Genomic DNA, 1,124,472 nt, shown 5'->3' on the forward strand with positions numbered 1-1,124,472 from the left:
TTAGTGAGGAAAAAATCAGGCACAAGGGATTATTATTTATTTTGTTAATTAATAATGACAGAAAGAGAAAGCGACGTAACTATTCAGATCATAATATACTCTTTAAAAAAACAACTACAAGAAGCTATTTGTATCTACTAACTTTTGCTTAGTGTTTGTCTATTGCTGAAACATCATTGAAGCCAAAGCTAACGACCAATACAGAGTTGCATTAATTTTTCTTGTATTTTGTAATTATATAATAGTTTTTGTTAGAGACAAGAGTAATGCTAAATAATTCAAATACATATTACATATTTTCTATGGCAGTAAATTTTTATTATTACATTTTCTATAAATACCTTAATTATATAATTAATATCTAACTAGGATTTTAATTTTAAAAAATAATAAATCTAGATATACTTACATGCTAATTAAATGCAAAAATTAAATTAAGAGAAAAAAGTAACCTTAATATTAAGAAGCAGGATTGATAATCCGATGAGACTAATTGATTACATCTCTCACTTTCATCTAGGTGCCTTGCATTCTCTGGCGCATCTTGACCGCTTCTGCCGGCGTCAACTTGGACAAGATCGTCACCCTTGCAGCAGAGACGGCCTACGTCGCCCCGGACGATCGAGACCGGACGATCAAGCATATAGTCCGGTACATGGACAGGTGGATAGAGAATGCTCGGGAATACCGGTCCGGCTGCTTCATCCGGTTACGGCAACAGATCTCCAAATACTGCTGCATTGTCTGGGGCAAGCGCTATGGCAACTACCTTGTCACGCTGTACATGTTTATCAAGCTTCTCTACCTCGCCAACGCCATCGGTCAACTCTTCATTCTGAACGAGTTCCTAGGGACGAACTTTAACGTCTACGGCTTTGAGGTCATGGATCATCTAGCCAGGGGGGAGAATTGGAGCGAGAGCCCTAGGTTTCCCCGAATTACGCATTGTTTCTTCAAGATACGCCAGCTGACCAACGTCCACGACTACACGGTCCAGTGCGTCCTGCCCATTAATCTTTTCAACGAAAAGATTTTCATTTTCATTTGGTTCTGGCTGGTCTTCGTGGCCACTCTCAGCACCTTTAACTTCCTTATCTGGGTCTACACTATGATATTTCGGCAGCATCGCCTACGGTACCTCAAGAAGTTTCTCCGCATCAACGACTGCTACAAATCGGAGCTGGATAAGAAGATGGCTGTCAAGTTCTGCGAGCAGTACCTGCGACAGGATGGCATCTTTGTGCTCAGGCTAGTGGGGAAGAACGCCAATGACGTTTTAGTGTCCGAGCTGATCCTGCAGCTGTGGAACCACTACCGGAACAAACCGCTCTTCAGGCACGCCAACCAAATCAGTGACGACAACAGCAATGTCTGACTAACCGTTCGCAAGTGGAAGGCAGTTCAGGCCCTGTCTAGCTGGCTGGGGATCAAATCTGTCAACCTAACACCAACCGAGGAGAATCATCACAATCACCACAGTTACCACAACCATCTGGGGAACAACCACCACTATTACAACCACCAGGACGCGGGGATCGGGTGTTGTGCCCAGGATGTGGAACTCGTTGGCTTCAGCACCTTCCCAAGACAGAACGGCTTCTTGGACACCTACGTAAACGGCTTGAACGGTCGTGACTCGAGCTACGATATAGGCTCTGACACTGAATTGTCTCATGTTTGAACTTTGAACTGTTTAGAACAAAAAATGATGCAATTTTTTGATCATATCAGAATTGACTTCATAATCGTTGATAGCAGTGCTTTTGTTATCATAGCTTATCAAAGACGTTTAGCTGACGTACATTACACACTAAATTTCAATTACAAACAACAAATAGTTCCTACAAAACAAACACAACTTTCAAACTGTATAAATCTGTTATTTTAGAGGAAAGGAAGCGGATTTTTTTTTCCAAATGTCTACATTCAGTTATAAGACAAATTATTCTAAAAGTTGTAAGATCCAGCCTGCTGAAAAGTTAATTATCTAAAATAAAAATGTTGAACTATAGGGAACAAGTACGTAGGTGATACAACCAAGGTATACTGAGGAATACTTTGCAAAAGATCAATTAGGATTTTCATATAAAGTCACAAAAGTTTTGGACAGTGCTTTGCATTTTGGCAATCAGCATTCGATAAAATCTTAGTGAAGAATGCCTGAACAACCTTTTTAGCGTCATGGCCAAGAGACCAAAAGTCTATGCTTAATCTAGCTAAATGGTTCGATTTCAACTAATAAACATTTAGCACACAAGATTACTAATGAGCTCGGATATTATTTTTCTCTCTAAAATTACTATCTATCTGCTTCCTGGAAGTGTCAAGTTCACATGTGAAATAAACTTTGTTTTCAACTCCAGACACAAACACTTCCGATCATTTCTAATCGCACTTTTTGAAATGGTTTCTATGTCTTCAGCTTGTTTGCTCTATCAGATTTATTGGCTCCCTCCCCCCCTCCCCCAGTATCAGAAAACCAACTAAATCTTTTCAAAACGAAGTTATCTCTTAACGCGGATGGAACGTAATGGGAACATTAAAAGTGAATCCACCAGAAGACCATAAAACAAAATGTTTTAGCTTCCGTTTTGTTGGCTTTTCAAAAGTTAATTAGCCAGAACAAAATCTGTTTCAAAGAGAAAAGCGATGTCTTGTATTTTGAAGTACCAGGTGACTTTCATTTAAAGATTCTGAGATGACACTGTCAACCAATGATAGCAGCGTTTTAAAAAACTATACACTAGGGGTGATGGATTAGTATCTAATTCACTTTGGCAGCTGGACTCAATGTGCAAAAGTTTACTAAAGCTTTTTCCATGAAACCATGTCCATAATAGTTCAAATTGACTTACACAACACTATACCTATTAACAGACATAACAATAATTATATGTATGTATAGACGTATACCTGACACTTGCACACTCAAACACCTATTTTCTTCGATGACAATACAAAAGTAGTAATGGACAATGACTAGACCTTGGACACTGACTAGACCTTCAGTACTGTCTACCGTTATGGCGATGCTGCCGAAATATCATAGGGAAGATCCAGACAAGGAAGTCTTCGTATTATATGTTTCGCATAAAAAAAGAAAATTGTTGTTTTAATTGTACTGTAAACTTTTCAGCTATTTCTAACTGATACATTTGTTTTGTAAATATATTACACTTTTGGATTGACCAGTGTAAGACCAAGACAGACATCACTTTTAAATTGAGGTCAAAGGATGATGTCAAGTCTTTTTTTAAATGACCTTTTTTTTAACTCAAAGGATAACTGCACAATTTTGTAAATGTAAACAAAATGATCTAACAATGATTTCAGATCAAAATATAACTTCTTTTTATTTCAAAGGATAGATTCTGTACTTTTTTTTACCAGTGGAGAAAAATTTTTAATTTTTTATTGTAGGCTGGACTTTTGTTTTCTGTCTTTTAATACGATTTGGTTCTTTACTGAAAATGACAGACCTAACGGTTGCAAAATTTGTTATAATTTTAAGTGATTCCGTTGCTAACTTTTGTGATTTTTTATTGGTTTTAGCCGTTTTGAATAATGTTGAAATGCCAATATGTAAACATAACTAAATACATGTGAAATTTAATGTATATATACACATTGTGAATCTCTTCTTTGTGTATACTTTTATAGCCACATCTCTCAGCAAGCTGTCTTCTGACCCTGAACTCTGCCCCATCCCCTGTACACACACACAGACAGACATTTTAAGTTGAATTCTAGTCCGTACTTTAGTTTGTTTCATTTGACTAGTTCATGTTTTCAGCTAAATAATATAGCGTGGTGCATATAACCGTTTTTTCCTTTTTATGATTTATATAATAAAACTTATATAAAACATTTTTTTTTAAATTTCCTGAACTGTACTCCAGATAATGGATTAGAACAGAACTGAAACTTGTTTTTAAGCTTGTTAGTCTGATCATGTCATTTCTTTCCATATCCAATGAGATTTTATTATTATTATTATTATTATTATTATTATTAAATAATGATTCTACAAAGAAAGTCAGCGTCGATTCCATGTAAGTGCTAGATGAGAAGTGACCAGTTAGAAGTCCAGTCTTGCAGTAAGTGTCCACACATTGTATTTATTCTCTTTGACTAGCAATAAAACACGAGTATCTGAGTTGTCTAACTTTGAAAGGGCCGTGGCACATGAGCTTTGTATTACAGGACATTGGGGCTAATTGTCAACTCATATGACATGTATTTGTAGTGTAACCATAGAAACAGAAAATTGAAATACATTCTAAAATTAAGTCACGTCCATGAGCTGCCGTGGAGAAGTTTCTGACTTCATCTAGTTGTTCTATCTCCCAGTCTTTAGAAGTCAATCAAACGATGGCAGTATTTGTTCTGTTTTCTCTGTTGGCTTATACTGTGAATACAATTTGTTCTATTCTGTAACGTCAATCAGATGAATTCTCTAGACCAATGTGATTTGTTTCAATTGTGATCTTTTTTTTTTCTTTTCTATTTAAAATACTTATTTTTTTATTTTAATTTTTTAATTTACTTTTTTGCAATGTCATCGGAACTTTAAAAAATACGAAAACAAAAAAAAACTAAAAACAAAAAAAATGTATTTGCATATTTATATTTTGAGATTTTCCCAGCAATTCTATAAAATACGTAGTCTATTTCTGTACAATAAACTTTTTGACTGAATCGTTTGTGAGCCTGTAAAATAGCACGGCACGGAATTAGGTTTCTTGAATATTTACTGCATTTGTGATATAATTTAACTTGATTTTAATCTCATATCATTCGGTTGTATGAGCCATTTACTTCGCAAGTTATCTTTGAATTTTTATCCCAACTGTGATGCAAGCATCAGTACACATGTGGTTGAGAGTGGTCATGTGGTTGTGAGTAAACATATTATTGTTAGAAAACACTGACTTGTGAGTACACATGTGCTTGTCAGTACAGTACACATCTGTTTGAGAGGACATAGTGCTTGTGATTACACATCAGCTTAAGAGTACATACGTCCTTGCTAGTACACATCTGATTGTGATTGCGTGCTTGTGAGTACACTTGGGCTTGTTGTGATGTTTGATCACGTGATGCAGCTACAACTCGGGTTTGTTCCCGCTATGTCCCATCTCACTTTCCTTTAGTTTGTTAAACATTGTTAGAGGATTATTCAAGGGAAGATGTTGTGTTGATCTACTACTCTTATTGACATCTTGTCCATACTATCCCTGGATTCCCTGGTCCTCCATTCCTAGACCACTTGTTGTTCCTAATCAACTAGTTCCATAGAGAGTGTGATGTGTGAAGGAATCCTTGCTTCCCATGTCTACTGACTACCTTCCGCTGAACACAAAACGAAACGTTCAACTTCATTTGTAACAATAGTCTGTAGAACTTACTCAGAAATAAAAAGCTTCTTTTATCGTATCCATTCCTTGAAGTATCAAGAGCCTTCACCTTACCAAATACATTTAGCTGATTGACATTGACCCCGAATGAGTGTGACCTTAACCTTTATTGTGCATCCGAAATGTCCAACTATGGCAATGTCCTTATTACGTCTTTGCATACATTTCCCAAAATATCGTAACTATTCTGATTTTTTTTTTTTGCATACATACTGTTAAGGCCTTTATGAAAAATGTAATCTACTTCTTCAGCTGTTCATTACTGATGTTTATATAACTTTATACTGGAATAAGCTAGAATGAATATTCGGAAATATTTCATATTAAATGTTTAAGAATGAAAGTCTAGCTTATATAAGACCCAAAGACTAAACAGTTTCGCTGATTGGTCAAAGCACAATGACTTTGTGTGTTATCAGGGCCGGATTTAGGTGTGTGGAGGCACCGTGGCAGGATTTCTGTTTTCGAAAGCTTTATTACAGCTCCACATATGAATGAAAATACTTATATCTTAAAGCATGTTCTACTTTAGAAGAAAGAAACAAGAGTTCTCGTCAATTTAATCTCACTTTCATTTTAAACAAAATAATTAATATGCATATTTAAATTTTTTAAATTGTATATTTCTAGTTTGTGGAGGGTAAGGCCCTTGGTAGACGCATTGTTGAAAATCCGGAGTTGTATTGACTTGCTCCGAGCATGCAGAAAGCGTATACTTCTTCATTACATTTTTGTCAGCCGTAAAAAAAAAAAAAAGAAAAAAAAAAAAGAAAAAAAAAAGACAAATTTCTGAAACGTCGAAATACGGATAAATTTTTAACTCTTTTGTGGAGGCCCTGGAGTGGCCGAGGCTGTAGCCCCTCCTGCCCTTTCTTAAATTCGGCCCTGTGATTAGCAAGAGAGTTGGCTGTGAAGATTTATCTAGTAGTAAATATACAAGTGTACTTATTTGTAAACATCTCATGTAGTTGTCAAATGTCTCTGATAGGCTGAAGTTTCAATGTGTTTGGCAAGGGTTCAAGTGCACATCAGTAGTGTCGACCTAATGTAGATCTAACACCCTTTGAACAGGTTTATTCTCTAATGGAACCTACTTGTTTGAACAGGTTTATTCTCTAATGGAACCTACTTGTTTGAACAGGTTTATTCTCTAATGGAACCTACTTGTTTGAACAGGTTTATTCTCTAATGGAACCTACTTGCATTGTTTCTTTACAAGAAAATTTTCCATAAAAAAGAGTTGTGATAATTCCTTAATATGTCTTATCCACATGAGCAACTCAAGTCACATTCACATTCTATAACTTTTCACTCACAAACTAATCGTGGTCCAATATCTGCATTTTAAAGTGTTTCTGTTTTCAAAATGTGATCCTTGTTTTAAATATCCAATTCATTCTTCTTTTGTCTAGCCATTTAAAAATATCATTTTACAATGTTACAAATTTCATTTTTTGACATCAAGCAATTACAAATAGACAATGTTGTATAGTAAACTATAAGTGTAAATATATCTAGTCACTTCTTCACAGAAAATGTTATCACTTGAACATTAACTTTCCATGATAAAGAATGAAACCTAAAAATTCATACTCTGTAAAACCCTGTGCAGTCCATGCAATAGAAGCGTGTTATATAATGAAGTTTATTGAATCACACGTTGGTTTCGTATTAACTTTTTATTATTTAGATTATTCAAATAAACAAAATTAAATGTTATTTTCATTAATTCTGGAAAAAAATAATAAAATAAAATTATAATAAACCTGCAATAAGAAGGACACAATGTGTTGAACTAACATATCATATCGTGTTGTGTTTACTTGAAGAGAGCCATTCTAAAACACTGGATTATTCAATCATTTTAGAATTCGCGTGCATATAGTGTTGACGTCATGCCACTTGATAGGGGTGTAGTACTCCGCGTGTGTCAATAAGTAGTCCATACTATAATTTTTTTAATATTATAACTCGTAATGTGTACAGACATTTTAATAATGTACAAATCATTCCTTTCACCTATTTGCACTGAAACACACGTCACCTTGACCATTCTTGTCATTGACCTATGATCTTGTTGTCAGCTGAATGCAAAGGTTGATTCCATCTTTGGTTTCATTTTGTTAGTTTTTCGTGCAGTGAATGTTATTTTTATATCTAGTCACGTGTGCACACTTTAAATCGAGTGTGTATGGAATTCAATAGTAAATAGTCACTTGCAAGCAACAATGAAATATCTCGAATATATGCACCAGAGTGTAAACCAAGTTTAAATTCAAGAGTTTAAATACGAAAGTATACAGCATTGGTTGTTAGTACATGCCGGAAGTACAGTGTAGACACAATCTAAACTATTGTATTTTTTAAACTTACAATTTAAGTGCATACGTATTTGGAAAATTAAATGTGCAATTAAAATTTGTAATATAGAATTAATTAATTGTACAAAGATTGTTAACATGCAACTGAAATGCAAAATGCCAACAACAGGAGAGAAGGCAACAATCGCTTTAGTGAGGGGTGGTAACATTCGAGCCTCTTTCGAGGTAGATTCCTTGGGTTCAACTTAAAAAGGTGAAAGACTTAGAAGTTCGGCTTGACAAGTCTAGAGTAAGCTGAGGAAGTGGAAGGATTACAAAGGGAAGTAATTCAGACATTGTTTGGGTTTTGTTTCGGTCATATCTCAAAGCGTTCAAACATAATAAAATGTTTGGTCTTCAAAGTCAACCTAAAAAATGTTTTGGACCAAGAGCTACAACAGTAAACTTTTCAGAATTGTCATCAATCATGTTCAAACATTTTTTTTAGAATCCAGAATGTCTGATTAAATTCGATGTAGTTCAACACATTCTAGAGAAACTTGAGTTTACGACCATCAAATGTAGTGCGAACTATTAACATATATAAAACACCATACTCTTTAACGACAACATAATGAGCATACAATGTAGATTGAGTGCTGGTGATTTGTTACTCATTGTATGTTCTAATTTAATTAGATGAGAGTGTGATGATGTTTTGTTCCCAATGTAAAACAAATAGATCAACATTCCCAAAACTTAAATTATTTTTGTTTTGTCAACAACATCCATCATTTCTATTTGAGTATTTCAATATCTTGCAATGTCAGTGATATGTGGATACAAATGTGAGTTATATCTTGAACTTTTTTTGTGTTATGAATCTTTACGTTTGATCACATGATATATATGTTGTTGTTTGTTTTTTCATCTCATTCTTCATGTAAAAATATGTTCAATTTGTACACTAATGACACAGTAACTCCTCTACCCTCAGCGATGAGAACACTCTGGTTTTCTTTTTCTTCATTTTGATTGGTCATTTCATTTAGCCAATAACTAACTTATTCTAGATATTTAAACAATTCTTTTTTTTTTTCTTTGAAGTCATTGTCTGTTGTTTTTTTTATCCAATTATTGACTGAATGAAGGTATGAAATACATTTTTATTAAGCATTGTGTTTTTAAAGTTTGTATAAATGAGTACGTATATATATATATATTTTATTTATCACTAGGTTTTACTTTATTTGTACCTACCATTGTTTCGTTACAAAGAACGTAAATTTAATCATTTTAAGGAAAGACTTTTGTGTTATTGAAACGCTGATACTATAGTTGAATATTTGTTAGTAAATTTCTGCAAATTATTATAAGAGAATGCAACAAAATAATTTGTTCTAATGTTCTTCTAACGTGCGTTGAACGACTGTACTAGTATACTATGTACTTTCTGTGCTTTGATGTTATCATATGTACAACTGTAATGTTAGAAGTAATAACCTTTTTTTTTTCCTCTCCTCAATAATTTCATTTTGATTTGAAACCAAGAAGGATGGCCTTGACCTCACATCCCTTTAGCGAAAACATTTTTTTTGTTTCATTTCTTTTATCACATCTTTTAATTTATTCTATAATTTTATAACATTATCTAGTTTAATTACTCTTCATTAAAATATTTTAGTAATTTAGTAATTTCGTGATTGAATTTTTTGTTTATGACCTGTTTGAATGTGTGTTTATAGTTTCAATATTTGGTGTTCTTGCTGTTGTTCTGTCCTTTTGATAGTCTGAGTTCAGTTTATTTAAAAATCATCCTAAAAATAATGAAGCAGACTTTAAGGTCAACCACATCAGGGAATTACAACATTTAATTCACTACAGTAGGGGCTCGTTAGCCTTGGCTGTCTGCACATCTAGGCGACGGTAAACCCTGAATTGAAACGTCTGCTGCCTTGCGGCTCCACCCAAACATGGGAAAGGCTTCGGGAGTCAACCTTTAGGAAACACCAGAACTGAACTTTAGGCCAGTTGGCACCATACAGTCATATGCCCTGGCAAAACCTGCGACCAGGGTCGGCCTTAGGTAACTGGAATAATTAACTGAAATTCATATAGAATGGCACATATACATTTGCCGGTAAGCTTCTTAAACATATTCGTGCAGATGTCATAAACCTTCAACAAACCAGACTTGAAATAAAGTGTCCACATTTTCTACAACAGAAAGCAACAATGGTCTTCTTGCAAATGTAGTCTGAATACACCTAAAGTCAATGTAGAGACTTATAGTTAGGCTAGTTGACCTAGAGACACAGAGCTATGCTGGTGTTTTTTAGAATTGATGCAAGATTGGCATTGGCTTTTCAAAAAAAAATTTAGTCCTCTGCGAGGCCCCCATCAATAGGATGCCCTAGGCGGCTGCCTAGTTTGCCTATGCCTAAGGTCCTACTGTGACGACGCTGGTCCAGAGCTGACTCGGGTGCTCTTCGTTTCATTGGACACATCAAATGCGTTGAAAGGAGGAACTGCTATGTGGGCGACATCTCGCCGACCAAAGATGATCCCCAGATGACCGACCATAGTCACTTTGCGCTGTGACTGAAGGAAGCCAACAGATGGATGACAGCTGTTCACTTACTTGAGTGCTCAATAGTATAATGTCGAAAGTAAAGGAGACGAATTTCTCCAATCATTCAGAGTTTTAGTCATCGGAGTCATATTAAATCTAGAAGACCCTAATTTTAATTAGAATGCTATTCATTTAGTTGCCCTTTGTCTTAGCGTGAGAACCTTTATCGGATTTCCTAACGTAATATTCTTGACAGAAGAGATATCAAGATCTAGATCCTAGTTTGAATCAACTTATTTAGTGTTATAAGTAAACAATTAATTTTACTGCAGCTAGCAGTAAACACGTTTATAACATGACAAAAAGAAGACTAACAATTAATCATAAGAAAAATGCCCGAAAGAGAACACCGACTACTAATCATGTTAATATTGCACAAATGTCACAATAATAGTCCACCTGTTGGCTCGATATCGGTCTTAATTCAATTTAACGTAATCATTGTTTTAAATATACGTTTTAAAGTTTTTCTATATTTTAGATGCTTTCCTAATTGTTGCATTTTATAGAGCAAAAAATATTTACATAAATAATTACACTAGTGAAAAAAATATCACATGCATATTATAAATTAGATTTTAAAAATTGTATAACTCAAAATTTAAACAAAGTCTTCAGAATACATATGTATAGGAACTGATACATTGACTTCAGACATCACATAAGACTTGATACTTGATACATCTCCCTGGTATTGGTCTAGTTCAATGTAACCTGGATGTTGAAAGTGGGGTTTTAAATAAATAAACATTGTGTCGTCACTTCCTACTAGATGACTTGACATCCACTCTGATGAGAACGTTTTAGGTTTTTGAAGGATGTTTTATATTACGTCAGGATCTATCTTTAATCTAAAGAAGTTAATTTCCCTAGTTAAATGAGTTGTCTTTCTTAGAAACCAGCCAACTTTTAAATCTCTTGTATTTCATCACATTCTATTCTTATGTAGCCATAAGCGTTCTTTTTTTTCCAGCAAGGTCATGACGTTCTATATTTTAAAACATGTAGGGCATTAACGCCGTTGAGATCAATGAACACAAAGTGATGAGATTTGTTTATCTTTTAATTTCGATAAGAAAGTGTTTTCATATATAAATAAATCGTCATAGAATTCGTAGAGTTACTAAATACGGAAACAAACGTTTTAAGTGCACATTGAGATACAAAATGTTTCCATGAATTACAATAAAGAAAGAAACAGAAAGCATAGAAATGAAACACAAATTGGAATATATTAGCCATCATGGCATTATTTAAAAGTCACTTTTACTTACTTATGAAAACATTCATATTGTTGCTTCACACATTTATCAACAAAACAAACATCATCATATGAGCTGGGTGATTGTCTCGACTACGTCACTAGGGTGGGACTAGACGTCACTAGGGTGGGACTAGACGTCACTAGGGTGGGACTAGACGTCACTAGGGTGGGACTAGACGTCACTAAAGAATGCATGGAAACAAAGAGTACTCTTGACAAGAACACTTTGCTCTAAGATATATTGCAAAGTCGAACTCACGAAATATAAGATGATCAACACACACAAAAATTTGTCTTCAAAATTCGTCAACTAAAATTGTGTTACATCAAGAACTTGTGTACAGTATATATATATACATATGTACTCAGACAAGAAAGAATATTCATAGCGTATAATTGCTTTTCTGCACATTCTTTCTACAAAGCTTCTATCAACTCTTCTGTCTGGTATGTGGAAAGTTGGCAAACTGTATTTCTCCGACATCCAAACTCAGATCAAGCTGAAATTGTACACAATCATTTCTTTTACCTGGCAATTTAAAATAACTATTGGTAATTTATTGTTTTATTTTGGTATCTTGAACAAGGGAAAGAAATCGTACTTGACTGACGTGATGGTATAAGCTGAATTAGTCACCTTGGTAGGTCGCCTCTTCAAAGTAAGTTTGTAACAAACAATAGATAACTATACAATCTTCTATTTTCATAGCAACTCACACCGGTGTGGTCAGTGTGTGTAAGCTTGAGGAGGCCTGAACTATGAGTTGGAATTTTAAAAAAATAAATCCCAGATATCCCTTTCTCCCCCTCCCCTTCTACCCATTTTCCCAACTGGTCCAGACAAGTGATAGGATCATAGAGAATTGAAAGCTAAATGCATGAAATAGCACTGAAGAAAAACAATTGCTAATAATATTTCAACAGATTTATTGTTGTTGGTTCAGATGTATTACACATTTATTCACATGACTGGTACAAACTAATTGATACAATTACAATTCTTATAAGCTTTTGTTTTTTTGTGTTTTTTTTTTTCAAAAGAAGTATTTTTCATATTACGCTGTAATGTAGTATTTCTATATGATGGTGACCTTATGGACTACAGCAGTGATGCCCAAAATACGCGACGTGGTTCTATCCGGCCCGTCTAAGTGTCGGCACAAAGTGTTGGGACCCAACTTTTCTATGATGAATTGGTACCATGACTTTTAACATTTGTGTGTTTATGAAATGGGTTTATGAAATGGGGCTCTGAATTTAGAATCTTCCACGAAAAGTAAACGAATCTTTACTTTTTTGTGGAACATGGCGCCATGTTTGTTTTATAAAGAAAGTCTGGATGTTTTAAAAAACAACATATAAACAACATATCAACTGCATTATAAAAAAAATGAGACGGCATTTTCATTTGAGCTGGGAATAAAGGATTGTTATACTACACTTGAAGGTAGGAGGATTTATAAGAGCTTTTTTTTACCAAAAAGAGACAAGAAAAAGAGTCGGTGGTAAAGCTAGCAACAATGTTGCTCACATTTGAAGTAGAGTAATGAAGTTATTTTTGAGGTTTTAAAAAAACTAAACTATAAAGTCCCATTAATAAATGTAAGTAATAAATCCACAGGTTACTTAACAAAAATAGCTTCAGGTCATTTTCGTTTAGTTTATGTACCATTTGGGTCATGTGGCCTGTGACAAGAGTGTCGGAAATAAAAAAGGCCCTTAGGTCAAATTAGGTTGGGCATCACTGGACTACAAGGTAAAGTCCATTTATTTTAGATAACCACAACTGAGATGGCAAATATAAGTAACCTCATTTTAAATGACCAAAATATAGATGATTACAATTGTGATTACCACAATCTAAATGACCACAGATGAGATGACCATAATATATAATATTCTTATAAACTGGTGCGTCAAAAAGTGTGGTGTCCTATTATCTCAAACTTTGCTGCCCACAGATCAGTCTTCTTCACTGTTGACAATAACTTTACTGTCCAATGGTGTGATCGGCTCTAGCCAGTAGGTAAACATTTCACCTTTACCCTGGACACAGGAACAGAGAACGATGAGAACTGATATATATATATATATGGAGAGAGAGAAAGAGAGAGTAATATAATAAAGAGATTGAGATAGATAGATAGATAGATAGATAGATAGATAGATTAGATAGATTAGATAGATTAGATAGATAGATAGATAGATAGATTAGATAGATAGATAGATAGATAGATAGATAGATAGATAGATAGATAGATAGATAGATAGATAGATAGATAGATAGATAGATAGATAGATAGATAGATAGATTAGATAGATAGATAGATAGATAGATAGATAGATAGATAGATAGATAGATAGATAGATAGATAGATAGATAGATAGATAGATAGATAGATTAATAAAATAAATCAACATAGTAAAAGTAATAAATAGTGTAGCTTCAGTCTGCAAAGAATTATCTTTAAGTAAAATGGTTTTTGTTTTCTTGGCATCGCCAGTTTAATAGATTTACATATTAATTGTAAACTGTTTTTTAAAACCAAGGTTCGAAATAAAGTATGATCATGTTCTTGATTAGAATCCATTTTACTACAAAAAGATCCTAAAGTTAGCCTATTTATCATTCTCTTGAGCACGCTTATGGAGATGGGGTGGGGGGAGGGTGTTTAATAGTAACTCGACATATTGTGAGCACATACATGTAAATATTTAGGGAACAAATGAAATAGTTCGCTTTTTTGTTCTTTTGTGAAATGTGAGAACTTATAAAAAAGATAATAATAAAAAAGCCCACAAAAGAGGCAGGAGGGCCCAAAAAAGAGGCAAATAAAGCCCCAAAAAGAGGCAAAGAAAAGAGGCCTAAGGCCCAAGGATTCCTATGATGCAAAGCTTAAATTGCATAGCGCAAATTCTGAGGTTTCCTTTTTTGAAAAAAAAAAACACAGTAGTATATCACCTAACAGTCCTGTGATGAAGCTACCTTTAGGCGCATAGCAACGTAGGAGGTATCCCAAAATAAATGACACTTATAAACTAATTTAAAATCATTGCTAAAAAAGCGGCGTGGGTGTGAGCTTGAATGCCACATAAGGTATTCGTTTAACCGCAAAGAGGTTCTGTGTAGCAATAAACTTACTTTGTCATTTTGCACTAATTAAAAAAAAAAAGAAGGTAGGGGAAAGAATCGATGTTAAGTTTAACCCAGTAGTACATACTAGTTATTGTTCTTTGGATATAATGTAAACTATTTCTAGAAAAAGAAAGAGAAGCATTGTAATGTTAAAGAAAATAAACTTTCTCAACTTATGAATAGCCACAGTAAATATTTATGACGAATTAAAAGAATGTTTAAATGTTGAGTTCTTTTACCTTTATTGTTATCCGCCCACGAGGCCTGGTGCTAAATGTACCAAAGTGATCCAGCAATGCCTTGCACGATGGACTGACATGGATCCTCATGGCTAAAATAACAAGTCAATCTATTTAAAACTAATTGCAAAAATATTGCCTTAATGTCATCTAAACCCTTTTCTAAAAAAAAATACACCCAAACAAACGAAAAAAACAAACATACACAAACTTGAGCAACTACAAACTTTACAAACACAAAGGAGATCAAGAAGTTTTATGTTTATATGTGATTGTGTGTGTTAAGGAAAAAATAATAAGCGTAATCATCAGTTTCAAGCTTTATGTTAAGTCTACTTTTATCGATTGACTATTGCCATCAACAACAGACTGAAATGAGTGAACACTGTCAAAACAACGACTCTTCTTTCTTAAAAAGCTAAGGAAATTTAACATCGACAAAACAATAACTTAACATTTTAAATAAAACCATCAGCAGTCTAATTTTACTTTGCCATCACCTGCTGGTATGGTAATACTTCACTGGCACAAAGACTTGGACTAAATGGACTAATTAAAAAGCATCGTACATCACTCGAACACAGCTACCATCGCTTGAAGAGCTTTTTCATGAAAGATGCCTTTCCAAAACACTCTCGATTTATAAAGATAACCTGCACCCATTAAACCACAGTTACTTAAGATCTGAACGAAGTGGTCGTCTCCTTTCCATTAGGACTAAAACAGAAAGATTTTAAAACTCCTTTATCCCACTGTCGGTCAGAGTGTTACAAGATCATCTGTCGTCATCGAGAAGTACATAGGAGTCTAATTTATAAAGCGCTGGTTATGTGTGTGTGTATTTTGTTTCGTGTGTAAATGTTGTTTGTATTTGCATCTATATTGTTATTGTACAGTAGTTACGCTGAGGTCGTCAATTGTACTCAAACTGAATTTCCACTTGATTGGATCAATAAAAATTATCTTATCTTATCTTATTTAAATTAAAGTGCATTGTGTGTTAATAGTGTGTGTAATATTTTAATGATTTATTCATGAAGGATTAAGGTATTTTATTTCAAGAATTATTTTTTATCCTCACCAAATCCTGGACAAATATCTTCGTTATGCACTAGACCCAAAGTTTAATCTGTAAAAGTGGTTTCCATGGGAACAGTGGTAAAAGAGGTACAGGAAATATTAAGCATCCATTTAGAATCCAATTTCACTTCAATTATATATATATATAATTATTTATCGAGATTGGTCTAGGTTTTGATTTTTTATTCATACGTACAATCATACATGTAACTCACGTTCAATATATATATATATAATTGAATGTGAGATAGGCCTATATGTAGGTAGGTAGGTATGTCCCAAAGCAAGCGAGTTCTCGTAATTAAATTCCTTAATAAAATAAATAAATTTAAAAATAAAACATTTCATTGAAGATTATATGTTCTTTTGTCCTTAATATTTTTTTTCAATTTGAAATGACATTTTCTAAAAGCTGTTATTCGTTATTCCTAGTGTACTTGGAGAAATTCAGCCACCAAATCTAAGCTTTTACCTTTTCCATAAGACTCCATTCTGGATGCCACGTTAACCGTATCCCCAAACAAACAATACCTGGGCATCTTCAAGCCTACAACACCTGTACAGACTGGGCCTGGAAATGAGGATGACACGGGTGCGTTATTGTAAATGAAGCTGCAAATGTTTCCTAACCATTTAGTGCCAGATCTTAATAATTGTCAATTAAATCTTATGTTTTTAATATTATTTTTATAAAGGCACCACTCTCATTGTACAGTAAGGTTGAATAGAGACTAAACATGGCTCAGCAACCTTGGAATCACACAGTGAGATTATGTGGCCAATCTTTACCCGCTCGGGCATCGTCTCCTGGCTGAAATATGGACCAAACGTGAAATTCTCGAGACAAATCTTTGGACAAGATGAAGCATGTTGGCCAAAGTCAGCCATAATATGAAATAAAAAAAGAAAGCGCGAAAACAATAATGTCCATATATAACATGGCGTCGCACATGTCTAGGAGACCTAAAAATCTGTGTGCAACATCTGGAAAGAAGCTATGGAGGGAGCTTGTGGCCTATGTTCTGAACAGCTCGAGAGGATCTCTAGGTGAGTGTGTCTCATTTTATTCTACACATTGTTGACATTATGTTTCTATCGATAAATTCGTTTCTGTTTACAAATTCTTTTTTTAAAAAGATAATATTTAACATTGTTAATAGAATCTAGAATCTGTACTAGGTCTCTAAATTAACACACATTAGTAGATTACAAGCGTACTCTCCCCTACCGGGTTATAGTAGAAGATGTGTAAATAAACATACATCTCTACTTTTACTATTGTTTTGTCTTAGCAAGGAGTTGCCCCGATGTGTTGAATAACAAATATGATTCAGATTATGAATAACTTGTATATAGTCATTGACATGGGTTAGGTTTAGGGTTATGCATCAGAAGCCTTGTCATTGTAACAATAATTGTCATCGTTTCCTACTATCTGGTCCAGAAGTTAGAGCTTGGTTGAGGCAGAGGTTACATCCATCCTCACTAGAGACTTACATTGACGCTGTCTACAAATAAACAAATTGTGAACATTACTTTACTCTTGTCTCAATGTTTGTCACATTAAATATTTTTTAATAGCTTACCTTCTGTCTGTCTGGATTCTCGGATGAAGTTCAAACTTTGCACAGTTATTTTTATATCTTATGAAATACAGACGTTACTTCAAAAAAGAACATGATTACGTCTTAAGCATATGTTCATTGTTGATGACAACACATGAATAAAGAAAAAAACAAACAATTATTCTTATTAATTATTTTTTCAATGTACTTTGCTTTGCTCCAACCAATAAACTCAGTAGCGGTCTAAGGGGGTGGCAACTGAGGCAACTGCCCTAGGCCCCGCGCCTGAGGAGGGCCCAGCGATCGGAAATTTTTTTTTTGTCACCAACTTCGAAAACCAAATCAGTTCTCATAAACTAGGACTTGTTATTCAATATTTTCACTGTATATTTATAATACCAATTGCCATTTAAGCTCTTAACATATATTTTTGATTTCGAAATACCGTTCACTCTCGGACAGCATCTAATGACCTGCCGAGTCTAAGAGGCTATTATCGTTTAACAGTTTACAATAAAGCAACCAATCCAAATCGCACGCGAAGGTCAGATTTTAGCGGTATTAGTTTCATATGCATACACTATTTTCGAACATGAACAGTATCACAGGACATCCCCTAACATTTACCACCTCTAGAAAACAATTTCCTATTTCATTAATAACTTTTAGGCCTACATGCTGTTCTTTTTTTAAAACTCATTAAATATTCAGTAATTTTTAAAGGTGTCATACAGCAATGTTATGTCGCATTACAGTATAAAAAGAATTGGTGCGTATACATTAAATATACTGTTTCTTTAGTCTGCAATGAAAAAAAAGGGTTGAGGGTGTATGAGAAGGATTCCTTATTCGGTACTGTAACCTAGCCTGTAGTGAACCAGTTGATGTGCTTCTACAGCTAGTTCGGCCAATCAGCTTCCAGAAAATTTGGCGATGACGTATTAAGTTGTGTTTTTTTTTCCATTAAAAAAAACATCTAAAAACGCGAAAGTATTTTTTTTATTATTATTTTTTTTAAAACTCATGGTATAACCCTTACGCTAAAGTCGGGTCTGTGAAAGTGTAGGGACCACAGTAGCTCTTATAGCCCACTTTGTTCTTACAGAACGTCCAATTGGCTTCAATTAGCAGAGTGAGAGCGGAGACATAATATTAGTAGTGCGCGAGTGTTTTCCTTTTATTTGCTTCTGTTCATGCAGAACAATTACAATACAGTATGTAGCTAAGTAATGTTCTATGTTTTGTAATAAAAATAACGCCCACAGCTTAGAAGCGGACATACTGTATTGTTATTGTAAGAGCGTTTGAGACGGATGAGCCCTTTAGCGTGATGAGTTTACGGTATATATATAGTCTATCCTTACGGCTAAAGGGCCACGCACATGACGTTCGCCCAGGGCCCCGCGCAATGATAAGGCCGCCCCTGGGTCATACAGACTAAGGGATAGCTTAAGGTGAAGGGGAAACTAAGCCTTGCGTAGAAAATTAGGTCGCTCGCTACAAATTTGAAACTAACAAACAGTCTGTAGCAGACAGATCAATAGCTCATCGCCACTTTATAGTTCTGTACGACGTGGCAACGAGCTATAGATCTAAACCGCCCACAGGTTGTGACGTTGCAGGTCAGTGGTCAGGCCTTCTATAACGAATGGCCTCTGTTTATTACAACACAGTTCGGATTGAACAAAAACACAAAAACAACATGTATTAAATCTTCTCACTAACCTGAATGTAACCCTCACTAACCTGAATGTAACCCGATCCTGATCTGTAATCGCTCGTCTGGTAAATGTCGTATCTTAAACTCTCTAATGTTTGCCAAGACCTGTCCAATAAAGAAAATATGCAGAACCAGCTTGAAGCAAGCAATCAATTTAGTCCCATGTTAACACACAATAAACACGTACTTAGAAGGAATCTAGGAGGCACATTCATTAACGGTTACCTTTGTTTATTTGCATAGCTTATTGTCTCTTAAATGTGGCCTAGAAGTTAAAGTTTAGCTGACACACTGTGATGTGGTTAGATCAATCCCTGTTTGTGATTAGTGTTTATGTCATCATTGTACAAACAAAGTTTCCACCCGTTAGCTCCATCCACGGTAGTTTCTCTCAAATCTTACTGTATGGGACGAAAATAACTACTGTTCTTGACCTACCAACAATACCTTTCTTATCTTATCTTATCTTAGCTAATACAGACGTTACTTCAAAAAAGAAGATGAATACATTCTACGCGTAATGCATTTAGTCATGCATATTAACCAATGACTTAAATTCTGCCAAGTCACTGGTTTTCCTGGCTAGCTCAGGCAATCCACTCCATGCTCTAATAGCGCTAGGGAAGAAGGAGCATTTGTACAAATTTGTCCTAGCATATGGGACGAGAAATGTGCCTTTATCTTTGTGTCTTTCAGAGTATTTTATTAAATTTTGTGTTTTTGTATTTAAAGATTATGGTTCAGTGTTTTATGTATAATTGCTACTTTACTTTTGAGTTTGAAAACAAACACACATACAAAGCATACAAATCTATTGCTATAACTTAGCCAATTAACCTCAACGAAAGTGATATAAAACAGAACGTTTAATACTCAATTATAAACTACATCTAGAGCCAAACTTAGAATCACATCAAAGGCCTTCTTGTTTTCCATCTCTCCTCTGTTTCTCCATCGTGTCCTATGGTACACAATATCGTGCCAAATGACAGTGCGCAATTTAGAGTCATAACAGTATCATTCTGTTTTAAAGGCATACTAAAATAATTAGATAAAGTGTATCAAAAGATTTTCGCGCAAAACGTCCAGCGCCAGAATGTCCCTGTCATGAAGTGCGCATCATCTGAAATGCAGCATTGGGAATTGGAGTTGCACTTCATTGTGTTGGTGCCAAATGTTTTCTCTTTGTCCTTTGTGTTACTGGACGCTGGAGTGAGACGTGGGACTTTCTTGGTTGTTGTTGTTTTTTTGTTCGGTCTTTGTTTTAATTTTGAAACCAATGTATGTTAGACTTTTAACAGTCTAGACATTCGCGACCCTCGTGCTAAATGTTGGTACAAGAGCGTGTTTTCTCTATTTTATGTAGGGGAGCTAACTGGGGATAGCGTAGTACTTCCGGTTAATGTATGTGTCGGCCAGAGTTGTGGCTGACTGTGCATAGCGTTTACTTCCGGTTGCTGTACTGTCGCTGATCTGATGTATGTGTCGGCCAGAGTTGTGGCTGACTGTGCATAGCGTTGTACTTCCGGTTGCTGTACTGTCGCTGATCTGATGTATGTGTTTGCCAGAGTTGTGGCTGACTGTGCATAGCGTTGTACTTCCGGTTGCTGTACTGTCGCTGATCTGATGTATGTGTCGGCCAGAGTTGTGGCTGACTGTGCATAGCGTTGTACTTCCGGTTGCTGTACTGTCGGTGATCTGATGTATGTGTTTGCCAGAGTTGTGGCTGACTGTGCATAGCGTTGTACTTCCGGTTGCTGTACTGTCGCTGATCTGATGTATGTGTCGGCCAGAGTTGTGGCTGACTGTGCATAGCGTTGTACTTCCGGTTGCTGTACTGTCGGTGATCTGATGTATGTGTTTGCCAGAGTTGTGGCTGACTGTGCATAGCGTTGTACTTCCGGTTGCTGTACTGTCGCTGATCTGATGTATGTGTCGGCCAGAGTTGTGGCTGACTGTGCATAGCGTTGTACTTCCGGTTGATGTACTGTCGCTGATCTGATGTATGTGTTGGCCAGAGTTGTGGCTGACTGTGCATAGCGTTGTACTTCCGGTTGCTGTACTGTCGCTGATCTGATGTATATGTCGGCCAGAGTTGTGGCTGACTGTGCATAGCGTTGTACTTCCGGTTGCTGTACTGTCGCTGATGTGATGTATGTGTCGGCCAGAGTTGTGGCTGACTGTGCATAGCGTTGTACTTCCGGTTGCTGTACTGTCGCTGATCTGATGTATGTGTCGGCCAGAGTTGTGGCTGACTGTGCATAGCGTTGTACTTCCGGTTGCTGTACTGTCGCTGATCTGATGTATGTGTCGGCCAGAGTTGTGGCTGACTGTGCATAGCGTTGTACTTCCGGTTGCTGTACTGTCGCTGATCTGATGTATGTGTCGGCCAGAGTTGTGGCTGACTGTGCATAGCGTTGTACTTCCGGTTGCTGTACTGTCGCTGATCTGATGTATGTGTCGGCCAGAGTTGTGGCTGACTGTGCATAGCGTTGTACTTCCGGTTGCTGTACTGTCGGTGATCTGATGTATGTGTTGGCCAGAGGTGTGGCTGACTGCATAGCGTTGTACTTCCGGTTACTGTACTGTCGCTGATCTGATATATGTGTTTGCCAGAGTTGTGGCTGACTGTGCATAGCGTTGTACTTCCGGTTGCTGTACTGTCGGTGATCTGATGTATGTGTTGGCCAGAGTTGTGGCTGACTGTGCATAGCGTTGTACTTCCGGTTGCTGTACTGTCGCTGATCTGATGTATGTGTTGGCCAGAGGTGTGGCTGACTGCATAGCGTTGTACTTCCGGTTGCTGTACTGTCGGTGATCTGATGTATGTGTTGGCCAGAGTTGTGGCTGACTGTGGATACTGAAACTGTCTTACGTTTGCGCAAGATGCGGATTAGTTGCTACAATCTTTGTTTATCTTATCAACATTTGTTTATAACACCAGTATCTATATTAAGTATCTAAATCAACAAAGTTTGACTAATACCACCATTATCATCCCTACACACACTGGAGATTGCATACATTGAATTAAATATTTTATCTGAACCTCAAAGAGTTACTTGGTTATTTCATTGCTATTTATTTGTTACATGATATACTTTATAGAATGTCAGGGCCCGAGCCAAGGCTTATAAGAGCCAACCCTGGCGGTTCCATTTCGTGACTTACGGTATATGTGCGTGTCTTTATAAGTATCTTAGCCCTCATCTATAGTATTAACTGAACTGATTGTTTTGTGCTTTGTGTGTTGATTTCTTTGAACTATTGAATTTAGTGACAACAAAATACTTTAGGGTACGGCGTATATCCGTGAATAGTAGAAATGCACAATATACATGAATTTTTTATAACTAGAAAGAATTCACTATAAAAGTAGTAAAATATAGAACGCTGAAACCATTAAGCCGCATCCTCTTACTCTCCCCTTTATTCTACTTTTTGATCTAAAAAAAGACTTATATAAAATCTGTTTATTTTTAGCGAATCAGACTTTTAGGAGCTATTTTTAAAGTCTACAACAACAATGTTACAACCAATTCAGTTGTCGTTATTAGAGACCAATAGTACTAAGTGACTTGAACAAACATTGAGACCTGCGGCAGTTGCGCCACTCGCCACTCCCTTTCCATCAAAACGCCGCCTCTGAAATATACTCACATTGATAGCCATTTTAGCAATGTACATGACGTGTAGGTTTCCATTCCTGTGTGGTAGCCCGGAGACCACCATATAGGCGTCGCCTATGGTCTCTACCTGTGTGGATATGATCGTAAGTTAATTTAGCATGACACAGAGTTAATCTTACTCTTTAAGCATATCGTTTTCATTTGCTACTTAACTAGCAACTAGCAACTTAGACTAAAAAATTAACTATAAAGAAATTACTAATATATTTAAAAACTGGATAAAAGAACTAACATCTATATTCTATACAGTAAAGAGATAATAAAGCTAAGATAGACAACCTGTCTATATCATTGTTTCGACATTTAGTATAACTTACGTCCCTTGAAATGCAAAAAAAAAAGCAATAATTATTTGACAGTAAATTATCTGTTCTTTTGTAATATTAAACTAATTTCAACTAATTCAAGTGTTTATTAACATATTGTCTGTGGGGATTGAAGTACAAATTACACAAAGATATCGTCTTTAATGACTGTGAAGTCATTTTTATTTTTAAATATTTAGTTAGTGCAATCGTCAGCGCCGGTCTTATGCCAATGCAAACTATGCAGTTGCAATGGGCCCCGTGCTTTCATAGGCCCCACGGTAATTTTATGTGTAATTTTTAATTGCAAAATATATACGAAAATGCCTGGAAATAACCTTCACTTAATAAAATTTCCTGAAAACTCATTAAAAAAATAGACAAAATTATCATTTGTGTGTGTCAATCATTATGGAAAACGCCATTCCTACGCGCGATAAAAAAAAAAAAAGACAGTGTCAGCTTTCATGCAATAAAATGTAATAATCAGACGAATTTTCCCCATAACCGGAATTTCCAATATCGTATTTACTTTTATAGTCACTGGCATATAAATATGCCATAGGTTGCAAGATTGGTAAAGTAAAATTAACTTCATCGCAATTTTGTACTTAGAAAATATTGAATAAATGCAAAGCCGAATTTATGTTCTAATACAAAATCTTAATTTTTACTTATTCCCACCCAGTCTAGGCCCCGCGCAATTAGTTTCACATAGGGCTCGCAATCGCTAGGACCGGCCCTGGTAATTGTTTTTAAAATGTTTAACAATGGGCTATGTTGCTGAAGTATAAATTATATATGTGTCAGTCGCAATTTGACCCGCGATTTCCAGGCTGATGTTACGAAAGAAAATTATGGGCGTATCCTGGGTTGGGGGTAAGGTTTCGCTGTTTAATAAAATGCACACATCTGGATGGCTGCCGCTGTTGTGCTGTATGCGCGCCTTACATTGTCGTTCGGTCGTCTGACATCGTCATTCGGGATTTTGGGCTGCGAAGTAGATTATTTTCGACTCTGACACATTTGGCAACAAAAGACTTGCCCTGGTGAAGACTTGCCATGGTGAAGACTTGCCATGGTGAAGACTTGCCCTGGTGAAGACTTGCCCTGGTGAAGACTTGCCATGGTGAAGACTTGCCCTGGTGAAGACTTGCCCTGGTGAAGACTTGCCCTGGTGAAGACTTGCCATGGTGAAGACTTGCCCTGGTGAAGACTTGCCCTGGTGAAATTGTAGCGTTTGCTCCCAACTCTTCAAATCTTTTAACATATTTTTTGTTTTCGATCAAGTCCATTAGGATTCACAGCTTTATGGGGTATTAGCAAGTTACAAACTGATCCCAAAAATGCTTAGAAAATAAAAGGAAAAACGAACGTATACCCCCCAAATAATTTGTTGTATTTGTATTTGCGAGTATCATTGTCGACCATTGATTTGTAGTAGCAATGAATGAAATAGATCACTAAAACTGTATAGGAGACTTTCCCGAATGGAAGTAAATGTATAGATAACAAGTTTAATTTGGGCTTTTGGTTTTAAAAATTCGTCGGAAGTATCGATAAGCGAAGTATTTATAAACCATGTACTTTTTTTTCACTTTTATTCTTTAAATTCCAGAAAATCTTGTAAAAGCTTTAAAATGTTCGTTTTAAAATTTAAATCTCTGAAATTTCAATTTCACTTATTATCTGTGGTGTCGCTTGGGGGAGGGGGGGAGGTGTGCGGATCATGTAGGTCAAAACCGCCTCACGGGTTGACAACAAAGTAATTGTATTATTTCCTGTTGAGCACTTCTCAATAAACGTAGAAGAAATTGACGACTAAGTTTCATTGTAAAATGTTTATTGTTTGCTGTTATGCGTTAGACATTAAGTTAGGACTTGTAAATGAAAGACATTTTAACCCTCTGTAAGACGACTTGAAAGTTGAGTTGAAGTCTAGAAAACTGTGAAGCTATGAAACATTGGGTGTTTAGTGTACATTAAACTGTACATATATATGCTTCTCCTAACCTAGACTTTACCTTATAAACATCATAGGCCTCTATAGTGGAGTCAAAACAAGAGTATAAGTCATTCAACAGGTCAACTACCTGCAGAGGTTTTTAAAAAAATTAGAAAGTTATATTACGGATTTTTTTAGTACTAATAGACAACTTAAAATGGGCAAATGTAGAACTAATGTTCTTTGCATGCTTTCTATTTAAGAGGGTTTTATAGTGTCATGTTCCTGTTCTATCAAAAGATTACTTCCTATGTTGTTGTTTTTTTCTATTTTACTTTCACGTTTCTACATTGACCATCAAGTTCTTTAGCTGAAGGTCAGTACATTGACCATCAAGTTTTTTAGCTGAAGGTCAGTACATTGACCATCAAGTTCTTTAGCTGAAGGTCAGTACATTGACCATCAAGTTTATTAGCTGAAGGTCAGTACATTGACCATCAAGTTCTTTAGCTGAAGGTCAGTACATTGACCATCAAGTTTTTTAGCTGAAGGTCAGTACATTGACCATCAAGTTCTTTAGCTGAAGGTCAGTACATTGACCATCAAGTTCTTTAGCTGAAGGTCAGTACATTGACCATCAAGTTTTTTAGCTGAAGGTCAGTACATTGACCATCAAGTTCTTTAGCTGAAGGTCAGTACATTGACCATCAAGTTCTTTAGCTGAAGGTCAGTACATTGACCATCAAGTTTTTTAGCTGAAGGTCAGTACATTGACCATCAAGTTCTTTAGCTGAAGGTCAGTACATTGACCATCAAGTTTTTTAGCTGAAGGTCAGTACATTGACCATCAAGTTCTTTAGCTGAAGGTCAGTACATTGACCATCAAGTTCTTTAGCTGAAGGTCAGTACATTGACCATCAAGTTCTTTAGCTGAAGGTCAGTACATTGACCATCAAGTTCTTTAGCTGAAGGTCAGTACATTGACCATCAAGTTCTTTAGCTGAAGGTCAGTACATTGACCATCAAGTTTTTTAGCTGAAGGTCAGTACATTGACCATCAAGCTCTTTAGCTAAAGGTCAGTACATTGACCATCAAGTTCTTTAGCTGAAGGTCAGTACATTATGGAAGCAAAAACAGTAAATATATAGCTCTGACATATAATATCTTGACTTATAACGGGCGGTTACAAAAGGGCTCCATATCTCAAATAGATTAGGGTCTTTTCAAGTCTAACTACGGCTCTTAGCGTCTCTTTAATTTACCTCCAGAGGCGTGGACTTCCCAGAAAGAATTGTGAATCCGACTATGTCACTGAAGTAAATGGTCACACATTCGTAAGCTTGTGGTTCAACTCTGTGTCCAGCCTTCAGACAGTCAGCTACTGACCTAGAAGAAAGAGACTTGGAATCAGTATCCACTGGCCTCTTCGAGTGTGCCACTTTAAGGATAAAACAAAAGAATTGTCCACCTACTACAAAATATAAACGAGACAAAACTTTATTTTTTTCAACAATCAATAAAAAATAAAATTTGGATAGAGTAGATATTTGTATTAAGTCAAATCACTAATAACAAGTCAAACGTAATACAACTTTTTAGAATACACTGATATTTGTACTATTGTTTCGCCAACTAGTATAATCTGTGACATTTGCATATCAGGCTCATGTTATTGACTGACTAGATTAAAATAAATATAATAAAATAAAATTAATAAATGTTGATACTAGAGCAGCGAAAACAAAAAAAAAGGCTAACCAGCTAATAAAATATACCTTGTACGCTGATATAGCATCATACACCGCCATCTTTTAAAAGTTCAACATATGAAAATTGTCATATACTGAGTATCACATTGAAATAGACTTACAAATATTTACATTGCCGTGCGCTACATTGAAAGAAAGTGCATTGATAGTTATATATATAACATTCTGTTGTATGAATAGTTGGTAATGTATTTGAATTATTACAATGTGTACTTCATACGTTAAATCGTGTTTGTTTGTTTTTTCTTTTTTTTTTTTTTTGGGGGGGGGGGTATTTGTATAGAATACAAAATGATTAATCCTAGCCCAAACCTCCTAAAGATCGATGGGGAATGGCGATGGGCAGAATTTCAGCCCTGGCGTCAGTTCACACAACCAGACAGCCATTTGTATTTTCTTTCTGTTCGAAGTATTTAGTCCATTGAATGATTCCCCTTTGCCAGCTAAGCTATTTATAGTAAGTACCCTGTAGGTGTGATTACCTTCAACCGAGACAGATTTTTAACTACAGTTAGCTTCAAGTAAAATTTACGGTTTAATAGATAGATAAATAATAAAATGAGCAGGAAAGCGCTCCCCGGGGGGGGGGGGTGTGGGGAGGGTCAATACAAGTGCTATAAAGATATCCTTAAGAGCTTCTTCAAGGAGTGTGATATTGACATTCACGGCTGAGAAACACTAGCTCTCGATCGCTCCTCGTGGCGTGAAGCTGTGAGTCGCGGAGTCTCGAGAGATGAAGAAAGAAGAGTGGCCAGCGTGAAACAGCGCCGAGCCAACAAAAAGCTGAGCGAAGCAGACCTATCTGCAACTGACCAAACCCACCCATGCCACGTATGCGGCCGGCTTTTTAAAGCGAAGATTAGACTTTACATTCATCTTCGAGTGCATAGGAAATAAGAAATGTGCACATCTTCGGTCACTAGGGAGGAGCTATATTGATAATAGAAAAAAATAATTGATAATTTCCATGTTTCCATTCTTATTAACGTTTGACACCTAATTATGTTGGTCATTCTATTTAAAGCGACAGATACACACGAAACTGTCTATCCTAAAAACTCAAACCTCGGCAAGATTTGGTCTAACAGTTCCTCTGACTAAAACTCAAACCTCGGCAAGATTTGGTCTAACAGTTCCTCTGACTAAAACTCAAACCTCGGCAAGATTTGGTCCAACAGTTCCTCTGACTTTTTCTTTTCCTCTTTCAAAGCTCGAGTTTTTTCATCCACCATTTTCTCCAGGTTGGTCGCGTACGACTCCATTCTTTTCATTAGGTTGTCCAGTAGATGTCCTGTTTCACCCATAGAGCTAGAGATAAGAACGAGAATATAAAGTAATCTAGATGTTCAGTAGATGTCCAGTTTCATTGATCTATAACACAGTGAAAATATATTCTAAAATATTATCTAATTGTCCATCTGAAAGGCCAGCAGATGTACAGTATCACCCATATATCTATAAAAACTTGTATAGATTTTCGCTGTGTTAAAGTTGTTAACTTAATATTGAAGACTAGCCGGATATGACCCGTGGGCCTTAATCTGTTTATCACTCATCAAGTGCATTAGACAAAAAAATCGTATAAAACAAAAACGTGAATATAAAATTAACTAAATTTTTTTTAAAATCACAAAGCTTATATTACATGTATCAATTAGTTTGGATCAGTCATGTCATTAAATTAGAAATATTTTAACCAATTGTTTTTGTTTAGATCAATTTCATTCGTTTAGCCTTCTCACTTCTCTATGATCCTATCACTTGTCTGTTCCAGTTTGGGAGATGATTTATAAATGTTTTTATGAAACAAAAAAGTGAAGGACCTGAATTCAAATTCGTGGGCTAAAGACTTCTCAGGCTTCTCAAGCCATCAACACGGTAACCACTCTGCTAGCGAAGAGAGTATGAACATGGAAGATTGTATAGTTATCTATTGTTTCTATTTCCTGTTTGTGTTCACTAAGACTCAGACGACGACCTATAAAGGGGATTAATTCAGCTTATACCACTACTTCAGTTAAGTTCATTTTCTTTTCCTTGTTCGAGATACCAAACAGAATAATTAATTACCATAGTTAACAAACTAATCGGTTAATCTTTTTTAAAGTTGATTCTTGTATATCAGGTAAAAGAAATAATTGTGCACAATTTCAACTTAATCCAAGATTGGGGGTGGGAAAAAGGGACATGTACAAACCTTTTACCAGACAGAGAGAGAGAGAGAGAGAGTGGGGGTTGATATAAGCTTTGTAAAAAAATTGATTTCAGATGTAGGACAAATGGGCTATTCTTGCCATGTCGTCAATGACTAAAACTTTGAAGTACATCGAACTGTAAACTGAGAGGTCAAGGAAATAAAACTCAAGACCTGAAAGGACCTGTAGAGTGTCCACGTAGAGGTACAATTCTATGAAACAAAAAAAAAGCCAAATAAAGCTGTAGACACCGATTTAAATTAGTTTCTTTTGTTTAATTTTTATTTTAGCTTTTATATAGCGCTACTTTTATGCTAATAGCATGCTCCAAACTCATTTGTGAACCAGTTGGGTATTTGAGAGAGGTTTTCCGTGCTGCCTTTAGGCGCTCAGGTAAACGCATAGGTAGCCAAGCCACGCCTAGTCCAACTAACTTTAATACCATTCAAACATTTTATCACCTTTAATTGGGGTAAATATAGCCTAAGACTATTAATACATTACTTATAGCTTGAAAGGGAGCGTACCAAATGCTTCTTAATTAAGGACTTGTTAATGGTACCTATTCACAATCCCCAGACAGTGCCTCATGTGACCCTTTCGGTCGTGTCAAATTGGAATCGCAGTTATAACGAATGTGTAGTTGTAAAAAAAAAAATTAAACACAAATTGGAAAGTTAATTTTATGAAATAATAAAAGAATAGATTATATTTTGTACATTAATGTGTAAAAGTAAAAAAAAAAAATTTGCAAAGATTAGATCTTAGAATTAGATCTAGCCTTGGCGAATCAAAAGATGGTGTGATGTGCCATTTTATTTGCACTGCGATATGCATTCGCGCGACATTATGAATGGAGCTATTGAAATGTAAGTCAACATGGCTGATGTCAACATGGCTGTTCGACCTAAATCCAGTAGAAGAGTTCATAGAGTTGGGCAACTTGTTTTTTAGAATCTTCAGCTTGTGGTAGGGTTACTTTATAGATCTTAGGTTTACCATTAGTGAACAGTTATGCAAAGTTTTATCAAGATTGGTCGAACGGATTTTTTTTCGGGACATACATATATACACATGCATAGATAGATAGATAGATAGATAGATAGATAGATAGATAGATAGATAGATAGATAGATAGATAGATAGATAGATAGATAGATAGATAGATAGATAGGCAGACAGGCAGACAGACAGACAGATAGACAGACAGATAGACAGACAGACAGACAGATACATACATACATACATACATACATACATACATACATACATACATACATACATACATACATACATACATACATACATACACCTTACAATCTGCTTTATATATTATAATGATGCCAATTTTAATTAAGTGTAAATGTGAGCACTACATAGATAGGTCTCCGACATACATGGCAATTTTCTTAATGGACAGCTTGACAGAACGACTTGGGGGCCTTTGTTTCGGATCTTCCGCCCAGCAGCTTTCAATCAAACTTTTCATGGCGACCATTGTGTTGGGCAGGTCAATGGAAGGTCGAAAAGGTTGTTCCCCGCCTACTATGACCTTGTGAATGATCTCTGTGGAAATAGAGGACAACTTTTTGGGTGGCGATGTGTACGTTTTGGACATATTTACAATAGCTGGCAAAGAACTATAGACTTTACTTGGCGTTTCCGCCAGTGTTATTGTACTTGTGGTTCCCACGTCAGAATTAAATGCGTTTACTTACAATCATTCCGTTGATGTCTTTTGTGTGACTAAAACACAAAATAAAATAAAAAAAAAAAAACAATAGGTCCTTTACACGACATGTGTTCAGCAAACAAATAATTTGACAATGATGAAGCTATAATGAATAAACTCTTAATCCGTGTCGCATTGGGCCCACAATAGTTAAGTCCGGCCTTGCTATTTAGTGACGGGTGAATACTACTTGTTCTTCCCCCTTCCTATTTTTTTCGCCTCTAAAATTACATGGGGTAACTCTAGTTTGTCCAACTTGAAGAAACAAAAGAGTGATCTTTCCATTACTGGTGTCCAAACTCTTGAGCCATGAAGAGAACTATATATATATATATATATTTAATGTAAAAAAGTATTTTGAACACTCATTAGCAAGCCCCCCTCAAGTGAGGGCCCTTGGGAATTTTCAAATTCTCCCCCTCTCCCCCACCCCACCCTAACTACGCCACTGCTATATTGAGGCTTATGTTTTCTCTATTCTTTTCCGCGCAGAAATGTCCAGTCTCTACACTGACTTACCATCTGTAGTCATGAATGCACTTTCCACAGAGTATGGTGAGTCTTTGGTGAGCACTTCCTGTAAGATGATGGCGAAGCTGTAAATGTCTGCCTCTCTGCTGCCCAGGCACGCACTGCCGCTTCTCAAAACTTCCGGTGCTTTCCAGAGACATTCTGAGACGAGCAATCGACACGTTTTAATAAGTTCTAAAACAATGTGTATCCATTCAGTGAGTCACTTCATCCATAAACAGTAGTGAATAGTGAGGGTGAGCTATAGACAATGTGCTAAGTACAATTATTATTGACAAAGTACTACGTGAATCATAGGAAATATTCTGAAACAAAAATGTGTGTGTGTGTGTGTGATATATATATACAATTTTTGCGTTCCCACTTTTTGTTTTCTTTAAATGTGTGTAGCTTTATAATTGTCCTGAGATATTTAGCTTAATAAGCGTTTATAATTTCATAATCATAAATGAAACTAAATCTATGTAATGTAGTTTTCATGACATAAGGAACAATATATGTTCATATTACAGACATCCAACAATGTCAAAGTGTGTCCAACCCAAGACGAACGTCTATTGCCATCCTTGATAAGACTGTCCTGCCCGAACTTTGGGAAACATATGTTTTTAACTGATTTTTTTTTATTATAACATTAGATGATGTAGGAGAATTAAACCTCTAGTATTGATTAAAGATGGAGGACTTTTTTAAAAAGGTTATTAATTTAAATTAGCTTGCTTGAAAAATCTTTGGTTATATCATATACTTCTATGCAGGCAAATGGCGAATATGCATTAGATGAGTTTGTGCCCTTGGCATAAAGTAATTCCCTTGGTAATTTGTTGCAATCTTGCAAACACAATTAGTTGACCTATTATAAATAGATGTATATATATACAGGAGAGCTCCCTGAGTTGGAAACCACTGCTTAGTTAATCTCATATATTGGTCTAATCATCTGAACACTCCAACATAAAAAAATATATCACAGGGAAGAAGAAGCTCTTTAACAATACTTAATAAGAATTACCTTTAACACATACACAGCCGCCAAATTGCAAACCAATTCACAGCTCAATACTCTTTAACAATACTTAAAGGAATTAACTTAATACACATACAGCCGCGAAATTGCAAACCACCCAACTAATCCACAGCTGAATATGGGTATAGAGTTCTACTTTCTGTGATTTGTACAGAGAAAGAAAGTTTTCTATTTGTTTATTTTTAATAACATAGTTCTAAAAATACTACACTTAAGGCTTACAAAAAAAAATTATTATTATTTAATAAAAAACAAGGTTATAAAGACAGTTTGTGTTATAAACACATACAAACTTAAACTCGGCCCCCGAAGTGGTCCACCTAGAAACAGATGGACAGATCTAGACATCGGTAGAGGATAGAACATATTAGGCTGTAAACAAATATACTTAAAAAATAGTCAAAAAATGCATATCTATTTTACAGGATGTGACTCACCACTGCGTCACTACTTTTACCGTCGCTAAATAGTAAAAGCAATGTACAATATATTTATTTACAAAATTAGCATCATCTCTAAGCAGATGACAGATCATTGCAAGGGCCAATGTCATTGGGTCAACCGTGTAACATTTCGGGACTCCGAGTCACATGCTGAATCTTTAGATATTCTGAATGTGTATTGATCGTAGATAGGTATGGGTATAGAAGGACTTCCCACAGCGTACTAGTCCTGTTTTACATCAGCTTCGTCTAGTTAGCAGACGATGGTTTTTAAAGCAACTTTGTAAACAAAATAATGTTCGACCAACTGAGTAGAAAGTCCATTGTGGTCTCAAGTTTGGTTTCCATGCACTAATGTTTGTTACTTCAAAGAATTGGAAGACTTATTGTCTATTTAGAATGATTTTGCTTTGAATTACTTTTAATTTACTATTATAAAAACAATTGCTGTACACCTACTGTTTACTCATACAATTAATTGAAGTATTTCAATGAGTCACTAAGCAAAGTAATATTCAAGAAATAAATAACACTTCAACCAAAAAAAAAACGGCAAATTAAATTCATCATATAGAACACTTTCACAATGAGTTGGCTTACAAGTAATTACTGTTATTATTATTAAATACAAAATCTAACACGTTAGATGTAAATGAAACTCTGTACGGACAATTTAAGAATTACCTTCCTTTGACAGATTGAATTGTTATTTTTCTCGGACACCAGAAATAAAATTAAAGAAAAATAAACATGATTTAATTAAAATAATGTTATAATGTGATGCATTTAAACTCTTATAGTCTACACATTCCCTTACTTAACCCCGTTTGGGCCCCTAGTGGTCGTTGTCATTTAAACTCTTATAGTATACACATTCCCTTACTTAACACCGTTTGGGCCCCTAGTGGTCGTGGGCCCGGGCGCAATGTACCCCTACGCGCCATGGTTGTGACGCCACTGCCTATAGTATTGTTAATTGAATATGTAATCTGACACCTAAACTGAATAAAAATAATAACCAGAATATTAACTTTAAATTCCTGTACTTGCCTTTACTTTCCACTTTTTTTCCATTAGAGCTAGGTAAACTCGGGGGCATCCTAAAGTTCCCGAAGTTCAAAATCTCGACCTTCAATAGGATTTGAACCTGAGACCCCCCACTCGCTTCGAAATCAAAGCGCTTTTGTACGCATTCACCACGCCCCATATAATGTCTCAGTGGCAGTAAATTCCTGAACTCTAAAGAAATGGTGTTTGCCGTTAACTTTCAATCGGAGGGGCCGATACAGTCGACACTTTCCAGTTTTGGGTTTTCATTCTGAAGACCTACCGTGTTTGTACTCTTGACTCGTGACGTCAACATGACATCCGCTGTACAGAGTGGGCAGTCCATAGTCTGCTAGTTTCACTGAGAATCTGTTGTCTATTAGGCAGACCTCGCTGGTCAAGCGGCCGTGACATTTGATGGGAGAGTCGTGGATGTAGCACAGACCCTGTAAGAATATAGATCTAGTTACAAAGTATTTTAAGATTTACAATGAATCGTTCTTTTCTTTAATCAATCATCCATTGTTCTTATCTTTCATCAATCATCCATTCTTCTTATCTTTCATCAATCATCCATTGTTCTTATCTTTAATCAATCATCCATTGTTCTCATCTTTAATCAATCATCCATTGTTCTTATCTTTCATCAATCATCCATTGTTCTTATCTTTAATCAATCATCCATTGTTCTTATCTTGAATCAATCATTCATTGTTCTTATCTTTAATCAATCATCCATTGTTCTTATCTTTAATCAATCATTCATTGTTCTTATCTTTAATCAATCATCTATTGTTCTCATCTTTAATCAATCATCCATTGTTCTTATCTTTAATCAATCATCCATTGTTCTTATCTTTCATCAATCATCCATTGTTCTTATCTTTAATCAATCATTCATTGTTCAATCACCCATTATGAATATCTAATTGATGTAATTGCTTTGTAAATGGTCAATCTCTAATTCCTAAAAAATTTCGTAATAAAAAAAAATTAAATTGTTTTTTAGTTCTATAGTCGTCTGATCATTTGGGCAGTTCATGCGATAATATGAAAAATTACTTATTAATTGTTGTTTTCAATTATGCCCAACTTATATGAATACTAGATTTTTCTCTTTAAAAATTAATAAACATTTTTTTGTGTGTAAATGTAGTGGGTAGTATGATAGAACTTACTTAACTTAGCAATACAAATGTAAAAAAAAATGTTTGACAAAAAAAACAAAAACCGTTTGCATAAATGTATTAAAAATATGGCTAATAGTAATATCGCCTACTAAAGAGCCTAGAGTGTTTGTTACTATTAATAGTGAATAGTTGTAAAAGTGGTGTATTTTTATGAAAAAACTGCTTGCATAAGTGATTTAAAAAATTAGATTTTTCGCTTTTAGAAAACAAAAAGTAGCCGTTGCATTAAACTTTGAATGGTCTAAAATATTATGATGTCGGATTTTCACCATCTTTTGTAGTTTACGAGCTCTAAACGGGACGGACGGACAGACATTTCACACAAAACTAATAACGTCTTTTCCCCTTTTCGGATGCCGCCAAAAATCGATAACAATAAACGTATATAAAGCAAAAAAAGAATTGTAGAAAAACAAAAACAATCTTATCCAATCTCGATCTGTGTCATTCAATCTCAATGCATCTCAATCCAATCACGTTCAGTCAATTCCTCCAAGTCACGTGTTCAGATATTTCAAAATGTAACGTAAAAAAAAAGTTCATTCTATTTGGCAAAGTTTGTTTCTTGTCATCAAACTGAACACGGAGGAAATTCCAGCTCCCGTCGCCTCAGCCTGGCACCTCCGGAGGAAACGTCCGCCAAGGGAGTCGGATAGGCCAAGTACGGTAGCGCACATAGCTCTTAGTGGGCTACCACAGACATGATCGAGAGACTGTTCATTGCACGTGGTAGGGATGTAACAAGGGCTCGCTAATCAGTCCAACCCCCCACCGATTCGTTCCCTAACGGGGGCCATACGGGCTGTGATGGACCCTCGCACGGGTTCGGTGGGACAGTATAGGCATACGAAGGGCCCCCACACGGCTCGGCCTCCGGCCTCGTACGGGAAGGGGAACCCGTGCTTGACTCAAGGGGGTCGTGTCATTAATGATCACTTCGGATGAGGTGGAACTTCGGACAGAGGGATTTCTCATCCTGGCCCTGGATAAAAGCCTTTCCTTGGTCAAGAGGTCCATAATAGGGAACGGGACGTTCTCGGACCTTAAGGACATCTGATTCAAAATGAACATAAATATCTCGGTATTGATTCTAGTGTGCTCTCAACAACTAACAGATATTTTGATAATACTTCTATAAGTCCTACTGTCTTAACAAGGAACTAATACTCTATTGCTATTAACGAGAAACATATATTTTAGTAATACTTCTACTGTGCTGTAAACAAGAAACATATATTTTAGTAATACTTCTACTGTGTTATCTACAAGAAACAGATATTTTGGTAATACATCTAGTGTGCTTTAAACAAAAAAACAGATATTTTAATAATATCTCTACTGTGCTATCAACAAGAAACAGATATTTCGGTAATACTTCTAGTGTGCTATCAGCAAGAAATAGATATATTGATAATATCTCTAATGTGCTATCAACAAAAAAAATATTTTAGTAATACTTTTAGTGTACTATCTACAAGAAACAAATGTTCTGGTAATACAAGAAACGGCTTCTAATACTTCTAGTGTGTTTGTAATACTTCTAGCTGGCTGGTAATACTTCTACAGTGCTGTTAATGCTTCTAGTGAGCTTGTAATACTTCTAATGTGCTATCAGAAAGTAACACAATTAATAATATCTCCAGAGTCTTGAAGTCCGACCAATTTATTTTAATATCATAAGGAAATCATTTCAAATTTCAGAGCCACCGAAGATATAAACTGATATGACTTTCAAGATACCTCCTTTAATCTGGTAGCTATAAACTGATATGACTTTCAAGATACCTCCTTTATACTGGTAGCTATAAACTGATATGACTTTCAAGATACCTCCTTTATACTGGTAGCTATAAACTGATATTACTTTCAAGATACCTCCTTTATACAGGTAGCTATAAACTGATATGACTTTCAAGATACCTCCATTATACTGGTAGCTATAAACTGATATGACTTTCAAGATACCTCCTTTATACTGGTAGCTATAAACTGATATGACTTTCAAGATACCTCCTTTATACTGGTAGCTATAAACTGATATGACTTTCAAGATACCTCCTTTATACTGGTAGCTATAAACTGATATGACTTTCAAGATACCTCCTTTATACTGGTAGCTATAAACTGATATGACTTTCAAGATACCTCCTTTATACTGGTAGCTATAAACTGATATGACTTTCAAGATACCTCCTTTATACTGGTAGCTATAAACTGATATGACTTTCAAGATACCTCCTTTATACTGGTAGCTATAAACTGATATGACTTTAAAGATACCTCCTTTATACTGGTAGCTATAAACGGATATGACTTTCAAGATACCTCCTTTATACTGGTAGCTATAAACGGATATGACTTTCAAGATACCTCCTTTATACCGGTAGCTATAAACTGATATGACTTTCAAGATACCTCCTTTATACTGGTAGCTATAAACTGATATGACTTTAAAGATACCTCCTTTATACTGGTAGCTATAAACGGATATGACTTTCAAGATACCTCCTTTATACTGGTAGCTATAAACGGATATGACTTTCAAGATACCTCCTTTATACCGGTAGCTATAAACGGATATGACTTTCAAGATACCTCCTTTATACTGGTAGCTATAAACGGATATGACTTTCAAGATACCTCCTTTATACTGGTAGCTATAAACGGATATGACTTTCAAGATACCTCCTTTATACTGGTAGCTATAAACGGATATGACTTTCAAGATACCTCCTTTATACTGGTAGCTATAAACTGATATGACTTTCAAGATACCTCCTTTATACTGATAGCTATAAACTGGTATGACTTTCAAGATACCTGCTTTATACTGGTAGCTATAAACGGATATGACTTTCAAGATACCTCCTTTATACTGGTAGCTATAAACGGATATGACTTTCAAGATACCTCCTTTATACTGGTAGCTATAAACGGATATGACTTTCAAGATACCTCCTTTATACTGGTAGCTATAAACGGATATGACTTTCAAGATACCTCCTTTATACTGGTAGCTATAAACTGATATTACTTTCAAGATACCTCCTTTATACAGGTAGCTATAAACTGATATGACTTTCAAGATACCTCCATTATACTGGTAGCTATAAACTGATATGACTTTCAAGATACCTCCTTTATACTGGTAGCTATAAACTGATATGACTTTCAAGATACCTCCTTTATACTGGTAGCTATAAACTGATATGACTTTCAAGATACCTCCTTTATACTGGTAGCTATAAACTGATATGACTTTCAAGATACCTCCTTTATACTGGTAGCTATAAACTGATATGACTTTCAAGATACCTCCTTTATACTGGTAGCTATAAACTGATATGACTTTCAAGATACCTCCTTTATACTGGTAGCTATAAACTGATATGACTTTCAAGATACCTCCTTTATACTGGTAGCTATAAACTGATATGACTTTAAAGATACCTCCTTTATACTGGTAGCTATAAACGGATATGACTTTCAAGATACCTCCTTTATACTGGTAGCTATAAACGGATATGACTTTCAAGATACCTCCTTTATACCGGTAGCTATAAACTGATATGACTTTCAAGATACCTCCTTTATACTGGTAGCTATAAACTGATATGACTTTAAAGATACCTCCTTTATACTGGTAGCTATAAACGGATATGACTTTCAAGATACCTCCTTTATACTGGTAGCTATAAACGGATATGACTTTCAAGATACCTCCTTTATACCGGTAGCTATAAACGGATATGACTTTCAAGATACCTCCTTTATACTGGTAGCTATAAACGGATATGACTTTCAAGATACCTCCTTTATACTGGTAGCTATAAACGGATATGACTTTCAAGATACCTCCTTTATACTGGTAGCTATAAACGGATATGACTTTCAAGATACCTCCTTTATACTGGTAGCTATAAACTGATATGACTTTCAAGATACCTCCTTTATACTGATAGCTATAAACTGGTATGACTTTCAAGATACCTGCTTTATACTGGTAGCTATAAACGGATATGACTTTCAAGATACCTCCTTTATACTGGTAGCTATAAACGGATATGACTTTCAAGATACCTCCTTTATACTGGTAGCTATAAACGGATATGACTTTCAAGATACCTCCTTTATACTGGTAGCTAAAGGTCTAAGATTTAAAACAAGTAAAATATGTATAATGTATAACCAAAGAAAGATTGAGCTTATAGTGAGCGAAATTATATCAACTACTTTGAATCATTACTGTAATTCAATTTGTTTCTAGATCTAGACTAGTTATAATAATTGTGTGCTATTGGAAATGTTTTATTTATCAATTGTTTGTGTGTTTGGGAGAAGGTTTCCGTGCTGCCTTTTCAAAAGCAATTAAAGTAAAAAAAAAAGTTGCTCGAGTCTGAATTCGAATTCTCGCCACTGAGCTATCAAAGTAAAAGTAAAATTTCCCTTTCATAAATATCGATCTATGGGGCAGATGTTGCTAAATGTGATCTGTTTCTATCAAAGTACTTACTATAAAAATAAAAGATAATGTTAATATCACATTTCTAATGTGCTATCAGAAAGTAACACAATTAATAATATCTCCAGAGTCTTGAAGTCCGACCAATTTATTTTAATATCATAAGGAAATCATTTTAAATTTCAGATCCTCCTAATTGTCAATATTTCGATTGATTGGTGTGTTATCATCGACTGTGCGGAGTTTCAACTTGATCCGAGGCGGGGAAGTGAAAGAAATCGCGTGTACAAGATTTCAGACAGACAGACAGACAGAATGAGTTGATATGAGATTTTTTAAAAAAGGAATAGCTCTTTATGTTGTCTTTAGCAAGACACAACTATCACGTGATCAAATTCTAATTATTTAAGGCTTTTACTTTAACGAAATAAAATAATTAATCAGGATAGAAAACATTGCATGTTTTGTAGTTATTAACTGATACTCTTTCCACTGGGTGAGTTTCTGTTTAAATTGAGTTAATTAGTTCTCATTAGAGTTTCTCAGCTATTTGTTGTACAGATGTCTCTCATGCTAAACAAATGTTCTTTCCCCAAGAAATGAGATTAAAGTGTGTATTCCTTTTGGAGATTTAAAGAAACAAGCCTCTCTCATAAGACACAGTTCGCTTAATCATTTTCTAATTATTAAACGTGTTAGTTGCGAATGAAAAAAATAATTTTAAAATTTTCCAATTGAAATTAAGCTGTTTTTTTATTATTATTTGAATCTGTAATGTACACATCACACTTATAGTATGACACGATGACAGATGCAAACAAAAGTCAAACTTAGATTCTTAAAAAAATACAAAATAAAGATGCGATTGACTTATTAAACAGAAATGTCGGTACTCTACAATAAACATTCAACATTGTGGCGTTAAGAGATCAGGTTAAGTGAACTTGTTTAGTGATCTTGTTAATAAATTTTGTTAAGTGATCTTTTTAAGTGATCTTGTTAAGTGATCTTGTTAAGTGATCTTGTTAAGAGATTTTGTTAGTAGATAGCGTTAAAGGATCTTGTTAAGTAATCTTTGTTAATAAATTTTGTTAATAGATCTTGTTAAGTGATCTTGTTAAGTGATCTTGTTAAGAGATCTTGTTGAGTGATCTTGTTAACTGATCTGATTAATAGATCTTGTTAAATGATCTTGTTAATAGATCTTGTTAAGTGATCTTGTTAGGTGATCTTGTTGAGAGATATTTCTAATTGATCTTGCTAATTGATCTTGTTAAATGATTTTGTTAAGAGATCTTGTCAATTGATCTTGTTAAGTGATCTTGTTAAGTGATCTTGTTAACAGATCTTGTTAAGCTTTATGAGCTATTTAGTTTATTGCTTATTATTGTTATTGATGGGAAGACAACTTAAAGCAATGGCTGAGCCTGCCTTTGAGATTCTGTCTGAGGCAAAAGACAGAGGAATGGAGAAGCACGGTCAACATATCTCTTGTGGTGCCCTGACGGTCCTCTGACTAAGAGATAGGTGAAGGTGAATGTTATTGTTGCTATTGAATGCTGCAGCCCTCCAGGCGGATACACTTTTATATGCGCCTGCACAGAAAATGCAAAATGTATTTTTGAACTCACATTAATGACGTCAGTGCAAAGTGAAAATTTGAAATGAGTGTCCAGCACAACTTCCGTACTTCCCACTAGGTCCTGGAGATAGAAAAACACAGGTCAGTGCATCATGGGCGTTCTAGAAATGTGTGAATACTAAACACAAAAATGTTGCCAATAAAGGCATGGCGTTTTTTAGAACTCCGCCTCTGCGGACTAGATTAAAGAGATACATTTATGAGAAAGAAAAAAATAAAATAAATGTTTACCTCTAGACTGCCTTTGCTACAAGGCTCAGTGACCAATACTTTAAGGTTGTCTTCTAGACACGCCCCATGGACTAGAAGAATGTTTGTGTGATTCAATTCTCGAAGCTGAAGGCAAGAAACAAAAGCATTAGAACTAGAATGAACTGGTTCTAACACAGAACACATTAGGCTACATCAGTGGCGTCATTAGGGTGGGTGTCAACCGGTGCGGTCAGTTCAGGGTGTCAACCCCGCCCCCTCCCCTAAAAGAAATTTCGTGGTTTTTCTTTTTTTTTTTTTTTGTCTGTTGAGCCATAATACACATGATTTATAAATTAACTACATTAATTGATTGTTAAACAACTATAAATGACAATTTATCTAGTTCAATTTTGCAACAATGCAACCTTTTTCTTTTCTGGATTTCAAACTTGAAAACGTATCAGCCACATATAATCAATGTCTTTCACGATTTCATTTTGAATCAATGTGCCCGTTGTGAAAGTGTCGAACGTGTTATGCTTTAGGTTAAAAAATAGTTTAATTAGCCACCATTTTGTCAATAGTTTAAATGTATGTACCTTCAAGTACATCTTACCCGCAAAAAAATAAAAATAAAGCTAAGATAGGTAAAATAAAAAATCTATAATTCTATAATTTTAGAACAAAAAAATTATTTTCATTTGTACCAAAAATTTTAAGCAAGAAGCATTTTCTGAAAAGAATGTTGACCATATAGATTAAGCAGAGTTTTTTTTTTTTTTTTTTTTTTTGTGACGGTACGCACCTGTACGGCGTACCGGCACCTTTTTAAATGTGGGGAAAAAAATTATTACTTTTCTTGTATTAGCGGCCCCCGAAAGGGGAAAAGACGCTATTAGTTTTGTGCGAAATGTCTGTCCGTCTGTCCGTCCGTCCCGTTTAGATCTCGTAAACTAGAAAAGATATTGAAAATCCGACATCACAATATTTTAGACCATTTAAAGTTCTGATGCAACGGCTACTTTTTTTTTTTTTTTGAAAGCGAAAAATCTAATTTTTAAAATCAGTTATGCAAGCAGTTTTTTAAAGAGAAAAAGCTAATTAGTATGCATTATAAGTTAGACCTAATTTAAAATGAATAGTGATCTTATAAATATCATTTTTCTGAACTTATGTTGTAGAAATGTATCCCACGATTCGAATAAGAGATTGAGCCTTTTCAAAACAATTAGATCAATTATAAGACATCAGTTAGGCCAGGGGAGGCGCGGTGTCTGAGCGGTAAAGCGCTTGGCTTCCGAACCGGGGGTCCCGGGTTCGAATCCTGGTAAAGACTGGGATTTTCAACTTTGGAATCTTTGGGCGCCTCTGAGTCCACTCAGCTCTAATGGGTACCTGACATTAGTTGGGGAAAAGTATAGGCGGTTTGTCGTTGTGCTTGCTACATGACACCCTCGCTAACCGTGGGCCACAAAAACAGATGAACTTTACATCATCTGTCCTATAGACCACAAGGTCTAAAAGGGGAACTAGTTAGGCCAGGTTCACATCTAACTTTACATTCACTTACACCTATCCTTTGATCTGCGGGACCGTTGGGGCACTACACAAGATCTGTTAACCTTCTTTCTCCATTCTTATCTCTCATTTGTCTTTGATATAATTTCATTTGGATGTTCTTTCTGAAAATATTGAAGCCTGCTGGGTGGACCTCTTCGGGGGCCGATTTTGAGTTTGTGTTTCCACACAAACTGTCTTTTGTAACCTTGTTTTAACTTTTATTATTAATTTTATTTGTAGTTAAAAGTTAGGCAATCCATCACTGAGTACCGGCACATATTCTTTAACAAAAAAGCACTGAGATTAAGTGAATGTTATACACATCTATTAAATGGCCTCTTGTTGGTTCTTAAAATTTCATGTACTCCTTTATGGCTCCATACACCCACGCTGCATTTTTTTTATATCCCTGAGCTCGACATATCATGAATTCAAGGTAACTTCTTTCTAAACATTGAACTAATGTAACTTAGTCAATCTCACCGGCTTTTTTCTCCCTTAAAATCATATAACTTATGAATCTGATCAGTGTGCACTATGTCAGGTGTGCTGTCGAACAAAATACAAATGTGCTTAGAGTCATTTTAACTCTTATAAATCTATCTTTTACGTGGTTTTCTAAAACATTGATACACTTTTCTACATTATAGATACACTTTCATTTATGGGTTTTATCCACAAAACATTTCTATCAGCTTATGGAAATTCTATATTCAGTAAAGAATAAATAAATGAGAATTGGACCAGCTCACAACCCAATTGCCAGAAAAAAAGGACGCCTATTATAAGCTATCTCGACTAGACTCTGGCCCAAAACCCTCCTATAGAAGAAAAACTATACGGAGAGCTGCCTGATGTGGAAACCACTCCGCGGTTCATCTCAGATATAGGATTACAGATCTGAACTCTCCAACATGAAAAAAGAGAACGATGAAGAAAAAGAAGAAATAAAGTCTCGCCGTTAATATAATCACGAAATGTCAAATATTCAGATTTTATAGAAACAATCTGTGCAATTTATCCTTTCATTGTTTTTCTTCTTACATCAATCATAGAAACGACTTCCTTGTCAATTGTATTTGTAGCCGGATGCTCTTGTTTTCTAATTTTCCAATCCTGATGACTTTCTTTATGCGTCTTTTGATATTCCGATTTCGGACTTTATTTCCACCACTTATTAACAAATTTGTATTTCATTTCTATAGAATTAGTTGAAAATAGCTGACAACAAAAAAACATACAATTTCTTGCTATTAAGTAACTAAATCATATCAGGCCCACCAGCTTTCATTGGGTTGACGTTTTTGAAAATGTTACAAACTTGCTCTTTAGTAATCGCTAATTCTAAGCAGTTGTTAACATTGACATCCTCAAGGGCTTTGAGTCTTAGATAATTAAAATCTTTCGTGTCGAAGCGACAATAGAAATCATTTAACTCGTTGGCCAATGTTTTTTCGTCTCTTGTAGCAAGATTATTTTTAAATTTGACTTGTGCTCCTGCCATTTTGTTCATGATGCCCCACGTCTGTCTCATGTCACTTGTATTAATTGAGTCTTCCAGCTTGGTGCGGTAGTTTCTCCTCCCTTCCTCAAGAACGACGTTGAGATTTCGTTGAGCAATTTTCCTTGTCTGTCCATCGCCACTCATAAATGCTCTTTTCTTTTTGATTATTTCCCGTTTTATTTTTGCAGTGACCCATGGTTTATTGTTGGGGTATATCTTGATGCTCTTAGTACTGACACACATGTTTTCACAGAATTTGATGTAATTTGTCACTGCGTCGACCCATTCTTCCAGATTTGAAGTGGTCTCTTTGAACAAATTCCAGTCAGTGCAGTCTAGACATCCCTGTAGTTTGAGAATATTGTCTTGCGTCCATTCTTGTACGTTTTTTTGAATGATTTTTCCTTCTTTAAGTTTTGTACGGTAAGTAGGCAGCAGTTGTATTGTTTTGTGGTCCGATGATGGTGGGCCTGATGGAATAAAAGGGCGAATCTTAAAAGAATGTGCTGAACAACTAGCTGAACCTTTCCAAGATATTTTTTCTACTTCATTACTAAACCATGAGATACCACCTGTGTGGAAGTCATCTATAATTGTACCTGTTCCAAAGGTTTCCAAACCAAAGGAAATGAATGACTATAGACCTGTTTCACTTACTTCCATTGTGTCTAAATGTTTAGAAAAATTGGTTAAAATGTTTCTTCTGAATGATCTTTGTAATAAGTTAGACCCTTTACAATTTGCTTACCAAAAGGGTAAAGGTGTAGACGATGCCATCCTAAATATTTTAAACTGTGTCTACAAACATCTGGACTTACCGAACACTTATGTAAGATTGCTCTTTATGGATTTCTCATCAGCTTTTAACACTATACAACTTCATTTACTCATTGAAAAGATGAAAGCGTTGCAGATTAGTCCATACATAATACTATGGGCTAATGAATTTTTGACCCAGAGAGCTCAGAGGGTTAGGGTAAACAATGTTATATCTAATGAACGCATAGTTAACACAGGGGCGCCCCAGGGGGCTGTAACATCGCCATTGTGGTTCATTTTGTACACCAATGATTTTCAATCCGATAGTTATTGTTGCTCCTTCACAAAATTCGCTGATGATGCGGCTCTTCTTGCCCTGCTCTCAGAGAGCTCAGACGTAAATGAGTATTTCAAAGAACTAGAACACATTGAGGAATACTGTAAAGATAATTTTTTATTATTAAATGTAAAAAAACCCAAAGAAATGATAATCGATTTTCGTAGGGACAAGAAGGGAAATGATATTGCTTCTGTAGCTGGAGAGACTATTGAAATTGTGCAAACCTTTAAATACCTTGGTACTATCCTAGACAATAAACTAAATTTTACTGCAAATACTGATTATATCAGCAAAAAAGGGCAGCAAAGATTACGACTACTAAGAAAACTGTCCTCGTTTAATGTTAGCGAAAAGGCCTTGGCTATGTTTTATCACGCTCACATCTGCAATATTTTAAGTTTCAATATCACTGCCTGGTATGGCAATCTGAGCATTAAAAATAAAAATAAACTTAATAGAATCCAAAATGCTGCTGGCAAAATCATTGGCAAAAAACAAACCCCATTTGGGCAGTTGTTTGAGACAAACATCTATAAAAAAGCTAACAAGATCCTCGAAATAAAGAATCACCCTTTGTGTCAGGACTTTGTGATTTTACCATCACAAAAGAGATACAAGACACCGATAGCAAAGACAAACAGACACAAACACTCTTTTGTTCCCCTGGCAATCAAATCATTAAATAAGAACAATCTGGTATAAACTTTGTCACATGTAAATTATGAGTGAGTCTGGTGTGAATGTACACTTTGGTTTCTTATAGTTATAATGTTTTTTGTTTGGTGTAATGCACAAATTGTAAGACAAATTTCCTTACGGATAATAAAGATTATTATTATTATTATTATTATTATTATTATTATTAACTGGCGTATTTTTCCTTTTGTGAAATTTGCACACGACAAAAAGAAACTATTCCCTAAAATATTGAAGTCTATAGCATTAGACTGAGTCATTGTAACATTTCCTTCATCTTGGCTAGAGTTTCTTTTAGATTCAACTTCTGAAATTACATCATCATCTTCAGAAATCTCAATTGTCACTTATTTACTTGCCAACTCTACAAAATTTACATTCATTGCATGTGAGATTTCGATAATATTATATGACTGAAGAATTTCATTTGTTGAACAGTGACTATTAGTTGGCATTCTGATATTACGATGCTAGCTACTATTTCAATAGATTAGATAAAGATGTTAAAAATCAAAGCAGCATTTATATACATGCAGCTAATATACAGCTGAAAGTAAAATTTTAACTCCGCTTTTAATATAAGGTATGATGTAACATTTTGGACATTTTGTAGAATTTCATTTAAAATTAAAATATTGTTAGCCGAAATATTTTTGAAAATGTATATAGATCTATTTATCAGTTGTGAATAACAGGTTCCAATATTTATAGCCAATGACACTTTTTTGTCAGTTCTTCCAAACGTGCATTCAGAACGGGTGTCACCCGGTGCGGACCGCACCCCACCCCTAGTGACGCCACTGGGCTACATCAGTGGTTCTAACACAGAACACAATGGGATACATCAGTGGTTCTAACACAGAACACAATGGGATACATCAGTGGTTCTAACACAGAACACAATGGGATACATCAGTGGTTCTAACACAGAACACAATGGGATACATCAGTGGTTCCAACACAGAACACAAATGGGCTACATCAGTGGTTCTAACACAGAACACAATGGGATACATCAGTGGTTCTAACACAGAACACAATGGGATACATCAGTGGTTCCAACACAGAACACAATGGGATACATCAGTGGTTCTAACACAGAACACAATAGGCTACATCAGTGTTGTTAAGATAGAGACGTACCCAATGAATTTATTTATGCAGTACTATTTTGAATTTTATTTTATCTAAAAGAAATTATTAAAGTGAATCAATAAATAGTTTGTTTTTTTCTTTTTTGTTTGTTTGTTTTTCATTGGAGATGGCTAGCTATTTGGTGTATCTGGTGTACAGAAGAAGGAAAATTGTGATCAGCTTATTTAAAAGGTCTATTCTAATATGTTGTCACGTTCTAGCTCCGCAGAATCAGATTTTTTAAGCTTTTCCGTAAGTACAATACAAAACTATCAACAAGGAAGAAGTTTAAAACTTGCTCTAGGCTTGTGGAGCAATAGATAATTCATTTAAAAAATAATAATCAACTAACTAGTGGTAATTAAAACTCATTCAATTCTTGATAGATTTAGTTGGCAACAGTAATCATTTAATTTCGCTTTATATTCGAGTTGTTTTTGTTTACCATTTTAAATTCTGTTAGACACATTCTCGTCACGTGAACATACTTGACCGGAAGTTTTCTCAGTCGGACAAGTTGACCCTGAAGGACAATGAATCCAAGTTACAAAAAAATATATAGTTGTAACAATACAAAATAGAAAATAATTCTTTGACTTCTTCTGTTTCCAATGTTCTGTATAATACATCTTTATACTTATTCCATTAGACAGAAGAATACTCAATGAAATACCATTGATGGGATGTTGAGACAGGAGACAATTCTTGTCTAGCTAGGTAGAACAATGGTGTACATTAGAGGAGAACATGTAAACTGTTCACCATTATTGAACACTCAGTCCTGAGTATGTGATCTGTTTAAAACTAGATCTATGTTATGCATTGAGTTATTCTCTAGTGCACTGTAACAATCGAAGCCAAAGCCTGGCAATGTGTACGACAGCACAAGACTGTGCAGTCACCAACACACCATTATATGGGCCTCCACAATATAACAAACAAATAAATATTTTTTAAACAAAATATGGACATCGATATAACGAATATATAGGAAATGGGATTAAATTTATCATTTCTATATTCCTTTTTTTTTCACAAATATAACATGTATTTATACATATATATAAGCGTGAAAGGGGAAGGGGGCGCCACAAACATCCTGCCCCGAGCCTCCACTTACTAAGATCTGGAACTGGGCGATCTTTCTTTTGTCTGATACCATCTCAGACTAGCGTACCACTGTGGATAAACTAAATGATTGTGTCCAAAGAGACAAACTCGTCTGCGCGGTTCTACCTTCATTTTCGAATACTATGTGCAGGGGAAATCATTGCAGTATTTCATGATCTAAAAAGATAAGTTTTTTTTATAAATATAGAAAACATTTTACTTAATATAAATTTAACATTTTTACGATTCATGTGACTGTTTACCTTCCATATTGAGAAGTTACTGCTGTCAGATGTGACTTCTGTAAGAGTGGAGCAAGCCAGGGATTTTAAGCTTGACTGTCGGAACAGAAAGACAGAATTCAATTAGACATTATTAAGTGACATTGCTAATGAGTCTTTTCTCTCTTTCTTTGTCTGCTTTATTGGTTTTGTTTTCGTTTGTTTTTTATGTCATACATAGTTCAGTGCTTTTTTATGTCATACATAGTTCAGTACTTTTTTTTAAGTCATACATAGTTCATTTCTTTTTTATGTCATACATAGTTCATTTCTTTTTTATGTCATACATAGTTCAGTACTTTTTTATGTCATACATAGTTCAGTACTTTTTTATGTCATACATAGTTCAGTGCTTTTTTATGTCATACATAGTTCAGTACTTTTTTATGTCATACATAGTTCAGTACTTTTTTATGTCATACATAGTTCAGTACTTTTTTATGTCATACATAGTTCAGTGCTTTTTTATGTCATACATAGTTCAGTACTTTTTTATGTCATACATAGTTCAGTACTTTTTTATGTCATACATAGTTCAGTACTTTTTTATGTCATACATAGTTCAGTACTTTTTTATGTCATACATAGTTCAGTACTATGCAACCTTGAGAAAATTTGAGAAGTAATTTTAGAATGGCTGACTACGTTTATAATTTATTTTTAAAAAGTACTTTGAGTTTCTATGTTTTTAATTATAAGACACTGTTAGAATATTTCATTCAAGAATTGTTTTAAAGAAGTAATAAACAATAAAATCATTAAAATACATCGTTACATTTACATATGTAACATTTTTCATAAACGGAACATTTATTACCCCGTCCCATTCCTTCCCTACCCCAGAACAATCCTGGTTAAGTGAATGTTTCAATCTACTGCACTTAACGTTCTAATAATAGCCATTCAGATCTAGATTTAGAACACGATGCGCAATATGTTCCTGAACATAAATTTATTAAACTCTTGAATAATGCACAGACTTATCTCTATATATTATACCTAAACTGGACGCGTCTATCTCCAAACAACTAACACTATACACAAAAAATGTAAAGCTGAGGTTACTGGAATGACATGGGATCAGATGAAGAAAGCTGAGGCTACTGGAATGACATGGGATCAGTTGAAGAAAGCTGAGGCTACTGGAATGACATGGGATCAGTTGAAGAAAGCTGAGGCTACTGGAATGACATGGGATCAGATGAAGAAAGCTGAGGCTACTGAAATGACATGGGATCAGATGAAGAAAGCTGAGGATACTGGAATGATATGGGATCAGATGAAGAAAGCTGAGGATACTGGAATGATATGGGATCAGATGAAGAAAGCTGAGAATACTGGAATGATATGGGATCAGATGAAGAAAGCTGAGGATACTGGAATGACATGGGATCAGATGAAGAAAGCTGAGGATACTGGAATGACATGGGATCAGATGAAGAAAGCTGAGGCTACAGGAATGACATGGGATCAGATGAAGAAAGCTGAGGCTACTGGAATGACATGGGATCAGATGAAGAAAGCTGAGGCTACTGGAATGACATGGGATCAGATGAAGAAAGCTGTTGAGAACCGAGTTCGGTGGAGAGAGGAGGTTGCGGCCCTTTGCTCCCCTGGAGTACACAGGATTAAGTCAGTCAGTTAAAAAGCTGAAATAAAGTTTTGTTTTCTAAATTATTTATAAAAAGTATTTTTATTTTTGGGTTATATTTAATATACATTATATAGATCTAAACTTTGAAAATTAAAGATCATAACATTTAAAGACAGAAGAGTGATTGCCCTAGATTCTTGGCCAATTCCCTTACAGCTTAAAAATAGTTATGTACAAATAATCAAATAAGAATGCGTCTTTGCTTTCCAGTGTAGGTACAATATATGTATTATAGATAGGTTGTGACCGTTGTGTTATAATGCCTAAATGCGGAAATAACCAAAGGCGTGTAGTCCGTTTAAGATAGATATTTTCTCGTTCCCTAGGCAAATTTAAATTATTATTTTTATTATTTTAAAAACTTAGAACGGTCAAACTAACCCTAAAGCCTAACCTTATCCAACAAGTTTGTAATTCTTTTTTTCAGCGGGTCCACCCACCCAGGTTTTAGAAGTTTCCACGAAGTTACGAACTGAATAGAGGTATTGTAAGAAAAATAGTTGGACAAATTTTCTGACGTTACACATTATTTAGCACATGAAGTCGTGGCTTACACAGTAGTTCACTAGCTAATTCAGATCTAGACTATTTCATGACAAGATTTGGTTCCAAAACATCCACTTCACCAGTTCTTTCATGAAAAAAAAACAATTACCTTGAAGTAGAAAGATGATTCGGCAGACACACTGGTACTGGACAGTTCAGTCGAATGAATTCTCCACCACCAGAGATCCTTCTCGTACTGTTTCTTCCACGCTCTGGATCAAAAAAATAAATCATCTACAGATAAAAAAAAACTCTGATCTAAGGATTACAAAACCGTGTTCTTTAAAGTGCAATTAGTCGAAGATGTACAAGAGAAAAACGAAGATGTGAGAAGAATTTATATTAATGGGAAACATTCAACATTGAGTATTAAATGAAACATGAACTAGTATTAGTAGCTAGAATAGTGTGTACACGTACTAACATATCGAATGTTAGAGCTATTATTAATCTGTATGTTGTTGATATATGACAATGTATACATAGGCCTATAATATGAACGTTATACTTTGTTCAGTTATGAACACCAGAGAAAGGTGTGTTTATCCTTTTTGAATGTAATTTGCCTAAAAATTTAAGTATAAGTTAAAGGTTAAATTGCAAACGGGGAAAAGTCTGGTTCTGTGAACCGTTTGATTGTCTAAGAGCTGAGCCGAAGGCTCTCCGAGCTCTAGGTTTAAAAAAAAAACCTGTTTGAACCACCGTTCTGTCTGGAAGAGATGCGAGTCAATGCCTATATAAAGCATTGCTATTTCCGATATATCTGGCACTCCGGGCGCATGGGCTAGAAAGCATGGCCGAAGGCCGAGTATACCAGGAACCTCCGACATTTTCCTATGTTGTACCACGCTAACCGTGCAGGACTCGCCATTAATGTAACGGTCCCTTGAGGAACGGCGCATGGATTATCGACAGGACTTTAGCTGAACCTAACATAAAAGTGACAGCGTCAATACCTGAGCAAAAAAAAGAGTTACCTTTCCTAAACAGAAAGGTTTAGTTGCATACCTGAACAAGAAAGCAGTGACAAGTACACCAGCCAGACTGACAGAACCCAGAAATCCTGCTATGATTCCTGTCACTGTTCCAGACAAAGCTTTTTAAAAAAAAATGACAAGGAAAGGAATTAGAAATTTAGGCCCAAAAAAATAATTAGAGCCGCACAACTTAATAGTTTTTATTTCATATCACAACCCAAAGCACTTAACAAATTGTGAATGTAGACAGTTAACAAATTAGGATCTTCAACTAGATGCCCTAAACAGCTAAAAAATAGTATGATCGCCATTTATAACCTCTTCCGTGTCAAATGAAATCTTAATAAAAAGTCCCTAGTATCACTTTTTTTTATTTGGATGGGGCATAACTGCAGTGAGTATAATTTCTTTAAAATCAACTCAGAAAACAAAATTTGCGACTTTAGTCTACTATGAGATTCGGATATTTGCAGGCTCTCTCTCTCTCTCTCTCTCTCTCTCTCTGTCTCTCTCTCTCTCTCTCTCTCTCTCTCTCTCTGGCTTTGAACAATCACAGGATCTCATTGGTTTACTCTTGTGTTTGTTAATTGAACAAGGCAGTAACAACACTTTTAGTCACATCAACCATGACCGTCATTTATGTTTGCAAGTTTCTTTGCATTTTTGGGGGTTTTTCTATATTTAGAGACCACGGGAGAGAAACGAAAAGTCTGTCTGTCAGTTTATCTCTCTCTCTCTCTCTCTCTCTCTCTGTGAGTTTGTGTGTGTGTGTGTCTGTCTGTGCCAAAGGTATTAAAAGTCCAGCTACCCTTCAATATACCACAGTGGCCTGTCCACCATACAAGATGTAGAAGATAGCTATACATTAATCAAGGGGAAAACAAATGAACTCTTTACAAAAGCACTATAAATGTTACGAAGTAGTGATAAGAGGTAAAGAGACCCGTTACTTCACTCCAGCGCAGTCCCAATGGAGACAGTTTGGATACGTTATGCTTCATTAGCGAGAAGTCATTAGAAGCCAGTGATCCAATGTGTAGTCAATAAATAAGTCCTCGAGTTAGTTAGTCCTCATGGAAATGTTCCACTTTCCCAGCATTTACTATCTGAATATCACAAACAAGACACCAATGGTTCTCAATAGCTCTAAAGAGAATTCTCTTCTCTAATAAATGTATTTAATTTCATCTCTTTATCACAGCGCTCAGCTTCTGAACCGGCTGTTCCGGGTTCAAATCCTAGTAAAGACTGGGATTTTAACTTTCGGGATCTTTAGGGCGCCTATGAGTCCACCCAGAACTAATTGGTACCTGACATTAGCTTTGCCATAAAATCAGATGACCTTTACATCATCTGCCCTATTGGGACCGAAATGAGAGAAATGGGTATATTAAATCTAACGAAGTAAAGGACTGCGCTGACCAGTGCTCGAACCAGTGACCCTTCAATACAATTTCGCCTAGCAGCAACGTATTGCTAAGCGAACTAGCCACTAGACCATCCAAATGTCCAGAAAAACATCTTTCAGTACCCTCCAGTGAGAGATGAACGGTCACAGCCCCGACCCAACTTCACCAGACCCGTCCTCACCAGTAATTGGAACAGAGCCGCAACAGATACATGAGACTTGCTCTATTTGAAGTAATACTATATTCCTGGTATCACATTCTTCTTAGATAAATCTCATTTGTCCCTTTAATGTATTTTATGCTTTGCTTTGTTCTTCCACTTATAAGTAAGTGTCTTTCTGTGGCTAGGTATATGAAGACACAATACAATGAAATTGGACACCTGCTGGTAACGTAATTCAAAACAACTACTCTTCTTGAATATCTCAGTACTCACTGAATTCTGAAGGTGCATTCTATAAAGTTGGCCTCTTACTATTCGGCCCAACCAAAGTTGTAGTTGACGATAGAGTTGAGTCAAAGACTCTTGAAACTCTCGAATCTAGGCCAACGAAATTTCCCTTTCTCAAACCTGCCTTAACATCCAAGCAGATGTCAATAGATCACAGAATTATTTCCAGCGCCTTGAATCCCAAAACTCTAAAGACTAGACACGCTGTCGTGCAAGTGTCCGCTGTGAAGGTGGGGGTCTTGGCAGGGTTTTGGCAGGGTTTTGGCAGGGTCTTGTTGGAGCTGTCCTTTGTCCCGACTAGTGCAATGAACAAAGCTCTAAAACAGCCCAACGGAACTCTTGGTTTGCTACTCTATTGGCCTTGTCGTCTGCTGTAACGACCGTTTCCGGGGCCACTATGAGGTGTAATGCGTATCCCTGTGATCGGCTCAGGTTTAATGTACTATAGGATGTCATTTTCAACTGTTATCTCAGTCCATACATTTGTCTAGGACAATGTAGGACAGTCTAGGACAATGTAGGACAGTCTAGGACAATGTAGGACAATGTAGGACAGTCTAGGACAATGTAGGACAGTCTAGGACAATGTAGGACAGTCTAGGACAATGTAGGACAATGTAGGACAGTATAGGACAATGTAGGACAGTCTAGGACAATGTAGGACAATGTAGGACAGTCTAGGACAATGTAGGACAATGTAGGACAGTCTAGGACAATGTAGTACAATGTAGGACAGTCTAGGACAATGTAGGACAATGTAGGACAGTCTAGGACAATGTAGGACAGTCTAGGACAATGTAGGACAGTCTAGGACAATGTAGGACTTTAGACTCTGGATGTTGAATAGGTGGAGGTCAATAATGTCATTCATTATGTTTTGTATATCTTTGACATTACCTTCACCTCTATTTTCTGGTGTATGCCCCGCTGCCTTTACTCTATTTTCCAGTAAACGCCCCACTGCGTTGACCCTTGTTTTTAGGCATACGTCCACTTGTTTTTCTGGTGTCCACTTCACTGCTTTGTCGTGTAGGTCACATTGACTTGAGCGTTTTTTTTAAATGTTTTTTAGCTTAAATGCCATGACCTTAATTATTGACATGCCATATAGTTGACATTTCAAATCTTTGCTTTAAAGTCTGTTTCTGCGACCAGTCATGATGTTAATCGAACCATCAACAAGACCAAAACAACAAACCCAAAGTGTACTGATGGCAACATCTAAATTAGCTTAACGCCTAATTGAACAGAAGTGCGTCGTCCATTGACAAATAAATGTTTGTTCCCGAAGAAGTGCTGTAGCGCTATTCCGGTATGACCAGAGGAGGGGCTAACTCAGTCGAGTGGGGTGGAAGTTATAGTGTGTGTGTGTGTTGCTATGGTGACGCTGGGAAAGGGTTAGCGATTGGTTGTGAATGATGCAAGATAAACGGCAGTGTCGTCAGCGGTCTGAGTTAGAGGGAGACGACTCCATATCAGAACGCCAGAGTATTATAGTTTTGTAGTGATTTAGATTTAGTTCAAAATACTATTTTCTATTATCACCAAAGTCTATCACATTGATCTCAATTCATCTCAAGTGGAATTTGTTTATTCTCTAATAAAATGTTTATTTAGTTTTGTTCACAAAAGACGTTATTCAAGTTATTTCACGTTTTACAAGTTATGTTATAACACGCCTACATCGGCTTAGTTGTCTACAAGCAGTTCAATACTAGGCCTACACGTCAACGACCGCCAACAACAGTGGGAAGCACATACACTATTTTGTATAAGTAACTTAAAACTTACGACTTGATATTTTGATGAGTGAGTTGAGTATTTACTTAGGTATTTAGGGCTGCTAAAACTGTCATATGTTAAATGTTCTTATACAGGCACGCTATTAAGGAAAGCGATACAATGTCTATTAGGTATATACAAATTAATACACTTGTCACATTTTGACTTGTACGCTTGTCAATTACATACAAAGTTAAAAACAAGGAAATAAAAAAAATATTTTATAGAGAAAAAAAAACAAAGCTTATATTAAGTCTAGTTGTATTAATTAGTTTGGACCAGTCATGTACGGCAATTAGATTCATAAAAGACCTAGACTAACAATAATAAATCTATGAGTTTAGAAATATTTGATCCATTGTTTTCTATTTAGCGCAACGTCATGCTTTTAGCTTTCTCAATACGCTAGGATGATCCTATTACTTGTCTGGACCAGTCGAACATAATAGAACAGGCATATACCATTTAGTTCAGTTCAGTTTAGTTTAGATAGATAGATAGATAGATAGATAGATAGATAGATAGATAGATAGATAGATAGATAGATAGATAGATAGATAGATAGATAGATAGATAGATAGATAGATAGATAGATAGATAGATAGATAGATAGATAGATATGTAAAAGATAAGTTAATAACTAAATAACTGTGCATGAGCTGGTGTGTTTATAGAGAGGGTGGGGTGGGGGAGTTGTTGACCTGATGTAATCAACAAGGGCGTGCGAAACAAAATTGGATTTCGCTCCAATGATTTCTTAGCCAACCAGCAATAAAATATGTTCAGATAACTGACATAGATTTGTAAGTAATAGATACCAGCTCTATCCTGGTCACGCCTCATTGCACCCAGCTATCTGATAATACTCACGCTTGGAGCTGCAGTACTCATTGGAGAAGCCACACACCGGAACGTCCACAGGCCTGACCCCGTAGTTGTAGGGCCAAGGCAAGGTGACACTGACCTCGAGGTCCACTGTGTCCGTGTCGTACTTCCAAATAAGTGCAGGCTGAAATGGTAAACTGCAGACTTAGTTCACAGTTTCATATAGAAATCAGATCTGCAAGAATAATTATAGTTGGGCGAAATCTCGTAGACAATGTATAAGACAAGTAACATTTTGTTTTTCCTTAAATGGAACAAAAAGCAAATAAATGACTGAACCAACAAAGCAACACAACTTTATACCTAAAACATTTATTTTAAAGGCTTAAGTCACACATGACTTTTATATTGGAATGAAAGCAGAAGAGGCGAGAAGAGAACTTAGGCAGACTTTGGTTAGGCTTGCACTGAAGTGTGGCAGACTTTAGATAGGTTTGCATTGAAGTGTGGCAGACCAGACTTTGTAAATCACAGCTAGAACTGTGCAGCAGCCATTGAACAAAAAAATGCAGTTTTTAAACTTTTTGTACCTGCTCTACGACACATTAACTATTTTAAAAAATTCAAAATGCCTTTAGGTCTAGTCCGGGGCTCGGTGGCTTCAGAATCTAGGATCCTGGGTTCGAATCTCGGTGAAGACTGTGATTTTGGATTTCGGGATTTTTAGGGCGCCAATGAGTCCATCCAACTCGAAAGGGTATCTAACTTTTGTTGGGGAAAGTAAAGGCGGTGGGTCGTTGTGCTGGCCACATGTCAACCTGTTCGTAAGCCGTTGGCCATAGAAACAGATGACCTGAACATCATCTGCCCCTTAGATCGCAAGGTCTGAAAGGGAAACTTTACTTAAGGTGTAGTCCAATGCTGTCAAACCGATTTTCGGCTAGAGCCCATATAGCCCTAAATGATTCGTATATCACAGGCTAAGACAATACTAAAGTATTGTGGTGTGAAAGAGTGACCTCTGCAGCCTAATTAAGCTCTGTAAGCAGACTTCTAGGAGGGCCTTATATAGGCATCCCTGGTGTCGTCTATGGTGTAAGAGCTTGGTGAGATGAATAATTTATGTCTAGCAAGCAAGTAACAAGTCAAAACAAACCGTTAAAACTCCAGTGGACATGTTATAGAAGGCAAAGGTCAGGTCGCTCTCACGATAGCCCCTTTGATTGATTCTTACAGGTACGTTGACACCTGAAAATATATAGCCACATTTAGTCCACTTTAAAATGTCAACTTAATAGTACTGCTGTAGTATTTACGTTAATAGGACTATTGTGATAGTAGTCGATCTTATAGCACCAAGGTTTTAAAAAAATATTTTTAAGTGACTAATGACTCCATAATTAAGGTTCTTTATTTCTGAGATCTTGCTGTTTTTATTAAATGAAAACAACATTTAATTCTATCAAATAGCTCCAGCCCACTGTGTCTTTTGTGTGTGTGTGTGTGTGTGTGTTAATTTATTTTCAGCATTTGCCTCTCCTCTGAATCACGAGCTGCTAAAAAATACTGGAGCTTCAAAAGGGATATTGGTTAAGCATCTTGCCTAAGTGACGGTGGTGAGATCCAAATCAGGTTCACAGAGTCAGCACCAACAGAAAGTCTTGTAGTTTGGGGGCAAGGAGACTCTGAGCGCCGACTAGCAAACGAGTCAGAATTACCTGGGAATGTCCGGTTCCACATTTTGTGGGTGAGAGCTGTTCCATTCATTGGGTTCCCTTCCTCGTATAAAGTCTCATTCAAGACAGTAGCAAACATCATGACAGCATCATAGTAGCATGAAACATATGGAGACACCTGAAAGTGAATGTATGTATGTATGTATGTAGATATATATAATAATAATAGATAGATAGATAGATAGATAAAGATAGATAGATAGATAGATAAAGATAGATAGATAAAGATAGATAGATAGATAGATAGATAGATAGATAGATAGATAGATAGATAGATAGATAGATAGATAGATAGATAGATAGATAGATAGATAGGTAGGTTGCAGGGCCGGCCCTACAGATTTTGCAGATCTATATTTATATGCCAGTGACTATAAAAGTAAATTAAGTATTGTAACTTTCTGTTTTGGTTAAAATTCGCCCTATTATTTTTATTAAAGAAAGCTGACAATGCCGATTTTTGTTATCGCGAGTAGGATTGGCGCTTTCCATATTGAATGACACCCCAAAATGACACTTTTTTCTATTTTTCAGGATATTTGTATGAGTTTTCAGGATATTTTAATAATTTCAGGAGATTCATGACTTTTTTTCGTATACTTTGCCATTTCAGGAGATTTCCAGGAAAATCAGTAGACCGAGGGAACCCTGTTAAGCTAAAATGGTCTAATTTGATAATTTACATCTAGAGTTAGCGCGGGGCCAATGAAAGTGTGGGGCCCAGTGCGGCCGCATAGGTTGCAGTGCCCTAAGGCCGGCCCTGGTAAGTAGGTAGGTAGGTAGATAGATAGATAGAAGCCCAATACAAAAATACACACGAGAAAAATCCCCCAAATATTTTTTTCCAAGCCCACACTTCAATTTCATGTTTTTAATCGTTAATACACCTCAGTCCTCACTCTAACATCCTCAGTCCTCACTCTAACATCCTCAGTCCTCACTCTAATATCCTCAGTCCTCACTCTAACATCCTCAGTCCTCACTCTAATATCCTCAGTCCTCACTCTAACATCCTCAGTCCTCACTCTAATATCCTCAGTCATCACTCTAACATCCTCAGTCCTCACTCTAATAACCTCAGTCCTCCCTCTAACATCCTCAGTCCTCACTCTAATATCCTCAGTCATCACTCTAACATCCTCAGTCCTCACTCTAATAACCTCAGTCCTCCCTCTAACATCCTCAGTCCTCACTCTAACATACTCAGTCCTCACTCTAACATACTCAGTCATAACTTTAACATCCTCAGTCCTCACTCTAACATACTCAGTCCTCACTCTTACATACTCAGTCATCACTCTAACATACTCAGTCCTCACTCTAACATCCTCAGTCCTCACTCTAACATCCTCAGTCCTCACTCTAATATACTCAGTCCTCACTCTAACATCCTCAGTCCTCACTCTAATATCCTCAGTCATCACTCTAACATCCTCAGTCCTCACTCTAATAACCTCAGTCCTCCCTCTAACATCCTCAGTCCTCACTCTAACATACTCAGTCCTCACTCTAACATACTCAGTCATAACTTTAACATCCTCAGTCCTCACTCTAACATACTCAGTCCTCACTCTTACATACTCAGTCATCACTCTAACATACTCAGTCCTCACTCTAACATCCTCAGTCCTCACTCTAACATCCTCAGTCCTCACTCTAATATACTCAGTCATCACTCTAACATACTCAGTCCTCACTCTAACATCCTCAGTCCTCACTCTAATATCCTTAGTCATCACTCTAACATCCTCAGTCCTCACTCTAACATCCTCAGTCCTCACTCTAACATCCTCAGTCCTCACGCTAACATCATCAGTCCTCACTCTAACATCCTCAGTCCTCACTCTAACATACTCAGTCCTCACTCTAATATACTCAGTCCTCACTCTAATATCCTTAGTCATCACTCTAACATCCTCAGTCCTCACTCTAACATCCTCAGTCCTCACTCTAACATCATCAGTCCTCACTCTAACATCCTCAATCCTCACTCTAATAACCTCAGTCCTAACTCTAGCATCGTTAATCCTCACTCTAACATCCTCAGTCCTCACTCTAATAACCTCAGTCCTCACTCTAGCATCCTTAGTCATCCCTCTAACATCCTCAGTCCTCACTCTAATAACCTCAGTCCTCACTTTAGCATCCTTAGTCCTTACTCTAATAACTTCAGTCCTCACTCTAACATCCTCAGTCCTTACTCTAACATACTCAGTCCTCACTCTAATAACCTCAGTCCTCACTCTAGCATCCTCAGTCCTCGCTCTAATATCCTCAGTCATTACTCTAACATTCGCTCTGCCTATCATTCTAGAGAATGTTTCTCTTACCATCAGCAGCTCTAATGTTATCGTGACCTATGCTTGTTAAACTCAACTAGATCTAGTTCTTTTTTTTTTATTCTGTTCAGGTTTTAATGGAAATGTTTTTAAATCTCATTCCAAACTTTGATATTATTGGACAACAAAATTACAACACAGACTGCAGCTTGCAATCAGAATATGGATGTCTTTCAAATTGCTATTAGTGTCTTTTTTTTAATGATCTGAAAAAAATTTAAATTTCTTATATATATATGTATATATGGAAGCCACACTTTTTTTTAGCTCAGACTTAATGACGTCACTGACTCACTTCTGATTGGTTGTAGAAATAGTTGAAATCTGTCGCTGACCTCTGAACGACCTCTGTCGTAAAGTTCTCATTTTCTGATCGCCATTTGTCCACAAAAGGCCACAGAGCATGACCTAGAGATTTCAGAAAGTCCTGGGGAAGAGACATGGAAAGTTCTTTTTTTTTATTGCAACTATTGAATAGAGAATTTCATGATGACTTTTTGTCTTAGAAACAATTGATTTACTACTAGGCAAGACAAAAGGGGTGGGCAGACAATGTCAGCAGACTTTAAGGTCAGTCAAATGGCGGGTGAAGAAAGCGAGATTTCAAAACGTCTAGGGGTGTTTTATTTTCACCTCTTGAACCCTAATAGGGCCTCACCAAACTTGTGATCAGTCTCTTGTCTAGAATTAAATCGAACAATCTAGGTCATTTTGTTTGCGATGTTTCCATGTACGTAGCACTTATGTCTATGATCAATCAGAAAAATGTAATGACAGTCTTCTTATAATAGCACGTATCAGGGGCACTAATTCAAGGCTAGTTACGAAATTTCCATAAGGAATCCGCACCCCCCCCCCCCCCAAAATATACACCATTAAAAAAGTAAAGCGAAGTGACAATGATCAAATTTCATGAGCCAACCAAAGGATGGTGGGAGATTAGACCCCCAACCCCCTTCCTTAATAAAAGTCGCTAGGTTCCATTAAATACAGTAAATCTATAATAATTCAGACTGAGAATAACTACAGCAAATTAGTCACAAAATTCCAGGTTCAATCCAGCAAAAAAGACATAAGATAATTGACTTGCACTTTTTATTTTTATTAGATATAGCCAGATATAGCGCTATGGACACATCAGAGAATGCATTTTTGAAAGCTTAGCTAGAGTACACAAAAACTAATAGGACTGACTCAACCCACCCCAACCTTCGACAAAAATTCGGTCACCAGTAATGTCCATATAAATGTTTGAAATAAATAAAATGTCAAGCTTCTAAGGGGCCCGGGTAGATATGAGGGCAATACATTTTTAAAGATAACTAAAAATCTATGAACACCATTCAAAATATTTTGAACTTCTATCAATTCTAATACTAACTTGAACCTTCAACTCTAGCCACTTTAGAAAGCGCACAAATCCAATACTTTCTGAATAAGTAGCAAATGCTTAATTATCGAGTAATATTGAGTTCGGATTGTAACTCCTCATAACAGACTTTACACTAGCAAACACTTACCTGGTCTCTGCTAGAATCATTTGTTCTCAAAACACTTGAAGGATATTGTGACGCAGTGTCTTGAATAAAATAAACGTATTGGCCGGAAGTGGCGTATCCCAGGTCGTAGGCGCTCAACAAGAGTGCCCTAGTTTCTGGCTGCCTACAGAATATCATAAAAACTGAAGAGAGAAAGAGAGAGTTAAAGAGAAAGAAAGTACGAGAGGAAGAGAGAGAAAGAGAGAAAGAGAGAGAGAGAAAGAGAGAGAAAGAGAGAAAGAGAGAGAGAAAGAGATGGTAAAAGAAAAACAAACAACTAGTGCGATAGAGAATTTGAAAGCTTGAGAAAGAGAACGTAAGAGAGAGAGAGAGTCAGAAGAGAGAGACGGAGAAATAGAAAGCTAGAGAAATTTAAAAAAAGTTCCCCTTTCAGACTTCACGATCTGTTTTTGTGGCCCAAGGTTAACGAGGTGTAATGTGGCCAGCACAACGACCAACCGCCTTTACTTTTCCTCAACTAATGTCAGGTACCCATTAGAGCTTGGTTAACTCGCCCAAGGATCCCGAAATAAAAAATTCCAGTCTTCACCACGATTGGAACAAAAACAACTATAATGTCAGTATAAAGGTTGTCTACCTCTAGCAGTAAGTATGGCACTGTCCCATAGTCTGTGCAGACTATCATTGGTGTAGGTACTTGCTGTCAAGGCAAAGGTGTTATACACGTTAGTCCTGTTAGTGCTGAAAATGTACCAGATTTATTTATAAATGTCTGGATTCAAAGGGGAGAGAATTGATGCTGTTTCTTTTACATTGTAAAGTGATACATCGTTAGATGTTAACAGTGAAATCAAAATTAATGTCGCCACTAGATAATTTGCATATTCTTGGTTTATTGCTAAAATATTTCGTGAAATGTTGAATAACATAAGGCTTGGTTTCTTGTCTACAATGTGGGGCTGAGCTAACATGTAGAGCTGTAGATTTAGTTATTTCAGACCTTCAGTAATATTTTTAATTTTGTAGTTGACATTGCTTACACGTGTAATTATTGCGATTGTGTCATTTAAATAGCATTAGTTTTCTATGAATCCAAAGATTAAGGACGATTGCAGCATTTCTGGTGTTTACGTAAATTAAGCTGTGACCTACTTACTTAGCTAGATCCAACGCAGACAAACCCATTATCTTCTTCAGGGAGCTCAATGTATTTTCAACAGTTTTCTTCTATGCTAATGAGGACAAGCCTGTGCCTGAACTTGTCTGCAGTACGTTCCGGGGTAGGAATATATCCATTAAGATTGTGTTTATGACTGGCTTATATTTGTTTCCATTTAGGTCTAATGCTTTTCATTGTGTACCCATTTGCGAACATGTGTCGTCTATGTAATCTTTAATAATCAATAACTCATAAATGTGCTTCGGCGCAGACACACCAGCAGATACAAACATTAAAAAGGACAAAATGTTATCCGAAACATCAACATTCAAGATGATCGACACAATTAGAGAAGAATTCAAAGGAAACATTTGAACGAATAAATAAATAGTAAAAATATAAAAATATAACAGAAATAATTCACAGTGAAATAAAAGAAAGATGAAAAATGAAAGAAATTATTTAAAACAAAAACATTAATTATATGTAAGCGATTTACTACAAATAAAAAATGCAATTCAGATTTTATGTGGGAAAAAAAAACACTCTATTTGGAATAATTTCTCTGGCTACATTGAAATAGCACTAGCAAATTCAAAGAGATTATTTTCTGAAAACAAATGATCTGAATTTGAGCTCATGACTTAAGCCTCCTCAGGCCAACATTCTAACCACTCTGCTAGTGAGTTGTGCATATAAATAGAAGATTGTATAGTTATCTATTGTTTGTTTACTTTAAAGCGACGACCTATAAGGGGACTAATTCAGCTTATACCACCACCTAAGTCGAGTACAGTTTCTTTCCCTTGTTCGGGATACCAAACAAAATAATTAATTACCAATAGTTAATTAATAAATTTGATATTTTTGTTTATTGATTCTTGTTTTGTCAGCTAAAAGAACTAATGGTGCAAAATTTCAGCTTGATCCGAGATTGGGTGTGGGAGAAATAACGTGTACAAACATTTCACCAGACAGACAGACAGACAGAGTGATTTGATATACGCGTGACCAGTGGCGTAGCTAGGGATTGGCCATCATTTGGGCCCCGGGGGGCCTGACTTCTTTGAGGCCCCTTTTGAGTAATATTTTATGTAAAAAAACAATACTCATTTGGGGGCCCTCATAAAGTGGAGACCCGGGGGATTTTCAAATTCTCCCCCCTCTTCCCCCCTCCCCCCTCCCACCCTAGCTACGCCTCTGCGCGTGACAAGTTCAATTTGACTTGTTAGGAATTGGTTTCATTGTTTACTATATTGTGGAATAATAATCGAAATTCCGTTTTGTAAAGATTAATAAAGCAATTTTATTTTATCTTTATCTTATTTCAGGGGTTTCAATACTTTCAAATGTAGTATTTTGAATGCTCTAAATTCTCTTGTAACAATGACAATTTTTGTAACAGTTTTGGGATCGAAGATAGTTGTTTGTAAAAAAATGTTACAACGTTAAAATGTTTCGGGTGTTCCTTCAGAGTTGAAGATAATCTACTTCCTAGTCCAAACCGACCGAACGACAGTCCAGCGCGCCTGCGAGTAGATGGTGTGTGGATTTCCTTAAGTTCCTCTTTTAACTGCTGTGTCACGTGGTCAATTCATTTCCCCAAATGTGCAGCAAGCCTTTCAACTTTGAATCTTCTTTCAACACCAAATAATTCTTTTAGCTTTTCAATCAGTTTCTGGTCAAGATTTCATGTGACATTTATGCACGTGGAGCTATACTTAGTACCACGTGTTTATTGACTTCTTCTTGCACCACATTTCAAAAGTGTTATTATTTCATTGGACGTCTCTAACCTTTGAACCCTGCTTTATAAAGTATAAGCAATTTGTCTGTACGATGGCTGACGCAGCACCAACGTAGATAAAAGGAAACAGATTTCTGTTTTATGTTTGGCGTCACGTATTTGATTATTCATTTGTGGAAGGAGGGCGATAAAAATGAGATGAACTAGAATTGGGATAAATCAATCAAGATGAACTTAACAAAGTGATAGTTACGACTTTGTATTATTATAAAGCATCTACAGAGGATGACTAGGGGAGGTCACGATGTACATATCAAACTTAGATGAAGCTTTTGGAGATCGGGACGTTCCAATTTTGTTTCATGCTCACAAACATTGAAACAATCTTTTTTTAAATGAACACAAACATAGCACAATGTTATATTACAAATACACAAACACAGAAACAATCTTTTTTTAATGAACACAAACATGGCAGAATGTTATATTACAAATACACAAACATAGTACAATCTTACATTCTAAGTACACAATCTTATGCTCATTATATAATTAAAAAACATAATTTACAATCATTAAAGTACCAAATGCTTTTTATTCAATAGCTATTTCACCCTATTAAATATCTCTTAAAATATCTCTTTGATAGAAAGCGCCAACAATACAATTTTATCAGTACGCAGAAGCTGCAACTTAATATATATAAAACCATTATTTTAGTACTCTTATAAATGTTATTGTCTTATTATCTGTTTTGTGTTTAGTTCTTTTTTTTCTTTCCCTTTATGTTTCTTTGTTTTGGTTCTTTTCTTTTCTTTTTTTTTTTCATTGTTTCATTTTTTTTCTTTTCTTTTGTTTTTCTTTTTATTTCTTTTCCGTTTTTTTTTTGGTTCTTTTATTTTCTTTGTGTCTGTTTGTTGGTGTTGTATATTTCATGTGTTATATATTTGTAGTTTTTTTGTTGTTGTTGTTACTTTGTTTGTATTAGTTTTGTTTTTGTTCCTTTGTTTGTTTTATTATGCTTGTTACGTAGGACGTAGTAATTCGTAAAACGTAACTATCTTCTTTTTGGAAGGAACGTCTTTAATTTATTATAAGAAAGGTGGACCCAAGAAATCCGTAGGCGTAACTAGGTTCTTTTTTTGAACGAACGTCTTCAATGTATAAGAGATAAACTTTGTGGAACAGGGCTTTAATTGATATAAGAATGTATGAATAGTCGACCCTAGAAATTCGTAGGACGTAACTTATCTTCTTTTTTTTTTTTTGTTGAAGGAACGTCTTTAATTATAAGATATAAAATTCGTAGGACGTAACCTATCTTCTTTTTTGAAGAAGCGTCTTTAGTTTATATGATAGGTCAAAACTGTCTCTTTTATATAGGTTAAGAATCAGACATATGAATGTAGTGTTTGTTTAGTCCTGTATGTCTTTTTGTTGTTGTTGTTTTATTTCATCCTAATCGCATCACATGCAACAGACACATGCAGAGACCGAAACAAAAACAGATCCAGTTCCGGTTCCAACACTAGGCCATATAGACTATTCATTTGACGTAGACATGTTCTGATTCACTATGGTAGGACACGACGCCAATACTAACCACACCAGCAAGCACCACAACAAACACGGTAGGCGCACAGCCCTAACGTAGCACTAGGACCGCGGGAGGGTGGGGGAGATTGGGAAATTAAGCTCCTGAACATATGGGTTTTTAGGTTAGCTCCCGAGGGAGGCAGTGGAGAGACTAGTAAGGGAGATTTTTAGTTATAGCTATCCCTGAACCCCAACTTAAATTATATATAATGCTAGCCATATAAATAATACTAGTGGGAAGCGTGGTGGTGAGGCTAAGTACGCTTGAACTTGGCTTAGCTTGGCTGTCTATGAAGGTTTGACACCCGACTCGAGCAGAGTCGTGTTTAATGAGCGCCTAAAGGCAGCACAGAAAACCTTCTACCATATACCCCCTCCCTCCCACTGGTCCACAAATAAGATTGGACCGTAGAGCTCTGAGCATGCTGTAAGCATGAAAGTAGAGCTTTATAAAAATATAATTTAATATATGTATATATTGTTATAACCCCCGCCACGCACACCGCCATCCAAGAGAGTGCAGAAGGTGCGCACTATTAGTGACTAGACCAGTGTTTCTCAAACTGTGTGTCGCGGCACACTAGTGTGCCGCCGAAGATTTGCTGGTGTGCCGCGGAAGTTTTCAGAACGCCACACGTGCGGCGTTACACAGGTCCGCCTACTATTAAATGTTTATTTTACGTTGCGATGACATCTCCACTTGCAATGACCAGTAGTAGTAGTGGATCGCTCCATTATGACGGAAAGGGGTGTTAGCTATTCAGGTTATGGAATTTTTGAACTATACATATATTGTTATAATGACTCAAATGTAGGCCGCCTTAGCAGACGCACAGCAGTTCTTGATTTGGTAACGATAATAATAAGTGATGCGTTTCATGTAAATTTTTTAGGTGTATGCTAATAATAAAAAGTTATCACTAAGCCTTATTCATTGTTATCCATGGAGAAATACATTAGCAAGAATGTAACTGCGAAAGTGTTTAATGAAAAGCAAGGAACCAAACGAAGGTACAAAGAAGATTACATCGGATATGGTTTCATATCTTCGAGACCTGAAGATGCTCCATTGCCATTCTGTCTGATCTGCAATGCAATTCTGTCGAATGAGGCGCTTGTTCCAAGCAAATTGAAGAGACACTTGGAAACAAAATATCCAGCTATAAAAGCGCAACCGAAAAAATACGTTGAAAACATCAGGGCTCAACAAAATAAACAAGCTAAGAAACTTACAAAGTACCTAAAGCTGCCAGAAAAGAGATTGATTGCAAGTTATAAGGTTGCTCAGTTATTAGCAAAACGCAAGAAAGCACACACAGAGGCTGAATCAGTCATTGCACCAGCTTTAGCAATAGTTGTTGAAACTATCCTTGGACCCGATGCCGCCGAAAAAGTTAAAAAAGTTCCTTTGTCAAATGATAATATCTCGCGCAGAATTGAAGACTTATCGTCAGATTTACAAGATCAAATCTGCGAACACTTCGACGTGACTGACAATGACGTGTCTCTGCTTTGGTCTCTTCAAGTTGATGAATCCACTGACGTTAGCGGCAAAGCCCAACTGCTAGCTTTTATTCGGTTCATAAAGGATGAAAAATGTGTCAACGAATTCTTATTTTGAAAAGACTTACCAACTACGACCAAAGGCGAAGATATTTTTAAAGTGGTGAACGAAAACATTTTGCTCTTCAAACTACAGTGGAAAAACTGTGTCAGCGTTTGCACCGATGGCTGTCCTTCCATGCAGGGAAATAGAAAGGGATTCGTCACTCTTGTGCGTCAAGAAAATCCAAATGTATTAGTTGTTCACTGCATGATCCACAGAGAAGCTCTTGCCTTCAAATCTTTACCGAAAGATTTGATGTCAGCTCTGGATCAAGTGATTCAAGTTGTAAACTTCATCAAATCTCGACCGCTTGCATCCCGACTTTTCTCAGAGCTTTGTGAAGAAATGGATTCAGACTACAAATGTCTCCTGTATTACACCAACGTTCGTTGGCTCTCCAGGGGAAAAGTGTTAAAGGTGTCGTCCAACTCAAGGCTGAGCTGATTTCATTCTTGGAGGCTGAAAACAAAAAAGACTTTGGATTTTCTATTCATGGCGAGATCTGGTGGGTTAAGGTGACATTTCTCTCTGATTTATTTGACAAATTAAATTCATTGAATTTAAGTCTTCAAGGACCATCGGAAACCATCATCACTGCATCCTCAAAACTGAAGTCATTTGGTGAAAAATTGTCTTTGTGGCAAAGTAAGATCTAGAAAGGAGTCTTCGACTGCTTTCCTACTTACTATGAATTTGCTTCAAATAAAGAAATAACCCGCGAAATTCTGGACACTTTGACACACTTGCAGTCAGCATTGCAGCATTACTTTCCAACAGTTGGAAGTAATGAATATAGATGGGTCAGTTATCCATTTGGAAACAATGAAGCTACAAATCTGACAACTGAAGAAGCAGAGCAGCTCATTGATTTAAAAAACGATGCAGTTCTTAAGTCAAGTTTTGCCGAGAAAAGCCTGGATAAGTTTTGGATTTAAATCAACAAGTTATATCCTGCAATCAGTTTAAAAGCAATCAATATAATTCTTCCATTAGCATCTTCATGGTTTTGTGAGTTTGGATTTTCAGCATTGACTGAAATCAAATCTAAGAAAAGAGAGAGACTTCTTACAATAGACGATGAAATACGAGTTTGTTTGTCAACTCTGGAGCCTCGATTAGATCGCATTTGCTCTAAAAAAAAACAACAGGCAAACCCTTCAAAGTAAATGTAATACTTCAAAACAGGTAAAATACTTTTTTTCCTTTTTATTATAAAATAACTGTTGCTCGTCGTAGTGTGCCGTGAAATTTTTGTAGTTTTTTTACTGTGCCGCCAGACAAAAAAGTTTGAGAAACACTGGACTAGACTGAGAAGGATTTTGACATTAGAGAAGAGAGAACAATTTCCGCCCAAGCCGAGTCACTAATAGTGCGCACCTTCAGCAGCACCTTCTGCACTATCTTGGAAGGCGGTGTGCATGGCGGGGTTATAACAATATTGTTGTACATGTAAGGCAGACACTCAAAGAGAAGCAGGAGTTTTGATTTCTATTCGGTACATACGTATACTTGGCAGAATTTAAGTCATTGGTTAACATGCATAGATGCATGACGCGTAACGTCTATATTTTATAAGATAAGATAGAATACGCCTTATTTTCTGCTTAATAAAATACAACGTTAGATAGATACATAAGTACAAGATAAATAATATAGATTAATGTAATAAATATATTATAAGTTAGATATTGTAATAACTTAAGTGAGGCAACTCAACGAGACATAGACGTTTATTTACACGACATCACAGGTACACAAAACAACATCTATCTTAGGCACAGTCTCTCCATATTGGCTCTCTCCTTAGGCGGAAATCGTTCTTCTTTCTAATGTTGACATCCTTTTAGGTCTAGTCTATCACAGTGTGCACCTTCTAGCACTAGCCTGGATGGCGGTGCGCATTGCAGAGTTATAACAATATGTAAGATAATACAAGATAAAAGATATTGTAATTAGGCCTACTAAAGAAAGACAAATATAGATTATTAGATGAATAGATTATGTAACATAAGTTTATTTCCTTTCATCTCAAGTTGAATTTGTATCTACTATAATGAAAGTTATAATTAATTTTGATTCACAACAAAGGTTTATTGAATTTTATTTCAAGTTCTATAATTTAAAATATTGTTGTAACTCCGCTCACGAGCCACACTGATGGTGTGCATCAGAGCGCCACTCAACACAAGTAGTAGAAGACTTGTTTAGACAGGAAGAAGGACTGTTGTAGATCCGGCTGAAGTTATGGGAGTCTGAACAGTCTGGTGCTGAGTGCTGTCCTGTGTGATACTAGTGAACTGTTTGTGAGACCTGGAGCGACACTGGGAAGTGTGTCGGTGGTCTGTTCTGTGTTCTGGTAAGAAGTAGGACTCTTAGAACTTACGACATATTACTCCCTGTGATTTTATAGCAGAAGTCCAAGTCTAGCTAGTAACTATTACTATTTGTTGATGCTTATAATAAAATAATTTTTTTTAATCTTTTTTTTTTTGGTTAGACGAGTATCTTTTCCGCTTCTTTCTGTTGAAATGGCCTGGAAATAAGTGTCTCTAAGATTACACTTTCCACATCAATAAACAAAAAGAGAGACAATGAGACTGAGAGAAAGAGATAAAGAGAACTTGGATCAATCCCACTTGCCTGAACTCAAGGATGAAATCTTCTTTCAACAAGTTTCCAACGCTATGTTCGGTGTCGTAGATCACTGCAACTGTTGACCAGTGAAAATGTCTCAGTATTGCATTCAGACCTTTAGCATTGTTTACCGTTCTGGGTTAAAAAAAAATAGGAACATTTTGTTTTGGTTCAATTGTAAACTCTAGACACCCCAAGTCAACAGATTAAATGGATCATAAATGTGTGTCTATTCTCAGACGATACATAAATATACAGGCTGGCCCAAAAGTAGGTTTTCAGTTAACATGTAGACTATTTGAAAGATCAACACTAGAACAGCGAGAAGTTCGTTAAACCTGTGAACATTAAACATGAAATAAATTGAATCTCTCAGAGGCTCAACATATCCTCCTTCAACATAACAAGATTCTACCAATCTCTCCAGGACACTCTGACACACAGTGCGACACAAATCTTCCTCAACTTCTGTAAATGTTAGTTGAATGTAATCTTTGAAATCATTTCTTACTTTTGTGTTTCTTCTTATAAACATTGTTCTTTACAACACCCAAAAACAAAAATACCCGTAGCTTTTTATGTTAAGTTAGATTTGTACTCTGTGGAATGTTTTACTATTGGACCACCCTGTACACAAGGCCAGACGCTAATTCTAGGAGTAACTTATTAAATTAAACCATTATAACTTAAATGTAATAGCAAAGATTCCGCGGCCTCCTCATTTTCCAGGGCCTCCTGAAAATCTCATGTAATTGCAAAATATATTTTTTAAAAAGTCCTGGAAAAAGCTGAAATTATTAAAATCTCCTGAAAAGACATAAAAATAAAACATTGACAAAATTGTCATATTGTGATGCTAACCCTACGCACGATAATAAAAACGGCATTGTCAGCTTTCATTTCATACAAATTTATTGCAAAGACGGATGTATTTTCTTATACAAAATCTTGTTTGACATCATGCTTATCCCTAACCAGACTGGGCCCAGCGCAATCGTTTGGCATAGGGTCCCGCAGGACCGGCCCAAAATGAAATTAAGAAACAATATTTAAAATAAAAAATACAATCTCGACGAGGATGGGATTCGAACCCACGCGGGGAGACCCCAATGGATTAGCAGTCCATCGCCTTAACCACTCGGCCACCTCGTCTTAGTTATTGTAAGGAGAACATCATATTTAATTAATGATTCCTTCCTGTAACAGTGTTACAGCTGTGAGTTAGAAGCTACTTATAGGCCTACTTAATACTATTTCTTACTGCTAGTACTTTCTAATGGTACTTACTAATAGTACTTACTAATAGTACTCACTAATAGTACTCACGTGTAAGGGGAAAGAGTGGTCACTAATGGATACAAAGTCTTATCTGTGATACTTGACCCCACTGGGCTAATCAGGGCTATGTTCCATGACTTAGACAGCTGACTGATGACTTTTAATGCACTGCTACAGCCTGTGGATAAATCGAATACACATGCCTTAAACCTTGAATATTGTTATAACTCTGCCATGCGCACCGCCATCTTAGCTAGAAGGTGCACACTGTGATAAACTAGACTGAGAGAAGGATGTATTAGGATATATCCGCCCAAGTTGAGAGCCGAAGTGAAAAGACTGTGCCTAAGATACATGTTGTTTGTGTATCTGTGATGTCGTGTAAATATACATATAAATGCTTCGTTGAGTTGCCTCACTTAAGTTATTACAATATGATAGTTTTTCAGTGACATTTGCGGATGGGAAAACAGGTAACACCCACTGAAACATTGTGGCTACTGACACTGAGGCGTAGAGCCCACAGACACTGAGGCATAAAGTATGTATGTGAGATGCAAATTGTACAGACACTGAGGCATTGAGGCCACTGACACTGAGACATTGAGGTCACTGTTACTGACACTGAGGCATAGAGCCAACTGTCACAGAGGCCACTGATACCGGGCCATTGAGGCCAATGACACTGAGGCATAAAGCCGACTAACTACTGAGGCATAGAGCCCACTGACACTGAGGCATAGATTTACACATTAGGTGCATACTTAACTGACACTGAGGCATGTAGGCATGAGGCATCAAACTCTACTAAACTGAGACATAAATCTCATTGACTCCCAGAAATAGAGCTCAGAGACACATTTCAAGATATAATTAAAACCACTAATATATATATATATATAATCATCTAAAATAATCTATAATCGTGTTACTTTGATACAAACTTCAACGGTGTTTAATAGAACGTCTGCAAGGACACAGAATAAGGCTCAAGAAAAACTGAGATCCACTTAACATGATTGGGTTTGTAATTAAACTGAATGAATATTATTGTTCTAAAACATGTGTTTTTTCATGTTTTAATTAAAATTGTTAAAAGTAAAAAAAAAAATGTAAACATTGAACAGAATACAAAAGTCTAAGAGCATATTGAATAAACAAATAGAGAGAGGGGGAGAAGAGAGTGGCACCAAGACTCCCCCCACCCCCTTTTTCTTGCCTATTACTAGACCTATTATCTCAGCCTCTCGCAACGTTGTGTTCACTATAATGCGCGTGGCCTAATGAATTGGAACTACATATTTAATGCTCCATAAAGTCACGAGTTGTATTGGAGAAACGAATGTCTTCAACTCCCCCAGGGACAGGAATGCTGTTCTCTACTTGCACGGTTTAGTTCAATCAAAATAGAGAAATAAAATATACAACTTTTTTTTACAACGAGATGGCTTTAAAGCCTATAATTAGTGAATAAACAGACATACACATACACACAAACGTTCCGCTCAGGCAAACAAGAATAGAATCAAATCCTTAACTGGAAACACAACACAAAAATATTCTCATGTGTATCATATTAATTAGCTTGACACACTTGCGGTATAAGTACACACATACACATTTGCCAGTGTTTCCCAAACCTTTTCCCTAACGGAACACTTCGCGCACTCTGAATATTTAGCGGAACATTGCTCATTTTTTAGAGAGGCTAATTCAAGTAGTCGCCTACTTTAATTATTCAATTAGCTCGTGGAATACCTATTCAGGCCTCTCGGAACACTAGGATTCCGCAGTACACAGTTTGAGAAACACTGACATATGCGAGTCATTAAATGAGTTTCTCAATATCGTGGTCTTGTCTCTAGACACTTCAATAGACCTTGAAGATCAGAATTCTAACTTGAATGATGTATTGGGAAAGCGGCCACGGGTTGTGAAATAGTATATTGTTTAAGTTTACTTTTTAAATGTGTCGATGTCATTGTATCATGGTAGATGTCATGACGTCATTGTATCATAGTTGATGTCATGATGTCAATGTATCTCGTTTGATGTCCTTAAATCAGAGTATGTTGATGTCATGACGTCATTGTATCATGCCATGGTTGATGTCATGATTTCTATGTATCTCGCTTGATGCCATAATGTCAGAGTATGTTTTTGACATGGTGTCATTGTATCATGGTTGATGTCATTGTATCATAGTTGATGTCATTGTATCATGGTTGATGTCATGATGTCAGTGTATCATAGTTGATACCATGGTGTCAGTGTATCTTGGTTGATGCCGTGACGTCAGTGCATGACAGTTGATGTCCTATTTTTAGTGTACCAATGTTGACAGTGTATCCCAGTGATGGCATGAAGCAATAGTATCATGGTTGATATCATGATATCAGTATATCATGGATGATGCTGTTAATGAGTATGCATGTAGTTTTTTGTTTCGTCCTGATACATTTAGTAACTTATAACAAATAACATTTCTTTTGAATGTATTTCCACCTCTTTGTAGTAGACAATACTTGTTTTATTTTATTCCTTTTGATATAAGTCAATCTCTTTTATAATTATTGTTATGGTTTTAACTGGAAACCAGAAAAAAAACGTATGTGTCTATATATAGGACAGTATATTTCAAAGTAGCAAAAACAAACAATCTGCTCCTTGCCAGAAGTTCGGCTGAAACATCAGTCAAAGCAAGACTAAGATACTTGTCCAAAACACAAACACTGCACCTCAAGTAAGCATTAATGGCCAACCACTAGAAATTGTTGATCACTTTTGTTACCTTGGCTCCATCATATCCAACAACACTCTACTGGATAAAGACATTAACAACAGGATAGCCAAAGCAATGGGCACCATGTCACGGTTGCAGAAAAGAGTCTGGGACAACATATTGCTGACTAGCAGTACTAAAGCCCTAGTCTACCGGACCTGTGTGTTGAGCACCTTGCTGTACGGAAGTGAAACATGGTGAACTTACTCATGGCAGGAAAAAAAGCTGAATGTCTTCCATCTCCGATGCCTAAGGCGGATCTTTAAAATAAGGTGGCAAGATAAGATAACCAATGAGGAAGTGCTACAAAGAGCAGGGTGCCAGGACATCCGCTCTGTTATCAGCAGCAGACGCCTTGGCTGGCTTGGCCACGTTCGTAGAATGCCAGTAGGTCGACTTCCACAGGACATCCTGTATGGCGATCTAATAGAAGGCAGGAGAGCCGCTGGTCGCCCACTTTTACGTTATACGGACGTATGCAAACGCGACATGAAGCTCTTCAAAATCGACACTGGCAACTGGGAAGAGGTGGCACTGGACAGATCCACATGGAGAGAGAGCATAAAGGAATGGTCACAGATTGCAGATGTCATACACAACAGAAGCAGAAAGAAGGGTGAAAATGCAACGGCGCCTGGTATATGCCCAACCTGCGATCGCAGCTGTGTATCAAGGATTGGCCTCTTTAGTCACACAAGAAGTAGCAAAAGGAAAAGATTGTCTCTCGAGACGTAAAATGCCACAGATATTTCAAAGTAACGTAGAGAAAGTAAATAATACACTAATACACGATCCCAAAAACAAAAATGAACCTAAGAATTGCTGGGAAAGCCTCCTTGTGTGTGGGGAGGGGGTAGATAATTTTGTGCATATAATAGGACAAATCTTATGTAAGAACTTTTGACTTCCCAAGTGACATCCGAGCATTGCCCTTAAGGAATCAAGAGTTTCTCTTTAATAGAGACCAAATACGAGGATTAGCGTAGAACGTAATTATCTTTTTTTTTCAAGAAGTAATTATCTTTTTTCAAAGAAACCTCTGTAAAGAATGAGATACAAATTTATTTAATGTTATGTAAAGTTTGTTTTTATTTATTTTAGAGAAATCCTTGAATGTTATTTCCTGAACGTTTTGAAAAAAAAAAGAGTCTGAATGTTGTTTATTAACTCTCTACGACAAAATGTTTCATCTGTTTATTTTTGCTATTAATTTCAAGTTGAGCGTTTAATTTCAGGAATTATTGGTTGAGAACGAATCCAATGTGTTTGTCAGTGTGTCTTTTGACGACAAATATCCTCATTCTATTGACAGAGATCTTATAAACAAACAAGCGTCAACGTTAAATGGACAAGCGGGGCTAGAAGGGACAATTACTTCCCATTTAATGAATAATCCATAAAATCCAGCTTTTGTCTTCTTAACAATTTCAATGCCCACAACTTTATCAGACGCCTCACTTTCCACTAACTGGTTGAGGTTAATGTCCACTAGCATCTATTTCAAAAGAAAAGGATGGAATAAGATTATAGAGCTAGGTTTTAAATTTCCATTTGAAGATTTCATTCATTTTGGTCTAAATAAAACAAATAAAATGTCTGGGTTTTTTTTCACTTTTACTTTAAGTGCTTTCTTTTTTCCCCCATAACTGAAATCAAAGGGAGAGAAATGAGTCGTCTTTTTTCTCGTAATGACAGACTGTAGATTTATATAGATTAAGATCTTCCGACTTGATTAGACGTTTAGATTAGGTCAACTGTTAAATTGGTGTTTTAGCCACATTTTCCCATGATGCAAATGTGATTGAGTATTATTATGAAATCTTTGATGGACGTGAGCATACATATTTAACAAGGTCAAGTCCATTGGTTCATTTTAGCTTCAGATAAGTATCGATTTTTTTAAAAAAGAATGATTCCACTAATACAAAGATATACCCTTAAGAAATAGTAAAGCTCTGTTTAATGGCATAAAAGCGGCTCTTAAAACACAAACTCACAATCGGCCCCCGAAGTGATCCACTTAGGTAGGTAACAAGGAAGCTTTCAATATTTTCAGCAAGTATATCAGAATCTATGAACTTACAAAATAAATTATTTAAATCCTCTTTACAAAAAAACAAAAGCTTATATTAAGCAAAGTTGTATCAATTAACTTGGATCAATCATGTAATTCAATTTGTAATAGATCTAGATATTCTGTTATAAAAATAAAAAAAAAAGCTTTTCTAAACTAGACAGAATTCGAACTTGTGAGTAAAAGCCTTCTCAGGCTTCTCATGCCAACGTGGTAACAATTCTACTATCGTAGATTGTATAATCATTGAAGATTGTATAATTATCTATTGTTTCTATAGTCTCATCGTATTTTATGTTTGTGTGCATTAAGACTCAGACGACGACCTATAACGGGAGACAATTCAGCGTATACCAGCACTTCGGTCATTTACAAGATTTTCACTAGTTTGAGATACCAAACAAAATAATCAACTACCAATAATCAATTAATTAATTAATCAATTTTTATTTATTGACTCTTTTGTTATCATGTAAAAGAAATAATTGTGCAAAATTTCAGCTTGAGATAGGGTGTGGCTGAAATAACGTGTACAAACTTTTGACCAGACAGACAGACAAAGTGAGTTGATTTAAGCCTTGTATAAAGTAGCCGTTGCATCAGAACTTTCAAAGGCGTAAAATATAATCATGTCTGATTTAAAATATTATTTTCTAGGTTCTGTGATCTAAACGGGACGGACGGACATACAAACCACATAAGACCAATAGAGACTATTTTCGTTTCGGGGGCCTCTAAAACAAAGGAGATCGGAGTGATTACAACATTTATAGAGGTATCTATAAAATATTCGTTAGAGTGGCACCATCCAGGCTGCAAGTGATAGCTTCAACAGTTTACGCAGACTCAATATGTATTCAGGAGGAGATAAATCCTTTATATTCTCTCTGAGACTGCTGTAGGAGAAATGCCTAGAAAGAGACAGACCCTTATCGTATATGCTGATATGGCGGAAGACTTTGACGATGTCATCAGCACTGGCGGATCCAGAGGGAGGGGGTAGGAACAATGGTCCCCCCTTGAATTTTTAAAGAAAAAACACACAACTTGTGTAAAAATGATTAACTTTTCATTAATAATATATACTACTAATGTATACTTTAACCACATTTTATATTATGACGCCCCCACCCCTCTAGTATGTTGGTTGAGTGGGGAGGAGGCGATCACATCTACCTTTCCCAGACCATAACCCTCGGATGGGGAGGGTACCTTTTTTGTAAAATCACAGTTTATCAACAAATTTAGTAAAACATCTTTTAATAGAAGCTGCTTTTTGATATTTTAAGCAATTTTTTTTATTATGTCGCCCCCCCCCCCCCTCTCTGATATGTTGGCAGATTTTGTTAGGGGATGGTGATTGCATCTAACGCCCCTCCCCGACCATAACCCTCGGGTGGTAGGCCTGATTAATTTTTGAGCAGAAATCACTATTTATAAACAAAATTAGTAAAAGTTAAATGTAAAATATATGACACTTTTTGATATTTTAACACATTTTTACATTATGTTGCACCCCTCTTGTATGGTGTCCTATTACTTGGGTTGGGGGCGATTGAAAATACCACCTCGCAGACCATAAACCATTAGGTGGGCAGTTTAATTTCTTTGCAAATTCATAGTTAATGATCAAATTTAGTCAAAAACAACTATACAATAAACGCAACTTATTGATATTTTAACCCATTTTTATATTACGTCGCAACGCACTTAAGATATCCAATCATGTATAACTATAAAGTGAAAGATTGTTGTCGGTACCAAGTGGATCGTGGCATGCGGGATAAGTGCAAAAGTGGGGGGGGGGTGGCTATTTTAGTAGAAAAAGTACATCATTTATGAAAAAAAAAAACAATGTCACTAATAGATCTATAAGTAATGTCTGCTTTATATAACTTTGTTATATTTCGTCTTCAGCCCCCAATAATGTCAAATGCTATCATTAGTAATAAATATATATAATAAATATGGTGACAGTATTCATGTAATGCCTCAGGTTCTAAAATATTTATTCTCTCCCCTGAAGGTGTCACAAATATTTAAAGAATACCTTTGGTTTCGGAAAATTTAGAATTCATATTCTATGCGCAAGCAACAATTGGTTCCATCGCATTCAATGCCAATTCGGCCTACACAATATGTCATTTCAAGTGTTTACAGTACTGTAGCCCAAAAGAAAAGTTACTACATACTCTACCATTAAAACATGAATAATACCTAACCCAAATCTAGGGTTACACATATCATATATTATCTTCTTATCTTATAAAATACAGACGTTAATCTTACGCGTGTTCCTAAGTCAATCTAGCCATGCATATTAATCAATGACTTAAAATCTGCCAAGTCAATTGTCTTCCGGCTGTCTCAGGCAACACCTAGGTATTTTGAGTTTTAGTCAGTGTAACTGGTTTACCATGAATAAGATAAGAGGTATTTTTTTGTTACTCTTAATAATTGACATATCTCTGGGTGGAAAGACTTGCTCCAATTTGATTCCCATTTCTGTAATTCATCTAATTCTCTTTGTAAAATTTCTGTTTCCTGGATCAGATTTTTCTCCTTTTTAAATAGGAGAGTGACGTTAGCTTCTTTACAGCCTCTTGGTACTCTGTCCTTTGTAAAGAGATGTCTGAAAAAAGTATTTCGAACACTGGTGCTAGCTTAACGACGTACTTTCTGGTTCCTCACCCCGTCGTTAAGTGGAGACTCGCTGTACTCATTGATATCTAGAAATTAAAAAAAATAATTCTACAAACTACTAATTGAGTTTGTCATTAATGAACCATTTTCTACCCACCAATCAATACTTTGCTATGAGGCAAAGAAAAATCGATTTAATTACTGGCGTCAACAATTACATGCTTATTTTAGAAGAAAAAAAAAGATAGTTTGCATGTGTGCGTGGTCTGTAGACTATTATGATTGTATTAACTACAGCAGCGTTTCCCAAACTGTGGTCTAGAGTCCCGCAAGTTCTACGAAGTGTTTTAGTAGTTTACAAAGCTTATATTAACGCACTCTGTCTGTCTGTCTGTCTGTCTGCTTTGGTGAAATCTTTTTCATGTCATGTTTCCCTAATTCCCACTTTCGGATCAAGTTGAAACTTTGAATAATTATTTGTAAACAATGACATCAAAAATTTGTTTTAAAATATTTGATTAATTAGTCGTAATTAACTTATTTTGTTTCCTATAGAAGTGTAGTAAACCAAGGGGAGATAAGCCTTGTGTAGAGAATTAAGTCGTTTGCTAAAATTTTAAACTATAGACTTTTTTAGACTTTAAAAACGTTCAGACTCGAGCAAATTATTTTCAATACCTTTTAAAAAAGCTTTCAACCAAATACACCCTCCCCCGCCCTCTCAAGCAAAAAAAGTCAGGTTTGTTTAGAAATATTCCTATGAACAATGTTCTCCTAATATTGGAAACGTTTTTTATGTCCATATTTTCCGGCCTCCTAATTATTAACATCTCCTCTATTTAATACCCACATTCGCACCATTTGTCATTCACACCATGCTGCGCTATGACCGTGAAAGTCTACAAAATGGATTGGATCATAGTACATCGAGCATTCCATAAGGGTGTCAAATTGCACATCCTAATTATTATTATTTTATTTATACTTATACCTTTGACGCATAATGTCCTGGAGGGATCATGTCTTCAACCAGGACGTTTTGAAATTGGCCAATACTCTCAGCATCAGACAACCTATACGCTAACCTTGCGGAAGGAGTCAGACTCAAGTGCCGCCCAAGACTAACCTAGATAGATGTCTGCAAGCGAGACATGAGAACAACAGGCATCAACGAAGGTATGTGAGAGGAGATAGCCCAAGACCGGACAGCATGGAGACAGACTGTGCGTGCTGGTTCGAACTTCTCCGAGAGCAAAAGAAACGAAGCTGCATTAGTCAAAAGAAAAAGAAAAAAGGAAGCTGTCCTGTCAGCCAGCCCTAGGACAGATACATGCACGAACTGTGGCAAACTCTGCCGTTTCAGAATTGGCTTGATTAGTCACTCCAGATTCTGTACCGTCTCAAAACGAAACCAAATCCAGTGACACATCTGGGCGCATCCATAGTCTTCCTAGGATCCATTTATCATTATTAGTCTAGATTCAAACTAATTATTGCAATTTCACTCAATATAAGTTTTATTACGTGTAAATTAATTCCAGGTAAACACAGAAAAGGAAATTACAGTTTATTTTATGAGCTCTTCTTAACGGAAAAAATAAATGAAATCCCTTTGGACTTTGAACTGATCTAAATTGTACATTAAAAACTATAAAAGACCAATAATTAAAGGATTTCTGATCAAATATATCTAAAGATTATCACAGATTTTCAATACTTGCAGTTTTCAACCTATTTGTGTGAAACAGAAGTATATGATTATGTAGCAAGAAAGTCAAAGTATAGAAACACAGTGTTACGTTCCTTTCTAAGATGAGACTCTTTGAACAGTACATTAACACTAAAACAACAACGTCATCGTTTAGAACTCATTTAATGTCCATGAACACTAGAACACTATTTCGTTTCTATTTCTCCAGTTTGGTTCTCCTCTCCTTTCAACACGCATTCGCACCATTTCACATTTACACTAACATGCGCACGTAACACACAGGCTTGCTATCACACCAGATATTAAAGCTTAGCTTACCATGACCGTGCCTGTTTAAGAAATAATACTCTTCAAAGAAACAAAACCATTTTGGTCATTAGTATATGGTTTAATTTTGTTTTATTTTACCAACTAGGGAAATAATCCCACCTAAAAAAAAGGAACAATGTTCCACTGATTCCTCCGAATGTGCCAAGTGTTCCGTTAAATTGTGTAAGCTTGAGAAATACTGATGTACAGGTATCTAAGTAAGTTTTTGTAATAATAGCTTTATTGTCATTGGTGCTGTCTAGTACATTAATAGATTGTATCGAAGTTTATTACATATGAATGCATTTGTAACGCATAAAACATTGGAAGAATAAGACTTGACTAGTCTATTCTGAGTGCAGTTAAATGATAGCTAAATACACAGCCCGAAGTGTGTTTAATATTATATAAATCGCAAGCAACATATAAAAGTACTTTTTAAAAAATATCTAAGGGGAGATATTCACCTCATATATCTAACTATTTTAAGATGCATTTCCTTTTTCGATATCAAGAAATATGTATTAATTACATAGTTAAATTATATTATTCGTTAACTTTCTTAATTGACTCATGTTTTTTAGGAACAATACATAATTGTGTGCAAAGTTTCAACTTGATCCGAGGTCGGAGAAACAATGTCTACAAGATGTCTACAAGATGTCTACAAGATGTCTACAAGATGTCTACAAGATGTCTACAAGATGTCTACAAGATGGACTGACGGAGTGCGCCGATATAAGCTTTGTAAAACTAACATACTGAATAAGGTCTAAATATGAGGAGACTGCGGTTGCAGCGTTTTTATCCTTGCATTGCTAATAGATTTCCACTTGCTAACCTGTCCATTATTGTGTAGGGAATGTTAATTAGGTTTGCAAATTTAACAGCAACAAGTAAAAGAGTGTAATAAAAGCAAAGTAAAATATCCCCTTTCAGACTTTGGGATCTATGGGGAAGATGATGAAAAGGATATTCGTCATTCTTTGACGAGGGTGTCATATGGCCAGCACAACGAGTCAACGACAACAGACTGACTGTTACAAACCTTATTAGTGTATAGTCATGGCATATCTAAATTTAGAGTTCTACACTTCTTCGGGTGTGGAAAGGTTGACCATGACTAGTACGAAATAATGAGATACAGTTCAACAGGTCCACGTGAATGTGTATAGACAAACAGACAGAAAAACAGAGACAGACACTGACAGACAAACAGATTGGGTTGGTATAAGCTTTGTAAAAATTAATTGTAACACCGCCACATTTTTGTTCTCAACTTGTTCTACTTGCCTATATATATTATATTTATATATGTGCGTATACTGGAGTGTCTCCACTATTTTTAAAGTAATGATAAGCTTGAGCAGTCCAATACAACTCTTTACACTAAATACACAGTCTTTAGTAACACAGAAGTCTGAGACGGCTGTAGACAGCAGATAGCTGTAGAGGTTTCCATTCGGAGTTTCGTCCCAGTCTGCCCAAATGCCTAATTGCTTTGTTAGTTAAGCTTCATTTATTATAAGCAAAAGTGTTTATTTACTGAGCGCGTAAAGCCAATAGAGCGAGATGCAAGCTATCCTAATAGCCTCAAATAGACTTTCATATTAAAGGACGCTTTATCTAAGTAGCGTTTAGTTAGCGCTCAGGTTATTCCTGGCCAGGCAAAGAAAACAGTTTTAAGCATGTTGACTCAATCCTAAGGAAGGTTTATTTGTACAAACTTGTTGCGTAATACGAAATAAATAAAGCAAGAACTTGGTTCGCAGTGAAGAGATTTCTGATGTAAATAAAATGTCTTTTGGTATCTGGTGTGGATGAAGCAGGAGCCACTACAGTATTGTGTGATCAGCACAATTCCCATTTATTTAGATAATCTCCGTAATACTTCAAGCAAGACAAGATTATGAAGTAAAAAAAGTTCATGCTGGTAGTCAAGGGCTCTATCGAGGTACCAAGTTAGAATTTAAAATGTTCTTAAAAGTTCAAATATTAATATGTATTTTACCTACCGGCTACGGAGGTGCGGTGGCTAAATGGTAAAGCGCTTGGCTTCCGAAACCGAGAGCTCCCGGGTTCGAATCCTGGTGAAGACTGGGATTTTTTGTATCTGAGTTCACTCAGCTCTCACCTGACACTAGTTGTGCTGGCCACATGATACCCTCGTTAAATATGGGCTACAGACATTTAGCAATACCCAGCGTATATAATGAAAGGCCCAGAGCTTTGATGTAATCATCAGATTGTTTTTTTTTACTTCCTCATATTATTCTAAATCGTTTTATTTTTAGAAATAAAGAAAAAAATTGGCAATGTTTTGACTGACTTACCAGGTCCTATAAAAACACCTATATCATACTTGCAGTGAAGGTCCGCTGCAAGGGCTCCAGTTCCATCCCCGCTACATTGTGTTATATTGTACATGAAGTTAAAATTGATTTGATCTCTGAAAATGCAAAAACAATATAGATTATAATAGTTTAGATTAGTTTAGATTAGATTAGATTAAATCAGATTAGGCAGGTAGATAGGTAGGTAGGTAAATAGATAGATAGATAGATATATAGATAGATAGACAGATAGATAGATAGATAGATAGATAGATAGATAGATAGATAGATAGATAGATAGATAGATAGATAGATAGATAGATAGATAGATAGATAGATAGATAGATAGATAGACAGACAGATAGACAGATAGATAGATAGATAGATAGATAGATAGATAGATAGATAGATAGATAGATGGATAGATAGATAGATAGATAGATAGATAGATAGATAGATAGATAGATAGATAGATAGATAGATAGATAGATAGATAGATAGACAGACTGACAAACAGATAGATAGATAGATAGATAGATAGATAGATAGATAGATAGATAGATAGATAGATAGATAGACAGACAGATAGATAGATAGATAGATAGATAGATAGATAGATAGATAGATAGATAGATAGATAGATAGATAGATAGATAGATAGATAGATGACCCTAAAGCTGCCTTTACAAAACGGAAAGAAACACATTTCCATCGTTAGCTGTTACGCACCCACCATGACCAACCCAGATGATGTCATAGCAAAGTTCTACGAAGAATTAAACTCCACCTTGCTTGATATTCCAAAAGCAGAAAAGCTACTCATTCTCGGTGACGCAAGAGTCGGCTCTGACCATCACATCTGGAAAGGTGTCTTAGGCAAATTCGGGATATGTCAATGCAACAGCAACGGATTATTACTACTCCAGACCTGTGCTGAACACAAGCTGCTCATATCGAACACAATATTCAGTCTTCCAATGAGAAAGCAAACTTCCTGGACGCATCCCTGCTCAAGACACTGGCACCTCATAGATTACGTCATCACCAGACAATCTGACCGTCAGGATATTCGTGTCACCAAATCTTGCTGTGGTGCAGACCACCGCCTCATCATCACAAAACTAAACATTCGTATTCAACCAAAGAGACGTCCGCAAAAATCTAAACCCATAAAAAGGCTAAACACGGCCAGCTTAGCAGATGACAAAACTGAAAAGTCGCTTGCAGATGCGATAGAGAACTGCCTCAAGTCCACCCTTCTTACTGATTCAAATGTAGATAAAAGCTGGGAATGCTTCAAAGAAGCTATCCATAGCACAGCATTAAGCATACTCCGTCCTATGCAGAGAAAGCATCAGGGCTGGTTTGATGAAAACAGTACTGAGATCAGAAAACTATTAGACGAAAAGCACAAGCTCCATAAAATGTATCTGAACAACCCAAACTCCCAGTCCACTAAAGATGCATTCAATAACATCCGCAAAAATGTGCAAAAACAGTTACGCCGAACGCAAGATACCTGGCTTAGCAAGAAAGTGGAAACAATACAGGAATTTGCTGACAAGCACGATATGAAGAACTTCTACCATGCCATAAACGAAATCAATGGACCCACAAAGTCAGGCTCATCCCCTATATTAAATGCTGATGGCACAATCCTATTGACAGATAAGGAAGAAATCCTGAACCGCTGGGCAGAGCACTTCAAAAAAGTTCTCAATACACCTTCCATCATAAATGAAGCGGGCATAGACAGGCTACAGCAAGTACCAATAAATGGAAGGAAAAATGGATGACCCCCCTACGCTAAAGGAAACCGATCTTGCCATTCAACAGCTCTCAAGCGGAAAAGCCCCAGGAGCTGACTCCATTCCCGAAGAGGTCTACAAAAAAGGTGGATTAGCTCTGATTGAAAGACTTCATAACCTCTTCTTAATTATGTGGGAACAAGAGTCAATACCACAAGACTTTAAAGATGCCACAATTGTCCATTTATACAAGCGAAAAGGAAACCGCCAAATCTGCGACAACCACAGAGGAATATCTCTTCTCTCTATTGCTGGGAAAATCCTTGCACACATCCTACTAAATCGGCTCATGCAACACATAGAACATGGTCTACTACCAGAAAGCCAGCTTCAGAAAAGAGCGTGGAACCATTGACATGATCTTTGCAGCAAGGCAGCTCCAGGTAAAATGCCAAGAAAAAAATGCTGACCTGTTCTCAATATATGTCGACTTAACAAAGGCATTCGACACTGTTAGCAGAGAAGGACTCTGGAAGATTATGTCAAAGTATGGCTGTCCACGAAAATTCATAACCATGGTGAGACTATTTCATGATGGCATGAAGGCTCGTGTCCAAGAAAGTGGAGAACCATCAGAGCCCTTTGAAGTATCAAACGGGGTAAAACAAGGCTGTGTCCTAGCACCTACACTGTTCAGTATCATGTTCTCCGCTATGCTGACAGATGCATTCACAAATAGAGAAAACAACGGGAAAAATATATCATACAGATTTGATGGTGGCCTATTCAACCCGAGGCGGCTTAAAGCAAAATTAAAAACAATCAGAGACTTGCTATTTGCTGACGACTGTGCCCTAAATGCCTGCTCTGAAAATGATCTGCAGAGCATCGTCAGTGACTTTTCAAGAGCATGCTCAGACTTTGGCCTTACCATTAATACAAACAAGACTGAAATCTTATATTTACCTGCTCCTGGGAAAGCCTACTCGGATCCAAGCATCACTATAAATGGACAGGTTATTAACGCAGTGGACAAATTCACATATCTTGGCAGCACACTCTCCAGAAACGGAAAAATCGATAGTGAAATCGACCTGCGCATCGCCAAGGCCAGTGCATCCTATGGCAGACTGTCTAAAAATGTCTGAAACAGACGTGGTATCACCACAAATACAAAGCTAGGGGTCTATAGAGCCGTCATCCTCCCTACATTGCTCTATGCCTCAGAAACATGGACAGTGTACAGAAAACATGCAAAGAAACTGAACCACTTCCACTGAGAAAAATACTGAATGTCAAATGGCAAGACAAAATACCAGATACTGAAGTCCTCGAAGCATCCACACAATCCTGATGCAGTCCCAGCTATGATGGGCAGGTCACGTTTGCAGAATGGAAAACCACCGCATCCCTAAAAGATTCTGTATGGCCAACTAAGCGAAGGAAAGTGCTCGCAAGGTGGTCAAAGAAAGCGCTTCAGGGACACCCTCAAAGCTTCTCTGAAGGCGTTCAGCATAGACCCAGGCACCTGGGAGACAGAGGCACATGACAGAGCATCATGGCGTCGATCTGTGAAAACTGGCGCACAGGTTGCTTTGGAAAAAAGAACAATGCTGGCAGAAGAAAAACGCCAGAGAAGAAAAGCAAGGCAAACGACACTAGCTCCAGCTGGAATAACCTGCCCAGTGTGCGGCCGAACATTCCGGGCTCACATAGGTTTCAAAAGCCACATGAGGAGGCATAAAACCCCAGTGCAAAGCCCTCAGCCACCTGGATGACAAAGTGGTCATCATCTAACCACGGTGGACGAACTATATATATATATATGTATATATGTGTGTATATAGATAGATAGATAGATAGATAGATAGATAGATAGACAGACAGATAGATAGATAGACAGACAGATAAATAGATAGATAGATAGATAGATAGATAGATATATAGATAGATAGATAGATAGATAGATAGATAGATAGATAGATAGATAGATAGATAGATAAATAGATAGATAGACAGACAGACGGATAAATAGATAGATAGATAGATAGATAGATAGATAGATAGATAGATAGATAGATAGATAGATAGATAGATAGATAGATAGATAGATAGATAGATAGATAGATAGATAGATAGATAAATAGATAGATAGACAGACAGACAGATAGACAGACAGATAGATAGATAGATAGATAGATAGATATATAGATAGATAGATAGATAGATAGATAGATAGATAGATAGATAGATAGATAGATAGATAGATGGATAGATAGATAGATAGACAGACAGACAGATAGATAGATAGATAGATAGATAGATAGATAGATAGATAGATAGATAGATAGACAGACAGACAGACAGACAGACAGACAGATGACCCACCTATACGTTGAGGCCAACATCTCTTGGGCCATGTTTACAGCAGGCAATGACTTCTGATAACTGAAGGGCATTGCAGGATTGCCGTCATCATCGTCTCCTATGACGACAACATTGACATTAAAAAGAGGAGCTGCCCTTGTGTGAGTCAACAATAGGTCCACAACGTAGACAGCCCAAAACATGCCTCTGTCCTGAATATAGTACAGCGTATGAATATGAAACATTGAAGAATTTAAAACGGCGATAATCGAACTACGACTCGCGTGCCATATCCGCCTGTGAAGTTATGCAGCCCGGCCCCAAAAACTAGATGTTTTTTTTTTAAAAAGCTTATATCAACTCACTCTGTCTGTCACTCTGTCTGTCTGTTAAAATGTTTGTACTCGTTTTTCTCCGACACCCTATCTCGGATGAAGCTAAAATTTTGTACACTTTTTTTACCTGACCAAAAAAAAATCAGTAATAATAAATTTAAAAAAAACTAACTGAGTTAACTACACCCAATATCAACTCCCACTCTCCGTAATAATTTTCTCGATTCGGTAGAATTATTCATTTGCTCATTTGTATTATCCTGTTATGATTAAACTTCAATAACTTTTTTGTTTGTTTATCAGAAAATGTTATATTTGGTATCGAATTATAAGCCAATACATGCTCATTTCACACAGCACAAATTAAATTTTGTAAATCCAAAAATCAATTTAGTTTAATGGGCTCACATTAACGTTGGCATCGTCAATTAGTAGGGAAAGAGTTAATATGAGCTTTTTTTTTTTTTTTTTTGCTTGTCATTGTAATGTCTGGCTCTCTTATTCTCTTCTATATGCGCTCACAGGCTAACTGGGCCAAATATAATTTATTAAATTAAATAATTAGTATAATATGTTGTCAAATAATTTGTCCTCTTCCTTGGAAACATTAAAAGCTAGAACTGTATGTAATAGAAAAGAAAAGAAACGCTCAGACATATCATTATAACAAAAAGTTTTAGTCTACATATAAATTTTTAAATTGGAAATGTCTGGAATCTAAATTTAGCCCTACATAATTGTAGTCTATTAAAGCTTGTCAGTTTTGTCTCTTTTTTTTTCAATCGGAAAAAAAAGTGTTACTTAAAAAGTATTTGGCATTCTAAATAAAACTTTCTCGAGAAATTATAGAGGTGGCACATTCCCTCCCCCCCCCCCACGCCACTAGCCAGCAAGGAGGTAGCAAGGTGCCAGCAAGGAGGTAGCACATCTCCCCCCACTAGCTAGCAAGAACGCAGCACATCCCCCCACTAGCCAGCAAGGAGGTAGCACATCTCCCCCCACTAGCCAGCAAGAAGGTAGCACATCTCCGCCACTAGCCAGCAAGGAGGTAGCACATCTCCCCCCACTAGCCAGCAAGAAGGTAGCACATCCCCGCCACTAGCCAGCAAGGAGGTAGCACATCTCCCGCCACTAGCCAGCAAGAAGGTAGCACATCCCCGCCACTAGCTAGCAAGAACGTAGCACATCCCCGCCACTAGCCAGCAAGGAGGTAGCACATCTCCCGCCACTAGCCAGCAAGGAGGTAGCACATCTCCCCCCACTAGCTAGCAAGAACGCAGCACATCCCCCCACTAGCCAGCAAGGAGGTAGCACATCTCCCCCCACTAGCCAGCAAGAAAGTAGCACATCCCCGTCACTAGCCAGCAAGGAGGTAGCACATCTCCCCCCACTAGCCAGCAAGAAGGTAGCACATCCCCGCCACTAGCCAGCAAGGAGGTAGCACATCTGCCGCCACTAGCCAGCAAGAAGGTAGCACATCCCCGCCACTAGCTAGCAAGAACGTAGCACATCCCCCCACTAGCCAGCAAGGAGGTAGCACATCCCCGCCACTAGCCAGCAAGAACGTAGCACATCCCCCAACTAGCCAGCAAGGAGGTAGCACATCTCCCCCCACTAGCCAGCAAGGAGGTAGCACATCTCTCGCCACTAGCAAGCAAGGAGGTAGCACATCCCCGCCACTAGCCAGCAAGGAGGTAGCACCTCTCCCGCCATTAACCAGCAAGAAGGTAGCACATCTCCCCCACTAGCCAGCAAGAAGGTAACACATCCCCGCCACTAGCCAGCAAGGAGGTAGCACATCTCCCCCCACTAGCCAGCAAGAAGGTAGCACATCCCCGCCACTAGCCAGCAAGGAGGTAGCACATCTCCCGCCACTAGCCAGCAAGAAGGTAGCACATCCCCGACACTAGCTAGCAAGAACGTAGCACATCCCCGCCACTAGCCAGCAAGGAGGTAGCACATCCCCGCCACTAGCCAGCAAGGAGGTAGCACATCATCGCCACTAGCCAGCGAGGAGGTAGCACATCCCCGCCACTAGCCAGCAAGGAGGTAGCACATCCCCGCCACTAGCCAGCAAGGAGGTAGCACATCCCCGCCACTAGCCAGCAAGGAGGTAGCACATCCCCGCCACTAGCCAGCAAGGAGGTAGCACATCCCCGCCACTAGCCAGCAAGAAGGTAGCACATCCCCGCCACTAGCCAGCAAGGAGGTAGCACATCCCCGCCACTAGCCAGCAAGGAGGTCTTGGGGAGTGCTGTAAACGGTGCAAACGTTGTACTTGTAAATATATATATATATATATAGATAGATAGATAAATATTATATTATATATTTTATTATATTATAGATTATATTTTATATGTGTGTGTGTGTGTGTGAAAATTTTTGTATACTAGTTATAAAATTAACGATCGGTTAATGACAGCATAAAATTAATCAATAAACGACATTTTCTTTATATTTGCCTTCCGACGCTTCTTTATTTGTGTCTTTCTTAGAGTGGGGGAGCTGTCGGAATTTTTTAAAGACAAATAACGAAAAGGGGGCGGTAGGCCGAAAAAGGTTGAAGACCACTGCTTTAGGCGCTCAGCTAACACACAACTCGGCAAGACAAGAGTCGGGGTTCGAACTCGAGTCCCCTTGAGTAGCATCGTCGTTTCGGGTTTTTCGTTTGTTCTTTGTCTTTTTTTTTTTTGGGGGGGGGGGGTGTAGGTTAATTATCACTCTAATCAATGTTTTCATTTATTTTCTGCCCATTTTATGTTATTATTGCTATTTCATTTTTTTTTATTTTTTTTGTTTTTGTAAATAAACTTAACCAATGTATGCTGTCATTTAAAAAATATGTTTGAATTTTATTTTTTTATTTCTTAAATAGGAAAAGCTTTTTTTTTTGCATTCATATTGTACATAATCAGTGGCGTCAATTGGGTGGGTGTTACCTGGTGCGGTACGTTCAGTGTATCAACCCCCATCCCTTAGTTTTCCCCTAAAATCTTCCCAATAAAAAAATGTTGTTTAGTTTTTAATGTTAAGCCATAACCCAGTGAGCTAATGCCCTGCATGCCTTGATAGTTGGTACTGAACGCTAAAACGAGTGTTGATTCTATTTTAAAATTTGTTGTTTCTGACATTTTAGCCTTGGTTATTGCATACTTTATAGTTTAGGATTTTAAATTCGAAAAATACTTAACATCATCTAAACATACTTATCTCAGTAGACTTTAAAGAGCTCTTAAAGGAAATAAATAAACATTACAGTGATAGTTTTGTACAGACGACGAATTCCATAATCGGTACAAAATAATAATAATATATATATATAGTATTCACCCGATACCAAATAGGAGGGCCGGACTTAACCATTGTGACCAAGAGGAAAGATCACTATTTTATTTATTTCTACCCCTCGTAACTTTAGCGTCGAAAAAATAGAGGGGGGGGGGGAATTAATCTACTCTGTATTCACCCGTCACTAAAAGCAGGGCTGGACTCAACCGTTGTGAGACCCTATGCGAAACGGATTTCGCGGGGCCGAGGTTAAGTAGGGATACGGATAATAATTAAAAATTAAGAGTTTATATTAGAAAATAAATTCGTCTTTGCATTTTATTCATTTTTTACTACGTACAGCCTATTGTGTGTCACCCGGTGCGGCCCGCACCCCCCGCACCCGCCTAGTGATGCCACTGTACATAATTCCTCTAGATAGTTGTTATATCATCATCATCTTTCCTTTGCATTACTCATGAAACATGGGGCCTCAGTAAAAACACACCATTTGTACACAGCGGACATTGAATAAAGAGTTGGTCTGTTCTAGAGACACAAAAATAGCATCTGTGTGTTTGAACTCTCAGCAGATCAATCTTAATTGTTTAATGCGTTTCCATTTTCCGTTAATGATAATTGCTGTTTGGTCAATACAAAAATATCGTTAAACGAAAACTGAATATCAGCTGCTCAAAACAGAACATTTACATTTATTGTCGACGTCAGGACGTCTACTTTCAGTCTCGGTACACGTTCTCGATATAAGGCAGTGGTTTGTCAACTTTAACTTGAGAAGCATTCCCCTAACAAATAGAGGGTAGGTCGTCTGTAGATGAGCTGCAAGCCCATTGTTTGAGAGACGCTGGTTGGAAGGGAAAACTTTTAACTAAAATGTTTACATTAGGTTTTCAAACATGACGCTTGAGGTTTTGCCCATCTTCAGCAATGAGGTTCAAATCCTACTTTTCAAAAGTAAAGTTCCCCTTTCAGACCTCGCCATCTATGGAGCAGATGATGTAAAGGTCGTCTTTTTCTTTACCTAACGGTTAACAACAACGGTTAGCAGGGTGTCATGTGGCCAGCACAACGACCAACCGCCTATACTTTGCCAACTAAAGTCAGGTACCCATTAGAGTTGGGTAGACTTTAAGTCCCGAAATTAAAAAATCCTAGTCTTCACCGAGATTCGAACACCTGATCCCTCGGTTCGAAAGCCAAGCGTTTAACCCATCAGCCACCACTCGAGTAAAATACAGGAGAGCCAACGTGTGATTGAGAGTAATGTCAGTTTTCTGTGAAGAAACTGTGCGTCTATCCCAATGACCACCCATCTTTGTTTTTTTTTTTCACTACAATACTAAAAGATTTTTTTTTCAAATAACTAGTTACATGATCGATTCTTTCAATTGACAAGCTACATGATCAATTCTTTTTAAAGAATTTTCTTGATGCTCACAAATGTTCTTTGTCTGTAGCTTCGCAAAAGCTGCAGTGTTCTGTGCGATGCTTCTTAGTAATTCAGGCCAGGTTCCTTTGTCAGAAGCGATATCTCCAAACTACTTTTCAGTTTTTCGTCTGCGATCTTTATGTCCTGTTTAAGTTTTATTCTCTATTAGTCATTATGTATGTTTGGTTGGCATTGATTAACCACAAAGTCTTATCTATGAACATAACAAAGTCTGCAAGACCTTCCTCTGGCATTGATTTGCCACGATGTCTTGTTTGTGAACATAACTAAGTCTGAAAGACCTTCCTCTGTTTCTTCCATTGGGTATCAGGGAGAGGGTCACTGTGCTGTCTTTACAAAAGTAAAAGGGATTCTAACTCCTGCCTCCATAAAGTAACATGTTTCAAAAAAAAAAACTTACCTCCCTTGAAATTTTTCATTTTAAAAAGTGGTGTATTTTTTCAATGAGAAAACTGCTTGCCTATTTCATTTAAACAAATAAATGTTCACTTTCAGAACATAAAAAAAAAAATTAGCCGTTGCACTATATATTTGCAAAATCATGATATCGGACTTTCAATATATTTTTTAGTTTCTATTATCTAAACTTGGTGGACGGACGGGCGGACAGGCGGACTACATGAAAGTAATAGCTGCTTTTCCCCTTTCGGAGGCCGCTAAAAATGTCTCTTCATGTTTGAACGAAATCACTATTAAATATTAATGACAATATTCTATCATGTAATTGAGTAGGTCTTCCGAGCTCTACATTTTAAAACGAATCATATAATCAGCGCATAATTACACACACAGACACAGACACACACACACTTTTTTGTTCTGACACTCTACAAGAAATAACATGCTCTAAGAATCTAAGATTTACGATGCAGGTCCAAAACTAATCCCCTGACCAGCGATAGTGAACTCACCTGTTTGTAGAGATTCAGTTATGAGTTTAAGAAACAGACAATTAATCCATTGAATGTGACAGTCTAAAAAATGTGATCAGCGAGTCCACCTTAATCTTCTTCATTTTGTTCTCTCACTTTATATCTCTCTATCACTCTCTCTCTCTCTTCTCCCCTGCAGAAAACAAAAAGAAGAGCTGTACCTATTGATTTGAAAATGTTTTAGAAAGAGTGTCTTCACTAGGACAGCCTCACTATTTGTTGCGCTGATAACTTCGAGTGACTAGAGACGAGGGTTCACGAGACTTCCGTCTGAGCAGAAAATGAATTTGTTTTCATGACAACTTCTTGGGGACAGAAAGTGAGGAGTGTCTCTAGTCCTTCTCTTTTTTTTCCCTCTCTCTCTCTCTCTCTCTCTCTCTCTCACTGTTTCACTCGCTCTCTCTCTCTTTCTCTCTCACTGTCTCTCTCTCTTTCTCTCTATTTATGTGTCTCTCTCTCTCTTTATTTCTCTCTGTCTTTGACTCAATTTAAAGAGAAAACAATGAAGAGATTCAGTCATCCAACAACATTAACTTCACATTCTATTTGATGCCACAAGTTTCTGGCTGTGTCTTCTAACTTGATCCCGAGTTTTCTTTTTTTTTTTGTTATAGTTCACTTTTTTTTTTGTTATAGTTCACTTTTTTTATGTTATATTTTACTTTTTTATTTTATAGTTCACTTTTTTTTGTCTCTTATTAATTTTTTTTTGTTTTGTTGAGAGTTTAAAAAAAATGTTGCGAGATATAATACTTGTAATTAAATGTAACTTTGCAGATAAATGTAAATTGCAAATGTAATTAGTAAGAGAAATGTAATGTAAGTAAAAGACACTTGACTAGTTTGTTAGGGAAATGTTACTTGCAATAGAATTAAAAAATGAAATAAAACTTAATTTGGGAGAGAAATGTAACTTATAGGTCAGAGCAATGTTAATTGTAAGAATAATGTACTTGTAAGCGAACCTGTAAGAGATGTGTGACTTAAGACATGTAAGAGATGTGTGACTTGAAGAGATGTGTGACTTGAGACATGTAAGAGATGTGTGACTTGAGACATGTAATAGATGTGTGACTTGAGACATGTAATAGATGTGTGACTTGAGACATGTAAGAGATGTGTGACTTGAGACATGTAATAGATGTGTGACTTGAGACATGTAATAGATGTGTGACTTGAAACATGTAATAGATGTGTGACTTGAGACATGTAAGAGATGTGTGACTTGAGACATGTAAGAGATGTGTGACTTGAAGAGATGTGTGACTTAAGACATGTAAGAGATGTGTGACTTGAGACATGTAAGAGATGTATGACTTGAGACATGTAATAGATGTGTGACTTGAGACATGTAAGAGATGTGTGACTTGAGACATGTAAGAGATGTATGACTTGAGACATGTAAGAGATGTATGACTTGAGACATGTAAGAGATGTATGACTTGAGACATGTAAGAGATGTATGACTTGAGACATGTAAGAGATGTATGACTTGAGACATGTAAGAGATGTATGACTTGAGACATGTAAGAGATGTGTGACTTGAGACATATACAAGATGTGTGACTTGAAAGAGACATGTAAGTTTGATGTAATTTGTAAAAGAATATAAATTGAGGCATATAAAACATTAGATGGTAAGAGATGTGTAGCTTTCTTTAATAAGAATATGTAAATTTTTCAATGCATACAGCTCAAAACATATTAAGGTGTAATTTGTTTTATTATTTTATCAGATAACATTCAGATCTCAACAATTTAACAAAACATAAAATATCAACACAAAGTTTCTAGGGTTTTGAGATGTAGATAAAAACACATTCAACTCAGTTTCTTATCCTATACATGAAAGTTTGTTTTTAAATTACATGCATATCAATACATGAAATACATCCTATACATGAAAGTTTGTTTTTAAAATTACATACATCTCAATACATCTCAATACATCTCAATACATCTCAATACATCCTATACAGAATACTTTCAATGTACATTTTGTCGTTCAGGTTAATTACACATTAAAACTCTTATAGAGTCAATCTTATAAAACAAATAAAAATGTTCCTTTTTAAAAACTATCCATCATTCATTAGTTGTTAAGAAGGAAAAATATTCACTTTGTAAGTTGAATGACACATGTAGTGTCTTTTTTTTTAAAGGTATTGGTTTATATTTTTTTTATAATCATGAGTTAGTCATTCATTTTTATTGTCAATAGTGGGTGATACTTTAAGCATTTCTTTATTGTTACTATAAATAACTATGTATATGTATTATAATATGTTTTAAACAATCTAAAAGACAATAGCAGCAATATTATTCATGATACTGTGTTATGGTTTTCGTGCTTCGTATACACTATAGATCATGATGCCCTGTCTAGGGTGGTCTCCCCTATTTGCCTGCCCTCCCTCCATCTCTGCATTTAATATACAGGCCTACGTCCTTACACAAACTTTAATTGTATACACGAAAATTACATGACTGCACATGACTGCACATGACTGAATGAGTGTACGTGCATTCTATATTTTCTTTTAATTAGAAGAATAAAAAAATGTATTTGGCTCTAAACATGTTTTCATCATATGTTGTGCTGTATGTATTAACTTATTCATTTCTATCTACACATATACAGATTATATATACAACAGTTCAATGTAGTTTACATATATTTATCATATCAACACTATTAAATTACAAACTTAACAAATAATACAATGAAGGTATTGGCTTTCAACTCTGGCTTGATTGACGAATGAATAATTTATATATACAAACATTTACTGTAAGAGTTTCTCTGTTTCCCAACCTATACTTTTCCAGGGTCCACGACTACCTCTTCTGTGTTGGCTGCTGCTGTCTCGCTGACTTTTGGTGTTGAAGGCATGTTCTTGAGGTGCAGGAAGCAGGCCACCATGCTCATAGTGTTTAGAAAGATGCCAATCATCATCAGGCCAAGGCAGAAGCTGACTTTCAGATCCGTCCGGAATCCGGCCCTGATTATGATCAGGTTCTCAATGTCGTTTTTCCCAAGGGTGGGGAACAGAACGACCGTCAGGAAGCCCGAAACAGCTGAGAGTGAAGAGATGAACGTTAGATGTGTGGATGGATAGATGAATAGGTGGATAGATGGAAAGATGTGTGAATGGATGCATTAATGGATAAGTGAGTGCATTACTGGATTGAAGGACCGTCAGGAAGCCCGAGACATCTGAGAGTGAAGAGATGAATGGTAGACGAGTGGATGGATAGATGGGTGGATAAGAGATGAATGGATGTGTGGATGGATGCATTGATGGATAAGTGAGTGAATTACTGGATTGATGGATGGGTGTTTTGATGGATGGATGCTGATGGATGAATAATAAGACTGGTTGATTGATGATAATTAACTTATGAAGAGATGGATAGAAGAATGATTGACAATAGGTACAAAGAATAAAATAAATGTATAGTTGGGATATATTGATAAATGAATTACAACTGTATGAAGACAGAGTAAACTGTGAGGATATATGTGGATGAATGGATATATGTGGATGAATGGATATATGTGGATGAATGGATAAATGTAGATGAATGGATATATGTATTTGAATGAGGATGAATGGAATTGTGGAAGAAATCAAGGAAGGTTACATTGATTGACCTGTCTATGGATGGATCACTTACCCTCAATAAGATAAAACAGTATTGCAAATCCTGGAAACAGAATGTTCTCCTCCTTCGATCTCACGATATATTTAAAGACGTAAATAAATAGTAGAGTCGCTGGGAAAATGGAAGTAAGTGTTGCAAAGCCAAACACTTTGCCGAGATATTGTCCAGCTGAAAGTCAAAGACAAAGGTTTCATCAATTCTATCATGTTTCATCAATAAGAGTCGAGATCATCGAATTCATTCAACTGTAATGTATAATACCATGGGATTTTCTTTTCTGAAATAATCTATTGAAATTCTTGTATTCTTATGTTAGGTTTCACGGCAACATTTTAAAGTCCTAACTACAAGCTTCTTTCTCTGACACCAATAATAATGTTTAACATCTCATCTTTAAAAACATGCGAAACTATCTTCTACTTCTAGCCATCCTTTCGCTGCTGAGCTGTAGGCTCTTTTGCAGACTGTGCCAAGGAAAAATAGTGTGTTTTCTTCAGTTGTTCAGCACTGCCATTCAGAGTGTTGGTTAAGTGTGGCTGTAGTGGCAGTAAGGTCTGCCTGAGGTGAATGGGATATTACAAAAAGATACGATTCACAGTTTCATAAGAGTGAACCCAGTGTCTACACAGGGGTGGGTGTGTGGGATTTATTTTATTTAGGTGGTAATTTAAAAGTGTGTGTCCTGTTCTTGGTTGGAAAATAGTAGATTGATCTTGGCGGGTGAGGACATTGATGCTATACAATAGCTCAGTCTGTGCTACCTGATGCCCTCGGTTGAGCCACTCCTCTTTGTGATTGCTGGATAACATATCCGGTGTAGCAACGGGAAAATGTTATTTTATTAAGGTCTCTGTCTGTTCTAACTTTTTTAAAATTAAAGCAGTGAATCTTTTTTTTAAAGTATGATTATTAAATGAGACAAAACATCTGACATTGTGTTTCTAGATGGATTGCAGGATATTTAGAGAATTATGCCTTCAACACTCATCAAAGATTTCTTGTTAATTATTGCTTTTGTACCAAATGTCTCTGTGGCTTCGAGATTAACATTCATGAGCTAACTAGTTTACAATGTTCTGTGGTTTCCATTATAAATTCACGCGCACATCAGTTACAAACGCTTAAAAGAGACAAGGTCGATAGGAATTTCCTATGCGCATCAGCAGACGATCATGTAGGTTTTATGATACCACAGATACAAACATCTTTAAGTCCTGGACATACCTATAAAGTTGTTTTTTTTTTACCAGAGGGTGATACTGCTGTTTATACGAAAATTCTGCAGTGGGTTATGTTGAGTAACCCAAAACAAATTTTTATTTTCCTTTAACGAATCTCGATTCTGGCAGTGTAAGAGAATAACCTGACAATATGTTGTTGAGAATAACCTGATTATATGTTGTTGAGAATAACCTGATAATATGTTGTTGAGAATAACCTGATAATATGTTGTTGAGAATAACCTGATAATATGTTGTTGAGAATAACCTGATAATATGTTGTTGAGAATAACCTAACTATATGTTGTTGAGAATAACCTGATAATATGTTGTTGAGAATAACCTGATAATATGTTGTTGAGAATAACCTAACTATATGTTGTTGAGAATAACCTGATAATATGTTGTTGAGAATAACCTAACTATATGTTGTTGAGAATAACCTAACTATATGTTGTTGAGAATAACCTAACTATATGTTGTTGAGAATAACCTGACTAAATGTTGTTGAGAATAACCTAACTATATGTTGTTGAGAATAACCTGATAATATGTTGTTGAGAATAACCTAACTATATGTTGTTGAGAATAACCTAACTATATGTTGTTGAGAATAACCTGACTAAATGTTGTTGAGAATAACCTAACTATATGTTGTTGAGAATAACCTAACTATATGTTGTTGAGAATAACCTAACTATATGTTGTTGAGAATAACCTGACTAAATGTTGTTGAGAATAACCTGACTAAATGTTGTTGAGAATAACCTGACTATATGTTGTTGAGAATAACCTGACTATATGTTGTTGAGAATAACCTAACTATATGTTGTTGAGAATAACCTAACTATATGTTGTTGAGAATAACCTGACTAAATGTTGTTGAGAATAACCTGACTAAATGTTGTTGAGAATAACCTGACTATATGTTGTTGAGAATAACCTGACTATATGTTGTTGAGAATAACCTGACTATATGTTGTTGAGAATAACCTAACTAAATGTTGCTGTTTTTTTTTTACTCACCTCCTACATCATTACTAAAGCAAAAATTGTTTCCGCATGTTTCAAATATTCCTGCATAGACATGATCAGGTTTTTCTCCGTAGGTAAACCAGCCATTGACACACATAGAGACTAGAACAAATAGCCATCCTAGAATTCCGAGCGCGAGTCCTCCAATGATCTGTTTCTTGTAAAGTTCCATAATTCCTATAGTGAGTAGAAGATTTAGAATATTATTGTAATATCTTGTAATTTATTTTCTGAAGAGTTTTCTCGCTTGATCGTGACTTGAGTTATTTGTACATGAGTTGTAAGAAATGACATTATCAAGGCCAATATATTAAATGCAAATTAAATCTGTGTTAGTATGGTTCACGGATATTCTCTAGTTCAAAAGTAACATAAGCAACTTGACTTAACTCTTTCTCTCCGTAATTATTTACCACATTCTGGTGGAATCAACGCTGGTATCGTCAGTTAGGAGAGAAAGAGTTAAGTCTTCGATGTAGTCTTCAACATGAGGGGAAGCTCGACATTAAAACTTCAATTTTATTAAAGGGGTATAACTGTTGTATTATTTACTGTACTAGTAGTACATATTGATGGCGTCAAGGGCAAATAGATATAGAGTCACTATTGTGGAACAGTTTGCTGCTACTTTTAGTTTTCAATTTTTTGCTCCATAATGGTTAGACCTATAGAAAAACTAAAAGTATCTAGACATTGCCCATTCATTTTCCGATAAAAATAGACGCATTGTTAAATTTTGCAAAATATATATTTAAATTTTACATTTAAATCGACTGAGATATGGTCAGTCACAATTACGGAACAGGATTTTTTAAGAAGTCACAATTGCGGAACACCGTACAAATGTCGGAAAAGGGCCTATATAAAGTCTTATATAATTCTTGAACTCCTTAATATATTCTTTACATTATTTTTTTTTATTAAAGCTAAAGACACACATTATCACTTTTAGATTCTTTGCATCTTCTTTAATTGTAATTGACGTCACACTACCCTGATTTTCCTTACAAGGTTTTTTTTTCCACTATTCTTGAATTCTTTTTGTTATATTCATATTACGCCTCTATATATATATATATAATATATATATATATATATATGATATTATGATTTTCTGGTATCCACTCTGGACGTCTGGTAATCATAAATTCTATATTAAATGTAATATTATTCTCTAAATGGTTTTGAATTTATGTATACTAATGCAAACTCATATTTAAATTCCGATAATCTAAATCACTAGGTAAATATTAAGCTAAATGCGCAGGTCAAATAAATAACATCTATTATGTTCCACAGTTGTGACTATCTTTAAAAAGGTAAAAACTGGTTTAACACCTCCCAATTTTTTAAATTGAATTCTTAGTAGATTACTATGAAATTACGTTTAAAGCCCTGTCCTATGCGGTTCTCCTGGTACGTGAAAAATAATGGACGATTCCACACCTGTCAACTTTAACCTGGGGTCAAAATTAATTTTTTGCTGTGTAAGGAAAACCCTTATATTGGAAATGTAGAGAAATGGACCATGCGCAGTACCGTTACAGTAGTTTAGCAGAAAATGTGAAAACAAAGTAGATTTTAACTAATTTCGACCAGCTGTTCCACAAACATGCCTGTTCCGCAATAGTGACTCTACTATATATACAATACAGTTTTGTAGATTTTCCTAAATGGCGTAGAACAGTGATGCCCAAAGTACGGCCCGCGGGCCAGAACCGGCCCGCGATGTGGTTCCATCCGGCCCGCCGAAACGTCGGCACAAAAAGTAGATAATCTTCCCCCCTTAAAATAGTTGTACATGTATTTTTACCTTCGTAAGGGCCCTCACTTTTTCTGTGATGGATTGGTACCATGACGTTTAACGAATGTGCGATTATGAGTTTATGAAATGGAATGTAGAATCTACCAGGAAAAGCGAATGGATCTTTTTTTGTGGAACATGATAATAAGCCAACATATTTGTTTTGTAAAGAAATCTCGTCGGGGTCGCCAGTTGTGAAGAAACATGTCATTTAAGTCTATACTGCCTTTTATTTTGAAGCATTCAAACCTAACATATTTACAAGGCGAACATTATCTACAGATAACCAACTCCACTAGTTAACTTCCTTCTGCATATTTTCAATCCACTCGTCACTCCCCGCAAGTCCCCTAACTCTCCGATGCCCAACACTTGACCGTGTGTCACGGTTGACCACACACAGTAACCGTGTCACAACAGCCTGGCTGTTTCAGACAACAACAACAAAAAAAAAAGTACAGCGGCATTATAAAACAAATATGCTCACATTTTATGTAGAGAAATGAAACCATTTTTTAGACGCGTAAAAAAATGATATTATAATTCATGTAAGTACACTACATAATAGTCGAATACAGAGTCAGGTGAATTTTGATTTCATTTTTCGTACCTTTTTGTTGATGTGGCCCGCGACACGCGTTTCGAAAGTTAAAATGGCCCGCAGGTCGAATTAGGTTGAGCATCACTGGCGTAGAACACTAAATCGCTAACTATTTGGTGTATTCTGCGTAATGAAAACATATCTACAAAAGTGTTTCCAAAACTTTTTCCATAACGAAACAATTTGCTTATTTATTTTTGTAGAGAACTTAATTCACGTGGTGGCCTGCTAGTTAATTATTCCAGTTGTTCGTGGAACACCAGGCCTCATAGAACACCAGGCCTCATAGAACACCAGGCCTCATAGAACACCAGGCCTCATAGAACACCAGGCCTCATAGAACACTAGGGTTCCTCGGAACAGCGTGGGAAATACTGGTCTATAAGATCAATTTAATACTATAGAATGTGTGTTCCTTTTGAGCAAATGTAAACATAAACTTTCTACGCTTTTAGCTTACAACGCATACAAAGTTTAGTGTTTGGTTGGCAGCAGTGAACGGTTTATATAGCGTCCTTGACATTGTTTAAGAAAGAGAATTTACGGTAAAAATCTACAATTTCAAATCAATAGCTTAAAGGAAAAAAAAATGACATTGTTAAAATGCGCTATTTGAACTACACATTTAGTCGCATGGAGGTGCTCTTGGTATGTAGAGGTTTTCATTGTTTACAGGGTCTGAAAGCATACATATAGAATGAATCCATGTTAAAATGTTGTCTCTTGACTGCCTTTAAGTACTAGCTGTTTCCTGACGTCATTTTTGTGTCAACTACAAATGTTTGGCTGTTTTCTAGTGTAACAAAATCTAGACGATTAACCTTTTATCAAAACGAGGCTTTTTACGTACGTTTAATAATTATGAATTTGGAAATTATCAGTCAGTCAGTTATCAACACAAAAAAGTCCATACAAAATTACAGAAAGCGTTAGCTAGCTGTTGAATAAGAGAGACACGATGGTTTGAGTGTTCTATCCCACCATAACCATGTCCTCAGTCCTGCTGTTTGGAAAATAAGGCGGCTTTTTTTATAAACTAGGCCTACTTAACATTTCGACTTCAAACTTCGTGCAGTCAGGTGGTTGCCTTGTCGTGTCGTGTGCGCTGCGGACTGTCTTCATGATGGTGGAGAGTTCAAAGCTCTCACGCTGCAAACCTTGCCGTTTAGGTTAGGGCATAATAATTGTCATTTCTGAAGGAACGAGTCAAATTTAAGTCAAGTGACTGTATGCAGTCAAATCTTGACTTTTACAAGAACGTATTTCCAGTTGAAAAAATAAAAGTGTGTCGCAACAACAGAAGCATGCCAAAGTATTTAAGTTGAGTGTTGATAACTTGAGTACAGAATGAAAAAGTTAAAAATCAAAGATTTTCAAAAGAAGCTATATATAACAAAATTTATCAGATCTATTCATTCGAGTAACATAGGCTATTTACCTGAATGATTTGTCCAAACAGTAAAATGTATTGTTCCACAGTGTCGCTTGTTGGTTTGAAGTTCTGGGATGTCTGCGCTTTCTTATATTCATCTTGCGGTCCTATTGACTTTTTTTTTAAAGCGGTGAACATCCTGCCGCTTATGTGACCTGCCTTTTGTCTTAACATCCGTCTCAAGGTTTCCGTCATACATGTGGGCCTACAAAATACGCAACATGCGCAGATTGTTTTATTTACGTAGCTTCATGTCCTGGATAAAAGTGTCCACTTTATGGGCATGGGAAATTTGGAGTCGATGGAAGGTTATACTAAAATAATTCGTTCAAAAGAGCATAGGCGGTTTTTGGGGGGTAGCAAACAGGGGCGAACATCTAATCAGGATGTCCAGGCGGTCGTCCTTGACATTGCCCTAGTCCTTGCGCCTGATCCTAAGTTGACCCCGCAGTTTTAAGATTCTTTTGTTGCCATTAGCCCTTACAACTGTACGGGACCTCTGCCACGAATACTATTGTACCGTGCATATCCGCATTCTATTATACCCTACAGATCTGCATTTTTTGTGTACTGTGCAAATAAATCTATTGTACCGCTCAAAACGTTACAGAATATGGACTGAAATAATTTGTGGTGGGTTTATTTAAAAACGAAGATTTGTTACTCATATATGTTGAAACTTTTCTGATGTCTTTACCTATCACCATAAAGACTTTTAGCGTGATATTGTAGGTGTATAACACACGCCCAGGGCCACTCTTACTGCTGATGCCGCCTCCAAGTAAGCATAAAGGTCAATCTCAAGCAATTATTAAATTTAAAAAAAGGTGGGATTACAGAAATATGCACGCCTACTTTATGATATATTTTCACTGTCTGTCCGTACGCTACGTGTGAGTAATCTCTTGAGAACGAGTAAGAAGAAGAAGAAATAATCTCAAACTAACTTCAGTAAATCTAAATAGTTTTCACATTCTTATCGACCCAAAGTTACGATCTTGAACCAAACCATTTTCAATGCGAGACGGCAGACGACACACCTCCAAATCTGACGTCACTTTAATCATTTTGTTTGTCGCCAACTAAAAAACAGAGGTGGGTCAGTCAGTCAATGTCTTGTTTGTTGGCTGTATCCTTGAATAAGACTTTCCCTTTAAAACAACTAAAATAGTTTTGGCGGAATTCCCTATTGTATACCTCGCATTCCTTGACTAGTGTAACCTTGGAAGTAGGGCATAGTGCACCTCTCCCTTTTTTTAATTGCTTAAACAGAACTTTTGTTTTCTAGATTTCTTTCTATTATAAAACACCGAATCAGCTAGGTAACCACTTTGATTTTAGGTAGAGTTTAAATCTCAGCATTTTATTGATACATTGAAACACTTCTTAAAAAAAAACAGTCTTCATTAATACGATAAGATCAAGATAAGATCAAGATAAGACGACTTTAAAATAAGCTTAGATGTTTTTCATCAGTATACGAGGCGAAAAGCTGACAAGTGTAAGTAGTTTTAAATATATCGGAGCTATTGTTTCAGACGAAAAAAGCAAAACCTGAACTGATGACCAGAATTGCACAGTCTAGAGCAGCACTTGCAAAACTCAAAACAATCTGAAAAAAAAAAAAGGCATTGCCCTCAATATAAAAATTTGACTGATGTACTTCTTGGTCATGGCAACACTCAAAAAACGCAAACTGAAACTTTGCATATCACTAGGCTCCCGGGGCTCGCAAAGACCTTCCTTCAGGAAACAGTACCAGGCAAAGAAGAAGAGGCAGAGAAAGCGACGGGAAGTGTTAGATAGCTAGTTTAGTAAGTTGAGTTGCGCACTTTATTACATCGACAGTGAACGTACATTTTATAGTGACAACATAGACTTTGGGGTTAGAGGTTATGGTAGACTTTTAAAGATCAGTTACTGCTAGACTTTCAAGGGGTTAACATCACTGTTAGTGACGGACTCGACTGTGGCCCATTCTGTATTAAACATTGTTTGAAGTTTCATTCTGAGTGAACTTAGTTTTTGAGTCTTTGTTCCTGTTGCTACCTGTTCCTCTTGTGGCGGATGGCATAGTCTCGAAGCTCGCAATTGTAATACACTCAACAAGGTACGCACGCATCTAGTATAATAAAGCATCGTTAGCAATACTTCAAGTACATGTGATTTACAAGTACATCTGATTTACAAGTACATCTGATTTACAAGTACATCTGATTTACACATGCATTCGTTACAGAAGACAACATAAAAGAATGGATGGGCCTGCCATTGAAAGAGATTCTATCCAAGCAAATTTGAGAAAGACGGTCGATAGATCATGTGTGATGTCACAAAAGTTGAACAGAATAAGGGATGGGTGAGGGATGGGTGAGGGATGGGTGAGGGATGGGTCAGGGATGGGTCAGGGATGGGTCAGGGATGGGTGAGGGATGGGTGAGAGATGGGTCAGGGATGGGTCAGGGATGGGTGAGGTATGGGTCAGTGATGGGTTAGGGATGGTGAGGGATGGGTCAGGGATGGGTGAGGGTTTTTCAATTGCATTTCTTTTTACCTTAAGGTTTCAATAAACTGTCTGATATACATGATATCTCTTCTAAAATGTCACTCTGTGAAATTAGATGCAACGCATTTTTACGGTTTTTAAATCTGAGCATTTACCATTTGCTTAAATACTTATGTGTGTCTTTTATAATCAAAATTTAAACTTATGTTTAATGATTAACTTGTTTAATAACTTAGAAGAAATGATCTATACTTAAGAAGTAGATTGTCATGACATGAATTACTGAGAACGATCTCGTATTTAAAATTGAGACATGATACGATAAAAAGAAATTAATTTTTAACTAAGAGATTTATGTGACCATTTTAACGCATTGTTCAACATTTTCCATTTCTTCTGTTAAACAATAAAACAATACAAAAAAATCTTAACATAAAATGAAACTGAAGTTAGAGATGCACTTAAAAAGAGGTGTGGTCTTGAAAACACTTTAGATTAGAGAACTTGAGATCTCCACCAAAACACTCCCTTTCCCGCAATAAATAGAAATAATTATCTTACAGACACGGGTATACTGTCTACATGAATAAATGAATGATATCTCCAGAATTGCATTACAAAAAAAAACAGCCCCTGCCAGTCTGTAGTACTTAAGTGTAACTTTTTTCGGAAATTTAAATAAGTCAATTTCTTGGTGCTGACAAGTAAAACCTAAATTTGACCAATATATTTCTTAATAAACAGCCTATGAGTTTGTGTGAAAACATAAACTCACTTTATTTTGTTGTTTTTATCTGTAATCGCAATGTGGAACTTTGGACATTTTCTCTACATTTCTTTTTCTTGAAGTTTAAGCTCATAATCAGTAGCGGCCTTAGGGGGTGGCAAGTGGGGCAACCGCCCCAGGCCCCGCGCCAGAGGGGGGCCCCGCGATCGGAGTTTTTATTGTCACCAACGTCCAAAACCAAATCAGTTGGTCATGAGCTAGGACTTGGTACTCAATATGTTCCAAGTAGCTTTAGGAGACCAATTACCATTCAAGCTTTTAGCATACATTTTTGGTTTCGAAATACCGTTCAGTTTCGGTAAAGACAGCATCTGCCGAGTCTAAGAGGCTATCATCGTTTAACAGTTCACAATAAAAACACGTGGGTGGAAGCAACCAATCCAAATCGTATATTTCGTATTTAAACATTGACGTTCAAACGGATTTTATTAGGAAAATGCGTAGTGATAAAGTTTAAGTTATATTTTGAATTATGAAAATGGACCTCATTCACCAATCGTAAACAAACAACATTTAGCACGTGGTGCTCTATCTCTTCTATATAATTTAGGATCTAATGTTTAATTCATGATGGTTGTCACGTGACCGTTTTTCACTTTGTTTTATCAATAAGATCACGTGACTAAATGTTGTTTGTTTACGATTGGTGAATGAGGTCCATTGTATTTCAAAGTCCTTTATAACATTTGTAGTAACATAAATGCAACTTTTGAAAAATTGATTTTTTTAAAATGAAAATTAATAAACTGTTTTCTTGACTTTGGCTGGTGATACGTTCTAAGACCGCACGCTAAAGTCAAATTTTCTCGGTATTTAATTTTATATATGTACACTATTTTTGGTATCACAAGACTTAAAACCTCTTGATAACCATTTCCCATTTCATTAATAACTTTTACATGTTGTTCCTTTTAAAAACTCATTAAATGTTCAGTAATTTTTAAAAGTGTCATACAGCACTGTCATGTCGCATTACAGTGTACAAAGAATTGGCACGTATTCATTAAATATTCTGTTAATTTAGTCTGCAATGAAAAAAAAGGGTTGAGGGTGTATGATAAGGATTCCTTATTCGGTACTGTAACCTAGCCTGTAGTGAACCAGTTGATGTGCTTGTACAGCTAGTTCGGCCAATCAGCTGTTAGAAAGTTTGGCGATGACTCATTAAGTTTTTTTTCCAATAGGCTACTAAGAAAACCAGTGCCGCCATGTTAAAAAAAAAACGCTGGAGTATTTTTTTTTAATAAATTTTTTTAAACCCCGTGGTATAGACCTTCCTCAATAGTCTGCGAAAGTGTATGGACCACAGTAGCTCTTACAGCACACTTTGTTCTTATACAACGTCCAATTGGCTTCAATTTGCAGAGTGAGAGAGGAGACATAATAGTAGTAGTGCGCGAGTGTTTTCTTTTTTATTAGCTTCTGTTCATGCAGAGCAATTACAATACAATATAATGTACTTACGTAATGTAGCTACGTCATGTTCTATGTTTTGTAGCAAAAATAGCGCCCACAGCTTAGAGGCGGACATACTGTATTGTTATTGTTACAGCGTTAGAGACGGATGAGCCCTTTAGCGTGATGAGTTTACGGTATATATATATATATATATATATATATAGTCTACCCTTACGGCTCAGGGCCCCGCACATGACGCTCGCCCAGGGCCCCGCACACTGCTAGGCCGCCCCTGCTCATAATTATAATATATATTTTGACATTTACAGTGTTGTAAAATCTAGTCATTAAATCGTTAGTGCTTTCCTTTAAGTTGATCTAGAGCGGCCTCGACAATTTGGTTCTCTACGAGAGTAGTACCTTCTCTCACAATTGGTCACCATTGTGTCCAATCTTGAGCAATTGCTCAATTTATTGATAATCGCAGTCCTGTAGTCTTTCTTACATTTGTGTAGGTTTGTGTTCATCTTGGACGTCCCTGGGTAAAGTCGCAGTCCTGTAGTCTTTCTTACATTTGTGTAGGTTTGTGTTCATCTTGGACGTCCCTGGGTAAAGTCGCAGTCCCTGGGTAAAGTCGCAGTCCTGTAGTCTTTCTTACATTTGTGTAGGTTTGTGTTCATCTTGGACGTCCCTGGGTAAAGTCGCAGTCCCTGGGTAAAGTCGCAGTCCTGTAGTCTTTCGTACATTTGTGTAGGTTTGTGTTCATCTTGGACGTCCCTTGGTAAAGTCGCAGTCCCTGGGTAAAGTCTCAGTCCTGTAGTCTTTCTTACATTTGTCTAGGTTTGTGTTAATCTTGGACGTCCCTGGGTAAAGCTTGAAGAATATCTTTGGGAATTACTTCGTCTGGAACTAGACTGACATGGCATATAGTCCAAAACTGTTCAATCTACGCTCTAGCTAGATACACCTATTTTGGCCAGATCTCACTTCCACAGAGCATAGTGCTTGCTACATGGCCGCTGTAGAACAGCTCCCCTTGTTCAGTACAGCCAGTTCAATTTACAGCCTACTTAAGTTGACAGCCTTTTTGAATATCTTTGCCTCATGTATTTTATCTACACACATACACGCGCATATAAGAATTGAGTTCAAAACTTTCTTTGTCTGAAATCATCCTTAGGAAAAAAGCAAAATGTATTTTTATTCATATTTTAATATCCCCTTTTTTTAAAATGTATTTAGCTTACTGGTTTCTAAAAGTTCTTCGAGCGTCTAGTTGAAACAATATAAAATATAGTTGTGTAATAAGAACATGTAGTCAGGGCATTATATCATCTAGTCAGTGCATTGAAATAATTAGTCAGGGCATTGGAGCATCTAGTCAGGGCTTAGGAACATCTAGTCTGAGCATTAGAGCATCTAGTCCAGAAATTAACTAGTCAGGGCATTAGAGTGAGACCAATCATAATAGAAGGTCTCAACACTGACTTGAGACGTCGCAACCTTCAGGGCAGGCTAGAACAAGAGCCCATTTCCATGTCATAGGCCTTCTAAAATGATTGGTCTTGATTAAAGTATCTAGTTGAGGCATTAGAGCATCTAGTTGCGGCATTAGAGCATCTAGTTGAGGCACTAGAGCATCTAGTTGAGGCATTAGAGTATCTAGTTGAGGCATCTAGTTGAGGCATTAGAGTATCTAGTTGAGGCATTAGAGCATCTAGTTGAGGCACTAGAATATCTAGTTGAGGCATTAGAGTATCTAGTTGAGGCATTAGAGTATCTAGTTGAGGCATTAGAATATCTAGTTGAGGCATTAGAGCATCTAGTTGAGGCACTAGAATATCTAGTTGAGGCATTAGAGTATCTAGTTGAGGCATTAGAGTATCTAGTTGAGGCATTAGAGTATCTAGTTGAGGCACTAGAGCATCTAGTTGAGGCATTAGAGTATCTAGTTGAGGCATTAGAGCATCTAGTTGAGGCACTAGAGTATCTAGTTGAGGCATTAGAGCATCTAGTTGAGGCATTAGAATATCTAGTTGAGGCATTAGAGTATCTAGTTGAGGCACTAGAATATCTAGTTGAGGCATTAGAATATCTAGTTGAGGCATTAGAGTATCTAGTTGAGGCACTAGAATATCTAGTTGAGGGATTAGAGCATCTAGTTGAGGCACTAGAATATCTAGTTGAGGCATTAGAGCATCTAGTTGAGGCACTAGAGTATCTAGTTGAGGCATTAGAGCATCTAGTTGAGACATCTAGCTGAGGCATTAGAGCATCTAGTTGAGGCATTAGAGTATCTAGTTGAGGCATAAGAGTATCTAGTTGAGGCATTAGAGCATCTAGTTGAGGCACTAGAATATCTAGTTGAGGGATTAGAGTATCTAGTTGATGCATTAGAGCATCTAGTTGAGGCACTAGAGTATCTAGTTGAGGCATTAGAGCATCTAGTTGAGACATCTAGCTGAGGCATTAGAGCATCTAATTGAGGCATTAGAGTATCTAGTTGAGGCATTAGAGTATCTAGTTACAATGTTTGGCTGTCAAATCCAAACAATTCAATATCAGATAAAAGATTCCCAACATTTCCCCCCACATGTCATTGTGCTGATCACCTAATACCCTCAGAAACATCATCAACACACTTTATGTTTCTATTGTAGACAACATGCAACAGTTGGTTTTTATACTAATGAATATTCTAAGAGACCAAGTATTTCAAATGTTTATTAGTTTTCAATCAACTCCAAATGTATCAATCAGACAATAAATAAACACATTAAAAATGGTCATAATTTAAAAAAAAAGAAAAGATAACATAAAAGAAAAAAACACTTATCATATGGGATAAAAGCAATGGTTCACTACAATCATTGTAGTCAAAAGATCTACAAAATGTTAATTTAAAACAAAAATACAACACAAAAAAAACTAAATATGTGGCAGTTACAAAAAAAAAATATTTTGAGACAAAGCGATGATTTCTAAAATGAAGCAAATGTACAGAATATTAGGGTTGAAGGTTAAACGTTAATTAAAAATCTTTGCAAAGCATACTCTATCTTTGCTTAACTTTGACTTTAAAACTATCAACTATAAAAAGTCTTTGCAAAATCAGACATAAATATTTGAGCTAAAAACAAAATAGCAAACTATATTTATAAAGCTTAAAACCAGAAACTTAATTATATTCCTTTGAATTAGGAAAAGGACATGGGTGTCATAAATAGATTTAAATGTAATGTCACAAAAACACAAAGACACTAGATCTAACACTTTTGTTTTCCACTGCTATGCTTTCATTAAGTTTTACTGAGTTTGGATCATAACTACAGCATTGCACACAGCCATCAATGCTAAGAACTGACCTAACCATGCTTAGGTCACGACTCAAGATATCATTTCATTTTGAAGCATCCCATTGGATTGATGAACCATTCAAAGAAATACTAACAGCATCAGGAGATATGGCAAAATAGTGTGGTGTCCACTGTAATTTTTCATTGTCCAGTTCTGGTGGTATTTTTCTTGAATATGAGATTCTATGTTGCAATGGTTCACAGCTACAATAGCCTTGCAGCATTTTCTCTTGACATGTTTTTGGGACCAAATAGTTTCCCTCAAAAGTACTCCTAATAACCTTACCAGTCATTCTAAACCTTACCAGTCATTCTAAACGTAATTTCAACAGAATCCAGTGATGATCAGACCACCTGTGCTTTCAGTAACATTCCCCCATCATGCTAATTATCAAACTGTGTGTGATTTCTGCACAATAAGTGGTGGTCTGTAACCAAACAGCAAAAAATCATGTGGTTTCAGAATTTCAAGGGATTGAAAATCATTAATCTATACATTTAATTTTTAAAAAAGCACACTTTAAGTTTGGCCTGATTAATGATTTAAAGAAAGAACTCACATGTAAACACTAATTAACATGCAAAGCTCCATTCATTTACAAATAGAATGCACATTTTGGTATGCTTATAAGCTTAGAATTTAGAAGAATGTAATCCTGATGTGAAATTGGACTCCTAGAAGGTAGGTAGTGGCAAAACTAACAAGTATGAGACAAGTGTAAGAAAAGTTTAACATATAAGATCAGTTAAACAGGGGCTTCTGCATGTACTTTGCAGGCAAGCATTTCTTGTCTATTTCACGTGTGAGCTTCCACTAACCTCAAGAAAATGTCAGCATTTAGTTACTCCCATACAAAAGTTTAATGTCTTTATGTAACAGAGGTTTTGATTACAATTTGATTTGTTTAAATATAGCACACTGGCAATTCCTTAAACTGTCCCGTTAACTCTGTTAAACTCTCCCATCAAATCTGGGCCTGTTGCATCTTTATTGTAAAGCTCCCCCAAAATATTTATATAATGATATTGAGAAACTTTATAACAAGTTTTTTTTTTTTTTGTGCTTTAAAAACATTGTAACACTGTCTAAAAGTAAAACTTTATATTTGAATATAGTGGCTCATTTGTGCTCTCACATATATTAATAAAATTAAATTAAAACTCACTATTGAGACCTGACCAGTTAGAAAACAAAATATCACTATATCACTATTTCAAATATCATGGTTCAAGAAATTCACATCTAGATAGTCAATGAATGTTTGACATCAGGTAGTGATAGAGTACTTACAGAATACCAGAAGAAAAAGAATCACTTAGATCTCTTCTCTAACAGAAAAAATCAATAAATTAAATCCTCTGTGAAGTACAATCACTGGTGGGGTTTGACAAATTAAACCATTAACACAAGTAATCCATGAACAAAATATTTAAAAAACAAAATAGAAATGAATGAATGAAAACAAATTATTCACATTGATCCCATATGAATATATCACTGTTGAAATGTTATGAGAACAACTTACGCCAAGGGTGAAGGTTGAAAGCATTCCAATTCATTATGCTATGGATTTGTGTAAAATACCACTTGTAGTAAGAACAAACAAACACGCTTCTAAGAGTTGATATTTTGATATATTGAGCTCCTTTTATTTTGTGCTAAATGTAAAGTGTCCGTTGTCCACAGATCAAACTATCACCACTATGTGTGTTTCCCTTTTTCGTGTTATTACTGTGAGACTCTAGACTCACTGATTAAACTTGATGTGAGACAATGTAATTGCTAGGTCAGTTAAAAACTTAAGACAGATAACTCTGCTGAACATGTCACTTCTCCTAGGGAGTTTACTGCTTTACATGAGTAGTCCCCCTCATCGTCTTCTTGTATTCCCCGAATAATCAACCAATGAGAGCCAGAGATTTTGTCCATGCTGATGATATGCCGGTCATCTGGATGAAGCTCTTCATTGTCAAAGAACCAAGTGACCACAGGCTCTGGATTGGCTGATACAGTCACGTCAAACCTGGCCACATCACCCACAAAGGTCTTAGACCTCTTCATGGTTTTGGTAAAGTTGGGTTCTGAAGATGTCTTACCTTCTGAACCACTGGCTGGTATACCAGTTTCCCTGAGCCTATTTTCAATGAGATTAGTCTTTGGTTGTTTGGGTAAATCTTTTAGAGATTGTAGCAAAGGATCAGATGGATGAGTCCTATTTAGCTCTGAGCTATTTGAGTTGTTAAATGTTTGTTCCTGGTTATGTCCCCGTAAATGATTGTCATTCAAATCTGTCAGAGGTACACTCACATTTTTTTCAATATTAGCTTCAATCTTTTCTGCTCTGACATCATCTTGGATTTGAATGTCAGCGATTGTTGCTTCAGTTTGAACCTGGATTTCTGAGGTCAACTCAGCTTCATCAGCACATGCAATTTCGTCGTCAACAGAATTAGTTGATGAGGTGACAGGTGTAATAGTGGACGCACTTAGCAGACTATCATTGCTGCTGCTCCGGAAGAGGTTATTTAAACTGGTAGACTTTATAAGACGACCAACAGCCAGAACAGCTTTCCCAGTTTTCTGAGGAATAAAGCAAACAATATCATCAGCTGATATTTTAAAACAAGATCTAATAACAGCAGTAAATAGACTGAGAAAACTATCACAATTTATAAATATTCCAACCTATGAAGTCATGCCTAAACAAAGTCATGCCTAAAAAAAGGCATGAGTGATTCATAAAAATAATTATGTTGATTGGTTAAAAATTATATTAGATATTTCCAATGTCAAACAATTGCATTATAATTATTTCTACTTATTGCAACTTGTAGTCATAGGACTTTACTTTGATTGACCATCTTTTATGCAAGTCTAACTGATCATTAATCCTTTCAACAATTCTATTTATGTTGCCAAATGACTGATATGAAATTATTTAATTAAAGCTTTTCTGTTATATCAAATCTGGATTATGATTGTACATCTATTGCAATGAATGGTAGCATAAAGTCTATCTACAATATTTAATGATAACCTAATGCCTCTGTCTAAAACACAGAATTATTGCTTATATGTAATGCTAAATGGTGCCCTTATGCCCATCTTACACACCAAATGATTGCCTATCAATTATAAATATTATGGCCTGATGCTCATCTATATTACATACATTAATTGCCCAGGGTAATCTAAGACACCAAAGGATTGCCCAACTATAACATCAAATCCTGGTCCAACTATTAAATCAAATGGGTGCCTTCTTATTACATTTTTAATTGTCAAGTTTTTCTAATTAAACTCACCAGCCATTTCCTTCGCACCATGAATTTCTTCAATCGTTCGGTGTTCAAACGCTTGTACCTGACTCCATCTACCTCATCTTGACTAAGCCATGTGTGTGCTAGGCAGTCAGATGTAAGCATTCTGGATCTAATGAAACAAATCAATAATGGTTTTAAATTGTTACAAATATTTGCTGTATTAAAAAAAAACACTTTTTTTTTATTATCTATTAGATATATGTATGTAAGAGCTACTTTAAGCATTTATTTAAAGTTAATATTTAAATTTTGAACTAGGTAGCTTACTCTTTTTCCTTCAGCAGAAGTTTGTTAATGAAATCTTTGGCTTCATCTGAGATCTGTTCAAAAGCTTCATCATCAAAATCAAACTCACCAGATGTGACATTCACTAGGGTCTCATTTTCATCATCCCCAAGGAAGGGAGATAAACCAGACAGTCTAGTGAATGAAAAAACGTAATAGTTTAATTGATGAACTATCATGTTTAATAAATTAATGCCTTCCATTGAATCAAAACTATATTAAGAGGGCTGACAATGGAAGTTTTGAATTGTGCGTTTCAGGAAGGAGTGGTGTAGCAATCAAAATCTATTACATCATTCTCTCAAGAAGTAGTTTGATTCTTTGCTTTTAAGACTTAAGGATGTAGCCCTTTGTCAGAGTTAATATACATTGAAAGAAAGTAGCTCTAGGAACTCAACAAATGAGTGTTAGTAACAATAACTGTTCAGAGCAGGGTTATACTCTAATCTCTAAAGTTATAAAAACATAATTGATGTTTATTTTTTTATATTTATTATTATTAAGAAACACTATTTTATTTCAACACTTTTGCATAAGCCAGATATTATCCTAAAAATACCTAGATAGATACATAGATAATATTTGAATTAAACAAAAAAAAAAACAATACCTAAGCCTACTAAGCCTAAATATTATTGGGAAAATGCTATTTAGTTCAATGACAAATTTTATTCTAGCATCCCATTCAAGTCATAAAAAAATGTAAAAGTTATTTTCCTTGTAATAACATAAAAAAAAAATCAAGAGCATACAATATGTTTCATGACGTACAGAACATACAATTATGTTTCATTACGTACAGAACATAACAGATGACTCCTATGCTCCACATATCTGTATGGTAACTAATAGCATCATAATTGATCACTTCAGGGGCAATGAACTCTGGAGTGCCAAACATAACTTTAACAGTTTCATTTGGGTTATATCTCCTTGCAAGGCCAAAGTCTATAATTTTGATTCTGTGCAGATTTAAAATAATAATAAAAATAAATTAGTATGCGAAATTCTAGAGACAATATTTTGGTCAAAAATGAAAAACAAATAAATGAACTTACTTTTAAATGTTTTTATTTATTAGTTTGTTCAACCATATCTTCCTATTTCCCTTATCAAAACATTATTTTTCAAATATTAATGCAAAAACAAACATTCATAGGTTAAAATAGTGATTCCCAAGCTAAAGCAAATATAGAATTCAAGGACCTGTTTGAATTTTCAGCCACACAGAGAATATTTTCAGGTTTTAGGTCAAGGTGAAGGATATTCAAACTATGCATGTAGTTGACACCCTCACAGATCTGTCTCAGGAAGTGTACACAGTCTCGTTCAGTCAGAACAAAATCATCCCCTATGACTCGTTCAAACAGCTCACCAGCACCAACACTATGGAAGCAAAATACATCAAGGATTTCATAATAATAATCTTTATAGTCCATTAGAAAATTTGTCTAACAATTTGTTCATCACACCAAACAGAACACATTATAACTACAGAAAACCAAAATATACATTCATACAAGACTCACTTAAAATTAACATTTATATAGTCAAGTTTAAATGGACCTACTAATTACAATTTAAAGTTATATTAATCATACCACCAGTAATAAATGTAGCCAAAATGTATTTGCCATAAATTTAAACAGAAGCAATTCAGTTAAACAGTTTGATGAATCCAGCTTAAAAGCATTGTTAGCCAACATTCCTGATACTAAGAGGATGTCTTTTGATTTGTAACTTCTACTCATCTCTAATTCATTTAAATGGAGTTTTGATAAAACTAATTAAACAACAGTAAGTTCAATTAATATTGTTCTAGCATTTTAGGATTTGTTCAAAATGGACAGCTGATCTGATTATGCAGTGGTCTGATAAAGTGTCCTCTGAATTACTGATAAAAACTTATGACTGCCTGTTTGAGTGACATGTCATCAAAAGTGTCCCAAGTTCAAACCTTGGTCACCAAACCTTGGTCACCAAAAGCCACTGCCATTTTAATGATTGAACTAGCACAAACTAAAGCCTCCATGATTGTATTTGAACAAATTATAGCCCCAATGATTGAACTAGCACATAATACAGCCCCAAAGATTGAAGCAGATAATACAGCCCCAATGACTGGACTAGCACATAATACAGCCACAGTGAGTGAACTAGCACATAATACAGCCAGTGATTGAACTAGCACATAATACAGCCCCAGTGATTGAACTAGCACATAATACAGCCACAGTGAGTGAACTAGCACATAATACAGCCACAGTGAGTGAACTAGCACATAATACAGCCAGTGATTGAACTAGCACATAATACAGCCCCAGTGATTGAACTAGCACATAATACAGCCACAGTGAGTGAACTAGCACATAATACAGCCACAGTGAGTGAACTAGCACATAATACAGCCAGTGATTGAACTAGCACATAATACAGCCCCAGTGATTGAACTAGCTCATAATACAGCCACAGTGAGTGAACTAGCACATAATACAGCCCCAGTGATTGAACTAGCACATAATACAGCCAAAGTGAGTGAACTAGCACATAATACAGCCAGTGATTGAACTAGCACATAATACAGCCCCAATGACTGAACTAGCACATAATACAGCCCCAGTGAGTGAACTAGCTCATAATACAGCCACAGTGATTGAACTAGCTCATAATACAGCCCCAATGACTGGACTAGCACATAATACAGCCCCAATGAGTGAACTAGCCCATAATTATATAGCCCCAGTGATTGAACTAGCACACAATATAGCCACAATGAGTGAACTAGCCCATAATAATATAGCCCCAGTGATTGAACTAGCACATAATACAGCCACAATGATTGAGCTAGCACACAATATAGCCACAATGAGTGAACTGGCCCATAATAATATAGCCCCAGTGATTGAACTAGCACATAATATAGCCACAATGATTGAATTAGCATATAATACAGCCCTAATGAGTGAACTAGCCCTAATAAGCTCCATTCCTCAAAAAAGGTCTGAATTTGTACATGAAAAATAAACAATATACTTTTCCTTATATTATGACAAACACAGAAATGTTTTTTTCCCAAGGGCCTTATAAGCATGAAATGAGTTGCCTGAATAAGCCAAGCAATGACCTAGTAGCATTTCACTTTCTAATTAATATGAATTAATAGTAAACATGTGGCTAAGCATTGGATGTGATAATCTTCTTTTATGGATGAACATCTGTAGTCTTAAGATAATAGCAATTATGATTCCTGTTTTCTCATTATGCTAATAAATGTTTCTGTATAATAAGCTACATAAAATGTAAAATTTCATAAAACTGAAATCAACATGAAACACTATATTACTTAAAAAAAACAATAAAAAAAAACAGCTTTATAAACTAATTCCCAAAAGCTCTTACTATTCCATGACTAAGATAATCCTCCTAAACTCCTCATAAGCATCCCACAGCAGCAAAAGCTTTGGGTGTCTCAGACAGTTCATAATCTCTATCTCATGCAAGATCATGTTCTTTTCTCTGCTCTTCAAGATTTTGGCAGCAAAAGTTTTTCCATCCTTTTTCTGTTTACATTTGTAGACAACACCAAACTTTCCTCTGTCAAAGTACAAACAAAGTTCAAATAACATAGGAAACTACAAAGATGCTAAGATGACCCACAGAGCACTGAAGTAATAAAAAAAGAATTTATAAATATATGTCTACAGTGGGGTTTTTTTTTATGGTATGCACCAGTACAGCCTACCAGCACTTTTATCAATGTGGGGAAAAAAGTATTACTTTTCTTGTATTTTAACCTTTATTATTAATTTATTAGTAGTTAAAAGTTAGGTTATCCATCACTGAGTCCCGGGCACTATATATATATATATATATATATATATAACATATAAAACATTTATATGTTTACTTTTAATTTGCGAAAAAAAAAAATTTAAAAGGGTAAGACATAGGGAACTAAAAAAAAACTGTCAAAACTACAACACAAGTGATATAATATGTGTTTTACAATGTACTAATTAGGCATTTAGGCAACCTAAAATGTCTATCTAATTCCTCTGTTTCCATGTTGTATTTTTCTGCTTTAGAAGGACAAGTTTATGCTACTGATTTCTTCCATGATGACATGGATCTTCTACCACATCCAATTTGTTATGTAGTACATTTTATGAATAAAATGCAATGAAGCTAGATGAATGTAGGTTTTAATTAAGATGAAAAGTAGATTATCTAGAGTTTTCTTTTTGTCTAATCATTTTTTTTACCGTTATAATGGTTATAATGCATTTAAAGCAAATATTAAATTTAAAAAAAAAATCCTAAACTTTATTTATTTTTTCCGACTAAACAACTTGACTCTAAATGAGTGTTATTCTCCACCAATTTAAAACAAACTGTGATATATAAGCATAGAGTTTATTAAGAACAAAAAAGGTGAACATGTGTGTGAATCGGTTAACAAATCTTACTTTCCAACTTCATTCTCCAGCTCATACAGATCTTGAAATTTGTCTTGGCGATTTAGAGTTACCACTCTTGGTTCAAAAGGCAGATCATCTGCAAGACATTATCAAAAAATATTTTATTAAAAGCTATAAGCCATTAGTATTAATAATAATGTATGACAATTTCTCTTTATCAAATTTTATGTCAAATGTAGACTAGAATCACCTTGTGAAATTTGTTAAATAATTCTAAGTTTACATTTTTATGAATGTTAATATTTTTAGTGTTGGGGTTTATTACAAACATCAATTATTACATTGAACAGGGCAGATATTATTTTCTAAGAATGATATCTACATAATTCTGATATATCTAAGATATACATGTAACTTGAACTGATTTATGATTGTCAAGTACCTCAAGTCAGCACCAAAACTTCTCTCAGATATCTCTCCCCGTAAACATGCTACACAAAAAGGGCACCAAACCAAAGTGCATCGAGCATGCTATACTAAGGCACTAGACCCAAGTGCATGTTTTAGCAGTATAGAGATATTCAGAACAAAAGTTACCTTATAAATAAAAAATAACTTTAACATTATTGAATTTAAATAAACAGAGGTTTGACAAATTTACCTCATTTGGAAATAATTAGTAACTATTGAAACAACTGTTGGTATGTAATTAAACAATGATATGTACTTTATTAAATAATGGTTTGTATGTTATTGTATCACTAATGACCATTTAATATATGCATAGAGTTGTTAAGCTGTTTATTGTTATTCACACACACACTCATGATGAATGTTTCATGATCCAAGTTTAATATTTGCTGGAAAAATATTTTTTTTCATCAAAATAATTGAAGTGGATTACCTATTAAAAAAAACAATTTAAGAAAACTGAAAAAAAAATATTTGAGTAAAAACAAAAAAAATTTTGCATTTCAAAACAAAATACTTTAATAGTCAAAGTAAAATAGAATAATAGAGAAAGTATTTGACTATTCCATCAAATTGTTTATGTAAGTTACAAAGAGAAGTTATAGTTTCCTAAATAATAAGAATATATTAACGAAGTATTTGAAAGAAATAATTCATGTATTAAAGAAAAGATAATTGGTGTACTAGAGTTATATTTGGTAATCAGGTATGATAGGGAAGGTAACTGAAAATCTCAAGTTTAAAACTTCACTTTTTTTATTTTCTTTGATGTTTTTCTTCCAATATTTCCAAAATAATTCTGCTGAAGACTTTGGACCTGCCAACCCACTGAATGACCAATCACTAGACATTTACGTGGTGACTAAACATTTTAATACTTAATTTTTGTTAAACTTTCTGAAAAGCTAATAAACAATCAAATAAAACAAAATGAAAGCAAAGGGAAAGTGGGCACACTGTGTTGCATTGACATGAAGTGAACAGCACATATACATGCCACATATTTCATAACAAAGTCTTTAAGTTGGTTAATATAAATTATTCATAAAAACTGATGCAGGGTTAAAATCTAAAAATTTTCAAAGCAGCATATTAGAAATAATAACCAAAGATTCCAGCAGTGTTCCTGCAGAACTATGCTTGGTGAAGAAGAGAAACAAACTATCATTCAAAGTTTCCAATTTTAAAAAAAATTTTTTAATTGTTTGATCTCTAAATATTTATAACTTTATGTCTACAACCTTCACACAAGGCTTTATGGGAAACAAAATAAACTACTTAAAAAAAAAAAAAAAAAAAAAAAAAAAAAGCTTAACAAATTTTTTTTTAATAATTACTTAGCATTACTTTATGTATTTTTTTTTCATGATAGAGAGATGTTATACATTCAAACCTCAATTATCCTCAAAACCTAATTGTTTTTTTAATATGCACACTAGACTTGATGCACATCACATATAAACTGGATGAATATTTTGGTGTACAGATTAGATTAAATTTTACTCTACTGCTAAAATATTGCTGTTAAGTGTTAAAGGACTGATGATGTCAAATGGCCAATGGTTAATGAAAGTGCTTATGTGGCCAGCACTATAACCAACCACTATTATTGTTTGAAAAAAATCAGGCTCTCTTTAGTTAAAATTAGTGGACTAACAATTCTGTATTAAAAATCCCAACTTTCACAGAGATTCAAACTTTAACCCTGTGTGTTCAGAAACCAAGAGTCTACCACTCTGTTGGTCAGTCCCCATAGCCATCAAAGACAATAAATATTTATTACTGGATGTTTTCAGTAAAGTTAACTTTTTTTTTTACATGCTTCTGTCAAAATGAAGTAACAGATTACAAGAAGCAGCATGCTAAGCCTAAAGATGGGAGCCTTGGTTATAGCCAGGAGTGGGATATACATTTGAACATGAAGGATGAATTTTAAAAATAATGATTAACAGGCCAGTGTTACCTGTTCTGCGATATTCAATGGTTGGTGTAAATACCTCTGGATACCCTGGCAAAATAAAAGTGAGGTGAAGCAGAAAGAATGAAGCAAGGTCACAGATAAGAATGTTGATACATTTTAATGATAGGAATTGGCTGCTATCAAAGGTCCACAAAATCATCTTCTTTGTTTGTTTTTTTAATCTATGCCTATTTTTTATTATTCAGACTGCATATAAAAACTATTAAGACTGTCATTAACATGTAGTCTACAAGCTGACTAGGTGAATTAGCCTGCACACCAGTTCCTGTAAATAGATCTCTAGGCGTATCAAGTTTATATGCAAATTAAATTGAAAAACAAAAAGGTTTTTGTTCTTGTTTGTTTTTTCTTTGTCAATGGAAAAGTTTCAAACCAGTGTTCATGGTCAATGAAAAACAAACAAACAAAAAAGTAACTAAAAAAAAAACAACAAAAGGCCCAAATAGAATTTTCTTGATTTAGTGTGGCCAACATATCTTTCATTATGTACTTGTAGGCATTCATTTTAATCTATAGTACTGAGTAGTACATTGAGTAATGTATACATTATCTGTTGCCTACTATAGCACAGAAATGTTTTAAATATAATGCACACCCTTTTATAATCACATATTTTGATATCTAATGATCCAAAGTTTTTATCTATAAAAGGGAATCAGTATAAGTCAGGCAGCTTCCCTGCATCAAACCTCACACAACAGTCTGCTACACATACTTAAAAACATTTTCCCATTAAAAACTAAAATTTAATGTAAAAAGATGACTAGATTGACACATGAAATGCATAGGACATAATTAGTTTCTTTTTTGAAGTAACATCTGTAATATACACGAGAAGATTTTTTTTACAAAAGTCAAAAAAACTCATTAATGAAAAAGACCATTTAAGACTCCTAGGTAAAAGATTGCAACCTGTCAGCATTATTTTATTATAACTATATTTAAAAACAAAATCATTCAATTGCTACAACAACAATTTAAAAAAGTAAATTTTTTTATTAAATCCACCTAAAAAAATACATTGAAAATAAATGTAACAAAACAATAAAATTGTTTTAGGCCAGCTAATCATTAATTTGTTGTTGTTAGGTGGTTAATTTTTTTAAAAGAAAATTTTAGTTTAAAATGAAATGTTACTTCTCAATATTTCTAGCTAATGGGTTGTTTGTTTGTAAGTATTAAATACAAATGAAAAACATTACTAGAACTACTTCTGAGTGTAAAAACAAATTGCAAACCTTACAACCAAGGCTAATAATCTCAATTTATTACAATTTTTTTAGAATGTAACTTTAAATGATTCAGTCTACAATAGAAATAACTTTTGAAAATGTTTTGTTTTAAATTAATGTTTACTATTAATAAAAATTTAAAAAATAGCAAATACTGAGAGCCCCTGAAATCAGGTCATCAAAAGTTATGCATGCTTGAAAAGTTTGGCTGGTTAAAGGTTAAAGTTCAAACTGAATGTATAATAAAGAAAAGTTTTGTTTTGTCATGACATTGAAGATACATGAAATAAAAATGGAAGCAACTAATGGCCTACTACTGAAAGCTGAAAATAGCCAATCTAGTTATCAAGCTGTTCCTTAACACAACTCACCTTCTGAATCGTCATCACTGATAGAGCTGAAAGGTTCAGAGGTAATAGTTCGGTCGGATGGCTCTGAAGGGGCACCTAATCCATGTTTGTTGGAAGCACGCACTCGAAACTGGTAAGTTGAACATGGTTTCAGATCTTGAATGTGGTAGTTAAGTTCCTATAAAATAATGTGTGACTAAATAGAATTACAGAAATCATATCCCAAATTCCATTCTTTTTTAACCTTAAAACTATTTTTCGTTAACCAACAATTTATACCAGGTATAGTTATTCTTGTCTTATTCCTCCAGCCCCATTGCTGTCCAAAAAAATACTCTGACAATCTTGCTCAAAACTCATGTATTTTTTCCCTTTTAGATCTGTTTTTTAATCTGTTATGTTCTCCATGCATTTTGAACATACATGTTTGTTGGCCTCTCTATATAAAAGAAATTATTATTAATCCCTATAAACTATCTCAGTTAGTGTTTAAAACTGGTTAGTCAGACTTGTTGAAGACAGGCACAAAAGATGAAAAGAAAACTTAAATAGGCAACCAGCAGACAAAGGATTTGTCTGCAGGAGATGCTGAAAAATATGCAGGTCCCAACTGGTTTTGCACTCATCCTTAGTCTTCAAAATCATTGCCATTTTTTTTTTCAGACTTACTTGGCATTGAGGTACAACAACATCCCAGGTTGTCTGTTGTCTCATCTTAGCCTCAATGGTATAATGTGTCAAAGGGCATCCTCCAAGATAGCTGGGGGGGCTCCAGGACAAGGAGGCTGAATGTTTATTAATCTCATAAACCTGAGGTTTGCCTTGAGGTGGCCCAGGAACATCTAATGACAAGATTAAACATAAGTAGATTAATAATATTCATAATTGTGTTAATATAGAACAGTTTATTGACACGCTGATGCCCATTTGTTGAGCCACTCCTCTGTGTGATTGTTGACTAACATTGACCTTAGGGTGAGCTAGTTAGCAGTTCTATTTGGTTGTGCCATAGATGATCTCGCCTTGGATAGTTTATCTGCCTTTTCATTTCCCATGATACCAGGAAATGTCCAGGAAATCTAATAAAAAAGTTTTCAGAAAAGTGTACTTCTTGAAGTGTTGCTTCTAAAACTAAGTTCCATGCACTGAAAAAACCCAGAAGCTGCTTCTAAGAATTAGGTTCATGCACTGAAAAGTGATAAATTGAGAGACAAAAATATTACAACTGAAATTTTAAAAATTGATATAGAATTAACTTAAGCTGGAACAGTAGAATTGTATACAAGAGGCAGATTTAGTGGCATTTTAAAACAGCTATGAAGTCTTGTTTATTGTCCATACTATCATAAAATAGTCTAGCCTATTCAACATGTCAAAAATGTTATTTCCTTATAGACAACATAGGATCAGTACAGATTATGTTGGGCAGCGAAAGAGTCAGCAGAGTAACAATGCCTCAAAGAGTCCACTTCAAACAAACAAAAAGAATGTTTAAAATTGTAATGCAAACAGACCTTCAATATTTATGTTGGTTACTGATTGGTCAGTTCCAATGCTACTGCTGATACACACAAACATATTACCAGCATCAGACTGGCTAACAGACTGAATGGTCAATACACTGCTAGTGCTGTCAGTGGTGATCTCAACTCTTCCATCTGATAAAAAAAAAACAACAACAGATCCTTCAATTTTAATTTTAAACCAAGACAAATTTTTTTTACATTATTCTGTCAAAGTTCAGTGATGAATTATATCATAATCTTCAACAGAGGCAGTGCAATCTTATTTAATCACTATCTCTATACTGACACTGGATAGCAACTTAATCATCAAATTATCTATATTAAGCTTCTTCTTTATGCCATTCTAAAGCTGTTTCAACCAGGTCATCCACAGCTATTCGGACCAACTGAATATGGCTGGAAAAAAATGGCCCAGTCATGCTCAATGCATTTGAACTACTTCCCATTTTCCTTCATTAAATGTATATATGAATATTTATTAGAGATTCTTCAATTTATAAAGTATTAACCAGAAAAAAAGACCGAAAACTTTATAGAATATTTATAATTAACAAGAGTTAACAGAATTCAGAGGCACCTCAGGACAAAAGAATAACAAGAAAAATATAAAAATACTTTTAAAAAAAAAGCTTAAATTAAATGTATTGTATCAATTAGTTTAGATCAGTCATATAATAAAATGTGTAATAGATGGATACTAACAATAATAATCTGTGGAATTCGAAATATTTGTACCAATTATTTTTGTTTAGTGCATTTTCATACATTTAGCTTTCTGAATGCGCTATGATCCTATCACTTGTCTGGACCAGTTGAGAAGAGGGAAAGAAAGAAAGAAAGAAAGAAGAGGTGGGTATCTAGGTGGAGGTTACAGTCATAGCTTTCAAACCATGACATAAAAGTACAAACGATACATAATACAAAATTTAGCTTAAATACCCCAAAAAAAAAGCCAAATATAGAAACATTATACATATATATATATATCATGTCAGGGAAATAAAAAAATTCAGCCAATGCCTTCAATCATGAGTTTTAAAAAATCAGTTTTGACTGCAGGCTTGCCGCCAAAAAAACATTTGGATCTCAGACAAAGGCCTTCGCCCAACATGCCGAAAACCCTTGTCCTTTTGTAGCCGCCCCCCCCCTAACTCCGAGGCGGGTCTGACCACTAGGATTTAAAACGATCACCAGCTAACTGCTGTAGTGAACACCAGGGGTAGATAACACATTTGAACACGATAACAAAGTGATCTAGGATAAGTTGTACAAAGAGTTCATTACATCCTAAAGACACTAAAGTCTGACTATTGTGTTTATTTTTCTTTATGACCCGAGTCAATGTTTTTATAAGAACACGGCTTAAAAGATTAATAATCCGTGTACTACCTACACAATACCGTGGAAGTCACGGGGGCTAGTGAAGTATTATAATTCGTATGCCAATGTGGTTATTGACTACAGAAAACTATTAATCTTTTTGATCCTTGTAGTTCTATCGTCCAAATGGTGAAGTAGTGCACTACATTAACCTTCTTTAGTCACTAGCCTATATACAGTGCATCTATGTGTGGTGAAATGAACAAGTCGCAGTATAAATATTACAATTAAAAAAAAATGTACTTCCCTGCCTAAGCACAGGGAGGGGTTAAAGGTCAATGCCCTCCGCGACCTGGCCTCCCCCAACCCAATGCATCAGTTTTTTTAAGTGGATACACCTGGCTGTCCCCTCACCACACTCGACATTATTATTGTAACAAGACGCTTTCTGATCAGAGCCAATCTCAAATACACATCATTAAGTTGGGTCATAAGCTGAAAGTATCATGGGTTCTCATTTGAATGAGCAAACACACCAGACTACGTTCAAACTAATGCCACATTCCAATTAAAGTCACATTCCAACTTAGGCCACATTCAAACTGAGGCAACATTTAAGCTGAGACAACATTCAAGCTGAGACAACATTCCAACTGAGGCAACATTCCAACTGAGGCAACATTCTAACTTAGGATACATTCAAACTGAGGCCACATTCTAACTTAGGATACATTCAAACTGAGGCAACATTTAAGCTGAGACAACATTCAAGCTGAGACAACATTCCAACTGAGGCAACATTCCAACTGAGGCAACATTCAAGCTGAGACAACATTCCAACTGAGGCAACATTCCAACTGAGGCAACATTCCAACTGAGGCCACATTCTAACTTAGGATACATTCAAACTGAGGCCATATTCTAACTTAGGATACATTCAAACTGAGGCAACATTCTAACTTAGGATACATTCAAACTGAGGCAACATTTAAGCTGAGACAACATTCAAGCTGAGACAACATTCCAACTGAGGCAACATTCCAACTGAGGCCACATTCCAACTGAGGCAACATTCCAACTGAGGCCACATTCTAACTTAGGATACATTCAAACTGAGGCCACATTCCAACTGAGGCCACATTCTAACTTAGGATACATTCCAACTGAGGCCACATTCCAACTGAGGCCACATTCTAACTTAGGATACATTCCAACTGAGGCCACATTCTAACTGAGGCCACATTCTAACTTAGGATACATTCCAACTGAGGCCACATTCCAACTGAGGCCACATTCCAACTGAGGCCACATTCTAACTTAGGATACATTCCAACTGAGGCCACATTCTAACTAAGGATACATTCCAACTATGGCCACATTCCAACTGAGGCCACATTCCAACTGAGGCCACATTCTAACTTAGGATACATTCCAACTGAGGCCACATTCCAACTGAGGCGACATTCTAACTTAGGTCACATTCCAACTTAGGCCACATTCCAACTGAGGCCACATTCTAGCTTAGACCACATTCAAACTTTCATTTAATTAAATGGTTACAGTCCCTTTTAGTTGTTTTTATATGCCTTGTTGCAAAAGGGCTCACAAAAATTGAGCTCTTACTTCTTGTGTAAGAACACAGCAAGGGAAAGGTTTAGAAACCTTACACCCCACCCCCCAAACTCGTGTATACAATTCGCTAATTCAAACATGTTTTCGCGAAATCACTTCAATCAGTATGAAATTTAAACCGACAAAGTCTGAATAATTAAAGGCGAGTCTTATTTAGTTACATGATTTCCAACTGATTGAAAGTGCTTCTAATCAATCACTGACATAATGAACACTTTTAAAAGACCCAGGAATTAGGAATTATTTCATTGATGCATAACGGCACGGGGTCCATAGACATATCCTGAACGAGTCCATAATTCATTATGCAATATGACAGTCTGAGGAGCCACATAGCAATGCATCACCGGCCAGATATGCCAGCGGGCCGTAGTTTGGGATACCACTGATGTATAGGAGAACGTATCACAATTAAGCTTGCTGAGAAGTAATAACCGGCCAGATTTTTTTCCTTCATGGACCTAGATCTATATTCTTTGTGTAACTGGTGGAATGATTTTTATAAAAAGCAGCAGTTAATGTCTGCCTATCAATATAGTTTGACCTTCACATAGAAATGTAAATTCGAAAATAATTATACATCAAAATAGTTGTATTGTAACTTACCAAACTTTGTCTATACTTTGTATAGAAATTGTAAAAGGTTTGTTTAATAGTAAGAGAAATGTTATTTCGATTTAGAAAACAGCCAATATGGGAAATTCTCTGATAATGCAGGAGGCCTACTTTACAATTTTTGCTAAGCAGCTTATGTCAGAAGTTTGCTTTCTAACTGCACAAAATATGTTTTTTAAAAACGACGTAAATTTTAATTACAATACCATTTAAATGAGCAAGAAACTCACAAGATCCATTGTGAACAAATAGAATAAACCCTTTAAGTGAGTTGGTCTCTGTCTCGTCTTGCAGACTTTTTGTATTAGAGAACAAAGGGGGGAGGGATATATTTTAACATTGTGAGCACTGCTGTGATTGAATTAAGATTCAACTATTAATAACCTTAACTAAACAGTTGTTAAGCATAACTACCTATACATATATGTCAAGCATAGCTATCTATACAACTACACACATGTATAGCATAGCTATCTATACAACTACACATATGTAGGCCTATAGCATAGCTATCTATACAACTACACATATGTATAGCATAGCTACCTATACAACTACACATATGTATAGCATACCTACCTATATAACTACACATATGTATAGCATAGCTATCTATACAACTACACATATGTATAGCATAGCTATCTATACAACTACACATATGTATAGCATAGCTATCTATACAACTACACACATGTTAAGCATAGTTTTCTATCCAGTCACATGTATGAGGAAAAGGAGATATCGAGTAGTGATGGTACGGTTGAAACTGTATGTAGCTATTAGATCTATGCATGTGTGTTTCAGTTTGTTTTCAATCTTGTATGACCTTCTATATACGTCACCAGAGTATGCAAATGACTTGTCAGCTAAATATGGCTGTACAATGGCGACACGTGTTGTTTAGAATTCAATTTGTGATTCATAACAAACTCCAACAATCAATAGGTCTATGTGTCATCCAAACATAATCTAAAAAAAAAAAAGTTTTGTTTCATACTTTTCTTAGCGGAGCTTTAGATAGAGGAGGACAATAAATGCCATGAAAGAAGACAACTCGTTTGGGTATATTGTCTCCCTTTAATGCTTTTGCAATGCTTGATAGATTTATAGTTCAGTGTGTTGTGAGACAAAAATACACCTAACACAATCGTCATTCCAACTGCAACATATGCATGTGAGAAACGGAATTCATCTGTCAAAATTGAGAAGAGATTAAAATTGGTTCAACAAAAATGGCTGAGACGGATTTTGTGAGTCAGTTACACAGATCGGGTCTCAAACAAGACAATCCTATGTGGAACTGGGAGTCGAACACTTAGTGAGGTTGTGACAGAGCGTTGCATGAGGTTTGCGGGACACATTCTACGTCAAAATGAACTACGCATACCAAGAGTTGCGATGACATGGAGGCCAATACGAGAAAAGCGCCAACAGGGACGTCCTCGTATAACTTGGCGCCACACCTTCATGGAGGACCTCAGAAAAGTGGACACCAGGTGGGAGGAGGCTTTAGACATTGCCAACGACAGCTTGCCGCCCAATGCGCGGGAGGACCTCAGTGTAAGTCAGTAAATCAGTGTTGTATGACCGTGTTGTCCTCTATTAGTAGTTACTAGAACGTTGAAGTGGGACTATTCTAGTGAAAACCTTTTGAGATGAATATCTCGTTAGAACAAACACAAATATTATAAATAAACTATTTTTTAAAGAAAGTTTTTTTGTATTAATTATTTTGTTTTATTAATTATTATGTACATATCGATTGAGTCAAAATATTACAATGATTCCACTTCCACAGTCCGACGATTCAGTTCCAATGTTCATATTGTTAGGAATGTGACCGATGTCATTGTACACCAAATGTTTATACGTACACGAATTATTATTATAGCTTTCATACAGCGCTACTTTCATGCTTATAGCATGCTCAGAGCGCTTTTGGTCCAATCTCATTTGTGGACCAGTGGGGGGGGGGGGTATCTTGGAGTTGGTTTTCCGTGCTGCCTTTAGGCGCTCAGTAAACACAACTCTGCCCGAGTCGGGTGTCGAACCTCGAGCCCCCTTCTAGGTAGCCAAGCCAAGCCAAGTTCAAGCGCTATATAAAAGCTATAATAATAAATAACCATAAGAGAGCAGGGTAAAAGTTCTGGATGTCCAGTTCGAAGCGTAATTATCACAAATTAGATTTAATGTCCCTGCAATATCCTATTCTTCGTTCGGAAGTAACGTCAGCGGTGAAAGCAATGAAAAAAAGGAAAAATCAGCAGGAGTGGACAACATTCCTGGTGAACTTCGAAAGGTTGGTGAGAAACCATCATCAAGATCTGGCAGTCAGGAGAAAGGTCCAAGTCCTGGACTCAATCACTCATCATCATTCTTCGAAAATTTACAGCTAGATCTATGTCAAAACTACCGGACCATCAGGTCATCACGCCATAAGCCATCCCAGCAAAGTCCTTTTAAAAATTATACTAATTTGGCTAAAACCAATAGCTGACAAAATTATACCAGAAGAACAATCGAGTTTTAAACACAACACAAAGGGTCCAATGCTCAGTACACTATTTAAAAAACACTCGTTTCATATCACTGTCAGTCCCAACTCTCTAAACTTCAGTGAACTTTTAAACATCTCAAATATAAAATGTAAATAAATACATTACTTCTAAGTTTAGTTACAGACCCCAAGACGACTTACCTTCAGTTGCATCCATTGGATCTATCTCAGAAAGACGATCGTCCAAAACGGTATCCATATGTCTGACAAGAATTTTAAACTCAAACTCAACACGAGTTCGGAAATGTATTTGAACTAACAGATGGTGCCATCTTTGAATTTATAAAACAATTACACAACGTGTTGACTAGAGTCTGGCCATATGTTTACTAGTGCACAGGTGTGTTAATGAATGCACAGCTTTCTGAATGATTTTCCACCAGATAAAGATCTAGATCTAGTGTGTAAAGCACACCACAATTACGAGAACTAAGAGTCATTTTATTCCACCATCAACCAGCTCTACAACACTCGTCATGTTAGATGATGACAAAGCTAAGCCGAAAAGTGATTGCGTGATTGACATCCCAGCACACATCTCACCAAGTGTGCACATCAGTGAAAACGGTCTCATCACTAGTTGGGCCTGACACTTTCTAAAACATTGATGTCTTCAATAGACCTGGCCGATAACACTTTGATAACAATACACACTCTCGATAGCGTTCATTACATAACGCCATGACTTCCATTCATAGCACTGAACTAGATCTATATCCTACGAGCATAAAGACACGTCAATAAGGAGGGGGGTGGAGTGGGGGGATGAAAGGCAATGATGGGGAAGGGAGTAGATTCTACATAGTAAAAAAAAACAAAAACAAGGGTGCAACGACAAACGACTTCCCCAAGTCAGGTACCCATTAAGTTGCGTGGATTCGATGGGGGGGGGGGGGGGGGTAAATCCCAAATCTACTTACAGTCTTCACCGGGATTCGAACTCGAGAACCATCGCTTCGAAAGCAGCTTTACCACTTGGCCACAATCATCGGCTATATATATATATATACAGAGAGAGAGAGTTAGATAGATAGATAGATAGATAGATAGATAGATAGATAGATAGATAGATAGATAGATAGATAGATAGATAGATAGAGTTAGATAGATAGATAGATAGATAGATAGATAGATAGATAGATAGATAGATAGATAGATAGATAGATAGATAGATAGATAGATAGATAGATAGATAGATAGATAGATAGATAGATACTCTATAGTCAGTGTTTCCAAAACCGTGTTACGTGAGGCCTGAATAGGTTCCATGAAATACTGGAATAATTAACTAGTAAAAAAAATCTCTCTAAAAAACATAAGCAAAGTGTTCCGCTAAATACCTAGAATGAGACAATTCTTTCGTTGAGGAAAAAGTGTGGGGAACACTGCTCTATATTATAACCCGTGTAGAATTTGTTTCGGGTTTTGGTGCACTATGAAGTACAAAGTGTAGGTACCAATACCTAACATAGGTATACGTTTCTGGTTAAGATCCGAACACGCCCACACACAAACTGTGTCCTATTTCACTTCACACAGACACGAAAAAGAAGTATTGTTGCTAAATTTTAAAAAGAAGTCTACTAAGTCTTTATTCCAGTGGCCCACGGATCTCTGAAACAAGATTCTAGAACCGAAGCAAGTCGGCGGGCACAACTGCTCACTTGTCACAGGCCTAGCGCTAGATATTCGATACGGATATTAATTAGTTTCGTGACTGGTAGCACATATAGCACGCTCAATCGAAGGTACCCTCACTGTGATTTTAGTTCATCAATAAAATATAGGAAGTACATGTTAATTTATCCGTCTCACACACGCACATACCTGAGACTCTGGCCGTCCTGTCATTGTTTATTTCGCAATGCAATTTGATAAACGAATTTTTTCTTTGGAGTTCACACACTCCCACACATATGCACAACTTATACACACATATTGATTTTTAAATCAATCAAAGTATATATTGATATCTCATAACCATGCTCAGTTTTATGACTCTAGCCAACATTGATAAATGTATCACACATCTCGTCTCGTTATTTGATGAATACATTGAAGAAACAAAATTGACCTAATATAAAATCAGTGTCTAAAGTAGGTTTAGAACCCGATACCTTAAGAGCGGTACCCATGTATTTATCAATATGTTTTAAAAAATCCTTATGATTGGAGAAGACACAGTGGCGTACCAGGGATTTGAGGACCCGTGTGCCTTGACCTCTTTAAGGGCCCCTGCATTTTAACATTCATCATCATCATGACATGAGATAATGTACCTAATAAATATATAACGTAATAATATATAACTCAGGTTACTTCCTAAGAGTAACCCCGCACGGAATGAGTTAATCTGTGTGGAATACATGCAACAGGGTCACTTACCTATATAACAACGTGAATAACAAGATTACAAGGTAGTGGAGTAATACTTAATAGTTAATATAACACAATATTTTGGACACTCATTTGGGAGCCCGTCCTAAAGTGGTGGCCCCGGGGAAATTTTGACACCCCCTATGCGAAACGGAATTCGCGGGGCCAAGTTTGGGTAGTAAAGCGGACAATAAGTGAAATTTAAGAGTTTGTATTAGAAAATAAATTCGTCTATGCATTTTATTCATTCTTTACTACGTACAGAATTACTTTACCAGCCATGCGTGTAGCAAAGTCATACAGTGTATCATAATAATTCTGTTTCCTACATAGATCCCGCTCAATAACAAGAATTACCAAATGTTTCAATCTATCTTTGATAATTGTTGACCTCATAAGTTTGAGGCGCGAGAAGCTTCTTTCACCAGATTACATAATTACGGCTAATGCATAATGCCGTTGTTATATATCGCGCGTAGGAAGAAATTTTTCGTATATTTTGTAATTTCGGGAGGTTTTCCGGGAGCTCCTAGTAAATTGACAGGAGGGCGCGGGAAATCTGTTTTAAGTTATAATACGGTTTAATGTAATAATTTATACACCTTGGATTAGAGCGGGTCCTATGAAAGTGCGGGGCCCCCTGTGGTCGCATAGGTAGCAGTGGCCTCAGGCCGGCCCTGCGAAATAGCGGCGTATGCTACGCGCCGGTCGACTAGTATATAGATATAGATCCTGAATTATGTGTCCTATGTTTAGTGTATGCGTCTACCTTTCACGCAATTGTATGAGAAACTACTTATTATTTGTTGTTTTAAATTATGTTCCACTTATATGCATATTAAATAGATTTTTTTCTCTTTGAAAAAATATACTAACCATTTTTTTTAAATGTAGTAAATAGTATGACAGAACTTACATAACTTAGCAATAAATTTGTATGGAAAAAAATTTTTGAAAAAAAATCTAAAACCATTTGCATAGATGTGTCAAAAATATGGTTAATAGTGATCTCCCTTACTAAATAGCCTTCTGTGTTTGTTACTATTAATAGTGAATAGTTGTCAAAATGGTGTCTTCTTATGAAAAAAACTGCTTGCATAGTTGATTTTAAAATTTTCATTTTAAGAAAAGAAAAAAGTAGTTGTTGCATCAGAACTTAGAAAGGTCTAAAATATCATGATGTCGGATTTTCAATATCTTTTCTAATTTACGAGTCTAAATGGGACGGACGGACAGAGCACATAAAACTAAAGATTAAAAATTAGTGCGTAGTTCTATTGACTTCAGCAGACCCATTTGCGAAACGCAAATTTTGCCACAACTGACGCCGACAAAGCCATTGTCCGGCAAGGGTCAATTTAAGCTCTTTGTTCGCCAATAGTCTTTTTTTTTTTTTTTTTGTAATGGCTTTTCTTTTGGGTCTCAAATGTGTGTTACAAACTTTCTAAAAATAAAGTCTCCGTCTCATTTTGTCTATACCAGTGGTGAAAGAAAACTGACGCTTGGGTTAGTCTCCAAAGTGCTTTCGGAGTGAGAAGGACACGCCCACGCAATGACCCTCGTTAGGTGTCCGGTCCAGCGCAATTGTCGAACAATAAGTACTGCCTCTACACTGTTCACGTCGGCGTTTCTGCCTAGTTAGATCAATCGATATTTGATAAGATCTGTTGAGTGTAAACTTTATGAAATAAGGAACTCTCCTGACACCACTCTGGGAGAGACCTTTAGCTCTCAATGGGAGCTTAACTTATCGAACGGATCCTGCAGAGAATACCTAGAAGACAACAGAATGGCACGACACGCGACCAATATCACCCGGAATATGGGTCACCTAGTGCCAACTACAAGCTGGAGATGTCTCATGACACAGATCTACCCATCCACGTCCCACCCACACCAAGATTACGCAGGTCACTTAACATCACAACCCACTCACATGGAGTGGCCATTCTAATTTTAGTAAGAGTTCGCGTGCGAAGCGCACTTCAATATTCTCTTTGAGTTACAGATCTTCTTGTATACGTTGTACATTCTCTCTCTCTCTCTCTCTCTGTAATACATACTTCCATATTTTCTTACACTAGCTCATTCTCAGTCTTTCTTTCACACACTTTCTCTCACACATTAAGCTACCTCATTCTCTCTCTCTAACTCCCTTTAAAGTTTTGATATTGTCTCTCTTCTTAAGCCACTCATTACCCTCATTTGTAAAAATCTGTTTTGTTGTTGTTTTCACTTACTTTATTACTTTAAAAAATATCAATCTTTATTGCTTCTTTCTTTCATTCCAAGCAATCTTTTGGTGCATGGAGATTTTCCACATGACCGAAAAACTAGAAATAGCTTGTTGTTGTTGTTGTTTTATTTGTGTAACCGGTGTACAAACTAACGGAAGTGTGAAGCAGTTGTTAAAAGGTTTATGCTCATTAGTGCCGCACTGCACTGCAGAATCAACTTTGCTGAGCTCTTTCGTAATGGCACTAGGAAGGAAGCATTAAACTTTCACTCTGTGACTAACTAGCCATACAATAGGAGATTTGATACGAAGATCAACTGTCAGGCATTGAGATAGTGTTAAAATTTATGGCTCAATTTTTATTTTATTGAGTTGGCAACAGGGGAATTCAATTTAGCGTCCTTGACATTGCTTAGTTATCGTGAAACTCACCAATGTAATTTTAAAACAGTAAAATAATTGAAGTAAACAAAGTAGAATCAAATTTATAAACAAATAAATATGTTTACAAAGAGAAGATGAGTCGGAATATAATTTAGTACCAAAGTCTTCAATAAAAAAAGCTCAATGCATTGTCTGTCACATCAAATCCAAACACGACTATGTGAACTATTTCGTACGTATATAGAGAGGACAACACGTTTACTCTACAAAGCTTAATTGGAAAATGTACGTTCTAAAAAAGGTTTACCTTGGCTGTATTCGGAAGCCTCGGGAATGGTGTAAATTCTGTTGATATTCCCATTAACCCTCATGGCTGCTAGAAGTACACTGAGTGAATCAACAGGCCTGTATATAAGGTTACGACTGGGGGAGAAGGGGGAAATATGACAGTTCAAATATAAGTGGCCCAGGAGTAGAGCGAATGTGTGGTAGAATAAAGCGGTATGTAAGTACCACCTACACTGTCGGTCACCAAGTCAAACATAGAAATTAAGTGTGAACGAGAGACGGAAAGAGTTGTACACGCTGATACACACAAACACATACATACACATACATACATACATATACATAAATACATACACGCAAATACATAAACACATATGTAACATAAGAAGACTCGGGGAGTTTATCTGCCATTACCTACGACCTGGCAGTGACACATGCATCAACAAAGTCATGCTCTGCCAGTTGTCAATATAGTTCATGACAGCTTAGATCTCTCTCACGCTCTAAGACACACACATACAGGCTAGCTACCATAAATGTATGTATAAGAATCTTGGTTGACTTCTGTCATGTTTACATTGGCAATATCTATTACCAGCATAAATATGATGACCTTTCACCTGCTGGCGACGGAAGTTAAAAGGGGAAAGAAGCGGTACAAGACAGTCCGTCCAGAAAACATAGTAATGGAAAAAATACATTTCTTGTCCTCTTTATTTCTAAATTCCGCCTTAAAACCACAACTTTAAATCCAAGACTGTCCTGTTGAATTAGTTTCGATCGATTTATATTCATATCTCCCTCTATAGATCTTTCTCATTGTCACTAGTTTTTATTTCTATTCACTAGTCTTTGGGCTATTTCAATTCACTACTCTTTATTTCTACTCACTATTCTTTGGGCTATTTTAATTCACTACTCTGTATCTCTACTCACTATTCTTTGAGCTATTTCAATTCACTACTCTTTATTTCTACTCACTATTCTTTGAGCTATTTCAATTCACTACTCTTTGTTTCTACTCACTATTCTTTGAGCTATTTCAATTCACTAATCTTTGTTTCTACTCACTATTCTTTGGACTATTTCAATTCACTAATCTTTGTTTCTACTCACTATTCTTTGAGCTATTTCAATTCACTAATCTTTGTTTCTACTCACTATTCTTTGAGCTATTTCAATTCACTAATCTTTGTTTCTACTCACTATTCTTTGAGCTATTTCAATTCACTAATCTTTGTTTCTACTCACTATTCTTTGGGCTATTTCAATTCACTAATCTTTGTTTCTACTCACTATTCTTTGAGCTATTTCAATTCACTACTCTTTATTTCTACTCACTATTCTTTGAGCTATTTCAATTCACTACTCTTTATTTCTACTCACTATTCTTTGGGCTATTTTAATTCACTAATCTTTGTTTCTACTCACTATTCTTTGGGCTATTTTAATTCACTAATCTTTATTTCTACTCACTATTCTTTGGGCTATTTTAATTCACTAATCTTTGTTTCTACTCACTATTCTTTGGGCTATTTCAATTCACTAATCTTTGTTTCTACTCACTATTCTTTGGGCTATTTCAATTCACTAATCTTTGTTTCTACTCACTATTCTTTGAGCTATTTCAATTCACTACTCTTTATTTCTACTCACTATTCTTTGAGCTATTTCAATTCACTAATCTTTGTTTCTACTCACTATTCTTTGGGCTATTTCAATTCACTAATCTTTGTTTCTACTCACTATTCTTTGAGCTATTTCAATTCACTACTCTTTATTTCTACTCACTATTCTTTGGGCTTTTTCAATTTATGAAAATTCATTTCTAGTCACTAGTCTTTATTTTTAATCAGTTGTCTTTTTTTTTTCTCTTTTAAATGGGGGCTTCTTTCTAGTCACTAAACATTATTTATGTTTTCTCTGAAGATAAACAAATAGTAAGCATTGAGTCACCATATCTTTCCTAATTCAACCCACAACTAACGCCCAATTTAAGGAACTAGGTCCGATATAAGCTACAAGCTTTAATTAGATATATATATTAAAAAAAAAAGCACTGATCAGTTGAGATATGTAGTACTATGTTTGCTTACAGTGGCTTAGACCATGAAGGTAGACATCGCATGTCAACAAAGGGCAGTTATCACTAGATTTGCAGCGGTTCAACGTAGGGACAGGAAATGTAATCTTTAAAAAAAAATTCGCTAGCTCGCATGTGTTATCTTCTCTTGATAAGTGTATGTGGCATAAATTTTGCCCTTGCCGTGTAATAAAACTTTCAATAAAGATTTATGTCCCTTAATCTGGAGTTATTGCCCCATGACCTGGAAGTAGTATGCCACTAAAATAACACACAAAATGGTTATCTACCAGTTAGTCACAACGTGTGGAGCATGTGGTTTCCAATGACAACAATCTAAGAGGCCACACAGAGAGTGCTAAGAAACTAGAATTCATAAGTCAACATATTTTTTAAATAATTACATGTTATAGTCTCGTGTACACAGTAAGAATAAAAATGTGTTAGTTAAATATCGAGTAGATGTCAATATCAAGAAGCTGTGGGTAGGTCACAACAAGAAAAACATAAAAAAAAAAAAAAGCTTATATGTAATGAAATTGTATCAATTAGTTTGGATCATTCATGTAATTAAATTTGTAATAGACCTAGACCAACAACAATAAATCTGTTCCATTAGAAATATTTTTACAAATTGTTTTGTTTAGCGCTATTTCATTTTTAGCTTTCTCAATACGCTATGATCCTATCACTTATCTGAACCAGTTTGGAAAATTGTGTGTGGGGGGGAGAGATATGAATACCTGGGTGAATTTTACTGTAATCGCTTTACAAAGCTTTTATATAAAAAAAACGAGGGAAATGACCTGAATTCGAACTCATGATTCAAGCCTCCTCAAGCCTACACACTAACCACTCTGCTAGTGGGGTGCTTATGAAAGAAGAAGATTGTATAGTTATCTATTGTTTGTTTCAAACTTCCTTTAAAGCGGCGACCTATAAAGGGTACTAATTCAGCTTATACCACCACTTCAGTCAGGTATAATTTCTTTCCCTTGTTCAATATACCAAATAAAATAATTAATTAACTAATTGGTTTTTTTGTATTGACTTTTATGTTGTCAGGTAAAAGAAATAATGGTGCAAAATTTCAGCTTGATCCGAGATTGGGTGTCAGAGAAATAACGTGTTCAAACCTTTTACCAGACAAAAGACAGACAAACAGAATGAGGTAATGTAAGATTTGTAAAAAAAAAAGGTTAGGTTGAAAATCCTTTTTTTATTCCTTCAACTTAACAGCCACGCCCATGTTCTTATCACATAATATAGTTCTGTTGAAATAGAGCTATTTAGCTTTTCCTAAGACAATTAGGGATGGGGCGCTTGTTTTTTGTTTGTTTGTTGTGGGGTTTTTTTTTTCGTATATTTGCACTGTAATAATAAATCTATTTTAGAGTATTACTCTGGTAAATAAAAGCAATTACTACAAATTTAAAAAAATTAACTCGTTACGTTGTTTCATCTTCTAAGATGTTTACCGTTTTCGCGAGAGACGTGAGCAAGAAATTTAAGAAGATGGACTCAAAACGTTCTTTTGAAGAAGACATTTACAACGTCTTCGCCAATGCAATTCTAGAATATAACCGTTTGTTGTTGGTTTTTTTTTACATCAAAATAGTCAAATTTCTACCAAGGGACGTCCTGAGATTCTGTGGACGTCTTTGACGTGAACAAAACAGGCCCGCCTCAAGACGTCTTAGTGAACTGAGGATGATCTTACAATCATAGGTACGTGGGTCTACTGTTCAGAATAGGTACGTGGGTCTACTGTTCAGAATAGGTACGTGGGTCTACTGTTCAGAATAGGTACGTGGGTCTACTGTTCAGAATAGGTACGTGGGTCTACTGTTCAGAATAGGTACGTGGGTCTACTGTTCAGTATAGGTACGTAGGTCTACTGTTCAGAATAGGTACGTGGGTCTACTGTTCAGAATAGGTACGTGGGTCTACTGTTCAGAATAGGTACGTGGGTCTACTGTTCAGAATAGGTACTGGTCTACTGTTCAGAATAGGTACGTGGGTCTACTGTTCAGAATAGGTACGTGGGTCTACTGTTCAGAATAGGTACTGGTCTACTGTTCAGAATAGGTACGTGGGTCTACTGTTCAGAATAGGTACGTGGGTCTACTGTTCAGAATAGGTACGTGGGTCTACTGTTCAGAATAGGTACGTAGGTCTACTGTTCAGAATAGGTACGTGGGTCTACTGTTCAGAATAGGTACTGGTCTACTGTTCAGAATAGGTACGTGGGTCTACTGTTCAGAATAGGTATGTGGGTCTACTGTTCAGAATAGGTACTGGTCTACTGTTCAGAATAGGTACGTGGGTCTACTGTTCAGAATAGGTACGTGGGTCTACTGTTCAGAATAGGTACGTGGGTCTACTGTTCAGAATAGGCGCGTCCCACCCCTATCTAATTAAAATTTATTTGACCACGAGCCAGGAGAAAGAATTTATGAAGCTCAGAAAGCAGGAAAATTCTTGGCCTCCATACTCAATAGCTGGATAAGGGGGTAAATTTAATGGCCTTGTGGAGGGGGGCAACACTAGTCAACTTATAATAAGCACTGGCTTAGAGTTTAAACTTTTGAGACCAACAATATTTGTATATACATCACAATATTCTTATAACCCTATTGGTGGCGCGATAGGGTTAACTGTAGGTTCAGCTGACACACGTAAACTTAGGCAAATCACTCAGGTCAACGGCTGTCGATGGACAAGGGACAGTACTGCTATTACTCGCAAATATGACCCGTGTTTTGGTCATGTGATCGAAAGCCTGCGTGGACCAGAGACTTCGTGTAAGGCAGGGCAGTTCAAGACAGGACAGCAAGGAGACCGGGACTGTTAGTCGGCCAAGAAGTCGGTCCTGGCGGAGTCCTCAAGCACGTGCATAAGCAGCAGTCCAGGAAGAGATAGAGACAGTAGAGTTTAGTACGGTGATGTACACTGTAGCATTTTTAGTTGTTGATGTGTTGCCAATTGTCTAGTATCGGCTGTTTCATTAAAGTACCAGATTATTTGGGACTCTTTGTTATCAAATTGTTGATGTGCTGTGTGTTGAGCAGTTGTTAACAGAACACCTGATTAGGATAGAGAAGATCGTAACAATAACTTATTTCATACTATATAATGACAAAGTGGTGCACTCACCTGAAGCAAGCACCTCCTCGTTTAATATCCACTTGACCTCAGGGATGGGTTCACCATCGAAAGTCGAGGTCAGGGTCAACTTGGAACCCTTTAACAAGGACACAGTCTTGGGAGTCAGAGACAAGATTCTTGGCTCTCGTGAGACCGGCCCTTCGAATGAACGACTCTCTTCCCTGTTGGAGACTGAAAGAGAGAACAATACTGTTTTATAAATATGTGTGTTTTGTTTCTCAAATGTGGTCATCTATTGGACAAATGTTGAGTTCAATGGAGGACACTGAACGAAAGGGTCAAGTACGCTGACATCCATCGAACTGCTGAGTTGGTCAGTACCTTCGATTCCTCAGAATTAAGGTGCACCTTTCGTGTCTACTTAGATATTAAAACCTCTATAAAATTATTGTTTGTAGGAAACTATACGGTATACAAATGTACGCATACTTTAAAAATGTAAGAAGATAAATAAACACACTCTGAACACGCTATTCTACAGGCACAAGCCGTGCGCTTCTTCTAACTGTTGGGAATCTCAATATTTTACTTACTGCCTGCATGTTGTATTCATTAACTTCACTAAATGAGGCAACTCATTATAATTAACAACTGGTAAACAGACCAGAGAGGTGTAGTGATTAATTTTAGTCATAAGTTTACAAACTAATTCCAAGAAAACAGCATAGTATTTTTCAGTCCAATAACTTGGATCTCCACAATATAAACTGACAAACTCTCTGGCACTCAAACTAAAGAGCTCACCTTCTAGCTCCAGTCTGCAATGCGCTGACAGGCTGCCAAAAGGGTTCTTGGCCCAGCAGGTGTAGTCCCCGACGTCTTCGTTGAAAGTCTCGAATATAATTAGTTTCGCGACGCCATTGGAGTACAGAATTTCAATCTTCTTGCTGGGCTGAACAGACAAATAATAGAATAATAGAAATCTAGGAAAACAAGTAATTTGCTTTTTCATATGGTATTCATCTCGTAGTAATGCAGCCTTTTGTACGCAGGTTAAAATTAGATCATCATAAAACCGGTTACCTCCGCATGGAAGATGCAAGCAGCAGATCAAGTGTATTTAATGTCTTAAAATAGATCAACATGTATAGAGGAAGTATTAGACCTCTCTTTAGGTTCAAATTACTTGTATTGTACAGACACAAAGAATAGCAGAAACAAATCTAGCAGAAGTGTTGGTATGTGCCTCTGTACCCCCGAATTCCCGAACAGACTATTACCTAGTGCTAGTGATCATAAATTGTGTTTTTCATTTAATATACAAGTCAGTGTTTTCTTAGTCTTACAGTAAAAGTTCGACTATTTCATCACATTATTTGATTATTGTAAACTATGCGGGCTGGTGCTGAGACGGTGGCTAAAGTATGGCTACCTAATCCAAAGTTGGAATTTCGACAAATGCTGCGAATCGGAATTCGAGTTTTAGTACTTAATGGTTTAGGTGGTTGGTCTGGCCCCACGACACTCTAGTCAATCGTTGACTAAAGAAACAAATGTTTTCCTAAAGATAACTGCTCTCAGTTGATTGATACAGATATACCTGCTATATATGACACACACACTAATATCACACGTCCTGGAGATGGGAAAAGTTATGTCAGTACAAATAACAGTACAGGTGATCAGTGAGGGTTGATGTCAGTACAAATAATAGTACAGGTGGTCAGTGAGTGTTGATGTTAATACAAATAATAGTACAGGTGATAGGTGAGTGTTGATGTCAGTATAAATAACAGTACAGGTGGTCTGTGAGTGTTGATGTCAGTACAAATAATAGTACTGGTGATCAGTGAGTGTTGATGTCAGTACAAATAATAGTAAAGGTGATCAGTGAGTGTTGAATGGGAAATATCACTCTAGCCGTTTACAATTGTTCAACAGAATAAAACCATTTCCAAAGAAACCGTTCGGAACAAAAGTCAACAATTTACCTTCTACTAAAGTTTCGGTCTTGTTTTGGTACTGATAACATAATCCACACACACTCGTTCCAGCTACAGCAGTCACTGAATACAGTATCACTAGGACACTAGGAGGTCATAAAAACACACTAGATTTTGTTTTGGTGATCGGAGAACAAGTAAAGCAAGTCGGAATCTTTTTTTGTTATCACATTAGTTGTCAGTGTTTTGATCGAACTAAAGAATCAATCGTAAAACCATAATAGAGCTCAACATAAAAGACGCGTTCACAAATACATCATTCTAAACAAGCTGAAGAATCAATCGTAGGAAAATTGCAGAGTTCAACAGACAGAAACGTTCACAAATACATCATTCTAAACAAGTGAAAGAAACGTTCACAAATACATCATTCTAAACAAGTAAAAGAAACGTAACATTGAGAATGCCAGAAAGAAAATAAAAGATTTCTATAGACTTTATTTTTTTTTATGTAAACTCAGCAAAAAACTTAAGCTCTAAATATGGTAGATCTGAATATTTGTTTCATTTAAGTTTTAACTAAGTTTGTGATTTTGTACTTTGATGAGATACACAGCTACTAGACTTAGATCTTAGATTTACACTTGACGTGTAAAAGTAAATATAGTATGCAAATAAGAAGCAGAATAATTTATTACTTATTATTATGATTTAAAACGATAATTAATAGCACTGTCTAAATCGAGATTCCTCAAAAGGAAGCAAAATGTATTCTAATCCATTATTATTATTATGTTAGAAACGAACGAATATTCATTCTCTGGCGTTGCCAGGGTCCAGTTATTATTATTGTATAGTAGATAGCGGGTCTATTTGCTTCTATGCTATGCTCAGTGAGCCCTCGTCTAATCACTTTATGGACATTCAAGAGGCAGCCGGTATATATATATAATAATTTTACTCTGGTAGCGCCAGAGAATGAGTACTCGTTCATTTCTAACATAGAGAGAGAGAGAGAGAGAGGGAAGATTTCCCACCCTAACCTTTCATTAACTGTCACTCAGCTCCAGATAAATCCTGAATTAAAAATTGAAAGTCTCCCATCAGAATTCGAACTGGTAACTATTGTCTACTCCAGTACCACGACAAATTTTGAAAGTTGATGTCCCTATCTGACTCCAATATTTTCCCCAATGATTTCACTTTCCAAATAAAAAACTACTTCTGGCTTCATGTGAAAGTTGATGATGACGTAATTATGCCAAGATTCCTGGCGGAACATGTTCAAACTTTGAGATACGTCACACAACTTTAATGTAAAGCATCATAGTATAGTACCTATTTCAAAGTGATTTCAAACTGAACTCAACACGAAGAGCTCGCAATGACAACAGAAATATATTATACTCTAAATAATATTTAATATGGCCTTATAATTTGAAGTGTAAAAGTATTTCTAAAGGACGACTAAAACTTACCCTTACATATCCAATCCAATGGAATTAGTGACAACACTCAGTGTCAAGAAAACGTAGGACTTAAAAAAGTCACTAATGACTCCCTACAGTATTGTCACATTATCTATTATGTCTACCATACCTAGAGTCCTAAATTCAGAGTAAAGACAGTTTCACAGCAGAGGTTGTTTTTTTTTCTTTTTCTTTCTGTAAACTTACAGCGATTCTAAACTTTTACTTTCTGCAGTCTTACAGTGATTCTAAACTTTTTCTTTCTTTAGTCTTACAATGATTCTAATTTAATTTTTTTTTCTTTCTGTAGTCTTACAGTGATTCTAAATTATTTATAATTAGTAAAAAAAAAAGTGTTTCGTCTAATTTAGGATCAAAGTAACATTTAAAAAAAAAAAACTAATGTAATTGTGTGACAAACTCGTAGGCAGCCCCGGTGGGAAAGTCGTTCTCGGGCAATACGTTACTCACAAATTCACACCTAATTCACATTTACAACAGACACTGTAACTTGACGAGTGACATTTTATCATTAGAAGACCAACTAAGAGAAACATTGACTTAGTCGACTTATCACAACAATGGATGTCTTTCCAGTACATCCCAAGCAGTCCCTTTATTGAGTATTAATATGTTGTTGTTTTATTTCATCGTATGAACATGACACGAACGAGTCTTTTCAGTTTTTGTTTTAAATGGTTTTAAAAATATGAATACAAATACATGCTTCAGTATAACAAGGTCGCTGGTCTTTTTATCTATTTTGAACACGATGCGATACTGAGAGTCATTTATTCAGATGAACTATAAATGTGACTATTTTTATTTCTTCCCCTCGAGTCTCCACAATGTTGTTAGGAAGTATTTGTATACAGAATTATTTATCCAAATACATAGCGCTGTAGGCGGGTCACCCTTCATCACGTCTGAATATTTCTGGAGGCGGGGGTAGTTGCACCACAGTTTGAGAGACACGATAGTATCAGCACATATAAGTGAAGGGTATAACTACAAGTTCAACAGTGTCTATTTATATCTACGTGGACGCTTATGAAATGACGGTCTGTTGACTTTTTGAGAAAACACGTCCCAGGTTTAGCTTCCTCCCAAAAGTAAAACAAGTGCACGGTGCAGGAGTTATTGGCCCTAGTGCTAGCTCCTGTGGCCTTCTTCGTAGTTGAAGGCTGGGCGTGTATGTGGCTGTGTGTGGAGTGGGTGAGGGACTAGATGAGATTTTATGAAGCAAAGATAATGTTGAAGATTTGTTGTAGGTCAGTGATAGTATAGTTGTTAAGATTAAGCAAAGACAAGACGATATACCTTGTCCCAGAAGCTGAGCCCTAGAGCCCTAGATCTAGCTTATGATAAAGGGAAATAAAAAATAACGTTACATTAAAAAAAATTTACAGGATTAAAAAAAAAACAACGTACTGCGAAGAACGTAAACCTGAAATCAAAAGGGGAAGAAACAAAACAAAAATGATGTAGTTTCTTATTTGTTGTTTGTTTACATGTTCAGATTTGAAGATTGTTACATCCTAGTCTAAACCTAAAGCAGGAAGAAGGGGGTCAAAGTTCGAACCAGGGACCATCGGGACGACAGTCCAGGGCGCATACCGCACAACCAGGGGCAGCCAACGTACTTGACCGTGTCTTCTTTCCCCCCCCCCCTCCTCATATTGCAGGTTTTGAGCTTAAATCGTCAGTATTTCTATTTTGTATGTTACAAGCTTTTTTTTTTACAAAGCATAAATCGATTCACTCTGTCTGTCTGTCTGTCTGTCTGGTACAGTTTTTGTACACGTGATTTCTGCCACACCCAGTGTCGTATCAAGCTGAATCTATTTACACAATTCTTTGTTGAACCCAACAAAACATGAATTGTAAAAATCAGTTAATTCGTTATAGGTAACTAATTATTTTGTTTGGTATCGAAAAGGGAGAAATAAATGCTACTTATCGAATTATGTGACATATAGAGTTATTCCCCTTTTTTACGTTTGATACACGTTTTTTTCTCTCACTTCCCATTCTCGGATCAAGTTGAAATTTCACAAAATTATTCATTGTTGATATACATGAATCAATAAAAAAAAAAACAGTTTATAAAAAGGGAGCTTATTTCTGCAATACTGATATTATATGGCAGCAATTTTGCAGTTCTTTTCCTTTGATAAACTTTTTGATTATTTTTTTTTAAAGGATTTTTTTTTATTTTTATTTTCTTTCACTTGAATCAATTTGCTTTAGTTTTTTCGGCTGCAGTGCATGTGTATTACTTTTTCTTTTTTTTTTTAAACAATTGAAATTGTTCCTGTACTGTGGACATTGTATTCATTCTATTTAATTTATACTAGCCATAAATTACTCGCGCCCGCGGGTCTATATATGATATAGTCACTAATATATATAGTAATATGTAAAGTATATATTGCGAATGTGTGAATGTAAAAATAGTATATTAAAATATCTAATCGACCTAAATCCATTTTTTTCCTAAAAACATTTTTTTGTATATATATTTAAATATAGATCTATAGTCTAGATACTATTATAATATTTAATTGATATTATCAAGTTATGTTTCGGATTTTACTACCATATTATTGTATTGACGTAACCTTCAACCTTATGTTGTATTTTTTTTTCTATCAGAATCTTTTCTGTTTTGTTTGAGTGAGAGGATAGAGATTGAGAAAGGGGGGGGGGGTCAACGAAAATGTGCATTTAACTTTACTCTGGCTGAAAGGTAATTCCATCACTATAGAGACGTGCCAATAGATGAGTACACTTTATACAACGTTCCATACAAACTATGTGGAGGTAACTCTTAAAGTGAAATGGGGTCAATGTTAACGTAGGAGAAAGGGGGGGGGAGGAGGGACTACCGAATTACTAAGTGGAAAAAAATAATATTTGTATACATATGTACTATTACTATCAAGGACAACCATACCAAACCGCATTTTACAAAACTTAGATCAACTCAGTCTGTCTGTCTGTCTGGTTGGAATCCTCTACACGTTATTCTCACACTTCCCAATCTCTGATCAAGTTGAAACTTTGCACAATTAAGCATTGTCGATGACAACACGTGAACCAATTAACAATTTTAACCAATTAGTTAATTAATTAGTCGTAATTAATTAATTAAGTTTAATGTAGAAAATGTGCTAAGCTAACGGGAGAATTGAGTTCTTCGCTAAAAATGTGAAACGTATAATACATAACAATAAAACCTTCCATTTTAATAAGTAGTCGATAAGCTCAGTGGCTAACGCGTAGGCGTTTCTCAATAACAAGTTTACCACTGCTGCTGCCTGATAAAACCAAATATGAAAGTAATATACTGATTCATTACGAACTAAGATGTCAATGACATCTGAGGGTGATTTCAACTCTACATGCTTAACATAGTGTGTGCGTCCTCCATAGATTGACATGAAATCTTTCTCCTATACGCAAGAAATGTAAAAATTATCCAAAAATAAAATGATTTCTGTTACAGAGAGCAAACTCTGCAGAATCAATGGAATTAATTGTTAATTATTTATACACTTTTTTTCTTTTTTTAATTAAAGTGATTGGTTGTTGTTCTGGTCGCCTAGTGTTCTCGTAAACCATGGTCCTAAATAAATAGAGCTTTTTTTTTTACCTGTTTGTGGAACTATCGTCCTCGTGTAATTAACACTCCTATAACCACACAAGTATTTAATCCTCTAACAACACAAGTATTCAATACTAGATTTTAGCATTAGAATATCATGTCTGTATTTTAAATGCAGGTATACTGATTAATGCCATAGGGATAGGGATTCCTTTTTTTTTCACTTCAAAGTAAGCTTTGAACAAAAGAACCAGCTTCTATTGCGTGCTCACACATACACAAAGGGAACTTACTTCATAATCAAAGAAATAATAGAAAAGTCAACGACAAGCGTGGCTACTTCTGTCACTATCAAGTACATTTAATCCTTTCACTCCAAGCAAGTATTGATTGAATAATAAATATAATATACAGCTTTTTGTACCCAAACTGCAGAACGGGAGTCGAAAGAAATAAGATAATATCTTGCACAAGGAAAAAACAACAAGCAACTTTCTTGACACTGATTTCCCATAGTTTCAAGCTACACATAAGCTAGGCTCAACTTCTGAATAATTTATTGACCTAATGACTCATTCATACACAGAACAGGTTCAATACACCTATATCATTCTTGTAAATTTACATTTCCTAGTCAGCCTGTGCTTCGAATGAATAGGGGTACTTTAGTCTCTTTCTTTTCTTTAATGAACAAACAGACGAAGTCTTGTCACTAAGCAATGAACTCTTCCTAACTTCATGTCTAGAACTTTGGCATTTATATTTAGATGTACATAATATTTAATATACGGTTCAGTGACATAAAAAATGCCTTACCTCAATAGGAGTCAGGTTGTGCAGCCATTTAATATCCGGTGTGGGATTCCCCAGAACAGAGCACTGAAGAGTAGTTCTGCATCCGTACTTTACTAAGACGTCCCTCAAGAGAGAGGGGAAACTGGGTGGGCAAGACTGATGTTCCACGTTGGAAATTGAAGTTTGAACTTCCGATGGATGGTGACCCATGGATGGCGTCATAGAGGATGAAGCCAAGACCTCAACTTCCGCTGGGTCTTTCCCACTTGCTGAACTGTTTGCTGCTCCTTTAAAGTTCACCTTATTGTTGGAAGACTTCAAATCACCCAGCGACTTAACATTGCCCTCGGCCTTAAAGCTAGCTAAGTGCTTAGGATCTACGTCAGACTGGGGGATGAAATCTAATGGCTTGTCATTACCAACTGCAACTAAAGGAGGCTCTCCTTTCACTTTTGGCTTCCATACCTTGTCAGCTACATCATTGACAGGTGAGCTGATTTTCTTGCGAGATCCCTCGAGCTTTGTAACACCATCTGATGCTCTCTGCTTTGTGATATCCTCTACAAGCCTACTTTTGCTGACATTATTTGATGTTACCTCTTGGTCAATATCACCCAAAGGGGAAGATTCCAAGTCAGCTGTACGGATAATCACAGAATCTCTATTGATGAGGATGCTTTTGGAATTTTCAGGTAATGTCTTTGCAGAGGTGTAATCCGAGTGGAGGTCTTTCAATTTATCTTTTAACCTGGACTGAACCCTTCTCTCCTCTTTTCCAACAAATGACTCGGATGCATGAGCAGACTCCCTAAATGTATCAATCTGTGTAGACTCTCTGGATGTATCTGTGCTAGCAATGTCCACTCTTTCCCAATGTTTGCTGTCTCGGAATTTCGACCTAAATTCTTTCAGCCTGTCATAGGCTTGTGGACTTTCTAATTGCTCAGTTTCCTCAGACTGCCTTCCATTGAAATTTTTGTTTTGTGTTTGACCCTGATCAACATTTGTAATGACGAAATCTTTGTTGTTGTTGGCGGCCCGTCTTTCTCTCCTTTCTTTCAGAATTAAAGCGGGTGACATTTCATCTTCGTGGGTATGCCCGAGCCATGCAGATGTAGCTGTTTTATCAGGAAACCCATCAGTCACTACATCAACTAGAATTAGGTCTGAGGGATTGAGAGCTGGGTTGGATAAATCCAGAATCAGACCAGAGTCTTGACTACTGGTGGAGCCCAGCCGTGTCTCAGGTCTCTTATCCTTCGGCAAAGTAGATGTCTGTTCTACATTTTCTTCCTTAGATTCTTCTTTGGTGAAGGTTGAAGGCCTTGTTTCAATCACGTCTGTGAGATGGATCTGTTGCTTGTCTTTGAGCTCTCTGATCTTGTCCTTCCTGGAAGCATCTTGCACCTCAGCCTTATCACCCAAAGCCAAATAATGAATTGAATCATCATGAGCATGAGTAGGATAACCGGTGGCCAAGGATACGTCTGATGATGAGGAACTTACAGAGATAACAGAGTCCAAATCTTCAGTTGATGATCTTAAAGCTTCTGGATAATTTAAAGAGATTCCTGAGCTTTCAGAAGCAAAAATAGTGCTGGTATGTGTATTTATTGAATTCAGAGATTCTAAAGAGTTTCCTTCTTTGAAGCAAAAATCCTTTTCTAATGTACCAGCCTTAGCCAAACCAGTGTCTTTGAATATTGGGCTTTCATTTTGTATTTGCGGTTTTCTGGTTTCTCTTGCAACTATTTGGTTTATCTTAGTATCTGAGATGTCTTCTTTAAGTTCTTCTTTAGCTGGATCCACAATTACCTTCGCAGGCTTGGGAGCCACCGGAGGGCCTGTTTTAACTTTGGATTGTGGAGATGGAGTCTCTGAGATACTTGTCACACCAAACTGCTTCTCTGGTTTAATCACATCTCTAAATTTTTCATTCAGTTCACTCTCTTTTACAGAATTTGTCTTCACCCAAGAGGGCACTATAGAGTGGTCCATTTTTTCCTTTTCTTTTTTTATTTTTTCCTTTTCTTTTTTTAAGGCTTTTATTTTCTCATCAATATTTTTGTGTGTGGCATTTTTTATCCACTCAGGCTTTGTATTCACATGGGCAGATTCTTTCCTTGTAGACACTTTTGCTACTGAAATTTTCTTCGCTCTATCACCACCACTATTCTGGATCTTCTGCCAGTTGGGTTTACTTGTCTGTTCTAAATTTTCAAAAAGTTCTCGTTTGCTGGATACCTTTGATGAAGTAGAAGTGTCCAAATTGCCAATAGATTTGCTTAAACTGCGAGAATCTTTCAGAGAAGCTTGGTTTAACTTTGTTTCACTACGAGATACTAAAGGAGATGACTCTGTCTGTATTGAGTGTCTTTTACTTTCATGTCTATGGGAATATGTTTGTGGAGTATCTATAGGCTCTCCTCCATTGAGAATATTGCTATTGGACAAGGATTTCCCTATTTCCCCAAGCATTTTCTTTTCAGCAACCTTAGCCTGAATACTTGGCTCCTTAGTTACTGTTGTATCTTTCTTCAACTCCTTCTGCACACTCAGATCTTGACTAACATATCTGATATGAGCAAATTTGTTACTTCTGGATTCCAGACTTTGTTTTTCAGCATCATTAAGCTTGCTAGATCTTTTGGTTGCAAACGATTCCTTTGGCTGACTTGATCTTGTATCTCCCATGATACTTTTGGATACTCTGTAAGAGGAAGTTGGAATCTCTTCCATTCTTGATGGCGATGTCTTTTTATCCCTGAATGGTCTTTGATAGAGCCCCCTGTCCACTAAGTCGACATTACTTTTAGATTTGGACTTGGCACTCAGCAGATTTGAAGCTGTCTGAGATTTTTTCCAAGAGGATGAATCAGTTTTTGGAGCCACTGGCTTAAGTTTCACTTTAAACAAAGACTCTGTGGACTTGGACAAATTTTTGCTTGACCTTAAGTCAGTACTCTGAACATGCTTGGTTACAGCAGGTCTCAGCTGAACACACTGAAACTCTGGCTTCTCTTGAGGTTCATAAGAAGATGTTGATTTTGAAGAGGTTTTGAAACCAGACGACACCCTGGGTGATTTTTCTTCATTTGTGTATTTTGTCAAATCTTCAGACGTTCTAGCGAATCGAACCTGTGCTGAATTTTTGCTTACTTTCTTGTTTCTTAGAACTACAGAATTAGAGTTATCATCCTCCCATTTAGCATCATGTTCTTGTGATGCCTCTACCTCAGCTACTGTCAGCCCAGATGTTGTCATGCTAAAGTTTTCAGCAAATACATCATCATCATCATGGATTATTTCAGCAGTGCCCTTTGGTAATAGCTCTTTGTTCTCAGAAAGATGGTGTGGAGAAAGGTTTAAGCTAGACAAAGATTTGGAAGTAGATTTAGGCGTAAACTGTATATAACTGACCACTTTATTTGTTTCTTCTGGTTCTGGTTGCTCTAATTCACTTTGCAGTTCAAAGTTGAACTGTACACTGGTTGAAGATTGCACAAAATGTATGGGCCTTGACATTGTCACCTCAAATGATCTCTCTGTAGTTCTGGTTGAGCTTTTGTCATGGATTGGTTCAACAAATTGAACAGGAATTGCAGTGTATTGATCTACAGCATTAGTTGTGGCCTCTGTCTTGAGTTCTGAGGGAAGATTACAGAGCTGAGATATGTCACCCTGCACTTTGTCTGCCTCTTCATATAAGGCTGTCATTTTCTTAAGATGTGGTGTTTCTAAATGTATGTCTGAGTCAGATGAATATTCTTTATTAGAGACTAAATTGCTATTCCGTGAGTAAGTGTCACTACAAAGCTCTGGGCTTGAGTCTAAAAGACTATCCACAAAGCCCCTGTATCCAGCATCCTGCACATCTTGATCCGCTGAATACTTCCACTGAGATTTTCTAGAGAGTCCTGGTAATGTATTATACAAATTTCTATCTTCTGTCTCCAAGTCATTCATAAAACCACTTTCAACTTCAGAACTGTTACTGAATCTACTATCACTAGTCTTTAAAGTGACCTCCAGCAGTTCTAAATCGTCAATATTTAAACCAGACATCTCAGCTCTTGGGCTATCAACTTTATTCTTGAGTACATTTCTGAAATCTATCACCTCTGACCTTTTTAGATCAGCTGGAAAACTACTTTTGGTTTTGTCTGTGTTATTAGATTTGTGCAAAACTGATCTGAAGTCTGTTGGGTTGTCTACCTTTCTTTGTGTCTCCTGATTAACTCTAGACAAACTGTTCTCTTTCAATTTAGAATCTGGCATTTTGGAAATGTTTGAATACAAAGAAGGCACTTCTGTTGAAAGTTTAGCTTTGACAGTCTGGTTACTTTGAGGTGAATTAGATGAATGAACAGTTTTTGTTGGCACTGGGGAATGGTGATAAGTTGAAGATCTGTTGGTTGAACTGTTCTCCTTCAGACCATCTCCTTCATTAGACACAGCAGAAAATGATAAGACAGAAGTACTAGGATGTGCAGTATGGCTGGCCTCTAGCTTTGAATGTATTTCAGTTAGCCGACTTAGCCTAAAAATAAAAATATGTGTAAACTATATAAGTAACACTAAATTTTGAAGAAATAATTTTTGTTTCATAACTAAAATGTAAGTTAAGAACTTAAAGGCAATGTATTAAAATCTTTTTTTTTTTTTGGAGTTCACGTAAAACAGCTTTGACACAAAAACAAACTTTTTAAATAAGAATAAACCCAGATTTTTCTTTCTTGGTGAGCCAAAAAAGATTAAAAAATCATTTAGGGATTTACTGAAATTTTGGTTGTTTCTTTTGGTGGGGAAACACTTGTCTCTCTAAGATCTAAACATTATACATTTTTATTTCACTACCTCAGAAGTGATTATAAGTATTAAGGCACAAACATTTGAGACCCAAAGAAAAGTTTTGTTTAAAGGTGTATTTTTGAAGAAAACAATCATATCCAACTATACAATAACCTCATATAAGACTGATGTAGAAGGACATATTGGCAAATTTACGTCTGCACTCTTCCATGATCTTTGGACTCAAAGACATTGTCATATTTTATTGTGAGAGATTACCACTCCCTTTACCAAATAGAATTTGTGCAATAAGCTGCTTTTTGTTGATCACAGAAAAGGTTTTCAGTATTTTAAGGGGAGAGCATACACATTAATTCACTTAACAGAGTAGAAATTCTTATAAGTTGAAAAACAAAGTCTTCATATAAATAAATAAAATTCTTTGTTCAATCATCAAATTCTTTAATATAAAAAAATGTTCACAGCATTAAGAGTGCAAACAGAAAAAAAAAGAAATGTTTTATTGTTCCTAGCATAGAATTTGAACTGCATGATGGCTGCAAGTAGTATGTGTTTCAGACTGTCATCTGGTCTTCCAGTGTTTAAACCTTGCCCATCATTTGCTGCTATCTTGATAAGATGCAATAATCTTTATTTTGAGATTTGAACCTGAGGCCTCTAAGATCAGCAGTCAAGCCTTTAACCACTCAGCCACCATGCCCTTTAGAAAAGTCTGGACTTGTTCAAAATTAATTTTACTTACTTTTATTGTTGTGATAGTGATGAAAACAAGTTTCAAGGAATGTTAAAATGGTAGAACAAAATGATCTTGAAAACTTTAATTTTCTGACATTGAGATAAATTTGAAAATTGCTGAAGGCTAACCTGGCTTTCAAAGTCTCTGCTGTGCTGTTCTGTGCATTCTCTGATTTGACCTTCAAAACACAAACAGCTGATGCCTCCCCAACCATATTGTGCAGATGACAAATGTAATCTCCTTCATCTGACTGGTCAACATAATTGATGGTCAGTGTATGCTGGTCTTTGATCTGTGTCATCTAAGAGATTAAAAAAGGAATAAAAGTTAAAATTAACACTAAATATTAAAAAAAAATAATAATAACATAAAAGTTTAATTGTAAAACTTAAGAAGAATTTAAATTGTTTTTCAATGGGGACATAAAAATAATTAAAATTAGAAATAAATTTGTTTTTTTAAATGAGGAGATCTATATAATTAACAAATCTCAAATTATGCACAAGACATAATCCAATAACATTTTTTTTAGCTGGGGAAATCAACTGATGTGAGATCATTTTAATTATAAAATTAACTAATTGAAAAAAAAAAAAAGTTGTCATTCTAAACTGAGATGCTCAGCTGTAATACCTGTTGGAAAAGAATATTAATTAAAGTTAATATAATAACAGGTGTTTTGTTCACTGATTTTATGTTAAAAATCTAGTTACATTTATTGCAAAAGCAATAATTGAAGTGCAACTTTACACGCTGACATAAATTTTACCCAGGACATGGTAGAACTAATCAACATTTTGTTATTCTGACCATAAGATATATCTGTCACTAAATATTTGATGAAATAAGTTTTTTATTGTAAAATGGAAATGTAAATTTTACTCAAGAGTTTTTCAGAGATTACACCTCGCTTTAAATAAGTCTGAGTTCAGTCTAAGGGAATTATAATAAAGTAGCTACAAAGATAGAAGTGAACAGTAGTTTGTTAATAAGATTTACTGCCCTTTTAAAAGGTAAGGGGATTTTAAGAATATTCAGGAATTTTACATTTAGAAAAAAACAACAATAAATATAATTTTCATATACAGTCTATATATATAACTGTGAAAGTATATTGCATTTACCTTGTACTTTTGATTTGAGGACAGTGGGACTCCATTTTTTTCCCACACAACACTTGGCAGTGGGTGACCTTTGACTTGACATTTGAAAGTCACAGACTGTCCCTCGCAGGCGTTGCGGGTGATGGTGTGGGTGAGGAAGTCAGGGGCTTCAGGGTGCTCTACTTCTGCATGCATGATGAGGTGAAGGCAACACACAGATTAGTGAGCACACACAAACACACACACAAAAAAGCCATGCCTTCAATACTAATGAATATTTAGTGCAAACTTCTAAACTAAACTAACACCAAACAAGAGCTAGGACTTGGCGTAAGTGTTACATATAGGATCAATAGTGATGAAGTCATCATAAGAATGTTAGAATATGATATAAATGTGAAATAAAAATAATAAGTTGAGGGGGAAAAAAAAGAAATTTCCCTCAATACAAGTGTCATATGATTTTGTTGGTTTTTACTTAGTATTTGGGTTGTCAACGAAAACATTCAGATTATTAAAAAAACAAACTACTCACTACTAAAGAATAATGTCAAACATAAACAACGAAAAAAAGGAAATGAAGGAAGAAAAGGTTTCCATGTTTTATAATGTGTTACACACCAAAGGAAGAGGAAAACTTAAGGAAGGGGGATCGCTACAACTAATAGGAAAGGATGGGGAAGAAACTTGAACTAGCTTGAGACAGCTAGGGTTGGCCCCGACTGTAGAGGGCATTCACATCTGTAAAGTAGGGAAGATTGTATTACAGAGGTACCAACATGGAAGTCATTAACCAGTTTTGAAAAGATTTTTATCAATGTAAGCAACTAGCCTCATTGGTTATAAATATTTCAATTTTGTCTCCCTTGGATGGAACAGCATGGTTTCAAATGAAATCCATGTGATATTAACAAAATGAATAAATTAATGTTGGAAATATTTGTAACCATAAATTTCAATATATTAAATATTTAACATTGTAATATTTTTAACATGAATCAAATTAATTTCATGTTGAAAATGTGAAATGTCTATTAAAAAAAAAAAAAATTTCTTAAAAAAATGTGAAGCTTCAACAATTTAAAAAATATATTTATAAATATATAAATGAACAAATTTTTACAAACCATGAATGATATAAGAATTCAAAATTGAACAAATATATTTTGTTAGCTACTTAAGTTGTTTTGATATGATTAAAAATAGCTTAGACAACAGTAATGAAGAAACATCCTTCACTAATCGTAGAGATTATCTTATCTTTTTATGATTAACTTATTTGTTAGATAAATTTGAAAAATATAATTAGTCAACTCTAAAAAAAACTAATAAGCTATGAATAAGTTTTGAATTGAATCACAAAGAATACAGAAGCAAAGGATTATGCACAAGCATAAGGCAGTGAAAAAAAATATTTAGGCTAAAATTAAAGATTGCAGAAATGGATGCAATAAATGAGTACATGTCTATAGATAACATATGCACATGCATATTGGTAGCAGTTTTCAACCTTCAGATACATGCTGAACACTTTAAAGTTTTTTAGACTGTGTTGTAAATTACCACTGAACAATGTTCATTTGGGACACTACATGTTATCCTGGAATTTCTAGATGTTTCTAATAAACTGATCTAAATTTAAATTTAGTTGGTGTTTTTTTAGCGGCCCCCGTAAGGGGAAAAAGCCGCTATTAGGTTTGTGCAAAATGTCCGTCTGTCCGTCTGTCACACTCAGATCTCGAAAACTAGAAGAGATATGAAAAATATTATTTCATCATTAAATCCGGCTTGAAAAGTTTAGGTGCAACGGCTACTTTTGGATTTCTAAAAGCAAACCGTTTAATTTATAAAATTAATTATGCAAGCGATTTTTTCATAAAAATACACCAATTCTAAAACAATTACGTAAATGTAAGGGAGGCAATGTTACAATATGCTAACAAAGATGGAAAATTTTTGTGTATTTTCAGTATCACTAAGTCAAATATATTTTTAAAATGTACAGGAAATGTTTACAACAAATACAAATAATAGTTAAAGACGTTTTTTCTGGTCAACTAGCTGCTAAAATTAAAAGAAAACATTTCTGTTTGTTTATAAAGGCTAATAATGCACTTTGTATGTAAATATCACGCACATTTTTTTAAATGGACTTTTTATGCAGCGATTTTCGTGCAGTAGCGTAACGTCGCAACATGATCAGGTGCTAAACCAATTCCTTAAACTTTTTTTAAAAATCAGATTTTATTTATTTTTTGTTTAGTGCCCCCATCCGAATAAAAGAAGCTTATTTTTGTGCGTTTTGTCTGTTGGTCGGTCTGTCCGTCACGATTAGATTTAAAAAACTAGAACTCTAAAAGCTATTGAAAATCTGATTTACCCTTTAATGTTCCTCCCATAACATCTCAATAGTTTTAAGTATCTAAAATTGATTGTTCCGGATTTTTTTGTGCAAAACTAATCAACGCCAACAAATGTTTGTTTGCTCTTCTAACTTATATTACATTCCATTTCCATGCTTAAACGTTGCAAAAACACATTATCAATAATATGTTGTTCCGTTTTTTATGTAAATAGCATATTAATGCTAAATCATAATCTCTATACTGACTTATATTTCATTAAGTGTAAAAATGTTCCGGATATTGTTTTATAAAACATGAATTATGCCTAATGATTGTTTGAAATCGCATAAGGCTTTTAAAAAAAGTAATTTACTAGAATTGATTACTGAAAATTACTTTTTTAGACATTTAATTTTCTTGTAAAACATAACATAGAAGTTTTGTAATCGATAAAGAAAGTTCCGGATTTTGTTTCTTACAAATCGTCGCCAGAAATTTCCGAATTTATTTAAAAATCTACTAACGCCAAATAATTGTTTGAACTCCCTCTTCTAATTAATAAACAAATAATCTTCTCATTTACGAAATAATGTTTTTACGTATTTTTATGAAAAATATTTTAACTCACTACTCTCTTACAGTACATTTAACTTTCTACCTAAAACATTAAAAAATCTAATTATCGTTAATATTATGTTCCGATTTTTAAGGAAAACAGAATCCAAACACCAAAGTAAGGTATGAAAATCTCTCCACGTGGCTGTAGTACATCTAATTTTTATACGAGACCATCCAAAAAATTTAATTAACGGTATTACATTTATCTGAAATTCTCTTTTTCTTTTACTATTTATACAAACATCCGGAACAATTTATTATATAAAATTTTCAATTGTGTTCATACCTAAAAATTATTGCGATGTTTTGAAACGTAAAATAAAGGTTAATCAATTTTTAATAACTTTTAGTTGTTTTTTTTATATCAAGATAACGGACAGACCGACTGACAGACAAAACGCAAAAACAATGTGGCTTTGATCCTTTTTAAATAATATCTATTAGAACTCAGTGCGCCAATGTCTATGAACCCTCGTTAAATATCTCGTGTAAATAAAGACATTTTTTTTTATGGTACCGGTACTAGCCTATTGTGAGGTAATGGAATTTTTTTTCTTTGACGTCATATGAATGGACTCTTTAAATGTAATGTTAAAAGAACGCACTCGGTGCACCAATGTCTATTAACCCTCGAAAAAATTGCTTGTATTAATGAAAACATATTTTAGTCTAACTAAGCCGTGTGACGTAGTGTTTTTTTTTCCTTTGACGTCACATGGAATGAATTCTTTAAATGAAATGCTAAAAGAACGCACTCGGTGCACCAATGTCTATGAACACTCGAGAAATGGCTCGTGTTGATAAAGGTGATTTTTAGTCTAGCTAGGCCTTGTGACGTAGTGTTTTTTTTTCCTTTGACGTCATATGGAATGAATTCTTTAAATGAAATGCTAAAAGAACGCACTCGGTGCACCAATGTCTATGAACACTCGATAAAACGCTCGTAATGATGAAGGCGATTTTTATTCTAGCTAGGCCGTGTGACGTAGTGTTTTTTTTTTCCCTCTGACGTCATATGGAATGAATTCTTTAAATGAAATGCTTAAAGAACGCACTCGGTGCACCAAAGTCTATGAACACTCGATAAATGGCTCTTATAGATGAAGGCGATTTTTAGTCTAGCTAGGCCGTGTGACGTAGTGTTTTTTTTTTCCCTCTGACGTTATATGGAATTAATTCTTCAAATGAAATGAAAAAAGAACTCGGTATAGTAATGTTTATTAAGCCTCATTATGTGACTCGCGTTTAAAAAAGGAATGATATCTTGATTTAGATCTAATCTAGATTTTTTAAACTAGATCTAGATTTTTATTACAGTATATCTAGATCTGGATTTATATTCTAATTAAAATTATTTTAGAGTCTAGATCTAGAATTTCTAGATCTAGTTTAGACTAAAATAGACTAGATTAAGATGTAGAATTTCAATTTCTAAACTTAAAGTGTAAAAAAAAAGTGTAGATTTTCATTTCCAAACGTTTTGATCAATATTGTAATGTTTTAATATACTAAAACTAATCTACTATTTTTTTATTAAATTTAATTTTAAATTTACGGCAAATGAATCTTTGAAACATTATTACTTTTGACCATCGGATGGCTGCCTGGTCGTGCGGTTTGCGCGCTGGACTGTCGTTCAGATTTATGGATGGCCCAGGGTTCAAACCCTGCCCGCTCCCATCCCCCGTCGTCCTGCGGGAGGTTTGGACTAGGAAGTAATTATCTTCAACTCTGAAGGAACATCCGAAACGTGTAAAACATTTTACATCAAAATTAAATCACCTCTTGAATATTATTTGCGAATATGCAGATCCGACAGGGATCCGACTTCGACGGGGGCCGCCTCTGAGTTTGTGTAACACAAACTCTCTTTGTAATCTTGTTTTTTATTAAAAAGCTTATATCAACTCACTCTGTCTGTCTGTCTAGTAAAATGTTTGAACAGTAGTGTTTTTTTTATTTCCCATTTTCGGATTAAAACTTTGCACAATTATTCAATGAACCTGACAAGATACAAATCAATCAAAAAATTAAACATTTAGTTAATAAATTGTTGTTGATTAATTATTTTCTTTGATATTGAAATAAGGGGAATAAATGCTACTTAATGAGATGTGGATGTATATATGGATTTAATCCCCTTATTAAGTTGTTTTTTTTCCCCACTTCCCTTTCTTGGATACAGTTAAAATTTCGCATAATTATTCATAGCTGATGACAATTTAGTACTAGTTAATTTTTTTATATAACAGAAAGGGAGCTAAACCCTGTAATTATCTGATAAATGGCAGTAATTAGCAGTTCTTTCCTTTAGATAAGATTTGTTTTCTTTTTTCTATTGTTTGTTTGGTTATACAAAGATTTTGTTAATTATTTACATCATGCAGTATAACAATGGCACATTTTTAAAGAAGTGGTCTCATGTGTCATATGGTTGAAAACTACTAGTGTATATGTATAGTCTTGACCCTCTGCTAAAAGTTTTCTTTAGGGTACATGGATTGGAACCATGATCAAGATTTCTGTAACTCCACATTAGCAAAAACTTGATGGGATATAGTAAAAAGTAGTAAAATTCCCCTTTAAGACCTTGTGGTCTATAGGGCAGATTATGTAAAGGTCATCTGTTTCTGTGGCCTATGGTTAACAAGGGTGTTATGTGGCCAGCACAATGACCAACCGCCTTTACTTTTCCCCAACTAATGTCAGGTACCCATTGGAGCTGGGTGGACTCAGAGGCGCCCTAAGATCCCAAAATTAAAAATCCCAGTCTTCTCTAGGTGGGAGAATGATGGGATGTAAAACACCACAAAAAAAAAGAAAAAAAAACTTGGAACCATGTCTCTTGTCATGGTGGATAATTTTCAACCCAATCCCCCCCAACATGTCCCCAAAGCAGTGCTTCTCAAACTTTTACTAGTCATGCCAAAACTAAAATGTGAGAGACTTTCAAGGCAGTAGAACAAAATATGTTTGTATTGGGGGTCTTCATAAAATCATCCTTCATAAAATCATAAGCTATATGTATTGTTGTGGGCCTCTAGTGTTCATGCAAAAGAAGTCAATAAAATGATAGTCAGAAAATTACCTTCTTGATATTAAAAAAAATAGTTGTAGACTCTGGAAACATGTTTGCAAAAGACATATTGAAATGTCTTCTTTAAAGGAGCTTTTTAATGGATCTAGTTCTAGGTTCCTCTTGGGAAAACAAAATGAAAGGCCCTACTTGTAAAATGAAATGATGTCATAATTTAATTTATTAAACATTGGTAATAATGTAATTTTTTATAGTTTTATAACTACAATGCAAATAAAAAAGTTTTTTAGCCCATCACAAAAAAAAAGACTTTCAATTCTTTTTTAAAAATATAGCCCCCCTTTAAGGAGGACTAAATCCCCACAGTTTGAGAAGCACCATCCTAAAGAAAACTTTACAGAGAGTGCAAACAATAAATCAATAAAATACTTAAAAGTGAAGCAAAAGAAAAGCACTAGAAAGAAATATACCTCTGACATCTACCAAACAAAAGGTGTCTGTATCACCCCAGTCATTATAAGCTTCGCAAACATACTCCCCTGAGCTTTCTGCCATGATGCAAGGCACTGTGAGAGTGTGAACACAGCCAAGGGAGGCAAGCAAGAAACCAGGGCTATCAGGAGTAATCTCTACATTGTTGTGAAACCAGAAAACTTCTATTGGTGGACAACCTGTTTTTTAATATGTAGCGGTGAAAGCCAACACACAAAATACAAAATAAAAAATGCTACCTATGCTATCAGACTGAAAAGCTACATTAAGAGATTAAGGATATTTGAATACAACTTTTCAAGCAGATATATGTGTATAGATATATTTATATAGATAGATATGTTAAGTATTGTAATTGCTGTAGCTCCTATATCTAGAAGATATAGTATTATTAAATATTGTCAAGCAAATAAGAATTAAATTACTAAAAGCATAGAATTCTAATTAGTTGTAAATCAAGTTGTTCCACCTTACAGGTAAAAAAGACAATTTTTAAAAACCATAACTATTATTCCACAAATGAAAATGTGTTATTATTTGCAGCTGTTCTTCCTTATGCTAAACTAATGCCCATTTTTTTTTAATGTGAAATGTTGTTTGTATTTATTATACCACATATTTAATATAATTTTTATCTTTTTTTTTTTTATTTGGTTTCAATTACATGATTGCAAAAATTGACTATTGGTTTAAAAAAAACACTTTTATCTAGATATTCATTTAAATAAAAACTAAAAATATATTTGATAAAATCAAGTTTTGTAATTGTTAATCTTTTTTTTGTCAGTTTGCAATTATATAATAGGCAATGTTGTTGTTGTTTTGTATCAAAGTAAGAATACTATTAGAGTACAGTAACAAAAAATAAAAACTGTAAAACAAATTAGAGAATGCAGTTTTTGAACGTGGGTGTTAGTCAAAGGCAAACCTGCTAAGGTTTAGTTGGGTATTATTAGTTAACACTAGGTGGGTGTCTATGAATCTAACCAAAGAAACATTGTTTATAAACTGGCTAACCTTTGACCTCTACTTGCAGCTCCATTCTGTCCCCTTCCTGTACTTCCTGATCTTGAAGTTCTCTAAGAAACACTGGAGGCTCCATGTCTTCTTCAGGATCACCTGAAATATAGGACATTGAATATAGGACATTGAATACAGAACATTGAATATAGGACATTGAATATAGGACATTGAATACAGAACATTGAATACAGAACATTGAATATAGGAAATTGAATTTAGGACATTGAATACAGAACATTGAATACAGAACATTGAATATATGACATTGAATACAGAACATTGAATACAGAACATTGAATATAGGACATTGAATATAGAACATTGAATACTGAACATTGAATACAGAACATTGAATATAGGACATTGAATATAGGACATTGAATACAGAACATTGAATATAGGACATTGAATATAGAACATTGAATATAGGACATTCATTTATTTATTCTATGCAGCTCAAAGAGCAGAGCAGGTCATCATCATAGGGGAATGGAGCACAAGTCAATGACTTAAGTCATCTTGTACTACTCTTTCAGCACAAAGGGATTGCACACAAAAACAACAAAAGCCAGAAAAAAAAACAGATGATGAAATAAAAATTGGTATGGTCAGTCCTTTATGTTTCCTAAATGCATCAGAAAACCAAGGCATAGCCTGGCTAGACATTTTATCAAATGAGTAGTTAGAATGTTATCACATTACATGAAGTAAATTTCACCATAGTTTCTTGATTTAAAACATATTTAGAAATGTCACCGTTATGACCGATTTTACTTCAAACATTTTTTAAAATGTCAAAAGTAAAAAAAAAAACTATGTGAATTTTTTCAAGGACTTCAGTATATGAAGGTATATAGTGACCATCACATAGATCAACGGTCTGGCCTAACATTAGTAAGAGGAAAAATTAAAAGTAAAACCTGCTAAAATATTTTTTTTAATTTATGAATTTTCATTTCCACCACTAAAGCAGATTTTAAAATGATATGGTATTTACTTGCTTTATTTCCTAAATTCTGACAATTAAAGAAAAAAAAATCTTAAAAATAATCACAATTTATTTCCTAAACCTACTTGAGACTGAAACAAGGCATGAAGTTTCTAACTGCCCATTAGCTCCAGACATGATACACTTCAAATGTCCTGCATCAGCAGCCCTTATGTCCTTAAATGTGAGACTGGTTCTTTGTCCTTCATGGGTCAGTTTGATATGAAATCCAGAGACAATTTCTTTATCATTATGAAACCATTTGACAGTTGGCTTGGTCAGATCTGTATGAAACAAAATATCAAACGAAATAATCTTTCTGTAAAATACAAAACTTTATGTTTCCATGTTCCACCCACTAAATTTTTAGCACTGCGATTAATGCAGCCAATGCTTACAGCTGAAAAAAAAAAAAAAAAAAAAAAAAAAATTTTCAAATAAAATATATCATCTTAGTCTTGAGATTTCCTATTGTATTAAATATGGTACAAAGAATACTATTATGAGTTCTGAAATAAACTAAATTCATATATGTGGTATATTAATTTACTAACTCAACTGTACCAATACTCTAAAGGTTTAGTGTACTATTCTTATCAACAGCTATCTTTGGACAAAGAAAAAAAGATTGCTAAACAAATTTGAATAAGCCTCTTTTTGAAAATACAACAGCCTTTTGTTACTTTAATGGAGAAAAAAAAAAGATATTTAAATATATTATTGTATAGAACATAGATTTGTTCCAGGCTGGTCTCTCAAACTTTCAGAATTGACAATTGCAAAAGGAACTTTAAAATAAAATAAAATGACCATTGGTCATTAATTTGTTTTTCTTATATATATAAAAATCATGAAACAATCTTAATTTTATGTAGATTTTTGTTTTCAATGGTTTTTCTTGTTGATACCTTTAGCAATGCATGTGAATGTGACTCCAACATCTCCAAGATGAACTGTGCTGTCAGTCAAGGGTTGATCCCACTCAGGTCCAGATTTAGATAATAATTTGGGTTTGACTGAAAGAAAAAATCAATCATACTTAAAACTAATTTGGTTTCAATGCACTAAAAAGGATAATCAGTGTTTTAAGCAGATATTTTTGTAACAAATATTTTATAGACATATATTATATCACTTTGTTATTATTTATTTACATAAAATTTTGCCCTTATAATAATATTTGATTAAGATAACAAATAATAACACAATGTTAACAAATTGCTACAAGACAGTTTTGGAGAAAGACAATTGAGAAATCTTGTGTGGTGCCCCAGGTTCCTACAGACTAATGGATAGGTGAAGGTGAGTTTTGTTCATAAATTAAACTCAAGACATAAATATATTTGTTGTTGTTAATTGAAAATACCTATCTTAGCAACACTTGTTATGTGATACCATCCAGAATCAGTTGATAACTAAGAATTGTTTTCTGAACTATCTTATTTTTTTTTTATAACATGCTACAAGATCTAAACTAGATCTGGCATGATAATGAAAAACTCAAAATGTTGACATAACTGTAAATAATATTTAGATCTAAGTATCATCTAATAGGACAACAAACCAAAGACTTCTAATTCCGCTGAAGCTTGATCTGATCCAGCAGAATTGATCACTGTAACTGTGTACACGCCGGTGTCGTCTGCAACGACTTGAACTACTTCCAGGTAATGAAAACCGTCAGATTCATAAACCTGAAAAGAAACAGGAATTTTAATATCGTAAAAGTGTTTCATGAGTGCATACAAGAACGACCACCTAGTAAACAAAACAGAGCAAATAACGCAGTGAGGGTGCACCACAAGTTAATGAAAGTGACTGGATATGTAATTAGATTGTATGTTGTTGTTATTGTTGAAACTAAAAATAAGATTAAGCATTGTTCTTTTCATTTTGTTGTATTATACAATTAAGATAATTGTGTATTTTGTGTATAATGTGTACATGTTTGCTGCAACAAAACGTAATCTTATATAATGATATCTAAAATACACTAGATCTGCTCTGCCTGTGTCTACTGCAGCCTACAGCAGTGTGAAAGGCATATTACCAGTCCAAATACTACAAGTGTATGGTGATCACAGACAAAATTTACACATTCCAACGTACCAAAAATTATTTCGATACTTCTATACAAAGCCGACCTTGCATTTAATAATAATAAAATTATTTTGTCCTTCGAATCATCTTAAACTACAAATGACTGAAATGAACTAAACAACTTAAATACTTGTTAATCCACAACTAAAATACGTGTAAATCTACAACTTAAATACTTGTTAATCTACAACTTAAATACTTGTTAATCTACAACTTAAATACTTGTTAATCTACAACTTAAATACGTGTTTATCTACAACTAAAATACTTGTTAATCTACAACTAAAATACGTGTTAATCTACAACTTAAATACTTGTTAATCTACAACTTAAATACTTGTTAATCTATAACTAAAATACGTGTTAATCTACAACTAAAATACTTGTTAATCTAGAAATGAAATTTTAAAAAGACATAATGACCGACACAAAAACTACACAGGACTTCAGAAATGTGGGTGCGGTGGCTCTGTGGGAAACTTACCAGACCATTCCACCAATAGAAAGCTCAAAAAGCTTTGCCTACAACTTTTTACAACTCACCATTGATAAAACAGACTCTTCACTCGTGAAAGTTTAATATTTCTCACGCCTATGAATGAAGCATTAATCCAATGAAAACAAACCTCTGGGACGACTAACGAAAAGATGCCTAGCCTACATAGGAGAACATTATTAAAGATCAACGGTTCTCACATCTGGAAGTATTGGTTGAAATAGGAAAAGAAATGTGCATGTTACATTTTTGGTCCACTTTTTAGCCATTTGTATTGGAGTCATTGGTAGCTATTATTTAAGTAGTTTTCGTTGAAACTTAAAAGTTTAATGTAGAAACGGTGATGTGGTTGATCGAGGGTTAACCGAGTTCGAGGATACCAGATAAACACGTCACACACTTGGCTTGGAGCAGAAAACTTAAAAGTGTCGACACGATGCACTTCAGAAATGACTGTTTTTAGCTTTTAAACCGCTTTGACCCATTTACACACACCACTACTTGGCACGACGAGTGTTTTTTATTAAAAAACAATGCAACAATTAAAACTATAGAGTTTAATCTTTAAGCATTATTTTAAAATATGAAATGAAATAACAAATACTGTAATAATCTGAATAAGCTCAACGTAAAGAAACTTAAGCAAAGCAAACAAGCTAAGTGGTTCAACATGAACAATGAAATGAACTTTTAAAATGCATTGAACAATGCAACATGGGGGCACTATTAATTGTTTTAATCTCCTCAATACGAAGTTTAAAAGTAAACAGAAGCAATCACGAAGGGGAAAGACTCCACATTGTGATGACCATACAACACACTCCCCAATTTGATACAGCAAGAGGCCAACTTTATTTATTTACCCAACGGACGGCTTACTCCAAGATTTTATTTCATTGTGTTACGGTCCATGGGATCGGCACTCGTTACAGATTCATCCGGCATAATGGCGTCGTTGTTAATGAAATTGAAGCTAGTTGCCAGAACGAAGAAAAGGAGAAAGGAAACAAAGAAGACAAGATGATGAGATTTAAAACATTTAAACGAATTGGAAAGTGAAATAATGATACGAATAAAAAAAAAAAGGTTTTTAAAATGAGATAAAAATTGAGAATGACTAGAAGAGACAGATTCAAAGCTGTCTCGAATGTAATGATTTACTTTTCATCTTCCTCACTAGTGTCCACTTGTCCTTCGTTACCCTTTCGCTAGCTCCTCACTGAAACAATCGCTAGATCCTCGCTAACTCCTCACTCAAACACCTTCACTCAAACACTCGCTAACTCCTCACTCAAACACCTTCACTCAAACACTCGCTAGCTCCTCACTCAAACACCTTCACTCAAACACTCGCTAACTCCTCACTCAAACACTCGCTAACTCCTCACTCAAACACTCGCTAACTCCTCACTCAAACACTCGCTAACTCCTCACTCAAACACTCGCTAACTCCTCACTCAAACACTCGCTAACTCCTCACTCAAACACCTTCACTCAAACACTCGCTAACTCCTCACTCAAACACCTTCACTCAAACACTCGCTAACTCCTCACTCAAACACTCGCTAACTCCTCACTCAAACACTAACTAGCTCCTCACTCAAACAATCGCTAACTCGTCACTCAAACACTAGCTAGCTCCTCACTCAAACACTCGCTAACTCCGCACTCAAACACTCGCTAATTCCTCACCCAAACACTAGCTAGCTCCTCACTCAAACACTAGCTAGCTCCTCACTCAAACACTAGCTAGCTCCTCACTCAAACACTCGCTAGCTCCTCACTCAAACACTAGCTAGCTCCTCACTCAAACACTCGCTAGCTCCTCACTCAAACACTAGCTAGCTCCTCACTCAAACACTAGCTAGCTCCTCACTCAAACACTAGCTAGCTCCTCACTCAAACACTAGCTAGCTCCTAACTCAAACACTCGCTAACTCCGCACTCAAACACTCGCTAATTCCTCACCCAAACACTAGCTAGCTCCTCACTCAAACACTAGCTAGCTCCTCACTCAAACACTAGCTAGCTCCTCACTCAAACACTCGCTAACTCCTGACTCAAACACTTTCTAGCTCCTAACTTAAACACTTTCTAGCTCCTCACTCAAACACTCGCTAACTCCTCACTCAAACACTCGCTAACTCCTGACTCAAACACTAACTAGCTCCTCACTCAAACACTAGCTAGCTCCTCACTCAAACACTAGCTAACTCCTCACTCAAACACTTTCTAGCTCCTCACTCAAACACTCGCTAACTCCTCACTCAAACACTCGCTAACTCCTCACTCAAACACTAACTAGCTCCTCACTCAAACACTAGCTAACTCCTCACTGAAACACTCGCTAGCTCTTTACTCAAACACTCACAAACCCTTCACTCAAACACTTTCTAGCTCCTAACTTAAACACTTTCTAGTTCCTCACTGAAACACTCGCTAGCTCCTCACTCAAACACTCGCTAACTCCTCACTCAAACACTAGCTAGCTCCTCACTCAAACACTAGCTAGCTCCTCACTCAAACACTAGCTAACTCCTCACTCAAACACTTTCTAGCTCCTCACTCAAACACTCGCTAACTCCTCACTCAAACACTCGCTAACTCCTCACTCAAACACTAGCTAGCTCCTCACTCAAACACTAGCTAACTCCTCACTCAAACACTTTCTAGCTCCTCACTCAAACACTCGCTAACTCCTCACTCAAACACTCGCTAACTCCTCACTCAAACACTAGCTAGCTCCTCACTCAAACACTAGCTAACTCCTCACTGAAACACTCGCTAGCTCTTTACTCAAACACTCACAAACCCTTCACTCAAACACTTTCTAGCTCCTAACTTAAACACTTTCTAACTCCTCACTTAAACACTCGCTAGCTCCTCACTCAAACACTCGCTAACTCCTCACTCAAACACTAGCTAGCTCCTCACTCAAACACTAGCTAACTCCTCACTCAAACACTAGCTAGCTCCTCACTCAAACACTAGCTAACTCCTCACTGAAACACTCGCTAGCTCCTCACTCAAACACTCGCTAACTCCTCACTCAAACACTAACTAGCTCCTCACTCAAACACTAGCTAGCTCCTCACTCAAACACTAGCTAACTCCTCACTCAAACACTTTCTAGCTCCTCACTCAAACACTCGCTAACTCCTCACTCAAACACTCGCTAACTCCTCACTCAAACACTCGCTAACTCCTTACTCAAACACTCGCTAACTCCTCACTCAAACACTAGCTAACTCCTCACTCAAACACTAGCTAGCTCCTCACTCAAACACTAGCTAGCTCCTCACTCAAACACTCGCTAGCTCCTCACTCAAACACTCGCTAGCTCCGCACTCAAACACTCGCTAGCTCCGCACTCAAACACTCGCTAGCTCCGCACTCAAACACTCGCTAGCTCCTCACTCAAACACTCGCTAACTCCTCACTCAAACACTCGCTAGCTCCGCACTCAAACACTCGCTAGCTCCGCACTCAAACACTCGCTAGCTCCGCACTCAAACACTCGCTAGCTCCTCACTCAAACACTAGCTAGCTCCTCACTCAAACACTCGCTAGCTCCGCACTCAAACACTCGCTAACTCCTCACTCAAACACTCGCTAACTCCTCACTCAAACACTAGCTAGCTCCTCACTCAAACACTCGCTAGCTCCTCACTCAAACACTAGCTAGCTCCGCACTCAAACACTAGCTAGCTCCGCACTCAAACACTCGCTAGCTCCTCACTCAAACACTCGCTAACTCCTCACTCAAACACTCGCTAACTCCTCACTCAAACACTCGCTAGCTCCTCACTCAAACACTAGCTAGCTCCTCACTCAAACACTCGCTAGCTCCTCACTCAAACACTCGCTAGCTCCGCACTCAAACACTCGCTAGCTCCGCACTCAAACACTCGCTAGCTCCGCACTCAAACACTCGCTAGCTCCTTACTCAAACACTCGCTAGCTCCGCACTCAAACACTCGCTAGCTCCTCACTCAAACACTCGCTAGCTCCGCACTCAAACACTCGCTAGCTCCTCACTCAAACACTAGCTAGCTCCTCACTCAAACACTAGCTAGCTCCGCACTCAAACACTCGCTAGCTCCTCACTCAAACACTCGCTAACTCCTCACTCAAACACTCGCTAACTCCTCACTCAAACACTCGCTAACTCCTCACTCAAACACTAGCTAGCTCCTCACTCAAACACTAGCTAGCTCCTCACTCAAACACTCGCTAGCTCCTCACTCAAACACTCGCTAGCTCCGCACTCAAACACTCGCTAGCTCCGCACTCAAACACTCGCTAGCTCCGCACTCAAACACTCGCTAGCTCCTCACTCAAACACTCGCTAACTCCTCACTCAAACACTCGCTAGCTCCGCACTCAAACACTCGCTAGCTCCTCACTCAAACACTAGCTAGCTCCTCACTCAAACACTCGCTAGCTCCGCACTCAAACACTCGCTAGCTCCGCACTCAAACACTCGCTAGCTCCTCACTCAAACACTAGCTAGCTCCTCACTCAAACACTCGCTAGCTCCGCACTCAAACACTCGCTAACTCCTCACTCAAACACTCGCTAACTCCTCACTCAAACACTAGCTAGCTCCTCACTCAAACACTCGCTAGCTCCTCACTCAAACACTAGCTAGCTCCGCACTTAAACACTCGCTAGCTCCGCACTCAAACACTCGCTAGCTCCTCACTCAAACACTCGCTAGCTCCTCACTCAAACACTCGCTAGCTCCTCACTTAGACTAGAAAGGACAAACTGACCTTGTAGTGATGGTCTGCGCTCAGGACAGTGCCGTCTTTACTCCAGAACAACTTGCTACTGTCAGGGCCGTCAAAGCTGCATTTGAACTTGGCCTCTGCCCCTTCGTCCGTAAATTGTCGTCTTGGCTTGACCACTAGCTCCGGAGCTGTTTCCGGTTGTTCTTTTTCCTTTTTCCTAAGTTTCTGTTTGTTTACTTTGAAATAAGCGCGAAATGTTGAATTTAAATTCATTTTACAGTTACATTTTATTGACGAAACAATCTGGACTAAAAAACACTATAGTTAATATATTGGTAAAGTATGGTAAGCCTGCTTAATGTGGCACGTCTTTTAAATTGTCTATAAATGTTGCAAAACTAATTCTTCCAATAATTATACAAATTAAATAAAAATAAACATTAAGACTTCGATTTCTAGTTCTCATTCTATAAGCTAGCAAAGGATTAGCTTGTTAGTGTTACATAAATGTGTAAATGTAATAGTTCAGAGTTTGTTGTTTTCTATTGTATCCCCATATTCTCTAAGAACATTGAATGAGCACTGCGGGTGTCGAAGAGACATCAACTAAACCGTTCATTCTAACAACGAAAAAGAACATTTCGACTCACCCTCAACAGTCTGTCTTTTATTTTTAGATTGACCTGAAATTATGACAAATACATTATGTAGAGCAAAAAAAAAAAAAAAACAATTATGACATTTCAAGAAAAGTGACTTGTGTTACATATATACAGGAAAGTAATTCAAAGAACATATTGAATATTTGCGTAGTTAAGTATCTTGGTGGTAAGGAAATAAAATAAAATTGGATAATTTATTTTTTTTAAAGTATTTGAATTGTATAAGTATAAACAGCTAATAACAATGTATACTCTCTTAATGGGTTTATTTTACTAACTAGCTCCTCATATGCGTGCGTGAATACGCATGCGTGCATGCAATGAATGGATTTGTTTGAATTATGGTTAGGGTAAGGTGTAAGTGTGGGAAAGATTTTCATTGATGAATTCTCTTGCTTTAATTATTATTGAATTTTTTTTAATCATAAGTGGGAAACTTTTTAATTATTTTGTGTAAGTTTATGATGTGATAAAATATCAAGATGAAATAAAATAGAGATAATGCTTTGTGATTTTCATGGTTTTATTTCTTTTACTTTTAAAAAAAAAAGAAACAAAGTTGTATTTTGAGTCGCAGACGGGTTAGGTTTGATGGAGATGAGATTCAATACGAGCTATTCAAGTGGCTGTTTAGTTTGAGCTCCACGAGACGTGCACACATTTCAAACATACTGGTACGAAATTTCAAAACCTTTTTTATTTTTATATTCCATTCGTCTGTATGTGGACAGGTCTGTTTCTCGGGTCTGTTTCTCACTCAATTAGTCAATGTCAAGAGAGTAGTCTATTATTTTTAATGACTTGTCCAATGGACCCAAACACACGTCAGCCAAGGACACTGACCGTCAGCTCGTTAAATTGCGTTTTATGTGTCAAGTACAAAAAATAGGAATTCCAGGGAGACAAAAAGAAAAATCAAAATCTCCGTGTGTGATACTCCGGCAAACAAAAAATCAGTAGCAAGTAAATACATCGCCTGGTTTCACGTAACTTTTGATTAGTTGTCTACATGCGGCAAAAATAAATGTGTATTACTAATAGATACGTTTTTAGCGACCCTAGGACAGAAAAAAAAACACTAATGTATTAGCGCTGTTTGTCGGCCGGCAATTATATTTAAATCTTCAAAACTAAAAGCTCTGTTTGAATACAATGTCATTATTGCCTTTACCGTGTCTGAAATAGCTACAAAGTTTACTTTTGACTTTCTGAGAATGTACATCTTGGTCTGTGTGTGTGTGGGGGGGGGGGGTAATGAAATATGTACACTGAACGCATATTCATATAAATATTTTTAAAGTAGGCTAAATATGGCAATATGTACAATATGTAACAACTATTTTAAAAAAGATTTAAAGTTTTTTTCGTGATCTAAGAAAGTTACTTGGTATGGAGAGTATTCTCAAATCCAATTAAATAAAGTAACGGTTAGAGATCTGTCTTTAATACAAATACAATCTCAAATAAGATAGCTGTGGGTAGCTGTAGGTAGCTGTAGTCTACAAAGAAGTAGCTCTATATGCTAACCTGGGAATTTAATTTAAATAAATAGCAGTATGTGAATATCGAAAGGAGTATTTGAATAAATGGAACTGGCTTCAATAGTTGACTGTGCTAATGTTATTAAGCAAATCTGTCACATGAAATGTCACCTATAACAGAAGTTAATTATCCTAAACAGACTCGGCAACCATGGAACCACTTTAGCGTAAGTGATCTTACGTTGAACCCGAATTTTACATTAATGCCAGTTCAAGGCTCACCTACGTCTAGAAAAGTGGACATTTGACAGACGACTCCCTTTTTAAATATTTTTTTTCATCTTCTCAGAAAGAGTCCCCCACAGCTTCGCATGGTGACGCGATTGTCGGGGAAAGGGCCACTTGGTCAGTTTACAAAGGACAATGGGCCTTTTCGTCTGTGTCGCAAAATCTGCCAGATTTTAAATGTCACGACCACGCATGGAGGAATGTGACCGAGAGACAAAACCTGACGTGTGCGTGAGTGTGTGTGTGTGTGTGTGCGTCTGCGTACAAAAAAAAAAGGGGGGGGGAGGAAACCACTTTGTATATGGGATCCGTGGACAACTATCCACGAACATTCGCTGGGGGTTTGAAACAAACGCATAGCCATGGGGGACAGATAGCCATGGGGGACAGATGTTCACATTCCAGTTTGATGGACAGAAAGAAACGGAAGTAGTTTTGTTTTTTCACGAGAAGTCAGCGGCAATAACTCAGTGCCAGTGAGTGTATTTGTGAGTTTATAGATGTAGGAGTGTGTAGGTCAATGTGAGTAGTCAGTGTGGATCAATGTGTATGGGTCAATGTGGATCAGCGGTCTGCTGGCACTAAAACAGGATTTTGAAAGATTACAAAATGATTGAACACAAAATTACAATTTAAGCTGGGGAGGTGGGGCTGGTGAGATCTTATAATGACTGGGTGGGGGGGTATATTTATAATTTATTTTTAGTTCTACCTGGAATGGAGACATCAAGACCTGACAGCAAAATCTAGTTCTCGAGCTTTTTTGTTTAAAGATTTAGTTTTTTATCAATGAAACATTATCGGCGATTTTCATATAAAAGATGACAAAGTCGTGGCGTGAAAGAGAGATATAGAGCCATGAAAAGAGAGCCAGAAATATTGGGCTCCAAGCATGTCCAGAATTAATTAGAAGTCACACGGACCGGAGCATACAATTACGGACCTATCAATCCAAATTTTCATTGTAGTGTGTGTGGTCGGTGTGGATCAAATGTGGTTGCCTAGATCAATGTGTGTGGCTCAGAATTGAGTGCTCATGTCAATGGAATTGTTCGGATAGGTGCGAGTGTGTGGGTAACAAAATAAATGTGTTGGTCAAATTAAAGTCAGTGGTCATTGTGAACTACTTATGTCCACACTCCGCACGAGTAGTTTGTTGACGTTTCTATATTGAAATGTTTTTGTTGCAATATCAACTCCCTCTGTCTGTCTGGTTAAAAGTGTGTACACGTTATTTCTCCAACACCCATTCTCGGATCAAGTTGAAACATGAATCAATTTTAAAGAAAAAAAAAATTGTCAATTATATACTGGTAATTAATTATTTTGTTTGATACCGACAACGGAAATTAATCCTTCAAAAAATAGATATTTGGCTAAGTTGATTTGGTCCCCTTATATAACTGGTCACATTTCTCCCAAACCCATTCTCGGATCAAGTTGAAATTTTAAACAATTATTTATTGTACCTAGCAAAACAAGTATCAATTTAAAAAATTAACCACTTAGTCAATAAATTATTGGTAATTAATTATTTTGTTTGATGTCGAAATCTTCCCCTTAAGTAACCTTTTCTTTTAAACTATTTTTGTTACTTTCTGTCTTTCTGCCTCAAACACTACCCACAAGTGTAGCATCCAAAGCAGCAACAAGTGTAGCATCCAAAGCAGCAACAAGTGTAGCATCCAAAGCAGCAACAAGTGTAGCATCCAAAGCAGCAACAAGTGTAGCATCCAAAGCAGCAACAAGTGTAGCATCCAAAGCAGCAACAAGTGTAGCATCCAAAGCAGCAACAAGTGTAGCATCCAAAGCAGCAACAAGTGTAGCATCCAAAGCAGCAACAAGTGTAGCATCCAAAGCAGCAACAAGTGTAGCATCCAAAGCAGCAACAAGTGTAGCATCCCAATCAGCAACCAATTCACTTTGTTAGAATATTGGAAGGAGCCTAACTTTCTGAACAACAAATCCCATCAAAGGTTTTGATAGCCATTTGGTTCAAATCTTATGAATGGTTTGATATGTAACTTTTATTCATCCAATAATAATAATAATAATAATAATCTTTATTATCCGTAAGGAAATTTGTCTTACAATTTGTGCATTACACCAAACAAAAAACATTATAACTATAAGAAACCAAAGTGTACATTCACACCAGACTCACTCATAATTTACATGTGACAAAGTTTATACCAGATTGTTCTTATTTAATGATTTGATTGCCAGGGGAACAAAAGAGTGTTTGTGTCTGTTTGTCTTTGCTATCGGTGTCTTGTATCTCTTTTGTGATGGTAAAATCACAAAGTCCTGACACAAAGGGTGATTCTTTATTTCGAGGATCTTGTTAGCTTTTTTATAGATGTTTGTCTCAAACAACTGCCCAAATGGGGTTTGTTTTTTGCCAATGATTTTGCCAGCAGCATTTAGGATTCTATTAAGTTTATTTTTATTTTTAATGCTCAGATTGCCATACCAGGCAGTGATATTGAAACTTAAAATATTGCAGATGTGAGCGTGATAAAACATAGCCAAGGCCTTTTCGCTAACATTAAACGAGGACAGTTTTCTTAGTAGTCGTAATCTTTGCTGCCCTTTTTTGCTGATATAATCAGTATTTGCAGTAAAATTTAGTTTATTGTCTAGGATAGTACCAAGGTATTTAAAGGTTTGCACAATTTCAATAGTCTCTCCAGCTACAGAAACAATATCATTTCCCTTCTTGTCCCTACGAAAATCGATTATCATTTCTTTGGTTTTTTTTACATTTAATAATAAAAAATTATCTTTACAGTATTCCTCAATGTGTTCTAGTTCTTTGAAATACTCATTTACGTCTGAGCTCTCTGAGAGCAGGGCAAGAAGAGCCGCATCATCAGCGAATTTTGTGAAGGAGCAACAATAACTATCGGATTGAAAATCATTGGTGTACAAAATGAACCACAATGGCGATGTTACAGCCCCCTGGGGCGCCCCTGTGTTAACTATGCGTTCATTAGATATAACATTGTTTACCCTAACCCTCTGAGCTCTCTGGGTCAAAAATTCATTAGCCCATAGTATTATGTATGGACTAATCTGCAACGCTTTCATCTTTTCAATGAGTAAATGAAGTTGTATAGTGTTAAAAGCTGATGAGAAATCCATAAAGAGCAATCTTACATAAGTGTTCGGTAAGTCCAGATGTTTGTAGACACAGTTTAAAATATTTAGGATGGCATCGTCTACACCTTTACCCTTTTGGTAAGCAAATTGTAAAGGGTCTAACTTATTACAAAGATCATTCAGAAGAAACATTTTAACCAATTTTTCTAAACATTTAGACACAATGGAAGTAAGTGAAACAGGTCTATAGTCATTCATTTCCTTTGGTTTGGAAACCTTTGGCACAGGTACAATTATAGATGACTTCCACACAGGTGGTATCTCATGGTTTAGTAATGAAGTAGAAAAAATATCTTGGAAAGAAGATAATTACATAATACGTGTATCTTTTTTCAATGTGTTAATCTAGTCGTCCATATTGAATAGATGTTTAAACTCGACCAACTCACTGAGTCAGGAAACACGTTCCTTGTGTGAACATTTCTGTTTATTTATTTCTTGGTAATACTTCTTCTATTAAACTGGTCGAAATAGGTCACAGTCTCGACTCGTAATGCTTGAATGACACGAGGGCAGAAGGAAAGTTTGTCTCCGAGCTTATGAAATAAAAAGTGTCTCTTATATCTTTCTGTGTGTGTGTTTTTTTTTTTTTTTTTTTTGGAGTGTTTTACTAGTGAGTTATGTCCCCCGGCCCACATTTATCTGTGAACACGGCGTCGATCTGATGGGAGCAGGTGTACGATTATCTTCATCTCCCAACCAGAGAGGAACTAATAAACAATTCAGAAGAGAACACAATGAGGCCTAGAAAAAGAAATGAAACTTTTGAAATGAAATCTTAAATTGTCTTTTTTTTTTTTAAATCTACAAACTTGTAGTCACCCCACACAAGAATGTTTAGAGTGTAAGAAGCGCTACCTAACGGCACACAAAAAATGCGAAGTGGATAATACTTCTATTTGTGACGGTACGCACCGGTACGGCGTACCGGCACCTTTTTCAATGTGCAGAAAAAATGATTACTTTTCTTGTATTTTAACGTTCATTATTAATTGATTAGTAGTTAAAAATTAGGCAATCCATCACTGAGTACCGGCACCTATTTCTTTACAACAAAAAACACTGAATAGAACTAGATCACATTAAAACTTCAAGTGGTTCAGGGCTTTTCACGTTTCCTGCTAATCTAATAACACACACACACACACACACACATCTACACAAACTGTACTTATATCATTGCATCAGCTTTGTTTAATTATAGATAGTGACCTCGAAACATTGAGAGAGTGCTAGGTCTTTTAAAATATTGGAATTGAGAAACCGAAACTAAAAAAAAAACAAATAAAAACTTCGTCTTATCAAAACATAAATCATAAAAACGTTGACAACTTTATGAGACAACATGCTCTTACATAACAACAACACAATAGTTTCAAAACAAGCGTGTGGTGTGGTTTGGTGTCTCCGGTCTACAGACTATAGTATAGCTTTTATGTAGCGGCTACTTTCTAGCTTATAGCATGCTCAGAGCGCTTTTGGTCCAATCTCATTTGTGGACCTGTGGAGGAGGGGGGAGGCGCTCAGTAAACACAACTCTGCCCGAGTCGGGTGTCGAACCTCGAGCCCCTTTCTAGGTAGCCAAGCCTCTCGACCACGCTTCCCACTGGAAGTGTTAATTGAAGAGCTGTTTTTGTTTTAACGGAACCAATAAATAATTTGTGGGCATTTTTTGTAGAACTTCATTGTCAAAACTTCTGATCTGTTCCGCTTGCAGCACAAAGTAATTTCAATCTGAAGGAAGCATTAGACCATAGACTTGTATCTACTATATCTAGACTGGACATGGAGATTTTTTAACACTACAAAATATGTAAAAATTTTTTAGAAAGTTGGATCAAGGCGTTGTGTTGTAAGGTAGTTAAAAGAAGTAAAGCTGTTGTTGTTTTTTTCAACCCTAAACTATGTAACATATAATTTAATTTTTAGATTTAGATCTAGTAATTAAACATAAAAAATAAGAGTACTCTCGTCACATAATTATTATTTTGCAACTTTTAAATTTTCTAGATACATAATCTAGAAAGATCTAGGTAATCAATCTATTTAAATGTACATAATATGATTTAAATCAACATGAATTATTTTAACCAGACAGACAGATAGACAGATAGAGTGAGTTGATATAAGCTTTGTAAAAAAAAAAAAAAAAAAGGTCTTATTTCAATCAGTTTGAGACATAGAGCTGATGTAATTCGATTATTTTGTTTCGCTCGTTCGTGTGTTGCTCTTGTTGTTTCTACTTTGAAACATATAGACATGAACGTTTATATAAAAAAAAACAAAAAACTTTTTATTTGATAATTTCTTGGAAAACGAATAGCTTAACTACTCATTTGTGTCCTTAAGGGAGAGAACCCATCATTCAATGTCAAGGATTACTTTTAACTTGTTCAAGATAAAGACAATGTCTTTCTAGAGATAACGTTTCTTGAACCATGATGGATTTCTTATTTCGAATCATGATGGAGTAGTACTTCCAGAACACATTTTGAAGACATAAAAGCTATCGAAGATAAAAGTTCAAGTTGAATAAGAACTTTCTTGAAGTTACAAAAATAACAACAAAAAAACAGGCAAAAGAAGTAGCAATTTCACACGTCTAGAATATAGACAGGAGATGACAAACTGGAACCAGAAAAACAACGATTCATGAGCACGAAGAACAGTCATGCGGATGGCCAGATAGATAGACAGACAGACTGATACATTTTTTTTCTTAAGTACATATTTTTTCAACTTAATATCACAGAATTAGATCTAGATTTCTTGACATTCAGGCAAGGCAACCCTCAGCCTAAATCAAACTTTAGTTTAGCTGTGGTTGAATGATCCTACATTAAATCAAGAGAAAGCAACTAGCTACTTTCTGTTTTATGGTATCGCAGAACTGTACAACCTACACACACACACACATATGCTAATTTTTTTATCTCCCACCCCGCACCATAATAAATTTTCCCCCGGCGCTGCCTGAGGTACATTACATCAGGAAGTGGCTGGTGTGTGTTCAAACCACTTAACAGATTACATAGACTCTTAGATTTGGTCAACCATGTCTCGGTACCCCCCCCCCCCCCATCCTTTATTTTTACCACGGTACATGCAATGCATAACCTAACGTAATACATAAGAGCTCTCAGTAGAGACCAGGGAATCTGGTTTTTATTAGGGGGGGGGGGGTCAACAATTGTTGTCCCAAATAGCGGTTATGGTAAGAAAGATTTTACAGATACGTTTTTCCACAACAATTTTTCCTACTCTTAGGAAATGTTGAGGCGCTCTCGTAGGGCTCTAGATCTGACATTCTCAACACATACATACGTAGAAGTAGGCATTAGCTTAGTTGAACTATGGCCTATTTGCCTTGACTGATAGGTACATCTGAATGCATGTTGTGAACTTTGACCTAAATGAAGTAAACCATGTCGAGGAAAGTCCGATTCAACACGAAGCCCGACACTATAATGACAATCCCCCTCCTCCCAAACTGTCGCCTTGTCAGTTAAAATGACGTGACAATTGCATGGCGTGTGTTTATTTATATGTTTGCCGTGGCATGTCAAATTTAGACTGATCAATTACTTTTTTTTTTCGGCTTCAGACAGATCTCTAGAAACTATATGACGTTACACAGTGAATCAGACGTCTAACCTTGAATTGTCTACCTTCAATCTCACCTTTTTTTTTTTTTTTTCTACAAATTTTTTATACCATCATCCTTTGCGAGCTTCCTGTCTCTAAGCCCCGCGCCTTACGTTAGAAACAATTATATGAGTTACCTAAGCAGACGTGACACACAAGGGGATAGACCTCAAAGTGTACACACTGATCCATTTTTTTCCCACGCATCTTACTTAATAGGTTTTCGGAAAAAAAACTTCAATTTTTAGAATGAATGACAGCATCGAAAGTTTGTTTGAAGTCGAAATTGGCGTTTGTGATAGCAGGCACCAAAATTAACTGTTACATATCTTTAGACACACACAATCACACGCATGTCTCCTTATAAAGCACTACTTTACGTGACACTATTTTGTTTATTAAGAACTACTTTACGTGACAACATTTGTATAAAGCTCTTCTTTACGTGACACTATTTGCACTGACCTACGACGTCTCAGCCTGTGGGCAGTTTAGACCAACAGCTCGTTGCAACGTCAGAGGCCCAACGTCTTGACCTGCTCACGTGTTGCGACGTCGCAGGTCAGTGTTAGGCCTTCTGTAAAGATTGGTTTCGAAAGCATGCCCCTTCGTTTGGCCTACTCAAGAAACATCTGAAACACGTGACAATCAAATTGTTTGTCTTACACTTTACTTGATAGTTTCACATAGAGTTGTAGATGTGTAATGTTTATGTGGTGCGCGCAGGCGTATGGGGGGGGGGGGGGGTAGTTATTAAACTAAGAATTAGGCTACAGATCTTTTTTAGAACAATAAACTAATTGCTTGGGTAAGAAACTGTTTCAACTGTGTACAACAAGCCAATGAACCTCATTCACCAATCGTAAACAAACAACATTTAGCCACGTGATTCTCTTTATCTTCTATACAAATTACGATCTAATTTTAATACACAATGGCTGTCACGTGACAGTTTTTTTTCCGTTGATTTATTTATATTTTATCACGTGACTAAATGTTGTTTGTTTACGATTGGTGAATGAGGTGCATTAAATCATGGGACATTATATCTGCATGACCCAAAAAGGTTTGCAATTGTATATAGTTTTACAGACATGTATTGAAATTAGGGCTTTAATTCTATCTATAATGAATTGCAATTTATTAAAAGGAGCTGTTAACGCCTTTCTCCTTTTTATTCCGAATTGTATCTCCCCAAGGAGATGATCTTGACCTCACACTGAATGTCTTCTAGTTTTGTTACGAGATAAACCGTTTTCGTTCTACGGCTGAAGGAGTCCGACAACACTTAATATAAACCAATTGCATTTTTGTTTGCTATGTGCTGTGACGTCATCCTTGGGACAGCCTGCTCAATGGTAAAGTCTGGTCCGTCTAAGAGCAAGCGTTAAAAGTGAGGATCTTCGTCTGGATTTCAGCTGCAGACTTAGGAATTCAAAGTCATTTTTTCCCCTGCGCTGCCATCAGGAAGTGGCTGGTGTGTGTTCAAACCACTTAATAGATTATATAGACTATTAGATTTGGTCAACCATGTCCCGATACCCCCCCCCCTTTATTTTTTCATGGTACATGCAAGGAATAACCTAAGGTAACATATGAGAGCTCTCAGTAGAGACCAGGGAATCTGGTTTTTATTAGGGGGGTCAACAATTGTAGTCCCAAATAGCGGTTATGGTAAGAAAGATTTTACAGATAAGTTTATCCACTACAATTTGTCCTGTTCTTAAGAAATGTTGAGGCGCTCTCGTAGGGCTCTAGATCTGACAGTCTCAACACATACATACGTAGAAGTAGGCATTAGGTTAGTTGAACTCTGGCCTATTTGCCTTGACTGATTATGTGATATGTGAATTTTAATGCATTCATTAATGCATACATCTTCCCGATCGCTGAGCTAAAGATGTAAACCAATTTCACCTTTAAGTGATGATGAAGAGATTGGAATGCAATAGTAATCATTGTTTATCACTTTGGTGACCTAAAGGCCTAATCCCAAGACCGTCACGCTTTTCCCCCAGTTAAGGTCTGTTTTATTTTTTTAGGGACCACAAGTGACAAGCCTGTCGTGTAGATCATTCAAATAGATAGAACTAGTATGGCTCACCGAGCCTAACAAGGTGTCCACAGCGCTTACATAGTGTAATGAAACTTTTCAGGAAGGGTTAACTGTTCGTCAGCATAAACACAGAAATGAAGCACATACACACACAGAAGTCTCACACACACGCATACAAGTGTTGGTTGCTCTGTTTAGCCTGTATACACAGATCACACACCTTGCGCATATAAACAAATCAAGCACACATGACACGTCTTCCCGGCGACTGCTACACACTTGACAGTCTTTCTGGCGACTGCTACACAATTGACACAGATGCAGACACAAATGCTGACATTTTTTTTCTTGAAATCCAAAAGGTAAGCCCAACCAACTGGAAGATGCCGCCAAACTTGGTTGACAATATTTCAAAAAATTGCATCAGTAAACTTTGTGGCCACTTTTAAACGAAATAGTAGATTTTTCTTCATTTTTACTAAAACTAGACCTATTACTAAAACTAGACCTATTACTAAAACTAGGCCTATTACTAAAACTAGACCTATTACTAAAACTAGGCCTATTACTAAATCAAGGCCTATTACTAAAACTAGACCTATTACTAAAACTAGGCCTATTACTAAAACTAGACCTATTACTAAAACTAGACCTATTACTAAAATAACAGATTTTGTAGGGAACTGTTTGAAATTGTGTAACTGTATAGGGTAAGAGTTTTAAAGTTTAGACAATGTGAATGTAGACAAAAATCAAATACAGAAAGTTGGTTTACAAGAGATGCGGTGAAGGAATGGCAATGTAACGAATATTTAAAAGCAGTTTATTTCTACACAGCTAATATGTATAGAAAACTAATGATGAAAATGTCCACAATTGACGGCTGCCTAGTTTGGAGACCATGGCTCAGTTAAAACCTTTTCCGCGCACATTCCCTAAAGCTACGCAGGAGGGCTGAATTAGGACAGAGGTGGGCAAACTACGGCCCGTGGACCAACTCTGGTACCCTTAAAGGTTGAATCCGGCCCGCGACATGTTTTGTAATAATAATTCAAAGTAACAAATGTCATTCACAGTGTAAGAATTCAAGTTTTTAATAGCAGAATAACCATTGGAGTAATATTGCGAATTGTAATTTCTACGATTCCCTCACATGTGTTCTATTATTAGAGTTTCAAACATATAAATTAAATAGAACATGACTTTATTGAAAAATCACATGCAAATACATGTATTTATTATTATAAATAGTCATGCAATATTGGTTCCGCAAGGTTTTCATTGCCAGAAGTGGTAATGGATATAATATAAGCACTCCACTACCTATAAAATGCTTCCTAATGGCATGCGTCTCAAATAGCCTCTGATAACATAACATCGACTCTGGGAAAATGTTTTTTATAACCTAATAAAATGCAAATCTGTTAAACATGTGCAGACTCACTGCATAAATAACATGTCCCACCCGTTGGGCCCGATAATTTGTCCTTTAAGTTTTGAGACATTGCTTTTGATAAAAAAAAAGTCTGAAGCAATTTCAACTACCCCGCACAGATCATTAATTTTTGTATTGCCCCCATACACTTATAAACATGACCCCCACACACACACACACACGCGCGCGCACTATTAACACATCTTTGTATAAGGCTTAACACCTGCGTAATCGACCAGAAACCAGAACCGCTCAAGATGTTTTCAAATTCTACTTGTCGAGTCTAGATTACATTGAATAAAGTCAGAGAAAGAACTCCACATTTATGAATCTCATAGTGGCCACTTCTCATTCTCATTCATTTACTTTTTCTTCAACTCTGTAACTTAAACAAAAAAAAAATCAATGTAAATGTGCTTCTGGAAGGGTAGAGTTCAATTCCCGGTGAATACTGGCATTTTTAATTTAGGGATGTTTCTAAATGTCTCGAGTCTACCGAATTCTCTTCTGTAACGGACATAAGATAAAGGAAAGTAATAGCGGTTGGTCACATGACAGTCTCGTTAAAAACAAGAGCTGTACATCATTCCCCCTCCCCAATGTCAAGGTCTGAAAAGAAATTTTATTAACAACAAATACACGTATATAAAATGTGCGTGAATTAAGATGATCAAGCTGCCCCTTGGGTGCCACTTAGACGCCCCTTTTAATGAGAAAGATTGCGACACAACAATGAGAAGATCGCTATATTTTTTGTCTTAAGAACTAGATCTAGAATATGAGGTTGTTTTTTGTTTTGTTATTCATTTTCCTGATGAAACGTCACTGCATATGCAGAGGAGGATTTTTGTGTTTGTCTCTGATGCCGCTTATTTTGTTCTAGTGGTAATCCGTAACGTGTCTAGATCTAGGTCATGCCAGGTGCATTGTGGCCAGGTAAAAGCTTGATATTGTTCGTTATCTCTAAAATCAGGTCAGGGATTTAGTGAGCAGGGGAAATCTCCATATCCGGTCAAATTCAGCGACAAATTTTAAAAAAAGGCGCTAGTAGGCTGAGTGGTTAAGCGCTCGGCTTCCGAACCTGGAGTCCTGGAATCGAATCTCAGTAAAGACGGGGAGATGTTGAATTTGGAGATTTTTAGGACGCTCCTGAGTTCCCCTAACTGTTTGTGAAAGTAAAGGCGGTTGTTCGTTGTGCTGGCCACATGACACCCTGCTCGTTAACCGTTGGCCATAGAAACAGACGATCATAACATCTTCAGATCGCAAGGTCTGAAAGGGGAACTTAGGGGTAGAGGAAGTGCTTGCTACCATTCAACTACCTTAAAACTTCACAGGACTAGAATTTCTATGAAATATTATGAATTGTGAGTAGCTAACTGCATACAGCTGTCGTTTCAGCAGACTCATGCTGTCAATGTCCTTGACTTATTTTAACTACAATTCAAGGGCGGACAGGCTATATGTGTGTTTGGGCAAATGCCCGGTGGGCCGGTAGGGACACCGAAAGGATCACAATGACACGTATGAAATTGTTTACAATGTTTGATAACATTCTCTTGTACAAGTTACCCTTTGAGCGTCGTGTTCAAAAAAATCTTTTCCAGACTCGACATTGTAACTAGTTCATCTTTATACATTTTCCAAATGAATGTAATAGCCTACATCCGCAGACAGCGCTACTAGTAGGCTTCATCCCTTTAGGGCCTACACACTTAGCGATTAAAAACATAAGGCCTATATTTCTTATAAAGATATAGAATCCTCTGTATACACGTGTACAGTTATCGAGACATTATCAAACAGAATGACTTTGAGGACAGGTAGGCCTAGAAATGGATGTCCATCAGTTGATATAAAATGTATGGGCCGGATTGTATAGAAATGACCGGCCCGATTTTGACACCCAGTCCGCCACTGCTACATTTTATGTTTAACTTAATTCAACATGTTTGCGCCATACTAAATGAATTTCTTTGAATTGTGAGCCTCAACAAACCAGTCGTAGTGAATGCATTGTATATATATTTTTTGTTTAGCCACTATTTCTTGAAAAACAAATATGAAGGTGGCTATTGAAACAAGTTGGCGGGAAAGTCTTTGAATTTCCCGTGGTGGTTGTTTTCGGTTTCTACGGTTTGGGAGGTTCCTTCAGAAGTGAAGATTAGTACACAAAGATTATTACCATGTATTATCAAAAGACCACGCAACCGACCGTTTAAATGCCTTGAAGTATAGGATACATTAGCCATCCTTCTTTTAACTTCAGTCAGGTCTGATCATGATACCTCAGCCAGCCCCCCTCCCCCAATTGCTGAGACTACAGTAAGCCAGGTAGTGTCATAAAATGTATATAGTCAAGTAACTGCACTCAATGATGCCCACCTTGGCGCAGTGATTACCTTTTACTAGTAATCCCATGTGGAAACACCAAGTTGTTTTCATACTAATGTGAGAACCATTGATTACTTCTATTTATATTTTTTATTGGGTGCTTTTTTTTTCCCTTCTGTGTCGCAATGAGACATTCCTTAAATACCGGAACTGTGTGCAATGTGTTAGAACACGACGACACCTGCCTGCCAGGCTTGATAGTCAACAGAAATATCGGGGGGGGGGGGGGCGCTTGAAAGAATGGTAGAGTAGAGGGAGAGAAGATTATAGTGGGGCGGTTGGGGCCTTGACGTCTGCAAAGATTCTCAACGGCTTTACTTTAACAGCATCAACCAAATATGTTGATTTCTTCTTTGCTGCAACTCAACAGACTTTGGCAGCTCTCTCTCCATTGCAGGAGTTTGTAACTTTTTAACAACGTTGTATTGTTAGGAATAATATGGATTGAAACAAAGACACGCAACTTGAACTATAAGAGGAATTAACCTTTACCCATCTTATATTTTTTAAACACAAATAGAACAAGAAATTGTTGGGTATTGTGACCCTACACGTCATGTTGTTATTACATATCAGCGAATAGGTCTTTCATGTATATTAATTTATATATATGTCACGTCGGTGTCTGACAGTCTGTGTGATATGTCAGTTGGTGTCTGACAGCCTGTGTGATATGTCAGTTGGTGTGTGGCAGTCTGGATGATGTATTATTTGGTGTATGACAGTCTGTGTGATATGTTAGTTAGTGTCTTAATACTCTGGGTGATATGTCAGTGTCCAACAATCTGTTATTTAGTGTTTGACAGTCTGGGTGATATGTCAGTAAGTGTTTGACAGTCAGGGATACATGACAGTTCTTGTCCAACAGTCTGGCTGATATGTCAGTTAGTGTCTGGCAGTCTGGACAGCATATCATGTCAGATAATGTCTTGACAGTCTGTCACATCACGATATAAGATCAGATGTTGTCAAGGAGCCAACGTTTTTTTTTTAATGTGTATCATCTTAAAGCGAATTTCTAATTGCGGTTGTTGTACTCTCTACAGAATATTCATTGAAATATTCATTGAAATATCCTCTCGCTTTCGTTCTATTTATATTCGAAGATATGCAAGTACATTTCACCTACCGTTGACCATACATAGATCTAGCAGTTTGATGAAAACATTGCTTATCAGTATCAATTTCAACTCAACAGAACATCAACGGCGTTACAGCATACAGTCTAAACTCTAAACGTTCAACTCTACTCCTAAGCAAGCGAGTCTTTAGTACACCGTGTGAGAAGCATTGTACACCAGACTACCCAGTAGATCTACAAGAAGCAGCTCCGGCTGGTAAGACACGGCTGAAAGAAATGTACGCGCGCGAAACTAGTGGGTATTCCTAACTCCGACCTTCTTTAATGTAGGCGTCAATTAGCACTTCAGGCTAACAAAAGTCTATATAGCACGCATGACTCAAGCGACTACAGCAAGCAGCCAATCTACTTTTCTGTTTGCTTGATTAATGTCGCGCTTGTTATAATTGCCAGTGACTAATCCTACCAAGTGTGATAGAGTCCGGAGTTGTGTCTGCTTCTTTTGTTTTTGATTCGCTGCTGGGAAGTTAAAGAGTTTACTGAGAACTTGCTTACACCAGAGGTTCTCAAACGTGTGTGCTGAATCACAGGGGTACTGCGAAAACATTTGACATTGACTACTATATGGATTTATACTAAAAGAAAATCTTATCCGACCACCGGCGGACAATGGTTATGCTTGCACGGGAAAAATGCATTCCTCATTAATCTTCGGACTCGAAGACAAGCCTTATTATTATTATTCAAGAAAGCCTGAATGCAGTAAATACGACAAAACGTTTAGGCATCGCTTTAATGATTGTGGAGGAAGGGGGGCAGTGGCGCTCACTGAATACCCTTCCCTAGGTAGAATTTAGCTAGTTCGATGATGACCACTTTTAGGGGCTGAAAGCTTTGCTTTGTGGTATTAACTTTAGCTTGCATACCATTTGGAGAAAGTGCCAATGAAAGCCGTGGAGAGCAACAATGAGCTCAGCTGTGACAGAAATGAAAAGATAGCCAAAGCAAAAATGTCTGGTTCCTTTACCACCAAACTAAAATGCCACCTTCACTTGCGTTGTGTGTGTATGGGATTGTCTATCCAGAATTGGGATCTACAGTCACATTGAGAAAGTGCTTCAAGAGATAAGTCATAGTCATTTCACGGCTGAAGGAGACCAGTGAAGCTTGAATCATAAGCTGTACTAATCTGTAGTCTTGGCTCAAGCTTAAGCGTAACAACAGAAATTACAAGTGCTTCGTTTATTGGCCATATATATATATATTGTAATGACACGATTAGGAATTTGGCGCCAAAGTTTCATGCAAAGGGTAAAGTTTTGGTTTCGCAACTATGACGTGACAAAAAATAAAAAACAGGACTAGATTTTGGCGTGTAACGAAGGTAAACTCAGAACACTTTTGGTGGCATTAGAGAGAGACAGGGTTTAGTTCTCTTGACAGTCTTGATAGTCAGTTAAACGACATTCCACTGTGCCCTTCATCACGTAGGAAACGCCATTCTTCGACAGCGCGGAGGCGCCTAACTATATTGTCTCTCCCTCTCAGTGTGTGTGAGAGATGGATAGTTTAACCAAAAGAATTTAAGAAACTTTCTGTAGCCGTTGTCTAGAGACATATGACAGGCTCTGTAATGTGAGATCTACCCATCTTATTAACATCTTATTAACATATATCAGTCGACAACATATTTAAAGAAGTCACTTTCTCCAACTTGTAAACAATTGAACTTGAATAATGGAATGTATCAGTGTAGGAATCGAGTGAGACAACACTGTTCAGTAGTAACGTCACGACTAAATATAGTAACACTAAAGTTGGGGAGGGGGAGGGACAAGAATGTATACGGAAGGTAAGAAATACGCGGAAGTGATTGTTGATGATTGATGACCTAGATCGAACTTGTTTAGTTTAACTTTAGTGTCGGTATGAGTTCGGGGAACGGTACAAATGAGTGACTCTTAGAAGGGAACATTTTAGTGACACCACTCTTGCACAAACCCTCAGAAGAACACACGACTAAAAACTGGGAATAAAAATAAATGACAGCAGGTGCTTGGCAGTCTAAGCCCCACAAGTATATATAGAGAGAAAAGCAAAATAGAATTTGAAATATGAATGAATGAATGTGAACCTCCAAGACATATGTTTTCTTATGAGAGATAATTCTAAAGTTATATTAGATCTAAGATCAAATCAATTTCTTCTTTTTTTTTTTTCATATATACAGACCAAGGTGTGTATTGTTTAGGTCAGAGTAAATCTATTTCTATATTTCTGATTAGGAGGCCCAGACTAAATAACTTATTTAAAAGTTGATCTACATTTCTTGACTATAAATAGTTCGCCTGGCTGTATCATCATACTGTGATGTATAGTCCCATTGTTAATTTAATTTTAGGGCTCCTTTTTCTATCGTCTTTTCAAAACCCTCTGTGACAGTTTTGTAATCTGCAATGATAACTAGACTCCAGAATATTCTTACGCTACGCTAAGTATATATTGAATATGTCTTCTAAAAATATAAATAAGCATACTGAATCTATATATTGCCCCTCAATAGTCTAGATTCTAGATCTAGCTTCTTATTAATGTCACGCATGATTAATCACTAAAGCCCATTGACCCCTTCGACCTGTAAGATATATCTATTTATAGAAAAAAAGTAAGAAAAACAAAGGTACAAACATTCTAGATATAAAAATCTATGCTGGATCTAGATCTAGATCTACTTACTGTTTCTTTGAAATAATTAAATCCAGAAATCTTGAGCTTAATAATCCAATGAATATAAAATTGATGACATTGTTAGTAATATCAAAAGTTATGTTGCAAATTGTTTACATTCAAAATACTTAATTTCAAGATAAATTAATTTAATATTTACACTAGTCTCGATTTAAAACTAACATCTCTATTGGCCCTGTGATAAAAAGTTTAAAAGCACACTCTGGACACACTACTGATAAGAAGTTGTTTATTTTTTAATTTCCTCCTTTTAAAAAAAGAAATGTACACAAGAAAAACAAACTTAATGTTTGTGTGTAAGAGACTCGAGCGACAAGTGGTTCGTCTTACTACTGAAACATCCACCAGCAGTGAATTGAAAATACAACGTGAGGGCGAGACGGCTGCCAACTCTGAAACGGATCTTTCCGCTAGATCATGGGACGAAATATAATTTATTAAGAGAAAGAAAAAGAAGAAACAAGCTGTGTATATTTAAATTGGAGAAATAACTAGTCCACACAAAATACATGACATACATTAGAAGCTTAAATTAGAATGCATTTATATTTTTTTTTATTAAATTTGATTTGATCTACAAGTTTGGATGTTCCTTCAGAAGTGAAGATGATTACATCCTAGACAAAAACTCCCGCAAGACGACGGGGGATAGCGGCAGGCAGGGTTAGAGCCTGTAACTATCGAGACCAGAGTCCAGAGAGCATACCACAATATCAGGCAACCATATTATCTTATCTTATCTTATATAATACAGACGTTACTTCAAAAAAGAAGATGATTACGTCCTACGCGTCATGCATTTAGTCATGCATGTTAACCAATGACTTAAATTCTGCCAAGTCACTGGTTTTCCTGGCTAGCTCAGGCAACCCATTCCATGCTCTAATGGCACTAGGGAAGAAGGAGTATTTGTACAAATTTGTCCTAGCATATGGGGCGAGGAATGTGCCTTTATCTTTGTGTCTTTCGGAGTATTTTATTAAATTTTGTTTTTGTATTTGAAGATTATGGTTCAGTGTTTTATGTATAATTGCTACTTTACTTTTGAGTCTTCTGTCCTGAAGGCTTTCTAAATTTAGTGATTTTACTAAAGGTGTTACTCTAGTCAAATGTGAATATTTGTTTGTTATGAATCTCACTGCTCTATTTTGTGTCTGTTCCAGTTTCTTAATATTTTCTTGAGTTGAGGGGTCCCAAACGGAAGATGCATATTCTATTATTGGCCTAACCAAGGTTAAATAACATTTTTGTTTTATGTTCTTATTTGATTTATAGAAATTTCTTTTAATAAACCCTAATGCTTTGTTTAATTTTTTGATAGTTTCATCAATATGTGGATTCCAAGATAGTTTTTCATTTATTATAACACCTAGGTATTTTGCGTTTTTAGTCTGTGTTACTGGTTTGCCATGAATAAGATAAGTGGAATTGATTTTTTTTTTAGTTTTTTTGTTTCTGGGTGGAAAGACATGCTCCTATTTGATTCCCATTTCTGTAATTCATCTAATTCTCTTTGTAAAATATCAGTGTCTTGTGTTGTTTTTATTGTTCTAAATATTATGCAATCATCTGCAAATAATCTGACTTTTGTTCCTGAATTGATGCAATTTGGTAAATCATTTATGTAAATTAAAAATAGTAGTGGACCCAAGACTGTTCCTTGAGGTACACCTGAGTTTACTGTTATCGGTGTTGATTTAGAGCCATTTATTATTACAGTTTATTCTCTCCCTATCAGAAAATCTTTAATCCACTGATGCAGTGGGCCATTAATGCCGAAATATTTTAATTTTTTAAGCAAACTATGGCGGTGAACTTTGTCAAAAGCCTTAGAAAAATCTAGTAAGATAGCATCTATTTGTTCACTATTATCTAAACCTTTTGAAAAATTATCAATTAGTCCTTTTAGTTGTGGTTCACATTATCTATATTTCCTAAAGCCATGTTGGTATGGGGTGAAGACATTATGTTTGTCTAAGTGGTTTATGAAGTTGCTACATATTATGTGTTCTAGGATTTTACATGTGATGCTGGTAAGTGATACTGGTCTGTAGATTTTTCTCCTTTTTTAAATAGGGGGGTGACATTAGCTTCTTTCCAGTCCTTTGGTACTCTGCCCTGGTTAAGCGATGCCTGAAAGAGTATTTTGAACACTGGGGCTAGCTCATTGCTTAGTTCTTTGAGTAATCTAGCTGGAATACCATCAGGTCCAGAAGCTTTATTTGGTTTGGTGTTGGCTAATAGTTTTTGAATTCCATTTTCTTGTACTACTATATCTTCTATGTTGTCTACTTGGTTCAAATTAAGTAATATGTCATTGTCTCCTGGGGCTGAGAATGCTGATGCAAAGTATTGTTTAGGATGTTTGCTTTAGTTTCATTATTATTTTGTATTATGTTATGTTCATCTTTTAATGGCGCTATGCCTGTTGTTTCCATTTTCTTAGACTTAATGTATGACCATAGGTTTTATATATTATTACAGAGTAGCCTCGTTGTTATGGTATGTGTGTGTGTGTTTCTATGGTGACGGTGAGAAGTTAGCGATTGGTTGGTGGTGACGCAGTCTGAATGATGCAAGATAAGAGTAACTTCGTGAGCTGTAAGAGTCAACGATGCCAGAGTGTACAGACGTGTTTTTGTAGTGAGTTAGATTTTGTTTAAAATACCATTTTATATTATTACTAAGATCTATTACATTTATTTCATTTCATCTCGAGCTGAATTTGTTTCTATTGTCATAAAAATTGTATTTAGTTTTGTTCACAAAAGAAGTTTATTTAATTTATTTTAATTTTTATAACTTGAGCTATAATACAGCGGTTTAGTTGTCTACCAGCAGTTTTAGTGCTACAAGTCATTTTATAACTTGAGCTATAATACAGCGGTTTAGTTGTCTACCAGCAGTTTTAGTGCTACAAGTCAACGACCTGCAACAAGACTTGTATTTTTTCCAACATAGGTTGCTGTTTGTATGTGTGTGTGTTTTTAGTGGTATTTTTGTGGGGCTTCTTGTTGTTTATTGTATTCTTTTTAGTTCTTTGTCAGGAAGGGGCTTGGTATTTGCTGGCTTAGTATTTGCTTGATCCACAATGAGTTGTTTTATTTTTATTTTTATTTAATTTATTTTTTGGTTTTTATTTCCCTAGAGCAGTAAGTTGACAACACAATGTTCATCTCATTAAGTTTTCGTGTGTTTTACATAAGGGCCTAATCCTAACTCTAGTTCTAGTCCTAGAGATTAAAACTTTTTAGTCTTTAAAATATTATTTTTCGGAGAGCTAGGTAATAACAATAATATTGTGATGTTTAATCAACTTTTATCAGAATGTTTTAAAGGATATTGCTAGTAAATTATTTAATCCACATATTACTACTTTTAAAAGATTTAAACAAAACCATTAAAAAGAAAAGAAGAAAAATGTATACCATTTACCTAGTAAATGTATATTATATCAACAGCGAAGCATTCTATGCCAAAGAAAACGAGCACATGTTTAGCTTTAAATTTCCAAAGTTGACAGCCTCTAAACACGCCAAGGGTTTCGTCTGTCTGAAAATGTGCTTTGTTTGTTGAAAAATTATAAAAAGGGGGGAGGGGTGCGCGCTTAGATTTGCCATTGGTGACAGATCACAATGCTGTTCCTACTGCCCCCTGTTCCCCTGCTCTTCGTTCTGCTATAGTGCTACACGTTGACACACACACACACACACACACACACACTACGAAGCACAAACTTTTTTTTTTCAAACCCGCTATTTTTGTCCCCACTGAGTGAGGAGATCAAATGAATGTCAAACTTTTGGCTTGTTTCGCTACGACGCAATTTTACCCTCGAGTAATCCTCAGTTCCCCGCCCTCTTCCACCCCCACCCTCCACCCCCCACCGCCACCACTTAATACCTTGCCGGTTAATTCCCTTTAGTCGATCTTATCTGGTAAACAATCCACCAAAGTGGACCTTCTGTTGCCCAATATACAAGCCAGTGTCGTATTAAGGGTGCAAGGCCTGTCGACGCCCCCATCAAGGCCGGCCTTGAATAATTGGACGCCCTAGACATAGTGAGTTTGGTGGCACCACAAAGAAATTAATCAAATAAAAAGAAACATTGACAAAAATAAAATTATGCAATTTATTTTTTTTTAAATACTGCCCGTTTATATATAAATCGACAAATAACTAATTCATGTATGGCAACTTCTGTAACAGAGACAGAGTAAGACTAGAGTCATAATGATTTACTATGTTAGTATTAGGGGGTTTCATATCGCCTGATCCCATAACTAATGACCAATTGTGGCCAACCCAACCCAATTTTGTAAATAATGGTAAAATCATTGAAAAGTTGTCCTTAAAATATCTAAACGGGTCATATAAAACTTTATATTAACTTTAAAACATTAACCCATGTTTTCACCTAGAGTCATTGTAAGGAACTGCTTTCATCAGGTTGATTATAATGTTGTGATGGTGCTTTGGTGGTGACGTTTGGGTCACATACTCCCAGTCTTTCTTTTTTTTTTTGTTTGTTTTTTTCCGATATGTTAATTCAACCGTTGATAGTATGACCTTTTTAAATGCCTTTTTTTTGTAAGTAAGCATCTTTTTTGTTTCATGTTTCTATTTCCAGAAATCTAGATTTAGACTTAAAATTAGATATTATATTAAACAAGGCAAACGAAACAAAATATTCTGTTTGTTCCTTAGGGAAACGTTAATGATGTTGACTTTTGTGCTACTTATCGTGACTGAATTGGGGAAAAGATTTGTAAGAAAAAAAAAATATTAAAATAAAATAATTACTTTTTTCATGGACTAGTGTCTTTCACTTGAATGGCTGCTTTGTCGTCTGGTATGAAAGTCGTTCGGATGGTCTGGATACCCGGAGACAGCATCAATGTTGTTTGTTTTCTAACCGAAACGTCAAAAAAAAAAAAAAAGTGATAGGCCTACTAATGACGTCACTTCACCAACAAGCTTGCCAAACCTACAGACAACATGAACGACTGAGAACGGTGGATGGTGTCAACAAGGAGCACATTGAAGAAGTTGATAATTACTGACTGAAAGTAATTCATCGCACAGTGAATGTTTGTTTTAACTTTAGCATGCAACAACTTTTCAATTAGTGGTCATCGCGAAGCGTATCGTTTAGGACAGTTTAGGTGAAACAAGTAACAACGACAATGTCTTAGCAGTACATGCTATCTTAATACAAATAATACAACCCTTTACCTCAACCAACAGATTCAAAACGAGATAATAGACCTGTTAGGCAATGCAATTTTAGCAAAAATACTAAAGGAGATCCAATCTGCGCCATTTTTCTCTATCATGGTTGACAGAACTCAAAGCGAATTAAAACAAGATTACAAAGAGAGTTTGTTTATCACACAAACTCAGAGGCGGCCCCCATCAAATTCACCAACGAACGTCGTTTAAAACAATTTGGCGTTATTTTTCAAATAAAAGCAAACAGTGCATCTCTGGGTACTATGACACCGACGAAGACAATGAACAGCAAATTGTTAGAACAAATGAAACAGACAATTATAAACCAACATCTAGAGAACTTGCTGTGCCGGTCAAGACAACCAGAAGTGGTCGAGTTGTCAAAATTCCTTGTAAATATAAGTATTAAGAACTTGAAAAGGAAGGATGTGATAATAGCTTCAAAAGGAATGATGTGCTAATATTAGAAGATATTACGTCATTGTTTGTTGTTTATGTTTTATGCGAAAGCAAAGAATAGAATCGGACGGAAATAAAAGTTAGTTACATATGTCTACCTTGATAAAGACAGTCTCGTTATTATCATTATTAATTAGAAACGTCTACAGTAATTTATTATTAATCTGTGACAACAGAACACTATTCCTTGAGCTAGTTAATAAATGGAAAATCTATTTTTAATGATCCATTGATACTTTTTCAATTGTGACCTTAGATTAATTTTTTTTACCAATGCGCGAATCTATGAATGAAGCTTGATTTATTAATGAAGAAGCTTGTGAACTTTTTAATAAGACTTACTTCCCCTGAAGTTTTTCATTGAAATTTTTTTGAAAAATCTGTTTGCATATATAATTTTCAAAATTAGATGGTTCACTTTCGGAAAAGAAAAAATTAGCCGTTGCATCAGAACTTTGAATGATCTAAAATATCATGATGTCCGATTTTCATGTTCTCTTCTGGTTTCTGATATCTAAACGGGACGGACGGACGGACAGACAGACGGACATACAGGCCACACAAAACTAATAGCGTCTTTTCCCCTTTCAGGGGCCGCTAAAAATGTTCACAATTTTTTTTTCTGAAAATGTTTTGTGAACTCCGATGACGAACTTGCCAAAGAAATTTGTCATTTGTAGGTTTTCATATTTGTGAGAACCAGAAGTCTGCAGGATTGACTGAACATATACTCTTAAGTAATAAAATATCACCATCTTTCTTTAAATTACTTACAATGAGAAGGCTATGATGTTTTATCAATATGAGCGGACAGTACAGTAGCCTTAAGGTATTGTTTCAACAAAAGCAGCCACTTGTGCATTATGTTCACTCTGCTAAACAGTACTTAAACATGGTTTTAAATGATTCTGTCAACTGTGTTCGTGAACATTGGAATGTCTTTTAGTAAATGTACCGATACATACAAACTACTAGATTTCTTTGTCACACAAAATATTTGTGTATATTTATATTTATATATATACGGGGGAGGGGAGGAGGGGCCTATCAACATATTCTTGGACCCGGGCCCACGGGTAGCTTGCTACGCTACTGACTTAGCACCTGTTTTTATGCCACTAGGAAGTATAAAGAACGGGCTTAACCAGGGTCGGATTTAGGTAGCTGGAGGCCCTCTGGGACAAAGTAGCAGCTGCGGCCCCTAATATTATTTCCCGAAAAAAAAAATATTACCAAAAAAATAAAATCATTTCAATGTATTTATTTGTCAATATCAGACACAATAGAATGTAAACTATATGACCGCGTTAACCAATGAAACCTTTCGACCTTTTGTTTCCACGAAAAGCAGTTCGCTGAATTGTTAAAAATTCTCTTTTGTGTGTGGGGGGGGGGGGAGTGCTCGCTTACGGAGACCCTGGGGCAAAAGCCCCTCCTGCCTTCCCTAAAATCCAGCCTTGGGCTTAACTCCTGCCTCCAATTAATCTTTAGTGTATTTGTCTGAAACTCATTTTGCTGCCTATGACATGTGACATGTCATATGTTGTCGTTTCGTATTGCCCTATCCTTTTTCCCAAAATGCTGACTTCTAAATGTCAACTGTGTTCAACAAATATGCATCACTCAGAGTGTGTACTGACGTCTCTCTCTCTCTCTCTCTCGTGTTTACATACCGTTGAGTCACCATGCTTTGACAGAAATAAACACGCCTATAAGTAATACTGCATAGGAAACCCATTTAGTGGATCTGTATGTCAGATCTTAACTGACTCTGTCTGGGTGGAATACTTGACACGTTATTTCTCCCACTTCCCATTCTTGGTACAAGTTGACATTTTGCACAATTATTCATTGTCGATGAGAACACACGAAAAGAAAGAAGCAATAATAATAACCAAAGAATCAATTAATCGTAATTAATGATTAATGATTTTGTTTAATATAGAAAATGCTCTAAGCTAAGGGGAGATAACACTTGAGTACTGAATTATGAAGTTTGCTTAAAATTGTACACTTTTATTGTTATAAGTATTTGAATAGCTCAGTGGCTAACAGTCGGACTTCCATTATGGAGGTTCGAGACCTCGAATTCAAATTTTGCCTTTTTTTCTCTTTCTTAATTGTTTTTGAAAAGGCAGCATGGAAACCCTCCCCAATAAAACCCCCTCCCACCCCAACTGGTTCCCAAAAGCGTACTGAGCGTGCTAGTAACTTGAAAGTTGCGCTGACCAAAAACAATGAAAAAATATTTCCAATCCTCTCGCCGAAGAGAAAACTTTGGTGCTGCTGCAAAACGGATAATAATGAGCCCAGACAAATAGACCCTGAATTGGAAGTCAGCTATTTATAAAAGATATTAACAAAGCCCTTTATATCTTTACCAAAAAGTGCTTAAGTAAGTTATTTATTGCCGGTCACCAAAACATGTAAGTAAAAGCTGTGACTTTCTAGCCACTTGCAATCTTCAGACATTAATACCATATCTTTCAGTACTATAAATGAATTACTAGCAAAGGTAATTAACTAATTCTATTAGGTAACATTTATGTTGGCAGAGGCCGATGATTTGAAAATATAAATTAGTAATCCGTATTTAAATATTCATAGTAATAAAGCATTTGTTTTATGGGGTTTAACGTTAATTTGACAGTAGTTTATAGCTTTTTGACTTTCTGAGACGTTATGGCCCGGTTTAACCAACACAAAGGCTAACTGCTTTTGCTAGCAGGGCCGGCTATAGGTAATTGGGGGCCATAGGCGAAGTGAATAGGGTGGCCCCAAATGAAATTTAAGAAAAACAACTAAAAATCACTAACATTCCTGTTTCTAGATCTAAATCCAACAAGTGAAATTTATATAGCGTCGATAGCATTAATGTTCTTCATGGACGATTTATGATCTCTAGACTAGAAATAACGTTTTGACATTTCACAAAAATGGAAGAAACATCGGTCTTCTAACATCTGTAGTCTAACAAGTAGATCTAAACAATGGTCTTCTAACATCTGTAGTCTAACAAGAAGATCTAAACAAAGGTCTTCTAACATCTGTAGTCTAACAAGTAGATCTAAACAAAGGTCTTCTAACATATGTAGTCTAACAAGTAGATCTAAACAAAGGTCTTCTAACATCTGTAGTCTAACAAGTAGATCTAAACAAAGGTCTTCTAACATATGTAGTCTAACAAGTAGATCTAAACAAAGGTCTTCTAACATATGTAGTCTAACAAGTAGATCTAAACAAAGGTCTTCTAACATATGTAGTCTAACAAGTAGATCTAAACAATGGTCTTCTAACATCTGTAGTCTAACAAGTAGATCTAAACAAAGGTCTTCTAACATATGTAGTCTAACAAGTAGATCTAAACAATGGTCTTCTAACATATGTAGTCTAACAAGTAGATCTAAACAAAGGTCTTCTAACATATGTAGTCTAACAAGTAGATCTAAACAATGGTCTTCTAACATATGTAGTCTAACAAGTAGATCTAAACAAAGGTCTTCTAACATAGGTAGTCTAACAAGTAGATCTAAACAAAGGTCTTCTAACATCTGTCGTCTAACAAGTAGATCTAAACAAAGGTCTTCTAACATCTGAAGTCTAACAAGTAGATCTAAACAAAGGTCTTCTAACATATATAGTCTAACAAGTAGATCTAAACAAAGGTCTTCTAACATATGTAGTCTAACAAGTAGATCTAAACAAAGGTCTTCTAACATATGTAGTCTAACAAGTAGATCTAAACAAAGGTCTTCTAACATATGTAGTCTAACAAGTAGATCTAAACAATGGTCTTCTAACATCTGTAGTCTAACAAGTAGATCTAAACAAAGGTCTTCTAACATATGTAGTCTAACAAGTAGATCTAAACAATGGTCTTCTAACATATGTAGTCTAACAAGTAGATCTAAACAAAGGTCTTCTAACATATGTAGTCTAACAAGTAGATCTAAACAATGGTCTTCTAACATATGTAGTCTAACAAGTAGATCTAAACAAAGGTCTTCTAACATAGGTAGTCTAACAAGTAGATCTAAACAAAGGTCTTCTAACATCTGTCGTCTAACAAGTAGATCTAAACAAAGGTCTTCTAACATCTGAAGTCTAACAAGTAGATCTAAACAAAGGTCTTCTAACATATATAGTCTAACAAGTAGATATAAACAATGGTCTTCTAACATATGTAGTCTAACAAGTAGATCTAAACAAAGGTCTTCTAACATCTGTCGTCTAACAAGTAGATCTAAACAAAGGTCTTCTAACATAGGTAGTCTAACAAGTAGATCTAAACAAAGGTCTTCTAACATAGGTAGTCTAACAAGTAGATCTAAACAAAGGTCTTCTAACAAGTAGATGTAGGCTTTAGTGAAAGACCTTGAACTACAGTCTTGACTTAGAGCTAGGCTATTAGACAAAACATCATAGAGCTTTGCTATGTGACTTAGAGCTAGGCTAGTAGACAAAACATCATAGAGCTCTGCTATGTGACTTAGAGCTAGGCTAGTAGACAAAGCATCATAGAGCTCTGCTATGTGACTTAGAGCTAGGCTAGTAGACAAAACATCATAGAGCTCTGCTATGTGACTTAGAGCTAGGCTAGTAGACAAAGCATCATAAAGCTCTGCTATGTGACTTAGAGCTAGGCTAGTAGACAAAACATCATAGAGCTCTGCTATGTGACTTAGAGCTAGGCTAGTAGACAAAGCATCATAGAGCTCTGCTATGTGACTTAGAGCTAGGCTAGTAGACAAAACATCATAGAGCTCTGCTATGTGACTTAGAGCTAGGCTAGTAGACAAAGCATCATAAAGCTCTGCTATGTGACTTAGAGCTAGGCTAGTAGACAAAACATCATAGAGCTCTGCTATGTGACTTAGAGCTAGGCTAGAAGACAAAACATCATAGAGCTCTGCTATGTGACTTAGAGCTAGGCTAGTAGACAAAACATCATAGAGCTCTGCTATGTGACTTAGAGCTAGGCTAGTAGACAAAGCATCATAAAGCTCTGCTATGTGACTTAGAGCTAGGCTAGTAGACAAAACATCATAGAGCTCTGCTATGTGACTTAGAGCTAGGCTAGAAGACAAAACATCATAGAGCTCTGCTATGTGACTTAGAGCTAGGCTAGTAGACAAAACATCATAGAGCTCTGCTATGTGACTTAGAGCTAGGCTAGTAGACAAAGCATCATAGAGCTCTGCTATGTGACTTAGAGCTAGGCTAGTAGACAAAGCATCATAGAGCTCTGCTATGTGACTTAGAGCTAGGCTAGTAGACAAAACATCATAGAGCTCTGCTATGTGACTTAGAGCTAGGCTAGTAGACAAAGCATCATAGAGCTCTGCTATGTGACTTAGAGCTAGGCTAGTAGACAAAACATCATAGAGCTCTGCTATGTGACTTAGAGCTAGGCTAGTAGACAAAGCATCATAAAGCTCTGCTATGTGACTTAGAGCTAGGCTAGTAGACAAAACATCATAGAGCTCTGCTATGTGACTTAGAGCTAGGCTAGTAGACAAAACATCATAGAGCTCTGCTATGTGACTTAGAGCTAGGCTAGTAGACAAAACATCATAGAGCTCTGCTATGTGACTTAGAGCTAGGCTAGTAGACAAAGCATCATAAAGCTCTGCTATGCTTGAGATTTGATCCGTGTTTCGCGATTATTGTTTTCTCTGAAAAAAATATTTGTGTCCTGTGCTATTGCCTAAATGGCCTATGCCTATGACTGGCCATGTTGCAAGTATAAGCTTAGCCTTTAAGATTAACCAACTAAATACAGACATAGGAAAGTTTTATCTTTCTAGAGAGCTTAAAAAAGAGAAAGAGAAAGATAAAGAGAGAGACAGAGAGAAAAAAAGAAAAGAGAGAGAGAGAGAGAAAGATGAAGAGAGAGACAGAGAGAAAGAGAGAGAGAGAAAGATGAAGAGAGAGACAGAGAGAAAGAAAGAAAAAGAGATAGAGAGAGATGAAGAGAGAGACAGAGAAAGAAAGAAAAAAAGAGAGAGAAAGAAAGATGAAGAGAGAGACAGAGAGAAAGAAAGAAAAAGAGATAGAGAAAGATGAAGAGAGAGACAGAGAAAGAAAGAAAAAAAAGAGAGAGAAAGAAAGATGAACAGAGAGACAGGGAAAGAAAGAAAAAGAGAGGGAGAGAGAGAAAGATGAAGAGAGAGACAGAGACAAAGAAAGAAAAAGAGAGAGACAGAACGAGAATGCGAGAAAAAAAGAAAGAGAAAGAATGAAAATGAAAACTACATTTTCATGATCGGGAATCAAACTTGAATCGGGAATCAAGCTTGAACTTCTCATGCACATCTTATCTCTCGGCCACACTATTCCCTCAAAGTCTCGTGCACTTCCCTCAGAATTCAACTGACATTCACACACCAACCATGTAGTGAGCAGTTCAGTGCTGTTACTGGTGTATCTTGTTCTCTCTCAATGTGTGTAGTTTTAAAGCTTTGCTCCCTCCTAGTGCCGGATTTACGAGGGCTTCCAGGGCTTCAGTGACTTGCACATTAAAAACATTGTGTAAAATAGAAGAGATTAATGGAAATGGTATTAAATTTACAAGTAATCTATTTCTTCTTCTTTGAATCTGACATGCTTTGAGGTTTATTTTTAGTATTGTGCTTTATATTGAAACTAGATGAGGGTATGGGGCTTCTACTGCTTTGGGCCTTCACAACTCGGCCCCCACCCCCACCACCTTTTTCAAAATGAGGCATTGTTAAAGCTGACAGAAATATAAAGTAAAGTTCCCATTTCAGACCTTGTGGTCTATGGGGCAGATGATGCAAAGTGTTCTGTGGCTCACGGTTAATGTGGCCAGCACAACGACCATCCGCCTTTACTTTTCCCTAACTAACATCAAGTACCCAATAGACTCAGAGGCACCCGAAGATCCCGAAATTAAAACTCCCAGTCTTCACCGGGATTCGAACCCGGGCCCCAAGCCAAGCGCTTTACCGCTCAGCCACCGCGCCTCCTTGACATATAGGAGTCCAAATTAAATCAAGTTGAATAGCTTCCGATTGTGTTTTGTTTTTTTCCAAATTGTAAAAAAAAAAATGATCAATGCGGAACTGTGTGCTCTTCAAGGAACTACCGGTATGTGGTGTAACCATGGCGCCTATAATGAAACAAAAAAATGCCTCGGAATGCAGTGTTTCTGGTTAGCTCACAGGTTTCGTATCACCGTATTCGTATCTCAAGGAAGTATGTAGTTTCATGTTTCATAAAGTGGGTTAGTCCCGATCAATGGGAAATTCCATTTCTTGAGGAAATGGACCACCCTCAAATTTGACTTAATATACTGCAACAAATAACTAAGCAGAAAGACTATAAGTTATCTAAATAGAGACCATTCTCAAATTCTCTATACACTCGGAGAAATAAAAGCAACCATTTTTTTTTTTTTTATGTCCTGGTATGAATTTTCTTTCTACACAAGGGCGTTATACTTAAAAAGATTTCTAAGATGAACATAATGAATTATTTCCCTTGATATTGGACTTAACAAACCAGAAAATCGAAAATTTTCAAAATAAATGTTTTAAATGTTAAGGGTTTGTTACCACATCTACCGCGTCGCTCCTGTAGTTTTTGACGTTAAAAAATCAAAATATGGAGGACTTCACAGGGTGTTCAACCCCTGGACTTGCTCCCAACAGGGGGAAACTATTGAGGCTTAGATCCTGGGTATAATTAAATTACCATCCAATTAGTTGGGGCTCTGCAGACAAGAGAAATCTTGAGTTTCTTATTCTTGGCCAATGAGAGTAGTTAGGTCAAAGGTCGTAAAGACTCTGTTGAGGAAAAAGTCTAGGCTAAGACAGAAGTAAGTTTAGCGACTCTTGTGAGACTGGACAGACAAAACAATACTCTTATGGTGTGTAACACCTGAATGAGAAACAAAGCACAAAAAAAATAATTTTTTTTTTAATTATCTAAGGGGAATAGCTCTTTATTTACAACCATATCGCTCAAAAATGTAGACGTTATTTCCCTTTTTCAATATCTAACAAAATGATGAATTGACTAATTTCTTTTACATTGATTCATATTTTGTTAGGGAAATTAAATAATTGTTTAAAGTTTTAACTTGAGCCGAGAATGGGCGTCGGAGAAATAACGTGTACAATTATCCAAAGGGAGAAAACCACGCATATTTAGACATATCTCTGAATACTGAAGATTCAATTTCCCTTGTTGGTATCAGTATGAAACAAAATAATTAATTACCAGTAGTTAATTGACTAATTGTTTGTTTTATTATTCATTCATGTTTGTCTTTCGTCAAGAAATAAATGTGCAACGTTTCGACTTGATCCACAAATGAGTGTGGGAGCAATAAGAAGTTCCAAATGTTGACCAGACAGAGTTGATAGAAGCTTTGTAAACATATGTGCTGTTTACAATGACACCAAATACAAAGTGAGAATTGGTTTATTTAAAAAGCGGGATGAAGTATTATGAGATAAATGGTCTAATAGTGTGAGACACTTTTGTTTATATTGTCTGAATGGATTATGAATTCTCTTTAATTTGATGTAATAAAAGATTAAATTGTGTAGATACTAGGATGTTGTAAATTGCTTTATATTATTCCTTTTCTTTTTTAATTCTATGGTTGACAACTAGACAGACGAGTTTTTGTTTTATGATGATACTGTTTAGTCCCCTTACCGTAAGTAAAATGTGTTTGTCCATTAATTATTGAGTGTTTATTGTCTAGAGATTTTCATACATGGCGCAAAAACTATAAATAGCAACCATTCTGGTGTATCCGGTGTATAAACTAAGGAACGAGTTGATAAGCTTTGTTTGATTGTTTAAAGCTATTTCTAAATGTTGGTGCACAGATTTAGAACTGCAAAATCAAAATTGTTTTAGCTTGTTTTTTGTTTCCTTTTGAAGCACTAAATAATTTGAATATGAAAGAAGCATTAGACTTTCATTCTAGGACTTGAAACTTAAACCCAAAAACAAAACTCTACCCCTGTACTCAAGGAGATTAGATACGAAGATGAATTGCCACGAGTGGTGATGTAAATGGTGTAATAGTTCAATTCCTCTATATTGAGTTGGCAGAGGTCAAGTTTGATCAGCGTCCTTGACATTGTTAAGTTTCTGGTGAAAATCTCCACTAGTGACCGCTCCAATAAGATAGCCTCTATTGGAGGAGGATACTATCGTGACTTGTTTGTATTTCATCTGAGTCTGGGGTTATCGATAAAGCTGCTTCTATAGGTTTCTGTCGGTCAAAAGGCCTCTCACAATCCTTCTTGTCCATTGAGTTTTTTACTATTTACCCTACTCGTTACTCGCCTGAAGGAGGCCAAAATATATCACTCTATTTCAAAATACAACAGAAACAGGCAGGAAGATAAAAAATCATCCAGCATCGTCCAACATCATCCAACATTATCCAACATCATCCACCATTGCCCAACATTCTCCAACGTCATCCAATATTATCCAACATTTTCCAACAAAGAGTAAAATGGGGGTTTTAGAAAAAAAGAATGATAACCTTGGCAAACTCGTAAAGGCTGTATTTTCTTTAATAGTCTCCCTTTTATTACTGATAATGTTACAAGAACATCGAAACATGTAAAGCATTTTATCAACAAAGAAACAATGGACCCACTTTACTTATCTAACACATCAATCCAATCACTTTGGACAATGTCGTAAGTCTTTTTTTTTTTGTATACATTATTTTAAAAGCAGTTCACTGTTTCCATACAGTTTACGGTATGCATATCCGCTACTTGCATGACTAGATGCATGACGTGTAGGACGTAATCAAGTAATGTCTGTATTTTATAAGATAAAATAATGAGAGAGCAACCAGTGCATGTATATTCTTTTGTTTCTTGTCAGCTAGAACGTTGACGAAGATGCAGCAGTTTTTAATTTGCCAGGCAATTAGATGTGCTTAAATCTGTCTCTCTGCCATTTGGCAGAATACACATTTTCAATGGTGTCTTCTTTTTAAGGACGTCTCACAAACTCAGACATTCGATAACCTGGTCAACGCAGATATTACAAAACTACAGCAACCTTCTACTCACAGCCCCAGACATTCGATAACCTGGTCAACGCAAATGTTACAAAACTACAGCAACCTTCTACTCACAGCCCCAGACATTCGATAACCTGGTCAACGCAGATATTACAAAACTACAGCAACCTTCTACTCACAGCCCCAGACATTCGATAACCTGGTCAACGCAGATATTACAAAACTACAGCAACCTTCTACTCACAGCCCCAGACATTCGATAACCTGGTCAACGCAAATGTTACAAAACTACAGCAACCTTCTACTCACAGCCCCAGACATTCGATAATCTGGTCAACGCAGATGTTACAAAACTACAGCAACCTTCTACTCACAGCCCCAGACATTCGATAACCTGGTCAACGCAGATATTACAAAACTACAGCAACCTTCTACTCACAGCCCCAGACATTCGATAACCTGGTCAACGCAAATGTTACAAAACTACAGCAACCTTCTACTCACAGCCCCAGACATTCGATAATCTGGTCAACGCAGATGTTACAAAACTACAGCAACCTTCTACATATCAGAACATAACAGCACATCTTTGCATAAATTGACAGCGGAAGTAGTGGCTAGCCCAGTTGTTATCTGATTCATATTTTGTTGTAGTCCCTCATTTGACTGAAGTGATACATTCACTACAGATTTAGTGATAAAAAAAAAAAAAATCAGTTGGAAACCACTTGGTTATTTGCTTTTATTTGTATATGTGCTTCTGCGAAGCAGGACGTTTTGGCGCCGCCGTTTTGGCGCGAAGGTCGTTTTGGCGCCAGCCGTTTTGGCGACGGGACGTTTTGGCGCGATATACATTATGTACGTTTATTGTATTAATTCTTTTAAAAGAATTATTCATATCTATGTTTTGCATGAGTGTTTGTGTTACGTGTTTTCACGTACTAAATGTAAATGTGTGTTTGTTTTTCACATCATTTTCTTTAATAAACATTTTGGCTTGTATGTATGTGTGTTTGTTAAGAGGCACACTTTTATTTTCAAAAAGTTTTTTAAGATATTAGAGGTTTTTAGTTAGAAATATAATAGAATAAAATGGCGAAAGTTTTTCTTGTCTGTCTGCGTACTGGATAAAATGATTAGTGAATGGTCCAAACTACGCGAGCTTATAAAGACGTAGGGGCGAAGAGATTCAAAGAAAGGGGTAGACTTTGGGCCGCTCTCGGAATTAAAGATTAAGGATTATAAATTCGCACCTAGGGATGTCAAGTGGACTGCTAGAAACAGATTATCGTCTTACGCGTGAGAGAGGGGAGGGGTGGAGGAAAGAGTATATACAAGGAGTGAAATTTGAGCAGAAGAGAGAGGGCGGGATAGGTGTCACATGTAATGACCATTCCCAAGGAGATGATCGCCAGACGCATGACGCCAACGACCAGTGTTCGGTGCTGGTCTTGTCTTCATTTGTTTAACTCTACCTGCGTCAATGCGAGATGTGTCACCCAAATCACCCCTTCCCAATTTCTCAAAATATATCTTTTCAAAGTATCTTAGTGTCGTGAATTTGTTTCTATCTATTGTCGCCCATTGTGTTTGTTTACATTTGTGGATTCACGTTAGAGTTTGTACTTACCACATTCCGTGTCTTGATCTTTACTATGTGTGGAGTGATTGTCGTCATTCAGCGTAATAAAGCTTTAGATGTTAACATGGTTTTTGTTATATTAAAGTGTGACACTTAGCTAATTCGTATATTGCACCGATGTCAAATAAAAAACAAAATCTTTTGGAAAGAAATCCAAAAATGTCATCCAGTGCGATTAGCAGAACTCACATATAGCATGTCATTACCATTCAGGAATCTGACTTATTATAGGCCTATATTCATGAAATAAGCAAAACCTTTATAATTAAAAAATATAAAATTCGCTGAACGGTGTGAGAATTTATACTATACATACAATATTATGGTAGAGTGAAATAAACATTATTATAAAAGTTACGTGCTTATTAAATTATCGTCAAATGATATCTCGCGCCAAAACGTCCCGTCGCCAAAACGGCTCGCGCCAAAACGTCCCGTCGCCAAAACGGCGGCGCCAAAACGTCACGTACCTGTGCTTCTGGTCTACATTATATTTATTTGAATGTTTTGACAAAGCTTATATCAACTCACTCTGTCTGGTAAAAAATTTGTACACGTTATTTTTCCCCCACCCAATCTCGGATCAAGTTGAAACTAGGCACAAGTATTTCTTTTACCTGACAACACAAGAATCAATATAAAAAAAAAAAACAATTATATATACCTAGTTAATTAACGATTGGTAATTAATTATGTATGTTTTTCTAGTTTGACCAATGAGATAACATTGTTATAATTGTATCCAGCAGAATGAACTTTTAATGTATACCAGTAGGGCTGTAGTACGTACTAGTCAAATAATCGCATGTAAATAGGTCACGATATTTACAGTTCTTGAGATCTTGAGATACAAAACAGTTGACTAACCGTCACGCTCGACCAGGTGCGTGGTATGCAGAAACAGTGCTGACATCATCCCACGTGGTAGCCACTCCCTCACTCCCACCCTCCACTTCTTCACTGTACTTTTGTTGTTTTTTCCCAAGTCTTTTGTTATGTTAGTCTGTCTACCTGTCTGTCTGGTAAACGTTTGTACAAGTTATTTCTCCCACATCCGATCTAGATGAAATGTGCACAATTATTTCTTTTACCTGACAAAACATGAATTAAAAAAAAAAATAACCAATTAGTTAATTAACTGTTGGTAATAAATTACTTTGTTTGGTAATGAACAAGGGAAAGAAATTGTATTTGACTGATGTGGTGGTATAAGTTGAATCAGCCGCTTTATACCATGTAGGTCGCCGCTTCAAAGTGTGAAGCTAACAATAGATAACTATAAAATCTTCTATTTTCATAAGCGACACGCTGGCACAGTGTTTAGCGTGTTGGCTTGAGGAAGCTTGAATTCAGTTCTTTCTACTTTTGTTTTCTTCCCGCCCCCCCCCCGCATATTTATTTATTCATTTATTTATTTATTTATATACTGACCCTTTATTGTAGATCAAAAACCTAATCTGCGATTCACTGCACTTTATTAATGGAGCCCAGAGACTGGTAAACATTGGTAACTATAGTTTTGCTTTAGATTATCCTTGCCTTTTGGTAGCGCTCATGGAATTAGTAATTGTAGCTTTTGAATTTTCCTTTTGTTGAAATGGGTTGTTTAACCTCAAAACACCTCTTGCCTACGCTCATGGAATTTGGTAACTGTAGTCTGCTTAGTTGAAGAGGGGTTTCTTAACCTCAAAACACTCTTGCAGACAAGTTTTAAACTCAAAACCTTCTAGAGGATGGGTGTGTGAAATTCACACACATCTCACACACACTTTGGTTATGCTTATAGAATTTGGTGACTTTGATTTGATTAAGTTTTAAATTTATACTGAAGAGAGGGCTTTAAACCTCAAAACCCATTGGAGGGGTTGTGGGGTTAAACTCAAAACCATTTGAAAGGGGGTTGTCAGTATCACATACTTATTATTTTAGCATCTTTATTATGACTGAATGACTCCAACTGACCTCTATTGTGAATGCCTCCTCAATGTTTTGATTAGCGAGAATGACCAGTGTGAAATGAGTGTATAGAAGGAAGTAGCCCTGTACCTTGCAAGAGGAGGTCATGTTATTGACTGTACTGTACTGTTGTTGTGAAAATTGTTAAATGTTGGTTTGTTCCAATTGTAGAGGTTATTGTTTCATTGTTAGAATTAGACTATATCTTATATAATACAGACGTTACTTCAAAAATTGTTACACTATTATTGTTTAAGGGCCAGTGTCAGTGTGGCTCGAAACCCTGTATGTTAACCTTGACCCCCCCCCCCCTCAATGGATTTGACACATCAAATCGGTTGTGATTTTCTTTTCTCTATTTCTCTCGGACACTAGAGATTGGATCACAGCGCACCGAGCATGCTATTGCCTATTAGCGTGAAGAAAAGTTGCGCTCTACAAAAGTAATTAAAACAAAACCATAACGCCCCCTCCTTCACGAGGATATAGACTACTGCAGTTCGAATCCTTCTGGCATATCTCCGTACAGGAAGAAGACATTGAGAGAGATACGCTAAATCACAGGGGAATCCCCAAACTGAAGCTGATGACTGAGATCTGCTCTAAGTTTACATCTTCGTGTATGATATACTGTTTATAATCTCTAAGCAATAAACTACACTAAAGAAAGAACATGAAGAGAAAGCGATATATAGAAATGCGGAAGAGAAATAATGAAATTTATGAAAAAACAAAACACAACAATGAGAAGAAGGTAAGGAGAGACTTTACTCCATTAACAAGGTCAAGGCCACAATGATGGATGATCACTATTGACAACAAAGTACCCGGTAATACAAATGACTTACTGAAAAGAGCACAAAAAGTAATGCCTGTAAAATAGAAGTGTATCGATCATTCCACATACTGAATTGATGGCTCTATTTCTAAAAATCTCGTATAGAGAAGTGAAATGCACATGACTGTCTTGAAGTTAATGAGCAATTTATAAGGTGACGACAGTTGTGACTATTCTTCCCATTGCAAGTCTTTCTCTTTCTCTTATTGAACTTCAACACTAACTACAGCCAACACATTTAGTGAAATTATTTTTATTTGAAAATCATCTAGAGTTTCAGTGGACGCCGTAAATAGCAATCACTAAGATTGACAAAAGCGAACTCCACTTACGACTAAAGTCTTACAAAGCTATCATAAGGCCGGTGGTTTTGTGAGACCAATAAAGATCAAACTAACCTAACATCATGATATGTATGTGGGACCAATGCAAATCAGGATTCAGATGTCTCTGGGATGTAGAATTGTAGATACCGGTACATAGGATTTACTTTCTGAGTTAGAGCTAGGATATACAAAATCTCTGGACAGATCTGAATAGATAGCAGACGATGGGCTGTAGAACCACTGGGATGGATGGAAGAACGCCTAGGTAATAGAGAGGACGGACGAATGCAGCACTCTCTATTTTTTTTTTTTCATTTTCTTTTTTTTACAAAAAGTCTGGTAAAAAGTTTTATACGTTATTTCTCCCACACCTAATCTTGGATAAAGCTGAAATTTTGACACAATTATTTCTTTTACCTGACAACACAAAAATCAATAAAAAAAAACCTAAACAATTAGTTAATTAACGATTGGTAATTAATTATTTTGTTTGCTACAGGTATCTAGAATAAGGGGAAGAAACTAGTCCCTTTTATGGGTCACCGCTTTAAAGTTTGAAACAAACAATACATAACAATACAATCTTCTATTTTCATACACACCTCACTAGCAGAGTGGTTAGAATGTCGTCTTGAGTTCGGATTCAAGTAATCCGCCCCCCCCCCCCTTTTTTTCTTGTACCGGTATAGATAAAACTATTTCGGTAAAATTCACCCACAAATCCCTTTCTTCCCCCCCCCCCATCTTTTCCTGAGAAGTGAGATGATGAGAGTGTATAAAGAAAACTAAAAGCATGAAATAGCGCTAAAAAAAGGTAAAAATAGTATTAATTACACAGATTTATTATTTTTGGTCTAGATCTATTACAAACTTAATTACTTGACTGATCCAGACTAAATGGTACAACTACAATTCGTATAAACTTTGTTCGGGGAGCCTTGAAAGTGTGCATCACACCACTCCCTTGAAGTGACCATTGAGTTCATCTACACAGCGAAATAGTACCTAACTCCCTTGAAGTGACCATTGAGTTCATCTACACAGCGAAATAGTACCTAACTCAAGAAACTAGATTAGTTACTGTAGAAATAAATAAGAAATCAACAAAACAAAAAAAAACAACATAAAACACAAATGTTTTGCACCAGTTTTAATGTGAACATCAGACACATTGGTAGAGAAGAGTTCAAACCAAACAATATGTACAGAAAACTATGGCACGAGCTTGTGTTAGACTTGAGCATAACACGTCCATTAAATAGCAAGGAATTAGTTGACAGTATTATGCAACATTCATGCGTAGTAAAGTTTTGTTTTTATTTTGTTTCAATGCCTACAACAACAACAATAAGGCCTCGACATTACAGGGACTTCCATTTAAATACACAACATCGGACAGTGAGAATGAAAACTTCAATGTCGGTTTTCTCTTGTAGATTAAGTTTATATTGAGTTTCCTCCTATAGATGTAACTAAAACAAACATGGATGTCATCTTTTGAAAAGTAAACATGAAGTACCGTATCCATCATTCTGAATACGTCAAGTACTAATACTAGTAACTTATCACTTTAAAAATGTGTAAATCAAAATGTATTGGCCTATATTTTAAAAGGACCAATATATATATATATATATATATATATATATATATATATATATATATATATATATATATATATATATATATATATATATAAACTCGACAAATGTCTGAAGGGAATGAAAGTTCCTTATAAACGGATGTGGGAAGCGTGGTCGAGGGTCAGTGCGCGTGAACTTGGCTTGGCTACCTAGAAGGGGACTCGAGGTTCGACACTAGGGCAGATTTGTGTTTATTGAGCGCCTAAAGGCAGCACGGAAAACCTTCCCCCCCCTCCCCCCACTAGTCCACAAATGAGATTGGACCAAAAGCGCTCTGAGCATGCTATTAGTAGCATGAAAGTAGCGCTATATAAAAGCTATAATAATAATAATAAAAAATGGCTTCACGTGCAACAGACTTCATTCTTCTCTTTGTTTAACAAGGTTGTCATGAAACCAATGCAATAATAACATCTTTCTTTCCGTAGAGGCACCAAAATAGGGGCCCTTTAGAGCTAGATAGCTTTCAGAAAGTCTTTAACCCAAAGTCTCCTACTGGGACCATCGGTTTGGCAACCTGGTTATCCAAAGACTCATCCAATGGGTTACGTTGTTTTCTTGGCCACTAGTTCCTACATTAGCAATGTTGCGTTAATTAACAAGTACATACTGCGCTACTTGTGTGTTTATATTACACATTAACATATTATTCTAAACACCCATATCTACTACATTGGTACCGCGTATGACCAATGACATCTATAAATGGGTGTTATCTTTATATATGCCCGCACTACCCTTTCTAGACACTTTTCACCGCTGGGCTAGAAGCTCTTTATAAATGTTTACAAAATCAGGCAAATATTGCTACAGATCTATACTTTAATACTAGTGGAGATACATAGATCTACATATAAAACAAATAAAATAAAATTTCTTTTTCTTGTTGGTTTCCATAAAAAGTAAATGAAAGAAAATGTGTGTATACCAATTACTTCCCTTTTTACTATAACAGCAGGCGATAATTTGAGCTTGAAAGTGTTATTTTAAAAATCATTCACATCTGTCCAGAGCGCTTACTTTAAAAAGTGTATGAGAAGAGAAACAGAAACTTCAATAATAAATAAATAGAATTAATTCAATATACAGCAAGATACACGGAATACATTAGCATTAAGCAACAACATTGTTCATTATGCTAGAGTTCCTATATTGCCTGTAAGGAATGGGTGATGGTGTGTACCAATAACATTACGTCTCAAATACATCTATTTTTAGTCATAAAGCTGTATAGTAATATATAAATATCAAGATCTAATAAATCTTATCAGTTCTGAGAATTGTAATCCAATCCACGTTTATATAGTAGATATGCTGCCTTCCAATGAAAACGAGGTTGTCCCTTTCAATAGATTGCATGCGTTGTCAATGAATCACAAAGTTGTTATTCTTACTGTATCCTCCTCTTCATCAGCGTCCACAATCGTGGTCAAGCGCCCTTTTCCGAAAGGTACCACTTCACCATTGTCCCCGATGACCACCGAAGCCACATCGGGCAGAGACCTGGAAGATTTGACTATCATGTTATTGGACTGCAAGACACTCCGTAGGGTGCGAAAGTCCCTACGGCCATCGTGCGGGACGCTTTCAGGGCGACATTCAGAAGAGGAGGTAAATCCATTCTTGCTGCTTCCATTGACCATGGCCATCTTGGCCATCTTAACATCGTCACAAATGGGGGCTGCCATGATTTGTTGGGACATGCCCTCGAGAGAATCACTTTTCTGCCATGGGCTTTCCAAATTTTCATAATAGCCTCGGAGAGTTTGGGAATTTCCAAAAGAGTTCAGGCTGCAGCTGTTCAGTCGCTCTTGGAACATGTCGTGCATATGGAGTTTTTCTTCTGTGATTTCAAAGTTTTTGTCTGCGCTATGAACTTCAAGATTACTATTAGCATCATTTGATAAACCAAGCTTATCATAACAAGATATAACTTCTTTTTTATTATCCAAATGATCATACATAGTTTCTTTGTTATAAGCATTTTTGGATAAGCATTCTTTTCGATCAACAGAGTCTGAATTGTACGAGTTCTTTCTGTCTGAATGATCACTAAATGAATCCAAGGACAAATGTTTAGAACCACTTTCACTGTGCAGGTCTTTGCAGTTGGAGACTGTTGTGTCTGACTGAAGGCTGCTGAGAGAGCCGAGGTCAGTTTTTCTGAGATCTTCTGTTGACGTGGAGACATTGGATTCGGACATAGTTGAGCCTGAGCTGCCGCAAGAATCCCTGAACTTGTTTCTAACTATCTCCCTTGACTTGTTGGCGACACCTGTGCTGGAATTACTTTTTAAACTGATGCGAGATTCTCTGAGCCTATTAAGAGAGTTTGTTCCTGTCCCTGGAAGGATAATGGGCTGAGAAATTTTTCTGTTATTCTGCAAAGAGGTCCTGAAGATGGTGTTCCGAGTTAAAGTTCTTTCTCCGCTTTGGGGTGTGGATGCAGATGTTGCGGAGAGAACCACGTCCGTGTGGTTTAACATTTTCGTGATGTTGCCGTCCAGGTGGACGCTAAAACTGTGTCGCCTCTTGAAGTTTTGACCTGACGAGTCCGCAGAGGGGGTACACTCGGGTGGCGAGCTCAGGGGCGCCAAGCTATCCTGCGCGTATGATGGCGGAATCTCGAACATGTTGGTGGTGATGACGTCAGAAGCAAGGCTGGGCTTGCTCAACCCGTATACGTTCTCAGCCCTGACACGAAAGACGTATGCTGTGTCAGGGTCAAGGTGACGGACCTCATAACTAGTTCCCTGACAACACTTAGTGACGGTCCTCCACTGCCGGTCAACAGCAGAACTCAAGATGACCATCTCAAGAGTGTAAGCAATTATACTGTGACCAGCAGCATTGCGTGGAGTACTCCAGGAGAGTGTAATTGAATCATGAGTGACATGTGTGGCAATGGGTTTCCTGGGTTGACTGGGTTTTTCTGGAAGATAAAAAAAACTTGGATTAACAATGATATCATTTTATACTAACACATCTATGTATTCAGTGAATACTTAACATCATTACAGGGTTTGTGTAGTTCAATCAACAGCTGGGTTACTTTCTCCTTTTTCTATCTTAAGCGTCGGCCAAGATTAAATAGATCCCCTACAAGTTTTTCATTAACCCCTTATAAAGAGTATAAAGACTGGACTGGGGGACTTTAAGAATAAGTCTTGACTGAAGTTTCTAAAATGGTAACGGCCATTACTGGGTTGGGTCGTAACATGTACGTGGCGCCCAGCATTCCGATCCTAGGTCCGCTCGCGGCAGAATGCAGCGCTAACTACGGGGAATGTCTTCATATCCCCTAAACTGTAACCGCCACAATTCCGTGCAAGGACCGCCACTCGTATTGTTCTCCTTGTGGAACGTCGTGGTTGGAAACACACACCCCCTCCTCCCTGCGGTTGATATTTCGGTGCGGGTGTCGTTAATGAAAGATCTGCGATTTATATGGCTTATATTCTTTGTCTTGAAAGGCAATGGATGCGACCAGATGAGTCACTGGTTTTGGTTTAACCAATTCATGCATGTGTATGCATCTGATTCAGGGCTGGCTTTCTTTTTTCCCCTCTTGATTAAGGTCGCTTCGTTTCTTTTCCTCTCAGCGAGGATCGTCCCAGCAGGCACAGTCTGTCTCCATGCACTCCGGTCTTTGGCTATTTCTTCCCACTTACTTTCGTTGATGTCTGTGGCTCTCATGTCTCGCCTGCACACATCTCTATATGTTAGTCTTGGGCGGCCCTTGGGTCTGACTCCCTCCACAAGCTCAGCATACAAGATATCTTTCGGGATTCTACATTCTGGCATGCGGGCATCGCTAAATCTAAGTTATTCTTTGTTTCAGGGTGTTAGGTTTGAGGCTGCAATGGAGCATGTAGTTTTAAGCTCGCCCTCGGAGCCGTGACTGACACTTGATTAGTTTGAGCCTTGCATCTCCGTGTTGTAGTATTTTGGTTTACCGGGCCGTGTGGCCGAAATTGAATGTGCGTGTGTGAGGTGTTTTCATTTGTGTAATTAATAATCCATTATTTTATTATCCCATTATTTTTACATCTTCAGAATAATATTTATTTGTATTTAGTATTAAATATTGTTATTGTTCAACGATCGTTGACCATTTATTTACGGTTCGGTTATAGAACTTGGCCTGCTGTTATTCTTTGATTAATACATTAGCCCAGCGGTTCTCAACCTTTTATGCTCGGCGACCCCTTTTTAAAATCCACCACTCTGCCGCGAACCCCCCCCCACACACACACACATACAGCAATAGATGCATAGACAATAACAATCCATTTTTTCGATAGTCTTTGGCGACCCCTGGCAAATCGTCAATCGACCCCCAAGGGGGTCGCGATCCACAGGTTGAGAATCCCTGCATTAGCCTGTTAAGATGTGAAACCCGGTTCATTATATCATCCCCTATATAAACCCTTAAAACTCACCTAGACGGGGTGGGGGTGGGGGAAACCCGTGCAAAAAAAAACAACGTGTATCCTTTTTTTTAACACGAAGCACTGAATCTTAGGCCGGTGTCTGCTTTTAAAGAGCTCGCAATTCTTTGTATGCACTCACTCCCACCGCCCTAGCGCCGGTTTGGACAGGATGATATGAATCTATGTCATGGCTGACATCATAGGACACACTATGAAAGGGACAGGAGGGTAGAGAAAGACTACCCGGCAATGGAGACTAAGACTTTCACATTTAAAATGTTCTGAAATTTAAAAGGCTCTTCCCTATTTTCTTTACTTACAATATTTTAATTGGACATTTTTAAGGGGTGTTCAAATGTGAGGTCCCAGGAAGTTATAAAGTTAATGCCAATCATTGGCCAAACAAGATGAGCTTTTTATAACAAAGAAACTAAAAATACATAGTCTCTGGTTTATAGAGTCTAGTCCAGTGATGCCCAAGCTATTTCCACCTCAGACACTCGTGTTGCGGGCCACATCAACGAATAGGTACAAATAAGATGAAATTGACTTGAAACTATTTTATTAGAAACCCGAGGGGGATCTAGGACTTGTATTGTATGAGATAAGTGACGTTTATCCATTTTTTTTTTACACATAGGGAAATGGTTTCATTGTTCTAGCTAGTTTAACCGACATTTTCTTCTCCTGTTTGGTTAATTAATATTAGCATAAATCTTCCAATCTCTATACACGGTTTAAAAAACTTTTATTCGATGATCAAATCCAGAATGCCGCCATATTTGTTTTATAATACCGATTGTCTGTTGTTTTTAAAACAGCCACGTTGTCTTTAGAAAACAAACATGGCGGCTTATTATCATGCTCCCCATCCGTTCACTTTTCCTGGTCGATTTTACATTCAAAGTTCAGAAACGCATAAATGTTAAAGGTCATGGTACCAATCTATCAAGGAAAACGTGAGGGTCCTAACGTAGGTAAATATACATTTTCAACATTTTATTTAAAACTTTGTACCAACGTTTAGGCGGACCGGATCTGACCCACAGGAGTATTTGGGGCCTTCCTGGTGTTTACATGTGTCCGTTTAACTTGTGCAAAAGGAGTTTAAGTTAGAAACCATAAATTTAATAAATATTCTAGATTACAAACATAATAATAATAAAAATAACAAAATTAATACAGATATTTTTTAAAGAACCTACCTTTCTTTCTTTTCTCCAGCGACGGCCTGCTGTAATTGGATGAATGGTATCCACTGTGATTGCCGTGGTGATAAATTGAATTATCTCCGCTTGGCAAGATTACGTCCCCTGAGTTCGACTGATTGGCGCCCATTTTAAGAAGCGCTTTCGCTTTTCAAAAGTCTTTTCATTGAATAGTCGTTATCTAGTTCACCAAACACTTGCACCAATAAAAAGTCACCAACGCTGGTTAATGTGTGCAATTTTTTCTTATACACTATACATCTACATTGAAGTTTTTATTTTGGACACCTGTAGTTAAAATTGTCGCCCCTTGCCAGAGCGAATTGAACGCGCCGTCGGAGTGACAGACGCTCTCTAGTAGGTTAAAAGAAGCCGATGTCGTCTGCCAGGAGAAATTCTTGTTTGCGCGTGTTCACTTGAACAGTTAGGTGACATACTTCACCGTCACCACCGCCTGCATAATGTCTAATGAGATTTCCACCATTCAGGCCACACACTAAAACAACTTTGTATATTTCAAGTTTGAAGGTGTCCTTGTTAGCAGCACATTCCTTGAGCTGGACAAATCCAGTGGAACTATTTTATGTAGTGATAGACACGCCTTTGATATTCAATTCCTTTTTTTATCTTGATGTATAGTTACAGTGAAATGGCAGGACAAAACGTGGTTACAGGGGGGGGGGGGTTAATTTAAAAATAACTCAATTCTATGTTGTCCATATCCAATGAATGTTATGTAATGAACCGAACAAACAGCCACAGACATAAAATCCATATAAAGTTAGTAATGTTGGCTGCATGCGGGTCAGAGGTCAGGTAGGAGGAGCTGTAAACAAAAATAAAGAAAAGAAAAAAAAATGTCAATAAAAAAATAGTGTAATGGTTCAAGTTTAATTTTAAATTAGGTCAACCAAATTTAAAAAGTATGGCAAGAGCTGCGTTACATTATGCAAACATTCAAACTGAACATACCAATTACCAACCTTGTCCTTTTAAAATAGTTTAGTATCTACTTTGCATTTGAAAAGTGTCTTTTACAAAGAAATCGATAGACCCATTGCGGAACTGTCCAAACATTGCCCTTGCTACGTCCTGTTGTACTTAAGCAGAGAATATAATTGTATGATCAATAGGGTGACGACAGAATGGTGTGTATGTTTGTGAGAGGGAAGTGATATTCTTGTCACTTTATAATACCAACCACATCGTTGGCATATGCGGCTTAAGTAATTATGTAATCGGTCAAGGCTAATTGATTGATGCATGCAATTAAAAAGCAAGGTAAAAAAACACGCTGACCTAAAGACGGGCCTCTGATGTGTGTCTACACAGTTATACACAGGCAGGCAAGAAGTATATATGTGTCTGTTCAAGGTAAGAATTGATAGTTCTGACACTCATTTGAGCCCCCCCCCCTCCCTTTCAAGAAGGGGCCATGTATAAAAGCGTTAATTCTCTGCTGGTTTGAGCCCCAGAACTTCTTTTTCACTTTCCTCCAGCCATGTCCTGGTTCAATCTTTGAAATCACGAATGTACTTTTGTTCAGCAGTTCCAGAAGCCTGCAATGTTCTAACTCCAAATAGTCGTCTGTTCCATTCTATTTGAACGAGCGTATGGGATTAAAACATCTCAAATAAATACATAAGATTGGGTTATATAGTGTTAGTGAAATGGGAATATTTGCAACAGAGGGAGAACAAAGTACATGGATTGGTTACTTTCTGAATGTCGCTATTTCAATCCAAAATCTACGTCTATTTTATTATATTGAACAGGGTCAGGGTTTAGAGATGGGGCGGGAAGCTTGTTACGGCGTCTGCTCACAGCGGAAGTTATAAATGTCAGACGACAGGTCAAGGGCCGAAACGCTAGTCGTATTTTCGTTCAAGTAAGCTGATTCCACTGCCATGTGCCAATTCTCGCTGACAGCGACACGTGTCAAGCAACGCATAGATCCGACTGTGCCGACCTTCTACAGACAACCCCCCTCACCTCAAAGCCCCCACATACACACATTCTTATAGAATACCCAAGACTACAGGCGAACGGTTAAAAAAAATAATTAAAAAGAAACGCCACTTAGTTTGACACTCCTAAATTCCTAAAATATTTAGTTTTTTTTTTAAATGAAAAGAAAGAACTAGTAGGTTGTACATATCCATACTATCTAGTAGGTTGTACATATCCATACTATCTAGTAGGTTGTACATATCCATACTATCTAGTAGGTTGTACATATCCATACTATCTAGTAGGTTGTACATATCCATACTATCTAGTAGGCTGTACATATCCATACTATAACTGACCGGAATCCTACCCACCAACTGATCCAATCCAGAAATTTCAGTGACTTGTATTGGTTCATAATTTTTTTTTTTAACTTTCTAAAAAATAGTACCGTATTTTAAAAAATGGTTAATGAGTTTTTAAAATACCATATTAAAAAGTATTGTCCTGTAAAAATATATTTTAATTGAAGCACAATATTTTTGAAGGGTTGAAACGCCTTTATGGAAGATGCTGTAGTGCCCGCCAGGTTCCAGCCACATCTTCGTTAACGAACCAGACGACATTGTTTTCCAGAGGACTAACAAAAGAAATCAAGGCACCAGCGAGACTTTCCGGTTACCCGTCCCCGACCGTGACCTCCGTGACTATGTCGAAGGTGCCGCCCCGACTCACTGAACAGTTTCTGGTGGGTAATAGGCCATCTTGCTATTACGGATTCCCCCACGTATAAGCCTGTTTGCTTAGTTTGAACAATGGTAAGAGAGAAAACTGTGGATTTGCTGAACCATAATTACTGGAGAGTGGTGGAACCTTGTATACAAAGGAATAAAAAGTCCATACTCAGATATATTTTGATTGTATTACACTGATCTTTAAAGAACGGCAATAGACAATAACAAAGAAACCTATTCTACTTACCAAATAATAATTATAAATTGTCCAGTATTTATATTATGTGTTATTCCCACTGAAAGAGAACATGGCTAGATCCTTGCTAGACTGTAAAGCTAGCAACTTGAAATGGAATGGTTAAATCCCAAAGTAAACTAAATCTATATACTTAAAGCGGTCCTGTGTGAGTGAGTGTACGTATGTGAGGGAGGGGGGGAGATAAAGTGTATGACAAGTTTTGGAGGGGGGGGGACATCGGTCATCTGTATATGACGTGGCGTTGACTCAACGGGTCATTGAGATATGACTAACAGCTGATGAAGGACACTTACTAAACAATTCAACAGTACATTTGGCTAACGGTGGACCTACATACTGTTGGTGGGGTTGAGATGTTGAGACTGCTCAGCATGGCTAATATATACAATATACGGATGCTTCCTTGGTTAGAATCTTTTTTTTTAACGCGGGACAACTAAAATCTTGTTTCCTTCCACGCAACTCGTGAAAGAAATAAATGTTAGCAGTTAAAAGATTGATAATTGCTTGGACTGTCTTTAACACTAATTTTTTTACTCATAACAGTCAGGGCACAACTCAAATGGAGCAGATTCGTCACTCTCATTGGGACACACTAGCGCGTGGAAAATACATGACTCGAAGAATAATGGACATTTCATTTGTTGGGGAAAGTGGTAAGATAGATCAATTGTGATCAAAACACTGAGTTTCAATTAGTTTGGACCAATCAAATAATCTTATATTTTAGGTATTCGTCGAAATTCAAAAGTTTAAGAAGCTACTGTTTCATAACTCCGTCTCTAGCAAGCACAGAAACATCTAGACCTACTTACCAAGAATGTATGGATTAGAGTAATTCACTTTGCGGATGTCAGAAACGAAGCAAAAAAAAAAAGATAATGATCTTTTGACGTCTGTGTGACTGTCCCCACGTATGCGCACAGTGATGAGCCCTACACGAAACAATGATGACTGAACAAATGCATCCATTATTCACCCAATTCAACAGACACTTCATCCATCCGCCAGTAAGTCGTCAGCTACCAAGAACAATCAGAAGCGCCATCATGATGTGTGTGTGTGTGTGTGTGTGTGTGTGTGCGCGAAACACAATGTGGCAGATAAGAAAATCCACAGACCAAAATTAAATAAAAATTGGGGGAAAAAAATGGCTGAAATACATTTATTTAACTTAAACACCCGCCTGGAAAGCTGCTATTGTGTTAGTGCTGTCATTATTTTTTCTTCTAAATGCATGTGCAGGGGCTGCCACTAGTAAACTTATTTTACTTCATCATAGCTCTTAATGATGTAAGGGGATGTCAAAAGTCAAAAGCCGGCGGTTAACGAGAAAATCGTATGGCCAGAACAACTGACTTAGTCTTCCAAACAAATATCACATACATAGACAAGAGACACATACAAAGACACGAGACGCAAAGACACGAGACACATACATAGAGGCATACTTCCTTAGAAAACTGCTTAATTTTCTGTTTCATAATTTAAACGCGAGAACCTGGGTTCGACAGCTAAGAGCTTTACCACTTACCACTCGGGCCATCCACTATTATCTCAATTTCAGATCAGAAACAAAATAGACATAAGACAGCAATTTACACACACAAAAAGGCAAACAACTACCCTCCCCCCCCCCCCCCCCAATTTTTTTTTAAAATTTAACCCAACATGAACTGTCTCCCACTTCTGCCTTAGATAGCAGTTTTCAGGAAAGCGCTATCTCCAAAACACGTACACAAATGTCGGTTCGTGGATTTAAAAAAAAACATCAACCCTCTCTTGAACACAACACACATAATTAACACATTTTTAAAAAAAGTGTTTAGTTTTAAGAGTCACTTCCCCCCCCACTTTACGTTTCGATAATTGCTCCTTTCTTCTCTTTCGAGTGTTTTTTTGTTCCTTGTACATTTTCACGTGAAAAGAAAACAGCATCACGTGATTAATTAGATCTACCAGTGGACACGGAGTCAGCAATAAACGAGCATTGATCAAGGGCGTGGAGCAGACGAGAAATGCAGAAGTATGTCTCTTCAAGGCGACCTTGACATTGGGAGAATGCCGATTTAAAAAAATAGGACCGGAAAAAATGAGGAATCCGCGAAGAAAATGTTAGTACTTTAAAAGAACTCCCAATGTGTGTTGGTGGGTCTGACTTAGAAGGAATGGGTTGACTTAGAATGGAGGGGCTGACTTAGAAGGGAGAGGTTGACTTAGAATGGAGGGGCTGACTTAGAAGGGAGAGGTTGACTTAGAATGGAGGGGCTGACTTAGAAGGGAGGGGTTGACTTAGAATGGAGACAGTGATAAGACAGAAAAATGTCTCTAATTTACAAATGTCGGAAGGGGAGAGGGGTGGGAGGCGTTTGTCCGGATTGAACAAGCTAGCGTGTACGTGTGAGAGCCGACTGTAGACATTGGCCAGATCGATTAGAGAAGGGGAAAGCGCGCGCCCTTGAGATAGCGAACGAATGGAGCTGTCTAGCAAAGTAAAATGATGCAACCAAAAATAAAAAAGGGGGGGGGGGGGGACTTCTCTACCCTATTTTTAAAGAGACGTTATCGGGCGCGTGCTATTTAAACATTGATTTGGGGGGAGTCAAAAAGTGTAATAAACTGCGAAGTCAATAAGGTTTTAAAAAATCTTTTAATTAACAATATTAAAATCTGTAATAACCAACCCAAGTACTAAGTGGTCACACTGCCATTAATTTGCCACACACCCCGTCACCCGGAACCCAATGAGTAATTAGATTCACTAGATCTACATTTACACAACAGACTTAAACATTTTTTTTCTGTTTTTAAATCAGGACAGAAGTAGAGGCATCTAAATCAATGTGGACGATACATTGATCACTAGACATGTAGTTGATATAGATTCTAGACCTAGATCTAGATAATAAGCAGATAGAGAGAGACAGTAAAACAGAAAGACAAACAGATATATCTAGGTCTAGATAGATAGATAGATAGATAGATAGATAGAGAAAAATAATCACTTACCCATGGCGCCCATAAACTAAATTGACTCCTATGTAATCCGTTCAAACTTAACAGAAACTCGACACAAGGCTCGCGGTACTTAAACCTAACACATTGTAAGGACTTCCCTTGGCTATATAAATACAAACTTGTGTCAATGGATGATGTCCCCGGAACGTAATTGTTACAGACGTTCCTATTGGCCGATCCCGCTTCGTGAAAACATGGTGATCGGCAAGTTCACACTCCGAAGCTATTTATAGACTTTAAAACTATGTCAGTTATTGACAACCTCAACTAGGATTATATTATCAAAATCACCACAATGGAATCCCCAGTGTTAGTTTCTTGGTTATAAATAGGCATGTTCTGGAGACATGAAATGGGTAACATTCCCGTGAAATTGTTTCTAGCATATAATATAGTCTTAATAATAACTATGGTAATAAATATTATAAATAAATATTATACCATGTCATTTTGTCTGTATATATTTAAATATTTATTTAAAATATATTCGAATATTTAGAGGATTTTTGGAATACTTAGAAGTGTGAACCAGTGGCGTCACAAGGGTGAGGGGACTGGAAGAATTTGAAAATTCCCAAGCCCCCACCTGAGGGCGGCCCACTAACGTGTATTAGAATTTTTTTTTTACATTAAATATTAAGCAAAACCCAGGCGCCCAAAGAGGTCAAGCCCCAACCCACCCCGAGCCCCAAAATGAAGGCTAATTCCTAGCTACGCCACTGGTGTGAACTGCATTTTGAGTTGTCACAATAGAAATGTATTTTTCTGGCAGCTCAATATAAAGAAAACATACATTTCTACTTGAAAAAAGGTTTGAGTCTCGCCCTAACTGGCTAAACAATCACATCTCGTTCTATCTAGTGTTAGATTGAAAACTATTTGAAGGAAGACAAGAAAATGATTCAACCTACTACTTTTCTCATCCTGGTGTTGACAGGACGGATACTGCATACAAATCTGATGAGGGGCGGACACAGTGGAAGCTAGACCAGACGTTATAGAAGGCCTCAACACTGACCTGCGACGTCACATCCTGTGGGCAGCTTAAACCAATAGCCACATCACAGGTCTGTATGACGTGGCATCGAGCTATTGGTCTCCACTGCCCACAGGTTGTGACATTGCAGGTCAGTGTTGAGGACTTCTATAACAAATCGTCTCGGCGGAAGTGAGTAGTACACACACACACACACACACACATCTAGGAAAACCAAAGCTGTAACTCTGTGGGAGAATTGATTTATAATTATATTTTATGATCAACAGTTTAAATGACGTCACAGATGCCTTGTCAAACTTTGGTAAACAGATGACGACTACGGCCGTGTGAGTGAGAGGAGTCGCTGGGTACGACTATATTCAGTTGTGCTGAATACTTGAGCATCGGAGCAGAACGACTGGAGTAACCAAAATATAGATCTCTAGATGTTGACATAGTTGACTTGCCAAATATAGAAGCAAACCCCCACAAGAGGAAATCGTCACTGAGAAAATATGTCACACAAATAAATTGTCTGCATCACTGATTACTAGAGTAGGAACGGATCAACTTCAAAAGGAGACCTTTTTTTCTAGGGGTTGGGGGGATGCGGTACTTTATATTCAAAGTCTCAGTAAAAAAAAATCTGAAGTGGGCGTTTTTTTTTTTGTTTTTTTTTTTCGTTTTTTTGTGTTTTTGTTTGTTTAGTTTGACAAATGTAATGATAAATAAACAACTTTCGCTTCTTTTCTCTATAAATATATTTTATGAATCCTTGAATGCAGACAAAAAGCATCAAAGATCAAATGTTGACCTAGAGCTTTCATTCACACCATCCAGTGAGAGAAATGTGTGAAGTGCTCTGACAAACACCCAGACTTCTCACATTAAATACGGATACACACACACACATATGTATATAGATAGAGAAAGTCTGCCGGAGGGTTGTCAAGTCTATTAACCCACAATCACCAGAGAAACACTTCCACCGCGGTCAAACAATTGATGATAGGAGCGCCTCGCGTTCAAAGGGGTTCAGAAGATGAAGCGCTGAGCTGTTTACAGTTACTACAGAGAGCGACAGTACACAAAACAACACACGAGCAAGGAGTGGATCACAATCTTTTGTAGTTCAATCTCAACATTTGGAGTGTGCCCTGACACAGTGTGAGACGTTTGATTTTGTCCTTAGAGCTTTTAATGTCAGTAATCAACACATATTCAAACAATTGCAGTAGATTAAACGCTAGGGACGCAGGTAGAACTGTGTGTATATAATCTAAAAACATTTAAAAAAAAAAACAAATCGTACACAACACATTATTGTCGTACGATATAGATACAGATTACAGAATTTTAAGTTACTTTGAGAGCGGACATGTTTCGCGGGTCCTGAAAGGACATGTTGCGCAGACCTTTCTGTTGTGGTCATATTGTTCTGTAGTAATACAATCTCTACTACCTGAAATCGTGGGACTGACCAACCCCTTGGGCTAAGACGACCACAATCTACATCTCACATTTCACACATTTCTGTCATGGGTACTTCAAAGGGATTTAGAGGGTATGCCGTCTCGTAGACCAACCTTCAACCACTTGTGTTAGTCAATGTCTGTGTCAAGTCCATTTTTTTTTGTCCATGTGAATGACAGATTTCAAAGTGACCACAACATCTTCTCGCAGCGCTCCCACCGGAAACGCTCTTTATCAGGCACAGAGCCAACATGCGCAGTTGACTGGGGAGTACTCCATACCCCCACCCACCTCTCTCTCTCTTTCCTCTGTCGTCTTTATAAATGACACCAATAATGCTCATCCTATATACTTTTAATTAAATGTCAAAAGCTTGAGAGAGTTACATTTTTAACCAGTGCTCAGCAGATCTACGTAGTTAGTCTGCTCAATGACCAGATACCATCATTGTTGTGCTTTGTTTTATTCTATTAGAAAACTTGTATGTTACCTGCATTTAAGTCTGGGTTTAGATAATTTACTTTTATATACATAATTTATATATTTTACCACTGGGTTTGAAATACTTTGATTACTTTTATATTTGTATCAAGGATTGGCCTCTTTAGTCACACAAGAAGTTGCAAAGGGAAAAGATCTGGCGTCTCTCGAGACGTAAAATGCCACAGACTTTTATATAAACCATGTATTTAGTTATTTATTTGAATCTGACCTTAACCAATGCCAGGTCATGACCCAGACCTCCTCTATTACTAAGGATAGAAAAAAAAGTCAACTGTTACCTAGTGCAACAAAACTAAAAGAGCTAGTTGAATGTTTGGCGTCATGATTGCAGAGAAGGATTAAGTTGAATGATATAAATGTAAGCATACCATTGTTCTGGCTTCTCTGGACCACCACCACCACCCCACCACCCTATTCTGAACACAATATGAATTTTTTTAACGTTTTATTTTGTTCTCCCAATTTTGAACTAGAAAGAAGCATAAGTGAATAAAACTCGCCATAAAAGGGGTTCTTGATTAATACCTACGCCCAGTGGCGTAGCTAGGGTGGGGTGAGGGGGTCCAAAATTGAAAATCCCCCGGGCCCCCACTTGAGGGGGGCCCCAAAATATGTGTCTGAATTATTTTTTGTTACATTAAATACTACGCCATTATCTCATGTCATGATGTCGAATGTCAAAATGCAGGGGCCCCTAAAGAGGTTAAACTCCCCCCCCCCCCAAATCCCTAGCTACGCCAGTGCCCACGCCTTCTCATAAATACATAGACTTAGTGAGCGGTACATTTGACGTGCATAGTATCTTTAGTATACTGTACTCAGTACATAATTCTTATCAATAGTTTGAACAGTTAAAAAACACTCCATGCTTGCACGTCTTACAATAACATTTGTTAAAATCTATTCTTCCTCTATGAAGCTGATGATATCCTATAATTTCTAATTCTATTTATTTCTTGTAAAGCTTCGTCTTGCAAGCAGTCTATGACCACAATCAAGTTCTTATATAAAATTTGCATAAGACTGTGATCAAAATGTTCATGTATGTCCATTTACACAAATATTTACCGCATACTAATTAAACATTTCAGTCGAGTGTAAGTAATTCCCACTAATGCCGTGTAAAAAATAAAAAGGTAAGCCAAATTTAATTTTTAGATGATTATATTTTGAAAAATTATAACGGTCAAACCAGAGCTTTATCAGGTAGTAATTTTTTTCCCAAACTGTGAAATTTCGTGGAAAATAGTAAGAGCCGTTTTTGAGCAGTTTTTACCCGCTACCCACAAAGAAAGTGCAAGCCTATAGGAAGAATAGTAACAAACGATTATTATGACCACTTTCAGTAAAGGGCCCGGGCGCAATGAACCCCTTCGCGTCATTGTTGCTACGCCACTGCATAAGCTGATGTAAAATAATGAGTTCTATTTGTGTCATTCGTAGGTACATTACATTACATTTGAAATCACAGAGTTAAAAACAAGTTCTTCATTGGCGTTGCAAATTGGGTGGGGTGGGTGTGTGGCTTAAGGTTACAGACGACTCTAATCATATCACTCGGTCAAACGTCATCCGCATTAGAGTGTCCGCTAATACACACCGTACTACAGAGTGCCGAGATATATTAAGTGCACAGTCAAGAAAGATCAGACCAGTATGTACTTAAAAAAAAAACAAAAAACTATGATCATTTCATTCAGAAAGGAACGAAACTAAAGTTTGAGGAAGCAATATACGACATTGGCAAAGGAAGGATAATCTAGATGGGGAAAGTAACATCCGACCGGGTCACTCGCACACTTTCTATTAAAAGCGAAAATAAAACTTTATCGTTGACCTTGACCTAGTTGAATGTCGGCATAGTTCAATACAAAGTGTTATCTTTTTGGTTTGAAGTTCTGAACAAGAAGAAACGGTGGAGTTACATGGAGGAGGGAGACATGGGGGGGGGTGCTAAGTGAAGATTTTGAGAGATACATTTGTACAAACCTAAAATGAGACTAAAGGAATGTCGAGAGTTCTATTGTGAAGAAGATTCACTTTTGTTTGGTTCTTGATATGGTCAACAACATACAATCTTCTTTACCACGTGACCAGTTACAATGTGGTAGATGTCATTTATTACAAACATAAGTACATTATAGTAATCATCCTTGCGAAGAACTGGCATTTAGTAAACATGCTCGTATACAACAAATTGTCAACGGGTAAAGGCCAACGATTAGGACGGGATGTTGGTTCCACGTTGGACGCCACAAAATGTCAAGAGGCAAAACGTTAAAGCTAATACAATATATAGCAGATGAGCTGACCAACTCAAGATGTGACTAACTTGTCTTTCAGCGTGGCCCCACCCTCTGACACTAAATAACTCTTGACATGAATTCCATGCCACCAGCTGACAACGACACTCACTTGCTGAAGGGCGTCATGACATGTGAAAACTGGTTCCCAGCGGAACGAGTAATTTTTCAAGACGGGAACATTTCGACCTGGACAAACATTTTAATAAAATTTCTAAACAATAAATGGATTGCTACCTGCTCGTAGGGTGGCTACCTGATTGTGGGGTGGCTACCTGCTCGTGGGGTGGCTACCTGATTGTGGGGTGGCTACCTGATCGTGCGGTATGTAATTCGAAATGTCTTCACTATGGCCCCGAGTTTGAACCCTGAATGAGGTCTGGACTAGAACTTCATAATCTTCACTTCCTTGGAGTCTGTTACCCTCCCCCCCCCCCCCCACACACTTTTTTTTCTGTATCACAAACTTTAACGACTATTAACACGAACTGTTAGTAATTAAAAGACCGATGACAACAACTAATTTAATTGTACTCTTGATATCAATGTTTAGCGTAGCAGTGGCGTAGCAAAGAACTTGTAGGTCCTGGTCTAAATGATGGAACCCCCTCGCAAGATTCAAAAATTCAAATGTTTATTATTATTTATTTAAAATCGAGTCATCCAGTATGTATCAGTCAGCACATTAAGAACAAAAGACATTCCAATCAATGCAGCACCTTTTACGTGTAATAATGTCATGACATTTCTTAGGTCTACGTTTTACTTCAAGTAATAAAAGATTATCTTTCTATGGTCTCTGTGGGCCTTTATTAGTGTGGTGTTGGCAAGGGTCCGATGAACCCCTCCACGCCACTGAAAAAGTGTACTATTTAATAGTAACAGAACATGACTTTCTAATATTGTAATAACTTGTATAGTATTGTATTTTGTATAGAACTGAGCGTTTTGATCTCCCTCCCTCCAACGAGCCACGAGCCAATGTTGAGAATCACCACCAAGACAGGCGTACGTGCTACTGTGGCTGACGGTAAGACTTAAGTTAGAGGCCAAGATAAAAACTTAACAGCGCCGCGCTGACTCATCAAGTGGCCTATGAAGTATATTTCTGTTGTGACATATCGCACTGTGTCAAGTGACAAACTGAATGGCTGGTGCTCTCAGCCACTAATACAAAAAGTTTTACAAATGTGGTACGCCCGAGACCATAGGATAAATACATACATTTAGGGAGGGAGGGTAACTCTGCGGAATCAAATTATTTTCGTAATAAAAATGTACAATAGAAATGGAGGCCATCAAAAAAGAAACGCAGGTTCATCCAGAGTAAAATGTCTGTCAGTTAGATCTGCTCTTATCGTTTTTATTGTATTATGGAGTTTTATTACCTAGAATGCGAAAGGAGTGTTGTTGTTGTTTTTTTAGGTCTTGTTTTAAAACAGTTTTAAACATAATAGAAAAAAAAAAGACTATTCCCCGAAAGAACAAAAGAAACCGTTGCACGTTGAAAGGAATGTTGGCATAAAATATAAATTATGAGTGAGTCTGGTGTGAATGTATATTTTGTTTTTTTCCATAGTTATAATGTTTTGTTTGGTGTAATGCACAAATTGTAAGACAAATTTCCTTACGGACGATTATTGTATTAGTATTAAATTTTCATTTGCGCTTTTAATTTTTGAGATCTACACTAAACAGACAGACAGACAGCTCAAAACCAAAAGCATTTATTAATCCTAAGGATAGTTGAAATAAAATTGTGTTCCCTTAAACAGTAACTTCAACAATGAATGCTCTTGGGAGAGAGAGAGAGAGACAGACAGACATACGAAAGAGAGGGAGAGAGACAGACAGAGATTGGAGAGAGACAAAGAGAGGAAAAGAAAATGTATAAAATATTTAGGTATAAAATAACTGTACATTACCAGAGTTTTCTAATATCCGCGAATCAACGGAACCTTATCCATAAGTTTGAAAAGTCTAAGAGTCTCCAGTTTACATAAACAAAATAGTTGAATGGGCCTAGACTCGTGTTTCTACCCACACTGAAACAATCACAGCCTGGACACAATACTTCACACATTCCAATAGCATAAGGCCTCGACTAGACGAGCTATTCGCACCTATTATTGACACTGTAACGTGATTAATAAGTCGCGCGCTCAGAATTAGCATATTGGATCTAAGTGTGTAGCATGTCCTCTCCTTCCTCTCTCGCCCCGTCCTCTCTAACCAATCGGAGGAGAAGAAAAAAATCACAGGATGTTTGCCGACTGACCCACTTGCTGCCAGTGATGTAACTGATTGTAACATCAAGTAACTTTTTTTTTGTCGCCAAGTAGTTACACCTCGTCGCCTTAGTCTAGAGTCGTTTACACACAGACATGTTTAGGGAAGAGATTAAAGTAACAAATCACACACCTTACTGTTACAAATCAATTTCTACTAAGTTCAAATAGGAAAGTAAAGGGGAAAACAAAAAGTGAAGTTCCCCTTTCAGAACTTTTGGTCTATAGGGCAGATGATGTAAAGGTCATCTGTTTCTGTTGCCTACGGTTGACGAGGGTGTCATGTGGCCAACACAACGACCAACCGCCTTTACTCTTCCCCAACTGTCAGGTTAGAGCTGGGTGGACTCAGAGGCGCCCAAAAGATCCCGAAATTTAAAAATCCCAGGATTCACCAGGATTCGAACCCGGAACCGCCGGTTCGGAAGCCAAGCGCTTTACCGCTCAGCCACTGTGCCTCTCAAATAGGAAACATTCATATTTAATTCTTCCTAATTTTGAAGCAATTCTAATGGACCTCATTCTCAAAAAACAAATGGTTACGTAATGTCTGTGGATAAAACACCTCAATATACGGTCACGTGATATCCTTGTTTGATTCCAATTAGGTGGTAAGATGTATAGAAAAGATGGGTAATCACGTGACTTAACGAATGCTTACGATTGGTGAACGAGGTGTATCAATATCAAAATATACACTTTTTTTTTTTCAAAATCAATATTATTTCCCCTGCGTACTAATGTAGTTCATAGTTCTCCCAAACATACAACACTGGGCCGTGAAGATACTTTCATTTGGGTCCATACTTAATGAAAGGATTGTTCTGAAATGTTCTCATGCGTACGTGTGCCAAAAATTTCATTTCTATTGGAGAATTTCATACACGGCGTAAAAACTACAAATAGGTCAGATAGTGGTGTATCCGGCCCCGGTGTAGACCAGAAAGGACGTGCTGAGAGTACACTTCTATATTGTAAATCAAAGCTCTATTCTTTTCTTTAGTTGCCAAACAGGAAGCTCAATTTAGCGTCCTTGACATTGTTTTGTTTTTTCGTGAAAATCTCAAATAGGAGAATCAAAGGTTGTCAACTGCAATTATTTATTTATTTATTTTACTTATGACGAAAGTGTGAGTTAATAGTAGGATTTGTTTAGGAAAATGAGTCATCCAGTTATGACGCTCACATACTAAACTTACTTTAGCATTAACTCCACTCTTTAACCGTTCATTTTGGGGAAAAGGGGGGGGGGGACATAACGTAGTAGTAACAAAAAGATAGGGGACAGTGGTACTGAACTTATCACAATGACATAGCACAGGGCATAAAAGTTTGTGTAAACAATTTATTTAAAAAAAAAAGGGGGGGGGGTAATTAGAAGAAAAAAATGAAATAGTCGAAAGATGATTCCACCCCCCCCTTTTTTTCCGTAGAAATTTAAATAATTGGGGGAGCGGGGTATGTTGGAAATTAAAGTCTTAATTTTCTTTGCGGCATCTAACATTTAATTGTAAAAGAAAATATCCTCTTTTGATTTAAAAAAAATTAAGGTGCGATAGAAAATTTGAATGGATGGATACGAAGTGAATAAACTGGTATTTTAAAATTTCGAGATCTTTATCGCACCTCTGAATCCACCCAGCTCCAATGAGTACCTGACAAGGTAGGTCGTAGTGCTGACCACATGACACCCTCGTTAACCGTAGGCCACAGAAACAGATGACCTTTACATAGTCTGCCCTAGAGATCGCACGGTCTGAATGATAAAGTGTTTTTTTTTCGTTTTGTGGTGATGAAGCCCGTGGCATGCGTATCTGGAGTACTTATAAGCCAAGGCTGCGTAGCAAGATTGGGAACCACTGACCTATAATTAATTAATTAGCGTGAAACAGTCGGTGCTAGACCTAGTCCTAAACTTTGAGTCTTAGTCCTAAACTGTGAGACAGTCGGTGTTAGACTTAGTCCTAAACTGTGAGACAGTCAGTGTTAGACTTAGTCCTAAACTGTGAGACAGTCAGTGTTAGACTTAGTCCTAAACTGTGAGGCAGTCAGTGTTAGACTTAGTCCTAAACTGTGAGACAGTCAGTGTTAGACTTAGTCCTAAACTGTGAGGCAGTCAGTGTTAGACTTAGTCCTAAACTGTGAGACAGTCAGCGTTAGACTTAGTCCTAAACTGTGAGACAGTCAGTGTTAGACTTAGTCCTAAACTGTGAGACAGCCAGTGTTAGACTTAGTCCTAAATTGTGAGACAGTCAGTGTTAGACTTAGTCCTAAACTGTGAGACAGTCAGTGTTAGACTTAGTCCTAAACTGTAAGACAGTCAGTGTTAGACTTAGTCCTAAACTGTGAGGCAGTCAGTGTTAGACTTAGTCCTAAATTTCAAAAGAAAATTCAATAAACTGTTCACGTCCAGATATCATCACCGAGCTACACCCACCTCGTACACTTCTGCCCTTCGCACACCCACCTCGTACACTTCTGCCCTTTTCTCAGTCTCATGGCGCGATATGGTGACGGCATAAACTGCCTCTGGCGTCTCCCAGTCTTTCGGTGAGATAAGAAAATGTTTATAACGTTAGTGGCCATTAGAAACTATATAACCTACAGGGTCATCTTGACCAGTGTCCAGCAAACCAAGATCTCGATAATTATGGGTGGTCTAAATACACTTTCTTAGCTAGGTGTGTGTGTGTGTGTTGAGTGGGCTGAGAAGTGAAACGGAAGCGGGGCATTATTTCCCTTCTTCACAAATAAAAATAAACTAAATGCAATTAGATTCTGTATAAGAAAAAGTGCAAGGTGGTAAGCTGATGATCCTGGGTTCGAATACCTGAACGATGCAAAAGATTTAGAGTCACGTGTAACTTAGACTTCTTTCTCTAAGTAGAGAGGTCGAGTACAAGTACAGTTACAGAATCAAAACCAGTAAAATGTCCGGACCAGTTTGACCATGTAGGATGGGATTGAAAACTAATTAGAAATAGAGGATGCCTTTAAATCTCGAAAAGTATATTTCGGTATTATCATATAATGAAATCCACTTATCAACACCAACCACTCTGTCCGATAAAGTCACCAGCGTGGTCATATAATATCAAACACTTTGTCATAAAGTCAACCAATTTGTTATACATGTTCGTGATCCCCGAGAATGAAATCTATGTTAATAACAGGAGGCGGCACTAGCAGTACGCGGGACCTGGGGCGAGTGTCATGGGCAGGCTCGCAAGTGTCTGCTTGTAAAATTTGGCCACCAGTCCTCTAATATTGGATTAGCTGCTTTTAATCAACGTAACTTATGATTCAGAAACATTTTGCATGAAAAATCAACAGACTAGAAAATAATTACTGCTATCGCGGGGCCCCATCAGGCGCGGGGCCTGGACGGTTGCCCAACTGGCCATCCAATAAGGCCGCCTCTGGTTGATCAAATCAAACACAACCAAATGCCTCTCCGCCAATACGTGCTGTATCAGTTTGTGTCCTAAAGATAGTAACATACATTATCTCACATTCCTTCTATGATCGCCTGGAGGAAATGTCAACGGGATATAACAGGACCCAATCACACGACTTTAAGAAACTTTGTCTTCTATAAATAGTTGTGAATCTCACGGTAAACTTTAGAATTGAGATCTTTAAAAAAAATTTATATTTAAAAAGCAAAAGGGTGATAAAATGAGAATGGCCATATATAATGTTTATTACCCCTCTTCCTGTCAAACAGAAACAGGACATGGTTTTAATATTAATCCGTTGGGAAATATGAACAGTACTATTGATAACAATCACATGATGTTAGGGTTAGGGAGTAACACGGACACAATTTATGTTAAAGAGGATGTCATGTGGCCAGCACAACGACAAGCCAGCTTTACTTTCCCAACGTATGCCAGGTACCAATAGAGCTGAGAGGGGGGGTACTCAAAGACATCCTTAGAAATGCCTTACAAAAGTCTTCGCCGGGATTTGATCCCTAGACACTTCAGTTCGGAAGCAAAGTGTTATACCATTAAGCCACCACAGATCTCTACCCATTATATTTATCACTATCTGTAGCAACTCTGCGACTAGACTGGCCCAGTGACACACTTAAGGAAAGTCCAAGACGACACGACTATTCCACATGTCCAACATCCATTACGATCCAATTAATTCAAGAAGACACAAAACAACACAATGACCTAACATTGGTCTGTAAGGTGCCCCCCCCCCCCCCCCGAGCTGTCTAGCTCTCGAGAGTCTAAGAACGTGCAGCGGCATATGTATTACCTCGTCTGCTGGTAGTTTGTGTGTTGGCCTTCTTGGTAAACTTAAATCAATGATTGTTAAAACGTTTTTATTTTGCTTACTAAGTCTGCTTAAGATTGTAAAACAAATGATTACATTATAACGAAAGGAGTGAATTGTCATTAACTCAGAAGAAGACCAAGATTCAAATCTATTGTTAGTTTCTTTAAATCACATTGGCGCCCTATGATATACTCGTGAAGAAAAGGGAATGGGGAAAAGGCTCTTTTTTTTCCTAACAAAACTAGTGAACCAGAGAAAAATGATTGGATAGGACTAGTGAACCAGAGAAAAATGATTGGATAGGACTAGTGAACCAGAGAAAAATGATTGGATAGGACTAGTAAACCAGAGAAAAATGATTGGATAGGACTAGTGAACCAGAGAAAAATGATTGGATAGGACTAGTAAACCAGAGAAAAATGATTGGATAGGACTAGTAAACCAGAGAAAAATGATTGGATAGGACTAGTAAACCAGAGAAAAATGATTGGATAGGACTAGTGAACCAGAGAAAAATGATGGGATAGGACTAGTAAACCAGAGAAAAATGATGGGATAGGACTAGTAAACCAGAGAAAAATGATGGGATAGGACTAGTAAACCAGAGAAAAATGATGGGATAGGACTAGTAAACCAGAGAAAAATGATGGGATAGGACTAGTAAACCAGAGAAAAATGATGGGATAGGACTAGTAAACCAGAGAAAAATGATGGGATAGGACTAGGGAACCAGAGAAATGATGGGATAGGACTAGGGAACCAGAGAAAAATGATGGGATAGGACTAGGGAACCAGAGAAAAATGATGGGATAGGACTAGTGAACCAGAGAGAAATGATGGGATAGAACTAGTGAACCAGAGAAAAATGATGGGATAGGACTAGTGAACCAGAGAAAAATGATGGGATAGGACTAGTGAACCAGAGAAAAATGATGGGATAGGACTAGTGAACCAGAGAAAAATGATGGGATAGGACTAGTGAACCAGAGAAAAATGATGGGATAAGACTAGTGAACAAAATAAAAATTATGGGAGAGGACTAGTGAACCAGAGAAAAATGGTGTTGGTTGTGTTCTAACAAGACTAGTGAACCAGAGAAAAATGGTGTTGGTTGTGTTCTAACAAGACTAGTGAACCAGAGAAGATTCTGGTTGTGTACTAACAAGACTAGTGAACCAGAGAAGATGTTGGTTGTGTACTAACAAGACTAGTGAACTAGAGAAGATGTTGGTTGTGTACTAACAAGACTAGTGAACTAGAGAAGATGTTGGTTGTGTTCTAACAAGACTAGTGAACTAGAGAAGATGTTGGTTGTGTTCTAACAAGACTAGTGAACTAGAGAAGATGTTGGTTGTGTTCTAACAAGACTAGTGAACTAGAGAAGATGTTGGTTGTGTTTAGGCTCAAAACGAAATAAATCTTTCTGTGTCTATTGACTAGTGCAAGTGTTTCCTAAACCTTTTCCTTAACGGAACACTTCGCACTTTCTGAGTATTTAGCGGAACACTTTGCTTATTTTTTCTAGAGATTAATTCACGTGGTGACCTACTAGTTAGTAATTATTCCAATAGTTCGTGGAACACATATTCAGGTTTCGCGGAACACAGTTTGGGAAACACTGGACTAGAGCGATGAGGTTGACCCCTGACATAACAAGTTCTCTCAGATTTATCATCTTATCAATTCTAATCCATTGACGTGGGGCGTCGATAGAATGCTATTGGTGTATGGAGTGGGCTCCAATTAAAAATAAATATCTCTTTGACAAGCCCCCTCCCTTACTATTTCTCTAATTAATACTAACATCAAAGTATGTGAGGGTGTAGTTCCTGATTGGACTGATCCTCTCTCAAGCTATAAACTAACCTAGGCTACATTTAGACCCACGTCCCCATTTTGACTATACAATGGCTTCCGATCACGGTGTCCACGCTCTGGTGTAGCCGTCTATTCAGTCGTTCTTAGATCGCCTCAGAGCCCCCCTGGATCATCCCCCCCACACACACACCATTGCACTCCTCCCTAACAAAGAAACAAAGAGAAGCTCCAATGTCAATATTTTTATCTGCGTAAGCCCTAGCGGAATGCCATACTATCTGCTTGGCAACCCGCTCTCCCTTTTCCCGAAACTAATAATTAAACCGTGTCAACAAATGGGGTCAAATGGCGTCTCGCGAAATAACACAACGTCACTTCCTGTCGAGTTGTGGCGACAGGCCGAGTGATCGAACCTGAACAGGGGATAATAAATGTGCCAGAAAGGCCGATATAAACGAACACACACACACACTGTTTCCTTCCACTGCACTTTCTCCAAAGTATTTTCAATGCATGCTCAAAGGGGGACATGGGTGGTGGCCAAACTTGTTCAGTCTCTCGGGTAGCAGCACCCAGTTGAATGGAAATAGCAGCGTCATGGGTTTCAGTCTACCGGATATGGCCCGCAGGCCGGGTCGTAGTTTGGACATCACTGGTGTACATCATTTGTCCAGTAGATGGGAATTTCAAACCTAATTATATATAGCAAAAGTGATATGGGACTTTTATGGATTGTGTTTGTGTGTTTCTATGGTGACGGTGGGAAGAAAGTTGGCGATTTGTTCTGAATGACGTAAGATAGACGGTATTGTCGTCAGCGGCCTTAGGACAGACGACTGCAGAACGTTGGACTGAAAAGCAATGTTCTTGAAATGAGATTTTGTTAACAAAAAATAAAAATACAATTTTATATTGTAACTTAAGTCTACTACATTGATTTCATTACATCTCAAGTTCAATGTGTTTATTTTTTAATAAAAGTTCCTTTTTGCTATTGTTCATCAAAGAAGTTATTCATGTTATTTTAAGTCTATTACTCCTACAGCGGTTTAGTTGTCTGCCAGCAGTCTGGTGCTGTAAGTCAACGACCGTCTGAGACAGAGTAGATGGTCGTCGAATGTAGAATGGAAAGTCTCTGTACTCGAATACCTAAGAACGAAATCGTATTTGATGATGTTATAGTACTATAGGGTACCTGATATTAGTTGGGGGGAAAGTAAAGGCAGTTGGTCGTTGTGCTGGACACAAGACAAATCTCGTTAACCGTGTACCACAGAAACAGATGACCTTTACATCATCTCCCCTATAGACCACAAGGTCTGAAATGTTGCATTTTACTTTCTTTTTATAGTAAAACACAGTGAGTCCTTCCAACGCGCTAAGGTCAAATGTAAGGAAAACTATTTGCCGTCTTCCTGGACACACAATGTCCTTGTGAACAGGTTATCTCTTTAAATAAGCCAAGGTCAAAGTTGAATTCTGAAGAAATTTAATTATCACCCCATTGGTGTTACTAATGTTGAAATGTATGCAGAGGCGTTGATAGAGTGGGTGTCATCCGGTGCGATCCGCAACCCCTAGCGAAGAAAGGTCTCAGGTTTGTGTGTTTTTGTTTGTCCTATGACTCATCGTATACACAGACTTAGACGGTACAAAGAGAACTATTTCTTGTGGATATTGTCTCTATCTCTTCAGAATACAACAGTTAGCTTACTGGTAGGATAATTAGAAATCAAACTAAGGTCACGTTCCATGTAATCAATATCTTTCTTACAAAGTATAGGCCCACATCTCAACCAACGTAGAGTCGTAGAGACAAGCTTAAATGAGGGCACTTTGACCACATAATAACCGTGCGTGTGTTGTTACAAGTACAGGTGTGTCCTAATGACTTAAGTACATACCACCCTCACCCCCTCCACTCATTCATTATTGTTATTGGACGTGTTTGCCTGTGTGTAAGAGGGGGTTAGTGGGAAGCATGAATCATCAGCTGTATTGTCAACTGTATATATAACAAATGTATTAGTCATAGGTTCCTAAACGGCTAGATTTTGTTGACGTCTACCGTAGGCTATCCGTAGCATAGGTTCTCAAATCCTGTTGTCGGGTGTCATTAATCTTTACAAGTAGTCCACCTTACTAATAATGTGTAGTTCTTGTTGACGATACAAATGTCTCTAAGGTCTTTACTTTTCTAATTAGTCTTGACAGTACCGCGTTTACTGCAGGCCTACCAAGAGACGTTAATAACACCAGAGAAGGAACACAATAGAATGGGGAGTTTTCTTAAGAGTGTGAACCCACCTGACAAACAGCTCGTTGTTTCTGGTAATGGACGCACACAAATAAATAATATTTCCCCTCTTTTAGCGTTCAGTCGTTTGTGTCATCAAATTCTCATCAAAAACTGCGCGTTCCAGGGAAAGCCGCCATGTACACAATGATTGTTGTGTCGTCTGTCAACTAGAACTGCCCAGCGCCTTGCTCTTGCTACAAGATTATAAAATCGATCTCTCTTATTTATAGACGTGTGATTATAATTAGCAACTCTCGGTTAGCAGAGGGAAAAAAATAATTTTCTCAAATTCGTATTTTAAGCCAGAAATCGTCAATAATATCTGACATTATAAAAACTTTCATTTGGATTGAAACCAATTGGACAAGTCAACAAAATACTTTAGTTACTAAACAAAACTGTTGGGTTTTTTTTATTGGGGGGGGGGGGGTGCGGGACACATTCTTTTTAACCTAATCTTCAATTTGTCTACATTAGATGTGACAAAATATGTAGGTCACAGATAAGCTGCCAGGTTAACTACTGCACTGTTCCTCGGAGACAATGTTTGGTTGGCCCAGGATTTCTTTCTTTCTACTTTTCTCAATAATTGTAGATATTGACGTCGACCGAAGTTACGGAACAAATGTTTTGCATTTTGAAGAATTTGTTTTCTTCAATCACCTTTATGTTTTGTCTGGTCAAAAATTAAATTGACCCCCCAGGAAACTATTTGGAAACTTAATGACAAGCATGTGAAGTTGGTTGCTTGTCGGCTTTCATAAGACGCACTCAATGTAAAGACATTCAGGTGACCTCGGATAGATTAGAATGTATTGTACTGGCCGTCAACGTGAACCCTTGAAGTGAGATAAAGTCACTCTACATGTGTTCTCAAATTATGTTCTGACTTCTACAACTTCAAATGAAGCGTCAGACTTTGTTTTTCACATTTAGGTGTTATTATTTTTATTATACCATACAGTTCAAAGAATTGTAGTGATACCCCAAGTCTAGTGGTCCGTTTCCGGTCTTTTTATTGTGGCGTGTCTAAATTTATAAGTAAATATTGAAAAGAAACGAAAGATTATGGCAGATGTGTACAATCTAGTAGACTGAACCAAATATAAAATAATGACAAATAAATCTACGAAGTGCCTATCCCCAACCAGTTGGGAATAGGCTGCAACCCTATTCCCAACCGGATGGATGGGTCAAATAAGGTCAAACCCTATTTACAGTCAGTTGACTTCCGGTCTATCCCCAGTATAGACTTCCTGCCAATCCCCCCTGTTGACCGGAAGTGTTGCTATATAAAAGGCCAGCGTAAACGTGACCATGGCATTTTATATAGTAATCAATTATCCTCTGGTCACTTTCACTATCATTTATTTAAAAAAAAACATGGAAGGAAAATCATTCACAAATTTTACTGAATTCAAGGAATTTATCAAGAAGCATGAAGAGGAACAGCATGTTTTGTTTGTTACTAGTGGTTCTAAAAAGGTATGTTGTTGATTTTACTTTTACAATTCAATATAGTATAATATAGACTGTAATACTACTATAATAGATCGTTAGATTCTTATTTATTTCATTTAAGCTTAGCTTTTTATTTCTTTTCATTTATTTTATTTTGTGCTGGTTAGTGTTACTAGTGTAGTACGTTTTTGTTTCTTTTTTTAAAGTAATGTCTGTTCTGTATTATTATAAGATAATAGATAAAATAATAAATAATAATTACATGTAAAGTAGCTTGTAATTTTGAATGAAAATAACGTAGTCCTAGTTGGAAATAAATATAGAGAGATTTATTTTAAACTTTCTCCATTTATTAAAAAGAAACTTTTATTAATTTCTTTATACACAAAGAAGTTAAGTTTAGAATGTTATATATTTTTTTCCGTTTACAGCTGTTAAATTTAATTACACTTAAAAAAAGAGAATGAATTTTCCCTACACACAATTTATAAGTGCTAAATTTTATTATTTTTTTAGCTTATCAATGGACATCCAGCAAAAGAATCCATACAGTATGAGTGGCTAAAATTAGTATGCAAACAAGGGAGAGCCACAAAACCAACATCGAGTAAAGGCATCCGGCCAAATCAAAGGTATTTATTTCAATATTTCTTAACAATGGAAAAAATATTGTGGTATTACAGAAGATGTGTAGTTGGGGTATAGTGGCCAAGTGTTGAGTGAAGTGCTGTCCACCCTAGTTAACCATCGGCCATAGAAATAGATGCCCTATACAACATCTGCCTTATTAGATCCCAAAGTCTGAAAGGGGTAATTTACTTTTATTTACAATGCAATAGTTGATACTAAAGATACAGTAGCCAGTTTTATAATAGTATTCAGTGCAATTGTATTATTGAAACACCCCTCCCCCCTTTCTCAAATCAAAATAATAAGTAGAGTGATGAAAAATAAATATGTATAATATTGTTATTATATTTTTTTTTGTAGGTCATGGAAACATGATTGTGGTGCAGTGATACGTGCTGTGATAAGGCATTCAGATGTTACTGGCTACCAGTTTGTCATCACAAAGGCAATATTGTCACATGAGAATCACCCCACAGATCATTTGGTAAGTTATTAAAAAGCATATTTACTCCTAACAATTATCTCTCATGAATTTTCAACTGTCAATATCAATTTCCAATAGCTATATATATACAATTTATAATTTTCAGACTGCACTTGTGTATCCTGAAAATAGAAGAATAAAGCCTGATGAAACCGTGGATCTGATGGTTGGCACCAAAATACCGCAGTCAGAATTGCGACAAATCATCTCGCAGAAACAGAACAAATGTGTTCTTGGAAAGGATGTGGAAAACTACAGGAGAAAACTGAAAGACCCCTGCACTGACAGTGAAGGAGTAGAGAAAATTCTAAATAGTATAAAGGTTGGTGGTGGAATGGTGAAGTATGGTGTGACACCAGAAAATGAATTTTTGTATTTGGCATACATGACCAAGGAAATGATAGGTTCACTTAAAGCCAACAAAACCATATTGATAATAGATTGCACTTATAAAGTCAATGAGTATTTATTTCCATTGTTGAATGTTATGTGTATTGATGCCAATGGTAATGGTGTACCTGTGTTGCATGCTTTTGTAAGGAATGAGAGTGTTGAAATTTTGTCTGAATGTTTGAGTGTATTACATGATGTGTGTGTGGAGCCTCAAATTTTTTTTGTAGATAAAGATTTTAGTGAAATAGGTGCTATCAAACAATGTTTTCCTCAATCTTTAATTCGCCTATGTTCATTTCACACAATGACAGCAGTAAAAAAGTATTTAAATACAAATGTCTCAAAGGAATTATCCAATAAAATTTTTGATCTATTTAAAGAACAATCTTATACATTGAGTGAAGAAGCATTTGAGTTGTTAAAAGTTGACATCATTTCAGCATGTCCCAGTGTTGAAAGCTACTTTCAAAATAATTGGTGGTCAATTTCTGACATGTGGGCAGCATGTAGAAATACAGATGTTGCATCTCTACATATCACAACTACAAATCATGTAGAATCCTATCATTCAAGGATAAAAAAGCACCTAGATAGCCACACAACACTCTCAGTATGTGTAACTAAGCTACTTTTGTTTGATTCAGATCTATCTAAAATAAAATCAGCACAACACCACATTCACAAAATAACTAAACATTATTCTACACTACCAGACACACATTTGCTTACTTTGTACAAGAATATATTAACACCATTTGGAGCAGAGTTAGTGGGCCATCAGATTTCTTTATTTAAAAGATGTAACTACAACATAGTTCAAAATGATACTGACACATCATTTTTTTCTATTTCTAATACTTGTAATTCTAATGATACCAATTCATATGTGGTTAGCATGGATTCTTGCAATTGTATTTTCTTCACTAAATTTTTATTGCCTTGCAGACATATTCTTTCTTTGAGACATAAACTTTCTTTAGAAATGGTTTTTCTTCCTGATGGGTGCCATTTCCAAAATAAATCATTTAGGGATGAAGAATTTGAGGACATATCATCTATCTCAACTAATGTAATTTATCCAACCATTAGTGCAAAGACAGCAGAAGGGCGATTTAAAATTGTTAAGGACCTGACAAATGAACTAAACTGTCTGTATCAGAATATGGGGGAACAACATTTTTTAGTAAAGCTTGAACAGTTAAAGACATTTATTTATCATATCAGGGCCAATAAGGAATTTGTTATTACTAATGTGTCTGAGGCCTTGGCTGAAACAAATATTAGTTTGAATGGTGGGTGTGTTGATGCAGAGTTTCTTCCAATTGCCTCAACTTCTCAGGCCTTGGCTGAAACAAATATTAGTTTGAATGGTGGGTGTGTTGATGAAGAGTTTCTTCCAATTGCCTCAACTTCTCAGGCCTTGGCTGAAACAAATGTTAGTTTGAATGGTGAGTGTGTTGGTGAAGAGTTTGTTCCAATTAATCGTGCTCAACCCTTTGTGGTTCATAATAGTGAAAACAATCTGTCTGGTAGTGATATTGTTGACTCATCTAAAGTTACAACTGATACATTTAGTAATGTAATGTTGAAAAAAGTAAAAACTAAAGGAAGACCTAATAATAAACAACACTTCACAAAGAAAAAAAGACTAGGTTTCCCTTACAGCTCGGTTAGTAAAAAACTTAAAACTGTTAGCAGTACTGAAAAAGAAGTTGTAGGTAATGTTAAATGTTCCAGTGCAAATGATGTGAATGTTTTTGTTGATAACCATGTTGAATGTTTAGAAAACAAACGTAATGGTGATGAATGTGCTGAATGTGGACTGGAAGAGGTTTCAAAAGAGAATTGTATAGATGGGAAGTTGATGAACTGGATTGGTTGTATGGTGTGTGATAGGTGGTTTCATGAGTTCTGTTTATCAAGTAATATTTCTGTAGATTCATTTATTTGTAAATTTTGCAATTAAAATGTTAGAAGTGTTTTAATACATATTAACATTTAAGTCTATTTGTTAATTTAACTTTCACTTCATAAGACCTATCTTGAGCATTAAAAGTGTAACATAATTCTACCTTTAATATATAAATGTACTATTGTATCAGTAATACTACCATTCAATAATGTGCTATTTACTCACCATATATTTGTTATAATGCACTTTTTTTATCAAACACATATTAAATTGCTTACATAAGTTTATATATTAAATATTGACTTTGATATTGTTTAGCTGAGTATATGTGTAATATATTTTTAGCTGTAACAATTAAATGTAATTTTGTAGATATTTTTTCTATTATTTTACCAGTTTTATTTATCAATTCATTTTGATGCATATTACATTGTTTACATGTATACTTATATACTGACTGAAAATGTTATGTATTATTATATGTTATATATTTCTAGCAGTGATAGTCGAACATAAAATTTCTTCTATTACTTGCTTTAATAAATTATGTCATACATATGACCAAAAAAACAAAAAAAGTCTTTGTTGATTGTGTTGTGCTATTCATGTAGGAGAATTAAGGGATGCACTTTTTAAGTGTCTTAAATTCTCTACATCATTACAGAATGTTACTATTATTAGGCTTAACCACAGATGATGATATCAACCCTTTTTTCTTGTGGGATGGTTACTATAACTGAACATGTCTTTTTTTTGTGGTGGGTGGAGGGGCTGTAAGAGAAAATTTTAAGCATTATAATTTATTGATATAAAAAAAACAACATAAATGACATAGAAAAATGTAAATTAACAAAGTAATGTGTATGTTTTCTATTTTATAATATTTCAAACCTAGAAATCATACAAGTATATTACTGACATCAAATGAGAGAGAAATATTTATTTATTGAAATGGTGCTAAGATTGGTTGGACAATGATCATAGGTATAGAACATGATCCATTGATTCTTATTGTGGTACTATCTTTCAAAGATATCCACTACTTCCGCCACAACTTGGCCTTAGATTATAACATCCTGTGTAGGTATATCCTACCCACCTGCCTCCCTTATTTCACCTTAGTGAGAACAATAAAGTTTGATATCCCCACCCTACATTGAATAGAATCAACATAAATGAAAAAACTCTCAGCTTTACAATATACCTAGCATTTTACTATGTGTTTACACATATGGTTACATTTCTCCTCACAGCTACACATGTTATTGCTTTGCAACAAACTTTAAACCCACCCTCACCCCAATTATATTTTTTTCTCTGCCTTGTTTTGATACCTCCTCTTTTTTATTATAGCCATCCTCAGTGCACTAAACTTTATAATGAAGATGGGAGAGAAAACATTGAAAACACATGTCAAACATATCAAGAAGCAGTATATAGGCCTATAAAAAATATGTTGAATTGAGTGCTTAAAGTCAAAGCCAAGTCAAAAAATATATTTAATTGGAGATAATGTGACCAAGAATGAAATGAAAACAAAAACAGTGAATTAATATATTTTATAGCTATTACAAATATTCAGCTCAAAGATTTAACAACACTATGACCTAACAATTATATAATAAAATAACCTATAAAGTATACATTGTTCCTTTAATTACATTAGGGAAAAATTAATCTAAGTTTAATAAATTGTAAAGATTTATCAATATCAAACCTATTCTATTATCTTCTTTTAAATCAATCACTTAAAAAAAAAAAAAACATTTAACTATAGGATTTGACCTAAACACAGTCGACTGGGAATAAGGTTTTGACCTAATTTGACCCTGTTGACTGTGAATAGGGTTTTGACCTTATTTGACCCATCCATCCGGTTGGGAATAGGGTTGAAGCCTATTCACAACTGGTTGGGAATAGGGTCCGCCATAAATCTATGATTGATATTCAGCTACGATTTATGTTGCAGGCTCTGTAGTTCTAGAAGAAATATATTCTACAACTTGAACTGTGATGTACTAAATTTGACCCACTGACCATTTCCAGCCCTAGAAATTCCTGACTACAGAGAATATTAAAAGCGCTGTGGTTCAATTCCTTTGTATTCAATGATAGTTACAGAGACGCGGAGAGTGATACATGTGTCAGAATGGAATAAGATCCTCAGGCCGATAAAGGTTGGCCTCTAATCTAGAACAAGATAAGCTACAGTCAAATGTATGGCTGCTCAGTGAGGCAGTGACTTACTAACATCATATTGTCATAGATGTATCTGGATCAAATCAAGACAGCTCAATGCCAACACTTTTGAAATAAACACTACTTCACGTCGTGACTTAGATCTATGTTAGAAACTGAATCTCTATTCAATGCAAAAGAAAGCCTATTGACATTAATTAATCTTTTAATTGATACTTTAAAACAAGTTATTTAATTTTAAAGTTCCAATACTCCAATACACAACAAAAGTACTAAGTAAAGAAATCAATGATACATAAATCTAACCTAAATGTTCTAACGGTAATTCTAACCCTTGTTATATTATTATGTTATATTATTAGTACTATTTTAGTTACCTTCTAAAATCTAAATGTAGGTTAATAGATAAGTTCTGTACATCAATAATTGAGAACTACATTACTATAATCAATAATCGATTTTCTTTTTAAATAATAATATACAAGCCCCTAAAGCCAAATAATAGTTTCGGCTACAATAATAGCAAAAAAAGTCTACTTTAATTTAGCGATAAGTTGACGAACTTACTTGTTCTGTGATTTTGCAGCTAAAAAAGATTCTAGTATCTTCTAATTAATCCAAGATACAGTAACAAGGGGAAGATACTCCGGTAACGTTACAACTGTCTGCAATCGAAGTTCCTAAATATCCAGTGATTGTGACGGGACACAGAAACACTTGGGTTCGTAACTCACGCCACTGAGGTGTTAGATGGACGGGGCGTGACATGCAGGGAGGAAGTGATACTTCTCCTATTGGTGCTACTACACAGCACACACGAAGCTTGGGCCGTTGACCACAGCTGACCAAAGTGTGTATTTGTCTGTGTGCGCGAGCGTGGAAGGAAAGAATGGGGGAGGTGGGGGAGGCGGACCAAATCTCGACACGGCGTAACGATAAGCCATTTAGTGGGGGGGGGGGGGGTAGTTTGGAGAAAAAAGGGGGGGGGGCATAATCAGCGGCCGTAGAGGAGAGAGAAAAGGAGGGGCGGGGGGGGGGGTACGGGTTTGGATGTGGCCGCGTGGTGGGGAGCTGTGAGAACAGAGGATCTGGACCACAAAGAAAATGTTCAAGTTTGGTCCAAGCGTCCTCCTCCCCTCCTCCTTATTCTCTCCAGGCATTTATCTCCCCCTCCGCTCCCCCGAATTTTTTTTTTTTTGAAAGGTCCAGTTTTTAATCAGCCACAGTGAAGGAATCAATATCCCATGATGCAAGTTCCTCTTGTCTGGAATGTGTTCTTTGTTGTTAGGTTAGATTGACCTAGTTCCATTGAAGTAGAAGGCATCTGTTAGAACAAAGAAGAATGAAGAGGCTTTTAACTTCTTATAAGTTCACGGATTCCATATTTGGCATCAATTTGTGGAGCAAAAACGTACAATAGCATGGGCATTGTCCTGGTCATACAATCTTCATCAGTGAAAACTAGACACGTTTGGTTTCTCTGCTAAATTTAATATTTATTATAATATTTCAGATGCACTGGTTACCGGAACCGAGTTTGTGAATTCATTTTGGGCTGCGGCCAGGAGTTTCGAGGGACCGGATATTACCCGTGGCCCGTAGTTTGGGCCTCACTGGCATTTACTAAGATAAACTCTTGTTTGAACTTTCACCTGGTTAAGTGACCAAGTCTTGACATACTCGGCGTAACGATAAAACTTTTGATAAGCGGGTGTAAAGGGGGGGGGGGGGGGTAGCAGGGACATTCTATGAAAAAACACAATCTTACCAATCTATTGGGAAATGTTATTTGTTTATTAGTTGCTGTTTTTTTTCTGGACAAAGGTTATAATAACTCCCATTGTCCCATTGCACAATTTTTCATTGTTCAAAGCAAAACCTTAGTCAATCAAAAAGTTAACCAATTCGCTAATTAAATAGTGGTAAATAATTGCCCCTATAGATCACAACGTCTAAAAGGGGAACTTTAAAAAAAAATCAATTGTGTTTGATATCAGAAAAGTGAAACAAATCTCACAATATTGAGATGATAAGTTCTTCCTTAGATAAGCTTGGTTTCTTAAAAAAGTAAATTTTTAACAAATATTTTGCTTTAGTGTGTGTGTGTGTGTTCCACTATAAAGAATGTGAAACGCGGTGGCCGAGCAGTAAATCAAATCCAGGGTCATAGTTCGGAATTTTATGGACGCAACTCTAGTAGGTACCTGAAATTACTTTTGAAAATGTCAGTTGGTCGTTACGGTGGCCACATGATACCCTCGGTATCTATTAGCCCCAAAATATCAGCTTTTAGATCATCTGATCATTTGAAATATAGTTGAAGAATTTAGGTGGACGGTTAAAATGATTAAGGTTAATCGTGCCAGCTTATCAACAACCACAAAGGCTTATATCAGACTGACAAAAAAGTGACGTGTCAGTCACCAGTGGCGCCCCAACGCCAACGAATAATCTTTGATGTCAAAAACAAAAGTAAAGCTGACCATGCGCGGGGCATACAAACTTGTAACTTTTGAAAACTCGGATATCTCCGACATGTAACATTGGAAGACTCGGACATCTCCGACCAGGGTCGCCTGTGGATCTTAATACTACGGATGAATTCCAGTTAATGTGGACACTGGCGTTAGATTTGAACATGTCACGAACATGACAGGGGAAATCCAAGTATCCCCCTGGGGGACTGAACTGGTGATTACTGTTCAACCCTTGGTCAGTATGTGGACGGACAAAGGACGCGATTTGCCGCCCGCCCCTCGCCTAAACAGACCTCCCACAATGTGGCGCCTGCTGGTCAGATGAAGAAATTTTAACTGATGAGTTTCCCCGCTAAGATTGACAAGGCTAGATTTACCCCCCTCCACCCCCCTTTTTTTAGGTTTTATTGTTCGTTTTTAATTATTACTTTGTATATTTAAAATGCAATGTATATAGAATTATTAAATAGAGACTAGTAGGGTAACATTTAAAATGTTCACTGTATTTATGTATCAATTGAGTAACGACCATTTTCAAAGAAACACACAAAGTCACGCACACACACACACACACACACACACACATGGCTTTTGCTTTGCCCAATAAGTTTCAGGTAGATCTGGTCAACTCTTGGCGGAGGGTACCAGATCCCGTCGCATCAGTGTGACACCTCTTCGCAACGGCCGCCTTGGGAAGCGGAAAGGCTAAGAACGAGAACCAACAGGGCCTCCAGTAGGCTACCACATCTATGCTCTAGCGAATGTACTTGCACGTGGAGAGGATGTGAGAAAGGCTTGCTAACCAGTCCGAAACCCATTGCATCGTTCCCCAGCGGGATCGCACGGGTGGTGATGACCATCCCACGGGGACAATGGCACATTTTAGGAATATGGAGTTACCTCCTTTGGGCTCGGCCTCCAGCCTCGCTTGGGTCGGGACCCATTGCGTTGGTTTTAAGGTACCGTGACCAAACGGATGTGATTAAATGATCATCTAGTTGTTGGGCGCCTCCAGACAGAGGGGTCGGTGAAGAGCCGATTCCTCATGCTGGCTACGGGATAAAATCCTTTCCCAGGTCAAAGGTTCATAAAAGGGATTTGTCTGTAACCCTTTTTGGACATCTCGACGAGGTCATGTCATCGTGGCGCCCTCTGGAAACGTCTGTTAGAGATGGAAACAGGTCCTCCAGTGGACTTCCGCGGCATGCTCTAGCGAAGACGACTTGCACATTGAGAGGGTGAAAGACTCCACTAGAACCGTCCTCTTCTTGCTGGGAGCCCTGTTGATGAAACTGATCAACAAGCAGAGAAACAAAAAAACATGTGTTGCGGAGATAAAGACAAAAATCATTTCTTGTTGGAAGTTCTTCAGTCCGTTGCTTGCAGGAGCCGCTTCCCGATTTCCGTTCCGCTTCTCTAATTGTGTTATATTGTGTTAAACTGAAGGGCTCTGCAGCCACAGCGTTTCGAGAACATTCAGACGTATCTACTGAAACAAAAAAAAGGTCTGTTGGCTAATCAACAGTGGCTTTGTCCGAAACTTTACTGGACACTCTGGACAGTAGACCGAACTCCACCGAGATCTTCAGTCTTGGATCTCTTTATTATTAGAACTTATGTTTCTGGGACTTTAAAAAGTTGTAAAAATAACAAACAACAAGGTTACAAAAGACAGTTTGTGTGGAAACACAAACTCAAAATCGGCCCCCGAAGTAAAATGTTTTACATAATTCGGATAATCCTTTAGAGTTGAAGATACTTTACTTCCTAGTCCAAACCTCCCGCAGGACGACGGGGGATGGGAGCAGGCAGGAATTGAACCTTCGACCGTCGATAAATCCGAACGACAGTCCAGTGCGCAAACCGCACGACCAGTGGTCCACCCAGGTAGGCTTCAATATTTTCAGAAAGAACATCCAAATGAAATTATATCAAAGACAAATGAGAGATAAGAATGGAGAAAGAAGGTTAACAGATCTTGTGTAGTGCCCCAACGGTCCCGCAGATCAAAGGATAGATGAAAGTGAATGTAAAGTTAGATGTGAACCTGGTCTAACTAGTTTCCCTTTCAGACCTTGTGTTCTATAGGGCAGATGATGTAAAGTTCATGTTTTTGTGGCCTAAGGCTAACGAGGGTGTCATCTAACCAGCACAACGACCAACCGCCTTTACTTTTCCCCAACTAATGTCAGGTACTCCCCAACTAATGTCAGGTACTCATTAGAGCTGGGTAGACTCAGAAGTTCAAAATCCCAGTCTTCACCAGGATTCGAACCCGGGACCCTCGGTTCGGAATAAATAAAGTAATTGTTTTGAAAAGGCTCAATCACATATTCGAATCCTCAAAAATTAAAATATAAATCCAATGTGCAACACATATCTATTGAAGAAAATGAAGTTTATAAGATTACTATTTGTTTTAAATTAGGTATAACTTATAATGCATACTAATTAGCTTTTTCTCTTTAAAAAACGGCTTGCATAATTGATTTAAAAAATTAGATACTTCGCTTTCATGAAAAAAAAAAGTAGCCGTTGCATCAGAACTTTGAATGGTCTAAAATATTGTGAAGTCGGATTTTCAATATCTTTTCTAGTTTACGAGATCTAAACGGGACAGACGGACAGACATTTCACACAAAACTAATAGCGTCGTTTCCCCTTTCGGGGGCCGCTAAAAAATAACTCACTCTCAGTCTTTTGCGAAAATGTTGTTAATGAAAATGAACAGTTAATGTTTGAGTAAAAAAAAAAAAAGTAAAATATTGGAATGTCAAGAGAAGTGAGAAAGGTGTGGCTAATAATAAGGCACTGGACCGTGGAGTCTTAGACCAACAAGGACAAAGGATTTGTTCAAAAACTTTTTTTTTGAAAGTCGAAACGCCTGTACACTATCAAACTAAAGAAGAACCTAGAGCCACTGTGCATTTTCATAAATGATAGAAAGGAATAGATTTATATGACTGTAATTGACTGTAGTAATTATATGCAGTAATTATAGGCTTGTGGATGCTTGCAATGACATAGTGATGGCTACATAGAAGTGGAAGAGCCTAAATGATCCAAATTAATATCCTGCGATTTATTCAAGACAAGAAAATATTACACAACGCATTTTTAAAACTCCTAGTGTTACGAACATAACTTCATGGCTTCTATTAACTCCTAGTGTTACGAACATAACTTCATGGCTTCTTTTAACTCCTAGTGTTACGAACATAACTTCATGGCTTCTATTAACTCCTAGTGTTACGAACATAACTTCATGGCTTCTATTAACTCCTAGTGTTACGAACATAACTTCATGGCTTCTATTAACTCCTAGTGTTACGAACATAACTTCATGGCTTCTATTAACTCCTAGTGTTACGAACATAACTTCATGGCTTCTTTTAACTCCTAGTGTTACGAACATAACTTCATGGCTTCTATTAACTCCTAGTGTTACGAACATAACTTCATGGCTTCTTTTAACTCCTAGTGTTACGAACATAACTTCATGGCTTCTATTAACTCCTAGTGTTACGAACATAACTTCATGGCTTCTATTAACTCCTAGTGTTACGAACATAACTTCATGGCTTCTATTAATTCCTAGTGTTACGAACATAACTTCATGGCTTCTAGATTACGAACACGAACTGCTGTTCTACAAAAGGTGTTACACGCGAGCACGCTCTCAAGTTTAAAGACACTACAAGAACTTCTTTGAAACGTATCTGACAACCCTGACCACAGTGTTATGTGAAAAGAGTTGAACTATCAAGTCGTTGTGTGCTTGTGCGGGAGAGATTCTTTCATATGAACGTGACGGGATTTTAGTAAGAATTAATAAACACACGAACATAGGTGCAAACATAGGTGCATAGATAGATGTGTCTCTCGGTATTTTGTTTGTAAAATTGTATTTTATGACTATTGAAAAGCTTTTAACTAAAGTCTAAATACACTATATCCCTCCCCATCCACAAAGACTATTACACTGCTATTATCAGTAAGTAAATTGGTATAGTAACAAATTAACGAGATTCCGACCCAATGGCGCCATGACGTCTGATTAGCGTCTACACGATATCTTTTGATCTCCCCCAAAGTTTTCAGCCAGTTGTCTCCCCCACACCCCCTCTCTTTTCCGATCAGCTTTCTGCGTCTATCGGACACCTTCGATATAGAGGTCACGGTCTATCACGCCAATCCTGACCACCCTTGACCTTTATGACCGCTATCTTTGACCATGGATCAATGTCTTCTTTCAAATCTGATCGACGTTTCTGTCATCACTTCAAACGCTAGAAGGTTGGACATCAGGGCCACACACACGTCTTTATTATTATTTTTTTTAAAGGACAATAAATTCAACATATTGGCACAACTTACAAAGATACGACGTCACGAGGAGGCCGTAGGGTTTGAGATGGCCCGCATCCCTTTTATGAACCATGTGACCCGGGAAAGGCTTTTATCCCGTGGCCAGGATGAGGAATCAGCTTTTCACCAACCCCTCTGTTTGGAGTCCCCCCAACTAGATGGCCATTTAATCACAGCCGTTGGGTCAAGGGGCACGGTCCCTTAAGCCAAAACAATGGGTCCCTCCTCCCAAGCGAGACCGGAGACCGAGCCCACGGGGGCCTCCATTTCACGTGGGGGAGCCATCACCATCCGTATGGTCCCCGTTGGGGAACGATGCAATGGGTTTCGGACTGGCTAGTAAGCCTTTCTCACATCCTCTCCACGTGCAAGTACATTCGCTAGAGCACAACTGTGGTAGCCTACTGGAAGCAGTGTTCCTTAAAATACTCTGAATGTACAAAGTGTTCCGTTAATGAAAAACTTCTTTATAAATAATTACCACAGACCTATATATATTATATCTAGATGATAATTTTTAAAAAATCCGTTTGGCATTGATATAACTACGACACAATGCCCATAAGAATTGCCCGCGTGTGTAAATGTGTAAATGAGTAAATGTGTGTAATATATGAATGTGTTTGAATTAGCTGTGTATGAATGTGTGTATGTAAGTATGGATGCATGGCTGGTGTTATGCGCTCTAGATTGTCGTTCGGTGGTCCTGGTGGTTCCGGGTTCAAACCTTTCCCACTACCATCCTGCGGTAGCTTTGGTTTATAATTATCTTCAAATCTATAAGAACTTCCGAAACTCTTCAAACCTTTGACAAACATGTCTTTCAGTGCAGGGCCGGCCTTAGGCCACTGAAGCCTATGCGTTCGCAGTGGGCCCCGCGCCTTCATAGGCACCGCGCTAATTCTAAGTGCAAATTATTAAATTAAATTATTATAACTTATATATAATAACAGGGTTTCCGCGGCCTCCTATTTTCAAGGGCCTCAAGAAATCTCCCGAAAAGCCAAAATATACGAAATAATCTGGAAATCTTCTGAAATTATTAAAATCTCCTGGAAAATGTACAAAATTGTCACTTTTGGCGTGAAAATAAATAAAAACAGCATTGTGAGCTTTCGTTTAATAAAAATTGATTGCAAAGACGAATTTTGACAAATATCTAAGAGGACCAAACCTTACATATTTAGCCATATCTTTGAATACTGAAGGATTAAATTCCCTTGTTGATATCAGACAAAATAATTAATTTCCAGTAATTAATTGACTCATTGGAGACTTTTATGTACTAAATTAATTGATTCATGTATTGTCTTTACCAATAAAAAAATTGTGCAAAGTTTTCACGAAATCAGCTCACATACAACTAGCAGGAAATGAGAAGGCTGACACACTCGCCAAGAGTGGGAGAACAAACTCACAAGTAAACTCTGCACTCTATCCAGAAGAAATGAAGAAATTAATTGTAGATAAAATAAATGAGAAATGGACGAGCTCCCATCCAAATCACAAGAAAGATGATGCTTACTATAAGCTATCCCGACAAGACCAACGTCTAATCTTTCGACTCAGGACCGGACACAACAGAATGCGACAACACATGTTCCGGAAGCTCAAAATTGGAACCAGTGAAAACTGCCCATGTGGAGTATCACCAGAAAATGCCGACCACGTCCTCCAAAACTGCTCTCTCTACCAAGAGGCCCGTATAAGACATTGGCCCCAAATCACCCCAATAGAAAGAAAACTATATGGAGAGCTCCCTGATTTGGAAACCACTGCGCAGTTCATCTCATGTATTGGTCTAGTCATATGAACACTCCAACATAACAATGAGAACGATGAAGAAGAAGAAGAAGAAGAGAATGGGTTTGCTAGAAATAACGTGTACACATTTTTTAGGGGAGAAGGGAGTGAGAGAGGAGAGAAAGAGAGGGAGAGAAAGAGAGGGAGAGAAGACACGAAATAGATATTATCAATCAAAAACTTTTACAGAAGTTAAAATAAATATCAATATGTTTTTTTTAAAGGTTTATAAATGTATATAAAACAACTACTTTGTCGTCATCTACAATTCAATATCTAAAAAAGAACTTAAAAACTTGATCTTTTGGTTGAACTCGAGCTGTGTGACATGGCATGTTAACATTTCCAGAATTTCGCCAAAACTGAGGAGAATGTTTGCCATAATTTGTTGGTTTAGTATCAAACTCTAAACACCCAGTAATCCATTCTCTTCTAGTAATGTTGGTACTATATACCATTAGATTTGTTCCTGTTTAATCATTGCCTATTAACTTTGTAAAAAAAAAGTATATTGAAAGAAACAAATCTCTCCTTCATGAAGCCGGTGACATTTTGTAACAAAGTGATCATCTCGCTCTCAATAACTAATGTAGTAAGAAAAAAAAAATGTATACCACGCCACGATTCCACTCCCCCCCAACCCAACCGAACAAAATCATTGTTACGCCCATAAATAGATCTACTACTAAGATAAGGAAGAGTCCAGGCTTGGGAGTAATTAAGGGACAGTAGTGGATCCAATTACAGAATTAGTATTGATAGATCTATTTAGGGATAGAGTATTGATAGATCTATTTAGGGATAGAGTATTGATAGATCTAGTTAGGGATAGAGTATTGATAGATCTAGTTAGGGATAGAGTATCGATAGATCTAGTTAGGGATATAATAATGATAGATCTAGTTAGGGATATAGTATTGATAGATCCAGTCAGGGATATAGTATTGATAGATCTAGTCAGGGATATAGTATTGATAGATCTAGTTAGGGATATAGTATTGATAGATCTAGTCAGGGATATAGTATTGATAGATCTAGTTAGGGATAGAGTATTGATAGATCTAGTTAGGGATATAGTATTGATAGATCCAGTCAGGGATATAGTATTGATAGATCTAGTCAGGGATATAGTATTGATAGATCTAGTTAGGGATAGAGTATTGATAGATCTAGTTAGGGATAGAGTATCGATAGATCTAGTTAGGGATATAATAATGATAGATCTAGTTAGGGATATAGTATTGATAGATCCAGTCAGGGATATAGTATTGATAGATCTAGTCAGGGATATAGTATTGATAGATCTAGTTAGGGATAGAGTATTGATAGATCTAGTTAGGGATAGAGTATTGATAGATCTAGTTAGGGATAGAGTATTGATAGATCTAGTTAGGGATAATGTATTGATATTGTGTATTAAAAAATAGTATAAGTATTCCCTACATATTTCTATGACAACAAATGACTTCTAGCAGTCCCGCTCATGATTTCTTTACAAGACTGTGTGCACTAAGTGTTTCGGCACGTTTATTTATGTAACTCTTGACGTATAGACCACATTTAATTATAAGAGGTTTACAATTTGAAAAATTATAACGGTAAAACCAGAGTTTACATAATTAGGAAGTATTTTTTCCCCCAAAGACTTGCATAAACTGTTGAATTTATAGGAAAGTCGTTAGAGTCGCTTTTTGAAATTCGTGTCCTCCCAGGTAGGTTTCTGTCATAAATCGTGAAGCTCGTAGTATGTGTGTTTGCGTGTGTTTGTATGGGTAGGAACAAATACGACAACACTGATAAGTAAAAGCAATAGTGTTACTTTATTTGTAGCTCAACTGTTTTGTTTATGTGAACACACTTTTACTAAATATTTCTAGATCTGACCTGAGTGACTAGAAATCGAAAAGTTGCAGACATTTGTATCGTAAATTTGAAAAGAGGGAATAATTGAATGTTAAATACAATTTCTACTATTTCGAAATATTTCATTCAATTCTGATATCAATATTTCATTCAATACAGATACATATGCCTACATTAAGACAAAACTGTTGTAGTTCAGTGGTTCTCAAATGATTCTTAAAAGGAGAGATGAAGGTCACTTTGGGTATAAATTACAATGTTCCTGTGGTAAATCAGGAGGCGCGGTGGCTGAGTGGGTAAAGTGCTTGGGTTTTAAACCGAGGGTCCATGGGGTTTTTAATTTAGGAATCTTTTTGGGTAGCTCTGAGTCCAGTGTCCACCAGGCTCTAATGGGTACCCGACATTAGTTGAAGAAAAGTTAAGGCGATTGGTCGTTGTGCTGGCCACATGACACCCTCGTCAACCGTGGGCCACCAAACAGATTCATATCATCTGCCTTATAGATCGCAAGGTCTGAAATGGGAACTATGGTAAATCAACATGACGGGTGGTAATGTGGTTAAGCGCCTTTCGGCGAAAACGATCATCTAACAGTGATGCCCAACATAAATCGACCTGCGGGCCATTTTAATTTCCAACACAAAAACGGAAAGGTACAAAAACGAAATGAAATAGACCTGAAACTAGTTGATAAGAAACCCGTGGATCTAGTACTTACTTAAATTAATGGGATATTATTATCTTATTTTTTGCATGAGTCAGAAAACAGCTTAATCGCTCTACTAATAATACGAGCAACAGTTTAGCTAGCTTTACCAACGACTCATTTTCTTCTCTCTTTTTCTTCAAATCTCTAGACATAGTTTAAAAATCTTCTTAATTTAATCGAATGGCGTCAAATTTGTTTTATAATGTTGTTTATATGCTATTTTTTTTAAAACACCCACACTCTATTTACGACTCAAATATGTTGGCTTATTATCATGTTCCACAAAAAAGTAAAGGTCCTTTCAGTTTTTTGGTAGATTCTACATTAAGAGTCCCATTTCATAAACGCATAAATGTTAAAGGTCATGGTACCAATCAATCGGAGAAAAATTGAGGGTAAAGAGACATTTGTCAACCATTTTTTAGGGGAACTGGGGTTAACGGATTTTCTATACTTTGTGCCGACATGTCGGCGGGCCGTATGGAACCACGTTGCGGGCCGGATCTGGCCCGCGGGCCGTATTTTGGGCATCACTGATCTAAAGCTTGAATCTTGTAGGAAAGTTCACATAGTCGTTCAATTGACTGAAATATTAAACCATTTGTACTCTCGAGTTGATTCGATTCGTTTCTGGATTGGATATTTGGAAAGAGTAAGTTTTTACACGAGTCTGTCTATAATGTTTATCTTATAGCATTATATTTCTACACTTGTTAATTGTTTTATGTATTATTGCCACTTTACTTTTAGATCCTGTCACCTGAAGTTGATCTTAAGTTAAGTGGTTTGACCAATGGTCTTACTCTTGCTAAGTGTGAATATATCTTTATGATAAACATCACTGTGGTCATTTGCTGGCCATTCGATGCCATCGTTAAATTTAGCAACATAAACTTTCTCTAAGAATAATTGAATTCCGTTTTTTTTTTAAATCTCATAAATTTTTTGTTTGTTTTAACAAAGAAAAGACATTTACAAACAATATTTAATGTAGTGATAGTCGCAGCATCCCAGATAGCGAAACAAAAAAACAGTAACTCGCATACTTTATTAGCAGGACTAAAATGTCTACATCTAAATATTTTCCTAAAGCTATTAATTTTTATTTTATTAAAATGTGTGATATTTGTGTACTTCTTCGGATAGAAGCATTTAATGTTTGTTTTTTTTTTTTTTGTAAATAATTTGGTTTAGAGTCTTGTGCAGAACTATTTATACGTCTTTTAATTCAGTGGTAGTAGGGACTTAGAAGTGACTGTTACCTGAAGTTTTGAGCGTTTTTATTACTTTTTCTTCATGAGCTAATTGCACTCATTTGAGAACCACAAAAAAAAAAAAAAATAAATGAACACACAAAATGAAAACTAATGTGCATCTCATGAAAGGCAAAGCAATCTTCAATGTCTAGAACAGTTTGAATATTAGTCTGTAATTAACTAGATATAAAACATTTAGATGAGGATATCAAAGTCAATGATCTGTTTTTTTTTTAAATTTTCCTTACACAGAAGTCAGAATACTCAAAGTTTTCACCTACAAATGTCCCTTGAAACACATTGCAGACAGTTCAGTTCTAAATAACAATATGAAGTTGATCACATAAAAGAGAATTCTATTCCTGGACCAGAGCATGTCATACAATGACCAGTCTTTATCATACCATCATGTCCAGTCTATGTCATACAATGACCAGTCTTTATCATACCATCATGTCCAGTCTATGTCATACAATGACCAGTCTTTATCATACCATCATGTCCAGTCTAATACAGAACATACAAATTCCATTGCAAACATTCAATTCATTTTATCCAATCAAATTTTGTCTAGTTCAGTGCTACGTCATTCCAAACCATGTCTGGTCTCTTTATCTACCTCACATTATGTAATATACACATCTCATACGACATTCAAATGACATATCTTACCACATATCATAAGATATAGCATACGACATAATAGATATTACTACATATTATCATACGACACGTTTGACTGATCTGATGACATATCATAGGCGGATCGTACGACATATCATTCAATACTTAGTTTTGCATTACCTGCCATTTCAAATCGTATTATGTTCCGTATATTATCCAGTCCAGTGTCCACCATTTATCATGTCTCGGTCCAGCCCTATCCATAAATGCAACTAGTCTGTTTCCCAATACTAACCCTACACTGCAGTCCAACTATTTACCTGTAGCTTGACATTAGAAACACAGTCTCGTACCCTTTGAGTATTAACTTTCCTGCCTGCCCCCACCTACCTTTTAATTGCGTCCCCTTTTTCTATTTATTTATTAATTTATATAGAGTTTCCATTTTTTTTAGCGGCCACCAAAAGTTTTGTGTGGAATGTCTGTCCAGCCGTCCGTCCCTTTAAGAACTCGTAAACTAGAAAAGATAGTGAAAATCCGATATCATATTATTTTAGACCATTCAAAGTTCTGATGCAACGGCAACTTGTTTCTTTTTTACAATCTCTTATGTAAGCATTTTTTTTTAAAGAGAAAAAGCTATTTAGTATGAATTATAAGTTAGACCTTATTTAAAACGAATAGTAATCTTGTAAACTGCAATTTCTTGAACAATTTTCATTATGAAGCGAAATTTTTTTTTTTTTTTTTTTTTTTTTTTTTTTTTTCAAAACAATTACATTAATTATAAGACTTCAGTTAGGCCAGGGGAGGCGCGGAAATTGAGCGGTAAAGCGCTTGGCTTCCGAACCGGGTGTCCCGGGCTCGTATCCTTGTGAAGACTGGGATTTTCAACTTCGAAATCCTTAGGCGCCTCTGAGTCCACCCAGCTCTAATGGGTACCTGACATTAGTTTGGGAAAAGTAAAGGCGGTTGGTCGTTGTGCTGGCTACATGACACCCTCGTTAACCGTAGGCCACAAAAACATATAAACTTTACATCATCTGCCCTATAGACCATAAGGTCTGAAACGGGAACTAGTTAGGCCAGGTTCACATCTAACTTTACATTCACTTTTACCTATCCTTTGTTGTGGTGGACCGTTGGGGCACTACACAAGATCTGTCAACCTTCTTTCTTCATTCTTATCTCTCATTTGTCTTTGATATAATTTCATTTGGATGTTCTTTCTGAAAATATTGAAGCCTGCCTGGGTGGACCACTTCGGGGGCCAACTTTGAGTTTCCACAGAAACTGTCTTTGTAACCTTGTTTTTTTTTTTCCGAAATGTTTTTTTTCTTGAGGATTTGAATAAGAGATTGACCCTTTACAATACAATTAGATCAATAGGTATTCATTATAAAGACATCAGTTAGGCAAGGTTCACATCTAACTTCACATTTACTTTCACCTATCCTTTGGTCTGCGGACCGCTGGGGCACAACACAAGATCTTTCTTCATTCTTCTCTGTCATTTGTCTTTGATAAAATTTCTTTCTGAAAATATTGAAACCTGCCTTTTTACCTTTTTCACCACTACGGGTGCCGATTTTGAGTTTGTGTTTCCACACAAACTGTCTTTGTAACCTTGTTTTCCAATGTCATTTTTGGAACTAGAAAAGAAAGATAAGCTTCTTTAGAGATCTTCTTAGTCATCTAAGTTGTCCAGATTTAATTATGAACTCTGACTTTTCAAGTGAATAATTACATCCCCCCCCCCCAAAAAAAAAAAACCACAACAACATTAAAACTATGTTCCCTTTAAATCTAAGACTTCTATACTGTGTCACAAAACGTCACGGCCGGTTTTAAAATACCAGAAAATATGGTAATCAATATCATCAGAGCTTCCCTTATAGTTGTACTTTGTCTCCTAAACAGCCGGTTTCATAGACTGGTAACTCTGACACCAAACAATGTCATTTTCAAGATTTTACTTTCAATAGCCATTCCACTCTATTATCAGTGGCGTAGCTAGGAATTTTCCATCACTTGGGGGGGGGGGTTAACCTCTTTGTGGGCCCCTGCATTTTGCGTAATATTTAATATGTAAAAAGCACTCATTTGGGGGACCTCATCAAGTGGGGGCCCGTGAGATTTTCAAATTCCCCACCCCCTCCCCCACCCTAGCTACGCCACAGTCTATTACAGACAACTACAGTAAACGTCTAATGCATAGCTAATAGGACATGCTCTATGTAAATTATATTTGGACAATGTCAAGTCATAATACAGCCCACGCAGTCAGTACCGGTAACAAACTTGTCATGGAGCATACAAAGACATTGTGTAGTTCTGATAAAAGTTTGATGTCTTGGAAGTATGTCAAGGTCTAACTGACACATTTCATTCAACATCAATCTCACAGAACGTCTGAAAGTGGTGCAATGTGAATTGACACTTGGTTGAAGTGTAAATTCGACCTGTTGGTACAGTTTAATCTCACTTCGTAACTAGATATACATTTATTTTCCGATTCTAGTCCTGGAATCTTTGTCGTTAAGACAAAATATTGGCGGTAAAACACTCGAATTTTCAAAGTGGCTGCCTTGTCGTGTGGTATGCGCGCTGGGCTGACGTCATGATAGTACCCTGTTAGGATTAGGATGTAAGGCATGTAACAATCTACTCTTCAATTCTAAAGGAACAGCCGCGAAACATTTAAAGCAAACACGAAACAACCAAGAAAGATAAATCTTATCAACACAATGATGTCGATTATATTTGTTTTGATATATTTCACGGATATAAAAATGATCGCAATGCAAGCATACAAAAGTTTGCAGCGGAAGTTTTATGAGGAATATTATTAAACGTCTTGTCATCACACGTCAAGCCAACTAGAAACTAGCGAAAACAATCTGAAACCATAGCAAGTTGAAATATCTGGAAGCTTAAATACTACTAAAGGTATAAAAAGGGAAAACAGAAGAGTGTCGGGGTTGATAAGGGTAACTCATGGGGAAATGCATATTGTTTTTTTTCAAATTAGCCTATGTGCCTATTCCACTACCGACAATTAAAACTGAAGTTAATTTATCATCGCTTGGGATCCAGAATATTATCTGAATAAGAACCTGCATCACATGAAAGTAAACATACAAGTCGATTATTTCTTCCTGCAGATCGTTGAGTATTGTCTTCCAAAAAGTATGTGCTCGGAACTTAAAATTGATCAGACATTTTTCTCGGTATGCGCAAACTATAATCAATGCAAGCAACAAAGAATAAATAAAATTACGCATTACAATTATTATATTCCAGTTATTAAATAAATACTGTTTTAAAAATCCATTTATATCTTGAGGTAGATGAAATGATCAAAAAAAATTAACTTTTTCTTTTTGTCAAAAATCCAATAGAGAGTGATGTCTTGTCTAAACAACAAACCATTCTAAATATAGCTACAGTTGCCTAAGAAAACTTTTTTTTTAGTTGCAAATAACTTTCTTTTATTTTATTTCCCGGTCAATAAAATCTTGTTTCGAAATTATGAATTGTGGGAAACGTGACGTTATTACTAATGCCGTTATTAAAATCGTTTCTCTGTCATGCTCAAGTCAATGTCCCCCAGACGAAGTGTCAAGGCCGTATCGCAGTGAGTACTCGATAAAGTCTGAATTAGGAAAACGTCTATTGATGGATAGAGTTGATTCTCCTGTTCAACAGCAGTTGGTGTTTGCTGACCATCTGGTGTATCTTGTCTACGCACATCCTGTCTGTTCTGCCCACACACATTCTGTCTGTTCTGCCCACACAGTTCTTTAGGATGGACTTGAAAGTTGTCTAAGCTACTCTCGCTTTCCTCCCCTTGGAGATCGCTTCGGGAATCGATACTTTGGTTCCCACACGATTCCCAATACTCGTTGTTAAGGGAGCCGCCATATTGCTCGCTGTTGTCATAAGAAAATACACTTCCTGTCAAAACAAAAGAACCAAATGATTTTGATGTAACGGAAATATTAAACTCAAAAACCAGAACTAAAATGAATATTAAGAAAAGAAAAAAAGAAGAATAAAATTACATTTAAATTGACTAAAATAGCAAAAATGTTGAAAGACAGACAGTTACTTCTAGAAAATAAAAATATAAATATACTCTCTAACTTTTTTTTTCCATTTAAGCTTAATTCATCTCCTAATTTAAAAAAAAAGCAAACTTACAAAAAAAAAAAAAAACGACATTTGTACACATTTTTTATTCCCATCCATTTTTTTTTTTTTTGAAAGACATTGAAGTGTACTTACCTGTATAAATAGCTCGACTGTCATCAAAGATTGTCACCAGAGTTTAAAGGGAGTGAAGAGAAGAACTTCAAAGAACAAGTGAAGCAGACGTGACCAGTTGAGCGATAGAGAAATAGATCTACTCTCAAGTGTCCTATGCAGGCGTCCTTCACCCCTAGCTGGATCTACTGGAGCTTGCTAGTCGGAAATAATGGCAGCCACACAAGAAAGAAAGCACCAGGAAATTCCCGTGTTAGTTGAACAGTAGGTCAGAGGTCAGAGAAAGCTAGGAAGTGACTATATCCTAAATATAGATTTAAACGCAAGCAACTCATAAAACATGTAAGTAGTCAAAGTCATATTACAGAATTTTATTTTGAAAAAAAAAAGTGTTTTGGTACATTTGGTTATCAAAGAAATGATGTATTCCAAAGTAGAGTCTCACCCATTGATCTAAAGGTAACATGCCAAAGTGTGTAAGAAATACATTTTTTTAAAATCAAATCCAGACTTAATAGATGGGCTTCTCTTTTGGTGTGTTATGTTTCGGGTTAAATGAGGATTGGGGGCTTTATATAAATGTCACAGGTCTGTACGACGTGGCAACAAGCTATTGGTTTAAACTGCCCACAGGTTGTGACGTTGCAGGTCAGTGTTCGGGCCATCTATAACGAACTCACAGTGCTCCCACAGACTCACCCCCCCTCCCCAAAACCAAGCTGCAAGGAAGACTGATCGTATCTTATCAATTCATAAGAATGAATAAGTTGAAGTCATAATCTATGTATATATAATTCTCTTCTTCGCTCAAGAGTTTGGAAAAGAAGAAGACGTAAAGGAAAGATCACTCTTTTATTTCTGCGGATAGAGTTATCCCATGAACTTTACGAGCCTTGCGTGTAGCGAAGTGATACAGTGTATCATAAAAATTTTATTTCATACATAGATCACGCTCAATAGCAACAATTAACAAATGATTCAATCTATCTACGAGAATTGTTGAATTAAAGTAATTCTTCATTAGTTTGAGACGCGAGAAGCTTCTTTCACCAGATTACACAATTACGGGATAATGCCTTTTTTTTTTTTTGTCGCCCGTAGAATTGACATTTTCCTTATTGAATGACACCCCAAAATGACAATTTTTCTCTATATATTTCAGGAGATTCGTATGAGTTTTCTAAAGATCTTAATAATTTCCGGATATTTCCAGGACTTGTTCGTATATTTTGCAATTTCAGATTTTCAGGAGCTCCTGGTAAATTGACAGGAGGCCGCGGGAAATCTGTTATAAGTAATACAATGGTTTAATTTAATAATTTATACATCTAGAATTAGCGCGGGTCCTATGAAAGTGCGGAGCCCACTGCGGTCGCATATGTGCGGAGCCCACTACGGTCACCTAAGGCCGGCCCTGCAAAATAGCGGCGTATGCTTCGCCGCCGGTCGACTAGTGTCGAAATAATATCCGATTGTACAACAAACTCCGAACATCCCCTGATACTTACAAACGATCAAAGTTTAGATCTAGAAATGTGTGAACAACCGAGCAAAAGGAAGAGAAAAAAAAACTATTTTTCTTAATTCTCTCCCCCCGCCTCTTTTTTTTTACGAGCTCATATTATGTATGTTTTAGTAGAAGCCAAAAGCATCTAACATGATGCCAGACTGGCTCGCTAAAAAGATAATATTTCACTAAACAAATTGTTGTTAATTACAAGTAACAAGCGTTACGTTTGTTATCTAGATAAATGATAAGCTCATTATTGATCGATAGTCAATCTATTAGACCCCTAAACATCTACTCATGTATTCATATAAACAAAATGAATAAGACGTCTAAGCAGCTATACAAGGGCTGTGTATATTTTATTTCATGAACTCGTACATGTCTCCCAAGTAGAATCATAAACTCTGCTAGATCTCTTTAGATTGAACGAAGTTGCATGTGCTCTGTACCAGTGAATGTAATCTAGAAAACTTTGTTCCCAGATCGACCAAAACAAAAAAATGATTGAAATAAATTACTGCTCACAAAATGAGAAGATAAAGAAAAAAACAAAATCATGAACAAACCAGGGGGTGGGGGGTGGGAAGGGAGATAAAACAGAGGAAAAGTTCATCTTTCAGACTTAATGAGAAATATTCATGTACAAACAAAAAGAATGAGATTCGTTGAACAGCGCGGCATCCTTTGATACAGCTTTGATGTAGTGAAGATTATCTTGAGGAATCTAAACTTTAATGTTCAATTACCTCCAAAAATAATCTTTTTTAAAAAAAATAACGTTTTCTTGGACGCGAGTATCCGCTTTGAAGAAAAGAAAATAGAAGGGTCGTGGGTGGGGGTGCAGCGAACTCAGGCCTCACCAGCTCTAACGGTTACCTAACATTAGCTGGCGACTATAAAAAGCCGGTGAATATTCTGACCACAAGACAATCTACTTAATCGTCGGCCTTAGAAACAAGCAAAGAAAACCTCGCATGTAAAAATGTTACAATAAAACCTCGCATGTAAAAATGTTAAAATAAAACCTCGCATGTAAAAATGTTACAATAAAACCTCGCATGTAAAAATGTTACAATAAAACCTCGCATGTAAAAATGTTAAAATAAAAAAAAAAACTCTCTCCTGATAGTACGATATGTATACGAGGTGTCCTACATTGTTCATTCAGGCCGGTGAGAGGGAACTCCCTAACCCTAACCCTAACCCTAGTGGCCTTAGAATTCCAAGTGCAGTAGCGCAACTCGACCTGACAGTTTCAAATTGTATTACATAGTCAGTTGTAGTATTTAGTTTTAGTTTAGTTGGTAGGAGTAATCTTTGATTGTCTCATTTAGTAATCAACCTGTTCCGTGCTGGAAGAACGGAATAATGTAAACTGGAATATAAGTGTTCTCGTTATAATTGTGTCTTTTAATAAAGTAAAGTTTTTTATACTTAAAAGCTAGGGTTTAATGTTGATGTCTTATTGGTTTTACTTTTAACGCATAATGGTTTTACGTAACCTAAGCTCAATCTTGTTGTTCTATCATAATCACTGATTTCTGCATCTCAGAATGAAGGAAATCGATTTAAGGATGGGCCGAGGTCACAGTGCTCCCACAGACCCCCCCCCCCAAGCTGCAAGGAAAGAACACTGAGTTCTATAAATTCGTAAGAATGAATAACTTCGAGTAATAGTTACTATGGGTGTAAGTTTTTTTCTGAGTAGATCATTTTCAAAAAATACCTACTCTAAAACTAGTTATAAATTAAAGGACAATTCTTAACTTCTTAGTTACAGACGTTTCCAGAAAACAAAATGACTGCTATTATCATTACCATTTAGTTGTATGTTTTGTTTAATTAGATTTTTTAAAATTTTCTTGAAATAAATTGTATTTTTTAGCGGCGAAAGGAGCTATTTATTACATTCTGAAAGCGAACCGTTTTGTTTCTGAAATTAATTTTTTTCCCCATACATTACAAGCCTTTTTTTTTTACTACTACAAGTACAAATCAGGAGTGACTCTATTATAAATGCGAGATGATTATCTAACACATTTGTATACGTTTTTTTTTTTTTGTGCATATGGTTTGTCGTTTGTCAAGAATAAACTAATTATAAACATACGTATTAGTAATTTGTGAGTTTTCTGTTGTGAGATGTTTCTAATAATTTACAGACTACGTTTATGTTTAGTTTAAATTAGAAAGAATGCATTTAATATGCATATAACAGTGAACATTTTTAAAACAAGATTTCATTGGTTGCGTTTAGTGTTATCTATACTATAAAGTAGCGCACGAAACTACGCATGTATGTGACGAATAGACATCAAAACCGCTTGACCAATCTTGATAAAACTTGGCAGAAATGTTCCTTGTGTACTAACTTAGACCGTAGTGTATGTATTGTAGCCCTAAAAGAAACTTAAGACCCTAAAAAAAATATAGTTGTCCGACTCTATTACAGCTATAGTATTTCATGGATCTAGGCCATGGTTAACAATGTTGACAAGAGAAAAGATCGCAAGGATTTAGACCTAGATCTAATTTTTAGAAATACACTTTGCGCAGATAGTTTTTTACTTTGACACATGAAAATACAAAAGAAGATCCATTGATTTCATTACATAATAAAATTAACCTTCAATTTTGTGTTTCTAAAGCATTTTTTACATAAATTAGTTTCTTATATCTGTGACTACAGATTTCCTGACGAACATTCTTTCATTAGACAATACCGTAATGTTTCTTTCCATCCCTAGATCTAAAACTCTAATTCCTCTCTAGGATGATAAAACTTCTCTTCGCACAGATAGTTTTATACTTTAACACATGAACATACTAAATATAGTCCATTCATTTCATATTTTGATCAAATTAACATTCAAATTTGGTTTTCTAAAGCATTTTTAATAGACTACATTCGTTTACGAAAGCTGCGAAGCCGAGTTGAGATAGGCCTAGATTCTAGATTCATTCATGAATCGCGTACTAAAAATTATTTCGTTTAATTGTTTACTTTATAATCCCATTCATTTAACAAAGCTATCGCTCTTTTCGTTTTTAATAGATATTAATGTATCGGCTCCGGGTAAACCCATTTTCGCAAAACTAATTTTATTTTCGTAGCGAAAGAGAAAAAAACTTGAAAGGATCATTAGCTAAGTTTAACATACATCTAAATCCAATCCACTACATTAGTAAACACACACTTAGACCCGCAGGCCGCGGGTAATGCCAGGCTAGTTTCTTATAAATAAACAAACTGTACCATTAACTTGACCAACGGGAAGGACCTCTTCTGGTAGCGTGATTACCAAAGTTAATATTCACCAACACCATCAATTAAATGATCATTTAAACACATCTATTAGGTCATCCTAGAGAGGAATTAGAGTTTTAGATCTAGGGATGGAAAGAAACATTACGGTATTGTCTAATGGGAGAATGTTCGTCAGGAAATCTGTAGTCACAGATATAAGAAACTAATTTATGTAAAAAATGCTTGGCTTAGGATGGCTGCCTGGTCGTGCGGTTTGCGCGCTGGACTGTCGTGCGGATTTATCGACGGTCGAGGGTTCAAACCCTGCCCGCTCCCATCCCCCGTCGTCCTGCGGGAGGTTTGGACTAGGAAGTAAACTATCTTCAACTCTGAAGGAACATCCGAATTATGTAAAACAAACATCAGTTGTTTTTTTTAAATATTTACGAGTATTATTACTTCATACCTATTTGCTGACAATATTGAAACCTGCTATTTTACTTGCACAGCTCACAGATAATCCTGTTCTGGGCCCACATCAAAGATAGTGTTAACACACACTCTCTTTGTAATCTTGTTTAAAATGAATACATAACTGCACATCATTCTTGGAGTTTCGTGATAGCTTCCCACTTCTTATAAAACTTCGTATTTTAGAGAGTCACCTGTTTATTTTTTTAATAGGGTTTGTTGGACTAGTCCGTTTCGTTTCTTTGATTAAAAAGTATTGGGCCGGAAGTCGCTTTTTTCCCTATACATCTTTATATTTTTCAGTTCTCTCTTCCAATTAAACTGACATTATTATGCTATAATTTTAAGTGTACCTGATAGAGAAAAAATTCTGCACAAAAATACGGGTAGTTGGGGTATAACCCGATAGAGGCTATAAAAAGAAATGACCTGAAACTAGCTCGTGAAACTACACATTTACAGTACTTTATTTGATGAGTATTTTACCCAAGATCTGTGTTGTTTTTTTAGGACTAGCTTATTTCATGTACCCGGCATTTTCCGATACACAATTTCATACACAAAATAATTGTTAAAAAATTGTAGTGATTTTAAACTTTAAATGATTACTTAAAAAGGTGTTACTCTAATCAATGTTGAATATTATTTTGTTATGAATGTCACTGTTTATTTTGTGTCTGTTCTAGTTTCTTAAATTTTTCTTGAGTAAAGGGGTCGTTTTTCTTCTAATGGGTATACCTGATTTCTCCAAGCAGCCTTTGTAAAATATTGGTCCTAAATAATGCTATGTTTATAAACGAAAAATCGCATGGCTGCATTATGATGAATGTACGTGTTAGTTCAATATATTTTATATTACTAGGTAACTATAAATAACCGCATAAATAGACGTAAGTTTAATTTTTTTTTTCTGTTAGATAAAGTCAAATGGCAAATTTTTGTTTATATCCTAATTCTAAAAAGGAATAATAATAGAATTATACAGTAAAAATAATCACTAAGTTTTAATAGTTTTGAAAGTCTAACTGAGTTTGTGTTTTTGCAGATGTACACAAGCTACACTATGAGTCAGTCCATCTCTTCTAATTGTTTAGAAATGAGTGTAAAAATGTAGGCTTCGATATTTTTAGCCTGAATTTAAGAAGTTACAAACTTCAAACAACTAATATATTGCCTCTTCCATAAAACTTTGTACTTAAAAAATAAATTTATCCAATGCTCGAAATCCTGTTGTATACTTAGGCCCTATTTAAATCGATCCGGTATCAATGTATTAAGTAGCAATAATCCTGCAAAAAAAAAAAAAAAATTAAATGAAAGAAGATTGAGATATACATATATTTTTGTGACGGTACGCACCGGTACGGGGTATCGGCACCTTTTTTCAATGTCGGGGAAAATGATTACTTTTCTTGTAATTCAACGTTAATTGTTAATTTATTATTAGTTGAAAGTTAGGCAATCTATTACTGAGTACCGGAGCCTCTTTTTTATTTTTACAAAAAAAAAAAAGGACTTTATATACTTTCAGCATTAAAACACCTCTATGTGAACTTCTCAATCATCTAGAGTCTTAGACAGTCATTATTTTAGACTAGATTTAAGTAGAGTCTAGACCTAGATTTAGTAGGCCTATTATTATGAAAAAAAAAAATAATCAGTCATTATAGACATCATTCGCAATTTTATTATTAGGTCTAGGCATTGAAAAGTAAATCTATTAATAAACTATAATAGATCTAAGTCTAAGTACTAACTTATCAAATAAGTCATTATAAGTAGAAGTATTACAATGAATATTGTATAGATCTAGATTGACTAGACTATAGATAGATCTCTAGTTTAGTAGATTGAAGTATAGAGTATAGTAAACGTAGGCCTATTACAGTATTATTAGATCTATGTCTTATTTCTATATCTAATAATTAAAAAAACTTTAGTCTTTATTAATATCTAGACTTTTTTCTAATAAAAACTGACTATACATAGCATAGGCTAGACTCGGCAATCTAGTCTCAAGATATAATCTATACTATTACTAGATCTATTCGATTTTTATATATAGATCTAGACTAGAATTAGATTATAGATCTAAATATACTAATGGAGAGATGATATTTGGTGTTAGCTAATAGCGTTGCACAAGAAACAAACCTGGGTTTTTCTAAACTCTAATACTTGGTATGTAAAAGTAAAACAGCACCTACCTAAATAAATCGTAACTAGCAATCAAAAACCTATATTTATTGTAGTATATATAGGTCTGTGGTTGTATTTTATATAGCCTTCGTAACTTCTTCTATAGAGAAATGACTTTTGTAATTTCTTTTACTGAAAATTGGGCTATTCGCGTCTGACACATATATAATTTTTATGTTCAGCAACAAACCCTATTAAATTCCTTTAGATTTTGTTTCTTTAGTTTATAAATGTTCGTTTTTTTTTGTTTTGTTTTGTTTTCTTTTTTTTCTTCGACGTAGACTACTAGTGGAGGTTACTAAAACTGTCCCTTCAAGGAATCTTGTCATTACAGCTCTAGGTTTGGAGTTAAAACTATTTATTTTGTTTAGTTTCTTTGCTCTATTGAAAAATTCTACTTTACAAAACACATTGTTTCAACTTTTAAAAAAAATTCAAATTTTTTTGTAGTTTGTAGTCCAGTTATGATGCAATATATATATATATATAAGTTTATGATCTAGATCTAAACATTAAATTATGTGTAACATAGGTTAGGGTTGAAAAACAAACTTTACTTCTTATAGCAACTTTACAAAACAACGTCTTGTTTCAACTTTTTAAAACGTTTTTTTTCTTCACATTTTTTGTAGTGCTAAAAGATCTCCATGTCTAGTTTAGATATAATATATATATATATATATATAGATCTGTGAGCTTGATATGAAATACAATGTGTTCGTGTGGTGGCGTCTATGGAGACAGTCAAGTTTTAGTTCATTGAGAAGTTATTTCTGTAACAACAGCGACGACATCGATTCCCGTCAGTACCGGATGAACGACTCGTGAAAACTCATTGTTGGCCTTTGTTCAGTTGTCTCGCTGGACTTAGTTGTAACCTACGTCTAAACAGAGTCAACACTCGAGTTAAGACACAGCGAAAAGGTTACCAACAGTTCTTAGTGGAATCTTTTAAATGTGACATTTTAGTTCACTATATTATACTTCGTTTAAATTTAGTTGTCAGATGCAATTTATTTAGCATCTCTGATGTACTGTGTCATAGTCGTCAAGTGCTAGTCATTATCTTCCTTTTTGCACATACCTATTTTCAATTACTTATAGGCTATTTGCTGATCTAATGAATGATATTGAGTATTTTAATACAAGTCTTTTGTGATTATGATATTGACATAGTCATTGTTCAAAAGTAAGCAATGTTTTTGTACAGACTTTTCACTTTAAAAATGTTCTTGTACTCTCAATGGTTGAATTTTTAAACATTAAATTTCTTCATTTATAAAAGGTTCGTTCGTTGTTCATGCGTAATGCCCCGCTATCGGACATGATCTAAAGGAATGCTCAGTTGAAGTGTCATATGGGACACCATTGCTGATAGAGCCAGCGCCTAGGTGACACCATTGCTGATAGAACCAGCGCCTAGGTGACACCATTGCTGATAGAGCCAGCGCCTAGGTGACACCATTGCTGATAGAGCCAGCGCCTAGGTGATACCATTGCTGATAGAGCCAGCGCCTAGGTGACACCATTGCTGATAGAGCTAGCGCCTAGGTGACACCATTGCTGATAGAGCCAGCGCCTAGGTGACACCATTGCTGATAGAGCCAGCGCCTAGGTGACACCATTGCTGATAGAGCTAGCGCATAGGGGACTGTCATACAAGTAGGTCACGTCGTTTAATAGTATTTTGAAGAAAAAAACAAGTTTGTTTAAAATGCCATTTGATCAGCAATTGTTATATTTTTTTAATGACATATTATCCATAAAGTTTTGTTTTAGCCATAGTATTTATGTTTTGCTAGATGTTATTAATACGTTGGTATTTTTGTCTACCAGTTAAAAGTGCATTAGGCCTACGTTCGAACGTAGCACAAGTTATTTTGAGGTTTTAGTTTTTCTAAACAAAATGTTCTTTTTACGTTTCTCTCTCAGTGAATTCAGTTTTAGAGTTGAACAGCAGAATGGTAAGACGAATTCCTGTTCAAATGTATCAGTAGAGTGGCGTATGTGTGTGATAGTGTTGGCCTTCTTATCATTACTCTACTACATTTTTCTTATGTATATAGAATAGGTTAGGTAGATAGTAAATATTAATTCATTGTCAATAAATAAATAAATAAAAAGCAATCAATATTACAATGCAAGCTGATTGTGTATGGATTTATCCATGAAGAGGGATTTTGTATGGATCTATCCCTGAAGAGGGATTGTGTATGGATTTATCCCTGAAGAGTGATTTTGTATGGATATATCCCTGAAGAGTGATTTTGTATGGATCTATCCCTGAAGAGGGATTGTGTATGAATTTATCCCTGAAGAGTGATTTTGTATGGATCTATCCCTGAAGAGGGATTGTGTATGGATCTATCAAAGACTTGTTTCTTCCAATATAAAGCGTGATACACTTGACAGACATTAAGATCGTGTCAGAATCAAATTACTTTGAACTTTGTCATTTATAAGTCGTCTGCTGATTCACGCAGCTATATGTAAGAATGTGTGGAGTAACTACTTCATCCCAATCATTGGAAAGAGAAAAGAGTCACAACATACACATTTCTACAGCATACACATCCCTACAACATACACATCTCTACAACACAATGTGATGAGTTAACAAAGTGTTTGAATGGTAATACAAATAAATATGTTTTATTTCTGTATCACAACAAAACAGAATCACAAAATGGCTAAAAAAAAAACATTAAAAAGATTTGGAAAAAAAAATGGATTGTCAAAAATTCTACAATCAGACAGAATGAATTCATTCAACACTATGTACACAATAAAATCTGAGAGAAACATAACTACAACAATGCGATGGAAGAAATATATCCTATATAAACAACTGTCCCTTACTTTGTAACAGATTAGTGAAGTCATTAAGTTTCCATCATTCTATGAAGACTTTTGAAATATATATCAAAATAAAAAATAATAATAATAATATACTTCATCAATTCGTTTAAAATAGATAGTGTTGGAAATAAATGAGCTAAAACAAGAAACTATATCAAGTTATAATAGAGCTAAAGATGATCTATGGTGGGGGATTAGGATGAAAACATTCAAGTGGTTTCAAGGTGATGATGACGTCTCCAAATAGTCAGGAAGACAACACATGAGTTAATAATAGCACCAACATGGGAGGCGTACAGCGGGGTTTCCCGGTATTCAAGTTTGTTGTTTCTTAAAGAAGAAACCGAACAATACAATAGTTTGACTATTTCAAGTTTCTTGCTTATGAAGTATTTTTCAACGACATCTTAAGGGGACATAAGATGACCAAGTGGTCACGCTAATTGAGTTAGAGGGAATTTATCGTCTAAACATTATATGGCTCACAGGTGGTACATTTCAAACAGTTCTACTAATGACGTAACTTGGCTAATAATAGTACATTTAATACAAAGTCTTTTTTTTTCCCACCAAAAAGTAAGGGAAATAATCTCCTAGTGTTTTCCAGCAGTCGTCAGGTTTACATCTGTCCACATCCGGATGTTTCCAGGCCGTCAGGAAATTTGGCGGGAATAACTTTATCTATCCAGGCATCCGTGATGTCATGCGTGGGCTGTATGTGAAGGAGGGAAATAGCAGACGTCAGTAAATTGAAATCATGCCAAAGAAAACAAAACAACTAAAGTAAATAGATCTCTAAAAGAAGAAAACCAATCCATAAACATTTATAAAGAAAAATATAATCCTAGAATTGATTCAGCATTGCAGTATGAGTTAATACAACAACATTTCTTCTAAGTTACAATGTTTGAAATGATCTAAAGTCTACTATTAGAGCAAAGTAAACTATCTACACAATCAGAATTAAAATACAACAAAAAAAAAAACCCAAAAAAACATGAAGTCAGAGTTGTGTTAGTGTGTATAAAAAAAAATGGCTAGAAAATAGAAAGCTACGAGCCGTAGAGATATCCCATTAACTAACTCAAACTAAATCTAAGTTTGAAACAATAAGTGAAACAATAAACTACAAGCCCTAGGAGAACACTGTCAAGAAATTCATTTCGTATAGTTGAACATCGTAAAATGATCGTATATAACTTTTTTAATGTTAATTTTGACACTGACGAAGGCATCAAAATGAAATGGAATTCATTCAAAACTAACAAGTGGAAGTCAAGTATTGGTGAACAAAAAAATCACTTTCACTGACTAATCTACTTCGAATAAACTGCTTCATCTAAAAATAGATCTCATTCTAAGCAATTGCTCTAAGTAAAAGCCAGAAAGCTTTAAAAAAACAACAACAAATCTAAAGCACTAAAATAGTTGTAGGAAAGTGAGGAGAAGAAGAGAAAATTGTGATGAGTGCCGACAGATGTGATGCACAGGGTTAGAGCTCAGTGCAGTGCAAAAGTTGGAAGCAGGCAAGGAAATAAGATTTAGGAAAGAAAAATGTCATTGAACTAAGTCAATGGACAAGCAAGAGGAAAACAAAGTCACAACACATGTATGTTTCTACCAAGTGTACGTGTACTAGTGTACATGATTTGAATTCACAACACGTGTGTGTTTCTACCAAGTGTACGTGTGCTAGTGTACATGGTTTGAATTCACAACACGTGTGTGTTTCTACCAAGTGTACGTGTGCTAGTGTACATGATTTGAATTCACAACACATGTGTGTTTCTACCAAGTGTACGTGTGCTAGTGTACATGATTTGAATTCACAACACGTGTGTGTTTCTACCAAGTGTACGTGTGCTAGTGTGCATGATTTGAATTCACAACACGTGTGTGTTTCTACCAAGTGTACGTGTGCTAGTGTACATAATTTGAATTCACAACACGTGTGTGTTTCTACCAAGTGTACGTGTGCTAGTGTACATGATTTGAATTCACAACACGTGTGTGTTTCTACCAAGTGTACGTGTGCTAGTGTACATGATTTGAATTCACAACACGTGTGTGTTTCTACCAAGTGTACGTGTGCTAGTGTACATGATTTGAATTCACAACACGTGTGTGTTTCTACCAAGTGTACGTGTGCTAGTGTACATGATTTGAATTCACAACACGTGTGTGTTTCTACCAAGTGTGCTAGTGTACATGATTTGAATTCACAACACGTGTGTGTTTCTACCAAGTGTACGTGTGCTAGTGTGCATGATTTGAATTCACAACACGTGTGTGTTTCTACCAAGTGTACGTGTGCTAGTGTACATGATTTGAATTCACAACACGTGTGTGTTTCTACCAAGTGTACGTGTGCTAGTGTGCATGATTTGAATTCACATCACGTGTGTGTTTCTACCAAGTGTGCTAGTGTACATGATTTGAATTCACAACACGTGTGTGTTTCTACCAAGTGTGCTAGTGTACATGATTTGAATTCACAACACGTGTGTGTTTCTACCAAGTGTACGTGTACTAGTGTACATGATTTGAATTCACAACACATGTGTGTTTCTACCAAGTGTACGTGTACTAGTGTACATGATTTGAATTCACAACACATGTGTGTTTCTACCAAGTGTACGTGTACTAGTGTACATGATTTGAATTCACAACACGTGTGTGCTTCTACCAAGTGTACGTGTACTAGTGTACATGATTTGAATTCACAACACATGTGTGTTTCTACCAAGTGTACGTGTACTAGTGTACATGATTTGAATTCACAACACGTGTGTGTTTCTACCAAGTGTGCTAGTGTACATGATTTGAATTCACAACACGTGTGTGTTTCTACCAAGTGTACGTGTACTAGTGTACATGATTTGAATTCACAACACGTGTGTGCTTCTACCAAGAGTACATGTACTAGTGTACATGATTTGAATTCACAACACGTGTGTGCTTCTACCAAGTGTACGTGTACTAGTGTACATGATTTGAATTCACAACACATGTGTGTTTCTACCAAGTGTACGTGTGCTAGTGTGCATGATTTGAATTCACATCACGTGTGTGTTTCTACCAAGTGTGCTAGTGTACATGATTTGAATTCACAACACGTGTGTGTTTCTACCAAGTGTGCTAGTGTAAATGATTTGAATTCACAACACGTGTGTGTTTCTACCAAGTGTACGTGTACTAGTGTACATGATTTGAATTCACAACACATGTGTGTTTCTACCAAGTGTACGTGTACTAGTGTACATGATTTGAATTCACAACACATGTGTGTTTCTACCAAGTGTACGTGTACTAGTGTACATGATTTGAATTCACAACACGTGTGTGCTTCTACCAAGTGTACGTGTACTAGTGTACATGATTTGAATTCACAACACATGTGTGTTTCTACCAAGTGTACGTGTACTAGTGTACATGATTTGAATTCACAACACGTGTGTGTTTCTACCAAGTGTGCTAGTGTACATGATTTGAATTCACAACACGTGTGTGTTTCTACCAAGTGTACGTGTACTAGTGTACATGATTTGAATTCACAACACGTGTGTGCTTCTACCAAGAGTACATGTACTAGTGTACATGATTTGAATTCACAACACGTGTGTGCTTCTACCAAGTGTACGTGTACTAGTGTACATGATTTGAATTCACAACACGTGTGTGCTTCTACCAAGTGTACGTGTACTACTGTACATGATTTGAATTCACAACACGTGTGTGCTTCTACCAAGTGTACGTGTACTAGTGTACATGATTTGAATTCACAACACATGTGTGTTTCTACCAAGTGTACGTGTACTAGTGTACATGATTTGAATTCACAACACGTGTGTGTTTCTACCAAGTGTGCTAGTGTACATGATTTGAATTCACAACAGGTGTGTGTTTCTACAAAGTGTACGTGTGCTAGTGTGCATGATTTGAATTCACAACACGTGTGTGTTTCTACCAGGTGTGCTAGTGTACATGATTTGAATTCACAACACGTGTGTGTTTCTACCAAGTGTACGTGTACTAGTGTACATGATTTGAATTCACAACACGTGTGTGTTTCTACCAAGTGTGCTATTGTACATGATTTGAATTCACAACACGTGTGTGTTTCTACCAAGTGTACGTGTTCTAGTGTGCATGATTTGAATTCACAACACGTGTGTGTTTCTACCAAGTGTGCTAGTGTACATGATTTGAATTCACAACACGTGTGTGTTTCTACCAAGTGTGCTAGTGTACATGATTTGAATTCACAACACGTGTGTGTTTCTACCAAGTGTACGTGTGCTAGTGTGCATGATTTGAATTCACATCACGTGTGTGTTTCTACCAAGTGTGCTAGTGTACATGATTTGAATTCACAACACGTGTGTGTTTCTACCAAGTGTGCTAGTGTACATGATTTGAATTCACAACACGTGTGTGTTTCTACCAAGTGTACGTGTACTAGTGTACATGATTTGAATTCACAACACATGTGTGTTTCTACCAAGTGTACGTGTACTAGTGTACATGATTTGAATTCACAACACGTGTGTGTTTCTACCAAGTGTGCTAGTGTACATGATTTGAATTCACAACACGTGTGTGTTTCTACCAAGTGTACGTGTGCTAGTGTGCATGATTTGAATTCACAGCACGTGTGTATTTCTACCAAGTGTGTTAGTGTACATGATTTGAATTCACAACACGTGTGTGTTTCTACCAAGTGTACGTGTACTAGTGTACATGATTTGAATTCACAACACGTGTGTGCTTCTACCAAGTGTACGTGTACTAGTGTACATGATTTGAATTCACAACACGTGTGTGCTTCTACCAAGTGTACGTGTACTAGTGTACATGATTTGAATTCACAACACATGTGTGTTTCTACCAAGTGTACGTGTACTAGTGTACATGATTTGAATTCACAACACGTGTGTGTTTCTACAAAGTGTACGTGTTCTAGTGTGCATGATTTGAATTCACAACACGTGTGTGTTTCTACCAAGTGTGCTAGTGTACATGATTTGAATTCACAACACGTGTGTGTTTCTAACAAGTGTACGTGTGCTAGTGTGCATGATTTGAATTCACAACACGTGTGTGTTTCTACCAAGTGTGCTAGTGTACATGATTTGAATTCACAACACGTGTGTGTTTCTACCAAGTGTACGTGTACTAGTGTACATGATTTGAATTCACAACACGTGTGTGCTTCTACCAAGTGTACGTGTACTAGTGTACATGATTTGAATTCACAACACGTGTGTGCTTCTACCAAGTGTACGTGTACTAGTGTACATGATTTGAATTCACAACACATGTGTGTTTCTACCAAGTGTACGTGTACTAGTGTACATGATTTGAATTCACAACACGTGTGTGTTTCTACAAAGTGTACGTGTTCTAGTGTGCATGATCTGAATTCACAACACGTGTGTGTTTCTACCAAGTGTGCTAGTGTACATGATTTGAATTCACAACACGTGTGTGTTTCTACCAAGTGTACGTGTGCTAGTGTGCATGATTTGAATTCACAACACGTGTGTGTTTCTACCAAGTGTGCTAGTGTACATGATTTGAATTCACAACACGTGTGTGTTTCTACCAAGTGTGCTAGTGTACATGATTTGAATTCACAACACGTGTGTGTTTCTACCAAGTGTACGTGTACTAGTGTACATGATTTGAATTCACAACACGTGTGTGCTTCTACCAAGTGTACGTGTACTAGTGTACATGATTTGAATTCACAACACATGTGTGTTTCTACCAAGTGTACGTGTACTAGTGTACATGATTTGAATTCACAACACGTGTGTGTTTCTACCAAGTGTGCTAGTGTACATGATTTGAATTCACAACACGTGTGTGTTTCTACCAAGTGTACGTGTACTAGTGTACATGATTTGAATTCACAACACGTGTGTGCTTCTACCAAGTGTACGTGTACTAGTGTACATGATTTGAATTCACAACACGTGTGTGCTTCTACCAAGTGTACGTATACTAGTGTACATGATTTGAATTCACAACACATGTGTGTTTCTACCAAGTGTACGTGTACTAGTGTACATGATTTGAATTCACAACACGTGTGTGTTTCTACCAAGTGTACGTGTTCTAGTGTGCATGATTTGAATTCACAACACGTGTGTGTTTCTACCAAGTGTGCTAGTGTACATGATTTGAATTCACAACACGTGTGTGTTTCTACCAAGTGTGCTAGTGTACATGATTTGAATTCAATTCACGTGTGTGTTTCTACCAAGTGTACGTGTGCTAGTGTGCATGATTTGAATTCACATCACGTGTGTGTTTCTACCAAGTGTGCTAGTGTACATGATTTGAATTCACAACACGTGTGTGTTTCTACCAAGTGTGCTAGTGTACATGATTTGAATTCACAACACGTGTGTGTTTCTATCAAGTGTACGTGTACTAGTGTACATGATTTGAATTCACAACACGTGTGTGCTTCTACCAAGTGTACGTGTACTAGTGTACATGATTTGAATTCACAACACATGTGTGTTTCTACCAAGTGTACGTGTACTAGTGTACATGATTTGAATTCACAACACGTGTGTGTTTCTACCAAGTGTGCTAGTGTACATGATTTGAATTCACAACACGTGTGTGTTTCTACCAAGTGTACGTGTACTAGTGTACATGATTTGAATTCACAACACGTGTGTGCTTCTACCAAGTGTACGTGTACTAGTGTGCATGATTTGAATTCACAACACGTGTGTGCTTCTACCAAGTGTACGTGTACTAGTGTACATGATTTGAATTCACAACACATGTGTGTTTCTACCAAGTGTACGTGTACTAGTGTACATGATTTGAATTCACAACACGTGTGTGTTTCTACCAAGTGTACGTGTTCTAGTGTGCATGATTTGAATTCACAACACGTGTGTGTTTCTACCAAGTGTGCTAGTGTACATGATTTGAATTCACAACACGTGTGTGTTTCTACCAAGTGTACGTGTGCTAGTGTGCATGATTTGAATTCACAACACGTGTGTGTTTCTACCAAGTGTGCTAATGTACATGATTTGAATTCACAACACGTGTGTGTTTCTACCAAGTGTACGTGTACTAGTGTACATGATTTGAATTCACAACACGTGTGTGCTTCTACCAAGTGTACGTGTACTAGTGTACATGATTTGAATTCACAACACGTGTGTGTTTCTACCAAGTGTACGTGTACTAGTGTACATGATTTGAATTCACAACACATGTGTGTTTCTACCAAGTGTACGTGTACTAGTGTACATGATTTGAATTCACAACACGTGTGTGTTTCTACCAAGTGTGCTAGTGTACATGATTTGAATTCACAACACGTGTGTGTTTCTACCAAGTGTACGTGTGCTAGTGTGCATGATTTGAATTCACATCACGTGTGTGTTTCTACCAAGTGTGCTAGTGTACATGATTTGAATTCACAACACGTGTGTGTTTCTACCAAGTGTGCTAGTGTACATGATTTGAATTCACAACACGTGTGTGTTTCTACCAAGTGTACGTGTACTAGTGTACATGATTTGAATTCACAACACGTGTGTGCTTCTACCAAGTGTACGTGTACTAGTGTACATGATTTGAATTCACAACACATGTGTGTTTCTACCAAGTGTACGTGTACTAGTGTACATGATTTGAATTCACAACACGTGTGTGTTTCTACCAAGTGTGCTAGTGTACATGATTTGAATTCACAACACGTGTGTGTTTCTACCAAGTGTAGTGTGCTAGTGTGCATGATTTGAATTCACAGTACGTGTGTGTTTCTACCAAGTGTGCTAGTGTACATGATTTGAATTCACAACACGTGTGTGTTTCTACCAAGTGTGCTAGTGTACATGATTTGAATTCACAACACGTGTGTGTTTCTACCAAGTGTACGTGTACTAGTGTACATGATTTGAATTCACAACACGTGTGTGCTTCTACCAAGTGTACGTGTACTAGTGTACATGATTTGAATTCACAACACGTGTGTGCTTCTACCAAGTGTACGTATACTAGTGTACATGATTTGAATTCACAACACATGTGTGTTTCTACCAAGTGTACGTGTACTAGTGTACATGATTTGAATTCACAACACGTGTGTGTTTCTACCAAGTGTACGTGTTCTAGTGTGCATGATTTGAATTCACAACACGTGTGTGTTTCTACCAAGTGTGCTAGTGTACATGATTTGAATTCACAACACGTGTGTGTTTCTACCAAGTGTGCTAGTGTAAATGATTTGAATTCACAACACGTGTGTGTTTCTACCAAGTGTACGTGTACTAGTGTACATGATTTGAATTCACAACACATGTGTGTTTCTACCAAGTGTACGTGTACTAGTGTACATGATTTGAATTCACAACACATGTGTGTTTCTACCAAGTGTACGTGTACTAGTGTACATGATTTGAATTCACAACACGTGTGTGCTTCTACCAAGTGTACGTGTACTAGTGTACATGATTTGAATTCACAACACATGTGTGTTTCTACCAAGTGTACGTGTACTAGTGTACATGATTTGAATTCACAACACGTGTGTGTTTCTACCAAGTGTGCTAGTGTACATGATTTGAATTCACAACACGTGTGTGTTTCTACCAAGTGTACGTGTACTAGTGTACATGATTTGAATTCACAACACGTGTGTGCTTCTACCAAGAGTACATGTACTAGTGTACATGATTTGAATTCACAACACGTGTGTGCTTCTACCAAGTGTACGTGTACTAGTGTACATGATTTGAATTCACAACACGTGTGTGCTTCTACCAAGTGTACGTGTACTACTGTACATGATTTGAATTCACAACACGTGTGTGCTTCTACCAAGTGTACGTGTACTAGTGTACATGATTTGAATTCACAACACATGTGTGTTTCTACCAAGTGTACGTGTACTAGTGTACATGATTTGAATTCACAACACGTGTGTGTTTCTACCAAGTGTGCTAGTGTACATGATTTGAATTCACAACAGGTGTGTGTTTCTACAAAGTGTACGTGTGCTAGTGTGCATGATTTGAATTCACAACACGTGTGTGTTTCTACCAGGTGTGCTAGTGTACATGATTTGAATTCACAACACGTGTGTGTTTCTACCAAGTGTACGTGTACTAGTGTACATGATTTGAATTCACAACACGTGTGTGTTTCTACCAAGTGTGCTATTGTACATGATTTGAATTCACAACACGTGTGTGTTTCTACCAAGTGTACGTGTTCTAGTGTGCATGATTTGAATTCACAACACGTGTGTGTTTCTACCAAGTGTGCTAGTGTACATGATTTGAATTCACAACACGTGTGTGTTTCTACCAAGTGTGCTAGTGTACATGATTTGAATTCACAACACGTGTGTGTTTCTACCAAGTGTACGTGTGCTAGTGTGCATGATTTGAATTCACATCACGTGTGTGTTTCTACCAAGTGTGCTAGTGTACATGATTTGAATTCACAACACGTGTGTGTTTCTACCAAGTGTGCTAGTGTACATGATTTGAATTCACAACACGTGTGTGTTTCTACCAAGTGTACGTGTACTAGTGTACATGATTTGAATTCACAACACATGTGTGTTTCTACCAAGTGTACGTGTACTAGTGTACATGATTTGAATTCACAACACGTGTGTGTTTCTACCAAGTGTGCTAGTGTACATGATTTGAATTCACAACACGTGTGTGTTTCTACCAAGTGTACGTGTGCTAGTGTGCATGATTTGAATTCACAGCACGTGTGTATTTCTACCAAGTGTGTTAGTGTACATGATTTGAATTCACAACACGTGTGTGTTTCTACCAAGTGTACGTGTACTAGTGTACATGATTTGAATTCACAACACGTGTGTGCTTCTACCAAGTGTACGTGTACTAGTGTACATGATTTGAATTCACAACACGTGTGTGCTTCTACCAAGTGTACGTGTACTAGTGTACATGATTTGAATTCACAACACATGTGTGTTTCTACCAAGTGTACGTGTACTAGTGTACATGATTTGAATTCACAACACGTGTGTGTTTCTACAAAGTGTACGTGTTCTAGTGTGCATGATTTGAATTCACAACACGTGTGTGTTTCTACCAAGTGTGCTAGTGTACATGATTTGAATTCACAACACGTGTGTGTTTCTAACAAGTGTACGTGTGCTAGTGTGCATGATTTGAATTCACAACACGTGTGTGTTTCTACCAAGTGTGCTAGTGTACATGATTTGAATTCACAACACGTGTGTGTTTCTACCAAGTGTACGTGTACTAGTGTACATGATTTGAATTCACAACACGTGTGTGCTTCTACCAAGTGTACGTGTACTAGTGTACATGATTTGAATTCACAACACGTGTGTGCTTCTACCAAGTGTACGTGTACTAGTGTACATGATTTGAATTCACAACACATGTGTGTTTCTACCAAGTGTACGTGTACTAGTGTACATGATTTGAATTCACAACACGTGTGTGTTTCTACAAAGTGTACGTGTTCTAGTGTGCATGATTTGAATTCACAACACGTGTGTGTTTCTACCAAGTGTGCTAGTGTACATGATTTGAATTCACAACACGTGTGTGTTTCTACCAAGTGTACGTGTGCTAGTGTGCATGATTTGAATTCACAACACGTGTGTGTTTCTACCAAGTGTGCTAGTGTACATGATTTGAATTCACAACACGTGTGTGTTTCTACCAAGTGTGCTAGTGTACATGATTTGAATTCACAACACGTGTGTGTTTCTACCAAGTGTACGTGTACTAGTGTACATGATTTGAATTCACAACACGTGTGTGCTTCTACCAAGTGTACGTGTACTAGTGTACATGATTTGAATTCACAACACATGTGTGTTTCTACCAAGTGTACGTGTACTAGTGTACATGATTTGAATTCACAACACGTGTGTGTTTCTACCAAGTGTGCTAGTGTACATGATTTGAATTCACAACACGTGTGTGTTTCTACCAAGTGTACGTGTACTAGTGTACATGATTTGAATTCACAACACGTGTGTGCTTCTACCAAGTGTACGTGTACTAGTGTACATGATTTGAATTCACAACACGTGTGTGCTTCTACCAAGTGTACGTATACTAGTGTACATGATTTGAATTCACAACACATGTGTGTTTCTACCAAGTGTACGTGTACTAGTGTACATGATTTGAATTCACAACACGTGTGTGTTTCTACCAAGTGTACGTGTTCTAGTGTGCATGATTTGAATTCACAACACGTGTGTGTTTCTACCAAGTGTGCTAGTGTACATGATTTGAATTCACAACACGTGTGTGTTTCTACCAAGTGTGCTAGTGTACATGATTTGAATTCACAACACGTGTGTGTTTCTACCAAGTGTACGTGTGCTAGTGTGCATGATTTGAATTCACATCACGTGTGTGTTTCTACCAAGTGTGCTAGTGTACATGATTTGAATTCACAACACGTGTGTGTTTCTACCAAGTGTGCTAGTGTACATGATTTGAATTCACAACACGTGTGTGTTTCTATCAAGTGTACGTGTACTAGTGTACATGATTTGAATTCACAACACGTGTGTGCTTCTACCAAGTGTACGTGTACTAGTGTACATGATTTGAATTCACAACACATGTGTGTTTCTACCAAGTGTACGTGTACTAGTGTACATGATTTGAATTCACAACACGTGTGTGTTTCTACCAAGTGTGCTAGTGTACATGATTTGAATTCACAACACGTGTGTGTTTCTACCAAGTGTACGTGTACTAGTGTACATGATTTGAATTCACAACACGTGTGTGCTTCTACCAAGTGTACGTGTACTAGTGTGCATGATTTGAATTCACAACACGTGTGTGCTTCTACCAAGTGTACGTGTACTAGTGTACATGATTTGAATTCACAACACATGTGTGTTTCTACCAAGTGTACGTGTACTAGTGTACATGATTTGAATTCACAACACGTGTGTGTTTCTACCAAGTGTACGTGTTCTAGTGTGCATGATTTGAATTCACAACACGTGTGTGTTTCTACCAAGTGTGCTAGTGTACATGATTTGAATTCACAACACGTGTGTGTTTCTACCAAGTGTACGTGTGCTAGTGTGCATGATTTGAATTCACAACACGTGTGTGTTTCTACCAAGTGTGCTAATGTACATGATTTGAATTCACAACACGTGTGTGTTTCTACCAAGTGTACGTGTACTAGTGTACATGATTTGAATTCACAACACGTGTGTGCTTCTACCAAGTGTACGTGTACTAGTGTACATGATTTGAATTCACAACACGTGTGTGCTTCTACCAAGTGTACGTGTACTAGTGTACATGATTTGAATTCACAACACATGTGTGTTTCTACCAAGTGTACGTGTACTAGTGTACATGATTTGAATTCACAACACGTGTGTGTTTCTACCAAGTGTGCTAGTGTACATGATTTGAATTCACAACACGTGTGTGTTTCTACCAAGTGTACGTGTGCTAGTGTGCATGATTTGAATTCACATCACGTGTGTGTTTCTACCAAGTGTGCTAGTGTACATGATTTGAATTCACAACACGTGTGTGTTTCTACCAAGTGTGCTAGTGTACATGATTTGAATTCACAACACGTGTGTGTTTCTACCAAGTGTACGTGTACTAGTGTACATGATTTGAATTCACAACACGTGTGTGCTTCTACCAAGTGTACGTGTACTAGTGTACATGATTTGAATTCACAACACATGTGTGTTTCTACCAAGTGTACGTGTACTAGTGTACATGATTTGAATTCACAACACGTGTGTGTTTCTACCAAGTGTGCTAGTGTACATGATTTGAATTCACAACACGTGTGTGTTTCTACTAAGTGTACGTGTGCTAGTGTGCATGATTTGAATTCACATCACGTGTGTGTTTCTACCAAGTGTGCTAGTGTACATGATTTGAATTCACAACACGTGTGTGTTTCTACCAAGTGTGCTAGTGTACATGATTTGAATTCACAACACGTGTGTGTTTCTACCAAGTGTACGTGTACTAGTGTACATGATTTGAATTCACAACACGTGTGTGCTTCTACCAAGTGTACGTGTACTAGTGTACATGATTTGAATTCACAACACATGTGTGTTTCTACCAAGTGTACGTGTACTAGTGTACATGATTTGAATTCACAACACGTGTGTGTTTCTACCAAGTGTGCTAGTGTACATGATTTGAATTCACAACACGTGTGTGTTTCTACCAAGTGTAGTGTGCTAGTGTGCATGATTTGAATTCACAGTACGTGTGTGTTTCTACCAAGTGTGCTAGTGTACATGATTTGAATTCACAACACGTGTGTGTTTCTACCAAGTGTGCTAGTGTACATGATTTGAATTCACAACACGTGTGTGTTTCTACCAAGTGTACGTGTACTAGTGTACATGATTTGAATTCACAACACGTGTGTGCTTCTACCAAGTGTACGTGTACTAGTGTACATGATTTGAATTCACAACACGTGTGTGCTTCTACCAAGTGTACGTATACTAGTGTACATGATTTGAATTCACAACACATGTGTGTTTCTACCAAGTGTACGTGTACTAGTGTACATGATTTGAATTCACAACACGTGTGTGTTTCTACCAAGTGTACGTGTTCTAGTGTGCATGATTTGAATTCACAACACGTGTGTGTTTCTACCAAGTGTGCTAGTGTACATGATTTGAATTCACAACACGTGTGTGTTTCTACCAAGTGTGCTAGTGTACATGATTTGAATTCACAACACGTGTGTGTTTCTACCAAGTGTACGTGTGCTAGTGTGCATGATTTGAATTCACATCACGTGTGTGTTTCTACCAAGTGTGCTAGTGTACATGATTTGAATTCACAACACGTGTGTGTTTCTACCAAGTGTGCTAGTGTACATGATTTGAATTCACAACACGTGTGTGTTTCTATCAAGTGTACGTGTACTAGTGTACATGATTTGAATTCACAACACGTGTGTGCTTCTACCAAGTGTACGTGTACTAGTGTACATGATTTGAATTCACAACACATGTGTGTTTCTACCAAGTGTACGTGTACTAGTGTACATGATTTGAATTCACAACACGTGTGTGTTTCTACCAAGTGTGCTAGTGTACATGATTTGAATTCACAACACGTGTGTGTTTCTACCAAGTGTACGTGTACTAGTGTACATGATTTGAATTCACAACACGTGTGTGCTTCTACCAAGTGTACGTGTACTAGTGTGCATGATTTGAATTCACAACACGTGTGTGCTTCTACCAAGTGTACGTGTACTAGTGTACATGATTTGAATTCACAACACATGTGTGTTTCTACCAAGTGTACGTGTACTAGTGTACATGATTTGAATTCACAACACGTGTGTGTTTCTACCAAGTGTACGTGTTCTAGTGTGCATGATTTGAATTCACAACACGTGTGTGTTTCTACCAAGTGTGCTAGTGTACATGATTTGAATTCACAACACGTGTGTGTTTCTACCAAGTGTACGTGTGCTAGTGTGCATGATTTGAATTCACATCACGTGTGTGTTTCTACCAAGTGTGCTAGTGTACATGATTTGAATTCACAACACGTGTGTGTTTCTACCAAGTGTGCTAGTGTACATGATTTGAATTCACAACACGTGTGTGTTTCTACCAAGTGTACGTGTACTAGTGTACATGATTTGAATTCACAACACGTGTGTGCTTCTACCAAGTGTACGTGTACTAGTGTACATGATTTGAATTCACAACACATGTGTGTTTCTACCAAGTGTACGTGTACTAGTGTACATGATTTGAATTCACAACACGTGTGTGTTTCTACCAAGTGTGCTAGTGTACATGATTTGAATTCACAACACGTGTGTGTTTCTACCAAGTGTAGTGTGCTAGTGTGCATGATTTGAATTCACAGTACGTGTGTGTTTCTACCAAGTGTGCTATTGTACATGATTTGAATTCACAACACGTGTGTGTTTCTACCAAGTGTACGTGTGCTAGTGTGCATGATTTGAATTCACAACACATGTGTGTTTCTACCAAGTGTACGTGTACTAGTGTACATGATTTGAATTCACAACACGTGTGTTTTTCTACCAAGTGTACTAGTGTACATGATTTGAATTCACAACACGTGTGTGTTTCTACCAAGTGTACTAGTGTACATGATTTGAATTCACAACACATGTGTGTTTCTACCAAGTGTACTAGTGTACATGATTTGAATTCACAACACGTGTGTGTTTCTACCAAGTGTACGTGTAATAGTGTACATGATTTGAATTCACAACACATGTGTGTTTCTACCAAGTGTACGTGTACTAGTGTACGTGTACTAGTGTACATGATTTGAATTCACAACACATGTGTGTTTCTACATGATTTGAATTCACAACACATGTGTGTTTCTACCAAGTGTACGTGTACTAGTGTACATGAGTGTATGTGTAGTAGTGTGGGTATAGAAGTGTATGTATATTAATGACTTCCCATCAAAACGTCCAAAACGTTATTACAGTTTCAAATAAGAGGAGAATAAAAAGGTTAAAAAAACAAACACAAGCTTATTCTCCACTGGTCAATGAGATCGTGCTAATCTGTACATTGACCTGCGAGGTCAGCAAATACTGAAGCCAGCAACAACACACAATTAAACTTGCTGTGGTGCAAAGCAATAACTTGAAAATGTTTTTATTTGTTGAAATACCTGAGTAGAGACTAGAAAACTGAAGGTTAGAACAAAAGGAACTGTTAGTAAAATGACAAAATTAAAGTTTCAAGTCTAGATTCACTTTGCCTTCAAAATCTTTTCGCTAAACTTTCCAAAACGAACCCACCACGTTTTCTTTCTTCAAGAACAATTTTGTTTCTTGAAAGAATCAGTTGAGAATGAGATTCTCTGCCCCAGAGTTACGCCCTCGTGACACTAGTGAGACGAACTTGGATTAGAAACAAGTTTAGCGATGAAGGCAGCTCAAAGCAAATCTAGACTTGAAAGTCAACTACTACAAGATACATTGCTTCGTGAAAAGAAAACAAAATGTCAACAAACAAAAAAAGTTTACCATGCATCGCAGTTTAGCTGAGGAAAAAAAATGTGTTCTGTTAGTTGTTTAGAGGCACATGCTAACGGTCAAGTCTTTGGTTACAACACGGAACCTGTCCTGTGGCTGCTGGACATGGTGCGAGCACAAAAACAGTGAGCTAGGACAAAACCAGTGAGCTAGGACAAAAACTGTGAGCTAGGACAAGAGCTCAGTCCATACAATAGCATGGGATGGGGGGTGTACAGGGAAGGCTATTGAATATGACTGCAAAACACTGAGTGGCAGATACATTTACACAATCCCAAGCTTTCAAACACGGCACATCATAAGAAACTTCTGTCAAGTTTCATAAGTAATTTTGGAACGCGGGGAAGTTATTAAAAATGGATTCTACACTTCATGAACAAATAATTCAGTTAGATATGTGAGTATGACATGTAGAGTATGATATCAAAACATACCATCACATTGAAATATGGATGGGCTGAAAGGAGGCTACGCAGGAAACATTTTCTTTTGTTTTCTAGAGTTGAATATTCAATTCAATATTTCATTTGACCTAGATAGATTGTTGGTAGTACGGATGAATAGATAGATTGGTGGTTGGATCATAGACATACAGACAGACAGACAGATTGATAGAGTAAATTAGTGTTGTTTTTTTCACTTAATGAAACTCGCTAGACTGTATATTTATGCGCATTCATTCTGGTAATATTGTCGTTAAAAAATGTACTATTGAAAACGTGTACAAATTCTAGATCTAGATATTCTAAGTACACACATCAAATATTATTCTAAGTACAAATCGATGTTTCATTCTCAAATTGATTTTTGTACTTCTAATTTTGAAGTTGTCAAAGAAAGACTTAAAAAATGTCAAAAAGTATTTGGAGGCAACACTACTTAGACAATGTCAGAGCAAATCCTCCCGGTGTGTCCCCACGCGACTCGCGTGCCCTCCTGGACACCTGCCCAGATAAAGAGAAGAAAATGATCCAGACGATTGGACCAGATTTGCTGTCAAAATGTAAACGACCGAATCCCAGCTTAAAATGTGTACCAGCTAAACCCCAAAATGCTGTGGGAGTGTAAGGAGACTAACTTCTAAAGTGGGTGGGACTAGAAAGCACGTGCGATGATGACGGGCAGTGGCTGGGCATCCCTCGGGCCTCTTTCTCTAGTCCTTCAGAGCCTCAGTTCTAAATGTCTAGATGACTGAATGGAGGCGCTATTGCTTACATACACACCCTCTACATCCATACAATCAGTGATGAAACTTGATCCTGAAAGACATGGGGGCAAAGGACAGAGGTCAAGCTATTCACACACAAAATCGTGAGGAATTAGACTTTATTGTTTGGGGGGGGGGGGGGGGGGCTCTACGTTTGATGTGCGAATATAATAAAAAAAATCTACCCAAAATATGTACATCTTTGAGATCACGTGATTGCCAAACGGAAGTAGGTCAGAGCAGGTGGTCAAGCGCAAAAGATAATGTTCTTGGTTTGATCTCGAGAGATGTCACGCACTATCACAACTCCCGACCACATGTAGAGAGAGTGCTATTCAGAGTATTTCAAAGCGTAGCGACACATAACTATCTTGGTACTAAATCCCATACTCTCTCCTGTACTAGTCTTACCGCTGCGATCTTCCAAAAAGTAGAACTCTTGAAAGACAGAGAACTTATGTAAAATGTCAACTAAACCTTGTCAAACATTTCCCCAAGTAAGGAGACGATCGAAGTGTAGATGAAGTCAACAGATACTAAGACGATCCGTAAGATAGGAGTGTTTCGAATTATGCACGCACCTTGGATTTTGGATTATAATGAACCCTGATTGGTGAATTTTGTATTTGCGTGAGCCCCCCACCCGAGGTCGGTGTCACCTTACACTGAATGTTCTTTGTTGTAACAGAGTGGGAAGGGGTGGTGGAGACAGAACATGAAGGACATCAAACACTTTCTCACAATGTCCACTCTAGTATCGTGTTAACGTACAACTACATAGACGTCACTAGATCAAACGTCACGCACGAGTTGATGACACGATTTGTTGGACATGTGACTTTCATTAACCTGCGTGTCTCTGGGATAAGATGGCGACTACCATTTGTTATCCTACTGCATCAGACTCGAACCAAAGGTCTCGCATCCTGTGACTGTCATACAATCGAAAATGTCTAGCGTCTGACCGTCTATAGATTTGTCTTCAATGCCATCAAGTCCAAATCTAAACACATACTTTGTAGTTGTTGGTAATGCAGTAGTGAGAGATCAATGCAAAGAATGCTGAAAGGCTCAGATGTGCGTGCAGAGAATTCCTTTCACAACTAAAAGAGCGTGAATTTTTTTTTTTTTGAAATAGCAAACCTAACACTTGGACCAGGTCTCACTTAACGCTGCTTGACGTGCGTCCAAAGCTCTGACATGGATCATCTGTCACAAGAACGCCACCCAGGATCAAAGACACTTCACCGTGTGCCACCGCAACTATATACCTACAACCTTTCTGGGAAGATGACTAGAACACCTGGAGATTAAAACACTATATACCTACAACCTTTCTGGGAAGATGACTAGAACACCTGGAAATGGTGATGAAAACACGGGGAACTACATCACCGAAGTCAGTCGCGCCTCCTCTTATTTTCCAAACCATTAATGACCCCGAGGACGATGTTTATCTGTATTAAACAAGGTGCCAGAGTATGAATGAATGGTGGGCTGGTGTAAACTACATGTAGATATATATCCCCAGTGTGTATCTTAGAGATTACCAAGCGACAGGCTGACTGATACACATTTATGAATTAGTGAAACAACTGTAATTGCTTTATATGTAAGCAAACATGTTCTTTTTTTTTATTATTAAACGAGTCTTGTTAAAACAAAGCCCTGACCCCCCCCCCCCCAAAAGCGGTGTTTTATGTCGTAAAAACAAAAGTTTTTTTTGTTGTTTTTTTTTAAAGACATTACAATAATTTGCAAGAATGTCAAGATGAATGTTTGTATACAAACTTGTCATGCTCTAAGAAAGCATATCTCAAGTGTTTGGTCTTATACATTCTATGCCATCGACCAGATCAATATCTAGTTCAGGGCACGAGGCTACACGCCCCTGTCCATATTCCCTAGCAGAGGCGTGCCGATGTTACTGCTTGAACCCAGCAGGATGCCCAGAAACAATTTTTCGCCTCGTATCAACTGGGGTGAATTGACCTCTTTGACATAGGGTCAAGCGTTCCACGAGATTGAAAACAATGTCAGCTATGCGAGAAGAAAAAAAAAAGAGGGGGGGGGGTATTTTGTTTTCTGGGGTAGCCACAGTTTGGTCTTGCTCAGAGTCTAAGGCTCCAATGTTTATTTAGTTTCACGGAGTATTTATGCTAGCTAAGCTGATCAGAAAGCAAAGGCTGACCATCGTCTGACCGGTTATCTTTGCTATTATCTGAAGGCAGGCTAAAGGTCGAGAAGGACACTTGAACTAGATTGACTTGAAAGAGATTACCTCAATTAGGAAAATGTAGAGTTAAAAAGGTACACGGTAGTAGAAAGACAACTCTAGTCCAAGTGAACGGCGACACTATGACAGAAACTAAACACTCTCAATAAGCGATCAACTTGTAGTGAAGTGATCAACTTGGGTCTCTTTTCAAAAGGAAACTACTAAAAGATGTCTAGTCCTAACATCGAGCAGGCCAGAGAAACAGGAAAATGTGCTCAAACAAAACCCGCCAGATCACAGTAACCTACAGGGGAGACTTGGACTCATTCTCAAGTGTTCGATATTTTGTTCAGAACACAACCTTGACCTAGTTCTTCAAGGACATGAAATTTGAAGTGATCCAAACTCGTTATGCTAATATGTTGAAAAACACACACTCCAAGTTGACGAGAAGCAAGCGGAAAGGGGAAAGGGGGGGGGCTAATAAAATGTAGACTCTGACTTAAAAGAATGTTGAGTAGATGCACTGCTCGTTACAAAGCTTGTAAAATGAAAACATTCGCCGACAGACATGAGGTCAGCAGACTGACCATCTGGACGTGACCACTCACGAGCCTGGCGAGTACCTTAGATAAACAAAGTAGTGACCAGTACGTGACCTAGCCAGTACTCCCGTCTGCCTAGCACACACACATACACACACAATGCTGCGCAGACACTCACAGACCAAGTAGTACTGTCCCACACATACACCATTAAGACACGGCAATCAAGTGGCTCGTGGGCTGCAAACACACACACTCCTCAGCTGACAAAGTGCTTAGTTTCAGCTATTAAGTTCGCAGTGGTCAGATGTTGAGCTAAGATGATTTAAGCATCAACAATTATTTGAAAACAAAGAATAGACGCCACTTTAAAAAAAAATAATATATATATATCAGTGTACAGCTCTGAAAATGTGAAGCAAGTCCGCCTCCTTAAAAGTCACATTAAAGATCTAAGTGTTAGCCAGTGCGATGTACACAACACGAAGACACCATCGTGCTACAACACACACACATGTATAAACATAAACAGGTGCAGAGAGAAACAAATGTTATTAAAAAAAACAAAGGAACAGTCGAAGTGTGAGGGCGGGGGGATACCTTTTGTTTTCCCTCCTCACGCAATGCTAGTGTTACTTGGGAGTATCTGAATGTGTGGTTTTACTCAATACGACTCTGTGTGTGTGTGTGTGTGTGTTATTAGGTTGATCAAAGCATTTACCTTACTTAATGCTAAGTAAATTATTTAGTACTATTTAATAAAATTAGAATATCCGTAATGCTAATAATTATACAACGTTTTCTTTAACTGTTCTAGTCTCTATGTATCCTGGACTAATCCAGTAAATGTAGTAGCCTCTATGTATCCTGGACTAGTCCAGTAAATGTAGTAGCCTCTGTGTATCCTGGACTAATCCAGTAAATGTAGTAGCCTCTATGTATCCTGGACTAATCCAGTAAATGTAGTAGCCTCTATGTATCCTGGACTAATCCAGTAAATGTAGTAGCCTCTATGTATCCTGGACTAATCCAGTAAATGTAGTAGCCTCTATGTATCCTGGACTAATCCAGTAAACCTCAACTTAACACTAACAACAGCCTAATATAAACTAAGTCTGAAGTGGCTGGATCATATCAGTAGGAACTGGACAAAATACTTCTGCTGGTGTAGGGCCAGAGGAGGCAGAATTGGAAGGAAGTGCATAAAAAAAAAAAAAAAAAAAAAGAACTGAAATCAAAATGTGAATGTAAAAAAAAACCAAAGGTCTGACACATGCCCATCTACAAGTAGACAGATTGGGTCTTACCGTGACTAGTGGAGGACGTAGTGGAGGCCGAGTCGGCAGACAAGTAACCGCCTAGCTCTTTCACAAGCAAGGAATGGGGGGCAGAGAGGGGAGCAAGAGATGAGAAACATTAATAATCCCTGTGGAAATGACCAGTACACACACAACACATAACAACATCTAGACCACAGCAACAAAACAGCAGCACAGCTCAGCTTTTTTTTTTCTGGCGCCATATTGTCTCATTGCTGCACAGTCTGGAGATGCCAATCTGTGAAATTTGGACCAACGTCTGCAGGATTTGGAATGTCCTCACTTAACTCCCCCTGCTGAAAATAGCTCTGGCATCAGCGGCATTGCAAGCGCAATCGTTGGCCAACTGCGCTAGTTGGACATGCCACGAAAACAAATGAACTCCAATATTGATAGACTTCAGTTACACAACTATTGATGGAAAACTGTCAACAACGAACAGGGCATTATGTTTGATACCTTACAAACGAAGGATGTATATATCTCACTATATATATGTATGTGAAAAACAAAAAGAGGGGGGGGGGGGAAGGGGATATGCCAGAAAACTGACAGATCGGCAGAGCGTGCTATGTAGCTTAGAGTTACATTGTGAGACATTTGTCAGCTCAATCACTGGGTCATGTCAAAGTGACCTTTGTCACAGGCAAGATGAGAGTTATAGAGTTACATAACGTAAATGACCAAACGTTGTGGGCTCTGGGCATTTCAAAATATTGTGCAGATGACAAAGAGCTAATTTGGTTGGAGGTATTATAAAAAGAACTAGAAGTCAATAAAACAGAGTAATGAATAAAGCGATAAGATGTGCAGAGATGTCAGTACTAGTTGAACAAATGGATTCTATGAACAAATGTTGAGACTGGATTGACATGAAAGGAACGGAGAATAACATCAACACTGTGACATATGGTTTACTTTTTTTTTTAAAGGGGAAAAAGGGAGGGGGAGGCGGGGAGGAGTTAAAGCAGGGTCACACCAGGTGAACACTCGGAATCTCGGAATGGTCCTAAACCAGCCGTAGGGACAGGACTGCTTCGTTCTGTTCCATTAAGAGACAGTCCATCGGCACGCGAACACCAGCAGGTGGAACGTGATATTTGTATTGGACACAGGGGTGGAGCGAATCTTTCTTTTCTTAACAGAATACAGGGGTGGAACGAATCTTTCTTTTCTTAACAGAATACAGGGGTGGAACGAATCTTTCTTTTCTTAACAGAACAATACAGGGGTGGAACGAATCTTTCTTTTATTAACAGAACAATACAGGGGTGGAACGAATCTTTCTTTTCTTAACAGAATACAGGGGTGGAGCGAATCTTTCTTTTCTTAACAGAATACAGGGGTGGAACGAATCTTTCTTTTCTTAACAGAATACAGGGGTGGAACGAATCTTTCTTTTCTTAACAGAACAATACAGGGGTGGAACGAATCTTTCTTTTATTAACAGAACAATACAGGGGTGGAACGAATCTTTCTTTTATTAACAGAACAATACAGGGGTGGAACGAATCTTTCTTTTATTAACAGAACAATACAGGGGTGGAACGAATCTTTCTTTTCTTAACAGAATACAGGGGTGGAGCGAATCTTTCTTTTCTTAACAGAACAATACAGGGGTGGAAGGACTCTCTCTTTTCTTAACAGAATACAGGGGTGGAAGGAATCTCTCTTTTCTATATAGAACAATGTCTCCACCCAAACCCTTTTTTTTTATAAATTAAATAAATAAATATATTAAATAAAATTCAAGGAATCTTGACATCCGACCACCGCCCCATCCCTCGCTGTGCCCCATCTAAATACATACACATAATACTTGCATGTATTTCAACCCATCCCACAGCACAGCCACCCCATCAAGCAAACAAATTGCTACATAGACATAACTGGGAGACCATCAAGAGGATTGTGACCATAACACAATCCAATTCATTAAACACACACACACACACACTTTTAAACATTTGTTCTATGTAACACACAAAATATATTTTTTTTTTGGGTCACACATTCAGTGGCATCATTTCAATAGGGGGGGGGGGCTGTCCACTTACACTACTCTCCAACTATGTTCATTTCAATAGGGGGGGGGCTGTCCACACTTACACTACTCTCCAACTATGTTCATTTCAATAGGGGGGGGGGGCTGGTCCACTTACACTACTCTCCAACTATGTTCATTTCAATAGGGGGGGGGGGCTGTCCACTTACACTACTCTCCAACTATGTTCATTGCAAACATTCAACACTGAGGGACAATAATTTGTTAGGCTAACCAAGGAGAGTCTGTGTAGGGGAGACAACGATAGACAATAATATAATCATGACGGTTCTTTCCCCTATTTCCTCTTTATTTTTTACATTTAATTAAGTAAATGACACGATTGAATGATTTTCCATTTGATTTTAATTCAATGCTCCTCATTTATCGAGGCCAAACTTTGTATTTAGTTTTGTTTTTTCTAATGAAGGACTAAAAGAAATAAGTGAACAGTAAACTAACAATGATATCACTGGCCTATATAGTGATGTGGGTTAAGGAAAGGTCTACGAGGTCAGAGTGTTAGACAGACCTATGAGGTTTGAACTGATACAAAGGATAAAGAAGGGAATGGTGAAGGGAGGGTGTTCATGCAGAGTTGCTGACCATTAGTTTTGGTACCGCACACAGCGTGTTAAGAAGTGTCCTGCTTTGTCCAACGCATACAAGCAGACTCTGCTGCCAGCACACAACAGTCTCCACAGCAGGACAGACACAAAGCCACAAGCCACAACAAAATGTTATGAACATGACACAAGCATTGACCAGGGCCTCCTTGGTAACTTTCACCATCAACACTAGCACTAAGTTTCACCCAGTGACACCTCCACAGAGATCTAGTTCTGTCATCAACCAGGGCACCGTCAGACAGGTTGGGGGAATATACTTAAATCTAAGAGAAAATACTGATCCCATCTTTCCCTGGATCAAATACTTTGTAGCTTACATGCTTCACAAGGCCCACTCCTTATAGAGTCCAAGTAGATAGATTGAATACACATAGGGTCAAAAGTCACAAAACAGTTCATTAAACGTCTCTCTTAGGGCACTGGTCAAAGCTTGTGTGAAACATATATCAGAACACAGACATAATTTTACCTTTTTAAAAAATTAAACCGATATTAATATCTCTTCACATTGACTTTATGAAAAGAGCTTGGTGTTGCAACTACAACAGTTTCATAACTTCCATTTTAGTGGTTTCACAAAATAAATGATAAAAGTACAATGCATATCACTTTTGGTTGAGAATATAAGGCATGTTAACATCAAGCTCTTTTATAGCTATATTAAACTTAATAATGTTACCATTCATAAAGTAATGAACATCTTATTATATACACAAATTAAATTTAGTTTTGTTAGATTATCCCTATAAATACTGCCACTAAACAAAAAAACTAAATATACATCTTCTTTTTTTTTTTTAAACAAGGGGGGATTACTCACCTTCCACTGTGACATAGCATGTTGAAATTGCTTCCCCTAGATTGTTGACTGCTTTGCAGCTATATTTGCCTTCATCCTCTGGATAGATTTCACTTATTTGTAGCTTACAGTGAGACCCGATCATGGAGATTTCAAAGTCCTGAAATCCAAGAACACAATAATAGATCAACTCACAATCACACACAGGTACCTATAAATAAATAAAGGCAGTTGTGCTGGCCACATGACACCCTCCTAAATGGGGAACACAAAAAACAGACCATCTTTATACCATCTGCCCTATAGATTGTCTGAAAGGGAAACTTTACTTTTTTCTTTCCTTTTTACATCACATTACAATTTAAATAGATGCCAACTACACAAATGGACATTGAAACATAATCAATTCTATGTTTAGTAACTCAAGGATTGGAGTGTAGGCTTTGTGTGTGTGTGTGTTACCTGGCTGTCAAATATTTCCACTCCATCTCTGATCCAAGAGATCTGGGGCCTGGGCTGGCCTTCAATATCACATTCTAGTGTCAACCCTTCCCCATCCCTGATGGTTGTGTCTTTGAGTAAATTTGTGAAGTGAGGTTTGAACCTGTGACATAAAAGAAAGGCAATCATGAACTACATATTGTAACCTATGCAACAAGGTCTACATCCTGTGAAGTAATACTATCCAATCTAATCCTAGTAAGAAATATCCTTACCCATCTTCTAGTTTAGATTCTTCAGCTGTGAAAACAAAAAGGTTTCCAAATATTCAATAAAACAATGACTTCAATCTATAACACTAATCAATTATAAGAGTTAGAAAGCATTTAGGAAGAAATAGAGACATTGATTGCAGCGAATCAAAAGAAAACAGAAAACTATAAAAAAAAATGACTTTAAATAATACAATAACTTTGACTTCATAGGCAATTTTATGCAGAAAATTATGGTTAGAAATCTTCTGTCATTATGAAGAACAAATTAGCTGCCTATATTTGACTTCCTGCCAACTTTGAAGCTGAAAAAACCTGCTATGTCTAGACTTTGAAAGTAAAACAACTAGTATGTGTAATGTCTGTTAACAACTAATATAAGTAAGGTCTTTAAAAAATGTATATATGTAAGCCATGGGCGTAGCCAGGTGGGGGGGGGGGTTTGAAACCCCATACCAGTAGGTTTTGAGTTTGAAAACCCCTACCAGGGGGTTTTAAGTTTAAAACCCCCTACCAGGGGTTTTGAGTTTAAAACCACCTACCAGGAGTTTTGAGTTTGAAAACCCCTACCAGGGGGTTTTAAGTTTAAAACCCTCGACCAGGAGGTTTTGAGTTTGAAACCCTCTACAAGGGGCTTTAAATCCCCCTCTTTTATAAAACAAAAAAAAATGCAAACGACAATCCCAAAATTACAAGAGCACATCTAAGGAAGATTTTGATTTTAAACCCCTCTCCAAAATTTACGATAAACCCCTCTTCAATATACAAAAGCAAATTACACACTCAAAATTGTATGAGCGTAGCCAAAGGGGTTTTGAGTTTAAACCCCTCTTCAGCTGGGTTTGAAGCTAAAATACCTCTTCAATATAAAAAAAAAGCAAATTACGCACTCAAAATGCTATGAGCATAACCAAAAATTAAACCCCCCACCAGCGGTGTTTGAAGCTAAAAAATAAATCTTCAAAATAAAAAAATAATAATAATTTTGCAATCAAAATGCTATGAGCGTTTAAATTTCCTTTCAGAGGGGTTTGATGCTAAAAAATAAATCTTCAGTTTAAAAAAAAAGCAAATTACACACTAAAATTCTTTGAGCGTAGCCAAGCCAACGGAGGGTTTTGAGTTTCAACTCCTCTCCTCCAGATGTCTTTTTTAAAAGTTTAAAACCTCTCAAGATAATTTTGAGTTTAAAATCCCCCTAAAGAGCGTTTTAAGGTTGAAAGCCTTACTCTTCAATATTATTTCTAAAGCAAACTACAGACACCAAATTCTATGCTAAATATGGCTTTGAATTTAAAAAAAAACAACAACTCGAGATATATTTTAATTAAAAAACCCCCAACAGATGATTTTGACGATAAAACTTTCCTTTTCGATATAATATCTAAAGCAAAATAGTCAACTAATTCCAAGATCGTAATCAAGAGAAGTTACACATGTCTATCAGTAGCTGGGCTCCATTAATAAAAAAGTGCAATGAAATTGAAAAGCACTAAATTTGGCTCTACAAAGATGGCTAAGACGGAATTTAAGAGTCAGTTGTAGGGATCGGGTCTGAATCAAGGAAATCCTATGCCGAAATGGGAGTCGACCCCTTAGTATGGTTGTGACAGAGCGTCGCATGAGGTTTGCGGGACATGTTCTCCGACAAAATGAATTACGCATAATAAGAGTTGCGATGACATCCTAGTACAACTTGGCGCCACACTTTCAAGGATGTGATCAGAGCAGATGAGAAGAGGCTTCAGACATTGCCAGTGACAGATTTTTGTGGAAACAGCTTGCCAGCAAATGCGCCAAACGGCGCGGGAGGGGTCTAAGTCAGTAAGAAAAGCACATTAGGTTTTTGAAATATAACTTTTTAATACCAAAATAATGCACTGTAGGTACCTCAGAATATGCATTTAGTTGGCTTTCAATACCAGAAATGGTGCTTGGCGGCGGGGCTTTGCCCAGCGCTGGGGGAGCTCTCAGCGCTCTCCCAGACCCCTCCCCCAAAAAGATCCTGGCTTCGCCCATGATGTAAGGCCTGTTAACCACTACTATGTGTAATGTGTTGTAGGAAATGTACCTGCTATGTCTAGTTTTGTGGACGTGTGAATAAGATCTTTGTTCTTCAGAGTGACCACACAGGTGTATTTGGCAGAGTCCAGTTCTGTGGCTTGAACGATGGTCAGTTTGTATTGGTGAGAGGCTTCATCACAGGACACAAAATAGCGAGCCTCTTTGGGAAGCTGATTTGAAACACAAGAAAAGAAATTGTAAAATGTGTAGTATTGTTGCCACATAATTTATTTTTGAGTCTAAATGTCTTATTCTGAAACTTCTGGAAGGTCAATACAATTTTAATAATAGTATTTATATTGTTCCTGTTAACTGGAAAGAGATTCGTTGACCCCTCCCTTCCCGCACTCTTTGTGGTGCACTGAATTATGGGAGATTTTTTTAAAAATGTTATGGTCTTAGGTTTGGCCTAGACTTTTACAAAAGTATTTTTCAGTCAGACAAAAAGAATTGGTTATTATTAATAGCATACAATAGTTTAATCATCTATATTTTTTGGATTAAGAAATTAGGTCAAGCTGCAGCGATTTTAGTTTTCAAAATCAGTTTTAAGAGTTTTTTCTCTGTCCAGAAACAGAATGTGTTAATACTAGTCAGCCATTGTTAACTCAAGAGAAGTATTGGACTGTGTTGGTGCTGTGTTTACAAACCTCACTATACTTCTGGTCAAGTGTCGGTGCTATGTTTACAAACCTCACTCTACTTCTGGTCAAGTGTTGGTGCTATGTTTACAAACATCACTCTACTTCTGGTCAAGTGTTGGTGCTATGTTTACAAACATCACTCTACTTCTGGTCAAGTGTTGGTGCTATGTTTACAAACATCACTCTACTTCTGGTCAAGTGTTGGTGCTATGTTTACAAACCTCACTCTACTTCTGGTCAAGTGTTGGTGCTATGTTTACAAACCTCACTCTACTTCTGGTCAAGTAGCAATGACAGACAGTTACCTCTTTGCCATCCTTCTCCCACTTGACGCTGGCCACTTCACCAGTGGACACCTGGACTGTCAGGTCAACATCCTGGCCATGGCTAGCATTGGTTGTCTTGGGTAGGCTCTGAGAGAATGACGCTTGGACAGGTTTCTCATAGGGTAAAGCTTGTTTCTGGCCTTTAGGCTGCTCAGACTGTTTCTGTTCTGGCCTAGAGTCTAGTTTCTCTTCTCTGAAACAAAAACAGGGAGTTAAAAGTGAAGACACAAAGGGTCATTAGACAGTGCTGTCAAAGACAGAGACGCTTGTTCAGTATCTCCAATTATCACCATTCATTTTGTATTGAAAGATGGTTTATTTATGATAGCAACTCAAGCTCTCATGACTCTACAGTGACAGGGAGCAACCCCCCCCCCCCCATCAGGAAATATTCCATTACCTGGGACTTGATTCCTGTGCTTTGCTGGATGATGATTGTTGATAATCCTCTTCAACTACTGGTTGCGTTTGAGAGGGTCTGCGGACAGAGGAATCTGCAACAAATACAAACAACTTGTGAATTAAGGGATCTATTCCCATATAAACATATGTTTAAAATGTATGTTACGTGGGGCAGAACTTTATATTGTAACAGCTCCATAAGTCAGGGAAGTGTGCTTAACTTACCATCAACTATCGTCAAAACAGCCCCACAGGTTTTTGTCCCTGCCAGTGATGTGGCTTTACACACATACTCTCCCTCGTCTGATCTCAGGAGGTTCTTCAACCTCAACTTGTGTTTGTTGCCTACACTTGTCATCTGTACAGAGCCAGTTGCTATCAACAACCTGCCATCTTTGTACCTTCACAAGAGAGATAACCATGTGTACAATTAACTGGAACACTTAAAAATGAGTTTTCTAAAGTAGCTCCACTAACTTTTTAGTAAAACTAAAGAAAAGGATTTTTTAGATTTCAATCTTTAATGAGCCATGTATTACAACGATGGTAGCACTCATATTTAGACTCAGAAAACATTATTTGGTAACAAATGAAAGCAACAAAAAAAAAAAAAAACAAGTGAAAAATTCATATCAGTAACTAAATGTCTGGGTAATGGCTTACCATTTGATCTCAGGTTCTTGGGTCCCTAATAACTTACCATTTGATCTCAGGTTCTGGGGTCCCTAATAACTTACCATTTGATCTCTGGTTCTGGGGTCCCTGCACTAGTACATTCAAAAACAGCTTCACTTCCTACTGGTCTCTCCAAGTTGTTTGGTGTGCTGAGAAAGCTTGGGTGTTCTAATCTACTTTTACCATCTGTCAAAGTAGAAGATATAAATAACAAGCTAGGGTATCATCAAGCAATAGTTTTATTCCCAATATCATTAATATGATAAACACATATCATAAAAAATAGATCAATTTCTAAAATCTGCTAAAGTTATATCAGCTTCTAAATCAGTTAGATGATAAGATATTTATTTCTGAATATGCAAATAATAAAACCACTATATTAGAAATTCTATCTACTTCTGAAGCTGTCAAAAGAATTGATGTGCTATTTCTCTATTCCTTTATTGTTTACCTGAAGGTTTGTCTTCAGACTTAGAACTGTGTGTGGTTGGAATGAACTCTCCACTGAAGCCTTCATCAGCCAGATCTTTTTTAGCTTTTTCAATATCGGAGGAAGATGGTGACCACCTGACTAACTCAATGCCCCGTCGAAGGATACAGTCTAACCTGACGTCTACCCCTTCCATCACATCAATGGTCTTGGGCAAATGTTTAATAAAGAATGGAGCTGGGAAAACAAAATAGTAATCCAGAAATATATTAATAAGGGACAAACTTTTTTTATTTTGTATTTCCAAAAAAAAAAAACAACTAATTTTAAGAAGCTGTGCTCTAGAAGCTTCTTTCAAACCATTAGTTGTACCTCTTGTTTCAAAACTTGATAATTTTAAAGTTCTTTTTTTTTTTAACTCAATGTTTCAACATGACATTTCTTTCAATCTCAAATATATCTTTTATGTTGGATTATTCAATTTCATGTTAGTTGTTTAAACAACAAAATATCAAAGAAACTAATCAAGATGAAAATCATTTGATCTACTATTACACATTCTCCTGTATTTTCTTTTCTCACTTTTCATTGGCTAATAAGGTTTTCTTTCTTTTTTGCCATGCTTTAAATATTTAAATATATTTATTTTTTAATTTGTTAAAATTTGTTATTATTAAAACAAAAACATTTCAACAAATTTAAAAAACTCGCTAAGCATAGAAAATCAAATCAGATATTTGATGAAATAGAATAGGCTGCAAATTTATTATTGAAATTATTCACGGAGTCATTCAATATTAAGTCCCGCCTTATTTTTTCCACCATCTATGTATTTAAAGAAACAAAACACAACTTTTTTTTTTAAAGAAGACATTAGATACACAATCACATATTTTGATTTCAAATTTTAAACTCATTGATTGCAACAAATATTCATGAATGATTACAAACAGTAAAAAATTTTTAACAAAAATTAATAGAATAAACAAAAAAAGAATTTTAGCATTTGCAATGTTTCAATATATTAAATGTATACTATTAAAATCAAAGGAAGATTTTCATAGTCCTAGGAGTCACAAACATTGTGTATCACTGTTTAGGCCCTACACTACAGCTATTGTAAATAGTCCTACAAGTCACAAACATTGTGTATCACTGTTTAGGCCCAACACTATTGTAAATAGTCCTACAAATCACAAACATTGTGTATCGCTGTTTAGGCCCTACACTACATCTATTGTAAATAGTCCTACAAGTCACAAACATTGTGTATCGCTCTTTAGGCCCTACACTACAGCTATTGTAAACAGTCCTACAAGACACAAACATTGTGTATCAATGTTAAGGCCCTACACTACAGCTATTGTAAATAGTCCTACAAGACACAAACATTGTGTATCAATGTTAAGGCCCTACACTACAGCTATTGTAAATAACTTGAATGTTTATTCCACCCATGACCACTTTCAGGTTTACACTTTCAGCAGATTATTTTGTCTGTGTTATACAATACTACATCAATAACAAAATTAATTTAGTGACACTGAGATTTAGTAGTGCATAGATCTAGATATTAATTGTGAACACACATATTAGAAATAGATATATGTTCAAACTGAATCTTTTCTTGGAAAAGTTATGCTGTACAAATTGTGTTCATTAATACTCCACATAAAATACACATCACTAACTGCAAATTGGTTTAAAATATTCCCTTATTGTACTTGATAAGAAGGTGTAGTTAAATAGTCTTTATTTTCACAGGACTGAGAGTAAGCATGGGAAATTTGTATAAATGAAAGTATTTTGTTCCCTCCCAACCAAAGAATACAATTAGAAAGGATGAATTAAAATGTGGTGTTGTCACCACAGTGGTCCCAGGGGTGGCCAGCTAAGCCACTGCAACAAAGCCTCACATTATCAGCTCACTGAAATCAAAACACAATTATTTTCACACACATACAAAAAGTGCATGCAGGAAAATGATTTGTGAGTTACAAAAAAAAATACAAAAATCCCAAACCAAGAAAGAAAACTGTTGGTATTAATGATGTTAAAAGTGCTGCTGAAAATGTTCACTTCATAATGAAACACAGTGCAACCATCTGTTACAGACATTGGTGCTGTTTTATTTTGTCTTTGACAAGTGTTGGGACAATACCTTGAGGTTGTTTTGGTCCACGCTCGACCTCCTCATCATCATAGTCTTCATCTATAGCTGTAGCGCAGCAGCATGCAGCAGGAGGAAGTGGAATAAAATTGAGAATCATCATGCAATGAAACAAAGTTTTCATGGAATAGGAAAAACAAATGAAATGAGCAAGAAACAAATGAAGAAAGAAAATGTTGGGTTGAAGTTCTGGACAAACAAAGAAAAGACATGAATTCATTTTGTTGTTTCAGATGGATGTAGATAATAATAGTGAAAAAGGAAAGCTAAATTAGGAATAAAACATTAACAAGAAAACTTTTTGGAAGGTGAGTTCTTGTATGGCTGTGTGAAGCTTTCAAATAAATATTTCTTTTAGTAGTTAGACTCTTTATGACAAGAAAAAAAAGACTAAATACTTTCTATTTTTTATATTTTTATAAGGATCTTAAAAACTTCACATAATGTCATAGCAAAGAATGGGAAAGAAGACAAGTAGACATCATACGAGGGTCATGAAAACAACAAAAGCTTTCAAGTCATCACTCAGACTGCACACTCTATTTCAATAAGACTACATAAATGACTACATAATGATGAACAAACTTTACTGGGGAAAATAAACACATTTGTCATGTTTTAAAAACAAGATCAAGGCAAAAAGTATTTTGAAGAATCACAGAATCTATGCCTCTGTTGTATGAAAGTTCCTGTCAGCAATCAAAACAAAGATCAACCTACTAGGAAATGCTCAACTAATCAAAGCAACCAACAGACAGCAGGAGTAAGATCCAGTCAAGTACATACCTTGAGAAGACATTTTGGCTGTATCTCTCATGGCTTCTCTCCTGTAGTCTGGTGGTGTGCTCACCTTGGACCTGCACATACATTATGAATGGATTATAAACTTGAAAAAAATATATTCTGTTCATAAAAAATTATCAATTCTTTGTCGCAAGAAAGCCTTGTATCTAAACAAGCCAAAGAATAAAACTAACCGAATAGTATTGTAGCAATGAAAAAAAAAATCAGTTTATAGTTTACAAAGTAAACAAATTATTAAATATATCTTGTGTTAAATTTGATAAGAACTTCTTAGTAATCTATTCTGTCCTTAACAGAGCAAAAAGACTTTATGAGTGTAAAGCATTTGGTGAAAGAGATTAAATAAACAATAGAGATTAAATATATCCTTATCTATACACCTTAGCTTATTGTTCTTTCTCTTCTAAGAAAAAGGACTGAACACAAAAAGAGATGACTTATCAAACTAACCACATGAGACACTTGGATGAAGTCTACTTACCCTTTGGGCAAGATGTTGACAAAGCAGGATGTTTCAATTGTGCCATAAATGTTAGTTGCCCGGACAATGTACTCTCCCCTATCCAGGGCCATTGTCTGTGGTATCTCCATGGTATGCAGTGTGCCACACAAGATGATGCGATGTCTCTGGCTATACATGAGTTCTCTGTCTCCTTTGTGCCAAGTCACTGGGGACATGCAGGACAATAGCTTTGTAAAGGCAAATCTTTATTTTTATATCAATTATACTTCAATTTCATTTTTTTTTCTTCAGACTTTAATTTTGTTGTAATAGTTAAATATGTTTAATTGTTGAAGCCTCATCCTGGCCAGATTGAGAAGACACAAATGTATGACATTATGTTCTTAACCCATCGCTTTTTTTTAAAATGCATCATGTTCCTAACTCCTTCAACAAACCCAAAAGTCTTTTGGTCCTATCAATTTATAAGCAATCCATTCTTCCTAGCACTAGATCTATTTAGCTCTAATTACCTAATGGAACAGGGAAGCCTTGCACGGAGCAGTCCAGCTTCAGCCTCTCTCCTACAACTACATCCAGTGAGCTGGGTAGCATGAGAACAAGGCTGGGTGGAGAGCCCAGGGTACCACCTCGCTCCACTGAAGCTCCTTCCCTGGCTGGGTGCCTGGCGTACTCCACTGCATCTTTGGTGCTCAGAGGAGAGGGAGATTTGGCTGTGGAAAAAAAATTATTTGAAATAACTCAACATGAGAAAAGTATCAATCTTAAAAGATTTTGAAGTTAGAGTGAAAGAAAGAAAAACCCAACAAGAAATAAGAACTAAATCTTAAATCATTAAAAGTTCTTTCTAAAAAAAATCCTTCTTTCCCTCAAGCTTGATTCAATTAATAAAAAGAAGACATTTAACTTCAGATGATTAGCAAGAAAACAGCAGTTTCTAGAAGTATTTTCCTACCTTTGACATGGAGATATGCTGAGCACTTAGCTCTGCCTGACCTGGAGTGAGCTATGCAGTAGTACAGACCACCATCAGTGGGTCTCACCTTTCGAAGAGTCAGTGAGGCATGACCTTGGTTGTCCCATTGGGAGTCAACATACCTTCCTGGTGTTACATTGATCATGTCTCGTTGCCTTAGAGGGGCAGAGATATATAATTAACTACAGAAGCATAAGATTATAACTAAGCAAGCAGAAAACTTAAGTTGCACACTTCTTTATCTACTTCTTGGTACCTTTTTTTAAATGATTCTATTGATCTTTATACAAAAAAAAACTTTTTTTTTTGACACGCATCAAAATTTTTGGGGAAGAATTAATTTTATCATTTGATTAAAAAAAAAGATTAATTAATATTTTATCCATACCTTTAACCTTGACTAATAGTATGAAATTAAATTAGCTTTAGAAGTAACCTTAGACTTTAGCATAAAAAATAAAAAACAACAACTAATGTTAACTCTTTCTCTCCATAATTATTTATCACATTCTGGTGGAATCAACGTTGTTATTGTCAGTTAGGAGAGAAAGAGTTAAGCCATACAGGTTTTTAAAACAGATATAAATAGTAATATAGAATACACAAAATCAAAAAAATGTTAGTACACATTTAAGTCCTACAGAGTATAAAAAATTCTCTAGAAACTCACCATTTGAAAGCTGGCATTGGTTTACCAGTAGCTGTGCAGGTGAAGGTAGCATCCTCCCCTTCATTGACATAAATGTCTTCAATCTGAGTCAAGAATTTTGGCCGAAGGAAATCTAGCTCCAAGCTAGTCAGCTCTTCTTCACCTGAAGGATAACAAACAAATGCAGTGACCTTGTCATTCAAATGGTGACTGAGATTGCTCAGAGTTCAACACAATAGGTCAGTTTTCAGTGGAATGAATGAAGTTCTAGTTTATATCACAACTATTAACACAGACTTGTAAGGCCCAAAGTTAATCATTGAATTTGGGTTCATTACATATTATGTTCAATAAAAAGAAAATTAAAATGATACCAAAAAAAAATTATTGTAAGAATATTGTGTAAAAGTGTCAAAGAGATATGTTACCTTCCACATCTACACTACAGGAACAGGAAACAGTTCCCTCACTGTTAGAGGCCTCCACTGTATATTTCCCAGCCAGACTTTGTTTGGCAAACACTATCTCCAGTGACAGGAGGCCATAGTTGTTCTGAGAAATAGACAAAAAGTAGAAGTAATTAAGGTGTCATTCAAAAAAAAAATACAATAAGCACCAAAATAAAGCATCAAATCCACCGTCCAGGTCAGAAGGCATGTCACTTACTCTCATAGTATAATCAGGTCCATCAAAAATTTCTTGGCCATCTCTAAACCATCGGATGGTAGGCTCTGGAATTCCAGTGACTGAACAGTTCAGCCTGACAGTACTACCTTCTGGTGCTGTCTTGTTCTTTAGCTTGGCTGTAAAATCTGGTGGAACCTTGAGCTGATACTTTTTCAATGGAGCTTCTTCCCCCTTAGCCCTGGCATCTAGCTTGGTGGTGATCACAGCTTGGGATGGCCTCTCATCATACACTTCTGCATGTGTCCAACAAAACATTTTTTGTTAATAAACTTCCAAAAACAAAGAAACAAAGAAAAAAAAAACAAATATGTTGAATATTTTAAAATGTATTATAATTATCTCATTTGTAAAAATTAGAATATTTTATGATGTCCTATTTTCTGAACTATGAGTGTCATTGTCTTATGATTGTCTTCAGACTAACTTTGGACTCTGATCTTGCCCTCACTGCTGACAGAGCCAGCATCATTCTCTGCCACACACATGTAGGAGCCAGCATCTTCCACATCGGCACCTTCAATAACCAAGGTGGCGGTGCCATCGTCGTAGCTGCGAATCTTATAGTGTGCATCAGAGTCGATTCTTAACCTGTCCTTGTACCTGAGGTCACAAATATAATGTGAAATAATAGAAAATAGAATTGACAATTATATGTTAATGACATCACACTTTTGTAAACTCTGTTTGCTCACCATTTAATCTTAGGTTGAGGTTCTCCTGTCACAGCACACTCCAGTCTGACCAGGCTTCCCTGAGTGACTGTCATGTACTCTAGCTCTCTGACAAATCTTGGTTTGGTATGGCCTTCTGGAATGTGTTCTAGAACAAACAATTGAAAAAACATTAGTAACAACTACATTCTACCTTAAATACCAGACAGAAGAAAGAGAGGAGGCCAAACTAGAAGGCCTCCAGCAAGTGAGGTAGTCAGCTGTGAGGTCCACATGATCCAGAGATTAGGTGGTTATGAGAAAGACTTAAAAAAGATCAACTATTTTGTAATTGATATTATTATCACCTATGTTAATTACTAATCTATAATGAAAGAAATATGAAGAAAAACTCCCACATAGATAATTTAAGGACTCACCAATAATTTTCAAGTCACAAGAGCACCAGGCCTCGCCATAAGCATTGATAGCCTGGCACCTATACTCTCCAGCATCCTTTGTAGCAAGGTTGTGAATAACCAAGCGATAGACTCCTTTCTCATGGTGGAATGATATGCGGTCTGATCTAACTATTTTCTCCTTACCATGGAACCAGGTCACATCTGGTTCTGGTCGACAAGTTACTGGAACAAAGAAAACAACAGAGTAAGTTTATTCAATTCTATCAAGTTTGGCAATAAAATGAAACAATTTCGTCTGTGATGACAGTCTTACCTGTAACTGTGAAAGTGACCTCTTCACCAACAGCCCTTGACTGGTCAATAAGGGGAAGAGTAAACTCTGGAGCTATGTTGGTGTCAATCATTGTCATGTCATACTCATGTGCTGGACGCCTAAACAAACACACAGACCAACTTTACGATCATTCATTCATAACAGCTAATTTAAAGTACATGTAAATACCCAAAGCTAATATTGAATACTATCTATACAAATAATGTCTGTTAATCTTTAACCAATAGCGGACTTTACAAATGTTTTCTCAAGTAATAAGGACATAGTCAATTGTTAACAAAAATAAAAACCAGCAGACATCTTTGGTAAGGGACAGTATAAATGTTTAGAGCATAACAATTTATTAACAAAAGGACAAAAGAAATGAAAATTAATCTTCCCCATTTGGAAGCAACTGTTAAGTACAAGAGAATGTACTTACACCAATCTAACACTGGCTTCTTCATCCTCCATTCTCTTTCTTCTGTGTCTCACCTCTGGAGAGTCAATAGGAACAGTGTTTGTAAGAACAGAAAGTGAATTCATCTTCGTTCATATATACAATGCAGACAAAAAAACAACAACGTATATTTTAAAAGTCATTACTGCTAGTTCAGTCAGGCCAACATATGTGGTTTAGATATTGGGCCCAGCCCAAAGGAACAGTTTATCACTAACAAGACAAGGGGCAAAGGCAAGTAACTGGCGACTAAACCAGTCAGATCTTGTTAACCTTGGCTGGCTACCCACCTAGGAGAAGAAAAACTCTGAATTCAAACATCTGCTGCTTTGCAGCTAGACCCAATCATGGGAAAGGCTTCGGGAGTCAACCCCAAGAAAAAACCAGGAGCTGGTGACACTAAAGCAGCATCCAGCAAACAGTGCTACACCCTGCCAGAGCCTACAATGCAGCTGATCCCAAACTTTACCAGCACAAGTGCCATTCCTTTGGATAAATTAGCAGTGTGAAGAGGGGGGAACTGCTGTGTGGGCAACATATTTCCAATCATAACTATTTCCAATCATAACTAATGAGATGATCCACAGTCATTTTGCAACTGAAGGAGGGAATACTTCAAGTTCGCTTTGATTGTTAGTACAATGTATAACTTATTAGTATAAAGTTAATTATTTTCATTAAATGACACTCTGCCAAGAAATGATAATATTAAACAAAACTATGGAACAGCAGCTCTCCATTTGTTTACAAAATATCTTCCTGCTCTTTAGAGTGAAACAGCAAATTTAGATACCAAGTGAGTAGCCTTTGACAGAATCATCTAAAGATTCTGAATGTCCACAACCAAGTCACACTTTTTTTTTAAAGATTGAGAACCACTGTTTCTATGGTCCCAGCAATGGTGCAAGGTATGTCATGTCAAAGGTTCTAGACATGGAATCATTCCCAAAACACATTGACAAGAATTTTGATACACACATCCATCTTTTTTGGGATTTAATATAAACATAATATTGGCAAACAGCCTTGAACTCATTAAACAACAAAAAAAGAAGGAAAGGTCAGGATAACCTTTAAAAGCTCATCAAATCCTCAGGTGAAATAAAATGATAATAAAATCAGCAATCTATCTACATGGATTTATATGTCAGATATGTTTTGATATGGAAAGTTTTTTTTTTGTGTGTAACTCATATAAGCAATTTTTTTAATCAGTCTCTCTATCTGTAGCAATAAAGTTTATTAGACAAGATTCAAATAGACCAGGTTCACATTATTAACACACACAAATTATTTAGGTATTGCTTAAGAGCTCAGCTACACATGTCATTTTTTGTTTAAATAACACTGATTTAACTATTTCAGACATTAAAATATTAGAAAAATAAAATGATAATGAGACTTATCTGTTCATTATCATTCTGGACTGTTATTTACTTCATAGTATTATTAGGGAAGACAACCCAGTCTTTTGTAACTTACAAGATGTACATTAGATTTTTGTTTCAGAGAAAATTGTGGAACAAAATGTTTTGTTTTCCATCAGTGTATCTAAGTATAAATTGAAGACTTCTAAATTTTTCAACAGACACCATTACTGACAATTAGTTACCAAATAAGTAATGAGATAGCAGAACTAAATACAAGTCAAGTTACACAATGACAGTATAACTGTCCAGAGATCCATTGTAACTAATGACAACTGGTACTAACATTTTTATCGAAAACACTGGTAAACAAGACTGATAAAAATAACAATTGGGAACCAGTGCAAGGAATCTAGGATCCATGTTATGATTGACAGCTGAAAGCCACTCTCAAGAAACTTTGAACTTGGATAGGACTTTTGAGAAGCATTTCCAGACAGTACCATACCAGTTCTAAGAACTACTGCTGACAGCTACTATAAAAAAAATATGTAGACTTTTAACTGCTCTGAACAATGCTGCTGAATCAGAGTCTCACCTTCTACACTGAGGGTAGCGCTGGTCTCAGCCTCACCCAAATCATTGACTGCCTTGCAAGTGTATGTACCAGCATCCTCTGTACTCAAGTCACTGATCTGGAGGGTGGCCTCCCCTTCTTTGAATGTGGTGCGGTGTTTATCATCTTCTGGAACTTTCTCACCATTCTTCAACCTGGAAAGATTTTAGTGACATTTAAAATATGTAAAAGTAAATGTATGCCTGTGTAGGAAAAAGGCAGAAGAGAGAAAAACATTCAGATAAAGAGAGAAAGAAAGAAAAGAGAGAACTTAGATTGGTTATGGGCTAAAAAAAAAAAACAAAGCTCACTTACAACTACATCTCAATAATGTAGACGTTATTTCCCTTATTTGATATCAAACATAATAATTAGTTACCAATTTTTTTAAAAAATTGATTCATAGTTTGTTAGGTACAATAAATAATTGTTTAAAGTTTCATCTTTTTCAGAGAATGGGTGTGGGTGGAATAACGTGTATCTAAGGGGACTAGACCCTATATATTTAGCAATATCTGTGAATACTGAAGGATTAATTTCCCTTGTATGAATCAAACAAAATAATTAATTGCCAGACTAATTTTTTTTTTTTATTCATGTGTTGTCTACGCCAATGACTAACTGCCAAGTTTGGTCCGAGAATGTTAGAGAAATGGAAATAACGTTTACAAACTTTTGTATCAGACAGACAGTGAGGTGATATAAGCTTGGTACAAATACAATCAGTTGTAGAAATGTGAACTCATAAAGGATTAAAGAACTAGTACTAAACAATTATTTCTATTTTGTAAGGGTGAAGTTTATGTACTGTTTTTAAAGGTTAGACAATGTTGTACACATCGTTGGAGATAGGGTTAGGGGATAGTTGGACTTGGATACTTGAGAACGATGGTTTTGGTCAGTAGTAAGCATTCTTATGAGCCAATCAACTCATCCATTCTTATGGACCAATAACCTCATCCATTCTTATGGACCAATCAACTCATCCATTCTTATGGACCAAACAACTCATCCATTCTTATGAGCCAATCAACTCATCCATTCTTATGGACCAATCCCCTCATCCATTCTTATGGGCCAATCAACTCATTCATTCTTATGGACCAATCACCTCATCCATTCTTATGGACCAAACAACTCATCCATTCTTATGAGCCAATCAACTCATCCATTCTTATGGACCAATCCCCTCATCCATTCTTATGGACCAATCCCCTCATCCATTCTTATGGGCCAATCAACTCATCCATTCTTATGGACCAATCCCCTCATCCATTCTTATGGGCCAATCAACTCATCCATTCTTATGGACCAATCAACTCATCCATTCTTATGGACCAATCAACTCATCCATTCTTATGGACCAATCAACTCATCCATTCTTATGGACCAATCACCTCATTCATTCTTATGGACCAATCACCTCATCCATTCTTATGGACCAATCAACTCATCCATTCTTATGGACCAATCACCTCATCCATTCTTATGGACCAATCAACTCATCCATTCTTATGGACCAATCACCTCATTCATTCTAAGAACTCACTGCTTTCTATCAAAATCTCGTCTTGGTTCCAATTGAGAGTAATATTTTGGTCGAATCATTCCAAATGTCAGACTTTAACAGCAACAACAAGTCTTCTCATGCTGATAGTTGAGAATATTTTACATTTAAAACCAAAGATAAGTCTAAATATAAGCGACTTGGCATATGTTAGCGTATATGAGGGAGTGTATGCATGTATTTTCTAGTATATTTACAAAGCGGCATGTTGGTACATACTGAATCTTTTCTGGAGCACTTTCCGGAACAAGAATTTCTTCCTGAATCAAGGGCAATGACTCTTCATCGTTCTCCATCTCCCTATCGCTGCAGGAGTCGAACATGACGCCAGAATCCAAAGTCATCACTGACTCGTAGTCACTGGCTACCGACTGCTCCCTGGTGGAGGTGGAGAGGGGCAGAGTCTCCTCGTAGTAGGCGTGCTCAGCCCTGATCTTCTCTAGCTCGTGGTGCTGTAGAGTGATGTCATGGCTTGTCTTCCTAGGGAAGTGCAGGTGATTTCCTTCCACCAAGTTGCTGGATATCTGCTGGTTAATCTTGGCAAGCTTCTCAGCCAGAAGCTGGTCCGATATTTCCCGTTCATTGGCGGTGAGTGAAAGCGACCGTCTTTTGCTGACGATGGTGATTTCAGCCTCTTCTAGTTCATCCTCTTGTTCCTCCGGGGGATGGAACGGGCAGTGCTTCTTGTTTGGGCACTTATGGTTTGGCAGAAGAAGATAAAGCTTCTGCATAGTAGCCATGGCTCTTACAGACTGTAATCTAGTTCCGAAAGAAACTGCTATTACAAAAACCTCACAAGAGATTAGAATGTGTTTGTAAGTTGACTGTGCATGGAAGTGTACAAGATATTTCCTCTAGCCAATGTTTCTCTCCTTGGCTGCCATCACAGTTCGTGGCCAATCTCTTGTTGGGGTTTGTGTATCTCGAACTACTAGACCACTGAGTCGTGAAATCAACACCACAACTTGTCTGCACACTAGAGAATCTGTACGAAATGGAAAGCTTAACAAGACACAGAAACAAGACTTTTAAAATACAAAATGATTATCAGTGAAGGGAAATCTCACTAACAAAATAATAGCTTAGAGCTAGATCTTCATTGTATTCAAAACGAGGCTGACCAAAGAAGGCACTTCAATAAGAACTGATTGACGGTTGTAAATTAACATAGAGCAACCGACTGAAATGAATAATAACAACGATTGTGTTCGAGTCTAACACAATATATATATCGCACATTATCTTATGTCTACACGTAGACCCAGTTATGACCTACATAATTTGCCAGAATTAATAACAGACTGTTGAAAAGTAGCCTAATAGAATGTAGAATGAATAACAAACTGATGAAAAGTAGCCTTATAGAATGTAGTATCCAATAGATAGACTATTGTGAACTGATATACTGCTAATAACAGTTTTTAAACAGACAAAAGTGAAATAATAGACTGTGGTTAACTAATCTCTTTCAAGAATCTATTTGATTGAATGCAAGATAAAGAATGAAGCCTAAAGTGATTGTGTGATTGGTTTCATGAAAGCTGAAAGATTTCAAACTCACGTTTAGTCTGAAGAGAATCATGAGAGAATGATTTGTTACAATACAGACACACGCATGTGTACACAACGTTTGAATCAGAAACTTAGATTAGATCTAACACAAAGTCTTATCATCTCTAGTACAGACTTCAACAGAACATACAGGGCAAATAGCACAAGTAGAGACACTATTTGTCTGAGGAAAAGCTGATCTAACCAAGAGAATATGTCTGTTACAAGAAGAAATGAGTGATTTCATATTTCCTGGTTACAAAAACAAACAACACTTTGTGTTATATTGGCAGTTAAGGCAGAAAGAAATGATCACAGAGTGAAGCAGGTCATGTGCCAACATTCAAGCACTGCACGCATGGCATTTAATAAAGGCAGGACATATTTCTAACTACAAATCTCCAACAAGTGCGACATAATCAAAACAATCCCAGAGTTCCTATGAATCAGTGATCACGCACACAAGAATTATACCATCAGAAATAAACAACGCGGTTGCCAAACAATTCCTCTGTCCTCCAGAGGACATAAACAGACCCACACGACAAGGACTGGATCCAACTAGATTCTCGTTAGTGTAGAACTAAATAGATCCGAGGTGTCGAACCGTTTCACGAAAACACATCACCCCTCCCCTGGTACACTGTGAGCCGACTGAAGCCTCGCCCTTCAGATGACTTCTACTTCTGCTCACAGCAGCCGCCCACTGACAGTCCCGAGCGGATGGAGCTCATTCTACAGCTAAAAAAAGACGAACTTTAGATGCTGATTCACTCCCCTTGTGCATTCTTTAGTAATCAGATTCTCTCCCCTTTTGATTTCTTTTTCCCCCTCTTCTTCAAATAACTCGAGATAAAAAGTTTGAAACGATTCCAAAATATCCCACAGAATTCACTCCCTTGTCTCTCTTGTTTTCTTCAAGGTATAACTGTCTTCCACCGCAAATCTTTACTATCTCAAAAAAGTAACAACTATTTTTAGAAACCCTAATCCAGAATGAACATTTCTCTTAGCGTACAATGCATATGTCCCCCCCCCCCCCCACACTGTTTCTACAGTAACTGCCAATGTATTGTACACAGAGTAACAAACGGCAAGTATTTGCATGAGTTCAGTGAGTTTTCTACTCTCAGTATACACGACATAAGGGCAGCACGTGACCTAAAGAGAGAATGTCTGATGAAAGGTGACGTCTGCTTGGGTTGTAGTTTTAAGTAAGATTAATAATGGGAACCAAAAAAAAAAAAAAGAAAAGCTAGAAATATTCGTTAGCAATATATTGACAGCTTTGTAATCAGCGCTAGGGCTCAACTCCACAAAAGAGCGGGGGGGGGGGGGGTGAAATTAGTATGTAACAAAACGTTCATTATTTGGATAAGATAATATTGATTCTCGTTCCCCAGCACCTACCCACAATTCTTTCAAACAACTCGATCAATTTCCTAACACTTTCAACCAACTATTTCCTAACACTTTCAAACAACTCGATCGATTTCCTAACACTTTCAAAATGTAGATACAGATCAAAGCTACATTTTCGTTCCAATACCGGTAACGCTAACAAGAGTTATCAATTCAACAAAGCAGGAGACAATGTTCTAAGTTTACAGTCGAGTACTTTCCCCTGAAGATATCCAAGGGCGAGAATCCTATGGGCGTCACTTCTGGTATTTCATACTTAAAGAGAACTTGAAAAGAACAATTAATAAGAAGCAGAAGTTGATTTAGTGCCACTAACATCAAGGCTACAGATAAGAGTTCCTAGAACTCGTTAGTTAGTTGACTATGTAAAGGTCTAGTATTCGTGCGCCTGTGCGTCACGTGACAAACTGAACAAATCAACATCAACAATTGGTAAGCCAACACTTAGAAGTCTACGTCCTCATCGTTGAATCTGCTCCAACTTTGCTGTTGTGCTGTCAGTCTCTGTCAACATACTTCTGACGTTCTGAAGATACTCTTCATTTCTGTGTGGCTTCTAGTACATACTATTATATTACTGGTAGTTCTCTCTCACACGAATCTTCCACGCATCTCTCAAGTCACTACCTCATCTGACCTTTAACCTGCTTACTGATGATGTTAATTGCTAGAACCAATCAAGTGTTGAACAGTGTTTACATAGGTTTGCAATAGTGAATCTATGTAATTACACTACAAGAGGCTAACACTCTATCAATCTCTCAGGAACTCTTGCTTCGGTAAGTCAACAAATGTCTTCCAAGTTATTGCACAACAATAATTACCAATATTTAGCACAATCTTCTAGTAGAGAGGAAAAAAAGTAAACTGTTGCCAACTAAAAGAAAAGTCAAACTGGATGATTAATATGTTGTTAGAGTGGAGAGTGACAAGATAGAGAGAGAGAGGGAGACAGAGAGAGAGAGAGAGAGGGAGAGAGAGCCTACGCGGGCGTGTGCCTTGGCAAAGTTGCAAACGAATTATGCCTTGTTATTTCCCCCACTTTTGTTTGCTATACGTTTAAAAAAAAACACGCTGAAAAAAAAACGTGTGTATAATAGAAGCAACCAAAAAACGTAAACACAGAAAAAACCAACATGAACCCAAACAACGGAACAATCTACTCATCAACTCATCATTACAAGACTAAATATATAGTTTGAATCACTTATTAAGTTCAAGAGTCATAAACACAGTGTGTTAGTATACAGCACTCTCAGTGGATATACACTATGTACTTGTGTTCACTCTCATGGTCAAGTTTCCAATGAAACACAGAAGAAAGACTTGGAAGTCATCCCGTCCTCGTCAGCTATAAGAAACCAGTTGGCTTTTTTTTTCCATTTATAAATATCAAAATGTAAACGTAGTATTGAATTTAAAAACAAATGAGAGTAAAGAGTCAAATAAAATCTCTTGCAATCCTTGAGCAAAGAAATTTCAGAGACAAGAGAGACTGGCTGTTTACCGACGAGTCTCTGAAGAAGCACTTCAGTTTCAGAGACAAGGACTCTGTGACCACGAGGAAGCACTTCAGTTTCAGAGACAAGGAATCTGTGACCACGAGGAAACACTACAGTTTCAGAGACAAGGAATCTGTGACCTCGAGGAAACACTACAGTTTCAGAGACAAGGAATCTGTGACCTCGAGGAAACACTACAGTTTCAGAGACAGGAATCTGTGACCACGAGGATGCACTACAGTTTCAGAGACTATGACTCTGTGACCACGAGGAAACACTACATGTCTCTACAAAGTATCACCACTAGCGTGCTATTGAGAAAATGTTCCCGGGCGGAGAGGTGCGGGGTAGGTCGTAGCTTCCGTGGTATAACGTCCACCTGGGTGTTACAGACTGTGTGTGTGTGTGTTTAGGCGCTTCCGCGGTGTCTAATGCAGATAAACCAAACGGAGGTAAACCAAACGGAGGTGGTATCACTCAACAAAATCCAATAACACCGGCGAAAGGCCGAATAATCAATATAAGTTAGTCGGCGCTGATACTGAATGACGAACAAGAAGTTTAATAGTAACGAAGGGAACCGTCGAATGTCAGCTCTCTACGTTCATAACAAGCTTCCTATCTCCAAGCCATCCCGAAAGTAGTCTGTTTACATCGGCTGATATTTCGCTATCTCCCACTAAAAATACAGACCTTCATCAACAGATGCCTGAGAAATATCCTAAAAATACACTGGTATGACAAAGTAGAAAACACCAAACTGTGGGAGATGAGTGGACAGAAACAAATAGAAGTGCAGATCTTAGAGAGGAAGTGGAGATGGATTGGTCACACCCTTAGAAAAGATACCAGCAACAGAGCTAGGCAGGCCTTAGAGTGGAACCCCCAGGGAACAAGACGCAGAGGAAGACCAAAAAGAACATGGCGACGTAGTGTACTTGAAGAAGCAGAGAAGACCGGGAAGAGCTGGGACACCATCAAAAAGCTAGCAAGAGACCGTGGAGAGTGGCGTGTTTATGTCGAGGCCCTATGTTCCATGAGGAACTCAAAGGAATGATGATGAAGGGAACCGTCGAATGTCAGCTCTCTACGTTCATAACAAGCTTCCTATCTCCAAGCCATCCCGAAAGTAGTCTGTTTACATCGGCTGATATTTCGCTATCTCCCACTAAAACCTAGTCTTGTTTTTACAAGTTACGTCATTGTCTCTAAGTCCAAACTTCCCCTATTTCCGAAACAAATAACCAATCCATTGTGCCATAACAGTGTCTGGCAGTTTCCAAGGTGAAGACGAAGTAGCGAGCACTCATGTTTGGGATTAGAAAATGATGAAATCATGACAGGGTCTATCATAATGTATGTAAAGAACGGCGGACGATGAAAGGCGGAGGCATGAAAGAGTAAATGTTTTTTTGTGAGTTAGAATTATTTTAAATATCAATTTATTTTATCGCTATTAGATCTACATTTCATTTCAAATTAAATCTGTGAATATTGTAACAAAAGTTATGACTTTTTGTCACAAGAGAAGCTTGTTATTTAGTGTTGTTTTTAGTTTGTTAATTAATACGCCTATAATCTATAATACGCCTCCATTAGTTTAGTTGTACTTGCAATCTGGTACTACAATCCAACGAGCGACCAATAACACTCGGCTGGGTTGACCACCTGATCATATCGAATGTGTACATTCCATACAAATGTGATCCTTCGTTAATTTTGATCAATTCCATACCAAAAAAGGTCATCTATGGATATGCTCAACACAAAGTCAGATAGTCATTATGGATTGATACAATAAAACACAAATTGTTTTATAATTATCCTGCTGCAATTATTTCCTCTTAGTCTTATGGGAAGAAATACGGGAGTTCATCAAGATAGCTGCTGATAATAAATTCCGTGGCCAAAACTCCGCAGGTCAACTGACTTCTGCTCCATCGCAAAGTTTCCCACAAGGTGTTTTCAAGTGGTCTGCAGGTGGAGACATGATGGAGGGGAGGGGCCAAGACAGGCCAACTGTTTCTCACCTGAGATGCACAACACTCTGCAGACTAAATTTAGAGGCAGAACGTAAATACTTCAGTCTGGCACGGGGAGAGATAGGGTTTGAACCGAGACGCCTTTCAAAACGTCAAATTGGATTCAGAATGAAATTTGTTTCGTAGGTTAGACAACTGATTGCCACCAATCAGGTAGTTGGTAGCTCGCGTGTTTACCAAGATAATGTAGTGAAGTCAAAGAAACAGAAAATAAAGTCTACTTGAGAAGGAATAAAACGGACTTCCAAACTATGCCAGTGAGACAAACTAGAAACAGTAACCGATCAATCATACGTCAACAAGATGCATTGAATAGACAGGCTGTAACTGTTTATCGTTACCACAGAAAGGGGTCTACTCGCCATGCTAAAATATATCGAAAGTGGAATTTGTATAGGCATTTTTTTTTTTGAAAATGTGTTTTTGTCTATTACATTTCAGCAAAAAGAGTGAAATGAGAACAAATCAAGACTAGATGTGTAGCAAGTGTAGGACTCTTTGAGTCAGACACGAAACAAATTGGGCACATTTCAAAATGTACAACACGAAAAGAGCGGATTAAATAAGTTCATGTATCTGTTACTTGGTGTATCTGTAAGTTGTCTGTAAGTTGGTGTATCTGTAAGTTGGTGTATCTGTAAGTTGGTGTATCTGTAAGTTGGTGTAGCCTATCTGTAAGTTGGTGTATCTGTAAGTTGGTGTAGCCTATTCTGTAAGTTGATGTATCTGTAAGTTGGTGTAGCCTATCTGTAAGTTGATGTATCTGTAAGTTGGTGTAGCCTATCTGTAAGTTGATGTATCTGTAAGTTGGTGTAGCCTATCTGTAAGTTGATGTATCTGTGACAACAGACACAAACACGAGTCCAACCAGTAGAATTGAAAGAATCCCCAGCAGACATAGCCAGCTCTAACGAAGTCAGTGACATCTTCTTGAAATAACGCAAGAAACGTCGCTCCACTTTCATGCTAAGATTATATAAACTAGCAAGACGTCAAAACATGCAACATTGACGCCTCTCCCCCCCCCCAACACACACACACACACATAAGAAGGAGTAAGGAACTGGGTCTTGACTAAACATGTCATGCATGGACAACACAGTCTGCACCCACCTGTACTGGATAGTCATCCTACTGGGTCTTGAGGACCAGCCCAAGCCACACAGTAGACTCGATTATAAAAACACAAACGTTTCTAAATTGTGAACAGTTAAAGACAAGTCCTAGATCCAAGTGTGACTCATCAATTTTAGTCCGTCAATTCCTTACAAGATTTAGTAGCACCTGGATGTTTCATCTATGGATTCCGTAGAAACTACACTACAACTGATCAAGTCAGTGTCTCAAGAACCGTTATATTCTGTTGCTACACACGTGAACAATAATTTCACCGAATACATGAAAAGTCAACGATAGTACCAACTTCTAAAAACTATTCATGATAAAACTATTCATATACAGTCTCTTAGTATGAAATCGAATTTATAAGGGTCAGTGGCCATTCTACAGAAATATCAACTAAACGTTATTATTATTAATTTTTTTTTTGGTTAATATAATCCCCATGATCTCTGGGTCTTATTCTAAACATAATTGTTATGATCTCCGGGTCTTATTCTAAACATAGTAACCATGAGCTCTACCAACAGCTCAAATAAGCCACTATGAACGCAAGGCGCCCTATTTGATACACCTATCAGCCCTACAGCTACTGCCTACAAACTAGGAAACAAGGTGACAGCACTGCATCTTTAAATATCAGACCGAGTCGAGGTGGACGAACAGCAGTCCTCTTGGCCTGAGGTCTTGAGTTTGATAACTATTTGATCTCGGCACACTAAGGAGTCCCCAAGGTCCAGTGGATACTTAAAGACAGCTGGACGTTGTTATTTTAGAACACACAGAACTGTGACTACAAACATAACTACCTGATTTCTTAAGGGACATTCAATTTACAAACGTATGGTGGCTTATAGTTACAGATGAATTGATTCAAAAAGGTAAGCAGTATATATATATATATATATATATATATATCGATGTACACAGGCTATCTGATGCTAAGCAATAAGGGACCACTGTGCAATTGAGCCGCCGCTTCAATAAACAAAGAAGGAGGAGAGAGAATAAAATATGAGTAGCGCCTGAAAGTTGTTTTTTGAATCAACAAATTGTTTGTAAAAATAAAAAATGCAGCAAATATGTCATTTGAACAGGTAAAAAAAAAACTATTTTTTTAAAAGCAAGCATTTTTATCTCTTCTATGATAAAAAAAACATGTTTCTCTGATAGACTAATGACGTCATAGACAGCAGGTAGAACAGCAACATTGAGTGTATCGGGATGTCAGAAGCAGGGAACGCAACTCTTTAAGGAGGGCAGGAGTAAATTACATTCTCAATAGTTCAGTTAAAGCTACCAGTAAAGAAAATTACTTCTCTTTAAAAAGTCAATTTAAAACGACCTACAAAACATTTACATTTCCAAATGGAAAACACAAATTAGTCCCCACCCAAAAAATCCCAAAAGCCCAAGAGTCTCAAAGTAGTGAGTAGACCTACACCGAGCATTTGTATCAATCAAAACAAATAGACCCCTTTCGTTTGGTTTCAAACTAACTATAACACCAGACACACCGGCCTGCTGCAACGTAAAAGCAAATCAGAACGAGACAGGGCTGTCATAGTTATTTGAAGAAGAAAAGATGTGTCTAGACAGTAAGCTAATACAGTATATAGAGTAAAAACTGCCTTTTAATGTCCATTAGTACAATGTGTCTAGACAGTAAGCTAATACAGTATATAGAGTAAAAGCTGCCTTTCAATGTCCATTAGTACAATGTGTCTAGACAGTAAGCTAATACAGTGTCTAGAGTAAAAACTGCCTTTCAATGTCCATTAGTACAGACAAAACGAATGCAATATTTGTTATAAAAAAAATTAGAAATCATGTGAAAGTCTTTTTAAAGCTCTTTTGTTGAAAGCTGTGTGTCATTAAGACAACCCATGGAGCAGAAGATCAAATAAATGCAGAGAAAAACTGCAGATGAGAAAACAAATACGCACCAAAACTATAAACCTACAGTTTAATCATTAATTCAAGATGACATCCCCTAGGAGCAGATGAAAGAAAGAGTGCTCCGCCTAGACACCACACGGAAACACCAAAGTAACTATACTAAAACATTTCTACAAACTAGACCAACACTTGTGAGAAACACATGATTGAATTATTGAGTCCCACCAACACTTGTGAGAAACACAGGATTGAATTATTGAGTCCCACCTACACAGAGACACAAAAATTCCTTACCGGCTTATGTTGAAAATACTTCTTAAAATAAAAAAACAACAAATTATTTAATCCAGAAGCACAAAGTTCACAGATTGAAATCAAAAGATGAAACGGCGAAATGGAAGAAACGAAATAAAAACAAAACACGAAACACTAGCTGTGTAGAGCAACTCTCCTCTAGCCTTCCCTAGTCACCTTCATAAGGCCCCAAGTACATGGAGGTGTAACCATGGCAGTATAGGAGACGGGTAAGGAAGGGTAGAATTAGAACAAAGTCACATGACCAACGTGTGCTGCTTAAAGGTCAACGTAGGTGTGTGTGTGTGTGTGTGCATGAGTACCCATGTTCACTCTCCAATATATCGGGGGGAGGTGATATGATGTGAGGGTATTAGCTCACCTGAACAAGTGCACCGGTAGGCTGAGGTGCACAGTGATGTGTAGGAACAGTTTTTTTAGAAGGAGGGAATGAACAGCCGCTAGAACAAACATACGGATGCCCTTTAGGGGCGCAGACCGTTGCCATGGAAACATCAAAAGCGATCATTGTGTGTATGTCTACATCTATATGTTAGATATGGCTGCGGCCCCCCACAAAGTAGCCAGGTATCAAGACCGCAGCTTCAGACTAGAACTAGGTCCTGCACGGCTTAGCGTTGGGATAGGAAACTTAATTCAGTGAAGCCATCAAATCAATTCCTCACACACACACACACACACACACTTTATCATAGCCACACACACCTAAAAAGAAAATCAAAGAACTGCCAAAAAAAAAAAAAAAGGAGTGGTTGATAACATAGGAAATGTTTATACGCTTCGTTTACTGATATGACGTCAACAAGGGGATGACGTAGCTCCACCCATTTAACTGAAAACATAAAGATGAAGATATTTTGAGGCTTAGAACTTCGTCAAGATGGATACCTCAGTTAAATTTTCACAGCTACACCAAAAGTTTGGATACAATTCTAGCATCCGCCTGTCTGGGGTATCTAACGTTACTGTGGTCACTTTGTACACTTGTAGCATCCGCCTTTCTGGGGCATCTAACGTTACCGTGGTCACTTTGTAGAATTGTAGCATCCGCCTGTCTGGGGCATCTAACGTTACCGTGGTCACTTTGTACAATTGTAGCATCCGCCTGTCTGGGGTATCTAACGTTACCGTGGTCACTTTGTAGAATTGTAGCATCCGCCTGTCTGGGGTATCTAACGTTACTGTGGTCACTTTGTACACTTGTAGCATCCGCCTGTCTGGGGCATCTAACGTTACCGTGGTCACTTTGTAGAATTGTAGCATCCGCCTGTCTGGGGCATCTAACGTTACCGTGGTCACTTTGTACAATTGTAGCATCCGTCTGTCTGGGGTATCTAACGTTACCGTGGTCACTTTGTAGAATTGTAGCATCCGTCTGTCTGGGGTATCTAACGTTACAGTGGTCACTTTGTAGAATTGTAGCATCCGCCTGTCTGGGGCATCTAACGTTACCGTGGTCACTTTGTACAATTGTAGCATCCGCCTGTCTGGGGTATCTAACGTTACTGTGGTCACTTTGTAGAATTGTAGCATCCGCCTGTCTGGGGCATCTAACGTTACCGTGGTCACTTTGTAGAATTGTAGCATCCGCCTGTCTGGGGCATCTAACGTTACCGTGGTCACTTTGTAGAATTGTAGCATCCGCCTGTCTGGGGTATCTAACGTTACCGTGGTCACTTTGTAGAATTGTAGCATCCGCCTTTCTGGGGCATCTAACGTTACCGTGGTCACTTTGTACAATTGTAGCATCCGCCTGTCTGGGGCATCTAACGTTACCGTGGTCACTTTGTACAATTGTAGCATCCGCCTGTCTGGGGTATCTAACGTTACCGTGGTCACTTTGTAGAATTGTAGCATCCGCCTTTCTGGGGCATCTAACGTTACCGTGGTCACTTTGTAGAATTGTAGCATTCGCCTGTCTGGGGCATCTAACGTTACCGTGGTCACTTTGTACAATTGTAGCATCCGCCTGTCTGGGGTATCTAACGTTACCGTGGTCACTTTGTACAATTGTAGCATCCGCCTTTCTGGGGCATCTAACGTTACCGTGGTCACTTTGTAGAATTGTAGCATCCGCCTGTCTGGGGCATCTAACGTTACCGTGGTCACTTTGTACAATTGTAGCATCCGCCTGTCTGGGGTATCTAACGTTACCGTGGTCACTTTGTAGAATTGTAGCATCCGTCTGTCTGGGGTATCTAACGTTACCGTGGTCACTTTGTAGAATTGTAGCATCCGTCTGTCTGGGGTATCTAACGTTACCGTGGTCACTTTGTAGAATTGTAGCATCCGCCTTTCTGGGGCATCTAACGTTACCGTGGTCACTTTGTAGAATTGTAGCATCCGCCTGTCTGGGGCATCTAACGTTACCGTGGTCACTTTGTACAATTGTAGCATCCGTCTGTCTGGGGTATCTAACGTTACCGTGGTCACTTTGTAGAATTGTAGCATCCGTCTGTCTGGGGTATCTAACGTTACAGTGGTCACTTTGTAGAATTGTAGCATCCGCCTGTCTGGGGCATCTAACGTTACCGTGGTCACTTTGTACAATTGTAGCATCCGCCTGTCTGGGGTATCTAACGTTACTGTGGTCACTTTGTAGAATTGTAGCATCCGCCTGTCTGGGGCATCTAACGTTACCGTGGTCACTTTGTAGAATTGTAGCATCCGCCTGTCTGGGGCATCTAACGTTACCGTGGTCACTTTGTAGAATTGTAGCATCCGCCTGTCTGGGGTATCTAACGTTACCGTGGTCACTTTGTAGAATTGTAGCATCCGCCTTTCTGGGGCATCTAACGTTACCGTGGTCACTTTGTACAATTGTAGCATCCGCCTGTCTGGGGCATCTAACGTTACCGTGGTCACTTTGTACAATTGTAGCATCCGCCTGTCTGGGGTATCTAACGTTACCGTGGTCACTTTGTAGAATTGTAGCATCCGCCTTTCTGGGGCATCTAACGTTACCGTGGTCACTTTGTAGAATTGTAGCATTCGCCTGTCTGGGGCATCTAACGTTACCGTGGTCACTTTGTACAATTGTAGCATCCGCCTGTCTGGGGTATCTAACGTTACCGTGGTCACTTTGTACAATTGTAGCATCCGCCTTTCTGGGGCATCTAACGTTACCGTGGTCACTTTGTAGAATTGTAGCATCCGCCTGTCTGGGGCATCTAACGTTACCGTGGTCACTTTGTACAATTGTAGCATCCGCCTGTCTGGGGTATCTAACGTTACCGTGGTCACTTTGTAGAATTGTAGCATCCGTCTGTCTGGGGTATCTAACGTTACCGTGGTCACTTTGTAGAATTGTAGCATCCGTCTGTCTGGGGTATCTAACGTTACCGTGGTCACTTTGTAGAATTGTAGCATCCGCCTTTCTGGGGCATCTAACGTTACCGTGGTCACTTTGTAGAATTGTAGCATCCGCCTGTCTGGGGCATCTAACGTTACCGTGGTCACTTTGTACAATTGTAGCATCCGCCTGTCTGGGGTATCTAACGTTACCGTGGTCACTTTGTAGAATTGTAGCATCCGCCTGTCTGGGGCATCTAACGTTACCGTGGTCACTTTGTACAATTGTAGCATCCGCCTGTCTGGGGTATCTAACGTTACCGTGGTCACTTTGTAGAATTGTAGCATCCGCCTGTCTGGGGTATCTAACGTTACTGTGGTCACTTTGTACACTTGTAGCATCCGCCTGTCTGGGGCATCTAACGTTACCGTGGTCACTTTGTACAATTGTAGCATCCGTCTGTCTGGGGTATCTAACGTTACCGTGGTCACTTTGTAGAATTGTAGCATCCGTCTGTCTGGGGTATCTAACGTTACAGTGGTCACTTTGTAGAATTGTAGCATCCGCCTGTCTGGGGTATCTAACGTTACCGTGGTCACTTTGTAGAATTGTAGCATCCGCCTTTCTGGGGCATCTAACGTTACCGTGGTCACTTTGTAGAATTGTAGCATCCGCCTGTCTGGGGCATCTAACGTTACCGTGGTCACTTTGTACAATTGTAGCATCCGCCTGTCTGGGGTATCTAACGTTACCGTGGTCACTTTGTAGAATTGTAGCATCCGCCTTTCTGGGGCATCTAACGTTACCGTGGTCACTTTGTAGAATTGTAGCATCCGCCTGTCTGGGGCATCTAACGTTACCGTGGTCACTTTGTAGAATTGTAGCATCCGCCTTTCTGGGGCATCTAACGTTACCGTGGTCACTTTGTAGAATTGTAGCATCCGCCTGTCTGAGGAATCTAACGTTACCGTGGTCACTTTGTACAATTGTAGCATCCGCCTGTCTGGGGTATCTAACGTTACCGTGGTCACTTTGTAGAATTGTAGCATCCGCCTGTCTGGGGCATCTAACGTTACCGTGGTCACTTTGTACAATTGTAGCATCCGCCTGTCTGGGGTATCTAACGTTACCGTGGTCACTTTGTAGAATTGTAGCATCCGCCTGTCTGGGGTATCTAACGTTACTGTGGTCACTTTGTACACTTGTAGCATCCGTCTGTCTGGGGTATCTAACGTTACCGTGGTCACTTTGTAGAATTGTAGCATCCGTCTGTCTGGGGTATCTAACGTTACAGTGGTCACTTTGTAGAATTGTAGCATCCGCCTGTCTGGGGCATCTAACGTTACCGTGGTCACTTTGTACAATTGTAGCATCCGCCTGTCTGGGGTATCTAACGTTACTGTGGTCACTTTGTAGAATTGTAGCATCCGCCTGTCTGGGGCATCTAACGTTACCGTGGTCACTTTGTAGAATTGTAGCATCCGCCTGTCTGGGGCATCTAACGTTACCGTGGTCACTTTGTACAATTGTAGCATCCGCCTGTCTGGGGTATCTAACGTTACCGTGGTCACTTTGTAGAATTGTAGCATCCGCCTTTCTGGGGCATCTAACGTTACCGTGGTCACTTTGTAGAATTGTAGCATTCGCCTGTCTGGGGCATCTAACGTTACCGTGGTCACTTTGTACAATTGTAGCATCCGCCTGTCTGGGGTATCTAACGTTACCGTGGTCACTTTGTACAATTGTAGCATCCGCCTTTCTGGGGCATCTAACGTTACCGTGGTCACTTTGTAGAATTGTAGCATCCGCCTGTCTGGGGCATCTAACGTTACCGTGGTCACTTTGTACAATTGTAGCATCCGCCTGTCTGGGGTATCTAACGTTACCGTGGTCACTTTGTAGAATTGTAGCATCCGTCTGTCTGGGGTATCTAACGTTACCGTGGTCACTTTGTAGAATTGTAGCATCCGTCTGTCTGGGGTATCTAACGTTACCGTGGTCACTTTGTAGAATTGTAGCATCCGCCTGTCTGGGGCATCTAACGTTACCGTGGTTACTTTGTAGAATTGTAGCATCCGCCTGTCTGGGGCATCTAACGTTACCGTGGTCACTTTGTACAATTGTAGCATCCGTCTGTCTGGGGTATCTAACGTTACCGTGGTCACTTTGTAGAATTGTAGCATCCGTCTGTCTGGGGTATCTAACGTTACAGTGGTCACTTTGTAGAATTGTAGCATCCGCCTGTCTGGGGCATCTAACGTTACCGTGGTCACTTTGTACAATTGTAGCATCCGCCTGTCTGGGGTATCTAACGTTACTGTGGTCACTTTGTAGAATTGTAGCATCCGCCTGTCTGGGGCATCTAACGTTACCGTGGTCACTTTGTAGAATTGTAGCATCCGCCTGTCTGGGGTATCTAACGTTACCGTGGTCACTTTGTACAATTGTAGCATCCGCCTTTCTGGGGCATCTAACGTTACCGTGGTCACTTTGTAGAATTGTAGCATCCGCCTGTCTGGGGCATCTAACGTTACCGTGGTCACTTTGTACAATTGTAGCATCCGCCTGTCTGGGGTATCTAACGTTACCGTGGTCACTTTGTAGAATTGTAGCATCCGTCTGTCTGGGGTATCTAACGTTACCGTGGTCACTTTGTAGAATTGTAGCATCCGTCTGTCTGGGGTATCTAACGTTACCGTGGTCACTTTGTAGAATTGTAGCATCCGCCTGTCTAGGGTATCTAACGTTACCGTGGTTACTTTGTAGAATTGTAGCATCCGTTTGTCTGGGGTATCTAACGTTACCGTGGTCACTTTGAAGAATTCTAGCATCCGTCTGTCTGGGGCATCTAACGTTACCGTGGTCACTTTGTAGAAGTCAGCGGGGTTGTATTAGCCACTGATCGTTCTTCTAACAACTGAAAACTAGCCATCAGAAGAGAGTGGTGACATCAAATTCAAAATGCAACTCTACGCTCATTTAATGGTCAGAAAAAGACAAATAAATCAAAATGTCTGTCCGATCATAGATTTAGTAGCGTCTAGAGACAAATGGTTGATCAGCTGGTTGTAAAATGCAATTACAAATAGCAGCAAAAGTAGAGTGGACTCCCTCTAACACATGGGGTGTGAGTGGGACAGTTTGTTTTATTTCAAACCACCTTACATTAAGTAAGCTTGCTATAAATGTTTGAGGTGCAAGGAAGCTACATACTACCTTCATGGACTAACCTACTTATTCAGACCATGGTGAAAACTAGCATTATATTGAAGAAGACAAAAGTAATAGTTTGGTAGTGAGCCTTATGCTCTGGGGAGTGCATGTGATAACAGAAACATGGTGAACACCATTATTTAGAGACCAGTGTTCCTCAAACTAGCACAGGTGAGACTGCAAGAAGATGCCATCAAATGTAAAGACACATATATTGGTCTTCTAGGGCAGCAGGGACTCAAGTGACTCTTTGTCTAGGGCAGCAGGGTCTCAAGTGACTCTTTGTCTAGGCACCATCCGATTCTTTCCTTGACTGGACATTGAGGGAAGTGAATGCTCAACCACTGGTACAGACACAAATAAGGCGTGTGTGTGTGTGTGGGAGTGTGAGAGAGAGAGAGAGTGTACCTGGGAAAGAATGCAACACTTTCCAATACAAAATACAAGTGATACTTGGGAGAAAAAAAAAAGGTTAGTACATTTGACTTTTACTGCAGAATGTCAAAACGTAACATTTCTTACTTTGTTCTGAGGTCAAGGGAACATATTGCAATGTGTTAAATATTACATTGTATGGTAATGCTGTAGCAGTCTAATGAAATAATAAATAGTGTAGAAATATAGTTCATTGTAATGATATATTGCAGTCCTGTGGTGATCTAATGATATACTGTAATGAATTAGTAGCCTATTGCAATGATATTTTGTAGTGATCTAATGGTTTATTGTAATGATATTTTGTAGTGATCTAATGGTTTATTGCAATGATATTTTGTAGTGATCTAATGGTTTATTGCAATGATATTTTGTAGTGATCTAATGGTTTATTGCAATGATATTTTGTAGTGATCTAATGGTTTATTGCAATGATATTTTGTAGTGATCTAATGGTTTATTGCAATGATATTTTGTAGTGATCTAATGGTTTATTGTAATGATATTTTGTAGTGATCTAATGGTTTATTGCAATGATATTTTGTAGTGATCTAATGGTTTATTGCAATGATATTTTGTACTGATCTAATGGTTTATTGTAATGATATTTTGTAGTGATCTAATGGTTTATTGCAATGATATTTTGTAGTGATCTAATGGTTTATTGTAATGATATTTTGTACTGATCTGGTAGTCTATTGCAATAATATATTGTAGTGATCTAGAGGTTTTATGTAGCGATACATTGTAGTGATCTAGTAGTCAATGGTAATAATATATTATAGTGATCTAGTGGTCTAGTGTAATGTTATATTGTAATGATGAAATGGTCTTTTGTAATGCTATATTGTAGTGTCGTAGTGGTCTAATATACAGTGTACTCACCATGTGATGCTTGGCGTTGCTTTGCCAATAACTTTACAGGCCAGCTGTGTCCTTGACCCTTCATAGCCTGTGACACTAGACAGCTCTTCAAGGAATGAAGGTGCATGCTCTGGCAGTTCTACATATTAAAAAAAACAAAACACATAATAATTTCTTTCAAAGACAAGAACTTGTATGTAAACAGACGAGTCTTGCTTTAGTTAAATAGCTTCTCACAATGCAAGTTATTCTAAATGTACTCACCCATAACAAGTTTTCTCATGACCACACCAACATCTCCTTCTTTCCTCATGACAGCGCTGTCCCTGGACAATTTACCAATAGGGAGAACATCTAGCTCATCCTCCTAAAAAATCAAACAAGGTATCAAAACTTTAAGGTACATCTTGTGTTAAGTAAGAGAGACAACTCAACATAAAACAACAAGTCATTCAAACTTCAAGGTACATCTTGTGTTAAGTAAGAGAGACAAGTCATTCAAAACTTTAAGGTACATCTTGTGTTAAGTAAGAGAGACAACTCAACATAAAACAACAAGTCATTCAAACTTCAAGGTACATCTTGTGTTAAGTAAGAGAGACAACTCAACATAAAACAACAAGTCATTCAAACTTCAAGGTACATCTTGTGTTAAGTAAGAGAGACAAGTCATTCAAAACTTTAAGGTACATCTTGTGTTAAGTAAGAGAGACAAGTCATTCAAAACTTTAAGGTACATCTTGTGTTAAGTAAGAGAGACAACTCAACATAAAACAACAAGTCATTCAAACTTCAAGGTACATCTTGTGTTAAGTAAGAGAGACAAGTCATTCAAAACTTTAAGGTACATCTTGTGTTAAGTAAGAGAGACAAGTCATTCAAAACTTTAAGGTACATCTTGTGTTAAGTAAGAGAGACAACTCAACATAAAACAACAAGTCATTCAAACTTCAAGGTACTTCTTGTGTTAAGTAAGAGAGACAACTCAACATAAAACAACAAGTCATTCAAACTTCAAGGTACTTCTTGTGTTAAGTAAGAGAGACAGCTCAACATAAAACAACAAGTCATTCAAACTTCAAGGTACTTCTTGTGTTAAGTAAGAGAGACAACTCAACATAAAACAACAAGTCATTCAAACTTCAAGGTACATCTTGTGTAAAGTAAGAGAGACAACTCAACATAAAACAACAAGTCATTCAAACTTCAAGGTACTTCCTGTGTTAAGTAAGAGAGACAACTCAACATAAAACAACAAGTCATTCAAACTTCAAGGTACATCTTGTGTTAAGTAAGAAAGAACTCAACATAAAACAACAAGTCATTCAAACTTCAAGGTACTTCTTGTGTTAAGTAAGAGATACAACTCAACATACAGCAAGTCATTCAAACTTCAAGGTACTTATTGTGTTAAGTAAGAGAGACAACTCAACATACAACAAGTCATTCAAACTTCAAGCATTTAATTAATTTATTTACTCGCTTTTAATCATCAATTGCACTAATTTAGCGATCAAGCGCTAAAAACACAGCCGCCACCCCTCCAATCCAACCCCATCCCCTTTGGCAGCGATGTCACATTTTACTATCCCCACCTTGACACGTGCCACACTAGACTCTTGACAAGAGTACGCTCCCCTTTTCCTATCTTGGCAAACATCCGTTTTGTGGGGAGCGGCTGGTTAATTCAAAGGGGCCATTCAACTCGACACCTCGGGCGGCGGTCTCCCCGTTCGTCTAGCGCAAAGCCATTATCAAGGTATAATCTCCTTTGATCCAGCCGTGCTCTGATACCCCACCCCCTCCTTTCTATCCTCTGACCACCTGGCGAACTCCCTGGACTTTCAACTCGCGCCTTCGCGCGGTGTCTATCTCCCGGAAACGCCGTCACGGTCAAGCGAGGATCTCTTTGTCAAAGACGCCAGATAGTCTAGACCACCTTTGCACTTATCTCCCGCCACTCACCCCCCCCCTTTCTATCCACGTGTATATGGACAAACTTCATCGTCCGATCTCATTCACGCTGGAGAGCCCACAGGGAGCACATCTATCTCTTGCTTGAGCTCTAGACTATTTCCATTCCCTTATTTCATTTTGGATTGGTGGTATGTAACTTTGTAAAGTGCTTGAGAACCATTTTACTTAGTAATGTATATATATATATATTTGTGCATTTATTACTACATTATTTGTGTACATATTTGTGCATTCTTATCATAGATAATGTAAGTAGATTACTGTATACTTATATTTTATATCACGACTTTTGTGGCTAAATGTTCAAACCATCTGGACTAGAATTTATTAATAATTCTTACCAGATGTATTTAGCTCTTTAACTATTATTAATTTAACTCTATATTAGCGCTCAGCACGAGCCTTTACTATATTATCATTGATTAAGTCCTTGGCAGGGAGTTATCAAAGCATTTCTGTAAACATGTCTTATTACTGAGTATGTATTTACTTATGCTCTATGTTTACTTATGTGAGAGCATGGGCGAGTATCAGACGTTGATCTCCCCTTCCCCTTTCATATCATTTATGTAAGCGATGTATGTACTTGCTACTCACCGTGATTGGTGAACGTCACTTGTATTACTTATCATATATCACTTATTGCTGTGTGTTATTTCCCTTTAAGGGAGTCCCCATTATTATTGTTATTTCCCTTGATGGGACGTTATATTCATTTGTTAATTCCCTTTGATATTTATGAGACTAGCTTATAGTTCCCTTACATAAGTCTGAAGATGTCCTTCACGGAAAGGCATCTACCACCCAGTGTTATCATTAGGGCTAAGCCGATTATCACATCATATCGTTGCAGCTTTTATCTATAGGCTACTTCCACCTGAAATCTTAGCAACCTCTAGCTGATAACAGATTTGCTGGCACCAGATCTGTAGACATCAGTCCTACTCATACTTCAAGAGTCCAAGTAACAACGCTAGCCACAGACCCGTCACTGGCTTAACTGATTGGTAGACGCAGCTTAGCTCTGCAACCGTACAAGTTGGACTGCACACGGAGCCTGGATCCACTACGCCAGCCCACCAGCAGACAGCTTCAGTACCAGCCACACCCGTCTCACCAGTGCAGCACAGGACCAAAAGCTAAGCAACCAGCCTAATGACACTCAGGCCACTTGGTTCTAATATCTGATGATGATAGTCCTATATATGTAAATAAGCTAGATCCCATACTAGCAACTGTACAGCATTTCACCTTTCATTATCTTATTTTGTATAATAAACTGTACATAATTTTACATCTAAATATAGTATTTGTTGCCTGCATTATAACGCTGTGCTTGTAGTTTATATGTGCAAGTAAGGATTCTCAAACTATAAAATCCCCTAGACACCCAAAACGGCCAAATCTTAATCCGACTTGTCACAACAAGTCATTGTGACAAGTCATTCAAACTTCAAGGTACTTCTTCTGCTAAGTGAGAAAGACAACTCAACATACAACAAATCATCAAACTTCAAGGTACTTCTTGTGCTAAGTAAGAGAGACAACTCAACATAAAGATAGAAGCAACAAATCACCAAAAACTCACCTTATGTCTAGTACGAGTACGGTAATCTTTGTGGTGAGCAGTGGAAAGTGGCTGTCCAGTAAGCTTCTTCTTGGCTGAGCCCTAGAAATGAAAAAAAAACAAAAAAAAAAACAATCAAAACATGATAACATTAAAACAATGACTTAAATTAATGTACCTTTTTTCTAGCCTGAAGCCTGTAAGTTCTATTTAAACTTGGATACACATTAATAACTATTACTAAAGCCTTAGCATTTAGTGCCTACACAATACAACAACACAAGCCAATGACATCAGAAAGAACTGCAATAAAACACAAAATAAGAACAAGAGGGAAATAAAAATAATTTTTTAACAAATTCAAAAAGTGCCAAAAAAACAAAAAAAATGTCTGTGTTAATAAAAAGTGCTGTGAGTGAAGAACTTCACACTTCTAGTGTAGGTGTGGAGCAAAACAAAAGTTCTAGTGTAGGTGTGGAACAAAACAAAAGTTCTAGTGTAGGTGTATGTAAAAACAAAACAAAAGTTCTAGTGTAGGTGTATGTGTAGAACAAAACAAAAGTTCTAGTGTTGGTGTGGAACAAAACAAAAGTTCTAGTGTAGGTGTATGTGTAGAACAAAACAAAAGTTCTAGTGTAGGTGTATGTGTAGAACAAAACAAAAGTTCTAGTGTTGGTGTGGAACAAAACAAAAGTTCTAGTGTAGGTGTATGTGTAGAACAAAACAAAAGTTCTAGTGTAGGTGTATGTGTGGAACAAAACAATAGTTCTAGTGTAGGTGTATGTAAAAACAAAACAAAAGTTCTAGTGTAGGTGTATGTGTAGAACAAAACAAAAGTTCAAGTGTAGGTGTGGAACAAAACAAAAGTTCTAGTGTAGGTGTATGTGTAGAACAAAACAAAAGTTCTAGTGTTGGTGTGGAACAAAACAAAAGTTCTAGTGTAGGTGTATGTGTGGAACAAAACAAAAGTTCTAGTGTAGGTGTATGTGTGGAACAAAACAAAAGTTCTAGTGTAGGTGTATGTGTGGAACAAAACAAAAGTTCTAGTGTAGGTGTATGTGTGGAACAAAACAAAAGTTCTAGTGTAGGTGTATGTGTGGAACAAAACAAAAGTTCTAGTGTAGGTGTATGTGTGGAACAAAACTTTCCCAGAAACTAAAATAAAAAACTAAAAGTAAAATAAAAAATTTCAAATCATAATTTATTTGTATTGATCTCTCATAGTGCAATCATTCTTTTTTTGTTCGATGATAAAAACACAATAAATCCTTATAAGAATAAAATGAAAAGTGAGGTTGTGCTGTGAGCACATTGAAGAATGTCCAGAGCTCAATACTGTGACAGTTTAGTACAACAGGCAATAGGTTAGAGTCTGGTGAAGTATACAGTTGACTACCATGCCTAGTGCTATTGGAGGACATAATGAACATTTTACTTTCATTTACACCATAATATTTATTTCAGGTTGTGATCTATAACTTAGGATATTTTGTAGGTTAAGATATTTTTGTCATTTTTAATTTTGAACGCAGTACGCTATTTAAAAAAGCAGGGATTTCCATTTGACTAATTTTGAATAAAATATAAAAAATTGACTACAATTATAGACCAGACAATAATAATCATATTAAGCATAGCCTTAGCTGCTCAATCAATGGAATCAAATTAGCACCAAGGTAGCTCAGCACTAAGATTGAACTCAACAGTTGGACTGAGAAGCTTGTGTGGCTTGGATACCTTAGAACAACTGGATGTTCTTTTTCCCTAAAGTCATTTCAAGTTTTCTCAAATTAGTGACCAAAGTTCAGATGGACTGTTGTGATCTATGGATAGGCCACATTCAGCCAAAAGAACAACTATGGCTCCTTTACTACAGCTCTGCTTGTTTAAGGCTATAGATCTCTATAGGTGCTGAACCATCCTGTTCCGTTGTTAGGTTACATTATAAGAATTTTTTAAGACCTCTTATTAAAGTCTAAAATAAAAAACCACAGAATGTCCATAATCTTCAAAGCTCATGTGCTGAATTTTATACAGTTAAGTCTTTAAAAACAAGGTCCATTCAAAGTTCAGATGGTAAAAATAGTAAAAATTTATTAATTTAATAAAAATCTGTTGTAAATATTATATATTCACAATTTCTTTGCCCTATCACAAATCAAAATATGCTTTTTATATATTATGAATTGTATGACTACATCTTGCTAACTAAAAGTAGATGGTAGTGTACAACATGTGTTTAAAGATGCAAGATTTTATTTTCAAACAAAAAAAAAAACGTCTTAAGAAACATAGAACTGTGCTTGCACTAGGAATGGATAGCCAACTGTCAAGTTAGATGATGCCGGGCCATTAATAGGATAGTTATAATGATGTTAAAAAAATAAAAGCCAATGATATCAGATGGTACTTACATCAATCAAAGCTGTAGCAGAAAGAAGGCCAGGCTGTGGGGCGGGCATGAGATGGAATGAATTGGACCACCACCATAAATGACATGTAATTTTAAGCATTTTCAATTTTAAAATGATCCTCCTTCTAGTATATTTATAAACAATATAACTTGTATTTACTATTTGATTTGATTCAAGAGAGACTTTCTCTCTAAAAATCTTCAATCAGCTCTACTGCCAGGGAAGAGTCCAACCAATTGACACACAGTTTGAATATAATGTTTTTGTTTTGGAAACGAGTTGTTTGAATGATATGCAGACAAGATATAAACAAGCATCTATATGAATTGGAATTAAAGGACTATAAGAACTATGAGATGAAAAGCAGTTTTGACATCAGGAAACAGTTAACAAAGAAAGCAACACTAAGATTAGAGCCAAGGTTATGTCACAAATGACTAGAAACAAAAATGGAAAGAGCTCATAGGTAAAATGAAATGTAGAAGACAATGATGTATGAATGAGAACTAGCATTTGTCAAAGGATTCATTGCAACTAAGAACTATGCTGCTAACTATAGATCTGCTAGTTAATTCCAAGGTGATGTCCTTAAGCTACTACAAGTAAGAATGACAGAACTAATGCAAGAAACTGTTGATAGATTCTAATGAAATTGAGCTGTTAGGACAATATGAAACACAATATTATATTGACTCAGCAATCTAATTAACAAGGTCAAATGCATGTATGACTCATGATTAAGTTTAGATTAAAGCAGAAGAAAGTATATTATGCTAACAGAAATGTAATAGTCTATATAGTATGTAGATCTAATGAAAGCAATAGCAACAGTAGTGTGCCATACAACTAAAGACAGGTTATTACTTACATTAAGCCAGGGATGGTTTAGAGCTTCATCAATGGTCATCCTTTGCCTGAACAAAAAAATAAGACAATAATTATGTCTCAGACATGCCAGGATTAAACAATGACATGAAAGAAGAAAGGGTGTGAAAAGGATTAAAAATGAGAAAGCAAGAAAAGTAATATCAAATAAGGAGAGAATTGAAAAAGCAAAAACTAAGTTCTGTGAAGACATTCTCTTACTTTTTGTCTTTGATCAGCAGTCGTTTAATGAAGTCTTTGGCATCATCTGACACATGCTCCCAGACTTCATCATCAAAATCATAGTCTGCCTGGTTGACAAACTGCAGTGTCTGATGGTTATCATCTCCAGCGAATGGAGAGTAGCCACTTAGCCTGTGCAGACAAAGATTTAGACAAGTTCTACTAGGAAAACAAGTAAAAAAAAAAGTGAAATTCAGAAACCAGAAGTCATGAGGCAAAGGATGTTTAGTTTCCCATGGGCAAGGCCAAATGAGGGTGTTATGTGTCACAATCACCAAGTCACTTCCCTTTATTTCAGAGTTCTTCTATGGGGAGCAGCTTAGGATACAGATCCCTTTAGAACTAATGATTGTGAAGGATGCTTTTAAATTCAAAGATGTTAACACGTTTTTTGAACTGTTTATGCAATAGTTGTTCTGCGTATTTCTCAATGATCTAAAACCAAGATTTTTAACTGTATAATAAACAGAGAATTAGGATGATGTAGATTAAAATAAATCTAACAAGAAACTATCTCATGTTTTTTTAAGGGTTGAGGGACAAGTTTTCTTATTATTGCATAACATCCTGACAACTGTTATTCACATAACATCCTAACAACTGTTATTCACATTACATCCTGACAACTGTTATTCACATTACATCATAACAACTGTTATTCACATTACATCCTAACAACTGTTATTCACATTACACCCTGACAACTGTTATTCACATTACATCCTGACAACTGTTATTCACATTACATCCTGACAACTGTTATTCACATTACACCCTAACAACTGTTATTCACATTACACCCTGACAACTGTTATTCACATTACATCCTGACAACTGTTATTCACATTACATTCTGACAACTGTTATTCACATTACATTCTGACAACTGTTATTCACATTACATCCTGACAACTGTTATTCACATTACATCCTAACAACAGTTATTCACATTACACCCTGACAACTGTTATTCACATTACATCCTGACAACTGTTATTCACATTACATTCTGACAACTGTTATTCACATTACATTCTGACAACTGTTATTCACATTACATCCTGACAACTGTTATTCACATTACATCCTAACAACAGTTATTCACATTACACCCTGACAACTGTTATTCACATTACATCCTGACAACTGTTATTCACATTACACCCTGACAACTGTTATTCACATAACATCCTAACAACTGTTATTCACATTACATCCTGACAACTGTTATTCACATTACATCCTGACAACTGTTATTCACATTACATCCTGGCAACTGTTATTCACATTACATCCTGACAACTGTTATTCACATTACATCCTGACAACTGTTATTCACATTACATCCTAACAACTGTTATTCACATTACACCAAAACAACTGAAATTGACAAACAACACTCAACTATGGTGCAATACATACAAATAATATACCACAAGTGAAACGAAAAATGATTCTTAACTCACAGCACATAGGAGACAACTCCAAGTGACCACATATCTGTAGAGAATGACACTGGTTCATAGTTGATGATCTCAGGGGCACAAAACTCTGCAGTTCCAAACAAAACTTTGACAGACTTGCCTTCTTCTAGCCTCTGTGCAAGGCCAAAGTCTATAATCTTGACATCATTGCTGTCTCTGGTCACACACATCACATTCTCAGGCTGTTAAAATAGAAACATTCAACACAATCATTAAGTACAGCAAAGTGAGTGTAACTAAAATAAAAAATAAAATAAGACCTTTTTGTACAACCTGTAATGAAAATGTTTCTTGGTTTGAAAGGCAGGAAAAGGAATTCAGAAAAAAAAATACTGTCCAATAAAAAAATTCAAGACAAAATTGAAATCTCAAAATTTTTTAATTGAAATCTTAAAGACATGTTGGACTAGCATTCCTTGCTTTATAGAAACATGATACCAGAGGAAGGAAAATTATAATCAGAGTCATTTCTGTACACTCTAATTTGCTTCCCTGTTGCAGGCCAGAAGCCACCAGTGGAATAACAAACAAACTCACTACAAACAACATCTATAATCTTGGCTTATTAAACCCCTTTATAAGGTATCAATCAAAACAAAAGAAAAGAGAAAGCAATTTTGTCTAAATATTAGCCACTCCAAAGCAGATATTACTTTACCCACATGTTTAAAAGCATCAAGTAAATGTAGAAGAAACTAAGAGTGATGCTATTACCTTTAGATCCAGGTGCAGGATGTTGCTGTGATGCATGTGTTGTACACCCTCACAGATCTGTTTCATGTAGGTGATACAGTCCTCCTCTGTCAGAGTGTACTCTTTCTCCACCAGTCTATCAAACAGCTCCCCACCACTCAGTCTGCAGGGAGAAAAACACGCAATTATACAGTGATAACCTGGTGAACTAAAGAATAACACACAATTAGACAGTGATAACCTGGTGAACTAAAGAATAACACACAATTAGACAGTGATAACCTGGTGAACTAAAGAATAACACACAATTAGACAGTGATAACCTGGTGAACTAAAGAATAACACACAATTAGACAGTGATAACCTGGTGAACTAAAGAATAACACACAATTAGACAGTGATAACCTGGTGAACTAATGGATAACACACAATTAGACAGTGATAACCTGGTGAACTAATGAATAACACACAGTTAGACAGTGATAACCTGGTGAACTAATGAATGTTTTGACTGATTTTTAGTGTAGGTTTACTCTATAGATAGATGTACAGATACTTACAAATTATTGTATCACCTAGACCAGTGCTTCCCAAACTGTGTTTCGCGAAACGCTAAAAATACTCAGAATGTGCAAATTGTTCCATTAAGGGAAAAGTTTGGGAAGCACTGACCAAGAGCTACAAAGACTTACAAATTTAAAAATTCAAATAGAAAGAGGCATTAAAAGAAGAAATAACTGCCATTTACTGTTTAGATGGTGGATAATAGCTCTTAGAGGAGGAAGCTTTCAAATTCATAACAAGTGAACAGGGTTTTGGACTGCTCTTGTTATAAAAGAATACTATTATTATAGTAAAGTGATTATTACAAAAAAATAGATACACCAGTATAGATCCATTTGTGGGGAAGGAATATAAAACAAATATTTTGCTTGTTATTTCAGCTTGCATATCTACTTACAATTCCAGAATCATCACCATCTCTCCTCTCTGGTCAAAGGCTTCATGAAGCTGCAGAAGTTTGGAATGGTGAAGGCTGTTCATGATATCAATTTCATGGCGAATGATGTCCTTGTCTTGTGGTCGACAATGAATGAACTTGGCTGCCCAGTTCTTGCCTGTGGCTCTCTCTACGGCTCGGTGAACAACTCCAAAAGCACCTCTGAAATATCAAGTTGTCATTTTAAGTTGGTGTTCATAATTAGTGTGTAAAACTGTCTCACACAATTATTTACATCTTACTTATCATGAAAGCCCAACATTTGACAAGCATTATTGCTATGTTCTAGAATACATGATGTTCAGGGTAAGACTTTGAAAGAGACAATGTCATATCACTAAAGAATATTATGCTTCACACACCTGCCAAGTTCTTCACAAATGATGTATTTTCCTGAGACATCTCCTTTGATGCAGTTGATGTCAACCACAGATCCTAAGTACTGACTGTCATCTAAAGAAATTAAAACTTGTTAATTTATGAAGCATAGTAAATATAAAAATTACCTTCATGTCTAGAATATAAATTGTAAATAACAACCAAAACTAAAATTACTTTCTTTCCCCAAATAAAAAAAAAAAGCATTAAAGGTGTGAATAGTTCTAATAGACAAAAGGTGTGAATAGTTCTAATATACAAAAGATGTGAATAGTTCTAATAGACAAAAGATTACCACTGTTATTTACAACAGATGAGATTCAATATAACTTACAAAGATCATTGTAATCAATATTGGGCAAAGCTTCCTTAGTCACCACCAGCTCAGACTCCTCACTGGGCTCGCTCACACCAAATCTGTTCTCTGCCATCACTCGGAACTTGTGCTCCCCATGCTCGTCTAGGCAAGCCACAGTGCAGTAAGCATCAGGGGTGGCTAGAGCCCACCTCCAGATTCCAGTGATGGGGTCCTTGCGCTCCACCACATAGCCAGTAATAGGAGATCCACCATCATAGTCAGGCTGACACCAGGTTAACTCAACACTGTGCTTGTCTACTTCTTTAATTTCTGGTTTCTTTGGTGGGTCTGGTGGTTCTACAAATAACATCATCATTTGTGCACATCAGACACAAGCAAATACAGCAAGCTCTATAGACACTTAATTATCAATATCTCTAATGAAAACCTATTAAAGCACTACTACTGTTTACTAGTCAAGGGCAACTCTGTTAGTGCATGAGCCGACTGAGTAGTGCACAGGATCTGAGTGAAATTGATTTGTCCATTTCAGTTCTATGGATCCCATGCATTCGTTCTTGAAATGAAATTCTACAGCGTTTACATACTAAGACAACTAGAAAGTTTCAAGATCTTACCAACTACAGCAATAGGAATGTCCAAAGTGGCTGTGCCCAGTTGGTTCTCAACTTGCAGAGTGTAGACCCCTTCATCTGACTTGAGGCAATCTTCAATGATAAGGGTAGTGTGCAAGTTGGTCTCAGCAATGTCAACACGACCTTTACGGCTGCCAACTTCCAGGATTTCCCGTCCTCTGGTCCAGGTGGTCAGTGGTGTTGGGGTGCCAGTGATAGGCATTCTCACCTTGATAGTGTCACCTTTACAGAACCTCAAGCCCTTTTTGTCTTGGTAGTCTATCTGAGGTGCAGCTGGAAGAGAAATGGAGAAAACAAAACTCAACATCACAGCACTACACCTGTATGTAATTCTCAATTGTGCTCTAAAATTTTATGAGTTACAACCAAAGTTATTTACTTCTGAATGTATTAATAAAATATTTAAAAATTAAAATTTATATTTATCTGGTGTAAGAAACTTGAAATTTATGTTCCTGTTATGTGATTTTTGTATTTAATTTTGTCTAAGATATACACTACTAAGATTTTTTAAAATTTCAGAAATGCTTGCCATTTAAATTATATTTATTATTTCTTGTATGTATGTTTACTTCTACCTTAAACCTTTGCTATTTCTTACAATAACTTCTTGACACATTTGTTCTACATCCTGCGTCTTCCAGCAATGAAAGACAACCCACTCACTCACCAAGAACATGTAGCTTGGCTCTAATGCTCACAGCACCAAAACGGTTTCTAGCCTGGCATTCCACATCGCCGGCATCACTAAATTCAACATTCTTGATGAACAGGGTATAGTTAAGTCCCTCGTGTCTGATCCAACACTTGCGTCCATCATACACTTCACGGTAATTACGGTACCTAAGAAAAAAAAAGAAAGATTTTAATTTTTTTCTTTTTTGGAACATTTAGAGTTTATTAAGAAATTGAAAGACTCAATCAGTAGATATCCTAATATAGGAATATAAAAGACTCAATCAGTAGATATCCTAATATAGGAATATGAAAGACTCAATCTGTAGATATCCTAATATAGGAATATGAAAGAATCAACCTGTAGATATCCTAATATAGAGTATTTTATTTATTTTACAAGTATCAGTATTCTAGAATTTTGAACTAGCCATAGCTTTCATTTGTTTTCGTTAAGAGTGTGTGAAAGTTGCTAGCATAAATATTATTATGTAAAATAAATTAAATAAATTTTATTTTAAGTTTCATTTTTTTTATTATTCAAAATATTTATGAAAAAAAATGTCAAACACCATTCAAATACTTTGTAATTTTTGTATTACTAGATATAAAAAAAAAATTAAAATGTACCAGGATACTTCTGGAGCAGGTAAACCAATTATTTGACAAGTAAATTTGGCATCCTGGCCAACTGGCACAGACAGATCTCCAAACTCTGCAAGAAACTTGGGTGCTGCTAGAGCTGTAAAAGACACAAGTGCTGCCTTGTATAAAGTGTGTAGCAGAATCATAAAACTGATGTGTATTACAAGATTACATTAAAATTGTACATATACTTCTGAAGCTCACCTATCTTGTGGCCACACATAAAAGGCTCAGACGAAGGTGAGGGTTCAGATACCCCCACACTGTTCACAGCCCTGACACGGAACTCATAGGTCAGATTGTTCTTCAGCTCTGTAACACGATAGCTGGTTTCTTTGATAGGCTGCTTCGTCACAGGTAGCCAGGACCTTCCACTCATGTCAATCCTCTCTAGGACATAGCCTGTGACAGGAGATCCTCCATCAGATTCTGGAGGCATCCAAGACAGCTGAACAAACGTTTCTCCAATCTCTTCAATGGAAGGAGCTTTTTTGATAGCCTTTGGTTTTTCTGTTGCAGGTAAATAATGGATTTGTGAATTGTGGTTTCTATACAATTTTACATTAATCTTTAAATAATTAAAATAAAACATTCAAAAAATTAAAAAGTATAGTAATTATCAAATTATGATAAATATACAAGTAATTGAGCATATGCAAGCGAAATTAACAATTTATAGCCAAAAAGGAAGCATATTGGTAAGCATTTGAAAAGAAATTAATAAAGAAATATAAAAAAGAAAAGAGCCAAAGTAAACAAGATAAAAACATTAAACACAAACATGAAACACAAAAGAGAAACAAAAACATGCCCATGAGCCAACACTTAATGGAGAGTGTATCCACAATGAAATCAAGATGATAAACTTAAGATCAATACTTAACCAAATTGCTGTGATTAAAAAAAAAAGAAAAAAAAATTAAAGCAAAAAAAAAATGTTTTTAGGCAACAAAATCATAAAGCTAAAGAAAACTTTCAAAAATAATAATTCTGCAAATAAAATTAAAAAAACAAAACTAATCAAATTCAATGAGATTTTAAAGAGAAACTAATCTAGCACTATATAGTGTTCAATGCTTTAAAGTTGTATCATTATGGGATTCTAAAGGCATAAAATATAACTTTTATAAATAAGCATGCAAATGATATTTATCTAATCTTATTTGACATGTCTTCTTAGACTATAAAATCTTGTGTGACTTCATGCTGATAATGTTCATGAAATCATGCAATACATAAAGGTGAAGCTTATTTAACAATTTGCATGCTCAGATCATAGCAAAGACCTAACACACATAGGCCAGATGCATGTCATGATTAATCTTATTTTATTAGCTCCTATCTACCTTTAACCACTTTCAGGGCCACTGGACTGGAGAGCTCTGTGGGTTCACTTCTGCCTGCAGGGTTCTCAGCAAACACACGGAAGACAAGGGACTTGCCCTGAGAGGTGATAAAAGAAAAGTTGTTTTGATTACATGGAAAAATATAAGATCAGTTCCAAATAGAATCAGCAAACATTTCCAATGGATATCTAAAAATCCAAATCATGTTTTCTGTAGCATATTTTTGTATGAGGGTTATATGTGAGCTGCTTTCCCAAAGAAATATTTTAGTCATAAGGCTGAGCAAACTAGGAGCAAAGTCTTCAGTATAAAACTCTTAACAGCTAGAAAGTTAAGATTCTCTGATATGTAGTTAAGGCTAGTTTATCATGTTCCTTCTTTTATAATAAACACATTTGAACTATTTTTCTAGGATTGAAAACTAAATGAAACTGAAGTAAATCTCTGAAGCATGCTTGAGAAATTAAAATCATTACTTACAGGAGGCAAATTCTTGGCCATGAACCATTTAGTTTTTCCAGACACTTCAGCTGTCTTCTCCCACTTGTCAGAGTCTGCCAGGCGCTGCTCAAGGATATATTTGGTAATGGTTCCATCATCATCCTCAGGGGGAGACCAGACCAAGGTAAGGGAGTCTTTGTCAATCTTTTCAGCCCTTAGGTGTTCTGGTGCTGAGGGCTTGGCTAATTACATAGAACATTTAGTAAAACAAAGGCAGAAATATGCCAAAGACATATTAACAGATAATATATAATATATTAGATTTTGTTCTTTGAATTGTTAAGCAGTTAAATGTCCAAATATTTTTTTAATGCAGGGTTGTAAAAGGTCTTTGTGGAGAGGGAAGAGAAATCTTGAACTGATGGCTTGATGATACCTGTTTTTTTTTTTTTTTTTTTTTTTTGGTTATAAGCCAATCATTCTGAATTGCATATCTCTCATTTGTGATTATAACATTCTATAATTTGTTATTAATATCTTTCATTTGTTTTTAGTAGCTTTCTTTCATTCATAACTAGCTTTCTCTCATTTGTTATTAACAGCTTTCTCTCATTTGTTATTAACAGCGTTCTCTCATTTGTTAATAATGTCTTTCTCTTCATTTGTTATTAATAACTTTTTATCATGTGTTATCAACAGCTTTCTCTCATTTATGATTAATAATTTTCTGAGCTGCCAACATGATTGAGTACAGTAAAGTGCCCATGTATCAATGATGAGGAAACACTGTAGACCAAACGAATGCACAAACTAATCTACAAGAAATGTTTGAAACAATTAGAGTTGATTTTTGAAAATAATTTTATTATGGGAATGTCTCTATCAACCATCTCTATTGATCAAAATCAAAGGTTTGACAATATATGATCTGGGGTATTGCTGTGCTGCAAGTGGATTACAAAAACAAATATTGCACAATAAATGTTGTTTCAAAAAAATATAAAAAATAAAAAAGCTCAGGATAATTAAAGAAAAATACTGACATGGGGAAATAGAAAAAAACAACATTAACTTAATTTTTAATTTAAAAGAAAAAAAAATATTTATATCAATACACAATTAGTTTTTAATAACAAGTGTATGGTTAGATTGTGAGCACACATTGAAGTGTATAATTCAATTTCACTTCTAGACAAAAAGGTTTACATGTTAAGGGATATCATTGAACATTTAATGCTTGAGTTAAAAAAAAACATACATATGGAGCAAAAAAATTATGGGAAGGCTTGATTTTCAAATCTTAAAATTTGGATACTTTGGAATTATAAAGTGAATAGTCAATGTTGATGTCCCAAGTCACTGTTTCAATTGCATGTTTGAACTGCCTGGTCATTTGAAAGCAACAACAACAAGCATTTTGATTTCTTCCTATCATACAACTAAGTCTGGACACAACTAAATCTGAGCACAAGATTACATCCAGCAGAGTGAAAAAATAGGGAAAAAATTGGGAAGCATTGAAGAAAAAAAAAACTGAAAACATGCTCTGAGCAAAGAAAAAATGAATGAAAGCATTGTTTCAAGTGTTTCTCTTTATGTTAAATTCAAGTTGATAGAAGATCACTATGTAAGGAAAAATTGTTTCAAGTGTTTTGCTTTTGAAAGGAAATAATTCCAAAGTATCCACAATTTTTAAGATTCATTATTTTGATAACCAAATTATTTTCTTTAAAAGTTTTACAATTTAGCTAGACAAAAAAATGAAAACAGAAACAAACTTACTTTGTTTTTGTTTTTTGTTTTGTTTTTCAAATGTAATTTTGATCAAACTAAAAGTTTAAAACTAAATCCAAATTTATACAAGTTACAAATTAGTAATTTGTTCAGATTATATTTCAAAACACAAAATAAAAACATATACACATAGCAATATACAACAGCAATGAACAGCCACAGATAAAATTGAGTTTCATTTGTCAATTACAAAAAGCAGAAGCAGCAGCAGAAAATTCAAATCAAGTTTCAATTATTAATTATGCCAGTTGTTAATTTACAATTTCTGTTATATATAGGTTATGCTGCACAATTATTGTTAAAGTTATGACAGAAAATGTGTCAGTAGCTCTCAATACGGTGGCCAAAAAAAAAGTGCCATTGGCTAAAACATTTATCAATATGATGGTGTGAGTTAAAATCTTCCTTCAATAGAGCCTAAATCTATAGTGTCCCAAATAGAACTAAGGGGATTATCTGCATACACTCTGTAAAAATATTCATATCTGCTCAAGTTCTGTGTCATGTAGACATCAATGCACGGCTGTAGGCTGGCCTCTTTGAACCAAGTCAAGCCGGAATATTCTGGTTTTTAAAAAACAGAACATTAACAACGTGGCCCAGTTACACTTCTCATTATTTTAGAATCTTGGCGTCTTCGTTTAAGAGATTATACTAATATAATTTTGCTATGAAAAAAAAAATGACTTTGTCATTAGTTAAAATTAAATATGACAATTTAGGAGATTGCTATCTCCAAATTTTATTTCTTGTTAAATGTAAAAACAAATGTGTAAAAAAGTACATTCTTAAATATTAGAACAAAATTATTTTTATGTTTTGCAAATTAATAATAAAAGCAAAATGCATTATTAAAAAAGCTTATTATTCTCAAACTATATATATTATAATTATCTTATTATTGTCAAGATTAAAGAAGCAGCACACTATGACAACAACAAAAAAAGGGGGGGGGGATAAAAATTGTTTTAAATTTGTTCAACGCTAATGCTAAGATTAAGTGCTTCTTAATAAATGCTTTTGAATGTGAATAAATATAATGTACCATTAAGTAATTGAGTAAAGAAACAAACATTAGTATGATCATTAATTTATTATTTATTATAATTGCTGAGTACCGCTCCCCGTCCCCCCAAAAAAATTTTTCAAGTTGTACTAATGAATAGACAAGATTTTTGCCTAGATGATTGTATTCAAAATAATAAAGCATTTCCATACTACATGCCATGCAGCAAATAGTAAAAGTAAACATCTTTGTTGTTGTTGTTGTTGCTTTAACTAAATAACTAATTCAGAGAACAATGAACAATAAAAAGGCACAAATCAAAATACTAAAGAACTCACTACCACATTTGAAACACCAAACTCAAACATTCACACCTAAAAAGAGAATCTGTATCATGGTCTATTGTGTTCTTTACTAAGAACTCAAACATGTGGGAATATTAAGATGAATATTTTAAATAAATTTAAGGTTCAGGACAGGTATCACCATCAGCCTTAGTTCTAAGCACAACACAGGGTTTAGGTTCAACACTAGGGTAAGAATAAAGTAAGCAGCTTAAGTGTTGAACAAAATGTACATTTTAACAGATGGAAATAAAAAATAAAAAAATAATCTTAGAGCTTGTCATAAATGTAAGCAAAAGGTGTCAATAGAAAGCTATGAAGAAAAAGGTTATTAAATACATAATTATAATAAATATTGAGATTTCAATAGTCTTAAAAAGGATCACAGCAGAAACAACCTAATTTCTAAAGGAAATGTAATCAGTTTGATGTAAAAATAAACCTTAATTAATTATCATCTTATTATAAAAAATATTCTCCAATATAAACATAACTCTATTAAATCAGCATAATTTTTAGATTAAATGTTCATTTTTTAGTAAACAAATATTAAATATTGTTTGGAAATAATTAATTTTAAATGATTTATACAATTATATTTTAAATATTTAACATCAAACTATTTTTGCCTATTAGGAAGAGAATGAAAAAAAGAAAACAGTTGGGGTAACACCTAATTTAAGGATGAGACAAAGGAGACACTCTAGATGAAAGAAAAGGTACTTACCAAAAACTCTCTTTGGAATAATGGCGATGCCAGACTCTAAAGGTTTGCTGCGACCATATTTGTTCTCTGCATAGACCCTGAAATAGTACCCTTTGTTCTCTGACAGGGCACCACAGGTGAATATGTTCACACTACCGTCTGTTCGGCCGCAGTACATCCAGGATTTTTTGCCCTCCTCAAGGCGCTCCACCACATAGCTGGTGATGGGTGAGCCGCCATCTGATAAGGGAGGGTGCCACTGGATGGTGACAGAGTCTCTAGTGATCTGAAGTGTTTTGATCTCACCAGTTGGACTTCCAGGTGGACCTGCTCGTGCATACATAGACAATATTAATAGAAATAGAACACGAGTGATTTTCAAAGCAAACATTAGTTAAATAGTTTTTGTCATAGCTGAGTTTAATTTATGAAATTCACATCTAATTAAAAATAAACTCCTAAGATGCAATTTATTCTTTTCATTTTGAAAACAAACAAAAAAATAACAAAATTACTTATCAAGATCAAGAAATCTATTTAAATCATTCAAGGATATTATAGATTGTTAGAAAATAAATCAAGCATTACCATAAGGACACTTCAGCATGACAGCTTTTTCTGTTTCTAGTGGTTCACTTAGACCCACTTTATTCTCTGCAATCACACGGAACTTGTATTCCACACCTTCCAGTAAGTTCTCAGCCTTGAGTGAGTAAAACACCAAAGATTTGTAATATTAAATCTACTTCATAAAGAAATATCTGGAATTTATTTGGTCTAACAATTTTTCATTTTATATAGAAATTTTCACTTTATTGTTTAAGAAATTTTTTTTCCAAATAGTACCTTGAAGGTTGTGCTGTCTGCTGGGATAGAATCCATGCGTATCCATTTGGGTCGCCTCAAGTCAGATTTCTCTATTATGTAATGTGTGATTGGAGTACCTCCATCTGTATGTGGTGAGTCCCAAGATAGGACAACGCTGTCTTCGGTGATGCTGCTGATATCTAAAGGTCCCTTTGGTGCAGAAGGTTTCTCTGCAAAATTCATTATAAGTAAACATGATACATCAAATATCATGACATTGATAACTGAAATTATGACTAATAGAAAAAGTCATAGAAGATCTATATCTAAAAAAGTAAATAAAAAAAAAACATAACCAAACCTAGTTGTTTAGATGGAATGACAGGTGCTTTGAGATAACCAGGTTCTCCAAGACCAACAGAGTTCTTGGCCCTGACTCTGAACTCGTAAGAATATCCTTCAATCAGGTCCCTGACTGTACATTTACAAGTAGTTGAGTCAGATTCAGCAGCAGGCCCCCAAGAAGCAGCTTTACCCTCCTTCTTTTCCACTGTGTAACCCTTGATAGTTGCACCACCGTCATCTCTGGGTTTCTCCCACTCTAATGTCAAAGAATCACGATCAATACGAATACATTCAACATTCTGAGGTGCTCCAGGGCATTCTGTGTAACATAAAGCAAGCAAAGTGTTTACTATAAATTAAGTAACAAAAGCTGCATCGTTTCAAATGAATTCTAAATGTTCAATCAAATTTAGTCAATAAATATATATCCATTAATTAAACTGTGCCACCAACCTAGTGGTTTTTCTGGTGTTATTGGCTTTAGCAGAGTCAAAGGTTCACTCAAGCCTTCCTGGTTCTCTGCTAATATTCTAAAAGAGTAAGGTCGACCTTCCAGCAGGTTGCGAGCTTTGATAGATCTGGTCTTGGCATCTGTGTGCCCAACCCTAGTCCACTGCTGCTTGCCTGCCTCTTTCTTCTCTATTAGATAGCCAGTGAGTTCAGCGCCACCATCATTCTCAGGGGCAGACCACTCAATGTTGGCAGACTCATCTGTGATGTCTGAGATAACCATGTCCCTTGGAGAAGATGGGACACCTGAGGACAAAAAAAGTGATGTTACATCCTTACATTTTATAAAATAATATAAAGACAACAAGAATTCCCAAAGAGAGTTAAAAATTAGTCAGTGGCATTCATCCAAATCAATGTTTACAATCAAATGACTTACTGTAAGGACTCTTGCATTTGACTGAAGCTTTCATCTCCAGAGGTTCACCAGCTCCAATCTTGTTCTCTGCATACACCCTGAAGTTGTAGTCATGGTCAGCCACAAGGCCACTGACTGTACAGTTATTGCCAGTGGCAGGGATTCGAGCTGCTCTGACCCAACCACCTCTCTGGATGTCTAGTTTGTCCACAATGTAGTGAGTAATCTACACAAATGAAACAAAGTTAAACATTGTTCTGACATTGTTACAGACTCTATTGTTTTTTTTTTTTTGGCATCAATGAAGTAAAATTCACAAAATTCTGTTATACAAGAAATGACTTACAGGTGACCCTCCATCATCTAGAGGGGGCTGCCATGAAATCAGTATGGAGTCTCTACTGACATTCTCAGCTTTAAGTGGACCTCGAGGAGCTCCGGGTGGTTCTGTAAAAAAAAAAAATGAAAACTTCATTTCAATTACAGTAGAGACATTAAAAAAAAATTATGTTAACGGACTGTCGTGAAGTTGAAAGAAAGAGGGGATGAGAAGCTAAAGAGTAAATCAAATTTAAAGTCAGCTCATTTTTCTCAACACACAAGTCACCCCCAAATATTAAAAGCACCTAACATCAATTTGCATAGTATAGATCTGAATTTTAGAGTTGTTTCTTTACTCGTATAATGTTTGTATTTACAGTACACATAAGATTCTAAGATAGTTCAAGATATCACACTGAAAAGTTCAAAGCTAACCCATAGGTCTGCTGGGTGTAACTGTGGTTTCCATTTCCACAGGTTTACTTCTACCAATAGCATTTTGAGCACAGACCCTGAATCTGTAAGTCTCCCCTTCTGTCAGATTTCTTATTAATTGGCGAGTAGCATTAGGGTCAGCTTCAGCTACTGTCTTCCAATCTGTTCAAATGAACAAAAAAAAACAACTTATTTTTTAAAGCACAATTTTTTAATTATTTTTTTTTTCAATTTCTTAACTGTTTAATATTTTTAGATTTTGCAGCTTTACTTTTCAATGGCAAGTTACCATTTGATTTGCTGTCCATGGCCTCAATTATATATGCAGTAAGAGGTGAGCCACCATCATCCAAGGGTGGTAACCAATCCAGAGTGACAGAATCTGGGAGGATTTTACTGGCCCTAAGTTTGCCTGATGGTGAGCCAGGTTTTTCTGAAAATTAGAAATTTTTAACAAATTAATAGAAGATCTAAATCAATTAAACTTTAAAATTTTCTAACCCAATGTAATTAGAATATAAGGGAAGATATTTATTGGACTATTTCATTGCTTAGCCCACCTGGTGCCCTGCGACATGTGATGGGAACACTAGACTCCAATGGAGGGCTCATGCCTTCTGCATTTTCTGCAAACACTCTGAATACATAGTTGTTACCCTCCATCAGTCCAGTGACTTCAAATGTATGAACTGTGGGTTTCACAGAGTCCACCTGAAAAACAGGATTATGTATCTTGAACAAACAACTTGTACTGGTGATGAGACTCGTAAGCTATAATACAGCAGCATATTTTCTTGACTGAACAAATATTTCCTACTGCTACAGGCATTAAATTTTTTTTTTTTATGAATGATAGCTTTCATTAAGTAAAATTAGAGAACTGAATCTGGGTCAAGAAGAGTTAATAGCATCACAATACTGTAAGATTTATTTCCTTTTCAATATCAAACAAAATTAATTAATTACCACTATAGAACTAATTAATTGGCTTATCTTCTTGATTTGTTCCTGTTTTGTTAGGTACTTATTCCAAAAATGGGAAGTGGCAGAAAAAGAAAAAAACATTCAAAATTGTTACCAGAAAGACAGACAGAAAGAGTGAGTTGATATAAGCTTTGTAAAATAGAGAGAATCAATTACCTTCATCCATGCTTGCCTCTTAGCATCTCTGCGTTCTATTGTGTATTTCTTGAGAGGAAGCCCACCATCTTTCTCTGGAGGTTTCCATGAGATGGTAGCTGATGTGCTGGTGACATTGGTAGCCTCAAGTGGGCCCACTGGTGCAGATGGTGGCTCTGGGAAGGTACCAAATTTAAAGTATTAATAGTTTCAATTTTTACATACACTTTACTCAAAAGGCCTAGCACTACACCAATTTAGAACTTACTGTAAGGACTCTGTGGTATGATAGCCTCCGCTAGGATGGCAGGCTCAGATATACCAGCAGCATTCTCAGCCATTACTCTGATCTCATAGGAGGTACCCTCAGTCAGATACAAAACTTCAGCTGATGTCACAACAGCCTTAACCTAAATAAAAACATCAAGGTCCTGGCTGAGTTTTAATAAGTAAGCAATAAAGTACACATACATCATAGAAACCAAAGTCATTGTCTTTCAACTGATCAACAAAATTATGTTTATCTTCTTTGATAGTGATACATAACAACAAAAAAGACTAATTTAAATTCTAAATCTGAAATTAAAATTTCACATGTAATGTTAAAGTGAAACTGCTATGAATGTACATTTTGTTTGCTGTAGTTATATTTTTTTGTTACGTGTTATAGTATGTGTTAAATGCTCAAATTGTAAGACAAATTTCCTTATGGATAATAAAGATTTCCTTTCAATTATGACTGAATTGAAACTTTCAAATTTTTCATGAACTGCAGTTAAAAAAAAAGAAAAAGAACTGACTCTGTCTACATGAGCCCAAGATGTTTTCCATGTCTCCTTCTTCTCAACAATGTAGTTTGTGATGGGGGAGCCACCATCATTCTGGCTGTGCTCCCAGGTAATGCTGACAGCATCACGCTGAATTTCAACAGCTTTTAGGTTCTGTGGTGGTGATGGAGGTTCTAGAAGTAGAGTGCATATAATATGTACAAATCATTGTAGGATACAATAAATGACAAATCTTACTTACTCTTAAACTTTATACCTAAACTTTAGCTTGTATATTCTTCCAAGACTACTTACTAATGGCCTTGGTGGGTCCAGCTGGGCGATCAGTCTCTAGGTAGTCTCCAAGTCCAACTTCATTTTCAGCAGCAACTTGAAACTTGTATTTCTTGTTGGTATCGAGGCCAGGAATGGTCACCTTGTTGTTGAATCCCTCAGTGGTAGCCACATCAGTCCACTTAGAGGATGGAGTATCTTCCTTCATCTGACAACATTAGCACACAAAACTGAATACAGTATCATATGTACACACTTTATGTAGGAGTAAGTCTGTGCTAAGAAAGGGCTTAATGTAAATGCATTCTCATTCAAATACTCATCACTATTCTCTTTTTCCCTTACCTGAACAATGTATTTCTTAATCTTTGAGCCACCATCATTTGTTGGTGGTGTCCACTCTACAGTAAGACCTTCATCTGTAGTCTTAGGGACACTTATAGATCTAGGTTTGCCTGGAGGAACTGTAGAGCAAATAAAGATAAATCAATGAAGCCAATACAGAATTTAAAATAATGAAAATGTGTAAAGTTAAGAAGATAATTTTTTAAGAGCTTCCAGAAAATGTATCACAATAATTTCCTATTGTCTTATCAAATCATAAGAAAAAGAACTAGAATTTTATAAAGTACAAAAGAAAATGTTAATGAAAAACCCTGCCTACTTAGTACCATTACACTAGCATTAAAAGATGAATAATTTGTTCACCTTGTTTTGTTCTTGGAGTGACAGACTCAGTTCCTTCTAATGGTTGACTTTCTCCCTCTGCATTGATTGCCCTAATGCGGAAGAAGTACTCATTGTTGATGACCAAATTACGAGCAGTGTATTTGGTGACAGGGCCCTTGGTCAGACCAGCCCTACCCCACATTGATCGACGAGACTCACGGATCTCAACAGCATAATGCAGGATGGGTGAACCACCATCATGTTTGGATGGAGACCACTCTAGATCACATGAATCTTGAGTCACTGTCATTATTTTCAAAGGGGCTTCAGGTGGGGATGGGATCTCTGAAAAATGAATTAAAAATTATTGCATTAGAACCTTCAACACTAAACTGCTAGAAGTGATAAGTTCTTTTGAATATAAACAAATTAATAATACCATAATTTATTTTTAAAAAATATAACAATTTTCAATGCAAAATGATAATACATGATTTTTACATTTAAATAAATAAAGGATTATCAATAAAAATGAATAAAATAAATGTTTGAAGAAAAAAAATTAAAAAAAAAAAGTATGTAAAATATTAAGCCAGTAACTGTGTTAAGTTTAATTAGTAATAGATTTACTTAGTTTCACACTCACCAAATGGAGATTTGACCATAATAGGCTTGTCCATTTCTAAGAACTCACTGGACCCTTGCTTGTTGACTGCTGCAATGCGGAAGAAGAACTCGCTGCCCTCAATCAAGTTCTTAACAGTCAGCAGTGTGGCATCTGTCAATGTCTTGTCCACCCGAGACCAGTTCATTCTAAGAGCTTCTCGTTTCTCAATGATGTAGCCAGTAACTGGAGAGCCTCCATCATCCTCTGGTGGTCCCCACTCAAGTGAAACTGAATCTCGTGATAAGACTTTGGCATTGATAGGTCGTGTAGGTGGACTAGGTGGACCTACAAAATGAAAAGTGTCACTTCAACTCACTATCAAATTAACAATACTTTTGTTTTGGTGATGTGAATTTAAGGTAATAACAAAAGAAGTTTCTATAGGGCCTAGAGTTACAAAATACAGGCCAAATTTCCTATCATACATTTAGGTTATGGAGACAAGCTAAATTTTCAAGGTACAAGGGGGGCAGGTAAGTTCATCAGTTTCTGTGGGTATGGGGGTTTTGTGTGGCACATACAATATCAGGTACCAAGTGGGGTGGATTCTGTGAGACCCTCAAATTATACAATCCAGTAGTAGGCCTATAACAAGTTGAACTCAAGTCCCTCTGTCTGGCATCTGTGTTTATAATCATTCCATCACAAAGTCCCATAGTTAGTATAATATTGTTAATGTGAAGCTTTAGTTTAAAATTTCTGTACCTTTCTGTCTTTGTGGAACAACAGAATCTGATTCCAGAGGCTTGCTGGCTCCAACTTTGTTGAAGGCTGTCACTTTGAACCAAACCTTTTGGTTCTCTGTCAAGTCTTTCACTTTGATTTTGGTGACATCAGCATCTGTTAGGGTAATCTCTGTCCACACCTCCTGCTTTGAGCTGACTTCTACTTTGTAGGCAGTGATTGGAGCACCACCATTTTCTCTTGGTGGGAACCATTCCATATTTAGGCTGGTAGCCTCAATCTGACTGAATCGTATGGGACCAACAGGTCTGTCTGGGGCCACTAATCAGATATTAAGCAAAATGTATGTATGATAGAACAATTTAAACATTTTTTGTAAATATTTTTTAGAGCAAATCTTGTTCAGTTTATATTTCAAAAAACAAACTAAAAATGTGTTGATGCTAATAAAAATAGAAAAAAAACACATTTGTATATCTTTTATTTCTATATTTTCTAAATGAAATACCTGGCTCTTTAATAGGGACAATGGCTTCTGCCATTTCAGCAAATGGACCAAGGCCTTCCTCATTTTCAGCAGCAACGCGGAAAAAGTACTCAGCATTTTCCAACAGTGAAGGTACATCCATGGTGTTGCTTTTAGTGACACCCACTTTAATCCATGAGCCCCAGCGTTTATCACGACGATCCACCTGGTAGGAGGTTATGGGCAGACCTCCTGTGTCAGTTGGAGGCTTCCAGACCAGGCTTGCAGAATTGGATGTGACCTCTGTGGCTTTCAGATTCTCAGGTGCTCCAGGTTTGTCTATAGAGGAAAGTTTAATATTTCAATGCTTACATCTAAAAAACTTTTATCAGTGAAGAATTTAAATCATCATTGCCGAATAGCTAATACTCACTGTATGGTGATTTAGGGACCAGTGGATTCTCTCCTTCCAGAGGCTTGGACTGACCAGCAACATTCTCAGCCAGGACACGTATGAACAACTCTTGACCTTCCTGAAGATGTGTCAGTTCACAGGTCAGCTTGTCAGGGCTGACTCTTTCCACAGGCTGCCAAGATGTCTTCCAAGCCTCTTTCTTCTCTATGATGTAATGTGTGATAGGAGAGCCACCATCTTGTTGGCTGTGTTTCCAAGACACTTTGGCACTACGCTTTGTGATGTCTGAGAAGAGCAGAGGACCTTCAGGTGCAGATGGGGGATCTGAAATATTGTAGACTAGCAATCATCTCATGGTTCCAGAAATGAGTGAACTACTACTTTATATGCTGGCTACTATATGCTCCATGGTATCAAGAAAACTAATGAGATCTCATCCAGAATGTAAAAGCTAGAATCAAACTTAAATGGGTGACTTCTTTCTCTCTAAACCAAATTAAGATAATAGATTTGTCTTAGCTGGTTTCATATTCTTGTATTACTCTCATTCTAAATCATCAATACAAATTAACTCATCTATATAGACTTTAAAATATTTTCTTTGCCTTTACTTGGAAAAATACAATGAATCTTATATATTGGTTTTAAAAGTCTCATTAATTCATTCTCAACATTGTTTTAGTCAAGGAATTAAATGTTTTTAATAACAAATTTTATTTCAAAGAATGAAACAGTAGAACAGTTTAACTGTAGTGATTTGAATGTCATTAACAGAATTTATAACAAAAATGTCTAATTACACTAAAGTCCGTTTTATTATAAAAAATAAATGTATATCCAATATACTCACTTATTGGCTTGTCTAGTCTGACAGGCTTGGATGTGACTGCCCTATCCCCAAAGCCAATGTCATTTTCAGCAGACACAGCAAACAGCCATTCTACTTCCGGTTCCAGGTCAGAAATAAGTTGGAAGTTCTTGTAACCATCAACTGATAACACCTGTACGAAAAAAAAAAAGAATCAGTTTAGGAACATTTCCTTTTTCACCCTTTTATTTTATTAAATTGACTACAAGTAATATCAAAAGATGTATAGAGCTGGGTTTACCTTCTCCCATTTCTCTGAGCCTTTCTTGCACTTTTCAACGGAATACTTCTTGATGCGTGAGCCACCATCATTTTCAGGAGCACTCCACTCCAAGGTCAAATTGTCTTTGCCAATGTTCCTGACATGGAGAGACTGTGGTGCACCTGGGACAGCTGTTGTCAAACAAGAAGGAAAAGAGAATAAAATCATTTCAAAAGTCTTGGTTCTCATAACCTTTCAATACATTCAAGAGGCAAAATTGCTCACCTAGTATCTTTTTGGGTCTTATTGGAGGGCTGATTAGTCCTTGGCTATGTCCTTCCTTGTTGACTGCTATGACTTCACACACATACTCATTGTCAGGAGCAAGACCAGTGAGGGTGATAGAGGTCTCCTCAGCATTCAGCTCTTTGAACTTGGTCCAGGTGGAGCGTTTGGTCTCCCTAAACTGTACAACATATGCAGTGATGGGCAGTCCACCATCAGACACTGGGGGCTTCCAAGAAACCTTGGCAGTCCTATCTGTGACATCTGAGACTGTGATAGGGCCAACAGGGGAGGATGGAACATCTGAAAGAAACATTCAAAATGAAACCAGTACACCAAAACAACAAATACAAAGAAAACAAGAACTCATCACATACTAAGCTCCTAAGCTCATTGGCACAGATTTTAAAAAACCTGTAACAAGATGTGTGGAATCATAAAGATTTGGGTTATACCACTAAAAGAAAGTAATGGCTTAACTAAATCAGTAGATAAAAGACAAAAAAACAACTTTTAAGAATGCTCATATTGACACAAGGTTGAAAACACAAGCTATCTTATTCTGCTAAGATAAATAATAATCTTGAGAACTTCTTTCTAAAACGCTGTACCATATGATTTGAAAAGAATGCAGCTTATTTATTTAAGTATTTACATTCTTGACAGAATTTTTCAGGCAGGGGAATCCAAAACCCATTAAAAAAAATAGTCTAAGGACAAACTGAGAGGATTAGCTGGGACGAAAATTTCTTCAACTTATAAAAGCCCATGGTATACAAAAATGTAAAAATGTCCTTCTGACTGTAACCCTGTGTTTTTGTTGGATGCACCAGAACCCAAGGTAAGAAAAAAAAAGACAAATGACTTGGATGGCTGCCTGGTCATGTGGTATGCGCTCTTAACTGTCTATCGATGGTTTTGATGGTCCAAGGTTAGAATACTGCCTTTTGCCATTCCCCGTCCTTCAGGAAGTTTGAGCTAGGATGTAATTATTTTCAAATCTGAAGAAACATCCAAAACATATAAAACAAAACAAAGATTTACAATGGCACTCACTCACTACAAACTAGATAGCCATATTTCACTCACCAAATGGACTCTTGATTTTGACAGGTTTATCCATCTCCAGTGGGTCACTCATGCCTACTTTATTTTCAGCAAAAACACGGAAATACAGTTCTGAGCCATCAATCAGGTTCTGAACACAGTAGCTAGTGATGTCTGGGGAGATTTTGTCCACACGACTCCAGCTGGTGCGGGTGGCATCTCTCTTCTCTAGCAAATAATTCTTAAGAGGAGCACCACCATCATCTGTTGGTGGCTTCCACTGGATGGTAACTGAGTTCTTGGTCACTTCTAGAACAATGATGGGCCCAACTGGTTTAGAGGGTTTAGCTGTAAAGTACAATTTAGAAATATTTTTATTTTGACTAAGCAATATTCTGCTATATCATAGAAATTAAACTATAGACCATTGGGTAATGCAAGAATAAAGATATTTAAAATGAAATAATATTATTTCTTTAATCTAAATAAGTCAAAAGATTGATGTTATTTGATTAGTGATTTTTTAAAATAAACTCTGTCGAGTAATATGAATTTTACAAAACAAGAATAACAAAAGACCACACCCAAAAAGGCAACAGGAGAGAAAGGCTACATATGTGAATATCTTGATGGCCAAATAATTGTAAAAAGAAACCTCTATTAAGAACCACTAATGAATATTAGAAAGTGGATAAATTGGTTGCTTCTAAAATATGTTTAGAAAGCTCAGCTGATGAAGTAGAGTCACAAGATAAACATTTCAGAGCACCACCCTATGTGCAGAATAAGGCAGAGGATCTAAGTCTAAGTAAGTCATTTACAAAGCACTTACAAGCTTTCTTCTGTGGGACCAAAGTTTCAGATTCTAAAGGCTTGCTCATGCCTACTTTGTTCTCTGCTATCACATGGAAGATAAGCTTTGAGCCAAGCTTTAAGTCCTTCACCTTTAGCTTGGTGGTCTTTCCCTCAGTTTTACCAATATCTTTGAATTCCTGACCATCCACAGACATTCTGATGGTGTGGCCAGTAACGGGAGTGCCTCCATCTTCTTTGGGCATAAGCCAGTCTAGTGTTACTGTGGTCTCAGTCAGGTCCTCAAATCTGATTGGTCCAGTTGGTGCTGATGGGGCAACTATAAAATAAAAATGTACATGTTTTAAAGTGTTCTTGCAAATTTTAAATAATGTTAGATTTTCAACACATTTAAAGTTTTAAAAGTAAATTAATATGTGCTATTTTTATTAGAAGTGCATTATTGTGCTTATTAGTAATAAAAAAAGTTAAAATTAACATTAATCTTGAAAAAACAATTTCATATTTTTATTAATGAGGTTGTTAAGATTTATATGTGAAATTATTATTTTACAAAATATAAGTGCTTAAAATTTACTTTGCAATTAAATAAAAACCATTAACTACAAAAAATATGATGCAAGCAATGCCTTAGGTTTTGTGTACTACTAAAGACAATGTCAACAAAAAATAGTAAAAGAGATGTACTAAAATACAACTGTTAGTAAAAAAAAAATTCTCTACTAGTTATTTTGTAAATAAAGTAAAATAAAACTCAACAAATGAATAGAATGAACACTAGGCTGTACACTATATGAGCACGAGCTCAAATCATTGGATTAAATAAATTAAGGTGAAGACAGAGGCACCATGACACATGCAATCATTAAGTTCTATGAAAGGAAAATAAAAGAGCTAAATTTATTATTCTTGCAGTGGAAAATAATTCAGAAACTATTTGAATTTTTTGTTAACTCAATGAAATAAAGAGAAATTTAAAAGATATTATTTTGCATAAAGGAATTTGTTACATGTCAAGGCAATGAGAAAAAACTCTAAAAATATCTACAAAGTCTATGGGAGGATTGTTTGTAAGTCACTAGAACAAAGAGATGGGGGGGGGGGGGGGGATAAACTTTAAAACCTGCTGGTCTGCCAGGGATAATGGCTTGTTTTGTTTCAAGAGGTTCACTTCTGCCTTCCATATTCTCAGCAAATATGCGGAAAACATATTCATTGCCTTCCAGTAGATTCTGAATGCAATAGCTGTTCATGTTGGATTTGACAGTGTCTACTTTGATCCAGGCAGTATATTTCGTGTCCCTGCGTTCTATGTAGTAGCAAGTCAGGTCAAGGCCACCTGTGTTCACAGGAGGTTTCCACCTAATGGTAACATCAGTCACCCCAACATCCTCAATAACAATGGGCCCTTGTGGAGCATCTGGCACATCTGTTTGTGTTTGGTTTAACAGAAGTTTACCATGTGATTGGTGGAAATGTGATCACATGACATTTTGAGTCAATGATAGTTGTGATTGTAAATAAAATATGGTTAAATTGGATTAAAGCAAGTAGTCAATAGAGAGTATCTTTTTTACAAGATCTATTACGTAACGTAACATACTGTGCCGAAATGATGAACTGTTGTGTATGAAATACTAATTAAAATAATTCCTTTGTAGGTGTTAAAGTCAGTAAAGTGTTATATGTTAAGGAGGCAAATTTTATGTGCATAAATGTAAAAAACTAAAAATATCTTTGTTTAGTATTATACAAATTTATAAATTTACAACTAAGGTTTTCTTTCTCTTAGAAGATTAAATGAAAATGAGGAATGATTTATTTGAAATACAATTCTGAACCCATCATTTTTGTAGTGTCTTTTACTCTTTCAGTGTTTGGTCACAACTTACGGAATGGACTTCTAGGCCTGCATGGTGTTGTAGTCTCAATGGCTCTGGAAGCACCAACAGAATTCTCTGCAAAAACCCTGAACATGTAGTCCTGGTCTTCCTTCAGACCCTGAATGCAATAGGTGAACTTCTGGCCACTGGACTCTGGGGGCTTCACTTTGGATACATGCTGCCAGGTGGTCTTCCAACTTTCTCGCTTCTCCAAAACATAGTGCAGTATTGGGGAGCCTCCATCTTTCTGGCTTGGGCCCCAGGTTAAGGTGATTGTAGTTTTGGTAAACTCTGTCATTGACAATGGGGGCTCTGGTGGCCCAGGTTTCTCTGTTGACATAAATAGTTCCAATAGTATGGGACACAGTCATTAAATATTTGATTATTTTCAAACAGTTTTGAGTATAAAAATGTTTGAAAAACAATTCTTATATTTCTCTATGGAATAGTTTCACCAAAAATATTTTATCTTTTAATTTGTATTTAGCTAAATGGATTTATAAAGTATGCGAAGTGGTAAGGATTGGAATTAACTTACAAGGTTTGTTAAACTATGTTAACTTATACTCATACATTAATCTCATACATTTAACTAGAATCTCATACATCGAACTAGACCATCAATAATTGTGTCATTACAACATCAAAATGTATCATGTGATAGCAGAAGATCAACTTGAGTATTGATAGATGCCAGGGTATCAGAAAGTCTAATAATCCATTCTTCTATAACATCAAAAACCTATCCACATTACCAAGTATTATATCTAATCACATGTTGTAAAAGATATACCTGGTGGTTTCTCTAGAACAACTTTATCTGACTCTAGCCACTCTCCTTGACCAATTTTGTTTACTGCAGAAACACGGAATGTGTACTCTGTTTTCTCTTTCAGATCTTGGACCTTGTACTTGGTGGAATAGCTTTCCACTTTGGCCAGGTCCACCCATTCCTTGCTGGACACATGCATCTGCAGGACATACTTGGTGATCTCACTTCCACCATCATCCTCTGGTGCCAGCCAGTTGATGGTAACAGAAGTGTCAGTAAAGTCAGAGAGTCTAATGGGTCCCTTGGGTATTCCAGGTGCACCTGAATCAATTAGAAGAGAATAAAAAGGACTTGAACATGTTGTTTAGTTATTTGTCAATGTTACATACTCACTGAAACATTTGAGTAGCCAATAGAACAAATGATGGGGAGTTCATCTTTAGGACTGGAATAGTTTTAACCCTACAAAAACAAGTGAACTAGTACATTATAATAGGGAAAAATGACTAATATAGACTATAATATAGAAAGCTAAAAAAAAAAATGCCAAGCCCATTACGCACATCTTTTGGTAGAGTTGTACGAAATGTAGACTGTGGAAATACCCAACGCAATGAACACTGCATTACAGTATTACATTTTCACTAGAAGTCTATGAACAGAATATAAGGAAAAAAATTACTTGTAGGCTTGGTCAGTTTTATGGTTGCTGACGTCTCTAGTGGAGGGCTGACACCTTCACTGTTCTCAGCCATGACCCTGAAGTAGTAATCCAGGCCAATAGTGAGGTTCTGTACAGTGTAGGAGGTCAGATTTGGTGAAATTTTCTCCACAGGTACCCAGCTGGTGTGTTTCACATCTCTACGTTCAATGATGTAGGCTCTGAGTGGCTGCCCACCATCTGACTTTGGCTGTTTCCATGATAAAGTCACAGAGGTGGTGGTTAGGTCTGAGGTCTCCAGAGGTCCTTGTGGTGCAGTAGGTGGACCTGAATACCAACATTACACTCAATAAGTAACAAAAATACACAAACACAAGGCTAAGAAATGTAGATTAACATAAGTTACTATCCAACTATTAGAAACAAAACAAAAATAGAAAAAGTCTTTAGGATGTTTACCAAAAGGATGCTTAGGAGTAACAGAGTCAGACTCCAGGGGCTGGGATCTGCCCACAGCATTCTCTGCCATGACCCGGAAGACATACTCCTGACCTTCTTTTAAGTTCTGCACACAGTAGCTGGTAATATCAGGGGCCACAACCTTGACAGGGGTCCAGGAGGTCTTCCAGGATTCACGGTACTCAATAGCGTAGCCAGTGATGAAATCCCCTCCATCTTCCTCTGATGGCTTCCATGTGAATGTCACACTGCTGCGAGTGATCTCTGTGAACTTGATTGGACCAACAGGAGCTGAGGGTTGAGCTAGAAAAAACAAAATAGAACATTTTTTGTTTCCAAGCAGTATAAAATTGTAACATATAAAAAAGGATACTTTGGTAATGCAAAATGTGATGCCTATTTTTTGTAAAAAAAGCATACTTTGGTCAGAAAATAAATGTCTTACTAGCTGGCTTTTTGGGTTTCACTGCACTGTCTGTTTCAAGTCTGTCTCCTTGACCTACTTTGTTCTCAGCAACAACAGCAAAGAAATATTTTTTCTTGTCACTCAGGTTTTTGAAGATAAATGCTGAATCAAGTCCTCCAACCTTACCGCCTTCCTTCCACTCATCAGTGCCATCTTCACACACGAGCAGGTGATAGCCAGTTATTTTGGATCCTCCATCTGACTTAGGTGGACTCCATTCAACAGTTACAAAGTCTTTGCCAATTTCTTTGATCTTTAAGTTTGTTGGGGCAGCAGGAATGCCTATATAGATCATCCATTACAAAACATGAGTGTGATTCAACTAGTTAAACTTGACCATAAAATATTAAAAATATTATCATTTGCATACAAAAAATTAAGTTGAAATTTTACCAGCAGGTTTGACAGGTTTGATGGAATCCGTAGATTCAAGAGGCTGACTCTCTCCTTCATCATTGACAGCAATGACTCTGAACTTGTAGTCATTGCCTTCATTTAGTTTTTCAGCTTTGTAGGTCAGCACATCTCCAGGAACAGAGCCAGATTTGATCCAGGTGGTACGACGCAGGTCTTTATATTCAATGATGTAGTTCTTGACTGGCTTGCCCCCATCACTGGTTGGTGGTTTCCAGGTCAAGATGACAGAGTCTACATCTATGGCTGAGAAGCTAATAGGTCCTTCTGGCTTACTTGGTTTGTCTTTGGGAGAAAAGATGCATACATTTAAGCAAAATTATTAAGATGTACTGTAACAATAACTTAAGAAAACAATGAAGTAAATACACTAAGTTTCCTGATAAACTCAACTTACCAAATGGATGTTTAGGAGTTACTTTGTCAGATTCAAGAGCATCTGATCTACCAACAGAGTTCTCAGCCATGACTCTAAAGACATACTCTTGACCTTCCTTCAGATTCTGTGCTGTGTAGCTGGTGATATCTGGAGCAACCACCTTGACTGGTGTCCAGGTCATCTTAAAGCCTTCTCTATACTCCAAAACATAGCCAGTAATTTCAGAGCCTCCGTCTTCCTCTGAAGGCTTCCACGTCAAGGTCACAGAAGAGCGGGTCAAATCAGTCAGTTTTATAGGTCCAACAGGGCGAGACGGTTTAGCTATAAGATAAATGTTTAGTAATTAGTATTTTTTTAATATATGTTTTTATTAAAAAGTATTTCAAATGATGACATGCCAACATACTTGCTGGTTTCTTGGGTTTGACTGATCTCTCAGTCTCCATTCTGTCACTTTGACCCAATTTGTTTTCAGCCACCACAGCAAAGAAATAATTCTTCTTTTCATTCAGGTTCTTAAAGGTGTAGTTTGAGTCCATTCCACCAGCTTTGCCCACCTCTTTCCACTCCTCAGTTCCATCTTCTCTGAGTAGCAGACGATATCCAGTCAACTTAGAACCTCCATCTGACTTGGGTGGGCTCCACTCAACTGACACAAAGTCTTTACCTGATTCTTTCACTGTGATGGTTTTTGGTGCACCAGGTTTACCTAGAAACAAAAAGGAGGTCAAACTACAGTGAAATGTTCAATTACCAGTGAATGAATGAATGTGAAGAACAGGTCCACAAAACATTCAACAAAAGTTGTTGACAAAAGACAAAATTAAAAGGGGATGTGTTAAAAAAAAAGTCTCTTATAAAATTAAACGACACATTTCAGACATATAGGTAGGTCAATTAAAAATTCATCTGTATTTCAGAACTAGAGGGAGACCACCATATTTCAGACACATAGGAAGGTCTCCTTGAAATTAATCTACTTTTCAGTGAAGGGAATGTAGTTGCTTGAAAACACTATTCCCTTCACTTAGCCCAAAGGATGAGATAACTCTCAAATGAGAGTGGACTTATAGGATTGCACAATCTGAAGTGAAAATCCAAATATTTAATCTTTGAATCCAGAAAATTGCATCCTCCATAACTACTTAAGCTCCAGCCATATAGATAATAAGAAGGTCATTGCAGCTTTCTACAGAGCCAGAGTGAATGTTAGTTGGGAACATTCTAGATTGCAAGAGGTACTACAATTCCTGAATATTCTATACACAAATGATTGAATATTTGTATGAAAGGTTACTTATTTCAAAGAAGATTCAAAGAAAATTTCAAACCAATTAAGCTGTTTGATGTGAACAAGGCCATTACATCTTAAAATGTATTAAAAGAAATAGCAATAAGCAACTTCAAACCTAGTTATTATTAGATAGGTAAAAATGTATATACCAGCAGGTTTGACAGGTTTGATGGAATCCGTAGATTCAAGAGGCTGACTCTCTCCTTCATCATTGACAGCAATGACTCTGAACTTGTAGTCATTGCCTTCATTTAGTTTTTCAGCTTTGTAGGTCAGCACATCTCCAGGAACAGAGCCAGATTTGATCCAGGTGGTACGACGCAGGTCTTTATATTCAATGATGTAGTTCTTGACTGGCTTGCCCCCATCACTGGTTGGTGGTTTCCAGGTCAAGACGACAGAGTCTGCATCTATGGCTGAGAAGCTAATAGGTCCTTCTGGCTTACTTGGTTTGTCTTTGGGAGAAAAGATGCATACATTTAAGCAAAATTATTAAGATGTACTGTAACAATAACTTAAGAAAACAATGAAGTAAATACACTAAGTTTCCTGATAAACTCAACTTACCAAATGGATGTTTAGGAGTTACTTTGTCAGATTCAAGAGCATCTGATCTACCAACAGAGTTCTCAGCCATGACTCTAAAGACATACTCTTGACCTTCCTTCAGATTCTGTGCTGTGTAGCTGGTGATATCTGGAGCAACCACCTTGACTGGTGTCCAGGTCATCTTAAAGCCTTCTCTATACTCCAAAACATAGCCAGTAATTTCAGAGCCTCCGTCTTCCTCTGAAGGCTTCCAGGTCAAGGTCACAGAAGAGCGGGTCAAATCAGTCAGTTTAATAGGTCCGATGGGGCAAGAAGGTTTAGCTATAAAATAAATGTTTAGTAATTAGTATTTTTTTAATGTATGTTTTTATCAAAAAGTATTTCAAATGATGACATGCCAACATACTTGCTGGTTTCTTGGGTTTGACTGATCTCTCAGTCTCCATTCTGTCACTTTGACCCAATTTGTTTTCAGCCACCACAGCAAAGAAATAATTCTTCTTGTCATTCAGGTTCTTAAAGGTGTAGTTTGAGTCCATTCCACCAGCTTTGCCCACCTCTTTCCACTCCTCAGTACCATCTTCTCTGAGTAGCAGACGATATCCAGTCAACTTAGAACCTCCATCTGACTTGGGTGGGCTCCACTCAACTGACACAAAGTCTTTACCTGATTCTTTCACTGTGATGGTTTTTGGTGCACCAGGTTTACCTAGAAACAAAAGGAGGTCAAACTACAGTGCAATGTTCAAATACCAGTAAATGATGAATGTGTTAAAAAAAAAAGTCTCATATAAAAATAAAAGACACATTTCAGACATATGGGTAGGCCAATTTAAAATTCATCTGTATTTCAGAACTAGAGGGAGACCAGACCACCATATGGTTCATTCATATTTCAGACACTTAGGCAGGTCTCCTTGAAATTCATCTACTATTTAGTGAAGGGAATGTAGTTGCTTGAAAACACTATCTATTCCCTTCACTAAGCCCAAAGGATGAGATAACTCTCAAATGAGAGTGGACTTATAGGATTGCACAATCTGAAGTGAAAATCCAAATATTTAATCTTTGAATCCAGAAAATTGCATCCTCCATAACTACTTAAGCTCCAGCCATATAGATAATAAGAAGGTCATTGCAGCTTTCTACAGAGCCAGAGTGAATGTTAGTTGGGAACATTCTAGATTGCAAGAGGTACTACAATTCCTGAATATTCTATACACAAATGATTGAGTATTTGTATGAAAGGTTACTTATTTCAAAGAAGATTCAAAGAAAATTTCAAACCAATTAACCTGTTTGATGTGAACAAGGCCATTACATCTTAAAATGTATTAAAAGAAATAGCAATAAGCAACTTCAAACCTAGTTATTTATTAGATAGGTAAAAATGTATATACCAGCAGGTTTGACAGGTTTGATGGAATCCGTAGATTCAAGAGGCTGACTCTCTCCTTCATCATTGACAGCAATGACTCTGAACTTGTAGTCATTGCCTTCATTTAGTTTTTCAGCTTTGTAGGTCAGCACATCTCCAGGAACAGAGCCAGATTTGATCCAGGTGGTACGACGCAGGTCTTTATATTCAATGATGTAGTTCTTGACTGGCTTGCCCCCATCACTGGTTGGTGGTTTCCAGGTCAAGATGACAGAGTCTACATCTATGGCTGAGAAGCTAATAGGTCCTTCTGGCTTACTTGGTTTGTCTTTGGGAGAAAAGATGCATACATTTAAGCAAAATTATTAAGATGTACTGTAACAATAACTTAAGAAAACAATGAAGTAAATACACTAAGTTTCCTGATAAACTCAACTTACCAAATGGATGTTTAGGAGTTACTTTGTCAGATTCAAGAGCATCTGATCTACCAACAGAGTTCTCAGCCATGACTCTAAAGACATACTCTTGACCTTCCTTCAGATTCTGTGCTGTGTAGCTGGTGATATCTGGAGCAACCACCTTGACTGGTGTCCAGGTCATCTTAAAGCCTTCTCTATACTCCAAAACATAGCCAGTAATTTCAGAGCCTCCGTCTTCCTCTGAAGGCTTCCAGGTCAAGGTCACAGAAGAGCGGGTCAAATCAGTCAGTTTTATAGGTCCAACAGGGCGAGAAGGTTTAGCTATAAGATAAATGAAATATAGTTTAACAAAACTAAGCATATTTTTTTGTTGTTGTCCTTTTAGTTTTCTCTTCATTAAAAGTAATTTACTTACTGGCTGGTTTCTTTGGCTTGACAGGGCTATCAGTTTCTATCCTATCACCTTGACCAATTTTATTCTCAGCCACCACAGCAAACAAGTACTTCTTCTTGTCGCTCAGATCCTTGAAAGTGTAGGAAGACTCAACACTTCCAACTTTACCAGCATCTTTCCAGTCATCGGATGTTTCTTCACGCAATAAGAGGTGATAACCAGTGATCTTAGAGCCTCCATCAGATTTGGGTGGGCTCCACTCAACCTTCACAAAGTCTTTGCCAGTTTCCTTGACTTTGAGATTGGTGGGAACTCCAGGTTTGACTGAGAATATATCAAGGATATATCTGTCTTTATTTCATGATTGATAAGATATATAAAACTATATCTAAAAGTGTCCTTTAAAGAAAGACTAGAACCAGGTTTATAGATTCTAGCACATCAATAACAAAGAACTGATTAACAATTGAATGCACTAAATGCTGAGCTCATTAGGATGGAGATCAAAAAGTATATGACTTAATTCTCTACACAAGGCTTATCTCACCTAAGCTTAGTATATCTATACTATAAAGTAGAAAGTAAGGCGTATGTATGTATGTATTTATGTCCCGCATAGAAATCAAAACTGCTTGACCAATCTTGATAAATCTTGGCAGAAATGTTGCTTAGGTACTAACTGTAACTGTAATGTATGTATAGTAGCCCTAAAACAAACTAAAGACCCATAAAATAAAAGGTTCCAAACTCTATTAAAGTATTAGTATTTTATGGATCTAGGCCATGTTTACCATGTTTACATGAGAAAAGATTGAAAGGATCTAGATCAAGATCTAATTTTAAGAACTACACTTTGTGCAGATAGATTTTTACTTTGACACATGAAAATTACAAAATATAGTCTATTAATTTCATTATTTAATAAAATTAAGCTTCAAATTTGTCTTTCAAAAGCATTTTTACATAAATTCGTCCCTTATATCTACGAAGTTAGAAGTCCTGATGTATTTTATATTCCAATACATCTATTGAAGCCGATATCTAAGTCTAGATCTACTTTATACTTTAACACATTAACATACAAAATAAAGTCCATTCATTTCATATTTTAATCAAATGAACACTCAAGTTTTGTGTTTCTAAAGCATTTCTCATACATTCGTTCGCTATAGCTCCCATGTTGACATGCATTTTAATAGTCCCATTCATGTGTTGTGCACACGCTATGTAAACACACTATGATTGGACAGGCTACATGAGGCTCTATATGGGGGATATTAAATATACAAACATGCAATAATTAATAAGCTTCTTGAGCCATTGAATTCACTCTTATTATAGTAAGTCTACATCTATTATAATAGTATCTAGACTCTAGATCTATATCTAAATATATGTAGACCTATAAGCAAATGTTTTTATTTAAAAAATGGATTTAGGTTGATTAGCTATTTTGATAGCTCCATTCATACTATTTTGTAAATTCATGCATTCGCTTTCTTGAAGCATTATTACTTCATTTAATTGTTTCCAAAACACTCTCAGTCACTATATCGACAGTGATACGCAAATTAAGACCTGCAGGCAATATATGTCTAGCTTTTTATAAAAATAAATATAAATCAATTGTGACTAACAGATTAATTAATTGGTTAATTTTTCTATTGATTCATTTGTTACCATCAACCATGAATAATTGAGCAAATCAACTTGATCCAAGAATGGGAAATGGGAGAAATAATGTTTAAAAGAATGAATTGATAAAATCTTTGTAAATAATAAAACAGCTATTTTGCTATTTTGGAATAGTCCTATGAAACATCTGATATTTATAGCTGCTGTGCTGAACACATTTTTTACCTTACACCCCTCATGGACCTCAACTTACCTGCTTGTTTCTCTGGCTTGACAGTGTCCAGTGATTCTAGTGGCTGACTCTCTCCTTCACTATTGACTGCAGTTACTCTAAAGATGTATTCATTTCCTTCCATCAACTTCTCCATCCTAAATGTGGTGACCTCCCCTGGCACAGAGCCAGCTTTTGTCCACGTGCTCCTGCGCACATCTCTGTACTCAATGTTGTAGTTTTTAACAGGCTGGCCACCATCACTGCTGGGCGGTTTCCAGGACAAGGTCACAGAAGTTTCATTCAAGTCAGAGAAATCAATTGGCCCCAAAGGCTTGCTTGGAACATCTGGAAGAAAGAGAGACATAAAATATGTTGAATAATAAGGATTGATAAAATGAATACATTACATACACTATTTTTAACTTTAGTTCAGAACTGTAGCTTAAACTGTTTTAATGTTCATTTGGAAAATAATTCAGTCCTAAAACTTAAATAGAAAAATGAAAAACCAAATCAAGAAGGACTGACAGTGAAAGAAAACTTACCAAATTTGCTTTTTGGCTTGATGGATGTCTCTGTGGTCAGTGGCTCACTGACACCATGTTTATTTTCTGCAGACACCCGGAATAGGTAGTCAGATCCTTCCATCAAGTTTTGTACTGAGATGATGGTCTTGTCTGGGCTGACTTTCTCCACTTTGGTCCATGTGGGTCTAGTTGCATCTTTTTTCTCAACAATGTAACCAGTCAAGGCAGAACCACCATCATCAGTAGGTGGCTGCCAAGTAAGAGTCACAGAAGTCTTTTCAATATCTTTCACTTTCAGAGGGCCTACTGGTGTACTAGGTTTACCTGGGTAATAAACACAAGTAGTAGTTGTTAAATAAAGACAATATCATTAAAAATTAAATTAAATTAAAAATAGGCCAAGTCATTTTTTAGTTAATCTCAAGTATGTAATGCTAACTGAAGACTATTAACACATTTTAAAACAAGGTTACAAAGACAGTTTGTGTGGAAACACAAACTCAAAATCAGCCCTTGAAGTGGTCCACCCAGGCAGGTTTCAATATTTTCAGAAAGAATATCAGAATGAAATTCTATCAAAGGCAAATGACAGAGAAGAATGGAGAAAGAAGGTTGACAGATCTTGTGTAATGCCCCAGCGGTCCAGCAGACCAAAGGATAGATGAAAGTGAATGTGAAGTTAGATGTGAACCTGGCCTAACTGATGTCTTATAATGAATATCTAATTGTTTTGTAAGGGTCAATCTCTTATTCCTCAAGAAAAAAACATTTACATAAAAAAAAACAAAAAAAACACAAATTCCTTTGCATTTAGCCTCTTTAGCTGGACAACACAAATAATATGAAGAACTACTTATTAATTGTTGGTTTAAATTATGTCCAACTTATATGCATACTAAATAGATTTTTTCTCTTTAAAAAAAATGTTAACTTTTTTTGTGTAAATGTAGTAGTTAGTATAACAGAACTTAGCAATACAAATGTAAAAAAAATATTTTTTTGACACAAAATCTAAAACCGTTTGCATAAATGTGTTAAAAATATGGTAAATAGTTTTCTCCCTACTAAATAGCCTCAAGTGTTTGTTACTAAAAAATAGTGGTGTATTTTTATGGAAAAGATGCTTGCATAAGTGATTTTAAAAAATTAGATATTTTTGCTTTCAGAAAAGAAAAAAGTAGCTGTTGCATCAGAACTTTGAATGGTATTAAATATTATGATTTCAGATTTTCACTATCATTTCTAGTTTACGAGATCTAAACAGGACGGACGGACGGACAGACATTCCACACAAAACTAATAGCATCTTTTCCCCTTTCGGGGACCACTAATAATGAAAATTTTAGCTTTTACCTTCAGCTCTCTTTGGTTTGATTCCCTTTTCAGTTTCTACAGGTTCGCCAAAGCCAACCTCATTCTTGGCTGTCACAGCAAACAAGTAGGCTTTGTCATCTTTCAGGCCTGACACCTTGTAGCTGGTGTCATACCCCAAGACATCTGCCACCTTGACCCAGTTGTCTGCATCCTCTTCACACTTCTCAATTTTATATCCTGTAATCTTGGAGCCACCATCTTCAGTTGGAGGCTTCCACTCTAGTGTAACATAGTCAGGTCCCACTTTGGAGGCTTTCAGATTAGCTGGGGGTCCAGGTTTTTCTAAATAAATGTTTAATATTTATTTTTATCAATAAGGTCAGTTTCAAAAATTCAATTAAAGTAGGTGAAAGAAGCATCTACAGACCTGGATCCCCAAAACCTTTTCATTTATTTCCTGTTTCACCAGTTACAATAGTTAGAGAAAAATGAGATTCTTTGGAGCTAAAGTATGATCATGTATCATAAAGAGAATACAATGAGTCATTGATGTCATTCAATTACAGACTTTAAGGCTTCTTTAGGGTAAAGGAAGCCAAGTTTCCCTGTTTATGTGGACCAATTATTATAAAAAGTGTTAACCTACTTATGTAAAATGCACAATGATCTTTCCCTTTTACTCTTCCACATGTTAGGGAATAGCAAGGAGACTATGCTAAAATATCAGACTCTACCAGGATTTAAACAAAACCCACAGATTGGCAGAAAGATACTATATCTCTTGTACTATTGTCTATTACATAGTATTTCCAAGACCAAAGAAAACATTTTTTAACAGTAACAAGTGAGTACAACTCACCAATCTTTTTCACTGGTTTAACGGTTTCTTTGCCTTCAAGTGATGGGCCTTGACCTTCAATATTGACAGCACTGACTCTGAAATGATACTCAGTTCCTTCCCGGAGATCTTCAGCAATGTATGTCAAGGTGTCACCTTTGACTTTCCCTATGGCTGTCCAGGAGGAAATGGCAGATGGGCGTGACTCAATGATATAAGCTGTCAGCGGGGTGCCCCCATCACTTTCAGGAGGTTGCCATGCCAAAGTGACAGTCTTGTCAGTCAAATCATTCAGTAAAAGTGGACCCAAAGGTCTTGCTGGCTTTTCTGATGACAAACAAAACAAAGTTTTCTCAATGTCATACACATCATTACATATGTCATTACACATCATTACATAATACCTACACATCATTACATGATACCTATACATCATTACATCATACCTACATATCATTACATGATACCTACACATCATTACACGATACCTACACATCATTACATAACACCTACACATCATTACATGATACCTACACATCATTACATGATACCTACACATCATTAAATGATACCTACACATCATTACATAACAACTACACATCATTACATGATACCTACACATTATTACATGATACCTACACATCATTACATGATACCTACATATCATCACATAACACCTACACATCATTACATGATACCTACACATCATTACATGATACATACACATCATTACATGATACCTACAAACAAAAGATTCTAGAAAATAATTACCATATGGACTTCTCATCTTAATAGAGTTGTCAGTTTCCAACCAATCACTACGGCCATGTTTGTTCTCAGCACAGACACGGAAATAGTATTCATTTCCTTCTATCAGATTTCTTGTGGTGATTGATGTTTCAGTGGGTGGGCAGGAGTCCAATTTGGTCCACTGGGTGCGTGCAGCCTCACGTCTCTCAATGACATATCCTGTGAGAGCTGAGCCTCCGTCTGACTTTGGTGCTTTCCAGGTTAGTGTCACCACAGTTTTGTCAAGGTTGGAGATTTCAATTGGACCCACAGGTGTATCTGGTGGTCCTGAATAACAAAAATAATAAAAAGTTTAAAGTGAATAATTATAAAATAAGTATAATAAATAATTGTGTAATGTTTCAACTAGATCTGAAAATTGGTGTAGGACAAATAATATGCACAAACTTTTTACAAACAGACAGACAGGATGAGTTGATAAAAGTTTTGTAAAAAAAAAAATTTTAATCATACAAGTTGTTCACTCCAGGTGAAGGAAGACAAGAGAAGTTCAGAATGAACTAGCTACCATGAATTCAGTTGCAAAAGAAAAAAAAAACTATTATAAAAATGTGTATTTATGGGGAAAGCATATTAATTAAATTAATTTGTATTTTGGAATATGTCTAGTTATGTTTGGAATATGTATAGCTATGTTTGGAATATGTCTAGCTATGTTTAGAACAGGACTAGCTATGTTTGGCTTTAAGAGCAAATGCACACTTCAAGTAGAAAATGGTCACATTCTTGATTGAATTATGAACTTGTGAGAGAAGAGAAATTTGGACATACCCTCTGGCTTCTTGGGTTTGATCAGTGCATCAGTTTCACAGGGTTCACCTTGTCCTGCTTCATTTTTGGCAGAGACAGCAAAGTAATAGCCCACATTCTCTTTCAAATGTTCCACTTTGTAGGTTGTGTCATAGGCCTTTACCTCAGCCACTTTGATCCAGTCCCCAGAAATCTCCTCAGCTTTCTCCACAATGTAGCTGGTCACTTTGGAGCCTCCATCATCAGAAGGTGGTTTCCATTCCAGTGTGACGTAATCCACTCCTACTCTGCCAGCACGTACATTCTGGGGAGGTCCTGGTGGGCCTAAACAAGTAGAACACAGAAATTGAGTTGGTTACTTTAATAGGATTTCATGTCAATTAGTTTAGCAGCTTTTTAAAAAGAGTTGTCTTGGTCTTCCCATTCCAAACAAGAAAGAGACTATGTAGAGTGTTAAGAGATTTCACAAAGTTGCATTCAATTGGCAATTAAAAAATGGAACAAGAAAAACATTAAAAAAATAAAGCTTTTATTAAGTGTAATTGCATCAATTAGTTTGAATCAGTCAAGTAATTATATGAACGATTGGCCTAGACATAGTAAATCTGTGCAATGAGACATATTTGTACCAATTGTTTTTGTTTAACTTTTAGCTATCTCAATGCACTATGATCCCATCACTTGTCTGGACCAAAAAAAAAGAGAGGGAAGAATGGGGGGTATCTTGGTGAATGTTAACATGATCATTTTTTTAAAATGCATAAAAAAATGTTCACTCAGGGCTCAAGAGTTCTCAAGGGGAATAATTCATTCAACTTATACTACCCCATCTGTCAAGTATGATTTCTTTCCCTTGTTCAAGGTACAAAAAAAAAATAATTAATTACCAATAGTTACTTAACTAATAGGTTAATTTTTTAAATTGATTCTTGTGTTGTTAGGTTAAAGAAATAATTGTGCAAAATTTCAGCTTAATCCTACATTTGGTGTGGCAGAAATAACGTGTATAAATTTTTACCATACAGACAGACATAATGAGTTGATATAAGCATTGTACAAAAAAAAGGAGAAAGTATGAACCCATCATAAGAATTTGAGCATTTAGTAAAAAAAAATAATTAAAAAATCAACCAACTTTGCATGGGATGATACTGAAAGTATAGCATTAGAGATAATTATTTCAAAAACTATCTAACAGATGGTGAGTCTGAGTTCACCAACAAATGAGCTTAAACGCTCTAATTGCACAAAGTAGCCTAATTGGAACATCACCACCAAGAATCTCAGTAATTTAGAAGTATATAATCTACTAATTAAAGAGCATGAATATTTGCACCTAAAGATTTTGAACCACCATCTGTTATCTCATTGCAATACAAAATGTAAATTTGATTGAGCAACAAAACAGTAAGAGAAGCCACTACTTACTTATCTTCTTTGTAGGCTTGGCAGGCTCCTTGCCTTCCAGTGGGGTACTCTGACCTTCAGCATTGACAGCAATTACTCTGAATAGATACTCAGTATCTAGACGAAGGTCAGGAACAGTGAAGGTGGTCAGATCCCCTTTGACTTTGCCTGCCTGAATCCATGTTGAGCGGGTTGCAGGCCTGGACTCAATAATGTAAGATGTCAATGGAGTGCCTCCATCACTTTGAGGGGGCTTCCAGGAAAGGTCAGCTGAATTTTCTGTTACATTTGTTATTTCCAGTGGTCCTACAGGCTGGGATGGTTTGTCTAGAGAGAAGGATAAGACAAATCAAACTGCTTGCCATCAACATTATTAAGAAGAAATAACATTACATTTCTCTTTCTATCTTAAAGTAATTATTGTCTTGGATAGATAGCAGTCACCCTTAAATTATTGGTCTCTAAAACTAAAGAGGGTTTGGAGTCAGCTTACACTTACGATGTATACAAATAAATTAATGGACTCACTGAAAGGACTCTTTGCTTGCGCTGGCTTTTCAGTTTCAAGTCCTTCACTTTGGCCTGCTTTGTTCTCTGCCACTACTTTGAAGAAGTACTCTGTGCCCTCAATCAGGTCCAAGACCTTGAATTCAGTGGTGGTGCCATCAACCTTGCCAGCAGGGGCCCAGTTGGAACGCTTGGAGTCACGCTTCATGATAACATAGCCTGTGAGGGGAGATCCTCCATCACTTATTGGTGGCTTCCATGCTAGCACTGCAGAGTCCTTTTGTACATTGGATATCTCTAGTGGTCCAGTAGGTTTAGATGGTTTAGCTGTTGAGGTAATATTTGTAGAGAATATGCTTTCATAGAAATGAAAAAATGAGCAGAAATATAAATAACAATGCAGCATAGGGGATGGGTGTGCTGGAATAGAACAAATGAAATAAAATATTTCTTTTTAAGCCTTGGCCCCTTGGTCCTGACATTCTCTCAAATAACATGTGATCAATGAATATCAATGCAATGACTGGATAACTCATTTGATGTACAGATGAAATTTTTAATACAATGGCCATATACAGTTTATGGTATTTATTACACTTTTGAATATGAATAAATAAACAAATATGAATTTCCCTGCTTGAAATGACCATAACTAATAATAATGGAGCTACTAGGAGATGAGTTTTTTTTTATTTCTTTCATTAAAATTGTTTTCTTTTTTTAAGACTTTCTACAATAAAAGGGAAAAGACTAAAGACTAAATAGCTGAGTAAATACTTAGTGAAATTAAATGAATCTATTTAAAGAAATTGAAAACGGATTAGTTAACCTAAAAACAATTTAAATAAGGAATGATGTAATAACTCAATATATGATGTTTACAAAAGCATACATTTTTTAACATTATTTTTGAAAAACTCACTGATCTTTCTCTGTGGTGTGACAATCTCAGAGTCCAATGGCTCTCCCCTGCCCACACTGTTGACAGCAGCCACCCTGAACATATATTTCTGCCCTTCCTTCAGTTCTTTGGCCTTGCAGGTGGTGCTCTTAGCATCCACAGTCTCAATGGGTGTCCAGGTCTGACCTCCATCGGCAGAGCACTCCACATCATAGGAAGTCACTTTAGCTCCACCATCTTTTTTGGGTGGAGACCAAGAAAGCGTCACAGAGTCTGCTAGGATGTCAGAAAACTTGATCGGGCCAATGGGTTTACTAGGAACAGCTGAACACAAGATAGAAACCATTGGAATGAAGTAAATCAAAAAAAAAATTACATTTCAGATTAATAATGAGAAAAAAGACAGTTGTATTTCACATTTAATATGATGTCTAATTTTTTACACAAAAATTAAAAGTTTTATTATGTTAGGAGTTCTTACATTTTCCTGCTATGTAATCTAGTATCTCTAGAACCTAGCATTCTAATTAAGGAAGCAATCTAAAAAGTGAAGACTTATCTGAGCCTTTTTAAAGAACATCCTTACATGTCATTTTCTTTTTATTGGAAAATATGATTTCGTATAATAATGTTATTTCTACAGGGATGTCATCCTATAAGCTGACACCTGGGGGCAGTGGAAACCAGCTGGGAAGAGGCTGCAGACATTGCTGGAGACTACTTTTATGAAGACACCCAATGCCTCAAGATGTAAAGTTAAGTCTATTTAAGTCGAGTGAAATTGTAAATCACCATAGCTTTGCCAGTAAAACACTTTGACATTGATAATACACATACCAGCTGGTGTCTTGGGTATCAGTTCTTTGTCAGCTTCTAATGGTTCACTTTGACCTTCATCATTCACAGCAAACACACGGAAGATGTAAGGGGTGTCCTCAATCAATTTCTGAGCTGTGCAGGACAAAGTCTTGGAGTCTGTGCTAGCTATCTTGGTCCAAGTTGTTTTTCTGGCATCCCTCCTTTCAATGACATAGCTTTTAATTGGGGCTCCACCGTCAGAGCTTGGAGGTTTCCAGGTCAAAATTGTGCTATCAGCTTTGATATCTGTGAACTCTATTGGTCCTTGAGGAGCAGATGGTTTCCCTAATGTTCAGTGAAAATAAATCAACTGGTCAGACAACACATTTAGTTTAGTACTACCAATATATGTAAAGTGAAGGGGAATCACAAGTGGACAAAAATCATCCTAAAACTTAAATTTGATAATTAAGCTTGCCTTTTGGCAGTAAGGAAATATCTTTTCAATTTAAAACTTAAAAAAAAAAAAAAAAAAAAAAAAAGTTAGGAAGAAAATGACTTCACCCTGATGTCTTGCAATGCATGATATTGTTCATTCAAGTACAACAAAAAATTCTTGTTCTACAAAAAAGCTGACCACTTACCTCATCACACAGGACAAACCATGCTTTAGATCTTACTAGCTTTAGATTCATTGACTGATACTAATCCATTCTGTTAGTCTTATCTTATCTTATCTTATATAATACAGACGTTACTTCAAAAAAGAAGATGATTACGTCCTACGCGTCATGCATTTAGTCATGCATATTAACCAATGACTTAAATTCTGCCAAGTCACTGGTTTTCCTGGCTAGCTCAGGCAACCCATTCCATGCTCTAATAGCACTAGGGAAGAAGGAGTATTTGTACAAATTTGTCCTAGCATATGGGACGAGGAATGTGCCTTTATCTTTGTGTCTTTCAGAGTATTTTATTAAATTTTGTTTTTGTATTTGAAGATTATGGTTCAGTGTTTTATGTATTATTGCTACTTTACTTTTGAGCCTTCTGTCCTGAAGGCTTTCTAAATTTAGCGATTTTACTAAAGGTGTTACTCTAGTCAAATGTGAATATTCGTTTGTTATGAATCGCACTGCTCTATTTTGTGTCTGTTCTAGTTTCTTAATGTTTTCTTGAGTTGAGGGGTCCCAAACAGAGGATGCATATTCTATTATTGGCCTAACCAAGGTTAAATAACATTTTAGTTTTATGTTCTTATTTGATTTATAGAAATTTCTTTTAATAAATCCTAATGCTTTGTTTGATTTTTTTGTAGTTTCATCAATATGTGGATTCCATGACAGTTTTTCATTTATTATAACACCTAGGTATTTTGCGTTTTTAGTCTGTGTTACTGGTTTGCCATGAATAAGATAAGTGGAATTAATTTGTTTTAGTTTTTTTGTTACTCTTAACAACTGACATTTTTCTGGGTGGAAAGACATGCTCCAATTTGATTCCCATTTCTGTAATTCATCTAATTCTCTTTGTAAAATATCTGTGTCTTGTGTTGTTTTTATTGTTCTATATATTATGCAATCGTCTGCGAATAATCTGACTTTTGTTCCTGAAGTAATGCAATTTGGTAAATCATTTATGTAAATTAAAAATAGTAGTGGACCCAAGACTGTTCCTGAACACACTTAGTAATAGTTAAATTAGTTGTAACATACAAATCATGCAGCCAAACATAGATTGACACTTTTAGTTCAAGTTAATAACTAGACACTATATCCAATGGAGCAAAGGAAAATAAACAACTTAGAAATGACAAACTTGAAAACTTTATTATGGAAGCTTTTTACACAACATGAACAAAATGAAAAAGAGTTTAAAATAAATATATTATGCTTATAGTATAAGTTATGCAAATACACAAATATCTTGAGTAAATGGCTTATCACATTATTCCTTCAATAAAAATATCAAGACTATTAGAACATTTGAACAGCTAAAGATCTAAAGATTGTATATGTAAATATAAATGCCGGAATACATGTCAGTTTTAATAATATATAGTTATCACGAGTGTGTACAGAATAAAAATGAAAAGTGACAAAAGTTAAGAAATGTATACAAGTGATTGGACTATTTTATTTACACCATGCTATGTGTCACTAAGGACAAGAACAAGCAGCCACCCATTCATGAACACAGTATGAGGAGAACAAAGGAACGGAGATTGTCTCTTTAGAGATCTTTCAAGGGAAACAATCTACAGGCATTACTGAAGGATTAATTTCAGTTACTCATTAGAATATAATAAATAGTATAATCACTATTGTCAAATCTCTAATCACAGCCGCACAACATCTCACACTGAAATTTAAGTGAAAGAAGCTGTAAAAAACATTCTTGCATTTCAGTATCCAGATTAAATAATTGGATCACTTTTAGAGCTACAAACTAATGTTAAAGCTTAGGTTCTTATATTTTCTATACAACTCATTCAGTAGTGTTAGTCTTCTCATCAAGTATTTTAAACGTTTCACATCAGTAGAACATGTCATTTCAAGATTTACAGTAAAATCTCTTTACTTGGAAGAAAACCAACCAAATAAATGTATTAAGTTTAGTTTCAATGCTTGTAGAGCATTTTAGCTACTACAAATAATTCTGTATCATGCCATTGTTACCAGATCTAAAGGTTAGAAAGTAGAACAAATGTTAGAAATGTTTCAATGCCACAGATCTTCACAAGTTTTACCATGCCAAGGAATAGTACAGAACATACCAAACTGACTCTTTGGCACAACAGGGGTACTGGTCTCCAAGGGCTCTGACTGGCCAACCTCATTCTCTGCAATAACCCTGAAGTGATAAGAATTACTCTCTACCAGGGAGGTAGCCTGGTAGTCCAGGGTAACCCCATCTAGGGTGGCCAGCTTGGTCCACATTGTTTTCTTGGCATCTCTGCGCTCAACGATGTAAGCTGTGAGGTCACAGCCACCATCATCTTTTGGTGGCTTCCAGGTCAACATGCAGCTATCCTTGGTCAACTCAGATATAAGAATAGGTCCCTGGGGTGGGCTTGGCACGTCTGAACAACATTCAAAAGTTATATTCATGTACATGTTCAATTTTATTTGTTAAACTTCAAAATGTAAACCAAAGAACTACAGAACTCTTACCCAAAATTTCCACATCAAACTTGGCAGTGGCTTCCCCTACTTCATTCTCTGCTACCAAACTGTAAAGACCATCATCTTCTTTAGTGACTTTCTTGATAGTCAATGTGGTGCTTTCTTCTTGGATATCTACTGTGATTCTACCACCAGTGCGAAGTGTCTGACCCTCGCGGAGCCAAGTAACTCTGGGTAGAGGAATGCCACCAACTCGAACTGGTATCTTCAGAACAGCTCCAGCATGTAAAGTGATGAGATCTCTGAACTTATTGTCGAAATCTAGAGTAGGAGCAGCTGTAAGGAAAAACAATGCCAGAAAATGCAATTTTATCTTTTATTTGCATAATATTAGTTTTAAATTAAAAAAGAACTTATTTCCATCTCATAGATTGACAAATTTCAAATTGAAAACAAAATGTTTTTATGGAAAAACAAAATGCCAACATGGCAATGTTTCATTCATTTTTTGTTCTCACCCTGAATTTCCAAGAGTCCAGATGTGTTCACACTACCTAAATCATTGCTAGCCTCACATGTGTAGCTTCCAGCATCCTTCTCCTGGACATCTTTGACTACTAGTGAAGCTACAAAGTCCTCATAAATCATCTCATGGCGTTTATCAGCAATCACTTCTCTATGATCTTTCAGCCTACATGGAATATAAAGGATAGGATATGTAAACAACTAATTCTCTCAAAAGATCCTTATCTAAGACAATTTTAATAACAGATTCATTAGTAGTCATAAAGTATTAAACTAGACCCCAGTAGTCAACACATTATTTCATTAATTATTTTATTAAATGTGTCAAACCACTTAACTCACTTGACTGTTAAGCTACTTATTTATTGGGTATGGCTCCAAGGTGTTTCTTTGCATAATAATAGAATCTTTATTATCCGTAAGGAAATTGTCTTACAATTTGTGTATTACACCAAACAAAACATTATAACTATAGAAAACCAAAATGTACATTCACACCAGACTCACTCATAATTTACATGTGAAAAAATTATATCAGATTGTTTTTATTTAATGATTTCATTGCCAGGAGAACAAAAGAGTTTTTGTGTCTGTTTGTCTTTGCTATTGGTGTCTTGTATCTTTTTGGGATGGTAAAATCACAATGTATTCGGTTTGACAGATTTTACGCAGGACTTTCAAAACAATATAAAACTACAAGTTACCATTTAATAGAAGGCATTGGTTGTCCACTGATCTTGCAGCCCAGAATAGCTGTATCTCCTTCTGTTACAGCCACATCAGGCAATCCTTCTAAGACTGTTGGAGCTTCACCAACTGGCTCAACTGAAACTGTACAATATAATAGGACAGAGCAAATAAATAGGTAATGTGAAACATTAGGGCAACACATATACTACTACTCAATAATGTTTAGACTCAAAGAGAAGCCTTAATATTATTATCATTATTAATGTACAGTAAAATAGAACAAATCAGCATATCATATAAGTATAGTAAATAAGCTAAATAAGTTTAAGTGATATGTTTGAATCTTAGTACAGAAACAAATGATGATATAATTGTTTATAAGAGAAATTATTTATGTTTTGACATATTTTCATCATTTTCTCTCAATAATCATAAAACTCTACTACTGCTTGTGCATGCTGCTTACATGCTGTTTATTTCATTAGGTACAGTAAAAAAAAAAAGACATTTGAGAAAGATGCTAATACAATAATATAATCAAATAATAACACAGAATAGCAAGGGTAACATAGTACACCTTAGATATACTAGAATCAATGTTATAACATCATTTCTTAAATCAAAAATCCATATAAAAACACTAACCACTGGGTTCTTGTGCTGTGATTGGTACAGAGGGAGGTGACATGGGGCCAACACCGGCCTTGTTTTCAGCGGCCACCCTAAATTCATACTGTGTACCTTCCACCAGGTCTTTGACCACATAGCTGGTATCAGGAACCTTGACATTGGCATTCGCCACAAGCCATTTGGTTGACCCGACTGAGCGGTATTCCACAATGTAGTTGAAAATTGGACTTCCTCCATCTTTCTGAGGTGGCAACCATTTCAAGGTGACAGTGGAGCGTGTTGTGTCCACTGCTTCAGGTTGCTTAGGGGCTTCAGGTTTTTCTATGATAAATAATGTATACATATTAGGGTGCTTTTTTTTTCATTGAATATTATCTCTTAGACTCACAAACAAATATGTTTCATTTCAAATAGAATTGATTATACATGTTGAGTTTATTTGAGTTATTTGCCTTGAGTACCATTCGATTAACTAAAGAATCCACAAGTAATCAGTGTATTTCAACCACTCTTTAAACACAATATATATTTTTTATAAAGGTGCAAAATCTAAAATTTTTATGAAGCACAAATGAGAAAAGATCTACAACTTTAAATTTTAAAACACAAAGTTCATTGGCTTATATCTTACTGAATGGATCTCTGGCAGTCAAAATGCCAGTAGAAGCTGATGGTTTACTGAAACCTGCTGGGTTTTCTGCCAAGACTCGGAATTCATATTCTGAACCATCAGTCAATTCATTAACAGTGAAGACAGTGTCACGGATGGGGCTCTTGTTGACCCTGACCCAACGACTGGTGGAAGGTGACTTGCGCTCCAAGGCATATCCAGTGATGGCAGCACCACCATCACTTTCAGGAGGCTCCCAGGTGAGTGTAATGTAAGCTGCAGTGATTTCTGTGGCAGTCAGTTTCTTGGGAGCATCTGGTGCATCTAAACAAACAAAGACTTGGCATGAGTGAAGGACATCAACAAATATGTAGAGCCAAAGATAAATTCAAATAAGTGTAATGTTAAGCCTACTTTTAAAATAAAAAAATCTAGTCTTCTTACCAAATGGACTTTTCGCCACAATGCCATCTATGAGTTCAGTGGCTTCACCAACACCTATTTCATTTTCTGCAGCCACACGGAAGTAATATTCTTTACCTTCCAAAAGTTTCTGTACTGACAGAGTGTTGGTAGTCACATCTACTGTCTGGACCTGGTTCATACAATCATGAGGCATGTGAAACATAAATGTATAATTTAATTTGCTGTGTACTCACTAAGAAATTTGAACTAGTCAATGATCCAACTTATTTGAAAATGTCAACACTATCCAATATACTAAATAAAATATTTTAGGGTAAAATAAAAATTCAATGATACTATATTATCTAAGCTAATGGGTTTTAATTAAATTTTAATTCATGCATTTTTTCTTTCATAAAACTAAATTATCTTTACAGCTGTAACTAATAACTCAATAATTAAGAAATAGTCAAATTCATTACACATAAGTTAACAATTACCAATGATTATCTTAATTAAACCCTTTTTGTTACTCACTGTTGCCCAAGTGTTTCTGTTAGATTCACGTTTCTCAATGACAAAACCTTTCAGTGGACACCCTCCAAGGTTACTGGGTGCCTCCCATCCTATGGCGATACTGTCTTTTAAAATCTCCAGCACACGAAGATTTTCAGGTTTTCCAGGCTTGTCTGAATCAATCCAAACAAGATAGATTTAGAAGTGAGAAACAGTAAACATTGTAAAAAAAAGTTAATGATAAACCTTTAAATTGTAGAAAGAATCAACAAGGAAAAAACCATTCCCCCCCCCCAAACAAAACAAAACTTTTTTTTTTTTTGCTATTGCTTTTCTTTGAGTGGCATAATGCACATTTTTTAAATTTTATTTTTACATTCATTTTTAGAAAGAAAAATTTATTTGAGGGGAGCCTTCAACATTTACTTGATAACTATTCTCTAAGGGGCCAACCTTTGATGTTGACTTCAAAGTCTGCCACTGCCTTGCCAACCACATTCTCAGCTATGATGGTATAGATGCCAGAGTCTTCAATGGCTGCATTCTTGATGGTCAGAGTGCTGTAGTCAGGGTTTGTCTCCACAGACACACGATCAGACCTTTCCAAGACTTCCCCATCAAGCAGCCACGAAATGGAAGGAGATGGAATACCACTGGCGTTGACCTTCAGGACAATGGTGGATCCAGCTTTGACAGTTTGGGCACTCTTGAAGCGGTTGTCATACTCTAGCACAGGCATGGCTGAAAAAGGGCAAACCAATTATTTGTATTAGACACAGTCTCTTTAAGTCGACATTTCAGTTTACTTCTGCTTATAAACTAGAGTGTTTATATTTGGTACACATACTGTGAATAGAAAGGGTGCCCTCTGTCTGTACTTTGCCCAGAGGGTTTGAAGCCTCACATCTGTACACATCAGCATCCTGTGGCTCTGTTTTATGAATGACCAATGAGGCAACCTCATCTTCATAGCTCATTTCATACTTAGCACTCTTTCTAACCTCTTTCTTGCCACGGAACCTGAAGAAAATTCAAAGTCATGAAGCATACATTCTTTATATTGTTCAATGAAAGTATTCATCACAAAGGAAGGAGTTTACAAAAAGATACAGAGAGAGAAATAGTGTAGATAAAAATAAATACTACCATTTGATCTCAGCTTCTGGTTCACCAACATCCAGATCACATTCCAAGATGGCATCATTTGGTGCTACTACAGCAATATCTTGTAAAGGCTCCAACAAAATAGGGGCGACACCCACTGAAATAACACACAATATTATCCATTTCATTCATGTTTTAAGAATAGAACAGAGACAAAATATAATCATTAGTTTTAGAGTAGAAGTCATTGTCTTTATTATATTGAAGTACTCACCAATGGATTTGACCACTTTGACTGGTCGAGTAGCTTTGGATGCTTCGCCCACTCCAGCTTTATTCTCAGCACTCACTCGGAACTCATACTCTTTATTCTCTTTCAGACCTGTGACGCTGAATGTAGTGTCAGGGACAGTGAGGGTCTCGTTGGCATGGATCCACTGAGTTGTACTCACTGGTCTGTACTCAACTACATAGTTGAAGATGGGAGCTCCTCCATCACTTTCAGGAGCAGTCCATTTTAGAGCCACAGAGCTTTTGTCTGTTCCAGTGACCTCTGGCACACCTGGACGACCTGGTATACCTAAAATGTAAGAGATGATTTTTGAACTTTTAATGAAGGTACTAAAACTAGAGTAGCTAACAAAAGGAAGGTTTTTCTTTTCTGAAGGAAATTGTCAGAGATGATGATGTTTTATACACATGATACTTAATAACTTTATATGTGCTGATTCCAGCATATATTCAGGTGTGAGACTACTTGCATAAAAAAAACCTCGTTGAAGTTTTTTTATTTGCCATTGTGCTCATATGAAGCAAATTTTTTATTTAACAATCAACAGCATAAAAAAATAGTAAGTGAAAAGTACAAAACTAAAACTAAGATGGCTAATTCGCTTTTTTCTATTTTTGATAATAGTTTAAAATGTTGTTTTCTAAGAGGTGTTAAATTCTTTTAATTTGCCACATCAGAACATAGTAGACTGCTAGAATTATTTTTTAGTTCAGCAATGTGCTTATGATGCAATGGATAATGCTTACTCCAAGGGTCTTTAGCTTTGATGGTGGGTGATGGTTCACTTGGTTTGCTGGGCCCAGCTTGATTGATGGCAGTCACCCGGAACTGATAAGTGTTGTCCTCCACAAGGTCTGGCACTCTCAGCTCAGTACTTGACACTGGTTCTTTGTTGACAGCTATCCACCTGGGGGTGATATTGGACTGCCTCTCCACAGTGTAGCCAGTCACAGGAGCACCTCCATCATTGGCAGGGGGCTGCCAAGTGAGGAAGACATTGTCCTTGAAAACTTCCTTGACCACAGGAGCCTCAGGAGCATCAGGCACATCTGCAATAAAAGAAAAAAAATGTTAAAAAGACTAAGGTAAAGAAGTAAGTATGAGCTCCCTTCAAAACAACAGACAAAGTAGCTTCTTGCATAGAGAACTGTGTCATGTTCTACGAAAACAGAAACTCTCAATACGACATTTAGCTAAAAATATTTTGTTCTCTCTTACCAAATGGATTCTTTGCAGTGATAGTATCAGATTCTGCAAATTTGCCAGTGCCCACATCATTTCTGGCTGCAACTCTAAAGATGTACTGTTTGCCTTCCACAAGGCCTTTGATGTCAAAAGGTGTAGCGTCTGCTACATCTGCTAGCCCAGTCCAGGTCTGGCGACTGGCATCTCGTTTTTCCAGTATGTAGCTAGTAATTGGTTTTCCTCCATCATCCTCTGGCTCTGTCCAGGTCAAGGTGGCTGTCTGAGCTGTGATGTTGGTCACTCTCAAATCTCTTGGCTCAGAGGGTTTATCTACATACACAAATATAAGTCATTAAACATGATAAATATTTTGGAAAAAAATTTTCAAACAAACTATTTTTTTTCAAATGTACTAGAGATTGGAAAATACACTTGCTACATCTCTTAAGATAAAACTTTTTCTTTTTGAAACCAAAGTAAAGCCCAATAAATTTGTAGTTTCTGGTATCAAAAGTAACATTGTAGTAAAAAAGGTGACCATTGAAAATGAGAATATTTTTGTAGCCAGTCTAATGATCAATCTCTTCAATCTTTTCATCATTCTAAATACTGTTTTGGAGGTACAATGAAGAAAAGTTCCAAAAATTCCAAATTGAAATCCACAGATACTTGAAATTGAACTATTGGGCTTAGCAGAAATGAAGCTACAAATCACACCACATAACATTAGGGCCATTTATGTTCAGATCATTTCTGTATTTTCAACTGGGAACTAATATCACTGTTATCTTGGAGCTGTTAATGATTAGAAAAATGACCTCTGAATGCTACTTACCAAGCACAAGTAGTTTGATAGTAATCTCAGCTATGCCGTTAGTGTTCTCCAGCTTGACAGTGTAATCACCGCTGTCTTGTCTAATCACATGACCCAAGCGAATGGTAGTCATATTGTAAATGGTCTCAGCTTCCATGCGCTTGGCATCTGGGAGTGGACCATTCTTAAATGTCCAAGTGACCTTGGGCTGAGGGTTTCCAGTGAATGGAATTTCAAAGGCAGTGGACTGACCAGAGTAAAGCACAACAGTCTCTTGGTATTTCTTGTCCACAAATATCTTTGGTGGCACTGTAAGAACAGACAACACTTTATTGAAACAGCAACTAATGCAAATATATGCAGCAGAATTTGAATACAAGGTTAACATTTGTTTGTGTCATAAACCTTTAACAATCTAATAAGAACAGAAACTAGAACATAAATACATTATAACCAAACACAGAGCATCATAAATATGATGTTAATTTACCAACAGAGAAAAACATTTTAATATGGTTATAAATAAAAAACAAAAACAATTCCAATGCAAGAACTTAATTCTTGCACTGTATGCTATATATAAATATATATATTTTTATAACAGTTAATATAAATATTCTAGCCTAAATATTTTGAAAAACACAAAATATTAATTTGACATAGTTGAGAAAACATGAAATTAACTGAATGAAAATTTTAATACACATCCTTCAAATGCATACCAACCCACCCTTTTTACCTACTAGTTTCCATTGACATACCTTCAACAGATAACTTTGCCACAGACTTTTTGTCTTTCACTTGTATCAGGTACTCTCCTTCATCTTTACCATCAGCTTCATTAATAGTTAGACGATGAATGACGCCTTTGCCAAAGAACTCTAGCTTATCACTTGGAGATAGAAGCTGACCATTGTGGTACCAATTGGCTGGCACATTCACCTTTGACACCTCACACTCAAAGGTTATGGTTCTGGGTATCTCAGTGATGGTAAAGCTTTCCAGAGGCCTGATGAACTCCAGCTCTGTTTCTGTTTGGAACAAATGTGGTGAATTCCTAAGTTTTAATGTTCATTTTTTTAAAGTTAAATACTTAGATTGGGTTAAGACTTTAAAAAAATCAACATAGTTTAATATACTTCATTAAAAATTATTTTTTTTTCAATGTCACACAAGTTGGGGATATGTACCATCACTTGATTAGTAACAAAAAATACACCTGAAAGCTAAAGAGTATCTCATTTCCTAACAAGTATTTTGTAACTAATCACTCATTTCAGTGGTCATTCTGAGTATCAAGAAGCCAGCTTACATTAAAGTTGTCTGACTTAAGAATGCCTTCCAACCCAAAGTAAAATATGCAATCTCAACCAAGCTAGGAACAAAGTAGTGGTCCTATGAACTAAAGCTGTCAAACTTCCACTTTTAAATAATCACAAGTTTTATTACAACTAAAACCTACAAACAGTGCAGTTATATAGGGGAGTGCAGCAATTCAAAGTGATGTTTTGATAATGAACAATATTACATTTCTATTCTGAAAAATTAGCTTTAATAATTATCTGACATCTTAGAGAATCAAGTTCATTAATTAACCTGCTAGATAATGAAATCATTAACAAGATGTACTTTGGCACTTGTTTTCCACAAAATGTTGGACTTACCAATGACTTGAACTTCAGCTTGAGATGTCTGGCCATCTACCTTAATGCTGTACACTGCCTGATCTGTAAGCTCAGCCCTAGCAATGCTCAGACTGTGTTTCTCCTTGACTGAAGAAAGTTTGATGGTTTCAGTAGTAGACAACTTGACATCATTTTTATACCAAACTGCTGGACGATCGGGTTTAGATACTGTGCACTCCAGGAAGATGCTTTGACCTTCTGTCACTTCAATACTAGCGAGTGGTTTAGTGATTTTCAAAGGCTCTTCTGTATGGAAATGTAAAAAAAAAAAAAAAAAAACTTAACTAGAATAAAAAAAAAGAGATGCACTTTAAGAAAAAGAAATTTGTAGATAATTTTATTTTAACAATATTAGAAACAAAATAAAGAATTTTATCTCAAGAGTGTCAGATACTAGTAAACTTTATAAGAACTAGAAGACATGAGAATAATTTTAATGTTTGACAACAAAGTATGACTTAGGAAGCTAACTTTTATCTAGCTAGGAAGAAAAAATTACTGACATAATTCTGGATTGGTTGAGATAAACTCTTCCAAGTAGCTAGAACTGATGAAAAAGAAAAAAACTACTTCGCTATATCTCTCCCTAACCTTTGACAGTCACCCTGGAGGAGGTCTTCCTCTCTTTAACAATACATGTGTAGACTCCTTCATCTTCCAACTCAGACTTATCTAGTTTCACTGTATGTGTCATTCCACTGCTCAGAATCTCCATGCCCTCAAAGGGTTTCAGTGGAGCACCATCTTTCAGCCAGGTAGCCTTTAGGTCTGCCTTGTTGACCTCACATGTCAGAACCAGAGGTTGATGCTCAATGTTTTCAATGTCTTGAAGAGGTTTAGTAAACTCCACTGGTAGTTCTACAAAGACATAGTTATAGTTTATCAAACATTTAGACATAGAAATATTAAAGATCAATTCATATGTTATAATATTTATTTGAAAAACTTATTTTAGAAACCTATTCAGGAAGATAATATACAGCCTAAAATATACATTTGTGCAACTAAATGAAAGAAGTTCAATTAACAGCCATTGCAAGGCAAACATAAATTGTTTAGTACTTTCAAGAGGGTTATACACTTTGATTCTAATGCATGTAATATTAAGAAGATGAATTTACTAAGTAAAAAAAAAAAGAATGACTTTTTTTTGTTTCTCTACAGTAAAAGTATAGAAAAAACAACATTTGGCACTGTAGACTATTTAAGAATTGATCAAGTCTATCCCAAAAGAAGAGTCAGCAAGAAACCAATGGATAAATTACAAATGTAAACATTATTTTAAGTATCTGTAGCACTTTCTCTGAGTGCAACTACTTCTTGTTTAGCACCTACAACAAAAAAGAGCTAAAAAGCTGTCCATTTGTTTTTTCTTCTTTCACTAACCTTCAACAAAGACGGTGGCTTCACTGACTGCACCATCAATGTCTACTTTGTACAAGCCCTCATCATCCAGTTCCACTGAGTCTACTCTGAGGCGATGCACAGTGCCTTCTGATGTCAACCTGAAACGAGCCGAAGCTGTAACTTCCTCGCCATCCAGGAACCAGCGGGCTTGTTTCTGTGGTTGGCTGACCTCACATTCAAGGACTAGACTCTGATTCTCAATTACTGTCACATTGGCAAGTGGACGAACAATCTCAGTTGGCAGAGCTAATCAGAAAAAAAAAATAGGATTCCCTTTTTTGAATAATCAATAACAAATCTTTGCTGTTAAATCATGTTAGCAATCCCCAGAAATCCCAAGTGGACAATAATTTATGAGAGTGTTATGTCATAAACACAAAATTTTTTTTTTCTATTAATATTGAGTTATTTAAAGGTCATTGTGAAAAGTTAGCTTTCATGAGCCTTTATAAATATGACAAGAAAAACATAAGATGTGAGTTAAATAAAACACTTTTATTAGATGTTGTAAAGAAGAGTTGGGATTTTTGAAAATGTATATACTTTATGATACTCACCTTCAACTCCAAGATTAGCAGAAGACTTTTTATCTTCAAACAACAGCATGTATTTCCCAGCATCCTCCAAAGTGGCAGAATCTTTAGACAGAGTGTGAACTTTGCCCTCCACTGTCACTTTGAATCCATCCTCAGGTGAAACTTTCAGGCCATCTTTGAGCCAGCTAACTTTAACTCCTGGCTTAGAGAGTTCACATGTGAAAGTGAAAGGTTGCTTCTCCTTGATATTCTGGTCTTCCAAATGTTTGACAATATCAGTAGGTGTTTCTGTAGATAAATATATATTTAGGCAATGTCAATATCAGTAGGTGTTCTATAAATAAATGTGTATTTAGGCAATGTCAATATGATTAGGTGATTCAGTAAACAAATATATATTTAGGCAATGTCATTTATCAGTATATAGTAAGGCATTTGAAGTTTTTATGTAATCTAAAAAATACTGCATTCTCATGTAAATTAGGGTATTACCATTTTATAAATGTAGGCTACATGAGATCTAAAATGAAAGTAATAAAAAGCCACTTTAAAACACAGGGAAAGGATTTAGTAAAATAGTTACTTGTGAATATACTGGATCTAATGCTTTGAAAAGATAAGATATTTACTTCAGTTCATAGGTACCATGTCTAAGTCTAAGCATACAAAGTTCTTCAATTTGAACAATGAATGATATATTGGACTATATTCAAAGTTAAAAGATTTCTTCTTTTTGGTGAAGTATCATCTACTGTGAATATGGGTAATAAAAATTGGCAGAATGATTTTATGGTGGATTCATTTATCTGATTTTAGTTCATTACAGTACTGAAGATGATTAGAGCCAGGAGAAGAGAAAGTCTAAATCTAAAATGCTAGCAGTCATAAAATTCTGACCCTACACTTCTGAATGGGTTCCAAGATTTACCTTCCACAAGAATCAAAGCTTTGCAGCTCTTGTCTGCTGCATGAAGGGAGTAATTGGCCTCATCATCTACATCAGCATTATCTATCTCTAAGCGATGCAGGCAGCCATCCACAATCAGCCTTGTGTTTTCCCTGGGCACAAAGACTTCTCCATCCTTCTTCCAGGTCACAGGGTAATTGGGTTTGGACAGTTCCACCTCTAGGATTAGCTTCTCTCCTTCAGATACTGTTGCATTGCGTAGAGGCTTCAGGATCTCCAGAGGCAACTCTGTATAAAAGAAAGGTACTGTTCCTAATTTACTGTTCCTAAATATTGTAAGAATGCTTGACTATTTTATACAAAACAAGCCTTATTATTATTATACAAAACATAAGCATATTGAACTGGCCTTCAACTTTCAGTTCTGCAGTAGTCTTCTCATCTCCCATGGCACATGTGTATGTTCCAGCATCCTCTAGCCTGGCATCTTCAATGACTAGCTGCTGTATGTAACCATCAGTAATAGCCTGAAATTATTTGTAGTAAGCAAAAAGTTGGCAAAAAAAGTCAACTAAGAAATACTTAGTAATAATGACAAGATATGTTCATCTCATGTACTCAGTAATCAGCTCAAGTGACTGGGATTGATCTGTATTTGATCATCTAGAGTTAGCTAGCAAATAGAACTATACAATCAATCAAAGTTGGCTAGCCATTAACACAGAAAATTCTATTCAATCATTCAGAGCTAGCCAGAAATTAGCAGAAATACCTGTATTCGATCATCCAGAGTTAGCTCCTTGCCATCCTTGAACCACTTGACAGGCCTGTTTTTCTTTGATACTTGGCATTCAAATATGACCATTTCTTTCTCTGGTACTTCTTGGTCATCTAGTGGCATGGTGAAAATAGGTGGAATTTCTGGTAGAAAGAAAATACATTGAAATCAATGTGATCTAGAAAGTACAATCAAGGTTTACACACAAAAAATGAGTTCACTATTGAACTACGGCCAACTAAATGAGTTCAATATTATCAACTCATTAAGAAAAAATTGGGTCTAAATATGATTATGATTAACTTAATTCTATTTTTTAAAAAAGGATTCACTAAGTTCTCACCATAAATCTTTAATTTGGCTGATGATTCCTTGTCATTAGGAAGCACAGCTGTGTATTCGCCCTCATCTTCAGGTATGGTATCCATGATTCTGAGAATGTGGCGGTAGCGATCACATACTATCTTGATGCGGTCACTTGGTGTCAATGGCTTGCGGTTTTTCAGCCACCTAACCTTGACTCCTGGTTTACTCAGAATGCACTCAAGCTCCACGTCTTGACCTTCTTGTCCCTCTACATCCTTCAAGGTGGCGGTAAAGTCTGCAGCAATTTCTAAATATATAGAAAAAGGGAGGTAAAAATGGCATTTAAAATTTCTAAATAGTAAAAGTACTAGCCCTATGGTCCACAGGGTAGCAAAAAAATAATATAATTTTTTTTTCTTGAGTATTGTGTGGCCAACACAATAATCATTGACATTGTACTTTTACTTTTAACATCTAGACATGACATTCAATAGAGTAAATCAATACAGTAACTTTGTCAAAGCTTCACCATAATCTTAATAAAGCATTATTTAAACAATAAAATCAGCATACCTTCCACCCGAAGTTTGGCCTTGGATTCACAGCCATTGATCTTCACTGTATATTCAGCCTCATGGTCAATGTTGACATCTGGTATCTTTAATATATGGCATTTGCCATCCATGATAAACTCATAGCCATCCTCCTCAGTGATGATCATGCCATCCTTCAGCCACATGGCTGGGTGATTTTCTTTGTTCACCTCACAGACAAAGCTGACAGTCTCACCCTCCAAGCACTCGGCATCTGAAATTGGTCTGGTGATGGCCAATGGCCCTTCTAAAAGCAAGAAATTAATATTGAAATTATTTCTTTGAAATTAAAAAAAATGGTGCTATTGTCTCATAGACAAAAAGAAGACCTAATTCTAAAATGCAATAAAGTTTCACTAAGGGCAGCACACCTTCTACAAGTAAAAGGGCAGTTGAGCTTTTGTCTTCCAGCTTGATGGTGTACTCTGCTTCATCCTCAAGTTCAGCTCTGGGTATGGTCAGGGTGTGTGTATCACCATCTACTTTGAGGATCAAGTTCTCTGAAGGCTGGATCTCTGAACCATCCTTGAACCATCTAGCCCTAACATCTGGCTTGTTCACTTTGCAAGTCAGGGTGACTGATTCCCCTTCTGTGACATCAGCTTCATCCAGAGGCTTGGTGATGACCAGAGGAGTGTCTAAAAGCAAATAATGTCATAATTCAAGGTTAGCTTTATGAAGAAACAAGCAAAGGATGATTTATGAAGAAACAAGCAAAGGATGATTTATGAAGAAACAAGCAAAGGATGATACTATGCTGAACAAAAAGTAACAAGTAAAAAAAAAACAAAAAAACAAACAAGTAAAATGGAAGCCAGATAGGGTTTTTAAGTTAAGTTGTTAGCTAGGTATCATACTTCACAAACACAGATCCAACGTCTTTTTAACCAGAAACAGAAAGCACTAAAATTCTTTTATTTTACTTTAGTATTCTTACTTATACTTATTATTTGCTAGCACTAATAAAGAAAAATAATAAAATAAAAAAAAAAAGCCTTCTCACCTGTTACTGTCAGGCTAGCGGTGGTATCATGCCCACCTACTCTAGCTGTGTAATCGCCGCTGTCCTGGGGTTGAAGGTCATGAACAGTGAGAGAATGTTTGCGGCCCTCCTGTGAGATCTCAAATTTTTCACTGGGTTCAATGGTCTCATTGTTGGTCAGCCACTGCACATCAGCATCATCCCTAGACACTTCACAGGTGAATGTTGCTGTCTCATTGGTTGGGGCAGTAGTGTCAGCCAGTTGGACAGTAAAATCTGCTTCAATTTCTGACAAAAAAACACATATTTTGTAAAATTTTAAATCTGGGACAAATTGTTTCTATCAAGTCAACAAGGCGTAAAGTGATTTAGCTGATTGTGAAGCAATAGTCACACAATTTAAATGCTATATGACTTGTAGGTCAGCAGTTCACACCCTACCATTTGAGTGGATAATATAAAATCTTCCACTTAATTTGACAATAATTTATTCAATGGTATTTTTATCAAAATCATTTTTTTAAATCTTAATCAAATTGATCAAATGATTAAAAAAGATAGCTATAGTTAAAAATAGCTGAAGAATCTAATCTAGTTTAGATTTAGATTCTAAAAGCTCTAAAATCAACAAGAAAGTTTCAATAGCATAAAAAGTTTTCAACCTTGGACATTGAGTCTGGCAGAGCTTTCTTTGTCTTTGATTCTAACTGTATACTCTGCAGCAGCATCCAGGGGTGTGTCCTTCAAGGTAAGGGTGTGGGTCTTGTTGTCCACAGAAGCGATGACCAAGTCATTGAGCAGAAGCTCCTTTCCATCCTTCAACCAGGTGGCAGGCAGATTTGCCTCTGAAACCTCGCAGGTGAATGTGACAGTCTCGCCTTCTTTACAGGTCTGTTCACTAAGTGGAACTGTAAACTCCAGTGGAGCTTCTAGAAATATGTTTAGTAGAGAAATTGAAATATTGTCTCCAAAGCATACAAATACTTTCTTAATAAATTTACTAATTCATGTAGATTCTTTTGGGCTAGTAGAAAGTGTAGAGAACAGTGAAGAGTGTGGGATATTTTTAGATCAAATAACTGAAGTAAAAACCTTTCATGCACAGGCAACTAACATTCAAAACAAAACATCAAAAGATACAAAATCCAATGCTAAAAATTAGTATTTTAAATTTTTGTAAAAATTAATTTAACTATTACACTTCATTTTCAAAATGCTAATGGTAAGTATTTACACACTACATGCATTTTATTGAATGAAAACCAAATGAAATGTACTTAAGACAGGAACAAACCTTCTCTCAGACTGAGGCCAGTCATGCGTCTGGACCCAATCACCACAAGGTAGTCACCATAATCTTCAGCACACAGTTCATGCACAATTAGCTTATGCAAGCGACCTTCATCGACCAGTTCATGCTTCTCTGAGGCCAGGATCTTGTCCTCATCCTTGAACCAGGCCACTCTCAGGTCAGTCTTGGACAGCATGCATGTGAACTTGGCCAGGACTTCTCTTTGATCTATTACCTTCTTCAAAGTCAAGGTCATCCTAAGTGGAACCTCTGGAAGGCAAAAGCAGCCATGGTCCTGCCTTTTTTTTTCTAATTCACTAATAATGAAACTGACCTGGTTGTCTTTGTGATATTACTCTTTTATGGGCATAGTTGGAAACTTAGAGATTGCCTTATGAGTTTTACTGCAGAGCAGTGTGCTTAATCTAAATGAGTGACATTGTAAAGGGTCTGTGCAATGGACTAATAGAACATTTTAATGCAAGATGCACTGTGATATGTTTTTACGGACAAGAACATGGCTTAGGTTGATGTTAGTCTAAACACTAAATCACTCTCTAATAACTTGAGTTACTAATGGCTTTGATGCTGTTACTTGGAGTGTTGGCTTCATGGGCAACAAGCACATCACAAAACAACTGACACACATACAGACACAACTGACACAGATATGGACACAACTTAACTGACAAGATAACAAACAGTTAAGAACACAAATAAATGAGACTGAAAAAAAAGAGTCAAAAGCATTTAAAACTTTTATCATTTGTGCTAGTGGAAAAAGCAAACCCGATGAAACTAAAAGAACTGAATGTTATAGAAATGTTTATAAGTGTGCAAGTTCTACATCCAGTGATCTCAAGACTATTTCAATTAATAAGCACATACAAGCAAAAAGATAAGATAATGGTTGGATTAAAAACATGGAGTTTAATTATTCTCTGTGTTAGTTTTACATACAATTATGGAAATAAACATTATAAATATTCATGGGAGAACATTGTTGAAACATTTAGATAAAAGAAAATTTATTTCAGAACAAAAGTTTTTAGAATATTTTTAAAATTTAATAGTTAGTGCTTATAACACAACAAAAATTTACTTCAAAAAAAAATTAAATGAACTTTGTAACAGTAAAACTTTGTTTAATTTCAAGTCAAGTTACAGGAGAGGACGGAGTCAAACAAAAGAGAAAATGTCAAGTGTTGAAAGACAAGAATGTCATAGTCCCATGAAATGTATTGAATCCAATGAACCAATAGCACTTGAGTACACAAATAGAATATTTGTTCATGCAGTGATGAGTTATGTCTTTAAGTGCTAAGTAAACAATAATGTCCTAAATAGCCAAATATTCTAGTCTTATGCTTTATAAATAAAAAAGTATACCTTATGTACTTTGCATACAGAGTATAGTTTTGTATATTTTAAAAATTACATAATAACAAGTTGCTAAATTCTTTGATACACATAAAGTTTTATTAATAATTTTGATTCTGGTATAAAAATGAAAACATAATAATTATAAATTTTTTATAAATATTTCATTCAGTTTCATCAAAATGTGACATATTTACAGTGAAAAACTAAATCTAAATTAAGTGACATTTGAAATTTTTCTTATGCCAGATTTAGATGTTAGTTTTATGTCTATTTGATAAATGCAAACAATAACATTATAACATGGTCAGGCTTCAAGAATAGAACTGAAATCCAACGTAAACTATAAGAAAGAAAAAGGCCAATATTTATTGAAAAAAAATAAAAATAAAGAAGGACTTGCAGAACTAAAAAAAAAAGCTCACTAAAAATAGAATGAAAACAAGAAGTATGAATTCCAAATCATTTTGTAATGGCATCAATATATTTTGAATGTATATTTGGGGAGGAGCTGTGAACAAGGTCAATGTGATTGGGCAAGATGAAAGACTTGTGAGTTTAATGACAGCTTTTTAGAATATGAAGATAAGTCTACAATCAATGATGAGGTAACTTGGAAAGTGGAAGACTGCTGCTAACTCAAAGGCCTAAAGAATGCTAAAACTAAGTGCAACAAACTATGTAGCTGACTAAGACAGACCAACATTGCTACCAAGTGATTAAAAAAATATTGAGGACAAACAGTGATGAGTTTATCAAAAATTATCCCCTTCATATGATTAGCCTCAGTTTTTGTTGTTCAATTCACATGCATTTAGTCAAATGATGTAGCTAATGATATAATCATGTGCTAGCATGCATTGGGGAAGTGAAATAACAAATAGATTTTATCTTTGTTAAGTTACATCTATCACACAATGACATTTTCTTTTGAAATCTCTTCATGAAATAAAACAACTATTAGCACTTATTCAAAATTTGTTGATGGAGATTCTCAGTGTCTAAAATATGAACACAATATTTAGAAATGTACTTAGCATTACTATTGGATAGAAAACAAATACTAGCATGTTAATCAACACTGACTAGCTTCTTGATTATCACTAACTAAATTCAAAGTAAACACTATACTACATATGTATAACTATCATGTCATTATGACAGTCCCACAACAACATAAATGAAAACAAAAACTTGGTCGGAAAACAAAAACATGCTGTCTTCACAGGGTCCACTCATAATGGCTAGAATGGGGCATACAAATGTAACAACTCAGTTATGTGTGTCATAGCGTCAGGAGTGAGCTTAAGCCATTGGAAGAAATCAACTCAAGCATTTGGTATGGACAATGTACAGAAAGGTAAGGAAAGAAGCTTTTCTATTTACAAAGACCTTTAGTATACAATGTATTAATGAATGCTATTTTCATTAAGTTTAATTCATAAAAACTTTATATCTTCTACTAAATAAATAGTCAATTAAGCAATGTAAAGTAAAAATGGTACATAGTCATACACAACTTACGATAATAATTGACTAACTATTTTTAGATTCTACAAGTTTGTACTTAGATATAAACAATGTGATGACAACAGGAAGCATCCAACTCACCATCTAAGTGAAGCTTGGCCTGGCTCTTCCTGTCCCCAACAACTACACTATACTCAGCCACATCCGACTGGTCGACATCCTTGATGACTAGAGAGTGTCTTCTGCCTTCTGTCTGAATGATGTGCTTGTTGCTTGGGGTCAGGGTTTCACCATCTTTCAGCCACTCCACAGAGACATCATCCTTGTTGACCTCACAGCAGAAGACTGCCATTTTGTGCTCCTCAGTTCTGACCTCTGAGAGCTCAGCTGTAATATCAACTGGTACTTCTAGATATCAGTGGAGCAAAACAAAAGAATTCATGAATGAAACAGGCTCACACAAATACAACACTGTGAAACTGATTGGGTTATATTCATGAATAGAACATTCTTTTTATTAACCCAGTAAGAAATGAACTATTATTACAATGAATATTAAATTATTGTTTTTTTTTTTTTACTTTTGAAAACCAAATCAGATTTTCTTTTCTAAGAGAACTTTGTATTCCATAAAGTTTAATACATAACTCCTGCATCTTATAAACTGTTAAATTATTTCTGTTCTTTTAGATTACAATGTTTTTTTTCTTTTTTTCCCCAATAAGAAAAATAGTTGTTTTATGTGGATAAATATTTGAAAGAACCACTTATTAATTACAAACATGAAAGTGAAAATTAACCTGTGACAGTAAGATCAGCATGGGTGGATTTGTTTTCCACTTTAGCCATTATCTCGCCAGCATCTGGCAGAATGGCATCCTTGATCACAAGTTTGTGCACTCGGCCAGACACCAGGACTTGGTATCTCTGATCCTCATTAATCTCCCGGCCCTCATGGAACCACTTCACAGTGGCTCCATCTATGTTGAGCTCACAGTCAAATGTAGCTGTCTCTCCTTCATTGATGTGCTGATCTTTGAGTGGTCTGATAAACTCAGGTGGTAATTCTAAGGGAAACATTAAGCAATTAGTATTCTGGAATCTAGTTACAACAAAACAATGTGGGGACCAGTACATCATTTGTTTGAAAGATTTACTTCAACAGTTCAAGTATTTCATGAGGTAATAACAAAAGAAGCTAGATAAAGAGAGCTTAATGCCAACCTTGTACAAAGAGTGAAGCTGTTGACTTCTTATCGCCAACCTGAACAGTAACCACACCTTCATCGTCAATGCAGCAGTCAGAGATGATCAGCTTGTGTACCTTGACATCCTTTATAAATTCTATTCTGTCACCTTCAGGCAGTTCAATGTCATCAACAAACCAATGAACTTGGGACTGGACAAAGTGCAAGAAAAACAAACATAATCATCAAGTAACCAGAAATATAATGCATGAGAGGTCAATGAGCAAGGTCTAAAAATTACATACAATTCATAACACCTCAGTTGGAGTTGTATGCCTTTCAAATGAAAAAACTAAAACAGTCGAGTAAAAATGTCTTTGTTGTTTATATTACCTTGCTAACCTCCTTTGTGAGTTGACAGACCAGTTCAGCAGTTGCTCTTTCAATGACGGAAACATCTTGAAGAGGAACAGCAAAATCAGGTCCCAACTCCTCTACAGTGAGCTTGGCTTGAGAGATTTTGCCTTTGGCCTTGACTATCACAGTGCCAGAATCTTCAGGGGATACATCCTCAATGCTAAGAGTATGCTGCAGGCCATCTTTTCTTATGTCAATGCCATCTTTAGGTGATGGGGATAGTTTGTCACTGTCCAGGAACCAAGCAACATCATCTGTGTCTAAATTCAGTTCACAGGTGAACTCAACATTAGACTGTTCTAACACTGTCTGGTCTTGTAAAGGTATTGTGAACTCAACTTCAACTTCTGAAAATGAGCAAGTTGTTTTTTTAATTCACTTACATGATGATGTTCCAAAGAAAATTGTGAAAATGGCTAAATAATGTATTGAGTCTAATGATGTTAAATCTTAAAAAAAAAAAAAATATCAGACAAGCTCTAAGTTACTAACAACAAATATTAAATTGAGAAAGAAATCTCAGTCATTTCTGTTATTCAAAAACAAATCAGAACAAAAAAAGCATAATTTGAAGAAAAAGCAGAAAAAAAATTGTAGCAATTCAAAATAATGTGATGCAAATAAGACAATACTCAATCTAAATCAATATTTTTTAAAAATCTGCTTTGCCCATTTTATAACCATTTCATAGGCTGCAAGCATTAAAGTGTGTTTTAAAAACATTATGACCATGTTACACACTACTTTAGGATCCTACCTTCAACTGTCAGCTTGGCTGTGCTCTCTTTGTCATGTATCCTCACAGTTACCTCACCAGAGTCTATGCTCTCTGCTGAGTAGATGATTAACTTAAGTTTGTTTCCATCAATGACAGTTTCAAATCGAGGAGAGTCTGGCCCAACTTTCTGGCCTCCAACAAACCACTGGATATTCTCTGGACGTGTGGGTACAGTCAGTGTACACTCAAACTCCACTGTAGATTTTTCTTTGACAGTTTGATCTTTCAATGGGATCAGGAAATCAGCAGCTATTTCTAAAGAATGAAACAAAACAGGTTCCATTTTGTAGGGATTTTATATGTAGCTTTATAATTTTTAAATTGAATGAAGTTTAAGTTTAAAAGTCATGAAAATGTTATCACCTCTAGGTAGCTTTATCAAGAAGTGGATAAATAACTAGAATTTACTCCACCTTCCTCATGAAAAAAAATAAGCAAGTCTATTTCCTATCAGAAATGAGTAGAGCTCTTGTCTATCAGGAAAGACGTTAGCATTCCACACCATAGAAATTGAGCTAAATTACTTTGGGATTTACATTAAAACTTTAAATTGCAAGAAAAAAAAAAGTTTGTGTAATGAGAATGAGTAGGCACTAGTAAATTTGAAGATTAAGGGAATCCAAGTATTACAAACAGACAAGGAAACTAACCTTCAACCGTAAGTTTAGCTGTGCTCTCTTTATCTTTTATTGTCACAGTCACCTCTCCAGCATCTACTGTCTCTGTTGAGTTGATTATCAGCTTAAGTTTGTTTCCATCAATGACAGTTTCAAATCGAGGAGAGTCGGGCTCAACCTTCTTGCCTGCAACAAACCACTGGATATTCTCTGGACGTGTGGGTATAGTCAGTGTACACTCAAACTCCACTGTAGATTTTTCTTTGACAGTTTGATCTTTCAATGGGATCAGGAAATCAGCAGCTATTTCTAAACAATAAAACAAAAGGTGTTTCACTTTGTAGGGATTTTTTATATAGCATTATAATTTTTAAATTGAATGAAGTTTAAGTTTAAAAGTCATGAAAATGTTATCACCTGTAGGTAGATTTATCAAGAAGTGAATAAGTATCTAGAATTAACTCCCTCTTCCTCAAGAAAAAAAAAATAAGTGAGCATATTTGAAATGAGTAGAGCTCTTGTCTATCAAGAAAGACATTAGCATTCCACACCATACAAACTGAGCTACATTTCTTTGGGACTTACATTCAAACTTTAAATTGCAAGAAACAAAAATAGTTTGCAATTTGAGAATTTGAAGATTAAGGGAATCCAAGTATTACAAATAGGAAACTAACCTTCAACCGTAAGTTTAGCTGTGCTCTCTTTATCTTTTATTGTCACAGTCACCTCACCAGAGTCTATGCTCTCTGCTGAGTAGATGATTAACTTAAGTTTGTTTCCATCAATGACAGTTTCAAATCGAGGAGAGTCTGGCCCAACTTTCTGACCTCCAACAAACCACTGGATATTCTCTGGACGCGTGGGTACAGTCAGTGTGCACTCAAACTCCACTGTAGATTTTTCTTTGACAGTTTGGTCTTTCAATGGGATCAGGAAATCAGCAGCTATTTCTAAAGAATGAAACAAAACAGGTTGCATTTTGTAGGGATTTTATACGTAGCTTTATAATTTTTAAATTGAATGAAGTTTAAGTTTAAAAGTCATGAAAATGTTATCACCTCTAGGTAGCTTTATCAAGAAGTGGATAAATAACTAGAATTTACTCCACCTTCCTCATGAAAAAAAATGAGCAAGTCTATTTCCTATCAGAAATGAGTAGAGCTCTTGTCTATCAGGAAAGACGTTAGCATTCCACACCATAGAAATTGAGCTAAATTACTTTGGGATTTACATTAAAACTTTAAATAGCAAGAAAAAAAAACAGTTTGTGTAATGAGAATGAGTAGGCACTAGTAAATTTGAAGATTAAGGGAATCCAAGTATTACAAACAGACAAGGAAACTAACCTTCAACCGTAAGTTTAGCTGTGCTCTCTTTATCTTTTATTGTCACAGTCACCTCTCCAGCATCTACTGTCTCTGTTGAGTTGATTATCAGCTTAAGTTTGTTTCCATCAATCACAGTTTCATATCGAGGAGAGTCTGGCTCAACCTTCTTGCCTGCAACAAACCACTGGATATTGTTTGGTCGTGTTGGCAAAGTCAGTGTACACTCAAACTCCACAGTAGATTTCTCTGGGACAGTTTGGTCTTTCAATGGGATCAGGAAATCTGCTTCAATTTCTGGAAAATGTATGGGTATAGTAAAACATCATAAACAGCAACTATGTATTAAAGAAAAAGAATGTTCTATCAAGTTACTTGAAAACAAATCTCTTCTCTTCATTGGTAAATAACTAAAAAAAAATGTCACTGAATGACTACTAGACAATATTCTATGTTTCAATGAAATGTCTATATCTGAAGTTCAATTCAAATTGCTTGTTATTGTTTCAAGCCTTACATAATAGGAATTTAGGGTAAAGGTAAGCTTACCTTCCACAGTTAGCCTAGCAGACGATGAATTATCTCCAATGACCACAGTCACTTCATTCTCATCTTCTGGTTTCAAATCTCGAATAGTGAGTGTATGATTCACACCATCAGACTCAATAACAAATTTGTCAGATGGGGTGACAGGCTTGCCATTGAAGAACCACTGAACAGGTGCCTCGTCATCATTAGTAGTGCAAAAGAAGACAGCGTCTGTGTTCTCCTTGACTTTGGTGTCCTTAAGGGTCAAAGTGAAATCAGCTGGAACCGCTGGAAATAACAGAAATGATCAATGTTTTAGTTCTCATTATTCAATTCACTGGTACAGATAAACAACTAAAATTAGTTGATTTTATTCTAACATTATATCACTGGTACAGAAAAACAACTAAAATTAGTGGATTTTTTCTAACATTATATCACTGGTATAGATAACAATGAAATCCTATTAAACAACCTTAAAGAAACTTACGTTGAACTAACAGTCTAGCCTCTGTGCTAATATCACCATAAGCACAAGCTACTGGGCCAGCATCAGATGGTCTGCACTTGCTAATAAGAAGTGTATGTCTGTTTACATCTGACTGGATGGCATATTTGGGGCTTGACTCCACAATAACATCTTTAATCTTCCAGATTACATTCACATTGGGCACTGAGAACTCACACTCAAATTTAGCAGCTTCTCTTTCTTTCACAGCCATGTCTTGTAGAGGAACAATCCATTGCCACTAAAAAAAAAACAATTAGTTGGAACATGAGCACAAATATAAGTATGATGTAAAAAAGAAATACATGTAAGGATGGATATTTAAGTAAAGGACTAAATTATAATAATTAAGATAATACAGCTAATTACTTTGGCTTTCTGTATCACATAAGCAGTTTCTTCAGAATCTTGGATTTCTTTGGGTTTGACAGCCCTAGTGTAGCCTAAGCTAGCCTCTTCATCTTCCTGTGTCTTGGCTTCCACTGGTGCAGCTCTTCTTTCAAACTGCTCCAACTCTTCACATTCTCTGGGAGCCATTTCAAATATCACTGGTTCAGACTCCTCCAACTGGCAGAGAATAATAGAACATTTTGTACAAAACTTGATAAATAGAAGGGTGTTCATGAAATATATAAATATATACACCATGAACTTTTGAGAAAAAAACACTTTGGTCTTATAAAATATGAGCTATATGGGCAAGCTCCAAAATGTACATAGATAAGTAAGATCATTTTGATTTCTGGGCATGGAAATACATTTTGTTAACGCTGTAATGATATTTTACCTCAGGTCTTTCACGCTTAGCTATAGGATGGTACTCCAAACGTTCAATTTCAGGACTTGGAGGCTTTGATTTAACTTCAGGTGATGGAGATTTCTGTTCTTCAGACTCAACATGTTTGAGATCCACTTGCCAAGGTGATTCTTCAGCTTGAGCCACACGTGTAACCTCTCTGTTGAACAAAATAATTTTTGGTTGCAGAAGTTAATACTATAGCTAATACTGTACAGATCATATAATCATACAAATTTAGGTTGGTTTTTATAGCAGTAAGTATATGAATCAAATAATCATACAAATTTAGGTAGGTTTTGTAGCAATAAGAATATGGATCAAATAATCATACAAATTTAGGTAGGTTTTTATAGCAGTAAGGATATGGTGTGATAGAAAATAAAATCAAATGTTTTTTGTCACACTAGAATTTTTGTTTTCACCAAACTAAAGAGCAGTTAAAAGCTAACTACTCAATGTTTACAGTTTATTTATAATAGTAATAATGATCTTTCTTATCCATAAGGAAATTGGCCTTGCTATTTGTGCATTACACCAAGTAAAGCATTATAAGTATAGTAATTTAAGTAAAGTTCCTCTTTCAGACCTTGCGATCCATAGGGCAGATTATGTAAAGGTCATCTGTTTATGGTTTAGTAGGGTGTCATGTGACCAGCACAACAAATAACCACCTTTACTTTTCCCAAACTAATGCGTGGCACCCATTAGAGCTGGGTGGACTCAGAAGAGCCAGAAGATTGAAATTAAAAATCCCAGTTTTCATCAGGATTCAAACCCCAGACCTCAGTAAGGAAGCCAAGCGCTTTACCGCTCAGCCACTGCGCCTCCATTAAAAGTATAGAAAACCAAGATGTACTTGTATTTTTTTATTTCCTTAACAATTATACCCTTAAAAATTATTTTGTTTAAGCCTATGCATGGAAGACAACTATTGACCTGTGCTTTAGTTGTGACTTCCAGTCTGCTACTTCCTCTTCTTTGTCAGTGACTATAAGAGTGGCCGGTGCCTGCGCTGAACCGTGCTCATTGGTGGCAGTAACTGTATAGGTGCCAGCATCTTTGTTTTTCACTTCTTGCATTTGCAGAACCTGCTCTCCTGTACTTTCATCAACACTAATGACATAGCGGCCACCATGCTGAATCTTCATCCACTTGCCTTTTGACCATTCTACTTTGGGTTTAGGCTCACCATCCACAATACAGCGGAACTCTGCTGTCTGACCTAGAGATAATCAATAATATGAATCATAAGTTTAATTTAAATCTATTACATAGTCAAATATACTTATATATATCTATCTATATCTATAAATAGCAATATATATGTATATATATATATATATATATATATATATATTCAAGGGTAAAGAATGACAATAGAAAGATTTTCTTATGAAAGATTTTATTAACAGAACTAGAACAAAATTTCATGTTGTCATTTCATTAATTATCTACCTAAATAAAATGAAAAATAATGCCTACATTACTTATGATAAAAAGTTAACAATTTTCAGCTACATTTAAAATTTATAATTTTGAATCACTGCTATTATTGCTAAGTTACAAAGCAACACTATTACTTGCCTTCTAGAAGTGTACATTTGAGAGGAGCCTCAATGAAGACTGGTGCCCTGCCTCTGACCTCAAGTTTAGCAGTACACAGAACTTCTCCTCCATTGTTGACTGCTACAGCTTTAACCTCTCCTGCCAAATTAGCAGTGGCATCAATAAGTGTAAGTGTGTAAGTGCCATCTCTAGGGTTGACATCCATCTTGACCTTGTCACTTGGTTCCAATTCTTTGTCATTAATATACCTAAAAAGGAGTTATAAAAATATTGAATTTCTAGGTGCATTTCATGTAAAATTGTGGGTAACTATTATCAAAGAGAACATAGAAGCCTACATCAAAAATCATAATTGTCTTTTGAAGGCACCATTAACTATAGGATTGTCAGGATTTGCTAAAACTTTCCTACATAGCAAAGCATTAGGAAGAAAAAAAGGGAAAAAAATAAACCGTATAAAAACAAGATAAAATACATTAGCTTGACTATAATGAAACATATAATAGAGAAATATGGAGAAACCTGGCATTGTGCTACTGGTGATGTTGAACATTGAACCAGATTGTTATTGGTTATAAAGTACAGTTATTTTACAATGAAATACACTGGCAACCACTATTCCATTGAAATGCAATTCAGGTTTAGATCAATATCTTCTATTAAAAGAAATTCAAGATGAAAATTGATACTTAGAAACAAAAGATTTCCTAATCAGAGGATTACTAGGATAAGACTCATGTATTTGTTCGTCTTTTGATAAACAAATATTACCATTTGATCTCAGGCATAGGAACTCCAGAAGCCTTGCAATCAAATTTGACAGTGCCATTTTCAGGAACCAGAGCATCTGAGAGCTTTCTGACAAAAGTTGGCTTCTTGGCAGCTGCATAAATTAAAGAAATGAAAATATACTAAATATTTCTTAGGATGTGACAATTTATCTCTATTGATTTGCAATACAATTAAGAATTAATGCTTTAAAAAAAAAACTTATAACAATAGCATAAATGTTGATACATTAGCTTGTAATTAACTGTAACTTTACTAAAAATATTTTTTAGAAAATTACACCTATAAGATTCAATAATAAAAAAATATGTACACTTACGAATAATTTTGAGTCTCGCATTGCAGGATATCTGACCAGCAGGGTTGTTAGCTCTAGCTGTGATCACACTGGCATCATCCAAGTTTGTTTTAGTGAATGTCAGAGTGTGTGTTTGGTCATTGACCTCTATCTTAATGTCTTCAGAGTCTTCCAGGATTTCATCGCCTTGTAGCCTTAATAGAAAAGCAATGAGAGTCATTTCAGTCTTAAGAAGATTACTGTTTATGTAGAATCTTTTTAACTAGAGATATAATGGCTCTAATTTATAGAGAGAGAGGAAACTTTAAGAGATCAGGACTATCATTCAAAGTAAAAGATGAATGATGAATGATAAAGCAAATAAAATGATTATTTAAAAAAAAAATTATATGAACTGAAGCTATGTCTATTTACAAAATAATAACATTTTTTTTTTAAGAATCTAAAATAAGTCTATTTAACTCTTTCTCTCTGTAATTATTTTTCTCTTTTCAATAGTATTACTCGTTTTTCTCATTTGTATTTCACTATACTGTTATGATTAAACTTCAATAACTTTTTTTGTTTATCAGAAAATGTTATATTTGGTAATGAATTATATGAGAATGCATGTTCTTTTTTACACAACACGAATTAAATTTTTAAAAATCCAAAGATCAATTTGGTTTAATTGGGGTCAAATCAACGTTGGCATCGTCAATTATGAGAGAAAGAGTTAAACTATCATTTGTTTCTATGAACTAACCAAGTGACATGAGGTTTGGGTTTGCCACTAACAATGACTTCAAACTTGGCAGGGCTGAACTCCACCACTTCGACAGTTTCCAGTTTCTTGATAAATTTAGGTGCCTCTTTTTTCTCTGTCAATTTGAAATCACAAAATGTTAACAGCTTTTTAAGAAGTTAAACAAAAAAACTAATATTATTCAGATTATGGTAACTGCCTTTTTATAAACACCTTCACCTAATAAAACGTAACATTAGCATAGTCCTATTTGTGAGATTAACAATTATAAAACTTTTATAGACAAATTGTAATTAACTAAATGTTATAAATCTTAAATTCTTCAATGGTATTTATGTTTGCAATAAGCAGTCTACTGCAATTAGAAATTACAAATAGAAAAAATAAGCTCAATACAAATATTGGATCATGGCAAAAGATGAAAATATAGGGCAATATAAATATCACTTCACACATTGTTCATATTTAAATTTCAGTAGACTGCACTACAATGATGATGATAGCTTCCTACCATCAATAGTGAGTGTTGCTTCACAAGACACTTCTCCAGCTTTGTTTACAGCTACAGCTTTGACTGTACCAGCATCCTCCACTTGTGCTGAGTCTATGCTTAGGCTGTGTGTCACATCAACTAAATTTTTACGTTGATCTAGTGTAAAGTGGACACCTGATTCAATTGGGGACTCGTTCAGGAACCTATATCATTGTCAAACAAGAATCAGTGATAATTTTTTTTGTTTGGCTTTTTTAAAATTCTATGTAAAAAGTAATGCATAATATAAAATATTTCAATTTTAAAAAAAGTGAAGTGCAAATAGCTCAAGTTGCAGAATTGTTTTTTCCATTCAAAGATATATATTATATATTTAAACCTACATATCACTCAGTAAGTTAAGTTCCAATCTGAGGTCTATGTGGTAGGTGCTTACATGTTTTTATGGTCTGTTTTTTTTTGTCAATGTGTTATTGTAGACATAAAAAAAAAAGTTTTTGTATTGGTAGCCACAAAGATTTCTAGCCAAAACATTCAAGTCAGTAGCTAATAGCTCTTCTATATCAGTTACCATGTCCAAAACATTCAAGTCAGTAGCTAATAGCTCTTCTATATCAGTTACCACGTCCAAAACATTCAAGTCAGTAGCTAATAGCTCTTCTATATCAGTTACCACGTCCAAAACATTCAAGTCAGTAGCTAATAGCTCTTCTATATCAGTTACCATGTCCAAAACATTCAAGTCAGTAGCTAATAGCTCTTCTATATCAGTTAGCATGTCCAAAACATTCAAGTTAGTAGCTAATAGCTCTTCTATATCAGTTACCACGTCCAAAACATTCAAGTCAGTAGCTAATAGCTTTTCTATATCAGTTACCATGTCCAAAACATTCAAGTCAGTAGCTAATAGCTCTTCTATATCAGTTACCATGTCCAAAACATTCAAGTCAGTAGCTAATAGCTCTTCTATATCAGTTACCATGTCCAAAACATAACGACTAAAAAAATATAATTATATGATTCAATTAGCAAAGTTGTACCATGAAATAGTAGGCTGGGGCAGGCCTGTTACTGCACACTCAAACTTGACAGGTTTACCCTCTCTACATTCTCTGTTGCTGAGTGGTCTGGTAAACACAGGGGCTTCTGATTTTCCTAGAATACAAACAGGATTAGCTCATTCTACAGATAAGCATATAACTGTACATTGAATCTGTGACCTTCAGAACAAAAGAGTTTAAAATACATATGCTTATGGTTGAGTAAAAAGAAATGTCACTCATTCAACTAATTAAGCATAAACCACCAGACACTTAGCATTTTAATTCAATAAATAGAAGCAAAAGGAAAAAGTGTAATAAATAAGGAATAAATTGGTGGTTGCAGGGGGTGGTTACCTTCAACAGTCACCCTGGCAATGCATTCTACAGAGCCTGCCGAGTTAGTTGCAACACATTTGTAAGTTCCCTCCACATCCATTTTTACTGATGAGATTTTCAGTTTCACAGCTTTGTCTTCATAGACCATAAGAACATTGGGAGTTTTTGCAACTTCTTTGCCATCCCTGTGGAAATAAGGCTCATTTGAATCCTTTTCTAACCAAATACCAGTTTAAACATCTTGGATAAAATTGTAGAATTTATTTCTGTGTGTTCTAGAAATGAAGTTTATCAAAGTTGTCATGGTGTTGATGGCTGCTCATAGCTCAAAAATATATGAAAATCAACAAATCTAGACATTTCCAACTTTGATAAATCAACAAAAAACAAGCTTAAAAGAGTTAATACTTACTTGTACCAGACAACTTCAGGTCGAGGCAGACCATCAACAACTGCATTCAGTACAAGTGAATTTTGTTCCATCACAGTCTAAAAATACACAAATAAGTTCAAATCTTGCAATCTAAATACAAATAGCTTGAATATTTTCCTTCTTAAATTATGTTCAAGTTTTAAAGACTGTTTTCTGGTGTTTATTCTTGTACTTACAATGTCATCAAAGACTTCAATGAACTTTGGTGCTCTGGTTTCTTCAGCTGTTTTCAACACAAGTGGGGACTCAGATAATCTTTCTTCTCTTGGGATTTCTTTACAACCAAATCAACACACACAAATATTAGTCAAATGTTTGAGAAAACAACAAAAAGTGATAATAAAAATATACTAGATGTATGCACACAAATAAATCAGAATTTAATTATATTTCAATTTTTTTTTTGTCCATTTCAAGTGACATTATTAAAAGGAAAAGCTAATCTGAAACAAGAATCTAGAATAACACACTGTAATATCTGTAAATATGAAAAAAAAGTACCTTTAACGACAAGAGGAATCTCTACAGAAGCTCTTCCTTCTGTGTTCTCTGCAGTACACAGATAGACTCCTGCATCTTCTTTTTCTGTGTCCTTTATTTCAAAACAGTATGTATCCTCGTAATTCTCAAAGTGATACAATTCTGTGTCATCCAGAAGCTCCTTATTTTTCATCCATGTCACTTTAAAATTAAACATGACAACGGTTTAAAATAAAATTCAAAGTCTGTTTCCAGTTATATCAAATATAGACTGAAGAAGAAAAAACCTGTCTTATACATTAACCTATAAAAACATATGAGCTATGAAAATTGAATAGTTACCATCAGGCTTGGGTTGTCCAATAACTTTCACCAAGAATTTGGCATTATCATGCTCCCTAGCAGTAACCTTTTCTGGCACTTTGATAAATTCTGGAGCAGAGAATTTTTCCTTTGGCTCTTCTGTTGGTAAAAAGAACACAGCATATTTCAACATTTAAAAAAATTTTAAAAAAATTATTGTTTTATTCTATTTCTATTTGTATAAAATATGTGAGAATAAAATGAAGCAATGAGTACTATGGAGATAAATCATACCATCAACAAACAGATCTGCGTTACAGGTATCTGTGCCAGCTTCATTGGTGGCTTTACAAGTGTACAGTCCATCATCTTCTGGGATGAGACTGTCAATGATTAGTGAACTTTCACCTTCACCGATAGGAACAATCTTGTAATGTGCATTTGAAATTATGGGCTTGTCATCTTTGAACCAGCTGAGCTCTGGAGTTGGTTTGCCAACAGCTTTGCAAGAAAAAGTGGCCTTATCCCCAACAACAGCTTCAATAGTTTTGATGGGAACAATAATTTTTGGAGCCTCAACTTCTGGTTTTTCTTCAGATGGGATAGCTGAGATTTATACAATAATAGTATCAGAAGAATCTAAGAGTTAATTACTAATACAACTACACAAAAATAATGCCTAGAATATTCATTGTAAAGGATGACTAAATTTGATGAAAAAAATAAAATGCTAATTTCAGAGTAGAAAGGAGCGCTACCTTTAATAAAAAGTTCTGTTGAGCAAGAAACCTTGCCATATTCATTTTCAGCAATGGCTGTGTACTGCCCAACATCTTCAGGGACAACCTCGTCAATTTCTAAATGATGGATTCCATCTTCCTCAAAGATCATAAATCTGCCTTCATCCTCCAAAACAACATTATTGTAAATCCATGTCAGCTCTGGGATTGGTATGCCAGTGACTTGACAGGAAAAGCTTGCTATATCTCCAAGAGGTACCTAAATTGAACACAAAAAATGTTGCCATGAAAACAGATCTATGCCTGTACTTTATTTCATCACATTTTTCCATAGAAAAGGAAAATAATTATCATGCAGAGCTAGAATCTAGATTATACATAGGGGCGCCTAACCAGAAACAAAAAATTGAAACCCCTCAGCAGGCTAGTGGGGCAAAAATTCAATTTCAAAGTTTGCTTAAGAATTTTTTTTAATGCCTTGCCTTAACTTCATTTGGTAGATCTAGATCGAGATCTAAATAATATAATATACAAACAAAAGCGATGTCCTTGCGAACGCCGGTATGGACAGTATAGAGGGACTTCTTTTGGTCCAACAGTTACGCTGGGTAAACGCAGACGGCGAAAAGAAAATCTAAATCGACCACCTGTGGACAATGGTTATGCTTGCCCTGGATGTTTCAAAATATGTAGGTCATATCTGGGACTGCGCAGCCACGGGAAATACTGCATTCCTCACTATACTCACTGATCTTCGGACTCAAAGACTAGCCTTATTATTATTAGATCTAGATCTAGTCCTAGATCATTAGTAGATCTATATTTATTTCATACATTTCCTCAGTATGCGATGTATGTTGAAATGTTTTATGAATTAATGAATGCAAATATATCTAATTAAAATTAATATGTATCTAGATCTATATATAATCTATAGAATATATATAGAATAATAGATCTATTAAATCTATTAGTAGTATTAATACTTAGTAGGATATATATATAGCTAGTCTATATTATAGAGTAGGCCTATATATTATATTCAATTAAATACAAACAGATGTAGACAGAGGCGTAGCTAGGGTGGGGGGCGAATTTGAAAACCCTCCAGGCCCCCACTTGAGGGTGGGCCCTTTAAATGAGTGTTTTTTTACATTAAATATTACGCAAAATGCACACACACACACACAATAAATAAGACTAATAAGAGTAACTCAGTAAGAAGAGGTCAAGCCCCCCGCCCGCCAAAAGATTTCAAATTCCTAGCTACGCCACCTGATGTACATCAGATCTAGATTGACTAGATCTATCTAGATTACAAAACTAGAATACAATTATAGGCCTATGCCTATAGATCTAATATATATATATATATCTACGATCGATTTAGATCTACGTTAAAGTCTGGATCTAATATAGTCTAGATCTAGATCTATTTATGAATCTGAGAGTCGTAGACTTTTATGGCCAGGTTTCATTTGCATTCGGTTCAAATCTTTCATGTTGTATTAGTAGGTCTAGAAGTTATTATTATTAGTATTAGGCCTATTATTATTGTTGTTGTTGTTTAGGAATGTTAATAGTTAAGTAGGACCTATAAACTCTAACCTTTAGGTCAAAGGTCTATTTTTTTTTTGTATTATTAATATGTTTACTGCTACTCTTTTTTTTTTTCCACCCGGAGAGGACTTAACAGACATTTTTTTTGTTCGTTTACCGTCATTTGTAGATTGTTCCAGCAGATTTGAATAATTATATAACTGAACGCTAGCACGCCCAACCCTCCCGCAGGAAGGAGGGGGATGGCGGCGGGCAGGGTTCGAACCTGGAACTATCAAGACCATCGAACAGTCCAGAGCACAGATCACATAGGCGTAGGGTACCTATAACCTCCCGCAGGAACATTGGGATGGCGGCGCGCAGGGTTTAAATCAGGGACCATCGACATGACAGCGAGAGTCTAGAGCACATACCACACGACCTTCAGACACATAGGGGTCTTTTCAGCCAAACTTTGATGTTTGTTTGTAAAATGTTGTACATGTTTCGGATGTTCCTTCAGAGTTGAAGATAATTTTACTTCCTAGTCCAAACCTCCCGCAGGACGACGGGAGATAGGAGCGGGCAGGGTTTGAACCCGGGACAATCGATAAGTCCAGCGCGCAAGACCAGACATCCATCCATAGATGGATTTATAAGATAATTGCTTCTAGATTTTAATTTAATTCTAAAGTATATTTGGTTTAAAAAAGTTTATCCACATTTGTTGCTTAAATTTTTTTTTATTAACTGATTTTTTTTTGGGGGGGGGGGGGGGGGGGGGAATACAGATTTAGATCTATATTATACCGTCTGCGACTTTGGCTTGATCACAAATTCCGGTGCTTTCCCTTCAGGTTTTACTTCTTCGATAACGTCCTCGTGTGCTTTCTCTTCAGCTGGAATCAAATGAAAGAGAATAAAATTTAATTGAATTTTGAAAACCAAAAAAAAAACATTCTGAAATAGGCTACATAAGATAAACAAATATTATATAGGCCTATCTTAATTTAGAAGAACTACTACGATAATATGGCCCAGTAGGCCTACATGAAAATAAGCCTAATGTTTAAAATTAGACTTAGCCTCATTAAGTTTTAAGTTCAGCTTTAAAAGAAGGAATATGATAGGCTATTATGAGACGTCTTTTTTTTAAAAAAAAAGCATTTTTCGAAATGCTGGTTTACAAACTATAGTCTAGTTCCTTAAAATTTATCCTTAGTCCTTAGTAATTCGAATAAAACAAACAGATAAGTCCACAGCCCAAGATGTAGGACTAGATATTGCCTAGATCTCATTTAAAATGACTGCTTTCAAATAACATGGTGTGTCTAAATTCGTAATTATATCATATCCAGATGGTCGATCTTTATTTCGCCAATCAACAAGTCTACAATGCAAGATAACTACAGACCATTTATTTTTTTGTTGAAATAATTTAATATATTCCCTTTTATTCGTTCTGACCTATAAACCAAACAGAGCAGTAAAGCACTTAGCACTAAACCATAACTTACAAATAGAAAAACAAATTCTAATGAAATACTCAGAAAGATACAAAGATAGAGGCACATTTCTTTTTCCATACACTAGAAAAAAAAAACGTAAAAGTGCTCCTTCTTCCCTAGTGCCATAATAGAATTGAATGGGTTGCCTGAATCAGCCAGGAAAACCAACGACTTAGCAGAGTCTAAATCATTGATTAACATGCATGGCTAGATTGACAAATCTTATTTTACATTTATCTTCACGATATGTTGAGCCCAGTTGTAGACCTCCTATGTCCTGAACTCATCTTTATAGTATAGAAAGCAACATTATTTAGAACAATAATAATTTCATTTTTATAGCACTTGTTAACAAACTTAATGTAGTCTCTTTGAGAACTTCAATCATCGCATCTGTTCCTTCATTCTTGTCTTAGTGGTGCTGCTATATTTCACGTAACAAAATCCATCCCGGTCAGCAGCTGTTCTGCATGCTCCGTCAATTGTACCTTCAAGAATTACTTTGACAGGGAGTCTAGCTAGGACCCCCAAGCTATTGGAGATCTGTGGAGCCGCTTTGAATAAACACAAGGCAATTGTTCCTTTGCTTTTTCTTCAAAATTATTGTGGTCAATTGATAAATCCAGCACAAATGTATCATTCATGACAAGCTAAATATGGTTAAATCCATTTTGTCTATACAGTTTAGACAAAGGCCATTGCAGAGTTGATTGTGACAGTGACTAGACAGTGAGAGTCAAAGATTACGACAAAGAGAACCTGTCCATTCAAAATAATTGCACAGAATGTGAATTGAACGAAAGGCTTTAAAATCCCAATCCCTCACTAGAAACACAAATGTCTTCCTTTCGGGGCCTATTATTGAAACCATTTAGGTAGCCTATTGTTTTAAAGAAATTTTTTTATTATTATATTGGCCTCCTTCAGTCGTAGAACGATTATGGATCATCTCAGAGCACACTTCCTCATGTGGAGCCCTATTTTGGAGAGACACTCCCATCCACAGATAGCGCAAGTTAAGGTGGCTTTTGCTTCAGAGGTAACGGAGTTGGCCGTTTTTCGGATTGTACGTTTTTCTTCCTGAGCTGAGACTCACGTACTTTCACTGTCCATAGCTTTCTTGGACACTGTCTCTCTCCATCTGGTGCGGTCTAGAGCTATGTCTTCCCAATTGTCAGTATTGATTTTCACTGATTTGAGGTCACGTTTTATTACATCTATGTAACGGAGGTGGGGGCGACCAGTTTTTCTTGCGCCAGTCACGAGTTCTCCATAGAGGATGACTTTCGGGATGCGCTTGTCCTCCATCCGGCGAACATGTCCAAGCCAGCGCAAACGGCGTTGTCTGAGGCGAGGGCTGTAAAGATGCTGGGAATACCTGATCGCGCAAGGATCTCAGTATATATCTTTCCATGTGACTTTCAAGATCCTACGGAGACATCTCAAATGGAATGAGTTCAGTTTTCTCTCTTGCTTTGCATAGGTGGTCCATGATTCACTGCCATACAGCAGTGTACTCATAACGCATGCCTTGTAGACTTCCATTTTGGTCACCGTAGTTAGCTTATGGTTTTCCCAAACTCTTGGCATGAGTCAAGCGAAGGTTGAGACAGCCTTCCCTATGCGTTTTTTTTTATCTCCTCTTCTAGAGACATGTCATCTTTAATTGTGGATCCCAGATAGCTAAATTCGATTACGGCGTCCAGCTTGTTATCGTCTATGAGGATAGAGGGTGGTGCTGTAGCAGGTGGTCTCATAACATTTGTTTTCTTCGTGCTAATAGTCAAGCCATATTCTTTACAGGCCTGAGAAAAGCGGGACATTAGTGACTGAAGTTCCTCTTGCGTGTGTGCCACTACCGCTGCGTCTTCCGCGAATAACATATCTATTACGAGGGTGATTCTGATTTTAGTTTTTGGCCCTCAGTCTGGCAATATTTAGGAGTTTGCCATCAAATCTGGAATGGAGATAGATGCCTTCGGTGGATTTGTCAAACGCTTTGTGGATTAACAGTGAAAATAGTATTCCAAAGAGGGTTGGGGCCAGGACACATCCTTATTTAACTCCGCTATTTATACTGAAACTTTTGGAGCTGGCACCGTTGAATTGCACTGTACCCATCATATTTTGGTGGAAAGATACGATTATATTTAGTAGCTTTGGTGGACAGCCTATTATATGTAAAATTTTAAAGAGGTCATCTCTTACGGATAATAAAGATTATTATTATTATTATTATTATTATTATTATACAAAGGCATCATTTGTTATCTGCACTTTTCCTGGAGTTGGCGGATGGAGAAAATCATGTCGATCGTGGATCTCCCTGAGCGAAAGCCGCATTGTGATTCTGGATAGACGCAATCAGCGAGTTTTTGTAGCCTGGGAAGTATCACTCGAGCAAAGACTTTGCCTACAATACTTAAGAGGGAGATTCCCCTGTAATTGTTGCAGTCGCTCCTGTCACCTTTGTTCTTATACAGTGTAACGATTTTAGCATCCCGCAGGTCTTGTGGCATAGCACCTTCTTGCCAACATTTGCAAAGCAGTTCGTGTAGAGGTTGGATTAGAGTAGTTTTGCATTGTTTTAGAAGATCTGGGGGGATACCATCGCATCCGGGTGCTTTGCGGGCAGCCATGTTGTCTATGGCTTTGTTGAGCTCTGAAAGGGTGGGTATTTCGTCTAGCTCGTTCATTGTGGGTAATTGTATGATGGCCTTAAGGGCTGAGTCAAAGACTGAGCTTATTGTGGCGTAGACCTCAGAGTAATGTTCAACCCATCTGTGCATTTGTTGGCACTTGTCTGTGATAATTTCCCCAGTGGTTGATTTAAGAGGTGCTGTCCTGTTTTGGGAGGTTCCAAGTGCCTTTTTGATTCCTTCGTACATCGTAATGGTCTTTAAAGAAATAATGTATTTGTATCTAACAAACATCGCTTTACTTATATAATTTAATAAATAAAAAAAAGGAGTCATTTTCAGAAGACCAAAATTAGCTGTGAATCTCATATAGCTTTTAGAAGGACGGACAGACAGACCACACAAAACTAATAGCTACGTTTGCCATTTCCGCAAGAGTTGGGAGTAGTATACAAAAGACAATATAAGAAAAAAAAAAAAAGAATGATATAGATCAACTTTTAATAAAACAAAATTTTCCGACCTAACGAATAGTTTGTTCTTCAAATTTCTCTACATAATTTCCATTTCGCTTTGCGATGATCCCACTTTTACAACCGGTCCGTAAAGTACAAAATTATTTAGCGCCTTTCTTAAAGTAAAAATATCTAATATCTATGTGTTGCTTTTGTGAAAAAATAAATAAATAAAGGTGCTAAATGTTTAACTTATATGTTACTCTTTTGCGCTTTCAATGTGTTTATTTTTCTGTAGGCCTAAAGAGAAGCTGAAAAAGTGTGACTGGCTCTACTCTACTATTGCTATGTAAGACATCTAGAGGAAAAGTATGTGCGAGGAGCCTATAACTTACGTTTATTGACAGTCACTTCAACATCGCAAGTGTCCATGCCTAAGTCGTTAGCTACGGTCAGAGTGAACACACAACTATCGGAGACTTGAGACTTGGGGATGGTTAGGGTCACAGTTTCTGATGTGCTGCTGACCATTTGGCGGTCATCTGAGGACAAGATCTGGCCGTTGACTGACCATTCTGGCCTAGGCTCAGGTATTCCCTCAAAAGTGACTACCACTTCTATGGTCTCCCCTTCAAGTACAGACACTGGTTGCGGTTTGGTGATGATGCGAGCAGGAACTGTAGGCGTGAAAATGTCAGAAGATATGACACATGTGGAGAACAAAATGGATGCCGCATTCATAAGACACAAATCTAATTGTCATACCTTTTAAGCCATTCAGAGGCTACCGTAAAATAGTTTTAGATTAACTACTTACCCCCCTTTTTTTTACCCAAGTACACCTCTCACCATTTGGGGTACACATCACACATTTAATGTTTTACTTTATGTAAACCTGACTTGTAACTACAGCATCCCATTGTCACTATAACTCTCAATGAAAAGAACAACAGAGTGGGCGAGTTACCTAACCCTTAATGTTGGCCCCAATGCAGGAACATCTAAAGCTCTAAAGACTTGAGCTAGGCTGTACTTAGTACACCAATATTTGGCACCAAGGTTTGAGGTCAACTCAACAAGTCCTTGTAAAAAGCGACTTCAATGTATATATATATAAACCATTGCATCCCATCTTTTTTTGAAGTAACGTCTGATATATATAAGATAAGATTGCATATTCCTTTAATGTTCAGAGAATTATTTCTATTTCAGTTTTGTGAGACACTTATCAATGTAGAATACCTTAAAGTGTTATATCCATATCTATTTGTTGTTGTTATATATAAATATGTTAAGATTAGACAAACATTATTTGAAATAATGAGGTGAAATTTAGCATGGATGCATGCATTGCGGTGCTCATTAGCAGAAATTAAGAATGAGTTAAATTGTCATCACTCTCAGAACTCATTAATTACTATTTACAAAGGCTTTAGTATTAGAAATAAAGGAAAAACAAAACCCCACCTATTAAATAAAACAAAGCATTTTCTTTGGACAAAAACATTTATTTCTATTTAAGTTCTAGAACATAACAAAGAGGCTAATATGAAAGGCACTTCCATAAACAAAGTGTACATGTAAATATGTGGTGTTTTTTTTTAATAACAGACTTCATTAGTTAGTAATAGACTAGAAGCCTAAAATATATTTGAACAGCTGTAGTAATATATATATATATATATATATATATATATATATATATATATATATATATATATATATATGTATGTATATATATATATTTTAAATCTTAGGATTTAAAAAAAAAGGTCAAAATGATTTAGTTTTTTTATTTGCTACACAAAGTAATAAGCAATAAAAATCTAGCTTTGGTACCTTTTAATATTAAAATTGAAACCTAAACAGTTTTATCATCAAAACTTAGTAGGCAAAGACTTAAAAAAATTATTACCATTTTTTCAAAGATAAAATAGAAAACTGATCTTTATTAAAAGTAATATATTAATATATTTATTACAAGAAATATATTTATGTAATTTTGTTTGTTTTGTAAACAAAAAAAAATGTTTTTCAATGTAAAAAGCATATTAAAACTTTGCTGCATTATAGAAAATTAATTTGAAAGAACACATTTTAATTTTAAGTACCTAGAGATGTTGTTCTTTTGTTGAGCTTGTAAATACTATATAGTGGAGACATGTCATTTTTTAAATAGGAATAAAAAGAAATATTATCACACAGGATAAATATAAGCTGTTATGAATGACAATATTTAGAAGTATTAAAACAAGGTTGTATGTATTAGAAGGTAAGTATTTCACATTAATTAGCAAAAGTGTATAACATTTTCTCTAGCAGTTGTGAGATAATGTGTTAAGTACAAAATCAAAATGTTGGTAGGTGTAAATATAATAGTTGGAAAAAACAATATAATCAAATTGTCAGACAATTTTTAGTAATTAATCTTCTTAATAATATTTGTTTGATCACATAATTATAGAATGCAATCTCAAAAAGAAACAATACAAAAACAAGTTTAGTAATTAGTGTCAAAAGTTCATGTTAGAAGTATAATAACTATACAGATTAGAGGAGTTAAACACAAACATGCTGCAGAGGCTAATTATGGTGGCCATTTATCTTTTTCTGAATGTTTTAATCAAATCTAGGGTATTTCTAAACATGTGCTATGATTTTGTATCCCAGAAGAAGTAATTTGAAAACAAATGTAAAAACTGGATCAAGTTGTTTTTATGTTGTTGAAAATTTTTCTACCTAGAACTAACAAACATAAATAATAAAATAAGCTATACATGCCAAAGCTTCTAACCTTATCCTCTCTCACCGAATAATTAGAATGGTCAAACATTTTTGTTTTTTATCCAATCTTGAAAATGTGTTGACTGTCTTAGAATTACAATATCTACTCCTTCCCATGCACTATTTTTGGTTAACAGTCACATTTTAAGCTACTACTTGGACTGTACATTTTGTTTACATTAATAATGATGAAAGGACTTGTTTTAACTGCACTTGTTTTAACAAAATATTATTGAATGACTTGATTGACAGCATGCAAAAGCAGCAAACTATTTACAAATAAATGTTTATACTTTTTAAAAGATAAAAAAAAATTAATATGCCTTTAAAGACGGATAATTGTGTGAAATTAAAAACATATAGAAAAAATTGTTTAAAATAATTTCACATGCTGAGCTGATCAATTGGCACAGGATTTTGCATTGTAACATCAAACATTGTAGCATACGTGGTGAAAAAGAGCAGGATAATGAGGGGAAAAGGTGAGTTATATGTGCTGGGGAGATTATAAGTGGATAAAAAAAGCTTGGCAGCAATGTCACAATGCCACAATGAGACGAACCTTGTGGAAGTAACTTGGCTCTGGTGGTTGCCTCCCCTGCAATATTAGTTGCTCTGCAAGTGTATGTAACAGTGGTGTCAACCTTGGTCACACTCAGGATTCTCAGAGAGGCTGCATTGTCTTTGTATAACACCTGATATTTGGCTTCATCAGTGAGTGGCACATGGTCACCCAGCCACTGAACTTCAGGCCTGGGAATACCATTTACCTGGCAGACAAACTCAGCATTAACTCCGAGCCTGGTAGGTGTGTCAGACAGAGGTTTGGTGAACTGTGGTGCCTGTAAGGTCAAATTCACTATGGCAGAGCAAGATGTTGTGCCATATTTGTTGCTGAGAGTCACAGTAAACTTTCCAACATCCTCAGGTCCTGTCTCCTCAATGGTGAGTCTTACAATATTGTTGACATGTTCAATCCTAAGGGTAAAAGAGCAAGACAAACTCTTGAGGTTCAAAACCAATGTAATGCTAATAAATGAAGGATCACATTACCTGTGTAAATATTTTTGTTCTGATCATCATTTTAATGATATTAGTAAACAGTAAAGTTCCCCTTTCAGACCTTGTGGTCTATAGGGCAGATGATGTAAAGATCATCTGATTCTGTGGCCAACAGTTAATGAGGGTGTCATGTGGCAAGCACAACGACCAACCACCTTTACTTTTCCCCAACTAATGTCAGGTACCCATTAGAGCTGGGTGGACTCAGAGGCTCCAAAAATTAAAAATGCCAGTCTTCAAACCTGGGACCCCCAATTTAGAAGCCAAGCGCTTTACTGCTCAGCCACCATGCCTCCTTTAATCATATTATGATCAATTAAAACTTATAACACGTTATCAACCCAATTAAACAATAACATAAAAAAAAATTGTTCCATTTATAATTCTCCCATGCTCGTCATAACAAAAAATGGAGAAAACAGTACTAATGAAAAATAGAATGGCTTAAATGTTTACATTTACATAGTCATAGTAAAATTATATAAAGACTATAAAAAAACTAGAAAAAATGATTTTTGTTTACCAAAAGAAAAAAATAAATTTATTAGAATACTAAAAAAAAATAATTTTGAAAGATCTTTGAAACTACATTTTTTAATTACATGAATCAAATGTGTATTAAATTTTTACCTGTATCGGTCATCAATGATCTTCTCATCTTGAAACAGCCAGACAACATCAGGTTTTGGTTCTCCTTTGATTGTGGCTTCCAGGACAACAACATCTTTAAAGTCCACGGTGATGTCAGTGAATGTGGTCACAAATGTTGGAGCTTCCCCTTAATAAAACAAGTCACATTAGGATCAACTCAAGCACCTTTAATAAAACAAGTCACATTAGGATCAACTCAAGCACCCTTAATAAAACAAGTCACATTAGGATCAACTCAAGCACCTTTAATAAAACAAGTCACATTAGGATGAAGTCAAGCACCCTTAATAAAACAAGTCCCATTAGGATCAACTCAAGCACCCTTAATAAAAGAAGTCACATTAGGATGAAGTCAAGCACCTTTAATAAAACAAGTCCCATTAGGATCAACTCAAGCACCTTTAATAAAACAAGTCACATTAGGATGAACACAAGTACCCTTAATAAAACAAGTCACATTAGGATCAACTCAAGCACCCTTAATAAAACAAGTCGCATTAGGATCAACTCAAGCACCCTTAATAAAACAAGTCAGATTAGGATGAACACAAGTACCCTTAATAAAACAAGTCACATTAGGATGAACACAAGTACCCTTAATAAAACAAGTCACATTAGGATCAACTCAAGCACCCTTAATAAAACAAGTCGCATTAGGATCAACTCAAGCACCCTTAATAAAACAAGTCAGATTAGGATGAACACAAGTACCCTTAATAAAACAAGTCACATTAGGATGAAGTCAAGCACCTTTAATAAAACAAGTCCCATTAGGATGAAGTCAAGCATAAAAAAGATCAGGTTTAAAAAAAAAGATGGTTCCTTAAAGAGAATAAAACAAAGTAAGGAATAAGACTTGAAAAAAACAACAACAACAAGATTTAGTTAAAAATATATTTGGAGTTCAAATAAAAAAATTAATTCACAATTAAAAAAAGAAATTAATAAACACAAAATTATGTCCCATTAAGGCATAGTGTACTTTTACCATGAAAAATTTTCTATATATAATAACAAAATGGCAAATTGTTCTATTTTCATTACTTGCCCTATTAGCTAATAGTCTTTATAAGCAAAAAAACCCTATGTACAAACCTGCAGGGTTGACAAATATTTCTGCAGAGGTGGAATCACTTCCAGCAGAGTTACTTGCTGTAACAGTGTACTCTGCATCCTCTTCAAGATTGATATCTTTTATAGTTAGAGAGTAGCTGGTGTCCACTTCTGTGATATCATGGCGGTCATCTCTAATAATTTCAACATCATCACGGAACCTATTATTATAAGAATTATATTTCATAAAATAGTTTTAAATTCCAGTCTAAATTACGAAAACATTTTTCTAACAAATTAGGTGCTGATAATTGAGCTTAATTAAAAATGAAAATAAACCAGTAATTTCAAATGATATATATATATTTTTTTTTACAGAACTAAATTATAATCACCATTTTATTTCTGGCTTTGGTGCACCTTCTGCAAAGATTTGCAATGTCACAGTGTCACCTTCCATAACTTCTTGGTCTGAGAGCTCACTTAAGAACTTTGGAGCAAATGTAACATCGACTGAAATTTCTTCCCTGACTGGCTCTTGTTTCTATAAGAAAGACACTTTTACATGTGACTTAAAAGTTTTAGGACACTTGGTATAATAGGTATCAAATTAATTATGAAAAAGAGTAATTTTGACATTTAAGATCATTGAATCAAAATCAAATCAGGCACCAAAAATATTATTTAAACTATTTAAACTTTGTGAACAAGAAAAATGTGTAGCTGTAACTCTTTTCAATGAAGATTCAAGATATATGCATGTTTTTCAATGCTGTTGAAAAAAAAGAAGTGTATTAAAAAGTTTTTTTTTTTAATATAAATTTCCATCATAAAAAACAACACTGAATGAAGCAAATGAACAGAAACAGCTTAGCTCAGAACAAAATATTACTGGCCCAAAGAAATTGAAATAAAGCTGTAGAATCAAATACACATTTCAGCAGTATAGTAAAAAACAACAACATAAAAATACTTTAAAAAAAAAGATATTATATGTAATTGTATCAAACAGTTTGGATCAGTCATGTAATTACATATATTTGTAATAGTTCTAGACTAACAGTATTATATCTGTGTTGTCTCCATGCCCTATGATCCTATCACTTGACTAGACCATTTGGGAGGGAGGGAAGGCTGACACACAGAAGTTGATATAAGCTTTGTAGAGGAAACAAAAGAAATCTTGCTGGTACAAATCTGCAACATTTGGCTTAATGGTTAGTAATATGAAAAATGGAAATGTTAGATGACTTATTATTGAGTTATTCATGACATCTACTGAACTTTGAAATTAGTTAGACAATGAAATCTAAAAGCATATTTATGATGTGTGTTGAACTATGTGTTTAAAAAAATATGTTTGAAATAAACAATTAAACAACATATCACCTTACTATTACTTCAGTTATCAGTAAGAAAATTATTTGATTCCCTTACTATAACTGATGATTTCAATATACTATATCAAAGTATATTGAATGCTCTGTTGCTGTTAGAATACCATACCTGATACAACTAATCTAGTGCAAGCCTATTCTAAATTAATTTCAAAGAAATAGTAGATAGCATGTTCAAAAGATGTGCAACATTTAGTTCCTACTGGTTCTGAAAATATTCAGTCATTATAAATTTGGATTGATAGGGGAAACAAAAACTAATCAAATTTCTAGTGGTTCTAGACAGTTCCGGGCAGAGCAAATAAAAAAAACAACTAGGAAATGCATGTGAAAATAATGAAATTCAAATCAAATTGTTTACTTTTCTGGAAATTAAGAGTGCAGAAATTAGGAACTCTAAAAGTAGGTCAATGAGGATAGATCAACCAAATAAAGAAAAGTCTAGCCACTATATAATGAAAACTAGGAAAGTGGATCAGACTCAATTATAAGTGACTGATTCCTATTTCACATGTCTGAGAAAGTTTATTAAAATAATTAAATGAGCTTTGGATGTGCAGCCACTGGTTTTAAATTTAGAATGATGAAAAAGGTAGCATCTAATAAAGCACTGCATGGATGAAGTAAGTGTAATGATAATTTGCACACAGTGACTGCTAACCCACCTCTACCTCCTCTTTATCTTTCTTCAAGTTCACAGCATCAATGTGCACTTCTTCTGCCTGTGAAACAGAAGTAGCTACCAGAGAGAAATCAGCAAATGTCTGATCTTGTTCAGGTGTTTCTTTCTGTAATATTACATCCACAGTGGGAACAGGAAGAGAAAACGTCTCTTGGTCAATATCCCAAGACACATTCAGAGCAAAGTCTTTTGGTGAGATAGACTGGCTGGTGACTTCAGTCTCACTTTCATCAATGTCTTTATCTAAATCTATTTCTGTCTTTAATTTTTGTTCTTCAGGTTTTAAAATAACTATTTCTTCTTCAACTTCTTCTACTTCAGGTTTGGAAATAATTTCTTCAACCTCTTCTACTTCAGGTTTGGAAATAACAATTTCTTCTTCCACCTCCTCTAATTCAGGTTTAGAAATAACAATTTCAGTTACAACCTCTTCTACTTCAGGTTTGGAAATAACAATTTCTTCTTCAACCTCTTCCACTTCAGGTTTGGAAATAGCAATTTCTGCTTTAACCTCTTCAACTTCAGGTTTGGAAATAACAATTTCTGCTTCAACCTCTTCAACTTCAGGTTTGGAAATAACAATTTCTTCTTCAACCTCTTCAACTTCAGGTTTGGAAATAATAATTTCTTCTTCAACCTCTTCTACATCAGGTTTGGAAATAACAATTTCTTCATCAACCTCTTCTACTTCAGGTTTAGAAATAACAATTTCTTCATCAACCTCTTCTACTTCAGGTTTAGAAATAACAATTTCTTCTTCAACCTCTTCCACTTCAGGTTTGGAAATAACAATTTCTGCTTCAACCTCTTCTACTTCAGGTTTGGAAATAACAATTTCTTCTTCAACCTCTTCTACTTCAGGTTTGGAAATAACAAATTCTTCTTCAACTTCAGGTTTGGAAATAACAATTTCTGCTTCAACCTCTTCTACTTCAGGTTTGGAAATAACAATTTCTTCTTCAACCTCTTCTACTTCAGGTTTGGAAATAACAATTTCTGCTTCAACCTCTTCAACTTCAGGTTTGGAAATAACAATTTCTTCTTCAACCTCTTCAACTTCAGGTTTGGAAATAATAATTTCTTCTTCAACCTCTTCTACATCAGGTTTGGAAATAACAATTTCTTCATCAACCTCTTCTACTTCAGGTTTAGAAATAACAATTTCTTCATCAACCTCTTCTACTTCAGGTTTAGAAATAACAATTTCTTCTTCAACCTCTTCCACTTCAGGTTTGGAAATAACAATTTCTGCTTCAACCTCTTCTACTTCAGGTTTGGAAATAACAATTTCTTCTTCAACCTCTTCTACTTCAGGTTTGGAAATAACAAATTCTTCTTCAACTTCAGGTTTGGAAATAACAATTTCTGCTTCAACCTCTTCTACTTCAGGTTTGGAAATAACAATTTCTTCTTCAACCTCTTCTACTTCAGGTTTGGAAATAACAATTTCTGCTTCAACCTCTTCAACTTCAGGTTTGGAAATAACAATTTCTGCTTCAACCTCTTCTACTTCAGATTTAGAAATAACAATTTCTGCTTCAACCTGTTCAACTTCAGGTTTGGAAATAACAATTTCTGCTTCAACCTCTTCCACTTCAGGTTTGGAAATAACAATTTCTTCTTCAACCTCTTCTACTTCAGATTTAAGAATAACAATTTCTTCTTCAACCTCTTCAACTTCAGGTTTGGAAATAACAACTTCTTCTTCAACCTCTTCAACTTCAGGTTTGGAAATAACAATTTCTGCTTCAACCTCTTCTACTTCAGATTTAGGAATAACAATTTCTGCTTCAACCTCTTCTACTTCAGGTTTGGAAATAACAATTTCTTCTTCTACTTCCTGAACTTCAGGTTTTGAAATAATAATTTCTTCAACAGGTTTGTAAATAACAATTTCTTCATTAACCTCCTCTTGATCAAGCTGAGAAACAGTGATTTCTTCCTCAAAGATTTCTACTTCAGTTGGCTTAGAAACAGTGATTTCCTTTTCAACAATTTCAACTGTTGGTTTGGCAAGTGTTATTTCTTCTTCAACAATTTCCTCTTTCTCTTCAGGCTGAGAAACAGTGATTTCTTCCTCAAAGATTTCCTCTTCTGTTGGCTTAGAAACAGTGATTTCCTTTTCAACAATTTCAGCTATTGGTTTGGCTATTGCTATTTCTTCTTCAACAATTTCCTCCTCTTCCTCAGGCTGAGAAACAGTGATTTCTTCCTCAAAGATTTCCTCTTCTGTTGGCTTAGAAACAGTGATTTCCTTTTCAACAATTTCAACTGTTGGTTTGGCTATTGTTATTTCTTCTTCAACAATTTCCTCTTTCTCTTCAGGCTGAGAAACAGTGATTTCTTCCTCAAAGATTTCCTCTTCTGTTGGCTTAGAAACAGTGATTTCTTTTTCAACAATTTCAACTGTTGGTTTGGCAAGTGTTATTTCTTCTTCAACAATTTCCTCTTTCTCTTCAGGCTGAGAAACAGTGATTTCTTCCTCAAAGATTTCCTCTTCTGTTGGCTTAGAAACAGTGATTTCCTTTTCAACAATTTCAAATGTTGGTTTGGCAAGTGTTATTTCTTCTTCAACAATTTCCTCCTTTTCCTCAGGCTGAGAAACAGTGATTTCTTCCTCAAAGATTTCCTCTTCTGTTGGCTTGGAAATAGTGATTTCCTTTTCAACAATTTCAACTGTTGGTTTGGCAAGTGTTATTTCTTCTTCAACAATTTCCTCCTCTTCCTCAGGCTGAGAAACAGTGATTTCTTCCTCAAAGATTTCCTCTTCTGTTGGCTTAGAAACAGTGATTTCCTTTTCAACAATTTCAACTGTTGGTTTGGCAAGTGTTATTTCTTCTTCAACAATTTCCTCCTCTTTCTCTTCAGGCTGAGAAACAGTGATTTCTTCCTCAAAGATTTCCTCTTCTGTTGGCTTAGAAACAGTGATTTCCTTTTCAACAATTTCAACTGTTGGTTTGGCTATTGCTATTTCTTCTTCAAAAATTTCCTCCTCTTCCTCAGGCTGAGAAACAGTGATTTCTTCCTCAAAGATTTCCTCTTCTGTTGGCTTAGAAACAGTGATTTCCTTTTCAACAATTTCAACTGTTGGTTTGGCTATTGTTATTTCTTCTTCAACAATTTCCTCCTCTTCCTCAGGCTGAGAAACAGTGATTTCTTCCTCAAAGATTTCCTCTTCTGTTGGCTTAGAAACAGTGATTTCCTTTTCAACAATTTCAACTGTTGGTTTGGCAAGTGTTATTTCTTCTTCAACAATTTCCTCCTTTTCCTCAGGCTGAGAAACAGTGATTTCTTCCTCAAAGATTTCCTCTTCTGTTGGCTTGGAAATAGTGATTTCCTTTTCAACAATTTCAACTGTTGGTTTGGCAAGTGTTATTTCTTCTTCAACAATTTCCTCCTCTTCCTCAGGCTGAGAAACAGTGATTTCTTCCTCAAAGATTTCCTCTTCTGTTGGCTTAGAAACAGTGATTTCTTTTTCAACAATTTCAACTGTTGGTTTAACTATTGCTATTTCTTCTTCAACAATTTTCTCTTTCTCTTCAGGCTGAGAAACAGTGATTTCTTCCTCAAAGATTTCCTCTTCTGTTGGCTTAGAAACAGTGATTTCCTTTTCAACAATTTCAACTGTTGGTTTGGCTATTGTTATTTCTTCTTCAACAATTTCCTCCTCTTCCTCAGGCTGAGAAACAGTGATTTCTTCCTCAAAGATTTCCTCTTCTGTTGGCTTAGAAACAGTGATTTCTTTTTCAACAATTTCAACTGTTGGTTTGGCAAGTGTTATTTCTTCTTCAACAATTTCCTCCTCTTCCTCAGGCTGAGAAACAGTGATTTCTTCCTCAAAGATTTCCTCTTCAGTTGGCTTAGAAACAGTGATTTCCTTTTCAACAATTTCAACTGTTGGTTTGGCTATTGCTATTTCTTCTTCAACAATTTCCTCTTTCTCTTCAGGCTGAGAAACAGTAATTTCTTCCTCAAAGACTTCCTCTTCTGTTGGCTTAGAAACAGTGATTTCCTTTTCAACAATTTCAACTGTTGGTTTGGCAAGTGTTATTTCTTCTTCAACAATTTCCTCCTCTTCCTCAGGCTGAGAAACAGTGATTTCTTCCTCAAAGATTTCCTCTTTAGTTGGCTTAGAAACAGTGATTTCCTTTTCAACAATTTCAACTGTTGGTTTGGCTATTGCTATTTCTTCTTCAACAATTTCCTCTTTCTCTTCAGGCTGAGAAACAGTGATTTCTTCCTCAAAGATTTCCTCTTCTGTTGGCTTAGAAACAGTGATTTCCTTTTCAACAATTTCAAATGTTGGTTTGGCAAGTGTTATTTCTTCTTCAACAATTTCCTCCTTTTCCTCAGGCTGAGAAACAGTGATTTCTTCCTCAAAGATTTCCTCTTCTGTTGGCTTGGAAATAGTGATTTCCTTTTCAACAATTTCAACTGTTGGTTTGGCAAGTGTTATTTCTTCTTCAACAATTTCCTCCTCTTCCTCAGGCTGAGAAACAGTGATTTCTTCCTCAAAGATTTCCTCTTCTGTTGGCTTAGAAACAGTGATTTCCTTTTCAACAATTTCAACTGTTGGTTTGGCAAGTGTTATTTCTTCTTCAATTATTTCCTCCTCTTCCTCAGGCTGAGAAACAGTGATTTCTTCCTCAAAGATTTCCTCTTCAGTTGGCTTAGAAACAGTGATTTCCTTTTCAACAATTTCAACTGTTGGTTTGGCTATTGCTATTTCTTCTTCAACAATTTCCTCTTTCTCTTCAGGCTGAGAAACAGTGATTTCTTCCTCAAAGATTTCCTCTTCTGTTGGCTTAGAAACAGTGATTTCCTTTTCAACAATTTCAACTGTTGGTTTGGCAAGTGTTATTTCTTCTTCAACAATTTCCTCCTTTTCCTCAGGCTGAGAAACAGTGATTTCTTCCTCAAAGATTTCCTCTTCTGTTGGCTTGGAAATAAAGATTTCCTTTTCAACAATTTCAACTGTTGGTTTGGCAAGTGTTATTTCTTCTTCAACAATTTCCTCCTTTTCCTCAGGCTGAGAAACAGTGATTTCTTCCTCAAAGATTTCCTCTTCTGTTGGCTTGGAAATAGTGATTTCCTTTTCAACAATTTCAACTGTTGGTTTGGCAAGTGTTATTTCTTCTTCAACAATTTCCTCCTCTTCCTCAGGCTGAGAAACAGTGATTTCTTCCTCAAAGATTTCCTCTTCTGTTGGCTTAGAAACAGTGATTTCTTTTTCAACAATTTCAACTGTTGGTTTAACTATTGCTATTTCTTCTTCAACAATTTCCTCTTTCTCTTCAGGCTGAGAAACAGTGATTTCTTCCTCAAAGATTTCCTCTTCTGTTGGCTTAGAAACAGTGATTTCCTTTTCAACAATTTCAACTGTTGGTTTGGCTATTGTTATTTCTTCTTCAACAATTTCCTCCTCTTCCTCAGGCTGAGAAACAGTGATTTCTTCCTCAAAGATTTCCTCTTCTGTTGGCTTAGAAACAGTGATTTCCTTTTCAACAATTTCAACTGTTGGTTTGGCAAGTGTTATTTCTTCTTCAACAATTTCCTCCTTTTCCTCAGGCTGAGAAACAGTGATTTCTTCCTCAAAGATTTCCTCTTCTGTTGGCTTGGAAATAAAGATTTCCTTTTCAACAATTTCAACTGTTGGTTTGGCAAGTGTTATTTCTTCTTCAACAATTTCCTCCTCTTCCTCAGGCTGAGAAACAGTGATTTCTTCCGCAAAGATTTCCTCTTCTGTTGGCTTAGAAACAGTGATTTCCTTTTCAACAATTTCAACTGTTGGTTTGGCAAGTGTTATTTCTTCTTCAACAATTTCCTCTTTCTCTTCAGGCTGAGAAACAGTGATTTCTTCCTCAAAGAGTTCCTCTTCTGTTGGCTTAGAAACAGTGATTTCTTTTTCAAAAATTTCAACTGTTGGTTTGGCAAGTGTTATTTCTTCTTCAACAATTTCCTCTTTCTCTTCAGGCTGAGAAACAGTGATTTCTTCCTCAAAGATTTCCTCTTCTGTTGGCTTAGAAACAGTGATTTCTTTTTCAACAATTTCAACTGTTGGTTTGGCAAGTGTTATTTCTTCTTCAACAATTTCCTCTTTCTCTTCAGGCTGAGAAACAGTGATTTCTTCCTCAAAGATTTCCTCTTCTGTTGGCTTAGAAACAGTGATTTCCTTTTCAACAATTTCAACTGTTGGTTTGGCAAGTGCTATTTCTTCTTCAACAATTTCCTCTTTCTCTTCAGGCTGAGAAACAGTGATTTCTTCCTCAAAGATTTCCTCTTCTGTTGGCTTAGAAACAGTGATTTCCTTTTCAACAATTTCAACTGTTGGTTTGGCAAGTGTTATTTCTTCTTCAACAATTTCCTCCTCTTCCTCAGGCTGAGAAACAGTGATTTCTTCCTCAAAGATTTCCTCTTCAGTTGGCTTAGAAACAGTGATTTCCTTTTCAACAATTTCAACTGTTGGTTTGGCAAGTGTTATTTCTTCTTCAATTATTTCCTCCTCTTCCTCAGGCTGAGAAACAGTGATTTCTTCCTCAAAGATTTCCTCTTCAGTTGGCTTAGAAACAGTGATTTCCTTTTCAACAATTTCAACTGTTGGTTTGGCTATTGCTATTTCTTCTTCAACAATTTCCTCTTTCTCTTCAGGCTGAGAAACAGTGATTTCTTCCTCAAAGATTTCCTCTTCTGTTGGCTTAGAAACAGTGATTTCCTTTTCAACAATTTCAACTGTTGGTTTGGCAAGTGTTATTTCTTCTTCAACAATTTCCTCCTTTTCCTCAGGCTGAGAAACAGTGATTTCTTCCTCAAAGATTTCCTCTTCTGTTGGCTTGGAAATAAAGATTTCCTTTTCAACAATTTCAACTGTTGGTTTGGCAAGTGTTATTTCTTCTTCAACAATTTCCTCCTCTTCCTCAGGCTGAGAAACAGTGATTTCTTCCGCAAAGATTTCCTCTTCTGTTGGCTTAGAAACAGTGATTTCCTTTTCAACAATTTCAACTGTTGGTTTGGCAAGTGTTATTTCTTCTTCAACAATTTCCTCTTTCTCTTCAGGCTGAGAAACAGTGATTTCTTCCTCAAAGAGTTCCTCTTCTGTTGGCTTAGAAACAGTGATTTCTTTTTCAAAAATTTCAACTGTTGGTTTGGCAAGTGTTATTTCTTCTTCAACAATTTCCTCTTTCTCTTCAGGCTGAGAAACAGTGATTTCTTCCTCAAAGATTTCCTCTTCTGTTGGCTTAGAAACAGTGATTTCCTTTTCAACAATTTCAACTGTTGGTTTGGCTATTGCTATTTCTTCTTCAACAATTTCCTCTTTCTCTTCAGGCTGAGAAACAGTGATTTCTTCCTCAAAGATTTCCTCTTCTGTTAGCTTAGAAACAGTGATTTCTTTTTCAACAATTTCAACTGTTGGTTTGGCAAGTGTTATTTCTTCTTCAACAATTTCCTCTTTCTCTTCAGGCTGAGAAACAGTGATTTCTTCCTCAAAGATTTCCTCTTCTGTTGGCTTAGAAACAGTGATTTCCTTTTCAACAATTTCAACTGTTGGTTTGGCAAGTGTTATTTCTTCTTCAACAATTTCCTCTTTCTCTTCAGGCTGAGAAACAGTGATTTCTTCCTCAAAGAGTTCCTCTTCTGTTGGCTTAGAAACAGTGATTTCTTTTTCAAAAATTTCAACTGTTGGTTTGGCAAGTGTTATTTCTTCTTCAACAATTTCCTCTTTCTCTTCAGGCTGAGAAACAGTGATTTCTTCCTCAAAGATTTCCTCTTCTGTTGGCTTAGAAACAGTGATTTCCTTTTCAACAATTTCAACTGTTGGTTTGGCTATTGTTATTTCTTCTTCAACAATTTCCTCCTCTTCCTCAGGCTGAGAAACAGTGAATTCTTCCTCAAAGATTTTCTCTTCTGTTGGCTTAGAAACAGTGATTTCCTTTTCAACAATTTCAACTGTTGGTTTGGCAAGTGTTATTTCTTCTTCAACAATTTCCTCCTTTTCCTCAGGCTGAGAAACAGTGATTTCTTCCTCAAAGATTTCCTCTTCTGTTGGCTTGGAAATAGTGATTTCCTTTTCAACAATTTCAACTGTTGGTTTGGCAAGTGTTATTTCTTCTTCAACAATTTCCTCCTCTTCCTCAGGCTGAGAAACAGTGATTTCTTCCTCAAAGATTTCCTCTTCAGTTGGCTTAGAAACAGTGATTTCCTTTTCAACAATTTCAACTGTTGGTTTGGCAAGTGTTATTTCTTCTTCAACAATTTCCTCCTCTTCCTCAGGCTGAGAAACAGTGATTTCTTCCTCAAAGATTTCCTCTTCAGTTGGCTTAGAAACAGTGATTTCCTTTTCAACAATTTCAACTGTTGGTTTGGCTATTGCTATTTCTTCAACAATTTCCTCTTTCTCTTCAGGCTGAGAAACAGTGATTTCTTCCTCAAAGACTTCCTCTTCTGTTGGCTTAGAAACAGTGATTTCTTTTTCAACAATTTCAACTGTTGGTTTGGCAAGTGTTATTTCTTCTTCAACAATTTCCTCCTCTTCCTCAGGCTGAGAAACAGTGATTTCTTCCTCAAAGATTTCCTCTTCTGTTGGCTTAGAAACAGTGATTTCCTTTTCAACAATTTCAACTGTTGGTTTAACTATTGCTATTTCTTCTTCAACAATTTTCTCTTTCTCTTCAGGCTGAGAAACAGTGATTTCTTCCTCAAAGATTTCCTCTTCTGTTGGCTTAGAAACAGTGATTTCCTTTTCAACAATTTCAACTGTTGGTTTGGCTATTGTTATTTCTTCTTCAACAATTTCCTCCTCTTCCTCAGGCTGAGAAACAGTGATTTCTTCCTCAAAGATTTCCTCTTCTGTTGGCTTAGAAACAGTGATTTCCTTTTCAACAATTTCAACTGTTGGTTTGGCTATTGTTATTTCTTCTTCAACAATTTCCTCTTTCTCTTCAGGCTGAGAAACAGTGATTTCTTCCTCAAAGATTTCCTCTTCTGTTGGCTTAGAAACAGTGATTTCTTTTTCAACAATTTCAACTGTTGGTTTGGCAAGTGTTATTTCTTCTTCAACAATTTCCTCCTCTTCCTCAGGCTGAGAAACAGTGATTTCTTCCTCAAAGATTTCCTCTTCTGTTGGCTTAGAAACAGTGATTTCCTTTTCAACAATTTCAACTGTTGGTTTGGCTATTGTTATTTCTTCTTCAACAATTTCCTCTTTCTCTTCAGGCTGAGAAACAGTGATTTCTTCCTCAAAGATTTCCTCTTCTGTTGGCTTAGAAACAGTGATTTCCTTTTCAACAATTTCAACTGTTGGTTTGGCTATTGCTATTTCTTCTTCAACAATTTCCTCTTTCTCTTCAGGCTGAGAAACAGTGATTTCTTCCTCAAAGATTTCCTCTTCTGTTGGCTTAGAAACAGTGATTTCCTTTTCAACAATTTCAACTGTTGGTTTGGCAAGTGTTATTTCTTCTTCAACAATTTCCTCTTTCTCTTCAGGCTGAGAAACAGTGATTTCTTCCTCAAAGAGTTCCTCTTCTGTTGGCTTAGAAACAGTGATTTCTTTTTCAAAAATTTCAACTGTTGGTTTGGCAAGTGTTATTTCTTCTTCAACAATTTCCTCCTCTTCCTCAGGCTGAGAAACAGTGATTTCTTCCTCAAAGATTTCCTCTTCTGTTGGCTTAGAAACAGTGATTTCCTTTTCAACAATTTCAACTGTTGGTTTGGCTATTGTTATTTCTTCTTCAACAATTTCCTCTTTCTCTTCAGGCTGAGAAACAGTGATTTCTTCCTCAAAGATTTCCTCTTCTGTTGGCTTAGAAACAGTGATTTCCTTTTCAACAATTTCAACTGTTGGTTTGGCTATTGCTATTTCTTCTTCAACAATTTCCTCTTTCTCTTCAGGCTGAGAAACAGTGATTTCTTCCTCAAAGATTTCCTCTTCTGTTGGCTTAGAAACAGTGATTTCCTTTTCAACAATTTCAACTGTTGGTTTGGCAAGTGTTATTTCTTCTTCAACAATTTCCTCTTTCTCTTCAGGCTGAGAAACAGTGATTTCTTCCTCAAAGAGTTCCTCTTCTGTTGGCTTAGAAACAGTGATTTCTTTTTCAAAAATTTCAACTGTTGGTTTGGCAAGTGTTATTTCTTCTTCAACAATTTCCTCTTTCTCTTCAGGCTGAGAAACAGTGATTTCTTCCTCAAAGATTTCCTCTTCTGTTGGCTTAGAAACAGTGATTTCCTTTTCAACAATTTCAACTGTTGGTTTGGCTATTGTTATTTCTTCTTCAACAATTTCCTCCTCTTCCTCAGGCTGAGAAACAGTGAATTCTTCCTCAAAGATTTTCTCTTCTGTTGGCTTAGAAACAGTGATTTCCTTTTCAACAATTTCAACTGTTGGTTTGGCAAGTGTTATTTCTTCTTCAACAATTTCCTCCTTTTCCTCAGGCTGAGAAACAGTGATTTCTTCCTCAAAGATTTCCTCTTCTGTTGGCTTGGAAATAGTGATTTCCTTTTCAACAATTTCAACTGTTGGTTTGGCAAGTGTTATTTCTTCTTCAACAATTTCCTCCTCTTCCTCAGGCTGAGAAACAGTGATTTCTTCCTCAAAGATTTCCTCTTCAGTTGGCTTAGAAACAGTGATTTCCTTTTCAACAATTTCAACTGTTGGTTTGGCAAGTGTTATTTCTTCTTCAACAATTTCCTCCTCTTCCTCAGGCTGAGAAACAGTGATTTCTTCCTCAAAGATTTCCTCTTCAGTTGGCTTAGAAACAGTGATTTCCTTTTCAACAATTTCAACTGTTGGTTTGGCTATTGCTATTTCTTCAACAATTTCCTCTTTCTCTTCAGGCTGAGAAACAGTGATTTCTTCCTCAAAGACTTCCTCTTCTGTTGGCTTAGAAACAGTGATTTCTTTTTCAACAATTTCAACTGTTGGTTTGGCAAGTGTTATTTCTTCTTCAACAATTTCCTCCTCTTCCTCAGGCTGAGAAACAGTGATTTCTTCCTCAAAGATTTCCTCTTCTGTTGGCTTAGAAACAGTGATTTCCTTTTCAACAATTTCAACTGTTGGTTTAACTATTGCTATTTCTTCTTCAACAATTTTCTCTTTCTCTTCAGGCTGAGAAACAGTGATTTCTTCCTCAAAGATTTCCTCTTCTGTTGGCTTAGAAACAGTGATTTCCTTTTCAACAATTTCAACTGTTGGTTTGGCTATTGTTATTTCTTCTTCAACAATTTCCTCCTCTTCCTCAGGCTGAGAAACAGTGATTTCTTCCTCAAAGATTTCCTCTTCTGTTGGCTTAGAAACAGTGATTTCCTTTTCAACAATTTCAACTGTTGGTTTGGCTATTGTTATTTCTTCTTCAACAATTTCCTCTTTCTCTTCAGGCTGAGAAACAGTGATTTCTTCCTCAAAGATTTCCTCTTCTGTTGGCTTAGAAACAGTGATTTCTTTTTCAACAATTTCAACTGTTGGTTTGGCAAGTGTTATTTCTTCTTCAACAATTTCCTCCTCTTCCTCAGGCTGAGAAACAGTGATTTCTTCCTCAAAGATTTCCTCTTCTGTTGGCTTAGAAACAGTGATTTCCTTTTCAACAATTTCAACTGTTGGTTTGGCTATTGTTATTTCTTCTTCAACAATTTCCTCTTTCTCTTCAGGCTGAGAAACAGTGATTTCTTCCTCAAAGATTTCCTCTTCTGTTGGCTTAGAAACAGTGATTTCTTTTTCAACAATTTCAACTGTTGGTTTGGCAAGTGTTATTTCTTCTTCAACAATTTCCTCCTCTTCCTCAGGCTGAGAAACAGTGATTTCTTCCTCAAAGATTTCCTCTTCAGTTGGCTTAGAAACAGTGATTTCCTTTTCAACAATTTCAACTGTTGGTTTGGCTATTGCTATTTCTTCTTCAACAATTTCCTCTTTCTCTTCAGGCTGAGAAACAGTGATTTCTTCCTCAAAGATTTCCTCTTCTGTTGGCTTAGAAACAGTGATTTCCTTTTCAACAATTTCAACTGTTGGTTTGGCAAGTGTTATTTCTTCTTCAACAATTTCCTCCTCTTCCTCAGGCTGAGAAACAGTGATTTCTTCCTCAAAGATTTCCTCTTCAGTTGGCTTAGAAACAGTGATTTCCTTTTCAACAATTTCAACTGTTGGTTTGGCAAGTGTTATTTCTTCTTCAATTATTTCCTCCTCTTCCTCAGGCTGAGAAACAGTGATTTCTTCCTCAAAGATTTCCTCTTCTGTTGGCTTAGAAACAGTGATTTCCTTTTCAACAATTTCAACTGTTGGTTTGGCAAGTGTTATTTCTTCTTCAATTATTTCCTCCTGCTTTTCATGCTGAGAAACAATTATTTCTTCTTGGAAATGTGTTTTTTCATGTACTGTTATCTGATGTCTCATCTCAGTTATTGTTTCTGGGGCAGTAATGCCAATATCTTGAGTTTCTTTTAATTCCTCAACTTCCTGAATGTCAGGTTTTAATATTGGAATTTCATAGACTGTTTCCTCTGTAAGTGTCTCAGGAGTGACCGAGATAACTTTCTCTGAAATTTCTTCAAGATTTATTGTCATAATTTTCCCAGTAACAGTATCCAAAGTTGACTTTATCTCAAAATCAGTAGTGATTGGTATTTCACTTAGCCAATCTAAAACATCTGCTGTTCTCTCTGGCACTAATTCTGTTTTGTCAATATCAGCCTCCACTTTTAAAATTTCCTGCGTAACTTTGCCAGGGATGGCAGACTCTGGAATAACGTCCATGGCTGAGATTTCAACTTTCTCAAAACTAACATGAGTCTCTTGAAGAGATGGCTTAGCCTTGAATAAAGTTTATGAAAATATTACTACAGTGGTAAATCATTAGGTTAATGTAGTGAAAATTTTTTTCTTTATCAGATGCTTTGGGCCACACAGGGTAAATAATTTTAAATTGGATGCATGCACGATTCAAGAAATCAGCATGCAAAGAAACTAACGAATAAAATCTGATGAGGTTGAGCTAAAGAAAATTAAATAAGAATCTTTGAAACATTAATATTTATGCAGCCAATGACAAAGCTTCATGCCAACTGCATTATTTAAAGTAGCTTCAGCAAAATACATAATATATCATCCATATATTGGACAGTAATTTTTTTTTACTGCAGCGTAAAGTAAAAGAAAAAAATAACTATATTATTAATGTCCCTTAATGATGATGTTAAGATGATATTTGTTAGCATAAATGAAACATCAATACTTTAATAAATATCTGTTCATATATTTTTTGAGATGATTGAAAAAAATTACAAACTGGAAGCTTTAAATTTTTAGGAAATAAAAAAGAGAAACCATGACAAATTGCCAGTTACTTTGTAACTCTCCATCATAAAATTAATAGTACTGCACCATTGTTACATTTTTATATAATTAATTTTCTAGAAGTAATTTGTGTATAGATTGTAGAGCACAAATTGTACAAGGATTGGACATTCTGTGATCTAGGGGTTATTTAGTACAATATATTTGTCTGGATAGTGAAATTTCCAAATATACTATTTAGTAACTGAAATTTAAGATTTAAATATTTTCATTCTTTTTTAGCTATAAAAAATCATATTCATTTTGCCAAAGATGCAATATTTAAAATATTCAATTCAATGAAATGGATACAGCACTTAGGGAAGAATTTCAGATGCAAAAATTTTCTACTTTTTCTCAATCTATTCATTTAATCTCTGCCAGTAGTCCTGTCTGGGGCAAAGGCCACCAACCAGCTTCCTCTAGGCATTTTGTTCTGGGTGAGTCTCTCCAACTGTCCCTATCTTTAGTCCATCTGCTTCCAAATCATGACACCATGTATTCCTAGGCCTTCCCCTCTTCCTCTATCCTTAAGGGTTCCAGGTGAGGGTTTGCATTGTAATAATGGATGCAGGCTTGCAAAGGGTGTCTCTGAAGAATATCTACTTCAATGTGCTGCTGCTTTGTTCTTCACCACATTTCCTCATAAGAGATCCTCATTTGAGATGTTGTCTGGCCAGATATTTATGATTTGTTTCATGGTGATGATGGTGATCCTCCAAGTTTCTGCTCTATAAAGTAGTATCTAACATTGTCTTATAGTTTTTTTTTACAACCAAAATAATTTATCATCTTATTTGTGACAATTTCAGAATAGACAATAAGAAATAACCCTCTAAATAATCTATTACATTGCTATTATTTTATTCTAATTCTTTGAAAATAGGCCATTGGTGCAATAAGACATATTTTCTGTGGGAGAGGATCAGGTTTAATTTCTAGGTCAAATCTGAAAACAAAATGGCAAGTTATTTTTGTGTAGCTCTTTTTCCAAACCTGTAAAAGCTTAAGTTTTGATTTGAATAGCAAACAGTTAGGTCCTTAATCTGATATTTCAGATCTTATTTAGTCACAAGCAAATCAGCAAAAAATGTTAAAGCATTAAAAATCATCATCAATGTTATGTTGCCACAAATAATTTTAAATCTATTTTTCAGTATAAAATATTTGTACATTATTTTCATATCATGTGATTTGTAAACAAGCAGAAAGATTAGGGTCCACAAAATATGACTTTTTTTTTTTTATATGTAAAGCCACTCCAAATTTAGGTCAGTGCTGCAATTTCTTCTGCAGCATAAAGCATTGGGTGCATGTGCAGCATATAAGCATAAAAAGCAATTATTTATAACTCAATTTTTAATAATTATCAATGCCAATTAAAATATGCAAATAGTTAAAAGCATTCATTCATATGTCCAAGTGAAGGTGGTCAGTATAAAAGTTAAATAACATTATAAAACAATAATGATTTTTGAAAAATCTAATTTATGGATGAGCAAACAAAAGCAATTATAAATGTTCAATATTATCTTAACAGAAAAAGAAAGAAAACACTATTAAAATATTTAAATAACGTCAATTTTTCATAAATACTTAAAATATTATTATAGATTCTTATATTAACAAAAATAATGTAATGAAAGGTTTCTTACAATAAAAAAAAATATGGGATTAAAATATGTCATATTAATGTCATAGGGGTAAGAGAAACACTGACCTCTTTTTCTTCCAGGGTAAATTCAGTCTCTATGGTGAACTCAGAAGTTACTTTTGTCTCCTTCAGATGTTTGACCTCTTCTCTAGCCTATGTATTAAAATAATATAAAACTTACATACAATATAATACAACAACAAAACAACATACTTCTAAGAGGTGAAATATACACATTTGTTTAGATAACTGGTAGTCAGACACCAGATACTGCATACATGTGCATCCTTAGTTTTGCTTCTTTGTCTAGCCATAATTGCAGGACTTTCGATAACCAAGAAGGATTCATATTCAACTATATACTTCTATTACAAAACAATGTGGTTGAAAGTTTTATTGAAGAGCTCTTCCTATTTTGTAAAAAAAATTTGAAAAATAACCCAGCTACTTTTTATACCTGTGAAAATCTGATTTTCCTTAGCTATTATGCATTACTTCTGTAATTATTTCAAATAAAGATGCTGTTACCACAGTAAACAAAACTAACCATAGAGATGTAGCCTTTATAATGCTTTCTGTTTTCTACAGCTAGGAAACACACATTTCAAAATTACATGTATTGTTCAAATTTCAAAATAATTTGTTATTCATTTTTATAGATATTTTTCTTTAAGAGTTAAAGGTGACTATTTTGAAAGAGGGAAATAGTGAGTGGGTTAAATATGTCATCTCATGGAAAGAGCTCAAAAGTTTTGAGTTTGCTCTTGATCATATTATGTTAAACACTCCTATCACTCTCTTTTACAAAGGATATCAAATGTGTATGGTATGAAAATCATATTTCAATCCTAGCAATTTTTTTTTAATCTAGCAGAGCATCTTAAATGTGAAAGTATGTGAATTATCCTTAGAGAACTGTATAAGATGGTTAACCAGCTGCCCCTGATAATTTTTACCAAAAGTTTATAAAAAATTCGGAATGTTATGGTAAAAAAAAACAATCTATTACAGCTTATAAAAAATTGTTTGGATGCCCATACTTTAAAGCCTCTGAAAGCAGCTTGAATCTTAATAGCAGCCTCAGATTTAATGACATCATCAGAAGCAGGTTTCTCTTCTGTGGAGCAAATGGAGCTGGTCTCTGATGCTAGTTCTATAAATAAAAAAAAAGTATATTTAAAAAAAATAATTTTTTTAATAAAATTAAGATTTCTATTTAAACCCAAAAATATATATTAAACATATTTTTAAGTTACAAAAAAAAAATGGTCTAAAACACAAAAACAGCAAAAAAATATGCAGGAACAAAATAGACTTAAGCATAGTGGCATGGTATAACTATAGTATCATCCTGATAATAACAGTTTCACATTTTAACACACCACAATAAGACAGGGCTATGGTATAGTGTAAACCCTAGCCAAGAATTCAAAAGTCAAATACAAACCTTGCACAGTGAGAACAGCTGAACATTCTATGACTGAAACTTCATTATAAGCCCTAACTGTGTACACACCAGAGTCTTCTGGGAAAGCCTCAGAGATAAGAAGTGTATACTGGCCTTCCTCCACTGGCAGTATCTGGTACACACTGTCTGACTTGATGGGCTGCTGGTCATGATACCACATGACCAGCGGCACAGGCTGACCAGTAACTTTGCATGCAAACCTGGCTGGCTCACCTTCCATTACATGAACATCTTCAATGGGCATCACAAACTCTGGAGACTCTTTCTTGGGTTCCTCTTTGGGAATAGACTAAAAATAAAAATAATAAGATTGAGACCATAAATTAATTGATAAATTATTGAGAGTTTAATAGTAGTGGGTAACTTTTTTTTAGTTATCTTAGAGCTTTAAAATACAAAAAAATTGAAACAAGATTAAGATGGGTTCATTGAATGAAACAGAAATGAAAACTTCAACAGACTTGCTTATAAGGATGGACTTATTAAGCTGCTGGATAACATAAAGCTGAAAGCCTACAGAAGTGATACACAAAAAGCAGTAAAAACAAGCTCTTATCAAAATTACAGAATACTTACAGGCTGTCTAAGTACACTTCTAAAATCTATTTGCTCAACTTCTGGTGTTTCCTCTGTCACAGTTGTCTCTGCTTCCACTGTATCAGATGTCCTGAAAATATTACAAGAACTTTTTTCTGTGAACTATAAGAAAGAGGTTCTAACAGTGCTTGTGAGCAGAGGAGATAAATTCTATGCCATTAATGTACCATTGTTGAGTTGCTGCATTCTAAGACAAGCCATATTAGTATATTCATAATAATTAGAACTAAATATATAAACCAATAATTAGTTTTTTTTTGACACAGTGAGAAAAACAAAATCCTTATCAACCATGACTGTAATCCTTACTTGAATTTTGATTTAGATGATTTGAGTAGATAGCGGAAGTCAAGTTGCTCTGTTTCAAAATGGACACCAACTTTGGTTTTCCTAGCATGCATATAGTTAATGTTAATAAAATTAAAATAATGCCAACACAATCACAAAATAAGTCAACTAAATGAGGTGCTTTTAGTAGGTACAAAAGTATAGATAGGTCATAATTTTTTTTTTCAGTCATAAAAAGAATAATAAAAATAAACAAAACAAGAATTAAAGAAACAAATGTAACTAAATCAAACAATATTAGTGCTTAGCTAGATAACTTTTGCAAACACTCCTAGTATACATGCCATTTTTTAAAGCAAAAAAAATATTTATTATTTTTAATTTTTAACAGGAATGTCAGTAAAAGTTTAAAATTACTGAAATGTTGATCTGTATTCCATGCAATCATGTCCATTTTTTATATGTAGAAAAACAAAATACAAACCTAAATGACTAAAAAGAACAAAATGTTATAGAAAATGTTAGGTAAAAACAACAGATGCATTCCAAAAAACAATAATCTCATATCCTAATCAGACTGATTGAGAAATGTAAAACTTCCTTACACTTCAGACTGCAGCACACCTCTGAAATCTACTTGATCAGCTTCTCTTGGTTCTGATGGTTTTTCAGGGATCTCAAAAGTTGCAGTCAAATGATCCCGAAAATCTTTTTTCTCATCTTGGATTTCTTTAAATACAAAAACAACAAGGTTACAAAGACAGTTTGTGTGGAAGCACAAACTCAAAATCAGCCCACGAAGTGGTCCACCCAGGCAGGCTTCAATATTTTCATAAAGAACATCCAAATGAAATTATATCAAAGACAAATGAGAGATAAGAACGGAGAAAGAAGGTTGACAGATCTTGTGTGGTGCCCCAATGGTCCAGAAGATCAAAGGATAGGTGCAAGTGAATGCAAAGTTAGATGTGAACCTGGCCTAACTAGTTCCCCTTTCAGACCTTGTAGTCTGTAGGGTAGATGATGTAAAGTTCATCTGTTTTTGTGGCTTAAGGTTAACAAGGGTGTCATGTAGCCAGCACAACGACCAACCACCTTAACTTTTCCCCAACTAATGTCAGGTACCCATTAGAGCTGGACGGACTCAGGGGTACCCAAGGATTCTGATGTTGAAAATCCCAGTCTTCACCAGGATTCCAACCTGAAACCCCTGTTTGGAAGCCAAGTGCTTTACCGCTCAGCTACTGCGCTTCTCCTGGCCTAACTGAAGTCTTATAATTAATGCAATTGTTTTGAAAAGGCTAAATCTCTTATTCGATTCTTCAAAAAAAAAAAAAAAAAAAATTTCCACAAAAAGTTTTTAAGATAATGCAGTTTACAAGATTACTATTTGTTTTAAATTAGGTATAACGTATAATGCATACTAATTAGCTTTTTCTCTTTAAAAAACTGTTTGCATAAGTGATTTAAAAAATTAGATTTTTCGCTTTCAGAAAAAAAAAAGTAGCCGTTGCATCAGAACTTTGAATATTGTGATGTCGGATTTTCACTATCTTTACTAGTTTACGAGATCTAAACGGGACGGACGGACAGACATTTCACACAAAACTAATAGCATCTTTTCCCCTTTCAGGGGCGGCTAAAAATCAATTGGATTGTTTTGATGTATTTTACCAAAATACTTTGAAATAAAAAAATACATTTCATGATCCTGAATTCATTAACATTTTTTAGGTAAAATAACCATTGCCTCTTAAAAAAAATTGAGGTATAGCCAGGGCAGGTCTTAGGCCACTGCAACCTAAGCGGCCACAGTGTTCCTGCACTTTTATAGGCCCTGCACGAATTCTAGGTGTAAATTATTAACTTAAACCATTTTAAATTATTATTAAAGGGTTCTTGGGATTCTTCTGAAATTGCAAAATATACGAAAATGTCATGAAAATCTCCTGAAATTATTAAAATTTTCTGAAAACTTATTCAAATCTCTAAAAAACAGACAAAATTTTCATTTCGGGGTGTCATTCGATATGGAAAATGCCAATCCTACTCACGATTGAAAAAAACGGCATTGTCAGCTTTCATTTCATCAAATGTAATAATAAGGTGAATTTTAACCAAAACTTTATTTACTTTAATAGCCACTAGCATACAAATATAGATCTAAATCTATCTCAACCTCTTAAAAAAAACAACAAATGCGATATTTTGCTAGTCGATAGTAAGCCTAAAAGGCAGCTCTGAATGTTTACTGGCTTTTTGTTAGAAAACATCTATCTACTGTAGATGTCTCACAAATTTAATTAGACAGTGCTTTTGTACTTAGTAAAGTATGAATGAAATGCAAAGGCAAATTAATTTTCTAATACAAAATCTTAATTTTCACTTATTATCCATATCCCTACACAGACTAGGCCCAGCGCAATCCTTTTCGCATAGGGCCCCGCAATCTATTTTTTAATTCACTGGCAACCTGCCCCCCCATCTATAGAATGTTGTATTCTAGCTTAGAGTTCATTTTGTCTCATACAAATGTTTTGGTTTCAAAGGGAAGGTAGTGTGTACATTTTATAATGAAAAGTGAATGTTGGTTAAGAATGTTTTATATAAGGAGCCAGTTAATATTTTTATTTAAATTGAGGATGATGCTTCAAAAATGTTTACTTCAAAATAATAAAGCTAGTCTTCGAGTCCGAAGATTAGTGAGGAATGCAGTATTTCCCAGGGCTGCACAGTCCCAGCTGTGACCTACATATTTTGCCACATCCAGGGAAAGCATAACCATTGTCCGCAGGTAGTCGATTTAGATTTTCTTTTCGTTTGTCATCGCAGCAGATTTTCTTTTAGTCTCAAATGTGTATCCCGCAGCCTTCGTGAGTGACCTCCAGCTGTCTCGTTCTGAGGCTGCATGCAACCAGGTGCTCTCTTCTATGTCAGCCAAGGAAAGTTGACACCTAAGCTGGTCTTTGAAGCATTTCCATGGAGCGCCTCTGTTATGTCAACCACCTTTTAGCTCACCACAAAAGACTGCCTTTGGCATTCATTCGTCTCCCATACGGGATACGTGCCCTACCTAGCGTAACTGTCAGACCAAAAGAAGTCCCTCTATACTGTCCATACCAGCGTTCGCAAGGAAATCGCTGTTTGTAGTGCGGTCTTGCCACTGTATGTCCATGATGGAGCACAAGCATCTTTGGTGGAAGTACTCAAGAAGTCTTAGATGTTTCCTGTATAGTGTCCATGTCTCAGAGCCATACAGAAGGGTTGAGAGAACCACCACCTGGTAGACACTGATTTTTGTAGGCAAGTGGAGCAATCTGTTCCGCCTGAACGCATCCAAAAGCGCTACTGGCCTGGCCATATGGTTAACAACTTACCTTGAAAGTGAGGTGTCATTTGACACTGTACTACTTAGATATGTGAAGTGGTCTACCACATTAAGGGGCTGTCTATTTATATTGATCCTTGGGGCTGAGTATGTTTTATTGGGTGACTTCTGGAACACAACTTCTGTTTTCTCGAGGTTTATAGATAGACTGAAAGAGGCGGCAGTGTATGCAAATTCGTTTACTGCGTTCTGGAGGTCATGTTAATTGTGAGCTAGCAGGGCGTAATCATGGGCATAGAAAAGCTCCGTTATGACCATCTCCTTTTTGTTTTTGTATGGGATAGTAGACGTCGAAGATTGAACACAACAGAACAAAACCGGATATAGATGCCTTCGTGCAATCGCTGCCTCATTTGACCCAACATTACGTCAAAGAAGATAGCAAATAGAGTAGGAGCAAGTACAATGCCCTGCTTCACGCCATTTTCTATTGGGAAGTGCTCAGAAAGGGCACCATTGTGTCTGATCTGGCCTCTTTGTCCCACGTGAAACTGCTTGAGAATGGATAGGAACGTACTTAGGCATCCCAGCCTGGCCAAAATCCTCCACAAACCATCGCAACTGACAGTGTCCAAAACCTTGGTGAGGTTCACAAAGGCAGCATATAGGTTTAAGTTCTGCTCTTTGCATTTTTCTTGTAATTGTTGCAGAACAAATTACAAGTCTAACTGCTCCAACTATCGAGGCATTACACTTCTGTGAGTAGCAGGAAAGATCTTTGCTCAAGTGTTGCTCGACCGACTAACCCACTCTTTAGGTCTTATCTGAAAGCTAATGTGGTTTCAGAGCCGATAGAGGTACATCTGACTTCAAAATAACGTAACAGTTTAATGTCAAATAAATCACAGCCAATACTGTACAATTGCACTGGCCTCTCCTCCTCATCACGGACTTGCACTGGGTTTAACTGTTCAGGACTGACTTCATTCACTGGGCTCGCAGATCTAGATTAAGATGTCGTCTCATACTCACGAGATGTACTTGACAGTACTCTACACCTGTATAACATCTGCTCTTTATATAAGGTCCCCGCTGGCCTTCTCAAAACCAATGGAATGTCACTCGACAATTCTGGTTGATCACATTGATCTCTGAGACGTGACTGGCTTGAATACTATTCACAACACAGATCCTTCCCAAACCATCATGTTGTCACTCTTTGTGGCAGGCCATCACAACTTGTCATGGTTGACCGCTCCTCTAGCCTAGGGTGATTTCCGTCAGCTCTCTACTATCCACTCCACCACCAGAGTTATAACAACATGAATAGAACTACAAAAATAACTTCTGATTTATTCATCAGACTAAAACTTACTATTAACTATAAGGGACACTCTGACACTCTCCTCCCCCAGGTCATTTACAGCAGTGACTTTATAGGTGCCAGCATCTTCCTTCTGTACCTCACTTATGGTTAGGGTGGTTTGGTATGTATCCTCATCTTGAATGATTGAAGTTTGGAATCTCTCATTCTCTGGTAAAGGACTTGTGTCCTTGCTCCATAAAATCTGTAAAAAAAAAAAAACAATGATAAATAAAATAACACAAAATCGTCTAACAATAGTTTTTACTACAGCTGATGAAAATTAATTAGGCTATAAATCTCACATGTCTCTGATTTTAGAAATACCATTGAAGATAGTCATTAAATTTGAAATATATAACAGAATTCTGTAATCCATATGTTTAGTTGTATTTGAAAAGAGGTATTTTTTGTTTGCAAGAGAAAAATTATAGTTTACAGTAGCTCATGACAATTAAACAGCATTTTGAATTTTGAAATTATTTTTTTCTTACGAAACTAGAGAAATAATTTTTTAATATATGCAATATCTTCAATTCCAAAAGATTAAGGATGAGTGCAATGTTTCACATGAACAACAAGTATGGATAAAGTTTAGGATCAGCGTCAGTACATGTCTGCCAGTGTGTAGCAGTGCATGCTGCAAACTACCTAAGGGTTGCCGGCTCCTGATTTTTTCTCAGGGTTGACTTCTGATGTCTTTCCTAAGTTTAAGTTTAGTTGCAAGACAGTAGGGTTTTGAATACAGAGTTTTCCTTCTCCTAGGTGGGTAGCCAGGAATTCATGTTAATTTTTCTTAGCAATTATTTCAAAAGACTTTCTATGATTATGAATAGTTATACAGTTTTAAAGATTTCTATCATATTTAAAGAAAAAAAAATGTACGAAGTAAAATGGTATTTACCTCTGGTTGAGGTACTGCTTGAATTGTGGCAGTAAATGTTGCAGTTTCTGCCTCATCAACTAACTGAAACATTGGTTTGATGGTGAACACTGGAGCAAGAACCGATGTGTCTTCTGGAGAAACATCACTCACTTCAGCAGCTGTAGATATAAATACATTCTAGGATAATATTTACATTACAACTATCAAATTATTAAACAATGTTATGAAAGTGATAAAACAGATGTATTGCTTGTCTGCACAAATTAGCATACTGCTGTAAAAATATTTCCATTCATCGCTAACTATTTTATGTGAGTGCAAAGACTAAACCTAAAAAAAAAATCTAGTGTTGACTAATGTTAGAATCCCAAAGGAGTTGATAATTTGAATTCAAGACATTTTAAAACTTTTAATTCAATCTAAAAAGATAAAATGAATATCTGTAAAAAATACCTTCAACTTCCAAGTTAGCTGTAGTTGTTGCTGTGCCCAACTCATTCTTTGCCACTATTACATATTTCCCAGCATCCTCAGGCAACACATCCATTATAAACAAGGAAGCAATGTTCTCACTGTATGCAATCTCAAACTCTTCAGATGGCTGGATGATATCCTCATCCTTGTACCATGAGATAATGGGGGTAGGCAGGCCTTCTATCACTGCTTCAAAGCGGGCCTGGCCACCATCTTTAGTTGCAATGGACAGGAGGGCCTGTTTAATCACTGGTGCGAAGCGTTCATCTTTAACATCTATGCATAAAAATGGTAAATATATTTAGGAAGGAAATCCAAATTAATCTGATCTAATTTATATAGATTACAAAATATTATTATAGTTGAACTTCTATCACATTTGATTCATTGAGTCATATAAAAACAATAGTATCACAGTTTTGAGTTGATTTTCAACCTAAAAATGTTTGAAGGTGATAAACTAATAATTTACCAAGATCATTCCAAACAAGCCTTATTATTATTATATTAATATATATATATATATATATATATATATATATATATATAAAACTAGAATAATTTTGTCACAAATGCGTCACATAGTCAGCCAGTTCAAGTACAAAATGGTCACCTTCAATAATAGCTTGCTCAAGAGGTGTGGGAGAAATTTCTTTTTTCTCTTCATCAGACTCTTCTTCTTTTTCAATTTCTAAACAAAAAAAAGTATAAAAGTTAGAAACACAAAATGAGTAAATAAATATAATGGTTATGTTAGATTTGTGATGGGACTTATCTTATTTACCTAATTCATTAAGGAATCCAGATTTAAAAATTAAAAATAATTAACAATAAATGATAATTAATTAATTTATACCGGCAGTGACAAGCTTTTCTTTTTCAGACAATGATTCATCTTTTTCTTGTAGCACTGCAAAATATTGTTGAAAAAAAAAAAAGAAATTTAATAATAGATACACATATGTTAAGCTTTACATTAAGAAAAAAGTTGTAGAAAGTAAAGAAGAATGCTTAATATTAAAAAAAATGTAACTGTCTATGAAGTATTTATCATATAGTTCCTTAAAAAGGTTTATTAAGTTTCAGTGTTAATGGATCAGTTTGACATGAACAGTGCTGATAAGTTAACAGTGCCAGATTATACTGTACTCATTGGTAAAGCTATAATAGAACAATGACACAATGTTATAGTGTGAAATTATGACATTTTATAAGATAAGAGAAATATGTGTATTACTTCTATTTCTCTTTACACATCCAGTCAATGATTAAAACAGTTATAACATCAAATTATTAGTGCATTGAACAATAAATAATGAATAAAATATATATACATGATAATCCAAATTGGGTCAAATAAAAATGTGTCATGCCAAAATGTGTAGTAAACATCATATTAATGATAAAAATGTTTCAAGTCATTTTGTCATCAACAACATTGCAAATTTGCTTCCACTCTGTACAGATGATTAAAATGTTGCTCATAATGTTAAAAAGAAGGTCAAAATTTATTCCTTATCTCTGGTCTGAGAAAGATTTATAACATATACTTAAAATAATGGATAATCAGATCTATTTTCTAAAATCTGGTTTCACAAAATGAATATAATTCAATATCCCTATGTTAAATAAGTAGATAGCTAATTGTAAGCAATAAAAATAGGAAGAAGAAAGGCATCTATAAAATAATCATTAGTTTGAGTTCTAGATTCAAGTGTAGAACAATTTTTTTTCATGAAACATAATTATATGTGTTTTAAAATGACTAGATTTAGTTATATAAAAATTAATAATAGTTAAAAGTTAATTGTGCAGATGGTATCAGTGCTGTTCATCGGGCTAGTTCTGCGTCCAACTCTGATCATGCCAAGTTCCTTATCTACTTTACAATGTTCAATATTACTGTCAAATGAAAAAAAATTCATAGGTATAATGGATTACATGCTGTATGCCCCAGAATCAGTTGTGAGTTGTTACAAACATTCTTCAGGGGTATACCTTCTTCTTCCACGCCACCTCTCACAGAAATGTCCAAAGAATTGTCCCTCTGAATATCTAGATTTTCTAAAAGGTCAAAATTAGATTGGTCAAAGGCAAGGGTTTCTAAACTCAATTCATTTGTTTTAAAAGGTTGGGAGACATTACCCTCTAGATCTGAAGCTTTCTGAGACTCTTCCTTTTCGGATTCAATATTTGTGTCAGAGTTACAACTATATGGCTCTTTTATTTCTGCAAGTTGGTGCTCTGAAACATCACCAGCAATGTTAGAGAAGGATTCTAGCCTATCAGCAACTATTTCTTGAACATCACCAACAAAGGTTAAGCATGAAGCTTCTGGTTTGTTCTCATCTATGTCATTATGTTCTAAAGTCGGTTTTGATTTGACCTTCAGACTACACTTTTGCTCAGGACTTGTTTCCCTCAAGTTTTTACTTAGCGCTTCTACCAAATTTGTTTCAGAAAGAGTAGTACTGAGATGATGTGGCTCACTGTGAATTAAATGGTTGGAGTCATCATGTTGTGAAATGCTAGCTAGAGATTCTTCTGTGCATTCTACTATAGCTGAAAGAAGCCCAAAGCTACTTTCATCTGTATGATCATCTGTGACACCTTTAGATTCAGCATTTACATTAATTGACTCTGAATTAGTACTGTCAGAAATGTGCATTAACTCTGTCAACTCAAGAAATTGATCATCTATTAACTTTGAGGTAGCTGATAGGTCAAGTGAATCATCGCCAGGCAACGAAAATATTTCTGATGAAGATGACAAGGGAGAGATAGGAGATATTGTTTGCATTGATTCATCCATAAAATCACTCAATGGTGAAGAGCTTTTTTGTGGGTTTCCATTTTCAATATCTGCCACAAAATCTGTTGTGCTTGCTAGCTGATGAGGAACACAAGTTTCATTGATAGTATCACTTGAATCAACAACAGTGAAATCTTCTGGATAGGTTGTAGCTAAAGTAGTAGAAACATCAAAGAAAGAGTCTTTAGCTAGCACATTTGTCTGCTGTTGGAGTTCATCATTTGTTAAAGACGTCAAACCTGGTGAACCAGTCCTACTTTGATCTACTTCAGAAATAGTCCTTAATAGATTGCTCTGGCTTGCATCCTTTGCATAGAAAGCTTGTTCATCTTCTTTGACATCAAAATCTGCTGCTGATGCTTCTGCATCTCTCATGACATTAACATCTTTTGTAAACAATATTTCATCTACTTTGGTACCAACATTATCTGTGAGAAAAACTTCATCATCTTTGACAACAGCATAATCTATTGTGGTATCTTCTACATCATCTATGACATCAACATCTTTGGAGATAACTTCTTTTTTTTCTGTTGCATCAACATCTTTGAAAATAACATCTTTTGTTTCTGTTACATCAGCATCATCTGTGGGCACATCTTTTTCATCTCTTTTTGCTTGGGCTTTCAACTTTGAAAAATTACCAGCTAGTATTTCAGGAAGAGTCAATAAGCCTCCAAGTCTATTAGCACCAGTTCTGAAATCTTTGGCTGAAATTTTAATGCTTATATCAGAAATGGCATTTGTTGTTTTCTCAGATTTCACTGTAACTGTGACTAAATTGGCAACCTCAAGTACTGTTTCTTCATGCTCAACATCACTTCCCTCAGAATCTGCTTCTACTGTTAGTAAAGGAATATCAGGATATTTTTGTAATTTTTCATCATCATCAACATCATCTCTGCCTGTACCTTGCAATAAAGAAGCCCTACTTTCATCTAGTTCATTATCTGTTACTTCATAATTTCTGGATACTGAGCATCTCCTATCTGTAGACTTAGGAATAGCCTGGTTGCACAGACGTTGTCTAAGTCCATCAAAAGATATATTGATTTGCAAAATGGTGTCCTCTTCTGTTTCATCCTTCTCATTTAGTTCACAAGGCAGATGCTGCTGAGGTTCAGTTAAGACTGATTCTCGTATCACAGTTTCAGAATTTCTGCGGATACAGGAAGCTCGCCTTGAGCCCAATTCTGGCAAAGGTGTTGATTCTTTATTTGGTCTACTGAACAGTTCAAAGAATTCCTCACTTGCGCTAAGTGATCTGGATGAGAGTTCATCTTTGTCTGGGAAAACACTACTTTCTCTTAGTGTAGTTGTGACTGAAGTTACTTCTGGCCGCTGAGTCAGCTGTCTTAAAATTCTTTCTGCCTTCTCTTCATCAAGTGATACATTGATATTCACAAGAGGTGTTCTGAAAGGCTCCCTGCATTCTGGCTTTTCACTTACTGTATCAGCCCTTGTTCTGGTTGTTCCATCTCTATTAATTGTTTCTCTTGTTAGAATCAACTGTTCAACCATAGGAGCATTCACTTGTGGAAGATTAGTTTCTTCATTGAAAATGTCTGTTTCACTGAGAGGGATATTTAGATCAAAATATTGGGACACATCTGTTTCATGTTGTGGTTCATGCAGATCCAGTAGTTCAATATTATCAACATCCTCAGTTCCTCTTTTGACCTCATCATAATGAACATCCCTTACTTCAAAGTCTGATGACATTTCATCATCTAATTCTGATCCCCAAACAGATGAATTTATGAAGTCAACTTCAGCAGGGAAGCTACTGTTGCTCACTTCATTATCAACTTGCTCAGTCAGAAGTAAAACATCTGTGTCTTTATTTATTTCAGAAGCATAGTGTGGCTGTCTGTCGGAAAGATTTTCTACTTTTACAGGAGTCAAGGTGAGATCAATCATTTCCTCCAGGTTGTCATTGGTAATATCATAAGTCTCAGTCACTGTTTTAATTCCTTTTGACACTCCTGTTTCAGAAGCATCTTTATAAGAGGTTCTTGATATTGATATTTCAAGTCCATGTTCTGCTGATAAGTCGTCTGTGTGGGGTTTTAAGACTTTCACTCGAATCTGTTTATCCTGCTGCTGCTCCAGTAGAAGATGTTGCTCATCACTATCAATGTTCTCTTCACCTACACGCCTCTTCTCAGCTTCAGTTACATCTTCATTGTTACCCTCTGTCAGGATGCTAACATTAGGCACCATTGTTGACATGATGCTTTCTGGTGCTCCTGAAGGTTGAGTTAGTATCTTGGAGGAAATGCTCAGACTGGTTGTGATTTTGGTGGTTGTTATAGAAACACTAACTGTCTCAGTCACTTGGACATTAGGATATTCCTTATGCGGAGAGTCAGACTTCAAAGTTGTGTCTCTTTCAAAATCAAATGATTGATTCATATTAGGTTGATTAAAAGTACTTCTCTCAATTATTAGAACATCTTGAATTGGAGGGTTAACAGCTTTCAATGGTTCTTCATCTCTCTCTTCTATAATGAAAAGAATCTTGTCTGACAAAGTATCTGTCAAAGTAACTTCCGTAATTTGTATTTCTTCAGTTTCTGTCGCTTTATTGTCAAATGTTACTTCAGATTCTATCACTTTTTTCTCTGTTACTTCTTCAATATTTTGCAGTTCTATTTCTGTTATTTCTGTCAATGTCACTTCTGAAATAGCTATTTCTTCAGTTTCTATCACTTCTTTCTCTAACATTTCTTCAGTTTCTATTACTTCTTTCTCAGTTATTTCTTCAGTTTCTATCACTTCTTTCTCTGTTATTTCTTCAGTTTCTATCACTTCTTTCTCAGTTATTACTTCAGTTTCTATCACTTCTTTCTCTGTTATTTCTTCAGTTTCTATCACTTCTTTCTCTGTTATTTCTTCAGTTTCTATCACTTCTTTCTCAGTTATTTCTTCAGTTTCTATTACTTCTTTCTCAGTTATTTCTTCAGTTTCTATCACTTCTTTCTCTAACATTTCTTCAGTTTCTATTACTTCTTTCTCAGTTATTTCTTCAGTTTCTATCACTTCTTTCTCTAACATTTCTTCAGTTTCTATCACTTTTTTCTCTGTTATTATTTCAGTTTCTATCACTTCTTTCTCTGTTATTTCTTCAGTTTCTATCACTTCTTTCTCTGTTATTTCTTCAGTTTCTATCACTTCTTTCTCTGTTATTTCTTCAGTTTCCATCACTTCTTTCTCTGTTATTACTTCAGTTTCTATCACTTCTTTCTCTGTTATTACTTCAGTTTCTATCACTTCTTTCTCTAACATTTCTTCAGTTTCTATCACTTCTTTCTCTGTTATTTCTTCAGTTTCTATCACTTCTTTCTCTGTTATTTCTTCAGTTTCCATCACTTCTTTCTCTGTTATTACTTCAGTTTCTATCACTTCTTTCTCTGTTATTTCTTCAGTTTCTATCACTTCTTTCTCTGTTATTTCTTCAGTTTCCATCACTTCTTTCTCTGTTATTACTTCAGTTTCTATCACTTCTTTCTCTGTTTTTTCTTGAGTTTCTGTCAGTTCTTTCTCTGTTATTTCTTCAGTTTCTATCACTTTTTTCTCTGTTACTTCTTCAGTATCTTGCAGATCTATTTCTGTTATTTCTGTCAATGTCACTTCTGAAATAGCTATTTCTTCAGTTTCTATCACTTCTTTCTCTGCTACTTCTTCAGTTTCTATTACTTCTTTTTCAGTTATTACTTCAGTTTCTATCACTTCTTTCTCTGTTATTACTTCAGTTTCTATCACTTCTTTCTCTGTTATTACTTCAGTTTCTATCACTTCTTTCTCTGTTATTTCTTCAGTTTCTATCACTTTTTTCTCTGTTACTTCTTCAGTATCTTGCAGATCTATTTCTGTTATTTCTGTCAATGTCACTTCTGAAATAGCTATTTCTTCAGTTTCTATCACTTCTTTCTCTGCTACTTCTTCAGTTTCTATTACTTCTTTTTCAGTTATTACTTCAGTTTCTATCACTTCTTTCTCTGTTATTACTTCAGTTTCTATCACTTCTTTTTCTGTTATTACTTCAGTTTCTATCACTTCTTTCTCTGTTATTTCTTCAGTTTCTATCACTTTTTTCTCTGTTACTTCTTCAGTATCTTGCAGATCTATTTCTGTTATTTCTGTCAATGTCACTTCTGAAATAGCTATTTCTTGAGTTTCTATCACTTCTTTCTCTAACATTTCTTCAGTTTCTATTACTTCTTTCTCTGTTACTTCTTCAGTTTCTATCACTACTTTCTCTGTTATTTCTTCAGTTTCTATCACTTCTTTCTCTGTTATTTCTTCAGTTTCTATCACTTCTTTTTCAGTTATTACTTCAGTTTCTATCACTTCTTTCTCTGTTATTACTTCAGTTTCTATCACTTCTTTTTCTGTTATTACTTCAGTTTCTATCACTTCTTTCTCTGTTATTACTTCAGTTTCTATCACTTCTTTTTCTGTTATTACTTCAGTTTCTGTCACTTCTTTATCAGTGGTTTCTTCAGTTTCTGTCACTTCTTTATCAGTGGTTTCTTCAGTTTCTGTCACTTCTTTATCAGTGGTTTCTTTAGTTTCAATTATTTCTTCTTTTTTTGTTATTTCTTCAGTATCTAGCACTTCTTTTTCTGTCAATGTCACTTCTGTATTTATTATTTCTTCAGTTTCTATCACTTCTTTCTCTGCTACTTCTTCAGTTTCTATTACTTCTTTTTCAGTTATTACTTCAGTTTCTATCACTTCTTTGTCTGTTATTTCTTCAGTTTCTATCACTTCTTTCTCTGTTATTTCTTCAGTTTCTATATCTTCTTTCTCAGTTATTTCTTCAGTTTCTATTACTTCTTTCTCAGTTATTTCTTTAGTTTCTATCACTTCTTTCTCTAACATTTCTTCAGTTTCTATTACTTCTTTCTCAGTTATTTCTTCAGTTTCTATCACTTCTTTCTCTAACATTTCTTCAGTTTCTATTACTTCTTTCTCTGTTATTTCTTCAGTTTCTATCACTTCTTTCTCTAACATTTCTTCAGTTTCTATTACTTCTTTCTCAGTTATTTCTTCAGTTTCTATCACTTCTTTCTCTGTTATTTCTTCAGTTTCTATCACTTCTTTCTCAGTTATTACTTCAGTTTCTATCACTTCTTTCTCAGTTATTTCTTCAGTTTCTATCACTTCTTTCTCTGTTATTTCTTCAGTTTCTATCACTTCTTTCTCAGTTATTACTTCAGTTTCTATCACTTCTTTCTCAGTTATTTCTTCAGTTTCTATCACTTCTTTCTCTGTTATTTCTTCAGTTTCTATCACTTCTTTCTCAGTTATTACTTCAGTTTCTATCACTTCTTTCTCTGTTATTTCTTCAGTTTCTATCACTTCTTTCTCAGTTATTACTTCAGTTTCTATCACTTCTTTCTCAGTTATTTCTTCAGTTTCTATCACTTCTTTCTCAGTTATTTCTTCAGTTTCTATTACTTCTTTCTCAGTTATTTCTTCAGTTTCCATTAATTCTTTCTCTAACGTTTCTTCAGTTTCTATTACTTCTTTCTCTGTTATTTCTTCAGTTTCTATCACTTCTTTCTCTGTTATTTCTTCAGTTTCTATCACTTTTTTCTCTGTTACTTCTTCAGTATCTTGCAGATCTATTTCTGTTATTTCTGTCAATGTCACTTCTGAAATAGCTATTTCTTGAGTTTCTATCACTTCTTTCTCTAACATTTCTTCAGTTTCTATTACTTCTTTCTCTGTTACTTCTTCAGTTTCTATCACTACTTTCTCTGTTATTTCTTCAGTTTCTATCACTTCTTTCTCTGTTATTTCTTCAGTTTCTATCACTTCTTTTTCAGTTATTACTTCAGTTTCTATTACTTCTTTCTCAGTTATTTCTTCAGTTTCTATCACTTCTTTCTCTGTTATTTCTTCAGTTTCTATCACTTCTTTCTCAGTTATTACTTCAGTTTCTATTACTTCTTTCTCAGTTATTTCTTCAGTTTCTATCACTTCTTTCTCTGTTATTTCTTCAGTTTCTATCACTTCTATCTCAGTTATTACTTCAGTTTCTATCACTTCTTTCTCTGTTATTACTTCAGTTTCTATCACTTCTTTCTCTGTTATTTCTTCAGTTTCTATCACTTTTTTCTCTGTTACTTCTTCAGTATCTTGCAGATCTATTTCTGTTATTTCTGTCAATGTCACTTCTGAAATAGCTATTTCTTCAGTTTCTATCACTTCTTTCTCTGCTACTTCTTCAGTTTCTATTACTTCTTTTTCAGTTATTACTTCAGTTTCTATCACTTCTTTCTCTGTTATTACTTCAGTTTCTATCACTTCTTTTTCTGTTATTACTTCAGTTTCTATCACTTCTTTCTCTGTTATTTCTTCAGTTTCTATCACTTTTTTCTCTGTTACTTCTTCAGTATCTTGCAGATCTATTTCTGTTATTTCTGTCAATGTCACTTCTGAAATAGCTATTTCTTGAGTTTCTATCACTTCTTTCTCTAACATTTCTTCAGTTTCTATTACTTCTTTCTCTGTTACTTCTTCAGTTTCTATCACTACTTTCTCTGTTATTTCTTCAGTTTCTATCACTTCTTTCTCTGTTATTTCTTCAGTTTCTATCACTTCTTTTTCAGTTATTACTTCAGTTTCTATCACTTCTTTCTCTGTTATTACTTCAGTTTCTATCACTTCTTTTTCTGTTATTACTTCAGTTTCTATCACTTCTTTCTCTGTTATTACTTCAGTTTCTATCACTTCTTTTTCTGTTATTACTTCAGTTTCTGTCACTTCTTTATCAGTGGTTTCTTCAGTTTCTGTCACTTCTTTATCAGTGGTTTCTTCAGTTTCTGTCACTTCTTTATCAGTGGTTTCTTTAGTTTCAATTATTTCTTCTTTTTTTGTTATTTCTTCAGTATCTAGCACTTCTTTTTCTGTCAATGTCACTTCTGTATTTATTATTTCTTCAGTTTCTATCACTTCTTTCTCTGCTACTTCTTCAGTTTCTATTACTTCTTTTTCAGTTATTACTTCAGTTTCTATCACTTCTTTGTCTGTTATTTCTTCAGTTTCTATCACTTCTTTCTCTGTTATTTCTTCAGTTTCTATATCTTTTTTCTCAGTTATTTCTTCAGTTTCTATTACTTCTTTCTCAGTTATTTCTTTAGTTTCTATCACTTCTTTCTCTAACATTTCTTCAGTTTCTATTACTTCTTTCTCAGTTATTTCTTCAGTTTCTATCACTTCTTTCTCTAACATTTCTTCAGTTTCTATTACTTCTTTCTCTGTTATTTCTTCAGTTTCTATCACTTCTTTCTCTAACATTTCTTCAGTTTCTATTACTTCTTTCTCAGTTATTTCTTCAGTTTCTATCACTTCTTTCTCTGTTATTTCTTCAGTTTCTATCACTTCTTTCTCAGTTATTACTTCAGTTTCTATCACTTCTTTCTCAGTTATTTCTTCAGTTTCTATCACTTCTTTCTCTGTTATTTCTTCAGTTTCTATCACTTCTTTCTCAGTTATTACTTCAGTTTCTATCACTTCTTTCTCAGTTATTTCTTCAGTTTCTATCACTTCTTTCTCTGTTATTTCTTCAGTTTCTATCACTTCTTTCTCAGTTATTACTTCAGTTTCTATCACTTCTTTCTCAGTTATTTCTTCAGTTTCTATCACTTCTTTCTCAGTTATTTCTTCAGTTTCTATTACTTCTTTCTCAGTTATTTCTTCAGTTTCCATTAATTCTTTCTCTAACGTTTCTTCAGTTTCTATTACTTCTTTCTCTGTTATTTCTTCAGTTTCTATCACTTCTTTCTCTGTTATTTCTTCAGTTTCTATCACTTTTTTCTCTGTTACTTCTTCAGTATCTTGCAGATCTATTTCTGTTATTTCTGTCAATGTCACTTCTGAAATAGCTATTTCTTGAGTTTCTATCACTTCTTTCTCTAACATTTCTTCAGTTTCTATTACTTCTTTCTCTGTTACTTCTTCAGTTTCTATCACTACTTTCTCTGTTATTTCTTCAGTTTCTATCACTTCTTTCTCTGTTATTTCTTCAGTTTCTATCACTTCTTTTTCAGTTATTACTTCAGTTTCTATCACTTCTTTCTCTGTTATTACTTCAGTTTCTATCACTTCTTTTTCTGTTATTACTTCAGTTTCTATCACTTCTTTCTCTGTTATTACTTCAGTTTCTATCACTTCTTTTTCTGTTATTACTTCAGTTTCTGTCACTTCTTTATCAGTGGTTTCTTCAGTTTCTGTCACTTCTTTATCAGTGGTTTCTTCAGTTTCTGTCACTTCTTTATCAGTGGTTTCTTTAGTTTCAATTATTTCTTCTTTTTTTGTTATTTCTTCAGTATCTAGCACTTCTTTTTCTGTCAATGTCACTTCTGTATTTATTATTTCTTCAGTTTCTATCACTTCTTTCTCTGCTACTTCTTCAGTTTCTATTACTTCTTTTTCAGTTATTACTTCAGTTTCTATCACTTCTTTGTCTGTTATTTCTTCAGTTTCTATCACTTCTTTCTCTGTTATTTCTTCAGTTTCTATCACTTCTTTCTCAGTTATTTCTTCAGTTTCTATTACTTCTTTCTCAGTTATTTCTTTAGTTTCTATCACTTCTTTCTCTAACATTTCTTCAGTTTCTATTACTTCTTTCTCAGTTATTTCTTCAGTTTCTATCACTTCTTTCTCTAACATTTCTTCAGTTTCTATTACTTCTTTCTCTGTTATTTCTTCAGTTTCTATCACTTCTTTCTCTAACATTTCTTCAGTTTCTATTACTTCTTTCTCAGTTATTTCTTCAGTTTCTATCACTTCTTTCTCTGTTATTTCTTCAGTTTCTATCACTTCTTTCTCAGTTATTACTTCAGTTTCTATTACTTCTTTCTCAGTTATTTCTTCAGTTTCTATCACTTCTTTCTCTGTTATTTCTTCAGTTTCTATCACTTCTATCTCAGTTATTACTTCAGTTTCTATCACTTCTTTCTCTGTTATTTCTTCAGTTTCTATCACTTCTTTCTCAGTTATTACTTCAGTTTCTATCACTTCTTTCTCAGTTATTTCTTCAGTTTCTATCACTTCTTTCTCAGTTATTTCTTCAGTTTCTATTACTTCTTTCTCAGTTATTTCTTCAGTTTCCATTAATTCTTTCTCTAACGTTTCTTCAGTTTCTATTACTTCTTTCTCTGTTATTTCTTCAGTTTCTATCACTTCTTTCTCTGTTATTTCTTCAGTTTCTGTCACTTCTTTCTCTGTTATTTCTTCAGTTTCTATCACTACTTTCTCAGTTATTTCTTCAGTTTCTATCACTTCTTTCTCTGTTATTTCTTCAGTTTCTATCACTTCTTTCTCAGTTATTACTTCAGTTTCTATCACTTCTTTCTCTGTTACTTCTTCAGTTTCTATCACTTCTTTCTCAGTTATTACTTCAGTTTCTATCACTTCTTTCTCAGTTATTTCTTCAGTTTCTATCACTTCTTTCTCTGTTATTTCTTCAGTTTCTATCACTTCTTTCTCAGTTATTACTTCAGTTTCTATCACTTCTTTCTCAGTTATTTCTTCAGTTTCTATCACTTCTTTCTCTGTTATTTCTTCAGTTTCTATCACTTCTTTCTCTGTTATTTCTTCAGTTTCTATCACTTCTTTCTCTGTTATTTCTTCAGTTTCTATCACTTCTTTCTCTGTTATTTCTTCAGTTTCCATCACTTCTTTCTCTGTTATTACTTCAGTTTCTATCACTTCTTTCTCTGTTATTACTTCAGTTTCTATCACTTCTTTCACTGTTATTTCTCCAGTTTCTATCACTTCTTTCTCTGTTATTTCTTCAGTTTCTATCACTTCTTTCTCTGTTATTTCTTCAGTTTCTATCACTTCTTTCTCTGTTATTTCTTCAGTTTCCATCACTTCTTTCTCTGTTATTACTTCAGTTTCTATCACTTCTTTCTCTGTTATTTCTTCAGTTTCTGTCAGTTCTTTTTCAGTTATTTCTTCAGTTTCTGTCACTTCTTTCTCTGTTATTTCTTCAGTTTCTGTCAGTTCTTTGTCTGTTATTTCTTCAGTTCCTGTCAGTTCTTTTTCAGTTATTTCTTCAGTTTCTATCACTTCTTTCTCTGTTATTTCTTCAGTTTCTGTCAGTTCTTTTTCAGTTATTTCTTCAGTTTCTATCACTTCTTTCTCTGTTATTTCTTCAGTTTTTATCACTTCTTTCTCTGTTATTTCTTCAGTTTCTGTCAGTTCTTTTTCAGTTATTTCTTCAGTTTCTATCACTTCTTTCTCTGTTATTTCTTCAGTTTCTGTCAGTTCTTTTTCAGTTATTTCTTCAGTTTCTGTCACTTCTTTCTCTGTTATTTCTTCAGTTTCTGTCAGTTCTTTGTCTGTTATTTCTTCAGTTCCTGTCAGTTCTTTTTCAGTTATTTCTTCAGTTTCTATCACTTCTTTCTCTGTTATTTCTTCAGTTTCTGTCAGTTCTTTTTCAGTTATTTCTTCAGTTTCTATCACTTCTTTCTCTGTTATTTCTTCAGTTTTTATCACTTCTTTCTCTGTTATTTCTTCAGTTTCTGTCAGTTCTTTTTCAGTTATTTCTTCAGTTTCTATCACTTCTTTCTCTGTTATTTCTTCAGTTTCTGTCAGTTCTTTTTCAGTTATTTCTTCAGTTTCTATCACTTCTTTCTCTGTTATTTCTTCAGTTTCTATCACTTCTTTGTCTGTTAATGTCACTTCTGTATTTATTATTTCTTCAGTTTCTATCACTTCTTTCTCTGTTATTATTTCAGATTCTATCACTTCTTTCTCTGTTATTATTTTAGTTTCTATCACTTCTTTCTCTGTTATTTCTTCAGTTTCTATCACTTCTTTCTCTGTTATTTCTTCAGTTTCTATCACTACTTTCTCAGTAATTTCTTCAGTTTCTGTCAGTTCTTTGTCTGTTATTTCTTCAGTTTCTGTCAGTTCTTTGTCTGTTATTTCTTCAGTTTCTGTCAGTTCTTTTTCAGTTATTTCTTCAGTTTCTATCACTTCTTTCTCTGTTATTTCTTCAGTTTCTGTCAGTTCTTTCTCTGTTATTTCTTCAGTTTCTGTCACTTCTTTCTCTGTTATTTCTTCAGTTTCTATCACTTCTTTCTCTGTTATTTCTTCAGTTTCTGTCAGTTCTTTTTCTGTTATTTCTTCAGTTTCTATCACTTCTTTCTCTGTTATTTCTTCAGTTTCTGTCACTTCTTTCTCTGTTATTTCTTCAGTTTCTGTCAGTTCTTTGTCTGTTATTTCTTCAGTTCCTGTCAGTTCTTTTTCAGTTATTTCTTCAGTTTCTATCCCTTCTTTCTCTGTTATTTCTTCAGTTTCTGTCAGTTCTTTTTCAGTTATTTCTTCAGTTTCTATCACTTCTTTCTCTGTTATTTCTTCAGTTTTTATCACTTCTTTCTCTGTTATTTCTTCAGTTTCTGTCAGTTCTTTTTCAGTTATTTCTTCAGTTTCTATTACTTCTTTCTCTGTTATTTCTTCAGTTTCTGTCAGTTCTTTGTCTGTTAATGTCACTTCTGTATTTATTATTTCTTCAGTTTCTATGACTTCTTTGTCTGTTAATGTCACTTCTGTATTTATTATTTCTTCAGTTTCTATCACTTCTTTCTCTGTTATTATTTCAGATTCTATCACTTCTTTCTCTGTTATTATTTTAGTTTCTATCACTTCGTTCTCTGTTATTTCTTCAGTTTCTGTCACTTCTTTCTCTGTTATTTCTTCAGTTTCTATCACTACTTTCTCAGTAATTTCTTCAGTTTCTGTCAGTTCTTTGTCTGTTATTTCTTCAGTTTCTGTCAGTTCTTTGTCTGTTATTTCTTCAGTTTCTGTCAGTTCTTTTTCAGTTATTTCTTCAGTTTCTATCACTTCTTTGTCTGTTATTTCTTCAGTTTCTGTCAGTTCTTTTTCAGTTATTTCTTCAGTTTCTATCACTTCTTTCTCTGTTATTTCTTCAGTTTCTGTCAGTTCTTTCTCTGTTATTTCTTCAGTTTCTGTCACTTCTTTCTCTGTTATTTCTTCAGTTTCTATCACTTCTTTCTCTGTTATTTCTTCAGTTTCTGTCAGTTCTTTTTCTGTTATTTCTTCAGTTTTTATCACTTCTTTGTCTGTTATTTCTTCAGTTTCTGTCAGTTCTTTTTCAGTTATTTCTTCAGTTTCTGTCACTTCTTTCTCTGTTATTTCTTCAGTTTCTGTCAGTTCTTTGTCTGTTATTTCTTCAGTTCCTGTCAGTTCTTTTTCAGTTATTTCTTCAGTTTCTATCACTTCTTTCTCTGTTATTTCTTCAGTTTCTGTCAGTTCTTTTTCAGTTATTTCTTCAGTTTCTATCACTTCTTTCTCTGTTATTTCTTCAGCTTCTATCACTTCTTTTTCAGTTATTTCTTCAGTTTCTATCACTTCTTTGTCTGTTATTTCTTCAGTTTCTGTCAGTTCTTTGTCTGTTATTTCTTCAGTTTCAATCACTTCTTTGTCTGTTAATGTCACTTCTGTATTTATTATTTCTTCAGTTTCTAGCACTTCTTTCTCTGTTAATGTCACTTCTGTATTTATTATTTCTTCAGTTTCTAGCACTTCTTTCTCTGTTAATGTCACTTCTGTATTTATTATTTCTTCAGTCTCTAGCACTTCTTTGTCTGTTAATGTCACTTCTGTATTTATTATTTCTTCAGTTTCTTTGACTTCTTTCTCAGTTTCTATTAATGTAGACAATATCTCAGTTGTCTCCTCAGTTTTGACTTTATCTTCCACTGTAACCTTTTCTCTTATAGAGTCTTTATCTGTCTGTTCATCTTCTTGAATTACTTCATCAACTGGTGTAACATTGTCTTTTTGAGTTACTCCATCAACTAGTGTAGCATTGTTATCTTGAGTTACAACATCAACTGGTGTAGCATTGTTATCTTGAGTTACTTCATCAACTGGTGTAGCATTGTTATCTTGAGTTACTCCATCAACTTGTGTAGCATTGTTATCTTGAGTTACTCCATCAACTAGTGTAGCATTGTTATCTTGAGTTACAACATCAACTGGTGTAAATGTGTCTTTTACAGCTTCTATTTCTAATGAAGAGACATTGTCTTTTTTATTTTCTCTCTCTACTTGTGTTTTGTCTTCTTTAACCAATTTGATCCCTTCCTTAATTGTGTCTTCTAATATTTCAGACAAAAAGATACCAGTGTCATTGTCTGTACTATTATTTGATTTGTTAACATTTGTTAAAGTCTGTTTTTCCTCATGTCTAGTATCTTTTGAGACAAGAATTTCAGGGGCTAAAACAAAATCACTATTTTCATCTGACAGTTCTTGATCTTCTGATTTAAATGTGTCTTTTGATTTTTGAATCATTTCAACAGCAAGAACATGATCAGTCTCATTATCTAATGTTTCCAGATTTTCTGTCTCATTGACTTCTTTAGATTTGTTGTCAGTGTCTTCCAACAAAACTGTTTGATTTATATCTTGATCTAAAGGATAACCTATGCTATAATCTACAAATTTAGCATCATAATTATCATCTAGATATTCAGAGAGATCAGTGGACATTTTGAAGTCTTCTGTGGGATACTCCCCATGTGTGCCTTCACTTTTGAAGTCATTTAAAGGAATCATCTTGTCAGTAGAAACTCCTTTGACAATGAAATATCATGTTTCATTCATATAAAGTTAAAAAATAACACTACAAGTCATCATCACAAAATACAGTTTGCGAGAAAAAAAAATATACTTGAACAAAAAGGACTGAAAATTGTTTCAAATTTTAAAAGGTAAATGAATATGTTTGTAAGATAGAGATATTTATTAACCTAGTAGAAATAAAGGTAAGAGAAAAGTTGACTGGACATTTTGCTAACTCTATTTCATAGGTTATAGTTGACTGGACATTTTGCTAACTCTATTTCATAGGTTATAGTTGACTGGACATTGTGCTAACTCTATTTCATAGGTTATAGTTGACTGGACATTGTGCTAACTCTATTTCATAGGTTAAACAAATGGAACTTGAAACCAAGAGAACAACTTAGTGAAATAAATTGCACATGTCTTAAAGGAAAAGAAGTAAGAAAAACAAAATGTACAATCAAATCTCAAAGTAAAGATGAACATAAATGTTCCTACCTTGTATATATAAGTCAGCTTTAGTAGAAACTGTTCCATAGACATTCGTAGCTTGACATTCATATTCACCCTCATCCTCTGGGAATGATTCAGGAAGGAAAAGTGAACAAAGTCCATCAGGTCCAGTCTCTATTTTGTAGACTTGAGAGTCGCGAATGATTTCACCATCCAAGAACCAGGTCACCTCTGGTGTTGGTTCTCCATGGACAACAACCTCAAAACGAACAGGCTGTCCTTCGGTGGCCTCTATGCTCTCAAGCTCTTTCACAAATGTTGGCTTGTTTCCAACTTTTTCAACAATATCGAAAGTGTCTTCTGTTGTTGTGAAAATTGTCTGCTCAGCTGTCTCGTCTGTGACAGAGATTCTGTCTTCGGTAACAGCTTCCTCAATCTGGCTGATAAGAGTCTCAAAAGCATCAACTGAAGTTGATATTTCAGGGGCTTCAGCCTTCACATCAAATTCTGCAGACGTGTCTTTGCTGGGTTTTTCTTCCTCTTGAGAAATCTCAACAGGTATGATTTGGGTAACTTCCTGTGCCAAGATTTCTGGGGATTTGGAAACTTCCTCCGTCTCAGGGATGTCAAAGTACTTATCAATAAGTGTCTCTGCTGTATCAATCTCAGATGAAGTGAATTCTGAGACTGTAAACTCCAGAGATGTGGTAACTGGTAAACTCTCCTCAGGTTGCTTCAACTCTGGCTGCTCTTCAAGAGGCAGCTCTAGCTCAGCAGAAGGTGCTCTGGGCTCCTCTGGTTCTGATGAAATAATAAATAACCAATAACAAAATTAATAAAATTAGAAATAGATAACTTTATGCTTTCTTTTACAGGGATGAAAGTGTCTAAAATAGAATGATTACAATACACTTCATTTTGATGATCCACATTTTCAGCAACATTGGTCAGCATCTTTTGCATAAGAAAAAAAAAACATTAGTCCTGTATATTCATTGTATTAAAAATTAAACAGCACAGGTTTTGGAGTCTTCCACAGAAACTCTTGTAAAATGAATCTATTTCTTCCCGGTGGTCTTGGATGACAACTTTTATGAGAATCATCTGTTGCTTTTCATATTTTAAAAATGTAATGCATTTGTTTTAATTTGAATTGTTAATTTTTTTTCATGCTTTGAATTATTTATTTTTCTTTTGCTGGAGTCTTATAATAATGGTATTATATATTTAGTATATTTAAACATGTTTTTTTTAGTTCTTTGACAATTTATTAAGTGATATTTTCTTAATTTGTATTTTATATTTTATAATGACTTAACTTTGATTTTGTGTTTTGCTAGAAGAGATTATCTGTCTAAAGTCAATACATTTTTGTGTAATGTGTGCAATGTCAAAATCATTTCAATTCATCAGATAGAATTTTCTCCTTCATGAACAAAAGTCAAGTAGATTCCACAAATTTTTTGTTTGCTAGTTTTACATCTTTGGGATGTTTGTTTAGCATAGAAGATTTGGAAGATTATTACACCCTAGCCCAAACCTGCTGCAAGAAAGAAGGGAAGGCAGTGGGCAGAGTTTGAACCCCAAATAAACATGATGACAGTTTAGAGTTCATACCACACGACCATGCAGCCATCCTGATGGTCAAAATGTAGGTAATGTTGTGTATCTAGCTCATGATTATTTTTCACCCAAATGAAAGATTAATGCCTATATGTGTTTAGAACCTTTGTATTTATTGCTGATCCAAAATTATTAAAAAGAAAATGCAGTTGGAAAAGAAAAAGTAAAGTACTAAGGTGAAGCTTACATTTGTTTCTGTAGTATGTTATTTAAAGAGAAGATTTTTTAAATTATAAAGATACAATTAGGAGTGTGTATTGTTAATGAGTAACTTGTTCATATTTACTCTAATTTGTTGAAATATTGTCTGTTGTTTTAAAATTGTTAAATATTTCAACGCTAGCTGTTACATTTAAATGATATGTCTATTGTTGAATTTCCATTCTTTTTCATGTGTTGCTAATGTATTTGAAAAAATGATCTAGAATGAATATTGTGATGGTGATTTTTTGTGTGTGATACTAAATTCTGTTAAAAAAAACACTACAAAGGAGAGTACTGGGACTACAAGTCATGCACAAAAATGACTGGAAAAGGTTTATTAGGCTCACTTTTCACACACCCCTACTGTAATATGCTTTATTTCTGCATGCTTGGACCCTTCTAAAAATAATATCGATTCTATTTAATTATAGCAGATAAAAGAAAATAATTTATATTAGTTTAAAATTAACAATAGTAAAAAAATATTACCACCAAAGATATTAAAAAGACAAGGTGTATTAAAAGCCTATGTAATAATGTGTAATAATCATAATCAATCTGGTATAGTTGTCATTTTATGAGATCTGTAATCATGATCTTTAGCACATAGCTTTGAAAATGAAAAGAAGATTAGTAGAGTATAATATAAAAATGGATATTTTTTTTCATGCAAAGAGAACAAAACTTGTCCATGCAGGTAAGCTCTACGTAAGCTTTGTAGGAATCTATTCATTATGATTAAAAAAAACAACAACAATAAATGAAAGAAAACAAACTTATTAAAAATACAAAAGGCAGTTAAAAAAATATGCCCTAAGAAAGAAGAAATTATATAAAATGAAATATAGCAAATAAAGTGAAGTATATATTGGTGTAAAAAAAAGGATATGTGTACAGTAAAATCTCTTGAGATACATTTTTGCCTGCATGACTTCAGATATGAATCATATGAAAAAAAAATGGATTTGAATAAATTTTATACTGTGATGAAAATAATTTGTTTATTTGAACATATAGAAAAACATACATACTTAAACTTAAGAAGCAATTGTGAATTTAAATAAAAAAAATCCTCTATGAAATTACTTCAGCTAGATTTTCTAGGATAATAGAAAAAAAATAGCTCAGCTAGATAAATACAAATTAAATTTTAAAAAGTAAAGACAGAATTACAATTAGCCATACACATTGAATAACAAATAAAGCTTGCAAATCACACAAAATATCAATCATGCACACACTACTTTCTAATTATTGCAATATTTTGTTTTATACCAAATCCTTCCGTCATCAATAATTTCAAATCTATGCAATAAAAAAAAATTGTTGCATTCCAAGCAAGCAAAAACAGGATGAGCAAAGGTTGTTGTCCTGACCTAAAGTCTACTATTTACTGAATCTTATTTTGCAAAACAAACAAACAAAAAGAAAATGCCACTAACAGTCTTAAAAGGGGAAAAGTAAATATATTTTATGTTGACAACTCAAAAACAAAAAAAAAAGATTTAAAAACATGCTTTCTTATTGAATGGATTTTACAAGCATGCAAATAAATGGCTTAACAACAGTAGCTGTTGTGTAAGTCTGTAACTTGTTCAAAGTGAATTTTGCTTTTGACTATTGTTGTTTTTTGCAATTTTTTTTTTCTTTCGAATTATTATTTTAATATTTTAACAAACAAAAAAAAATACAACAGAAATAAAATATTTCTTTTTGTTTATTTATATAGTGTAGCAAACAAGTGCAAAAATATATAAAAAAAATTTACAGCCAAATCAGCAAATAACCAAAGAAAAAAAAATGAAATCAAAATAAAGCCAAGAGAAGAAATGCTTGAGCATATCTGATCAGTTCTCCATAGGACTTAACCATTTGCTCACCCTCAAAGTCAACAAAAATTTTACTTTAAAAATCTCAACCAAAACAGCAATGTCATTCACAGGGAAAAAAAATAGTCACAGGTAAATGAGAGATTTAAAGGTGGGTTTTACAAATTGGGTGCTCTATAGGAACAAAATAAATGGTGGAAAAAGAAAATGAAATCATAGACACTATAGGAAACACATTGGAAGAACAAAGCTATAGTGTGTATTTTTGTAATGATATAGTTACAGAATTTCATCCATTTTTTATTGATTGAATGAACATTATAACTGGGAGTAATAATGTCTTTCTGGTTTTCAAAGGCATCAAATTCTAGTGAATTATTTGCAGTGTTGGTTGCTCACATTTTTTTGTTTTATAGAGACAAAAAAAAAAAGGATCTAAAACAAAAAAACAAACAACAAAATAGAAATAACTGGTTTTTTAAATTAAAGACAAAAATAGGCTTCAACAAACTACAGCAGCCAGATAATTAGGAATAACAGTTCATAACATATTAGTTATTGCTGGTTAGAACTATGATTTACACAAGAAGGCCAGCCAATAAATATATCTGTTCATTCGTCTCAATTCAATTATAATTACTCCACCAAAAAAAAAAAGTTACATGCTGTGATTGCGCTATTAGTTAAAGTCTGATATAAAACAAATAAGCAAAAAGACTGAAATATAATCAAAACAGAATATGAAAATAGCTCTCTCACTTATGCTGCCCAACACTATATATATATATATATAAATATATGTATAAAGAACATTTTGTTCCCCTGGAGTAAAGTGTTCATTATGCAGTCACTGCTAGAAAACCAATGAGGGTGATAATTAGTTTCCTGGCAGTTTTTGTCAAAGAGATATAGAAACAAACAACAAATTTCAGGAATCCAGAAAGAACAAAAAAGCGCTCACACCCAGGTTAATGATGATGAATATAAATCTCAAGACCAATATGAATACTAGCACCAGCAGTAACAGGCTCTGAGCACTGGCATCTTCTAAACTCAAAACGCTCTCATTTTCAGCCAGACACAGCAGTCTCATAATGCTGTGGTCACCACTAGATAAAGCCTGCTTTCCCACAATTGAGCAGTGCTTTGAATAAGGAACATTTCCATAGGTATTCATTGAAGGCTCTGTGACTGTCTTCCCATATTGCTCTTGTGGGCTCATCTCTACGTAGGGGAAAAGTGAAAATTGTTATGTTGTGATGGACAGAATATTTTTCAAAAAGGGACGAAGTCTCAGGCACACAATAAAGCAAGGCAACTATCCAGAAATTGCTACTGCTCAAACATCACCAAAGGAATCATATAGCAAAATGTTTTCAAGGAGTGCATACATTTAATCATTCCATAAATTGTGGTAATCAACGTGCAACTTCAGATAAAATATACAAAGTCATATTGGTGCTTCTTAATTTAGAAAGTGACAAGCAATTACTACTTGCGTCTAATTGCTCTAGTATCACAGGTAAGAAAACTGCCATTGAATTGGTGATTATCACTCTCATTGTCAACTCTCAAGTCTCTTTGTAAAATGTTTGACTTGTACACCTGAATCTTTTCATTGGATGAGGTGATGTTTAAGGAATGCATGAATACATTACTATTGTTGTGTTTAGCAAAGTTTGGGCTGGAATTGCTTGTTTTTTGAGCCTCGGACTCACAGATAGCACTCTCTTTCAAGAGTGACACAGAGTCCTTTATTTGTGACACATCAGAATGTGGTATTGGCTCTAAAAGAGAACTTGGAGGGGGGAGCAGTCTATTAGAAAAAGAGTTTGGAATGATAGAAAGCTGATTTTTAGGATCAACTGATATTGTAACACTGGGATCTAAATGTTCATTAAGGTTAGAATTCTCATCAATTAAACATTTGTCATTAGTTTTAAAAATAACATTTTGAGCTTGCTTTCGTTTGTGCCAATGTATCTCTAGCTCTATTTCCATGCGATAGTACTCTTCTCTCACTAGAGTTCTCAAAGGGCTGCCACGCTCTGTTAACATGCAAAGACATAAAATAGCATATATTAACAAATGCAGTGCTTCAAAGTTTTAGCTATAAGTAAAAAAAAGATTATACATAATAAAAAATTTAATATAATTTAAATGCAAAAACAAAAAAAATTAAAAACAGCTTTTCATTTTGTTGAATAGAGAAGGAAATAAACCATATTTATTTCCTTTATCTAATATAGGCTTAAGCTACTACTTAGAGATATGGTGATGAAAATCATCCATTAATCAAAGCATTTCTAAAATTATGGAAATAATCTAAATAAAAAACAAAACCATGCAAGAAAAATTTCGTGTAATAATGCAAGTGATAATGTTATTTTGGATCAAATATTTTTGTTTTAGTGTGCTTTCATGTACCCTTATTTATTTGTTTATATAGATCAGAGTTTTAATGAAAGAAAGAAAATAATTGTATGATTTACAATCAAATCTGGCTCATTTAATTTCTTAATGCAGTAGTTTATTTTCCTGGATGCTGTAGAGATAAAATAAAGTGATACCAAAAATTCAGAAGATAACATGCAGTATATCCAAACTATCTAGGACTAATCTAAACTGTACTTTTGTATTGTCTACACAAGTGATTTTTGTTTAGAGTGTTTATATTATGTTTGGAATCTCAACTTCTAAATAAACCAGTCATTAATTTGTTTCTCAATAAAAAGTTATGTGTATTCTACATTGAATATTCCATTGAACGAAAATATCTAATTGAATGAAACACAAAAATTAGAAATGAAACTGAAATACAAAATCTGAATCATTAATAAGAAATGTTATCAAGTCCTTATCCATTTTAATATATAAAAAAGTATTTCCTAAAGCTACAAACAAGACATTTAATAATGGATCAAAGTCAATTGGTGGATAAGTCACTATGTTGTATAATAATAACATGTAATATTATAAATGCTAATTTTGTTTCTTAATCTAAGTTAAGTAAACTGTTTAAAAATATTTTTAACTCAGGGTAAAAATGAAGATTATCTTACTTTCTACGAAAATATCAACATAAGTTGTAGCAGTTCCAGCCTCATTGGTAGCTTTGCAGATGAACTCTGCCTCATCATCAAGAGTCACATTATTAATTACCAATGTGCACAGTCCATTCTCATAGGTGGAGATGTAACGATCCATGCGGGTTATTTCCACCTCCTCCTGTTTGCAGAAAATACAAGGATATAGGGATATAGATGCTTTTTCAATGCTGCCACTTTGTCAATGTCATTAGTTTTGCAGTACCATGTAGAATATAATCACCAAATACCAAAAATATCATGATTGTTTAGATGCAACAATGAAAATAACTAAGAAATATCTAAGCATTAAAATACTGTCATAGCTTGTGTTGCCTCTTATATTTACAAATCACCAAATTAGTGAAAAGAAATAATTAACAACAACTTTAACCTTCTAATTGAAACTTTTCTCACGTGTAGGATATTTTTAATTAATTGATCCTTTAACTCTTTCAGTGCGGCGTTACTCTCAGCGAGTAACTTTGCTAGCGCTGGTCAGCGCGGCGTTACTCTCAGCGAGTAACTTGGTTTATAATATTTATTTCAATATCTTTTTTATGTTAAACTTTTTTATTTCTCTCTTCTTTTTTTTTTCATTTTCAGATGTGGGAGTGATTGTTCTTTGTTTTGATAGTAAATTCTATGCAGTACCAACACGTTTCGTTTTAAAAAAGACAACATTATGTTAATGGTTCCTCTTTTTTAGTTTATTTCCTGGGACCCGAAAAATGTAAATAATACAATTTCTTAGTGCTTTTTTTAATCTTTTATGAAATCTGAAGTGATTAAACGTGTTTAGTATTATAATTTTTCAATATTTATGGATTAAATGTTTAATGAAAAGGTTTAATCTTTTAGTATAATGATTTTTTTAATGAATTTTAAAAATATTTTCTTTTTCCGTGCTCAGTTTAAAATAAATGAAAAAAAATTTTTTTGAATAATTTATTTGCTGAGCTCCTTATGGCGATAGCAGACAAAATATTAAAACTAATATCATGCGAAGTGAAATAAAGTTTAACCTGTTAAAACCACTACAATTAGTTTACTTGATAAAATAAGTAAGTGTTAGGAAGTGTTCTTAAAATCACACTTTCTACACAGCCACTTTTATTGTAATAGAAGACCAAAAAAAGTTGCATTAACATTTTGCATAATAATGCTCAATGTTTTACAAAGTTTACTTAGGTGTAAAAGTAAAGTACCCTTTTTAGACCTTGCAGTTGTAAGGTTTGGTAGTTTGGGGTTAGGCATAGATTAATTTTGTTTGTGTATTTCAGGTTAGATTGAATGTACCACAATCACATAACAAGAACAAAACAAAGACTAGGAGGATTCGTTAGGGAATAAAGAACACAGTATATATATGTTAGCATCTTCAGAGACAGTCAAGTTTGGTTCATCAAGAAGCTTTTTGAATAAGATATTTTGTGCAGCAATGGCGATGACATAGACGAATTCCCTTCAGGAATCCTTCAGCATCGAATTAAATGTTTTGATCTTCTACACTCTTAATTGTCTCATTTCATTGTTGGCCTTTGTCCAGTTGGCTAGCTAGAATTAGCTGTTAGCTCTGTTTCTACGTCTGAAAGTTAACACATACAGTGCCTTTACTTTGCACTTTAAGGAAACTTATGAGATAAAGGTTAGTAAATTTAGGAGAATAAGCTTGAGAACTACTATTTAATATCAAACACTTGAACAACAGTGTCATCCCCTTACCTTGTACCAGGTTACAACTGGTGTGGGCTTGCCGACTACAAAACAAACAAGCATAACGGTAGAGCCTTCAAACACAACAAGATCTTTTTGGAGAGTTTGTGTGAAACGGGGAGCTTCAGGTGCTTCTTCTGGGGCTTCTTTTTGTACTACAATAGTTTCTTGGGAAACAATTTCACTTGTCACTAACAGAATGAAAGTATATAAAACACAGTTGAGCCTTGATACACTTATTATTTATGTGCTACTATTATGTATGCGTTATGTTATAAAAAAAAAAAAAATTAACTGTGATTTTTAAAAGAAATAATGATACACATTTTTTATATTTTTAAAAAATATTTTAATTGACAGTAAAATTTTGATATTATATCTATTGATTAAACATTATTATTTATTTCACTAATATGTTGATGATGTAAATATGGAGTTTTGATTGAACTTAAACATCTTCACAAATTAAGATGTCATAAAGTTAGTTTAGAAATATAAAACAAGACATTTTCTGTCGACAGTTCATAAATAAATGTCATTTATTTGTTGTTGTTTTTTTTTACAATGATTCCTTCCATGGTCTACAACCAATGATAACATTTTGAACTTCATTCAAGTATGTTATTTTATAACATTAATTAAAATAAAAGAAAAAAGTAAAAAAATAGATAATTTAAAAATTCTCTAATATTTTTTTGCCTCAAATTTACAGTACAATAAGAAAAAAAAACTGTGTGGATTTCAAGTCTTTTTGAGATGTGACGAATACAAAGTTCATTATTTGATATGATCTTTCCAAAAGAACCAAAAATTCCCTCTCTTCTCAAATACTTTTGTATTAAATATCTTTAGCAAATGTAGTTCATATTTTTTCTTCTCTTATCAGAAAAAACAGAAATGTTAAGTACCCCTTTAAGACCTTGCAATCTATAGCGGATCTGTTTCTATGGGCAACAGTTAGCGAGGGTGCCATGTGGTCAGCACAATGACCAACCGCCTTTACTTTCCCCTACTAGAGTCAGGTACCCATTTAATGCGGGTGGACTCGGGGATGTCTTAAAATTTGTTTAAATTAATTATTATGTAAGATACACGTTTTTAAAAAATCTACTTTGTATATTTGTGTATAAGTGGGGTTTACCTTTCTCCTCTTTATTTATTTCAACTTCAACTTCAAAGCTTGTCTCTTCAAGAATCTCTTCCTTGGTGACAACATCTTCAGTGGGCTGCTCCGGACCTTTACTCTCAGCTAGCAAACACACAAAGTTATGTTAAGTGCATATAGATGAATCAATTATTATTGTAAAAAAAAATTTTTAATCCCAATGTTGACCCTTCACAAAAAATCTAATCTCCACAGAAACCATTAAGTCATTTATATTTTTGTTAATGCATGTCTGTAAGAGTACAAATAAATATGTTGTTGCAGCTAAATTTTAAGTGCTTGTTACTATTCATTTATAAAGACTGAGATTTGAAAAGAAAAACAACAACAAACCATAACATGAAAAGAAAAAAAAGTAATAAAAAAAATAAAAAAAACAACTAAAGCAAACATCGGACATGAAATATTTTTATTATATATTTGTCAGTACTTTTAGGTCTTGACTGCCTGAAGTTAAGGGGATAAGACTTACATTCTACAATAACACTGGCCACAGACTCAACTTGGCCAACTTCATTGATGAGAACAACTTTGTAGATTCCTTCATCTTCTGGATAGATCTCTGGTATCAGAAGACTACTAGTTGTATCTGTGGTTGATATTTGAAATTCAGAAGTGGACTTAATGACCTGATCATCTATTAGCCATGTCACTGATGGAGCTGGTTTGGCAAAAAATGAGACTTCCAGTTTAACACGGCTGGATTCAGTGACTGTGATATTTTTCAGAGTGGAGTAGAACACAGGCTTAACCCTGTCATCCTTTACTTCTTTGACATCTAGCTCTGTTGTCAAAGGTCTTTCTTCAATGTTCAATTCAACTGTTAATTTATCCTCTGCACCAACAGTTGTTGAAATGTCTAGTACATGTTTTTCTTTAGCAACTTCATCTAGTTCAGAATCTTTCACTGCCTCAAATATATCCTGTTGAGGTATAGTAAATTCAGCTTCCTCATCTTCTTTTGTCAATAGTTGTGTTCTTAATTCAGGAATTTGATCTGAAATGGAAATGACCTCTGAAGTTTTTTCAAGATATAAAGAAGTTTCAGTCTGTTGGTCAACAATTTCATATTCCTTGGCTTCATCATAAACATCATCCAACACAACAAATTCTTCTTTTATGTCAGACTCCCCCTCAATAAATTCAAAATGGGAAACAATATTTATATCATCTTGGTTACCATCAACAACATCTTTCTTTTTCTCAGCTTCTTGAACTAAATCTACAGTAACATAAGTTGAATCAGTTAGCTCTGTATCAAAATGTATACTTTCATCTATGTTGCTTGGTAAGTCAATGCTAACATCTTCATCCAAAAATGGTGCTTCTTTTTCTTGAATGTCATTAACTTGAATAAATTCATAATCATCAGTGACAATTTGTTTTTCAGCTATGTCTTCAAATGTTTCACTGCTCATGACATCATCTGTTTTTTCTACTAATGAGGTCTCAATTGTTAATTCAACATTATGAGGGGCTTTAGAAATTAAAATATTTTCTTTAGAATCATCAACAATAAGTTCAAAAGCTTGATATGTTTCTGTTTCATCAGATATATCTGTTAATAGAGATTCACATTGTTCTTTTTCTTCAACGATTTCTGAAGGTGTTTCTTTTTCTATTGAGAAAATTTCTTTTACATTTTCAACTATTTCCTGAGCTAGTTGCTCAGCTATCTCTTCAAAAACATCTTCCAGATCAGGCAAGATAAAATCTTCTTGCAGTTCCTCAACTTCCTGAGGCTTTTCTTTTTCAATAGCAATGTTTTCTTTGTAAATCTCAACCATTTCCTCAGTTGGTTGTTCAACATCAACTTCAAGTGTTTCCTTAGCCACTGGGGCTTCTACTTCTTCTTCCACTTCCTCAACCTCCTGAGGTTTTTTGTGATCAACAACAATGACACCTCTTTCTTCTTCAATAGTTTCTTCTTTGGGTTGATCCAGTTGGACTTCTTGTGTTTCTTCAGATGTGGTTTTTTCAATCTGCTCAGTGACTTCTTCAACTTCTTGAGGTTTCTCATATTCAAGTGTAATTGTTTCTTTGTGTGTTTCTTCTTCTTCTACTTTTGTCTGCTGAATGTCAAATTCAATCGTCTCTTGGAAAGTAGTGGTTTCTACTTCTTCAGTAGTCTCCTCAACTTCCTGAGGTTTTTCTTTTTCAATGGCAATGGTTTCTTTGTAAATCTCAACCGTTTCCTCAGTTGGTTGTTCAACATCAACTTCAAGTGTTTCCTTAGCCACTGGGGCTTCTACTTCTTCTTCCACTTCCTCAACCTCCTGAGGTGTTTTGTGATCAATCACAATGACACCTCTTTCTTCTTCAATAGTTTCTTCTTTGGGTTGATCCAGTTGGACTTCTTGTGTTTCTTCAAATGTGGTTATTTCAATCTCCTCAGTGACTTCTTCAACTTCTTGAGGTTTCTCAAATTCAATTGTAATTGTTTCTTTGTGTGTTTCTTCTTCTTCTACTTTTGTCTGCTGAATGTCAAATTCAATCGTCTCTTGGAAAGTAGTGGTTTCTACTTCTTCAGTAGTCTCCTCAACTTCCTGAGGTTTTTCTTTCTCAACGACAATGGTTTCTTTGTAAATCTCAACCGTTTCCTCAGTTGGTTGTTCAACATCAACTTCAAGTGTTTCCTTAGCCACTGGGGCTTCTACTTCTTCTTCCACTTCCTCAACCTCCTGAGGTGTTTTGTGATCAACCACAATGACACCTCTTTCTTCTTCAATAGTTTCTTCTTTGGGTTGATCCAGTTGGACTTCTTGTGTTTCTTCAAATGTGGTTATTTCAATCTCCTCAGTGACTTCTTCAACTTCTTGAGGTTTCTCAAATTCAATTGTAATTGTTTCTTTGTGTGTTTCTTCTTCTTCTACTTTTGTCTGCTGAATGTCAAATTCAATCGTCTCTTGGAAAGTAGTGGTTTCTACTTCTTCAATATTCTCCTCAACTTCCTGAGGTTTTTCTTTCTCAACGACAATGGTTTCTTTGTAAATCTCAACCGTTTCCTCAGTTGGTTGTTCAACATCAACTTCAAGTGTTTCCTTAGCCACTGGGGCTTCTACTTCTTCTTCCACTTCCTCAACCTCCTGAGGTTTTTTGTGATCAACCACAATGACACCTCTTTCTTCTTCAATAGTTTCTTCTTTGGGTTGATCCAGTTGAACTTCTTGTGTTTCTTCAGATGTGGTTATTTCAATCTCCTCAGTGACTTCTTCAACTTCTTGAGGTTTCTCAAATTCAAGTGTAATTGTTTCTTTGTGTGTTTCTTCTTCTTCTACTTTTGTCTGCTGAATGTCAAATTCAATCTTCTCTTGGAAAGTAGTGGTTTCTACTTCTTCAGTAGTCTCCTCAACTTCCTGAGGCTTTTCTTTTTCAATGGCAATGGTTTCTTTGTAAATCTCAACCGTTTCCTCAGTTGGTTGTTCAACATCAACTTCAAGTGTTTCCTTAGCCACTGGGGCTTCTACTTTTTCTTCCACTTCCTCAACCTCCTGAAGTGTTTTGTGATCAACCACAATGACACCTCTTTCTTCTTCAATAGTTTCTTCTTTGGGTTGATCCAGTTGAACTTCTTGTGTTTCTTCAAATGTGGTTATTTCAATCTCCTCAGTGACTTCTTCAACTTCTTGAGGTTTCTCAAATTCAATTGTAATTGTTTCTTTGTGTGTTTCTTCTTCTTCTACTTTTGTCTGCTGAATGTCAAATTCAATCGTCTCTTGGAAAGTAGTGGTTTCTACTTCTTCAATAGTCTCCTCAACTTCCTGAGGTTTTTCTTTCTCAACGACAATGGTTTCTTTGTAAATCTCAACAGTTTCCTCAGTTGGTTGTTCAACATCAACTTCAAGTGTTTCCTTAGCCACTGGGGCTTCTACTTCTTCTTCCACTTCCTCAACCTCCTGAGGTGTTTTGTGATCAACCACAATGACACCTCTTTCTTCTTCAATAGTTTCTTCTTTGGGTTGATCCAGTTGAACTTCTTGTGTTTCTTCAGATGTGGTTATTTCAATCTCCTCAGTGACTTCTTCAACTTCTTGAGGTTTCTCAAATTCAATTGTAATTGTTTCTTTGTGTGTTTCTTCTTCTTCTACTTTTGTCTGCTGAATGTCAAATTCAATCGTCTCTTGGAAAGTAGTGGTTTCTACTTCTTCAATAGTCTCCTCAACTTCCTGAGGTTTTTCTTTCTCAACGACAATGGTTTCTTTGTAAATCTCAACAGTTTCCTCAGTTGGTTGTTCAACATCAACTTCAAGTGTTTCCTTAGCCACTGGGGCTTCTACTTCTTCTTCCGCTTCCTCAACCTCCTGAGGTGTTTTGTGATCAACCACAATGACACCTCTTTCTTCTTCAATAGTTTCTTCTTTGGGTTGATCCAGTTGAACTTCTTGTGTTTCTTCAGATGTGGTTATTTCAATCTCCTCAGTGACTTCTTCAACTTCTTGAGGTTTCTCAAATTCAATTGTAATTGTTTCTTGGTGTGTTTCTTCTTCTTCTACTTGTGTCTGCTGAATGTCAAATTCAATTGTCTCTTGGAAAGTAGTGGTTTCTACTTCTTCAATATTCTCCTCAACTTCCTGAGGTTTTTCTTTCTCAACGACAATGGTTTCTTTGTAAATCTCAACCGTTTCCTCAGTTGGTTGTTCAACATCAACTTCAAGTGTTTCCTTAGCCACTGGGGCTTCTACTTCTTCTTCCACTTCCTCAACCTCCTGAGGTTTTTTGTGATCAACCACAATGACACCTCTTTCTTCTTCAATAGTTTCTTCTTTGGGTTGATCCAGTTGAACTTCTTGTGTTTCTACAGATGTGGTTATTTCAATCTCCTCAGTGACTTCTTCAACTTCTTGAGGTTTCTCAAATTCAAGTGTAATTGTTTCTTTGTGTGTTTCTTCTTCTTCTACTTTTGTCTGCTGAATGTCAAATTCAATCGTCTCTTGGAAAGTAGTGGTTTCTACTTCTTCAGTAGTCTCCTCAACTTCCTGAGGCTTTTCTTTTTCAATGGCAATGGTTTCTTTGTAAATCTCAACCGTTTCCTCAGTTGGTTGTTCAACATCAACTTCAAGTGTTTCCTTAGCCACTGGGGCTTCTACTTTTTCTTCCACTTCCTCAACCTCCTGAAGTGTTTTGTGATCAACCACAATGACACCTCTTTCTTCTTCAATAGTTTCTTCTTTGGGTTGATCCAGTTGAACTTCTTGTGTTTCTTCAAATGTGGTTATTTCAATCTCCTCAGTGACTTCTTCAACTTCTTGAGGTTTCTCAAATTCAATTGTAATTGTTTCTTTGTGTGTTTCTTCTTCTTCTACTTTTGTCTGCTGAATGTCAAATTCAATCGTCTCTTGGAAAGTAGTGGTTTCTACTTCTTCAATAGTCTCCTCAACTTCCTGAGGTTTTTCTTTCTCAACGACAATGGTTTCTTTGTAAATCTCAACAGTTTCCTCAGTTGGTTGTTCAACATCAACTTCAAGTGTTTCCTTAGCCACTGGGGCTTCTACTTCTTCTTCCACTTCCTCAACCTCCTGAGGTGTTTTGTGATCAACCACAATGACACCTCTTTCTTCTTCAATAGTTTCTTCTTTGGGTTGATCCAGTTGAACTTCTTGTGTTTCTTCAGATGTGGTTATTTCAATCTCCTCAGTGACTTCTTCAACTTCTTGAGGTTTCTCAAATTCAATTGTAATTGTTTCTTTGTGTGTTTCTTCTTCTTCTACTTTTGTCTGCTGAATGTCAAATTCAATCGTCTCTTGGAAAGTAGTGGTTTCTACTTCTTCAATAGTCTCCTCAACTTCCTGAGGTTTTTCTTTCTCAACGACAATGGTTTCTTTGTAAATCTCAACAGTTTCCTCAGTTGGTTGTTCAACATCAACTTCAAGTGTTTCCTTAGCCACTGGGGCTTCTACTTCTTCTTCCACTTCCTCAACCTCCTGAGGTGTTTTGTGATCAACCACAATGACACCTCTTTCTTCTTCAATAGTTTCTTCTTTGGGTTGATCCAGTTGAACTTCTTGTGTTTCTTCAGATGTGGTTATTTCAATCTCCTCAGTGACTTCTTCAACTTCTTGAGGTTTCTCAAATTCAATTGTAATTGTTTCTTTGTGTGTTTCTTCTTCTTCTACTTTTGTCTGCTGAATGTCAAATTCAATCGTCTCTTGGAAAGTAGTGGTTTCTACTTCTTCAGTAGTCTCCTCAACTTCCTGAGGCTTTTCTTTTTCAATGGCAATGGTTTCTTTGTAAATCTCAACCATTTCCTCAGTTGGTTGTTCAACCTCAACTTCAAGTGTTTCCTTAGCCACTGGGGCTTCTACTTCTTCTTCCACTTCCTCAACCTCCTGAGGTTTTTTGTGATCAACCACAATGACACCTCTTTCTTCTTCAATAGTTTCTTCTTTGGGTTGATCCAGTTGGACTTCTTGTGTTTCTTCAGATGTGGTTATTTCAATCTGCTCAGTGACTTCTTCAACTTTTTGAGGTTTCTCAAATTCAAGTGTAATTGTTTCTTTGTGTGTTTCTTCTTCTTCTACTTTTGTCTGCTGAATGTCAAATTCAATCGTCTCTTGGAAAGTAGTGGTTTCTACTTCTTCAGTAGTCTCCTCAACTTCCTGAGGCTTTTCTTTTTCAATGGCAATGGTTTCTTTGTAAATCTCAACCGTTTCCTCAGTTGGTTGTTCAACCTCAACTTCAAGTGTTTCCTTAGCCACTGGGGCTTCTACTTTTTCTTCCACTTCCTCAACCTCCTGAAGTGTTTTGTGATCAACCACAATGACACCTCTTTCTTCTTCAATAGTTTCTTCTTTGGGTTGATCCAGTTGAACTTCTTGTGTTTCTTCAAATGTGGTTATTTCAATCTCCTCAGTGACTTCTTCAACTTCTTGAGGTTTCTCAAATTCAATTGTAATTGTTTCTTTGTGTGTTTCTTCTTCTTCTACTTTTGTCTGCTGAATGTCAAATTCAATCGTCTCTTGGAAAGTAGTGGTTTCTACTTCTTCAATAGTCTCCTCAACTTCCTGAGGTTTTTCTTTCTCAACGACAATGGTTTCTTTGTAAATCTCAACAGTTTCCTCAGTTGGTTGTTCAACATCAACTTCAAGTGTTTCCTTAGCCACTGGGGCTTCTACTTCTTCTTCCGCTTCCTCAACCTCCTGAGGTGTTTTGTGATCAACCACAATGACACCTCTTTCTTCTTCAATAGTTTCTTCTTTGGGTTGATCCAGTTGAACTTCTTGTGTTTCTTCAGATGTGGTTATTTCAATCTCCTCAGTGACTTCTTCAACTTCTTGAGGTTTCTCAAATTCAATTGTAATTGTTTCTTGGTGTGTTTCTTCTTCTTCTACTTGTGTCTGCTGAATGTCAAATTCAATTGTCTCTTGGAAAGTAGTGGTTTCTACTTCTTCAATATTCTCCTCAACTTCCTGAGGTTTTTCTTTCTCAACGACAATGGTTTCTTTGTAAATCTCAACCGTTTCCTCAGTTGGTTGTTCAACATCAACTTCAAGTGTTTCCTTAGCCACTGGGGCTTCTACTTCTTCTTCCACTTCCTCAACCTCCTGAGGTTTTTTGTGATCAACCACAATGACACCTCTTTCTTCTTCAATAGTTTCTTCTTTGGGTTGATCCAGTTGAACTTCTTGTGTTTCTACAGATGTGGTTATTTCAATCTCCTCAGTGACTTCTTCAACTTCTTGAGGTTTCTCAAATTCAAGTGTAATTGTTTCTTTGTGTGTTTCTTCTTCTTCTACTTTTGTCTGCTGAATGTCAAATTCAATCGTCTCTTGGAAAGTAGTGGTTTCTACTTCTTCAGTAGTCTCCTCAACTTCCTGAGGCTTTTCTTTTTCAATGGCAATGGTTTCTTTGTAAATCTCAACCGTTTCCTCAGTTGGTTGTTCAACATCAACTTCAAGTGTTTCCTTAGCCACTGGGGCTTCTACTTTTTCTTCCACTTCCTCAACCTCCTGAAGTGTTTTGTGATCAACCACAATGACACCTCTTTCTTCTTCAATAGTTTCTTCTTTGGGTTGATCCAGTTGAACTTCTTGTGTTTCTTCAAATGTGGTTATTTCAATCTCCTCAGTGACTTCTTCAACTTCTTGAGGTTTCTCAAATTCAATTGTAATTGTTTCTTTGTGTGTTTCTTCTTCTTCTACTTTTGTCTGCTGAATGTCAAATTCAATCGTCTCTTGGAAAGTAGTGGTTTCTACTTCTTCAATAGTCTCCTCAACTTCCTGAGGTTTTTCTTTCTCAACGACAATGGTTTCTTTGTAAATCTCAACAGTTTCCTCAGTTGGTTGTTCAACATCAACTTCAAGTGTTTCCTTAGCCACTGGGGCTTCTACTTCTTCTTCCACTTCCTCAACCTCCTGAGGTGTTTTGTGATCAACCACAATGACACCTCTTTCTTCTTCAATAGTTTCTTCTTTGGGTTGATCCAGTTGAACTTCTTGTGTTTCTTCAGATGTGGTTATTTCAATCTTCTCAGTGACTTCTTCAACTTCTTGAGGTTTCTCAAATTCAATTGTAATTGTTTCTTTGTGTGTTTCTTCTTCTTCTACTTTTGTCTGCTGAATGTCAAATTCAATCGTCTCTTGGAAAGTAGTGGTTTCTACTTCTTCAATAGTCTCCTCAACTTCCTGAGGTTTTTCTTTCTCAACGACAATGGTTTCTTTGTAAATCTCAACAGTTTCCTCAGTTGGTTGTTCAACATCAACTTCAAGTGTTTCCTTAGCCACTGGGGCTTCTACTTCTTCTTCCACTTCCTCAACCTCCTGAGGTGTTTTGTGATCAACCACAATGACACCTCTTTCTTCTTCAATAGTTTCTTCTTTGGGTTGATCCAGTTGAACTTCTTGTGTTTCTTCAGATGTGGTTATTTCAATCTCCTCAGTGACTTCTTCAACTTCTTGAGGTTTCTCAAATTCAATTGTAATTGTTTCTTTGTGTGTTTCTTCTTCTTCTACTTTTGTCTGCTGAATGTCAAATTCAATCGTCTCTTGGAAAGTAGTGGTTTCTACTTCTTCAGTAGTCTCCTCAACTTCCTGAGGCTTTTCTTTTTCAATGGCAATGGTTTCTTTGTAAATCTCAACCATTTCCTCAGTTGGTTGTTCAACCTCAACTTCAAGTGTTTCCTTAGCCACTGGGGCTTCTACTTCTTCTTCCACTTCCTCAACCTCCTGAGGTTTTTTGTGATCAACCACAATGACACCTCTTTCTTCTTCAATAGTTTCTTCTTTGGGTTGATCCAGTTGGACTTCTTGTGTTTCTTCAGATGTGGTTATTTCAATCTGCTCAGTGACTTCTTCAACTTTTTGAGGTTTCTCAAATTCAAGTGTAATTGTTTCTTTGTGTGTTTCTTCTTCTTCTACTTTTGTCTGCTGAATGTCAAATTCAATCGTCTCTTGGAAAGTAGTGGTTTCTACTTCTTCAGTAGTCTCCTCAACTTCCTGAGGCTTTTCTTTTTCAATGGCAATGGTTTCTTTGTAAATCTCAACCGTTTCCTCAGTTGGTTGTTCAACCTCAACTTCAAGTGTTTCCTTAGCCACTGGGGCTTCTACTTTTTCTTCCACTTCCTCAACCTCCTGAAGTGTTTTGTGATCAACCACAATGACACCTCTTTCTTCTTCAATAGTTTCTTCTTTGGGTTGATCCAGTTGAACTTCTTGTGTTTCTTCAAATGTGGTTATTTCAATCTCCTCAGTGACTTCTTCAACTTCTTGAGGTTTCTCAAATTCAATTGTAATTGTTTCTTTGTGTGTTTCTTCTTCTTCTACTTTTGTCTGCTGAATGTCAAATTCAATCGTCTCTTGGAAAGTAGTGGTTTCTACTTCTTCAATAGTCTCCTCAACTTCCTGAGGTTTTTCTTTCTCAACGACAATGGTTTCTTTGTAAATCTCAACAGTTTCCTGAGTTGGTTGTTCAACATCAACTTCAAATGTTTCCTTAGCCACTGGGGCTTCTACTTCTTCTTCCACTTCCTCAACCTCCTGAGGTGTTTTGTGATCAACCACAATGACACCTCTTTCTTCTTCAATAGTTTCTTCTTTGGGTTGATCCAGTTGAACTTCTTGTGTTTCTTCAGATGTGGTTATTTCAATCTCCTCAGTGACTTCTTCAACTTCTTGAGGTTTCTCAAATTCAATTGTAATTGTTTCTTGGTGTGTTTCTTCTTCTTCTACTTTTGTCTGCTGAATGTCAAATTCAATCGTCTCTTGGAAAGTAGTGGTTTCTACTTCTTCAATAGTCTCCTCAACTTCCTGAGGTTTTTCTTTCTCAACGACAATGGTTTCTTTGTAAATCTCAACTTTTTCCTCAGTTGGTTGTTCAACCTCAACTTCAAGTGTTTCCTTAGCCACTGGGGCTTCTACTTCTTCTTCCACTTCCTCAACCTCCTGAGGTTTTTTGTGATCAACCACAATGACACCTCTTTCTTCTTCAATAGTTTCTTCTTTGGGTTGATCCAGTTGAACTTCTTGTGTTTCTTCAGATGTGGTTATTTCAATCTCCTCAGTGACTTCTTCAACTTCTTGAGGTTTCTCAAATTCAATTGTAATTGTTTCTTTGTGTGTTTCTTCTTCTTCTACTTTTGTCTGCTGAATGTCAAATTCAATCGTCTCTTGGAAAGTAGTGGTTTCTACTTCTTCAATATTCTCCTCATCTTCCTGAGGTTTTTCTTTCTCAACGACAATGGTTTCTTTGTAAATCTCAACAGTTTCCTCAGTTGGTTGTTCAACATCAACTTCAAGTGTTTCCTTAGCCACTGGGGCTTCTACTTCTTCTTCCACTTCCTCAACCTCCTGAGGTTTTTTGTGATCAACCACAATGACACCTCTTTCTTCTTCAATAGTTTCTTCTTTGGGTTGATCCAGTTGAACTTCTTGTGTTTCTTCAGATGTGGTTATTTCAATCTCCTCAGTGACTTCTTCAACTTCTTGAGGTTTCTCAAATTCAATTGTAATTGTTTCTTTGTGTGTTTCTTCTTCTTCTACTTTTGTGTGCTGAATGTCAAATTCAATCGTCTCTTGGAAAGTAGTGGTTTCTACTTCTTCAATATTCTCCTCATCTTCCTGAGGTTTTTCTTTCTCAACGACAATGGTTTCTTTGTAAATCTCAACAGTTTCCTCAGTTGGTTGTTCAACATCAACTTCAAGTGTTTCCTTAGCCACTGGGGCTTCTACTTCTTCTTCCACTTCCTCAACCTCCTGAGGTTTTTTGTGATCAACCACAATGACACCTCTTTCTTCTTCAATAGTTTCTTCTTTGGGTTGATCCAGTTGGACTTCTTGTGTTTCTTCAGATGTGGTTATTTCAATCTCCTCAGTGACTTCTTCAACTTCTTGAGGTTTCTCAAATTCAATTGTAATTGTTTCTTTGTGTGTTTCTTCTTCTTCTACTTTTGTCTGCTGAATGTCAAATTCAATCGTCTCTTGGAAAGTAGTGGTTTCTACTTCTTCAGTAGTCTCCTCAACTTCCTGAGGCTTTTCTTTTTCAATGGCAATGGTTTCTTTGTAAATCTCAACCATTTCCTCAGTTGGTTGTTCAACCTCAACTTCAAGTGTTTCCTTAGCCACTGGGGCTTCTACTTCTTCTTCCACTTCCTCAACCTCCTGAGGTTTTTTGTGATCAACCACAATGACACCTCTTTCTTCTTCAATAGTTTCTTCTTTGGGTTGATCCAGTTGGACTTCTTGTGTTTCTTCAGATGTGGTTATTTCAATCTGCTCAGTGACTTCTTCAACTTTTTGAGGTTTCTCAAATTCAAGTGTAATTGTTTCTTTGTGTGTTTCTTCTTCTTCTACTTTTGTCTGCTGAATGTCAAATTCAATCGTCTCTTGGAAAGTAGTGGTTTCTACTTCTTCAGTAGTCTCCTCAACTTCCTGAGGCTTTTCTTTTTCAATGGCAATGGTTTCTTTGTAAATCTCAACCGTTTCCTCAGTTGGTTGTTCAACCTCAACTTCAAGTGTTTCCTTAGCCACTGGGGCTTCTACTTTTTCTTCCACTTCCTCAACCTCCTGAAGTGTTTTGTGATCAACCACAATGACACCTCTTTCTTCTTCAATAGTTTCTTCTTTGGGTTGATCCAGTTGAACTTCTTGTGTTTCTTCAAATGTGGTTATTTCAATCTCCTCAGTGACTTCTTCAACTTCTTGAGGTTTCTCAAATTCAATTGTAATTGTTTCTTTGTGTGTTTCTTCTTCTTCTACTTTTGTCTGCTGAATGTCAAATTCAATCGTCTCTTGGAAAGTAGTGGTTTCTACTTCTTCAATAGTCTCCTCAACTTCCTGAGGTTTTTCTTTCTCAACGACAATGGTTTCTTTGTAAATCTCAACAGTTTCCTCAGTTGGTTGTTCAACATCAACTTCAAGTGTTTCCTTAGCCACTGGGGCTTCTACTTCTTCTTCCGCTTCCTCAACCTCCTGAGGTGTTTTGTGATCAACCACAATGACACCTCTTTCTTCTTCAATAGTTTCTTCTTTGGGTTGATCCAGTTGAACTTCTTGTGTTTCTTCAGATGTGGTTATTTCAATCTCCTCAGTGACTTCTTCAACTTCTTGAGGTTTCTCAAATTCAATTGTAATTGTTTCTTGGTGTGTTTCTTCTTCTTCTACTTGTGTCTGCTGAATGTCAAATTCAATTGTCTCTTGGAAAGTAGTGGTTTCTACTTCTTCAATATTCTCCTCAACTTCCTGAGGTTTTTCTTTCTCAACGACAATGGTTTCTTTGTAAATCTCAACCGTTTCCTCAGTTGGTTGTTCAACATCAACTTCAAGTGTTTCCTTAGCCACTGGGGCTTCTACTTCTTCTTCCACTTCCTCAACCTCCTGAGGTTTTTTGTGATCAACCACAATGACACCTCTTTCTTCTTCAATAGTTTCTTCTTTGGGTTGATCCAGTTGAACTTCTTGTGTTTCTACAGATGTGGTTATTTCAATCTCCTCAGTGACTTCTTCAACTTCTTGAGGTTTCTCAAATTCAAGTGTAATTGTTTCTTTGTGTGTTTCTTCTTCTTCTACTTTTGTCTGCTGAATGTCAAATTCAATCGTCTCTTGGAAAGTAGTGGTTTCTACTTCTTCAGTAGTCTCCTCAACTTCCTGAGGCTTTTCTTTTTCAATGGCAATGGTTTCTTTGTAAATCTCAACCGTTTCCTCAGTTGGTTGTTCAACATCAACTTCAAGTGTTTCCTTAGCCACTGGGGCTTCTACTTTTTCTTCCACTTCCTCAACCTCCTGAAGTGTTTTGTGATCAACCACAATGACACCTCTTTCTTCTTCAATAGTTTCTTCTTTGGGTTGATCCAGTTGAACTTCTTGTGTTTCTTCAAATGTGGTTATTTCAATCTCCTCAGTGACTTCTTCAACTTCTTGAGGTTTCTCAAATTCAATTGTAATTGTTTCTTTGTGTGTTTCTTCTTCTTCTACTTTTGTCTGCTGAATGTCAAATTCAATCGTCTCTTGGAAAGTAGTGGTTTCTACTTCTTCAATAGTCTCCTCAACTTCCTGAGGTTTTTCTTTCTCAACGACAATGGTTTCTTTGTAAATCTCAACAGTTTCCTCAGTTGGTTGTTCAACATCAACTTCAAGTGTTTCCTTAGCCACTGGGGCTTCTACTTCTTCTTCCACTTCCTCAACCTCCTGAGGTGTTTTGTGATCAACCACAATGACACCTCTTTCTTCTTCAATAGTTTCTTCTTTGGGTTGATCCAGTTGAACTTCTTGTGTTTCTTCAGATGTGGTTATTTCAATCTTCTCAGTGACTTCTTCAACTTCTTGAGGTTTCTCAAATTCAATTGTAATTGTTTCTTTGTGTGTTTCTTCTTCTTCTACTTTTGTCTGCTGAATGTCAAATTCAATCGTCTCTTGGAAAGTAGTGGTTTCTACTTCTTCAATAGTCTCCTCAACTTCCTGAGGTTTTTCTTTCTCAACGACAATGGTTTCTTTGTAAATCTCAACAGTTTCCTCAGTTGGTTGTTCAACATCAACTTCAAGTGTTTCCTTAGCCACTGGGGCTTCTACTTCTTCTTCCACTTCCTCAACCTCCTGAGGTGTTTTGTGATCAACCACAATGACACCTCTTTCTTCTTCAATAGTTTCTTCTTTGGGTTGATCCAGTTGAACTTCTTGTGTTTCTTCAGATGTGGTTATTTCAATCTCCTCAGTGACTTCTTCAACTTCTTGAGGTTTCTCAAATTCAATTGTAATTGTTTCTTTGTGTGTTTCTTCTTCTTCTACTTTTGTCTGCTGAATGTCAAATTCAATCGTCTCTTGGAAAGTAGTGGTTTCTACTTCTTCAGTAGTCTCCTCAACTTCCTGAGGCTTTTCTTTTTCAATGGCAATGGTTTCTTTGTAAATCTCAACCATTTCCTCAGTTGGTTGTTCAACCTCAACTTCAAGTGTTTCCTTAGCCACTGGGGCTTCTACTTCTTCTTCCACTTCCTCAACCTCCTGAGGTTTTTTGTGATCAACCACAATGACACCTCTTTCTTCTTCAATAGTTTCTTCTTTGGGTTGATCCAGTTGGACTTCTTGTGTTTCTTCAGATGTGGTTATTTCAATCTCCTCAGTGACTTCTTCAACTTCTTGAGGTTTCTCAAATTCAAGTGTAATTGTTTCTTGGTGTGTTTCTTCTTCTTCTACTTTTGTCTGCTGAATGTCAAATTCAATCGTCTCTTGGAAAGTAGTGGTTTCTACTTCTTCAATAGTCTCCTCAACTTCCTGAGGTTTTTCTTTCTCAACGACAATGGTTTCTTTGTAAATCTCAACTTTTTCCTCAGTTGGTTGTTCAACCTCAACTTCAAGTGTTTCCTTAGCCACTGGGGCTTCTACTTCTTCTTCCACTTCCTCAACCTCCTGAGGTTTTTTGTGATCAACCACAATGACACCTCTTTCTTCTTCAATAGTTTCTTCTTTGGGTTGATCCAGTTGAACTTCTTGTGTTTCTTCAGATGTGGTTATTTCAATCTCCTCAGTGACTTCTTCAACTTCTTGAGGTTTCTCAAATTCAATTGTAATTGTTTCTTTGTGTGTTTCTTCTTCTTCTACTTTTGTCTGCTGAATGTCAAATTCAATCGTCTCTTGGAAAGTAGTGGTTTCTACTTCTTCAATATTCTCCTCATCTTCCTGAGGTTTTTCTTTCTCAACGACAATGGTTTCTTTGTAAATCTCAACAGTTTCCTCAGTTGGTTGTTCAACATCAACTTCAAGTGTTTCCTTAGCCACTGGGGCTTCTACTTCTTCTTCCACTTCCTCAACCTCCTGAGGTTTTTTGTGATCAACCACAATGACACCTCTTTCTTCTTCAATAGTTTCTTCTTTGGGTTGATCCAGTTGAACTTCTTGTGTTTCTTCAGATGTGGTTATTTCAATCTCCTCAGTGACTTCTTCAACTTCTTGAGGTTTCTCAAATTCAATTGTAATTGTTTCTTTGTGTGTTTCTTCTTCTTCTACTTTTGTGTGCTGAATGTCAAATTCAATCGTCTCTTGGAAAGTAGTGGTTTCTACTTCTTCAATATTCTCCTCATCTTCCTGAGGTTTTTCTTTCTCAACGACAATGGTTTCTTTGTAAATCTCAACAGTTTCCTCAGTTGGTTGTTCAACATCAACTTCAAGTGTTTCCTTAGCCACTGGGGCTTCTACTTCTTCTTCCACTTCCTCAACCTCCTGAGGTTTTTTGTGATCAACCACAATGACACCTCTTTCTTCTTCAATAGTTTCTTCTTTGGGTTGATCCAGTTGGACTTCTTGTGTTTCTTCAGATGTGGTTATTTCAATCTCCTCAGTGACTTCTTCAACTTCTTGAGGTTTCTCAAATTCAATTGTAATTGTTTCTTTGTGTGTTTCTTCTTCTTCTACTTTTGTCTGCTGAATGTCAAATTCAATTGTCTCTTGGAAAGTAGTGGTTTCTACTTCTTCAATATTCTCCTCATCTTCCTGAGGTTTTTCTTTCTCAACGACAATGGTTTCTTTGTAAATCTCAACAGTTTCCTCAGTTGGTTGTTCAACATCAACTTCAAGTGTTTCCTTAGCCACTGGGGCTTCTACTTCTTCTTCCACTTCCTCAACCTCCTGAGGTTTTTTGTGATCAACCACAATGACACCTCTTTCTTCTTCAATAGTTTCTTCTTTGGGTTGATCCAGTTGGACTTCTTGTGTTTCTTCAGATGTGGTTATTTCAATCTCCTCAGTGACTTCTTCAACTTCTTGAGGTTTCTCAAATTCAATTGTAATTGTTTCTTTGTGTGTTTCTTCTTCTTCTACTTTTGTCTGCTGAATGTCAAATTCAATTGTCTCTTGGAAAGTAGTGGTTTCTACTTCTTCAATAGTCTCCTCAACTTCCTGAGGTTTTTCTTTCTCAACGACAATGGTTTCTTTGTAAATCTCAACTTTTTCCTCAGTTGGTTGTTCAACCTCAACTTCAAGTGTTTCCTTAGCCACTGGGGCTTCTACTTCTTCTTCCACTTCCTCAACCTCCTGAGGTTTTTTGTGATCAACCACAATGACACCTCTTTCTTCTTCAATAGTTTCTTCTTTGGGTTGATCCAGTTGAACTTCTTGTGTTTCTTCAGATGTGGTTATTTCAATCTCCTCAGTGATTTCTTCAACTTCTTGAGGTTTCTCAAATTCAATTGTAATTGTTTCTTTGTGTGTTTCTTCTTCTTCTACTTTTGTCTGCTGAATGTCAAATTCAATCGTCTCTCGGAAAGTAGTGGTTTCTACTTCTTCAATAGTCTCCTCAACCTCCTGAGGTTTTTCTTTCTCAACGACAATGGTTTCTTTGTAAATCTCAACTTTTTCCTCAGTTGGTTGTTCAACCTCAACTTCAAGTGTTTCCTTAGCCACTGGGGCTTCTACTTCTTCTTCCACTTCCTCAACCTCCTGAGGTGTTTTGTGATCAACCACAATGACACCTCTTTCTTCTTCAATAGTTTCTTCTTTGGGTTGATCCAGTTGAACTTCTTGTGTTTCTTCAGATGTAGTTATTTCAATCTCCTCAGTGACTTCTTCAACTTCTTGAGGTTTCTCAAATTCAATTGTAATTGTTTCTTTGTGTGTTTCTTCTTCTTCTACTTTTGTCTGCTGAATGTCAAATTCAATCGTCTCTGGGAAAGTAGTGGTTTCTACTTCTTCAATATTCTCTTCAACTTCCTGAGGTTTTTCTTTCTCAACGACAATGGTTTCTTTGTAAATCTCAACTTTTTCCTCAGTTGGTTGTTCAACCTCAACTTCAAGTGTTTCCTTAGCCACTGGGGCTTCTACTTCTTCTTCCACTTCCTCAACCTCCTGATTTTTTTTGTGATCAACCACAATGACACCTCTTTCTTCTTCAATAGTTTCTTTTTTGGGTTGTTCCAGTTGAACTTCTTGTGTTTCTTCAGATGTGGTTATTTCAATCTCCTCAGTGACTTCTTCAACTTCTTGAGGTTTCTCAAATTCAATTGTAATTGTTTCTTTGTGTGTTTCTTCTTCTTCTACTTTTGTCTGCTGAATGTCAAATTCAATCGTCTCTTGGAAAGTAGTGGTTTCTACTTCTTCAATAGTCTCCTCAACCTCCTGAGGTTTTTCTTTCTCAACGACAATGGTTTCTTTGTAAATCTCAACTTTTTCCTCAGTTGGTTGTTCAACCTCAACTTCAAGTGTTTCCTTAGCCACTGGGGCTTCTACTTCTTCTTCCACTTCCTCAACCTCCTGAGGTGTTTTGTGATCAACCACAATGACACCTCTTTCTTCTTCAATAGTTTCTTCTTTGGGTTGATCCAGTTGGACTTCTTGTGTTTCTTCAGATGTGGTTATTTCAATCTCCTCAGTGACTTCTTCAACTTCTTGAGGTTTCTCAAATTCAATTTTAATTGTTTCTTTGTGTGTTTCTTCTTCTTCTACTTTTGTCTGCTGAATGTCAAATTCAATCATCTCTTGGAAAGTAGTGGTTTCTACTTCTTCAATAGTCTCCTCAACCTCCTGAGGTTTTTCTTTCTCAACGACAATGGTTTCTTTGTAAATCTCAACTTTTTCCTCAGTTGGTTGTTCAACCTCAACTTCAAGTGTTTCCTTAGCCACTGGGGCTTCTACTTCTTCTTCCACTTCCTCAACCTCCTGAGGTTTTTTGTGATCAACCACAATGACACCTCTTTCTTCTTCAATAGTTTCTTCTTTGGGTTGATCCAGTTGGACTTCTTGTGTTTCTTCAGATGTGGTTATTTCAATCTGCTCAGTGACTTCTTCAACTTCTTGAGGTTTCTCAAATTCAATTGTAATTGTTTCTTTGTGTGTTTCTTCTTCCTCAACTTTTGTTTGCTGAATGTCAAATTCAATCGTCTCTTGGAAAGTAGTGGTTTCTACTTCTTCAATAGTCTCCTCAACTTCCTGTGGCTTTTCTTTTTCAATTGCAATGGTTTCTTTGTAAATCTCAACCATTTCCTCAGTTGGTTGTTCAACCTCAAGAGTTTCCTTAGCCACAGGGGCTTCTTCTTCTACATCCTGAGGTTTTTTGAGATTCACCACACTCCTTTCTTCTTCAATTATCTCTTCTTTTGGCTGACTTAGCTGAAATTCTGTCGAATTGAAGCTTGAAATTTGAATAGATTGAGTAAAACTGTCTAGCTCCTTTGGTTTTTTAATTTGAACTTCTATTGTTTCCTTATGTGATTCCTGTTTCTGAATATCAAATGATATTTCTTGACTGAAATTTTCTTTTTCAGAGATCATTTCCATTTTACTTTCCTTAATTTGTACTAGATCAGTTGCTAAATTAGTGGCAGAGGGTATTATTGATATTTCTTCTCTATAAGTTCTTCTTTCTTCTTCTGCAATTGTTTCACTAGCTAAAGTTTAAGAAAATTAATAAAATAGGTTAATAATAATAATAAATAAATATTATAATATTTAAATGATTATTTTATAAATAAAAGATTAACTGTGTAAAATATATAAACAATCTACAATTTTTAGTACTATTAATTTCATAGAAAGTATGAATGTAAATTTATATCAAGACTAACAGTTATAAAAATTCTAAACGTGATTTCAATAGCAGCAATAAAGCTCTGATTTTGGCAAAAGAAATACAGCTAAGTTGGATAAAGAATAGTATAGATCTATCTTTATATTTATTATCTCATGCAAAAAATATTACATTGAAGACAAAAAGATTGGAAATATATTACTCTAGAAGGACAACTATTTTCTCACAGAGAAATAAAACATCTTTGACTATAGAACATTTTGGGTTTAATATCTAAAAGAAATAAGGTTTCATGTTTCATTTCTAATCTAAAAAAATAGAACTTCACATTGTATAATCTGAAGCAATATTAGCTAAAAAAAAATTGCAAGCCTATTAACATAGTCTAATGATGTCAAGGAAAACAACCCACATTGTACATATCCTTCTGTAAGACATTTCAAAATGAACTGAAAAGTGTTTATTTTACATTTTTAATTGGAATATATATAAAATTGTGAGTATAGCTCTTCATTAATAGAAACTTAAAATTCCCATTAAAACAATAATTGTACATAGGCCTATGCAGTTTTTGAAACAAAAACTATCAAGAAATACACCCTACACTATGCTATCTCCTAGTATTGAGTATTCTAAAATAAATTTAGTTAAAAAATAAAATGATAGATATCAAAAACTGTAGGTAGTAAATTTATTTTAGAAAAAAAAATGGAATTGTTACCTTGTACTTTTTCTCCCATTCAAAATGCAGTCAGCATAACAACATATCACATGCAGTAAGTATCAAATGGATGCAAAGAAAGATCTGTCCAGACAAGCTACAACATGAGTTTATATAATCTATTTTTGGTTGGATTATCAGAATACTTTGTATTGATAACACCTTATATTTAGAAGATTTTAAACCATTTTCACTTTGAAACATTATGGGAGATCAAAAAGAATGGCTTAAAATTAAAAAAAAGACATAAATGTAATGGATAAGGAGGTTCACAAGAAAAAAAAAAAGCAGAAATATCTTTATGAAGTTGTTGTTTCATTTTATTAAGCATTATTATCATTATTATAATTATGATGAAGCAAAGGCAAAGTATTGTAGGAACCATCAAATCTCATCAACCTGACTTATATGTCATCCCACATGCAAATGCTTGAAAATGATGAAGAACTTAACATTTTCAACAATCATTGGAACTATCTGAATGATAAATGCAGGATTATATTTTCATTTATTTAAGTTCTTTTGGACTAAACATAAAACATATATCCTTTATTTGATCCAATGTCAAAATTAGAACTTTTTCAGCTATTGAGAATTTTTTTGAAACAGATTGATAAGCATAAAATGTTTTCATGTATAAAACATGTCTTTAACACACTAATAGAAAATAGCTAAATGGCAAACAGATTGTAGTGTTATATATGCTTAGGTTACGTATGTCAGCTTTACCAACAAAGTAGAACCACTAAAATTTCAGCTACTTTTGAATCTGATAAAAAATCCTTTACAATGACCTAAAGATAGATATAACAAATGATGTTATACAGATGCACCTTAGTTATTATTAATTATAAAAGAAATATTTTAGTTATTATTAATTATAAAAGAAATATTTTAATCAGTGCAAAAAATCACAATCTTTATGACAATTTTATTGTGATAAGTAATAAATATTCTTATAGTCTTATTTATTAGCTAACACATTTTGAATGGAAAACATTGGTTGTATACTTTCACCTTGAAACAAACAAAGTTTTGTTTTCATTAGCTTTAACTACTAAATAGTTACATGAGCTATTTAAGTGAGTTGTTTTTTTTTGGCTTACATCCATACTCCTATTTTGAAACATTTGAGAACCTAAATAGTGTTTTTTCATTAATGGATAAGATAAAAAAAAAAAGTTGAAAAAAAGAAAATCATTAGTCCATTAAGTGCATGATCAAGTTAGACTAGGTTTAAAGTATACTTAAAAAATAAAACTAAACTCTGCTAATGGAAATTAAAGAGATTCATAAAATAAAAAAAAAAAGGAACTAAGCTTTTCTGGGGATTAAGCAAGGTTAGGTTACTGGGGTTGATAGAAACAAAGGGAAAGAGAAAATTATGAAAAGACAAAAAAAGTCAATTCACCTTTTTTTGTGTGGACACGTTGTTTTTGTTTTTTAAAAAAAGTTAACAAAAAATTAAAACTGCTAAAATTCGCAATGACGGAGATTAGAATCGGCATCCCTTTGAAGCAGACAACACCAACATTCATGTTTTAAAAACTCATTTCAGTCTTCAGAAAGTAAATTGAAGCATTTCATTTTTTTTTCAAAGCTGTGGTAAAATAAAAAGCATAGTGGTGTGTAGCAGTAAGCTCTATGTGTAATTTCTACTCAAAAGCAAATATGTAATGACAAAGTTAAGTGTCAAAAAATCATTAGGAATTCAAAAATTTTGCAAGTTCAATGAAACAATGACAAAAAACAAAGTGTTTGAAGCATAAGATATGTCAAATACATCAATTGTGCATTATGTGATTGATATAATGGTCACAATTGCATACAGTGGTGTATGTCACAAAAAAAAGAAGAAAAGAATGTTTTGTGAGAGCACTGACGTTTATTTTCTGGCCAAGCTGCAATGTATGAAGCTTTATTTGAAGCCAAACCTTTCAAGGCACTAGTCTACTCTTTAAAAAAAAGGAAGCCATGAGAGATTTTTTTGTGAAGATAATGAATATAAATATAAAGTTTGATACACATAACAAAGCAAATGTAATGAACATGCTCTGCCATGTTTGATAAAAGAAAATACAGATCTTAGCAAACATATGCAGTACTTACAAATAACAGTAATGTAGGCTGTGCTGATGCAGCTTCCAACCTTATTGTTCAACTCCACTTTGTAAATGCCTTCATCATCAGGGTAAATTTCAGAAAAGATGAGGATGGAACGGTTGCTCTCTGTGACAATGTCCACTCCATCACCTGGAAGAATTTCTTCATCATCCACAAACCATGTAACGTTGGGAGCGGGAAGCCCACTAAATACAACTTCCATTACAGTACGAGTGTTTTCCAGAACTGTAATGTCTAAAAGTGAAGTCACAAATCTTGGAGCTTCAGTGTGCACTGCTTCTTTTACATCAGGCTCAAACTATCAAACAAAGAAAATTGCAAGTGCTATAACAAAAGAGGAAAAAGCTAAAAAATCTCTCTCTCTCTATATATATATATATATACATATATTCTTTTTTTTATTTTTTTTTTCTTAAATATTCTGTAAATTATTAAATTTGAAATATAGTTCAACTTAAAAAAAGAGTAACCTCTTGAGGTACTTCTGGCTTTTCTAGTGGTGTTATTTCAGCTTCTTCAATGTTTGACTGCTGAATATTGAATTCAATGATTTCTTGGAAAGTAGTGGTTTCTACTTCTTCAGTAGTCTCCTCAACTTTCTGAGGCTTTTCTTTTTCCACAACAATAGTCTCTTTGTAAATTTCAACTGTTTCCTCAGTTGGTTGTTCTACTTCTACCTCAACAGTTTCCTTGACAACTGGGGTTTCAACTTCCTCTTCCATTTCCTTCACTTCCTGAGCTTTTTCTTTTTCAACAATAATAATGTCTTTAACAATTTCAATTGTTTCTTCAGTAGGTTGCTGTATTTCTACTTCAACAGTGTCTTTAACATATGGGAATTCCACTTTCTCTTCCACTTCCTCAACCTCCTGAGGTTTCTCAAAGTCTACTACAATAACACTTCTTTCTTCCTCAATAGTTTCTTCTTTTGGCTGATCAAGTTGAACATCTTTTATTTCTTCTGTATCAGCAATCTCTATTTCCTCATTAATCCCTTCAGCTTCTTGTAGCATCTAAAAATAAATTAAAATATAATGAACATTGTCCATTTCGTTCAAAAATATTGATATGATTAAAAAAAAACAACAAGGTTACAAAGACAGTTTGTGTATAACACAAACTCAAAATCGGCCCCAAAAGTGGTCCACCCAAGCAAGTAAAGGCAGGTTTCAATATTTTCATTTAAAAAATCAGAATGAAATTCTATCAAAGGCAAATGACAGAAAAGAATGGAAAAAGAAAGTTGACAATCTTGTGTGGTGCCCCAACGGTCAAGCAGACCAAGGGATAGGTGAAAGTGAAGGTGAAGTTAGATGTGAACTTGGCCTAACTGATGTCATATAATGATTATCTAAATGATCTAATTATTTTGTAAAGGGTCAATCTCTTATTCAAAGCATCAAGAAAAAAACATTTCCTTAAAATAAAATTCCTTATTTTCCTTTAGTTAAGTGTTCCATGGATATATGCCATGCTGCAGTTCACATAATATAATAATATGAAAAATTACTTATTAATTGTTGTTTTAAATTATGTTTCACTTATAAGCGTACCAAATAGATATTTTATCTTTAAAAAAAGAAATAAACATTTTTCTTTAAATGTATGTAATAAGTATGAAAGAACTTACTTAACAATACAAAAACTGCATAACTGTGTTGAAAATATGGTAAATAGTCAACTCCCTAACTAAATAGCCTCATGTGTTTGTTACTATTAATGGTGAATAGTTGTAAAAATGGTGTATTTTTATGAAAAAACTGCTTGTATACTTGATTTTAAAAATTAAATTATTTTTAGCTTTCAAAAAAAAAAAAAAGTAGCCGTTGTAACAGAATTTTGAATGGTCTAAAATATTATGATGTCGGATTGTAAATATCTTTTCTAGATTACAAGATATAAACTGGATAGAGGGACAGACAGACTGACAACCTAAAAACTAATAGTAGATAGTATTCTCATTTCTATTTCCCTTTAAATGAAAAAAATGTACCTCTTCAGCTTTGCCTTCATCAGAAACTGGCTTTTCAATAGACACAATTTTAGCATCATCAGGTTTGTGTTCTCTCATATCAGCTATAAGCTTCTGAGCCATAACTTCAGCAAACTCTTCAATCTGTTCAGTAGCTGCAGATGTATTGAACTGATCAAAAACAAAGACATTCAAATGTTCTGTAACTTCTTCTGTAAGTTGAACATTACTTTGTTCAGGTTGAAAGGAATCAATAGAATCATAAACAGAAGACATGTCTTTTTCTTTAAAAGTATCTATTAAAGTGTCAGTGATTTCAGTCACTTCTGGCTGTGAAATGATTTCTTGTACAAATTCTGTCTTGTAAGTATCTGGCTGTTCTTCTGCTGGTTTTTCAAATTCAACAGTAATTTCAGATGGCTGCACATCTTCAGTAAAAGCTTCAGTAACATCAGATACTTCTGGCTGTGAAATGATTTCTTGTACAAATTCTGTCTTGTAAGTATCTGGCTGTTCTTCTGCTGGCTTTTCAAATTCAACAGTAATTTCAGATGGCTGCACATCTTCAGTAACAGCTTCTGTAACATCAGATACTTCTGGCTGTGAAATGATTTCTTGTACAAATTCTGTCTTGTAAGTATCTGGCTGTTCTTCAGCTGGTTTTACAAATTCATCAGTAATTCCAGATGGCTGCACATCTTCAGTAAAAGCTTCAGTAACATCAGATATTTCTGGCTGTGAAATGATTTCTTGTACAAATTCTGTCTTATAAGTATCTGGCTGTTCTTCTACTGGCTTTTCAAATTCAACAGTAATTTCAGATGGCTGCACATCTTCAGTAACAGCTTCTGTAACATCAGATACTTCTGGCTGTGAAATGATTTCTTGTACAAATTCTATCTTGTAAATATCTGGCTGTTCTTCTGCTGGCTTTTCAAATTCAACAGTAATTTCAGATGGCTGCACATCTTCAGTAACAGCTTCAGTAACATCAGATACTTCTGGCTGTGAAATGATTTCTTGTACAAATTCTGTCTTGTAAGTATTTGGCTTTTCTTCAGCTGGTTTTACAAATTCATCAGTAATTCCAGATGGCTGCACATCTTCAGTAAAAGCTTCAGTAACATCAGATATTTCTGGCTGTGAAATGATTTCTTGTACAAATTCTGTCTTATAAGTATCTGGCTGTTCTTCTACTGGCTTTTCAAATTCAACAGTAATTTCAGATGGCTGCACATCTTCAGTAACAGCTTCTGTAACATCAGATACTTCTGGCTGTGAAATGATTTCCTGTACAAATTCTGTCTTGTAAGTATCTGGCTGTTCTTCTGCAGGTTTTTCAAATTCAACAGTAATTTCAGATGGCTGCACATCTTCAGTAACAGCTTCAGTAACATCAGATAATTCTGGCTCTGAAATGATTTCTTGTATAAATTCTGTCTTGTAAGTATCTGGCTGTTCTTCTACTGGCTTTTCAAATTCAACAGTAATTTCAGATGGCTGCACATCTTCAGTAACGGCTTCTGTAACATCAGATACTTCTGGCTGTGAAATGATTTCCTGTACAAATTCTGTCTTGTAAGTATCTGGCTGTTCTTCTGCAGGTTTTTCAAATTCAACAGTAATTTCAGATAGCTGCACATCTTCAGTAACAGCTTCAGTAACATCAGATACTTCTGGCTGTGAAATGATTTCTTGTACAAATTCTGTCTTGTAAGTATCTGGCTGTTCTTCTGCTGGCTTTTCAAATTCAACAGTAATTTCAGATGGCTGCACATCTTCAGTAACAGCTTCTGTAACATCAGATACTTCTGGCTGTGAAATGATTTCTTGTACAAATTCTGTCTTGTAAGTATCTGGCTGTTCTTCAGCTGGTTTTACAAATTCATCAGTAATTTCAGATGGCTGCACATCTTCAGTAACAGCTTCAGTAACATCAGATACTTCTGGCTGTGAAATGATTTCTTGTACAAATTCTGTCTTGTAAGTATCTGGCTGTTCTTTTATTGGCTTTTCAAATTCAACAGTAATTTCAGATGGCTGCACATCTTCAGTAACAGCTTCTGTAACATCAGATACTTCTGGCTGTGAAATGATTTCCTGTACAAATTCTGTCTTGTAAGTATCTGGCTGTTCTTCAGCTGGTTTTTCAAATTCAACAGTAATTTCAGATGGCTGCACATCTTCAGTAACAGCTTCAGTAACATCAGATACTTCTGGCTGTGAAATGATTTCTTGTACAAATTCTGTCTTGTAAGTATCTGGCTGTTCTTCTGCTGGTTTTTCAAATTCAACAGTAATTTCAGATGGCTGCACATCTTCAGTAACAGCTTCAGTAACATCAGATACTTCTGGCTGTGAAATGATTTCTTGTACAAATTCTGTCTTGTAAGTATCTGGCTGTTCTTCTGCTGGTTTTTCAAATTCAACAGTAATTTCAGATGGCTGCACATCTTCAGTAACAGCTTCAGTAACATCAGATAATTCTGGCTCTGAAATGATTTCTTGTATAAATTCTGTCTTGTAAGTATCTGGCTGTTCTTCTACTGGCTTTTGAAATTCAACAGTAATTTCAGATGGCTGCACATCTTCAGTAACAGCTTCTGTAACATCTGATACTTCTGGCTGTGAAATAATTTCCTGTACAAATTCTGTCTTGTAAGTATCTGGCTGTTCTTCTGCAGGTTTTTCAAATTCAACAGTAATTTCAGATAGCTGCACATCTTCAGTAACAGCTTCAGTAACATCAGATACTTCTGGCTGTGAAATGATTTCTTGTACAAATTCTGTCTTGTAAGTATCTGGCTGTTCTTCTGCTGGTTTTTCAAATTCAACAGTAATTTCAGATAGCTGCACATCTTCAGTAACAGCTTCAGTAACATCAGATACTTCTGGCTGTGAAATGACTTCTTGTACAAATTCTGTTTTGTAAGTATCTGGCTGTTCTTCTACTGCCTTTTCAAATTCAACAGTAATTTCAGATGGCTGCACATCTTCAGTAACAGCTTCAGTAACATCAGATATTTCTGGCTGTGAAATGATTTCTTGTATAAATTCTGTTTTGTAAGTATCTGGCTGTTCTTCTGCTGGCTTTTCAAATTCAACAGTAATTTCAGATGGCTGCACATCTTCAGTAACAGCTTCAGTAACATCAGATATTTCTGGCTGTGAAATGATTTCTTGTACAAATTCTGTCTTGTAAGTATCTGGCTGTTCTTCTGCTGGTTTTTCAAATTCAACAGTAATTTCAGATGGCTGCACATCTTCAGTAACAGCTTCAGTAACATCAGATACTTCTGGCTGTGAAATGATTTCTTGTACAAATTCTGTCTTGTAAGTATCTGGCTGTTCTTCTGCTGGTTTTTCAAATTCAACAGTAATTTCAGATGGCTGCACATCTTCAGTAACAGCTTCAGTAACATCAGATACTTCTGGCTGTGAAATGATTTCTTGTACAAATTCTGTCTTGTAAGTATCTGGCTGTTCTTCTGCTGGCTTTTCAAATTCAACAGTAATTTCAGATGGCTGCACATCTTCAGTAACAGCTTCTGTAACATCAGATATTTCTGGCTGTGAAATGACTTCTTGTACAAATTCTGTTTTGTAAGTATCTGGCTGTACTTCTGTTGACTTTTTAAATTCAACAGAAATTTCAGATGGCTGCACATCTTCAGTAACAGCTTCAGTAACATCAGATACTTCTGGCTGTGAAATGACTTCTTGTACAAATTCTGTTTTGTAAGTATCTGGCTGTTCTTCTGCTGGTTTTTCAAATTCAACAGTAATTTCAGATGGCTGAACATCTTCAGTAACTGCTTCAGTAACATCAGATACTTCTGGCTGTGAAGTGACTTCTTGTACAAATTCTGTTTTGTAAGTATCTGGCTGTTCTTCTGCTGGTTTTTCAAATTCAACAGTTATTTCAGATGGCTGAACATCTTCAGTAACAGCTTCAGTAACATCAGATACTTCTGTCTGTGAAATGATTTCTTGTACAAATTCTGTTTTGTAAGTATCTGGCTGTTCTTCTGAAGGTTTTTCAAATTCAACAGTAATTTCAGATGGCTGAACATCTTCAGTAACTGCTTCAGTAACATCAGATACTTCTGGCTGTGAAATGATTTCTTGTACAAATTCTGTTTTGTAAGTATCTGGCTGTTGTTCTGCTGGTTTTTCAAATTCAACAGTAATTTCAGATGGCTGTACATCTTCAGTAACTGCTTCAGTAACATCAGATACTTCTGGCTGTGAAATGATTTCTTGTACAAATTCTGTCTTGTAAGTATCTGGCTGTTCTTCTGCTGGTTTTTCAAATTCAACAGTTATTTCAGATGGCTGTACATCTTCAGTAACAGCTTCAGTAACATCAGATACTTCTGGCTGTGAAATGATTTCTTGTACAAATTCTGTCTTGTAAGTATCTGGCTGTTCTTCTGCTGGTTTTTCAAATTCAACAGTTATTTCAGATGGCTGTACATCTTCAGTAACAGCTTCAGTAACATCAGATACTTCTGGCTGTGAAATGATTTCTTGTACAAATTCTGTCTTGTAAGTATCTGGCTGTTCTTCTGCAGGTTTTTCAAATTCAACAGTAATTTCAGATGGCTGCACATCTTCAGTAACAGCTTCAGTAACATCAGATACTTCTGGCTGTGAAATGACTTCTTGTACAAATTCTGTTTTGTAAGTATCTGGCTGTTCTTCTGCTGGTTTTTCAAATTCAACTGTTATTTCAGATGGCTGAACATCTTCAGTAACAGCTTCAGTAACATCAGATACTTCTGGCTGTGAAATGATTTCTTGTACAAATTCTGTTTTGTAAGTATCTGGCTGTTGTTCTGCAGGTTTTTCAAATTCAACAGTAATTTCAGATGGCTGCACATCTTCAGTAACAGCTTCAGTAACATCAGATACTTCTGGCTGTGAAATGACTTCTTGTACAAATTCTGTTTTGTAAGTATCTGGCTGTTCTTCTGCTGGTTTTTCAAATTCAACAGTTATTTCAGATGGCTGAACATCTTCAGTAACAGCTTCAGTAACATCAGATACTTCTGGCTGTGAAATGATTTCTTGTACAAATTCTGTTTTGTAAGTATCTGGCTGTTGTTCTGCAGGTTTTTCAAATTCAATTGTAATTTCAGATGGCTGCACATCTTCAGTAACAGCTTCCTTAACATCAGATACTTCTGGCTGTGAAATGACTTCTTGTACAAATTCTGTTTTGTAAGTATCTGGCTGTTCTTCTGCTGGTTTTTCAAATTCAACAGTTATTTCAGATGGCTGAACATCTTCAGTAACAGCTTCAGTAACATCAGATACTTCTGGCTGTGAAATGATTTCTTGTACAAATTCTGTTTTGTAAGTATCTGGCTGTTCTTCTGAAGGTTTTTCAAATTCAACAGTAATTTCAGATGGCTGAACATCTTCAGTAACTGCTTCAGTAACATCAGATACTTCTGGCTGTGAAATGATTTCTTGTACAAATTCTGTTTTGTAAGTATCTGGCTGTTGTTCTGCAGGTTTTTCAAATTCAACAGTAATTTCAGATGGCTGCACATCTTCAGTAACAGCTTCAGTAACATCAGATACTTCTGGCTGTGAAATGATTTCTTGTACTAATTCTGTCTTGTAAGTATCTGGCTGTTCTTCTGCTGGCTTTACAAATTCAACAGTAATTTCAGATGGCTGCACATCTTCAGTAACAGCTTCAGTAACATCAGATACTTCTGGCTGTGAAATGATTTCTTGTACAAATTCTGTCTTGTAAGTATCTGGCTGTTCTTGTATGGGTTGTGTTAGGTCTTCCAAAACCTCAGACACTTGACCTATGTCTTTTTCTTCTTCCTCAACTTCAGTATTTATGCTTTCCTCTTCTTGAATAGACTCCACTGACTCTGCCTGAAAGTGTGTGTCTTCCACATTAGCTTCATCAGAGGAAAGAGGAATTTCTTGAGTAACAATGGTAGTTTCAGTGGTTTCTTCAGTGATGAAATTAACCTGTTCTAAATCAGCTGGCTGCTCTATCTCAACTTCAGCAGCAGGGTAAGTTTCAAAGTACTCCTCTCTTGGGTACTCTTCCTCAGTCTCTGTCAACTCTGAGAACTTCTCCTGAAGTTTTTGAACCTCCTCCACAAACTCTTTGGAGTGTGAGATTACTTCAGTGTCAGAATCAGCAGGAGTTGGTTTAGGTGAAGATGGCTCCAGAGAGGACATCATAGAGTCGGAAGCTTCCTCTGTGTCTGCCATATATTCATAGGCTACAAAAAAAAGCAAGATATAGTTTTATTAGTTATAACATTTTATTTGAGAAATTTATTTAAAAAATTATGCCCTATGTGTATCTATAGTCCAGCATGTTAATTAGAGACTGGCTTTCATTGGCTTTCCTTGCTGATTTGGCAACTAGTTCCATGCTCTAAAGCACTAGGAAATAAAGAGCTCGTAAACAAATTTGTCCTTGTATATGTCTTTGTGTCTTTCTTGGTATTCATCAGGTCAAGTATTACTAAGTTATGATACAATCTATTAAGTATTAATGCCTTTTTACTCTATAGTCTTCAGTCATGGAGTGCCTTTAAGTTGGGTGATTTAACTGTTACTCTTTATTCATTGTTAAAATCTCACTGCTCTATTTTGTAACTTTATGTTTTTTTTCAGTTGAGAGGTTCAAAGCAAAGTATAAATGGTATCAGAGTTTTATGTTCTTGATTGATTTTAATAAACCTTAATGCTTTTTTTAAATTTCTAAATCATAATATCCATTTAGGAAATCTTTAATAGCTTTAATTCATAAAGTATTTTGATTTGAGTTTTGCTCAGATCTACTGGTTTACCAAAAATAAGTAAAGGTAGTTTTTTTCTTACAATTAATAATTGGTATTTTTCAGGATTGAAAAAAAAACATGTTTCAGTTTCATTGCCATTTTTAATTAAACTTATTTGTAAAATATCAGTATCTGATGTTATTTTCATTGTTCATAATCATCTGCAAGTTATCTAACTTTTTTTTTTGTTCCTGAACACTAAATATATTATTTGCGTTTCAGGCATGTTTCATGCAAGCATAATAAGATTGGAATTTTCTTAAAGTTTAAGGTTCAAGTTTTAAGAGTGTCTTCCTAAAGAAGACTTTATTTTCAGAAGAGAAGTCTGGTATAGGTATCTACTTTCAGAAGCTTATGATAGCTGTGGAATTGTAGAGACTTTGCTCTTTAATGATCCAGATTTTTTACATCTTTGAATTTTAGATGAACAAGCTACAATACTGCTTATATAACTAAAACAAGCAGTGGGGTAATCCTGTTTATATCTGTTCAAACCTGTGTATAACTGCAAACAAATATATTCCTTCCAACAAGACACAGGTAAAAAAAATGTATATATTATTTTGATATTTTCTTATCATTTACAGACATTCCTTCAAAAATGAAGATAATTATGTAATGTTTATTTAGTCATACATGTTAGAGAAACTCTACCAAGATATTGCTTTTTCTGGCTGATTAAGGTGACACAATCTAATGCCACCAGGGAAGAATGTTTTTGTTCAAAATTAATAAATAAGTACCATACTTACATTCAACTTCAAGAAAAGCTCTGGTGATGGCTTCTCCGTAAGGGTTAATGGCCACACATTTGTATTCACCAGCATCTTGTGGAAAGACTTCAGCTATCAGCAAGGTACAGGCACCACTCTCTGTGTCATAGGTCAGGTTAAAGTCTTGATTCTCTGTTATTATCTTGTCATCATGGTACCAAGAGATCTCTGGCATGGGTTCGCCAATCACCTGAAAGATAAGGAAAAGAATAGAACAATGGCCTTTTTTTTTTACATTTCAGATTTCTTTAGATTAATAAGATAAAATCACCAACAAGGAAATCTTGTAAAGATGCCAGGACATCTGCACTATTATAAGCACTGAATGTCACAGGGCCAACTTCCCAAATTGTGATCTAATGGAGGCCAGGACAGCCACTCTTAAAGCAGGACAGAAAGCAAAAAAAAAAAAGGTGAAAGAAAAAATATACAGTATAGGGCAGTGATGGGCAAACATTTTTGTGAATGGCCCAAAAACTAAAATGAAAACTTTTTGTCAGGCCATAAAAAAAAGAAAAGAAAAAATTTGTATTAATTTTAAGGCTATCAAAATTTAATTAATGTCATGTATGAATTCAAGCTGCGAGTGTTTTGATAACAGTTGATCATAATTTAGTTCACTTGGGAGATAGTTTGAATATTCATCTAAGTGATTTAGGAGTTCATTGGTATGTATTTCTGATATATTTTTCTAGGATGCTCATAAATATATGAAATTGCAAACATTACACACTTTTCTAATTAGCCTACAAATAAATTTGGAAAACAGGAATTGGTCAATCCTCTTGTATAACACTAACTTTGCAATATTTAGAACTAATTGTTTGAGATGGTTGTTACATTGTAATACAATGAATTCAAGCAGCAAGTCTGATTTTCACAATCAAAAATTCAAAACTTTCTGAAAATATCTAAATATTTATTAAATATCATAGAAGACTTAAAATCTTTCCTAAATGTCATGTAGTTATCAAGTTATCTTCATAATTCATAAGCTTGTCTTCCTTCACAACAATCAGTGAAATGAAACTCATGAAATAAGAAATGACATTTTAGCTGATTTGTAATTAATAGCAGCTGTTGTTTGAAACTTTTAAGCTAGTCTCCCTAGAGATCGTAAATAAATTGATTTTTACAATAATGTTTTCATGTGACAGAGAGAGGTCTATGCAAAATGGGAAATCTGAGAGCCATAAAGAATCTTCAAATATTTCATATTTTGTATACTAATTTTTCTCAAGGAAGAAATACACTATTTTATTTTTTAGTTTCCAAACTGTCTCCAAAACATTTTGCACTAAAACTTTTTACTTTAATGATCATCAGAATATTCAGATTGCATAGAATTGAGAAACCTTTATGTTTTAGGCTTTATATTGAAGGCAGATTTACACAGTATGTCTTAATATATTAGGCATTTTAGGAAAAAACATTTTTTTCAGGGTAGTTTTGAAAATCCTCAACAAATCCAAATATTTTTCCTGTCACATTTGAAGTTCCATTTGTCATAATAATTTTTGATGTAGTTACTTTCTAAATTCCTACTGAAGATTCATGAACAAATTCTTGACCATTTATTTTTCCCTTTAAGAAAAGCATGCATGTTAACTCCTCAGTAATGGAAACATTTTCTTTTCAATAATACCATAGAGCAGTATCATTTCCATTAGAATTTCTTTCCCAGTAGCCTATAGAGCAGAATGTGTAATGACTAAAATTTGCAGTTATTCGTGAAGGAAATTTTATGCATTGATTAAACTCTTAATGTTGTAGTTTTTGAAGATAAACTTTCAGTTTGAAATATATTTTACATTGAAAGACATAAAACTTGGCAAATTTTTTTAAATGCTTAAATCAGTCACCATCAAAAAAAGTATTATTATTTTTTCAACACACTGAGCATATACACAATTTTATATACATGAACTATTTTTTATTAAGAAATGAAGTAAAAGTATTGAGTCATAGTCCTAATGAACATCATGGTTTTCATTGTAAATGAGACACACTTGTTTGCCACAATATTTTCATTAATAATTCAACTTTTACTTGATTTTTTTTTTTGTGGTTGAAGTAATAATTAAAAAAAAAAATTATTAGAAAACATGATGAAACTTCTCAGTTTTGTTTTCTTCTATCTACTTCACTTCAAATATGTGCCTTGAAGAGCTGCCACAGCTTAGTAAGTAGCTATTAAAGTCAAAAGATGGAAAAATTTCCAGTGAAGGGAAAAAATTAGCTGCTTTTCCACTTAACAAAATAAAAGTTGACGACCATGGAATGGTGTAATGATATGTGCAATGAGGAAGCAGACATCCAATTTGTTAATCTAATTTCTAAATTCATACTTTCACTTACTATTCTAAACAATTAACCTGTTAGCAAGAAGAAGCAATAAGTAATGAAGAGTGTGAAAATATTTATACATTCCTACCTCACATCTAAATTTCACTTCTTCTCCATCCATGACTTTGAGTGACATGAGACCCCATGTAAACTCTGGTGCTCTCTCATTGCCACTTATAAGAAGTATTGTCTGGAATTGAGGAATCGTGTATGTTGATATAAAAACACAATATAGGATTGTTATGCTTTAAATAGTGTACATTTCTATAATTAATGAGATGATGGGCACATTGTGGTGACAAAATTAATGAATAGTTATAGCTGAGTAATCTGCTTTCTATAAGGCCACATTTCTCAGTCAGTCCTTAAGCAGCAAATAGACAAACTCATCTCATTACATAAAACCACTATTTATGTCTCAACAATATTCAGGAGTAGAATATTGCAAAATATTTTTTTAACATATATAATGCTGGGCAGGTAAATATTAACAAGACCATAAGCAAGTGGACCTACCTGTTCTGTATCTAAGGTTTGTGTGTCCATAATGACTTCCTCCTCTGGCTTCTGCTGTCCAATCTGTAGAGTGATGGCCATTTCTTCCAGAGGCTGAGGTTTACCTGCAATCTGGAAGCTGAGTTCTTCTTTGTGAGTTTCTTGTACAGGCAGTGTCTGATCCTTGCTGACATCCATCTCTGTGACAAATGTGACACTCTCAGTGACAACTTCTTGTGGTACTTCTATTTGAATTGTATCTGTAGGCTGCTGTGCAGAAAGCTGTATAGAAAACTGAGCTTCTTCTGGTTGTTTAGGTTTACCTTTGATATCAAACTGAATCTCTTCTTTGTGTATTTCCAGAGTTTCTTCTGTATCAGTAACTTCAACTTGTTTGGTCTCGGCATCAATGACGATGGATTCAAGTCCTTCTTCTTCTCTCATTCTTACTTCAAAGGTTACTTCCTCTGAAGTGACTTCGGTAGTTTGAGAGATCTGTGGTTTCTCAAAATCTAAGGTTAGTGCTGTCTCTTCCAGCATTTCTTCCTCATGTGGCTTAACCTGTGATATCTCTTCAGAAGTAGGGATTGGAGTCTCCAGTTGGACTATTGTCTCTACTTCTGTGGCTGATGTGTCCATTTCTGATGGCTGACTTTCTGACACCTCCTCTTTTTTTTCTTCTACTGTAAATTCCACTTGTGACAATATTCCAGGTACTTTCTCAGCATCAGCAGCTTTAGAAGGTTGTACAACTAATGTTTCTGTCATTTCTATAATCATCTCTTCTATTGGTCTTTCAGTTTCCTCTGGTTTCTCTTCTATTAAAGTTTCTACTTCAGATGGGACCTGAAGAACCATCTCTAGCTCAGCTGTTTCTGTGGTGGTAGTGACTTCCTGGGGCTGGTCAAAGGAGATCTTCAGGTCAATGCTTTTGACATCTTGAACTTGGTTGGGAATTGATATTGTGTCAACTTTTGATGAAACTATACTGACTTCTGAAGTTTCTGTTGGAAACTCTACCACATCTTCACCAATAAATTCTGGTTTATCAGCCTGAATTGGAATGTCAGACATTTCTATCTTGCTATCTGAAACTTCTTTCACTTCGGAAGTAGTAACTGACATCTGGATGGATTCCTTTTCAGTTTCAACAAGTTTTTCAAATGGGACTTTTACTTCAGTTTCCTCCATGTCCATCTCAGATTCTGAAGACACAGGTCTTTCCTCTAAGAGATCTGTTTCTGTTGGCACCACTATGAAATCCACAGTCTCACTTTGGGACTCCACATATTCTTCTGATGTTCCTGTGGTTTCAGTTTCCTCTAGAGGCATAACTTCTTCTGATCCAGGACCAGACACAGCAAAAGTCATCTTTATCTCTTCTTTCTGATCTTGCTTGGGCATCTGAATTTCAATTAATTTCGTTACCTTTGTAATGGTCTTTCTAGTCTCTGTGATCTGCTCTGTACTAGGACCAGGTGCTTCATTGATCTGAACAGGGATGTCTATTTCAGAGCGGCTGACTTTGCCAATAGCTATTTGAAGTTCTTGCTTCTGTGGCTCCCTCAGTAGAGTGGTCTCATGAATTTCAACTTCAATTCTTTGAGCAGCTGACTTAGTGGTTTCAACCTTGTGAGATACTTCCGTTGTAGATGTAGTAGATACTGAAGGAATTATTATCTCTCCTGGCATCTGTTGGGTTATCTCAATAGTCTCAGTATGAGTTTCCTTGGGCAGGGAAGTATCAACAATAGGAATGGATCTTATCTCCTGTGTAACAGTGCGAGTAGCTTCAGTGATGTGGTCAAGGAATTCTTCTGTTTGCTGGACAGGAAGCTGAATTTTTAACTCTACTGGTGCCAGTTCTTCATCTTTCTTGAGTGATATTGTTGTGGTTTGCAGACGAGAAGTTCCCTCTGTAATGTCTGGTACTTCTTGAATAAATTCTCTGGTCACCTGAGTGTAGGTTGATGTCTCAGAGATCACAGTTGTGGAGGTGGTCACTGGTTGGACTGGGATGCCAATATGAATCTCAAAACTTTGTGGCTTAGGTTGTGGCTGGTACTGGATAACTTCTTTCACAGTAGTTTCTCCTGGTCCTTCTAAGACTTGAGGACTTGTCTCATCAATTTCAATAGTTTCTTTATGAACTTCATCTGTGATAATGGTCTCTTCAGCTGATCAAATACAAGAAATCATTGGTGTACTGTAAATAAAACTATTATAATAAATCTAACTCTAAAATGAATTGAAAAGAAAGCACTTTTATTAACAAATGCATCTTAACAATTTGACATGAAGCTTTATTTCAACAACTTACTGATAACAGTCAGGTGACATGTTGTGATGGACTCTCCAAAATCATTTACGGCTATACAAGTGTATTCTCCCTCATCTTCAGGGAACACCTCTACGATGATCAGGGTGCTTTCTCCCCTTTCAACATCAATGGTGATCTGAAATTCAGAGCTAGGCTTTATTGGATTCCCATCAAAATACCATGTTATCTTGGGTGATGGGACACCAGTGAATCTGACCCGAAGCTCAACTCTTTCTGTATCCCTGACTGATACAGGTTGCAGTATTTGAGTAAATACTGGAGGCTCCCCTGCAACTGTTTCTTCTGGGGCAGTTGTCTCCTGAGGGCCCTGTGTTGGAATTTCTTCCTTTGGTTTGGTTTCCTCAGGGGTTTGTTCAACACTATATGGAGTCTCTTGTTCTTTGGGCATTTCATCTGGCTGAATTTCTATTTCCATTCGTTGAGTGGCTATAAAAATAAGATTTAAAATAATAATTTAAAAGCTCCTATTTAAAAAACAAAAAAGAAATGACAAATAGCATATTGTTTTAGATCAAACTTCTGTTAAAATACGATTATACTATTGAGAATTATTATTTTAAAAAATGTAATAACCAATTTTAAGTCATTTTAAATGGAACAAGAAAAACAAACAAACAAAAAACCTATAAAAAACAACAACAAAGCTGATATTAAGTGTAATAGTATCAAATAGTTTGAATCAGTCTTGTAATTACATTTGTTATTGATCTAGACTAGACACAGACAAATCTGTGTGATTATAAATATTTTTACCAATTTTAATTGTTGAGCTTTTAGCTTTTTTCAAACGTGCTATGATCCTATCATTTGTCTCGACCAGTTGGGAAAGGAGGATGGGAGGAAGAATGGGGCCTCTTAGTGAATGTTACTTTAATTGCTTTTTCAATACAGTAACAAAAAAAAGTTGTATGACTTGAATTTGAACTCAGGGATCAAGTCTCATAGAGGACACTAATTCAACTTTTCCCACCATGTTTCCCTTGTTCGATACTGTACAAAATAATTGATTACTGATTGTTAATAAACTAATAGGTAAATTTGTTAAAATTGATATTGTTTTGTCAGGTACAAGAAATAATTGTGCAAAATTTCAACTTTTATCTGAGATAGTTGTGGAAAAAATAACATGAACGAACTGTTTACCAGACAGACAGAATGAGTTGATATAAGCTTTGTACAACAAATGTATTGATTACCATTAGTTTAATAAAAGACTTTTTTTTCAAGCCATTACTATATAACTAAAAAAATAAAACAATATATATATATATAAGATCTACTCACTGTTAACTGTAAGTGTAGTTTTACAAGTAGTTTTGCCATAAACATTTTCTGCCTCACACAAGTACTCCCCAGAATCCTCTGGTCTAGCATTCATTAGGAGAAGGATGTATGTGTTTTTGTGTCTAGTGACTTCCATCCTGTCAGTAGGAATGATCTGTACCTCATTTTTGTACCACTTGACCGTAGCTTCCGGAACGGCATCAATGTCTACCTCAAATCTATAAATAGCAAGTGAATCAGCTTAATAATAATAAAAGTGCCCTCCAGCTTCTTTAGAGTATAGTTTCATTTTTTTTCTAAGTACAACATAAATGGATTCTTCAAGTATATGTCTTTACCAAAATTTCTTTTTCAAGTATCCTCAAAAGATTAATACTCAAAACTCCCATTTTTTAAAGTGTCTTAAATCATATTCAAGTCAATTTCATTAATTTAAACTAGTTTCTAACAATCATTAGTAAAACATTGAAAGCAATAGCCACACATCAAAGGCAAGGAGCAGATGCATACCTAGCAGTGCCTCCTTCATCCACTTGCATTGATGGCATCAATGGTTTGGTGAAGTTAGGGGAAAGTTCTAAAGTGGTGATGTGTTTCTCATCAACCACCTTTATTTCTGTGTCCTGGTCCTCCTCCAGACGAAAGGTGCTGGTGGTGGTGGTAATGGTCTCTGTGGTTGTAGTCTGTTCTGTTGTGGTAATCTCTGACTCCTCAGTTTCTGAACATACAAATATGAAAGCAATTGAAGTAATTTAAAATTGATTTTTAGGGATAACTTCTAGTTAATGAAGCATGTGTGGCATCAAAAATTCAAAATGAACACAATGCTGATAACTAAAAAAAGATTTTAGAATATTTCTTTTTTAATCTAAGGGGAAGAATTCTGCATTTACAACTATAATCTCAATAATGGAGAAGTTATTTCCCTTCTTCCTAATGTACCATATTAATTAATTACCGCTTATTACTAAATTAATTAATTAACTAATTGGTTAATTTTTTTTATTGACACATGCTTTGATACGTACAATAAAAATTTAGAGTTTCAACTTGATCCAAGAATGGGTGTGGGAGAAATAATGTGTACAATTATATAAGGGAACAAAACCCTAAATATTTTAGCCATATCTCTGAATACTGAAGAGTTACTTTTCTTTGTGGGTATCAAACAAAATAATTAATTACCAGTAATTAATTGAGTAATTCATTAATTATTTTTATTGATACATGTATTGTCTTTGCTATTGAATAATTGTGCTATTGAATAATCAAGTTTCAACTTGATCCAAGAATGGGTGTGATAGAAATAACATGTTTAAAACTTTTACCAGACAGATATAATGAGTATGGAACCTTTGTTAAAAAAAAACAACACCATACTCCTGAGTGATGTAAAATACCTTGGATGACAAGTGTTGCAGAAGTCATTGCTTCACCAAACTGATTTCTGGCACGGCATGTGATCTCCCCTGCATCATCTGGAAAAACTTCTGCAACCTCTAGCGTGCAAACTCCAGTGTCTGGTTCAAAGTACAGTCTTATATCAGGACCTGGAGTGATTTCTGTAGTGTTCTTGTACCAAGTGACTACTGGGGTTGGAGAGCCAATCAAGCGACATACCATCACTAGGCTGTCCCCATCATTTACAATCTGAAACAATTAATGGTATGTTAATATCATTGACACTTCTGTTTTGAAAGTAATGACATAGACAAACAAGAAATAGAAAAAAGAATACTTTTTAAAACCAAAGCTTATCTAAGAGGAAAAAAACCCTAATTACTATCATTTATCTAAAAATTACAGGGTTTAGCTCCCTTTCTGCTATATAAAACACAATTACTTTATTAGTACTAAATGATTAACTAATTGGTTAATTTTTTGATCTATTTGTGTATTATTACTGACTATGAATAATTATGCAAAATTTCAACTTGATCGGAGAATGGGAAGTGGGAGAAAAATGTGTCAAAATGTAATGAGGGGACTAAATCCATATTTACATAAACATATCTCATTAAGTAGCATTTATTCCCTTATTTCAAAATCAAACAAAATAATTAATCACCAACAATTAATTAGGTAATTTTTAAATTTTTTCATTGATTCATGTCTTGTCAGGTTCAATGAATAATTGTGCAAAGTTTGAACTTGATTTGAGAATGGGAAATGTGAGAAAAAACATGTTCAAACATTTTACCAGACAGACAGACAGAGTGAGTGAGTTGATAAAAGCTTTGTAAAAAGTAAAATATCAATAATAAACAAGAATGTACCAACACAAAAAAAACAACTAATAAAATACACAGAAAGACACAAAGAGAAAAAGGCTGAAAAAGGCTATTTCTTATTCCATATGTGAGGACAAAAAACATTTAAGGGCTCTTTCTTTTCTAGTGCCATTAGAGCATGGAGCAGCTTGCCTAAATCATCCAGGAAAACCAATGACTAGGTAGAGTGAAACAATCTAAAACAATTTGATTAACAAGTATTAAAAAGTTAACAAATACTTGTGCAAATGACGTAATTATCTTTTGTTGCCCAGCATACAGATGCTAATTTTGTGTTTAAAATAAATCACATTATTATTACTTTGAAGGTTATAAGATAAAATGGAATGTAGTTTTATATATTGTTAAATATCAGATATATAAATAAATCCAAGGTTTGTTGCTCCTAACAGTTTAGGTTATATAGAAGTTGTCATAATAATTTAAAAATTTTTACCTGGGGTTGTAGCATCTCCACAAATTCAGGAGCCACCTCATCAGGTGCTTGTTCTGGTATCATCTGTTGAGGGAGAGGCTCTACGTCATGGATTTCTGAGATGGTGCCAAACACTGCTTCAATGGTTGCTTCCTCTGCTGGTCCTGCATCTGGTGGAGTGGGTATACCTGAGTCAGTCACATCCAGCTCTTCTTTAAAAGCCTAGAAAATGGTGTCAATACAAAGAAAATCAGTTACAAATTTTTCAGCAAGGATTTATTAAAGCTGCTGTAAAATAATAATAATTTTAGCTAAATATAATGACATGTACCAATTAGTTTGGTAAATCTCTTTTACTTCTAAATTACAATACCTAATAGTAATAAAAAATATGTCTGTTACAAAATTAATTTGTTGACAAAAATATGCTATTAATAATTCTCAAAAGATAAAAGTTATGCCAGACATTGAGAATATATTTCAAAGTTGTTAAAATTGTGCATTTTGTTAACTAAAGAAAGCTAAATAATATAAACTTAATATGCAGTGAAAAGATGAAGAACAATACTTTTGTAAATGAGGACACATTCTGGAAAACAGGGAAAAAAAGACACCACCAACCAATGACAATTAAAATGATTCTCTTTTACACAGATGGAAGAATGAGCATAAGAAAAGAAACAACTACTTGCCTCTGCTGGTTCCTCTGGCTTGACTTCCATCTCTTCAACTGGACTTTCCTGAATAACAAATGTCACCTCTTCTGATTCTGTAGTCACTTGCTCAATAGTTTTGTCCTCCTGAAGGACAACCTCAAAAACTTCTTGCTCTTTCGTTTCAGGAAGTGTTATTTCTTTAACATGCACCAATTTCTCTAATGTTTCTTCAATGACCTGTAAAATGACACATTAACGCTACAATAAAGATAAATATATTTTTTAACTAGCTTTCACAGATACCAATAAAAAAAAGCAACACCTGGGAGCTCTAATTAGTGAGATTTTATTTCTTTGTCAACATAATTAGATCTATCTGTTAATGAGTTTCTCTTCTGACAAAGTATATGTAGTTTCTTAATGTAGCTGACATGTAGAATAGTAAAAATTGAAAGGTTATGATTCTAGAACTATTAATTTCTATGAGTTATTCAGGGAGTAATAAGGTGTTGTATTTCAATAGCAGTTCACAAATACTAATCATTGGTGTTGATAAAATACATTTTCAGCAAGTATATCAGTATATTGCTGCAAACTTATACAAAATAGACATATGTTATAGCACTCCATTCTAATACCTTTGTTTGATAGAGAAATAATTAACAATTCAAACATAATGCTGTTTTTAAGAGAAAAAAAAGTTAATTAAACTGATAAACCTGAAAAAAAAATTTAAGTAGGTAAGTAATTCAAAAGAAAAATTTCCTAAAGCCTGACCTCCTGCTGTGGTGTTGGAGTTTCCCTTTCTTCCTCATCCACTAACATCATTTGTTCTGCCAGTAGCTCCCTCTCAGGAGACTCATAAATAAACTCTTCTGGCTCAATAGCCACCAGCTTGGGGCGCTCAATAGTTTTGGGGAGAATGGATATCTCAGTGACTTCCTCATCCACATCTTCCTGAGCAGTATAATAAGTGTCAGAAGATCCAGCCACTGAAGTGATAGAGTCAGGTATTGGAGAAAATATAGGAGACTCCAAGGCATGTTCTTCTTTTTCAATAGGCTCCACCTAAAACAATTGGAACATTTTAATGTGGTTAAAAAAACAACATCCCAAGTTGAAGAATTGACATTTGTCACTAAAAATCTTGTGAAAAATGTAAAATTATGAACAAATAACATAATACAATGAAAAAAAAAAGACCTTTGGTCTCTCAATGATGTCAGGAACCACTGCTTCTTCTTGAACTTCAACTTCCATGATTTCCTCTTGGGGTCTAATGGTAAACTCTATCTGCTGTGGAGCAGAAGTGTCCACCACAAATACTTCGTCCTGGTCAACCTCCAGTTCCTGGGTTGTTTCTTTAGTCTCCAGCACTGTAAGGTAGGCCGAGGTTGTGGCCTGGCCAGCAGGGTTTTGAGCCACACATATATACTGGCCTTGATCCTCAGGGAAAACTTCAACAATGATCAGGGTGACCTGAATGAGGAGTGACAACACATGGTTATTATTATAATGTAGAGTCAATAGCAACATTAGTAAACAAAAGAGATATAAATAAATGAATAAGTGATTCACAATGTGCTACTTACTAAAACATTGGCAAAAAAGTAAAAAACCTACCATAATATATATAGATTTACTATAGATTCATTTTGTAGCTATAAGCTATTGAAAATGAATCAACTAAAACGTAGGCCACTGTGTACAACTGGAGCTTTCAATACTAACCTCTCCAGTTTGAGGATTGTAAGAAATGACAAATTCCTCATCCTCATCAATGTTCCTACTATCATGGAAGAAGGAGACAGTTGGCATGGGAGTGCCAGTAACACGGCATTTGAGTTGTAGTTCTTGGCCATCCACAGCCTCTGTATCTACCATGGACTCCAGAAAAACTGGAGGTGACATGAACTGTGATGGTGATGGTGGAATAGTGGACATCTCTTCAGGTCTGCGGACATCTGCCTGAGCTGGTTCTAAAGTAATACAAAATATTGTTTCTTAAATATTCCCTTATTTTCTACTTTAGTAAAATATAACCATGGAAAAAATTTTAGTCTTAAAGAAAATATGAATAAATACTACAAATCAAAAAGCATTATTTAAAAAAACACATTAGCTAAAATTTACAAAGAAATAGAAAAAAAAAACTTCATAATCTAACACACTCAGTAATTTGATGTGGTGCTGGCACTGAATTAAAATCTTGTAATTAATGTGTATTGTAGTTCATATATTTTTAGAATGTAGGTATATGTAAGTTGTATTTTGAAAGCTGAAATCAAATGTTTTATAGTTTTATAGATCAATTACTTTTAATTTTTCATTAAAAGTTTATTTGTTCCCTTGGAAATCTAATTTTGATAAATACAGTTAATTTCTTAACCTTTGGTAATCCAATTTTTTCAGTAATCCAATAGCTGCATTGTCCCGTAACTGTTGGACTACCAAGAGTGAGCAGTTTTTGTATTATATTTTCTGAACCCTTATATTTGAAACATAAAATGAACCTGCCTTCTATTGATCTTATAAATAAATATACACATTTGTTTCTGCTATTGTTCAAGCACTATTCAGTACCTTGTACATAAAGAGTTGTGGAACTTTTAGCTTCCCCCAGTTCAGACACTGCTTTGCAGGTGTACTCTCCTGTGTCTTGAGGGCCAACTTCAATAATCAGCAGGATACTCTTGCCATCTTCATAGCGAATCTCATAGTGAGGAGATGGCTTCACCTCCATGCCATTGACAAACCAGGTAATAAGCGGTGGAGGGTGGGAATCCACCTGGCACTCAAGCCTAGATGTAAGATAAAAACAAAGGAATGTTAATATGGAAAAATCAACATCAATCATACTGAGTAGATTCTAGTATTATTATTTTTTTACTATCTTACATCAATAAAATAAGTATATATTTGTAACCTCACTAAATTTGAATGAATTAACTTTCTTTATTGTGATGTTAAACAAGATACATTTTGAGAATCATTGCTTTTGATTTCTATTTATTTTAAAAAGAATTTGCAGTTGCAGTTAAGGATACAAAAATAAAAATGATATTTCAACATTACAACACAAGAATATCTAGATTGAAAAACAAGTGAAATGAGAGTAGTTACAATGAGTTGAAAGTCTAAGCTATCACTCTCATCTACTCACCTAGCAATGCCTCTTTCCCTGACATAAATCTCTGGCTCCAGGGGTGCAACAAAGACTGGTCTCACTTGTTGCACAATAATATGCTCCTCTCTTCGGATGGTTGTCAATGTTTTAGATATGGTCATTGTTTGATCAGTGTCCATAAAAGGAATCTCCACCTCTTTTTCTCTTCCTACGCAGAATACAAAAAAAAAAAGAGATTAAGAGTTCATACATTTTACCAAAACAGCGGCAATACATTTTTTGTAGCAAGTGTTAATTAAATTATTTGACATCGAAGATCATACCTCTAACAACCAGTGTTGTCCTACAAGTGACTTCCCCTAGCTCATTCTCTACTTTAAGGACATACTCTCCTTCATCTTGGCGTGACACATCTATGAGGATCAGGATGGCTTTATTCTCATCTCTAACTGTCTTGGTGCGCTCAGTTAGTTGTATTTCAATGCCATCCTTGTACCAAGTGACTCGTGGCTGAGGTTCACCTATGACCTCAGCTTCTAGTCTGAATGTTGAAAAACAATCACTGTCTTAATATAATTTGCATCATTAATAATAATCATAAAAATATTGTAGGCAAAAGTTTAAAAAAAAAAAAATTCTTGGTTTTGTAAAATTAAAAAAATGTTTTAATGAAAAATTATTTCTCCCCTTCCGCTACAGACTCTAAACAACACTAAACTACTGACATAAAAGCACATATAGTCAAAAAACTAAATGTAACAAAATATCAAGCGCGTCTAATTGGTTGACCCATTACAGCAGTTGGATGAGATAAGTTAAGTCACCTGACAACTTCTCCAATGGTAAACTCCTGGTAAGAAGGTAATGGTCTAATGAATTCTGGAGGTTTCTGGATGACTGTAATGTTCATCTGTTTAGCCAACTGCCTAGTCTCTTCTTCAGCTGAAACATAAAGCAGAGTAATACCATAAGTACAGGAGGAGAATGAATCAGTTTTTACTACATGCAAGGTAAAGGCATAGGGTTTGAAATGTTAAAGTGTTCCAAATGGAATGTGACTCTTTTGAGCATTTTACAATTACAGATGTTTAAAAAAAAAAATGTCAATACATTGTTTTGGTCATTTCACTACATTTAAGTAAATATAAACAAATGCTAATGCTAATAGATGCTCATTTCAGTTGCAAAAAGATTTTTTTTTAAATTTGCATTGAAGACATATGTGTAGTTAGTAATGCATACAAGCAAGTAATGTTAGTTATAATTTTAATAAAAATTCAAATAATGAAAATATTTTCAAACATATACATTCGTCACCAGGTAACTTTGTTTTTGTTAAAGTTGCTATCTATGCACATTTAAAATGAAACAGATATGTATCTATTTTATAAATCTACAATCTACAAAATGAAAGCTATATAAATGTCTGACATATTTTCAAAAACAAAGCTGTGAACTTAATGAATGTTTTTTAAATGATATTATTGCTATAATTATTATTATGGTAATCAAAATTGGAAATTATAATTTTAATGACTTGTTCTAATTATTTAACTCTAGCTAATAAAAAAAGATATACAGATTGTTACTCACAAGATGAGGTTAATGATATAACCATCACCGGCCTTGAAGGATGGAAGCTCAGAGGTCAACATGCAGGGAAAAGGAGTATTAGTGTCAAACAATTTAGTCCCATGCTGTGAAGAAGTCTTCCTAAGGGCGCTTCACTTTCTCTATTATTTTAAAATCTCCAATTTCTCTTGTAGCAGTAGTGTTACAAACTGACTAACAATCTTAGGTTAACAAATTCTAAAACTACAGTAAATTGTCAAGCAATCTGAAATACTCTTTAACAATTTCATCACAAGCATTTTTTGGAAATTACAGATTTGTCATTCAAAAAAAAAAAATACAAACAAAACAAATTTTGAAAAGAGAGCAAAAATAATCAGTACATGCCTAACACAACATAACAATTTTTTGTAAACACAAGTAAAAAAAAACTTATAGAGGTCATGCAGGCAATACAAATTTTTTTGAGCAATGTTACAAAACAAAATATTTCAAATAAGAAAGGAAAGAATGTGAAAAACATAACTGTTATGAGGTATAATGAAGATATACTAAAGACTACATGCTGGCATATCACATGCTTAATAAATGTAAGTATTGGTCAATAATAATAATAGTTGATATCACATTATATCACAATATTTAAATGTCTGAAAACAAAGAAAATTATATTAATATCAAAAAAATAATTGTAAGATTACCATAAAGTGCATTCAGAGTAGGTCTAGTTAGTTGTTAAATGTTAGGATTATCAGGACAAAACAAAAATGGGATAAAATTGTGCCATTTGTTTTTTTTATCACTGTAGAAATAATGCTGAAAAAATAGTTCAGAGTCGACAAAACCAGAGTGACCAGATCTGTATTGTTTAGGTGTGCAAATATAAGGGAAAAATGGGAGACTTACGTTGGACATACAACTCTGCAGAACACTCTGTAGTGCCAGCCTGATTTTTGGCTCGACAAGTTATGACACCAGTGTCTTCAGGCTGGGCTTTGTAGATGGTCAGTACAGTTAGCCTGTCTACTGTCTCAATCTGAAAATAATAATAATAATAAAATAAGGCTTGTCTTTGAGTCCGAAGATTAATGAGGAATGCAGTATTTCCCATGGCTATGCAGCCCCAGCTTTGACCTACGTATTTTGCAACACAATTCAGAATAGCAATTAAGCATAAGTTAAGGTAATCATTGACCATCTAAAAAAATGTGGCTAACTTTAAATAAAAAAAAAAGTAAGTAAGTAAGGTCAATAGTCAGTGTTAATATAACTGTCCTTTTTTTGTTTCTCTTTTTTTTTTAGGATACCTTAGGATACAAAATCAGTTGTCAAGCTTTCTACATCTACATTAGTGAAAGCACAGTTACTTATACTCATGAAGAATGAAAATAACTTACTGTTTGGGGGAGGGGGGGGTCGCGGCGTAGTGAGGAATTGTAAAAAGGGTCGCCTATCAAAAAAGGTTGAGAACCGCTGAATTAAATAGTAACTAGGCCTATATATATACTTTGTATTATGATATAATTTATGCAAATGTTATAAATCCAGTGTTTATCCAAAAATATTTCTAATAGAGAATATTGAAAGAGATGACTTAATCATCATTTACTAATTCCAGCCCACCTTGTACTCCCGAGAATTATGTAAAGTTTGAATTCCATTTCTGATCCAGGTAATTTCAGGTGCTGGCACACCTGAGAAGACTGCTTCAAATTTGGCAGGTGTATTCTCTGTGACCATCATGTTGGTGATAGGACGGACAAAGCTTGGTGGCTGGGCTAAGGATTCAGTGAATACCTGGTCAGTCTCACTTTCAGTTCCTGTTGGGGGAAAGGCAGATTCAAACAGTCACACATACAATACTTTTGTAAAAGCCTTACTTTCCCTTGGTTGATATCAAACAAAATATTTAATTACCAATAATTAATTTTTTAATTGATTCAGTTTTGTTAGGTACAATAAATAATTGTTTAAAGTTTAACTTGATCTGGGTGTAGGAGAAATAACATGTACAAACTTTTTACCAGAGTGAGTTGATATAAGCTTTGTAGTAAGAATATGTTTCAACTCAACCTACCATGGACTTTCAGGTAGGTAACCACTGTGACTTCTCCAGCTTTGTTCCTAGCCACACATTTGTAGGTGCCTGTGTCTTCTGGGAAGGCCTCCATAATGCTCAATGTGTGCTCACCCTCCAATGTTGATCCCATTCTGAAATACTTGGAAGGCTTTACCAGTTGGTTATTTCTATACCAAGTCACAACAGGATCTAGAAAAACAAAATTCAGTGAAATTAGAAAAACACTTTTTCATTAACAATATCATATTACAAGCTAAATCAACATAAAAAAAAAGGATACTCGGTCTACATATGATAACTCTATGCTAAAAGAATCCTATTTCTTACGAGGTTTTCCTCTGATGATACACTTAAAGTGGACAGCTTCTCCCTCCTCTACATCCACCATTCTTGGCTCTTCCACTACATAAGGTGGTTCCACTGAAGTGTCTAGGGGTGGCTGTTCAGCTGTTGGCTCAGCTGGCTTCTCAGGTTCTGATAAATAAATTTTAAAAAGTCATGCATCACTAAATCTTTAATTAATTAGTAATGTTTACAAACTTTCTATAAGCAAGATTATTTTATTGACTATAAGAGGTAGGTGACCATTATGACTCCAGCTTGTCTCTACAAAGGATTACATTATTCTTGACATGACTTACTTTCCACAGTTAATCTGGCTGTGCAAGTAGCCTTGCCAACTGTGTTGATAGCCACACAGGCATACACTCCAGCATCAAGAGGCTGGGCTTCATAAATGACCAGTGTGTAATTATTGTCTTCTTTAATGAACTTCCAACGATGTGAAGGTGGCAATGGATGTCCTTCCTAACCAACCAAAGGATAAATAAAATAAAAATGAAACTGCTGAATTAATATATGTGAAAAAAAAAGATATAAATATATCCATGTAAAAAACAATAACACAAGAACTTGTATAGAACAGAGTAACTACTGACCTTTGTCCAGTGTACAACAGGGACAGGTGTTCCTGTAATCTGGCAATCAAAGGTTACAGGCTCTCCCAATGTGACCTTGGTGTCTCTGGTCAAACTCTGGAACTCGGGTGGGACTTCTTTTTCTTTCTCTACGCCTTCTGTAACAGAATGAAACAAAAACTGAATAAATGATGAAACAGCTAAACATCATCTGCAACCATACAGGTTGTCCCTAAGAGTAATAACTAGCATAATGCTTTTACAATGTTTACTTGGATAGAGGCAGTAATAGTGTTACCCTAATATTCATTGGATCGAGGCAGTAACAATGTTACCCTAATATTCATTGCATAGGGGTAGTAACAATATTACCCTAATATTCATTGGATAGAGGTAGTAACAATTTTACCCTAATATTAATTGGATAGAGACAGTAATTATGTTACCCTAATATTAATTGGATAGAGGCAGTAATAGTGTTACCCTAATATTCATTGGATCGAGGTAGTAACAATGTTACCCTAATATTCATTGGATAGAGGTAGTAACAATGTTACCCTAATATTCATTGGATAGAGACAGTAATTATGTTACCCTAATATTCAGTCCTAATGGAGAACAAAAAAATCAATAAGAGAGACAAACAAAAATGTACCTTCCACTGTGAGCTTGGCTTTGCACTGAACCATGCCAAACTTGTTATAGGCCTTGACAGTGAAAAGACCAGCATCTTCAGCAAAAATCTCAGGGATGTGTAGAGTGCTAGAGGTCTCAGTTGTGGAGATTTGGAAATCTCTAGAAGGTTGGATCTCAAAGCTATCCCTGTACCATGTAATAACAGGTGGTGGGATTCCCTTGAAGTGGACCTCAAGGCTGCAATAAAAGATGATTAAACATTTCACAATCTTGACCATATATATTCTAAACTGTTGAGCCTTAGCTTTCCTAAAATTTGTTTAATCAGGTTTAGCTTTTATTTGCCATAATACTTTTCCCCCTTTTTATTGTGGCCCAAATGTATTAAAGGTATCTAAACATGGTAATTCATTTCTAATAATAACTAATAATAAACTTACTTAGCTGAACTGCCTTCAGGGATTCTCAAAGGTCGAAGTGGTTTGGTGAAGACAGGGGGCTCTCCACGCTGGAGGGTTATTTGCTGCTCTACCACCTGTTTGTCCTCCCTTGGAGTGGCCTGGGTCAGATCGACTGGCACTATTCTGGCTCTCTCAATGAAGACAGGCTCTGAAGCTACTGCCCCATCTTTGTGGCGCAGCTGAGTGTGAATGCTGATGTACTGCTGCTCAGCCATGACAACTTCTGTGTCTCTTTGAACACGTATTTTAGACTCTGTGGCTGTTGATGTTATTATTTTGATACATTCATATATAGCAGATCATTACAAATATGTTTTACAAGTAAATCTGTAGATAAACAGAAATGTCAGATAGTTAAGATTTTACCTTTCTCCAGCTGTCTGAGTTCAAACTCAGTAGCCTTTGGTTTCTTGAGTGCCTTGTCTAGTTCAACAGTGCGAAGTTCAATCTTCTTTCTTCTTTCTAGCTCAATTTCAAGTTCTCCTGCAGAGAAAGAAATTCTTAGTTAATGAGATCCCTACTTAAATTGAACATCAATTAGAAAGATTCTTTACTTGCCACATAAACATCCTTTATTAAACAGTAATTCAATGTTAATTCTGTTAAGCATATTCATGACATTATTGGTGATTAACACATTTCATTTTCTACAACCACAAGGTTAAGTCATTCATTTTAAAAAAGTACTAATACTTCCAGATGGCAAATATTGAGAAAGAACCAACCTTTGGGAGCCTGCTTAAGCTTGGCTCTCCAGTCCTCTTTAGGTAAGACAATCAGTGTGGTACTGCACTCTTCTTCTCCTTCAGAGTTCTTGGCCACCACCCTGATCTGTCCTGCATCATACTCTCTACACCTTGGGATCTCCATGTGGTGCATCATGCCATCATAAGTCAGTTTGAATCTGGTGCTCTGCTCAAAACAAAAGTGGAAACTTTGTGCATCTCAAACCAGTGATGAACTACAGATCATTGACTAGTATAGGATGTGAAACTAATTTTTTATTTAATCATTACACAAAGATTTAAATTTTATATATATACTATCTGAAGATAAATAACTTATCCCATTTAAGGAAAGTCAAAACTTCTTAGTTAATTATTTTTTCTAATAAGCTTTGAAGTAATAGAATTCAATTAAAAATAAGATGTTTTTCAAGTTTAAACATAAGATATTTGGATAGCATTTAAGTTTTGGATTATGTACCAATTTTTGACCATTGCTGAAAAAAAATGCATCTTTCTACACAGTGCTATGAATGTACTGAGATACTTCAAGGCTTCAAAAGGAAGGGCAGAACATGTTCATAAATGTTGACGGAATAGAAAAAGATTTTTTATTTTACATCCAATTTAAACTGGTTTGTCCTTACCCCTACAATGAGACTTCCATTGATCCACCAGTTTACTCTGGGTCTGGGGTAGCCACTGACTTTAACAAGGAACTTGGCAGGCTCTCCTTCACCTGTTTCTACTGGCTCTGGCTTCAGGTCAATGCTGGGTGGGGTTTTGATCTGTGGCTCTTCAATCACTTTCTCTTCCACATTCATGTGACTAGACAATCAACATAGACAAAATAAAAGTCCAATAAATTTGATTTTATTTAAGTTTGTTTACAAATACTTTGCAAGAAAATAGTGAAAATAATGTGACTTTATCTAATTAATATTATGTAGATAAGACCTGAAAAAATGCAAAATGCAATTTATTTGCAGGTAGGCTACTCTATCAAAAATTAAACAAATGAACATTGAATTATACAGGTCATATTAATTAAATAGCAATATACAAATTAAACAGAAGTAAAAATCAGTTCAAATGTCATTAGCCAGGTAAGCTTTCTTTAAAATGATGTAATAAACTTCATTTCATCTCAAAATGAGCAATTATTTCCATCAATTAAAAAAAAAATAGTTGGGAGTTACTTACCTTCGCCAGTATTCTTCCATTTCTTGTAGTCTGACCGCTCCTTCCCCTGGTAATTGAGTATCCATAATGATGGAACGAAGAGCTGAACAAACAGAAAAAAAAATATGACTTTTGTTTTGGAAAAAAAAGGAAGTTAATGTTTCTCAAAGTAGAAGTACAAAGTTCAACCTAACATTACCTCTGACAGTAACTGTAGCTGATGTAGAAGTCTGGCCATAGTCATTGGTTGCTCTACATTCATACACACCAGAGTCCTCAGGGTAAACCCACAAAATGTCCAAGGTAACAAAACCAAAATCATAAGCTGGCATAAATCTTGTGCCTGGAAAAAAAAACTATCAATTTAGTGATACAAGACAAAAGAAGATTATATTACAATATCATAATGTTAATATTGAATATTTTTTAAAGACAATGTCAGAAAGTAGATTAAGAGTCTAATACTTTTCCCTAAATATAGAACAAGATTGTATTGGTTAATACAAACACTCCCTATGGTGCAGTATGATGCCTGTAACTGGCAGGTGAACATTAGACCAGACCATTAGACAGGCAAATCAGTAGCTCAAAACAGTCACTAGACTAAATCTGATACAAATGAAGCTAGTTTCCAGCCCCATCTGGCTTGACCTGGGCCTATCCCACAATTTATTTCCTAAATGGGTAACACACTGTTACCAGCTCCAGCAACACATGGCTAAAGAAGACAAAACAAAACAAAAGCCCAATGAATAGAAATCTCAATCTATCCAACTTGAGAAATGTTTGGGCAGATAACCAAGGTGCACCCACAGCTACTACATCCAAAACCAGTGCACAAGAAATAAATAAAGGTACTGAAAGCCAGCATCTAACACTTAAAGTAGGGTAAATAATACAAATATGTTTACAACTACATCCAAGAAAGTGAATAAACTGAATACCCCAGTAATAAACAAATCCTGTGAACATTTGTGTTTGTTGAAATATATATATAGAACCATGTAACTCTACAAAGACTGTAATGGTACAATGTAACACCCAAACATAGTAAATTTTCAGTCTGACATGCTACCAAGTTAATAATAATTGTTGCACCATTTTGGGCCTTACCATGATGAAGTGGTTCTCCATCTTTGAACCATTCTACTTTCATGGTTGGGTCTCCGAGTGGTAAGAGCTTGCATTCAAAGTGGGCAGCATCATTCTCCTTCAAGTTCAGGTCTTTGATCGATGTCTTGAACTTGGCAGGTCTCTGGATCTCTCTGTCGTAAAGATCTTCTGGGGGTGGGGCTTCACCCTCTCTACGAATGTACTCCCTAATTGCACTGTCCTGGTACTCTCTTTAAAGACGAGTTTAGAAAAAAAAGATAATTTAAAACATAAAGTAACCAAGATATGAAATCTAATTAATGAAAATCTTGATTTGATTTTATGATTGTGCTTTTTAATGTTCAAATCAATACATATGTCAAGATCATTTTTAATTTTTATGAAAATCTAAAGAAAAACTTGTTTGTTTTAAAGCTGAAAAACAAAACTGAACTAAAAATATTAGCACAACATCATAAAAAAAAGATAAAAAAAAAAGAGGCACCCTGTAGAAAAGGTTAATCCAATATTGTTAGCATAAAAATACACAATCATTAAAGATGAAACAATATATTGTAAATTTTATTTGCATAAAAGGATACAAAAATAAATTGCTAATCTAGAAAATAAATAAATCAAATAATATGAAAGCTGTCATTTTAAAATAAAAATGTACAGTATACATGCTTAAAATAAAAAAAAATTTTGAACAAGCGAAAAAAAAAGTTTTTAAAAATTCAGTGCAAATTTGTGAAATATAAAAAAAAGGTGGAATTAAAAAAAGCCAAATAATTATTTTTCATTCAGAGCATAATATATATATTGCCAACCTCCAGTTTGACAGAATAATAGCTGCTGAAGAAACTCGTCGAGGTAAGTCTGATGGCAACATTGTCACATCACTGAAAATATGGGGAGCATTTTGCACATGGATAGGAAATAAAAACAAGACATGGATACTACAGTATTGTAATACAGATGTTCTAGTTCTATGGAGTATAGTTTGAAATTCATGCAGTAAAGTCTGGAGAGAAAATGGTAAAATAATGTTCTAGATCTATTGCATAATAAAGAAAACATCTACATTTGCACACCAAAGAATTAGGTAAAAGAAATAAAAACTAGTGAAACTATTAAGTATGCAGCAAATAATTGTTCAGGTTTTAGACTGTAACTTAAGAATTACATGATTTGAAATAATGTGAAACATTCATAACAGAAAGGAGATTAAGAAAATTAAATTATTGAATTTACAACACAGCAAAAATTGATTTGGTTTAGTTTGGAAAAGCTACAAAACATTGTAGAGATAATACTAGATATATTGTTATTAGAAAATATCTAGCGCTAAAAGTGCAGAGCATCTAGAGTTAAACTATTTTTAAATCAGTGATGTTGATTACTAAAATAAGTTGGTTTCTTTTTTTTTGTATTCTTCTGTTTCTTTAGATTGTTAAATTGTCTTGGAGCTAAAGTAATTTTTAAAAAGCAATGATTATTCACATGTCTAGAAAAAGAATGTGCCTAATCTAAAACTAATCTGAGTGAATATACAAGATGCAATAAGGAAAACAGCAGTCATGTTACTGTCTATTTACAAAACATGATTAGTAAATAGAAGTGTGTGGATTCTAATAAATAGATGTACACATCTATTTAGACAAATCAAAGCCAAGCACTAGGGATCACTCTAGCTCAACAGGCTGCAACCCTCTACAACACACCTTTCCTCCACTGCTTTGGCAGCTGCTGGGACATCAATGGATTCAGGAGCCCACTCAGGTGGCAACTCTTGGCGAAGAATAATTGGTTTAGGCTCTGGTGGGGAAGGTGCTTTGCGCACTCTTTGCCTTGGAGCAGGAGCTGGTGTTATTGGTTTTTGTGGGACTAATGGAATAGGTTTTTGAGGCTCACTAGAAAAAAATTATTAACCAATTGGTCATTTAAATAAAAATAAGCAATGAATAGAAAATCATTCTATAATAAATCTATAGTACAAATACATGAAAATCCTTGTCTAAATCTATTCTAGAAAATCTTCTTTTACTTCAAGCTTAAAGTGAAACAAATTAATTCAACACAAAGCTACGAGACAAAAATGATTTTTTTTTAAAGGAGGAACAAAAAATCATGCTAGGAATTGAAAGATGAAAAAAACAATATTGAAAAAGATGGTGATTATAGATCTACATTTCAGTGATGAATGTTGATTCTTTGTTGACTAAAGGAATTAAAATGAATTTAAAAATGCACATCAATGTGTTGACAATAAAAAAAAACATCCCCACCAAAAAAAACATCTAAAAAAAAAAAGAACTACTAAGCATAAAATTAAACAGCACAAGAGATGTTCACAACATGCTGAAATCACCTTGGAGGCATGAACAGTTCTGTTTTCTTTGGTTCTGGTTTAACAAAAGGCACTGGCGCTGCCACTGGCCTATAAATTTTATCAATATTAGGATGAATGAGATTAATAGGGTTAAGTGTTAATGTCCAATGAAAGAACATAGATCTATAAAAAATTAGGAAAGTTCAAGAGCTCCAATATCATGAGCAAGTGCTCAACTTTTGAATTCATTGGTAATGAAAGATCAAGCTCATGGTATTTGTAGATAAAAGAATAAATGTTGGAAAACTTAGAGATATTAGAATAGATCTTGATTGCTCTGAAAGCACCACTTTAGTTATGATAACCTTGAAAAAAAAAAGTATCACATTTCCACAGTACAGTATAAAAACAAATCTGCACCATAAATCACATAATGGGTATCATCTGTTGTGTAAGCTTGAGTAAAATAATCAACACTCACCTGTATTCCTTCTGTTTAGGTACAAGAGGTATAGTTGCCTCAAAGGGTGTCAACTCTGGTTTGGGTGCTGTAGCCACTGGAGTTGCACTGTATGGACATAACATAGCCATGTGATTTCTTGTTCAAATAAGACATTATTTCATGCTCTAGATTCAACATATTTAACAATATCTTAGCTAGAGTTCGTAAACATTAAAATCATTTTACAATCTACTAAAATGGCTTATGATAAATTCATTGAATAGTAAAATTAAATACACATTGTTGTAGTTTTTAAAAATGCAAATGCAAATGCAATGCAAATATCAGAATTTCTGCTTTTAAAAAGCTATTGATTTATTTTTGTTTCTTTTGAAAAGTTCTTGATTTATTTTTGTTTCTTTTAAAAAGAATTGTCTTGTATAAAAGGTCACATATCAGTAGTTAGTAATCAGTAATGAAATTTCTCAAATGTGTTCAAATTGAGGACAACTGCAGCATTTATACTTTAATTTATCTTTTTTTTTTTCTATTTATCTTTAAAATAGGAAAATAGTCATCTCAATATTAGAAATGTTTATGTTATTCCATCTTTGTTTTTATTCTGCCAGAAAACATGTCAAATCTGTTTTTCACTAAACAAGAGATTTGGACATAGTTACTTCTGACTTACAAGATGAACATAAGTTTTGTATAAAGAACAAAATTTGAGGATGGAAAACAATGTGAAAAGTGAACTGCAAAATATTCAATGCAATGAAACATGCAAACATTAAGTTTGGAAATTCCAATGCATTTAATCTCTACCTAGATAACAAAATGGAAACTGATTATTTTATTCAATTTTATTTTTTTTACAGTCATGCTAAAAATGAACTCTCTTTCTATATAACTCTATGACAAGAGCTAAGAAAAGAAAGGTTAGTACTAAACACAACAAATAGTGCATTCAACAACATTACTGCAAATATACTGGCAAGTTGGGTCAGAAAACAAAAAATGCAGAACTGAGTCTAAATAATAAACAAATAAATTATAATAGATTAGTAGTATAAATTTAGTGTTAATGTATACAATTCTTTCCAAACATTACATCAAAAGCATAGATTTAATGAAGCTATTATAATCACCCACAAAACAAAGCAACAAATTTCAAATGTGTTTTTTTTTTTTAATGCATAAGAAAAGAAAGTCAAAAGGGATCTAAATAAAAGCACTAATTATGACTGTAAGGGAAGCCACTCCAAAGTGTTTTGGTTTGCAAATGTGAACCATTAACTACCTTGACAAGACCCTCTCTGGTTTGGGTGCGACTGGTGGAGGGACTTTAATTATGGCTGTAACTGGTTTGAATTTAGGTTCAATTTCTTTCCTATATTGTAGGTGTCATTAAAAAAGGTTAGAATGAAGTATTAATAACTTTGACAGAATTATACTGAGTTATATACAAGAAGAAATGAATCAAACAAATTTTACAGTAAGAGTTAAGAATTAGGTTGTAACAATTGATTAAATACTGAACAATGCTATTATTCAAATAAACATAATAATTACATACAAATATTAATAAGCACATTTATCTCATATTTTTAGAAACATCAGATTGGTACATTAATATGCAAAATACTCTTTTGTTATAGTTGTAATCATTCTGAAGTTGCTACTTAACATTGATGCTAATATTACCAAATTTAAATAACTTACAAAATACAGGTAATATTTTTCAAAAATATAGATAATGAGAGAACAGTTATAAGTGGGATAAAAAAAACTAATTTGCTTACTGAGTTTCAGAGATAAAAGATGGCTGAGTCTCATCAGTTGGCAATTTTCTATAAGTGAAAAAAAAACAACAAATAATTAATATACACAAAACAATTTTTTTAAACTTTCTTTTTGATCAAAAAAGATCTACAAAAAGAAAAAATGTTATTACATTGGCAATGCACTGAATATAAAAAGTTAAATAGCTTAAAAAAATAAAGTTGAACCTATATTTATTCCAATTTTTCAGATAAGTCTCAATAGTTGAGACAGAAAACCAAACAGAATAGAACATGCACTGATATAAATATAAAAAGAACTGGAAATAACTCCATTAGACTTCTAAAAGAAAAAAAAATGGATGAGTTATTTAGTTGTCCTAAATAAAATCAGGCTTGTCTCAGGCAAATGTGTGAAGAAATAAAACCATTGAATGAAAGAATGTGTACTCCATGCTTTGTGTGAACACTCCATGCACTGAATTCAAACCTTTTCAAATCCTGCTCATCAATTAATCGCAAGTATCCTCTTTCATTATCAGAAGCATAACTAATCAGCTGTACTGGTCCAGTTTTTTGAATGTCATAGCTGATTGAATTAAGAACAAAACAAGATTACTTCTGACTTTAGAGTCTTACATGCAGTGAACATTTTTATATTATTCTGGCACTAGTTTGAGAAAGGCAAACACTTTCAGATACTTTTATTAGCTGACTAATCAAGTATAGCTATCTTTCACCTATATTGAAGAATTACTATACTAAATAGATATCTTTCCATCATGCAGGTAAGAGGAAGCACCTTGGTGAACGCTCCTTAGCCCTGAACAATATCGTTATGGGCTTGTGTGGTCGAGCTGGAGCAGGTCGAGGGACCTCATCTGGTTTGCTGAAGAGTTTCTTGGCATCTAGTACACTCTTTCTCTGATATTCATCTTCCTCTTCAGTTAGCAGAGGTGTGCTGGTCTCTGGTGTAGTGGCAGGTGCCATGGGTACTGGCTTGGGTATGAAAGGTTTTGTGGCTACAGGTGGTGCTGGTTTTGGAACCACAGGTTCCTCTCTAGATCAAAGTTATATATAATTTTTATTATTACTAAAATAGTTCAATTTGTTCAAGTTGTGTAGTAAATTTTTCAATGAAACAATTTTATTACAAAAGGTCTTCACATAACAGGAACTTTTTTTTCTTCTATTTCTTTTTTGGTAACACAACAAGTAAAAAAAGGGTTTCTTTTATCAATCTTGAGTGCATTAAAATAATATTCAACTTTGGTTGGTTTCTTTACATATCAAGAGAACACTGCATGCACTATTTCATGCTATCTCCACCTCTTAAGCTGCTCCTCCTTGATAAGTCGCAGTGTGGCACTGTCATGTTCTGTTACATAGGAGATTTGCTGCACTGGACCTTCTGACTGAATCTCATAATGACTAGACAATGAGAAGAAGACAACCTCAAAGTTAGAGCACAAACAAAAAGAACACACTAAATGAAGAACATCAACTTTTGATAAGTGAGAACATTGTAAGAACAGCTTACATCTGCTGCATTAAAAAACATTGTGATCTATTTATACAAATTCAATTTGATTAAAAGAGACACAAAATACTTCAAGAAAATTGACATCATTTTAGATCTTGTTAGAACATGAACAATTTCTGTCATAATAAGAGAATGTTTGAATCCATTATCAAGCAGCGAAAAGGAAAAAAATCAAAATTTGTAGAAACTTACGGAGAAAGCACTCTCCGGGGTGATGCTTCAGCAACTGGGATTTTCTTCCCTTTACTCAGGTCTGGCTGAACAACCAGCTTGGCTCTAGTGGTAGCAGTGCCAGCAACATTGACAGCTGAACACTGGTACCAGGCAGAATCTCCAGGCTCAGCACTCTCAATAAATAGTGTAGTTTGACCATGGTCAGTCTCAATCCTAGGATTTTAAAATGAAGGTTTCAGAATTTTATTATGTTTTGAACATAAGTTATAAAAACTAACCATTGAAATATTTAATCTCATTAGTAAACAGTACTTATTAAGGGTAAAAGAACACTTATTTTTCTGCTAGTTTCTAACATTGAGTACTCATATTACAACTTATGAAGATTTAAATAAGAAAGCAATATACAAGTAACTTACTATCCAAGAAGAGTGATAATAATATCAAGTTGAGCAGCTATCTCAGTATTTTTGGCAATAATATCACCTTGCTTCCAATTTTTAAAAAGTATTTTTAAAAGTTTTTTTTTTTTTTTTAAATCTTTGATACCAAACTGTATAACTAGAACGTGATCTATGTTAACCTGTAATCCAAGTCACCAAGCATGCGTCCATCTTTCTGCCAACTCATCATTGGTGTTGGGACACCAGTGGCCATACAAGACAAAGTTACAGATTGGCCTTCACCCACTGTGTAGTTTTGCATACGGGAAATAAAGCGAGGAGGCTGCATCTGTTCTTTTTCTGTATATAAAGAAATATGCCAATAAATGTATAAAGTCACAAGTAAATCCATTTTTTTTTACTATAACAGAATAAAATAAACTTTAAATAATGTAAAGTTTTATACTAGATTAAAATTTAACAATAGAACTTCATTTTTAACTATGCAGCTACATTTCAACACTCACCCAATATTTTAAGATCAACAGTAAATGTGTCTTCTCCTCCTCTGTTCTTAGCAACACAGGTGTAGGTGCCAGCATCCATGCGAGATGCTGAGACAATGAGAAGAGAGTTGACACCATCCTCATTGATTACAATCTGAAAGGACAAAATGGATAATCATTTGTTAATAAAAAGAAATTGAGGGAGTAACATGAATGTAACTTTCCCCCCAGATTTTCTGACACTGGGAATCTAATTCTGGTACATATAACCTTTATGTTACTTAAGACTAAAACATTTATTTAGTGTTATCTGTCAAATTAGTTGTAAAACAGCATACATGCTACTAAATGGAGAAACGGTACACAATTTAATGGGTATATGGATAGTTTCAACTCACTTTGTGGTTGTCATCATTGTGAACCTCAACACCTTTTCTGTACCAAAAAAGCTCAGGGTTGGGACGACCTAGCACCAGTGTGTCAAACCTGACAGGGTTTCCCTCTCTCACTTCCAGGTTCTCAGGAACTTTCTTGAACTCTGGCTTAGAAACAGTTTCAAAGACACCTCCTCTGTCTTCTGATCCTCTGCGTGAGCCTCGGACAGAATCCCTGACAGAAAGCATTACATATATTTTAAAATAGTTCAGACTTTTTGTATCTAGTCGAATAAAACAAAAACAAAAAACAAACACTAAAATTTGTTAACCAATAATTAATATTGCAGAAAAAAATGAAACTCAAAGTATTGATTCTACCTTATGGTCTATTTGTTCAAAATTTATTGACTCTTATTTTTAGCGATACATTGAATATTTAGTACAAACCTGCGAAGAATTCTATGGAGGGTTTCAGGTGACACAAAAGATGTAGCATCTATGTTTCCTATAGCATCAATGTACAGTTGACCAGAGCAGGTAGTCTTTCCAACAGAGTTGACTGCCAAAACAGTGTAGTGGCCAGTGTCTGTGGACAGACCAGAGTGGATACGCAGTGTGCAGTACCCATCCTGGGTGTACTTGATTTCGTATCGGGTTGACCTCTTGATTCTTTTGCCATCTTTATACCAGGCAATCTGAAGAGGTTATTGTAAAATAGAGTAAAATATTTACATTGCTAAAAGCAAAAAAAAAAAAAATATAACTCTCAGGTTAAGAAAGTAGAGATTAACCAACAAAAACAAAATCAGCTGCCTGAGCACCATTGTTTTTTTTACCACCAAATCCCAATAGCTTGAAACTTTTTTGTATTCTTACTGCTTATGTTTAACATAGTTTCCATGCACACTGGTGGACTTGTGTGAGAAGGCTTCCATGTTGCTTTTCGCCACCCATCAAACATAACTCAGAATAAATCAATACTCAAATTCAAAGTTCCTAGTCTACATAAGGATTCTTACTTAAGCCCCCTTATTCAAGCTGTTCTACTGTTTATGCCATTTAGCCACACACTTTAGGAAAAATGAAATTTTGTTCTACTTCTGTTTTTATGTTTTCATCATAGAATTAATTATTCTATTTTGTAAATACTTCCTTTCAAAAAAACTATGGCAGTTGCATTAGGATTCCACTCATAACATGGAAATTCTTACCTTTGGCCTTGGCCTGCCAGTAACCTTACAAACAAAGGTCACATCTGAACCTTCCATTAGCCTGAAATCTTTCAAGGGCTGAACAAACTGTGGAGCCTGAGCATGAGAGCCAGATACTTTCTCCTCTGGCTGATCAGTGTCATATTCAGTTTCAGTCTCAGAGTACATCTTTATTTTGCCCTCTCTGTATTCTATTTCTTCCATTAGCCGACGCTCAAAGCTAGACACAACAAACTCCTGAATGATTAGAAAATTGAAAAGTTTTATTTTGACAACAATTAAAATAAGTTTTTATAAAAATAAAAACAACATATCTAATGGTCTATAAAGGTCAAGCTAAATTTAAATCCCTATTAAGAAATAAAATATATATATAAATATAAATATATAAAAATAGATTGATCCATATTTTTTTTTACAGCTTATTTAACAAGGTTGGAAAAAAAAAAAAGATATATAATTGAAACAAACCAATCAATAAAAATAGAAGTTATCCTGATTTTGTTTTCTAGGCAGAAAAATATAGATTTCTCATTGAGAAATAAAATAAGTATTTTTTTTTTCACTGCACTAAACAAAGATCTGTTGAATTCAACCAGAAACACAAGCAATCAATTTATAACTAAACATCTATACTCACTGGTTCTACACTTCTCTCTAAACTTTTGGAAGTTCTGCGTTCAGGTGTTGGAGTGAAACGTTTCTTGCTTTGTTCTTCAAGCAAAAATTTCTGTAATGGAGAGATGCCTTCTTCCTCTTCAACCTCCATAGTATCTTGTATCCTTGGTCCTGAGAAGTGAAATGTTACATTTTGTTCAGTTTTTCATTCCAAAGTTTGAGACTAATTTTTTTTACACATATTTTTAATTTTAACAGAAATGATTTGGCAATAATATTCTGATGAAAAAGGGTAATAATTTGTCTATAACGGCTAAGACATAGCCAAAATATCAACAGTTAAACATCTTTATCGTTAGATTGTTAGCAATGTACTCAATGGGTGCAATATATAAGATAAGTGCAATAGCAACCTTCATTTAGATACAATAGAGTAAATCATATTTAAAGAGTACATAGCACCTGACAACAGGCTAGAGAGATATAAGGATTGAACTGCTTGTCCCAGAAACCAAAGCATTATTGAGTAGACAATTAAGTCTCAATTTTCATGTAAACATAAGAGCATGTATATTGAGAATGAAAGTTAAACATAGACAAAAAAAAAGTGACTTCGCCAAAAACTTAACTTTGTTTATAAAAACACACTATAGTTAGCCCGGACGTTAAGTCAAGCCCTAACACAAATCATAACCTACCTTCATGAGTGACAAGGGCAGATGTGGACACCTCTCCTGCCTGGTTCATAGCTGTGCAGGTGTATTCACCTTCATCATCCGGGTGAGCCTTGGTGATGAGCAGAGTGCAGCGGCCAGTCCTCTGATCAACTGTTATCTTGTGCCTAGAGAAAAATAGCAAAATCACATGAGAAAAATATTGAGTGATCTATAGAATAGTAGAAAAGCAATAAAAGTTAATTAAAATATAATAGCTGAAAACTTAGAAATGCTAAATGCTATCATTACATGCAACCCCACGGAAAACTGCCCAGTCACTAGACTAAATAAAGTAGAATATCTCATAAGGAAACCAACTACCTTTTAAACAAACTAAAATATTAATTATGATCAACTTAAAGTCTTAACTATTTTATAATCATTCAGTCAATAATGTTATAATGATAATCCCAGTAACGAAAAAGAAACAGTTAACTTACCTTGGGCCATCCAGGACTGGATTTCCAGCCTTAGTGAAGATGACCTGTGGGAAAGGTTTGCCCAGGACTCTACATTCCAGTTTAATGTTGGTGCCTTCTACCATCCTGACATCAGGTAAACGTTGCACAAAGGATGGAGGGATGTGTGCTGGAGGGGTGAATCTTGGGGCCGTGGAAACTGGGCTGACTGTCTCCTGCTTTGGTGATGGTGGAGGTGGAGGAGCAAACATTGGAGGTGCTGGTGGAACCTTTTCCTCTGGTGATGGTGGCCCAGCTGGAAAACATATAGCATGCAATATCTGATAACCATATTAAGTTCATGAATATATATATATATCCACACATACACACACACATATATATAAATATATATATATATATATATACAACATATCCATTATAGTAATCTATATTTCTATATCTCTCTATATATACATACATATATATAGATAGATATACAGCTATAGGACTATATCATGGATATATCATGAGACATTTTTAGCAACAACAAAAAATACTGATACATGTTTAGCCACAAATACAATAAAATTCAATCTAACTTACGTTGTACTGCAAGTGAAGCTTCAGAAGAGACAGAACCCTCGGCATTGGTGGCAATCACTTTAAAAACACCTGCATCTTCAGGGAAGACCTGTGAGATAGTTAGCCTGTAGGTTTTATTGTTACGAGACAGCTGGTAGTCAGGAGAGCTGTAGATTTCTATGTTTTCTCTGTACCATTTAATGATTGGCTCTGGATGAGCTTCAACTGTCACTTCCAGGGTGACCAAGTCTCCTTGTTTGGCAAAGATATTCTTCAAAGGCTGAAATATGCAATATTACAGATAACTATTACTGGTAGAAAAAAAGGGTTAAAGAAATATATTTTCAAGAAATAATATTAGTTAAAAATGATGAATGATGGATTATGTGAAATCAACTACAACAAAAACACTAGTTGAAGATAGGCACATGCTACTATACAGAAAAGTGTATCTGAAGAATTAAAAAAAAACAATTTTATTTGACATCCTGATATAGACATCTCTTATCTGACCCATATTATCTTTCAATAAAACAAGGTAAGTTTTTCTTACTCTATATGCAAATATGTCAATCTACCCTGTTTCCATGGCCAATAGTTATCAGGCATGCCATGTGGCCAGAACAACAACCAAAAAGAACTTTCCTTGCTATTCATTAAGTAGCTAATATTTAGACCAATAATACTATTTGTACACAAACAAATTACCTGCACAAAATTAGGCTTCTCTTTGTTAGTAACAAATGGTCGACGAGGTGCCATGTCTGGTGGCATGGGTTGTGGTGGAGCACCAAACAGGGCCACCCTCTTTTCAAAAGCAGGCAAATCTGGCTGACCATCAATTTGCATCTCCAGCTCCTCTCTGAACTTCTCTTCTGCTACTGGTGACTGGACAGGAGATCCAGGAGAAGCTAGGATGATGGACACAAATATAATGGATTAACATTGCATTATCATACAAAAAGTAATCAGTAATCTGAGGCAGTTCAGAAATTCGTTAAAAAAAAAACTATACAAAAATATGATTAAGTGTTAGCTGTGCAAGATGTATAAAAGTATTAATTAAAACAAAGGAAGATGATGATGAAATATTAAAAGCAAACATTAATGTCCATAAAAAATTTAGAATGAATTGAAGCTTTAGACATAGCCCTCAATACAAATTCCAAAGACAGAATCAAAATGTATTATTTCTTTGTTAATGTGAGTAAAATGAATAATGCAACTTACGCTGCACATACAGATAGGCTTCAGTTACTGCAGTGCCCTGGGCATTAGTAGCCACGCAAGAGAACTTCCCAGCATCCTCTGGGAAGGTTTCAATGATTTGTAGCCTGTACATTTTGTCAGATCGAGAAAGTTCAAAATCTGGTGATGAGACAATCTCCACATCTTCCCTGTACCACTTGATGATTGGTTCGGGGTTGCCTTCAACCTTCACTTCAAATATGACCCCATCACCTTGCTGGGCTTCAATGCTGGACAAAGGCTGGAACATGACACAGAAAGTTGGGATATTAGTGCTAGGACACTACTAAGCTTTGATGAAAAATGATAAGATAGTAGACATACAATATTAGATATACAAAAGTGCATTAAAAAATATTGCAATAGTAAAGCATACCTTTGTAAAAACAGGCTCAGTCCTGGGTGCCAGCTCTGGCTGTGGAATTCTTCTGACTGGTTTAAGGGCTGGTGGTGGTGGAGGAGCTTTCTTGAAAATATCTACTCTCTCCTCAAAGGTTGGTTGTTCCACTGGCTTTCTGTCCACCTGGAGTTCTATCTCATCTTTGTACACAGGTACAGGGGGAGGAGGCTCTTTAGGCAGAGGTGGGGCTGGGGCACCTGAAGGTAACAGGCAGAATGTTGGTTAAAGATGTGAGTTAAAATTGTGTGATATTTTATACTTTTGAGTAATTTTGCCTTTGTACCCATTCTCTATTTTGACATTAATAGTTCTACATTCCTGGCAATGACCTACCTTCAACAAGGACAAAAGCTTCTGTCCTATTCATTCCCTCCGCATTTATAGCCACAGCTTCATATCGTCCAGAATCTTCAGGGAAGACTTCAGCAATTATTAGAATGTAGCGATTGTTCTTCTGTAGGACCTGATAGTCTGGAGAGTTTTTGATCTCAATGGACTCTCTGTACCACTTAACAATAGGCTCTGGGTTACCTTCCACAATTATCTCCAGGACAAGTCTGTCTCCTTCTTTCACTGAAACATCTTCCAGTGGCTGTTGATATAAAGAGGTTACAATTAGTTCAATGGATTACTTAAATTAGAGAACAATCAATAAAATACACCTGAATGTTTTTAAATTTGGGAGTCTTTAAATGTTGCAACATAGGGGGAAAATGGAAATTCAGCATCATATATATATATCTATATATATATATATCATATATCATATGTTCGATGGTGACCACTGGGGTTTTGTGCCTTCTCATGTGAGACCTATGTGATCCCAGAATGTTTGGCTTCACACTGGGCAGGTTATTCCAGCTGGAGCTAGTGTCATTGGCCTTGCTTTTCTTCTGCCAGTGATGTTCTCTTTTCCTCAGCAATTTGTGTGTCAGCTTTCACAGCATAACGCCATGATGCTCTGTCTAGTGCTTCTATCTCCCATTGTAAAATTTTGGAAGTATTAGTAATGAAATCACATTTTACCTTATAAAAGGTTGGTTTCTTCTTCTCAGCAACAAAAGGTCTTTCTTCAGATGGTGTCTTCTTTGTTGCAGTGATTGGTTTCTCAAGCATTTGTTTGGGTTTTGGCTTAGGGGAAGGAGGCATGGGGGGTGCCTGCACAGGTGGCTGTGGTTGGGGTTGCAGTTCATCTTCCCCAAACAGCTTGATCCTTGCCTCAAAAGGTGGAAGTTCATGCTCTATCTGCATGTCAAACTCATGTCTGTATCTCTCTTCCACACGAGGTGCTGTTGGCACTGGAACAAAATCTGATGGCCTCTGAAGTTTTGGGATCTTGGCAATGGGCTGCTCATCAGTCACAGGCCTTGGTGATCTTGAAGCAGGTGACTTGACTGGAGTAACATGCTCATAGACAGGTTTCCTCTCTGGTGCCCTAATGGCTAGTGGTTGTGGTTTCTCTGGTATTGCTAATTCAAAGAGCAGTAATACACACATTAATAAGTCACTAATTAAAGATGAAATAAGAAAATAAAAATAAAAAAGTTCAACACAAACTTATTGTTCAAATAACCCGTTTGGAACTTCAGGAAAGTATAATAAAGTTATACATTTTATTGTAAGCATTACATCAGCTTTTGACATTATGATTATTTTGCAATATGTATCAGAGCAAATTTTGAAATTAAAAAATACAAAATTCATAGCACTATGGAATCATGCATTTAAAATAAGATATCTATTTAGAAAGTAAATGTATGTATTTTCTGTCTTCTAAAAAAAGATGGAAAAGTTTCTTCACCAAAATGGTTAAAATTTTATAGAAACCAAATACAACATAATGTCTGAATAGTGGAAGGATTATCTGTCAATCCAATTTTTTATCTGTTTAAAGGACAAGGAAGTCATGATCTATGCTATTGGCTTAGAATATCACATTAAGTTCACTTCACTGTCATCAGGTAGTCAAACTAAAATTGCACAGTCACATATGAAAGCTACTCCAAAACATTTATAAAACATTGGTCAGAATGTAAGTCTATAATTCTATCTTAACAGTAAGTGTTTCTTACGTTGAACATAGAGATGTGCAGAACAGATGGCTTCTCCAGCAGGGTTTTCTGCTTTCACACTGAACTTTCCAGTGTCTTCATAGAAAACTTCAGGAATGTACAGGGAATGGATGTCACCCTCCTGAGTAATCTGGAAATCAGGGGAGCTAACAAGCCTGTTGCCATCTCTGTACCAGGAAACAACTGGCTCAGGCTCACCAGTCGCCCTCACCACCAAGCGGATGGGCTCCCCTTCTTGAGCATATGTGGTCTTGAGTTTTTCAGTAAAAGCAGGTGGAACAAGAATTGCTGAAACAAAGTGTACACAAATATTTTTAGATCATTCTGTACATCCATGTACAAAAAATTAACAACCAGTTGTAGCAAGTCATTGGATTTCTACTGACCTCTAACAACAAGCTCAGCTGTGCTAGTAGCTTTTCCTGCTTGGTTTTCAGCTGTGCATGTGAACTGACCACTGTCTTCAGTGAAAACTTCAGGAATGGTCAGTGCTACCCTGCCATTGCGATATGAAATTTCAAAGTCGGCTTGTTCTGAGAGTTGTCTACCTTCCCTGTACCATCGAATGACAGGTTCTGGCTTACCTACAAAACATACAAACAGAAAATATATATTATCTGTTCTTGCTAATTTCCTCCAGTGTGTAGAGATAGGAAACTCTTAACTCTATTGGTCTTTGGGCACTTACATTTATTTCATTAGCATGCATAAAGAAGGTGAAATGTCAGATATATACAACTAATCTAAGTCAGCCCATGAAGTAAGATATGTATTACTTTTGGTGCATTTGGTCGACTAACAATTTAGATTAGAATCAAACTTGAGATACTCTTTTTAAACCTTCTCATAAGCCAAAAGACCAGCTTCATTGAAATTACAGTATATGTAATATTATAATGAGCTTTAACTCTTTCTCTCCGTAATTATTTTCCTTGTTCCTTTAGAGTTATTCATTTACATTTCAGTATCCTGTTAGGATTAAACTTCAATAACCGTTTTGTTTGTTATCAGAAAATGTTATATTTGGTATCAAATAATAGGGGAATGCATGCTCTTTTTACACAATAAAAATTAAAGTTTATAAATCGAAAAAAACAATTTCGTTTAATGGGGTCAGATCAACGCTGGCATCATCAATTAGGAGAGAAAGAGTTAAAAACGCAATATAATACAGAAAACAAAGTACCTGTGACAACTCCTTCAAAAGTCACTTTTGTTCCTTCTGTGGCTTGAAGACTCTTCAATGGCTGGAGGAAATTAGGTGGCACTGGTACAACAATGGTGAGATCCACTGGCTGGAACTTTGGTGGGATGTCCGTGGTAATGGTTGTAGCATACCTTTCTGTAGCAGTCATGGCTTTCTTGGGCCTGACCTCAGTGGTGTATGTCGTGGAATGATGGCTCTCTCCTCCTGAGGACATGTAGCGGTCTTCTGACATGAAAGTCCTGCTAACACGTTTCTCTGTTTTTGTGACAGTTTGTGTTCTAGAAGAAAAGGAAATCAGAAAAATATAATAATAATAATAATAAAAATAATAATAAGGCTTTTCTTCCAGTCTGAAGATTAATAAGGAGCATTTCATGGGACTATCAAAAGTCAGATTAATTAATTCTGTTTTGCCATAAGTATTTAGTATAAAATGATAGCAAAAACTTTAAAGTTTATGGTTTAAATTATAGAAGTCTTTTTTTCACATAAAAATGAACATAATAGAAATATATTTTTAACTGTCACATTTTATTTTACTAATTACAAACATTGCATTTTTAATGGTGATTAAGACAACACAGGAAATGCTCAAATGACACTTAAAAAAAATTCTTATAAGATTATGTACTGTGCTATGAAACAAGAAATATTTATAAGTAGGCCTATGTGTCTTTTCATTACTTTAAAAGATTACATTTTTTTATTTGTGGTTATTTCAGAGTGACTTTGAAAGCTTGGCTTGTTTGCCCGTGCCCCATGAAGTGAATATGAAATAAATGAATACTTGACTAATGTATGTATTTAATAGGATGAATGTTTACAATGTATGATCTCATCTGAAAACATTTTTACATTTTTACTAACAGGATGGTACTTGAATGATGATATTAATGTTATATTCCTAATTGACTTTTGATTGTCCATTCCTGGAGTGTCTCAATGTGACAATTTTATAAATGGATTTCCTAGTTAAGTAGAAGTATTCATAGGTGATAGACCTTTTTTTTTTCAAGTTACTTTCTGTTCTCTTGAGTTGAAGGATCCCAAACAAAGGGTGCATAATGAAGTACCTGTCTATGGTCTAACAACATTTTTAATGGAAATTCTTATTATATTTGTAGAAACTTTTTTTTAGTAAACCCTAAAACTTTTTAATTATTTTATCACATTGAGTAATTTATTATATTTTTTTTATATTATAACACCCAGTTATAGTGCTATTTTTGAGTCACGGGTTACTAATGAATAAAACTCTTTGTAGTTTTTATGAAATATTTTAGGTAAAAGGATTTAATTACAATTCCTAATAATCTTTTTAAACCAGTCTTAAACACTAACTTCACTAACATATTGACATTTAAAATATAACAATTCCTATTATAATCATTTTATTTAACCTCAATATAATTTTAATATTTATTTCCAAAAACTTCTTTTTTTTTACTGGACATGCAGAAATGAAACACACTAGTCACGTTGTAATATCATAATGATACAATTTACAATCAAGTAGAAGAAGAAAAACTTTCGTTAAGATTCAACTTACACTTCTGATTCTGACCAAGATGGATAACCTCCGTCAAACATGTCCATTGAGACTGGCCGGCTGCTTCTAGAAACAGATGGTGCAGGGACCAATGGTAGAGGTGGAGCAACAGAAAGCAAAGCAGAGCAAGTGGCTTTACCACTGGGGTTCTCAGCAGAAACAGAGAACCTACCCGCATCTTCATCAAAAACTTCAGGGATGGTGAGGCGGTAGGTGTTGCCTTCCATGCTGGTAATGTAATCTTGTGAGACCAGTGGCTCGCCATTAAACTGCCAGCTCACCTGACATAAGCAAGCAAATACAAATTAACAAATCTTACATCACATGAGATATATTTGTTGATTCAAAATAAAATAGAAATGTACTTTGCTAATGTTTTTTTTTTCAGCTTTATTCTTTATACAACTGACACACACAAAAAACAAAATAATAATGATAATAATTTAATTTATAAAGGGCTGTTAACAAACATAATATAGGCTCAAAGCATTATACTAACAAACACAAGAGTTAAAATGTTTCTTAATTCTCTAGTTCTGGCAATGCTTGAAATCTGATGAAGAAAATGAAAAATATCGCAGTTGGTAGACTTTTCTAAACCTACATCTCTTGGCCAGATAATCATGAAGCATCAGGTCAAAAAAGGATTTTTACCCACTTAATATTCAAGATTCAATGTGAAACTCTTAGAGTTTGTAGATCTACTACATCATATTCCAATTCTATATTTAATATAAATGGGGCAGCCATAAAAAACTGTATTGTTGTAATAGATATATCTATATGATATATATAGAGTCGGTGGTGATACACACACATCTTTGATAATTGCTTCTTACTTTAGGTTTTGGCACTCCCGTGACAGTGCACTCAAAAGTCACGGTATCTCCTGGCTTAGCATTAACGTCCTGGAACAGTTTCCTAAATTCTGGTGGGGCCTGAGGAACCTGTTCACGTCTGCTTATTTTCTTTCTCTCCATCATCTCCTCCTCAGGTGCGGGGAGAACAGTCAATTTAGCTGCACAGCTGACTTCGCCAGCCCTGTTCACAGCTTTGACTGTGTAGCTTCCACTGTCCTCATCAAACACTTCAGGTATGGTCAAAGAATGGACATCAGCAAAGGCAGTAATCTTTTAAAGTAGAAATTCAAGAATATGCAAGGATTATTTTGACATATAAAATAGGATGAATATAAATGAAGTTATGAAATTAAAAAGCACATAACTCTAATTTACCTTGTACTAAATGTGTTAGATATTTAGGTTGCCATAACATGCCTCTTGGTTCCACAAGGTTGTCATTGCCGGAAGTGGTAATGGATGTAAACACTCCACTACCTATAAAATGCTTCCAAATGGCATGCATCTCGAATAGCCTCTGACAACCAGTCCAAATCCTGGCCTTCAGTGTGGCTCAGATAATATTGAGTCTGGTGGAACTGTTCTCACTAACAGGAGAAGGAGCAAAGGCGAGTAACTGGCGCATTAACCAGTAAGCTTTGGGCAGGAGGGGCTCATAAGCCATGGCTGGCTACCCACCTAGGAGAAGGAAAACTCTGAATTCAAACCTCTATTGCCTTGTAGCTATACCCAATCATGGGAAAGGCTTCGGGAGTCAACCCTGAGTAAAAATCAGGAGCTGGCGACCCTAAGGCAGTTTGCAGCACCCAGTGCTACACTCTGGCAGAACCTGCGACGCCGCTGACCCCAAACTGTATCGGCACTGACATTCCTTTGGATACATTAGCTGCGTGGAGAGGGGGGAACTGATGTGTGGGCGACATCGTTCCGACCACAGCTAGTGCCCAGGCATTCATCTCACCGAGATGATCCATAGTCGCTCCGCGACTGGAGGAGGCCATAGAAACATGCCTCTTACAGTCAACATAAAACTTTTTTTTTAATCTTACATTAGGGCTATGTCAAATTATTTATGTAGCTAGGATGTTTGGCTTCAGAAAAAAAAAATATTAAAAAATGAAAAATAAGTCTATGACTCAACTGAAATCACAATAATTACCTGAAAATCTGGAGAGCTTTCTAAAGAATGGTTGTCTCTATACCATGTAACAGTGGGCATTGGATGGCCACTAACTCTGCACTGTAGACACACCCGCTGGCCAGACTTGACCTGTTGGTCCCTGAGAGGTTGGGTGAACTGTGGAGCTGAGACTTCAGAGATGGATACATCAGACATCTCACTCACAGCTGAAGAATGCAATCAGATCATTGGATAAACTAGAACTAAGTGATTCAATTTCAACAAGATTTGCCAATTACAATAAAAACAACAACAAGAAGCTAATATGTTAAAAAAAAAGTAGAGCTTTTTTTGTCAGTGTATTCAACTAAAAGGCAGCACTACAAGAAATGACAATAGAAACAAATTCTTTAGCCTTGGACATACATTTAGTAGGGAGTGGTGGATGAGTGGTAAAGTAATTGGCTTCAGAACAGAGGGGTCTTGGAGTTTTAATTCTTGGATTTCAAGGACACTCCTGAGTCAAACCAACTCTAATAGGTACATGACATTAGTTAAAAAAGTAAAGAAGTTGGTCAATTGCTGGCAAAATGACACCCTTTTTAACTGTCTGACATTGAAACAGATGACCTTTACATCATCTGCTCTATAGATCCCAATGTTTGAAAGGGGAGCTTTACTTTCTTTTTAAAAATATGTTTTGTAATAAAATTATGAAATGAAAAAGAAATGTTTGTTAAAATGTTAACATACGTTCAACATGAAGCTTGCAGCTTGTTTCTGCAATACCCAGTGGGTTTTTAGCTGCACATTTAAAGTAACCACTGTCATTGGGCAAAGCTTCTCTGATGATAAGTGTGCACCTATCACCTTCAAAGAGAAGAGTTATATCTGGAGACTCTTTGACTGGCTTGTCATTTTTTAACCAGATCACCTAATGGACATATAGATGATATCTTTGAAGAGTCATGGAAAAGAAATTCATTCAAAATATAGATTCTATAATAAAACAATATAGTATTATTTAGTATTGTGAAGCATATAATGGTTTAAAATGAAGATATAAATTTAACAATAATTATCTATGTAAAATATAATAACACTCTCCCAGAAACCATAACACCAATCCTAGCTATAAACCTGCAGTTCTAGCCTTCATATAAATGTATTTAGAATAAAACAGTAACTTGTAGAATTTCTGACCTCTGGCTCTGGGTGTCCAACAAGTACACAGTCCAGTCTGACTTTTGTGCCTTCAGGAACTTCTTTAGTTGGTGGGAGTTTCTGTACAAACTGAGGCTGTCTAGCTTCCATCTCAGCTGAAGCTTGGGAGGCTTCTCTGTTAAAATACAATCAAAGTAAAGGATTTTAGTTCTTGTAAGAAACTTGATTCAAAAACTATAGTCCCTGTTCAAGCTGTTCATTCTCTAGTTACTTTCTAAGAATAAAAAGCAGTAAGTGTGAAATGTAGGATAAAATGTGGGACAACTCACCCTGGGCTGGATAAGAATGGTTCAATGACAACCTGGCAGACAGAAGTTGCCTCCCCAGCAATGTTGCGTACTATCACAGTATAGGAACCTGAGTCTTCAGAATATGCTTCACGAATATCCAAAGATGAGAAGTTTGTGCTGACAGTGATCTAAACACCATGAAGAAATCATTTAATATCAAATGTTTATCTCACACATCGTGTAAGAAAATAAAGTAAAAAAAAATTATCAACAAAAAAAAAGTATATTAAATCAACAAAAGTAATTTTTTTTAAGTCACTGAAAGTTTTAAATTAAAAATAGTTTCTAATGAAAATGTGCATACTAAATACAGATACAAAAATTTAAACTTATAAGTTAGCTTTTACAACAATGTAAGCTCATTATAGTAAGAAATATATGCTTACTTTATAATTATTGGTAGGTACAATGCGATTGCTGCCTCTGAACCAGATAACCTCTGGTGGCGGTGCCCCCATGAATCTGATCTCCAGGTGAATAGGTTTGCCCTCAAAGGAAGAGACATCCTGGAGAGGCTGTTGGATTGTGGGTACTTGAGTGGCTGCAATTGCAAAGTCAATAGTTAAAGCGAATCTTAAATAATAAAGTAAAAAAAAAAGTAAAGTTTGATGAAGAAGAAAATTGAATATTAAACATGCCAGAATACTATCTTACTAAAAGGAAATGTTCAAACCAAGTTACTGTATATTTCTACCCAAGAAATAAGAATCCTTGACAAATTGGAAGCAGGCAACAAAGCAAAAATTTACCAATATATTATCCTAAAATTTAAAATAGCTAAATGAGAAATACTTTTGATACCAATGCACAGGTAAAACTATAAGTAAAATTTACTCTAAGCTTAAAACTAACTTATCTTCATGCAACATTTTAACCACACATATAATACAGAATCTTTAGTACCTAATTTTCCAAACCCACACTATTTCTCAAAAAGCATCTTGATCTACCATTTAAGTGAAAACGAAAATGACAGTATAACTGTTTATAATATTACTTTCTTTAGTAGTCTTGTGAAATAATCATGGAAAATAAAATCATGTAAAATAAGAATTGTGGCCTTTGCATTAAATGAAAACACAAAATGATACTAAGGATTTAAGAAGAGACATTGATCATGACTTATTGATTATAAAAATTGTAAAGCACTTACATAATCATAGTGTTTAAATATCTACTTAAAGCCAGTGTAATTAACCTCTAAAATAAAATGCCACAATTGACAAAATAAAGAATGCATGGAGAAAGAGAGCAAGGCTATGAGACTTTAAAAAAACAAACTATATGCTCATCACCAAACTTGAAATTTAAAAGAATATTTGAAAGGAAAATAAAACAATGACAAGACATGCAGAGAAATCTCTTTAGAAAGAAAACAAAATCTAATTAGTAGAAAGTAAACAATTATATTTTTTTTTTATGAATAGTTCAGAAAAAGAACATAATTTAAATATAATGTAGAAATTAAGAGATTTTCTAAAACATCCAAGCCAATACAAAAAATCAAGATGTATGCAAAGAGGATTAGAATGAAAACATAAACAATATTAGTCTCATTTTTAAATAATGTGAAAAATTTGGGGCTCATAACATTAAAATACGTTTGATTTGTTTTACTTTGCATTGCATAAATTTATTTTGTTTTAGTATTGATTTATTTATTTGATATTCAAATATTTTACTAAGTAGTACCTAAAATAGAAAGTTTGAAATCTCATTAGAAAATATTTATTTTTAAGAAAAAGACTGAAGTCAAAATGAAAAAAAGTTAAAACATGCATTCAAAAAAAAAGTCCATTCCGAATTCACAAGTTGCTCCTTACGTATGACTGTAAGCCTGGCGGATGATGAAGCCTCGCCACCAGGATTTAAGGCACGGCAGGTGTAGCGTGCACTGTGATGGCGCTGTGACTGACGTATCTTTAGGGTGCATGTGCCATTGATTTTGGTAATGACAAACTCTGGTGAGTTGTCAATGTTGATGTCATCCATATACCAGGAAACTGTTGGAGATGGGATTCCCACCACATGACACTCCAAACAGTGGGGAGAACCTTCAGGAAGGTCCACTGACTTCAGATTTTTGGTGAATTCTGGGGGCATGATCTGCTGGTGGGTTTCTGAGATGGAAGTACCAGGTTTTGGTAAGCTACTCCAATTGTATATGTTTAGTAATCTTTTTTACTAGAATTTACCCATGTAAAACACATTGTATACAAAACTGTGCAGAGCACAATTCAATGAGCAAGACAACAGGACAATATATTATCCTTTATTATCAAGATTTTCAAGAAAAAAATGAAAGTTAGTTATTCTTATAAATCATAGCAGTTCTTCCATTAAATAAACATAGATATAGATACTTAATTACAATAAACAGATCAATCAAATATATATATAGAGATACATTTATAATGATATAGATATTTACAAAATATAGACTGGAATGCAATGATTTACTAATGCTCAGATAAAATGAACCAACCTTTAACAGTCAGATAGGCTGAAGATTCAGCCATTCCTGCATCATTGGTGAAGCGACAAGTGTAGCGGGCAGTGTCCTCTGAGAAAGTCTCCTCAATGGTCAATGTTGCTGTTCCATTCATAAACCGTGTTTCATAGTCAGGGCTTGTTAGGGGCAAGTTGTCCTTGTACCAGCGTACTTCTGGCACCTGGTCACTGTCCACTTTACATTCAAAAGTGAATCTATACAATAGAAAGGAATGAAAATAATTATGTCAAATATACAAGTTTCTAGAAAATAGGCAGCATTGTATAAAATGACCCAGATAAACTCTTTAGTCTGTGAAACGTATTCAAATATACTTATAACTTAGTACAAGAGACACCTCAAAACACACTCATAACTCAGTGAAATAGCATGTCTCAACTGACAAGCACAAAGAAAGCTGCAAATAAGTTCTTGTTTAGTTTTAATCTGATCTTTTAATTTTAATATTTGATTTGTATGTCTTTAACAATTGTTTGCTAATCAATTTTATCAAAGAAAATAAAAGATGTTTGTTTCATTATATCCTAGCCCAAACATCCTACAGAATGGTGGGGGGTGGAAGCAGGCAGGGTTCAAACCCATACCATTGAGACAGTCTCGAGCACAAACCACATGACCAGGAATTAGAGGGTTGAAGCCACCAAATTGCTAAGTAAAGCAGGATGGTAGGGGTGTCAACAACTAAGTGGATTTAGCCAGCAAATTGTAATGTCCTGAGTGTCAAGAAAATGTTATGCCCAATGTGGGTTCATGTGCTGCATACAATGAAAATGAGCACTATATAGAATGACTTACTTCTCCCCCTCCATCACTTCAGAGTTCTTCAAGTGCTGGAGAATCTTGGGGGGTCTAACTTTGGGCTGAGGGGCAGCTACTCTTGCACTCACATCTCTGGGCATAAACTCTTCAACAGAAACAGGCTGAAAACACACAGAAAGTATAAGGACATGTAACTGCATGAAAATGCTTAACAATTAGCAACACAGAAATACTAGTTTTGGTTTGAGCATTACAATGAAAAAAAACAACAACAAAAAAAAAACAAAGTCTACTCACTGATTTCCCTTCTAAATTATCTTTTAAATTGGATAGTTCATTATCAGCTTGTTCAAATGATTGCATCATATCTTGATACTGAATAACTAGAGGTCTCACTTTGGTGGGCCCTTGGTCACCTAATTTATATGACAAAGACAAACACAACAATTTAACAAACATTTTTAGTGTTGAATTTCTACAAAATAAAGTTTATTACTATAAAAATAAATCTTAATCTTAAAAAGAATGAAATAAGCTTGGGCAGACACAAATTAGGATATGTGCAAGTCTCATATTCCAATAACAGTAGCAGGGCATTTCAGCATCATGAAGATGATGTATTAATAATGCCTATACCAAATTTGACGTTAAATATTATTAACAGCTATCTTTAAAAGGACAGGATTTTTAATTGAACAAATTAAAAATTTTTTATGGTTAATTGCACAGCCAAACCATTTGTCATAATTGTTTTTAAAATTTTATTGTAGGGGGGACTTATGGTTGAAAGTTACATAAGTGAAATGATTTAGACTTTAGGAACAAAGTAGCTGTTTGTTATCTGCAGTTAAGTTTGTTTAAGATCTATTAGTACCATAAAGTTTGACTGCCAGCTCAGATATTTTCTGCAACCTTTCCTCTTGTTTGTTTTTGCCTTTCTCTACAAACTTCTCCAAGTTTTTGATGAGGTTATCAGCTTGTTGTGATGTCCTGCATTGGGGCGCCTGGTGGCCTGTCTCAATTAAGAGTTGGCTACCTTCTCTCATCCACTGCTCACACTGTAAGGAGATATGTTACAAAATACACTCATATCATTGGGGGTCTTAAAGAAGGAAATAAAATGTTGATATAAGAAACATATTTAGAAATCTAATGAAATTTTAAGTCAGGCTTTCTCAATTTAGAATTAACAGGAACAATAAGTTGGTAATTAAACACTGCATACAAATTTTGCATTTGTTTAATCTATTAATAATTTATAATAACAATAACATCAGTTAATTATCATTTATGATGGAAATATTTTTTTTATACACATAAAAAAAAAATCCAACCTCCTCAATCAAAGTGAAGTAGAGTATGCTGGAATCTAACTGATTTCTGTAATCCTTCACTCCAGCATGGAAAGAGCTCCACTTGTTGCGCAGGACGTCAGCCTCACGTCTGATGTTGTCTGAGTCATAGTGCTCATCCTGTACCATTAGTTCAGCTGTGCTGATAAAGTTGTCAATCTTGTCTTCAATGACCTGTAAGTCAAAGACAAATCAGTAAAAGGTTACAACTTACAGGTAATTTGAAACAAAAAATAACTTTTTAATTGTTAATTAAGTTAATTGAGTGTTTAGCTGCAGTTCAGCAGAAAAAATGATCCATGTTTTTTTGATACCATTACTTAATGACAAAATTAACAGTATGATTTATCTTATTTAAAAAAAAATTGAAGTTCACATTCAGCCAATGTAATGATTGTAGTTCTTTACTGAAAAGAATCATCCAAAAACCTGTTCACTAACAACATGCATTGAGAATGGAGACATGTTCTCACCTCAACAGTTTTCTCAAACTCTTTGAATGCTTGAGAAGTCATTTGTGCATTGGGTAAAGAGGTTCCATAGTTTCCTCGTCTGGATTGTAAATGTTGGTGTAGTTGATCAATTTCTGAATGGATCTTTAAAAAAACAAAACATTGGTGATTTTGGAAGTCTTACAAACAAAACATTGGTGATGTTGGAAGTCTTACAAACAAAACATTGGTGATGTTGGAAGTCTTAAAAACAAAACATTGGTGATGTTGGAAGTCTTAAAAAGAAAACATTGGTGATGTTTGAAGTCTTAAAAACAAAACATTAGTGATGTTTGAACTCTTAAAAACCATCTTATTTGCTGAACTAAAAATATAGAGATGAGTTTTTCAAATGTTGAATAATTGAGTAAGTTAAAACTTATTCTAAGATGCACTGTAATGAAATGTAATCCTTCAGATCCTGCACCACAGGACTGTCCAACACTAGGGATGGACAGATTATTTTGATGAGCAATGAGAGACAACTGAGATCTGGTGTGCATGAAAAACAAAAATTAGAAACAGATCTATTTGATATTGGCCTTATACTTTTAGTGACTAATTCAACTTGTATTAATTGTTCATTCCTTTTGTTGAGTGCTTGCCATAGGTTTACTACAGTAAGAATGGGGTTTACCTGTCTAAGGTCAAAATTAAACTGACAGATTTGCAGGTTTTGTCTCAGACGTCGTTCCTGCTCTTCCCATGATTCATCCCATCGACGTCTGGTATCAGCTGTAACATCCAAAACATGGCGGATGTCATCAGATGCAGCGGCACTAGCATCCTGTGAAGGAAAAAAAAAAGATTTTAAAAGTTTAAAGAAAATAAAAACAAGTTTGTTCTCTAATTTCAACACAAACAATCTACAAAGGAAACATACTTGCTGGCGCACACGCCGCACAATTCTATCGCCCTCCTCGGCAGTGTAGTTGATAAGGTGTGAGACCTCAGTCTTCTTGCGCTTATGCTGTTCTAACATAGACTCTGCTTGGTTTAGATCACTTGGCAGGTTTGAGTGAAGGTACTCCTTCTCTGTTTTTTCAATCATTTCATCAAGCTTAATTGAAAGACAAAAGAAATACAAGACATTAGAATCAATTGTTGTGAAAAAAATTGATGAAGAGAGAATGTAATAACATAATTTCTTAGGAAAACTAGGGATAAATAAGATATAGGTTAGAAAAAAATTAAGTTAATGAACAATACCATTAAGAGACAGTTTATCTGCTTAGAACTATTTCAGTCTTTTTCATTTAAAAAAAAGGATATTTTTTTTACTTAATTTCACTTAACCCCATTTTGTTTTAATAAACAGAATCGTTTTTATGATTGATATGTTTTTTTTAGTCTGCGCACATTTTAACAGTAATTAGGAAAAAATTCTTAATGTTAATCTCTGTATCCTACCTGCCCAATGTGCTTGTAGAATTCAATAGTCATCTTCAGAAGTAATTGGTACTCATTGATTCTAGCCTGGAATCTCTGGTGCACTTTGATCAGCTCTTTGATGATCTGATCTTTCTGCCCCTTGGTATCTCCCTTTAATCCAAGAAGCTCTGCAGTCTTGATGTGCTCTTCAATTTTAGCTTGAGCTTCCTGCAATACAAGATTGTGCTATTTATTGATGCACTCACAAAAAGCAGAATGAGATCACAGACATAATAGTCCACTTTATTAATAAGTCTTTATGTATAATTAAAAGTACAAAAGTAAACAATCAAAGAAAATAAGCATAATTTGTTAAATTATCACATAATAATTCATTAAAAATAAATAATTTTAAATGTTCTCATTATTTATTCGAGATCAAGTATACTTATTAATATTTAAAAATTCTGATATTAATTTGTGATTTTGTTTTTTAAATGTTTTTGTCACATAGGCAAACTTTTTTGTATACCTGAACTATTTGCATCCTTATACTTTGTTATACATATAACATATCTAAGAAGATTCAAGAAGGTCCTCATTTAGTAATTTCTCAATATTAATTTGACCACAGGTTTATGGGAGAAAAAGCCTCATTGCCATTCATGTCACTATAAAAATACTGCTTATTATCAATTACATATTTTTATTTTTTTAATTTAAACTTCTAAATTTCCAAACCATATACAGTTAAAGTTATTTAGATCTGCAACTTTAAAAAAAAAATGCTCCTTTTTTTTATAAAATTCATTCATTTGCTTAAACCATAGCTGTTTTGATTTGTTTACCTTAGCAATGGGCACAAATTGGTCTAATTTCTCTTGGAGTTCTCTGGCCTTTTGTGCAGTGTTGCCCAGTGTGCCAGAGACGTAAGGCAAGAAGAAGTCTTTCTCTAACTTCATTACATTATCAATAGTCTAAATAAAGACAGCCAATGACATCCGTTGGTAAATACTTAGAATCTACAAATATCCATGCACACAAGTTGAACAGAGTCATAAGTGGAGAGTCTCTTACTAATCTCATTATGATTGATGTTGAAAATTCACATTGGCATCGGTTGCATAGGAAAAGGTTATTGGTTAATATTTAGGTCTTTTTTTTTTTTTTTTAAAAAAAAAAAGATGTATTAGGATTGCTACATTTCATCCAGTCAGAACTCTGTCCAACCAAGCGTGCATGTTTGCAAAATGAATGGTTGTACCTGATAAATGGGCACAAAGTGATCCAAGCGAGCTTGAAGTTGATTAGTCTGTTGTAACGAATCACCAAGCTCGCCTGATATGAGTGGGAAAAAGTCATTCTCAATCTGCATAACTCTATCAATTGTCTGAAATGACAAAACAGTAGAGCTAATCTCTAGATCCTTTAACTTCACAGATCTACATTCACTTAAGAAAGCAATCCTCTCTCTCCCTTATGTATATGCGTAATAAAAAAACAACTACTAAACAAAAAGAAAAAAAAGTGCAGCAGTAAAAGGAGACATTTTATGATTCAAATGATATGTTAATATCATTCTAATTAGAATCATGTGTATACCATGATGACTGCAAGCCAAATTGAAACATAAGGCCTTTAAAATAATCAACAACAAAGTGTTGTAAATAAACAAATAAAAGCAGTAGCAAGCAATGTGTAATGACTAATGAAATAGTCAATTATTAGAAGCAAAAAGCTAACTAATGATTTTCATCAAGTAACTTCTTGAGAATATTAATCAAGAAAATAATAATACTCTTTTTTTTAATAACAAGACTTCTTTAAAGCATTGCTACTATGAATACTTCAAAGTGCTTTATGATTTGCCACTTTGAAAAAAGTTTAGTTCTTGAATGATTTTTAAAAAAATTAAATTTAGTGTAGTAATATTTGAACTTAAGTCTAAAATTATAGATCTAGTAAAATTCACCAAACAATATCTACACAAAACAACCCCAGCTAAAAAACTGCCAGGGAAAATAATGTTATATAATATATATATAAAAGAAAATAGCAAGCTGTAAAATAATTTTTGTGTGCTTCACCAAACTATATCTAAACCAATCAGGGGAGACAAAAGTTGCACAGACTGAGAACAACCTTGGAAAGTGTTGTGATGAAACATATGAGACCTAATTTGTTCATGAATCATTTACCACAATTTGAATAAAAGAATTTACTTTTTCTAAACACTTTTTTTTTCTCCCTTCACCAATGAATTTCAATTAAAAAATCATTTATAGTTTCAACAAAATTAATTAAACATTAGACCTATACCTTCAAAAGGTAGAAAAGGATTCAATGAACAAAGAAATATATTTCCGCTTAAAGTCTAATTGCAGATTAATAGATCATAGTAAATATGTAAAAAAATTTAATCACTGAGACCAAGAATAAAAGACAATCTTTAAAAATGGCTATACAGTGATCATTATATTTAGCTATTTTCTATCCTTCATGAAACATGGAGCAAACATTTTAAAGAAGCAATTATATTAAACTGCTGTATTATTTCATAGGGTTATTCAGCTGTGCAGCAATACAAGTTGTCACATTTTGTATTTGTCAATTTAGTCTTAAAAGATGTCTATGCTCATAGTTTTAAGGGAACACAATTTTGCGCTATCACTGGCAGTTAATAAAGCAGTGTCATGTTTGCAGTGGTTAATGTTTCAGCAAAGAAATTACTTGAAAAAAATATAAGTTTTAAAAAACATTGAATGGCAAAACATGCAGTGTGAATGTGCAGCTTAAAAAAAAACAAAGGAACAAAAAAAAAATTGTATACAGAAATATTTTGTTAAAACACATCATTATTATTTAAAAAGAGACAAGTCCTGTTTCACCAACTGTGTCAAGATTCTTCTTACACACTTTTTGTTAGTAGATGAGTGTAGTCTGAACACATGTGCTAACCCTTTATCATCCTGGTCGATAAATTGTCAGTTTGACCCACAATTACAAATTTACTACAAATAAAATAATCGCCCTTTTTTTAAAATAAGTAATGAAGATGGATAAAATGTTACTAAAGGCCCAATATGAGCTTTATACTACTGTTTATTTGCCTACACATCCATTCCCTACATCAAACTCAAGGAAGAGAACAAATACGTAGGCCAGCACTTGGAAAAAAAAACCACTAGTCTCAAGGTGAAAGTTGGCCAAACAAGCAGTTCAACATCAATGGGTTAACTAAGCCACAGATTTTTAAAAATTGTTTTAATGCCCATTTGTGTATTTATCCAAGTAGTATAGAGTTAATAGTTTTGTAATTAATAGATATAAAAGAAATGAAGCAAACCAGGTGTTAAAGGTCAAATTAGTATATAACAATTGATTTTCCATTAAGAATAATATATAGATAATTTGTAACGACATTAAATCTTATGTTTCAGTTTGCATCTGTTATAATTTGCACATACATTTATACCATCTTACTGTTGCAGTTAAGTAAAGGATTTATTTTTTCATTCCTTCATGATAATTACAAAGTTATCACAAAAAAAAGTTTACTTATTTCAACAATGCTTTTCAATAATATATTTTTCTCTGTTTTAAATACACACATTCTTTTATCAGACCAACTCAATGTGAGATTCAAACTAATCACCACTCTGTGCATGACTTACCCTTCTGGCTTCTTGTATGAACTGATGCCACTGGGTTTTGAACTGCTTGCTAGAAGAGACATGCTGTTCCCAGGCTTCCCAGTAATTGACCACTGCATTGAAGCGGCCATCAGACAAAATTCTTTCAACAGTTTGGACAGAGCTACGCAAGTCCAAGCTTGAGTCATCAGAAATCTGACAAAAATAAAATTAACATTACACTCAAGTCATATTTAAATGAATATTAAGTTAATTTTTTAAATTATAATTTCCTATATAGGGCTTTCATCTACACAAGATTGACAACGAAACAACCAACATAGTATTGACATGGACAAAGGGCAATAGTGCTAATGTACTAAACTGAAGTCTGTTTCAAATTAAATATAATTTATTTTACCATAGTTGCATTTTGCAAAAATTCGTTCCCCTTAAGATTGAGGTCGTCGAAAATGTGTCTTGTGTTCGAAAACATATCACGCAAATTTTGCACGGCAGTGTCAGTTATCTCCTGGAGATCTTCTGTCTCTGAACGTACAATGTGTTCCAGTCCATCAAGGTTACTGGATAGCTGAGGACAGGAAAGTCAAGTAAGTAAATTAAACTGGCGAAATTTGTATTTACATTAAAAATATACAACAACACAAACATAAACTATATATATATGTTGCTTCTTCAGGAGAATTAAAAAACAAATTATTTTTTTAAACTAATATTTTAAGATAAAAAAAAAATATAAATATAAATCTTTTTCTTTATAGTTGAATTGGAGTACCAATTCTCAATACTTGTCTCTAGGAACATTTGTTGCAGTTATATGTTTTTAAAGAGTTGGGTTTGTTTTTTTTTAAAGGGAAGGAGAGGTGTAGAGAAAGAGAAACCAATGTTTAAAAATGTATTAATGAATGAAAACAGCTGCATCATCTTCAAGTTTGTGTTTTTGTGCATAGTTTTTACCACTGGTAAAGGATGAATAAAACACTTTTGTTTTAGCTTTCTATTATGTGTACTTGATATCAGCAAAACTAACTACGGCTAAAGTGATTGCTTCACTATGGACAATCTCATGCTATCATATGGATTAGTGAAGAACCTTATAAAAGGCTTAAGTCATCATATTGTAAAAGTACCTGCTGTGCAAGTCGATGAAATGAGACATATAACAAGGCAAGATGAATGCGAGTCTCAACAATTTTTTGGAGTCTCTGGAACTGGCACTCAATCTCTTGAGCTTTCTCTAAAGCCTGCTGCCCTGCCTGGTCACCTGTTTGTACCAGTCTGGAAGCAGCAGAAGACAGAGCTGATAACTCAGCAACCTTGTCCTGTGGAAACAATACATACTATTCAAGTGACATATAGTGAAATAGCTTTAAATTTAGGTAAACATAAAATAAGTTGGGTAATATATAATTATAATATATAATAATTTGTAAATAAAAGATACATTGACCTCTACAATTTAATTAACATCAAATATAATTTTATAATTTTAGTTATAAAATGCTCATTGTGATTATTAATAGCTGTTCAAAAATAATAAAAGAATAGTGGCTTCAAAATGTTTTACTTTAAGTTAACACTTCTTCTTATTAAGGTACAATTGTTTTGTTAACTTAAACAAGTAACTCAAAATGAATCTAGAAGAACAAATGATGTCTAAACAGTTACCCGAATGTCCTCATCTAATTGTTCATGTACTTCTAAAAAGTCCTTAGCACTGGCAAGTGTGGCTCCCATGGAATTGTGGTGGGATACAATGTTTTGTCCTATTTGGAGCAGCCAGGTTTGAAGCTAAAACAAATGTAGAGAGTGAGACCATATTACATTTATATCCTTGTAGACAATAACAACATAATTATGGAACATACTTATGGAAGGCAATAGCTAAAGCTTTAAGGTGCTGATGGAAGAATTGTGTTAATACAAGTTTTAATTAGTCATGATTTTAAGTTTGATCCTTGTCTTTGAACTTAATAGCAGAAGGCTACTCCTATTTGTCAAAATCTTGTCTCTGTTTTGATAGGTTTTACTGATACACAGGCAATCTGCATCCGAACCTAATTTCATAGAATCTACAGAAAAAATACAGCAAGAAAAGAAGAGCTAGTAAATCTTACGCTGTTGTATTTCTCATGGTAAACCAAATACTCCTGACTTCTCTGCCAGGCTTCAGCTCTTCTGGCCTTGCACAGTGACTCCAGTTGACTGCACTTGGTGAGGAGCTCATCCATCTGTGGGTAAGGAGAAATGTTTATCTTTTTAACAGATTGTTATCCTTTTATTGAAGAGAAGATCTATTGGGTGACTGACTGGACTGTTTAGTAAAGCAATCTGAATGGATTTAATGGGCTGGTTACTTTGGACTAACAACACTTAGGTACACTGGATATAATGCATGATTTAAGTATGAAAATTATTAAAGTGATCTATAAATCAGGTGTACAAACCTTTCGTCTCACGCCATCCGCACCGTGGTCTGTGCTACTGACCCTCTCAAGTAGCAGTCGACCCTCGTGTGTGGCTTCGGTTGAGTAATCAACAATGGCCTGAGACAAGCGTGAATGCTGCTCCGCCAGTTCTGTGCTGTTTCTTGGGAGATCCATGTTATTGAGCTGGAACTCCACATCTCCTAGTTTATTTAGAGCCTGACAAATATACAACAGTTTTACTTCATTAGTATTTCTATAAATAGTCCCTTTAAAATATGTAATTTACTGATCTTAAACTGTATCCCTTGAAAGCTCTTGTAATCATTGGGAAGTATAGTGAAGTCAAACATAGATATAGGCATGTGTGTTTTTGAGCCCTACAACAAAACTGAACTTTCAAACTTTCTCTCTTTTCATATTTCCCCATTGCTTACAATAATAACTGAATGGCAAAGACAAAACGACTAACCGTCTCAGCGAATCTGAAGAAAGCAACCGCCATGCTGATGTTTTTACGTCTGTTGTCAAGGCGGTTTGAGAAGCTTTCTGCCTCGCGGTCTACTACAATGAGGCGCTGACGGATACCCTCGGCATCAACACTTGCTCGACGCAGAAGTCCATCAGCTGTCCTGAGAAGTCCAAGCATGTTGTCTTGTATTTCCTAGATAACAAAAACACAAATGTATTTCAATTGGATGATATATATTTTTGCATACTTTATACGAAGCATATATTTACATAATTTACAAAAAAGGATCTATAAATATTTGGCAATCTTTCAATGAAATGCTGAAAGTTAAAAAAAGATAATATATGCATAGCTTACAGAGAGCTAATATTTCTATTCAATTTAAAGGATCTATAAATATTTGGCAATCTTTCAATGAAATGCTGAAAGTTAGACTGCAGCTAAATAAATATCCTTACAATATTAAGTTTAAATGAATTATACAAATAATATAGATATATGACTTACTCTGGCTCTGGCCTCAAACTGGTTGTGGTCTTGCTGTATGTGTTGGGCTTCCAGGTAGGAGGAGCCCAGTTCTGTATTCTGTAAATAGTTGTTGCCTACTCCACGGTACCACTCTAAGATCTGGAGCGATGAAAAAAAAAGAAAGAAATAATATTGATGCTGAAGATCACTTTGAGAATTTTTAAAAGTCTACACTATTCCTGAGAGAATAAATATCTCAAGCTTAAAGTTTGTGAGTGTGTTATCCAATAAAATTAAAAATTAAAATGAAAGTAGTAGTTGCATTTCCCTTACAATAAAATTTAGTTTAAAAGATAAGAAGTGAGATTGTTAATGTCACTTTACTACTAGTTTAAATATAAAATACCTGTACCTTATTGACCTCCTGATCCAACTGACATAGCTGCAAACAATGTTCTAGCCTGATCTTGCGTTGGTTCCATAACTCTTCCAAGTGGCGTCTGCGATCATGCAGCAGCTCCAGAAGGTGTTCAATGCCATAGCAGGCTGCAGTGGTGGCGTGGAGGTTGGCAAAGTCCGCATGCATACCCATCTCTTTAATCTGGTCTAGCAGGGACTGTCCCATGTCCAGTGTGGCTTTGGATGTCTCTAAAATACCTGTAAGTCAAGTTTAGACATTTTCATTAACAAAACATAGAAAATAGCCAAGCAAATATAATGTATACATTTTTAATGTTTATTAATGTATAAATTTGTTTATGCTTATAATAGCGATGTCTTCAATTCCCATGACTATGTTTATAAGATGATGTTAAAATTAAATAAAAAATAATTGATATAATAATAAGGGAAAAAGAAATTGTGGCTTTGACAAAAGGATAAACATTCATGGTTTTTTAAAGTATCATGATGAGCCTCATCTTGACTTAACTAGGAGTATTATTGACTCCGATTCAATTCCTGATTTACACAGTAGGAGATAAAGAAAAGGAATGTATTTATGCCTATAACAAATACTAATGAGTTACTAACTGTTTTTCATGTCAAGATGTTGATCTAGTAGTCTCTGTGCTGTTTCCAAGTCTGTGGCTAGTGGAACTTTGGAGAAATTCTTCTGTGCTTGTTCCATCGATGAGGCCAACTAGAAATCAGAAATGCAGGTTAGGAATATATGAGATGATAGCAATCATTTGAGTATGCATGTTTTTTTTAAATATTTTCAGATTTTTGTTTTAAAGCACATCTATGAGACAAAATATTGGTTAACAATTTTCAAAATAGATTTAGTATCTATATATTCAAGTTGTGGTTTAATCATCTTTTACTTTCGAAATTGAAATGTGATAACCCTCAAAACAAATATATGAAGGATCACACTTTTGACTTATTGTAGGAGGTCAAAAAGCGAATATAAAAAGGATGCTAAAAAAAATAATCAAAACCTAAGCTTTATGCAGAGTGAGGTTCACTTACATCCTGAGCACTCTGATGGAATGATACACTTTGGTCCAGTAGAGTTCCTCTATAGGCTAATTTGTCATTAAGGTCCTTCCAAGCTTCTGCCAGTGTGTCTGCCATTGCATTATGGACATCCACCTGAGATCTGTTTTGATCTGCCTGGACATCAAGATTTCTTAAAAGCTGTTGGACTTCATCTTCTTTTGACTGTTGAATAACAAAACCATTAATTGGTAAACTAACATTTAAAACAATATTAAGGAAAAGTTCACTATCTGGCTTATAATGTTATAGGGGTATACTTTCCCACCATTTTCATAATGATGTGTAAAAAAAAACAGTACATTATTATTGGATACAGTCAGAGTTAATGCAAACAATAAGTAGGCCAATGCCTGGTAGTTACTATTGCATTACTTTTATCGAAAAATTGTGTATGCAACAATTTGATTTATATGGATCTCCATTAAGATGGACAAAGTGAATACCTCGCTGCAACTGTAACAAAAAAAAAAATCATTTTATTCTCCTATAAACACTGTTTTTATCATATATTTTTTTTTTTTTTTGCTGTGAACTGTTCATCATTTGCTCTTAAAAAATCTTGGTGGTTTATTCATTTCATTATATTTGTTTCTTCAGTAATTACTCCATACAAATTATTTCCAACACCTTTATATTGTAAACAAAAGTTAAGGCATACAGATATATATATTCAGCAATCTGTTGATAGTTCTAAGCCATTCTCTTTATCTCCTATTTTAAATTTTGGGATAATATGGATGTTTGTTTGGTATATGTTTATGATGCGTGACACACTGTGTGTGCAGGTGTGTGTGTGGCTATGGGTGTTCCTTGTATGTTTAAAACATGATATATGTGACACAATGTGTGTGTGTGTGTGTGTCTTGAGTGTGTTTCAGGGAAGAAGGAAGAGGACAACTACCTACACTTACACTCATGGCTCTAAAATCCACTTTTTTACAATTTTATTTCAGTGTAAAAAAAAAAAAATAGGATAGCCATCAGACAGTATTAGACTAATTCCAACAATTGATGGTGACATTTCTAGTTTAAAACAACTGACAAGATTCCAGCCAACATTAATTGCACACTGGCGTACATCTCGTCATATTTCACTAAAATAACAACAAACATTAAAAATACATTTTAGCTGTGATGTTTTATTTTACCAGAATTCAATGCCCTTAATGACCCTATGTTCACCACCAATTTGGGTACCACTCTTCCATGAGAAGTAAAATCTGTAATGCACAACTAAGAGTGAAGGTAGAATGAGTTGTTTTTTTTAGTTTTTGGCACATCGGCACAATTTAGGCCATGTCGTGCCCGAGGGTAGAATGAGGAAGGTCAGAGAGGAAAGAGAGAGTGAGACAGGAAGGTCAGAGAGGAAAGAGGGAGTGAGACAGCAAGGTCAGAGAGGAAAGAGATAGTGAGACAGCAAGGTCAGAGAGGAAAGAGGGAGTGAGACAGCAAGGTCAGAGAGGAAAGAGATAGTGAGACAGCAAGGTCAGAGAGGAAAGAGGGAGTGAGACAGCAAGGTCAGAGAGGAAAGAGAGAGTGAGACAGCAAGGTCAGAGAGGAAAGAGAGAGTGAGACAGGAAGGTCAGAGAGGAAAGAGGGAGTGAGACAGCAAGGTCAGAGAGGAAAGAGGGAGTGAGACAGCAAGGTCAGAGAGGAAAGAGGGAGTGAGACAGGAAGGTCAGAGAGGAAAGAGGGAGTGAGACAGCAAGGTCAGAGAGGAAAGAGGGAGTGAGACAGCAAGGTCAGAGAGGAAAGAGGGAGTGAGACAGCAAGGTCAGAGAGGAAAGAGATAGTGAGACAGCAAGGTCAGAGAGGAAAGAGAGAGTGAGACAGGAAGGTCAGAGAGGAAAGAGGGAGTGAGACAGCAAGGTCAGAGAGGAAAGAGGGAGTGAGACAGCAAGGTCAGAGAGGAAAGAGATAGTGAGACAGCAAGGTCAGAGAGGAAAGAGGGAGTGAGACAGCAAGGTCAGAGAGGAAAGAGAGAGTGAGACAGGAAGGTCAGAGAGGAAAGAGGGAGTGAGACAGCAAGGTCAGAGAGGAAAGAGGGAGTGAGACAGCAAGGTCAGAGAGGAAAGAGATAGTGAGACAGCAAGGTCAGAGAGGAAAGAGGGAGTGAGACAGCAAGGTCAGAGAGGAAAGAGATAGTGAGACAGCAAGGTCAGAGAGGAAAGAGGGAGTGAGACAGCAAGGTCAGAGAGGAAAGAGATAGTGAGACAGCAAGGTCAGAGAGGAAAGAGGGAGTGAGACAGCAAGGTCAGAGAGGTAAGAGAGAGTGAGACAGCAAGGTCAGAGAGGAAAGAGGGAGTGAGACAGCAAGGTCAGAGAGGAAAGAAGGAGTGAGACAGCAAGGTCAGAGAGGAAAGAGGGAGTGAGACAGCAAGGTCAGAGAGGAAAGAGATAGTGAGACAGCAAGGTCAGAGAGGAAAGAGGGAGTGAGACAGCAAGGTCAGAGTGGAAAGAGGGAGTGAGACAGCAAGGTCAGAGAGGAAAGAGGGAGTGAGACAGCAAGGTCAGAGAGGAAAGAGATAGTGAGACAGGAAGGTCAGAGAGGAAAGAAGGAGTGAGACAGCAATGTCAGAGAGGAAAGAGAGAGTGAGACAGGAAGGTCAGAGAGGAGAGAGGGAGTGAGACAGCAAGGTCAGAGAGGAAAGAGAGAGTGAGACAGGAAGGTCAGAGAGGAAAGAAATAGTGAGACAGCAAGGTCAGAGAGGAAAGAGGGAGTGAGACAGCAAGGTCAGAGAGGAAAGAGGGAGTGAGACAGCAAGGTCAGAGAGGAAAGAGATAGTGAGACAGCAAGGTCAGAGAGGAAAGAGGGGGTGAGACAGAAAGGTCAGAGAGGAAAGAGATAGTGAGACAGGAAGGTCAGAGAGGAAAGAAATAGTGAGACAGCAAGGTCAGAGAGGAAAGAGGGAGTGAGACAGCAAGGTCAGAGAGGAAAGAGGGAGTGAGACAGCAAGGTCAGAGAGGAAAGAGATAATGAGACAGGAAGGTCAGAGAGGAAAGAGATAGTGAGACAGCAAGGTCAGAGAGGAAAGAGATAGTGAGACAGCAAGGTCAGAGAGGAAAGAGGGAGTGAGACAGCAAGGTCAGAGAGGAAAGAGGAAGTGAGACAGCAAGGTCAGAGAGGAAAGAGGAAGTGAGACAGCAAGGTCAGAGAGGAAAGAGATAGTGAGACAGCAAGGCCAGAGAGGAAAGAGGGAGTGAGACAGCAAGGTCAGAGAGGAAAGAGGGAGTGAGACAGCAAGGTCAGAGAGGAAAGAGATAGTGAGACAGCAAGGTCAGAGAGGAAAGAAATAGTGAGACAGCAAGGTCAGAGAGGAAAGAGATAGTGAGACAGCAAGGTCAGAGAGGAAAGAAATAGTGAGACAGCAAGGTCAGAGAGGAAAGAGGGAGTGAGACAGCAAGGTCAGAGAGGAAAGAGGGAGTGAGACAGCAAGGTCAGAGAGGAAAGAGATAATGAGACAGGAAGGTCAGAGAGGAAAGAGATAATGAGACAGGAAGGTCAGAGAGGAAAGAGATAGTGAGACAGCAAGGTCAGAGAGGAAAGAGATAGTGAGACAGCAAGGTCAGAGAGGAAAGAGGGAGTGAGACAGCAAGGTCAGAGAGGAAAGAGGAAGTGAGACAGCAAGGTCAGAGAGGAAAGAGATAGTGAGACAGCAAGGTCAGAGAGGAAAGAGAGAGTGAGACAGGAAGGCCAGAGAGGAAAGAGGGAGTGAGACAGCAAGGTCAGAGAGGAAAGAGGGAGTGAGACAGGAAGGTCAGAGAGGAAAGAGGAAGTGAAGAAGCAAGTCCGGTGGGGGGATATAGAAAAACTAATATGATAGAAATGTAGGTAGACGCGTGCCAGTTAAGCCCAGGGTAAAAATACTAATCTGATGCTATATTTAGCTCCACTCTGCAAAGTGAGCAGCCTGGATGATGTGTTATTTCCAGCTTCGACTTTAAACGTAGAGTTCTTGATAATCACACTGTTTATCAGTTAGAAGAGTAGGCAATAAGAACCTTCTAGCACAACAGGTTTGACTGTTTTGTTGAGTCACATATGGTAAAGAAACAGAAATAAAAAAGCTAAGGAAAGAGTAAACAATCGAAATAAATTTGCTGCTGATTATCTTGAGTTCTTACAAAATTACTAATATGTTCAGAAGTTTGTGCTAATATAGAGACACATATGCATTATTTCAACTCTATCAGTCTATATTATAAGCGCAAAATAGCACCGTCGGACTGATTAATCAAGAGATCTCATCAACTGTCGTACGGATTTGCATGAAATTTCGTACACAGGTTCCTTTTACTTCAAGATAGCTCACTAAGAATCGGTTTTGACAGATTTGCAATCTGACCACCGCAATTCACGAAAAATCGAAAAATTTCTATTAAACCTTAATATTTTATTTTCGGTATTTCCTCAAAAGGCCTCAGTCTATATATAATTCGTCTATATATAGAATTCAGAAGCTGAAAAGTGTGTAGTGAAGGGTCGATCAATCGGAGGATGCTAAGAAAGTTAAAGAGTTGTCTTTGTAATAAAATAGGGCTTAAAAGTTTGAAAGCGTGTGTGTATGTTAGGGGGGTTATGGTCGGTCGAAAAACAACATAGGGAACATTAAATATTGCCTTGAGAAGCCGAAAAAAAAAAAAATTAGAAATTGCACATAGGACTAACCTTTTTGTTGTGGGAGTGTAGTCAGGAAAGGGGAAGGCGGATAAGTAAAAGTGATTGATACTAGAATTCACGGGCCAAAAGCATAAGTTGATCGGGGATGGGTTTATAAAGCGGGTCTTTCCAAATCAAGTCAGACGTCATGTCGGAGAAATTACATGTAGAGGGTGAAAAACAAAAGTTAAAAAAAAAATGGGTTCAGGGAAGAGAGAGAGAGAGAGAAACAGAGCGGACAGTTTTATTTCATTCTAACAAAAATATAATTTATGGGCTAAGAAGAATGTTAAGGGGACGGCCCGTTTATTGAAATAAAAAAAAGGGGACGGGATTCGATGTTTCGGCCATAATAAACCCGGAAAACAAATCTACTGGTGTACCCGGTTCGTACTGCTAGTCTTTTGTACATATTCCTGAAATTCCACTGAATGACAGACTTAGTGGTCAAGAGATCTCTTAAACTAGCAAACGGATATGTCTGGTATTTCCTACCCAAGTTCCTTAAATTATCTCACAATGTGCGCAGTAATGAAATAAAGGGAAAACAAAGAAGCTTTTTGAAAATCTAAAAGCCTTTTGGGTTGAAAAGTATAAGTATGGCAAATGACTTCTAGTAATACAAGGGATTTTTCAAATCCACATGACATCATTGGAAATTTGACTTTGACAACTGAATGGCAGGTCATAAACAGTGCGACTAACATTGTAATTACCAAAGATAAATGTCGGGCATTCTCAGTAGGGTTCATTCGTATTGGCCCATCGCTGCTGCTACGTGGCCAACAATACAAACAAAACGAAGCCAATGCTAACCTCCATTAAATAAGGAACAAAAGTAACACCTGGATATAAATGATAAGTCTTCTTAATATTACTGGAAGTACCCATGGACAAAAAGGTTCACGTCTAGGATAGTTTCACATTGACGTCATCAGCCGATCGCGTCACTGCGCACGCTCCAGCAGCGCCCTCTTGACATACACTCTATCTAGCTGCAGAAGTGTGTGTGTGTGTGTGTGTGGGGGGGGTGATAGAAGCAAACGTAAGGAACGAAGGGAGATTACTTTTGTATAAAAAAATGTGGGCAGGGAACATGAAAGCATTAATGTATGTCATGTTTTGATGTTTACCCCTTTTTTTAGGTTCCCGCCATCTTCCGAGTGCCAGAAAGCAACTCTACTGATCTATCTACTCACATTTCAACAGCATCCTTGCAAAAAAAAACAACAACAAAGAAACGCAAGACAACAGAAGCATAAAAAAGGATCTTGGCTACCTCTGTTAGCAAAAGTTCAACTTGAAATGTCAGAACAGAAAAATAAAATGGCAAAAACATCTCATTCCACTATAATGTTGTATTTATAGTTCTAGATAAATCTAAACCATCATTATTCTAAAGATGAGATGGTTCAAGTCGAAGTATGAACCTTCTACTGATATGTGCATTCCGTATTATGTTGACAGTTGACTAGTACAAAACAGCAACAACAACAACAAACGCATTGAGTGGGAAAAAATAATCCCTAGTGCATACAAAGTCTTAATTCATCAGCTTATAACTTATGATGATCCAATGAATATATCAACTATGCTTCTACATATCTTTTGATTGCTCAAATAGTCGTTTACAAATGACTAGATTTCTCTAATATGACTATGAATTGCCATAACGTCATTGCCCGTCATAATTGCCCTAAGGCATCCTTAATTAAGACACATCACAAGGATTCTTTTTTTATCCAATTTCAAACCTGACAATCATTAAGGAAGCTTTGAAAACAAACAATGAAACTGGAGTTTGAGAGTTTTTGTCGTTCACTTCAGAATGAATACATAACAAAAAAAAGAGATAAAGCGATGATGCATTAGAAAAGCTGACAGAAATAAAATGACAACTCAGGCATATAACATTATTATTGAAAGCAACTGCATCATAAACAAGCAACTTCTGCCAGCCAGCGTAACGCCGACATCTACCCATGCCTCCTCCAGCTCAGACCATCTTGTATTGTTTACTTTTAGAACCAACCTGCATCCTCCAAGACACAGGTAAGGGAAGTCACTCACGAGGCTCAAACTGGCAGACGACCAAGACACAACAGAAAGGATAGGCAGAGTGGGGCGGTATGCCAACCCAATTATACCCCATCTCTTGTCGGAATGTGTGCGCTTTTTTACTCCTTGCCTCCCCCCCCCTTCCCGACATGTAGAGTCTACCTTTAGATTTCCCCCTTTGTAATTTAATATTACTGAATAGAAAGATTAAACAGAAAGAAAAGTAGACAGTGGGAAAAAAAAACCAAGTATCAGATTAAAGTCGTCATTCTAAAACCTTTCAGTATAACAAGACTGATACGTTTGAAATAATCATATAGTTAAAGCAGATTCAACCTCACTAAATTTAAACAAATTTTGTTTAAAACTGGACTAATTCAGACTAGTGCATGAGCTGATTAAAATTACATTGCGTGTGTGTCAAGTCCAATATTTGCATTGGATATTTTGTCTCTAACTTTATGTCTTTTCACTAAATCAGCACTCTAATGTGTCTTTATAGTTACCTAATCGCAGGTACCAGAGGAAGATCTAGATAGGTAAGAAGAACCAGCTTCGTCAGCGCATTTCAATAACAATACATCGAGCGTTTTCTCCATGTTGTCTTCATTATTCAGCTTTAATAGCTCGAAGCTTTTCCGAATGAAGAGAATAGTACTATATATATGGATAGCTGCCTGGTCGTGCGGTTTGCGCGCTGGACTGTCGTTCGGATTTATCGACGGTCGAGGGTTCAAACCCTGCCCGCTCCCATCCCCCGTCGTCCTGCGGGAGGTTTGGACTAGGAAATAAACTATCTTCAACTCTGAAGGAACATCCGAAACATGACAAACATTTGACAAACATTTTACATATATGATATGCTCATCATTGAGGAGCGCCTTTATTTATAAGCATACTATTTGTTTTTAACAAAGCTAAAACAACGTCCTTCAATGTCTTTTGCTTTGTTTTGAACAAACACCGTAAACCCAGACTTAAGTAAACCCAGACTTAAGTAAACCAAGACCACAGAAAAAGAGACATTGGCTGTGCAGAAAGATCTTGAGATAAAAATCCAACTACAGAGAGGCCACTTGTTTATCCCATTGTAGACTGCTATTTAAAGCTTCAAATCTGGCCAATAGAATCCAGGTGTTCTGCTGCGTTCAATCCCTCTCTTTGTTTCACTCTAAACTTTTCCCAGAACTCAATTCATTCCAAATCTCTCAAGGAACAAAAACAAAAACAAAAAAGGGAAGTTTGCCAGGATAATTTAATTTTTAAATCTATTTCTGTGTTGTTCGTTGTAGCCATCATTCCTAAAGTAATTTTTTATTCTCTGAAACCAAACGTTCAAATCGGTTCATTAATCATTGGAATCTGGCAACCTCATGCCTTCTCTTGTTAAAATATCCACTAATGTTAAATATCTAGTACTGCTGTTAAACAATGTAGTCAAGTTACTCTCTAAGACATAATACAAACGTTGCATTGAGTCGATATGTGGTGGAAAGTTTCTTGAAAAACTTTCATGACTAAAACTAACATTTGATCGTATAAGATACAAATGGCCTGAGAGAATAGTAAATGATATATCTTACTGATCTGACCTCTGGCTCAAAGGTTTGTGATTCTAATGCATAGAAAGAAGATATGCATTTAATTTCTCTAATATGAAATGGTATTATTATGTTCAACTATCTCTCATCGGGTATAATTATGTTTGACAATCTCTTATCAGGTATTTTTATGTTTGATTATCTTTTATCAGCTATTTTTATGTTCGACTATCTCTCATTAGGTATTATTATGTTTGACTGTCTATAATCAGGTATTATTATGTTTATCTCTCATTAGGTATTATTATGTTTGACTGTCTATAATCAGGTATTATTATGTTTATCTCTCATTAGGTATTATTATGTTTGACTGTCTATAATCAGGTATTATTATGTTTATCTCTCATTAGGTATTATTATGTTTGACTGTCTATTATCAGGTATTATTATGTTTATCTCTCATTAGGTATTATTATGTTTGACTGTCTATTATCAGGTATTATTATGTTTATCTCTCATTAGGTATTATTATGTTTGACTGTCTATTATCAGGTATTATTATGTTTATCTCTCATTAGGTATTATTATGTTTGACTGTCTATTATCAGGTATTATTATGTTTGACTGTCTATTATCAGGTATTATTATGTTTATCTCTCATTAGGTATTATTATGTTTGTCAATCTCTCATCATTATTATGTTTGACTATCTCTCATCTGTAATTCTCTATTGACTATGCTGTTGACATGTAGTTAGTCCATTTTCAACGCTCACAGCGTGACATTTGCCTTCTCTCCCCCGTCTTGCACACCAGGACTTGCTATGGCTGACATTTCACAAAACACTTCTGGCAAGGAGTACTTTGTGTCTTCTCCAAAATGTCCAACATCAGAAGCTCATAAACAGCTAATTCCACACACCTCCATCTGCAGTATTACCTGCCACCGTGTCCCCCTCACTCCATCTACCTGAGCATGCGATGTTTCAAGGCAAATCATTCTAGGCACATCATGACCTACGTTAGAACTGACATTCCAAAGAAACATCAACTGAGTTCAATTGTATATTCAATGAAACAATTACTGGGCTGCTTAGTCAACAGTCGTATTTATTTATTTTGGTTTTCATTTCTTTTTCAAAAAGTTGCCTCCCTTTAATTCCCCCCCCCCGCTACTATAAATTAAAAAATAAATAAAATAAATTATAGCATTTATATAGCGCTACTTTCATGCTTATAGCATGCTCAGAGCGCTGTGGACCCCTATACATAGGTAGCCAAGTAGAGTCAAAATTATAAAGGATACATTATTGCCGAGAACAGTTTCCCCGCGACCATTTTCTTATCATTTGGTTATGTTGACGGATTAGAAATATTTTGTTAAATAACTATTCCTCCATATTTGTTTCTTAAAGTTGTGAATTTGAGTTTTTGAGTTTTTGGCACATCGGCACAATTTAGGCCATGTCGTGCCCGTAATCCTTCAAGGTCTTTAAGTTGTTCCTTTGTTTCACCGACTTAACATTCCTGTTTGCATGCTTCATAAAAAATAAACTGACATTTTTTTTAAGCGAAAACACAGATCTATTAGTAGGTGCTGACGTGAAGATAATATCGTAACAAAACATCTAAGCTAATCCTATGTTTTGGGTTTGGGCGCAGAAAAGACGAAGGTGTACGATTTAGCACTAAGAAGACTGAACAACTGACCTTTAGCCTGGCCATGAGTTGTTGGTGTTCTCTCTGTAACTGGAGGGCTTCCTCCAGATTGGAGCCCACGTCCATCAGGTCGGGTTCCATCTGGTGAACTCTGACCCGGACCCATTCTGAACTCTGAAAAATAAAAGACAAGCATAGTTAGTCAACTACGTTAACTATTTGGAGGCTAAGCAATGTCAATAATAAGCAAACAATATAAATGTAAACTCACGAGTGTGGCATTGCTCGATATAAGGCCACTTGAAATAAAGGAATGAAACTTTTTTTTTTACAAAATATTTTGATATAACAGTTCCAACAGATCAGTACAACAATAGTTGCATAAATTGTAGATACGCCTTTCTTCAGTTAATATACATCCTGATGGTAAAGTGTTTAGCAAGGAAACCCTAAAGCTGTTCCTCTAGCATCAACAAACACACAGATTACTACAAGCTGAACTGCTACTAGAACACTAAAAGTTACAAAGAACCAACAAAAACATTTCTAATAGTTACAGAAGAAGTTTCATTGCGAAGGAAAACAAGAAAAACATCAAAACACTTATCAAAAAACAACAACAACAAACAAATTAAGTGTAATTGTATCAATTAGTTTGGATCAGTCATGTCATTGATTTTGTCATAGATCTAGACCAACAACAATAAATATGTGCGATTACAAAAATATTTGTTCCAATTGTTTTTGTTTAGCGCAATTTCATGCTTTTAACTTTCTCAATGCCCTGTGATCCTATCCCTTATCTGGACCAGTTGGAAAGGGGAAGGAAGAGAAAGAAGAGGGTATCTGGATGATCGCTTTTTAAAAAAATGGTGAACGTCCTGAATTCGAACTCGAGGTTTAAGGCCTCTTCAGCCTCCTCAAGCCAATACACTAACTACTCTGCCAGCGAATCGTTTATGAAAAGATAAGGTTTTATCTATTGTTACCTTTAAACACAAAGAATAAATGGGGCCAATTCAACGTATACCACCACATCAGTTAAGTACAATTTCTTTCCCTTGTTCGAGATACCAAACAAAATAATTAATTATCAATAGTTAATTAACTTAAATGGTTATTTTTTATATTGATTCTTGTATTGTCAGGTAAAAGAAATAATTGTGCAAAATTTCAGCTTGATCCGAGATCGGGTGTGGGAAAAATAACGTGTACAAACTTTTTACAAGACGGACAGACAAACAGACAGTGACTTGATATAAACTTTGTAAAAATGAGCTCAAGCCCTTTATTGGTACAGTAGCAGCTCCGATGTGCATAAAATGTTGCATTAATTGTGCAAAGTTTAAATTTGATCTGAGGATGGGCGTGGGAAAAATAAAGTCTTCAAACTTTTTACCAGAGCGAGTCAGTTGATATAAGATTTGTAAAAAGCATTATTCAAAAGGTTTTTATAAATTAGACTTTATAATATTTATCTGCTAAACCCATTCTACCCGTTTTGAGCGCGTCGAGGACATCTTCTGCTGACAAAACTAGTCCTAGTACAAGAGGTTTCGCTTAAGATGATGATAATTTGTTAATGAATATGCCAAATAAAGACATATGCGACATATGTCGGCCCGTCCCCCTAATCATACTTTATTTTAATTAATTTTACGTGCATTTTAAATAGGATCGATAGCGAACTGTATAGGTCAGGAGAATACATTTATACATCTAAGAATGCAAGAAAACGTTTGGCGTCGGTGCTCCGCACTGAACCCCGCTTGAGGAGCATAAAGCGCTACCCCAGACACCTTAGCTGTCGAAAGGGAGAGGCACTAACGTAATTTTTTCCGCACTGCTCTTTATTGATTATATGACAATAAACGTGCCAAATTTTTATAAAGTTTAGTCAAAAGGTTTTAATTTCTATGCGTGACATAAATACATACAATACATACTCCTTACATTCTGCTTTATATATCAGACGTCAATATGTCGGCCAAACTGGTAAACCCATTTTCACACGCTACTTTCATTTTCGTAGCAAAATAAAAAGTTAATGGAACATTTGTAATGTTTGACATAGATCTAAATCCAATCCACTAGATCGGTAATACCCTTTGTATTCAAACGAGAGCTTCGAAGACTGAAGTGGAGATGGGTACCACGTGACACCAGTTGAACATAACGTGATTTATCACTTTTTGGTATCGTATTATAATTGATTAACTGAACATAATAAATGGGTATGAAAAAAAAAATCAGCATATTGTACCACGCGTAACACTTTCAAATATATTCTTCCCTACCATTAGGGGTACGCGTAAACCACTTTAAGAAACACTGGTTTTGGGGAATCATTGTGGTTGGCTCTGTGCCAATAAATCAAATAACAAAATGCAAAAAACAAAAATAAACCAAAGACAAAACCACAGAAAAAACGATACGACATACGATTATCTACTCAAGGTTTTTGATAAAGATATTACAGATACAAATTATAGTCTAAATAGGAGGGTAGGAAAGCCAGAAGTAAGGCCACTATTACATTTTGCATTGCTTCACATTTCTAGACTTTTATTTTGGTGTCTTCAGACAAACCTAACACACACCTAAACTACACGCTCACAGTTGAACCAGTGCACACGTTTGCATGCTTTCTCACTTAACACACTTGTCGCTACACACTTCATCTCTCGGGTCTTCATTCACGTTCACGCGTCGATAGAACAATGAACAGCAAGGAGAAGAATATCAACATTTGTACAGAGACATTAGCCCCCTCCCCCCCCCCCCCCACGAGAACACAAGAGACAGTTGAAGTTTACGTTGCCTTCAAAGATAGAAACACAGCTTCTTGTACACATGACACCTACAGAGGAGCTAACTCTTCTATGCAACACAAACCAAGGAAACACACACATACACAGTTTTGTCATCTTAATCAATGGATACTCAATTTCAGGGCTTCCATTCAAATCGTCTCTTCCCCTCAGTGTAATGTGTAGAGCATGAACACACTACACACCTTCGTACAGTAATGTAGGTTACCAAAGAGTTAATCTCCTAGCAACATTTGTTCACTCTTCCATACCAGCGTGAGTACACACACAAACACATTTAGTCAAATCTATGGGCGTGGCGTTCGTTTAGCAGCTGAGATACACATCTCTGAGTTCAAAGTGAGGTGTCACTAAAATGTAGAAATATTTATTTTACAAAGAAACAAAGAAAGAAAGATGTGTTTTATCACAATTATACTCAAAAGAATACATTAGTTCTAGATCTAGCAAACGATCTTTCGACAAGACCGTAAAAACGCAGACGGGTAACATAAGGGTTCCATAAGATAAGCATGTGCTTAGTTGTTAAAGGTCAAAGATTTCAATGGAAAGTTTAAATACCATTTTTTTTCTTACAAATACAATTTTAAAGACTTCAAACAAAATGCTCGTCAGTTTGAATACTAAGCAACAGTCAATACTGTTAAAGGTACGTCTAGATGAGGGTGTGTATGATTGTACAGTTAGAATTATAGAGCGAGGATGCGTATGCCAGCGCTGAGTCTTATCTCTACAAGAAAACAGAGATAATGTCCTAGACACATCAGGGCACCGATGGAGTTTGCCAAACGTACCTAGCAAGTGTTTCAATGGATGCATGGGTACCGTGTGCTCAGCTCTACCAGGTAACACATGTGAGTGGCAATGCACGTACACGAAGAGCTGGGTCAGGCCATGTAACACACACACACACACACACAGTGATCTAGGTCAAACAAGGTGAGTCGAACGTAGGCTGGAGATCGGCCTTTGAAATGTTGCCATTTCCATCATCTTATGGCAAGAGACGTTTGGAGTTTGCGTAAACAAAAGAGAATTATTGGAAACGTCTGCCAGGTCAATTATGTTGAAATAGATGTACACAACTTTTGTTTAAATAGATGTACACAACTTTTGTTGGAATAGAACTAGATGTAATCAAGTCATAAAAAAACAATTGCAAATCATCTGAACAAGTGTGTGATGGGAAGGAAGTAGACAAACATAAGAAGAGAAGCAACAACTCTAGCAGATCTTGTTTTCATCCCAGCGAGCACTAAAACACACAAAGGAGAAGAAAGAGAGTCCAATTTAACTCGTGTTTTTACAAGTCTAGTATCTTCATTAACTTTCAGTACATCTAAATTCTTTTCAATAGCAGAGAACTCTTTTTTTTTAAATTTTTAACTTCGCCATATAGTTTCTGCAAGTTGTTTTCAATTTTATTTTCATGTCTTTCTTAATACTACAATCAATTGGAAATGGAATAGGTTACTTTTAGCTAGCTGATTGGCTAATTGAACGAATAGCTGTGTAAGGTGTCCCTAGATATCGTCAATAAATTCATGTTCATGTGACAGTAATGTGACAGAGAAGATCAACTCATATTAATTTCTTTTTACTATGTGAGTGTAATTGTTTATTATAAGTATAAAATATGTGACTGGCCAGATTGAGCCCCTAACTTAGTCGGATGTAGTTTGCTTAAAATTGGTTTGGGGTGAAAGCAACAGAACCGAATGCAGAAGAAAGTGTCAAAGTTTCAGACTTGGCGAGAATGTTAAGGAGAGATGACGTAAAGGTCATCTGTTTCTAAGGAGGATGGTTAACGAGGATGTCATCTAGCCAGAACAACGACCAACTAACTTTAATCTTTCAAGTTGGTTGGACTCAGGGGCTTCCGAAAATCAAAATGCAGTCTACACAGGGATTCGAACTCCAGTGTCGAGACATCTCCTTTTTGGAAGCCAAGCGACACCACGACGCAAGAAAACCTTTTTTTTTTCAAAAGCGTTTTCATTTCTCTTTAATTGTCTCTTCTCTTTTATTCTTTCTCTCTCACTTTTATTCTCTTTCACTCTTATCCTATTAGTCTCAGTGAGTCTTACTCCCATCTCTACTCGCACTACCCTCTCTAAGTGACACCTACTCCTTAACACTACTGTTCCAAAGTACTCTCCCCCCCCCCCCAGCACAAGGATAAAGAAAAGTAATCAAGCAATGAAGCCAAATAGAGGGTCATAGGAGAGTTCAGGCACCAAGTCCTAACAAGCAGTCAGAACGTTTCCTCATAGACCTGTTTCTTCTTTTGGTACAAGTGTAGGCCAAGTGCAGTTGGCTTCAAACTGATTGGTTGGATTTTTGGCATTAGGTCTATCGTCTCTGGAGGTTTTATGACTTTCATTTCCAAAACACATCATCTGAGTAATGGGTAGTCTAGCCATTGGGTGAAAGCTTTTGTTTGTGTGCTTTGTCAGTAATGACGTCATCGTGTCTACTATGAGGCAGGTAAAATTAAGGTGAGTCCGGGCACGTCTGATGCTACCTTTCTGATTCACTTTCCAAACCCAAATATATATCGTTTGTATCTACGAAGCAAAGTTGTAATCAGTCAATCTATCTTGTTTTATCTTGTCTTATCTATCTATCTATCTATCTATCTATCTATCTATCTATCTATCTATCCATCTGTCTGTTTTTGTTTCTGTCTGTCTATTTTCTTATAGTGTTTATCACACTGTCGACTGTCTAAAAATAAACAGAGGGTTTAAACGAACTACCTGTACATCTATCATCCATCCATCTTTCATATCTACCTGCTTAGCTGCCCGGCCCTGTACTTATCTCTTCATGTAGCTCTACCTATCTGATTTGAGTGTTGCACCTCTAAAGACAACTGGCATCTTAACAGTCCCAGATAACGTAGCACCATTAACTTCTTATCTCGATGTACATACGGATGGAGTGATGCCGTTGCATATAAAAACGAGGGTTCTCAACAGTTTATGTTTAATGTACAAAGGGACTTTAAAAAAAAACCATCTAACACACTAACTTTGTAAGCTTGTTTTTGATCGAGTGTAGACTACTTCGTGGTATTGAATGTCCACCATGTAAGGTAGAGAAACGTTCATTGAGTACAATCTAAAAGTGTTGTATGTATTCATGTGTGTGTTTTGTTTTATTCTGTTCCAGGAGGTTTTCTTAAATGCATGTTTAGTGGAAGTTTCTAAACAGTTGTTAATCCCTGCAGCAGTGAATATTTGTAGCATTCAGTCTACGTACTCCGAACAAGAATCTTGTCTAGTGATCAAAAAATTGAGCTTATGCTTACAATTAAGAACGGATTTTGATACTAACTTTTTAAAAATTATTTTGAACATTCGTATAAGTGAGCACAGATTGTCAGTGTTTTTTTTTTTCTTTTTTACATTTTTAACATTCGTTATACCTTGAAAAACAGTCCAAACAATTTAATTAAAAAAAAAAAGGACGGATTGCTTTAGATGATTGCAAGATGGGGAGGGAGCCAACTAGTCGGCGTTCAACTCACTTTTAATGGTGATATTAATTTAGTCACGATCTTAATACTAAAGTAGCCAGCAAGCAGTGTACCAAGTCGTAGGAAAAGGTTTGTCTAAGAGTTGGCAGCTAGGGTCTTTCTTAAAAGGGAAGCTTTATTTCCAGCACTTTCCTTAAAGTCCTCCAGCAGAAGAAATAAAAGGGAGATTACTAAATCGGTACCACTATGTGTTCATCTCTTACAATGTTTTGTTGTCTTCACAACTTCAAATATGAGTGCATAAATGATATTGCGGCCCTAAAAAAACAAGATTAGCGTTGTATATCTCCTATGGAAGTATGAAAGTACTGCTAAGGAATATGGACGTTGTACATTCAAATAGAGGTCAGCGTGTTCTTTGATGTAAGTAGCTAAATAGATAGATTTTATTACAACAGCTGGTGTTCGTACGGTAGTTTTGAGCACATGTGTCACTAGAAGGGTGGAAACAAAACAGCAAGAGCAAATTGGCCAACTTCGAGGTCTAGATCCAACATTAAAATGTATATATACTTGATGAGAGATCTGGGAACGTCCAGAGTTACGCAACATTGACCATTAAATAGTGATACTCATCAACGAGCACTTAGAAATAATATTCCAAAGAAACTCTGCACAAATTATTCACAAAAACATAGAATTGAGAGACAAGGAACCTCTCTCGAATAGATGAATACAAACACAGCCAAAAATTAACAAGAATGAGTCAAAAATCTTATGTAAAACATAATAAGATAAGTTCCGACTCGTTTTTGATAGTGCTTTATAAGATAATGGGTTTCACCGATTTTAATTGGTTTTTATTTCGTTGATATGGATCACAATGAGCTAACTTTGAAAATATGTATGCAGATGAAATAACACGGAGGAAGTTTGTAGAAACATAACTGGGTCTCGACATTGTAGAGTTTGTTGCAGCATGTTAAATAACAAGATGGGAATGCGACTTAGGAAATAAAGAGATTTTGTAGTCTTTAAGATGTTTATATTACAGTAATAAAGCAAATGATCTACATAGCTAAACTAAATGGAGGGATAGGCTGATTAGAAAAGTATTTTTGTTTCCTTCTTCAAACCTGTTATTGAGACAAGACCAGTGAACTAATGTGACTGTAAGACGTGACCAGTGAACCAATGGGACTGTAAGACGTGACCAGTGAACCAATGGGACGATGAAACATGACCAGTGAACTAATGGGACGATGAAACATGACCAGTGAACCAATGGGACTGTAAGACGTGACCAGTGAACCAATGGGACTGTAAGACGTGACCAGTGAACCAATGGGACGATGAAACATGACCAGTGAACCAATGGGATGATGAAACATGACCAGTGAACCAATGGGACTGTAAGACGTGACCAGTGAACCAATGGGACTGTAAGACGTGACCAGTGAACCAATGGGACTGTAAGACGTGACCAGTGAACCAATAGGACTGTAACATGACCAATGAACCAATGGGACGATGAAACATGACCAGTGAACCAATGGGACGATGAAACATGACCAGTGAACCAATGGGACGATGAAACATGACCAGTGAACGAATGGGACTGTAAGACATGACCAGTGAACCAATGGGACTGTAAGACATGACCAGTGAACCAATGGGACTGTAAGACATGACCAGTGAACCAATGGGACTGTAAGACATGACCAGTGAGCCAATGGGACTGTAGGACATGACCAGTGAACCAATGGGACTGTAAGACATGACCAGTGAACCAATGGGACTGTAAGACATGACCAGTGAACCAATGGGACTGTAAGACATGACCAGTGAACCAATGGGACTGTAAGACATGACCAGTGAACCAATGGGACTGTAAGACGTGACCAGTGAACCAATGGGACGATGAGACATGACCAGTGAACCAATGGGACGATGAAACATGACCAGTGAACCAATGGGACTGTAAGACGTGACCAGTGAACCAATGGGACTGTAAGACGTGACCAGTGAACCAATGGGACGATGAAACATGACCAGTGAACCAATGGGACCATGAGACATGACCAGTGAACCAATGGGACTGTAAGACGTGACCAGTGAACCAATGGGACAGTAAGATGTGACCAATAGAAATGACGTTGAGTAATCTAAAGAAACATCGTGCTGCATGCATCCTTAACACTAGAGTGCGTTTAAGTGTTACGTTTTCTTACCCTGAGGACAGCCAAAACGACCTTGGCCCTGCCAGCTTGGACAGCGACCGTGCTGATTGTGGTAGTGGACGGCGGAATGTCCGATAGATCCATGGACTCCGCTTTCCGGGCCGCCATACTTGCGTCCTTTAGTATTCACAAGTGGGCGGTCTAGTCAATAAATACTTCAGCATAGCACACAAGTACAGAGATACACAGACTTTTCTGGTCGTGATTAAAAGACTTTTGTCGAGAAAAAAATACTGTAATAGAAGATTTATTTCCCCCAATTTTAAATCACAGTTGCGTCATAGGAATCAGTACGATAGTCCAATAATAAGAATTTTTCATTAGGGTTGACCACTCTTGTTGATTTGTTTCGTTAAATTTGTCAAAACTTTTTGTTTTCCAAGAGATGACCGTTAGTTACAATTATGTTGTATAGGCATGCATGCAGCAACCTCTTGGTTCGAAACACGGCTCTAAACAAAACTTAGATCGCTGGATGCTTTCCCTTTACCCTCTCTCACCGGCATGAAAAAGTTACGGGCCTTGGAAAAAAAAAATAAAGCGTGAGCCAAAACAGCTATTCTGTGACAGGTGAGGGGTGACAAGATTGGCACGAGTTCTAAAAATAGCAAATTAAACATTGAAAATATTATCGACACAGGTTGTGATAATACATTTTACATTATTTTACTACAAAAATGATTTTATTCATTTGGAACTAATATCACAAATGATAAAACAGAATTGATATGCCAGTGTTAAAATTTCCCTTTATGTAACCCAGACATGACACCCCTCGGACCGTAATCCACTTTGACTTGTCCGCTCACGCCAAGCACTGCAGAGGCTTGATAAAAATAACTGCATCCCCCATATATGGGAAGCACCTTCATATTATGCTTCGTCTAAAGCGCACTGTGATAAAGGGAGACGGAGCAGACGATACTTGCTGGAAGCAGACGTAGAAAATGATAAAGGAGTGCCAAAAAATAAAAATAATATATTGCGTCTAAAGGAGGTAGCCGCAGAACGATAAACGATTTAAAAATAATTGTGAAGAAAAGAATTTCATAGTCTTGTTAATGAAAAATTAACACTAAAACAGATTCCAAAATAGTGTTTTTATCTTATTCCATAGAAAAAGGGCCACACAATTTTCTTAAATATAATAGCTGTGCTTGTTAATTTCAGATTAATTATTTCAAAAGGCGCTTCGGGGGCTGAGGATGGTGTCTTGCTGAGTTATGTAACTTAATTAAGGCCTATAGATCTGGGTCTATTTTTTTTTTTTTTTGGTTAAGAAGTGATCTGTACTTTTGGAGATTGATTATACTTGTAAACTCAAACAAATTTGGAAATGTGATTAAAGCAGGCATGTCAAACACGTCGTTCTGGGCGGCGACCACCTTGTATGCGGCCCGCTTGGCCAACTCAAAAATTATCAAAATAATATTAAACTATTACGCTGGAAAATAAAAGATGACAAGCTGCTTAAATTGAAAAATAACATTTGTTAAACTGAACAACGATATTGAATCTGCAGTGAAAGCCAGCTACATTTTTCAAACTGAATTGCAAGCATAGCAAATCATTTAGTGAAAAGGGATTTTATGAAGGAGTGTATCGTTAAAGTTGCCGAAGTAATTTGTCCATAAAAGGTAAAAGTATTCAAAGAAATAGCGTTAACTAGGAACACTGTGGCAGATAGAATAAATGACATGTCAATCAGCTCGCATGAACAATTAAAGAACAAAATAGATTTTGAATTATTTTCATTGGCTCTCGATGAGTCAACTGATGTAACGGGTGTAGCACAGTTGGCTATATTCGTAAGGGCCTGTGACAGGAATTTTGAGATACATGAGGAGCTACTTGTTCTATGCATAACACCACAACAAGCGAGGATGTTTTTGAGAAATAACAGGTGATATTGCAGTACAATTTACCTTTGGTAAAGCTAGCTAGTCTAACAACGGATGGCGCACTAACCATTATGAAATGGTTTTGATGCAAAGCAACTTGCAAAAATAAGAGAGACTAATACTAATTTTAAATTCTCAGTGCATCATTCACCAAGAAACAAAACGCACAAAGAAATTACAATTCCAACATGTCATAAAACTGGTTTCAGTCACTTTCAATTTTATTCATGCCCATGGCTTAAATCATCGCCAATTTTCAATGTTTCTGAATGACATTGGACACAAATTTGCTGGCTCTCCTGTCATAAAGAATTGAAGAGATTTGTTGTACTGCGTGAAGAAATTGTATTGTTTCTGAACATGAAAGGTGAACCTGTTGAACATTTCCATACTGACGAATGGGTTCAGGATTCGGCATTTGCAATTGATCACCTGCAAGACTTGAATTTGAAACTTCAAAGTAAAGATTAAATTGTCACCACTGCGTGTGATCATGTGAAGTGCTTTCAAGCAAAATTACGACTATGGATAAACCAAATATGAAGAGAAAATCTTGTTCACTTCTCAACGTGTCAGGAACTAAAAAGATTCAATACGGATACAACATTTGGTAAATATGTCTTACACCTGGAATCGTTAGTAGATGCTTCCACTAGCCGTTTTCATGACTTCGTTTCATACGAGCAAGAATTTTCGTTGTTTTTATAACCACTTTCATTTGCTTCTGAAAATGCTGCTGGCAACTAGAGCTGATAGAATTGAAGTCAAATTCTTTGTTGAAAGCGAAGTATAAAGAAGTGGGTGCGCCAAAATTGCAGAAATTTGCAGCCAGAATTCTAGCTATTTTTGCAAGCACTGATCTCTGTGAGCAGTTCTTTTCTATAATGAAAGCTACAAATCACCTCACCGTTTCGAAATTATCGGATCAAAATTTGTCGTCAGTGATGTTAGTGTCAGTGGCAAACAAACTTCCACCCTATATTAATAAACTTGTATCTCAGAAAGATGTCAAGCATCAGGACAAGAAAAAAATGCGCAATCATAGTAATTTTTAATTACCAAATTGTACTACAAATTTAGCTAACTAAGGGACATATATGCCATTAATTATTGTATTCTATTGTATTGTTTCTAATTTAAATAAAACTAGTATGCTGTTTTGCAACGGAATTTTGGCTGCGGCCCCTCAGGCCATAGTAAGTGTTTTATGCGGCCCATACACCTTCATGAGTTTGACATGCCTGGATTAAAGGACGCGAAATAAAAAATATTCATTGTGAGACGTCTGGTTTTTAAAATAAACAACTCCCCTGATTATAAATAACAAAATTAATAAATGCTTGCTTGGACTTTTTATTATTACCAGGAAAAAAAAAAGATAAAACGTGGTATTAGAATAGAAGGTGGCGTAATACTTTTATTTATTATTGAAAAGAAGACCAAAGGCAAGGTGTAAAGAAATATTCAATGCAGTGTACAGAATCAAAAAGTGCGGTAGTTTAAACTGTCTAATAAAAAGATAAATCGAGCTATAATCGTATACTGTAGTAAAATGGGAAGCGTGGTCAAGAGTACGCTTGAACTTGGTTTAGCTTAGCTACCTAAGAATGGGGCTCGAGGTTCGACACCCGACTCGAGCAGAGTTGTGTTTACTGAGCGACATTCGCGTTATTAGCCCCACGCTAAAGGCAGCACGGAAAACCTTCTCCCAGATACCCCCCCCCCCCCCCCACTGGTCCACAAAAGAGATTTGACCATAGCTATAAGCATGAAAGTAGCGCTATATAAAAGCTATAATAGCAATAAAATAAGTGTAATATATAATATATATAAAAATTGACCAGTATGGAGATCGAACCCACGACATTCGCATTATTAGCCCTACGCTCTTTTAATTGAGCTTACGAGCCATAATAATAAGTCTTGTCTTCCAGTCCGAAGATTACTGAACAGTGCAGAATTTCATGCGCTACGGAGCCACGGCTGCGACCTATATATTTTGCCACAATCAACGCAGACATAGCCATTGTTCATATTAGGCATACTGTAATGCTAAATTGTAGTTTGAAATAAATTATAATTTTTTTTTTACTTCCACATTCCAAATATTTTTAGACTTGAAGAATGTGTAAGTTAATAAAAGAAATTGAAAGTGTAGGTAAATAATAGGAATTCAAAGTGTAAGCTAAAGTAAGAATTCAAAGTGAACGCTAAACTAAGAATTCAAAGTGTAAGCTAATAATAGAAATTCAAAGTGTAAGCTAAAGTAAGAATTCGAAGTGAAAGCTAAAGTAAGAATTCAAAGTTTGGCCTTCTACTTGCAATACACTTTTATCTACCTTGTTCCCCATCATGTTCATCATCATGTTCCTAATCATGTTCATTTGTTCATTTAATGCATCCATACATTCCTTGATCTTGCCAACGACCTCAACAATCCCAGGTTCAATTTCAAATGTGTAGGTCTCCGGATCTTCTTCTTCATCAATCAAGGCGTGCCGGAGACAAGCCGTGAGCGTTTCTCTGCTACCGACAGGTTTTAAACCTCGGTCCCGAAGCTCTCTTCTTAGCTCTTTAATTAAGAGTTGATTTAATAGCTTCAAATATGCCATTGAGATCGAATCCTACCTCCTCTCGTTCAGTCGCCTATAATCCAACTTCCAGACACCAATGTAATAACTTATGGGAGGCAACTCAAGGAGGCAAGGATGTTTATTTACAGGACATTACAAGCACATAAAACAACATCTGTCTTAAGCACAGTCTTTTCATATCGGCTCAAGACTTGGGCGGAAATCGTTTCATGCCATTCTTTCTAATGTCGACATCCTTCCTAGTCAAGTCTCTGATAGAGCGCACCTTCTGCACTAGCTTGGATGGCGGTGTGCAATGGCAGGGTTATAACAATATATTACAAATGTATTGATTTAATGTTAAATAACATAAGCTAAATGATGGGGACAAAGAATTATTTATTACGGAAAGAATTACAAATAGGTAAAAAAAATGAAACAAGAGAGAGTCGACAGACACTTGTTACAGGAGGAGGAGGACTAGTGAAAAGCGATCGCGTGGGAGGAAGGATAGAAGTCTACAAAAAAAAAAAAAAACGCGCGCGCACACACACACACACACACAGACAGACAACAGGTGTGAGCACACATACCTTAAGCAAAGGTTGTAAGTGATAGCTGTATGGGTGAGTAACATTGTCAAGTCATTGTGTTAACACCAGGACAGGCTACGTTAGCATGCACTCTATGAGAATCAAGCCAAAAAAAAAAAAAACACCTCAAAATCGGCCCCCGAAGTGGTCCACCTAGCCAGGTAAAAAGGTAGGTTTCAATATTTTCAGAAAGAATATCAGAATGAAATTCTATCAAAGGCAAATGACAGAGAAGAACTGAGAAAGAAAGTTGACAGATCTTGTGTGGTGCCCCAACTATCCAGCAGACCAAGGGATAGGTGAAAGTGAAGGTGAAATTAGATATGTACCTGGCCTAACTGATGTCATATAATGATGTTCTAAATGATCTAATTGTTTTGTCAATCTCTTATTCAAGGCCTCAAGAAAAAAAAAAAAAAAAAAAAGCATTTCCGTAAATACAAAATTCCTTTAGTTTGGTGTCTTGCGGTGCAATCTGTCGTTTGCAGTTCAGGCAATAATATGGAACCAACTACTTATTAATTGTTGTTTAAAAGTATGTTCCACTTATATTCATATTAAATAGATTTTTTTTCTCAGTAAACATAGTAGTTCTAATATGATAGAACTTACTTAATATAGCAATACAATTGTAAAAAAAAGAAAAATTGACAGAAAATGCATAAATGTGTTAAATTTGGTAAGTTGTCATCTCCCTTACTAAATAGCCTCCCTTGTTTGTTACTATTAATAATGAATAGTTTTAAAAATGGTGTATTTTTATGAAAAAACTGCTTGCATAGTTGATTTTAAAAATGAAATTTTTCGCTTTCAGAAAAGAAAAAGTAGCCGTTGCATCAGAACTTTAAAATATCATGATGTCGGATTTTCAATATCTTTTCTAGTTTTCGCGATCTAAACGGGACGGACGGATGGACGGTCGTACAGACTGACCACACACTATTTCCCTTTCGGGGGCCGCTAAAAAAGGAGAGAACTGTGTGGGATCCTTGAACAATGGACCAAATAGTTAGCCAATTAATGTCACAACTCTTGCATCTTATTAGTGGAGTACCGGTATTACCGTGACAGAAAAGAATTCTACATTGAATGAAGCTAAATATTAGAAAACTATTTTTATGAAACAAGACTGTGTCATTGTTTAATAATAACTAACTGCTTCATTTATAGCGCAATTAAAGACATGTAACTCCTCTAGGAGTTGAATAGATTTACTTTGTTTGTGAAAAACAATGGCAATTCACAATTCTTACACTACCTCTATTGAACTCATACCTTCGTGGAACCTTCTGGGTGGGCGAAGGGTGGAACATGGACACTAACCTCAAACACAGCTCTAACGATTTTCCTAGAAATGTGAAAGTTGATGTATATCGTTGGTGAAAAACAATACTAGTTTATTGGCCACATTTGAAAACTCGAGTTTGACCGCTATAATGTTTCAAAATATAAAAAGAGTTAAATTTTAATGTTAGGGTACTATAAAATATTCATCTTGAATTGACTCAGCTTTCATTCAAGAGTTTGATAAATTAATGTTTAGGACCATGAAAAATCAATTAACGCCAAATAACTTTGAAATCCTTCTTCAAATGAATAAAACAAATAATCTTCTCATTTACGAAAATTGGTTGTTCCGGATTTTTTTAATGAAAACTATTTTAACTCTGTAAAAAATCACTTATCTCTACTTACACTACATTAAATGTTCTAGCTAAAACGTTAGAAAATCTAATTATCGTTAATATGATGTTCCGATTTTTAATGAAAACAACTTCCTAACACCAAAGTATGGTTTGAAAATCTCTCCACAAGACTATGGTAGATTTAATTTTCATACGAGACCATCCCAAAAATATAATTAACGGTATTTGATTCATCTGGAATTTTTATTTTCTATCACTATAAATATAAAAACATCCGTAACAATCTATTATAGAAACTTAAAACTATTGCGATGTTTCGGAAGGGAAATTAAATTTTAATCAGATTTTCAATAGCTTTTAGTCTTTTTTTTTCGATATAAACATGACGGACAGACTGACATATAGAATAAAATGCGTCTTTAATCCTTATATATATATGGTACGAATTGGTGTAATGAATGGAAGGGATGTAAAGAAGGAGGAACCCGGGAAAATGTGACAGGAAGAGAGATGAAATGCTGATGTGTACATAAATCGTTATAATATTTAAGTATTGCAAGAATAAAACCTGAGAGTGTATTATTATTTGAAGAGTCTTGTGTCGTAACAAGTATATATATATATATATATATATATATATATATATATATATATATGTTTAGTCTAACTAGCCCATTGTGACGTAATGGATTTTTTCCCTATGACGTAACTTGTAGTTACTTCTTGAAATGAAATGCTAAAAGAAATCACTCGGTGCACCAATGTCTATGAACCCTCGATAAGCTGCTCGTATTGATGACATTTTTTAGTCTAACTAGGCCGTGTGACGTAGTGGATTTTTTTCCTTTGACGTCATATGGAATAAATTCTTCAAATGAAATGCTAAAACAACTCGGTATAGTAATGTTTATTAAACCTCGTAATCTGACTCGTGTTTTAATAATAATAATAATATAATAATAATAATAATTATACATGGATGATCTAAAGCTATATGCAGAAACCGAGCAAAAATTACACACCTTAATCAAAACGGTAAAATGCTTTAGTGACGATATCTGTATGTCTTTTGGCCTGGATAAGTGTGGCATCATAAGCATTAAAAAGGGCAAGGCAACGAACACCAACATTGCATTTAAAGGCATCGAGGAATTGAACTCTGCCTCTCTTTATAAATATCTTGGAATAAACCAGAATGCCAAGATAAACCATAAAAAATTAAAAGAGGACTTTCTTGGCAAATATAGGCAAAGAGTTAATAAAATCCTCAACACCAAACTGTCTGGCAGTAATCTCATCACTGCAATTAACAGCTGGGCCGTCCCTGTGCTCCTTTACACGTTCGGTGTGATCAAATGGACTGACACCGACCTACATGACATTGACAGACTCACTAGAAAATTACTAACCAAGTTTCGATGCCTACACCCCAAGTCCTCCACCATAAGGTTATACCTGCCCAGGAAGGATGGGGGTCGTGGATTGCAGAACATCTTCAAATTGTGTAAGATGCAAGTTTTAAAAATACGATCAAAACTGCTCGCCTCCAGCAACAAATTAGTTTCCTTACTACGGAAATACGACTCCGATGCAACCCCTCTGAACCTACACAATGCTGATGTCAATATCGGTTTGGACGACGTAGGGCATGAGATTCGCCAATGGGAAGAAAAAACACTCCACGGAAAATTTCCGGCTTCATTACATGGGGACAACATCGACAAGGCTGCTTCCTTAACATGGCTCAAAGCAGGTCATCTCTACCCTGAAACAGAAGGCTTTGTTACAGCAATACAGGACAGAGTAATCAGGACAAAAAATTACGAGAAGCATATCCTGAAACTCAATGTTGTCGACAAATGCCGAAAATGTGGAAATGTGGGCGAGTCGATTGAACACATTATGGCAGGATGTCCAGCCCTATCAGAATCAGCCTACCTAGGTCGCCATAACCAAGTTGCAAAGTTAATACACCAACACCTGGCTTTGACGTACAAATTGATCGATAAGGACACTCCCCCTTATTATAAATACTCTCCGCAAGAGGTTCTCGAGTCTACTGATCATCTGCTGTACTGGGATAGGCCTATTCTGACCGACAAAACGGTAGATTTCAATCGCCCGGATCTGCTGTTCATCGATAAAAAAGAAAAAACCGCTACCATTATCGATATCGCCGTACCACTGTCTCATAATTTAAGAAAAACTGAGATAGAAAAACAAAGAAAATATGGGAACCTGGGCTTGGAGATTAAGCGTCTATGGAAATTGTCCAAAATAACAATATACCCCATTGTTATATCAACCGAGGGGATAATAACAACTGACCTCACAGACACCTTCAAGGCCCTTAACATTCCTAGGAACATCCTCGTTGCCTGTTAGAGGGCGGTACTGCTGCAGACCTGCCACATCACCAGAAAATTCCTCAGTGGAAACTGTTAAAGGGACTACGATGAATTTTGTTTCTCTTTAGCGAAACTCGACCCTGGCAGCGCCAGAGAATGACTACTCGTTCATTTCTAACATAATAATAATCTTTATTGTCCATATGGAAATTTGTCTTACAATTTGTGCATTACACCAAACAAAAAACATTATAACTATAAGAAACCAAAGTGTACATTCACACCAGACGCATGTGACAAAGTTTATATCAGATTGTTCTTATTTAATGATTTGATTGCCAGGGAAACATAATAGCTAGATTTAGATCTAATCTAGAGTTTTTACACTAGATCTAGATTTATATTATAATTTAAATCATTGTAGATTCTAGATCTAGAAGTGTTAGGTCTAGTTTAGAATGTTTGTTGTTTTACATGTTTCGGATGTTCCTTCAGACTTGAAGTCCAAACCTCCCGCAGGACGACGGCGGATGGGAGCGGGCAGGGTTTGAACCTGGGACCATCGATAAATCCAAACGACAGTCCAGCGCGCAAACCGCACGAACAGGCAGCCATGATTTAGATTAGATCAAGATAATTTCAATTTTTAGACTTAAAGTGTAGATTTACTAAATACTAAAATAGAATACTAAAACTGATCTACTATTTTTAAATTTAATATTGCATTCAGTCTACACATAGATTATCTAGGCTTTTTTTTTTTTACATAAATCTTATCTAAATTATATCTACATTATTCCAAATTTATATTTTAAATCTAGATCCAGTAGATATAGATCTTAAGAGTACTAAATCAGAAGTTTAATTTAGGTAGATCTACATCCTTATTCTAGTTCCATTTAAATGAAAATGCCAATAGCTCTGTTGGTAACTGTGCTGGGACATCGAGCAGACGTTGCCGAAGTACAAGCTCGATGGCTTGTTCTTTTCTTTATTTTTTCAATTACAAATCAATACCAAAAATTTTCTAAAATCGCTCGTCTGACATATTGTACATATCAAATAGTTGTCATACCGTAATCTCTTTATCAATAATAGGCTATTAGTTTGTGATTAAGTTAACAGCAATGCCTGCGGTTAGCACGCTGGACTCATTATCTCGGCGGTCCCAGTTTCATACCCTTGCTCGTTGCCATCCCCCGTCGTCCAGCGGGAGATTTGTATAAGGAAGTAAATTATCTTTAACTTTGAAGGAACATCCAAAACATGTAAAACATTTTACAGAAAAAAAATATTTTTACAACACCAAATGAATCTTTGAAACATTATTATTTTTGATAATCAAAACAAAATCAGGTCTGGAATATTCCTTGCGAATAGGCGGATCCGGCTCCAACGGGGGCCGCATCTGAGTTTGTGTGACATCACAAACTCTCTTTGTAATCTTGTTTTAAAGTATGTTTTTATTTTTATACATACATAATATATATATATATATATATATATATATATATATATATATATATATTAGGGGTGCACTGGATAGTACTTTTTGATATCCGGCCGGAGCCGGATATGACCGTATAGTAAAATTTGATATAAATATATATATATATATATATATATATATATATATATATATATATATATATATATATATATATATATATATATATATATATATATATATATGTTGAAGTTAAGATTTTAGATCCACAAATGAAATAATATTTCTTGTCTCAAGAGAAACGACCCACAACAATCAAAAACTTCTTTCAAAACCCTTGTGATAAATTATTGCTGTATTTTGTACACAGCATTGAGGTAATATTCCGTGCAACAGTTCTGTTTATTGAAGGACAAAATGTCAGTCTCTTGAAGTATCTTCTACCATTGCCAAATGAGTTCAGAAATGTTGCTTGTTTACAATTGGTGAATGAGGTCCATTGAGGTATTGTCTTTTGAAAAATGTTTTTATTGTTTCCAAGTACAAAATGTGTGTGAAAATAGCACAGACACATGTTCATTTTGTATTGAATACAAGTTTGTTTCCCGGACCTTGTCTATAGTTGAGCTAAATCCCTGCTCCTCTACAGTCTCGGGCTCCTTGCGTTATAGGATTAGGAACAGGTTTATAGTTCTATTGAAAGCGCTGGACACCATTCCCCTGGAAGGGTTCTAGTTCAAAGCTCGAATCAATGTTGGAAATAGAGAGAAAAGACGTAACGCAGGTGATTTTTCCTTCTCACCTTCGTAATGTCACACCTTGATTTTAAAATGCACCATTCCCAAGAGTTCTGGTGATTCAGTTACCATACCCACAACGCCCCTCTTCCCAAGCCCAGCCTCCCCACCCCCCCCTCCAAGCTCTCACCAGAAGTAAACATCTATTTCGTTGCCCTGCCAACTCTAGAATGGTCAAAACGACCCAGGAGAACAACCAGTCATCTAATTGTGAAAACAAAAATGTAGTCTAAGAAAGTGAAACTCTGTAGCTATTCATGTTGCTAATAACCAATTTTTAACGGTATACAATAGCTGTATATAATAAAGACTGGTAGACTGAATGTTACATAAGCTGTAATCAAACCTACGGTGTAAAACAGAGACATTAATGTATTTTGGTTTGAATAATTGTACCTACATGTTTGTTTGACTATTCTTATTTAGCCTCTTACAGCTACGGAGCTACTGTGAAACATGAATAGAGGATGCAAATGGAACCGAAAACGACTCTAACAATTTTCCTAGAAATTTAACATTTGATTTATATCTTGGGGAATTGAATTAGTAGCAATTTGGCTACACTGGGAAAACTCTAGCTTGACCTGCTATAATTTTATTAATAATTAATTTATTAATTTTTTATAATTAATTAATTATTTTTTTATAATTAATTTATTAATTTTTTAAGTACAAAAAAATAATTTAAATTTGGCTAGAGGACTAGACGGGTATTTCCGCATGTAGGCCCTATTCATTAAAGAGTCTAATCATGGTGTAATTAATAAATTAATTTCCAGATACATTTTGTGTAGCGTCTTCTAAGTCTAGATCTATATGCATATCATTAGAATATTATAAAGTCTAATAGATTGATACATTCTAAATTCGATTCACTATGATTTTTTTTTTTAAACTTTTGGGGGGGGGGGGGAATGAGGCGGGGTGAAAATGCTCCTTTTTAACAAAAAATCTAATATCAGTTAATAAGAATTAAAAACAAAATAATCGCTCTATAAGTCTGTACAAGAGGTATCGTCTTTTTTAAAAGTATTTTTTTAAATTACAATACCTATATTCAACTAATATCTTCGAGGAAAAAAATCTTCTGAGTGGGGGTGGGGAAACCTGGACACGTTCTCGAAAAAGGCTCTAACGATTTTCTTAGAAATTTGACAGTTGCTGTATATCGTTGAGAAAAGAATGACTAGCTCGTTGGCCACACTGAAAAAACTATAGTTTGACCGTTATGATTTATGTCAAAGTATAAAAAGAACTAAATTTAAATTTGGCGAGAGAACTAGGAAATATTTCTCTTCAACGGACTATACGTCTTCCGGTATTTCCGCATGTAGGCCTTGTTCATTCAAGAGTTGAATAAATTCATGTTCTGGAACACTTTAACCAGGTTTTTCTCCCGGGGGGGGGGGTTGGGCAGGGGTAAAAAATTATCTTTTTTCCTATTTATATCTAATATTCATTAGTTATTAAGAGAAAATGGGGGTATTTTATTTTGTCTATGTGCATTTTTTGTTTCTGTATATATACTGTTGTTTTTCACCAATCAGTTGAAAGCAAAGCGTCACAAGATTTACTGTAAAGTGAAGGATTTGCTTCTGACAAGATGAACACGAGTTTAATCCCAAGTTATTTGATGCATAAGTCCAAAATTTGTTCTGGCACTCCTCTGAATCATTTTGTTTGATTTTTAGCGACCCCCTGAAAGGGAAATAGCGCTATAAGTTTTGTGTGGCATCCCTGTCCGTCTGTCCGTCCCGTTTAATTTCACAGAAACTAGAAAAGACATTAAAAAATCCTACAGCATGATATTTTAGACCTTTCAAAGTTCTGACACAACGGCTAATTTTTTTCTTTTCTGAAAGCGAATCAACTGATTTTTATAAGTAAATATCTGTATTATTTATTTCATAAAAATACACCATTTATACAACTATTCACTAATAAAAATAAAAACCACTGGAGAGTAGGCCTATATAAAACAGAGAGATCCTAGTCCTGTATAGTTTGAAAATATTTAGGCAAACGTTTTTGTTATTTTCTAAAAACAAAATGTTTCAACAAATATTGGTATTATTAAATTACAAGTGTTCTGTTATGTACGCTACTTACATTTTAAATAAAATGTGACTTTTGTTTTGAAGGTGAAAGAATGTATATAGTATGAATACAAGTCGAATACGTGTTTCATATTATATACTTGCGTTGTAGTGCATAATGTAGAGGGTGAAATAATTTAGCGATTTAACCAAAGGGAAAAGTTTCATTCTTAAGATATTGAATGAGAGTCTGGCCCTTTAGAAAACGAGCAATTACATAATCATTGAAAAACATCAGTTAAGCCAGGTTCACATTGAACCATATCTTCTCAATCATCGGTTCATTGAATACATATCTCGTATCTCTGTATGATGTGGTATCATGTCGTCAGTCGGCTTAACAATAGAAAAATATCAGCAAAACTATCGATATGTACACGTGTCTTCTTTTTGTATTGAAAATACAAAATATTGAAAATAGAATTTATATTGTTGGTAATTATTACCTCATAGCTTCTGATACTCTTGCTGAAAATATTGAAAGCTGCCTTCTGAACTGCATGAGTGTAACACCTCGGGGGTCGATTGTGAGTTTGTTTTTCCCCACAAACTATCTAAAAGCTATGCAGTAACATTACTAATTTACTAATTGGTCCCAGGATAGTACAAGTCTAAACCATCTTAGTTCATAGACAATGCAAAATATTTATATGTAAATATATGTTATGCAAAATATTTATATGTAAATATATGTTATGCAAAATATTTATACGTAAATATATGTTATTGCTGAAAAACAGTTTACTGAACATTTTAAAGGCTAAACGAATGTGTAGACTATTGATCACAATATCATAATGGTACACCGCTCAAGACATTGCCAATTCTAAAAATAAATGAAAACCTATCAAGTGAACAGTTTGCATGTCTGTTGGATGAGAAATGTGAGGAATTCAAATCTTTCAGATTGAAGTGAGAGAAAGAATGGCGTGGTGCGTAGATACAGTGCAGCAGCGAAGTGCGGAGTTTGTCTATTTATTACGATTGTCTCAAGTGTAGATCTAGTGACAATGTTTACAGACTACGTGCTTTGGAAAGAGATGGAGAAGATAAGTGGATGATATTGTGGATTTATCCAAAGAATACTCAGAGTATAAATGAGGGTCCCGACGGGATGGGAATGTGAAAGAGTCAGGTATGGTGCCATCAATAATTCCAAAACTGAAAGGGTTATTGGAGAGTGTGCCGTGTTAACTGTGTTTTAACCATCTCGTAAGTCATTATGATCAAGAACTCTTCCTTTAAGTTGTGTGCCCAAGTCGTCAGAGTTTTTTATTTGTTTTATTTTGTGTGACATGTTCAGTTTGTGCTTGTCTACTTTAATTAGGTCCAATTCAACTATAAAATGAGATTTCAAGAAGAGATGAAAGGCACAGAAGGAAACAGAAAGGATGATCAGTGACATGACACATTGAGACAACAAACCAACTGGTTTTAAAATCTAATGATTGTTAGTTAACCAGCATACAGCATCAGAAAGTCATGTTTCCTTGCAAGAAAAAACAACAGAGAGGTAGAATCTTATAAGCCGCGCTAAAAGCTTTACTCATTGTACCTTACAAATTGCCCCAGACACAGTGCCATATCTACCAGCGTCATTGCCCAATAGAGTAGGAATATATAAATACATCTTTCTCTTAACAGTTCTCAGGTACGGACTTTAAGTGCAAAGTGTGCGGTCGTCTGGCTCAAAATCTTACGTAACTCATACACTAAACACTGTTGTTGTGCCTGAATAATACATTTCTGCAACTCAGAACGCAAGAATTTGCATTGCGGCCTCTCATTGGGGGAGTTAACATATCTTTGCAGATCACTTATCAGTATCATAGGGACCGTAGCGAGGTCTTTTCAAAGGAACTGCATTACCAGTTTGCGTTAAGTCTCCAACATTCAGGCCTGTAGTAACAAGCCTGAACAATAGGGGCCTATATGATTAGATGTGGGCCTGTTCAAGCTATTTAGTTCATCACAATATGATTAGATTTGGGCCTGTTCAAGCTACTTAGTTCACCAAAATAGGATTAGAGTTGGGCCTGTTCAAGCTACTTAGTTCACCACAATATGCTTAGAGCTGGGCCTGTTCAAGCTATTTAGTTCGGGCACAATTGACATCGTACAAAACTATTGAGCCTGAGTACGTGGTACAAATGACAAAACGAGGAAATATAATTCACCCGTTAGCAGCTTCCTTCACTAGCTGCTGGTACATGTCACTGTCTAGATCATTTTCCCAGTTATAAAAAAATAACTGTAGACAGTAGTCAGAGAGACATTTATATTAAAGTAAGTTGAGTTGTTTTATAACAAGAAATCCGGTTATACAGTCGCTATAACCCAGAAGTCTTCTTGAGTCTATAATTTACAAACTGTCAAGAGCCCTTGGTGGCAGAAAATATTGTATCTATATGCCCAGCGTAAAAAAAAAAGTTTAATAACTCTTAATTCATCCTTTTTTTTTTACTGATCTTTTTCGAACTACGACTTCCTTTCTGAAATAAACCATTTAATCTAAAGAAAAATATATAAGACCCCCCCCCCCCCACTCCTCCCCACAAAGAGAGACATTGTTCCATGAAACAGAACTGAGAAAGGAAAAAAAAAGGACTTTCAGTACTAATTGCCTGCTCTTATAACTGCGCTGAGTATTTTGCTACTGAAATAAAAGCTTGAATGAATTATGAGTCTGATACATTTACCCTGTCATCGTCATGAACAGTAACTGGGAAATTATTTTTTTTTCGAAAAATTTGTGCCCGTTTGACAAGATAACAAAAGAGTTTGTGTTGTTCAACAAACTACAGGTCCAAATTTAGGTCAAAAGTCGATATTTTTAGCAATACTAACCTAAGGGCGAAATTAGATTACAATTGCGCTTTTTTGTTTCTTGACAAAAGAATAAGTCAATAGTGACTAAAACAGGTTATATGGCTGCTTCGGGTCTTTTCAAAGGGACCCCCTTTTTTTAATATTAACATGCAAACCGTTTTTTTTTATTTTCATTCTAAAAAAACCCCCATCAAACTGCCTATGTTCATATATAAAGTTACATTACACAGAAACCCAGTGTATAATGTTTCACTTGGATACACTTCACAGCAACAGTAAACATATCTAGTGTTATGAACACAATATTGGACTTCAATAACCACCTTGTCTAATGTTTGGAGAAATGCTTATAAAATGAAACGCAAATATTCAAGGTAGTTGTACAGTCTCTTGCTCTTCAGATTATTCATATTTATCTTTAGCCCCCCCCCCCCACGCCTCCTACATCCACCTGGCCTCCATCCCAACCCCTCCTATCAGAATGGAAGATAAAGAGTGTGAGGTACAGGGCAGGCTGTTATAGAACTCAGGTTCTGCAAGAATGTGTTGTTACCTGTGAGTGGCCAGATAGATCCAGTGTGCTCACGCTCAGACCTACCTTATAGAAACACTGAACTCTTTATGTAATAGGCTGATGGAGTCAATACTAAACTACTAAACTGATGTAGATTATATTCATTATGTACTATGCTCTTGGTCTCAATACTAAACTGATGTAGATTATATTCATTATGTACTATGCTCTTGGTCTCAATACAAAACCGATGTAGATTATATTCATTATGTACTATGCTCTTGGTCTCAATACTAAACCGATGTAGATTATATTCATTATGTACTATGCTCTTGGTCTCAATACTAAACTGATGTAGATTATATTCATTATGTACTATGCTCTTGGTCTCAATACTAAACTGATGTAGATTATATTCATTATGTACTATGCTCTTGGTCTCAATACTAAACTGATGTAGATTATATTCATTATGTACTATGCTCTTGGTCTCAATACTAAACTGATGTAGATTATATTCATTATGTACTATGCTCTTGGTCTCTGTGACAAGTCAAAAACTCGCTGTCAGAGTCACTCAAATTTATCACAGCATTAATTATTATTTTTCATTATTTATTTATTTTATTTTAATTATTTCCCCATCCTACCCCTAAATCATTCACCCGCCACACCTTTTCCTCTCCAGGCTAGACTTAGTTGACCACATTGGAGATAGCTAAGGCGCGTCCTTTCGTTTAACTGCCCTTGATCGGGGAAAGGTAGACACACAATCTCTTTTGTCTTACCGCCGGATGTCTGAAGGACGATCGCGATTGACACCACCTTGGTTTGAATGCAAGCTAATCCTTCTCCCCCCCCCCCTTCTCTCACGTCTCTCTTTGATCTAAGAGATTACCCTGGTCAACACACCGCCTGATATCCCATGTGCCACTCCCATCTCAAGTCTACTTCACCCACGTGTAAGATAATGCTAAGCCTTGGACATTTCCGGTGTCCGCCCACACTTTTCAGGCATATATATATAGTAAACCAACTCAAATCACCCTCTCTTTCGCATTCGAGCTGAGCTATCGAGTCTGGACTATATCATTTATTCTCCCTCCTAGAGGAATACCTGGTGGTAAGCCGAACTTAATCACAAGTTCCATCTTAATTACTCTGTGTATATTTCCATTGGAGTTTATCATGTGTATTTTGCTTAGTTCATTTATATTTAATTAGTGCATTGTGTATTTCTCACTGGCGTAAGTAGAAAACATGAACATGTGCTATGTATGTATTTTAGTATTGCATTAATCTATTAATGCTACGTTGCTCAATTGATCATTGATGCAACCATGTATATATTTGTACACCTTACTTTATTTCCTTCATCTCGGTTGACCCGCCTTGATAATTTTACTATCGCACTAATACTGCGCTTAGAAAGGAGATATGAGTTATCTCCCCTGTATTGAATTATCTCCCCTTTACTCATTTTACTATAACGAGAGTTGCGCTCCTTGAATGGACACCCTCACCATTCAAATGCGCTCCATTGTTCTCGATCGACGGTCATATGTAAACATACCGTCAGGATCGCTGACCACCGCCCATTTCACCCCCCCCCCTTTTTCTTTCTCTATCCACCTGTGTTGTTTATTTGAGACTATTATTTCCCCTTCCATGTACATTCGTATATTATTACGTTCTCTTTTATGTACATTTTTATATTGCTACTATCTGCCATCTATTTTCCAAATCCCATTTGTCATCATCTCCCCTTTATGCTCTAAAGCAATTTTACCAATCTGACGAATGCACCTCAGTCGAGGGCATCGATAAGATGCATGAGAGACATGTCCTAACTTGTCTTTATTTATCCGCAGCCTCCCTCAGGTGTCTGCCTATTTATCGGATTACTTACCTGCCTATTTGCCTATCATCTATTGCCTAGTTATTGGATCAACGATCTATTTACCGGCAGTTGTGCTTAGTGCTAATCAGCGCTGCACTTGCCTAGTTGATATCAAGAATCACCTACTATCTTTGTGCTTAGTGCTATTCAGCACTGCACTTGCCTACTGAGATCTACTCAACTCTGCCGCTTGGCGCTATCGGCATTGCCCGCCTATTCGACAGCCCACTTGTCAAGCTATTAGGTGCGACGGCCCTATAGACCAGATCTGTGTGAGACGTCATAGCTACGCCAACCCTCTGCAACTCACTGGACATATCCTGTCAACCACGCTGCCCACGGCAGATCAGCTCTGTCCGCAGTAACCTTGTGCCCACGGTATCCGGCCACCCGCCATACTGTGCCCACTACAGATACTAGAACTTGGGACTGAGACTCCACAAGAACTATATCGCCGGCGTCCCTCTATCCGCTAGAGCGCCACCTCCAGCTGCAGAACCTCAAGCCAGGACACAGCCAGCTACGACATCAACAGGAAAAACCAGCTAAGTCAGAGGACAAAGTGACATACTCTCTTATTATGTGCAAGAGTGATGATTAAACATAGAATATACTAGAGATAGATGCAAACCCTCCCCCTTTTTATTATTATATGTATATTTATGTAAATAAATATCCTTTATTTTAACTTTTGTATCTATCTTTCATTGCTTTGTCTCGTTGCGTGTCTGCTCCCGATTCATATGCTGATAAGTGGGGTGTGATTGCTTTCAAAAATAATCATCCCCTAGACATAAAACGTGCCAAACACACGTCACATTTCCCCACCTGTCACATTTTGGCGAGCCCGTCCCGGGATTTAACCCATCTTTACAGCAGGCACGAACAGGCAGCAATAACTAAATTTCCTATCAATATTTTTTCTAAGAATATTTATAAGTATCATCACTTCGCATTATCAAGAGTGTCACTTCTGTCATATTTTATTTATTACAATTGTTGCATTTCATGTGTAATATTTTCTTGCAGGAACTTTGTGATTAATAGGCAGACACCACATTCCTTTTGCACTCTTTCCTATAACCAGCGACTCACTTTCGCTAACCCACTTTCTTTAATTCTAAGCTCAATCCTTTTATCCATTCTATCTGCCCCTCCACCGTCCTAGTACCCCTCAATACCCACCCCTCATCATTATGGCCAGCGGCACACGCTCGAAAGCGGACTCTGACATGAAGCAGAAAATAGCTGAATGGAAAGATACCGCAGCCACCTTATTTGACGATGAGGCAGAACGGAAAGAATTTGTGAGAGCACGATTTGAGGCGTTTGAAAGAGAGGAAGAAAAAAGAAAGGAGAAGGAAGACGAACAGGAAGAAAAAAGAAAGGAAGACGAAAAGGAAGAAAGAAGATTAGCAAGGGAGCATGAGCTAGCAATGAAGGAAAAGGATAATGAAATTGCTAAAGAAAGGGAAAGAAAGGAAGCTGAAATAGCTATTGCTAAAGAAAAGGAAAGAAAGGAAGCTGAAATAGCCATTGCTAAAGAAGTCACAGAGCGAGAAAGAGAGCAACAAATAACGGCGAGAGAAAAGATAGCCGCGGACAAAGAGAACGAGGCCGCCCGCCAGGCTTCTTCCGAGTCACGCCCGGCTAGCCCAGCATCCTTTCAGAGTTCCTTGAACGGTCTACCCCACATGCCAATGGAGCACTTCGACGACAAGACAGAGAACATCGAAGTTTATCTTGTCCGCTTTGAGGAAGTAGCACGCTTTTACAGTCTGCCAGAGGAGAAATGGTGCTTCCGGCTATCCCAATGCCTCCGAGGCAAAGCCTACGAAGTTTACTCCAAACTTCCCTCCGGCCAGCGAGAAGATTACGCAGCCCTCAAGCAGGCGCTGCTGATCCAGTTCGAGCTGACTGCCGAGGCCTACCACAAAAAGTTCAGAGGGTCACGCCTCGAACGCAGAGAGACCTACGTAAACCTGTGCGACCGGCTGGACAAGTACCTTACTAAGTGGCACGCCCTCAGCCAACTGCCGGAGACATTCGACGGCCTAGCGAGCCTGGTGCTCTCGGAGCAACTGCTGGAGTGCTTGCCCCCAGAGGTCAAAGTCTATGTAAGGGAACAACAGGCCACCGCGCCTCACGATATAGCTTCCGCTGCTGATAGGTACTCAACCGCCCGTTCTGATCTCAAGGTGAAACCTCCGGCGCCAGACAAACAATCCGACAAGCCTTCCCTCGGCCCCAGCAAACACGCGCCCCCACATAAAAACCAGAAAGCTCCCCAACACCAGCCGCGCCACCAGGGCAACCATCTATCCATTCCGCCCCGACAAAACAGATTGTCTTGTCGCGTTCACGGCCTATGCGGCCATGAAACCAAGGACTGCAGGTCCCTAATTAAATCCTCGCGACCAGTGAACTCTATCTGTGTGCATGATGTGCCCAACTCTGAGCCACACACCATAGCTGCGATAACCCACAGCTCTGATCAGCTGTCACCTCCAGCTAATGTTGAACAAGTTCTGGTCAATGGACAGATGGTCACCTGTCTCAACGACACAGGTTGCCAGGTGGAAGCCGTGGTGAAGGCCTCATTGGTGCGCCCTGGCGACTTCCTCGACAAGGTTGAATATCTCCAGATGGCGGACCTGGAAAGTCCCCCGAGGGCGTTCCGAAAAGCTAGAATTGATGTCGAATCAAGATATGTTAGGAATTGCATTGAGGCCGTGGTGATGGAAGCCCCAGCCTATGACCTCATTCTAGGGTGTAGTCACGTTTACTTAGGCACGCCCCCCTACCCGAGTGTCTCTGCTCCGGTGATAACGAGGGCTCAGGCTAAGGACCAAGAGGGCTGCCCCTCCGAAATCAACCCCACGCCCGGGGAGATGAGAAGTGCCCAACGACAAGACCCTTCGCTCCGCAAGTGTTTCGAAATCCAGGAACGACTAGGACCGTCAACTGAACCAGGCACCTTCTTTATCAAAGAAGGGCTCCTCTACCGACGAGGCAACGATCCGGACGCATCCAACCAACTAGTGGTCCCTGAGCGATTCCGAGATCAGGTCATGAGTACGGGCCACGCCTCATCCCTAAGCGCCCACCTGGGTCAGGACGCCACTCTTAGCAGAATCGGGGTCCACTACCACTGGCCTGGCATGCAGGCGGCCATTAAGCGATACGTGTCCTCATGCCCCCAATGTCAGAAGACTTCCCCGCGACATAGAGTGCTTCCGGTTCCGTTAGGGAGGACTCCGTTAATTGATACCCCTTTTAAGCGAGTGTCGGTCGACCTACTAGGTCCCTTGCCCCGCACAAAAAGGAGGAACGCCTACATCCTCTGCGTCATCTGTCAAGCCTCGCGATGGCCAGAAGCGGCCCCACTGCCCAGCATCGATGCTAAACATGTGGCAGATGCTTTGTTCACCATCTTCACGAGGATTGGATTTCCAGAGGTGATTCTCACCGACAACGGTTCCCAGTTCACCGGGAAACTGATGAAAGAGGCCTACGCCATTTTCAACTCAAAACACTTGCGCACGTCGGTCTATCATCCGCAGGCGAACGGGCTGGTCGAGCGGTTCAACCACACCCTGGTAACCATGCTCCGACGCCTCACTGAAGGCAAGCCAGAGGAATGGGACAATTATCTCCCGGCTGTGCTGTTTGCGTACCGTGAAGTGCCCCAGGCCAGCCTAGGGTACTCCCCTTACCAAATCATTTTTGGGGCTCATCCTCGAGGGCCCTTAGAAATCCTCAAGCAAACATGGACCAAAGAACATGTCGAAGAGGAAGTCAAAACCGTGTCCAAATACGTCCAAGATCTTCAAGGGAGGTTACAAGAGATGAGGTCTATAGCTCGGGACAATCTCCTTAAGGCCCGTAAGAGGCAAGAACGGTATTATAACCAGAGAGCCAGAGAACGAGCTCTCAAAGTCGGAGATAAGGTACTCCTGTTGTTGCCTAAGAGCACTAACAAACTCCAACTCTGCTGGCAAGGTCCTTTCGAGGTGACTGAGAAGGTCTCCCCCACCAACTACGTAATCCGAACAAGGCGCAAGGAGAAGATGTACCATGTCAATCTCCTCAAGCTCTTCGTGGAAAGGCCCTCGCCAGACTCCGCACAGAGCTTGATGGTGATTTCCGTGGCCGAAGAGGTGGAAGAGCCTAGGGAGCTGGTCGAGTATCCTCTCCTTCCCAGAGAGACATATCGGGACGTAAACATTTGCCCACAAATGGAGGACAGCCGGAAGGCGGAGGTCGAGTCCTTGATGGCCGAATTCCAAGATGTCCTCTCGGACAAACCTGGAAGGACCACGCTGGAACGGTTCTCGATGAAGCTCCTCAACGACGAACCGATAAGAGCCAAAGCCTATCCCCTGCCACATGCCAAGGCCGAAATAGTCCGGCAGGAGGTGGAGGAGCTATTAAAAGCTGGAATCATCGCGCCATCTTTATCGCCTTATAACGCACCACTGGTACTAGTTCGCAAACAGGATGGTGGCCACAGGATGTGCATAGATTTCAGGCGACTAAATGCGGTGGCTGAATTCCAAGCCGAGCCCCTCCCAGACCCCTCAACCATCTTTGCAAAGTTGGGTAACGCCCGGTACTTTAGTAAGTTTGACCTGAGCCGGGGGTACTACCAAATTGAGGTGGACCCTGAGTGCCGCCCCATGCTAGCCTTCAGCACCCCCCAAGGCCATTACGAGTTTCAGACTGTCCCATTCGGACTCAACAACTCTTCCAGTGTCTTCAACAGAATGATGAGGAAACTGTTGGCCCCGATCAGCAATCCAGGCATCCAGAATTTCATCGATGATATTCTGATAGCCACGGAAGACTGGGCAGAACACGTGAAGCTCATCTCGTCGCTCTTGAGCAGGCTTCGAGAGACCGGGCTCACGGCCAGACCCACTAAGTGTCTCATTGGATTTGATCGGCTTAGGTTCCTGGGCCACACCATTCAACTCAACCGGCTCCTACCCGATGAAGGGAAAGTGGCGCAGCTGCTCGAGGCCCCTCGTCCCATCAACAAGACGGGTGTTAGATCGTTCCTGGGAATGTGTGGGTACTATCAGAAATTCATACCAAAGTTCAACTCCGTGGCGGCTCCTTTGTCGAATCTCACAAAAAAAAGTCAGCCCGACAAGGTAATCTGGACTGAAGACTGCGAGGTAGCCTTTCAAAAGCTTAAGAAGTGCCTCACGTCCACCCCTGTGCTGAAACTACCGGATCTCTCTCAAACCTTTGTGCTCAGGACTGACGCCAGCGGCTCCGGCCTTGGGGCAGTTCTTATGCAACCAGAGAAAGGATCGGGCGACACACTCTTCCCAGTGGCATACGCCAGCCGTAAGCTTAACCAAGCGGAATCCAACTATGCGGCCATCGAGCTCGAGTGTCTAGCCCTAGTGTGGGCAATCGAAAAGTTCCAGGCGTACCTCTATGGCAAACATTTTGTTCTCCAAACCGACCACAAGCCCTTGTCGTATTTATCATCCAGCAAACATCTAAATGCCCGGCTCATGAGGTGGTCACTCCTCCTCCAACCGTACTCATTCCATATAGAGCATGTTCCAGGGAGCGAGAACTCCGCCCCCGACTTCCTCAGCCGCCACCCACTGCCAGAGTCCACCGAGCTCAATCTCGCCCAATCTACTCTCCCGAGCAACCCCAAATGTTTCACCCAGGTGACTACATAATCAGGGACGGGAAGTAGACCACGGACCAACTTGGATAGACACTCCTCCTGGCATGGCTATCCTTTTATTTTCTCAGATTTTTTTTTTCTAATGCTGTGATAACAACTGATCTTAAAGTTAGAGTGACATCAGCCTGCTCGCACTTTATGGATCTTTCTGCGATAGATCCATCTTGGCGGCGGCGTATGTGACAAGTCAAAAACTCGCTGTCAGAGTCACTCAAATTTATCACAGCATTAATTATTATTTTTCATTATTTATTTATTTTATTTTAATTATTTCCCCATCCTACCCCTAAATCATTCACCCGCCACACCTTTTCCTCTCCAGGCTAGACTTAGTTGACCACATTGGAGATAGCTAAGGCGCGTCCTTTCGTTTAACTGCCCTTGATCGGGGAAAGGTAGACACACAATCTCTTTTGTCTTACCGCCGGATGTCTGAAGGACGATCGCGATTGACACCACCTTGGTTTGAATGCAAGCTAATCCTTCTCCCCCCCCCCCTTCTCTCACGTCTCTCTTTGATCTAAGAGATTACCCTGGTCAACACACCGCCTGATATCCCATGTGCCACTCCCATCTCAAGTCTACTTCACCCACGTGTAAGATAATGCTAAGCCTTGGACATTTCCGGTGTCCGCCCACACTTTTCAGGCATATATATATAGTAAACCAACTCAAATCACCCTCTCTTTCGCATTCGAGCTGAGCTATCGAGTCTGGACTATATCATTTATTCTCCCTCCTAGAGGAATACCTGGTGGTAAGCCGAACTTAATCACAAGTTCCATCTTAATTACTCTGTGTATATTTCCATTGGAGTTTATCATGTGTATTTTGCTTAGTTCATTTATATTTAATTAGTGCATTGTGTATTTCTCACTGGCGTAAGTAGAAAACATGAACATGTGCTATGTATGTATTTTAGTATTGCATTAATCTATTAATGCTACGTTGCTCAATTGATCATTGATGCAACCATGTATATATTTGTACACCTTACTTTATTTCCTTCATCTCGGTTGACCCGCCTTGATAATTTTACTATCGCACTAATACTGCGCTTAGAAAGGAGATATGAGTTATCTCCCCTGTATTGAATTATCTCCCCTTTACTCATTTTACTATAACGAGAGTTGCGCTCCTTGAATGGACACCCTCACCATTCAAATGCGCTCCATTGTTCTCGATCGACGGTCATATGTAAACATACCGTCAGGATCGCTGACCACCGCCCATTTCACCCCCCCCCCTTTTTCTTTCTCTATCCACCTGTGTTGTTTATTTGAGACTATTATTTCCCCTTCCATGTACATTCGTATATTATTACGTTCTCTTTTATGTACATTTTTATATTGCTACTATCTGCCATCTATTTTCCAAATCCCATTTGTCATCATCTCCCCTTTATGCTCTAAAGCAATTTTACCAATCTGACGAATGCACCTCAGTCGAGGGCATCGATAAGATGCATGAGAGACATGTCCTAACTTGTCTTTATTTATCCGCAGCCTCCCTCAGGTGTCTGCCTATTTATCGGATTACTTACCTGCCTATTTGCCTATCATCTATTGCCTAGTTATTGGATCAACGATCTATTTACCGGCAGTTGTGCTTAGTGCTAATCAGCGCTGCACTTGCCTAGTTGATATCAAGAATCACCTACTATCTTTGTGCTTAGTGCTATTCAGCACTGCACTTGCCTACTGAGATCTACTCAACTCTGCCGCTTGGCGCTATCGGCATTGCCCGCCTATTCGACAGCCCACTTGTCAAGCTATTAGGTGCGACGGCCCTATAGACCAGATCTGTGTGAGACGTCATAGCTACGCCAACCCTCTGCAACTCACTGGACATATCCTGTCAACCACGCTGCCCACGGCAGATCAGCTCTGCCCGCAGTAACCTTGTGCCCACGGTATCCGGCCACCCGCCATACTGTGCCCACTACAGATACTAGAACTTGGGACTGAGACTCCACAAGAACTATATCGCCGGCGTCCCTCTATCCGCTAGAGCGCCACCTCCAGCTGCAGAACCTCAAGCCAGGACACAGCCAGCTACGACATCAACAGGAAAAACCAGCTAAGTCAGAGGACAAAGTGACATACTCTCTTATTATGTGCAAGAGTGATGATTAAACATAGAATATACTAGAGATAGATGCAAACCCTCCCCCTTTTTATTATTATATGTATATTTATGTAAATAAATATCCTTTATTTTAACTTTTGTATCTATCTTTCATTGCTTTGTCTCGTTGCGTGTCTGCTCCCGATTCATATGCTGATAAGTGGGGTGTGATTGCTTTCAAAAATAATCATCCCCTAGACATAAAACGTGCCAAACACACGTCACATTTCCCCACCTGTCACAGTCTCAATACAAAACTGATGTAGATTATATTCATTATGTACTATGCTCTTGGTCTCAATACTAAACTGATGTAGATTATATTCATTAAAAAAAACAACAGGTTTTTGATTGTGACGTGTATACAAATAAAAAAAATGGAAGCAAATGTCTGAGAGCTGGACAGACAGAACATTATAATCTGATACTCTTTCAAGTATTTCAATGATTATTTTATTTGATTAAGATGGTTTTTATCTTCCATGGCAATGCACTTCATGGGGCTACAACTGCCAGGCGCTAATTTATAGATTACAAGAACATCGACTTGGGGTTCGAACCTACGACCTACGTGTTATCAAGGAGTAGCGCATTGTGTTTTTCAACATTCAGATATGAAAAAAGAAAGGAAAAAAATATCTAGAAGCTGCCTAGTTCCAAGAAGTGAGTAACCGAGAAATTTGACTCACTCCAGTTATCGAGCTCACTCTTATCTACGAGAATACGTTTCCCCTATCTCAGCTTGTAGACACCCACTGCACCCCAGCACACGCCTACACTATCTCGGGTAAACACATTTCAACATACATGCACTTACACACACACACATATATATAAATAGCATTCACTTGAAAACTTTCTTGACAGATACCTAGCAACTATCAATCTTTTTTTTTTTGTGTCTCAAACTAAACTGTATAAATGTAGTTTGGTGGCATCCTTTACAGCGCATTCCTTCCTTTCTAGTTAGTTCAGCCAATTCGTGAGTCATAGCTATTTATAAACATGAGCGCATACATTGACACAACTCACAGTCTTTAATAATTGTCTCTAAGGTAAGAACTGGGATAGACATAGACCAAAACTTGACAACATTCTCCTAGTGACTTTTATTTGGATACAGTTTTTTCTATCTGTAAGATGACCAGGAGAATGTGTTGCTAAAAGTTACAATTAAAACACACGATTGTGAGTAGAGTAAAAGAAGTTGAATTATCTACTGCCACTGTGCTCTTGTGGAAGATAAGAACAATTCTTTATTGTAAAAAGAAGCTGGAAAGGTATGCGAAAACAAGACAGCGAATCTAAACTTATTAAATGTCTTTAAAGCTTGAAAAATAGACATATTAGTATTGCACATGCGGGAAATCAGAAGACAGTTCGAGATTTTGAAATGCTGTCTAGATACAATGGAGAGAGCTAATAGATGATGTGTGGGTCTGTTACTGATTTCCTTTGACAAAATCGAATGCATTCTCGTATCCCTTTTGTTAGGAATGCTTTCAGCAAATATTTTAAATGATTACATAGTAGCATTCCTGATCCCGTAGAGTTGTGTTCTATTTCTCCACCACCCGACTCTGAATGAATGTCTTATCTACATCGATATAAGGGACATTCAAGTCGTAGAAGCACCTACAGAGAAATAGGCCCCCATCTCTACCTCTCCATTAGCAGTGAAGGTGAGACACAATGAAGATGAGCCGCATTAAAGGTGAGACACAATGAAGGTAAGACACCGTAAAGGTGAGACACAATGAAGGTGGGACACAGTGAAGATGAGACACAATGAAGGTAAGACACAATGAAGGTAAGACACAATGAAGGTAAGACACAGTAAAGGTGAGACACAGAGAAGGTGAGACACATAGAAGGTGAGACACATAGAAGGTGAGACACAGAGAAGGTAAGACACAGAGAAGGTGAGACACAATTAAGGTAAGACATAGTGAAAGTGAGACAATGAAGGTAAGACACAGTGAGGGTGAGACACAATGAAGGTAAGACACAGTGAAGGTGAGACACAATGAAGGTAAGACACGGTGAAGGTGAGACACAGCGAAGGTGAGACACAGTGAAGGTGAGAAATAGTGAAGGTAAGACACAGAGATGGTGAGACACAATTAAGGTAAGACACAGTGAAGGTGAGACAATGAAGGTAAGACACAGTGAAGGTGAGACACAGTGAATGCAGGTGCTTACGATCACAGCTAAAATGTCTTCTGTTTCAGTGCCAGCATGTCCCACATCACCTCCACCCCACCCCCCTTACATACACTCACTGATGTTTATTGCTATTGCGTTCTCGGTTTGAAGAAAAGATTACTTTGACCTTCTGTTATTCTCTCTACTGTCTAGAAGGTATCAAACAGAAGATGAATGGTTGGGAAATTTGTCTTAAGCACTTCTAACAAAACATCTTTATAATTGTGTATTGCTATCTGGAGTGATGACTAGGAAAGACAGGCACTGGGTGTCTCTGCAGCCTACATGGCAGTATGTACACACTCACACATTAGTCTGCTGGTTAACACTAGATACCTTTTTAAAACAAGTTTAAAACACCGGGGGAAAAAATACAATAGTCTAAAAATCTTTGATGACTAACCCATCCCCTGTGAACTAAAGAATTTAAAAGAAAAATTGAAATAGAATCTGGCCACATTTTAACTCCATATCAATTCAATGGCACACGACTCTTAACTTTAAGGACTAAGAATAGCAGAGTTGCCTTTTCTAAGACTTGGAAGTCCACCAAAAGTTGCATGACCCTGTCCTTATCAGTTATCTATAGCTAAAAATAAACATTATTAGACCTAAGGCAGCATGAAAGCTAGATCTAGCTACTACCTTTAGTTTTGTTGTTTTTAGATCTAACATGTTTGTTCATGATTTCATTCAAAATAAAATAAGTTGGATGGATAATTACACAATCTTTAGATTGTAACATTCAATATATATAAAAAGAGAGAACATGCATAACAACTTTGGTGAGTGGAAGCCAATCAAAAAGATCTTTAAAAAAAAAAAAAAAAAAAAAGAAACATTTTCCTATGAGCTCAAAATGTCTATAAATGTTTGACATGTTTCTGGTGCCAACACATTGTTCAATGGGTATTGTGTGGCTAGTAGACCTACAATGACTTTTAATTACTGTCAGCTACTCATTGCAATGGGGTAGGTTTAAAGATGTCTTCATACTTCAAAATAGAATAGAGATCCATCACTAGCTCTAATCGTAATAGGCCTACTATAGGACTGGATCACAAATAATAATGACATAAAACATATGAAGTCATCTTAGTTTAGATAAGTTATCATAATGTAATGACAATAATGGGTAGGACAAGTAGCACTGATGACAATTATTTCATTTTTGTGCAATACGTTTTTGGAAAATTGCCTAAAATCATTGACTTTTACAAAAGGTTCCAACAAATGAAAATTAAAACTTATAAATTGTTGCGATAAGAGTTCAAAGAGTGAGCGCTACCGGTACTAAGATTATCCTGACAAAAAAAAATGATCATTGACATGTTTCTTTGTTTTTTCTAGAAAGTAAAAAAAAAATATTAGAAAATTGCTTCTTAAAATAGTTCCAACTTGAATTCCACTGTTCAAATTAGATTACTACTAATTATTTCAGAATATATTGGCCTCCTTCAGTCGTAGAATGACTATGGTTCATTTCAAACACTTTTCAAATGGCTGTAGAGCCCTATATATTGCAGGTGAAGGTGGTTTTCACTTTGGTGGTAGAGGAGCTGGCCATTTTCCGTATGGCACGCTTTTCTTCAATAGCTGAGGCCCATGTTTTCTCGCTGTCCATAGCTTTGTTGGTCACTGTCTCTCTCCAACTAGTGGGGTCTAAGGCTAGCTATTCTGAAATCTGTAAGTCTTAGATTTCAGAAAAGCTAGTCTTAAAATATTAAACATTAAAAAAATACTATAAAAATCCATATCCCTTTTAAAAATTGAGAAACCCATTTCTGTCTATTGATATCAAAAATGTTAATGTGGTTGACTTTCATGGTAATAAAAGTTCTTAGTTGTTTAACATCTTAAACCATTTTTATTAAGTGACTGGCAGGTAATGAGAATGATTTTTTATTTTTTTATTTACCAAAGTTTTTTTTTAAACATCAATGTTATCTCCTTTAAAATAGTTTCCCTTGGGTAGCTATACATGGATGAAGATATTGTTCCCACTTTTGGTAGCAACACTGGAAGCAGGTGAGCCTTTTGAGGTCAAAATATCAGTGAGGGTGAAACCAGACATTGCAGACATGGATGCTCCAATGTCACACTGCCCTCTCCACCACAGAATTTTTTACATTTTTGAAGTGTGTTAATGACATAAAAATTGTAATTATAAAAAGCTAAGACTGGAGGCTGTGATAAATCCAAATATAGTCATCTTTAGTTCAGGTGGGGAATTTATTAACATTGAATCTTTGATTTTAAGAGCTACTAACCTGGTGAAGCTGATCAGCTAATGATGATCTGGGATTGTACATCGGTGACAGCCAGTCCAGTCCGAGGATGTCTTTGTGTTGCCTGGGCTGAACAGGCTGGTTACTGTATAGTGGGTCATACACCTCTGATGGTGGGGCAGCATTGGCATAAGTGGGTGTCTGCGTAGCAACGATTTTCCCTTGATTAAGGTCCAACCGTGGCTGCTGCTGTTGCTGGAGCTTTGCCTGGACTGTCTTCCTCACTGTTGGTGTTGGGACAACTGAAAGAACAGTGTGACATATTAAGCAAGCGTGTATATTTCAAAGTGTGGATTTTTCATCCATGTTTCAATAGAATTCGTTAGCTGACATAAGGAAACTGGCCACATGAGTTTTTCTCTCAAATATAAGTTCCATATCACTATAAATACAATAAATCTGATTTTGTGGTGTGGGCGTCACATGTCTAATACAACAATAAAATCATTTCTTTACCACATCAGGATATTGGTTATTCAATAGAGCTAAGTGGATTCAAAATCATCCAGAAATCCTGGACTCAAAACTCCACTCAGAAGCCTAGTGATTTTGGAATTGTGGAAAGAAACTTTGGTTCCATTAATTTAAGATATCAATATTTGAAAATCTAATATTGAACATGAAATTATCTATAAAAGAAGTAGCAGTAAATAACCCTTGCCTCTTAGTCTTTGGTCCATCACAGAAGATCTGTAGCTTGGAGAACCATCAAGATCATCCTGACCCTGCAGATCCCCTGGACTGCTATCATATGATCTATTAAGACCTCTGCGGTCTTTAGCATATCCATTATTAGGCAGAGTTGCAGCATCATAAGACCTAAACAATATTTTTAAAGAGTTAAAAAATAAGATAATAATCCTAATAATATGAATATCTACATTATGTCCTGGCAATATAATGACCAATTTTAACATCACAATTAAACTTTGTAAACTCACTTGTTCATTTTATCAGCATCATTTAATGAAGGTGTTAGTTGAGTTGGAGACTGCCCATCCTGCACTCTTCGTCTGGAAGCAATACCAAAAGGATCACTGCGACGTTTTCTTTCAGAAGGTGTTCTGAAAAATAAAATGGCTCTAGGTTTTCAAAGCTTCTTTCTAAATTCTGACCCGAATTACATTTTGATTTATAAAATATTTCTTCAAGATGTAGTTTTAATAGTTCATTTCTATGATAAAAGTTTTATTATACAAACATATTAAATGGAATTTGCTAGATGTACATTGTGTAAGAGTCCAATAGACATCCAATAATGTTGTTTATTCCAAGTAAGGAATCAAGATATTGACTTGAAGGGCTAATCAAGTTTGAATAAGACAGTGTACACAATTTTAAGATAATTTTCTAAATTTAGATTAGTTTATCTAATTATATTACCATATCACTATAACTAAAAAAAAAATGATGTAAAATGACTAGCAATTACTATCTTAAGATACAAACCTCTGTCTTGGTTTCTGCCCTGGTTTCTCTTTCCTTCTCTCTGAGGGCTGACGTTCCAAATGTTTTGTTTGAAAGTTGGGATCATTGTGGGCTTTCAATACTTCATCCCAGAAGTGGTCAGCCTCTGACATCCTTTTGTCCAGTTTTCTCAGATGGCTACCTACCATGTCAGCTGCTCCTTCCTCATCAATGGCTAGTTTCTTCTCATTACTGAAAGCATTAGTTGTATTTGAACTCAGTGTCAAAACATTAAAGACAAAGAAAATTTTGTGATAAGATTTTTATAAGTACTTGAATGTAATCATTATGGAAGTATAAAGCCAACTTATTTGTAAGGAAGATGAAGTAAAGGGTAAATGGATTTCCTAAAATGAATGAATATGAAAAGTTACTACTCAATGTGGGGACTTCATTGTTCATTATTAATACACATTATTATTAATGTACAGAATATTGTAATGAATCAATAAGCTACTTGCTCAGTGGCATTGTAGCACAATTCAGAGGTATTAACAGTTAAACATTTTTGTTTTTAAATAATTTTTTTTGTTTAATATTTTAACTCATTAGGTATTAAAAACTTTGTGCTGAAGAACATTTATTTTTTACTTGAAACTTCAGTTACCCTTCTGACAGTATAATTGGCATTGAAAGCCTTTCAATCAGGGCTTGTCCCATTCTGGAAGCATTATCAAAATCTTTGCCCAACTGAGCTTTGGGCAGAGGCAGATTCTTGACAGCATCATTCAAGTTATCTTCCCCTGAGAGAGCTCTTGCACAGGCAGTAATGAAATTTTCCATTTCATTCATAAGCTGTAATTTTAAGAATAGGAAATGTTGTTTTTATTTCAGAAATATTTCTACTATTTTGAGCTACAAGGCCCTTTTTTCATAGTAAGAAGAGTGCATGTCAAAAAAAGTAAAATTAAAAAAGGGGTTGGGTGGGCTGACATCAAAGTGCTTTCTTGAAATCAGCACTATTCATCCTGGTAAAATAAAAAGTTGAAATGTAGGTCTTATTAAGTCCAATAAATAAGGAAGCAGCGCTGGCCAATTTATTATGCTAGGAACATATTCGAGGTACGTTTGTAATAGGTGTGATTTTCATTAGTTCATCTTTATGTTAAGTAAAACATCTTGTTGTGGATCTTTTTTTGTTGTTTTATAAAAGTTGTCACCATAAAGATGTACAACAGTCAAGAGAATTTCACCCATTATTTGGACACAAGAAATTTGCGAAGACAAATTAATGGAGACATTTTGAAATGTCTTCTTCAAAGAGTTTTGTGTCGATATTGTTGCAGACGCCTTTCATGAAAATGGTACTGGTATACATTTTAGAAGGTCCTTATGAGAAGATGAATCATTGTCTGTCACTCAAAATAGTCTACTTATATTTTATTTGAATGTTATTAAAATTCTGAATCATGGATTGATAATTACAATAAAAATAAGCAATAAATAAATTTACTGATTTCGCACCCCAACCCATTTTATTTTTCCAAGACATCACACCCTCTAGTTAAAGAAACACTGTTCCTAAAATGGTAAGTAATACGAATTTTTTTTTTTTAATTTTCTAGCCACTAAAATGTTATGAAGTTCAAGGGCCAATAATTGTTACCTTATCAGACTCATTGAAAAACATAGCACAAACTGTCAAGCGGTTGGCTTGCTCACTGGTGCCCTGAGAAAATCTCTTCCAGGCCTCCTCCAGTCTTCTGGCCTGCTCATTGTTTGGCTCTATATCCTGTCTCAAGGAGCGCCTCAACACCAAGGCAGCCTGCAGAAGGCCTTTGCCATAATCATAGGTGCCCTGTTTATATGAACAAAAGATACAACAAAAAGGAGAATGGCTAGGACAAAAGACACCCAAGTAAATGAGCTAAGTTTTAGTGAGCACAATCATTTACATTTTTTTTAACTCTTATTAGCTGTTTTTTTTTAATCTTATTTTTATTTTTTTTTACTCTTATTAGTAATCTGTACAAATTTTAGTGGATTTAAATGATAGGAAAACTTTATAAAGACATTCGGACAGTTTGGTCAGCCCATTTGTTAACAAACTCACTGAGAAAACAGATGACTGAGAAAGATGTGCTTAAGTTGTGAAAGAGTCCATAAGAATGCCCCTAAGACACTTCCCATGGTGTCATATAGATAGGCAATATATACAAAGTGTAAAAAAAAAAACAAAAAAAACCCACATAAATAATTATAAAATTGCTGCTAATATTAAATTGTTTAAATTTTCAAAATTTAATAAAATCTAAATCCATTCTATGCTTTGTCAAAACCTATTTTTAAACTGACATCTCTTGTGGTCCAGGCAATCTGTTAATGGTGATGGTATGATAAAATGACCATTAATGATGACTGTCAAAAAAAAAAGGTTCTTGAGATCAATCCCAGTAAAGGGTGAAGTGTTCAGACACTAAGAGTTCACTCATGTCTAATAAGAAGTGGAAGCTTGTTAGAGGAAGTCATAACAGTTAGAAATAAGGTTGCCCATCTAGCATGCTTATAAGTTGCTGGATACAGAAATAGGATAGACTCATCATTTTAAAAAGAAATGTAATGGATTACTTTAAATAGCTTTATATTAACCTTATGGTTAAATGAATGTATGTATTATTAGGGGAATCCTTGTCTATCCATCAGATAACTAAATTAATCTTTATGTTACTACTTTATAAAAGATTACTTCAGCTGTGGCAGCAAACTTCTTATGCTGCTCATGGAGTGCCTCTGCTTCTTCAGAGTTCCTTCCAAGATCTGTTTGTTCTGTTACCATGACATCACAAAGTTCATTGATCCAATCTATAGCCTAAACAAGAAACCATGAAAGTTGAAAAGAATATTAAGACAATTGATAAGAGCTTCTTAAAATAAATGTATCTCTAATTAAAATAACTATAATCTTTAGGAGTAACATTTTATAGAAACAATTAAGTTTTTTAAAAAAGGAAGATTTTTTCTATCAGCATTTTCCTTTCTAAAATATTATTGAATTTTTTTTTAATAAATATTATTAAGTCTGGCACAGTAAAGAAATTGATACAGAGGCCTTAGAAAACTTTGACTGGCATGAATTTATTTCAAGAACTTCTATGTTATATGTACCTGGTCTGTGTCCCGCTCACAAGTCCTGAGCTGAAGAAACTGTTGCAGTTTGAGCTTCCTAACATCAGCCAGCTCATCACACCTCAACTTTCTCTCCTGCAGGTCACCAAGCCTCTTGTTGATGTCCTTGATCTTGCTAGAGTAATCGGGAGTGATGTCTTTGCCAAAAGCATTTTTGATTGGACGAGACATCTCATCCAGTAAACTCTGGCCATCGTTAAGACTTTCCTCAGCTATTTTATCTAAAAGATACCAATACATTTTGATTTGGAGCTTTATGATATATCCTAAAATATTTTCACTAAGTTTTCTTCTTTAACATATTTTTATTCCTAATGAATAAAGGCTCTTGTGAAGTCTATGCATTTTTTTCTCATCTATATAAAATATTGAATGAAGAATTCAAAAGTCAGTCTGATATAAGGTGTTAATGGTCTTTTTAACATTTGTTTTGTTTAGCCTTGAATAAGCATTTCTTAATTAAATGTCAATGAAATAACAAGTATGTTGTTGAAATTTATCCAGTAAGGACTGGGGTTTGTTGACAATATATAAGATACATGGCATAGTAAATGAGTCACTTGAGTACAGTCAGTTTGCTTAATTGTTATAAATAGTATTACAAAAACATATTTTTTTGTGTGATTCAGCACTGCAATTCAAACTTGTATCATTATTCTTTAACAATTTATTAATTAAGTATTGGGAAATTATATTCTTTAAGTTGTTTTGATCTATTCACATTAACTCTTTCTCTCCGTAATTATTTTTTTTGCTCTGATAGTATTATTCGTTTTGCTAATTTGTATTTCACTATCTTGTTGGATTAAACTTCAATAAAAATTTTTCTATCATCAGAAAATGTTATATTTGGTGTTGAATTATAGGAGAATGCATGCTCTTTTTACAAAACACAAATTAAAGTGTGTATATCCAAAAATCAATTTAATTTAATGCAAGTCAAATCAATGTTGGCATCGTTAATTAGGAGAGAAAGAGTTAAAATCAAGTTGCATTAAATGAGGACACATTAAATGAGGACACAGAATCTTGAATCTGCTGAAATTTATCATCACAACTGAAAATACACTCAACCAAATAAACAACTTGACACTTAACTTTTATGATCAAGCAATTAAAATTCTAAACATAGTTGATTTAAATAATTAACCTGAGGTTAGTCCACTGAGTTAGCTGTGAACTTACCACAAGCATCACATTTGTCTTGTAAAGTCTTCATGGCCTCTTCCACACTCTCCACAGTGTCTGCCTGGATGTCACTACACAAGACTACTAGAAGCTCATCAAGTAGCTGAGAAAACTGAAACGTGCAAGAGTTTGATCCATAAACAAAAGAGGAACAACAGAAAAAAAAGACAATATGGAAGAGGGAGAGTTCAGGAGAAGAGAAAATAGAATCATTTGTGAGCATATATCAAGTTTTAACACAGGAGATTTAATTCTTCTAGTGTTAGTCAGGCAGTTCTGATGAAAACATTTTAAAATTATTTTTTTTTTAAATGTGTTTTTCAAATAATTTTGGAAACTGTGGAAACTACTAAGAAACATTTCAAAATGAAAGTTTGAAAATAATGTGTTCTTTGAACATTTTATTTTTTAAAAATTCCAGATAAGAAATTCTAAAAATTATTTTGAGACTTTTAAAACAAATTAAAACTGACTTACATCTTCTGCAAACCTGTGGAACCTGACAGATGTGATCAGCAATGTCCGCCTTCTGTCCAGTCTGGAGGCAAAACTTCTGCACACTGTGTCCATGTAGTCCCTCTCTGCCTTGAGGTCATCCTCAGCAGTCAAGCCCTCTTTCAGGATCTCTTCTGCAGTGTGCCGCAGCTCTGCGTACTGCCCATATGTGTCCTGTGATTATAGGTCAGAAAATAATAGTTATAAGTGAAAAGAAAATATAATTATATAAACCAGTGATTTCCAAAGTGGTCTATATAGACCCCCAGGGGTCTACGAAGACTTCCAAGGGGTCTACGAAAGTGAAAAAATAAATTGGGGGTCTTTGAGATGTCCAAGGGGGTCTACGATAATAGATTTCATTTAAGGAAGTCGTGACTTTATTTTCACATTTTATTCATGTAATTATTTCATACACTAATATATGATTTGTATCTTAGTCAATCCTATAAATATTTATCCTGATATTCAAACGAAAAATTGTCCTTTCAATTTCAATACTTATTTATATAGCTTAATCTTGTCTACATGTAATTAATGTTTTTAAAAAACAATGTTGACTGTGCAGCGTTGATTATTTAAAATTTGGATTCCTTCCTTCCTTGTCAAACAAGCGGTTGCCTAAATACCTATTTAAGATGATATGAAACCAATTACGCTGGAGGATTATTTGAGACAATGCCACCATGACAAAATAGATTCTTCTTCTTCTAGCCAGCTTTATTGCTGCTGAGCTGTGACAAAATAGATAAAGATTTCAAAAACAGTCAAACACTCAAAGATAAAGTTCAGAATAGAACCAAAAAATCTCTCTTCCACAAAGATGATGGTTTCTGAGAGTCTTACAATATCTCTTTACTTATAACAAAATACGTTAAATAGCAAAGGCCAAACAATGATTTTACCATCCGTTTTACACAAACCTACATCTGTTATTATTAAAAGAATTTCTTTAATACAGTTCAAGGGCACATCGGTGGCATGAGTTATAAAGTAAACGCTTCTTATATAATTCTTTGCAAATGACATATATACAGTTTGGGATCAATGGCATCACAGGTGTGACAAGGTGTAGCGCTGTGTGCTACAAACGGCCTAATGGTCGCGTCTCCTTATTTTTCCTCAGGGTTGACCCACGAAACCTTTCCCATTTTGGCAGCAGAGTTTTGAATTCATTTTTTTAAATTCAGTTTTCCTTCTGCTAGGTGGGTAGCAAACCAAGGCCCGTCCTTCTCAAAGCTTACTGGTTTAGGTGCCAGTTACTCGGCCTTTGCAACTTCTCCTGTTAATGAAAAACGTTCTGCAGACTCAATATTTGAGCCACACGTGAAAGATCAAGAAATACACGAGAAACTGCTCTTTGCAAAACCCAACTTAAGGCAAATTAATTAATTAGTATTTACTGTTTGAAAGACTACTTCATAGAACAACAAATTTCTAGATCTATATGAATTATAGTATCCGTAGTAATGGATGATAAACCTTTTATTGGTTTAAATTTAAATGCTATCAATAAAAAAGATAGATCTCTATAACGTAATGTGTAGTTTTAATTACTTTTTCACTCTTAAACTCACTACAGTTACAAATTTGTTTTAAAAAAATGTTTTGATGAATTTGCAAAATTTGTGCAAGTTAAGCAGGGGGTCTACCGAAAATCAGAAAGCATGGCAAGGGGTCTACGAGACCAAAAAGTTTGGGAACCACTGATATAAACTATTAAAACTTAATTAATAGGTGAATTCTTAAAAGGACTATCTCATTAAATAAACACACAAATATGTGAATGCTCGGCCTAACTCACTGTACACTTAATTTCCATTTCTTCATGTCTCTTCCTCAGTTCCTCGGCTGATTCATAAGAGTCTCCAATGTCACTTTGGGAAGCCAAAAGTTTTTCTCCAGGACCAAGTACCCAATTAATGACCTTGATATGGAAGAAATATCTTTTAATATCAAATGTAAAATGTCAACATATTCTAGACTTCATTTTAAGACTGAAAATTGTAGACATAGTTACATTTACAAAATAACCTCTTGTAGTACATGTGGTTTATTCATAAAACTTATTATTGTAATTAATGAAGAAAATGGCTACAAGGAAGTAAATGATTGTGTTATTGTTTAAACTTTAGATTTGAACTCTAGGCCTTTGTGTCTATTATTATTATAGCTTTGGTAAGTACTATTTCTAATTTGTACAAACTTGTAATCAAGTAAATAGCCAAATCTGAATTATAACTGTTGTTCTTGAAGCATTATTACAAATATATTAGTTGCTTTTTTCAAAATTTAATCAACCAAAATTTATTTATAAAAAAATACCAACATGTACTAAAAGTAATAATAACAAATAACATACTGTCTTAATATTTCTTTTCCATTCTTCATACTGTATGCTAGAGTTCATAGAACGATCCTTATCTTCCAAGTAATCTTGCAGTTTGTCCACTTTATTGGTTAAGTATTGGAGGACTCTTTTAACCTGTTAGAAAAATGAATATACCTCATTAATTCTCTAATTAAATGTGAATAATCATCAGAACCTTTTAATTTATAGTTTGTTTTTATTGTTTTGAAGCAGACTTGTTTTTATGTAAATGGAGTGTAAGACAAAGGCAAAAGCTAAACAAGAAACTCCATTGATTTGTAGACTAAATACCTGCTTTTGAACTTCTAAGTTGTCCAATGTTGGTACGAAGCCTTGATTGTCACTATATCCACTTAATCGGTTTTCTGACAAAGTTGTCAGGAGTTCTTGACCTTTTGAAATCAATGTCAGTTTAATTTTTTATTTTATTTTACAGGTATTTTAAAACTTATGGTTATTCAAAATTTATTCAGAAAAACAAAACTATTTTTGTAATAAAAACATTTTAAAAAAGTGTAAAAATGTGGGTTTTTTTATTCTGTTGATACTGAAAGTTATATACGATTTAAGCACACTAATCTCATAGATTAATCATGATGTAAGAGATGAGAAATACAAGACTTAAAAAGTTGTAATGTGGTTCAAAGGTATTTGGTTCATTCAGCACACTAAGTAGAATTTTAATATCAAATACAATAGCTGTGCATTGAATGATGAGTATAATAAAAGGGAAACAACCATAGTTTTATTAATAATTATAATTTTTTTTTTTTAATTGTTTCATTTCATTTTAATTCATTTTGATGTTATAAATTCATTTTTTTAATTAATTAAAAATATTTTTTATTAAGGTAATTACACAAACATTTTGTCTGAAAGTTTAAAAAAATAATAATATCCCACAATACCTTGTCTGATGACTTCAACGGGCATCTCTTTGATGGACTCTTTAAACTGGCGATGCTTTCTGAGAGCTTCAAGAGGACTCGATGGAGGGTCAGATCTGACATTGGAATCATAGGAATGTTGAATTTCTACCTCTTGTCTGTCTAAGTACTCAATTACTTCTCTAGAGTCTTTCATGAAATTCTCATAATTCTGAAAAATCATAAAAAGTTGTGGGATTGTAGGATAAATACCAGAAACATATTTGAGAAAATGAAAAAGATTTTAATGCAAATGTGCTTGGGGTAAAAATATATTTTAATCTTTCAAAAACTTTTTCTTGACATTGAAAAATAAAACATCACAAACTATAAAGGTAAATTCTTTAAAAACTTTACTGATAAGAGATTCATAACAGGACATTCATATTCCTATGGTCAAGCGCTGGATTTGATTTCAGTTAAGTTAAAGTTTATAGACGTTTACATTTAGAATAAAGTGGGTGGAAATGTGTAGGCACAAGCTCATTAAAGAATACATTTGATAAGGCCACATTACCCATTGTGTATGCAGCCACATGTCATGGTAGTACTCCATTTGACCTCCAAGGTCAGTGGTCAGCTGCTTGGTATCAATGTATCTATGCAGAAGGCTAATTGTTACAAAAAGTGGCTGTGGATGATTAAAAATAATGCAATAAATCTCAACACACATTTTGTGTTTCATTCTTTTATCACACACATACTAATTATAGCTCTAACTTAATTATGTTCCTAAGTATTATACCAGGAAACTTGTCGCATGATTTGTGAGATCAGGGATCAGAATACTGTATTCAATTTTTGATCAATAAAATCTTTAAAACAATGTCAGATGTGATTGTAAATCTTGAATAGGAAAGTTAGTTTTGAGACCTTATTGTTCTTGGACAAGGAGTGAAAACTTCTCATTAAGAAGGCATGAATTTCTGGATTGAAAACTCCAGGCTCCTATCATCCTCAATTTTTCTACTTGGCAGTCCACCAAGCCTCAACCAGCTTTTGCATGTTAATGAATTCATTGCTTTCTCTACTATAGGGAGAAATCTACATAATAGAAATGACACAAAGGCAAGAGTAACAATGGCCAATGCAGCAAAAGCTTTTGAGTTGATTGTTCGATCAATACATACTACTAGCCATAACAAAGAAACATCCAACTTTTGCTCAGCCATTGCACTGCATTTATAACATTTTAGTCAGGTACAGGAGTTTATCAAAAAATCTAGACAAGAATTATCTTCACACGTCTTTTTTGTTGTTGTTGTTGTTTTTTTTGTATATTTTCTTAAGCCAAATAGGACTTTTTAAGACATCTTCAGCTCAAATAACAGCACACAAAGACCAGGGGTCCATGCTTTGTTTATGGTGTGACCCAACCAAAGTAATGCTCACATACAATGTGGAACCTTTAAACAGGACTAGGGGTGAAAAGTTCCTGATCCACACCTGTCCCTTCTCAAAGGGATTATGGCGATCCACTGCAATCTGATTCTGGAATGGACTTTTTCCAACAGGTAGAAATTCATATAATAAAAAAAAAAAGTTGGAAGCAGTTTTTTCTATTCATCCACACAGCATAGATCTACAAATAATATTTTATAAATATGTAATGTAACATACTTCAGAACTTGAAGATCTGCTCAAATTGAACCTTTTATCAAAATCCATGACAAGCACAAGAACTTGCTTCAAATAGCCTCCAATTGTTTGCTGAAAAAGGATAGCAGATATAATGAAGTTTTGTATAATTATGAATGAATTTTATACCTCACTAATAAAAGTTTTTTGTTTCTTTTAATTACAGACAGTTTATACTTTTTAAAATATTACATTTAATCTATATGTGTTATTATCCTTCTTGTTGCAGATTAGTCAAAATAAAAATGTACAGCCATTTTAAAGCTATTAAAAAATTGGATTTTCTTTAGGAGGCCATCACCAGAAAGGATGCTTTTTTTTTTGTTCTATAGGGTTTAAAAGATGAACAAAATTGTGCTCTCGTTTTTTTTCCAGATGTTTCTTAACATATTAAGAGAATGAACTTCCTCAGGTTGGCTGAGATGATCACATACAGAGTTAAAACTGGGAACATCATGACAACAGTAGCCTGGCAGTCACTGCAGTCTTTTTTTTAAATATTAAGCAAAAGTGGATTTGAAAGAATTTTGACTTTGTACGCTGACAATTACCTTCAAACATGACATGACCATGCCTAGGTTGGCCCAGGAGCCATCTCTAGTGTCCACTACCACAGAATAGCCTTTTTTCTTGGTCTCTTCACTACACACAGACAAAAAACAAAAGAGATTTTTAAAAAGAGCACTGCTTATGACCTTAATTAATTAATTTTTATTTTTTTTTGTTTTTATTTTTTTGTTTGTTTTTGGTTAATTCGATTTCTGAAGCAGAAATCATCAAATCAAAATTTAACTTAAGAATCTCAATTTCCTGCAAATGGGTTAAATTACAAATAAACATTGTTTCCATTTCTTATTTTAGTAAGCTTATTATAAAAAAAAAATTATTTTCTAATTTGAAAATTCCAATTTCCCTTTGGCTTTTCACTATCTGGTTAATCTCTTTTTCACTTTAATATGAAGAATGTATCTTTATTTTGATAAAATAAATTTAAGGTGTTACCCTGTATACATCATAATGGAGAAATATACAATTTAATTACAGGTTATGTCAATACCAAACTACCTAGGTATTTGAATGAGGTATTTCAAACAGGTGATCAGCTCATCAGGGCTTGGGTCATTTCTGTTTTGCATAGATGGCAGAGTGATGATAGGACCCCCTTGGGTGTCTCTTCCACCTGCAGAAATGGAAAGAAAAGTGTATGTTGTTTTGACTTAGTTAAAATGTGTTTCTGTCTGTAAACATTTAGTTGAAAGTTGTTTCTATCTGTAAACATTGGAGATGATGTGTCATTGTTTAGGTTGATATTTTGATAGATGAGAAAACCTAGTACAGTTTTACTCTTACAGAGCACAAACAAATGGATACGTTCTCAAGAATTATAAATAACAAGATTACTTTGTAGGTTTTAGTTTTTGTACTATAAAATACTTTGTGCTATAACCTCAAAAAATGAGACATCGGGATAGAACTGACAATGACTGTGTGAAAGACTACTAAGAAGTCTTCACAAAAGAATGAGCATCATGTAAGCTACTTATGCTACTTTCTTTTTTTTTTTTTTTATCTTGAGCTAAGTAATTATTGTCTTGATAGCATTATTCTTCCACATTCTATTTATAGTCCTGCGGCACTAGTTTGTATACTCGTATACCCTATAAACAATTAATTGTCCAGGTGGGTGGACACCAATGGTGATAGGTGAATAATGACCTCATTTCTTTCATTGACTAGAGTGTCACTTATAATGTGTGACAGCAGTTCATGAAATAATAGCTGGCGAGGCTAGACTTACAGCCATGTACGTAGGCCTAACAAGTATATAGCTGACGAGGCTTGACACAGCCATGTACGTAGGCCTAACAAGTATATAGCTGACGAGGCTTGACACAGCCATGTACGTAGGCCTAACAAGTATATAGCTGACGAGGTTTGACTCACAGCCATGTACGTAGGCCTAACAAGAATATAGCTGGCGAGGCTAGACTCACAGCCATGTACGTAGGCCTAACAAGTATATAGCTGACGAGGCTAGACTCACAGCCATGTACGTAGGCCTAACAAGTATATAGCTGACGAGGCTAGACTCACAGCCATGTACGTAGGCCTAACAAGTATATAGCTGGCGAGGCTAGACTTACAGCCATGTACGTAGGCCTAACAAGTATATAGCTGACGAGGCTAGACTCACAACCATGTACGCAGGCCTAACAAGTATATAGCTGACGAGGCTTGGCACAGCCATGTACGTAGGCCTAACAAGTATATAGCTGACGAGGCTAGACTCACAGCCATGTACGTAGGCCTAACAAGTATATAGCTGACGAGGCTAGACTCACAGCCATGTACGTAGGCCTAACAAGTATATAGCTGACGAGGCTAGACTCACAGCCATGTACGTAGGCCTAACAAGTATATAGCTGACGAGGCTAGACTCACAGCCATGTACGTAGGCCTAACAAGTATATAGCTGACGAGGCTAGACTCACAGCCATGTACGTAGGCCTAACAAGTATATAGCTGACGAGGCTAGACTCACAGCCATGTACGTAGGCCTAACAAGTATATAGCTGACGAGGCTAGACTCACAGCCATGTACGTAGGCCTAACAAGTATATAGCTGACGAGGCTAGACTCATGCAAAGCCATGTACGTAGGCCTAACAAGTATTGAATAGGCTGAAATATATGAACAGGTCTGTGTGTTAGAGGGAGAGAAAGCGTGGGTGTCTGTGTTAGAACTATTGGTGTTAAATAAACAGGTCAAGGTGTCGAGACGCAATTACAAACACACATTTTATACAGACTTTCTTCTGTGATTTCAACGGCGATATTTAGTCTATAGTTTAGTAGCCTATAGTATAGGCATTGTGGTGTATAGTAAATATAGTATAGATTATACTAAAGTCTTAGACGTCTGATATATCTTCAATGTGTACGCTGTAAAAAAAAAAAATCAGTGTTTAGGACAGGAGAGATAATTAAAACAAGACTCGATGAAAGACAAAAATGTTTTCACCTCTGCTCACAAAATCTTGCTACAAAATCTAGAAGATTCTATGGAATGAACAAAGTCGTTCTCATAACATGTTTACTTGGTAAGAAATAAATATCTAACAAAAATATAAAAGAAACAGGCAGCAGTAGAGTCATGGTAAATGAAAACTACAGTTGGACAAGAGGCAAGAGCAAGTCAATATAAATGTGCTATGTGAGAATTTTAAATATTTTGAAACAAATTGTGCTTTTTACAAACAGTCTGTAGGCCCCCTATATGGAATTAAAAAGAGAAAAAAAGGGGGGTTCGCTTTCATGAAAGTAAAAGTACAGTTACACCTATTCTGGGTATCATACTGGGTGATGGCGAAATCGATTATATATTTTTAATAACGCTCCTATTTTGTGAGATCCAATCGTGACAGACGAACAACCAGACAGCCAGACAGTTTTTTTTTTTATCTTCTTATTTAACTGCTATAAATGTTGAGGTGTAAATAAAACCAATAGTGATATGTGTTTATGGTTAGTTGGTTTAGATCTAAAAACAAATAGGATATAAGAGCGGTATAACAAATAAACGAAAGAAAGGCGTAACGATGTTCATTGCTTAATGTGCCACTGCAATAGCGAGCATGTTGTTGTTGTTTTGTTCACGGGGTCAATTAATGAATCTTTGGACAGATGTTAATCCTTATTTCGTGCACAGTTTGGAAACAGCGGAAGGGTCTGTTGTTTTTTTTTTAAACTTGATTCGGATGGCCCTTCAGATTCCGAAGATAATTCCATTCTAGTCCAAACCTCCCGCAGGACGACGGAGTAGCGGGCAGGGTTCAAACTCGTGACCACCGAACGATAGTCCTGAGCGCAAACCACACGACCAGGCAGCCATCCTGCGAAAATTTATCTAATGCTTCGTCTAATAGAAGAGTACAAACTTAGACCGCTAATCATTATTCCAGATCTGGCAAAAAGTACCGGGCAGGTATTACAGACTTGTTGTCGACTGCTAATGACTATTCTGGTTTGGCTAATACATAACGTTACGTATAGTCTTACAAATCACGGTGTTGGAATATTTGTGATTGACTCTAGTTGTGTTGATACACACACCTGAGCACAGCCCTAGTTCGGACAAATAGTCCAGAGTTTGCCACGCCTTCTAGACTTTGCTAAACGTGATGGTGTTGACTAGAATGGGGAGGAGGGGGGGGGAGAGATTAACAGAACAGTAAGCTTTAAAAACAGGCGACATTAAACAGATGTGTGTTGATTGCTGTTGTAAAACGTGAATGGCAGGCAAGAAAACAGTCTGAACACTTTCATTACACAATGTTAACTCGATCAGCTGAAACCAAACATTCAATGACAAAGAAAGAACACAAGAAATACGTAACAACGCTTAAACTCCAGCAACAGTTTTATCTGTTTTAATGGCTTAATTCAGTTTGAACTGGATTTGTTGGGCCCATGATCTATAGGGGCCACACGGAGGCCCTGGCCCTTGACAGAAAAAAATACGAAAACAAAATGTGTTGTCTGAAAGAAATGAGATGTATACACTTTGTACACACATTTGTTTAGCATTCCATGTGTGTGTCGTTGCTTTCTCCATGAGAGAGAAACAGAAGAATACAAAGTAAATGCATTTGTTTCAGACTTGTCACTCAGTAAAATAGAAACTTATTAAATAAATATCATATATCCACTGATAAATAATAAAACTTATATCTAACGTTATAAAATGAACGGCCATATATTGAACTATAGAACTGTTTATGATCTAGTAATATTTTGATTTTTTCCAAAAGAAACACATATTAAACAGAGATTTTACATACTGGGTTAATGCGTACTAAGACTAAGGGTTGACAACAACAATTGAAAAACTAAAGCAATTTTCGATCACTTTGATGTAGATTATTTACTGTACGGAGGAAATCTAGGTCTACATGTTATGAAGATAAGACTTCACATTATTATATGCATGTATTTTATAGAAATAAATCTAGGTCTACATGTTATGAAGATAAGACTTCACATTATTATATGCATGTATTTTATAGAAATAAATCTAGGTCTACATGTTATGAAGATAAGACTTCACATTATTATATGCATGTATTTTATAGAAATAAATCTAGGTCTACATGTTATGAAGATAAGACTTCACATTATTATATGCATGTATTTTATAAACATAAATCTAGGTCTACATGTTACGAAGATAAGACTTCACATTGTTATATGCATGTATTTTATAGACATAAAAAAGCAAATGTAAATGTAGACTAAGTTGGATGCATCCGCCCTTGAAGCCCGAAAAACGAACGAAAGCGACAAAGCTAAAAATAGATTTATTTCCCTAATATATTATAATCCTCGCCGCCAGTCAAGTGGATCATTTTTTTTAAGCAATGGTTCTGGTGCATTGTGGTTGAAGTGTCTGAATCTAACATTCGCGATTAAAAAACATTGTAAATTTAGAAGTTTGAAAAAAAAAGTGGGAGTTGCTGATTTAGACATCAATAAAACGACACAAACGCAGTGGGAAACTACAAACATAGGACACGATTGTGATTTAAAATGACGAGATCCGTTTCCTTTTTGTCAGCCAAAGCGTGGACCCCCAGAAACTAGTGACTAAAATGTGCCAGATACGCGTCCCACTTTCGTCACTAGTGATAAATTGCCTTTTTGCCCAGGCCTACAAACCCATACAGGTAAATGCTACAAGTTAGAGGTGCTGTCTTCTGACACTACATCTAGAATCTAGATCTTGTAGGCATTCTCACAAAACGAGCATAAAAAAAAACAAAACAGTACCAGTAAATTATTGAAAAAGTACATTTCCATTTTTAAGTCTTAATGCTTATAAGGTCCCAATAAAATATATACATAAATAAAATATATTTTTGTAAAAATCTACACAATTCAGTACTGCTTGGAGAATGTAAGAAAGTGGAACCCGAAGGAGGTACAGTAGGTATTGTAGCAGTATAATGTTTCTGTTACAACCGCACTATATATATATATATATATAATCAGCACCACACTCCCAGACATCGATGTGACCGGTCTATATGTTTCATCTATTCGCCCTACCAGGGTTCAAACCCGCCTCCTTCATTTCGACATCTACTCGCGCTCCCACACCGAGCCAGTTCGTCACTTTAAAAAAAAGTAATGAATGTGTTCCAGTTTGTTTCTAATGTTTGTCAAGTCGGTTAAAAAAAACAAAACCCTGGCTTGTTATCAAACCAAGTTAAAATGTTGGTATGTGCCTGTTTGTACTGTACAGCTGTTTTTAAGCTTTCTTCACAATATACGTAGTAAACTCAGAGCCGCCGTTCCATTTTCTATGTTGCAATTTTTTAAAATGTTCATTTGATGGATGAATCTGTCAAAACATTCCTGTGTGTGTGTGTATGTGGGTGTTTGCAAGTGCAGAAGTATATAATGTACTCATCCTAATACCTTACAACTAAAACTAGTGTTGTCTTTAGTTAATGAGGACATTCGCATACTTGTAACTAGTAGGTCTATCTGAGAGACTAGTGGCCAAGTCTTTCTAAACCAAGGGTCTCCAGTTGGAATTTCGGTGATGGCTTGTATTTCTGTGTCTGGCGTGTCCCATCTGCTGTCACAAAGTAGGCCTACTAGGAGTCTGTTAGGGACAGTCGTGCTGCGGTAGGTCGTAGTGCTGGCCACATGACACCTGTTGGTCAAGGCGAGGGATGAATTCTGCATCAGCTGCCAAGGTTCTTAAAGGGGAGCATTACATTCTTGCCTAAGCCCCAGGCTCTATCCATGGCGTAGTGATGGGAAGAGTTGTTTAGAAGGCCTTTGAATCGTATGGTGTGTACGAGATGTCACGAGCATTCAGTTCAAAACAAGCAAAATGGTTTTTTTTTAATTCGTTAAAAAAAACGAAGCTTATTTAAGTGGAAGAAATCCTTATTTACAACTTTATCTCTAACTAATGAAGTTATTTGACTTAAATATTTCCCTTTTCGATATCAAACAAAATAATTATTGACTAATTGGTTGATTTTTTTAAAAATCGATTCATGTTTTGTTAGTTACAATATTTTTTTTTAAGGTTTCAACTTGATCCGAGAACGGTATGGGAGAAATAACGTGTTCAAAAATTTATAAAAAATGACAGAGTTGATGTAATCTTTGTAAAAATACGACTGGAGTGACGAATGAAACAATAGCGTTGATTCTTTTAGAAATCTACTGAGGTCTAAGGTTGAAGTACCAGACTAAGTGTACACGCACATGAGACATAAACATCTACATCTAATAGCCAATATTTCAAAACCAGATAAACACAACAAATTGAACAAGCCTATACAAAGTAACTTTAAAAGGAACAAAAACATGTGATGGTGTTAAGTTGTAGATTCTATACAGCTAGTGAATTAGACCATAAAGATAAAACAGCTTCTATACAGCTAGTGAATCAGACCATAAAGATAAAACAGCTTCTATACAGCTAGTGAATTAGACCATAAAGATAAAACAGCTTCTATACAGCTAGTGAATTAGACCATAAAGATAAAACAGCTTCTATACAGCTAGTGAATCAGACAATAAAAATATGCAAGGGCAGAAAGGGCAGAAATTCCATTTGGAGAACCAAAGTTTAACTAAACTTCCATCTATTCAGACATACTCATTATTACAATGTGAGAGAAAAAGAAGTAGACATAAGCGTACACACCAGTAGGAACACCACATGAGTGGCTCCAGGAAATGATCAAATGTAGGATATTTGCGAACAAATTTTATGTCAGACTTTGAGTCACGTAACTCCGCATCTCAAATTTTTATGTAAAGTAAATAACACTCATATTTCTATCTAGATCTTTTAAGAAGGCAAACAAAATGGAAGCACTCACCAGTCAGAAGAACAAAGCCGTGTTGAAGTAAGTTCCTGAGATGTTCACTGTTCAAACCATGACCTGAACAAACAAAATGATGGACATTTTATTTGAAATATTCAAAAACAAAAATCTAAATTGTACAATGAAAACCATCTTAAGTCTAGATGTGTACTACATGTTTTAATTTTTTCTTTCGTGGAAATGTTTTGTAATGTCATCCACACAATAATTGGACCTAGAGTCTGTTCAAGGAAACACATGCATCCAGAGCGGTACATTTATTGAATAAGTGAGAACTGCTCGAACAGATGGACGGACGGACAGAGACAGATGTCAATATTTTGTGTAAGCCTTGTCCAGGAGATTTCTTTTTCAATTAATACAATTATTATTGTTTATTTATAATAGTAGAGAAAAATATATTACATTTGGGGGAATCGGGCTTCCAGCTGTAATGCAACAATAAATGAATGGTAGAAAGAGTACTAGGTATAAACAGACACGGTCCACTGAACTCGGTTTTTATCGACGGCAACATCCGTGCCAAGATGTTATTACGTCACTCTTTGACTCATAAAGTTTTCTCTATATATTTAAATTATAATCAGGATGCCATTCTATGTCAACCCAGAATAGATTTCCATCTGGTACAGAACCATTGGTTTTCTCTCTGGCGATATAGAAAATACAATTCTTAATTTTAAAAAACACAAAAAAAAAACCGTAAGCTTTTTATTACAATTAATAAAATAAATGGATTCTTGATGAAATAGAAGACTTGGGACCCCTTGAATTAGGCATGGGTCTAAAAGAATAATTTAAACAACAACAACAACAAGAGCTACTAGATCTTGTACCAAACGGAAACTTGGTCCTCTTTAGTTCTTGTTTTCAAGAGATCGTCAGCAGAGATTGGGGAGGGAAGGGGGGGGGGGGGTCAATAACCAGCGGGGGAGGTGCTGGGCGTATTCCAACGCTCTCTCGACATTTATTCTTAAAACTTTCTACGCCGATACTTCCGACCACACACGTTTTATTTTGTTTAGAACTTGCTTCTGGTCTTTTACTGTGTTATACAAATGACAAAATACTATTGAAAATAGGCCTATATCTATATTTATTGCTTTAAAGTTTAAACAAAATAACTTGAAAGCTGATACGATTTACTTTACAAGAGTTTCTCTCCATAAAAATATTTTAAAAAGTATATAATATGTAATATTGAAAATAGAAATTGGCAGACGTATTTTGTTCACTTATAATTCTATATCATTTGCTTACAATAAAGAAAAAAGTATTTCTGCCATTGGAGATGTACATACAGGGAGGCAAATCAATAAACAGTACGTTTGTTTGGTGTATCCGGTGTACAGAATAAAGGACGTGTACATAAGCTCTATTTTGTGTACGTTCTATGAAAGTGTGTGTGCATAGCAGAAGTAGCCTACATTTGCTAAGCTCTTCCGTTTGTAGCTACTTTTTTTTTTCGTTAGCGTCCTTGACATTGTTTAGTTCATCCTGAAACTCGCCATTATAGAGGCGTGCTTGTAGCCCACTTTATTGTCTCATTACACATGCATTGATTTGAACATTCCATGTTGACTCGCTATCAAAATAAAAGAAAGCTGACAACTACAATCGATAGATCGAATCCTCTCAATGACCACTAAAGCTATTATCGACATTCCTATGAAGGTACACACACACAGAAAACGTTTGTGGCTGCTCCATTACTCTTTCACGTGTGGCGGGAAGAGAAAAAAAATGTTGCCTATATTTTAGGTGTTTTTTTTTTCTAATATTAAACATTTGGGCCTAATGGTGAAATGTAAAACTATCTTATTCCCATCCAGTAGCATATTTAACACGTTTTAACATTTTTTTCATTAAAAAAAGAAGAAGCAGCATTTCAGTCATTTATAAGCGCTCTCATATTCAGCTATTTAAATATTCGTCTTGGCCCAATGATTTCTATACAAAACACAAGTTATTGCATTGGAGCAAAGCATTGCCTCTAATTTTTTTTTTAAGGCGGTGAAGTCTCACGCACTTAGTTTTAGGATATTCTCGAATCAAATTCCAAGACTAACAGCTCCGTGCATGGCACGAGTTTTACCAACACATATGTGAATGTGTGGTATGTGTATGTTTGTGTATTATGGTGATACCTTTGATACTTTTAGGTATATACTAGCTGATACTCGTGCTTCGCTAGCTTGAACAAGTTTGAATGTTAATACTAGTTGTTAATGTGGACCGAAACTTTAAAAAAAAAAATGCATTCTCTAATCAAATTGTCGCCTTATAACGCCTCTTTAATACAGAGACAAGGAATAAGAGACTGGCTTTTCACCTCTCTGTCCCATGAACTAGATGATTACATACGTTGGTGTATGGCACGGTTCTTTCAGCCTGATTTGTGTACGTCCCGAATAAAAATCGAAACCGTTTGGCCAATCTTGATAATATTTGACAAAAATGTTCTTTAGATCATGACGGAGACCGTAGTGTATGTTTTGTGTCTCTCCCACAAATGGAGGTCACTAAAAATAGACAAACAACCTAATTGTATCTCTATTAAAGAACGAAACTTTTTAACAAATCGGATAAACCCGTTTTCACAGTATTTTATATTTGATCTGAATATGTCGGCTGAACGGGCAAACCCATTTTCACACTCTACTTTTTTTTTTTTCGTGGCAAGATAAAAAATGTGAAGGGAACGTTCTCCATGTTTGACATAGATCTAAATTTAACCCAGAAGATCAGTAATAACTAAGCTAAGGTCTGCAGGCTGCGGGTCATATCCGGTTCATATCACTTCTAGGTATACACTTTCTCATTAACGATAGTTCTAAAGAAGCATATATTTCCGTTCTAGATCTAGATTACAGACATAGTCTGTTTTTATAGGCTCAAACGTAGTAGTAGTTTGCTTAATCGTATTGAGGGCGTAGTTGCTGAGATGTAAAGCGCTTGGCTTTCGAAACGAGGGGTCCCGGGTTCGAATCTCAGTGATTTTGAATTTCGGAGTTTTTATGACGCCCCTGAGTCTACCCAACTATAATGGGTACCTGGCGGTTGATCTTTGTACACATGTCAACCTCGATAACCGTGGGCTATAGAAACAGGTGACCTTTGCATCATTTGCCCTAGAGATCGTAAGGTCTGAAAGGGATACTATACTTACTTACTTAGTCACATCAAATAGTAGGCCTACACGAACACAAAATGCATCCCCTTAAATCGCAAACATAAAACAATCGAACTAATCCTATGCTTCCGTGGCTCTATACTTATCTTTGTATTCCTCAATGGAAACACATTTCTTTTACATTTACTTACTCACAAGTATACAGTCATAATGATACATTAAAGTGACATACAGCGCATTTAAATGTTTTCAATAATACAACATCTTAAGTTAAAAATGTATTAGAATGTTTCATTAGTAACTAGATTGTTTTAGTTGCTCACAAATTTGGTTAAAGAATGTCCAGTTCTTTATTAATATAAAGAGTAATGCTACTCACCTTCAGCTAGCAATCCATAAATGCTGCTTCCAGTACTCCTGTGAGTTCCAGCCCCTGCGCTTTGAACGCTGCCTGCACGTGATGTCGGCCTATCTTGGGCTTCTTGGAAACTCCTCTGCCTCTTAATAACACCATCATAATCCCTTTGACTGCTCATTCTGTGTGAATCTTTCTTTTGAAGTGTACCGGTTGGAGTAGGCTGATATCCAGAATCTCTTGGAGAATGTTTAGGGGAAGTCTGCAGCTGATAATATTCAGGTGGCTGCTGGGGAGTGTATGCTGCGCTGCTCCTAGTGCTACCAGGTCTAGAACTAGGCTGGTTCTGCCCAATCTGGTAATATTCAGGATTCTCAAACTGCTGTTGGTAATTAGATCCTTGCCCTTGATTACTGACGAATATGCCACTTGGGACAGCAACGCCTCCAGAATTGTAATCCTGCTGCCGCCGAAGAGAGCCATGTCTGGAATCGACCCTTGCTGGGACACTAGGACCCTTCCTTATACTACTTCTAGATGTGTTCGGATCCTGCACATCTGAAAAACGCCCCTGGCTGCCAAAGGATGTGTTGGGGTCTTGAAGATTTCCTTGGTTCATATAGGGCCCGTGCGGTCTTGTATCACGAAAGCTTCCTGCACCTCCCCCGTCTCTAGGTAAACCAGGTGGGGCAGAGCCACTGTAAGATGGAGGTATTGTCCGCTGGTCCCTATCACTTCGAAATGAAGCATTATGGGGGTGAGTGACTCCCCCTTGATAGGCCATAATATGAACTCACTCTAAAGATAAAAAAAAAATCATTAATGTCTAGCACTGATTGTATAAACTTTTTTATTGAAAAAAAATGTATACCGTATATGAAGAGGAATTGTGTCATTAATGTATTCATTAGTAGAAAATTAGAAACAGGTTAGAGCCGCCATCGTTTTAATTATCGTAATTTCTTATTGCAGATCTAAAAGTTCAACATCGCCTTGGACACTTTTACAAAGCTGAACACTTAAATTGACTTAGATCCATCAAAATACAAAAACCTCTATTGAAGTCAGAACTTCATGGAGGATGTGTTGGCGGAACCTGAACGCTGATCTCAAAAACGGCTCAAATGATTATTTTTTTCTAGAAATGTAACAGTTGATGTATATCGATGAGAAAAAGATTTACTTGCTTGTTGGCCACACGGGGATAGCTCTACTTTGATCGTTTGATCGTTTCAAGTAACAAATGAAAAATTTAAATTTGGCTAGAGAGCAATACCTAGGTCAAATTCCAGCATCGGTTTTGAAAGGACTATCGCGAATGTAAAGGATTATTGATTCAATAAATAATGTTAAGGAGAATTGTGCGCATTGTCTTCTAAGTCTAGATCTAAAGGCTTATCATTGGATTATTATAAAGTGTAGTAGATCTATACATTTGCTTAACCAAGGTTCTTTCTCTGGGGAGGGGAAGAATAGGGCAACGAATAAAATGTTCCATCGTTTGTTAATCTAACATTCATTAAATTATTCAGATAAAAAAAAATTAAAAAAAAGAAAAAAAAACATGACGAAAATAACAATAGTGTGTTAATAAATGAATCCCGAAGTATATTTAAAGTTGCTTTAACTTTAATGATACATTATCTAATATTTGCTTATACTTTTTAAAATGTCTTGTCAAAACCCTCCATTTCTACATTCATGTGGTAACTGTAGTAGTGCTTTAGTTGATTTTTTTTTTTATTGGGAGAGGGTTGAACCTTAACTAAAGGATAATAGATCTAGAATATTCTAGATTTTATATAGTCTATATAGACCTAGATATAGTTACTATTTTAAATAAACCTTTAAATTGAAGTGACGCTTTCGCACAAAACACTACATAGTAGCCTAGATCTAGAATTTAGAGATCTTATATATATATTCTATATAGATCTATCAAGTCTAGATCTAAAGTCCCCTATTACTTTAGTTTACCCGGAAAAAAAATCTAGATCTGATTTTTTACAAGACTAAACTATGCTTCCTAGAGATGTAGTTAGTCCAGGGATGGACTGTCTGTTCGGGTGACACACCGGGGCTGAGAAACTAACACAGTTTTGTTTGAGTCCGCCGGCTACCTGTTGCATTCCTAGCAGACGTTAAACAGCAATGTCGCACTATTGTGTCGCGTTCTTGTTTTTGTTTTTAGTCTACAGCACAGAGACCGAGTCGTCACAGTCTAGACTTCGCATTCATCAATCAACAGTATTAAAATGTTTGTTGTTTTAAGTTAGATCTAACTAGGCTAGCTTAGGCTTAATCTACTTACCACAAGCAACCCTAAGTAATGTTACCGGCTTTTTTAAACATAAAGCTGCAGTGATTTTAATTCCAAAGACAATAGAAGGACAACAGATTTTATCCAAAAGAAAAATTCATTTCCTTGAAGTAGTGTATCGCGGGAATGTTACTGGCTTCTACACACACACACACGAACAGTGCACACCTTACACACAGGACAGTGTCAATGTTTAGGGCGCTTGTCGCCGGTAGTCTTGCGTGCTGCGAAGGTCACGCAACATGAATAGCCTAGTAGGGTGACGCGGGGAACAAACCTGTTAGTCTTTTGATGAAGTATGTTAGCAGACCACGGTGACTTTATTAGGCGGGGTTAAGGTGCAGGTATTCTTGGGGAGGGGAGGGGGCGCTTTTAAAATATTTTTACTACATCTAGTTTAGAATTTAGACGTAGATCTAGATCTCATACCAGATCTTATTTTGAATGTACTTAATGTAACTTTTTATTTTTATCTTTACTGACGATTCCTTTTTACAATACATCTATTCAATTCGTCACTTCCTGGAAATTCAGAAAAATATAAAACATGGGTGGGTGGACACGGATCTCGAAAACGGCTCTAACGATTTTTCTAGAAAATTAGCATTTGATTTAGAATCTATATTGCTGAGAAAAGAATTACAAGCTCGTTGGATACACTGAATATATTCAATTTTGACCGTTATAAATTTTGTAAAAATAATTAATAAACTTAAATTTAGCTAGAGTACGAGAAAATATAGACTATAGAAATCTACGTCTTCGGGTATTACGGCATGTCCATTCTAGGTATAATATATCATGGGCGTAGCCCGGGGGGTTGGGGTTCACCCCCCCCCCTAAATGAAATCCCCCCTGCGGGGGAGGGGGGGAGACGGACTTTAGTGACTGATTTTTTTTCTTTGATTTAGTTTATTTTAGATGAGATTTTAATACTAAACCATCACTTGTCCCAGCGCAGCCAAGTGGGTTTTGAGTTTAAAACCCCTAGCAGGGGGGTTTGCAGTTAAATTCCTCTCTTCTATAAAACAAAACAAACAAAAAATAATGCAAATGACAATCCCCAAATTCCAAGAGCATAGCTAAGGAAGATTTTGATTTTAAAACCCCCTCTGAAATTTACTATAAAACCCCCTCTTCGATATAAAAAAGCAAATTACACTGAGAATGCTATAAGCGTAGCCAAAGGGGGTTTGAGTTTAAACCCCCCTTCAGTGGGGTTTAAAGCTAAAAAAAAATACCTCTTCAATATAAAAAAAGCAAATTACACACTCCAAATTCTATGAGTGTAGCCAAAGGGGCTTTTGAGTACTTCAAACTCAGAGGTAAGTGCGTTAAGCAGAGCTTCTGGATCACTTCGGATTTGAGGTGGCTGAAGATCTACCTCTACTCTAGCTGGACCACTTATGTTTGCAAGGATGGTTGCTGTCTTCTCTTGAGGCGAGAGGATAGACCGAAGTTCCCATAAATCTCTTATTTCTTGAACAAAATCCTCTATTGAGATCTTATCGTTTCTTCCATCTTCACGAAACTGTATCATTTTTCTATCCGGTTCTATGATGTAGTGAGAACGCTGGCAGGACAGTTTCAATGCTTCCAGCTCAGCTTGTAAATTAGTCAACAGATCAACAGGGACACGTTCCATGCCCTCCGGCTCCCTCAACTGCACGTGGGACCCACTTCTCTCCCATTCACTGCACTAGGCTCCACTCTATTTGTCTCCATCTGGCTGCAGGTCTTAAGAAAGTCTAATACAATAATCGTAACCTAATAACTAAATCAATCTCAACAGAAACAATTTGAAAGCTAAATAAAATAAAAATTAGAGATTACAGGCAAGTTATCTTAAAATAAACTAAAATAAATCTAACTACACTGAAACAAACAGAAATCCCCCCAAAACCCCTCCCGAAAAAAATTTTGGCTACGCCCATGATTATATATATGTGTATGGTTGGGGGGGGGGAGAGAAAAAATCCTGGCTACGCCCATGCTATTGGTAACACTGATCCTGAGTTTTGATGAAGCCCAATGCAAACCATTATCTATATATGTTTCAGTAGTAAAATAACAGAACTCACAGAGACATTTGAAGCCCTAAGCATTTCAAAGATGATACTTACCGTTGAGTGATGGTAGTGCTACTGAAGACCCGCTTTATAATAAATTTTTCAGTTGACATTGTGTAGGGGACTATATTGATTTTTTTTCACTTTAACAGTGCGAGAGAATATAAAATTAATTTAGCTCCATAATAAAAACAATAATAATAAATTAATAATAGCATAACATGAGCGCATCGGTAAGGAAAAGAAAAAAAAAATTAATTAAAAAAATAAAGGGGACACAACACATTTTAAATTGTTGTTATGTCTATAAAAGAAATTAACTCCCTTATCGACCTGTGTTTCTACGCAACGTTTATCTGACTCGCTCCCTCCCCCTTTTTAAAAACCAATACATTATTTATGCTAGCGTACAAAGTGTTGGCTCTAATTATGTAGTGTTTCTTTTTTTACAATACCTCTATTCAAGTAAGAACTTCTTGGGGGATGGTTCCACGATAATTCGTTCAATGACATTTCGATCACCGACAAATCGTTCACGACTTTTCGTCCACCCGACAATTCGTTCCCAGGACATTTCATTCACCCGACAATTCATTCACCCGACAACTGGCTCACAGACAACTTGTTCACGACAAATCGTTCACTCGACAAATCGTTCACAGACAATTCGTTCACTGGATAGTAGGCCTAACTATTGTTAATATTATAAATTCTCGTCGTGTGTTTAATTTAAGAAAAGAATTACTAGCTCGTTGGCCACACAGGGAAAACACTAGTTGGACTGTTATCATTTTCAAGTAAAAAAAATTAAATAAATTTGGCTAGAGATCTAGATCTAGGTCTATATCCAACATATTATAGGTTTTGAAAGGACTATCGCGTTCTTGAAATGACTACCGCTTTCGGAAATTTCCGGATGAATGGAACATTTTTCGCATCGTCTAGTTCTAAATGCATGTCATTGGCAGGGCCTGTCTTGGGCAACCTATGCGGCCGCAGTGGGCCCAGCGCTTTCATAGGCCCCACGCGAATTCTAGGTGTAAATTATTAAAATAAATAATTTTAACTTTAATAAAAGTTTCCTGAAATTCTCCTGAAATTGCAAAATATATGAAAAAGTTATGAAAATCTCCTGAAATTATTAAATCTTCTGACAACTAATGCAAATCTCCTTACAAAATAGACAAAATTGTCATTTCGGGGTGTCCTTCAATATGGAAAGCCAATCTATTCACGATTTTAAAAAAACGGCATTGACAGCGTCCATTAAATATAACTGTAAGGCGAATTTGAACCAAAACAAGAAGTTCAAATACTTAATTTACTTTAATAGTCACTGGCATATAAATATAGATCTAAATCTATCTCGACCTCTTAAAAAAAAATAAACAAAAGCGATATTTTGCTAGTCGATAGTAAATCTAAAAGACAGATCTGAATGTTCATCGGCTTTTTGTTGGAAACCTACTATCTACTGTACATGGCTCGTAAAGTTACTTTCACACAGATTTTGTACTTAGTCAAGTAGACCCTATGAATACAATGCAAAGACGAATTTATTTTCTAATACAAACTCTTAATGTTCACTTCTTATTCTTATCCCTACCCAGACTGGGCCCCGCGCAATCCGTTTGGCATAAGGCCCCGCAATCTGTAGGACCGGCTCTGGTCATTGGAATATTAAAAAGTGTACAAGGTCTATACATTCACTTACCCGGATTCCTTCTTTAGTAGAAGAGAGGTAATTTGATGTTCCATTGTTTTTTATCTAACATTGGTTATAAAGTAATAATAAAACAATTTAAGTTGGTTAATCCTAAAATAAAATTGTTTTAGACATTTAGTATCTTGCAGTTGTGATTTAGCTTGCATCGTGTGAACTGATAGTTAGGCCTAAAAGTTAGGCAATCCATTACTGAGTACTGGCACCTAGTTGTTTTACAAAAAAAGCACTGGTTTTCAGCAACGTCTAATTGATTAGCCCTGCGCAGCAATCATCAGAGCTATAGGGCATTTTCATTAGATGGAGCTATAATCTAGATTTAGATCTACCAAAATTATGATTTAGCTCTCTTAAGACTACTAGATCTAGATCTAGAGTCTAGATTTGGAATAATGTAGATGTAATATAGAAGTTCTATATCTAGAATCTACTATGACTTTAAATAGAATATAGACCTCGTCAGCTTTCTCGTATTGAAAAAAACATGCTAGCTAAATTTAGATCTAGATTTTTTAGACTAGATCTAGTTATACTTTATAAGGTAGATTGATCAATACAGAAATCAGAAACAGATAACATAATAACCTCCATAGTGTAGCTATATTGTCTTTTACACGTTTTAAGTTTCATCTTGGACTCATGGATGATTGTTTAACGAGCAATATCCTACAATCGTTTGTCATCAAAATGTTTTTTTTTTAATGAAAAACAACACCAGAACAACATATTATCGATAATATATATATCATGGGCGTAGCCAGGGGGGGGGGGTTTTGGGGTTCAAACCCCCCCCCGAAATGAAATCCCCCCCGAAGGGGGGGGGGAGTCGGAATTTAGTGACTGATTTTTTGCTTTGATTTTGTTTATTTTAGGTGAGATTTTAATACTAAACCATCACTTGCCCCAGCACAACCAAAGGGGTTTTGAGTTTAAAACCCCCTACCAGGGAGTTTTGAGTTTAAAACCCCCTACCAGGGGGGTTCGAGTTTAAAAACCCCTACCGGGGGGGTCGAGTTTAAAACCCCTACCAGAGGGGTTCGAGTTAAAAAAAAATCTACTAGGGGTTTTGAGTTTAAAACCCCCCACCAGGGGTTTTGAGTTTTAAACCCCCTACCTGGGGTTTTTGCAGTTAACTCCCCCTCTTCTATAAAACAAAAACAAAAAAATGCAAACGAAAATCCCCTAATTCCAAGAGCACAGTTAAGGAAGATTTTGATTTTAAAACCCCGTCTAAAATTTACGATAAACCCCCTCTTTAATATAAAAAAAAGCAGCTAATTACTCACTCAAAATGTTATGAACGTGGCTAAATTGTTTTGACTCAGTTTTGAGTTTAAACCCCACTTCAGCGGGTTTTGAAGGTAAAAAATACCTCTTTAATAATAAAAACAAAGCAAATTATACACTAAAAATGTTATGAGTGTAGTCAAAGGGGTTTTGAGTTTAAACTCCCCTCCAGTGGGGTTTGAGGATAAATTTAAATACATCTTCAGTGTAAGAAAAAAAGCAAATTACGCACTCAAAATGCTATGAACGTTGCCGAAAGGGGTTTTGAGTTTAAACCCCCATTCAAAGGGGTTTGGTGCTAAAAATACATCTTCAATATAAAAAAAAAAGCAAATTACACACTAAAATTATTTGAGTGTAGCCAAGCCAATCGGGGGTTTTGAGTTTAAACCCTTCTTCTACAGATGGCTTTTTTTTAAAGTTTAAAACCCCTCCGATGGTTTTGAGTTTAAGATCCCCCTACAGAGCATTTTGAGGTGGAAAACCCCCAACAGAAGATTTTGACGTTTAAACTTCTCTTTTCGATATAAAATCTAAAGCAAACTACATTCACTTAATTCCAAGAGCGTATTCAAGACAGGTTACACATTTTTACCAGTGGCAGGGCTCCATTAATAAACTGCAGTGAATAGTCATCTACCGAAATCGAAAAACACTAAATGTAGCTCAACAAAGATGGCTAAGACAGATTTTGGGAGTCAGTTATAGAGATCAGGTCTAAATCAAGGAAATCCTATGCCGAACTGGGAGTCGACCCCTTAGTAAGATTGTGAGAGAACGACGCATCAGGTTTGCGGGACATGTTCTCCGACAAAATGAATTAAGCATAAGAAGAGTTGCAATGATATCCTAGTACAACTTGACGCCACTCATTCATGGAGGTCCTCATAGTAGGTGGGAAGAGGCTTCAGACATTACCAGTGACAGATTTTTATGGAAACAGCTTGACGTCAAATGCTCCGAACGGCGTAGGAGGGTCTACGTCAGTAAGAATATCACATTAGGTTTTTGAAATAAAACTTTTTAATAGCAGGAAAATGCAGTGTAGATACCTCAGAATATGCATTTTGTTGGCTTTCAATACCAGAAATAGTGCTTGGCGGCGGGGCTTCGCCCCGCGATGGGGAGCTCCTAGCGCTCCCCCAGACCCCTTGCTGGTAATGGCGGGGAGTCTACAATTTTATGAAAACAGCTTGATGGCAAATGCGCCGAACGACGAGGGAGGGTCTAAGTCAGTAAGAATAACACATTAGGTTTTTGAAATAGAACTTTTTAATAGCAGGAAAATGCACTGTAGATACCTCAGAATATGCATTTTGTTGGTTTTCAATATCAGAAATAGTGCTTGGCGCTCCCCCAGACCCCATTGATAGTAATGGCGGAGAATCTACAATTTTTCCACTAACTCATGGAAGAACCTATTCTAGGGCACAATAAACGTCTTCCGAAAGAATGAAGGGTCAGAATGTAATAAAGATTTTGTACGCACACACACACACATAAATAGATATAATTTTTTTTCGCCGGGGGGGGGGGAGAGAAAAAAATTCACCCCCCCAAAACCCCCCCCGAAAAAAAATCCTGGCTACGCCCATGATATATATATATATATATATATATATATATATATATATATATATATATATATATATATATATATATATATATATATATATATATATATATATATATATATATATATTGGTGTGGTTTAGGCAATAATATTAGATGTAAATATGACAAATAAGGGATTTTCAACAGTAGGCCCTACTTTAACGCTTAGGCTATGTTTTTTTTTTAAATATAAAAAACACAACCTATTATAGATAATAACATTTTTCAACGTTTTAGCAAAACATGAAAACAAATATGTCAAATAAGCGATTTTAAAAGTCAATTAACGCTTATATATTTTAAATTTTAAAAATGAGAAAATAACCTATAATCGATAATGGGCTTTTTAGACGTCTTGGCAGGAAAATTAAATTTAAAATATGTAAAATAAACGATTTTTAACAATCAATTGTCATCAATATGTTTTTAAATTTTAAAAAAATCCCCGCTAACAAAAGAAACTATTTTCGATAGTTAGATTTTTTTACATTTGGATATTTACAAGTTACCAAAAAATCCTAAACAACGTACAAAGGTAGGCCTACTAAAATTTCTGCGATGTTTTGGAAGAAAATTAAAGATGACGTACAGGCTGACATACAGACAACACAAAACTAATAGCGGCTTTTCCCTTTACGAGGGCTAAATATGTCTTCGTTAATACGATAACGTTGACTGACAAGGTTTCAGTGGCGTAGCTAGGGTTGGGGGGGGGGGGAGAATTTGAAAATCCACTCGGGCCACCACTTGAGGGGGCCCCCATATTAGTGTGCGAATTTTTTTACATTAAATATTAAATAGAGCTCAAAATGGAGGGGCACTCAAACTGCCCCAGGGCCCCCAATTGATGGCGAATTCCTAGCTACGCCACTGCGAGGTTGATACACATTGGTGCACAAGCTCTAATAGCATTTTGTTTGAAGAATTCATTCCATATGACGTGAAAGGAATAGAAACTTTTCACTACGTCATACGGCCCAGTTAAACTCAGGTTAGAATGTCGTGGGCCGTCTGCGTGCAAAATTTAAAATGTTGCTCCGCCCCCTTTTTTTCTTGAAAACAAAATTATTAAGACTGAGCTGGACATTGTACCAAAAGTGCCCTTAGATTTAAATATATTTTGTAGACCATTCGCTTTTTTCTTTCATATTCGCGCCGTTATCGTGTTCCTCATGTCCTCTTACATGTTTTATTTCCTTTTTTTTAATTACGAAATTACAAAGTCCTTCTCCAGTTGTATCAGTAATTGGGCAACCCCCCAGAAAATGTTCATGTATTTCTTAAGATGTCTAAGAACCAGACGCAACGACAATAGTCACTAGTTCCGTATGAGACCTATCTGGTGTAGAATCTAACTTTTTGTGAAAGTATTTCTGTGCTTACTATTTCAAGGATTTTATTTTCCATTGCACTCAAATTTTGAAATCGTCTGTAATACTTAATGAAAATAATCTTTTTTTTTTTTGGTGTCAAATAAAATGTCCGTGGATCCTCTATATTAAAAGGAGACATTGCCGATAACAAGTCATTCTATAAGCCACTGACGGTGAGACGTTTTCAACGTTTTGAAACTTTGATAATTATTATCACTATTGTATTTTGAGAGACGTGCATTGTCTCCACTATCATCTGACATATGCGGATTCAGATGTGTCTACAAATTTAAAACACCACTAGGACAAAATGAAGCAACTCAGCGGTGAATATTTTCTTAAGTTTTAATACAAAACAAATAGTCCAAAATGCAAGTCACTTATACAATGACTTGAAATAAAACCCAGTAACACAGTGTTTCTCAAACATTTTCGGGGTGGCGACCACCTAAATGACAAAATTTTCGTTCTAGAACCCTTTAGAAACTTGGGACCTAGAGGAGTGATGTAGCCTCCCATAGTGAGGTCGGTGAGTTGTTGTTTTTGTTTAGATTGTAATGAAAAAGAAACTTAGTCATAATTATAATACTATTTTTAGGTTTTATTTTTTATTTATATTAATTTAACCCTATGTATAGAATCAAAATCGACACAATGAAATGTCATTGTAAAGAGTCCGTTTTTTTTTTCGGCAATAGTGTTGCCTACATAATTTTTAAGCGTCTTAAAAAGTTTTTCATGGAGATAAAATTGAAGATGTGGTCGGTTTCCGCTCAAGTCGGCAAGGGGTCTGATTTCGAGTGGGGCCTCGGCGCTGAGCGTATGCCGGCGTTTTCTGCTTCATAAATTCTTTGACCTAGCGTCTACAACGCCTTTTTCTCGTAGTAAGAAGAGAGAATATAAAAAAAGGCCAATATTGATGTGATTTTGATGTGTTTTCTTTCATCGTAGTTGAAAAAATTCGAGGACCATATTAGACCTAGTCTAATAATAAAGAGATAGCCCTAATCAATAGTATTATGCGAGGAACATTCAAGGTAGGCCTACAAATAGCGCACGGACGTCTGTAATGGGCGTGATCATGGAAGAAATTCGACTATTCAGAGACAAAAAAAAAATCCAGAAGAATCAGACTAGCCGAGACGTTTTGAAATGTTTTCTTCAAAAAGTTTTGACCCATATTGTTGCATACGCCTCTCTCGGTCGTTGGCGTGTCTCTCCAAACAGCTAGTACAACTTAACAGATGTAGGCATTTTATATTTTTAGCGGCCCCTGTAAGGGGAAAAAGCCGCTATTAGGTTTGTGCAAAATGTCAGTCTGTCCGTCTGTCACACTCAGATCTCAAAAACTAGAAGAGCTATGAAAAATATTATTTCATCATTAAATGCGGCTTGAAAAGTTTAGGTGCAACGGCTACTTTTGATTTTCTAAAAGCAAACCGTTTAATTTATAAAATTAATTATGCAAGCGATTTTTTCATAAAAATACACCAATTCTAAAACAATTACGTAAATGTAAAAGAGGCAATGTTACAATATGCTATAAACGGTACACAGTCTTTATATATTTTCAGTATCACTAAGTCAAATATATTTTAAAAAACGTACAGGAAATGTTTAATACAAATATAAATAATAGTTAAAGATGTTTTTTTCTGGTCAAATAGCTGCTAAAATTAAGAGAAAACATTTTTGTTTGTTTATAAAGGCTAATAATGCACTTTGTATGTAAATATCACGCACATTTTTTTTAAATGGACTTTTTATGCAGCGATTTTCGTGCAGTAGCGTAACGTCGCAACATGACCAGATGCTAAACCAATTCCTTAAACTATTTTAAAGAATCAGATTTTATTTATTTTTTGTTTAGTACCCTCATCCGAATAAAAGAAGAATATTTTTGTGCGTTTTGTCTGTTGGTCGGTCTGTCCGTCACGATTAGATTAAAAAAACTAGAACTCTAAAAGCTATTGAAAATCTGATTTACCCTTTAATATTCCTCCCGTAACATCTCAATAGTTTTACGTATCTAAAATTGAGTGTTCCGGATTTTTTTGTGCAAAACTAATCAACGCCAACAAATGTTTGTTTGCTCTTCTAACTTATATTACATTCAATTTCCATGCTTAAACGTTGCCAAAACAAATTATCAATAATATGTTGTTCCGTTTTTTATGTAAATAGCATATTAATGCTAAATCAAAATCTCTATACTGACTTATATTTCATTAAGTGTAAACATTTTCCGGATATTGTTTTGTAAAACATGAATTATGCCTAATGATTGTTTGAAATCGCAAAATTTACTAATTTTACACTTATATTATTTGACAATGCGTCACTATAATTTGGTTATCAATATCAAATTGTTCCGTACTTTCATCTTTAAACAAATTTTAAAAATATCTACAATAGATTGTTCAGGGCTTTAAGAAAAAGTAATTTACTAGAATTGATTACTGAAAATTACTTTTTAGACATTTAATTTTCTTGCTGAAACATAACATAGAAGTTTTGTAATCGATAAAGAATGTTCCGGATTTTGTTTCTTACAAATCGTCGCCAGAAATTTCCGAATTTATTTAAAAATCTACTAACGCCAAATAATTGTTTGAACTCCCTCTTCTATTTAATAAACAAATAATCTTCTCATTTACGAAATAATGTTTTTACGGATTTTTATGAAAAATATTTTAACTCACTTCTCTCTTACAGTACATTTAACTTTCTACCTAAAACATAAAAAAATCTAATTATCGTTAATATTATGTTCCGATTTTTAAAGAAAACAGAATTCAAACACCAAAGTAAGGTATGAAAATCTCTCCACATGGCTGTAGTACATCTAATTTTTATACGAGACCATCCAAAAAATTTCACATTTGCATTACGCTAATTTCATCATTTTCACTGCACAACCACCAATTAATCGCTTAACGTCTTCTCACCGTCGCCTACAAAACACACACACACACTTCTTAACACCCCTATTGGTCAGTACGTAGCACCCCCCCCCCCCATTTAGAGGAACTCACTAACCCTACAAGCGAAAAGTTTTAACATTAACTTTTTAATGACTAGATCTACTTACAGGACGGGCCATTCGACTCAAAACAAGTATTATATACAACCCGCAAGAAGGCCTGAAATGAGTAGGCGCCTATGGTAAAACTCGTGGGAATCCCTCGCTCGCAGTTTTATTATTTATTTTTTTTTAAATAAAGTTTCTAAAATAACCTCTTATGTATATATATATATATATATTTTTAAGTTTTCAAAGGACAATGAAATAATTAGAATTTATATTAAATTTTAAGTAGGCATATTTTTTTTTTACTAAACATTTCTTTTTAAAAAAAAAGGTAACCTTGGCATAATGATTTGGCCACCCCCTGAATTCGGCCGCCTTCGTGCAACGACACATTGAACAATAGGTAGCGGCGGCCCTGCATGTGAATACACGAAAAAACTGTTCAACATCCGTGCCTGTCACTAAACTGTATCATAATGGGTTATGTATGATATACACTGCAATATCTCGGCGACTCGCTTTTGTTTTTGACTTTTTTTGTGTTTTTTTTTATTCTGACCTACCAATGATACTTGAATTGTTTCGTGGTCGTATTCCTATTGAATTATCTATTTGAATACTAGCCGGATATGACACTGCGAGCCAGCTATTATAGCACAGTGTTGAACGGGTCACTGTCCCGTTGGCTCGTTGTACACACGATTCAAGTGTCAGTCAGGTCAAACTTCAACTCTCATATTGTCTTTGACTGCGCCAGACTTGCTGATCTTCTCTTCGACTGCTCTAGGAAGCCACAAGTTCTTGATCTGTATGTTGTCATATATGTACTTCGCATAACAACAGGATTTCTGTTCAGGCCTTTTGCAAGAGAGGGCTGTGGAGTTTGATGTTGAAAAGGATTTTACAAAATAATTCTAAATGCATAGCTCTTTCCTTTTCTGTAGATTTAGAACGGCTAAGTAAGGGCCAAAACTGACGTATGGTTCATTGCTCAGAACACGTCACTGATCTTATACAATTCTCTCTTCTCTTCTGTTTTTTTTTTTTTTTAATAAATTGTTCGTGCTGTTTCTGTGTTTAAAGCATTTGAAGTCACTTCAATGTGTCCACGTTTCATTATAAGATAAGACTATAAGATGAAATGACTAAGTAACCGAACTGGTGTAAATGCAATACAGTAGAAGTTTTTTTTGAGATATTAATCACACATAACACTCCTTCCATTGTTCAACGTAGCAGATGATCACTGCACATATTGATGAGTTGCCGGTCATAGAAGTGATCGTCTGTCTCACACTTACCCACTTTCGTTTCGACACTCTTTCATTCACTTACACGCCTACAGACTCATACGTTCTCATGCACTCACTCTTTCTCTCTCTTTTTTCTCTTTCTCTCATTCCCTCTCTCTCTCTCTCTCTCTCATTCTCTGTCTCACTCAAACTTTCTCATTCACTCATTTACTCACTGTCTCTCCCACCCTCTCATTCTCTCTTTCTCTCTGTCTTTTTCTCTTTTTTTCTCTCTATCTTTCTCTCTATCACTCTCTCTCTCTCTCATTATCTGTCTCACTCAAACTTTCTCATTCACTCATTTACTCACTCTCTCTCCCACCCTCTCATTCTCTCTTTTTCTCTGTCTTTCTCTCTCACTCTCAGATTCTCTCTCTTTCTCACTCTCTCTTAATCTATCTCTGATTCTGGCATTCTCTTTCTCAATTTCATTCTCTGTCTCTCATTGCTTTCTTTTTCTCTCTCGTTCTCTCTCTCTCATTCTCTGTCTCACTCAAACTCTCTCATTCACTCTCTGACTCTCTCTCACTCTCTCTCTCATTATCTGTCTCACTCAAACTCTCTCATTCACTTATTTACTCACTCTCTCTTTCATTCTCTCTCTCACACTCTCTCTCAATCTCTTTATCTCACTATCTGATTCTCTTTCTCTCTCTCTCTCTCTTTCTCATTCTCTGAGTGAGTTGATATAAGCTTTGTAAAAAGTAATAATACTTTGGCCATGGGATACCACTAGGAAGTTAATTGATCCACTCTCTACCAGGACTTCTGGTTACTTATCTGTAACATGACCGATGTTCCACTGACCCAAAAGTCTTACCACGTGTCCTCGTGTATTCTCATGAGCTAAACTCTTATGTCACAAACGAGGCAGTGACAACATTGAAACCATTCTCTGAATTGTAATCTAGAAAGTTCTGGATATGCACTTAGATCTCTTAGTATGATATTTGAAGAGTTTCTGTCGATGCAAGCACATAGTTTTAGTATGATATGTGAAGAGTTTCTGTCGATGCAAGCACATAGTTTTAGTATGATATGTGAAGAGTTTCTGTCGATGCAAGCACATAGTTTTAGTATGATATGTGAAGAGTTTCTGTCGATGTAAGCACATAGTTTTAGTATGATATGTGAAGAGTTTCTGTCGATGTAAGCACATAGTTTTAGTATGATATGTGAAGAGTTTCTGTCGATGCAAGCACATAGTTTTAGTATGATATGTGAAGAGTTTCTGTCGATGTAAGCATATAGTATCTAAGTAGGAAATTTCACAATGTTCATGTATATCTTTGAAGTTTTCAATATTTAATATTTAATACATACAGAGATCATAATTTAAAAATTATCAGCAACTTTGACAGCTGATGTAATTGTTTGACAAAGTTAGTTTATCGGCAAAGAATTTAGGAAATTTAGGCACCGTATATTTAGGCACCGCGTATTTACGGATATTTATGCACCGGATATTTATGCACCCGGATAATTAGGCACCCGGAAATTTAGGCACCCGGATAATTAGGCACCCGGAAATTTAGGCACCCGGATAATTAGGCACCTAATTTATCCGGGTGCCTAAATATCCGGTGCCTAAATTTCCAGATACCATCGGCCAAGTATCCAGTCAAACTTAAGTCTGTAACTGTTCATTCAACAGTTCTTGTCCTGAAGATGTATAATGCATGCCGACAAATCCATGAAATTCATAAGTTTTAACGCTATTATTAGTCCGAGAGGAGTTTTCTAACTTCAAACTCAATACATTTGTTATCACCTATTGAGTGCAGCAGTCAGAAGTTAGATCACTGAATACTGAAAAGGTGTTGTTAAAAAAGGGAGTCCGTGCATCAAAATATGACGATGGTACAATAGCTGTTGACTTAATCACATGCAACCCACAGTATGCCGTTGTAAAACTTCCTGATGGAAGAGAAGAAACAGTATCATTGCGACATTTGGCCCCCGCTCCAAGAGAGGGAGAATCAGAGGTGTATCAACATATGAAACTTGAAGACCTTGAGCGGAGACAAACCCTACAACACAGATGCAGGTGCCTACTGACTATGTGACTATGGAACCAATGGTTGCTCCTAACACACATGTACAACAGGGGGAAAATGGACATCAAGAAGAAGTAAATGCAGGGGCTGAGTCTCCAGCTAGAGAGCCGCCGATGTCACCAACTCAGAGCGACGGCAGTATTGGTCCTGGTAGATATAACCTAAGACCAAGAACAAGCAGACCTAATTATAATGTCTAACATTTATTTAATTATTCTTCCATATCACAAGTTCTAACTCATTATCTGTAGGCTTCATATGTCACACTTATTATATTATTATTCAAGACTACTTTCTCTACTGGTCTAACTTAATATTTGTATGCATAATATGACACTTAGGGACTGATAATTTTATTGTGTATAACGTGTTTGTTTATAGTTATGCAATGCTTCTCAATAGAGTCACTCTGTAAGTATTCTGTAGGGATACTTAAGCTTCGTATATTGTTGTCCTTCACTATTATTTACATGTTAATGTTCCTATAACTTTTAGGCGGGGTGATAGTAGTGTAACTGCGTTGATTTTCTGCGTGCGTCCAGCGTATCAGAAGGTCATGCCCAGTGTGTGTGTTTCATGTCCAGTGTGTGTGTGTATATAGACTGCATCAGTGTTATGCGAGACGTGCTGGTTTCATTCACTGTTTACTGTAGTCTACTTTTGTCGAATAAAGCCATGTTATTGGTATTCTAGTCGTTATCATCTCATTACATGCATATAAACTATGTGAGTGTTGTATATAAACAACATGTGTGTTGTACATAAACTATGTGTGTGTTGTATATAAACTATGTGTGTGTTGTATATAAACTATGTGTGTGTTATGTATATAAACTATGTGTGTGTTGTATATAAACTATATGAGTGTTGTACATAGACAATCTGTACATAAACTATATGTGGGTTATATATTGTATATAAACTATGTCAGTGTTGTATATAAATTATGTATCAGCTATGTGAGTGTTGTGTTTAAGCTACATATGCTAGTTATATATGTATTGTGTGTTAATTAGTGTGTATAAATTGGCTCCTTCTACACTTGAGGGCAGTCTTAATTTCTTAAATATAAAAATATTTTTAAGAAAAGCTCGCTTATATTGAGTTAAATCGTATCTTTTTATTTTTTTGAGTCATCAATTATTTTGAATCATCAATTATTTTGAATCATCAATTATTTTGACTCAGCAAGTAATTTGAGTCATCGATTGTTTTGAATCATAAATTATTTTGAGTCAATTATTTTGAATCATCAATTATTATGAATCAATCATGTTTTAATGACTCAAAAATTAAACCTTATACTGCGATAAGTTTGTTTTAAAAAAGGATAAACATTTGGTTTATCAGTGGACCTGACCTTTTTGATTGCGATCCGAGATTACTATAATAATTTCTCAGGACAGTGTATGCATTTTGTCATCTTATTGGTAATTTTGAAATGATCTTTATTGTCGATGGAGCTTGTGGAGATAGGCAAAGTTATAGATGGACACAATTGCGTAAGTTAATCTCCTGGTCTCGCGACTTAGACACGTCTGATATTTCGCCTGTTGGTCAAGAGTCCCAATTCGCGCTTTGATCTAACTTATTATAAGCGTGATTAAACAAAAAAAAGAAAGTTGTTCAAGTGGGACAAATAGTGTAAAAGGTTTTGGCTCAACAGATAGAGGTAACTTGATATAAGCCCGTAGAGAACCTTTCGCTATTGCTAATGTAAAAACAAGAGAACAAAAATACTTTTTAAAAAGCTTATATAATTAAGTGTAATTATATCCATTAGTTTCAATCAGCCGTGTAATAATATGTACTATTGACATAGACATATAATTCTGTGCGATAGAAATATTTTTACCCATAGTATTTGTTTAGCTTTTAGCTTTCTCAGTTCGCTATGATTCTATCACTTGCCTGGACCATTGTGAAAGGGGTGGGAAGAAAGGGAAAGGGGGGGGGGTAACTTGGTGAATGGTTACTTCATCGTTTTGTAAATGCATACAAAAAAATTTACTCGGGAAAATCGCTCAATATTCCTCCAGGAGATTCATTCAGCTTATACCACCACATCTGTCAAGTAAGATTTATTTCCCTTGTTCAAGATACCAAACAAAATAATTAATTACCTAAAGTCTATTAACTAATTGGTTAAATTTTTAAAAATGGCCTTGCGTTGTCAGGTAGAAGTAATAATTGTGTAAAATTTCATTCCGAGATTGGTTAATTTGTTTTTTTTAAATGGCCTTGCGTTGTCAGGTAAAAGAAATAATTGTGTAAAATTTCATTCCGAGATTGGGTGTGGGAGACATAACTTGTACAAACTTTTTACCATATAGACAGACATAGTGAGTTGACATAAGCTTTGTAAAAAAAAACAACATAAATTTATCATTTCCAAAAAATAAAATTATTTTATTTATTATTTAAAACACGAAATTGGCAGAGAAAAATTACATCCTCGTTGATTGATTCATTTTGTCAAATAAATTACATAGATACATTTTGTCAAATAAATTACATAGATACATTTTGTCAAATAAATTACATAGATACATTTTGTCAAATAAATTACATTTTTACTTTTGTAATACTGAAACGGTATGTTGGGGTCAGTCTGTCTACCCATTGATATTATCCCTCCCTTCTTTCAACTCATCATAGATAGATTGCACAAAATAGTAAAGATAATCTCGATCAAACTGTTGCATATGGACCTAGAGTGTGGTGCTGTGGTAGATCTCTCGTTCTAGTTAGTAGAAGTGACACTAGGGAAAGAAACTCCTTTGATGGCAGTGTCATTGCTGAAGCACCTCTGTTATACTACCATTATCAAAGTAAAAGCCGCGAAGAAAGCGTTTACTGCCAACAACGAGATACCCTGGACTTTATATCCTTCAGTTATTACAATTTGCTTTTAAAAGCTCGATAAATGACTATCACACTTTGAATACAAATGCATTGAAACTTATTCATCTTTACTTACTAAGAAACTTAAAAGTTTGTTTTTTTTAATATCAAAGGCATCAGAAGTTTAAAAAAAATAATTAAAGATTTGATAAATGTATTTCGAAGAGTCCTCCGTATCTAGATACAATAGCAAAAGTAAAAAAAAAAGCATTTAAAACATTGACACTTTTCTGAGGAATACTCAAAAGAATTCGGAATAACTATTGCGTATGGGCTTGGTAGATTAGGTATGATGTTTAAGGTCATTGCATAACAAAAAATAATTGTCACAACTTTGGTGAATACCCACATGAATATAAATTTGGTGATTAATTAAAATAGATGTTCAGTTTAAGCTCGTTTGGATCGAAATCTTTCTCGAAGCGACATATTTTTTCTGAACTAAACATGTCTTACATGGAAAGGGAAGTGCGTTTTCATAATACCGGTGTCCAACTGGCCAGTAAGACAAATATGGTCTCCCTGCATCAATTCTGTCATAGTCTTTGGTATAAATCGGTATGCTGTGCCATTGGTGTTTGCACGCTAAGGCTACACAGTTTTTAAAGTTTAACGAATCTTTGATAGACAGAGGCAACTCAACAGACTCTATTTTAACTTTTCTCTCGGGGAATGAGCCCAGAGAAGTGGACACGGCGATAAAGGCCAACTTGACCAGTGGCCACGGTTGCGAGTGAATGTCTCGGAAAAGCACTGCTGATTCTGGTGGGAGGACACCCTGCAGGGAATGACCAGGTTTTATATTAATGTCTAGATCTGTGAGAAAACCGTTAGCAAATAAATATTTGGCCACATCCACGCGATTCTTGACCAACGCATATAAAAATGAAGAGATGGAACTTAAGTTATCATTAGAACGGTCTGCAACTGTCATCTTGGTTGTGACCTCGGCCACTGAGATAGACCGTGTCCCTAGAGCTCCATTCAGCAGAAAAAATCTCAGAAGATCATCTTCACCGGATGTTATTAGTTTGTTGACGTCTTTGCATGTTACTTCCAATTCTGAAGGTGAATCACAAGTATCCACGTCAACAAGGCCAGTTATAAAAAAGGCAAGAGCACTGCGATGTTCTGTTTTGACCAAGGGGTCGGCACCATTGTTTAAAAGCCATTTAACTATTCTGTTGGAGAAATTAGCTATATAGCCGTTTTGCAAAGCGTAGGTCATTACCGTTCTACCTTCGTTATCAGCGATGAGAAGACTGGCCCCATCATCAAAGAACAACTGAAGAAGTTTAGTGACGTCACACGGTATTTTTTTCATCACTAGCATCATTAAAGGCGTCATGCCATCTTTGTTTTGTGCGTTGACATCTGCTCCATACAGGACCAGTTTCTCGCAGAGTTTAAACAACAAACTGAAAGAACTCTGCCGGCTGAGGGAAAAGTTTTTTACCGCCAGCAATAGCAGGGTATTGCCCTCATCGTCCCTGGCGTTGATATTTTTGCACGACGCCACGTGGTTGAGTGCAGTTTGGGCTCGCCCCAATTTTAAATGTTCCAGCATATAGTCACCTTTCACTATTTTAACCAGGATGTCGTAGCATCGTCCGTCACCTGCAGTGTGAGCTAAGTGAAACACGTTCTTGCCACTGGAGTCCATAAGGTCTACCTTGGCTCCATTCAACACCAAGGCTTCGAGGACGCTGTGGTCGCAGTTCGAGCAAACTGTCGTAGACAGAGACAAAGTAGCATACATAAGAGCAGTTCTGCCCTTAGTGTCCATTAAGTTTGGATCAGCCCCGTACAAAATCAGGTCGTCAAATATTTTGCGTGCTACGCTTTCTTTCATGTGAACAGTGGCATCCTGGGTTATCAGGATCAGCGCACTTTCCCCTAAGGAGTTCTGCTGATCGAGGCATGCAGAAAACCTAATGAGATTCAGTGCAACGCCAAAGTCCTGTCGTCTGATAGCATGTAACAAATGACTCTCTTCCATTGTAAGCACGATCAACATCTGAAAACATAAAATAAGAATCTGAATTATCTGAGACAAGTATAGTAGACCAGAGATTCTCAAATCTTTTGTGACCCGGGGACCCCTATATACAGTCGAAATTTCCCCAAGGACCCCTAAGTGAAAAAATTACATATATGTATAGTACAAAAAAGAGTCTACAAATGAAAAAAAAAAAAGCAACAAATTGTTGAAGGCGTGTTGATTGAGATTATAATTTTGTTTAAAATAAAATTGTAAATGATTTAATGACATGATGATGTTGATGAGATTTTATGAAAGTATTTATTCCCAGCTTAAGTAGCAACCGCAAATCTCCACGAGAGGAAATTTCAAGTCGATTTCTTTTATTTTTGAAGACGTTTATCTCGGCAGTGAGTCCACGTTCTACCAGATAAGAAGATGGGAGAGCACTCAACAACTTCTGTATAAGGGCCTATAATGCAAGATATAAAATTGAAATCAGTTTGTGTAACCTGACGATGAACTCCGATTGGGAACAGAGTAGGAAGGACTAATCCTCCCGAAGTGCTCTGGCAAGAAACTGGACCGTACGGCGTAATGCCTTATAGTCCCCAGAGAAGTTTCCCCCAGGGCAGGAGTGGGTTGGTGCGCGTTCCTTGACAATCCCAGTTTCGAAATTACCATTTTTGAGGCGTATTCCTCTACTAGCTCACCAGGGAACGGGCTAGTTAGAGCCTAGCTCGTCGACGCCAACCAGCCCGCCCGACGCAGCCGCGAAGGCCGCGTCAGTCTGTCCAGTTTTTGCGAATCGGCCAGGACCCAGGAGATACCGACCAAACCTCGAATTGGTGCCCAGCGCTATCCGCTTTTCAGTTAGGTCTATTACTCACCGTTGCCCCTGGGCCCAGCGGGGGGGGGGAGGGCTAGACATAACCCCTTTAATATAATTTTGATTTCTTCCCATCCCAAACCTCCAGCAGGACAACGGGCGTGAAGAAAGATAAGAAAAATACGAATCTAGACTCAAACAATAAACTATGTGGAAAACAAAGTAAAATATAAAACAATACTTATTGAGGATAAAAGTTAATAGTGGATGAAATGGCATCAATTAATTTGACTCAATCATGTAATTAATTTTTAGTAGATCTAGGCTACCAAAATAAATTTGTGCAATTGGAAATATTTTTTTTATTAATTTGTTTTTGTTTAACTCAACTTTCATTCTAAAGAAAGCTCGGTGCGCTATGGTCTAATCAAGTTAGTGGACTTGTTGGGGGGTCTGGGAGAAGGTTTCCTGTTGCTTGAGTCAGAATTCAAACTTCCAATTACGATTACGTAAACGTTGTATAGACAATTGTTAGCATGTTGTTTTAAATTTAGCGAACGACCAAATTTCTACACAAGGTCTATCACCCGTTAGTTAATTGTTTAACTAATTGTTTGTTGTATTTTTGTTTCATTGATTCGTGTGTTGTCATCGACAATGAATAATTGTGCAAAGTTTCAACTTGATCTGAGAATAAGAAGTGGTAGAAATAACGTGTAGGCCTACATGATTCCACCCAGACAGACAGACGGAGTTTGTAAAAACACATTCTTGATGCAATAGATATCCCTGAACATAGCTTATTGAGCTTATAGTCTATATTTAACTTTTTAAGAGACACAACTAATGATTTAATGTCTTTCAAAACTGTAACTACTTGAAATGTTCTAATGTTTCTGAGTCATTAAATTTTTCGAATTCATTGTTTAATTATTCAATAATTGAAAAATGCATTCCTCAGTAGAGTAAACAACAGCAGTTGGAAACCTCAAACAGTCTGTAAAGACAAAGGCATAGCCCTCGTCACTAAAATCAAACTGAAGCGCTACCTGGTCATAGCACCATTCTTATATTCTTACGAGTCTTGGACGCTGACTGCAGAGCTAGAGTGCAGGATCCTAGCAATGGAATTGAGATGCTATAGAAAGATCCTCGGTATCACCTACAAAGACCGCATCACAAACGAAGAGATTAGAAAGAAGGATTAATACAGCTATGAGACCCCACGATGACCTGCTAACTACTGCCAGAAAACGCAAACTCCTTAAGCCATATCACAGCATAGACCTTCCTTCAGGGAACAGTACCACGAAAAAGAAGAAGCGGCAGACAAAGAAATCGATGGGAAGAAAACGTGGGCGGGCCTGTCATTGAAAGAGATTCTATCCAGGGCAAGAGAGAGAGAGAGAGAGAGCAATGGAGAAAAACGGTCAACAGATGTGTGGTTACCCAACGGTTTAACAGACTAAGGGATAGGAGAAGGTAAAGAGTGTTAAATAACTAAACAAAACATGTCTATCGATCTATCTGTATGTCTTCTTTACCTACCTGTGTGTAACAAAGTTGATAAAGTATCCATCTACCACAAACATGTTACTCCTGTAAATGATACCAAACAAAGGGTATCCCCGTGTTACACACTAACGTCATTGGATTTGAAGGAGCACATGTAAGCAAATCCATTTGTAACACATCTCACTCCATGTAAACGTATCCTGCTCTATGCTATGCCAATCAAGTAGTGCTAGCCCGACCTACATCTAAATATAAAAACACTGTCTATCATCGGCACTACGTTCAGTCTAGAAATGGTCGATATTGTCTAAACAAAACTTAGTTCTGCATGTTTAAGCAAAAAAAATAAACGGTTCTAAAAACAAATAACTTCAGAATGCTATTTTCAGCAGAGACTAGTTGGGGCCATAATGTCTAGATCCCCTGTATCCTACAGCGTGATGAGACCTGGAGAGACAGACAGTGAGAAGAGAAACAATAGACGTGTGACTTGTTGACACTGGTTCTGCTGACTCATTGGAAATGTCCTTTAGTTATTCAAACCTAATGTTTATATATGTCACCTGTTCTAGACATGTGCTATCTACTATATCAAACATTCAACTTACTCCGTCGATTGTCAGATCAGTGCATGCACAGGTCATTCATGTCTCGATTTCGCCCCTTTTTTTTCATTTGCACGCAGACCAATGTGTAGGTAGAGACCAATATGTGGGTACTGGCCAACGTGTAGTTAGTGACTAATATGTGGATATTGGCCAATGTGTAGTTAGTGACCAATATATGGGTACTGGCCAATGTGTAGTTAGTGACCAATATGTGGGTACTTGCCAATGTGTAGTTAGTGACCAATATGTGGGTACTGACCAATGTTTAGGTAGCGAGCAATATATAAGCGACCGCTGTGTAGGTACTTATTAATGTGTAGTATATGATCATTGTTTAGCTAGTGATCAATGCGAAATTAGGTGACTGGTGTGTAGGTACTGACCAGTGTGTAAACAGAAACCAATGTATAAGTAGCTGACCAATAAGGATTAATGTATAATTAGTTGACCAACAAGAAAGCACTGACCAATGTGTAGGTCTTTAACTTTCATTTGTAGCCATTTTTATTATGATGACAAAAACTATAACATTAATGTAATGCAATCTTCAGGTCCTATTCTGGCATCTCTCCAATATGTATTTAATGTGTGTTAGTAATATGCTTCCGTATTTCTTTTTTTTAAATTCATGCACTCTGCCACTGTGGTATAGTGACTGAAATGTGCAATCGAATCACACACAATGAACTAGATGTATATTAGTATGTGTGTGTCTTCACGTTGTAAAAAGATGTTTTTCTATATAGTTTTTTGTGTTTTTGTGTCATATTCTTTAAACTTACAACGTAATCTATTACTAGAACAGTGGTTTGAGTGCTGGGAAAGGTCCCAAAAAGGCCGTGGAGTCTCGGAGCATATGAAGCGCAGGACAGGCCACTGTCCCGTTGGATCACATTTCTCACGGCTATGGCCAAATTTTAACTCACGGTGCCCCCCCCCCCCTGCTGGGAAGAAGATGAAACCGTGTCTCATATTCTGTTTGACTTCCCCATGACTTGCTGATCTCCGTCTCGACCTGGTATATTAACATGTATGCACTACGCAAAAAAAAAAACAACAGCGGGGTTTATGTCCAGGGCTTTTGTAAAAGAGGATTGGAGCCTCTCAAGCCCTCACTCAAATGAAGTTTGATGATGATGATGATTACTAGAACTGTAGACAACTAAAATAGAGCTGGATCACTCTATCTAGGCTATGTTCTTTGTTTGCTGTCAGGTTGTAATATTTACAAAGCAACTTTGTCTGTCTGGTTAAAAGTCTGTACAGTTATTTCTTCCACACCCAATCTTGGATCAAGTCAAAATTGTGCACAATGATTTCATGTGCATTACAAGAATCAATAAAAAGAATAACCACTTAGTAAATTAACTGTTGGAAATTAATTATTTTGTTTGGTATCGAACAAGGGAAAAAATGTCTTTGACAGATGTCGTGGTATAAGTTGAATTAGTCCCCTTTATACTTAAACATGGGCCTCAACTCTGGAAGAAAAGCGCGCCATGTGAACCATGGCTGGCTCCTTTACCACCAAAGCGAAGGCCACCTGCAATATGTGTGGACGGGAGTGTCTCTCCACAATAGGGCTACATAGTCACATGAAAAAGTGTTCTTCGAGATGAAATATAGTAGTTACGACTGAAGGAGGCCAACCATGGGTATAGCGAAGATCTTTTTTCTGGGCTTGGGGGGGGGGGGAAATTTTTCTCTCCCTCCTGCTGTCATATATATCTATAATATAAAGCAGAAAGTAAGGCGTATGTATTTATGTATGTCCCGAATAGAAATCAAAACCGTTTGGCCAATCTTGATAAAACTTGGCTGAAATATTTCTTGGGTACTAACTGGAACAGTAGCGTATGCATAGTGATAGTGGTCATAAAACAAGATTAAGACCCTCAAAAATTACCCAACGCTATGAAAGTATTACTATTTCATGGATCTAGGTCATATAACCATGTTTACATGAGACAAGACCGAAAGGATTTAGATCTAATTTTAAGAACTACACTATGCAAAGATAGTTTTTTTTTTACTTTGACACTGAAAAAACAAGCAAAATATAGTCCATTCATTTCATTATTTAATAAAATTAACCTTCAAATTTGTGTTTCAAAACCATTTTTACTTAAATTCGTTTCTTATATCTGTGAATTTAGACGTACTGATGTACTTTATATCCCATTTATCGCGCGCTTCTTTCGTTAGACAAGGTTATGCATGCGGAGAACTTAAAATCTCTCGAACACTAGATCTAACTTAAATCTAAAGTCTAAGGTGATAGAAGTATTCTTCACAAAGAGAGTTATATACGTTAACACATGAAGACTTGGCATAAATGTTCCTTAGATCATGGCGGAGACCGTATATATGTTTAATATGTCCCTGCCACAATCGGGGTCCCCCCCCCCCCCCCAAAAAAAAAAGCTAAATTTATCTCTGTTCAAGAATGAAACTTTTTAACTAATCGGCTAAACCCGTTTTTATAGCTACATTTGTCTCTTTTTAAGAAACTTTGTTAGTGGAGACTGTAGACACTCCGCCATTGGCAGCCAGAGGGTCTGGAGGAGCACTGTGAGCTTCCCCAACGGTGTCCTGGGCTGCCCCCTGACGCCAAGCACTTTTTTTTTTTTGGTATTTAAAACACACAAAAAAGCATATTCTGAGGTATCTATTGTGAAGAGTATTATCCTGATATTGAAATATTTTAGTTCAAAAACCCGCAAAACTAAATCTGCTATTCCCTGCACCCTATTAATGGAGCATCCGCTGCATAGAACAGACGTAGACAGCGAAAAGAAAACCTAAATCGACCACCGGCCGACAATGGTTATATTTGTGCTATTAAAGCAAAATGTATAGGTCGTAGCTGGGGCTGCGTAGCCACGGGAAATACTGCATTTCTAAGTAATCTTTGGACTCGAAGACAAGTCTTATATTAATGGAGCCCAGCGACTGTTGAAAATGTGTAAACTCTTCTTGGCTACGCTTTAGAATAATATTGAAGAGGGGTTGGGTTTTTAACCTCAAAACTATTTGTGAGTGTGTGTGTAGGGGTTAAACTCAAACCATCTGGAGGTGGTATTAAACTTTAAGCCCTCTGTAAAAATGGGGGGGGGGGGGGTTAAACTCAAAATTTCCTTCGGCACGCTCATAGAACTTTGTGACTGTAGTTTACTATAGTTTTATATTGTTAAGGTGGTTTTTAACTTCAAGCCCACTGGAGGTTGTTTTTAAACTCAAAACCCTCTGGAGGGGTTTTAACTTTAAGCTCTCTGGAGGGGGAGGGGTAAACTCACTCTTTGCTCACAACCCCTGTTGTATGCTTTAATATAGGTTGGAGAGGGAATTTTATCGTAAAAAAACAACACATTTTTGCAGGTAGATTTAAACTCAAACCCCCTCCCTAGACTACGTTCATGGAATTTGGTGACTGTCGTTTGCCTTATTTTTTTTGTTTTATGGTAGAGGGGGAGTTTAAACTCACAACCTCTGGGGGGGATTTTAAACTCAAAACCCCATTAGCTGCGCTTGGGCAAGTGATGACTTAACATTAAAATCTCACCTAAAATAAACAAAATTAAAGCTAAAAATTGGTCACAAAATCCGTTTCGGGGATGGGGGGGATCACCGGTTACGCACATGAGGCCTACAATACTTTGTTTAAATTTGAGTAGCGTATTGGCTTCAAGGGGGCTTGAATATTTGAGTTTTAATTCAAGTCGCTCTACTCATTGTAACCGTGAATCCAGACACCCCTTTTCCCCTAGCCTTCTTCTCTTTCCTAACTGGTCCAGACAAGTGATAGTATCATAGCGTAGTGAGAAAGCTAAAAACATGAAATTGTGCTAAACAAAGGCATGATTACAAAGAGAGTGTGTGTTATACTCAGAGACGGATGATTTGTTAAGGGGGGGGGGCAAGGAATATTCAAGCCATGATCTAGAATAGTCTAGATATATTATTTAAGAGAAAAAATCTATTTAGTATGCATATAAGTTGAACAAAATTTAAAACAACAATTAAAAAGTACTTTTTCATATTATCACATGAACTGCAATATGCAATATGACACGCAAAACACCGAACCAAAGGATTTTTTCTTCTTTTTTTACGAACTTTTTTTTTTTTTTTTTTTTGAGGAATTAGAGATTGACCTTTTAGAAAGCAATTAGATCAATTATATATTCATTATAACACATCAGTTAGGCTAGGTTCACATTTAACTTCACTTTCACTTTCACCTATGCTTTGGTTTGCTGGACCGCTGGGGCACCACACAAGATCTGTCAACATTCTTTCTCCATTCTTCTCTATCACTTGTCTTTGATCGAATTTTATTCTGATGTTCTTTCTGAAAATACTGATACCTGTCTTTTTACCTGCCTGGGTGGACTACTTCGGGGTCTGATTCTGAGTTTGTGTATCCACACAAACTGTCTTTGTAACCTTGTTAATAATGTTTTTCTTGTTTTAAAAATGTGTTTTGATTGAACTAGTTGGTAGAAAGTCAACTTTGAGGCTGTGATACTTGACTTGATTTTAGAACACGTTCAGACGTACGAACATACTGTCTTCTCTCTCTATCTCTCTCTCTCTATCTATCTATATCTCTCTCTCTCTTTCTCTTTCTCTCTCTATCTATCTATTTATCTCTATCTATCTATCTATCTATCTATCGATCTATCTATCTATCTATCTATCTATCTATCTATATCTCTCTATCTCTCTCTCTCTCTCTCTCTCTCTCTCTCTCTATCTATCTATCTATCTATCTATCTATCTATCTATCTATCTATCTATCTATCTATCTATCTATTTATCTATCTATCTATCTAATCTAATCTAATCTAATCTTATTTAATCTAATCTATTCTAATCTAATCTAATCTAATCTATCTATCTATCATTTATTTATTATTACATATGTTACGACATATTCTTACAAGTGCTACTTCTTTCCTAATGCCCTAATGTGGGTCAAAATGCGACAGACACATATATAGTCCATTTAACAATTGTCAAGGCCAGCGTTTCTCAAACTGCGGAGCGCGCCGACGTCCTCTCAAGGGAGGAGCGACGTTATTGCAAAGAAAGGAGGGTGACGAAGCCAGTAAATTTATTTTTCAAGGAGGGGATTTTTTAAATTTATTTATACATTTGTTTTTATTTTAAATTTTACTCCATTTTTTAATATTATTAACCAATTAAAAGGACATTCAAATAAACTATTATTGGACTATTTGAAGTAAGAGACGTAGCCTAGTTTCATCTAATTAGGATCTTTTAAATTGTATTCCGGTTACATTTTTGCTAGAGATGTCTGCAACAATATCGACCCAAAACTCTTCGAAGAGTGGTGCCTTCTTATTTAGTTTAAGATGTCTGTGTGTATAGACTCAATGAAGTCTTAATGTTGTGTCTGTTCTATTTATGTGAATATTGTTGTTTTCATTGAGAAAAGAGTCCTTGTAAAAGGATGAAATTTTCAATAAGGATCAATAAACTAGTCTTAGTCTTAGTTTTAGTCTTAGTCTTAGTTTTAGTCTTAGTCTTAGTTTTAGTCTTAGTCTTAGTTTTAGTCTTAGTCTTAGTTTTAGTCTTAGTCTTAGTTTTAGTCTTAGTTTTAGTCTTAGTCTTAGTTTTAGTCTTAGTCTTAGTTTTAGTCTTAGTTTTAGTCTTAGTTTTAGTCTTAGTTTTAGTCTTAGTCTTAGTTTTAGTCTTAGTTTTAGTCTTAGTCTTAGTTTTAGTCTTAGTCTTAGTTTTAGTCTTAGTTTTAGTCTTAGTCTTAGTTTTAGTCTTAGTTTTAGTCTTAGTTTTAGTCTTAGTTTTAGTCTTAGTTTTAGTCTTAGTCTTAGTTTTAGTCTTAGTTTTAGTCTTAGTCTTAGTTTTAGTCTTAGTCTTAGTTTTAGTCTTAGTTTTAGTCTTAGTTTTAGTCTTAGTTTTAGTCTTAGTCTTAGTTTTAGTCTTAGTTTTAGTCTTAGTCTTAGTTTTAGTCTTAGTCTTAGTTTTAGTCTTAGTCTTAGTTTTAGTCTTAGTTTTAGTCTTAGTTTTAGTCTTAGTCTTAGTTTTAGTCTTAGTTTTAGTCTTAGTTTTAGTCTTAGTCTTAGTTTTAGTCTTAGTTTTAGTCTTAGTTTTAGTCTTAGTTTTAGTCTTAGTCTTAGTTTTAGTCTTAGTCTTAGTTTTAGTCTTAGTCTTAGTTTTAGTCTTAGTTTTAGTCTTAGTTTTAGTCTTAGTCTTAGTTTTAGTCTTAGTTTTAGTCTTAGTTTTAGTCTTAGTCTTAGTTTTAGTCTTAGTTTTAGTCTTAGTTTTAGTCTTAGTTTTAGTCTTAGTCTTAGTCTTAGTTTTAGTCTTAGTTTTAGTCTTAGTCTTAGTTTTAGTCTTAGTTTTAGTCTTAGTTTTAGTCTTAGTTTTAGTCTTAGTCTTAGTCTTAGTTTTAGTCTTAGTTTTAGTCTTAGTCTTAGTTTTAGTCTTAGTTTTAGTCTTAGTTTTAGTCTTAGTTTTAGTCTTAGTTTTAGTCTTAGTCTTAGTCTTAGTTTTAGTCTTAGTCTTAGTTTTAGTCTTAGTTTTAGTCTTAGTTTTAGTCTTAGTTTTAGTCTTAGTCTTAGTTTTAGTCTTAGTTTTAGTCTTAGTTTTAGTCTTAGTTTTAGTCTTAGTCTTAGTCTTAGTTTTAGTCTTAGTTTTAGTCTTAGTCTTAGTTTTAGTCTTAGTTTTAGTCTTAGTTTTAGTCTTAGTTTTAGTCTTAGTCTTAGTCTTAGTTTTAGTCTTAGTTTTAGTCTTAGTTTTAGTCTTAGTCTTAGTTTTAGTCTTAGTTTTAGTCTTAGTTTTAGTCTTAGTTTTAGTCTTAGTTTTAGTCTTAGTTTTAGTCTTAGTCTTAGTTTTAGTCTTAGTTTTAGTCTTAGTTTTAGTCTTAGTTTTAGTCTTAGTTTTAGTCTTAGTTTTAGTCTTAGTTTTAGTCTTAGTCTTAGTTTTAGTCTTAGTTTTAGTCTTAGTTTTAGTCTTAGTCTTAGTTTTAGTCTTAGTTTTAGTCTTAGTTTTAGTCTTAGTTTTAGTCTTAGTTTTAGTCTTAGTTTTAATTGGACCTGTGACTCAACTTTTTTGTTACCAGGAGGAAATAGTGCGCTCTGATTTCAAGAAAACACTTTAACGTCGGCCCGCCCCACCCCTTTTTTACTTTAACATATTTTACATGCGCTCTTCATACTATGAGATAAAGGTCTTGTAGACACCAGGAGAAAGAATTTCTGATGCTCAGAACGCAGGAAAACACCAGGGGCACTTCGCTGGGGGGAGGGGGGGGGGCTAACATCATTCCGACATTCTCTCCCCTTGCTTGGTGTCTGCTGTACATCATTAGCCGGTAAGAACTTTTTCTAGTGCGAAATAAACTTTAAATATCACTTTTTTTTCTATAACTGGAAGGTTGGGTTATTAGTAGATATATTTATATATTTCTTTTCCTATTCATTTCATTCTTAAGACTCTTCCAGACCCTACTGTCGGAGTCTTCAGTGCTTCTCCCGGTCCACAACTGGGTAAGGGGCGGGGCGAACGAAATTTTTCTCATGGGGATCGGGCGCCACCGATAAAAGTTTGAGAACACTGGCCTAAGCACTTGAAAAAAAAAGAGTAATTAAGTTGGCTCCAGTCTGTACCATTGATTCAACTCTACTTACAGAACTGGTTGCTCCTTGACACTCAAACATCTACGGAGACGATAACGTGTATCTATTTTCAAGATACTAAGTACTGGACTGGACTATACTTTAGAGTGCCTTGACACTAGAAGTGGGTGTGGACAGACGTTAGGAAGCTGTGAAACAGTTCGAACAGGCTCTTGAAAGATAATACCAGATTTCACAGGGCTCCGTACAATAAAGTAATCGTAAAATGCTCATTTAACTAAATTAGAAATGTTCTTCATTCTCATTCAAGGGATCAACGCACTGGATTTTTTTTTTTTACCCTTCTTTGTTTGACATCAAGTAATGAATGCACTGTTGTTGTTGTTGTTGTTTTTAACCCTAACCCTGAAAGCCTGAAATTGCGTCTGACACTTGCATATCTTATACTTCAGCAACGTAGACTTGAACATTGAACATCCAAATTTGAACTGATACAATTTCTTTCCCTTGCTCGGTATACCAAACAAAATAATTAATAAGCAATAGTTAATAAACTAATTGGTTAATTTCTCTTATTTTTAAAAGAAATAAGTGTGCAAAGTTTCATCTTGATCTGAGATTGGGTGTCAGAAAAATAACGTGTACAAACTTTTGACTAGACAGAGTGAGTTGATAGAAGCTTTGAAAAGAACTACGTAAATGAAAACCTTCATCAATAGTTATTACTTTCTACCAGGGGCGTCTACTTTTCATTCTAAAACTAAAACAAAACATGTAGCAGCTCAGCATCGATCCAAGTAAGCATGTAAAGGGGCGGACAACTAGTATTGAGTAATGCTATCAAGTACCAGAAAGAGTTCAATGAGCAACGGACTTAAAATACGAAAGACAATTTAGATTTAGACCCTTCAACTTGTTTGACCAGCTGTGTCCATGACACTAGTACACTTGTGCCGTGACGAGGATTGGCCGGCACACGGGATGTTCGTAACAGAATGTAAGATGACGTCATTGCGAAAGTTCACATCCGACAAATCGTACCTCATATGAATCATTGTTCTCTCCCTTATTGCACAATACAAACATAACTTGTTTAGAAGTTACTTTTGTAGCGATAGTCTCAGGCCTGGTGGAAACTTTTGTTGTGTGATATCTTTTGTTATTAACATTATTTCTGTTTTCAATTGACGGTGTGTCTCCCGGTTAATAGGAGTAGTTGGAATCCTCATTTAGAATTAGAAAAATTGCAATTTTAGCATTAGACTCGTGCACTACGTTGATATTATACAATGATTTAAAACACGCAATTTTATTTAGAAAGTACTTATAAAGTATGTGAGGAGCTGATGAAAGACTATATCGTTCTTGTGGATTTAGGAGTACATTTTTGTGTGTTTGCATAGGATTTTAAGAGATTCATATATTCACTTTAATGAAATACAGATGCCACCTGACAATCGGCATTCTCTATGGGGAAAAATGCATTAAATTTCCATGATGGCGAAACATGACCACCGTTAACTATACTAGTCTAGACATTGAATTGAACTATAGTATCTCTCTCTCTCTCTCTCTCTCTCTCTCTCACACACACACACACACACACAGAGTATTTCGTCACGCCTCTAACATGTTTACCTAATTAAGAGAGAACCCTAGTGTAAAACAGGAACAATCCTCTCCAGGTGAAATTCCAGACACCGACTCGAGTTTTGTTTTAGACAACTATAAAACTAATTGTGTTTGTCTCAGTTTAAGCATCTGTTCAATTAACTGACAGATGATGAAGTAGAGCACAGCACTTATATACTTTCCACAATTCCTCTTATTTTGCATGCGAATTCATGGGTGGAATTTAAAACCTGGAAACTTCCTGCGTGGACACGGATGTCGAAAACGGCTCTAAATTTAAGTTGGTCTATTTTTGAATACACCTCATTGGGAATACCCGCATGTGTACAGTAAATAGTTAGTAAATAGGCGTTCAGGAACATTTTGCGCACCGTACTTTGTACAAGTCCTACAAATCCTAGAATTAATTTTGTGACAATATACATATGTCTTTAACACTTAATTAAACACTGCTTCAATACACAATGCTTAATCTATAACAAGATCCATCAATCAATAGTAATACAATGGATGATATAAGTAAACCCAGTATTCTAATCTATTCTAATTTTTCCAAGTCTGAATCTCCATTACCAAACTAGAATCCTCGAAGTCTGAGTACATTACACAGACATAACCAGGTTGTTGTTCTTTTGGGAGGGGGGGGGTATTGGGTCAAGATGAATTTTTTTTTTTATACTTTTTTTTTTTCTTAATTAATTTAATATACATTAGTTTTTGACAGCGAAGTAATCGCTCTTACAAAATGTCATTCGCTTTATAAAGGAGGAATTAAAAAAAAAAATTTTTTTACTTATGCTACTTTTTCCCCTAACGTTACATGAATATTTCTCAACAAACATTTCTAAAGTGATGATCTACTTACCAGCTACTTAGAAACGTCCAGCCACCGTTCTTTCAAGGAGTGGTAGATAGTTCTAGGAATTTCACAGACTCCTGAAAGCAGAAAAGGATGAAGTCAGACGGAGTGAGGTTCTGAAAGAGTACTTATATACTACTGCTCCCCACGCAGTCAGGTGCACGTGATGACTCACTCATATGAATATAATGTTGACGTAAGCCTAATATTTAGAAACTATGAGCACACATCATGGGAGACTTAACTCACTTAAGTCAATCAACTGTTTTGTTATACCGCCTGTTAGTATGCGCAATGCCCACGGGCAGACTGGTTCTCAAAATCGGCCCACACATTTCTATACCATGCGACCCATAAATTGTATATCATATGATGGATATCCAATTCTGGGTCTACCTGTCCTCAAAATGTATGCTAAGTTTGATAATGTATCGATAGCTGTACAGATGCGTACAGTGAATATAAATACGTCTCTCCGAGGGACCCTTATGTAAGAGAATACTAGAAAATCTTTAACAATTTAATACGTGCCTTAGAGACACCCATGCGGCCCTTATCTTATAAAATACAGACGTGATTTAAAAAAAGAAGATGATTACTATGGTCCTACCGGCCAATTTGGGTACGGGCCTAGCGGGTATTTGCCCGAATGCCCATATATCAGTCCGCCCCTGGCAATGGCAATGCCTGTTGTTATTATAATTTAAACACACAAACAAACACTGTAACCAACGGAGCTTAATACCAACTGATAACAATTCGTGAAAAAAAAATCTTTAAAAATTATTTTAATTTTACATTAAAAATATTTTTGTTTGTTGTCACTGCGAAGAAGTTTCTTGCAAACAAATTCCTTTGGTTCTGCGTAGGCTAGATCCAGGCTATGTTCTACACTCTCCTGTTATGTAACATTCTTCTTCCTCGTTCTCATTTATATGATGGAACGTTCAGATGACTAGGCCAATATATGATGGAACGTTCAGATGACTAGGCCAATACATGATGGAACGTTCAGATGACTAGACCAATATATGATGGAACGTTCAGATGACTAGACCAATATATGATGGAACGTTCAGATGACTAGGCCAATATATGATGGAACGTTCAGATGACTAGGCCAATACATGATGGAACGTTCAGATGACTAGACCAATATATGATGGAACGTTCAGATGACTAGGCCAATACATGATGGAACGTTCAGATGACTAGACCAATACATGATGGAACGTTCAGATGACTAGGCCAATATATGATGGAACGTTCAGATGACTAGACCAATATATGATGGAACGTTCAGATGACTAGGCCAATACATGATGGAACGTTCAGATGACTAGGCCAATACATGATGGAACGTTCAGATGACTAGACCAATATATGATGGAACGTTCAGATGACTAGGCCAATATATGATGGAACGTTCAGATGACTAGGCCAATACATGATGGAACGTTCAGATGACTAGGCCAATATATGATGGAACGTTCAGATGACTAGGCCAATACATGATGGAACGTTCAGATGACTAGACCAATACATGATGGAACGTTCAGATGACTAGGCCAATATATGATGGAACGTTCAGATGACTAGGCCAATATATGATGGAACGTTCAGATGACTAGACCAATATATGATGGAACGTTCAGATGACTAGACCAATATATGATGGAACGTTCAGATGACTAGGCCAATATATGATGGAACGTTCAGATGACTAGACCAATATATGATGGAACGTTCAGATGACTAGACCAATATATGATGGAACGTTCAGATGACTAGGCCAATATATGATGGAACGTTCAGATGACTAGGCCAATACATGATGGAACGTTCAGATGACTAGGCCAATATATGATGGAACGTTCAGATGACTAGGCCAATACATGATGGAACGTTCAGATGACTAGGCCAATATATGATGGAACGTTCAGATGACTAGGCCAATATATGAGATGAACTGCGCAGTGGTTTCTAAATCAGGGAGCTCTTCATATCGTTATTTTTTTTAATTGGGGTGTTTTGGGGCCAATGTCTTGTTCTTGTCTCTTGGCAAAGAATGCTGTTTTGAAGGACATGATCAGCATTCTCTGGTGACACTCCACATGGGCAGATTTCACTGTTATGTAACAGACTTCATTATTTATCGACTATTGTCATAGAGTAGATTATAATTGGTGAGTAAATGTTTAATAGTTAGGCCTTCGGGAAAATTAATTGTCTTCTGACGTGTTAACAAAAATATATAATTAGTATCGGAAATCCTACTAGCGAAATAAGTCTAATACGGTTTGGGGATTAATTAGCGGCCCCCGAAAGGGGAAAAGCCGCTATTAGTTTTGTGTGGCCTGTCAGTCCGTCCGTCCGTCCCGTTTAGATTACAGAAACTAGAAAAGAAAATGAAAATCGGACATCATGATATTTTAGACCATTCAAAGTTCTGATGCAACGGCTACTTTTTTCTTTTCTGAAAGTAAAAATCTAATTTTTAAAATCATAAAATCATAAAAAATACACCACTTTTACAACTATTCACTATTAATAGTAACAAACACTGGAAGCTCTTTAGTAGGGGGGACCATTACCTACCATAATTAAAACAGATTTATGCAAACGGTATCTATTTTTTAGTCAAACAATCTTTTCTTTTTACATTTGTATTACTATGTTAAGTAACTTCTGTCAAACTAACTACTACATTTACACACAAAAATTTATTCCTTTTTTATAGATAAAAAAAATCTAATTAGTATGCATATAAGTTAGATAGAATTTAGAACAACAATTAATAAGTAGTTTGTTATATTACCGCGTGAACTGTAACAATACACCACTGTAACAATATAAATCACTCTACCAAAGGGAAGAATTTTTTTTTATAGAAATGTTTCATTTGGGGGGGGGGGGGATTTCAATAAGAGATTGACCCTTTACAAAACAATTAGATCATTATAATTCATTATAATAAATCAGTTAGACCAGGTTCACATCTAACTTCACATTCACTATCACCTATCATTTGATCTGCTGGACCGCTGGGGTCCCACACAAGATCTGTCAACTTTTTTCTCCATTTTTCTCTGTCATTTGTCTGTGATAAAATTTCATTCGCATGTTCTTTCCGATAATATTGAAACCTGCCTTTTACCTGCCTGGGTGGACCACTTCGGGGGCCGATTTTGAGTTCTTTACCTTGTTTGAGAAACCAACAATATAATTTATTACCAATTGTTAATTAACTAATTGCTTTTTTTTAAATTGTTTCTTATGTTGTGAGTTAAAAGAAATAATTGTGCAAAATTTAAGCGTCATCCGAGACTGGGTTTCGGAGATATGACGTGTACAAACGTTTGGCTAGTCACACAAACAGACAGACAAAGAGAGTGAATTGATATAAGCTTTGTAAAAAAAGATTGCTTCTCTCTGCACCTAATTTTTCCTCTCAATATATCGCTTAGGTCATCTGGCATAAAGAGAAGCTTTCCATTGAATACAGTTGAAACCTGTTCACTGCTGACTGCTTGTGCTGGCCACGAAATTCTTTTATACTCTTGACCATAACCAAAATGTTAAGCTTACATTCACCTGAACCCTGATAGGAAACTATGCTGCTACCAACTTTACAACTCAAAGCTAGCCAGAGCAATTAAATGGTGGACTGTTTTTTTTTATTGCTCTCACTTACCTCCGATGGATGATTGCACTAATCCTAATATCCGCTGACACCAACTGTAATAAAGGGTTCAGTTTGTTTTACGATCCTTTCATTACCATAATACCACAATTAGAAATTGGAAAGAGTTGCGTGTCACGTACGGCTGCTGATGGTATAAATGTCTTTACATTTCACCTGCACTAATCACCAGTTGTCTCTGCAGATCTGATTCCTGCGAGTCACCATGTCAGTCTATTTCTTGTTTCTCTACCTTGTTGCTCTGGCCACAAGTCAAGTCATTGTAAGTGTTTTCAATAAAGTCTAAAATCGTGTTCTGGACATTTTGTTTATTTGATTGTAAAAGAAAATTTGGTAAACTTTTTTTTCACGCAAACTTTTCGATCTAATTCTATTCGTAGAGTCAGAGCCACTGGCGGATCCAGGGGGGGGGGGGCGGTAGGGGCGATCGACCCCCCCTTTGGGGGGGGGGCGGACGAATTATAGTATAGAATTCACACAATTTGTATGCGAATTTATTACTTATGTTAATAATATATACTAATTATTTATATTTCAACCTATTTTTAGATTATTTCGCCCCCCCCCTTCTAGTATTTTGGCCGATTTGGTAGGGTCGGGAGGGGGCGATGGCATCAATCCGCCCCCCCCCCACCATAAACTTTCGAGTGGGGGGGGGGCGGTCCTATTTATTTGTAGAAATCACAGCTTGCTAACAGAATCAATTAAATATCTATATGATTAAAACTTGTTATTGGTATTTTAACCGGTCTTTATATAATTTCGTTCACCTGTTGGCCGATTGGAAGGGAAGGCGAATACCTCCACCGCCCTTCCCATCTAAACCCTTTGAGTGGGGGGGGGCGGTCCTACTTTTATGGAGAAATCATAGTATGTTAACAAAATTAGTCGAATATCTATATAATATAAACAGGTGGAAGTGCGATACATGCAATCCCCTTCCCCCCATCGGACAAATCAATACTTTTTCTTTTTGTATTATAGTAAGAAATTACAAAATAAAAAAAAATCTGTCACTAATATAATTTATATATGCTATAAAGTAAATTCTTATATCGAGTCGCCCAACCCCTATTCCTTAATGCAAAATGCAATCAATAGCAGAAATTATAAAAAGAAGCGAGAATTAATCGTTTTCATTTTACCGCCCTTGCCCTTTCCAGACAGAGTTTGTGTAATTTGACATGAATTTATCATAACTATTTTAAGAAAGACTTTGCTTTGGAAAAGTTATAATTCAAACGAAATTTTTCAATATAACAGTCACGGTTGAGATGAGTTCAAAAGCCAGATAATCTTTTCCTAGTCGACTTTTTCCAACCTTTACTCTATCTCATATTTTTCTAGTTAAATAAATTTAGGACTATAACTCACAATGTATGCTAGAATTTTATTGAATATTATTAATCGAATTTTATTTTTCGGCGGCGATCCTCAAAAACTTAATCTAAATATGTGGGGTATCTAATCTTTTCAAAGAACAAATCGGTTTTATTTGCAATGTATTAAGGGACTATAAATTCATATTAGAATATTTTTCTCATTATTCAAAAGGCACTTTATAATAGAATGAATAATGAGCTGTAGGGCACGAGAATGCGTTATTGCAGTGAAGAATGTCAGAAAACGCTTTTAGCGTCGAGGCTTCGCCCCGAACCTCACTGATGAATAATAAGCTGTAGATGTCAGGAGAATGCGTTTCTGCAGTGAGAAATGCAAGAAAACGCTTTTTGCGTCGGGGCTTTGCCCCGAACCCCACTGATAAATAATGAGCTGTAGATGTCAGAAGAATGCGTTTCTGTAGTGAAAAATGCAAGAAAACGCTTTTGGCGTCGGGGCTTCGCCCCGAACACCACTAATAAGTAATGAGCTGTAGATGTCAGGAGAATGCGTTTCAGCCGTGAAAAATGCAAGAAAACGCTTTTGGCGTCGGGGCTTCGCCCCGAACCCCACTGATAAATAATGAGCTGTAGATGTCAGAAGAATGCGTTTCTGCAGAGAAAAATGCAAGAAAACGCTTTTGGGCGTCGGGGTCCGGCCCGAACCCCACTGAAGAAGCTTACAGCGCTCTCCCAGGCCCCCAAGCTTGCAAGAGAAAGACTGTTTTTGTTTCTGTTTTTTTCGCCGAAGATTGAGAAACAGTCTTATTTTATTCTCATATATATATATATATATATATATATATATATATATATATATATATATATGCTGTACGCACGTTTATGCATAGGGTTAGGGTTTACTGGGCGTTAGGGTTAGGGTTTGGAAAAAAATCGCCCCCCCCACTCCAAAGTTCTGGATCCGCCAGTGGTCAGAGCAGGGTTTAAAGGAGAGCAGGCCTCCACAAGAGAGAGACTTGCACAGTTGAAATTTGAAAAAAATCCAAATTTTGACGGGTCAGAAACTTTTTTTTAGTTTTTTTTATTACAAACATTTTTTGTTCGTATTTTTTTTTTAACGACAATGCTTTAATTCAAGACACAGTTGTGTTCAAGAAGTGTCCGCTTGTAGTGTCCTCGTAATATATAAATCATCTCCTGATTTACGGCAGTGCGTCTACCCAGGGCATTACCCTCAACATAGTCAAAAAAACAAAACAAAAACAACTAAAATGTGCATAGTAATTGTTTTTTTTAAAGAATGAAAATGAGATTAAAATTGACAAGCACTTTAAGACTAAGACTAAGACGGCTTTATTGATCCTTACAGGAATTTGTTATGATTTTTAATATACAATTAACCTATTATTAATAATAAGTGGATTTTTATTCAAGTTTTCAAAAACATGTTGTGGCCTCCAGTTACTTAAATCCGGCCCTGCGTAGAGTTAACATTGGAGTTGAACTTTTTCAAAGCAAAACATAAATATTACGTGACAAGGCTGGGATTTGCATAAAGTAGAAAGGGTTTAAACCAAAACTTCCGACTAATTAGTCTGATAGAGTGTTAAGATAAAGAATATCACTGCGCTTAACTTCAGTTCGTAACTGTCTATAAGAAAATTATATCAAGTAACAGTGAAAGTCTGTTTAGAAATGTATATGTCAGTGCAGTCCTTCCTTTGTATTAAGTAACAGTGAAAGCCTGCTTAGAAATGTATATGTCAGTGCAGCCCTACTTTGTATTAAGTAACAGTGAAAGCCTGCTTAGAAATGCATATGTCAGTGCAGCCCTACTTTGTATTGTTTAATTAACAGTGAAAGTCTACTTAGAAATGTATATGTCAGTGCAGTCCCTCCTTTGTATTGTTTATATTACAGGAAGACGAGGAGAGGGAACTGTCTCTCAGGGACGATGACAACATATCTCTTGAGAACAACATGGACGCAGACGACGTCTTTGAACTGGTACAGAAAGTCGTCTCACGTTCCATGGGAGGTGCACTTTGTTTTTTCTTTCCACCATCGTGTTGTAGTCACAGTTTAAAAGTCTCGCCAAGAAGTATCGATACTTACTAGTAGGACAATAATGCATCCAAGCAACATCACACTTTTGGCGCAAATAGTAGTGCTGCTTGGTAGTGCGGTAGACATGCTCGAGACTGTCGTCTCTATGGTCTTGTGTTCAAACCCTGCCCGCTGACATCCCTTGCCGTCCTGCAGAAGGTTGGGGATAGGACGAGATCATTTGCAAGTCTGAAAGAACGTCCAAAACACGTTGAGCAAAACAGCATGTGCCTGGTGCATCTAGCCTTGTAGCATGTAGCCTTGTAGCATGTGCCTGGTGCATGTAACCTTGTAGCATGTAGCCTTGTAGCATGTGCCTGGTGCATGTAGCCATGTAGAATATGCCTGATGCATGTAGCCTTGTAACAAGTGCCTGGTGCATGTAGCCTTGTAGCATGTGTCTGATGCATGTAGCCTTGTAACAACTTCCATGGTGTATGTAGCCTTGTAGCATGTGCCTGGTGCATGTAGCCTTGTAGCATGTAGCCTTGTAGCATGTGCCTGGTGCATGTAGCCATGTAGAATATGCCTGATGCATGTAGCCTTGTAACAAGTGCCTGGTGCATGTAGCCTTGTAGCATGTGCCTGGTGCATGTAGCCTTGTAACATGCGCCTGATGCATGTACCCTTGTATCATGTGCCTGGTGCATGTAGCCTTGTAGCATGTGTCTGATGCATGTAGCCTTGTAACAACTTCCATGGTGTATGTAGCCTTGTAGCATGTGTCTGGTGCATGTAGCCTTTTAGCATATGCCTGGTGCATGTAGCCTTGTAACATGTGCCTGATGCATGTAGCCTTGTAGCATGTGCCTGGTGCATGTAGCCTTGTAACAAGTGCCTGGTGCATGTAGCCTTGTAGCATGTGCCTGGTGCATGTAGCCTTGTAGCATGTGGATACAGGATGTCACGGGCACATGCTGATTTGCTTTACATGTTATGGATGTTTCTTCAGAATTGAAGATTATTACATCCTACAGATTATGTTACAGGATGTATATTTATGTACTCATCCATTACAGTATATATACACACACATTACCAACAAGACAGGTCAAATATGTTGTAGCAATTTAGTCCTTTAGCGCAGAGGTTCTCAAACTTTTTTCAGTTCAGGGACCCCTTTACAAGCAATATGATATTAGCAGACCCCTTATGCAGCCTGATTTGGCTGCCTAAAGCACATATTTCCAAAGCCGCTGACATAATCAAACTCTACGCAACCTTGTGTGCTTTTTGGCTCTGTGATTTTCGCAATGACATAATATAGGAAATATTAAGAGCTTTTTCATTCTTTGTTGTCGCAAATCTAATAAATTTCTGCTGATTTGCATGCAGTTTTGTTTCATGTTCACAGAATTCTATGGGCTAGTGTTTTAGTTAATTTAGATTTATTACAAAATGACGCTTTAGTTTATTAGCTTTCACACTTTTGTTAGATAACACATTCAAACAAATGACCCATTGTGACTGATCATTATTCACTTTGTAAGGTATCAATCCGAATGGTAAACCTTCAAGAGAATATTTACGTAATTTTACTTAACGTTGGAGCAGCCTATTTTGTGGCATCGTGTCTCAGTTCTTTGCCACTATTTCCACTTCAGATGTCTGCTTATGCTTCAAATATTTATCCATAACCGAAAACCAATGTAACAAACACGACTTACCACTGTATAAGTTAATAATCAATTATAAATAATAATAATATTAATAATTTAAGAAAAACTGAGATAGAAAAACAAAGAAAAAATTGGAACCTAGGCTTGGAGATTAAGCACCTATGGAAATTGTCAAAAATAACAATATACGCCATTATTATATCAACCGAGGGATAATAACAACTGACCTCACAGACACCTTCAAGGCCCTTAATCCTAGGAACTCCTCATTGCCTGTCAGAGGGCGGTACTGCTGCAGACCTGCCACATCACCAGAAAATTCCTCAGTGGAAACTGTTAAAGGGACTACGATGAATTTTGTTTCTCTTTAGCAAAACTCGACCCTGGCAGCGCCAGAGAATAACTAATCGTTCATTTCTAACATAATAATACTACAATAAATAGAGTGATGTGTTCGTGTTTCGTTGAGTCTCAAGGTCGTCGCTTGGAAAAATTTGAATTTCTATGAATGATGTAAAATTGAAAGACCGACGTTGATTGGCTTGAGAGGTAGACAAATTGAAATAAGAACATGTATAGGTTTATGAAAAGAGTATATTTGATATTCATGCGCAAAATAATTTTTATCATAGGTCTTTTAACAATCATTATTGTTTATCATTACGTAGTTCTTAATAGACATTAAACAATAGAGAAGGACTAGTTGGTTATTATTTAAATTATAGAATCGGATAAACTGGTTTTAGCGAAACATTTATTTTAATTGTATGCAATTTTCATCTTTCTGCGGACCCTCCAACGTATCAACGATTGAGAACCATTGCTTTTACGTACTAGTTAATTCTCATTTTAACCGGAACAGGACGATTTGGCGTAGTCTATTTGGCGTAGTCTTTTTGGCGTAGTCTATTTGGCGTAGTCGTTTTGGTGCGATGGTCGTTTTGGCAAGGGACGTTGTGACGCAATTTGTTTTCGCTACATTATATATGTTCATGTATTATGTCCTTAAAAACAATAATTCATGTAATTTTTTGTATGTGTATGTTTGTGTTCAAAAGTACTTCTATGTAAAGAACTATTGTTATTAGTGTACATAAGATGTGGGATTCAAGTTTGTTGATTCATTATTGTAGTGTCACTAACATTATAATGTGTGTGTGCTTTAATCTTGTCCAAAACAAAATATAACAGTGAAAAAAAATCAATGTAAGTTTTTTTTCACAAAATTTTTTTTTATTATTTATTTAATTTATATAGTAGGCCTACCTCAAACTAGAAAAGAAAGAACACTGATTGTCATCCATTCCATTGTCATCCATTCCAATGTCATCTTTTCCATTGTCATTCATTCCATTGTCATCCATTCGCACACCTCACCTACAATTTAAGGGGTGGGGTAAAATGTCTGGTGTTCCCTCCGAATTGAAGATTTTTACATCCTAGTCCGAACCTCCCATAAGATGAAGAGTTTTTTTTCCGGGCAGTGTTTGAACCCGGGATCATTGAGACGACATGACCCGAGCACATACTACACGACCAAGCAGCCATCAATAATTCACAATATAAGTTTATGAAATACGCAAAATTATTAAAACTTTTTTTGTGGGGGGGGGGGGGGGGGAGAGGGAGGAGAATGTATACTATACACTGTAGTAGTAAAGTATGATAAAACAATACTGCTTATTCTAAACACTTTTACCAGTCATCGTCAGAACCTGTAGCGCCAAAAAAAGGCTTTTATTATCTCTTATTAAAAATATGTTAACTGATTGATGATTACTAAGTTATACAAGAAGAATTATTATCTAGCTACCAATTTTGTGTATTTAAGTTGGTGTCAGAGCCTCGGACCTGGTCAGATTTGCAGGACATGTGAGACATCACGCTGACAGATTTTCTAGACGAGGTAATAGCTTAAGAGGCGTCCTATTTCTTTTTTTCTATTTACTGTTTAGTGTGTTAATATTTGTGTAGTTCAAACTTTGTGAAATGTGTTGATGTTGTTTTAAATGTCCACAGTTAGCTGGTTGTTCTTATTCTTTAGGCATGGGAACAAGTTAAAAAAACCACAAAGAGAAAGGCACATTCCTCGTTCCATATGCTAGGACAATTGGTACAAATGCTCCTTCTTCCCTAGTGCTATTAGAGCATGGAATGGGTTGCCTGAGCCATCCAGGAAAACCAGTGACTTGACTGAATTTAAGTCATCGGTTGACATGCATTTTAGATGCATAACGCGTAGTAAGTAATTATCTTCTTTTTTGAAGGTATATAAGATAAGATAAGAAAAGATAAGAAATAAGATTTTAAAAAATTCTAAGCTCATTGGTTACATCGGGAAAATTTCATGACTTCAACAGGAATTACCGCTCTCGTTCATATAAATAGACACACACACGAACATTTCCGGAAATGATCTCAGGAAACAAGTCATTGAGCTCGGTCACCCGGTACTATATATATATATATATACATAAAGAGAGAGAGAGAGAGAGAAAATGAGAGATATGGATGGACGTATGGATGGATATAGTGAGTTTTACATCCTGTAAATTTTTGTAATCTCTTGTTCAAGTTTCCGCTGCTGAGGTACAGAGAGAAATCAACAGCGGAGCAGAAACAATTGGCCAGCAGGCAGCAGTCAGAACTTTATTTGCACAAACTCAAGGTAAGATAAGTCGCTTTTAAGTGGTAGCCTTTGACTAGTGTTACATTGTTTGACATTGAAGGTGTTTGACATTGAAAGTGTTTGACATTGAAAATGTTTGACATTGAAAATGTTTGACTTTGAAAGTGTTTGACATTGAAAGTGTTTGACATTTAAAGTGTTTGACATTGAAAGTGTTTGGTACAAACAGTGTATACATACTAACTCTTAATGTCTTACGTTTTGCCTATTGCTCGTAACCAGTTCTCCCTCCCTCCCCCCCTCTCTCTCTCTCTTGATCTCCCTCAAAACCTTGTTCCATTCCATGCAGGACGCGGCATTCTCCAAGAATTCGATCTACTGTTTCTTCGTCTTCTTTCCAGTGGCGACATATTGAATCGCCAGAAGCAAGTGCCTGTTGGGTAGTGACTGACTCTCAGGCTAGGACTGCCTATCATCACCCTGGAGTGTCCACCATGCATCCTTATTGTCTGTTTTTCCCAACCTTTGACTTTTCCCAGCTATCAAAGTGTCTATTTTCTCTGGATATGTTCATGATCATGATCAACATTTGGTTTCTTATAGTTCTAGATATAAAGGGGACGCTACCGCAGGTAATGGTGAAAATTAGCAATTGAATGTTGTGAATTAAAATGTTTGAAAACATCTTATCAATTTTGTGATCAAGTTTCTTTTTTAAACCTAAAATTGTAAAACAAAACAGAAATTATTTAAGAGTTCACGTGTCTTCAGGTCCTCAGGAGGCTCCGGTTGACGTCTGCCCATCACGCTTCGTGTTAATGTTGTTGTTTTTTTGTTTGTTTGTTTTTATAAACAGTTTTATTATAACAAGCCGAATCATTTTTTTCTTTTCTTTTACATTTTTTAAAGCTGCAAGACTTAATGTTGCGCTGAAATTATGGGGTGCTTTGGCTGATAAAGGAGATCTTTTAGAAGGTAACGTTTATTCTGACCATCCCAACTATGTAGATCGTGCCTATACTAAAATAGAAAAAGTTACGTCAATAATTGTTGTTTTCTAGCTACAATAATAGCATGGATCTATCTTTATATGTTAGCCTTATCTGAAAAGAATAGCATTATATTTAAAAACCAGATCTAGAGATTTATTAGCAAGTTATGACAAATTATAACATGGTATTTTTATAATATCTTCGGGCTTATAAAATATATTTACTACCCGGTTATAGTTGTGCATTATAGAACCATAGGCTAGTGCGTTCATTAAAAACACTACGAATTTTAGCAGTTTTCTTTTTTTTTATTTATTTGTCAACATTGAGGGTCAATTTGTGTCCTTGACATTTTAAGTTAAATTTTAAAATCTCCATCTGACAGTTGCACAACTTAAAACTTATTTGTAAAATTTTGTATTTTAAAATGTTGGGATAGTGTGCATACAATAACAATAGTACATTTAAAATTTCTTTTTTTTATTTAGTTGTCAAAATTGAGGTTAAATTTAGTGTCCTTGACATTTTTAATGTTATTGTGAAAATCTCCAACAAAATATATAAGATTTAAGCTACGCTTTTAAGAAGGGGAGGGAGATTATACGTAATTAATATTGCATAATTTTCTTGAAAAAATTAAACTTATTAAAACAAATTTAATGTTTACTATAGATTTAATAAAACTATTTAATGCAATATATACTAACTGCAATAAACTGGAGTATTTGATATTTTAACAGAACAGCGAAGACCATTTCAAGCTGTACTAGCAGCTGTAAGCAGAACGGCAGCTGTGATCACATCTATAGCAAGGAGATATGGTAAGTGTTAGTTTGTTTTGTAGTCTATAAAACAAAAGCCATTCTCGAACATGTCTATTGCTTCCTCCTTTCCCCAAACTTGTACGCTTGCCTATTTCTTTCCACTACTCTGTTACATGGACTCTCTTCCTTCCTTCTATTTATTCACTCGGTTAAGCCCTACTTTCTACGCCCATTAAGTTATTAAATAAAAAAAAATTCAAGGGTCACAATCACAGCAGTTAGGTATCTTACAATTGTATCACGCTTGACAAAATACACGAAAAAAAAACGTATATTCATTTTCCTATGCAAATAATTGTGTGGTCTACAATTGATATAAGTATAATATAGAGCCTAGTTTTAAAAAACAATTCTGATATAACTTTTATTCAATATTAAACAAACTATTCTTTTAACGTTTTCTATTCAATACTAAATAAAATTTTGTTATTGCACTAAATAGCACCACACGTAGAACCATCCATTTCTTTTCAAACTTTTTTGAATAAATATAACTCAGTGAAAATCAGTAAACGGAAGTGCCATTTTCTATATGAATCGTCAATTTTCGCCTAATTTATTTTAAAGAAAAGGTCAATATAATCACTAAAATGAAAACGTTACAGTCATTTTGAACTTTATTTATTAAAGAATTGTTTAAAAACAGGAGGTAGATAAATGTCCAAAGAGGGAAAAGTTGCTTACTGAAAAGTTGTATAAGGTTACTCGCTTTTATTGTTGTTTGTAGAGCAAAGCGTGCCTTTGATTCTTTGACATCAGGTACTGAATCTGTGAAGAATGTGTGATGACAGAAACCACCAGATCATGTTGCAAATGCTTAGAGTTTCTTGGCTTTAATTTTATGCTTGTCATTGATGGAAATGTCTTTTTGCATAGACAACTCTAGCTGATAGGTAGCAGGGTCGTAACTAAAGCACCTGGTTTCTCAGCAGTCCTCAAACAGAGACACAATAATTGTTTTCTGTACACTGCGTTCCGCTTCAAAAATTGAATCTTTCCTCTCATTAAAACAAAAAGTCTGTTACTTAGTAATATACCGCTGACTTGTTTCCTGGCTGGTTTGACAGTGCCTCAGCACAAATGTTGATACATCCAGTGTACTTCCAATGTAATAAAAAGAAAAGTGCAAATAGTTTTTATTTGCGATTCAGTGATTTCAGTCTTCATTTTCTTTTTTGGTGGTTCGTTCGATGTTATTTCGGCATTACCGGAAGTTGATTTTGAAAACACCGCTTTGTGATTCTTGCACATACGTCGGAACTCTCCTGTTAATTTGTCCATATTGAAGAAATTGAAAGCGGTATTGCAACTAAAACTGGACAAAAATTAAAAAAACGCAGCACCTTCTTAAGACAAACCATAAATCAGACAGAAGAAATGATTGCCTGGAAGGTATGCGTGATATTCCTAATCGGCATTAATTGGAATTAAATCATTTCTCGATTTTTCTGCTCTATCATGAGGTGACATAAGAAACAAAAATTCAATAATATAGACTTACTTCTTTTTGTAGATTGTTCACATATTCTCTACAGCAGCGTCTCTTTTAACTTTTACCTTTTGCAACCCACCAACAATTCATCCCAGTAAAAATATACGCAGGTCAAATTCAGTCAAATAAAGAATTAGGCATCCCTCACTGGCCAATACTGTACACACAAGCACGCACGTATGCAATGGGCGTCGTCGTTGTAAAATCATCTTCGTGTTAAGCTAATTGTCGCTATTTTATTTGTCACATGTAGACCTATCAATGTGCGATAGCAGGCGTGAGGATTTCCACCATTCTGACCCAATAAAATATATTCACTAGTGATGACATTTTGAAATGTTTGCTTCATAAAATTATGAGTCATAATAATTGCAGGGCCTCTGGTGAAATAGTGTACATTGAAAAAGATGTAGAAACTTTTCTTACTTAAAATATTTTAATTTTTCAAACATTTCTAATAATGCTATTTTAATACGTTTATAATTAAAGACTCAAACTACAATGAAGTAACAACTTTTTTGCCCTTTGAAAAAAAAATAAATGGACACAAATCATCCCACGCGCAATCCGGACCTCGCACCTCTTTGGGAAGACGTCTAAGGGTCGCGCATTATAGTTTTAGAAACGCTGGTCTAGAGCCGGGATCGGCAACCTGCGGCTCGCGAGCCACATGCGGCTCTTTGGATGTGAATCTGCGGCTCTTTAGTTCCATACGCAAATATTATTTATTTTATCGAAACACTTTTAAAATAGTTCTGAATCGTTTAACGAAACTTAGGCGCCGATTCTATCTCTCAGCCACTTGTACTCGCTTTTCACCACACCCCTCCCCCATTACACTCGTCGTCACTATTGTCAGTCTGTCGGATTCTCAAAAGCTCTCGAATGATGCCGTCGTCGGATGTTTCTATGTAGGTTTTAATTCGATTTGACGTAAGAAGAATTGGCATCTCAACCACGTGCTTTGACTGTGACGTATAGTTTGTTGTTTCAAGTAAACGAGTTGTAAGCGAATTATCTTCTCAAAGTTAGAAGCGATCTACAAGTAATGCTATCCTGGCAAGATTTGTGTATACCACTAGAAGTTGTACAAAAAGACAAACCATTTACAGATGGTATGTCTAAGACTGCTTCCTTCGTGCATCTGAAGAAGTTTCGTGATTTCAAAAACAAACCAGAAATCTTGAAAAACAAATTCAAAGACTTGCCACTATCCGCTGAAACAGTACAAGATAGAATAGCTAAAATGTCTTCAAATGTAACATATTTGCGGGTGGAAGATATTCAACTTTCTTTCTGCCTTATCACTTGCTATAGATGAGTCTTGCGACATAAAGACGCGGCACAAGTTGCCCAATTTGTCAGGTATGTGTCTTCCCTAGGATTGCTACCACTCTCATGACTTACTAGTGGGGACGATAGAGCGAATACATGCAAAAATACCTTGAAGACAATAAGATCGATTTAAATAAAATCGTTTCAATAGCAACTGATAGAGCCAGAAGTATGACGAGAAAAAAATTAAAGGGCAACAACAATTCGTCGAACAAAGAAATTTTTACGTTTCACTGAATAATGCACCAAGAAGCGCCTTGTGCCCAAAAACGATTCCAACCGAAATAAATGAAGACATGAATTTGGAAATCAAGATTATTAACAGCTTCTTGTCAAAAGCACTCTACCACTTAAACGAAATGGAGACTCAGTATTCCGACCTATGCTTTTCCAAAGGTAAGGCGATGAAACGTTTTGCTTTGTGCTTGAATGAAATAAATACATTTCTAAATGAAAAAGGCATTTATCACAGCGAATTATAGAAGGACAAATAGTTGCAAAAATTTTACTTTATGATTCATATAACAGAGAAATTAAATGAGCTGAATCTAAAACTGCAAGGAAAGGAAAACCCATCCTATGTTTTGGTAGAAGAATTGGTTTGTTTTGAAGAAAAAATAATTCTTTTTGCAGAAAATATTCAGAGCGGTAAGTTACTTCATGTTCAATGTGTAAAGCAGCATCACGATAAAATCAGTGCAACTTTTGACACGAACTACTTCAGATTCGTGTTTAAAACTAAAAACATCAAGTTACCGTATGAGCCAAATGTATCCAGCTTTCTAAAACAAAAGCCATCGCTCCCATTGAATTTGTTTGCTCAATTGTTTGTTATTGAAGTACAAGTTAGTGGTGTAAGTAAATGTTTAATTGCTTTAGTTCTTATTGAAATAAAAAATAATTATCTAATATGCCATATATATATTATCTAATTTGTTGTGAAAAACACTAGGCTACTTATATATGAATTCGTTTTTTTTTTTAATTAAAAAAAATTCATTGTGTCAGAACTATTTATAGTTGGCAAGAAAAAAAAACTTTGTGGCTCTTTAAAAATTTCGAAATTTTGTAAATTGTAATTTTTGGCTCTTACGACTCAAAAGGTTGCCGACCCCTGGTCTAGAGTCTAGAGATAAACTTACTTGGAAATATATAAAAAGAGGAAAATAAAGACCGATTAGTGGAAACTTAACAACGGCACCATTTGGTATGGCTGGAAGTACCACCAGAGCCTAGAGCATGTGGTCCGTTCAATACCGAATGCAAAATGTGAGTGTTCGGTCAAAATAATCAACATATCATATAAGAACTATTTTAAATAATTAAGCACAGTTATAATCTAGCAATATTTCAATTATCATTACAATCTACCTTTCGAGAGTTTCTAAATCTAAATATTTTCATGTGTTTGTGAAAATGAAATTAAGAAACGGTTAGACTTCTCCAAAGACATTTTGTAATTAATATTTTGTCTCTACAGGAACAAGAATGATTTATAATGACGGCCCTTTGTAAACAAGAGCACAGATTTCAATGCTGGTACGCCATTGAACAGCACCATGAATTATTTTGTTTTTGAACACGAGTATACTTGCTTGTTTTTAAATGTAGATCTCTTGCTGTGTTGGTTTTCTTTTAATTAAATGAGCTTTTTTAAAATGTTGAAACTCTATCTCCATTTCAAGTTAAAAGCAGGGGAAGACAAATAATGTCACATATTGTTTATAACTGTGAACATCACTTACCTCCCCACATTTTTAACCTTCACCATGTCTTCTGTTAATGCTTCATCTTCCCTATTTCACAGAAACACAACAGTCATAGAGCACAGAAATAGTGTAAAAACAGTGATTCCAATTTTCTTTGCAACATTATTGAAATATAATTAGCCTAAAGGAATTAGTAAAAAAAAAATGCAACTACAATAAATATTCATAATATGCTATATCGCTGTACAAAGCTTGTCATGGGTTCTCAACCTGTGGGTAATGAACATTTTTCAGGGGTCGCCCTAGACCATAAAAGAATATGAATTTTGTTTCTAATTTACCGCGTAAAACTTGACATTTAGTTTTTCTATTGAAAGTTTTTTTTTCTATTATCGTTTGAGGATAACAATTGCAGACAAACTTCGTAAATAGTCAATACTAAGCATCGTTCAATAGTCGTTCAATCTCAATCTTGTTTTTCTTTTCTCACTCCCGCTCTTTCTCTCCCTCGTTCACGCTCTGTTTGTTTTTGTTTTCTTTTACATGTTTCGGACGTCTCTTAAAAATAATTACGTTCTAACGCGAAGGCAGGATTGCAGGAATCAGGCAGAGTTCGAACTCGGAAAATTAATGATAACAGGGCGCATCTGAGTCCACCCAACTCTAATGGGTGCCTGACATTAGTTGGGGAAAAGTAAAGGCGATTGGTCGATGTGCTGACCACTTGACACCCTCGTTAACCGTGGTCCACAGAAACAGATGACCTTTACTGCCAGTTTATCTGGGCCGGAAAAGATTTTTCTTCAGTCGCCATCAACTCTTTAGAATGTTACTCTCACCCATAAGGCCGTAGTTAAGCTGTTCCCATAGCAGAAAGACAAGATTTTAATTCGTGTTCTCATTATAATACTAGATGTAATTTAGGTTTACTTCTTTTGAATTTTTCTTACCCTTGGCTCTATCAAATCTTGTGGGATGGGGAGTGTTGTTACCGGTCGTTGACTTGTAGCACCAAACTGCTTGTAGGACAACTAAACCTTGAAAAAATTCCTTGTGAACAATGCTAAATATAAATTTATTTATAATACAGACAAAGACTAAGATGACTGTTTTGTAGTAGTCTAGTATGAATAAAGTATAGGCCTACTAGTCGACCCACAGAGAAGCATACGCGGCTATTTTGCAGGGCCGGCCTAAGGCCACTGCAACCTCTGCGACTGCACTGGGACCCGCACTTTCATAGAACCCGGCTAATCCTATGTGTAAATTATTAAATTAAACCATTTTATAACTTATAACAGATTTCCCGCGGCCTATTGATTTACCAGGAGCTCATGGAAATCTCCGGGAATTATTAAAATCTTTTGAAAACTCAAAAAAATCTCCTGAAATATATTGTAATAACTTAAGGGAGGCATCTCAACAAGATATAAATGTTTATTAACACGGAGACATGAGAAACACTTAGGACATCTGCCTTGAACACAGCATCTTCATATCGGTTCTAGATTTGGGCGGAAATCGTTCTCCTTCTATTGTCAACATCCTTCTCAGTCTGGTTTCTGGCAGTGCGCACATTCTGCACTATCTTGAATGGCGGTGAGCATGGCGGGGTTTGGGATGTCATTCAATATGGAAAACGCCAATCCTACGCGCGAAAAAAAAACGGCATTATGCAATATCCGTATGTTACGTGTGCATCGTAGTGTAAATGTAAAATGATGCGAATGCGTGTTGAAAGGAGAGAACCAAAATGAAGGAATATAAACAATATAGTGCTTACAGTGTTAATTAAGATTAAATTGTTTATAAACTATAATTTTGCCGTTTTGGTGTTGGTGTATCGCTAAACAGTCTCATGGCATAATAAGACGTAACAAGTGGCGCCCAACGTAAAGGTAAAACCCACGTATTCCTATATACATACTTGATCTCCTGTCAACAGACAATAGAGATATTAAAGTCTAGATCTAGTGACATGATATTACTCGGCTATTGATAATAGACAATGGCAGACAAGGCAGAGTAGCAGCGTTGAAGGAAGAGGGGAGGTTGTTGGATCTTGAAGGATCGGAACTAAGGAAATACATTCAAGAACGGTTGGAGGAGAGGAAGAGATTAGCAATAGAAAGAGAAAAAAGAAAATGGTGTGATATTCGAAGAAGCTAAAGTGGACAAGAAATTCGAAATTGAAATGAGGGAGCTGGAATACCCGGAAGACAAATGGTCATTCTTATTATCGAGGTCATTTATAGCAGAGGTTCCATCAAAAATATGCATGAACGATGGCAGCTATAGCGTGTTAACTGTATGATGCTAATTAATGATGACACACAGACTTTCTTGGACAGAATGACCAGTCGTTTTGAAAATTGGACTAAAACCGCTAAAATAGAAAAGACCTTTGACTATCTAAAAACATTTCTAACGATAGACAAAGTAATTTACGAGTGTCAGGAAGAACTAAAACTATTTTTGTTGGAGAGAAAACCTAAATCCATAGAAGATATAATAAGACTGATAAGATCCTATCAGATAGCACACCCCGATAAAAAACTATCCAGAGGCAGCGACATAGAAGAAATAGTTGCATTCAACAGAACAAGAGATACACAAGTAAACTACATCAACAACGGCAGACGATTTAGATATGATGAACAAAATAGATTTAGAGGGCAAGGAAAGAACCAAATGGGTAGTAGACAAGGACATTTTTATAGTAACCGAGGTCGATACCAAAGAAATGTACAGGGACGATTCGGCGGAGTAAGAGATAGAAGAGATCAAAGCCTGTCAATGTTAACATGTGCAGGAAGCCTAGAGTATTTTGAGACCTTCGTTGGAAATAAACTAGTAAGGACAATAAGAGATACAGGGAGTACAATAGTGGGAGTTAATAGACCATTGGTAAAAAAAACAAGAATATACCGGCAAAACCAGGAACTAGTGATGTTTGATGGGAAGACCGTACAATTACCAGTTGCTGGAATTAAAATTGATACACCATATTTTATTGGAATGGTGGATGCATGTGTAATAGACCATGCTGATTGTGACAGGTGGGGAAATGTGATGTGTGTTTGGCGCGTTTTAATGTCTAGGGGATGATTATTTTTAAAGCTATCACACACCAACCTATCAGCATATGAATCGGGAGCAGACACGCAACGAGACGAGCAATGAAAGATAGATACAAAAGTTAAAAATAAAGAATATTTATTTACATAAATATACATATAAGAATGAAAAGGGGGAGGGTTTGCATCTATCTCTAAATAATATTAGACTTAATCATCACTCTTGCACCTAATAAGAGAGTATGTCACTTTGTCCTCTGACTTAGCTGGTTTTCCTGTTGATGTCGCAGCTGGCTGTGTCCTGGCTTGAGGTTCTGCAGCTGGAGGTGGCGCTCTAGCGGATAGAGGGACGCCGGTGATGTAGTTCTTGTGGAGTCTCAATTCCCAAAATCTAATATCTGCAGTGGGCACAGTAGGGCGGGTGGCCGGCTACCGTGGGCACAAGGTTACTGCGGGCAGAGCTGATCTGCCTTGGGCAACGTAGTTGACAGGATATGTCCAGTGAGTTGCAGAGGGTTGGCGTAGCTATGACGTCTCACACAGATCTGAATCTATAGGGACGTCGCACCTAATAGCTTGGCAGGTGGGCTGTAGAATAGGCGGGCAATGCCGATAGCGCCAAGTAGTAGAGTTGAGTAGAGCTCAGTAGGCAAGTGCAGCGCTGAATAGCACTAAGCACACAAATAGTAGGTGATTCTCGATAGCGAATAAATAGGCAGACACCTGAGGGAGGCTGCGGATAAATAAAGACAAGTTAGGACATGTCTCTTATGCATCTTATCGATGCCCTCGACTGAGGTGCATTCGTCAGATTGGTAAAATTGCTTTTGAGCACAAAAGGGGAGATGATGACAAATGGGATATGGAAAAATAGATGGCTGATAGTAGCAATATAGAAATGTACATAAAAGGGGAAATAATAATATAAAAATGTACATAGAAGGGGAAACAATAATCTCGAATAAACAACACAGGTGGATAGAGAAAGAGTGTGTGGGGGGGGAGAGAAATGGGCGGTGGTCAGCGACCCAGACGATTTGTTTACATATGACCGTGGGTCGAGAACAATGGAGCGCGCTTGAATGGAGAGGGTGTCCGTTCAAGCGGTGCAACTCTCGTTAAAGTAAAACGACTACAGGGGAGATAATTCAATACAGGGGGGGGATAATTCATATCTCTTTACTAGACGCGGTATCAAGGCGATCAACCGAGATAAAGGAAATAAAATAAGATGTACGAATATATACATGGTTGCCTCAACGATCAATTGAGCACCGTGGCATTAATAGATTAGTGCAATACATAAATATATACATAGGACATGTTTATGTTTTCTACTTACGCCAGTGAGAAATACACAATGCACTAATTAAATATAGATGAACTAAGCAAAATACACATGATAATATCCAATGGAAATAGCACAAAAGTAATTAAGATGGAACTTGTGATTAAGTTCGGCTTACCACCAGGTATTCCTCTAGGAGGGAGAATAAATGATATAGTCCAGACTCGATAGCTCAGCTCGAATGAGAAAGAGGGAGTCTGACTTGATTTAATTTACCTTATATACAAAGGCCTGGAAAATGTGAGCGGAAACAGGAAATGTCCTAGGCTTAGAATTATCTTACACGTGGGTGAAGTCCGACAAGAGATGGGATTCGCACATTGGGAGATCAATGGGCGTGTTTGTCCTCGTGGTCTCCTAGATCAAAGAGAGACATAGGAGAAAGGGGGGGGGGAGGAGTGACTTGCATTCCACACAAGGTGGTGTCCACTGCGGCTGTCAGACATCCTGCCGATAAAATCAAAGAGTCTGTGTGTATCTTTGCCCCGGTCAAGGGAAGATAAATCGAAAGACGTGGCCTAGCTATCTCCAATGTGGTCGACTAAGCCTAGCCTGGAGGGGAAAAGGTGGGGCGGGTGAAGAATTTGGGGGTAAGATGGGGAAATAATTAAAATAAAATAAATAAATAATGAAAAATAATAATTAATGCTGTGATAAATTTGAGTGACTCTGACAGCGAGTTTTTGACTTGTCACACTGATATTGATTTGATTATTGGAAATATTTCAGGTATAAAGAATTGTAATGAAAAGAATATGGGAAATTGGAAAAAGTGTTACGGAATGAGTATTACTCGATCCAAATATAAGGACTTGGATGCAGGAGATCTGGAAAAGTTATTCCAGTTACCGGATAAGGAAAAAAAAGAAGGATTAGCAGAAAACTCAAGAACATTAGAACTTGATGCAGTATTCAACAAAGAAAGGTTTAGTATGGAATAAAAAAATGACCCAGAGCTACGTCAGTTGGCCCAGAAAGGAGGAAGAAAAATTATTCAGGTTGTTGTACCAGCATTACAACTGATGGACTTTAACTTTGAGGTCAGGACAATATCAGGGAAAAAAATGTTGTAGCAGATACATTATCACGCTGTACTTAAGGTTGGGGAGAAATAGAAAAGTGTAGAGTATATAATAACTACTTACATTCTGTTAGAAACTAAACTTTTTTTTTACATTTGTAAGAAAAAAAATCTAGCACTGAGTGTAGTAGATATTCCACAGAGAAATGGCAAATTGTGAGTGTACACAACAATAATAAGTGATAAGATATGGATTTTAATTGAATTATAGATGGGGAGTGGTATTAATGAAATGTTAAACATTTCTATTTAGAATACTGTTAATTATCATGAACGAATAATAACAAAACTCTGGAAATAACTTATAAGACATGAAATCGGCTCTTTAATCTAACGCCATCTTGGTTGACAACAACAGTTACAAGGGATGTTACTCCCAAACACCGAGTGGTGCAACCTATATAAAACACACATCAACATCCTTTCCTTTCTATAGCCAACAAAACATATATCAGAAATATTTGCAATTGAAATACCAAAATTAATAACACATCTTATTTTATAAATATTGTAATAACTAAAAATAAAAATAAACTCTAATAAAGAGTGTGACACATATAGAATAAATATTTTAACATGCATATTAATATTGTCATAAAAATCATAATTCCTATGACACAAAGGTCTATTTGTTTCTCGAGTGCTAGTTCTTGCTGGCTTATTACTATCATAATTATTGTCTGGTACATGAGAAACAACTTCAGACTGTGCTGCATGTTGAGAACAGTTAACAGAAAAATCTGGCCTTTCATTATCATCATCATCATCCAAGACATTCCCATCATAGACATACGTGTCTTTCAAAATAGTTTTCCTTGGCCTAATATGAAATCTGTTGCGAATGTAGAATCTTCCATTATCTCCCTTGATCTTATAAAATCTTGGAGATAGTTGTTCCGTGATTATTCCAGGATACCATCCTATTTGACCTGGGTTTTGGTAATAAATAAAAATAAAATAAAATGCACATTCTAAGGTGTCTATAGTGTACATCCTGCTACTCTTCTATTACAAAATTGCAAGTGAAATATCAAATCTGCTATTCACCGCACTTTATTAATGATGCCCAGCGACTGGTAGAAATTGATAACTATATTACTGTTTAAGTTTATTATTGAAAGGGGGAGGTTTCTTATGGAGTCCCCGAGGCTGTAGCCCTGCCTGCCCTCCCTTAAATCCGGCTCTGTTCCTGGTCAATCTATGAAATCATTGCTATTTTATAGCGCATCTGTTACGTAACGTAAGTTTCAATGTCTTAGTTGAAAACTGTTTATAAGTTAGTTTAAAATTAAGACGAAATTAAGAAGTTTATAAATGTAAAGCCACCACAAATGGAGGAGCTGGAATACTTATCGAATGGCCAGATGGAGGAAAACTAGAAAAATCCATTGCAACTGGAGAGCTCTCTGACAGTCACAGAGCAGAAAGGGAAGCACTAGCTGCTACCATGCTAGCAAATCATCCAAGTTCCCCTCACAGTCAGATTGTCTTTCTAACAGACGCGAAAACAACCCTCCAAAGCTTGCAAAACTCTGATTCCCCTTATATTAAAAACCTCAGAACAGCACTTACAAAGCTCAACAACAACAGCAAAAAAAAATGTTATTCAATGGATACCAGCTCACATACAACTAGCTGGAAATGAAAAGGCTGACACACTCGCCAAGAGTGGGAGAACAAACTCACAAGTAAACTCTGCACTCTATCCAGAAGAAATGAAGAAATTAATTGTAGATAAAATAAATGAGAAATGGACGAGCTCCCATCCAAATCACAAGAAAGATGACGCTTACTATAAGCTATCCCGACAAGACCAACGTCTAATCTTTCGACTCAGGACCGGGCACAACAGAATGCGACAACACATGTTCCGGAAGCTCTAAATTGGAACCAGTGAATTCTGCCCATGTGGAGTATCACCAGAAAATGCTGACCACGTCCTCCAAAACCGCTCTCTTTACCAAGAGGCCCGTATAAAACATTGGCCCCAAACCACCCCAATAGAAAGAAAACTATATGGAGAGCTCCCTGATTTGGAAACCACTGCGCAGTTCATCTCATGTATTGGTCTAGTCATATGAACACTCCAACATAACAATGAGAACGATGAAGAAGAAAGAAGAAGAAGTTTAAATACGTGCCAAAAATAGTTTAAATAGTTCCAGCAATGCGAAAGGCGTATATTAAGGAGACTTTATAAGGAGATACATTAACTATTTCGGGGCCTCAGTGACTGTTGTAGATGTATTAAAGCTAAATTGTATTGTCAATTTATAAAGTATATTCATTATTATAGGGATTTCAAGTTCTAGAATAATAATAATAATAATAATCTTTATTATCCGTGAGGAAATGTGTTGTTTGAGTGATCAGACATGTTACGGTGCGCGTATCACAGACAAGATAAAGATCAGATTCTCAACCACAATCTGTGCAATCGCATCGCATGATCTACAAAAACACATCGTTACAGCATACAGTCTGTCAATTGTGACTTGCCTCTTGAGCTTGACGAAGCCATCCACATCGCATTCAGTGATTGTCGCTTTCGTCTTCTCCTCTTGACCTTCATTTGGTTGCAGTGACGTCGTGGTTGCATCGCCACCCACGTTAAACTCAGCGAACGTCGCTTTCTCTTCTCCTCCAGTTGGCCTTCATCTTTTTGCAGTGACGTCGTGGTTGCATCGCTCGCTTGTCATTCGCTTCTGAGGGCAGCCAATTAACACATGGAGAGGTATATAATGTCAGGACAGGGATCACAAAGATCGTTGGCCTAACATGTTGTTTCTTAGGATTATCAAGAGAAAGGCTTTGGAGATGTGTTTCAGGTCCACAGGAGGGGAAATTGTGGGACACATCATCATCTTCAGCCTTGTCTGGAGGACATGCTTGTGAGGCAGGTTGGTAACACTGCTAGTGCAAAGATCCCTTATCTTCGGCATCAGGCTCCAGTTGACCTCCTAAGCCAGGGTTTCTTCCTCTAGTCTCAGCAGCGGACCTATCATCAGTTGGGTTTAGACCTTGTCGATGACTTTCTACTTGTGAAAGTCCATCAACTGCGTCACCTTGCTTTGGTAAGTGTTCATGTTCATCATCAGGGCTTATCTGGCTGATCTTGGCATCTGGACAAACATGTGAAAGGTCCAAACCTCACCGGTAGCTTTCATCATGCAAATGTCTAGAACAGCTTCATCAGGTTTGTACTCGTTGAGGTATTCGCAGCAATCACCACATTTCTTGTCATGATAGCTACTCTCGTACCGTTTGCTATTAGAGTTGCAGGAAGCACCATCTTTACCAGCAGAGCCATTGTAGCTGCCTGTATCGTCACAGCCTTGTACAGGTAGACGTTCTATGTTAAATAATGACGCCGCTCCTTCATATTTCGAGTCACTTAGATCGCACAGCGTGTCTACCACTTCGTCCAAAAGTTTTCAGCAAGGCGCTTGTCACTTCTTTCACGGAAGTATACATTTGTTCCAATCTGGCACAGATCTCTTTCTGTAAGTCAGCCAAGATATATTCTTGAAAGGTGTTGAATAGCTTTACTACGTCGGGTTCTAATTCAAACAGGTAGGTGTCCGGATTTTCATTTTCTTCAATTAGGTCTTCTCGTAGACGTACTTGTAAGATTTCCTTGTTTCTGCTTGCCTTCAGCTCTCGCCCACGGAGTTCTCGCCTCAGTTCTTTCAAGTTCATAGTAGATCCGATCCCACTTCTTGACTTCAGTTGTAACGTTTTTCACTTTTCAGGCTCTCTGCAAACTGTACCACACGACACAAGAAATTTAAAGAACTTGACAACTCAGGCTCCAACGTAAAAGTTTAATGTTAAATACATCACAGCCAATACTTTACAATGGGCAACAACATAACACTGACTGTACAAAAGCCTTGACTCTGTTCCGGACCGTCTTCACATCGTGCAGGTTGTTACTTCGCCTCCTACTGGTGACATTGTGAGGTAACGTGAAGTGACTTGAATAACACATTTGCCCTTATATAGGGCCCATATAGGCCATCTAGAACCTGATGGAACATCGCTTGATCATTCAAATTTATCACATGACTAAATACGACGTGACTTGTGTGCGTATTATTTAGAACAGAGATCCTTCCCGAACTGATGTGTACTCTCACTGAACTGTATGTGTGTTGTCCCCTTATAGAAAACTAAACCGTTTGACCAATCTTGATAAAACTTAGCATAAATGTTCCTTGGGTGCTAACTAGAACAGTAACGTATGTAAAGTAACCCTAAAACAAACTTAAGACCCTCATGGATCTAGGTCATTACAGCCATGTTTTCATGAGATAGGATCGAAATGATCTAGATCTAATTTTAAGAACTACACTTTGCAAAGATAGTTTTTTACTTTAACACATGAAAATACAAAATATAGTCCATTCATTTTATTATTTAATCAACTCAATCTTCAAATTTGTCTTTCAAAAGATTTTTACATAAATTCATTCCTTATATCTGCGAATTTAGATGTCCTGACGTAGGCCTTTATTCTTTCATTAAGCAAGACCGCAATGTTACGCATCTTTCGAATCATAGGTCTATTCAACTCTAAGATGATAGAACTACTGTTTGCAAAGATAGTTTTATACTTTAACACATCAACATACTAAATATAGTCCATTCATTTCATATTTTAATCAGATTAACCTTCAAATTTGATTTTTCTAATCATTTTTTCATACATTCGTTCGCTATAAATGTGACTTAAGCCGTGTTGACATACATTTTAATAGTTCGATTCATGGGTCGCGTACATCTAACAAGCGCTGTGTAAACACACTATGATTGGACAGGCAAGATGAGGCCCTATATGGGGGATATTAAATATACTAACTTACACCTTAATAAGCTTATTGAGCCTTTGAATTCACTCTTATAATATTGTTATAAACATGGTTGTGGCACAGATGGGGGTAGTGGTGTGCGTGTGTAGTCAGCCGACGCAAATCGCCCCAGGCCAGCGCTAGACGAGCGGTCAACCGTGACGAGTTACTACGGTCGGCCGAGACGAGTGTCAACATGATGGTTCGAGAAGGATCGACGTCGTGAACAGAGGTCAGGAGCGTCACGAGGGATGTAGTCATTTAACCACCCAGAATGGTCGAGCGACGTTCTGTCCGGTTCTAGAAGGCCAGCAGGGACCCTATAAAGAGCGAAGGTATCAGAGACCAGTCAGTCACAACTTCCCGATCTACAGTTCGTTACAACGGCTCAGTACAAGTCCGAGGCGAGACAGAGAGACCAGTGCAAGAGTTGATATGGCGGAGAGATATTTGTACAGTCTTGTGTTACGTGCTGCCAATTGTACAGTATTGGCTGTTATTTATTGACATTAAACTATTACGTTATTTGGAAGCCCAGAGTTGTCAAGTTCTTTAAGTTGGTGGTGTCGTTTGGTGCCATTAGCAGCGAGCCTGGGAGATTCGTAACAATATATAGATCTACATCTAGTTTTAAATATATTATAGGCCTACCAGCAAATGTTTTTATTAAAAAAATGAACTTAGGTCGATTAGCTACTTCAATAGCTCCATTCAAACTATTTTATATTCACATATGCTTTATAATTATAACAGTATTATTTTATTTGGCATTGGCATTGGCCTCCTTCAGTCGTAGAACGACTATGGTTCATCTCAGAGCACACTTCCTCATGTGGCTGTAAGTGAGATGAAAGCCTGGGCATTGTTTATGGTTAGAATGATGTCGCCCACACAGCAGTTCCCCCCCCTCTCCGCGCAGCTGTGACCAAAGGAACGGAATATCCAATACAGTTTGGGGTCAGTAGCGCCGCAGGCTCTGCCAGGCTGTAGCATGGTGTGCCACAGTCTGCCTAAGGGTCACCAGCTCCTGATTTTTCCTCAGGATTGTCTCCCGAAGCAAATTTTATTTTACTTTATTTTTTCGAATACACTATATCAGTAACTATATCATTGATACTCAAATTAAGAGTTGCGGGCTGCGGGTAATATATGACAAGTAATTCAATGTAAAAAAAAACAACGATGGTTAATGGCCCACACTTTTAAGTGATCACATGACTTCGTTATGCCTCTTCTGCCCGACTCACAGTATGTCTAAAGCTCTTTAAGTTCTCTTGTAAAACAACTGTACAGTCTCGAAAGGTTAAACAAAAAAAAACAACAAAAAATATTACTGCATTATTTGTTTATTTTTTTCTCTTGGATTGAGATCCATTTTATTTTAACCCCAAAGTCTACATAATATACAAATTCTTCCTCTCCATTCTATGCATATTAGGCAAAGTCGACCTGAAATAGTTATAAAAAAGAAATAATACATATTAATACATAACGTTGGACACTGCCGATGCATATAGACTTCCTATAGCACAATTAATTAATTACGCTAGTACATTTAAGTATGTTATCTTACGTTTTCCTCTTTCAGATCTTGCAACACTTTCCTGTAATTTAAAACGTTAATGTAATGTTACATAAGAACACATCTTTCAAATAATTTTGTGAGTAATTTTTCACTCTTATTATTAAACAACAATTTGAATTGTACATTTAATTTTCTATCATCACTTGTTGATCACTGGTATCATTTAAAAAAATTAAAAAGCAAAACAAAAATACTTTAAAAAAAAAAAACAAAGCTTATCTATGGAGAATATAAATGTGAAGATAAGGGTTGAAACATATGAATGTTACATACTGTCATCACCTCAAAGTTGATACCCTATTTTAATGTTGTGAGTGTGATTCATAACTCATGCTGCTTAAGGTGAACACTTTTAACTTTGATTTAACCAGTGACTTGATAGATAGAGTTAGTTGGAGACAGTCATTTTTGTAGAGCACAATTTAGTGGAAAAGAAGATTATTTGAATGATATAGCCATTGTAACCTTACCAAACTCTAGAAAGATAGAATGTTTAAACTGCCATTACTGAAATCAAATCACCATTTCTAAAGGGGAAAATAAAAGTTGTAGTACTTGAAAACACTATCAGACCAGTAATTATTGGATCTTATCCAAAAGTTAAAGTGCATTAAAAGCCAGTAATACATAAAACAATATGGTTTTATAACCTGCCTAATTCTGATTTTCAGAAAGTATTTTTTTCAAATAGTACAAGATATAACTTGTGATTTTGGATATAAAAAAGTTTGGAAACATCCAGAACTTGGAGAAACAATGTGGGTACAAACAAAAAATTTTGGCCACTACAAAGAGTTGTTACATAAAATATTTGGAACACCAATTAATGGATACACTATTAATATCAGTGTTGTTGAATTAATACATCGTATCTGATAAACATTGAGCATCATTTTCTAAACATTGTACACTATTTGTAAACATTAAACTAGAACTCATTTTTTTTCCACAACAATTGTAAACAAGATTGGAATTTTTTTTACTATAATTCATTTATCACAATTATATAACTTAATCTTATTGAAAAAAGAGATTGATTTATGATGTAACTCATTTATTTAATGTCAATTAGTGTATTTAAATATTGACATACACTTGTATTTTTTTAAAAACATTTTGTGCAAAACAACTATTCTTATGAACTATATTTTTTGTAACAACCATTGATGTAAACAAGAAGATTCTTGTACACACACTTTTTGACTTAAGTACTTATTTGATATTTGAAATAGAAACTTGATATTATTCTTTTAAATTGGACTTACAAATTTGTTTTCACAACAAATTAATATAAATACAACTAAGCTATGCTTGTATATATATGCATGAACAAATTAATGTAAATTCAAAGATTGTATCACAACTGACACATTTTCTCAGTTGAATCTTTTTGACAAAAGATTTTTTTAACTTTGTACACAACTATTATTTGATAAACACAATTCAGCATTAAACTTGTGCTTTTACTACCTAAAAATTATTTGAACTGTCATAAGGAGAAATACTTATTTGAAACTTGAAGTGCATGCTACAATAATCACTATGAAGGATACTTATTATTTTGATTTGATGTTGATACTTTTGATCAAATATTCTAATACTTAAAAGTATACATATTTACTAGTGTAATATTAATGCACAACAATTTTTTTTCTTATGGAGATTATTGAACTATACAGATAATAAGGATTTGTAACAATGATCGTTAAAAAAATTGATCTTGAATTTTGACACATATTTTGAATTATTCTATACTTATCACTTACATATTGAGACTTGCTTGTAACATTTTATACATTATTTGTACATATTATACAAATGGTGTCAAAAAGACTTCGAACATTTCTTTTGATTATCGGTACACATTATATTGTCAAAGATATTTCTTTTCACAAATAGATATTGTGAACAAAAAGCTGTATTTATTTTTCACATTGTGACTTAGGAGATCGTATTTGAAATTTTTGTCACACTTAGCACATATTATTATGATAAATACTTGTAACATATTATATAGGCCTATATTCGAACATTGATGTATATATAACAACTACATGTAAAGAATTATTTGAGATGTAAAGTATTTATTTTAGAAAGAGAATAATTTGAACTGCCTTCCAATAATATGAACCCAATGTCACCATGCCTAAATCTGAAACCAACCCAGTGATATTTATGGTGTCTGAAAATTCACATCGGTGACACATAAAAATTACACGTTTAAATGCAGCACCGTGAACCAAATTTTAATGAGTGAAATAAATCTAGAATAACAAAAAAAATCTGTGCGATTAGAAATATTTTTACTAATTGTTTTTGTTTATCGCAATTTCATGCTTTTAACTTTCTCAATACGCAATTGTCTGGACCAGTTGGGAAGGGGTAGGGGAGAAAGAAGTATCTGGGTGATGACTTTTTTAATGCATTTATTTAAAAAAAAACGATGAACGACCTGAATTCAAACTAGAGAGATAAAGCCTAAAACCAATACACTATCCACTATGCCAGCGAATCGCTTACGAAAATAGAAGGTTTCATAGCTATCTATTGTGGGCTTCAAACCTTAAAGTTTCAATCTACAAAGTAAAATGGGGGCTAATTCAACTTATACCGCCGCATCAGTCAAGTATTATTTCTTTCCATTGTTTGTGATACAAAACAAAATTAATTACCAATAGTTAATAAACTGTTTATTTTTTTATTCATTCTTGTTTGGTCAGGTAAAAGAAATTATTGTGCAAAACGTCAGCTAGATCCGAGATTCGGTGTGGGAGAAATAAAGTGTACAAACGTTTATCAGGCTGACAGTCAAACGACAGAGTGAGTTGATATAAGCTTTTAAAGACTTCCACAACAGTAAAATAAATGAAGACAAGAGAGATAACCCAGGAAATTCATCGCGACACGCGGATTCAAAATCCCTAGCTTATGAGTTGAATTGGTTCATTTGTTCCTTACCGTCTCTTGAGCTTCATCCTTCACACCAGAAACCAACAAAAGATCTTCAGTTGTATTCTTTCCACTTGGGTTTTGTGAGGTTTCTGTGAATTTGACAACGTCAACTGGAAGAAAGAATAAAATGTAAGCCACTTTAATTGGTCTTCAGAATCTGACTTTCTTTCATAATTCTTACTTTCACAAACCCTCCTAATTATACATATATAAACACTTACTTATATCTCCAATAATATCTTGAATAGTAACTGCAATCTTTCTAATAGCTGCATATGTAATGTCTACTGAGTCTCCAGATGCTAACGAATATATAAACAAACAAGAAAAACTTACATTATACTTTTTTTTAAATAAAAAAAAAACTTATACGAAGTGTAATTGTATCAATTATGTTAGTTCAGCCATGTAATTAAGTTTGTAATATATCTATGTCAACAATAATAAATCTGTGAGATAAGAAATATTTTGAATAATTGTCTTTGTTTAGCAATATTTCAAGCTTTTAGCTTTCTTATACGCTGTCTCTTCTCTGGACCAGTTTGAAAATGGGGGGGGGGGGGAGGAAGAAAGAAAGGGATATCTGGTTTGATTTTATGGTAATTTGGTTTTAAAAACAAAAAAGAAAAAATGTCCTGATTTGGAACTCGTTGCTGACGCCTCCACGATCTAATGTGCTAACAACTCTGCTAGTGTAGAACTTATGACAAGAGAATATAGTATAGTTATATAGTGTTCATTACAAAAGGAAGTCCTAACAAATCTTTTTAATCTTTCCCAGAACAAAAGTCACTGATGACATCTCTTTTCATGTTTATGCACAGGCAACGGAGGAAGCTTTGTTCTTCTAAATTCATTGTTTTTACTCCAGCTAAAAAGACGATTCTTCTCCAGGACGATTTGTAACCATTATACTAAGAAACAATCTTAAAATTGTTTCTACATTAGTTTTGGAAAGGATCGTTAAATATTATTCTAAACTGGTCGTCATGTATCAAACTATCAGGTTTCACTGAGCCATCGTCTTAACTATGCCTAACATTTTGATGAAAATGCTTGATTTCTCCTAAAAATGTATTTCCACTTCATCAGGATATGCTTACCATAATGCATTAACTCCTTCACTAATCTTTTTTTTTTACTGCATCCATCCCAGGTCTATGTATTTTGGATTCTGAAATTTTTCTTTAGGGTCAAGATTCTTTAAAGCAATACCTTCATCACTTTTTCATGCCATCTTCTATATTTGTTTTTCTTGCAAGCAATATATGGCAATTTTTTCCTTTGCTATTTTTTTTTCAAAATGATCGAACATATCCCAGAAACCTTTACGAAAATCACATACATCTATACTAATTAAGGAGTCTTGCATAGATTTACTTGTTTTGTGCGATTCATCCAGCAATTAATTCCAAAAATATATTAATTCTATATATTGTGGCAGACATTTTGGTGGCATTATCATATTACTGCCCTCGATACTTACTCAAATCTATTATACATTCATTGGTAAAATAGTAATGCCCCATCTTAGCCATACTCTCCCTTATGTGGCAACCCATCTCTAGGGAAGTTATCCAATGTCATTGCGCATGTATACATGATGAAAGTGTTAAATAAATAAACGGACGTTCCTTTTGATCACTGTCTTCTAGTCTGGATGTATAGGTCAATCTTTAGAATTATATATACTCTTGAGTAGATTTTAAAAACTTGCTTAGCTAGGATTTTTTTCGGTGTTGAGGGGAGAGGAGGTGAAATAGTGGCAGGGTAAACCGTTTCTTTTTTTTTTCTTAACGTTTAATAGTTATTAAGAGCAAAGTAATCACGCATACAAATATTATCAGCTGCATAAAAGAGCAATGGTGTTTTTTATGTTACTTATTTACCTTTCAGCTTTTTCCACTCTAGCGACAAAGCTTTCCATATTGCCAGAGAATCGTTCAAGAGTTGTACATCAAAGCCAAGGTTATCTGTGTTCATTAGAAGACGAAAGTGTTGAATGGTAAAGACAAATGTTAATTATAAAGATAAACTAGTTCACTAATTTTGTTTTTAATGTTGCTTTCAAAACTTCTATGCACACGAGGCTGAGGAAACATGATACTCATATTATTAACACGTAACTGTATTGGTGACATTGTGTTAATATTCTAAAATACTATTAAAAAATATAGTGTATAATTCTAATCAACAATAATCATCTTTAAATACGGTTAAAAGATGAAATTAACTTAAGCCTGATTCAAATTTCCCCAGGCAAAATATAGACCGACAAAACATAGTGGACATAAGGGGACGTAAATATATCAGTGTTGGTTAAAACATTGTTGATGAAAACAGTGTTGGTGAAAACAGTGTTGGTTAAAACATTGTTGATGAAAACAGTGTTGGTGAAAACATTGTGGGTTAAAAGATTGTTGGTGAAAACATTGTTGCCAAAAACATTGTGGGTGAAAACATTATTGGAGAAAACATTGTGGGTTAAAACATTGTTGGCTAAAACATTGTTGGTGAAAACATTGTGAGTTAAAACATTGTGGGTTACAACATTGTTGGTGAAAACATTGTGAGTTAAAACATTGTGGGTTACAACATTGTTGGTGAAAACATTGTGGGTTAAAAGATTGTTGGTGAAAACATTGTTGGCAAAAACATTGTGGGTGAAAACATAATTGGAGAAAACATTGTGGGTTAAAACATTGTTGGAGAAAACATTGTGGGTTAAAACAGTGTGGGTGAAAACATTGTGGGTTAAAACAGTGTGGGTGAAAACATTGTGGGTTAAAACAGTGTGGGTGAAAACATTGTTGGAGAAAACATTGTGGGTGAAAACATTATTGGAGAAAACAATGTGGGTTAAAACAGTGTTGGCTAAAACATTGTTGGTGAAAACATTGTGAGTTAAAACATTGTGGGTTACAACATTGTTGGTGAAAACATTGTTGGTGAAAACACTGTGGGTGAAAACATTGTGGGTTAAAACATTGCGACTAAATATCATAGTGGACACTACAGTCAAAGGACAGAGTAAACAATTTTTACAAACACAAATAATATACTAAGTAAAATATGGCATGGATTCTGTGACAAGGTGGATTAAAATTTGGCCGTTTTAGGGTGTCTAGGAGGTTTTATAATTTGAGAACCCACACTTGCACAAATTACATGCACAGCGTTAAAATGCAGGCAACAAATATTAAGTTTTAGATGTATAATTATGTACAGATTTATTATGCAAAGCTCAGCTGTGGCTACTGTCAGTCAAGCCAGTAACGTGTCTTTAGCTAGCGTTGTCATTTGGACACTTGTTAAAAGTAGAGCTGGTATCTGCAGATCAGGCGCCAACAAATCTGGTATCAACATTAGGTTGATAGGTCTCCAAGTGGAGGTTGCCTATAAATAAAAGCAACAATCCAAAGTGAAATAAGGAAATGATAAGTGTAGCGCTCAAGCAAGAGATCGATGCGCTCCCCAGCAGGTCTCTAGCGTGAATGAAGTCTCGGACCGAGAGGTTTGTCCATTTAAAGATGGAGAGGGGGAGGAGCAAGGGCGGTGGGGCGATAAGCCGCAACTGTGATGTCTGGCGACCTTTGAAACCAAGACGAAAGTTTCCCGGGAAATAAAGCTCCTCCTTCGTTGTCGAAGATGAGCACATTTCTCATTTCCTATGGACTCGAAGATGACTGTAAAGTCCAATCCTCGCTTTAAAAAGCCGGCCGCATACGTAGCATGGGTAGGTTTGGTCAGTTGCAGCTAGGCCTGCTTCCCCAGCTTTTTGTTGGTTCGGCGCTCTATCGCCCTGGCCACTCTTCTTGCTTCAAATCTTGAGACTCCGAGATTCACAGCTTCACGCCATAAGGAGCAATCGAGAGCTAGTGCTTCCCAGCTGTGAATGTCGATATCGCATTCCTTGAAGGAGCTCTTGAGAGTGTCTTTGTAGCGCTTGTATTGGCCTCCCTGGTAGCGCTTTCCTGCACACAGCTCCCCGTACAGAAGTCGTTTGGAAAGGCTTTTGTCTGGCATGCGGACAACATGTTCCGCCCATCAAAGTTGGGACCTTTTTACTGTCGCATTGATACTGGTAATGTTGGACAGTCTTAAGATTTCTGTGTCTGGTATGTGGTTGGACCAACGCACCTTACGGATACTCCTTAGACAGCGTAGGTGGAAGGAGTTTAGCTTTTCGGTGTGACGGGAATATAGGGTCCAGGACTCTGATGACGGGAGGACTACGGCACTGTAGACTTTTAGTTTAGTGGACATGGTGAGTCCTCTTCGTTGCCACACGTGTTCACGAAGGAGCACTGGGACGAGCAACACGGAAGTCCACCTCATCATCTAGGTTAGTGTTTGCTGACATGGTGCTTCCCAGACAGACAAACTTTTTGACGTTTGCTAATGGCTGTCCATCAATGAGAATGTCTGGCTCTGTGACTGATTTATTTGGAGGAGGTTGGTGCAGCACCTCTGTCTTTTTCACATTAATGGTTAGGCCAAAATTTTTGCATGCATTAGCGAAGAGGGACAGGCTCTTTTGAAGGTCTTCTTCGTTTGCAGCATTAAAGGCACAGTCATCTGCAAATAGCAGGTCTCTGATGCAATCGTAGTTTACCTTGGTCCTTGCTTTCAGTCTCTGAGCATTGAATACACTTGCATCGGTGCGATATCATATGCCAACTCCAATGCTTTCTGTGCGAAAGGCATCTTTCAGCATGGCGGTGAACATTATGCTGAAAAGCGTTGGAGCTAACACACAGCCTTGCTTCATGCCATTTGAGACAGGAAAAGGCTTGGAGTAGTCTCCGTTGTCTTGGACTCTTGCTTGTATGTCATCATGGAATTGGCGCACTATTGTTATGAATTGATCCGACAGCCAAATTTGGACATGATTTGCCAAAGGCCTTCACGACTGACGTTATCAAAAGCTTTAGTCAAATCTATGAATGTAGTATAGAGATTTGAATTTTGCTGTCTACATTTCTCTTGGAGTTGGTGGACTGCAAAGATCATGTCAACCGTGCCTCTACCCTGCCTCTCCGGAAGTAGGCCAGTTTCTAGATGGTGTTGTAGTCTGTTTAATAGCACCCTAGCCAGAATCTTGCCAGTAATGCATAAAAGGGATATGCCACGATGGTTATCGCATAATTACCTATTTCCCTTTCTCTTATAGAGGTGAATGATGGAGGCGTCTTTGAACTCTTGTGGTAGTTTCTTTTGTTCCCACATTATCTGGTAGATTTCAGTTAGTTTAGCTGTCTGCCCTGAACTGCCAAGTGTCAGTGCCTTACCAGTTGAGAGGTTGGATATTGCAGTCATTACTACATTGAGCCGGGGAGGGTCAGCGAGTGAATGGTTAATTGGGACTTGTTCCAGGCGTGCGATGGCTTCGGCGCTAATGCTTGATGGACAGTTAAGGACGGTACTGAAGTGTTCAGCCCTGCGAACAAGTATATCCTCCTTGTCTGTGAGAAGTTTTTTTCCATCAGCACTAAATATGGGGGATGAGCAATTTTGCTGAGGACCATAAAAAGCTTTGATTGAATTGAAAAACATTTTTGCATTTTTACTATCAGCCTTTGACTGGATTTCTTCCTTTTTTGTTATACCATTACTCCTTCATGAGCCTCAGATTTCGCTGAACCTCTCTTTTGGCATTAGTGAAGCGTTCTCTGCTTTGGGGACAAGCTGGATTACTCAGAAAGGCCTTAAAGCAATGTTGCTTGTGAGTTAAAAGCTGTTCAATTTGCACCAATCTTGGTGCTTGCGTTTTGGCTGACCGAGGACACTGCTAGACAGAGAGTACACAGAATCCCTTAGTTTATTCTAGCTGTTTTTCACGCCCTTGTTTATGTGCAGGGTTTTAATTTCACTGTCTAGTTTACTGATGAGCTCCTGTTTTATATCTGGGTTTGTGAGCTTACCAACATCTAGGCGCCTTGTATGCTTGCATTCTTGGGGCCGTCTGGGTGGTTTTTGCATATTTTTATCTTGGATAGGATTGGGCGATGATCAGTCCAACAGTCAGCTCCGCATAATGCTTTGGTGACTTTGACGTCTTGTCTATCAGACTGTCTGACAATGATGAAGTCTATTTGATACCAGTGCTTGGACCTGTGATGCATCCAATATGTCTTTTTTCTGTGAGATAGCTGGAATAGGGTATTTGTTATTGTCAGCTTGTGGTCTATCCGGGGGATAGGCATTGCGTGAAGGCGCGAATTGAAAGACCAGGAAGTTTGTCCTCTCGCATCCCTCTGTCTTCCTGCCCAGATGGTCTGCAGATGTGAAGGGGAGATTATCAGAGCTCGACCAGATCAAGGGAGATTACATTTTGACACTGGGAAATCGACCAGGGAAACTGTTCCCGGGGCGTAGAGTTGAATGGGCTTTTTGAAGGGAAAGCGTTAGCTGGCGTGGGGGAGGGGAGGTCCAGTCCACCTTCGTCGACGTCAGTCCAGTGAATAGAAAAAGGGGCAACGGATGTCCGCCAAGATAGATCAAGGAAGAGTATTCTTGTAGTCTAGTGTGGCACGTGTCAAGATGAAGAAGGTAAAATGTGACATGGTGCCAAATGGGGTGGGGTTGGATTGGATGGGTGGTGGTTGTGTTTTTAGCGTTGGATGTAAAAAAAATACTTTTCTGAATTACCATATCGTACTTTCGTGACATATATGTGTCAAATTTTATACATATTTTAAATATTATTATGAAAATGGTGTATTTGTTGAAAACTGGTTTACACAATTAGTTTTAAAAGCAGTAAGGTTAGGTTTTGAAAATACTAAAATAGCCTTTTCACACATATATAGCAAGCAATAAATGATGGTAAAATAAAATTTATAATATCAAAAAACGGACAAAAATATCGACGGACCCAGACCACACAAAACTAATAACGGCTTTCCCTTTGGGAATTGCTAAAAATTTATATTTATATTTAAAACTTTAAAAATATGGAGCAACTGAATTCTACTAGCGTTTGAAAACATAGTTCATTTCAAAATGCTTGCTTATCTTATTATTTATTTATATTGTTTTATTTTTATAGCTCTTAAATAGTTATTTTTACATTCAATTCACTTTAAATACCTGCACTTGTTTAATTTAACTTTTTACTTTTGTCTACCTATACTTATAAAATGTTCATTTACTTAATATGTAGGCTGTTATAGTACCGGTATTTAGAATATAGGCTTACGTTTTACAACTATAGATTATATTATATGACAAATCTACACATTTTCTTTGGTTTCTTTGAATTTAACAATTCACTACATCTAAGTGTGAGTTTACCTTGCAGTAATGCAGCAATGGCTGAAGTGACTCCAATATTCTCTGATATCTCTTTGATAAGCTTGGTTACATCTTCCTCAGGAACAACTGCACAAAGGATTGGAAAAACTGCAATGAGTGATTTTGCAATTTTGCAACCACATCTATTTTACAACATTTTTTACTTTTCACGCAACGAGTTCCATTTTTTTACAATACAAAATTTAAAGTCGTTCCTTCATGGAGGATGGACGCTGATCTCAAATACTGCTCAAACGATTTTCCTAGAAATTTAACATTTTATCGCTGAGAAAAGAATTACTAACTTGTTGGCCACATGGGGAAAATTCTAGTTTGACCGCTATAATTTTTCAAAGTAAAAAATGTAAATTTGGCGTGAGATTTCCAAATTTATCTAGTTCTAGAGCCAACATGGCGTAGTAAGCCGTATAACCGTAATTATAAGACTAGATCTTAAGAGTTCTTAATCAGAACTCGGTCTAGATAGAACTATCCATGTAATGAACATACCAATAAATAATAGCATAAGTATGTCATCCTCGCAGACCGATTCAGAAAGTGCAGATGTTCAACTTCAAAGCAATCAAGTAGGTGACAGTGTCACTGGTTTAATCAAAGCCCGAATTTATTTTAAAAAGATATATTTTAAAAAAATATTTTATTATATTTGAACTATAATAATGGAGTTATTGCCTTTTTTTTTAAATATATGTTTAAAATGTTTTTTCTTGTTGTTGGTCCAAACCACTAAGTGGCTGTCCTAGTCAAAAGATGTATTAGCTCCAAATAGTGTGATTGCAGTTTTTTAGGGTGGAGGCTTATAGAGATCACGATTGTAGCTGTTAGGAGTAGATCACAATTTTACACATTTATTTAACACGTTTAGCAAAATTAGTTATGCCCCATCCTATGGACCGCAGTTCATATCAGGCACTCGATGCGGTGAAATTTGGCCGCCTCGAAACTTCTACCCACAGTTCCACGTGAAGCCGCAAAAGCTTCGTTCCAATTTTATGTGGTAATGCTAAGTGTCAAGCATGTCGAAAATGTGTGGCCTAAATGTTATACCTGCACGTAAGAGCTATAAAGATCAACTCAGATGTCATTTCGATGACGAAAAGAAAACTTTAAATAGACCCAAGGCGGACAACGGCTTTGTCTGCACTAGGTGTGGAAAAATATTCAGGTCGCAACTGGGTTTGCGTAGTCATGCAAGACAATGCACTGCCATATAGACCTACTAATGGGAGGCAATGTGTTAATGGGGCTACAGCTGACTAGCATGTTCGTTTTATGTTCATAGACACAATTTTTATAAAGAGTTACCTTTCTCAACCTGACTATCATACACCTCGATGACCTGTTGAGTTACATTCAGAAGTTCTGAAGTTGTTATACCTGAATATAATGTAGGTAAAAACAAAAAACGTGTAATAATATTTCTTTTTATAAAAAAATGATCATAACTAGTATTATTTGATAATCAACATTATTTGAAACCTATTATTTGTATCTGGCGATGATGAATAAATTGAATATGGTTAGTCTCCACACAAAGCTGAAACCACTAACTAAAGCATTTTATTGAAATTAGAATGTTTGAAATACGAAGGTATAGAGTGGTATAAGACTTTTAACAGAAAGCTCGGAATAAAGAGTATTCTTTGCATTGGATTAAAAGTACAACACTGGGAATTCGCTGGTCAAGTTAGTATCATCCAATAATTTATTTTCTTTTCATTTCCTGTTGTTTTATACAATAATGTCTATGAAAACCAAATCGAGATGACATGATTTCCGGCTCAGCATACGACAAGAAAAGAATCTTTAAAAGAACCACAGCCCAAGTCGATGTGACCAAAACCTAATCAACAACAACAGACAGCAATCTATACTAATGTAAATATAAACGTATTGTTACGTATTTCTGAATCTTCTGGCTAAATGTACTAGGCACACAAATAAAAGAAACACTGCAAAGAACTTGACGACTCAACTTTCAGCTTTAAATAACTTTATTGAATTATAACTATAACAATTCGTCACTGTAACATGTAGCGTATACGTCTTACATCGACTGTATCGACTGTAACGGCTCAAGTCCACTCTCTTCTACTGTCTCGCACAGTAGAGAACAGTATCGACGACTGTACTGACTCTTTTCACATGAACATCTCTGGTTTATAAAGAGTCCCTAATCGCTTGTCTATTGTTGCAAAAACACTGCTAGTACCCTCTGGAACAACATGGGAGGAAACATCACATCCTGTTGTTGTTTATACATGTCGATTCCAGAGGATGCCTGCTGCAGTGTCATCTCGCCGAGGTCACACGTAGTGACCTCTAACTGTCACTGTTCATTTGTCACAATGCCCCCCTTCGTAAATCTGTTCGTCCTCTGGAACAACACGTGAGGCACGTCCCATCCTGTCTTTGTTTACATGCATAGATTCCAGATAACACTCGGTGCTGTGTCATCTCGCCGGGGTCACACATAGTGACCTCTACCTGTCACTGTTCATTCGTAACAGTATTTTACCTCTGTTGCTAGTTGTAAATACACTTTTAATTAATTACTACTATTTTAAGGTATTATCTGTAAAAAAAACATTTAAACTTTAACGGCTTATAAACCAACTTGTAACAAGGAGTTTCTTTTTTTACTTTACTTACTTTTTACATTTTTACAAGAATTCTCTCACCTTGCGTAGCTTTATCAATTGTGTCCAGGACAAGAGCAATGATATCTTCAGTTCCAAGGTCTCTACCTGGTCTACCTGGTCCACCTGGTCTACCTAGTCCACCTGGTCTACCTAGTCCACCTGGTCTACCTAGTCCACCTGGTCTACCTGGTCCACCTGGTCTACCTAGTCCACCTGGTCCACCTTGTCTACCTGGTCTACCTAGTCCACCTGGTCTACCTGGTCTACCTGGTCCACCTGGTCGATTCTGTTGGTATAAGTGAAGTAATTTTTTTACAAAGCTTATCAACTCACTCTTTCTGTCTGTCTGTCTGTCTGTCTGGTAAAAGGTTTGTTCACGTTAAAGCACGCAATCGCTGTAAACAAAAGCAATGGGTAAAAATATTTCTTATCGCACAGATGTATTATTGTTGGTCTAGTACTCTAGATCTATTACACATTTAATTACATGACAGATCCAAACTAAATGATGCAACTACTCATAATATCAGCTTTGTTAATTTTGTTTTATTTTGTTTTTATTTTTCTTCTTGTTTTAAATTTACTTTTTTACAATACCTCTATTCAAGTCAGAACTACATGGAACTTTGAACCAGCCAGGACGCTGAGTTTCTGATCTCAAAAAATGTCTGAAACGATTTTCCTAGAAATTTAACGGTTGATGTATGTTGCTGTGAAAAGAATCATTAGCTCGGATACCACATGGGGATAACTCTAGTTTGACCGCTATAAAAATACATAAATGTAAATCTGACTATAGAACTAGAATAACTTAGGACCGGCCTTGTGCATTAGTAAACTAGGCCTTCGACTGGTAGAGGGCTTCGCACAGGTTTTTCAAACATGTTTTTAGATAAGTATTGAAACTTGACCTCAATGTTATTGTTGAAGTACACTAGGTTTTCAATAAATTACACATTTTTTTTTCGCTATATTTTTTTTATTTTCTATTTCATTTGTGGCCACTAAGGTCACATCGCATAGGGCATCCAATTATCTAAGGCTGGTCATGATAGGACTATTGCGTTTTTGAAAGGACTATCGCTTTTGGGAATTTCTGATAGTAAGGCATTGGAAGTTCAAGAGTGTAATACATTAGTGTTCAGGAAAATTAGCGCATCATCTTCTAAATTTAAATTTAAAGCCCTATCTTTGGAATAATTCAATAATAATAATAATAATAATAAAAACATGACGTTGTTAGCCGTATTGTAAAAAAATTATGTGATAAATGAGTCAATTTTAAGTTGCTTCAAGTTTATTGAAAGATTTTCTGAGCTTCATTTGTATTTTTTACGTAAATATAATCTAGATTCTAGATCTAGAAGCAGATCTAAATCTAAATTATCTCTTAAGAGTTCTAAATCAGAAGTCTAGGTCTAGTGGTAGATCAATATTTATATATTATGATAATATCAATAAATAATGGCCAAAGTATGCAATGCCCGATGGCCGAATTTGTAAAGACGTACGTTTTTGTAGCCGACGCTGTCAAAATCACGGGTTTGATACTCAGTTCAAACCAATTATTGTTTTTTAATTAATTTTTAAAAATATTTTATTATATTTTAAGTTGTATAATAATGTATTTTTAAAATGTTTTTCTTCTTAAGTACTAGTGACAGAATATAAATGTTTATTTTTAAATAAAGAGATACAAAGATTTTCAAGACACGATCTCACTGTTTCAGTAAACAATACATTTTCTTTGAAAGTTATTCTTCATTTTTAATATTTTTTGCCCTTAACTACCATATGGGATCTTCCAAACCAGCAAGATTGTAATTTACTTCACTGCAAGGAAAGACTATCCCAAGTTATAACACCGTGTTGTGGAAAGTATTCAAACGTTGCAAAGAACGATTTCACATCTGAGTGTTATTTAAATAATTATTAAAAACGTAGGTAAAGCATATCTATAATACGCAAAACATAAAATGTAAAGTTCTTACAATAAAAGGCGAAAGAGCAGTTGAGAATTGCAGTAGGCAAAGAAAAATGAACACCCGATTCATGATACAACCAAAAGTAATATGGCTTCTGTTAAATTCTGTAGAGATCAAATGTGTGTATCTAGTGTAGAAATCTGGAAGTCTCCTATTTATACAGTGCAGGTGTCGAAATCCATTTATTTTTACAACATCAACAAATGTTATAACCTGTTAGGAACAATAACACTTGTGGTGGAGGCGCCATTCACTGCAATTTTGTTGTTGTTTATTCAGGGACGAGACTGCAGCTTAAAATGCTTTACTTTGTTCGGCTAGTTGGATTCCGATAAACGATTTAAATTGTTCCCCTTTGATTTTTGCTTATGTTGTCAATACTTCGTTAGGCTAGTTGCTTATTAGTAAATCTAGAAAGGCGTAATAGAAAAACGTACTTTTAAAGGTCCTCTTTAGAGGAAAAACCACCATTAGTTTTGAGCGAAAATGTGTAACATTTAGAATTGAAATTCCTGAAAAGTAAATCGGATGTCAATATATATTGTAGCTTACTACTTTTAGATGCTACGGCTACTTTATGCCATCAGAAAGCAAACACTTTTGTTTTAAGAATAACAAGATTACAAATAGAGTTTGTGTTATCACACAAAATCAGAGGCGGCCCTCGACAGACGATATGCTAGAAATATTCCTAATGACGTCTAAAAAAATCCATTACAACATACAACCTAATAATAGTAATAATGACAGTTACTCCGATTTCGAAGATTAAGAATCAGTGCAGTGTTTCACGTGACTACACAAACCCAGTTGTGACGTAGTTATTTTCATCATCTCGTGCAGACTAAGCTTATGTCCAGACGGCCTAGTTAACCTAGTTAGAATAAATGTCTTTTTCAACAAGAGAGTTGACGAGGGTTAATAAACATTGGTGCAAGAGTTCTTATTTCATTTCATAATATCACTCCAAATGACGTCAAATGAAAAAAACGTTTCCACTACGTCACACGGCCTAGTTAACCTAATTTTGTCTAAATATATCTTTTTAACACCAGAGAGTTGACGAGGGTTACTAGATATCGCGCACGAGTTCTTGTAGCCTTTGTGAATAATTTAATACGGATAATAAAATTTTTGAGATGGTCTAGCATGAAACTTAGATGTACCATAACTTAGAGGATAGATTTCTATACATAGCTTTGGTATTAAGAAGTTTTTTTCTTTAAAAATCCGCAACAAGTAATAACGATAATAAGATTATTGTGAAGCTTTAGGAAGAAAATTAAATTTAGAAATATATATGTAAAATAAGTCATTTAACATAAATATGTTTAAAGTTAAAAATCCAGAACAGTTTGATATTTATAATTAAATTATTGTGAAGAATCAACAAAGAATGTTAATTGTAATATAAGTGAGAATTTTAAACAATCATTTGACGTATTTTTTTATAAAACAATATATGGAACAACTTTATAGGCATTGATTATGAGTTTAGGCAAGAAAATGAAATGTAATATAAGTTTGAAGAACGATACCAAACATTTGTTGCATTAATTTGCTTTCTACAATAACATCCAGAACAACCTATTATAGTTACTAAAATTATTGCGATGTTTTGAAAGGAAAATTAAAATTGAAATGAGAATTTCAATAGCCTTTTATTCTTTTTGTATAGATCAAAATTTTGCAGACAGACAGACAGATAGACAAAACGAAAAAATTTGGCGGCTTTTATCCATAACAAACAATATCTGATTCTGATCATTTAAAACTTTTTGAAGATGCAAATGTAGTACCTTATGGCGCTACTGCTCGAAAGTCGCTGAATGAAAAATTGATTTTAAACAAGGTTACAAGATAGTTTGTGTGGAAACACAAACTCAAAATCGACCCCCGAAGTGGTCCATCCAGGCAGGTAAAAAGGCAGGTTTCAATATTTTCAAAAAGAATAACAGAATGAAATTATATCAAAGACAAACAGATCTTGTGTAGTGCCCCAGCAGTCCAGCAGACCAAGGGATAGGTGAAAGTGACTGTGAAGTTAGATTTGAACCTGGCCTAATTGATGTTTTATAATGATTATCTAATTGGTCAAATTATTTTGTAAGGGGTCAATCTCTTATTCAGAATTTAATTGTTACATTTTAGTTAAGAGTTTTAGTACTGTGTAACATCTATGCAGTTCAAGCCATAATATGAAAACTACTTATTAATTGTTTTTTTTACATTATGTTCCACTTATATGCATAATAAATTGTTGTTGTTTTTTTTCTCTTTAAAAATAAAAGTAAACATTTTTTTTTTTGTAAATGTATCAATTAGTATGAGAGAACTTACTTAACTTTGTAATACAATTGTAAAAAAAAAAATTGAAACAATACTTAAAAGATCGGTATACATCGGCTCTACTACTGTCAGATACAATAACTAATCACGATAATAATAATCAATAAAAGAAAGAGAAACAATAATTTAATGTAAATAAGATATTTTGTTGTTTTTCAAAATGAAGTTTATGTGTTTTCTGATGTACTAGCTTCTAACGATTTCCAGATGACTTTAATTTTGTTAAAGAAAAAAAAAACAAGGAATGTGTTACGTGCGCATGTTAGTGTAAATGTGAAATGGTGCGAATGCGTGTTGAAAGGAGAGGAGAACCAAGATGGAGAAATAGAAACGAAATAGTGTTCTAGCGTTCATGGACATTAAATGAGTTATAAACGATGACGTTGTTGTTTTAGTGTTAATGTACTGTTTAAAGAGTCTCATCATAGAAAGGAACGTAACAAGTGGCGCCCAACGTAAAGGTAAAACCTACGTAGTCCTTTATACACAGTGGATCTCCTGTCAACAGACAGTAGAGATATTAAAGTCTAGATCTAGAGACAGGATACTATTCAATTTGATTAGTAGTAATAGAGAATGGCGGACAAGGCTGAGGTGGCAGCGTTGAAAGAAGAAGGGAGGTTATTGGAGCTTGAAGGGGCGGAACTAAGAAAATACGTACAAGAAAGTTTGATGGAGAGGGAGAGATTAGCGATGGAAAGAGAAAAAGAAAAGGAAAGATTAGACAAGGAAGACAAAAGAGTAAGAGAAAAGTTAGCTATGAAGGAAAAGAAAGAAAACGAAAAGATTGCCATTGAAAGGGAAAAGAAAAACTAATGAGTTGCCATTGAAAGAGAGAGATTGGCGTTTGAAAAAGAGACGGCGGAGAAAAAGTTGAAAACAAACCAAGGAAAAGAGAATGATAAAAGATAGAGTGACACTACAGGGAATAAACTGGCGAAATATAAAGGTTTGATATTCAACGAAGATAAAATGGACATTGACATTTTTCTGAAAAGGGTTGAAATAGAAATGAGAGAACTGGAATACCCTTAAGACAATGGGCATTCTTATTGTCTAGATCATTTACAGCGGAGGTGCCGTCAAAAATATGTATGAACCAGGGTAACTATAGTGTTGTGAAAGAACAACTGCTTCTAACTTTCGGGAAAACAGAAGCTTTCTATCGCCAACAGTTTGTCAATTGTGAATTAGAACTAGAGGATGATCCGCAGACCTTCCTGGACAGAATGAGAAGCCATTTCGATAACTGGATAGAAACCGCTGAGGTAGAAAAAACCTTTGACAGTCTAAAGACATTTCTCATGCTGGACAAAGTGATTTACGAGTGTCAGGAGGAATTAAAAATATTTCTGTTGGAGAGGAAACCGAAATCCATAGAAGACATAGTAAGACTGATAAGGGCTTATAAAGTGGCACATCCCGAGAAGAAAGTATCTAGAGGAAGTGATATAGAAGAAATAGTTGCCTTTAACAGAACATGTGAGACACAGAATAACTCTCACAGAATAAGGGAGACACGGGATAGACATAGACGTGGTACATATGAAAGACAATATGATAGCCGCATTGGAAGATATCAAGGAAACAGACAGGAAAGAAAGGACTGGGAGAAAGGTAGAATAGATCAAGGCTTATCTTTGTCATCTGATACTGGAACATTGGAGATTTTTCAGACATTCGTAGGAAACAAGGCAGCAGAGACCATCAGGGGTACAGGGAGCACTATTATTGGAGTGAATAAGAAATTAGTGGAAGACCATGAATATACAGGCGAATCTAGGAAGTGTGTTATGTTTAATGGGAATATTGTACAATTACCGATTGCTAAAGTTAGTATAGACACACCGTATTTTAAGTGGACAGTGGAAGATCAGGGTGAGATAGATTTAATTATTGGGAACATTCATGGGGTGAAAATATGTTCAGTAAGGGAGATTGAGAATTGGAAGAAATATTATGGGATAAAGTCTACTCGATGTAGAAATGGGGATGAGGAAGAAGACATAAGATCCCATACATCAGATGACATAGGTAGCAGAGAGCACGAGAAGAAAGAATTAACAGATAAGGTAGAAAGCAATGCAATTGGTAAGGGTCAAAATCAAAATAAAGTAAGACATTCAGGGGTACAGGGAAAGCGATATAAACCCACTGTCACGATCTTTTAATGTTGTTAGGTGTCACGTTGAAGATTATCTTGATCTAAACAGCACAATCAATGATCGTGATTGCCGAGGATCTAGAAATCGTCAGTTGATAAGATGATCATTTAGAAGTTGCTAGTTGATAAGATGATCATCTAGAAGTTGCCAGTTGATAAGAGGATCATCTAGAAGTTGCTAGTCGATAAGACGATCTAAGTATATTATTTTTATATTCAATGAAGAAACTTCTCCTCGTCAAATACAAATACTTTAATTCAAAACTTGGAAAAGCCATTCACAATAGTTACAATGATATACTGTGATTGAATAAAATATAAAATATATTTTTCTACTAAATTAAATGATCTACACAATAATATAATTATGTCATCTTTCTTTGAGTTCCAACACGAGACTTTAATACATCTTATCTCTAACACGTTCCGCTCGACACTGGCGGTAATATCTAGAATCTTTCAGACCTTTGGGCGTTTACCATGTGACTCATATCTCCTTGTCGCTTGGTTAGTCAATTGACCAATAAAATACAGATTAACGTACAATAATTAATATTTCTAACCAATCACATTTATTCCAAAACAGAAGGTTGCTGCATGCTTGGTTTTCCCCAAGCCAGCTGAAATTTTGCCGACAAGCCTTGAGCTAAATATAGACAAAGTGTACGTGACACCCACATACAGACGTACGAATCCATACATCTTATGCTTTAATTGTGGAAGAAGGGGGCATACTAGAAGACAGTGTCAACAGTTAAGCAGAGTTAAGGAATTAAGGTACAATAGTGGAGAGGTGTATACTAGAAAAGAGAGGGATATTAGCAGGCTAGAAAACAGTACAGCTAGATCATTATGTAGTGCAGGGGTGGGCAACCTTTTTGTATCGAGGGCAGCATTAAAAAAAATTGGGAATGGCGGGACGCATATACGATTTTTTTTTTTAAATTGAAGTTGTCTTTTTATAAAAACAATATCCCCGCAAATATACAGTTGTACATATTGTGCAGTATTTTACTTTTTACATTCGTGCATAATGTTCCGGAACTGTGGAACTAGTTTACTAGTTGTTACCCTTGTGACTGCTGTCAAATAACAGTCAGTCAACTTCGACCAGTGATTATACCTGTTTAGGCTTTTAAAAAATGCTTATTCACTGAATGTGACAATATATGTTCCGAAAGTTAAATGTCGGGACGAGCTAAACCTGTCATTGTTAAGCATCACTGGATTATGCTGACCATGTCCTTCAATTGTGCATACTAAATCAAGAGACCCGAACAACACTCTGACCCCAAAACCCTTCTATAGAACAAAAACTATTTGGAGAACTGCCAGATCTGGAAACCACAGTGCAGTTCATCTCATATTACTGATCTGAACCCTCCAACATGTAAAATGAGAACGAAGAAGAAGAACAGATGTATGTTTGCCCAAATAGTGCGAACAGCATCAAATTTTTTTAAAGTGTGTAAATACAGCTTCTGGCACCCATAAGACTCCCGTGCAAGTACTGACTGGAGCTTCTCTTTTCCTAGAGTCATGTCCTCTGGAACTGATTCAGCTTCTGCGATAAATAGTGAGCTGATGGTATTGAAAACTGGTTCTTGGCGCCTTAAAATTTGCTTTTATAAATTAAGGGATCTAAATAAGTGTTGTACTTTTAACCATTTCTCTAGAAATAGTTTCACCTTTCAGGAAAGGAAAATGACTAAACTTTTCTTTAGCTTGCTTGTAGAAATGAAAAAGCCTTGTTTGAAAAGATTTAACATGCATTTACATTTCTTATGCAAACAACCCATTGCAATAGATATTATGAAACACATGAAATCTGTCTTCCACTCTCATTACAACTATTGGTAACAAGGTCACGGTTAATGTCCTCCAAGTAACATCACATAATTTTTTTATCTGCCTTGCCCATGCTTACCTATCAGATACATTGGGTTTTTTTGTTCCTAAATCTTAATTACCCGTGGTTTACACCCCCTTGCCTTAATAAGTACTATTACTATGAAAATTTCTGGAAATACTATGTTGCAAATTTATGCAGCTTTGCTGTTTAGAGTTTATGGTTGGGATATATTTAAAATAATAATAATAAAACAACAACTATTTTTCTCATTCAAAGCACGAACTCAGTTGTTACACTTGCCATCTTGTTTCAAGCATATCCAATACTCAACACAGTTCTTCATAGCATTGAATAAATACTGACTTGAGATTGTGTCTTTGACTGAGTGTATTGTAGAGCCAATAAGCTTAATCTTAGTTTACTTAACATTTTTTATAATGAAACAGTTTCAATAATTTATATAGATATTATTTTTAATATATTTGCATTTTAATATGTATGTACTGTGGGCACACCGGATTTCTGTAGGTGTCTACGGGCCGCATAAAACAATCCGGTGGGCCGCATGTGGCCCGCGGGCCGTAATTTGCCCACCCTTGATGTAGTGGGATCACAATTGGGACATTATTGCATAGGAGGGAAGCGGAAAGGATGGCATGTCAATAATGTTAGAATTATATAGATAGGATTAGAACAGGTGGGAATGATGGACACTAATTATTGTTCTATTCTACAATGAATAAATATTTGCGTAATGAATTGTATATTGTTGTTACATATTCATATAGGTTAAGGCTACTACTTTATAGAAGTTTATTAAAGGCTACATAGGAAATGTAAAAGAGTATAAGTAGTGGAAGGTAGATAAGTAGATTGTGCACAATGTATTTTTTGGGTGATTTTGTTTGATTATAATTATTCTATTAAAATTACATTTGTAAGAAAATTATCGAAATGGTGTGGTAGAAATACATAAAAATAAACGTCAAGACGGGAATCATTATATAAGCCTGATGATACTAAGAGGTAAATAGCATTGGGTTAAATCTATGGTATTAGGAGTGTTGTAAGTTAGATATATGCCGGGTCATGTTGCTGGAGGTACAATATGCATGGAGCAAGATAGACTTTGTTTGTTAACTATTTGATTGCGGCTGGAATGAGGGTGTTTGGTACAGGCATACAATTATGAGTGGAGAGTTGTATTAATGAAATGTGATACAATTTTATTTAGCAAATCATTGATAGAAATATGATTACTTTTAGATATATGTTAACAGAAGTTGTTTCAATTGCTCATAATAACAGACTAACAGTTGTGATGAATATAATTGTTTCCTGTTGTTAGAATTGTGTTGGTATTAACATGACTGTGTATGATTTTGTTTGGTTATTACATTATGGTTGTCTATGTTACAGAGAATTTAGATTTTTTTAACTTGGTATAGTCTGATAATATATTCAGTGATTTGTATTTTGGACGTTCGATGTATATCGAACTTCTTGAACAAGGGGGTGTTACGTGCGCATGTTAGTGCAGATGTGGAACGGTGTGAATGCGTGTTGAAAAGGGGGGGGGGACCAAATTGGAGGAATAGAAACTAAATAGTGGTTTCAGTGTTAATAAAATTTAAAGCATTTATAAACTATGATTTTGTCATTTTAATGTAATCATTGGCCTCCTTCAGTCGTGAAACGACTATGGTTCATCACGTACACTTTTTTATATGGCTGTGGAGCCCTATTTTGGAGAGACACTCCTGTCAACATATATTGCAGTTTAGGTGTCTTTCGCTTTGGTGGTAGAGGAGCTGGCCATTTTCCGTGTGGCACGCTTTTCTTCAAGAATCGAGGCCCTTGTTTTCTCACTGTCTATAGCTTTCTTGGTCACCGTCTCTCTCCAACTAGTGCGGTCTAAGGCTATGTCTTACCAATGGTCAGTATCAATGTTCACTGATTTTAAATCCCTTTTTATCACATAAACGTAACGGAGGTGGGGGGGGGACCAGTTTTTCTAGAGGCAGACGCAAGTTGCCCGTACAGAATGATTTTTGGGGATACGATTGTCCTCAATCCGGCGAACATGTCCGAGCCAGCGCATGCGGCGTTGCCTGAGGACTGTAAAGATGCTGGGAAGGCCATATCTCTTATGATGGTTGTTCTGGTTATAGTTTTGTCCCTCAGTCTAGCAACATTTAGGAGTTTGCCATCAAATCTGGAATGAAGATATATGCCTTCGGTGGATTTGTCAAACGCGTGGTAGATTAGCAGTGAAAAGAGTATTCCAAAGAGGGTTGGGGCCAGGACACATCCTTGTTTAACTCCGCTGTTTATACTGAAACTTTCCGAGCAGGCGCCGTTGAACTGTACTGTACCCATCATATGTTGGTGGAAAGAGACAATAACATTTAGCAGCTTGGGTGGACATCCTATTAACTGTAAGATTTTAAAGATGCCTTCTCTGCTGTTTATATATATATATATATATATATATATATATATATATATATATATATATATATATACTAGCCTGGCATTACCCGCGGCCTGCGGGTCTAAGTTTGTGTTTACTAATGTAGTGGATAGGATTTAGATGTATGTTAAACTTAGCTGATGATCCTTTCACGTTATTTCTCTTTCGCTACGAAAATAAAATTAAACGAAATAATTTTTAGTACGCGATTCATGAATGAATATAGATCTAGGCCTATCCATAGACATAAATATATATATGTCTATGGGCCTATCTCAACTCGGCTTCGCAGCTTTTGTAAACGAATGTAGTCTCTTAAAAATAATGCTTTAGAAAACCAAATTTGAATGTTTATTTGATCAATATATGAAATTAATGGACTATAATTAGTATGTTCATGTGTTAAAGTATAAAACTATCTGTGCGAACAGAAGTTTTATCATCTTAGAGTTGAATTAGAGTTTTAGATCTAGGGATGGGATTATAAAGTAAACAATTAAACGAATTAATTTTTAGTACGCGATTCATTACGGTATTGTCTAATGAAAGAATGTTCGTCAGGAAATCTGTAGTTACATATATAAGGAACTAATTAATGTAAAAATGCTTTTGAAACACAAAATTGAAGGTTAATTTTATTATATAATGAAATCAAAGGAACTTCTTTTGTATTTTCATGTGTCAAAGTAAAAAACTATATGCACAAAGTGTATTTCTTAAAATTAGATCTAGGTCTAAATCCTTTCGATCTTTTCTCATGTCAACATTGTAGACATGGCCTAGATCCATAAAATACTATAGCTTTAATAGAGTCAGACAACTTTATTTTTTTTTAGGGTCTTAAGTAATTTTCAGGGCTACGATACATACACTACGGTCTAAGTTGGTACCCAAGGAACATTCCTGCCTAGTTTTATCAAGATTGGTCAAGCGGTTTTGATGTCTATAAGTAACATACATACATACACCACACATTCTACTTTATAATATAGATATACATTTTAGTCTAACTAGCCCATTGTGACGTAATGGATTTTTTTCCTTTGACGCCATATGGAGTTAATTCTTTAAATGAAATCCTAAACTAACTCGGCGTACCAATGTTTATGAACCCTCGTCAGTGGAGCCCTATTTTGGAGAGACAATCCCGTCAACATATATAGCAAGATATAGCAAGTTAAGGTGACTATCGCCTTGGTGGTAGAGGAGCCAGCCATTTTTCGTGTAGCACGCTTTTCTTCCAGAGCTGAGGCCCACGTTTTTTATTGTCGCTCTTTTGTCCATAGCTTTTTTGGTCAATACATGTATCTTATTCCACGTTTGTGCTAGGATTGCACATTCTCTCTTACCATGTAATTTTCAAGATCCTTCAAGGGCAGCGCAAGTGGAATGAGTTAAGTTTTATCTCTTGCTTTGCATAAGTAGTCCACGACTCTCTGCCGTACAGTAGCGTTCTCAAATCGCATGCCTTGTAGATCTCCGTGGTTGATTAGCATTGAAAAGAGGATTCCAAAAAGGATTCGATCAGGTAGGTTGAACAGCGAAGTACCCATCATATTTTGGTGAAAAGTGACAATTACATTAGCAGCTTTGGTGGACAGCCTATTATCTGTTAAATTTTAAAGTGGCCATCTCTGCTGACTAGATCCAAGGCCTTTGTCAGGTCGATGAACTTAATGTAAAAAGGCATCCTTTGTTCTCTGCACTTTTTCTGAAGTTGGCGGATGGAGAAAATCATGCCAATTGTTATCAATCTCCCTGAACGTAAGCCGCACTGTAATTCTGGACAGACCCAATCAGCGAGTTTTTGTAGCCTGGAATGTATCACTCGAACAAAGACTTTGCCTTCAATTATTAGGAAGGCAATTCCCCTCTAATTGTTGTAGTCGCTTCTGTCACTTTTGTTCTTGTACAAGGAGACCCACTTTTCTTCCTGAAATATTGATGCCTGCCTTTTTACCTCCCTGGGGGGACCCATTCGGGGCTGGTTTTGAGTTGTGTGTTTCCACATAAAATGTCTTTGTAACCTTGTTTTTCTATTAAATCGTCAAGCTATTGAGCCTATAAAACAATTAGACTTTCTGTCTATCCCCAATCATAATAAACAAGAAGTGTTACCTCAGATATCCGTTAGACTATGTACATATAAAAATATCCAATTTTATTGCTTAACTTCATTTTTCACAGATCACAGCTGGTAGATCCACTTGAGCGGCGTTAGTTCATTAGATTTTTATGACATGGAATTTAATAAACATCATACTCCAGAGACTATATAAGACTGTCAAAAATCCTTATAGACACAACTATTGTAAATTGTTTTTTGTTTTTTTTCAAAAATATTAAATTGTAAGCTGATCAAGACAATGAAGTCCTTTTGCGTCATAATGCTGATATTGACATTGGTAAGTTTTTTGTTTTTTTTGACAGTACTGGTAGTTCTAGAGCTTGATTTTATAGTTTTACAACATTTTGATGAGTATTTGAACTACCAGCTACGCCCGTTGACTTTTTCTTAGACTACATATTGTTTTTTTTTAGCCATGGACCCCTTCCATTCGTTTCTTACAGATAACAATAAAATGATATATATGTAAACACTTCCTCATACATTCCTTTGTTCAGCTACTTTTAGTATTTTTTACGTTGAATTGGACCAGCCATTTAAGTCAAATATCAACTCTATTCCGTAAAAAATAGGCTTTATTATATTATTTGGATGGGCCTTTTTTAAAATTTCATCCTTCAAATGCTCACATACTTTAGACGTACCCCCCCCCCCCATTATTTATTATTTTGCACTTTCAATAAAACTGCCCACACTTCACTGCCCCCCTTTAGACCAGTGTATTCTAGTCTATGTTACGTTTAATTGGAAAGGCCCGCATTTAAATTTCTCTCCCACACACACTCACTTCCGGCCTGTTAAACTCTATATCACTTTTCTCGAACCCCCTCTCCCCCTTTTATTTTCGTCCCGTTCCTCAAACATTTGAATGTTAGTATCTGTTATATTAGTGTTTAGTAACCTAGGCGCACGGGCACGTGGGAAAATTAGTGATATGTGAATGAGTCAGTCTGCCAGGATTATTATGAATATACTATAGCGTCTTCAGTCTTTTTCTTCATTGTGTCCACTGCTCTGAGGTCCTCATTGGAAAATGGTCCCTACTTTTACTATTTGGCATGCTATGTCATGATAGGCATCTCCATCATTTGTAATGCTGCTGCCTAGGTATGTGAACTTATCCAGCTCTGCCACCTTTTGCCTTATATCATACTCTCAGAATTTTAGTTTTATTCAAATTTATGTGGAGGACAATTTTGAGTGCCTCTCTAAGGAAGCTCTCAGTCATTTTTGTATGCATTTTCTAGTAGACCCGAGTAGCAAAGTCTAAGTTTGTCATTTTATTCTGTTCACGCCATGAAATATAGATGGCAATCTGATTAATTGTGCTCCTCATTATGTAGTCGATGGTTAGGAGGAAGAGTAAAAGAGATAGATGCACCCTTGCCTCATGTCAAGGATCGATATAGCGAGTTAAGTTTCACCTCATTCTGCTTCATTCTTGAAACAGACAGGCTTCAGAGCAGAGCGTATAGACAGTTTTACCCACTCATTCATTTCGCTTCTTTTAATTTGTCATTTTAGTCTACTTAGAAAAAACTAAATAATGTTATATTTACTAATGTATAACTTAGAAAAAATTGTTATTCATGTATATAACTATTTTAAATCGATTCGTTGATTTAAATAATTATTTGATAATTTTAAGATTGAAATTGTACTTACAAAGCGTATATCAATAGACTGCCTGTCTGTCTGTCTTGTAAAAAGTTATTTGTCTGGTAAACGTTATTTCTCCCATTTTCAATCTCGGATAAAGTTGACATTTCGCACATTTATTTCAACATAAGAATCAATAAAAACAAATTTACAAATTAGTAAATTAACTATTGGTAATTAATTATTTTGTTTGGTACCGAAGAAGGGAAAGAAATTATATTTGACGGATGTGTTGGTATAAGTAGAATTTTGGGCGTAGCCTCGGAAGTGGGAGGGGGGGGGGGTTCGGAATTTAGTGACTGATTTTTTGCTTTGATTCTATTTATTTTAGGTGAGATTTTAATACTAAACCATCACTTTCCCCATCGAAGTCAAGGGGGCTTTGAGTTTAAAACTCCCAACCAGGGGATTTTGCAGTCAAATCCCCTTCTTCTGTTAAACCAAAACCAAAAAAAACCCTCCGGAATTTACGATAAAAACCCCTCTTCAATATAAGACTGTCCATATATCAGTCACCAGATTCTATGAGCGTAGCCAAGAGGGGTTTGTGTTTTAAAAAAAACTCTAGCTAAAAACCATTTCTTCAATCTAAAAAAGCAAATTACACACTCAAAGTTCTATGAGCGTAGCCAAAGGGAGTTTTGAGTTTAACCCCCCCCCCCCCTTTCAGCGGCGCTTGAAGCTAAAAAAAATACCTCAATATAAAAAAAGGAAAAAACACACTCGAAATTCTATGAGCATCGCCAAGCCAAGGGGGCGTTTGACTTTAACCCCCCTCCTCCAGAAGGCTTTTTTAAAAGTTTAAAACCCCTTCTGAAGGTTTTGAGTTTAAATATCCCCATACAAAGAGTTATGAGGTTGAAAACCACTCTTTTCAATTTTATTCTAAAGCAAACTACAGACACCGAATTCTATGACCGTAGCTAATGGGGTTTTAATTTTTTTTAAAACTCCCCAGATTTATTAGTTTAACCCCCCCCCCCCCAATGATTTTGACGATAAAACTTCCCTTTTTGATATAAAATCGAAAGCAAACTACAGTCACTTAATTCCAAGCGCTAGCCATAGAGGTTACAAATTTCTACCAGTGACTGGGCTCCATTATAAAGTGCTGTGAATAGTCATCTGCCGAAATTGAAAAAAGTCTAAATGTGGCTCAACAAAGATGGCTAAGACGGATTTTAGGAGTCAGTCATAGAGATCGGGTCTCAATCAGGGAAATCATATGCCGAACTGGCAGTCGACCCCTTAGAAAGGTTGTGACAGAGCGTCGCATGAGTTTTGCGGGACATGTTCTCCGATAAAATGAAGAGTTGCGATGACATGGAGGGCATAACGAGGAAAGCGCAAACAGGGACATCCTATTACAACTTGGCGCTACACTTTCATGGAGGTCCTCAGAGCAGGTGGGAAGAGGCTTCAGACATTGCCAATGACAGATTTTTATGAAAGCAGCTTGCCGCCCAATGCTCCGAACGACGCGGAAGGATCCAAGTCATTAAGAATAGCACATAAGTTTTTGAAACATTTTAATAGCAGGCTAATGCACTGTAGATACCTCAGAATATGCATTTTGTTGGGTTTTAATACCGGAAATAGTGCTAAGCGGTGGGGCTTACTGGCAATGGGGGGGGGGGGAGTCTACATTGTTTCCACTAACTCCAGGAAGACAATATTCTAGGGTACAATCAACGTCTTCCGAAAGAATGAAGGGATTAATTATGTACACACACACATATATGAATTTTTTTGCGCGGGAGGGGGGGAAGGAGAGAAAAAAATCCCCCCAACCCCAACTCCCTAAAAAAAATCCTGGTTACGCCCATGAGTTGAATTAACTCCCTTTATATTTTGTAATTCGCCGCTTAAAAGTTTGAAGCTAACAATAGATGATTATAAAACATTCGATTTTTATAAGCGGTTCGCTAGCATGTGTTGGCTTGATCCCTCGAGTAGAATTCGGGTCTTTCACCTTATATCTAACTTTTGCACAGCTTTCCCAACTGGTTCAGACAAGTGAAAGGGTCATAGCGTATTGAGAAAGCTAAAACTATTTTTAGTCGACCAGATTTATTTTTGCTAATCTATTTCTATTATAAATTTAATTACATGATTGTTCCAAACTAATTGTTATAAGCTTTTTTTAAAATTTTTATATGTTCTTTTTTATAAATTATCTTTCTGAATAAGACAATTTCTACTTGACACCTGACACTTTACTTTGCCAGTAAAATGTATATACTTGTCACAGCCGTATTTGCGACATATATATATATATATATATATATATATATATATATATATATATATATATATATATATATATATATATATATATATATATATGTGTGTGTGTGTGTGTAATATATTTCTTATCTTATCTTTAAAAAAACGTTCAAAAAAAGAAGATAATTACGCCCTACGCGTCATGCATATTAACCAATGACTTAAATTCAGCCAAGTCACTGGTTTTCCTGGCTAGCTCAGGCAACCCATTCCATGCTCTAATAGCACTAAGGAAGAAGGAGTATTTGTACAAATTTGTCCTAGCACATGGGATGAGGAATGTGCCTTTATCTTTGTGTCTTTCTGAGTATTTTATTAAATTTTGTTTTTGTATTTGAAGATTATGGTTCAGTGTTTTATGTATAATTGCTACTTTACTTTTGAGTCTTCTGCCCTGAAGGCTTTCTAAATTTAGTGATTTAACTAAAGGTGTTAACTCTAGTCAAATGTGAATATTCGGTTGTTATGAATCTCAATGCTCTATTTTGTATTATTATTATTATTATTAAAAATATATTTTTAAAAGTATCTTTCGATCAATATGGCAGCTGATGTAAAGGTCAAAGGGAATCTGTTTCTATGGCCAAGTCAACAAAGATGTCTTTTGGCTAGCACGATCAACATTTTTTTCATTCCCCCAAACAATGTCAGGCACCCATTAAAGTTGGGCGGAAGTCAGGGTGCCCAAAAAGTCTGAAATTCAAAATCCCAGTCTTTACAGTGATTCTAACCCAAAAAACTTCGGTTCAGAAGCCAAGCTCTTCACCACCTAATCACCCTATTGCTTTTAGTATTAATTTAATCATATTATAATTAAAGTATAAGATAAGATAATAATATTTGTTATTATCCTTTTTAGTCACTTGCATCGCTAACATCTGGATCTCCACTTTGTTGGCGAAGGGTAAGTAAATTCTAATAAATTAATTTTCACAGCAGTGGCATATCTATCTATCTATCTATCTATCTATCTATCTATCTATCTATCTATCTATCTATCTATCTATCTATCTATCTATCTATCTATCTATCTATCTATCTAACTATCTATCTATCTATCTATCTATCTATCTATCTATCTATCTATCTATCTATCTATCTATCTATCTATCTATCTAAAGACACTACAACAATAAATACAAAGCCTTAATTCTGGAACTAGGAATCACTTTAATAAAATAGACACTGTAGAATGCAATTCAATTAAACAACTTTACTGTCGTCGTTCAAGCTCCCAATTGAACATACCCCTCATTTAAATACTTTTTACCATCAACCTCTCTGTGTTTTTGTAAACAAAAAATCTCCTTTCGCCCCTATAAAACCAATGCATTCTAAGGTAACGCAGACAACAGAGAAAATGTGTATCTATATGTATGGCTCTTTCTGTCTCGGAAGACAATAAAGGCGCCCAGATGAGCCACTTGGTTTGGTTTCGTATTCAAACAGGGCAGAATCTTGTGTGACTAATCAAGCCAATTCTGGAGCGGTAGAGTTTGTCCCAGTTTGTGCACGTTAGTGCAATTTTTTCTCTCATTACTAAGGCTGCATCGTTTCTTTTTTTCTCAGCGAGGTTTGTACGCACGCAAAGTCTCCATGCTTTCTGATCTTTCCTCCCAGATACTTTCTTGATGCCTGTGGTTCTCATGTCTCAGATTAATACGTGCACAGCATATCGTGAATGTGGAATGGTGCGAATACGTATTGAAAGAGTTAGAGAGAGAGAGAAGAATCCAAGATGGAATAATGTAAACTAAGTTATTATTGAATATATTATAAATGGTTTCTCAACATTAAAGTATTCATCATCTACTATGTATATGAGTTCGCTTGTACATAATTAAGAGTCTCATCAACTCGTAACAAATGGCGCCCAACGTGGAGATTGGCGTTTGAAAAAGAGACGTTAAAAACAAACCAAGAAAAAGAGTGATAAAAGAAAAGGGGAAACTACAGGGAATAAACTAGCATAGTATAAAGGTGCGATATTCGAAGAAGCTAAAATGGACATAGACATTTTTTTGAAAAAGTTCGAAATAGAAATGAGAGAACTGGAATACCCTGAAGACAAATGGACATTCTTATTGTCTAGGTCATTTACAGCGGAGGTGCCGTAAAACATATGTATGAGCCAGGGTAACTACAATGTTGTGAAAGAACAACTGCTTCGAACATTCTGGAAAACAGAGGCTTTCTATCGCCAACAGTTTGTCAATTGTGAATTAGAACAGAGGATGACCCGCAGACCTTCCTGGACAGAATGAGAAGCCATTTCGATAACTGGATAGAAACAGCTGAGGTAGAAAAAACCTTTGACAGTCTAAAGACATTTCTCATGCTGGACAAAGTGATTTACGAGTGTGAGGAGGAATTAAAAATATTTCACTTAGAGATGAAACCGAAATCCATAGAAGACATAGTAAGACTGAGAAGGGTTTATAAGGTGGCACATCCCGAAAAGAAATTGTCTAGAGGCAGTGATATAGAAAAAATATTGGCCTTTAACAGAACATGTGCGACACAGAATAACTTTCACAGACCAAAGGAGACACAGGATAGGCATAATAGACTTTGTACAAACGAAAGACAATATGATAATTTCAACGGAAGATATCAAGGAAACAGACAGGAAAGAAAGGACTGGGAGAAAGGTGGAATAGAGCAAGGCTTATCATTGTCATCTGATACTGGAACATTGGAGGTTTTTCAGACATTTGTAGGAAACAAGGCAGCCAAGACCATTGGGGACACTTCTACTTCTTCTTCTTCTTCTTGAAACTGTCAGGTAGAGTTGAGCCTTCGGCTCTTGGAACTCTAGGCCAGTAAAAGTGAACAAGAGCTCTCTCTCCCTGAATGAAAACAGTGTACACTGTTCTGTCTGGCGGGTGGGTCAGACTCGTGGCAAGAGGCCAGGTACACTAAGAACCCCGCCATTTTCCTTTTCTATACCAGGCTAACCATGCGGAACACGCCATTTATGTAACGGCCACTTGAGGAACAGCGCCTGGATTGTGACAAGGTTCTGGAGCTTTTTTACAACTCCGCGCAGTGCAATGAGGATGCTCTCGCACCCCCCTTAGGCACCCCCACGGGAGTCTTGTTTTGCTACCCTTTAGCTTAATCGTTTCCACCCGGGCGCCACTATGAGGCAGGGTAGCATGCCCGGGCCATTAGGGACACAGGGAGCACTATTATTGGAGTGAATAAAAAATTAGTGGAAGACCATGAATATACATGCGAATCTAAAAACTGTGTTTTCTTTAATGGAAATATTGTACAATTACCGATTGCTAAAGTTAGTATAGACACACCGTATTTTAAGGAGACAGTGGAAGCTTGTGTTGTTGATCAGGGTGAGATAGATTTAATAATTGGGAACATTCATGGGGTGAAAATGTGTTCAGAGATGGAGATAGGGAATTGGAAGAAATATTATGGGATAAAGTCTACTCAATGTTGAAATGGGGATATGGAAGAAGATATAAGATTCCATCAATCAGATGACATAGGTAGCAGAGATCATGGGAAGAAAGAATTAACAGATAAGGTAGAAAGCAATGCAATTGGAATGGGTCAAAATCAAAATAAAGTAAGACATTCAGGGGTATGGGGAAAGCGAAATAAACCCACATACAGACGTACAAATCCATACATCCTATGCTTTAATTGTGGGAGAAGGGGACATACTAGAAGACTGTGTCAACAGTTAATCAGAGTTAAGGAATTAAAGTACAATAGTGGAGAAGCGTATATGGGATATTAGCAGGCTAAGAAACAGTACAGCTAGATCATTCGGTAGCACTGGCGGATCCAGGGGGGGGGGGGGGGCGGTAGGGGCGATCGCCCCCCTCACTCGGCCGACCCTCTCCCCCCCCCCGAAGGGGGGGGCGGACGAATTTTAGTATAGAATTCACACAATTTGTATACGAATTTATTACTTATGTTAATAATATATACTAATTATTTATATTTCAACCTATTTTTAGATTATTTCGCCCCCCCCCTTCTAGTATTTTGGCCGATTTCCAGGGTCTGGAGGGCGCGATGGCATCAAATCGCCCCCCCCCACCCTCACCCCCATCCCCACCATAAACTTTCGAGTGGGGGGGGCGGTCCTTTTTATTTGCGGAAATCACAGCTTGCTAACAAAATCAATTAAATATCTATATGATTAAAACTTGTTATTGGTATTTTAACCGGTCTTCATATTATGTCGTTCACCTGTTGGCCGATTGGAAGGGTAGGAACGAATACCTCTACTGCCCTTCCCATCTAAACCCTTTGGGTGGGGGGGGGCGGTCCTACTTTTATGGAGAAATCATAGTATGTGAACAAAATTAGTCGAATATCTATATAATATAAACATGTGGAAGTGCGATACATGCAATCACCTTCCCCCCATCGGACAAATCAATACTTTTTCTTTTTGTATTATAGTAAGAAATTACAAAATTTAAAAAATCTATTTAATTTAATTTATATATGCTATAAAGTAAATTCTTATATCGAGTCGCCCAACCCCTATTCTTTTATGCAAAATGCAATCATTAGCAGAAATTATAAAAAGGAGCGAGGATTAATCGTTTTCATTTTACCGCCCTTCCCCTTTCCAGACAGAGTTTGTGTAATTTCACATGAATTTATCATAATATTTTAAGAAAGACTTTGCTTTGGAAAAGTTATAATTCAAACGAAATTTGTCAATATAACAGTCACGGTTGAGATGAGTTCAAAAGCCAGATATTCTTTTCCTAGTGGACTTTTTCCAACCTTACTCTATCTCACATTTTTCTACTTTAAAAAATTTAGGAGTATAACTCATAATTTATGCTTACATTTTATTGAATATTATTAATCGAATATTTTTTTTTCGGCGGCGGTCCTCAAAGCCTTAATCTAAATATGTTGGGTATCTTATCTTTTCAAAGAACAAATCGGTTGTATTTGAATGTATTAAGGGACTATAAATTCATATTAGCATATATTTCCACATTATTCAAAAGGTCCTTTATAATAGAATGAATAATGAGCTGTAGGTCAGGAGAATGCCTTACTGCAGTGAAGAATGCCAAAAAATGCTTTTAGCGTCGGGGCTTCGCCGCGAACCCCACTAATAAGTAATAAGCTGTAGATGTCAGGAGAATGCGTTTCAGCCGTGAAAAATGCAAGAAAACGCATTTGGCGTCGGGGCTTCGCCCCGAACCCCACTGATAAACGATGAGCTGTAGATGTCAGGAGAATGCGTTTCTGCAGTGAAAAATGCAAGAAAACGCTTTTGGCGTCGGGGCTTCGCCCCGAACCCCACTGATAAACGATGAGCTGTAGATGTCAGGGAGAATGCGTTTCTGCAGTGAAGAATGCAAGAAAACGCTTTTGGCGTCGGGGCGAACCCGTACTCTACTGATAAACAATGAGCTGTAGATGTCAGGAGAATGCGTTTCTGCTGTGAAAAAAGCAAGAAAACGCTTTTGGCAACGGGGCTTCGCCCCGAACTCCACTAATAAGTAATAAGCTGTAGATGTCAGGAGAATGCGTTTCAGCCGTGAAAAATGCAAGAAAATGCTTTTGGCGCCGGGGCTTTGCCCCGAACCCCACTGATAAACAATGAGCTGTAGATGTCAGGAGAATGCGTTTCTGCTGTGAAAAATGCAAGAAAACGCTTAAGGGTGTCGGGGCTTCGCCCCGAACCCCACCGATAAAACTTACAGCGCTCTCCCAGACCCCCAAGCTTGCAAGAGAAAGGCCTCAACATGACTGTTTTTTTTCGCCGTAGATTGAGAAACAGTCTTATTTTATTCTCATATATCGAATATATATATATATATATATATATATATTATATATATATATATATTATATATATATATATATATATTATATATATATATGCTGTACCGACGTTTAAGCATAGGGTTAGGGTTTACTGGGCGTTAGGGTTTGTAAAAAAATCACCCCCCCCCACTCCAAAGTTCTGGATCCGCCAGTGTTCGGTAGTGGGATCACAATGAGACATTATTGCAAAGGGGGAAAACGGAAAGGATGGCATATAAATAATGTTAGAATTATATAGAGATGATTAGAAAGGTGGTATTGATGGATACTAAGACATTTGTAATGAATTGGATATCATTGTTGCATATACATATATGTTAAGGCTACTACATTATAAAAGCTTTGTAAAGGCTACATAGGAAATGTAAAAGAGTATAAGTAGTAGAAAGTAGATACGTAGATTTTGGGCAACGTATTTTATTTTATTTTGATTTTGTTTAATTATAATTATCCTATCAAAATTACATTTGTAAGAAACTTATCAAATTGGTGTGATAGGAATACCTAAAACAAATGTCAATACTAGAATCATTATATATAAAAGAAGTAACTAGACATTGGGTTTCAATCTATGGTATTATGAGTGTGGTGAGTTAGTTATATACAGCGTCATGTTGTTGGGGTTAGGATATGTATAGAGCAAGATAGACTTGGTTTGTTAACTATTTGAGTGCGGTTGGAATGAGAGAATGTAGATGTTGGTATAATTAATATGTACTTTGTTAGGGTTCTTGTGTTTTTTAGAACATGTTATTGAGAAGTTAGAATTTCAAATTGCTAACTATTATGTTTGGGAAATGGGCTGATAGAAGTTCGATATACATCGAACTTGTCGAACAAGGGGGGGGGGGGGTACGTGCGTATCATACCGTGAATGTGGAATGGTGCGAATGCGTGTTGCAAGGGTTAGAGAGAGAGAAGAATCCAAGATGGAATAATGTAAACTAGAGTTATAATTGAGATATTATTAATGGTTTCTTAACATTGAAGTATTCATCATCTTTTATGTATATAAGTTTGTACATAATTAAGAGTCTCATCAACTCGAAACACAGATATCTCTATAGGTAAGTCTTCGGTGACCCTTTGGTCTGACTCCCTCCGCAAGTTCCGCATGTAGGAAGTCTTTAGGGTTTCTTCAGGGCCGGCCTTAGATAATTGGAGACCCTAGGCAAAATTGATTTTGTGACCCGAAATGAAATAGATAAATACAAATAAACAGCGAAAAAAAAATAAAGTTACGCAACTTATTAAAAACCTAGTCAGGCCATGTCAGGCTAGCGTACTCCAACAATAACAATAGACACAAGTTTTGCTATTTCTTCTCTTAAAAATTCGTTCCCAAAGATAAACATCATTGTCAAAGTTCTAGGAAAATCTTTAGAGCTGTTTTCAAGATCCGTGTCCATATTTTTTCCACCCATGTGTTTTTTTGAGCCGAAGAATGAATAGAGAAATTGTTACAATAACATATTTTTAAAAGATGTAAACCTAAAAATAACTATAAAATATTATTTCAAAAGTTTTGTGGGAAAAGAGCAGAAGAACATGACCAGACCAATGCAGAGATCATAACAAGACAAATAGTTACTCTGGTTCAAGACACTCTAAGCAAAGCAGCAACTGGTAAGTTCTCAACCTATTCTGTATATTTAGCGACAATATAACATTCATTTAAAAATTATTTTTGTTTAAGTTGCGCGTTTAGCCGTATGCAGGCGTGTGTCGTAAATGACCACTGAGCATGGCCTTTCGTACGCTCGTTTCACGGCCTTCACCCAACCTTGAAAAATGTGAATTGTATATGATCTAAAATCGCTCCGCAACATAAGAATGTTGAGGCTAAAGATGATTACCTCCAGGACGGTCTATTCTTTGTTCACGATTGGCATAGGTGTTCTCAGCAACTTTTTCGGGCTCAAAATAGGGTGCTTTAGTTTAGCGTAATTTTCAAGTTAACAATAGATCAGTTGGGGGGAGATGGTATGTATCTGGGAGAAGGTTTCCGATTCAAAAGTTGTTGTTTTTTTTAAGTTGCTTGACTCTGATTTCGAACTTGAGCTCTCGAACCTCCATAATGAAGTTTAACCTTTTAGTAACTGAGCTTTTCAATTACTTCTAAAAATAGAAGGTTTTATAGTTATCCCCTTTGCTTTTGCTTATTAAAATTCTTCTTATCTAAAAAAAAATAATCATTAAGACTAATTGATCAACTAATTTATTTAATTTTATGATTGATTCGTATTTTGTCATTGACAATAAATAATTCTGCCAGATGTCAACTAGATCCGAGAGAAATAACGTGTAAAATATGTGTAAGTAAATGTGTTATTCATAATGAACTATTGCTAATTTTTTTGTTTACCAAGGTATACAAGCTAAGGACCTAACAAAGGCTGTAAAGGAAGTCAAGGTGTTGTATGACCGTTTGATTATCAATAGTAAGATCTATTACTCATTACACACATATTAATTATTTCGTTTACAAACTTTATGGTTTTCATTACATATCAGGACCCTTTATGGATAGTCAGTTATTGATTTGCGCTAATGATAAAATTTGAGGGAAATCAATCTTGACTACTTATTTTAGAAATTGATTTATGTGTATACTAAGCTTTTTGCAAAACTAGCTCTAAATTAACTACGACATTTGTAACTATTTAGCATAACTGTCAATTGCTTCCCATTTTTAAAATCTTTATTATTTTGTGCCTCAAACAAGAAATAAAACATCAGAAAGAAGAATTAAGAAAAGTATATTTTTAAAATTGAAACATTCTTTCATAGATAAAATTCAATTGTTTGCTAATGAAGTATTTATCAACAGTTGCAGATGAGGATGTAAAAAGTCTTATCAATGAAATTGCTAAAAAGATTGGTGCTACGCCAGCTACGTCGGCAATATTCGAAGGTAAAAATAAATTATATACAATTTAGTAGGAATTACTCATGTAACACTCCTACATTAAACATTTAATGGCGCATTTATTAAAAATTATTTTACTCAAGAACTAATTAAAATGTACAATTTAGAAATTATTTTACTCAGGAGTTTTCTGTTTTCTAAAAACAGTTATAACTTCACGTGTAATTAGAATAATAATGCACATGGAAAAAGCGAAGCGGAGGTACTTCATTCACGGATTCGGGCAACAGCTGAAGGTAGCGAGAAGTGAAAGTATATTTGAAAAGATGCAATGAAAAAAAAAGCTCGGTTAAATTGAACGACATAAACCTAAATGACATTTGTTACAATATGTACAAGAAATATCACTCTGTCAACTTTCTTGCTGCAGACATATAGGGTATGTGATGTATTCAACAAACTATACTTCACATTCATTATAATTTCAGACCAAATAACGTATGATGCCAATGTTCTTAACGATTACTTGAACATTTGGGACAATCTAGCCCAGAGCGCCAACGACAAAGAAGGTACGAATTACAAAATAGCTTAAGAAACAAACATACAAATAACGAATCTTCAGCTATACCTCGATGTTAGAATGTTTTTCTGTTTTTGAAAATTAACATTGTCATGCATTATTTTTCTACAGACAATATGCTTGCACATTTCTTATTGATTAATTTTAATGCATATCTAAAATAAAACCGCCATATTGAATATTCCTTTCTTACTTTCTACGATATTGTAAAGTTGTGCTAGGCTTAAATTGTGTAGATATCCTTTGTTTCCTTGTTAACCTAAAAACAAAATTAGTAATGAGTAAAACACAGCTAGCGAAACACCGATACTTCAATTAAATAACTTACGTAAGTTGTGTTTGCATATTTAAATCTTCAAAATAGCTAGATTTATAATGCCGAACTGAAGAATGAATTATTTAACTAAATCCTGAAGTGGCTTTCCTCTTATATTATTTTTTACTTTGTCTGCACCCGATCATTCTCGACGTCACAGAAATTTCTTGAGCTATTTTAAAGCAATACCTGGAGGAATGGCTATTTTAGAATGTAATCATTAGAACATTTATTGTAAACTGAGTCTAAGACTAAGAATCTTTAGCACGCCAATTGGGATTGTTACATTAACTATTTACCTTAGCATGGAATCACTTCACTCTCTTCTTGTGATGGAAAAACGTGTTTGTCTATTTTTTTTGGTTGGGGGGAGGGGCTTGTTCTTCTTTCTACAGAATTCAATTTGTTCATTTACTCTTTCTTTTTCAATTTAGAATTCAATTCAATTTTTTAAACTGTTATAGTCTTTTTTTTTTAAAGCCCATTTCCTGCATCCGTATTTTACACAGGTATATTTATATTTTTGAAATTTTTTTCCCACTTAAATCTGATGTATATGCACATTTAAACTAAAGGCTCTGATGTGTCTTCTAATAAAAATGAATGGTATGCAAGAACAAAATAATGTAAAAAAAAAACAAACAAGCAAAATATGTTTTTAAATAAAAAAAATTACTGCTAATCAAACGAAAATACTTCACATTGATTAATGTTTTGTACAATCAATAAATGATTGTTTAAATTTTCAGCTTGATCCGAGAAGAGGTGCGAGAAAAATAACGTGTTCAGATATCTAAGGGGACAAAAGCCTACATATTTAGCCATATCTGTGCATACTGAAGCATAAATGTCCCCTGTTGGTATCAAACAAAATAGTTAATTACTAGTAATTAATTGACTAATTGGTTTTTTTTTTCATATTTAATCTTCTCTATGACAATGAATAATTTAGCAAAGCTTCAACTTAATCTCCGAGAATGGTTGTGGGAGAAATAACGTGTACATTACAATAAGTGAAGATTAAAAAATTATTTTTAGTTTAGTTTAATTTAAAGTGTCTTTCCATTTGTAAGGGAGAGGTAATAAACAGAAAGTACCTGTAGCAGAATTTAAAAAAGTCATGTATTTCAAAATTAAACCGAGGACAACTTAAACAGAAAAAGATAAACTGAAGAGATGGGTAAAAACAAAACTGATACGACTCGGGATATAAAATCATCAAGAAGACTAGCAAGAAGAGTATTTAATAAAATAAAATAAAATACAAAGGTTTTATAGGGCTTGCGGTTTTTCACGAATGGCGGTCGTCGGGTCGCGAATCTATCCAAAGCGTTCTTAGTGAGCACCTAGGAGGTAAAAGGAACATGTGTACGAAACTAGATGTGGAGACGTAACGACAGTTTAAAAGATCTAATGAGCAATGAATGTGTCAGTCAGTCAATGGTTACTTAGAATTATGGTATGAATTGTTCAGATCCATTTTTTCATTTCTTCGGATACTTCTTTACTGGTTTGTTATTTCCAAGAGATTCTTTAATACTTAATATACGTCAAACCAACACGACGTTATAGACACATAAAGAAGTAGGCAATAGACCTAATTTGTATGTAATGTTTAAATCTAATATATATATATCTATTTTATTCTTAGCTACCAAACAGAATGTGGACATAATTTTGGCAGCAATCAGTAAAGTTTCTAGTGCTATTGAGAACATCATACAAGAACTAAGTGAGTGAGACATTATATTTAACATATAAAGATAGCGCCAGAGGCTAAATTTTAATGAGAGAAAATAGTAAATTAAATGTAACGACAATAAGGGACTGCACCTACTAAGGCTAGAACCAGCGACCCCGGAAACGGCAACTCCACCTAGCAGCAACGCAGTGCTAAGCTTCTAGACTAATCTAGACCAAAGAGATGTCAAATATCTTTCTGATTTAAAGTAATTCGCCAGTACCGGTATGCAATTACCAAGCCAGTAGTCATTGGTCACATGCCTAAGCCAGCACCTCCCTCACCACGCCACAACCGTCCTCACCATCAATTTCAACACAGCAGACATAAACAGCCGTCAAGTATATATTAGAGAAACAATGGCTCTATTTTAAATTAATCTATCAATAGAACAAGAGAGCAACATAAATACATTATGATCTACATATAGATGCTTCAGTGAGTATGAGCAATCAAGCTCCTAACGTAAATATAAATGTGAAGCTAAGTGCTGAAACAAATAAATGATACGTAGATCTAAATATCAAGCACATGAAAGCAGCACCAGGGACCAGATTTTTATGACAGAAAATAGTGAATTAAATGTGACCAAAATAAGTGAAAATTACGTCCTACCAACATTTTTATGCGTTTTCAATATATAACAAAGTTTCAACAATAAACAAGGTTACAAAGACAGTTTGTGTGGAAACAGAAACTCAACGTCGGCCCCGAAGTGGTAAAAAGGCAGGTAAAAAGGCAGGTTTCAATATTTTCAAAAAGAATATCAGAATAAAATTATATCAAAAACAAATGACAGAGAAGAATGGAGAAAGAAGGTTGACAGATCTTATGTTGTGCCCCAACGATCCAGTAGACCAAGAGATAGTGAAAGTGAAGGAGAAGTTCAATGTGAAGCTGGCCTAACTAATGTCATATAATGATTATCTAATTGATCTAATTATTCTATAAAGGGTAAATCTCTTATTCGAAGCATCTAGAAAAATAAATCTGTAAAAAAAATTCTCCCCTTCCTTTAGTTTAGTTATTCATAACCGACACTGTCCGCGGCAGTTCACGCGATAATATGAAAACCTACTTATTAATTGTTGTTTTAAATTATGTTCCACTTATATGCATACTAAATAGATGTTTTTCTCTGTAAAAATAAAAGCAAACATTTTTTTTTCTGTAAATATATAGTTTGTGTGACAGAACTTACCTAACATAGCAAAGCAATTGTAAAAAAAAAAATTGACTAAAAATCTAAAACCATTTTCACAATTGTGTTGAAAACATTGTAAATAGTCATCTCCCTTACTAAATAGCTTCCCGTTTTTTGTTACTATTAATAGTGAATAGTGGTAAAATTGGTGTATTTTATGAATAATCTGCTTGCATTGTTGATTTTAAAAAATAAATCTTTCGCTTTCAGAAAAGAAAAAAAAGTAGTCGTTGCATCAGAACTTTGAATGGTCTAAAATATTTTGATGTCGGATTTTCAATATCTTTTCTAGTTTACGAGATCTAAACGGGACGGACGGTCGGACAGACAGACCAAACACACAAAATTAATAGCGTCTTTTCCCCTTTAGGGGGCCGCTAAAAAATACATTACAAACAATTTTTGGAATGAATGAAAAATACAAAGTGTATTTCACATTTCTTCTTTGATATTTTCTACTAAAACAGACGAAATGACTTCCATTCTGAAGAAAACAGATAGCAATGGTTCTGTGGATATCAACAAAGAAGCCATCGTGACCTATGAAAAACAAGATGGAACAGAAAATAAAGAGACGGTAATTTTTTTTTTAAATATTAAAGACCTTAACTAATTAATTTGACAGACGTCTATTAAAAGCAACTGTATTTTTCCTTCTGGAAAGAGATTCTGTTCTATAACAGTTTGCTTGGGATGTTGTGAGAAGTGTTGTTAATGAAATATGACTTTGTTTTAAAGTTTAAAAGCACGATACAGGCACACTTCTGGCAAACAACGAGAAAAATACTAACTGAATATAATTAATATACATAAACTGTTTAATTGAATGACAAACAGGGAGATATCGTTAAAATGGAAATTTGAAATATGCATATTAATAATTAATCTTCATTTCTTAGAATCAAAGCGATTAAGTGTCACGATTATCTGCGTTCCTTTGTCTACTCCGATAGAGGGGGAGGGGATGAGAAAGAGGTGGACTTCAATGGCTGAGCCTTAGCCATATGTTGAAGCCAGTTGTTCCATCTGACAGTGTTGAGGACTAGTCAAGTTAACAAAAGGATGAAGCCATAGTTTGCCGGAATGATATCTGTGTATATAATTGGTGATTAGTAGAATAGAAATATAGTTCTGATTCAAGTGTCAATCAGCGTAGATGCCGAGGGCGGCGCCCATGTGGCTGAAGTTAAAACAAAGAGGGCATTCTATTAAGCTGTAATGTCAAACGGACATGTAATGTCTCCAGTTGGAGAACACTTCGATTTAGAGCTTTGGGAAATAGCAGAAGATATCCCACAGAGCTGTAAAAAAAGGGAGTGAGTTATAACTTTGTAACGGAGGTAGATGGGGAGCAAGGCAAGAGAGTCAGCGTTGATAGGACAAAGAAGCCTTGGACTTAATTTAGATGTGAACCTTTCTTTATGAAAAGCTGTGCGGCTACGGTGCCCATCGGTTATCGTCGGGGTGTGAGGACCAGAAATACCAGAAAGCGCAAGAGTCAAGTCTAAATGAGATAATGATGCTTGTTGTCGTGGTAGTAAATTACGGATGGATGACTGTGAGACGCGAGTGTGACACAGATCAATAAAAGCGCGTCGTTTAGATTGACGTGTCTTGTTAATTTGACAGATACATGGGAAAAGTACGGCTGAACCAAAGGGCATTTAAAGGCTTGATTTTTTTGTGTTGGTTGGAAAGTTGAAGCTGTAGTTGGAGGTGTGTTGAAACGCATTTGTATAATAAATATATTGAAACAGCTACAAGATTTAGACTAGTGCTTGCTGTTATTCAAGAATAGACAAAATAAATATTCATAACAATTAAAAGAACTCGCATCATAACAGTGTCTTATATTGGCCGCCCCTTTCAAGTCCATCATAAGTCTCACTGGTTTAGTCTCGTCCGTCTTTTTTTAAAGTTGTTGGCTGTCTGATGTATAGGCTATTATCAAAAGGAAGACCACAAATGTACACAATTACATACAGGCACAGATTTAACGCTAGGCAAGCAAGTTCACAATTAAAATAATTCATTTACAAAAATGAAAGGAGAATATGGCGTATGATTACAGTGGGACATGAGGCTCAGAGAAGAGCAAGCAGACTTCCGAAGAGGCAGATCGTGTGCGGAGCAGATCTTCGTCCTACTAAATATCATAGAACAAAGTCTCGAATACCAACAACAATCAGTTTTGGAGACTTTAAGAAAGCGTTTGATAGTGTCCCTCGAGAATCACTATGGAAAATAGAGAATATGGCTTCCCAGAAAAAGTTCGTGAGACATGGGAATCATCTGCCTGATTCAAGAAAAGACTAAATGTAGTTCATCGAAAATGGCTAAGATGGATTTTAGGAGTCAGTTATATATATCGGGTCTCAAACAAGGAAATCCTATGCCGAACTGGCAGGTTGTGACAGAGCGTCGCATGAGATTTGCGAGACATGTTCTCCAACAAAATGATTTGCACATACCAAGAGTTGCGATGACATGGAGGCCAATATGAGCAAAGCGCAAACTCTGTGCAGCACTTTCATTGAGGGCATCAGAGCAGTGGAAACCAGGTGGGAAGAGGCTTCTGATATTGCCAGTGACATGTCCTTATGGAGAAAGCTTGCCACTTAATGATTCGAATGGCGCGGGAGGATCGAAGTCTAAGTCATCGCAAGAGATATGAGTGTCATTAGGTGCATAGCTTTATCTTTGGATCCTGTTCGTGATTTGTGAAGGCTGGTGTTGCTTGTTGTAGTGGCTAAACTACTCGTGGGCTAGTCGAGCGGATTAGACCGCCTGCAGTTCGGTTGTGGTGGGCAGTGGTGGCAGTCACCAACTTGCGGCTATATGTTGTTAAGCCAGTTCTCTTCAGCTAAGGGCAGATGACCTAAGAGGGATGAAAGCACCAATCCGAGGAGAAGGGAAATGATATTGCCAGTGACATGTCCTTATGGAGAAAGCTTGCCACTTAATGATTCGAATGGCGCGGGAGGATCGAAGTCTAAGTCATTGCAAGAGATATGAGTGTCATTAGGTGCATAGCTTTATCTTTGGATCCTGTTCGTGATTTGTGAAGGCTGGTGTTGCTTGTTGTAGTGGCTAAACTACTCGTGGGCTAGTCGAGCGGATTAGACCGCCTGCAGTTCGGTTGTGGTGGGCAGTGGTGGCAGTCACCAACTTGCGGCTATATGTTGTTAAGCCAGTTCTCTTCAGCTAAGGGCAGATGACCTAAGAGGGATGAAAGCACCAATCCGAGGAGAAGGGAAATGATATTGCCAGTGACATGTCCTTATGGAGAAAGCTTGCCACTTAATGATTCGAATGGCGCGGGAGGATCGAAGTCTAAGTCATTGCAAGAGATATGAGTGTCATTAGGTGCATAGCTTTATCTTTGGATCCTGTTCGTGATTTGTGAAGGCTGGTGTTGCTTGTTGTAGTGGCTAAACTACTCGTGGGCTAGTCGAGCGGATTAGACCGCCTGCAGTTCGGTTGTGGTGGGCAGTGGTGGCAGTCACCAACTTGCGGCTATATGTTGTTAAGCCAGTTCTCTTCAGCTAAGGGCAGATGACCTAAGAGGGATGAAAGCACCAATCCGAGGAGAAGGGAAATGATATTGAAAGCAGATACCGGAGAGTGCGTCTGCTTGGCTTCAGCGCGTGGCAGGAAATTAACCAAATAGATGAACGTTGAATAAAGTCAGTGGAAAATGGCGGAAAGGTGGGGAGAAGAGATGTAAGGAGGGCGGTAAACATTAAAACTCCATCAAGAAGAAACGCCTCTTCTGACCGAGATAAACGCCTACCAGAGGTGCCACACGAAGCGAAAGGGGCCACCTAGACGAGACTCAGAGAATTGAGAAATTTGACCGAGACCACATTGCGCAGAGAACTTGAAAGAAAGTCTCAAATGAGTGTGTTGCACAATTCGTCGAGAGAATTGCACATGGTGGGGGACTTGAAGGGAAGCCATGGAGACGTAATCCGCGAAAGCGACTCTTTGAAGTGGTCTTGACGAAGAGTCTCGTTCATGTCTACGTCGGTCCAGTGAGGAGGGGTAGCTATTCAATTAAACTTGACCAAGTGGAGGCAACTTTTGCTGAAGATGAATTTTTGATAGATGTCTAATGGGAATTGTTTTTAATACTGTCCAGTTTGTTAGGCGTAGTCATTTCTTTGTACATGGCTCTGCCTGTGTTTCCTGATGCCCATTGGTTGAACCACTCCTCTTTGTGATAGTTGACTAACATTGACCTTAGGATGAGGTAGTTAACAGGTCTATTTGGTTGTTCCATAGATGAACCTGCCTTTGATAGCTTATCTGCCTTTTCATTTCCCGTGATGCCCTAATGGGAATAGAAAAATCTAAGATTATAATGATTTGGGATGGGCTCAGAGAGGGGTGATAATAATAATAATCATAATGATTATTATTATAATCGTTATTATTCATAAGGAAATTTGTCTTATAATTTGTGCATTACACCTAACAAAACCTTATAACTATAGAAAACCAAAATATACATTCACACCAAACACACTCATAATTTACATCTGAAAATTTTATATCGGATAGCCCCTATTTTAGGATCTGATTGTCTATGTGACAAAAGAGTTTTTGTTTGTCTTGTATCTCTTTTGTTAATGGTAAAATCACGAAATCCTGACCCAAAGGGTGATTTTTTTATTTATAGAATTGTTATGAAGACAGATGCCCAAATGGGCATTTACCAGCAGCATTAGGATTCAATTGTGGTATTTTTATGTTTCTTGGACTATTGGGGGGGGGGGGGTGATCAACATCTTACACGCTACGCATGGCGTTTTGTCATTGGTACTTCATTGGTTACTTTATCAAAATACAAAAAAAAGAATATTCTAAATTAATTTTTAGCGGCCCCCGTAAGGGGAAAAAGCCGCTATTAGGTTTGTGCAAAATGTCCGTCTGTCCGTCTGTCACACTCAGATCTCGAAAACTAGAAGAGATATGAAAAATATTATTTCATCATTAAATGCGGCTAAAAAAGTTTAGGTACAATGGCTACTTTTGGTTTTCTAAAAGCAAACCGTTTAATTTATAAAATTAATTATGCAAGCGATTTTTTTATAAAAATACATCAATTCTAAAACAATTACGTAAATGTAAGGGAGGCAATGTTACAATATGCTAACAAAGATGAACAATTTTTGTGCACCGGATAGTACTTTTTGATATCCGTCCGGAGCCGGATATAACCGGATAGTACAATTAGATATTCGGCCGGAGCCGGAGCCGGAGCCGGATACCTACATGACTCAAACAGCTCGTTTTACTGAAGTTTTTGCAAATCTTCTATATAACATACCTATATTCATATTATTTTGTTATTTACTTTCTTACTTTAAACTCTATCACTGATTGATAAATTAAAATGAACAGCATTTTTTTTACAGATATGCTTATCATAAACTAATCTTTGTAACATGAGATGGTGTGTGCGTATGTATTGTAAAGTAGAATGTGGGATAACTCATGCAGAATATATAAACATATATGTAACTAATGTAAATCTTTCAAAGGTAATGTTCACTCTTGGTTTTATAGCGTAAATCTTTCTTAAGTACAATCTAAGTTGTAGCCTATAGTGGGTAGATGTTTGTGTTCATGTATTTGACACCATCAACTTGTCATTAGGCTCGTGTTTTAAAGGCCACAAACCGCTTCTGGTTTGTATCTAATACAGATAATGGCTTAGTAAATATCTTAAGTACAGCAAATTTGCAGCCGTATGCTGGCCATTAAATTTTGTACAATGCAAAACATAGCTGCTTCGTTCAAATGACTCATTCAACCAATGGGCAGTTAAACCAAAATATGATTCGGTGGTATTATCAGCTGTCCAAGTGTCCGTTGAGAAAGCGAGAAAGCGATGCTTTTAGCATCAGATAGCATTTCACGAAGCTTTGAGGAAATATTGTCGTAGATATCTGGAATAACACGTTCTGTAAAATATTTGCGACTAGGCACAGTGTATCTTTTCTCCAGTACTTTTAAAAGTCCAATAAATCCAGACTTCTCAACTACTTGGTAAGGTTCCATGTCAGTTGCAATCATCTTTGCTATGGCCAAGTGAATGAGTTTAGCATTATCACTATTAATATCCCACAATTTAGCTTTGTCTAAGACCTCTTTAATCCCTGGTTGCTGCTTGTGTGTGAGGCTTGACGAATCACTGGTGCTCGTAGACGTATTGGCACAGGCAGTGATATTACTTGATGCTGATTTCAATGCAGTCATTTCGTTGAATAAGTCTGGGTGTTTCGAGCGTAGATGACTAATCATAGTGGTGGTTGAGAAGTCTTTAGGTTTGCTGGTTTACCACGTGACAGTACTACTTTACAAGCATTGCAAACTGCTTTAGAGTTGTCCATTGTTTGACATTAAAGTAACGCCATATAAGTGATGACTTTTTATCAGCCATTATTATTATTATTTAATTTACTAAATGCCCTTGCAAGCCACTTTTATACCCGTGGCTTGTGTAACAAAATACTTGTAGGGGTGTGTCCTGTAGTTCAGCGCTCTAATTGACATTTCTCTTCAAGTAAACAAACTTAGTGTCATCATCTAGTGACCTCTAGACAGTGTGAATATGTCTTAACAATTTGGTTTGTGGTCCAGACCCTTGATTGACAACCTATCTCATAATAAACAAACTCATACCAGATTAACCTTATAGAGATTTGGCTTGTAGTCCCGCCCCTAATAAAAATTCTACTCCAAGTAAACAAACTCAGTTCCCTCATAAGATGTGACCTCTAGAAAGTGTCAACACGTTGACATCTGGCTTAATGTGGTCAGCTGCCTATCCGTGAACTCAATGTTATGGACTAAACAAACAAAAGGAGGTGGGGGTGCTCATCTCTACCTCTGGAGATATACTCGCACATCTAGACAGATTATCAGCGTGACGTAGTTAAGGAATATTACGTGTTTACAAGACCACTCAAAGGTCAAGACAAGCTTTTAAAATGTGCAAGACATCGCTGCTACGTATGTAATACGAATTTATAATGTAAAGTCTAGTCCAACCCCCCCCCCCAATCACAAACCTAGTTCCCTCGTGTGACCTCTAGAGAGTGCTTACGTCCATCGTATCTGACTTGGGGTCACCTGTCAATCAATGAACTCAATGTGATGGGCTAAACAAATAAAAGGGGAAGGGAGTTGTTCATCTAGAAATATACCTGGTTTCATTAGAGGTGTGGCTCTTGTAGTCCAGCCCCCCCCCCCCCAATAAAGATTAACTACTAAGTAAACAAACTCAGTTCCCTCGAAAGGTGTGACCACTACAGAGTGTCAATACGCTGACATTAAACCTACGTCCATCGTATTTAACTTGTGGTTACCCATCCATAAAAAAATCCATGTGATGGACTAAACAAATAAAAGGGGGGTGGGAGTTGTTCATCTCTACCTCTGGAGATATACCCGCACAGCTAGACAGACGTCTGGTCAGCATGACGTAGTCAAGGAATGTAGCATTTTAACATGTTAACTAACTTACTCAAAGGTCAAGACAAATTAAAAAAAAAAAGTGCCAGCCATTGCTGCTCTGTATGTAAAGCGCATTTATGATGTAAAGTTTCATCTCTATTTATATTAAGTTATTAACACGCCTTGTCTTTATAATAAACGATGTTTGGTGCATATTCATAATGGCTCTATTTTTAAGCACATTATTTTGTTTTCATATAAACATTAATACATTCTATAACAGACAGTAATGGAACTAGGTCCACTTTATGCATATTAAATTATGTACTTTTTACTATCCGGTTTACTATCCGGTAGTGATATCCGACCGGAGCCGAATAGCACCGGATAGTAAAAAATGCCGGATATTCGGCAGAAGCCGGAGCCGAAGGGACTATCCGGTGCACCCCTAATTTTCAGTATCACAAAGTCAAATATATTTAAAAAATGTACAGGAAATGTTTACAACAAATATAAATAATAGTTAAAGATGTTTTTTCTGGTCAACTAGCTGCTAAAATTAAAAGAAAACATTTCTGTTTGTTTATAAAAGCTAATAATGCATTTTGTATGTAAATATCACGCACATTTTTTTTAATGGACTTTTTATGCAGCGATTTTCGTGCAGTAGCGTAACGTCGCTACATGACCAGGTGCTAAACCAATTCCTTAAACTTTTTTAAAAAATCAGATTTTATTTATTTTTTTCTTTAGTGCCCCCATCCGAATAAAAGAAGATTATTTTTGTGCGTTTTGTCTGTTGGTCGGTCTGTCCGTCACGATTAGATTAAAAAAACTAGAACTCTAAAAGCTATTGAAAATCTGATTTACACTTTAATGTTCCTCCCGTAACATCTCAATACTTTTAAGTATCTAAAAATTGATTGTTCCGGATTTTGTTGTGCAAAACTAATCAACCCCAACAAATGTTTGTTTGCTCTTCTAATGTATATTACATTCAATTTCCATGCTTAAACGTTGCAGAAACACATTATCAATAATATGTTGTTCCGTTTTTTATGTAAATAGCATATTAATGCTAAATCAAAATCTCTATACTGACTTATATTTCATTAAGTGTAAAAATGTTCCGGATATTGTTTTATAAAACATGAATTATGCCTAATGATTGTTTGAAATCGCATAATTTACTAATATTACACTTATATTATTTGACAATGCGTCACTATAATTTGGTTTTCAATATCAAATTGTTCCGTATTTTCATCTTCAAACAAATTGTAAAAATATCGACAATAGGTTGTTCAGGGCTTTAAAAAAAAAGTAATTTACTAGAATTGATTACTGAAAATTACTTTTTAGACATTTAATTTTCTTGCTAAAAATTAACATAGAAGTTTTGTAATCGATAAAGAAAGTTCCGGATTTTTTTTCTTACAAATCGTCGCCAGAAATTTCCGAATTTATTTAAAAATCTACTAACGCCAAATAATTGTTTGAACTCCCTCTTCTAATTAATAAACAAATAATCTTCTCATTTACGAAATAATGTTTTTACGATTTTTATGAAAAATATTTTATCTCACTACTCTCTTATAGTACATTTAACTTTCTACCTAAAACATTAAAAATCTAATTATCGTTAATATTATGTTCCGATTTTTAAAGAAAACAGAATCCAAACACCAAAGTAAGGTATGAAAATCTCTCCACATGGCTGTAGTACATCTAATTTTTATACGAGACCATCCAAAAAATTTAATTAACGGTATTACATTTATCTGAAATTCTCTTTTTCTTTTACTATTTATACAAACATCCGGAACAATCTATTATATAAACTTTTCAATTGTGTTCATACCTAAAAATTATTGCGATGTTTTGAAACGTAAAATAAAGGTTAATCAATTTTTAATAACTTTTAGTTGTTTTTTTTATATCAAAATGACGGACAGACCGACTGACAGACAAAACGCATAAACAATGCGGCTTTGATCCTTTTTAAATAAATTCTATTAGAACTCAGTGCACCAATATCTATGAACCCTCGTTAAATATCTCGTGTACATAAAGACATTTTTTTATGGTACCGGTACTAGCCTATTGTGACGTAGCGTTTTTTTTTTCTTCGACGTCATATGAATGGACTCTTTAAATGTAATGTTAAAAGAACGCACTCGGTGCACCAATGTCTATTAACCCTCGAAAAATTGCTCGTATAATGAAAACATATTTTAGTCTAACTAAGCCCTGTGACGTAGTGTTTTTTTTTTCTTTGACGTCATATGGAATGAATTCTTTAAATGAAATGCTAAAAGAACGCACTCGGTGCACCAATGTCTATGAACACTCGATAAATGGCTCGTATTGATGAAAGTGAATTTTAGTCTAGCTAGGCCGTGTGACGTAGTATTTTTTTTCCTTTGACGACATATGGAATGAATTCTTTAAAAGAAATGCTAAAAGAACGCACTCGGTGCACCAAAGTCTATGAACACTCGATAAATGGCTCGTAATGATGAAGGCGATTTTTAGTCTAGCTAAGCGGTGTGACGTTTTTTTTTTTTTCCTTTGACGTCATATGGAATTAATTCTTCAAATGAAATGAAAAAAGAACTCGGTATAGTAATGTTTATAAAGCATCGTTATGTGACTCGCGTTTAAAAAAGGAATGATATCTTGATTTAGATCTAATCTAGATTTTTTAAACTAGATCTAGATTTTTATTACAGTATATCTAGATCTGGATTTATATTCTAATTAAAATTATTTTAGAGTCTATATCTAGAATTTCTAGATCTAGTTTAGACTAAAATAGACTGGATTAAGATGTAGAATTTCAATTTCTAAACTTAAAGTGTAAAAAAAAAGTAAAAGTGTAGATTTTCATTTCCAAACGTTTTGATCAATATTGTAATGTTTTAATATACTAAAACTAATCTACTATTTTTTATTTAATTTAAATTTAAATTTACGGCAAATGAATCTTTGAAACATTATTACTTTTGACCATCGGATGGCTGTCTGGTCGTGCGGTTTTCGCGCTGGACTGTCGTTCATATTTATGAATGTTCCAGGGTTCAAACCCTGCCCGCTCCCAACCCCCGTCGTCCTGCGGGAGGTTTGGACTAGGAAGTAATTATCTTCAACTCTGAAGGAACATCCAAAACATGTAAAACATTTTACATCAAAATTAAATAACCTCTTGAATATTATTTGCGAATATGCAGATCCGACAGGGATCCGACTTCGACGGGGGCCGCCTCTGAGTTTGTGTAACACAAACTCTCTTTGTAATCTTGTTATTTTTATTTCAGGAAAATCGCGCAATGCCTCAAATGCAGAAGAGGAAATGGTGTATTGGTATTTGTATTGGAAGAAAATAAAGTGTTATTGCATATTATCATAAATGATAATAAAAAATTGAGTGTAATTCATTAAAATGTTGTTTTTAGCGACCCCGAAAGGGGAAAAGACGAAGCTACTTGTTTTGTGTTGCCTGTTTGTCCGTCTGTCCGTCCGTCCGTCCGTCCGTTTAGATCTTAGAAACTAGAAGAGAAAATAAAAATCGAACATCATGATATTTTAGATCATTCAAAGTTCTGATGCAACGGATACTTTTTTTTTTCCGAAAGGGAAACATCTAATTTTTAAAATTATATATGCAAGTACATTTTTCAAAAAATTACACCACTTTTCCATTAAAAACTTCAGGGGAGGTAACTTTTTTTAAAAGTAATGGACTTTTTTATTTATAACTCAAGCTTCATTCATATATTCGCGCAATGGTACAAAAAAAAATTACATCTAAGGTCACAATGGAAAAAGTGTCAATGGATCATTATAAAATATAAATTCATACGAGTTTTAGTCTAGATATAGTAGATTCTATATCAACATTCTATATCTAGTTCTAGATCTAGATCTATAATTAGATCTAGACTTAGATCTAGCTTCAGACTATGACTTTGATCAAACTCTAGATCTAGACTTAGATCTATTTCTAGATCTAGGCTTAGATCTAGTTCTAGACTTAGATATTGAATCTAGATTTAGATCTAAAATTAGGTCTAGATCTAGAAACTATGGTTCATCTCATCAGCATAGAAATTGGATGAAATCATGAAAGCCTGGGCATTAACGATGGTCGGATTGTGATCTTCCACGTAGCAGTTACATCCTTTACACGCAGCTGATACATCCAAAGATATTGCATTTGCATGAGACAGTTACAGCAGCGTTGCAGGTTCTACCAGGGTTAAAGGCTCATTGTCTTCCTCAGGGTTGACTTCCGAAGCCATTCCAATATTTGAGTATAGCCGCATGGTAGCAGAAATTTAATTAAGACTTGTCCTTCTCCTAGGGCTAAAAATGCCCTCTCCCTGGAGCAAACAAGTTAAAGCCCCAGTTGTCTCTGTCAGTGATCCATAATCTGAACCAAACACGAAGGTTCTAACAGCCTGTAATTTCTTTAGACTGCTACACTTTATATTATTACTAGCCATGGGCGTACCCAGGGGGGTCGTGGTTTAGAATTGTTAGAATTGTTAGAATTGTGACCTAGAATTAGGATAGGTCATAAGAGCAGTGACTTCTGCTGTACTGGCAAGTTAGAGTAGTGATGTTTTGTGGTCCCAAATTATACTACCCAGGCTAGTAATTATAACCTCTAGATCAGTGATTCCCAAAGTGGTCTATATAGACCCCCAGGGGTCTACGAAGACTTCCAAGGGGTCTACGAAAGTGAAAAAATAAATTGGGGGTCTATGAGATGTCCACGGGGGTCTACGATAATAGATTTCACTTAAGTAGGTCGTGAATTAAATTTTCACATCCCATTAAATGTAATTATTTCATACACAAATTTATGATTTATCATTTTACCTTAGTTAAACCTTTCAATATTTATTCTGCTATTCTAAATAAATTATTGTTGTATTTGATTTTAATACTTATTTTAATGGCTTAATTTTGTCTACATGAAGCTGATGTTAAACAAAAAGAAATTTTACCGCGTTGATTATTTAAAATCTGGATTCATTCCTTCTTTGTCAAACAAGCGGTTGCCTAAGTGCCTTTTTATGATGATATGAAACTAATTATGCTGGAGGATCATTTGAGATGACACCGCCCTGACGAAAAGATAAATATTTAAACAACTTTTGAACTAACACAAACTCTCTCTTCAACATCATAGAGTGAAGAGGTTTTGTGAAGTTAATTGATTTTACCAGCTGTTGAAGTAGTTTTAAATCTGTTTTACACAAACCTGCATCTGATATTATGAACGAATTGCTTAAAGCAACAATACAATTCAAGGACACATCGGTGGTATAAGTTATAACAGCTAAAGCTTTTTATGGAATTCTTTGCAAACAACATACACAAATTAGGATCAGCGGCGTCACCAGCTCTGACAGGGTGTAGCACTGTGTGCTGCATACTGCCTAACGTTCGCCGGCTCCTTATTTTCATGTTTGGGTATAGCTGCAAAGCAGCAGAGGTAGGTTTGAATTCAGTTTACCTTCTGTCAGGTGGGTTGCAAGCCAAAGCTAAATGAGTTCCTCTTGCCCAAAGCTTACTAGTTTAGGCACCAGTTACTCGCCTTTGCCCCTTCTCCTATAAATGAAAACAGTTCCGCGAACCTAAAATTTGAGCCTGACATGAAAGATCAATAAATACATGAGAAACTACTCAATGCGAAAACTTTTGCAATATTACTCAAGCCAAATTAATTTTTTTTTAAATTTTAGCTTTAATAATACCGCTACTTTCATGGACCAGTGGGGGAGAGGGGGTACTTCAGTAAAAACAACTCTGCTCGAGTGGGGTGTCGAACCTCAAGCCCCATTCATATGTAGTCAAGCCAAGTTCAAGCTTTCACAGAACAAAAAAATTCCTATTGAAACATAATATCCATAGCAATGAATGATGAAACAGCAACAACAACAAAAAAGTATAATAAAATTTTCAGTTTGTTTAATGATTCTAGTAATACATATTGCTATTTTAATTGGTTTAAATCTAAATATTTTATCATAAAAAAGGATAGACCTCTATAACGAATATGTAGCTTTTAATTACCTCCTCACTCTTCGATTCACTACATTTGGAATTTGTTTAAATGTTGGAGTTGATGAATTTGCGAAAATGCAATATAAATTAAGCAGGGTCTACCGAAAACCATAAAACATGGCAAGGGGTCCACCAGACAAAAAAGTTTGGGAACCACTGCTCTAGATATATAACTTACTAAGACATACAAGTAATAACTTTGAGATTTCAGTACAAATATAAAAGAGTTTATCAAGGAACAAAAGATAGTTTGTTTGTTTGATTTGAGGCACATCGGCACAATTTAGGCCATGTCGTGCCTGCAGTCCCTTAAGGACTACTCTCTCTTTATACAACAGGGCCATATTCTATACAGTCATATCATTAAAATCAAGGTCTATTCACAGTTAAAATAGTAAAGGTAGTAAAAATTTAAATATTTGGTAAAAATCTAATGTAAATAGTGCATGTTCACAAATTCATAAATCAGATCTTCGTAGATAGCCCCACTTCCCGGATAAAGCCCAGTACCTTCCCAGGGTCGACATTATCAAATAGTGTATTTAAATATATTTAAATATTTCGCTCTGACATCCTGGTATCTGGGGCAATCAACGAGGATATGTTCCACGGTGAGGCGAGAGTCACAGTACTCACAAAGTGGGGGCTCCTCTTTCTTCAGTACAAAAGAGTGCGTGATGTAGGTGTGGCCAATCCTAAGTCTGGACATGGTCGTGCTACCACGCCTTGTCAGACCCTTAGATGTGGGCCGCCACCTGACATCCGCCACAATCTGCCTGAGTTTACTGTGAGTCTCAGCCTCCCATCGGTTCTGCCACTCTCGATAGGTGGCAGAGGCAATACTTTGTCTCAGGTCCGAGTAGGGAATTTGGGTTCCTGACACCGCATGATTTAGGGCTCTCTTTGCTTCTCTGTCTGCGGCTTCGTTTCCCTCAATGCCAACATGGGAGGGGACCCAGATGAAGGTGACATCCCTACGGTCGGCTGTTATTTGGTCCAACAGCTTCAGGCTCTTATGTACCAATGGGATGTCAGTCTTCATCCGCCCCAAAGCTTGCAATGCAGATTTGGAGTCGGAGCAGATTATAAATTTCCTCCTTTCTGATGCTTTTACGGCCATAACTGCAAGCAATATTGAGTACAATTCGGCCGTAAAGATGGAGCAGCCATCGGGGAGTCTACGGGAGATTGTTTTGTTCCGAAAGGAGCAGGCACACGCGACCTTTCCCTCCATTTTGGATCCGTCTGTGTAGATGGTGCCACAATCTCTGTAGCTCTCCCTAAAGTGGACTTGTAGTATGCTTGGGTCTGTATTTTCTTTTTTGAAATTGAGGAGGGATAAATTTAATTTGGGTTTATTCATTAGCCAAGGAGGGTTCTGAGGGGTTTTTATTTTAGAGATTTGGTCAATGGGTGGGGTTAAATTTTGGATGGGTTCTCTCATTCGAAGGCCCAACGGCTGTATGACGTTAGGCCTTCGATTGTATAATTCTACCTCTGTGGGGTTAAATATGGAGTCAAAAGCAGGGTTCGTGGGGTTGGATTTTAGCTTGACTATATACTGCATTGCAAGCTTTTTCATTCTTATATCCATGGGGAGTTCTCCAGCCTCCACATGGAGACTTGGGATAGGTGATGTACGAAACGCGCCGAGACAGAGACGCAGGGCAGCATTTTGTATTGGTTCCAGTATTTTTAGGTACGACTTCCTTGCTGCTCCATATATTATGGATCCGTAGTCTAGCTTGGATCGAATTAGACTCCGATAGAGCAGCAGCAAGGTATCTCTGTCAGCTCCCCAGTCCGTATGGCTGAGTACTCTTAGTATGTTTAATGAATCTAAGGTGAGGCCTAAAAATTTTGTAGTTTTCACGACAGGGATCTTCTTTTTGTGTATAAATAGTTCAGGGTCTGGATGGAGTCCCCTTAGATTACAAAAATGCATACTAACTGTTTTGGAGTCTGAGAATTTGAAACCATTATAGTTTGCCCAACCCTGAATTTTGTTTAAACATAACTGTAATTTTCTTTCTAAGGTGTTCATGTTTTTCCCATAAGTGAGAATGACAAAGTCATCAACATACAAAGAGCAATCTATGCCAGGGGACAGCGCATTTATGATGCTATTTATTTTAATGTTGAACAGGGTGACTGACAGAATGCTGCCCTGGGGTACACTCATTTCCTGGTCATGAGTGTCAGAAGCGGAGTTGCCCACTCGAACCTGAAATTTTCGATCTTTCAGGAATTCCTCCACAAAACGGGGGAGGTGTCCCTTAAGCCCCATAAGCGCCAGGTCACGTAGAATGCCATGTTTCCAGGTTGTGTCATAGGCCTTTTCTATATCGAAGAATACAGCTACTAGATGTTCTCTTCTGAGTAATGCATTTCTAATATAAGCTTCCAGCCTTACCAGGTGGTCAGTTGTTGTCCGCCCCTGCCGGAATCCGCACTGGTAGTTTGAGATCACTTTATTCCTTTCCAGGTACCAGACCAGCCTACTGTTAATCATTCTTTCCATGGTTTTGCAGATGCAGCTTGTTAGTGCTATTGGTCGGTAGTTAGCTGGGTCAGAGCCGTCTCTTCCCGGTTTAGGTATCGGTATAACTGTGGCTTTCCTCCAGCTGTTTGGGAAAGCGCCTGTTTGCCACACACAGTTATAGACCCCTAGCAGGACTGCCAATGAGGGTTCGGGAAGGTGCTTGAGGAACTGGTAATGGATTTCGTCTTCTCCAGGCGCTGTGTCATGTGACTTGTCCAGCGATTCCCTCAGTTCCTCAAGCGAGAACGGTTTGTTGTAGTCTTCATTGTTCTCTGACCTGAAATCAATGGGGTGTCTTTCCTCCCTGGTTTTGACTTTTTGGAACTCTGGCGTGTAGTGTGCAGTGGATGATTTTTCTGCTATTGAGGATGCAAGGCAGTCAGCTATTTCTCTGGGGGACGTGACAGTTCGTCCTTGGTTTTTCAAATGCCCTATTACATTTGATTCTTTCCCTTTGATTCGCCTTACTGCCTTCCAAACCGCTCTAGCAGAAGTTTTGGCATCCAGACTGCCGACAAAACTTCTCCAGGAATTCCTTTTGGCTGACCGTATGGTTTGTCTAGCCTTTGCTCTAGCTATCCTGAATAGCTTTAGGTTTTCCTGGGAAGGATTCTTTATAAATGCAGCCATTCGTTTTTTCCTATCGCCAATAGCACTTTTGCAAGCTGTATCAAACCATGGTTTGCTAGGCCGTTTTGGATTTGCAGAGGTTAGGGGTATAACTTTCCTGGCTATACTTAGTAGCTTGCTAGCAAAGGTATCAGCTGGGTTTTGTTCATCGAGGATATTTTCTGTGATATCCTCGGAGCATCTTTTTTGGAATTGTTCCCAATCGGCCTTATTCAGTTTCCACCGCTGAGGTCGTCCTAATGAAGGGAGATTGTTAGTAATGATGATTGGGAAGTGATCACTTCCCCGTAGATCATTGCTAACTGACCATTTAAAGTCGTCCAGAAGTCCGGGGACGCATATGGTGAGGTCAATGCATGTGAGTGAACCAGTTCCTGGGTGCAAGTAGGTCGGTGATGCATCATTAAGTATGCATAAATCATGTTGGAGGAAGATATCCTCCAGCATACGACCTCTTGTGTCGGTATTGTTGGATCCCCCACATGGTGTTATGGGCATTAAAATCCCCAAGGATTAAATAAGGCCGGGGGAGTTGTTTCAATAGGTCCTCCATGTCTGTTCGGTTTAATGGAGCGCCTGGTGGTAGATACAGGCTGCAGCAAGTGATAACCTTGTGAAGGGTTATCCTAGCTGCTACGGCCTGTAGTGTGGTCTGTAGTTCTACCCTCTCATGGGGGATGCTATCCTTCACAAGGATACAGACTCCACCTGATGCTCTCTCTGCATCCTCAACATTCTTGCTGTAAGCACGGTAGCTTCGGAAGCTGATGCAATCTTTCAGAAATGTTTCCTGTAAGCAGACAGCTACAGGAGTCTCAGAGTCCATCAGTAGCTGCATTTCCTCGTAATTGGCCTTGAGGTCTCTACAATTCCACTGTACAATTCTGGAATCCATGGCTTATTCTAGATGACCTACTTGGAGCTATTTGGCCTTGGGAGGCCCCCGGAGGGGTTTCCCTTTATTCCAGTGACCTTGGTATTTTTTTCTTGGGTTTGGATGGAGAGGAGGACAACCCCCTTTTGGGGGAAGTCTTTCTCTCTGGAGAGGGGAGATCCCTCTGGTTAGAGCGGAGGTTATTTCCTCTCTCACCTCGGGCATCCTCTCCGCTTTGATTTCTCCTCTTAGGGAGTTGGTCAACCTCTAACTCGGTAGAGGTTGGGGTGTCTGGCTGGGTTCTCTGAGGAGAATCTGTGTCAGACATGATGTCTCCGGGTTCTCCCGGAGTATTGGTTTTGACATGCTGCTCAGTCTCCATGCTCTCATCAGCGAGCACAGAGAACCTGTTCTTTAGCATGACAACAGGGCTTTCTTGTTTCTTCAGAGGTGTGTTCTTTGGCGGTGTTTTTTTCTGAGTTGGAGGAGGAGGAAGGGGTGGTGGGGTCAATGTGTCCGTCTGTGTGGCTATGGATCTTCCTTTCTTAGCAAAATCCTGGGCGTAGGTTTTTGTCAAGCCGAATTGGCCCTTGGGTAGGGCCAGTACAGCCGATTTCGCCTGGCTAAAGGTACATCCGTTTCTTGCCTTGTACTCCTGCACGGCAACCTCCTGTTTCCACACAGGGCAGTCCTTGGAGTAGGCTGAGTGGCCAGCTTGACAGTTTGGGCCTTTGAACTGGGCTGTGCAGCCCCTGTCCTCATGACCCTCTCCAGCACATCTGGCACACACAGTGTTCCTCTTGCAGACTGCCGCGCCGTGTCCATAACCCTGGCACTTGAAGCACCTCATGGGGTTAGGTATGTAGGGCCTCACTGGAACTCGTAGGTATCCTGCCTTCACATACTCTGGCGGTGTCCTAGTTCCGAATGTGAGGATAATAGTGGCGGTTTTGACCTCCTCACCCTCCCTGCGCCTGGTAATGCGCCGGGCATGGGTGACTCCTTCAATGCCCTCCACTATTTCCTTCTTGGAACATTCCAGTAGGTCCCTAGAGCTGATTACACCTCTGCTGGTGTTCAGACTCTTGTGTGGCATGACTTCCACTTGGAGATCACAGAGTCTTCTGCATCTTAAAAGCCCATCAGAGTGTGTCTTGCTGTCTACTTCTACAAGGAGTTCCATTGATTTGTGTAGCTTAGACACACTCTTGGGCTCTCCCACTACTGACTTGAGTCCCTTATAGATAATAAAAGGGCTCAACTTTGTCAGGCTTTTTCCCTCCTCTGTGCACCTAACCACCAGAAATGATGGCCAGGTGGCACAGCTTTTTGGGACCTCCTCTTTTTTATCATCAATTCGACGTTTCTTGCCCAGACATAGGTCTGGGGCAAGTAGTTATGTGTGTGTTTTTTTGTCCATATATATTTTGGTTAATTCGGCACCTGTGCTCCCCACCCGCCATCGAGTCCAACAAGGGGACGGGCCATTCGGATGTCCAGAATGAGCCCGCCAGGGCTACACAGGTGCTATACTCAGTCAGCTGCTACATCGGACAAGTGTCAGATAGAGCAGCTCCCTGATTGACCCTCCAGCCACCGCCCTCCAGCATAGGTCGACGACCTATGCTGGTAGCTCGGCATGACCAGCCGGTTGACCCAGAGCGGGCCATCTGGGTCTCAGGTCTAGGGGAACTTGGAGCCAAAGTATTGTGTTGTTGTGGTTTATCCTTAGATAGCCACCACTCAAACACCAGGATCTCTTTATCCCCCCTTACCCGTCGCAGTCCACGGCAAACGGACTGGTCTAGGACGTAGTGAGAATTTTAAGTTAAGGAGACAGTGTGATGATCAATGAAGGCAGACTTAGGAAAAGAGGAGGCAGACACAATGATAGAAAAGAAGTAGGGCACTTTTGAGCTCCAAAAGTGCTAAGGAAAGAGGAGCGCAGTTTAACGTCATGTCTCGGGACGCAGGAACAAAAGAAAAAAATCATTAAAAGAAAATGGGCCTAAGGGCCAACAAAGGCAAGTCAAATAATGAAGAAAAAATCAAAATAGTAGTGCCGGTTCAGTTCAACATAATCATAGAACTGCCATCACAGAGGCACAATAGTGTCTCAGCTCAAAACAAACAATGGATTACAATAATATAATACAGGAATCAAAATAGTAGGGCCGGTTCTGTTCAACATAATCATAGAACTGCCATCACAGAGGCACAATAGTGTCTCAGCTCAAAACAAACAATGGATTACAATGATATAATACAGGTCTTAACAGTCCATGAGACACACAACTGTCTCTTCTCAAGACAAAAGTTTGTCTTTTACATACTATACGACCCATGGGTTTGGGGTTCAACCCCCCCCCCCCGAAATGAAATCCCCCCCTTGGGGGGGGGGGGGATCGGAATTTAGTGAATGATTTTTTGCTTTGATTTTGTTTATTTTAGGTGAGATTTTAATACTAAACCATCAATTGCCCCAGCACAACCAATTGGGTTTTGAGTTTAAAACCCCTTACAAGGGGGGTTTGAGTTTTAAACCCCCTACTTGGGGTTTTTGCAGTTACCCCCCCCCTCTTCTATAAAACAAAACAAAAATGCAAACGAAAATTCCCTAATTCAAAGAGCACAATTAAGGGAGACTTTGATTAAAAAAAACCCTCCAAAATTTACGATAAACCCCCTCTTCAATATAAAAACAAACAAATTATACACTCAAAATGTTTTGAGTGTAGTCAAAGGGGTTTTGAGTTTAAACTCCCCTCCAGTGGAGTTTGAAGCTAAAAAGTACCTCTTCAATATAAATAAAAGCAAATTACTCACACTAAAATGTATGAACGCAGCCAAAGGGGTTTTGAGTTGAAACCCCCCGCCAGGGGGGTTTGAGGCTAAAAAATACATCTTCAGTGTAAGAAAAAAAAACAAATTACGCACTCAAAATGCTATGAGCGTTGCCAATAGGGGTTTTGAGTTTAAACCCCCATTCAGAGGGGTTTAATGCTAAAAATACCTCTTCAATATAAAAAAAAAGCAAATTACACACTAAAATTATTTGAGCGTAGCCAATCCAATCGGGGGTTTTGAGTTTAAACCCATCTTCTACAGATGGCGTTTGTTTTAAGTTTAAAACCCCTCCAGATGGTTTTGAGTTTAAGATCCCCCTACAGAGCATTTTGAGGTGAAAAACCCCCAACAGATGATTTTGACGATGAAACTTCTCTTTTCGATATAAAATCTAAAGCAAACTAGAGTCACTTAATTCCAAGAGCGTATTCAAGAGTGGTTACACATTTTTACCAGTGGCAGGGCTCCCTTAATAAACTGCAGTGAATAGTCATCTGCCGAAATTGAAAAACACTAAATGTGGCTCAACAAAGATGGCTAAGACAGATTTTAGGAGTCAGTTATAGCGATCGGGTTTAAATCAAGGAAATCCCATGCCTAACTGGGAGTCGACCCTTTAGTAAGATTGTGAGAGAGCGACGCATGAGTTTTGCGGGACATGTTCTCCGACAAAATGAATTACGCATAAGAAGAGTTGCAATGATATCCTAGTACAACTTGACGCCACTCATTCATTGAGGTCCTCATGGCAGGTGGGAAGAGGCTTAAGACATTACCAGTGACAGATTTTTATGGAAACAGCTTGACGTCAAATGCTCCGAACGGCGCGGTAGGGTATAAGTCAGTAAGAATAGCACATTAGGTTTTTGAAATAAAACTTTTTAATAGCAGGAAAATGCACTGTAGATACCTCAGAATATGCATTTTGTTGGCTTTCAATACCAGAAATAGTGATTGGCGGCGGGGCTTCGCCCTGCGCTAGCGCTCCCCAGACCCCATTGCTAGTAATGGCAGGGAATCTACAATTTTATGGAAACAGCTTGACGGCAAATGCGCCAAACGGCGCGGGAAGGTCTAAGTCAGTAAGAAAAGCACATTAGGTTTTTGAAATAAAACTTTTTAATAGCTGGAAAATGCACTGTAGATACCTCAGAATATGCATTTTGTTGGCTTTCAATATCAGAAATGGTGCTTGGCGGCGGGGCTTCGCCCCGCGCTGGGGGAGCTCCTAGCGCTCCCCCAGACCCCCTTGCTAGTATTGGCGGGGAATCTACAATTTTCCCACTAACTCATGGAAGAACCTATTCTAGGGCACAATAAACGTCATCCCAAAGAATGAAGGGTCAGAATGCAATAAAGATTATGTACACACACACACATAAATACATATTAAAAAAAAATTCGGGGGGGGGGGGTCGGGGAGGGGAGGAATCCACACACCCCCCAACCCCCCCCCCCCCCCCCCCCGAAAAAAAAATCCTGGCTACGTCCATGATACGACCCAAACCTGGTCTTTATAAAAAAAACATGTACAGGAAAGGATAAGAGACTAAGTAGACATAATATTTACATCAACCAACTTATTAACAACAAATAAATAAAGTCTACTTAGCTCGTTATTGAAAGATACATTCCCATAAAGTGACACACTCCTCTTGATTAACACAGTCAGAGCAGAACAACAAAACTATTATATAAACATTATGGAGATTTAATTCACAATAATGTACAGTGGTCAGCTCAAAGACTCATGAGGAAGTGGCAATTGTACACAGTTAACAGGGACTTAAATCAAGTAATAAAGGGGACTAACTCTAATAAAAAATAAAGGTAGCCACCCTTATTGCCCATCTTGTCACACACCCCTTCCCCGAAATGAAATTTGAATGATTTTAATATTAAACCATAACTTGTATCAGCGCAGCCAAGGGGGGTTTGAGTTTAAAATTCCCTTCCAGGGGGTTTAGCGTTTAAACCTTCCTCACCTATTAAACAAAGGAAATAATGCAAACGACAATCCCGAAATTTCAAGTGCATAGTTCAGGGGAGTTTTGTTTTTAAAACCCCCTCCGAAATTTTGTTTACGATAAAAAAAAAACTCTTCAGTATGACACTAAAGCATACATCAGTCACCAGATTCTATGAGCGTAGCCAAGAGAGGTTTTGCGTTTAAAACCCCCTCCAGTGGGGTTTGAAACTAAAAACAACCTCTTCATTATAAAAAAAAAGGAAATTAAACACTCAAAATTCCAAGAGCTAAATGAAAATCTCTATGCTGACTTATATTTCAGTAACTATGAAGTTGTTCTGTATATTGTTTTATAAAAAATAAATATGTCAAATGATTGTTTGAAATCGCAAAATTGGCTAACATTAACGATACGTCACTATAGTTTAATCATCGATATCAAATTGTTCGTATTTTCATCTTAAAACAAATTTATGTCAAATTACTTTATTTTTTCTAAAATATCGACAATAAATTGTTCAGGATTTTAAAATAAGAAAGTAATTTACTAGAAATGATTATTGAAAATCACATTTCAGACTTATTTTACATTTAATTTTCTTGTTAAAACATTACAAGTTTTTAGATCGGTAAAGAATGTTCCGGATTTTGTTTTGAAAAACAAATCGACCTACATTAATTTAATTTTCTTACAATCGTCGCTAAAATTCTTTAGACGTTACAAAATCTAATTATTGTTAATATTTTGTTCCGATTTTTAAGAAACAAACTCCCTAACACCAAAGTACGGTATAAAAATCTCTCCACAAGGCTATGGTACATCTAATTTTCATACGAGACCATCCCAAAAATTTAATTAACAGAATAAGATTTATCTGGAATTCTCCTTTTCTCTCACTGTATATAGAAATATCCGGAACAATCTATTATACATACTTAAAACTATTGCGATGTTTCAGAAGGAAAATTAAAGGTTGATAAAATTTTCAATAGCTTTTAGTTGTTTTTTTTTATTAACATGACTTACATACAGACTGACAGACAAAACGCTAAAAACGCTGCTTTAATTCTCTTTAAATAAATTCTATTAGAACTCTGTGCACCAATGTCTTTGAACCATCGTTAAATCTCTCATGTTAATACAGACATTTTTTTGATACTATCCTATTGTGACGTAATGGAATTTTTTTCTTTGACGCCATATGAATGAATTCTTTCAATGTAATGCTAAAAAAAGAAAACTCGGTGCACCAATTTCTATGAACCCTCGACTACTTGCTCGTATTAATAAAGACATTTTTAGTCTAACTAGAACGTGTGAAAATGTGGATTTTTTTTTCTTTGACATCATATGGAATTAATTCTTTAAATGAAATAATAAAAGAACTTACTCGGTGCACCAATGTATATGAATACTCGACAACTTGCTCGTATTGATGAAGACATTTTAGTCTAACTAGGCCATGTCACGTAGTAGATATTTTTCCTTTGACGTCATATGGAATAAATTCTTCTAATGAAATGCTAAAACAACTCGTTATAGTATTAAACTTTATCTGACTCGTATTTTAAAAAGACAATAGCTAGATTTAGATCTTATCTAGATTTTTAAACTAGATCTACATTTTTACAGTAGATGGATATAGACTCGATCAAGATCATAGACTTTCAATTTTTAGACTTAAAGTGTACATTTTGATTTCCAAACGTCTAGATCAATATTGCAATGTTATAATAGAAAAACTAATATACTTTTTTTTTTACTTTAATGTTGCATTCAGTCTATTGATAGATTATCTATGCTTTTTTTGTGCATAAATCTAATCTAAATTACATCTAAATTATTCCAAATTTATATTTTAGATCTAGATCTAGATCTTAAGAATGCTAAATCAGAAGTTTAGTTTAGGTAGATCTACATTATTCTACATACTTATTCTAGTTCCATTTAAATGAAAATGCCAATAGCGCCGTTGTTAACTATGCTGAGACATCGAAGTACAAACACGATATCTGCTCTTTTCTTTTATTTCAATTACTATCAATGCTGAAAGATTATCTAAAATCGCTCGTCTGACATATTGTACATATCCGGTAGAGATGCCATGCCGTAATGTGTAATATATCTCTTTATCAATAATTGGCTATTAGTTTGTAGCCAGAATGTTATTAAGTTAACAGCAATGCCTGGTCGTGCGGTTAGCGTGCTGGACTGATTATCTCGACGGTCCCGGGTTCATACCCTGCTTGCTGCCATCCCCCGTCGTCAAGCGAGAGGTTTGGACAAGGAAGTTAATTATAATTAACTTATAAGAAACATCCAAAACATATAAAACTTAAAAAGAACAATTTTTTTTTACAAGCCAAATGAATCTTTGAGACATTATTACCTTCGACAATCAAAAGAAAATCACGTCTTGTATATCCCTTTCGAATAGGTGGATACGACAGGGATCCGACGGGGACGCCTCTGAATTTGTGTGATAACATAAACTCTCTTTGAAATCTTGTTTTATTTTCTTTGTCTAGTTTTCTAGTTAGTAACTAGTTGAAAATTAGTCCAAGTACAAACAACGTTGTATTAAGACTAATGTTTATGTATAGTTAAAGAAAGTCAATGACAGAAGTCCAACGTGAATGTGAAGCAATCTTTTCTTCTTTACGGCTAATTCATTGAAAGATACGACCTCTGGGTTTGTAAGTCCAAATCATTTAAAACTTAAACTTAATTTGACTGTGACATAAAGTCAATGGACTAGAACAATCACTTACAAAAAAAAAAAAAAAGAAACATTAACAATTCACACTTGAAATACAAGTTTAATTCAAACTCATGCTGGTGTGTCCCTTAAGATTGTTTCAGAATGGTGTTAAGACTGCTGTGCTCGACCCCTACAGCTCCAGCACAAAAAGCAGCACCATCTTACCGCTGGTTTTTCAGCAACAGTTTTTTTTGCCTTTCTTGTGGGAAAGTTCTGAAAATTTCAACATTTTACATTAATGATATTTTCATATGAATATTGATATTATTATTTTTTTTTTTTTTTTTCAAATAATTTTTTAGCGTGATCCAGAAGACTTGATTTAAAATAATGTCCAGATAAACTGGGATATTAGCCGTGTTTTAGGCTTCTTAATTAGAATGAATTTACCTAGAAAAAAGGTTCTAACTAGGATTTTGATATTTCAATTGCATATTTAGTAAAAGCCGCCCGTTGTATGAATAGCAGATTAGGATGTTATTTGGTCCAAGAAAGACGTTTACAATTAGTTTCTCGTAACGCCAGGTAGGCTTACCAATCAGAACTTTATAAGAATCTAAGCTCAGTCAAACACTGCATTGTAATTTGTAAACTTATTGTATTTTTATTTCACAGTACAGCTTTATAACTTTAATAATAATCAAAATTGAACTAGAAAATTGAGATCAGGTTTTAGATGTGAAGTTTAGGCATATATATATATATATACTAGCCTGACATTACCCGCGGCCTGCGGGTCTAAGTTTGTGTTTACTAATCTAGTGGATTGGATTTAGATGTGTGTTAAACTTAGCTAATGATCCTTTCAAGTTTTTTTCTCTTTCGCTACGAGAATAAAAGTAGTTTTGCGAAAATGGGTTTACCCGATGCCGATACATTCATATTGTTATGACATGATTAGGATTTAGTTATTTGTTTCGGGAATAAGGGGAAAGTTTTACTTAGCGACAAGTGATGTGACAGATCTTTAAAAAACAAGAACGCTCTAATTGACGCTACAAAGAAGACGCTTCGTGAGAGCAGTAGAATAGATATACGGATTTACGGACATAGCTGACATCGGACGATTCCCTTCGTGATTATTAAATATATTTGTAGAACAACATCAGCGTCGACTACATATTTTGATTGTTTCGGCCTTTTATTATATAATGAAATCAATGGATCTTCTTTTATATTTTCATGTGTCAAAGTAAAAAACTATCTGCGCAAAGTGCATTTCTTAAAATTAGATCTAGGTCTAAATCCTTTCTATCTTATCTAATGTCAACATTGTAGACATGGCCTAGATCCATAAAATACTATAGCTGTAATAGAGTCGGACAACTATATTTTTTTTAGGGTCTTAAGTTTGTTTTAGGGCTACAATACATACACTACGGTCTAAGTTGGTACCCAAGGAACATTCCTGCCTAGTTTTATCAAGATTGGTCAAGCGGTTTTGATGTCTATAAGTAACATCCATCCATCCATACATACATAGGCCTACATACATACATACATACATACATACATACATACATACACCACACATTCTACTTTATAATATAGATATATATATAGTTTCTATCAACTCACCGTATTGTCTTCTTGGTCATTCAATTCATATACCAAAACAGCGTTAAGGTCGCCATTGCCTGTATTCTTTTGTGAGATTTTAAACTCATTGTCTGCATGAAATATTTAACATTTTATCATTTCTAGATCTAGACTATTTCGCAATGAATTGTGGACTTAATTGTACAAGCCAAGGAGATGAGTAGACCCATTTGTCAATAAAGAAAAAATAAAAAAGGCTTAGGTCTCTACCACATTTAAAAGAAAGCGCAAATGTTACTGCCACTTACGCAACCCACAGATCGTTGGAAAAGTTTTCAAAGGGGGGGGGGGGGTGAGGGGCGCAAACATTGCGATAAGATCAAACTGCATGCAATAGATCTATTAGACACAATGCAAATACCGAATACGTTTGATATGGTTTACAAAAAAGAGAAATGATATCTAACTCAATAATGACATAACTAACATGCTTAGATAGGTCACAACATAAAATGTCCTAAAATCTTTCCCGCGATAGGAAAAAGAAGAGAAGTTAGCATAACTTTGATCGTTTTATTTTTACCTCGCAGTGATGTTTGGTCCAATTTCGACATTTTGGACCGAAGCAGCAAGTGAAGAATCAGTAAAAAAAAAACACTTATTTATAATGTTAAGAAATATACCGACTTTTGTTCTCTGATGATAACATTTGCCGTTTACTTACCTGACTCCAACACAAGAGGCTCGATCGATTCAGCAATTTTACCAATGGCAGCTACAATAACATCAACCGACTGTCCTGAAGCTGGAAGCAGACAAACAAATGTACCAAAGTTTTTTTATTTGTTTCTTTGTATATCTACATCATGTACATCGTTGTACCAAACTCAAGTGTACATTTACATCATGTACATCATTGTACCTACATAAGTGTACATTTACATCATGTACATCATTGTACCTACATAAGTGTACATTTACATCATGTACATCGTTGTAACTACATAAGTGTACATCTACCTCATGTACATGGTTGTACCTACATAAGTGTACATCTACATCATGTACATGGTTGTACCTACATAAGTGTACATCTACATCATGTACATCGTTGTACCTACATAAGTGTACATCTACATCATGTACATCGTTGTACCTACATAAGTGTACATCTACATCATGTACATCGTTGTACCTACATAAGTGTACATCTACCTCATGTACATGGTTGTACCTACATAAGTGTACATCTACATCATGTACATCGTTGTACCTACATAAGTGTACATCTACCTCATGTACATGGTTGTACCTACATAAGTGTACATCTACATCATGTACATCGTTGTACCTACATAAGTGTACATCTACATCATGTACATCGTTGTACCTACATAAGTGTACATCTACCTCATGTACATGGTTGTACCTACATAAGTGTACATCTACATCATGTACATCGTTGTACCTACATAAGTGTACATCTACATCATGTACATGGTTGTAACTACATAAGTGTACATCTACCTCATGTACATGGTTGTACCTACATAAGTGTACATCTACCTCATGTACATCGTTGTAACTACATAAGTGTACATCTACCTCATGTACATCGTTGTACCTACATAAGTGTACATCTACATCATGTACATCGTTGTACCTACATAAGTGTACATATACATCATGTACATGGTTGTACCTACATAAGTGTACATCTACATCATGTACATCGTTGTAACTACATAAGTGTACATCTACCTCATGTACATCGTTGTACCTACATAAGTGTACATCTACATCATGTACATCGTTGTACCTACATAAGTGTACATCTACCTCATGTACATGGTTGTACCTACATAAGTGTACATCTATCTCATGTACATGGTTGTACCTACATAAGTGTACATCTACATCATGTACATCGTTGTACCTACATAAGTGTACATCTACCTCATGTACATGGTTGTACCTACATAAGTGTACATCTACATCATGTACATCGTTGTACCTACATAAGTGTACATCTACCTCATGTACATGGTTGTACCTACATAAGTGTACATCTACATCATGTACATCGTTGTACCTACATAAGTGTACATCTACATCATGTACATCGTTGTACCTACATAAGTGTACATCTACATCATGTACATCGTTGTACCTACATAAGTGTACATCTACCTCATGTACATGGTTGTACCTACATAAGTGTACATCTATCTCATGTACATGGTTGTACCTACATAAGTGTACATCTACCTCATGTACATCGTTGTACCTACATAAGTGTACATCTACATCATGTACATCGTTGTACCTACATAAGTGTACATCTACCTCATGTACATGGTTGTACCTACATAAGTGTACATCTATCTCATGTACATCGTTGTACCTACATAAGTGTACATCTACCTCATGTACATCGTTGTACCTACATAAGTGTACATCTACATCATGTACATCGTTGTACCTACATAAGTGTACATATACATCATGTACATCGTTGTACCTACATAAGTGTACATCTACATCATGTACATGGTTGTACCTACATAAGTGTACATCTACCTCATGTACATGGTTGTACCTACATAAGTGTACATCTACCTCATGTACATGGTTGTACCTACATAAGTGTACATCTACCTCATGTACATCGTTGTACCTACATAAGTGTACATCTACCTCATGTACATCGTTGTACCTACATAAGTGTACATCTACCTCATGTACATCGTTGTACCTACATAAGTGTACATCTACCTCATGTACATGGTTGTACCTACATAACTGTACATCTATCTCATGTACATGGTTGTACCTACATAAGTGTACATCTACCTCATGTACATGGTTGTACCTACATAAGTGTACATCTACCTCATGTACATGGTTGTAACTACATAAGTGTACATCTACCTCATGTACATCGTTGTACCTACATAAGTGTACATCTACATCATGTACATCGTTGTACCTACATAAGTGTACATCTACCTCATGTACATCGTTGTACCTACATAAGTGTACATCTACATCATGTACATCGTTGTACCTACATAAGTGTACATCTACATCATGTACATCGTTGTACCTACATAAGTGTACATCTACATCATGTACATCGTTGTACCTACATAAGTGTACATCTACATCATGTACATCGTTGTACCTACATAAGTGTACATCTACATCATGTACATCGTTGTACCTACATAAGTGTACATCTACATCATGTACATCGTTGTACCTACATAAGTGTACATCTACCTCATGTACATGGTTGTACCTACATAAGTGTACATCTACCTCATGTACATCGTTGTACCTACATAAGTGTACATCTACATCATGTACATCGTTGTACCTACATAAGTGTACATCTACATCATGTACATGGTTGTACCTACATAAGTGTACATCTACCTCATGTACATCGTTGTACCTACATAAGTGTACATCTACATCATGTACATCGTTGTACCTACATAAGTGTACATCTACCTCATGTACATCGTTGTACCTACATAAGTGTACATCTATCTCATGTACATGGTTGTACCTACATAAGTGTACATCTACATCATGTACATGGTTGTACCTACATAAGTGTACATCTACATCATGTACATGGTTGTACCTACATAAGTGTACATCTACATCATGTACATGGTTGTACCTACATAAGTGTACATCTACCTCATGTACATCGTTGTACCTACATAAGTGTACATCTACATCATGTACATCGTTGTACCTACATAAGTGTACATCTACCTCATGTACATCGTTGTACCTACATAAGTGTACATCTACCTCATGTACATCGTTGTACCTACATAAGTGTACATCTACATCATGTACATCGTTGTACCTACATAAGTGTACATATACATCATGTACATCGTTGTACCTACATAAGTGTACATCTACCTCATGTACATCGTTGTACCTACATAAGTGTACATCTACCTCATGTACATGGTTGTACCTACATAAGTGTACATCTACATCATGTACATGGTTGTACCTACATAAGTGTACATCTACATCATGTACATCGTTGTACCTACATAAGTGTACATCTACCTCATGTACATCGTTGTACCTACATAAGTGTACATCTACATCATGTACATCGTTGTACCTACATAAGTGTACATCTACATCATGTACATCGTTGTACCTACATAAGTGTACATCTACATCATGTACATCGTTGTACCTACATAAGTGTACATCTACCTCATGTACATCGTTGTACCTACATAAGTGTACATCTACATCATGTACATCGTTGTACCTACATAAGTGTACATCTACCTCATGTACATCGTTGTACCTACATAAGTGTACATCTACCTCATGTACATGGTTGTACCTACATAAGTGTACATCTACATCATGTACATGGTTGTACCTACATAAGTGTACATCTACATCATGTACATCGTTGTACCTACATAAGTGTACATCTACATCATGTACATGGTTGTAACTACATAAGTGTAAATCCAACATTTTGTCGTCACAGAAGATTACAATTTATAACAGTGTCTTCATTTCTTTTTTGGAGTTTTTTTTTTTTGTTTTTTCTTCAGTATTTCTCAATTTTTCGACAATCAACATCTTCCTGAGCATAAACATCTTTCACCACCTATCAAGTGTTTCTGACGTTGATGAAGTCGTTGTCCACCGGATGTCTTATTTAAGTTTTATGTTCACTGTCTTCCGCGGTTGCTTTTTTTTAGGGTCTTAATTGTATGTGCTACGACCTCAAGAGTTTTTTTCGGAAGCCAGTTGCTGCTCTATAAGAGTAAACCGACACCTGAGCTACGCCCCCTGTTACACTGTCCTTCCCAATAGGATTGCTATATGATTGTGTTGTGTGCGCCACAGACTCACATCACGATGCTCCCACCTATACCCACCCCCCTGCCATCCTGCATTAGTTTCAGACCAGGAAGGAACATATGAAGTTTTCAAACAATAAAACAAACAATACGAAGGCTTACATAATCTAGAGCTGGAGTTAAACAATGCGCACTTAAGTACATGTTTACCAGAAATTTATTTGTGCCTGTAGTTTAGTCTCGTTCTAATATTTATTTAAATGTTTAGTACGATAGACTAGTAACCTATGTTTAGTTAAAGTAATAATACATTGTCACCCTTCAGATTTCTACAATGCAAATAGAAACTTTTAACCGCTTTGTATCTAGTATCAAATTAGAACTGCTAATGAATATAACTTATGAGCTAAACATATCGCAAGCACTATAACTTGTTTTTGTCGCGTTGATACAGGTTTGAACAAGGATATCTCTATGTAAGAGGGTTACTTTAAACATTGAAAAAAAATCAAAGAAATACAGATAAATAAGAGAAATAGACAGTATAAAAACATTACAATAGAATGTAATTAAGAAGGCCTTTTACACACACACACACACATATACACACATATATATATACGATGTGATCCGGAAAACGGAAATGGACAGGAAAAACTAAAAAACAAATGTTACTAATTTAAGTAGTATTTGGCGATTTTTGTGTTTGTTTGTTGTTGACTAAAGTTTGTCATGCTTGATTGACTCACCTTGCTCTGCTTTGCCTCTCGTGACTAGAATGTTCCATATATCCAGATAGTCGTTCAGAACCCTGCTGCTGAAGCTCAATTTGTCTAAAATGGTTAAAAAACAAATATAATTGTGTTATTAACCTATATTCTGTCTGTCTGGTAAAATGATTGTACACGTTCCCCCATACCCAATGTCGGAACAAGCTGAACATTTTGCGCAAATATTTTCTTTTACCTGACAAAACAAGAATTTAAAAAAAATTAACCATTTAGTTAATTAACTATTGGTAATTATATATTTTGTTTGTTAGCTCAAACAAGGGAAAGACTGATGTGGTGGCATAAGCTTAATAAGTCGCATGTGTACTTTGTAGGTAGCCGCTCTTTAAAGTTTGAAGCTAACAATAGATAACAATAATACCTTATATTTTCATAAGCGATTCGCTTAGCCCTCGAGTTCGAATTCTGGTCTTTCACTTTTATATGTATATAAATTCATTTAAAAAGCGATCACCCAGATACATTCTACTTTCTCCCCCTACCAAACAAGTGATGGGATAATAGAGTATTGAGAAAGCTAAAAGCATGAAATAGCGCTTAAAACAATTGGTAAAAATATTTGAAATTGCGCAGATTTTGTTCGTTTAGATATATTACAAACATAATTACATGACTGATTCAAGCTATGCTTTATATAAGCTTTGTTTTTTTTTCAAGTTTATGTTTCAATTGTTATGTACATCTAGACCATACTATGTATCCGACTGTGCGGTAGCGACACATTTGGTTTAAACATTTTAAAAAATTATGGTTGTTTTTTTTAGGTTATAGACTTTATAGTACACTTATCTTTAATTTTATTTTTTTGAAAATCAAATAATACATCTTTGACCTTTACTTTAAATTAAAGATAAAATACATTTTAAAAAATAAATTCTGTTATTTTACCTTCCAAAATGGCTGAAATAACAGACGTTGTTCCGAGATTTCCCGAGACTTCATTAATAAGATTAGTGACGTCCTCGTCTGTAACTAAAAGTGGAATAAATAGCTTAGAGTCAAAATATATGGTAACTTTTGATACGTATTTAGGTCAAACTATTAACTTACAACATCATCATAGTCTAAGAAAGTTGGAATGTGGATGTTGGAAGTAAGAATGTACATCATTTATTTCAAACTAAAATTTCGTGCATAGTAATATACTAGTATGGCCCTTTATCTCAGCAGATAGAGCGTCGCTTTAATAACGCAAATGTCGTGGGTGCGATCCTCTTACTGGCCTTTTTTTTTCCTCTTTATTTTTCAATAACAACTACAATATGAACGCTTAGTTTCTATTTTATCATCAAGTTTCAACAGATTATTTTAAAATGTATATCACTTGTTTTGATTAATAATCAAATATTAAAATCTATGACACCGAGTTTTATTTTTCATTATGATTCAATGATTAAGTTTCCAATGTAAATCAAAGTTAAAACCAAAATCTGACCTTGGCCTCTAAAACCCTCGGACAAAGACTTGATTTCCCTGGCAACATCGACGAGTTCTTTGGCTGTAATTCCTGAACACGTTCAATCAGAAGAAAATCATTTTAGTTTTATTTATAATAAATATTCAGATTTAAAAATATTTGGAAGTGAGATAGCTTCTCCTTTCAAATACACATACAAATTCGACATACAGTTTAAAGTTGTTAGTGACCACCTTAAACAAACTTCTAAGTTTGACTCAGTAAACAACTAGTCAGTCTCTCAAACCTGGCTGCCTGGTCGTGCGGTTTGCGCGCTGGACTGTCGTTCACATTTATCGATGGTCGAGGGTTCAAACCCTGCCCGCTCCCATCCCCCGTCGTCCTGCGGGAGGTTTGGACTAGGAAGTAATTATCTTCAACTCTGAAGGAACATCCGAAACATGTAAAACATTTTACAAAACTTCTAAGTTTGACTCAGTAAACAGCTAGTCAGTCTCTCACCTTTGGTGGCTTTGTTTAAAGTTGCTTCAACTAGATTGAAAACTTGTTGGGCTCCAATGTGGCCATCCACAGTCTCTCTTCTTAAGCAGAACTGTTGATACAAAGTAAATGACACGTTTTAGAAGGAAATGAAATAATATCAATTAAGTTAGCCTCTACCTGTTGTAGCGTTATTGATCAAAATAGTCCTTATCAAGTAGTAAATTGTGTGTATAACTTTAAACACCCAACCCCAATTTCTTGAGTTATAACAATGGGAGATGTTCATATATTGATGGTAAATCCATAACTAGCAATCTATTTGGTATATCCAGTGAACAGAACACTGAAATGTTGACCGTCAACCAATAAATAAATTTGTGCGCACTTTTCATAGGGTAGAATCAAAGCTCTAGCCTCTGTTGCTTGTAGCACAAAGAATTTTGACAAAGCTTATATCAACTCGTTCTGTCTGGTACCAATCTTGTACACGTTATTTCTCCCACTTCCCAATCTTGGATCAAGTTGAAACTTTGTACATTTATTCAGTGTCAAAACATGAATCAATAAAAAAAAACACTAATTTATTCATTCATTAGGGATAATTAATTTCTTTAGTTTAATATTGATTAAGGAAAAAATATTACAGTCTTGATAGTATGGCTATAAATGTAAAGTTTTTTTCCTTTATAGAACCTTTTTTTCACGAATTTTTTTTTATTTTGTTTGTTTATCAATTAGTCAGCACATGATCTTTTAATTAGGCGTCCTTGGTGTCTAGTTTGTCTATTTCTATGTTGATCTCTCCCAACATTCCTAGCATTGTTTTACGTTGTTCTATAGGTTCCATTATCTCGCCTTCATATTTCTTTACTTTGCTTTCAATTTCTGTCTTACTGAATTTGATTTGCTTTTAAACAATGTAAACTGGATCTTAAGAAATCAAAAGTGTAAACAAAAAGCAGTTTAGTTGTTTAGCTTTCAGTGGGAAAATCTCCTGTAAGTATATTTTTGTTGTGATACTGTATACATGACTTAACCCAGTACGAGAGTAGAACACTTTATACATGACTTAACCCAGTACGAGAGTAGAACACTTTATACATGACTTAACCCAGTACGAGAGTAGAACACTTTATACGTGACTTAACCCAGTACGAGAGTAGAACACTTTATACATGACTTAACCCAGTACGAGAGTAGAACACTTTATACATGACTTAACCCAGTACGAGAGTAGAACGCTCTAGGCGTGACTTACCCCACTACGACAATACAAGGCAATCAGTACACAAAGCAGCACACTCTGAGTTTTCATGTTGCAGATGATGTCGTTGGTTGTTGGCAAGATGAACAGAATCTCCCTCGTTGATGTTGTTGGTGATCTGACTGGAGCCTAACGCTTGCTTTATATATATTCTTTGTGTCAGTGATTTAATAGAGCTTTGCCACTTCAAGTCAAAGAAATAAATGATGCTTATCAGAGATGTCAGACATCCAATAAATTACTACCAGGTGTACAGATTGAGCAAAACATGGTGTAGTAGGTTGTTTTTACACGATTCAGAATTGAATATTATAACATCCTAGATCAAACCTCATCCAGGACGATGGGGTATGGGCGTTTCGGAACCTCATAAGTTTATGAGCAGGGTTCAAACCCCTGTCCATCGAGACGACAGTCCAGAACTTTTACCACTCAACCTTGCAGTTATTTCCTCATAAGCAATACAGTACTATACTGTTTTTGTTTTCTTAAATTATTTTGATATTAAAGTTTATTTTATTATTAGCGGTTCTGATCTTTTATGCTGTTCATCTGTTGCCTAGAGATTGCTATTGGAAATACTCGATGAAGAAACAACGAGTACTTTTAAAAGTGAAACCTTTCTTTTTTTTTTTTTAAATATGCGTTGTTTATGTAAATACTTTGAAAGCATTTTTACAACATATAGAGATAGACGACACCTTTGTAAAATATTCATCATCTGGTATGTCGGTAATTCTTGATTACGAATTGGAGCATTTCAGTGATGGTTCCCAGAAAGCAGAAAAGGGATATCTGGATGGATTTTACCGTAATCACTTTTTAAAAGGTATTTATAAAAACAAGGGGTGTGATCAACCTGAATTCAAACTCATGACTCACGCCATATAGATATGGGGAGAGCGACTTCCCCGACCACCCCGCCATTTTGATCCGCCAGTACCAAAGTGAAAGTACCATTCATTATTATGCAATGAACAATTTCCTGAAGATGCTCCTTGTTCCCTTTACCAGCCGTTCTCGTTTGCTCTTTTTGTCTGTAACATGCTGTCTAGCTGCCTCTTCTTGTTCTTCATTTAGAGAAGAGTGATCTCTTGTGTCTGTCATTTTTTTTTTATATCTGGTTCGATTGTTATTGTAATGAGTTAAAGTGTATCGGCTTCTGTACAATAGTCATCACTTCCAGACAATAGTGGATTTAGTCGTTTAGTCTCCCTTTAATTTCCTGGGCGAATGTTTATATGTTCATTGCGATAGTGAACAGCATGGATAGGGACTGGTCAGAGGTCTTGTGCAAATAGTATGAGGCTCGCTATCTTTTCATAACAGATGTCCAAACACTAGGCATTTCATTATTCCCCACGCATGATTTCTACGCACTTTGCAATAGTTTTAAAAAATTAAGCCAAAAAAAGAAAGTTTACGAGCTTACACATTATGTGATGACTTGTGTTTGGTGTTTGACTAATCTCGTTTTAATATTTTTGAGTTTTTGAATGTCACAAACCACTTTTTTATCACCCTGTGCGGTGACTTCATGCGTTCCCATTTGATTGAACCCCGAATTTCCCCCCTCTCGTATGTAAGTATATATGTCCGCATAGAAATCAAAACCGTTTGACCAATCTTGATATAGCCTGGCATAGATGTTCCTTAGTTTATAGTGGAGACCTGGTCCATGGTTGATGTCCCTTCCTCAACCGTGGGCCCTTAAAATAAAAAAAATCCTTAATTTATCATTATTAAAGAACGAAACATATTTAACAAATTGGGTAAACCCATTTCCGCAGTAGGTAATATTTGAAATGATTATGGCGGAAAAACGGGCTTACCCAATTCCACACTCTACTTTTATTTCGTGGCAAATAAAAACAAATGTGAAGGGAACATTTGCCATGTTTGGGAAGATCTAAATCCAATCCACTAAATCAATAAATTAGGGCCCGCAGGCCGAGAGTCGTATCTGGCTAGGAGCATATCAAATGAAATATAACTTTTTTTTGTTCTTTGAACTCCTGAGAATGAAAAGTGGCAGATGTGTATGAGTTGCTTTAATTTATTAGCAGGACACCAATTGTCTCGTGCGAGCTTTGTACTGACTGCCGTATAAATCAACCAAACACCTCATGTATAAATCACATGACACTTGCTGTGCACCTGATTTTGGGCGCTTCTCGTTTCATTCACTCACACGTACGCCCCAATAATCGATCTACAATTAAGTCACAACACGTGTAAAAATCTATATTCTCAAAAAAAAAGAGATAATTTAATTGTTATGCTTTTCCACATAGAGAGTGACCCGATACATAATCTTCAAATTGTCGTGAAAAGCGATGGCTTACTTTTAATTCCGAACACTTATAAGCCATCGGAAAGATATGAACTTTTTCATCACTTTAATATCTTCAAATAGAATTACTAGGCCTACTTTTATCGTATACTCTCAAGTCTTAAATAAATAAACAATAAATAACTAAATATACATAGACATATATTATGTCGTTTTTTTTTCTAACGGAACAAATTTAATGGCACATGCTTCTAGTTAATAGACTTCAATAGTTTACTCTCTTTCTGAGAAGTTTAGTTTCTATCCATGACGCTGGTTCACGGACCCAAGCCGGTGAAAGAAGCTCTCTGTTGTTGTTTTTTCTGGTCTAGAGTTTCAAGAGCCTTTGGCTCAGCTCTATCGACAGTTTCAAGAGCCTTTGGCTCAGCTCTATCGACAGTTTCAAGAGCCTTTGGCTCAGCTCTATCGACAGTTTCAAGTGGTTCACGGATCTGCAATGAAGTCCTCTTTTAATACATTTTTGTTCAGACAATTTATTTAACATATAAGTTGCTTAAATGAGTTGTTTAGTTTTTCAAGGTCATGTTTATGTTTACCATCTCTCATGCATGATTAGTGCAGCGGCACCCAGCTCTAATGGGTACCTGATGTTAGTTGGGGAAAAGTAAAGGTGGTCGATCTTTTTCCTGGTCACATGACATCCTCGTTAATCGTGAGTCAATAAAACAGATGAACTTTACATCATCTGATCCATAGATTGTAAAGTCTGAAAGGAGAACTTTACTTTTTTTTTTAATTAACTTTTTTTGGTGTTTCCGAAGTCGGGAAAGAAAAGTAAATGAATGTATAGAGCAGATTAAAGTGAATACGTTTTATTATGAACCTCTCCACTATGGTCTATGTTTACATTAGACTGTCCATTCACTTTGGTCTAGGTTTACATCAGACTGTCAATTAACTATGGTCTATGGTTACATTGGACTGGTACGGAAGGCATGTGTCATTCAACTGGATGGTGAACAAACAACAAGCATTCTAAGGAAAGTTAAATTCAGTCATAAGCTTTGTACAAAACTTTAACCCATATTTGACTGGACATGACTGCTATTTCTATTTTTGTTCTCTATAAAGTATGCAGCTCCCCCCAGAAGAATAGAGTTAAAATACTTTTAAAATTGAAATAGAAAACAAGCGAAATCTAAAAAATCTGCACCTACAACTATATTTCTCTGTAATGTTAAAGTTATTTCCCTTATTCGATTTCGATATCAAACTAAATAATTGATTGTTAATAATTTTAATTGATTAATTGGACATTTTTAAAAATTGATTCATGTTTTGTTAGGTACAATAAATAATTGTTTTAATTTTCAACTTGATCCGAGAATGGATGTGGGTGAAATAACGTGTTTAATTATCTAGGGGACGAAACCCTACATATTAAGCCGTATCTATGAATACTGAAGGATTAATTTCCTTTGCTGGTATCAAACAAAATAATTAAATAACCAGTAATTTATTGATTATTGGCTATTTTTTATTGATTCATGTCTTATTTATGCCAATGAATAATTGTACAAAGTTTCAACCTGATCCTAGAATGGGTGTGGAAGAAATAACTTCTACATACTTTTACCAGACAGACAGATAGATAGACAGACAGAGTAAAAGCTTTATAAAAAGATACATTTCTTTTTATAGTTTGAATTTCCATGTAAATAATGAAGATGTGTCCTACTATCCTGTTTTGACATTCTCTTGCTTATGCTGCCTTGATACATTATGAAGATATTGACAATCCGATTCCATGATATTTTTGCAGCCTGCAAAGTTCTGGTGCAGGTAAAATTAAAATAAGAACTGGTAATGGACCAAGACTGAAGCGTGAAAGTCATATAAGGCAGCAGAGTAAGTAAGCTGTAATAGACTTCGTCTTCGTAAGTTTTTCCTTATGTTCAGCAAGGAATGTTTTAGTGGGTCTCTTTAAGTTCACGCAAAAGATGTCAACAGAACGTTGGTACGTTACTCGGGAGAAATGTTTCTATTCTGACGTTGAAAAAGTTAGTAGATTCTAGAATCGCATTAGCGAAGACGCATTGAAATGTTTTCTTCAAAAGAACTTTATGAATCGATTTTGTTGAAAACCTCTCTTGCCACTAAATGTAAAAATTAATTTCTTAATCATTAGTAATAATGTCATTTTACTTATTACTCAAAAATGGATTAATAACTACAATAATTATCTAACCGATTTTTTTCTGTTAAAAAAAAGACCACCTTATCATGTAATTTTTTTTTACATCTTGACTAAATTTCAACAAAAATTATGTAAAACAAAACCAAAAAAAAAAAAACACAATTATATATTAAATATATATATTAAACATCCATAAGTTTCTTTATATTTTAAGTTTTCAGCTTTTGTCAAAGTGCTGGTGGACCCCACCCCTCGTACGCCACTGGTGTAGACAAGGTTTCTCCAGAATATGATTTCAAAGGCATCCACCAATTATGCTCTAAGTGTTCCATGGTCGTTCTACGCTGCAGACGACACAAATTTCACACCAACAATCTTCGCACTTGTTTCTACGCACTCTGCTGAGTACTGAAGTGCACAAACAAAAATGGATTGAAGATTTCTCTATTTCTCTTAAATCCTCCTTCAAGAACATGTCTGGAACACTTAGGAAATCACTCACTTCAGAAGATTGGACAACAGTTGATTTGTAAGTCATATAGGGTCATGTAGAGTCTATTACTCACTGTGTAGACCTAAAGTATTGTAGATCTACAGGTATATCTAGACATGCATATAAAAAATAAATGTAACATAGTCCAGGTCTCTGAACTTTATGCACTGGCGCCTTGTGAATCCAGCATTTACTCTTAGGGCGACCATGGTAGTGTAATAATCACAGTATTTCTTGCTATCTATTTATATTTTGGCTCATTCTTATAGTATGAGTCCCCTTTTTTCTAATGTAAAATTTAATCTTTATTGTTCGTGTGAAGGCCTGGTATATACAATCACACTCCACCCCCTCCATTTTGTCCGGGGGGGGGGGGCGAATTTCGGTGTCAAAATATAATTTTATGAGGGGTGGAGCTACTTGAACTTAATAATTCACTATAAATTCACCGCTTACAAAACTCTCTTCAATATAAAACTTATGTAAGCTACAGTTCACCAAATTCTACGAGCGTAGCCAATGGGTGTTTTGAGATTAAAACAGTCAGAGATTGTAACAAGGAATTTTAAAAGGAAAATAGGAGTTTTATTATTACATTGTTATCAAATTTCTCGTTCATGTTTGGCTGGGTAGAGGAATAGATGGTTTTTGAAAGATTAATGAGAATAACATGACTCAGGAAATAAGACAACGGACAGTGTTCGATCCATGGACCATCAAGTTGACAGTTTAAAGAGCATACTATACGTTGTGCCAAAGAAACATAGCCGATATATTGAAAAGTACAATATGATACAATGCCTAAGAAATAACACTCGGTTAGCTCAGTCGTTAGAACATGAGGCTTTAAATCTGAATGTCGGGAGTTCAACTCCTTAATCGCGCGATAACTTTATTTAAAAAAATACCGTTTTTGGCACAATTTAATTTTTATCAAAGTTGAAAAGGAATTTATAACTTCGATCTTAAGGTGATTTAAATACTTAATTAAAAATTGATGTGTTTGAAAGCATTAGAGAGCTTTTCAAATATTTCGATAAAAAAGCTGAAAATACTCATCTATTGTATTTAGGACTGTTTTCTAAGGCGTAGATTGTGTGTGTGTGTGTGTGTGGGTGTTAGGGCATCGGTATCGGTCATCGAATTCTCTGACAAAAAACTATGTGTATGAGAGGGGTAAGGTTACAAAGCGGGCCATGCCAACTAGAGGAAACAAAAACTTAAATGTTCAAGTGTTTTCAGGGGCTGGGAGAGAAAAACAAAAAGGAAGTGGGGAGAGACAAGTGAGATACCATTCACATTCCAGAAGGGAGTTTGGGAGGGCGATTGAAAGCGGGCCGCTCCACTTAAACGTTACATATACTAGAATACACTGGCCAATATACGGAGTTATTGAAATGTGGACAGTTTTATTGAAAGTACAAAAAATAAGGGTGTGTTTGTGTGTGTGTGCTACAGCTAAAGTGTTATGTTAGAATGTGCTGAATAAAATAAGAAACAAGGTCCCAGGCCAAACAACTATCATACAGCTTATCATATATTTCGAATAAGAACTGAAAAACAGAAGAATAGTCTGTAAATAAGACTAGAGGTTCTATTTGTTGAGGATTAGAGTTTGGGAGAGGGGGGAGAAAAGTGAAACTTGAATTTATAGGTTGTTCCAATTCAACGTAATAGAAACTAAATCAGTTGGGAAAAAATGTATTGGGTAGCGTTTAACTTTACATCATTATATTTCTATAAGTAAGAACAAAATGCGAGGGCTATATGCGAAATAATTAATATGTAGCTTGGGAACATATCAATGGGTGAAGCCGGTGGGTAATGCTAATAATAATAAATATATATATAATAATAATAATAATAATCTTTATTATCCGTAAGGAAATTTGTCTTACAATTTGTGCATTACACCAAACAAAAACATTATAACTATAAGAAACCAAAGTGTACATTCACACCAGACTCACTCATAATTTACATGTGACAAAGTTTATACCAGATTGTTCTTATTTAATGATTTGATTGTCAGGGGAACAAAAGAGTGTTTGTGTCTGTTTGTCTTTGCTATCGGTGTCTTGTATCTCTTTTGTGATGGTAAAATCACAAAATCCTGACACAAAGGGTGATTCTTTATTTCGAGGATCTTGTTAGCTTTTTTATAGATGTTTGTCTCAAACAACTGCCCAAATGGGGTTTGTTATATATATATATATATATATATATATATATATATATATATATATATATATATATATATATATATATATATATATATATATATATATTAGCATGAGCATTACCCAGCGACTTCGCCCGTCGGTATATATATATATCCTAATACAATTATTTGTTCACTGAACAGACGAGAGCTACAAGAATTGAGAGAGAGGACAGAGAAGATCCAAGCTGCGTAAGTAGAAGATGTAGTAGCTGCGTAAGTAGAAGATGTAGTAGATATCTCTTTGAATCCAAACCTAGGTTTGTGTGTTGTATTTCTATTTCAAGCAATGGTGGTCTCAGCTTATTCTAGCAATTCATCTGCCACATTTATCTGCAGTTTGGCTCAAAGAAAAGCCGTGAATTCAGTTTTGTCTAGGTCTTTATGAATGACTTGTGGAGTCAACTAAGCGGTGATTGGACTGTACGTCTTTGTTGTTGTAAAATTAGTTATAATTTTAAAAAATAAATTAGCCAACAAAATGTTTGAAGTAAGCCAGTTAGGTCTACACTTTAGACGATGCATCTTTTGTCAATTTAGAAATAGGAGATGATGATGTAAAGTAAATGGCAATGACCTAGGAGCCCATCAGTCTGAATTTAGGGTCGAGGGCTATGCCTTTGTCTTTACAGATTGTTTTGAGTTTTGCAAGTGCTGCTTTGGACTGTTCAATTGTGGCCAGTGGCTCAAGTCTGGTTTCTTAATCTGAAACGATAGCTCCGAGGTATTTAAAAGTAGAGACACTTGCAAGGTTTTCGCCTCCACTACTGATATCCATTTGAAAGCCCTGTTGGCTGTTTGTTTCTTTCGGCATTGATTTATATACCATATGCTAGGAAGTCTTGTCTATTCGCATCACCAAGTCAGCTATTGCTTCTTCTGGCCCTGCCAGACCATCTATGTCTTCCGCAAAAGCTGAAGTGAGGGATTTTTCTTCTGATAATGTCTACATTACCTTCGTAACCTTCCAGAACATCTACCATTTTTCTTTCAAAAAGAATATTGAAAAGAGTTGGTGAAAGTAGGGAAACCTGCCTCACTCCAACTGGGGTTTTCACTAGTGATAAAAGTTCTGGATTACTTTATATCTTTAGCGCCCAAGAAAGTTTTGTGTGAAATGTCTGTCCGTCTGTCCCGTTTAGATCTCGTAAACTAGAAAAGATAGTGAAAATCCGACATAATAATATTTTAGTCCATTCAAGTTCTGATGCAACGGCTACTTTTTTCTTTTCTAAAATCGAAAAATCTAATATTTTAAATCACTTATGCAAACAGTTTTTTTTTCATAAAAATACGCCACTTTTACAACTCTTCACTATTAATAATAACAAACACGAAAAAAAATGTTTATTTTTTTTTAAAGAGAAAAAATCTATTTAGTATGCATATAAGTTGGATAAAATTTAAAACCACAATTAATAAGTAAGTTTTCATATTATTGCGTAAACTGCAATGTCTTTACATGCATACAAAACACTTAACTGAATGAAAAACATGCCAGGTTCACATTAAACATCTCATTCACTTTCACCTATCCTTTGGTTTGCTGGACCGCTGGGGCAACACACAAGATCTGTCAACCTTCTTTCTCCATTCTTCTCAATCATTTTTCTTTGATCGAATTTAAATCTGATGTTCTGATGATTTTGTGGTAGTTTCCACAAAGTTTTAAATTGCTTTTCTTTGGAAGGGATGATTGACAAGGTTCAGGGCTTGGGCCATTCCCCTGACTGCCAGATCTTGTTACAAGTCTTAAAATTTTCGTTTTTTCCGGGCCATAGACGTTCAGAAGGAATGTTGTTCTACTAATTTTTCCCTTTCCAGGGATTTCATCGCTGACACCACTTCCGAGCGAAGAATTCGTTGATGTTGGTTCACACTGCATAAATTAACCTTTTTTAGTGCAGTAAGCAATAAAATGTAATATAAATTTACATCCATTTTGTTATTTTTTTAAATATTCAAGTCAGATCTTCATGGAACCAGCAGAAATCTGAATCCAGGAACCTGGACAGCTGATCCTCAAAAATGGCTCTAACGATTTTCCTAGAAATTTAACAGTTGATGTTTATCGCTGAGAAAAGAATTACTACCTCCTTGACCTCACGGGGAAAACTCTTGTTTGACTGTTATAATTTTTCAAAGTAAAACATAAATAAATGTAAATTTGGCTGAAGACTATAGGCCTATCTAGTTCTAGAGTCAACATGGCGAAGTCAACCGTATTATCGTTATTTTGCGATAACAGAAAATTTATAGTGGCTTCAATTTTATTGAATTTTTATAAGTGTTGCTTATATTTTTACGTAAATCTAATATAGATTACATCTAGATTCTAGAACTATAAGTAGATCTAGACTATATCTTATGAGTTATCAATTAGAACTTTAAGCACTTAAGGTCTATTGTTAGATCAAGATGTCCATATAATCGCAATAGTATATTGTCCTCGCTGGCCGAATCAAAAAGCGCAAGTTCTAGCAGCTGAAGGTGTTACGGGCTCGATACTCAAATTAAACCAAACATTGTTTGATTTTGTTTTAAATATTTTTTTCATTAAATTTAAAGTTTAGCAATGGGGGTATTGTCTTTTAAACATTTTTTAACAATTGTTTTTCATGTTTTTAATGAGGTTTTGGTTAGCATTAATGCCGGTGTGTGTGATAGAAATAAATATTTGAAAGTCTAATAATAGAACTGTTCACATATAGTTTCATCCTACAATGTCATTTAAAGGTCCAGAGTCTCACGGGTCAAGTATCTGATAAGTTTGGTTGTCTTAATCGTGTTAGTATCAAGCGGCCTAGTTGCATTCATATTTTATCAACAAGTCATTTCATCGAAAGGCGAACCCTCAAAAGCAGGGTCCCCCCCAAAACAGGTTCCAATGGATGTAGCACACACCGATACAGCAACGCTGACTTCGAAAAAAGATCTCCAACATCAGCCTCTGCTCGAAGGTTAGTAAAAATAGCGAACGACAAAATAGCGCCGACAAAAATAGCGAACGATAAAATAGCGCCGACAAAAATAGCGAACGATAAAATAGCGCCGACAAAAATAGCGAACGACAAAGTAACGTCATTAACGTAGCGCCTACAGAATAGCGATGACGAAACAGGGCCCACGACAAAACAGCGCCAATATTTATTTACCTCTATTCAAGTCAGAACTTCAAGGAACCTTCAGGAACCTGGATTCAGGAACCTGAAAAGCTGATCTCAAAAACGGCTCTAACGATTTTACCTATTTTCCTAAAAATTTAACAGTTTTTTAGAGAACTATCGCTTTATTGAAAGGAGAAATGGCGTCACTAGGCAGGTGCGGGTGGTGCAGGCCGCACCGGTTGACACCCAAGTGGGAAAAATGCACTTTTCCAAAATGCAACTTTAAAAAAAAAATATTGCCTCGAATTTCTCTCACAGTTTAGTATCAACATGTCCCAACCCTTTTTAATTTAATTCTATTTGAATTTATTATGTGTTGTAGACGACAGGAGAAAGAGTTTCTGAAGCTCAGAAATGTAGAAAAACGCCTGGCGCCAGGAGCTTCGCCCCAGACAACTTTGAGTGAATTTAAGGCACTCCCCCAAATATCTTATCTGACCAGTTGAGTGATGAACATAACATTTTTTTGATGCAATGTGATGAAAAACACATAGGCGTAAGCCTCTCGCACGCCACTCGACGCTTAAGGCTGCACGCTTTTTCCACGGAAATCAGTCTAAGGCGACTTTCACAGCCACTTCTCAGCATATGCCCACGAAATGTAGGACTTCTACAAAGGTTTGACGCCAGGTTAGACGTGGACGGCCATGTTTTTTATTTCCTCTTTTCGGCTTTCCTGTTACGTCTGACTTTGGTAAACGTGTTTCGTCTTGTCTCATGATATGTCTCACAAATGTCAATTGACGTTCAGTCACCACTTGCTTTAGACGGCGAATGCCTGTGTGCGAAAAATTATCTCGGGAGGATTCGTAGGATCCTTCTCAGCCATCGCTACTCAGCCTCTTTTCAACCTTCCACGTTTCAAGAGGTAGATGGCCTTTGGGACAATGATTGCCAGTTGAGTAGGTTGATTTTTAATTTCCAGGCTAATTGATTTGTTTGTTCAGATAGGCCATACTTATTGAAAGACGGCTCCTGCTTTCCAATCCGACCAACACCATGATATGTATCTCCATCGCTTGAGATAACACTGCAGCCTAAATATATTAACTTTACTATTTGTTCAAGATCTGTATGACCAATGTTGATCGGGAACTGGATAACCTGCACCCTATATGTATAAATTTGAGGGCGTCTTTATCGGTTACCTGGTGTATACATTTAATTGTATTTCAAAGTAATGCTATGTCGCCTGCAAATCCAAATCGGTTTGGTTTACGCCATGGGAATCCGAAAGCAACCTGTTTAATGACATCGTCGATGGCTGCAAGAAAGAGAAATGGGGATAAGATACACCCTAATCTCATATCCGTTGAAGAATTCCAGCGTCTGTTGTGAGACAACAGCTTGATTTGCTTTAGACATATTGCTGAATCTGAATAAATCGTTGCAAGATGCCTTACCCTCTTGCTATTTTCCAGAGTGATTCCGATGGACGATATCAAACGTATTTTTTTTTAATCTATAAAACTGAATTATTGTCCTTTGTTGGTATTCCAGGCTTTTTTTGACGAAGTTTCGCAGGACGTAAACCTGTTCAGTGCTTGATTTGCCTTTTTGGAAGCAGCTGAGAAACACTATTATAATTTAAGACCTTTTCCGTAAGGAGCTCTTAAAAATCTCTAGTAAAAAATATGTTCAACTCAAGGTTTCTCAATTCTATGATAGTACATTTTTAATTTATACAATAAAATTTGATAAAATGTGAAAAACATTTTAAAATAGAATCGAAAACCATTTTTCGAGTATAAACAATTACAGTTTTATTGCTCAAAATAAAGAAAGATGTTTGTTTTTGAGGGGAAGTTTACTTTTTTTGGGGGGTTGGTGACACCCCGAGCTTACCGCACCGGGTGACACCGACCCTAGTGGCGCCACTGGAAAGGAGTATCGCTTTCGGAAATTTTCGAATGTAGAAATTATTAATTCGAGAGTATAATAAAGAATGCCCACAGACTCTACTTATTAAAGCTCGATACTGATTATATATTGTTGATAGTATTGCGCTATTTTATGTCGCGCTATTTTGTCGGGAAATTTCACATGACCTATATAGTTTGCTAGTTTTCTGCGCATTTTGCTATTCTCTATTTTATTCGGGTAACCTTAGTAAGCTTAGATAGTGAATCGTCTCATTTGACTGTCCATTTAGTCGTGCACTTTATAGAATATGTCAATTGCATGTAATCTTCATTAGTATTAATGGCATTGTAATGTCTTCAAAGCATTTTGTCAGATCTGATTTCATCGCTAAACTCCCTTGATACCCAAACAAATCTATTTGGTTTCGGTTTCAGTTGAATTCGGTAGAGACTCCTTCTGGTATCGATTAATTTTAACAAATGTGTGTATGTGTTTGGTTTTATTGATAGCAGTCTTGAGTCAATTTTGCTACTTAGAATCGCGAGATACAAACCAGAGCATCTGAACATTACGTTGCACACCTGAATTTCATATTCTCCAAATTTTTCGACAATTGTATGTGTAAACTATAAAACCCTATATGCTCATAAGCACTTCCCTGGCACAGTGGTTAGTATGCTGGCTTGAGGAGGCTTAAATAGGTGTGAGCCCTTGAGTTCAAATTCAGGTCGTTCCAACATTGTTTTTATACATGTATTTAAAAAAGCGATCAGGGTGGCCTTCACACATTTATTCCCCACCCCTTTCCCAACTAGTCCAGACAAGTGATAGAATCAGAGTGTTTTGAGAAAGCTAAAAGCATGAAATTGCGCTAAACAAAACAATTGGTAAAAAATATTTTAAATCGCACAGATTTATTATTGTTAGTCTATACCTATTACAAATTGTATAACATGAATGTACAAAACTAATTTATACAACTACGCTTAATATGAGCTCTGTTGTTTTTTAAAGTATTTTTTGTTTGTATTTTTCTTGTTTTACACGTTTTTATACACACCGCCCATTTTGGGATCAATTTGAAACTTTGCACAATTATTTTTTGTCCTAAGACAACAGGAAACAATTTTGAACAACATTCATCAATTAATTAATTAATGTTATTTAATTAATTTAGTATGATATTGATTAAGGGAAATAAATCTTACAGAATTGATAGATATGGCCAATAATGTACAGTAAGTTTTGTTATTGTTTTCTTTAAGTATTATTTATTTTGTTTGTTCATGTTTTGTTACAAAAGTCATGCTATAACATTTCATTATATTACATTACAACGGTTGTGTTTGTGGGTTTTTTTTCTCGTAATTTGACTATAGGCTCTAGCACTTCAAGAAAGTCTCCCTCATTGGAAGCTCTCGTCGACTCGTCAAACTCAGTGGCCAAAACAGACACGTCTTTGTTCGTGACTTCAAAAAGAACTACACCAACAACAATGAAAGCCGAACGATTTGAAGGTGAGAAGACTTGTGCGAAACTCCTTTTCTTTACTATGATGAGATAATAAGATATAGCTTTGCTCTGATGATGTCAAATTACTCATGGTGAAACAAGAGATGACTAGTGAACCTTTTACGACACTTAGAAAGAGATAAATACCAGAAAGAAAGGTGCAGCTCTGCGTTTCACTTAGCAAGAGGTAAATACCAGCAAGAAAGGTGCAGCTCTGCGTTTCACTTAGCAAGAGGTAAATACCAGCAAGAAAGGTGCAGCTCTGCGTTTCACTTAGCAAGAGGTAAATACCAGCAAGAAAGGTGCAGCTCTGCGTTTCACTTAGCAAGAGGTAAATACCAGCAAGAAAGGTGCAGCTCTGCGTTTCACTTAGCAAGAGGTAAATACCAGCAAGAAAGGTGCAGCTCTGCGTTTCACTTAGCAAGAGGTAAATACCAGCAAGAAAGGTGCAGCTCTGCGTTTCACTTAGCAAGAGGTAAATACCAGCAAGAAAGGTGCAGCTCTGCGTTTCACTTAGCAAGAGGTAAATACCAGCAAGAAAGGTGCAGCTCTGCGTTTCACTTAGCAAGAGGTAAATACCAGCAAGAAAGGTGCAGCTCTGCGTTTCACTTAGCAAGAGGTAAATACCAGCAAGAAAGGTGCAGCTCTGCGTTTCACTTAGCAAGAGGTAAATACCAGCAAGAATGGTGCAGCTCTGCGTTTCACTTAGCAAGAGGTAAATACCAGCAAGAATGGTGCAGCTCTGCGTTTCACTTAGCAAGAGGTAAATACCAGCAAGAAAGGTGCAGCTCTGCGTTTCACTTAGCAAGAGGTAAATACCAGCAAGAATGGTGCAGCTCTGCGTTTCACTTAGCAAGAGGTAAATACCAGCAAGAATGGTGCAGCTCTGTGTTTCACTTAGCAAGAGGTAAATACCAGCAAGAAAGGTGCAGCTCTGCGTTTCACTTAGCAAGAGGTAAATACCAGCAAGAATGGTGCAGCTCTGCGTTTCACTTAGCAAGAGTTAAATACCAGCAAGAATGGTGCAGCTCTGCGTTTCACTTAGCAAGAGGTAAATACCAGCAAGAAAGGTGCAGCTCTGCGTTTCACTTAGCAAGAGATAAATACCAGCAAGAAAGGTGCAGCTCTGTGTTTCACTTAGCAGTGTGAATATTCAGTTAGCGCCCTCATGCACCATTTCCACAGAAGTCATCGTTCTGTTCCTAGCCGTTGTTTCCTACACTTTTACTTCGCGTGAACTGCACAATTGTAGCAAGACACTGTTTCCTACACTTTTACTTCGCGTGAACTTGTACTTATTGTAGCAACACACTGTTTCCTACACTTTTACTTCGCGTGAACTTGTAATTATTGTAGCAAGACACTGTTTCCTACACTTTTACTTCGCGTGAACTTGTACTTATTGTAGCAAGACACTGTTTCCTACACTTTTACTTCGCGTGAACTTGTACTTATTGTAGCAAGACACTGTTTCCTACACTTTTACTTCGCGTGAACGTGTACTTATTGTAGCAAGACACTGTTTCGTGATCGAATGTAGAGCAACAACTTACTTACTGAAAGGCGTAGATAGTTGGAGGGGCACTTATGAATGAAAGAGTTTAAGCCTGCATCTATGTATATATGCGTTGGTTTTACCTTAGTCTGTTGGACCGTTGGGGCAACATATAAGATCTGTAGACCGTTTTTCTCCATTCTTCTCTGTCTTTTGCCTTAGATAGAACCTCTTTCAATGGCAGGCCCGTCCATTCTTTTATAATATTTTCTCATCGCTTTGTCTGCCTCTTCTATGCATTTAGTGCAAACTTTACATTGGTACTATCTTAGACAATCAATTAAATTTTAGCGCTAATACTGATACTAATACTGATTATATCAGCCAAAAATTGCAGCTATGTTTACGATTACCTAGAAACATGTTCTCATTTAAAGTTTTCGAAAAGGCTATGGTGATGTTTTATCACGCTCACATCTGTAATATTTAAGTTTTATTATCACTGCCTGATATGGCAATCTGAACATTAAAAATAAAAACAAAATTTATAAAATCCTAAATGCTGTGACAAGTCAAAAACTCGCTGTCAGAGTCACTCTAAATTATCACAGCATTAATTATCATTTTTCCTTATTTATTTAGTTTATTTTAATTATTTGTCCATCCTACCCCTAAATCATTCACCCGCCACACCTTTTCCGCTCCAGGCTAGACTTAGTTGACCACATTGGAGATAGCTAAGGCGCGTCCTTTCATTTATCTGCCCTTGATCGGGGAAAGGTAAACACACAATCTCTTTTGTCTTGCCCGCCGGATGTCTGAAGGACGGTCGCGGTTGACACCACCTTGGTTTGAATGCAAGCTAATCCTTCTCCCCCCCCTTCTCTCACGTCTCTCTTTGATCTAAGAGATTACCCTGGTCAATACACCGCGTGGTACTCCAAGGTGTGACTCTTGTCGGACTTCACCCACGTGTAAGCTAATTCTTAGCCTAGGACATTTCCTGTGTCCCACATTTCCCAGGCATATATAAAGTAAATTAAATCGGGCCAGACCCTCTTTCATTCTCATACGAGCTGAGCTATCGAGTCTGGACTATATCACTTATTCTTTCTCCTAGAGGAATACCTGGTGGTAAGCCGAACTTAATCACAAGTTCCATCTTAATTACTCTGTGTATATTTCAATTGAATTTGTATCATGTGTATTTTCCTTAGTTCATTTATATTTAATTAGTGCATTGTGTATTTCTCACTGGCGTAAGTAGAAAACATAAACATGTCCTATATATTTAATTATGGACTGCATTAATCTATTAATGCTACGTTGCTCAATTGATCGTTGATGCAACCATGTATATATTTGTACATCTTATTTTATTTCCTGTATCTCGGTTAAACGCCTTGATAATTTTACTAGCGCACTGATACTGCGTCTAGTGAAGAAATATGAATTATCCCCCCCCCTTTTCTTTGTGTATTGAATTATCTCCCCTGTAGTCATTTCAATCTTACGAGAGTTGCGCCCACACCATTCAAGCGCGCTCCATTGTTCTCGACCCACGGTCATATGCAAACAAAGCGTCTCGGTCGCTGACCACCGCCCATTCACCCCCCCCCCCTTTTCTTTCTCTATCCACCTGTGTTGTTCATTCGAGATTATTATTTCCCCTTTTATGTACATTTTATGTTATTATTTCCACTTTTATGTACATTTCTATATTGCGACTATCTGCCATCTATTTTCCCAAATCCCATTTGTCATCATCTCCTCATTGTGCTCTAAAGCAATTTTACCAATCTGACGAATGCACCTCAGTCGAGGGCATCGATAAGATGCATGAGAGACATGTCCTAACTTGTCTTTATTTATCCGCAGCCTCCCTCAGGTGTCTGCCTTTTACCTGCCTATTTATTTGTTACTTGCTGTTCAGTGTCTACTCGACGCCACTCAACTATTGCCTATTTGCCTATCACTATTGCCTAGTTACTGGATCAACGATCCATTTACCTGCAGTTGTGCTTAGTGCTATTCAGCGCTGCATTTGCCTACTGAGATCTACTCAACTCTACTATTTGGCGCTATCGGCATTGCCCGCCTATTCAACAGCCCACCTGTCAAGCTATTAGGCGCGACGTCCCTATAGAGTCAGATCTGTGCGAGATGTCATAGCTACGCCAACCCTCTGCAACTCACTGGACATATCCTGTCAACCACGCTGCCCACGGCAGATCAGCTCTGCCCGCAGAAACCTTGTGCCCACGGTATCCGGCCACCCGCCATACTGTGCCCACTACAGATACTAGAACTTGGGACTGAGACTCCACAAGAACTATATCGCCGGCGTCCCTCTATCCGCTAGAGCGCCACCTCCAGCTGCAGAACCTCAAGCCAGGACACAGCCAGCTGCGACATCAACAGAACAACCAGCTAAGTCAGAGGACAAAGTGACATATTCTCTTATTATGTGCAAGAGTGATGATTAAACATAGAATATACTAGAGATAGATGCAAACCCTCCCCCTTTTTATTATTATATGTATATTTATGTAAATAAATATCCTTTATTTTAACTTTTGTATCTATCTTTCATTGCTTTGTCTCGTTGCGTGTCTGCTCCCGATTCATATGCTGATAAGTGGGGGTGTGATAGCATTAAAAATAATCATCCCCTAGACATAAAACGTGCCAAACACACGTCACATTTCCCCACCTGTCACATTTTGGCGAGCCCGTCCGGGATTTAACCCATTAGTACCGCAGGCACGAACAGGCAGCAATAACTAAATTTTATATCAATATTTTTCTAAAAATATTTATAAGTATCATCACTTCGCATTATCAAGAGTGTCACTTCTGTCATATTTTATTTATTACTATTATTGCATTTCATGTGTAATATTTCATTGCAGGAATTTTGTGATTAACGTAGGCAGACACCACATTCCCCTTTATACTCTTTCTTGCATTCAGCGGCTCCTTTCTACATTTTACCTCTCAATATCTTCCCCCTCATCCTCTTCCTAATCCGGCCTCTTTAACCATGGACTTAGCGGAATTAGCTTCCGATTTCGAGGCTGAAGGAATATTAGGTGGATTTGAAGGTCTCGAGTTAGAAGACTACGTACGAAGACGGATTGAAAGGGCACAAAGAATGGAAGAATTGCGCAAAGCCCGTGAGAAGGAAATACTAGAAATCAGACAGCGCTATAGACCGCAGAGTTTGGAGAGGAACAGCACACCCGCAAGACAAGATCAGGAAGCAGAGGAGAGTGGAATCATGACTCATGTCGAAACAGAGCACACTGCCCCATCAGACACAGACGTTGCTAATAAAGGTGAAACTACCACACCTGATGCCCCTTCTCTCGACCAGTCCACCTTGTCTACCCAGCCCAACCCTCCAGCTCAGTCTAATAGATCTGCAATCCAGCCCATGCCCTCAGGCAAACCCCAACCTAGAAAGGCACCAATCCAACAACCAGCCTTGCACAAAAACTGCAACTACCCTGCACGTAAGCCTCGTCATAACCAGAACAACCAAGCCCACCGTGACTGCAACAACAGCACGCGTGGCAACAAACCTAACCGTGCCTACCGTGACTGCAACAACAGCATGCGTAGCCACAAACCCAACCGCCAAAAGCAGCAGGCCTCACAGCGCATTTCAGTAATGACCGCGGTCCCCAAACCCTCTGTGTCTAATCAGCAAACACGTACTGATAGAACAGCGGGCGACCCATACGTCATATCAACACTGACTGTGGCCCCTGAACACACTGCCCTTGGCCCTATGAAAACGGAAGTCCTACCGGCACTTCCTCACCCTGTCTCATCTTCCCCCGGGATAGAGACCATTCTGGTTAACGGGCGGTACGTCCGGTCCCTATTTGACACAGGCTGTGCGGTAAGCTCAGTTATATGCAAAGCACTGGTTGATCCGGCTGATCTCACAGATAGAACTGTGACGAATCAGTCCCTTGACCGTGAGATTCCTCCAAAGGTTCTTCCTATTGCTAGGGTCCACGTAGAATGCAAGTACGTACATGGCACCATTGACGCAGCCGTCATGGACACGCCAGTATATGACTTCATTCTAGGCTCCAAATATGTCCCTCTTGGAGTAGTCAACAAGCCATACTTCTCTCTGCCCGTCGGTAGATCGACGAGGCAGAAACGTGGCCGCAACCAGCTGGTTGGAAGCCCTGGTCGCCACACTGACACGCCTAGTCCCGACTCATCAGCGAAGCTCAAACCACACTGCCCTGGCATTGACACTGCTAGGAAGTCACGAGTTAAGTCGTATACCCGCGCTTGTGAAGTTCTACTTGACCCAGGCTACTCAGCCAAAATTAAGCAACATTCCTCTGACATTGACAGTGTCAGAATGCCCCGAGGTAAGATGAGCCCTTGCTCTCGTGGACTCACTCCTCTTCATGGCTCCTCAGCCACCATTCCGAATCAACCTCCCCCTGGCATTGATAGTGTCAGGAAGTCACGAGGTAAGCCGAATCCTCGCGCTCGTGAAAACTCTTCTCAACATGGCTCCTCAGCCACCATTCAATATCAACCTTCCCCTGGCATTGACCGTGTCAGGAAGCCACGATGTAAGCCAGATTATCGCACTCGTGGGGACGTTCTCCGGCAGAACTCCACATTCTTTATCAAGCCACTCTTCCCTGACATTGATCTTGTCAGACGAAACCGAGGTAGGCTGACTACTTACCCTCATGAAGAAGCGCCTCATAGCGGCTTCGGAGGTAAGCCCCAACGAGCACACGCGCCTTGGGCACCCCGCCTAAGCCCTAATCACGCTCCCCAATCCGCCCCAGGAAGGAATTATTACTCACCCAGTCGCCCAATCTACTCTCCCAAGCAGCCCCAAATGTTTCACCCAGGTGATTACATACTCAGGGACGGGAAGTAGACCACGGACAGACTTGACGGACCCTCCTCCTGGCATGGCTACCCCTTTATTTTCGCAGATTTTTTTTTCTAATGCTGTGATAACAACTGATCTTAAAGTTAGAGTGACATCAGTCTGCTCCCACTTTATGGATCTTTCTGCGATAGATCCATCTTGGCGGCGGCGTATGTGACAAGTCAAAAACTCGCTGTCAGAGTCACTCTAAATTATCACAGCATTAATTATCATTTTTCCTTATTTATTTAGTTTATTTTAATTATTTGTCCATCCTACCCCTAAATCATTCACCCGCCACACCTTTTCCGCTCCAGGCTAGACTTAGTTGACCACATTGGAGATAGCTAAGGCGCGTCCTTTCATTTATCTGCCCTTGATCGGGGAAAGGTAAACACACAATCTCTTTTGTCTTGCCCGCCGGATGTCTGAAGGACGGTCGCGGTTGACACCACCTTGGTTTGAATGCAAGCTAATCCTTCTCCCCCCCCCTTCTCTCACGTCTCTCTTTGATCTAAGAGATTACCCTGGTCAATACACCGCGTGGTACTCCAAGGTGTGACTCTTGTCGGACTTCACCCACGTGTAAGCTAATTCTTAGCCTAGGACATTTCCTGTGTCCCACATTTCCCAGGCATATATAAAGTAAATTAAATCGGGCCAGACCCTCTTTCATTCTCATACGAGCTGAGCTATCGAGTCTGGACTATATCACTTATTCTTTCTCCTAGAGGAATACCTGGTGGTAAGCCGAACTTAATCACAAGTTCCATCTTAATTACTCTGTGTATATTTCAATTGAATTTGTATCATGTGTATTTTCCTTAGTTCATTTATATTTAATTAGTGCATTGTGTATTTCTCACTGGCGTAAGTAGAAAACATAAACATGTCCTATATATTTAATTATGGACTGCATTAATCTATTAATGCTACGTTGCTCAATTGATCGTTGATGCAACCATGTATATATTTGTACATCTTATTTTATTTCCTGTATCTCGGTTAAACGCCTTGATAATTTTACTAGCGCACTGATACTGCGTCTAGTGAAGAAATATGAATTATCCCCCCCCCTTTTCTTTGTGTATTGAATTATCTCCCCTGTAGTCATTTCAATCTTACGAGAGTTGCGCCCACACCATTCAAGCGCGCTCCATTGTTCTCGACCCACGGTCATATGCAAACAAAGCGTCTCGGTCGCTGACCACCGCCCATTCACCCCCCCCCTTTTCTTTCTCTATCCACCTGTGTTGTTCATTCGAGATTATTATTTCCCCTTTTATGTACATTTTATGTTATTATTTCCACTTTTATGTACATTTCTATATTGCGACTATCTGCCATCTATTTTCCCAAATCCCATTTGTCATCATCTCCTCATTGTGCTCTAAAGCAATTTTACCAATCTGACGAATGCACCTCAGTCGAGGGCATCGATAAGATGCATGAGAGACATGTCCTAACTTGTCTTTATTTATCCGCAGCCTCCCTCAGGTGTCTGCCTTTTACCTGCCTATTTATTTGTTACTTGCTGTTCAGTGTCTACTCGACGCCACTCAACTATTGCCTATTTGCCTATCACTATTGCCTAGTTACTGGATCAACGATCCATTTACCTGCAGTTGTGCTTAGTGCTATTCAGCGCTGCATTTGCCTACTGAGATCTACTCAACTCTACTATTTGGCGCTATCGGCATTGCCCGCCTATTCAACAGCCCACCTGTCAAGCTATTAGGCGCGACGTCCCTATAGAGTCAGATCTGTGCGAGATGTCATAGCTACGCCAACCCTCTGCAACTCACTGGACATATCCTGTCAACCACGCTGCCCACGGCAGATCAGCTCTGCCCGCAGAAACCTTGTGCCCACGGTATCCGGCCACCCGCCATACTGTGCCCACTACAGATACTAGAACTTGGGACTGAGACTCCACAAGAACTATATCGCCGGCGTCCCTCTATCCGCTAGAGCGCCACCTCCAGCTGCAGAACCTCAAGCCAGGACACAGCCAGCTGCGACATCAACAGAACAACCAGCTAAGTCAGAGGACAAAGTGACATATTCTCTTATTATGTGCAAGAGTGATGATTAAACATAGAATATACTAGAGATAGATGCAAACCCTCCCCCTTTTTATTATTATATGTATATTTATGTAAATAAATATCCTTTATTTTAACTTTTGTATCTATCTTTCATTGCTTTGTCTCGTTGCGTGTCTGCTCCCGATTCATATGCTGATAAGTGGGGGTGTGATAGCATTAAAAATAATCATCCCCTAGACATAAAACGTGCCAAACACACGTCACATTTCCCCACCTGTCACAAATGCTAAGGTAAGGTCATTGGCAAAAGCAAATCCCATTTTGGTCAGCTGTTTGAGACAAACTTTTAGAAACCTAAAAAGACGTTTTTTGGGGTCAGGATTTTGTGATTTTACCATCACAAAAGAGATACAAGACACTGATAGCAAAGACAGACACAAAAACTCTTTTGTTCCCCTGGCAATCAAAACATTAAATACAATTTAACTATCTGATATAAACATTTCACATGTAATTTTTAAGTGAGTCTGGTGTGAATGTATATTTTGGTTTCCTATAGTTATAAAGTTTTGGTTGATATAATGCACAAATAGTTGGACAAATTCCTTATGAATTATAAAGATTATCATTATTATTATCGTTATTATATCTGCCGAAGTATATTAAGATGTGAATGTTCCTATGACATGAATATCAAATAGATTCACGAATCATTTGTACCAAACTATGACATGAATATCAAATAGGTTCACGAATCATTTGTACCAAACTATGACATGAATATCAAATAGATTCACGAATCATTTGTACCAAACTATGACATGAATATCAAATAGATTCACGAACCATTTGTACCAAACTATGACATGAATATCAAATAGGTTCACGAACCATTTGTACCAAACTATGACATGAATATCAAATAGTTTCACGAATCATTTGTACCAAACTATGACATGAATATCAAATAGTTTCACGAGCCATTTGTACCAAACTGGCAAGGAACGTTGAAGTAATTGGAGTGCACTTCTCGGCAGAAGATTCCAGCATTTTTTGTTGTCTCCGATTTTTCTTCTCCTCTTTTCTGCTTCTTTTGTGTATGTGATTGGTCACTTGGTCATTTGGTCACTTGATCACTTGGTCATTTGGTCACTTGGTCACTTGGTCATTTGGTCACTTGGTCATTTGGTCACTTGGTCATTTGGTCACTTGGTTACTTGATCATTTGGTCACTTGGTCATTTGGTCACTTGATCACTTGGTCACTTGGTCATATGGTCACTTGGTCACTTGGTCATTTGGTCACTTGGTCATTTGGTCACTTGGTCATTTGGTCATTTGGTCACTTGATCATTTGGTCACTTGGTCATTTGGTCACTTGGTCACTTGGTCATTTGGTCACTTGGTCACTTGGTCATTTGGTCACTTGATCATTTGGTCATTTGGTCATTTGGTCATTTGGTCACTTGGTCATTTGGTCAATTGATCACTTGGTCATTTGGTCACTTGGTCATTTGGTCAATTGGTCACTTGGTCATTTGGTCACTTGGTCACTTGATCATTTGGTCACTTGGTCATATGGTCACTTGGTCACTTGATCATTTTGTCACTTGGTCACTTGGTCACAATTGTTCAAGTCTTTAAGATTTTAATTGATTTGTGAGTGACATCTTGGCGAGGAAATCCTAGGACCTTGCGACAAACTGACCAACCCAACGATATAATGTGACTGGACACGCCATTGGAAACAATTTTATTACCAGTGAGACTATAGATTAATGTGTACTATAGGGTCTAATAGATCATTACATCGGTAAATTAGTGATATGCCTACTTATTTATAGGTTCAGGGTCTAGTTATAGATTCCCCCGAGTAGGTTCACACATTATTGTGTTGGGTTATAAAACTACATATTTTGTATGTATGTGTATGATTTTGTATGGGTGTACCAAACCATTTCCAAAGCCATCAATTCTCTATAAATACAATCCTAACTATGAATGAAATTGTAGCTTCCACAATACTGAATCTACAATTACTGATAAGCCCTAACTCTTTTTTAGCGCTAGTTGCCAACTAGAGTCAAGCAATAACACCATTTACTGATATCTTAGAAAACCACTCAAACATGTTTTCAGTGATAAACCTTATATTATATTTATCCATGAGACCTTGACGCGTACATTATTTAAAATATTACCCCCTGAGCTCTTCAGAATTTTTTTAGAAATAAAAATACGCGATAAGGAAATGTAAAAAAAAGTATTAATTTGGATCATTTATTTAAAAAAGGGGTAAAATAAAAACTATTGACTTTGGTATTTCAGCACTGACCTATATGCAAAACAGCATTGATTTGAATGTCAATCCGTGTGAAGACTTTTACCAGTTCGCATGTGGCAAATGGAATACAAGTTATCATTTGCCGAATAGCAGTTTAGAAGTCAATATGTTTTCACTCATTGAAACTAAAACATTCAACGAGATCAAAGGTATGTAACACAACAGATGCGTGCTAAAGAGATACGTGATACAGAGATACGTGATACAGAGATACGTGATACAGAGATACAATAGATTTAGTATTATCTCTTTGACGCTATGATATTTTTTTGAGTCTTACAAAGTACCATTCCATGCTCTCTCTCTCTCTCTTTCTCTCTATCGAAAAAAGAAAAAGACTCTAGATCTATGTTATTAATGCTATTAGGATTGGTTTTGGTTTTTATATAGACCGGATTGAAAAGGAATTGGAAAAGACGTAAGGCATATTGAAAATAAAAAGAAAGAAAAAGAAAAAAAATGCTTTAAAAAATATGATATTTTTTAATGCTTTATAAATAGACTCGGCCTTTTTCGAGGAAATACCGAAAATAAAATACAAAAGGTTTAATAGAAAGCTTGCGTTTTTTCGCGAATAGCTGTCATCAAGTTGGGAATCTGTCAAAACCTGTTTTTAGTGAAGACCCGTACGACAGTTTAAGAGATTTCTTAATCTGTCAGTATGTCAGTCAGTGGTATTTTTCAAACAATGTTTATTACAAAAGTCTTGTGTTTTATAAATTATAGTCAGAGCCTCTCGCGCTAAATTGGCTGCTCTTAAACGTCGCGTACCCCCCCCCCATACCCGCTTCATCTCTTGTTACATATGTCTCTTACTTCTAGGGCTTCTAAAGGGAGAGAATTGGTATTAAAATGTCTCTCCATTGTAGCTACTTTATAAAACCAATACGGGTCAATGGAACAACTGGGAAACACATGTAAATCTTTCATTGGAATGTCTTTGCTGGTTCATTTATACATAAGTACCATGCCTTGATATCTCCACTTCGTTCTAGTGTCGTATGTAGTTTGCCAAGAAATTGAATACATTGATAGACTCTATACTTCTCTTAGTACGTGTATCTAAATGTACTGTCCATGTGAAACATCTGCCACAGCTCTACTTGAGGCCCCTGCCAAAGATGAAGAACAACCCAGTCTCAGGAACACGAGAAAATATTTTACTTCATGCATGAATGAAGGTATCCATTACATTAGCATTACATTAACATTACATAAGAATTACATTAGCAATCTAACAACCAATAGATAGTGATGTTTCTGTTTAGTCCAACACAATAATTGACAACGGAAAAGTATACCTGAAGGTACTGAACTTTCAGTTGACATCTTTACTGCGCTGTAAATTTGCTGTAGCGATAACAATAAATAAATTCTTGTCTAAAACAGAACATACAACATGAAAACTCGAAACACTTTGAGAACTGACCCAGAAGTGTGACCTCACTGTTCTTCTTGTAAGCAGTAAAGCCAGACTCTATCCCAGCAGTAAAGCCAGTCTCTATCTCAGCCGTAAAGCCAGTCTCTATCTCAGCAGTAAAGCCAGTCTCTATCTCAGAAGTAAAGCCAGTCTCTATCTCAGCAGTAAAGCCAGTCTCTATCTCAGAAGTAAAGCCAGTCTCTATCTCAGCAGTAAAGCCAGTCTCTATCTCAGCAGTAAAGCCAGTCTCTATTTCAGCAGTAAAGCCAGTTTCAGCTGAATGGGAAAGAGAGCATAATGTTTGCTTATGTCTACTGAAACTTCTGAAGGCACCAAGACACTTCATCATGTTAAATGCATTACAGACAAGGAATTCTCTTTCTTTTCTTCTTGAAAGAATTGGGAAAGAAAATCTGTCAAAACGATGTGGGGTTTACAAGCATGATATGTAACAATGCAATAGAATAAACACACAAGTCATTACAAATGTCTAAAGTAAAAATTTAAAAGGCTAAAAATAATGTTTAACAAATTGTTCTAGATGTTTCATGAAGAATATTTTCTGGATTTGATCTAACAACACTTTGACTTTGTGGTTAGACTACAAAAAACATTTGTAATAGTAGGTCCACGTTACCCAGCACAAATATTTAGAGATGAACACATTAAGAAGTTCAACAATATACTATTATTTTATATACAATGCTCTGAATATCTACTTTAGTTTCAAAACATCGCGTCAATAAATCTTTTCATGATCTTTCTTATTGTACAAAAGACGAACTTTACACGAAGTCAGTAAATCTTTCTCAATATTATATGCATTATTCAATGCTCTAAGGTATAGTAGGATGTGTGATTCAAGTATTGCTTTTTCATTTTCAATTTTTAAATAAAATTGGACTATCTGAGTAGAGGTAAATTCCTGTTATTTCTTGTCAACTGTGTTGACTTATTTTAAGATGTTTCATTTTAGTATATCATTGTGATTTTTCAAAAAATACATTCTACACATGATAATATAAAAGAACTTAATTATGATTACATTTTTCAGTGTTGAGATTTTTTCGATAAATGTATTTAGGTTTGATCGACCAGATGGGCTATGACACATTGAAAGAAATACTTCTTCAAGAGTTTGAAGGCTGGCCTCTGACATACAGTATGTGGGATGAATCTAAATTTGATCTCGAGGCAACAGTGAAAAACCTGAATTCCTATAATGTTTCAACTCTTTTTTATTTCACTGCCGACTCTGACCTCATGAACAATAGTTATCGAACTTTGCAGGCATGTAAATAAATCTTATTCACGATGACGAAGTTTGAACAATTACAGAGATATATATATAGAACTAGTCCACGACGATATAGGTAGACCAGTACATACATATATATATAGAACTGGTCCACGACGATATAGGTAGACCAGTACATACATATATTTAGAACTGGTCCACGACGATATAGGAAGACCAGTACCTACATATATATATAGAACTAGTCCACGACGATATAGGTAGACCAGTACCTACATATATATAGAACTAGTCCACGACGATATAGGTAGACCATTAGAGAATTATTTCCACAGCATTCTTTTTTGTTAACAACACCCAAAAGTAGCCCACCCATGACGCCTCTAGTATGAGGAGAGGGGCTCAGTTGGCCCTGAGCTGTAGAAATCTACACTACATGTAGTTTCAAGTGTACTATTTATTGTTCTGATTAAAATGCCAAAGAAAAGGAATAAAGCTTAGTCTCTTACTAAGGATGTGTTATAGATCTCTCTTTTAGGATGTGTTATAGATTTCTCGTTTAGGATGTGTTATAGATCTCTCGTTTAGGATGTGTTATAGATCTATCGTTTAGGATGTGACACCAGTATCTTAATTATGATGTGACACAGGTCTCATGTTTAAGATGTGACATAAATCTCTTGTTTAGCATGTGACACAAATCTCTTATTTAGGGTGTGCTATAAATTTCTTGTTCTCGAAATGTCTTAGGATGTAAACTAATTTGTCTTAGGACGTTATGTAGTCTGTATCTCTTGTTTAGAGTATAACACACTTTTTCGAAAGATGTAATTCAGACCTCTTGGTTAAGATTTGACCCGAATAGATTATTTAGGGTGTTTTGACAGATTGCAAGCTCACATTTAGATATACTCAAAGGCAAAAACAGAATTTATTATATTATTTTTAATCTCCTTATTATACATACAACTTCACTCCTATGCTGCACTGGTCAGGAGTTTCCCCTTGGTCTGATTGTATAATACGACTTGACTTTACTTACACCTTGATCCTAACACTTCTTTCCCCTCTCTTTTCTCGGAAGACCTCTTTTTGTAGACATCTTTTCTTGCACTGTCCCTTTTAAGTACATACTTATTATACTCCCTCAACTCCTCGGGATCTCTTTATGGGAGTTTTCCTTGTACATAGTTGTGAATTACTTCCCCTCTTTCAGCAGCTATTTTAAGCTCCATCCATCGGCGTACGTCATAATTTTGACCACGTAGTTTCCTGGAGTATTTCCTCTTTTCTTTGCGGTCAACTCTACTTAGATCATCTGCCGCATTTTAATGATCCCCCTAAAATACTTATTAGCCAGTGAGATCTGGTAGTAGCTTTTACACTGAATTGGAACGGCCCACTCTCTTTCTCTTTCCTTCTCTCTCTCTCCCTCTCTCAGTTTTCTCTCTTTCTCTCTGTAACCTCTTTTTTATTTCTGCCCATCGTTATGTCCGACAGACTTTTGAAATAAATTGGAATCACCCATTTTATAACGCTGCCCCCCCCCCTCGACACATACGCCCACATAATTATCGGCCATAGATTAAAATATCAGTTTTACTTTCCCCGACCCGGCTCTCCCTCAGCGACGAAAAAAAAAGTTATATTTCTAACTTTTTATCGGCTTCTCAATTTAATATCGAAATACTTAATGTTGCCTTTCTGATGGATCCCCACCCCACAATTTTCGGCCCTTTTTATTATAATGACACCTTCCCACATTCTTTTGTGCTCTTGAATCCTAGATCTAGCACCTTTGGTTATTTTAAACATGTTTTTTTTTTATTTCTCACTCTAAGATTGGACGAGGTGATTTTGAAACGATTGATTTGATTGGTGTGACACAAAAAGATTTGATTTTTAAAAACTATGGAACGCTTATAACTGAAGTAGCGAGACTCCTAGGTCCTTACACTTACAACGTGTCGGTTCTAATGGAGGATGTGAAAGCAATGGTACAGTTGGAGATTGATCTGGCTTCAGTAAGTCTACCTATGTACTAGTTGATACTGTTGACATTTAATAACCTAGATTTAAAGGCGTAACTCACAGGTATTTTTAAAAAGATCTTTTTCAACAAAAATGTCACAACAAAGGATAAAAATTCGATGACAACCGCCGCCCGCTCCATCAAGTCGTCGCGAATTGAAGAATTAATTTGCAAATAAAGTGTAAATTGTATATATAGTATTTTGTCTAATTTGTCACTAAAGTCAAACTTGATTAAATGAGTCATTTACATGCTTAATTGTTAAAAACTAGTGGTACCCAATTTTTTGTTTGGCCTCTGAGACTATAATCAATCCCGACACATGGGACACCGATCTCACCAATCTGATGGTCACGGTTTGGGAGAGTTTTAAAAGCCTAATAGGATCATTTCATGGGCCAAATACAGCGGGTCGCAATTTGGACATCGCTGTTCTGACGTCTTAAGATTTTTACAAAAGGTCAGATGATGATGAAAATAAACATAAGGGTTTGTTCGCTGATTGGGCAGCCTACTTGAATGTGGTATCCACATCTGGTTTTAAAGCTAGCGATGCATCATCACATGGGCATAAACTTTTCATTTATATTTTTTTAATTTTTGGTAGAAGTTTTTTTTTATTATTTAGTTTAATGTTATCTTTCTAATTAATATTAAATCAAATTAGTTTAATTAATGGCATTACGTTAATTTCCAATATACGTTTTAGAAACAATTTATTCGAGGCCGAATTTTGAGTGTGTGTGTTGGTGTGTACCATTTAAAAAGAACAACCTTGCAGTTCATGGTGTCATACTTTTGTATGTGCTTCTTAATCAGTCATATACTTTATATAGATATTAGTAAAAATAAATAATAAACATTACGCAACATTAAATACACAGTGTATCAATCATAACATATACAACATACACTACAAATACATAACATACCACACAACATATCAAAAATAATATTTATAACATACGCAACATAAATTTCATACAATATAACTTTCAGAATTTTCCTAGCAATCCCTAAGTGTCGCATAAAATGTCACAAGCACACACATACATTGTACTTTTGCACCCTAGACACCACTTCCTTGTCAGCAAGGGAAAGAGCTCCCCCAGACGTGGGTCCGCCAAGTATTATTTGTCTTTATTTGACAATAAGAAAATGCATATTCTGAGGTGTCTATAGTGCAATAGAGTGCTACTCTTGTATTGAAAAATTGTAGGTCAAATCAAACTTGCTCGTCACTGCACTTTATAAATGGTGCCCAGCGACTGGTAGAAAAACAAATGAATGCGTGAAATGTTTTATTTGGGGTTTAGGGTTGAACCTCAAATGACTGTAAATAAATTACTAAATATTGTTTTTTATTGAACAGGAGGGCTTTAACTTCTATATCCTCTGGGAGGGGGGTTAAACTCAACCCTTCCCCCATTGGCCACGCTCATGGGATTTGATGACAGTAGTGTAATTTGGGTTGGTTTTTTTTTAAATTGAAGATGGGGGGTTTTAACCTAAAAAAAACAACAACCCTGGAGGGTGTTTTAAACTCAAAACCCTTTTGTTACGCTCATGGGAATTGGTGCCTGATTTAGAGTTTAGTTGTTTTTTTTATTGAAGATTGGTTTAACATCAAACCCCTCATTGACAACACTTGGGCAAGTGATGGTTTAACATTAAAATTTCCCTCCAATAAAAAATAAAGTCACAAAATTTCACCGGCTCCGTGATCGCGCCCATGCAAAATATTTTGTGTGTGTCTGTGTGTGATCTAAATCAATCAATATATTGCATGTTTTGTATTTTTATACAATCACAATCCCTTTTATTTAATTAAGTTTCCTGCGGAAGATGTTGTAGGAGGTGAGATGTGGTTAACAAGAAGGATTTGAAGCAATTTTTTAAAATTCCTATTTTAATTAATACACATTGTATGCAGTTGTCTTGTAAGTAAGATTGTTATAGATATTTCAATGTATATAATTTGTTACCTACTGTAAATATCAATCGGCAGTTGAAAGAAGGATCTGAAGGGTACACCACTCTCAAGTCTCTTGTCGATACAAGTCATGTGAGTAGTGTTTGTGAATTTTGTGAACATCTCATACAGTGTTTCTCAATTTACTTACGGCACCATCCCACCAAAAGCTGACCATTGAAGTTCGTGGCGGCACCACAAGTTTTCCCGCATTCTGAGAGCACTATTCAAGAAAACTTTAACAAGAAAACTATTTAAAAATACTTTTTTTTTTAAAGTCACTACTTTTTATACAACTTATAGAGCGATTATTTTGCTTTGATAGGCCTTTAATTCTAGACTTAGAAGAAGGTGCGCAAAATGTTCATGAACATTAATTTATTCAACTCTTTAATGAATGCGGAAATATCTGAAGACGTATTGTCTGTTCGAGATAAGTATTTTCTAGTGCTCTAGCAAAACATTCTGTATGGCGATCTCATAGAAGGCAGGAGAGCCGCTGGTCGCCCACTTTTACGTTATACGGATGTATGCAAACGCGACATGAAGCTCTTCAAAATCGACACTAGCAGCTTGGAAGAGGTGGCACTGGATAGATCCACATGGCGAGAGAGCATGAAAGAAGGATTGCAGATGTCATACACAACAGAAGCAGAAAGAAGGGTGATAATGCAACAGCGCCTGGTGATTACATATGCCCAACCTGCGATCGCAGCTGCGTACCAAGGATTGACCCTTTAGTCACACAAGAAGTTGCAAAGGGAAAAGATCGTCTCTCGAGACGTAAAATGCCACAGAGAGCAAAATTTAAATTAATTATTTTTATACTTTGAACTTTGAATAATTCTAACGGTCAAACTAGACTTGTGTGGCCAAGGAGCTAGTAATTCTTTTCCGAACGATATAATCAGCTGTCACATTTCTAGGAACCGTTAGAGCCGCTTTCGAAAATCGTGTTAAACCATTGCCCAGAAGGTTTTGCCCACTCCGAATATGTGATCTGAATAGAGGTATTGCAAAAAAAAATTGGAGAAAAGCGATATTGACAATATAGAGACATTCGAGACGCAAATAGCGCGTGTATGTTTGCAATGGTCTTGACGTTGATAGTCATGAGATCAGCCTCGTGTTCAGTAAGATTTCTTGTTCTGTTGTTGTTTTGTCATACCAAAAACCGCTGCAGAACAAAGGGACGCCATTCGGGAGAAAGTTAACCGTTCTAACGTGAGAAAGAATCGTGCTTGTGTGTGTGTACATAATTAATCTTTATTAAATTCAGACCCTTCATTCTTTCGGAAGACGTTTATTGTACCCTAGAATAGTTTCTTCCTGGAGTTAGCGGGAAAGTTGTAGACTCCCCGCCATTGCCAGCAAGGGGGTCTGGGGGAGCGCTGTGAGGTATCTACAGTGCAATATCCAGCTATTAAAAGTTTTATTTCAAAACCCTTTTTGCTATTCTTACTAACTTAGATCCTTCCGCGTCGTTCGGCGAATTGAGCGGTAAGCTGCTTCCACAAAATTCTGTCACTGGCAATGTCTGAAGCCTCTTCCCACCTGCTCTGAGGACCTCCATGAAAGTGTGGCGCCACACTAAGATGTCCCTGTTTGCGCTTTTCACGCAATGGCCTCCATGTCATCGCAATTCTTATTATGCGTAATTCATTTTGTCGGAGAACATGCGACGTTCTGTCACAACCTTACTAAAGGGTCGACTCCCAGTTCGGCATAGGATTTCCTTGATTGAGACCCGATCTCTAGAACTGACTTCTAAAATCCGTCTAAGCCATCTTTGTTGAGCCACATTTAGTTTCTTTCATTTTCGGCAGATGACCATTCACTGCACTTTATTAATTGAGCCCAGCCACTGGTAGAAATGTGTAACTTCTCTTAGCTACGCTCTTGGAATTAGGTGACAGTAGTTTGCTTTAGATTTAATATCGAAAAGGGAAGTTTTATCGTCAAAATCATTTGTTTGGGGGTTTTAAACTAAAAAATCACTTAATTTTTTTAAACAAATTCATAACCCCCTCAGCTACGCTCATAGAATTTGGTGATTAGTTTGTTTTATAATAAAATTGAAGAGAGAATTTTTCAACTTCAAAACTCTCTGTATGGGGGTATTAAACCCATCTGGAGGGGTTTTAAACTTTTTAAAAAAGCCCTTTGGAGGAGGGGGGGGGTTAAAAAAGCCCTTTGGAGGAGGGGGGTTTAAACTCAAAATCCCCCTTGGCTTATCTTACGATAATATAATATAATAATATAATTAATATAATTTTGAGTGCGTAATTTGCTTTGTTTACATTGAAGAGCTATTTATTAGCTTCAAACCCCGCTGAAAGGGGTTTAAACTGAAAAATCCCTTTGGCTACTATCAGAATTTTGTCGTTTGTAATTTGTTTTTTATATTGAAGAGGTGGTTTTTAGCTTCAAACCCCGCTGGAGGGGGTTTAAACTAAAAAATCCCTTTGGCTACGATCATAGCATTTCGAGTAATTTTCTTTTTTTTTTATATTGAAGAGGTGGTTTCTAGCTGCAAACCCCGCTGGAGGAGGGTTTTAAACACAAAACTCTTGGCTAGAATCTGGTGACTGTCTTATATTGAAGAGGGGGTTTTATCGTAGATAACGGAGGGGGTTTTAAGATCAAAATCTTCCTTAGCAATGCTCTTGGAATTTGGGGATTGTCGTTTGCATTATTGTTTTTTGGTTTTGTTTTATAGAAGAGGGGGTTTTGACTGCAATGGGAGGGGCACGTGATGGTTTAGTAGTAATACCTCAACTAAAATAAACAAAGTCAAAGCAAAAAATCAGTCACTAAATTCCGATCCCGCCCCCTGAAGGGGGATTTCATTTCGGGAAAAGGGGGGGGGGGTTGAACCCCGAAAACTCTCTCCTGGCTACGCCCATGGGGTAACATACATACATACACCTTACTTTCTGCTTTATAGTATAATATATATATAAAAGGGGAGCTATTGAAATAAATAATAGTGCAAACTATGACAGAATCAGTCCAAGTATGTTTAGCCATAGACAGCCAAACAATGTATAACCACGAGATGGTGAATTGGCCTTTACATATGTATCTGACATTAACTGTTTGTCGACACTCAATTGTCTGATAGCTTTGACGTGTAGTTTAATCTCTAATTTTAAAATATTTTTTTATTAAGATATATTTTATTCATTGCGTTACTGCATAATCTACAACAATAGTAGACGATGCAACAATTTCAGGTATTTGATTGGATGAAATATGTGACCATAGTAATGTCTGCATCGGAAGTAGCAGTTAATGATGTCAACGAAAATGAGAAGATATTATTGAAGGATGTTATCTATTTACCTGGAATGGTGGGCGTGATCTCCAAAACAACAAACAGGTAAGGTTTTGACATAGTCTTGGGCAATCATTTAATAATCCGTTCTTTAAAAGTAAGATTTATGCAGCGTTCTTTTTCTATTTGCTTACTAGATCAAGGAATAAAGTAATAACGTCAGATTAAAGTTACGTTATTTAACAAGGTGTCGCCTTCAGTGCTAGCTACATTTAAGTCAAGGAGCTGCGGATAAACCATAATAAGATAACATAAAATATGTGTGTATTAGAGTGTGTATTAGAGTATGTGTGAACATTAATCCCAAATTACTAATTATTTGAAATCTATATGCATAAGTGGATCTTTTTTGGAAATATTCGTAATTTTAATGACCATAATGATGACTTCAGTTTTATACTATTTATAGAACATGTGCTGTACGTTTCATGGTAAAAAAAAAAGTACTCATATCTAAAAACAACAAAAAGAATATTGAATGAGATCAAACCAGTTCGTAGGAGGAATAAATAGTCCAGGAATGTGTTGCCAAGTGACAAAATATCACTATGATCTTGATGGAGAGATGGGATTTTTTAAATTTGAGATCCATCTCCAGCTAGAATGCCAGATCCCCATGGCTTAGCAACCAAAAGGAGCACGAAAAACGTTTTGAAGACATAGATTGGCCCTTTTCTCTCCCATGTCCAAAGAAGAGATTGGACCAGGGTACGCTTAGCGTGATAAACTAAAGTACGGGGACGTTATACAGAGTCAAAATGGTTATTATTGAGTATATGGGAATAAATACTTATTTGAAAAAAAAAAACTGTCAGCTGACATTGAAATAGGAAAAATATATCTAGTAACAAAAAATGAAGAACTCTTTCATTTATTTTTTTGTTTCTCATTATTTTGTGACAACCTGTAACGTTCTATCTACTAAAACATGATTTGGTTAACAGAACTCTTGCCAACTACTTAGTATGGAAATTCATATTAACGTGTATCAAAGCAATGACGCTGCCAAGAAGATTCTTTGATCTTTATGAGGTAATTAGCGTTGATCTTAGAGGCCCAACGTAAGGGGAAAACCTGCTATTAGTTTCGTGTAGTCTGTCTGTCACACTCAGATCCCAAACACTTGAATAGCAATGGAAAACCTGATTTCACCAAATGTTGTGGCTTGCAAAGTTTAGGTCCAACGGCTTCTTTGTATTCCAAAAGCAAACCGTTTTATTTTAATACTCTACACTCCCCCTCCTCGCGTCCACAACAGAAAGTTAGTCCTACGTACCATCGTTGACTTTTCTTCGGCTTCTCCACTCAATATTTACTATACTCTTTGTTGTTGTTGTTGTTTTTGACCCCCCAACACCCACCCCACACACACACACAAACGCTTTCACATTTTTTATTACAATGACACCCCTAACTCTTTTTTAGCATCCTCCAATCCATCGACTCCTCATCACACACTTTTCAGCTATAAGTTTTGTGTTATCGGTCTGTCATCCATCTGTCACACTCAGATTTCAGTTTCAGTAAGCCGAATGAGTTTAGTGGAAAGTTGTTTATTTTTCTTTGGACGTCATTTTGAAAGGATTTCATTTATAAAAGAAACTTCGATTACTCGCTCGTTTTAATACCAGGTGACCGAGCCTCGCTCGGTTGAATAATTTGTTCCTTAAGTCCCCATACAGAACACGCCGATATGGACAGTATAGTGGGACTTCTTATGGTCCGACAGGTACGCTGGAGTTAGCACTATCCCGTATGGGGGGACAAAGGTTTGCAAGAGGCAGTCTTTTTGTGAGCCGAAAGGTGATAGACGTAACAGAGATGTCCCACACAAACGCTTTAAAGACCAGCTTAGGCACCAACTTGCTTTAACTGATATAGAAGAGAGTAATTGATCAACTCTATTGAGATATTAAGATATAGAGCTCAACTGAACCTTTACCGGCCTTAACCCAGGGTTCCGGTCCCCAACCAACTCATAACAGTGGTTCTAAAGTTTTTTAGCTTTAGCAGAATTTACACTTGGCTAGAGACCACAAGAGCGAATTATTTAAATAATCAAGTAAATTAAGCCTTTACAAAAGATCATTTCATCGTTTAATTTTTTAAAAAAATTATGAATGTCGCTTATTCAATGTAGGAATATTTGAGCCCAATAATGAAGATTGGAACCACTGACCGTTCTAGATTATGTACATCCACAACTTCCAATATTTACATGTACGCTGTCGCTCAAATGTTTGTCTCTGAGCATTTCGATGGCGAATCAAATAAAAAAGTAAGTGTTTTATTATATATATATATTTATATATTGTTTTAATTCCAAATGTGTCATAGAGGTAGAGTAGCGTTTCTCAAACTGTGGGGGCGCGAGCTTTTCTCAAAAGGGAGGGGGGCTAATAGCTGATAAAAAAAGGGGGCAAAACCAGTGAAATTCTTTCTGTAGGAGCCAAAAAAAAAGGCGTATTTGAAAAGTTCAAAAAGTAGAAAAACTGTTAGCACCGGGGCTCCGCATCTCGGATCCCGTTGCTAGATGAATAGGGAACTTACTGAATCCTAAACAAAGTGTAATTATTAATTTTTAAAATGGTAAATACGCATTACAATTATATTTTGAATGATTCTTTAATTTTTCATTACATTCTTAACAAATGCGGCATTCCTCACTAATCTTAAGACAAGCCTTATAATAATAATAATTATTATTATTATTATTATTATATTCTTAACATTCTCCCATACCTCAATGTTGGAGCCTACACTACTCCTCCAGGTACCCAGTTGCCTGGGGGGGGGGGGGCGAACAAACATTTAGTTATTTTGGCTGGGTGCCAGTGGTCATGTTTGAGAAACAATGGGGTAGAGGCTTGGAAAGTCAGGCCACTTTTGTAAATCAATGGTCGATATTTGTTATCTTTTCTTAGCAAAACAAAATTATTTGGGGTTTTAAGCTTTTTTAGCTTTAAATTTTTTCTTTATATATTCTATGCATTTAAAGGTATTTATTTATTTTACGTTTAAAAAAGTTTAATCTCAATCCAGAGTAACCGATGTAGAGCTGTCAATATAATATTTGAAAGTATATAATTTCATTTGCTGTATACTGCTTAAAATGTAGGCACATGTATATAGGACTACACACACACAAAGTGGCATCCTTAGTGTATATTACCAACACACAAACTGTTCTTTATCTTGCACAGGCTAGAGATCTAATTAAAGAGATACAAAAATCTACTGATTGGGCTTTAGAAATGAATGAATGGATGGACAGGAAAACAAAGATCTTCGCCAAGGAAAAGGTAAGCCTACTCACCTGAAGAGGATAAGAAACAAGGGAAAGGTAAGCCTACTCACCTGAAGAGGATTTGAAACAAAGGAAAGGTAAGCCTACTCACCTGAAGAGGATAAGAAACAAGGGAAAGGTAAGCCTACTCACCTGAAGAGGATTTGAAACAAAGGAAAGGTAAGCCTACTCACCTGAAGAGGATTTGAAACAAAGAAATGGTAAGCCTACTCACCTGAAGAGGATTAGAAACAAGGGAAAGGTAAGCCTACTCACCTGAAGAGGATTAGAAACAAGGGAAAGGTAAGCCTACTCACCTGAAGAGGATTAGAAACAAGGAAAAGGTAAGCCTACTCACCTGGAGAGGATTAGAAACAAGGGAAAGGTAAGCCTACTCACCTGAAGAGGATTAGAAACAAGGGAAAGGTAAGCCTACTCACCTGAAGAGGATTAGAAACAAGGGAAAGGTAAGCCTACTCACCTGAAGAGGATTAGAAACAAGGAAAGGTAAGCCTACTCACCTGGAGAGGATTAGAAACAAGGGAAAGGTAAGCCTACTCCCCTGAAGAGGATTAGAAACAAGGGAAAGGTAAGCCTACTCACCTGGAGAGGATTTGAAACAAAGAAAAGGTAAGCCTACTCACCTGAAGAGGATTCGAAACAAGGGAAAGGTAAGCCTACTCACCTGGAGAGGATTAGAAACGGGAAATGTAAGCCTAGTCACCTGAAGAGGATTAGAAACAAGGGAAAGGTAAGCCTACTCACCTGAAGAGGATTAGAAACAAGGGAAAGGTAAGCCTACTCACCTGGAGAGGATTAGAAACAAGGGAAAGGTAAGCCTACTCACCTGGAGAGGATTAGAAACAAGGGAAAGGTAAGCCTACTCACCTGGAGAGGATTAGAAACAAGGGAAAGGTAAGCCTAGTCACCTGAAGAGGATTAGAAACAAGGAAAGGTAAGCCTACTCACCTGAAGAGGATTAGAAACAAGGGAAATGTAAGCCTACTCACCTGGAGAGGATTAGAAACAAGGGAAAGGTAAGCCTACTCACCTGGAGAGGATTAGAAACAAGGGAAAGGTAAGCCTACTCACCTGGAGAGGATTAGAAACAAGGGAAAGGTAAGCCTACTCACCTGGAGAGGATTAGAAACAAGGGAAATGTAAGCCTAGTCACCTGAAGAGGATTAGAAACAAGGGAAAGGTAAGCCTACTCACCTGAAGAGGATTAGAAACAAGGGAAATGTAAGCCTACTCACCTGAAGAGGATTAGAAACAAGGGAAAGGTAAGCCTACTCACCTGAAGAGGATTTGAAACAAGGGAAATGTAAGCCTACTCACCTGAAGAGGATTAGAAACAAGGGAAATGTAAGCCTACTCACCTGAAGAGGATTAGAAACAAGGGAAAGGTAAGCCTAGTCACCTGAAGAGGATTTGAAATAAAGGAAAGGTAAGCCTACTCACCTGAAGAGGATTGGAAACAAGGGAAAGGTAAGCCTACTCACCTGAAGAGGATTAGAAACAAGGGAAAGGTAAGCCTAGTCACCTGAAGAGGATTTGAAACAAAGGAAAGGTAAGCCTACTCACCTGAAGAGGATTAGAAACAAGGGAAAGGTAAGCCTACTCACCTGAAGAGGATTAGAAACAAGGGAAAGGTAAGCCTAGTCACCTGAAGAGGATTTGAAACAAAGGAAAGGTAAGCCTACTCACCTGAAGAGGATTGGAAACAAGGGAAAGGTAAGCCTACTCACCTGAAGAGGATTTGAAACAAGGGAAAGGTAAGCCTACTCACCTGGAGAGGATTAGAAACAAGGCATATCACGTATATGAAAGAAAGAAATACCAACAGAAAAAAAAAAAGCTAAAAACGGATTAGATTTCTAAATTTGTTTCTATTCATGGAATTGTTTGCAGAAATAAACAGATTATATTTTTATTTCCCATTTTAAAAACTAAGAGAAAAATACAGCATATGTCCAAAGGATGATTTTTTAATTTTTTATAATTGCTATAACACCTAAAACACTTTTGATTTTTTGACTTCGTTGCTTAAATTAATAATTTTTTTTATTTAATTTTTTTTTATTCTGTGAGACATTTAGGATTATAAGCTTTAGTAATTTGTCACATGGCCTATTTCTAAATGAGTTGAAACCATTTTGTGGTATTTTACCTCGAAGAAAGTATCTCATAGCTTTGAAACTTCTTATGTTCTTGATCCACGGTTATAGGCTGTGCATTTGTAATCATCAGACGCTGCCCAATTTTCAGTCTTCCACCTACGATCTGGGGGCGCGGTGGCTGAGTGGTTAAGCGCTTGGCTTCTGAACCTGGGGTCGTGGGTTCGAATCTCGGTAAAGACTTGGATTTTGAATTTCGGGATTTTTAGGGCGCCCCTGAGTACAACTCTAATGGGTACCCGAAATTAGTAAGGGGAAGTAAAGGCGGTTGGTTGTTGTGGTGCCTGCTCGTCAGATCGCCAAGTCTGAAAGGGAAATTTTACTTTTTGTTTTTTATATCTACGATTCAGGACCCTGAGTTCTGCTTGCTCTCCAGGACCCTGAGTTCTGCTTGCTCTCCAGGAGCCTGAGTTTTGCTTGCTCTCCAGGAGCCTGAGTTCTGCTTGCTCTCCAGGACCCTGAGTTTTGTTTGCTCTCCAGGAGCCTGAGTTCTGCTTGCTCTCCAGGAGCCTGAGTTTTGCTTGCTCTCCAGGACCCTGAGTTCTGCTTGCTCTCCAGGAGCCTGAGTTTTGCTTGCTCTCCAGGAGCCTGAGTTCTGCTTGCTCTCCAGGAGCCTGAGTTTTGCTTGCTCTCCAGAACCCTGGGTTCTGCTTGCTCTCCAGGAGCCTGAGTTTTGCTTGCTCTCCAGGACCCTTTGTTCTGCTTGCTCTCCAGGAGCCTGAGTTTTGCTTGCTCTCCAGGAGCCTGAGTTTAGTTTTGCTTGCTCTCCAGGAGCCTGAGTTTAGTTTGCTCTCCATGAGCCTACGTTTTGTTTGCTCTCCAGGAGCCTGAGTTCTGCTTGCTCTCCAGGAGCCTGAGTTCTGCTTGCTCTCCAGGAGCCTGAGTTTAGTTTTGCTTGCTCTCCAGGAGCCTGAGTTTTGCTTGCTCTCCAGGAGCCTGAGTTTTGCTTGCTCTCCAGAACCCTGGGTTCTGCTTGCTCTCCAGGAGCCTGAGTTTTGCTTGCTCTCCAGGACCCTTTGTTCTGCTTGCTCTCCAGGAGCCTGAGTTTTGCTTGCTCTTCAGGAGCCTGAGTTTAGTTTTGCTTGCTCTCCAGGAGCCTGAGTTCTGCTTGCTCTCCAGGAGCCTGAGTTCTGCTTGCTCTCCAGGAGCCTGAGTTTTGCTTGCTCTCCAGGAGCCTGAGTTTAGTTTTGCTTGCTCTCCAGGAGCCTGAGTTTTGCTTGCTTTCCATGTTGATTCGTTTTGGACTTCTTTCTCCCAGCTGTTAGTGTCGATTCTAAAGAGTTTCCTACCGTACTTGCATACATCCGTATATCTTACAAGACCTTCAGCTCTCTGACTTATCATCATACAAATTCTCTTGTGAAAGTCCCCCGCCGTTTTCATTCAGTAAACATGCCCAGGCAAGTCACAGCATCTACTGCTGATAATAGCACATATATCCCTTTATCTCGCCTTTCGCAGAACTTCCTTGTTAGTGATTTTATCTTACCATATTATTTGGAAATCTGCGCTTTAAAGCATGACTTCTTGGTCACAATTGTTAAGTCCGGCACTGCAATTTTGTGACGGGTGTATACTACTTGTTCTCCCCCCCCCCCCTCTTTTTTTTTCGCCACTAAAGTTACTCTAGTCCGACTTGTAGAAATAAAAGCGTGATCTTTTCTTTCCTTCTTAGTGTCCAGAATGTTATATTATATATATAATTATAAAATCGGTCAATAAAAAGATGGACTTGGTTTCGTTTTTCAGCTGAAGTTGATGGATTTAGAGATTGGTTATCCAGAAGAACTTGAAAACGATGAATACTTGAATCACTTATACATCAACGTAGGTATCTTTTCCTATTTGATATTAGCAGACTGGACTACTACTTTGTAATATGTTATGTTTATCTAAGTTAACCAACAGTTTTCGCTTTTCAGATAGATATATACTAGATAATGACAGTAAGTCTGACCATATGAAGTGGGTTTTTAGCTAACCTTTAACTACGTTTGTGTAATAAAATAAATGATCTTTAAATGTTTATTTATTTATTCTCAATGTTGTAGTTCATTAACACTCAAACATGTCATTTAATTGGACAGTTCGTGCGCTCATCTGTCCCTGGACTGTCGTCGTAGGGGTTCTGTGACAGTTCACGTAACCAGCCCCTCCACTTTACCCAGTCAACCAGCCCCTCCACTTTACCCAGTCAACCAGCCCCTCCACTTTACCCAGTCAACCAGCCCCTCCACTTTACCCACTCAACCAGCCCCTCCACTTTACCCAGTCAACCAGCCCCTCCACTTTACCCGGTCAATCAGCCCCTCCACTTTACCCGGTCAACCAGCCCCTCCACTTTACCCAGTCAACCAGCCCCTCCACTTTACCCGGTCAACCAGCCCCTCCACTTTACCCGGTCAACCAGCCCCTCCACTTTACCCAGTCAACCAGCCCCTCCACTTTACCCGGTCAACCAGCCCCTCCACTTTACCCAGTCAACCAGCCCCTCCACTTTACCCAGTCAACCAGCCCCTCCACTTTACCCAGTCAACCAGCCCCTCCACTTTACCCAGTCAACCAGCCCCTCCACTTTACCCGGTCAACCAGCCCCTCCACTTTACCCAGTCAACCAGCCCCTCCACTTTACCCGGTCAACCAGCCCCTCCACTTTACCCAGTCAACCAGCCCCTCCACTTTACCCAGTCAACCAGCCCCTCCACTTTACCCAGTCAACCAGCTCCTCCACTTTACCCAGTCAACCAGCCCCTCCACTTTACCCAGTCAACCAGCCCCTCCACTTTACCCAGTCAACCAGCCCCTCCACTTTACTCAGTCAACCAGCCCCTCCACTTTACCCAGTCAACCAGCCCTTCCACTTTACCCAGTCAACCAGCCCCTCCACTTTACCCAGTCAACCAGCTCCTCTACTTTACCCAGTCAACCAGCCTTTCCACTTTACCCAGTCAACCACTCCCTCCACTTTACCCAGTCAACCAGCCCCTCCACTTTACCCGGTCAACCAGCCCCTCCACTTTACCCGGTCAACCAGCCCCTCCACTTTACCCAGTCAACCAGCCCCTCCACTTTACCCAGTCAACCAGCCCCTCCACTTTACCCAGTCAACCAGCCCCTCTACTTTACCCAGTCAACCAGCCCCTCTACTTTACCCACTCAACCAGCCCCTCTACTTTACCCAGTCAACCAGCCCCTCCACTTTACCCAGTCAACCAGCCCCTCCACTTTACCCAGTCAGCAACTGCTCTTAGCAGGATATTAAGCGAGAACACTTCATTGTTGTACATTGTTCAGCCAGCTTTTCTTCATGCTCTCTCCACTGTACCTTGAAGAATGACTTTTGACAGTGAATCATGTCTTACAATGTGACCAAACCAGCTCATCTTTCGTCTCTTCACAGTATTGAGGAGTTCTTCCTTTTTGCCAGCCAGAGTGGTGACTTGTAACAATACAAACTCATCTGTCTTCTTCTCCTGGAATCTGTCACTCAACATTTTTCAATACCATTTACTCTCCTCAGCGTTCAGTGTCCAACGCCCACAACCATCTGGAGGTCCGGAGACCACTATTTAAGATTACAGCTTTAATTGTACTTGGAAGCTGGTGTTACACTTCCAGATTTTCCACAGCTTGCTCGTGGCAGCGGATGACAAGCTTAAAGTTTTTTTTTCTCTATTTTATTGATCCATCATCTCTTGTTATGTTTGACCCTAGGTATTTAAATGAGTCAACTTCTTCTAATGTTTGACCACTCAACTCTATGCAACATCTCGTAATATCTCCTTCAAAAATAATTATTTTTGCTTTTTCTGCACTGATTTCCATGGCAACTGCTCTAGCTGCAGCATCCAGCTTTGAAGTAAGATCTTGTGCCTGATCTGCATTTCCTCCAATGAGGTCTATGCAAACCTAAGATTGGAAATAGGCCGCCCGTTTATGATCTAGCTAGGAGCATATCTTTTCATCTTTATGTTCCAGAAATAAGTTTAAAAAGAGTTGGAGATAGAATGGATCCTTTCGACCTTCCTATGAATGTCCTAAGAAAAATTTCCGATTCGGTTGTTCAAAAATACGGAACTAGTCGCATTTTGGTAAAGTGCTTCGATAACAAGCATCTAACGTTTGCTAACGTGATGGCATGTGATGATGGACCTCAACATAGATGTTATACAGATCTTTACCAAATTCAGAAGACTACATTGTAAGCGCATCTGCTTTGCTAAATGTCTGTTATTGGCTCATTGTTAGTAACGTAAGTGTTGTTTGTCTCAATAATTTGTTACTTCAAATGAAACTGATCCCAGAGAATTCAAAATGTTCTTTACATTTCAAACCAGTATGCACCTCAAAATGAGTTATACATTTGGAATTATATGAAAGTTATGAAAGAAATAACTAGTGCTAAACTTCGCATGGTTCGGGAGTCATTGGACTTGAAATCGTAAGTCCTCTTTGTTATTCTCAATATTTGACTATAAGCATTTATATTTTTTATAAAAGAAATTTTATAGTTGTTTGTAGATTGAAGAAGCAGTCGATCACTTGGATTTCCGTTGGCGTTAATTTAAGTGCATAATTAGCATTTCTGACGTTGATTCCAAAATTAGCTTCAAAGTTAAAAAATAATAAGTCCTTTTAACAAAAAACTTGTAGGATCTACTTTGGCAAAGATTACTATGTTATACTCAGGTACGTTATTGGTGGTAACATTTAGATTTTATAACAGGTCAATGATCTTGTTTCGGTTCGATGTAAGCAGAAGTTCTTTTAAATTCACATCATGCTGGAATTAAAATACATCACAATGACGAAATTTGACATTTTCTTTATTACTCTATTCACCTATATGATGACCTTCGTGATGCCTGTATAATGAAAGGTTATTGCATCATATTCATAAGGTTTACATTGATTTATTTCGCTTTTTTTAATATTTATGTCAGAAATATAAAATACATTAAATTAAATTACATTAAATGCTAAAATAAAATGATATATATGAATTTCAAACATTATTTAAATTCTTAGTCACTTTTTTACTTTTTAAAAAAAATGCCCCTGTGGGCGCCTATAGGTCATGGGCCCTGGTTTATTGAACCCCTTCAAGCCATGGATGCTACACTACTATTGGGCATGCAGAGCTTGACCAAATAAAACCGACCATCTTTTTAGGCAGGGTTATCTCGAGTGATGGCGATGCATATCGTGATGTTGCAAGTCGGACTGGGAAAACGGTCTATCTGAGCTAACAAGCCAATCAGCATGAAGACCAAGATTCACTCCCTCATCGTCCCAACGGCCACTGCGAGACATGGAAGTCAAGTCATTCATAACAGTTGAAAAGAGGCTAAACGTGGTTCAGCAGCGTTGGCTGAGGATCATGTCGTCAGTAATAGAGAATCGCTTTCAGTCCGGGCACTCCACCCCTGACTAAAACGGTGACCAAACGTCGCGTGAGATTCGCGGGACATAACCTTAAATAAGAAATAAGACAAAGCACTTTGGCCAAAGTCCAGCCATCACCTGGAAGCTGAAAAGTGGAAAGCGAAAGTAAGGCTTCCTCGTCTAACATGGCGTCGCACCTTCTTAAAGTACAAATGCTCTTTCTTCCCTAGTGCTATTAGAGATTTGAATGGGTTGCCTGAGCCAGCCATGAAAACCAGTGACTTGGCAGAATTAAAGTCATTGGTTAACATGTATGACGAGTAGGACGTGATCATCTTCTTTTTGAAGTAACGTCTGTATTATATAAGATAAGATAAGATAAGATAAAGGCTCTAGAAGTCGCCTTTGACCGATCTCTGGGGAGAGAGTTTCCCGCGCTATGCGCCGAATGTCGCGGAAGGACTAAGTCTCCGTCTCCTGCTACAAAGTATGTAGGACAGAATTTGAAACATTTAAGGCATGTTAGAAATCCCGAAAGACTCAAATATTTTATGTTTATTAAGCTGGACGATGAGTCCCGTCACTTCTGCTGTTGCGCACATACTGAACAGAAATCAAGTCAGTAAGTACTCTGTAGCTTAAATAAGATTCTAAAAATAACTATTTGAGACGCTAATGCTATTTTATGCAAAGATATTTAAATGTAGCAATTGTCACAGGATATTATAGTTACAAGCAATAAAATGGTGGACATAAAGTTTGAAATGTTCAAAGTAATAATAATAAAACGTGAGGCTAGTTTGAAATATATTGTACACACTACACAGCAGTTGAAAATCAAATAAGCTGTTGTCAAGCATTGTCCATGTATGAATCCTACAAACGACGAACCTCCCTTGCTTATATGTCTAATGAATACATCTTATATTTACATATATATGTTCTGTTATGAACAGTTATACCTGCTGGTGTGTTGAGGTATCCATTGTTTCACAAAAATTATCCTAAGTAAGTATGAAAATTATATTGCTACGTTGGTCTAAATAATATGCTGATAAACAATAATTATGATATTCCTACTTTATGTTTAAATAATTATTTAACTCATGGATAACAAATGGTCAGTACTGGGATCGAATCCCTGACTGTAAGAGAGAGAGAGAGAGAGAGAGATAGAGAAACAGAGAGAGAACTAGAGAGAGAGAGAGAGTGTGTGTAAGGTTCCTTTTTCAGACCTTGCGATCTATAGGGCAGATGATGTTAAGGTCATCTGTTTCTTTGGCCAACAGTTAAAGAGTAGGGTGTCATGTGACCAGTACAATGACCAACCGTCTTTACTTTTGGCAGTATCGTTCTAATGCTGGCCGTGTCATCTGGAAAATGAAGGTTCTGGCCAAAATAAATTACGTACAATTCATTTTATTTCAGCACCAACTAGCGCATGTTAAATTGAGTGCGGTATGTAAGGGCGTGTGGACTCAATTGTGGAATCGCGTGTGTCCCTATCGGACTGTTTCACATCTAGAAAAAGACAAAGTTTTTTCATCCTAAAGAGAGACTGGAATTCACGAGCAAAAAATATGTGTGATTTGGGGGGGGGGGGGGCGTTATAATGCGGGCCATTCCACTGAAAGATAAAAAAAAAAAAGAAAAGGGTTTCTTTTAAAATAATAAATGTATAACAACTAATTCAATGTTTTTATGTATAAACATTGTACAATAGATTTAAATATAATATGACAATCGCATTCCTAGTAATTGTTTTGTACAAGTAACGGCATTGAGATAGTATTCAACTTTCTTTTTATCCATTAATTTAGAGGATATCAATATACTCACGTGAGCAGCATATCTACACCAGAGTGATCATGTGATATTTGTACTTTTCATTTTTGAACTCTTTTATTTTCAATAACAATTTGTTATATATCTTATAACGTGCAAACTCAACGTTACAGACATCACTATTACCAAAGATCTGTATTCAATAATAACTTGAATGAATCTATTATAGGTCAGTGAATTATGGTGCTATCGGAGTTCTTATGACCCGCGAAATATTGCACGGATTTGATAGTATAGGTAAGTTGTTTTTATATCAGGCTATGTGGAAGCTTTGGATTGAAGATCAGTTCACAATTTTCTTTGACATTGAGACCCAACAGTGGTATTACGTATACTGTAACATTCTCTTTTTACTATGTGCAAGCTAAAAGGCAAGTTGCATAGAATTACATAAATTATATTCTAAAATCATTTTTAGCGGTCCCAAAGGGTGAAAAGGCGCAATTAGTTTTGTTTGGAATGTCTGTACGTCTGTCCGTCCCGTTTAGATCTCGTAAACTAGAAAAGATAGTGAAAATCCGACATCATAATATTTTAGACCATTCAAAGTTCTGAATATGCAACGGCTACTTTTTTTCTTTTCTGAAAGCGAAAAATCTAATTTTTAAAATCACTTATGCAAGCACTATTTTCATAAAAATACACCACTTTTACAACTATTCACTATTAATAGTAACAAACACTGGAGGCTCATTAGTATGGGGGATTACTATTTACGATATTTTTAACAAATTTATGCAAATGGTTATAGTTTTTTTGAAAAATATTTTTTTTACAAATGTATTGCTAAGTTAAGTAAGTTCAGTCATACTAACTACAACATTTACAAAAAAAAAATGTTTACTTTTATCAAAGAGAAAAAATCTATTTGAAAGCATATAAGTTGGACATACTTTAAATTTTAAAGCAAGAAATAATAAGTAATTTTTCATATTATGCCCTGAACATCCACCACTATACACAGTCATAGAACACTTAAAGGAAAATTATTATCCTTTTTTTATGGAAACGACTTTTGGATTTAAATAAGAGATTGACCCTTTACAAAACAATTAGATCAATTAGATATTCATTATAAGACATTAGTTAGGCCAGGTTCACATCTAACTTCACATTCACCTATCCTTTGGACTGCTGGGGCACCAAACAAGATTTGTCAACTTTCCTTCTCCATTCTTCTCTGTCATTTTTCTTTGATATAATTTCATTCTGATGTTCTTTCTGAAACTATTGAAGCCTGCCCTTTTACCTGACCACTTCGGGGGCCGATACTGAGTTTGTGTTTCCACACAAACTGTCTTTGTAACCTTGTTAGATTTTCACTTGAGTTACCCGGAGTCGATTTACGTTTACGTGACGTTTTTATCAATAGTTGTCTAGTCTAGATCTACACTATAAATAGATTTTAGTACCTGATTGTAAACGATGAAACTATTGAAAGGAATTCAATTTACGTTCGAGGGACAGACTGGACTCCATAGCCTTGGTCGACAGACACTCTAGGAGATGGAATTAAATAAAACTACAGTCATATGTTGTCCGCAGCCGTCTCAGACTGCTGAGCCACTGTGATCGACATTTGACCTAAATAGTGGTTTTAGTCTGCGCAATCTATATTCCACTATGAAAGTGCCTTGCGCAGGCTGGATGCCTTATAGTGTTTCACAAAACCTATGTATGATGTCGACAAAGCAATGGTTCTTACCACACTTTTGTATGGTGCTGATACCTAGTTGCTCTATAGATGGCATCTAAGGCTCCCTGAACGCTTTAACCAAAAATACCTCTGTGCCATAATGGACATATGCTGACAGATTATCTTACCAATTATCATATTCTGCTGGAGGCTGGTGTGGACAGTATAGTAGTACTACTTACCATTCGACAGCTGCACTGGGTCGGAGACTTATCCAGCTTGTGGGGACGACTACGTGACAAAAGCGATCTTTTTTTTGGCGAGCGTAAATAAGGATGCGTAACATAAGTGCCCTCTTCCGCTATAAAGATCAACTCACGCGCCATTTTGCCCTCACTGGCATAGAGGAAAGTAGCTAGCAGATGATGGCCTTCGAAAGAGACAGCTGGAGCTCTTTGGAATCGAATCGAATACATTGCCATTAATGTGGTTATTATAGAGATGAAATGGACCTCATTCACCAATCGAAATAAAACAACATTTTGCCACGTGGTTCTCTATATCTTCTATACAAAGTACGCAATCCATAAAGGCTGTCACGTGATACGTAATTTTCATTGTTTTATCAATATTATCACATGGCTAAAGGTGTTTTGTTTACGATTGGTGAATGAGGTCCATTGGCATTTTAAAAAGAATAAAAGTATTAGATCAGCATGAATTTTTACCAAAAAGAAATATTAATTCACTAATCTACTCAGATTTACAGTAGAAATTTGGGGAAAAATGCATTTTCTCAACGGGCGTGGGGTTTCGTTGCCAAAATGTGTTGTCCTAGTACCCTTGAGTCACCATGCATTGATTTTCCTTAATGATAATATGCATATATGCTGTTGTTTTTATTTTACTAGGGGCCAAATTTAACCAGAATGGACATTTACAAGACTGGTGGTCAGAGAATACTAGACGAAATTTTACACAAAAAATTCAATGTTTGACTGACCAGCTCAACAAATATTTTAACAAGGAAATCAATGCTAGGGTAAATTTAAATCTTCTAGATAAATTTCGGACGAAAATATGTCGGCGAGTTCCCTTAAATATCTTATCAGCATGTGCTTGTCCAGAATAAAGCCCGACAATGCAATTAATTAGATCAGTGTTTCTCAAAGTGTATTTGTGAAATATGAATAGATGTTCCACGAACTGCTGGAATAATTAACTAGTAGGGCACCACATTAAAACAATAAAATAAAAAATAGAATAAAAACAACACAAGATACAGACATTCTGGATGGAAATTTGATAAATTACAGAAATGGGAATCAAATAGGAGCATGTCTTTCCACCCTGAAAAATGTCAGTTATTGATAGTAACAAAAAACACTAAAACAAATAAAAACTCTCTTTTAAAAAAAGTAAAGTTTCTCACTAAATACCCAGAATGTGTGAAGTGTTCCGTTAAAAAAAAAAAAAGTTTGGGAAACACTGAATTAGACAGTCATACCCAAATGACATACCCAAATGTCATACGTTAGGATATATTCTAATGACATGGCCTAAATATTTACCCTGTGATAAACACTATGCACTATATTTTAAATGGTATTGAAATCCTTTTTATATGGGTAATATGTTTATTATAATAAACTATGCCATAATTATTTCCGTATAATGGATGGGTGCCTGGTCGTGCGGTTTGCTCGCTGGACTGTCGTTCAAATTTATCGATGGTCCCGGGTTCAAACCCTGCCCGCTCCCATCCCCCGTCGTCCTGCGGGAGGTTTGGACTAGGAAGTAAACTATCTTCAGCTCTGAAGGAACATCCGAAACACGAAAAACAGTTTACAAACAAAACAATGACCATCTTAAGGCTTCCGTGCAACTTTAGTGTCTCGTGTATTGCTTAAGTTCCTTCAGAATTTCCACTATCATCTTTTTATTGCTCCAACATTGTGGACACCGTATGGCATGGATTCCAATCAGACTATGTCTCAAAGGATATGAACATAATTCTTTGTTTTCTCAATCTTTGAGCGATATTAAAGACTGGTCGTATTTCTGCCCAATATTTGAGACGTCAAGCAGTTTTGAATTCAGAGCTCCATTATGATTTCGGTATATGGACACTGCCACAGTGGAATATTTTCATTGCAACAGTTAATAAAAAACTTCTATTGTAATATAACAGGTGAACCAAAAGCTAAATAAAGTAGAAAACTCTGCTGATAATGGAGCAATCAAGATAGCTTACAAGGTAGGTTTACTATATAAGAGATCATTGATTAAAACTTTGAATAGAAATAATGTTGAGGAAGTAATTTTAAAAGTGTATCAAGATATCAACCTTAGTAACCAACCAGTTGATGACCTCTAGAATTTGATTAAAAGCTATCTTAAAAACATAGAAAATCAAATACCAACTAAATTTAGATTGCTCAAAGAACTAGGCCACGAGCTAGCAGCAGTGTTCAAAATACTTTTTTCAGGCATCACTAAATCAGGGCAGGGTAGCGAGGGTCTGGAAGGAAGCTAATGTCACCCCCCTATTTAAAAAAGGAGAAAAATCTGACCCAGGAAACTACATACCAGTATCACTCACCAACATCACATGTAAAATCCTAGAACACGTGTTGTGTAGCAGCATAATAAATCACTTAGATAAACATAATATCCTCACTCTATACCAGCATGGCGTTAGGAAATATAGGCCATGTGAAACTCAACTAATAGAATTAATCGATGATTATTCAATGGATTAGATATATGAGCAAATAGATACAATTTTATTAGACTTCTCTAAGGCTTTTACAAAAGTTCACCACCATAGCCTGCTTAAAACAAATAAATTGGCATTAATGGTTCATTACATAAATGGATTCAGGATTTTCTAAGAGGAAGAGAACAAACTGAAATAATAAATGGCTATAAATCAACACCAATAATAATAAACTCAGGTGTACCTCAAGGAACAGTCTTAGGTCCACTACTATTTTTAATTTACATAAATGATTTACCACATTGCATTAGTTCAAAAACAAAAGTCAGATTATTTGCAAACGATTGCATAATATAAGGAACTATCAAAACAACACAAGATACAGAAATTTTAGATGAGAATTAGATGAATTACAGAAATGGAAATCAAATTGGAGTATGTCTTTCCACACAGAAAAATGCCAGTTATTAATAGTAACAAAAAAAGCTAAAACAAAAAACTACTTATTTTATTCATAGTAAACCAGTTACACTTCAATTTTGATGCTGTCAGGTCCTGCAGATATGCCATCCTTAAATCTCTTCATTGCGCTGCGAATCTCTTCCTAGGGGGGTGTACTGCACTTGATAGGTAGGTCTCCTGCAGCTGGCGGTATCTCTGGTGGGTTTGCAGGAGTAGGTCTGTTAAGAAGCTCTAGGAAATGCTCAATCCATCTGTCACAGCCCAGTTTTAGAACCTCTGTGACATGAAGTGACACTCAGTCACCTATTGCAATATTCCGTGCGGGCAATCACGAGGTTAAGTGAATAAGTTAAAGGACACTAAAATAAGGGTCAAAAGTTAGTTAGTGAAGAACTCCAGCAGAGAGTGGATGTACGATTTTCTCTGCCTGTAATATGTACCTTAATGAATCTGATTTAATGTTAACTTGAGAGTTTTCTTTGGACTTATATTTTGAACATTTCATTGATGTGATTACTTATTCCACATGGCATGAACAGCCAGTATTTATTTGTGTATATTTTGTGACGGCTGAAGTCGCCAGTATTTTCTGTAATTTATCCTATATATAATTAACTTGACGTCTGCTACCAGTGTGTTCATCAGTAATTCTAAATGTTGTCGTTGGAGACCTTAGTATACTAGTAATGTTGCGCACTTGCAAATCTAGTGCGTCTAATAGAGTACATCGTTAAGAGGAGTATCATAGCCGTACCAGAAGAGGTACCTACAACACACGGACACACCCACGCCGCTACGCCTACAGCCAAAACCAAGTAGCGACATTTGGTGGCCAGTATGCAGTATGGACCTACAACATAGGTGACATTTGGCCTTTGGTGACCAGTAAAGGAGTCTTAAAAGGATCTCAATCGCCTCTATAGTAAACAGCGCAAGACTACACGTTAGACCGGTACTTTTTCTCAAGATGGCGTCTAACTAAACAAGTACCAAATCCAGCCTGCCCACAAGATCCATTCAAGTAACACCTGCATCCTGAGATCCATTCAACGCCAACCCTGTTCCTAGATCTACCTCTGACACCTGTCCGGTGAAGACGACTCGATTCCTATCTAGAGCTACAGGTGTCGTCTGAAAGAAAGAGCCATACCATTCAAGACATCGCTTGATGACACTAATGACAGATACACCGCTTCATCACCAGTGCTCGCCACTATTCATCATCGTGGATTACTTTGAAGTACTAGACAGAACTCGTATCAACTATAAATTTGAGCATTTGAGCCATCTTATGGCATTGAACTGGACTATTTTTCTTCTACCACTTTAATGCTCATAGTAACGTGTATTCTTAAATTGGATTACCTATACATGGATTATCATTCTTAAATTGGATTACTTATACATGGATTATCATTCTTAAATTGGATTACCTATACATGGATTATTAGTCAACCACCCAAGAGGATTAAACTACACGAGTCAACAAGAAAAAAGTCTGTAAGTCACTATTAACAAATTAAATACATGCATATGATTATAAAGTACATGGATTTTGCTTTGACATAGCAGTAATTAAATTTGATTGTTAGTAGAGTTAGTAATTGATAACTCTTAGCATTTTTGGAGCCATACTTTGATTTCATTTTTCTAAGTGTTCTTTTAAGGGTGGCTGGAGAGGGACTATTGCATGAATTATCATAACAATAGGATCTATTAGGGTCTATCCTATTTGTTCTTTAACCTCTATAAGGCCCAATGCGTTTGAGGCTCTCCTTGTTGGTACGGAGGTCATAGAATATAGTGGGAAATTATTTATTTAGCTGTTGAGTCTTGTTTGTATTTCTGTCAGTGTACTTAATCTGTATCTATATTGTTGTTTGTTTAAGAGTCTTGTATCCATATATCTGTATTTCTCCTGTCACATTTCTACTTTTTATTAATTTCTTTAAAAGCAGACTGTGTTGTTCTCTATATTGTTTCTGTGTTTGTCTCTTTACTTATACTGTACATATATTTTTCTTTCTTTTATTAATTTACATTTTTCTACTATTTTACTTTGGCACAACAGCACACATGTATAATATATGTTGAAATTTATGACTATTGAATTTGAATAGTCTATAATTGAGTAACTGAGTAAATTTTGATCTAGATCTATACATTTGTTTGACAATTATCACTACATTCTTTCATTATATTGTAACCATTAATTGAATTTTTTATTGTTGTATAATATACACATGTTAAATAATTGACACACACTGTATTGACAAGTACAACACAGTACATTTTTTCTTTTCTCACTTAATTAACTACACAAAGCATTAAACATGTCTTCCTATGACAAAATTTTAGAGCTAGTAAAAGTCATGGAACTAGAAGGGGATGAGAAAAAGGAATTTATTAAAAAAGAATTAGAAAAGGCAGAAAAGAAAGAAAGGGAAGAAAAAGATAGAATAGAAAAGAAAGAAAGGGAAGAAAAAGATAGAATAGAAAAGAAAGAAAGGGAAGAAAAAGATAGAATAGAAAGGAAAGAAAGGGAGGAAAGGGAAGAAAAGAAACAAATTAGAGATAGGGAAGAAAGAGCTGCTGAAAGAGCTCATCAGAAAACATTAAAAGAACTAGAAACTAAACAAAGAGAAAGCCAAGACAAAGTAGAGTTAGCTAAACTAGAAGCTGCCAAAACAAATCCCAACATTAATACCCAACAGTCTACAACAAAGCCATTCATCTCCAAATTCCATAAATATAATTCAAAAGATGAAACACTTGAAAACTATTTAGTCCAATTTGAGCATATAGCCTCAACCTATAGTCTTAACAATGAGGACATGGCCAAACACCTACTAGCAAATTTGTCCGGAGAACCCCTCAACATCATTTCCACTTTAACTGTAGACCAAAAGAAAGACTATGCAGCAGTAAAGACTAGATTATTAGAACACTTTGGAAAAAACTCAGATTTCTATCGTAAGCTATTCAGGGACACTAAATTGAAAAAAGATGGGGACTTCAACAGAATAATATTCGACATGAGGACTAACATGATAAAATGGTTAGAGCTAGCAAAATGTGACATCAAGGACCCGACACAAATCCTAGACATGCTACTCATTGACAATGTCCTCAACAACGTGACAGACCTAGTATTTACTTTCCTTAAAGAAAAGAAGATTAAGACAGAGACTGAACTGATAACAAATCTAAATCTATTTAAAGACAGTCACCCTGGACACACGATTGACAAAAGAGACCTACACCAACTAGTAGCCACAGCAATAACATTCAACAACAACAACAATGACAAATTTAAATGGTCCAACACCAAGACTTGTTTCAATTGTGGTAGAAAAGGTCATGTAAAAAACCAATGCAAAGCTCCTATAAACTACAATAACAATTACAGATACAGAAGTTACACCAATTTCCACAACCCAAACAGCTACAAACAAAACAACAATAATTACAATAATAGACCATATAGACTACACCAGAGCGCAAGTCCCAATGAAAGAAGAAATTTTGCAAACAGTTACCAACACAATAACTATAACAGAAACAGACAATCTAGGAGGGACACATACAACAATCAGTCTAATAACCATCTACACAGAAATAATAATAGTCATGACAATAGAGAAGAATTAACAGCCTACATGCATTACAATAAGCCAAAATTGAACCTATACCCCTCATACGTAAATGGAATTAAAGTAGAAGCCCTCAGAGATACAGGAAGCAGTGCCATATTAATAAATTCAAAACTAGTAAAACCAGATCAAAAACTGCCAGAAAAGATCAAACTTACATATGCCAATCAAAAGAAATTTGATATTTGTGATACAGCCAGAATACACCTAGATACCCCATGGATAACTGGAGAAGTAGATGTTATTATTTTAGATACACCAGCACAAGATTTAATAATTGGTAATGTTAATGGTATAAATGATTTAAGTAAAGAAGAAATTATAGAATGGGCAGCAAAAAAGGGTGAAATTTGTGAACTATCTGCTGCACAAGATACAAGTCCTACTACAAACCACTTAACTAATGATAACATTATTAGAGTAGAGAATCTATCAAGATACACTAGATGGCAAACAATTGTGGGAGAATTCAGCAATGTAGCACATGTTAAATGGGTAGATATAAGAACTCAAGATAGATCAAATAAAATTGCATTTGTACACTTAAACACAGTAGAAGATTGTTATAGAATTATTAAAGCATTCAATAACAAGTTATTTAGAGGAAGATATATTAATGTGAAATATGAAAATGTCTAACTTCACAATGTAATTAGAAACAACCATTTTCAATTAGGTCAACCTGACATTTTTTCTTGCCATGATGCAAATAGGTCATGACACTTTATTGTTACACTTTTCTTTTGGGTCATGATGACATTTATACTTATGATCAATAACAGATCATCTATTTGCTCATTGTATTTTATTATCAACTTGTAATATGACAATTACCAGATGTGTTTATTTTGTGTGTATATATTGTATTTCATTACTGATCGTGCACAGCAATGTAAACAATGAGATGTAAACAACAGTGAACTACTTGAACTGTTGACCTGAAAATTTTTTTTCATAACAACTCACAGATGTAAATATTGTCTAAAATTTTTTACACACCTGAATACTACAATGAATGTTTATAAACATGGAAATTTGTTTACTATTGTACTTCAATACTACACTCAGACTATTTATAGTAGTCTTATGCAAGGTCAACCTTGAACTGGATTGACATGTAAATGAAAATTTTTCTTGATGATGGCAAAACTTAGAATAATATTTTGACACAGCACATCACAGTTGTAAATAAATATGAATTTTTTTTCTGTAATCATTTTGAGTAAATTTACTCAGTGTGTCAAATGATACACATTGATAATGTTGTGCATCTACAATTATAGTAAAACATTGGATGTGGAATAACTTGTATATTTTTCCTTTTTTATATTGATTAGCATGTGATTGTTTGTACAAAATTTTTTCTTTCAGTACAAATGTATGCATAAAGCTTGTTAACACTTGATGGAGGTACTTTTCATTACAATTAATGTGACATTTCAGTGATTTTGCTCTCAGTGAATTAAGTATATAAATGATTATACATTTTGGACTCAGTAACCTATATGATGTTATACATAATTACTAAGATTATATAAGATGATATGAGCAATTGGAGTGAACTTACAGCACTTGATAGAATAATGGACTAAGCTCATATATATTTGTACAGTGATATTAATGTAAAATGTATTTGTCAAAGATTTTTGGTCAAAAATCTTTTTGGAGTGTGGGGCGTATGTCACAGCCCAGTTTTAGAACCTCTGTGACATGAAGTGACACTCAGTCACCTATTGCAATATTCCGTGCGGGCAATCACGAGGTTAAGTGAATAAGTTAAAGGACACTAAAATAAGGGTCAAAAGTTAGTTAGTGAAGAACTCCAGCAGAGAGTGGATGTACGATTTTCTCTGCCTGTAATATGTACCTTAATGAATCTGATTTAATGTTAACTTGAGAGTTTTCTTTGGACTTATATTTTGAACATTTCATTGATGTGATTACTTATTCCACATGGCATGAACAGCCAGTATTTATTTGTGTATATTTTGTGACGGCTGAAGTCGCCAGTATTTTCTGTAATTTATCCTATATATAATAAACTTGACGTCTGCTACCAGTGTGTTCATCAGTAATTCTAAATGTTGTCGTTGGAGACCTTAGTATACTAGTAATGTTGCGCACTTGCAAATCTAGTGCGTCTAATAGAGTACATCGTTAAGAGGAGTATCATAGCCGTACCAGAAGAGGTACCTACAACACACGGACACACCCACGCCGCTACGCCTACAGCCAAAACCAAGTAGCGACACCATCTCTTCTTTTGTCCTTCATCTGTTATCACATCACCATTTTTGTTTTTTACTGTTCTCTCTGACTTGGCTAATTTTCCAGATAACTTTTTGACTCAGTACAGGTCTTTGGTACTGTTCTAAAGGGATGCTTCTTCTGTTTCTTTTGCCAGTTCTTCAATGTAGATACGCCTGTCTGTTCTGATGCTACGCTTGAAATTCCTATAAATTTCAACATAATCTTTGTGTGCTTTTCCTTTTGCTGCTCTTGTTTTACTGTTGTTCACGTCTGCTTTCTTCTCTCTTCTTTCTTTGATTTTCTAAAGAGTTTCTGTTGAAATCCACTCCTTGTGGGTGTAAGACTTGGGACCCAGTACTTCTTGGCATGTGGAGGTTACTGTTTCTTTCACTTTCTGCCATGTCTGTTCTACTGTCTCCTCTTCTAGAAGCTCTTCTAGGAGCTGGAACTTGTTTGATAAGGTGACTTTGAACTCTTCCTGTTTTATGCAGTCTTTCAGCGCAATGGTATTATAGCGTTGGCGCTGGCTGTCCCACTTGTCCTAGTCTTCTTCAGCTTCCGTTTTACTCGAGCGCACAGAAGATGATGATCTGAAGCCACATCTTCTCCTCGTCTGACACGTACATCCTGAAGAGATCGATGGAACTTCTTCCCAATACAGACATGATCTATTTGGTTCTCTGTTGATAGGTCTGGTGACATGGTCTATTTGGTTCTCTGTTGATAGGTCTGGTGATATGGTCTATTTGGTTCTCTGTTGATAGTCTGGTGACATGATCTATTTAGTTCTCTGTTGATAGGTCTGGTGAAATCCACGTTGCTTTGTGTATTCGTTTGTGTGGGAAGACAGTTCCTCCAATCACTAAGCTGCTTGTGGCACACATATCTGCAAATCTCTCTCCAATTTCATTCATCTCACCTAATCCATGACCTCTCATATCCTCTGTTGTCATTGCCAGCCTTAGCATTGAAGTCGCCCATTATGATAATGATGTTCTTTTTAGAGTCTTTCATGTAGGATGGTAGTCAGTCTATAGTAAAAAATTGTCCTTGTCCTACTTGTCCTTGTCCTCCTCATCATTGTCGTTTGTTGGGGCGTAGCATTGGACAATGTCTAAGTTAATTTTTTTCTGCACTGTGTGGAATGAGGCTGTTATTATCCGTGGTCCATGCGCTTTCATACAATAAGTGCTCTCTGAGCCTGCTTAGACAGTATCAGGGCTACACCCTGAGTGTGTGTAGCCTCTTGCTCATGTCCTGAGTATAAAAGTAGCTCCACCGAAGTCAGTCTTTTCTGCTCGGAACCAGTCCATCTTGACCCGCTGATTCCTAAGATGGTGAGGTTGTACATTTTCATCTCAGCTGCCACTTGCGTTGTCTTCTCAGTCTCATACATGGTACGGACGTTCCATGTACCGATGGTGGTGGTGATCCTGGTAGAGATGATGATTTTATTAAAGGAAACTATTCGTTCTTTTCTTCGTCTAAATAGAATTAAATTAAATCAACAACATCATCGTAAAGATATACACACGACTTGTATAGTAGACCAACTGACTAGATATCTTAAGGCAAATATAAAATATCGTTCTTTTATGATTAGTTCTATATATCAAATTGTTCAAACTAGATATTCAAATGCACACTTCTATACCCAAATGAAATATTAATTATTTATTAGATATTAGATATAATTTTATCATTAACTCAAGACCCACTCAAATAAATCAATCAAATAAGTTCACAGAAATATTGTGTAACCGTGATCTCAAAACTTTGCAGTAATATATATTTCTGTTCCCCACCTAGAAGTATAATTGAAACAAAGATATACTTAGATATTTCTAAATCATATATCTTAAACATGTATCGATTTTTTTTTAAATATATTAAGTCTAGTTACTAGTATAGGCCTATACTTCTTTAACTAAATTGTCATGTAGCGAAAACAAACCAAAGTCTAAAATTAAGTTTCCTAACGCGAGGGAGCACATAACTCTCATGGGTTTGTTAACTAGTTAAGATTAGAAAAATTTAAAAGTTCTAATTCTGTCCTGTGTTATATGACATAAACCTTGACTGTTCAGGCATACAGAAGCAGCATAGAAGCAGAAGGCAAAGAGGAACCTATTCTGCCATCTCAAAACTTGACACACAATAGGATGTTTTTCTTAAGCTTCGCTCAGGTAAAAAAAAAAATTAATGCCATAACTAATAGTTTGGTTGTGTTGTTTTCAATGGTTTCAATGTAGCCTACATCTTTTGAGTATTTGCAAGCCCAAGACTATATTTTATGTTTATGGATAACCACAATTTGGACAATCAAAAAGCTACATTGACTATATTAAAACGGATGAGTTTTTTTACATTTATTTTCAAGGTAAAGTTTTTCTGGCTATCGAAGTTAAGAGAGCCTCGTGCTAAAAAAGCAAATTTCATGTCGTGTGTTCGTTCCTCATAGTGGCCGTTTTTTATTTTGTGGTCTTTCAATGACCAATAAACATGAATATTTAGTTTACTATATTATTTGGGACTGCGTAGCCACATGAAATACTGCACTCCTCATTAATCTTCTGACTCCAAGACATGCAAGTCTTATTATTATTATTATTTGAACATAAAGTAGGGATTTTTTTAAATTTATAGTATGTGTTTTACGGTCAGTTTAACACCACGCTAACATATACATGAAAAATATGTGTACATAGGCCTAGGCTTACTATAACTAATCGTATCTAGACCCACTGATAAATTTGAATTTCGGACATTTTTTAAAATCATGGCAGTGTACACCAGACAAATATTATTTAACGATTGCCTGTATGTGTTTATACTGTCTGTCAGTCGGTCTGTCCTATTCAGATCTCAAGAAAAATCAAATTTCATCCGTGCAGTTATTGTAAGCCTATTAGAATTTGGTGCGTTTCATTGTATTTTCAAAATGACGTATGCATTTATATTAAGATAAAGACCTCTTTTTAAAAGATGAAATAATTCATATTTTTAAAATCCAAATTGCAAACACATTTAAACAATTATTAAAACAATGAGTTTGTTTTCATTCAGTAGCTCTATGGATAAGGGAAGAATCTTAGGGCCTATATTTGGTTATTATTTTGTAGTTCACACCAATAGAACTCATGAAGTTTTTTTAGTTATTATAACAAGAAACGTGATTTTTCGGGACTAATTATTATTCCACAAATCTTGCTATTGTACTACCTCCTCATTAATAAACATCAATAATAATATTAATATTATAATATATCGATCAATATAATTATTTTGTTGACAAACAGGAAAACTTTTTTTATATATTAGGATTCGCTTTCAATACCAAAGAAAAACTGTTAGCCCATGAAAAAGGAATGACAGCTGACCCTAACCCCTGACCTGATAGAGAAACAAAATGTCTATGTAATAAATGCACGCAATAAGACTGGGATTTTTAATTTTGGGATTTTTAGGGCGCTCCAGAGTCCACCCATCTCTAATGAGTACCTACCTTAACTTAAGGAAAGTATGGAGGGTGGTCTTTGTGCTGGTCATATTACACCCTTATTAACTGTCGACCATAGAAACATGATGACCTAACACCTGACCTGATAATGAAAAATAATGTCCATGTAATAAATACAAGCAATAATAACAGTACTCCAGAGGGCTCGGTGGCGCCCATAAGGGGGGGGGGGGGGGTAAACGCTTGTCAAACGAACCGAGATGATTTTTTACCGCTTGAATCCCCCCCCCGGCCCAAAGTTGAATACTTGACACAAGTTGAAGAAAGTAAAGGCTGTGCTGACCACCGAGACATATAAACCTTATGTCTTCCGGACCACCGAGACATATAAACCTTATGTCTTCTGGACCACCGAGACATATAAACCTTATGTCTTCCGGACCACCGAGACATATAAACCTTATGTCTTCCGGACCACCGAGACATATAAACCTTATGTCTTCCGGACCACCGAGACATATAAACCTTATGTCTTCCGGACCACCGAGACATATAAACCTTATGTCTTCCGGACCACCGAGACATATAAACCTTATGTCTTCCGGACCACAGAGACATATAAACCTTATGTCTTCCGGACCACAGAGACATATAAACCTTATGTCTTCCAGACCACCGAGACATATAAACCTTATGTCTTTCGGACCAACGAGAAAGTTGTTCATGTCGTGTTTTTTTTTCTTTGGTGCTCTTTTAAACCAAAAACAAGACAGAATTGTGAAATTATATATTTACAGATATGTGTCATGGATAAATGAAACATATATAAGAATTTAATTGCAACATTTTTACATCCTAATTAACAGAATTTAATGCGTCAAAGCTACAGTGCTTTTTTTTTTACAATTCCACAGACATTTTGTTCAGAGATTAGCGTTGATTATTTAAAATACTTGAAAACATTTAATCGACACCGCCAAGACATTATTAGGTAAGCTTTTAGATTTTTTTGTTGACTATTTCTATATGTTTCAAGAAAATTGTACTTCCTATTTTCTTTTATGAATAATAAGCATTAGTTTTAAAAGCACTCACTATCTTATCTTATAAAATACAGACGTTACTTCAACAAAGAAGATGATTAGGCTACGTCCTACGCGTGTTCCTATCTACTCTTGCACTGATATTATTCATGCCGTGTATTAGTATCTGTTTGACTTGGATCACCAGGCCATTTTAACTTTCAGAAGTTACTCTAGAGATTATTACGTTTGTATTTGGACTTCCTACTGGACGGCATCAACTCAAGTTATTGCTTAATTCTTTCTGAGATGGAAACAATGAAAAAAACAGGGGCGGCTTGGCCTTTTAGGGGCCTTTGCATTGTGATATTTGACATCATGACATGAGATAATGTAAATAATATATATATATATTCCAATTTGTATAGTATATAAGTAAAATTAATCATACCGTAGTCTGGTTGCGAGATAATGCACAAGTGACAAATCTCAATTCATATCGCAGCATCTATAACATCATCTAGATCTATGATGTCTAGTATTTTGAATACTCCACGTGAATAGCAATATTACATGGCAGTAGCGTAATATTTAATGTAAAAAAAAATTAGGACATTCATTTGGGGGCCCGGGAAGACTTTCGAATTTGAACCCTGTCGCCCCCCTTAGCTACGCCATTGGAAGAAAACTGTTATGTGGTTTAACGGAATTGTATTTTAGTACGACTGATGCTGATCATACCGATAACCAAACAAGTCATGGGAAGCAAAGATAAACATATTTTATATTGAAATACCATTGGTTGAGGAAATATAGTGCGGTAACTTAGAACTACATTTCTCTAATGCCCAAAGTTTTGGTCATTGATTTTAGTTGTCCCCCTTAATGGAAAGCCGCTGCCCACCTGTCACGTTTAGTTCTTTAATTATAAAATTGATTTTGAAAATTCTATTTCAACTTTTATGGTGCTACTTTTTGTGTTATGATTAAGTAAGCAGAGTATAAAATAAAACTTGGAACAGGGGAAACAATTCAGAGACGTTCTTAGATGATATACTAGCCTATATCTTGCTTATAAAATAGATGTAAAGGTAAAGAACTAAACAAGGTTCAGTAAACGCGTGGAATTGTTTTTAAATAAATAGGCTATGTTTTAGGTCGAACATTTCTTCGAAACAATTTCTGCATAACTAGCCGTAACCTTATACTGTGTACATTGGGAAGCATCTAGTAACATACCGATACGTTAGATTAATTATTGACATATATAATGTTGATAACACATGTGTACCCTATTTAGGTTATTATCTTATTATCTTAATAACCCAATACAAACTATCACTAACCGACCTATGGATAGATGTAATTCTATATCTTGATTTCATGTTTGTAAAAATGCTAAAATTGCATGACTCTGTACTACGTCATTGTTCTTTAAACATTTAGTTGACAAGAGTTCGTTGATTTGTGTGTTCCCTTAGAGTCAATGCCGCTATCCAAAACTCTCCAGAGTTCGCCGATGTCTATTCTTGCCCTCTTGGTTCTCCTATGAACCCAAAAAACAAATGCTTTCTATGGTAACGCAGACAACAGGAAAGGAAAGTTTTGTTTTATTATGTTCATTAATAAAAATTTGCACATTTTTAACTAATGTCCTTTGAAGTCTTTCTGTTTTTTTCAATACTATGTCGAATTTCTGTACTTATAAAGTTATGGTTCGACGTGTAAAATAATTTGTTAAATAGAATTTCTAATCTTATCTTTAAATCTTAGCTCTTTATATCACAAGAAAATTAAGAATAGCGCAGGACCTTTTGACGCGAAATATAATGTTCAGATTTTATAATGTCTTTCAAAAGATTGCAACCTCTATACTTTGTATGTGTAATTGTCTTCACATTTATTTTTATTATCGAAAGAACAATAATTATTTTTCGTTCATTAGATTTCGTATTTATGTTCGCTGTGTTATTATTGTTATATCATCAACATTATGGTATGTGTGTGGGTTTTAATATTGTCCAAAAAGAAAAATAAAACAATGATAGAAAAAAATCGAATGTAATTTTTCGTTAACAAGAAAACGATTTATTTAATTTATATAGCCTCTAACTAGAAAAAAAAAAGACAACTGATATATAACATGTCTTGCTTTTCGCAACCTCACCTATAATTTATAGCTGTGAAAAAAAAGCATGTCAATATCATGGTTCCAGATAGGACTTTAAATGTTCATAATTAGTAGGTTTGACATGTTTCTCTCAGAGTTGAAGATTATTAGGCCTACATCTTGGTCCAAACCTCCAACATCAAGACGTATGTCTCTTGCACATACCACACGACCAATAGCCATCCATAGTTCCCAATATGCCTTCGCGAAATAGTTGAAATTATTTTAAAAATTTTGGTCGGGGGAGAATGTGTGCTATATCGTATAATAGAGTGAAAAAAAACCAACAATGTTTATTCTAAAAAGTTTAGTGTCTCCTAAATTATCTTCAGAATCTCTCGCGCCAAAACGGCTGCACCAAAACGTCACGTACCGGGTCATCCTTGATCACAAAAAAAAAAAAATCCCTTAGAAAGACTTCAATATTATAAGCAGGAACTTGGATATAGATCAACGATCTTAAGTTATTTGAGACAGTTCTTAAAACTAAACAAAATCAAGCATTACTACTACATCTTGGTTTATTAAATTATATGTGATGTCTTATAAAACTGTATTTTATAATGAATACTATTGTGAGTGCTTTTTTGTTCCTTAAATTTAATCTATTATCTTCACCAATGTACACTTTTGTAATTAAATAAAACAATTTTTTATTAAATATAGTAATATTTGAGTCCCTAAACAATTTGTACATTAATTTTATCATCATCATCATCATCATCAAACTCCATTAGAGTGAGGGCTTGAGAGGCTCAAATCCTCTCTTGCAAAAGCCCTGGACAGAAACCCTGCTGTCTTGCGTAGTGCATGAATGTCGCCATACAGGTCGAGAATTTTGGGTTTCCCAGACCTGTCGAGACGGAGATCAGCAAGTCTGGGGCAGTCAAACAGAATATGAGGCACGGTTTCCTCTTCTTCCCCGCAGCGAGGGCACCGTGAATCGAAATTTGGCCATAGCCGCGAGAAATATGAGCCAACAGGACAGTGGCCTGTCCTGCAGTGTGCTATAATAGCTTGCTCAGGCCTGGACAGCCTCCACCACGGGGAAGTGCGGTCAGGGCGCCTCATGCGCTCCCAGACTCCACGGGCTTTTTGGGACTTGTCCCAGCACTCAAACCACTTTTCCATTTCTGTTTTTTGTATTATAGCCAGGGCTTGATGAAAGCTTACAGCCTGATCAGTGGGTGGAATTTGCCCTCCCTGGTGGGCCAAAGAGTCTGCGATTGTGTTGCCAGTCACACCTATGTGACTCGGTACCCACTGCATTATTACAGGGGTGCCATAGCGTTGTTTGATGTTATGTGAAGCCATGATAACAGTGTTGATATTGGGGGGCCATGGTCCGGGGCTTTGCAAAGCATGTAGTACAGATTTTGAGTCAGTGACCACAACAATCTGTGTTGCCCTCAAATGTCCCTCGCCGAGTTGAGAGTCAATGACTTTTAAGGCTTCACAGACTGCCATGGTCTCCGCATCAAAACTGCAAACACTACCACATGGTCCAAAGATTTTGACTGTGTCAGAGCCAAGAAAGTCGATGTAGGCTCCATAGCCTGCTCTTCCAGAATCTATTGATGCCGATCCATCAGTGTATGCAAAAATAGCACTGGGCTTGAAGGTATTAATGGTCTCCAGAGCTAGGATTTGAAGGTCGTTAAATGAACGGCTTTGCTGAGTGGCATTAGGGTCTACTAATTTCAAGCGTATGTCTGGGGTTGTTGGGCGACACCAAGGGGGAAGGGGATGAAAGCGTTGAATGTTTTGTCAGTTGGTGGAGAGGCCAGCTTCATCAGATAGTCTAGTGGCATAATGCATAAAAGACTGCATCTGGATACGTCTTCTGCATCTCCAACCATCCACTAGTTTTAATTTTATCAAAACTGGTGAATTCAACTAATAGTAATATACCAATTTAAGTGGCAAGTGTATTACTGTTGACTTTTTCACATGCATTAGTTACTCTTAAAATGCATGTTTTAAGGGACATACAAAAAAAAAAACTCTCCCAAAAACAAAATTTACAAAAAATATACCCATACAGACAGTGACATTTTTTCTATGATGTCAATTATGATTTCTTAATTGTATTTATTTATATATTTACTTTTCTTTTATTGTAATTTTAAAATTAATTACTATTTAACTTTTAAAGTATCACATGTCAAAATGCAGGGCATTTTTAATTCTACATTAATATTTATACACCATTATGGCACTTTATAAGATTTAAAACATAATATTAAAGAAAAGTAAATTCTACACTAAAAATAAACAATACTCTTGAGAATTAATATAAAAAAAACAACCTACAAGTGATTATTTGCATAGCAGAACTGTAACAGTGTAACAGTTGGACATAATTTAACTTTTTTTATTCCAGCTTCTTATAGCTTACAATTAATGGAAACACTAAAATGTGTATGAAATATTTGTTTGTCCTAGATCTTTTCTCATTCTCAATCACATGAATCCCAGGAATGATAGATCATGTCGATTATAAATCATCTGCAGCATGGAATTTCTATTATTAGTTTAACAATTGAAACAAATGAAATCTCACACAAGAGTAGTTCTCCAATTTTTAACAAAGATCACATTTCAGTAAGAGACCAGAAACATACTTAGAATCATAAAGATAAACAAGCCAGTAAATGAAAATAAAAAAAATGAGTAGTACCATGGCATTATTTCATTAATGAATATAAAAAATATCCTTGTCCTTAGTTATGAAACTGTGTGGCCGGGGGGGGGGGGGGGGGGGGGGGGGGCATCTGAAAGATTTTCCTTTTTTGTAATGCCATTGCCAAAAACAAATAGTAAGATTGTTTGATATTGTAAGATTGCTGTTTGACACTGCAAGATTGATGTTTGATAGAGTGATCAAAGAAACCTAAAACATAGGTCAGAACAATGTTCACAGTTTTTACACTGGACCAAACGTTGACCAGTTGGCCAGTAGTACAGTAATGGTCTAGGTGAAGAGCTACTTTCATAGCTTGCAGCATCAAAATACAATGGGATAGAATCCCAAAGTGAGCCACAGAGTTTCACAACAGGTTCTTGAAACATTAACATACTTTTCAGTTTCATTGGCAGTGGACAACTCATGACTCTCTCTTTTCTATCATTTCCATAGCCCAGAAGAGAAGAAACTGTGATAAAACACAACTTAGACAAGGGCCAAGGCTGAGAATAGAAATTGTCTAAAAGTTTACAGATTTCTTCTCTCTGCACTTTTTGTGCCCATCTTTTTTCTGTAAAACTGAAATCCTCATTTAAAGGTGGTTTCAATGTATCGTGTATTGTAAGATAACTCACTGCTAGGAAGTACTTCAAAAATCCTATCGCATTGGCATGGTATGATGTAGCTATTAATGAGAACCTTCTGTCTGAAACAAGAGAATATTTTATTGCTGGTGTGAATCCTTTAGAAATAAGCCTTTGTAAGAAATCTTTTTCCCCATAGACAATCAAATAACGAATATCTTCAAATTGAAACTTAAACATTTTATGTGAAGATAAAAGATCCAACACTGCTATATTTCGATAGAATATGCCCAAAGAAAATGGAGACTTCCCTTCATACATTCCAATGTTGGGATCTGCCCCATGCTCCAGAAGAAATCTGACTAAAGATTCACAATCTTGTGATGTGCTTATTGACAAACTTAAAGCTGAATGACCATGCTTGTTCACCACATTGATATCTGCACCATAGTTTAGTAATAATTGCAATTGTGGAAAGTCTAAAGAATACTTGATGGCATACATAAAGGCAGATGTGCATGTCTTATCAAGCATGTGAATATCTGACCCACACCTCAGTACTGTTTCAAGCATGGAGATGAAATATAATTCAGCTTTGACATCTGCAGCAGTCCTGACATGTTTGTTCATCCTAACAATTGTGTGTGGTCTTAATTTTATTACATACATTAAAAGAGTCTCATTGTTTTTGTCTGGCAAATGTATATCTCCACCTCTCTCCACTAAAAATTCAATGTGATTATGAAGTTGATTTGAAGCAGCATAGAATAAGACATTTCTACCTTCAGCATTTAAAGTTGAGATGTTAGCTCCAGAAGTTAGCAGCGTGTCAAGGGATGAGTCAGAATAGGCAGCTGCAAGCATTAGTGTTGTTCTTCCATTTAGATCACATGAATTTACATCTGCTCCTGCATTTAACAGTATTGTTACACAAACATCAATACTAGAGATTTGCTGAGTAGTTTTCAATTTTTTTCTAACATCATATTTGTCTACTAGATACATTAATGCAGTTTTGCCTTCGAAATCCTTTAAATTCACATTACTGCCCGAGTGAATCAACATTTTTATTAGATGCTCATCACACAAACTGCAAGCATACATTAATGCTGTTCTACCAAGGTTACATTGTGCATTGACATTAAAATTATGGGTATTAAACAGCAAACAATTTAAACAGTTGTCATTTCTTTTTAAAACAGCTAAATCTAATGCAGCTTTTCCAGCAAAATTTCTGAGTTGAGTGTTGGCACCTCCTTGCAAAAGTAAATCTAAATAAGACACAAGGCCAGCTTTTGTTGCTCTCATTAAAGCTGTATTACCATGATAGTCTTGTATATCCAGATTTGCCCCTTCCTGAATTAAAAGTGAAAAAGCCTGGAAATCTTGTAATTTTACAGCTATTATGAGAGGAGTCCTGAACTTTCTATCAGATAAGTTCACATCAGCACCAGCAAGAATCAGTGTACTTAAGCATTCCAATTCTCTATTAATACATGTCATCACAGCAGATCTTCCTTGTCTGTCTAGTGCATTCAGCTCAATACCAGAACGGATTAGAATCTTCAGACATTTAGAATGACAAGTCAAGATACATCTGAACAATGGAGTACCACCATTATAATCAATACTTTGCAAGGAAGCACCTGATCGTATTAATGTCTCCAAGCAATCAGGATGCCCTTCATCGATTGCAAGAATTAAGGCAGTTTTCCCTCTAATATCCTTCACCTCTAGATTACATCTATGGCTGACAAGCAACTTGAGACATTCTATATGATTATTTTGTGTAGCTATCATTGCTGCAGTCATGCCATAAGCATCTACATTATCCAGTTCAGCACCACACTGTATCAAGAGATTTGTCATATTGCTGTTGCCCTTGTCTACAGCCAGCATTAGTACAGTCTGCATAGACCTGTGCCTCTTGTTGATGTTAGCACCAGCCTCTAGTAAAGTTTTCACAGCTATCTCTTCACCACTTCCCACTGCAAACCAAAGAGCAGTTTTGTTTAATGTGTCACTTGTGTCTATGTGAAAAGATGTATCTGTCACATATTTCTTCAATACACCAACATCTCCCTCGCAAGCCATTTTAAACAGATCTGAAGGTCGTGTTTTTTCATTCATTCTTTATCTGCAAAAAAAAAAAGTAATTGAAGTTTATTAGCACACAAATAATAATATTTATTTTTAAAGTAATAATATGAACCGATGATATAAATTAGAGGCAAAGTTATAGCACCCAGTAATGTAGTAAGTTGTCTACACAGAATGTGGTCCTTATCAAGATTTCTATTCTGTTCAGTGAGGGATTTTATTTTTTTAACTTCCCCTCAATCTTATTTTAAATTCTTTAGTTAAAATTAATGTCTGTGGCCAAAGCGTTTGTTAAAGACATGCATTAAGTGACCAGCACAGTGACTAATACATTTATACTACTTAAAATATGTCAGGCAATCCTACCCAGTAAGGCTGGTTACTCATGCATCTTAAAATTCTGAGGATTTGGAAAGAAAAAGCACAAAAATTTTGCACTTGCTATACCACTATGCTATAATATCATTTGTACCTCAAATCAATGATTAGAATAATTATTTTGCTTAATAATTGACTATCATGCTGCAAACGTTATCAATCTTTAAACATGAAATATCTTGGGAAAAAAAGATATGTTTCATTTCTGAAATGATTATTTACTTCTCTATATTTGTAATCATAAAAAGGTATTGAAAGATTTTATTTTGTCATAAAGACCAAACAGTGACCTATATAGATTTGCCACATCCTTTGTCTGCTGTATGTTGCTTTAAGTAGCCTACTCTGTGGGTCTCAGAAATAAGCAATGTATATAGTTTACCTGTAACCATCTAAATAAAAGCCATTATCATAGAATATATTAAATACATTAAATAGATCTTAACCTTTCTAGTAAAAATAATGATTTATAGATTTAGATTGTGATTTATATTATAGATTTAGATTGACAAGTCTATAAGACTCTAGATTTCACTATAAGATAAATAGAAATATTTTAGATATACACCAAATCTAGATTATGATTATCTACATCTAATTAGGCCTATTATTAAGCTACCTTTTACAGATAGAGCCAAAACTAGACCATCAATATCATAGTTCATTTCTTACTTATAAATATGCATAGTATACCGTATGCATACTGTAGGCCTACATGTAACATATATAGGCATCATCAATCGTAGACTATAATATAATAATATTAGTAAATGCAGATTTGATGCTCAAGGCTAAAACAGAAATTACAACAACAAAAAAAAAAGCATAATAAACGTTTTTGGCTTTTATTGGAATAAATTTGAACAATAATTAAAAATAATAATAAAATTATAAACAATGTAACAGTTACTGAACTTACTGTAACTTGAGTGTAACTGTATTTTAGATTTATTATTTCAAAAATCTAGATTGAGATCTTGAATCTAGTTCCTTTACTTTTTAAAGTAGATCTAATCTAAAATTCTAGATAAAGATAGATCTATTACCGCAGTATAACCTGCTGCCTTACCTGTTTTATGTTTATCATGTTTATGGGTATAAAATTTAAATAGGTCAACAGTGTTTTTGTTTACGTATGTTACACTTTCTTTACTTCCGGGTATAGCTATAACCTATATAAAAAGCACAAACACTGCACCTCAAGTAAGCATTAATGGCCAACCACTAGAAATTGTTGATCACTTTTGTTACCTTGGCTCCATCATATCCAACAACACTCTACTGGATAAAGACATAAACAACAGGATAGCCAAGGCAATGGCCACCATGTCACGGTTGCAGAAAAGAGTCTGGGACAACATATTGCTGACTAGCAGTACTAAAGCCCTAGTCTACCGGACCTGTGTGTTGAGCACCTTGCTGTACGGAAGTGAAACATGGTCAACCTACTCATGGCAGGAAAAAAAGCTGAATGTCTTCCACCTCCGATGCCTAAGGCGGATCTTTAAAATAAGGTGGCAAGATAAGATAACAAATGAGGAAGTGCTACATAGAGCAGGATGCCAGGATATCCGCTCTGTTATCAGCAGCAGACGCCTTGGCTGGCTTGGCCACGTTCGTAGAATGCCAGTAGGTCGACTTCCACAGGACATCCTGTATGGCGATCTAATTGAAGGCAGGAGAGCCGCTGGTCGCCCACTTTTACGTTATACGGATGTATGCAAACGCGACATGAAGCTCTTCAAAATCGACACTGGCAACTGGGAAGAGGTGGCACTGGACAGATCCACATGGAGAGAGAGCATAAAGGAAGGGTCACAGATTGCAGATGTCATACACAACAGAAGCAGAAAGAAGGGTGAAAATGCAATGGCGCCTGGTGATTTTATATGCCCAACCTGTGATCGCAGCTGTGTATCAAGGATTGGCCTCTTTAGTCACACAAGAAGTTGCAAAGGGAAAAGATCGTCTCACGAGACGTAAAATGCCACAGAATATAAAAAGGAATATTAAGGGCATATCCATTCTCAAAAGCTAGTAGAGTCTACATACCCTGTGAGACAAACATATAATAATTTACAGGTAAAAATGTGTGTGATGCGATGTCATTGTGATTCTACTTGCTCCACTGAATAATAATAATAATAAAGATTCAGGTCAAACTAACCAGAAATAAATAATGGTTATGCGCTTTTGGCATTTAAGGACGGCGAAGGGCCTATACCTATATCTATATAAGAAGTGAGTGAGTACAGTCATTTGTTTTTGTCTGTGTAGGGTCAGCCTTTTCATTAGAAGTTACAAGGGCCAAAGTGTGTAATATTTAGGGAGAGGCGTTTCATTTAAAAATAGGGTGTATTGTGTGTGTTTGGGGTGGGGGGCGTTATAAAGCAAGCAGACGAGAAGGCTGCAACTGAGGGGCGTAAGAAGTGTTTGCGCATATTCTCTATAAGGAGTCTTATAGAACTTGAGGACCAACAAAATGTAGAGGAGGAGCAGAGTTGTAATGCGCGCCAATTTATTAAAAGATAAAAAAGTGTTCCTGGCAAAGTAAACATGTACCAATTATTTCAACCATAACGCAGCATAGGTTATGCCTATAATATAAAATAGCTCTAGCTTGCTAAGACACTTTTTGCTATTCTCTTTAGCATAATGCTTAATTTAAACAAATACAAAAAAAGCGATTGCTTAGGCCTACCGGCGGCTAATGCATTCAATAGAGTCTAATGCAATTTGTTTTTAAAAGTCAGCTTCCAGAAATCTTTCATTAAGGGGAGGATTCACCTCAATTATATCAATTTTCTTATTTTTTTTACATTTTTCAAATATGGTTTCAAATGATTATCTATCCGTTTCTCTACAGTTTTTCATTATTTTTAGTTATATTAGATGTTTTAAAATATTTTAAAATAATTTTACAAAATATCAAGTGTTCTAATTAATTTAGCTCATTAATTATGCAAAAAATAAAAAATAACGTAACTTTTTTATTTTTTGTCCGATTTACAAAATTTTTTCACTACCATTCTCATCTGAAATGCTAGAATCCTAATTGAATCAACAGTATAATTAGTTGTAAAATGAATTACCATTGGTCGAATAAACACATTTCCTGTAAGTAACAATTATTCTGACCAATCAGCGAGCTCTTTGCAAAAGCTTAGGGTGGCCTTATCATAAACAGTTCCGGCGCATGCTTTTGTTTACATCGCTAGTCTAGTGTTTATTTCTTCAATACCATTATATATATTTCATTTTTCTCCATTTTAATTTTTTTGACAAATTTCTTGACATGGATTCAAATTATTTCAAAAGTTGTTTATGTATCTTCATGAAAATTGGCACATATCAAGAGAGATATGTTTTGAACACACCCTACTACTTTGGTTTTGATTGAATGAAAAGTTTTAAAGTTATGGTCATTTATAAAATGTTATTTTGAGATTTTTGCTTACAAAAAACACCCAAAAACAAAAAAATATTTTCAAAGGGTAATACACTTCAGAATATAATAATTTTAGTAGGGCATGTTGATAATATATGTAAAAACATGTTTGCAAAGTTTCAGCTCAAAATCTTTTATACTTTTGGAGAAATTTGTTCCCAAATGTTTGTTACTATTTATACTATTACACTTATACTATTTATTATTTACCACGCAGTGGTGACGTCATACTAAATGTCAAAATTGACATTTGACTTTTTTTTTTACTCGTTTTATGTGTTTATCAAACTATTTGGAAACTTTCATGGCTGTAGTACCATTCTAAGACATACTTTGGTTTTAAGGTGAAACCTCCCCTTAACATTGACTCTTTTAATTATTATTATAGCTTTTATGTAGCGCTACTTTCATGCTTATAGCATGCTCAGAGCGCATTTGGTCCAATCTCTTTTGTGGACCAGTGGGGGGAGGGGGTATCTATGAGTTGGTTTTCCGTGCTGCCTATAGGCGGTCAGTAAACACAACTCTGCCCGAGTCGGGTGTCGAACCTCAAGCCCCCTTCTTGTTAGCCAAGCCAAGTTCAATATGTTAGATCAATTTATATGTCTGGATTGCATATAGGTATCATCCGATAAAGCGTAGCGTACCGTATCTGTCAAGAGAAATAGATAACTGCATGTAGATAAATCCAGCAGAGCTTTACATTTAGCCCATTCAAACTGAATTAGACGAAGTAGGCCTAATTCACTACGACCATTAGTCTTTACAACCCCACAATCAATGTGAGGTTAGTTTTCATACAAACGGGTGCATTTCCTCCCTGAATTTTGAGAACAATACCTCACAACCAAAATTTCATCTATTAAAAACAACAACACTTTTTAATTTTAGTTTGTAAAAATTCAAAAATTTATTCACCCTATGTTATGATGCAATGTAAAAATATCTACAAAACATTGACACTAGTGTGATTCAGTGCAATGTTCACTATACAATGAGGAACGTCTCAAAAGATTGCATTAAAAACATAAAGTACAAAATTTAAAAAAAAAAAATTTTTTACAAAACGACAGTATACTATAGGCAGATATATTCCTGTCATTTGGGGATATCAAGACATAAAAAAAACTTGAAGTTTGTCTAGAATTTTGCAAGTTGATGCATACAAATTTACATTTAGATCAATATTGAACAAATATTTTTAAATTGCAGTTCAGGAGATCTAGAACAAAACTTAGATTGAAAATGTTTTGTAAATGATTCCATGACCAGTTTGAATTGGGAGGGGGGTAGATTCCTGAACACTTGGTGAGCTCTTCATGATGGTCCCTGCCCACTACTCAGAATTAGGTTACAGTTTGGAATTACTTATACTTACAAACAGGACAGATTTTGTGTTCAATATTTGTCTAACTCTAGAGAAAGAAAAGTGTACTATTATAGATACAATTTCATAAAATCAATCTCCAGTTTTAAATAATCTATCAAGTAACTAGTTTGAAGAATTTCATTTGTTCTTGATTTATAAACATACATTTAAACAAAAAACCTATATATATATATATATTATTGTCAAGTTGTATCTAATGGAATGAAAAAATACAGTTCATAGTGTATATATATATTCAGTTAAAAGTAATCCAGAATGCCTTTCTGCAGATGCTACCATGTTCCTAGCTATTTTTTTACTGTAGCTGTTTCCGTGTTCCTAGATATAATTCAGTTGTTGTTTTTTTAATACCTGTGCTGACATTTTTCTTTGACATTTAGGTAACAGGAGCCTTTTTTTCCTCAAATAAAATAGTCATTCTTTGATGGAGAGGATCTACTACAGTAAACTCTCTTTTACATGAACACGTTTTGAGATAAACCAACATTCCATGAAATGATTATGCAAACATTATAGAATAAACTTTGTTTGTGTGGAACACCTTGATATCAGTTCAATACAGCAGACACTACGAACAGAGAGAACATTGATTAACAAATATCAACACATGGAATGGATGACTGGATGAAAAATAAAGAAGGTTTTCAACAAAGTTTCTACAACAGAATGCTTTGTCAAATTTTCTAAGCCTACATCAATAGATACTAATGATTGACATGAGTGATTCTGAAACTTTTAGGATCACAAACTACTTTGGAATACAAAGCTCTTGAAAAGTACTTACAAAAAAAGTTTTAAATTGTGTTGAATTGATACAAAAGTTTTATAAAAGGCAAAATAAATGAACAATTATGATAAAGTTTAGAGTCCAAATTCATGCTTTTCAAACAGTTCTGTTTTCATTTGATGCCATCATTACTATCTAAACTGTTCTGCTACTCTGACTGCTCTATGAAGATAATGATGTCTACAACACAGCAGCAAGGGAATGTTCTTGTAAAGTTTTAGAGACCTAGCTACAGTATCATGCTTTAGAGCAGAGGTTCTCAAACTTTTTTGACCCGGGGACACCTTTACATAATTGAAATTTGCCCACAGACCCCATATTGAAAAAGCTACATAAATGCAAAGTGTATCACTTACAAATGTAAAACATTTTGTTGAAGGAATGTTTATTGAAATTATAACTGTGGTTTAAATTTCATTTTATGAGTCTAGTTATGTCCAACTCAATGTTTTAAAGTAGAAACTGCAAATTTTTAGTCCGTTTCTTTAATGTGAGGAGGTTGGTAACGAGCTGAATCCACATTCTACCAAATAGTCAACAATTTTTTTTTACAGTAACCCTCAATTCAGGATATACAATTGTAATCTGTGTAACCAGTATTTGTGATATCCTTGTTCGAACATTGGTTTATGTTCCTCCTTGAGTTTGAGAACCACTGCTATAGAGCAGTATTTCCAAAACTTTGCACATTCTGAATATTTAGCAGAATATATTTTTTTTTTTAGAGATGTATTCATCAAGCTAATTATTTCACTAGTTTGTGGAACACCTAATCAGGCCTCATGGAACACTAGAATTCTGTGGAACACAGTTTGGGAAACACTGCTCTAGAGACCTAGCCACAATCCTATTGTATAATGCCAAGATATAACCCCAATAGTTAATTTTTATTTTTTTTTTTATTTTTTGGTGTACTGTCTAATATTTACTTTTGCGTTTATCCAAGTGTGTGTGTCTAGGTGATTAATGTTGGTAACATTGCATCCTTCTTGTCCTTTAAGGCATTATGTAATATGCAGAAGACATAAATTCTCTCTTTTAAAATAATTCTTATTTCACAAGAAATTTCATGAACTAAGGCTGCTGGTTAAATAGAGAGTCAAGTCATAAATTATAAGTGGATACAAAATTGGATTAAGATCAAAACAAAATATGATCATGATACAGAGATTTATAAAATCCTAACTGCTGATGAAAGAAAGCACAGAATTGTTTACAACTTGGAACTCTAGTGTATAATGACAGCATCACACACACACAAACTTATAAACAGCAAACTATTACATTACGAGTCACTCACCAACTGTGATTCAAATATGAGAATTATAATGCTACAGAGGTTAACCTTCAAAATGTAAAGAGTCAAGGGCAAAAAAGAGTTGTATTAATCCCTTTTCTGTTAACAAAATGACAATTATCATCAGGTTAGCATGATACCAGCGGCGCGGTGGCTGAGAGGTAAAGCGCTTGGCCTCCTTACCCAGGTCCTGGGTTCGAATCCAGGTGAGGACTGGGATTTTTAATTTGGGATTTTTGGGCACTGAGTCCACCCAGCTCAAATGGGTACCTGACATTAGTTGGGGAAAAGTAAAGGCGGTTGGTCATTGTGCTGGCCATATGACACCCTCGTTAACCGTGGGCCATAGAAACAGATGACCTTTACATCATCTGCCCCCATAGATCGCAAGGTCTGAAAGGGGAACTTTACTTTTTTTTAGCACGATACCACTCAGCTTCAATATTATGTCAAAACACTTGGGAAGACTCCTTTGAATTTTTTAATAGAAGTACAGGTAAAAAGATTTTAATTCAGACCTTTCACAAAGCAGCCAGGTGTTCTAGAACTCATTCATTATTTACAATAACTTCAATAATCAAGTTATACACTCCAAAGAAAGAAAAGTTCACTAATTTGTTTCAATCATAATGTTCAGTTCAGTCACACAGGACAATCAATTAGCACAATACATCACACAGTACATCAAAGTCACAGTGTGCATTACATCCCACAGCACATTAGTTACAGATTATATTAGATTAGACAGTAAATTTCAGTCATTTAATAGGTTACAGGCCATGCAGCGTAAGTTAAACACATCATAATAGTACAATCTTCAAAAAACACAACTTATTGTTTTATAGATAACTTAATTATGTACATTTTATACATGGATGTAATGTTTGTTTTATATCGTAAAATGTTTATATCTTTAAAAAATATTGGCATCATTAGAAAGTCTAAAAGAAAAACTTTTCAAATCATTTGCAGCAACTGGGCATCAATGGAAAGCTTCAGACATACAAAATCCTACGCTAAACAAAAGTCATCAATGGAAACAGAAAAAAAAATCTCATTTTATTTTGAGACTGAGTAATTGAAATTCTGTGTCTCAGTCTGAGACTGGTTGGAGCTGCAGTTTGCAAGCATTTTGAAAGATCAACACATTTTTTTTTATTAAAAAGACATTGACCCCCTAATCTGCATGTAATCTGCAGTTTGATTGTACAACATTTTTAGTATAAGATAATTATACTATCACACAAAACAACTTTTGAAATAAATTTAATAAATATTTGTTTTAAAAAAATTTAAAAAGCCTTTTTGATGTGATCATCAATACTAAAAAGAAACTATAAAATTTCAAAGGCTTCAAATTGAAGTCAATACAAGTTAATCAACTTTATTATTTTTTGTGGGAAGGGACGGTCTTCTAAGATAATTAACATAATAAATAATATTTAATCCCTCTAAAAGGTCAACCTTATCAAATAATTGTTTGAAATTCAATAACATCAAAACAAAAATTTAAAGGTAATACAATTTATAATTTATGCTTAAACGTACACACTTGCACAAACATTTTACAACAATAATTTATTGTTTTCCAATTGTTGGCATAGCAGAAAAAATATCACATGTGATGGTATTGCAGCTAGCCCCAACACTTTATTGTCGTTTAGTTCATTCAATCAAGTATGTACCGGTACCAAATACACTGTTATCAAACAAACAAAAAAGTTACAAAATAGTGCTAAAAAAATAAAGTTTAAGAAAGAATAATTTAAAATGTTGAGACTAGATGAGTAATGGTAGGGTAATTTTAGTCTATTACAGAATTTCACAAGTTGAAATCAAAACATAAAGATAATATAGACATATCCAAGCAACACACCAGCCTTTCTCAAACTGTGAAGTGCATTCTCCCTAGACGATCCTCTAAAGGAGGACACAACAGGGAGTATTTTCATGGTAGTTATAAATTCATCTTTAAATATTGACAGTTAAATAGAAATATTACCAATATTTCTAAAATTGAAATGTTTTAAATAGGAGACATTGTTTCATCTTCTAACAGGATCTTTTAAAATGTATACTGTTTTTGCAAGAGGCATCTGCAACAATATTGATTCAAAACTATGTATGGAAAACATTTCAAAATATTCGATAATGTGATTCTTCTCAATGTTCTTGTGACAGAATAGTCAAAGTTCTCAGACTGTCATAAATCAATGTTAAATCATTATGATGATGACTTTTTTGTGACAAATAAAAAAGTCAGGGGCAAGATGTTTTATTTCACATGAAAATGATCTTACAACAACCATGCCCATTTTCCTCACTTAATAAAACTGGCTAGTGCTGCCTCCATCTTTATTAGACTTAATATGATTTTTTAAAAAAGATGAATAGTGTGCTATGATCGCATATGTTCAATGTTGTCGGGCGACCCATTTTTTTTTTTACTTTAACCTTCATATGCACTATTCTGACCATAAGAAAAAGACTTTGTGGTGGAAAAAGGATGAAAAATTTCTGAAGCTAATGCAGGGAAATGCTTGCTGAACCAATATTATCTAAAGAAAGAATGTTTTCTAGTAAAGAAAACACTAAACTTTCTATGAAACACTATCTCAGAAAAATATAAACATACAAACTTTGTTGAACAGAAGATAAAATGATTTATGTGAAATAAAACCTGAAAATTGTGGTATAATTATTTGTCTTTAAGTTCTTTTTTTTTTTTTTAAAAACCCTTCATTACCCCACTGTGGGATTCTACAGAGCTCCTCCATGCTGGTTAAAGGGGGACAAGAAGGAAGCTTTTATTTTCTTTGGGGAAAGGGGGGGGGGGGGGCTTGCCACTGGTGAAAGTTTGAGAAACACTTCATTACACATTTAGATGTTTTCATATTAGTAATGGAAGAATTCCCTCCCTTAGTGTTGAAGAACACTGTAAGCTTACTGACAAGTCATTTTGATTGAAAAAAAACAAAACAATATAAAGCTTCGTTTTGGCATCACCCAAGAAAACATGTTGTTTTACTGACATAGCCAACACTCTGAGCATATATTTATTTTGATATTATAAGCACATGCTAGCAACATAGAACAGAACAAAACCATAAAACAAGATCATGAAGTAGTTAGGCACAGATGCACTCATTAACATAATATGGAAGTATATTAATGAAGAACGAATATTTGTTTATTAGTGATTCTTTCAATTACGTGATATAAGATATTGTAGTTCAAAGGATTTCTAAAATATGTCCTAATAGTCCAGGAAGTAATCATTCTAGAAACAAAATAACAAAAAGGGTCATAGGAAATAATCTATTTTTATCTTATCTATCATGTTTTATCTAAAAATAATCTAGATCTAGTTATCAATGTTTGATTAGATAAGTTTTTCTAGGATGATAAAAAAAATTAATAAGGAATCTCTTTAACCTTTAATCTATGCAACTAAGTTACAAAATGCTTAACATTTTATATTCCAGATTCATATTAGATTTAGATCTATAATTTATTGCCATTATCTTTTTATTTTAGATACATCTGCCTGGTCATTTCATGAAATAGTGGAAAACTGAAGATCAAGTTTTCGTGACTTAAGTATTTTTCTATAAACCACCAACCACTGTTGATCAAATGTGTCCCTGTCTAAGCAAATTTATTTCATTAAAAAATTAGTAATTAAATTTAGTACAAACTTTGTGATCTGATAATAATATGTGATGGATTTCTCTTTTTTTTTTAACAAGCTTATTAAGAAAAATGAAAATAGTTCTTCTGCCATCTTCAGTAATATAATTTAACCAATAAAATGTGTCCACAGCCCTTCAGTAATATCCTCATTTAAATCAATTCAAATAACATTTTTAAAAAACATTATTAAAAGCCATTCAACTACTGAATAGAAATGAGTAGTAGATCCATCATCAGATAAGTCTTCACACATCAATAGGCCCATACACACACTTAAGCAGTTTATTGATGTTACAAGCCCAGCAAACCATTGAAATAACACAGGGGCAACAAAACAGCAATGAATACTATAATGTTCCTTAACAGAATTTTGATGTCCTGGTGCACGGCGTAGCTACAAAGTGTGTTGCTAATGGAGTTGATCTCATGGGAGATGACAATGAAGATGAAAGAGGTGATGACCACATTGAGCACTGGGTAACTAGGTATGAGAACCAGGACACCATGGGTGTCGGCTGCCATCCAGATATGATATTGACTAATGAAAAGCTGGTGGAAAACAAAAATAGATTTTTAAACATAAAGACTTTTAAGTAAAGAGCAGTGTTCTAAAATCTCTATTTCTTAATCATTCCCTATGATACAGTGTATTTATGAGGCATTAGTAACATATAAATATAAAGTAGTAAAGACAAAATACTTTGAGAATAATAAAGAAAACTAACAATTAAATCAAGGACATTTTTATTTATACATTTTAAAATACACTTTATTTTTTCTAATAAACTAACTATATTTATAGCATTCCATCAGTAAAATACATTCATACAATATAAGCTTGTCTTCGAGTCCGAAGATTAGTGAGGAATACAGTATTTCCCATGGCTGCGTAGCCCCAGCTGTGACCTACATATTTTGCCACATCCAGGGCAAGCATAACCATTGTGGGAAGCGTGGTCAAGAGGCCAAGTGCGCTTGAACTTGGCTTGGATACATAGAAGGGGGCTTGAGGTTCGACACCCGACTCGGGCAGAGTTGTGTTTACTGAGCGCCTAAAGGCAGCACGGAAAACCAACTCCTAGATACCCCCTCCCCCCAATGGTCCACAAATGAGATTGGACCAAAAGCGCTCTGAGCATGCCATAAACATGAAAGTAGCACTATATAAAAGCTATAATAATAATTGTCCGCAGGTGGTCGATTTAGATTTTCTTTTCATCGTCTGCGTTTGTCCTCGGCAGCAGAATTTCTTTTGGTCTCAAATGTGTATCCTGCAGCCTTCGTGAGTGACCTCCAGCTGTCTCATTCCGACGCCGCATGCAGCCAGGTGATCTCTTCTATGTCAGCCAAGGAAAGTTGACACCTAAGCTGGTCTTTGAAGCATTTCCGTGGGGCACCTCTGTTACGTCAAACACCTTTTAGCTCATCAAAAAAGACTGCCTTTGGCATACGTTCGTCTCCCATATGGGATACGTGCCCTGCCCGGCTTAGCTGTCAGACCATAAGAAGTCCCTCTATACTGTTCATACGGGCATTAGCAAGAACATCGCTGTTTGTAGTGCGGTCCTGCCACCGTATTTCCATGATGAAGTGCAAGCATCTTTGGTGAAAGTGCTCAAGAAGTCTTAGTTGTTTTTTATATAGTGTCCATGTCTCAGAGCCAAATAGAAGGGTTGAGAGAACCACCACCTGGTAGACATTGATTTTTGTAGGCAGGCGGAGCAATTTGTTCTTCCAAACTTCCGCCTGAAGGCATCCAAAAGCCCTACTAGCCCTAGCCCGACGGTTATTAACTTCCCTTGAAAGTGAGGCATCATTTGACACTATACTACCTAGATATGTGAAGTGGTCTACCACATTAAGGGGCTGTCCATTTACTGTGATCCTTGGGGCTCAGTATGTTTCATTGGGTGACTTCTGGAACATGACTTCTGTTTTCCCGAGGTTTATAGATAGACCAAAAGAGGCGGCAGCATATGCAAATTCGTTTACCGCATTCTGGAGGTCATGTTCATTGTGAGCTAGCAGAGTGCAATCATCGGCATAGAAAAGCTCAGTTATGTCCATCTCCTTTGTTCTTGTATGGGATAGTAGACGCCGGAGACTGAACACATTGCCGTCAGAACGAAACCGGATGTAGATGCCTTCATGCAATCGCTGCCTCATGTAATTAGTAAATACACTATCATGTACTTAGAAATGTTATATACCGGTATATAATACATATCACAGCTATTGATCTCTTTGGAAGGCTGAGCAAAAGGTTGATTGTTAGAAAGTGGTGGACAAATTGTAAAGAAGAATTAAATAAGTTCAAAATGAAATGTAACGATGTTGGACTATGCAGCTGATGATTACAGTTAAGGGACTATTTATGTAAATGATCTATTCTTCATTTGTTGTGTGAAGAAATAAGTCTGTGGAACTGATTTCTAGTTACTGTATTAAGAGTAAGAAAGTAATAAAAGTTTATACATTTTTAATAACAGTGCAAAGTTGCAGCAATTACAGACTTGTTTACATCCTTGACAGCACTGGAGATTATGATCAAACAAAAGTATAAATAGCCAAAAATGAAAGTCAACACTTACCTCTAGAGAGATTTTACCAAACCAAGCAAAGAAAGAGCTATATCTAGTACGAAGGCAACCAAGAACATTTCTTAACAAAATAAATGAAATAATCTGAAATAAAAAATGTGTACAAATGATTTTTGTATTTAAATGTATAAAGATCATTTACTATACCTTACTCAGGTGTCCAACTCAAATAGTGATAATTTAGAAAATTACTCTTGGCTAAGAAACAATTTTATCTTTCGAAAAAGTTCTATGGGCATTTTAAAACAAAATTGAGTTTGCTTTCATTTAGAGTGCCATAATAACATGATAATAAAAACCAGATATTTAAAAGTTCTAGAAAAAGAAAAAAAAATCATTTTATAACTGGAGAATTATTTTTATCAAATCTACTTTTTACTTTTACATCACTGTACCAATTAGAATAAGCTCTCCTGCCTTGCTTAAGGTTTTGAAAGGAGGGTGATGCAACAGACTTATTTAAATATCTTACTCTTTAATATTGTTCCTAAACAGAAGTGAAATTAAATAGATCATCTGTTTGGATGAAGGATAGTGTATGGAAAAGTTAAAGATATCTTTTTTATGAATGGGTCTAGGGTGAGTTTGGGGAATCAGATAAGCATGAAAAGATTAACATCTTTTTGACTAGGGTCAGTTGAGACCAGAGTTGATACGAGTTGATATCACATGGTCATGGCGGGGACAAGTTGATATGAGTTGGATGATTAACTTTTTTAAAAAAAAGGGGGATTTGATATAAATACCAATTAGTTAAGAACTAGCTACTCTATCCAATGACAGCCACTCTGTTAGCATCCCAATGAATTTCTGTGAAGTCTATGACTAAAAAAATGCACTTACTGGAAGAAAGACCAGGTAGGAATGTACATCATTACATTGAACTTTACTGCTACATAATACTGAGAAGACAGCATAACTCTGGAGATGTAAGAACCCACATGATGGAAGATACCAATAGTACATCAAATAACATAACACAAAATATTACATGATTTAGATTTTAGAGTGAGGCTTATAGATCATTACATAAATGTTTCTGCTTATAAACTGTTTATTAAAACGTCACAGGACCAAATTAAAATGTTGATGAATTATTAGATTGAAAAAAAAAGATACAGCAATTAGTCACAAGATGAACTAAAGGATTACATGTATAATTTTCAAATGTTGTATTAACTAGGACTTCAAAAGATTATACATTTAGTATTATCCATTTAAACAGGATTCACTGCTTTATTAACAATATTTATTAACTAGTTTTAATTTTAAAAATTATATGATTAGGTCTTATAAAAATATATAACAACATCAACAACCGGGTAATGCCTTACCCCAATGCCAATTAGTGACAGTGCACATAACGTCCAAGAAATAGTATTTGAAAACAAATTTCCTGGACCATCATCCTTGATGATTTTATAACGCACTAACACCTTGTAACCAAAGGCAAACAGCATACCATACACTGGACTCTGAATTTAAAAGTTCAATTTATTTTAAAAAAATATATAATATATAGTATATGTATAGTATATAAAATATAACCCTACAAAATTAATCATGCTATGTTATTAAAATTAAAATGTGCAAAAAAAAATATTTAATATTTGTGTAAACCAGACATTTTTAGATCTAATGAATCTGTAGTAGTAGTAGTAGTTTCCCTTTCAGTCCTTGTGGTCTCTAGGGCAGGTAATGTGAAGGTCATCTGTTTCTGTTGCCTACAGTTATCAAGGGTGTCATGTGGCCAAAACAAAGACCAACAGCCTTTACTTTTCTCCTACTAATGTCAGGTATCTATTAGAGCTGGGTGGTCTCAAAGGCGCCCAAAGATCCTGAAATTATCTGATTTATTTATTACCATGCCCTAGATCTTAACACTTACAAAACGATCCAGCTGCCATCTAAACCTCCACTCATGGATAGAATCATCTGATGTTACAAACAAGGCTTTTAAAGGACGGGTGAGAAACACTTTTTCAAAGAATACCTGCAAAAATAGAAAACAACAATTATTTTTGTTTTAATATTTTTTCTTTTGATTGAGAATAAAAAAAAACATTATGACAATTATCCAATGAGTGATACTAATATCAGAACAATGCCAAATCAAATTATTAGTACTTTTTTCAAAGAAGGTTAACTATCATAAAAGCATTAAAATTAAGTACTTCAGTCAAAATATTAGCAATAATATATTATGTCTGAAATTCTATTATATTAAACTATATTATAGAAAAAGTAAAATATTATACATATAAGTCCAATCTACAACAGAACAAGACAATATGTTTAATAAAAAAAAATTGAGAAAAACAGCTTTAATAAATCGCTGGAACGGTTTCACACATAAATATATTATTTATGTAATAATAATTCAAGTTCTATGTAAAGAACATCCAAAAATATCTTAGTTAACTCAGACTGTTTATTGAAGTGGTTTGCATTAACAGGTCAAGCATGAAGTAAACTCTTACCTCTGATAAATAAAAAAGGGAGATGACTACTATCAAGGCAACAAATTTGAGTATCATGTACAGGTAGAGCATTGGATTGGCTGAATCAATAAATACAACCATAAGCTTATTATTTCAGTAAGAAAAAACAACATAGTATGTAAAATAAAAAAAACAATCAATTGGCTTTCAAGGTCAAATCTCTATGTGTCTTTGTAACTCTATTGAAACAATTTTTTTTTTAAGTTTCATAAACCAGCTTCCTTTATTCTGTTGAACAAATTATGTCAGATATTGACTGGGTAAAAATTATTATATTTTTAAAAGTCTAAATAGATTGTATTAATAACAGGCCTAATAATAAATTGTTCTTGCTATATAAAAAATAATATTACATTTATGTAACAATAACAAATTATCTTAATTGAAAATATTAGGACTTACATTCAGAAAACTGAGCTGTGATGATGTATAGAGGAATAGGTAGGACTTACATTTAGAAGACAAGCTTTGAGTTGTAGAAGGAATAGTTAGGACATATATCTTGAGGGAATGAGCTATGACATGTGAAGGTATGGTACCCCGACAAAATCAACAAAATAGTGCAAACAAAATAGCGTCGACAAAAAAGCTCAGAAAAAATATATTTCAGTCATTTTGATCAAAATACTTAAGATATTGTAATATTTTTTTGTTTTAATGATATCATTATTTTTCAGTCATTTTGCAGGAAACACTTTAGATATCTTAAAACATTAATATACAGACAGTAAGCAAAAATTATAATAAGCTAAAATGAATAAATTCAAAATATATCATTTAATAACAATCCAAAAATGTACTTCGAAAATAGGTTAAGATACTAGTCAGATTTATACACACACAAACTTTCACTGGCGACCAATATAGTTGTCCTCCTAATAGTCATACAAATTCCCCATAACATTTTATGCATTTTAACATTGGTGAAAAGGTGAATGATATAAAATGTAAAGTACTCTTCTTCTCTGCAAATATGGCATACTTTCAGATCTATTAATATTGAAAAAGATAGAGATATAAAGCAAAATGCTGCCCAGGACATTAAATAATTACTAATAATCCAGTACTTTTATACACATCATATATAAGTCCACGCTATTTTGTCTTGCGCTATTTTGTCAGGAAATTTTGCACTACTATTTTGTCCGGTCACCCTGAAGGAATAGTTAGGCCTTAAATTCAGAATCAGAGGCCTGGGCTGTCGGGTCACAGTGAAGGAATAGTTGGGACTTAAATTCAGATTCAGAAGCCTGTGCTGTGACGTGTGAAGGAATAGTAAGGACTTACCTTCAGAAGACTGAGCTGTGACGTGTGGAGGAATGGCCATGACCAAATAGATCACCAAAAACCAGAAAGAGACCAGAGGTACAAAATAGTAAAACTGGTAAGGCCTGTTCATCACAAAGCAAAGAGTCACCACTAAAATGTTCATTCTGAACAAAACCTGAAATGAAAAACAAGACAAAACAATAACTAGCAGACTTGCTATATACATCTGTTTAGTGTGTCCAGTTGAAGGCACTCTGCAGGTTAGTGTTAAAGTCAGATTTTTATACTTTTAAAAAAAAAAAGAAAAATCAACAATTATAAAAAAATGAGATATTTCTTTGATTTTAATTAAGATTAGAAGTACCCAAGGATTGCAATAAATAGAGAATTTTATCATCACCAATTGTGCACCTGTGCAATTCAATTTTTAATTAAGCTTTAAAAGATAGTTCCACTTAATGTCCATTCTTGAATTTTAATATTAATTATCATTACATGCCAAACCTTCTTATTTCTTCTAAAATTTCTTTCATTTTCGTTACAAGAAATACATTAAAAAATACATTTTTTTAAAAATACAATACCTCCATTATACAACTTAAAAAAATATAATAAAACATTAAAAACAAAATTAATTTTAAAAATATTTAGTTCAAACTGGGTATCAAACCAATGATTTTTTTTATAAAACATTAAAAACAAATTAATTTTAAAAATATTTGGTTCAAACTGGGTATCAAACCAATGATTTTTTTTATAAAACATTAAAAACAAATTAATTTTAAAAATATTTGGTTCAAACTGGGTATCAAACCAATGATTTTTTTGACACCATAAGATTCATGAATGTACGTTATTAACAAATCAGGCTTTAAATCTAGACTTAGAAGACAATGCTAAAAATTTTCCTGAACATTAATTTATTATACTTGAACGCAATGGTCCTTTCAAGAACACAATGTTGGATCTAGACCTAGATATAGCCTCTAGCCAAATTTACATTTATTTATTTTTTACTTTTAAAAATTATAATGGTCAAACTAAAGTTTTCCCCATGTGATCAATGAGCTAGTAGATAATTCTTTTCTCAGCGATATACATCAATTTTTAAATATCTAGGAAAATTGTTAGAGCCATTTTGGAGATCAGCTGTCCAGGTTTCAGGATCCAGAATCCATGAAGTTCTGACTTGAATAGAGGTATTTTAATTTTGTATTTGTGAACTGTGGACTTAACAGCAGAATCAAAGAGATACATTAATATTTAATATTTCCTACAGTACAGGATGGTATAACAAGAGAGAGAAAAAGAAAAGTCATTTTAAAAATCTTTAGTTCTTTAGGATTTAAGGATTGTGCATTACGATGCAGTATTTTGAATTCTTTAGTCAAAAGATATCTGGCAGGCAAATCAGTTATTTTACACAATAAGAAAATATCTGAATGATTCAGATTTATTTTTATAAAATGGTTGTTACCCACAAAGTTAGTCTACAATTCTTTCTGTATTTCTAATTTTTAAAAAAGAGTAGTATATTTATTCCTAAGTTTAGTGGGTCTTATAAGACCAATAGGAGCCTGTGAGGTTGATTGTATACATGTCTTTTTTCTTTGACATATCTTTAATTTCCAAGTTATAAAACGGCATCTATGGTGACCATCAAAAGATGTGGGCTGTTCCTAGGAGGAACAAATGAGAAGGAGGACAACCATTCAGATCTTTACTTAAAGCTCAAACAAATAAAGCCTATAGGCAATGATACAATGTTTCAATTGAAGCAGCTAAACAATTTCTAAAGTCCATTAACATAAGCTTTAATGCTGAAGTCTGTGCTTGTAAAGATAGAACTAAATATGAGGGGAATTAAAATTAAAATTAATGTTTAGAGTTATAAGAAGAAAAGTAATTGAATAACAACACAAAAAGTAAGGGATTATGCTTATTTTCCAGTATGTAATCAACAAAAGTAATCAGGTCAGCTATATTACCATAACAAGAGTAATCAGGTCAGCTATATTACCATAACAAGAGTAATCAGGTCATCGATATTACCACAACACAAAAGTAATCAGATCATCTATATTACCACAACACAAGAGTAATTAAGTCAGCTATATTACCACAACACAAGAGTAATCAAGTCAGCTATATTACCATTACACTAGAATACCAGAGAACATATAAATCCAGTAAAATACTTCTCTATCTGTGTATTCTAATTTGAACAAGTTGGCATTTTATGGCAAAGGTCTAACCAGCATTTACTTCAACTATTCAAGTTGGGGCCCTCTCAGTGCTTTTCTGTATTAATGTTATATAATGGGGGAATTCCTTGGATAAATTGGTTAAATTGCTTTCAAATTTAGGTTTTTATTAGTAATAGAACTAGCCTGGACTTTTTTATTTAAGTAAAATTGTGGAACAGAAGTAATGAACAGTTATTTATATGACTGTAAGATAAGACTAGTCGAAATGATCAAAGTTTGTAAAAGTAATTTGATATTAAGACCGTTATTATTCATTTGGATTTTTCTGTACATGAATGGTATATTGCTGTCAATGAAAACTTGTATAGCACATTAAAAATTTTTTATACAAAATAAACAAGAAAAGAAAAAAACTATAATGGAGAATAAAATAATTTTGATCTCCAAGTTGAATCTAGGAATTTAAATAAATGTAAATTTTAATTATTTCTCTTGAAAATCATTTTCTTTTTAGGAAAAATCCTGTCCTGACAAATGGAATAGTACTCATTTAAGTCACCTGCCCTTGAATATCAAATTTTCTTGATGTTTTAATTGCAAAATGACAAAATTAAGATCCCAAGGCTACAAAGCTTTAAAATATTTCAAAAAGCATTCTTAAAAAATCCTATTTTTTAATTTTTCTTTGAAATACAATAGGAGATCTTCATAAATGAAAGCAAAGAACAAGTCAAAGAACAAGTCAACTTTGTCAACAAAGAGCAGATTACTGTGAATACACTTTGCTATGGTAATCTCCAATAACAAATCAACATGCAGTTAGTACACATTTTGTGGAGAATATTTAACTATTTGAAAGTACTTTTGCTACTTAAAGTATAACATGACTAAACTTAAAACTGTATGCTCAAACTAGGGTTAATTTATAGGATCTTGAACACACTAGAGAGATGGCTGGCTGCAAGACCAAGTAGTATGTAACAAATACCCAAGGTTCTATTCTATTCAATGTCATTAAATTTTCCCTTCCAGAAGGTTAGGAGAATGTGCCATTATGATAGTTTCAAGATGAAACACACAACTAATAGGATCAAAGAAATGAGAGAATGTGCCATTATGATACAGTTTCAAGATGAAACACACAACTAATAGGATCAAAGAAATGAGAGAATGTGCCATTATGATACAGTTTCAAGATGAAACACACAACTAATAGGATCAAAGAAATGAGAGAATGTAGCATTATGATACAGTTTCAAGATGAAACACACAACTAATAGGATCAAAGAAATGAGAGAATGTGCCATTATGATAGTTTCAAGATGAAACACACAACTAATAGGATCAAAGAAATGAGAGAATGTGCCATTATGATAGTTTCAAGATGAAACACACAACTAATAGGATCAAAGAAATGAGAGAATGTGCCATTATGATACAGTTTCAAGATGAAACACACAACTAATAGGATCAAAGAAATGAGAGAATGTGCCATTATGATAGTTTCAAGATGAAACACACAACTAATAGGATCAAAGAAATGAGAGAATGTGCCATTATGATACAGTTTCAAGATGAAACACAGAACTAATAGGATCAAAGAAATGAGAGAATGTGTTTAGAATAGCTCTTGGTATGTTTTTTTTTAAATGCTAGTATTTAACAGCAATTTACAGAATATAAAATTGACTGCTTAAAATTTACTAGGAATAAAGTGATTAAAAACTTTTGAATAACTTAGCAAGTTTCCTGAATATGTTGAAAGTTTAGTCCTTAACTCTATCAGTCAATTTCTAACAAAAGAAAACTAAATTTCCTTCAATGTTGTACTTATATGTCTGTTGTATAAAAAAACAACTGTAGTCTGTACAAACAGCCCATCTGTTAAAGACACAAATAATCTGTGGCAAGCTTCATTGTTGTTTTTATTCTTAATAATACATATGTGAATATATGTGAACCAACATTCTAGAGAATATATAGTCAATCTTGGTTAAATGGACCAGCCTCTTTTCTTTTTCAGCTGAAGCTATTCAAACTTCTCTTAATAAGTAAAATTAAATAAGGTCTATTGAATTTGAGCCTTTGAATAGTGAGCCTTTTATCTCACACCCCTCCTTAACTTGACAAAGATTTCATCAGAACACTTTAGGCAGTTCAATAGTGCATCCTATTTGTTGTAGATCTCATTTTGAACAACTTTTTTGTACTTTTAGTTTGTAGTGAACAAAGTTTGTAAGCAATGGTAGTTCTTGTTTACATTCTTATCTTATCTTATATAATACAGACGTTACTTCTAAAAAGAAGATGATTATGTCCTACGCGTAATGCATTTAGTCATGCATATTAACCAATGACCTAAATTCTGCTAAGTCACTGGTTTTCCTGGCTAGCTCAGGCAACCCATTCCATGCTCTAATAGCGCTAGGGAAGAAGAAGCATTTGTATAAATTTGTCCTAGCATATGGAACAAGGTATTTGCCCTTATCCTTGTGTCTTTCTGAGTATTTTATTAGATTTTGTTTTTGTGTTTTGTGTTCAGTGTTTGATGTATAATTGCTACTTTACTTTTGAGTCTTCTATCCTGAAGGCTTTCTAAATTTATTGATTTTACTAAAGGTGTTACTCTAGTCAAATGTGAATATTCGTTTGTTATGAATCTCATTGTTCTTTTTTGTGTCTGTTGCAGTTTCTTAATGTTTTCTTTAGTTGAGGGTTCACTGTACTGAGGAACAATTAAAGTAAGTTGTGACGTTTCATTAGGTTATGAATAGCACACCCCAATCTTGTAACATAGGAAACATTCTGATAGGCCAGCTAGCTATAACGACCTAAATTATCATATCTTCAGGTGATCCAATTAACAAGAATTGACTGTATAAACATGTAAGAACATTAAACGGTAAAATTAATTTCATCATTCATTCTATTATTTGTGTACCTATTTTTAAAGTGCTCAAAAAAGCTATGCATGTATGTATATAAATTAACCTAATGAAAACAATCTACAAAAAAAAAATGTGTGCTTTAAAAAAATATTTGGGCGTTTTTTTTTAATATTTGCTGGGTATGGTATCTCATTAGAAAAAAAAATTATAAACATGTACTAAATTTTGATTTTTAGATATCAATGCAAAAAGTTTAGCAGCAATGTCTGATATTTACTTTTAGATGATTGTCTTTAATTAAATTGATGTCTTAACATTCTGAGAAAAAAAACTATTTTGATAATGAACAAAAATGAAACACAAAGAGACAGAGAGATGGTGTTCTTTGGAAAGACTGGAAGAGACAGGGACTTACTTCAAACACTCGCCTCATCTGGTTGTTACGATACCGCCAAACAATTTGGCATTGCCGCCAGCCCTGCAGAAACCAAGCAGTTTGGTCAATTCCTTTAAACTAATGATGGGTTATTTAGTTTTGTATCTACCACATAAATTCTAAGATGTAGCAAGACAAACAAAGTCTCCCTTAAAAAAAACATGAAGATATTCAGGGCAAGTGACATAGAGCTAACTTATTTCAGAAGATGCCAATGAGTTTATCCTTAGCCAGTGCAATGACCATTTCAACACTTGCTAGTTGCTTGGTGAACTCTAAACCTCAAGATAATAACCTGGGACTTTCGCTTGGGTATCTTAATCTTCCTACCACATCAATAAGTAGGAGTAAAATGATTCACTATGCTAAAACATAATACTCAACTACAGTTTATTTTAGGATACAAGATAACCTACTATTAATATATATTTTTTAGATTTAAAAATTAAAATGCTTGTAAAAGAAGTTTCACAAGCAAACTTGTTTTAGCATTATAGAATTTTGGCTATGCTGTCAATTTTTTGTTTCTGTTATTTGTTTGATTGGATGTCATAATTTGGCATGTTACATGATTTCTGCACAGCCATCCAGAGTGTGTTTGTTCAATGTTAGATCAGAGTTTCATAGGAAAGAATTGTGAGCATTGCTGTTTTATAAATTTCCTTTAGAGGGTTAGCTATTTTAATGAATAGAATCAGAAAGTAAAGGAAATATAACTCAACTGAATATGTTGAGAAATGATACAATTGTATTTCTTGAGGTTTTTAAAAACATACTTTGAATTTTTAGGTAAAAGTGATTGGATACATTTGGTATGGCGGAGGTCCTATAAATGTCAACAGGTGTTCCAAGTGAAATAAACATGTTTATGTAAAAGTGTAAGTTAAGTTATTCATTGATAAGTTTGCCTAATTTAATTTCTGGTTTATACTATGATAAATAAGCTGTAGCATTTAAGTTAAAAATTGAATTTATAGGAGATTGGAAGGAATTGATGTGAGAATGAACTTAGCTATTGGAAATACTTGTTGAATCCTCACTGACAGATACAATAAAACAACTGTATCTTACTTCAATAACTATTACTAATCATACCCTGGACTGTTTGCTCAATCTACACCATCAGGACCAGACGAGGCCCTGTACACTTGGTTAATAAATTGTACAGAATGGAACATATTCATTTTGTTATAAAGACTAGTAGCTTAATATTTATAGAATTTAATGTTTTTAACTTTTATATAATATGCCAACATGATACAACAATACAATATTTAAAAATAACTTAATTTGTTTAAACATATAAAGTGTTAACATATGCTGTAAATGTGAACAGATGGGTCATGAAATAAAATCTTCATTGAAAACAAAAATTATGCGAGTTTGCTTTTTTTGTTTTTCTTAATTTATACATCAAGTTGTAAGATAGAATCACTTGGTGAGTATGACAATAAGTCTAAATAATAAAATTTAAATTAGCATTGTTAACCAATATAATGCATCTCAAGGGGCTATGATAGAAAAGAGTGTTTAAGTAATCTAAACAAGTTCTGAAAAGATGGGTCTTAATGTTCTTCTTCCATGTAGTGAAGCTTGTTGTTTTTCTAAGCTCAATGAGAAGCAAGTGCCGAACCTTTGATCCATCCAAAAAAGAATAACTTTTTAGGGGGAAATATGGGAGAAAGTGTTGAGTCCATGGAGTGCAGTGCTCTCTTCTGGACACATGGAGTTATCAAATGACTAAGGTACAAGGGCATTTCTTTGTTGTAGATGCACTGATAACAAGAGGTGACCACCTTGTATGGATTGTATGCAAGAGAACAGTAGCAAAACCAAGTCTTGTTTTGCAGCTTTGATCTGAATTTGCTGCAGCTTAGAAGTTTTGTCATGAGGTTTACCTGCTAGCATCACATTGCAGTAGTCAAGGAGGGAGAGTATGAATTGTCAAATATGGTTGGAGCTGGCCTACTCTGTGCAGCTGCAGATAGAGAACTCTGCAGAGATGACTTATGTGTGGGTCAAAGGACAGAAGTTGAGTCAAAGAAAACTCCAAGAAAGCAATGTATGTTTTTGTTTCTATTCACCTACACGTTTACTTAATGCCACAATGACATAAATTGTATTTATTGAGTTTACTAATAACTTCAAGATTTAAAACAATTAGAAATGAACTTTCAAATTGTAACTTAGTAGAAATAAGTTAAAAATCAATCAATGAGGATATGTTCCACGGTGAGACGAGAGTCACAGTACTCACAAAGTGGGGGCGCCTCCCTCTTCAGCACAAACCAATATAGTTTGCCTATCAGATATCAAGGGATTGAACTTTAATGTTCAATATAGTTTGCCTATCAGATATCAAGGGATTGAACTTTGGTGTTTAATATAGTTTGCCTATAAGATATCAAGGGATTGAACTTTGATGTTCAATATAGTTTGCTTATCAGATATCAAGGGATCCAACTTTGATGTTCAATATAGTTTGCCTATAAGATATCAAGGGATTAAACTTTGATGTTCAATATAGTTTGCCTATCAGATATCAAGGGATCAAACTTTGATGTTCAATATAGTTTGCTTATCAGATATCAAGGGATTAAACTTTGATGTTCAATATAGTTTGCTTATCAGATATCAAGGGATTAAACTTTGATGTTCAATATAGTTTGCCTACCAGATATCAAGGATCGAACTTTGATGTTCAATATAGCTTGCCTATCAGATATCAAGGGATTTAAGTTTGATGTTCAATATACTTTGCCTATCAGATATCAAGGGATTGAACATTGGTGTTCAATATAGTTTGTCTATCAGATATCAAGTTCAAGTGTATAAATTGAACAACCATACAAAGTTATAGTGTAAAACTATTCTGTAATTTTTTTCTGAACAAAATGTGTAGAGACTGACATAAATTAAAAACTTATTTTTTTAAACATTGAACAAAAATAAATAAGGATGGCAGAAAAAAGAATTAAGTAAATAAACTCTGTGACAGGAAACATCCTGATCATTTCTAGTAATTAGAAGAGAATGCAGATCATTAGCCTACAAATAAAACTAGCAGACAGGAAGAAGTGAGAGCGAATCTATAAACAAACACATGAGGAGGGTCAATGAGTGTAAAGAAAAAACTTGCCTGAAGCTTTTTTTTTTTTTAAACTGACCAATCCTTTGTGCACACTGAACCAATTTTGACTTCAGTTCAGAATGACATTAACTCATGTTATAAACCTTGAAGATATTCAAGAGCTAGTCTAGTTCAAAATGCCACAAAATTAAAAAGAAAAAACATCAAGAAACTCCCATGTCATGTGGTCAGTACAACTATCAATAATCTCATAACTGTCAGGCAGCTTGATAGACTCTGGAACACTTAAAATTCTCACCCTTTAACAGACTTAAATGTGAACTCACTATAATGCCTTCAAATGGATTTAAGAAAAATACTTACTCCACATAAACTGAACACATTGCAACTTTTGATTCAATATAAACAACTAAATTAAATAAGGACTGTATTTTGGCACATATAATCTGAACACAGGTATAGCCTGCACAAATGACAAAATAAGTAAAAACAAAATTGTAAAACCTGCACCCTTATATACCTCGCATGTACACAAAGCATGACTTGCAGTAAACTTGTCACAATGGATTACTGGTATCTTAAAGATTCTCTAACGCAATGGTACTCTTCATTTTTTTGATGTTCATAAAGCTTTCAAATGTACATTTTCACAACCAAACAGCAAACTATAGGAAGTATAAAGACTCACAAATATGTCCATTCTTTTTGAAAAACAGAAAGAGAACGATTTAGCTAAAGTTTTGATTTGTTGTTCAATTGTTGAACTTTATATTACACACTCTACAACTATTCAATGAGGGTGATAAAGATGTGAAAATAGTGGACAATACCTCTCTTTTGTTTTTCAAAAGCCGTCCCACTGGTTATGTTGGATAAAAAGACCCAATTGTTTTCAACAACTTAATTTTTTTCTAGCCACTCACAAATGTGGGTAAAAGTTGCATAAAGAAAAGAAATCATGCAGAATCAAATGATACTAATAATCAAAACAAAAAATGTCAGCTTTAATGCTATAAAAAAAAAAAGAGAAATATTCATGGCAATCTGAAATCATTAAAGTTAAGTTAGTGGTTTCCAAACTGTACTCAAAGGCACCCTAATCAGCCAGTATCAATTCATAAGCAATCTAAAGTAATCTCTATGTGAAACAGAAAGACATCAAAAAATGCCATAGAGAGTTTTGAGTCCATGATTCAACATTTTTTAAATGCAATTTATGTATATGTGAATATATATATATATGTATGTATATTTATGTATATGTGTGTGTGTGCATGTGCGTGCGTGCATGTGTGTGTGCAGAACCTTACCACACAGTATCTTATAAATCCAAACTCCCCCTTGTCCCAGTAATAACAAAAGTGTCCAAATCCTGTGAGAAAGAGATATGAAGACACTAACACTCGGATGTGCATGTAGAGAGGCAGAACCTGATTGGAACAAAAAAAAACAACAGATTTATTTCAAATAAAAGAAAGCCAATATTTATGATACTTTGACTATTATAACACATTTTTTAACATAGCAAGTTTTTTATAAACCTTTATACCTGTTGAAATTAAGTATGAATAATGTTTAGAGCCCAATCAAATAAAAAATGTAGATCTATGACCCAACTACAAATCAGGTTTCTGCACCTACTCAGAATGCCAACCATGAGAGCATTCAACACAACTCAGATTCAAAGCAAATGTAATAGCTACTTACTTTTATAAAATGACAGATTGACAGTATGTGTACTAAAAGTCCAATGAGGTGAGTGCATATCTCTATTCAAGCTCTAGTGAGATTTCAAATACAGATTTAGTGAAAACCAGAAAGATTTTAAATGTGAATCTACTGACCTTGCTAGCACCAGTCAGATGGTAGATGAGAATGACCAACTGCATCCAACCTTTCCATTCATCTGTTTGGTCTCTGTGCAGCATGTTCACCTGTGCACACACACACAAACATTACAAGATTGAACTATAACATGTTTATAACTCTACAAGAAATTTTTTTTTTTTTGTAGAGGAACATATTTTCAGGGAAGACAAGTTTATTAAGTTCTACTAGCCCCAGACTGATCTAAGTGCAAGTCGCTATGAGATATAAAGCTTTGTGAGAAAAGCCTTGACCACAATTTTCTTTATTAAACTTTCAATCAAAGCAATAGTGTCCAATTATTATTGAGATAAAATTGCAAAGAATATAGAATGAGAAATCAGCAAGACCTGACAGACCTCCAATAAGGCATTACAGGAAATAAGAATGGTCAGTCCATTGTTAGTTTGATACTTGTGCCACAATTAGCAAGTGTTGCTAGGTAGAAGGTCAGTAGTGGTCAATGAACTCACTTACCTTGTCAGTATTCTCTGTAAAAAAGAAACCTAATATCATGACATAAGCAAAGGGTAAGCAGAAGTTCAAGGTTGTATAATACTTGTTTTCTTTCATGAAGAAACTTGTTCTGAAAGTCAATAGAAATATACCAAGTGAGTAGAGAGAAGTATAGATGTCTAAGTGAGTAGAGAGAGAAGTATAGATGTCTAAGTGAGTAGAAAGAAGTATAGATGTCTAAGTGAGTAGAGAGAGAAGTATAGATGTCTAAGTGAGTAGAGAGAGAAGTATAGATGTCTAAGTGAGTAAAAAAAAGGAGTATAGATGTCTAAGTGAGTAGAGAGAGAAGTATAGATGTCTAAGTGAGTAGAGAGAGATGTATAGATGTCTAAGTGAGTAGAGAGAGAAGTATAGATGTCTAAGTGAGTAGAGAGAAGTGTAGATGTCTAAGTGAGTAGAGAGATGTATAGATGTCTAAGTGAGTAGAGAGAAGTATAGATGTCTAAGTGAGTAGAGAAAAGTATAGATGTCTAAGTGAGTAGAGAGATGTATAGATGTCTAAGTGAGTAGAGAGAAGTATAGATGTCTAAGTGAGTAGAGAGAAGTATAGATGTCTAAGTGAGTAGAAAGAAGTATAGATGTCCAAGTGAGTAGAAAGAAGTATAGATGTCTAAGTGAGTAGAGAGAAGTATAGATGTCTAAGTGAGTAGAAAGAAGTATAGATGTCTAAGTGAGTAGAAAGAAGTATAGATGTCTAAGTGAGTAGAAAGAAGTATAGATGTCTAAGTGAGTAGAGAGAAGTATAGATGTCTAAGTGAGTAGAGAGAAGTATAGATGTCTAAGTGAGTAGAAAGAAGTATAGATGTCTAAGTGAGTAGAGAGAAGTATAGATGTCTAAGTGAGTAGAAAGAAGTATAGATGTCTAAGTGAGTAGAGAGAAGTATAGATGTCTAAGTGAGTAGAAAGAAGTATAGATGTCTAAGTGAGTAGAAAGAAGTATAGATGTCTAAGTGAGTAGAAAGAAGTATAGATGTCTAAGTGAGTAGAGAGAAGTATAGATGTCTAAGTGAGTAGAAAGAAGTATAGATGTCTAAGTGAGTAGAGAGAAGTATAGATGTCTAAGTGAGTAGAAAGAAGTATAGATGTCTAAGTGAGTAGAAAGAAGTATAGATGTCTAAGTGAGTAGAAAGAAGTATAGATGTCTAAGTGAGTAGAAAGAAGTATAGATGTCTAAGTGAGTAAAAAAGAAGTATAGATGTCTAAGTGAGTAAAAAAAAGGAGTATAGATGTCTAAGTGAGTAGAGAGAAGTATAGATGTCTAAGTGAGTAGAGAGAAGTATAGATGTCTAAGTGAGAAGAGAGATGTATAGATGTCTAAATGAGTAGAGAGAAGTATAGATGTCTAAGTAAGAGATAAGTATAGATGTCTAAGTTAGTGATACATTAATAAAATGTATCTTCATTAGTGATACATTAATAAAATGTATCTTCAAAATAATGAAAAAGCTTAAATTAATTTGCAAACCAATATAATTCTAAGAAAGATGATTAGTTAGCAAGTGTTGCATACATAAACAAAAAATATCAATTCTAAATGCCAGCCCTTGCTGGTGAACTCTGACTGATTGTAGATAAATAAAGGGGAAATTCATACCCACGTAAATACCAAACCCATAATCAAATAGGAAAGGTGGGTTTGATTTTTTGGCACATCGGCACTCGTGCCCGTAATCCCTAAAAGGTTACTCTCCCTTCATACCACAAGGGCTAAATTTTATTTAGTTAAGTTATTAAAAACAAGGTAAATAGTAAAGGTAGTTAAAATTTAATAATTTAGTAAAAATCTTTTGTAAATATTATATGTACACAATTTCACAAATCAAATCTTCATAGACAACCAGACCTCCCGGACAAAGCCCGGTACCTTCCCAGGGTCGACATTGTCGAATAGTGTTTTTAAGTTGTGCGCTCTAAAAAATTTCCCCCTAATATCCTGATATCTGGGGCAATCAATGAGAATATGATCCACGGTGAGACGAGAGTCACAGTACACACAAAGTGGGGGCTCCTCTCTCTTCAGCACAGAGGAGTGCGTGATGTAGGTTGTAGGTGTGGCCAATCCTGAGTCTGGACATGGTCGTGCTTCTACGCCTTGTCAGACCCTTAGTTGTGGGCCACCTGACATCCACCACAATCTAAGTTTGTTGTGGGTCTCAGCCTACCATCGGTCCTGCCACTCTCGATAGGTGGCAGAGGCAATACTCTGTCTTAGGTCCGAGCAGGGAATTTGGGTTCCTGACACCGCATGATTTAGGGCTCTTTTTGCTTCTCTGTCTGCCGTTTCGTTTCCCTCTATGCCCACATGGGAGGGGATCCAGATGAAGGTCAGCTGCTATTTGGTCCAACAGCTTTAGGCTCTTATGTCTTCATCCGACCCAAAGCTTGCAATGCAGATTTGGAGTCGGAGCATATGATATATTTTCTCCTGTCTGATGCTTTGACGGCCATTAGTGATACAGCAACTCCCTGATTGACCCCCTAGCCACTGCCCTCCAACATAGGTCGATGACCTATGCTGGTAGCTCAGAGTGACCAGCCGGTTGACCCAGAGTGGGCCATCTGGGCCTCGGGTCTAGAGGAACTTGGAGCCAAAGTATTGTATTGTGGTAGTTATTCCTCGGATAGACACCTACTCAAATACCATGATCCCTTTATCCACCCTTACCTGTCGCAGTCCACGGCAAACGGACTGGTCTAAGACGTGGTGAGATTTTAAAGATGAGGAGACAGAGTAGTGGGTAATGGAGGCAAACTGATAAAGAGGTGACAGATACAATGACAGAAAAGAAGTAGGACACTTTTGAGCTCCAAAAGTGCTAAGGAAAGAGGGGTGCAGTTTAACGTCATGTCTCGGGGCGCAATAGGAAAGGTCACATCCTCGGTGAATATCAATCTATTATTAAAGATGAACGTGAACTGTAGTAAACTAAGTATGAATGTTAAACCTATAATTTAACATGAAGATCAACTCTCTGCTTCCCAATACGTTTAACTCGTATTCAAAGTGAAAGGTCAATGTCATGACCATAATGAAAGACATTATTTAATTTAAAAAAACAGCATTTCGATTCTAAAACCAAATCAGCTCAGTTCATAATCCCAGGTTGAGAAATGTCAGTGACAAAATGAATAGGTTTCTAATGATGACTTAGGAAAATCAAACACAGACTCTTGCAAAGAACAAACAACATAACTCTAACAGAAACAACATAACTTTAACAGAAACAACATAACTCTAACAGAAACAACATAACTCTAACAGAAACAACATAACTCTAGCAGATTTATGTTAATGGGTGTTAACGGTGACGGAATTTGTTTATAAATCATAAAAAAAAAACATTTCTGCCTAGATCTGCTTCCTTCTGATTTATACACGACATATCCTGTACACAAAATGTCAGCATGCTGCATAGATTCTAGCCCAAAGGCAAATGGCGAGGGAAGCTGATCTAACTTAGACTTGGTTTCTACATGATGGACTTGTAGTAGGAAGCTCATGTGTAACACATACAAATGAAGCACAGATAGTAGCTAGTAGAAAAAATAATAGTACACTAAAATTTTCTCATCAAAACACATAATCTTACAACTTTGAAAGAATCTGATGAAATAGATAATATAATCAATTCAAACATTTGTCATAAAAAAAAAGATTCCATAAAATTGAGAAGGCGGGGGAGGGGGGGGTGTAATCTAGAATGAAGAAATGTAGAGATACATCAATGGGGATTCAAAGTGTAATGCATATATAGCACAAGCCACTACAAGGTGTGTGTTTTATTAACATCTAATAGTAAGGTTGTAAATATCTGATACTCAACAAGCTTGGCAGATTCTTCAGTCACACACACACACATATCTCAGGTGAAAAGACTTAGTAGCTTTCAAAAGTGATGTCATGTCCATCATTTCACCCCGATCACCTTGCCGCACCATGTCAATCCCTTCTTTCCCTGCGCTCTGATCCAAAAGATTGCACACCATTTCACCCCATCATTTCCCTGCGCTCTGATCCAAAAGATTGCGCACCATTTCACCCCATCATTTCCCTGCGCTCTGACACGAACGAATGCGCACCATTCCCATCCATCATTTCCCTGCGCTCTGATACGAACGAATGCGCACCATTCCCATCCATCATTTCCCTGCGCTCTGATACGAACGAATGCGCACCATTCCCATCCATCATTTCCCTGCGCTCTGATACGAACGAATGCGCACCATTCCCATCCATCATTTCCCTGCGCTCTGATACGAACGAATGCGCACCATTCCCATCCATCATTTCCCTGCGCTCTGATACGAACGAATGCGCACCATTCCCATCCATCATTTCCCTGCGCTCTGATACGAACGAATGCGCACCATTCCCATCCATCATTTCCCTGCGCTCTGATACGAACGAATGCGCACCATTCCCATCCATCATTTCCCTGCGCTCTGACACGAACGAATGCGCACCATTCCCATCCATCATTTCCCTGCGCTCTGACACGAACGAATGCGCACCATTCCCATCCATCATTTCCCTGCGCTCTGATACGAACGAATGCGCACCATTCCCATCCATCATTTCCCTGCGCTCTGATACGAACGAATGCGCACCATTCCCATCCATCATTTCCCTGCGCTCTGATACGAACGAATGCGCACCATTCCCATCCATCATTTCCCTGCGCTCTGATACGAACGAATGCGCACCATTCCCATCCATCATTTCCCTGCGCTCTGATACGAACGAATGCGCACTATTCCCATTCATCATTTCCCTGCGCTCTGATACGAACGAATGCGCACCATTCCCATCCATCATTTCCCTGCGCTCTGATACGAACGAATGCGCACCATTCCCATCCATCATTTCCCTGCGCTCTGATACGAACGAATGCGCATCATTCCCATCCATCATTTCCCTGCGCTCTGATACGAACGAATGCGCACTATTCCCATCCATCATTTCCCTGCGCTCTGATACGAACGAATGCGCACCATTCCCATCCATCATTTCCTTGTATTCTGTACATAAGGATAAATCCAAACGAAAGTCCAGCGCGCAAACCGCACGACCAGGCAGCCATCCGTAGTGACCGGTGAATACTTGTTCTCCCCCCCCCTCCCCTCTTGTTTTTTTCGTGGGGTGACTATCCGCAGAAATAAGAGAGTGATCTTTCCTTTACTTCTTCTTCTGGTCCAAACTCTTGAGCCATGAAGAGAATTATATATAGAGATGTAGGCCACCTTTGTAGAACAGGTACTTAAACTTTAAAGATGACCCGCCTTTATTTGACCGGCTCCATGAAATCCGGGAGACAACTAGCACTGGTTGCGCCATGAACTGTTTAGAAAAGTCGTAACACTCACATTGTAGAGCTCTACAAGCTACGTCTCTGCAGTTTTTTTTTCCACGATTTGTTTGCCCGAGTATCAAATAAACAGGCCAGGTGATAAACAATGCGCGTCTTAGAGTAACGAGGTTTTGGCTTCCGGCTAACGTGCAAGTCTTAAGACAGCATCGCCACTGGAGTGGTCATAGTGAGCTGGGGTCTAATGTATGTGCACGGTCCAAGTTCATTCGTAATACATATATATCAACATTGGAAAATATAAAGAAGGTACAGCTTCATTAGCTCATTCACGAAACAAACATTAGCAGTGAGTAGGATGTTTGATAGATCTAGTCACAAGACAAAATGATAACTTGACTCGTTTATGAAAAAAAAAAAGATTTCGTGTATTTTTTTACTTCGGTTTTTTAAATAATTTAATTCAAGAAGTTTTTGTAACATATCATTGATCAGTTAGACTGGCCGAAGGAAGTAACTTGAAAACATGTATATCTATTGTAGTCGGTTTAGTCGGAAAAATTGCATGATCTTCATTCTTAGAGATTAAACAAAACTACACTGCTTCCTTATTTACAATATATATAGGTGTGTGGCTGAAATAGATATGAATACTTAACTTTTATACTGCTCATAAATGCTGTATAATAAAGTACACAAAATTGCAAGTCACAAATTTTCGTTTCATAAAACTCTTTAATCGGCCAGTCTATATTTATTTATGTCAGTACTGTAATCAGCAAACAATAAGTTCATCAGAAATGCTCATGGGTCAGGACTGTTAAGTTAATTGTACAGAATCCATACCTTGAACAAATTAAAAATAATTCGGAAATATGTTTCAAATTTATGGGGGAAAGAATTCTCCTCTGTGACATGTAGATGTAGAAGTAGAGAACAGATGGGGAGTAAACCCACAGGACTAGACCCTAATCTGTTGTGTGTTCTTTTATTTGTTTGCTCATGAATTCTTTCATTTCAGTTCCAGATATCACAGAATGTACAGCCTATTCCAACTTGTATATACTGGACCATTTGTGCTGCTCTACTTAGAAAGATACTGTCTCTCGGACACAGGTAAATAAGCTTTGTCTGTTGCGCTAATAATAACAAATTAATTTCGAATACAATTTCTTGTTCTATAATTATAATAATCGCAGAAGTAGACCAGTAGGTCAACTGTTAATTTTATATGAAAATAGCCTAACATTAAAAAAAAAATTATATTGGTAAAAACTATTATAGGCGTTAAAAAATTCAGTTGAATGTATAGCCAGGGGCGTAACTAAGAATTTTCCATTGTTTGGGGGCTCTGGGGGCTTGACATCTTTGGGGGCCCCTGCATTTTGCGTAATATTTAATTTTTTATGAAAAAAAAACTCATCAGGGATTTTCAAATTCTCCCCCTCCCCCCCCCCCCACCTTAGCTACGCCACTGGATATAGCACTTAGTTTTTAACCCTTGTTGTATGTTTGTTAGCGAGGTTTGATATTTCAATGTTAGGTCTGTTTATCTGAACTACTTCGATCCCACTATCTATTCTATTGCTCCTTTGTATTGGCAGGTCTAAATGTCCTGAGTAACAGTACAACTGAAGAGGAGAGACCTGGAGACATCTCATTCGATCAGCACACTCTTGATATAAAATCTGATATCTCGAGAAACCGTATCAGACGCGAAGATCGCAATATTAGTCAGAATACGCTAGAAGGAGAGAATTTAGGACAATCGGAATTCTTGAATTGCACTCAAAGGCGAACGTGTTCTGGACAATGCCACAAAATGGTATCCGATGATCACTACTGTCACTGTGACAGTTTATGTCGCTTCTACGGCGACTGCTGTGTAGATTACTACTCTAGCTGTTTAAAGCTAGATATGAATGAAACTGACAAGAGTATAGTACTGGCGATTCTGTCCACACTTGAAAACTATCAGCAAGTAATAGAGTTTGGAGAAGTTGTCAAACTTACACAGATGTCATCATGTTATCAAATTGTAGGTAAAAACTATGGGATTCAATTAGTAGGAAAGTGTAGCACTGATGTTGAAACACAAAGAAAATTTGACACTCTCTGCCAAAGATTGGAAAAATCTAGTCAGAGCGACAACTTCGTGCCAGAGATCAGGAAAGAAGAAATCGTCAGCAAATGCGAGCATTCGAGAAAGTTACAATCAGCCACTCCTGGTTTAGAGACAACACCCGCAACTTGGAACGCCACACACACTGTCCAGTTTTATAACGTGTTTTGTGCACTCTGCAATGGTATCCATCCAGAAAATGTGACACTATGGGAAAGCTCCATCTCTAGCAATGAATTGAGAAATATGACCGAGTCCAGCTCAGAGTTTTCTCCTCACAAGTTTGCTCACCAGCCCTCAGCTGAACAATGTAGAACTATGTTCAGAACTTCATCAAAACTCAGAAAATGCTATTCCATTCACGACAAAGTCACTTTTGATTTAACTGACTATGCCACGTTCAAGATGGTTGAACTGAACAACAAAGTGACATCCGATGTCATTGATAACCTAACTAACACTAATGAAACTAATATTTATAATGAGCAAAACAACAATTTAAAACATAAAGTATTCGGAAAAGTTTCTAAAGAACTTCAAGATTCTACCAAGTTGCACGTAGAGACTTTCTCAAACGAATGCGTGGACAAAGGATTTGGTGAAAGTGAACCTAAGGAAGAAATGGACGAAGTTTGCAGCTCCACTTTGAAAGCCCGACTATGTGAACTGTACAGCTATCCCTTTTTTTACTTCAATAAACAGTACAAAAATCCTCACTGTATGCCTTGTCCTGATAATATCACTTTTCAAAATGAGACATTTTATTTCTGGCAAGCATACAAATGCCCCTATTCTATTTGCCAGTGTGAGACTAGGTTTAACACCAATATGGCGAAATCCTTTTTGCCCATGCCAAGTTTTCGCATCCTGTTTGATTTTCGCAGTCACTCAACGAAAGATGAAAACATTAACGTTCACTTCAAGACATGTCCGACGAATCAAACTTTTGTACCAGTCTTTCAGCAGTGCAGAGATACTGTCTGTTTACCTGGCTGGCATTTAGTAAATCAAGCATGTGTCTTAGATGCCAGAGGGGGCCACGAGGAAAACTTTACCGACATGCCTATGTCTGTAAAAACTATCAAGGAAATTACAACTCTAACAGTGACTATCAGATTACGATATATTTTGGGTATCGAACATAGAAGTGAGGAGACAAATGCTGGGCGTTTTGTCAGAAGGTCAATAAACGAAGCTGATATGAATAATGTAACACGGTCGAGTTTTCGTCCACTCAAGCATCCTGTTAGCAAACATCAAAGAACCAATCTATCTGATTTAATTGAGACGAAGACTCTAAGATCTTTGTGGGCTCAAGTCTTATACGATCTTCAAATCCTCAGTGCAGTGGATGCCTTCAAGAAATTGACCATGGAGCTTCACGGTCATATGACCAAAGTATTCAACCAGAGCATACACGTCCAATCTGATCTTCCAAGTGAAACAGCAAGCGATGTGAAACAGTTGTCCTTTCACCTAGACTTGAACAACACTGCTTCCACAGACATGTTTTTAACAAGAATGACCAAGCCAGACATAATGCTTATTTTAAAAACCACAGCACACATCAATAATTTTATTCTTGAGCAAATCTCTTTAACTTCTAGCCCTGCCAATACACCTTTCAAACTAAAACCATCAGAATCTCTATTCAGTAAGACACAAGGTGCACAACTATGCAGCAACCACGAAAAGTTCGTTCTCCAGAAGGTCAATGTTTCTATGCATGAAAACGGAAGCTACTACGTTAGATTCCAAGGCCTCCCTATACCACTAACAGAGATTCTGTTTCGCAGCCAGTTCAAGTTGGATCAAGTAGACGAAGGCATCAGTTTGAGTAGTGCTGAGATTGGCGTGTGTGAGCTTGATGACAACTGTAGTTACCTTTATTTCAATAGATCAGAGTTTATTCTCTATGAAAACAATTTAGTGCTGACTAGTCACCAACAAAACTTAACGCACTTTCTAAATCGTCTGAGCAGAGCAAAGGAAGCTGAAGTTTCCCTCTCAGATTTACTGGACATGCTTCGCAAGGACTTTGGACTGACACAGGTTTACACTTCTAGCTCTTACTTATTACGGGATGATGGCGCCTACGTCTGCCAAGACTACAACAGTAGTTACACTTTTACAAATGTAACCTTCACTAAGTCCTTTAGGTTTCTAGAAACGTCGTTCACAGAACAAATAGCGACTACAATTTCTTTAGCATTATCAATTCTTTGCCTAATCGTGGTTCTGCTAGTCTACTCTCTGGTACCAGAACTGAGAAACACTCCAGGTAAAATAGTCATGTCACTGTCCAGCGCCCTACTACTAGCCCAGACCTTATTTCTTTTTAGCATGCTTCCCAGTGGGTTAACGTGCCAGATCTATGCTGCTGTCCAACACGCCATGTGGCTGTCCTCGTTTGCTTGGTTGGCCGTCATGGCTTGTCATTTGGCCTATGTGCTCTACTTTCAGGCCCACGCATCATCAGGTACAACCTTCAATATATTTACCTCTCTTTGCTGGCTTCTACCATTAATGCTGGCCTCTTGCTGCTTTGCCTTAGACAAGACCGGCAAAGTTAGCATTGAATACGGATTGAACGGCATTTGTTGGATAGGCAATGTCAAGGCCATGATCTACACTTTCGGAATTCCTATTTTTACGTTGCTTTCTTCGACCTTAATCAGTGCTGTATTTGTGTTGCGCGCCATACGAAAAAGTTCCGAGTTCCGACACAGGAATACGCAGAACCATACAGGGGAGAGAATGCAGCTTATTCTCTGTGTCAATCTTTCTCTCCTCATGGGTTTCAACTGGGTATTTTATTTCCTAGCATTCATGACCGATACGACTTCCATGTGGACAGTATTTATAATAACAAACGGGAGTCAAGGGTGCTTCATCTTCTTATGCTATGTGGCCAGGAAGGCAGTTCTATCCAAGCTTGCCAAACAGCTCAGCTTCTGTCACGGTTCATTGAAAACATCAAAATACACTCAAAGCAGTCCCAATGTGTCCCAGGTAGCTACTAAGTCAACATTGGTCAGCCGTAGCCCAGCGCTGTCAGCCAAACACCTGCACATGGTGGTCACTTCTCATGCAAGTAACAGCCCAACCACATCCTCAGCTCATTTCGATCAAATAATTACAAACTGACGATGTAACTGCGTACTGACTAATGCATCAACCTTTTTTTTTACTACAAAAAATACACTAGAGCATTGTATCGAATACACAGGACGAAGAAATGATACAAGGTTGAATTTAAAATGACCTTTTTGAGAGTAGCAAATACACAGTGACCATTTTTCATTAAAATCTTTTTCTGATTAGTAGGTTATTGTTTTTTTTAATTTCTATTCTCTATCTTTAAACACTGCATGTGTCTACATGTTTAGAGCTGTATCTTGCCATGAAGATTTGTACCCACGTGTTGGTCTTCTATTATAATCGTTTCATTTACTACCAGTATCCCTAACCTCTATCTTTATCCTCGTTTCATGACAAAATGACTTCTAAAATGTTCAACTCAGTCGTGGTATGAGACAGCTCTACAAAAACCAGTATAATAAAACCAATATAATATGTTATATTGTCTACTGTTGATGGAACCTTGAAGCTTGTTGGGCCAGGTCAATGGTACGAAATATTACACAACTTAAATCCAACCTTCATTGTTGTTTATGTGTGGACGAATCCTATTAGAGAAACTAACCACAGTGTATATTTACCATTCGGTGAGTTAAAATGTGTTGCTAAAAGCTATTGCTTTTAATGTCAATATCATCAGACAATCAAATGTTCTCTTCAAACATTGAAATGATCAAATCAATATTTTGTTACGACATGGTTCCACTTTAGATCAGCTTTTCGAGGGAACTGATCATTATATAAGACAATGTCGTAAGCGACTACCATGTGTAATGAGATGTACCCAGCCAAAATGTCAGGAAGCCAATGGAAAAACTTTTACACCGGTCCTTTTACATCTGTTTCTCTAATATAAAACAAAAAGTAGATGACAGCTCACTATATAGAACAAAATATTTTGTGATCAACTGTACAAGTACTGGAGTGAGTCCACAAAGTTGTCGTTGTTGGTCAACTAATCTAGCTAAGACAATGTCACCCAGACAAAGGTGTATATTCGCGGGGATCTTTACTCTTTTTTCATTGCTACTACGCTTAGGTATGTACTTGTTATGTCCTATCATCTAGAACTTAGTGACCTGCAATCCACAGTTCAATCCATGCTACTACTTAGTGTCTCAGCAACAAAACTTTCAGCGATCGACCACTGCATGGTGTTCTTGGATCAACCAATGGGGGCCTGGGTGTTTCGGGACTGCGTCTACAAATCTGGCTTCAAATTATTTGAAGCTCTCTTCATTTGAAAAAAAAAAACTTTCAATTTTGTCACATTTTAGTCTATTTGTTCCATTATGTTATCTTGTTCATACAATCTAATACTTTGAAAATCAAGGAGACCTACTAAATTGAGCGGGGAAAAAACGTGTGTGCCTGAGTCTATTTTGTTCCAAAGATAACTGGACTCACAGACTTGACACATTTAGTGTCCAAGATAGAAAAAAGGAGAGACACGGGAGACTTAGAAAAGATGGGTAGATCTAGATGAGCCAGAGCGAATAAATTCTCTCCTGGCCCATCACGACCTACGTTATTAGAGTCTAAGGGTTTAAACAGCCGTTGTGGAGTACTCTCGCCCTGGATTGGCTGTGACACTCAGGATTGATGGTCGCGGGATTACAACTCGCCTAAACAGGAAGCAGAAACAGGTGATAATTGAAAAAAAAATGAACTAGTCTAAAATTGGAGTCACTTAAAGACTTGAGTCAAACTATACACATGGCTTATCTACTGACGTCCAAAACTAAGACAATTACAAGCCCCTTGGTGAAGATAAAAAAAATTGAAACGCGTCTAAAATAAAATAATTCATGCACAAATCTGTTTTGTGTGTAAATCAAAAGTCGTTTTTCTCTGCTCAACAATTTTAATTACTCTAGAGATTCTTTGATGGATGTTCATTTTAGTTACCCGCTATCCATTGAACGATTTGTCGTGAACCAACTGTCGGTGAACAAGTTGTCTGTGAGCCAGTAGTCGGTGAGCGATATGTCGTGTGAACGAAATGTCAGTGAACGAATTGTCGTGGAACCGAAATGCTTCATGTATATAACTGCCTATGGGTTGTTCTGCGCAAGATGTGAATGTAACATCAAAATGTTTGTAAGGTTAATATAGTTATTAAAAGAGCAGTGTTTCTAAACATTTTCCCAAGTGTCCAATAAGAAGACGACTTTTCATTTCCAAGCAGCCCTTCTCCCTACCCCCCCCTCTCCTATTGCTTCTTTCATCAAGGACGCAAATGTGTATTCTTAAAAATATTTATTCAACTATTCTAAGTTCTAGCAACGCCCGTCGGTCCACCTCTGGTAGTCATACACTATGTTAAGAAACGCTGGTCTAGTGCCAATTAAAACCCAAAGATGAACTTATTCAGTATTAAGATTAACAGAATTTTTTCTATTGATTCAGATTGTGGTGAAAGCATCAGCGTCGATCTAAATACAACTTATAATGCAGTGATCGAGTTGAATCTAATGATGCTTACTTCCCATAGAGACTATGTCAATCCTCAAAAAACTCCGTGCTCATTAGAACTAACCTGCAAGAAAGCATGCCATCAAAGGAGAACCATCACCAAGTTGTTCTGCCAGTGTGACACATTATGTTGGTTTTATGGGGACTGCTGCGCTGACTACTACACCAGTTGTCTGGGAGTAGATCTGGCCGCGCCTGCGTTGAACATTTTAGAAGTCATTTTGTCACAAATGAAATCGTATGACGAATTCCTGCGTTTCTACGAGGCTTTAAGATGGAGGCGACTCTCTTCGTGCCAGAAGGTTAATGACAATAACCTTCAGATGGTCAGGACATGCAGCAAAGATCCTAAAGTGCAGTCCAAGTTTGAGAGGCTTCATCAGAAGCTAAACCACGAAACAAATGAAAGGGAATTTGTTGGCATATCAACCAAGGATATAGTTGATCAATGTGAGAATCTCGCTTTGAACGACACTGTTCCAACTTTACCAGCGAGTCTAAAGGGAGACTTCTCCATCCACTTCTATAATGTGTTTTGTGCCCTATGTAATGGAGTTCATCCTCGTGCGATCGAAATGTGGAAAGTTTCCATTGAGCAAAAGAAAGAAAGCGCTCAAGCCACAAAACTAAGAAAAGAAAACATCTCTATATTTTCTTCATTGAGCTGGAGGTGGTGCACGCAGTATGAGGACCAGATGATGAGCCGTGAAGATAAGGCTGCAAACCAGACTGCACAAAGAGAAAGTGGATCACTTCAAAAAGATCTCATGAACTCTCTTAGCACCACCCATTCCAATAGTACCACATGCAAGCCTAAAACACTATCAGAGATCATTCTCTGTCAGCGTTACAAACGTCCATATGTGACCAATGAAGATGGCATCATTCTGAAGAATTTACACTGCACATTATGTAACGAAGAAACTGGAATAATTTCATGCTCAACCAGACATTGTATGTGTCCAGACGTTTACTCTGTATATGCTAATTGGGAAGTAAAGCCGACTTTTGAACCAGATGTTATTAATTTGCCAAACTTCCAATTCTTATTTTACTTTCGTGATCCAACAATAACGAAGATAGTCGAGGAACAAATGAACTTCATAGAAACCAAAGACTGTCCAGCAAACCAAGTGTTCGCACCGTTTTACGGGAAATGTGTGGATGTCGTTGGTGCCAAAGGTGAGGGCATAAATCTATTACGCGGCCAGCGTTTCGTCACTCGGACATTTGTGAGCGAGGAGGAGGATGAAAAATATATGCCCTTCCCACTAGGATCCAAAACAGTTTCTCTAGCTTTCATCTTTCAACCAGTAATAGATGGGAGTTTGGGAAACATGTCGCCAGAAGTCAAAAGTCAAACTAACGAATATGTAAGTCTGAAAGATGTTATAGAAAGCGCCCTGCAAACAGGTGAAGCCGTTCATCCTAGAACCTTAGTCAATGGTATATACTCAATGTCAGATGCATCTTCAGCTCATGTAGATACGGTCATAGAACATTTTACTTCAAAATGCGACATGGAAATTAACACAGAAGAAATAGAGAACTCTTATTTTTTAGCCATGAGATCCATTTGGAAGACCCAAATATCCAGAGATGGCGCACTGAACTACACGGAAATGTTTTCTCATTTGTTGACAAGCATGCATAACATAATAGACAATATGTCAGTGTCGGAAGACTGGAAATATTTCTTTCAAATTGAAAGGTCGTGCTTACTTGAAACACGTCAAAGGTCGGATACAAGAAGCAAACTTTGTGTCACTGTGACATTTACATTAAATGATACTAAGGACACTGACAAACTAATTACCCGAGCAGAACAAGAGCTTGTAATAAAAGTGATAGAGTCTGCTCATACCCACAACTTCATCTTACAGAACGTAAGTGTTAACAACTTGGAACTGACGAACACGAAAGCTTTCGGTGAAAACGTCAAAATACCAGTTGAACTGTGCACCAGTGGTGGAAGAAGACCCGAGAGCAGATCTGTAAATGTGACAGTCACAGACAATGGCACCTACACAGTGCACTTCGAGGAGGACACATTGCAGTTTCCTTTAAACCGCTTCGGGTTTTCGTTCAATTTCTTTCTGGAAGAAATCACTCAAGAGGCCCACCTTATCAAAACGGCTGACATCACAGTGTGTGTTATTAACATCTCTCTTTCTAACTGCTCGACTGTATTCTACAACACTTCTAATATCCTACTCTACCAGGACCATTTAATCATCACAAAACTTGTTGAGCAATTGGTGCTATTTCTTGAGAGATTCAAAGCTAACAACACTAAGGTAGTAGATCTAGTGCAGATATTTTCTGAGACTTACAACACGAGCAGTCTAGAAGTGTATCAGCAAGGAACGTATGTGGTCACACCATCTGGGGTCTTCGTCTGCTCTGATTACAGCAATAGGTATACTACCACCAATGTATCTTTAGTCAGCTATATTTACAACCTTATACCACCGAAGTCATTACCTGAAAAGATAGCTTCCGTAATGGCTTCTTCAGTATCTATTATCTGTCTGCTCATGGTGCTCGCCGTCTATATCCTAGTCAAGGAACTCAGAAACATTCCTGGCCAAATTGTTATGTCTTTGTCTGCCGCCATGCTCCTTGCGCAGGTCTTGTTCCTCTGCAGCGTATACCCACAGGGCGTGGTGTGTCAGATCTACGCCGCTGTCCAGCATGGTGTTTTGTTGTCTTCATTTGCCTGGCTGGCTGCTATGGCTGTACACTTAGCTTTTGTACTGTGTAGGCCCTCGAATAGTGAATCAAGGTTCACCTTCTGTACACTATCAGCTCTCTGCTGGGGCATGCCATGCCTGTTAGCTGGCTGCTGCTTCACACTAGACAAAGTAGGCATCGTAGACATGAAGTATGGTGACAACGGACAATGCTGGTTTGGCAACACGTTAGCAAAGGTCATTGCTTTTGGCATACCACTATTTCTTTTGGTCTCCACTGCCATTATCAGCGCCATCTTTATTCTACACGCGATCCAAAAGAGCTCAGTGTTTGTCAAGAAAGTAGCACATGGCAGCCAACGTGCCCGAAGTCAACTTCTGCTCTGTGTTAACTTATCTATTCTAATGGGTCTCAACTGGGTAGTCTATCTGATAGCTGTAGCAGTCGAAAGTTCAGCTCTATGGACTTTATTTATCCTAACTAACGGCTCCCAGGGATTATTTGTATTCACCTGCTTCGTGGCCAAGAAGTCCGTGATCAGAAAATTGACACAGAAGTGGCCCCTTTGCAATTATTGTGCCGACTCCAAATGGGGTAGTACTTGGACAAATACTAACAAATAAAATACAAATTATGCTTACATATTGCTTTTGTATATTTACATTCTCAGACACTTCTTGTGAAATTCTTAACCCAGTGGGTAAGACAAATGAACACAATGTTGAGTGTTTTAGTTTGAGATTGAAAAGCACAATAAAAGTTTCGATTGAAATAGAACTTAATAGATTTATAACGTTCAATTTACTAACTCAGCAAGTGAAGCACATTTAGACACGACACAATGGAACTACTAAATGAACAGCTAGATCACTTGTGTATGTGTAGAGAGAAAGAAATCCAATGTTGCTCTTGTGTACCTACAAAATAGATACAACTTGAAATGATGGTTTATGACTTGCAACTTCCAGAAGCGTTTAAACACTGAACTATTGGATACGTTTAAATATTCAAGATAAAGTGTCTTTATATAAAAAAAAAAAAAAAGGAAACCCTTCGACATTTTTTTTTAAAATTGTAGTTTAAGAATCTTCAGGAATAGTAACATTAACTTCACAATCTAAAATATGACTAAATAATTGCTTACTCCTCACTGGAACTCTCCGGAACTCTTATCGTTGTGGAAACTAAACGTGGAATGGTTAGAAATGGTAACAGATCTAAATGTTTGACCAAAACTAAAAGCTAGACCTGAGATACCAGGGGAAACAATAACTTTTATTTTTCCATGTCCATAGGAGTGCTATGGTCTCACGGTACTGCGGCAGTCTTACTCGACTTCTCCTTCACTTCCTCTTCCAGGGGAATTTAGAGGGGATGAGAGAGGTCACAGTACATCAGATGACTATCAGGAATTTCCAATGTTTTATTTTAAACAACAAAACATGAGACACAATCAGATCTCAATGCAATATAAACATCCTATTTGTATGCAATAAAATTTGGAAAAGCTAAGCCCAAGGATAATTATTAGATAGTTGCATCTCCCTGTAGTACATCTAATGATAGTCTAGAACTGTGGCTGAGTTTCAATTAAACCGGAGGTGCACTAGATTTAGGACAATGTTGAAATGGTTCAACAAGTTCAGGTAAAACGTTCCAAAAAGAAACAAATGTTTTCATCGCTTTGTTACTACACACAAACACGCCATCATCAGAAAGAAACACACCTACATACACACACACACACACAATAAATGTCCTTTAAGAGTTTTAATCAGGGCCGGATTTAAGGGAGGCCAGTCGGGGCTACTGTCCTTGGTCTCAAGAAATGTGCCCCTCCACAAAAGAGATTTAAAAAAAAGATATCCGTCTTTCACTGGTCACACGCTTTTACTTTTTTTTTTAAAGATGATTTGTATCGCCAACACGTTAAATCTTTTGTCGGCTGGCAGCAGTGTTGTGATTGAGAAGTGTCTGCTTGTAGCATGCTCATAATGTGTACATGCAGCTTCGTAATTACTGGCATTTCGTCTACCAAGGGCCTGACCCTAACCACAAACTCAGAAATATACTTTTTAAAACTAAAATTGTAATATTTAAAAAAGGGAAATCTTTATTGAAGCATTCGTAAAAGTGCACGGGCCTCCACATAGTTAGATCCGGCCCTGGTTGTAATGGGACACAAACCCTTGCCGTAACTTGACGAAATGTAAACAAAGCTTTGCAGTGTCAACGCTTGTATGTTTGTGGGGATACATTGTGAAAAAAAAAAAGGGGGGGGGGGTATGTATTACATTGTAGTAGAGCAAAACTAAGGTATGTGATCATAAAGAGTTCGATTTAAATCCATAAAGTTAAGGAGTCATGGCGTTTGTATGTGTCTGTTTAGGCTGGAGGGGCTTTAGTGTATAAGGTGCTTTGGGAAAGGGTGGATGGGGGTGAACAAAGCAACGTATTTGATGGTCTACAAATGACGGAGTCTTCAAGCTATTACGTGAAGAAGAAAATATCTTCGTGTTTTTTTAGCTTGTCTAATCATGCTCTAGAATAGAGTGGATTTGGTTCCTAAGTTTCTTGGAATCTTTGCCCCTTTGCTTTTATTTTTCCTCAACAGTTATTCATAAACATTAAAATTCTTTTAAATGACGCGTGCGCGCGTGCGTGTGTGTGTGTGCGCGCACGCGCGATGGGTAAATTCTTGGTACCTTATTGTGTTGTGTGCACAATGAATACAGATAAGGCAGGACAAAGAAACATAGTTCAACAAAGAACTACGTGATCTCAAATGCAATGCAATTATGAAACGTGTTATTCTAACAGAATTCACTTACCAAACATTAGTTAATGACTTAAAAAAAAAAAAAAGATTAAAGGGCTGTTTGGATAAAAAAAGACAATTAGCCGCTTCAACGACATGATGATAGTCCAAATAAGAGTAAGTTAGTTTATTCCGTTCAAGGAGGAGGCATCACAACTATCCAGTTTCATGTCGTGAGGAAACAACAATTTATGGTTTCATTGCCTTAAGCTGTACATGCACACTTACATGCCATGTGCATGGCTGAGATTGATGGTTTCTTTGTCAATGTTAAAGGAGTGCCAACGTTTAATTAATTATTTGTTTTTACTAAGCACAACTCGCCTTCCTTCCCCTCACAGCTATGGTACACCTCGCCCTTCCTTCCCCTCACAGCTATGGTACACCTCGACCTTCCTTCCCCTCACAGCTATGGTACACCTCGCCCTTCCTTCCCCTCACAGCTATGGTACACCTCGCCCTTCCTTCCCCTCACAGCTATGGTACACCTTGCCCTTCCTTCCCCTCACAGCTATGGTACACCTCGCCCTTCCTTCCCCTCACAGCTATGGTACACCTCGCCCTTCCTTCCCCTCACAGCTATGGTACACCTCGCCCTTCCTTCCCCTCACAGCTATGGTACACCTCGCCCTTCCTTCCCCTCACAGCTATGGTACACCTTGCCCTTCCTTCCCCTCACAGCTATGGTACACCTCGCCCTTCCTTCCCCTCACAGCTATGGTACATCTCGCCCTTCCTTCCCCTCACAGCTATGGTACACCTCGCCCTTCCTTCCCCTCACAGCTATGGTACACCTCGCCCTTCCTTCCCCTCACAGCTATGGTACACCTCGCCCTTCCTTTCCCTCACAGCTATGGTACACCTTGCCCTTCCGTCCCCTCACAGCTATGGTACACCTTGCCCTTCCTTCCCCTCACAGCTATGGTACACCTTGCCCTTCCTTCCCCTCACAGCTATGGTACACCTCGCCCTTCCTTCCCCTCACAGCTATGGTACACCTCGCCCTTCCTTCCCCTCACAGCTATGGTACACCTTGCCCTTCCGTCCCCTCACAGCTATGGTACACCTTGCCCTTTCTTCCCTTCACAGCAATGGTACACCTCACCCTTCCTTCCCCTCACAACTATAGTACACATTGCCTTCCTTCCCCTCACAGCCATGGTACACCTTGCCCTTCCTTCCCCTCACAGCTATGGTACACCTTGCCCTTCCTTCCCCTCACAGCCATGGTACACCTCGCCCTTCCTTCCCCTCACAGATATGGTACACCTTGCCTGGTTCGAATGACATCATTTAGGATAAAGAGTTTCAAATGGATTTCATGCATTCAAGAAAGCAATAAATTTCTAGGAATGTCTTGATGTTATTGCTACCTTGGGGCATCAGGTAATACAAGTAAACAATGGGACTGAAACGTCTCTTGGGAACTCGTGGTAAGAGCTAAGAATATGATATAATATGATTCTTAAAAGACTGGCAAGTAAAGAGAAGACAAGACTGGCATGTAAAGAGAAGACAGTGCTGGCATGCTGAGACAAGACATATGACATAATCAGAACCAATAAAGTAGTTAAACAGTTGACTCACCGATCAGACAAGTAAAAGTATGATATTATCAGAACCAATAAAGTAGGTAAACAGTTGACTCACCGATCACACAAGTAAAAGTATGATATTATTAGAACCAATAAAGTAGGTAAACAGTTGACTCACCGATCACACAAGTAAAAGTATGACATTATCAGAACCAATTAAGTAGGTAAACAGTTGACTCACCGATCACACAAGTAAAAGTATGACATTATGAGACCCAGTTTGGCCAATGAAGTTATGATCTCATAGAAAGATTCATTATAGTCTTTTTGCTGAGCTGTCTGACCATTTCTTGAGCCATTCTCTATGAGATAAAAGAAAATTATATGACATTTTATTGGGACCCTAATTTGAAGCAAAAAAACATTATCAAAATTGTGCAACATTTTCTCTGTTTTAGGCATCTTTTTCACTACCTGATCTCAAATGATATTGATCTCATTAAAATAATGTGAACAAACTTTGGTATCAAGTGGATCGATGTAGATCTGGAGCAAATCTAAACTTTTAACTAGATCTGTATATGAAGTAGTTAAAGAATATTTTTAAACTTGTCTTACAGTTATGCAAACATAATATAATAATTTATGTTTAATACATTGTTGTATAGATGTAGCAATGATGACATTGTTCACTGTGCTATAACTATTAAGTATTAACCTCAATAATTGTATTAGCTCATCTCACATAACTACAAGCAGAATGATATAATTATACATCTAGATCTAAACTCTAAACATTAACAGCATTTTTTTGCTCAAAAATATGTTACATCTTTTACTACTATATTATTTATTTTGCTAGCTAAGAAAGGTCTATTAGAAAGATCTAGTTCTGAATAGATATAGGCCTACATGTGTAGGCTTTATAGTTTATAAAGTCAATGAAAAAAAAGATCATATATTCTTATATCATTAATTGAGTGAGCCTATATGTATCAAGCCTGATTATCTTAAATATCTAGAATACCAGGGAGGTTACTCATTTGTGCTAGTAAAAGAAAATCCTCCGCTAAGCAGTTGCAATACTTGACAGATTTATATTAGTGGTTGCCATGAGTCTTATGTTAATAGCTCATTGTTACTGTAATAAGAATTTCTATGTAACATTATTTCATCTTTGATGTGTTTTTGTGGATATGTAGTTAACCAGAGACTACTACAGAGCTATTGATTCATGTTGAGAAATTTAAAATAAGTGTAAACATGATATTAATTTACGAAGTGTTGAACTCAAGAATATGACAATGTAGTTACAATGTATGAAATAATGTACATGGGAGGTTCATCTTGAAGAATCTTAATTTGGGAATCTGAATGGTCAAGTGATCTGTTCATCCAGTCCTGTGTTGCTGCTAGGCAGAGCTGTCTTAGGGTCTGTAATTCATGCCTTGTTCAGGACTTTCCATTACTTTACTATATAAAAATCACAATTTCTTCTCATTATCAAATACTGTACCTATTATTTTGGGAAGGCTTGTTGGAGTGTCAAAAGTAGTTAACCACACCAGGCGTCCACAGCCCTAATGTTGCCAATAAATAGGGTATCATTAACATACCTGTTCTAGCTTTATTTCCATTTCTTGGAACTCTTCGTCTATAAAGTATTAGGCCAACACTGATGCACATGCTGAGAATATTTTAAAAGTTCATTCATGGTATAAAAACCCTCATAATAATTAGAACAACAACTAAATTTATATAGGGCAGTTAACAAACATAATATAGGCTCAAGGTGCTATGAGAACATAATAACCAAAATAAAACAAGAGTTAAAAAGCTCAACTAATCTAATTAAGATTTAACAAGTTGGTCTTATTGCTCTTCTTGAATGAAGCAGAGCATTTAGTTTGTCTCAGCACCATTGGGAGTAAGTTCTAAACTTTTGGTCCATTACTAAATAGGTCTAAAAATAGTATGTTTTGAGTGGAAAATGGGGCACTGCAAGAGAAATAAGACACCATGGAGCGCAGGGATCTCTGTTGGACATACACAATTCACTAATGTAAGAGATCATTTTTTCATCAGCACAGTTTCACTGAAGAAGAATTCTCTGCAGCTTAGTGACTCTGTCATTAGGTATACCTGCCAGTATAGCATTGCAATAGTACAGTGGGAAGAATAGGATTGACACTTCAAGTTTCTATATTGACTCTATAATCAGATAGGGTTGCATCTGACCTAATCTAACCATAGCAGTGCTGACCTATGTGTGCTGAGTCAAAGATTACTAAGTATATGGACAAAGGGAATCTGTTGTTGTTTATTTTAAATAAGTGAATCTGACTCTCCAACTTCGAAACATTGTTTCAAGTGCCAATTTAAATGACTTTTTTATTCTATCCTTTAGTTCTTCTTCTTCTTCTTCATCGTTCTCATTGTTATGTTGGAGTGTTCATATGACTAGACCAATACATGAGATGAACTGCGCAGTGGTTTCCAAATCAGGGAGCTCTCCATATAGTTTTCTTTCTATTGGGGTGATTTGGGGCCAATGTCTTATACGGGCCTCTTGGTAGAGAGAGCAGTTTTGGAGGACGTGGTCGGCATTTTCTGGTGATACTCCACATGGGCAGTTTTCACTGGTTCCAATTTTGAGCTTCCGGAACATGTGTTGTCGCATTCTGTTGTGTCCGGTCCTGAGTCGAAAGATTAGACGTTGGTCTTGTCGGGATAGCTTATAGTAAGCATCATCTTTCTTGTGATTTGGATGGGAGCTCGTTCATTTCTCATTTATTTTATCTACAATTAATTTCTTCATTTCTTCTGGATAGAGTGCAGAGTTTACTTGTGAGTTTGTTCTCCCACTCTTGGCGAGTGTGTCAGCCTTCTCATTTCCTGCTAGTTGTATGTGAGTATCCTTTAGTTTATTTTCTATCATCCTGTTGCTCACACTTGTGATGGTTCCACTGATTTTTGGTTGCCAAACATGAAATCTTATAGAGTAATCACTTTTTTTTTAGTGGGAAGAGTGGTCGAGAGGCTGAGTATGCTTGAACTTGGCTTGGTTCGGCTACCTATGAAGGGGGCTCGAGGTTCGACACCCGACTCGGGCAGAGTTGTGTTAACTGAGCACCTAATGGCAGCATGGAAAACCTTCTCCCAGATACCCCTCCCCCCACTGGTCCACAAATGAGATGGACTATAACTTATCCTTGAGTAACCCCATACTTTAAAATTAAGTTTGGTGTGACTGTTCCATTTACATATCGGGTGTGTTTAGTCACTTCAGGATGATTCCTAAGGACCCAAATGTGACAGCAAATTTCTCATTATAATCTCATGATCTGATTTCTTTCACAAAACTAAAGAGCACAGTATAAGGTAAATGCAAAGTTATAAATTAGAACCTGTGTAAGAAACAAATTCACCAAAATCAAATTGTAAAAGTTTATAATAAAAAAACAAAAGCTACAGGAATAAAAAAAAATGAAATATTCCCAAAGCAGTCTTACCATACTAAAAAAGCAACAGCTGTGATGATTTGAAGAGTTGTTGCTCTTTCAGGAGTATTACAACAGGTTCCATCATTGTAGTTCATCTCATTATTGCAATACATATTCATCAACATCTGAATATCCTAGGAAAATAAAATGTATAATATATGGTTTCAATAATCATTTTACCTAGTGTTGAGAAACGTTTTTTACCAAGCTTATATCAACTCACTCTGTCTGTCTGTTTGGTAAAAAGTGTATAGTGCACACATTATTTTTTCCACACCCATTCTCAGATCAAGTTGAAACTTTGCACAATAATTCATTGGCATAAACAAGACATTACAATAAAACAAAATTACCAATTAGTCATTTAATTACTGGTAATTAATTATTTTGTTTGATACCAACAAGGAACATTAATCCTTCAGTATTCACAGATATAGCTAAATTTGTAGGATTTAGCCCCCTTAAATATTGTTGACACTATTTCTCCCACATGCATTCTTCAATCATGTTCATACTTTAAACCCTAACCCTATCAAATAAGGTAAATAACTTCTACATTATTGATAGATATAGTTGTAAGGGCAGAGTTCTTCCCCTTAGATAAGCTTTGTTTTTTTTTTTTTTATGTTTTGCTAGTTTTAAAAAAAACAACATCTACAGGTAACTCACAAGAACCTCTGCAAGTACTAATGATGGAAATTACAACAACAACAAAAAAGAGAGGCTAAGAAAGAAACAATTGAAAAATACAGAATAAACACAACTTATGCGGAAAGAACTTCTAACAAGAAAATCATGAAAAGTAATAATAATAGCAAATGAACATTTCTCAGGTTTTCAATTGTAATTGTTCATCTCAATAACCACAAGCTCTGTTACCTTAAGAAAAAATGTGTATTGATTTGCTTGAAATCATACATACACATGTTAATGTGTAGGTAACCTTTGGGTGTACATGTAAGAATAACTATACAAGTTTTCATTAAAAAATGTGAGAAATTCAGAATGCACTCACTATTTCTAGAGATTTTTTCTGAAGGTGAAGGCCATCTGATGTAGGTTCTTCTTTCTTTAGTCCCTGGGCTACAAGCCTTGAAGAGCTCCAGATTGTGGCTGCTGAAGATGATCTGAAAACAATAAAAATTCCTTACATTAAAATTGTTAGTTGACATCATATTAAAGCATCAGGGAGATCAAACCTTGCTCATTATGTACATTATGTGAAAAATAAGAGTAAAATTTGAATGCAAAAATGTTCTTTTCAATTTAATACATACAATTTATTGCTAGCTCTTAAAATGTGAATTTAATTTGTGCATTTATGCATTTGTGATATAGCAAGATTATCAGTAGTTTCAGCTCATCAAGTATATTTCTTCTGGTTAAATGGTGCATGACTATGCTTTTTAATTGCTTAATACAATGAGACAACATATGTTGCAGAAGCTGAAAATTGGGACTAGTGAAATTTGACCTTGTAGAGCATCACCAGAGAATGCCAACCATGTCTTTTGAAACTCCAAGAGGCCCAAACAAGACACTGGCCTCAAAGCATCCTTATAGAAGAAAAACTATATGGCGAGCCAACTGATCTGGAAACCACTGTGCAGTTCATCTCAGATATTAGTCTAGTCATCTGAACCCTCCAACATAATAATGAAGAACTAGTTTAAAATTTATTCTTGAATAGTTTCCCTTTGTGAAACATCCACATTTTTTCCTTTTAAAAATGTTATATTATACATAAAATTTTGTGAAAATATGAATAAGAATCACACAAAAAAACTTTTTTTTCTTCAATTTAGATCATAGATAGCTACATCTAGATTAATGAGACTTGTCCAATGTTGTTTTTTTTTAAATTTGCATAATCCAAATTTTAATTACTTTTTGGTTTTATAAACATTTAATTTGTGTTATATATGTGTTAAAAAGTCAAGCATTTTCCTTAAATTCTATACCAAATATTTCTGAAAACAAAAAAGTTATTGAAGTTTAATCATAACATGGTAGTGAACTACAAATGGGCAAAATGAATTATTCTATCAAAAAATGCTCATCTGTGAATTTGATTACTAACAATCACTTAATTCCCCCCCCCCCACACACACACACTATATGCCTTAGAAAATAGTCCTACATACAATATATATGAGCAATCTTCAACTTTTCAGCTTTTTATCAAAATATTTGAAAGACTCATTGATGCTTTCAAATACAGCAATTTTTTAATCATCATAGGATCGAGGTTATAAATTCCTTTTCAACTTTATGTAGATTGAATTACTAAAATTAAAATGAGTGAAAAACACTATTTAAAAATTTATTTATTTTCATTATGTATGATAGGAGACTTGAACCACTGAGCCTCAGGTCTAAAGACTGATACTATACTGACTGAGCTAATATTAATATTAGTGGAAATTAAACTCAAAAAGTAAATGGAATTATAATCGAGTAATTTTCAAAATGTCGGATTCAAATAAACATGTTGGGTCAAAATTGCAATTAAAAAATTGTTTTTGGTAAATTTAACTGCTACGGTTTTGATCATGAAAGATGCATATTTGTCCTAGGCACATGAAAAATAATAACAGGTTAAATTTACAATAATTATGAGCATTAACAAAATATAATGTTTTACAATAATAATAATAATAATTCAGTTAATTATTTCAAACTATTAAGTTACCAAGCCACATTAAAAAATAATTATGGATAAAATAAAAAAATAAAACTAAATGTAACAATATCAATGAGAAGTAATTGTAAGAAATGTTTTTACTTACAAAACTGTTATTGCCATTTTATTATACTTGTCAATTTGTTCATTTGTTATCATTTTTCTATCCTCTGATAATTTCTCTTCATCCACAGGATCTGGAAAAAAATAAATACAGAGGTTTACAAGACCAATGAAATGATTTGCAAAATACAACATGCTAATATGTCATTAAGATGTCATTACTGCTAGGCTGTAAGCTTTTTTGCAACAACTGATACAGTTTGGGACCAGCAGTGTCACAGTTCTGATAGAATGTAGCACTGGGTGCTTCAAGCTGCCTAAAATTTACTGGTTTCTGATTTTTCCTCAGGGCTGACTTCAGAAATCTTTCAGATGTTATGATTTAGATACTGTATCAATTTTTTATGTTGGAAATTGTGCCTGTAGGGCAGATTTCATTTATAAAGAACATGTGCTTTGCTTCAACATTTATTAGTTAAGCTAAGAGGTTAAAGCTGGGGCTCATAAACAATCAATTATAAAATAGCAAAATACTCAGTTGTGTTGAAGAAACTATAATTCTAAACATCCATACAATGGAGAAATATTTAGGGTTGAACATAATAAACAAATGGAGGAGATTTTTTAAAAAGTCATCTCAGCCTAGTTTCTTTTATTATGTAGAATTTGAAGTAGCATAATCTTCTGAAATGAAAGTTGGGCTTTTATGGCTAACTAGTAATGCACAAGTGATTTTCCTAACTGAAGGAAAACTTGTTGGCAGGAATGTATTCATTGACATACTAAGGGTGTGGTGAACCTTGATAAAAAGAATGAACCATCAAACTTAAAAGAAGATAGATTACTGGTTATTGGAAAAATCAACCATTAATGCAAAAAGATTGCAATGGCCGATGTCCTCAAAAAATATTTTATGGACAAGTTAAAAAGAACATTTTACAAATCAGAAACATTTCTACAAGTTACACTACCAGATAAAAAAAGCAAATAAAATAACAAGATGAGTTATCTCATTATTTTGCAAGAAAGAAGTAGAAGAAATAATAGTTGAACGAGGAAAGAGTTTGCACTATTAATCCTACAAATATATTATCTTTTGAAAAATATTTTAGTGAATATATTTTTGCTAATTATCTGAACAACAAATGACTGAAACTTCAAATCCTAACATGTAACAAAACTTTAGTGTACATACCTTGTAACATCCAGACAACTCTGGTTGAATCCTTTAACTTTTGATACATTTCTCTAGTAAATGTGAGGTTGGCTGTAAAATTTAATAAAAATTAAAATTGTCCATGTTATTCTTACAGAAACATAACAGTTATGAGTGGAGATAGGGTGTATAGGGATAGTGGTATTAAGATATATAACACTTGTATTAGGCAAGGTGTGGGAGTTTAAAAGTATCTGTATTTGTTTAGCACAAACAGTTTTCTTATACTTTGATTATATATTAGATTTCTGTTTTGTTGTTTTATCCCTAGTCTAACAAGGAATTAAAAAAAACTTTTTACCATTTTTTTTGTGATAGAATACTAAAACAAATTACACACACTTACAACAATTAGCTTTTTTTTTAGAAAAACAATAGATGGTGATATCTGTGGGATTTTCAATTATTTGTAAAATATAAGCTTGATGAAATTAAATTAAATATAAAATTGTGGATCTTTTTAAGTTCATTTTCAAATTAAGTATGCAGTACTTACATTGAAAATTTTTTAAAGCTGAAGCACTTCCATTAAAAATTTTGATAGCCCACTGAAAAGAAATACATTTAGAACATTTTAAAATCATTAGAATTTGAAACCTATTTGTACTTTTTTCTATGATTCAATTACTGTTTTAATCAACTATCTTACGGAGGCACTGCCTGTAATGACAACATTGGGCCTGGCTCCAGGCTGGTCACTTTTAAGCCACTTATAGTAGACATCATACATGGATGCATTGACCATGGGATGCCATAAGAAATCCTGTTCAAAGACAACAAAAAAATACAATCAATTTAGTATGATTTAAACACATAGGTTTTTCTGATACTTTTGATAGAGATAAGATTCAAAGTGAACATTATAATTTTCAATTTTCTCTTAACCTCAACTATTTTTAGCATTAGCTGGTTTTCAATTTAGAATTTTATGATCTATCCAAACTAACAAAACTCTTATTGGTGCTTGATATTTCTTGGGAAACAGAAAAAAAAAGGTTAGTAGTTGTATTGGTTGCAAGATACTATCTTATGTTAAGGCTACAGAAAAATTTACTAGCATCATAAACACCATGAATTGGCAAATAAAAATACTGTGAAAACATTTTTTTTTTAAATATTCAAAATGATAAGGCTTGCTAACAAATTTGTATACAGCATACTTACTATTTTAATATTTATTTTATTATCTTTGAAATGTAGGTCATGATGAGCCTTCTCTTGTGAGCTATCTTCTTGACCTTCACTTACAAGGTTAACAAGCTCATGATACAGCTGCCTAATACGAGAGTCACCAATAAAGGCTATGTGGTTGTGACCTCCCCAATAAGAGACATAATGCATACAAGTTCTAGCATCTCTATAAAAAGTATTAAAAAAATATAAAAATGCATTAATTGTAATATAATATATATGAAGTAGAATGTAAGGTGAATTATATATCTTTCATAGAAATCAAAACCAATTGACCAATCTTTATGAAACTTGACATGAATGTTCCTAAGAGAAACAGTGACCTTAGTTATGTTAAGTAGCTCTACAACAAAAAAGTTTACTAGATTTGGATCAATGAGGTTTCTCAACAGATTTTTTATATTAGAAACCATTTATAATATAACAAAACAAAAATAGAGCAAAAAAGCTCAAGCAAAGCCAGGTCAAACATAGCAAGTTTCATAATAAAAATGTATTTAATGTACTATAAATACAAAATTTCAATCAATTAAATAAAAAACACAAATATTTCCCTATTGTTTGTCTCAGATGTCTACAATCCAAAAATGAATATAATTCAGGTGGAGAACAAAATAGTGTGATCTCAGTAATAGCTAACTTGTCAAACAAGAAATACGATGTCTAAATTATCCAGGAAAATAAATGTCTATATACCCAGTGTATTTTAAATGGTAAACAATGACTACATTGACACTTGAATTTGAGTAGGTTCTCATAGTCTTGTTTTTCTTCATTTTTTAAAACACATGTTGTTAATGATGTTTGACAAACAATGGTTGCATGATAATCCACTAAATAGCTGGTATCCTTGGGCGCCTCTGACTCCACCCAGCTCTAATGTGTACCTGACATTAGTTGGGGAAAAGTAAAGGCGGTTGGACATTGTGCTTTTTACTATCACTTTGTAGGAAGTGTTTCTTAGACAGGAGTACATCGTAACTGAGAGTATGGATGTGTCATCTACTTAACTCTCACAGTCAATGGACTCCAGAAATGGGGGGAGGGACTCATTTTCACTTGGCTTGGAAGATTGGAAGGAGCACTAAAGAAAAGATGACTGGACAATTTTGAAAGCCCCCTAGGACAAAACTCAAGGGATTAATAGATGAGAGTCAGAAGAACATTTTGCCTATCAAATTACATGACATTGCCAGGTCGGAGGTGCCTCTATGTTTCTATTTAAACACAGTTGAAGAAATGCAGTGTTAGAATATATTTTTCTTGAGTTTAATACCTTCAAACACAAAACAATAAAACGAGTAATCCTGCGATGAACAAATTCACATAAAACATAAATCACTTGTACTAATAACTTGATTGACACTTAATATTATTGTTTAATAAATGAAGGACAGTAAAGATACTGACGATCAATAACCTCCGATCATAGAATAATGACTAGTAACAATGGCCTTCTATCTTTCAAATCTTTCTAAATCATGCGATCTTGTTTACATCAATATCTTTTCAAGGTCATTTGAAAAATCAGGTCTGACATAAACAAGTTTTTTTTTCTTATACATACATAGTAAGACCTATTAAACTGATCAGTTTTCATACACTTTGTTAGCCAAGACATTTGAACAAAATAAAACTATTAGGCAAGCATGATAGTCTATTGAGATACATTGCATCATGAACTTACGCTTTGCTATACTTGTGCATCATGCATCCATATGGCTGCCAACTATCACTTCCTGGAAATCTCCCTTCACTCATTAGCCATTTGCAGGAGTCATTTCCTAAGCAAAGAAAAACAAAAACATATTTTTACAATGATTATCCACATTTGAAAGGAAGAAAAGAAAAAGTGAATTTGTTTGTTTTAAAAGTTGTAGAAGTTCCATCAGATTAGATATTAGGCTAATGATGAGTGATGAGTCATTAGAGCATTAAATGGAGTTAAAGAGATTTTTTAGACGAATGAGGCCTCACCTATATTAAATGCTTCTCACATTTTTTGGGGGGTGAACCAGCTAGCTCTAGGTAAACCTGTTGGTGGCCTAGAAGGGAGCAATACAGGGAGGGAAAAGTCTTGTCTATCTTGGGTTTGGTGTAAAATGAAATTGATATAAAAAGAAAATTGAAAATTACAACATTTTTTAATACAATCCCTATGAAGTGTTTGCTAGTGCCCTGAGGGTGTTCCCTAAGTTACAAAGAGGAAGGTATTCACTAATCATCAGCTCTGGACCTGATCCACCTGACCCTATCTGACATCAGATTTGATTGTAACTATTTTTAGTCTTATTTGACTACCAGTCACTATCTAGAGTCTAGTCTTGTCTACTTACTCTTACCGTTAGACTGTTAATTGTTGGTGATTAGTGACATTAATGAGTCTATCTACTCAAGCTAGAGTAAAGTATGATTACTAGTTGTAAAGCATACCTACTACCTCCTCATCATATTATTAAAATTATCTTCTTTATTTCAATTTCTACTACCCAACTTCCTTATGACTCATGATTCTTCCATTTTCTTCTCACAGCGGAGTTAAATCTAAGGACAAACTCAGCAGGCTATTTTTTTTCCTAGGGTACAACGAGACTAAATCATGCTTAGTGCTATTTTTAACTTTGATGGCATAGTGGCTAAAGTGGTTTCGTATGTATATATATATAGATTAGATAGATGTATTTGAAGATTATGGTTTAATGTTTTAAAGTAATTTTGTTTTTAAAAGCTTTAAAAGTTTATTAATTTATTATTTTTTGTCTACATATATGGTTTCAAAAGTTTACAATTGTCAGGGGAGGGGTAAACTTTAGTCATGTTTTAAAAAAAAAAAGCCATCAGAAATAAGAGGACTTGGGTAGATGTAACCAACAATTATTGATCATCCAGCTAACAACTACTGTAGTGGTGAAAATGAGGAGGGTCAGAGGAATAAACAATGATTGGTCAACCAGCTACTATCAGTTACAAGGTGGGTCGGAGGAAAGACTAACAACGCTTGGTCAACCAGCTACAGCTAACTGTAGTGACTTTGCTCTGCCATGCATAGTCTAAAAAAATTGTCAAAATCAGAAGTGAGCACGAACCATGCCGTCTAGAAGAGTGGAGATGCTCTAAAAAAATGGTAAAAGAGAGCAGGAGACTAGCAACTATCCGTTATCCAGGTACTGGTACCAAAAAGGCTAAGGTGTGACATACACATGCACTGTGCTAGTAGAGTTAGTAGAGTTGCATTATGGGGGAAAAATGCCCCTGGTGGTACAGTGAAGAGCACACCTCTGTGATGACACCTCCTATTCTCTCCCACAACAGAGACAATCTTTTTCCTTAACACAACCAATTATATGGTAGGACTACAGGTAAAGCTAAGAATGAAAATGTGGAGCATGGGAAAAGTGAAAATGGGCTTGCATCCTTCCTTGTTCTGGTTTAAAAAGACAATGATTTTAATGACAAAATTTAAAAAAAAACATGTTTTAGATACATTTCCTTTGATGTGGTCATTAAACTTTCTAACCAGCTGTTCACTTTTACAAAAAGAAAAATCATGCAGCAAACTTGTACACATGACCATACCATACTGACCCTAACACTCTTTCAACTCAAATATAATTTTAATTGTGCTTATTTAAATTCAATACAACGTAGCTATTTTTATAGACAAAAGGATGACGAATTTATTAATACTCAGTTTTTTTAAAGGTCAGACAGTTTTATGGAGCTTTGAAAAAGTGAAACTTAAAAAATGGTCCCAAATTTCCAAAGCGCTGCCGGTAATCGTACTTTATTAATTCAGAATCTAGATCTAGAATAATCTAGATCTAACTCTAGTGTACTGTCTACATCTCTTTAATATAAGTCACTCTAGAATCTAATTCTAAATTGACTACATAGTCTAACTAGTCTAGTCTGAGTCTCTAGTCTAGAATTAGACTCAGAGACTGAGAGAGTTATACTGAGTATACTCCTCTATGAATGGTCTTAGTCACTCACTCTTAGTCTTGTCTTATGTAGTATAAAGAGTAGAAACTAGATCTAGATAATCTAGTAGTACTAGTAGTAGACTAGAATTTGAGTTTGAGTTTTGAGTTTAAGCACATCAGCACAATTTAGGCCATGTCACGCCTGTAATTCTTTAAGGATCACTCTCCATATAACAAGGGCTAAATTCTATACAGTTAAATCATTAAAAACAAGCTCTATTCACAGTTGTGTGCTCCAAAAAATAGTAGACTAGATGACTAGACTGTAGTCAAGTAATTATTAATAATTAAGTCAACTCTAGTGACTAGTCTAGTCAGTCTAGACACTAATACTATAGGCTATAGTAGTATAGGCCTACTATAGACATAGTATAGATAGACTGATACTATTATACTAGAGTCTAGTCATCTATCATCATCTAGCCACTAGAGTTATCAGTATCACTATCAGTTAGAGCCTAGTTACTTTAAACTTAGTTAGAGTTAAAAGTAGTAGTCAGTAGTGACAGTCAGTGACTCAGTGTTAGTCTCACTAAGTGACTAAAGACACTAAAAACTTAAAAAGTAAAAGTAAGTCTCAAGTCTCACTCTGACTCTCAGCAGAGTCACTGAGTCTGACTCAACTGACTGAGTCTGAGTGAGTCTCAGTACTCAGTCTCAGTGACTGAGTGAGTAGATCTAGATTTGATTTGCCACCTGTACTGCCTCAATCGTACCGTATTTGTAGTGCAAGATTCCATGGTACATCACAAATGCTAAAACTAGGCCAAGAGCTAATAGTTTAGCATTGTTCACATTTAGATATTGTGTTATTTCTTTGGTTGCGCTACTTGTGTTTGAATAGTCAGCCATATTGTTTGCATACTGCTATATATGGAACTCTTTTGTGACTCAGAACAGTAACTTTGACAAAAGCACTGATCTATGGAAAAAATAGGTCCTAAAGACTCAAGATCAACAGGGATATCGGATGTTACGTAACGGCTTTAGGGGAAAGGGGGTATACAAATTTGTTCCAAAGGGGGAGGGGGTCTGAGGATTTGTTTCGTTGCAAAAAAAAAAAAATTAAATGTTTTTAAAAAATGAGATCATTTTGTCATTTTCACTATCGTGTTCATCGTCACAGTCATAGCCAGGATTTTTTTTTTCGAGGAGGGTTTAAGGAGAAAAATCTTTATCACATTCTGACCCTTTCGGAAGACGTTTATTGTTTATTGCAGACTCCCCGCCCTTGCTAGCAAGGGGGTCTGGGGGAGTTCGCAGTGCTCCCCCAGCGCGGGGCGAAGCCCCGCCGCCGAGCACTATTTCTGGTATTGAAAGCCAACAAAATGCATATTCTGAGGTATCTACAGTGCATTATCTTGGTATTAAAAAGTTTTATTTCAAAAACCTAATGTGCTATTCTTACTGACTTATACCCTCTCGCACCGTTCGGCGCATTTTCCGGCAAGCTGTTTCCGCAACTCTTATTTTGCGTAATTCATTTTGTGTGAGAACATGTCCAGCAAAACCTCATGCGACGCTCTGTCACAACCTTACTAAGGATTCGACTCCCAGTTCGGCATATGATTTCTTTGATTTAGACTCGATCTCTATGACTGACTCCTAAAATCTGTCTTAGCCATCTTTGTTGAGACACATTTAATGATTTTCAATTTCGGCAGAAGACTATTCACACTTTATTAATGGAGCCCAAGCCACTGGTAGAAATTTGTAACCTTTCTTGACTACGCTCTTGGAATTACATGCCTGTATTTCGCTTTAGATTTTATATCGAAAAGGAAAGTTTTTTCGTCAAATCATCTGTTGAGGGGTTTTAAACTAAGAAATCTCTGGGGTTTTTTTTGTTTTGTTTTTAATTCAAAACCCCATTTAGCTACGATCATAGAATTTGGTGACTGTAGTTTGCTTTAAAATAATATTGAAGAGAGAGGTTTTCAACTCTAAACGCTCTGTATGGGAATTTTAAACTCAAAACCATCTGGAGGGGTTTTAAACTTTAAAGAAAAAGCCATCTGGAGGAGGGGGCTTTAAACTCAAAACCCCTTTGGCTACGCTCATAGAATTTTGAGTGTGTAATTTGCTTTTTTTATATTGAAGATGGGGTTTATCGTAAATTTTGGAGGGGGGTTTAAATCAAAATCTTCTTCAACTGTGCTGTTGGAATTTGGGGATTTTTTTTTGCATTTTTTTTTGTTTTGTTTTATAGAAAAGGGGGATTTAACTGCAAAAACCTCTGGTAGGGGGTTTAAAATTCAAAACCCTCTGTAGGGGGTTTTAAACTCAAAGCCCCCTGGTAGAGGGATTTGTATCTCAAAACCCCCTGATAGGGTTTTTTTTTAATCTCAAAACCCCCTGGTAGGGGGATTGAAACTCAAAACCCCCTGTTAGAGGGTTTTTAACTCAAAACTGCCTCGGCTGTGCTGTGGTAAGTGATGATTTAGTATTAAAATCTCACCTAAAATAAACAAAATGAAAGCAAAAATCAGTCACTTAATTCCGTTCCCCCCCCCCTTGGGGGGGGAGATTTCATTTCGGGGGGGGGGGGGGTTTGAATATGGGAAAGGACCAACAGCGAACGCTTTTGTGCCAGTTTTTAGTTTAGAATTTATAGCTCCGCAATAGTTTAACTTATTAAAAAAAATGAAAACATCTGCGGACTCCTCAGCTATTGGGCGATAAAACTAAATTTGATTCTTTTTTCCATATCAGCTATTAAAATTATAATTCAAGTCAACTTGCGGTAGGGGTCAGACCTAATCAGCGAACGCAATTTTCGCGGGAGTCATAATGAGCGAAAGGCCGTAAAAAATAGCGAAATAGCATGTTAAAATATAGGAAATTATGCTTCAATTAGTTCTATCATCTAACTTCTTCCATGAAGCATTTTAACTATTGTCCTCCCTGTGGCATTAGCCCTAAATTTGTTTTCACTTTCTCGTGCTCCACATCTCCTTTCTCTGCTTGGAACTGATGTATATATATAGCCTACGAAACTTGTGATCAATTTTTTTTCTTAAAAGAAAGAAAGAAACTACAAAATTCTATCTCGCCCACTTCCTATAGGCTAGTCCACGTCGTACAACTCTCCATTTCATAAACTCTCGTTACTGCAACTATTCTTTTTTAAAGAACTTATGTTCAGTGCACTTAATCACCATCAACTCGATCTCCCCCACCCCCCACACACACACATAAGCTGATTGACCCAAAGGCAGATCCCGAATGCGATGGATTGATGATGTATGGAGACAGATCTACAACAGCTTGGGTTTCGGGCATGGAGACGAAAGGATCAGGAGAGATCTTGTAATTTTATACATGTATATTATATGGTAACTCTTATATTTATTACTAAATATATAGTTCGCGTTTTATCCGATCCTGAAATCGAATATTTTCTCCTGGAAAACTCTTGGAAATCTAAAATCCTAATCTCATAATGGTGGGGGAACCCTGTGAAAATGAATTCTGCACTTCTTTTAAACATTTATACACATATTAATATCATTAATTAGTAACAAGAGGTTAACCAGCCAGTTAAAAAAAAAAAAAAGGAGGACGGCAAAACAGAGCCCCCCCCCCCCCGTATAAGCGCTGTTAAGATCAACTGAAGCGTCATTTCACCCTCACTGGCATAGAGGAAAGTAACTGCCAGCAAATGACCTCTGAGAGACTGTTGGAGAGCTGCGAGTCAAACATTTTAGACGGAAAAAAAATGCGGGAAAATATGCTGGTCGCAACTGGTCGTAGTCATGTGAAACACGTAGCCTAGTGATGCACTCATCCTTAATCTTCGAAATCCAAGACATTGGGTTAAGGTTAAAAATAGGCCTATTATTTTAATATTTCAGTTTACAAACAATAACAATAGAGAAGACAAAAAGAAAAAAAGATTAAATCAGTAACTAAATTATTATTAATGGCTTTTTAAGCTTATATAATAGGGGTTTCGCTGAATAGGTTTTGAGTTAAAAGGGTCATTTTGAGCAAACACCCCATAATATTTTTTTTTCAACGGAATGAATAGCCTTAGCTATTCTAGCAAACTATTTCCTCATCAATTTAAAAGCATAATATGCATTTTTTTTTCGGCCGATGTCCATTGGTGCTTTAAAATCGCCTTAAGTTCGGACCTATTCTCGTTTATCCGGAAACGTTTTGAGAATGAAATTTCCATACATGTCAACTTTGACCTTCAGCTATGCTTTATTTTATGAGGGAAAACGAAAGTGACTATGTGGGAAATGTAGAAAAATGGACTCTTTGTAATACCATTTTATTAGTTCTGCAGTTACTTTTGAAATAAATAAGAATGGATAAAAATTACGGGGACGTGTTCGCTTTATATGCCATTTCGCTGATGGGCCTTTTTTATATGTCTATGGACTCCCCCCAAATAAAAATAACTTCCTACTTCCAGTCTATATTTATTTATGTCTATGGTGTAGACATACAAGACTATCCTCTTTTATTGCCTCACTTCCTGTTAATTACTTTATCACAAAACATTCACAACAAACAATGACGTAATATAAACATATTAGCGCACTGGTCTTTCTGATTGGCAAATTTTTCCAGATAACGTTTGATGACTGAGTAAAGGTCTTAAGTACTGTTCTGAAGGGCAGCTTCTTTTGCCAGAGCTTCAATGTAGTTCCGCCTGTCTGTTCTGATGCTACTCTTGACATTCCTATCTATTTTTGTTCTTTTCTCTTTATTGCTCTTGTTTTACTGTTGTTCACGCCTGCTTTCTTCTCTCTTCTTTCCTTAATCTTCTGATGAGTTTCTACTGAGATCCACTCCTTGTGGGTGTATGACTTGGATCCAGTACTTCTTGGCATGTTTCTTTCACTTTCTGACACGTCTGTTCTACTGCCTCCTCTTCTAGGAGCTGAAACTTGTTTGATAGGGTGATTTTGAACTGTTCCTGTTTTGTGCAGTCTTTCAGCGCAATGGTATTGTATTGTTGGCGTTGGCTGCCCACTTGTCCAAGTCTTCTTCAGCTTCCGTTTCACTCGGGTGCACAGAAGTTGGTGATCTTGAGCAACATCTGCTTTCACGTAGGCTATATCCCGAAGAGAACGACGGAACTTCTTTACAATACAGACATGGTCTATTTGGTTCTCTGTTGATAGGTCTGGTGATATCCACGTTGCTTTGTGTATCCATATGACGGTCCCAAGCCCGGCTGAGAAAGGAGGAGGGTTAGGCGTAGGGCTAGCTACCCTACCCTGTAGAAAAACCACTATCTACAGAAACACCAAACAGCAAATCAACAGAAGTCACTGACCTTGGAGAGGATGGACCTCCAGCCAGAAGGTTTATGACGTATGTCGGTGAAAGCCAGAGTCATCTGGAAGCAAACAGGCCGAAGACCATCATCTCTACCGGGATCACCACCACCATCGGTACATGGAACCATGTATGAGACTGGGAAGACAGCGCAAGTGGCAGCTGAGATGAAAAGGTACAACCTCGCCATCTTAGGAATCAGCGGGTCAAGATGGACTGGTTACGGGCAGAAAAGACTGACTTCGATGGAGCTACTTTTATACTCAGGACATAGGCAAGAGGCGACACACACTCAGGGAGTAGCCCTGATACTGTCTAAGCAGGCTCAAAGAGCACTTATTGGATGGGAAGCGCATGGACCATGGATAATAACAGCCTCATTCCACACAGTGCAGAAAAGGATTAACTTAGACATTGTCCAATGCTACAACCCAACACAGTGCAGAAGAGGATTAACTTAGACATTGTCCAATGCTACACCCCAACACAGTGCAGAAGAGGATTAACTTAGACATTGTCCAATGCTACACCCCAACAAACGACAATAAAGAGGAGGAGAAGGACAATTTTTTTTACTACAGGCTGACTACCGTCCTACATGACAGGCCTAAAGAGAACATAATGGGCGACTTCAACGCTAAGGTTGACAATAAGGAGATTATGGGAAAGCATGGGCTAGGTGAGATGAATGAAAATGGAGAGAGATTTGCAGATATGTGTGCCACGAGGAACTAAGTTACTGGAGGAATTGTCTTCCTAAACAAACGTGTCTGTCATAGAGCTCTCCAAATGCATTGGATTTTTTTTTCATTGCGCCATTCGATGAGTATTCCAGCTCCTCCATTACCATATTTGTGGTGGCTTTATGAGATGAACCTTTTTTTTTTCATTGGGCCATTCCATGAGTATTCCAGCTCCTCCATTACCATTGGTGGCTTTATGAGATGAACTTTTTTTTTCTCCATTGCAGTAAAGAACAGTGAAAAGGCCGGACATATCAGACTTCGTGCTAATATGCACATACCGGCCGGCCGGAGGACACGATCCAAAAAAAAAAAAAAAAAGAGGACATGGCAGCTCCTTTTCCGGGCGTAACTAACCATATCTTAAATTCTTATCTTATCTTATAGGCCTAGCCTAGGCCTATATTACAGACGTTAAAAAGAAGATAAATTAGATCCTACGCATTTCATGTGTCAATCTAGTCATGCATGTTAATCAATGACTTAAACTCTGCCAAGTCGTTGGTTTTCCTGGCTGATTCAGGCAACACATTCGAAATCCATTCTCTAATGACACTAGGGAAGAAGGAGCACTTGTACGAATTTGTTCTAGCATATGGAATTAAAAAAAAAAAGTCTCTATCCTTGTGTCTTTCTGGGTATTTCATAAGTTTTGTTTTTCTATTTGTAAGTTATGGGTTTCAGTTTAGTGTAGTACGTTTTATGTATTATAGCTAATTTACTTTTTATCCTTCTGTCCTGGAGTGTCTCTAATTCTTAAGTTGAAAGATTTTACTATCTTATCTTATATGATACAGACGTTACTTCAAAAAAAGAAGATGATTAGGCCTACGTCCCACGTGTCATGCATTTAATCATGCATATTAACCATTGACGTAAATTTTGCCAAGTCACTATATATAGGCTGGTTTCCTGGCTAGCTCAGGCAACCCATTCCATGCTCTAATAGCGCTAGGGAAGAAATAGCATTTGTACAAATTTGTCCTAGCATATGGAACGAGGAATGTGCCTTTATCTTTGTGTCTTTCTGAGTATTTTATTAAATTTTGTTTTTGTATTTGAAGATTATGGTTCAGTGTTTTATGTATAATTGCTATACTTTACTTTTAAGTCTTCTATCCTGAAGGCTTTCTAAATTTAATGATTTTACTAAAGGTGTTAACTCTAGTCATAAATGTGAATATTTGTTTGTCATGAATCTCACTGCTCTATTTTGTGTCTGTTCTAGTTTCTTAATGTTCTCTTGAGTTGAGGGGTCCCAAACAGCGTAGAGGATTAGTTTTATGTTATTATTTGATACCATATAATGGTGTTATTCTAATCTTATTGGAATATTCGTTTGTTAAAAATCACTGCTCTATATTTTGCATTTGTCCTAGTTTCTTTATGTTTTCTAGCTATGTCAGCCGTAGTGTAACGATATCTAGAATTAAAGTTGCTTTAAATTAAGTTTATTAAGTAGATAATTAGATTATCTAATCTTTGCTTTTATTTTAACGCATGTCCTATAAAGATTACACCTAGATTCATCAGCAGTTTAGACATAGGTCATAGATGTAGTTCTAGACGTAGATATTGAAAGTGCCAATAAATTATAAAACAATGACAAGTTCTGGTCTAATAGATAGAAATGTAGGTTTAGTGAGCTCAGGGTGCCTAAGAACGAGTTCGATACCAGTCTTGAACTAATATTTTATTTATAATTTCTTTTTTATATTTAATTTTATTTTAAGTTGTATAATGGAGGTATTATCTTTGCAAATATTTTAAAAATGTTTTTCTTTTTTATATTATTAACGATTAATGTAAATGAATTGCATACAAATTTACTAATGTAACAAGTGATTCTCTATTTAGGCTTTTCTCCGCTATGAAAACTGGAAACACGAGCGCCATTGTCGATAATAATACTAATAGTATTAGTATAAGAATCTAGGTTAATCTTAGTTCGATATTTAGATCTAGTCTAGATCTACAGATGATCTATCTAGCCTTACGAAAATAGATGTAGATCTATCTGTCTAGATCTAGAATCTATATATAAGACTCATTCTGGATTTTTAAAACGTGAATTTTCCTAACTTAACTAACTATGTCTGTGACTGCTATCGCTTCTGTAGATAAAGGTAGACGAAGAAGGGTATTAGACGATGAAGGCGAAGATGATAACAATTTACATTTGCCAGAGGCCACGAGACCATCGGAATGTGTAAGTTTATTTAAGTTTATTAAGTTTAGACTTAATCTATAATCTAGATCTAAAAAAATCTATATTTATTATTATTATAGATCTAGATCTAAGTATGATGTGTCTTTACGTTATAACTCTTGTCTGACTCTTGATTAGTACACTCCAGTGTTGATTAGTACACTCTGACTCCACTGTCTCCAGTGTTGATTACTTGAAATTTGGCTTCATTCCTTCCTTCATTGCGGCTTGCCTAGAACTGCATAGATATAGTATTTTATGCTACAAAGTTTTAAGTAATGACACCACAATAATAATTATATTTAATAAAGTGTAAGAATCTAGGTTAATCTTAGTTCGATATTTACTATTTACAGATGATAGCCTTGATGAAAGTTGGTTGGTTAACTTAGGGCTTAGGCTGAGGATCATTTGAACTCTCTGATTAAATAGATTTCAAGATAGATTTGAAATACTTTTGAAAACTCAAAGATAAATTTCAGAATAGACACACAGTGGATATATTTTTTGCTTCAACATCACAAAGAGAAGAGGTTTGCAAGCGTCTTACCGAGTCTTATGTAACCATTAATGGCCAACTACAGGAAATTGTTGACCATTTTTGTTATCTTGGCCTTGGCTCTAACATATCCAACAATGTTCTACTGGATAAAGACATCATCAACAGGATATATCCAAGGCAATGGGCACCATGTCAAGGCTGCAAAAAAGAGTGGGAGACAATACATTGCTAGAACAATACCAAAGCCTCATTCTACCAGACCTGTGTGATGAGCACTCTGCTATATGGAAGTGAAACATGGTCAGCTTACTCAGGAAAAAAAGCTAAATATCTTCTGCCTCCGATGCCTATGGCCGATCTTTAAAATAAGGTGACAAGATAAAATTTAAATATATAACCAATGAGGAAGTGCTATGAAGAGCAGGGTGCCAGTCAGCAGCCGACGCCTTGTTTGGCTTGGTCACGTTAATAGAATGCCACCAGATTGACTTCCACATGGAGAAATGAAGAAACTAATAGTGAATAGAATAAACGAGAAATGGACATGTCCACTATTTGCTCCAGTGAGATCTTGGACAATACCATGGAGAGTCTTTTTGTCATTTCTGCATGCAGCTGCTTGTGCCTCTTGACCATTCTGTTCAATCCAGTTCCATTTATCCCGCCGACAACTTCTCTTTACTTTCAGATCTGCTTCCCTATAGATAGGCTTCTTACGCTTCAAGCATTTTTATGGTCTCATCTGCATGGATTCAGGGGCGTCCTAAAAATCTTGAAATTCAAAAACTTTTGTCTTCACTGAGATTGGAGCCCAAGACTCCCTTTAGTAGAGAACTGTAATCATTAAAGAAATATATATCAAGATAAATTTTAGACTTCTATTTAACATAAAAAAATTACTTTTATGATAGAATATTATTTGTGCAGATAAAATGACACATATTTTAATTCATTTTCTAATTATAGGAATCAGAAGGAGAAGTTCCAGATATAGGTAAGAACACTGTTGAAATTGAAGATTGTTTGTTTCCTTTTTAACTGGTATTTTGGCAATGATTTATATTTGTTCTTTTGAAACATTTTTAATTAGCTTTAACTTGGTAAAACCATAATGAATAAATAGCTCACCCATAAACATTATATTCTACTAAGTCAAAAAGTTCTTAATTAAAAAAAGAAACTTTGTCTCCTAAAAACTTTTGGGTAATTTTATTTTCTGCCAAAACACACACATCACATTTTTAGGTCGCTTACCCAGTTTTGTATATTTCTTACTCTTCTTTAAGTGGATCATCAGATTTTTGGTTTGTAACATATCTAGCAAATAATGATACTGAACTTTTAGTAATGTGACAGCTAAAAAGCGTTTTCTATTCCAGATTTATCAGAATATGAAAGTGCTGTAGATGAGGGAGGGGACCATGAAGTAAGTAGATTGAAAATATTTCTTATAATTAATAGTCTGGACATTTGCTTTGTTCATGGGGATGCAAGATCGCAGGCGTGCCGGCAAAATCGAAGTAAAAATAAAAACTTGCTTTGCTGGCAAACACCACTCAGACTGATTGCCGGCTCGGCAATAACATTCAATAACGTTTTGATCTTTCAAACTAAAACTTAATAAGTCGAATTCAAAGAAAGACAGGAAGTTACAATTCTTAAGTTATGGCGCTTTGTATCAAAAACGTAAACAAAAGTTAGAAACTTATCCGTATGGCCCCGGCCTGAGATGCAAATTTAGTAAGTAGATCTAATTCTAATAAGTTTGATCTGCCAGCATAAAAATTGAAACCAGACCTAGAGGCTAGATCTAGTCTAGAGGTCTAGATTCTAGATCTATTTCTACATTTTAAAATGATTTTAGAAGTTGAATGTATTTACCCGAAAATGCGAAATTACTGTATCATCGCAGTATGAATAATGATAGATCTAGCCTAGCTATAATGATAATCTTTTATAGTCTAGATAATCTCAGTAGATGATAATGATAGATTGATATCAATGAGTATTAACTATTAGATCTAGATAATTAGAATAATTAGTTAGAATCTTACAGTTTTACAATATACCACTATCATTGACTATCACTAGCTTGACTAGGTCTAGTCCCTTTTTGGGCAGAAGCAGCGTAGATCAAAAGTAGATTGTATCTATTATTAGATATGTTCTAATAGTAAAGTCTAGATCTAATTAAATCTAGATATCTAATAATAAAAAACTTGTTTTAAAAAAGGTAAGACTCTAGATCTAGTAGATATATTCTAGCTAGGCCTAGACTTCTATCATCTAGCATTACTAGATTATAGATTAGTGTCTGACCTAGATCTAACTTCAAGATCTAGAACTAAATTTTAGAGTATATATATGGATTTAAGTCTAGGCTAGACCTAAATCTAGATAAAATCTAATATCTAGTTAACTAGACAAGTTAAAGTCTAGACTTAGACTCAGAGACTATTGTGAGTATGTCTAGATCTCTAATACTTACTAGTTTCTTTATTAGACCAATAAATATTTATATATCTATTAGATCTTTTATTTGAAATAGAGTTAACTTTTAACATAGGTGCTACAAAGTTTGATTTATATAAATACTAATATGGTAGTAGTAGGTAGGCTTATCTATGTGCATACTATATATAAAAAAAATGAAATGTTCAAACATACATGTAGATTATAGTAATTTAAGTAAAAGCATAGAATTTATAGTTTGTATTCAAATATATTTCAAATATATATGTATAAAGCGGTAAATGTTTTATTTATGTTGTGAAGATATAAGAGGCATCATGCTTGCAGGTTTTTTTTTGGGTTGCCCCCCCCCCCCCCCCCCCTTTTCTGGCAAAACGGGGCTCTCTTGCTTGCATCCATGGCTTTATTGAAGAAGACGATATTCTGTGAGAACCCAAACCCTCCCTTTTGTTATTGAGCAAGTTTTTTTAATTTACTTTTCTAAAATTTGTAATTGACAGGAGGGTAGTGAAGAAGGAAGTGAGTCAGGAACAGAAGATGGCTCAGAGACTGAATCTGAAAGCGGTTCAGAGACTGAAACCGAAGGGGAAGAATATTCTGAAGATGAAGGGCTAGAAGAAGAACGTCAGAGTGGAGACGGAGAGGTAGGCATCCTAGTGGTCTTGAAGACTAAATAGAATGCAAAATTGCTGGCTTGTTATATTTTCGAATTCCTAATTTAATTTAAATGCCCATTTATCAAAAGGACAATTTTTGATATTATTTTAAAGTGATTTTTTTAAAATTAGGAGCAGCCTAATAACGATAAGCCTGATGATGATGAAGACAAAAAGAATCCAGCATATGTACCCCGTAAAGGTGCCTTTTATGAACATGATTTACGTCAGGGAAATGAAGGACCTGAAGCAGAGCAAACAGTTGAGGAAAAGTGAGTAAAGAATCTTGTAACTAATTCAGTGGAAAAGTTAACATTTTCCTTATTAAGAAAGTAGTTTCTTTTTTAATTTTTAGAAACAACTATCATTTTGTTGAATTTTTAAAAAAATCTCACTTAATAAATCTTAGGAATATTCAGCTGTTTAAAAGATATTGGTTGTAAATATTGTAAATTTTACCAAAAAGGTTTTAAATTTCGGTATGACTGTTTATAGGGGTGCACCGGATAGTACTTTTTGATATCCGGCCGGGGCCGGAGCCGGATACCTAAGTGTCTTGTTAATAGCTTGTGTTGCTGAACATTTTACGAAACTGTTAAATAACATACCTATATTGGTTGGTTTTATTTTTTTTCCTTTTATATACCTTATTGTTTTAAACTCTGTTACTGATTGATTTATTCAAGCTTAACAGTATTTCTAAAAATCTGTATAGCATGAGTGTGTCTGTGTGTATGTACGATGCCACCAACTGTAAAGGATGTGTGTAGGAAGGTCAATGTAAATAATGTTAGTATACATTTAACTAGTTACTAATGTAAATCTTATAATAGGGTTCCCGCAGCCTCCTGATTTTTCAGGAGCTCCTGGAAATCTTCTGACATTGCAAAATATATGAAAAAGTCCTGGAAATCTCCTGAAAAGTCATAAGAATCTCCTGAAAAATTGTCTTTTTTGGGTGTCATTCAATATGAAAATCGCCGATCCTATGGGCGATTAAGAAAAAAAAAATGGCATTGTCGGCTTTCATTTAATAAAAATGTAATAATATGGCGAATTCAAGCCTAAAATGGAAGTTCTAATACTTTGTTTACTTTAATAGGCACTGGCATATATAAACATAGATCTAAGTACCGGTATTCTAAGTCTATCTCGATCTCAAAAGTGATTTTTTTAAAAAACAAATCTAGATCTACATAGATTTGATAGATCTAGAATTAGAATGAAAATGCTAGATCTATTTTATCTAGATCTAAATCCAGAAAGACTTGATATTAAAATTAAGACTAGACGTAAATCTGGATTAGATCTATCATCTAATCATCTAGATTCTAGATCTAGCCTGGGCCATGATGATCATGATGATGATGCCTGGCCTAGACTAGTACTGTAACTGTAGTAAAGTAAGTATATAGTAGTAGATCTAGTACGTAGTAGATGATCATGATGATGATCTAGAATGCTAGCTCTACTAGAAATGACTAGATCTAGATCAATTACTATAAGTATATTATAATATTATGTAGATCTATTCTATATCTAGTCTACATACTACTATGATCAGTACGATCTAGATCTAGTCAATCTAGAGTCTAGAGCTAGTTATCTAGTAGTACTAGTTACTAGATTCTAGTAGATCTCTAGTCAGATCTAGATAGCGGATAGAGATAGATATATCTAGTCAATCTAGATAGAGACAGATATAGTGATATAGATAGTGATATAGTTACAGACAGTATCTTATCTTATCTTATATAATACAGACGTTACTTCAAAAAAGAAGATGATTACGTCCTACGCATCATGCATTTAGTCATGCATATTAACCAATGACTTAAATTCTGCCAAGTCACTGGTTTTCCTGGCTAGCTCAGGCAACCCATTCCATGCTCTAATAGCACTAGGGAAGAAGGAGTATTTGTACAAATTTGTCCTAGCATATGGGACGAGGAATGTGCCTTTATCTTTGTGTCTTTCAGAGTATTTTATTAAATTTTGTATTTGAAGATTATGGTTCTGTTTTATGTATGATTGCTACTTTACTTTTGAGCCTTCTGTCCTGAAGGCTTTTTAAATTTAGTGATTTTACTAAAGGTGTTACTTTAGTCAAATGTGAATATTCGTTTGTTATGAATCTCACTGCTCTATTTTGTGTCTGTTCCAGTTTCTTAATGTTTTCTTGAGTTGCGGGGTCCCAAACGGAAGATGCATATTCTATTATTGGCCTAACCAAGGTTAAATAACATTTTAGTTTTATGTTCTTATTTGATTTATAGAAATTTCTTTTAATAAATCCTAATGCTTTGTTTGATTTTTTTGTAGTTTCATCAATATGTGGATTCCATGATAGTTTTTCATTTATTATAACACTTATGTATAATGAGTATATAATAGTTATAGCCAATATACTGAATATAGGGCCTACTATTCTACTTTTACTGTACGTTTTAGGGTGGAGGCCTTAGACTTAGAGTATATAAAAAATATATGATTAATGGTATAGATTATATTTCTAGAATTGTAGATCTAATAGAGATCTACTTAGATTCTGGAATCTCTCTCTTAGTTTTAGTTTTATAAATCTAGATTGTGAAGTAGATGGGGCTTAGAGTATAGTGTAATATGGTCTTCTATATAGTATTTAAGCTGCTATATAAAATTAAACTATTCATGGTTTTATTATCGAATTCACTTCTAGCTTTATGATTCAGAGCTAGATTTTATAGATTTAAAGACACCTATTGTTAATAAAAACAATCAATGCAAGAGATTTCCACTGAAATAGGAAACTAATATTGATAATGTGTTATACATTGCAATTTGTTTAATTTTAGAGATTTTAATTAATTCCTAATGTTGACTAATACAAGCAATATGTATAGAGAGAGTAGTGCTTATTGGTTTACAAGTACTTTTTTACTTTTTAATCAGTTACTTTTGAATTTGCTAATTTGAAAAGGAAAAAAAATTGTATACATGTATATGGTAATTCTTATATTTATTACTAAATATAGATATAATTCGCGTTTTTCCGCTCCTGAAATCAAATATTTTCTCCTGGAAATCTCCTGAAATCCTAATCTCAGAATGGTGGGGGAACCCTGTTATAAGTAAAGTGCAATCTGCATTGTATAGTGGTCAGATGTATGTGTTCATGAATTTCAGACCAACAACCTGGTAAGATATACCTAGTGAGACTACACATGTAGTCCTAGTGTAGTGTGTATAGTTGTTTGTGTTAACCATCAAGCATTGTTTTTTCCTTGAGCATACGCACGCAATACAGTTGGGTGTCAGTCAAAAAAGATAACACATTGGCATGGTCAGTCAAGCATATAGATTAATTATACCCGTCCACTAGTTAGAGGTCAAGGGTTGTTGTTTTTTACGCTTCAGCATATTCTTTCTTTGTTTGCTAGATCTAACTGCGGTACTATTATTCAATTTATTTTATGCGATTTTAAAATTTACTGTAAGGTTTTCCGTTATTTATTAAGTCAAAAGAATTAAACAATGAAATTAGCTTTCTTTCTAAAGATTTTAATACAAGGCAAAAAAATACACACACGCAAACATGCACATCTTTGTTTTATTTTATTGTGCAAAGAACTTACGTAAGAAACATTCAATGCAAAGAACGTATGTTAGAAACATCTTCCTTAATTATTACTGATTTTATTTGTGGTTTCAGTAACTGTTACAAAAGGGCACGATAGTAAGTCTATGGATGTCAGGTGTGTAAAAGTCTTCCTGGCCTGATACACACTGGCTAAGTATGCATCTTAAGTAAACAAAAATAGTAATAACAAGGAGTTAATTGACTGTCACAAATTATTAAGAATATTGTTATCAAATCAAGACACTTAACTGCAGGAGTAATATTCAAGTTAACACGTTAGAAAACGTATTTAACCGTAATATTTATTGACAGTGTAATACCCTTTGTTAGCACGTTGTGTTTTTTCATTCTGGCTTAAAAATGGTCAATGTCTATCAATAAATTGGGTGTCAAGGACCAAAGAAATAAAATAAAGAGTAGGGGGTGTTTAGCTCTCCATTTAAAGGTAGCCCTGGTTGTGTCTTCTACAAAATAATTAGTTACTGGCTTACTGGGCTATATAATCTTGCGGTTTGTGTTCTATGTAGGTAAAGGTCACTCGTTTAGGTGCGTGTGATCTTTAGTCCAGCTTACTAATTGAGATTTATGTTCAAGTAACTCGGCACACTTGAAAAGGTGTGGCCTCTAGCCCAACCACGTGATTAAGATTTTTCTCCAAATAAGCAAACTCTTTGTCCGGATACCCGTGTAGATGTTTGGCTTGAAGTCCAGTCCAGCCCCCCCCCCCCCCCCCCAAATTAGGATTAACTACTAAGAAAACAAACATAGTTCCCTCGTGTGACATCTAGAGAGTGCTTACGTCCATCGTATCTGACTTAGGGTCACCTGTCAATCAATGAACTCAATGTGATGGACTAAACAAATAAAAGGGGGAGGAAATCTGGAAATATACCTTGTTACCTTAGAGGTGTGGCTCTTGTAGTCCAGCCCCCCTAATAAAGATTAACTACTAAATAAACAAACTCAGTTCCCTCGAAAGGTGTGACCTCTAGAGAGTGTTAATACGCTGACATTAAACCTACGTCTATCATATTTAACTTGTGGTCACCTGCCTATAAAAAAAAACTCAATGTGATGGACTAAACAAATAAAAGGGGTGGGAGTTGTTCATCTCTACCTCTGGAGATATACCCGCTCAGCTAGACAGACGTCTGGTCAGCATGACGTAGTCAAGGAATGTAGCATTTTAACATGTTAACTAACCTACTCAAAGGTCAAGACAAATAGAAAAAAGTGTCAAGCCATTGCTGCTCTGTATGTAAAGCGCATTTATGATGTAAAGTTTCATTTCTATTTATATTAAGTAATTAACACGCCTTGTCTTTATAATAAACGATGTTTGGTGCATATTCATAACAGCTCTATTTTTAAGCCCATTATTATGTTTTAATATAAACATTAATACATTCTACAACAGACATTAATGGAACGAGGTCCACTTTATGCATATTTAATAGGTGTATTTTTTACTATCCAGTTAACTATCCGGTAGTGATATCCGACCGGAGCCAAATAGCACCGGATAGTAAAAAATGTCGGATATTCGGCAGGAGCCGGAGCGACTATCCGGTGCACCCCTAACTGTTTATAAACTTGCTTTATAGATGCTTGTTCAGTTTGCTAGTGCTTTGAAACTTTATCATCATTCTGACAGCTTGCTCAGCAACCATGTTTAAGATTGAAAGACATATTAAGAGCAGTTCATTTTGTCTCCTCAATATTATTTCCACTATTGCACTTGGCTTCTTGACAGGTCTGATCCGCTTTTTAGTCATTTTGTTTTTGTTGCATGAGGTTTTTACATTATGACAGTGAAAAACACAGTTCGTCGGTTGCAACATAAAAAAAAAATAATTTTTTTTTAAATCCAAAAAGTCCAGCTAATTTACCTTTTAAATTCATTTTTCTTATTGAATTTTTATCTTTAAATGTTTCAGGCCAAAAAAAAAGTTGTGGCAGGATGAAGGTAAATGGGCTCATGACAGATATAGTGATGATTCTCAAGCTCCCAAGTCTAGGGAGGAACTGATTGCTATCTATGGTTATGATATTAGAGTAGCAGACAAACCTCCTGAGGCCCCTCCAAGAAAGCCTGGCAGGTTAGGCCTTCTTTTTCTCTTATTTTGCTTAATTTTACAAAAGAAATATTGCGTTTGGCTTACATTTCCTTAAGTGTTAGTTTCAATTTTAATGAAGTACTTCTTGAGATGTTTTCCATCAATATTTTATTATAAGTTTTTATTTTAGTTGCTATGAAACTAATGATATTTAGGGTTTTATCAAATATTTGAAAATGTTTAATTACAGAGAGAAGGGGCCAAGGCAGCATCGCATTAAAGACTTTGTTCCAAAAATGGCAGTTATAGATACAACTGAAGATGGAACAGATTCTGTACCAAATCTAGGGGATGATGGTGTGATTCTTTATGGTGGTCCTTCTCCAAGAAATTTGCGTAAAAATAATATGCGCAACTCTGATGGCAGACGAGGTGGGCGTCATGTTATTAGAAATGATGTGGATTCTTTCAATAACAAAAATCAATATGATAACAAGAATGGTAATGACATTACCAATCAAACTAATGAAATGGTACCAAAGCAGATTGATAAATCTGAGGAGTTCCCAAGTTTAGTAGATACTGTTCGGCCAGCAAATCAAAGAAATGATCAATACAAGAAACAGGTAGATCTAGGTAATCAGTTAAAAAATGATCAGAAAGTTGCACATGAAAAAGTTTCAAAACCTCAGGTACCAGAAAATGTTCGTCAGAATGATTTTAGGGATAAAGGCTTTAATAAAATTCAGCAAAGCCAGGATAGTCGTAAAGATAACAGCCGCTACCAGCAAAGTTTTAGGGACGATAGAAGAGGGGGTTTTAATAACCGTAATTCTAACAGAGAAAGAGAGAATTCTAATAGATATCAGGATGAAAATTGGAGATCCTCAACTATTGAAGAAAAAGATAGGTATTATCGGAATGAAGATTACAAGCAAGATTTCAACAGAAAACCACACTTTAAAGGCAATGATGGGCAAAGCTTAAAAACAGGTAATTCTAGCGATGGAAGAGGTTACTCTAATCGAGCAAGCAGATATGAGCAACCGCCACGTTATCAGCAGCAGCAGTCTCCAAGTGATGTTTCACTTATAAATGAGTCCAGAGAGTACACAAACACATCCTACAGGTTGCCAGAAGATAAAAGTAAGCAGAAGACTACTTACAACAGTAGTGTATCTAACACGTCTAACATCGTCAGTGATGGTGGTGATGGCAGTACCTCACAGAATGTTGTCTTCTCCAACAAAGAAAATGTTCAGACTATTAATGTTACCATCACAAGCACAACTACAGAGAAGAAATCATATGCTAAAGAACGTAGAGCTAAAGGTTCAGCTCGTTCCATGGAAGGAGCTTCAGTGGCTAGTCATCCAGATATGCAAAAATGTAAGTTAAATTAATTTGATGTGGGTCTTAATTATATTATTCCTTTTACTTTACCACTAAATAAAACTAGATTTTAGTCTTTTAACTAGCAATCAAAGCTGAAAATGTACTACTTAGCTAATTTTTTACTAACTAAGTAAAAAATTTAAGCTATCGGTTATTTTAATATATATAATTTTTTTTTAGTCAACTTGAGCTCTAATGTGCAGTATCAAGGACCTCCACCTGGTACAGTAAAAATTGAACCTAACATGGTAGCTCAGTCCAGCGCCAAGCGCTATTCATCGCAGAGACAACAGGGTTTGGGCAACCAAGGTGTTTTTACTGAACCTCCTCCCATAGAAAACACAAGCCCTAAACTGTATAACCCAGGTAAGATAATCTTAAAATTTGTATTTTTACTCTTTCCTGGGGACTGAGCATGACCATTACATACAAGTTTATCTTTTAATAGTTAAAAAAAAATGCATTTAAAAAGCCTGACCAGATACATTTTTAAAAAAATTCTTTTAGGCTTTAGTTCTTTTAAAGTCTGAGAGATGTCTATAAAAAAAAAATGTGGTATGGGAATTATTTCTTTATTTCAATGGAAACAACCTCAAAATTCAAAAGCATTTTATAATTGAGAAATCATTTTTTAATATTTTTTTTTTGTTAAATATTAATATGGTTATATTCAATTCAGTTTTTAAAATTTGATGTTAGCTATTTTTAAAAGTAATGAAACATGTCAACAAAGAAAAAAAGCAGTGTAATAAATATTACTGATCCTTTAAAATTATTCCAGCTTTACCTCCGCCTTCATATTATAGAGAGCATGGTTCAGGTCAGCTTCCCAATCCAACAAGTGTTCAGGAATTCTCCCCTGCAATGCTTCCTCCTGCTGCTGCTGCTGCTTTGCCTTATGGCCTGCCAGGTGCCTTTTTTTTTTTTTTTTTTGCCAATTTTTTAGTTGTAAACAAAAAAAGAGGCTTTTTATAAATATTATTTTCTTGTTAAGGGGTTACTGGATCCGATTTTGGGTAAAAAAATCGATTTTTCAATTTTGGTGTAATTAAATAGGCGGACATGTATTTTATAAACTGGCACCAAAAATTTTCTAAAAAATAGCATTTTTTATTGAAAAAAAGCATTTTAATGATGCGTGGTGAACACTATTTTCCATATTTTTCTTATTACAAATTCACTGTTTTTGAGTGAATGCATTTTTTGTGACCCCCCCTGTAACAAATTTCTAAAATCTCTAGAACTAATAGAGATAAATGTGTCAAATTTGGTACACATATTCAGAGATAAATAATACAGAGAATCAGCTAGTTTTAATGACTTTAGCTGAAGAAGTTTTTAATATATGATCTTTTGGGAAAAAAAATGTGGGTGCATTTTACAGGAAAAAAATCACCCTTTTTTAAAAAATCATAAAATGCACAATACTAAGGGAAAATGTATAAAATCTAGCTAGCTCCTTCCAGCCACCTTTATACTTTAAGGTGTAAGTATTTTTAGCTTTGAAATTTATCTATTTTGAAAAATTTTAGAATTTTCCTATATGAACTAATTTTTGTTTATTTTCAAGATGGCTGCCGTTACCATGGCAACCCGGAAACATTAGACAACATTCAATATATATTTTTTATTATTGAGTTGTCATATGATATAATATAACAATAGTTATTAAGTTAAAGCAAAAATAAAAAAAATAAATTTCACTATCCAGTAACCCCTTAATGAGACCAAGTTATATCCTATTTAAAAAAAAAAATTGAAAACATAGGATAATTTCTTTTTTAGTTAATTGAATTTGTATTTATGAACTCTATTCTTTGAGTATTTTCTTAAGGGGGTCAACGGGTCAAAAATAATCATTTTTCATTAAAAAAATCGATTTTTCAAAAGTTGCATATTATGTTAGAATAATATCTTATAAATGGTATAGTTTAGCTAAAATCATTAAAATAAAGGTATTTTAATGTAAAAAATGAGTTTGAAAGGGGTAGGGGTAAGCTAATTTTGCTCTAAATGTTGAAAAAATCGCCGTTTTACGATGCCGATTACCGCGTAGCCCGCCGTAAAAGTGGGTCATGTTTGGTGTCTTTGAAAAGCCTACGGTCAGCTCTACAAGTCCATTTCAATGACTCATTCATCTAAAAATAACCTTAGCCTTGAAACTAGTTCAAACTAGACCACTACACGTGTCTCTATTCAAATCCGATTGGATCATGATGTATATTTATGAAATAAACGCTTTTGATTGGTTCCTTCCGGCCATGTGGTTCCGATGTTTACAGCAACAATGATGGCGTCCGTGAATCGATAGGAGACCCTTTTGGATATTGTATGCTTTCTTTGCCATTATTATTTACGGTAAGTACATGTTTCCTAATATTTTATATAGATCTAGATATAGCAATATCATAAAAACACAAATCTAGGGGTCGGACAAGCACGTATTCAGTGTTTAGGTCGTACTAGATCTAGTTTTAGTTACTACACTTAGTTGACTTAGTTATAAGTTAGGCTTGGGCTAGGCTAGTCTAAGGCTAGCCTTCTAGATCTAGATTATTTCTAGATTCGTATGCTAGATGCCTTAGTATTTAGATTGATCTAGTAACCTCTAGTTCTATAAAATAGATCTAGAAACATGATTTCGTTTTGGATCTATATAGGTCTATCTCTATCATCTATCTTGTCTACTTTAGTCTAGAGTCTAGATCTAGATCTCCATTTCATGAGCAGTAAGATCGTATCCACTGCAGAAGAGAAAAGATTCTAGATCTAGATCTAGAAGATATTTAGATCTAGATCTATACATCTAATATAGTCTAGATCTAGTTGTTGCTTTTTCTAATTCTAGATCTAAAATAACTTTGATGACTCAAGAATAAATAGTCTGAGTAGTGAATAAATTAGTAATGAGTGAGTCCTAGTTAAGATTTATTTACTAGATTTCTAGATCTAAACTTTACTGGGCTACAATGGCATGCATACATTAACTTTTTTTCTTTTATTTCCAGTCTCAGGTTCTCCTGACTTCAATCAGAAGTAATGATCTACCTAATCTGTTACAAGGATATAGACATAGATCTACACACATTGGGAATTGTAGGTAAGAAAAAAAAAAGTTTTGTCCATTCAGTTTTTTCTATCATTCTTTTTAGTTCTTGATTATATATTGAGTAAATAACACTAATGCTATATTTATCATTTGAATATTTTCCCAATAGGCTATTTAATTTATATTTTCATTTTCTTTATATCAACAGATCAAAACAACACATATGCAGTACACTGACCCTTCCTCTTGTTGGAAGAAAACGTCACCACATACTAGTACCTCGTCAGCCATCTACCCAGTCTGAAAGCTGCCTTAATACTGCAGTATGACATAGAAGTACTTCATAATCAAACACCACATCACATGCTGCTTATCACATATATAGCAATAATTTACACTTTATAGACCTGGATCTATATCATGCTAACAACCTGGGATTCTTTTCTCGTTGGATGCTGTCATTGACCACCACCTCCAGCTACAAAGACTCTTACATCATTATAAAGTTCTACCTAACCTATTTCATTACAAGATTCATCATCAAGCACTGCATGGTTCCTGGTGAACCAATTTATCATCAGCTACTGTTTCAACATAAATAAGGACCAGAGTTTTTCTGTCGTTGTAGCTGTACACATGCAATGAGCTTCAGTCTCGCCATGTCACATTATATCAGCATTTCTTACCATCTATAACATTTATACTGCACAACATACATATGTGCATTATCAGCTCAATGGCTATATATAAAAAGCCATATCATATTACAATGAAGGACTATCTACTATAAAGGCACAGCACTCCACAATTATTCAGCCACCTAAAACATACAAGTTGCATTTATTTTCAAATACTGGTGCCATTCTTTACTGGATTTATTATTGTGTGTACTCTATCAAACCACTAGTATGAGTACAAATAACATTAGGTGCTTATGAAAAAAAATGCAGGCCTGAAACCTGAGAAAGACTAGATTCCAAATTATTTGAACTGGTGTAGGTAATTTTTTTTTTTTTACTTTGAAAAACTTCTTGTGTATAAACCACATTCATATAACAGCATTAATTATCTTTTAACTATTTATTTACTTATTATTTGCATGTATTTATAATTAAGGGATACTTTATCTTAATTTTTAGTTGTTTTGGGGCTTACATTAATGTCTCAAAAGTAAAAATTGGACTTATTATGTCTTCGGGTGAAATTTTTATTTTTTTGCGCCGAGGGGGGGGGGGGTGTTGGGAAACCATCTAAAATAAATTTTAACAATATTTTAATAATTTCTGTGTTTGCTTCTATTCCTAAATGTTACATGAGCTAAATAAAACATCTTTTTGAACAATATACATGCATATCTTGTTTTTCTCATTCATTGAAACTTTAATTTTGATTTTTCTCAAAATGTCAATTTTACATGGGTATGTGTTCTTAAGAATCACTTTTCTCAAAAACTATCAGTTCATTTATAATAATATTTGGTATACATGTTTAAATATGGTCTTAGCACAGGATGACAATAAAAAATGTCATAAAATGTTTACAGGAAAAGAGTAAAAGACATTTTAATTGGTTACAATGGCTGAAAACACTGTCCGCAGAAGGGGGTAAAATTTAAAAATTTATATAAAAAAATCTATATACATTTTTCACAATGTCTCATTGTCATCCTGTAAGGAGATAGGGTGTCTATCAATGTACCAAATTTCAGACCTCTAGCTTTAATGGTTATTTCAGAAACACATTCTTAGAAATTAGATGATTTGACCCCTCGACCCCCCCTTATGATGAAAAAAAGTTGAATTTCATTAAAAAAATATTTTTTAAAGGCATATTATGTGTTCCTATGGTCAAATACATCATTTGAATACCTTAAAAAGTCTAAAATGTTAAAAACAAAAAAAAAAGTTTTCAAGGTAGATGACCCCCTTAACTAATGAATCATGTTGGATAACTTGGACAGTAAACCAGAGATGCCTACAAGTATACATCTTGCGTATTTTGTATGCAAATGGACATGAAAATACGCGAGTATGGTTTATGATCTAAAAAATATGCAATTCCCTTACAAAAAAAGTTGTTGCTTATTATATAGATCTATATAGATCAGTGCGCTAAGGTCTGGAAATAGACTATTCTTATTAGATCTACCTTGAGAGATACCTTTTTTTTTCCGCGCACTGGCAAGCGAATTTTTTAAATAATTACTAGACCTAGTCTAGATCTTGCTGATGCAAACCACCAAATTCAGGAGATAAAATGATAAGGTCTGGGGTTTCAATGAATGAAATGGGGATCAATCTCTCTCTTAGCATGACAAAGGGAATCAGACTGATGTTCCCTGACGCTTATAAAAGTACAGAAAGTAGGCAGATCTAAAGCTACCATTATTCATGAAAGCCTAAATTCAAAGAATGAAAAAAATCAGGGACATTGAAGGTTTGAGAAAAGCTTTTGCTTATAAATGCTGAAAAAAAAAAGCCTTAAATTTTTTTTTCTTTTGCCCTCCTAAAAAAATTTCAAGCATCAGAAACAAGAATAAAAAGCTTTATCTTACAACAGCTAGGGAGTTTATATATTCAGCAGACTCAATGGGCCAGCTTATATTTTTGAAGTTCAATGACCAATTTTTTTTAATTAGTGCTTGTAGAGGATGCCAAAGCTTTCATTGCTGTCTCTGCAAAGAATTCTTTCAAAATGTGATAAAAATATTTCCAGTTGTCTGCATACCTTGTAAAGAAATCGCCCATTAACAAAACTAGATATCACCGGTCCAGCCAAGCATACCATTGCATCTGGTTTAAGTCTAAATTAACTTCAAGCATAAAGTCCCGTTCTTTTAAAGGAATTTTCTTTTGGTGCTATTTTGGAATCAGAAATGAAACACTAGAGGCATCATTATCATAAAATAATTGCTAAGTGTCAAGAACGGCAACATTCAAACATATTCTATTTAAGTCTATGACAAAGACTAAATGTGTAAATATTTTGAAAAATGTACAGATGTCTTAAATAACTTAATGCTGTGTTATTGTTATTTTTTTTTTCTGCATTTCTTGTAAGTTACATGCTTGAATGATTTTAGTCTTTCCTGACAATATTTCTTTAAATGTATAAAAATACACATTTGCCCCTCAAAATACACATTTCCATTTTGCCCTGTAGGCAACTCTGAGTAAAGTATTTTTAAAAAATTAGTCTTTATTTGTTTGTTTGAATAAACTATGTAAACAATTATATATATCTTATAATTTATTAATATATATACCATTTGTTTTTCAGTATCTACAACAGTGCTTCCAATGCCTCCTAATGCACAAGGGATTGCAAATCCTGCCTTATTTCAACCAACAGCTGGCCCTCCACCTGTGTTAGCACCATCTTTTCTACCTGCAGGCATGATGTATGCAGGTGCTCCAAGAGTGCCACCTCCTGGTACTCCTGCTGGATTTCCAATCTCTATAGCATATGCCTCACCTCCCCCTCCCCCTGCATCTGTGGCTGCCTCAGTGGTTGCTACTCAGCCTCCTCCTCAAGGAACTGTGCCCCAACCAGGTATCCAGCAAGGTGCTCAGGTGAGATTAAGAGATAATAAATGTATTACAATTGTACATAGGAATAGTAAAGCGAATTATGAAAATGTATGAAATATATGTATAGATATATTTACATATGAAGCTACTTTTTCAATAAAAATATACAATTTATACATTTGGATAGTTTATATAGATGTAATTGAAGAATAATTTTAATCTCTATGTTAGTAGTGAATAGTAATAGCATTTAAAATTATAATAAAAAGAGCTCAAACTGGTATAATGATATCTACTGTAAAATTTAAGTCTTTTAAGAAAATCCTCTTAAAGTACAATTGTTTGTTAGAGTATATTCTAGCAGTTAATATAAAGCTCTAGGTTACCTTAACAGTTTCATCAATCTAAATTAGTGGTCTCCAACAGGGTTTTCATGAAATTGATGGGTGCTGATAGCCAAATGGGTTTGGGGGTGGGGGGCGCTGGGCATAAAAGGTAGATGAAGAGAAGATGAAATAGATACAAATTAGAGGGGTACTGAAACAAAACTAATTAAAAAAAATTCTTCATAATTAGTGCTGACTATCTAAATATATATAGACAAATTATAGTTAGCTTGCTTCTAATTTAAGAATAGAATCAATTTAGAAATTGAGTTCGGGAATCCCCTTTTCTATGTTTAAATTCTTTCTCTGTTGCTGTAATTAGAGGGTACCTATAGTCTTAAGTTCTTGCGCTTTTTAGATTATAGATTATTTTATCTACATATGTTTAATATGTAAATCTTTATTTAAAAGAAAACGCTAAAACTAACATTAAAAAAGAATAATTAAAAAAAAAATTTTTAACAATGGAAACATTGACAAAGTCGGTGGTGAGGAATACTCGCTAGAATGTAAATCTCTCCTAAAGTTTATTGTATTGTCACCTGTAATAAGAAATAAAGAACACTGAAGATTAACCTAAAACAAGGCTTTATTAAACTAGAACGACACATGAACTGACGAAAGAGACTTGGACTGTAGCACACTAACTCAATGTTGTGAACACATTCTCACGACGTTACACAAACATAAACAAATAGCAACTATTTCACCACATTCACCCCGCCTAGAATTAAAATAGCAAGTATAGTAATATAGTAGGCCAATAGCATAAATAAAAGAGAATGCCAGTGCCTGTAATACAATAGATCAATAAATAGTGTCGAAATATTAATTTCTCTTGTAAACAATAGTGAATGGTGATGCAAAGAAACCTAAAAACCAGTATCTGTTGTATGACTTAAAAACAATTACTAGTTTCTGTTTTAAATATTAACAAATAGTGTAGTAAGTAGACATGTACGTAAGTAAGTGAAAAGTAAACTCTAGTATCAGTAGCAAGAGATAAACAATGCCAGTTTATGTAGAACATAGGTAGTGCAATAAAGGAACAACTCTAGACTCTATAGTTCGGTCTGGTTCTTCTCTCTCTCAAGTTGTAACGGGGTTGACTATCCTGTTCTACAGTTTGGGAGTCACTAGTGAGTTCCTGAGCGTCAAGTGGGGTATTTTCAAGAGGAAGCGCTCGGAGGTCCTCAGAGCCTACCAGGGGTTCTTTCCTTTCTTGTATCACCGTAGGGGTGTTGACTGGTACTTCCGTGTTTTGAGTTTCTGGAGGATATTCATTATCCTCACCCTGAGGGAAGAACGAAGGTTCACTTGTTGTTGTGGATGGGGAGGGGGTGGGAGCCAAGCGTCTTAGAGAGACCGTCTCCTCTTTACCGCTGGGCAACCGTACGACAGCATATTGGGGGTTGCACATCAGCAATTCGACTTCCTCCGTGAGAGGATCATACTTTGAAGATCGGTTCTCTCTTCTCAGCAACACTCTACCTGGGCTAGATAGCCAAGTGGGGATAGATATCCCGAAGGAGGATTTCCGGTTGAACCGGAAAACTCTCTCATGTGGAGTTTCGTTTGTTGCCGTAGATAGTAATGATCTAATCGAGTATAGGGCCTGGTTCAAGACAAGCTCCCATCTCGAGATCGGGAGATCGAGGTCTTTCAGTGCTAAAGTAACAGCGTTCCATAGAGTTTTGTTTAGTCGTTCAATTTGTCCGTTGCCTGAAGGATTAAAGGCGGTTGTTCTACTTGTAGCTATTCCCCTCTCGTGCAGAAAGGATTGCACCTCCCTCGACATAAAGGACGTACCTCTGTCAGAATGGACGTACTCTGGCATCCCAACAAAGGAAAACAGCTGATTTAAACACTTTATGACAGTGGATGAGGACATATCGGGACATGGGTAGGCAAATGGGAAGCGTGAGTACTCATCCACCATTGTTAATAAGTATTTATTGTGAGTAGCAGATGGGAGTGGCCCCTTAAAATCAATGCTTACTCTCTGAAATGGTTGGGTAGCTTTGATGAGGGTGCCTGAAAACTGTTTGAAGAATCTAGGCTTCAGTTCAGCGCAAGTTTTACATTGGTTTACCACTTTGCGGACGTCCTCGCAGGAAAAAGGTAAGTTCTTAGTCCGAACGAAATGGAGGAGTCTCGTGACCCCTGGGTGACAGAGGTTGTTGTGTAACAGTTTGAGGTCTTCTCCAGTCATTGCTGACGCAAAGTGGTTCCTTGAAAAGGTATCCGCCGCAACGTTTTGTTTCCCGGGTCGATATACGACGTCATATTGGAAACAACTAAGCTCCAGTCGCCATCTTTGAATCTTTTCGTTTTTGATCTTGCCCTTGTTCTGCTGGTCAAACATAAAAGACACTGAGCGTTGATCTGTAACCAATGTGAAGGGTCTACTGATAAGGTAATGTTGCCATTTTCTCAGGGCTTCTACGATAGCGTATGCTTCCTTTTCCACTGCTGAGTGCCTGCGTTCACTATTAGTGAGTGTTCTTGAAAAGAAGGCGACAGGACGGCCGTCTTGATTAAGAGTGGCGGTAATCGCGATGTCAGAGGCATCTGTTTCGACTGTTAGTGGTCGATTGTAGTCTATCGTCGACACAGCAGCGTTTTCAAGTTCGTGTTTTAGCTGTTTAAAAGCTTGTTGTACTTGTTCAGGGGGAGGAAAGGCTTTGTTGTTCACCAATAAATGGATCTTGTTGGAGAAATTTGGGATCCATTGAGAATAATAGGACAGTAGTCCAATCACCCGCTTTTGTGATTTCATGTCTTGTGGTGGATGTAGGTTTCTCAATGCTTGAAATCTTTCGGGGTCTGGTCTTAATTGCCCTTGTGAGATTTCGTAGCCTAGGAGGCATACTTTATTAGTCGCAATAGCACTTTTATCATTGTTGAAGGTGATACCGTACTTTTTAGCGGCATTGAGAAATCTCTGTAGATTCTGGTCGTGGCTAATGGAGTAAAGTCCGCAGATGGTAACGTTATCCACGTAAGCGAACGTGTCCTGTAGCCCTGCCTCCTCAATTATTGTGTTGATCGTCCTTTGGAATGCGGCGACTCCGTTTGTCACTCCAAAAGGAATGCGGCAAAACTGATAAAGCTTTCCGCCAGCCTCGAACGCCGTGTACTGCTTTTCATCATCCCTGATAGGTATCTGGTGGTAAGCGCTTTTGAGGTCAAATGTACTGTACATTGAGTATTTAGATATTTCCTGCACCAGTTCATCCACTTTTGGCACGGGATACGTGTCGAGGTAAGTGAATCGATTGATGGTTTGGCTATAGTCGATAACCATTCTCTTTTTGTGCCTTTCATTCGTTGTTACAATTATCTGGGCTCGCCACGGGGACGTGGAAGGCTCAATAATTTTGTCAGATAGAAGTCTCTTGATTTCAGTTTGAATGAATTTGGAGTCAGGCATAGAATATTTTCTAGATTTAGTGGCTATGGGATGGCAGTTAGGAGCCAGATTAGCGAAGAGGCGAGGGGCTTCAACTCGTGCAGCTTTCAGCGTACAGACCTGGAGAGTGCTTCGTTTTCCATCAAATGGGATCATCAGTTTTTCGTGCTGGCTGATGAAATCTAGCCCTAAGATTACATCAGATACTAGTCCATCTAGTAGTGAGAGCTTAACACTTTCATATTGTTCATCTTTGTACTTTATTTTAGCGAAAATATGGCCGTGAGTAGTGCGAGAAAGATGTGTAGAGGCCATGTAGATTCTGTTTCTGGACGTTTCTAATTTCCATTTGTACCTTTTAGCAATTGAAGAAGATATATAGCTTTCACTGCTCCCCGTATCTACGAGAGCCTTCAATGGTACTCCATTGACGAGTATTGAAATAGTAGATTTAGTAAGACCGGACGCTGGTGTCGATGCCCAGGAAGATCCAACGGTTGTAGTCCGAGACGTGTCATCATCTGCTTTCACTATGGCTGAGGTTGTAGATTTGAGTGTCTGTCTGGTCGATTTACAGACTTTCTGGAAATGGCCCCTCTTACCGCACAAGTTGCATGTAGCGTCACGGGCCGGACATCTAAAGCGTTGATGTGGGCTGTTTCCACAAAAGAAACATCTTTTACTAGTCGCCGCACTCACCTCGTGTTCTACTTTTGTCATTGGAGAAAGGCTCTCCTCGTCGGCGCTAGCTCCACAGGGAGTTTCAGAGTGGATGTTATACGCCATGGCATGGTTATGGGCATATTCGAGTTGTCTTGCCTCTTCATAGGCGCACTGTAGAGTTAGAGTAGATTTCTCTAAGAGTCGCAGCCTTATGCTGTTTGAAGCCAGTCCAGTAATGAAGGCGTCTCTTACGAAGATATCTCTGTGTTCTTCAGCGGTGACAGCTTTGAAGTCACAGTCTTTGGCCATACTTTTAAGCTTAAGTAGGAAGGAGTCAACGGTTTGTCTGTTCTCTTGTCGACAAAGAGTTATCATGTGCCGTGCAAAAATTTCGCTTTTAGGCTTCACGTAGACATTTTGTAGAACTTTGATTGATTCTTCGAACGTGGTACACTCACTTATGTACTGAAATACGCTCGAAGAAACGTAGTTTTCCAGTAATTTCTTTTTGTCAATCTCGCAATGAGAGACTGAGGAGATGAAATTCTCAAATGTTCTCAGCCAGTGCAGCCACTTCTCGGCAGCCGATGGCGAGCTAGGCTCTATGTCTAGCTCTTTTGGCCTAAATAGACGTTCCATTTGTATTACTACTTTTACTTACAGACTGAGAATAGTGTTGAACGAAAATCCAAAAAAGATACGTGAGGCACATAGATCCATGGAATTGAAAATTTCTAGTTTAATAAATTGTAATAAGAAATAAAGAACACTGAAGATTAACCTAAAACAAGGCTTTATTAAACTAGAACGACACATGAACTGACGAAAGAGACTTGGACTGTAGCACACTAACTCAATGTTGTGAACACATTCTCACGACGTTACACAAACATAAACAAATAGCAACTATTTCACTATTTCATTGACAAAGTCGGTGGTGAGGAATACTCGCTAGAATGTAAATCTCTCCTAAAGTTTATTGTATTGTCACCAGATAAAAAGTTCTACTTTGAATGACATTTTCTAAAGAGGTTATGAAACCGATTCGGCTTCACGAACATATAGCAATGGCCTCTTATTGAACATTGATTACAACTAAAATTAAAATGATTAAAAATGTATCGGTGACACAAAAAAACTTTATTTTTTTGTCAGTGATGAAATATTATTTAAAAATTGTGTGGTTATGTAGCAGTGGCGTAGCTAGGGTATTTGATGCTTGGTGAGGCAGGTCCTCATGCTGCCCCCCCCAAACAAAAAGTCCTTTTTTTTTCTCCAAAAGAAATGTGTATTTAATGTTAAAGTATTTCTAATTTGGAAAAAAATCTATTTTACAAAAAAGATACTACAAATAAATCTTAGTACTTTCTTACTAGCAATTTATCAATAATTTTATCAACAACTTTTTTTAGCAGCCCCCGAAAAGGGAAAATACGCTATTAATTTGTGTTCAAAGTCTGTCAGTCCGTCCCGTTTAGACTAGAAAAGATAGTGAAAATCCGACATCATTCAAAGTTCTGCTGAAACAGCTATATTTTTCTTTTTTGAAAGCGAAAAATCTAATTTTTTAAATCACTTATGCAAGCAGTTTTTTTTATATAAAAATACACCACTTTTAAAACTATTCACAATTCATAATAACGAACATGGGAGATTACTATTTACCATATGTTTAACTCATTTATGCAAATGGTTTTAAATTTTGTCAAATTATTTTTTTACATTTGTAAGTTATGTAAGTTCTGTCATACTAACTACTACATTAACACACAAAAAAATGTTTACTTTTTTTTAAAGAGAAAAAATCTATTTAGTGTGCATATAAGTTGGACATAATTTAAAAGAACAATTAATAAGCAGTTTTTCATATTATCGTGTGAACTGCAGCACTGTCTCATTGCTGTAGAACACTGAACTAAAGGAGAAAAAAATTAAGGAAATATTATTTTCTTGAAGATTTGAATAAGAGATTGGCCCTTTACAAAACAATTAGATCAGTTAGATATTCATTATAAGACATCAGTTAGGCCAGGTTCACATTCAACTTCACATTCACTTTCACCTATCTTTTGGTCTGCTGGACCGTCAGGGCACCACACAAGATCTGTCAACCTTCTTTCTCCATTCTTCTCTGTCATTTGTCTTTGATAGAATTTCATTCTGATGTTCTTTCTTAAAATATTGAAGCCTGACTTTTTACCTGCCTGTGTTGACCACTTCGGGGGCAGATTTTGAGTTTGTGTTTCCACACAAACTTTCTTTGGAACCTTGTTTTTCTACCAGCTTTTGTTCAATTAACGAAATTGCCAAATGAGTTTGTCGTAAATATGTCATCAGTCGATTGAAAGTAATTCTTTATCAATGAAGTTTAGAACTATTTTGCTTGCATGTAGCCACACTTACCACAGTTGTCAGAAATATGCTAATCAAGATGGCGAAATTCGAGATTGATTCATCTAGAATATATGTTTTTTTATAAAACTCTAGATGTCAACGACCCTTGTTTCGTTAGTTGGAGGCTTCTGAAGAAACTGCGACAACCGTTGATGTCTCTTTCTATTCATAGGAAATTTTTAAAAATATTTAGCCCACAATTTCATTCCTACTTGAATCTAATTATAAAAATAGTAAATAAATTACAAATCTCTGCCAAAAAAAAGCTCATCTTTCAACAGTATTGTGAAACAAATGATGAGCAACATATTCAACTCGAATTGTAAACTGAGTTTCGATAGATTTCAAAACGTAGTTGTATTGCTCTTTGCTAAAAAAAAGATTTGTTTTATATGGTAGGCATCTGACCTAAAGGAATGAAAACAATCTCCGACTGTAAGGGAAGAAATTGACTTTCATTTTTAAAGAAAAAATACAAAAAGGGGGGGGGGGGGGGGGGGGGGTAGGCCAAAAAAGTGAATCCAAATAACTCTTATAATAAATAAGTTTTGCCAACTTCTGTTAATATTTAAACTTTTTATTAAACTATTTATAGTTGAAATGATTAATAGTATGTATTGTCTTTGATTCTGAAGATTCAAATGATTAATGACATATTTAATGACAACTGAAATGTATTTTTTTTAGCATAAAAAAGTGTACAGAGGAGATATAACCTATTATGCACCTGAATTACAACAGCCATCAAGAGCACATCAGAAGAGACCTAAAGCTGCAATACCAATTATTGATCCACAAGTGAGTCCATATTATCTTACCCATTTTACCTTATTTACAATAGTTTGGTTAACAGCTGTGGGAGACTCAGCTTTTATGTTCAGTGTGCACCTCTCCCCCCCCCCCCCCCCTCCCATTCCAAAACATTAGAATACATTTTATAACACTTGCTTAGCCAAAGTGCATTGTAGTTATCTATTAAAACATTGAATATCTTTTAGAGTGTCTTGGCTGATGATCTATTTGATGATAGTTGAGATCTTCATTACTTTTTTTCAATGTAGCAAAGTATTGCTGTAATCCTCATTTGTTGGAGACTCACATTTTGCTGAACCATCCCACACAAAAATCACACTTTGTCTGTCGACCATGATTTTAATTTCTTATGCCTTTTATGTTTTTTTCACTCTCAAGACCTAATACAGTTTTCTAAGTAATATTGGTAAACATTTTAATTTGTTAGTCCCAGAAAATTTACTTTTCATTAAAGATTTTAAATTAAGACTTAGATATTATATATATTTTCATAATAAGAACCAGAGTAGTTGTAATGTTTTCTGGTAGTAATGAAATTAAATTTCCCCATATCTTAGTAGACCTAAATCCCATGTTATTCCCAATTTAGCACAATAGTCTAGATTTTAATGGAAAATAAGGCATTACTGGCCACTTTGATAATCACTTTAGTAAACTAATAGAAAATAGTGTATATTACTCATATCTTAAGCAATAAAACTATTGTTGAATTCCAGGCAGTGCCTCGTCAGAAGCAAAAGTCAGATCAACGATCAACACCTGAAAAGTCATCACAGCTGTCGCATAAATATGTTTCTTCGCCTGGTAATGGAAACAATGCTAAAGGAAATCAGCCTTCAGCTCAGACTAGTAATGCTCAAAAAGTAAAAAGCCCTCCCACTTCACATGAAAATAAACTTTTCAAACCAGTGGAACCTAATGTTGAAACCATGACATTGGAATCAGAAAGTACAAAAAAAAATTTGTCTTCTGAGGCAGACTCTGGCATAGACGTTACAGTTAATAATGAATCCAGTTCACCAACTCCTACTTGTGATTCTGTGTTGGCTGTCCACAACATAGGTGGCTATGACAGTGATTTAAAAGGATCCTTTGCTGAGCCTCTCCAGTCTTTCAAAGAAGAAGTAGAAGTGGTGGAATCCTTGACAAAGAATGTTGGGGATGTGGCATTGATAGATTCAGATAAAAATGAAAATTTTCTAGTCAATGTGGATCACACAGTAGTTCATAACAGTGAAGTTTCATAATGGTAGTGTTAATTATAATGTCTTAGGTTTGTTTTAATTAGTAACTTAATTATTTTTAACAATGTTCTGGTTGTTTAAATTGATGTTCAATGTGCACTTGAAACCACAGACTTTTTTTGTATCCCCCAACAGGAAGTTGTGTATGTGCCCTTGGTTATTTTAATGAGCTGATCTGCTATCCTGATTGTATTTTAACTACAGCTATTTTAGAAACAAACCATTTTGTCAGCCTCTTTCTCCTTTTGTTTTGCAAGTACTTTTCTGTTAGATTAAGAGGATGTCTATTTTGTGTGGTCTACTAATCACTCTTAATTACATAATCAATTTGAGTGATCCAGTTTTGTTTTCTCTGTTTCTGCATAAGATGGTGTAGTTCATATCTCATTAGTTTTCATTTCACCACATAATGGCCACATGTACTCTACATGTAAAAATAACCTTTTCATCATTCTCTTATTTTTGATGGTTTAGAAATTAACAAAACATTCTTTTGAGCTCTTCTGGGTAACCTTGTACAAATGAGATTTGTGCTGGAATTAAATACTTACCCATCATTTGTTTCTTCCACAAGCTAACAAGCTAATCATTTTATTTCATTCTGCTATTGAACAACAACATATCTGATCATTCTATTAGTCTTTTATCTGAATTTTGCTTTTATCTGAATTTTGCAAATAAACACAATTTTTTGTTTGTTTTCAGACTTCCTTCATTTGTTCTGGAACTACAAATTATAGATTAATACTTTGAGGAACTATTTTTGCAAAAACATAAGCAACACCCACACATAGAAAATTTATATATATATATATATATATATAATCCCTAACATCCTTATAAAGCAGAAGATGTTTATCTGTGTTACAAGTTATGACCAATAAGATAGATATGACATGCCAAGCTCAAGTCCTTTGTATATTTTCCTGATCTTTATTGAAGGTTTGAACTCATGACTTTTGGCATGTCATCAAACTTTCTACCACTTAGCAACTGCGACCAAATTGTAGACCTATAATTTTCCATTAAGTTTAGTAAATATTTAGTCTTAGTCTTAAAATACTTTGGGCAGCAGGTAATCAAGTTAGAAAAATAATTTTGTTATATAATTGCAAAAATTTTTTTTTTGGTCTATGTGTTACCAGAAATCATTAATTTAATTTGTTTTTCTTACCAGAAATTAAGATAATTTGTAATTTTTAAAATGTTCAGTTTGGTTACTTACCAACATTTTTGTTTTAATTAATTAAAAAAAAATTAAGAGATTTAAGTTCTATGATTAGTTTAATCTATGTGTTGCTAAGATGAGGTTGAAGTTAAATATGTGTGATCTTTTCGTTTGAACACATTAGGCTATAGGCATTTGATATTTGTATGGATTTCAACAATGATTAACAAAACATTGGCATTAGTATAATATGTGGAAGAATAACTAATATGCTGGTACCAATAGTAGTTACTTTCCTTATTGTGTTTAAAAATAATGTCATTCTTGAATTATATGCATTATATTTATTTTATTTTTGTTACAAATTGCTTGCAGTATGCATTAAAAAAATAATAAAATTTTATAAAATTTTCTTAGTTTTCTTTTGTTTTGTGTCTGTGTGGATTTATCATTTCATGACATGACATTTGTGAACAGCTGATTTGCTAGATGTTATTCCAACTTTTTAAAGATTTATTCTATCTTGCAGTAACAACAAACAAACTTCAAGTTGGGCAACAATATATTTTTTTTTTATTTGGAGTAAATTTTATTTTATAGTCTCATCAACTTTCTATGTTCTATCCACTCATTATTTTAGTTAAATTTTTTAAACGATCTTAATTTTTGAGCTGTTGCTTTGACATTACCTGACCATCTATTTCCGTATTATGAATGACGTCATGTAAACCGACTGACTTGAGATTACTACGCAAGTAAAGTTTTCGTTATAACAACAGTTGTTTTATTTTCAATTCAATAATTTAAAAACTAAATCATCAAAATACATTTAATTGAAAGTTAATTATTTAATTTATCATCGAAGCTCAAACATTTTTTTTATTTGGAACTAGATACAAAGCGCCGTAACATCCGCTTCAATACATAAATTAGTCCAACATCAAGAGGGTGTATCTACGATACTGACTTCCATTAGTCTACCTTTACATAACTAAAACTTCATTATTAGTAACATTTGTTTAAGTATTCTAGATCTATATAGTTCTTGGTGAGTTTAATCAAGTCTAGCTATCATTATAAACGGTGTTCGTGATACTAGTTTATGTTTGTTGTCAACACCATAAAAAACATGGCCGTCTTTAATCGTTGTTATTGACTTGTAAAGTGTAGTGTTGTTTTGAGTCTTCCGTGTTTACATTCTACTGATTCTAGTTATTCTAAGATAGTCTATGTCTAGACTCTACAGTAGATTCTTATATCTGAACACCGACTATCGGGAACTAGGTCAAATTTTTATTTGCTGAAGGTTTAACTTACAAAAAAAACTGAGAAAGCAGATTCTTATTCTTAAACTTAAATGACTTAATTCTTAATTTAATCTTATTCTTAAACTAATCTAATCACTTAAATCAGTCTCAGACTAATCGTCTAAGTCTAAATAGTCTAATGACTAAGGGACAATAAAAATAGCTGTGTTAAGTGTGTTCTTTTGAATTACCACTCATAGTCAAGATTTTATTTTAAAATAAATTGGGTCACTTCATGATCCTTTGGCTTTACTGAACACAGTTTTTGTGCTTTCCCCTTCATTGGACTTTGAGCACCGTCAAACCACTTGCCACTATGAAATTGCTAATAAATTATATCTGATCTGTGTTAAATAAAAATTATTTAGATTGTATTAAAAGAAGTAGATTCCCTTCTGCAATATGATCAATATGTATTTATACTACTAGTCTATTGCCTCATATATTCTCTCTCTCTCTCTCTCTCGTCTATATTATATATTATATAATATTATATATATATATATAAATAATATATATATATATATTTATTTATATACCTATATAATCTATGTGTAGAAACAGACAGAAATAAATCTATATAGACTATAGTATAGATTTATAGATCTATAAATTAATTGTTATAATATATATATAATTTAATAAACATGATATTTTCAACTAGGCTACATGTATTCTCTCTCTCTCTTTCTTTTAATTCCCATCCATGGACCCTCTTCTTGTTTTCATAATTTGAATGTTCGTTTTTTTGCACCTCCATCCTTTAGATGCTTATAATTCTTTTCATGACCGGGGGGGTCCCCCCCTTTCCTCCACTGCCTGTTTGATAGGTTGTGACACTACATGCTTAGTTATACCTCTCCTCACTGCCAGCTCCAAACATAAAAACAAATGAATTACAAACAAACAAAAAAGCAACGCGTTCAATGAAGGAGAATTTGATAAATTCTCTTACTCTAGATCCAGATCTAGACTATATAGAATATAGATTAGAATAATTTAGATATCTAGATCTACTAACTACTTCTAAATCTAGAATCTTGAGTAACAGGACTAATCAATTTGTGTATATTGTGATTATAATAATGAATGTGATCAAATATTTTTCAATCTAAGTAGTCATTCTAGTCTATTTAAACTATTTCCATCTTTTTCATCATCATCATCAAACTCCATTAGAGTGAGGGCTTGAGAGGCTCAAATCCTCTCTTGCAAAAGCCCTGGACAGAAACCCTGCTGTCTTGCGTAGTGCATAAATGTCGCCATACAGGTCAAGAATTTTGGTTTTCCCAGACCTGTCGAGACGGAGATCAGCAAGTCTGGGGAAGTCAAACAGAATATGAGGCACGGTTTCCTCTTCTTCCCCGCAGGGGGGGCACAGTGAATCAAAATTTGGCCATAGCGGCGAGAAATATGAGCCAACAGGACAGTGGCCTGTCCTGCACTGTGCTATAATAGCTTGCTCAGGCCTGGACAGCCTCCACCACTGGGAAGTGCAGTCAGGGCGCCTCATGCGCTCCCAGACTCCACTGGCTTTTTGGGACTTGTCCCAGCACTCAAACCACTTTTCCATTTCTGTTTTTTGTATTATAGCCAGGGCTTGAAAGCTTACAGCCTGATTATTGGGTGGAATTAGCCCTCCCTGGTGGGCCAAAGAGTCTGCAATTGTGTTGCCAGTCACACCTATGTGACTCGGTACCCACTGCATTATTACAGGGGTGCCATAGCGTTGTTTAATGTTATGTGAAGCCATGATGACAGTGTTGATATTGGGGGGCCATGGTCCGGGGCTTTGCAAAGCATGTAGTACAGATTTTGAGTCAGTGACCACAACAATCTGTGTTGCCCTCAAATGTCCCTTGGGGAGTTGAGAGTCAATGACTTTTAAGGCTTCACAGACTGCCATGATCTCCGCATCAAAACTGCAAACACTACCACATGGTCCAAAAATGTTGACTGTGTAAGAGCCAAGAAAGTCTTCCAGAATCTATTGATGCCGACCCATCAGTGTATGCAAAAATAGCACTGGGCTTGAAGGTATTAATGGTCTCCAGAGCTAGGATTTGAAGGTCGTTAGATGAACGGCTTTGCTTAGTGGCATTAGGGTCTACTAATTTCAAGCGTATGTCTGGGGTCGTTGGGCGACACCAAGGGGGAAGGGGATGAAAGCGTTGAATGTTTTGTTGGTTGGTGGAGAGGCCAGCTTCATCAGATAGTCTAGTGGCCTTTTTTTATGCCCTTCTCCGAGCCATAACAAGTTTGTTGATTTCAGCTGTCCAAAAGTTTTTGAATTTTTTACAAGGGTAAGTTTGAGGAATAAACTTTTTAGCCATGCCCAGGATAGCTGTTGTTATTTGACGGTACACAAGGTCGACAGAGCTAGACTCTACATTGATTTTTTTAAGGGCATTGTCGACAGCTGTCTCGTATCCTTTCCAATTAGCCTTACTATAGCACCACTTTCGTGGTTCTTTAGTTGTCTTGGTGTTCATTTTAGAAAGAGTGGCAGTCAGTAATATTGGAAGGTGGTCACTACCAATATCGCCTAGTACTTGATAAGTTATGACAGATTCCAAGTTAGCAGAGACTAAAGAAAGATCTGATCGTGATAGTGAACCATTGCTAGCTTGCAGAAGAGTAGGAGGAGAGTGTTTATTTTGCAAAAGAAAAAGGTTAGTAGAATTGCACAGGTCATGAACTTTTTTACCAGACTGATCAGTGTCATCATAGCCCCAGGAAGGTGAATGGGCATTTAGATCTCCAGCTATGATAGTGTCTACAGTTATTGTTTCTCTGACATCTAAAGCCAGTTCTTGTTTTGGTGGATTATAAACATTGATGCACTTGAAGCGTCTATTATTTTTCCAAATTTCTAATACCAAAGTGTCTGTCCTCCCCTGACTCAAGTCTGTGGACACTTTCTTGGCGACCAGAGCATTAGCCACCAATGTAACCAGGCCTCGGCAATCCCCACAGGAGCAGCGGAAAACAGAGTACCCGGTTATTGAGACACTTCTTTTTTCACCTATCAGACATTCTCGTAGTAAGGCAACATCCACACACTCTTTGTGGAGCAGGTTAGTTATTTCAAGTGTCTTTGGAATAAGTCCTCGGACGTTACATTGAAGGACTTTGAAAGTTTTAGCATCAGATTTGGAAATTTGGGGATCATGTTGCTTTATCTTTCCACCTAAATTAGTGTGGGGATACTTACTTTCCCAGTATGAGGTGTTGGTGTTGGGTTAATTTTTTCTGAGACTTTTGATTTTTTAATTGTAGTGTTTGTTTGGGGGAAAAAGGATGTGTGTTGGGAAGAACAGTAGCTCTTTTTTCACAACGTGGCCCGTTCTCCATAAGTACCAACGTTGTGAGGCGATTAGTAGCACATTTTTCGATGCCAGGCCTAATGCCCTTTACCTGGCCAGCGGAGCCTGTTAGGGTCTGCTCAGACTCGCTTTTCTTTATAATTTTTCTCAACATTGGTATGGGTTCCTCCGGGGGGGGGGGGGGAGATTTGGGTTGCCCCTTAGAGCGAGCAGTGAAAAACAGTCCAGACATGAACATTGAACTATAAATCGATCGAAAGATCAGTTAATTCAACCACTCGCTCATATGGGCAGGGTTTAATCCACGAAAGTGGAGTGAGGCAGGAGACCTTTTTTTAAAGCCACCAGTTTAGGGTCGCAAATTTTGATGGCTTGACAGGGCGGCGGCTGATCAGTTCAGCATTAGCTAAAGCCCCGACAGACACAAATCCCTACACCAGACGAGCGTGCAGGGGTTATGTCGATCAGAGCTTAGCATTACCCAGACCTCACCAGCAGAACTCTGCACCAGGAGAGCATGAGAGCCTGCTAGGAAAGTTGGGACTCCCGCAATGTTATCCTTTTTCAGACCACCCTGAGAGCAAAGGGTGGACTTACTCCAGGGGACACCACGAGGAGGTCGGCGGGCACTTACACAAGTCAGACTAAATTTCTAGATCTAGATTAGTAGATCTACTTATATCTAGTCTTGACTAGAGGTTATAATATGATTGTAATTCTGTTAGAGACCATCATTTATCATGATTCATGCCATGGGCATGAGTATAGAGATAGACTAGATTATCTATCTACTAGATTACTAGACTTAATTTTGGAAAACTTAGATCTTAGATTTAAGCCTAGATCTACTCATCTATGATATAGACTAGATATAGTTTTAGAATCATCTAGATTTTATATATATATTATATATAGCTAGAGTCTATAATTTTAGAATTTCAATCAGGAAATCAATCTATTAAGTGTAGTAGAATGTAGATCTATACTTGTTTACTATCCATTCTAGATTGGTAGATCTTATTTTAGATTTAAGACTAATTTTAAGAAGATCTATAAATCTAGAATTCTAGATAATTCTAAATTCTAGTTCAATACATCTAGATTAGATTAGAATTTGAATGTCATGAATATGTCTATTACTACTATTAGAAATAGATCTACTAGTCATGCCAGTCATGCATGTTAATCAATGACTTACTAAAACTCTGCCAAGTCATTGGTTTTCTTGGCTGACTCTGACAACCCATTCCATGCTCTAAATAGCACTTCACTAGGGAAGAAGGGGTATTTGTAAAAATTAGTCCTAGCATATTTATATAATATATATATATAATATGTATTAATATGTAACTAAGGAATGTGATTTTACTAAAGGTATTATTCTAATCAAATGTGAATATTCGTTTGTTATGAATCTTACTGCTCTATTTTGTGTATGTTCTAGTTTCTTAATGTTTTCTTGAGCTAATGGATCCTATAAACTTGCCTGAGGCAGCTAAGAAAACCAATGACTTGGCAGAATTTAAGTCATTGGTTAACATGCATGACTAGATGCATAACGCATAAGACATAATCATCTTCTTGTTTGAAGTAACATCTGTATTTTATAAGAAGATATAATAAACAGTGGATGCATATATTCTATAATTGGCCTAACCAAAGTTAATAACATTTTAGTTTTATGTTCTTATTTGATTGTAGAAATTTCTTGTAATAAACACTAAAGCTTTGTTTGGCACCTAAAATAGGTAGTATAGAGACACATCAGGTGACAAACTTTAAACGCAACATTTAGTGACACCACGGATAGTGGGGTTTAGCTTGTTAATGTTAGTATATTATTCAATTGATGTTAGGAATTCAAGGTGACAACATTGTATTACTGAGAGAGACTTGACTGTGGCTTTTATGCATTAAACTTCATTCAAGTCTCTTTAGAGCTGTCTGGACTTAGTCCGTACATCTTGTCATTGTGGTAGGATTTGTTCTTTGAAGTTTTTGAGCACATTGAATACGTCTGTACAACAAACTCAAACATCTTCTGAATAATCTGTTGAAGTCAGACAGCCATCATACAACAACTAGAAGACAAGCTTTTTACAGCTTTGTTGATTTTTTAATAATTTCATCAATATGGGGATTCCATAATAGTTTTTCATTTATTATTGCACCTTAGAAGTATTCTGACTTTTTAGTCTGTGTAACTGGTTTACCACGATTAAGATTAGTGGTATTTATTTGTTTTAGTTTTTTTGTTACTCTTAATAATTGACATTTTTTTGGGTGAAAAGACTTGCTCCAATTTGTGTAAAATTCATCTTTGTAAAACATCTGTATCTTGTTATGTTCTCTTGTTATGTTTTATTGTTCTTTACTTAAACAGTCATCTGCAAACAATCTGACTTTTGTTCCTGAAATAATGCAATTTGGTAAATCATTTATGTAAATTAAAAATAGCAGTGGACCTAAGACTGTTCCTTGAGGTACACCTGAGTTTACTGTTATTGGTGTTGAGTTAGGGCCATTTATTATATTAATATCAATTTTAAAAATATAAAGATCTAAATCTAGATCTAATAATATATATATATATATATATATATATATATATATATGTATCAAAATGTAAGAAGTTGGATGAACAGTATTTTTATACTAGCTATAGATAAATGGGTAGACCCCATTTTCAAAGTCTACTTTCATTTTCGTATTAAAATAAAGTAGTGTTGAGGTAACATCTCCCCATGTTGACATAGGTCTAAATCCTGTGCACTAGATCAGTGATCTGGCTAGTAATATATATTTAGATCTAGATTCTAGATTTAAACAAATTTTACAAATCTACTCTAGAATCTGGGTAACTCTTTAATATGCTAAGTCTAGCTAGATGTATACTGCTGACATCACAGTCTTAGAGTTGATTGCTAAGAATCTAGTAAACTCTCATATATATAATATGAAAATGCAAAATTAAAATGATCTAGAATAATCTAGGATCAAGAATTTTGATCTCATTCTAATATTAGTAAATACTCATATAGAAAGATACCAGGTAAATGATAAATGCCCATTTCTTATTCCACATGCTAAGACAAAGTTTGGAACAAATTGCTTGACTTAGCAAGGAAAACCTTTGACTTAATAAGTTGGTACAGATTTTATCTATAGTATAGACAGTCTAAATCTAATTAACATACATTATAAAATGTTTGTTTGTAAAATGTTTTACATGTTTCGGATGTTCCTTCAGAGTTGAAGATAATTACTTCCTAGTCTAAACCTCCTGCAGGACGACGGGGGATGGGAGCGGGCACGGTTTGAACCAGGGACCATCGATAAATCTGAATGACAGTCCAGCATGCAAACCGCATGACCAGGCAGCCATCCATAACTAGGTTAACACATGTCTCACATGGGTACATGTCAAAATGTAATAATCTTCTTTTTTGAAGGAGCATCTCATTTAAATTTAACTTTCAAGATATTTAAAAAAATTTACATTTATATTATTAGATTCTATATCTACTTCAGTAACTGGAAGCAATTAACAATAAATAATACATTTTATTCTAGATCAATGCAAGAATTTATCGTCTCTTAAAGATAATCTGTTCCACAATTATTTCACAACTTGGCCTCATGTCAGCTAGCTATTCCAAATTACTTGTGTCCCGAAACATTTTCATAGTTGCATTATTCACACAATCACTTAAATACTTTTGAAGTAACATTAACTTTTCCATGTTTGCAGATGTCTTTTTATAAACACACAGAAGAAACACTGTGTTGAATCAGTACAAATTCTTCCAGCTTAATATCTTCAAACTCAACTCAATAAAATAATTTAGCCAGCGTTGAACGAATTCTTTTAAACATCAGTAGTAGAATCTTGACAAATAAAGCACAGCGAATAATTGCTGAATAAAATACTGACTATGAATAATTAATGAGGATCAACCATTGACCCCTGATATCTAGCTTTACTTTCCTTTATAGTCTCCTAAAAAGACTTTTCTAGATTGTTACATAATATCTTGACCCTTAGCCAATACTGACTATGAATAATTAATGAGGATCAACCATTGACCCCTGATATCTAGCTTTACTTTCCTTTATAGTCTCCTAAAAAGACTTTTCTAGATTGTTACATAATATCTTGACCCTTAGTCAGAACTTTCAATGACTCACATAGTTGTTTACATAAATATCTTTCAGTGTCTTTTGGAACTACAGACAATAATCTTGACCCACATTACTGACTAGTCTTTTTCTAGTTGCTAGCTGACTTGTGCATTGGAGAATAACAATTAGTTTTGTTCATTAGTATTTTTTTACCTTAAAATTAATAACTTTACTATCTAATTAACAAAGAAAAATTTAAGATAATGTTTTTTGTAAAAGAAAATTTTAGATGATGGTTTTGTCATTTTAAAAAGTAATAGTGGATCAGACAAACATCCAATAAATACTTCAATGAAAATCTTAACTTCACACTAAACTGTTTGGTATAGTTACTCACTTTTTCTCTGGTTAATTGCTTTTTCTTCTTTCCAAAACTTTTTTTTTTAATTCGCACATAAAAGTTTGTTATCCAATTCACACAGATATATATAAGAGCAATACAATTAGCACATAGATAGTTTTTATCGTTTGATCTTGTTTTTTTTTTTTAGACATGCAACTAGAATCTATAGTGCAACTGTTAAACATGTTTTGAATTGCCAAATTAAATTTTTTAAATTTGCAGTTTTGTCCCAATTCGTTTTGTAGAAACAAAATTATATATTTCCTTCCACTATAAGCACTTATTAACTCTATCTTGTTGCATACATTTATTTCGTTTCAATTTAAAAAAAAATTTATGTTTATTTCTACACAGATATAGATTTCAAATCTAATTCTCTACATCTAGATAATTGTCAGAGTGAATGTGAGGGATGATCAGTGTGATTATCAAATGTTTTTTTTTACAACAGTTTGAAATGTAAAGACTCAAGTTAATGATGTGTAGCACAATTTTAAAACAATTAGAATTAAATCTACATGTAGGCCTCTATTCTAAACCAAAAATTAAAAATCCTAAAAAATGTCACAGTGAATATAAGGGCCTATTAAAAGTAAATTTGTTTTTTTTTTCGTGGAAGGGGGTTGTATAATAAGGTTGGGGAGATTATTCTAATTAAGGTGCATTTCTATATCTATGACTAGCAAAGCTTCACTAAATTATTTATCAGTACTTCTATAATTTATGGGTAAAAAAAATGTGTGCAGTGTGGGTGCATTGTTATATGCTAAGATGCAACATTTCATTCAAAGAATGTTGTAAAGTTCCCCTTTCAGACCATGGGGTCTATAGAGCAGATGATGTCAAGATCCTCTCAGCCACCACACCTCCAAAGAAGGGTGTCCTTTGTTCTTTACTTGCCTTTCAATTAGGGATTAAAAACACAGTTTTTGGTGGCCTAAAAGTTTGGTTGGGAATGAGGGCTTTCTATTGGAGGATTGCAAACAATTTTGGGATGCTCATGTAATGTTGACTGTTCCACTGAATATACTAAGGCCAAAAAGTATGTAGTTGGGGCCAAGATATTTCATTTAAAAGTTGTGTGTGTCTCTATTAATTCAGGAGTTTCAACTGTAGTGTAGCAAGGGTATATGCACACACACAAAAAAAGGAAATTTGTCTAATGATAGTAATACTACTCTTTCTTGTTACTGTAAGCCAAATGTGTTTTTCTTATAATTTTAAATGCAAATTTTTCTCTTTCAAAAGCCTATCTTATAGATACGGCTTAAGAGCTATGAATGTTTTGATCCTATCAAGACAATATTTATGTTAGATTCTATGAATCATATTATGTGCTTAACCATGCATGACAATCTCTTAGGATCAAATTAAAACAGTTAATTTTTCTCTTCTATGAGTCAGTTTTTCATGCTTATATAATTTCGCCTCTAACTTCAGATTTTTCCTGCTATCTTTTAATTTTAATTTATAATTTTTTTTTGATTGTCATTCTGACTTGAAATGGAAATTGAGCAATGCATAATTTTATGGTATATATTATTGAGTTATAGATTATAACAGTGCAAATAAAAAGGCTAGTTGTTAAAGAAAAAAATAAAATTACCAGTATTATCAATTTTTTTTGTTTGAATATTGATATTTTTATGATGTAGATATACTACGAACATACAAAAAATATATATTGTCTATTAAATATTTTTTACTTTAAATGTAAAGAATCTGACATCTATAGTCTACTTAGCTGATATTTGTTGCCTATTATTGAGTACAGTACTTTTTTTTTATTCACACATAGTTGTCAATGTGGTACAGTAGAGCCCAGAAAATTCTGTATCCAAAAACCTGGTAGTCCAGATAACTCAGCCACACCTTTATAGGTGAAAAAAAAACAAGTGTGCCCCATATAAGCTCCTAAAATATTACATAGTGAGTGACTTAAAGGCTTCAAAAAAGCACCCAAAAGTACTTTGAATAATTTTTAGAAAATATGTCATGTGAAACTCAACTAATTGGTCTAATTGTGGATTTTTCAAATGGCTTACATAAAAATGAGCTAATAGATGCCATTTTATTAAACTTTACTATGGCATTTGACAAAGTTCATCACCATAGCTTGCTTAAAAAAAAAGAAATATATATTTCAGTATATCTGATCCACTGCACTCCGGATCCTGAAAACTCAGGTGTATCATTAGAAACAGCCTTGGGCCCGCCATTCCAGGTCATTTATGGTTCCAGGTCATTTACATAAATGACCTACTAAATTGCAAAAGTTAGATTAATTTATATTTATAAAACAATCAAAACAGCACAAGATACTAAAGTTTTACTAAGAGAATTAGTAGAATTACAGAAATGGAAATCAAATTGGAGCATGTCTTTCTATCCAGAAAAATGCCAATTATTAAGAGTAACAAAAAAAGCCAAAATAAATAAAAACTACTTATCTTATTCACAGTAAACCAGTTACACTGACTAAAAACTCAAAATTATTTAGGTGTTATTATAATAAAAGGGGTGCTTGGCTTCAGAACCTGGGGTCCAGTGTTTGAATCATAAAATATGCTTATATTTTATTAATGTGACTAGTTAATATTAGTGTTGTATATCTGGATTCATTTTATCCATGTAGCTATGTGAACTCCAGAACTATCAAAAGGGGGGGGGGGGGAACACCCCATTTTCCACTACTTGAATAACTCAATTAAAATAGCATAGTCTTGAAATATGATACTGACCTGTCTTCATAAAAAGTAATTTCTTTGTTTACAATTTTCTGAAACAAAATTTATCAGAGACTGAACTAAAGTTTGACCTTGGTGCGTCTTGGTATTGGTTCTCTCTGAAAGACAACTAATGGAATTATTATTATTGAATATATCTTATTGATTTCTATAGCGCATCATTACTGTAATTCATTCAAGTCAAACTATCATTTGAATTAGTCTCTTTGTTTTGTTTTACTTTAAGTATCCATCGAATTAGTCTCTTTATTTTAGTTTACTTTTCATGTGCTATTCTAACTGCAAAAAAAGTCACTTAAATCATTGTCTGCAATGGTTTAGTATATCCACATATTCAAAATGAATTATTGTTTTCCTTCTACTGGATTTTTATAAACATTTGTAGTGACTACTTTTATGCAGTCAAAAGTTGTTTTTAATTGTTTTATTGCTTGAAGGAAAAAAAAATGTTCTAGGGAATGTATATCATAAATGAGAAGCTATGAAGCAGTGAGTGTGTATAAATACAACTCTAGCAATAAATTGTCCCCAACTTAACATACTAAAAAAACTAATCTCCATGACAAGAGAGAGAGTAGACCTTGCACATTTCATGTAGAGATAAGCAGGGAATTCTGGGTTGTCTTGCTTTTATTTCAAAGGTGATCATTTTACATCCTGCATTTTGTTGTGTTGTTTTAAAATAAATAATATACATCTTCAGTTGTAATAATGGGTTTAGCAAATCCTTTGCATAAAAATAACACACACTGTAATAAATAAGCACATTAAAAAAAAATCATAAATTGAAATTTCAAATACTTTAGGTTCATAAATAATTCACTTTTTTTCCCCCTTCTTAGCAATGCTAGAAAACACTTGTGTATGGCCTCATTCTAGGTCGCATTTTAAAAATTATCAACAAAGAATAAGGTTAGACCACCAGCACACTGCTATGTCTGCTTGTGACATTTATATTCAATTAAGTTAATTTTCATTTAGGGAACGTTTGGATATTATGTGATGCCAAAATCACCATTTTAAACCCCCCCCCCCCTCCCCCTCCTCCCAGAGTAATATTATTTTATAACAATGAAAAACAGAAAAAAAAAAAAGAATTTTACAAAATAATTACTTTCCAGAATCACATTTTTCATGATGGGGAAAGTATCACATCAATGAGGTGTTCATGTTTCCCCCCAAGACTGTACATGTTACCTGTGGTGTTAAAATAAACTGCATAGTAATTTTTCTCATTAATATTTTTCTAAAAAAATCGTGGAATAGCCCTTCCATGAAAGTCCAGGAACCACTGCACTTGTTATTTCATTTGAATTTCTTTGTTTTGATACTCTCCCCCCTTGTAAACTGTAACAAATTTTTATACCTCCTTTGCTGTTATGTAATATCCAAACATTCCCTTACTGTAATGGCAACTGTATTGAAGAGATTGTCTTGTTTAAATTTTACTTTTCAGCAAAACATGAAAACATGACTATTGAATACTTTGTTGTTTTAAAGCGTTGAGTTGCTCACTATTATTTCTATCATCAAGATCAATATGTTTCTTTTTTTTTCTACATTTATTTCTCTCAACTTGAAATATATACTTAAAAATAGAACTTATGTGTGTGTCTCTTTTCTTCCAGCTATTCTGGTACCAAGCTCCTTGATGAACTAATTGGCTGGGGGCAAAGATCTGATTAAAGACATTTTATTTTCTCATTTCTACACACAATGGCAACAAGAAGTGGGCCACAACGTCCTAATGGTGCAACACAGGGCAAAATATGTCAGTTTAAATTAGTATTGCTAGGAGAATCTGCAGTTGGGAAATCCAGTTTGGTTTTACGTTTTGTCAAGGGACAGTTTCATGAATATCAAGAAAGTACAATTGGAGGTAATTTGTGAACATGTGTGAAATAGACAGCATTATAACTCTTATATATATATAATCATAAGATTTGTGTAGATCAAGTTTTGAGGTAGAGTACATGGGCTGTATAGATTTCCAAATCAGCAGTCCCTTCAATATATATGCATTTATAGGGAATGTTCAAAATAAGAAATCAATATGGAAATATCCATAAAAGTTCTTTACAATCACTGAAAGTAAACACAACTTCCCATTTGTTTTCATTCAACTACAATGACATAGAATCTGTTTTTTATTGTTGCTTGGTCTGAACATTGTATTTTAACTTTGAAATGTGTATTGTTCACTTTTCAGCTGCATTCCTGACACAGACTGTCTGTCTTGATGATACAACAGTGAAATTTGAAATCTGGGATACGGCTGGTCAGGAACGTTACCACAGTCTGGCACCTATGTACTACAGAGGAGCTCAAGCAGCTATAGTTGTATATGATATTACAAATCCAGTGAGTCATATCACCTTGCAAATAGATTCATTTCTTTTGTTCATCTGAACTTTTTCATGGTTATATCTAAGTTTTTAACTCTTTCTCTCCTTAATAATTGTCCACGTTCTGACGGAATTATTAATTTAATCCGATTGTAGTGCACTAACAAGTTCTTATTAAAATGGTGTAACTTTTTTGCTTACATAGAATAATGTTTTTGATATTGAATTAAAGGAAAATTAATGTTCTTGTTAGATATTAAAAAATCAAGTCTATAAATTGAAGTGATATTTTTTTTTGCTTTATGAAAAGTAAACATTAAAATCTGAAAACTCACCAATGGACGACAAAAAATTTAATCCAAGCCACATAAGAAGCTCATTTCTATTCCAAACTGAATTAAATGCTATTGTTTTATAATCCTTATTTATATTTTCATGAACTAGAACTGGCACTAAAACAATAAAAAAAACTCATGGAGTACAAAACTGGCGCACATTATCCAAGGTCACCACCATAGAAAATTTATGAGAAAAAAACAACAACTTGCAACATTAAGTTCCAGTAAGAAAATAATTACACTGTACATGATATATTTCAAATAAAAGTGATTCATTTCTATTTACATAATGTTCTCCTGAACAAAAAAACAACTTCCATGTTTTAACTGTGGTATTTAAAACAATCCATATTGATGTGCGGCACGTAACGACGAGTCAAATCCCATCATTGTAGTCATGGCCAGAAATTTGTAAATTTCATAGTTAGAAACTGTTGTAAAAATGCATGTCCTGCGTGCTGGAGTGTTTATTTTTATTATGTAGTCTGCATAACTGTTTATGGCTTCAACAAGATAATCAACAATTGCGGAATCTAGTAGAGTAAAAAAAACAGTCAAGCTCAGTTGACTCAGAACTGAGTAAGTTCATGTTGACACCGGTATATATATTACATTGGCTGAAGTAGATCTAGATTTACTATTTTACTGGAAGGAATAAATCTAAAATTGCTTTCTGTTTTAGTACCCATCTCTGCATTTTTCAAACTTGTTGCAACAGGCCTAGATCTAGATGTCTAGTTTTAGGAGGGGGTGTGGCAGCTTCAACAGCTGATGAACTATCAGATTCAGATCTAGAATCTAAATCTAACACTAACACTAGAACATCAGTATCACTATGATCAGATCAAACAAAATCACTGTCATCTGAATCAATAAGTTCTTGTTGATCCGAATATAATTTAGATCTACAAGTTTTAGTAGATCGACTTCCAGGTGGGCCAAGCTCCATTTCTATTTTAACACACACACAAAAAAAAGACGACTTTCAAAACACTCTATAATATTAAAACCATGTTGAAGGAAGTAAACAATGAACTCTTCTGCAAGCATCATCACGTAAATTTAGAATATAAGTACATTTAAAATTATTAACCAAGAATAGGAACGAAACAAAGATGTTTAACTGTACCGAGGGCAATATTATCGCTTAATTGCCTTTTACGAAAAAAAATCTACGCTATTAGTGTCGCTTAGGAGAGAAAGAATTAAGTTCCACATTAGGTAAGGGATGGATTAAGCTATATCCAAAATTCAAATAATTATAAGTGTAGCTAATTTTTTTTTTAAATTGAACTACTAGGGCAAGAATAATTGGTAAGATTAAAATCTCTAGACAGTTTCACTTGAAGGAGTTAACACTTAGTGTTCATACCATCAGAATAAAAATTTAAAGACTAAAAGGTTCAGTTTTTTTGTTGCCTTTAAACTTGCCACTCACTGGCCAACTTAAAGTACACATTTTCAATTGTTATTATTAAATGTTAAGTTTTGTTCTACCACCCGTTTTTCCTGCTCATTGCTCTAGGACTCGTCTAAGAGTCAGATTTATCACCTCTTGGTTGTCAGCTTCACCTTTCTTAAATTGACTTTTTCTCTGCCCTAATTAACTCATACCATTCTTTCACTAGGACACATTTGGCAGAGCCAAAACTTGGGTGAAAGAGCTTCAACGTCAAGCAAGTCCAAACATTGTGATAGCCTTGGCAGGCAACAAGGCAGATTTAGCCAATAAAAGAATGGTGGAATATGATGAGGCACAGTCCTACGCAGAGGAAAACAGTCTACTTTTTATGGAGACATCAGCCAAAACGGCAATGAATGTTAATGATATTTTCCTTGCAATAGGTTAGTTATCTTCTTTGATTCTCATTTGGAAATTATTTCAAAGTTACAGTGTACCCCAAATTTCATTATTTTTAGTGGTGTGGTCACATTTATTGATCTATTCATGACTTCTTGCAGGCTGTTGATGTTTACAATTCAAAACGAAATTTGAAAAAAAGAAAGCTAACTATTACTTAAAACTAAATTATATAAACTGATAATTAAAAAAAATGCTTTTGTCTGGTCCACTATCTTTATGGACATTTTTGGGGGGGGGGGGGGGGGGGGGGGGGGGGGGGTTGTGGTAAACGTTTCTGTCAGCCTTTAGGTCCTTGCCACACATAAACATAGCTCGAATGTCTATTCAAACTCAAGCAGCCTTGATAGCTATCCAAGGGTTTTAGGTCAATCATCCATATATCTCATCTATTTAGTTGGTTTTAACAAATTTAATTAATTTAAATAACAGGATAAAGAAATATCCTCCTCCCCCCCCCCCCCCTTACTTTAATTACGGTACTGATATTTATAGCATTTGTCTAAAATTAGATAAATAATGTCTCTAGTTTTCTGTGACATTCCCTCCTCCTGAATGTTGATTTTGTCTTTGCAGCCAAGAAACTGCCCAAAAGTGATAGCACTGGAACACCCCAACAGAGACAACAGGGAGGTGTCAGACTCAACAATGAACAGGGGGGCCAACAGTCAGAAGGAGGATGCTGCAAGTAACCTACTCTTGGCCTATTTATACATGCACTCAAATTGTTTTGGTTGATTTCAACACAAAATGTCATTCAGTTGCTCCTCCTGTACACAGTAATTGTTTATATGTATTTTTATTTTATGTGCTTTTATAAATAATTTGGTCATCAATTTAGTCCTTTTTCTTTTGGGAATTGTTTTGAGCGACAACAATAAAAAAAAAGACTAAATTATTCCAGTATAATTAGATTGTGTACAAAGTTTGGTGGATCTCTCTACCTTTGTTGTTGTGGTGCAGAGAACTTACACTTGCAACAAGCCAACAGTTTTTAATCAGCAGGTTGTCCATTAATCATGTCTCATCATTGTCCTGCTTGACAACCCAGCTGGTAGAAGTAGGATCAAATATCCCTTGAATTAAAAGAATTTATTATTTTTTTCTGGCAAGATGTATTGGACATTTTGCTTATGAAAACACACACACAAAATGAGGTATGTTTGTGACAATACAGGTAGACTGACTTTGCAGGCATTGTCACAGAAATTGAGACTAGAATATTCACACGGTTTGTGTTTTTCTTGTCCTTGTAGAGTCCAGAGAATGGATTACAAAAAGGAAATAGCTTGCAGTCCAGAGTTTGTGTTTTATTTTTCAATTTATTTTCTAAGAGAATGAAGTCTGGATAAGTTCATGTCAATCATATTGATTTCATGTTTTGTATTAGAGATACTGATGATTGATAAAGGTGTAAGGGTCTAAATATATATTCTACTGAGAGAACAACTGATAGGTTCATATAGATAGCAGTGTTGTGAACAGCTGCAGCCATCACATTGTCACCAGGCTCAGAAGTGTGTTTCATAAATTCTCCCCTCCATCTTATATACACATATATATATATATAAATATACATGTATCAATAAATTGTTTATACACCCCTTTATTTGTGATTACTTGTCAGTGTTTTTGTTTTTTTCTCCCCCCTCATTTTTTCTTCAAGTGATAATTTTTCTAGTTAGTAGTGGAGTTTTGGGTTATTAATTTTTTTTTTCTGAAAAGATTTTATTTAATTAAATCTTTTTTTCTTCTCAACCAAGAAGAAAATTAAATTTTAAAATGACATCAATAAAAGCTGATTGATTTAATGCTTGGAACTGTATGTGTTCTTCGACACTATTTCACAGATTGCATTTTTTTCCTTCAGTTTACTTGTTTTCACTCAACAGCACTACCATATATATTTATTATAGATATATTTATCAAAATCAGGATTTAAAAAATTATTAAAAAAAAAGACTTTACATGAACAAATGAAACACAGTTGACTACAATGACATGTAAGATAAGTTGGTTTGCTATGGTATTGATGTCTAGTGAAATTGTCCATTGTGCTTACTGGCTTACAATTTGTATTAACACGATGGTGTCACCATCACTCCACCATTAAAGTTTTGCATTTTTCATTTCATTTCTTTTTTTGTTTTTATGTTGTTTTTTTTAAACATTTCTACAGCTGGTAAAAAACAACAAAAAAAAACAACAACAACACCTGTCATGTTTTGTCACTGTGCTAAGGTAATAAAAGAAATCTTAGCACAAAGTTCTCCTATAAAATCCTAATATTCCTAATATAGTTTGATTTATTGTCTCTAAAAGTCTAAAATTGTTTTTTTGCTTGCTTGGTATCTGAGAAATATGTGATAACCTTGCGACTGCAAAGTATAATTGAGTAAGAGACCCCAAAAAATGTGTGATTTTTAATTACTTCCCTACTTAAGAATGGCTCTAGTGAATGCTATTCTTCTTTGGACTTTTTATTCCATTATTGAGTATTTGAATGTTGTCATGTTTTGATGCTTTTGTTGTGAGATGACAGAATAGAAATAAAATACAACATGAAATGTTGGTCTGCTAGGACTAGTTTGTATTGTTCAGTTGCAATATTTTTAATGTGAGGAATTTCTTTTGATTATCATAGTCTGGTATTTTCATTTCCAGTAGTCTTAGCTTTTATGTTACACAAGATTTTTTGTTTACTGCAAACCTTTGTTTGAAAAACTCTCATGATATTTCATTTTGAAAACTAATAGGAAAACTATCCATATTTTTCTTTTTCTTAGCAATGGAATAATGAATTACACAAGTTGAATTAGTTGAAATGCTTTCTTTTTTTTTGTCTAATCAGTGTTTTCATAGTTAATTTTTCTATCCATTGAACCCTGATATTGTCAGTAATCAATGCTTGGTCATATTCAGAGACTGTTTTAGATACTGTTTGAAAATTGAATTGGATTCCCCTTCAATTGTTGTGGGAAACTTGTTATACATTTTAAACTCTAATGTGTTGTTTGTTTTTTATTTAAACGTTTCAAGCCATCTCAATTTTTATTTGCTTTCTGCTTTTCAATTTCTTGTACTGAGCAGTTGGTAGATTCTATTTCTCTTAACACAAATCAACTGTTTGACTCACTATTTATTAAAGACTTTCAATTGTGCCACTTGGAGAACACAACTTTGGCTTTCTAGTGCACAGACTTCAATTTTAAAGCTAAAGTATATTGTAATGGAATGTGTTTCACTTTTAATAATATTATAATTTGAGCATGACAACTGCCTAGAATTAACTTTGAGTTTATGCTGGAAATGGTAGAGGACTAATGCGAGTGAAGTTTAGAAACTCATTTTGAGCTATAGAAAAGATATCTCTGAAAACATCAGATTTCTTGGCCTAGAAGACAACTAAAAGAAACACTTGCCTAGTTTGACGTGGAGAACAAGTGGTGTAGAAATCATTTTGCCTGTCATTGTTGTGTGGGTTGAGTGTGGGATGCCTGGCATTGGGTTTGCTTTCATGTAATATGCTGTATTTGGTTTGTCAAGAAAGCTGTGATGCTCTGTTGGCCAATGTGAAATGTATTAGCCTAATGTTGTTTAGCTATCATGAGCCACTAACACAAAAAAATGTTAGTTTTACGTTGCTTGTTGAGATGACTATATTACTTGATGTGACTAGTGTACATTACATGCACACTGAGGTCATGAAATTCTCTCTTTCATCCCTTCAATTATCTCATTCATATTTTTTTCTTGTATCATGAAGAATGTCATTTTGTCTGTCATGAATGATTTTCAAAACAATGTGCTGGTCATTCATTTGTATTTCATTGAAACTTACTTATTGCTTTGTCACATTTTTTAGAAAGCTTTTTTTAGCTGGTTTAATTTTCTAAATTGATTTATCTTTAATTCCATTTTTATGAATGGTATAACAATATTAAGACACATAAATGTCTACATAGTACTCATTTCTTATGTTTCCTTTTTATAGATTGAAATAATTGTGTTAAACACTAGTAAATTAATACAAAATGCCTTCAGAAAAAAAAATAAGGTCCTATCTTTCTGATTCAATTAAATGAGCAAATCTCTTAAAAACTATTTTATAAAATGTTTGTGAAAATAGACAAACCTACCTAAAATGTTAGTTGAAACCCTATTCATATCATTGTTCCCATACAATTCTTGTTTTTCCTGTTACTTAGGCATTAAGACTAAAACCTGGATCAGATAGAGTAGTGCTCTGCTTCACCAGGCATGTCATACAAGTTCTGTTTTTTTTTTACATTTCTTCTCTAATTGAAATGCTAGAAAGTACCATGTACATCCTGATGAAATGTGTGTACAAGTATTGGAGAAAGAGAGTGAGTGGCTGACTGTTAATTATGAAATTTCAATTGTTCCATTATTTTGTTAATTCTCTACTATATTTTGTCTGTTACTAGTTTTTTGGTCTGTCTTAGAAATGACTTGGAATAAAAGAAAGTATGCAAAGACTAATATTGTTTTCTCAACATTCTTGTAGCCTACTATGTGCAATTAGCAGAATCTTGAGTCCGGCACCCTTGGAGCAATGAACAAAGTGCATGAGAAAAATCTAAGTTCAGAGACAACTTCAAGCTGCACATAGCTGAGCATTTTTAGTGGTAGATAGGTTAGATCAAGCTGCACATAGCTGAGCATTCGTAGTGGTAGATAGGTTAGATCAAGCTGCACATAGCTGAGCATTTTTAGTGGTAGATGGGTTAGATCAAGCTGCACATAGCTGAGCATTTTTAGTGGTAGATAGGTTAGATCAAGCTGCACATAGCTGAGCATTTTTAGTGGTAGATGGGTTAGATCAAGCTGCACATAGCTGAGCATTTTTAGTGGTAGATAGGTTAGATCAAGCTGCACATGGCTGAGCATTTTTAGTGGTAGATAGGTTAGATCAAGCTGCACATAGCTGAGCATTTTTAGTGGTAGATAGGTTAGATCAAGCTGCACATAGCTGAGCATTTTTAGTGGTAGATAGGTTAGATCAAGCTGCACATAGCTGAGCAATTTTAGTGGTTGATAGGTTAGATCAAGCTGCACATAGCTGAGCATTTTTAGTGGTAGATAGGTTAGATCAAGCTGCACATAGCTGAGCATTCGTAGTGGTAGATAGGTTAGATCAAGCTGCACATAGCTGAGCATTCATAGTGGTAGATAGGTTAGATCAAGCTGCACATAGCTGAGCATTCAAAGTGGCGGATGGGCTAGATCAAGCTGCAAATAGCAGTAGTTGATGGTTAGGAATTGAAGTTACTTTGACTTGTAGTAAATTATTATAAAATTCATCTTGATTTTTGTTTTAACTGTTTCTGCTGGACAAGATATTACAACCAAATAATTCATTAGCCACAACAATCATGTTGATAAGGGGTATATAAAAGTGAAAATCTGGAAAACTGAAAATATTAATTCATTGAATACTTGTGCTTTAGTTATGTCTGGGATAAACAACATGTTAACTTATTCTCACATTGTCCAGAAAGACATTGTCACAAGAAATTAAAAAAACAACAACATACTTTTGTATTTAAATATCTATTTATAGAATAGAACATTGGCATGGTTTCTGTACACAAATCCATTGAATACAATAAACATCAGTTCCACAAAATATCAATATTATTATACAAGTTCTACAGGATTGATCGCACATTACTAATAGTATTGATATATAGGGACAAACTACAACTAATTATATATAATGGTATATAGAGAAGAGCCTCTCTAAATATGCATATACAGTATCAAGGCTTAAGTTCAAGTCCATAAAGAATCTAAATATATCTTTCAAACAAGTTCACCAATTATTTATTATGCAAACTAGTCAATTAGCTACAACCATGCACTTCAAAATGACTTCATCTACTGCAGTAACAAAATAGTCAAGTCAATATTAGAAACTAGTATTTCAAATGGAATGTAATTGCTTGTGTTGTACCAGTGAGATATTCTCTCAACAATTAGATATCACAACTTTGGTTACAGTTAGAGATACATGTACAATTAGTGATGTTCAATAGAGATGCATTTCACAGTCACCAGTCAACAAAATTGTGACCTGTAGACATTTATCTTGAAGAAAAATGTAAGCATAGTCTATATTAGAAAGATATGGGGGGGGGGGGGTGTTTAGGTTTTTAGTATGAGTTTCTCTGCTTTGGATGCATAAAGAAACAATGCTTAGGATCAATCAAAACATTAACACACAAATTGGAGGAATACAATTCAATAGTAATAAGAAAAAAAAAGAGTTTGAAATGCACGAAAAACAATTTTTTTACTAATTAAAAAACTAAAAAGTTCAGGTTTAGTACAAAAAAAAACATTTACAGTAGTACACTTTATTAGTATATGGGCACTCTGCCAATCATCTCAAAAGTAATGCTAGAAATAAGAACTAAGAAATGTATTCACCTTTACCAATTGAACCAAACATAATGTTAGTGTAAGTTTTATGGGCAATGTAAAGTTCAAACATCATTGAAAATGTGCTGAGACTTTTGAAACATCCAGAACAGAGTGGGAATAGTAAGAATTTCTTTCAGCCCAAACTAATCAGAACTACACAATCAGCAATTTTGTTATCAAACAGGCATGTAACATGTCAAATATCTTGTCAGAGATCTCCAGATTTCACCAGTCCTGCCTCATCTCTTTCATCCTCATCTAGATTGGGATCCAAGGCTCTTGGGGCTATCCTAAACTCCTTGGAAGGCTGTGAGACTTTGCCTTTGCCTGAGAGGTGGATCTCTCCTTTCTCTGGGTCTGTGCTGGACTCGTAATGTGGCCCATGGGTAGGCAGTATGACAGACTCGTGTACAGTGAGAGGTCCATGCAGACTATCATAGACAGGGTTACAGAAGTTGGTAGGGCTGTCACTGCTTGTCTTTACATTGGGAAAACAAATGATGAAAAATGAACACACCATATAGAGATTTCAAACCTAATATTAAAAAAAACTAAAGGATAAGTTTTCTATAGAGTTATGATGATGGTTATGATGAGTAAAATCCATTGAGTCAAACAGATGTCACAATAAATAAAGCATGACTCATTTTCTTCTCAATGGGTCATCATTGTAGCTGTGGCTAGACTTCAATCTTGAATCAAAAGTAAACAATCCTGATATTAGCAGAACTTATTTCTACTACAGACCATATGGCACTATTAGTATTTATGCTACAACTCTGTAAAGGGCAGAGTAAGATGAGTTGACACAAGTTTTGGAAGAGAAAATCAAAACTAGTGATACTTGTCATTCCAAAGTGGTTTTAGAATCTTCTGAGCATATCCTTCAATATTGTACACTTTAGTAGAATGCAATATCAATTCAAACCTAATAAGCCCTTCCCAAAATCTCAAAAGTAGAAAGCTCCCTAACTAGGGGCCACTTCATCACTTAACACAGGTACAGGACAGTTTTTTTGTTTGTTAATGAATTGAATCAAAAATAAAGAACTTACAGGCTGCATTTCTTCTCCTTGCCCTTGAGCATCATACATCATTTCAGGGACTCCCAGTTTGACCTGACCTCCTTCTTTGAATGAAACAGTTGGAGAACTTGGTGGCTGAGATTTGGTGATGAGTTTCTTAAAGTTGAAATCAACACTGGACATAAAAAACTCAAAATTAATTTTTTTTTTCTCATCACATACTTCTGACATAAATCAATGTTGTCAATTATATTGAAAAGATTGTTTTTGGTATATCTCCCATCAACTAAAGAATAAGAAATAGACATTTATTTTTAAATTTTATTTTTCCTTTAATAATGTGAGATTGAGTATATATGGTAGCAGTGTTCCTGTACAAACGTTTGTAATTAACATTAAGTTCATTCATAGTTTGACTCACCCTCTTCGGCGCAAGATGACCACCAACAGTACAATGGCTAAAATAGCAATAATACCAATGACCACTGGCACCACAATGGCAACATGATCTGAAAAACAAAGAATTTAAAAATAAAGTTGTTTTTTTTAAATGTAAGAAATAAAACTAACGATGTCATTATTTTGTAGACTTGATCTATTTTGGTGCCATGGCAGTTTCTTCCAGGATTGCCTGTGATAAGTCAGCTACTGGAAATAAAAAACAAACTAACAGCAAACACCTAAACCTTTTGCAACTCAACATCTGAGGCCTACAAAACAAGACAACAGAACTCCAACACATACTCAAAAAGCATGATATACACATAGCGCTATTGCAAGAAACACTACCGCCCAAGAAAAAAATAAACATCACAGGCTACACACAGTACAGATGCCTTTGCACCAAATGCCAGGGAATTATGACCCTCATAAGAAACGACACACAAGCTACAGTAAAACAAGTACAGAACAATACAGACATCGACAAGCAGGAAATACTTCTATTGAGAGGAGGAACAAAGTACACCATCAAAAACTACTATTGCCCACCATCATCAACAGCAGAAATAGACATACAACTACCACACTACACAAGGACAATAATAGCTGGCAACTTCAATGCACACTCACCTTCCCTAGGCTACCCACACTACAACAAGCGTGGTAAAGAAATAGAGGATGTAACAAATGCCGCTAACCTACAACTTCTGCAAAACAAAACTTCACCTCCAACTTTCCTCCACAGAGCACACAACACAACTAGCAGACCTGACCTAACTTTTATCTCTACAGACATTACAGACTCTTCTAAAATAACAGTACTTGAAGACATAGGTAGTGACCACAGGCCTATACTCCTCAATATTGGAACACCAGGTAGATACCAATCCAGCAAAACAACTAGATGGAACTATAAAAAAGCTAACTGGGCAGCTTTTTCACAAGAAACAGACACAAGACTATCAAGCATAATGGAGACAGACGTCAATTCAACCTACACAACTATAGTCTCCAACATCTTACAAGCAGCAAAAAAACACATCCCTCAAGGCCAAGTTAAGAAATACAAACCTTTTTGGACACCTGAATTAGATAAATTAGTAAAAGAAAGAAACATGGCCAGGAAGACTATAGAAAAAAACCCTACTAGAGAGAACAAGACAACGTACAACAAATTGACAGGGCTTATAGGATACAAAATTAAAACAGAAAAAAAGAAAAAGTGGACCACAACATGCGAACAACTAGATCTAAACAAGGATGGTCGAAAGGCCTGGACCCTTCTGCACCGGCTAGCAGGAAAGAAACAAATAACAAACCCCCAACCTATAAAAGGCACCGATGACATAATAACAGAAAACCTTAAAAAGGCTGAAACCTTCAATAAATATTTTGCCAGCATTAACAAGTCAAAGCCAAGAAAACAACTGGACCAGGCCTTCAGTAATATCTTAAAGAAAGAAGACAAAGCTCCAACAGTCAACTGTCAGATCTTTGACACTCCCTTCACTCTACATGAGCTCAATACTGCCCTAAAAAGCCTCAAGTCAAGAAAATCCCCTGGACCCGATAAAATAAATGAAATGATCTGGGGACTAGGACCACAGGCCCAAAACTGTATACTTAACTTTATCAACCATACATGGAAAACTGGAGACATACCACAGGAATGGAGAACCGCAAACATAATACCCATTTTAAAGAAAAATAAACCACCTGGAGACCCAAAAAGTTATAGACCAATATCTCTAGCATCCAACATTGGCAAAATGGCAGAAAAAATGATCAATAACCAACTTTATTGGTGGCTAGAAAGTACTTGCTCACTCCACAATGCACAAGCTGGCTTCAGGAAAGCAAGTAGAACAGAAGACCACCACAGTAGAAGGGTTTCATGAAAACAAGCATACTACAGCAGTATTTATAGATTTGCAGCAAGCCTATGATAGAGTGTGGAGAAAAGGTATATTTTTGAAGATGAAAAAAATGGGCATCCATGGAAAAATGTACAGCTGGATCAGGGCATCCTTAAAAAACAGAATCATCCAAACCCAATTCGAAGGTGCCATCTCTAGTAAAAAAAGTTTGGAAGAAGGACTACCACAAGGTTCAGCCCTTAGCTGCACTCTCTTTCTAATCTTCATGAATGACCTCCAGGACCTCATTTCGGTCAATAAGGCACTTTATTCAGACGACCTTTTAATTTGGACTACAGAGAAATATCCAGTGCTGACTAGATCCAAACTAAATATAGCCTTCACAACTATCTCCACATATTCAAAATTACGAAAATGGAAATAAACAAAGAAAAGTCAGTTTATTCAATCTTTAGCCACAGCAACAAAACAGCAAAAAGAAACTACATCCTAAAAATAGACTCTCAGCCAATAAATAAAGAAGAAAATCCAACATATCTTGGTGTAAAACTAGACCAAAGACTGTCTCTATAACACTTTATAGCAGATTTAAAAGAAAAAGCATCACAATTTAGATTAAACATAATAAAACACCTAGCAGGAACATCCTGGGGAGCTGAAAAGAAAACCTTAAGACAGTTATACACTGGATATGTCAGATCTGTAATGGATAACTGTCTCTCCATACAAGTAGCTGCCAACAAAACCTATCAATCATCATTAGATACAATCCAAAACCAAGCCTTGCGGCTAATTAGTGGAGGTATGAGAACTACTCCCACAGCAGCCTGCGAAATAGACTCCAATATTGAACCTCTTAAGTTAAGGCGCAACAGAGCAGCATTAGAAGCTATTGAGAGATACAGAAGGTTGGAGGACGATCATCCAAATAAATTTCTAACACGGAGAAATAGGAAAAACAACCAAAAAAAGCAAAGGACTCTGATCCAACTTACTGAGGACCTAGCCCTAAAACACCACCTACCCAATAACAGAGAAAAAATTACCAGGTTTTCAAACACTACACCCGGACTAAACTACAAACAACCAACCATCAAAACACATTTACTAAATAACACCTTAACAAAAGAATCAAATCCACTGGAGCTCAAAGTAGGCACGCTTGAAACAATTGAAAGCTATCCAAAAACAGCCATCCATATTTATACAGACGGATCGGCTTTCAAAGCTACCATCAATGCTGGTCTTGGTGCCTTCCTGGTCTTCCCTAAAAATAAACACTTTGAGATAAGCACACCCTGTGGCGATTACTGTTCAAACTTCCAAGCCGAAATTGAGGCAATTACCAAAGCACTACAGACAGTGGAAAACAAATTATATGAAGGAGTGCAACCATCATCAGATATTGTTGTCTTTACAGACTCCCAATCTACTCTGCAAGTACTTAACAGCAGCACCTCAAATTGCCCAAGAGAGTTGACAATACTAATTGTGATAATCCATCAGATGATATCAAAATTAAATATCAATATCACACTACAGTGGATCCCTGGACACATTGGCATCATGGGAAATGAAAAGGCAGATAAGCTATCAAAGGCAGGTTCATCTATGGAACAACCAGATAGACCTGTTAACTACCTCACCCTAAGGTCAATGTTAGTCAACAATCACAAAGAGGAGTGGCTCAACCAATGGGCATCAGGAAACACAGGCAGAGCCATGTACAAAGAAATGACTACGCCTAACAAACTGGACAGTATTAACTTCCTCCCCCGCAAAGAACAATCTACAATTTTCCAACTAAGAACAGGACACACACCACTATTAAATTACCACCTGAACAAAATAAACTCCACACAACTACCCCTTTGCAGACACTGCGCCCACCCCTTTGAAACCGTAAACCATATCCTCTTTGAATGCCCCTCCCTAATCCACCTTAGGCAGACCCTACTTCCACTACAGCCCAACATAACCAACACCCTGTACGGCAGTGCTGAACAACTGAAGAAAACAGCACACTTTTTTTCCTTGGCACAGTCTGCAAAAGAGCTGACAGCTCAGCAGCAATAAAGCTGGCTAGAAGAAGAAGTGCCAAAGTAAATATAAATAATACAAGAGATGAATACTAATTGAACAAGTTACTAATGCAATGCCTCTAGTTGGCTTTATAGATAGGGTGTTGCCCCAGTGGATTTTTTTACATTCACTAGTTTCTGGCCATATATAGAAGTATCTCAAATGAAATTAGTACTTTTCTATGGGTCACTGTACATGGGAAGTGTTCTCAAGCGGTCAACACAAAAATACAAAGATGTTCTCAAAAGTACCCTCTAGGAAAATGCAATATCACCCAGTACTAGCACATTATTGCTTATCAAGGCATAGAGTCATGAATGCCAGTGAATCAAGCAATGAGACAGTCATGAATGCCAGTGAATCAAGCAATGAGACTGTTGTGAATGCCAGTGAATCAAGCAACTAGACATAGAGAACAGCTAGCAAAGAAAAAAAGATAAACAAAATTATATAAAACAAAAGCAGGCAACAAATTAAGACAAATTCTCACACCTTTTTGATCTGGGAAACCCTTTACATAGTTGACACTTGCCCACAAACCCCTTTGTGAAAAACTACATAAATGCATAGTATATACATTACAAATGTAGTCAAAAAACATTTTGTTGAAGGAGTGTTCATTGAAATTCTAACATTCTAATGTTCAATTAAATTCTTAAAAAGTTAATGATTTGGATGAGATTTGATGATTAGGCCTATATTTATGTCTGACGATGTTTGTAAATAGCAACAATTTTTAGTTGGTAACTTTATTTGTGGTAAGGTTTGTAACCAGCTGAATCCACATTCCACCAAATAGGAAGACAGAAAAGGAGTCAACAATTTTTTTACAATAACCCGCAATTCAGGATATAAAAGTGTAATCTGTTTGTATAACCAGTAAATGTGCTATCCTTGTTCGAAAATTGATTTATGTTCCTTATTTGTGGATATTTCAATAAGCTACTTTTGCATTGGTGTGGATTCATCTGTGTTAGAAATTTTTGTCCATGCAATGAAAAAGTTCAACACCCAATCGGGAATATCCAATTGAAGATTGTCTTCAAATCTTTAATTTATGTTGTCAAAAATAGCAGGTAATAGACATATTAAACAGCAGTTAGGGGCAGGTTGATTATTATTAAAGTTATCCAATCAGATAAACTGGCTTTTAGCGAAGAAGTTATTTTAATTGTATACAATTTCCATACTTCTTCGGACCCCTTACGGTTGACTCAAGGACCCCTGCAGTAAGACACCCAACTTACATATGCCTAATATGTAATCAGCTTTTCAAAGTATAGAATGGACTTCATGGCTACTTTCAAGTTCAGAGAAAATGAGATTATGCTCATCTTTGAACACGAAGGAGAACTTATATTATTAAGAAGTATTGTATAGACAATGGGAATTAGTTTCCAATAATAATGACAACCTTTGACAGACAACTTGACTAACATTATTGTTAAATATCACTTAATTTAGAGACACCGCAGGACAGAGGACTAAAAATTGAAATACTGTAACATAAAACAACATCAAAAAGAAATACACAAAGAAAACCTAATAAAATAAAGACAAAATGATTCAAAGTCAAAGCCTGCCTAGGTTAACACATGGACATCTTCAAGGACTGTCTGGACTTGATGTGATGAAGAAACATTAGAGAGCAAGATGAAATGGGTAGCACTGAGAAGAAAGACACACTTGAGCTGAACATTTATGATAGGTCACTAAGTCTACTTACTGTCATCCTCAGATAGATTTGTATTTATCTTGTGCTCCTCTGGTACTTGTGTGACAGTCTCATTGGCCTGGGTGACGTTCTCAAAAGCAGTCTCACATTGTTCACCAGTCCAACCTGTCCAACATTGAGTAAAAACACTTTACAACACCAAATCATATTCAAACCTTATTGGCATTAGGGAAATGGTGCAGTAGGGAGTCAGAACTAAAATCAAGTTGCTAGACTTTTCGTATTTTGACTATGAAAATCCAAGTATGGTCACTTGGCTAGTGAGATCTGAATTGATCAATGTCAGAGAATGGTAGTAAAAAAAAATCTTTTGGTGTTCTTTCTACAAGCTCAAATGGAGACACACATAGCTTATGTTATAATCAAACTGTTTCCAAGACTGATGCCAAGTTTAGTTCCTGTAGTATAAAGTGTTGTGAGCAGGTCAGGCAGGCGCGAGTGGGAGGGCCTATTCTCTGCTGCTCAACATTAAAATTTTACCTAACAGTAGGCAGATGTTAGCGCTACTGGGTGGGCTCAATCTGTGCACCTCGGTATGGTGACCAAGGGGCTAGAGTCACCTAAGTAACCAGACAACTAACTATACTAACTTGACTAAGTGAAAACAAGATAACAAACTTTAGTTTACGATAAATAAAACAAAAAGAAACTTTATTTACATGGAATCAAATAATAATAAAATATAATATATAGGCCTACACTAACCACTATAAACTACCCTCTAAATCTACACCACTACAAACACTACCAAACTAACCAAACCAACTATCTGACACAAACTGATCAAAACAACTATCTAACTAAATCACTAAAACTACAACACTAGACCTGGATCTACAATAAACACACTACAATAAACTAGTCTAGATCTACAATATACTACTATTACACTCATAACACTAACACTAAAACAAGAATATCTTTTCCTTAGGCTCAGTACCTTACTATTCACTAAGAACAGAACTGAGAAACAGACTATAAATATAACTAAGTTTACTAAGGCACTAAGGCGATAATAAAGAAACAAAATAACACTAGATCCTAGATTCCCTAGAATTAGAATAGATCTAACCACAGCAGTTATAAACAACAGCTAGATCTATAAGCAGTAATATTCAGCAGCTAAAAGCAGCAGTTAAAAGCAGTAACACAGCAGTAATAATAGCAGGCCGTCCCAGGTACAGGAATAAAAATATAATTAGACGACAGACCACAAAGATATTCAGCTGTCACACAGACAGATATGGTACTGACCACTGGTCAACTGTACACTGAACTGTTTTAAAACAGCGTGGCATCACTTTTTATACACAAAAAGCGGAAGTAGAAATAATAAGTTTGGCACTAGCCTATAAAAATAAAATATATAAAAATATAGCTCTGGGAGCGCAAGCTCACAGTGTGTTATCATTTGAAATTTAGAGGAGTATGATGAAAGCAAACTAAAACTTCACAAAAAATGTAGGACATGATTATCTTCTTTTTTGAAGTAACATCCGTAATATATTAGATAAGTTGTGGGAGAGAATAATCTCCCCTTACTTCACAATTTCTATTGCCACATCTTCTAATGTCCATTAATGCTGTGATACTCACCTGCCACATCTCCTGGCACTGTTTGTAACATCCATTAATGCCATGATACTGACCTGCCACATCTCTAGGCACTGTTTGTAGCATCCATTATTGCTATGATACTCACCTGCCACATCTCCTGGCACTGTTTGTAACATCCATTAATGCCATGATACTGACCTGCCATCTCTCTAGGCACTGTTTGTAACATCCATTAATGCCAGATACTGACCTGCCATATGTCTAGGCACTGGTTGTAACATCCATTAATGCCATGATACTGACCTGCCACATCTCTAGGCACTGTTAGTAACATCCATTAATGCTATGATACTGACCTGCTGGACAAATACATTTAGTTTCCACCTCATTTTCTTTGGTGATGCAGCTTCCTCCATTTGTACATAAACATTCTTGGCTAGGTTTTGGTGTAGGCTTGGGTTTGGGGTGAGCTAGGAGACATAGGACTTTGTATTATAAATGAAACTAATTCACAGAGCATGCAAAGTCATTGATGAAATTGTACAATATTATATGTAAAGTTTTATATTATAGTATTATAAATATAGTATTATTTTAATTTGTTTTATGACTACATGAGCAATGTTTAAAATCAAACATTGAAGTATAAATGCTTTTTTCTTTTTAAGGACAAACTAATAATTTTATTTTTAATGCTTTAAAGTGGTGTGATGGAAGAGTGATATATTTTTCTAAACAGCTGATACTACTGCTATTACTTAAATTAACTACTATTTATTTCAATTAGGAGTCATGGAGTGCTAACTGGTCAGGCTATGTTGGTCACATTTCTTCATTCATTATGTTGTACACATCTGTGAGATAATCCTGACATAGAACAGAGAGATTTACTTGGCTACTCACTTGCATCACAAATTGTATTGTTGGTATCAGGCACAAAGCTGGCTCCTTCTGGACAGGCACACCTAGCACCCCCTGGCACTACCAGACACAAGTGTGAACAGATCAGAAATTTACATGGAGATTTGACTGGAAAGAGACAAGAAAGATTGTACAATTCTATTTCAAATCTAATCAAACATAAATAGATAAATGAATGCAACAATATTTTGTATTGTATTTGAAGTAAGTATAATATTTTTCTTCCTTTCTTTCTTTCTGTTTTTTACTGTTTAATAATAACAATATCATCAATTATGATCTATAATACTAACTATATCTATTTTATCTGTAAATGTTAGAAAGGTGATATCAACCTACAATACTACTAGATGTAAACTACACATTAGTTATGAACTTGCAATACTCACTAGATATATTATATCTGTAAATATTGAAGACTTTAAGACCCTTGGGCAGCTGAAGGCCAGTCTGAATAGTTTTATTATCTTCTCTTCCAAACTTATCCATACTGGCCAACTGACCCAGTTTTTCTGATAGCCAGAACATTTGACCCTCAAAGACATCCAGGGCTACAGGGTTGTATGCAGCTGTAATAAATAGAAACAATTCAATGAGTGAACTTGTAGTCAATACATTGCTGGTTGGTACAGAATTAGAAAGAAGAAGAAATACATTCAGCAAGAACATTTGTTACATACAAAAATTGATCCATAAGAGAGTTCTTTTTAAATCCCCCAACATTTTAAGTGAATAAAATAAAGGCCTGCCAGGTGCCCCAACCTCACTGTGTGTGACTTTTTCTGTGAGGGTATGTTAAAGACAAAGTTTTTGTTCCATCATTGCTAGTAAATATCAATGACATGAAAGATGAAATAAGAACTACAATCAACACAGTGGACGGGGTCATCCTGAAGCATGTTTAAGAGGAATTTCCATATTGGTTAGATGTTTGTCCATGCTGCCAGTGGTGGTCACATTGAGCACTTGTAAAGCATGAAATAAAAACTTGGAAGTTATATACAATACTTATGTTCAGCTAGGTATCAATTGTTTTTTTTTTTAATGGTATTGGCACATTCTTTTTAATCACCCTGTATTATAATAACACAACCACTATTTAGCCTCAACATATCAATTACAGTTAGATTAAATACAATTTTCACAGCATGCAAGTAAAATTTTTATTGTTGACCAGATTTACAACACTTAATATTTAAAATGACACCAGGACTTTATAAAGCAGAAGAAAAAAATGAACCTTTGGAATGTAAGTTTACCTTTTGAAGTAACAATGACTCTGTCGGTTCCATCAGGCTTCATGGACTCTATTAAATTTTCCTTACTGTCACACCAGTAAATGCGGTTGTCCATGTAGTAGTCTATGGCCAGGCCAGATGGATAGCTCAATTTTGTGGATACAAGGACTGTTCTCATCTCTCCATTCATCCAAGCTCGCTCAATTTTTGGTCCAGAGGCATGGACATCAGTCCAATACATGTAACTGTCTCACATAAAACATCTTTAAGTTAAAATCTATGTCCTTATGATTATAAATGTTAAACTATTTACACGGAATTAAGCAATGATTTCTAGCTAATTAATACATGAAAGTATTGGGTCTTCTCAATCGCCATTTGAGTTGCATTCCTTATTTAAGACCCAAATAACATTGAAAGGATGTGTGTGTGGTCTGCACTTTGACACATTTGTAAAGCAAGTTGAGCTTACTCTATGTCTATTCAAATAGTCTGAATGGAAAAATATTTGATGCTCAACACCATTCTAAACCAGGCTGAATCCAAACATTATCATGTCTTCTACTTTTATTTCTGTTTCTAAAGTGTAATGCCTAAAAATGAGGATTTACCCTAAGCCTGGATGAACAGCAATGGCCTTAGGATACTTCAAGTCAGTACTTATTAAAGCTTTTTGATAGAAGCCATCAGCTGTAGCAACAGCAATGATTCCAACCTCTGAGTCTGTCCAGTAGATATTCCTGTGAGAATATACAATGAGTTAAATACTTCCTTTAGTCCAAAACTATCATTTGTAGTCTAAATCAATTTCAAACATTGATTTTAACACAAAGCACAACTTACTTAGCCACCCAGTCCACACTCAAGCCTTCTGGTCGATTGTAGCCAACAATGTCCAGGTCTCTAGCCACAGCTTTCGTCTTATCATCTTTTGGCATTGAAGCTCTAAAGAAAATTTGGAAGTGGATAGAATGGTCCATTAGAGCAATAAAATACAAGCTCTTAAAAATGATAATGTTCGATTTTTATATCTATTTGAACTATAGATAAGCAATGCTTGATATAAGTTAGATGATTTTAGTTTTAGTCTAAGCATTTAAGCATATTACTTTACATTTACATCAATTAATTTCCATTGCACTACATAGAAACAGTGTATAAATACCTTATATACTTATGTTGAACTAAATGGTAAAAATGGATTAATATGTTATATATATATATATATATATATATATATATATATATATATATATATATATATATATATATATATATATATGAGTTCAAGTAGATTAGACTCAGAAATTAGATTTAGAACTATATACATTATACCTTTGTTAAAGAGTGATTTTACTTCTGACTTGATCTAGATGATTTCAAGGCATTGTTCTCTTCCACTTCAGTCAGGGCATGATCTCTGTTTGTAACAAAACAGCCCAATCTTGAAGTGGCAGACCTAGTAACTGCATGTCAATGTTTATCTTATAGCTGTATGAGAGGGCAGCTTCTCCTTTTTGCACTGGTCATATCATTACATACAGTCATTGGGCAACTGAACTGGTCAACTTCTTTGATAGCTGAGTATCTGATGTCTCTTTCACAAACATGTTAATGGATTTGTTGTCTCTTGGTCAAGTTAGTATGTAAGCTCTTCCCAGATGAAGTCTTTTGAACATCTTCCCTTCAGCATGAAACTGCTTTGTCTTGTATCACTAAATAATGACACTTGGAGTATTGGCCAGATGATCATTCAAGGAGAAAACCGGGAGGTCTTGTATGAAAGATGCTACATCTCCTGCTACATCAAATAGCTCTCACTTACATACAGCAAAATGATGCAAACTATTACTCACCTATATATTTTTCCCACATTTGTATCTGACCAGTAAACTAGCCTGCGGTCAGCATCAATGTCTATCCCTGCTGACCTAATTCCAGAGGTGACCTCTGTAGTGTAATCTTTATTCTTTGACCTGTACTGCCTGACCTCATCTCCCACAGTGAACAGAATGATGTAGGAGTTATCTATGATAGAATAAAAGGATATAAGAGACCAAACATAAATGACCTAAATCCTAAATCTAATTCAAATATTAAAATAGAACATTGCCACAATAGTACATAGTATGTCCATAGAAGTTAAAATTTATTCCCCAAGAAAAAAAAATGGTGAAGTGAATCTGACTTAGTTATCCTGAGATTAAATTAGGTAAAACTAAAACATTAAATAGCTTAAAAGTGTAACAGTTCTGTATTGGCACATTAAAACATTGACCAGTGGTAAGGTCCTCATTTACAAAATACCTTCATCAGACTTGCATTCTTGACCTCTGTTATGAGGGTCAGTGAACCCTTTGTGGCATCTACATTTAAATAAACCCTTGACATTGATACATTCCTGCGGACAAAAGTTGCCCCAACTGGCACATTCATCAATATCTGAAAAATGATTGTGGTAAAAATTGTACAATTGTAATTTGAACAATCCAACAATACTAGCAGCTAATAATGTAAAAGTCAATCTGACCTTCACACTCCTTCCTGTTTCTTTCTGACACTCTCAGGCCTGTTGGACAAGAGCAGTAGAAGGAGTTCTGACCCAGGCTGGTACAGTTGCGTTCACAACCCCCATTGTCATCATCACAGGTCAAGCCAACATCTTTGTCTGTACAGATTAAAATAAGTCTTCTAGCATCAAAACAGTGTCTGTACAGTTTAAAATAAGTCTTCTAGCATCAAAACAGTGTCTGTAAAATTAAAATAAGTCTTTTAGCATCAAAACAGTGTCTGTACAGTTTAAAATAAGTCTTTTAGCAACAAAACAGTGTCTGTACAGATTAAAATAAGTCTTCTAGCATCAAAACAGTGTCTGTAAAATTAAAATAAGTCTTTTAGCATCAAAACAGTGTCTGTACAGATTAAAGTTAGACTTCTAGCAACAAAACAGTGTCTGTACAGATTAAAGTAAGACTTCTAGCATCAAAACAGTGTCTGTACAGATTAAAATAAGTCTTTTAGCATCAAAACAGTGTCTGTACAGATTAAAATAAGTCTTTTAGCATCAAAACAGTGTCTGTACAGATTAAAATAAGTCTTTTAGCATCAAAACAGTGTCTGTACAGATTAAAATAAGTCTTTTAGCATCAAAACAGTGTCTGTACAGATTAAAGTTAGACTTCTAGCATCAAAACAGTGTCTATACAGATTAAAGTTAGACTTCTAGCAACAAAACAGTTCTGTACAGATTAAAATAAGTCTTTTAGCATCAAAACAGTGTCTGTACAGATTAAAATAAGTCTTTTAGCATCAAAACAGTGTCTGTACAGATTAAAATAAGTCTTTTAGCATCAAAACAGTGTCTGTACAGATTAAAATAAGTCTTTTAGCATCAAAACAGTGTCTGTACAGATTAAAATAAGTCTTTTAGCATCAAAACAGTGTCTGTACAGATTAAAATAAGTCTTTTAGCATCAAAACAGTGTCTGTACAGATTAAAGTTAGACTTCTAGCATCAAAACAGTGTCTGTACAGATTAAAATAAGTCTTTTAGCATCAAAACAGTGTCTGTACAGATTAAAGTAAGACTTCTAGCATCAAAACAGTGTCTGTACAGATTAAAGTTAGACTTCTAGCATCAAAACAGTGTCTGTACAGATTAAAATAAGTCTTCTAGCATCAAAACAGTGTCTGTACAGATTAAAATAAGTCTTTTAGCATCAAAACAGTGTCTGTACAGATTAAAGTTAGACTTCTAGCATCAAAACAGTGTCTATACAGATTAAAATAAGTCTTTTAGCATCAAAACAGTGTCTGTACAGATTAAAGTAAGACTTCTAGCATCAAAACAGTGTCTGTACAGATTAAAGTTAGACTTCTAGCAACAAAACAGTGTCTGTACAGATTAAAATAAGTCTTTTAGCATCAAAACAGTGTCTGTACAGATTAAAATAAGTCTTCTAGCATCAAAACAGTGTCTGTACAGATTAAAGTAAGACTTCTAGCATCAAAACAGTGTCTGTACAGATTAAAGTTAGACTTCTAGCATCAAAACAGTGTCTGTACAGATTAAAATAAGTCTTTTAGCATCAAAACAGTGTCTGTACAGATTAAAATAAGTCTTTTAGCATCAAAACAGTGTCTGTACAGATTAAAATAAGTCTTTTAGCATCAAAACAGTGTCTGTACAGATTAAAATAAGTCTTCTAGCATCAAAACAGTGTCTGTACAGATTAAAATAAGACTTCTAGCATCAAAACAGTGTCTGTACAGATTAAAGTAAGACTTCTAGCATCAAAACAGTGTCTGTACAGATTAAAATAAGTCTTCTAGCATCAAAACAGTGTCTGTACAGATTAAAGTAAGACTTCTAGCATCAAAACAGTTCTGTACAGATTAAAATAAGTCTTCTAGCATCAAAACAGTGTCTGTACAGATTAAAGTAAGACTTCTAGCATCAAAACAGTGTCTGTACAGATTAAAATAAGTCTTTTAGCATCAAAACAGTGTCTGTACAGATTAAAATAAGTCTTCTAGCATCAAAACAGTGTCTGTACAGATTAAAGTTAGACTTCTAGCAACAAAACAGTGTCTGTACAGATTAAAGTAAGACTTCTAGCATCAAAACAGTGTCTGTACAGATTAAAGTTAGACTTCTAGCATCAAAACAGTGTCTGTACAGATTAAAGTAAGACTTCTAGCATCAAAACAGTGTCTGTACAGATTAAAGTAAGACTTCTAGCATCAAAACAGTGTCTGTACAGATTAAAGTTAGACTTCTAGCATCAAAACAGTGTCTGTACAGATTAAAGTAAGACTTCTAGCATCAAAACAGTGTCTGTACAGATTAAAGTAAGACTTCTTGCATCAAAACAGTGTCTGTACAGATTAAAATAAGTCTTTTAGCATCAAAACAGTGTCTGTACAGATTAAAGTAAGACTTCTAGCATCAAAACAGTGTCTGTACAGATTAAAGTAAGACTTCTAGCATCAAAACAGTGTCTGTACAGATTAAAGTAAGACTTCTAGCATCAAAACAGTGTCTGTACAGATTAAAGTTAGACTTCTAGCATCAAAACAGAGTCTGTACAGATTAAAATAAGTCTTTTAGCATCAAAACAGTGTCTGTACAGATTAAAGTTAGACTTCTAGCAACAAAACAGTGTCTGTACAGATTAAAGTAAGACTTCTAGCATCAAAACAGTGTATGTACAGATTAAAGTAAGACTTCTAGCATCAAAACAGTGTCTGTACAGATTAAAGTAAGACTTCTAGCATCAAAACAGTGTCTGTACAGATTAAAGTAAGACTTCTAGCATCAAAACAGTTCTGTACAGATTAAAATAAGTCTTCTAGCATCAAAACAGTGTCTGTACAGATTAAAGTAAGACTTCTAGCAACAAAACAGTGTCTGTACAGATTAAAGTAAGACTTCTAGCAACAAAACAGTGTCTGTACAGATTAAAGTAAGACTTCTAGCATCAAAACAGTGTCTGTACAGATTAAAATAAGTCTTTTAGCATCAAAACAGTGTCTGTACAGATTAAAGTTAGACTTCTAGCAACAAAACAGTGTCTGTACAGATTAAAGTAAGACTTCTAGCATCAAAACAGGCTTTAGTTGGTCAGTTGCCATTAATTTTTTTTTTCTTTAATACTATTATCTTACCCATATATTTTTGTTCCATAAATTCACAATACATTAATTAACTTAATTAATTAACTTAAGTAGAATGAAAATCAGTAACTTACGACAACCCCTCTCATCAGAGAAGTCTTTGCAGTCAGGAGAACTGTCACAGGCTTTGCTGCCATCTATACATGTGCCATCAGCACATTTAAAGTCATCACTGGTACATTCTTTTTTCTTGACTTGACCTGAGTAAGAAATATAGATTTTGATAAATTCATTGTATGTAGGAGATAATACATTGCATATAGGCTATTGCACAAACATGGATGGCTGCTCCTGATTGCTGTCATGATGGTGCTGACTTTAAACTTGTCCGCTGCCATCATGCAGGAGATCTGAGCCAATAAATAAATGTCAGAAAATTGTAATACAAACAAATATGTTGTATTGTTAATTCTAATATAAACTCCTAGTGATAGCAAAGTAAAGATGCAACAATGAAAACACTGAAGTAGTTGAATAAAAAAATGAATTTAAGAAATTAATTCTTATTAAATTACTAAATCTCATCCATTAATAAAACCCAACTAAAAATACAACAAAAAAAAACATAAAAAAACATGGTTCAAAGTTTAATTAATGACTAGATTAGCTCACGGAACAGTTAAAGACATAGTAATATTCTTTTGTAAAAGAAGATCTGCAATTTATACAATAAAATAAGTTGGCACAGACATGCTGTGGCTAATTGGTGCTTAGAATCATTAGATTATATCATTTAACATTGGAGCATCTTTGATTCTATCATTAGAAAACTCTTTGAACTATGGTCACACGGACTTATGATAGACAACAGACGTGTACTTTGACAAAACTTATGAAACAAGACCTCAAAGGACAGTTGTAAGTGCATTAGTATTATTTCAATTCATTCAAATGTGATGGAAAGATTGCTGAGGTTATTATGAGCCTGCAGTCTGATGTAAGAAGCAAACAAAATGAACTGTAGAAAACAAACAGGGAGAGATTTCAAAGTGGGAAGACAACTTTCTGACTTACAGCTTTCTTCATCAGAGTTATCACCACAGTTGTCCACACCATCGCAATGGCGCCAGCTAGGAATACACTTAAAGTTGTTGCATAGGAACCTCTCTGGCTGGGTGCAGCTGACCTCCTTGCACACTGCTGGTGTTTCATCAGAATCATCTCCACAGTCATTCACACCATCGCATCGCCAGGTCCATGGGATACACATCTAATGAATAAAGAAATCCTATAGCATTCACACTTACAACAAAGTGGCCAAAATTGTGATGGGATGGCAAAAGTTATATAGCACAAATTGTTAAGAGAAGTTGATTCAACTCACATGATTTCTAGCATTCAAACATAGAAGTTGATTCAACTCACATGATTTCTACATTCAAACAGAGACGTTGATTCAACTCACATGATTTCTACATTTAAACATAGCAGTTGATTCAACTCACATGATTTCTACATTTAAACATAGCAGTTGATTCAACTCACATGATTTCTACAATCAAACATACAAGTTGATTCAACTCACATGATTTCTACATTTAAACATAGCAGTTGATTCAACTCACATGATTTCTACAATCAAACATACAAGTTGATTCAACTCACATGATTTCTACATTTAAACATTAAATTTGATTCAACTCACATGATTTCTACATTCAAACATTGCAGTTGATTCAACTCACATGATTTCTACATTCAAACATTAAATTTGATTCAACTCACATGATTTCTACATTCAAACATTGTATTTGATTCAACTCACATGATTTCTACATTCAAAATACAAGTTGATTCAACTCACATGATTTCTACATTTAAACATAGCAGTTGATTTAACTCACATGATTTCTACATTTAAACATAGCAGTTGATTCAACTCACATGATTTCTACATTTAAACATACAAGTTGATTCAACTCACATGATTTCTACATTTAAACATACAAGTTGATTCAACTCACATGATTTCTACATTCAAACATTGAAGAATGACAAAATTTTCCACCAGGTAATAAGGCTGTGCAGTTTTTCTCATCTGAGGCATCCAAGCAGTCACGCTGGCCATCACACATATTGGCCATATTAGTACAATGACCACTGGCACAAGTAAATTTATCAGGTGTACATTTCTGGTAATCTAAAAATAAATAGAGGGTAAAAGGCTTAAAATATTCACTAATTCTTTACCATGAATGGAAAAGGGTCAAGGTAACCTGATGGTGATAAAATAAAAAAATTAAAATTGATACCTGTTATATTTTCACTTAAGATTTAATTACAAACACTGAATTTTAAAATGCAGCTCTATTTTATTAACAAAAACAACAGAAGACTGCCAATACATTAGCAACAAATACGTGAACACATTGAGCATTAGAACAAGGAAGACTAAAAGAAAACAATACAAACACACATCAACATAAATACACATATAAATGTAACAATACCTTTACAAAGACTTTCCTTTTCATCTGAAGCATCCCCGCAGTCATTGTCATGATCACACTTAAACTTTCCTTGAATGCATTTGTTGTTGTCACAGCGAAATTCTGATTCTGAGCACTTCCTATAGCTGTCACCTACATGGTGAAAAAATGAAATGATAGGCGATGTCCATTTTGAGACATTAAATAAATTAGTTACAAAAATCCCTTTACATTATAACTAAATCATTCAAAAGAAGATGTGGCTAGAGAAAACAGGTGTACAACATCAAGGAAACAATCAGACATTGCGGCACACTTGTTTAGTAAAGCAAATGGAAAGAGATCAAAGTGACAACACTGGTGTGCTTCAACAAGTTACATGATAGAAAAATCAAAATAATAATTGATTATAATGACTAAATTTAATTAAAAGAAGAGTATTATAATCTAAACTGTGGCACAACTTGCTTTGATTACTTACGACACTTATTAACATCCTCATCTGAGTTGTCACCACAATCATCATCAAAATCACACATCCAGCGTTTGGGAATGCAGCGACGGTTCTGACATTTGAAATCTCCAGAAGGATGACACTTGGGACAGTTTTCCTCCTTCTCATCAGAGTTGTCTCTGCAGTCATCTTCCCCATCACAAAGAGCCCAGTTGGGGACACAGCGATAATTTGTTTGGCATTTCCACCATCCAACTTCACACTGCCTGGTTTCTGAAATAAACCCCCACAAAAAGAGAAGTCATCAAGCTACCTCATAAACTAATAAACTCATAATATTAAGCAATTCATGAGAATAGGTCTCTGACAGCCTAAACACCTGTACAAAAGTGTATACAGTGGATCACATTTTGACTTTAAAAAATTACTTATTTCTAAAAAAAAAAATTAAAAAATTCTTAAAGATTCTACTATGTCCATATAAAATATTAGCCAAAAAAATGTGGAATTTCCTGAAAAAAAAAAAGACTTTTGAAAAAAAAAGCATGAGGAAAATCTATTTTAGGGCCTAATTATTAGTATTATTTGGACATTTTAAGCAATCTTGAACAATAAATAGTATAATATAGATATTTCCCCAAAATGTCGCTAATGCATTTGATCATCTTAGGTTTGAATGCAATCAGAAAACATATTAACTTTTTAAAACATATGCAACTCCAAGATAGCCAAAATGAGCTGAAAAGCAAAACACTTTAGCTTATCACAAAAACACATTGTCACATAAAAAACAAGAGCAAAAACCCACCACATTTGTATTCTGCTTTCTCATCAGAGTTATCTCCACAGTCATTGTCAAAATCACATTTCCAGTTGGCTTGAATACAGTTACCATTGTCACACCTAAACTGGTTAGGCTTGCATGTAGAATTACCTAGTTGTCAGAAAATCATTTAGCTTATCTGATATATGCAACTACTTCCTTTGTTGTATGATAAAAATGAAGTTCTTAATTAAATATTGCCAATAAAAATTATTTATAAAGCTTGAATTAAATGTTTTTCACAATATAATGAATATTTTGTTATAGTGAGGTAATTTCAAAAAGAAAAAAAAACACATTTAAATAAGTTTCTAAAGAATTAAAACCTATATCAAACTAAACACTTTTTTATACCTGAAAAAAAGTAGATAACTTAACATATAAGGACTAATCCTCCTAAACTACAAAAATAAAAGATATAACAAGAGTTTTTGAACTGATAGGCTTTGAATTGATACAACAGACATGAAAATATTTCTGGGCTTTGAATTGATACCAGACATGAAAATGTTTCTGGGCTTTGAATTGATACAGACATGAAAATGTTTCTGGGCTTTGAATTGATACAGACATGAAAATATTTCTGGGCTTTGAATTGATACCAGACATGAAAATGTTTCTGGGCTTTGAATTGATACAGACATGAAAATGTTTCTGGGCTTTGAATTGATACAGACATGAACATATTTCTGGGCTTTGAATTGATACAGACATGAAAATGTTTCTGGGCTTTGAATTGATACAACAGACATGAAAATGTTTCTGGGCTTTGAATTGATACAGACATGAAAATATTTCTGGGCTTTGAATTGATACAGACATGAAAATATTTCTGGGCTTTGAATTGATACAGACATGAAAATGTTTCTGGGCTTTGAATTGATACAACAGACATGAAAATGTTTCTGGGCTTTGAATTGATACAACAGACATGAAAATGTTTCTGGGCTTTGAATTGATACAGACATGAAAATGTTTCTGGGCTTTGAATTGATACAACAGACATGAAAATGTTTCTGGGCTTTGAATTGATACAGACATGAAAATATTTCTGGGCTTTGAATTGATACCAGACATGAAAATGTTTCTGGGCTTTGAATTGATACAGACATGAAAATGTTTCTGGGCTTTGAATTGATACAGACATGAAAATATTTCTGGGCTTTGAATTGATACCAGACATGAAAATGTTTCTGGGCTTTGAATTGATACAGACATGAAAATGTTTCTGGGCTTTGAATTGATACAGACATGAAAATATTTCTGGGCTTTGAATTGATACAGACATGAAAATGTTTCTGGGCTTTGAATTGATACAACAGACATGAAAATGTTTCTGGGCTTTGAATTGATACAGACATGAAAATATTTCTGGGCTTTGAATTGATACAGACATGAAAATATTTCTGGGCTTTGAATTGATACAGACATGAAAATGTTTCTGGGCTTTGAATTGATACAACAGACATGAAAATGTTTCTGGGCTTTGAATTGATACAGACATGAAAATGTTTCTGGGCTTTGAATTGATACAGACATGAAAATATTTCTGGGCTTTGAATTGATACCAGACATGAAAATGTTTCTGGGCTTTGAATTGATACAGACATGAAAATGTTTCTGGGCTTTGAATTGATACAGACATGAAAATATTTCTGGGCTTTGAATTGATACAGACATGAAAATGTTTCTGGGCTTTGAATTGATACAACAGACATGAAAATGTTTCTGGGCTTTGAATTGATACAGACATGAAAATATTTCTGGGCTTTGAATTGATACAGACATGAAAATATTTCTGGGCTTTGAATTGATACAGACATGAAAATGTTTCTGGGCTTTGAATTGATACAACAGACATGAAAATGTTTCTGGGCTTTGAATTGATACAACAGACATGAAAATGTTTCTGGGCTTTGAATTGATACAGACATGAAAATGTTTCTGGGCTTTGAATTGATACAACAGACATGAAAATGTTTCTGGGCTTTGAATTGATACAGACATGAAAATATTTCTGGGCTTTGAATTGATACCAGACATGAAAATGTTTCTGGGCTTTGAATTGATACAGACATGAAAATGTTTCTGGGCTTTGAATTGATACAGACATGAAAATATTTCTGGGCTTTGAATTGATACCAGACATGAAAATGTTTCTGGGCTTTGAATTGATACAGACATGAAAATGTTTCTGGGCTTTGAATTGATACAGACATGAAAATATTTCTGGGCTTTGAATTGATACAGACATGAAAATGTTTCTGGGCTTTGAATTGATACAACAGACATGAAAATGTTTCTGGGCTTTGAATTGATACAGACATGAAAATATTTCTGGGCTTTGAATTGATACAGACATGAAAATATTTCTGGGCTTTGAATTGATACAGACATGAAAATGTTTCTGGGCTTTGAATTGATACAACAGACATGAAAATGTTTCTGGGCTTTGAATTGATACAGACATGAAAATATTTCTGGGCTTTGAATTGATACAACAGACATGAAAATATTTCTGGGCTTTGAATTGATACAGACATGAAAATGTTTCTGGGCTTTGAATTGATACAACAGACATGAAAATGTTTCTGGGCTTTGAATTGATACAGACATGAAAATGTTTCTGGGCTTTGAATTGATACAACAGACATGAAAATGTTTCTGGGCTTTGAATTGATACAGACATGAAAATATTTCTGGGCTTTGAATTGATACAACAGACATGAAAATATTTCTGGGCTTTGAATTGATACAGACATGAAAATGTTTCTGGGCTTTGAATTGATACAGACATGAAAATGTTTCTGGGCTTTGAATTGATACAGACATGAAAATGTTTCTGGGCTTTGAATTGATACAGACATGAAAATATTTCTGGGCTTTGAATTGATACAACAGACATGAAAATATTTCTGGGCTTTGAATTGATACAGACATGAAAATGTTTCTGGGCTTTGAATTGATACAACAGACATGAAAATGTTTCTGGGCTTTGAATTGATACAACAGACATGAAAATGTTTCTGGGCTTTGAATTGATACAGACATGAAAATGTTTCTGGGCTTTGAATTGATACAGACATGAAAATGTTTCTGGGCTTTGAATTGATACAGACATGAAAATGTTTCTGGGCTTTGAATTGATACAACAGACATGAAAATGTTTCTGGGCTTTGAACTGATACAACAGACATGAAAATGTTTCTGGGCTTTGAATTGATACAATAGACATGAAAATGATTCTGGGCTGTCAATTGATACAACAGACATGAAAATGTTTCTGGGCTTTGAATTGATACAACAGACATGAAAATGTTTCTGAGCTTTAAACTAAAACCACAGACTTAATAGCTGTAGTAATGTATATGTACTTGAGTTATTTTACTCTAGGATTACTTACCACAAGATTTCTCATCAGTTCCATCACCACAATCATCTTCTCTGTCACACATCCAGGCTTTAGGAATGCACTTTCCATTGTCACACTTCATCTGCCAAGGTTCACAAGAATGCTTCTGACAGCCCTCCTCATCGCTCCCATCCCCACAGTCATCATGCAGATCACAAACACGGAATGCAAAGGTACAGTTCTTGTTCTTACACTGGAATTGGCCAGGATGACAATGGCTAACAGCTGAACAAAACAATAAGACAAGTGTTAAAATAAAACTTTGGTGACATGAATTGCAGAGCTAATAATCTACATCATTGACTGATCTTTCAACTTTAAGATTCTAAATAAATGACATCTACATTTCAGAAAAATCACTTTTTGCCCTAAATAAAACAGCTTATTCAAAATGTCGTTTAATTTTTATAAACTTTATAAAAATTTGCAAATCTAAACTCAAAAGCTTATGGATGCTAGATTTGTAATACAACCAAAGAAATTGACAAAAGCCTACTTCAGTAATGAAAAAGTCATTTAAAAAGTTTGTTACTCACGACAGTCTGCAGGCTCATCTGAACCATCTCGGCAATCTTTCTCTCCATCACATTTCCATAACCGAGGTATACACCTGTCATCAGTTCTACCACACCTGGAAAACAAAGCCTTACAATTAGAATAGAATTTAAAAAAAAAAGAATAAGAAGTCATTATCTGCATTACATTTATGGGCACATCTAATTTTCATATGACTAGAGGATTTTTTATGGGAGATATAGAGTGTCCTAAAGTAAGTTAATAAACAAAATAGTTCAAATATTTCAGCCTGATGTCTAGCAAAAATAAAAGCAGACTTAAAATACTGCAATGCTCTGTAAAATGTTACACTAACCCATCTATAGAACAGTTACAGGACATAGGCAGATGAAAGAAGACTGTAGTGGATGCACAATCTACTGCGAAGCCAAAATTATTCAATCTTACCTATACTGGATACTGGTACACCTGGCCTCACAGGTCTTTAAGTCTGACTTGAGTATGAAATAGTCTGGGCAGGCACATGAGTAGTTGGCGACACCAGGCGCTATGAGACAGAGGTGAGAACAGCCTCCATTGTCTGTACCACAAGGGTTCAGCCCTGTCAGATATCAAATCATGTAAACTACAATGTATCAATATGGTCTTACAATTAATATATACTCTTAGTTATAAATTATTGGCACTTTTAAAAACTATGTTTGTATCCATTCTTGAATCTCACAGCATGACAAACTTGTTTTTAGAATGACACAGTGGCACACAGACAAACTGTGTGGTTAGAAGGTGTTAAGTTTTAGATAAAATACCAGTACAACGGAAAAGTCAAACAGTAATGTGCATTGTTGTAAGCCCTGTGTAAAATTCCCCAACCCTAAATAGCTACCTTTAGAAAGGGCTAGTTAAAAATTCCATCCAATGCAAATTAAGTGTTTTCAGATGAATGAAACTAGATCAAAGTAGATCAAAACCTAAGTCCTTTATTAGTATATAAAATGAAGTGGACTTTGTGTATATATTAAGTTAATGCTCAGAGAAAGAGAATAGAGAGGCTAGTACTAACTGTAACAAGAAAAACATTTGTATACTCTTTTTAATCTGATAAATTGCTGTTTTTACAAGATGCTATCCACACAACTTCCTGCATAGAAATACCAACATAAGCAAAATATGCAGTGGAGAAAGTAGCGCCCAAACTTAGCATATCTGGTAACACACATAAACTATTGTATCATAAAGTATCCTCATAATCTATTGTAACATAAAATATCAAAATAAAAAACTTGAATATAAAGAACATGATTATAAATGTTAGGAAATCCCTACCTGGTTTTTGTTTCAAAGGATGGAATATATGTATATCCATAGGTCTGTGGGTAACATTCCAGATTATTCTATGGTTTTCTCCAGTGAATTTGTTGGCCTTCTCAATGGTCAAGTGGTTCCAGTCAGTCCAGTACATGAAGTCCTCAAACAAGGAAAGAGCAAAGGGATGTGGCACATTTTCAAGAACAATATGGCGGTGGGAACCATCAAGGTTAGCATATCTGGTACAAAATAGTCATTCAAAATAACTCCATACAGCAAGACATTTCTTAATTAGAACTTTTAATAAAAATTGTTGTGGGATAATTTTGAGTCAAGAATTAGAAATAAGTTTGGAGTAGATTTAAACAATTCAATGAGACAAGCAAAAATATTAATTTTAAAAAGAAGAAGAAAAACTACAGAATCAAAAGTGGATTGTTGTGTAGCCTAAACTGAATTTTCATAAAGGTTTTTGATAGTTTGAGAATGTGATGAATTTGTTATCACCACTAGTTTTAATATATTCAAGAAACAATCTAAACTTACTCTATAATGTCCAGATGTGCATCAGCCCACCAGAGTCTGTCTGTTTCAAAGTCAAGAGTCAAAGCATTTGGCCAGCCCAACTTTTCTGTGATAAAATCTGTGGAAAGGTTTTTACCATTCATCCCCATACGCCCAATGTAGGGGGGATTACCCCAGTCAGACCAGTACAGGAATCTAGATGGAAACAAAGCAATGGGAGTGTTTTAAGCAAATAGCCCAACACATTATGCAGACTAAAATTAAACTAAAGTGAGCTATTTATGATGTCTCAAAGATCTGTCATTTTAGGTGTAACATTTATTTCTTCCTTTCATCAAAATTATTTTTCCTCTGGACATATTATTAATCTAGACACATCATCATATAACTCCATTTGAGTGAGGGCTTGAGAGGCTCAAACCCTCTCTTGCAAGAGCCCTGGATATAAACTCTGCTGTCTTACTTAGTGTATACATGTCACCAAAAAAGTCAAGAATTTTTGGTTTCCCAGAGCTGTCAAGATGGAGATTAGCAAGTCTGGGGCAGTCAAAAAGAATATGAGACATGGTTTCCTCTTCTTTCCAGCAGCGGGGGCACTGTGAATAAAAATTTGACCATAGCCATGAGAAATATGAGCCAACAGGCCTGTCCTGTACTGTGCTAAAATAGTTTGCTCAGGCCTTAACAGCCTCCACCACGGGGAAGTGCGGTCAAGGCACCTCATGAGCTCCCAGACTCCACTGGCTTTTTTGTTACTTGTTCCAGCACTCAAACCACTTTTCCATTGCTGTTTTTTTAATTATAGCCTAATTATGTAGACACATACACAAGTGCATAAATTGTTTTAGGTTTGATTAAACTGGATGAATAGTATTATGTTATGTCCGTGTTTTTTTTACCCTTTGAATGGATGGACAGAGATAGCCCGTGGTCGTCTAATTCCTTCCTTTAGAAGAGTAAGTTGACTAGTGCCATTCATCTCTGAGACACCAATAGTAGATCGACGTCCATCTACCCAGTACAGTTTCCTAGAGTAGAAAAAAATATAGAAAAAACAAAGAATGAGGTACATAAAAATGCACAATTCACATTTTTAAGCATTTTAAATCTTATGCTTGGACAGTTTAGGTTATGTAATTGCAGCTTAGCTTATGTCAAAAAATGTTTCAAGGTCTAGGGAAATTTGTTTCCTTTTTAAATTCAAGAATGGCAGGAGTCCAAGAATTTTGTTTAAAAAAAAAAAGAAAACAAACAAACAAACAAACATGTACATATCAATCAAACAAAACTGTTTATAGGAACATGAACAAGTAACACTATTTATTTATATTTATTTTTTATGTTTAATTCATTAATGCATTGATGACTTGAAATGTTCATTAAAGAAATTAAAATTTATATTTATTTTTTGTCGCTTCTATTATTAACCCAAACATCCCACACAACAGCTGGTTATAACAGCAGGAAAGATAAGAATAAAGATCTAGATCTATCTAAACTTGTTATTCTATTTACTGAGATAAACTTTAAATAGCTTAGAAAAACAACAGCCGTGTCTACATTTAACTGTAGCACAACTCTTAGCCCTGTGTTTTAATGGCATTGATAATACTTTTGACTGGGATACATTTTCATGGAGCTGATAGGAAAACAAGACAACAGCATGATCCTTGATTTTATAGAACTGTGCATTTGTTGGATTGAAAATTCAATAGGTAGAGATTTTACTTGTTTATTTCTACAGGACTTTAAGTGTAGATGAATAATAGAAATCAGTTTCTAGGTTCAACATTTTAAGGATATGTGCACTTTTAACATTGAGGTTCACTGTTACACACATATATTTGTTTATTGCCTTCCATCTGCTCTTTTTAAGTGTCATTCAAACTTTAAACCCATTCCTGAGGACACTTGTACAACTTCAGATTACCTTCCTATCCAGTCTACTGATATGCCCTCCACACTGGGCACATTGTCCTTGATGATAACTTTTTGGTCAGTGCCATTGACAAAAATGCTGTAAATCTTGTGCTGCTTAACATCAGTGAAATAGATGAGGTCATTAGCAATGTCAAAGTCAAGAGAGACAATGTTCTCAAATCCCTGGGCAATTCGTCTGTGGTTGTCTCCCTCTGTGGAGATTTCCCGCAAGTAGTAGCGGTTGGTAAAGATAAGCCAAGGTGTGATATCTGCACAAATGATAAAACACTTGAAAACAATATGACCAAATCTTACTTAGCAGTGGCTTATATAATTTTATATATATTCATAAAATACATCTCACTGATTGATTGATACATTCATTTATGCATCAAGATATCTCAGCAACTGCAGTGGCTAACACAACCACAACATTCCATGAGCATAGCCAAGAGACATTTGAGGTTAAAATGTCTCAAAGAATAAAAAACTAAAGTAAAACTACCATCAACAAATTACATAAGCGTAAACAAGAGGTTTTAAGGTTAAAACCTCCTCCAATAAAAGAAAGTTACACTCACTAACTTTTCAAACATAAGAGTTACTTACAGTCTGTTTTCTTACAGGTCTTTCCATCTTCCATTTTCTGGTAGCCATCGGAGCACTTGCAGATATAGCTGCCCTCAGTGTTCTCACATTCTTGAGAGCAGGCCCCCACCACCTCCACACACTCATCAATGTCTGAAACACAAGCACACAGGATCATAAGTTATAAGACTACTGTAGGAGAAGAATTAGCTACAAGACTTTGAGCCACATCAAGTCTGGAAATGTGTACCACTAGATATGTTCCATGAAGTATTTTGTGAAGAAAGAATTCTTCACTTGGATATTCCCAACTGGGTATTGAATCCTTAGCATGTGAACAAACTAAGATCCCAATCACAGATGAATCAATGTCTAAACAAGGATACCACTAATTCTGGTTTTAAAAACAGATTTCAGTTATATGGGTTTTGTACAAAAATTGTTGACTGCTTTCACACCTTCTTATTTGGTACTACGTGGATGCATTGCAACCATGAGTCTCACAAATAAAAGAAATGTGTGCTTTGTTGAAATTTGCAGTTGCTACTTACAAACATTGAGCCAGGCATAAATACACTATTAAAATCTCATCAACCTCATCTAATTTTTTTTAATTTTATTTTTTTTAAAAAGTTATAATCTCAATAAACTCTCTTTCAACACAATGGTTTTTTTTTACATTTGAAACTTAGCATTTATGTAGCTTTTTTACTTGGGGGTACTTGTCGAGTTTTGATTAAAGGGGTCCACGGTTAACAAGGCTGTTATAAGGCCAGCACAACAACCATACAGCCTTTACTTTCTCCAGTTAACGTCAGTTATACATTAGAGTTGGGAAAAGTCCTCTGATTGATTAATTACATAAATATCTCTTACAGTCAGACATGAAATAAAAGAATTTCCGTTAGGAATAGCCTGACTTACCTCGACATCCTTTTCTATCAGACATGAGCTGGTAGCCAGGGTTACATTCACACTTGTAACTGGTGATGGTATTGATACACTTATGTTGGCACTGGTTGACTCTAGTGCTCTGGCACTCATCAACGTCTGGGGATATAGCAACATCACACTTTACTTGCTGACACATCCAATTACATATAGCATTGTCACATCACAATACATTGAAAATGTATTTACATCACATGTCAAATTTATTTCAAATTGTAATAATTATCTAAAAGTTAGATAAAAGAAACAATAAGCAAAGTTAAATTATTAATAAGGAACATTTTTGTTTCAAATAATTTTTGAAACTCATTCAACACAAAAATCATTCCAATGAGCTTACTACAATACTGTTCATCTGATTCATCACTGCAGTCTGGATTCTTGTTACACACCAACTCTGAAGCTATGCACTGACCATTAGTGCAGCGGAACTTGTTCCCAGGACATGTGGGCTCTGGAGTCACTGTTCAAACATCCCAATCAATGAAGAAAAAAAAAACATCATAATGTTGACAAAGAAAAACAATTTGGATAAAATATGAAAATGAATTTATTTTCCTACAAACAAAATTTTTTTTTTTTGAAGAATAATCTTTTTTGTTAACAATATTTTCTACTAACACCACAAATAGTTTTTGTCAATTCAGACTAAAAATAAAGTAGATAGAAAAGGAGTAAATATCACTATAAGAGAGGGGGAGAGGTGTATCAAATGTACTTACAACAAATTGATTCCTTCTCATCAGATCCATCCCCACAATCATTGTCCCCATCACAGCTCCAGGTTTTAGGAACACAACGTTTGTTGTCACATGTATACTGCTCACTGCTACAGCTGTGGTAATCTGGGCGGACATGAAAATATGAAGAAAAAAAAACAATTATAGTATAGCAACAATTTTTTTAAAATACAATGGAGATGAACAACCAATTAACCTATCCTGAGCACTTAAAACTAACAGTTGTTTAGGTTACTAGGCAAGAGGTATACAGATTGATGCAAAGAAACCAACACTACAATACCAAGGTCTCACACTAAGTCGGGCCTCACATCTAGAAATACATTCTCTGCTACATATAAAAAAGTGAAAGTAAAAAAGTAATCTACTATAGTTTCAAGTGCCAGATATTTGGTGAACATGTGAGAAAAACTGATTTTACAGATTTAGTTACGAACTACTGACACACACATTATACTTTTTTGTGTGGAGATAGGGGCGGGGGGAGATTGAATTAATTGCAAATAATATTTGAATTTAGATTTATCAAAGTTTAAAATATATTTAAATGCTATAGGCAGATCACTGAAAAAATATAATCCTTTCAAAAGAATTAGGAAACTTAGGAATTAGGATTAGAATTAGGAATTAGAATTAGGAAGCACAAAGAATGAGCAAATTATTTTAGAAAATAAAAAAAAACTCACTGCAATCAGTTGGCTCATCAGAAGCGTCCCCACAGTCATCATCATGGTCACATTTAAACCTGGCTGATATACAGATACCATTGGTGCACTGAAAGAAACACATTGTACCAGTACTCATTCAGTGTCACAAGCATGTTGACAAACATATTTGAATCAGTACAGTTGATGTTATTATATTAATAATGTAGACCTTATTGCATCAATACAAAGCAGCAGCTCTATGTAAAATACATAATTTACCTAATCAAAATCTGAACATGAAAGGAAAAGGTTCCAGCATTATTTCACAATATTGACAAGGCCTATATACACTGCAATTAGGCTAAAACTGAACAGTTGAATGATAAGGAAGGAATGAAGCTGTGTTAATAAAACGTACTTGGAATTCATGTGGCATACAAGTCCTTGGAGGACACGTCTGCATCTCATCCTCTCCATTGCGACAATTCTTAACACCGTCACAGACTCTTGAAAGTGGAATGCAGGGATATGAGCCTTGCTGTTTGTTGGACTCGCACGTAAAAGTGTCTGGAGGGCAAGTACGTTCATCTTGTGAAAGAAAAAGCAAAATATTTTGAAATTCAAAATTATTTCACAAAAGTTTTAAAACAAAAGTTCCATATAGATTCCATTTTTATCACATAAACACCAGAAACAAAGTCACAATATGTGTCACTGAAACTGCTAAAAATGTAATAAAGACTTACTGCAATTCCTGTCAGCAGACTCATCAGAGTTGTCCCCGCAGTCATCCTCACCATCACACACCCATCTCTGTGACACACATCTGTTGTTGTTACAAGCAAACTGGTTGGTCTGACAAGTGCGATTGAAACTGGCTGCTCAAAAGAGAATAGGAGGAAAAAGTAAGACTACTTGCACAATATTTATTTTGTACTTAAAAGTGTTTTTTTTTTTATTTCCATTCGCAATATTAGAAATTAGATCTGCTAAACAGTTGGAATAGAGTGTATCCATTTATATTTTTTTGCAAAAAAGGAAATATTGTGTGGCCTGGACAATGATCAAATACCTCAGCCTAACCCAACAGATACTAGACCTTTTGAACACAGAAACATCAGTCAATTGTGTAAAAATTTAAATCTCTGTATATTAGCATTCTTCCCCCACAGCCCCTATTTAATCATTTCCATGAGTAAGACATAAAAACCTTGTTTTCAAATGAAATCAAGCATCAAAAAATGTTGTAAACTATGACAGACATACAGCAAGTAGTAGGAGATTCATCTTCTCCTGAGCCACAGTCATCATCCCCATCACACTGCCAGCTGCCTGGTATACACTTGTGACTCACTGAGCACTGGAAGTCTCCTGAGGAACATTCAGTAGTGCTAGAGTTAATTCCTTGGGATAAATAGTGATGCACTAGTGAACAGCATTTTTATTTTCTAATGCTTGAGAAAATATCCAATGAATTCAGTAAGCATATTCCAATAACATTTATTCCTTATATAGAAGATGTAGATAGAAAATTAGGATTTTGAGAAACATTAAATTTGGGAGTGAACTTTTACAAAACTTAGATTAGAAAAATTGTAATTTATTTTCCTGGAAATATTTGTCAAAAGTACACAATTCCTAAAAGAAACAACTAGCTTATAGGTATGTAGATGACCTAATTAGATGCAATGATTGGTGACTTACCAGGTGCACAAGAAACAAGATGACAAAAGAAAGGATTCTCATCACTGTTATCTCCACAATCATTGTCCCCATCACACATGTAACGTCTGATGATACAAATGTTGGTAGTAGGACACTTGACTTGATTTGGTGGACAAGTTCTTGGAGCTGCTCACAAAACAGTAACACCTAAAGGTTATTTTTTTGTTGACATGATTTGATACAAACATCTAATTGTGAGAATAATCTGCCATTTCAACTTACGACAATTAACTTCATCAGTTCGGTTCCCGTCTCTACAATTGTCAATGCCATTACATCTTTGAGCAGCATCTATACATCTGAAGTTGTTGCAGGTAAACTGGTTAGGTCCACAAGTAGGATAGTCTGTACAAAAAAATAATTAAACAAATATTTCTGAAAAAAATGTTAAATGATGTACAAAGGAAAATCTGAATCAAAGTTGAACATTAAATTTTGATTTGCAACCTAAAGAATTCAAGACGCTAACCACAAGCCTCCTCATCAGAGTTATCCCTGCAGTCATTGTCAAAGTCACACCTGTACCTTAGTGGAATACACCTTCCATTCCTACAGCTAAAGTACTTTGGATCACAGGTGTGTAAAGCTGAAATGAAATGTAAACAAATAATTCATCAGTTTTATACATAAATTAGATAATAATAATAATAATAATAATCTTTATTGTCCATAAGATAATTTGTCTTACAATTTGTGCATTACACCAAACAAAACATTGTAACTATAATAAAACAAAATGTACATTCACACATGACTCACTGATAATTTACATGTGAAAAGTTTATATCAGATTGTTTCTATTTAATAATTTGATTTGCCAGGGGAACAAAAGAGTTTTTGTGTCTGTTTGTCTTTGCTATCGGTGTCTTGTATCTTGATGGTAAAATCACAAAATCCTGACCCAAAAGGTGATTTTTTATTTCTAGAATCTTTTTAGCTTTTTTATGGATGTTTGTCTCAAACAGCTGTCCAAATGGGGTTTGTTTTTTGCCAATGGTTTAACCAGCAGCATTTAGGATTTAGTGAAGTTTATTTTTATTTTTAATGCTCAGATAACATTCAAATTGCAAAAAAAAACATTGAAGCAAAATAGCTTTTTATTATTTAAGTGCATGAGAGTAGAGTAGACATTTTTAAAATCCATCCTTAAAGTTTAAAGTTTAGGTGGATAAAATAGTTACTAGAATTTATTTTAAACATAACCATTTACACAATGTTGAGTACATATGAATGTTTTAATAAAGTTTAATGACATACAGAAACTTAATTAAGTGATAAGCTAAAAGTGTTTAAACAAAAAAACAACCTAACTAGTATTTCTTGCCAAAATAATGAAATATATACTTACCACACAAGTTAGGCTCTTCATCTGATCCATCTCCGCAGTCATTATCAAGATCACATACCCATCTCTCCCTGAGGCAGCGGCCATTTTGACATACAAATTGGTCAGATGTACAGGTGTTATTGGCTGGCACACACACCTAAAATGATTTTTTTTAAAGTAGTTGGACCTTAAAGTGACCAATACTGCCCAGTCATTTAACAAAGCAGAAAAATCATCAAACAGTGGGGGGAATAGGGTTAGTGACATGTTATTGATATTAGGCATTGTGGCAGTTGTTTATGTTAGATGACACCTAAAAATAAACCAAATAAATAATATGAATAAAAAGTGATTACAACAGCTAATTTTTTATTTTTAAATAGAGAAGATGTTGGAATTATGGAAACCAATTTAAAAAATGTAAATGCATCTCCTGCATAAAAATATTTTCTATATTTAGTTTTTCAATTTCTTTGCAATAGGGCACAGGTCTTCTTGCAAGCAACCTGGTCTAAATAGTGCTGATGTGCCATTAGCTGTAGACTATACCTTGCCATTATTGCCAATGACTTGTCCAGTTCCTTCAACACAAGCACAATCCACAGAACCATCAGGACCAGGATGACAGCTATGACTACAACCTCCATTAAACACAGTACAAGGATTGTTGTTGCCTGTGTGAAATGAGAAACAGACTATAAGAAATAATGACACGACTTGTTTCATGCTAGGCACTAAAATAGTTTATAAAATTCAGTGTAGATCTAGTCAATTGTCAAAAAAATAAAACATACTTATTTTTTTTAAATTTACAACACAGATATGAATTGTAACACAAAGTCAACACAAATATGAAGGTCAACACAGATATGAATGAACACAAGGTCAACACAGATATGAATTGTAATACAAAGTCAAGACAAAAATAAATTGTCAACACAAATTTCCACACAAATATGAATGAATAGAGGAAAGGCAGTAACATTTACATTTTTGTTTTTCCTGTGAGTAAACTGCCACACCCATGGGCCTTGTAGACAAACCTTGCACCAACATTTTCATATTAGCCCCAGTGTGCTTCTCAGCTCTGTAGATACCTCTTAGTGTCCAATCTGACCAGTAAATGTAGAACCCATGCACAGTCAAAGAGAAAGGGTGGACTGTGGTCTCTACAATGACCTCTCTGTAGTTACCATCCAAGTTTGCTCTCTCTATTCTATCTCTGTTAAGTGACAGAAAATAAAACATACATTCAATTCATAGACCAGAATTATTAAGGGACCAATTTTTAAAAAATTTAATGTATGTCATAAAGTCTAAATGGATAAACAATTAAACCATCATAGAAATGCATCTTTTCAACTGCTTTAATGTATGTTCTACTTTCTAGTTGAGAATGAACCATTATCTCAGTACTCTTACTAACTTGCCCCCTTACAACCCTTCAAAACTTATTCTAACTGCAATGGACAGTATTATATGAGTGATATTTGCTACAGAAAACTCTGTTCAAACAAAGTGATCTTATGAAGAAGGATATCCCTTTCTGTTAAGTGTCAGAAAAGTTCAATAATTTCATAATAATTAGCAGGTGCAGACAAAATAATTCTAAAATACAACATTGTTGTCCATAGAAAAAAAAAAGACACCAGAATTTGACTTGGCTATTAAGAGCCAGCTATGAACTGCTGTTACAGCTAAAGTCCATAAAGAAGGTGGAAGGGGGGAGGGGCTTTGTGAAATACTGCATTCTAAGTAACAAAGTCCTAAAAGCATTTTAAAAATTATTTTCTAAAATAAAATTATAGGTTTCATGAGTGCTCTTTCTTCCATAGTGCCATTAAAGCATGAAACAGGTTGTCTGAATCAGCCAGTTTTTAATTAACATGCTATATTAAATTATATGGAAAGGTGTAGGACTTCTTTGAAAGTGTCTCTACAATTTATATGATAAGATAATTAAGAAGCCTTTTAAAGAGATGAAAACTCACTTTTGTGCATCTGCCCAATAAATTTTCTCCTCTTCATAATCTATTGTCAGTCCATTAGGCCAGCCAAGGTCAGTTGATACAATAGCCTGCCTTTGATTACCTGCCATTGTGGCTCGTTCTATTTTAGGAGTGACACCCCAGTCTGACCAATAGATGAATCTGTATACAAAAAATAAGGCACATTCAAATGATTTAAAAAAAAAGTTTTAACTCTGATCCATAAGTCCATAACTTACGAATACAAATCAAAACCTAATAAAATGCTTAGACACAAAGATCATAGCATCATCCTATTTTAATATGATAGGAAACATTCATACAAATGCTCTTTTTTCTTTAGGGCCATTAGAGCATGGAATGGTTTGCCTGAATCAGCCAGATAAACCAATGACTAATTAATATGCAAAATTAGATTAACACATGGATAGACATAGGACATAATTATCTTCTCTTTTGAAGGATCATTTGTAATTTATAAGATAGGTAAATTTACACAAAGAAGCAATATTATACTTATCAATTTTTTTTTTATTTATAAAAAAGGTAAAAACAACATATAAAAGAATTATTTATCTATTTAATTATCCTTTAATACACAAGACACTAATACTTATTCAAACTCATTGGTAAATAAAATATCATGTTCATTGGTTTTTGTTTGTAAAATAAGATTGATCGGAAATATTATTTATATATGTGAATGTCTATATATCTCAATATTGCCTGTAGTGTTGTAAGATTGATCTGAAATATTATCTATATAAGTGTATGTCTATATATCTCAATATTGCCTGTAGTGTTGTAAGATTGATCTGAAATATTATCTATATATGTGTATGTCTATATATCTCAATATTGCCTGTAGTGTTGTAAGATTGATCTCAAATATTGTCTAAACTGCCTGTTGCAGTTGACGATGATAAAAGAAAGAAATAAACCCAATCACTATGTTAAGAAATCAAAACTGAAATCTTACAAACATTGGGCCTCTAACAAGATCTTAACAGAATCAGGAGATAAGCAATAGGCCAAACTTCAAGCCTTAGCAAAAATCTATTATGCAGTTTTTAGGACCTACCCTTTGCATGGGTCTATGGCAAGTGCTCTTGGGCTCTGTACTGTTGCTATGACAACTTTATAAGTCAGGTTGACATTAATGCTGTAGATTTTGTTTCGGAATAAATCAGCCCAGTAAAGTTTCTTACCAACCCAATCGAATGCTATCCCCTCAACAGAAGTAACATCATGGACATAGCCAGGAGCTGGAATAGAAAAACAAAGCAGAATATAGGACTTCATCAATAATACAATTACAAACTGATGCAGAAATGTTCATTATGTTTACTCTGATTTTTTTCATGTATTTATTATAACATTAAAAACTGGCCAGACAATGAACTCGTTTAAAAATGTTAACATTATTGTAGAATTAAAAAGTTTAATTAAGTAATTCTGAGAAGTCTAAGCTGTTGGAAGTTAAACACCAAACACAGATCATTAAATAAGTACATTTGCATGTGTTTATTGTTGACCTTTAATTTTACATTTTTACACAAAACTAGTATATCCCCAATATTTTTCCAAATTTAAACATTTTGCTGTGATTGATAATTTTCACAATTTCAGATTGTTACCACTAAATCTAAGTAAACCAAACAAACAACGAAAAAAAAAAATATTAACATGTGCTAAAATGTACTAAGTTCTCCAATCATGACATTTTTAACATTGGATATATAAATTCTTGATACAGAACTTTTCAACCTGACTGTACTTCCCCCTATTCCTCACAAGGTTCAGTTTTAATAGTAAAAATGCATAATAAATATTTATTTCTTGGCAGGGAAACTTACTCTCATCAAGGGAGAAAAAATAAATAAATAAAAAATAAGAGACTTTTGAAATAAAAGAGACAAAGTAAGATTCATAAAAAGCTCTACAGCACACCAGTACAAGTAGTAGCTAACAACGTATCTATATGTTCCACTAGCCTTTTTCTTCCCCATTTCATTAAAGACAACAGATGAATGACATGAACAAACATAGAAAGTAAACAGCTTGGGAAAACAAAAGCACACTCTGCAAGGTCACTTCTGCTGACAAACAGTAAAAAGACTTATAGATCATAGCAGCCACCAGGGAGAGAAAAAAATCTAAAAAAAATAGTTCAAACATATAAACACAAACAATCTTGACTGAATAACAAACCTGAGTTGAGAAAACTAACTGGGAAATCTTTATTGAGAACTGTCCAGACATTAACGAACTAACAGAAACTGTTACCTCATATCTATCATTCTGCGAGGAGTTAACAATTCCAACAAAAACAATACAAGTCTATGGAAACAATAAGCCCTGGATGACCAAAAAAATCAAACACCTTATTACCGAAAAGAAAACAAAGTATAAGGCTAGCAACGAAGAGTTTATAAATGCTAAAAATAAACTGAGAAAAGCAATAATTGAAGGGAAAAAAACATACAAAGAAAAAATTGAGAATTTCTTTGCAAAGAACAACTCAAAACAATGCTGGGAGGGATTAAAGAAAATAACAGGCTGCGCCTCAAAACGAAAACAAATTTTAGTGGCTGATGATGAGAAATTCGCCAACGAACTAAATTATTTCTATTCTCGTTTTGACAAAGAAGATTTTGTTGAACTACACAAAGAACTTTTCAACACTCTGTCCAAAGGAAAACAAGAGCCCTACGTCAATTTTGTAACGGAGGATGAAGTGACATTGTTATTTAAGAGAGTAGACGTAACAAAAGCTTGTGGACCGGACAAAATTAGTGGCAAGCTGATCAAGCTATGTGTGGAGCAAATTTCTTCTATCTTCTGTCATATCTTTAACCAGTCATTGCAAACGTGCGTAATTCCAAACATCTGGAAAACTTCAGAAATCATACCAGTGCCTAAGAAACCAAAAATAGATTGCTTAAATGATTTCCGCCCAGTAGCACTAACACCTATTGTTATGAAATGTTTTGAAAAATATATTCTTAAACAACTTGTAGCAAAAGTCAATAACAGCCTAGACCCTCACCAATTTGCATACAAAGCAGCTAGAGGAACTGAGTATGCCATTCTATTGCTTTTGGACCAGCTTTATAAGCATCTCGATATACCCAAAACATATGCACGAGTCCTCTTCGTAGATTTCTCCTCGGCTTTCAATACCATACAGCCACATCTAATGATAAACAAACTGAGTAACTTAAATGTAAGCCCTTACTTGCAAGCATGGGTTCTAAACTTTTTAACCCAACGGCCCCAGTATGTTAAAGTCAACAACACCAAATCGTCAACTCGAGTACTATGTACGGGTGCTCCACAAGGTTGTGTACTTTCTCCTGTGCTATACACTCTTTACACTAATGACATAAGAAGCATCTATGACTCAGTTAAACTCATTAAATTCGCTGATGATACTGCCATAGTCGGTCTTATTTCAGGAGACGAAACTCAGTATCGAAGCTCGATAGAAGAGTTTACAAACTGGTGCACCGACAACTTTCTAGAACTGAATGTAACAAAAACTAAAGAACTTATAATAGATTTTAGAAAGAAAAAACAAGCTATACGTGAACTGCAAATAAACACTACATCTATAGAACAAGTAAAGGCATATAAATATCTAGGCATTATCATCAACAACAAGCTTTCATGGGAAGACCACCTTGGAACTCTGACAAAGAAAACAGCCCAGCGACTCTTTTTTCTATACAAACTCAACAGTTTTAAATTAAATAAGAAGATCCTTGAGACATTTTACGGCGCGACTGTACAAAATCTGCTAACATACGGAATAAGTTGTTGGCAAGGCAACGCCTCATCTAAACTGTTGCAACGTCTAGAAAACATCATTAAAAAAGCATCAAAAATTACACTCACAACATTACCACATTTAAAGGAACTTTTTGAACAAACGTGCCTAAGAAAAATCAAAAAAATCTTGGAAGACAACGGCCACCCGCTCCATCAGAACTACGCCAGGTCGTCGCGAAGTGGGCGACTGCTGTCAATCAAAACAAGAACGGAGCGGTACAAAAACTCGTTCGTACCTCACTCGGTCAGACTCTATCACCGCCACTCATTGATCAGGGAACATGAAATGCACCAAGATACCTGTGTGTAGTCGCTGAATGAACTCTTTATGTTGTCTGTTGTATTTATGTGTATTTTTCTGTTGTGTTGTCTTTATATGAGAAACGAGTCCTTGTAATCACAACAAATTTCCGTAAGGATCAATAAAGCAGTCTTAGTCTTAGTCTTAGTCTTAACTAATCATGTACTTAAATTAATTTTTCTCAACTGCCACAAAGGAGTGACCTGAATCAGCCATAATTAAGTAGATTTCAAATCTCTAATTAATATGAACAATTACAACATGGCTAAGGGAAGGACCAGAAATAAAGAAGTATTGATAGTCTAGGACATAATAATCTTCTTTACTTAAGAAATATTGATTGCCTAGGACATAATAATCCTCTTTACTAAAGAAATATTGATCGCCTAGGACATAATAATTCTCTTTACTAAAGAAATATTGATTGCCTAGGACATAATAATCCTCTTTACTAAAGAAATATTGATTGTCTAGGATATAATAATCTTCTTTACTAAAGAAATATTGATCGCCTAGGAAGAATAATCCTCTTTACTAAAGAAATATTGATTGTCTAGGACATAATAATCTTCTTTACTAAAGAAATATTGATTGTCTATCTTTTAAACTCAATCCACAGAGCAATGTAAAAATGTTGGAACAAATTAGAAATCCCAGTAATAAATACAATAAAAACTACATGAACTTTAAATAGTAGGAACATTAGTAAATGAGTACATGTATAGAGCATGACTAACTGAATGGTATGATACATGCACTGGTTTCTATTAGTGTGTTTAAATAGACCTTTCTAGAAGTCGCAGTGAGTTTCAAACTTTTTTTTCAAAGATTCTTTCACGCAAACCAGTTAGACTAATTGACATAAAGACTGGCCAAAACTTCTCTAAAAAATTTCTGATTTATCCTGTCAAGAATGAGAGTTATTTTTATCATTTAATTCTAAAATTAAATTATTGATTTTGTTATAATTTAAAAGTAAATTAACTTTACTGAGACTGTGAAATTTTGAACGTTGCAAAGCATTTTGCCTCTGTTCATTTTATTTATATTTGTAGATGTGCAAAACTAAATGTGATGATTTTTCTACCAATTTTTCTTCCTTTGTTTTACTTTTTTTTTTGTTTGTAAAAAAGAATAATTACCTTAAAAAATATATGTTCAACACATAAAAAAATGACATAATTTGAGTATAAAGTCAAACAAAATTTATACCTGTATTAATCTTTTAAAAGAAATAATTAAATGAACAAGTAATGTTTGTCTCCAAAATTACCAAGGCAAATATAATATAACAAGAGTTTGATTTAGCTCTAGCACTGCAATAGACATTATAAAATAAAAGTAATAATCCATAAAGCTCTAAAGCCCTTGAATAAAATAACCTACTTGTGTTCATGCTGGGTGACATTAAGTCTTCAACCACTGTAGAGCCTTTTTTGACTCGGCTAATTTTCTTGGAATTGACTTGACTGAAGTAAATGTAGTTTTCATGAGCATCATAATCCACCGCTACAGCTCCCTGCAAATCAAGAGTTTGAATAAATGCTAAAGTTTTTACTTTTAAATATAAAAGTGTTGCGATACATTCAAAAATACTAGTACAACTTATTGACCAATATCTGCCTCTTCTACAATATAAATCTTGTACAATCTGTTTGTTAACAAAAAGAATTATAAACTGTTTTACTCTTATATTTTTTTATTTTTGATTGCTAATTACTTATTTAACTCTTTCTCTCCGTAATTATTTTCCTCATTCTGATAGTATTATTCATTTTGCTCATTTGTACTTCACTATTCCTGAACAGAGTAAATTTCAATAACATTTTTGTTTGTTATCAGAAAATGTCATATTTGAAATTGAATTATAGGAGAATGCATGCTCTTTTTACACAGCACAAATTAATGTTTATAAATCCAAAAATCCATTTAGTTTGATGGGTTCAGATCAACATTGGCAATGTCAATTAGGAGAGAAAGAGTTAAATTAACAAATACAAAAAATTCAATCATATTTTAGACATTTTTAATATTAACAAAAATGACAATTCGATTTCACACACACACCACATTGTACCTGAAGATCTGAGATGGTGGGTATAGGGTTAGATGTAGAGTCTGGGTCTAGAGACAAGCTATAGATTTCTGTCTCAGCTGCAAACAGGAGGAATGAAGATGGAGCTGTAGAGAATAAATGCAAATCAAGTTATTATAAACTAGGAATAGTCATTGTATGCACAATATGACAATTGTTTTAGGCCTACTAGTTTTATAGTGAGCAATACTCCTTGACTAACATATCAAATAGACCTGTACACATTTATCAATACAATTGTTGGAGACTGTTGGTGCTAACCATGTCCAATCCATCGCACCGTTCCCCATCAGACACCATGTAGACGATGATGGTTCCTCCATGGGATATGATGGTACTGTATAGGAATATAAAGCTAGGACTCTGGCCTTCCATGGAATGGGGGAACACATTGAATTAACTCAAGGGACTGTGACCCATTAACGAATGTGATTAAATGATCATCTAGTTGATGGGGGCCTCTAGACAGAAGGGTCAGTGAAGAACCAATCCTTCATCTTGGCCATGGCATAAATCCTTTCCCAGGTCAAAGGTTCATAAAGGGATTTATCTCAAACCTTTTTGGACATTTCGAAGAGGTGTGTTTTCTTGAGCCTACTAGATGTGAAGAGATGGTGAAGAGGAAATATCTCATTCCTTGATACTGAGAGAAATCATTTCCTTAAGTCAAGGATCACAAGGACTTTTGGCTCAGACACTACAAAAAGTCTTACATAAGGAGTTTTTCTAAAATAGTGACATTTAGCGAATTCTTATAAATATTACAATAGTTCTGGTTTTCACATTGATACATTTGAGACAATAGCTAATGTACTAAATGAGAAAGAGTCTCTAAACAGAAGCAGTATGATATATTATGCCAGTAACTACAACAAAATTGAAAGAAACTAACATCTAACTCTAGAAAAATAATAATTTTAACACTTAAAAACATTACCAACATTTCCATGTTAACCAAACTGAGGGTTTGAAATTATATTTTGTTCCTCCCTCTAGTTTTAAATGAGAATCAAATGAAAGTTTTTAGAACTTAATTCTAGTGTGAGAAATATAGGGTTTATCAATATTGTAATGAGCATTATAACCTCTCACATACTGTAATGAACCCTTAGATCTCATGAGTTAAATTTATCAAAAAAGTTGTACAAAGTCAGAGAAACCTACCAACACATGTTTTCTTCTGTGGTCCCAAAGTTCCAGTAGCACAACCACATTCTGGTTCAGTCTGGTTGGGTTTTGCAAAACAAAGCTGCTGACAGCCTCCATTGTTGGCTGAACAGGGATTGTTATCATCTAATCATAGCAAGACAGATAATGGTATCAGAGGTGAGCAACACAGAGGGAGTGGGGAATTAGAGAAAAATAAATGAAGGAAAAAACTGAAACGATCAGGGGTGGGCTGGGTGTCGAAATCGGCCCGGGCATTTCTATACAATCCGGCCCATAACTTGTATATCATATGATGGGCATACCATTCTAGACCTAACTGTCCTCTAAGTCATTATGTTAAGTTTGATAATGTATCAAAATGCATGCATACAGTGAACTCTAAATCTTTATACAAATATATGCCTTATGTTGTTTTTTAATCGCTAAATGTGTAGGCCCTAAAAGGATGAAGCCTACTAGTAGCAATATCTACGGATGTAGGCTATCACAATATTAGGAAAATGTGTTACATTAAAATAGTACTACACTGTAGAGTCTGTGGGGGAGTTGTTTTTTTTAAAACAATGCTCAGAGGGCCTTTTTATAAAGTTTTTATAAGGCTTTAACAATTTGATGCGTGCTATAACGGCATCCATGCGACTATTTTGTGGCCCGACCAGCCCATTTGGGTACTGGCCCACCGGGCATTTGCCTGAATGCCCATATAGCCAGTCCGCCCCTGGAAATGATAGTCAAGTTGAAATGCTTTATCTGTTTAGTCAAGAAATGAACATTTCAATTTTGAATGTTTAGTTAATATAAAAGAATAAAACAAAATGTCAAGATACTCACCATGAGGCTGCATGGCCTGATCATAGATGGCTATGTCACTTAACATTTCAAGGTTGCTTTTTAAGACTTGAGGTACTGAACCTTGTGGAGACTTCAAAGCTCTAAATATCTTCACAAAGGATTAGAATTGAAAAAAATAAATAATACCAAGGCTTTTCTTTCATTCAGAAGATCTAATAAATAAATATAAAAACAGACATACATAACATTGATCAAATTTAGAACCCTTTTTTATTTGCTTTTTTTTTTAAATAGAAAAATTAACCCTTTTAAATCCAAACTTAATAGCTTTCAGTTTTGGACAAGAGTAAAGGTTTATATTAAACCTCAAAATAAAATGAGCAGGTCAAATATAAGCTTGGCTCTCCAGTTGATAATCAGGGTATAAATAGAACGGTTTTATCTTTTAATGTAATGTAACAAACAATGTCAAGATTTTTCTAATCAGAAAAAAGCAGAGAGTGAAACAAAAACGCCCCAATTTACAAGAGAAAGTTTTAAACTAAAAATATAGATCTATACTTACAATAAATTTTACTTATTGAATTTATGCAATACATTTTTATAAGTAAAAGAAAAACAAACAAAAAACTAACATTACCTTTTGTAAATTGCGGTCCACCCAATACACATAGGAATTAAACACAGAAAGGCCATAAGGATTTGGTGTGTTGGTCTGAATATAACGTCTGTTTTCCCCATCAAAGGTAACACACTATTAAAATTGAAAATACAATACATTCAAATGAATTTGATTGCAGTTGGAATTAAATCAGCTTATAATAATATTGTGTTTTTTAAAGGGCTCTTACAATAGTTTACTTTAAGACCAAAGATCCCAGGACAAAGAGAAAAGAAATGTAAGGATAAATATTTGTGACCAAGTAAAGCCATAGTTCTATTCATACAAAATGTTGAATTTAAGGTTATTTATTTGATCATCAAGTGGTAAAGTTCTTCTTTAGAAGGCTGCAAGAGTACTTTTTTTTACTTTAATTTTAATAATAATAATAATCTTTATTATCCATAAGGAAATTTGTCTTACAATTTGTGCATTACACCAAACAAAACATTATAATTATAATTTTGAGGATGTTCCTGACTACAGGCAGCTTAGAATGATGCCTGACATATTTGTTACAAGTGACTCTAACTAGTTGTGCTAGTCACACAACAACCACAACAGAAACTCTTAGCCTTAAACCCTTTTAAACTCTACTTCATCATATCTTGAAGTTTCAAAAGAGAACTGAAACATAGTACACTCAGCAAACTTGTTCATTTACTTCTCTTTTCAATATTGTTTAACTATTTATTATAGAAGAAATAGTGACATCTGACCTGTATAGCATCAACAATAGCATCCACCCAGTAGACATCATGTGTTACAAAGTCAATGGTGACATCTCTGGGAAGACTGATACCAGACTTGACAATGGTAGTTCTGTTGGTGCCATCAAGAAGTGACCGCTCTATCTTAGCCGTCTGACCCATGTCTGCCCAGTAAAGGTATCTGAAGAAAGTGAAAGCATCATAATTCATTTTTTCTAAACAAATGAATTCATTTTTGTTAAAGTTATGATTGTCATATTATACGATGTTTATGTTTTCAACACCTTTTGGACCAAACTGTAAATTCATTAACAAAATGAATTTGATATGCACTCTGACCTTTTAATGGGATTGACAGCCAGTGCTCTGGGCTGTCCTTGAGACTCTTTGACCAAAACTTTTCTGTGGGCACCATCTAGTTTGATAACTTCAATGTAAACCTCAACATCAAAAACATTGGTGAAGTAGATGTTGCCTGCAACAACAAAAACATTGGTGAAGTAGATGTTGCCTGCAACAACAAAAACATTGGTGAAGTAGATGTTGCCTGCAACAACAAAAACAATGGTGAAGTAGATGTTGCCTGCAACAACAAAAACATTGGTGAAGTAGATGTTGCCTGCAACAACAAAAACATTGGTGAAGTAGATGTGGCCTGCAACAACAAAAACATTGGTGAAGTAGATGTGGCCTGCAACAACAAAAACATTGGCGAAGTAGATGTTGCCTGCAACAACAATAACATTGGCGAAGTAGATGTTGCCTGCAACAACAAAAACATTGGCAAAGTAGATGTTGCCTGCAACAACAAAAACATTGGTGAAGTAGATGTTGCCTGCAACAACAAAAACATTGGTGAAGTAGATGTTGCCTGCAACAACAAAAACATTGGTGAAGTAGATGTTGCCTGCAACAACAAAAACATTGGTGAAGTAGATGTTGCCTGCAACAACAAAAACAATGGTGAAGTAGATGTTGCCTGCAACAACAAAAACATTGGTGAAGTAGATGTTGCCTGCAACAACAAAAACATTGGTGAAGTAGATGTGGCCTGCAACAACAAAAACATTGGTGAAGTAGATGTGGCCTGCAACAACAAAAACATTGGCGAAGTAGATGTTGCCTGCAACAACAATAACATTGGCGAAGTAGATGTTGCCTGCAACAACAAAAACATTGGCAAAGTAGATGTTGCCTGCAACAACAAAAACATTGGTGAAGTAGATGTTGCCTGCAACAACAAAAACATTGGTGAAGTAGATGTTGCCTGCAACAACAAAAACATTGGTGAAGTAGATGTTGCCTGCAACAACAAAAACATTGGTGAAGTAGATGTTGCCTGCAACAACAAAAACAATGGTGAAGTAGATGTTGCCTGCAACAACAAAAACATTGGTGAAGTAGATGTTGCCTGCAACAACAAAACATTGGTGAAGTAGATGTGGCCTGCAACAACAAAAACATTGGTGAAGTAGATGTTGCCTGCAACAACAAAAACATTGGTGAAGTAGATGTGGCCTGCAACAACAAAAACATTGGCGAAGTAGATGTTGCCTGCAACAACAATAACATTGGCAAAGTAGATGTTGCCTGCAACAACAAAAACATTGGCAAAGTAGATGTTGCCTGCAACAACAAAAACATTGGTGAAGTAGATGTTGCCTGCAACAACAAAAACATTGGTGAAGTAGATGTTGCCTGCAACAACAAAAACATTGGTGAAGTAGATGTTGCCTGCAACAACAAAAACATTGGTGAAGTAGATGTTGCCTGCAACAACAAAAACATTGGTGAAGTAGATGTTGCCTGCAACAATAAAAACATTGGTGAAGTAGATGCAATGGAAAAAAACACACATCACAAAACTAATAACACAAATTAATTCCCATGGCATAGTTAATGACTACTGACATTGACAATTAAATTAGCAAGCATTTTCACATGTAGACTTGACATTGAATCAGTGACAGCAAAGGAGGAAGAGTGGATAATACAGATTATTAGTATTATTAAAAAATTAATTTTGGAACATTGGATGCAACAGAAAAATTTTAAATTATAATAATCAAATCTAAGTTTTAAATGCTATCTCTAAGCTGTCTGGGCCAAATTGTATATTCAATGCTTGCTAATGACAAGTATTATCTAAATTATTTTTAGCAGATTAATGGGGCTTGAACTATTTGGAAAAGTTAATTTTTTTTAAAAATCCTTACAACTAGATTGAATAAGAGCAAAAGTAACTTTGATTAAAGTTTCAAGGACACAGATATTGTAGTCATACTATTGGAAACTACAGGAAGAACATTTAAGTCATTTGTAGCATAATAAAAATGTTTGAATTTTTTCAACTTTGTCTTTCTGTCTCTTATTGCTTACAAAAACCTGAATAAAAGTTAAGTAATGATCTAAACTTAGATCTGGTTCTTGTTATAAATGAGTCTGTTCAAATATAATTCATTCAAAATATTAGACCTACATTTATTTCTATAACAAATCTACAACATATATCTAATCTAAGACAACTCTTTAACATAGAGACATTTGTAAAGTACCTGCTATCCAGTCAACAGATAATCCTTGAATGCCATTAGAGCCCATGCCAGAAGTCAAGATGTCTTGAAAGTTGCTACCATCTGGCTTGATCCTATGAATGCCACCTTCTTGCTTGCCCCCAGTGCTTGGTGCCCTAGAATCAACCCAGTAGATGTAGTTTGCTCCCATGTAGACATCAATGGCTACTGGGGCCCTGCCTGAAATTATGTAAAAAATGGAAATACTATAAATGCCAATCCACTTTTGAATTTTTAATGTTAATTTTCCCTTTACGTGGACATTTTAGCCAGCTGTATTAGATGAGTGCTGAAATGCTTTTTCAACTGAGCAGTCAAAACTAATGTGCTTTAGATTCGAGGATTTTTAGGAATTTTTATTCAGGAAAGTCTAATAAATGCTCTGTCTTTTTACATCTTCCTTAGAAATGATTGCCATAATGCTCTAGTACATCTCAAATAGAAAGGTCTTTTGTCAGTTCTTTAAGCTAACATACAGACAAACAACTGGTTTTAGAGTCTCATTTTGACAGAGGCCCAAGTGCTGGAAAGTTTTACACCAAGTGGGAGTTTTTTTTTCATCATACATTTACCTAAATTTATAATAAAGATTCAAGAACCAAAACAGAACTGGTTAGATTTACCTTTAATTACATCCCCTAATCATGCCTATATTAACTCACCAGAACCAGCAATGGGCACCATAGCTTCATCAACATCAACACGAGTCATGCCAAAGCCTCGGATTACATTGTACATGGAGACCACAACAAATGAACTTTCAGCTGGAAATATTTGACAAAAAACTGTATTATTATTTTATTTTAATGTTGAATACAGGAGGCTTGAACATACAATTCTTTTTGCATAGTAGGCTTTAGCTCTAGAAGTTCATACAGACATTTTAAAGTATGACAAGTTCTTAGACAAATAAAAAATCTGCTAACCAAATAGACTGACATTAGTCTAATGTTTTTAAGATATCAGATATAAAAGTAGAGACTAGATTACTTTTACATTAAAAAAAATAGAGCATACTCCAATTCGACATCAAAACTCTTTGTTTAAAAACTATAATTTGTGTAATATTATAATGATAAATTTATGCATAAAAACACATGGCATTGTAATATTTCTCTGATTTAAAGTGTTTAGAACCATTCAATGTAACAAAAATACTCTGAAACTAAATGAAACATTTGTTGTAAAGTAAGAGCTAAAAGGTTCAGTTTAATACATGAAAAGAAGAAGATATTTACCTGCACAAGAACCATCTTCTTTTTGTTCAAAACCAATACTACAGGCACAGGTGCGAGACAAACTTTTGGGCAGACACAGGTGTGGACAATCTCCATTGTTGACAGAGCATGCATTTGTTTCTCCAGCTGATCCATATATTTAGTATTGTAGTGTTAGGAATGTTTCAAAATATTTCAATAGATAATATTTAGTGTTATCATTGTAGAGACTTTACTAAAACTTTATTTTCTTCCAATAAAAAAAAAAAAGCAAAGAAGACAATGAAGTCTTGTTAAAAATCTCATACATACTGCTTGAAGATGTTATGATGCTGTAAGCTCTTGTAAGCTTAAGCCTTAGATAATGTCTCCTTATTTGCTCTACCATAAAAACTGTTAAACTTTTCTCATAAAAGGGTTTCATTGAAGTAGAATAATTTGGTGCATTCTAAACGCAATTGTTAAACATTTTCTATTGTGTGAAATTAGTGTCTATTGAGAGTTTAAAAAGAAAACAGAGTGACCTACATTCATGTCTATCATAATAAACTTTTAAAGCTCCCACTCCTTTGATGTTGCTGCGTAACACAGCTGCAGATCTGATAGTTGGATAAGGGGCACGATTGATGGTCTCATAGATGGAATCATAGTAGTAAAGGCGGCTGTTATGAAAGACAACACCCTGAGGAGATCCTGCAGAAACCACTTGTGACATAGAGCCTGACCTTATTAAGTAACGTTGCAACTGTTGAGATAAAGAGAATAAAAACGTCTCATTTCTGCATTAAGTTCTCATGTCTTAGGATAGATGCATCTGCTTCACTTGGAGCGTTAGGAGTAGTTGGGCAACAACTTACTTTGTTATTAAATGTGTCAGTGAAGTACAAACTCTGGGACTGGGTGTCAAGTGTCATATACATGGGGGTTCTGATGCCAGCTGATAGCAGCACCCTTGGATTAGAGCCATCCATCTCAACAACAGCAATCTTTGCAGGCACTCCAGGCACACCACCATCACCCCAGTACAGCAACCTGTGGACAAGATAAAGAACAAAGTGAAAAAAACAAAAAGATTTGCACTAAAAAAAAAAGTCAGTTTTATTTGGTTCATAAAGTAAACATTTTGTTTCAAATATCATCAAATAGAATAGAATAAATATCACATTGTATTTTCTAAAAGTATTCATTTTTCCTTTTTTCAATTTATAAATTTTTGACTTCACAAAAATTTTTTTTTTTACATTTACACTAGGAGAAGACTTTTTTGGAGTCCTATTTAGGAACTTTAATAAAATGTATTCAGACACTTAGCTTATGAATAATAGGTTAAAAACCAGTTATTGCAAAGTCCAATGAAATAAAAACTATTTTTCACTACTGAGAACTACTAAATTGGATGTGGGCATTCAAAATGCAACTAGTTGAAATACTTCTCTATTTTTTTTTTCTGCTTTATGTCAGAAATTAGACTATATACATTGTTTTATTTAAAACAACAGACCCTTTAGTTGGATCGACACACAAGGATAGTGGATTAGCCACATCTCTTCTTCTGCCATTGTTACTCAACAAGACTCTTCTGAAATGTTCAGGTCCATCTAGTCGCATCACCTGAGCATTACAAGATTTTATATCTTTAACTAAATTTATAGTAAGTTTCCCCAAACAATCTACTACTGTAAAGAAAAATGATTTTAAAATGAATTAAATATGTTCTTATTCTTATGTTCCTATTCTAATAAAGGTAATTCTAAGAAAATCATCACATGAATTATGCAAAACAAAATTTATCAAAACCAAAGGAAAACTTCTAACTACAAAACAAAAGTCTATTTTCCAAGGCTAACAGTAACTTCACAACATTAATCTGACCTCCATCAATCCAGCAGCTGCATTGGCCCAGAAGAGATTCCTCGACATCCAATCAATGGCTATAGCATTGGGGCTTCCTATCACAGCAGTGGGCACATACTCTGATGTATTTCTTCCATTCAGCTGAATTCTTTTCAGACTACCCTGTAACAAAGTGAACCATCACTGGGTCAGTTTCAAACGTATCTTGGGATGTTGAAGCCTTGTACTATCAAGTACAGTGAGAGGGATAGTGCTGCATCAGTAAAAAGTTTCTTGTCTGGAAGTGCAGTAGTACAGACAGAAATGATGCAAGTGGATCATTTTAAAAAAATTGACTTCTGTAGTTTTTGCCAATGATCAGGATTGGGTTTTATAGGGACAAAATTTTGCACAGGAAAGCAATTACCCATTGTTACCTTAGGACTCACAGAAAAAGTCTATTACAATGCTTTTGACAATTGACCTTCTGGAAGACACATAATGTTTGTATGAATTATTCTACAAAATCACCTTGGAGACAGCCTCTGAAAACAGATTTCTCTCTATATAGTAAGCAGTGTAAAAATACCCCTCCTGATAAACAGCCAAAGACTAGAGTGGTTCTCATCTTGAAACTGTTAAAATTATTATTTAGCTTGAAACCCAAATTAAATTGGCAAAAATTTTTTTTTTAATTATCAGTCTATAGAAATTAAAAATACTTACATTGATTTTCTCCACATAATAAATATAGCCTTCTTTACTGTCGAAATCAAAATCTTGGCCACTGCTGATTGAACTTACAGGGATAATACCAGTGACATTAGTGCTGCCAAGTTTGATGCCAGCAATGAAACGAGATTGCATGAACAGCAATATTTCTGAGGAATCTGAAAACAAAAAAATTATAAATTATAAAACTGCAAATTTTACAACACAGATTTAATTGAATACAAATATTTTCTGCTATATTGAATGTACAAGTCACTTTATTACCTGACTGTATAACACTTTATAGACCCATATACACTAAAAACAACACAGCCATTTGTAACAAGTGATATAAGTCTATTGGAAAGAAAGTACTCTACCTTTAACACAGTTGTGGGCTGTACCATCAAGCTGCATACCAACAGGGCAAGCACAGCTGTAACCTGTTGGTCTGGGTGACAAAAGACACAAGTGACTACATTTAGCTACCTCACATGGGTTGGTTCCTGTAAATTGCAAGTAATACCTATTAATTCTTATTTTTCTTGAAATTTTTATCACCAAAAAAAATAATGAGGAATTTTGCAATGTTACAATAGACTATGTGGTGCCACATGCTGGAGGTTTGGAGGTAATAAAATTTATACTTAAAGTACTGTCAGAAAACTGATTATAAAATCAATATTACTTTATAGTATTGGTTATAAAATAAAAACAAAGATATATTTGAAAAAAATGATGCTAATTTTATTTGTATAAAATAGAGTCACCTGTTGGCTGTTTTATAATATTGTAAACAGCAATGCCTAGTGGTCTAGATATACTAGAGGCCACAACAGAGCGATCAGAACAATTAAACTTGTTACACTTGGACACTCTGCTGGCTGCTCTGTCTGTCCAATAGATCCAGTCTTCAAAGATTGTCAAGGAGTGCGGATGCCTTAAGAACTGTACAATAGTTTTTTTTTAGTACTAAAACAGACTAAAAGAATCCTACATTTTTCTTAAAAGAGTGTATCCCAATCCCAAGTATTATATATATATATATATATATATATATATATATATATATATATATATACATATATATATATATATATATATATATATATATATATATATATATATATATATATATATATATATATATGTGTGTGTGTGTATAACATATTATTTCAGTATTAAGTCCTACAAAGAGCAGGATGCCAGGACATCCGCTCTGTTATTAGCAGCAGACGCCTTGGCTGGCTTAGCCACGTTCGTAGAATGCCACTAGGTCGACTTCCACAGGACATCCTGCATGACGATCTAATAGAAGGCAGGAGAGCCACTGGTCGCCCACTTTTACGTTATACGGATGTATGCAAACGCGACATGAAGCTCTTCAAAATCGACACTGGCAACTGGGAAGAGGTGGCACTGGACAGATCCACATGGAGAGAGAGCATAAAGGAAGGGTCACAGATTGCAGATGTCATACACAACAGAAGCAGAAAGAAGGGTGAAAATGCAACGACGCCTAGTGATTATATATGCCCAACCTGCAATCGCAGCTGTGTATCAAGGATTGGCCTCTTTAGTCACATAAGAAGTTGCAAAGGGAAAAGATCGTCTCTCGAGACGTAAAATGCCACAGAAGTCCTTGTAAGTAAGTCTCACAATGTAAAATAAAAGCTTAAAAATGTCAAAAAAAAAGTTGTTTTTTTTAAAACACTGTATTTTGATGTCACAGGGCACAGCATACAGTATTTTTTTTTTATAAAACAACTAAAACCGTACATAAAACTATAAGCCCATGAAACCTAAACAACAAAGCCATTGTACATACATGGTCATTGGCAAAGACTTGATGCCTGCCAGAGCCATCGTAGTTGCAGAACTCTATGAAATCCATGCGTGCATCAGCAAAGTACAATCTTTTGTTTGGGTAATCCACTGTCAGAGCATTGGGCCAGAACAGTTTCTCAGAGACTAGAACTATCCTACCACTTCCATCCAGTCCAGAGCGTTCAATGCGTGGGTTCTGTCCCCAATCAGACCAAAACAGATAGCGTACACTGCAGATACAAAAGGGTATAACTTGGTTTAATTCCATTTAACCTGAAGATTTGTGTGTAAAATTTCTAGAAAATTTAATGACATTGGTTTATTGCAAACAATAAATGTTTCACTTAATACTGATAATAAAATCAAAATAAATATTGTTTTTTAAAGTTAAAAAATGAAAAAAAATTAAGTAATGTTAATCACATAGACGAGACAAATCATAGAAAACTTGAACAAAAAATAACTTGTTTTGAAGAAATCAAAAAGAAAAAGTTCAGAACTGATTTGAGATTTTTTTTTAGTTTTGCTAAAATTTTTAATTCAAACACAAATATTAAACTGTCAAAATAAATCCTGATACTAGAGAGCTCCAGGGGACATTTATTTTTTTGTGATTTTTAATGAGACATAATGGTAGCCAATTTAGCTGTCCAACAAAGCATCATGAGTCAATCCTTTTTTCTAAACTCAATTAGGTACAACATCTTAGTAATTGTTCTGGTCACAAAACACCCATACAAATACTTCCCCTTCACTAATGTTTTAAATTGACTCCTATATCTAGATGAAAACAAAAGTTGATTCTAAGAGATCTTACCCATCCCTAGGATCTACTTCAATAGCCCTGGGGTTGGTGATGTTCTCACTAAACAAAACCATTCTGTTCTCTCCAGCTAGGTTGACCACTTCAATGGTCTCCATGCCATAGTCTGTCCAATATAGGTTCTTCCCAATCCAGTCCACAGCAATGTCCTCTACCACATCAATGCCTGTAGCCACAATCTGTTGACATAGTCATAGTATAATTAATACATTAACCGTTTTTTATTAGAAAATAAAAAGAGTGGGAAAGAGGAGTTATACTCTCAATACTTTGTGTTTAAATAGTAAAACAATTCATTGTAAAATTATTCATAGTAAATTTAATTTTAAAAAATCAAGAGGCTAATATATTTAGAGCATTTTTGTCCATTGGACAATCTTAATGAAACAAAAAATTCTTGGTTTTAATTTTGTCTATCTTGAAATTTTGTAATTCCTAAAAATAATTTTTTAAAAAGTTATAATAATTTTGTCTACGTCAGGTTGGTAAATATTAACAAGCAGATTTTTTTTTTACCCATGTCAGATTTGTCAATGTTAACAAGATGTTGTTTTCCTCTGTATGATTTGTCTATGTTAACCACTAGATGTTTAACTCTGTCAGATTTTGTTTACCTCTGTCAGATCGTCTATGCTAACCAGTAGATGTTTACCTCTGTCAGATTTGTACCATCAATGCTAGTCCTAAAAATCTTCTTGAGAACAGTGTCAGAGAAATAAATCTGTGATCTGTTGACATCTATGTCAATGGCAGTCAGGGATCTAAACGGGGGTAAAGGTAGTGGGTCATAAAGTAGAACTTCCAGATTAGACTTGACCACAGCTGTCCTGCTAGCTATCAATAAACTCAGTGCTGTATCATCTGAAAGATTAAATAAGAAAAACACATTTGAAGCGATGCAAAAAAAAAATGTTTAAAACCATGTTTTATTCCATCTTTCTAGAAACAAATTTGAGTAATGTCAGCAGGTTACATTGTCTAGTCAGTTTTTTGGTGTTGAACTCATTATGATGAGGTCACACATTTATTTAGGAAACCTATTTAGTCAAACCTACTTCTCATAACTTTACAGGTTCTTCTGTCTGTCAAAAGTGTGTAACCTTCAACACATTCACACTTGAAGGACCCCTTGGTGTTGATGCAAGTCTGACTACAACGTCCTGGTGGTGTGCACTCATCCTCATCTAGAAGAACACACACACACAATTTCATTGAAAACACTTTCTTCAATTAGGATGAGTGTTTTGAATAGGATTTTATTGACAATTACAAAGAGGGGTATACTTGGACATATTAGTTGGAAACGAATCTTACCAATGCAAGTCTTAGTTCCATTGAGTGCTTGCCCCCGAGGACATTTACACTCTGCACCTCGTGGTGTCTGTATGCACATATGACTACAGCCACCATTATTATCTCTGCAGTTATCTTGATCTGAAATAATAATCATAATACATAAATAAACACAATACTTGATTCAATATACTCATCTAAGTGTTGTTGAATAAGGCAACTTGATGATAGTAACAAATTACTAAACATTTCATTATATATCACATACTGCAAATAGGACTTTCATCGTGTCCTTCAGGACAATCAGGATTGCCATCACACACAAGGGTTGTATTGATGCAGACATGGCTGCCTCCTGGGCATTCCCATTTTCCCCTTGGACAAGAGAATGGAGGAGGAGCTACAGATAAACAAATAATAAGGGTTACCTCAGAAAATGTAGATACTCAAAATAAACAATAAGGGTTACCTCAGAAAATGTAGATACTCAAAATAAACAATAAGGGTTACCTCAGAAAATGTAGATACTCAAAATAAACAATAAGGGTTACCTCAGAAAATGTAGATACTCAAAATAAACAATCAGGGTTACCTCAGAAAATGTAGATACTCAAAATAAACAATCAGGGTTATATAAAAAATAAATGGAAGAGAATCATTTTTTGTTTTACTGACAACATAGTCTTGCTAAAAGAAATGAAACACTTGCCACAAGTAAGAGATGCATCCTCATCAGAATTGTCTCCACAGTCATCATCCCCATCACAAACCCAGCCTTTGAAGATACAACGTCCATTGGCACAACGGAATCTGTCACCATAACATGTGACTGGGGCTTCAATCAAACAGAAGAAAAAAAAAATATCAAGAAAGGAAAAAATGTGCTAAAATTTCAATGGTTCTATTTTATTTTTTTAAAACTTACGACATTGATTGCCTTCATCAGAACCATCATCACAATCTGATTGACCATCACACTTCCAATTTTCTGGAATACAACCACCATCCCGGCAGCGATACTGGTCTCTTTGACAACTGTCTGTTGAATGCTGAGCTGTTAACACAAGAATCAAACAGCAAATGTAGAATGTGGAAACATTAATGAAAGAAATATTTGAATTAGAAATCATTTAAGAAAATATATTTCAATTACATTATTAAACAATTGTCTGACATGTAGCAAGATCAAAAAATTTGTTCTACAAACAGTTTATTCTTAAGATAATGTCTAATGAAGAGTAATAGACACAAATTGAACATACGACAATCTTGTTCATCAGATTCATCATTGCAGTCTGGGACCCCATCACAGTGGTGTTTAGTAAGAATGCACTGCCGCACATTTTTGCAAGTCCACCTAGTGCCACTACAGTTCAATGGTGGGCAGTTTCTCTCATCTGTATTGTCATAGCAGTCATTACCACCATCGCAGACCCTAAGTTCTGGAATGCACCTTTTGTCATCACACTGGAAGAAGTGAGCAGGACAAGTGTGTGTGCCTAGAGAAATGAAAACGTTTGTGTGAAAAAAAAACAACTTTCTAAGTCAGACTAAATATTTTCATAAAAAAACTAACTTTCTAAATCTGACTAAATATTTTCATAAAATGCTATTGCTACTAATCAATGTCTGAACTATATTAGTCAAAAAAAAAAAAGATTTTTTCCACTATTATATTGCCTTATTGAATTTTTTGTTGTTGTCACATTGTTTCTAAAGAAAATTGAGTTAATATTAAAATACTGTAACATTTGTAATTCTCTGAAATTGAATGTCATAACAGACTTGTTACAAATACTCAAAAGAAAAAACAAAACGGACCACAAAATTCTCCTTCATCTGATCCATCTCCACAGTCATTGTCTGTATCACACTTGAGGGACTGACTGATACACAGGCTGTTGTTACACTGGAACTCTCTGGAGTTACAGGTCTTGGCAGCTGTATTTGAAAAATGGAAAACAGTGTTCATTTCCTCTGATATATCCAATACTCAGGGTATATTTTACTCTGTGATACCCAATAACCAGGGTATATTTTATTGTGATACCCAATACACAGGGTATATTTTACTCTGTGATACCCAATACCCAGGGTATATTTTACTCTGTGATACCCAATACCCAGGGTATATTTTACTCTGTGATACCCAATAACCAGGGTATATTTTACTCTGTGATACCCAAAAACCAGGGTATATTTTACTCTGTGATACCCAATACCCAGGGTATATTTTACTCTCTGATACCCAATACCCAGGGTATATTTTGATCCCTAACCAGTCACCACACCCACTTAAAATTTACTGGGTTTAATAAACGTTTTTTAAAGCTCAAGCTGGCTACTCTGTACACACACTGACACATTCTGCAGACTAATAAATATTCTTAAAGGCTTTTTCATTTCAGCACTTGTCAGTAAGCCAGAAGCTAAATGTTAAACAACTATGTCAATTACAGCACATTTATTTGCAATTGAATACCAAAAAAAGACACTTTATACATAAGAAAATGCAGTTCTAACCTTTCAGATCCATGAACAAAATTAAAATTGTCTGTTACTGCCATGGACTAGAACTACTACACTGACTACATTAAAATATCACATTCAAAGGTTTTCAGGTTCTACACAAGTAAATACAAAACAATAGTGAAAGAATAACTCTTGAACATGTTAGGTATGGATTAAGGAGAAAACTTAGATTGTTTCTTGTGCTAGCCAAAATGCACCCTAGTTGAACATCAGCTACAGATAGACTTGATCAAATCTTTACTACACAATACCTTCAGAACTGTACTAGATTTTTTCATCTTCACAATTCAATATTTTACATTCTGTACAATAGTATCCTTAACCCTCACCCTTTTTTTTTCAATGTTAAAAAGTATGATACACTCTCCTAATACACTATGTGACTTGATAAAGTACATACAACAATTCTTTTCATCTGTCATATCACCACAGTCATTGTCACCATCACACACCCAGACACTGCTGATACATTGACCATTGTCACATTTAAATCTGTTGGCAGGGCAAGTCGTGGCTGGTTAAGAAAGAATACAAAAATAATTTTTTTTTTTACATTTAAACAATATTTATTCATTGATTACAAAGTCTAATAAGAAACTGTATTTTTAAAAGTTACTTATAAACTAAATAACCATTCTTGGGGAGTTTTTTTTTCCATTATTTGAATTGCTTTTTTTTTTTTTGGACACATTAATGTAAAATTGTATTTTAAATTAAAAAAAACAAAAAAACAATTAACAGTTACAACAGAATAGAAACAAGAAGAGAACATGACATTGAGAAAATTGATACTTCATGGATTTATTTTGAACAGCAAAAGATCAAGACAGATGAAATGAAGCTATGAAAAAATTAGTAATGGAGTCTGAAAAGCCTTTCAGAATAGAAAGAAAACCAATTAATTACAAATTCTAAGCCAAAGTTTTCAAAGTTTAAATATGATTAAAGCACAGTAAATTATTTTCAAAGTTTTTTCAGTCCAGAATTTAAATATTAGAAACTTCTTGATAGAACTGAATTTTAAAAGCTCCCCCCCCCTTTAATAGAACTGGATTTTTACCCCCCCCCCTTTTGATAGAACTGGATTTTAAAAGCATCCCCTTTCATAAAACTGGATTTTAAAAGCCCCCCCCCCCCTTTTGATAAAATCGGATTTTAGAAGCCCCCCTTTGATAGAACTGGATTTTAAAAGCACCCCCTTAGATAGAACTGGATTTTTAAAGCACCCCCTTAGATAGAACTGGATTTTAAAAGCATCCCCTTAGATAGAACTGGATTTTAAAAGCATCCCCTTTCATAAAACTGGATTTTAAAAGCCCCCCTTTGATAGAACTGGATTTTTAAAGCAACCCCCACTCCCCAAACACCACCAAAAAAAAACAAAAAAAACCTATTACTTCTACAGATTTCCAATGATGAATCAATTTGTATAGTCATGTACAGATTTGACTAAAAGTCAGAATTTTTTTCTTATTGGAATACCTTAGCTAATAGAATAAAGCAAGATTGTGATATAGTATGACTAACCTTCAGGGCAGTTCAGCTCATCTGTTCTATCCAGACAATCATTGTCTCTGTCACACCTGTATGAGTTTGGTATACACCTCCCATTCTGGCACTGAAACAATCCAGGTCGACAGGTAGTCACATCCACCTCCTCAGGGTTAGCCTCACAGTTACGCTGGTCCCTGCTCAGCTTCATACCATAGGGGCAGCCACAGTGTCTCCCCACTGTGCTCATCCCTTCCAAGATGGGGACCACAAAGCAAAAGTGAGAGCAGTCTCCATTTCTCAGGTGACAAGGATTCTGACCTGTAAAATTAAAGAACAGGGTGTGCCTCTTTAACTGTTTATTACAATGATTATGAATCATGCTCTACTAATATTATTATTTCATCTCTCTAGATTGCCTCTACACAATACCAGCATGTTTACTGGTATTAAGTTTTACATAATGGAAAAGCAAACTGCTATATTAAATAGATTGTGTACGTTAGGACTTACTTGACAAGGGTTGGAGGCTTGGATCATAAACTCTGATTCCCATAACTCTTCCTATACCAGATCTGATCTTTTGCTCCTGACCTCCCCTTTTGTTAATTCTAATGATAGACTGCAGGCGCCAGTCAGTATAATAAATAAAATCTAAAACACACAATAAAACAAACATTTTTATTTAAAATTACACTTGCAGGTAAAAATAGACTATAACACTGTACTGAGATAGTGCTTAGATAGTAAAGTGCTTAGAAAATATAGTATGGTGCATAACTAGTTTGGTGTTTAGACAATAGAATAGCGATTAGTTCCTTTTCCACTAAATTTCTTATTCATCCTAAAAAGTCAGAAGTAGGGTGAGTCCATTTAATTTGTTAAATAATATCAAAAGAATCAACATTATTATGAAAGTGATAATTAAAAAGCTATGACCTTTGTAGATAGCAATTCCAAATGGATGCACAATGGTATGTCCAGTTAGGGTTTGTAGATCATCCCCATCAAGTTTGGAATGCTGAATTCTAAAACAAAAAAAAAATACATTTATTAAAAAAGGTCATGTAATGATTTTCAAACCTAATACTTTTAAGTTTTTTAAACAAACATTGATTAAGTGTAAGTAAACCAGCAAATCCTCATAATTTACCTGTCAAAATATGCATCTGCCCAGTACAAACGGTCATTGACAAAATCTATGGTGAGTCCATTAGGCCAACCAAGCTGGTTCTTTTTTATCTGTGTTATATTAGTACCATCTGTAAAACTTCTTGCAATGTAAGCACTCTGTCTAGAGTTTCTCAGCCAGTCAGAATAGTAAAGATACCTGAAAACATAGTGGATAGTCTAAATAGTTGAACTTGTCTGTGAGGCACATATGGGCACTACAAGAGATGTGCTGATCAGTTTCTCCCATTCCTATCTGTCAATGTCAGGCTCAATTCACATTTCAAATAAAGACAATGTGATACTGAGACAGAGTGAAAAAACAAAAACTCTTTCTTGAATAAAAGCACATATGTCTAAGAAAACTCAAACTCAAAGACGTTTATTGCTTTTCTTATGATTAAGAAATACAAAAATGATCTTGTGAATTTAAGTAAGCCAACTGTGAATTGTGTAAAGTTTTATACAATTTTGGATCACAGCTTTGTATTTCAAGACCGTCCTTTCAGTTCAAATGTTGGACTTGTTTCTTAACACTTGTTCTCCAATGAGACTCTAGAGCAAAACAGTTCATTAAATAAAGAGGACAGTTAATGAAGGCTATTCTTAACAGGCACAGCACAAATGTAGAGTTTCCTATAACAATGCATCATTTTATTCTTTTAAAAACACTGCAAAATGTAGGATCTTCAATTATATAGACAAATAAGAATGATTGTTTTAAAAGAAGGAATGATTGTATCCAGTCAGTTGAAATGTGTACTAAACAAAATATAAAGTAATTAAAATAAAAATAACAACCCTTGCTAATAAGGATTTACTTTTCCTAAATGATATACTTTCAAATCTAAAAGAATAAACATAAAAACTTTACCCTTTAAGGGGATGCACTACAACAGATCGGGCATTGCCGAGATTCTTAATAAGGTCTCTTCTATCTGTTGGGTGATTGGCTCTTATCACTGACAAAGTGCTACGACGGAAGTCTGTGAAGAACAAGTTTTTTGCAATCCAGTCATAGGAAATGCCTTCTACTGATCCAATCTCTGTGACAAGCTGAGGAACTGGGTCTGTTTTAGTCAACAAATATTTGTTATATCAAATGTCATTACATAAGTAATGTATTGTATTTAAGTAAACAAATAAGGCCAATATGGAACCAAGCAAGTTTTTAGGATTGAACTTTTTTTTCCTTTAAGTATTTTAATTTAACGAAATGTTTGCCTTTATCTCTTTAAGAAATAATAAAAATTTGTAAAGTTATTTTTGAAGTCGAAAATAATACTTCTTAACCATTTTAAACTTAATTACAGAAGAGTAAAATTAGTCAAAACAAAAGATTTTTTAAAAAGCTTCATTATGACCACATAAACATTTTTGAAGTAACCCATGAGATACATAACATAAGAAAAATGATGGAAAGACAAACCTGAATCCCCAATTTGAGCTCGGTAAATAACTCTGTTTCTAACATCGGAGAAAAATACAGTCTCATTCTCAGCATCATAGTCAAGAGCCACATAGTTAACTCCAAGCCTTCCCCATCGCTGGCCAACTATGGGCTGTATGGAGTCAATAGGATACTGACCAGGATCTTCTAAGGATATACCACGTATTGCTCTTGGTGTGGCAAATAGGATAAACTTTTCAGCCCCTAAAACACAGTTTTGAACCAGTAGAACAATTAGTTACATATAATTAGAAGTTACTTTTCATATACAGCTATTAAGCTATAAAAGGACTACCACATTTGTCTCTGGATAACACCATATCTGTTTCTGCCATCTATGTCAGTAAAAAGCAGCGATTAGTTACTTAGAGCATGCATAAAACCAATTCTGCAAGAGACAATCTGACACTTAATGTATCTGTATAGCGCTAAGTTTGACCTATCATTTTTCTAGTTGGCAGATAGTTTAATATTGCTACCTAACCCCAACCCACAGATGCAACTAGTGTTGTTGGATTAAAATATCCATGATACCCTATAAAGATGCACTGCCTCAGATCTAGCATTTCCATAATTTAAAAAAATGTTTCTTCTTTCTGTTGGTTGATTAGCCTTAAAAGCCAATAAATAGTTGCCAGGACTGTGTCTAGTCAATCAAATAATAGGAACTGCACATTTTCATTAGCTATTATGTAAATTCTCCATTATACTTGTTTTTTTTAATTTTATGTTTGTTTGTTTGTCCTTTTTAAAATAAATCTTAAATGATCAAAGGAAGTCAAGCAGAAAATAGTTTGACCTACTGGTGCAGTTGTTCATGGTGTGATCCAGTTCATAGCCAGCTTTACATAAACATCTATATCCAAGACCATTATTGTCTGTGTTGTGAGACAGAGCACAAATGTGCTGACAAGGGTTTCCTAGGCAAGGATTGGAGTCTGAAACATAACACAATTAACACAGTATTTTATTTATAGAATTTTTTGGCTTTACTTATTTATTTGTACAAGTCAATAAATCTTAGAGTACTACCAATAAAGTCAAATTACAAAATTTCAAATATCATTCTAGAGGAACTTTGTTCAGGCAAATAATCTCACAAGTTTCAGTTTCATTAACTGGTTTAAAGTAAAACTGTTTTATAAAAAAAAATTTGTTTTGTTTCAGATTTGAAGTTTACTTTCAACTAACTCCATAAAAAATGTTAATATAAACAAAAAGAAAAATTATAAAGCACTGTCTCAAGATTGAGGAAGAGTGTAGTACTGGAGTCTATATATAGTGAAATCAAATAACATTTAAGCTGATCATAGTCTGCATTTAGTTGCTAAATAAAATAACAACTAGCATATTTTTCAATATTTTACAATAGCCCATTGTGTTTTAACTATTGAAAGTTAAAAAATTAACACTAATTTGTTCATCAACAAATCTATGTACTTTTCAATATCAAAAAGAAACTTCTTGTACATTACCTCTACTTGTTAGCTTGTAGAAAGAGCTGTGAGACACTACCACTGCGGTGGGTATCCCATTCTCAGCTTTGTAGATCTGTTTTAATGTCTTGGGTGCAACAGTGCTGTCATTTCTGTCAACCCGCATGATTCCAAGTTTTGTTATGTCTGCAAAGAACAGCTGACTTTCAAATATGGCAACAGACACAGGAGCTGGGATGTGCAGACCTCCAGATAGAACAGTTCTCCTGTTTTAATAATATATAATGATTTAATAAAGGATATTTTAAAAATCAAAATTGTATAACAGTCTTCTTTATGAATAATTGTGTCTCAATGTTGTTACAATTAATACAGAAAGATCAGAGACAATTAATGGGTCAATGTCCAACAGATAGGAAATGGGGATTAAAAGGAAATAATAAAGAATCTTATCTTATAAAATAATTATAATAATTTTATTTATAACGCGCTGTTAACAAACAAAATGTAGGCTCACGGCGCTGTAATAACATTACAAACACAAACACGACAGCTAAAATGACAATTAATATAAAAAAGTTTTAAACAGATAGGTCTTAATGTTCTTCTTAAAAGTGGTGTAGCATGTTGTCTGTCTGAGATCAATGGGGAGTGAGTTCCAAACCTTTGGTCTGTGCACTGGACAAATACAGATACAGACGTTAATTCAAAAAAGATAATTAGATCTATGTCCTACACATGTTGCTGAGGTAATCTAGTTATGCCTGTTAATCAATGACTTAAACTCAGCCAAGTCATTGGTTTTCCTGGCTGGCTCAGGCAACCCATTCCATGCTCTAATAGCACTAGGGAAAAGGAGTATTTGTACAAATTTGTACTAGCATATGGAACAAAGAGTGTGCATTTATCTTTGTGTATTTCTGAGTATTTTATTAGATTTTGTTTTTGTATTTGAAGATGTTTTATGTATAATTGCTACTTTACTTTTGAGTCTTGTTGTTTACAAAATATTGTTTATAAAAATTCCCTTTCCTTTTTATCTGCTTCAAGCAAAAATGTACTTTACTAAATTTGTAAAATTTGTAAGTGATGTTATTGGTTGAAAGTAATTACATAATTATGTACAGATCTTTTAAAGAAAAGAGGCATACAAACCGAAATTAAACTGTATGAGATAAAAAAGCGAATTAGGCATCAGACCCAGGAAAATGAGATTCTAAAAATGAAATTCTTTGTAAAATAGTGATAGCAGTCTAATGATCCTCAAAAGATTTAAAATGTTAACATTTTTAAATCAGAACAAACAAAATTGTATTCTACATTTACCTAACAGAATGTGTGCACTAAATTGAATATACATAAAAGTTTTACCTTCTCTGACCATTATAATCCACACCCTCCAAGTGGTCTAGTTGTGAGTCCACCCAATACACACGCTGGTTAACCAGGTCTAAGGTCAAACCTTGAGGGTGCAGCATCTTGCTGAGACCAAGATCCCATCGATGGCTTCCATCCATAAAAACTCTTTCAATCCTTGGCTTCATTGTTGGCCCTTTCTGGCCACGATCAGCAAAAAATAAATACCTGATTCATGAACATTTGATAAGCAATAAGAATTTTGTTTTCTTGACTTACATACTCAGTATTCTCTGAAAACATATTGCTAATTTAACATATGCAATAGATACAGGTTAGGTTGCAGCAATATAAGTAGAAAGAGTTATAAAGTATATGACTGACAAGGTGAGGGCACTGAGAATTGGGCTAGGATTAAACTCAAGCTAGACTGTTTCTCAAGTATTGTCTCCCCCAATGTTCAAAAATAAGATAAATCTAGAGCATATTAAGAATGCTATAATAGCTTTAATAATATATAATGTGCTTAGTATCAATATAAGAAGTATTTATTTAGATAATCAATTGAAAGGTTATGGGTAGGTAAAGGATGTAATTATAATTTTCTTAGTAAGACTATATCTGTAATTTCTAGAGAAATGTTGTAGACTTAAAACAAGTTAAAGAAATGTTACTTCCCAGCATCTTTCATACCTTGGGCTCAATGGACTAAAGCTAAAAGTGTCTAAGACATCTTATACTTTCACCTCATAAAGGTTGAACAGCTATAGTTCTAAGGGACTGAGACATGACATATTGTTGACTACCTACCCTATATTGGGGTCAACAGCTATAGCTATTGGAGTCTGCAGGTTGTCAGAGACAATGTTGTGCTGGAATCCTGAGGTAATACTAAACAGTTCAATTCTTGCTGTATCCCTGTCTACAATGTACAGATTGTTGGTCACCCAATCTAAGGCTATGTCCACAGGAATAGCTAGGCCTTGAATAGGGAGTTTTCTGGAAGCTGAATTACCTGTGGCTGTCATTGCGTAAATCTATAGTAAAAGAAAGAAATAATTTTTTTATTTAATATTCTACTATATTAAGATAATTGCATGGGAATCATTGCCTGCAAAGCATAAGGCTGCCTGGTCAGCATTGTGGTTGACGTGTGCTCCGGACCGAATAAAGCATCTTGACCTGATAGTATTCTGGCTAGATTACTCAAAAAGAACTAAGCAACAAGCTAGAACCAGTGTTCAAAATACTTTTTCAGGCATCTCTTAACCAGGGTAGAGTACCAAGGGACTGGCAAGAAGCTAATGTCCCCACCCCCCTATTTAGAAAAGGAGAAAAATCTGACCCAGGAAACTTCAGACCAATATTACTAAACAGTATCACATGCAAAATCCTAGAATACATAATATGTTGCAACATCATAAACCTCTTGGACAAACATAATGTTCTTACTCCATACCAACATGGCTTTAGGAAATATAGATCATGTGAAACACAACTAATAGGACTAATTGATTTTTTTTTAAGTAATGAATATATTTCATAAGATAAGAAAACTGTCACATCTTGATGATTTGAACCCTGAAGATGAAAGTCCCCGCCTACCTGCACTAGGTTTGAACTAGGAAATAATAATCTTCAATTCTAAAGGAACATTCAAAACATGTAAAATAAACTAAGGATGTCATGATATCAAGGACTTATAAAAGCTATTCCATTCAGCCAAAGTATAGAGACCAGAGAAAATAAACCTTCAAGGTAAGTAAACTTTTAAATTAAGATCCAAGCACAAAGAGCAAGGTAAACAAACCATTGTATACAAATGAAGGTAGAGCAGCCAAAGTTAAGAAGCTTTCATATTTAGCCCTTGGTACAAAGGTCAAGAGAAACATGCTTCACATTCTGCTCATAGTAAAGAGGTCAAGGTAAAAAAAAGCTTTCATAATTTGCTCCTTAAAGTATACGAGTCACGGTATGGAATTCATGTGAAAAAATACAGCACATTCAAACTGGGAAATATTTGTACATAGATAAAGAGGTACTAAATGAATTCAATATCAAGGTCAATCACATACATGTCTTGGTATAGAAGGCATGGTAATCTAAAAGCACTTTTATTATAGCCATTGTCTTTAGGTGGGTTATAGTAATTCAGATGAATATGGTGACTCAGTTGCAACTTGCATATTTCTGATACAAACAGAGTTTTTGTCTGCTGGGGGGTTTATTTAAGTTCTCTTTTTGGCACCTGTACCAGTGTAATCATATTATTTAAGCCCAAAAGTCACAGTTTAAAGATGTTTAAAAGATGTGAAATTCAGGGGCTAGTACAAATAACAAGATTTTGATTAGCTGTAATATGTAAAACAAGGTATGGAATAATGGTACAGTGCAAGCGTCTGAAGTCAACCATACTATAAAGATGGTCAAAGACATCGTGGTATTTACTGTTATTTATTACCTCTTTACCTGATTATCTGTGTTGTTGATGTAAAATATCTTCTCTCCTTTGCTGTCAATGTCCACATCCACTGCATCTACTTTAACAAGTTCCTTGGTGTCCTGGCCATCCCTATTCATGGACATAATTTTAGTAGTGCTGGTCACAAAGACTCTAATGGAGTTACCTGTAACAACAGGGCAATATTTATAAACTTCTATCAACTTATCTGGAGGCAAGGCACAGCTTTTATTTTATGAAAACGTCAATAATGATAGACCTTAGCATATATTTTGTTGACTCCCAAATATCTCTCCTAGTAAACAAAAGAATAGAAAATGGCTTCAACTTACTCTCAGGAGCCCTGCAAACACCATCCTGACCCAGAGTGTACCCTTCCCTGCAGGAACATCTAAATCCGCCTGGTGTGTTTGTACAAAGTTGATCACAGAATCCAAAGGTTGAGCACTCATCAAAATCTGCATGCAAGAAATAAAATTTTATACTCGCTTTACTGTTTAATCAGATGTTTTTATGTTGAAGAGATATATAACATTTCTTAGTGTATATGACATTAGTAGTAAACAGTGATTTTATTATTATTATTAAATGTTCTTTATTCAGGATTAGGAACATGAAATTAGAATAACTCCAAGAAAAATCAATAACTAGAAAGTGGGATATGAGATACACACATCAATTCTTCAAAGTGAAAGATTGTTGTTATGGCATGATTAGGAATTAGTTATTTGTTTCGTAAATAGGGGAAGTTTTGACTTAGAGACAATGACCCGACTAGTAAAAGAAGAATAGGAAACGTAAACAGACTACACCTGATGGCTTCAGAGAGAGGGAGCTTTTTATAAATGTGGAGATTAAGCTTGACAACATTTGACAGTTCCCTTCATTATTATTAAACTTCTTGTTCTATAATCAGTGTCAACTAGCTTATATTGTTGGCCTTTGCCTGTGTTATTTATTTCGCTATTTGAGAGTTACCTCCATTTGATTTATCTGCATAAGACACAGCATGGAAGCGCCTAACATTGTGTACATTTTATAGGAAATAATTACACACTGGATTCTTCTTAATCCTAAAGACAATGTCTTAGTGTTGCATAGAGAGAGGAATACCAAGCATCCCATGCTCAGTAGCTAGTTGGTTTATTTATACATAGTAGAGGAGATACAAAACTAACTATCATGAGTACATTGCACCAGTACCAATGCATGTTCTGTTATCTTCCTTGTTGATCTGATAGCCTAGTTGACAATAACACTGTCCACCTTTGGGTGTTGCATGACAACCATAATCACAAGACAGATCTGCACAAGAGGTATCTGAAATGTAAACATCAATTGAAATTAATACAAATTGCCCAAATGATAATATAGTTTTTACATGGAATGTGTTATTTTGAAGTAAATAAGCACCAGAAACATGAGTAATTTTTTAAAAAATTTAATATGATGCAAAAAGAACAGCTCAGAAATGATTAACATATAAAGTGAGATTCATAAAGAGTATGTTGTTTTTTATTTTATTAATTATTAATAGTGAATGAATTATTTCTATTATTATTCATTTCAGTCTTACCACATAGTCCATCTTCATCCCCTCCAGAAGCACAATGCTTTGTTTTATCACAGACGTGAGACAGGGGTATGCACAAACCACTGTGTGGACAGGCCCATTCTTGGGGATGACAGGCATAGTTACCTGTGGAAATTTTATTTCACAGTAAGAATTATGCAAATATGTGCAATGCTAAAGTAAAGTATTTTGTAAATGAAATCATGAGGTGGATAAATGCTTAAGCCAAGTTGAAAGTTAATGTACTATTCAATGTTTCACCAACTAAAGCTAGTAAGCCTAATGCATAGTCAGATATAGTATGTGTCACTGAGTAATGTCTATTATTATATACTATATAATATCTGTGAATATCTAATCTTGTTGAAAACGCATATTACCTAAGTCAAAGCAACTAAATAGCAATATCAATAAATTTAATAAGCATAGTTCTCAATCTAGACCTATCACATAGTCTCATGTCACTTCTACTATGTACTAGATTACATTAGACTTAGATCAATACAGAGTGACATTATAGACTCTATAACTCTACCTATATATTAAATATATAGATCTAGGGACTAGAGTCTAGTCTATACTTATAGATCTACTGATCTAGAATATCATTCAATATCAATATATAAAAAATATTATTGGGTTTAAATTTAAATATTTTCTTATCATAGTATATCCTGGGGGCTAGGAGGCGTTACGGGAGGATTAGTTCTTTCTGATGTGTTCCAATGGGGTGTTCATCTCAGATCTATCTAATAATTAATATAGATCTTGTTATATATTATAATGGCCATTAGATCTACTAGACTAGATCTAAATCTAGTCTGTAGCAGTGACCTCTCCATGATGGGATGGGCATTAGATCACTAGATTTAGGTCTTTTAGTATTATGTTGCCAGTTGTACCTTCCTAACCAGTTGGATCATGGAGGATTGGCTATGTTGAATTATGGTAAAACAGTCTAATCTAGATAATATATTTATAACTAAAGATAAAAAGAATATAATAACATAATATTAATTGGATCATTTTAGAGCGTCTTACGTACTGCAATACTGCTCATCTGTTCCATCAGAGCAGTCATCAGAACCATCACAAACCCATTCTTGTGAAATGCAAACTTTATTACTGCAGGTATATTCATGCCCAGCACAGCTAGGGTAAGCTCAAAAAAGAAAACAATACAAAATAAATAATTATTTTATATTAATAGATACATTGATCTGCGATTATAAAATTAAGTTAATGTCTTAATATTTTAGAGAGTAGCCCAGATATAGATCAAGATAGATCAACCTAAAAAAAAAATCAACTTTGAACTAGGATGCGGGAAAAAAGTGGTTGATTTTTTATTTCGCCAATTTATGCCTTGACTATAGACATGGAACTCGAAGATAAACCTTGTTTTATTATTATTATTATTATTATTATTATAAAAGAGCGAGTATTCATTCTCTGGCGAAGCCAGGGTCGAGTTTCGTTAAAGGGAAACAAAATTCATCGTAGTCCCTTTATCAGTTTCCACCGAGGAATTTTCTGGTGATGTGGCAGGTCTGCAGAATTACCGCCCTCTGACAGGCAACGAGAATGTTCCTAGGAATGCCAAGGGCCTTGAAGGTATCTGTGAGGTCAGTTGTTATTATTCCCTCGGTTGATATGACAATAGGGTATATTGTTATTTTAGATAATTTCCATAAACGCTTAATCTCCAAGCCAAGGTTCCCATATTTTCGTTGTTTTTCAAGCTCAGTTTTTTTTTTAATTATGAGATAGTGGTATTATTATAGACTTCTAGATACTAGATATGTCTAGATCTATATAGGCCTAACTAGACATAATTGTCGCAATAATGCAACTCAGATCCGTGCTGAAGTGATACCAGAACAAGAAGAGTTGTTTAACAAATTGTATAAGGCCAAATATTTTACATTGGTTGATTTTACCAAAGGTTACTGGCAGATTCCCATTAGTGAGGAAAGTAAACCATACACAGCTTGTCGTGTATTGGGAGAACATTATATGTTTCACTATTTACCTTTTGGATTAAGTGGTGCTCCAAAACCATTTTAATAGAGTCGTTAAACGTATGTTGCAAGGTTTGCAAAATGTTTTATTTTATTTTGATGATATATGTATCTTCAGTGAAGATTGGGATACACATTTGAAAAGTGTCCGTAATGTTTTCGGCGCTCTTAGGGAAAATAGTTTTACGTTAAAGCCAGCCAAATTAGAAGTGGGGTTCACTAATGTTAAGTTTCTCGGACATAATGTAGGGCAGGGGGTTGTTAAGCCTGATCCTAGTAATGTTAAGAAAATTATAGAGTTTAAAACGCCCACAACAAAATAAGAGATTCGTAGCCTCATTGGGTTGGTGAATTATTACAGCAGGTTCATACCGAGATTCTCTGATCTGGTTTACCCTTTTGCTGATCTATCGTGTCGGGGTCGGTCTGTTAAGGTGCGTGGAGGCTCTGAGCAGGGTGCAGGCGTATCTGTGTAGGTACCCCATTCTTCGTTTGCCTGATCCTTCATTGCCCTTTTTTCTTCAGACCGATGCTTCGGACAAAGGAATCTCCGCTATACTGAGCCAGTGCGTGAATGGTGTTCTGCATCCCGTCAAGTATGCGAGTCGCAAGTTGTTGCCTCTGGAGCAGAGATATTCCATCATCGTATTTGCCATTAGAAAACTGGGCAGATACCTCACTGGAAAGAAATTCCACCTTCAAACTGACCACAAGGCCTTGGCGTACCTTCGGAGCACGAACTTTACGAACCACCGGGTTACGAGGTGGGCTCTGATGCTCCAGGACTACACCTTCGACGTGTGTCATATAAAAGGAGAGGACAATATACTTGCAGACTTATGCTCAAGACTGGTGTGATTCGCACAACAAAAAAAATAATAATGTAATTTTGACTTTATGAAGGTTGTATTCTTCGGCTTCAGGTTTGGGCAATGTTTACTAACTCCTTTTGCTGTCTATATACTTCAGTTTTCAATTTATTTTTTTGAAGACTGAACTTGTCTTCGCAAGATCCAGTTAGGGGGAGAGGTGGGATGTTGTGCGCGCGTGAAGTTCTTTGTATTTAATATTGGTGTTTTAGCGTATAGGAAGTAGTTCCTTGTAAGTGCGTTTTGTTGTCTAGAATATTGTGTATGTGTGTGTTTACGTCATCGTTAGTTCCCGCAAGAGAGAGCTTCTTTTGTTAGCTGGGTAGCTGCTTTTTTTTTGGTTCCCTGTTGTAAGGGGTATTAGGCTTGGGCTATGGTAAAGATTGTCGCCTTTCCGCCCTTGGAGCCGATCCTAGCTATCGTTGATGAGATGTAGGAAGTTGTTGGTCTGTAGGGCGTTCGCAAACCAATGTTTGACTGGGGCACTGTATTTTAACGTGTGCTGTAGCTATTGTAAATAGTTGTATTATGTGTACTTACTGTTGTAACTACCATTAAGACTTCATCATTTTATCATACTATGTTATCTGTTCATTAAATTGTTAAATTTCCGCTTGGGTTGTTAACTAGTTTGTAACTTCACTTATCGTTAACATTAACAGTGTTCGTGTTGAACTATTGCCTTTTAGTTACTACCGTTTAGTTGACTAATGTTTATTTGGTGCTTGTATTCCTGTATGTTATTACCTGTTGGGTCTTGCATTACACTGATCAGAGTGGGGCTCCGGGACCATACTATCATACCCTATCTAAGCGACTAACCCCACCTGACAATAATAATATAACAATTTATATAAACTGGGCTTATAAAACAGATTTAAATGACTTTTTTTTTGCTCTAATATAATGAAATAATGCAGAGCTGCCCAATATGGCATGTAAGCCACATCTGTCCACTCCTGTCCACAGTTCAGTAAATTAGCATGTGTAAATAAATAATTTTCTAGTCTAAAAATGAAGTCAATAAACTTACTGCAGTTTCTTTCATCACTCAGATCACCACAGTCATTGCTGTGATCACACTGTGCTGTTTGTAAAATACATCGGCAATTTTTACATTGAAACTGACCTTCAAAACAAGGCATGCAGGTGACATCTGAAGGTTAAAAAAATACAGATTTGTAGACCCTACACAGTAACAAATCATTAAGGCTACATGTTTAGTGAAGGCAACCCAAACCATGCTTGACTGACCCTTTGTTATGAAAACATTCTTTCATTATTTTTTTGTCCTTGTATACTGAATACAATTTGATTTAGGTCAGATGGAAATCTGTGGACTTCGCGATTAGTTTTTTTTACAAAGCTTATATCGATTCACTCTGTCAGTCTAGCCAAAAGTGTGTCCACGTTATTTCTCCCACACCCAGTCTCGGATCAAGCTGAAACTTTGAACAATTATTCACTAACGTAGATAATGCATGAATCAATTTTTAACAAGTTAGTCAATTTAAAGTAAAGTCAATTTATTATTGGTAATTAATTATTTTGTTTTGATACCAACAAAGGAAAGTAATCCTTTAGTATTCAAAGATAGGGCTATCGCTGAATATTTAAGGTTCTGTCCCCTCAGATAATTGATTTTTTTTTGTGGGAAGCGTGGTCGAGAGGCCAAGTGCGCTTGAACTTTGCTTGGCTTGGCTACCTAGAAGGGGGCTCGAGGTTCGACACCCGACTCGGGCAGAGTTGTGTTTACTGAGCGCCTAAATACCCCTCCCCCCCCCCCCCCAACTGGTCCACAAGCGCTCTGAGCATGCTATAAGCATGAAAGTAGCGCTATATAAAAGCAATAATAATAATTGTACACGTTATTTGTCCTACAAACTCTCGGATGAAGTTAAAACTTTAAACAATTATTTATTGTAGGCCTACCAAACTAACCATTATTAAATTAAAAAATTAACCAGTTAGTTAATTGACTATTGGTAATTATTTGTTAGATATCGAGTAAGGGAAGTAACATCTACATTACAGAAAGATATAGTTCTAGGTGCAGGGTTCTTCCCCTTAGATCAGCTTTTTTTTTCTTTTTTTAAAGATTTGGTTTATTTTTGCTTGTTTAAATTTTCTTTTGCTGGATAAAGACATTTTAATTAGCCATTTTAACAACAAGAGAAACATATTTTTTTAAGTTAGCGATTTCCATTTTATTTGTATTCGTAGATCTATAGTGTGTGTGTGGACAGTGAGCGTTTCTGTGGATATGTCAAGTAGTATTAGAAGTAGAAGTTGTGTGTCGACTGGTCGTTCTCATTGAAATCAATCAAAGGGAGCACTGAACTTACATTAACATGTTTAAAGTGTCAAATGGGTTTCAAAATCGGCACGGGCATTTCTATACAATCCGGCCCACAAAGTATATGCCACATGATGGGCATCCAATTATACCTACCTCAAGAGCATTGTGAAAAGTTTAATAATGTTTCGAAAGTAGTTAGCTATATAAATAATTTAGTATATAATTTTGAAACTTCCTAATAAGTGCTATTACTAAATGAATAAAGTATAACACTTGGAATGGGGATTCTCTTAATGTAAACAAACTCATGCTACCTTAGAAGTTATACATTAACATAAACATGTACATGAAGATCCTCCATCAACGAACATTGTCTTCATAATTCAGTTTCGCTCCTCGCCATTTTCTCAGGCATATGAACTTCACTTTACAAATACAATTCTTCATCCTCCATTATTTAACTGCCCATCGCACAAAGTCACGGGCTGAGGGATTAAGCCCTTGGCGTTTAAGCCTGGGGTCTTGGGTTCAAGTGTCGACGAAGACGGGTATTTTCGATTGCGGGAATTTTAGGGCCCCCTGAGTCAGTCCAATCTAACGGGTACCTGACTTTAGTTGTGGAAAGTAAATGTGGTTGGTTTTGGTTGTTGTGCTGGCCACATGACACCTTGTTTGTTAACCATTGGCCAAAGAAACATGACCTTAACATCATCTGCCCTGTAGAGCGCAAGGTCTGAAACGGGAACTTTACTCACTGCTTTCTCATTAAATTGGAAATTCTAGCTTGACTGTCCGCATCTTAGCGCTGACTTCACACACATCAGAACATTTGTTTTAGAGTAATTTAATAGCCTTACGTTCAGTAAAATAAATACTGTCAAGATTGTTTCATATTCCAGCAAAGCCTGTTTATAGACTAAAGTATATATATTTGTCGTCTTGGTATTAGTGTTTCTTATAATGTTGAGCCTGTTCATTCATAAATGCTGCTATCATAAGGTTGGTGAATCTCTAGTGCTTTTGATAAAACATTAATAATTTTACTACATTTTTGTTTGCACAGGATTCCAGCAATAGTTTCTTTTTATCTTACTTATGTTCTGCTCCTTCTTTTTCGATTCTTTAGATTACAATCAACGCATTTACACTTTTCAAGATAATATTTGTGATTTAGGAAGGACTTTTTAGTGGGCCCAACTCGAGATCATGCAACAACATTAAACCAATAAAAATTCGTATGTGACTAGGCATGTCATTTATAGGGCGTTGTTGTTGGTCCTTATTTTGATTTATCCCTTAACATTTATTCCAAGACGTTTCTAGAGGTTGTATTTGGATGTATTGTTACCTACACAGGTCTGTTGTTACGAGGTGTAGGGGAGACAACACGTAGTGAACATGTCCGTAGTTGGTGGGAACGAGGCTGAGTGCATCATCTCCATGCCCTTCATAAAGCGCCCAAATTTTAAATCTATTCACAGACAGATACACTGTTTGTATATCTATCTATCTATCTATATATTTATAAATTTCTACGAATCTGTCTTCCATTACTAAAGATCATTTTCATTATCTTTCACTATCAAAACTTTGTTATCAAATTACTTGCTAGAGTGATCCCCATGAGAACTTAGAATTACTATTTATGTTTAAGTACAGTATAAAACTAAAATAAATATTGTTGTGTAAAAATACAGGTTATGTAACAATACAGGATATATAACAATTCAGGTTGAAAATGAGCCTGTTACAGAAAGAAAAAAGAAAATCCTCCAGTCTAGATTGACCCTGAACTTCTCTGTCAGCAAGGAGAACAATGACGTGTCGTCATCCATCAAATGACGTCACCGGCGTGCTGATGTCTAACATGGAGTTAATGTATTCATTACACACCAACACACACGACACTCACCAGTGTATTCTGTTATGGACAGTTGTGCCAGCACACGTAACAGAAAGTCTTTTTGTTTGGTTACAGTTGAAGAGAAAAACACGCCCACTCTCAAAACCAAAATTGTAACAAGAAAAAGATTTAAAAAAAAAAAAACTTAAATAAAACAAAAAACGTGTACGAAGTGTAGTTGTATCAGTTTGAATCAGTCTTGTAATTAACTCTAGAGTCTAGGCTAATAACAATAAATCTGTGTGATTAGAAATATTTTTAACAATTGTTTTTGTTTAGCGCTTTTTCATGCTTTTAGATATAATCCTATCACTTATCTGGACCAGTTGGGGTGGGGGGAGAAAGAAAGGGATATCTCGGTGAATTTTACCGCAATCGTTTTTTTTTAAAGCCTTTATAACAAAAAAAAAAAAGGTCGGGGTCGACCTGAATTTGAACTCGTGACTCGAGCTGACATTCTAACCACTCTGCTAGTGAGGTGTGTATGAAAATAGAAGATTGTATAGTTATCTATTGCTTGTTTCAAACTTACTTTAAAGCGACTACCTATAAAGGTGACTAATTCAGCTTATACCACCACATCATTCAAGTACAATTGCTTTCCTTTGTTCGATATACCAAACAAAATAATTAATTTTTCAATAGTTAATTAACTAATTGGTTAATTTTTTTAAAAATTGATTCTTGTGTTGTCTGGTAAAAGAAATGGTTGCAAAATTTCAGCTTGATTCGAGATTGGGTGTCGGAGAAATAACGTGTACACTGTACAGACCTTTTACTAAATAGACAGACAGAGCGAGTTGATATAAAGTTTGTAAAAATCTGTTACCGTCCCACATTGCCTCACACATCCACCACATTCCCTAAATATACCTGACTCCTCCCACAGATTCCCTAACTATACCTCACACACCCACCACATTCCCTAAATATACCTCACACACCCACCACATTCCCTAACCATACCTGACTCATCCAACACATTCACTATAAATACCTCGCTCTTACAATAGTAAGGGACTGGAAAATAGTTTAAAGATCATGCAAACAAAAATAATTTTAAAATCACTCTGTGTTAATGTACATCTTTTAGGTAGTCAAGCTCTAAGTGTATCCATGTGTCATTGTAGGCCTACTAGCGGTATCTAGCGCATGTTGATTAGAGAATCTTTACTAGTTCATTGGTTTTCCTGACTGACTCAAGCAACCATTTCCATGCTCTAATTGTACAAAGTAAGAAAGAACACATAAAAGAATTCGTTGTACATATAATAAGCAATAAGTCTTTATCTTTCAGTTTTTTTTTAGTATTTTATTATCATTATTATTTTTAAATTTGTGATTAAGTGTTCCGTGTATTGTTGATTTTTCCTGAAGTGTTAAGTTTAAGGATTTTACTGATTTTTGGTGTTACTCTAGTGAGTCTAGTCAAACACATTTAAATTTCTGAAATTAATGCATCGAACAGAATATGCACATTCTACAATTTCAACAATTTAAAGAAGAGCTAGAAAATGAAATTATCATGACAATATCTGGGAAGGTGGTCACAAGCCTAATATAAACTGCGTGTTATTTTATATTACAGTGCTATTTTTTCAACAGGTGGAGGACATCGCGAAAGGAATCTATCCTAGTTTTTCTGCGTAATCTCCCATGTAATTTAATTAAGGAAAGTTGTTTTTCTAAGTGATTTACCTGACCAGGAGGTCTTCTCAAGTTACTTGTTATTGTTCCATTAGCCGATTAATTATGAACATAATGCTTTCCCATCACAGAATATCTAATTTTACAAGATGATAATGTTCCCATGGCAAGTTGACCTGAACTATTATCAGAGGGGGTGACTCCAGGCGACTACGTTGTCACGTTGTACCTTCTCACAGTGACTAGCTGTTAAGTCGAAGGCTATAGATTGAATGAATATCTTTTTAATTGTCGATGTTAAAATCTGCAGAAGACGTTGTGGTGCAGAATCTCCCAGTTATTGGAAGACATTATTTAACTAGTATAGTCAAACGTGTGGCTTCCATTATAATTAATGTTACTTGTTCTTGATCTTCTTTTTTGAAGCAACGTTTGTATTATATAAGATACGAAGATCTTTGTTTGCCCTTTGTATGAGAGAGAGAGAGAGAGAGAAACGTCAGCAGGAAGTGAAAGGTGTAAGATATAAAAAAAAAGGCGCCTAATACATTCAGACAGCTTAAATCCCAATCAGCTTGAATGAGACAATGCCTCACTAGCGACAGACACACAATTTCAACATACGAAAACAGGGGCGTAGCCAGGATTTTTTTCAACGTGGTGGGGGTGGGTGGGTGGAATTTTTTTCTTTCTTTATATATATGTACTTAATTAATCTTTACTACCCTTCATTCTTTCGGAAGACGTTTATAGTACCCTAGAATAGGTTCTTCCTGGAGTTAGTGGAAAGACCTTGCCAGCCAGGGGGTCTGGGGAGCACTGAGAGCTACACCAGTGGGGTCCCGGCGCCATTTCCACTATTTAAAACAAAAAAAAAAGTATATTCCGCTATACACTGAACTTTATTAATGGAGCCCAGCGACTGAAAGAAATTTGTACCCTTTATGGAATTCGGTATCTGTAATTTTCTATTGCACAGCACTAAGCATACTCGGACCTATGGAGAGAAAGCATCAGGACTGGTTTGATGAAAACGGTACTGAGATCAGAAAACTATTAGATGAAAACACAAGCTCCATAAATTGTTTCAGCAGGATTTCATGTGTGTATTGTAGGTTTGAACGGTCGACTTTGTTTTTTTGGGAGTAAATTAGATTCCTATTATTAAACGTCATATGAGGTTTTGTTTCAACCTATACTAGCAAATGGTAGTAAAGTAAAATTGTAAGACAATATTGTTTCCACCTGATAACCTGATAAACGTATTTATTATAGGCCTAGTTTATTCCACCATTCTCTCTCACCCACTTTCTGTTTGGTCTTCATACAGTTAATTTTGAGTTGGATTATATTTATACTCAAACAAGGAAGTCAAGTTACGACATACCAGTTTGTACTGTAAGCAAAACATTCATTATCTCCGCCTAGGTGCACTTTGTGGTGTTTTAATTAATGACACCGAGTTGAGTCAAATCTGAAAGTGTCTGACTTACTTTTAATAAGACAGCGACTTGTTGTGTATAATTTATAGGCTTAATTAGTGATCATTTTTCAACCCAGTCCAATTACCTTCCATTATCACAGCTTTTTACAAATGTACGATTATCATCTATTATCACGGCTTCTTACAAATGTACGATTATCATCTATTATCACAGCTTCTTACAAATGTACGATTATCATCTATTATCACAGCTTCTAACAAATGTCCATTAGTCTTCTATTGTCCAATGACATTCTATTATCAGTACTTCTTACAAACGATGCAGGTCACAAAAACTCAGTCAAAGCAAAACGGTACAGAAGATTTCTTGCGCGGGAAGTTTGAATCAGGAAGACTTAAAACGAATTACTTTGGACATTTGACAAAACAGCAATAAAATATGCATTTAGATCTTCCTAGTTTCACATTGAAATATTTGGCGAAACAAATAAAAATGAAATATTTGAACACCATGTCCTCTTTATTTTTCCAACCCTACCCACCTGCGCCAAAGGTTAAAACTAGAAGTACTTCTTTCGTTGTTTTTCTTTCATCACTAAATTTTGTGTTTTAAAACGTCAATACTTACTCCTCATTTCAAAATAATAAAAAAATGCTCGCTTTTTATTCGTTCTTTCTCAATATGATACTTTATAGTACGAACTATTGCGGGCCCAATGCGAAACGGATTGTGCAGGACCCAGTCTGGGTAGGGATAAGGGTAATAATTGAAAATTAAGATTTTGTGTTAGTAATAAATTCGATTTTGCATTTTATTTATTCTTTACTAAGTACAATATCACGATCAAGTTAATTTTACGAGCCTTGCGTGTAGCGAAGTCGTACAGTATATCATCAAAATTATGTTTCCTACTTAGATCACGATCAAAAGCAATAGCAAATATTGCCAAATTGTTCAATCTATCTGCGTAAATTGCTGACCTCAAGTAATTGAATGAAATCCCAATACGACAATTTTGTCTTTTTTTACAGGAGATTTCGATGAACCCGTGGAAAATCAGTAGGCCGCAGGAAACATGTAATATTTGTAATATAATGGTTTAATTGAATAATATTCACCAAGAATTAGCGCGGAGCCTTTGAAAGTGTGTGGCCCACTGTGGCCTAAGACCGACGCTGCTACGAAGCAGTCGAAAAACGTATTGAATAAAGTTTGAGCATCATTGTGTCACTGTTAGCTCGTCTAACAGGGTTACAAAGACAGTTTGTGTGGAAACACAAACTTAAAATCGGCCCCCGAATTGGTCCACCCAGGCAGGCTTCAATATTTTCAGAAAGAACATCCAAATGAAATTATATCAAAGACAAATGAGAGATAAGAATGGAGAAAAAAGGTTGACAGATCTTGTGTAGTGCCCCAACGGTCCAGCAGATCAAAGGATAGGTGAATGAGAAGTTAAATGTGAACCTGGCCTAACTAGTTCCCCTTTCAGACCTTGTGGTCTATAGGGCAGATGATGTAAAGTTCATCTGTTTTTGTGGCCTACGGTTAACGAGGGTGTCATGTAGCCAGCACAACGACCAACCGCCTTTGCTTTTCCCCAACTAATGTCAGGTACCCATCGGAGCTGGGTAGACTGAGAGGCGCCCAAGGATTCGAATTCGGGACCCTCGGTTCGGAAGCTAAGCGCTTTACCGTGCCTCTCCTGGTCTTTACTTAATGTAATTGCTTTGAAAATGCTTCATCTCTTATTCGAATTCTCTAGCGCAGTACATTAAAAAATGTTCAAGAAAATAATGTTTATAAGATTACTATTCGTTCTAAATTAGGTTCAAACTTAAAATGCATACTAATTAGCTTTTTCTCTTTAAAAAACTGCTTGCATAACTGATTTTAAAAATTAGATTTTTCGCTTTCAGGAAAAAAAATAGTAGCCGTTGCATCAGAACATTGAATGGTCTAAAATATTGTGATGTCGGATTTTCAATATCTTTTCTAGTTTACGAGATCTAATCGGGACGGACGGAGCGTCTTTTCCCCTTTCGGGGGCCGCTAATACGGTTAACGAGGGTGTCATGTAGCTAGCACAACGACCAACCGCCTTTACTTTTCCCCAACTAATGTCAGGTACCCATTAAAGCTGGGTAGACTCAGAGGCGCCCAAGGATTCCGAAGTTGAAAATCATAGTCTTCACCAGGATTCGAACCCGGGACCCTCGGTTCGGAAGCTAAGCGCTTTACGGAGCCTCTCCTGGTCTTTACATAATGTAATTATTTTGAAAATGCTTAATTTTTTTTTTTTTTTTTTTTTGATACCTCAGCTTTTTAGCTTTTGACTTCAGTTGTCGAGCTGTTTACATCCTAGGAATCCTTGGGCCTTTGCCTCTTTTCTTTGCCTCTTTTTTGGGCATTGCCTCTTTTTTGGGCTATTGGCCTCTTTATTGGGCTTTTTTTTTTTTTTATTTTTAATAACAAAAAGATGCATATTTTATTAGTAAGCGTACAAATTAAGTATTTACATTTTAAAGTACAATGATTGCAAAACATAGCAATGCATATAGTTACATTTAGGTTGTCCTAATATTTTAACGATTTAAATTGCTTTGTATATGGCGTTATTTATTTCCAATAGCATATAATGAATATTTTTGAAATTTAATTTTTATACTTGAATTCTCAAAAAAAATTTCATTTCAAAAAAAATTTTAATGAAAATGGAGTTTATAAGATTACTATTCGTTCTAAATTAGGTTTAACTTAAAATGCATACTAATTAGCTTTTTCTCTTTAAAAAACTGCTTGCATAATTAATTTTAAAAATTAGAAATTTCGCTTTCAGGAAAAAAAAAAGTAGCCGTTGCATCAGAACTTTGAATGGTCTAAAATATTGTGATGTCGGATTTTCAATATCTTTTCTAGTTTACGAGAACTAAACGGGACAGACGGACAGACATTTCGCACAAAACTAATAGCGTCTTTTCCCCTTTCGGGGGCCGCTAATAAAAACACAAATGAGAGAAGAAAAAAAAAGACGTCGCTTGGAAATCGTGTTTTTGTCTCTTTGTAAGTTAGAATTGTGCGATATCTCATTGTTTTCTTTCTGTGGCTGAATAAAATGGAGGACCTCAATGTGGAAGACCTTAATGTAGAAGACCTTAATGTAGAAGACCTTAATGTAGAAGACCTCAATGTGGAAGACCTTAATGTAGAAGACCTCAATGTAGAAGACCTCAGTGTTGAGGACCTCAAGTTATAAAGACGATTCTGTATAAATGACAATTTACAATTTAAATAAGCATCGATTGAGTAAAAAAATGAAGTGGGTCCCGAGTAGTCAGAACTGTCAAATGTTAGTTGTTCTAGGCCCAAGGTAAGTAATAGGAATATACCGTCCCCCCCTCACGTACAACATATGATTTATTTGTTTATCCTCCAATGAAACACACACTGTTTGGCGCTTGCATTCTTCAGTAGAGCGGCCCGCATTCTAACGCCCCCCAACATAATTATTTTGTATCATTCAACATAACGACAGCTCCCCTAACATAGAAACTTCACATTGTAACAAAAAACTTGACTTCTTATAACTAGTTGACAAAACAATGTCTTGTTTCAGCTTTTTTAAAGTTTTTAATAATTTGTTTTTGTAGTGTTAAAAGATCTCTATGTCCAGTCTAGATATATTATATATATATAGGTCTGTGGTATGTCGGCTTTATGAAAACGTATATCAAGTTGGCAGTACTGGATTCAGACTTGATAAGCCTTAAGGTTAGGGTTAGTTACTCAAGGTAGACACTAGATCTAAGTAAGAACAGGTTAGATGTTCCTATGGTTTCGTCTACCGCTACTGAGAGAATTAGTAATGAGTCAGCAAGGGTTTTTGCTGATATATTTTGCCCCTAACCAGCCCCCTTACTAAACTTATATCAGACACTTACCCTGTGACGATGTACTAGACATAAGCCCGGACGTGGCTAGTAGAAGACACCAACTAGAGACCAACCGCACATCCATTTTCTTTCGCTTTGAGTATGTTCAGCTACAGTAAGACCGGTCCACTTTAATACCAATAGTAAACACCTTATAGGAAATGTTTCATCTCTCTTTATGGTTATATCCAAGAAGAAAAAGTAATATTTCTCCCAATCACTTGTGTTTCACTTTGAAAGCTCTTAAAAGAGACCGAAGTTATGAATGTAAAGATCCAAGAACTTGTCACATAGCATCACCATTGTGAGAAATAGATACAACAAAATCCATTGCAATAATCCTATTGATTGATGTCGAAATCTTTCAGGTACAACATGAAGTCACTTCACTTTTATCACATAAGAAAATATCTCCAAGATCAATGTTTTAGTACTAGGGAAATGTCCCACCAGAAAGTTCAAATTACACCTAGAATCAACACTGTGTTTCTATGGTGTCTAGGACTTGGTTGGACAAGGCTTGTTTGTCTAACATTTGTGTCCTGGGACCTATGTCCAGGGACTTGTACATCGATCTTGACCTGCATGAAGAAACAAACACAATTATGAAACATGCCTACATAAATTATATGAAGCATAGGCCTACCTATATAGATGTCATACGTAGAATGTTTGCTTTGCATAAATGTCGACACGTCTTTTCTCATCAAGTGTGTGGGTGTTCTCAAGCTTATTAATTTTTGTTTGTTGGATTAAGTGTCCACGTTGAACCCCCTTCCCCCCACCCCATTTTGTCAAAGATTGAAACGAATACACACTATTGTACTTGAAGTCTAATATTTATTACTTTGAAAATGTACTAGTCTAAGCGTTACATTTGTATTCAATATTTTGAATGCATTCGCTTGAAACTTGCGATGTTTTTGAGTGAGGTACAAGGCTCTTAAAAACTGTCCAGCTCGTTGGTCTGGAAAGAGATTTATATTTGCAATTTGCTGGCCACTCGGCTTTAAAGGATATATTGTTGGGATAAGTAAAATTGATTTAAATTGTGTGCTGTCCACACCCAACCCTCGTAAACATAGTTAATAATAACAATGGAAATGTCTTCGATTCCAAAGATTAAGGATGAGTGCGTTAAACTGATCCTAAATCACTTATTTATCATTGCTTTTTCATAATCTTGGCCTTAATCTATAGTCCTCATAGTTCACAAAATGATGACGTTTTAACACAAAACCTTTGTAGGATGGGGCGGGACGAGTGAGTGCAAGGTTGTACTATTTGGGTAGGGCAGGTGGGGCGGGCTTCCACAAAATGTAGGGCCTCCATAATTTAGATTTTACAAATCCTAATTTCGATTTACTTTGGGCGCTAGATTATTTTTTAATGAATTGTGTTTGACTTTAATAATCACTACATTCTTTTTAGAAATAATTGTATTTGTTCGTACTACATTTTTTAAAGGCTTGTCGGGAAAGAAATGGTTTCTTTGATTCGGAAACTAATTAGGAGCCTCCTCTCCTTCCTTGCCCTCCAGATCTCAAAATCTGGCCCTGACTATAAGGGTTTAAACTGGTGACTATCAGGGTCCAAACTCGTGATTATCAGGGTTTAAACTTGAGACTATCAGGGTTTAAACTCGTGATTAGGCCTATAAGGGTTTAAACTCATGATTATAAGGGTTTAAACTCATGATTATAAGGGTTCAAAAGTTGGACTATCTGTATCAGGGTTTAAATTATCTTGACGACAATCCAAAATGCATACTATTAATATTAATCTTGTTGAAAACAAGTCACTGAACTGTGTAGAATAGAAAGTGTGTCCACTTCCTGTTGTGCTCGTGACAGTCTCCGTGGTACAAGCACCTGATGCTCTGGATAGCCCCTCGGATCTTCACTTTGTACCGTTATGTTTCGACTGGAGGTCAAGCCGGAGATTCCTGGGTCACTTTGAGTCAACGTTCCACGGCGCGCCTCTGAACCTCGGGCTGGTCCTACGTGTAAATAGGCGAAGTGAAGTGGTATTAGTGTACAACCAAGTTTTCAGTTGGAGTTGGAACTACTTTGTGTTTTGACTGAACCAATACATTTGTTCATCTTCTCAGAAACTCACATGCTAACAAGGTCTTAATGGTTTTTGTTTTGTATTGCTTTAGTTCAAGAATATCACTTTAAAATTTTTTTTATACTATATAGATTTTCTACTGTGAAACCTGATAAAGCAGGAGATCGGAGCCAAAAGTATTTGAAACAGTTTAGCATTGTTTCATTAGAATAGGACATTTTAGATCCTATACCTCGATCCTCGCAAGTGTGCTACCGGTTTTGTTTTCTTCGAAACGGGTCATTGTGAAGATCTTTTATTCAACTCATAACAGGTATATGTATGCCTCCAATTCAGATCTAAGTAAAGTCCTGCAGTTATAGTCTTGGTGGGAATGTGTGGTTTGGGTAACTCTAATAAAGCCTCGATTCTAATGCCGAACTACATCAATAATTTGAAATGTTACATTGTTTTTGTTAGGCAGCACCTACACTTTCTCCCCCCCTCCCCCCACTCCATTTGTCTACAAAGTAGATTGGACCAAAACACATTGAGAATGCATGAACAATGCAATACATAAATGAATTAATATTTCTACTAGATAGATTAACAATAAGCTGTTGTTTACGTTGTTCAATAGGAAACAAAAAAATGTGAAATCATTGTTCACCCCCCCCCCCCCACCTCCAAAGGAACATTACCAACCATTTTTAAATCATCATGTAGAAGGGTTGTTTCAATCTAAATATGACTTTAGAGGAAAATAAAATTTAATAAAAGTGGTTTATTACAAAATGGAAAGAATACGAAATGTGTCAGCTCAGAATGTGACGAAATATATAGGTCACAGTTGGGTCTGCGTAGCCCGGAAAGAATTGCACTCTTTAGTATTTACAAAAAAAAAAACGTTAAATGGCAAAGCCAAATACAAATGTATTGAAACAACAATTAATTGTTTTACTATATGTTTTATATTACAAACACCTAAGATTATTTTCGTACGTAATAAAATATATCTTCTACAACTAGGATCAAATAGCAAATAAATGTCACAATATATACAAACAACGTCAAATCACAGCTTTCATGACAAATGCAAATGTTATAAACCACAATTCAACGTTATGCCATATAGTTGTGTTGTGTCTCTCATAACCATTACTTTGGGTTTGTAAACAAATACAACTCATCCACAACGTGTGTGTTCATTCAAATAAAATACTTCAGTGTCCAAACATGTTAACATACAGATAATCTAGTCCACAAATATGTGTACATACAGATAATCTAGTCCACAAATATGTGTACATACAGATAATCTAGTCCACAAATATGTGTACATACAGATAATCTAGTCCACAAATATGTGTACATACAGATCATCTAGTCCACAAATATGTGTACATACAGATAATCTAGTCCACAAATGTGTACATACAGATAATCTAGTCCACAAATATGTGTACATAGAGACAATCTAGTCCACAAATATGTATACATACAGATAATCTAGTCCACAAATATGTGTACATACAGATAATCTTGTCCACAAACATGTGTACATACAGATAATCTAGTCTACAAACAAATGTTCCACAAACAAATGTTCCACAAACAAATGTTCTTATGCCATATCAAATGTCCTATGTTACATTCTGTTAGAAGGATGCTACAAGTGGGATGATGAAAGAGCGTAGAACTTAGTGGCCTGGCAGGTTTGAGCAATGCATCAATTCAGTTGTCAGTTGAGGTGTGACATTTTGAGATTGCGGTTCCAGTTTAAATTGTGTGTGTGTTTTCAAGTTTGTTTTTATTAACAAACTCCAGAGAGAACATTTTTCCCAATGATGTAAAGTAAATCTCATTGTTTTAAGAATATAAAATTCGCTTATCTCGATTGTTAGAGATTGTTAAAAACTAAAGACACCTTGTTAAAAAAAATGGAAAAAAAAATTTGCGAAATGTTAAATAGGCCTATATTAGAAAGGAAAAAATACTTGATAGAGCTGACGTTTACATGGAGACTTGATCCGGGCTCGTTCATCAAGAGAAGTAAATTTAGTTTTCAGGCGCATCCTGCTTTGTACTGAACAGAAAAACAACAGGATCAATCTGGTCAATGTCTCAGGTAGGAGACGAAAAAAAAACACTCTATTTCATCTTCCCTTTTGTTACCACGATAAGTGCGTACTAACTGTACTTTTAGATCTAGTTGATATTGTTATATTTGTTCATTTATTTTTACAATTTTATGATAAGACGACATACGTTTGACATGTTTGAAACTTAAGATTATCATATGGCATTATGAAGTGATGTATAACTTAATGTATATGGTATAATGAAGTGATGTATATCTTAATGTATATGGCATAATGAAGTGATGTATAACTTAACGTATAGGGCATAATGAAGTGATGTAGAACTTAATGTTTATGGCATAATGAAGTGATGTAGAACTTAATGTATATTGCATAATGAAGTGATGTATAACTTAATGTATATGGCATGATGAAGTGATGTAGAACTTAATGTATAAGAAAAAATGAAGTGATGTATAACTTAATGTATAAGGCATAATGAAGTGATGTAGAACTTAATGTATATGGCATAATGAAGTGATGTATAACTTAATAATGTATATGGTAAATGAAGTGATGTAGAACTTAATATATATTGCATAATGAAGTGATGTATAACTTAATGTATATGGCATGATGAAGTGATGTAGAACTTAATGTATAAGGCATAATGAAGTGATGTAGAACTTAATGTATATGGCATAATGAAGTGATGTAGAACTTAATGTATAAGGCATAATGAAGTGATGTATAACTTAATAATGTATATGGCATAATGAAGTTATGTAGAACTTAATATATATTGCATAATGAAGTGATGTAGAACTTAATGTATATGGCATGATGAAGTGATGTAGAACTTAATGTATATGGTATAATGAAGTGATGTAGAACCTAATGTATAAGGCATAATGAAGTGATGTAGAACTTAATGTATATGGCATAATGAAGTGATGTAGAACTTAATGTATATGGCATAATGAAGTGATGTAGAACTTAATGTATATGGCATAATGAAGTGATATAGAACTTAATGTATATGGCATAATGAAGTGATGTAGAACTTAATGTATATGGCATAATGAAGTGATGTATAACTTAATGTATAAGGCCTAATGAATGTGGAGACAGTCATTACTCCACAAATCGAACACTTTTCTCATGGTGTTACTACTTAACGACTAAAACACTAAACAAAAGTCGACTTGGTCCAACGGTTCCTGTTTAAAGCACTAACGTAGAGCCCCACAATGTCAGACCAACCTCTAGACCTACACACTTTTCATGAGAACTGGGTTCAGCCTGTCGACTTTCAAGAATAATGGGATTTTAACCACATAATTAATTTAACCACACATACAAAAAAAGTTTTTTTTCTTGCATATCTTAAAATCTCCCTTAACTTTTCAAGTGTGTGTGTGTGAGAGTAAGAAAATTTGAATTCGTGTGTAAATTGTATTTCAAAACTGTCAGTTGAAAACAGCAACAAAAAAAATCGCTGTACTGCTGCATACATTCTGTCTATAAATAAATGTATATATATATATATATAACAACGGATGCGTCCAGAAGAATTATGGTGTTGATTGCTCCTTCATAAATCGGGGCAGACTGCTGTGATTGGCCTAATCTGGAGCAGAAATACTTAGGATAAAGTTCACGCATGAGAATGAATTTGTTTTACGAATAGCATATAGAGCAGCTTTATCGATGTCTTAGTGTCTCTCCTCCTGTCTGAGACAGCTTAGCCACTTTGGGTACGAGTGAATTAAAGCGGGACATATCTGGACGATCTCTTGATCTGTATGCGGGCTAGGAGGTATTAAACCCAGTTTCTTGCCAAAGCAATACGGGAGGATTAGTCCTTCCAGATCCATTTCCAATCGGAATTCCTCTTCATCACGACCCTCGATACGTCAAAAGTAAATGGGCAATAGCTGAAGAAGCCGTGACCACGCCAAAGCGATGTGATTAAATTGATAATTGTCCGGCGAACAAGGGAGTTGGTGAATGGCCAAGCTCTTTTTCCTGGCCTCTGGAAGTCCTTCTCTTCTGTGAGGTGTTTAAAGCTGCTGACATAGTTAGATCTAATTGAACAGTTTAAAGCTACTTACATATTTAGATTTAATTGAAAAGTTTAAAGCTGGTTGCAAATTTAGATCTATTCGAAAAAAAAAGGTTCACTTTCAGAAGATAAAAAACTTCTGCAAATTGCAAAATATCCTGAAATCGGATTTTCAATATCTTTTCTACTCTTTGAGATCTAAACGTGACAGACGGCCTGAAAGACCAGACAAAATTAATGTCACCAGGATGACGCACGATATTACCCGGATGTTTTGAAATACAGTATACTAACTGAAGAAAACAGAGACTTAACTGGATAATAATAAAATACAATTGACTTATTGCTATAATTTCTTTTCGTCCAATTAGTCGTTTTTTTCAAATTGTATTAATGTGTTTGTCACCGTAAAACACAGGTCTTAACTTCAAAGAATGGCTATCTACCAGCTTCTATCTAGATTCTAGAACGATCTTAATAAGTTCACAAGAGTTTGATGTCTCAAGTGTTTTACAATGTATTTCTCATGTGGCGGGAATATCAAAAAGCTAAACTCCTTCTCCCCCGTACCGTCTAAGAAACAATTCATCAGGTGAAATTTAGCAGATATTGAACTTCTACAGCTGTCACAGCAGGAAAGTGCTACAAGGAAGGTCAATACAAGCGTTACAAAGACACCCCTTAAGAGTTCTTTCAATGAGTGTTATAATAACATTCAAGACTTGGAAACGCTAGCTCTCGATCGCTCCTCATGGCGTGAATCCATGAACCAAGATACGAGCCAAGAAGATCGGCTGGCATGAAAAAGGTACATAAAAATGCTAAGAAAAGAAGCATGCCCATCTTCAGCAGACCCAACAAACCCATGTCCAGCCTCAGCAGACCCAACTAACCCATGCCCAACCTCAGCAGACCCAACTAACCCATGCCCAGCCTCAGCAGACCCAACTAACCCATGCTATATTTTGGCCTTTTTGTTTTAAAGCGAGGATTGGCCCCGTGACCAACTTCGACTTCATAGGAAATGAGAAATATGCTCATCTTCAACTGGGAAGGAGGAGCAATGTATTCCCAGAACGATACCGGTACACGCTAAACTGAATGATACATATTGGTTTACATTTTAATTTCCTTTTTAGTAGGACGAGTATAAAATGACTGAGTAAATAGAAAGTCGGCATATTTGAATTCGTGTAGATTTTTTTACCTGACAATACGTAGGCCTTACATGTCTGTTAAAAAGGGGGGGGGGGGTGAGGATGAGCTGTAAAGCGCTTGGTTTATGAACACCTTCTAAGAATCACGAGTGATTTTGGACTTCTGGATTTTTGAGACGCCTAGTTAGCTAAGTCCGCCCAAATGTAATGCGTATCTAATAAACGCTTGGGAAGTAAAGCCAGTTGGTCGTTGTGCTGGCCCTATGACACTCTCGTTAACCTTTGGCCATAGAAACACGATTATTACATCATCTGTCCCCATAGATCGAGAGGTCTAAAAGGGCTGCCTTTACTATGGATGAATGTATTTCGGTCTGTGTATATTTGTCTGATATTTTGTAACAATGACGCATTATTATTATAAAATGTAAATAAAGATGACTGTAAAATGTTTACACAGGAAATACTCATTAATCTTCTTACTCGAAGACAAGCTTTATTATTATAGTAGTCTAACCTCGTCACGTGTCTTCAGGTCTGTTAAATAATAAGTGGCCATCTCTTGGTAGTTTTCAAGACTGATCAACGGTTTATTGGGATATTATTTAGCCAGCACAATGGCCAATCGTCATTACTATACCCGAGACCAGGTTCTCATTAGCCCCTAAATGAATTCAAAGACTTCAGATATAAAATTCGAATGACAATTCCTTCCACCTTCTTCAGGACTCGAACCCTTGACATTTCCATTTTCTTTTGCGCATTTTTTTGTTAGTTGTAAGTTCTAAGTGATCTTTTGGTTAATTATTTGCTTGTCGCAATGCTTGTTCAAATGTGAGGACAGGTATATTAAATGGAACAGTCTTAGAACATAAGTTTATTGTCATGAATATTCCACAAAATACTTTAACATGTCATTAGCTTGAATGTCCCTTCCAATAGTCCCATCTGTCTCTCTGTCTATCTATCTTTATCTATCTATCTAACTATCTATCTACCTATTTATCTGTCTCTATATTTTTCGTCTGGCCTACATTCTGATTGTCTACCTCTAATTAGGGCCTATCTGTTTGGTTTTTCTATCGTTTCGCTAGTTCTTGCTTAACAAAACTTCTCACAACTCCCTAGATCTAGAGCTCTTTAGATTAAATGACAATAACACTGTAGGTAAAACCTAATGTTTATATCTGTTCAGGATGTTGCTATATCTGGAAAAAAAACTGATCATGTTACACTTTACGTATCTAGATCTTAGTGTCTGATCTAAGAATATCTCGACTTTGTTGTTGTTGTGTTTGTACAGGGGCAGCTCTTTGGACCAGACACAGAATATGTCAAAGAGGATTTACTTGGTATAAAGTTATACGTCATAAGGGCATGCCACAACCCAACAAAACGTTGCAGATAATTAAACAGCATAATTACAGCAGTAACAAAAGACTAATTCACATAATAGTGAACAAATAGATGCTATCTTACTAGATTTTTCTAAGGCTTTTGACAAAGTTCACCACCATAGTTTGCTTAAAAAATTAAAATATTTTGGCATTAATGGTCCACTGCATCAGTGGATTAAAGATTTTTGATAGGGAGAGAACAAACTGTAATAATAAATGGCTCTAAATCAACACCGATAACAGTAAACTCAGGTGTACCTCAAGGAACAGTCTTGGGTCCACTACTATTTTTAATTTACTTAAATGATTAACCAAATTGCATTACTTCAGGAACAAAAGACAGATTATTTGCAGACGATTGCATAATATATAGAACAATAAAAACAACACAAGACACAGATATTTTACAAAGAGAATTAGATGAATTACAGAAATGGGAATCAAATTGGAGCATGTCTTTCCACCCAGAAAAATGTCAGCTATTAAGAGTAACTAAAAAATAAAACAAATTAATTCCACTTATCTTATTCATGGCAAACCAGTAACACAGACTAAAAGCGCAAAATACCTAGGTTTTATAATAAATGAAAAACTGTCATGGAATCCACATATTGATGAAACTATTAAAAAATCAAACAAAGCATTAGGATTTATTAAAAGAAATTTCTATAAATCAAATAAGAACATAAAACTAAAATGTTATTTAACCTTGGTTAGGCCAATAATAGAATATGCATCCTCCGTTTGGGACCCCTCAACTCAAGAAAACATTAAGAAACTGGAACAGACACAAAATAGAGCAGTGAGATTCATAACAAACGAATATTCACATTTGACTAGAGTAACACCTTTAGTAAAATCACTAAATTTAGAAAGCCTTCAGGACAGAAGACTCAAAAGTAAAGAAGAAATCATACATATGCCAGGACAAATTTGTACAAATACTCCTTCTTCCCTAGTGCTATTAGAGCATGGAATGGGTTGCCTGAGCTAGCCATGAAAACCAGTGACTTGGCAGAGTTTAAGTCATTGGTTAATATGCATGACTAAATGCATGACGTTTAGGACGTAATCGTCTTCTTTTTTGAAGTAACGTCTGTATTAGATAAGATAAGATAAGATAGGGCATAAACAGGTTATTTTGGCTGTTAGTTATTTCTGTGAGGTGAAAATAATGCTTTACTTTTCATTTCAGACATTTCGCGATAAACAGTATTAGTACACAGCGATAACATCATTTGCATGAATGTTACATTGTCTAAGAGCAGTCATAAGTCTTACAAGTCAATTTGTCTTCTTTCTCATTCACGTTTTTTAACTCATACATCATTATTATCATTTTTGCTTTCGATTCCTCATGGAACTTTGGTAAAAAACACAACGCCACTCTCCACGGTGTCTTGCTGTTTTTTTTTAATGTCTTCCCAGCTCTTTCCTGTGTTTTAACTCATACATGAATGTTAAATTGTCTTACAGATATCATTACTTAAGAATGTATTCTACGTTATTCTAAATCAGTCATGATCCATACAAGTATTCAAGTAGTCATACCTCATACAAGTTGGCCCCTATGTTTCATTGTCTTATAGAAGTGGGATACATGCTGACTTGAGAAATGTTTTTTTTTTTATTAAAACCAAAGAGAATTTTAAAACAATGCTTTTTTTTGTGTGTGAAGAAGAAATAAATAAAACAAAAATCTTCAAAACTTTTTTTTATCATTTAGGTTTAAATGATTAGAATAAAGAAAAGTAGACAGAATATTATATTAATGTGAATAGATCAATGTGCGATTGTCGGAAACCTTTTTCAAGCTTAACATTTAAAAAAAAACATTGAGTACATACAGAGTACATACAGAGTACAATCATGAACAAGGTTACAAAGACAGTTTGTGTGGAAACGCAAACTCAAAATAGGCCCCTGAAGTGGTCCGCTCAGGCAGATAAAAAGGCAGGTTTCAATATTTTCAGAAAGAATATCCGAAACTAGAAACTACAAACTATCAACACATACAGCCATATCTACATCGATACAAAGGAAGAGAAATGCTATTGTATTGTTAGTTCAATAAACGATTTGATACCACTGGATACGGAGATTTATTAATGTTATTATTATTATTAATATTCATATGTATTCGATAAGCTGATAGCTATGAAGATATAGTTAAATCCTAAGTGTCATTTACAAAGACCGCATCACGAATACAGATTTTAGAAACAGGATTAATACAGCAATTGGACCACACGTAAATTCAAACTCTATGACCAATTCACAAGGTCCTCAGGGCTCACAAAGACCTTTCTTCAGGGAACAGTACCAGGAAGAAGATGAGAAGACTGAGAAAGCGATAATATGAGAACATCAAAGAATGGACGGGCCTGTCAGTAGATGAAATTCTATCAAAAGCAATGGACAAGGAGGAATGGAAAAAGAGGGTAGAGAGATCTTATGTGGTGCCCCAATGGTCCAACAGACTAAGGGATAGGTGAATGTGAAGTTAAATATGAACCTAGCCTAACTGATTTTATTGAAAGATTATTTTAATTGATCTAATTGTTTTGTAAAGGGCCGATCTCGCATACAAAGCCTCAAAATATATAACTCTTCCCAAAAAAGAAATACTTTTCCCTTTAGTTTATCACTGTAAATGTATTCATGTCTATAATATGAAACGCTGCTTATTAATTGTTGTTTTAAATTAAATTCCATTTGTATGTATACTAAATAGATTTTTTTTCTCTTTAAAAATAAAAATAAACTTTTTATTATGGACTCAGATTACTTAACTTAGTAATACAATTACAATTAGTACTATTATTTATTTTCACAAAAAAAAAAAAAAAAAACAATTTGCATAGATGTGTTAAAAACATAATAGATAGTAATTTCCCTTACTAAAGTCTCCCGCGTTTGTTACTCTAGTGAATAGTTGTCAAAATGGTGTATTTTTATGAAAAAAACTGCTTACATATTTTATTTAAAAAAATAATGTTTTCGCTTTCAGAATAGAAACACGTATCCTTTGCATCAGAACTTTGAATGGTCTAAGACTCTATGATATCATGATGTCGGATTTTCAATATCTTTTCTAGTTTACGAGATCTAAACGGGAGGGACGGACGGACGGACAGACCATTCAAAACTACTAGCGTCTTTTCCCCTTCCAGGGCCGCTAAACAAATATTTTTTATTAGAAACGATGAACAAAGATTTACATTTATTTTACTTAAAATAATTTGATAAAAAAAAACTTTTTGAGAACTATTGCTCTACTGTAAAGTAGAAGCTACCCATAAACATCTGAGAAGGCTAGAGAATGTAGCTAAACAAATAACAGCTCCGTCAAATGCTTAGTCGCATATATATGTGTAGATCTATCTCTAGATCTATCTCTATCTATATATGTCTCAAAGACGATGTAAACAGGATGCATTTGTGCCTAACATTCAATGGATTAGTAAACAATGAAAAAAATGGAATGACATGCTGTTTGAAAAATACAAAAGGCAGTTCACTAGAGTGAATAAATTATTTCTCAGCAATTGGTAAAATAAGATATATAATTTGATCCAATCATAGTCAACATTACGTCTAAAAGACATAGCTATTGGCTGGATTAACTACTTTGTTGTGATGCCTCAATGACCTTATCATTGGCTGGATTGACCAATCATCTCTGATGCCCTAACGACCATAGACTGGACTGACAACGCAGTACAAAGACTTATAAGGGATTTGTAATTTTCATGTGCATGACACACATTTTTTTTATACTGCATGTAAATATGTTTGTTAAGAAAAGGGTCAAAGGTCAGAACTCTAGATTCAAGTTCAAGGGGTCATTTATTTAGAGTTGAGGACATTCACCGGTGAATACAAGGAACCTTTATTATAATGAAATAAACATTGGAACTTTCAACACACAATGTGTCTCAATCAGATATAGATATTTTTTAAATAGGTTGAGCGGTTAAGTGCGTTGCTTCCAAACCGGAGGTCCTGGGTTCGAATTCTGGTGAAGACTGGGATTTTTAATTACGGGATCTCTGAGTCCACCTAGCTCTAATGGCTAACTAACATAAGTTGGAGAAAAGTAACGGCTGTTGGTCGTTGTGCTGATCACATGACACCCTCGTTAAACGTGGGCCACAGAAACAGGTGACCTTACATCATCTGCCTATAGACCGCAAGGTCTCAAAGAGGAACTTTATTATATACTAGGCGACCGGCGGCATATTATACGCTATTTTGCAGGGCCGGTCTTAGGTGACGGGTGAATACAAAGTAGATTACTTGTTTTCTTTCCATGACTTCTTGGTCACAATGGCTAAGTGGGGTAACTCTTGTTCGTCCGACTTGCAGAAATACAAGAGTGATCTTTCCATTACTTAGTGTTCAAACTCTTGAACCATGAAGATAATTATATATATAGATAAAATCCTTAGCCCTACCTAACACATCACTGCTTATCATACTAACGTCCTCACGTTAAAAAAAAAAAAACAACGAAAATTTAACCTGTTATTAGTTACCATGTATCTAAACAACTAAGCACCACCGAAATGGCAGCAGTTAAATTCTACGAAAACTTATTTCTATTGTTTTCGCAATTGCTTATACCAAACGTTTTTATACAAATGTTTAATAGTTCAAAATTGTTCTTCCACTTTAAACACTTATCAACACTATATGGTGCGTAGCTTTCTTTCTATCCAGTTTTTTAATGTTTATATTCTCTTTTTGTTTTCCCTTACGGTTTGGACACAATAAAACCAAGTAATATCTACAGAATAACTGTAGGAAGACGCGTGTGTATAGATAAATTTAGAGTATGAAATTTGTAGCATTTAAAACATTCAATATATATAAAAACAAATTCAGTGAATATGAGGGACTGTTAAATGGATTATAATACGGTTCGTGTTTTTCACAGCCAGAGGCTACATCTATAGACAATATGGCCACCTTCAGTCGTGAAGCGACTATGGATCTTCACATAGAAATGAGATGAAGCCTGAGCATTAGCTATGGTCGGAACGATGTCTCCCATACAGTAGTTTACCCCTCTTCACGCAGCTCATGTGTCCAAAGCAACGCAGAAAAAAACTGCTTGCATATTTAATTTAAAAGTTAAACCGTTCGATTAAAAAAAATTCAATATCTTTTCTAGTTTCTGTGACTAAACGGGACAGACGGACAGACAGTCCACACAAAACTAATAGCGCCTTTTCCCCTTTCGTGGGCCGTTCATATAGGTAGTAAAGTATTTTAATTAGAGTGATAACTACAATGACAATGTAGCACATTTAGGGGGCCTTGAAAAAAAATTGACTAGTTCCGCCCCTTCCCTTTTTTGTCATGAGGTCGCACCCTTCCCCATGAGAGGATCTCAAGACCCCCTAGCACCACTGATTGAGAAACGCTGAAGTAACTGAATAAATCTAAATTAATAATAATAATAATAATATTTAATGTCCGTAAGGAAATTTGTCTTACAATTTGTGCATTACACCAAACAAAACATTGTAACTATAAAAAAACAAAATGTACATTCATACCAGACTCGCTCGTAATTTACATGTGAAAAGTTTATTATAGAACAATATAATCATTACATTAAGACTAAAGCATTCGTTTCATTATTTACAAAGCTTAAATCAACTCACTGTGTCAGTCTCTCTGTGTGTCAAAAGTTTGTACACATTATTTCTCTGACACCCAATCTCAGATCAAGCTATTATTACAATTATTTCTTTTACCTGACAACACAAGAATCAATGAAATAAAAACAACCAATAATTTAATAAACTATTGGTAATAAATTATTTTGGTTGGTATCTCAAACAAGGGAAAGAAATAGTACTTGACTGAAGTGGTAGTATAAGCTTAATTAGTCCCCTTTATATTAGCTTGTCGACTGAGTGAACACAAACTTGAAATAGAAACAATAGATAACTAGACAATCTTCCATGTTCGTAGACTTTTCGCTAGCAGATTGGTTACCGCATTAGATTGAGAATCCTGAGGAGTCTTAAGCTCACAAGTTCGAATTCAGGTCGTTCCCTTTTTTTTGTAAATACATTTCAATAGCGATCACCCAGCTATCCCATTCTTTCTACCCTTTGCAACTGGTCCAGACAAGTGATAAGATCATAGCGTATTGATAAATCTATAAGCATGAAATTGCGCTTAACAAAGACAATTGGTAAAAAAAGTATTTCTAATCGCACAGATTTTTTATTGCTAGTCTAGATCTATTACAAACTTAATTACATGACTGATCCAAACTGATTGATACACTGTCACTTACTACTAAGTTAATATAAGCTTGTTTTGTTTTTTTTAAAAGTATTTTTGCATTTTGCTTGTTTTTTGTGGAACTTTTCTAGCTCCTCATATCTCTGGACGTGCGGTTTGCGCGCTGGACTGTCGTTCGGATTTATCGACGGTCGAGGGTTCAAACCCTGCCCGCTCCCATCCCCCGTCGTCCTGCGGGAGGTTTGTTGGACTAGGAAGTAAACTATCTTCAACTTTGAAGAAACATCCGAAACATGTAAAAACATTTTACAAACATTTTACAAGTAGAAATTTATCAAGAGACTTTTATTTTTACGCAAATATGGGTATCTGGGTGGTTGACGCTGTTTTCACTGTAATAATTTCAGATATTTCGGGCAAAACTAGTTTCTCCACTTCTCAGATTTGGTTTAGACTCGGAGGAATATTTTTTATCCTATTCAATGTACCGATAATATTAATTTCTAATTGTCCTCTTTCAAATATTAGTTAAATTCCAAACACTCATTAGTGAGTCACAAACACATTTGTCATGCTACACATTAGACCTACACACCTACCTACACACTTACCAACAAACTAAGCCTACACACTTACCTACTCTATCTAGGTTAGGGGACCCACCATCATTTTCTTGAACCGTGGGCCAAACATAATGGTAACTATGGCAACTATGGTTCTCTCCATTTTCCTGTCGTGACATCACTATGACGTAGTTACCGGTTGACTTGCAACCACTAGGAACAGGATTCTATGACTTAATACCTGGGATCCCGCCCCCTCCTCTTGCTCAGCCTCATTTGTCACACGTCAACTCACGTCATCAACAACGCCTTCCAAGAAGACAATTGTTACCCCCCCCCCCTTTTTTTCCCAAATGAGAGAAACGATGGGCAAAGAAAGAAACAGTGTAGGGCTGCCTACAGAATAATGCCTTCTGGGCAAAGAAAGAAACAGTGTAGGGCTGCCTACAGAATAATGCCTTCTGGGCAAAGAAAGAAACAGTGTAGGGCTGCCTACAGAATAATGCCTTCTGGGCAAAGAAAGAAACAGTGTAGGGCTGCCTACAGAATAATGCCTTCTGGGCAAAGAAAGAAACACTGTAGGGCTGCCTACAGAATAATGCCTTCTGGGTAAATAAAGAAACAGTGTAGGGCTGCCTACAGAATAATGCCTTCTGGGTAAAAAAAGAAACACTGTACAATAAAATGCAATCTAGGCAGAGAAAAAACTCTGGGCAGAGAAGCACTGTACTGAAAAATATATTATGGGCAGAGAATGACGCTATGCAAAAAAAAAAAACTGTCTCAACATTGGTGAATGGGCCTACTCTACCCAAGAGAAATAAGATAAGCTAGGCGGCACTCTATTCGTCTCACCAAAAGTTTCAAATATATGAGTCCTCAATTCTGTATCGTCTGTCATACTGTGAGTAGGATTCTCTAATTCGTTTCTAAAACTTGGTAAGAAATAGTTCAAGATGTTACTAAATAGAGGTGTTGTTTTTTTTTTTTTCAAAAATATGTATATCTAATTTTAAAACACATAACTCATGCACTTCAGAGAGAGAGAGAGAGAGAGAGAGAGAGAGACCAAGAAAATAGAGAGAGCCTTGAATGTTAACAGAATAGATCTAGATATTTTCGTTTGAAATGGAAGTCTTAAAGTATTCCCGTACAATGTCACACACGCTGTAACGAACACTGGGGATTCTGTAACAGTTATTGACCTCTAAGGAGCCACGATGTACTGACCAAACTACGTATTGGAGACATTGTTTTTCTTGTTTGCCACTTGTTGTGATCAAAACAGAGTCACGTGACACGGTGTTCTTGGTGAATTTCCATATTTACATAAAACTGCAGACGATCAGGTCCCGGATCTCCCTCCGCCTCCCCCCCCCCCTCAACGAGTGTTTTTGAATGGCCTCATTCTAAGTGAATGTTGGAAGGAAGACAAATTTTAAAAAAAAGATTTACTCACAGCTCTCACACACACATGCTCACGCCACTTGTAAAAAAAAGGTATTCTTTTCATCCTTAGCCAAAATATACTGAGCCCAGCGGAAGTTATCACTAACAGGAAAAGGGGCAAAGGCTAGAAGCTTGAGCCTAAACCAGTAAGCTCGTTAGCCTTGGCTGGCTACCCACCTAGGAGAAGGAATACCCAGAATCCAAATCTCGGCTGCCTTAAGGATATACCTAAACATGGGAAAATGTTTAGGGAAAAATCCCTGAAACAAAATCAGCAGCTGGTGACCCTTTGGCCACTTGCAGCGCACAGTGCTACATCCTGACAGTGCTACATCCTGACAGAAACTGCGATATTACTGATCCAGAACTGTAGCAGATATTTGCCATTCCTTGGGACTCACCAGCTGCGTGGAGTGAGGGGAACTGATGTGTGGGCGACATCATTCTGATCATAGCAGATGCTAAGGGGTTACAATCAAGCCTTAACCTTAAAAAACTGGAGATGACACTCCAGCTTCGCCTTTGGTGTCGGCAAAACACGGGAAGTGGCGGTTACAGGTTCTAAGATGCACTGCTCCATAGGCGTAGAGCAGAGCTCCAGGGGTCGCTTTCGTAGGTGGGAGGGATTCTAGGATTCCTCGGATAGCGATCACCTGCCTTGTGTTAGGCAGCCCCCAGTCAAAAAGGTTTAGTACCGTTGTGCCCGTTTTCCTCGTTTGATAAACAGGCACTCAACCGAACACCGATGTACCAGTTAAGAAGAAAAAAAGGATCTCCACTCTTAAACCTGGCACCTGAATGCTAGAAGATCTGAGTTACTAAAACGATGGTAGACATAGCTGTCTTTAGAAACTCGCTTAGCTGACTCTGGTTCAATCAAAGATAAAGACTACACCTTCTTCTGGCAAGGCAGAGCAGAAAGTGAAGTATAGGATCACGGTGTTGGTTGTAGAAGAACACACTGCTGGACACGGTAGAGCTGACGTGCAATGGTTCAGAAAGACTCATGTCACAAATCTATTGGACACGTGACTTTTGATAAATGCCTATACTCCTACGCTGAGCACTACACCAGAAATACATATTCTATGAAAAGCCTATCGACAGGGGCGTAACTAGGGATTTGGGGGCCCGGGGGGATTGACCTCTTTGGGGGCCCCTTACATTTTGACATTCGACAAATGACATGAGATAATGTACGCAAAAATATATACGCCCCAAATCCAATTGGTTCAGTATATCAGTAAACTTAACAAAAAGTAATCAAGACTCTTTTAATGAATAATACCGTTGTTTATTAGTTAAATAATGCAGAAGTGAAAAATCTAAATTGATATCGCTTCACGTCGTGCATTCTGTGCAGCGAAGACATTTATAACATCAACTACATCGATACTTTTTAGTATTTGTGACTTCACTAACATTAAAGCCATGATAAGCCTTTCTTGTGTCATTGTGCTCCTGAGATAGCTTTGATGAACTTGAGCTTTGAGAATGATCTCTCACATGACGTAATGGAAGTGGCCTGAGTTAGCGGTATTCGGAGGAGGTTGCAAAGTTTGAGCACACGTAATTACCATATAAAGCCTGTTTCCTCAATGTCTATTGGTGGTTGTATTACTGATTTGTTGATGAAAAGTGCTCGTGCATCAATGACATCATTGAAAAAGCGATTTGCCATTTATTTGATCCTACAAACAGGAAGAGTAGCACAGTTTGTCATAAGCGGGTCTTAATCTAACAGGTGTCTTGGTTCAAGAAAAAACCCAAAGGTATCCATTTTCTTTCCAACCTCTGAAATCTGCTCTTCATCTCCATATGAAATCTGTCCAGCACTTCTGTCGCAACACGTTTGAATTGCAGTTCTATTGACAGTCCTACATTATAACTCAACTTCCCATCAAGTCTTTTCTTCTTCTGGTTGTTTTGATTACAGGGAATCCAACTACCTTCTTTTGCTTTTTCGATGGATTGGTTTTTTGTCAGTTTCTCATCATTTTGCAGAAAGCATGAAAGGGTACTAATTTCTTTAGCAGCTTCCCGTATATGCAGTCCAGACTTTTGTAGTTTCTTTTGAACTATATTAATTGGGCGCAAGAGCTTTGACCAGAATTCAAGATAGGCAAAAAATTCTTAATTTTCCACTGCATGAAGAAGATTCTGTGCTAATATTATATGGTATTACGTCTTTGTTGGTTGTTTATGTTTTGTGCGCAAGAAAAAGGATTCAGAAAATACAAAAGTGGGAAAGATCCATATCTCGTTATGCTCGAGTATAGAAATACTCCGATAAGTGGACTGCCGTATTCACCATCACAACTGCTAACGAGTAGAAGACTAAGGGAATCATTCCAACTGATCCCAAACTATTGAAACCATCGGTAGCTGAAAATGCAGAGACATTACTCAACGAACGACAGATGAAAAGCAAAGTGAAATACAATGCAAAAGCAAGACTACCTAAAGATTATACTGTCGGAGAGTTCGTCTAGGTCAAACATGGCAGAAAGCAGTTGTCATAAAAAAACATTCAGCACCCAGATCGTACATCATAAAGACAAACGGAAAAACATACAGAAGAAATCAACGCTTTTCTTTTTGAATAAGAGTTTCGATGAAGACATCTCTGGGTACTATGATACCGATGAAGACAATGAACTGCAAACTGTTGGAACAAACGAAACTGACAGTTATAGACCAACGTCTAGAGAACTTGTTGTGCCAGTCAAGACAACCAGACGTGGACGAATTGTTTAAGTTCCTAGTAGACAGGGCCGGCCTTAGGCCACTGCAGCCTATGCGGTGGCAGTGGGCCCCGCGCTTTTATTCGTGGCAACAAAGTTTAAAATGTAAAACTAACTTTTAAAAAACTTGATCTCTGTGGGAATTTTTTTTTTTAAATGTCAACAAAGTCAACGTACTGATAGACCTAGATCTAGGTTTAGTCTTTGTGCTAAATTTAATCCATAAATGTTGAAAAAAAAAAAGACACCCGTTGACACTATTTGTCAATCAAATAAATTAATTTATGTATTTACAATAAATTTCGGACACCCATTTTGGGGCCCCCCTAAGGTGGGGGCCCGGGGGGATTTTAAAATTCTCCCCCCATCCCCCCCCCTTAGTTACGCCACTGCCTATCGACTTCTCTCAATGAACAGGTTATCTTTCTTGACGATCCCTTTTAGTGGGACAGCTGTATTGTACGTTTTGATGTCGGAAAAATAAATAAAAATGGACTAGCTCTACTCGATGTCTGCTCACTGCCATTCCCTGTGCATCACTAATACCTACTTCAAGACCAAACCACAGCACACAGTAACATGGCAGCACCCTCGCTCCAAACATCGGCACCAACTAGATATAATCATAGTAAGACACTAATAAAGAATAAAACATCAACAACAGTTTTTTATTTTACAACAACGATTCCTTAATTGTAAAGTTTACAACAGTGAGGACTACTAAGAATGGCCAGTACACCCTAAAGGACAACAATTACAAAAAAGACCTATGTAAATATACAATACCATTGTAGATCTGTGGGCTAGAGTCCCTAGACTAAGAGATGACAGAGAATTAGATCTGTTAGTTTATTTAGATATGGATTGATTATTGATATTGATTAAACTCAGTGGAGTTTGATTTAATGATATGTTGTGACACGGTTACTGTGTGGTCAACCGTGACACACGGTCAAGTGTTGGTTATCGAGAGTTAGGGGACTTGGGGGAAGTGACGAGTGTGTAAACAAGAAGAGAGGAAGTCAGCTAGCGAAGTAAGAGATCTGTATAGAATGTCTGCCGTGTTTAGATGTTACGTTGAAATGTTACACAATTAAAAGACACTTTCAACGTAAAAGGACTTGTTTCTTCATATGATACAATGATTAAGTGTTTTGATACGTAGAAATGTTATTAACATCAGATGAAAACAGACAAAAATAGCCAGTCAAACGAGCACATCTTGAAAATAAACTGCAAATAATAACAGAAACCCAAGGAAATAGTCAAATAAATAAACGAAGTGGTCAACGTGGCAAGTCAAACTTACTGTCGCACTTTCTGGAGACTTGTGAAAAATGTTAACAAGGGAGATATACTTGTCAAGCACCTTAAAGGCTTGGGTCTAGTAAGGGGGGGGGCAGGCTTGGGTCTAGTAGTGTGGGGGGGGGGGGAGGAGCGGGGGGGCTGAGTAGGATGAGACGAGGAAGAAGAGTGCGCCGTAATGGATTTGGCATTCCATCTCAATCTGACCTGTGACCTTTCTTCATCTACACGCAAACACGCGCCTATGACACGCCGCGATATTTTGTTTCGAAAAAACAGAATCCATCCAGGAGAGGTTATAGTTTTTTTTTAAATGTTTAACTGTTTTCTCATCACAAATGCAGATGTACTCACATCACAAAATAAAAAGGTTCATTGCAGATGTACTGACATCCCTTAATGAAAGGTAACTTTCAAGTAAATCTGGATGGAAGTGGGTCTCTCAATAAAAAAAAAATACTTACAAGAACTAGAGTAATATTTGAGTTGCCAACATTTCAATTCTCTTGTGTCAGCTCTGAGTGTGTCTATACGTCACGTGCGGCGGGTTTAGAGCTAGTTAGGCCTAATAGATTTAATAGATTTTATTCCTTTGTGGATTCATCTTCTAGAAAGATGGTAGTGTCCATCACTCTCTCTCTCTCTTTCTCACACATACACACACTGTCCATTATGCAGACGCAACTAAAGTTGCTGTCGACTGGAGTATCAATTAGATGTCAGAAGAAGATAGGGAAGATGTAAGATCCCCAGGAGAAACTAGGTGTCAGAAGATAGGTGTGAGCTTGCGCTCCCAGAGCTATTTTCATATGTAATTTTAGCTATTTTTATATGTAATTTTATTTTTCTACTTGTAAAGGTTAGAGCTATTTTCATGTATTCTATTTTGTATAGGCTAGCGCCAGAATATATATTTGTACTTCCGCTTTTTGTTATATGGGTTTGGGCGGGTAGTATAAATAGTTAAATTCAGGCTACATCCTGTACAGTTGACCAGCGGTCAGTAAAGTATATCGCTGTCTGTGTGACAGTTGATGATCTTAGTGATCCGGCGTATGATTATTTAATCATTGCTATATTTCTTTACCTGGGACGGCCTGTAAGTTTATACCTATTTTATATTTTCTTCTACTAGATCTATGTCACACTATGTGTAAATATGCTAGATATATTTTAATTTAGTTGTTTTATTTTCTAGTTGGCAGTTCATGTTTTGAGCATGTTGATTTAAAGATGGCGGCGTCCATCAGTCCGCTTTGAGTGTTCTATATCTAATAGAATATATGATTTTGTATTTATAGTTTTGCATTTATGTATTGCATGCTATTATTACTGCTATTGTTACTGCTGAATATAGCTGCTGTTTTAACTGCTGAACATAACTGCTGCTGAATATAACTGCTGTGTTATTGCTGCTTTAAGCTGCTATAACCTCTGCTGCATTTATTACTGCTATTAGTATTGTTATTGCTTCTGTAGATCTAGGGAATCTAGTGAGACTAGTGTTATTTTGATTTTGTTTTAGTTATGGGTTGGTTGTAGTAGTAGGATATTTTAGATCTAGACTAGTTTATTGTAGTGTGTTTGTGTAGATCTAGGTCTAGTGTAGTAGCTGTAGTGATTTAGTTAGATAGTTGGTTTGATCAGTTTGTGTTAGATAGTTGGTTTGGTTAGTTTGTTGGTGTTTGTAGTGGCATAGATTTAGAGGGTTGCTTATAGTGGTTAGTGTATATATTATTTTATTATTGATTTATTTTTGTATATGTAAATAAGGTTTCGTTGTGTTTATTTATCCTTAACTAAAGTTTCGTTATCTTGCTTTCATTTAGTTTAGGTTAGTATGTCTGGTTACTTAGGCGACTCTAGCCCCTTGTTCGTAGACTGAGGTGTCGTAGATTGAGCCCACCCAGTAGCGCTAACATCTGCCTACTGTTATAAAATTTAATGTTGAGCGGAGAAAAAGGTCTCCACTCAGCGCCTCCTGACCTGCTCACATAGGGAAGATCTAAGATCACCCGGAGAAACTAGATGTCAGAAGATAGGGAAGATCTAAGATTACCAAGAGAAACTAGATGTCAGAAGATAGGGAAGATCCTTAGGAGAAACTAGATGTCAGAAGATAGGGAAGATCCTCAGGAGAAACTAGATGTCAGAAGATAGGGAAGATCCCCAGGAGAAATTAGATGTTAGAGGATAGGGAAGATCTAAGATCCCCAGGAGAAATTAGATGTTAGAAGATAAGGAAGATCTAAGATCCCCAGGAGAAACTAGATGTCAGAAGATAGGGAAGATCCAAGATCATCAGGAGAAACTAGATGTCAGAAGATAGGGAAGATCTAAGATCACCTGGTGAAACTAGATGTCAGAAGATAGGAAAGATCTAAGATCACCTGGAGAAACTAGATATCCGAAGATAGGGAAGATCTAAGATCACCTGGAGAAACTAGATGTCAGAAGATAGGGAAGATCTAAGATCACCTGGTGAAACTAGATGTCGGAAGATAGGAAAGATCTAAGATCACCTGGAGAAACTAGATATCCGAAGATAGGGAAGATTTAAGATCACATGGAGAAACTAGATGTCAGAAGATAGAAAAGATCTAAGATCATATGGAGAAACTAGATGTCAGAAGATAGGAAAGATCTAAGATCACCTGGAGAAACTAGATTTCAGAAGATAGGGAAGATCTAAGATCCCCAGGAGAAACCGAATAAGTAATAGACACAAGAATGAATACACATAAAGTTAGAAAAAGAAAACAACGGGGGCATCACAATATGATTTGGCCGGTAGTATGAATGTGTTCTATACACCTCTGAGACAAGATAATTTGGCCGTTAGTTGGATGTGTTCTATACACCTCTGAGACAAGATGATTTGGCCGGTAGTTGAATGTGTTCTATACACCTCTGAGACAAGATGATTTGACTGGTAGTTGGATGTGTTCTATACACCTCTGAGACAAGATAATTTGGCCGGTAGTTGAATGTGTTCTATACACCTCTGAGACAAGATGATTTGACTGGTAGTTGGATGTGTTCTATACACCTCTGAGACAAGATGATTTGACTGGTAGTTGGATGTGTTCTATACACCTCTGAGACAAGATGATTTGACTGGTAGTTGAATGTGTTCTATACACCTCTGAGACAAGATAATTTGACTGGTAGTTGAATGTGTTCTATACACCTCTGAGACAAGATAATTTGGCCGATAGTTGGATGTGTTCTATACACCTCTGAGACAAGATGATTTGACTGGTAGTTGAATGTGTTCTATACACCTCTGAGACAAGATGATTTGACTGGTAGTTGGATGTGTTCTATACACCTCTGAGACAAGATGATTTGACTGGTAGTATGGATATGTTCTATACACCTCTGAGACAAGATAATTTGGCCGATAGTTGGATGTGTTCTATACACCTCTGAGACAAGATGATTTGACTGGTAGTATGGATATGTTCTATACACCTCTGAGACAAGATGATTTGGCCGGTAGTTGGATGTGTTCTATACACCTCTGAGACAAGATGATTTGACTGGTAGTATGGATATGTTCTATACACCTCTGAGACAAGATGATTTGGCCGGTAGTTGAATGTGTTCTATACACCTCTGAGACAAGATGATTTGACTGGTAGTATGGATATGTTCTATACACCTCTGAGACAAGATGATTTGACTGGTAGTATGGATATGTTCTATACACCTCTGAGACAAGATGATTTGGCCGATAGTTGGATGTGTTCTATACACCTCTGAGACAAGATGATTTGGCCGATAGTTGGATGTGTTCTATACACCTCTGAGACAAGATGATTTGACTGGTAGTTGGATGTGTTCTATACACCTCTGAGACAAGATGATTTGACTGGTAGTATGGATATGTTCTATACACCTCTGAGACAAGATGATTTGGCCGGTAGTTGAATGTGTTCTATACACCTCTGAGACAAGATGATTTGACTGGTAGTATGGATATGTTCTATACACCTCTGAGACAAGATGATTTGGCCGATAGTTGGATGTGTTCTATACACCTCTGAGACAAGATGATTTGACTGGTAGTTGGATGTGTTCTATACACCTCTGAGACAAGATGATTTGGCCGATAGTTGGATGTGTTCTATACACCTCTGAGACAAGATGATTTGACTGGTAGTTGGATGTGTTCTATACACCTCTGAGACAAGATGATTTGACTGGTAGTTGGATATGTTCTATACACCTCTGAGACAAGATGATTTGACTGGTAGTTGGATATGTTCTATACACCTCTGAGACAAGATGATTTGACTGGTAGTTGGATATGTTCTATACACCTCTGAGACAAGATGATTTGACTGGTAGTTGGATATGTTCTATACACCTCTGAGACAAGATGATTTGACTGGTAGTTGGATGTGTTCTATACACCTCTGAGACAAGATGATTTGACTGGTAGTTGGATATGTTCTATACACCTCTGAGACAAGATGATTTGACTGGTAGTTGGATGTGTTCTATACACCTCTGAGACAAGATGATTTGGCCGATAGTTGGATGTGTTCTATACACCTCTGAGACAAGATGATTTGACTGGTAGTTGAATGTGTTCTATACACCTCTGAGACAAGATGATTTGACTGGTAGTTGGATGTGTTCTATACACCTCTGAGACAAGATGATTTGGCCGATAGTTGGATGTGTTCTATACACCTCTGAGACAAGATGATTTGACTGGTAGTTGAATGTGTTCTATACACCTCTGAGACAAGATGATTTGACTGGTAGTTGGATGTGTTCTATACACCTCTGAGACAAGATGATTTGACTGGTAGTTGGATGTGTTCTATACACCTCTGAGACAAGATGATTTGGCTGGTAGTTGGATGTGTTCTATACACCTCTGAGACAAGATGATTTGACTGGTAGTTGGATGTGTTCTATACACCTCTGAGACAAGATGATTTGACTGGTAGTATGAATGTGTTCTATACACCTCTGAGACAAGATGATTTGACTGGTAGTTGGATGTGTTCTATACACCTCTGAGACAAGATGATTTGGCCGGTAGTATGGATGTGTTCTATACACCTCTGAGACAAGATGATTTGGCCGGTAGTATGGATATGTTCTATACACCTCTGAGACAAGATGATTTGGCCGGTAGTATGGATATGTTCTATACACCTCTGAGACAAGATGATTTGGCCGGTAGTATGGATATGTTCTATACACCTCTGAGACAAGATAATTTGGCCGATAGTTGGATATGTTCTATACACCTCTGAGACAAGATGATTTGGCCGGTAGTATGGATATGTTCTATACACCTCTGAGACAAGATGATTTGGCCGATAGTTGGATGTGTTCTATACACCTCTGAGACAAGATGATTTGTCTGGTAGTTGGATGTGTTCTATACACCTCTGAGACAAGATGATTTGGCCGATAGTTGGATGTGTTCTATACACCTCTGAGACAAGATGATTTGGCCGATAGTTGGATGTGTTCTATACACCTCTGAGACAAGATGATTTGGCCGATAGTTGGATGTGTTCTATACACCTCTGAGACAAGATGATTTGACTGGTAGTTGGATATGTTCTATACACCTCTGAGACAAGATGATTTGACTGGTAGTTGGATGTGTTCTATACACCTCTGAGACAAGATGATTTGACTGGTAGTTGAATTTGTTCTATACACTTATGGGACTACCCCCCCCCCCCAACCACTAGCGGACCCAGAACTTTGGAGGAAGGGCGATTTTTATATATATATATGAGAATTTAAAAAGCAGCATTTCTCAACCTTCGGTTGTCATGTTGAGGCCTTTCTCTTGCAAGCTTGAGGGTCTGGAGCAGCGCTATATGCTTTCCCAGCTGTGTTCGGGGCGCAGCCCCGACGCCAAAAGCGTTTTCTTGAATTCTTACTGAAGAAACGCATTCTCCTGACATGTACAGCTCATTATTCATCAGTGGTCGCCAAAAGTGTTTTCTTGAATTCTTTACTGCAGAAACGCATTCTCCTGACATCTACAGCTCATTATTTATCAGTGGAGTTTGGAGCGAAGCCAGGACGTCAAAAAAAAACATTTTCTTGCATTTTTCACTGAAGAAACGCATTCTCCTGACTTAAAGCTCTTTATTCATCCTATTAAAAAAGGACCTTTTGAATATATGAATATATAGGCCCTTAATGCATTGCAAATAAAACCGATTTGTTCCATGAAAAGATAAGATACGATAACTATAAGACAAAAAGAAAAAGTATTGGTTTGTCCGATGGAGGAAAGGCAATTGCATGTATCGCCCCTCCCACCTGGTACAACCCTTTTTCATTTTATAATTACTAATGATAAAATTTGAGATTACAGTGTGGTACGACACAATATACAATGGGTTCACATATCAATACGTAGTCTATATTATATAGATATTCAATTAATATTGTTCACAAACTATGATTTCTCCAAAAAAGTATGACCGCCCCCGCCCGCACACACTCAGAGGGTTTAGGTGGGATGCGTAGTAGAGGTATTCGCCCCCCCCCCCCAACTCAGAGGGTTTAGGTGGGATGGGTAGTAGAGGTATTCGCCCCCCCCCACTCAGAGGGTTTAGGTGGGATGGGTAGTAGAGGTATTTGATACCCCCCCACTCAGAGGGTTTAGGTGGGATGGGTAGTAGAGGTATTCGCCCCCCCCCCACTCAGAGGGTTTAGGTGGGATGGGTAGTAGAGGTATTTGATACCCCCCCCCCACTCAGAGGGTTTAGGTGGGATGGGTAGTAGAGGTATTCGCCCCCCCCCCCACTCAGAGGGTTTAGGTGGGATGGGTAGTAGAGGTATTCTCCCCCCCCCCCACTCAGAGGGTTTAGGTGGGATGGGTAGTAGAGGTATTTGCCCCCCCCCACTCAGAGGGTTTAGGTGGGATGGGTAGTAGAGGTATTCGCACCCCCCCACTCAGAGGGTTTAGGTGGGATGGGTAGTAGAGGTATTCGCCCCCCCCCCACTCAGAGGGTTTAGGTGGGATGGGTAGTAGAGGTATTCGCCCCCCCCCCACTCAGTGGGTTTAGGTGGGATGGGTAGTAGAGGTATTCGCCCCCCCCCACTCAGAGGGTTTAGATGGGATGGGTAGTAGAGGTATTCGCCCCCCCCCCACTCAGAGGGTTTAGGTGGGATGGGTAGTAGAGGTATTTGCCCCCCTCCCCACTCAGAGGGTTTAGGTGGGATGGGTAGTAGAGGTATTCTCCCCCCCCTACTCAGAGGGTTTAGGTGGGATGGGTAGTAGAGGTATTCGCCCCCCCCACTCAGAGGGTTTAGGTGGGATGGGTAGCAGAGGTATTCGCCCCCCCCCCTCACTCGTCCAACAGGTGAACGACATAATATAAAGATCGGTTAAAAGATCAATAACAAGTTTTAATCATATAGATATTTAATTGATTTTGTTAGCAAGCTGTGATTTCTACAAATAGATAGGACCGCCCCCCCCCCACCCCCCACTCGAAAGGTTATGGGGGTGGGGGCAGAATTGACACCATCGCCCCCACCCGACCCCACCAAATTGGCCAACATAATAGAGGGGGTGGCGAAATAATCTAAAAATAGGTTGAAAAATAAATAATTAGTATATATTATTAACATAAGTAATAAATTCGTATACAGATCGTGTAAATTTTATGATAAAAATCGGGATGGCAGAAGGGGGGGGGGACTATGACACGATACAATATGATACAATAGGGAGAAGGAGTAAAACTAGCACGTCAACTCATTGAACTAGCTTGACCTCTAACACTGTATCATCTCGCTATAATGAGTGTAATTATATATCTTTATAACTTGTGGAACTGTATAATCAACTCTAACTTCTAATTTTATGTTTACTCGGAGTATAGACTTAAAACCTCCGTGGATGACATCTGCTAAGGAACTAAACCAATTATCCTTTCATAGTAGGTGTAAAAAAGGCATTTAAAAAAAACAAAAAAAAAACTTTACCGGGGGGGGGGGGGGGGGGGCTCGAACTCGAAATGTCTGCATCGACAATGTAAAGCGCATCCACCATGATACTACGTCCTTAACCAGAAGAAAACAATATCTAGAGTAGTACAGACAGAGAGCCCAGACGTTATTCCACAAGTGATCAATGCAAATATGTTTGAATGAGGTTCATTCTTACAGACTAGTCCTGAGTTCTAATCCAGGTGTGAATGTTGCAGTGTATCTAACTGCGCTCTGTACAAGATGAATGTGTGGGTATATTTTGTCCAAGTTATTTCCTCCCCCACACAAACCTTCACGCTCATTACCTCAAAAGACTGATGTGTGTGTCTGTTTAACTAGGAAAGAGGGACTAATCATTTCAAGAGGGGAAGGGAAACAGATACAGAAATAAAGAGTGTGTGTTGAAAAGAAAGCAAGAGTAGGCCTATAAGAAAGAAAGAATCAAACAACAACAAATAGCTGAGCCATCATGGCCACCAAAAGTTCAACAATTGCACATTGTCAGTACCTGCTGTAGACATGTGAGGAAATATCCCCAAGCACGTCAGTTCTACACGCACTCGCGCACAGGCGAACTATCCAAAGGTAGACATTGACTCTTCACAACTTACTTTAGAAACCAACACTCCCCCCACAACCTCTCTCCACACACACACACACACACACAGATATACAAACAAATGGTTTCTTTTTGTGTTTGGGTCCAGGCTTAAGATGCTCCACCAAATGAAAGACAAAAACTTTTTTGAAGGCGTACACGTTTTCCAATTTTTGTTTTCATGGCTTCAAAATGTAAAGTCTGTCGCTACCAATCATAAATATCCACTATGTTTGTTTCTTAACGTAGGATTAGAATAGTTATATAAATTGAATAATAATCTACATTCTTTGATAATACAAAAAAAATAAATCAGAAACTAGCTCGGCAAACTTATTTCTATGTATCACATGGCAGTAGTATAGCATTGTGTGTCATTCGTCGTATGTAGACATAACAGCCACTATATGTAAAAATACAGCCACTATATGTAGACATAACAGCCACTATATGTAAACATACAGCCAATATATGTAGACATAACAGCCACTATATGTAAACATACAGCCACTATATGTTAACATACAAACAATATATGTACAGTACATGTAAATGTCTCCTTTGTTTGTCATACGACTTATATACTGCTAGGCTGTAATGATAATTATAAAGATGCCCCTATGGCTCAATATAGGCCTACTAAAATAATGCTATTACAACTGAGCCAAAAAATTTTTATTCTTAAAAGAAGTCCTTAAAAGCTCTGCTTGTAGTTTCAAGAAATGATTCGATGCTAGAAATGGTTACAAATAAAAACATAGGGCCCATATATCTAAATAATTGGTCATTATAACATATTCTTTTCTTGAACGAAACAAGGAATAATGCATAAGTACATAAATAGCTTCAACTACTTATAACATTGTATGTGTAGGTCTGTGATTGAAAACAGGTCTCACTTGAAGAGATAAGTTAGTAACAGATCAAATACATGAAAAGAAATCAGTTTCTAAGTTCAATAAGTGCGCATGCAGCCTAAGACCGTTTAAAAAACAACAACGAATCAATGTTATCTAAACTGTATATCAGTTCAGTGTTTCCTTTTCAAAAGCGTATAAAATGTCATTTGTTGTGCAACATGGCGTCTTCCTGCTCAAAAACTCAAAGTCTTTATTCCACTATTATAATGTTATGTTTGCCACATTCCTTTCAATGTAGACGCTTTAAGGCCGCAACGCAACACGAAACTTAGTGAAAAGCGAAAAAAAACAGTTTTTAGTTACCTGTAGTCGTGGAGTGTCAACAGGTTGCTCCGGCTGACAGTAAGACGCTGATTGTCTTCCCCTAATGTAGGTAACAAGACTGTACAGAGGGACCAGGTCTTGTGTGTTGATGACAACCTAACGGCTTGACCACACAAGGACGTTTTCGCGCAGAAAACTGACAAGACACACACTTTTTTTTTTAAAGCGCCGAACTTGTAAGCTTTGTGTGTAGATAAAACGTCCTATGAAGGGGAGGGGTGGGATACGTTCCCATATCAACTGGTAGCTTCAAGAGGAACAAAATATTACAGGTGAAAGGAGGAACAGAAAATGTATTTATCAGTCAGTTCATTTTATTATTTATTTTTTAGACTTACATGTCACACACCCTCCCTCTCTTTCAAATAGATGAAATCGAGGTAGGGTGGAGGCGGTAGGGCTTCCATAGTCCCCACCACACACACACACATTGTCCGCAGTGTTATCTTCCCTTGACCGCTCTCTTAAAACGGAATTATGTAACTGTACCACAATATGGGGACATTATTCTTGTTGGTTTGACACATGCATCTATTTTGTACTGCACATCTCACATAAAGGAAGACAATACTTTTGAAATTTTAAAGGAACATTTTAGTTGAGAAAATTACAATTCGTATGAATACTTTTTATCTTGACGCCTTACTCAGACCTTTTCTCAATAATAAATAATTGTATCCTCAACATGAGCTTTTTAAATATATATATATATTCACACCATAATTTCTGAAAAAAAAAAACAAGAACAGTTTCTTCAATTGTGGGTGGATGAACTGTGTTCTCCGGCTCCAGAATTAATTTATATATCAAGCACTACATTTTCATATATCAAGCACTACATTTTCATATATCAAGCACTACATTTTCATATATCAAGCACTACATTTTCATCAACTCTTTTATTAAAGTGCAATGAGTTTCGCAGGTCCACAATTTTTTTTTCATTCCGAAGTCAATAATCCTCGTCTCTTCTCTGCCGGACCCTGACTTTTTTTTTTCATTCCGAAGTCAATAATCCTCGTCTCTTCTCTGCCGGACCCTGACTTTTTTTTTTTCAAGTTTTTTAAGGTTACTAGGAGTTTAGGTGAACCCTGCCCCCTTTTTAAAAATATAAACCTTTCTTCCCTCCACTAAAAACGCAGAGTACGCACTTGTCAACGTAACAACCCTCTGTAACTGTGTTATTAGATGGGACAACCCTCTGTAACTGTTATTAGATGGGACAACCCTTTGTACAGTGGCGTAGCTAGAGGATATGATGCCTGGTGCGGTATCTCATCTTGATGTTCCCCCCCCCCCCCACCAAAAAAAAAACAACCAACAAATAACTAATTAATAACATTGCAAAACCTGTTCAAAATAATATGTATTCATAAATCAAATATTGTTAATTCAAAAAAATCACTTTTACATAAACATACTACAAATGAATTTTACGCGCTTTCTTGCTGGCAAAAGTATCAATAATTTTATCGAAATCCATTTTTTTCCACCAGCTCTTGTTCAATTGACAAAATGTCCAAATTAGTGAGTCGTAAATTTGTCATCGTTGATCACAAGTAATTCTTGATCAGTTTAAGTTTGGAAAAACTTCTCTCGCATGTAGCGACGTTTACCGCAATAGTCAAAAATATGCGAATCATGATGACGCTATTCGGGACTGAATCATCTAGCTGATATTTATTTATAAAATTCAAGAACTCAACAGGTCTTTGTTTTGGAAATTCGGAGGCTTCTGATGAAACTGTGACAAACCGTTGAAGCCTCTTTCGCTCCAGCAGAAATTCGTTTTTATCAATGTCGCTATGAGTACTATCGAGATTGATTTCGACCTGAGGATTTAATAGCTGGAAAGGCGACAAAAATTCATATCTATCTGCTACATCATGAAGTTGCTCGAATCGGGTGATTATTTCTTGAACAATCCTGTCCAAGGTAGAATAAATTTCCCTTCGTAGCTCTTCTTTGTGTGTAAGTACAGAGTAGTTACTTTTCTCACCAGGCATCTTTTTCTTATGGCCAATACGTTTTTGAGGTTCTGTACTGATTCTCAGATCTGAACACACGCTTTCGGCAAAGGTAATGCTAGCTTCAGCGATGTCCTCTCGATTACTACTTGAAAATGTCTCTAATGTTTTTAGTTTGAGTGAGCAGTCTCGAATAGACAATCCTTGTTTTTGAAGGTAGAATTGCGCATCATTAATTTCAGTTAATACAGGAGCCCAAAATCCAAGATAGATGAGAAAATTAAAAGACTGAACAGCAACCAATAATCCACCTGCTTCAGATCTAGTCGATGAATTTTCATCTCTGCTAGTTAATGTCTCCAGAGTTTGAGCAGGCAATGAATAGTGACTTCTAGAATACGTTTTTGGACACCGTAGTTTTGACCTTTCATGACCGCAGCATTATCATAGCCTTGACCCCTGCAGTCCATTATGTCTAAGCCATCCGAACGCAGTTTCTCTAGAATCATCTCAGCGATTCCAGCAGCATGCTTGTCCTTTGTGTCGATGAAGTCAATAAAAGACTCACGAACCTGCACCCCGTCATTATCCATGACAACGTACCGTAAAATTTGGGAAGTTTGATCCAGCTTTAAGATGTCAGGTGTACTGTCAAAAATAATAGAGAAATATTTGGCTTGTTTTACTTGCTGTATGATTTGTTTTTAGCGTGATCCCCCAATTTTGTAATAAATTCATTTTGTATTTGTGGAGATATGTATGTATTCGGTCTGGAACAAAGGTTAGTTCGAAGCACATGCTCACTCAAGAGTGGATCGTACTTTGATAGTAAATGTACTAACTCTCCAGGTTTTCGTCTCTTGTATAATCAAATCTTGGGCCTTGTTGTCCATATTGTTTCCTACTCTCAGGCGAACTTCAAGTTCCATCCAAGCAAGCGATGACTGAATGTGAGCTCTGCTAGTCTCATGTTTTTCTATTTTCGGGGATAACCTCCACCACTCATTGAGTCCATCTTTGGATTTAAATAAAGATGATGAAATCTTAACAAACGTGGCCCCTTTACATTTAAGGAGGGAGAGGGCGGTACTTGCGGCCTACGAGCGCTACAAAAGGGGCGACTCTAGGCTACCCACCACAATCTTAGTGCAACAGTGGAGAGAGAGGAACCGTATAAAAATGCGATCGTTCCTCCACATTGCGGCCAATTTGTCAAAATCATCTGGGCTCTCCACTGATAGAATTCCTATTAGAAGAATTAATACTTGCCCTCCGTGGAGGAGATTACCGGCCCCACAAATAAACATGTCCCTTATAGGGCAAGAGGGAGCAACCAAGAGGCGATTAACACCTGCCATACTCCAAAACTTGGCATCAGCTAAACTAAAGTCCTACCCATCAGATGCCATATTCTGCTACACCGATGGGTCGGTAATCAGGGACCCCGATAGATCTGGGTATGGAGCCCTTATAGACTACACAGACTGGACAGAACCAGAGATGCCGATTTCTCCGTCTGAGCTTAAAAGGGTTTTGAGGCGCCAGCCAGATTAGTCAGTCTTGAGCACTGTTCATCATTTTGTTTACGTTACAGTATTACAATTAACTAGTTAGTTAAAAAAAAAACTCGTAGAAAACAAAGGTTAGCTTATTTAAAAGTATTGACATTACAATAGAATTATTTCAAAAATTAAACTATTAAGAATCATAAAGAAATGAATAAACTAAGACAAATGTTTATAGATAGAGTTTAGAAATATATTTGTAAACTCAATATCTAGATTAAACCAATGGACTAAACAATGAAGTAAAAAAAGGTTGGCCTATCTTCTTCTTCTTCTTTATATTACAGAGCATCGATCTGTGTAGTAACAACATGTACCGTGTGTCCGAAATAAATGTAGTAAATTAGATTCAAACTGTTCTATAGCTTAGATTGTATTGAAGAAATAGTTTGGGAGATGAAAGAAAATAGCGACATGACTAGTTTATAAATCGTTAGTTCATGTTTAAAATACAGCAGTTTATGTTTGTTCGTGTCCATACAATTAGTCGTTTTTACTGAAACGCTCAGGGAAATAGGAAATTAATACACACTGGGGGAATTTTGGGGCCCCTCTCCACTTGGTGCCCTGTGCGGCCCGCACCACCCGCACATTGGCAGCTACGCCACTGCCTTTGTAACTGTGTTATTAAATTTGACAATCCTCAGTAACTGTGTTATTAGATTTGACAACCCTCTGTAACTGTGTTATTAGATGTGACAATCCTCTGTAACTGTGTTATTAGACGTGACAACCCTCTGTAACTGTGTTATTAGACGTGACAACCCTCTGTAACTGTGTTATTAGACGTGACAACCCTCTGTAACTGTGTTATTAGACGTGACAACCCTCTGTAACTGTGTTATTAGATGTGACAACCCTCTGTAACTTTGTTATTAGATGTGACAACCCTCTGTAACTTTGTTATTAGATGTGACAACCCTCTGTAACTGTGTTATTAGATGTGACAATCCTCTGTAACTGTGTTATTAGACGTGACAACCCTCTGTAACTGTGTTATTAGACGTGACAACCCTCTGTAACTGTGTTATTAGACGTGACAACCCTCTGTAACTGTGTTATTAGACGTGACAACCCTCTGTAACTGTGTTATTAGATGTGACAACCCTCTGTAACTTTGTTATTAGATGTGACAACCCTCTGTAACTTTGTTATTAGATGTGACAACCCTCTGTAACTGTGTTATTAGATGTGACAATCCTCTGTAACTGTGTTATTAGACGTGACAACCCTCTGTAACTGTGTTATTAGACGTGACAACCCTCTGTAACTGTGTTATTAGACGTGACAACCCTCTGTAACTGTGTTATTAGACGTGACAACCCTCTGTAACTTTGTTATTAGATGTGACAACCCTCTGTAACTTTGTTATTAGATGTGACAACCCTCTGTAACTGTGTTATTAGATGTGACAGCCCTCTGTAACCTTGTTATTAGATGTGACAACCCTCTGTAACTTAACCCTCTGTAACTGTGTTATTAGATGGGACAACCCTCTGTAACTGTGTTATTAGATGGGATAATCCTCTGTAACTGTGTTATTAGATGGGACAACCCTCTGTAACTGTGTTATTAAAAGTATCTGAAGCTACATGTTTATTAACGTGACATAAGGTTGTGACCCAGCCATTAGAGACCCAGCAATTAGAGATCCAGCAATTAGAGACCCAGCAATTAGAGGCCCAGCAATTAGAGACCAAGCAATTAGAGACCCAGCAATTAGAGACCAAGCTGTTAGAGACCCAGCAATTAGAGACCCAGCTATTAGAGACCCAGCAATTAGAGACCCAGCAATTAGAGGTTTAACAAAACTTTTGTCAGTGTTCTTTTAAGAAATGACACTTTGTGGCGGTATGTTTATTTGATGTGATTCTTCATCAAACTGTTACAGTTATTATGAGCGTGACCAAAACTTGCACTAACATTGAACAAATGGAAGAAGCGGTTCACGGATCTAATTAATCACTGAAAAGGAAACAGTTTTCTGAACTTTTAAAAAATTTCTCTTTTCCTCCAACTGGAAAGTGACGTAAACTCACAGCTCTAGAAAACTGTTAAGACACATATATATAGTCTAGAAATACTTGCACATCTAATCGAACCTTACTTGTTTTTAACCTCTGCACATTGTATGAGCCACATATGGGTAGAGCATCATCAGGGCGGCCTTAGCAGTGCGTGGGGCTCTGGGCGAGCGTCATGTGCGGGGCCCTTAGCCGTAAGAGTAGACTATGTATACCGTACCAAATCACACTAACGGGCTAATCTGTCTCTAACGCTCTAACAATAACAATACAGTAAGTCCGCCTCTAAGATGTGGGCCTAATTTTTACTACAAAACAATGAACATGACGTAGGTACTGTTTGCCTACTTTTGGCCGTTTATGTACATTATATACTGTATTGTAACCTCCAGGTGGGGGGACGGTAGGGGCGATCGCCCCCCCCCCCAACACTCGGCCGCCCCCCCCCCTCCCGAAGGGAGATGGGCGGACGAATTTTAGTATAGAATTCACACAATTTGTATACAAATTTATTACTTATGTTAAAAATATATACTAATTATTTATATTTCAACCTTTTTTTAGATAATTTCGCCCCCCCCCTCTATTATGTTGGCCAATTTGGTGGGGTCTGGAGGGGGCGATGGCATCAATCCCGCCCTCCTTATAAACTTTTGAGTTGGGGGGGGGCGGTCCAATTTATTTGTAGAAATCACAGCTTGCTTACAGAATCAATTAAATATCTTCGTGATTAAAACTTGTTATTGATATTTTAACCGAACCCCACTGATTAATAATAAGCTGCTAGCTCAATAGGCGCCAATATTCACAGACCAACCGGGTAGAACAACTGCCATAAAACACTATCCAACTGAATGATACGAAGCCCACAAGAGCCAAACCTTATCCAGTTTCCTTACACCATGAAGAGATACTGAAAAAGGAAATTGAAACGCTTTTAAAAATGGGAATAATAGATACACCCACATCTCCATACTCAGCTCCAGCAGTCCTAGTGAAACAAAAGGAAACAACCGGAAAGATGCGTCTATGTGTAGACTACCGGAAACTAAACGCCATTACAGTGAAAGATACATATTCAATGCCTAACATAGAGAACATTATACCTAAACTTAGAGGTGCAAAATACTTCACTACTCTTGATTTAGCCAGAGGCTATTGGCAAATACCACTAGAGGAAGATGCTAAGCCACTTACTGCATTCACTACTCCATTTGGTTGTTACCAATGGAATTACATGAGCTTCGGGCTTAGTAACGCACCTGCGACCTTCAACAGAATGATGGCAAAACTATTTGGGAAAAGACCAGATGTCCTTTTCTATCTTGATGACATATGTTTCTTCCACAACACATTAGAAGAACACATTGCTGGCCTGCAACAAGTATTCCAGATACTACAAGACAACGGGCTTACAATAAAACCTAGTAAGGTTAAAATCGCCAAAACAAATAGCTAGGGCACAGAATACAGCAAAATACTATCAGACCACTTCAAGACAACATAGGCTAGATACTCAACTTAACAATACCTACTACATGGCATGCCAAACAAGATCACATGGAGCCCCAGACTACAGGAATGTCCACAAAGCATTAAACGTGTCTTCTCAGACGACATAGTACTCCAGCTTCCAGACATCAGAAACCACTTCTACTTGGCAACAGATGCATCTTCCACAGCAGTGGGAGGCACTTTAATGCAGAAGTATGACGCTACGCTACGACCAGTATACTACATGAGCAGAAAGCTGAAAGCAGCCGAACAAAAATACTCCACAATAGAGCGTGAAGCTCTAGCTATTGTGTTCTGTATAACGAAACTATCCAGTTACTTGCTTGGGAAATCATTCATCTTACTAACAGATCACGCCCCACTAGCTTATATCAATACAAATAAGCTAGCCAACCAGAGGATTACTAGATGGGCTTTAAAACTTCAAGATTTCAGCTTTACAGTTCAAGCTATTCCGGGACAAATCAACGTGATAGCTGACGTGTTGACAAGATGTGTCTAGGGACCGCTGGATTTACTTTCATTCATTAATCAGCCAATGACAAAATTAACAAGTACCTTGTAGGATAACTTTAAATTTTGTCTTGTCAAGATTGATTTAACAGTACGCTCTGGAATTTTATTTTATTTCACCCAGAGATGTGAAAATTGTACCACAGTGTAGCAATTTTTGTTTGTTTGTTGCATTGATTGTAGTCGTAGATGTCGGCTTAGAACGGGTATGTTAGAAACACAAAGTAAACAATTCCCTTAATTTGGATGATGTATTTGATATGTAACATAAAGTATTAACTAATTGGTTATTTTTCACCTTTCAATGTTGTCATTCAAAAGACTATCGTTACATAGGAAAAAATTAAATGCGTGGATTTTTCTTTATATAAGTTGTATAATATAACAGGACATCTTTCTGCGATAGTTCCATTGGAAATGTTCTTTTCAATAACATTATTGAAGAGTTATTAGTCGTTATAGGCATTATAGAAGATGCCATTGTATTACATGTCATTTTTTTTCTCTTGTCGATGTAAAACATTATTAATGTACACCCAAACTATTGGGTTCATGAAATTTTGATACGATCAAAATTTTGAAAATTTTCTCTGCCCTGGGAGGACTGTGGTGACACGGCTACTAAGTGTGGTACCGGGGAGTTAGGGGACTTGCGGGAAGTCTCGAGTGTGTTGTCAACAAGAAGAGAGGATGAAAGGAAGTCAAGTAAGTCATCTAGTGGAGTTGGTGATCTGTAGATAATGTTAGCCTTGTAAATATGTTATGTTTGAATGCTGCACAATAAAAGGCAGTTTATACTTAAAAAGGACTTGTTTCTTCACAATAATACACTTAATAAATACACAAGCCTACATTCAAATTGGTACAGCATATCAGTAAAATTATGAAATAATCATTAAGAATCTTTTAATGAATAATGCCGATGTTTATTGGCGAAATAATGCACAAGTGACAAATCTCAATTCATACTGCTTCACGCCGTGCTTTCTGTGCAGCAAATACATCTATAACACATCTACATCGATACCATCTAGTATTTGTGACTTCACTGACATTAAAGCCATGCTAAGCCTTTCTTTCGTCATTGTACTCCTGAGATACTTTTTGATGAACTTGAGCTTTGAGAATGATCTCTCACATGAAGCAATGGAAGTGGCCTGAGTTAGCAGTATTCAGATGGAGGTTGCAAGGTTTGAGCACACATCATTACCATATGAAGCCAGCTTCCTCAATATGTCAATTGGTGATTGTGGCACTGGTTTGAAAAAGTAACACAGTTTCTCATCAGCGTGTCATCATCCATAGACTCCAAGAGGTGTCTTGGTTCAAGAAGAAACCTAAAGGTGTCCACATGGTTTTCCAGTCTTTGGAATCTGTCCTTCATCTCCATATGATGTCCGTCAAGCACTTCTGTCGCAACACTTTTGAATTGCAGTTCTATTGACAGTGCTACATCAGAACTCAACTCCCCATCAAGTCTTTTCTTTCTTCTGGTTATTTTGATTACAGGAAGTCCATAGCATTCTCTATCTTCTTTTGCTTTTTCGATGAATAGGGTGATAAGTTTCGTCGTTTCTCATCATTTTGCAGAAAGCATGAAAGTGTTTTAATTTCTTCAGCATCTTCCATATGTGCAGTCCAGACGTTTGTAGTTTCTTCTGAACTATATTAATTGGGCGCAGGAGATTTGACTGGAAAATCCAGATAAGCAAAAAATTCACAATTTTCCACTGCATGAAGAAGATTCTGTGTATTGCTTGTAGTGTCCATTCTTTCAGTTGTTGATTCAGAAATTTTCCTCAACAGCTTGATGATTTTGTCGAGATGCAAGGAAACTGCGGCCTTCGTAAAAAAAAGTTAACTGTGCATTTAAATATATATTTTATCTACTAGAGACAACCAATCTCAATGTATTTTCTAAGTTTAAAGACGGTTATTCTCAATGTACTCTTCACAATGTAATAATATCTCATTCTAAATGTACTTTCCAAGACTATGTGCCGCCGCTGATCCTATCTTAAGCTGTAGAGAACAATTCATTAAGAAGACAATAGAACTAGAGACATATCCTGTCAAAAATGACATCCCCGACAGACCCTCCTCCTTTTTTTTTCATAAAGACGTTGATTTACATAAGACCAACACGACGCAAAGACTGCACATATTCTAACGAGGTGACACTATGTTTGCAAAACCTTGTCTCCGTGTGTATGTCTAGTTCCAGTAAAGACATTTTATATCTTGATTTTTTTATCTACTAAATCTTGGTTATTGTAATAGTCACCTCAGAACTGTTAATCGTTAGAATTATGTAGAGTTGGATATCTTGTACTTAGATAGTATGAACCTGAAAAGTTAGCATGAAGGTAAAGGGCATACAACAAAAAGTTATCTCAAGAGTCTTTGGGCCTAAAAAGGAAAACTTCTTTTAAGATTTTAATGTTATTTTTCGAAAATAATACTTGACAATTTTCTATTTATAATGTTGTAACGCTATTTATAAAAGAACAAAAACCTGTGTACATCCTTACAGAACAAACTTATACATACACAAAATTAAAACGACCATAGGCGTAAGATTCATATAAATGTACATTCTATAAAACCAAATACAAATTCGCCAAGAGGTAGCCTTCGAGAAGCACCTTGCTGGTCCCAAGTCCAGGTAAAGGTTGGGCGTGACACCTAACCCTCTAAAACAAAAGGCAAAGCTACAACAACTCCAACCCGCACCAAGCCATGGTCATGGTGATTCCTCTCAAGAAGAGTATTGACGCACAACAGTGAAAGCCCATAGGAAGCTGGATCTGGAATATTAGAATCCTACGTAAATGTGAAAATGTTCACCAGACACAAAAGAGATTTAATATTGATGTGCCTGGACTAACATATACAAGAGGAATGGAACACGAGAGAACATCATCTATTCTGGTCACGAAGACCTCGAATACGATCATACGCAAGGAGATGCCCAAATGATAGCAGCAGAAGCAACTAGAGCTCTGCTGGCAACCTGTCTCACCACGCCTTATGTCAGCTAGACTTAATGGAAAACTATTCTCTTTTACAACTATTTACCAACAAACTCTGTAAGAAAAGAAGAGAAAGACAACTTTTACATTTCCCTGCAAGCTTTACTAGATCGTGCATAAAGAGGAGACTTAAAAAATGTAATGGGGGACATCTACTTAAAAAAATGTAATGAGGGACATCTTATCTTATCTTATATAATACAGACGTTACTTCAAAAAAGAAGATGATTACGTCCTATGGTCATGCATTCAGTCATGCATATTAAACAATGACTTAAATTCTGCCAAGTCACTGGTTTTCCTGGCAAGCTCAGGCAATCCATTCCATGCTCTAATAGCACTAGGGATGAAGGAGTATTTGTACAAATTTGTCCTAGCATATGGAATGAGGAATGTGGCTTTATCTTTGTGTCTTTCTGAGTATTTTATAAAAATTTTGTTTATGTATTTGAAGATTATGGTTCAGTGTTTTATGTATAATTGCTACTTTACATAAACGCCAAAGTAGGACAAGACAACAGGACAAGACAACAGGACAAGAGAACAGGACAAGACAACAGGACAAGACGACAGGACAAGACGACAGGACAAGACAACAGGACAAGACAACAGGACAAGACGACAGGACAAGACAACAGGACAAGAGAACTTGTTATGGGAAAGGAAGTAGGCACCTGCAATAAAGATGGAGATATTTTTTGTGGATCTTTGTGCCTTTAATGACCTTGTCATTGGTGCTACAATATAGTCAGACAAAACAACTTGGGCTTCACCCGATGGACTGACAAATAACCCAAAAGACCACATCACAGTTGCTAGAAAGTGGAAAAGTTTAAAGAATGTCATGACGTAGTGCAGCTTCTTTTAGAAATCTTTCCGATGAAATCAAGTCATCAGATGAGAGAGAGCAGAGCCCAGGTACAATTCAACACACCATTTCTATTGACAAAAACCACAGAGAAATAAAGGAAATGTTGAACTGTGAATAAAAAAAGACAGATTCAGAGCTCTCTCAGGAAGACACAGGGGAAGATTACTGGGCTGCATAGTCTGGCACATGCACAGAAGTTTTATACAAGCAAAATACATCCAAAAAAAAAAAAAAACCAACTTTTTAACAAAATAAAAACTCTTTCTCTTTTACAAAAAATGAAAAAGAAAATTTTTTGCGAAATGTAAGTAATTAGTAGGACAGAAATTACTTAATTTAGTAATGCAATTAATTATTTTTTTAAGATCTAAAACCGTTTGCATAAATGTGTTCAATATATGATAAATAGTCCTTTAGTCTACTAAATAGTCTCCCATGTTTCTTATTATTAATAGTGAATAGTTGTAAAAATAGTTTATTTTTATGAAAAATAAAAATATGCTTGCATAGCTGATTTTAAAGCTTACAATTTTCACTATCAGAAAAGAAAAAGTAGCCATTACATCAGACGTCTGAAAATTATAATATATTATTATATCGGATTTTCACAATCTTTTCTAGTTTACGAGATCTAAACGAGGCGGACGGACAGACAGACCACACAAAACTACAAGCGCTATTCCCCTTTTGGGAGCCGCTAAAAACTGACTTAAGACTGTGCATTGTACATCATTGATCTTAAATCTAAGGCGATATCACAGTAGAATGCTCTATACTAGTCTTTGTCTACGACTCTGGGGAGTCTATAAAGCACCATAACTCTGAAAAACATAGATGTTAGATAGATATTAAATTATCTCCCTTAGTATTTAAAAAACCATCTTTTTTGCATTATTAAAAAAGTGAATTGAAATTTTGGCTAGAGGACTAGAAAGTCAATATCTTAAACGGACTAGTCCACATGTAGACCGTATTCATTAAAGATTTTACAAAATAATATATATTTCTTTTTTTTTTAACCTGACATTCATTTAGTGTTAAGAGAAAAAAAATCGCACTATAAGTTGTATAAAGGAGTTATTGTCTTCTTAGAAAAGATGTCTACACATCATTTTTCATGTTTATCTTTCACGAGATCTCTGGAACCATCTAACGGATTGACATAAAATTTTGTACATAGGTTACTCTTACCTTTGCGGAAATTTTGAAAGCCTTTTATTTCTCATTGGCCTTTATATTTATGTTTCCGTAATGTCCCCCTTCTTTAACAAAATAGCCGCAGTACATCTGCATGGGATCATCAAAAGTTCAGCACCGACAGCAACGTGTTTAACTTTCGACGAGCACTCTTCCATTTTGAAATTAAAGAGATGATTGTTTCTGGGCTCATGCCAATGATTGCGCCTTTCTTGCACACCTCGAGCAGGAGCATCCACTTGACGTCAATTAATTCGCAGAGACGCTTTGGGTTGTCTATCAACCTCTGAAAAACGGAGATTGTGCCCAAGAAGTCCCTAAACGGAACTAAGTTTCATAAATCAACGTGAAAGGCCACGCCTTCAATGTTGTTGACCACTTCACGTACCTGGGCAGCACAGTGTTCAACGATGCGTCATTGTCTAACCTAGAGAAATAGACAACCTTCTGGCTAAAGCCAAATTTTGGTCGCTTCCATTAAATGTGGCTTCATTACATATAAGAAAACGCTGGCAATACTGCCTTACAAATAACTAGATTTTACAGGAGGCCGGTGTTGACAGTAAAGAGGCACTACTTATCATTCAGCAGCTACCCTTTCGGACACCTTTCCCGTATAGGGGATGACACATGCCAAAGTTGGGTTTTTTTTTTATTGCCTTTGAAAGAGACAGCTGGAGAGCTCTCACGAACGTTACGGGATACACATTTGAAACACAAAGTAAAGCCCTGGCACAAGAACTGCGCAGACGACGAAAACTCAATTACATCCCCGCGTACAACGCTTTGTCTGGATCATATCCTGGCAAAGTGTGCAGGTCACAACTGGATTTGCGTGGTCAATTGAAATACTGCCCTCAGTCTAAATCTTCGGAATCGAAGTATCTAAGCTTGTCAAAGTCTCGGTGAAAAGACACGTGAAACTCCTGATATAGAAACAGGAAGTAAGAATGACTAAATTGACTTTTAGTTCAGTTAGGTAGTATCTTTTGGTCCGGTCTGGACAGTAGTGACTTAGAGTCGAGTAGTAACTTTGGGTAGTCGAAGCCAGTGGTCACTTGAGACAGTACATATATTTCTATTTGATACCCGCTGTGATGCGGACGTTACTTGTGGTCTATTCTGGAGAATTGAACATGTTGAATATATTTGATACCGTTTTTTATGCGGATGTGATTATGGTCCGTTATCACCGACAGCACCTCGGAGGTGGGGAGGGGGTCTGGGGGTGCGAGACAGCGGGTAGATTGGTCATGAGGCCATAATCTCCAAAATCTTCAAAAGCACTAACTCAGATTTAACAATATCTGTTTCAGAACAGAAAAGAAATAAAATAGATTCTAGAACCAACACATGCAGATCTAGGTATTGTAAAAGACTGAATCATTTATTTCAAAAACAAAATGCTGCACATATTAGAATGATTGGTTGTTGACACCCAAGTCCTGGGTTCGATCCCCATACTAAATAATTTTTGTTAAGGACAAATGAAATATAAATGTTAAATGTTTTCTTGGAGGTTCAGCGAGTGCCGATTTAAATTATTCTGACAGCAGATTCAAGTGGTGGTTAATTTTGAAACCAATACGGTGCAATGCCCACAAATTCACATCGTATGACCCCAAAACCATCCTTTCGAAGTTTGTTTGTTTGTTTTCTTTTCTAGCGGTGGTTGATTTTGAAACCAATACGATGCAATGCCCACTCATTCACATCGTATGACCCCAAAACTATCCATTTGAAGTTCGTTTTTTTCCTTTCTAGTGGTGGTTGATTTTGAAACCAATACGATGCAATGCCCACACAATCAAATCGTATGACCTTAAAACCATCCATTCGAATTACTTATTTTTTTAAAAAAAGTTATGATCTTTACATTGGAATGTCTTTACATTTAGATTACTCATTTTTTGTCACACACTAAATTTGTCTTATTGGCTGGAGGGGGTCCACCAAGATGTTCTTGAACCCGGGAACACGGGTTCCTTGCTACGCCACTGAGCTTGGGTGAACAGTCTATTATCTGTAAAATTTTAAAGAAGCCTTCTCTGCTGACTAGATCAAAGGCCTTTTTCAGGTCGATAAATGCAATGTACTAAGTACTACTAAGGCATTCTTTGCTCTCAGCACTTTTCCTGAAGTTGATGGAGAAAATCATGTCAATTGTGGATCTCCCTGAGCGAAAGCCGCATTGTGATTCTGGATAGACCCAATCAGCGAGTTTTGTAGCCTGGGAAGTATCACTGGAGCAAAGACTTTGCCTACATGTTTATTCGACCAAGAATTCGTAAATAATTAAATGAAAAAGCGAATGTTTGTTTTGATCCCTACTATTCGCCAATTTAATAATTTTTACTTATTCTATATTAGTAACTTATATTAGCTATATTAGTGTACAAACAAGGAATTTCCGGAAAGAATGTAAATGTTTTGATTTCATATTTTTAAAGTAACTTTATGGGGGGAAGCTCGAGGGAGTAGGAAACAAAGATTCCATTAGGTAAACAAAAGTTAGATCTAGAGTCTAGATCTAGTTACTGATAACCTAGAATTATTCTTCCGTTATGGTAAAGTAATGTAATTTTAAAGATAATTGAGCTAGATATAGAGCCTAGTATCTCGATGATCGACTATTCTTATTTGGTCAAAACATTTGATAATGCAAATATTGATTTGACTTACTTGACTTACTAGATCGCTAGATACAAGAATCATAGAATCTTAAGAATGGTATTTGGTCGCTTTCATTCGTAGAACGACAGAAATGATTTTTATAGAAGACGTCACATCTTAACTCTTAGTTATGGTAAGTTTAGATTTGTTTCGCCCATACAATAATTTCCCAATCGAAGCTATTGGATCCAGAGGAAAGAAAAGAAAAGGATCTGCCGAACTTGTGATATGCGATTACATCAGAGATGAGACTATGTAATTACACTAGAGATGAGACTATGTCACTATGTAATTACACTAGAGATGAGACTATGTCACTATGTAATTACACTAGAGATGATACTATGTAATTACACTAGAGATGAGACTATGTCACTATGTAATTACACTAGATATGAGACTATGTCACTATGTGATTACACTAGAGATGAGACTATGTCACTATGTGATTACACTAGAGATGAGACTATGTCACTATGTGATTACACTAGAGATGAGACTATGTCACTATGTGATTACACTAGAGATGAGACTATGTCACTATGTGATTACACTAGAGATGAGACTATGTCCCTATGTGATTACACTAGAGATGAGACTATGTCCCTATGTAATTACACTAGAGATGAGACTATGTCACTATGTGATTACACTAGAGATGAGACTATGTCACTATGTGATTACACTAGAGATGAGACTATGTCACTATGTGATTACACTAGATATGAGACTATGTCACTATGTGATTACACTAGAGATGAGACTATGTCACTATGTGATTACACTAGAGATGAGACTATGTCACTATGTGATTACACTAGAGATGAGACTATGTCACTATGTGATTACACTAGACATGAGACTATGTGATTACACTAGAGATGAGACTATGTCACTATGTAACTACACTAGAGAATGAAAGTAACGTATCTGTCAGAAAGAGTTCCAAGAAGACTCCTATATTCGTTACAACTGAAAGAGTTCCAAGAAGACTCCTATATTCGTTACAACTGAAAGAGTTCCAAGAAGACTCCTATATTCGTTACAACTGAAAGAGTTCCAAGAAGACTCCTATATTCGTTACAACTGAAAGAGTTCCAAGAAGACTCCTATATTCGTTACAACTGAAAGAGTTCCAAGAAGACTCCTATATTCGTTACAACTGAAAGAGTTCCAAGAAGACTCCTATATTCGTTACAACTGAAAGAGTTCCAAGAAGACTCCTATATTCGTTACAACTGAAAGAGTTCCAAGAAGACTCCTATATTCGTTACAACTGAAAGAGTTCCAAGAAGACTCCTATATTCGTTACAACTGAAAGAGTTCCAAGAAGACTCCTATATTCGTTACAACTGAAAGAGTTCCAAGAAGACTCCTATATTCGTTACAACTGAAAGAGTTCCAAGAAGACTCCTATATTCGTTACAACTGAAAGAGTTCCAAGAAGACTCCTATATTCGTTACAACTGAAAGAGTTCCAAGAAGACTCCTATATTCGTTACAACTGAAAGAGTTCCAAGAAGACTCCTATATTCGTTACAACTGAAAGAGTTCCAAGAAGACTCCTATATTCGTTACAACTGAAAGAGTTCCAAGAAGACTCCTATATTCGTTACAACTTGTTTCGAAGGCCCATATTCTAAAACACGGATAAGAGGCGAGGCTGGAGACCGAGCATCTCTTGTAGACTTTCTCAGCATCTTTCTCTGTCCCACATCAGCAGTGCGAGTGTTCTCCAAATAAAAAGGCCTTTTAAGGAAAGATGTCTTTTGATGTCTTTCCTAGTCTTTTAGGGCTTTATTCCATACCATCCAGCGCTATGAACTCTGTTCTATTTGACACCCTAACAGGAATTCTATTTTACTTCCCCGTCTGCCTGTTCATCTCATGAACATTTTCACTTGGGAGCTAAATTGAGCTAAGTCGAACTAAGTTGAGAAGCTTTGTCCAGGCAGGATCTGCGAGATAATAGAATAGAACTGTATACTGTGAACTGGAAATAGTTTCCTAGGTTAGGTGCGAATAAATCGCATTACTAAAAGGGCTTATTTTCATGTTCCACATTTGTGTGTGAATGGAACACAAGACACTGGAAAATTGGCGTGAAATTTCGTTCATAGTCCTGCATGGCTATTTGAATGCACTAGTGAAATACTAAGAAAAGTTTGAGAAATGTGACCTAACGAAAATGTAAATTCAGCCTGAAATATTAGGCCTACTAGTTGACACTTCTGTGTCAACATCTCCGCCATACTCAGGGTCACAGTTACATTTAGTAGTTCTAATTCTTTCGTTGCTGTGTTTTCTCAACAGGTTTCAATTTCAAGGCTTTCAGGGGGCACCACCATCAGCAATCAATACAACTGTTTCTGTGGGAATCAAATTTCGTTCAGTTCTATCAAGTAGGCAAGCGTCTGTCTCGATTCTGTTGCAAGTCTTAAACATTTTAATTTTATGATCAATAAAGTTTATGAATAATAGCTTAAAGATGTATAGCGTAACAAACTTTATCGGGGAGTATGGCAGTACCGACTTTTGTGCAAAGAGAAACAAATCTTGGCTCAGTAATAATTATAATTTGTATTTTGATATATTCTAGTGCTGTTAACGACCATAATGTAGGCTACAAAACAAAACAACAAACAAACAAAACATAATAAAAAACAAAGTTACACAAACACAAACTCAAAATCAGCCCCGAAGTGGTAAGCCCAGGCAGGTAAAAAGGCAGGTTTCAAATTTTTAGAAAGAATATCAGAATGAAATTCTATCAAAGGCAAATGACAGAGAAGAATGGAGAAAGAAGGTTGACGGATCTTGTGTGGTGCTCCAACGATCCAGCAGACCAAGGGATAGGTGAAAATGAAGGAGAGGTTCGATGTCCACCTGGCCTAAGTGATGTCATATAATGATTATCTAATTGATCTAATTGTTCTGTAAAGGGTCAATCTCTTATTCAAAGCCTCAGAAAAAAAAACATTTCTGTAAAAAAAAATTAAAAATCTCCCTATCCTTTAGTTCAGTGTATAGTGACTATGTTTAGTTATTGTAGTTCAATCGATAATAGGAAAAACTACTTATTAATTGCTGTTTAAAATTACGTTTTAGTTATATGCATACTAAATAGATTTGTTTCTCTTTAAAAATAAAAGTAAACATTTTTTTTATAAATGTGGTAATTAGTATGACAGAACTTACATAACTTAGCAATACAATTATAAAATAAAATTTTTGACAAAAAATCTAAAACTGCATAAATGTGTTAAAAAATTGGGTAAATAGTGATGTCCCTTAATAAATAGCCTCCCGTGTTTGTTACTATGAATAGTGAATAGTTATATAAATGGTGTATTTTTTATGAAAAAACTGCTTGCATAGTCGATTTTAAAACTTAAATTTTTCGCTTTCAGAAAAGAAAAAAGTAGCCATTGCATCAAAACTTTGAATGGTCTAAAATATTGTGATGTCGGATTTTCAATTTCTTTTCTAGTTTACGAGATTTAAATGAGACGAAGAACGAGCGGGCGGACAGACAGATTACACAAAACTAATAGCGTCTATTCCCTTTTCGGGAGCCGCTAAAAACAATAACACAAAAAGGCGAAGTAATCTAAAAACGTTTTTAAAAAGTAATTAAGGTTTGTCTGAGCTCAATGGGGAGCAAGTTGTAATCCTTTTGTCTATCCCCAATATCCGTAAGTTTGGAGGGAAAACCTTGGCACATACGGAGTGAGCTTTGAAGCACAAGGCTATTTAATGTTGTAATCGATTCCTGCACTGACAGGGAGTCTGTGGAATGCACGCCCAGTAGCGGAATAGTATTTTGGTTTGCATGAAACGATGTAAGCTGTTCTAATTTCGCTGCTGCAGTTGTCCAGGCGGAATTTTTTTTTGTTTTATGTGCCGACTTGAATGACCAGTTGAATCGTCTGCTCGTCTTGGGTTTATTGTTGACCATCCAGATACTTAACTCCGCCATGTGACGGTCCCAAGCCCGGCTGATAAAGGAGGAGGGTTGGGCGTAGGGCTATCTACCCTACCCTGTAGAAAAACCACTAGCTATAGAAACAGCAAATCAACAGCATCCAGATACTTAAACAAGCAACATCATTTTGGTTATCTTCCCGTGAAGACTCCTAAGGAACTGAAGGCATCTAGCTGTGAGTCATCAACGAAGAAGTGCTTTGAACTGCTAACTAGTTGTAGAGAGCCGCTGAGTGTCTATGTGTGAACAGCACAGGGTGGGTTTTGAATTGTCGATAAACACGGATATTTACATCAATGTGTAGAATATTGTAGTAGCTTCTATTTTGTAAACCTTGAGAGAAAAGAACTCTGGACTTGTGCAACAGTACCATCAGAGCGGCCTTTATTATATTTCAATGTATCAAATGGGAGGCGACCTCTAGGATCATCGGACCATCAAGAAATACATCTTTCCAACTACCACACACAACTGAAAGTGGGTAATGTTATTTAAAAATACATTCAAGAATGGACTCAAGAAAATATCTTCAAATCACTGGAATGTTTGGACTGTACCGATTGGATACTATTGAGAAAGAACATTTCCAATCTGGAAGACTGGGTCGAAGCAGTGACCAATTACATTAACTTCTGTGTGTGTACTTCAAAGTACATCCTAAAAGGATGAATCTTACTAGTAGCACTGTCTACGGATGTAAGCTATTACATTATTTCGGAAAATGTGTTAGATTAAATTAGTAGGCCCTATTACACTATAAAACGTCGCTCAGAGGTGGCCCTTTGGTAAGACAATATTTTATAACCTTTAACAATCTGTATGTGACAGTGGCATCCATGCGGCCCTTATAAGGCCTATCTTATAAAATACAAACGTGACTTCAAAAAAGAAGATTTATATGGTCCTACCCGCCCATTTGGGTAACGGCCCACCGGGCGTTTGCCCGAATGCCCATATAGCCAGTCCGCCCCTTCGACCAAACATTATCTAACGAGCTAAAACACTTGAAGATGTCAAAGTTAACAACTGTTTAGAAATAGCAGTTACTGAAGAGCTAGTCTGCAACATTTAAAAAAAAAAACAATGAAAGCTTGTGGGCCTGATGGAATAAAGGGACCAATATTTTAAGAATGTGCTGAACATCTAGCTGAACCTTTTATAGACATTTTCTTCACTTCATTAGTCAACCACGAGATACCATCAGAGTGAAAGTCGTCCATAATTGTTCCTGTACAAAAGATTGCCAAACCAAAGGAAATTAATAACTTAAGACCTGTTTCCTTACTTCCAATGTGTCTAAATGTTTAGAAAAAAACTAGTTAAATGTTTCTTATTAATGATCTTTGTACTAAGTTCCTTTCCAATTGGCTTATCAGAAGGATAAAGGTGTAGACGATGCCATCTTGTATATTGTTAGAACTCTGGTAGTGGTATGGGGAGGGGTAGTAGTGTGTGCGTAGTCAGCCCACACAAATCGCCTCAGGCAAGAAAAAGACGAGTCATCAACTGTGACGAGGGAAGACGGTCCACAGCGATGATTGGCGAAGTTTCAAGAAACATCTCAAGTGAACACTACTCAGGTCAGTCACGTCGGATGTAGTCATGTGATCGACCAGAATGGCCGAGCGACGTTCTGTCGGTTTCTGGAAGGCCAGCCCGGACCCTATATAAAAAGCGGAGGTGTCACAGTCAAGCGTTCACTACAGTGCAGTTCAGTGCGGTTCAGCCGTGTGGTTCTGTACGGTGCATTACGACGGTTCGGTGCGGAATGGAGTCAAGACACCTCGTGAGTAAGAGACGACATCTTGGTTTTGATCTAGACGTTCAAGTCCGACACTATGAGCCCAGTGCATGAAGTCAGTCCTGAACAGTTCAACCCAGTGCAAGTCCGACACTACGAGCCCAGTGTATGAAGTCAGTCCTGAACAGTTCAACCCAGTGCAAGTCCGACACTACGAGCCCAGTGTATGAAGTCAGTCCTGAACAGTTCAACCCAGTGCAAGTCCGACACTACGAGCCCAGTGTATGAAGTCAGTCCTGAACAGTTCAACCCAGTGCAAGTCCGACACTACGAGCCCAGTGTATGAAGTCAGTCATGAACAGTTGAACCCAGTGCAAGTCCGACACTACGAGCCCAGTGTATGAAGTCAGTCCTGAACAGTTCAACCCAGTGCAAGTCCGACACTACGAGCCCAGTGTATGAAGTCAGTCCTGAACAGTTCAACCCAGTGCAAGTCCGACACTACGAGCCCAGTGTATGAAGTCAGTCATAAACAGTTGAACCCAGTGCAAGTCCGACACTACGAGCCCAGTGTATGAAGTCAGTCCTGAACAGTTCAACCCAGTGCAAGTTCGGAACGAAGCGGAGAGGCTTGTGGAGTTTGATACATCAGTTCAAGAGTTGGTACGGCAGTATGGTTGTTAACAGTGAAATATTTGTACAGTCAGTGTTACCTGTTGCCAATAGTACAGTCAGTGTTACCTGTTGCCAATTGTACAGTCAGTGTTACCTGTTGCCAATTGTACAGTCAGTGTTACCTGTTGCCAATTGTACAGTCAGTGTTACCTGTTGCCAATTGTACAGTCTTGTGTTACCTGTTGCCAATTGTACAGTCTTGTGTTACCTGTTGCCAATTGTACAGTCAGTGTTACCTGTTGCCATTTGTACAGTCAGTGTTAGCTGTTGCCAATTGTACAGTCAGTGTTACCTGTTGCCAATTGTACAGTCAGTGTTACCTGTTGCCAATTGTACAGTCAGTGTTACCTGTTGCCAATTGTACAGTCTTGTGTTACCTGTTGCCAATTGTACAGTCAGTGTTACCTGTTGCCAATTGTATAGTCTTGTGTTACCTGTTGCCAATTGTACAGTCTTGTGTTACCTGTTGCCAATTGTACAGTCAGTGTTACCTGTTGCCAATTGTACAGTATTGGCATTGATTTACTGGACATTAAACCGTTACTTTATTTTGTAGCCCTTAGTTGTCAAGTTCTTTAATATGGTAGTGTCATGTGGAGCAGTTTAAAATGAGCTTGGATAGTGATATTGTTACAATATTTTAAATACTGTCTAGAATTGCCTAACACTTATGGTAGTTTTTTTTTATTGATTTTTCAGTGCACTTAGAGATATAAAAACATTGAAAAATATTGCAATAAATGATAAAAAGGATTTGGGGCTTAAATCATACTATAAATACTGATTATATTACCAAAAAAGGATAACGAGAATTTTCTAAGGGTTGTTAAGGGCCTTAAAGGTATATGTGAAGTCAGTTGTCAATAAAGTCTAAAACAAAGTAGTTAGCGATTCTCAAGGAGAGGAAAAATTGAGAGAGATTTTATTTTATTTGACGTTAATTTATTCCATTGGCTTTTCTTTCAGGCATTGAAACACATGAATGCTGAGAAAAGATTCTTAACAATGTTTCCTTCTTACGAATTTCAAGAGAAACCAGTCAGGAGACTGTCAGAATATATGTTCCAGCCCATCAGGGAAGAGAACAGCCCCCTGAATACTGAAAGCATTGACCACAGCGATGTATGTTCTGTCAGCTCTGCCCACGGCAATATCTCCCCTAGCCCAACAAACTGGGTACGCTGGAGATGCTCGCACGTTGAGAAGGCGGACCCCCATCACATAGTCTTAAACCAGATGACTGTCGCATTGTCCCAGTCCTTCACAGACGACTGCAGTTCCGAGCTTGAACGCATCTGGGAGCAATCGAGCACACGTAGAACAAAGTTTATGGATCGTAAACACTCCAAGACCCCGCGATCAAACATTGCAGCCCCTGAGGAAGTTGCACATGGGGGAATCAAAGAAAAGATGAAATCAAATCTTTACAGGTATAATATAGCCAGCGATTCCACGGATGCAGAAAAAGGCGCAAAAATTGATCACTATTGGGAACTTTGTCAAGGAGACGCAGAGCACGTGACAGCTCTTGAAAGAATCATGTCATTTTCTTCTGTTGATCTGGCCCGTACTACCCATTATTCTGCTTCCACTGATGTGTCTGAGTCATCCGCACTATTGGATGCAGATGATCAACTCAAAGACAAGCGCTGCACACGAAAAAGAAAGAGCGTCACGTTTTTGGAAAACAAAGATGTCCCCGTCCCAGACACAGCCTCAAACGTTGAGTGGGCCAACTTCTCTCCTGACGCGAAGAAACCCAAGCACTACTCGAAACGCAAAAAGAAAAGCTTAGACACTTTAAATAGACACGTCGAAAAGGCCAAACAATTGCTTGAAAAAACTAGAAAATTGATTAGGAGAAATGGCGATGAAGCGAGTAGAAATGCATCGCGCGCTAGACACAAGGGAGAGAAACATCTACATGAGAAACGTAGAACTATCAAAACTGTTCCAAAGCTAGAGAAGTCTTATCGATCATTGTCATTGGATTCATTGGAAGCTGCTTCTTGGAGTGGATCCAAAAAAAGGAATAAAGTCATAAAAGCAACAAATCTAAGACTTTTAGCAGATCTCAAAGGGAAGAGGTTCCAACATAAGTTATCCAATCCTGAGCTGGCAATAAGAGACAGACATCATACTAAGCATTTCAAAGTAAAGCAGACTGGGTATTCACTAACTCCTAAAACCAGTGAAATAGCCACCCGACAGAATGGCTCCAATCAGGACTCTCCAGGCAAATCAAACATCAAAGAGAGTCCCAGCTTAGATGAACGCTTGTTAGAAGCTCTTCTTTATCAGAAAGAAGATCGTTTAATAAGAAGTCTGTCCGCTGAGAGAGCCACTGTTCAATTGATCCCAAGCAAAAGGAAAACAGACAAGAACCATCATCGAGCTCTCAGCAGAAAGTGCAGCAAAGGTCAGACACATCCAACTCTCGGGGATTACCACTCAGCGCACTCTTCCAGCAAGGAGCGTCACCGCCAGGCACAGTCAGTGTCGAAGAAGAGCATCAAACTAAAACCTCAGAAAACGATTTACTATTTTAAAGTGAAAAGAAAAAAACATAAAGAAAATAGTTCAAATGAACGACTCAGCAATAGCGAAATCTGCATGAGGCAAACCAAGTCCAGAAGTTCGAAAAGCAAACAAAAGAACTGTCGGAGCCAAAAGTTCACTTTCAGATCTGAATCTCCTCGGTCCTTGACAAAGAAAACATTTCCTAAGAAAGAACAAGTGTTTGTGCCTAGTGACATTACAAGAACCACATCCGAACCTTCTTTCCTCATTGAAACTGGTCAGTCGTCTGCTAAGAAAAAAAGACACAAGAGATCGAGTTCTCTGTCAACAGAGAACATGAAACGTCCAGCAGCGCTAATTCAATCGTCACCCGAAGCCAAACAGCAGGATGGACTTAAAATAAAAAAGATCAAACCAGAAAGAAAAAGAAAGAAAGAAAAACTAATAACAAAATCGAAAGCGGCCAGCCATGAACAAAACCACCAAGGAAAAGGCGCGTCTACATCACGGAGTCCAAAAAAATCTAAGACTAATACCAGTGTCATGGATGTACAACAAAAGACCAACCAAAAACACACACATTTAGATGTTCCAAATTTCACTAGGTCAAAAATTCGCGCCTCAAAACAGAAAAAAGAAAACTGTAAATCCTGGCCATCAAATCAACAGCATAAAAATACACATTCTACTTCTGAAGAAATTCTCAAATCTCTAAAGGTCAAAGAGCCCTGCAAAGCAAGACGTTGGAAGAACGATGGTGATTCCAAATGTCATCTTGGCGTCAAACATTCTCCTACCTCGTCCAATTTGTCCGCAGACCATCTTGATGTTTGGAATAAAAGCTCAATTAAAGGCATTCTGAAAAATTGCCCAGTTCCAAACTCAGATCTGGTAGAGGATACAATGGTTGCAAACGTAACCAATGCACAAGAGTTGCCTTCCCCTTTTATCGGCGACACTAAAAGTGTAGAAAAGATTGAGACAAAAACTGTAGATGCCAGCACAACAGTGGATCCAGCATTGCTTCCTAGGACTGAAACTAAACCTCATCAAGGCTCTGCTGAAAGACCAACTCTAGCACCGAATTCCGAGCGCCAGAATTTCTTTAGGTACATTCAAAGTAGCGCTGCGAAACTGGTTCAAGAGGTCAAGGAAACCTTTGGTCTTATCGATATGGTGGAGGACTTGGTCGTGGATGAGATGGAGTCCGACAGAAACATTCGACCTGGACATCAAACATTCTAATGGTCGCAAATATATCACCTTTAGAAGTGAACTCGCCTTTGTCTTGACACTAGAATGTGCACAAATGTTCTAGCCACTTCTTGTAGCACCTTATTAATGTTTCCAACTTTTCGTAGCACCTAGCCAATGTCGTGAAGCACCTAGCCAATATCATGTAGCACCTAGTCAATGTGTCCAACTTCGTGTAGCAGCTAGCCAATGTCGTGTAGCAGCTAGCCAATGTCATGTAGCAGCTAGCCAATGTTTTCAACTTCTTGTAGCAGCTAGCCAATGTTTTCTAATTTAAGTATAAGCTTTTCTAAATTGGGAGAAGGGAAGAACTAATATTTGGGGAAAAAGGGGGGGGGGTCATAAAAGCAAAAATAAACAAAAGATATAATTAGTTACTAGATGTTCAGAGTTCATTGCTTTTAGTTCGTCATTTTCCAGAAGGCAATCTTATGTCATTACGTAATCTACATAAACAATCAAATTACAACGCGTCTTTATTATTAGTCTAGATTTTGTATCCACATGGATGACTTTATCATACTTTAAATAGCCGAAGTACTGTTACAGAACATAAATAGCTTTACGCATTTTTAAAGAAAGTGCTCATAATCCATACATTAGACATATTCAGAGATGTCTCTCACAGTTCACTGGTGCCGCTTCTGTAGTAGCTGCCATAAAGCGGGCACTAACCCAGGGGTCGGCAACCTTTTGAGTCGGAAGAGCCGAAAATTACAATTTACAAAATTTCGAAGCTTTTAAAGAGCCACAAAGTTTTTTTCTTGCCAAATATAAATAGTTCTCACACTATGATTTTTTAAAATGAAAAAAAAAACGGATTCATATATTAGTAGTGTTTCTCACAACAAATATATGTATATGTATGGCATTATTAGATCATTACTTTTTATTTCGGTAACAACTAAAGAAGTTAAACATTTACTTACAACATTAACTTGTAATAACATACAGTCAAGCAAACAAATTCAACTGGAGCGTTCTCTTTGCATGGTTTTAGAAATTTTGGATACATTTGGCTCATAGGCCTTCGGTAACTTGTTTTTTGTTTCAAACATGACTCTAAATGCTCCATTTTTAGATGACTTCTTACATTACTTTTTAATTCTATTCATGCAAGAGAACACTAGCTCGTACGAATATGTCGATCCAAAGATAGTCAGCACTCCAAATACCAACTTCTTCACCTCACTGTAGCAATCTGGAAGATTCTTTCATACGCCGAATCAACTCACGGCATTCCTTTTAAAGCTGTCCACTTTTGTTGCATTACTTACATACATTTCTGGACCTTCAACACTTCCAACTTACTATTCAACTCTGTAAATTTTCCAATCCACAAAGATTTACTTTTTAAATCGATCAATTGCATTTCTAGAGATCCATTATCAATTCCAAATGGATAAATGTGGATTTCGTTTCTATTTGTGTTGAGATGGTGTACTATGAATGCTAGAATAGATTGTTGGTTTTGACTGGCTGGTCAAATCTGTCAAGAAATTCATCTTTTTAATAACTGAGCTGAAGAAATTTGTGTCAAAAGTTGCACTCATTTTATCGCGATATTGCTTTAGACATTCAAAATGTCTGCCTGGTCGTGCGGTTTGCGCACTGGACTGTCGTTCAGACTTATCGATGGTCCCGGGTTCAAACTCTGCCCGCTCCCATCCCCCGTCGTCCTGCGGGAGGTTTGGACTAGGACGTAATTATCTTGAACTTTGAAGGAACATCCGAAACATGTCAAAACAAACAACATTTTACACAATGAAGTAATTGACCGCTCTGAATATCTTCTGCAAAAAGAATAAATTTTCCTTCAAAACAAACCAATTCTTCTACCAAAACATAAAACATAGGATGGGTTGATTTTTCCTTGCAGTTTCAGATTCGGTTCATTTAATTTCAATGTTATATCATTCATAAAGTAAAATTTTTGAAACTATTTGTCGTTCTCTAATTCGGTGTGATAATTGCCTTTTTCATTTAGAAATGTATTTATTTCACTGAAGCACAAAGCAAAACGTTTCATCACCTTACTTTTGGAAAGTCATAGCACTTTTTTGAGAAGGAGGTCGGAATATTGAGTCTCCATTTCGTTTAAGTGGTAGAGTGCTTTTGACAAGATGCTGTTAATAATCTTGATTACCAAATTCATGACCTCATCTATTTCGGTTGAAATCATTTTGGGCATAAAGCGCTTCTTGGTGCATTATTCAGTAAAAATAAAAAAATTCTTGGTTTATTTTGCTCCGACGAATCGTTGTTGCTCTTTTATTTTTTCCTGTCATATTCTGTCACTTGCTATTTAACTGATGTTATTTAAATCGATCTTATTGTCTTCGATGTATTTTTGCACGGCATTCGCTCTATCGTCCCTTATAATCTGTCATGAGAGAGGTAGCAATCCTAGAAGTTCTTCTTTTGGACCTTGGGAAGACATATACCTGACAAAATGGGACACTTGTGCCGTGTCTTTATGTCGCAAAACTAATCTATAACAAGTGATAAGGCAGAAGAAAGTTGAATATCTTCCACCTGCAAATACGTTACATTTGAAGACATTTTAGCTATACTGTCTTGTATTGTTTCAGCGGATAGTGACAAATCTTTGATTTTTTTTCAAGATTTCTGGGTTGTTCTTTTTTTTTTTTTTTTTTTTGAAATCACGAAACAGTTCTTCAGATGCATGTAGGAAGCAGTTTTGCCATATTCATCATCTGTAAATGGTTTTCCTTTTTGTGCGATTTCTAGTGGTACGCAAAGCTTTCCAGAATAGCATTACTTGTAGATTGCTTATAACTTTGAGAAGATAATTCGCTTCTAACTCATTTACAAACAAACTACATGGTACTACAACAACAAACTATACGTCACAGTCAAAGCACGTGGTTGAGATGCCAATTCGACTTGCGTCAAAACGAATTGAAATCTACATAGAAACATCCGACGACGGCTTCATTCGAGAGCTTCCGACGGACTGACAACAGTGACGACGCGTGTAATTTGGGATGGGTGTGGTGAAAAGCGAGTACAAGTGGCTGAGAGATCGAATCGGCGCCTAGTTTTCGTTAAAGGGTTCAGAACTACTTTAAAAAATGTTTCGATAAAATAAAAAATATTTGCGTATGGAACTAAAGAGCCGCAGCTTCACATCCAAAGAGCCGCATGTGGCTCTCGAACCGCAGGTTGTCGACCCCGACACTAACCTAACACGTTATGTTGTAGAGTATAGAGAAGTAGATAAAGCCAGTCAAGAGAGACTTACTGTGATTGTAGTAGATCAGAGTAATCTTTCTCTCTCTCTACTTTCTCTTGATTGCTTGGCTCCATTAATACAGTGAATGTATCAAAATTCAAGCAACAGTCTAAGAAAAAAATCTAACTACAATTACTAATCCCATGTGTATAAGGCCAGTGTTTTCTCTTTTTTGAACGTAACACGTCTGAAACACTTTGCTTACGTTTTAGGGATATTAATTCATGCGTTGGACTACTATTTAATTATTCCAGTACGTTTGTGGAAAACCTATTCAGGTCTCGCAGAATACTTTGGGGGAAACACTGAGTATAGCCAGTGGGAGGGTTGGAAATTCCTACCACAAAATAAACTATTTCCCTTGTTTTAACTAAGCCAAACATCTTCCCGACACATCTCTTCAATCATTTCAAAACTTCCTAATCATCTGAACATCTTCAAATCGAAGACATCTCAACCCCTCCACGACGGCGCGGGAGGATCTAAGTCCTAAGTAAGTAAGAATAGCAGGCTAGGTTTCTGAACTAACATTTTGTAATGCACTGTAGATACTTCGGAATATGCTTTTTTTTTTGTTTTAAATACCGGAAATAGTGCCTGGCGGCGCTTGGGGAGCTCACAGCTCTCCCCCAGCCCCCTAGCTGGCAAGGGGCGAGTTGTCTACGGTCTTTCCACTAATTCATGGAAGAACATATTCTAGGGTACAATAAACGTCTTCCGAAAGAATGAAGGGTCAGAATGTAATAAAGATGAATAATGCACACACACACACACACATATATATATATATACATATAGCGGGGGTGGAAATCCTGGCTACGCCAATGTCCAGTACAATTTAAAACATCCATAACACCTCCACAACACCCCCAGGAAATTGAAAACATCTGTAACGACCCCCCCCCCCCCAAGATAGCTTAATACCTCCATAACGCCCCTTCCCCCCCCCCCCACGACAACTTAACACCCCAGGACAAGATAACGCCCCCCCCCCCCCCACGACAACTTAACATTTCAATTACAAGTCAACACCTGCGTAACGCCACATGACAATTTAATCCATGCATAAGCCCCCCCCCCAACACCTCCATACCATTCCAGGACAACTTAACACCTGCATTGAACCTCTTGAACATGGCACTGCTTTGTGCAAGCAGAAATGATACAGCAACATAAGCCTAAAAGTAAAAAAAAATTAACTAAAAGAAAGAGTCCAAGAATTCAATAAAAGTGATAACTTGATGTTTATTTGGGTGATAAGTACAAATCATGAGGGCATGAGAGAAAAGTTGTATGTACACTAGTCCAACACCATCTTCATGTCCATAGAGACATCTGCAGGCGATGACTAATTGGCCCAATCATTGACACAAACTACAAACCTACTTCTTCAAACGTATTCAATCAAACCTTCAGTCAACATTTGGTTTTGTTTCACAGAACAAGTTCGTCTTTTGGGAACTCTCTCTATAATAAATGACAGACATTACTTCTTAACAGGAGATAATTACGTCCTACGCGTATCGATGTGTCAATGTAGTGTTGCATGGAGACTTGAACTCAGCTAAGTCAGAAGTTTTCCTGGCTGATTCCTTGCTCTAATGGCAATCGGACAATTTGTTAGAACTGGCTGGAAAATATATTCCAAACACAATCAATAGCAGAGCCAACCAATGAACTTCGAATAGAAAAGAAAAACTCAGTTGTGATAATTATAACCTTGAGAAAACAAAAGATAGGATAAAACCCTAAAACTAAATCTGCATAACCCTCAAGTCAGCCCTAGCACAAAACATGCTGGAACTACAAACCAAACATATTTAACTAGTGAAGGCAATGAGCCAGGAAACTGACATCCAACTCTGACAAGGTGTGTGTTACTAATGTACAAGCTGCTATGAGTCCCCAGATTGATACACTTCAGGAATACTGATGGATTAATTGTCAACTTTAATGGCAAATTAATCAAACAAATGTGACAGAAAAAAAAAAAAAGGCAATGACTGGTTGATAGAAAACAGGAAACAAATGCTCCTTTAAAGCTTTGAGGCTATGAGTTAAAAACAACAACTTGTTTTAAAAGATTGCGAGGCGAATCCAAACAAAACGTTTACAAGCTGCTCTACAAACAAGGTAACACAAATAAATAGTTCTATCAAAACTGTCATTTACAATAGACTTGTATGTCATCAAAACAAACTCAAGAAACATACACTCCTGACTGTAACCATCTGGACATCTTTGGGCGACAATGGATCGTCTCCTAGAAATGAAAGCCTGGACAATAGCTCTGGTCGGAAGTTTGTCGCCCACACAGCAGTTCCCACCCCCTCCACGCAGCTGATGTCTCCCACTGTGCAGCACTGTTAAAGTGTTTACTCTTATGTTATTTAAGCCAATTAAAAATTAAAAAAAATACTTATGTAGCAGTCATGTGTTTCTTAATTATATTCAATTCTTTGTGTAGCCTCCATTTTAACTATGGTACCATCATCTTGTCTGTCTCATGTCTGGTATATTATGTCTACTTTAATATCCTATGTAATATTCATATATTAGTCTGTGTTTATACAACTACAAGTCCAATAGATTATATACACATAGGCTCATACAAATCTGTTGTCTATTTACAAGGATAAACAAATCTATGAGTAAAAAATATATTTCATAAAACAAAAATTTACATTTCAAAGAAAACAAGATAAAATGATATAATACTATATTCCCCTTCTTTATAAATAGCATCCATACAAACCTTCAATGAAGCCTCCATAATTCAAGCTAAACATCCAATCCCGAGCTATAGAGTAAATCAATGTTTGCTGTGTTCAAAGTGTAATGTGTCTCTTGACTCGAAAGTAAAATACAGAAATGTAATTCAGAACATGTTCAGTACTGTGTAAATGTGTACATGTTCTATCAAAGCTTTAAAATTATTATTCCACTAGTTTCTTATTAGAACTCATTTGTGTAGAAGAAGAAGACCAACAATGCCATGAACTGGTGTTAAGGCAGAACTGCATATGGAAATATTTGATCATCTAGTCTTAAACATTTGGAATCAGTAGTGCTGGTCTCTTTGTTAGGGAGATATTATCTCAATACGCTGAGCTCGCAGAGGGAGTCAGACCCAAGGGCTGCCCAAGATTAAGCTACGTTATCTCAATATGCTGAGCTCGCATAGTGAGTCAGACCCAAGGGCTGCCCAAGACTAACCTACAGAGATGTCTGCAAGCGAGACATGAGAGCCACGGGCATCGACCAAAGTATGTGGGAGGAGATAGCCCAAGACCGGACAGCTGGCACGAACTTCATCGAGTGCAAAAGAAACGAAGCTGTATCAGTCAAGAGAAAGAAAAAGAAAGCTGCCCTGTCAGCTAGCCCTAGGACAGATGCATATACATGCATGAACTGTGGCAAACTCTGCCGCCCCAGAATTGGCTTGATCAGTTTGAGTTTTTGGCACACCATCAAAATTTAGGCCATGTCGTGGGCTTGATCAGTCACTCCAGATTTTGCGCCATCTCAAGACGAAACCAAAGCCAGTGACTCATCTGGGCGCATCCATTGGTCTTCCGAGACAGAAGGAGCCCCATATACAAGTCAGATTTGCCCATTAGCCTCAACTAGAATCTCACCTAAACTACAAGTCTACGATTGAACTGAAGTAAGGTTAGCAACACTTCCAGAGACTTCTAACAACCAAAGTCCCACACAATCTATCCCATCAACAAAAAAAAAGATGTTCTCTGCTAGGGGTCTACGTAAAGCTTTTGGAAGAAAGAACAGGTGAAAGTTTTAATGATGAGAATTAAAGAAAAATAATTTATTTAAAAAAAAATGCTTAATAAAGTTGTTCCAACTACATTGTAATACAGATTACACAGTCACAGAAATAGTATTGTATTTTCATAGTTTACATAGAAATGATGGCAATACATTGTTAATGATGAATAAATGGCTAATACATTTTTTTCATTTGATGACATTGACATATGGGATCAGCAGTAAAACTTCAGTCATGATTGAAATACAAAATATGTTTTTATCGCTAAGAAATCTTTTAAATAAAAAAAAAGCCACTCTTTCATCTCCCATTTAACCCTAGGAGACAGTCCAGAAAACTTAAGACAGAACACATTGCTACAACAGAATTATATGCAACCCTAGGAGACATTTTAGAAAACTGAAGACAGAAGACAATGCTACAATACAATTACATGTAGCCCTAGAAGACATCCAACAAGTATATTTGAATTGTTTCCTTAAATGCTACTTCTGAATAAGATTACTGTTTAGAAACCTGTGGATGGACTCTACTTAAAGTTGTGATGTTTGTAGCACACCATCTCATGCTTGGACTATTGTACAAATGTAGTAACTAGTTTTGAAAAGTGCTACAACAATGAACAGTTCGAGTCTTTTCCTTCCAACTTAGACACATATACAAAAACAAAGATACTCCAACTGCTTGTTTTGTAGTAGGTTTCAATAGAAATGGCATACTCTCTTCATTTTAATGGTTTTCTCCTAAAGTACATTTACTCAAAAAAATGTTTTGCATATCATTCAAAGTATCAAGCCCATAAAATATACACAAAAAGATCAATAATTGTAGGACTATTATAGTGACATACATATTGCAGCTATATTGTTTTACTCTATCAGAAGACTAAAATCAAAATGAACTGACTCTCACAAGCTATGATGAATTACCTCCCTGATTTTGTTTTTCAAAAAAATATAAATAAAATAAAATAACTGCCAATATAAATAAATAAATAAATAGTTCAATAGTGTCATCACAGTATCGGCCATTATTCTTCTAGAACAACTTCTCTTTCAACATGAACTTGTATTTCTAGACCTAACTTGTCATTCTAAAACAACCAAACTTGTCCTTCAAGATCAACTTTCTAAAACAAATTGTTTATCTTTCTTCATGAGTAAACCCTTTTCTACTGTAAAAAGCTGACCTCTGAAGACAATTTTAACAAATTTCTCACCCATCCTAGCCCCCTCCCACTTTCTTTGTTCACAATCTTCACAGGTGAAAACAAATGTTACTAAGCCATTCCAAGACTCGGCAAGAAATGTCTCTCATACACATCGTATTACTCGTATGTAGCTAATCAGAAAAAAACGAATTGTTACTGATTGATTCAAGTAGCTGCTTGTTTTATACTTGTATGTCCTGACAACCTCCAGCAGCAGGTCACAAGGAATCCATTGTTGAAATATATCACTTGACTTCCCATTCCAAATGGGCAAGATCATAAGATCAATGAGTTAAGGAGAGAATTAGTTTCTGGCTCTCATTGTGTTGTCTTCAAGTTCAGTAAGGTCCAAAAGAGTGAGGGTTTTGGAAATTTGTTTAAATATTAATGAGTTTGTACTAGTAGACCCTTACTGTAATCAAGAAATAACAAAATTAATACATTATTTACTGATTAGCATAGGTTTAAATTATTGCTTTATAGTTAATAAATATTTTTGTGCGAACAGAAATTTAAAAAAAAGCAATTAAAAAGAGAACAATCTAAATTTTAAAGACAAAAATTACAGAAAAACTTTCAATTGCCTCAAGGAAACAAAAAGAGTAAAGGATTCATTTAAACAAAAAGAGTAAAGGATTCATTTACTGATATCATTGGAGACCATTAGAAATGAAGATAAACTGGAATCAACTTTGTATTTAATAATGTATAGGATAAATCTTTTTATTAAAATTTTCTGAAAATACTCAAAAAAACTGTTCATAACTTTATCTCACTAGTAGCTGACGATACTCAAGACTAAAAAAAAACTTCATAACTTTATCTCACTAGTAGCTGACGATACTCAAGACTAAAAAAAACCTTGATAACCTTATCTCACTAGTAGCTGACGATACTCAAGACTAAAAAAAAAGTTCATAACTTTATCTCACTAGTAGCTGACGATACTCAAGACTAAAAAAAAACTTCATAACTTTATCTCACTAGTAGCTGACGATACTCAAGACTAAAAAAAAAACTGTTCATAACTTTATCTCACTAGTAGCTGACGATACTCAAGACTAAAAAAAAAACTGTTCATAACTTTATCTCACTAGTAGCTGACGATACTCAAGACTAAAAAAAAACTTCATAACTTTATCTCACTAGTAGCTGACGATACTCAAGACTAAAAAAAAACTGTTCATAACTTTATCTCACTAGTAGTTGAAGATACTCAAGACTAAAAAAAAAACTGTTCATAACTTTATCTCACTAGTAGCTGACGATACTCAAGACTAAAAAAAAAACTGTTCATAACTTTATCTCACTAGTAGCTGACGATACTCAAGACTAAAAAAAACCTTCATAACTTTATCTCACTAGTAGCTGACGATACTCAAGACTAAAAAAAAAAACTGTTCATAACTTTATCTCACTAGTAGCTGAAGATACTCAAGACTAAAAAAAAACTGTTCATAACTATAGATCTAGTTTCAATAAGGCTACTTCTACAATAAGTAGTGTTTTAAATCATCAGGAGTCATTGCCCCTTAACAATGGAGGTTGGAAATAACAACAGAGATGTAAAGCATTGATACAATAAGCAGAACTGCTGATAGAATGGAATAAAAAACAACAACCCTCTAAAGCAATAAGCTGCTCAGTCTTCTGGCTACTAGTTCTATGGGAGACAGGGGAACATCTCAATCGTACATTAACAGTACGAATGATCAAAGTGAAACTTTGTTAGACAAGGCTAAACATCTAGTGAGTTGTTACCATTAAGTAGCTCTGCAACCTCATTCAATACTGCAAGAAAACCAAATCAAAGTTGTGACTAACCAAACACAAAGAGGTTTCTTATTTTTGAAAGGTTTGTAAGAGAAAATAGAACAAAAAAATAAAAAAATTGTACAGGCTAGTGGCTCCATACAATTTGTATCATTGAAACTGGACAATCTCTTGAAATGTCACAAGAAGTGCAACAAACATTTCAGTTGTACAAGAATTATAGACGAGGGTAAAAAAAAAAAACAACAGAAATGGATGCAATAGTATTGTATATAAAATGTCATTGACTTCTTTCTTCTAAGATGAACAAAGACTTGTGCTCACAATGTGGAAGATGAGATACAGAATGACTAAAGATAAATCTAGAGACTAGGTCTCTCCTAGTTGGCAGTCAA

General features: G+C 35.9%; 21 protein-coding genes, 2 long non-coding RNA genes and 1 other non-coding gene across 84 annotated transcripts in view; 12 read left to right on the forward strand and 12 right to left on the reverse strand.

Moving 5' to 3' along the window:
* Positions 1 to 9,408, forward strand: part of LOC106052436 (innexin unc-9-like) — a 331,886-nt gene extending 322,478 nt beyond the window's left edge. For all 14 annotated transcript variants that reach the window (XM_056014609.1, XM_056014608.1, XM_056014610.1 and 11 more), the window contains one exon: positions 521 to 9,408. In XM_056014609.1, coding sequence (XP_055870584.1) covers positions 521 to 1,375 — 855 coding nt within the window. In that variant the 3' untranslated portion in view covers positions 1,376 to 9,408. The remainder of the gene's footprint in view (positions 1 to 520) is intronic.
* Positions 9,409 to 12,523: 3,115 nt separating this feature from the next.
* On the reverse strand, positions 12,524 to 94,332 carry LOC106052431 (atrial natriuretic peptide receptor 1-like). The gene is made up of 28 exons (XM_056014541.1): positions 94,100 to 94,332; positions 88,134 to 88,324; positions 83,998 to 84,113; positions 72,194 to 72,323; positions 70,874 to 71,002; positions 62,763 to 62,866; positions 62,147 to 62,307; positions 60,922 to 61,053; positions 58,270 to 58,405; positions 57,708 to 57,799; positions 56,597 to 56,735; positions 52,116 to 52,203; positions 51,217 to 51,319; positions 48,890 to 48,964; positions 47,962 to 48,039; positions 41,563 to 41,667; positions 41,321 to 41,392; positions 34,321 to 34,483; positions 31,509 to 31,661; positions 30,655 to 30,823; positions 28,218 to 28,370; positions 26,556 to 26,679; positions 25,372 to 25,440; positions 23,014 to 23,109; positions 19,380 to 19,458; positions 16,541 to 16,639; positions 14,989 to 15,080; positions 12,524 to 13,659 (listed from the first exon to the last, which is right to left on the reverse strand). The coding sequence occupies exons 2-28, from the start codon at positions 88,313 to 88,315 to the stop codon at positions 13,576 to 13,578; spliced, it is 3,123 nt and encodes a 1,040-aa protein (XP_055870516.1). The 5' UTR covers positions 88,316 to 88,324; positions 94,100 to 94,332; the 3' UTR covers positions 12,524 to 13,575.
* On the reverse strand, positions 71,938 to 72,019 carry Trnas-gcu (transfer RNA serine (anticodon GCU)). The gene has a single exon. It is a non-coding gene; the product is annotated as a tRNA-Ser (tRNA).
* Positions 94,333 to 95,824: 1,492 nt separating the features above from the next.
* Positions 95,825 to 104,043, reverse strand: LOC106052437 (uncharacterized). The gene is made up of 4 exons (XM_056014839.1): positions 103,885 to 104,043; positions 100,033 to 100,218; positions 97,799 to 97,954; positions 95,825 to 97,198 (listed from the first exon to the last, which is right to left on the reverse strand). Exons 2-4 carry the CDS (start codon positions 100,211 to 100,213, stop codon positions 96,936 to 96,938), a joined length of 600 nt encoding a protein of 199 aa, XP_055870814.1. The 5' UTR covers positions 100,214 to 100,218; positions 103,885 to 104,043; the 3' UTR covers positions 95,825 to 96,935.
* Positions 104,044 to 111,279: 7,236 nt separating this feature from the next.
* On the reverse strand, positions 111,280 to 644,890 carry LOC106078342 (titin-like). 34 transcript variants are annotated; one of them, XM_056014732.1, is made up of 302 exons: positions 644,709 to 644,885; positions 642,422 to 643,195; positions 638,904 to 638,966; positions 632,063 to 632,177; positions 631,549 to 631,639; positions 630,980 to 631,069; positions 629,877 to 629,990; positions 629,342 to 629,531; positions 628,725 to 628,825; positions 628,425 to 628,547; positions 627,867 to 627,989; positions 626,045 to 626,236; positions 625,565 to 625,679; positions 624,359 to 624,600; positions 623,940 to 624,062; positions 622,860 to 623,051; positions 621,861 to 622,048; positions 621,236 to 621,445; positions 620,728 to 620,850; positions 620,448 to 620,605; positions 619,769 to 620,028; positions 580,309 to 580,431; positions 570,311 to 570,502; positions 569,870 to 569,978; positions 569,250 to 569,494; positions 568,877 to 568,996; positions 568,370 to 568,561; positions 567,919 to 568,116; positions 567,589 to 567,702; positions 567,140 to 567,262; positions 566,602 to 566,793; positions 565,872 to 566,042; positions 565,493 to 565,666; positions 562,667 to 562,795; positions 561,858 to 562,046; positions 561,331 to 561,507; positions 561,085 to 561,234; positions 560,430 to 560,552; positions 559,939 to 560,130; positions 559,479 to 559,662; positions 558,902 to 559,020; positions 558,641 to 558,765; positions 557,819 to 558,039; positions 557,157 to 557,453; positions 555,720 to 555,874; positions 555,313 to 555,461; positions 555,023 to 555,158; positions 554,573 to 554,753; positions 553,859 to 554,046; positions 552,679 to 552,969; positions 551,840 to 552,120; positions 550,270 to 550,568; positions 549,470 to 549,667; positions 549,084 to 549,371; positions 548,038 to 548,480; positions 547,345 to 547,603; positions 546,988 to 547,208; positions 546,594 to 546,852; positions 546,072 to 546,274; positions 545,385 to 545,643; positions 544,821 to 545,094; positions 544,363 to 544,505; positions 543,687 to 543,835; positions 543,047 to 543,283; positions 542,283 to 542,530; positions 541,857 to 542,067; positions 541,480 to 541,612; positions 541,153 to 541,312; positions 540,588 to 540,782; positions 540,182 to 540,283; positions 539,655 to 539,912; positions 539,343 to 539,441; positions 538,874 to 538,921; positions 538,372 to 538,461; positions 537,111 to 537,197; positions 536,669 to 536,737; positions 536,022 to 536,210; positions 535,128 to 535,199; positions 534,319 to 534,548; positions 533,405 to 533,548; positions 533,227 to 533,308; positions 532,671 to 532,851; positions 532,024 to 532,210; positions 531,665 to 531,781; positions 531,278 to 531,557; positions 530,857 to 531,074; positions 530,223 to 530,359; positions 529,926 to 530,091; positions 529,612 to 529,758; positions 529,282 to 529,473; positions 528,828 to 529,024; positions 528,111 to 528,240; positions 526,457 to 526,574; positions 525,956 to 526,173; positions 525,669 to 525,840; positions 525,089 to 525,306; positions 524,237 to 524,484; positions 523,709 to 523,984; positions 523,283 to 523,573; positions 522,542 to 522,742; positions 521,871 to 522,071; positions 520,544 to 520,793; positions 519,654 to 519,861; positions 519,144 to 519,361; positions 517,839 to 518,285; positions 515,540 to 517,695; positions 515,112 to 515,213; positions 512,657 to 512,867; positions 505,102 to 511,337; positions 503,579 to 504,121; positions 503,094 to 503,406; positions 481,301 to 481,408; positions 480,169 to 480,350; positions 478,420 to 478,585; positions 471,747 to 472,502; positions 456,818 to 471,256; positions 455,676 to 455,729; positions 455,433 to 455,510; positions 454,799 to 455,095; positions 454,364 to 454,503; positions 453,472 to 453,664; positions 449,374 to 449,497; positions 448,790 to 448,870; positions 448,460 to 448,550; positions 448,097 to 448,172; positions 447,456 to 447,568; positions 446,482 to 446,568; positions 429,763 to 429,911; positions 429,410 to 429,588; positions 428,294 to 428,441; positions 427,164 to 427,579; positions 424,213 to 424,494; positions 420,026 to 420,114; positions 417,695 to 417,935; positions 417,231 to 417,542; positions 416,976 to 417,095; positions 416,655 to 416,834; positions 416,330 to 416,427; positions 416,133 to 416,209; positions 415,739 to 415,905; positions 415,382 to 415,496; positions 414,360 to 414,544; positions 413,849 to 413,963; positions 413,125 to 413,297; positions 412,788 to 412,899; positions 412,035 to 412,264; positions 411,387 to 411,672; positions 410,439 to 410,607; positions 410,021 to 410,218; positions 409,634 to 409,892; positions 409,165 to 409,431; positions 408,637 to 408,912; positions 407,965 to 408,240; positions 407,321 to 407,596; positions 406,650 to 406,925; positions 405,869 to 406,239; positions 405,513 to 405,687; positions 405,089 to 405,355; positions 404,430 to 404,696; positions 401,442 to 401,708; positions 400,810 to 401,076; positions 400,169 to 400,435; positions 399,537 to 399,803; positions 399,146 to 399,412; positions 398,610 to 398,879; positions 398,261 to 398,409; positions 397,898 to 398,015; positions 397,510 to 397,776; positions 396,603 to 396,869; positions 396,025 to 396,291; positions 395,230 to 395,496; positions 394,618 to 394,884; positions 393,715 to 393,984; positions 392,975 to 393,262; positions 392,173 to 392,469; positions 391,701 to 392,003; positions 390,937 to 391,242; positions 390,705 to 390,819; positions 390,406 to 390,578; positions 390,012 to 390,299; positions 389,580 to 389,731; positions 389,082 to 389,232; positions 388,659 to 388,961; positions 388,043 to 388,348; positions 387,412 to 387,538; positions 386,701 to 386,873; positions 386,231 to 386,518; positions 385,834 to 386,139; positions 383,097 to 383,402; positions 382,281 to 382,583; positions 381,380 to 381,685; positions 380,873 to 381,178; positions 379,466 to 379,768; positions 378,656 to 378,961; positions 377,906 to 378,211; positions 377,086 to 377,388; positions 375,751 to 376,056; positions 375,245 to 375,550; positions 373,378 to 373,680; positions 372,981 to 373,283; positions 372,563 to 372,868; positions 371,569 to 371,871; positions 371,181 to 371,483; positions 370,763 to 371,068; positions 369,726 to 370,028; positions 369,338 to 369,640; positions 368,920 to 369,225; positions 368,506 to 368,808; positions 368,061 to 368,363; positions 367,623 to 367,928; positions 366,962 to 367,261; positions 366,178 to 366,498; positions 365,409 to 365,714; positions 364,305 to 364,604; positions 363,515 to 363,820; positions 362,426 to 362,728; positions 362,180 to 362,331; positions 361,921 to 362,071; positions 361,089 to 361,394; positions 360,698 to 360,994; positions 360,211 to 360,510; positions 359,485 to 359,790; positions 358,878 to 359,183; positions 358,515 to 358,633; positions 358,191 to 358,377; positions 357,909 to 358,069; positions 357,377 to 357,518; positions 357,130 to 357,284; positions 356,550 to 356,700; positions 356,279 to 356,422; positions 355,990 to 356,151; positions 355,580 to 355,680; positions 355,255 to 355,459; positions 354,819 to 355,121; positions 354,382 to 354,684; positions 354,060 to 354,250; positions 353,802 to 353,916; positions 353,235 to 353,540; positions 349,403 to 349,605; positions 348,923 to 349,019; positions 347,781 to 348,086; positions 347,562 to 347,673; positions 346,927 to 347,099; positions 346,239 to 346,529; positions 345,637 to 345,957; positions 345,287 to 345,377; positions 344,886 to 345,086; positions 343,946 to 344,087; positions 343,214 to 343,413; positions 341,727 to 341,879; positions 341,509 to 341,554; positions 340,641 to 340,673; positions 338,248 to 338,328; positions 334,947 to 335,049; positions 334,704 to 334,821; positions 315,444 to 315,616; positions 313,461 to 313,515; positions 313,019 to 313,137; positions 312,724 to 312,927; positions 312,326 to 312,452; positions 312,058 to 312,233; positions 311,613 to 311,866; positions 311,375 to 311,498; positions 310,968 to 311,112; positions 310,277 to 310,452; positions 309,834 to 310,034; positions 309,340 to 309,526; positions 308,841 to 308,911; positions 308,046 to 308,102; positions 305,906 to 306,121; positions 305,514 to 305,637; positions 305,002 to 305,177; positions 304,775 to 304,868; positions 304,354 to 304,567; positions 303,412 to 303,574; positions 301,344 to 301,368; positions 301,090 to 301,231; positions 300,649 to 300,787; positions 297,144 to 297,200; positions 173,062 to 173,094; positions 172,454 to 172,647; positions 166,647 to 166,776; positions 165,991 to 166,098; positions 165,169 to 165,366; positions 164,089 to 164,190; positions 163,050 to 163,250; positions 156,601 to 156,764; positions 155,605 to 155,777; positions 149,950 to 154,468; positions 142,919 to 143,066; positions 142,163 to 142,345; positions 125,501 to 125,644; positions 124,656 to 124,828; positions 124,008 to 124,164; positions 122,387 to 122,431; positions 120,001 to 120,088; positions 118,934 to 119,128; positions 116,741 to 116,920; positions 116,335 to 116,496; positions 115,517 to 115,669; positions 115,232 to 115,358; positions 111,280 to 114,506 (listed from the first exon to the last, which is right to left on the reverse strand). In XM_056014732.1, exons 2-302 carry the CDS (start codon positions 643,179 to 643,181, stop codon positions 113,718 to 113,720), a joined length of 87,384 nt encoding a protein of 29,127 aa, XP_055870707.1. In that variant the 5' UTR covers positions 643,182 to 643,195; positions 644,709 to 644,885; the 3' UTR covers positions 111,280 to 113,717. The 34 variants fall into 34 exon arrangements, with proteins under 34 accessions (XP_055870707.1, XP_055870694.1, XP_055870696.1 ...); XM_056014719.1 differs by having other exon boundaries at positions 310,968 to 311,109; positions 447,863 to 448,172; XM_056014721.1 differs by having other exon boundaries at positions 297,144 to 297,194; positions 447,863 to 448,172.
* LOC106073217 (titin homolog) lies at positions 213,502 to 248,828 on the reverse strand. 5 transcript variants are annotated; one of them, XM_056014756.1, is made up of 3 exons: positions 248,696 to 248,828; positions 219,129 to 219,957; positions 213,502 to 216,422 (listed from the first exon to the last, which is right to left on the reverse strand). In XM_056014756.1, the coding sequence occupies exons 2-3, from the start codon at positions 219,259 to 219,261 to the stop codon at positions 214,864 to 214,866; spliced, it is 1,692 nt and encodes a 563-aa protein (XP_055870731.1). In that variant the 5' UTR covers positions 219,262 to 219,957; positions 248,696 to 248,828; the 3' UTR covers positions 213,502 to 214,863. The 5 variants fall into 5 exon arrangements, with proteins under 5 accessions (XP_055870731.1, XP_055870730.1, XP_013089172.2 ...); XM_056014755.1 differs by lacking the exon at positions 248,696 to 248,828 and adding an exon at positions 232,277 to 232,618; XM_013233718.2 differs by lacking the exon at positions 248,696 to 248,828 and adding an exon at positions 225,084 to 225,312.
* On the forward strand, positions 242,230 to 246,495 carry LOC129923493 (uncharacterized). The gene is made up of 4 exons (XM_056014754.1): positions 242,230 to 242,534; positions 243,027 to 243,142; positions 243,501 to 243,624; positions 243,731 to 246,495. The coding sequence occupies exons 1-4, from the start codon at positions 242,367 to 242,369 to the stop codon at positions 245,981 to 245,983; spliced, it is 2,661 nt and encodes an 886-aa protein (XP_055870729.1). The 5' UTR covers positions 242,230 to 242,366; the 3' UTR covers positions 245,984 to 246,495.
* Positions 431,978 to 432,395, forward strand: LOC129923494 (uncharacterized). The gene is made up of 3 exons (XR_008775460.1): positions 431,978 to 432,055; positions 432,224 to 432,307; positions 432,341 to 432,395. It is a non-coding gene; the product is annotated as an uncharacterized LOC129923494 (long non-coding RNA).
* A 16,539-nt stretch (positions 644,891 to 661,429) lies between the features above and the next one.
* On the reverse strand, positions 661,430 to 666,843 carry LOC106069921 (putative ankyrin repeat protein RF_0381). Its single transcript, XM_013229698.2, has 2 exons — positions 666,426 to 666,843; positions 661,430 to 664,084 (listed from the first exon to the last, which is right to left on the reverse strand). Exon 2 carries the CDS (start codon positions 664,082 to 664,084, stop codon positions 662,453 to 662,455), a length of 1,632 nt encoding a protein of 543 aa, XP_013085152.2. The 5' UTR covers positions 666,426 to 666,843; the 3' UTR covers positions 661,430 to 662,452.
* A 14,101-nt stretch (positions 666,844 to 680,944) lies between these two features.
* Positions 680,945 to 698,072, forward strand: LOC106069920 (uncharacterized). Of its 3 annotated transcripts, XM_056013724.1 has the most exons (8): positions 680,945 to 681,078; positions 684,077 to 684,194; positions 687,713 to 687,787; positions 688,457 to 688,549; positions 689,420 to 689,485; positions 690,243 to 690,323; positions 694,634 to 694,692; positions 694,961 to 698,072. In XM_056013724.1, the coding sequence occupies exons 1-7, from the start codon at positions 681,022 to 681,024 to the stop codon at positions 694,666 to 694,668; spliced, it is 525 nt and encodes a 174-aa protein (XP_055869699.1). In that variant the 5' UTR covers positions 680,945 to 681,021; the 3' UTR covers positions 694,669 to 694,692; positions 694,961 to 698,072. The 3 variants fall into 3 exon arrangements, with proteins under 3 accessions (XP_055869699.1, XP_055869698.1, XP_055869700.1); XM_056013723.1 differs by lacking the exon at positions 694,961 to 698,072 and having other exon boundaries at positions 694,634 to 694,812; XM_056013725.1 differs by lacking the exons at positions 689,420 to 689,485; positions 694,961 to 698,072 and having other exon boundaries at positions 694,634 to 694,812.
* An 8,476-nt stretch (positions 698,073 to 706,548) lies between these two features.
* LOC106069919 (collagen alpha-1(XXVIII) chain-like) lies at positions 706,549 to 721,822 on the reverse strand. The gene is made up of 9 exons (XM_056013719.1): positions 721,706 to 721,822; positions 719,754 to 720,000; positions 718,378 to 718,449; positions 717,052 to 717,138; positions 711,645 to 711,728; positions 709,977 to 710,057; positions 709,762 to 709,865; positions 706,792 to 706,822; positions 706,549 to 706,667 (listed from the first exon to the last, which is right to left on the reverse strand). The coding sequence occupies exons 1-9, from the start codon at positions 721,766 to 721,768 to the stop codon at positions 706,600 to 706,602; spliced, it is 837 nt and encodes a 278-aa protein (XP_055869694.1). The 5' UTR covers positions 721,769 to 721,822; the 3' UTR covers positions 706,549 to 706,599.
* Positions 721,823 to 732,847: 11,025 nt separating this feature from the next.
* LOC129923333 (uncharacterized) lies at positions 732,848 to 760,099 on the forward strand. The gene is made up of 9 exons (XM_056013721.1): positions 732,848 to 732,942; positions 737,470 to 737,514; positions 743,966 to 744,068; positions 744,812 to 744,883; positions 745,273 to 745,356; positions 745,800 to 745,883; positions 747,862 to 747,942; positions 749,623 to 749,732; positions 759,937 to 760,099. The coding sequence occupies exons 1-9, from the start codon at positions 732,904 to 732,906 to the stop codon at positions 760,003 to 760,005; spliced, it is 687 nt and encodes a 228-aa protein (XP_055869696.1). The 5' UTR covers positions 732,848 to 732,903; the 3' UTR covers positions 760,006 to 760,099.
* Positions 760,100 to 774,356: 14,257 nt separating this feature from the next.
* Positions 774,357 to 784,826, reverse strand: LOC106072429 (uncharacterized). Its single transcript, XM_056013722.1, has 8 exons — positions 784,672 to 784,826; positions 783,432 to 783,522; positions 782,949 to 783,020; positions 782,402 to 782,485; positions 781,472 to 781,555; positions 776,582 to 776,662; positions 775,897 to 775,988; positions 774,357 to 774,531 (listed from the first exon to the last, which is right to left on the reverse strand). The coding sequence occupies exons 1-8, from the start codon at positions 784,726 to 784,728 to the stop codon at positions 774,427 to 774,429; spliced, it is 666 nt and encodes a 221-aa protein (XP_055869697.1). The 5' UTR covers positions 784,729 to 784,826; the 3' UTR covers positions 774,357 to 774,426.
* Positions 784,827 to 789,592: 4,766 nt separating this feature from the next.
* Positions 789,593 to 848,791, forward strand: LOC106063401 (neprilysin-1-like). 3 transcript variants are annotated; one of them, XM_056013716.1, is made up of 23 exons: positions 789,593 to 789,696; positions 792,026 to 792,073; positions 794,618 to 794,841; positions 798,291 to 798,428; positions 809,215 to 809,379; positions 810,328 to 810,411; positions 811,735 to 811,940; positions 813,750 to 813,932; positions 815,949 to 816,005; positions 819,131 to 819,294; positions 820,194 to 820,281; positions 821,390 to 821,527; positions 822,453 to 822,551; positions 826,462 to 826,539; positions 829,050 to 829,153; positions 830,661 to 830,719; positions 831,054 to 831,105; positions 832,112 to 832,179; positions 834,490 to 834,620; positions 835,770 to 835,835; positions 844,750 to 844,848; positions 847,037 to 847,113; positions 848,626 to 848,791. In XM_056013716.1, exons 1-23 carry the CDS (start codon positions 789,641 to 789,643, stop codon positions 848,723 to 848,725), a joined length of 2,484 nt encoding a protein of 827 aa, XP_055869691.1. In that variant the 5' UTR covers positions 789,593 to 789,640; the 3' UTR covers positions 848,726 to 848,791. The 3 variants fall into 3 exon arrangements, with proteins under 3 accessions (XP_055869691.1, XP_055869692.1, XP_055869693.1); XM_056013717.1 differs by having other exon boundaries at positions 819,149 to 819,294; XM_056013718.1 differs by lacking the exon at positions 789,593 to 789,696 and having other exon boundaries at positions 792,026 to 792,097.
* On the reverse strand, positions 843,947 to 856,190 carry LOC106063400 (putative ankyrin repeat protein RF_0381). 3 transcript variants are annotated; one of them, XM_056013715.1, is made up of 3 exons: positions 855,982 to 856,125; positions 852,395 to 854,721; positions 843,947 to 844,095 (listed from the first exon to the last, which is right to left on the reverse strand). In XM_056013715.1, the coding sequence occupies exons 2-3, from the start codon at positions 854,712 to 854,714 to the stop codon at positions 844,016 to 844,018; spliced, it is 2,400 nt and encodes a 799-aa protein (XP_055869690.1). In that variant the 5' UTR covers positions 854,715 to 854,721; positions 855,982 to 856,125; the 3' UTR covers positions 843,947 to 844,015. The 3 variants fall into 3 exon arrangements, with proteins under 3 accessions (XP_055869690.1, XP_055869689.1, XP_055869688.1); XM_056013714.1 differs by lacking the exons at positions 843,947 to 844,095; positions 855,982 to 856,125 and adding an exon at positions 856,132 to 856,190 and having other exon boundaries at positions 852,081 to 854,721; XM_056013713.1 differs by lacking the exon at positions 843,947 to 844,095 and having other exon boundaries at positions 852,081 to 854,721.
* Positions 856,191 to 859,401: 3,211 nt separating this feature from the next.
* On the reverse strand, positions 859,402 to 916,707 carry LOC106063404 (N-acetylneuraminate 9-O-acetyltransferase-like). Of its 2 annotated transcripts, XM_056013984.1 has the most exons (22): positions 916,498 to 916,707; positions 913,486 to 913,582; positions 911,772 to 911,964; positions 911,257 to 911,370; positions 911,104 to 911,155; positions 910,587 to 910,658; positions 909,435 to 909,525; positions 907,661 to 907,772; positions 906,655 to 906,779; positions 904,759 to 904,829; positions 903,384 to 903,504; positions 883,013 to 883,121; positions 882,514 to 882,603; positions 881,980 to 882,099; positions 877,558 to 877,620; positions 872,066 to 872,222; positions 870,758 to 870,837; positions 870,166 to 870,270; positions 869,612 to 869,752; positions 869,121 to 869,198; positions 868,269 to 868,361; positions 859,402 to 866,226 (listed from the first exon to the last, which is right to left on the reverse strand). In XM_056013984.1, the coding sequence occupies exons 1-22, from the start codon at positions 916,631 to 916,633 to the stop codon at positions 865,969 to 865,971; spliced, it is 2,478 nt and encodes an 825-aa protein (XP_055869959.1). In that variant the 5' UTR covers positions 916,634 to 916,707; the 3' UTR covers positions 859,402 to 865,968. The 2 variants fall into 2 exon arrangements, with proteins under 2 accessions (XP_055869959.1, XP_055869960.1); XM_056013985.1 differs by lacking the exon at positions 877,558 to 877,620 and having other exon boundaries at positions 916,498 to 916,706.
* Positions 888,571 to 893,784, forward strand: LOC106063402 (uncharacterized). The gene is made up of 3 exons (XM_013221755.2): positions 888,571 to 888,666; positions 889,379 to 889,473; positions 889,962 to 893,784. Exons 2-3 carry the CDS (start codon positions 889,395 to 889,397, stop codon positions 893,624 to 893,626), a joined length of 3,744 nt encoding a protein of 1,247 aa, XP_013077209.2. The 5' UTR covers positions 888,571 to 888,666; positions 889,379 to 889,394; the 3' UTR covers positions 893,627 to 893,784.
* Positions 895,614 to 899,555, forward strand: LOC106063418 (uncharacterized). The gene has a single exon (XM_013221777.2). The coding sequence runs from the start codon at positions 895,981 to 895,983 to the stop codon at positions 899,410 to 899,412; it is 3,432 nt and encodes a 1,143-aa protein (XP_013077231.2). The 5' UTR covers positions 895,614 to 895,980; the 3' UTR covers positions 899,413 to 899,555.
* Positions 916,708 to 923,749: 7,042 nt separating the features above from the next.
* On the forward strand, positions 923,750 to 951,801 carry LOC106053469 (protein CASC3-like). Of its 2 annotated transcripts, XM_056013789.1 has the most exons (12): positions 923,750 to 924,028; positions 925,497 to 925,524; positions 925,910 to 925,956; positions 927,503 to 927,646; positions 927,791 to 927,930; positions 933,215 to 933,376; positions 933,585 to 934,723; positions 934,910 to 935,095; positions 935,511 to 935,639; positions 941,058 to 941,350; positions 948,851 to 948,961; positions 949,693 to 951,801. In XM_056013789.1, the coding sequence occupies exons 1-12, from the start codon at positions 923,912 to 923,914 to the stop codon at positions 950,221 to 950,223; spliced, it is 3,027 nt and encodes a 1,008-aa protein (XP_055869764.1). In that variant the 5' UTR covers positions 923,750 to 923,911; the 3' UTR covers positions 950,224 to 951,801. The 2 variants fall into 2 exon arrangements, with proteins under 2 accessions (XP_055869764.1, XP_055869765.1); XM_056013790.1 differs by lacking the exon at positions 935,511 to 935,639.
* LOC129923338 (uncharacterized) lies at positions 936,561 to 939,008 on the forward strand. The gene is made up of 3 exons (XR_008775287.1): positions 936,561 to 937,087; positions 937,738 to 937,829; positions 937,987 to 939,008. It is a non-coding gene; the product is annotated as an uncharacterized LOC129923338 (long non-coding RNA).
* Positions 942,350 to 946,562, reverse strand: LOC129923337 (uncharacterized). The gene has a single exon (XM_056013788.1). The coding sequence runs from the start codon at positions 946,406 to 946,408 to the stop codon at positions 942,749 to 942,751; it is 3,660 nt and encodes a 1,219-aa protein (XP_055869763.1). The 5' UTR covers positions 946,409 to 946,562; the 3' UTR covers positions 942,350 to 942,748.
* A 216-nt stretch (positions 951,802 to 952,017) lies between the features above and the next one.
* Positions 952,018 to 972,340, forward strand: LOC106063407 (ras-related protein Rab-5B-like). 2 transcript variants are annotated; one of them, XM_056013792.1, is made up of 5 exons: positions 952,018 to 952,143; positions 964,922 to 965,172; positions 965,503 to 965,654; positions 967,605 to 967,821; positions 968,414 to 972,340. In XM_056013792.1, the coding sequence occupies exons 2-5, from the start codon at positions 965,010 to 965,012 to the stop codon at positions 968,527 to 968,529; spliced, it is 648 nt and encodes a 215-aa protein (XP_055869767.1). In that variant the 5' UTR covers positions 952,018 to 952,143; positions 964,922 to 965,009; the 3' UTR covers positions 968,530 to 972,340. The 2 variants fall into 2 exon arrangements, with proteins under 2 accessions (XP_055869767.1, XP_055869766.1); XM_056013791.1 differs by lacking the exon at positions 952,018 to 952,143 and adding an exon at positions 952,277 to 952,436.
* Positions 972,341 to 973,395: 1,055 nt separating this feature from the next.
* LOC106063406 (low-density lipoprotein receptor-related protein 2-like) lies at positions 973,396 to 1,088,651 on the reverse strand. The gene is made up of 88 exons (XM_013221758.2): positions 1,088,499 to 1,088,651; positions 1,057,621 to 1,058,192; positions 1,047,419 to 1,047,541; positions 1,044,541 to 1,044,657; positions 1,043,499 to 1,043,621; positions 1,043,126 to 1,043,242; positions 1,042,255 to 1,042,380; positions 1,041,931 to 1,042,088; positions 1,040,272 to 1,040,498; positions 1,039,477 to 1,039,689; positions 1,038,145 to 1,038,371; positions 1,037,473 to 1,037,607; positions 1,036,649 to 1,036,873; positions 1,036,094 to 1,036,289; positions 1,035,203 to 1,035,379; positions 1,034,989 to 1,035,077; positions 1,034,563 to 1,034,703; positions 1,034,086 to 1,034,370; positions 1,032,959 to 1,033,072; positions 1,031,848 to 1,031,967; positions 1,031,289 to 1,031,525; positions 1,030,952 to 1,031,080; positions 1,030,736 to 1,030,861; positions 1,030,295 to 1,030,426; positions 1,030,048 to 1,030,167; positions 1,029,789 to 1,029,917; positions 1,029,386 to 1,029,594; positions 1,028,728 to 1,028,912; positions 1,027,912 to 1,028,140; positions 1,026,854 to 1,027,031; positions 1,026,464 to 1,026,589; positions 1,026,099 to 1,026,262; positions 1,025,412 to 1,025,555; positions 1,025,041 to 1,025,150; positions 1,024,397 to 1,024,571; positions 1,024,068 to 1,024,284; positions 1,023,561 to 1,023,686; positions 1,022,985 to 1,023,086; positions 1,022,305 to 1,022,502; positions 1,020,089 to 1,020,224; positions 1,019,759 to 1,019,930; positions 1,019,019 to 1,019,132; positions 1,018,418 to 1,018,526; positions 1,017,581 to 1,017,709; positions 1,016,399 to 1,016,502; positions 1,015,708 to 1,015,840; positions 1,011,271 to 1,011,454; positions 1,010,193 to 1,010,351; positions 1,009,191 to 1,009,423; positions 1,008,751 to 1,008,875; positions 1,008,223 to 1,008,358; positions 1,007,344 to 1,007,460; positions 1,007,097 to 1,007,219; positions 1,006,854 to 1,007,000; positions 1,006,416 to 1,006,520; positions 1,005,896 to 1,006,027; positions 1,005,568 to 1,005,737; positions 1,005,189 to 1,005,276; positions 1,004,485 to 1,004,607; positions 1,004,103 to 1,004,225; positions 1,003,736 to 1,003,861; positions 1,002,833 to 1,002,964; positions 1,002,234 to 1,002,492; positions 1,001,203 to 1,001,331; positions 1,000,325 to 1,000,498; positions 999,797 to 1,000,017; positions 998,918 to 999,071; positions 998,491 to 998,585; positions 997,946 to 998,179; positions 994,528 to 994,653; positions 993,747 to 993,992; positions 993,287 to 993,418; positions 992,801 to 992,976; positions 991,851 to 992,046; positions 990,911 to 991,036; positions 987,691 to 987,828; positions 987,468 to 987,602; positions 987,017 to 987,188; positions 986,004 to 986,105; positions 985,772 to 985,900; positions 985,182 to 985,405; positions 984,312 to 984,491; positions 983,905 to 984,030; positions 983,358 to 983,471; positions 981,436 to 981,549; positions 975,731 to 975,818; positions 975,340 to 975,484; positions 973,396 to 974,762 (listed from the first exon to the last, which is right to left on the reverse strand). Exons 2-88 carry the CDS (start codon positions 1,057,694 to 1,057,696, stop codon positions 974,493 to 974,495), a joined length of 13,350 nt encoding a protein of 4,449 aa, XP_013077212.2. The 5' UTR covers positions 1,057,697 to 1,058,192; positions 1,088,499 to 1,088,651; the 3' UTR covers positions 973,396 to 974,492.
* A 14,952-nt stretch (positions 1,088,652 to 1,103,603) lies between these two features.
* LOC106063410 (uncharacterized) lies at positions 1,103,604 to 1,114,397 on the forward strand. Of its 2 annotated transcripts, none has more exons than XM_013221761.2 (3): positions 1,103,604 to 1,103,703; positions 1,106,190 to 1,106,278; positions 1,111,244 to 1,114,397. In XM_013221761.2, exon 3 carries the CDS (start codon positions 1,111,256 to 1,111,258, stop codon positions 1,114,040 to 1,114,042), a length of 2,787 nt encoding a protein of 928 aa, XP_013077215.2. In that variant the 5' UTR covers positions 1,103,604 to 1,103,703; positions 1,106,190 to 1,106,278; positions 1,111,244 to 1,111,255; the 3' UTR covers positions 1,114,043 to 1,114,397. The 2 variants fall into 2 exon arrangements, with proteins under 2 accessions (XP_013077215.2, XP_055870673.1); XM_056014698.1 differs by lacking the exon at positions 1,103,604 to 1,103,703 and adding an exon at positions 1,103,739 to 1,104,009.
* Positions 1,114,398 to 1,124,472: the final 10,075 nt, after the last annotated feature.

This window comes from Biomphalaria glabrata, chromosome 16, assembly GCF_947242115.1.
Source record: "Biomphalaria glabrata chromosome 16, xgBioGlab47.1, whole genome shotgun sequence".
Taxonomy (NCBI): Eukaryota; Metazoa; Mollusca; class Gastropoda; family Planorbidae; genus Biomphalaria; species Biomphalaria glabrata.

Coding starts and splice junctions, on each gene's coding strand:
- LOC106069920 (XM_056013724.1), top strand. CDS start 681,022: ATGTCAGTCTATTTCTTGTTTCTCTACCTTGTTGCTCTGGCCACAAGT. Junction 687,788..688,456: donor TGACAGATTTTCTAGACGAG/GTAATAGCTTAA, acceptor CTCTTGTTCAAG/TTTCCGCTGCTGAGGTACAG. Junction 690,324..694,633: donor ATCTATAGCAAGGAGATATG/GTAAGTGTTAGT, acceptor TTGTCTCTACAG/GAACAAGAATGATTTATAAT.
- LOC106063402 (XM_013221755.2), top strand. CDS start 889,395: ATGTACAGCCTATTCCAACTTGTATATACTGGACCATTTGTGCTGCTC. Junction 889,474..889,961: donor ATACTGTCTCTCGGACACAG/GTAAATAAGCTT, acceptor TTGTATTGGCAG/GTCTAAATGTCCTGAGTAAC.
- LOC106063406 (XM_013221758.2), bottom strand. CDS start 1,057,696: ATGGATGTGCGGTTGGTCTCTAGTTGGTGTCTTCTACTAGCCACGTCC. Junction 1,016,503..1,017,580: donor ACAGAAGAAAACATGTGTTG/GTAGGTTTCTCT, acceptor TATTCTCTACAG/CTCCATCTTCATTCCTCCTG. Junction 984,031..984,311: donor TTACAGATATAATATATCTA/GTGAGTATTGCA, acceptor GTCTCTTTCCAG/TCAAATCTCCATGTAAATTT.
- LOC106073217 (XM_056014756.1), bottom strand. CDS start 219,261: ATGGGCGCCAATCAGTCGAACTCAGGGGACGTAATCTTGCCAAGCGGA. Junction 216,423..219,128: donor GCTGGAGAAAAGAAAGAAAG/GTAGGTTCTTTA, acceptor TTTATCTTCCAG/AAAAACCCAGTCAACCCAGG.
- LOC129923337 (XM_056013788.1), bottom strand. CDS start 946,408: ATGGAACGTCTATTTAGGCCAAAAGAGCTAGACATAGAGCCTAGCTCG.
- LOC129923493 (XM_056014754.1), top strand. CDS start 242,367: ATGGCATTTTATATAGTAATCAATTATCCTCTGGTCACTTTCACTATC. Junction 243,143..243,500: donor GGCATCCGGCCAAATCAAAG/GTATTTATTTCA, acceptor TTTTTTTTGTAG/GTCATGGAAACATGATTGTG. Junction 243,625..243,730: donor ATCACCCCACAGATCATTTG/GTAAGTTATTAA, acceptor TATAATTTTCAG/ACTGCACTTGTGTATCCTGA.
- LOC106052437 (XM_056014839.1), bottom strand. CDS start 100,213: ATGGAACTTTACAAGAAACAGATCATTGGAGGACTCGCGCTCGGAATT. Junction 97,955..100,032: donor CTTTAGTAATGATGTAGGAG/GTGAGTAAAAAA, acceptor TTTGACTTTCAG/CTGGACAATATCTCGGCAAA. Junction 97,199..97,798: donor ACTGTTTTATCTTATTGAGG/GTAAGTGATCCA, acceptor CTTCACTCTCAG/CTGTTTCGGGCTTCCTGACG.
- LOC106069919 (XM_056013719.1), bottom strand. CDS start 721,768: ATGAATCGGGTGTTCATTTTTCTTTGCCTACTGCAATTCTCAACTGCT. Junction 710,058..711,644: donor AGAGTGGAAAAAGCTGAAAG/GTAAATAAGTAA, acceptor TATATTCGTTAG/CATCTGGAGACTCAGTAGAC. Junction 709,866..709,976: donor AGATATTATTGGAGATATAA/GTAAGTGTTTAT, acceptor TCTTTCTTCCAG/TTGACGTTGTCAAATTCACA.
- LOC129923333 (XM_056013721.1), top strand. CDS start 732,904: ATGAAGTCCTTTTGCGTCATAATGCTGATATTGACATTG. Junction 744,884..745,272: donor TGACCGTTTGATTATCAATA/GTAAGATCTATT, acceptor ATTTATCAACAG/TTGCAGATGAGGATGTAAAA. Junction 745,357..745,799: donor TACGTCGGCAATATTCGAAG/GTAAAAATAAAT, acceptor TTATAATTTCAG/ACCAAATAACGTATGATGCC.
- LOC106063418 (XM_013221777.2), top strand. CDS start 895,981: ATGAACTTATTCAGTATTAAGATTAACAGAATTTTTTCTATTGATTCA.
- LOC106053469 (XM_056013789.1), top strand. CDS start 923,912: ATGTCTGTGACTGCTATCGCTTCTGTAGATAAAGGTAGACGAAGAAGG. Junction 925,525..925,909: donor AGGAGAAGTTCCAGATATAG/GTAAGAACACTG, acceptor TTTCTATTCCAG/ATTTATCAGAATATGAAAGT. Junction 935,096..935,510: donor CCCTAAACTGTATAACCCAG/GTAAGATAATCT, acceptor AAATTATTCCAG/CTTTACCTCCGCCTTCATAT.
- LOC106063400 (XM_056013714.1), bottom strand. CDS start 854,714: ATGAATGAAAAAACACGACCTTCAGATCTGTTTAAAATGGCTTGCGAG.
- LOC106072429 (XM_056013722.1), bottom strand. CDS start 784,728: ATGAAAACTCAGAGTGTGCTGCTTTGTGTACTGATTGCCTTGTATTGT. Junction 776,663..781,471: donor GAGAGGCAAAGCAGAGCAAG/GTGAGTCAATCA, acceptor GTCTGCTTCCAG/CTTCAGGACAGTCGGTTGAT. Junction 775,989..776,581: donor GCCTCTTGTGTTGGAGTCAG/GTAAGTAAACGG, acceptor TATTTCATGCAG/ACAATGAGTTTAAAATCTCA.
- LOC106063410 (XM_013221761.2), top strand. CDS start 1,111,256: ATGAATGCTGAGAAAAGATTCTTAACAATGTTTCCTTCTTACGAATTT.
- LOC106063404 (XM_056013984.1), bottom strand. CDS start 916,633: ATGGCTGACTATTCAAACACAAGTAGCGCAACCAAAGAAATAACACAA. Junction 870,271..870,757: donor CCCTTTTTTATTTATCAGAG/GTAAGAGTTTAC, acceptor CTATTTTTGCAG/GTATTCTTTGAAAAAGTGTT. Junction 869,199..869,611: donor TGTCACTAATTGGCATTGGG/GTAAGGCATTAC, acceptor TTACATCTCCAG/AGTTATGCTGTCTTCTCAGT.
- LOC106052431 (XM_056014541.1), bottom strand. CDS start 88,315: ATGTTTTGGGCTGTCTACGTTGTGGACCTATTGTTGACTCACACAAGG. Junction 61,054..62,146: donor ATGATTCTAGCAGAGACCAG/GTAAGTGTTTGC, acceptor TCTCTTCCCCAG/GACTTTCTGAAATCTCTAGG. Junction 41,393..41,562: donor GTAGCAAAGGCAGTCTAGAG/GTAAACATTTAT, acceptor TTCTATCTCCAG/GACCTAGTGGGAAGTACGGA.
- LOC106063401 (XM_056013716.1), top strand. CDS start 789,641: ATGTCTGGAACACTTAGGAAATCACTCACTTCAGAAGATTGGACAACA. Junction 809,380..810,327: donor AACATTCAACGAGATCAAAG/GTATGTAACACA, acceptor CATCTGCCACAG/CTCTACTTGAGGCCCCTGCC. Junction 810,412..811,734: donor TACTTCATGCATGAATGAAG/GTATCCATTACA, acceptor AAATGTATTTAG/GTTTGATCGACCAGATGGGC.
- LOC106063407 (XM_056013792.1), top strand. CDS start 965,010: ATGGCAACAAGAAGTGGGCCACAACGTCCTAATGGTGCAACACAGGGC. Junction 965,173..965,502: donor TCAAGAAAGTACAATTGGAG/GTAATTTGTGAA, acceptor TTCACTTTTCAG/CTGCATTCCTGACACAGACT. Junction 967,822..968,413: donor TGATATTTTCCTTGCAATAG/GTTAGTTATCTT, acceptor TTGTCTTTGCAG/CCAAGAAACTGCCCAAAAGT.
- LOC106078342 (XM_056014718.1), bottom strand. CDS start 643,181: ATGGCCTATCAAGGGGGAGTCACTCACCCCCATAATGCTTCATTTCGA. Junction 390,300..390,405: donor GGGCACCCTTTCTATTCACA/GTATGTGTACCA, acceptor GCCCTTTTTCAG/CCATGCCTGTGCTAGAGTAT. Junction 343,414..343,945: donor TCCTGCACCTGGATCTAAAG/GTAATAGCATCA, acceptor CTATTTTAACAG/CCTGAGAATGTGATGTGTGT.
- LOC106069921 (XM_013229698.2), bottom strand. CDS start 664,084: ATGTTGATCGTGCTTACAATGGAAGAGAGTCATTTGTTACATGCTATC.